We start from the raw sequence: 1,153,433 nt of genomic DNA, 5'->3' as shown, positions 1-1,153,433 counted from the left end.
TAATATGGATAAATGCAGGCCTCTGCTGAGAAACTATAGGCATCTTTACAACATTGGGATTGTCAACTTGGTTGTCAGTTAGGGATTTATAGATCCAGAGAGAACTGGCGTGGGTGGTGGTGAAAAAAGAGTGATCGCTAACAAATAATGCATGCAAAAGTCTGTATCAACTGCAGGCAAAATCAAACAGGTTAGGTTTGTTATACGGACTGAAATTGTAATTGGGGTCTATGGCTTGAATCTTGTAGATTGTCTGGTGATGAATGAACCCTGGTCAATGCTAATTACTGACAACAGGGGGAGGTGATGACTAAGTGGTAGCATCACTGTTGTAGGTCACTTGGTCATATTCCAAGGTCACGGGCTTGAATCACATTGATGCAGTTGGTGGGAATTGAATTCAGATTGAAAAACAAAATTCCAAAATCAAAAGTCTATTGATGACCACAGAGCTGTTATTAGTTGCTGTGAAAGCTCAGCTGGTTCACTAATGCCTGTTAGAGAAGAAAAAGTGCCATTTTTACCTGGCCTGGTCTACACAACTCCCTAACATGGCTGACTCTCAACTGTGTTCTGAATTAGCCTGACAATATATCTGAAGGCAACTAGAGGTGGGCAATGAACACTGACCAGCTAATGGAGCCCAAAATTTGTGAGTGAGATAAAAGTTAAGGCCGACACTTATCCCCTGGTCACTGAACGTTTTCAAGGAGTTAAAGTGCTTACAGCTAAAGACATTAAAGGCTATGGGGAGAAATTGGGAATGGGATTGAATTGGTTAACTATCCCTGACTATACTGAATAGCCAAACATACTGCTAGGGTTAATGGCCTACTCATGTTCCTGGTTTCCTTGCCTATATAGACCTTAATTGACTGAACTCAGTTTTAACAGCATTCCTGAGGTTAATCGAATTTGGGGTGGTATCACAGGAATTGAGGGTCTTTGTTACCAAAATCAGCTAAGTGGCAGTTTCAGGGCATTTCAGAGAATGCTTTGCTCTGTGAAGATTTCTCATGAAGTTCTCCCCTGCTTGCTTCTTTATGTACACACCCCATCTCTGAGGTATTTACTCATATTTCCTCCCACACAGCAATGGAGGAGTACTTACCACTGCCATGATGTCTTGCAAATCTTGATACTAGTGCCATCTTTAATATGCCCTGTACTGCATCACCAAGCCTGGCCAGCTGGCAGTTGGCCTTCACCTTACGCATAGTGGGCTGGGATCCAAAAAGGAACATTTCTGAGGGCACATTGATGGCACAGGCAATACTTCCTTGAAAATACAAACCGTCATTCATAAATGTATTGCTATTTTACAACAGCACCTATCTGACTGTTATTATTACTGGAACTATGAGAGACAGAGCTACACAGGTTGCTCATTCTTAGTGTCCTCCCATCTAAGAGCCTTGTCTGAGGGAGTGCTATTCCATTCCCTTGTCTAAGGGAGTGCTAATCCATTCATAATGCCCAGTATAAGAGAGCATCTTCTCAAGATTCAGTCTAGGAATATCACATGTCGGAAAGTCATCAAATGGATTGAAACATTTAGTTCTATTCAGAAATGGTAGAATAACATATTAAAAAGTCAAATCAAGGGTTTCTCAGCTGGAGAGACACTGCTTTTGTAACAAAATAAAGAAGTTAATTGTACAAATAAAAATAAGTGACTATGACTTGATACCTATTATGGAGATGTGCTTGCAGGATGACCAAGACTGGAAGCTCATTCTTCAAGGACATTTGATGCTCAAGAAGAATAGACAGAAATGAAAAAGAAGTGGGACAAGATGTCACTGGACTTGAAATATTCACTCTGTTTTCCCTCTACCACTGCTGCCAGACCAGCTGCGTTTCTCCAGCAACATCCCCCCCCCCCTAATAGAAGGCATTCATGAGACCATATCTGGAGTACAATGTACAGTTTTGTTCCCCGTACTTGAGGAAAGGTGTCATTGCATTGAAGGCAGTTTAGAAAAGATTCATTAAATTAATCCCAGGAATGAAAGTCTGGACGTATAAAGAGAGATTGAGCAGTTTAGGCCAAAAGACAATAGACAATAGGTGCAGGAGTAGGCCATTCTGCCCTTCGAGCCTGCACCACCATTCATGAGCTCGATTAGATTAGATTAGATTACTACAGTGTGGAAACAGGCCCTTCGGCCCAACAAGTCCACACTGACTCGCCGAAGCGCACCCACCCAGACCCATTCCCCTACATTTACCCCTGCACCTAACACTACGGGCAATTTAGCATGGCCAATTCACCTGACCTGCACATTTTTGTACTGCACCCAGAGGAAACCCACGCAGACACGGGGAGAATGTGCAAACTCCACACAGTCAGTCGCCTGAGGTGGGAATTGAACCCGGGTCTCTGGTGCTGTGAGGCAACAGTGCTAACCACTGTGCCACCGTGCCACCCACAGCAGAATATGATCATGGAATATGATCATGGCTGATCATCCTTAATCAGTATCCTGTACCTGCCTTATCTCCATAACCCTTGATTACACTATCCTTGAGAGCCCTATACAACTCTTTCTTAAATGAATCCAAGAGACTGGGCCTCCATTGCCCTCTGGGGCAGAGTATTCCACACAGCCATCACTCTCTGGGTGAAGAAGTTTTCCTCATCTCTGTCCTAAATGGTCTACCCCGTATTTTTAAGCTGTGTCCTCTGGTTCGGCACTCACCCATCAGCGGAAACATGTTTCCTGCCTCCAGAGTGTCCAATCCTTTAATAATCTTATATGTCTCAATCATATCCCCTCTCAGTCTTCTAAACTCAAAGGTATACAAGCCCAGTCGCCTAGTCTTTCAGTGTAAGGTAATCCCATCATTCCATGATGGGAGTTTAGAAGATTGAGAGATGATCTCATTGAGGTGTATAAGGGCTAAGGGGTATTGACAAAATAACTGTTGAAAGGTTGTTTCTCCTTGTGAGCAGAGTAGAATAAGAGGTCTTCATTTTCGGCTAAGGAGTCTCAGATTGAAAACAGATGGGGAAGATTACTTCTCTTAAAAGGTTCATGAATCTGCAAAGTTCACTGCCACAGAATGAGATAGATGCTGGGACTTTGAATACATTTAAGGAGATGATAGGCAGATTTTTAATTAATAAAGTGTTGGAGGGTTATTGAGAGTGGGCAGGAAGTGGAGTTGAGGCCGAGATGGGATCAGACATGATTATATGGAATGGTGGAACAGGCTCGAGGGGCTGAATGGCCTATTCCTGCTCCTAGTTCTTCTGTTCTGACTTTTAGGTTGAGAATTGTCACCATCTAGTTTCTGTCCCAAGCGTGGGAAAATAGGAAACTACATGTCAATGAGGCGAGGTCAGCCAATATTGACATACAAGTGCAAATTAGCCTCTTGCAGCTCACTGGAAAGTGTGTCCTTTCTGTTCAAAGCTGAAAATGTGTTGCTGGAAAAGCGCAGCAGGTCAGGCAGCATCCAAGGAGCAGGAGAATCGATGTTTCGGGCATGAGCCCTTCTTCGATTTTCCTGCTCCTTGGATGCTGCCTGACCTGCTGTGCTTTTCCAGCAACACATTTTCAGCTCTGATCTCCAGCATCTGCAGTCCTCACTTCCTTTCTGTTCAAAACTTGGTTGCAGTTTTGAACATTTTTCTCTCGATATCGAGAAACTTATTTCCAATGATTTCATCGTGGTTTTTCAGCTCGCTATTTCCCAAACTGTCCAGGGGCTGGGAGGCTTCCATCTGAAGCACCTTTACCAGGTTACCCTGACCACATAGATGGCTTCATCCCTGGGACGTGAGAAGAGACTTCTTTGTTTGTGGCAGACAGAAGTTAACATTTCACACTGTTGTGTCATTAGGGGTGGATCCATTGATATTGCAGCCACCTGGAATATAAGAGAAATCAGTTTATAATGCCATCAATCATTGGTCCAGTGACTTTTTTGATCCCTAACATAGGGCTAGAAATTGATGATCCGGGGAATGTGTGAAGGAGGAAACTTCATATTAAGCTCAATTTCTTATGAATTCAGATCTATTTTCTATCAAGAAATGAAGGCTTGGAGTATGATGTAAGAGCATTCTATAATTATGAATAGATCAAATTCAATGAGGATGGACAGGTTATTTGAGATAGATAATTCAGGATGAGAAGACTTGAATTGGATGCATTTAAATGTGCAGATATAAAATATTGATTACTGTGAAACTTATATTAATTCTGAGGGTAATTATTTCCTGCAATGGGTCAACTGGACATGAGTTTCAAATAGATTTACTACCTAACATTTCCTGAATGGAAAGTCAAGTTTCGGTGAAGTTGGAATGGTTTCCCTATCAGTTGCTATTCCCTAGCCTAAAAAAAATCCAGTGCTCAAGAGGCCAGAATGAGAGTGGACTTTGGACAACTTGTCAAAAATCAATTTTTACTTCTTGACAGTGAGTTGCTAATAGCATCAAGCAGCTGTCATTGTTTTTGGGATCTGTGATCTCTGGAGATTAGCTTCATTGCCATTGAAAGTGAGAGAAAGATTTCCCTGAGTATTTCCTGGATTAATTTTAACTTCCTTTTCCTCTTTTACTTATATTGTCTCTACAGAATAATTTGAAATAATGAATGCAATATTGTTGGGCATGACTGCAGCAGTATGTGACAATGGACTCAGCCTAAGAAACCTAGGGCCTTTGTTCTTAATTGTTCCTTTAATCTTCCACTCTATCTGTAATCCTTGGATTTAGAGAAGTGTGAAACAAGATTGATTTTTGAATGAACTTTCTCCAGTCCTTACCATCTAACTCGATTACCTCAGTGAATTATGTCAATAACTGGTTGGCACTGACTAGTTATTTGCACGCTCAACAATGGGTGAGGTAACTCAATGTTCAGAATTAGCCAGAAGCAATCTTGAACAGTTCCTTTTGCCAACAGCAACAGGGCCAGAAGATAATACTTTTCTTCATCGAATACATTTTAAATAAGCTACATAAAATGGTGATTCTGGAATCCAAAAATATGAGAAATCCTGGCAAACATAAAATTTCACCTCAAGCCATTGCTCTGCAATGTTAATAAGGAGAAGAACAAGCATGCAGCTTGAGAATGGGAACTGTAATTCTGACAGAAAATAAATCATTGGGGACTCCTTTGCTTGCTAAGAACAGACTTAATTATAAAGAAGAAGTAAGCATTTGATAGGTTAATATTCCTGACAAATTTTAATTAAGCTGAAAGTTTATATGTGGCTATTTTGTTAACCATTGCTTTTTGTCGTGTTTGTTGAGAGCAAGCCTGGACTATTCTTTATTGAGAAAACACTAAATGTCTCCAATAAGGCTAAAGCCAAAGGCATAATTATAGAGCAAATAAGCCTCAAGTGATGCATGACTGACAACAATGTTTATTTATTTTCTAATGGTTAAGATGATATCTGCTTGAGCATTTTGAGCAGTAGTTAATGGAAGGAAGTTAGTGAGGAAATAGCAGAGGTACAAATTGTTGCTGTTTCAAAATTCAATAAGGTTGGATTTGTGCCAAATGATTAGAGTGGGGACAAATCTTGCTCAACAGTAGGGAAATACTTACTAACTATTCTTAATGATGAGGAGATCTGGTGTTGGACTGGGGTAGACAAAGTAAAAAATCAACCTTAGCCTTACTTTGATAGTGAGGAATTTACTGGCAATCATAATTATTAGAGATTGTAATTAATGGATATCGCAGGGGCTTCTGAGACAGTTAACCTGGTTATATGTTTAAGGTAGATCATGCGTAATTAATCTACAGAACTGTATGTGTGAATAATGGAGAAGACTGACATGGGAGGAAGACAGAGAAATGTCGGTATTGCAGAAATTGACATAGATATGGGTGGTTGGTGCAGGTCGGTTAGTGGGACCTGGTATTTTCCCTGGAAGTTTTTAATTGAGATAGATGATCCAGAAATTCTTAGCAATGTGTGCTCACACCATTCCTTTGAATGACAGATGATTTGTCTGTCCCTGATCTTACACACTTTGATGGGGGTCCAGCCATGCACATTTCAGCACTTACACTACAACAGTCCCTATCCAAATCCAATGGGTGTTTAACTGTTGTCAATGCTCCTCAAAGCACAAGGCCATGTTGTCCAATTTACACTGAACTCATCAAGAAAGATATCAAAAATTGAAAGATTTTCATTTGAGACATGGACTGTTGACCTCAAGTAATGATCAATGAAAAACCAAAAGTAAAATTCAAGGTGGAAGGGGATAATTCTTTAAATTTCAATTTAAAAATGGTTGAGGTAGAAAGGATTAATCTGAGGAAGAATCAGGAAAATAGAAGCTTCCAACTTTCTCTGTAAGAGAGATTAAATTTACAAAAATTCAAGGAGCTTCCAATGGGTTGCTTTCTGTGCTCAGTTCTGTGGTTTGAAAATTTCTCAGTTTGATTTACATGACTGTTCCATCATTTTAAAAATCTGTCACACTTGTCATGAAGATATATATGTATATTGGATTCCTGTTCTGGTCTATTTGGTTACCCACTGTACAAGTATTGGTTCTAATGTTGTCAAACGTCAAAAGCTTAAAAATGTCTTGCTGGAAAAGCGCAGCAGGTCAGGCAGCATCAAAGGAACAGGAGAATCGACATTTCGGGCATAAGCCCTTCTTCAGGAATGCCCGAAATGTTGATTTTGGGCTTATGCCCAAAATGTTGATTCTCCTGCTCCTTTGATGCTGCCTGACCTGCTGCGCTTTTCCAGCAACACATTTTTAAGCTCTGATCTCTACATTTGCAGTCCTCACTTTCTCCTAAACATCAATAGCTTGCCTCTCAAAGTCTCATCACTGTTTATTTTAGCAATGGAAAGAATTACAATCAATCAAACACCATCTATAGTCTGAAGACTGCATGGCATAATGCCAATGCACAAAAGGTAACAGAGACTGACCATCAAAGCTGTTTGCATGGAGATGTCACAGTCTTTAAACAGCCTTACACTCTGACCCCTATCCTATACAGGAACATGCTAACAGGAGAATTCAATTTTCATTCCTCAGTTTAAATCTGTCCCTTTTCTTTCCTGATCACCCTGAATATCAACTCGATCTTCACTTTAGTTAGATAAAATCCTATAGTCATTACCTGCAAACCTTATCCTTATTCAACATTATAAGAAAACTTAACCTTCCTTACAGGCAGGGAACATGAAGTTCCTCACTTTTTGAAATGAAGCATCTTGTCAGCTGTTACTCAGGTCTTGGAGAAGTGGATGGTGAGTTCAACAATATCCAGAATATGAGACTGAATCTTTGCTCTCCATCCAGAGCTGTGAACTGGGAGCTATGAGTTGAAAATGACCTTTGGACTTTGAGTGACCAAAAAGAACAAGCAAATTGTTATTTGTTTATGAGGCCAAGCCTGGAAGTGGATTGCAGGTTGGCTCTTGATCAAAGTGTTTCATAGATGTTTTAACAGTGGGGAAAAATAGTGTGTTTAACCAGATAGTAGATATTTGAACATTAATGAGGCCAATATCCCTTAACTGTGTTAATTTGTCTATCTGTCTTTTGTGTAAGTGGGGCTGAAAACAAAGGTTATTGGGTTTAAATCATAGACATCAATTAGGTTAGTATGTTGTTAATTCTCTTCTGCTAAAGTTACTGTATTACTCGTAAATAGAAAATCGGTCTAGAATTAATTATTCATAGAATATGGGATTGGTTGTTCAGAAAATATAGTTAGGAACCATTGGAGTCAATTTTGAGGGTCTTTGAAGGCTGTAATTTTTTTGTGCTGCAAAATGGAGGTTGAAATGATTTGACTGTCAGTCTCTGAGTCTTAGCAACCCAAGCATGACCTTGCATCACACCTCAAATATCACATGCAGTTTTAGTCTCCTTATTTAAGGAAGAATTGAACTGTATTGAAGGTGATTGAGAGAACGCTTGCTGGATTGATGCCTGGATTGAGAGAGCTGTCCCATGAGGAAATGTTGGACAGAGCTGGGCTTTTCCCCACTGGAGTTTGGAAGAGTTGAAGGGTGACTTGATTGACGTGTACAAGATCCTGAATATGTTTGGCAAAGTTGAGCATAGATATTTCTTCTTGGAAGTGAGCTCAGAACTAGAAGACAGTCTCTTAGAATTAGGCATTGCTCTTTTAGAACAGAGCTGAGAAAATAAAAGTTCTTTCAGAGGTTTATACAACTTTGGAACTCTCTGCTTCAGAAAGGTGGTGTAGACAGGACACTAAATACTTTTGAGACAGCATAAGATTGATTTTTGAGAGGCAGGAGAATGATGGGTGACCACTGACAGATAGGAATGTAGAATTGAAAACACAAGCAGATGAGTCATGATCTTATTGAATGGCAGAAAACTTGATGGGCTGATAGATAATAGACAATGGACAATACATCTGCTCCTATTTTATGCACTTGTACTCTTCCACCCTCTCACTTTCCAAACACACCCCATGCCCTATCCATACAAAAACATGTCATCACATGCCTCCTCCTAACCTCCATGAGCTCTCAGATCCTTCATACCAGCTTATTCCCATGTATCCAACATGGGCTTTTACTTATACCAACTTTGTGCTAATTTATGTCAACCTATATCTCTAATCCATACTATTTGTCCATCCATCCACTATACAGTGCCAACACAACCAATGTCTACCATGGGCAAATATCAGGACCCAGGCTGAAATGAAATAAAACAAATATTTTAAGTCTCTGTTGAAGGTTTTACTATGTTAAAAAAGAACTTTGTAATGTTAGTGTCGCTTCCTTTTGGACCAGGAATGCTGATTTCAATTCCCAGCTGACCCGGAGGTTTAATCTAACATGTTGAAATTTTAACTTGTCTAAATGGGATTGATTTTTAAAAGATTCTTATTGGTTAACAACCTATTGATTACTTTAAAGCTTCCTTTAATATTTAAGAATCTTTAGAATTCCTAATCTTCCTTTAAAAAGGTTACAACCTCTTGAACTATCAAAGTGTGAACTAACAGACACCCCATTGTGATGATGAAAGGTTGTGAAATTGGTTATGCAGCACTAATCCTGTAATTCTAACACTCAGGTTTGTGTAAACACAGAGTGACAGGGCAAGGACCACTATTTCTTAGCACCAGAGGAAGATGTCTCAAGTGTAAAAAAATTATAGTTTTAAATGCTTTGGCAACTTTATGGGTGGCATGGTGACACAGTGGTTAGCACTGCTGCCTCACAGCGCCAGAGACCCGGGTTCAATTCCTGCCTCAGGCGACTGTCTGCACATTCTCCCCGTGTCTGCGTGGGTTTCCTCTGGGTGCTCCGGTTTCCTCCCACAGTCCAAAAATATGCAGGTTAGGTGAATTGGCCATGCTAAATTGCCTGTAGTGTTAGTAGAAGGGGTAAATGTAGGGGAATGGGTCTAGGTGGGTTGTGGGTCAGTGTGGACTTGTTGGGCTGAAGGGCCTGTTTCCACACTGTAAGTAATCTAATTTACAGCTCTGTTTGATGGCTCCGTTTACAAATCCTTTTCACAATTCTAACTATAGTCCCTTTTGATGGCTACTGACAGCTCTGCTGACAAACCCTTTAGGTAGTTCCAATGCATTTACATACATTTTATGCCCATTAATGTCTAATTTTAACAATTCCGAAAAGTACCTTAACTCCTCCAAGGACAGCTTACATTTCCTAAAGAGGCCTTGACTTCCAAAGGTACCATATTCAAAATGTCCTCTCACTCCCTAAATACCCCTTACAACGTAAGACATCCCTGCTTAAGTTTCAAGTATCTGAGTCATATTTTGGATACACCACTGGTCCATCCTGAAGCATATACCTGAATCACAAAGTGCAATTTTGAACCCTCTCCTATTGCCTTTCCAAACCCACCCTCACCTCTACCATAATTGGGCTGCTAAAGCCATTTTTGTAATGACTGAAAGACTATTAATATTTTTAAAATGTTATGCCACAGTGATCAATTGTTCTGTGATTGATTATGTGATAACTAATTGACACTCACTGTACTTGACTGATTAAACCTGCCTGCTGACTCTGTTATACCTTATTCTAGTACCATTACTGTTTGCTGACCTATAAACTAGCCCCACAGTTGATTTCTTTCCTTTGCTCTTCAATACCACAACCAAGTTAATTCTACTTATTGATCGTTAGAGCAAAGGGTGTACCTCAAGATTGTACTAATGCCGTTCTTTATTAACAGAGCAACCTAGTTCCCTTTCCTGGCCTCCGGTCCTTCTATAATGTCATTGCAAAATGGAATATTCCAGGTACAGCATTGGTCACCTGCCTCTATGGTGACAATCATGTCAAAGACATTATTTCTATTTGAGCTGACAATTCATCCAGTTTGTGATTAATGTTGAACATTTCGACTCAGAGAATGTGTTGCTATATTTTAAATTTTTTTTGCAGTTTCTAACCTTATCTTCTATCACATTCTAAGCTTGTTTTTGCTCTTCTGTTCCTGCCACTTTCTGATTGTCATCAACCTTATAGCCACATTGTTCTTTTGATTTTTCCTCTTCCTTTAATTTACCTAATCTTTGCTCACATGATCTCACACCCTAACATTTAATTTAAAGCTCTTTCTGCTACTGTACTTGTACCACGTGCTAGAACAGTGTTCCCGACATGATTCAGATGAAAACCATCCCAATGGTACAGCTCCTGCTGACCTCAGTGGCCTGTGGACTGAAACACATTTCTCCCATTAAGTCTTTGAGCCACACAGTGGACTCTCTAAACTCAATCAACATGCAACAATATGCTCATGGATCAGGTGTCAGATAATAATCCAGAGTTTATCATCTTTGATGGTCTGCCTTTAAATTTAGTGGAGAAAGTGAAGACTGCAGAAGTTGGAGATCAGATCCCTGATGAAGGGCTTATGCCAGAAACGTCGACTCTCCTGCTCCTCGGATGCTGCCTGACCTGCTGTGCTTTTCCAGCACCACACTGTCCAACTTCAAATTTAGCTCTTGCTATACAGAACTTGGTTCCTAATCATGTCTAAGGCCTTGATCATGTCTATATTGTTGGCACCAATAACATGATAAACATTGAACCCTGCCCCTTCCACTCCAAGTTCCACTCCAGACCTGAGCAAATGTCTGGAGTGGCATTGAGCAAGCAACACAGCTCTGGAGTTTATCATCCTGGCTTTACAGCTCTCCATTAACAGTACATTCCCATCCACTCTACCTCTACTTTCCTGTACCACAGTGTCATGGTCAGTTCATTTACTCCCCCCCCACCCTCACCCCACCTCCACCTCCCCCCACCCCTGCAGACCCCAGCCTTGCCCATGCAAGCTGCAAGGGCTTTGAATATATTGGATGATTGCAAGGTCTGACTCTCCTCTATTTCTACCTGCTGGCTTCACATATCTGTCCAACTGATATTCACATTCTCCTGTCCCTGAACATGGACCAATCAGTTGACCCTATGGTAAGTGGGGTCGCTGCTTTCTGAAATAAACTGTCCCAGTAGTTTTCCCCTCCTTGATATGTCATAGTGTCTGCATCTCAGTCTCCATCTCAATGACTCTGAGCTACAGTCCTCTAAACCGCAAACCCTTACTATAGACATGGTTACCTTGCAGCACTCTGACATGCATGAAAGCACACATAGTCTAGCTACCACACATCACCCTCACTGCCATCTTTATTGAATTTTAATTAACTAATTGTTTGCTTGCTTGGGTTATATTTTTAAACAATGTATTTAGATTTTTTATCCTTAATTTCTTGACATCCCAAAAAATGTTCTATTGCAGTTGGTTGGATTTCACATGTTTAGATGAGATGAATAGGGAGAAAACCTCATCAAACAATCATCTACCTGCTTCCCTATGATTTCACATTTCACATTTCTTCAGGTTATTGTCCCAACCCCAGCACTTTGACCTTTAACCCCGTGACACTTGACCCATTAAACCCATTTCCTGTTGATCCCTTGCCCCACTTCATTTGAACCCTGACCCTGTTTCACCCTGAGCCCTTACCCTGTTTCACTTTGAATCCTAATCTTGTTTAACCCTGAAATTTACTCTCTTTCACTCTGAACCCTAATCCTGTTGAACCCTGAACCCTAACCCTGTTTCATTCTGAATGCTAATCCAGTTTAACCCTGAACCCTAACCCTGTTTAACTCTGAACAGGCCCCACTTCTGGATAATCCTGAACACTATCTTTCTCTGCATCCTAATCCCATTTCACTCTGAATCTTAATTCTGTTTTCTTTCAAAACCCAAACACTTCTTCACTCTGAGTTCAGATAACAGCCTCATCCAACCCGGCTCTAAACACTCCCCAAGCTCGTAGTCCACGGGAAGCAGGAATGGCTCAGGGAGTCACACAATATGAAAGCCTATAATTCTGCTTGCAGTTGCATCTCCAAACTCATCTCCGTGCTTCCAGGAATATTTTGCCCTTCCTAAAGACTTTCATTGCATCTGTGGTGTAAGTAAATTGGCTTCTCACCAGTGAAAGCATTTTGAGACGCTGGGGTAAGGTTTTGGGAAATCCAACAGCAGAACAAACTATTTCCCGCAGTAACATTTGGATTTTCACATTTAATTACACATCTGTTCCTCACCTGATGTTACCGCAGCATTTGTGCATTAATAATCACGAATGCCATTAGCTTCGCTGTTATTTTGACAGGACATTATGGTCCAATATATCATTCTAAGAGATGTATTTTTCACATCGTTTTGTTAAATTTCAAAGGATATAAATGTCAGAGAATATTTTCCCAGTTTTTCTGAGGACATGGAGAAAAAATGGAAAATGATTGATGAAATTCTATACTAAACAGAGTGCATGAGTGAGCAACACATTTTGTTCATCTTAGCAACATAGAATTATAATATTTATTTTAATAAATTCCTAAATATTTCTGGTAAGCTCCAGTAGTTCAATGGAGTAGCCCTTTTTCTAACTTGTGTTGCTGATCGACCTTGTTTTGTAGTCTATATTTTAAACTTTGGCTTGATAGAGTTGATATTCCACCATTTTCTAAAATTTTGATACTCATCAGAGAGCAGCGATTTTCAAAGCAGTGAACTTCTGCTTGTGCCCTCAGTTCATTATAATGCCAAGTTACGCTCTGCTGCATAGTGAACAATTACTTTCCTGTGAGGCTGGTCTTTGGCGAATGCAAGGAAATATCTGAGTTAAAAGATGCACAAACACAGCAGCACTGAAATTATCTTGAAGGCAGCTGCTCTAAAACGTAACACAAGAAAAAAACAGTGAGTGCGGTGCCCAGGAGAGGGCACTAATTGTATAAGCAAGAAAGTGAGAACTGGGCTGGAATATTTCATTCTAATCCCACTTACTGTATGTTTACTGAATTCAGGGATTTGTGAGATGTGTTCGCTTAGAATCCATAGAGTCCCTACAGTGTGGAAGCAGGCCATTCGGCCCATCTAGTCCATATCGATCACCTAAAGAGCAACCCATTCGGACCAATCTCTCTACCATATTCCTATAACCCAGCATTTCCCATGGCTAACCCACAAATCCCTAGATGCTATGGGCAATTGAGTTTGGCGCATCTACCTAACCTGCACATCTTTGAACTGTGGGAGGAAAACGGAGGAAACTTAGTTTAAATAATGCTAACTGTCTTCGATAATATCTTGGTTTGTTCATTCTTTCATTTCTTCTTTGATGTGTTAAATTTATGTTTTCTTGTTAAAGAGAATCTGCAATCTCCTTTGAATCTGTCTCAGTGATTAACAAATGCATTAACTAACCAAGGAAAACAAAGTAGCCTCATGGTTTATCATATCAGTTTTATTCTAGGATTTGACTTATGCAGTAATATCATCAGCTGGATTGTAATAGGGGGAAATGAGTTTAACATGAACTTATCAAATTAAGGCAAAAATTGTATGTAAAAACTTAAAATACTGCAGAAACTCAGCTGGTCTGGCAACATCTACAGAGAGAGAATGAATGCTAACATTTCAAGAACAATTTGACTCTTCTTCAGAACAATCTTCTACTTTGGACAACATTGGGCAAACAGGCAGAAAACTAGCCACCAGGATACATGAACATCAACTAGCCACAAGAAGACATGACCCACTCTCACTTGCATACAGATGAGGGAGGACACCACATCTGGATCAGTGGTGCTGGAGGTAAAAACAATGACTGCAGATGCTGGAAACCAGATTCTGGATCAGTGGTGCTGGAAGAGCACAGCAATTCAGGCAGCATCCGAGGACACCACTTCGACTGGAACAACACATCCATCCTAGGACAAGCCAAGGACACATAAATAGAAAGTGGGCCATACCACCAGTGCTTCGTCCGGAAACTCACTGATGATGTTATGTAGTATGATGACGAAACATTTGAAAATCAACCTTCGAGCTCAATGAGCAGAACCTACAGCAGAACCTCAACCTGAGCAACAAATCTTCTCAAAACTCACTAGAAACTATTCTGTTCAGAGATGGAATTTTTAAAAAATGACTGTAGTTTCTTTGATTAAAGTTTGAATTTTAGCTGCTTTAGCAAAGTTTGCAGAGAATTCTGGCAATATTCTAACTAATTAAAACATAACATTGCGATCTATGCGATCATGGAATTCTTGTTTACTCATGTTAAACTCTTTCAAAGCCATCTAAAGATGCTATATATCAGAAGCAAAACCAAGAATTACTGGAAAAGCTCAGCAGGTCTGCCAACATCTGTGGAGAGAATCCAGACTTAATACTTTGGGCCCAGTGACCCTTCCTCAGAACTGTACTGAGGAACAGCTACCAGACCTGCTGAGCTTTTCCAGCAATTTCTGTTTTTTATTGTTACCATTGAAGATCTTGGTTGCAGTTTTGAAAAGTGAGGCCACCCTTTAGATTAGATTAGATTACTTACAGTGTGGAAACAGGCCCTTCGGCCCAACAAGTCCACACCGACCCGCCAAAGCGCAACCCAACCAGACCCATTCCCCTACATTTACCCCTGCACCTAACACTACGGACAATTTAGCATGGCCAATTCACCTGACCTGCACATCTTTGGACTGTGGGAGGAAACCGGAGGAAACCCACGCAGACACGGGGAGAATGTGCAAACTCCACACAGTCAGTCGCCTGAGGCGGGAATTGAACCCGGGTCTCTGGCGCTGTGAGGCAACAGTGCTAACCACTGTGCCACCGTGCCGCCCACAAACATGTTCCACATGACAGGATAAGATGGGCCAAAAAAGATGAGATTGATACATAAGTGTTACAATAGGCCCACTAGGCACTGAAGGCCAAAGACTTCAACTGAGAAGAGAGGTCAGGTTTGCATAGATAAAAAATAATCATAGAAAGATACAGGCCAGGAAACCATATACAGCATAATCTGGACAATTTTCAGACTTGGGCTCATAGATGTCAAGTTACATTCACAAATTGCCAAGCAGTGACTTGTTCTAAGAAAACAATTGTTGCAAACATTGCCCTTAGTCATTCAGTAGAATCATGCTCACTGAATCCCCCACAGTCAAGATCCTGGGCTATTACCATTAACTGATCTGCATTAGCCATATCAATACAGTGGTTACAAGAACTGGTTATAGGATAGGAATTCTTTGGTAAGTAACTCATCTCTTGTCTCTTCAAAAAATACAAGTCAGGAGTGTGATGGAATACTCCCCACTTGCCTGAATGGGGGCAGCTCCAACAACATTCAAGAAGCTCAACACCATCTCATGCTTAAGCAACCTGCTTGATTGGCATTCCATGCACCACCTTTACCATTCATTCCCTCCACTAATGGCACACAGTATCATCACAGTATCATCAGTGTACACCATTCACAAGATGCACTGTAACAACTTACTGAGGTTTCTTAGGTAACATTTTCCAAACCTGAAAGCACCAAGAAAGTCAAAGACAGAGCAAATGCATGGGATGACCAACTGGGAGTTGACCCACAAGCCTCACACACAAAAATACAATCCTGTCTTGGAACTCTACCGCTATTCTTTCATTGCCACCCGATCATCTCCTGGAACTACCTCCTTAACAGCACTGTGATATCTACCTGCTATGAACTGCAGCAGGTCAAGAAAAAAATAGCTCATACTTCCTTCTCCAGGACACGACATGGAGGTGCCAGTGTTGGACTGTGGTGGACAAAGTTAAATCATACAACCCAGGTTATAGTCCAGCAGATTTATTTGGAAGTGCTAGCTTTCAGAGTGCTGCACCTTCATCAGGTAGCTGTGGAGTAGGATCATAGGACACCATCTACTTCTTATGATCCTGTCCCACTAGCTACCTGATGAAGGAGCAGTGCTCCAAAAGCTAGTGCTTTGAAATAAACCTGTTGGACTATAACCTAGTGTTGTGTGATTTTTAACTTTCTCCAGGACAGTTCAAGAAGGGTCTCACTAGCTCGAAAGTTCCAAACCCAGTTTTGAAGAAGTTATATTGTATTTGAATTATTACTCAGTTTTTCGCTCAAGGGAAACAGTCAGACCTGCTGAGTTTCTCTAATACTTTCTGTATTTAAATGATAGTTGCTCACCACATCACTTCCCAGAATTAAAATGCACGTTGCCTGAGGAAGTGCAGTATGTGCACGGCAACTAGTGGCTCTAACTTAAATGAAGCCTGGATGTTAAAATAATTGTTGCATTTAAAATCCTTTGTGTATTCTTCCATTTTAGAGTTTTGTCAATTATTGTGTCTACAACTATCTGGTCATTTATGGAGATTATGTGTGTTAGATTTTAATGGGAAGTTGTCAGTTAATGTTTACTCTCGCACGTGGTACATAGCAAGGATACAGAATATGTTCTAGCAAAGGAACCAAAGAGGATTAAATTGTAAATAATCTTCATGTCAATTTATTCAGTCTTACATTTCTTTATCTGAGAAATGTTAGGCTGGATGTTCAACTTGTCATAATGTTACTGTTTACAAGGTGAGAACAGCTTCATTCAGCAGTGAAGTAAATGTCAATTGATATTTTGCAAATATACACATTAAAGTAGTTTGGCAGTTAATTTGACAGCTCCTTGACACCTTAATGAAGAGATTTCAAAATATGCATCCATGGAACTTGCCTTCACTAATTATAATGTCAAGAGAATGTAGACTTACACATATTACCATGCACTGTAAAGTTAGCTGTAGTTGATGCAAAACTAGGCAATGGGCAGCAACATAAGAAGAAAAACGATAAATCCAAGAGGAGCAGGAGTTAATTTAGTTCGAACTGAAATATATTGGACAACACATATTTCCTCGTTCCACAGCAACGCTGTCTCTTAATCACAATTTACAATTAGAATAGACTTGCCAGTGACAGCAGCTAACAACTTATACAGCTGTAGCCTCTTTCAGGCTATATCTAGTGATTCCATTGCCATCAATCAGGCCAACATGTGTATGTATTACCAGGTAGCAGATGCACTGATGCAGAGGACACTTATATTGCTCAAGAACTTTGTAAACACAATCATTTTACACCATGTCTGGCCACTCAATAACCCTGGTTGTTATTTACTGTATACATATGAGACGTGCCTTGAATGTAGGTGAAATGACTATGAGGAACAATATTACTTGGAAAACGTGGGGGCAAGTCAAAGATTTTTGACTTCCTTTTGCTTGTCTCATCTTCACAATGTACTTGTGTCTTCTACTTTGGGAGCTAGAGGCTTGAGGCAGTTGGGAAGCTGACAACGCAATGGGTTTGAGGCTCAGCTCCAAATGCTCTCCACCCAGCTAAGGAAAGTACAATGATGTGAAACCTTCTTGAGCAGGTATTTTAACTGAGTTAGCTCTGTCAATGAACTGTTGTAATATATCAATTATTGTAGTGACACATATTCCTGTCTGTACAGCTGTGAAGCATCTGCACTATGCACAGTAACGCAGGGAGGATGATATCATTAAAATCCCAATGGTGGTCTCCTGGAGTGTACAGACATGGACCACTGGAGGTATTTCAGATGTACAGTGGTACTCTATTCTTTCCATCATATTATTATTCAGTCTGACATAACAAGAGCTGTTTCCAGGCAGAGCTTGTGTAACTTCAATGTTCAGATCATTGATATAGGTGGCATGGTGGGTCAGTGCCTCATGACGCCAGGGACCCCGGTTCAATTCTTGTCTTGGGGGACTGTCTGTGTGGAGTTTGTGAATTCTACCCCTGTCCTTGTGGGTTTTCTCCAGGTGTACCAGTTTCCTCCCACAATCCAGTGATGTGCAGGTTAGGTAGGTTAGCCATGGAAAATGCAAGGTTATACGGACAGGGCAAGGTGGTGGGTCTGGGTGGAATGGATCAGTGTGGAATCGATGGGATGAGTGATCTGCTTCTGCACTGTGAAAGCTCTATGATGTATCTTTCACATGCAAATACATATGAAGCTGGCTATGTGTTCCAAACATCATGAACTTATGAAACAAATAGATAACTGAGGTGCACAAAAGGTACAAGTAGAGCCAATGAAGAGAAATGTTTCAGTTTGGAATTGAGCACATGGCTCCCTGGTTACTGGATCCTGTGAATACTCGACCATCCAGCGTGCCAATGGCTTTATAGAGTTGGTAGCATTTCAATTCAATAAATAAATGGGGTGGCACAGTGGCTCAGTGGTTAGCACTGCAGCCTCACAGCACCAGGTCCCAGGTTCAATTCCAGATTTTGGCACCTGTCTGTGTAGAGTTTGCACATTCTCCCCGTGTTTGCGTGGGGTTCGCCAAGGTGCTCCGGTTCCAAAGATGTGCAGGTCAGGTGAATTGGCCATGTTGAATTGTCCATAGTGTTAGGTATATTAGTCAGAGGAAGTGGGTGGGTTACTCTTCGGTGGGTCAGTGTGGACTTGATGGGCCAAAGGGCCTGTTTACAAACTGTAGGGAATCTAATCTGAATCTGGAATTGTAAATTAGTCTCAGTAATGGTGCCATTAAATTCTCATAAAGTGTTGCAAAACCCATCTAATTCACTGGTATCCTTTCGGGAAGGAAATGTGCAGTCCTTACCCAGTCTGGCTTGCAGCCAACCATTACAGCAATAGGCTTGACTCTTAACTAACTTCTGAAATGGTCCAATGAGCCATTCAGTTCAAGGGCAAATAGGTATGGGCAACAAATGCAGTCCTTTCCAACAATGAACCTCCTGTTGCTGCAGTGTTGGAGTCAGACACAGATCAGATCAGTTAAGAATGGCAGATTTCCTTTATCAAATGCAATAGGCTTTTGCAGCAATTTATCAGAACTTCTTGGGAACCATTACTAAGAATAGCTTTCAATTTCGAATTTATCGATTGCCCTCAAATTCCACCAGCTGCCATGAGGGAATTTGAACCCATGCTTCTAGATTTAGAGACTGAGCTGCTGTAAATCTTAAGTTAATTGACATTTCCGTTGCAGCACTGTCATGTTCCCCGAGTTCCATCTTGCCAGAAGGGAGTTCTATCAAAAACATTGTCCCCCATGAGTTTCCATCCAATTGTTAGAATTACTCAACATTAGCAAAGTGTGCTCCTAGCAACAGGATTATTATGTCTATCATTTCTAATGTGACACACACAGCAAGTGAAATTTCCAATTTGCAAAATAATAAAACCGACAGCCTATTTGCAATAAGAGGGGGTTTATAGATTTGTCATCAAATGAACACAAGAGAAATCTCACGCAGCTGTCAATACACGCAGTTGTAGTTTCTACAGATAGCAAGGACACAAATCATGGAAACACAAAAGCAATTGCAATGATTTCAGCTTCAACGATTGTGGGATAAATTTATGGTGAAATTTACTTCCTTCATTCATTTTATCGAAATCACAGGAATATTTTGTTACGGTATTTTTCCTCGGAGCCTCTTCGGCTTCGTAATGTCATTGGGAGGTTGGGCTGAAACCTCACCGACACATGAACTGGAAGTTCCACCACAGGCACTAAGCACCGCTTCAGTCCACCTTATTAATAAGATGGAAATCGTCAGAGACAGAGTGAAAAACAATGCTTAAAAAGGGAAGCTTGAGAAGTGGTTGCTCAGAATTTAACAGGGTCAAAGCTCCTTCTCTTCTCAAGTGTGAAAGCCTGTAAAATGTGAAATCTCCTGAGAGGTTATCTTTGGTCTTTCTGGAGGTCTGGGAAATTAAGAAATTATTTCATTGAGGTCTTTTATTATGATTTAGAAAGCAGTTAATGGGAAGTGTTATGCACAGAACAGAACCCCTCAAAATCTTTTAAGGAGGTAGCTACAATCCTAACTTTTTCTTATTTTAAAGGTAAGGTGTTGTGTTCCAGATATACTTCAACCAGTCAAACTACTTGTATTAGATTAGCTACAGTGTGGAAACAGGCCCTTCGGCCCAACAAGTCCACACCGGACCTCTGAAGAACAACCCACCCAGACCCATTCCCCTACATTTACCCCTGCACCTAACACTACGGGCAATTTAACACGGCCAATTCACCTCACCTGCACATCCTTGGACTGTGGGAGGAAACCGCAGCACCCGGAGGAAACCCACACAAACACGGAGAGAATGTGCAAACTCCACACAGACAGTTGCCCGAGGCGGGAATTGAACGCAGGTTCCTGGCGCTGTGAGGCCACAATGCTAACCACTGAACCAACGTGCCGCCCTTAAGCAAAACATAATTTATTTAAACATTGTAGTTAAAAATACCACAAACGAATGAAGAACTTAGAATATTTTAACTATTGGAAAACTGTATTGAATAACAGAATAACTATTATTAATTAACTGTTCCAATGTAATAACATCCCATAAACATACTCCTTGGCAAAAAGGCAAATTCAGAAATCAGATTTTCTCACATGCAAAGCCCACAGAAGGAAGAGAAATCCCAGCTTCTAGCTCTAACCCGAGAGAGGGGAAAAAATCACTTCTACTTCTTCAAAACTCCAGCAGCTTCTGCCAAATCTTAAAGTCAAAAAATAAACTAGAGATCCTGGTCTGTGAGAGTTGGTCTCACTCAGCCAGGCTGCTTCTATTGTTCCAACATTGAAAAAATTCCCAAGTTGTCGCAAGCTGTTTATGATCCCACAGACTGCTTAATACATCTTTTAAAAGAAACCAGGACAAAATGCTCCTCTTCAAGCCATAGCGTCATCACAGGAAGTTAGAGAGAAACACAGTCCACTCTTGGTAGAATCCCCAATAAAATCAGAGCCATTTCAGAGAGATCAGAATCAGAATCAGAGTAGCCTTTCTTGGGCTGATGTTAAAAACATTTTTTTCACAGAAGAATGTGGAATTGTCTTGCACAAATCGATATGATGTCAGTTAATAACAGAGTCTAGATTAGAGTGGTGCTGGAAAAGCACAGCAGGTCAGGCAGCATCCGAGGAGCAGGAAAATCGACGTTTCAGGCAATAGATCCTCTTTTCCTGATGTAGGATGTTTGCCCGAAACGTCGATTTTCCTGCTCCTCGGATGCTGCCTGACCTGCTGTGCTTTTCCAGCACCACTTTAATCTAGACTCTGGTTTCCAGCATCTGCAGTCCTTGTTTTTACCTTTCAATTAATAACAGTCAGTCTGAGGCGAATGGATTAGCCTGAACCACGGAGTCATAAAGTCACGATAACTGGATGAAATTATAATACAGATAAATGATAACTTTATAAAGAAAGAGGGACAGGATTAAGGGGCTGATTGACCTCCCACAATTTTAATTCCCTCTTCATTGCTCAAAACCTACAAAGAGTTAAATTTTTATTTGTTGTCTATAACAATTGTTATTGCATGTTTCTTGTCTACACTAGCCAAGAAATACTGTTGAAAACTATTATCATGAGGAATAACTTGAACAGACATTCCCTGATTGCACATTCAACAGATTTATTGTAATGAAGGTAAATAGCTCTCAGGAAAATTCTGAGCTTATTCTGATTTTTCTTTCATTGAACCTTATTTAAAAAAAAGGTTGTTTTTGCCCTCTAGATTTTTGTTTTAACTGAGGCTGGATTCATTTGTTATTCACTTTTAGAGACGTGTCTCCCTGACTGACTGATCAGGAGAGCAGTAACTAGTGTCCGGTTGCAGGGAGCTCAATTCTTCTACTTTACGGTTTTCCCTATGGGGGTTTAAGACTGTCAAAGAGTTAGATCTGCCAATAAAGAAGCCAGAAATTAGCAATGGATAGCAATCAGAAGATTGAAGCAGAAAACAATATGATAATTCAATCGCTGTTCATGGAAATCAAACCGACAAAGGGATCTGAATTTATTAATTGGCTCATGTTTCATGTTTTTGGCAACCATTATTTGAACGTTCAGGCATTAAGAAAGGGGGTGTTTATTCACTAGTCTAAACTGTAATGGAGATCATATCAAAGGTTTGAAACAGAAACAGATTTTGGAACAGAAACTTAGTAGCTGTGAAGAAGAGTCATTGAACCTGAAATGTTGAGCCTGTTTTTGTTTCACCACTGATGCTGCCAGACTTGTTGAGTATCTCCAATGCTCTCTATTTCTGTTTCAGATCTCCAACATCTGCAGTTCTTTTGGTTTTCAATATCAAAGATTTGCTCTGGTTTTAAGAGGAAAGGAGTATTTTGTCCATAACACTCCACATTAACTGCTTTCAAAATCCTAATCAAAAACCTCAACAAAATTCCAGTTTAATGAGGGAATCAAACAGGAAGAGAATTAATGGTGAGGGGAAGATTTAACTCTTGCCAGGAAAGGATCCTGCTAAAACTATACAAAACGCTAGTCATATCACAGCTGGAATATTGTGAATATCTTTGGGTCCCTTGTCTAAGGAAACATATTTTGGGAGTGGAGGTAGTCCAGAGAAGGTTCACTAAGTTGATTCCAGGTATGGTAAAAGGCCATTATTATTTTATTGAAGTATACCTGATTCTTAGGAGGCTTGACAGGGCAGATGCAGAGAGGTTGTTACCCTTATGGGTGAGTGTAGCACCAGACAGAATAATTTCAAAATAGTGAGTCATACATTTAAGGCAGAGATAAGGAGAAAATTCTTTTCTTTTTTTGTCACAGAGGGCTGTTGAGGCTGGGACCTTAAGAATACTCAAAGCTGAAATAGACAGATTTTAATCAGTAAGGGAATCAAGGAGAATGGGGGGGGGGAAAGGCAAGAATGTGGAATTGAGGATGATCAGATCAACCATGATCTTATTGAATGGCAGGAGCAGACTCGATGGGCTGAATGATCCACTTATACAATTGTATCTGACGGTCAGTGGATTCCTTACTTGGGCACCATCTGTAGTGACCTATTCTGTTTGAACAGCTGGATCTAACCATCAACATCTCACCAAGCAGCTGTGTAACTGAAGCAGGCACCTAGGAGGGAGCTGGTGAACTTCAGGCTAGTGAGTTTCCAATGATGATACAGGTAAATGGATGGAGAGAATAAGATGGAGGTCCCACAGTGAAAGCAGCAACCTAACCTTTCTGAATAACAGTGCATGCACAAGGATTTCCTGAGCTGGCTGTGAAAACAGTCACGGGAGCTATCTCAGAAATATTGTGTGTATTTATGAGTCAGGTGCCCTCGCAACCTGCCAAGAAATAAAGTAAACTATAAAAAAGGAAGAAGACTGGAACAAAATACTTAATGCACTGAGACTTTTACAGTTTTATGGATTCTTACTTCTCTTCTGCTGATTCTGACTGGGCAGGATAGTTTTCAACATAAACTTCATGATAAATTCAATTTGAGTGTTCTTCTTTCCATTGAAGCGTTTGGGGTAAGTTTCCATTTTTTTAACACAGAAATTAAAATTATTTCTTCAGGAACAGAATAAGAGCAAAGAATTTGTGATTGTTCCTCATCTGCACTGCTGCTATCTGGGAGCAGGACAGAAGAAAAATTCTCCAACGATTTCCTTATCATTTGTGAAGATCAAAGTAGTTGATGCTTTTCAAACTGTCTTCAGACTATAACTCCATCGGCCTTGGCTTAATGAGAACATACTCATCTCTTAGATATGATTTGAAGATGCCGGTGTTGGACTGGCCTGTACAAAGTTAAAAATCACACAACACCAGGTTATAGTCCAACAGGTTTAATTGGAAGCACTAGCTTTCAGAGCGTCGCTCCGAAAGCTAGTGCTTCCAATTAAACCTGTTGGACTATAACCTGGTGTTGTGTGATTTTTAATCTCTTAGATAGTCAGCATCAGTTACAACAATGTGCAGCTCAAAAACAATTTGTTCATGCCCCACATCAACTTTCACTGCTGTGTTTCCTTTTTGGATGATGGGTCAGAAAAAGTCCAATCATTACAGTGCGAGCATGATTGTGAGGTTGACATTTTGATATTCTAAGATCAGGTGAGACTTTAGGAGCTGTCTTCCCTGAATTCAGTCATGTCCTGTTGTGAACTCTCTTTGTCAGATTGTCAAATTACTGTAATGTGTGACCTATTGTGTCAGTACGTAGTTGAATTAGATAACATTGAGTGGAATCTGTGGGCTTGGAGCCAAGCGAATTCATATCTTCTCAGCAGGATATTCAAAATATTTCATTTATTTGCAAAAAGAGCTTACATTTCTGATGGCTTTGCAAATTAAGTTCCTTGCATTATGCTGTCAATATTGATTTCTTGGCATGGTTGGGCAATATGGAAGGTGATATGATCAAGTTCATTTTTGCTTTTATATTAATCACAGGCTTTGACAGTTCATGAATAGAGTCTTTGTGCAAAGAAAGTTAAAAAGAAGATTTCACCTTTCCAAAAGCGGGAAGCTGCGGTATAGCAGAACACACATGGGATCAAAGAATGTCTGTCCTGGAATTTGTTCTTTCAGAAGATAAACCTGATCTTCCGTACCTTTTTACTTTTCAATTACTCATGCGATTTTCTTCAAAATGAAATTAATAAATACGACAAGCTTATCTGAGACACACTTTGCAGTTGGAGATGACATTTTCATTGTATCTTAACAGCTACATCATTGAGAACTGACGTGCAGTGCTTGAACCAGATAGGTTCCAGAAACCTTTGACAGCTCCCCTTTAATGCCCATCAGTTTACATCGATCAGCTTTCAGTCTCTAAGAGATGTTGCAGTAAGCATGGCATTCTGTCCACTGCAAGAGAAAGAATACATTAGAACAAAGGCTTTGTGAATGCTCCATAAAACAGGTGATTTTCTTCATGAATTTCCACCGAGTTTCCAAAATTTCTGCTCCACCTTCCGTTTCACCCAAATGTTCCTTGCTGCAGGAAGTTAGATTTCAGGAAAAAAAAGTAATCGAAACCTTATAAAGTGAATTAAGTAGAAACATGAGGGATGTGCTAACAGCTATGTTAGCCAGCCATAATTCCCGGTGCAGTGTTTCTTGTCCTGGGACAGGGGGCTGTATAATTCCAGCAGACTGGATCCTCTCTCTCTGGTGTCACCTCTGCTGGCACTATTGACCTTGCTCATTCAAAGTGAAACAATCTTTCATGGTCTGTACAGTGCCATTCTGGTGCACAATGCGTCATGTATGTGCTAGGCCAGCCATGGATGAGTTAGTAGCGTTCACATTCCTGAAATGGACAGCTATGGGTTCATGTGCCCCCTCAAGGGATCAAGGACAGACTCTCCAGTGTTGAGGGAGTACCACCTTGCCAGAGAGGCCACCTGTAAAAGCGAAGCACTGTCTGCCCTCTCAGGAAGAGGCAAAAGGTCCATGGCACTGTTTCAAAAGGAAATAGGAATGCCATCCGTGGTGAACTCAGCCCAATGCTTATCCTTTTATCAACATCACAAAAGCACAGGGAGCTTATTGCTGCCAGTTGGCAGCTATGTTCCCCATATCACACAGTAGCTGTGCTTCAAAAGTACATCGTTGCATGTAAAACACAGTGTGATCTCCCACTGTTGTGTAATCAACATATCCCAACATCTGTCACTTCACACACACCCTTATCATTCGCTGTCTTCTGTAGTGAGCCACATTTCTTTTTCCAAAGAATAACATTTATAATATATTTTCATTGCCATGCAATTGCTGATTGATCATTATAAATGAATTTTAAATGGCCTTGAGGATAATTTGATGCCTGACTCTAATGAGGCCTGGACTTGCATCAACCACCTGATGAAGGAGCGACACTCCGAAAGCTAGTGCTTCCAATTAAACCTGTTGGACTATAACCTGGTGTTGTGTGATTTTTAACTCTGTACACCCCAGTCCAACACCGGCATCTCCAAATCGTGATATAATGAGATATATATAAATGATGATGGTTTAACTGATACAAAATTGGCAACAAGCAAGGTGTTTTCCAGAATAATGCCAAGAATAGGTTCTGACAGTTACCCTTTGGTTATCAAGATGATGTAACCAATGATATGACTCTGCAATCTATATGTGACATCAGATAGGAAGAAGCAACTGATTAGAGAGATATTACACATTACACAAGAGAACTGTGCAAAATCACCTCCAACACACTACTCTACGTAAAGGAATATTACAGTGTATCACATATGGAAGAGCCTCATTTAGAGATAAGGAAGTCAAAAGCCAGACGACACCAAGGTCAACGCTCCAATAGCTTGTGATTTCAAATACATCTGTCGGACTATAACCTGTTATCATCTGATTTCTAACTTTGTCCACTCTAATCCAACACTGGCACATGCAACATCACAGAGATAAGGAGGAACCAGACTTAGGGGCAGAGTGCGAAGGCATAACAACAGACAAAAATATATTCAGGCCAGTATCTCAATGTTCAAGTAGCAGTATCGATTTATGCCATAAGAATCATGTGTCCTGTTGGAGTCATAGAGGGGTACAGCACAGAAACAGACTCTTTGGTCTTATTTGTTCATGTTGACCAGAAACTAATCTAGTCCCATTTCCTGCAATTGGCCATTTACCTCTAAATCCTTCCTAATCAAGTACCCATCAGCCCCCTCCACTTCCTCTGGCAGCTCATTCCACACAGACACCACTTTCTGCATAAAGAAGTTGCCTCAGGACCCTTTTAAATCTTTCCCCTGACAACTTAAATCTATGTCCTCTAGTTTTGGACTCCTCTACCCAGGGGAGAATACCTTGTCTGTTCACCCTATCTATGCCCCTCATGATTTTGTGAACCTCTATAAGATCATCCTCAGCCTCCGATGCTCCAGGGAAGACAGCCCCAGCCTGTTCAGTTCCCCCTTACAAGGAGAGGTTGAGTAGGATGGACCCATACACATTAGAATATGGAACAATGAGAGGTGAGCTTATTGAAATATTCATGATTTTTAGAGGATTTGACAGGGTAGATGCAGAGAGGTTGTGTCCACTTGTTGGAAGGTCTACTACCTGATGGCATGATGTCAGAATGAGAGGTCTCACATTTTAGTCAGAGATGAAGAGAAATTTCTGCTCTCAGAGGGCAATGAATGCGTGAAATGCTTTAATGCACATGGGAATTAAGGCTGGGTTTTTCAAAATACCCAAGGCTGAGAAAAATAGATTTTTAATCAGGAAGAGAACCAAGGGCTTCAGGGAAAAGACAAGAGATTGGAGTTGAGGATTATCAGATCAGCTATGATCTCATTGAATGGAGGGATTTACTTGATTAGCCAAATAGCCTATTTCTGTTCCTACGCATGCTGGTCTTATAATTATGTCTGTTTTGAGAAGTATTTAATCCAATTGCCTTGAAAGCGTTTGTTCTGGTTGCACAGAGACTTGACAGAGTAGAAGACTGGAGCTAAGTTTCACATTTTCAAACAAAACATCAGGGGCTTCCTACTTAAAGTCAAGATGCAGAGGAATTCCTTTCTCTCAACAAGTCTTGGGAATTCTCTTCCCCAGAGACCATGCGGATGTCATCTGACTCCTGCCCCTAACCCTGACTCGGTTCTAATATTAGGAAAATGGTTCCAAATGTAACAATTTGAATGGGCAGAAACCCTTAGACCTGATGTGCATTCTACCTGGGAATGCCTAATGGTTTTTGAAGATCAAAGCAAGGTTTTAACTCTCTTCCCTTGTTGCCTTAAACTAATAAAGTTCTTCAGTGACAACATATTTCAAGCTGTGTACACTGAGAATAGCTTGGGTGATCCACATGTACATCACAAAAATTATTGTACAGTTCACAATGCACTGCAGGCCATGGACTCTGAATGCAAAGACTCCCAATTTAACCATTATTACATATCAGTCTCACGCCCTGGAAGGTGGTGGCAATTAGTACAATACTTGATGCTCAGAATATTGGCAAGTCTATAGTATTGCTTTCTGGAGGAGTTTATGAACCATGTCATGATATAATTGTTTGCTGTGTAACTGTAGCATTCCATCAATAGTTGCACACCTGTAGCTGCTGCTATGACAGGCGTTAGCGGTGATGCCAACAAAACTCTATGAAGCCTGGATGTAACAATTGCCGGGTAAAAATGTTTAGCTAATATTTCTGCTATATTCAGCAATTCCAGTATTCTGTCAAAATCACAAATCACTAAAGAAAGACAGGAAGAGAAGAGATAATTCACCCACTCCTCCACATTCAGATTTTCCAAAGCTCCCACAGAAAGGACTGAAGAGATTAAACGTGGTAGATTTCAAGTGAAATATGCACTTGCAAAACAAAAGTCCCGCATTTATTTGGTTCTTTTCAAAGCTACCCAGGTAACTCAAAGCATTTAAATTAATCTCTTTCAAATTATAGTGTCAGCTGTAATGTAGGAAATGCAGCAACCTATTTGAATGCACAAAGCTCCCACAACAGCAATCTGGTCACATGAGGTGGAGGTTACAGTGTTGGACTGGCATGGACAACATTAAAAATCACACAACGCCAGGTTATAGTCCAACAGGTGTATTTGAAAGTATAAGCTTTCAGAGCGCTGCTCCTTCATCAGGTAGCTAGTGGGGCAGGATCATAGGACACAGAATTTATAGTGAATGATCAAAGTGTCATACAACTGATACTGTACTGTATTGAAGAAACCGAGATTGCTGTTAAATCTTTAATCACTCAATGATTGAGAGATAAATAAACAGAGACACATAGGCAGAATGCCTTGGACCTTATGGAGCAGGTGCAGTTAGAGCTGCTGCCTTGGAAATTTCAAGTACACCTCCTTACCATCACCCACGCATTTGTGTGACACCAGTAGAATGACAGGGGCCATTGTAGCAAGAACATTAAAGCCTTCAAAAGCATCACCTTTACAATCCTATCAAGCTGCACATACCACATTCACTGATGGTTGGTTTCAGTTCTGCCAGTGCTATACAACCCCTCATCTCATGACAACGTCACTGCAAAGTGGGCAGAAAGGCTGTCGTCCAGAGGTAATGTGAGAGTGAAGTGAGAGTAATGCGAAAGTGAGGTGAGGTGGGAGTGAGCGTAAGAGTGAGAGTTAGAGTGAGAGTGAGAGTGAGAGGGTGAGAGTTTGAGTTGGAGTGAGAGTGAGAGTGAGAGTGAGAGTTAGAATGAGAGTGTGAGTTTGAGTTGGAGTGAGAGTGAGATGAAAGTGAGAGTGAGAGTGAAGCGAGAGTGGGGTGAGAGTGAGAGTGAGAGTTAGAGTGAGAGTGAGAGTGAGAGTGAGAGTTAGAGTAAAAGTGAGAGTGAAGCGAGAGTGGGGTGAGAGTGAGATGAAAATGAGAACATAGAACACTACAGCGCAGCACTGGCGGCCAATCTGAAGCCCATCTAACCTACACTGTTCCTATTTCATCCATATGTTTATCCAATGATCATTTAGATGCCCTTAAAATTGGCGAATCTACTACTACTGCAGGCATGGCATTCTACGGCCCTACTACTCTCTGAGTAAATAAATTATCTCTGACATCTACCACCCCTCAATTTGAAGCTATGATCCCTCATGCTATCCATCACCATCCAAGGAGAAAGGCTCTCACTGTCCACCCTATCTAACCCTCTGATCATCCTATATGTCTCAATTAGGTCACTCCTCAACTTTATTCTCTCCAACGAACACAGCCTCAAGTTCGTCACCCTTTCCTCATAAGACCTTCCCTCCATACCAGGCAACATCCTAGTAAATCTCCTCTGAACCCTTTCCAAAACTTCCACATCCTTCCTATAATGCGGTGACCAGAAGTGTGGCCACACCAGAGTTTTGTACAGCTGTAACACGACCTTGTGGCTCCAAAACTCAATCCTTCCACCAATAAAAGCTAACACACTGTATGCCTTCTTAAGCCCTATCAACCTGGGTGGCAACTTTCAGGGATGTATGTACATGGACACAGAAATCTCTCTGCTCATCTACACTACCAAGAATCTTACCATGAGCCCAGTACTCTGTATTCCTGTTTCTCCTTCCAAAGTGAATCACCTCACACTTTTCCACATTAAACTCCATTTGCCACCTCTCAACCCAGCTCTGCAGCTTATCTATTTGTGCAACGTCCTTCGTCACTATCCACAACTACACCGACCTTAGTGTCATCCACAAATTTACTAACCCATCCTTCTACACCCTCATCCAGGTCGTTTATAAAAATTACAAACAGCAATGGATTCAAAACAGATCCTTGCGATACACTGCGAGTAACTGAGCTCCCGGATAAACATTTTGCATCAATCACCATCCTCTGTCTTCTTTCATCTGGCTAATTTCTGATCCAAATCGCTAAATCACCCTCAATCCCATGCCTTTGTACTTTATACAATAGCTGAAACTTTATTGCTGGAACAGCACAGCAGGTCAGGCAGCATCTAGGGAACAGAAGATTCGACGTTTCGGGCACATGCCCTTCTTCAGGAAGGGCATGTGCCCGAAACGTCGAATCTTCTGTTCCCTAGATGCTGCCTGACCTGCTGTGCTGTTCCAGCAATAAAGTTTCAGCTTTGATCTCCAGCGTCTGCAGACCTCACTTTCTCCTACTTTATACAATAGCCTACCGTAGGGAATCTTATCAAATGCCTTACTGAAATCCATATACACCACACCAACTGCTTTACCCTTATCCATCTGTTTGGTCACCTTCTCAAAGAACTCAGTAAGGTTTGTGAGGCATGACATACCCTTCATAAAACTGTGTTGACTATCCCTAATCAACTTATTCCTTTCTAGCTGATTATAAATCCTATCTGTGATATCTTTTCCAACATTTTACCCACAACCTAATTAAGGTGCATTGATCTATAATTATTAGGGTTATCTCTCCTCTCCTTCTTGAACAAGGGAACAACATTTGCTATCTTCCAGTGTTCCAGCATTATTCCTGTAGACAATAATGACATAAAATCAAAGCCAAAGGCTCTGCAATCTCATCCCTGGCTTCCTAGAGAATCCTAGGATAATTCCCTTTCAGCCCAGGGAACCTATCTATTTTCACACTTCCCAGAATTGCTAACACCTCCTCCTTCTGAACCTCAATCCCATCTAGTCTAGCAGCCTGTATCTCAGTAGTCTCCTTACCAACATTATCTTTTTCTAGTGTGAATACTGACGAAAAATATTCATTTAGCCCTTCTCCTATCTCCTCAGCCTCCATGCACAACTTCCCACTACTGTCCTTGATTGGACCTAATCTGACTCTTATCATTCTTTTATTCCTGATATGCCTATAGAAAGCTTTGGGGTTTTCCTTGATCCTATCTGCCAATGACTTTTCATGTCCCTTCCTGGCTCTTCTTAGCTCTCTTTTTCGGTCTTTCCTGGCTAGCTTGTAACTCGCAAGTGCCCTAACTGAGCCTTCTCATCTCTTCGGAAATTAAGTTTTTTCTTCTTATTGACAAGAAATTAAACTTCTGCAGTAAACCATGGCTCCCTTGCCCAATCACTCCCTCCCTGCCTGACAGGTATGTACTTATCAAGGACCCGCAGTAGCTGGGTTCTTGAACAAGCTCCACATTTCAATTGTGTCCATCCCCTGCAGTTTCCTTCCCCATCCTATGCATCCTAAATCTTACCTAATCACATCATAATTGCCTTTCCCTCAGCCATAACTCTTGCCCTGCTGTATATACCTATCCCTTTCCATCGCTAAAGTGAACATAATCGAATTGTGGTCACAATCACCAAAGTGCTCACCTACCTCCAAATCTAACACCTGACCAAATTCATTTCACAGTACAAATCCAAGGTGGCCTCACCCCTTGTTGGCCTATCTACATACTGTGTCAGGAAATCCTCCTACATACATTGGACAAAAACTGATCTATCTAATGTACTCGAACTGTAGTATTTCCAGTCAATGTTGGGAAGTTAAAGTCCCTCATAACAATTACCTGACACTCTCGCTCCTATCCAGAATCATCTTTGCTATCCTTTCCTCTATATCTCTGGAACTATTCAGAGATCTCGAGAAAACTCTGAACAGGGTGACCTCTCCTTTCCTGTTTCTAACCTCAGCCCATTCTACCTCAGTAAATGAGTCCTCAAACTTCCTTTCTGCCACCGTAATACTGTCCTCGACTAACAATGCCACACCTCTCCCTCTTTTACCATCTTCTCTGTTCTGACTGAAACATCTAAATCCCGGAACCTGCAACAGCCATTGCTGTCTCTGAAGTGAGAGTGAGTGTGAGGATGAGGTGAGAGCGAGAGTGAAGTGAGAGTGAGAGTGAGATGAAAGTGAGACTGAGGGCGAGGTGAGAGCAAGAGTGAAGTGAGAGTGAGGATGAGAATGAGAGTGAGGTGAGAGTGATTGCCCCTGAAGTTGTGAGCAGCTCCTTTGACAGCACCTTCCAAATTTTACCTGTAAAATCTGCCTCCCAAAATGACTGGGTTGGCAGATACATTGGAACACCACCATCTGCAAATGCCCCTCCAGACCATTGACATAGGAGATGGCACAGGGCAAGGTGAGACGAGGCACACGGACACACAAGATGGCCACTGAGCCATAAGTTGGCCACTTGACAAAACAGATGGCTGCCAGACCACAATATGGAGAGAGACAGCAGAGCAAACACAGATACTGTCTGGGGCCATCTGGATACCAGCACAATGCACTCAAAACCTTGTTGATTAGTTTAAGGTGAGTGGAGCAGAGAATACACAAGAGTAGTGTACAATTCCCACCGAAGTGTCTGGGTCCAGCCAACACCTTTTATAGAAATGCTGACAGTTTGATATAAACTCAATACAAAGTGCAAATAGCCAGGGCTGCAGTAATTGCATTTCTCAGGAAGAGCGATGAGCGCCCATTGCTACAGCAAGGGACATGCGTGCAAATGTTGAAATTAACAAAGGCTGCGCTGGAACTGACAATGATTGCACTGAAACTATCAACAATTCTGCATTGTTTACAATAAACAAACTATGTTACAGAGACACTAACCTCATCACTGACCTATTATATTACAAAATTTATAAAAGTAGCTTGGCATGTGCTCCAGGTTCAGGGAAGGGCTCGCAGCTGCCCTCTGTGCTGTTGGTGTCTCTCTCTCTCCCCAGAGCTCCAGTATTTCCTTGTACAATAAATTCTGTCATTGAACCCTGGCTCTGACTCCAAGGCTAGTGATTTTCCCCACAATGCCATTCACCATCCAGAATAGGAAATATCTCAGCATTTCTCTGGTGTTATTGGGGTGGCATGGTGGCTCAGTGGTTAGCACTGCTGCCTCACAGCACTAGGGACCCATGTTCGATTCCAGCCTTGGGCGACTGTCTGTGTGGAGTTTACACATTCTCCCTGTGTCTGCGTGGGTCTCCTCCGGGTCCTCTGGTTTCCTCCCACAGTCTAAAGATGTGCGGGTCAGGTGAATTGGCCATGCTAAATTGCCTATAGTGTTAGGTGCATTAGGCAGAGGGAAATGGGCCTGGGTGGGGAAGCTAATCAAAAAATCCTGCAACTCCCCTCCAAAGGGCAGTGTAAAGACTGCAGAGGTTCAACAAGGCAGTTCATCATTAGCTGCTCAAGAGTGATCAGGATGAGAAATTAATACTGGCCCTGACAGCTATATCCAAATACTAATAAAGATTTGCAAGATCGATGGCACCGCAGACAGTGCCACACTCCCTCAGTACTGCACTCAATGTCAGCCTTGTTGGCCAGACCTAGAATGAGACAAAAACAAACTGCAGATGCTGGAATCCAAAGTTAACAGGCAGGAGGCTTGAAGAACACGGTAAGTCATGCAGCATCAGGAGGTGGAGAAGTCAATGTTTCAGGTGTAAGCCCCCTCAGTCCTTACAAAGGGTTACACCCAAAACTTTGACTTCTCCAATTCCTGATGTTGCCTGGCTTGCTGTGATCTTCCAGCTTCCTGCCTGTTTACTTTACAGTCCAAGAATGAGGTTTGAACCTAGTATTTTCTGGCCCAGAAAATTGCACTGCTACCTCACAGCACCAGGGACCTAGTTCAATTATAGCCTCAGGCAACTGTCTGATTAGATTAGATTCCCTACAGTGTGGAAACAGGCCCTTCGGCCCAACCAGTCCATACTGACCCTCCGAAGAGTAGCCCACCCAGACCAGTTCCCTCTGACAAATGCACTTAACACGATGGGCAATTTAGCATGGCCAATTCACCTGACTTGCACATCTTTGGACTGTGGGAGGAAACCGGAGCACCCGGAGGAAACCCACGCAGACACGGGGAGAACGTGTAAACTCCACACAGACAGTCACCCAAGGCTGGAATCTTTGGACTGTGGGAGGAAACCCACACAGACATGGGGAGAATGTGCAAGCTCCACACAGAGGGTCGTCTGAGGCTGGAAATAAACCTGGGACCCTAGTGCTGTGAGGCAGCAGTGCTAACCACTGAGCCACCGTGCCACCCCAATAAGTAATGCACGTAACCTACACATTCCTGGACACTATGGGGCAATTTAACATGACCAATTCACCTATCCTGCACATCTTTAGACTGTGGGAGGAAACCCACACAGACATGGGGAAAATGTGCAAACTCCACACAGTCACCCAAGGGTGGAATTGAACCCAGGTCCCTGACACTGTAAGGCAGCAGTGCTAACCACTGAGCCATCAAGCCACCCATGTCTGTGTAGAGTTTGTGCATTCTCCCTATGTCTGTGTGGGTTTTCTCCCAAAGATGTGATTGCCAGTGGGAAATGCAAGGTTAAGGGGATAAGTCTGGGTGGGATGCTCTTTGGAGAGTTTATGTGGACTTGTTGCGCTGAATAGCTTGTTTCTACACTGCAGGGATTCTATGATGAGTGTTTCCAATACTATAGACTATAGCCCTGAACTCGAACATATTAGTTAAAATCCATTCTTATAACATTTTTAATAAGTCTCAAACTGAAGTTCACTGGAGGAGCAATTGCTTTACCTTTAGCAATGGCATAGCATGCAAAATAGCCTGCTCCTAATAAAATACAACAATGCTGTCTCTGAGAGGAATTTGATTAATACTTGATTCACCACAGAGGTGTTCATTTTGAGACAAATAAAATACATGAAGCCAGTCAAGATTATGAAAAAAGACCTGTACTTGAGAGATAAGTTAGTGGCCTTTGTCAGTTCTAATGTTATTATGTATGTGGATCAGATCAGCACAATTGTATGCACATTGAATATATCCATGCCTAGAGCTGCCCTGTCACTGTCTCTCTCTCTCTCACTCTCTCTGTCAAATCCTTCATTGTCAGACTATTTGCCTGCATTGAGTTATAAATTAGCATAAAATTAAATATTGGGGAGACCGAAATCACCACCTTTGGTCTTTGCAATTCACAGTTTGTGAGCCTTCAATTCCAACCTTCCCTCTGCTCCTATTTTATCCTATCTCTCTGTCCTTCAATTTGGAGAGCTGCTTCCACATTTGACCATTGCTGGGTTCGGTTCTACATCAGATGACTTGCCTCTGAAACCATCTTTCATAGTTCTGATTACATAGGGACAGGAGGAGGCCATTTAGCCCCCCGGAGCCTGTTTCCCCATTCATTCCTGTGGAATGTGACAGATGGCAATGTCAGTTGAGTGAAGATCCATAATCCAGATTAATACATCAGGTGCATGTTTTAAATCCCACCCTCAGCAACTGGTGGATTTTAAATTCACTTCATAAGTCCCTAACATCAACTTGTCCCAATGATGGTGGCAAGGTTCAGTTGTCAGTGAAGAAAAACATCTGGCTCACTGATCTTTTTCTGAGAAGGAAACCTGCTGTTCTGGATGCAGGTTTGCTCGCTGAGCTGGGAGGTTCATTTTCAGATGTTTCGTCATCCTACTAGGTAACCTCTTCAGTGGGCCTCAGGTGAAGCAGTGTACACGATTCCTTCTTTCTATTTATATGTTTGGGTTTCTTTGGGTTGGTGATGTTTTTTCCTGAGGCCTGAGGCCCACTGAAGATGTTACCTAGTAGGGTGATGAAACGCCTGGAAATGAACCTCCCAGATCAGCGTGCAAACCTGCATCCAGAACCTCAACCTGACCTACAAATCTTCTCAAAACTCGCTGAAATCTGCTGTCCTTGCCCAGAAAGACCTTTCAGGGAGTCCAAGCAGACAGCAATATACATGATTCTTAAAGGACTTCACAAGCTACTCAGTTCAAGGGCAATTAGAGAGAGGGAAGCAAATGCTAGCGCTACTAGAAATACCACATCCCATGAAATAATTGAAAAATGAACACATTACATATTAGTGACGTAACTCCACATGGAGACCATCATCCCTTGTGGATTCATATTTTCAACAAACACAAATCCAGTGCTATATTCAGGGATGTAGTAGAATAGCACTCCTCTTTGTCCATTCCCCACTTGATCACAGCTTTTTTTCCATATAAACAGGTATGTATCTGTCAATTCAGTGAATACTTAACAGGAAGGAAAAACAGAGGAGAGCAATAATATTTAAGTGGAGAAACATCACATAAAGCTACAGTACAGAAAGATTTGGAGTCCTTAAACATAAATGACAAAAAGCTCACCTATCGGTTCAGCAGGTGACAGGGAAAGTGAATGGAATATTGTACTTTATTCCAAAGGGAATGGAATATTTAAAGAAAGGGAAGTCTTGCTAAAACTATGCAAGGCCGTGGTGAGACTATGGTTTGAATATTGTGAACAATGTTGGTCTCCTTATGTAAGGAAAGATGTATTGGGCTGAGAAGGTACTCGCGATAAAGGTCACTACATTGATACCGTATATGGAGGGACTTTCTGATGAGGAGAGGTTGAGTGGAGTGGGCATGCACTCATTTGCATGTGGAAGAATGAAAAGAGATGTTATTAAAGCATGAAATATTCTTAGGGAACTTGAAAACGTAGGTGCAGATGGATTTATTTTTGACTTGTGGTTGAATGTAGGACCAGGAGGCATAATCTCAGTTTAGTGAAAGAATTATCTTTCTCTCAGAGGGTTATGAACAGTGGAATTCTTTGCTGCAGAGAGCTGTTGAGGCTGGGTTGTTAAGAATATCCAAGGGTGGGATAAATAGATTTTAAAATATTAAGGAAATGAGAGGTTGTAGGTAAAATCTAGGAAAAGGGAGTTGACGATTATCAGGTCAGTTGTGGTCTCAGTGAATGGTGATCTTAACTTGAGGGACTGAGTGACCTAATTCTGCTGTCACGCCTGTGGTCTAGTGGGTAGTTCTTAATAAGTTATTGTACTTGCTTTGCAGTCAGTGGGGAATTCTACAGCATTGCCTCTGTGTTTCAATAAAACCACTGGAAGCATTGCCGTGTTTAACTGCATTTGGTCAAATTCCTGAAGGTGTTGTCAGTTTTACAGGAGTAATGATAGGTAAGTGTTAGTGCTTTCATAATTGCTACCTCAGCAAATCTGAATTAACAGTTCAGATTGAATACTGCACAGCCTGTCATTTATCATACATTGGGAACCACAATGTTTTTCAATACAAATCCCACAGCACATTTCATGTGTTCTGTCAAACTAGAAGACTACTGCTTCTGTTGCTTTTATGAGCAAAATAATTGTGGTTAAAAATAATGATTATTGATCATGCCTTCCTGCATGTGTTTATGTCCCCAGAAATGCAAGGATCGTTCTGATTTATATATTAGATCCCACACTGGAATGAAATATGAATTCTGAAAAGCTGTTAAGTTGCACACGTGGAAATTATATAGGCGCTAGAAATTTCCTTCATATATACGAGGGATCATTGTTGAACTGTCTGATGAAAAATGCTAACATTTTATTTCAAAATAATTATCAAATACAGTAGAGGCCACAGCAAATATTCACATCAGCGTACATCAAGTTGGGTGAGGGGGTGTAAATATTCTCTCTGTGCGGACAATATGTGATCAGACCACACCTCAGCCTACACTACAGACTGTTAAACCGACAGGCACAGATAGCATTGAGATCAATTGCATTCGAAATCAGAACAAACTGGCAATCCATCAATCCAGCCAAGCAAATCTGTATGCACCAGTGATAACAAAGCTCAACTACTTGTTAAGCAGCTAACGAGGCACTTAATGAGCTGAAATCTCCAAAACATCACAAACGTAGCTCTGCAGGTGCTCACATATTTTGTATTAAATATCTTAGTTGAATGAGCAAGAATATGAGTGTACCCCAACGAACACCTCCTGCTTTGTATAAGATTTTCTGAATGCTCTGTGATAATTGTTTGACAAAACCTGTTGCCTCACCACCCCCCCATGATAGACACTCAATCCCCCCACCCCACTTGCAAACCCCCCCACATACACACACCCTCAGAGCTCTGATCACTGTCAGCTGCTAAGAAGAAATTAAGTCAAACGGTGCAGGGTATAATTAAATGGCAGATTTTGTACATGATTTCAGAGAATTGGTGACTCACCTCAAAATGTTACATGTAATGGAGGGAGATGGGTGGTAATAGACCAAGTATAGGGATGGTGGGCCAAATGGCCTTCTTCTGCAGTGCCACAATTCTAACATGGGCCTGAGATTGAGAAGGTAAAAGGTTTAAGGACCTCACCAAGCTAGGCAAAGTATTACTGTATGAATCATACGTGTTATATGAGTACATTATTCTGCAGATGAAGCAACATGCATGGAGAGAGAGGGAGAGAGCAGTTAATGGCCTGGTGCTTGGTTCTTGAGGTGGGTGGTTAGGCTCGGATAATTTCCTGACACTGCCTGTCCACCTCAGAGTCAGGTACTGGAAAGCTGCGACCTTTGTTCCATTATCTGTGGAATTTTCTTCCCAGTGAAGGAGATGACAGTGAATGCTTTTAAAGCTAAGATATATTTTTGTTTGAACAATGAAGGTATTAAGGGTTACAGTGAGAGGGCGGGTAAGTGGAGCTGAGACCATGAAAAGATCAGCCATGATTTTATTGAGTGGTGGAGCTGGCTCGAAGGGCTAGATGGCCTACTCCTGCACCTAGGAGTAAGTGAGGTCTGCAGATGCTGGAGATCAGAGTTGAGAGTGTGTTGCTGGAAAAGCACAGCAGGTCAGGCAGTATCTGAGGGGCAGGAAAATTGACGTTTCTGGTCTGAGCCCTTCATCAGGCTCCTGCTCCTAGTTCTTATCTTCTTATGTTCCCACGGGCTGCTGGAGTTAACATCCTTTGGGCTCAGTAAAGAGTTTGGAGCCAAACACAGGGGCTGCTGCTGACAGAGAGAGCCTGTTTCAAAGTGTCCTGGGACTTTATTCCACTTACAGTGAAATAATTAAAACATAAAGCAGTCCTCTAGCTCTGAGTTCTCAGCCCTGGCACCGCCATTCACCACCCTCTCTGTGTGAATTTCAAAATCTCTCTTCCTCAAGTTCTCTCCAGTCTCCCTGCTTACCATCACACTGCACCCACTCCTTACTGACACCTCTACTAAGGGAGAACATTTCTCCCTGTCTATACCTCTCTCATATTTTTATACACCTCAGCCTTCTCTGTTTTAAATAAATCAACAGCAGCTATCTCATCTCTCTTTGGGAGAGTTCAGGAGGCTTATCCAGTTCCTTTTTAAAAGTCACTATGAATCTGCCTCCACATAAGCTCAGGCATTATGGTTCCTGACCATTTTCTCTTTAAATAGATTTGGCCTCTTGTTGCCTTTAGCTCTTTTCACCACTCACGTGAATCTTTGTCCTTTGATTCTTATCCCCTCTCGCAACAGAGGATAGATTGGAGTGCAGTGTGTATCATACCTTTGAGAACAGGATCTCATGCTCTCAGGACAGTATCTGAATCTATTTGTCTGACATTGTGAGTATGAGTAAATGCCGGATTGGTGATCTGGCCACTCAGGGAACCACAGCTGTGGATCATTAGATTAGATTACTTACAGTGTGGAAAAGGCCCTTCGGCCCAACAAGTCCACACCGACCCGCCGAAGCGCAACCCACCCATACCCCTACATTTACCCCTTTAACCTAACACTACGGGCAATTTAGCATGGCCAATTCACCTGACCCGCACATCTTTGTGACTGTGGGAGGAAACCGGAGCACCCGGAGGAAACCCACGCAGACACAGGGAGAACGTGCAAACTCCACACAGTCAGTCGCCTGAGTCGGGAATTGAACCCGGGTCTCTGGCGCTGTGAGGCAGCAGTGCTAACCACTGTGCCACCTTGCCACCCATGGTGAAGAGTGTGGGATAGGGCCAAGAAGGTTCCCATTCCAGAGATGTAACCAGCAGGCACTGTGAAGGGTGGGAGTCAGGCAGTGTCAGCACAGAAATCTGGCCTCACATGGCAACAAGATCATGGATTGGTTGATTTATTGTCATGTGTACTGGAGTACAGTGAAAAGCTTTGTTTACGAGCAGTACAGGCAGATCATAGTAAGCAAGGACCTACAGATCAGAGGTTGTAAAAAGACTTAGACAGAGGCAGACAGCTTATAGTTTACCAGGCGTGCCACTAGGCAAGATCAACGTTAGTGAGGTCAGCATTATTTGAGGCTAGGGAGTCCATTCAGCAGCCTAACAATAGCCAGGCAGTGTGTTCAAGCTTCTGTATCTTCTGCCTGACAGTAGATGAGATTACTTACAGAGTGGAAACAGGCCCTTCGGCCCAACAAGTCCACACTGACCCTTCAAAAAGCAACCCACTCAGTCCCATTCCCCTACATTTACCCCTCAACCTAACACTACGGGCAATTTAGCATGGCAAATTCACCTAACCTGCACTTTTTTTTTGGACTGTGGGAGGAAACCGGAGCACCCGGAGGAAACCCACGCAGACACGGGGAGAATATGCAAACTTCACGCAGACAGTTGCCTGAGGCAGGAATTGAATCCAGGTCTCTGGCGCTGTGAGGCAGCTGTAAGAGAGCATTGCTGGACTGGGACGGATTTTTGATGGTGTTGGTAGCCTTTCTGCACCAACGAGCCATGTAAATGTAGTCCATGGATGGGAAGTTGGCTTCCGTGATGGTCTGGGCTGTGCACACAGCCTTCTGTGGTTTCTTATGGTCCTGGGTGGAGCAGTTGCCACACTAGGCTGTTATGCACCTGGACAGTAAGCTTTCAATAGTGCATACGTAGACATTGGTGAGGGTCCTTACAGACATGCTGGATTTTCTGAGCTGCCTGAGAAAGAAGAAGCATTTTTGTGCCTTCTTGACTGTCACATCTTCATGGGAAGTCTAGAACAGGTTGTTGGTTATTGTCATTCTGAGGAACTTGATGCTCTCCACCCTCTCAACCTCCTCTCCATTGATGTAGATGCAAGTGTGTTCTCCTCCTTTTCTGGAGTCAATGATCAGGTCTTTAGTTTTGCTGACATTGAGAGAGACGTTGTTCTCATTGCACCATGTCACGAAGCCCTCTATCTCCCTTCTGTATTTTGACTCATCATTGTTAGATATTTCTCCTATTATGGTGGTGTCATCAGCAGGCCTGTAGGTGGTGTTCACTTGGAATTTGGGTTAACAAAGCATGCAGGTACTCAGGGTAAGTGCAGGGTAGAAGCTGAGAAACAGCATTGTTGTCTAATTGTGTACATTTGAGGATTTGTTATAACAGAAAAGAATATTTAGTCATACAATGCAGTTATTGATGATGATAAGGCTGTGTGTATGTGTTAGTGACACCTTCAGTGAGCTGAGGAGAATTTTCCTGGTTCTGTGCAGGAAATGAGGCTTGGCATTGTAGTGATTGTAATGAGGTCAGTGAACTGGACTTCATAAAATATGCATTTCTTGATTGGGGCTGTTAATCTGGTCCAGTCAGGGAGCTCTGGCTGACATAAAAAAGATGAGTGCTGAAAATGTGTTGCTGGAAAAGCGCAGCAGGTCAGGCAGCATCCAGGGAACAGGAGAATCGACGTTTCGGGCATAAGCCCTTCTTGATTCCTGAAGAAGGGCTTATGCCCGAAACGTCGATTCTCCTGTTCCCTGGATGCTGCCTGACCTGCTGCGCTTTTCCAGCAACACATTTTCAGCTCTGATCTCCAGCATCTGCAGCCCTCACTTTCTCCATAAAAAAGATGAGTGTCAGAGATACTGATGCTCTGGTGTCTGACTCTGTATGAGTTAGTGCCATAGTCAAGAACTGTTCACGTGTAAAGAAAGGGACTTGGTGATTGGATACCAGCCTCTGTGAAGTTATTTCAGATACTTCAGAGTTGTGAGGAAAAGTCATACCAGACTTCAAACATCAACTCTGTTTCCCACTCCACTGATGTTGCCAGACCTACTGAGTTTCTCCAATAATTTTTGCTTTTGCTTCCAAAAGACATACTGGCTTAACTCATCTTATAAACTTCAAAATGGAGGTCTGGTCAGACTAGTGCATTTCCTTCCAATTTTTCAGATTTCTTTAATCCTCCTGCATGATACTCCCACTTTTGTATTGCCCATCTCTCAAATCCAACACCTCACCACCTTCTTACCACCTCTCTATCTCACTAGGGTCTTGAATCAGTCCCTATGAAAATCAGTTACACATCTCGACTCCCTCATGTAGTTCCAGTGGCAGACTCTATTGCATCTTCGTACTGCTGGGGCTAAGCAGTGGTTGAGCAATCAAATTGGCCAGCAGCTTTTGAGGGTGGAAATTCCTTTCAAGGTAGTGGGTGGGGTCTGGAAAAGGAGAGGCAGATTTTCCACCCCTGCATTGTTAAGTACCAGCTCCCCCAGCCCCACTCTCGGGACATTATTGATTCGGAATAAGCCTCTTGAATGTTACCAAACTGCAGACCAACTTTTGCTCTGTGTGGGGGGAGCAAGCAGTCTGCAAGAGAATTCACCCTTCAGCATTTGATGCACACAATTCATGAAATATAACATAAGGGTGGATATTATTCAATGCATAGATGTTGGTACTGCTTCAGAATTCTGTCAGCAATAAGTGCTTAGCTTTGCAAACCCGAATGATAGTTTATCGCATCGGCTGAATGTGTTAAGTTATTGTGCTGCATCCAACTTAAAGAATAAATTTTAACCTAACAATTTTAAATTAATTTGTTATCCAAAGATATTTTTTCTCTCTTCTGTTGACTTTTTTTTTGTGGAAAGTGAAAAGTGTAGCATCATCCACAACTTCAGGTTGTTTGGAAAACCCATAAAGCAAATGCAATACCTTGTGACTCATTGTTGATGTTGCAATGTAAGGAATGTACCAGCTGATGTGCACATAGTAAGACCCCATAAGTATTCATATGATAACAAGCAAATTATCTGTTTTTATGATGTTAGTTGTACAACAAATATTATTCAGGACACGAGAGAAGAATTTGTTTTGTTTTCTTTCCTTAAAAGGCAGATCAGGCCTCAGATTACAATCTGATTTGAAGGGTTGCACCTCCAATAGTACAGTAAAATCATGACCACTTCCATGTGGAAGGACAAGGGCTACAGATACATGGGAGCACCATCCCCTGCAAGTTCCCCTCTAAGCCACTCACCATTCTGTCTTGGAAATATATCTCTGTTCCTTCACTGTCACTGGATCACAATCCTGAAACTCTCTCCATAATGGCATTGTAGGTCTACCTACAGCATGTGGATTGCAGTGGTTCATGAAAGCAGCTCACCACCACCTCCTGAAGGACAACTGGGCATAGGCAATAAATGTTGGCTTAGCCAGCATTTCCCAGGTTCCACAAGAGAATAAACAAAATAGGAATTCAAAAAACCCATACCTAAGATCTTTTAACATCCTTTCGGTTCAATTGCAAAATTCCCCTAGAGACCTATAATCTTAAAATAGATAAATTCCTCAAACAACGAAAGAAAATAAAATGGTGGACAAAATTTCATTTTTCAAGACTCTTACTGCAACAAATAAATCAAAATCAACTTAGTCCAAACACTAACAGGCAAATACAATAATCGTATAAGAAAAATATAAGTTTTGCATCCACTAAATAACAAAGCCGAAATATACTTTACAAAACAATTTTTTAAAAAAGGATTCAAAGAACAATCTCACAAATACTCCCAGACCACCAGCAGAGCTGTAAATCTCCCTGTCACATAGGGTAAAAATCTTAGTATCCTTTACAATTGTTACACTCATCGTAACGTTTATCAGATAAAATTGCCACCACAGAGGCACACATTAACAAGTTTTCATTCTTTAAATCTACAGTTGCAAAAAACTCAAGACATTATTGTTTTATTTAGGAAATACTGAGGTTCACTTTGAGGCAACAAGAACGTCTAGCAATTGTACAGAGCCTTGTTATATTTTCACAGAAAGATCTGAGACAGTGGTCTCTCTCCATGGTGTTTGGCGATAGCTGCTCTGTGCTTTAGTGTGTTCCTCAGCACCTAGCCCTGCACCTTGGAATGTCCCAGTCTGCAAGTCGAGTGAAGGTCAACTCTTTATGCAACCATAGAGAAGTCCCAAGAAACATCAAGATTCTAATGTTGTATTTGTTTTCTTTCTCTCTGCAAAAGCTATACAGATGTGAGTTAGAATCTTTATATTTCCTTATAGATTTTTTTTATATCAGTAAAGTATATTTTTGGAATTAAAAAGGATGACTCTCCATTCCTTAAACCTTCATGAGCTTTTCATTTGAACAGAAATCACGCTCTCTTTGAAAACCTACTTGGTTGTTCACAAAAATTATTTTCCTTTGTTTACACATCTTAAGCAGCAGAACATCCTTCCTCGGTGAGATACTGTGATAAGGTGTTAAAACTGCCACTCCTCTTCAATGGGTTTCAATGGGCATTTCACTGAACTGAGCTGTTTATCCAGAATCCATTGTTTTAATTTGAATTAATGGTACATTTGCAAATGCAATCATCGTGTAAAGTTCGGAATTCATGACCAAATGCCAAATTTCTGCACACAATTATTCACCATGTATTAATGAAATCCCCATTGTTTACCGCAGAAACGATTGTGGTGATGTGATTTTCTGTCTATCTATAATAGCTGCTTTAAAGCAGTAGCCAGGTTTTTTTACAACCATCGTATGTCTCAAATTCTTTTCAGCTCCACTCTGACCTATAACTTCATTTTAAATTGTAATCAGTTTTTAGAACAAACTGTTCGACATCATTAAGAGGGGATTAGATGCACTTAAGTACACAAACATAATTGAATATTAATAAGCTGTTATTTAAATTGGTATTCTTGCATTCAGTTTGATTCAACAAGGTGCAGACTCGTGTGTAAGCACAAATCTCTCTGTTGAAAACAAATGAAGCAATTAAGAAGTTGTAACTAGAAACTTGTAGATTTATTTAAGTGAAAATGGTAAATGGTTAAAGTTTTCTTCTTGACTGCTGTTCATTTTAAGCACAAATATTTTAAGTGGTGGCTGTTATAAATATTGCTTTTCAATTCTACCTCATTGTGTTATGTATGCACCAGTTGTGAAGGCAAGTTAACCTGCTTTCAACCTGTGTCTGCCACTTTCAAGGTCTCCACGACAACAGTGCCCCCAAAATCAGGGTCAGCCTTTTGGTGTGAAGCATGAATTTTCTCTGTGTAAATGGGCCATGTTTTTTGCAAGTGATGTCTCATATGCTGCACTTAGCAAGTGATAATAAATTCTCAATGCCAATCTGCAGTCTTGCTTCTGTCCAAGAAAGCAACTTGAGATGAAGATTCTGATGCTCCCTTAAGGTACTGGCTTGGCATAGTGTCTGTGCTAATGGTCGCAGATTGTTCTAAACTGTGTTGCTCCTTTCGCCAAGTGGAGGACAGTGATGGGGGATCATAGATATGCAGCATATGGTTGGGCTTTGCGAAGGGCTCAAAGACAGATGGCAGGGAAAGTAATGCTTGTCACTCACTGACATTTCCACCTTCTGCTGATTCCAATAGTTCCCTCACTTTGCACAAGGTGTCTCATTACAGAAATAGACAGCATCCAAGAACAATTCATGCATTCAAAGTGTACCAGAAACCCATTCCGGAAGGACGCTATGAAATATTTGCAGCATCTGGGGTGTGGACAAGATCGATTCAAGGACACCAGAATAGAGGAGGACAAGATTATGCTCTTCTTTGATGTGACTGCACTATTTACCTCTATAGATATCTCCTGAGCAAAGGAAACACTAACCTTGCTACTAAACAGACCAGTGATGCAGACACCCTCCAACACTAACACCAGCAACACCATCAACCATCAAGCTACTCTGTCTGTGTCTGATGATTCACTTCATCTTCAATGACCAGGGAGAGAGACAAATCAATGGAACACCCATGGGATCACTGATATCAGGATTAATAGCAGAAGCTGCAATGTGAAGTCTAGAATGGACAGCCCTTCCCACAATCCAGCCTAAACTTTGGATCCACTATGTGGATGACACCTTTGTCATTACCAAACATGCTAAACTGGAAGAAACGGATCACTCATAAACAGCTTCCTTGTTGGCATAAAGTTCGCCAAGGAAGAGGAGAACAACAACTGACTCCCCTTCTTGGACATAATGGTTGAACTCAAGGTGAATGGGAAGCTCCACACCAGCATATACGGGAAGGCCTCCCACACAAACCAAGTACCCAGCTACAACAGCAACCATCCCAACACCCTCGAACAGAGAAACATCAGAATATTGTTCAAGTGAACCGCAACATACTGCAGCATCGCGAGGCTGTGCAAAGCTGACGAACATCTATACGGTGTCCTCAAAAACAATGGGTCCCCAACAAGTGTAGTCTGTCAGTACCTACATGACAGACCACAACAAGAAGACACAATACATCCAGATACACTGGTCACCATGCCATACATCAAGGACATGTTGGAAATTACCACCAGACTACTCTAACCTCGAGCTATCATGATAGCCAAAACATTGACAACTACACTAAGATAACTCCTGACAAGTATAAAGGATCCGATACCCACAACTAACAGAACCAATGGTGTATACAAAATACCATGTAAAGACTGCCACAAACATTACATAGGGCAAACAGAAAGAAAGTATAGGAACAGCAAATAGCCACTAAGAGAGAAGATCAACTATCAGTTGTACCCATACACACAGACAATGGAGAACACCAATTCAACTGGGACAATGTATTCATCTCAGGACAGACCAAACAAACTCATACATGGAAATTCCTGGAAGCCTGGCACTCAAGCTGAAACTCCAGTAACAAACATGGAGACTTAGATCCCGACGCCAGCCACAAAAAAACAAAAATGGAAGTAATACCATCCACTTCAGCAAACAGGGACACCTAAATAACAAGTGGGTCAGACCACCAACGCGTCACCAGTGGCACACTGATGATGGTACCTAGCATGGTGATGAAGTATCCACAAACAAACTTACCCGCTCAGTGAACAAACTGACAACTTAATCCACAACCCAAGCCATAAATCTTCTCAAGAACTTCAATGTTGATATAAGTAATAAACACAAAGTACTATGGATGTTGCAATTTTTGAACAAAAGTGAAAAGGAGAAACTCATTGATAGGGTCAGCGATAGGGCTGGCAGCATCTGTAGAGAGCAAACAGAGTTAACATTTTGTGTCCAATGACTCATCTTAAAGAATGAAAGGCCATTTTGATCTCAAAATGTTAACTCTATTTCTCAACTTCAATGTAAGTAATAGTTGGGAATAAACCTTTTTACATTGTTAATGAAGCAGTGTGCAGGAAAGGTTTTAAGAATGCGTTTTGTTTGCAAAAATCTTGAGAGATGTACACAATATGGCACTTGTATTCTAAAGATGCTAATACTGAAAATTTTGGTGATTCCATTGTTTTTTCTAAAACTTCAATGGGGCAGTGGTTGCAGAGAAAATGGTAAAAATGGTCATTATTAATGGCTTGTGGCATCTCTCTAACCCATTGGAATCAAAGAGCCTTCTCCTGTTCCGATTTCTGATCGTCTTACTTCAACTAAAATTTAATTTATTAGAAAATGGAGGAGATAACTACCAAGGCTGAATTGAGTGAAATGAAAAGTTTATTGTCTGATGAGCTTGAAAAAAATTCAGTAAAATTGTGACATCAAATACATACAAATACAGAAATTACATACACAGAGAATAACAGCAATGTTTAAAAATCCTCACAGTTTTTGAAGTTTTAGACTTTAACAGAAACTGCAGTTGTTAGTGATTGATGAGTATCCTCAGAAGATTGGACAATTATTGAGTCATAGAGTCATACAGCACAGAAACAGACCCTTCGGTCCAAATAGTCCACATTAACCACAATCACAAGCTAAACTAGTCCCTCTTGCCGGCGCTTGGTCCATGTCCCTCCAAACATTTCATAATCATGTGCATATTTCAACATCTTTTAAATGTTGTAACAGTACCCACATCCACCACTACCTCAGGAAGTTCATTCAACACACAAACCACTCTCTGTGTAAAAACGTTGTTGCTTGTTTCTTTAAAAATGTTTCCCATCAACGTAAAAATAGGTCCCCTCGTCTTGAAATCCCCCACCCTGGGGAAAGGCACCTGTTATTCACCCTATCTACAATTGGAACCCCAAAGCCAAATCCCCCTTATTCCTTGTTTAGGTTGCCATATTTCCCATTTGGAAGACCAACCACTTTTTTTGCCCACTGGGGAGGTAGTTGATCGAGTTGATGAAACATGAATTGACAAGCTAAGGTCCTTAGCTGTTGGTCAGTTAAGAAAGTTGCCCGTTGACATTCTGACCCAGTGCATAGCTGCAGAGATGACAAGAAGGGATTCAGGAGTTGCTCCTCAAGGCAAACTTGTCCCATTATTTCCCCTTCTCACCAACTCTGGGGTTGGGGGAGGAAACCATATCTAATATATTTTCAGGAGCAAACATTTTTTAAAAGAATTTACAAAACCTTCAGAACATTCAAAGCAAAAGGCCTTTATACCTGACAGCTTCAATTGAGAACTTTATTTTTTTTTCACAAGGTTACGACATGCTTTGTTTAACAGCCCTCTTAGCTCATAACTACCACTTAAGATCTCCTTGTAAATTTTCCCAAATACTGCCTTTAATCTACACTGATACAATTAGTAAAGTAGAGACCAGCAAATTTATTGTAATGTAATTTACCTTAAAACAAATGCCCTTGAAATGTACTCAAGTGTTTCATTAAATTGTTGACAGACATTTTCCATTGATTTAAATCTTGCTACATTATGTCACCTTCTCACAGTAAGGTCTAACTCTTTAATACTGTAATTGCATAAAGTTCATACTTTAACATGTCTATGTACTCAGCAATAACTTACAGAATTCTACAGCTACGTAACTGTTTCAGGAGACGTCTGTTGTAAAGGCTAGAGGGAGATGTTCTGAAGTTGTCACCTGAAGATTTTCCAATATGAATAAAACTCATTCTGATTGTGCAGAAATGGGTGGCTCTGAGTTCTGCCACCATCCCTGCACCAACCTGAGCATCTTCATAAAATAATTGTGTTGCTTACAGATGGCTTCGATGCTCTGTAGACAATTGTCATGGTGAGTCATAGCTTAGGAGATCATGAGCTGAATGCTCAATGGACAGCACCAAACTCATATGCTGTGTGATCCATTTTCTCCAATCCCTCATTCTCTTTTCCCTTGGGAACCATCCTAAGCCAACAGTGTAACGTGTCAATATGTATTACCCAACGTGAACCAACTTTGGATAAGCTTCTCCATTTAGTCAAAGTCTTCCACATTCAGGCACAAGGTAATACTTTCATTTTCTGAAGGTTGAGACAAAATCCCAGAATTTCTTTCTGAATAGCGTTGTGAAGCTACCTCCACCCAGTGGACTGCAGCAGGCCAAGGAGCTAGCTCTCCACCACCTTCTCAAGGATATCTAGTGACAGACACTGTCAATGATGCCCACAATTCATAACAAATAAAATAAGTCCTACAATCTGAGGTGTGTAAAACAGCGAGCATTGGTTAGCTTTGGGCACCACAACAACTGTGGCTGATTGTGTGAAGGTAAAACATACAGAAATGAAATGATGAGGATTTTCTTTTCATACAATGAGTTGTTGTGATCTAGAATATGCTGAATGAAAGGGCGGGGGAGAAAAATCATTGATTACTTTCAAAAGGAAATTGAAAATATACATAGAAATGATAAAATTCAGTGCCATAGGAAAGGAGCAGCAGCTGTGATAGCAAGTGGTGACTCCTTCACAGAATCAGCAGAGAAACAATGGTCAAATAGTCTTCCTCCATGTTGTCTCAGTCCCTGGCTTCCTTCAATCTGCTCACGCATTTGGCAGTGGCACTGCAGGGTGTTTCGGAGCTTCCAATCACCTTCCTGCCGCATCAGCTCTACATTGTATTCACCGTGTTTCTTTTTAACCTTGAATGCTCTTCCATCCTGTTCTCTGTTCCCAATTTTAATTTGAATCATATTCTTGTCACTCACTGAAGTGTTTCATATTCTCCTCTTCCAGGTTTCTTTTTAATTCAGATATCAAAACATATGTGCATTGGGACTGTCATGAGAGGGACAGCAGCACTTATGATGATGGAACTATTATAACCACTGTCTGAAAAAAACAATTTGTTCTCTTCTGTACCTTCTCCATGAACTCGACAGCCAAGATGAAGTCAATGCCCAATGGGAGGCAGTATTCAAAGAGCAGCTTCTCCAATATTCAGTTCCTCTTTCCTTCAAAATTTCTTTCCCCCTTGCTCATAATTCTTTAGAAACTTGAAATAAAATTCCATTTGGCAACAAGTCCTCCCACTGCAAAAAAAGATGTGCTCTGCAACCCCTCTGTATCTCTGCTCTTAGAGTTGGCATTTGGTAAGCGGTTTGTCACCTAACCCTCTTTGTAAAATGCACCACCTCCCATTTATGTGCATGTTTTTTTGGCACCGTATCTGTGCCATCAATGCTTGGCATCACTTATAATTTTCATAGTTTAAAACACTGCCAAAAAACAATCCTCAGATAATTCAAATACTGAGGGGAGTAATGGATCTAATGTTGATCCTTGGGGACTGTTTAGTCCAAAACGCATCCATTAACCAACGTATCTTATTTTCTGTCCTTATCCAAGCTGGCACATTTCTGTTAGCACAATGCTGCTCCACTTTATCTACAGGCTCCCTATGCAGTGCCCTATCGAACATTCTTTGAAAACCCATCTACACATTTACTGCATTTCCTTTATCAAAAAACTCCATTATTTTCTCAAAGAACTCGATTAAATTTGTTAGACTTGACTTGCCTTTTACAATTCATGCAGGCTGCTCTTAATTAATCCTATGGCTTTTTAAAGTTAGTGTTAATTATCTCCTCTGCTCTGGCCTTTTGAAGCTTGCTTGTTAATGAAATGGGATAAACCACATAAGGGATGAAATAAAATTGGATAACACTTACATTCTGCATTCATCTGTTTACCCTAGTTTACATTAGAGTTTTCACTTTGGACACAGTCAGCCATTCCGGTGTAAATTGTAGCAAAATCCACACTGTTTTTAAATGTGTTTTTATCCCTGAATTTTGACTCAAGCTTAGTTACATACTGACAGATGCAAAATTTGGCTTTTAGTAGCATAACTACACAATGTTATTGACTGTAAAATTTGCTTTAAAAATGTTTTTGATGTAGTTACATGTGGTATCTTGAAAAAGTTTGATTAATACCGTAAACATGGGTTTGACACATTTCTTTTTTTAAATCACAGTGCCTATCCATGGTTCAAAGTGTTGGGAGTGACTTGTTTAAAACGTGAAACCAAATTGTGCTTAGATTGGGATACAGTATTAGAAATAAATCAAATCAAAAATAAAACTTTTTTAAAAATTCATGAAGCAAACGAAAAACTGAAGCTTAATTGTTGAATATCTTGTGTGCAATTAAAAGGAGCTCCCAGTTGTGATTAACTTACCCTGCTGACTTTGTCAGCTTTGTGACTGGACCTGCCCCCCAGCGCATTGCTTTGAGACACAAGAGATCATGGACATTTGAGTTGTTGTGAATGCAATTTGTGTTTAAGATGTGTGATATGTATCAAAGGATTTGCACTGAAAAACGAACAGAATTGAGCTGAAACTCTTACAGAGTTGGGTTTGCCTAAAGCTGACCTTTGTGCATATGTCTGCAGGTACAGGGTTTGACATTTAACTTAATTAGAAAAAGGTTTCTCGGAGGGCTCAACTTTCTTATTAATTGCTGCAATCTGAAGCCTAGCTCATTTTGCAGACCTACTTTGAATAATTCACTAACAGTAATCCTGGCATTGATCATAGGCAATAGGACTGAAGACTTGTGCTCCAGAACTTGACACACTCATAGCCAAGCTGTTCCAGAACAGCTACACCACTGGTATCTACCCAGCAATGTGAAAACTTGCCCAGGTATATCCTATACAAAAAAGGTAGGACAAATCCACCCCAGTCAATTACCACCCCATCAGGCTACTCTCCATCATCAGTAAAGCCATGGAAGGTGTCATCAACAGTGCTATCAAGCAGCACCTGCTCAACAATAATGTGCTCAGTGAGGATCTCCAGGTATCCAACAACAGTGATGTTAGCAAATAGCCAAATGACTAATCACATTAAAGTATTTCCAGGCAACAAGGAAATCAAAAGCAATGAAAGGACTTTATATTTAATTTAAATTTTCAGAGATTAAATAATTAATCTGAACTTGTATCTTAATCCAAAGATATGTAAGTTGGATTTGTTGTGGAAAAGTTTGATATTTCATGGATACAAAATTAATTTGTCAGGGGTGGTAAAGGTGTCCACTGGTATGTATGAAGCTAGTACACATTGAAAACACAATCACACTTCATTATATAACAAAAATAATGTTTTCAAAGATTTGTAACAGTGAAGTCAACAATGAAAGAGTGAATATTCTCAACAATTCAAAGATTTTTCTTTGATTGTATTCTTATGGGACCTCAACAGTCCAGACTCTGGAGAAGTGTAGCATTACAAACAGCACCTTGGTGAATTCTGCATTATTCTGCATGTGTTCAATCTGGGGAATTACTGTCAATTTCAGTGAAATTGTTGTCATGGATATCATTAAATATCAGTATCAGTACTACTGCAAAGTCTATGGGAAAGGACATAGATTGATGCTGCAGTGTAGAGAGTTGTTAGCAATTCAATCCTAGCTAAATTGACATATCAAAACAATCATCTGGGAGAAAATCATTTAGTGTTATTGATAATATCTTTTCTATTAAAACTTCCATTTTGAAGATCACAATTCTGTAACTCATTAGAGTAAACCCTTTGAACCATTCCTTCCTCCTGCATCAACTCTATGTACGCTTGGCCACAAAGTAGACTACAGTCATGCAATGTGTTTCACTGGGTTATTACTCAGCAAAGACAACGAGATGGAATGCTATATCAGATGTAAGGGAATCTGATGCCACAGTTTGGCTTCTGTTCTGATCTGTCAGAGGCAAAAGCAGAATATTAATTGTTATGTTTGTGTCAATTACATTAGGGCGGCATGGTGACCACTTTGCAGCGCCACGGACCCAGCTTTGATTCAAACCTTGAGTGATTGTCCATGTTGAGTTTGCACATTCTCCTCATGCTGCATTTCCTCCCACAGTTCAAAGATGTGTAAGTTAGATGGATTAGCCATGCTAAGTTGCCCATAATATCCAGGGATGGACAGGCTAGGGGGATTAGCCGTGGGAAATGGAGGAGAACAAGGAGAGGGTAGGAAGGTAGGTTTGGAAGGCATGTCCTTTGGTGGGTCAGTACAGACTAAGGGGCCAAATAGTCTGCCTCTTCACTGTATGAATTCTTTGCAATCAGTATGTAAAAGCCAAGAAACCTTCATCTAAGTGCTGATGCTGCAGATGAAAGCCACCTTCAATGGTCAGTAATGCTTGCCTTCTGTCATTTGTTCCGTAAACATTGACTGAATGCAAGGTGAATTTCTGTAACAATTATGCACCAGCTACAGGTATGCCTCTTCATTCAACTCTTGACTTTGAATTTGAAACTGAACTCCTTTAACATCAAGAGACATGGTTGTATCACTTCTGCTCTTGAGCTTTCCCCACTTATTGCTTACATACTTTTCCTGCAACACATATTCATCCTGTCATTGTCATGTGCAAAGTTAGACCTAATAACCAGGGTTGGAAATTCCTCACCTCCCCATTGCCATGAGTGGGCACAGAGAAATTGATGTGAGACATTGTAACTGTCATGAACCACCAGCAGCTCTGACTATTAGCAGTGATAGATTTTACGCTGCCAGCCTTATTTCTCCAGTCGTAGACTCATACAGCTGTACACAGGGAACAGACCCTTCGGTCCAAGTCATCCATGCCGAACAGATATCCTAACCTAATCTAGCCCCATTTTCCAGCATTTACTCTACGTCGCTCTGAGCCCTTCCTATTCATGTAGCCTTCCAGATGCCTTTTTAAGTTTTGTAATTGTACCAGCCTCCACCATTCCATCTAGCAGCTTATTCCATACATGCACCACCCTCTTCTTTAAAAGTTGCCTCTTACGTCCCTTTTAATTTTTTCCCCTCTCACATTAAACCCATGCCTGCTAGATTGGGACTCTCCTAACGCAGGGATAATACCTTGTCTATTTACTACATCCACACCCCTCATGATTTTATAAACCTCTATAAGATCATTCCTCAGCCTCCGATGCTCCAGGGAAAACAGCCCCAATCTATTCAGCCTCTCCCTATAGCTCAAATCCTCCAACCCTGGCAACAGCCTTGTAAATCTTTTCTGAACCCTCTCAAGTTTCACAACATATTTCCTCCAGCACAGAGACCAGACTTGAATGCAATATTCCAAAAGTGGCTAAGACACTGTCCTGTGCAGATGCAACATGACATCCCAACTCTTAAACTCTGACCAATAAAGACCAAGCATACTAAATACCTTCTTCAATATCCTATCTATGTGTGACTCCACTTTCAAAGAACTATGTACCTGCACTCAAAAGTCTCTTTGTTCAGCAATACTCCCCAGGACCTTTCCATTAAATGTGTAAGTCCTGCTCTGATTTGCTTTGCCAAAATGCAGCATTTCACATTTATCTAAATTAAACTGCATCTGCCACTCCTCGGCTCATCAGCCCATCTGATGACAGTCCTGTTATAGTCTGAGGTAACCTTCTTTGTTGTCCATTATATCTCCAATTTTGGTGTCATTTGCAAACCCACAAACTGTGCATCCATGTGTACATAACAGTTTGCAATGAAAAATTGGACAACATTACATCTCTTTGAAGCCTGATTTCCACCCCTAGGTGACTAGTGCCCTGTCTTGCTATTTCTTGATAGAATCAGTTAGTGAGTTTTGAGAAGATTTGTAGCTCAGGTTGAGGTTCTAGACCATACGGACCAAATATTGAATTACAGAAGCAATCATCCCAACACCCACAAACGAAGCCACATTAGAACATTATTTCAACGAGCCAACGCACACTGCAGCACAGAGAAACTACGCAGAGCAGAGGAAAATCACCTATACTGTGTATTCAAAAAGGATGGGTACCCAATGAACACAGTCCACTAATTTCTCTGCAACAAACCCAAACAAGCAGACAAAACACATCCAGAAACCCTAGCCACTCTTCCCTACATCAAAGACATCTTGAAAATGACTGCCAGACTACTCAGACCCCTTGGCACCATGGTAGCCCACAAACCCACCAAAACACTAAAACAGCAGTTAATGAACTTGAAAGACCCTATACAGACAACAAACAAAACTAAAGTCATTTACAAAGTACCTTGCAAGCACTGTAACAAACACTACATTGGACAAACAGGCAGAAAACTAGCCACCAGGATACATGAACATCAAGTAGCCACAAAACGACATGACCCTCTCTCACTGGTATCCTTACATACAGATAAGGAAGGACACCACTCCGACTGGGACAACATCCCACAACAAGCCAAACAGAGGCATGCATGAGAATTCCTAGAAGATGACAGTCCCAATGGAAATCTATCAACAAACACATTGACTTAGACTCCATTTACCACCCCCGGAGATAAAGAACAGGAAATGACATCGCCATCGGAAATGATGTCACCACAAGAAATGACATCACCAACCCAACAAACCTCAAACATATAACTAAGAAGTGGGCTACACCACCTTCATTTGGAGGCTCGCTGAAGATGTTACCTAGTATGGTGACGAAACATCTGAAAATGAACCTTACAGCTCAGCGAGCAAACCTATATTCAGAGTCAGTTTGTATGTAGCTACTAGCCCATACCTGAATCTTAAGGGGTTTGCAGCAGTGTTGAGTTCAGTGAGACATTGAAACAAAAGGCTATAACATGCCGATGGAGAGATAAGAAAGAACAGTTACATATGTCTTTTTTTTATTCATTCATGGTGTGTTTCTTTCCATTTAATGTCCATATGTAATTGCCCAGAGAGCAGTTAAGAGTAAACCACATTGCTGTGGTTCTGGGGTCACAGGAAGGTTGGCTGATTTCCTTCCCTAAAGGGCATCCAAATGAATTTTTAGACATGCGACAGGGGTTACACTGGTCATTAGTATTCCAGCTTGTTATTAAGTGCAAATCTTCCCCTCTGTCATGATTAAATTTTAACCCATTTTCCTAGAACGGTCACCTGGAGTTTGGGATTAACAATCCAGTGAGTAGTTTGTGGTGCAATACAAAATGAGGATGCATCAGCATGTGTGCCACCTTTGCTAATGCCGAAGAATTTACTAAGTTCAGTTTCTCAACACAATATTCTTGGTGTTATTGTGCTAATCAGTTGATCCACTGTTTTCCCCAACCTTCCTTCTGTCTGCTGAGGAGAGTAATTGCTTTCTTTTTTTAGGAAATGTCAAATTATTAGTTTTGCTGTCTGCTGTCCAGACCTGGGGCTAGTTCCACGGCTGTCGCTCTGCCACAGTTAAATGAGGACATCAGGCCCTTGAAATGTTACAGACAGGGGGGGAGGAAGGGAAGTGTAATGCACTGGGGTTATGATCCACTTTGCAGAACCCTGGTGCTGATCCTGCAGATAAATTTGGAAGAGTCAGGTGAAGGAGCATTTTGAAACAGAGAAAGGTTTATGGCTCCTGACATCTCATTCAATGCTGATGTGTGTGATGTGCCTGCACATGAAGAAATCTCTTCGCAGTAGGAAGTACCCGGTCTGCGATTGAAAGATGAGACTGAGATTGCGGTGCTACTTTCTACTGCTAAAGTCACTCAATGCCTGCAGCATTTTGAATCTGGAGCGAGGATGTGCTGAGCTGTTAATTGACTGTGCAGTTGCTCATCACCTTCTGAATGCCACTTCTTTGTACCTTGTTATCCAGTCATTTTGCAAACCATGTAGGAGAGAACAGTTAATGTACTGATACATTTTGAGGATTAACAAAAGGCTACTGAGGTCGGTGCTCAAAATGTGGTCCAGAAGGATCCTACAGATGCCCTGCTATCCATTGGCGTACAGCCATCATGGCCGAGGCATGTGAGAGGCCAGAGAGAACTGGCATCCTCAGCGTCTAAGTATCATCACCCCACCAGACCAGCTCCCAGGTGTGCCATCCTAGTTGTGTGTACAGGCAACAGGGCTGTCATTTTGCAAGCAAGATTTATGCCATCGTTACAGCAAAAGGTGAAGATGTCAGTCTTTCAGACAATAGGGTTGTTCTGTCATTAGACAGTGATGACTGCTGGTGGCTTCACCTGAGGATCACCATGCTTCAGGTGAGGGGAGAGGTTGAGAAGGTGGGCCCTTCATTGTAACCTCAGCTAGAGTGGAAGGTGAACCATGCTGTCAGCATCATTGTGTATGTCAAGCCAGTCCATCCAACTGAGCTAACCAAGAGAGCAGAGGTTAGGATTTAGCTGCCTGATCGATTTAAATTACCAAAGCAATGGCCAGGCTTCTGTTCTTAATAAGAATTACCCTTTATTCCAAAATAAATTGTAACCACGAGTAAACATTTAAGAACCACCAATGCATGGCTCTAACAGTTAAAACTCTGGACCCTTTTTTGAAATCCTTGCCCACATAGTTTTGTTTAATCAGAAGTGAACAAATATGTAACTGGCTTCATGGATGGAAGGAAGGAATACCTGGGAAACACAGTTCGATGGGATCAATTCACAGGATCCTTTAAGATATTCATTTTACTTTCCAGAATATTTAGTTCTTAGATTTCCTTTCTCCAGGTTTTTTTCAATTCCTAACAGAAAGCATTATTTGACTGGTTACACTAAGAATAAAGTCTCTCAGTTACTGGTTAACTAACTTCCAGATGGAGAAATAATAACTGGCTTTCTCAGGCTTCAGGTATTTTTTACTGCAGAGAGAAAGAGGAAGAGAAAGACACACAAACATAATCTGCCCTTGCGGCAGTCTGAAGGCTGCTCACTATATATATTCACACCCACAAGCTATTCAGTTGCCCTGGAGCCAGTCAGAGAGCTGTTGTCAAACTGATAACCTTTGCATTCCATGACCGGTCACAACCGCACAAACCAATCAGCTGTTCATTGTCAAGTATTAAGTGTCATGTTTTGACAAACAGCTTCCCCTACCACTTGGCCAAAGCAGCAATGTAAGCACAACATGCACTGAATTTCAGCAGTTCCTTCCACGATGTTTGTATTAAAACAGTCTTCTTTTTCTATTTTCTTTCGTATATACAAATTTTAAGATAAAATAACATTGTTCTTATGTTCATTAAAAATAACTCTTGCTTGATCATCTAATACCTTCTCTAAGACTTTGCAAAGCATATATTAGTTAAGCATTCCATGTTCTACATCTGTCCAAATGAGTTGACACTTTTCTAGATACATTGCTGAAGAGATAATTCAGAATTATGAAATTTTATCAATAAAATGTCACGTTCAAAAAAGATTTAATTGGAAGCTAAATCAAAGTCTTGATGTCACAGAATACAATGTGAAAGCTAACCATCTGGCCCATCAATTCCACACCGACCCCCCCCTCCCCGCCATCCCTGTATTTCCCATGACTAACTCATCCAGTTTGCACATCCTTGGAATCAATGGGAAATTTAGAATGGCCATTCCACCTAACCTACACATCATTGGACTGTGGGAGGAAACTGAGGCATACGGAAGAAATCCACTCAGACACAGGGAGAATACACATACTCCACATTGATAATTGCCCAAGGGTGGGATTGAACCTGGGTCCCTGACACTGTGAGGTAGTAGTACTGACCAGTGAGCTACTATGCCACCCTCGCTCATGATATTCCTGACTCCATGAGCATTTCCTCTACATGTCAAAATGGCATCAATCTGGAAATACCCCACAACCCTTTGATTTTGGGACAGTTCATACAGTCTCAAGATGCAATTATCAGAATGACAGATACTAAAATAACATCATAAATTTATGTGCAGCTAGTTCCCAAATTCTTGATGCGCAAATGTGTTGAGTGAGGATAACCCTGGTCATTTGAAAACCTACCCGTCCCTCTATTTTGTCAGCTTGGCTCTATTGGCAGAACTGCAGCTTTGTAATCAGCTCCCACTATGATGGCTCCCTTATCTAGCTGACTATCCATTCTCACAAGTAGAACATTCATTCGTAATGAAAGATATACACTTATTGTTATCTCTGACAGTGAATAGCTCTCACAGTCTTGTTGCAGGTGAGAACTAAAACCAGCATTGATTCAGAGAGGTTTCTGCAAGTCTTATCCTCATGTTCCTCATTTCCTCCATGTTTTAAAATAGTATGAATGGAAGGGGCATTTGACCACCTTATATCTTTTTGATCACTGCGTAAAAATGAGTCCTGCATGTCACACTGCTTGCCAACAAATCTGACTCACTGCCCAACAGGGAAGACCTACTCTCTCAGTTTATAGAGTAGCAACAGCCATCACTCAAATCCAAGCATGCTCCATTTGACACTAATTGGTGAGAGGTGGAAATTAATGCAGCAATAAATTTATCTTTACAGTCAATGTTGACAGCTCCCTTCTTACGTTACATAACTATAGCATGCTCCCACATGAAAAATGGATACGTACTTTGATAAAGTCTTCTTTGTCAAGTGGAAATATTTTCTGCAGAAATTCACCCTCATGAACTGAAATTGAAATATTTGATGCATCATCTAATCAAACAGTGGAGACAAATTGCTCTGATCCCAGTTGATATTATTACTGGATAAGATTGAAATCTGGCTTGATAGATCATATTTTGTGGGGTTCTTTTTGTTATTTAATGAGATGGTACTGACTGAAGTATAAACATTCAATACTGCACATTTCGTCTTAACAATAAAACAGAAGCTTGGTGATTGAAATGAAAGGATAAGAAGATAATTAAATGGAATAAACCAAACAGTTTACATGTCACACAATTTGAAAGATTTTGAAAAATATACAAGCCCTTCTACTTCAGAGTGCATGGAGAATATGAAATGGAGGCAGAGCTGTTAGAAGGATTGGTTTGCGTCTTCATAACTTCAATCTCCCCCGCATACCACACAGTTCACCTCCTTCACAGCACACACATCATGGCTGCCTTCACCATCTCAGATCACATATGCACCCCCTCCTCGATCTCCACACATATCCTTCATGACCTCTCCAGGTTATCCACGCCACTTCACGAATCCTTGTAGCCACACACCATTCCTGACTTGGAAATATATTGCATTTCTTTCATTGTCACTGGGTCAATATCCTAGAATTCCCTTTCTAAGTGTACTATGAGGCAATCTGCAGCACATGGACTGCAATAGTCCAGGAAGACAGCTCACCATCACCATGTGAAGGGCAACTAGACAGAGGGAATAAATGTTGAACCAGCCAGTGACATCCCCATCCATCAAGTGAATAAAAAAAAATTGCATTGTGTAAATGCCTCAGAAATAATACAATCAGAACAGGAATTTTAGAATCATTGGAAAAAAATATTAAATTCAAACTATTCAAGAATGCTCTAATTTGTAAACAAACTATCATGCACAAAAATCTGACATAAAGGCTTGTAATTTTATAAGTGCCCATTAGAATTATTAGCACGTAAGAAGCCACAAGTATGGAAATACTCAATACTTCTGAGACCACATGCTGAGGTGTAGCTTTTTAAACCCCCGTCAGGCATTCATAATGGAGCAACAATAGTAATAAAAACTTGCAGCTTTGATGAATGGATAAAAAATGTAATTTCCATTTCAAACCAGATCAACCAAAAGAGGGGAACAGTTGCCGAACCATTTCCCCGATCCCAATTACAATGCTTTTTCTTTTCTAAACAACCAGAACTTGTAGTCCAAATAACTAAGAATAAAATTATGACAATGCAGGGTATATGTTTTTATATTTCCATTGCTTTATGTTTACATTTTTCTCTCCTGGGAAAAGTACTGCAATGCATGTGGACAATTGCTACTATTCTGGCAATGTAAGAATTAATTTGGAGGACTAATTTCTACGATGAATCACTGCATTAAAAAGGTTTCCATTGCAACACGATGCCTCATCATGATGCTAGTAGAGACAAAAAGCAGTTTACACTGATTTGTCAGAATACCAGAATGTCAGCAGCTTTCTACTTTCTTCAGGAAGTTTCATATTTTAATAGATTTCCAAATCCCCATTCCATCAGGTAGAAATGACATGTGCAGAGGGGAAAAAAGAATCTGATTTTATTTCCTCCATCTAAAGTGGTCAAGCTGGCTTCAGGACAGACTAGACATTCCCAAACCATAAGAATGTCAGAACAGAATAACATGGGCTCAGGAATCAAGAGGAAAAATGCAGTTCCTTAAACAAATCAAGTGTAGCCATTCAAACACTGAAACAAACCTTCACTCCCAAATGAAAACTTGGCACCTCGTAAAGCACCAAAAAAACTGGATGACAAATGGCTCCCGTCTTAAATGGATCAACAGTGTCTGAAATGAATGAATTCCACAACCATTGGGTTCCAGCCTAACAAGTGCATCGAACAAACTACCGCATATTATAAGCTAACCATCCTCCATCCTATACACACCTCTTATTAAGCAGATATGACTAAGACTCAGAAAATTCATGGGGCTTTTGATCAAGTGGATGTAGAGAGGATGTTTCCTCTTGCTGGAGAATTTAAAACGAGGGATGATTGGTTAAAAATAAGGGGCCAGCCATTAAATCAGAGATGAAGAGAATTAATTCACAGAGGCTCGTGAGTTATTGGAATGTTTTCTCAAAAGGACATGGAGATGGAGTAGTAGATGTTAATCAGTGAGAAGGTGAAAGTACATTGGGATTAGCAGGAATGTGGAAAAATCAGATCCGTCAAAACCCTATGGAACAGCAGAGCAGGGGTGAGGGGCCGAGCCTGCTGGTAAGTCTTACGCTCATATGGAAGCTGTTTGATATTCCCTGACTGCAATGAGAAGCATTATGGATCAAGCCAGGAAAATGAAAGTAAAGAAAAGTGACAAGCAGAACAAAGCCACTTTTTGATGTCATTTCTGGCGCACAATTTCCTGAAGCTGATGTTATTTTAATAGTCCATCAAACTACATGAACTTCACTGTAAATTTGTGAGCAGGTTTATTTAAAGTGGTGACAATATTCTTCCTTGGTTGGCATTATACTACGTTACATAGAATTAGCTTGGGAGCTTATCACAATTGACTTCAAAAGAATTCCTGGGGAGATTTCTTGTCAACCTGGAAGCATTTCAGCTGATTTATTTCCTTACCGTGCTGTTTTACAAGGTACAACTCACTCAAGTAGCCTTAATTCCAGCTGACAGATCTCAACAGGAGCTTAACTTGGTGTAAAATCTTATGCACTGGCGGACTCCAAACATCATTTCGCCCACTTTGTTGGGATTATATTCTATTTGTGTTGGGCAAGTTGTTTTCATGTGGGTTCATTTGGTCGGACTTGAAGGTGCTCCTTCAAGCAGTATTTATTAACCATATATACACAGTGCTTTCACAGCAGCTGGGCTGACAAGAGCTGGGCTGCTCAAATTCTAAACTCCTAGCTGAGTCCCTCTCTCAGTGCATTATTGATGCCACAACTGCATCGTGACATGCCTCAGATGCTCATCTGTATGTTCATCAAAACCGGCACCTACACATATTTCATGCTGCATACCAGAAATACAATCAACATGCAAGGTGGTGTCCTTTATGGAACCAGAGGTGGCAGCAGAAGAGAAATATGGATAGAAATCCAAGGTGGGGGGGAGGTGGGGGTGCACAGTCTAAGGATACAGAGTAGGCCATTTAGGATTTAGGATGGAGACGAGGAGAAATGGCTTCACCCAGAGAGTGGGGAGCTGTTAGAATTCTCTGCCACAGAAAGCAGATGAGGCCAAAACATGAGTTTTACAAGAAGGAATTTCTTAGGACTAAAGGGATCAAATAGTATGGGGTGAAAGCCGGAAAAGGGAACTGAATTGCCTGACCAGCCATGATCATATTGAATAGTGGAGCTGGCTGGAAGGACCGAAAGGCCCACCCTTGCTCCTATTTTCTATGTTTCCATGAAATACCACTGCAGCAATGCTGAAACAATATGCGTCACATTAAATCTTTGAGATGCATATGTTGCTCTCCCTCCTCTGTTCAATCACCTAATGATACAACAAAGCCTGAATTTTAAAGTTCTCATCCTTGGGTTCAACTGCCCTTCCCACCGCTATCTACTCTTCCCTCCACATAGGACTTCTGTGTTCTTCCAGTTCAGAGTTCTTGATTTCCTCTATTAGCCTTCAGCAATTTAGGGTGGGAGCTCCATATTTTGTTCCCTAAATGCAGAGAGGATACCTGACAAAGGTCTTTCATGGAATGGACACCTGCAAGCCCTGTCCAAGCCACCCACCAGCCTGACTTCGAAATATCTTGATGTCACTTCACTGTCGCTGGGTCAAAATCCTGGAACACTCTCCTAATAACATTGTGGGTCAACCTGCAGCACAAGGACTGCAGTGGTTCAAGAAGGCAGCTCACCCCCACCTTCTCAAGGGCGACTAGGGACAGGCAATAAATGTTGGCCCAGCCAACGACGCCCATGAATCTCATGAATTATTTATTTCAATATTTCTCACGGTTATGTTAAGATTTATTCATGCAACATCGCGATGTGCAGCAAGAAATTAAAATAAAAAGTAACTCTATGCTCTCAGGATCACACAGATCAAACTAAGCATTAGACAGTGTTCACTTGGTTTGAGTTTGATTTGTAGGGGAAACTTCATCTTGAGCAAAGAATGCAGGAACTAAATTGAAGGAACTTCAATGATACAGTTTTTGAGAGTAGGGTCACCTTAGTTACTGGTGCAGGCTGAGAAAATTAGAAGCTAAGAACTCTAATGACTCAAGAGAGCCTTCAATGACAGTGTGAGTAGTTTATTAGTGGAGGGATATGTGAGAGTTGTGGGTCTAGCAGAATGGCTCAGACATGAAACATGATTTCAAATGTAAACCCATGTGTGAACTCATGTTCCCACACTGGATAGGATTTGCAAAGGAGTCACGGTGAAAGGTGTGAAGGGCTCTTCATAAACTGAAATTCTTCATTTTAAAATAAGAAGTAAATCATCTTTATATAGTGCACCAAGTGAAATTCAAACATTTTATTTCTACTTTTCAGCAAAATAAATCAAGAGGATTCAAGTTCAGTTTTTGCAAAGAGTCAGATTTATGATGATATGAAAGGACAATGTTTAACAGCTAACATAGGTTGTTAGCTATGAGGGTTTAAGCAAGAAACATGCGTTAAGCACCTAATATTGTAATGGGAAATAATGGGATTTGTTCAAAAAGGAGATACAATGAAGATTCTTTAGCAGCTTGATCAATTTTGTAACATAGAGTCATAAAGTCGTACAGCACAGAAACAGACCCTTCAGTGCAACTTTCCATGCCTAATATAATCCCAAACTAAACTAGTTCCATCTGCCTGCTCCTGGCACATATCCCACCAAACCTTTCCTATTCATCTACTTAGCCAAATGACTTTTAAACATTGTAACTGTGCCCTCATCTACCACTTCCTCAGGAGGTTCATTCCACACATGAACCACTTCTTAAATTTCTTGGAATAACACTGCCGAGTTTGACTGATAGAGAAAATGGTTCTCTGATCTGTGCCCAAAGTCAACAAAGCATTTACTGAAATAATTCAAATGGTGGCTCACAAACTGTCCACTGTGGTAGCTACTCTGCTCCTCCAACAACAAAATGAAGAGCATCTGGAGAAGACCAAGTCCTGGTAAACAAAAGGATCATCTCAGAGAATCCTGCGAACAGGACCATTGAACTGCTTAAGATTAGAGTAGTCCTGGAAAAGCACAGCAGGTCAGGCAGCATCCAAGGAGCAGGAAAATCGATGTTTCGGGCAAAAGCCCTTCATCAGGAATGAGGCAGGGAGCCTCCAGGGTGAAAAGATAAATGGGGCGGCGGTGGGGGGGGGGGGATGCTGGGGGGAAGGTAGCTATGAGTACAATAGGTGGATGGAGGTGGGGTTGAAGGTGATAGGTCAGAGAGGAGGGTGGAGCAGATAGGTGGGAAGGAAGATTGGCAGGTAGGACAGGTCATGAGGATGGTGCTGAGCTGGAAGGTTAGAACTGGGGTAAAGTGGAGGCAGGGGAAATGAGGAAACTGGTGAAGTCCACATTGATGCCCTGGGGTTGAAGTGTTCTGAGACAGAAGATGAGGCGTTCTTCCTCCTGGTGTCGGGCGGTGAGTGAGTGGCGGTGGAGGAGACCCAGGACCTGCATGTCCTTGGCAGAGTGGGAGGGGGAGTTGAAATGTTGGGCCACGTGGTGGTGTTGATTGGTGCGGGTGTCCCGGAGATGTTCTCTAAAGAGCACCTTGAGAAAGCGTCCAGACTCTCCAATGTAAAGGAAATCACATCGGGAGCAACGGATACAATAAATGACATGTGTGGAAGTGCAGGTGAAACTTTGGTGGACGTGGAAGGTTCCTTTGAGGCCTCATCTGCCACCTCGGAACTCTTCAACCCCAGGGCATCAATGTGGACTTCACCAGTTTCCTCATTTCCCCTTTCCCCACTTCACCCCAATTCCAAACTTCCAGGTCAGCACTGTCCCCATGACCTGTCCTACCTGCCTATCTTCCTTTACACCTATCCACTCCACCCACCTCTCTGACCTATCATCTTCATCCCCACCCCATTCACTCAATGTACTCTTTGCTACCTTCCCTCACCCTCCTCTCTGACCTATCACCTCCATCCCCACCCCCATTCACCTATTGTACTCTATGCTACTTTCTCTCCACCCCCACCCTCCTCTAATTTATCTCTCCACCCTGCAGGCACTCTGCCTCTATTCCTGATGAAGAGCTTTTGCCTGAAACGTCGATTTTCCTGCTCCTCAGATGCTGCCTGAACTGCTGTGCTTTTCCAGCACCACTCTAATCTAGAATCTGGTTTCCAGCATCTGCAGTCCTTGTTTTTACCTCCTTTGAGGCCTTGGATGGAGGTGAGGTGGGGAGGTGTGGACACAGGTTTTACAATTTAGAGTGTATGTTTGCTCGCTAAGCTGTAGGTTTGATATCCAGACGTTTCAATACCTGGCTAGGTAACATCATCAGTGGCGACCACGAAGTGAAGCGAAGCTGTTGTCTCCTGCTTTCTATTTATATCTTTCTCCTGGATGGGGTTCCTGGGGTTTGTGGTGATGTCATTTCCTGTTCGTTTTCTGAGGGGTTGATAGATGGCATCTAGATCTATGTGTTTGTTTATGGCGTTGTGGTTGGAGTGCCAGGCCTCTAGGAATTCTCTGGCATGTCTTTGCTTAGCCTGTCCCAGGATAGATGTGTTGTCCCAGTCGAAATGGTGGGTTTTTTCTTCCGTGTGTAGGGCTACGAGGGAGAGAGGGTCGTGTCTTTTTGTGGCTAGCTAGTGTTCGTGTATCCTGGTGGCTAACTTTCTTCCTGTTTGTCCTACGTAGTGTTTGTGGCAGTCCTTGCATGGAATTTTGTAGATGCCCTATCAACCATCAAACCAAAAATCTGGGTCCGCTACGTAGATGACACCTTTGTCATCACAAAACGAAACAAGATAGAAGAGACATTTAACATCATCAACAACACCCTGCCTGAAGAAAGTTAGCCACCAGGATACATGAACACGAACATGAACAACGCCATAAACAAACACATAGATCTAGATACCATCTATCAATCCCTCAGAAAATGAACAGGAAATGACATCACCACAAACGCCAGGAACCCCATCCAGGACAAAAATATAAATAGAAAGCAGGAGACAACAGCTTCGCTTCACTTGGAGGTCACCACTGATGATGTTACCTAGCCAGGTAATGAAACGTCTGGATATCAAACCTACAGCTCAGCGAGCAAACCTACACCCTAAACCTTAACCTGAGCTACAAATCTTCACAAACCTTGCACGTTTTACAATTCCTGCAGTTTCAGGAGAAGGTGCCAGGATGGGAGGGTGGGTTGTAGGGGGGCGTGGACCTGACCAGGTAGTCACGAGGGAATGGTCTTTGCGGAAAGTGGATAGGGTAGGGAGGGAAATATATCCCTGATGGTGGGGTCTCCTAGTTTCTCCCTCCACATATAATACTTTCTTTTTTGTCTGTGTGTAAGTGTCTGTCTGTGTGTGCATGTGTTTATGGGGAGTAATTTAAAAGGTTTAGAGTTTTCACTGGTAAAGTTACATGTCGACAGTTTATTGCTTTGTTGCTGTAATCAGACTCTATTTATTTGTGGCAAATAGAATAATACTTGTTAAGTACAGAAACTACCCCATACTTTCTTTTAACCTGATTCTAAAAAAGATGAGGAAACTGGGGAATTTTGTGAACTTTGATAAAATCTTTGAATTTTGTGATGATACGGAGCATACAGGAGCGTTATTTCCAGTGTGCTTCCCGAGTGAGACATGACAACATGTAAAAGAGAAAATGTCAGTGTTTTGGCTTTTGGTTCAGAATTGAAAACCAATAGAGATCTCTTCGAGAGGGCAAAGCAGAGGGCAGCAGAAGGAAGGTTTGACAAAGACTTATTTGGATGATGGCTGTCACACAACATTGACGAAGGGCTTTTGCCCGAAACGTCGATTTTGCCTGTCCTCGGATGCTGCCTGAATTGCTGTGCTCTTCCAGCACCACTAATCCAGAATCTGGTTTCCAGCATCTGCAGTCATTGTTTTTACCTACACAACATTGACAGACAATCTGCAACGATGACTGTGGTTAGTGCAAAGCAGGAGAAAGTGAGGTCTGCAGATGCTGGAGATCAAAGTTGAAACTTTATTGCTGGAACAGCACAGCAGGTCAGGCAGCATCCAGGGAACAGGAGATTCGACGTTTCGGGCACAGGTCTCTACAAAGTTTCAACTTAGTGCAAAGCAAACAGTTATGGTCCACAATCCCCTGGCAGTGTACTCTCAATGCTAACTTAGGAAACCTGGCAGCCAATGTGCAAGCAGCAAGTCCCCTTACCTTGATGCAATAATAACCCAGACAGGTTGTTTTCAGTGATATGTTTTGAGCAATAAATATTAGTCAGGAATCTGCGTCAGACTCACCGGATCATTGCTATACCATTGCTGGATCATGACTGGATCATTGCTGGATCATTACTGGGTCATTGCTGGATCATGATTGGATCATTGCTGGATCATTACTGGATCAGTGTTGGATTATCACAAGGCAGACAAGACTGGATTCAAAATTGAAATGGCATTACAGAGAGAAATGTTTGAGTGGAATGAAATTGTTACAGTAGGACTACATAGTACATTTCAGTTTGCTGCAAACTCATGTCTGGACCTTTACCTAATCTTCCCTGAAGAATCATTCCCCCACAACTCTTATCTAGTTTTCCTCTGATTTCACAAAAGACCCTGATTCCAGAGTCAAACTGCATTTAGCACGGTGATATAAGTTTTCAGAATCCTTACCCATTTTGATGCTTTGTGATTTGCATACACCAACCTTCCTGTGGGAAAGGACCTGGGAAGTCAGTGAGCGTGACAGCAACATCAGAGTGAAGCAAGGCCATCTGCACTGAACCCACGGTGCAATGTGAACACAGCCAGAGTTGTTTCAGAATCACGACAGACATGTTCTGAAAAGCACACACCTGATCCAAATGTCACGTCATATTCCAAGGAAAGCTGTCATTTCTCCCAGAACACACAGTACAAAACTGAAAATCATCCTTTAGGGCCTGTAAATATGCTCCAGCACCTTAAAAGGAAATGTTTGACAGTATCATTTAAAGTCTTAAAGGCAGTAGTGATTACTTTAAATATTGATTTGTTCTGTTACCATGGAGGGATTCACAAGCCGATTGACAGCCACCCATTGCTATTTCTTGAGGTCCTGCTGAATCAATTGATAATCCAGGGACAGCAATGGAGCCTTCCATAGAGTCCAGGACCCCAAAGCTGTAAATCCCACCCTCTGAGAGCCAGACAATAGCACAGTAGCAGCTGATGAAGGGCTTTTGCCCGAAACGTCGATTCTTCTGCTCCTCGGATGCTGCCTGACCGACTGTGCTTTTCCAGCACTACACTAACAACAGTAGCAGCTCTGTTGACTGACAGTCCCAATGAGGAATTGTTGGATGCTGCTGGTACCACACTCAATGTGAGGCTGGGGTTCATGACTGGGTCATTGCTGGAACATCACACGATGATTACTGGGTCATTGCTGGATCATTGCAGGCTCATTACATTTTGTCCTGTGTCTAGGTGACATCTTTAGTGCTTTGGAGCATCCTGTGAGGCACTGCTGTACTGTGTTTTATTTAATTTATTTGGTTCTGTTCCTGCTGCTTCTGGCTCCTGGTTCCAGTAGTTCATTGTTGTGGCTGGTATATTGGGTCTAGATTGACGTGTTTGTTGGTGGATGAGTGTCATTCTTCTCGAAATTCTCTGGCTGTTCTCTGTTTGGCTTGTCCTAATATTGTTGTGTTGTCCCAGTTGAATTTGTAGTCTTTGTCATCAGTGTGTGTGGCTACTAGGGACGGCTGGTCATGGCATTTAGTGGTTAGTTGGTGTTTATGGATGTAGATTGCTATTTGTCTGCTTTTTTGTCCTATATAGTGTTTAATTCAGTCTTCACATGGAATCCTGTAAATTACGTTACTCTAGCACATGATGGGTATTGGATCTTTTGTTCTGGTGAGTTGTTGTCCGAGCATGGCTGTTGGTTTATGGAGAAGGTGAGGACTGCAGATGCTGGAGATCAGAGCTGAAAATGTGTTGCTGGAAAAGTGCAGCAGGTCAGGCAGCATCCAAGGAGCAGGAGAATCGACGTTTCGGGCATGAGCCCTTCTTCAGGAATGTCGGTTTATGGGCTGTCATGAATCTGAGTGGTCGGAAAGTCTGGCTGTTGGTTCTGAAATGTTTTTTATGTAAGGTAGCGTGGCTAGTGAGTTGGGTCATGGCATGTCCTTGTGTTGTTTGTCCATTAGGCATGTGCAGATGATGTTGCGGAGATATCCGTTCTTAGCAAAGACTCTGTAGAGGTGTTCCTCTTCCCTTCATAGGTCGGGAGTGCTACATTTTTTGTAGCCCTTTAGAACAGGGTCCTAATGCAGCTTCTCTTGTACCTGTTCAGGTGGTTGCAGTAGATCCAGACCTGGTTGGTATGTGTGGCTTTCCTGTACACTTTTGTGGTTCATTCACCATTCTGTGTTCTTTCTGCCATTACATCAGGGAATGGGACTTGATTGTTGGTTTCCTCCTCTCTCGTGATCCCTGTGAGCATGGTGTTGATGACCCAGTGTGTGTTCTCGATCGCTGTTCTTTAAGGATAACAAAAGTGGCGTCCATGTATCTGATCCAGAGTTTGGGTTGGATTTGTAGAAAGGCTGTTTGTTCCTATCTTTGCATCACTGCTTCTGCCATGAGCCAGGAGATGGTGGAGCCCATAATGTCCCAAAGATCTGTTCACATATTTTGTTGTTGAATGTGAAGTGTCTAAGCACTGGTCTATTAGTTTGAGTATGCAAACCTTGTTGATAGATTCCCTGTCATGTCATCTGTTCTGTTTCTGCATGAAGCACTATATAGGACAAACAGGCAAACAACTAGCAATCAGCATCCATGAACACCAACTAACCACAAAACGCCATGACCAGCTACCCCTAGTAGCCACACACACACAGATGGCAAGGTCCACAAATTCAACTGGGACAACACATTGATCATAGGACAATGTAAACAGAGGGCAGCCAGAGAATTTCTAGAAGAATGACACTCATCCACAGATTTCATCAACAAATACATACACCTAGACCTGATGTACAACCACTGCAATGAACTACCAGAACCAGCAACTGGAAGCAGCAGGAACGGAACCAAATAAATTCCAGAAGACACAGTACAGCAGAGCTTCACAGGAGGCTCCAAAGCCCTGAAGGTGTCACCTAGACAGGGGATGAAATGTCTGTAAATCAACTTGCCAGCTCGGCAACCATACCCAAAATTACAACAACCAGCACCCAATCTACAACTCTTTCCACAAACCTTGATCATTGTAGAATAACTGGATCATCATAGATTCATGACTGGATCATTGCTGGATCATCACAGAATCATTACTAAATCATCGCATGGTCAATGCTGAATTATTGGATCATCACAGATTACTGGATCATTTTTGGGTCATCATAGGATCTTTACTGGATTATTGTTGAATGATCACTGGATCATTTGCTGGACCATCACAGGATCATTTCTGACTCATTACTAGACTCCAGTGGCAGCAAACAGTTGCAGGTGCCCTTGAGAAGGTGGTGGAGTGCTGCCATTCTGAATCACTGCAATCCATGTGCTGCAGGTAGACCCACAATGCCACTGTGGAAGGAATTCCAGGATTTTGATCCAGCAACACTGAAGGAAGAGTGATATATTTCCAAGCCAGGATAGTGAGTGGCTTGGAGAAGATCTTGCAGGTGTTGGTGTTCCCATGTACCTGCTGCCCTTGGCCTTTTAGATGGAAGTGTTCATGCGTTTGGAAGGTGTTGTCTGGGAATCTTTGGTGAATTTCTGCTGTGCAACTTATAGACAGTGCACACTGTTGCTACTGAGTGGCGGTGATGTAAGGAGTGGATGTTTGTGGATATAGTGCCAATCAAATGGGCTGCTTTGTCTCAGACGGTACCAAGCTTCTTGAGTGTTGTTGGGGCTGCACTCATCCAGGCAAGTGGAGAGTATTCCTTCACACTCATGACTTGTGCCTTGTCAATATGATCGGGTCCTATAATCAGGCACAGACGAGATTCGAATGAGGCAGTCTATCGAAACCTGCAATCAAAAATTATTTCTTAGGACTCCTGCAAAGTTAGCCTCCCATCCATGAGCGGGTGTTCCTTAAGTGGACATTGAGGTCCTCAGTTGGAGGTGTGACCTGGTTTATTATCCATAAGCTTTTCTGCATGGACTTAGTCAGGGCAGTGGTGCAAGGCCAGAACACTCTCACTCAATTAAATAGCCAACCACCATCAAACGTAATTTCTGTCTCTTGGAGTCATGAAAATTGCCTTGGCATATATTCCAACCATTAAAAACACAAAGGAAGTGAGGAAACGTATTAAACACAAATGAAATAGTTAATCTTCCATTTATTATACATTGGACTCGTGCATTATCAATTTATAGTATCTAATTATAGGATTCTTCGAATTCTTGCAGTTAATACTCTAACATTGTGGTCAGAAAACAAAAAGAATATCTGTCAGCAAGCTGGCATAAACGAAAACCTGCTACAGAATCCAAAACTGTGAAGAAAGAGGTATAAAAATATTTATAATACATTTAAGAATCAAAGAGTTGGTAAAGCTCTGGTATCACTGAGAGAATCCATGACTGACAGATAAAAGACCATCACTTCCCTGCTCACAATGGAGGAAGATGTTTGTATGCTGCTGGAGCTCCGGGAGAAAGCACATCAATAGTCTTCAGTGATTAGGTTTGAAAAGAAAAACAAAAATAGCATGACATGAAACTTGTTGTTCCATTAAATGGTGCTGAGTATTTATGGCAAGTAATATTCACGACCAAAGCTTATACTTAAAATTGCATCCCAAATGGTTTTACCAAGTGACAATTTATTCGGTTTTTAATTTAGAATTGTACATGTTTATTACCATGTTTTCATAACTGCAAAACATTTCAACCTAGGTTACTGATTTATCTGGTGAATGTGATTGAAAATAATGAGATCAATTTCTGTAAAGTTTATGTGAAAGTCAACTCCAGCTTTGGTTCAATGATTGCACTGTTGTTCCCAAATCAGAAACCTATGGATTCAAACCCATACCACAGGTTTAACCAGATAATCAAGGCTACATTTTGTTGCATAGCTTCCTTTTCCAAGATGCTGCATTGTGAATATGATATTGAATGAGAGGGAACCCTGATGGTGCAGTGGGTAATGTCACAGTCTCTGAGCCAGTTGGTACAGGATCCTATCTTACTCTGGAACTTGACAGCAGAGGAAGGTGCATTGCTACCATGGTCAAACAAGATAGTTACCAATCAGTAAGTCTTTCAAATACACGGCACGGTGGCACAGTGGTTAGCACTGCTGCCTCACAGCGTCAGAGACCCGGGTTCAATTCCCGCCTCAGGCGACTGACTGTGTGGAGTTTGCACTTTCTCCCCATGTCTGCGTGAGTTTCCTCCGGGTGCTCCAGTTTCCTCCCACAGTCGAAAGATGTGCAGGGTCAGGTGAATTGGCCATGCTAAATTGCCCATAGTGTTAGATAAGGGGTAAATGTAGGGGTATGGGTGGGTTGCGCTTCTGCGGGTTGGTGTGGACTTGTTGGGCCGAAGGGCCTGTTTCCACACTGTAATGTAATCTAATCTAATCTACACGCCAATGCCAGGTAGAAAGCGCAGGAGGAATTCTCTGGAAAGTCATACAATGCAAAATTGTCAGAGCTTCTGCCATCACTATCCATAGCTCCAGTCTACGATGTGAACATAGAAGTGTTTGTTGCCACAGCTAAATATCAGGAAAACACAGCAAGGAAACCAGAGTGGATTCTATTTGCTGCTTGCTCCAAGTGACCTCTCCATTGTCTACAATCAAACTGCAGCCCAGGCCGTGATCCACAGGCAGTAGTCACATGGATTCCTCCTCCATAATTGTTGCCAGACCAATACGACCAATCCTGACACTTTTCCAAGTGGAAACACAAATGTGTATTGCAGGACACACCAACAAAGGCATAGGTAGGCTGCAGCTGGGATACTTGGTGCTCTGCAACATCACCCAACCTGCAGACTGGAGCAGGACCACAGCTCCACGATGCTGGCTTGTTTTTGTAGCTCTTGCTCACTTAATGCCTACCTGCATGACTTAAAAGCTAGGATTTTCAGGGCATCAATGTGTGCCAGCTACCTGAGAGGATGATGTGTAAACAAGACTTGGTGCAAATTTGCATGTGAGCAGCAGAGATTTAGATGAAGGTAGGAGTGTGACTGAAAGAAGATTGGAAAAGTCAAGATTAGAGGCACTACATGGGGTGGAAGCTGTTTTAGGCTTAACTACTGTAAAGGTATCAAATGATTTGTTTTTACTGATGCATGGGATGTGAGCATCACTGGTTAGCCCGTATTTGTTGCCTAATCCTAATTGCCCTTGTCAAATGAAGCTTTGCTAAACTAGACCATAGTAACGTACAATCTGGGAATGATAGAATCATACAATCATAGAAACAGAATCATGCAATCATAGAATCATACAATCATGGAATTATAGAATCATACAATCATACAGTCATAACATCATAGAATCATACAATCATACACCCATTCAGTCATACAATCATACACCCATTCAGTCATACAATCATACAATCATACAGTGCAGATAGAGACCATTCTAACCATCAAGTTTTCAGCTACCTTCTGAAGAGCATCACACACAGATCCACCACACCTAATCCATTCATTTTACACAAGGTCCTGGCAAGTGTTGCTGAACAAAGAGACCTTAGAGTGCAGTTGCACAATTCCTTGAAAGTAGAGTTACAGGTAGACAAGATAGTGAAGAAAGTGTTTGGTATACTTGCCTTTATTGATCAGTGCATTGAGTATAGGTGTTGGGAGGCCACATAGTGGCTGTACATTGGTTAGGCCATTTTCAGAATAACGTGTACAGTTCTGGTCTCCCTCCTATAGGGAGAATGCTGTGAAACTTGAAAAGGTTCAGAAAAGATTTACAATGAAGTTGCTAGGGTTGGAAATTTTGAGCTGTAGGGAGAAGCTAAATAGGCATAGACTGGGTGACCACTTCACTGAAGACTTATGCTCCATCCACAAAAATGACCCTAAGGTTCCAATTGCCTGCCAGTTCAACACATACCAACATGCTAATACAGTTAGTTCCGATATAACACAATAGTTCTGTTCTCATGCGATCTCACGTGATAAGATAATCATGCAATAGCCGCATCATTTAAACTAATGGGACTGAAATCGTGTTATAGCCAATACAGGTAAGGAAAGTTTCTGATCTGCAAATAACGATCTAAATTCCTCATCGTGTTAAAGCCAATTCATGTTGAATAAACATGTGTTATGGCAGAACTAATATATCTCTGTCTCAGGCTTGCTGCAGTGCTCTTATGATTCATTTTCCACTTGGGGACCCTGCAACCTTCTGAACTCAATATTGAGTTCAATAACTTTAGGACTTGAACTGTCTCATGTCCTAACCCTTACACACCAGGCTTTGTGATCACAATCTGCTATTACACACTACCTATTGCTAGCCACCAACAGTCTCCATTAACAGCTATTCATCCACCTAGCCAGATTATTATCCACTCCTTTGTCTGCCCAACTGCTCTTCTCTCTCTTTGGGCTCTATCCCAACCCATCATTTAATCCTTAACCCCTCCCCCACCCAATTTTCTGTTTAATAACCAACATTTTCCTGGCTACCATCAGTTCTGAGGAAGGCTAACAGGACCCGAAAAGCTAACTTTGATTTCTCTCCACAGATACTGCTCGACCTGCCGAGCTTTTCCAGTGATTTCTGTTTTTGTTTCTGAGCAGGCCGGAGTGGTTTTCCCTAGGGCATTGGAGGCTGAGGGGTGACCTTACAGAAGTTTATAAAATCAGGAGGAGGATGAATAGAGTGAATAGTCAAGGTATTTTCCCCAAAGTAGAATTAGAGGGCATTGGTTTAAGGTGAGAGGGGAAAGATATAAAAGGAACCTAAGAGATAACTTTTTCACATAGAGGGTGGTGCATGCATGGAATGAGCTGCCAGAGGGAGTGGTGATGGCTGGCACAATTACAACATTTAAAAGGCATCTGGGTGGGTTTACGAATAGGAAGGGTTGAGATGGCTATGGGTCAAATGCTGATTAATTTAATAAGACTAGATTAATTTAAGATATCTGTTCGGCCATGCTGAGATGAATGAGTTTCTGTGCTGTACAGCTCTATGACTCAATCCCTGGATGCAACAGGGCAATTTCCCACAGCCAATCCACCTAATCTGCACATCTTTGGACTGAGTCTGTGTGGATCTGGAGTCACGTTTACCAGTCCAGAGAGGTCACTGAGGTACCAGGCATAGAGGGACTGTCTTATGAGGGAAGGGTGAGTAGTTTGGGCCTGTACTCATTGGAATGAAAAAGAATGAGGTAACCTTGTTGAAACATACAGGATTCTTCGGAAACTTGGCAGGATAACTGTAGAATGATTGTTACCCCGTGTCAGAAAAGCTAGGACCAGAGGGTACAATGCCAGAGTAAGGGGTTGCACATTTAAGACAGAGACGAGGAGAAATTTCTTCTCTCAGAGGAATGTGAATGTGTGGAATTATTTAACGCAAAGGGTTGTCAAATCTGGGTCATATTCAAAACTGAGAAAGACAAAATTTTAATTAGGAATGGAACCAAGGGTTCTGAGAAAAATGCAGGAAAGTGGAATTGAAGATTATCAGACCAGCCATGGTCTCATTGAACAGTGGAGAAGACTGGATGGGCTGAATAGCCTGACCCTACTCCTCAGCTTTATAGTGAACAGATTTCCAGATGGGGCTTTTGACAGCAATCAATGGTAATTCATTGTCACTGTTACCAATTATTATTTTTCAATTCTGTATTTATTACTTGAATTTTACTAGCAGTTATTGTGGGATTTGACCCGATATTGCCTTTTTCTTTGATATCTGCCTGGACCTCTGGACCAATGTCGTTATCACTGTATCATTGTCTCCCCATACCCTTAAGCAGGAGTAGAGCATTGAATACTGCTCCAACATTCAATAAATCATGGCTGATATGACAGAAATGTTATCTCCACATTCTCACCTCGGCTCAATATCCTTTGTTTGAGAAAGAGTGTTCTTGAGCCTTATAGTGTTCATCAAGACCCGGGGGTTAAAATCAAGTTGTTCGAAGATAAAAAATGTGGACAGCTGCTTTTGAAAACCTCATTGAAGAGACAAGAAGAGTTCATATTTTGCTACAGTTATTGGAGAATGATGGAGAGAAAAGTTACCTTTTAACCTTTAACATATTCAAAGATTCAATCAGGAAAATGGAACACTTCTGATTTAACTGAGTGAATAACAGCACATGATCTTTGTTTCTTTTTTGTAGTTGCCTTTGAGAAATAAAATGTGCAAATTTGGAGGGGATAATTCAGTGATAAATCGGAATATAATTGAACAGCTTCTAATGTACAGCTGCTATATTGACAGCCGGGAGCAAGAAGCTGGGTGGGGTGGGGAGGTGACAGAGTGTGGGAAACTATTTTTGAATCAGTCATAATGCTATTGTAGGTTTACTGTTGAGTGGAAAATAATCACTTTGATCTCAGTGGCAAATTTATGTTATCATCAACTGATTGCATTTCCTAGTAAGCAGTTGATATAAAGGCATTGGCAAAGAAAGCAGAAATACTTATTAAGACAGTAATGAGGGTTTGGATCCCATTAAAATAATAAAATCTTCTGTTTTTTGATTTTCAAAATCAGTTGCTGCATAAACATAAAATTCCAATTTGAAGTGTTTACAAATATCCAGGAAAACATACCGTCATTGTTTTGTTTATATCAAATACCAGTCAAACTTCCCAAAACCACTGCTCACATCTGAGTAACTTAGCTTGTCTCCAGATGGCTCATGGTACATGCCCAGAAACGTATACATTGCACTCACTGAACGAATGTCACCATGCTATCCAGCAATAACGTGGGGAATGTAAAACCGAATAAAGCCCAATAATTGTCATGTGTACAGATCTTTCCACAAGGTTCCTCCACATGGGACTGAGCATGTTCTCAGCAATTGTATTACAACATCAAGGTAACCTGACTGATCCTTGACTGAAATTTCAAAATAAAACCAATTTGTTATTATCTCTGTCCCATCCCCAACCTGCTTATTTTTAATATCTTCATTCTTGTTTCAAATTATTACAGTTTCTTATCTCTTCCTAGCAGAGTAATGGAGGGGTAGAGATTGGGGGTGGGGGGGTCTGTTAGCTTAATTGGCTAACCAGCTTGTTAATAATGTAGAGAGATGCCAACAACACAGGTTCAATCCCTGGACCAGCTGAGGTTAACACCTCAGTCCCACCTCACCAACCTTGCCCCTCATCTGAGGTATAGTGACCCTCAGGTTAAATCACTGGCAGTCATCTCTGTCTCTCTCTCACAAGAGAGCAGGTGCTCTGTGACTATAACTTTTAATATCTCCCATCTTTTCCTTGGAAAGATAAACTACCTTTACCTGTACTCCACAACCTCTTACCTCTTTAACAAAGGTTTGCCTTTTGCCCTAACGCTTCCTAATATGAATCAGTGTTTGATAATGCTGCTGTGAAGCATCTTTTTACATGTTACTCCATTAAGGGGGCTTTATTATTGTTGGGTTGTTCCTCAGTGGCATTTTGTTTTAGATTAGATTCCCTACAGTGTGGAAACAGGCCCTTCAGCCCAACGAGTCCACATCAACCCTCTGAAGAGTAACCCACCCAGACCCATTCCCCTCCAACTAATGCACCTAACACTATGGACAATTTAGCATGGCCAATTCACCTAACCTGCACATCTTTGGAATGTGGGAGGAAACCGGAGCACCCAGAGGAAACCCACGCAGACACGGGGGGAATATGCAAACTCCACACAGAAAATCGCCCAAGGCTGCAATCGAACTTGGGTCCCTGGTGCTGTGAGGCAGCAGTGCTAACCACTGAGTATTCGTTCAGAGGCTGTGTGCATCACTGGTAGGGCCAGAATTTACTGCCCACCCCTAATTGCCCAGAGGATATTTCAGAGTCAGCCACATTGCAGTGGGTCTGGAGTCACATGTAGATCAGATGAGGAAAGGACATCAGACTTCCTTCCCTATGGGGCATTAGTGAACCAGATGGGCTGATATAAGAATTGACGACGGTTACATGGTTGCCAATATGATAGCCGTTGTTTTATTCCAGATTTCTGTTGAATTCAACTTTTTCTACCTCTGTGGTGGTCCCAGTTAAGAGCATCAGGGAACCAGATGGATTTTTCCAACAATCAGTAATGGTTCCATGGTCATCTTAATTCCAGATTTCTTTTTTATTGAACTCAATTTCCACTATCCACCTCGGTGGGATTTGAACCTTGGTCCCCAGAATATTATCTGGGTCTCTGACTTAATAGTCAAAACGTGTGGTGCTGGAAAAGCACAGCCGGCCAGGCAGTATCCGAGGAGCAAGAGAGTCGACATTTGGAGCATAAGCTCTTCATCAGGAATGCACCCGAAACGTCGACTCTCCTGCTCCTCGGATGCTGCCTGACCTGCTGTGTTTTTCCAGCACCACACTTTTCATCTCTGACTCTCCAACATCTGCAATCCTCACTTTCTCCTCCTCTCTGAATTAATAGGTTAGCGATAACACCACTGCTGTTTGATAGGCCATTGCCTCCCTCTCACATATTCCCATAACCCACTTCTTACACTTGGAAACAGCCTTCAATGGCTGATTGTAAATTCCACAAATCCCATACCGGGCAACCAGTCTCAGAAATCACTTCCATCCTCCCTCCCATCTTCTCTGGCCATACCTTCTATTTCACCTTGCTTACATTGACTGGCAGTCTTGCTTACCTTCTTACATTGCCATGCCAAAAGCACAGAACTTCTGATGTAAAATAATCTTCCTGCTCTATGTGTCACATCAATGAGTTTCTTAACTTCGAAAATTCTGAGCCAGAGTGTAAGCAATGTGACAAGAACTGACGTCGGTGAATCTATCCTGCACTGATCAGCACTGCATGTTTAGTAGACCTTACATGACCCTCACTAAAGTTCATGTCTTCTTGTTGCAACTCATGTCTTTGTCATTTTGTCATAATTATGCCTAAAATTGATCAGATTTTATCCTTTACATTTTGCAAAAATAAATACAAGGAGGTTTTAAGTCATGTGCAAATCGCAGCTAGGGTGTTGTGAGAAAAACTTTTTCACTCAGCGATCAATTAGGGTCTGGAATGTGCTATCTGGAAATGTGGTGGAGGCAGGTCCAACTGAGACATTAAGAGGGTATTGGATGGTTATTTTGATAGGAATAATGTGCAAGGATATAACGAAAAGACAGGAGGTTGGCACAAGGCAGTGAAGCTTGGTACCATGGGCCTAATGCCCTCTTTCTGTGCTGTAATAATTCTGAGATTTTGTGTAATTGGCCTTTGACAAAATTGGTGACTGGGAGAAGTGATGATCCAGTGATGTTATCATTGATTATTAATTCAGAGACCCAGAAAATGCTGTGCTCACCTGGATTCAAATCCTGCTACAGCAGATTGTGGAATTTAAATTCAATAAAATAAATCTGAAATTATGCGTCTAGTGATGATCATGGAAATATTGTCAAATGTTGGGGAAAGAAGTACCCTCAGGTTCATTAATGCCCTTTTGGGAAGCAATCAATTGTCCTTCCTTGGTCTGTCCTACATGTGACTCCAGTCCCACAGAAACATGGTTGGCTCTTACCTGCTCCCTGGACAATTTCTCAGCGGTAATAAATACTGGTCTAGTTAATGATGCCCAATCACATTAATTAATAATTTTAAAAACTGAACTGATGCCACCTGAACTGCTGTTGCATGTCAGGAAAAGAAAACACTCATTCTGACTATGATGGTGGGTTCATACCCATGACCCCATACAGTTGGTGTGGGATTCTGGGTTGCCAGTTTAGTGAAATTACCTTGAGGCCACCTTCCTGGGAGCTCTGTAGGTTTTCAACTACTGCAATCTTCTCCAGGGTAATTAGGGAACGGACAGTAAATGCTGGCCCAGCCAGTGGCACCCAGGCCCTACAAATGAATACAAGTAACAACTTTGTCTCAATTTCTTTCTCTCTGTTAATCATAGCCAGGTTTTTTTTTAAATTCAGCACCAGGGTTTAATATATCCCCTTCTACTCATGAAGTCCACTGCTTAATATGGTTAAGTGACATTTAAAAATAATGAGCCCTGGCACTTTTGCTGCTGAAGTTTCAGATTCTCCTCCTGGATTTTAGGCCTGTTGTATTTTTGTTAATTCTTGTCAGATCGCAGCTTCTTACATATTCTTCCATGATGCTGCTGCCTCTTATCAATAGTGCTGGCTTGTGTCTACACATGAAAGGGATGTAAACAAATCACAGATGCATTTCCATGGTGATCTATCCTCGAGAGCAGAACAAAATCTGTTCGATTTGGAATAAATCATGGCCTGACACTACAGCTGTGACGATTGCAACCTGAGGGCACCATCCCACAAAACACAGCTTATATCATGTACCATGTTTGTGGCCTTTGTTGTGAGTAATACAAACAGACTGTTTCAGGATTTCACTCCCTTTCTGCTTCCTTTCCTGATCTGTCTGCCAATTGTAAGTGATATGCAAACAGAATTGAGTACGGGTTATAAATTGTTTCACTCCAGTGCACTTTGCAAGACAAAGGGATATGGGTGGCTTCTCATAAACAATGTTCATAGACTGCTCAGTGGAAACAAAATCAATGATTAAATCAGTTTTCCTCACAGCTAGAATATATTATCCAAAAAAAAATACAGAGATGAATGGTTTCTCTGAGGAAAGCTGACAAATCTTCTCTTTCAGTCTTAAGGCTTTGCTAATTCATTGCTGTTTCACTTGTGAAAACTCAACATTCTTTATTAAAGCAAAATGCATCCAGGAATTCTTCCATCTTTTGACAGGGGTGGGATTTTTTATTTTGTGTTCAATGTCTTTCAACAACTGCATTGAGTAAATTATGACCCTTATGATTTATTCCATCAGGGAACTACGGAATGTGCCAATGGAAAATTGACACTTGGAAACACAACGTCAATGAAAATGGTTAAAAACCCACACAGCACCAGGTTATAGTCCAAGGAAGTGTTTGGAGGGACATGGGCCGGGTGCCACAGGTGGGACTAGATTGGGTTGGGATATCTGGTCGGCATGGACAGGTTGGACTGAAGGGTCTGTTTCCATGCTGTAGATCTCTATGACTCTATAAATGCCACTCTCCCTTCTTGAGCTTGCTTGTCTGCATTCAGTTGTTGAAGGTACTGCCTTTGGATGAGGCATTAAACACTCATGAATGTAAGTGATTCTGCAGCAATAACTAAAAGTGAGCATGAGTCTTATTCCTTGTATCCAGGGCAATATTTGTTCCTCAATTAATTGCATCAAAGTGAAATGATCTGGTCTTTATCCTAATGCTGTTTGTTGGAATTTGCTGTGAGCAATTTGGCTACAGTGTTAGTGCAACAGTGACTGTGTTTGAAAAAGCACGTTGGCTGTAGAGGGCTTTGGAATATCCTGAGGTTGTGGAAGTTCTGATTGAAATACATGAAATTCTTACTTTTTAAAAATCTATCTTTGTGAATATCTTAGCTTCAATGATTCACTTAAGATTAGTTCAATGGCTTACTATGTGATGACAACACAGCTCTAGTTTGGAAAAATAATTGAAACAAAAAAACATAAACAACAGGAGCGGAAGTAGGCCATTCGGCCCTTCGAACCTGCTCCACTATTCAATACGATCATGGCTCCAACTCAGTCCTCTGTTCCCATTTTCTCCCCAAACCCTTTGATTCTTTTCGCCCCGAGATCTATAACTACCTCCTTCTTGAAAACATTCATTGTTTTGGTGTCAACTGTTTTTGTTGGTAGAGAATTCCACAGGCTCCCCACTCTCTGACTGAAGACATTTCTCATCATCTCAGTCCTAAAGGGCTTACCCCATATCCTTAGACTGTGACCCCTGGTCTGGACTCCCCTGCCATTGAGAACACTCTTTCTTCATTTACCCTGTCTAATCTTGTTAAGGGTTTTTTGAGATTTATACGAAGTTCCCTCTAGTACAGAAGATTAATGATTAAGATTAAGATGCCTGTTCTTTAGTGAAGCATCTGCAACTCCTTAAATCTGTTAACAGATGTAAAAGCAAACTTGCTAAGTTTTCTTATGAACTTTTCTGAAGATTTGTTAGACGTGTTGATGAATATGAACGGATTTATTTGAATATGTGTTTTCCACTGGCCACCAAGATTAGAACTGGGGATGGAGGTGAAAGTTGAATGGGGTGGGGAATGTGTGGTAAGTTTGGTGATCGTGGAGGTGTTAGTAATTCAGGAATTCGGGTGGTGGCTGAGGAGAGTAATATTGATGTGCTTAAGAAGGAGGTAGATAAACACATACGTGAGAAATGGATATGGGGGCATGCTGATGGAGATTAGTAAAAAAAGTAGGAGGAAATTCGAGTTAAGTATCAGTCATTGTCATTGGGCAGCTGAATGATCTGACACTGTGCAGTGAACACCTATGCATTTATGCAAAAGGACATTGTGTGATGCTCTGTTAAAAATTAAAGTTATTCAAAAGATGTAAAATTCCATACTTAAAGCCATTTTAACTTTTGAATACTTCTAGCTTACACTAAAGGAAAGTTTCTGAGTCCAGACCCATAAACTAAAGTGATATAAGTAACTAGAATTCTTGTTCCTGGTGTGGACCAAATGCAGAAATTATTCATTAAATGCTCACATTTGCCTTGGAGAAAAATGCCTGTAGTACAATTGATGGAGGAAGAAGACAGATATCTAAACTAAATGCTGATTCAATTAGATGGTAATTATATAGAAATAGATTCCTGGGCTCAGTATATTCATGCTGGAAATAGCATCAAAGAGTCATAGAGCTGTACAACATGAAAACAGACCCCTTGGTCCAACTCATCCATGCCAACCAGACCTCCTAAATTAATCCAGTCTCATTGCCAGTACTTGGCCCATAACCCTCTAAGCCCTTCCTATTCATATACCCCATCCAGATGCCTTTTAAATGTTGCAATTGTACCAGCCTCCACCACTTCCTCTGGCAGCCCATTCCATACACTCACCACCCTCTGTGTGAAAAAGGTATCCGTTAGGTCCCTTTTATATCTTTCCCCTCTCACCCTAAACCTGTGCCATCTAGTTCTGGACACTCCCAATCCAGGAAAAAGACCTAATGCATGTTGAAGTTCATCAGGAATTGCTCAAACTCAATGCAGGATATGACATAAATTCAAATCTTACCCCTTGGTCATTCTAGTAACAGCGTATAAGGGTATGGAGACTGACAACCTAATCAATGAAAGGGACACCTCCAGCAACAGATTCTGAAAGGATAAGGATCATTTTTCTGAATAAACATTAAGTGAAATAATGTCATAAAACTGAGCAGATTTGGGACAAATGTGTACCTGGCATTGTTAAGAAGTGATTTGTCATTGAACTGCAACTGAAGTGTCAATAAACCATATGGTGCTTGACTGAGGCAGAGGGTCACCCATCACAACCAGGTCAGGAAGGGGAATTGCTTTCACTCTTATTAGCAACCCCCCACCCCCACCCCCACCGCCTCCACTGTTTGCAACAAATAATTATATTATTTCTTTAGGGTAAGTAGCTATTACACTTCAGTTAAAATGTAGCTCCCTGGAAAATGACTAAGGTCTTCTTGAGTGGAACAAAGAGGAATTGCATTTTCTGCTAATGCTGAGAAAAATAAAATAACAAAAATGCAACAAGAAGTGCAGGCAATGAATTTAAAACAAAAATGGTACAAATCATGAGAAATAAGGCTTAACGGTTCTTAAATCTTTAAGCTATGAGTACAGTTGGTTAACAGTCAACTGTATCTGCAGCCAAATAGAATACATATATTTCTTTGAGTTCTCAGTGAATGATCATTTTCCAAGTTGTTTTTCCCTCATAGAGAGTCCAAGAAAGAGTTTGAGGGTTTAGTTAGCATTCATTTATTTTTCCTTCTTTTTGCTCTACTGTTCATGAGCTGCTACTAAATCCAGTTCATCATGTTTTCTTAAGCCTAGCTCCAATGTCTTTTTCAAACTGGCTAATTGTAAGGAGAGTAGGAGAAAGTGAGGGCTGCAGATGCTGGAGACCAGAGTTGAAAAGTGTGGTGCTGGAAAAGCATGGCTGACCAGGCAGCATCTGAGGAGCAGGATAATCGACTTATGCCCGAAACGTCGATTTTCCTGCTCCTCGGTTGCTGCCTAGCCTGCTGCACTTTTCCAGCACCACACTAACTATAAAGAGAACCTTTTATCTCCCAACTTAAGGAATTATCAAAGCCTGTGAATTAAGACAAGAAATGCAAACTTCTTGTAATTAGTTCAGTAGCCTCATTTTAATGTATTTTGATAAAATGGTAATTTTAGTGTAGGCAGTTTTGATTATTCTATTTGGATCTCATAAAGTTTGCTCCATTGTCATTAGGTTTGACCCATGTCTTTTTCTTTTCAGTCCTTGAAAGATGTAATGACCAGATTAAAACTCAAGAGTTATCATTTACCATGATTGTATCAGGTCAACTGAGCTGTTCACTGTCCATGCACTTAATTAATTTATCAACCAGCAAAAGGAAGAGCAGTTGCATGTTCCTCTCCAATCCAGACACAATCCTAATTTGCAATTACATCATTGTTCCTTCACTATCTCAGTTTTGCCAATATGATCAGGGCTGATGTTTTACCTTAATCTTCACTTTCTCTGACTCATTATCCTGTGATACTCTTAGTGCCTTCAAACACCTATCAAACTCTTTACTCAATGTCTGAACATCCACAAATTCACAAAATAATGATGCACAACCTACTGAGTAAAGAAGTTTCTCATCTAAGTTGGAAATTGTTCACCCTTTATCCTGAGAGATTGGTCCTGAGTACTAAACCCTCCAACTATCAGAATGAACAGCCTCTCAGCATCTACCTAGTCAACCTCTTGGAACTTTGTTCATTTATTTTGATCATCTATCGTTCTGTAAACTCAACAGTATACAGGCATATCCCTATTCACGACCAAATACCCAAGGGTACTCTAATGAATATTTGTCACATTTTGTCAAAGACAGTTTTAGCTAGTGAATGAGAGTCTTACACAGGCTGAAGACAATGATATTACTACTTGAAATATTTTCTTCAGCCTGTAATAGAGACTGTCAACATCTTTCCCTCCAAGTTACATGTTCCTCTCCAATCGACACAACATCCTGATTTATAACTATACCATCGTTCCTTCACTGTTGCTGGGTCCCCACATTGGAATTCCTTTCCGAACAGCACTGTGGGTGTCCCAACTCCATGAGGGCTTCAGCAGTTCAAGATGGCAGCTCATCACCACCTCCTCTAGCTCAATTACAGATGGGTAATAAATATTAGCCTAGTCAGTGCCCCCACATTCCAGAAATGAATTTTTAAAACATTGTGACAGGTGCCAAGCTGGGCTGCTTGCACTTTATTTTGAATCATCATAGGATCACAGAATTGTTACAGCTCATTGTGCCTATACTGTCTCCTTAAATAAGTGGAATGATCCAGTGGCAATCTCTTGCTTTCTCTCCAAACCCTTTTATATTGTTACTCTCCAAATAATCAACCAATGCGCTCTTTAATGTCTCAACTGAACCTGCCTCCACCACATTTCCAGGCCACATACACCAGATCCTACCTCTGTGTTTTCTCACGTCACCATCGCTACTTTTGTACATCATTTTAAATCTATGCCCTCTTGATCTTTTCCAAGCAGGAACAACATCTTCCCATCTACTCTATCTAGCCTAAGTATGTTTCAAAAACCGTCCTTTAAATTTCCTCTCAGCCATCTTCCCCATGAGCAGGATCAGGAAGGTAGAAGATATGTATGTTGCCAAGGATATTTTTCATGATATAGAGGACAGTGGGCTGAAAGGCCTTTTGCTGTATCATTCTATGGCAAGTGGAAACCATAACACTATCAGATTTGTAAACCAATCCCAAAAGCAAGAGAAAAGGCTTGAAGTTTATCTAAATATTGATCATAGATATTGTAGAGATACACATCACAATGAGAAATTGTGTTATTTTATTTTGGTCATTACTTAGTTTCTGAATGTCAATAAACCTGCTTGTTAGTGCAATTGTCAGTACAATTATTTTCCTGTTGTTTTGAAAGATATTCAAACTGACATTGTATTTTCCTTTTCTCCTGTTTTATTGATTTGCAGAGTCACTCTGGGCAACGTAACTTTAGCAGTTTGGAAGATGTGACAGGCAGCAGATGGTTTATGAGAACTGTATCACCAAGCCAGTTCTTCAGTCCCTGCAAGGTAATGCCTGCAACACCATGAAACCCAAAACTATACCCAGCACGGGATGGAACAGACAGCTCATAGCACCATCTGGTCACCAGGCTCACTTTAAATACTTTCTAATCCACCTGCTCAGAGATGTTATTACACACTTCAGGAGCAGGCAAGATCAGAACTGGGGCCTCCTGAATAAGAGCTATGGAAACTGCCACTGCAGCATAAGAGTCCTCCTAGCCTCACTATATTTTTAATCTGTTACATGAACTCATTTGAGGTCCCATTCATGTGTGGGCCATGAATTGGTGCAACAGTAAATCCATTCACGACAATTGATTTGAATAAGTTACAAAGGACAGGGTCTGCCCAGCTATGAAGCAGCATTGATCCCTGAATCACGTTCTTCAGGAGACTAATGCATGTTTTGGAGGATGGAGATATTTAATTGCTGATTGTCCATTTGGAACCTGAGTCAGTGCTGCATCGAATGACCTTGCAGTTGTGGTTCAATGTAACAGGGCACAGTGTCCAACTGAAAAGATCAGACACCCATTGTCTGGTGGGTGGAGGTTAGATACATTCTGTTGGTGCCTTACCAGACTAAGCTGGAGCAATGTTCTTGGATGAGTTAACCTAAGAAACTTGTGATGTGGAGCAATGGTTTCATTTAACCATTACCTTAGACAAAGTTCACCCCAAGCATTGTTAATGTTATTGTTATGGTCTTTTTCAATGGGGGAAGACTGGTTCAGGTGACTGGGCTTCTAAATTTTCTAGACTCATAGAATCCTTACAGCGTGGAAACAGGCTATTTGGCCCAACAAGTACACACCGACCCTCTGAAGAGTAACCCACCCAGATCCATTGCCTGTCCCAATTACTCTACAGTTACCCCTAACTAATGTGCCTAATCTACATATCCCTGAAAGCTATGGGCAAGTTAACACGGCTAATTCAGCCAACATGCACTTCTCTGGACTGTGGGAAGAAACTGGAACACCCAGAGGAAACCAATACAGACACAGGGAGAATATGCAAACTCCGCACAGACAGTCACCCAAGAGTGGAATTGGACCTGGGTCCCAGGTGCTCTGAGGCAGCAGTGCTAACCGCTGAGCCACCATGCCACCCTTTTATCACAGGCACTGTAGAGGAATAGTGACTGGTCATCAAAGGAATCATTTTATTTCTAGTTCACAAAACTGAAGGCATCACAAGTTTCACTGATTCACTTCCAAGCAGTCAACCACTAGGAGACAAATGGATTTGACAGTGTGATTGAAACTGTTGATCATTTGCCTTAATGTCCATATTCATTCATGTTAAAGTTGTTCTGGTCCAGTCCTATCCTTGTTCCCTGTGATGTAGAGACTCCAGGTCAGATTAATGGATTAGGAAAAAAATCAGAGATTAGCAAAGCAGAAAAGCTGCTTTGATCTCAATGATCAGTATAGATCTGTGGGCCAGGTACCTGCTGAGTCACTCCAATCATTTAAATATTAAACTCCCCATTGATATGGGCAAAAGGATGGGAATTGTGTTTTTAGCTGCAGGCTACTGAGTCATTGTTAATGCTAGCCAGACAGGACCCTAACCCCAGTACTATCAGAATGTTGCATCACATCAACAAGATATGTCTTCAAATAAGGCCTGTCCAGCATCTATAAGGGATAAACTAACAGTCTGATGGAATATTCTGCACTTGCCTGGATGGCGGCAGCTTTCCAGGACAAAGCTTTATGGGACCTGTTCCATCACCTTGAATGTTCACTCCATTCAACAGCAATGCACAGTAGCAGCAGTGTGCACCAGCTACAACCCACCAAGACTCCTCCCGCAGCAACTTCCAAACCAGTGACCATTATCCCGAAAGGACAAGGGCCCCAGAAAAGACATGGGAATACCACCATTTGCAGGTTCTTCTGGAAGCCACTCACCATCCTGACCTGCACAACATCACTGTTCTTTCAGTGTGGCTGCATCAAAATTCTGCAGCAGTTCAAGAAGGTACTCACCACTGCCTTCTCCAGGGCAACTAAGGATAAGCAACAAGTGCTATCTGTCCAAGAATGCCTCCAGCCTGTGAACACATTTTTTAAAAAGGTTTCTTGTGGATAGTTGTAATTGGGTTATGCCATAGCTATAAACAAAATGACACGTTGGTATAGTTTTCCTTCATGACGAACAAAGACTTACAACAAACAAATCATCAACCCATGGCCTTAATCCTGGATTTGGAGTCAATGAGTTCATCCATGGCAGGGCAATGGTTAAACTCAAAAAGTAAGGGAAAATCAAAATGCTCAGGCCAGTTTGTGTTCCAGCAAACTGCTCTTTAATCCACTGCGTCTGCTGCTCATGATCAATCATCCATTACAGCTTTGGATGATTCACAGAGTTATCTCTTGAGAAGCTGACAATAATAACTCAGCAGGTATGTAAGACATAAAAGATGAACTATCTAAGGACTGTACTGAGCTTGCAGACAACATATATCACCCATGTTGTAAGCAAATAGTTTGACCCAAAGCATTATTGGAAAGTAGTATGAATGGAAATGTGACTTTTTCTGAAGCTCTGTTTCCCCCAGACTGTCCTCATGATGCTGTCAATGAATGTTTGAAGATAGCAAACAGCCACAAAAGATTCTAATTAACGCTGTCAATGAAAATTGTAACTCCACTTCGCATTATAAAAGAACAGAAACTGCTTGAGAAAATTTAAAATATTTAAAATAAAAGCGCAAACTGAAAGAGGTGCATAGCAAATTGATTAGAATTTGAAAGAATATATTAACAATGAAAAGAAAGCCATTCTTCTGAATTTCTGTTGTATCTGATGCTCACTTATCTTCCTTTTACAGAGTTAAGATTTCTGTTGTGCATTTCCAGAATTTCACCTCTCATTTCAGAGTTCTGCTTTTATAGATAGAAGTGTCAATGTTTGGAGAACTATCCCTTTGACTTAACAATGTCTCATTATTTTCATACATTCACAAAACCAGCATTATTGTGGACTCCTCATCTTGATTGCTGGTTCCTTTTAACCTCTAGGAATGACCCACTAGAAGTGAAGTGACAAAGGTCAAGGATGTTAATGGCCCTGGGAGATCTCAAAATTGATTCTAGATCCAATTAAATCTCATGGCATCACATGAAACGTAGGCAAAGGTAACCTCCTGTTGATTGCTACCTATCTAGAACTAAGGGCATTGTCTGAGAATTATGGTCAGACCGTTCAGGAGAGATGTTTGGAAGTACTTCTCCACACAAAGGATGGGAGAGGTTTGGAACTCACTTCCACAAATCGCAGTTGGTGCAGGATAAGTTGTTAATTTTAAGTTTGCGTTACATAAATTTCTGTTAAGTCCAGGTATTAAGGGAGATGAACTAAAGACAGGTATACTGAGTCAGACCACAGATCAGCCATGATCTCACTGAATGATAGAACAGCTTGAAGGGCTGAATGGTCTATTCCTGTTCCTATGTTCATATGTTTCTCTGTTCCAATCCATCTGGAACTGGAATGAATTGTGAATCTCAGTGAGGGACTGATTGTAACAATCAACAGTTAATCCAATATTTTTCCAAACTTCCACTCTCACCAATAATGGCTCATGCTTGCAACAGTGTGGATAAAATGAATGCTTTATTTATGATTATTATAGAATTGTTATTGCTGGATTAAGTAATTTATTTGTCTCTTCCTCTTTGAAAAAATAAGTTGTAGCAGCCAGAGACTGAGCGTGGATAAAAATAAGGAGAACAAAGGGAATCTCATATTGAAATCTCCGATTGTAAGACTTCCGTGTTGGCTTTCCTGAGTTGATTAAATCTTATCCTTTTTTACTGAGACATGTATCTGGCAGGAGTTAACAATTGGCCTTCAGTATAAGAGAAGCTGCAGGATGACTGCAAAGATAAGTGATGACAGGGGAGAGATAATATTTTATGTCGCTGTCATTGATCATTGGTAACATGGTTAAAAATCACACAACACCAGGTTATAGCCCAACAGGACTATTTGGAAGCACTAGCATTCAGAACACTGCTCCTTCATCAGGTAACTGTGGAGCAGGATTATAAGATACAGAATTTATAACAAAAGATTAAAGTGTGATGCAACTGAAATGATATATTGACCAATTCTAGATTGCTGTTAAGTCTTTCATTTTTAGAATGGTTTGCAGGTTTCAGTTCATTAATATGTAAATCCCAGAACTTACTTTAAATCACATTCTTGAGATAACTTAAGGTTTTTATAAGAAAAGGTGACATCTCAGCTCCGATCCTGCTCCACAGCAACCTGCTGAAGGAGCGGCACTCCGAAAGCTAGTGCTTCCAAATAGTCCTGTTGGGCTATAACCTGGTGTTGTGTGATTTTTAACCATGTTACCAATGATCAATGACAGCGACATAAAATATTATCTCTCCCCTGTCATCACTTATCTTTGCAGTCATCCTGCAGCTTCTCTTATACTGAAAGCCAATTGTTAACTCCTGCCAGATATACGTCTCAGTAAAAAAGGATAGATTTCATCTACTCATCCCAGTCCAACACCGGTTCCTCCACATCATCGGTAACATGGAATGAACAATTGAGAAGAACAATTAATACTATCTATTTTGCTCATGCATTATATTTAAGCTATAGCTACATATTAAACTATGTTCAAATCACTAATGTTTTGGCAGTGATCTGTAAGTCCTGCACACAAAGCTGTCGGAGCTCATCTACCAGCTGCACTGCATTACCAAGGCTGCTGCGACAGTGACTTCCAAACCCATGGCCTCTACCATCTAGAAGGACAAAAGCAAAAGATGCATGAGGGCACCATCTCCAAACCAGTCACCGTCCTGGCTTGGAAATATATTCCTTTATCGACACAGAGGCAAGGTCTTGGAACACTGCTTTGAAGACAACCTCCGTTCTTCAAGAAGATGGTTGTTGTCAGTTTTTTGTTTCATGAGATGATATTTTACATTACAATGATTGAATCTGTTTCTAAAGTATCACCTAGTGTCACTCAGGAGTCTCAGAGTGACACAACAGTCTCTACCACGTGTGCTACAGAGGAAGACTCTGGCAGAGAATGTGTGGGATTTGCTGGCCTTAGTATTAGATTATTTACATTAGATTAGATTACTTACAGTGTGGAAACAGACCCTTCGGCCCAACAAGTCCACACCGACCCGCCGAAGCGCAACCCACCAGACCCATTCCCCTACACCTTCACCTAACACTATGGGCAATTTAGCATGGCCAATTCACCTAACCTGTACTGTGGGAGGAAACCGGAGCACGTGGAGGAAAGCCACGCAGACAAGGGGAGAATGTGCAAACTGTTCCAAATGTTCTCTGTTCCAATTTGCTGATTTGCTCAATTTGGGCCAAGCTCATGCTCAACTACTAAACTCATCAAACACAGAAACTGGGCACTCCTACAAAAACACCTCAGTGTCTGCTCGAAGGAAGGTTCAGAGTTATAGAAACACAAAAACATTGAAAATAGGAGCAGGAGTAGGCCAGTCAGCCTCTCGAGCCTGTCCTGCCACTCAATAATAATCATGTCTGATCATCCAACTCTGTACATTATCCTCACTTTCTCCCCAAATCCTTTGATCCCTTTAGTGCTAAGATCCAACAATATGGCAATCCAAGATTGTGACCCGGTACAGGAATAAGACAATAATTGCCAAAACATCCTGATGCTGCCCTGGTTAAACTATAGGTCCTGGCTGAACATGTCTGCTCTGATTGTCAGCATGTTTTCATCACTGGAAGGTTCACAATCAACTGAATCTGGTAACTGCGAGAGAAAGACCATGAGTAGAAAAGGCCCATGATGCATTGTCTTCATTGATTTCGCCCAGGCATCTGACCATCTGAGCAGAGGCAGTCTATCTTAGCTGTTGAAGAAAGCAGCTGCCTGCCAGAGCTGTTAATATGATCTCCGCTCTCCATGACAATGTGATGGGTAAGGTCAGCCATCAGAGGGCAACAGCAGAACACTTGGAGATTCAAAGGGAGGTCAAACAGGCCCGTGTTCTGACAGCAACATTCTTTGCAATGACTTTACCTTTGTTCTTGCCACATGACTTCATTTCATCAAGAAAGGGTGTCCCCATGCAAGCCAAGAAGAAAAAGCCAATCATCACATCATTGAGCAGCATTTTTGGAAACAATTTTGTTTTGAAAATGTTGTGTTTCTTACTCCTAATGTACAGCCTTCCTATTCATTTTTTTTAACCTGGTATTGACAGAACCAATCACACAGGACTTAAATAATGACCCTAAGCTTTTCCTCAGTTTATGTTAGGAACCACATTCAGTCATTTGAATTGCTGAATTGAATTTGTCATGGAAAGTACACACAATTTCCACTGTTGGTGACAAGGGCTTTTTTCAGTGGTTGATGAAACAAGAAAACCAATCAATGAAGCAGTTTTAATAACTAGATAATCTTAAATTAGAAAAAAAATCTAATTTGTTAGATTTCATTGTGAATGTACTTATACATTAAATACTGGAAAAGGAAACAGTTAGTGAAGGAGAACAAACTTAAAACTTAGGAGCAGGAGTAGGCCATTCAGCCCCTCTAACCTGCTCTGTCATTTAATACAATCATGGCTGATCTCATCTTGGCCTCAACTCGAATTTACTGCCCCTCTCCATAACCCATCAACCCATTACTCGTTAAAAATCTACCTTCTCTGTAAGTTTACTCACTGTCCCAGAAACCACTGCACTGCAGGGTAGTGAATTCTACAGGTCCATGACCCTTTGAGAGGGTCTCTCTGATTTAAATTTGCTACCCCTTGCCTTGAAACTATGACCTCTGGATATAGGTTGCCCAACAAGGGTCAACATCCTCTCAATGATTATTTTTTAATCCCCTTTTGCATATTATACTCTCTCAATTAGATCTCCTCTCATTCTTCAAAAGTCCAGAGAGTATTGGTCTAAACAGCTCAATCTCTCTTCATAAGACCCTTACCTCTGGAAGCAATCTAGTGAACCTTCTCTGAAATGCCTCCAATGTAATTACATCCTTCCTCAAGTAAAGGGGCCAAACTATACATGATACTCTAAATGCACCGATGCCTTGTACACTTTCCCAATGGTTTATGCTCCATTCATTTAGCAAAAGGCTAGGAAATGGGGATTGAATGTTGAATTGGGAAGGTTGAAGGACCGAGTTGTCACAGTTTGTGCTGTCCGATTCTGGGATAAGAGCTGAAAATGTGTTGCTGGAAAAGCGCAGCAGGTCAGGCAGCATCCAGGGAACAGGAGAATCGACGTTTCGGGCATAAGCCCTTAAGTAAATTGTAAACAGCTGATGGAAACTCCTTAAAAACTCAATTTTGGCAAAGATCAGAACATCCTTTTGAGGTGTAAGTACTTATTACATTACAAACGAAAAGTCCTCACACTGAATAAATTATCATAAACTTTGTGTCTTGCTCCTATGGAAATGACCAACAGTTACCATGAATAGAATGTGGCTATTTTTATTCAGCCTGCAAGTGGAAGGTACTATAGCTCTTGTGATGAAATGAAATTGTCTCTATCTCTGAGTCAGGAGGCATTGGTTCAAGTCCCACCTGCTCGAGAAGTAATTAATGATACCTCTGAACAGATTGGTTTCAAAAAGTGTATAAATGGTGGGAACGATATGGGGAATTCAGTCAGAAGGGTTGGCAAACCCACCAGCAACTAGGAGAAGCTCTAACGTATCTTGCTGAGCTCTGATACAACACAGATAGAGAACATGCAGCCTATCCTGCCTTGTTAACTGACCAAAACAGCCAGACAGTTAGCTCCCATCCCTTACCCTCTCTCCATACCCACCTGCCACTTGTATCTAATGTATGCAGAGCATGGCGATGAAAAGCTGAATAATATGTTTGCTGGAAGTATTTCTAACCAGAAATTATGGTGTCATAGAGTCATAGAGCATTGAAACAGACCCTTCAATCTAGCTCACCCATGCCGACCAGACATTCTAATCTGACCTAGTCCCATTTGCCAGCACTTGGCCCATATCCCTCTACACCCTTCCTATTCATATACCCATCCAGATGCCTTTTAAATGTTGTAGTCGTATCAGCCCCCACCACTTCCTCTGGCAGCTTGTTCCATACATTCACGACCCTCTGCATGAAAAATTAGCCCTCAGGTCCCTTTTAAAATGTTTTCCTCTCACCTAAACGTGTGCCCTCTGGTTTTGGAGTCCCTCACTCTAGAAAAATAACTTGTCTCTTTACATAGCACCATGTTATAGTCCAACAGGTTTATTTGGAAGCCTTAACTTTCGGGGCGCTGCTCCTTCATCAGGTGGTTCTGGAGCTCTCCAAAAGCTGGTGCTTCCAAATAAACCTGTTGGACTATAACCTGGTGTTGTGTGACTTTTAACTTTGTACACCCCAGTCCAACACCGGCATCTCCAAATCTTGTCTATTTACCCTATCCATGCCCCACATGATTTTATAAACCTCAATAAGGTCACCCCTCTGCCTCCAATACTCAGGGAAAAAAAATGCCCGAATCAATTCAGTCTTTCCGTCCAATCCCAGCAACACCCTTGTAAATCTTTTCAGCACCATGTCAAGTTTATCAACATCTTTCCCATAGAAGGGTGACCAAAATTGTACCCAGTCTTCTAAAAGTAGCCTCACCAATGTCCTGTACAGCCGCAACATGACTCCCAACTTCTATGCTCAATATACTGACCAATGAAGGCAAGCATGCCAAATGCCTTGTTCACTTTTCTGTCCACCTGTGACTCCACTTTCAAGGAACTACACACCTGCACCCCTCGGGCTCTTTGTTAGGCAACGCTCCCCAGGACCCTCATGTATACTGTATAACCTGCCCTGGTTTGCTTTAACAAAATGCAACAACTCACATTTATCTAAATAAAAGTCCATCTGCCTCTGATGGGTACTAGCTTTATAGTTTTAGAATCCACAGTCCAAAATTGTGATAAACAATAGGGACTATGTGCACTCAGCATGGAGAATTCAATTCCAGGGGTGCAAATTTGCTCTCTGCTAATGTTGACATCCCCAGGGAGAGCATAAATTGACAAAACCTACCCTATCGGTAGGATGCAAAGATTTGATTTGCTTCAAATCGTACCGCAGAAATCTCATTCTATATCATCTAAAAACAAAGTTTCTGTGTGAAACAGACATTCATAAATAACTGAGCACGCGTGCTGCTAACAGTCAATACATTGTGTTTTTTCAGTGAATAAAATGACTATTTCCCCGTGCTAGTCTACATTGAACTGATATTCATATCCTTTCATTGTCACACCTACATTGTAACCGACTCCCACAAAAATAAAATTGCAAGTAATAAGATGGATTGAAAAGTGGGTCTGTGTTCCAGCTGTTCATTGAAGTCCCAAAGGAAAATCTATGATTGATTCTCCAGAATATTTGCTCAATCTACCATCGCCTTCTCCTGATTGTCAGAAGTAACTTCAGTCAGGTTGATCCTCTCTGTGTATTTTGATGCCTGAGATTGCCAAGTAACAAATGCAACAGATTGCAAGGAAAGGACCTTCATTCTGAACATTTGCTTGACATTTTCTGTTCTCCTGTCAAAAGTGTGGGGTGTGAATGGGGGTTGGAGAAGGGGGAGTGGCAGGTTCGAAGATTGGTCAACCGTAATGTTTCATACATCGCTATTGTGTTGAAAACAAACATCGAATTCCATTTTTCAGAAATTCATTCACATGAGGTGGGTGTCTCTGCCAGCGTTTTATTATCTTGGAGAAGATGATGGTGAACTGTTCTTGAACTGCGGTAGTCTCTCTGCTGTAGGTATACCCATGGTACTATCACAAAGTGAGTCCTGTGGTGTTGACCCAGAAATACTGATATGTTCCAAGTCAGGATGGCATGTGGTAAGTACTGATGTACCTTTGCCTCTGTTTCCCTTGTCCTTTAACAGTTCTTGTAAGGTGCTCTTGCAGGAGTTTGGGTGAGTTACTGCAGTTCATCTTGCAGTAACTCACCCATATGGTACACACAGCAGATCACTGTGTGTGAAGGGAGTTATGGTGAAGTTGATGGGAACAGTCCCAATCAAGCAGGCTGTTCAGTTCTGGATTGTGTCGAGTTTCTTACACACAGATAGAACTGCAAGAAGGTCATGTTACATTGCACTCCTGTGTCTTGTTAATGGTGGATAGACTTTTGGAGTCGGGGTGAAATTTGTATGAGGACAGATAGGATAGTCAGTTAGAATCATAATGACTGAAGTTCAGAAGAATGATGATGGAATCTTATAGGAACCTATAAATTTCTAATAGGATCAGATAGGTTTGATGCAGGAAGGATGTTCCAGATGGTGGGGGAGTCCAGAACCAGGGGGTCATAGCTTAAGATTAAGAGATAAACCTCCTAGGACTGAAATGAGAGAAATTTCTTCACCCAGAGTAGTGAGCCTGTGCAATTCACTGACACAGAAAGTGGTTCAAGTCAAAATATTGTTTCCATATTGTTATGAACCAGAGAAAACCCCTCAAAATATATTGAGAAGACAGCCTGGACCCTAACTTTTTTCTAATTTTAAAAGCAATTGTAAGGCATTACTTTCCAGATGAATTTGATTCGTCAAATTACTGAATGTTAGGCAAAACACACTTGAATTTTATGATACAGTTAAATACAGACAACATTAAGACAACAGCAAAGAACTGGTTTAACTGTAACACAATCAAAATACTTAACAGAATTATTTATACTAGCTACTACTAATTAATTGTTCCAATATAGTAACATCCCTAAACACATCCTTGGCAAAGACAATTTCAGTAAGATTATCTCATAACCCATTCTAACAGCAGGAAGAGAACCCCAGGTTTAGCTGTAACAGGGAGTGGAATAAGAGCTTACACGTCCAGCTTCAAAACCCCAGCAACTGCTAAAGCTAAAACTAAAAATCCTGGAACTGTGGAAGCCTGACCCCCGCCCATTCAGCCTGCTTCTATTGTTCTAACATTTTAAAAAAAGGCCTCACAAGCAGTTTATTGGTTTTGAGCATACTGTCTGGCACCTCTGTCTCAACCTTTCTTCATAAAAGTTCCAAGACAGAATATACCTCTGAAAGTATTCTCACAATATATTATATGTAGATATAGCTCTTGTGGCTAAAGGGGTCAAAGGATATGAGGACACCCCGACCAACCAATCCAACCACCCCGTGGCTCAACACTTCAACTCCCCCTCCCATTCCACCAAGGACATGCAGGTCCTTGGACTTCTCCATCGCCAGACCATAGCAACACGACGGCTGGAGGAAGAGCACCTCATCTTCCGCCTAGGAACCCTCCAACCACAAGGGATGAACTCAGATTTCTCCAGTTTCCTCATTTCCCCTTCCCCCACCTTATCTCAGTCCCAACCCTCGAACTCAGCACCACCTTCCTAACTTGCAATCTTCTTCCTGACCTCTCTGGCCCACCCCCACTCCGGCTTATCACCCTCACCTTAACCTCCTTCCACCTATCGCATTTCCAATGCCCCTCTCCCAAGTCCCTCCTCCCTACCTTTTATCTTAGCCTGCTGGGCACACTCTCCTCATTCCTGAAGAAGGGTTCATGCCCGAAATGTCGATTCTCCTGCTCCTTGGATGCTGTCTCACCTGCTGCACTTTTCCAGCAACACATTTTCAGCTCGGATATGAGGGGAGGGCAGGATGACAGTATTGAGCTCAATGATAAACTGCAATCATATTCAATGATGAATCAAGCTCAAGGAGTCAAATGGCCTGTTACTGTTCCTATCTTCTTTGGCTCTTATATTACTCGCAGCAGGACCTATATCCCCTGACATGCTCTTGAAAATCTGAATGGCTAGTCCTGGTTGGATGATGGTCAATGATAACCTCCCAGTTTGTTGACAGTGGGAGATTCTATGGTAGTAATGTCATTGAGCATTGAGGGAAGAATGTTAGATTCCCTTTTTGGGGGGTAATGTAAATCGCACTCTTACTGTCATTTATCTAGGACTTGATGCACGTCATGGAGTCATAGAGATGCACAGCATGGAAACAGACCCTTCGGTCCAACCCGTCCATACCGAGCCGAAATCCCAACCCAATCTAGTCCCACCTGCCAGCATCCGGCCCATATCCCTCCAAACCCTTCCTAATCATATACCCATCTAAATGCCTCATCAATGTTGCAATTGTACCAGCCGCCACCACTTCCTCTAGCAGTTCATTCCATAACGTACCACCCTCTGTGTGAAAAAGTTGCCCCTTAGGTCTCTTTTATATCTTCTCCCGCCCCCCCGAACTTAAACCTATGCCCTCTAGTTCTGGACTCCCTGACCCCAGGTAAAAGACTTTGCCGATTTACTCTATTCATGCCCCTCATACTTTTGTAAACCTCTATAAGGTCACCCCTCAGCCTCCCACGCTCCAGGGAAAACAGCTCCTGCCTGTCCAGCCTCTCCCTATAGCTCAAATCCTCCAATTCTGGCAACACACTTGTAAATCTTTTCTGAATCCTTTCAAGTTTCACAGCATCTTTCCAATAGGAAGGAGACCAGAATTGCACGCAATATTCCAACAGTGGCCTAACCAATGACCTGTACAGTCGCAACATGACCTCTCAACTCCTGTACTCAATACTCTGACCAATAAAGGAAAGCATACCAAATGCCTTCTTCACTATCCTATCTACCTGCAACTCCACTTTCAAGGAGCTATGAACCTGCACTCCAAGGTCTCTTTGTTCAGCAACACTCCCTAGGACCTTACCATTTGGTATATAAGTCCTGTTAAGATTTGCTTTCCCAAAATGCAGCATCTCGCATTTGTCTAAATTAAACTCCATCTGCCACTTCTCAGCCCATTGGCCCATCTGGTCAAGATCCTGTTGTAATCTGAGGTAACCCTCTTCGCTGTCCACCACACCTTCAATTTTGGTGTCATCTGCAAACTTACTACTGTACCTCTTATGCTCGCATCCAAATAATTTATGTAAATGACAAAAAGTAGAGGACCCAGCACCAATCCTTGTGGCACTCCACTGGTCACAGGCCTCCAGTCTGAAAAACAACCCTCCACCACCACCCTCTGTCTTCTACCTTTGAACCAGTTCTGTATCCAAATGGCTAGTTCTCTCTGTACTCTGAGAGATCTAACCTTGCGAATCAGTCTCCCGGGGAAACCTTTTCAAACGCCTTACTGAAGCCCATATAGATCATATCGAATGCTCTGCCCCTCATTAATCCTCTTTGTTACTTCTTCAAAAAACTCAATCAAGTTTGTGAGACATGATTTCCCACGCACAAAGCTATGTTGACTATCCCTAATCAGTCCTTGCCTTTCCAAATACACATACATCCCATTCCTCAAGATTCCTACAACAACTTGCCCACCACTGACGTCAGGCTCACTGGTCTATAGTTCGCTGGCTTGTCCTTACCACCCTTCTTAAACACAGGCACCACGTTTGTCAACTCCCAGTCTTCCGGCACCTCACCTGTGACTATCGATGATACAAATATATTAGCAAAAGGCCCGGCAATCACTTCTCTAGTTTCCCACAGTGTTCTAGGATATACCTGATCAGGTCCTGGGGATATTTGCACCTATACCTGTTTCAAGACATCCAGTACTTTCTCCTCTGTAATATGGACATTTTGCAAGATGTCACCATCCATTTCCCTACAGTCTATATCTTCCATATCCTTTTTTAACAGTAAATACTGATGCAAAATACTCATTTAGTATCTCTCCCATTTTCTGCGGCTCTACACAAAGGCCGCCTTGCTGATCGTTGAGGGGCCCTATTCTCTCCCGAGTTACCCTTTTGTCCTTAACGTATTTGTAAAACCTCTTTGGATTCTCCTTAATTCTATTTGCCAAAGCTATCTCATGTCCCCGTTTTGCCCTCCTGATTTCCCTCTTAAGTATACTCCTTCTTCCTTTATAATCTTCTAAGGATTAACTTGATCTATCCTGTCTATACCTGACATATGCTTCCTTCTTTTCGTTAAGCAAACCCTCAAATTCTATAGTCATCCAGCATTCCCTATACCTACCAACCTTACAGGAATATATTTTGGCTGGATTCTCGTTATCTCATTTCTGAAGGCTTCCCATTTTCCATCCGTCCCTTTACCTGTGAACATCTGCACCCAATCAGCTTTCGAAAGTTCTTGCCTAATACTGTCAAAATTGGCCTTTCTCCAATTTAGAACTTCAACTTTTAGATCTGGTCTATCCTTTTCCATCATTATTTTAAATCTAATAGAATTATGGTCGCTGGCCTCCAACTGCTCCCCACTGACCCCTCGGTCAACTACCCTGCCTTATTTTCCAAGAGTAGGTCAACTTTTGCACCTTCTCTAGTAGGTGCATTCTCATACTGAATCAGAAAACTTTCTTGTACACACTTAACAATTTCCTCTCCATCTCGACCCTTAACACTATGGCAGTCCCAGTCTATGTTTGGAAAGTTCAAATCCCCTACCATAACTACCCTATTATTCTTACAGATAGCTGAGATCTCCTTACAAGTTTGTTTCTCAATTTCCCTCTGACTATTAGGGGGTATATAGTACAATCCCAATAAGGTGATCATGCCTTTCTTATTTCTCAGTTCCACCCAAATAACTTCCCTCGATGTATTTCCGGGAATATCCTCCCTCAGCACAGCTGTAATGCTATTCCTTATCAAAAATGCCACTCCCCCTCCTCTCTTGCCTCCCTTTCTATCCTTCCTGTAGCATTTGTATCCTGGAACATTAAGTTGCCAGTCCTGCCCATCCCTGAGCCATGTTTCCATAATTGCTATGATATCCCAGTCCCATGTTCCTAACCATGCCCTGAGTTCATCTGCCTTCCCTGTTAGGCCTCTTGCATTGAAATAAATGCAGTTTAATTTATTAGTCCTACCTTGTCACTGTCTGCCCTGACTCTTTGACTCGCTTCTGTTCTCAACTGTACCAGTCTCAGACTGATCTCTTTCCTCACTATCTCACTGGGTCCCACCCCTCCACCTTACTAGTTTAAATCCTCCCAAGCAGCTCTGGCAAATTTCCCTGCCAGTATATTAGTCCCCTTCCAAGTTAGATGCAATCAGTTCTTCTTGTACAGGTCACTTCTACCCTAACAGAGATTCCAATGATCCAAAAATGTGAATCCTTCTCCCATACACCAGCTCCTCAGCCATGCATTCATCTGCTCTATCCTCCTATTCCTGCCCTCACTAGTTTGTAACGCCAGGAGTAATCCAGATATTACCACTCTCGAGGACCTCCTTTTTAAATTTCTGCCTAACTCTCTGTAATCTCCCTTCAGAATCTCAACCTTTTCCCTTCCTATATCGTTGGTTGCAATGTGGACAATGATCTCCTGCTGGCCCTTTTCCCCTGTGAGAACATTCTGCACCCTCTCTGAGACATCCTTGATCCTGGCACCAGGGAAACAACACACCATTCTGCTTTTTCGCTGCTGGCCACTGAAACGTCTGTCTGTACCTCGGACTAGAGAATCCCCTAACACAATTGATCTCTTGGAACCCAACGTACCCCTCATTGCATTAGAGACAGTCTCAATACCAGAAACTTGGCTGTTCGTGCTACGTTTCCCTAAGAATCCAATCCCCCCTACATTTTCCAAAACAACAAACCTGTTTGAAATGGTTATATCCACAAAAGACTCCTGCACTAGCTGCTTACCTCTCTTACTTTTCCTCGAGTTAACCCATCTATGTGACTGTATATGAGACTTTCCCCCCTTCCTATAACTGCCAGCCTAACATACGGTTGCTGGTGCAAATTCCTCATTGCTTCTAACTGTCTCTCCAACCGATCCATTCGATCTGATAAGATTCACAGGGTTAGTATCTGAGGAATTATGAATGGTGCTGAACATTATGCAATCTTCATAATGGAGAGAAGGTCTTTGATGAAGCAGTTGAAAACAGTTGGACCTGAGTTGGTCTCCTGAGGAATCCTGCAGAGATGTCCTGAAGCTGAGATATTTGAAGTCCAACAATTACAACCATCTTCTTTCATAAATATCGAAAGAACTGTGGATGCTGTAAATCAGAAGCATAAACAGAAATTGCTTGAAAAGCTCAGCAGACCTGGCAGCATCTGAGGAGAGAAATCACAGTTAAACTTTCAGGTCGAGTGACCCTCAGTTTTGAGGATGGATCACTTGACCCCGAAACATTAACTATCTTCCTTCATGTTTTGTATAAATCTGACTATCAGAGACTTTGCCCTGATGCCCATTGACCCCAGTTTTATGAATGCCACACTTGATGCCACACTTGGTCAAGTGCTGCCTTGATGTAGCACTCCCTTGATGCTGTTCTGAAACTCGTCATATTGTAATGTTGTTTGATTCACTTTGAAAAAGTCAGGCTTGGGAATGTAATTAGGATGCAAACAAACTCGAATGCAAATTGGACAAATAAGTACTTAAAGACCAAATTTAATCTTGAGCATGTTGTTGAAATCACCAGCTGAGAGCCACTCCTTTCTTCTGTCTGAAGCTGCAGTGTCTGATGGAAACACTTCACTAAATACAGTTCCAATTATGTTATTGGAATCCAACTTTTATTTGACAGGAGATCGCAGCTTGGAAGCTGTAGTCGTTCACTACTATCGCCATCCAGGTAAGCCCAGCACGGATAACAGAGAGAGAGCAAAAAGCCCAAACAGGTAGGTTTTTAACACTCCTATTCAGCTTTCTTTTATGGGAGCAAAGAGAAGGGGGATGGCCCGTCAAGGCCATGTTTATTTTAATTCATTCACAGAGCCTCACTGGCCATGCCAGCATTTATTGCCCATCCCAGGGGCAGATAAGGGTCAGTCATATTGCTGTGGGTTTGGAGTCTCATGTTGGCCAGACCAGATAATCATGTTGGCAGTTTCCTTTCCTAAAGGACATTAATGAACCAGAGGGAAATGGGTCTGGATGAGTTACTCTTTGAAGGGTTGGTGTGGACTGGTTGGGCCAAATGGCTAGTTTCCACACTGTAGGGAATCTAATCTAATATTGATCTCCCTCAGTTCTTGTCTCTCACGAAATCTTGCATTCTCCAACATTTCTGGTATCTGATTTGTGTCCTCTTTTGTGAAGACAGAGCCAAAGTATGTATGTGTTCTTGACAATGGTTTCATGGTCATCATTAGACTCACAACTCCAGATTTTACATTAATTCAAATACCACCACCTGCTGTGACAGGATTCGAACCACAGTCCCCAGAACATTTCCTAGGCTTCTAGATTAACAGTCCAGCAATAATACCACTCAGCCATTTCTTTCCCTGAAGCTTCTCTCCTTCATAGATTTGGGGAGAGTTACTTATAGGTTTGACAGTGGATAGGCAATGGCAAACATTCAAAGAATGCACGGGAAACTTCAACAACTGTTTTTTCCTGACTGGCACAAAAGCAAAATAGGTAAGAGGGCCCATTATTGGAAATTAGAGATTGTATCCAAGCGAAGGAAGAAGCATACAGATTGACCAAGAAAAATAGCAGGTGTGAGGATTGGGAGCATTTTAAAATTCAGAGAAGAAGTACATGGGATTGATTAAAAGTAAGCTTGCAGGGAACATGAAGACTGAAGTGAAGAGTTTCTATAGGTACCTGAAGAGAAAGAGATTAGTGAAGACGAATGTAGGTCCCCTACAGACAGAAATGGAGGAATATATAATACAAGACAAAGAAATGGATGAGCAACTGAATACATACTTTGGCCCTGTCTTCACAAATCAGATACCAAAAATGTTGGAGAATGCAAGATTTAGTGAGAGACAAGAATTGAAGGAGATTAACTTTAGATTAGATTCCTTACAGTGTGGAAACAGGCCATTTAGCCCAACCAGTCCACACCAACCCTACGAAGAGTAACCTACCCAGACCCATTTTCCCTCTGACTAATGCACCTAACACTATGGGCAATTTAGCATGGTCAATTCACCTGACCTGCACATCTTTGTGACTGTGGGAGGAAACCCACACTGACACAGGGAGAATGTGCAAACTTCACGCATTCACCCAAGATGGGAATTGAACTGTGCCCTGGCGCTGTGAGGTAGTACTGCTAATCACTGAGCCACCACACCATCTTAGTAGTAGAATGGTTTTTGGGAAAATGGAGAGGATTGAAGGCAAATAAATCCCCAGACCTGATAATTTACATCCCAGACTACTGAAGGAAGTGGCTCAAGGAATAGTGGATGCATTGATGGTCATCTTCCAAGAATCTATATACTCTGGAATGGCCCCTGTAGATTAGATGGTAGCTAATGTTACTCCAATATTGAAAAGGGAGGTAGAGAGAAACCAGGGAATTATTGACCAGCAAGCTGAACATCAAGAATGGGGAAAATTCTTGAACGCTTTTTCAATGTCTTTACAGGGAGCATTTAAAAAGCAGTGGCAGGATCAGACAGAGTCAGTATGGATTTATGATGGGGAAATCATGCTTGACAAATCTGCTGGAATTCTATGAGGATGTGACTAGTAGGTTGACAAAGTGGAGCCAGTCATTGTGATATATTTGGACTTTCAGAAAATATTTGACAAAGTCCTGCATAAGAGATCATTGTGCAAGATGTAAGTGCATGGGACTGGGTGAACGTGTATTGAGATGTATAGAAAACTGATTGGCAGAGATGAAACAAAAAAGTAGGAATTAATGGTTCATTTTTCAAACTGGTAGGCAGTAACTAGTGGGGTGTCACAGGGATCAGCGCTGGGATCCCCGCTCTTCACAATATATATTAATGATTTGGATGAGGGAACAAAATGTAATATCTAAAAGTTTGCAGATGATACTAAGTTGGGTAGGAGGGTGAACTGTGATGAGGATGCAGAGATCCTTCAGCCTGATTGGGACAGGTTGGGTGAGTGGGCAAATCAATGGCAAATGCAGTTTCATTTGGACAAATGTGAGTTTATTCAGTTTGGAAGCAAAAGCAAGAAGGCAGATTCCTACCTGAATGGCTGTAAATTGGGAGAGGGGAGTGTGTAGTGGGATCTGGGTGTCCTTGTGCACCAGTCGCTGAAGGCAAGCATGCAGGGGCAGCAGGTGGTAAAGAAGGCCAATGGGATGTTGGTCTTCATTGTGAGAGGTTTTGAGTACAGGAGCAGGGATGTGTTGTTACAGTTATACAGGACCTTGATGAGACCACACCTAGAATATTGGGTGCGGTTTGTTCTCATTTTCTGAGGGAAGATGCTCTTGCTCTCGGGAGAGTGCAATGAAGGTTTCCCAGGCTGATTCCAGGGATGGCCAGAGTGACGTATATGGAGAGATTGATGAAGTTATGATTGTTCCTGATGGTGGGTGTGTCCAGAACCAGAGGTCCCAGTCTGAGGATTCAGGGTGAACCATTTAGGATGGAGATGAGGAGACATTTCTTCACCCAAAGAGTGGTGAGCCTGTGGAATTCATTACCACAGGAAGTAGCTGATGTCAAAATATTGAATGTATTCAAGAGACAGCTAGGTACAGCACTTGGGATCAGAGGTTATGGGGAGAAAGCCGGATGAGGCTATTGAATTGCACCATCAGCCATGATCGTGATGAATGGGGGGAGCAGGCTTGAAGGGCCAAATGGCCTCCTCTGTTCTTATAGACCATAGACGTAGAACGTTACAGCACAGTACAGGCCCTTCCGCCCTCAATGTTGCACTGACCTGCGAAATTAATCTGATGCCCATCTAACCTACACCATTCCGTTATTATCTATATGTATGCTCAATGCCCGTTTAAATGGTCTTAATGTCGGCAAGTCTACTACTGTTGCAAACAGGTCGTTCCACACCCTACTTTTCTCTGAACAAAGAAAGTACCCCTAATATCTTTCCTATAACTATCACCCCTCAATTTAAAGCTATGTCCCCTCATGTTAGCCTTCACCATCCGAGGAAAAAGGCTCTCACTGCACACCCTGTCTAACCTTCTGATTATCTTATAAGTTTCAATTAGGTCACCTCTCAACCTTCTTCTCTCTAATGAAAACAGCCTCAGTTCCCTCAACCTTTCCTTGTAAGTCCTTCACTTCATACCGGGCAACATCCCAGCAAATCTCCTCTGAACTTTTCCAAAGCTTCCACATCCTTCCTATAATGCGGTGACCAGAACTGCACACAATATTCCAAGTGTGGTCTTACCAGTATCTTGTACAGCTGAAGTACGACCTCATGGCTCCAGAACTCAATCCCCTTACCAATAAATACCTTCACACCATATGCCTTCTTAACAACCCTGTCAACTTGGCTGGTAGCGTTCAGGAATTGATGCACCCAGATACCGAATTCTCTCTGTTCATCTACTCTGCCAAGAATTTTACCATTAGCCCAGTACTCTGCATTCTTGTTACTTCTTCCTAAGTGACCTACTTCACACTTTTCAGCATTAAACTCCATTTGCCACTTTTCAGCCCAGCTCTGCATCTTATCAGTGTCCCTCTGTAACCCACAACATCCTTAGGCACTATCCACAACTCTGCCTACCTTAGTGTCATCTGCAAATTTACTAACCTATACTTCTATGCCCACCTCCTGATAATTTATAAAAATGACAAACAGCAGTGGCCCCAAAACAGATCCTTGTGGCACACCCTGGTAACTGAGTTCCAGGATGAACGTGCCCCATCAACCATCACCTTCTGTCTTCTTTCAGCTGGCCAATTTCTGATCTGAACCGCTTAACCAACTGAAACTCTGCATGTTGTGCAATAGCTTACCATATGAAACCTTATCAACTGCCTTACTGAAGTCCATATACACATCAACCACTTTACCCTCATCCACCTGTTTCATCACCTTCTCAAAAAACTCAAAAAGGTTTGTGAATCATGACCTACCCTTCACAAAACCATGTTGACTATGCCTAATCAAATTATTCCTTTCCAGATTATTATAAATCCTATGATTTATAACCTTTTCCAACACCTTACCCACAACCGGAGTAAGGCTCACTGGTCGATAATTACCAGGGTTGTCCCGACTCCCCTTCTTAAACAAGGGAACAACATTTAATGTCCTCCTGACTTCTAGCACTACTCTTGTTGACAATGATGATGCAAAGATTGAAACCAAAGGCTCTGCAATCTCCTCCCTGGCTTCTCAGAGAATCTGAGGATAAATCCCATCTGGCCCAGAGGTCTTATCTATTTTACAATCTTCTAAAATTGCTAAAAGCTCCTCTTTGTCAACCTCAATCCCATCTAATCTTGTAATCAGTGTCTACGTATTCTCACTAACATTGCCCTGTGAATTCTGATGAAAAATATTCATTAAGCGCTTCCCCTCTGTCCTCAGATTTCACACACAACTTTCCACTACTACCTTTGATCGGCCTTCCTACTGCCCCCTCGACCATGACCCCACCCCCCATCACCAAACCATCATCTCCCAGACCACACAGAACCTCATCACCTCAGGAGATCTCCCACCCACAGCTTCCAACCTCATAGTCCGGGAACCCCGCACTGCCCGGTTCTACCTCCTTCCCAAGATCCACAAGCCTGACCACCCTGGCCGACCCATTGTCTCAGCATGCTCCTGCCCCACTGAACTCATCTCTACCTACCTCGACATTGTCCTATCTCTCCTAGTCCAGGAACTCCCCACATACGTTCGAGACACCACCCACGCCCTCCACATCCTCCAAGACGTCCGTTTCCCCGGCACCCAACGCCTCATCTTCACCATGGATATCCAATCCCTCTACACCTCCATCCGCCATGACTAGGGCCTCCAAGCCCTCCGTTTTGTCCTCTCCAGACGTCCCCAATAGTACCCTTCCACTGATACTCTCATTCGTTTGGCCAAACTGGTCCTCACCCTTAACAATTTCTCCTTTGAATCCTCCCACTTCCTCCAGACCAAAGGGGTAGCCATGGGCACACGTATGGGCTCCAGCTATGCCTGTCTCTTTGTTGGCTACGTAGAACAGTTGAGCTTCCGTAATTACACCGGCACCACTCCCCACCTCTTCCTCCGCTACATTGATGACTGCATTGGCACCACCTCGTGCTCCCGCGAGGAGGTTGAGCAATTCATCAACTTCACCAACACATTCCACCCTGACCTTAAATTTACCTGGACCATCTCTGACACCTCCCTCCCCTTCCTGGACCTCTCCATCTCCATTAATGACGACTGACTTGACGCTGACATTTTTTACAAACCCACTGACTCCCACAGCTACCTGGATTACACCTCTTCCCACCCTATCTCTTGCAAAAATGCCATCCCGTATTCCCAATTCCTCCGCCTCCACCGTATCTGCTCCCAGGAGGACCAGTTCCACCACAGAACACACCAGATGGCCTCCTTCTTTAGAGACCGCAATTTCCCTTCCCACGTGGTTAAAGATGCCCTCCAACGCATCTCGTCCACATCCCGCACCTCCGCCCTCAGACCCCACCTCTCCAACCGTAACAAGGACAGAACGCCCCTGGTGCTCACCTTCCACCCTACAAACCTCCGCATAAACCAAATCATCCGCCGACATTTCCGCCACCTCCAAAAAGACCCCACCACCAGGGATATATTTCCCTCCCCACCCCTTTCCGCCTTCCGCAAAGACCGTTCCCTCCGTGACTACCTGGTCAGGTTCACGCCCCCCTACGACCCACCCTCCCATCCTGGCACTTTCCCCTGCCACCGCAGGAACTGTAAAACCTGTGCCCACACCTCCTCCCTCACCTCTATCCAAGGCCCTAAAGGAGCCTTCCACATCCATCAAAGTTTTACCTGCACATCCACTAATATCATTTATTGTATCCATTGCTCCCGATGTGGTCTCCTCTACATTGGGGAGACTGGGCGCCTCCTAGCAGAGCGCTTTAGGGAACATCTCCGAGTCACCCGCACCAATCAACTAAACCACCCCGTGGCCCAACATTTCAACTCCCCCTCACTCTGCCGAGGCAATGGAGGTCCTGGGCCTCCTTCACCACTGCTCCCTCACCACCAGACACCTGGAGGAAGAACGCCTCATCTTTCGCCTCGGAACACTTCAACCCCAGGGCAGCAATGTGGACTTCAACAGCTTCCTCATTTCCCCTGCCCCCACCTCATCCTAGTTTCAAACTTCCAGCTCCGCACTGTCCCCTTGACCTGTCTGGGCTTGTCCGACCTGCCTCGCTCCTTTTCCACCTATCCACTCCACCCTCTCCTCCCTGACCTATCACCTTCATCTCCTCCCCCACTTACCTATTGTACTCTATGCTACTTTTTCCCCACTCCCACCCTCCTCTAGCTTATCTCTCCATGCTTCAGGCTTTCTGCCTTTATTCCTGATGAAGGGCTTTTGCCCGAAACGTCGATTTTGCTGCTCGTCGGATGCTGCCTGAATTGCTGTGCTCTTCCAGCACCACTAATCCAGAAACTAATCTTACTGTAGTCATTCTTTTATTCCTGATATACCTATATCAGGCCTTAGAGTTTTCCTTGATCCTATCCACCAACAATGTCTCATGCCCCCCTCCTGGCTCTTCTCAGCCATCTCTTTAGATTATTTCTGGCTAACTTATAACTCTCAAGCCCCCTAACTGAGCCTTCACGCCTCATCCTCACATAAGCCGTGTTCTTCCTCTTGACAAGAGCTTCAACTTCTTTAGTAAAACATGGCTCCCTCTCTCGATAACTACTTCCCTGCCTGATAGATATATACTTATCAAGGACCCGCAATAGCTGTTCCTTGGATAAGTTCCGCATTTCAAGTGTGTCCATCCCTTGCTGTTTCCATCCCCATCCTATGCATCATAAATCTTGCCTAATCGCATCATAATTGCCTTTCCCCCAATTATACCTTTTTCCCTATGGTATATACCTATTCCTGCCCATTGCTATTGTAAACATAACTGAATTATGGTCACTATCGCCAAAGTGCTCACCTACCTCCAAATCTAACACCTAGCCCAGTTCATTCCACAATACCAAATCTAATATGGATTGGCCCTTATTGGCCTGTCTACATACTGTGTCAGAAAACCTTCCTGCGCACATTGAACAAAAACTGAACCATATTATTTAAAGAAAATATCAATTTATTCTTTAACTGTAAACTGAAATTGTAAGTGAGTTAGTAAAGCATTTAGGTGTGTCAGAGAAACTAACAAGTGCAGTAGAGTTAGAAAAACATAAATTACAATTGAGGAAAATGGAGTTATAAGATAAAGAAAGGGAGAGAGAAAGAGAAAGAGAGAGGGAAGAAAGAGAGAGAGAGAGAGGAAAAAGGGAGAAAAGGTTCTCAGCTGAGCAAAGAGAGAGAGAAGAAAAAGAGAGAGCCAGAGAGTGAGATAAGAAAGGGAGAGATTAACTGCCATTCGAGACACTCTCTATTAAAGGTACCTTTCTCATATGAAATATCTTTGCTGCAAAAGACCGACGATGACGCAGTGAAATTTTCAGCCAGAGGAAGACAGACACTGATGACAACAGATCAAGGCCAAAGTCTCTGCCATCTCCTCCATAGCTTCCCAGAGAATCCTCGGATAAATCTCATCCGGCCCAGGAGACTTATCTACTTTCACACCTTCTAGAATTGATAACATCTCCTCCTTACAAACCTCAATCCTTTCTAGTCTGATCGCCCATATCTCAGTCAGTATTCTCCTTTTCCTGAGTGAAAACTGAAGTGAAATATTCATTCAGCACCTCTCTGATCTCCACAAGGTCCACACACAACCTCCCACTTCTGTCTTTGACTGGCCCTATTCCGACCCTAGTCATTCTTTAATTCCTCACATACCTATAGAAAGCTTTAGGGTTCTCCTTTATTTGATCTGCTAAAGACTGCTCATGTCCCCTCCTTGCTCTTCTTAACTCTCTCTTTAAATCCTTCCTAGCTGATCTGTAACTCTCCACCGCCTCATCGGAACAATCTTGTCTCAATGTCACATAAGCCTCCCTCTTCCTCTTAACAAGAGACACAATTTCTTTGGTAAACAACAGTTCCCTTACCTTAACAGGGACATACCTATCAAGGACATGCAATATCTGTTCCTTAAACCAGTTCCACATTTCAATTGTCCTTATACCCTGCATTTTGTTACCCCATTCTATGCCTCCTAACTCTTGCCTAATCGTATTATAATTGCCCTCCCCCGAGACCTGGGAATCACTGGCCTAAGACCATCCAAAGTGGAAGAGGAGCATCTGGGAAGTCATCGAGCGCCTTGAGAATTGCTGTCAGCGAATGGAGTGAGCTGTTACATTGATGCCCTATCCACCCCTTCCCACAATACCTCCTGCCCCCAGTGTAACAGAGCCTGCAGTAGACACATCAATCTGTACAGCCATCAATGTACTCACTCGTAGAGTGGAGGAGTCATTCTCATCTGTGAGGAACTGTCGATGATCATGACAATGAATGGTTTTCCCTGGACTTCAGACCTGGATCCTGACCCTCAAGTAGGGAACTGCTTCATTCAAAGAACTCTGAAATTAATGGATCCCATGTTAGAAAACAGTGAAGGTTACAAGCTCAAAGGAATAAACGTATAAACTGTAGTTATGTTGCAGCTAGCAAGAAGTGATTAATTAACCTGTAACACATTTTTGAAAAAACAAATGCATGTCCATTATTTACAGCACATTAGGAAAAGAGGGGAGAATCACTTCCGGGTGATAAACATACATTTCAAAGTGAATTTACAAATTATACAACCATTTCACATTAATATGCATAGGATGGTAAATTTTATTCATTTATGTGTGCTCCTAACTCATCGACTGAAAATTGCAACAAATACACCAGGGGTTTTGCAGCATACACTATCAAAATGCAAGGACCCTCACTGGGATTATACATCCATAAAACATTTTTTTTTGCTGGAATTTTCATCAAAATTTGAAGAATATATTGGCCTTTATGGTGAAAAGAATGCGCATTTGTATTTCCCCTTTCTAAGTTCTGGATGTCCCAAATTGCTCCCCAACAATGACAACCTTTGCAAACTGTAGTCAGTGTTGCTATGAAGAGAATGTGCAATAAAACTGGAAAAAAAACTCTTTTAATGATATAATTTGATCATAACAAAATAAATGTGTCATCAGTAACATTGTATTATACTTTTTTTCTCTTTAATGTTCTCTTTTTCCTGCATAAACAGAAACTCGTTGTCTATCAGTACAAAACCTTTCAATTATCTACAACAATCTTCCTGCTGTTTCAGAGTCTGCTGTTGTCCAAAGATCAAAGAGCTGGAGCTGAGTGGGATAGAGTGGGATGCATCTGGGAGAAAGATCAGAGAATCTAGGTCTGAGATGAGTTAGAAATCAGAGGCTTTGAGTCAAGATCAGAGAGTTGAGACAGACTGTGAAATGGTAAGTATTGAAGTACAGATCCGCAAGAAATACAACAAGGACTGAGATCAGATGGGCAGGCGAAATGTAAAGAGGAGCTGGGAAAAACAGCAGCATAATTGTGAAGCAGGAAGGTATATCGGAGTTAAGTGAACCATTGACACTCAAGAGAGTAAGATTGAATCAGTGGAAAAGATTTAAATCAGAGCTTGTTCATTCTTTAATTTCTGACTTCAAAAATTTGTGACAGCCTTTTTCATTCTTCCAATCACTTTCTCAGAATTATGTACTTCCTCTAAGTTCTCGAAAAAAAATAAGTTGGCATCTTTCAGAAACCAAAATATTTGATGTAGAAAATTGCTTGTACTCAGCGCAGGAGGCAATATTTGTTTCTCAGGCTGAATGTGAAGGCTTTGATGAGTTTGCAAAATATTTATTTCTGAAACACTTCCCTGCGGTGAAAAAATTCAAAGACTAAAACACTGAAATTTCCAAAGAGAACAGTTGAAAGGCACAGGTTGAGGAAAGCAGTTTGTTCTAAGTTCGCAATCTTTAATCTTCTGTATCATCCCAATGAGATTTTTTTTATTCTTTGTGCTACACCTGCGTATGCTTTCCTTGTACCATTGATTTCGCTGCTCCTTGGATGCTGCCTGAACTGCTGTGCTCTTCCAGCACCACTCTAATCCGGAATCTGGTTTCCAGCATCTGCAGTCATTGTTTTTACCTTCCTTGTACCATTGCCTAGGAAGCAATTTGCGACATCCATAGTTTGAGAAAAGGCTATATAAATGCACATTCTTTTTTCCTTTCCACTATTTTGACCAAAATAAGTTTCAAATCTGGATGAAAATTCCATTGCAACATTGACTGTGAAGTCTAGATAGAAAGAATGCTAAAGCTGTGTTGAGTAACTTAGTCATTAATGGGAGTGGTCTTGCCAAACCCCAGAACTGACCTGGACTGTAAGAATTGAAGGTTAATCTCCTGGAGATTGCTGTGTGCATACCTGTAGAAAAAAAATCACAGGAACATTTAAAAAAAACTTGAATTGCAGGAAAAGCTCAGCAGGTCTGGCAGCATCTGTGGAGAGAAATCACAGTTAACATTTCGGATCGAGTGACCCATCCTCAGAACCTCTGTTTCTGTTTCTGATTTACAGCATCCACAGTTCTTTCGCTTTAAAAAAATTTCTAATTTGTAGTTTTCTGTCAACATTTCTCTTCAGCAGTTACAAAACGTTACTGAAATAGGGGGAAATAAAAGAGTTATATGCTCAACAGTCAACCATCACATGAACAGGTAATGAGTTGTTTTTGAATTATCATAAGAAGCTGGTATATCACAAGGATGGCTATGCTGACCAAGCGATTATGGGGAAAGTTGGCTGATGAAATGTCCAGGAATTGATCTACTCAGAGAGGTGGTAGAATGTCCTGCCTGATGTCTGTGCTGGATACAGACTGTGTACCTAAAGTTATTGACTAATTGCCAGGTCCACAGGCCTTCTGATCCTGCCTAACACAACCCTGATTTGATTTGATTTGATTTATTATGATCACATGCACCTAAATAGAGTGGAAAGTTTTGTTTTGTGAGCAGAACAGGCAGATCATAACATACAAAGACGTACAGATCATAAGGTGATTGAACAGAGTGAGGAATACAATGTTACAGCTGCAGAGAAGGTGTAAAAAGAGAATTGAATTAAATTGAATTGAATTAAATTTATTGTCATGTGTACCAAGGCACAGTGAAAAGTTTTGTCTTGCAAGCAATACAGGCAGATCACAGAGTTAAGTAACATAGATAGGTAAATAACAGGTAAACAGCAGCAAAAACAAAAACACAGGTACAGGCGAATGTTAAGAGTTTGTGAGTCCATTCAGTATTCTAACAACAGTAGGGTAGAAATTGTTACAAAACCGGCTGGTGCGTGTGTTCAGGCTTCTGTACCTTCTCCCTGATGGTAGAGGTTGTAGAAGAACATTGCCGGTGTGGGATGGATCTTTGAGAATGCTGGTAGCCTTTCCTTGACAGTGGGCCTGGTAGATGGATTCTATCGATGGGAGGTTGGCCTTTGTGATTGTCTGGGCCGAGTTCACCACTCTCTGTAACCATTTCCAATCTTGAATGGTACAGTTTCCATACCAGGTAGTGATACATCCAGACAGAATGCTCTCAATAGCGCACCTGTAAAAGTTGGCAAGGGGATTCCCCGTCATGCCAAACTTCCTCAGCTGCCTTTGTAACAAGTGCGTCCACATGAAGAGTCCAAGAAAGCTTGTTGTGCATGACCACTCCCAGGAGCTTGACATTTTCCACTCATTCCACCTCTGTGCTATTAATGTGTTGGGGGGATGGGCATGAGGAACACGCCGCCAAAAGTCAATAATGAGTTCCTTGGTTTTGCTGGCATTGAGAGCTAGGTTGTTCTCAGTGCACCAATTTTCCAGGTCTTCCACCTCCTGTCTGTAGTCTGTTTCATCGCCATCTGAGATTCAACTGACTATGGTGGTGTCTTCAGCGAACTTGTAAATGGCATTAGTCTGGTATTTGACGATGCAGTCTTGGGTATACAATGAGTACAGTAGGGGGCTGAGTACGCACCCCCAGGGGGCTTCAGTGTTGAGTGTTAACGAGGATGAAATATTGTCCCCAATCTTCACTGATTGTGGCCTGTGGGTCAGGGAACTGAGGATCCAGTTGCAGAGAGTGGGGCTTAGTCTGAGATCACTAAGTTTAGCAATCAGTCTCGAGGGGATAATAGTGTTGAAGGCTGAACTGTAGTCAATAAGTCGGATTCTTATTTAGCTGTTCTTGGTTTCTGTTCTAGGGAGGAGTGAAGAGTAAGTGATATGACATCTGACGTGGATCTGTTGGTCCGTTGGGAAATTGGAATGGGTGAAGAGTAGTGGGGAGGCTGGAGTTGATTAATGCCATGACCAGCCTTTCAAAGCTCCTCATGACCACTGAAGTTAGAGCCACTGGGCGGTAGTCATTGAGACATGCTGCATGAGCATTCTTAGGCACAGGGGTGATGTTGGCCCTCTTGAAACAGGCCGGGACAGTGACCTGCTGCAGGGAGAGGTTGAAGATGTCTGCGAAGACCTCTGCCAGTTGATCTGTGCATGCTCTGAGTGCACGGCCTGGTACTCCGTCTGGTCCCATCGCTTTCCTTGGATCAACATTAAATTTAAAATTTGAAAGGTTCTTTCAGAAGTCTAATAACAGCAGGACTATGCTGGTTTTGAACCTGTTGGTACGTGTGTTTAAGCATTTATATTTTCTACCTGATGGAAGAGGATGCAAGAGATGATAACCAGGCTGGTATGGGTCTTCGATGAGGTTGGCTGTCTTCCTGAGGCATCGGGAAGTATAGATAGAGTCAATGGTTGGAAGGTTGGTTTACAGGATGCACTGGGTAGTGTTCACGACTTTCTGTCCTTTCTTAGGGTCTTTAGCAAAGCTGTTGTCATATCAAGCCATGATAGAATGCTTTCTAGGGTGCATCTATAAAAATTGATAAGCATCTTTATGGACATGCTGAATTTCCTCACTCTCCTGAGGAAGTAGAGGCATTGCTGCGCTTTCTTGGCAGTCTCATCAATCTGGGTGGACCAGGAGCATCAGGATTACAAAGCCTTACTGCTTCAGGAGACAGATGAGAAAGTGAGCTGTAGCTGCAAATCTTGTTGCCATCTCCTGGGTCTCTGAGACCACAGAACCTCAGAAGAAATTACACTTGAGGGTCCAGTCAGACAATTTTTATCATACCACACCCAACACAGAAATTGCTGGAGAAACTCAACAAGTCTGGCAGCATTCGTGGAGAGAGAAAAACAGAGTTAATATTTCAAATCTGACATGACTTTTCTTCAGAACAGTTGATCACTCTACGATTGGTGTCCTTTAGTTGTTTGGAGTGCCAAGCTCCAGAACTGATTCCCTAAACCTCTCCCTCTCATTGTGTTCCTTTAAAACACACTTCGACAAATGAGTTGGTCATATATATCTAATATCCCATTACAAGGATTGGCACAAATTTTATTTGATTGCACTCTTATGAAGTTTCATGAATGGTTTTAATAGGTTAAGGGCACTTTACAATTGCAAGTTGCTGCTGCTTGTGATACACTAATAATTCATTTTTATAATTCGTACTTTTAAATTTCTTGCTCACTAAGAGAATGGAGAGACAGATATTTTCCATTTCTAAGCTGTGCAGGTCTCTGACTCCTCTGTCTACAGCAAGTCTACAGCTGAATCAATCTGCGACTGTTGTCAGGCAGATTTTCCTCAACTCATTGATGTCTGGTGCCACTCTGTCTCAAAGTATCATCCCACTGCTTCGAAAGGTAATGTTGTCTGGAAATAGTGAAAAATTTAGAGTGTAGGTTTGCTCGCTGAGCCGTAGGTTTGATATCCAGACGTTTCATTATCTGGCTAGGTAACATCATCAGTGGCGACCTCCAAGTGAAGCGAAGCTGTTGTCTCCTGCTTTCTATTTATATCTTTCTCGTGGATGGGGTTCCTGGGGTTTGCGGTGATGTCATTTCCTGTTCGTTTTCTGAGGGGTTGATAGATGGCATCTCGATCTATGTGTTTGTTGATGGTGTTGTGGTTGGAGTGCTCTGGCATGTCTTTGCTTAGCCTGTCCCAGGATAGATGTGTTGTCCCAGACGAAATGGTGGTTTTATTCATCCCTGTGTAGGGCTATGAGGGAGAGGGGGTCGTGTCTTCAGAGAATTCCTAGAGGCCTGGCACTCCAACCACAACACCATAAACAAGCACATAGATCTAGATGCCATCTATCAACCCCTCAGAAAGTGAACAGGAAATAACATCACCACAAACCCCAGGAACCCCATCCAGGAGAAAGATATAAATAGAAAGCAGGAGACAACAGCTTCGCTTGACTTGGAGGTCGCCACTGATGATGTTACCTCACCAGATAATGAAACGTCTGGATATCAAACCTACAGCTCAGCGAGCAAACCTACACCCTAAACCTCAACCTGAGCTACAAACCTTCACAAACCTTGCGAAAGTGAAAAATGTGCACATTTTGGTTTATATAAGTTGCAGGATTAGAGGGTTTGGACTATAGGGAGAGGCTAAATAGGCGGGGCTATTTTCCGTGGAGTATCGGAAACTGAGGAGTGACCTGAGGGGTGAATGGCCTGGGACAGAGTAAATGTTGGGAAGATGTTTCCATTGGTAGGAGAAATTAAGACTCGAAGGCATAACCTTAAAGAGAAGAATTTTTGAATGGCAATAAAAATAAATCTCTTCAACCAGAGAGTGGTGAATCTATGGAATTCACTGTCACAACAGGCTGTGGAGGGCAGGTCATCGAGTACAGTTAAGAATGAGATTTATAGGTTCTTGAGTACCAAGGGGATCAAAGGGATCAAGGGTTACAGGGAGAAAGGGGAGCATGATGTTGATGAACTTATCAGCCATGATTGAATGGTGGAAAAGACTCGATGGACTGAATGGCTAACTTCTGCTCCTAATGTCCTATGGCTTTATAAAGGTTTATAAAATCATGAGAGTCATGGATAGAGTGAATAACCAAGGTCTTTTTCCCAGAGTAGGGAAGTTCAAAACTATAGGGCAGAGGTTTACAGTGAGAGGGGAAAGATTTAAAAGGGACCTGAAGGACAACTTTTTCACACAGACGGTGGTGCGTGTATGGAATAAACTGGCAGAGGAAGTGGTGGAGGCTGGGACAATTGCAACATTCAAAAGGCATCTGGATGGGTATATGAATAGGAAGGGTTTAGAGGGATATGGGCCAAATGCTGGCAAATGGGACTGGATTAGGTTAGGATATCTGCTCGGCATATACAGGTTGGACCGAATGGTCTGTTTCTGTGCTGTGCATCTCTATGACTCAAAGATCTCTTGACATTTCAGCCAAACAGTAATGTCCAACATCAGACTTTGTCCATGAAGGTGAAATATGTTCCTCACAGAAGTTTATTTTTGGCTGGTGCATGAGATTGTACTGTTAGTCTCCATGGAGAGATGTGTGCAACATGTACTAAAATAATCAATGAACATTGTTATAATTCACACGGTGGATGAAATGTCAGTCCCAAAATCTTCACGGTCACAAAGTACATGTTTGCACAATGAATTGCAACATTTCTTCCACCGATCAGTGCCTCAGTTGTTGCTTTTGCTAAAAGGCTTTATTATGTCAGAAGTCACACAACACTAGATTATAGTCAGCGGTGCTCCGAAAGCTTGTGATTTCAAACAAACCTGCTGGACTATCATCTGGTGTGGTGTCACGTCTGACTTTGCCCACCCCAGTCCAACACCAGCACCTCCATATCATGGCTTTATCAGGTAACTGAACCCTTTTGACAATTCTCCGAATAACATTTCTAAATTCTATGAAGAAGCAATAGAACTCAAAACCAATAAAAAGCCATTTTGGTACTTCATAATTAAGAAATGTTTGAAGCTTTTAGCATTTCTGTAAATTGTTAATTTCTCAGAGTTCATTTACAGAACAGAGAGCCTAACTGAACACATGAGGCAGGCCAGGTACAGGGGATTGACAAAATATAACAAAGAGACATATACCAAAGAATATAAGGCAGGTTTAAAGAATGCAGAAAAGGCAGTACAGTAAACTCTCGACTGCACTGACCAGATATCACTGATGAACTGCAAATGGACTGCAGGCTCAAAACCATTAGCTATCCTTCTTGTTATGATAGATATTATTTTAAAAAGCCTAACCAAATCCATTTTCCCATGTCATAGCACACATTGAGCTATCAACTTTGGGCTTGTCTACCGAAAGTAGCTACTAGAAGATTAATCTCTCGATAGGATTGTGGTGGGATGATGGTAATGTCGGTAATCTAGTACCTCAGGTGGAATTCTGCAAATTAGGGTTCAAATCCTGTCACAGCAAATGCTGGGCTCTATATTCAGAAAAGATAATGCAATTAAACCAGTCTAATGGTGATTAGGCTGTTCATGTAGACATAAGGGTTAGCTCACTGGCTATACAATACCAGGACAGAATCTTAGCCACTGCAGTCATCAAATTAAAACTTGTGTGATCTGAGTGAATGTCTGCTATGAACAGATGATAAGCAAGGTTTTTCAGCATCATCTATTATTCCCTTAGCTTATCAAATCAGCGCAGTAATTCCCTTTCTAAACAATAAACTCTTTTCAGAAGTTTCTTGAGGGAGTGACAGTCATGGTTCTGTTGAGAGAATCTCTTAAAGTGAGGATTATGTGCTGCAACCCCACTCCGGGAATCTCAAGTACAACATTCCTGGTTGACAATCCAAGGTGGTAACATCTTTCAGACAGACCTTAAGCTGAAACCCACTTGCACAATGTGTTGGTTTTTGAATATCCAGTGGCAATATTTTGAAGATCTCTTTGGTGCCCTGGACTATTTTTAATCACATAATTGATGTTACAAATGTAGGCTATCCAGCCACTACCAAATTGTTGTCTGCAGGAACTTAATGTGTACAAATTGGTAAGGACTGTGTGTTTTTAATTTGCTGTATTTTTTATTGTAGTAAGACCATAAGACATAGGAGTGGAAGTAAGGCCATTCGGCCCATCAAGTCCACTCCGCCATTCAATCATGGCTGATGCGCATTTCAGCTCCACTTACCAGCGTTCTCCCCGTAGCCCTTAATTCCTCGAGACAACAAGAATCTATCAATCTCGGCCTTGAAGACATAGTCTGTTAATTGTAAAAGAATAATTTTAAAAACACGGATTGCAGAAGAATTGCTGCAGTTTCTGAAGGCAGGTGACCTGATACTCACTGTCAGTGCTGTTTACGCAGCTCTGGCTCAATAAGTACTAGATGGTTTGCAGATGAGCCATTGCCAAAGGCTGTCTACAAATGGACACTCAGCTAGCCACAAAGAGCTGACTGCTCTGTGGACTAATGACCAATTATCAATGACAACGAGCTGCTTCATTGTTAGGGAGATGAACAGCTTGGGCTGTGACCAAGGGACGTTGAAGCTTTTTCTGTTCTTTGTATTAAAACCCACTTTCATCCTTAAAATAACACAGTTTATTTCTCCTTCAGCAGTTGCTGGAATCCATAACATTTAAGTTATAAGCCTGGGATTTTTTCCAAATGAAACAGTTACCTGTGCCTCCTGAGAATATGTGATAGCAACCAGAGAAGAAAGATTAGGAAGCAGCATGCTGATCATCTCAGGAGGTAGGGTGAGGAGGGACCATGACACTGCTTCTTTGTTGTCCCCTCTGATGTAACACAGATTTTATTTGTGTGTGAAAAGCGATGGGTGGAGGGCTTATGGTTGTGTTAGAGTTTTAATTGACAGTTACATGCTGATGGTTTATAATTGTTTAACTGAAACAGGAACCTCCTTATTTGTCATACATTACTGTTTCAATAAATACAGAAACCAGTCAATGCTTTCTGTCACCATGGTTTTGAAAGACAGCAACATTCTGAAATACTGAACAATTTGGTAAAATTCTTACCACATTTGATAATTCAGAAATGAATGGAGAATGCCTTTCAGCGCACTGTCCCAGTGACATTCAGCATAGCAAGCCAGTGACATTCAGTGCTCTACCTTAATGACATTTAGCGCTCCATCCCAGTGACATTCAATGCTCTATCCCAGTGACATTCAGTGAACTATCCGAGAGCAATTCAGTGTACTATCCTAGTGACATTCAGTGCTCTATCCTAGTCACATTTAGTGTACTATCCCAGTGACTTTCAGTACACTATCCCACTGTCATTCAGTATACTATCCCAGTGACATTCAGTGCTCTACCCAGTGACATTCAGCGTACTATCCTAGTGACATGCAGTGCTCTATCCCAGTGGCATTCAGTGCTCTATCCCATTGACAGTCAGTGCTCTATACCAGTGACATTCAGTGCTCTATCCCAGAGACATATAGTGCTCTATACCAGTGACATTCAATGTATTATACCAGTGACATGCAGTGCTCTAACCCAGTGACATTCAGTGTACTATCCCAGTGATATTCAGGGCTCTATCCCAGAGACATTTAGTGCTCTATACCAGTGACATTCAGTGTATTATACCAATGACATGCAGTGCTCTATCCCAGTGACATTCAGTGTAATATCCCAGTGACATTCAGTGCTCTATCCTAGTCATGTTCAGTGTACTATCCCAGTGACATTCAGTGTACTATCTCTGTGACATGCAGTGCACTATCCCAGTGACATTCATTGTACTATCCCAGTGGAATTCAGTGCACTATCCCAGTGACATGCAGTGTACTATCCCAGTGAGATTCAGTGGACTATCCCAGTGACATTCAGTGTACTATCCCAGTGAGATTCAGTGTACTATCCCAGTGACATTCATTGTACTATCCCAATGACATGCAGTACTCTATCCCAGTGAGATTCAGTGTACTATCCCAGTGCTATTCAGTGTACTATCCCAGTGACATGCAGTCCACTATCCCAGTGACATACAGTGTAGTATCCGAGTGACATGCAATGTACTATCCCAGTGATATTCAGTGCGCTGTTCTTGTGACATGCAGTGTAATATCCTTGTGACATCCAGTGCTCTATCCCAGTGACATGCAGTGCTCTATCCCAGTGACATGCAGTGCTCTATCCCAGTGTCATTCAGTGTAATTTCCGAGTAACATGCAGTGCTCTATCCTAGTGACATTCAAAGCTCGATCCTAGTGACATTCAGTGCTCTATCCTAGTGACATTCAGTGTACTATCCCAGTGACATTCTGTGTACTATCCTAGTGACATTCAGTGCTCTATCCCAGTGACAGTCAGTGCTCTATCCCAGTGACATTCAGTGTAATTTCTGAGTAATATGCAGTGCTCTATCCTAGTGACATTCAAAGCTCGATCCTAGTGACATTCAGTGCTCTATCCTAGTGACATTCAGTGTACTATCCCAGTGACATTCAGTGAACTATCCCAGTGACATTTTGTGTACTATCCTAGTGACATTCAGTGCTCTATCCCAGTGACAGTCAGTGCTCTATCACAGTGACATTCAGTGCTCTATCCCAGAGACATTTAGTGCTCTATACCAGTGACATTCAGTGTATTATCCCAGTGACATGCAGTGCTCTATCCCAGTCACATTCAGTATACTATCCCAGTGACATACAGTGCTCTATCCCAGTGACATTCAGTGTATTATACCAGTGACATGCAGTGCAATAACCCAGTGACATTCAGTGTACTATCCCAGTGACATTCAGTGCTCTATCCCAGTGTCATTCAGTGCTCTATCCTTGTGACATTCAGTGCACTATCCCAGTGACATTCAGTGTAATATCCTTGTGACATCCAGTGCTCTATCCCAGTGACATTCGGTGTACTATCCCAGTGACATTCAGTGCTCTATCCCAGTGACATTCAGTGGTCTATCCCAGTTACATTCAGTGTATTATACCAGTGACATGCAGTGCTCTATCCCAGTGACATTCAGTGTAATATCCCAGTTACATTCAGTGCTCTATCCCAGTGACATTCTGTGTACTATCCTAGTGACATTCAGTGTACTATCCCAGTGACATTCAGTGCTCTATCCCAGTGACATTTAGTGCTCTATACCAGTGACATTCAGTGTATTATACCAGTGACATGCAGTGCTCTCTCCCAGTGACATTCAGTGTAATATCCCAGTGACATTCAGTGCTCTATCCTAGTCGTGTTCAGTGTACTATCCCAGTGACATTCAGTGTAGTATCCTAGTGACATGCAATGTACTATCCCAGTGATATTCAGTCCGCTGTTCTTGTGAAATGCAGTGTAATATCCTTGTGACATCCAGTGCTCTATCCCAGTGACATTCAGTGTAGAATCCCAGTGACATACCATGCTCCATCCAAGTGACGTTCAGTGCTCTATCCCAGTGTTATTCAGTGCTCTATCCTAGTGACATTCAGTGCTCTATCCTTGTGACATTCAGTGTAATATCCCAGTTACATGCAGTGCTCTATCCCAGTGACATTCAAAGCTCGATCCTAGTGACATTCAGTGTACTATCCCAGTGACATTCAGTGCTCTATCCCAGTGACATTCAGTGCTCTATCCCAGTGACATTCAAAGCTCGATCCTAGTGACATTCAGTGTACTATCCCAGTGACATGCAATGCTCCATCCAAGTGTCATTCAGTGCTCTATCCTCTTGACATTCAGTGCTCTATCCTTATGACATTCAGTGTAATTTCCGAGTAATATGCAGTGCTCTATCCTAGTGACATTCAAAGCTCGATCCTAGTGACATTCAGTGCTCTATCCTAGTGACATTCAGTGTACTATCCCAGTGACATTCTGTGTACTATCCTAGTGACATTCAGTGTATTATCCCAGTGACAGTCAGTGCTTTATCCCAGTGACATTCAGTGTAATATCCCAGAGACATTTAGTGGTCTATACCAGTGACATTCAGTGTATTATCCCAGTGACATGCAGTGCTCTATCCCAGTGACATTCAGTGTACTATCCCAGTAACATTCAGTGCTCTATCCCAGTGACATTCAGTGTATTATACCAGTGACATGCAGTGCAATATCACAGTGACATTCAGTGTACTATCCCAGTGACATTCAGTGCTCTATCCCAGTGACTTTCTGTGTATTATACCAGTGACATGCAGTGCTCTATTCGAGTGACATTCAGTGTACTATCCAAGTGACATTCAGTGCTCCATCCCAGTGTCATTCAGTGCTCTATCCTTGTGACATTCAGTGCTCAATCGTTGTGACATTCAGTGCACTATCCCAGTGACATTCAGTGTAATATCCCAGTAACATGCATTACTCTATCCTAGTGACATTCAAAGCTTGATCCTAGTGACATTCAGTGCTCTATCCTAGTGACATTCAGTGTACTATCCCAGTGACATTCAGTGTTCTATCCCAGTGACATTTAGTGCTCTATCCCAGTGACATTCAGTGTACTATCCCAGTGAAATTCAGTGCTCTATCCCAGTGACATTCAGTGTACTATCCCAGTGGCATTCAGTGCTCTATCGCAGTGACATTCAGTGTGCTATCCCAGTGACATTCAGTGTATTATACCAGTGACATGCAGTGCTCTATCCCAGTGACAGTCAGTGTATTTTACCAGTGACATGCAGTGCTCTATCCCAGTGACATTCTGTGTACTATCCTAGTGACATTCAGTGCTCTATTCTAGTGACATTCAGTGTAATATCCCAGTGACATTCAGTGAACTATCCCAGTTACATTCTGTGTACTATCCTAGTGACATTCAGTGCTATATCCCAGTGACAGTCAGTGCTCTATCCCAGAGACATTTAGTGCTCTATCCCAGTGACATTCAGTGTACTATTGTGCAGGATAGGGGACTCTGCGACCCCCCATCAGGCACTCTGCTTCCCTTCCCAAGAACAAAGACACGGAGGAGTTCGTCCAAAACTATTTATTCAATTCTGCAGAACCGGGTGTTACCTCAATGGCTTCCCACGAGGCACACACACAGATTGTAATCCCCGCACGTTATATACATGTAGGAGTGGGCGGGGCCTTCTACTGTCTCAGCCAATGAGTGTTAAAGTTCCCCACTGTCCTCCTGATGGATGAGATTATTTGGTTATTCACCCAGCCAATCAGTGTTCGAGTTCCCCGCTTCTCCCTTATATGGATGATGACGTACAGCCGTGGTTGTGGGCGGTCCCTCAGCCACGAGGAAAGCTGTTTCCATTGTTCCATTCATGAAAATCTGGGGGAGTGTCTGCTCGTGCTTACTACAAGGTAGAGAAGACTAAAATGGTGGCTTTGTACTTACTATGTGCTTACTACAGCAGTTAATGATTTAAAAATTACACCACCCCCTACAAATCCCCCGTGTCTTTTCTTACAGTTTGTAATTTTTAAACTGGGAGTTTCTTCTCCAGGGCGTCCAATAGCTCCCGAGCTTGTTTATCAAGCTGCCCGTCTCTAATGCTACCCCCGCCCAAGAGGGATTCAGACTGTTCTATCCCGAGGTTCATCCTTTCGACCTGCCCATAAGAAACATCCCTCTTCGTAAGGGCGGTTTCGATCAGTCGCTGAGTTAACCCCCTGGCGCAGGGAATGATGCAACACCCGAGGGCAGTTAGTACCCCTGCCACCACTATACAAGAGACGAGAAAGGAAACGACCACCCCCTTCCATTTACCGAACCAAGCTTCCAACCAACCCGTGAGGCCAGAATCGATGCCCGAGTTTTCGGCGAGTTCATCCGCCAATGTGGTGAGCCCATCCAGGGCGCGGGTGATGGACCCATCAGGGGCTGTGTTGTTGGGGATGAAAGTGCAGCACTGAGTGCCTATCATGACACAAACACCCCCCTTCTCTGCTAACATCATGTCCAGGGCCAACCTATTTTCCCACGCCATTCTGCTAGTGGCGTCTATTTGTTCTGCTATTCCCTTCACTGCATCCCGAGTATAATTAATGAACCTCTGCTGATTGTAGTAAATATAATTAATCCAATCCACGTTCTTATTGATGGTAACCCACCAGAACAGTGACGACTCAAAACCCGCCGCTATCTGGTTCCTAGCCTTGTATTCATCAGGAACACCCCTGGGGACCCCAATGACATCTAAATATATGTTATCATTGAAAGAGGTCTCCAAAGCCCTCTTAGTTCTTCTACTGGAACGGGGTTGCTCTTGTTTTTCGAATGCCACGGTGAATGGGATGGCCAATTAAACGATTGCACAAGTGCCCGCCCATTTTTGGGGCAGGGTCGGTCGCAGAATCTTCCCACCACAGTACCACTAGAGGTCTGCCCTAGGCACATGAATGTGGGAGTAATTCCTGCCCCCGGTAGTTTCGTTGACCCGCCGAATTGACCCGCTGCACTTGTCAAATGTCCCCACATCATTGTCCCATTGCGGTCCCGTCCGAGAGACGCAGGCTTGGTGCGTACCCGTTACCCCTGTGAATGACGGAGGGCGGGGCGCCCCTTTAGACCTGACGGGAGGAAACTTCAAACTTAAGGGTCGACAAGTGGGGTCGTTCCAGGCCTCTCGGTCCTGGTACAGCCTTACCATGCAGTCCAAGGCTTGTGGATGTTTCTCCCATCCCAGCGGGAATGGGACCACCTGAGGGTTAGGACGGGCACCTGTGCACGCGTAGCAATCACTCTTTTTCATGCTCCTTACCGTATATTTGACCCATTCCATCCAGGCATTCGCCTCCCCGTATCCCGTTTCTATTTCAAAAGTCCTTTCCAAGTCCATCACCTCAATTATCCTAACCTTTTCCTGCTCATCGGGGGTGGATGAGGCCCCAGACCCAGCTTCAATGACCGTGATGGTTGTGCAGCACAGCTGCAACCCCTTCTGTCCTGCCTGGCCCCCAACCCTAATACCCAGGATCGTTCCATTAAGGCTCGTCCCGTTGTTCCCCAAGGTCTTTATGGTCAGATAGAGTGGATTGCACTGATTCTGCTCACAATTCCGCCCAGGGGTGATGGGATCACGGACAATTGACACCATAGCCTGGACCCCGGGGGCCGGAGGCCTATTGATGCCTTCTTTGCCATGCAACTGTAATACTAACGTCTGACCCTGGAATCCCCTTTCTCTCTCTAGGTTACGCTTAGTCTGATTCAGTTCACTTTTAGTCGCACAGGGCACCAACCCACATAGGTCTAAACTAAGTGTCTGTGTTGGCTTGTTGGCGGGAACGGAGATGGAGAGCCACCGACGGTCCTCTGCCTGTTTTTTCCCAGAGGCCGAATTGGGTAACACGCACACTATGACCCAGCCGAAGGATAATGGCAAAGCAAGTTAACAATACGATTGACTGCATTTTGATGCAACACTCGTGTCCGGCCAAAGGACACAGTCCTTTAAACTCGCCAAAGTCCAATTAGTCTGTTCTCAGGGTCTCTGTTCCTTAGATGCCTCTGTCAGAGAGGTTTGTTCGTCCTCCGTCGGTTGTGGCACCGGTCCCTTGATCCGAGTATAATGTGTCCAGCCGTTTTCGGCCGTGCGGACAGCCGTTTCGGTCGTCAAAAGTACTAGGAAGGGACCGTCCCAAGTTGGTTCGAGGGTGCGTTGCTTCCAGCTTTTAATCAGGACCCACTGACCCGGCTTGATGGTGTGCACCGCAAACTCGAGGGGCGGCGTCTGTGCCAAAAGTCCCTGTTGGCGTAAACGAGATAGAGCAGACCCCAGAGCCACCACATATTTTTGCACAAACATGTCCCGAGACTCGAATAAGGGAGGTTCTCCCTTCGGCCCATGGAACGGGAGGCCAAACAGCATTTCGTAAGGGGAGACGCCCAAATCCCGTCTTGGCTGGGTGCGAATTTGCAACAGGGCGAGGGGTAGGCATTTGGTAACTGTCTTCAGGCCCTGCCTCCCTTCCCAAGAGATGGGGTATTGGCGCACTCTGACGTCGGGGCTCTGGGGCTTTAATTTTACCTCCACAGGTTGAATTGCGAGCCCCCCCCGGTTCCCTTTGGCGACCCAAACCCTAGGGTCTATCTCTGTCAATCGGGACTCACTAAGGTATGACATGGTAATGGCTAATTCTTCCTCTTCTCCCACTTCTATTCGTAGTCCGAAACGGACTATTAAATCCCGTCCCAACAACCCATAGGGAAGATGGGGGAGGTGAAGGAGTTCTACTTGGAGCTCCTCCTCCTCCAGCCGCAAGGGTTGTGGTTCAAATATTCTTGCACTGAAAACCCCACCCTTTACTCCTGAAATGTTTAATGTTTTAGCCTGGAAGCCAACCCCCCCTAGGATGGAGGGGGATTGAGGACCTGCCGGCGCCTGTGTCAACTAAGAAAGTAACATCTTGTCTAAATGGGCCCACCTGTAAATTTACCAGGGGTTCTTGGTAGGCCCGTGTTCCGATCCTCCCCTGACTTCCCTAATCCATTTGTTCGCGCTCCATTTCATACATCCCTTCTCGCTCCCTTTTAAAATCGGGACAATCCCTCTTGAAGTGTCCCAGTTTCCCGCAATGGTAACATCCGGCCGCCTGAGGCCGTTCGATTCCTTAAGATCCTCCTCTCCCACTTCTGCCCCGTCTTGCTCCTCTCCCTCTCCAACTTTCCCTCGACCTTCCTCTTTCCATCCCATAACCTTCTTCCCCCATTCCGGTGGATTTACAAGCTTCCCGTACGGCTGCCACCATCAGTTTTGTCTTCTGTTTCTCCCTTATTACATCCCTCTGAACGTACACCTTCTGTGCTTCCCGTAATAATTCTGCAACATCTTTTTCAGCCCAATCCTCCACTTTCTGTAATTTCTTCTGAATGTCAGGCCATGACTTAGTCACAAAGTGCACCTTAAGCATGCCCTTGCCTATTTCCCCATCGGGGTCTAAACCTGAATACTTTCATATGGACACCCGCAAATGGTCTAAAAACTCACTCGGGGATTCATCCTTTTTCTGTCCAACTTCGAATGCTTTCGCTAAATTCCGCTGTTTAGGCACGCAGGTTTTGATTCCCCTGATTATAAGGTTTCTGAGGTCTGTCATATTAGCCCGTCCCCCCTCGTCATTATGATCCCACCGGGGGGTCCTCTAAGGGGTACTTCTGCTCTCCACGCTGAGGGCCGTCCTGATGCTCCCTATCCCAAATGGCCATTGCACTATTCCGGATCATGACAATTTCATCGTAATTAAATAGTATTCTCATCATGGCCTGCAATTCGGCCCATGTGCATATACTGGGCCCCAGAAATTGATCTAATTGTGTTCCCACACTGACGGGGTCGTCCAGTAGACGGGGTAGTTCATTACGGAGTTGTCGGATATCCCCAGAATTTAAAGGTTGTACTACGAATCCGGTCCGTTCGTTCCCAAACGGCACCTCTCGTAAAGGGTTCATCTGTTCAACATTGTTAACCCTCTCAGCACCCAATCTCTCTTCTTGATCTCTCCGCATCTCAATTCGGGCTGATCTCCTAATGCCTGGGGTGGGCTCTTCTTCCCTTCCTGTGTCCCCCCCAGCAGGCTCTCCCTCACTGAGCATGACCTGCCGGGAACCGGGATTATCCGACGCAGGAGGGAGGTCCGCGCTGGACGCCTGGCCGTGCGCGGGTTGTACATACGGGGGCGGGGCAGAAGGGGGCAAACCGTCGGTGAGGACGTCCCAAGACTTCTGGGGCTTTCTCGGGTCTGTTTGGGGAATCAGAGGATAGAGACTCGTGGGGTCCCCGCAGTCACTCGCCAACCAGGCGGCGGCGTATTTGCTCTCTTCTGGGTCAAACGGTTGTTTTCTGTTAACACATATATGTTTAGGAGTTGACACACCCAGTCTTCATCAGACCCATACTTGGGCCAAACTACCGAGGGGGCACGGATAGGTTCTTTGGTCCATATAAAACAACAATATTTTATCATAGTCTCTTTCTTTAAGTCCTTTGTCCTACTGCTTTCCGTCCATAAACTCAATTTCCGACCTAGTGGACTATCGGGGGGTATTTCTTTTCCATTTACAGTCCTCCCTGACTTGTCCTTAGTGGCCCTAAAAGTCTGATTTCCCATGGTCTATCTTCGGTCCTGGTCTTAAACGCCTAAAGCGTTTTCACAGATGACCGTCAAAACCACAATTTCCCGTGGTCTATCTTCGGTCCTGGTCTTAAACGCCTAAAGCATTTTCACAGATAACCGTCAAAACCACAATTTCCCATGGTCTATCTTCGGTCCTGGTCTTAAACGCCTAAAGCATTTTCACAGATAACCGTCAAAACCACAATTTCCCATGGTCTATCTTCGGTCCTGGTCTTAAACGCTTAAAGCGTTCTCACAGATGACCGTCAAAACCCCGCGGCCAACAAGGAAGAACAAAAGAAACTCTCTTACCTTGATCCGTGCACGGAGTTGTCTGGCCTTTTTAAATGTGTGTACCCCCGCGTATAGTCACTAACCGGTCGTCTCAACACTCGTCCGTGTGTTCCTTTTCTCGGGATCCAAAATTATTTTAATGAGCCGGGTCACTCTCTTGGCCGACGGCTGACGGACCAAGCCGATCCAGTGAGCAGTATAAATATATACCAGACGCGTCTTTTTGTATAAGACTTGATCCACGAGCCGAAGAGAGCCCCGGCAATAATTATTGCATCCCGGAAGAGCCCCCAATTGTGCAGGATAGGGGACTCTGCGACCCCCCATCAGGCACTCTGCTTCCCTTCCCAAGAACAAAGACACGGAGGAGTTCGTCCAAAACTATTTATTCAATTCTGCAGAACCGGGTGTTACCTCAATGACTTCCCACGAGGCACACACACAGATTGTAATCCCCGCACGTTATATACATGTAGGAGTGGGCTGGGCCTTCTACTGTCTCAGCCAATGAGTGTTAAAGTTCCCCACTGTCCTCCTGATGGATGAGATTATTTGGTTATTCACCCAGCCAATCAGTGTTCGAGTTCCCCGCTTCTCCCTTATATGGATGATGACGTACAGCCGTGGTTGTGGGCGGTCCCTCAGCCACGAGGAAAGCTGTTTCCATTGTTCCATTCCTGAAAATCTGGGGGAGTGTCTGCTCGTGCTTACTACAAGGTAGAGAAGACTAAAATGGTGGCTTTGTACTTACTATGTGCTTACTACAACAGTTAATGATTTAAAAATTACACCACCCCCAACACTATCCCAGTGACATTCATTGCTCTATCCTAGCGACATTCAGTGTATTATACCAGTGACATGCAGTGCAATATTCCAGTGACATTCAGTGTACTATCCCAGTGACATTCAGTGCTCTATTCCAGTGACATTCAGTGTATTGTACCAGTGACATGCAGTGCTCTATTCCAGTGACATTCAGTGTACTATCCAAGTGACATTCAGTGCTCTATCCCAGTGTCATTCAGTGCTCTATCCTGGTGACATTCAGTGCTCTATCCTTGTGACATTCAGTGCACTATCCCAGTGACATTCAGTGTACTATCCCAGTGAGATTCAGTGTACTATCGCAGTGACATTCATTGTACTATCCCAGTGACATGCAGTCCACGATCCCAGAGACATTCAGTGTACTATCCCAGTGAGATTCAGTGTACTATCCTTGTGACATTCAGTGTACTATCCCAGTGAGATTCAGTATACTTTCCCAGTGACATTCATTGTACTATCCCAGTGATATGCAGTGCTCTATCCCAGTGACATTCAGTGTACTATCCCAGTGAGATTCAGTGTACTATCCCAGTGACATGCAGTCCACTGTCCCAGTGACATTCAGTATAGTATCCTAGTGACATGCAATGTACTATCCCAGTGATATTCAGTGCGCTGTTCTTGTGACATGCAGTGTAATATCCTTGTGAAATCCAGTGCTCTATCCCAGTGACATGCAGTGCTCTATCCCAGTGACAGTCAGTGCTCTATCCCAGTGACATTCAGTGTAGAATCCCAGTGACATGCAATGCTCCATCCAAGTGACGTTCAGTGCTCTATCCCTGTGTTATTCAGTGCTCTATCCTTGTGACATTCAGTGCTCTATCCTAGTGACATTCAGTGCTCTATCCCAGTGACATTCAGTGCTCTATCCCAGTGACATTCAGTGTAATACCCCAGTTACATGCAGTGCTCTATGCCAGTGACATTCAGTGTAATATCCCAGTAACATGCAGTGCTCTATCCCAGTGACATTCAAAGCTCGATCCTAGTGACATTCAGTGCTCTATCCTAGTGACATTCAGTGTACTATCCTAGTGACATTCAGTGTACTATCCTAGTGACATTCAGTGCTCTATCCCAGTGATATTCATTGCTCTATCCTAGTGACATTCAGTGTACTATCCCAGTGACATTCAGTGAAATATCCCAGTGACATTCTGTGTACTATCCTAGTGACATTCAGTGCTCTATCCCAGTGACATTCAGTGTATCTTACCAGTGACATGCAGTGCTCTATGCCAGTGACATTCAGTGTACTATCCCAGTGACATTCAGTGCTCTATCCCAGTAACATTCAGTGCTCTATCCCAGTGACATTCAGTGTACTATCCCAGTGACATTCAGTGCTCTATCCCAGTGACATTTACTGCTCTATCCCAGTGACATTCAGAGTATTATACCAGTGACATGCAGTGCTCAATCCCAGTGACATTCAGTGTACTATCCCAGTGACATTCAGTGCTCTATCCCAGTGACATTCAGTGTAATATCCCAGTGACATTCTGTGTACTATCCTAGTGACATTCAGTGCTCTATCCCAGTGACAGTCAGTGCTCTATCCCAGTGACATTCAATGCTCTATCCCAGAGACATTTAGTGCTCTATACCAGTGACATTCAGTGTATTATACCAGTGACATGCAGTGCTCTATCCCAGTGTCATTCAGTGCTCTATCCTAGTCATGTTAAGTGTACTATCCCAGTGACATTCAGTGTACTATCCCAGTGATATGCAGTGCACTATCCCAGTGACATTCATTGTACTATCCCAGTGACATTCAGTGTACTATTCCAGTGAGATTCAGTGTTCTATCCCAGTGACATTCAGTGTACTATCCCAGTGACATTCAGTGTATTATACCAGTGACATGCAGTGCAATATCCCAGTGACATTCAGTGTACTATCCCAGTGACATTCAGTGCTCTATCCCAGTGACATTCAGTGTACTATCCCAGTGACATTCAGTGCTCTATCCCAGTGACATTCAGTGTATTATACCAGTTACATGCAGTGCAATATCCCAGTGAAATTCAGTGTACTATCCCAGTGACATTCAGTGCTCTATCCCAGTGACTTTCAGTGTATTATACCAGTGACATGCAGTGCTCTATTCGAGTGACATTCAGTGTACTATCCAAGTGACATTCAGTGCTCCATCCCAGTGTCATTCAGTGCTCTATCCTTGTGACATTCAGTGCTCAATCGTTGTCACATTCAGTGCACTATCCCAGTGACATTCAGTGTAATATCCCAGTAACATGCATTACTCTATCCTAGTGACATTCAAAGCTTGATCCTAGTGACATTCAGTGCTCTATCCTAGTGACATTCAGTGTACTATCCCAGTGACATTCAGTGTTCTATCCCAGTGACATTTAGTGCTCTATCCCAGTGACATTCAATGTACTATCCCAGTGACATTCAGTGCTCTATCCCAGTGACATTCAGTGTACTATCCCAGTAGCATTCAGTGCTCTATCCCAGTGACATTCAGTGTATTATACCAGTGACATGCAGTGCTCTATCCCAGTGACAGTCAGTGTATTATACCAGTGACATGCAGTGTTCTATCACAGTGACATTCTGTGTACTATCCCAGTGACATTCAGTGCTCTATTCTAGTGACATTCAGTGTAATATCCCAGTGACATTCAGTGAACTATCCCAGTTACATTCTGTGTACTATCCTAGTGACATTCAGTACTATATCCCAGTGACAGTCAGTGCTTTATCCAGTGACATTCAGTGCTCTATCCCAGAGACATTTAGTGCTCTATACCAGTGACATTCAGTGTATTATCCCAGTGACATGCAGTGCTCTATCCCAGTGACATTCAGTGTACTATCCCAGTGACATTCATTGCTCTATCCTAGTGACATTCAATGTATTATACCAGTGACATGCAGTGCAATATCCCAGTGACATTCAGTGCACTATCCCAGTGACATTCAGTGCTCTATCCCAGTGACTTTCAGTGTATTGTACCAGTGACATGCAGTGCTCTATTCCAGTGACATTCAGTGTACTATCCAAGTGACATTCAGTGCTCTATCCCAGTGTCATTCAGTGCTCTATCCTGGTGAAATTCAGTGCTCTATCCTTGTGACATTCAGTGCACTATCCCAGTGACATTCAGTGTACTATCCCAGTGAGATTCAGTGTACTATCCCAGTGACATTCATTGTACTATCCCAGTGACATGCAGTCCACTATCCCAGAGACATTCAGTGTACTATCCCATGAGATTCAGTGTACTATCCTTGTGACATTCAGTGTACTATCCCAGTGAGATTCAGTATACTATCCCAGTGACATTCATTGTACTATCCCAGTGATATGCAGTGCTCTATCCCAGTGACATTCAGTGTACTATCACAGTGACATTCAGTGTACTATCCCAGTGACATGCAGTCCACTGTCCCAGTGACATTCAGTGTAGTATCCTAGTGACATGCAATGTACTATCCCAGTGATATTCAGTGCGTAGTTCTTGTGACATGCAGTGTAATATCCTTGTGACATCCAGTGCTCTATCCCAGTGACATGCAGTGCTGTATCCCAGTGACAGTCAGTGCTCTATCCCAGTGACATTCAGTGCTCTATCCCAGTGACATTCGGTGTACTATCCCAGTGACATTCAGTGCTCTATCCCAGTGTTAGTCAGTGCTCTATCCTTGTGACATTCAGTGCTCTATTCTAGTGACATTCATGCTCTATCCCAGTGACATTCAGTGCTCTATCCCAGTGACATTCAGTGTAATACCCCAGTTACATGCAGTGCTCTATGCCAGTGACATTCAGTGTAATATCCCAGTAACATGCAGTGCTCTATCCCAGTGACATTCAGTGCTCTATCCCAGTGATATTCAATGCTCTATCCTAGTGACATTCAGTGTACTATCCCAGTGACATTCAGTGAAATATCCCAGTGACATTCTGTGTACTATCCTAGTGACATTCAGTGCTCTAGCCCAGTGACATTCAGTGTATTTTACCAGTGACATGCAGTGCTCTATGCCAGTGACATTCAGTGTACTATCCCAGTGACATGCAGTACTCTATTGCAGTGAGATTCAGTGTACTATCACAGTGACATTCAGTGTACTATCCCAGTGACATGCAGTCCACTGTCCCATCGACATTCAGTGAAGTAGCCTAGTGACATGCAATGTACTATCCCAGTGATATTCAGTGCGCTGTTCTTGTGACATGCAGTGTAATTTCCTTGTGACATCCAGTGCTCTATCCCAGTGACATGCAGTGCTCTATCCCAGTGACAGTCAGTGCTCTATCCCAGTGACATTCAGTGTAGAATCCCAGTGACATGCCATGCTCCATCCTAGTGACGTTCAGTGCTCTATCCCAGTGTTATTCAGTGCTCTATCCTTGTGACATTCAGTGCTCTATCCTAGTGACATTCAGTGCTCTATCCCAGTGACATTCAGTGCTCTATCCCAGTGACATTCAGTGTAATATCCCAGTAACATGCAGTGCTCCATCCCAGTGACATTCAAAGCTCGATCCTAGTGACATTCAGTGCTCTATCCAAGTGACATTCAGTGTAGAATCCCAGTGACATTCAGTGTAGAATCCCAGTGACATGCAATGCTCTATTCAAGTGACATTCAGTGCTCTACCCCACTGTCATTCAGTCCTCTATCCTTGTGACATTCAGTGCTCTATCCTTGTGACATTCAGTGCTCAATCCCAGTGACATTCAGTGTAATATCCCAGTAACATGCAGTGCTCTATCCCAGTGACATTCAAAGCTGGATTCTAGTGACATTCAGTGCTCTATCCCAGTGATATTCATTGCTCTATCCTAGTGACATTCAGTGTACTATCCCAGTGACATTCAGTGTAATATCCCAGTGACATTCTGTGTACTATCCTAGTGACATTCAGTGCTCTATCCCAGTGATAGTCAGTGCTCTATCCCAGTGACATTCAGTGTATTATACCAGTGACATGCAGTGCTCTATCCCAGTGACATTCAGTGTACTACCCCAGTGATATTTAGTGCTCTATCCCAGTGACATTCAGTGTATTATACCAGTGATATGCAGTGCTCTATCCCAGTGACATTCAGTGTAATATCCCAGTGACATTCAGTGCTCTATCCTAATCATGTTCAGTGTACTATCCTAGTGACATTCAGTGTACTATCCCAGTGAGATTCAGTGTACTATCCCAGTGACATTCATTGTACTATCTCAGTGACATGCAGTCCACTATCCCAGTGACATTCAGTGTACTATCCCAGTGAGATTCAGTGTACTATCCTTGTGACATTCAGTGCACTATCCCAGTGAGATTCAGTATACTATCCCAGTGACATTCATTGTACTATCCCAGTGACATGCAGTACTCTATCGCAGTGAGATTCAGTGTACTATCACAGTGACATTCAGTGTACTATCCCAGTGACATGCAGTCTACTGTCCCAGCGACATTCAGTGAAGTATCCTGGTGACATGCAATGTACTATCCCAGTGATATTCAGTGCGCTGTTCTTGTGACATGCAGTGTAATATCCTTGTGACATCCAGTGCTCTATCCCAGTGACATGCAGTGCTCTATCCCAGTGACAGTCAGTGCTCTATCCCTGTGACATTCAGTGTAGAATCCCAGTGACATGCCATGCTCCCTCCAAGTGACGTTCAGTGCTCTATCCCAGTGTTATTCAGTGCTCTATCCTTGTGACATTCAGTGCTCTATCCTAGTGACATTCAGTGCTCTATCCCAGTGACATTCAGTGTAATATCCCAGTTACATGCAGTGCTCTATGCCAGTGACATTCAGTGTACTATCCCAGTGACATTCAAAGCTGGATCCTAGTGACATTCAGTGCTCTATCCCAGTGATATTCATTGCTCTATCCTAGTGACATTCAGTGTACTATCCCAGTGACATTCAGTGTAATATCCCAGTGACATTCTGTGTACTATCCTAGTGACATTCAGTGCTCTATCCCAGTGATAGTCAGTGCTCTATCCCAGTGACATTCAGTGTATTATATCAGTGGCATGCAGTGCTCTATCCCAGTGACATTCAGTGTACTATCCCAGTGACATTCAGTGCTCTATCCCCTTGACATTCAGTGTAATATCCCAGTGACATTCTGTGTACTATCCCAATGACAGTCAGTGCTCTATCCCAGTGACATTCAATGCTCTATCCCAGAGACATTTGGTGCTCTATACCAGTGACATTCAGTGAATTATACCAGTGACATGCAGTGCTCTATCCCAGTGACATTCAGTGTAATATCCCAGTGTCATTCAGTGCTCTATCCTAGTCATGTTAAGTGTACTATCCCAGTGACATTCAGTGCACAATCCCAGTGACATTCATTGTACTATCCCAGTGACATTCAGTGCACTATCCCAGTGACATTCAGTGTACTATCCCAGTGAGATTCAGTGTACTATCCCAGTGACATTCAGTGTACTATCCCACTGACAGTCAGTGCTCTATCCCAGTGACATTCAGAGTAGAATCCCAGTGACATGCAATGCTCCATCCAAGTGAGGTTCAGTGCTCTATCCCAGTGTCATTCAGTGCTCTATCCTTGTGACATTCAGTGCTCTATCCTTGTGACATTCAGTGCTCTATGCCAGTGACATTCAGTGTAATATCCCAGTAACATGCAGTGCTCTATCCCAGTGACATTCAAAGCTCGATCCTAGTGACATTCAGTGCTCTATCCTAGTGACATTCAGTGTACTATCCCAGTGACATTCAGTGCTCTATCCCAGTGACATTCAGTGTAGAATCCCAGTGACATGCAATGCTCTATCCTTGTGAAATTCAGTGCTCTATCCCAGTGTCATTCAGTGCTCTATCCTTGTGACATTCAGTGCTCTATCCCAGTGTCATTCAGTGCTCTATCCTTGTGACATTCAGTGCTCTATCCCAGTGACATTCAGTGTAATATCCCAGTAACATGCAGTGCTCTATCCTAATGACATTCAAAGCTCGATCCTAGTGACATTCCGTGCTCTATCCTAGTGACATTCAGTGTACTATCCCAGTGACATTCAGTGTATTCTACAAGTGACATGCAGTGCTCTATGCCAGTGACATTCAGTGTACTATCCCAGTGACATTCAGTGCTCTATCCCAGTAACATTCAGTGCTCTATCCCAGTGACATTCAGTGTACTATCCCAGTGACATTCAGTGCTCTATCCCAGTGACATTTAGTGCTCTATACCAGTGACATTCAGTGTATTATACCAGTGACATGCAGTGCTCAATCCCAGTGACATTCAGTGTACTATCCTAGTGAAATTCAGTGCTCTATCCCAGTGACATTCAGTGTACTACCCCAGTGACATTTAGTGCTCTATCCCAGTGACATTCAGTGTAATATCCCAGTGACATTCTGTGTACTATCCTAGTGACATTCAGTGCTCTATCCCAGTGACAGTCAGTGCTCTATCCCAGTGACATTCAGTGTATTATACCAGTGACATGCAGTGCTCTATCCCAGTGACATTCAGTGTAATATCCCAGAGTCATTCAGTTCTCTATCCTAGTCATGTTCAGTGTACTATGCCAGTGACATTCAGTGTACTATGCCAGTGACATTCAGTGTACTATCCCAGTGAGATTCAGTGTACTATCCCAATGACATTCATTGTACTATCCCTGTGAGATTCAGTGTACTATCCCAGTGAGATTCAGTGTACTATCACAGTGACATTCAGTGTACTATCCCAGTGACCTGCAGTCCACTATCCCAGTGACATTCAGTTTAGTATCCTAGTGAAATTCTGTGTACTATCCTAGTGAGATTCAGTGCTCTATCCCAGTGACAGTCAGTGCTCTATCCCATTGACATTCAGTGTACTATCCCAGTGACATTCAGTGCTCTATCCCAGTGACATTTAGTGCTCTATCCCAGTGACATGCAGTGCACTATCCCAGTGACATTCATTGTACTATCCCAGTGACATTCAGTGCACTATCCCAGTGACATTCAGTGTACTATCCCAGTAACATTCAGTGTACTATCCCAGTGAGATTCAGTGTACTACCCCAATGACATTCATGGTACTATCCCAGTGAGATTCAGTGTACTATCCCAGTGACATTCAGTGTACTATCCCAGTGAGATTCAGTGTACTATCACAGTGACATTCAGTGTATTCTACCAGTGACATGCAGTGCTCTATGCCAGTGACATTCAGTGTACTATCCCAGTGACATTCAGTGCTCTATCCCAGTGACATTCTGTGCTCTATCCCAGTGACATTCAGTGTACTATCCCTGTGACATGCAGTGCACTATCCCAGTGACATTCATTGTACTATCCCAGTGACATTCAGTGCACTATCCCAGTGACATTCAGTGTACTATCCCAGTGAGATTCAGTGTACTATCCCAGTAACATTCAGTGTACTATCCCAGTGAGATTCAGTGTACTATCCCAATGACATTCATAGTACTATCCCAGTGAGATTCAGTGTACTATCCCAGTGACATGCAGTGCTCTATCCCAGTGACATTCAGTGTACTATCCCAGTGATATTCTGTGCACTATCCTAGTGAGATTCAGTGCTCTATCCCAGTGACAGTCAGTGCTCTATCCCAGTGACATTTAATGCTCTATCCCAGAGACATTTAGTGCTCTATACCACTGACATTCAGTGTATTATACCAGTGACATTCTGTGTAATATCCCAGTGTCATTCAGTTCTCTATCCTAGTCATGTTCAGTGTACTATCCCAGTGACATTCAGTGTACTATGCCAGTGACATTCGGTGTACTATCCCAGTGAGATTCAGTGTACTATCCCAATACATTCATTGTACTATCCCTGTGAGATTCAGTGTACTATCCCAGTGACATTCAGTGTACTATCCCAGTGAGATTCAGTGTACTATCACAGTGACATTCAGTGTACTATCCCAGTGACCTGCAGTCCACTATCCCAGTGACATTCAGTTTAGTATCCTAGTGACATTCTGTGTACTATCCTAGTGAGATTCAGTGCTCTATCCCAGTGACAGTCAGTGCTCTATCCCAGTGACATTCAGTGTACTATCCCAGTGACAATCAGTGCTCTATCCCAGTGACATTCAGTGTACTATCCCAGTGACATGCAGTGCACTATCCCAGTGACATTCATTGTACTATCCCAGTGACATTCAGTGCACTATCCCAGTGACATTCAGTGTACTATCCCTGTGAGATTCAGTGTACTATCCCAGTGACATTCAGTGCTCTATCCCAGTGACATTCAGTGCTCTATCCCACTGAGATTCAGTGTACTATCCCAGTGACATTCAGTGTACTATCCCAGTGAGATTCAGTGTACTATCCCAGTGACCTGCAGTCCACTATCCCAGTGACATTCAGTTTAGTATCCTAGTGACATGCAATGTACTATCCCAGTGATATTCAGTATGCTGTTCTTGTGACATGCAGTGTAATATCCTTGTGACATCCAGTGCTCTATCCCAGTGACATGCAGTGCTCTATCCCAGTGACAGTCAGTGCTCTATCCCAGTGACATTCAGTGTAGAATCCCAGTGACATGCAATGCTCCATCCAAGTGACGTTCAGTGCTCTATCCCAGTGTTATTCAGTGCTCTATCCTTGTGACATTCAGTGCTCTATCCTTGTGACATTCAGTGCTCTATCCTAGTGACATTCAGTGTACTATCCCAGTGACATTCAGTGTTCTATCCCAGTGACATTTAGTGCTCTATCCCAGTGACATTCAGTGTACTATCCCAGTGACATTCAGTGCTCTATCCCAGTGACATTCAGTGTGCTATCCCAGTGACATTCAGTGTATTATACCAGTGACATGCAGTGCTCTATCCCAGTGACATTCTGTGTACTATCCTAGTGACATTCAGTGCTCTACCTAGTGACATTCAGCGTACTATCCCAGTGACATTCAGTGAACTATCCCAGTGACATTCTGTGTACTATCCTAGTGACATTCAGTGCTCTATCCCAGAGACATTTAGTGCTCTATACCAGTGACATTCAGTGTATTATCCCAGTGACATGCAGTGCTCTATCCCAGTGACATTCAGTGTACTATCCCAGTGACATTCAATGCTCTATCCTAGTGACATTCAGTGTATTATACCAGTGACATGCAGTGCAATATCCCAGTGACATTCAGTGTACTATCCCAGTGACATTCACTGCTCTATCCCAGTGACTTTCAGTATATTGTACCAGTGACATGCAGTGCTCTATTCCAGTGACATTCAGTGTACTATCCAAGTGACATTCAGTGCTCTATCCCAGTGTCATTCAGTGCTCTATCCTTGTGAGATTCAGTGCTTTATCTTTGTGACATTCAGTGCACTATCCCAGTGACATTCAGTGTAATATCCCAGTAACGTGCAGTGCTCTATCCTCGTGACATTCAAAGCTCGATCCTAGTGACATTCAGTGCTCTATCCTAGTGACATTCAGTGTACTATCCCAGTGACATTCAGTGTTCTATCCCAGTGACCTGCAGTCCACTATCCCAGTGACATTCAGTTTAATATCCTAGTGACATTCTGTGTACTATCCTAGTGAGATTCGGTGCTCTATCCCAGTGACAGTCAGTGCTCTGTCCCAGTGACATTCAGTGTACTATCCCAGTGACATTCAGTGCTCTATCCCAGTGACATTCAGTGTACTATCCCAGTGACATGCAGTGCACTATCCCAGTGACATTCATTGTACTATCCCAGTGACATGCAGTGCACTATCCCAGTGACATTCATTGTACTATCCCAGTGACATTCAGTGTACTATCCCTGTGAGATTCAGTGTACTATCCCAGTGACATTCAGTGCTCTATCCCAGTGACATTCAGTGCTCTATCCCACTGAGATTCAGTGTACTATCCCAGTGACATTCAGTGTACTATCCCAGTGAGATTCAGTGTACTATCCCAGTGACCTGCAGTCCACTATCCCAGTGACATTCAGTTTAGTATCCTAGTGACATGCAATGTACTATCCCAGTGATATTCAGTATGCTGTTCTTGTGACATGCAGTGTAATATCCTTGTGACATCCAGTGCTCTATCCCAGTGACATGCAGTGCTCTATCCCAGTGACAGTCAGTGCTCTATCCCAGTGACATTCAGTGTAGAATCCCAGTGACATGCAATGCTCCATCCAAGTGACGTTCAGTGCTCTATCCCAGTGTTATTCAGTGCTCTATCCTTGTGACATTCAGTGCTCTATCCTTGTGACATTCAGTGCTCTATCCTAGTGACATTCAGTGTACTATCCCAGTGACATTCAGTGTTCTATCCCAGTGACATTTAGTGCTCTATCCCAGTGACATTCAGTGTACTATCCCAGTGACATTCAGTGCTCTATCCCAGTGACATTCAGTGTACTATCCCAATGGCATTCAGTGCTCTATCCCAGTGACATTCAGTGTGCTATCCCAGTGACATTCAGTGTATTATACCAGTGACATGCAGTGCTCTATCCCAGTGACAGTCAGTGTATTATACCAGTGACATGCAGTGCTCTATCCCAATGACATTCTGTGTACTATCCTAGTGACATTCAGTGCTCTACCTAGTGACATTCAGCGTACTATCCCAGTGACATTCAGTGAACTATCCCAGTGACATTCTGTGTACTATCCTAGTGACATTCAGTGCTCTATCCCAGAGACATTTAGTGCTCTATACCAGTGACATTCAGTGTATTATCCCAGTGACATGCAGTGCTCTATCCCAGTGACATTCAGTGTACTATCCCAGTGACATTCAATGCTCTATCCAAGTGACATTCAGTATATTATACCAGTGACATGCAGTGCAATATCCCAGTGACATTCAGTGTACTATCCCAGTGACATTCACTGCTCTATCCCAGTGACTTTCAGTATATTGTACCAGTGACATGCAGTGCTCTATTCCAGTGACATTCAGTGTACTATCCAAGTGACATTCAGTGCTCTATCCCAGTGTCATTCAGTGCTCTATCCTTGTGAGATTCAGTGCTTTATCTTTGTGACATTCAGTGCACTATCCCAGTGACATTCAGTGTAATATCCCAGTAACGTGCAGTGCTCTATCCTCGTGACATTCAAAGCTCGATCCTAGTGACATTCAGTGCTCTATCCTAGTGACATTCAGTGTACTATCCCAGTGACATTCAGTGTTCTATCCCAGTGACATTTAGTGCTCTATCCCAGTGACATTCAGTATACTATCCCAGTGACATTCAGTGCTCTATCCCAGTGACACTCAGTGTACTATCCCAGTGGCATTCAGTGCTCTATCCCAATGACATTCAGTGTGCTATCCCAGTGACATTCAGTGTATTATACCAGTGACATGCAGTGCTCTATCCCAGTGACAGTCTGTATTATACCTGTGACATGCAGTGCTCTATCCCAGTGACATTCAGTGTGCTATCCCAGTGACATTCAGTGCTCTATCCAAGTGACATCTAGTGCTCTATCCCAGTGACATTCAGTGCATTATACCAGTGACATGCAGTGCTCTATCCCAATGACATTCAGTGTATTATCCCAGTGACATTCAGTGCTCTATCCCAGTGATATTCAGTGCTCTATCCCAGTGATATTCAGTGCACTATCCCAGTGGCATTCTGTGTACTATCATAGTGACATTCAGTGCTCTATCCCAGTGATAGTCAGTGCTCTATCCCAGTGACATTCAGTGGTCTATCCCAGAGACATTTAGTGCTCTATACCAGTGACATTCAGTGTATTATACCAGTGACATGCAGTGCAATATCCCAGTGACATTCAGTGTAATATCGCAGTGACATTCAGTGCTCTATCCTAGTCATGTTCAGTGTACTATCCCAGTGACATTCAGTGTACTATCCCAGTGAGATTCAGTGTACTATCCCAGTGACATTCATTGTACTATCCCAGTGACATGCAGTCCACTATCCCAGTGACATTCAGTGTACTATCCCAGTGAGATTCAATGTGCTATCCTTTTGACATTCAGTGTACTATCCCAGTGAGATTCAGTATACTATCCCAGTGACATTCATTGTACTATCCCAGTGACATGCAGTGCTCTATCCCAGTGACATTCAGTGTACTATCACAGTGACATTCAGTGTACTATCCCAGTGACATGTAGTCCACTGTCCCAGCGACATTCAGTGTAGTATCCTAGTGACATGCAATGTACTATCCCAGTGATATTTAGTGCGCTGTTCTTGTGACATGCAGTGTAATATCCTTGTGACATCCAGTGCTCTATCCCAGTGACATGCAGTGCTCTATCCTTGTGACATTCAGTGCTCTATCCCTGTGACATTCAGTGTAATATCCCAGTTACATGCAGTGCTCTATGCCAGTGACATTCAGTGTAATATCCCAGTAACATGCAGTGCTCTATCCCAGTGACATTCAAAGCTCGATCCTAGTGACATTCAGTGCTCTATCCTAGTGACATTCAGTGTACTATCGCAGTGACATGCAGTGCTCTATCCCAGTGACAGTCTGTATTATACCTGTGACATGCAGTGCTCTATCCCAGTGACATTTAGTGCTCTATCCCAGTGACATTCAGTGCATTATACCAGTGACACGCAGTGCTCTATCCCAGTGACATTCAGTGTACTATCCCAGTGACATTCAGTGCTCTATCCCAGTGATATTCAGTGCACTATCCCAGTGGCATTCTGTGTACTATCATAGTGACATTCAGTGCTCTATCCCAGTGATAGTCAGTGCTCTATCCCAGTGACATTCAGTGGTCTATCCCAGAGACATGCAGTCCACTATCCCAGTGACATTCAGTACGCTGTTCTTGTGACATGCAGTGTAATATCCTTGTGACATCCAGTGCTCTATCCCAGTGACATGCAGTGCTCTATCCCAGTGACAGTCAGTGCTCTATCCCAGTGACATTCAGTGTTGAATCCCAGTGACATGCAATGCTCCATCCCAGTGACATTCACTGCTCTATCCCAGTGACTTTCAGTATATTGTACCAGTGACATGCAGTGCTCTATTCCAGTGACATTCAGTGTACTATCCAAGTGACATTCAGTGCTCTATCCCAGTGTCATTCAGTGCTCTATCCTTGTGAGATTCAGTGCTTTATCCTTGTGACATTCAGTGCACTATCCCAGTGACATTCAGTGTAATATCCCAGTAACGTGCAGTGCTCTATCCTCGTGACATTCAAAGCTCGATCCTAGTGACATTCAGTGCTCTATCCTAGTGACATTCAGTGTACTATCCCAGTGACATTCAGTGTTCTATCCCAGTGACATTTAGTGCTCTATCCCAGTGACATTCAGTATACTATCCCAGTGACATTCAGTGCTCTATCCCAGTGACACTCAGTGTACTATCCCAGTGGCATTCAGTGCTCTATCCCAATGACATTCAGTGTGCTATCCCAGTGACATTCAGTGTATTATACCAGTGACATGCAGTGCTCTATCCCAGTGACAGTCTGTATTATACCTGTGACATGCAGTGCTCTATCCCAGTGACATTCAGTGTGCTATCCCAGTGACATTCAGTGCTCTATCCAAGTGACATTTAGTGCTCTATCCCAGTGACATTCAGTGCATTATACCAGTGACATGCAGTGCTCTATCCCAATGACATTCAGTGTATTATCCCAGTGACATTCACTGTGCTATCCCAGTGACATTGTGTGTACTATCCTAGTGACATTCAGTTCTCTATCCCAGTGACATTCAGTGCTCTATCCCAGAGACATTTAGTCCTCTATCCCAGTGACATTCAGTGTATTATACCAGTGACACGCAGTGCTCTATCCCAGTGACATTCAGTGTATTATCCCAGTGACATTCATTGCTCTATCCTAGTGACATTCAGTGTACTATCCCAGTGACATTCAGTGTACTCTCCCAGTGACATTCAGTGCTCTATCCCAGTGACATTCAGTGTACTATCCCAGTGACATTCAGTGCTCTATCCTAGTCTTGTTCAGTGTACTATCCCAGTGAGATTCAGTGTACTATCCCAGTGAGATTTAGTGTACTATCCCAGTGACATGCAGTCCACTATCCCAGTGACATTCAGTGAAGAATCCTAGTGACATGCAATGTACTATCCCAGTGATATTCAGTGTGCTGTTCTTGTGACATTCAGTGTAATATCCTTGTGACATCCAGTGCTCTATCCCAGTGACATGCAGTGCTCTATCCCAGTGACATTCAGTGCTCTATCCCAGTGACATTTAGTGTAGAATCCCAGTGACATGCAATGCTCCATCCAAGTGATGTTCAGTGCTCTATCCTAGTGTCATTCAGTGCTCTATCCTTGTGACATTCAGTGCTCTATCGCAGTGACATTCAGTGTAATATCCCAGTTACATGCAGTGCTCTATGCCAGTGACATTCAGTGTAATATCCCAGTAACATGCAGTGCTCTATCCCAGTGACATTCAAAGCTCAATCCTAGTGACATTCAGTGCTCTATCCTAGTGACATTCAGTGTACTATCCCAGTGACATTCAGTGCTCTATCCCAGTGACATTCAAAGCTCAATCCTAGTGACATTCAGTGCTCTATCCTAGTGACATTCAGTGTACTATCCCAGTGACATTCAGTGTAGAATCCCAGTGACATGCAATGCTCTATCCTCGTCATGTTCAGTGTACTATCCCAGTGACATTCAGTGCTCTATCCTAGTCATGTTCAGTGTACTATCCCAGTGACATTCAGTGCTCTATCCTCGTCATGTTCAGTGTACTTTCCCAGTGACATGCAGTGCACTATCCCAGTGACGTGCAGTGTACTATCCCAGTGAGATTCAGTGTACTATCCCAGTGACATTCAGTGCTCTATCCCAGTGACATTCAAAGCTCAATCCTAGTGACATTCATTGCTCTATCCCAGTGACATTCTGTGTACTATCTTAGTGACATCCTGTGCTCTATCCCAGTGACAGTCAGTGCTCGATCCCAGTGACATTCTGTACTCTATCCCAGAGACATTTAGTGCTCTATACCAGTGACATTCAGTGTATTATACCAGTGCACGCAGTGCTCTATCCCAGTGACATTCAGTGTACTATCCCAGTGACATTCAGTGCTCTATCCCAGTGACATTCAGTGTACTACCCCAGTGACATTCAGTGCTCCATCCTAGTGACTTTCAGTGTACTATCAGAGTGACATGCAGTGCTCTAACCCAGTGACATTCAGTGTAATATCCCAGTGACATTCAGTGCTCTATCCTAGTCATGTTCAGTGTACTATCCCAGTGACATTCAGTGCTCTATCCTCGTCATGTTCAGTGTACTTTCCCAGTGACATGCAGTGCACTATCCCAGTGACGTGCAGTGTACTATCCCAGTGAGATTCAGTGTACTATCCCAGTGAGATTCAGTGTACTATCCCAGTGACATGCAGTCCACTATCCCAGTGACATTCAGTTTAGTATCCTAGTGACATGCAATGAACTATCCCAGTGATATTCAGTGGGCTGTTCTTGTGACATGCAGTGTAATATCCTTGTGACATCCAGTGCTCTATCCCAGCGACATGCAGTGCTCTATCCCAGTGCCATTCATTGCTCTATCACAGTGACATTCAGTGCTCTATCCTTGTGACATTCAGTGCTCTATGCCAGTGACTTTCAGTGTAATATCCCAGTAACATGCAGTGCTCTATCCCAGTGACATGCAATGCTCCATCCAAGTGATGTTCAGTGCTCTATCCTAGTGTCATTCAGTGCTCTATCCTTGTGACATTCAGTGTACTATCCCAGTGAAATTCAGTGCTCTATCCCAGTGACATTCAGTGTACTATCCCAGTGACATTCAGTGCTCTATCCTAGTCTTGTTCAGTGTACTATCCCAGTGACATGCAGTGCACTATCCCAGTGACATGCAGTGTACTATCCTAGTGACATTCAGTGTACTATCCCAGTGAGATTCAGTGTACTATCCCAGTGACATGCAGTCCACTATCCCAGTGACATTCATTAAAGTATCCTAGTGACATGCAATGTACTATCCCAGTGATATTAAGTGTGCTATTCTTGTGACATGCAGTGTAATATCCTTGTGACATCCAGTGCTCTATCCCAGTGACATGCAGTGCTCTATCCCAGTGACATTCAGTGCTCTATCCCAGTGACATTCAGTGTAGAATCCCAGTGACATGCAATGCTCCATCCAAGTGAAATTCAGTGCTCTATCCTAGTGTCATTCAGTGCTCTATCCTTGTGACATTCAGTGCTCTATCCCAGTGACATTCAGTGCTCTATCCCAGTGACATTCAGTGTAATATCCCAGTTACATGCAGTGCTCTATGCCAGTGACATTCAGTGTAATATCCCAGTAACGTGCAGTGCTCTATGCTAGTGACATTCAAAGCTCGATCCTAGTGACATTCAGTGCTCTATCCTAGTGACATTCAGTGCAATATCCCAGTTACATTTAGTGCTCTATCCCAGTGACATTCACTGTACTATCCCAGTGACATTCATTGCTCTATCCTTGTGACATTCAGTGTACTATCCCAGTGACATTCATTGTACTATCCCAGTGACATTCAGTGCTCTATCCCAGTGACATTCAGTGTACTATCCCAGTGACATTCAGTGTACTATCCCAGTGACATTCATTGCTCTATCCTAGTGACATTCAGTGTACTATCCCAGTGACATTCAGTGCTCTATCCTAGTCTTGTTCAGTGTACTATCCCAGTGACATGCAGTGCACTATCCCAGTGACATGCAGTGTACTATCCCAGTGACATTCAGTGTACTATCCCAGTGAGATTCAGTGTACTATCCCAGTGACATGCAGTCCACTATCCCAGTGACATTCATTGAAGTATCCTAGTGACATGCAATGTACTATCCCAGTGATATTCAGTGTGCTGTTCTTGTGACATGCAGTGTAATATCCTTGTGACATCCAGTGCTCTATCCCAGTGACATGCAGTGCTCTATCCCAGTGACATTCAGTGCTCTATCCCAGTGACATTCAGTGCTCTATCCCAGTGACATTCAGTGTAGAATCCCAGTGACATGCAATGCTCTATCCAAGTGAAATTCAGTGCTCTATCCTAGTGTCATTCAGTGCTCTATCCTTGTGACATTCAGTACTCTATCCCAGTGACATTCAGTGTAATATCCCAGTAACATGCAGTGCTCTATCCCAGTGACATTCTAAGCTTGATCCTGGTGACATTCAGTGCTCTATCCTTGTGACATTCAGTGTACTATCCCAGTGACATTCAGTGCTCTATCCAAGTGACATTCAGTGCTCTATCCCAGTGTCATTCAGTGTTCTATCCTTGTGACATTCAGTGCTCTATCCCAGTGACATTCAGTGTACTATCCCAGTGACATTCAGTGCTCTATCCTAGTCTTGTTCAGTGTACTATCCCAGTGAGATTCAGTGTACTATCCCAGTGAGATTCAGTGTACTATCCCAGTGACATTCAGTGTACTATCCCAGTGACATTCATTGCTCTATCCTAGTGACATTCAGTGTACTATCCCAGTGACATTCAGTGCTCTATCCTAGTCTTGTTCAGTGTACTATCCCAGTGACATGCAGTGCACTATCCCAGTGACATGCAGTGTACTATCCCAGTGACATTCAGTGTACTATCCCAGTGAGATTCAGTGTACTATCCCAGTGACATGCAGTCCACTATCCCAGTGACATTCATTGAAGTATCCTAGTGACATGCAATGTACTATCCCAGTGATATTCAGTGTGCTGTTCTTGTGACATGCAGTGTAATATCCTTGTGACATCCAGTGCTCTATCCCAGTGACATGCAGTGCTCTATCCCAGTGACATTCAGTGCTCTATCCCAGTGACATTCAGTGCTCTATCCCAGTGACATTCAGTGTAGAATCCCAGTGACATGCAATGCTCTATCCAAGTGAAATTCAGTGCTCTATCCTAGTGTCATTCAGTGCTCTATCCTTGTGACATTCAGTACTCTATCCCAGTGACATTCAGTGTAATATCCCAGTAACATGCAGTGCTCTATCCCAGTGACATTCTAAGCTCGATCCTAGTGACATTCAGTGCTCTATCCTTGTGACATTCAGTGTACTATCCCAGTGACATTCAGTGCTCTATCCAAGTGACATTCAGTGCTCTATCCCAGTGTCATTCAGTGCTCTATCCTTGTGACATTCAGTGCTCTATCCTTGTGACATTCAGTGCTCTATCGCAGTGACATTCAGTGTAATATCCCAGTAACATTCAGTGCTCTATCCAAGTGCATTCATTGCTCTATCCCAGTGACTTTCTGTGTACTATCCTAGTGACATTCTGTGCTCTATGCCAGTGACAGTCAGTGCTCGATCCCAGTGACATTAAGTACTCTATCCCAGAGACATCTAGTGCTCTATACCAGTGACATTCAGTGTATTATACCAGTGACACGCAGTGCTCTATCCCAGTGACATTCAGTGTACTATCCCAGTGACATTCATTGCTCTATCCTAGTGACATTCAGTGTACTATCCCAGTGACATTCAGTGCTCTATCCCAGTGACATTCAGTGTACTATCCCAGTGACATTCAGTGCTCTATCCTAGTCTTGTTCAGTGTACTATCCCAGTGACATGCAGTGCACTATCCCAGTGACATGCAGTGTACTATCCCAGTGACATTCAGTGTACTATCCCAGTGACATTCAGTGTACTATCCCAGTGACATGCAGTCCACTATCCCAGTGACATTCAGTGTAATATCCCAGTAACATGCAGTGCTCTATCCTAGTGACATTCAAAGCTCGATCCTAGTGACATTCATTGCTCTATCCTAGTGACTTTCAGTGTACTATCCCAGTGACATTCAGTGCTCTATCCCAGTGTCATTTAGTGCTCTATCCCAGTGACATTCAGTGCTCTATCCCAGTGACATTCAGTGTACTATCCTAGTGACATTCAGTGCTCTATTCCTGTGACATTCAGTGTACTATCCCAGTGACATTCAGTGCTCTATCCCAGTGACATTCTGTGTACTATCCTAGTGACATTCAGTGCTCTATTCTTGTGACATTCAGTGTACTATCCCAGTGACATTCAGTGCTCTATCCCAGTGACATTTAGTGCTCTATACCAGTGACATTCAGTGTATTATACCATTGGCATTCAGTGCTCTATCCCATTGACAGTCAGTGCTCTATACCAGTGACATTCAGTGCTCTATCCCAGAGACATTTAGTGCTCTGTACCAGTGACATTCAGTGTATTATACCAGTGACATTCAGTGCTTTATCCCAGTGACATTCAGTGCTCTATCCCAGTGACATTCACTGTGCTATCCCAGTGACATTGTGTGTACTATCCTAGTGACATTCAGTTCTCTATCCCAGTGACATTCAGTGCTCTATCCCAGAGACATTTAGTCCTCTATCCCAGTGACATTCAGTGTATTATACCAGTGACACGCAGTGCTCTATCCCAGTGACATTCAGTGTACTATCCCAGTGACATTCATTGCTCTATCCTAGTGACATTCAGTGTACTATCCCAGTGACATTCAGTGTACTATCCCAGTGACATTCAGTGCTCTATCCCAGTGACATTCAGTGTACTATCCCAGTGACATTCAGTGCTCTATCCTAGTCTTGTTCAGTGTACTATCCCAGTGAGATTCAGTGTACTATCCCAGTGAGATTCAGTGTACTATCCAAGTGACATGCAGTCCACTATCCCAGTGACATTCAGTGAAGAATCCTAGTGACATGCAATGTACTATCCCAGTGATATTCAGTGCGCTGTTCTTGTGACATTCAGTGTAATATCCTTGTGACATCCAGTGCTCTATCCCAGTGACATGCAGTGCTCTATCCCAGTGACATTCAGTGCTCTATCCCAGTGACATTCAGTGTAGAATCCCAGTGACATGCAATGCTCCATCCAAGTGATGTTCAGTGCTCTATCTTAGTGTCATTCAGTGCTCTATCCTTGTGACATTCAGTGATCTATCGCAGTGACATTCAGTGTAATATCCCAGTTACATGCAGTGCTCTATGCCAGTGACATTCAGTGTAATATCCCAGTAACATGCAGTGCTCTATCCCAGTGACATTCAAAGCTCAATCCTAGTGACATTCAGTGCTCTATCCTAGTGACATTCAGTGTACTATCCCAGTGACATTCAGTGCTCTATCCCAGTGACATTCAAAGCTCAATCCTAGTGACATTCAGTGCTCTATCCTAGTGACATTCAGTGTACTATCCCAGTGACATTCAGTGTAGAATCCAAGTGACATGCAATGCTCTATCCTCGTCATGTTCAGTGTACTATCCCAGTGACATTCAGTGCACTATCCTAGTCATGTTCAGTGTACTATCCCAGTGACATTCAGTGCTCTATCCTCGTCATGTTCAGTGTACTTTCCCAGTGACATGCAGTGCACTATCCCAGTGACGTGCAGTGTACTATCCCAGTGAGATTCAGTGTACTATCCCAGTGACATTCAGTGCTCTATCCCAGTGACATTCAAAGCTCAATCCTAGTGACATTCATTGCTCTATCCCAGTGACATTCTGTGTACTATCTTAGTGACATCCTGTGCTCTATCCCAGTGACAGTCAGTGCTCGATCCCAGTGACATTCTGTACTCTATCCCAGAGACATTTAGTGCTCTATACCAGTGACATTCAGTGTATTATACCAGTGACATGCAGTGCTCAATCCCAGTGACATTCAGTGTACTATCCCAGTGACATTCAGTGCTCTATCCCAGTGACATTCAGTGTACTATCCCAGTGACATTCAGTGCTCCATCCTAGTGACTTTCAGTGTACTATCAGAGTGACATGCAGTGCTCTAACCCAGTGACATTCAGTGTAATATCCCAGTGACATTCAGTGCTCTATCCTAGTCATGTTCAGTGTACTATCCCAGTGACATTCAGTGCTCTATCCTCGTCATGTTCAGTGTACTTTCCCAGTGACATGCAGTGCACTATCCCAGTGACGTGCAGTGTACTATCCCAGTGAGATTCAGTGTACTATCCCAGTGAGATTCAGTGTACTATCCCAGTGACATGCAGTCCACTATCCCAGTGACATTCAGTTTAGTATCCTAGTGACATGCAATGTACTATCCCAGTGATATTCAGTGTGCTGTTCTTGTGACATGCAGTGTAATATCCTTGTGACATCCTGTGCTCTATCCCAGCGACATGCAGTGCTCTATCCCAGTGCCATTCATTGCTCTATCACAGTGACATTCAGTGCTCTATCCTTGTGACATTCAGTGCTCTATGCCAGTGACTTTCAGTGTAATATCCCAGTAACATGCAGTGCTCTATCCCAGTGACATTCAAAGCTCGATCCTAGTGACATTCAGTGCTCCATCCTAGTGACATTCAGTGTACTATCCCAGTGACATTCAGTGCTCGATCCCAGTGTCATTCAGTGCTCTGTCCTTGTGACATTCAGTGCTCTATCCTTGTGACATTCAGTGCTCTATCCCAGTGACATTCAGTGTAATATCCCAGTAACATGCAGTGCTCTAGCCTAGTGACATTCAAAGCTCGATCCTAGTGACATTCAGTGCTCTATCCTCGTGACATTCATTGCTCTATCCCAGTGATATCCATTGCTCTATCCTAGTGACATTCAGTGTACTATCCCAGTGACATTCTGTGTACTATCCTAGTGACATTCAGTGCTCTTTCCGAGTAACAGTCTGTGCTCTATCCCAGTGACATTCAGTGCTCTATCCTTGTGACATTCAGTGCTCTATCCCAGTGACATTCAGTGTAATATCCCAGTAAAATGCAGTGCTCTATCCTGGTGAAATTCAAAGCTCGATCCTAGTGACATTCAGTGCTCTATCCTAAAACATTCAGTGCTCTATCCCAGTGACATTCATTGCTCTATCCGAGTGACATTGAGTGTACTATCCCAGTGACATTCAGTGTATTATCCCAGACACATGCAGTGCTCTATCCTAGTGACATTCAGTGCTCTATCCTAGTGACATTCTGTGCTCTATCACAGTGACATTCATTGCTCTATCCTAGTGACATTGAGTGTACTATCCCAGTGACATTCAGTGTACTATCCCAGAGACATGCAGTGCTCTATCCTAGTGACATTCAGTGCTCTACCCTAGTGACATTCAGTGCTCTATCCAAGTGACATTCAGTGCTCTATCCCAGTGTCATTCAGTGCTCTATCCTTGTGACATTCAGTGCTCTATCCTTGTGACATTCAGTGCTCTATCTCAGTGACATTCAGTGTAATATCCCAGTAACATGCAGTGCTCTATCCCAGTGACATTCATTGCTCTATCCCAGTGACATTCTGTGTACTATCCTAGTGACATTCAGTGCTCTATCCCAGTGACAGTCAGTGCTAGATCCCAGTGACATTCAGTACACTATCCCAGAGACACTTAGTGCTCTATACCAGTAACATTCAGTGTATGAAACCAGTGACACACAGTGCTCTATCCCAGTGACATTCAGTGTACTATCCCAGTGACATTCAGTGCTCTATCCCAGTGAGATTCAGTGTACTATCCCAGTGACATTCAGTGTACTATCCCAGTGACATGCAGTGCACTATCCCAGTGATATTCAGTGTACTATCCCAGTGACATTCAGTGTACTATCCCAGTGACATTCAGTGTACTATCCCAGTGACATGCAGTGCTCTATCCCAGTGACATGCAATGCTCCATCCAAGTGATGTTCAGTGCTCTATCCTAGTGTCATTCAGTGCTCTATCCTTGTGACATTCAGTGTACTATCCCAGTGACATTCAGTGCTCTATCCCAGTGACATTCAGTGCTCTATCCAAGTGACATTCAGTGCTCTATCCCAGTGTCATTCAGTGCTCTATCCTTGTGACATTCAGTGCTCTATCCTTGTGACATTCAGTGCTCTATCTCAGTGACATTCAGTGTAATATCCCAGTAACATGCAGTGCTCTATCCCAGTGACATTCATTGCTCTATCGCAGTGACATTCTGTGTACTATCCTAGTGACATTCAGTGCTCTATCCCAGTGACAGTCAGTGCTAGATCCCAGTGACATTCAGTACACTATCCCAGAGACACTTAGTGCTCTATACCAGTAACATTCAGTGTATGAAACCAGTGACACACAGTGCTCTATCCCAGTGACATTCAGTGTACTATCCCAGTGACATTCAGTGCTCTATCCCAGTGAGATTCAGTGTACTATCCCAGTAACATTCAGTGTACTATCCCAGTGAAATGCAGTGCACTATCCCAGTGATATTCAGTGTACTATCCCAGTGACATTCAGTGTACTATCCCAGTGACATTCAGTGTACTATCCCAGTGACATGCAGTGCTCTATCCCAGTGACATGCAATGCTCCATCCAAGTGATGTTCAGTGCTCTATCCTAGTGTCATTCAGTGCTCTATCCTTGTGACATTCAGTGTACTATCCCAGTGACATTCAGTGCTCTATCCCAGTGACATTCAGTGTACTATCCCAGTGACATTCAGTGCTCTATCCTAGTCTTGTTCAGTGTACTATCCCAGTGACACGCAGTGCACTATCCCAGTGACATGCAGTGTACTATCCCAGTGACATTCAGTGTACTATCCCATTGAGATTCAGTGTACTATCCCAGTGACATGCAGTCCACTATCCCAGTGACATTCATTGAAGTATCCTAGTGACATGCAATGTACTATCCCAGTGATATTAAGTGTGCTATTCTTGTGACATGCAGTGTAATATCCTTGTGACATCCAGTGCTCTATCCCAGTGACATGCAGTGCTCTATCCCAGTGACATTCAGTGCTCTATCCCAGTGACATTCAGTGTAGAATCCCAGTGACATGCAATGCTCCATCCAAGTGAAATTCAGTGCTCTATCCTAGTGTCATTCAGTGTTCTATCCTTGTGACATTCAGTGCTCTATCCCAGTGACATTCAGTGCTCTATCCCAGTGACATTCAGTGTAATATCCCAGTTACATGCAGTGCTCTATGCCAGTGACATTCAGTGTAATATCCCAGTAACGTGCAGTGCTCTATGCTAGTGACATTCAAAGCTCGATCCTAGTGACATTCAGTGCTCTATCCTAGTGACATTCAGTGCAATATCCCAGTTACATTTAGTGCTCTATCCCAGTGACATTCACTGTACTATCCCAGTGACATTCATTGCTCTATCCTTGTGACATTCAGTGTACTATCCCAGTGACATTCATTGTACTATCCCAGTGACATTCAGTGCTCTATCCCAGTGACATTCAGTGTACTATCCCAGTGACATTCAGTGTACTATCCCAGTGACATTCATTGCTCTATCCTAGTGACATTCAGTGTACTATCCCAGTGACATTCAGTGCTCTATCCTAGTCTTGTTCAGTGTACTATCCCAGTGACATGCAGTGCACTATCCCAGTGACATGCAGTGTACTATCCCAGTGACATTCAGTGTACTATCCCAGTGAGATTCAGTGTACTATCCCAGTGACATGCAGTCCACTATCCCAGTGACATTCATTGAAGTATCCTAGTGACATGCAATGTACTATCCCAGTGATATTAAGTGTGCTATTCTTGTGACATGCAGTGTAATATCCTTGTGACATCCAGTGCTCTATCCCAGTGACATGCAGTGCTCTATCCCAGTGACATTCAGTGCTCTATCCCAGTGACATTCAGTGTAGAATCCCAGTGACATGCAATGCTCCATCCAAGTGAAATTCAGTGCTCTATCCTAGTGTCATTCAGTGCTCTATCCTTGTGACATTCAGTGCTCTATCCCAGTGACATTCAGTGCTCTATCCCAGTGACATTCAGTGTAATATCCCAGTTACATGCAGTGCTCTATGCCAGTGACATTCAGTGTAATATCCCAGTAACGTGCAGTGCTCTATGCTAGTGACATTCAAAGCTCGATCCTAGTGACATTCAGTGCTCTATCCTAGTGACATTCAGTGCAATATCCCAGTTACATTTAGTGCTCTATCCCAGTGACATTCACTGTACTATCCCAGTGACATTCATTGCTCTATCCTTGTGACATTCAGTGTACTATCCCAGTGACATTCATTGTACTATCCCAGTGACATTCAGTGCTCTATCCCAGTGACATTCAGTGTACTATCCCAGTGACATTCAGTGTACTATCCCAGTGACATTCATTGCTCTATCCTAGTGACATTCAGTGTACTATCCCAGTGACATTCAGTGCTCTATCCTAGTCTTGTTCAGTGTACTATCCCAGTGACATGCAGTGCACTATCCCAGTGACATGCAGTGTACTATCCCAGTGACATTCAGTGTACTATCCCAGTGAGATTCAGTGTACTATCCCAGTGACATGCAGTCCACTATCCCAGTGACATTCATTGAAGTATCCTAGTGACATGCAATGTACTATCCCAGTGATATTCAGTGTGCTGTTCTTGTGACATTCAGTGTAATATCCTTGTGACATCCAGTGCTCTATCCCAGTGACATGCAGTGCTCTATCCCAGTGACATTCAGTGCTCTATCCCAGTGACATTTAGTGTAGAATCCCAGTGACATGCAATGCTCCATCCAAGTGATGTTCAGTGCTCTATCCTAGTGTCATTCAGTGCTCTATCCTTGTGACATTCAGTGCTCTATCGCAGTGACTTTCAGTGTAATATCCCTGTTACATGCAGTGCTCTATGCCAGTGACATTCAAAGCTCAATCCTAGTGACATTCAGTGCTCTATCCTAGTGACATTCAGTGTACTATCCCAGTGACATTCAGTGCTCTATCCCAGTGACATTCAAAGCTCAATCCTAGTGACATTCAGTGCTCTATCCTAGTGACATTCAGTGTACTATCCCAGTGACATTCAGTGTAGAATCCCAGTGACATGCAATGCTCTATCCTCGTCATGTTCAGTGTACTATCCCAGTGACATTCAGTGCTCTATCCTAGTCATGTTCAGTGTACTATCCTAGTGACATTCAGTGCTCTATCCCAGTGTCATTCAGTGCTCTATCCTTGTGACATTCAGTGCTCTATCTCAGTGACATTCAGTGTAATATCCCAGTAACATGCAGTGCTCTATCCCAGTGACATTCATTGCTCTATCGCAGTGACATTCTGTGTACTATCCTAGTGACATTCAGTGCTCTATCCCAGTGACAGTCAGTGCTAGATCCCAGTGACATTCAGTACACTATCCCAGAGACACTTAGTGCTCTATACCAGTAACATTCAGTGTATGAAACCAGTGACACACAGTGCTCTATCCCAGTGACATTCAGTGTACTATCCCAGTGACATTCAGTGCTCTATCCCAGTGAGATTCAGTGTACTATCCCAGTAACATTCAGTGTACTATCCCAGTGACATGCAGTGCACTATCCCAGTGATATTCAGTGTACTATCCCAGTGACATTCAGTGTACTATCCCAGTGACATTCAGTGTACTATCCCAGTGACATGCAGTGCTCTATCCCAGTGACATGCAATGCTCCATCCAAGTGATGTTCAGTGCTCTATCCTAGTGTCATTCAGTGCTCTATCCTTGTGACATTCAGTGTACTATCCCAGTGACATTCAGTGCTCTATCCCAGTGACATTCAGTGTACTATCCCAGTGACATTCAGTGCTCTATCCTAGTCTTGTTCAGTGTACTATCCCAGTGACACGCAGTGCACTATCCCAGTGACATGCAGTGTACTATCCCAGTGACATTCAGTGTACTATCCCATTGAGATTCAGTGTACTATCCCAGTGACATGCAGTCCACTATCCCAGTGACATTCATTGAAGTATCCTAGTGACATGCAATGTACTATCCCAGTGATATTAAGTGTGCTATTCTTGTGACATGCAGTGTAATATCCTTGTGACATCCAGTGCTCTATCCCAGTGACATGCAGTGCTCTATCCCAGTGACATTCAGTGCTCTATCCCAGTGACATTCAGTGTAGAATCCCAGTGACATGCAATGCTCCATCCAAGTGAAATTCAGTGCTCTATCCTAGTGTCATTCAGTGCTCTATCCTTGTGACATTCAGTGCTCTATCCCAGTGACATTCAGTGCTCTATGCCAGTGACATTCAGTGTAATATCCCAGTTACATGCAGTGCTCTATGCCAGTGACATTCAGTGTAATATCCCAGTAACGTGCAGTGCTCTATGCTAGTGACATTCAAAGCTCGATCCTAGTGACATTCAGTGCTCTATCCTAGTGACATTCAGTGCAATATCCCAGTTACATTTAGTGCTCTATCCCAGTGACATTCACTGTACTATCCCAGTGACATTCATTGCTCTATCCTTGTGACATTCAGTGTACTATCCCAGTGACATTCATTGTACTATCCCAGTGACATTCAGTGCTCTATCCCAGTGACATTCAGTGTACTATCCCAGTGACATTCAGTGTACTATCCCAGTGACATTCATTGCTCTATCCTAGTGACATTCAGTGTACTATCCCAGTGACATTCAGTGCTCTATCCTAGTCTTGTTCAGTGTACTATCCCAGTGACATGCAGTGCACTATCCCAGTGACATGCAGTGTACTATCCCAGTGACATTCAGTGTACTATCCCAGTGAGATTCAGTGTACTATCCCAGTGACATGCAGTCCACTATCACAGTGACATTCATTGAAGTATCCTAGTGACATGCAATGTACTATCCCAGTGATATTAAGTGTGCTATTCTTGTGACATGCAGTGTAATATCCTTGTGACATCCAGTGCTCTATCCCAGTGACATGCAGTGCTCTATCCCAGTGACATTCAGTGCTCTATCCCAGTGACATTCAGTGTAGAATCCCAGTGACATGCAATGCTCCATCCAAGTGAAATTCAGTGCTCTATCCTAGTGTCATTCAGTGCTCTATCCTTGTGACATTCAGTGCTCTATCCCAGTGACATTCAGTGCTCTATCCCAGTGACATTCAGTGTAATATCCCAGTTACATGCAGTGCTCTATGCCAGTGACATTCAGTGTAATATCCCAGTAACGTGCAGTGCTCTATGCTAGTGACATTCAAAGCTCGATCCTAGTGACATTCAGTGCTCTATCCTAGTGACATTCAGTGCAATATCCCAGTTACATTTAGTGCTCTATCCCAGTGACATTCACTGTACTATCCCAGTGACATTCATTGCTCTATCCTTGTGACATTCAGTGTACTATCCCAGTGACATTCATTGTACTATCCCAGTGACATTCAGTGCTCTATCCCAGTGACATTCAGTGTACTATCCCAGTGACATTCAGTGTACTATCCCAGTGACATTCATTGCTCTATCCTAGTGACATTCAGTGTACTATCCCAGTGACATTCAGTGCTCTATCCTAGTCTTGTTCAGTGTACTATCCCAGTGACATGCAGTGCACTATCCCAGTGACATGCAGTGTACTATCCCAGTGACATTCAGTGTACTATCCCAGTGAGATTCAGTGTACTATCCCAGTGACATGCAGTCCACTATCCCAGTGACATTCATTGAAGTATCCTAGTGACATGCAATGTACTATCCCAGTGATATTCAGTGTGCTGTTCTTGTGACATTCAGTGTAATATCCTTGTGACATCCAGTGCTCTATCCCAGTGACATGCAGTGCTCTATCCCAGTGACATTCAGTGCTCTATCCCAGTGACATTTAGTGTAGAATCCCAGTGACATGCAATGCTCCATCCAAGTGATGTTCAGTGCTCTATCCTAGTGTCATTCAGTGCTCTATCCTTGTGACATTCAGTGCTCTATCGCAGTGACATTCAGTGTAATATCCCTGTTACATGCAGTGCTCTATGCCAGTGACATTCAAAGCTCAATCCTAGTGACATTCAGTGCTCTATCCTAGTGACATTCAGTGTACTATCCCAGTGACATTCAGTGCTCTATCCCAGTGACATTCAAAGCTCAATCCTAGTGACATTCAGTGCTCTATCCTAGTGACATTCAGTGTACTATCCCAGTGACATTCAGTGTAGAATCCCAGTGACATGCAATGCTCTATCCTCGTCATGTTCAGTGTACTATCCCAGTGACATTCAGTGCTCTATCCTAGTCATGTTCAGTGTACTATCCTAGTGACATTCAGTGCTCTTTCCGAGTAACAGTCTGTGCTCTATCCCAGTGACATTCAGTGCTCTATCCTTGTGACATTCAGTGCTCTATCCCAGTGACATTCAGTGTAATATCCCAGTAAAATGCAGTGCTCTATCCTGGTGAAATTCAAAGCTCGATCCTAGTGACATTCAGTGCTCTATCCTAAAGCATTCAGTGCTCTATCCCAGTGACATTCATTGCTCTATCCGAGTGACATTGAGTGTACTATCCCAGTGACATTCAGTGTACTATCCCAGAGACATGCAGTGCTCTATCCTAGTGACATTCAGTGCTCTACCCTAGTGACATTCAGTGCTCTATCCAAGTGACATTCAGTGCTCTATCCCAGTGTCATTCAGTGCTCTATCCTTGTGACATTCAGTGCTCTATCCTTGTGACATTCAGTGCTCTATCTCAGTGACATTCAGTGTAATATCCCAGTAACATGCAGTGCTCTATCCCAGTGACATTCATTGCTCTATCCCAGTGACATTCTGTGTACTATCCTAGTGACATTCAGTGCTCTATCCCAGTGACAGTCAGTGCTAGATCCCAGTGACATTCAGTACACTATCCCAGAGACACTTAGTGCTCTATACCAGTAACATTCAGTGTATGAAACCAGTGACACACAGTGCTCTATCCCAGTGACATTCAGTGTACTATCCCAGTGACATTCAGTGCTCTATCCCAGTGAGATTCAGTGTACTATCCCAGTGACATTCAGTGTACTATCCCAGTGACATGCAGTGCACTATCCCAGTGATATTCAGTGTACTATCCCAGTGACATTCAGTGTACTATCCCAGTGACATTCAGTGTACTATCCCAGTGACATGCAGTGCTCTATCCCAGTGACATGCAATGCTCCATCCAAGTGATGTTCAGTGCTCTATCCTAGTGTCATTCAGTGCTCTATCCTTGTGACATTCAGTGTACTATCCCAGTGACATTCAGTGCTCTATCCCAGTGACATTCAGTGTACTATCCCAGTGACATTCAGTGCTCTATCCTAGTCTTGTTCAGTGTACTATCCCAGTGACACGCAGTGCACTATCCCAGTGACATGCAGTGTACTATCCCAGTGACATTCAGTGTACTATCCCAGTGAGATTCAGTGTACTATCCCAGTGACATGCAGTCCACTATCCCAGTGACATTCATTGAAGTATCCTAGTGACATGCAATGTACTATCCCAGTGATATTAAGTGTGCTATTCTTGTGACATGCAGTGTAATATCCTTGTGACATCCAGTGCTCTATCCCAGTGACATGCAGTGCTCTATCCCAGTGACATTCAGTGCTCTATCCCAGTGACATTCAGTGTAGAATCCCAGTGACATGCAATGCTCCATCCAAGTGAAATTCAGTGCTCTATCCTAGTGTCATTCAGTGCTCTATCCTTGTGACATTCAGTGCTCTATCCCAGTGACATTCAGTGCTCTATCCCAGTGACATTCAGTGTAATATCCCAGTTACATGCAGTGCTCTATGCCAGTGACATTCAGTGTAATATCCCAGTAACGTGCAGTGCTCTATGCTAGTGACATTCAAAGCTCGATCCTAGTGACATTCAGTGCTCTATCCTAGTGACATTCAGTGCAATATCCCAGTTACATTTAGTGCTCTATCCCAGTGACATTCACTGTACTATCCCAGTGACATTCATTGCTCTATCCTTGTGACATTCAGTGTACTATCCCAGTGACATTCATTGTACTATCCCAGTGACATTCAGTGCTCTATCCCAGTGACATTCAGTGTACTATCCCAGTGACATTCAGTGTACTATCCCAGTGACATTCATTGCTCTATCCTAGTGACATTCAGTGTACTATCCCAGTGACATTCAGTGCTCTATCCTAGTCTTGTTCAGTGTACTATCCCAGTGACATGCAGTGCACTATCCCAGTGACATGCAGTGTACTATCCCAGTGACATTCAGTGTACTATCCCAGTGAGATTCAGTGTACTATCCCAGTGACATGCAGTCCACTATCCCAGTGACATTCATTGAAGTATCCTAGTGACATGCAATGTACTATCCCAGTGATATTAAGTGTGCTATTCTTGTGACATGCAGTGTAATATCCTTGTGACATCCAGTGCTCTATCCCAGTGACATGCAGTGCTCTATCCCAGTGACATTCAGTGCTCTATCCCAGTGACATTCAGTGTAGAATCCCAGTGACATGCAATGCTCCATCCAAGTGAAATTCAGTGCTCTATCCTAGTGTCATTCAGTGCTCTATCCTTGTGACATTCAGTGCTCTATCCCAGTGACATTCAGTGCTCTATCCCAGTGACATTCAGTGTAATATCCCAGTTACATGCAGTGCTCTATGCCAGTGACATTCAGTGTAATATCCCAGTAACGTGCAGTGCTCTATGCTAGTGACATTCAAAGCTCGATCCTAGTGACATTCAGTGCTCTATCCTAGTGACATTCAGTGCAATATCCCAGTTACATTTAGTGCTCTATCCCAGTGACATTCACTGTACTATCCCAGTGACATTCATTGCTCTATCCTTGTGACATTCAGTGTACTATCCCAGTGACATTCATTGTACTATCCCAGTGACATTCAGTGCTCTATCCCAGTGACATTCAGTGTACTATCCCAGTGACATTCAGTGTACTATCCCAGTGACATTCATTGCTCTATCCTAGTGACATTCAGTGTACTATCCCAGTGACATTCAGTGCTCTATCCTAGTCTTGTTCAGTGTACTATCCCAGTGACATGCAGTGCACTATCCCAGTGACATGCAGTGTACTATCCCAGTGACATTCAGTGTACTATCCCAGTGAGATTCAGTGTACTATCCCAGTGACATGCAGTCCACTATCCCAGTGACATTCATTGAAGTATCCTAGTGACATGCAATGTACTATCCCAGTGATATTCAGTGTGCTGTTCTTGTGACATGCAGTGTAATATCCTTGTGACAACCAGTGCTCTATCCCAGTGACATGCAGTGCTCTATCCCAGTGACATTCAGTGCTCTATCCCAGTGACATTCAGTGCTCTATCCCAGTGACATTCAGTGTAGAATCCCAGTGACATGCAATGCTCTATCCAAGTGAAATTCAGTGCTCTATCCTAGTGTCATTCAGTGCTCTATCCTTGTGACATTCAGTACTCTATCCCAGTGACATTCAGTGTAATATCCCAGTAACATGCAGTGCTCTATCCCAGTGACATTCTAAGCTCGATCCTAGTGACATTCAGTGCTCTATCCTTGTGACATTCAGTGTACTATCCCAGTGACATTCAGTGCTCTATCCAAGTGACATTCAGTGCTCTATCCCAGTGTCATTCAGTGCTCTATCCTTGTGACATTCAGTGCTCTATCCTTGTGACATTCAGTGCTCTATCGCAGTGACATTCAGTGTAATATCCCAGTAACATTCAGTGCTCTATCCAAGTGCATTCATTGCTCTATCCCAGTGACTTTCTGTGTACTATCCTAGTGACATTCTGTGCTCTATGCCAGTGACAGTCAGTGCTCGATCCCAGTGACATTCAGTACTCTATCCCAGAGACATCTAGTGCTCTATACCAGTGACATTCAGTGTATTATACCAGTGACACGCAGTGCTCTATCCCAGTGACATTCAGTGTACTATCCCAGTGACATTCATTGCTCTATCCTAGTGACATTCAGTGTACTATCCCAGTGACATTCAGTGTACTATCCCAGTGACATTCAGTGCTCTATCCCAGTGACATTCAGTGTACTATCCCAGTGACGTTCAGTGTTTTATCCCAGTTACATTCATTGCTCTATCCTAGTGACATTCAGTGTACTATCCCAGTGACATTCAGTGCTCTATCCTAGTCTTGTTCAGTGTACTATCCCAGTGACATGCAGTGCACTATCCCAGTGACATGCAGTGTACTATCCCAGTGACATTCAGTGTACTATCCCAGTGAGATTCAGTGTACTATCCCAGTGACATGCAGTCCACTATCCCAGTGACATTCAGTGTAATATCCCAGTAACATGCAGTGCTCTATCCTAGTGACATTCAAAGCTCGATCCTCGTGACATTCATTGCTCTATCCTAGTGACTTTCAGTGTACTATCCCAGTGACATTCAGTGCTCTATCCCAGTGTCATGTAGTGCTCTATCCCCGTGACATTCAGTGCTCTATCCCAGTGACATTCAGTGTACTATCCTAGTGACATTCAGTGCTCTATTCTTGTGACATTCAGTGTACTATCCCAGTGACATTCAGTGCTCTATCCCAGTGACATTCTGTGTACTATCCTAGTGACATTCAGTGCTCTATTCTTGTGACATTCAGTGTACTATCCCAGTGACATTCAGTGCTCTATCCCAGTGACATTTAGTGCTCTATACCAGTGACATTCAGTGTATTATACCATTGGCATTCAGTGCTCTATCCCATTGACAGTCAGTGCTCTATACCAGTGACATTCAGTGCTCTATCCCAGAGACATTTAGTGCTCTATACCAGTGACATTCAGTGTATTATACCAGTGACATGCAGTGCTCTATCCCAGTGACATTCAGTGCTTTATCCCAGTGACATTCAGTGCTCTATCCCAGTGACATTCACTGTGCTATCCCAGTGACATTGTGTGTACTATCCTAGTGACATTCAGTTCTCTATCCCAGTGACATTCAGTGCTCTATCCCAGAGACATTTAGTGCTCTATACCAGTGACATTCAGTGTATTATACCATTGGCATTCAGTGCTCTATCCCATTGACAGTCAGTGCTCTATACCAGTGACATTCAGTGTATTATACCAGTGACATGCAGTGCTCTATCCCAGTGACATTCAGTGCTTTATCCCAGTGACATTCAGTGCTCTATCCCAGTGACATTCACTGTGCTATCCCAGTGACATTGTGTGTACTATCCTAGTGACATTCAGTTCTCTATCCCAGTGACATTCAGTGCTCTATCCCAGAGACATTTAGTCCTCTATCCCAGTGACATTCAGTGTATTATACCAGTGACACGCAGTGCTCTATCCCAGTGACATTCAGTGTACTATCCCAGTGACATTCATTGCTCTATCCTAGTGACATTCAGTGTACTATCCCAGTGACATTCAGTGCTCTATCCCAGTGACATTCAGTGTACTATCCCAGTGACATTCAGTGCTCTATCCTAGTCTTGTTCAGTGTACTATCCCAGTGAGATTCAGTGTACTATCCCAGTGACATGCAGTCCACTATCCCAGTGACATTCAGTGAAGAATCCTAGTGACATGCAATGTACTATCCCAGTGATATTCAGTGTGCTGTTCTTGTGACATTCAGTGTAATATCCTTGTGACATCCAGTGCTCTATCCCAGTGACATGCAGTGCTCTATCCCAGTGACATTTAGTGCTCTATCCCAGTGACATTCAGTGTAGAATCCCAGTGACATGCAATGCTCCATCCAAGTGATGTTCAGTGCTCTATCTTAGTGTCATTCAGTGCTCTATCCTTGTGACATTCAGTGCTCTATCGCAGTGACATTCAGTGTAATATCCCAGTTACATGCAGTGCTCTATGCCAGTGACATTCAGTGTAATATCCCAGTAACATGCAGTGCTCTATCCCAGTGACATTCAAAGCTCAATCCTAGTGACATTCAGTGCTCTATCCTAGTGACATTCAGTGTACTATCCCAGTGACATTCAGTGCTCTATCCCAGTGACATTCAAAGCTCAATCCTAGTGACATTCAGTGCTCTATCCTAGTGACATTCAGTGTACTATCCCAGTGACATTCAGTGTAGAATCCCAGTGACATGCAATGCTCTATCCTCGTCATGTTCAGTGTACTATCCCAGTGACATTCAGTGCTCTATCCTAGTCATGTTCAGTGTACTATCCCAGTGACATTCAGTGCTCTATCCTCGTCATGTTCAGTGTACTTTCCCAGTGACATGCAGTGCACTATCCCAGTGACGTGCAGTGTACTATCCCAGTGAGATTCAGTGTACTATCCCAGTGACATTCAGTGCTCTATCCCAGTGACATTCAAAGCTCAATCCTAGTGACATTCATTGCTCTATCCCAGTGACATTCTGTGTACTATCTTAGTGACATCCTGTGCTCTATCCCAGTGACAGTCAGTGCTCGATCCCAGTGACATTCTGTACTCTATCCCAGAGACATTTAGTGCTCTATACCAGTGACATTCAGTGTATTATACCAGTGACACGCAGTGCTCTATCCCAGTGACATTCAGTGTACTATCCCAGTGACATTCAGTGCTCTATCCCAGTGACATTCAGTGTACTATCCCAGTGACATTCAGTGCTCCATCCTAGTGACTTTCAGTGTACTATCAGAGTGACATGCAGTGCTCTAACCCAGTGACATTCAGTGTAATATCCCAGTGACATTCAGTGCTCTATCCTAGTCATGTTCAGTGTACTATCCCAGTGACATTCAGTGCTCTATCCTCGTCATGTTCAGTGTACTTTCCCAGTGACATACAGTGCACTATCCCAGTGACGTGCAGTGTACTATCCCAGTGAGATTCAGTGTACTATCCCAGTGAGATTCAGTATACTATCCCAGTGACATGCAGTCCACTATCCCAGTGACATTCAGTTTAGTATCCTAGTGACATGCAATGTACTATCCCAGTGATATTCAGTGTGCTGTTCTTGTGACATGCAGTGTAATATCCTTGTGACATCCTGTGCTCTATCCCAGCGACATGCAGTGCTCTATCCCAGTGCCATTCATTGCTCTATCACAGTGACATTCAGTGCTCTATCCTTGTGACATTCAGTGCTCTATGCCAGTGACTTTCAGTGTAATATCCCAGTAACATGCAGTGCTCTATCCCAGTGACATTCAAAGCTCGATCCTAGTGACATTCAGTGCTCCATCCTAGTGACATTCAGTGTACTATCCCAGTGACATTCAGTGCTCGATCCCAGTGTCATTCAGTGCTCTGTCCTTGTGACATTCAGTGCTCTATCCTTGTGACATTCAGTGCTCTATCCCAGTGACATTCAGTGTAATATCCCAGTAACATGCAGTGCTCTAGCCTAGTGACATTCAAAGCTCGATCCTAGTGACATTCAGTGCTCTATCCTCGTGACATTCATTGCTCTATCCCAGTGATATCCATTGCTCGATCCTAGTGACATTCAGTGTACTATCCCAGTGACATTCTGTGTACTATCCTAGTGACATTCAGTGCTCTTTCCGAGTAACAGTCTGTGCTCTATCCCAGTGACATTCAGTGCTCTATCCTTGTGACATTCAGTGCTCTATCCCAGTGACATTCAGTGTAATATCCCAGTAAAATGCAGTGCTCTATCCTGGTGAAATTCAAAGCTCGATCCTAGTGACATTCAGTGCTCTATCCTAAAACATTCAGTGCTCTATCCCAGTGACATTCATTGCTCTATCCGAGTGACATTGAGTGTACTATCCCAGTGACATTCAGTGTATTATCCCAGACACATGCAGTGCTCTATCCTAGTGACATTCAGTGCTCTATCCTAGTGACATTCTGTGCTCTATCCCAGTGACATTCATTGCTCTAATCTAGTGACATTGAGTGTACTATCCCAGTGACATTCAGTGTACTATCCCAGAGACATGCAGTGCTCTATCCTAGTGACATTCAGTGCTCTACCCTAGTGACATTCAGTGCTCTATCCAAGTGACATTCAGTGCTCTATCCCAGTGTCATTCAGTGCTCTATCCTTGTGACATTCAGTGCTCTATCCTTGTGACATTCAGTGCTCTATCGCAGTGACATTCAGTGTAATATCCCAGTAACATGCAGTGCTCTATCCCAGTGACATTCATTGCTCTATCCCAGTGACATTCTGTGTACTATCCTAGTGACATTCAGTGCTCTATCCCAGTGACAGTCAGTGCTAGATCCCAGTGACATTCAGTACACTATCCCAGAGACACTTAGTGCTCTATACCAGTGACATTCAGTGTACTATCCCAGTGACATTCAGTGCTCTATCCCAGTGACATTCAGTGTACTATCCCAGTGACATTCATTGCTCGATCCCAGAGACATTCATTGCTCTATCCTAGTGACATTCAGTGTACTATCCCAGTGACATTCAGTGTACTATCCCAGTGACATTCAGTGTACTATCCCAGTGACATGCAGTCCTCTATCCCAGTGACATTCAGTGTAGAATCCCAGTGACATGCAATGTACTATCCCAGTGATATTCAGTGCGCTGTTCTTGTGACATGCAGTGTAATATCCTTGTGACATTCAGTGCTCTATCCCAGTGACATGCAGTGCTCTATCCCAGTGACATTCAGTGCTCTTCCCAGTGACATTCAGTGTAGAATCCCAGTGACATGCAATGCTCTATCCAAGTGACATTCAGTGCTCCATCCTAGTGAGATTCAGTGTACTATCAGAGTGACATGCAGTGCTCTAACCCAGTGACATTCAGTGTAATATCCCAGTGACATTCAGTGCTCTATCCTAGTCACGTTCAATGTACTATCCCGGTGACATTCAGTGCTCTATCCTAGTCTTGTTCAGTGTACTATCCCAGTGACATGCAGTGCACTATCCCAGTGACATGCAGTGTACTATCCCAGTGACATTCAGTGTACTATCCCAGTGAGATGCAGTGTACTATCCCAGTGACATTCAGTGTACTATCCCAGTGAGATTCAGTGTACTATCCCAGTGACATGCAGTGCTCTATCCCAGTGACATTCAGTGTACTATCCCAGTGACATTCATTGTACTATCCCAGTGACATGCAGTGCTCTATCCCAGTGACATTCAGTGTACTATCCCAGTGACATTCATTGTACTATCCCAGTGACATGCAGTGCTCTATCCCAGTGACATTCAGTGTACTATCCCAGTGACATTCAGTGTACTATCCCAGTGACATGCAGTCCTCTATCCCAGTGACATTCAGTGTAGAATCCCAGTGACATGCAATGTACTATCCCAGTGATATTCAGTCCGCGATTCTTGTGACATGCAGTGTAATAGCCTTGTGACATTCAGTGCTCTATCCCAGTGTCATTCAGTGCTCTATCCTTGTGACATTCAGTGCTCTATCCTTGTGACATTCAGTGCTCTATCCCAGTGACATTCAGTTGAATATCCCAGTTACATTCAGTGCTCTATCCCAGTGACATTCAGTGTAATATCCCAGTAACATGCCGTGCTCTATCCCAGTGACATTCAAAGCTCGTTCCAGTGACATTCAGTGCTCTATCCTAGTGACATTCAGTGTACTATCCCAGTGACATTCAGTGCTGTATCCCAGTGACATTCAGTGTAGAATCCCAGTGACGTGCAATGCTCTATCCAAGTGACATTCAGTGCTCTATCCCAGTGACATTCATTGCTCTATCCCAGTGACATTCAGTGTACTATACCAGTGACATTCAGTGCTCTATCCCAGTGACATTCAGTGCTCTATTCTTGTGACATTCATTGCTCTATCCCAGTGACATTCAGTGTACTATCCCAGTGACATTCAGTGCTCTAATCCAGTGACATTCAGTGCTCTATCCTTGTGACATTCATTGCTCTATCCCAGTGACAGTCAGTGTACTATCCCAGTGACATTCCGTGCTCTATTCCCAGTGACATTCATTGCTCTATCCCAGTGATATTCAGTGTTCTATCCCAGTGACATTCAGTGCTGTACCCCAGTGACATTCAGAGTACTGTCCCAGTGACATTCAGTGCTCTATCCCAGTGACATTCAGTGCTCTATCCTTGGGACATTCATTGCTCTATCCCAGTGACATTCAGTGTACTATCCCAGTGACATTCATTGTACTATCCCAGTGACATGCAGTGCTCTATCCCAGTGACATTCAGTGTACTATCCCAGTGACATTCATTGTACTATCCCAGTGACATTCAGTGCACTATCCCAGTGACATTCAGTGCTTTCCCAGTTGCATGCACTGCTCTATCCCAGTGATATTCACTGTTCTATCCCAGTGACATGCAGTGCTCTATCCCAGTGACATTCAGTGCTCCATCCTAGTGACATTCAGTGTACTATCCCAGTGTCATTCAGTGTACTATCCCAGTGACATTCAGTGCTCCATCCTAGTGACATTCAGTGTACTATCCCAGTGTCATTCAGTGTACTATCCCAGTGACATTCAGTGCTCTATCCCAGTGACATTCAGTTCTCCATCCTCGTGACTTTCAGAGTTCTATCAGAGTGACATGCAGTGCTCTATCCCAGTGACATTCAGTGCTCTATCCCAACGACATTCAGTGCTCTATCCCAGCGACATTCAGTGCTCTATCCCAGTGACATGCAGTGCTCTATCCCAGTGACATACAGTGTACTATCCCAGTGACAATCAGTGCTCTATCACAGTGCATTCAGTGCTCCACCCCAGTGACATTCAGTGCTCTATCCTTGTGACATTCAGTGCTCTATCACAGTGACATTCAGGGTAATATCCCAGTGACATTCATTGTACTATCCCAGTGACATTTAGTGCTCTATCCCAGTGACATTTAGATTAGATTAGATTACATTAGATTAATTTACTTACGGTGTGGAAACTGGCCCTTCAGCCCAACAAGTCCACACCGACCCGCCGAAGCGTAACCCATCCATACCCCTACATTTACCCCTTTACCTAACACTACGGGCAATTTAGCATGGCCAATTCACCTGACTTGCACATCTTTGGAGTGTGGGAGGAAACCGGAGCACCCGGAGGAAACCCACGCAGACACGGGGAGAATGTGCAAACTCCACACAGTCAGTCGCCTGAGGCGGGAATTGAACCCGGGTCTCTGGCGCTGCGAGGCAGCAGTGCTAACCACTGTGCCACCGTGCCGCCCAAAGTAGTGCTCTATCCCAGTGATATTCAGTGCTCCATCCTAGTGACATTCAGTACACTATCCCAGTGACATTCAGTGTAATATCCCAGAAACATGCAGTGCTCTATCCTAGTGATATTCAAAGCTCGGTCCTAGTGACATGCAGTGCTCTATCCTAGTGACATTCAGTGTACTATCCCAGTGACAATCAGTGCTCTATCCTAGTGACATTCAGTGATCTATCCTTTTGACATTCATTGCTCTATCCTTAGTAACATTCAGTGTACTATCCCAGTGACATTCAGTGCTCTATCCCAGTGACATTCAGTGCTCTATCCTAGTGACATTCAGTGTACTATCCCAGTGACATTCAGTGCTTTATCCCAGTGACATTCATTGCTCGATCGTAGTGACATTCAGTGTTCCATCCCAGTGACATTCAGTGCTCTACCCCAGTGATATTCAATGTAGTATCCTAGTGACACTCTGTTTACTATCCCAGTGACATTCAGTGTACTATCCCAGTTATATGCAGTGTACGATCCCAGTGACATTCACTGTAATATCAAACTGAAAGTCAGTGCACTATCCCAGTGACATTCAGTGTACTATCCAAGTGAATTTCAGTGTCTTATCCCAGTGACATGCAGTGTACTATACTAGTGACATTCAGTATACTATCCCAGTGACATTCATTGCTCTATCCTAGTGACATTCAGTGTACTATCCCAGTGACATTCAGTGTACTATCCCAGTGACATTCAGAGCTCTATCCCAGTGACATTCAGTGTACTATCCCAGTGACATTCAGTGCTTTATCCCAGTGACATTCAGTGCTCTATCCCAGTGACATTCAGTGTACTATCCCAGTGACATTCAGTGTATCATACCAGTGACATGCAGTGCTCTATCCCAGTGACATTCTGTGTATTATCCTAGTGACATTCAGTGCTCTATCCTTGTGACATTCAGTGTACTATCCCAGTGACATTCAGTGCTCTATCCCAGTTACATTTAGTGCTCTATACCAGTGACATTCAGTGTACTATCCCAGTGACATTCAGTGCTTTATCCCAGTGACATTCATTGCTCTATCCTAGTGACATGCAGTGCACTATCCCAATGACATGCAGCGTACTATCCCAGTGACATTCATTGTACTATCCCAGTGAGATTCAGTGTACTATCCCAGTGAGATTCAGTGTACTATCCCAGTGAAATGCAGTGACATTCAGTGAAGTATCCCAGTGACATGCAATGTACTATCCCAGTGATATTCAGTGTGCTGTTCTTGTGACATGCAGTGTAATATCCTTGTGACATCCAGTGCTCTATCCCAGTGACATGCAGTGCTCTATCCCAGTGACATTCAGTGTACTATCCCAGTGACATTCATTGTACTATCCCAGTGACATGCAGTGCTCTATCCCAGTGACATTCAGTGTACTATCCCAGTGACATTCAGTGTACTATCCCAGTGACATGCAGTCCTCTATCCCAGTGACATTCAGTGTCGTATCCTAGTGACATGCAATGTACTATCCCAGTGATATTCAGTCCGCGGTTCTTGTGACATGCAGTGTAATAGCCTTGTGACATTCAGTGCTCTATCCCAGTGTCATTCAGTGTACTATCCCAGTGTCATTCAGTGTACTATCCCAGTGTCATTCAGTGCTCTATCCTTGTGACATTCAGTGCTCTATCCTTGTGACATTCAGTGCTCTATCCCAGTGACATTCAGTTGAATATCCCAGTTACATTCAGTGCTCTATCCCAGTGACATTCAGTGTAATATCCCAGTAACATGCAGTGCTCTATCCCAGTGACATTCAAAGCTCGATCCTAGTGACATTCAGTGCTCTATCCTAGTGACATTCAGTGTCCTATCCCAGTGACATTCAGTGCTCTATCCCAGTGACATTCAGTGTAGAATCCCAGTGACGTGCAATGCTCTATCCAAGTGACATACAGTGCTCTATCCCACTGTCATTCAGTGTAATATCCCAGAAACATGCAGTGCTCTATCCTAGTGACATTCAGTGTACTATCCCAGTGACATTCGGTGCTCTATGCTAGTGACATTCTGTGCTCTATCCCAGTGACATTCATTGCTCTATCCTAGTGACATTCAGTGTACTATCCCAGTGACATTCACTGCTCTATCCCAGTGACATTCATTGCCCTATTCTAGTGACAGTCAGTGTACTATCCCAGTGACATTCAGTGCTCTATTCCCAGTGACATTCATTGCTCTATCCGAGTGACATTCAGTGCTGTACCCCAGTGACATTCAGTGCTCTATCCTTGAGACATTCATTGCTCTATCCCAGTGACATTCAGTGTACTATCCCAGTGACATTCAGTGCTCTATCCCAGTGACATTCAATGAAATATCCCAGTGACATTCCGAGTACTATCCCAGTGATATTCAGTGCACTATCCCAGTGACATTCAGTGCTATCCCAGTTGCATGCACTGCTCTGTCCCAGTGATATTCAGTGTACTATCCCAGTACCATTCACTGTTCTATCCCAGTGACATGCAGTGCTCTATCCCAGTGACATTCAGTGCTCCATCCTAGTGACATTCAGTGTACTATCCCAGTGACATGCAGTGCCCTATCCCAGTGACATTCAGTGCTCCATCCTCGTGACTTTCAGTGTACTATCAGAGTGACATGCAGTGCTCTATCCCAGTGACATACAGTGCTCTATCCCAGCGACATTCAGTGCTCTATCCCAGCGACATTCAGTGCTCTATCCCAGTGACATGCAGTGCTCTATCCCAGTGACATACAGTGTACTATCCCAGTGACAATCAATGCTCTATCACAGTGCATTCAGTGCTCCACCCCAGTGACATTCAGTGCTCTATCCTTGTGACATTCAGTGCTCTATCACAGTGACATTCAGTGTACTATCCTAATGACATTCAGTGTAGTATCCTAATGACAATCTGTTTACTATCCCAGTGAAATTCAGTGTACAATCCCAGTGATATTCAGTGCACTATCGCAGCGACAGTCAGTGCTCTATCCCAGTGACATTCAGTGCTCTACCCCAGTGATATTCAATGTATTATCCTAGTGACACTCTGTTTACTATCCCAGTGACATTCAGTGTACTATCCCAGTTATATGTAGTGTACGATCCCAGTGACGTTCACTGTAATATCCCAGTGAAAGTCAGTGCACTATCCCAGTGACATTCAGTGTACTATCCAAGTGAAAGTCAGTGCACTATCCCAGTGACTATCAGTGTACTATCCAAGTGAATTTCAGTGTATTATACCAGTGACACACAGTGCTCTATCCCAGTGACATTCAGTGTACTATCCCAGTGACATTCATTGCTCTATCCTAGTGACATTCAGTGTACTATCCCAGTGACATTCAGTGTACTATACCAGTGACATTCAGAGCTCTATCCCAGTGACATTCAGTGTACTATCCCAGTGACATTCCGTGTACTATCCCAGTGACATGCAATGTACTATCCCAGCGACATTCAGTGCGCTAATCTAGTGACATGCAGTGTAATATCCCAGTGACATTCAGTGTTCTATCGTAGTGACATGCAGTGTTCTATCCCAGGGACTTTCAGTGCTCTCTCCCAGTGACATTCAGTGCACTATCGCAGTGACATTCAGTGCTCTACCCCAGTGACATTCAATGTAGTATCCTAGTGACACTCTGTTTACTATCCCAGTGACATTCAGTGTACTATCCCAGTTATATGCAGTGTACGATCCCAGTGACGTTCACTGTAATATCCCAGTGAAAGTCAGTGCTCCATCCCAGCGACATTCAGTGCTCTATCCCAGCGACATTCAGTGCTCTATCCCAATGACATGCAGTGCTCTATCCCAGTGACATACAGTGTCCTATCCCAGTGACAATCAGTGCTCTATCCCAGAGAGATTTAGTGCTCTATAACAGTGACATTCAGTGTATAATACCAGTGACATGCAGTGCTCTATCCCAGTGACATTCAGTGTACAATCCCAGTGACATTCAGTGCTCTATCCCAGTGACATTCAGTGCTCTATCCCAGTGACATTCAGTGTACTATCCTAGTGACATTCTGTGTACTATCCCAGTGACTTTCAGTGCTCTATCCCAGTGACAGTCAGTGCTCTATCCTTCTGATATTCAGTGCTCTATCCTTGTGGCATTCAGTGCTCTATCACAATGACATTCAGTGTAATATCCCAGTGACATTTAGTGTACTATCCCAGTGACATTTAGTGCTCTATCCCAGTGGCATTCAGTGCTCTATCCCATTGACAGTCAGTGCTCTATACCAGAGACATTTAGTGCTCTATCCCAGAGACATTTAGTGCTCTATCCCAGTGACATTCAGTGTAGAATCCCAGTGTTATTCTGTGCATTATCCCAGTGACATTCAGAGCTATCCCAGTTGCATGCACTGCTCTATCCCAGTGAAAGTCAGTGCACTATCCCAGTGACATTCAGTATACTATCCAAGTGAATTTCAGTGTCTTATCCCAGTGACATGGAGTGTACTATACCAGTGACATTCAGTGCTCTATCCCAGTGACATTCTGTGTACTATCCCAGTGATATTCAGTGCACAATCCCAGTGACATTCAGTGTACTATCCCAGTGTCATTCAGTGTAATATCCCAGTGACATTCAGTGTACTATCCCAGTGTCATTCAGTGTACTATCCCAGTGACATGCAGTGCTCTATCCCAGTGACATTCAGTGCTCCATCCTAGTGACATTCAGTGTACTAGCCCAGTGACTATCAGTGTACTATCAGAGTGACATGCAGACCTCTATCCCAGTGACATTCAGTGCTCCATCCCAGATACATTCAGTGCTCTATACCAATGACATGCAGTGCTCTATCCCAGTGACATACAGTGTCCTATCCCAGTGACATTCAGTGTAATATCCCAGTGACATTTAGTGCTCTATCCTTGTGACATTCAGTGCTCTATCACAGTGACATTCAGTGTAATATCCCAGTGACATTCATTGTACTATCCCAAGGACAGGCAGTGTACTATCCCAGTGACATTTAGTGCTCTATCCCAGTGATATTCAGTGCTCTATCCCAGCGACATTCATTGCTCTATCCTAGTGACATTCAGTGCTCTATCCTTGTGGCATTCAGTGCTCTATCCCAGTGACATTCAGTGTTCTATCCCAGTGACATTCAGTGCTGTAACCCAGTGACAATCAAAGTACTATCCCAGTGACATTCAGTGCTCTATCCCAGTAATATTCAGTGCTCTATCCCAGTAACATTCAGTGCTCTATCCCAGTGATATTCAGTGTACTATCCCAGCGACATGCAATGTACTATCCCAGCGACATTCAGTGTTCTATCCCAGTGACATGCAGTGTTCTATCCCAGGGACTTTCAGTGTTCTATTCCAGTGACATTCAGTGTACAATCCCAGTGATATTCAGTGCACTATCGCAGTGACAGTCAGTGCTCTATCCCAGTGACATTCAGTGCTCTACCCCAGTGACATTCAATGTAGTATCCTAGTGACACTCTGTTTACTATCCCAGTGACATTCAGTGTACCATCCCAGTTATATGCAGTGTACGATCCCAGTGACGTTCACTGTAATAACCCAGTGAAAGTCAGTGCACTATCCCAGTGACATTCAGTGCTCTATCCCAGTAACATTCAGTGCTCTATCCCAGTAACATTCAGTGCTCTATCCCAGTGATATTCAGTGTACTATCCCAGCGACATGCAATGTACTATCCCAGCGACATTCAGTGTCTTATCCCAGTGACATGCAGTGTACTATACCAGTGACATTCAGTGGTCTATCCCAGTGACATTCAGTGCTCTATCCCAGTGACATTCATTGCTCAATCCTAGTGACATTCAGTGCTCTATCCTAGTGACATTCAGTGTACTATCCCAGTGATAATCAGTGCTCTATCCCAGTGACATTCATTGCTCTATTCCAGTGACATTCAGTGTACAATCCCAGTGATATTCAGTGCACTATCGCAGTGACAGTCAGTGCTCTATCCCAGTGACATTCAATGTAGTATCCTAGTGCCACTCTGTTTACTATCCCAGTGACATTCAGTGTACTATCCCAGTTATATGCAGTGTACGATCCCAGTGACGTTCACTGTAATGTCTCAGTGAAAGTTAGTGCACTATCCCAGTGACATTCAGTTGTACTATCCCAGTGAATTTCAGTGTCTTATCCCAGTGACATGCAGTGTACTATACCAGTGACATTTAGTGCTCTATCCCAGTGACATTCCGTGTACTATCCCAGTGACATTCAGTGTACTATCCCAGTGACATTCAGTGTACTATCCCAGTGACATGCAGTCCTCTATCCCAGTGACATTCAGTGTAGTATCCTAGTGACATGCAATGTACTACCCCAGTGATATTCAGTCCGCGGTTCTTGTGACATGCAGTGTAATAGCCTTGTGACATTCAGTGCTCTATCCCAGTGTCATTCAGTGCTCTATCCTTGTGACATTCAGTGCTCTATCCTTGTGACATTCAGTGCTCTATCCCAGTGACATTCAGTTGAATATCACAGTTACATGCAGTGCTCTATGCCAGTGACATTCAGTGTAATATCCCAGTAACATGCAGTGCTCTATCCCAGTGACATTCAAAGCTCGATCCTAGTGACATTCAGTGCTCTATCCTAGTGACATTCAGTGTACTATCCCAGTGACATTCAGTGCTCTATCCCAGTGACATTCAGTGTAGAATCCCAGTGACGTGCAATGCTCTATCCAAGTGACATTCAGTGCTCTATCCCAGTGTCATTCATTGTACTATCCCAGTGACATTCAGTGCTCTATCCTTGTGACATTCAGTGCTCTATCCCAGTGACATTCAGTGTAATATCCCAGAAACATGCAGTGCTCTATCCTAGTGACATTCAGTGTACTATCCCAGTGACATTCGGTACTCTATCCTAGTGACATTCTGTGCTCTATCCCAGTGACATTCATTGCTCTATCCTAGTGACATTCAGTGTACTATCCCAGTGACATTCACTGCTCTATCCCAGTGACATTCATTGCCCTATTCTAGTGACAGTCAGTGTACTATCCCAGTGACATTCAGTGCTCTATTCCCAGTGACATTCATTGCTCTATCCCAGTGACATTCAGTGCTGTATCCCATTGACATTCAGAGTACTGTCCCAGTGACATTCAGTGCTCTATCCCAGTGACATTCAGTGCTCTATCCTTGAGACATTCATTGCTCTATCCCAGTGACATTCAGTGTACTATCCCAGTGACATTCAGTGCTCTATCCCAGTGACATTCAATGAAATATCCCAGTGACATTCCGAGTACTATCCCAGTGATATTCAGTGCACTATCCCAGTGACATTCAGTGCTCTGCCAGTTGCTTGCACTGCTCTATCCCAGTGATATTCAGTGTACTATCCCAGTACCATTCACTGTTCTATCCCAGTGACATGCAGTGCTCTATCCCAGTGACATTCAGTGCTCCATCCTAGTGACATTCAGTGTACTATCCCAGTGACATGCAGTGCTCTATCCCAGTGACATTCAGTGCTCCATCCTAGTGACATTCAGTGCTCTATCCCAGTGTCATTCAGTGCTCTATTCTTGTGACATTCAGTGCTCTATCCCAGTGACATTCAGTGTAATATCCCAGAAACATGCAGTGCTCTATCCTAGTGACATTCAGTGTACTATCCCAGTGACATTCGGTACTCTATCCTAGTGACATTCTGTGCTCTATCCCAGTGACATTCATTGCTCTATCCTAGTGACATTCAGTGTACTATCCCAGTGACATTCACTGCTCTATCCCAGTGACATTCATTGCCCTATTCTAGTGACAGTCAGTGTACTATCCCAGTGACATTCAGTGCTCTATTCCCAGTGACATTCATTGCTCTATCCCAGTGACATTCAGTGCTGTATCCCAGTGACATTCAGAGTACTGTCCCAGTGACATTCAGTGCTCTATCCCAGTGACATTCAGTGCTCTATCCTTGAGACATTCATTGCTCTATCCCAGTGACATTCAGTGTACTATCCCAGTGACATTCAGTGCTCTATCCCAGTGACATTCAATGAAATATCCCAGTGACATTCCGAGTACTATCCCAGTGATATTCAGTGCACTATCCCAGTGACATTCAGTGCTCTGCCAGTTGCTTGCACTGCTCTATCCCAGTGATATTCAGTGTACTATCCCAGTACCATTCACTGTTCTATCCCAGTGACATGCAGTGCTCTATCCCAGTGACATTCAGTGCTCCATCCTAGTGACATTCAGTGTACTATCCCAGTGACATGCAGTGCTCTATCCCAGTGACATTCAGTGCTCCATCCTAGTGACATTCAGTGCTCTATCCCAGTGTCATTCAGTGCTCTATTCTTGTGACATTCAGTGCTCTATCCTTGAGACATTCATTGCTCTATCCCAGTGACATTCAGTGCTCTATCCCAGCGACATTCAGTGCTCTATCCCAGCGACATTCAGCGCTCTATCCCAGTGACATGCAGTGCTCTATCCCAGTGACATACAGTGTACTATCCCAGTGACAATCAGTGCTCTATCACAGTGCATTCAGTGCTCCACCCCAGTGACATTCAGTGCTCTATCCTTGTGACATTCAGTGCTCTATCACAGTGACATTCAGTGTAATATCCCAGTGACATTCATTGTACTATCCCAAGGACAGGCAGTGTACTAACCCAGTGACATTTAGTGCTCTGTCCCAGTGATATTCAGTGCTCTATCCCAGCGACATTCATTGCTCTATCCTAGTGACATTCAGTGCTCTATCCTTGTGGCATTCAGTGCTCTATCCCAGTGACATTCAGTGTTCTATCCCAGTGACATTCAGTGCTGTAACCCAGTGACAATCAGAGTACTATCCCAGTGACATTCAGTGCTCTATCCCAGTAACATTCAGTGCTCTATCCCAGTAACATTCAGTGCTCTATCCCAGTGATATTCAGTGTACTATCCCAGTGACATGCAATGTACTATCCCAGCGACATTCAGTGTTCTATCCCAGTGACATGCAGTGTTCTATCCCAGCGACATTCAGTGTTCTATTCCAGTGACATTCAGTGTACAATCCCAGTGATATTCAGTGCACTATCGCAGTGACAGTCAGTGCTCTATCCCAGTGACATTCAGTGCTCTACCCCAGTGACATTCAATGTAGTATCCTAGTGACACTCTGTTTACTATCCCAGTGACATTCAGTGTACCATCCCAGTTATATGCAGTGCACTATCCCAGTGACATTCACTGTACTATCCAAGTGAATTTCAGTGTAATATCCCAGTAACATGCAGTGTACTATACCAGTGACATTCAGTGCTCTATCCCAGTGACATTCAGTGCTCTATCGCAATGACATTCATTGCTCTATTCCAGTGACATTCAGTGTACAATCCCAGTGATATTCAGTGCACTATCGCAGTGACAGTCAGTGCTCTATCCCAGTGACATTCAATGTAGTATCCTAGTGACACTCTGTTTACTATCCCAGTGACATTCAGTTTACTATCTCAGTTATATGCAGTGTACGATCCCAGTGACGTTCACTGTAATATCTCAGTGAAAGTTAGTGCACTATCCCAGTGACATTCAGTTGTACTATTCCAGTGAATTTCAGTGTCTTATCCCAGTGACATTTAGTGCTCTATCCCAGTGACATTCAGTGTACTATCCCAGTGACATTCCGTGTACTATCCCATTGATATTCAGTGTAATATCCCAGTGACATTCAGTGTTCTATCGTAGTGACATGCAGTGTTCTATCCCAGGGATTTTCAGTGCTCTATCCCAGTGACATTCAGTGTACAATCCCAGTGATATTCAGTGCACTATTGCAGTGATATTCAGTGCACAATCCCAGTGACATTCAGAGCTATCCTAGTTGCATGCACTGCTCTATCCCAGTGACATTCAGTGCTCTATCCCAGTGACATTCAGTGTACTATCCCAGTGACATTCAGTGTACTATCCCAGTTATATGCAGTGTACGATCCCAGTGATGTTCACTGTAATATCCCAGTGAATGTCAGTGCACTATCCCAGTGACATTCAGTGTACTATCCCAGTGACATTCCGTGTACTATCCCAGTGACATTCAGTGCACTATCCCAGTGTCATTCAGTGCACTATCCCAGTGACATTCAGTGTACTATCCCAGTGTCATTCAGTGTACTAACCCAGTGACATGCAGTGCTCTATCCCAGAGACATTTAGTGCTCCATCCTAGTGGCATTCAGTGTACTATCCCAGTGACTATCAGTGTACTATCAGAGTGACATGCAGTGCTCTATCCCAGTGACATTCAGTGCTCCATCCCAGCGACATTCAGTGCTCTATCCCAGCGACATTCAGTGCTCAATCCCAATGACATGCAGTGCTCTATCCCAGTGACATACAGTGTCCTATGCCAGTGACAATCAGTGCTCTATCCCAGAGACATTCAGTGCTCTATCCCAGAGACATTTAGTGCTCTATTTCAGTGACATTCAGTGTATTATACCAGTGACATGCAGTGCTCTATCCCAGTGACATTCAGTGTACAATCCCAGTGATATTCAGTGCACTATCGCAGTGACAGTCAGTGCTATATCCCAGTGACATTCAGTGCTCTACTCCAGTGACATTCAATGTAGTATCCTAGTGACACTCTGTTTACTATCCCAGTGACATTCAGTGTACTATCCCAGTTATATGCAGTGTACGATCCCAGTGACGTTCACTGTAATATCCCAGTGAAAGTCAGTGCACTATCCCAGTGACATTCAGTGTACTATCCAAGTGAATTTCAGGGTCTTATCCCAGTGACATGCAGTGTACTATACCAGTGACATTCAGTGCTCTATCCCAGTGACATTCAGTGTACTATCCCAGTGACATTCCGTGTACTATCCCAGTGACATTCAGTGCACTATCCCAGTGACATTCAGAGCTATCCCAGTTGCATGCACTGCTCTATCCAAGTGACATTCATTGCTCTATCCCAGTGACATTCAGTGCTCTATCCTAGTGACATTCAGTGCTCTATCCCAGTGTCATTCAGTGTACTATCCCAGTGACATGCAATGTACTATCCCAGCGACATTCAGTGCTCTAATCTAGTGACATGCAGTGTAATATCCCAGTGACATTCAGTGTACAATCCCAGTGATATTCAGTGCTCTATCGCAGTGACATTCAGTGCTCTACTCCAGTGACATTCAATGTAGTATCCTAGTGATACTCTGTTTACTATCCCAGTGACATTCAGTGTACTATCCCAGTTATATGCAGTGTACGATCCCAGTGACGTTCACTGTAATATCCCAGTGAATGTCAGTTCACTATCCCAGTGACATTCAGTGTACTATCCAAGTGAATTTCAGTGTCTTATCCCAGTGACATGCAGTGTACTATACCAGTGACATTCAGTGCTCTATCCTAGTGACATTCAGTGTACTATCCCAGTGACATTCCGTGTACTATCCCAGTGATATTCAGTGCACTATCCCAGTGACATTCAGAGCTATCCCAGTTGCATGCACTGCTCTCTCCCAGTGACATTCAGTGTACTATCCCAGTGTCATTCAGTGTACTATCCCAGTGTCATTCAGTGCTCTATCCCAGTGACATTCAGTGTACTATCCCAGTGTCATTCAGTGCTCTATCCCAGTGACATTCAGTGTACTATCCCAGCGACATTCAGTGTACTATCCCAGTGTCATTCAGTGCTCTATTCCAGTGACATTCAGTGTACTATCCCAGTGTCATTCAGTGCTCTATCCCAGTGACATTCAGTGTACTATCCCAGTGTCATTCAGTGTACTATCCCAGTGACATGCAGTGCTCTATCCCAGTGACATTCAGTGCTCCATCCTAGTGACATTCAGTGTACTATCCCAGTGACTATCAGTGTACTATCAGAGTTACTTGCAGTGCTCTATCCCAGTGACATTCAGTGCTCGATCCCAGCGAAATTCAGTGCTCTATCCCAATGACATGCAGTGCTCTATCCCAGTGACATACAGTGTCCTATCCCAGTGACAATCAGTGCTCTATCACAGTGCATTCAGTGCTCCATCCCGGTGACATTTAGTGCTCTATCCTTGTGACATTCAGTGCTCTCTCACAGTGACATTCAGTGTAATATCCCAGTGACATTCATTGTACTATCCCAAGGACAGGCAGTGTACTATCCCAGTGACATTTAGTGCTCTATCCCAGTGACATTCAGCGTACTATCCCAGTGACATGCAGTCCTCTATCCCAGTGGTATTCACTGCTCTATCCCATTGACAGTCAGTGCTCTATCCCAGAGACATTTAGTGCTCTATATCAGTGACATTCAGTGTATTATACCAGTGACATTCAGTGCTCTATCCCAGTGACATTCAGTGCTCTATCCCAGTGGCATTCAGTGCTCTATCCCAGTGACATTCAGTGCTCTATCCCAAAGACATTTAGTATTCTATCCCAGGGACTTTCAGTGCTCTATCCCAGTGACATTCAGTGTACAATCCCAGTGATATTCAGTGCACTATCGCAGTGACATTCAGTGCTCTACCCCAGTGACATTCAATGTAGTATCCTAGTGACACTCTGTTTACTATCCCAGTGACATTCAGTGTACTATCCCAGTTATTTGCAGTGTACGATCCCAGTGATGTTCACTGTTATATCCCAGTGACATTCAGTTCACTATCCCAGTGACATTCAGTGTACTATCCAAGTGACATTCAGTGTACTATCCCAGTGAGATTCAGTGTACTATCCCAGTGACATTCATCGTACTATCCCAGTGACATACAGTGCTCTTTCCTAGTGACATTCAGTGTACTATCCCAGTGACATTCAGTTACTATCCCAGTGACATGCAGTCCTCTATCCCAGTGACATTCAGTGCATTATCCTAGTGACATGCAATGTACTATCCCAGTGATATTTAGTGCGCTGTTCTTGGGACATGCAGTGTATTATCCTTGTGACATTCAGTGCTCTATCCCATTGACAGTCAGTGTTCTCTCCCAGAGACATTTAGTGCTCTATCCCAGAGACATTTAGTGCTCTACACCAGTGACATTCAGTGTATTATACCAGTGACATGCAGTGCTCTATCCCAGTGACATTCAGTGTAGAATCCCAGTGATATTCAGTGCATTATCCCAGTGACATTCAGTGCACTATCCCAGTGACATTCAGTGTACTATCCCAGTGACATTCCGTGTACTATCCCAGTGATATTCAGTGCACTATCCCAGTGACATTCAGAGCTATCCCAGTTGCATGCACTGCTCTATAGCAGTGACATTCATGGTACTATACCAGTGTCATTCAGTGTACTATCCCAGTGACATTCAGTGGATTATACCAGTGACATGCAGTGCTCTATCCCAGTGACATTCAGTGTACTATCCCAGTGACATTCAGTGCTCTATCGCAGAGACATTTAGTGCTCTATCCCAGTGACATTCAGTGTATTATACCAGTGACATGCAGTGCTCTATCCCAGTGACATTCAGTGTACTATCCCAGTGACATTCAGTGCTCTATCCCATTGACATTCAGTGTACTATCCCAGTGACATTCTGTGTACTATCCTAGTGACATTCAGTGCTCTATCCCAGTGACAGTCAGTGCTCTATCCCAATGACATGCAGTGCTCTATCCCAGTGACATTCAGTGTACTATCGCAGTGACAAGCAGTGCTCTATCCGAGTGACATTCAGTGCTCTATCCCAGTGACATTCAGTCTACTATCCCAATGACATTCATTGTACTATCGCAGTGATATCCAGTGCGCTATCCTAGTGACATTCTGTGTACTTTCCCAGTGACATTCAGTGCGCTATCCTAGTGACATTCAGTGCTCTATCCCAGTGATATTCAGTGTATTATCCCAGTGACATTCAGTGCTCTATCCTAGTGACATTCTTTGTACCATCCCAGTGACATTCAGTGCTCTATCCCAGTGACATTCAGTGCGCTATCCTAGTGACATTCAGTGTGCTATCCCAGTGACATTCAGTCTACTATCCCAGTGACATTCAGTGTACTATCCCAGTGACATTCATTGCTCGATCCCAGTGACATTCAGTGTATTATCCCAGTGTCATTCAGTGCGCTATCCTAGTGACATTCAGTGTACTATCTCAGTGATATTCAGTGTACTATCCCAGTGACATTTATTGTACTATCCCAGTGACATTCAGTGCTCTATCCCAGTGACATTCAGTGCTCTATCCCAGTGACATTCAGTGTACTATCCCAGTGACATTTATTGTACTATCCCACTGACAATCATTGCTCGATCCCAGTGACATTCAGTTTATTATCCCAGTGACATTCAGAGTACTATCCCAGTGACATTCATTGCTCGATCCCAGTGACATTCTTTGTACTATCCCAGTGACATTCAGTGCTCTATCCCAGTGACATTCAATGTATTATCCCAGTGACATTCAGTGCTCAATCCCAGTGACATTCAGTGTGCTATCCCAGTGACATTAAGTCTACTATCCCAGTGACATTCAGTGTGCTATCCCAGTGACATTCAGTCTACTATCCCAGTGACATTCAGTGTACTATCCCAGTGACATTCATTGCTCGATCCCAGTGACATTCAGTGTATTATCCCAGTGTCATTCAGTGCGCTATCCTAGTGACATTCAGTGTACTATCTCAGTGATATTCAGTGTACTATCCCAGTGACATTTATTGTACTATCCCAGTGACATTCAGTGCTCTATCCCAGTGACATTCAGTGCTCTATCCCAGTGACATTCAGTGTACTATCCCAGTGACATTCATTGTACTATCCCACTGACAATCATTGCTCGATCCCAGTGACATTCAGTTTATTATCCCAGTGACATTCAGAGTACTATCCCAGTTACATTCAGTGCACTATCCCAATGACATTCAGTGATCTATCCCAGTGACATTTAGTGTTCTATCCCAGTGACATTCAGTGTATTATCCCAGTGACATTCATTGCTCGATCCCAGTGACATTCAGTGCACTGTCCCAGTGACATTCAGTGATCTATCCCAGTGACATTTAGTGCTCTATCCCAGTGACATTCAGTGTACAATCCCAGTGACATTTAGTGCTCTTTCCCAGTGATATTCAGTGTCCTGTCCAAATGAGACATTAAGTTGACCAGTAGCTTTTTTCTACAGATGCTCTTCATTGCTGTGTTTGTAAAATTTTTCCACGATGCAATGACTTCTCTCCTTCTTTTTGTTTTTCTTTTATGTCGATTGTCCTAATTTGCATCTGATTCACTAATGTCCCTAAAGGAATGAAATCTACCATCCTTACCTGATCTCGTCTAAATGTGACTCCAGACTCACAGCGATATGGGAAACTCGACTGGATTCTGAAATGGCCAAACTGGTGGGTCAGTCTCAGTGGCAGTTAGGGGCAGAATAACAAATACTCACCTTGCCAGTGAGGTCCATACTCCCTCCAGGAATGAAAGGCAAATAAATTCTCTGTAACCTTGCCCAGTTCTGGAACCATCAAACTTTAAATCCTTTGGCACTGGTCTTTTATGTATCCTTCATCCCGTTATGTCCAGAGTTGGCACCAGAGTTCAACTCTCAATGGTGGAAGCAATTAAGTTCCTTTTTCACCTCTCTAACCTTTATAAGACTTTCTTAATGCCATGTTTTTGAGCAACACAGTAATTCCTCCTTCTAATAACTTCACCTTTGTCTCTGTGTCAATATCTGTCTGACGACAATAAAACAATTGGTGATATTTCCCTGCATAACTGACATCCTTTCAGTTTGTTCATGCTGTTGTATCACATTTTCTATATCTTCGAAAGATGGTGACACTTTGCTCATTCCACTGAAAATTGGAATACCCAGTCAATATCATTTGTAGCACTGATCAAGCAATATCTCAGTGATTGATAGCTATAAAACTTTATAGTCTTTAACTGAGAAAACCCTCCCCCACAACAGGCACAAGAATTTGGCACAAAACATTACCTCATTAAAATTCGGGAAAATCCATTAAGCTTGCAGTGTCAGCAGGGTACTATGTTCAAAGGCAGCATGTGAAATAGAATTATCATCATAGCGTTCCTATCCTCTGATCTCTGCTTTCTCTGATGTAGAGCTCTGCAGAGGATGGTCACATCATTATACAACAGTTTTAACTCTTTGGCTCAGAGTAAAGTTGACAGATCACCAGGTCATGAGAAAAGGTTTCACCTGTAAGAGCATACTCACACTCAACAGCAACAAGCACACAAATCTGCAATTAGATAGCACTTTAAATATAGTAAAATGCACGAAGGTGTTTTTGCCTGATGACATTAACTGATGGGATGCAACCTTTACTCAATGGCCTGGCATGTGCTGTCCATTGCTATTTGCCCTGAAGAAGGTGGGGAGCTGCCTTCTTGAATTGCTGCAGGCTTTGGAGCTTAGGTACACCCAGAGTGCTGTAGGTTAACATTCATAGCACAAGTGCCAGACCATAAATATCTCAACAACAGAGAGTCTAACTGTCATGTTATGTTCCACAGCCAGTTTGGGTTCTTCCAGGACCTTTGTCAAGCAACTGCAAAGAAACAGTGGCTTAGTTCCAAGTCAGGATGATGCATGACTTGGAGGGAACATTACAAGTGATGGGATTCTTCTACAATAATTCTCCCCCCTTGCCCGGTACCCCCGGGGGATACGTTCCAAGATTTCCCGCAGAAGCCTGAAACCACAGGTAGGAGTGAACCCATTCATTTCAATGGGAATTTACCTTCCTGCCAGCCCCCGGGTCCTGTTCCTAGAAGGTTCCCTTTAATATGTTTGGGCCATGGTAAACTGCAGGTAACTGAGTGGAAAATGATTCAGTGGATACGGGGTCGCCTGTATATCTACTGCCCTTGTTCTTCTCGTTGGTTGATATTAGATTTTGAAAGGTGATGTTGAAAGAGCCTTGCTGAGTTACTGCAGTGCGTTTTGTAGCTGGTACACACTGCTGCTACTGAGTGTCATTGGTGAAGGCACTGAATGTTGAAAGTGGTGTTGAAGTGTCTCAATTGAGAGCTTTGTCCTGGATAATGTTGAGCATGTTGAGTATTGTGGGATATGCCCTCTTCCAGATAAGTGGTGAGTTATCCATTACACTAATGTCTTGTGCCTTGGAAATGATGGACAGGCATTGGGGAGTCAGAACGTGACTGACTGGTCACAGAATTCTCAACCTCTGACCTGCTTTTGTAACCACAGTATTTATACAGCTTATCCAGTTCCATTTCTTGTCAATGATAATCCTCAGGATATTGACAGTGGAGAATTCAGTGATAATGATGACATTGAATGTTAAATGAGATGGTTAGTGACATGGTATCTTGGAATTATTTCTTTATTAACTGCCACCGCTGTTTTTCTAGATCCATTTGCTCCCCAATTTCCCCTATATACACTGGTGGATATTTGACCTCCAGCATGGTAATTGTGCCATAACATGAAAACGAGACCTGGGTAATGTAGTACTGAAGGATTCAATCAATTTTCATTACATCTCCTTGTATCTATACATATATTGCACTGACAACGTTGGTCCGGGCTCAAACCGAACGCATTGGATATAACTCACAGCACATTTCCCTCAGTGTGTCATGCTGCAAGAGGATTCAGCAAGATGAGAAATTTAGCCCATCAGTGTCAATGTGCCATTGTACAGTGGTGACATTATGAATATCTCCATTAGAGGTATATTGCGAACTGACTGTGGGACATAACACAACAGTTAGACTCTGTTGTTGAGATAAGTATTGTCTCTATTGTTGTTGAGAATGTTAAAGGCCACTTATCAGCTCAAACCAGAATATTATCCAAATCTTAGATTAGATTAGATTTACATTACAGTGTGGAAACAGGCCCTTCGGCCCAACAAGTCCACACCGCCCCGCCGAAGCGCAACCCACCCATACTCCTACATTTACCCCTTACCTAACACTACGGGCAATTTAGCATCGCCAATTCACCTGACCTGCACATCTTTGGACTGTGGGAGGAAACCGGAGCACCCGGAGGAAACCCACGCAGACACGGGGAGAACGTGCAAACTCCACACAGTCAGTCGCCTGAGGCGGGAATTGAACACAGGTCTCTGACGCTGTGAGGCAGCAGTGCTAACCACTGTGCCACCGTGCCGCCCACCGTGCGCCACCGTGCTGCATTTGAACCCGGACTGCTTCAATGTGGGCGGCACGGTGGCACAGTGGTTAGCACTGTTGCCTCACAGCGCCAGGCAACTGACTGTGTGGAGTTTGCACGTTCTCCCCGTGTCTGCGTGGGTTTCCTCCGGGTGCTCCGGTTTCCTCCCACAGTCCAAAGATGTGCAGGTCAGGTGAATTGGCCATGCTAAATTGCCCGTAGTGTTAGGTATAGGGGTATGGGTGGGTTGCGCTTTGGCGGGTCGGTGTGGACTTGTTGGGCCAAAGGGCCTGTTTCCATACTGTAATGTAATCTAATCTAATCTAATGTCAGAGTGTGACCAGTGGGCAATAGCCTAAGAGGTTAGGCCCAGCAGAAAATTGGTGAAACAGTTTCTACATGCAAGGCCTGATGAAATTCACAGAGGAGAAAGTGAGGTATGCAGATGCTGGAGATCAAAGTTGAAACTTTATTGCTGGAACAGCACAGCAGGTCAGGCAGCATCCAGGGAACAGGAGATTCGATGTTTCGGGCACAGGCCCTTCTTCAGGAATGAGCAGAGAGTGTTCAGCAGGAGAAGATAAAAGGTAGGGAGGAGGGACTTGGAGGAGGGGCGTTGGAAATGTGATAGGTGGAAAGAGGTCAAGGTGAGGGTGATAGGTCGGAGTAGGATGGAGGCGGAGAGGTCAAGAAGAAGACTGCAGGTCAGGAAGGCGGTGCCGGGCTGGAGGGATTCGGCTGAGACAAGGTGGGGGGAGGGGGGATGAAGAAACTGGTGAAGTCCAAGTTTGAGGCAAAGGTTACAACAGGTCAAAAGCCAACAAAAACCAGACCGGATCTGTTGTGCATTCTGAACAGATGTGCTCAACCTCAACAGTGAGAATCCTTTTACGACCTGAGACTCATTAAGAGGTTCTCAGCCAGAACAGCAGGGAGAGACTTCCTGTTTTTGTATTCCTCAGTTTTGGCCAAAGTCTTTAAAGAAGCACCACAGAGTATTCATACCATGGAAACAGGCCTAACCTCTGTGACACCCTGCCCTTGACTCCATTGGCTGAAGGAAGAGACCATTCCAGAAGGGCTCAGCAAGGGGTAGGGATGGGAAGGGACACTCGGTGGCCATTCGGTCAGCTAAAACTCAGCTGGTTGATGATTCTGTGCAAGACCCACCTTCGTAGTGTAAGACTCTGAGTGTCCCGTCGATGGGGAATGGTGATTTAGATCCAGCAGCCCAATCAGGTACACCAGAGTGTGTGGTATCTGTGTTTTTAAATGGTCTGCCTCATTTGGGAAAAGTTAATTTAATTTGTGTAAGAGTTGTGTATTTTTAACTTGCAAGGGTTTTAATAAAACCAAGTTTAAAACTCTGTCCATTGTTTGTCTCTACAGTAAGGGCACCTGGGTAAATGCTCCTTGTGAGTAATAAACTGCTTGAAGTGTCTGTATAGAAGATTTCACAGGCAACAAGAGGAATCACGAATGGTGCTGAACATGGTGTGATCATCGGCGAACATCTCCACTTCTGCTGTAGCGATTGAGGGAAGGTCATTGAAGCAGCTTAACATGGTTGGGCCTAGGGACTACCCTGAGGAACTCCTGCAGTGATGTCCAGGAGCTGAGATGACTGATCTCTAACAATCACAACCATCTTCGCATATGCCAGGTCTGACTCCAACCAGCTTCTTCCCTGGAGAGGTTTAACTTCCCCCCACCCCCCACCCACTCACCCCCCCCGAGTCTCATTGAGTCAGTCAGATGCAGACTCAAGGTCAAAGGCAGCTAATCCACTCAACCTGTGGGACCTACACCTTTCCCAGAGCATTAACAACAGAATTCGACATCAAACTACAGGAGTGTATGAAGGGACAGGCAACCAAAGGTAGCCAGAAGGGTTAGCTGTAAAAAGCATCTGCAAAGATGAGAGCGATATCAGAGTGGGGGCAAGAGAGGGTGGTGGTGGGGGTTGGGGGGTAGGGCAGAGGAGGATTAAAGCAGAGAATTCTAGAGTTTAGTCTGTCAGCAAATGATGGCAGTGTCAGTACCTGATGGAGTGATTTAAATCATTGATGGGTCATCATGTCAAATGGTGTTTAATAATTGTGAAGAACCTCGAGATGTTTTACTTTGTACATTAACAGTGCTATATAAATGCAAGTTGTGCATATTTCCATTAAATATCTTGCAACTGATTGAAACAGCAGAGCAGCATAGAGGAGGCAAGTGACAGGGAAGAATATTCGCTGCTGTTAATTCTTAGCATACAAATGTTGTGCATATGGGTATGAGGGTTAGTTAGCTGGTAAACAGAACAGAGAAGAACTCACCCAGTGCAACTATCTACCAAGACATTGTAATTGAGCTGAGGTGAGTGTCTATTGTGAAAAAGCAATAAGTGGTGTTATCCGCTGCCAACTATTATTGCCCTGGGCCAGACATATCATATTGATTTAGTGCAAAAAATATCCCATTTTACAGGTTTATTGATGAAGTAATCAGTCATGGTTCAGTTGATACAATCTCTCAAACAGATGCCCAATTCCAGACCCTTGACTCAAATTCCAAGGTTGATTATCCAAGTTGGTGTCACCTTTCTGACAGACACTAAATTGTAACCCATTTTACCCACTTGTTTTGTTTTTATCCCACGGTAATACGTTGAAGATTTCCCTGGCATCCAGACATTACATATTCTTTGATCAATATCACAGAAATAGATTATAATTTAAAAGGTTGATTATCTGGTTATTTTCATTTTGCTGTCTGGGAACTGATGTTTCCAAATTAGCTGCCAGCAGGTTCTTTCTTATTATTGGGCAGCACGATGGCTCATTGGTTAGCACCGCTGCCAGGGGTCCAGGTTTAATCTCAGCCTCAGGAGAGAGTGTGGAGTTTACACGTTCTCCCCGTGTCTGCATGGGTTTCCTCTGGGTATTCCAATTTCCAACCACAGTCCAAAGATATGCAGGTTAGGTGGATTGACTATGAGAAATACACGTTTCCAGGGATAGGGTAGGGGATGGGTGTGGGTGGGATGCTCTTCAAACTGTATGGACTCAATGGGCTGATTGGCCTGCTTCCACACTGAAGGGATCGATGTAACTTGTTAACACCAAGTGCATTGTTTTAGCGTAGAAGTTTGAAAGGAGTAGGTACTTAGCAAATTTGCAGAAGAAAATATTGAAATTAGTTCAAAGTATCAGACGACAAGATCATAGAACCAAGAACAGGAGAAGGCCATTCAGCCCCACGACTCGGCTTCACCATTCAGTAGGATCATACCCGATCCAACATTCCTTATATTCACTTTCCCATGATTTCCCATAAGTCTTGATTTTGTTACTGATCAAGAATCTATCTATCTTGGCTTTAGTTTCCAGCACCACATTTTTCAACTTTAGTATACAAGACCATGATAAAGAAAGTGAGGTGTTATATCCCTATATTGAACCACATAATCATTCAAAGCCCCATTTGTCTGTTCCATTAGATATCAGGGTTTCCGTGTCAGTGCTTAGAGATGAACAAAGGGGTTCGTCCAATTCTCTGGCCAGTAGGTGCTCTCCTACCAAAGAGTTAATCTGGCCATTCAATCACTTACAGTTTGTTAGCCTTGTATGCAGTTTGACTTTTGAAATTGGTCACATAATGACAGTGGCTGAATTTCAGAAGCAAAGTATCGCTTGTAACCTGTTTTGGGAACGTGCTGAGGATGTCAAAGAGACCATATATGAATACAAGCTCTTTCTTCTGAATTTAGGACACAGCAGGGAAGCTGCAGCAAGAGTAATTTAACAACAGGATGAAACAGGTCCCTCTGAATGAATGAATTTGGATGAGATAAATAGCCTTTTTGATATATATCTGATGTGATCGTACAACTCCAGAGAGTTGTAACGTTAGAAAAGGCAATATTTACGCTTGATAAACAATGCAGATGTACGCTTTAAGCATTCTCCTGCAAGAATAATCAATGATTGACTAAAATGATTCCTTCATTGTTCGAACAAGCTTTTACCCCTATAGCTGTGTTATAATGAGTTTATTTGAATATTGTCTCAACAAATCTATTCAGGCAGTGAGGTTGGATTGGTCTATTTAATTGATAGAATTTCACTGTAATCTGCTAAAAGTGATCTTCTTATAAAACTGTCTATAGAGTCACGGAGGAGGTGTCATCATCTCCTACTCACATCAGTGCTTTTCCCAAATATCTCTCATAGAATGGGTTTCCTTTATCGTAAATGACTTTTTTTTAGTAAATCCCAGCCTAATCCTGATCATTTTTGAGAGTCATAGAGGTCTAAAGCACAGTGAAAGGCCCTTGAGCCCATCAAGTCTGCTCCAGTTAAAAACAATGACCTAACTATTCTAATCCCATTTTCCAGCACTTCCAACCCTGTCGCCTATGCCTTGGAATCGCAAATGCACATCTAAATACTTCTTTAATGTTAGTCAGTTTCTGCATTGAGTATCTACAAATCACATCAGGGAAGCCCTGTGGTACCGCATAGTGGCTCTATTGGTAGCACTGCTACTTTATAGCACTGGGGACCTGGGTTCAATTTCACCCCAGAGTGACTGTCTTTGTGCTGCTTGCACATTCTCCCTGTGTCTGCATGGGTTTGCTCCCACAATCCAAAGAGGTGTAGGTTAGATGGATTGGCCATGTTAAATTGTCCACAGTGTGCAGGCTAAATGGATTAGTAATGGGAAATGCAGGGATAGACTGGGGAATGACCTAGGTGGGGCACCCATTGGTGGGTCAAATGGCCTGCTCCATACTGTTGGGATTCTATGATAATACCGGTCTCACAATTAATGTGAATAATCAATATCTCTTGTTAGGTTTTCATGGGATGTGCACATCATTGACAAGATCAGAATTTGTTGCCCATCGCTAAGAGATGTAGGTGTAAGTGATGGAGGTAGACAGCAATATAGAGTAAACTGATTTTGTTGATTAGTGGAACAGACTTGAGGGGCACTGTTTGTGTTTTGTTTCAGATTTCACAAGTGTTTGCCTTTATTCAAGAACAATGTTAGTACAGACAGAATGAAGGGGGTTGCTCGATAGGCTTCAGGACCTTGATTTAAGGTGATGGTACTCAAGGTCCAATGCTGCTACAGACAACTGTTCCACTATAAGAAAGATGATAACTTTGGCTGCCCACTGATTCTATGTTTAAACAGTGCTCATGAAGTGCTTAACGTTTTCTATTTCAATGTATGACATGGCCAGCAGTCCCCTGAGAGGGAAGCACAGGCTGCTTTCATTCCAATCTCGCTCACTGAATGCTGTTTAAGCAAACACTTTCATAATACAGCTGCACTTCACAAAGAATTGATTTTTATCGGGTTGTGGAAAAAAACACTGTATTGTATGTACAGAAGATCAATCATCTGATCATTCATGTCAAAATTGGATTGGTTCCCAAACATGGCAATTGTCACATGATTCATTCCATATGTTATGCTTATCTGACGATAAAAGGCAGCAACACTTCAGCCCAAGCAGATAGTAACATGTGGCATCGTTTAATCATTGACTGTAGACAAATACGTTCTTCAGATTTGCTTCGAATTATAACAGAAAGCTCGCTGTTTCATGTTGTGAATCAGAATGGTATCAGCCATAGTGGCAAAACTCTGGACAGAGTCCCCTCCATTGAGTTTGCCTATCATTTCTCCTTTGCTTTCTGATACCAAGGTGTGCCACTCCCTCTGTTCATTATTCCCCTCTCTCCAAATTTGGCCTTTGAAGCTCAAGGATCCATTCTCCATCAAATTGGTCCAGGCTCTCTGAACTGAGGCATGTATAACTCTGTGACAGAGTAAGTATGCTTGCCATGGCAGGCCAGATGTAACAGTCACAAGATTCAATTGAAATGACAATCAATGTTAAAAATACTTGGTTAAAATCTGAATCTGGGGCACGTGCCAGTGGTCAAGAAAACTGGAGATTACTGAATCGACAACTGGCCTGAGATGTTCCAAACTCCATTTGAGACCCATTGGAAGATACTCAATTTCCAGACCTCTGCCATTCCTGTGATGTCACAGAGGTTGCTCCTTTCATGGACATGTCAACAAAATGATGGCAAAATAACCACCACAGGAGCAGATCAGAGTGTCTTTAAGACAGGGATAGGTAGGTTCTTGATGGGTAAGGGAATCAAGGGTTACCAGGTGGAAAGCATGAGAATGAGGTTGAGAAATACATCAGCCATTTTTGAATAACAGAGCAGATGCAATGGGCAAAATGCCCTATTTCTGCTCCTTATTCTTTTAGTGTTTTGTTTAACCTCTCAGGCCTGATACTGTGTTCTGGTAAAACCTTGACACAGCTGTCATGAGGGGAGATCTGTTGCTCCCATGGACCATTCCAAGTGCTGGTCAGTTTTCTAGGTTTGGCTGTTTTGCAGATTTCAGTCCCATTGTCTGACCTCCACTAAGGGAGTCTCCTGACAACTGTTGAAATGGTCTTGAAATGATGTTCCAGCATTTTCCTTTGAAATGATACTGGGAGTCTGGCCCAGCTACAGCGAAGCTCATGATCCTGTTCCCAACAACGAGACCATCCATATAGAGGAGCAGCAAATGTGCACCAATTAAACAGGTTTCATCTTTGACCTTTATGTTACAACATCACACAGGGAAGGAAATCATTTGACCCCCAGCTTCTGCTTTGCCTTTCAAGAAGATTATCAAAGCTTTTCTGTACTTAAACAAATGTTCTTTTAATATTCACTCATGGGACGTGGGTATCACTGACTGGGCCAGAAATGATTGTCCATTCCTAGCTGTCCTTGGGAGCAATGTGGTGAGCTCCCTTCTTGAACTTGTCACAAAGCTGGTCCTTTTTCTAAAAGCTATCCCTTTTCTAAAGGATACTGTGTCCTTGATCTTTTTCAGAGGGGTCATGAACAGTCCGGGCTCCGAAACAGCTGGGCTTGGTACAGCAATAAAAGGGTATGTGAGGCCTTTTTGTACATAAACAGATGAGACTTTAGGCCAAAGCTTTTATGTTTTTAGAAGTAACCGCTAGCTGAGCAGTTCAGTCCAAGAAACTGAAGTTAAGAATTCAGTGGAGCTGTGTGGAAACAAGCTGCCAGACTGTCTCGCCTTCTGCCTTTCTAACTTCGACCTGTAAGCCTCTGTTTCAGTTTTACTCTGGGTTTAAGGGGTTTGTTTATTGGGACAGTTAGGTATTTTCAGAAAAGCATAATTAAGTCTAGTTTGGATAGACTGAGTTCTGTAGATATTGTTTATTCTGTTCTTTGTGTTTCATTCTGTAGTTTTGTGAATAAATTTTTGTTTGTTTTAAAACCTGGTAGTCAACCTAGCTAACTTCCTCCAGGTAATTTTCACTGTATATTTACCAAAACAAATAGCAAAGTTATGGTCTGGGCCGCCTGCTTAAGAATGTTTTCAGTGGTCTGGCTTAGTTCATTACAAATCAGTTTCCTTGTTGTAGTTACACCCACTATACCATTCAGAAGTGTGTTACAGGATTTTGATCCAGTGACACTGAAGAAACGGTGATATATTTCCAAGTCAGGGTAGTGAGTGGTTTGGAGGGGAACTTGCAGGGGGTGGTGTTCCCATGTGTCTGCTGGCCTTGTCCTTCTAGATGGAAGTGACCATGAGTTTGCAAGGTGCTGTAGGTGGAGGCTTGATGAAATTTGCAGTGCATCTTGTTGATAGTACGTACTTCTGCTACTGAGCGTCAATGATAGATGGACTGAATGAGAATTTGGTACCAGTCAATTGAAATACTTTGCTCTGCATGGTGTTAAGCTTCTTGAATGTTATAAAAATTATGCTCATCCAGGCAAGTGGGCAGTGTCAATCATCACATGAAAAGAGTAATTGTGTCGACAGATCTCACTAAGCTCGAGTTGACCAGTGAGCTACTTCCAAGAAAACCATGAATCAAACAAAATTTAAAATAAGGGTCAAGCACCACTTAGTTCCTGCTTCTTCTGACATAAGGACTCTTGGTGTTTCTGTCAGCAACATTGCTTTTCTCACATCAGACCAGCAATGGTGGTATGTAATTACATGTAGCACTGATAACTAAGGCATGAGATCATGGTCAATAAAATAACATTGATCAGTTCTGCTAATTTGGGATTGAATTTTGCCCATTGATTCCTTTATAATCCAGTGACTAATTTAATATTGTATCCATGTCAATTTGCCATCAGACATCTGATCAAAACAAGCATAATACCTAATGCAGTTAATGTCAGTACCCATATTAGCTGTAAGAACTACCGCTGGAGCTTGTTTCAGTGTAAGACCTGATTTTCAGAATTAATTATATCCAACAGTTAAGCATATCTCAGAGCTCTTTGTATTAAACAGGCTTTATGGATGACCCGGACACATCCGTCCAATAATTCTCTCAACAGTGTCTATTGATGGGCATTTTGAATTGTGTAGAGCATCTCTGAAATAATATTGATTGTAGAGGTAGGAAAACAACAGTTAGCACCTGAACATAAATTAATATGGCCCTGAAGGTATTTTGTTAAAGCTTGTATAAGTGTTTTCTAATTCAGAGATTAATATGATCATCAAAGTCAACACATTTAGTGATAGTCTCTGAACTGAGTTTAAAATCTGTGAGTGCATTAGGATTTAAAAAAAGAATCAGCTTTAAAGGATTCAAATGTAAATGCACATTAAATAGCACTAAGCCAAAAAAAGAACATTTTCCAAATATGGAGCCATCCCTGTTTAGTCTTATTGAGGCTGAAATCATCCAGGACTTGAATTTTTAGTAGAAGCTTCTGGAAAAAAAAATCTCAAAATCTCAAGTAATTTAATTGTTGTACAAGTGTTGAGTAAATTGTAGATGGACCTTTCTTTTGCAATTTATTCAGTAGAAAACTGATTTGAGTATGTTGAAAACAGGATTTCTTCATATCAATTTTATTTGAAGGAGTATTGCTGATACATTAATAATTGTAGCTACGCAGTCAGAACTGTCACATACAGACTGAAATGTTCAAGTCACAATGGGTTCTGTGTTGTGTTATCTGACCTTACTCAATCTGGCATGGATTTTATCACAATTAGATGCAGCATTTACTGAAAAAGTTGATTTTTATCCATTGAAACCACATTGGATTCATTTGGGGATGATTAGTGAGGCTGGATTGATCTTGACAGACACATTGTCTGCATTCAACACTGCTTTGTCAACACTCACTGTCAACACGTCTTCAGTGAAATTTAGTCACAGGAGGAGGATCAGGAAACAAGAAATAGTTTCTAGTAAGTGTTGACATCTTCTGGGAAAGAAGAGGTGGAAGCTGGCATCAGAATATTGTGAAAGGGCCTGAAATTCCAAGGCCACAAATATTTGGAACAAAATTTAGAGAGTGCCCATATCAGATGCTCTAGGTTCCATTCCAATACCAACAACTGGGGCCAGTCCGGGAAGGTCACTATTATCTACAAGGCAACTTTAGTGATGTGAACCAAACCCAACAATATGGTCAAAGAGGCATCATTATCTTTCGATGGCACAGAAAGGACAATAGCAACACTGCAACTCAACCACACAGCTGGGAAAGGAGTTGTTCCCATCCTTAGAAAATAAACTGACCCCAACTGGGATTGATATGTCCTCTTTCCTGAACCTGGAAATTTTATTAGATCCATTGATAGGGCTGACACCTGCTCTCAGAGAGACAGATTGGGTTGAATGTTATTTCGAAATCAGAGAAGGTTCACAGTCCATGACCTAGACATTGGGAGATATGAAAAGAGGAATCCCAATGCAACTGACCCCAACCCATTACCCTGCTCCACCAAGCAAAATGTTGGCATAATGCATACTGAGCTGGAAATGTGTTGCTGGAAAAGCGCAGCAGCTCAGGCAGCATCCAGGGAACAGGAGAACCGACGTTTCGGGCATAAGCCCTTCCTCAGGCTTATGCCCGAAACGTCGGTTCTCCTGTTCCCTGGATGCTGCCTGACCTGCTGCGCTTTTCCAGCAACACATTTCCAGCTCTGATCTCCAGCATCTGCAGACCTCACTTTCTCCTCCATAATGCATACTGAGGCTACTCTAAATTGCTAACAGTTAACAATTTGGGCTCCTACATTTCAATGCTGCTTGACTGAGCTGAGCTACTGCTGAAGAGACCTCTCCACTGGGACTGTAAGGCTGGTGCTTTCAGTTGATTGACAATAGGTCAGTGTGCTTTGCTACATTGCCGTAGAGTCTGTTGTGGAAATGATGCCGTACCCGTCAGTGCTTACTATCACGACTGTGCTGAAGGTGACAGCAGCTTCAGGGGCACTGTACATACGCAGAATAATGCAGGAAGCCAGACGCTGTCACCAGTAATTCTGTGCTTCACAAAAGCATGCTCTGTTGAGCAATGATTTGGAGATGAAGGAGCGACGCTCCGAAAGCTAGTGTGCTTCCAATTAAACCTGTTGGACTATAACCTGGTGTTGTGTGATTTTTAACTGTTGAGCAATGGCAGACTGCAATTAATGGAGCTGAAAGCACCTTCCACTCTTAAATTGTGAGCCTTACTTTCAAAGCCCTTGAGAGAGTTAAAAGCTTTTGATTAAGGCAATACTGGGTTTTAACAGGATGCTACTTCCATAATTCTTGATAAACACCCTCACCAGCCATTTAATTTGTATTCATAGGCTGCTGAATTTCTCTCTGATAATACAAAATTCACGCATACTGAAAAATATAAAATTTTAAATTTTACTTTATCTTCTATCTTAATACAATCACAATTACTTGTTAGCTGTCAAATAAAAGTCAAAGGGAATGATAAAGTACCACAGAGTCACAGATGGTACGGTGCAGAAGGAGGCCATTTGGCCCATCGCACCTGCACTGGATCTTCAAATAAGCAACATTACCCAGTGCCAATCTCTTGCTTTTTCACCAGACCCTTGAACACCATTTCTACCAAATTAACCATCCAATGCTATCTCACACGTCTCAGCTGGACCTGTTTCCACGACTTTCCAGGTAGTGTATTTCCAGAACCTATCTACTCACTGCATGGAAATATTTTTCTCACTTCCTGTTTTCCTCTTTTATACCTCACTTCAAATCTACGCCCCATCATCCTTGTTCCTTTTTTGATCAGCAACAGCTTCTTCTAGTCTAATTCATCTAATCCACTCATGATTTTGAAAACCTTGAACAAATCTCCTCCCAGTTCTTCTTTCGAAGGAGGATAGCCCCATCCTCTTCAATATCTCCTCTATGAAATGTGATGTCAGGATTGCTGCCTATGTGAATACTTCAGTATGATTGGCTGATTAGGCTTATGCCCGATTAGGCTGAAGAAGGGCTTATGCCCGAAACGTCGATTCTCCTGTTCCCTGGATGCTGTCTGACCTGCTGCGCTTTTCCAGCAACACATTTCCAGCGCTGATTAGTTTGTTTGCTAACATCACTGCTACTGGATGTCTGCAGATCCCTTTCAATTGGAAACAGATTAAAACGGCCATCAGGAAAGGGAAAAAAAACATACTACAGAGATCACTAGCTCTTTATGGGTAACTTCTTCTAAGGTCAGCAGTGAGGGTTGTTGGCAAAAGCCAAAATCATGCCAATATTTTGAAATGATGTAAATATATATTTCAATCATCAGAGTCCATTCCAAACTCCCAGCAAGAAATGCTATTCATATTATTGTCCTTGGTACCATTCCTATTGCAATCCTGAAGACTTGCCCTCCAGAAATGTGTGTGTGTCTGGTTAAGCAATTCCGTTGTCATTTCAACAATCACCTACAAATGCCCAACTATGTGGAAAATCATAAGCTCCTTTCCAGTGCACACGTCACCCTGACTTGGAATTATATTGTCATTCCTTCAGTGCTGCAGGTTCACAATCCTGGAACTCCATTGGTGAAGGTTAAATGGAACACAAAGGAGAGTGCCTATGGGTTTGATGGTCAATCATCTCTGACCCAGGAGACCACTGCTAGAGTTCCTCAGGGTAGCTGTTTGTGAATCAACCTGTTCAGAAGATGTTATTACCTCTTGGAATGTGTGGGATGTGAGGTAAGAATATTGAGACTACATTACAAGAACTTTCTTTGTAAAGTGGTAACATTTTTAACCAACCTGTTTAGATATATTATGAACTTGAGCCTGCTGGCTCAGAGGAAAGGACACCACCACAGTGCCACAGAGCCCTCATGGAATTCTTTAGGGTAATGCCTAGTCTCAACCATTTTCAGCTGTGTCATTAAGCTTTACTATAAAGTCAGAAGTAGGAACACAGTGTTCAGTATCATTTGTGACTTCTCAGATAGTGAAACAGATTGTGTGTGTGTGTGTGTGTGTGTGTGCAGCAGGAACAGAATAATATTTTGGATTGATTGGGGAAGTGACAAGTAACATTTGTGCCGCACAAGTGAGAATTTAAACATTCAATTTTAGCATTCAATGAAATTAACATTGCTCAATAGCCCCTACCAACATCCTCCAAGAAACCTTTGATCAGAACCTGAACTGGGCCTGCCATATACTATGGCTAAAAGAGAAAATCAAAGTCTAGATATTCCACCATGAGTAGGGTCACCTCCTGATTTGCCAAAGCCTGTCTACCATTCACAAGGCACAGGTAAGGAGTGGGATGGAATAGTTGCCTGGACGGATACAGTTCCAGCATCCATTCAAAAACCTCAACACCATCCAGGTCAAAGCAACCCCATACCTTCAAACACCATCCAGGTCAAAGCAACCCCATACCTTCAAAATCCATCCAGGTCAAAGCAACCCCGCACCTTCAAAATCCATCCAGGTCAAAGCAACCCCGCACCTTCAAACACCATCCAGGTCAAAGCAACCCCATACCTTCAAAATCCATCCAGGTCAAAGCAACCCCGCACCTTCAAACACCATCCAGGTCAAAGCAACCCCATACCTTCAAAATCCATCCAGGTCAAAGCAACCCCGCACCTTCAAACACCATCCAGGTCAAAGCAACCCCATACCTTCAAAATCCATCCAGGTCAAAGCAACACCGCACCTTCAAAATTCACACCCTTCACCACTAACATGGAGTGTCAGCATAGGTCCCATTTAGGATGCACAGCAGCAACTGACTGACGTTCTCAGACAGAATCCATCAAACCCATGATCACTGCCATCCAGAAGGACAAGAGCAGCAGACACATGGGAACACCACCCCCTGCAAGTTGCCCTCCGAGCCACTCACCATCCTGACTTGGAAATATATCACTGCTCCTTCATTGTCACTGGGTCAACATCCTGTCACTCATTTCCTAACAACATGGTGGATGTCGCTGTCGTTCAAGAAGGCTGCCGTTCACCATCCTAAAGGGCAATTAACGATGAGCAATAAACGCTTGTCCACCCAGCAGCATCCAAATCCCATGAAACAAATGAACATGTTTTATTGCAACTTACTGTGAAACTCTGGTGAAAGTATGAGGCAGTTAATGTGGACTTCAGTCTTAAAATGATGAAAAAAGTAAATGAGCTGTTTGGATATGCAGAGGAACACCAAAGATAAATTTGCAAGTTAATGCAAGACAAGAAACTGCTCGAAGAGTGTTAGTTTGTCAGGCGGAAAGCTTTGTCCTTCAATCCAGTGTTCCTAAATGATTAAGGGCCATTAAGATTAGATTAGATTACTTACAGTGTAGAAACAGGCCCTTCGGCCCAACAAGTCCACACCACCCCGCCGAAGCGCAACCCACCTACATTTACCCCTTTTTCAACCTAACACTACGGGCAATTTAGCATGGCCAATTCACCTGACCCGCACATCTTTTTTGACTGTGGGAGGAAACCGGAGCACCCGGAGGAAACCCACGCAGACACGGGGAGAATGTGCAAACTCCACACAGTCAGTCGCCTGAGTCGGGAATTGAACCCGGGTCTCTGGCGCTGTGAGGCAGCAGTGCTAACCACTGTGCCACCGTGCCGCCCATTAAGGATGGGCATAAATTCTGGTCTTGCCAACAGTGCCATGCTCCATGAATAAAGGAACAAAACAAAGTGATAACAGCCACTGGAGCGGGAGAAGCTGTCTAGGGATTTTTTTTGTTGTTCAGCTGTTTCATCAAGATCTACCTGTTGTAGCCAATTATTATGTCAAAACTGAAAAATAACACAAATGGAATGGAGAACATTTCTGATCCATAATGCATGGAATTGAAAGATATAAAATTGTTCCTTCTTATTTTAACGATACTTTTTTTTGATGACGTATAATTTTAAACATGTTATACACAATTGTGAAGGTAACGTGGAGCTGAAAAAATGGCACAGGCCTGTTGAGCTGATCGTTTCTGTGCTGTTGGCTTGTATTTCCAGCTCATTCACTGTTTGATGGTGAGAGGAAAAATCATTTGAAGAATATAAATCAATACAGTTTTTCTTATAAACACTCCTTATGTACAAGGAAATTTGAAGATATTCTGGAAAGAAGAGAGATCTAGTTGTTGAAGATCTTGCATTGCCCTCCTATGTTTTTACACTTGCTCAAAGTGACATGCAAACAATTACAGGGACCCACTCACTGCAAACCGAAGGAATATCCAGGAGACCTAATTGCAATATCCAGGATGTGGAGGTGCCGGTGTTGGACTGGGGTAGAAAACATCAGAAGTCGCACAACACCAACAGGTTTATTTAAAATCACAAACTTTCATAGCGCTGCCCCTTCGTCAGGTAGAGTCTGGCTTCATTTGACAAATGGGCAGTACTCCAAAAACTTGTTATTTGAAATAAATCTGTTAAACTACAACCTGGTATCATGTGCCTTTTGACTTTGAAATATCCAGTGTATAGTTCCTCATTTCTTTCTCCATTGCATGCCTCCGCCAATCAAAGTCATCTCGCTAACCAGTACTCCCTTCCCCTGTAGTTAAGTTATGCTGACTGTTTAAAATTTGGTATTTTGGGTTTGTCCTGAAAAATACAAGAGGGAAAAACTCAACATGTTCTTCTTTTCAGCAATTTTCAAATGTTGACATTCACACCACATACCTCCTGACTGATATTTATAATGAGAACTATAAGCTGCAGAACTAAATGATTGATGGAATCAATTTACATCTTCCTTCTTTACTCACTATCGCTGAAACATTTTACTGATAGAAAGATGTGCAAGGGCTTACCATTCCAGAATGTATGTCATTGGAAGATCGAGACAGGGGTAAAGAAACATAAATAATAATGGGGAGAAGTGATTATTTTAATTACCTGGACTGGGAATCGATAAGCATCAATAGAAAAGGACTAGCGGTAACTTTGTTTAAACCAAAAGGAATGGGTTAATTTGGTTCTTGGAAATCTCATTTACTATACTCAGACATGTGGTTTACCTATCTACTTTAATTATTGTCTCCATAGCTTCAAAACGGATTTATTTTTCATTCAGTGCACCACTTTGTTGCTTGCAGGAAACTATAATGTAAGCAATGGTGGAGGAGACTAGAGGGGATGAATGGTTGACTCGTAATTCCTAATTTCTTCTGTGAGGGCTGAACTTTTCCAGGGGTTTCAGGGCCGTATGTAGATCACAAATATATAGATGGCTAGAATAGCCTAACAGAACAACTCTTTTAGAAGAGGTTTCCATATTGTCTGTCTCTACATATTCCATCCAGTGAAGGATATTGGGTGGAACCCCCACACAAAAGCCCAATGAGAGGCTATGTATAATAGTAACACTATTGGAAGGTGTTGGCACTGCTCAGGAAGGTAGAGGAGACTGGAGATGTTTTGGATATCTGCTGGACATAGTTAACCAAGCAAGATGCAGAGTTGTCAAGGCTATCTGGTTGGAGGGGAGGCCATGGCCACAGAAATGGATGTGGTTGCAGTTGTTTCTGCCTTGTGTACCAGCACGAGGGGGCTGAGAGCAGCTCTGATAGAATTTGGAGCTGCTACTGCTGCCCCATGCAGTAATATGGACTCCAGACTCCAGGCTCCCACTCCCGGCTCCACGCTCCCAACTCCAGACTCCAGACTCCCGACTCCCGATTCCAGACTCCCGACTCCAGACTCCCAACTCCCGACTCCAGACTCCAGACTCCCAACTCCCGACTCCCGGCTCCAGGCTCCCGACTCCCGGCTCCAGGCTCCCGACTCCAGGCTCCCGACTCCTGACTCAAGACTCCAGAATCCAGACTCCAGGCTCGAGGCTCCAAACTCCATTCTGCAGACTCCAGATTCAGCAGGAAACTCAGATCAGGAAAGTGGTCATTTTTACAGGGAATTGGTCTCCGATTGAAGCATTGCTTGCAGAAACCTGCAGTACATTGTCAATTCCCATTGCAGCATCCCATGAGAAAATCACTCAGAGTTATGACATCATACCAACGAGGATTTCTATTCCATTCCTGCATCTTCAACCAATATCTCCAAACCAGGTACCATGTGACAGGAAAGATTAGCCTTTTGATATTCTTCAACCAACAAAAATCCATGATCCGAATCCTAACCCGAACTTTGAAAAATAGGGGCTATATTTTAAAAATAAGGGGTCACCCATTTTAAACAGGGATAAGGAAACTTTTTTTTCCTCTGGGAGAATTTTGAGTCTTTGAAATTTCTTTTCTAAAAAGGCAGTGGATGTAGACGCTTTCAATATTTTTAACGTAGAGGTAGAGAGATTCTTGATGACCAAGGAGTTAAAGGATTATTGAGGAGGTGCAGGGATGTAGGATTGAGGTTAAAATCAGATCAGCCATAATCTTATTGAATGGTGAATGAGGGTGAAAGGACCAAGTGGCCAACTGCTGTTCCTCGATCGTGTGTTCTAACCCGAATCCTATATCAAATCTGTTCCTCTGTTGTACTCAGTTTTGTTCCTCTCTTCTCTTGAAGCTTTGAATAGAAATTGTTTTGGATAGTCTGCTTGTAGCTCTCAGCTCATTTCATCAGACATGTCAGAGCGTGACTGAAGTGTCTAGCCATCATAGCCTATTCGCCATATTCTGTGAGAATGGTGACAAAACGGTGAGGCAGGTAGGATGACAAGGTGCACTGTAAGTGAAGAAGTGATACTGGTTGAATGATTACATTCACTCCATAGTTAAACTGGAGAAAGAGGTTCTCTTACAGCAATCTCTCACCTTGTTATAGGGCAAAGTGCTGAACCTTTAAAAGGAAGTGGTCACCCCCAGCTCCATTGTCCTGTAACAAGAGCCTGGATTTTTCTAGCTCTCTTTTCTCCACTGGGTGTCCTCTTGGTGTGGTGGGGGCAGATAAAATATATTATGTGACCAGTCTCCTGCCTCCTCACGGCCCCTTCACCCCTATTTCCAACCCACTGCAATAACATGGAGCCTCTTTGGCCTGCTGAGGGTCTTAACTAAGAGGTAATGAAGAGCCTCAGTCTCCCTCTGCTGCCAAAAGGCTTTTGGCAAAGACAGTGAGTTAGAGACCAAAGGCCATTTTTAAAATTTCTGATCAAAAAAGGGACAAAGGAAGGTGTGAGCCTACCCGGTCATCTGGGAGGATGGGAGACTTTACAAAGAACAAAGAACAATACAGCACAGAAACAGGCCCTTCAGCCCTCCAAGCCTCTGCTGACACAGTTTGCCCTTCCATACTAAAACTGTCTTCACTTACAGGATCCATATCCCTCAGTTCCCTTTCCAGTTGTGTATTCATTCAGGTGTTTCTTGAATACTGCTATTGTGGCTGCTTCCACCACCTCCTCTAGCAATGTGTTCCAGGTGCTTACTACTCTTTGTGTAAACATTAGCACACTGGGTCACCCCCACTGACCACTTCATTCTCCTCCCTGCTCCCCCCCCCATTACTCCCGACACTCCAACAATTGAGCACCAGAAGCTTGTCATGACAATTACGTCTGGCAGTTTCTAGGCATTAAGATCTGAAAAGGTGACAAAAGTGTGTCAGACTTGAAAAGTCTTTTTCCTGACAGTCCTTCACCAATCTGTTTGAGTTCAGAGCTGAAGTGAACAAACAAAATTAAAAGTGAAATGAAGCAAACTTATTGTCAGCATTTAAATTTTACAGACCTTAAGATTAGATTAGATTAGATTACTTTACAGTGTGGAAACAGGCCCTTCGGCCCAACAAGTCCACACCGACCCGCCGAAGCGTAACCCACCCATACCCCTACATTTACCCCTTACCTAACACTACGGGCAATTTAGCATAGCCAATTCACCTGATGTGCACATCTTTGGACTGTGGGAGGAAACCGGAGCACCCGGAGGAAACCCACGCAGACAGGGGGAGAATGTGCAAACTCCACACAGTCAGTCGCCTGAGTCGGGAATTGAACCCGGGTCTCTGGTGCTGTGAGGCAGCAGTGCTAACCACTGTGCCACCGTGCCGCCCACAAACTTTGCTGATGATCACTCTTCTCCTTCTCCTTCTCTCCGATTACCTTGGCTCGCAATGTTTCCTTTCGCCAGTAAATTATCATTTAAATTTCTCTCTGTCAATTTTTATGTGGCAGACGCTGTTGCAGAATTTTCAAAAAAAGCTTTTCTTATTTCCAGGGTCCATCTCTACTGATGATAGTCAATTCTGCCATTTTCCCTCGAACACAATCCCCACAAAAACGCAAATAATAGCACATGTCATCACCGATGCTCTGCACAAGCTCTAACCTGCTGTTTTATAAGACCAGCAATGGGGTAAGTAAAAGGACTGAGAAGCAAAATCAATAAAGAAAGAAACACTGCATTATATTCTGCTTTTAGGTAACAAAATCAAATACGTGAATAGAGAACTGGAAGGCAAGCATTTAACTGTGGTTTGGCATGCCCTTAGCATTCTGTCAGAAATTAAGTTGTGAAAGCAAGTGTAGTGATGAGAACAAGGTCAGCCAGGTGGATCTCGGAGAATATGAGTTCTCTGATTGGGGCTGTTATTCTGGTCCAATTCGGGAGCCCTGTCTGGCAGATACAAACAGGAATGCCAGAGGTTCTGTTCACTCTGAGAGCTGGTTCTGGGGGAGCGGGATCAGTGTCAAGGACTCTCCGTGTGTAAAAAAAAGGAGACTTGGTGACAGGCCTCTGGGGAGTTATTGCAGCAAGAATCAATCTTAATTTAATGGATCAGCAAATAACAAAAAATGATGGGGAGACAAATCTCCTTCTTGTTTTGTTTACTGAACAGTGCAGAACTGGTTTGAGTTCTGAGGAAAGGTCATTTTGCTCGAAATGTTAACTCAAATTTGTCTGCCAGACCTGCTGAGCTTTTCTAGCAATTTCTGATTTAGTTCAGAACTGGTCACTGCCTCTCTGGCCTCCAAATCTTTCCAAAAGACATTTCTTGACAAATATACCATTGATACACAGCTACATGGAGGACACAAGTTCAAAGATTTTGTAGCAGGCCAGCAGCTTGAGAAAATGTTTGCCCTGGACCATGCTTCCATGTGAAATGATCCATGTCTATCCACAATGACAGACAGCATGCTGCAGAATGAATTGTGATACTGCATAAAGACTGTATCTGGTCATATTGTCTATTCACCAAAGTGTTATCAGTGTGTTTAAAGACAATGTATCTCCTTACATTCTTTTGAATGTTAATATGAAAAGGGTTCCCCTTGGTTAAAGGGAGGATGTTATATTCTGTGGAGGTGTCATAGTAGACAAGTCTGTGCACTAAATACAGTTGCATGACACTAGAGTATGTGACGTTCTGGTACAATATACCCATTTTACTTATAGTCACTCTCTCCAGGTAATGGAGTCAGTCAGATATATGTGTGCAATGTATGGTAACATCAGTGTATAACACACCAGACTATGTATAACTATATGTAGCTTTACAAACAGTTAGTGTTGTAAATAAACTTTAAAATATCTGATTCAACAGATTTGTGGTGTGTTTTATGTATGCTAAGATATTATAAAGCACAAATGGGATCAGTTTCTGCTGCACAGACACAAATTCAGCTGTGTGAGAAAAAGTTGTCTAATGTGCTGTCTCTCTAAATACTTGAAAACTATATGGCATTGACCAAACACTGGAAGGACATATACCTCCAGTAATTGGGCTAAATAATTAAAGACGTTCTTGATGTGACACAGAAGGCTTCGAGTTTTTAATAATATGTAATAAACAGATGGAAAATGACACTTAACTGAAACATAGATGACCTTAGTCTGGGAAATGTTGCTACAGTAATTGCTTTAACCTTAAGAATTACTATGTTAATTTCATTAGCATCTGGAAACCAACCAACCCTTAATGCCACATTGCCCTTTTTGCTTTAATTATTTCGCTCCTGTTGTTTTCCATTGTGATCTAATGACACTAACAGCCTGGGCCGATTGGTTGTTGCTTTTAATGCTTGTCTCCTCTCAATCCCTTGCGCTTGCTGCACAATCTTGAAGTGTTTCTCTTTATTCCTGTTTGTTCATCAGTGCTCAGTAATTAGTGCATTTCTATTGACATTCTGCAATTCCACATTTCAAAGTGCACAGTGCTGGATGCTGCAAAACAAAACAATGTCAAGGAACATGAGAGATTACAACAGCAGGGACAACCTTTAAGGAGCATACGTCCAGATATGTTGGAGTTCAAATGTAATCTGATTGCTGCCAGAACATGAGTTTGAATTGGACATAATAATATCCATTAGGCTGCTATCTGTTCACAATCTGCAAGAGTTTTACAGCAGTTAAAAACTCCTGTTAAATTGATGAAACTTTCAGGTTAGTTTATTTATATCACAGAATAAGGACATTCAGCACTTGAGTCTCTGATAGCCCTCTATAAAGTGATCCAGTGAGTTGCTCTCTGCTGCTCAATGCCCATATCAATATAAGTTTCTTCCCTTCAAACTCCTCCCTCATGTTCATGTGAAAACTATTCATTGTCTGTGCTTCCATCACATTCATGGGAAGTGTGTTAAAGGTCAGTACCACTTGTTGCATATATTTCTTTCTTCATCACATACACTCTGCTACACTTTTTACAGTAAAAACCTTAAAACTCTGTTCTCAGTCATTGCACCATTAGCAAAAGGAAATAGTTTTTATCTAGCTTGGTGTCACTGTATTAGACTTGATATTGAAAAGAGTCATTTGTCCTCATTTCAAAGTCAATCACTAGACTAGACTAGATTGTCCGCATTCAGATTCGCAGCACTATCTCAGCACTGACTCTGACAATGCAGCACTCCCTCAATACTGACCCTCCGACAATGCAGCACTCCCTCAGTGCTGATCCTCCGATAGCGCAGCACTCCCTCAATACTGACCCTTCATCAGTGCAGCACTCCCTCAATACTGACCCTATGACAGTGCAGCACTCCCTCAGTGCTGACCCTCCAACAATGTGGCATTCTCTCAGCACTTACCCTCCAACAGAGTACACTCCCTCAGTACTGACCCTCTGACAGTGCAGCACTCCTTCAGCACTAGCCCTCCGACAGTGTAGTACTCCCTCAACACTGACCCTCCAACAGTGTAGTACTCCCTCAACACTGACCCTCCAACAGTGCATCACTCCTTCAGTACTGACCCTCCAACCGTGCAGCACTCCCTCAGCACTGACTCTCTGACAGTGCTGCATTTCCTCCGTACTGACCCTGTGATAGTGCAGCACTCCATCAGTACTGACCCTGTGATAGTGCAGCACTCCATCAGTACTGACCCTGTGATAGTGCAGCACTCCATCAGTACTGACCCTGTGATAGTGCAGCACTCCATCAGTACTGATCCTGTGATAGTGCAGCACTCCATCAGTACTGACCCTGTGATAGTGCAGCACTCCATCAGTACTGATCCTCCGACAATGCAGCACCCCCTCGGCACTGACCCTCTGACAGTGTGATACTCCCTCAGTACTGACCCTCTGACAGTGCAGCATTCCCTCAGTACTGACCCTCCGACAGTGCAGCACTCCCTCAGTACTGACCCTCCGACAGTGCAGCACTCCCTCAGTACTGACCCTCCGACAGTGCAGCACTCCATCAGTACTGATCCTCCGACAATGCAGCACCCCCTCGGCACTCACCCTCTGACAGTGTGGCACTCCCTCAGTACTGACCCTCCGACAGTGCAGCACTCCCTCAGCACTGACCCTCCGACAGTGATGGACTCCCTCAGTGCTGACCCTCCGACAATGCAGCACTCCCTCAGCACTGACCCACCAACAGTGCGGCACTCCCTCAGTATTGTCCCTCTGACAGTGTGGCACTCCGTCAGCACTGATCCTCTGACAGTGCAGCACTCCCTCAGAACTGACCCTCTGACAATGCAACATTTCCAAAGTACTGACCCTCCAACAGTGCAGCACTCCCTAAGTACTGACCCAATGACAGTGCAGTAATCCCTCAGTACTGACCGTCTGAGAGTGCAGCTCCCTCATTTTGTCCCATTGTCCCATTTTCCTGCCCTATAAACATCGAAGATTGGTGCAGGGGTAGGCCTTTCAGCCTCTGAAACCTGCTAAACCTTTGAACATGATCATGGCTGAGCATCAAGCTCAATACCACAATGCTCCCATCCCCCCGAATATCCCTCAATCATTTTAGCCACAAGAGTATACAGTTCATTCATCAAACATGGGGCGGACAATAGAAAAACGGTGTTCCCCATTTACAACACACAGACTCCAGGATGTGTTGGTCACAGATAACGTCCATTGTTTACCAGCAGGAAGTTTGAGTATTTCTTCAAGTTGAATGGTATTCATCATGTAAGGACTGTGCCAAACCATCCATCATCCAATGGTCTGGCAGAAAGAGCATTTCAAACTTTGAAGGCAGAATTGAAAAAAAAAGCTCACAGCTTCATTAAATACCAAACAGTCCTGGTTCCTATTCGAGTGTAGGACGCAACTCCAGGGGTAGCTCTGACAGACATGCTAATGAGGAGAAGACTCTGTTCCAGCTTAAATCTGATCTCCCTAGACCTGGGGCGGTGGGGGTTGGTGGGGAGGGATTTGCGGTTTGGGGGAAGCAGGATGGTGAAACAACATCAGGAACACCAATGCCAGACACAAGACTCCATTAAGTGAGAGAGACAGTTCACTTCAGGTGATGAAATTTGGTGCCAGAATGGCCCTGCATGGCGAAGAGGCAAGGTCAATGCGAGGTCAGGTTCAGTGATGTATGAAGTTTGGGTCGGTGTGATGGCGCTGAATAAGCACCAAGGACCACGTGAAAGCTGCAGACTCATAAATGGTGCAGGAGAAAAACATGGAGAATGTGAGGACTGCAGATGCTGGAGACCAGTGTTGAAAAATGTGGTGCTGGAAAAACACAGCAGGCCAGGCAACATCCGAGGAGCAGGAGAATTGACATTTCGGGCATAAGTCCTTCTTTAGAAATGAATTCCTGAAGAAGGGCTTATGCCCGAAACGTCGATTCTCCTGCTCCTCGGATGCTGCCTGGCCTCCAGGAGAAAAACATGCCCAGCTCCTCCACAACCTTTCCAAATGTTCCTGAACCAGTGGGCTCTCCCTCTCCAGAAAGCATTGAAGATACCTCGGAATCTGAGATGGACATGATGGATGCCTCAATGCCTTTGCCGTCTAAAGAGGTGAGTGAATTTCTTCTGAGAAGCAAGAGGCACAAGAGTTGAGCTACTGTGTGTTACACACCACCCATATCAGAAACAGTGTTAGAGGAACCTGACCCGATGCTAAACCACCACAGGAGCAGCTACAGAAAAAAGAACCAGCCTCTGTCCTCGGACTCAGAGGGGAGGGATGGAGTGATTGTAACAAGATCAGCCAGCTGGATCTCATAGAATATGAGTTCCCTGATTGAGCTGGTCCAATCAGGGAACCCTGGCTGACAGATATAAACAGGAGTGTCAGAGATTCTGTTCATTCTGAGACCTGACTCTGAGGGAGCTGGAGCAGTGTCAAGGATTCTCCACGTGTAAATAAAGGGGAACTTGGTGACAGGATACTGACCTCGTGCAGTTGTTTCAATAGGTGACAAATTAAAGCAGGTGAAACAAAATGACAGTCAAGACTAAGGCAATGCATGTTGTATGCCTTTCATATCAACTATCACATTTTATTTCAAAAGCAATATTAAAAATGGGACCTCCTGGGTTATTCCCTGCAGGAAAGGGATTTACCAAGCTCATCAAAAATTGAAGTCAGTCTAACATTATTTCACGGTAGAGAATTGAATTAAAATTCTTTTTTCTCACTCTGCAAGTGACCTTTAATATTACGTACTTCATTAGTTCTGAAACTAAAGCTGAAATTAAGACATAATTGCTGGCATTGGACGTTAATTCAAGACAACAATAACACATTCACTTACCATCGCCCTGTGCACTGGTAATCGATGTAAATGTTGAGGCAGGGAGCTCATGCATCTTGCTGCAATATCAGGTAATGAACGCAAACCTGAACAGATCACTTTAGACCATTTCTACTCTTCAAAGACTATCCTCAATGGATTCTGAAAAGCTTACAGTTTGCAAGCCTGCTGTCAATTCCTTAACTTAGATGCTGAAAAGTAAACGTGGACCAATTAAGCAGCCCATTTGTGATAACCTTTCCCCCTCTGTTATCTGGAGAACCTTCAGTACTGTAGTCACTGCCTTTAAGGCTTCCCTAATTATTTTCAGCCATTTTCTGAGAAGCATCCCCGGCAACAAGACCTTAGGAGAGCCTGAGACAAGATCTAGCAGCTCCTGTAAAATGACAAGAAGCAGTGAAATATTTGGTAGAAATCTTTCGCTTAGTTTTAACCTTCAAGTCGAAGCGTGACCTGAGGTCTGACATGTGGAACGATGTGTTCAAATTGTTTTCTTTCACAGTGTCACTTCATGTGTCACGTTATAACTGGAGGCCGAAATAATAAAGGGAACTTTTACCCAGGTTAAATCATTACTGAAGTTTCCTGAAATTAAAGGGGAATGGGGCCTGAATATTTTGTTCAGTGAAATTGCATTAGTGGTGAAGAAAATGCTTTATGCATTTGTGATGGCAGATATATTAGATCTAGGGGGTATGCGTGTTATATTAGTTGTCCTCATCCATTCAGAATATGCCATGCAATCAGTCAATATTTGAAATATGTATACAGCAATGCTAGACTGATGAAATTATACTTCTATTCAATTTTTTACGGACTGCAGGCAGAGTGGGGGGATTCAAAGAAAATTTTCATCATCCTTTATCATCTTCCACTTGTGAGTTTTGTTTTTGCCTTAGGAATTAAATAAATCAGCAGCAGCAACAAATGCATTTATGAAAAGTCATTAACACAGCAAAACATCCAGAGACACTCAACAGGAGCAATCACAGACAGAATTTGATACTAAGCTACGTAAGACAATCTTCAGAATGGTCATCAAGGTTTTAACTTAGAATCTCTACAGTGCAGAAACAGGCCTTTCAGCCCATTGAGAATGCACCAACCCTCCAAAGAGCATCCCATTCAGACTTACATCACTCCCCCACACCCCCCACTTCTCACAGTTAACCTGCACATCCCTGTGCAATCGGCCTGCTCATCTATAGGGGGCATGTGTAAACTCCATACCTGAGGCTGGAATTAAACCCAGACCCCTGGTGCTGTGAGGCAGCAGTGCTAACCACTGACCAATGTGCTACCTTTTGGTCACAATGATAGGTTTTAAAGAATGTGTGAAAAAAAAGAGAAAAGAGGATTTGGGCAGAAAGGTTTAGAAAGAATCAAAATCTTTTGCAGAGACCAATAAGGTTTGAAACAAATTTAAGACTTTGTGTTAATAAATGAAGAATGACACATCATGATTTCGCATTTTAAAATATTTCCAGTAACAAAAGACCAAAGACATAATTGACTAAATACACTTTTCTTGTGGAAGCTACATTTTGAAGTGCAGAAATACATTCCCTTTTCATACTATCACATATTACACTCTTCACACAACTGCAGACCTTGGAGTAAATGCTCCATAATTACTTCAAGCTTACAAAGGGTTTCACCACCCCTACCTCATAACTATGTATTGACACCACATGACTATCTCAAAGGAATTTTCTCAATTTTCAAGGTATCTTAGAACCACCAGCAGCAAAGCTTCTTCTAATTCTGCTCCCTTGGACATGCCAGACTTGGTCAACATGACTCCATGGAAGTTTGCATGGTGCACCTCTTTAACTAAAGACTGTCACTCTCTCCTGCATCTGGCCAGTAGTTCAAAACTTATGTAAGCTTTTCACTCAGCTGACGACACAGAACATTTCATTTCTGGAACTCTAGCGAATATAGGCCCAGTTTGCCTGATCTCTCCTCATAGGACAATCCTACCATATTGGCAGCATCCTTATTCTATTTCCTTTATGGCAATAATATCTCTCTTGAGATAAGGAGACCAAAACATCACAGCACCACAGTTGTAGTCTAACCAACTCCTGTACAATTGGAGCAACACTTTGCCACCTTACTCAAATAATTTTGCAATAAAGTCTAACATTCCATTAGCCTTCCAAATAGTTTGCAGCAACAAAATAATAGCTTTCAGTTAAGGACACCTGTGTCCCTTTGAATACCTCCATTTTCCAATCTCTTATTTATTAAGGAATAGTCTGCACATCCATTCCAACTACCAAACAAGATAATCTCACATTGTTTCACATTATTTTCCATTTGCTATGCTTTTGCACATTCATTTATCTTGTATAAATGTTTACAAAGCCACTTTTACTTCTATCTCACAACACACTTATTTTTGCACCAACTGTAAATATTGCATTTAGTCCCCCTCTGAAAACATTAACATATCTTGTGAATAGCTAAGGTTCCAAGTACAGATCCTTGAGGTACTCCACAAGTCACATTCGCGAACACAAGAATGACCCATTTATTCCTACTCTGTCTTTGACGTCTATTAGATAATCTGCTCCAACACATTAATTCCTTTTCCATGTGCTTCAATTTATCTTACTTGCCTTCCGTGGTGGACATTATCAAAAGACTTCTTAAAATCTATATTATATACATATTGGGCAGCCCAGTGCCATAGTGGTTTGCACTGCTGCCTCACAACAACAGGGTCCCAGTTCAATTCCAGCCTCGGGCAACTGCCTGTGTGGAGCTTGCACACCCTCCCCGTATCTGCGTGGGTTTCCTCTGGGTGCTCCAGTTTTCTCCCACAGTCCAAAGATGTGCAGGTCAGGTGAATTGGCCATGCTAAATTGCCCGTAGTGTTAGGTGCATTAGTCAGAGGGAAATGGGTCTGGGTGGGTTACTCTTCGGAGGGTCGGTGTGGACTTGTTGGGCCGAAGGGCCTGTTTCCACACTGTAGGTAATCTAATCTATATCTTCTGCTCCCCTTTACCAATTTTGTTAGTATATTAGTGACAACAGAGAGATTAACAGATATTGTGCAAAACTTCAGGTAGCTAGAGATCAGAAAAAAAATACATAAAAAGCTGGAGAAACTCAGCAGGTCTGGCAGCATTGGTGGAGAGAGAAACAGGATTAATATTTCGAGTCTAATATGACTCATCTTTGAAAATCTTAGATTAGGTGAATGAGGATGGAAATATACCAGAGCTGGTTTGATGATTTAGAAATATTATAGGATAAAAACCCGGCTACAAACCCAGAAATAGTGATGGCTAGAAAGCTGCTCTGATTTACAGAACACATTAAAATGAATGAGACAGGAAATAAGGCAGTTGTGCAAGGGGGTTTTGTGAAAAATTTGGATCAGCCGAACAATTTCGAAAAGATCTGGAGGGTGAGTATTAAATGAAAGTTTATAATGGCAACAAGCATTGCTGCACCTTGTGGTGTTTTAGTGAGGAGGGATTGTGCGGTGTGGAAACTGATTGGTTAATAATTGAAACTGATTATGAATAAAGATAGTGTCTGAATTGTCTGGCAGAGAGTTTCACTCAGAGTCAGAATCAATTGTTCTTTGGCAGAAGAGCTTTTGTGTTATAGGTGAATCACCAGCAGTGTAGAAGTAAATTAAGCATTTGAATGAAAATAAACAAAAAGTAACCTTTCTGTGAATGTGTTTGAAATATTGAATACACCATTTGATGCATTTAAAGTTATCACACATAAACACTTTTTTTAGCCATCAGCTCTGATTGTTGTCAGAATGAAAATCATTCAATGTTGATGTACATTTCATTCATTATTACTTAGTGTTTATCAATATTTTCTCAGTTTAAATGAAAGAATATCTTTCTATACGTGTTTTCTTCTGAAAATTGCAGACATTAAGTTTGCGAAAATTGACCAGATATTTCGATATACTCAAAAAATTCACTGATCTTCTTGGCATTGAGCCATGTTGTTCTTTTACAAAAAGCAAATTCATCTGAATATTAAATTCTAGTATTGAGCTGGTTAGTTTAAGTCAATGAAAAATTGGAATAAAATTAGTTCTATCTGGGATATTGTTACTCAACAAATGTTTTGGTGGTTTATGGTATTACATGCTTAATTATTTGATGCAACGGCAGTGGAAAATTTGGTTTCAAACACAATCAGTCCACACTGTTGAGTCTTTGACAAATTGTTTGATGTCTGCATTATTTTGTTTAAAGATGGCTGACACCGAAAGGTGTTAATAAAATATCAGTCATCAAGAATTGATATTAACTTAAGAGACTTCATCAGATGCCAGCTGTGTCACAATAGGTAGCACTTTCACTTCTTAAATCAGAAAATTGTAGGTTCATGTCCCAACCCGAGATTAAAGCATCACATCTCAGTTGATGGTGCCCACGCTGTATCAGAGGTAGAATCTTTTTGATGAACATTCAGGTGGACATATGTGTAAACAGGAAAAACCTATTCCTCTTGGTGGAGGGCTCAATGATCAGGGATCTTAGATTTAAGATAAGAGGCAGGAGGCTTCAAGGAGAAGTGAGGGAACATTCATTTTTCACCCAAGGGCAGTGGGAATCTGACACTCACTGTCTGTAAAGGTAGTAGAGGCAATAACCCTCATAACGTTCAAGAAATATTTAGACATGTCAATGCCAAAATATACAAGGCTATGGGTCAATTGCTCGAAAATAGGATGAGAGCAGTTAGCTGGCTGCTTTTGACCAGCACAGACTTGATGTGCCAAAGTGTCTTTTCCTCTGCTGTGGACCACAATGACTCAATGCTATCCCATCAGTGCATTGCTGGAAAAAAGATGAGTGACCTCACATGAGCAGTCTAGGTCAGTGAATATATATTTAAACGGTATCTCCCAACGACATACACAGCTCAAAGCACCATATTTCCAAAGTCACCCATTGACAAACAAGAATCATTGACAAGCAAGAATCATGAGGAGAAAGTGAGGTCTGCAGATGCTGGAGATCAAAGCTGAAAATGTGTTGCTGGAAAAGCGCAGCAGGTCAGGCAACATCCAGGGAACAGGAGAATCGACGTTTCAGCCATAAGCCCTTCTTCAGGAATGAGGAAAGTTTGTCCAGCAGGCTAAGATAAAAGGTAGGGAGGAGGGACTTGGGGGAGGGGCGTCGGAAATGTGATAGGTGGAAAGAGGTCAAGGTGAGGGTGATAGGTCAGACTGGGGTGGGGGCGGAGAGGTCGGGAAGAAGATTGCAGGTTAGGAAGGCGGTGCTGAATTCGATGGATTAGACTGAGACAAGGTGGGGGGAGGGGAAATGAGGAAACTGGTGAAATCCGAGTTCATCCCTTGTGGTTGGAGGGTTCCTAGGCAGAAGATGAGGCGCTCTTCCTCCAACCATCATTTTGTTGTGGTCTGGCAATGGAGGAGTCCAAAGACCTGCATATCCTTGGTGGAGTGGGAGGGGGAATTGAAATGTTGAGCCACAGGGTGGTTGGGTTGGTTGGTCCGGGTGTCCCAGAGGTGTTCTCTGAAATGCTCCGCAAGTAGCCGGCCTGTCTCCCCAATATAGAGGAGGCCACATCGGGTGCAGAGGATGCAATAGATGATGTGTGAGGAGGTGCAGGTGAATCTGTGGCGGATATGGAAGTTTCCTTTGGGGCCTTGGAGGGAGGTGAGGGGGGAGGTGTGGGCGCAAATCTTGCACCTCCTGCGGTTGCAGGGGAAGGTGCCGGGAGTGGAGGTTGGGTTGGTGGGGGGTGTGGACCTGACGAGGGAGTCACGGAGGGAGTGGTCTTTACGGAATGCTGATAGGGGAGGGGAGGGAAATATATCCTTGGTGGTGGGGTCCGTTTGGAGGTGGCGGAAATGACGGCGGATGATGCGCTGAACATGGAGATTGGTGGGGTGGTAGGTGAGGACCAGTGGGGTTCTGTCCTGGTGGCGGTTGGAGGGGCGGGGCTCAAGGGCGGAGGAGCGAGAAGTGGAAGAGATGCGGTGGAGGGCATCGTCGACCACGTTGGGGCGGGAATTGCGGTCCTTGAAGAAGGAGGCCATCTGGGCTGTGCGTTTTTGGAACTGGTCCTCCTGGGAGCAGATGCGGCAGAGTCGAAGGAATTGGGAGAATGGGATGGCGTTTTTACAGGGGGCAGGATGGGAGGAGGTGTAGTCCAGGTAGCTGTGGGAGTCGGTCGGTTTGTAGTAAATGTCCGTGTTGATTCGGTCGCCTGAGATAGAAATAGAAAGGTCGAGGAAGGGGAGGGAGGAATCTGAGACTGTCCAGGTGAATTTGAGGTCGGGGTGGAAGGTGTTGGTGAAGTGGATGAACTGTTCAACCTCCTCGTGGGAGCACGAGGCGGCGCCGATACAGTCATCGATGTAGCGGAGGAAAAGGTGGGGGTGGGGCCAGTGTAGTTGCGGAAGATGGATTGTTCCACATATCCTACGAAGAGGCAGGCATAGCTGGGGCCCATGCGGGTGCCCATGGCTACTCCTTTCGTTTGGAGGAAGTGGGAGGATTGGAAAGAGAAGTTGTTCAGGGTGAGGACCAGTTCAGTCAGTCGAAGGAGGGTGTCAGTGGAAGGGTACTGGTCGGTACGGCAGGAAAGAAAGAAGCGGAGGGCTTTGAGTCCTTCGTGATGGGGGATGGAGGTGTACAGGGACTGGATGTCCATGGTGAAAATAAGGCGTTGGGGACCGGGGAAGCGAAAATCATGGAGCAGGTGGAGGGCATGGGTGGTGTCCCGAACGTAGGTGGGGAGTTCTTGGACTAAGGGGGACAGGACGGTGTCAAGGTACGCAGAGATGAGTTCGGTGGGGCAGGAGCAGGCGGAAACAATGGGTCGGCCGGGGCAGTCAGGTTTGTGGATTTTGGGCAGGAGGTAGAAGCGGGAGGTGCGGGGTTGTGGGACTATGAGGTTGGAGGCGGTGGATGGGAGGTCCCCTGAGGTGATGAGGTTATGGACGGTCTGGGAGATGATAGTTTGGTGGTGGGGGGTGGGGTCATGGTCAAGGGGGCAGTAGGAGGAGGTATCTGTGAGCTGGCGTTTGGCCTCAGCGATGTAGAGGTCGGTGCGCCAAACTACTACTGTGCCTCCCTTGTCTGCTGGTTTGATAGTGAGGTTGGGGTTGGAACGGAGGGATTGGAGGGCTGCACGTTCCGAGGGTGAGAGGTTGGAGTGGGTGAGAGGGGTGGGGGAGTTCAGGTGGCGGTTAATATCGCGGCGGCAGTTGGCTATGAAGAGGTCGAGGGCAGGTAGGAGGCCAGCACGGGGTGTCCAGGTGGATGGGGTGTGTTGGAGGCGTGAGAAGGGGTCGTCAGAGGGTGGGCGAGAGTCTTGGTTAAAGAAGTAGGCGCGGAGGCGAAGGCGGCGGAAGAATTGTTCGATGTCTCGCCGCGTGTTGAATTCATCAATCCGGGAGCGTAGGGGAATGAAGGTGAGGCCTCTGCCGAGGACTGATCTTTCATCCTCAGAGAGGGGTAGGTCTGGAGGGATAGTGAAAACACGGCAGGGCTGGGAACTAGAACCTGGCGTGGGGCTGGAGCTGAGTGTGGGGGCGGGGTTAGGTCTGGGGGCGGGGATGGGGATCGGCGTGGGGGCGGGATTGGGCGTGGTGATGGCGATAGGCGAAGGGGCGGGATTAGACGTGGTGACGGAAATAGGCGTGGGGGCGGGGCTAGGTATGCAGTCGGAGATCGGTGAAGGGGCGGGGTTAGGCGTGGTGACGGAACTTGCCGGGGGGGGGGGGGGTTAGGCGTGGAGATCGGCGTGTGGGCGGAGACACATGCGGCGTTGTGGGCGTGTAGGTTAGTGACGTCACTGGGGGCGGAAGCGGCTGCGGCAACCGCAGAGACAGAGGTATTCCCCATAGCCGCGGAGGTCGCGAATCTGTCGGCGATTGTCTTCATGGCGATCGCAGAGGCGGTTGTTTGGGCGGCGATCGCGGAGGTTGTGAGGTCGGTGGGGGCAGAAATGACGTCATCGTCATCATCGGCGGCAGCTATTGCCGCGGGCGATGTAGCGGTCACGTGTGTAATGGCGCCAGACTGATTTCGGAGGCCCATAGCCGCGGAGGTCGCGAATCTGTCGGCGATTGTCTTCATGGCGATCAAGCAAGAATCATGTCAAACATACAGAAGCTCCAGCTCATTTGTGCACACTCACATATCTCAAGATCTCTTGCTGAATAATCTGGCACATAGCAGAAGACAGCAGCACAGTAATGAATGGAGAACCACACTTATATGACAGATGATAGGTAACAGTTTCTGACATAATTGACCTGGACATCAGTTGCCCATTACGATTGCTGTGACAGAAGTCACCCAGGGTTATGGCAGGTTCCTGCCTCATGTCCCTTCTCAAATTCAAATTCACCTTCGTCCAGCTGTCTGGAATTTAAGCTGCTGTACAGCATGGATCATTCAAACTGCTCATTGTTGAATCGACTCCCTGGAGTGTAGAAGAATGAGAGGTGGTCTCATTGAACATATCGGATTCTTGAGGAGCTTGACAGGGTCAATGCTGAGAGGATGCTTCCCCTCAGAGGAAAGTCTAGGACCAGAGGGCACAGTCTCAGAATCAAAGGGAGCCAGGTTAAGACTGAGATGAGGAAGAGTTTATTCTCTCAGAGAATTGTGAGTCTTTGGAACTCCTTGCCACTGAGAGCTGAGGAGGGTAGACTCTTTGTGTATTTAAAGCTGAGATAGACAGATTCTTGATCAGTCTGGGAATCAAAGGTTACAGGGAAAGGGCAGGAAAGTGGATATGAAGAACGTTGCAACAGCCAAGATCCTTTTGAATGGTGGAGCTGACTTGAGGGGTCGAATGGTCTACTGCTACTTGTATTTCTTATGGTTTGACTGTCATATGAAATCATGGATCGCCTGTATTCAATTTCTCCTTCCTTACCCTAATCCTATCCTTGTGTATTTATGCTTTCAGAGGCCCAGCACCTACTGCCTTGGGGGATCAGTTAGCTCAGTTGGCTGGATGGTTGGTATATGATGTAGAGTGATGCCAACAGTGTAGGTTCAATTCCCACAGCAGCTGAGGTTATCATGAAGGACTTTCCTTCTCAACCTCTCCCCTTTGCATGATGTATGATGACAGTCAAACTGAATAGCTAACAGTCTCTCTCTAGTGAGAGAACAGCCTTATGGTTCGGTAGGACTGTGGTGACATAATGCTGCTTGGCTAACCAATGGTAACCATTAATGAAGATCCACTACCAGCCACCGACTCACATCTCTTCCAACATCGTACTTCCACTAACTCAGCAGCAGGAAAAGGAAATTGGTCACCTCCCCCCCTTGAAACGAGAACAGTGCTGCTTTTACATTACACATGTATTGATGCATGTTTCAAAATTGCAAGACCCATTGAGTGTGAGATGCTGGCTGACATTAGTGCAATTGGCTTGTTTTGTGTGGACATAAGAAGCTTATGTTTATGCTCATATGGTCACAGGCACTGCCAGGAATCCTCAGGATCAAATTCCACCCTTCCCCCATTTCCTCATTACTTACATCTTGGGGCTCCTATAGCTTGGAACCTGCAGTTCATAGAATCGAATTTCATGTGTTATTGTAATAATGAAGCTGAATTTCTTCCTTCAAAGGGCTGTTAATTGGGGAAATTCTTTACTGTAGTGCACTGTTGAGGATGGATCAGGAAGCATTTTCAAGGCTGAGGCAGGCAAATATTAATCAGTGTGGGAATCAAGAGTTTCTGTCCATAGATGCTGCCAGACCTGATGAGTTATCCCAGCAGTTTCTGTTTTTGTTTCTGATTTCCAGCATCTGGAGTCCTTTTAGTTTTGTGGTCGGAGATCAAGGGTTATGGGGAAAAGGCAAGTAAGTGGAGCTGAGTTTTATCAGAACAGTCGTGATTTCATTGAATGGTGAGCAGATTCGATGGGCTGAATGGTCTACTTCAGCTCCTACATCTTATGACCTTGTCTTATTACTGTTGTGGCCCCAATCTGGTCATTGCTTTCTGGGATCTTCAGTGTAGAAATTGGTGACTATGGGGCCTATGCAAAAACAATGACTATACTTCCATTACCTTTCAAAAACTGTAAAATGTTTTGGGTCACTCTGAATCCTGAAAAGTACGATGCAAATATTTTCTTTAATATCGTCTATTTATGTTCTGCGATTATTTTAAAATGTTAATATATATTTTACATTATAGTCTATAAAGTGCATATAAGGAAATTTAATTAAATTCATTAGAAGCATATTTCATTAACCTGAAATGCTTCCGAATCTACAATGTGTTGATTAATCATTATCTCCTCCTCATGTGCCCAACATATAATTCAAGACTGTTGACTGATAATGTCATTGGCATGCACTGTTTAAGCCAAAGTATTAAAAAAATAAATCAAAAGAAAAGCAGAAACAAGTTAAAGAATGTTAAACCTAATGCATTTTGTTAGTCATTGATTTTTAATATAAGATGGCAGTCAATGGTTAAGGTAATTGATGTAGCACTCTAAGAGTTTCAAGTGATATCACCTGCACAGATAATAAGAAGATAGCCTGCATTGACTGAGCTGTTCATTGGCAATGGCTCAAAGAATCTACAAAGTACAGTAATTAACTACATTTCGCTGGACTGCAGTGGTGTCATTTTAATATTGCATTGTTTTATTTTATATTCAACCATGAAATGTGACCATTGCTGGCTGGGCCAGAATTTATTATCCATTCCCAAATGCTCAGAGTCAATTCCATCGCTGTGGGTCTGGAGTCACAAGCACACCAGTCCCGGTAAGGACGAGTGACTTCTGTCTCGAAAGGACATCAGTAAATTAGTTATGTTTTTGTGATAATCAACACAGCTGCCATTAGGCTAGGTTTTTATTCAAGATTTTGTTTTCAAATTGAAATTTTTTTTTTAGATTATTTACAGTGTGGAAACAGGCCCTTCAGCCCAACAAGTCCTCACCGACCCGCCACCCACCCAGACCCATTCCCTATATTTACCCCTGCCCCTAACACTGCGGGCAATTTAGCATGGCCAATTCACCTACCCTGTATATTTTTGGACTGTGGGAGGAAACCCACACAGAAACGGGGAGAATGTGCAAACTCCGCACAGTCAATCAACTGAGGCGGGAATTGAACCTGGGTCTCTGGCGCTGTGAGGCAGCAGTGCTAACCACTGTGCCACCGTGCCACCCTAATTGATCATAAGAAATAGGGTCAGGAGTACGTTATTCAGTCCCTCAAGCCTTCTCCATCCAATTCAGCAGAATCACGGCTGATCTAACATTCCTCACGTCCACTTTCCTGCCCACTCCCTGTAGCTCTCAATTCCATGACTGATCAAGAATCTCTCGATCTCAGCCTTAAATAGACACAAGGACTCTGCCCTCACAGCTCTCTGTGGGATCGGGTTCCAAAGACTCACAACCCTCTGAGAGAAGAAATTCATTTAAAACTTTCACAAGAATATTATGTAGTAAATGCTGAGTGTATCTCAGGAACAGAGTTAGCTCAGGGACAGGGTATACCTCAGGAACAGAGTATACTTCAGGGAAAGGCTGTACCTCAGGGACAGGGTATATGTCAGGGACAGGGTATACCTCAGAGACAGAGTATATGTCAGGAACAGGATGTGCCTCAGGGACAGGGTATACCTCAGGAACAGGGTAAGCTCAGGGACAGAATACACCTCAGGAACAGGGATATGTCAGGGACACGGTATACCTCAGGGACAGGGTATACCTCAGGGAAAGGGTATACCTCAGGGACAGGATATACTTCAGGAACAGGAGATGCCTCAGGGAAAGGGTGTACCTCAGGAACAGGGTATACCTCAGGGAAAGGGTGTACCTCAGTGTCATGGTGTACATTGGGGACAGGGTATGCCACAGGATCAGGGTTTACCTTAGGAACAGGATATATCTCAGGAACCAGGTAACCTCAGGGACAGGGTATACCTCAGTGTCATGGTGTACATCGGGGACTGTGTATACCTCAGGGACAGGGTATACCTCAGGGTCATGGTGTACATCGGGGACAGTGTATACCTCAGGGACAGGGCGTACCTCAGGGACAGGGTGTATCTCAGGGACAGGGTGTACCTCAGGGATAGGGTATACATCAGGAACAGGGTGTACCTCAGGAACGGGGTGTATCTCAGAGACAGGGTATACCTCAGGATCAGGGTTTACCTTAGGAACAGGATATATCTCAGGAACCAGGTATACCTCAGGGTTATGGTGTACATCGGGGACTGTGTATACCTCAGGGACAGGGTGTACCTCAGGGTCATGGTGTACATCGGGGACAGTGTATACTTCAGGGACAGGGTGTACCTCAGGGACAGGGCGTACCTCAGGGACAGGGTGTATCTCAGGGACAGGGTGTACCTCAGGGATAGGGTATACATCAGGAACAGGGTGTACCTCAGGAACAGGGTATACATCAGGTACAGGGTGTATGTCAGGCATCGGGTGTACTTCGAGGACAGGGTATGCCTCAGGAATAGGGTATACCTCAGGGACAGGGTATACCTCATAAACAGGGTATACCTCATGAACAGGGTGAATCTCAGGAACCGGGTAACCTCAAGGACAGGGTGTACCTCAGGGGCAGGGTATACTTCAGGAACAGGGTTTACCTCAGGAACAGGGTGTATGTCACGAACAGGGTGAATCTCAGGAACTGGGTAATCTCGGGGATAGGGTGCACCTCAGGACCAGGGTGTATCTCAGGAACAGGGTATACCTCAGGAACCAGGTAACCTCAGGGACAGGGTGTACCTCAGGAACAGGGTATACATTAGGGTCAGGGTATACCTCAGGAACAGGGTGTACCTCAGGAACAGGCTAGATTTCAGGGACAGGGTATACCTCAGGGACAAGGTGTACCTTAGAGACAGGGTATACCTCAGGAACAGGGTGTACCTCAGGGGCAGGGTGTACCTCAGGAACAGTGTGTACCTCAGAGATAGGGTATACTTCAGAGACAGGGTATACCTCAGGGACAAGGTGTATCTCAGAGACAGGGCATACCTCAGGAACAGGGTATACCTCGGGGACAGGGTGTACCTCAGGGACAGGGTGTTCCTCAGGGACAGGTTATACCTCAGGGGCAGGGTGTACCTGAGGGACAGGGTATACCTCAAGAGCAGGCTATATCTCAGGCCCAGGATGTACCTCACGAACAGGGTATACTTCAGGAAGAGGGTGTACTTCTGATACAGGGTATACTTCAGGTACAGGGTATACCTCAGGGACTGGGTATACCTCAGGGACAGGGTGTATCTCCGGAATAGGATGTATCTCAGTGTTTGGTTCCTTAGCTCTCACTCAGTCTGAACTAACAGGGATGTTCACAACCTCTCTGCCTTGCCTTTTATGCATTTCTACATTCAGAACATACAGACTCACAATCGTCCTGTCTTGCCTTCCCTTTTAGCACAGACAGAAAGTCAGGCATGTTGTCATGTTTGTCAGCAGTGATCTGTCAAGTGAATGAACATGGTGCTGCACAGCATAGTGCTACATCACAGTCACATCTGAACATGTGCCAACAGTTCACACAACAGAAACTCTGTTCTTCAACCACATGACCCTCTCTTACAGTCTGAGAGGAAGAATTCTTTATTCAGTCAACAGAGAGCTAAGGTCAGTCAGGGTGTACCACCACAATCAGTCAAGAATATCATCCAATCTCTGTCCGGGGGTTGCTCAAGGTCAAGGTCAGTTGGTGCTTGTTGTGATCAGAGTTCACGGGTCAAAATCCTCACAGTTCATTGATTGGGTCACGGTCAATGTCAACGGTTAAACACAATTGGTCCAGGGAGCTGCGCAAAGTTCAGTCAGGGCTCTCAGCCATCATCAGTTGGTGCTGTCTTTCTAATCCAGCCCAGGGGGAGAGTGGGGATCACAATCAGACCTGGGGGTTTGAGCTCTAAATTTTGAGGTAGGATTGGGGATTGCAGGGAGAACAGTTATCAGGGTTAGTGCTGGTGAAGTTGGGAAAATCAACGATGGAAAAGTATGGTGTCAATCTGCCTTTCACAGACATTGCAAAGTTAGCGACATCCTATGAAGGGCAGCATTTGAATTGCTATGCAGCTGGGGTTTAAAAATGGTGACAGGATTCCGTGAACATTATTAATGAGGTGAGCCTCGTGTGGGAACTATGTGAAAAAAGTCTTGAAATTGACTCATCCCAAATATGGGAAAATTCAGCCAGCCTGTAACTGACTTGTCTTGGTCACTGCACTGGCAGGAAAAAGACTTTTCTCTAACTACTTGTCCTCTTCCTTTCAAAAGCCAAATGATACCAAGTAAATTGCTCCTCGTCTCCGACATTCCAGGGAATACATGCCTCATTTTTATTCATAGTTTGCCAGAAGACAGACACTTGCTCTGTGTTTGCTCCAACAGGTGCTGTCTGGAATTGAAAGTAGGTTTCTATTTCCCTTTTTGTTTTGCTGATTATCTGTTTTGTGAAGTTTCTGAATCAAACAAACACATGCCACTTTTTTCTGAAGCTGACCTCTTCCACCCAGTGGATTGTTTTATTTGCACGTGCTTCTGACTAAATCCTGTTTACTCCCATGCAATATTCTAATCCTTCAGATTTATGCATTAAAAATCAAAGAATTAAGGGCAATTAGTCTCAATTAGGGCATTTTTTTTTCTGTCTATACTAATGTTGTGCAAAACAAAAAAGAACTCATCATGTTTGGGCTTCCTGAAAATTTGCAGCAACCTTTTGAATAATTTCTGTTGTTATTTCAACAAGCCAAAAACATTAGTTGGGTAAAGTATTATAAGCTACCAGTCCAGCTTTCTGTCAAATGCTGAAGTAATACTGCACAAAGCTTTGCAATAATCTCCCCCTCAGCTGTAGATGCACCAGATGGCATTGTGCTATCTTCTGCAAAATAATTATGTGGAAAAAAATATGAAATACCATATTGTATTGCCCTCTAGGGAAACGAAAGAAAGATGTATAAACTTTCCAAGTTTGAAATGCCACTTTTGTTATTTTAGTTGCAATATAAAATTAAAGTTAGTGATAAATGGGTGTGTGTGACTTGTGTAGCTTGTTTGTTAGTTTGGATACAGAGTACACCAACAACATGAGTTCAATTTCCTCACTGGCTGATGTAATCATGAAGGATTCTCTTCTTTGCCTGGTTAATGTCTACCCTCAGGTTAGAAGCATCACCAGTTCTCTCTTTTGAATGACAAATCAGCTCCATAGTCCAGTAGGACCATGGCGACATTACATTTACACCGCCAGGAGTCTACAATAAGCAGGACACTACAACAATTAAAAGTTAATGTTTAAACAATCACAGGATTTGTTTGGATGCTACAGTGTGGTAGATCCTTGGACTTTGAATAAAGGAAGTGGTACAGTTATGCATGAGTGATCAAATACCGACAAGTAAAATAATAATGATGATTTCAGCACATTCAACTGTCCACATTTAAAATTTATGTGAAGCCTAATCTTACATCTTGAATAGTAATGCATTGCAGTAAAAGCAAATTCACTCAGGAGAGTAATTACAAATTATCCTCTGCTTATACCCTTAGGGAAAATTAAAATAAATTGTGCAGCATTATAAGTGATAAATTATTTCAAAATGCCTGGGGTTCTGCAAACATATGTTTGAGGTTTAATTTATTTGTTAGTTTCATATTAGCATGCACAATACAGAAACTAAGAATGTGGCATTTTTACAATTAAGCAACACAGAAATAGTTCTTTTCTAAATTTCATAAAAACTGTAGAGAATATACAACACATTATTTTTGAAATAAATCACTGATGATACTTAGCTGTTATTCAGGACTGAAGACATTTGATAGTTATGTATAAATGCCACTACACAAAGACAGACTATAAAACCCAACCAGCCTGTGTCAATGCTTACCCTTCACATGAGTAAATAGTTAAAACCACATTTACCTTTCATTTCCATAATGTTTACAAATAAACAAACTTCTCACAGTTTGGATCTGAAATTTAAACCACATTAAATTTGGCCTCTAATATATTTTTAACACACCAAATATATTTTAAGATCTTTACCAGAAAACCAAATCATTACTGATGTTTTTTTCTCAATCTATTCATTGGATATAGGTGTTCCTCAGAAGAGCAGCATTCATTGTCCAATATTAATCACCCTCTCAGAGGTGGGCAGTAATCATTGTGTTGTCAGGACACCACCAGGGCTATTAGAGCGGGAGTTGCAGGATATTGACCCAGCGACCATGAAGGAACGATAATATATTTCCAAGGCAGTATGAAACAGAGCTTAGGGAGGAACTTGCAAGTGGTGATGGTGTTCATAGTCATCTGTGTTCTTCTCAGTAACTGAGGGTGTGGATTTGAAAGGTACCATCAATGGCGACTTGGTGAGTTTCTACCGGGCATCTTATAGATTTTACACATAACAATCATGGAGCAGTCAACGTTTACGTTTCTGGATGTGCCAAACTAGTGGGCAGCTTTGTCTTGGATCATGTTCTGTTTCTTGAGTGCTATAAGAACTGCATTTTGAGAGGAAGCTGGAGAGCATTCTATCACATCCCTTACTGTGCCTTGTACAGAGTGGACAGCTTTTACATAATTGTATTGAAAGCAGTTCAGAGAAGGTTCACTAGGCTAACTCCAGAGTTGAAAGGCTTGTCTTATGAAGAGAAATGGAGCAGTTTAGGCCTATATGTCCCGAGAGGTTAGAAGAATGAGAGGAAATCTAATTGAGGTATATAGGATGCTAAAAGGGATTGACAAAGTAGACATAGAAAGAATGTTTCCTCATGTGCGGCAATCTCGAATGAGAGGTCATAGCTTTAGGATAAGGGGCAGCAGACTTAAAATGGAAATGAGGAGAAATTACTTCTGTCAAAAGGTTGTGAACCTGTGGAATTTATTACTTGTAGAGTGTGGTGGATGTTGGGACATTGAGTCAATTGAAGGAGGAGACAGACAGTAATGGGTTGAAGGGCTATGTGGAACAGACAGGAAAGTGGAGTCGAGTCTGAGATGAGATGTACAGACCTTCCAGCAGTGGCCAGGACCAGGGCACAAGATGTATCAGGAAATAGGTAGGCATGTCAGAAAGGCAAGGTCACAGTGATCATGGGGGACTTCAATATGGAAATGGACTGGGTGAATAATGTTGCAGGTGGATCCAAAGAAAGGGAATTCATGGAATGCTTACAGGATGGCTTTTTGGAACAGCTTGTGATGAAGCCCACAAGGGAGCAGGCTATTCTGGACTTAGTGCTATGAAATGAATCAGACTTTATAAAAGATCTTAAAGTAAGGGAACACTTAGGAGGCAGCGATCATGACATGGTTGAGTTCAGTCTGCAGTTTGAAAGAGAGAAGGCAAAATTGGATGCAATGGTGTTACAGTTAAATAAAGATAATTCCAGGGGCATGAGAGAGGAACTGACGAAAATCGACTGGAAGCAGAGCCTAATGGGGAAGACAGTAGAGCAACAACTGCAGGAGTTTCTGGAAATAATTGAGGCCACAGTACAGAGGTTTATCCCAAAGAAAAGAAAGATTATCCGGGGAGGGGAGTTGGGGGGTGGGATTACAAAGCCGTGGCTGACAAAGGAAGTCAGGAAATATATCATAGAAAAAGAGACAGCCTGTAAAGTGGCCAAGAGCACTGGGAAATCAGAAAATTGGGAAGACTACAAAAACAAACAGAGGATAACAAAGAAAGAAATAAGGAAGGAGAGGATCAAAATGAAGGGAAGCTAGCCAGTAATATTAGAAATGATTGTAAAATTTTCTTTCAATACATAAGAAACAAACGAGAGGGAAAAGTAAAAATTGGGCTGCTCCAAATTGATGCAGGAAGGCTAGTGCTGGGAGATAAGGAAATAGCTGAAGAATTTAATAAATACTTTGTGTCAGTCTTCACAGTGGAAGACATGAGTAATATCCCAACAATTAAGGAGAGTGAGGGGTCAGAGTTGAGAATGGTAGCCATTACAAAAGACTCAGTACTCAAAAAGCTAAAAGGTCTAAAAATTGATAAATCTCCTGGCCCCAATGAGCTACATCCAAGAGTTCTGAGGCAGGTGGCTGAGGAAATAATGGAGACTCTGACTGTGATCTTTCAAAAATCACTGGAGCCAGGGAAATTCCCAGATGATTGGAAAATCGCTGTTCAAGAAAGGATCAAAACAAATAATGGAAAGCTATATGCCAATTAGCCTAACCTCAGCTGTAGATAAAATTCTAGAATGCATCATCAAGGATGAGATTTCTGAATTCTTGGAAGTACAGGGTCGGATTAGAACAAGTCAGCATGGATTTAGTAAGAGGAGGCCGTATCTGATAAACCTGTCAGATTTCTTTGAAGAGGTAACAAGTAGGTTAGTGCAGGGAAACCCAGTGGATCTTATTTTATCTAGACTTCCAAAAGGCCTTTGATAAGGTGTCTCATGTGAGGCTGCTGAGTAAGGTGAGGGCCCGTAGTGTTCGAGGTGAGCTACTGACATGGATTGAGGATTGGCTGTCTGACAGAAGGCAGAGAGTTGGGAGAAAAGGTACTTTTTTGGAATGGCAGTTGGTGACAAGTGATGGATTCTGGGTAATCCAAGATGGAGGATGGGAAACATTTCTGCTGTAACAGCTGCTCCTTTATTGAGGTATTTTAGGTGCTGGAGGTGATTTCCTCGAATTCCTGTTTTACATGCTGTTGCATTGTTTTGGAACTTTGGAAAAAAAAGTCAAAACAACAACAGTTTTAAAAGGGAGAAAAACAAACAAAGGAAGCACATGGTGAGGTCAGGGCAGGAGAGAGAGAGAAATAAACTGACACAGCAGTGAACCTGCACAGTTACTGCCTTTGCTGTTTGAATTCATGTATCGCTGGATACATGAATTCATGTATCAGAGTGCATTGGGGAAAATTAGCAAACAGTGAAATTCACATTTGATCTTGAGGGAACTGTTTGGGTGAAGTTCACAGCACCGAAGCAAATAAGTGTATTGTTTTTAAGTGTGACCTACAGAAAGTCTGCAGTAGTGAGTAGAGTGGGTTCTTTCTTGATTATATGTTTTTTGAGATACGTCTCTTGATTAAACTAAAAATATAAGCCATAACTATTAATTTAACCTGGGGCAGTGTTTTGTAGAGGAATAAGACATTGTTATTTTCTAGGTCTGTAGATTATGAAGGAGCAAGAATGGCCTTTAGTAGAATGATATGCACTTCTTGTCAGATGTGGGAGTTTAAAGAAAGTTTAAGGGTTACTGTGGATTATATCTGCAATCAAATCCTGTTGGTTGCGAATCTTATCAAATCGAATGGATCAGTTGGAGACACAGTTAGAAACAATGCGAAATTTGCAACAGCAACAGTATGTGATGGATGGCAGTTATAGGAAGAGGGGAAAGTCTTAAATACAGTCACATAGATGGGTTAACTCCAGGAAAGTTAAGAGAGGTAGGCAGCTAGTGCAGGAGCCATCTGTGGCTATACCCATTTCAAACAATTATGCTGTTTTGAAAAATGTAGGGGGTGATGGATTCTCAAGGGAAAGTAGCACGAACAGCCAAGCTTCTGGTATTGAGACTGGCTCTAATGCAACAAGGGGTACATCGGCTTCCAAGAGATCAATTGTGCCAGGGGATTCTGTAGTCCGAGGTACAGACAGATGTTTCTGTGGCCAGCAGCAAAAAATCAGAATGGTGTGTTGCTTTACTGGTGCCAGAATCAAGGATGACTCAGAGAGGGTGCAGGATGTTCTCAAGGGGGTGTCAGGCCAGCTAGAGGTCATTGTCCACATTGGAACCAATGACATAGGAAGGGAAAAGGTTGAGATTCTGAAGGGAGATAATAGACAGTTAGGCAGGAATTTAAAAAGGAGATCCTCGAGAGTAGTAATATCTGGATTACTCTCGGTGCTACGAGCTAGTGAGGGCAGGAATAGGAGGATAGAGCAGATGAATGCATGGCTGAGGAGCTGGTATATGGGAGAAGGATTCACATTTTTGGATCATTGGAATCAGTTTTGGGGTAGAAGTGACCTGTACAAGTAGGAAAGTTTGCACATAAATTGGAAGGGGACTAATATACAAGCAGGGAGATTTGTTCAAACTGCTCGGGAGTATTTAAATTGGTAAGTTTGGGGGGGCGGTGGGACCCAGGGAGATAGTGAGGAAAGAGATCAATCTGAGACAGGTACAGTTGAGATCAGAAGCGAGTCAAACAGTCAGGGCAGGCAGGGACAAGGTAAGACTAATAAATAAAACTGCATTTATTTCAATGCAAGGGGCTAAAGGGAAGGCAGATTAACTCAGGGCATGTTTAGGAACATGGGACTGGAATATCATAGCAGTTACAGAAACATGGCTCAGGGATGGGCAGGACTTGCAGCTTAATGTTCTAGGATACAAATGCTACAGTAAAGATAGAAAGGGAGACAAGAGAGGAGGGGGAGTGACGTTTTTGATAAGGGATAGCATTACAGCTGTGCTGAGGGAGGATATTCCCGGAAATACACCCAGGGAAGTTATTTGGGTGGAATTGAGAAATAATAAAGGGATGATCATCTTATTGGGATTGTATTTTAGACTCCCTAATAGTCAGAGGGAAACTGAGAAGCAAACTTGTAAGGAGATCTCAGTTATCTGTAAGAATAATAGGGTAGTTATAGTAGGGGATTTTAACTTTCCAAACATAGACTGGGACTGCCATAGTGTTTAGATGAAGAGGAATTTGTAAAGTGCGTACAAGACAATTTTCTGATTCAGTTTGTGGATGTACCTACTAGAGAAGGTGCAAAACTTGGGAAATAAGGCAGAGCAGGTGACTGAGGTGTCAGTGGGGGAGCACTTTAGGGCCAGCGACCATAATTCTATTAGATTTAAAATAATGATGGAAAAGGATAGACCAGATCTAAAAGTTGAAGTTCTAAATTGGAGTAAGGCCAATTTTGATGGTATTAGGCAAGAACTTTCAAAAGCTGATTGGGGGCAGATGTTCACAGGTAAAGAGACAGCTGGAAAATGGGAAGCCTTCAGAAATGAGATAACGAGAATCCAGAGAAAGTATATTCCTGTCAGGGTGCAAGGAAAGGCTGGTAGGTATAGGGAATGCTGGATGACTATAGAAATTGAGGGTTTGGTTGAGAAAAAGAAGGAAGCATATGTCAGATATAGACAGGATAGATCGAGTGAATCCTTAGAAGAGTATAAAGAAAGTAGGAGTATACTTAAGAGGGAAATCAGGAGGGCAAAACGGGGACATGAGATAGCTTTGGCAAATAGAATTAAGGAGAATTCAAAGGGTTTTTACAAATACATTAAGGACAAAAGGGCAACTAGGGAGAGAACAGGGCCCCTCAAAGATCAGCAAGGTGACCTTTGTGTGGAGCCACAGAAAATGGGGGAGATACTAAACAAGTATTTTGAATCAGTATTTACTGTGGAAAAGGATATGGAAGATATAGACTGTAGGGAAATAGATGGTGACACCTTGCTAAATATCCATATTACAGAGGAGGAAGTGCTGGATGTCTTGAAATGCATAAAAGCGGATAAATCCCCAGGACCCCATCAGGTGTATCCCAGAACTCTGTGGGAAGCTGGGAAAGCGATTACTGGGCCTCTTGCTGAGATATTTGTATCATTGATAGTCACAGGTGAGGTGCCAGAAGACTGGAGGTTGGCTAAAGTGGTGGCGCTCTTTAAGAAGGGTGGTAAGGACAAGCCAGGGAACTATAGACCAGTGAGCCTGACGTCGGTGGTGGGCAATTTGTTGGAGGGAATCCTGAGGGACAGGATGTACATGTATTTGGAAAGGCAAGGACGTGTTAGGGATAGTCAACATAGCTTTGTGCGTGGGAAATCATGTCTCACAAACTTGATTGAGTTCTTTGAAGAAGTAACAAAGAAGATTGATGAGGGCAGAGCAGTAGATGTGATCTATATGGACTTCAGTAAGGCGTTCAACAAGGTTCCCCATGGGAGATTGGTAGGCAAGGTTAGATCTCACAGAATAAAGGAAGAACTCACCATTTGGATACAGAACTGGCTCAAAGATAGAGGACAGAGGGTGGTGGTGGAGGGTTGTTTTTCAGACTGGATGCCTGTGACCAGTGGAGTGCCACTAGGATCGGTGCTGGGCCCTCTACTTTTTGTCATTTACATAAATGCTTTGGATGCGAGCATACGAGATATAGTTGGTAAGTTTGCAGATGACACCAAAATTGGAGGTGTAGTGGACAGTGAAGAGGGTTACCTCAGATTACAACAGGATCTTGATCAGATGGGCCAATGGGCCGAGAAGTGGCAGATGGAGTTTAATTCAGATAAATGCGAGATGCTGCATTTTGGGAAAGCAAATCTGAGTAGGACTTGTACACTTAATGGTAAGGTCGTAGAGAGTGTTGTTGAACAAAGAGACCTTGGAGTGCAGGTTCATAGCTCCTTGAAAGTGGAGTCGCAGGTAGATAGGATAGTGAAGAAGGCATTTGGTATGCTTTCTTTTATTCGTCAAAGTATTGAGTACAGGAGTTGGGACGCCATGTTGCGGCTATATAGGATATTGATTAGGCCACTGTTGGAATATTACATACAATTCTATAAGACCATAAGACATAGGAGCGGAAGTAAGGCCATTCGGCCCATCGAGTCCACTCCGCCATTCAATCATGGCTGATGGGCATTTCAACTCCACTTATCTGCATTCTCCCCGTAGCCCTTAATTCCTTGTGGTCTCCTTCCTATCGGAAAGATTTTGTGAAACTTGAAAGTGTTCAGAAAAGATTTACAAGGATGTTGCCAGGGTTGGAGGATTTGTGGTATGGGAAAAGGCTGAACAAGCTGGGGCTGTTTTCCCTGGAACATCGGAGGCTGAGGGGTGACCTTATAGAGGTTTACAAAATCATGAGGGGCATGGATCGGATAAATAGATGAAGTCTTTTCCCTGAGGTCGGGGAGGGCAGAACAAGATTAGATTAGATTCGATTCGATTACTTACAATGTGCAAACAGGCCCTTTGGCCCAACAAGTCCACGCCTCTGAAGAGCAACCCACCCAGACCCATTCCCCTACATTTACCCCTTCACCTAACACTACGCCAATTTAGCACGGCCAATTCACCTAATCTGCACATTTTTGGACTGTGGGAGGAAATCGGAGCACGTGGAGGAAACCCACGCAGACACGGGGAGAATGTGCAAACTCCACATAGATAGTTGCCTGAGGTGGGAATCGAACCCGGGTCTCTGGCGCTGTGAGGCAGCAATGCTACTAGAGGGCATATGTTTAGGGTGAGAGGGGAAAGATATAAAAGATCCATAAGGGGCAACCTTTTCAGGCAGAGTGTGGTTTGTGTATGGAATGAGCTGCCAGAGGAAGTGATGGAGGCTAGTACAATTGCAACATTTAAAAGGCATTGGATGAGTATATGAATAGGAAGAGTTTGGAGGGATATAGGCCGGGTGCTGGCGGGTGGGACTAGATATCTGGTCAGCATGAACAGGTCGGACTGAAGAGTCTGTTTCCATGCTGTACATCTCTATGACTCTATGACTCCATGTCCTGCAGGGTTCAGTTTCTGGGTTACAGCTGTTAACTTTATATATTAATGATCTGGATGAAGGGACTGGGGGCATTCAGGTGAAGTTCACTGATGATACAAAGTTTGGCAGACAGGCAGGTAGTACTGAGTACGTGGGGAGGCTACAGAAAGATTTAGACAGTTTAGGAGAGTGGTCGAGGAAATGGCTGATGAAATTCAACGTGAGCAAATGCGAGGTCTTTCACTTTGGAAAAAAGAATATAGACATGGACTATTTTCTAAACAGTGAGAAAATTCATAAAGCCCAAGTACAAAAGAATCTGGGAGTGCTAGTCCAGGATTCTCTTAAGGTTGACTTGCAGGTTGAGTCCATAGGTAAGAAAGCGAATGTAATGTTGTCATTTATCTCCAGAGGGTTGGAACATAAAAGCAGCGATCTGCTTCTGAGAGTTTATAAAGCTCTAGTTAGGCTTCATTTAGAATACTGTGTCCAATTTTGGGCCTCACACCTCAGGAAGAATATATTGACACAGGAGCGTGTCCAGCGGAGATTCACACATACGATCCCTGGAATGATAGGCCTAATATATGATGAATGGCTGAGGACCCTGGGATTGTATTCATTCGAGTTTAGAATATTGAGGGCAGATCTAATAGAAAATTGGCATAGAAAGGGTGGACGCTGGGAATTTTTTTCCAAATGGCGGGGAGATGAGGACTTGTGGGTACTGCCTTAGAATTAGAGGGCGTCAATTTAGAACAGAAATGAGGAGACATTTCTTCAGCCAGAGAGTGGTGGGCCTGTAGAACTCATTGCTATGGAGCACAGTGGAGGCCGAGACATTATATGTCTTCAAGGCAGAGATTGATAAATTCTTAACCTCACAAGGAATTAAGGGATACAGGGAGAATGCGATTAAGTGGTGTTGAAACACCCATCAGACATGATAAAATGACGGAGTGGACTTGCTGGGCTGAATGGCCTTACTTCCACTCCTATGTCTTATGGTCTCATAGTCTTATGGAGATTAGTCATGATCCTATTGAATGGCTCAAGGGGTTGAATGGCCTACTCTTGCTCCTAGTTCTTATATTCTTATATGTTCAGCAAGTGAGTTACTCACCATGGAATTCACCACAGTATTTATGTTTCTCGTCCAGTACAGTTTCTAGTGAATGATAGCCCCCAAGACTTTGATGTTGGCAGAGTCAGTGATGTTCATGTTGTTGATTGTTTAGATTTTCCCTTCTTAAAGGTGGAATGATCTTCCTGAGGAAGTGTTGCAAGTACAATTGCAGTATTTAAAAGACATTTGAATGAGTACATGAATAGAAAGGATTTGGAGGGATTTAGACTAGCAGCACAGGTGGGCACTATGTTTGGGGTTATGTTTGGCATGGACTGTCTGGTCCAAAGGGTCTGTTTCTGTGCTGTATGCCTATGCCTGTAATGCCATTGTTTGACAGCTGTATGGCCCAAATGGTACTGCAATTTTCAATGATGGTGTTCCTTCTGCATTCCCAACCCTGGGCTAGCTAGCCCTGCAAACTGGTTAGCTCAGTCTACAGCTAGTTTACAATGTAAAGTAGCACCAAACATGTGGGTTCAATTCCTGCATGAGTTGAGGACTCTCCTTGTCAATCTCTCCCTCTTGCCTGAGGTGTGATGAACCTCAGATTAAACCACCATCAGCTGTTTCTTTCTAATGACAATCCACCCCTATGGTGACTTTACAGACAATCCATGATTTATGTTCATTTTTAATCAAGGAAACAAGCAAACACTCTTTCAAATTTTATTTTAGCTTCAAATGCTTTTTAATTTGAGAGTCTGTTCCTTGAAGACATGTTTGTCATTTCTGATGCAAATAAGTTTGCACCAACTGCTTCAATGTTCCACCTGATGATCATGGAACATCAGAATGTCCAAAGGTGATGGATGGTGGGACTGCAGTGAGAACATGAATTTTTTTTGATGCTCATGCCTTTCCTTAGGAAGTCTTTTTGAAATAACCCTTGTTAGCTATTGCACTGTGGAGTGTGCAATATAGATGGCCATATGGTGGTGGACGGAGTAAAGTTGAAATGTGGAACATCGAAACTGGAATCAGGAGTAGGCCATTCGGTCCTCTGAGCCTCCTCCATCATTAAATACGATCATGACTGATCATTTAACTCATTGCCATCTTGTCACGTTCTCTTCATAACCCTTAATGTCTTTAATATCTAAAAATGTATCTATCACTTCCATGAAGACTGCACAGCCTTTGGAGACTACACGAGCTATGTGTTTGCCCAAATACTGTTGTGATCATGACTGCAGCCACATTAATTCGAGTGATTAGTGCTCTATCTCTTCCAGTCTTGACTTGAGCCTTGCAAATGGTGAAGAGGCTTTGAGTGGATCAGGTAATGAACCACTCTTTGTGAAGTACTTAGTCTCTGTTTGTTCTTGTAGCGACAGAGAAGCTTCATCCAAACTCGAATCAAAGCCCATGATATTGATGGTGGGAGGCTCATTGATGGTAGTATCATTGACAGTCAAGTGAGATAATTGAATTATCTTTCGTTTGAAGTTTTAGCTGAAGACAGGAAACAAGTCAAGAATATTCCCTCGGCAAATTTTCTAATATTGCCTGCATAAAATGGACAAATTATACCTGATGAATTTAGATAGGGAAATATTACAAATATATGCTTTGAAATTTTGTGAATTTATGAAAAACATTAATTTGAATTTATATTGTAGCTTAATTAAATTAAACATATTGTTCTCATGCACAACCAGAGAAGCAGAAGTTTCTGGAATTAAAGATTGGGAAATATAGAACATAGAACAATACATCACAGAACAGGCTCTTCGGCCCTCAATGTTGCACCAAACTGTGAATTAATCTAAGCTCTCCCCCAACACTATTCCATCATCATCCATGTGCTTATCCAAGGATTGTTTAAATCTCCCTAATGTGGCTGAGTTAACTACATTGGCATGCAGGGCATTCGACACCCTTAAACAGAATTTGCTTTCAGCCTTGTTCTGAATTGTCTTCCCTGGCATCTATCCAAGAGTAAACCAGACAGCTTTTCAAACTGAGGGAAGCCTCCAATCACAAATTTGCATCAACACTCAGGTGGACTATCTCAGCTGTGTAATGTAGTGTCACAGGGGTCTACAACATAGATAAAGGCCCTTTGGCCCATCGTGTCTGTGCAGGTCAAAGACAAGCCTAGGGTGATACTGTGGCTCAGTCGTTAGCACAGCTGTCTCACAGTGCCAGGGACCCGGGTTCGCTTCCAGCCTTGGGCGACTGTCTGTGTGGAGTTTGCACATTCTCCTCGTGTCTATGTGGGATTCCTGAGTGCTCTGGTTTCCTTTCACAAACCAAAGATGCGCAGGTTAAATGAATTGGCCATGCTAAATCATCCATAGTGTTCAAAGATGTGTAGGTTAGGTGCATTAGTCAGGGGTAAATATAGGGTTGGAGAACGGGTCTGATTGGGTTACCCTTCGGCGGGCAAGTGTGGACTTGTTGGGTCAAATAGTCTGCTTCCACACTGTAGGGATTCTATTCTAAGCCCTGAACTATTCTCATCCTATTTTCCAGCAACTGACCCAACACCAACAGATGCTGCCAGACCTGCTGAGTTTCTCTAGCACTTTCTATTTTTATTAACTCCACTGCTTGGGCTCAAGCTACTAAAGGCATGACTGCTACTAGCATGGGTTAATTAAAACCAGGAATGTTAAAGACCAGAAATAGATAATCTTGGAGGGCTGTAAGATTAAAGTGAGTTACAGAGAGGGATGGGAAAGATTATAGAAGGATTAGAAGACATGGGTGAGATTCAAAATCAATAGTTTCTTGATCCAGTTATAACTTGGTGTAGGATAGTGAGCAAAGGGGAGGTTGCTGAATGAAGCCTGGTACTAAAGTGGGATTAAATGAATAGTTGAGGCACATATAAATCAAGGATGTCAAGTTCAATCCCTGCTCTATGCTGTGGTACTAATAGCAGCATTACTGGATTGGGAATTAATAGCAAATAACAAAAGTATCTTTTCCCTGACCACAAAATAGTGACCTCTGCCAGAATTAGAAACTGACACAGGACAGAACTATATTTGGTGATGAGTTCCAATTATCCCAGCTCCGTTTCAGATTCTTTTATGATTAACAAGGTGGTTTATGGAACAATAACAAAAATGGAAGAAAAATAATGAAGCTATTGAGGAAAAAAAAATGAATAAAGAAGGAAAAATTATGCTGGAGGAAATCAAATATCAATAATTGCAGAACAAAAACATAATTAGATCTACTAACCAATGTTGTTTTAAATATTCATGCAGTGTGAGTCTCTGGTCAATGAGAATTAATTGAATCAACAAATCTAACAGTAGGTAATAATTCAGGATATACCAACTATTTATTGATATCTAACTCATCGTTGAGATCATACTGAGAAGTTTGTATCTAGTCAAGACAAGTTAACCTTTGGAGGTAAATCATTGGGCAGAAGTTAATAAAGATCTAACAGCATTCACTCAGCTCCATGACTCAAGGATTGTTTATGTATGTAAAGGAAAAGAACATTTAAACATACAGCAAGAGCAAAAAGAGTAGCCCTTCCTGCGAGAAAATGAGTTACTATTGTTGAGCAACCAATCAGAGATAAGAAAAAAACAGATTGATTCGAAAGAAGAGACTAACCTTTTCCTGGTGTGAAGGATGAACTTGTCTTCAAATTCTTCAATCCATCCCAGTTGGGCAATTTATTGGACAAATCTAACTGATAATCCGCGTTCCTCACAGACCAATAATATAGTTAATATGCCTTTGTGTTTAGCAGTTAGCTCCCAAAACAATTTGTCTCATTAACCTTTATGGTGCCTTCAAAAATCAGTTGTACCCAATTTAATTGATGGAGTCATCCATAACATTCTTCCTATTCATTGTCAATCTTTTCACCTTTATGAATTATTCGGAAACTGTTTTACATGAGGACTTCATATTCATACAAAATGGTGGAGTAGTGAGTGTTTTATTATCACCATAGAATCCCGACAGTGTGGAAGAAGGCCATTCAACCCATTGAGTCTACACCGACCCTGTAAAGGATATCCTACCCAGATCCATTCCCTTACCCAATCGCTGTCACCCGGCTTTTCCCTAGGTAACCCACCAGCCTACACATCCCTGGCGCTGTGAGGCAGCAATGCTAACCACTGAGCCACTGTGTCGCCCACACAGACCTGTACCTTGAAGGAGTTATATCAGTGACAACATGATATGTGACATTCCTGTATAAAGTTATCCACCTCACCTTCACCTACTGTCTCAGTAATTTACAATTACACCAGTAAGCACAAAACCTAGACTATGCAGCTGTGATATTGTGGCCTTGCTAATAGTTAGTATTGTAAATAAATTTGAAGATCTTTGACTCAACAGAACCTGACTACCTGTGATATATGTTATGTGAATTAACATATAGAAAACTACAAACAGCACAATGGTGAAAGAAAATAGCACTAAAAGCGAAATGTGACAATAGGTAGATGCTAATGGATGGAAAAGTAGTAGACTGATGGATGACTGCTTGGAAAAAGATGTTTCACAGCATCCATACTGTTACATCTTCATCCTTTAGCAACCACTTATGAGCTGTCAGGACTAGATTTTAATCCCTATTTTCTTTCACCGCGATGCTGTTTGTGGTTTTTATATGTTAACCTGCATGACTTCATCCGCTGCAAGAGCTTAATCTCAATTTCTCAGATACCAGCTATTTTTCTAAGCTCAATGCGAGGAGTGTATATTTATCCATACATCTTTCTCCAAAGCTACAGGAACTGACAACTTTTAGAATGTCAATCCCATTTGCATCATCCATTAGCTGAGGTATATTTTAACAGCCAGGGGATTGTATGACCAAGGGTCTAATAGATTGTCTCTGGTTGGCTGATGATATCACAGTTGTCAGAATAACTAAACATGACCACAATGCAAACTTACATCTGTTCACAACGCCAACAAGGAAATATTGTCTTATTTTTAACAGCATCTAATATCAAATCAATATGAGGCAATTAACCTCTTCAGTCAATTTAGTTTTGCCTGCACTATTAAGCCTGATCCTTCCAAAATAGAAAAAGTACAGAAGATGCTAACATTGCAATACAAAAGTGATTTACAAAGATGTTTTGCTTTCTATATTTTCTATTTATTCCCGTACATTCCAAACTTTGCAATCTCCTCTTTGAATGCTTCTTCAGGATACAGTATTAGGATATCAATTCCAGACTAAACAGGTCTTTCAAATAAAGATGGACATTGTTGGAGAAACTCAGCAGGTCTGACAGTATCTGTGGAGAGAGAAACAGAGTTAATTTTTGAGTCCAATCACTCTTCCTCCGTACTGTTTCACTCTATTAGTCACCCAACAGTGTTGGCACGGAAGTGTTTGGGAATGATCAGGGAGAAGGCTATTATGACATGGAAGGGAGGCTCTTGAAGAGGAAAATTGAAACTGCGTTGGAAGGTTTGTTTATTCTGCTTTATATCATAATCTACAGCATTATATAGCATATAGATTTCAGTCTCCAATCATCATTCAAGTTCTATAGGTGAGTTTCTAGATACATTCAGAAACTAGTTTTTGTTTTTCTTGAGTCTTATTAAGAAAGTTATGGACAAATAACAAGGACTGTGTGGCTGGAAGTCTTTCAAAGTGTGTGTGTGTCAGAGTCTATCTGTCTCAGTGTTGGGACTTGGGGATGGGAGACTCTCTGGGGTCTGTCTGCAACCTGTTGTACACATTGGTGGGAGAGGAGACGGTGCAGTGAGGATATGAACTGAAAGCTGGGCTTTCCACCGGAAAAGCTGAATGCTGCCGGTATCTCTACTATTGTCTGGCACTGATGTTTTACTCCGTGAGGGTTTATTAAGTTTGTGACTAATCCTTCCTCTGTTGCATCCACACAGCAAGTTTAACACAGTGTCTGAGCAGCTAGGGGCTAAATGGAGAGGAGGTAGTAAAAAAGCTGAGGAAGATGAATATCTGAACAGTGCAGGATCTAAATATGAAGGCACACAGCTCAGGCACTTAAAAGTGTATTATTACTTTATCTGTACTTTGACTTACTGAACATTTGCTTTAGATTTTTGTTTCTCTTACATTGGTTGTTTCTTCAAGATTAAATAACCTTTGTATTTTCAAACAAATCACTTGTTTCAATTTGTTTTGTTTTTTTTCTGGAATTTCTACAACATAGAATTATTTGTTTTAATAAGATTTAAGTTCAATTTTTTTTGTCCTGTTTTGAAATGTTCTCATATTTTTGGATGTCTTGAGATTTAAATGATTTTTGTTTAATGAACGTTTATTTGTTTTTCTTAATTTTGTGTTTGTTAATAAAAGTTAAAATTGAGCGACATGAATAGCCCCTTTGCTTTGCTTCAGTTAATGCTCACATCCTAGATCCTTCTTCATTAAGCTTATTTCCCCAATAAGATTCAAAATCCACATCAACATCCTAAAGGCACATAAAGCTGAAAATCATGTGGAGGAAACAATTAAATTTCGATCATAAAGGTGCATGGTGCTACCTTCAGAGCAGAAACCTGCAGTCGAGCTAACCACTTCAGTTCAGAACACAAGTCTACTGGATGCTATTAGTTTCTGCTAGATCTGTGCTACTTTTTAAAACTGCTAAGTAATGAACAGTATATAAAATTCAAGGTATCTGACTCTACGACTTGATTATCTCTGGTATATGTTAAATGGGATAATATGTGATGCTTGATTCCCTTCCTGATTAAACATCTATCTCAGCTTTGAATATATTTAATGACGCAGCCGCGACAGCCCTCTATAGTAAATAACTCCCCAGGTTCACTAAACTCTGAGAGAAGAAATTCCTCCTTATCTTTGTATTAAATGTGTGACCCCTTTTTCTGAGATTATGCTCTCTGGTCTAAGACTCTCACATAAGGAGAAACAACTTTTTAAAATCTACCATAAGAATTTTATATGTTTGAATAAGGCTTCCTTTCATTCTTCTAAACTCCACTGAGGACAAACCCAATCTACTCATACTCTCCTTGAGCAATAGTCATTTCCTCCCAGGATCAGTTTAGTGAACTTTCTCTGCACAGTCTTCTTCTTTAAATACTTTGAGTGATCTAACCTGTGGAGAAAGATCTGCTACCCTGCTCACCCACAGCATGACTGCATAAAAAACACAGAAGCAGGCCTGTGAAACACAGTGACCAAGCCTGCCAACACACACACACAGAACACATCCACAGTGCCCCTGTCTTGTCCAAACAAGCTAACATAGAAACCAGACATTGTCAAGCTACTCCCAGGCCAGAGAACACACTTCCCAAACAGCCTTCACAGTTAGCTCCCAGCCCCGAGTAGCATTGAAATCCCAATACCCTAAGGGCAGGCTCATTTCCCATTGAAACCGATAGCTCATAAACAAAGAGGCAGACTGAGAGGCCCCGGAAGACTTCGCTTGTAGAAGGAACACAATGGGACAGACCTGGATGCCAGGAGAAGGGACATTTGCACAAATTCGCACGGCTGGGAAATACAATGAAGAATCCTGTAGAAGACATTCTCACCTACTCACAGAGATGGCTGGAATCTCCTGTGTCAATTACAAATGAATTGCTATCACCAGACACTTGATTAATTTCCATTCAGTTCATGCTTGTTTTAATTGCTTTACAATTTTCCCCATTGTAATGTACCTGCTTTACAATACACCCCAGTCCAACACCGGCATCTCCAAATCATGCTTTACAATGCTCACCTTTGGGTTGTACCACTGCCTGCCTGCACCTTCTGTTTGGGGAAGCGCATTCTGGCCATCTGTGCTGATGAAGGGCTTTTGCCCGAAACGTCGATTTCGCTGCTCCTTGGATGCTGCCTGAACTGCTGTGCTCTTCCAGCACCACTAATCCAGAATCTGGTTTCCAGCATCTGCAGTCATTGTTTTTACCTCGTGCAGAGAATCAGTTCTGTCTCAGCCTGGTCAATTTCTCTTCAGCCATACTGCTTTGTTTAATAAGCCACTTGTCAATTTCATCGTGATCCTCGTTTGTGGTCTCTGATTTATTGGGCTGAATTTCTCCGACATAACCCCACAACTGTCTGGGTTGGAGAATTACAGAGGTTTGCTCAGAAAGAAAATAATTCCTTTGCATCTCAGTATTAAGTAAAAGTCCCCTTATTCAATATTCCTCCACAAATGGAAACCTTTTGTCAATGTTGATCTTTCAAACACCCTCAGACTCTTGTATGTTTCAATAAAGATCACCCCTCATTCTTGTAACTTCTGTTTAGCTATTCCCATAAAGTCAACTTTTTTACCATAGAGTGAATCCCTTTTGAACAGCTTCCAATACCAGAACATAATTTCCATAAACTGTACACCTTATTCCAGATATGGCCTAACAATTATCATGTGAACTTGCGTCAAGACTTCCTTTTTGATAAACTCCAAATTTCTGCAATAAACGCCAAAATTCCATTTGACTTTCCAATTACTTGCTGCACCTACATGTTAATGTTTGGGGGGGGCAAATCCCTAAAAGGTGCTGTACTATTTATGAGTCCCTCTCTATGTAAATTATGACTTTTCCCTCATTAAACTCCATCCACAAAGTTTTGCACACTTACTAACCTATCTATAGTCCCTTGTATTCTTCTTATGTCCTCCCATCTATTTTGCTATTGCTAGAAAACTCTGTCTCCTCCTCCATGATTTGGACAGTAAGTAATTGCGGGCTGAGTATTAATCCCTGTGGCGATCCACTTTACAGTTTTATGATCTGAAAACAACCCATTAATCCTGAAACTCTGTCTCTTCATGTGTTAACCAATCTTCAATCCATGCTAATTTATTGTTCCATTACAGTGAGTTCCTATGTTGTGTAATATCTTTTCATATGGCACCTAGCAATGCCTTCTGCAAATCCAAAGGCACTATGTCCATTAGAACATAGAACATAGAAGAATACAGCGCAGTACAGGCCCTTCGGCCCTCGATGTTGCGCCGACCCAAGCCCACCTAACCTACACTAGCCCACTATCCTCCATATGCCATCCAATGCCCGCTTAAATGCCCATAATGAGGGAGAGTCCACCACTGCTACTGGCAGGGCATTCCATGAACTCACGACTCGCTGAGTAAAGAAACTACCCCTAACATCTGTCCTATACCTACCCCCCCTTAATTTAAAGCTATGCCCCCTTGTAATAGCTGACTCCATACGTGGAAAAAGATTCTCACTGTCGACCCTATCTAAACCCCTAATCATCTTATACACCTCTATCAAGTCACCCCGAAACCTTCTTTTCTCCAATGAAAACAACCCCAAGTGTCTCAGTCTTTCCTCATACGATCTTCCTACCATACCAGGCAACATCCTGGTAAACCTCCTCTGCACCCGTTCCAGTGCCTCCACATCCTTCCTACAGTATGGCGACCAAAACTGCACACAATACTCCAGATGCGGCCGCACCAGAGTCTTATACAACTGCAACATGTCCTCAGTACTCCGGAACTCAATTCCTCTACCAATAAAAGCCAGTACGCCATATGCCTTCTTCACCGCACTATTTACCTGGGTGGTAACTTTCAAAGATTTGTGTACATGGACACCAAGATCCCTCTGCTCATCCACACTACCAAGTATCTGACCGTTAGTCCAGTACCCCATCTTTTTATTACTCTTACCAAAGTGAATCACCTCACACTTAGCTACATTGAACTCCATTTGCCACCTTTCTGCCCAGTTCTGCAGCTTATCTATATCCCGCTGTAACCTGCCATATCCTTCCTCACTGTCTACAACTCCTCCGAGTTCACAAAGGTGAACTTGGTTCACCTTTATCAAATCTTCAAAGAATTGTATAAAATTTGTCAAATATAATATTCCTTTCACATAACTATATTGACTCAGATTGATTGCATTAAGTTTATTTCCTAATTGTCCTGCTATTTCTTCCTTAATGATAAACTCCAGCTTTTTTGCGATGACAGATGTTGAGGCTAACTCAGTTTCATGTTTCCGGCTTTCTGTCTCCCTCCCTTCTTGAGCAGTTTTACAATTGGCAGGAAACCTTTGGAATCCACTGAGTTCTGGAATATTGTGACAAAGGTCTCCACTATTGCTGCAGTCAGGTGACATGTCTGCCTTTTGCCCCATTAATTTGTAAGATATTTTGTCCCTCATGGTGCAAGATCTTTCCTCCTGCTGGTGCCTTGCTTATTTGTACTCATTAGGATGCTTACCATGAAGACTAATGCAAACAACTAGTTGAAGTGATCTGCCAGTTTGCTGCTCCACATTAATTCCCCACTTGTACTTTCCATGCTGTCGCATTTTGTTCTAATGTTTTAAACTTCCTTTCAATTCAGAAACGTCTGACTGCTTTGTTGCAGAAGGATCAGGGTATCCTTGTGCATGAATTGCAGAAAACTCCTATGCAGGTTCAGCAGATAATAATGGAAGTAAATGGAATTTTGTAATTTATTGTTAAGGGAATACAATTCATAAGTAACTATTTCTACAAGGCATTAGTGAGACCACACCTGGTGTATTGCACACAATTTTGGTCTCCTTACTTGAGGAGGGATGTTGTTGTATTGGAGGTAGTTTAATTCCAGAGATGAGGGATTTGTTTTCTGGAGGAAGACTGAAGATTTTAACCATATAGTCTCTGGAGTTCAGAAGAATGAGAGGAGATCTAACTGAAGTACATAAAATAATAAAAGGGATTGACAAAGCAGGCATAAAGAAGATGTTTCCTCATGTCGGGCAATCTAAAATGAGAGATCATAATTTTTGGATGGAGGGAGGTAACAGATTCAAAACGGAGATGAAGAGAAATGACTCCTTCCAAAGTGTTGTGAATCTGTGGAATTCACTGCCCCAGAATATGGTGGCCACCAGACCATTGAGTACATTTAAGGAGGAGATAGGCAGATTTTGTGAGCAATGGGTTGACGAGTTATAAGGAAAGCGAAGAGTTGAAGCTGAGATGAAATCAGCCACCATCATATTAAATGGCACATTGGCTCAAGAAGCTGAATTGCTTATTCTTACTTAAAGCCGTTCAAGTGCAGTCTATTTCAATGGAACAGCTCTATCTTTCCTGATACTGGTGTCAGTTCCCCATGAATTGGAACTCATTTCTCTCACACCAATCTTTCAGCACACATTTGCCTTGTTGAACTAATTTATGCCAATATACACATGACTCAGGCTGTAACCTAGAGATTATTACAATTGTGCCTCAGATCTTTGAACGTAGTCCTGAGCTGCTGTCAATCTCTCAGCAAAACCGCTTTCCTAATCTTACCTACGACTTTAGTAGCTTCATGGACCATGACAACTGAATCCTTCCCCTCCCCCGCCAAGATTTTCTCAAGCCCAGAAGCACCATCCTGACCCTTGGTACCAAGTAGGTAACACAGATTCCAGAACATTCAACACTTTGTTCAGTGTTATTTCCCTAACTATACTCCCTTGTTATTGATACATTTCTCTTTCCTACTCTTACTGAAATGGTGCACTGTATCATGACGCCGTGGTCAGTTCACTTATCCTCTCTGCATTCAGTGACCTTGTCCACTGGGAGCAAGAACCTCCTACCTGTGGATTAGGGCACTTGCTGAGGCTCTTCCAAACCTAGATTTTGTACCCCATTTGTGTCTCATTCATAGTCACCTCCTCCTGTCAATGAATCTGAGTCAGGTTTAATGAAATTAATCTAAAGGATGTAACTGATGTGTTGGAGTGTACACTACCCAGAATCCAGCTCATCAACTCTGAGCTGAAGATCCTCAAACAGCTAAACATTGGTGCACAACTGGTCATTGTGGATCATACAGTAATCTACTAGCTCCCACATTCTACATCTGCATCACATCACCTACACAGCCATCTCTACCTACTTAATCTATTAATTTAAATGTGACTCTGGGTAATCCAAGATGGAAGATGGGAAACATTTCTGTCTGAAACAGCTGCTCCTTTTTTGAGGTATTTTAGGTGCTGGAGGTGATTTCCTCGAATTCCAGGAGCAGCAATTCCTGTTTTCTATGCTGTTGCATTGTTTTGGAACTTTGGGAAAAAAAGTCAAAACAACAGCAGTTTTAAAAGGGAGAAGAACAGACAAAGGAAGCACATGGTGAGGTCAGTGCAGGAGAGAGAGAGAGAGAAATAAACTGACACTGCCTTTGCTGTTTGAATTACATGTATGGAATGAGCTGCCAGAGGATGTGGTGGAGGCTGGTACAATTGCAACATTTAAGAGGCATTTGGATGGGTATATGTATAGGTTTGGAGGGATAGGGGCCGGGTGCTGGCAGGTAGAACTAGATTGGGTTGGGATATCTGGTCGGCATGGACGGGTTGGACTGAAGGGTCTGTTTCCATTCTGTACATCTCTACGACTCTATGACTCTATTAAAGTGAATTCATTAACTGCATTCTTCAGCTGTAATACCATCACCTGATTTAAGCCACTTCACTAATCAAAAGGGACATGGAACATAAACCCAGCCATTACCAACCTGCTTTCCTTTGATGTTACCTTTTGGCTCTGACAGTAGAAACAGGCTGAAGGGAGGCTCTGTTATTGATTTTTATCTCCCACTGTTACAACCGTTCTCACACAGGCAGGCTTTTCTCTTTACGATGTTGCTGACCCGAAATCTCATGTTGTTGGAGAAGCTGCTGATCCAGATCTATAACTCACTCCTTATGAAGTTACTGTCTCCCCTCCCTCTTATATTGCTTTAACAAAGAACAAAGAAAATTTACAGTCCAGGAACAAGCCCTTCGGCCCTCCAAGCCTGAGCTGATCCAAATTCACTGTCTAACCTTTCGACCAGTTCCTAAGTATCTGTATCCCTCTGCTCCCCACCTACTCATGCATCTGTCCAGACTCACCTTAAAAGAATCTTCTGTGCCTCCCTCTACTACCTCTGCTGGCAATGCGTTCCAGGCACCTACCACCTTTTGTTTAAAGTTTAAAAGCACAGAGTCCTCCTCCTTCTGTCTCTCTCTTGTTGTTTTGGGATGTAAAGATGTTTCATGGAGATTTGGACAAGTTAAGTAAATGGGTGGGGACCATGGAAGGTGAAATATAATGTACATTGGAGGGAAGTCACTCACTTTTAGTGTGAAGTTACTAATGTCTTTTCGGGAAGGAAAATGCCATCCTTACCTGGCCTGACATACAGAAAACCCCAGTCCCATAGCAATGTGATTGACTCTCAAATACCCTCTGGGCAATTAGGGATCTACTAGGGATGGGTAATAAATACTGAGCAGTGATGCCCTCACCCCGTAAATGAATTTTAAAAAACTTTTGATAGCAAATAGAAAGAAGGGAAGAGAATGGTGAGAGGTTCAGAAATGCTGGTGTCCATGGAGACCTAGGTGTGAATGAATGATTGAATGATTTGGGCATGTATATTTTATAGTGAGTCAATCAATAAAATACAGTGAAAGGCTTTTTTCACTGTCACCAGGATGAATAGAATATAGAATATCCGTTATTGTCACATGAACTCAAGTACAGGAGTACAGTGAAAAGTTTTCCAATGTTGCCTCTTATAGTATCATCTGAGGTACAAAGCACCTCGGTATAATCTTAGATACAAAACAGGGATAAATCAGAAAAGTAGATTCATAGGACAAGTCAGTTAAGAGGATAGACATCACAGCAAGATAAACAAATTACAGATAGACATTACATTGTAGTAGCTCAGCGCAGGGGCTTCCACACATGGTCTGACCGCCCATGCCAGGCCCCAGTCCAACAACCGTCCCTGCACTGCTCCGATTCTCCGGTCTGCTCCACACTGGCTCTCAGACACTCTGAGGTAAACTTTCTCAGGGATTTGTTCCCTGTGCTGACCTCCGCTCCGGGATTCACCTCTGGGGCTCTCAGCCTCCTCCATTCCCCTTCAGGCAGGTCCAAGTCATCAGTTGAAAAACAAATGCAGAAAGGAGGGAAAAAAAGAGGAGGAAAAAATGTAAAAGAAAGAAAAAGAATGGGCGGAGCAGATGAGCTGTGGCTGGAACGTTTACTCTGCCACCATCTTGTCAATCTATGTATTGATACAGTGCCATTTTGAATATTATTAATAATAAGTTAAAAAAATAGTAAGATAAAGCTCAAAGAGAGTCCATCAGTCCTGAGCCAACTCATCATCAATGGTGCTTTTGCTGCCATCCTTCCTTCACCACCTCATTGCCATCTATACTGGACCCAACCAATATTGAAGTCGCCATTGTTCAGGTGCCATCTTTTGCCACCAGGCTGATTCTTGCCGCTGGAGCCTCACCACTGCCAGTGCCTGACCCACCCGAAAATCCTTGGACCCGAGTCATGATAAGTTAGTGTGCATTTACAATGAGCATTTTGAAAGGTAGATTGGCATTTATGAGAGAGGGATTTTAATGCAGGAGTAACGGTGTCTTGTTGCAAATAAACAGAGCCTTTGTGAGACCATCCCTGGATTGTGGTGTGTAATTTAGTTTTTTTATATCTAAACACTTCCTATAGAGGGTATACAATGGGGCTTCACGGGATTAATCCCTGGGACAACAGAATTCTTTTATGAAGATGGATTGAGGAAACTGGACCTGTAATCTCCAGACTTTCAAAGAAGGAGAAGCATTCTCACTGAAATTTCCAAAGTTCAAGCTGGGCATGACATAGGAGATGTGATGGAACCTTATCCCTGGTTGGTGAGTCCAGTATCAGTAGACACAGTCTCATGAGAAAGAGACAAACTACTGAAGACTAGCAATGATAGGATTTCTATCACTCAGTGAGGTTTGAAGCTTTGGAATTCTCTATCAGAGAGGGCTATGGAAACTCAGACACAAAATATCTTCAAGACAGAGACTGATAGATTTCTGGAGACTAAGACCACAAGAAGTAGGAACAGCAAAAGGCCCATTTGGCTCCTTGAGCCTGCTCTGCCTTTCAATGGGATCATGGCTGACCAACATTCCTCATGCTCACTTTCCTGCCCTTTCCCCATAACCCCCTGGTTCCCTGACTGATCAAGAATTTATCTATCTATCCCAATCTTAAATATACACAATGACTCTGCCCTGCCAGCTCTCTGTAGCAAGGAGGCCTAAAGACTCACAACCCTTTGAGAGAAGAAATTTGTCCTCATCTCAGTCTTAAATAGATGCCCCATAATTCAGGGACAATTCCCTCTGATCCCATACTCTCCCATGAGGGGAAGCATTCTCTCAGCATTTGCCCTGTCGAGCTCCTTAAGAATCTTATATTTTTCAATGAGTTCACCTCTCATTCTTCTAAACTCCAGAGAGTAGAATCCCAACTTGTTTGGCCTTTCTTCATCGGACAATCCTTCCTTTCCAATAGATCATTTGCATAAACGTGGGTTCGAAGATGGTTTTGAAGAAAGGTGCTGGACCCGAAATGTTAACTCTGCTTTCTCTCCATAGATGTTGCCAGACCTGTTGAGTTTTACCAGCAATTTCTGATTTTGTATCATCCTCGTGAACTGCTTCCAATGAAACAATATCTCTCCTTAACTCAGAAGAGCAAAACTGCTCACTGTATGTGGAAAAAGTGACATTGAGGTAGATCAACATCCATGAATGGCAGCAGACATGATGGGCTGAATGGCCTCCTCCTGCTCTTATTTCTGGGCTTCTTATCTTCCTATCTGCTTGGGTTGGAGGCAATTGGCTTCTTTCCAGTGTGTACAATATCATACCTTAGCCAATTACTTGAAATTGTGTGGAAGGAATGATAACATTCACAATGTAAAGCCATCCTGAACATTGCTTAATTCAACATCTGTCTCAACCTTAGTGCAATTTATTTCAGTTTAATTTTGTTTTCAGACCCATAACCTGGAAACAATCATCCCATTAGACTTACTTACTGTGCTGCAGGGAACCAAGCCCCCTCATACACCACAATCCCAGCAAACTATTAACGCTTTGCATAAGTTAGAGAACACATAAAACCATCATAAAAACCTCATTAATATCTTTGGCATCAATTCTCCAGTACCATTCAAAAAGTTTTTGTGCATCAAACTGATGGTCAACTAATTTAAGAAAATTACTTTCTTGTTATAGATTTCAGCTTTCCTGCTAAAACCAAATAGCTCGCACTTCCCTGCACATTGGTTTGATTTTTCTCATTTGATGTTTTTCGATAGAGTTGACCAAGAAGAGGCAACAGTTTGAGGTGAGGGTCTGACCTTGTTTAAGGGAAATAATAGTTTTATATATCATTCAGACCTTGGCATGTTTTTGCTAGCAGGGAAGGAAATGTGTTGCCCTGCTCTAGGTGGTAATGATTTGCCATCTGTAAAGACATTACGTTTGAGACTGAGAGGTCTAAATCATTGCTTCTGACCTTTGCAAATGGAAGTTCAACTACAGCCCAGAGATAGCTGATAATAGCTAGTTCTCACTAACAAAAAAATTAAACTTGTTTGATCATTTCAATGTATATGAATCCCAGCCAGCAGTGACAGGACAACTTTGGGGATTCCACTGCCTATTTTTTAAAATCACTTCCTTCACATAACAAGATGTGGGGCTACTTGAAGCCTCCTGGCATTTCAAAGCAATAACGGTGCCTGATCTGATCACATCAGAAGCTGTCATAACAAGTGCAGTGCAGTTGTGTGGCCAGTTCTTTTCTACTGATGGGATCCCGGGAAAGCATTATTATGCTATTGCTCTGTCAATTTTGCAATTGCAACAGATATGAGAGAGAGAGAACTATCTATATAATAATGCTGCATTGAGTCTGATCTCTCAACGTATCCTCAATCCTTTCACTACTCAGGAGGACAGAGCAATAGACAATAGACAATAGGTGCAGGAGTAGGCCATTCTGCCCTTCGAGCCTGCACCACCATTCAATATGATCATGGCTGATCATCCTTAATCAGTATCCTGTTCCTGCCTTATCTCCATAACCCTTGATTCCACTATCCTTGAGAGCTCTATCCAACTCTTTCTTAAATGAATCCAGAGACTGGGCCTCCACTGCCTTCTGGGGCAGAGCATTCCACACAGCCACCTCATCTCTGTCCTAAATGGTCTACCCCATAATTTTAAGCTGTGTCCTTTGGTTCGGCACTCACCGATCAGCGGAAACATGTTTCCTGCCTCCAGGGTGTCCAATCCTTTAATAATCTTATATGTCTCAATCAGCTCCACTCTCAGTCTTCTAAACTCAAGGGTATACAAGCCCAGTTGCTCCAGTCTTTCAGCATAAGGTAGTCCTGCCATTCCAGGAATTGACCTTGTGAACCTACGCTGCACTCCCTCAATAGCCAGAATGTCTTTCCTAAAACTTGGAGACCAGAACTGCACACAATACTCCAGGTGCGGTCTCACCAGAGCCCTGTACAGCTGCAGAAGAATCTCTTTGCTTCTATACTCAATCCCTCTTGTTATGAAGGCCAACATGCTATTTGCCTTCTTCACTACCTGCTGTATCTGCATGCTTACCTTCATTGACTGATGTACAAGAACACCCAGATCTCTTTGTACTGCACCTTTACCTAAATTGATTCCATTTAGGTAGTAATCTGCCTTCCTCTTCTTGCCACCAAAGTGGATAACCATACATTTATCCACATTAAACTGCAGCTGCCATGCATCTGACCGCTCACCTAACCTGTTCAAGTCACCCTGTAATCTCCTAACATCCTCCTCACATTGCACTCTGCCACCCAGCTTTGTATCATCAGCAAATTTGCTAATGTTATTACTAATACCTTCTTCTATATCATTAATATATATTGTAAAAGGTTTAAACTGTTCTATAATGAAATACTTTGCTGCTGGTTCAAGTGTTGTGATGCCGAGGGATAATCACCCCGAATAACGTAGGGCAAAGATAATGTTGCACAGAGCAGGGCTAGGCTTTCAGGATCTTCATGCAGCATGCCAGCTGCTTCAATGACTCACGGTGAAGATATATCTGAGCACCTTAAAGAGAACCATAACAGCATGAGATATAGCTGAAGTCTCTCACTGGAACTGCACTAATCAGTATAGATAAGATGTTGAAAAAGACATAAAATAGCCAATAACTAGCTGGAAACCAAGTCAATAGTGAATTTGAGAACTTTCCTTTGGGGAATCCCAGAACAACTTCTTTTTTCTGTGTTCTGTATCACTCAAAACACATTTTCTTCCTGCTTCCAAAGAGCTGAAATTTCCTCTTTTGTGAAGAGTGTTTGGACCCCATTTGACTTGAAATAAAACTGTATCATTGCACCACCAAGTATTCTTTGTTCAAAGCTGGCTACGCCTCGTTTCCATTGTTGTCTACTTTCTTTTCATGTAGAAAGTAATTAAATGGACATTAGTTGTCAGAAACAATAAAACAAATGTACTTAACCTTTCTTTTGGAGCCTTGTATTCACTTAATTTGCATAATTAAATTGTTATGCTTTAAAAAAAGCACCTTTATTGTCACATCTTTATACAAGTGCAGGGCAATTTTATGGAATTACATTTGTGATGACCAAAGCTCCAATTTGAGAAAGCAATTTTATAAAATTGTTCCTTCTGTCTAACTCAGTACATGGATTCTCGTGAAATGTTTGCAATTACTGAGACGGTCAGGTTTAAATATGGGCATACAGATAATGCTACAAGGTTTATATCCCTCACTCCCACCCCCAATTCTGTAACCACATCACAGTCTCAAAGGTTCTGACACTTTTTCCTAGAATTTTTGATGAATTGTTTATTTTCTGAGTGAAGACTTTCTTGCTTGCTGGTTTATATCCAGGTAAGGTTGATCCTATCCATCATCAGTGGACCACATCATGTCGCTTTGAAAACGAGATTTGATACCTGATACATTTCATTGAGAAAACATAGGAACATAGGATACAAAAGCAGGAGAGAGAAATCATAGGTTCCAGTGATTCTAGGCCCCTTATTTCCTCACCTTTACCCTTCAGAGAGTTTGGGTGCTCAGAATTGGTAAACATAGTCAGACTGAGGTTGAATTGTTTTCTGTATGTTCAGCAAAACATCTTAGCTTTTCTAGTCTTTGTTTCTATTTTAAAAATACACAAGAGCTAGGAAGACATTCAGCTCCTCAAGTCTGCTCTGTTATTTAATACAATCATGGCTGATCTCTCTCAGCCTCCACTCCACTTTCCTGCCCTCTCCCCACAACCCATCAACCCCTTGCTAGTTAAAAATCTCTCTGTCTCCTTCTTAAATTTACTCAATGTCCCAGAATCCACCACAATCTGGGGAGTGAATTCCACAGGTTCATGATCCTTTAAGAGAAATGATTTCTCCTCATCTATTTAAACCTACCAACCATGATCTTAAAACTATAACCTCCTGTTTAAGATTGCCACACAAAGGGAAACATTGTTTGTATGTTGACTTTGTCAGTCATTTTAACATCTTATAAATCTCAATTAGATAGAGTCAGAGTCATGGAGATGTACAGCACGGAAACAGACCCTGTGGTCCAACTCGTCCAAGCTGACCAGATATCCTAACCTAATCTAGTCCCATTTGTCAGCACTTGGCCCGTATCCTCTAAATCCTTCCTATACATATACCATCCAGATGCCTTTTCAATGTTGTAATTGCACCAGCCTCCACCACTTCCTCTGGCAGCTCAGTCCATATATGCACTACCTTCTGCATGAAAACGTTGCCCCTTATGTCCCTTTTACATCTTTCTCCTCTCACTCTGAGCCAATGCCCTCTGGTTCTGGACTCCCCTACCCCTGGGAAAAGGCCTTGTCTATTTATCCTATCCGTGCTCCTCATGATTTTATAAACCTCTATAAGGTCGCCTCTAAATCTCCGACATTGCAGAGAAAACTGTTCCAGCCTATTCAGCCTCTCCCTGTAGCTCAAACCCTCCAACCCTGGCAGCAACCTTGTAAAGCTTTTCTGAACCCTTTCGAGCTTCACAATATCCTTCCTACAGGAAGCAGACCAGAACTGCGCACAATATTCCAAAAGTGGCCAAACAAATGTCCTATACAGCCGTAACATGACCTCTCAACTCCTGTACACAATGTTCTGTCCAGTAGAGATCACCTCTCATTCTAAACACCAGATATCATAGGGCTAAACTGCTCAACCTCTCTTCAAAGACAAACTCCTCATCGCTGGAATTAATCTGGTGAATCTGCTCTGAACTGTCTCTAATAAACTACATCTCTGTTTAAGTAAGGGAACCAAAATTACATGCAGTACTCCAGGTGCAGTCTCACTGTTGCCTTGTACAGTTGCAAGAACACTTCCCTAATTTTATACTCTATTCCTTAACAATGAATGCCAAATTCTATTTGCCTTTCTTATTGTCTGCTGTACCTGGCACCTATATTTCTGTGATTCATGCACGAGGACGCCCAGATCCTTCTGCATGAGAAAGGTGCTGACCATTTGGATAATTGATTGTCTTGCTATTCCTCCAATCAAAATGGATCATCTCATACATATAAGTCGAATTGAGCCTTCAGACCTTGCGGCGATACCTTTACGTCGAGCCTCCTCCTAGGTGGTGCGCCCTGGCGACGTATTTTTTCCGCCAGGTGCGTAACCTCAACTACGACACGCAGCTCCTGTTCGTCGACCGTGACGGTTTGGAGGTCGCCCTCAAGACGCTGCCTGTCTTTTACCAGGACCTGATCACTGTCTGGAACATGGTCGAATCGCGTCGCGCCTACCCTCCGGCTGGAGTAGCGGCTGTCGTCAGGGAGCCGTTGCTCAGGAATCCGCACCTCCGTACTCGCGGGTTCGAGTGGCTGTCGGAGGGGAGGGCCGCGGCGGCGAGGGTGACCAGGGTCGGGGACGTGCTGGGTGCCGGGGGCCTGGGCTGGACGCTGCCGCAGGACATAGCAGGCAGGGCAGCGGTAGACGTCCAGTACGTGGCCACCGCCATCAGACGCCTTAAAACGGCGGTGCTCGGACCCGACGTAGTGCACCAGTTGGAGGACGCTCAGGTGTGCGGTGGGATCCCGTCCGCGCTCACCCCAGCCCGGACGGAATTTCACATTGGCCCCAAGGTCCCGTACTTCCCGCGGGAGCCTGTGCCCCACAACCTGAGCCGCCTCCGGAATTTTAATTGTGTTTTGTTTAGGGAGGTGAAAAGGAGAGCCCTGTACCGACTGCTGCTGCACACCATCCACCTCTTCTCCCTCATCCACCGTCCGGACACGCCTTGGCGTGCCCATTTGCCACCGGGCGGTGGGGATCCCCAGTGGAGGGCTCTCTACGCGGGAGTCCTCCCCCTTTCTCTCGGGGATCTGGGGTGGAGGGTGCTGCACGCAGCAGTCCCCTGCAACCGCAGATTGCGGTGGTTCACGGACTCCCAGCCCAACTGCTTGTTCTGTGGCGCTGTGGAGTCCGTGGACCATGTATATATTGGGTGTGGGCGTTTGCACTCCCTTTTTGATTTCCTTAAAAACCTTCTCCTCTGTTTTTGGCTGCACTTCAGTCCCACGCTCCTGATCTTTGGGCACCCGGTACGGAGGAAGGAGGGCAGGTCTGAAGACCTCCTCGTGGGTCTGCTCCTGGGCCTGGCCAAGCTGGCCATCAACAGGTCCAGGCAGCGGGCCGTGGAGGGGGTCGTTAGGGCCGACTGCCTACCCCTCTTCCGCGGTTATGTTAGAGCCCGGGTGTCCTTGGAGAAGGAGCACGCGGTGTCCACCAACACCCTGGAGTTGTTCAGGGAGAGGTGGGCGCCGCAGGGAGTGGAGTGCATCATTTCTCCCTCCAATTCTATTTTGATTTAGTCCCTACCCTCCCCTTCACTGTTTTGATCACACAGCACTGCCCTTTGATGTAAAGGGCAGTGCTTGTCACTGGCCACCCGGGTGTTTTCCTATCTTCCTGGTGGTGGAAATTGAATAAAGATTGGTGCACTTTGTGTCTTTCACTGTGTCTCACACCTGCACACACACACCATGGGTGCTGGGGATAAAATAAGCACTACCGCACTTAGGTGGTAGTGTGGGGGTTAAAAAAAAAATAAAAAAAAAATAATAAAAAAAAAAATAAACTGGAGTATTTCCCTACCCTCCCCTTCACTGTTTTGATCACACAGCACTGTCCCTTGATGTGAAGGGCAGTGCTTGTCACTGGCCACCCGGGTGTTTTCCTATCTTCCTGGTGGTAATTGAATAAAAAGAAAAAAAAAAATAAGTCGAATTGAAGGTGGGTAGGGGTGGGCTGCCTTAGAGTGGTTGGAAGGTGGAAGGTGGAAGGTGGAAGGTGGAAGGTGGAAGGTGGAAGGTGGAAGGTGGAAGGTGGAAGGTGGAAGGTGCGGAAGCTTGCTGGGCTTGTAGGGCTTGTATTGTCTGCACTTTTGTATGTAACGGTATTGTCTAATGTATAAATGTCATTGTCACTGTCTTGTCATATGTGGAACTGGGATTTGAGGTTTGTCCTCCTCTCCCTGTGAAATGGTTGAACAGTAGGGTTCGGGGCCTAGCTTTGCTGCTCCTCTCCCTTGTAAAATTGCTGTCTTTTGTGTACAGCTGTCAATGTTTTTTGTAAACTGGTTTGTAATTTGTTTAATAAAATAATATAAGTCGAATTGAAGGTGGGTAGGGGTGGGCTGCCTTAGAGTGGTTGGAAGGTGGAAGGTGGAAGGTGGAAGGTGGAAGGGATGGGGGCTTGCTGGGTCTGTATTGTCTGCACTTTTGTATGTAACAGTATTGTCTAATGTACAAATGTCATTGTCACTGTCTTGCCATAAGTGGAACTGGGATTTGAGGTTTGTCCTCATCTCCCTGTAAAATGGTTGAATGGAAGGGTTTGGGGCCTAGCTTTGCTGCTCCTCTCCCTTGTAACATTGCTGTCTCTTATGTACAGCTGTAAATGTTTTTTGTAAACTGTTTGTTTGTAATTTGTTTAATAAAATATAAATATACAAGGACACTCAGACCCTTTGTACATCCACGCTAGGTGGGAGGGGCAGGGGCTTGCTGGGTCTGTATTGTCTGCACTTTTGTATGTAACAGTACTGTGTAATGTACAATTGTCATTGCTGTTGTCTCTTTATATCTTTGTGAAACTGGGATTTGAGGTTTGTCCTCATGTCCCTGAAAAATGTATGGTAGGGTTTGGGGCCTGGCTTTGCTGCTCCTCTTCCTTGTAAAATTGCTGTCTCTTGTATGCAGCTGTAAATGTAACTGTTTGTTGTAAACTGTTTTTGTAATTTGTTTAATAAAATAAAATAAGTCTAATTGATCCTGACCGCTGTCACCCCAGGCGGGTACTGGGGCGGGCTGTCCTAGAGGTGGTCGAAAGGTGTGTCAGGGCGGACCGAGAACTGGAAGGGGCATGGGGTGAACCGAGAACCGGAAGGTGGGTAGGGGCGGGCTGCCTTAGAGTGGTCGGAAGGTGGGAGGGATGGGGGCCTGCTGGGTCTGTATTGTCTGCACTTTTGTATGTAACATTACTATCTAATGTACAACTGTCATTGCTGTTGTCTCTTTATGTCTTTGTGAAACTGGGATTTGAGGTTTGTCCTCCTGTCCCTGTAAACTGTTTGTATGGTAGGGTTTGGGGCTTGGCTTTGCTGCTCCTCTCCCTTGTAAAGTTGCTGTCTCTTGTATGCAGCTGTAAATGTAACTGTTTGTTGTAAACTGTTTTTGTAATTTGTTTAATAAAATAATATAAGTCTAATTGAAAAAAAAATAACAGGAGTGAAAAACAAAAATAAGTCTAATTGATACCTACCCTTCACTATGGTACACTTTACAGCCATTGCTTTGTCAGACGATCACACATAAAATGGTTGTTCATGTTTTTCAACCAGGTCTACTTCACTGCAAGCAGCAATTCCACATACAAATGAGAGTCATAAAACATAGAACATTACGGCGCAGAACAGGCCCTTCGGCCCTCGATGTTGCACCAAACTGTGAATTAATCTAAGCCCATCCCCCTACACTATCCCATCATCATCATCCATGTGCTTATTCAAGGATTGTTTAAATCTCCCTAATGTGGCTGAGTTGACTACATTAGCAGGTAGGGCATTCCACGCCCTTACCACTCTCTGAGTAAAGAACCTGCCTCTGACATCTGTCTTAAATGTATCACCCCTCAATTTGTAGCTATGCCCCCCTCGTACAAGCAGACATCATCATCCTAGGCAAAAGACTTTCACTGTGTTACCCCATCTAAACCTCCGCTCGTCTTGTATGTCTCTATCAAATCCCCTCTTAGCCTTCTTCTCTCCAATGAGAACAGACCCAAGTCTCTCAGCCTTTCCTCATGAGACCTTCATTCCAGACCAGGCAACATCCTGGTAAATTTCTTCTCCATCTTTTCCAGTGTATCCACATTCTTCCTGTAATGGGTCAACAGAACTGTACACAATATTCCAAGTGCGGCCACACGAGCATTTTGCATAGCTGCAGCATAACATTACGGCTCCGAAACTCAATCCCTCTACCAATAAGACCTAACACATCATATGCCTTCTTAAAAGCACTATCAACCTGGGTGGCAACTTTCAGGGATCTATGTACATGGACTTCAAGATCCCTCTGCACATCCACACTACCAAGAATTTTTCCATTGACCCAGTGTTCTGCCTTCCTGTTATTCTTCCCAAAGTGAATCACCTCGCATTTATCTGCATTGAACTCCATTTGCCACCTCTCAGCCCAATTCTGCAGTTTATCCAAATCCCTCTGCAACCTGCAACATCCTTCCACACTGTCCATTACTCCATGGAATTTAGTGTCATCTGCAAATTTACTAATCCATCCACTTATGCCTGCGTCTAAGTCATTTATAAAAATGACAAACAGCAGTGGTCCCAAAACAGATCCTTGTGGCAACTGGACTCCAAGCTGAATATTTTCTGTCAACCACTACTCACTGCCTTCTTACAGAAAGCCAGTTTCTAATCCAAACTGCTAAACCACCCTCAATCCCATGCCTCTGCATTTTCTCCAACGGTCTTGTTAACTAACAAGGACATGTTTTACTGTTTCATGACTCCCGCTTTCACTTCCACATTTAAAAATAACAAAAGCTTCCAGTAAATTATTGTGAACAAATCCACCTGCAATAATGTGCTATTATATAGAATCCTACAATGTGGAAGCAGGCCATTCAATTCACACTGACCTCCAAAGAGCTTCCCACTCTGAACCAGCCCCTGAACCAATCCCTGTAACTCTGTATTCTCCATGGCCCGTCCACTTGACCTGCACATCCTTGGACACGATGGACAATTTAGTATGGCCTATCCACCCTGACCTGCACATCTTTGGACTGTGGGAGGAAACCGGAGCACCCGGAGGAAACTCACGCAGACACGGGGAGAATGTGCAAACTCCACACAGACACCAGAGGGTGGAATCGAACCTAGGTCCCTGATGTTGCGTGAACCACTGAGACACCGTGTCACACCACAATTTCTAGCCATACAATTGGACATTAGCATGAAAAATGCTTTTTAATTGAGCAATTAATATTTTCAATTTAAGTATAAACTAACCTACACTGAGAAATGCCCACCTTGGTGAACACGAGAATAAAGTGCTGCAGAAGCTGGAAGTCTGAAACGTAGACAGAAAATTCTGGAAGTACTAACAGGTCAGGCAACATCTGTGGACAGGGTCAACACTTCCAGTCCAGTGTCTGAACTCGTGCTGATGAAGGGTCACAGATGTCTGTTCCCGATGTTGCCGGCTGTACAACGCTTATTGTTTTTCTTGGAGCAAAAATAAACCTGTTTCTACCAGGCCCTCCCACAAGCAATCACATTTCTGATAACCCTTGTATTTTCCTTCAGCAAGGGACAACAGCAGCAACTCTGGCATCACCCTGATTGCCAATATTCACACCTCTTGTCATCTTCTGCCAGTATCTGGTTCACAGCCTATAATGCAGTGTTTGCAGTATACCTTCACCTCGCCCTATCTAATGGTCAAAGCTAAAGGATACTTGATCAGTAAGTCTTCAGAGAAAAGGCACTTGCATACTTAACAAGATGGTTTATTGCATTGTTGCAATTAGTACAAATACATTGACAGTCTTTTTTATTTCAAAAATATACTTTATTCATAAAATAATTTGATGGTCTATACAGTTGGTCATGCCATACACACGTAAACATTTACATACAGAAATCAGAATTTATCATTTTTATATACAGGTCTGTACGTTTATCAATCATATGCCCAGATAATTAGCTGAGGCATCAGCAGAGCCCAAATGACTGCGCGGGCCCCCTGTTCTTCGTTAGGCTGGCAGATGTTACACAGTGGTCTTTCCCCACAGTGCCTCGGCGGCAGCTGCCCCAAGCTTCAGTGTGTCCCTCAACACGTAGTCCTGGACCTTGGAATGTGCCAGTCTGCAACACTCAGTCGGGGTCAACTCCTTCAGCTGGAAGATCAACAGGTTTCGGACCGCCCAGAAAGCGTCCTTCACCGAGTTGATGATCCTCCAAATACCCAGCACCTTTAGGTGGTCGGTCCTGACGGTGAAGGGGATCAAGGATTGGTCGGCCTAGTTCCCAAAGAGCATGGCCTCGCTCTTGCCTTGGTTTACCTTGGCCCCCGAGGCCCGTTCGAACTGGTCACATATGCACATGAGTCTGCGCACGGACAGCGGATCCGAGCAGGAAACAGTGACGTCATCCATGTACAGGGAGGCCTTAACCTGCAGGCCCCCGCTGCCAGGAATAGTCACCCCTCTCAGGCTCGCATCCTTCCGGATGGACTCGGCAAATGGCTCTATGCAGCACACAAACAAGGCAGGAGAGAGAAGGCACCCCTGCCTGACTCCAGATCTGACTGGGAAGCTATCTGATTCCCGATTAGTGGTGCTGGAAGAGCACAGCAGTTCAAGCAGCATCCGACGAGCAGTAAAATTGATGTTTCGGGCAAAAGCCCTTCATCAGGAATAAAGGCAGTGAGCCTGAAGGGTGGAGAGATAAGCTAGAGGAGGGTGGGGGTGGAGAGAAAGTAGCATAGAGTACAATAGATGAGTGGGGGAGGGGATGAAGGTGATAGGTCAGGGAGGAGAGGGTGGAGTGGATAGGTGGAAAAGAAGTTAGGCAGGTAGGACAAGTCATGGGGACAGTGCTGAGCTGAAAGTTTGGAACTAGGCTGAGGTGGGGGAAGGGGAAATGAGGAAACTGTTGAAGTCCACATTGATACCCTGGGGTTGAAGTGTTCCAAGGTGGAAGATGAGGCGTTCTTCCTCCAGGCGTCTGGTGGTGAGGGAGCGGCGGTGAAGAAGGCCCAGGACCTCCATATCCTCAGCAGAGTGGGAGGGGAAGTTGAAATGTTGGGCCACAGGGCGGTCTGGTTTATTGGTGCAGGTGTCCCGGAGATGTTCCCTAAAGCACTCTGCTAGGAGGCGCCCAGTCTCCCCAATGTAGAGGAGACCGCATCGGGAGCAACAGATACAATAAATGATATTGGTGGATGCGGAGGTAAAACTTTGATGGATGTGGAAGGCTCCTTTAGGGCCTTGGATGGATGTGAGGGAGGAGGTGTGGGCACAGGTTTTACAGTTCCTGCGGTGGCAGGGGAAGGTGCCAGAATGGGAGGGTGGGTTGTAGGGGGGCGTGGACCTGACCAGGTAGTCACGGAGGGAACGGTCTTTGCGGAAGGCGGAGAGGGGTGGGGAGGGAAATATATCCCTGGTGGTGGGGTCTGTTTGGAGGTGGCGGAAATGTCGGCGGATGATTTGGTTTATGCGAAGGTTGGTAGGGTGGAAGGTGAGCACCAGGGGCGATCTGTCCTTGTTACGGTTGGAGGGGTGGGGTCTGAGGGCGGAGGTGCGGGATGTGGATGAGATGCTTTGGAGGGCATCTTCAACCATGTGGGAAGGGAAATTGCGGTCTCTAAAGAAGGAGGCCATCTGGTGTGTTCTGTGCTGGAACTGGCCCTCCTGGGAGAAGATACGGTGGAGGCGGAGGAATTGGGAATACGGGATGGCATTTTTGCAAGAGGTAGGGTGGGAAGAGGTGCAGCTCAGGTAGCTGTGGGAGTCAGTGGGTATGTAAAAAATGTCAGTGTCAAGTCGGTCGTCATTAATGGAGATGGAGAGGCCCAGGAAGGGAAGGGAGGTGTCAGAGATGGTCCAGGTAAATTTAAGGTCAGGGTGGAATGTGTTGGTGAAGTTGATGAATTGCTCAACCTCCTCGCGGGAGCCAATGCAGTCATCAATGTAGCGGAGGAAGACGTGTGAAGTGGTGCCGATGTAATTACGGAAGATCGACTGTTCTACGTAGCCAACCCCTTCCCCCACCTCATCCGAGTTCCAAACTTCCAGCTCCGCACTGTCCCCATGACTCGTCCTACCTGCCTATCTTCTTTTCCACTTATCTACTCCACCCTCCTGCCCGACCTATCACCTTCATCCCCTCCCCACTCACCTATTGTACTCTATGCTACTTTCTCCCCACTCCGACCCTCCATTCACTTATCTCTCCACCCTTCAGGCTCTCTGCCTTTATTCCTGATGAAAGGCTTTTTCCTGAAACGTCGGATGCTGCCTGAACTGCTGTGCTCTTCCAGCACCACTAATCCAGAATCTGGTTTCCAGCATCTGCAGTCATTGTTTTTACTGAGCTATCTGATTCCCATCCATTGATTGAGACTGCACTGACAATGTTGGTGTAGAGCAGTCTGATCCAATTGTAGATTCCTTCCCCGAAGCCCATTTTGGAGAGAACATCTCTCATATACCTGTGTAATATCCTGTCGAAGGCTTTCTTCTGGTCCAGGCTGATCAGGCAGGTGGAGAAAGTGAGGTCTGCAGATGCTGGAGATCAGAGATGGAAATGTGTTGCTGGAAAAGCGCAGCAGGTCAGGCAGCATCTAGGGAACAGGAGAATCGACGTTTTGGGCATAAGCCCTTCTTCAGGAATGAGGAAAGTTGGTCCAGCAGGCTAAGATAAAAGATAGGGAGGAGGGACTTGGGGAAGGGGCGTCGGAAATGTGATAGGTGGAAAGAGGTCAAGGTGAAGGTGATAGGTCAGACTGGGGTGGGGGCGGAGAGGTCGGGAAGAAGATTGCAGGTTAGGAAGGCGGGGGGAGGGGAAATGAGGAAACTGGTGAAATCCGAGTTCATCCCTTGTGGTTGGAGGGTTCCTAGCCGGAAGATGAGGCGTTCTTCCTCCAACCGTCGTTTCGCTGTGGTCTGACGATGGAGGAGTCCAAAGATTTGCATATCCTTGGTGGAGTGGGAGGGGGAATTGAAATGTTGAGCTACAGGGTGGTTGGGTTGGTTGGTCCGGGTGTCCCAGAGGTGTTCCCTGAAACGCTCCGCAAGCAGGCGGCCCGTCTCCCCAATATAGAGGAGGCCACATCGGGTGCAAAGGATTGCATAGATGATATGTGTGGAGGTACAGGTGAATCTGTGGCGGATATGGAAGTTTCCTTTGGGGCCTTGGAGGGAGGTGAGGGGGGAGGTGTGGGCGCAAGTCTTGCACCTCCTGCGGTTGCAGGGGAAGGTGCCGGGAGTGGAGGTTGGGTCGGTGGGAGGTGTGGATCTGACGAGGGAGTCACGGAGGGAGTGGTCTTTACGGAATGCTGATAGGGGAGGGGAGGGAAATATATCCTTGGTGGTGGGGTCCGTTTGGAGGTGGCGGAAATGGCGGCGGATGATACGCTGTACATGGAGGTTAGTGGGGTGGTAGGTGAGGACCAGTGGGGTTCTGTCCTGGTGGCGGCTGGAGGGGCGGGGTTCAAGGGCGGAGGATCGGGAAGTGGAAGAGATGCGGTGGAGGGCATCGTCGACCACGTCGGGGGGGAAATTGCGGTCCTTGAAGAAGGAGGCCATCTGGGATGTGTTTTTGGAACTGGTCCTCCTGGGAGCAGATGCGGCGGAATCGAAAGAATTGGGAGAATGGGATGGCGTTTTTACAGGGGGCAGGATGGGAGGTATCGGGAAGTGGAAGAGATGCGGTGGAGGGCATCATCGACCACGTCGGCGATGCCCTCTGTAAAAACGCCATCCCATTCTCCCAATTCCTTCGACTCCGCCGCATCTGCTCCCAGGAGGACCAGTTCCAAAAACGCACATCCCAGATGGCCTCCTTCTTCAACGACCACAATTTCCCCCCCGACGTGGTCGACGATGCCCTCCACCGCATCTCTTCCACTTCCCGATCCTCCGCCCTTGAACCCCGCCCCTCCACCCGCCACCAGGACAGAACCCCACTGGTCCTCACCTACCACCCCACTAACCTCCATGTACAGCGCATCATCCGCCGCCATTTCCGCCACCTCCAAACGGACCCCACCACCAAGGATATATTTCCCTCCCCTCCCCTATCAGCATTCCGTAAAGACCACTCCCTCCGTGACTCCCTCGTCAGATCCACACCCCCCACCAAACCAACCTCCACTCCCGGCACCTTCCCCTGCAACCGCAGGAGGTGCAAGACTTGCGCCCACATCTCCCCCCTCACCTCCCTCCAAGGCCCCAAAGGAAACTTCCATATCCGCCACAGATTCACCTGTACCTCCACACATATCATCTATTGCATCCTTTACACCCGATGTGGCCTCCTCTATATTGGGGAGACGGGCCGCCTGCTTGCGGAGCGTTTCAGGGAACACCTCTGGGACACCCGGACCAACCAACCCAACCACCCTGTAGCTCAACATTTCAATTCCCCCTCCCACTCCACCAAGGATATGCAGGTCTTTGGACTCCTCCATCGTCAGACCACAGCGAAACGACGGTTGGAGGAAGAACGCCTCATCTTCCGGCTAGGAACCCTCCAACCACAAGGGATGAACTCGGATTTCACCAGTTTCCTCATTTCCCCTCCCCCCGCCTTCCTAACCTGCAATCTTCTTCCCGACCTCTCCGCCCCCACCCCAGTCTGACCTATCACCTTCACCTTGGCCTCTTTCCACCTATCACATTTCCGACGCCCCTCCCCCAAGTCCCTCCTCCCTATCTTTTATCTTAGCCTGCTGGACCAACTTTCCTCATTCCTGAAGAAGGGCTAATGCCCGAAACGTCGATTCTCCTGTTCCCTAGATGCTGCCTGACCTGATCAGGCAGGTGTCCAACCTTCAGTCCTGCACATAGGCGATCGTTTCCCTGAGGAGTGCGATACTCTCAGCGATCTTCCTGCCTGGTACAGCACAGGTTTGGTCAGGGTGAATCGCCGACCCCAGAGCAGACCTCACCCAGTTGGTGATTACCTTTGACAGAATTTTGTAATCCACATTCAATAGTGAGATTGGTCTCCAATTTCTGAGTTCCTCCCTCTCCCCCTTCCGCTTGTAGATGAGGGTGATGATGCCTTTCCTCATGGATTCACTCATGGTACCTGCCCGAAGCATACTGATATACACCTCCAGCAGGTCCTGGCCAATCAAGTCCCACAGAGCGGAATAGAGCTCGACTGGTAAGCCGTCGCTTCCGGGAGTTTTATTCTTTTTGAAGTCTCGAGGGCCTTGGTCAGCTCATCCAGAGATAGCAGCTGTTCCAGCCTCTCCCGTGTTCTGTCGTCTAAGACCTCCATGACAGAGGACAGGAACGACTGGGAGGCTGTGCTGTTGGTCGGCTTCGCGTCATACAGACTGGCATAGAAGGATTTGCTGATCTTCATGACGTCAGCCTGAGATGACGTTATCGAGCCATCTTCTTCCTTCAGGCTGCTGAGCACGGAGCTCTCTTTGTGCACCTTCTGGAAGAAGAAACGTGAGCACGTCTCGTCCAGCTCCACCGAGCGGACCCTGGGCCGGAAGATTATCTTGGAGGCCTCCGAGGTGAAGAGCGAGGCTTGCTGGCCCTTCACCTCCTTGAGGTCCTCCGTGACATCGACCCCCATCGTCTGCAGCAGGAGCAGGTTCTGCATACTTTCCTGGAGCTGGGACAGTTTTCCCCGCCTCTCTCCCGCCTCCTGAACACCTTTGAGGATGAAGAACCTCTTGATGTTCCCTTTTACTGTTTCCCACCAGTCCGCTGGGGACTCAAAGAGGGGCTTCACGGTTCTCCAACCTGCGTAATCCCTTTTGAGCTCCTCGATGTTTCCTGGGGTCAACAGCTTTGTGTTCAGCTTCCACGTTCCCTTACCAGCCCGCTGCTCGTCCTGTAGGTGACAGTCGGCCAACAGGAGGCAGTGGTCAGAGAAGAACACCGGCTTGACGTTGGTGGATCTGACCGAGAGCGTTCGGGACACAAACAGGTAATCTATCCTTGAGCGGATAGACCCGTCTGCCCGTGACCAGGTGTATCTACGCTACACTCTGTCTGAAGGGGTGCTGAAGACGTTGTGCAGCTTGGCATCTTTTACCATGTCCATCAGGGCTCTGGACGTGGTGTCCAGTTTACTGCCCCCCTGCCGGATTGTCCTTCTGCATCAATGATACAGTTGAAGTCTCTGGCCAGAATGACCGGCCTGGACGTAGCCAGCAACAGTGGAAGCTGCTGCAGGACGGCCAACCGTTCACTCTTACCCACTGAGGCGTACACATTAATCAGTCTCAGGGGAGCATTCCTGTACATGATGCGGCGACGAGGAGGCACCCGCCCACCACCTCCTTAACCTCGGAGATGGTGAAGTTGCCTCCTCGCAGCAGGATACCCAGGGCGGAGGCGCGGCTATTGTTGCCCCCCGACCAAACTGACGGCCCATGTGCCCACAAGCTCGATCATCTCCTGTAGCTGCTGAGGTGCGGTATCCCACATTCCTGCAGAAACAGGACGTCGGCTTTAACGTTGGCCAGGAAGGCCATCGTAGAAACACATCGCGTCGCCGATTTGATGCTACGCACATTGATGCTGGCAATTTCTAACCCCATTTTAACAGTTTACAAGGTTATCAGTGTCCATTTGCTGCTGGTCTTGCCCCTCTGGGGTAACTGTGTGCATCTCCATGGTGACGGCAAACTGCTGGACCTTCCCAGAGCTGAGGTAGCTGTCCGGCTCCACGCTAGAGCCATTCCCTAATGCTGACATCTTCAGGTCGGGCCCAGAGTCCGCAAAGTCCAGTTCTCCATCTGACGGCTGAGCTGTCACAGGACCGCTGGTCCCAGTTACTTGGAGCTGTGAGCCACTTCAAACCCCACAGCACTCCAGCAAAATCTTCTTCATGAACACCATCTGATCGACCGGTGTGTGCTTCTCCACCTTCTTCACAGTCACCCTGATTGTGTTGTGAATGCCCTGGCCTGGGCTGCGAGTGTTTGCTGAGGCCATGGCTCTGAGGTTGGCTGGTACCTGAATTGGCGTTAGGCCGAAGCCAGCATAAAGATCCACCAAGAGCAGGTCAGCACAACCAAACAATCCTCCAACGTCCAATCACGATCCAGCGATGGTCTCCAGCAGCTCCGACAACTTGCAACACAATCCCCGTGATTTCTCCCCCGCCAGCACACGTCTGCTGCATCGAACCTGCAGCACTCAAGCACAATCTCTTCCTCTGGTCCTCAATCCAAGCCAAAAGGCCGAGAAGCTGCGTCGAACCCGCAGCACTCCAGCAAAATCTTCTCAGGCCAGGAGAAGCAAGTCTTCTCCAGACTAAGTTCACTGAATGTGTGGCCACAGCTTTAATGAGAAAAACAATCAGATACATTCACCAGTTGAATTAACTTTTGACACTCGGAAGAGGAATAAATAAACTCTTATTATTTATAAAGGCAACGAAAAAGGAGGAATATTTCAAACGAGAGGATATTCATAATATGCTAACAAATCACAAATCGGTGCTCATAGTAAAAAATACAATGAACTTAAAAAAAAGCAACCAATGAGATGAGATATAATGAAAATTGCAATTTGTGTAAGTTTTAAATAGAAATGGAAAATACTGTTCATGAGGTAATTATTAACTGCTTTGGAGTAACAAATGGTTCACATCTCTGTTTGTTAGAGCTCTGTACCACTGGAGGTTTTCTCATCTCCTGCCTGTGAGTATTGCAGACTAATTGATAGAGATTGATTACTGTAATTAGTTAAAGTTCCATTACCATTATGATGACCAGGATGGTAAAAGGCGAACAGAATGGACCCTTTTGTCATCAAGTAATTCTTATGGTCCTGTAAATAAGAAGATAAATTACCAGCTTGTGGGCTCACTGAATAGCCCTCTGCTTGCTGTGGGTCCAAACTCAGATTGTTTTCATTGCAAAGACGGAGGCCGATGGGCAACCTGAGAAGATAGGCACAGATAAGGTGGATAGTCAGAGGTTTTTTCTCAAAGTGTAAAGGTCACCTTACAAAAGGGCACAGCTTCAAGCTGAGAGGGGAAAGTTTAGGGGATTAGTGCAGGGAAGATTTTTTACCCCGGGGATGGTGGGTGCAATAAGGCTAGGGTTAAGTTTAGGGTTATTGCTAGGGTTAGGGTTAGGGCTAGTGTTAGGGCTCGGGTAAGGATTAGGGTTACGATTAGGGTTAAGATTAGGGTTATTGCTAGGGTTAGGGTTAGGGCTAGGTTTAGGGTTAGGGTTTGGGTTAGGATTAGGGCTAGGTCTAGGTCTAGTGTTAGGGCTAGTGCTAGGTTTAGGGCCAGGATTAGAGTTAGGGCCAAGGATATTGTTAGGACCAGGATAAGCCTTCAGATTTGGTTTAGGTTCAGGTTTAGGGTTAAGGTTAGGTTAAGGATCAGGCATCGGGTTAGGGTCTTGATGGTGGGTGTCTGGAACACATTGCCATTGGTGGTGGTGGAAGCAGGCACATTTAGCAAAAACACATCTTGATAGACACATGAACGTGAGGCAAATAGAGAGATAGAAACTTGCTATCCATTTTGGGTTAGGGTTAGGGTTCAGGTTATGGTTAGGGTTAGGGCTAGGTTGGTAAGGGTTAAGGATCAGTGGTGCTGGAAGAGCACAGCAATTCAGGCAGCATCCGACGAGCAGCAAAATCGACGTTTCGGGCAAAAGCCCTTCATCAGGAATAAAGGCAGAGAGCCTGAAGCGTGGAGAGATAAGCTAGAGGAGGGTGGGGGTGGGGAGAAAGTAGCATAGAGTACAATAGGTGAGTGGGGGAGGAGAGTAAGGGTTAAGTCTAGGTTTAGGGTTAGGACTAGGCTGAGGGTTAGAGCTAGGGTTAGGTTTAGAGTTATGGTTAAGGTTAGAGTTAGAGCTAGGGTTAGGTTTAAGGTTAGGTTTAGTTTGAGAGCTAGGGCTAGGTTGGTTAGGGTTAGGGTTAGGGTTAGGGTTTGGGTTAAGGCTAGGACTAGGCTGTTGGGTGCATGGAACTCATTGCCATTGGAGGTGGTGTTAGCAGGCACGTTTAGCAAAAACACATCTTGATAGACACATGAATGTGAGGCAAACAGAGATATAGAGACCACGCATGGGCAATAATTAGCGGGTCTAAATCAGGATTAGGAATCAGTGCAGGTTTGGTGGGCCAAAGTTCATATTCTTGTTTTATTTTAGGAAATTGTTTTAGGAAATTGCTCTCTGTCCACAGATCAGATGGCATGCAGCTACAAGACCACAAGAAACGTGTTCTTTTGGTTTGTCCTACCAATGGATGAAGGTCCACATTACAAGTGTGTAAATAGAAGATCGAATTAGAAGTGATCTCTCAGCAGCAGACAGAAGACAATGTGACACATTTCCTGCTTCCATCAAAGCTCAATGCCATGGCAGTTCATTGTGTGGTTAAATAATTATTTTACAGTACACTTCTCACAGTATGAGGGTTTTGTTTGGATATTGTAAAATAAACAGTGAATAATAAAGAACTTGTGTGAAATCTCTGCAGTGGCTCCCACGGAATAACATTGCATTTAGTGGTGTGGAAGGTGTATGGACTGGAGGGTCTTTGAGCTTAAACAGAATAAAGGAAGCAATCAGGTTTGAATGTCCGTATGATTTCTCCAAATCATAAGCAATAAATTCAACCAAAAAAAGAGAGAAAATGGCAGAAACAGGAATTCTGGAGGAAGAGCCTGAAAGTCAAAAGAAAGGGCATAACATTGGCTAAGCAACAGGAACACCAAACAAACTGTCAGAATTCCAGGAGAAACATCAGAAAAGCTGGAGCAGCATGAGAAATTCTGGAAAAGCCAGGAAGGTCAGCAGCAATTCTGGAGGGCTGGAGATGTGATGGAATGCCATTTTGCTGCTGTTTGCCTGGCTATGTGTGCCTCTAACACTCAAGAAACTTAGGCACCATCCAGGAGATAGCCAGGCAGGAGTCTGGAAGAATACAGCAAGCCAGGCAGCATCAGGAGGTGGAGAAGTCAACGTTTTGGGTGTAACCCTTCATCAGGACCACGCCCAGCCTCCAGCCTCCAGCATTCACAGTTTATTTTGTCTGTAACCATCCAGGAGATAGCAGCCTGCCTCATTGACAACACATCCAGAAACATCTACTCTCTCTACCAGCAATGTTCATTTGCAGTTTTATGTACCATCTACAGAGTTAAAAATCACACAACACTAGGTTATAGTCCAACAGGTTTATTTGGAAGCACTAGCTTTCGGAGCGCTGCTCCTTCATCAGGTGGTTGTGGAGCATAAGACCATAAGACACAGAATTTAAAGCAAAAGATTACAGTGCCATGCAACTAAAACAACATTCTTTCCTCTTTTCGATTTGGGTTGCAGGTTTCGGTCCATTAATATGCAAATCTCAGAACTTCTTTTAAGCCACATTCTCAAAATAACAAGGTTTTATAACAAAAGGTGATCTTTCAGCTCAGACAATGCATTAAAGGTTAAGGTTAAAGTCTGTCTTGAGTCAGACTGGTTCTATTTCCAAAGTAGAATTTATAAAATATTACATGGATTGACTGCCTGCAGATTGTCCATTTTTTGAGCAAAATAGAATGTATCTGCAAATATAATTCTGCAAATACAAATTCACCCCATAGACTTATATGTGCGTGTGTTATACTCCATCACACTCACACACACACTCTCTGATGTTCACTCGCACTCACACACACACACTGTCTCTCTCTCTCTTTGTCTCTCTCAGGCATGCACACACACACATATAAGTCAATGGGGTGAATTTGTATTTGCTGAATTATATTTGCAGATACTTCCAAATAAACCTGTTGGACTATAACCTGGTGTTGTGTGATTTTTAACTTTGTCCACCCCAGTCCACTACCGGATTCTCCACATCATGGGTACCATCTGCAGAACTCACTGCAGAAATTCATCAAAGCTCTTGAGACAGTGCCTTACAAACTTGACCACTTTAATTGATGGGAATATGAGTAATGAGGAGGATTCAATGAGGCTGCAAAACCATTTCAACAGGCTTCCAGAGTGGGTAAAAACTTTGCAGATCTAATGTGAATGAATGTGAAGTTATCCACTTTGGTTAGAACACAGAATTGAACAGTTGTTGTTAAATGGGAAGAGGTTTGGATTTGTTGATGTCCAAATGAACCCAAGTGTCCTTTATCATGAGCTGTTTTTAACCCCTGATTGTTTTTACAGGTGCTGTCTGATCTGCTGAGAATTTTTTTAGCATGTTTTGTTCATGCTTCATCCTAACGTTACCACTAGCATCTTGAAGGACAAAAGCAATAAGATCATGGGAACACTACCACCTACTCCTCCAAGCGACACACCAGCCTGACCTGGAAATGTATCACTGCTCCTTCATTGCTACTGAGTCAAAATGTTGGAAATGCCTGCTTAATAATATTGTAGGTCTACCTACAGCACAAGGACTGCAGCGGTTCAAGAAGGCAGCTTACCCCCACCTTCTCAAGGGCAACTAGGGATGGGCAATAAATACTGGTCCAGCCATCTCATGAATGAATAAAAGCAAGATCCATCATCATAACAGCCAAGGGTTGGACAATCAGAAATCTGACTGCATGTAGATCTACATATGAAATAAGTGCCTTGTGGGATACACAATGCATAACTGATGGAACTCTCTCATGATCTTACTCTCACTGATGTCAGAAAATTACAATGTAACCAAGATCTTCTGCTGCTTGCCATTGGCCAGCTTTTATCAACTATACTGTGTTAGTGGTAGTGGTAGAGGGTCAGTGAAGCTGGTTAATGTATTATTTTATACAAAAATAGATGATTGAAAGCAGTCTGCAAGTAGTAAAAGTATAGGCAGTTAGAAGGCATGGTAAATGGATGCAGTTTGATCAAGCAGAATGTCACTGGAAAGGTTTCCTGAATTGCTTTCTGTTTAAAAATAGCAAATGCACACAGTACTGAATACTATCAGCATCATTATGGTGAATGATGGAATTACGCAGTAATAATTAAAGGGAATTTTATCCTTCGTAGTGGGAAGAGAAGCATATGGATTTCTGTAACTCCACCCTCTTGTCCTTGGGACTTCACACACTCAAGACAACTTCATATTTCAATGGGAATATTCCATAATACTCTGGCTGTCAGCCATCCCCAGCAAGTCTGCTGATGTATGACAGATAAAGTGTCTATAAAACCCATCACATTCTCTTCATTACTTAAATCACATATCAAATTATAAAGTATTACTCAGTGCCAACACATTCATTCTGTACTCTTCATCATCATGTTCACTTTCCTTAAGTATTAATTTCTGTGCTAAATGCCATGGAGGCAGCTTTTAAAAATATACTTCTCATTCATATCTGAGTTTAAAGAGCCAAAAACATATCTCAAACAACAATGGAAATTCCAGGTCATGGTAGATCTGTTGAAAGATCAGTGACGTGAATTTGAAGTCTCATTTTCTGCTGTAAGCTATGTGTTTGGAGCACTGTGAAGTAAGGATAAGGTTTCAGATGTGTTTATCTTGGAACAGATCGAATGGTGCTGGCCTTTCTAGTTTTGAGTTGTTTTTATCCACACAACAAATAAATAATCTAGTGTAGCTGGCTAGGATTGAAAAAATACATGAATAAACGCAAGTAAGATGGTTATATTTCCTCTCTCTCAAACAACTAAGACTCTGAACATTACTTGGGTATCAAAGTACTGAAAATGTGTTGCTGGAAAAGCGCAGCAGGTCAGGCAGCATCCAAGGAGCAGGAGAATCAACGTTTCGGGCATGAGCCCTTCTTCAGGAATGAGGAGAGTGTGCCAAGCAGGCTAAGATAAAAAGTAGGGAGGAGGAACTTGGGGGAGGGGCATTGGAAATGGAATAGGTGGAAGGAGGTTAAGGCGAGGGTGATAGACCGGAGTGGGGTGGGGGCAGAGAGGTCAGGAAGAAGATTGCAGGTTAGGAAGGCAGTGCTGAGTTTCGAGGGTTGGGACTGAGACAAGGTGGGGGGAGGGGAAATGAGGAAACTGGAGAAATCTGAGTTCATTCCTGTGGTTGGAGGGTTCCTAGGCGGAAGATGAGGCGCTCTGCCTCCAGCCGTCGTGTTGCTATGGTCTGGCAATGGAGGAGTCCAAGGACCTGCATGTCTTTGGTGGAGTGGGAGGGGGAGTTGAAGTGTTGAGCCACGGGATGGTTGGGTTGGTTGGTCCGGGTGGCCCAGAGGTGTTCTCTGAAACGTTCCGCAAGTAGGCGGCCTGTCTCCCCAATATAGAGGAGGCTACATCGGGTGCAGCGGATGCAGTAAATGATGTGTGTGGAGGTGCAGATGAATTTGTGGCGGTTATGGAACGATCCCTTGGGGGCTTGGAGGGAAGTAAGGAGGGAGGTGTGGGCGCAAGTTTTGCATTTCTTGCGGTTGCAGGGGAAGGTGCCGGGAGTGGAGGTTGGGTTGGTGGGGGGTGTGGACCTGACAAGGGAGTCACAGAGGGAGTCGTCTTTTCGGAATGTTGATAGGGGAGGGGAGGGAAATATATCTCTGGTGGTGGGGTCCGTTTGGAGGTGGCGGATATGACGACAGATGATATGATGTATATGGAGGTTGGTGGGGTGGTAGGTGAGGACCAGTGGGGTTCTGTCCTGGTGGCAGGACAGAACCCCACTGGTCCTCACCTACCACCCCACTGGTCCTCCATATACATCATATCATCTGTCGTCATTTCCGCCACCTCCAAACGGAACCCACCACCAGGGATATATTTCCCTCTCCTCCCCTATCAGCATTCTGAAAAGACGACTCCCTCTGTGACTCCCTTGTCAGGTCCACACCCCCCACCAACCCAACCTCCACTCCCGGCACCTTCCCCTACAACCGCAAGAAATGCAAAACTTGCGCCCACACCTCCCCCTTACTTCCCTTCAAGGCCCCAAGGGATCCTTCCATATCCGCCACAAATTCACCTGCACCTCCACACACATCATTTACTGCATCCGCTGCACCCGATGTGGCCTCCTCTATATTGGGGAGACAGGCCGCCTACTTGCGGAACGTTTCAGAGAACACCTCTGGGCCACCCAGACCAACCAACCCAACCACCCCGTGGCTCAACACTTCAACTCCCCCTCCCACTCCACCAAGGACATGCAGGTCCTTGGACTCCTCCATTGCCAGACCATAGCAACACGACGGCTGGAGGAAGAGCGCCTCATCTTCCGTCTAGGAACCCTCCAACCACAAGGGATGAACTCAGATTTCTCCATTTTCCTCATTTCCCCTCCCCCCAATTTGTCTCAGTCCCAACCCTCGAACTCAGCACCACCTTCCTAACCTGCAATCTTCTTCCTGACCTCTCTGCCCCACCCCCACTCCGGCCTATCACCCTCACCTTAACCTCCTTCCACCTATTGCATTTCCAACACCCCTCCCCCAAGTCCCTCCTCCCTACCTTTTATCTTAGCCTGCTTGGCACACCCTCCTCATTCCTGAAGAAGGGCTCATGCCCGAAACGTCGATTCTCCTGCTCCTTTGATGCTGCCTGACCTGCTGCGCTTTTCCAGCAACACATTTGCAGCTCTGATCTCCAGCATCTGCAGTCCTCACTTTCTCCTATCAAAAGTACTGACACTTACGACATTGTTTGAGTCTCACACTACCCTGGTAAAGGTCCACTCTATGTAGAATAAAGAGAATCGCAAAATGGTGAGAGAACCTGAGACTATTCAGTCGAGATAGAAGTGGGTACTGCAGATGCTGGAGATTAGAGTCAAGATTAGAGTGGTGCTGGAAAAGCACAGCAAGTCAGGCAGCATCCGAGGAGCAGGAAAATCAATGTTTCAGGCAAAAGCCTTTCATCAGGAACTAATCAGTCTGTCAGGCCAGCACCTTCTCTCTAAATGAATGGTTTGCTAAGTCCCATTCCCCCATCTTCTCGTTGAAACTCTACAATTCCTTCCTTTTCACATAACAATCTAGTTCCCTCTTGAAAGCCTTTCAGGCAGCATATTCCATTTTAATTTAGATGTTTTTCTTCAAATCAATTTTGCTCTCTTTGGGTAAATTATCTTAAATTTGTACCCTTTTGAACCTTCCACCAATGAGAGCATGAAGTTGCTTAATGCTCGCTGTTATCATGAATCATTTCTGCACTCTAATGTCTTTTTTCCATTTCTAACTTGCAGCACCTAGAAGCAGGAGATAGTGAGGACTGCAGACGCTGGAGATCCTAGTCGAGAGTGTGGTGTTGGAAAAACACGGTGGGTCAGACATCATCCTGGGAGCAGGAAAATCGACATTTCAGGCATAAGCACTTCCTGATGAAGGACTTGTGCCCGAAACATCGATTCTCCTGATCCTTGGATGCTGCCTGACCCACTATGCTTTTACAGCACCATACTCTCAACACCCAGAAACAGGAAGCAACAATTCAGCTGACGCTGAGCTAGTATCTTTACAAATTTGATATAACCTCTGTCCTCTTGTTCTCCTTGTCAGTATCATACAGCCAAGAATACTGTCTGCTTTATTAACTGTTCTTTCAACCTGTCCTACCACATTCCATGACTTATGCAACACAATATACAACACAATAGAGCACAGAAACAGTCCCTTCAGCCCACTGACCTTGCACTGTGTTTGGGTGGGGCAACCATGCTGAATTGGATGGTGGTGTTGTGGATGTGCACTTTGAGTGGATTAGTCATGATGGGTGCAGGGCTGTAGGGATTGGGTGGGGGCTTGCTTCTCAGTGGATTCTCTTTGGAGGGCTGGTGCAACCTCGATGGGCCGGGTGACCACTTTCTGCACTGTAGGGTATCTATGGTCCCATTCTATGGTATTAGCCTACAGTGCACAAAAAAAAGAAATAAAGAAGATGGGGATTTTACACACTTGCACCCTTAGAAAAAATGAAATGCCATTTCAAAAATACTTTCTATCACATGATGTGTGACACACAGATACCAAGAAATGAGACTTGGTGACATTTTTTATACAAGTCTTACGTAACCTTTTAACATCTCTTAAAACTTTAATGTATTTCATAATTTAACATACAGGTAAAGGCAGCTGCAATAATAGTATCTTTACTAGCAATATGAACAATCTTTACATTGGATGGTTGAGTCAATAGACTTGAGTATCTCCTCTAATACTGGTTTAGAAAATATGGAAAAATAGAAACAGGAGCCTGCTCCACCAGTCAATATGATAATCGCTGATCATCCAACGCAATACTGCTCCTGCTTTTTCTCCCCATATCCTTTGATCCCTTTAGCCTGAAGGGTGACATCTAACTCCTTGAAAACATTCAATATTTTGACGTTAGCTGCTTTCTCTGGCATATAATTCCATCTTGTTGCTCACTGCGTGAAGAAATTTATCTTCATTTCAGTCCAAAATGTTACACCCTTTCAAGTATGACCCCTAGTTCTGGCTTCCCCAGGCATTGGGAACATCCGGTGTTTCCCTGTCCTGTCCTGTGAGAATGTTATTGTTTTCTGTGAAATCCATCCACCACATCCAGCATTTGTCTGAACTCCAGTGGATATAGAACTAACTGATGATTACTTGGGAAAGTATCAATTGGCTTCTGAACTCCTGACTCGTTGTCTTGCAACAAGACTGCACCTAACCCGAAGTCTCTAGAATCAATGGTTATTTTCAAACATTTGGCAATGTCTGGAACGGCCAAACCTGGTTAAGCATTCCCTTCAGCTTTTAAAGGCATTCTGCTGGTCAGACCACTTCTGTCTGTTTCCATAACAACTTCATAAAAGTTACGGCTGAAATTAGGCACAAATTTCTAATCAAACAGACACATCCCTTTGAATCTCATCATATAAGTATTAGGCGTGTGGAATTCTATCTTTGAAATGTAACGGTGACATTTCTAAACCAAACAGCCTGACCCCATCTGTCATAATCCATTTGGTGTGACAAAGGCAAATATCTCCTCAGCCGTTTATGTATTTTCCAGGAGAACCCCCACCCGCCCCCAGCCCCAGCCCCCAACCCCCAGTCCCCAGCCCCAGCTCCCAACCCCCAGGCCCCAACCCCCAGACCCCAGCCCCAACCCCCCAGCTCCCAGACCCCAACCCATATCCCCCACACCCCAACTCCCAACCCCCAGCCCCAGCCCCAGCCCCCAACCTGCAGCCCCAGACCCTAGCCTCCAACCCTCAGACCCCAGCCCCCAGCCCCTAGCCCCCAGCCCCCAACCCCCAGCCCCCAGCCCCCTTCAATTGATCCATTTTAGGAGGAAAGCTCTGTCAACATAATCTTCAAACTGAGGACCGTGGACAGGGATGTGTTTTAGTGTCTGTTCTTACCTTTCAGTAGTCTATGTAAAATCTAGTTATTCTATCCAGCTTAGGAACTCGCAGCACCTCTCAACTCCAACTGCTTTCACAAGCTTCAGTCAAGGGATTGCCCAGTAAGTGTTGAATCTCAGTTTCTACCTGAATTTGTTTGTCTACATCAAGGCTGTGTTTGCATCAAGTGTAGTATTATTGTACATCCATGTTTATCAATGCAGATTTCCTTAGACCTCCTAAGTAACCAGAACAAATCTTCCCATTCCACTAAATATAAAAGTACAGTTTAATTGTTTTAGTGTTCCTATTGAGTAATAAAGTTGCAGCAGGTTCATTTGTGAGCAGCCTATTTTTCTTCTACCTCACTTTTTGTGTCTGTCATCCTGCATTACTCTTACCACTGACATATCCGCTCCCCATATCCTCCTCCCTGCAATGGTATCGCTTCTGAATGTTTATGTGACATAACTGAATCTTCTGCCGATGATCAGGAGTATTTATCAGACAAGCCACTTTACTAACGAACATCCTAACCAATTTGTGTGGACTGCAAATTCTGCTTTTACAGTTTTCTCTTATTATTATTATTATTATTATTATTATACCAGTAATTCATCTCCACCTCAAAATTTTCTAGTCAAATCATGTCTGACCATCCTTTTATTTTTGCACTGCTCTTGTTTTTAATGCTAACTATTGGATTGTAAGATGGTGTGAGAGAGTGGTGACTCTGTACACATTTCCTGTACTCATGTACGTGGGTACACATGACAATAAAATCTAATCAAATCCAGTCTAATCATTTCTGCCTACAGATGCTGCCTGACCTGATGAGTATTTCCAGCATTTTCTGCTTTTATTCTAAAATGATATGGTTGGTTTTCACCATAAGATATAATTCAGCTTGAGTTTGGTTAAAGTTGCCTCAAAACTTCCCTGAGCTGTAAGTGAAAATGACACACAAAGATTTATTTTATTTCCAAAGTGAGAACAGCTGTGAGAAATCTGCCAATTTACTGCTAGTCATGATATCATTGGACAGTCATTTTCTAACTCCAGTTGACATCAGAATGTTTAAAGAGTTATTCGTATCTCCAGGTGGAAATCTAATAAATATCAGAATATCATCACAGGTGTGCTATACGTGGATCAGAGATGTGTCATGAGGGTTCTTCGAGCCTGGCTCTGCCTGACCTGAGCACGGTGACACAACAGACTTACCTACCCATCGAAGATATTTTAGCAGGAAAGTGCCCTCATCTTCAACTTCCTGTCTTCTATACAGCAACCACCTATATCAGCCTTCCTGATGAAGGCCTTTTGCCCAAAATGTCGGTTCTACTGCTCCTCAGATGCTGCCTGACCTGCTGTGCTTTTCCAACACCACACTCTTGACTCTGATCTCCAGCATCTGCAGTCCTCACTTTCACCTAGCAATCACCTATATCACAGGCATTGCTGAGGCTGCTCAGCTCCGAATAGACACCGAGCTATATTCCCAGCCGAGATCCTGGTACTGCTCTTGATCGTGGCCTAGTTCCCATTCTAACACCCAGCCTGATCCCGGCCTAGCTCCCATTCTAGCCCCTGGCCCTGACCCTGGCATAGCTCCCATTCTAACTCCCAGCCCTGATTCAGCCCTAGTTCCCATTCCAACACACGGCCCTAATCTTAGCCTAGCTCCCATTCTAAGTCCCGGCCCTGATCCTGGCCTCACTTGCATTCTAACCCCTGGTCCTGATTCAGGCCTAGCTTCCATTTTAACTCCCAGCCCTGATCCTGGCCTAGCCTCCTGAACGATCTTTCTACCAAATGTCCTCAGGCTGTCTGATCTCAAAAGGATAATTTAAAACCCAAATATGATTGGTTTAATTTCCTTCCAAGTAATTTTTCATTCTTAAACTCCTCACCATCACCCTCTACTCATCAAGCAAATGTCAATTTTCATTAATTAACTGCCAATGCTACCCGCTTATCCCAGAATTCTGCATAGATGCTCTTCCCAAAGGTCATTTAGAAAGTTACCATTGTAGTAATGGTGTCTTTCCCTGCATCCTTCCTCTTGTTAGTGATTACCTTTCATAGCTGAAGGGCTTTTGCCCGAAACTTTGATTTTCCTGCTCCTCGGATGCTGCCTGACCTGCTGTGATTTTCCAGCACCACTTTAATCTAGATACAAACTAGGTCCTGACAGGAGGAGGCCACTCAGCCCTTTGAGACTGCTCTCCCATTCAATAAGATCATGGCTGATCTGATTTTAATCCCAGCTCAAAAACCCTTCTCTTTAGGTTATTGTTGTGTGGACACATTTTAAACTCTCTCCCCAGACAGCTGTGGCATATTCATTTACTAAATACTTTCAAGATTTAACATTGATAGCCTTTTTGGATGTTCTTGGAGAATGAGGAAATACAAGGATTAAACAGGATGGTCAGGTTTAATGTAGAAAATAAGCTGTGAACAGTTGAAGCAAGAATTGAATGGTCAACACTTGTCCCTATTTTGCATATTCTTGTGTGACACATGACATCAATCTGAAATCATTAAAATGTTGCATCACTAAATTACACTCAACAGGTTGATATTTCGGTGACACCAGAAAAATTCCCAGTTCTAGGTAGACACAGGGATCATCTCACTTTTCAATAATTTCAAACTAAAAGCTAGAATAATTCAGGTGGGTAATTATCATTTTAACATCTGCAGTCTTTGAAATAACTGCACAGAGGCTGGTATCTCGTCACCAAGTTACCCTGATGAAGGATCCCAACCCCAACCAATGATTATCCTGTTCCTCCAATGTGAGCTGAGCTGGGCTGGGCTGGGCTGCTGTGCCTTTTATTATATTATCTCCCCTTTCTCTACATAGGCTCTGACTCACCAGCTCAAAGCCAGTGCCTGGAGTGAGGAGAATCCTGTTTATATCTGGGCTCCTTGATTGGCCCAGGTTAACAGCCCCCATCAGGGATCACATAGTCAATGAGATCTACCTAACCCTGGTTCCAGTCACTTCAACCCTTTAACGGCTATTTGAGGTGAGGATAAGCTCAGAGCTCCAATTCACTTCTGCACCATTCTGTTTGCAGCTTCAAGCATAAAATCTGAATGTATAATCAACAATTTTCTGTACATATTATAGTTTAATAAACTTCCCCAAAAGGAGGCAAACAATAGGTTTGGTGCAAAAGCACAATACATCATCTTCAACACATCATCCTTTAAAGTATGAAGGTTCCTCCCTCACCCAGCTCCATGTTGTCTCATCAAAACATTGTACACCACAAGAGAAGTTTGAATCTCACTCTGAATATGACACAAACCCTTCAGTCAGTGGGCTGATCAAAGAATGTAGGCTTGTTGCTGGAAGTAATCCCTCCCTCATTTAAAGCCATTGATCTCTCAAAGAAAGTCATTTCCGATCCTAAAATTCCTCAAGGCTCCTGCTGATCATTGACAGGAGAAAAGTGAAGAGATTGATTTATGTCACATCTGTGTCTTTTCATGAAATGTCTTTGTTTTCCTTGATCTCTTTAAAGTACATGATGGCTCAGTAGCGGAAACAACCTTATCGACAGTTCCCATTTCCAAACCTTTGATGAAGCCTAATTCACGAATAATGAGTGGTGCATCTTATAAGGTGAGGTATACCAACCACTACAAGGATCTATATTGACCATTCAAGTGAGGCCCTCACTCAACAAGTGGCCTTGATGTGAGAAACAGGAGGAGGCCACTCGGCTCTTCGAGCCTGCTCCCCTCTTTAGGAAGATCCTGATCTGACTTTAATCTCAACTCTACACTCCTGTATATCCCCAATAATCTTCCACCCCCTTAGTCAGCAAGAATTTCTTCACCTCTGCTAAAAAAAAATTGAAAAATTCTGTATCCACTGCCTTTTGAGGAAGGGAATTCCAAAGCCCTACAGCCATCTGAGACAAAAATATTTTTCTCTTCTGTTTTAAATGGGTGACCATTATTTTAAAATTATACTCCTGGTTCTAGATTCTCCCACAAGAGGAAATATCTTTTCAACATCCTCCTGGTCAGGTGGCCTCAGCATCTTAGATGTTTCAATTAAGTTACCTCTAATTCTTTTGGACTCCAGAGGACACAGGCCCAACCTGTCTCGTCTTTCCTCATAAGACAATCTGCTCATCCTAGGTATTAGTCTCGTAAACCTTCTCAGAACTGCTTCCAACACATTAACATCCTTCAGTAAATACAGTGACTAGTGCTGTACACTGTGGTCTCAACAATGCCTATATAACTAAAGCATAACCTCCCTACTCTTGCACTCAAATAAATCATAATATTCTGTCAGCTTTCCTGATCACTTGCTGTACCTTCATGTGAACCTTCTATGACTCATGCACTCGGATACTCAGATCTCTCTGTATCTCAGAGCTCTGCAATCTCTCAACATTTCTGCTGAAACAAGCAAGAAAAGAGCTTAAACCATGAGCCAGCTCATGTGTAGAGCTGGGCTTTGGGGTTACCTGCAGAAACCTATACACATCTCTGTGCATCTCTGACTGTGATAGGCTGAGAGCAATGCTTTTCTCACTGAGTATTTCAACTATCTAGCTGAATCTTAGGAATGGGAACACTCCTTAGTATTGATCATAGATTCTATAGGACCAGAGGGAATTTGGAATCTCACCATGCAGAGAATTTGGAGTCTCACCAGGAAACTGCCAGCAACCAGAGTAACTGTATTCTATGTAACTATCATGGTTTTCACTGACCTTAAAACCTAAGAACTTGGCATTACTCCAATGAAGTATCCGAGAACTCTGTGGGAAGCTAGAGAAGTGATTGCTGGGCCTTTTGCTGAGATATTTGTATCATTGATAGTAACAGGTGAGATGCCAGAAGACTGGAGATTGGCAAACGTGGTGCCACTGTTTAAGAAGGGCAGTAAGGACAAACAAGGGAACTATAGACCGGGGAGCCTGACCTCAGTGGTGGGCAAGTTGTTGGAGGGAATCCTGAGGGACAGGATGTACATGTATTTGGAAAAACAAGGACTGATTAGGGATAGTCAACATGGCTTTGTGTGCGGGAAGTCATGTCTCACAAACTTGATTGAGTTTTTTGAAGAAGTAACAAAGAAGATTGATGAGGGCAGAGCAGTAGATGTGATCTTTATGGACTTCAGTAAGGCGTTCAACAAGGTTCCCCATGGGAGACTGATTAGCAAGGTTAGATCTCATGGAATACAGGGAGAACTCACCATTTGGATACAGAACTGGTTCAAAGGTAGAAGACAGAGGGTGGTGGTGGAGGGTTGTTTTTCAGACTGGAGGCCTGTGACCAGTGGAGTGCCACAAGGATTGGTGCTGGGCCCTCTACTTTTTGTCATTTACATAAATGATTTGGATGCGAGCATAAAAGGTGCAGTTAGTAAGTTTGCAGATGACACCAAAATTGGAGGTGTGGTGGACAGCGAAGAGGGTTACCTCAGATTACAACAGGATCTTGACCAGATGGGCCAATGGGCTGAGAAGTGGCAAATGGAGTTTAATTCAGATAAATGCGAGGTGCTGCATTTTGGGAAAGCAAATCTTAGCAGGACGTATACACTTAATGGTAAGGTCCTAAGGAGTGTTGCTGAATAAAGAGACCTTGGAGTGGAGGTTCATAGCTCCTTGAAAGTGGAGTCGCAGGTAGATAGGATAGTGAAGAAGGTGTTTGATATGCTTTCCTCTATTGGTCAGAGTATTGAGTACAGGAGTTGGGAGGTCACGTTGCAGCTGTACAGGACATTGGTTAGGCAACTGTTAGAATATTGCGTGCAATTCTGGTCTCCTTCCTATCGGAACAATGTTGTGAAACTTGAAAGGCTTCAGAAAAGATTTACAAGAATGTTGCCAGGTTTGGAGGATTTGAGCTATAAGGAGAGGCTGAACAGGCTGGAGCTGTTTTCCCTGGAGTGTCGGAGGCTGAGGGGTGACCTTATAGTGGTTTACAAAATTATGACTGGCATGGATAGGATAAATAGACAAAGTCTTTTCCCTGGGATCGGGGAGTCCAGAACTAGAGGGCATAGGTTTAGGGTGAGAGGGGAAAAATATAAAAGAAACCTAAGGGGCAACTTTTTCATGCAGAGGGTGGTACGTGTATGAAATGAGCTGCCAGAGGATGTGGTGAAGGCTGGTACAATTGCAACATTTAAGAGGCATTTGGATGGGTATATGAATCGGAGAGGTTTGGAGGGGTATGGGCTGGGTGCTGGCAGGTGGGACTAGATTGGGTTGGGATATCTGGTCGGCATGGACAGGTTGGACCGAAGGGTCTGTTTCCATGCTGTACATCTCTATGACTCTATGACTTTATCTAGGCCCAATGGACATGGCAGATAGGACCTTGATAATTTGGAAATAATGTTTTAGGTCAGAAGAGAAAGATAGCAATGATGATGATGAATAGGACAATTTTCTACATTAACACTCAGTGTTCCCAGTAACAAATAATTCAGGCCAAGAGCAGCACTGCCTGATGCAGACAAATTCCTGCTTTCCTCTGATTCTTCCTTAGCAATGTGCTAATTTGAGCCAAATTATAGTAAGGTTTATGTTTTGAGCATACACATCTAAGAAACTGTGCTGGAATTTCTCCAAATACTTTTTACTTAAGTCCTTTTCAGGCAAAATGCACAAGGCACTTTACTTCATTAGATAAAGCTTAACTCAGTGTCCCAGAGGCAACAACACAGCATTGTATTCTGAGGACATTCGATTTGTCACGCACTATTTCTCATCATTGCTGATGATGGCTATAAAGCTCACATTTGGCCAACATTCATTTCCATCCCCCAGTTTGCTTTGTATTTCTCTTTCCCAAACTCGGCTGAAATTTCAGAGCCCGTAGAATTTGCAAGCAATGACCTTGCTCGCATATCAGTAAGGAACTGGTGGTCACTGCCCAACACTTTTGTCCAAAGGTAGATGCACCAATGCAGATGGAAGTGCAACAAGTAGATATCCTTTTGCTGATGAAACTGGAGGTTATACCATAGGTGATTTGTCCTGAAAAGGTGTCCTGCATCTGTAGCTGTCAAGTAGTTACTCAACATGATAACTGGAGGAATGGAAAAGGCAAGCGATCATATAGTCGAAGATAAACACCTGAAGACCAATTATAAACTTTCACCGGTATGTCCCTTGTGGGAAAAATACATTAAAAATTAATAAAAGGTCTGTGGCTCTCCCCAGAGCTTTTAACAAGGGTGAAGTTCTGCAGTGCTGTGATGATCACCCATTACGTTGAAGAATTCATACCAGATATGAAACTTTCACCCTGTTTCTCTCTCCACAGATGCTGCCAGACTTGTTGAGTTTCTCCACTATTCCGTTTTTGTTTCAGATTTCCAACATCTGCAGTTTTCTGCTTTTATTACATGGAAGAAAGATCTCAGAACCATCAGTGAATGTTTATTTATTTATGTAGTTATTCCTTTTCTTGAGGATTCATTGAATGATGCATCAAAGTTAGAGAAGATGGTGAAAACATCCAATCTTGGCATTTCAACGACATCATTTGACAATTGGTAGTGAGATCGCTATATGTTTGAGGTTGGGAGAGTTAAAAAACAAGAAATGTAGTAGTGCTTGGTGTACTGTGTCCAATTCTATTCACCACACTTGAGGAAGGAGATGAAATCCACTGAGAGAGTGCAGAGAATATTTAATTCCAGGGCATGAAAATTTTTGCTTTTGTTCATTGAATGGAGAAATTAAAGTTTGTTTTTCATTAGAGAAGAGGAAGTCAAGCTGAGCTTCAATGGGGTATTCAAAATCATAAAGATTCTGTAAAAGTAGAAAATACTTGCTTGGTGAGAGACAGTGTAACAAAAAAAGCTACAAATTTAAACTAACACTCAAAACAATTGGAAGATGTGACTGGGGAATTAATAACAGGGAACAGGGAACAGGGAACAGGGAAATGTCAATTAATTTAAAGCAATAAACAACATCTGTCTTCACAGCGGAGGACATTATAAACATCACACTGACACCAAGTAAGCAAGATGCTAATAGAAAGAAAGATCTTCCAATAATATCTATCAGAAGGGGTGAAGTATTTGAAAAGCTAACAGGACTAAAGGGAGACAAGTCTCCAGACCTAATGGCCTTTACCTCAGAGTTTTAAAGGAAGTGGTTGCAGGAGAAATGGAAAAGCCTTTGGTGGAAATATTCCAGAACTGACTGGATTCCAGGTTTCCAGCAGATTGGAAAACGCTAGCATGATGCCCCTTTTCAAGAAAGTAGAGAGGTAGAAAGGAAACTATAGGCCAATTAGCCTGGTGTCTGTCATTCAGAAAATGCTGGAATCCAATATTCAGAAAGAAATAAAAGAATATTTAGAAAAACTTTAACACAATTTAACAGCATCGACAAGCCTTTATGAAGGGCAAATCATGTTTGCAAAATTTGAAATCTTTGGTGATATAATAAGCTGAGATGATAGAGGAGATGGAGTGCATTTGGATTCCCAGAAGGCATTAAATAAGGTGCCGTATAAAAGGATATTTCACAACATAGGAACTCACGGTCTTGGGGCTTGGTTAATACACGGAAGACAGACAGTTGGGATTAATGTATTTATTTTTCAGTTTGGAAAGATGTAACTTATGGAATGCCACAAGGATCAGTTCTAGGTCCACAATTGCTTATTGTTGAAAATAAGACTTTTAGAAAGAGTAGAGGGTAAAGTATTAAAATTTGCTGATCAGACAACAATAGTTGGGATATTGTACTGTGATGAGGATAGAAGGAATCTACAAGTGGATACAGATAGATTGAGTGAGCAAGGGGCAAAAACTTGGCAGGAGGAGTTTAATTTAAGAACGTTTGAAGTTATATACTTTGGCATAAAGAATCAAAATGCAAACTTTTTAATGGAGAGAGAGACTCCAAATAAAATGCAGAACACAGAGATCTGGATGTTTCCAGGTAGATAAAACATACAAAGTTAATATAAAGTACAGCAAACAATTAGAACGGTAAAATAAAATTTTGTCCTTTGGCAAGGGGTTTGGAGTTTAAAAAAAGGGAAGTTTTGTTAGAAATGTACAGGATATTGGTGCAGCTGCACTTGGAGTGTTGTGTATATTTTTCACCTTAATTAAGAAAGGATAGCAACTGTTAAATAATCTAGAATTTGCTAAGAATTATGCTGACAACCAATTAAAGATTGTCAGTCTGGACCACAGTGAGGTATACATGCACGTACTGGAAGCAACATTTATTAATACACAGGGTCTTGTCTACTTTTATCAAAACATGCGATACTTACAATACAGAAGGGAACAAACTCTACCCCCTCCCATTTATCTCTCAGCCCCCTGAGGTCAGTCTCCCCACCCCACCCCCATTCCTGATGGAGAGTTTATGCCCGAAACATTGACTCTCCTGCTTCGCGGATGCTGCCTGACCGGCTGTGCTTTTTCAGTGCCACACTCTTCGGCTCTGCCTCTCCATAAGGCAATATACATGGTCCCACTCCCTACAAATGCAGAATCTTGTCTAGCACTATTTTGAGCTTTGCATGAATGCGTTGGCTGGGATAGGTGAGTACCTCGCTTGCTGGGATCAAATGGAGCGAGAGGTCGTTTGATATGATTCACCAGTCAGCATACATACCTGCACTGACTTTCAGATACAATGCTGCTTACCTGTATAATAGGCAGAACATAATCTCAGCTTAATGGTACCACCTATTTTTGGCACACATCACTCACATTGCTACTACACAAGTGAGTCATGTGATGAATGAGTTTTCCAAAGACTGACAAATCATGGCAAGCATAATTTCTTTGCCTGCAACTGGCACCCTACTGAGTGTACTCACACAGCCAGTGTTTGCCAGTCAGGGTCACAATGTGTGGTACGTTTGTTTTCTGAAAACTGCATATATTAATACATGGGGTTCTGGTCTCCACAGACTGAAAGAGTGTGGACGGATACTGCCCTGTTTCAACCCAACAACAGACATGACAGCCATTCTCTAGTTCAATCCTTCGGGGAAAGTCTTGGTAAATCTGAGTAAGCCACCTTGTTAACATTTTAACAAAGTCTGACAGTTAACTGTCAGTCATCACCTAACAGGTGCATTTCAATGGTGATGCCACCATCAATCAGAGTTCACCAATCAATCAATCGGTTCGCTCTTTCCATGAGGTATAAAATGTTGCCGCCCCTCCAAATTTTATATTGATATATGTTGTAATGAGTGCAAGCTAAAAAGTTTCAACAAAATCTGTTTTTTGTTTGCAATACACAACATAATCCAAAAATAGTGGGAGGTCATTGAATAAGTTCCACTGAACAATGAGATTGTGGATGATTTGAGTTTAAACTCCACCATTTCACCTTTGCTTCATTTCAGTGGAGACCCCCTACCCAAGGAACATCGATCAGCCTTTGATGTTTTTTTAACTTCATCACCTGCCACCAGAAGAGGTGTTTCCTGACATCACCCTGAATGGACAAGCTCTAGTTCTAAGGTCATTCCATCTTGTTCTACATTTCTTCTCCCAGAAGAAATAGTGTTTTTTCTCTCTCAATTGCCTCATCAACTCCTTCAATTATCTAAAGGGCCTCAGTTAGTTCAATCCTCAATCTTTGAAATGTAAGGGAATATGAGACAGTTTTCTACAACCTTGACTAACACGGGACTTAAAGGCTCTGGAGTACAGGCAAGAAAATGGAGATGAAACCGCATCGGTGATGGGGTAGAATGATAGAGCAGGCTGAATGGCCTACTTCTGCTCCTGTCCTAATAATCAGACACCAGTATCACTCACGTGATCTACACTATGCCCCATTCAAAACCTGTACATCCTTCTCGAGGTTTACTTTTGTTGAAAGTAAAATAAAAATTATCCAATTTATTTGTTTCAGAATTCCTACCGCAGTGGCAGTTCACAAACTGAACTTATGTTATTTCTGATATGCACTTCTCGTTTCTGTTCATTATCCTTCCAAACATCGTTGTGATTGAGCTTTTGATGTTTTGCTTTCTTCTTGGCTTTTTCAAATAAAGAACAGTGGCATCTCTAAATTGCTATCATGAAATGCTCCTTTGAAAATGTTGCTTGGCCATTGTGCTTACTGCATGCAAATATATCTTAGGAAGCTTGCTATCAAGTGACTCCAGATTGGTAGGCATTGATGTATGAAGACTCTGCAAAGCACAATAAATAAGTGCTCAACGTATACCATTTTCATGTAAAATAAAGGCTTTCAGAGGATGAGATGTGCACAGTAATTTCTTGCATTTCTTTATAGATATATATATATATATCAATATGAAAATACAACAATGTCATACCACAGTTAATATAGATGCCAACCTGTAAGTTTAATGCGTTAAGTTTCACTCCAGGGAGTAGATTGCGACTTTGAAGTCAACTTTGAAGTACAAATAGGGAGCGATGTAAAATGGGCTGGTGTCTTGCAATCATTCATTTTAGACTACAACACAAAGCCAAAGGTCTACCCCCCGCAGTTGTAATAACTAATTAAAACTCATGGCTGTGCTTGTTCATCATGTAATTGGCAGCAATTCAAAAGCTTTGCCAACATGTCACTGCTCTCCACGCTTCCACTGCGAATGTATGTGGAGCTTTAGGTTAGAATGAAAATGTAAATGCATCTGAGCACTGAAATTGTAATGTCCAAAATAGATATTTCCTGAGTTTGCTGTCCTTTGTAATTAGGATATGAAGCAGTGCAGAGATTTAGCTGGACCACCTGCTACTGCATTCAGTATCACAAGGCAATCAGGAATCCAGATATTCCAAGTTACTCAACAACAAGGGATTTGAGTCTCCTGGGAGTTTGACAGAATGCAGACATACACTTACCACTTTCTATCCAGACCGTCAGGATCATATGCACTGCTCCTGTATCTTAGGCATAGAGACTTGATACATATCCCTGTTCCTACTTGATTGCTAGATGATGAAAACTCAAAATAATATCAACAAAACAGGTGCATTGTGAACAACTATTGCACATTAAAATACTTCATTGTGATGAAAGGATGAAGGAAACTATTCTACCTTGACAAGCCTTTGAAGAACTCCTTCCAATGCTTTTCCCCCATTTTCCCACTTTAGCTCCTTTAAGTATTTATCCAGTTCTACTTTGTGATTTACTGTTGAATCATTTTCCACTACCCTTTCGGGCAATGAATTTCAGATCACAACATTGTGTAAAATAAATGTTTCTTCCTGTTGATTCGGGTCCTTTTACTAATTGCTGTTGAGTGATTACTGTAGTGATTGGAACAAGGTCGGTCAACTGGACCTCAGAGGAAATGAGTTCCCTGATTGGGGCAGTTAATCTGATCCAATCAGGGACCCTTGGCTGACAGGTGAGAAGAGGAGTGTCAGGCATCCTTAACACTCTGAGAGATGACTGTGAAGAGATTTTACCAGAGTCCTGTAAATGAAGGATGATGTGGTGACGGGATACCTGCTCCTGTGCAGTTTTTTCAATTACTATACACTTTGTCTGCTTATTACCATTTTTCATTAATAATAGTCCATCATCAATAATAGTCGCTGTGATTAGTAGAAAATTGATGACACCAAGAAGATCGATTATGAGGTTAAGAGCTTTCGTGTTAGTGTACAGAACTATTTCTGTGAGTGCACCAAGTAAGATTGAAGGAGAACAGGTCAGTCTGTTTATTTGGCTTTCAACCCAATATGAATAAATTTGAATTTAGATTTTCATGCTTTAAACCTAGTTGTTATAATAGTTGTGACAGTTACTAGCATACAACTTGCAATTTGCAATATACAAAATCATGGAGGTTGAATATGCAAACTTTGTGTCAAAAGAGCTATGCTCTGCTCCAAAACTTGAATGCATTGTTTGAACTGAGATGTCACCTTTTGTTATAAAACCTTACGTTATTCTAAGTATCATTTACAGTGTGATGTAAGGCATTTACAAATGAAAGGCTTAACAGACAATAATTTTTCAATGTATAATTTCAGTTACATCACACTGTAAATATTTGCTATAAATTCTGTGTGTTAGGATTGAGCCCTCCACTATCACCTGATGAAGGAGCGTCACTCCGAAAGCTAGTGTGCTTCCAATTAAACCTGTTGGACTATAACCTGGTGTTGTGTGATTTTTAACTTTGTACACCCCAGTCCAACACCGGCATCTCCAAATCATACTTAGAATAACATAAGGTTTTATAATTAAACCTGTTGGACTATAACCTGGTGTTGTGTGATCTTTAATGTTATTCTAAGTAGGTGACTTTAAAGATGTTCTGGGATTTACGTATTAATGAACCCATTCTAAAAGGTGAAAGATTTAACAATCCAGGTTTATTCAGTATATCATTTCAGTTGCATGACACTGTAATCTTTTGCTATAAATTCTGTGTCTTATGATCTTAAACTTCACAACCACCCAATGAAGGAGCAGTTCTCCAAAGGATAATGTTTGTAAATAAACCTGTTGGACTATAACCTGGTGTTGTGTGATTTTTAACTTGTTCCATAACTATCACCCTGTAAACCTGTAGCCTTTGAGTTGAATGGGACATTTAAAGCCAATAACAGCAGTGTTGGACACAATGTGATGACAGATGGAACAATATTATTTTAAGATTGTCTTGGAAACAGCTCTCAGTCTGATTCCTTGTCCAAAATGTGAAAAAGAGAGGAAATTGTTCCCTGCATGGCTTGTATGCTATTCTCACATATTTTGGTATCTAAGAGAGACACATTTCTCTTATACCCTGTTAGTCTGTAAATCTCAAAATTTTAAGCAATGTGAAAATGATAGTTCTGGCTTGTTTTAGCTCATTGCAAAGAGAAAGTTTGGATTCATTGTATCCAACTGACTTGCAAAATTATAAGATTTTTCATGGTGAGTGAGAGCTCAAGGGTGAAGGAGTTGTAATAAATCTGTTACCTCCCTCAAAAGGAGCAATGGCTGTTACAGGCTGGGAAAAAAGTTTATGATATCTGGTCAGCATGGATAGGTTGGACCAAAGGGTATGTTTCCATGTTGTACATTTCTATGACTCTAAGCACACAAATGAGATTTTCTGGTTCTTTTTGTGACCAGACACCTGCAAAGCTGGGCTCTCCGTACAACCAAACACTCTACTGTATGAGTTTTAACTCACAAGTACATCTGATTTGAAAGCAATAATTCACAGACATTCTGTCTTGTCCGTATTGTCATATTTGTGTTCGCGTAGAGAACATAATTTGAGTGTGTCTAATAAGATCCTTAAGCTCGTTAACATTCAGGACCATATGAAAAACTGAAGGAAAGGTCTGGCCATGTAATTAACCTGACTGTAAGTAATTCAAATGCTTTTTTTTCTGTTTGTTTTATACCGAATCTACAACAAAAAGGAACTAAAAATCTACAGCAAAAAGAAAAGAATTCAGCTCAGCTAGTCCATGTCAATATCTCACCTCCCATCTTTCCTCAACTTACTCTCTCCAATCACTCCCCTGCTCCATTCTCTCTCATTCACTTGTATGGTTGTTGCTTAAGTTCATCGTTGCTGCGCACTTTATACACTGCTTGTGGTGTCAACTTCCATGTTTTAACTAATCTTAAGAGTTGAATTTCTTACAGCATTTATTCATGACCATGAGCCATGTCTCAGTTGGTGGCATTCTCATCTCTGAGGCAGAACATTCCAGTTTCAAATCCCATTCCTGAACTTGAGCACGAATATCAAGACTGCCTCTCCAGTGTGGTAACAATGGGCAGCTGCACTGTCAACAGTGTCATCATTCAGATGAAAGGTTAAACTGAGGTTCCATCTGTCTTCTCAGGTGGACATAATGGATGCCACAAAACTATTCACAAGAAGAGCGGGCCAGTTATTTCTAACTAAAAACCGAAAGAACTGTAAATCAGAAACATAAACAGAAAGTTCTGGAAAAGCTCAGCAGGTCTGGCAGCATCTGTGGAGAGAAATCAGAGTTAACGAGTGACCCTTCCTCAGAACTGAACTAACTCTAACCCTAACCCCAACCCACCAGTTCAGAGGAAGGTCACTGGAACGGCTGCCAGACCTGCTGAGCTTTTCCAGCAGTTTCAGTTTATGTTTCAGTTATTTCTAATGCCTGGACTAACACTAATCTCTCAATCAACATTATTAGGTTACATTATTTGGACATTGCAGTTTGTTGGAGTTTACAGTGTGTGCATAAGCTGTTGCATTTCCTGCCTCACAATTGTGAGGAGACTATAAAGAAACGTCTTACAGTGCTGTGAAACATCTACTGGTGTTGACAAGTGCTAATTGAATGTAAGTCCTTTTTTATTTGAGTTTTTGATTAGCTTACATTTATGATCTTTAGTCAGGGACATCCATGCAATAATAATTTATAGAAAACAGATTGAAAGGTTAAAAGCGAATACCCCAGTGCCATCACCCATTTATTTTTAATACTTGGGTAAATAACTGCACATATGCCCCTACATAACTCTGCCAGAACCAAAATTGAGACAAGAGATACTTAATTCAACAAAGTAATTTTAATATTCCAAAAAAAATGTTTCAGATGGAAGTCTTGTAGTAAAATGTGAGCCAGAGTTTCGAGGTTCCAGAACAATGCCGGGGCGTGTTGGCCACAGAAGGTGTGCGCATATTGTGAGCAGACAGGTTGTTCATCATTCTCAAAGCTCTTTGATTCTGTCTAATGGCGAGTCACAAGAACGGGTGATTTTCTTGGTCAGTTAGACTGCAGAAGACAATGGGAAATGATGACAGAACTCTACCGAAAAAAGTATGGACAGACCTGATTGAAGTCCATGGTTTCTAATATCTTGTTAGAACATGGTACCTCAAGGGAGAGAGGCGCACGTCATATTATTCTTTTGAGTTGTGATACAAATCAATCATTATTACTACAAATCCATTGGTGAATAATGAATATGAAATGTGAATGGATGATTTGTACTTTATTTGGATTGAAGGAGGCATTTCCAGTGTTTCCTTTGAGGTTGCTAAGATAGCATAGATAACTAGTTCCTCATATCCTGGAAGACATATTCAAGCCTAGAATTGATGTGCACTGTGGCAATTCCCCTCAGATGAGGATCTTGAAAATGCTAGACCATGGAGAGGCTGGGTTCTGAGCTTCACCAACACACAGCTCTGTTCCATCCTCCTCCCAAAATGTTACACTATTCATGATTCAGTATATCGGGGACTCTTTTGAATTGTCTCTGAGCCAACATGTCCCATTTTGGAACAGAATCAACTCAGGAGGCAGGTGAGGAGGCCCCAGTATTTCAGCACATTGTCGATGATTATCCAGCCCATAAGATTCATTTATGGGATCTCTCATGCTAGGTTTGACATGAATTTCTGAGGGGGGTAGTGGGCCATTGAATGGATTGAGATGTTGTTGGGAAGGCTATTTAAAGGCAGAGGGAATGGACTTGATCAGCAAATAACCCTGAAAGCAATTGTTTGGAAAGGTAGAGTGGATCCTTGGTGATCCTCCATCATCTGGATTGATTAAGCCCAGCAATACCCTTGACACTATTAGGTACACTCATTGGGAGAGATTCTGAGGCTTCCTGTCTGAGGGAAATGTGGACTCCCCTTTAAAATAAGAGGGAGTCACTTCTTTTTCTGTTCCCACCTATCACCCTGACCACCCTAATCCTCTCCCAGACCGAACAATGACAGCACCCAGCTGGGTGACTGTGGCAAAGAGATCTGCAACCCTGCTCACCCACAGCATGGCCACATAAAAAACACAATAGCTCTTTACACACAGCTCCCAGCCCCGAGTAGCACTGCAGTCCCAAAACCCTAAGGGCAGGCTCATTTCCCATTGAATCCGATACCCCATAAGACTTCGCTCGCAGAGGGAACACAATAGAACAGTCCTGGATGCCAAGAGAAGGGACATTTGCACAAATTCGCATGGATGTGAAATACAATGAAGAATCTTCCAGAAGCCATTCTCACCCACTCACAGATGGCTGGAATCTCCTGTGTCAATTAAAAGTGAATTGCTACTGCTGGACACGTGATTAATTTCCATCCTGTTTATTTTTGTTTTAATCTCTTTACAATTTTCACCATTGTACTGTAACTGCTTTACAATTATCACCTTTATGTTGTATCCCTTTAAAAATATGCCTATACTTCCTGTTCAGAGAACAACATTTGGCCATCTGTGCAGAGAATCAGTTCTGGGTCAGCCTGGTCAATTTCTCTTCCGCGATATCACTTTGTGTAATAAACCGCTTGTCAATTTCACTACGATCCTCGTTTGTGGTCTCTGATCCATTGGGGTCAATTCTCTGACAGTGATCCAACAGGCTCTATAAAAAATGCACTTAGGACCCTCGGAGATACTTATGATGTTCAATGACCTTATTGGGCAGTATCACAGCAGGTTTTCCAGACAAATAGCAGTCCACAAGTTAGTGTTGCTCCACTCTTTGCTAGACCATGAGGGTTGGGTTCTGAGCTTCACCAACTGAGAGCTCTGTTCCATCTTTCTTCCGAAATCACATTCCAAAGACGGAGTTCACAGTGCCACCTGAAATCACAGCAACTCAAAACCTTAATGGACAGCACAGTGGCTCAGTGGTTAGCACTGCTATCTCAAAGCACCAGAGTACTGGGTTTGATTCCCACCTCGGGCAACTGTCTGTGTGGAGTTTGCACATTCGCCCCGTGTCTGCGTGGGTTTCCTCCAGGTGCTCCGGTTTCCTCCCACAGTCCAAAGATGTGCACATCAGGTGAATTGGCCATGCTAAATTGCCCATAGTGTTAGGTGCATTAGTCAGGGGTAAATACATGCTAGGAGTTGGGTCTGGGTGAGTTACACTTCAGAGGGTTGGTGTGGATGTGTTGGGCTGAAGGGGCCTGGTTCTATACTGTAGGGAATCTAATCTTCTGTTCCACCTTCACACCCGATCGACCAGAATAAGTAACGCAGCCAGCGCTGATCAGTCAGCTGCCTTAAAATCCAACTCATCTTTAAATTCATTCGAGTTTTGTTAGAGCACGCACAGAGTGTTTGTTTACAGTAGTACAATACTCATTAATCAAAGGATATAGGAGCAAATTGCCCTTCTTACCACCAGCCAAGCCACGTCTTGGTGCTTGTTGGGAAGTTCTGGCGATGAGGCATTCTGCCAAATGGATTTGACAGTCTGCCCAAGGAACTGCTCAACAGGATCCACCCTCTCCTTTTCCCGAAGGGTGTCAAGGACACTACGTGCTGACCACTTCCTGATGGACTTGTGGTCAAAGATGTTTTTCTTCATAAATTTTTCCATGAAGCACAGGTGATATGGAACGGTCCAACTACTCGGAGCATTCCACAGAGACGAGGTCAGGCCCATCCTTCGCAATGCCGGGGAACGGGTAAAACCTCAGTACGTAGTGACATTTGGTGTTCGCGTACTGGGGATCTATGCACAGCTTGATGCAGCCAAACACAAAGGTGGCCATAAGGGTGAGGGTAGCATTTGATGTGTGTTTTCCCCCGTTGCCCAGATCTCTGTACATTGTGTCCCTTCGGACCAGTCCACCTTTGATCTCGACACGAAGTGGAAGATGGCCCGGGTGACTGCAGTGGCACAGGTTCTGGGAAAAGGCCAGACCTGTGCCACGTATAACAACACTGACAGTACCTCACACCTGATGACCAGGTTTTTACCCGCGATGGAGAGCGACTGCTGCTCCCATCTGCTCAGTTTCTGCTCACTTTACTGATACACTCCTCTCAAGACTTGGTGCACGCCCCAGCCTTTCAGAACCAAATACCCAGCACCTTCAGGTGATCAGTCCTGACAGTGAAGGGGATAGAGGATTGGTTGGCCCAGTTACTGAAGAGCATGGCTCGCTCTTGCCTCGGTTTACCTTGGCTCCCGAGGCCTGTTTGAATTGGTTACAGATGCACAAGTCTGTGCACGGACAGCGGATCCGAGCAGAAAACAACAACGTCATCCATGTACAGGGAGGCCATAACCTGCAGGCCCCCGCTGCCAGAAATAGTCACCCCTCTCAGGCTCGCATCCTTCCTGATGGACTCGGAAATGGCTCTATGCAGCACACAAACGAGGCAGGAGAGAGAGGGGGTAGCCCTGCCTGACTCCAGATCTGATTGGGAAGCTATCTGATTCCCACCCATTGATTGAGACTGCACAGAGGTTACCAACATTTCTTTTTATTTCAAAAATATACTTTATTCATAAAATACTTTGATGATCTGTACAACTGGACATGCCATACATTCCATATGTTTGCATACCGAAAACAGAGTAATCATTCCTATTTACAGGTCGGTACGATTACATTTTTAGCTGAGGCATCAAGCAGAGCCCAAATGACTGCGCGGGCCCCCTGTTCTTCGTTAGGTAGGCAGATGTTATACGGTGGTCTTTCCCCACCGCGCCTTGGCAGCAGCTACCCCAAGCTTCAGCGCGTCCCTCAACACGTCGTCCTGGGCCTTGGAATGTGCCAGTCTGCAACACTCAGTCGGGGTCAACTCCTTCAGCTGGAAGATCAACAGGTTTCGGACCGCCCAGAGAGCGTCCTTCACCGAGTTGATGATCCTCCAGGCACAGTTGATGTTCGTCTCGGTGTGCGTCCCGGGGAACAGGCCGTAGAGCACGGAGTCCTGCGTCACGGCGCTGCTCGGGACGAACCTCGACAAACACCATTGCATTCCTCTCCAGACTTCCTCTGCACAGGCACATTCCAGAAGGAGGTGTGTGACAGTCTCGTCCCCCCCGCAGCCGCTTCGAGGGCAGCATGTGGTGTGGCAGTGATTCCGGGCATGCATAAAGGATCTCACAGGCAGAGCCCTTCTCACCACCAGCCAAGCCATGTCTTGGTGCTTGTTGGAAAGTTCTGGCGATGAGGCATTCTGCCAAATGGCTTTGACAGTCTGCTCAGGATCTGCCCTCTCCTTTTCCCGAAGGGTCTCAAGGACACTACGTGCTGACCACTTCCTGTTGGACTTGTCGTCAAAGGTGTTTTTCTTCATAAATTTCTCCACGAAGGACAGGTGGTACGGAACGGTCCAACTACTCGGAGCGTTCCGCGGCAGCGAGGCCAGGTCCATCCTTCGCAACACCGGGGACAGGTAGAACCTCAGTACGTAGTGACACTTGGTGTTTGCATCCGGGGATCCACACACAGCTTGATGCAGCCACACACAAAGGTGGCCATCAGGGTGAGGGTGGCATTGGGTGTGTTTTTTCCCCCATTGCACCGGTCTTTGTACATTACATCTCTTCGGACCCGGTCCATCTTTGATCTCCACACGAAGTGGAAGATGGTCCGGGTGACTGCGGCGGCACAGGTTCTGGGGATAGGCCAGACCTGTGCCACGTATAACAATACTGAGAGTACCTCACACCTGATGATCAGGTTCTTACCCGCGATGGAGAGCGACCGTTGCTCCCATCTGCCCAGTTTCTGTCTCACCTTCCTGATCCGCTCCTCCCAGGTCTTGGCGCACGCCCCAGCCCCCCCGAACCAAATACCCAGCACCTTCAGGTGGTCGGTCCTGACGGTGAAGGGGATAGAGGATTGGTCGGCCCAGTTCCCGAAGAGCATGGCTTCGCTCTTGCCTCGGTTTACCTTGGCCCCCGAGGCCCGTTCGAACTGGTCACAGATGCACATGAGTCTGTGCACGGACAGCGGATCCGAGCAGAAAACAACAACGTCATCCATGTACAGGGAGGCCTTAACCTGCAGGCCCCCGCTGCCAGGAATAGTCACCCCTCTCAGGCTCACATCCTTCCTGATGGACTTGGAAATGGCTCTATGCAGCACACAAACGAGGCAGGAGAGAGAGGGGGTAGCCCTGCCTGACTCCAGATCTGATTGGGAAGCTATCTGATTCCCACCCATTGATTGAGACTGCACAGAGGTTACCAACATTTTTTTTTATTTCAAAAATATACTTTATTCATAAAATACTTTGATGATCTGTACAACTGGACATGCCATACATTCCATATGTTTGCATACCGAAAACAGAGTAATCATTCCTATTTACAGGTCGGTACGATTACATTTTTAGCTGAGGCATCAAGCAGAGCCCAAATGACTGCGCGGGCCCCCTGTTCTTCTTAGGCAGGCAGATGTTACACGGTGGTCTTTCCCCACCGCGCCTTGGCGGCAGCTGTCCCAAGCTTCAGCGCGTCCCTCAACACGTAGTCCCGGACCTTGGAATGTGCCAGTCTGCAACACTCAGACGGGGTCAACTCCTTCAGCTGGAAGATCAACAGGTTTCGGACCGCCCAGAGAGCGTCCTTCACCGAGTTGATGATCCTCCACGCAGAGTTGATGTTCGTCTCGGTGTGCGTCCCGGTGAACAGGCCGTAGAGCACGGAGTCCCGCGTCACGTCGCTGATCGAGACAGCACAGAGGGTACCAACATTGCCTCAGGTACAGTGCATTCTAACTTACAACACATATGTAAAAAACAGACAAGTTATCTGTCATAGCAGTGAGATAGAGAAACTGTACAGCAGATGTGACTGGACTGTAGCTGCTGGAATCCTCCTCGAGTGTGAAAATGAATGTAGATTTTTCTCTCACCAATAACATTCATTATGATCCAGAATATTAGCTTTCATTCTTCCCCACACTATCATGTTTAAACAGATGGTCAGACTGAGCTGGAATTGAAATATTCTTGCTGAAAGGATCCGATTGGATTTTAGTCATATTTAAATGTCATTCAGAGTTCAGAAAGGACTACTGCAGTGAGCAATGGCTGATGCGTTACTTATCAGCTTGAAAATTGACTGGAAGGATTGAAACGCAGAAGGCTTACTTCATTTAATTTTAAACAGGGATTTTATCGTACCAGTAAAACAACTTTGGAAATAAGGTGATATTTAAATTTAAATATTTTTTCGTGAGGATCCAAATGTTCTGAATCCACTAACTTCTTGTCAAAATGGCAGCGAAAGGATACACAGACACATTTACAAACTCTGAATGTCCATTTGTTCTGTTTCATCATGAAATATCAGTAAGCTCCTCGATTTCTGAACATTACAGCTCTCCTTCTAACCATTGTGAAGCTTGTATCCTGAAGATGTGACAGGCGATTTTGGTTCTTAGAAAATCTTCAGAGGGAGTTTATTTTTGGCATGTTGTAGTTAATATGATTTGACTGGACATTTTTCAAGAACTCTAGTCTTCTCTGTAAAGTCCCCAATCTCAAAGACTTGAGCCCTCCGCCCTATTAAATGCCTTCCAATAAGATATGACACATTGTACACAAAAGAAACACATTTATGCAATTCTGTTTTCCTGACTGGTCAATGAGATGCAGGACAGGAGAAGCAAACTGATAAGTGGATTAACAAAGCTCTTTTCTGGATCATGTGACATTCAAATTGATATCATTAGAGCCTTCAGTGAGATTTCCAATAACAGCCTATTGATTGTTGGAGCTGTAGGAATGCAGAGTTCATGAGTAGCCTTCTCAGACAGACAACATAATGTATTTTTACAACCTGAAGGGGTTTGTAAATGAGGTAATTTTTGAAATGTGATTATGTTTGTAAGTAGGAAACATAACAGCCAATTTACACACAGCATGTTCCCCCAGACAGTAATATTACATGATCAGATAGTGTGATGCCGGTCGAAGGTTAAGTTTTGACAAGCTGAAATTAATACTGAACTAGCACTAAAAACCATTACAGATGTTATATTAAAGTTGTCAGGTTCTGAAAGGGTCAATGTTGAGGAGTGCCTTTAGCATTTCTTGCTGTGTAAAGGTTTGAAGATTCAGAGACAAACTTCTCTGGAAGATCTATAGCAGAGAAACAAAATTAACATTTCGAAGAAGAGATGTATCAAACATGAAAAATTAACTCTGTTTGTCTCACCAGGGATGCTGTCAGACCTGCTGAGCCTTCCCAGTGCTGCACTACTTTTTATTTCACATTTCCAGAATCTTTGGTATTTTATAATGCAGGGGCTAAATTCCCTTTTCTCTGGAGTTTGTTCTCTTTCATGACCAGAAAACAAACTTTACAAGGTGAGTATCCAACCACACCGTCCCCATGACCTGTCCACCGGCCTATCTTCCTTTCCACCTATCCACTCCACCCTCCTCTCTGACCTATTACCTTTTTCCCACCCCCATCCACCCATTGTACTCTTTGCTACCTTCCCCCACCCTCCCCCGACCTATCACCTTCATCCCCTCCCCCACTCACCTATTGTACTCTATGATACTTTCTCCCCACCCCCATCCTCCTCTCATTTATCTCTCCACTCTTCAGGCTCTCTGCCTGTATTCCTGATGAGGGCCTTTTGTCCAAAACGTCATATTTTCCTGCTCCTCGGATGCTGCCTGAACTGCTGTGCTTTTCCAGCACCACTCTGATCCAGAATCTGGTTTCCAGCATCTGCAGTCATTGTTTTTACCTCGTTGATTTTAACCCTACTGCGAATCCTCTTGCAAGGATGCCGGCCTTGAAGAAGTTTTCCTCCTCTCTCTACAAGAATCTCAGGGAGTCCCTCTCTCACTGCAACTTCCAGGTAATTTCCTCAGCCCTGAAGCTCTTCAACCATGTCCTGAAACAGACTCGCTACCACAGCCACATTTGCTTCCTCAGTGCCTGCCTCCATAACCAACTCATCCCACACGGACTCCGGACCACCTTTAAACCAGCAGAGTTCTGATCCGATCAGGACAAACAGTATAGACTACAAATTCAAAATCCTCCGCTCCACGCTTGCAGCAATGCGCCGGCACCTAACCTCTGTACAGTCAGCCCTGCCTCAGCTGAGGGCCACACTCTCTCAGAATTGCAAAGGACCCCTTCTGTACTATATTCTCAGGAGAAGTCATACTCTCAACAAACAGTATTTCAACACCATCTCAAACATCAAAAACTGTAAGTACAACAAACTTTTATCTACCCACCTCCATAACCAGCAATCCTCAAACATTCCAGTCGATTCCTCTGGCCTCTGAACTGCTCTGATGCCATTCGCCGTGCAGCCCCCACCCCCACGCTGATTGATGACGTCACTTCCACCCCTATCATGACCACTTCCACAGCCACTTCCGCCCCTCACAATTCCTCATGCACCACACATGACATCACTTCCGCCCCTCACATCATCACTGCTGTCACACGCTCAGTGACTTCCGCCACCCCTACTGCCTTGTCTGCCACCACTTCCGCCCCCACCAGCGTCACTCACCTGCATTCTGCTGACACGCCCCCCACAGATCCCACTGTCACCATTCCCGGCCCCCAGAAGCCGAGGGGAACACTACCTCTGCTTATGACTCCACTCCCATTCCCCCCACCACCAAACCCACTCCAGTTATTGGCTCCGGCCCCACTCCCAGCTCCACACCCACACCCGGCCCTAGGCCCTAGCCCCCAGCCCTGCCGAGTATTTACCATTCCCCCGACCTCTCCCTCACTGAGGACGAATAATTAGTCCTCAGCAAAGGACTCACCTTCGTCCCCCTCCGTCCACGCATCAATGAATTTAATACACGCCGTGACATCGAACACTCCTTCCACCGCCTCCGCCTCCGAGCTTACTTTCACAATCAGGATTCCCGCCCACCTTCCGAGGACCCCTTCGCCCACCTCCAACACACTGCATCCACCTGGACACCCTGCGCTGGCCTATTACCTGCCCTCAACCTCTTCATTTCCAACTACCGCCGGGACATTAACCGCCTCAACCTGTTTACCCCCCTCCCCCACTCCAACCTCTCACCCTCACAACGTGCATCCCTCCACTCTCTCTTCTCCAATTCCAACCTCACCATCAAACCAGCGGATAAAGGGGGCGCAGTGGTAGTCTGGCGCACTGACCTCTACACCACTGAAGCCAAACACCAACTCGAGGACACCTCCTCCTACCGCCCCCTCGACCATGACCCCACCCCCCATCACCAAACCATCATCTCCCAGACCAACAGAATCTCATCACCTCAGGAGATCTCCCACCCACAGCTTCCAACCTCATAGTCCGGGAACCCCGCACTGCCCGGTTCTACCTCCTTCCCAAGATCCACAAGCCTGGCCACCCTGGCTGACCCATTGTCTCAGCATGCTCCTGCCCCACTGAACTCATCTCTACCTACCTCGACACTGTCCTATCCGCCCAGTCCAGGAACTCCCCACATACTTTCGAGGCACCACCTATGCCCTCCACCTCCTCCAAGACTTCCATTTTCCCGGCCCCCAACGCCTCATCTTCACCATGGATATCCAATCCCTCTGCACCTCCATCCGCCATGACCAAGCCCTCCGTTTCTTCCTCTCCAGACGTCCCTAACAGTACCCCTCCACCGACACTCTCATTCGTTTGGCCGAACTAGTCCTCACCCTTAACAATTTCTCCTTCGAATCCTCCCACTTCCTCCAGACCAAAGGGGTAGCCATGGGCACCCGCATGGGTCCCAGCTATGCCTGTCTCTTTGTCGGCTACGTAGAACAGTCCATCTTCCATAATTACACTGGCACCATTCCCCACCCCTTCCTCCGCTACATTGATGACTGCATTGGCACCACCTTGTGCTCCCACGAGGAGATTGAGCAGTTCATCAACTTCACCGACACATTCCACCCTGACCTTAAATTTACCTGGACCATCTCTGACACCTCCCTCCCCTTCCTGGACCTCTCCATCTCCATTAATGATGATCGACTTGACACTGACATTTTTTACAAACCCACCGACTCCCACAGCTACCTGGATTATACCTCTTCCCACCCTACCTCCTGCAACAATGCCATCCCGTATTCCCAATTCCTCCACCTCCGTCGTATCTGCTCCCAGGAGGACCAGTTGCACCACAGAACACATCAGATGGCCTCCTTCTTTAGAGACCGCAATTTCCCTTCCCACATGGTTAAAGATACCCTCCAACGCATCTCGTCCACATCCCGCACCTCCGCCCTCAGACCGCACCCCTCCAACCGTAACAAGGACAGAACGCCCCTGGTGCTCACCTTCCACCCTACAAACCTCCGCATAATCCAAATCTTCCGCCGACATTTCCGCCACCTCCAAACGGACTCCACCACCAGGGATATATTTCCCTCCCCACCCCTTTCCGCCTTCTGCAAAGACCGTTCCCTCCGTGACTACCTGGTCAGGTCCACGCCCCCCTACAACCCACCTTCCCATCCTGGCACTTTCCCCTGCCACCGCAGGAACTGTAAAACCTGTGCCCACACCTCCTCCCTCACTTCCATCCAAGGCCCTATCGGAGTCTTCCACATCCATCAAAGTTTTACCTGCACATCCACCAATATCATTTATTGTATCCGTTGCTCCCGATGCGGTCTCCTCTACATTGGGGAGACTGGACACCTCCTAACAGAGTGCTTTAGGGAACATCTCTGGGACACCCGCACCAATCAACCACTCCGCCCCGTTGGCCCAACATTTCAACTCCCTCTCCCACTCAGCCGAGGACATGCAGGTCCTGGGCCTTCTTCACCGCTGTTCCCTCACCACCCAAAGCCTGGAGGAAGAACACCTCATCTCCCGCCTCGGAACACTTCAACCCCAGGACATCAATGTGGACTTCACCAGTTTCCTCATTTCCCCTTCCCCCACCTCACCCTAGTTCCAAACTTCCTGCTCAGCACAGTTCCCATGACCTCTCCTACCTGCCTATCTTCTTTTCCACCTATCCACTCCACCCTCCTCTCTGACCTATCAACTTTTTCCCAACCCCCATTCACTCAATGTACTTTTTGCTACCTTCCCCCACCCTCCTCTCTGACCTATCACCTTCATCCCCACCCCCACTCACCTATTGCACTCTATGCTACTTTCTCCACACCCCCACCCTCCCCTCATTTATCTCTCCACCCTACAGGTACTCTGTCTGTATTCCTGATGAAGGGCTTTTGCCCGAAACGTTGGATTTTCCTGCTCCTTGGATGCTGCCTGAACTGCTGTGCTTTTCCAGCACCACTCTACTCCAGAATTCTCTTTCATGTCCCTAGTTACAACTGATTAGCTGCATTCCCTTTCAACTGGGATACTAACTCCCATTTCTAGCTCACAGGCAATTGGACATACCCAATGTTTTTAATTATGGCACATTATCGACATTTTCTTAGGACATTTGCACGTAAGCTATTTTCCCTTACTTTTTTAGGTGCAAGTGATCTCTGCTTTCTCTGCACACAGAGTGTTTTGTTCTCATTCATTTGACATTCGTGTGATCTTTGCAGCAAATGCTGATACTATTTACATAACCAATCTTCTTTTTATTTACAGAATCGTTGATCCAGTAAAACAAATGAATTTCCATTCATGGCACATTTAGAAACAGGAAGGAAAATAAAATGAGCAAGGTACAAATGCAGTGAGCAAATGGAGGCTGATATTAAAAAAGAATGTAATTATGAAAATTCCATTTGCATTAATGATCATTATAGTTGCAACAATTATATAATCAATGCCTAAAATGTGTGTGTCTGTGTCTGTGTGTATGTGAGCATGTTTGCGTGTCTGTGTTTGTATATTCCTGTGTCTGTGTGTATATGTGAGCATGCTTGTGTATGTGTTATGTTTCCGTGAGACTTGTGTGTGTGTCTGTGTGCATGTGATGTAGGGGAGTGTGGGGAAATAATTTATTATGCTCAGTGGAAGGTTTGACTGAATTTACGTACTTGAAAGGCAGGGTAATTGAGGCAGTGAAGTGCAACAAAGGAATTTTATGGAACAGGCTGCAGTGATATGCTTGTACTGAAAGTTAAAATTTGACTCCACTATTGAAGGAATTTAGACATGAAAAGATGAAGAACAGTGTTGCACAACTGAGAAAATCTCAGGAATAATGGGGTGAATTCCAGAGCATTGTTAACCCAAACATCTGATGGATTACCCCAGATAGAAACACGTCTACATTGCGAAGAGATTATTGATTTTTTTGCATTCATAGTGTTGCTGAAATGGATGCAATGCCCACCACAAAATTAACGTTTATACTTTTATGTTTGTCTTCAAAATATAATAACTCAGACTACTCAGTTAACACAAGTGATGTGTTCAATACATTAAAGTTGTAATAAAGCAAACTGATGAAAAATATTCTTCTCTGAAACACAAAATATTATTAAATCAATGTTTAATAAAATGATGATGATAACGGAAATATAATAAATAAAATGCTATTATAGTATATATGGTAAAATTCATGCGTAGCTGGATGTATGAAATAAAGATGAAGATTTTTGTCAATTTTCTCAGCCATCTCAAACTGAGGACAGAAGAAGACCGATTGCAGGATAGATCAATGCAGCACAGTATTCCTGCTTCAGCCATGATGTGGTGTGTATTTATAAAGCAGCAAGGTCTTCAATTGAAACCTGATGGCCCTTGTCCATGGACAATTCACTTCTCAAGACTGGATCTTGGAATTTGTTCAAGGCTGAGTCGGGTGAAGTTTTGATGGTCACAGGAGTGAAGGGCTGTGGAGTACAGACAAGAAATTGGTCCCATATCACAAATGTCCACACCCTCCAACATAAACATACCAATAAGATGGTTTGCAGAAGTTCACCAAGGCTCCTTAGACGACACCTTCCAAACCCACAAATGCTTCTATCTAGAAGGACAAGGGCAGCATACAAGAAATTGGTGCTGGATTGGCATTATATCCACAATCATCCTCTCACACCACCACCAGTGTTGCTCAGTAACAACAGTGTATAGTCTCCACAAGATGCACTGCAGAAATTCACCAAAAATCCTTAGAACCTTTCAAACCCACAACTCCTTCCATTTTGAGGGACAAGGACAGTAGATACTTGGGAACACCACCCACTGCAAGATCCCCTTCAAGCCACTCACCATCTTGACTTGGAAAAACAATCACCAGTGTTGCTAGGTTAAAATCCTGGAATTCCCACCCAAACAGCATTCTGGGTCTACCTACAGCATAGGGACTGAAGCAGTTCAAGAAGGCAGCTCACATCTCCCTTCTCAAGGACAACTAAGGCAATAAAAGATCTCTCTCCACCCCAGAGGCTCCCAGCCTCATTCCTGATGAAGGGCTTTTGCCCGAAACGTTGGTTTTCCTGCTCCTCGGATACTGCCTGACCTGCTGTGCTTTTCCAGCACCAGTCTAATCTTGACTCTGATACTCCAGCATCTGCAGTTCACTTTTGCCCAATAAAAGTTGGCCAAGCCAGCAACACCCATGTCCCAGGAATGAATGAAAAAAAACGTGGAGTTGAGATGACAGTCAGATCATCCACGATCTTACCAAATATTAAAATGGGCTTAAAAAGCCTAATAGCCTGCTCCTGTTCCTATGTGCCTGTGTTTTTAAATATAAAGATCCTCCCACTGAATGCACTGGATTTGTCCATTCTTCACCTGAGAAAAGTGCTCATGAAAATGAAACTCTCCAGAGGGACTTTTTAATGATTTTTGTTTCTTTTTTCAGATAATTTTCATGATGTAGCTGGATGAAGTAAATATTGTAGATAGGAACATATGACACCAGGTAATCACTGAGTTTAATTGGTACCATGAGGGAAGGGTACAGCAATACATTGTCCTGATGCCAACCCAGACAAGTATGTCAAGGATAAGGTATACAGGGCTATGTGCCCAGCGCTGGGACATGTGCTTAGAATAATTAGGTAGTAGTTTTTGACAGACATAGATTAGATGGGCCAAAGGGCCTTTTACAGTTCTGTAGACCTCAATGACTCCATGTCAAGAGAAATCATCACTCATCACAGCATCGCTACTGAAATTGCTACAGCCTGTTTCATCCTGGATTATTTCCAAGCCTTTAGTGGTTGATCCACAATCTTTAATTTCCTCTGGTTTATTGATAGTTGGGTGTTGACTCTCCACAGAATCTGGCTCTGAGTTTTGATGGATAGTCTACAGCGTCATATTCTTGATTCCCAGCCAACAAAGTGACAATGACGATTGGAGCCAGTTTACTATTGAGTGCTGGCCTCATTAATTCTCAGAATGAAATGCTAATGAAGGTTACAGACAATTCCCAACCTTTCCCAGGCAGGTCAATGATCAGCACACACTGCAATTTCAACTTGCTCTTTGAACATTTAATGTTGATGGCGTTTCACTGACAACGGGAACAATGAAAGGAATGACACTCTTTAGAGAATGAAAGAAAAGCCAAAAGTGTTAGAGAAACTCAACAGGTCTGGCAGCATTTGTGGAGAGAGAAGCAAAGTTAATGTTTTGATTAAATTCCCTACAGTGTGGAAACAGGCCCTTCGGCCCAACAAGTCCATACCCACCCTTTGAACAGTAACCCACCCAGACCCATTTTGAGTCTGGTATCACCCCTCTTCAGAACACTGAAGAGAAAAAGAGTTGATGAGTTTTATACTATGTTCCCAGTATCCATAGCTCAACAAAGGTCGGCTTTGGCACAAAACATAGCCACAGGCTCTGGAACAGAAAGAAATATCAAAGTGGAGGAGACAGTTCATGCTCTGCACTTGTTGAACCCAATGTTGAGTCTGGAATGCTGTCAAGTGTTTAAGCGAAAATATGTTTTTTTTTTTTTGCTTGCATTAAACTTTACCAGAACATTGCAGAAGACTCAGGACAGAAATGTCTCAGTGAGGGAAGGAAGGTGCTTAAAATGGCCAACAACTGTGGGGTTTGGGTCCATCTTGCAGACTGAGGTAAGTGAGCTGAGGTATCATGAAGCAAGTGCTCTCCCAGAGTTGAAAAATGTTGTGCTAGAAAAACACAGCAGGCCAGGCAGCATCCAAGGAGCAGGAGAATCAATGTTTCGGGCATAAGCCCTTCTTCAGGAATGAGGCTGGTGTGCCAAGTGGGCTGAGATAAAGGGTAGAGGGGAGGGAATTTGGGGGAGGGGCGTTGGGAATACGATAGGTGGAAGGAGGTGAGGGTGAGGGTGATAGGCTGGAGAGGGGGTGGGGGGGGCGGAGAGGTCGGGAAAAAGATTGCAGGTCAAGAGGGCAGTGCTGAATTTGGGTTTGGGAATGAGATAAAGTGGGGGGAGGGGAAATGAGGAAGCTGGAGAAATCTACATTCATCCCGTGTGGTTGGATGCTCTCCCAGCATTGCAAGTGGATCAGAAACACCAGGAGGTTACCTCCAACAGCAACAGGTTCCCCACTAAATCCTTGTCAAGTCTGTTTAGAACCAGTTTAATTTCCTCCACCATCCCCCCTCCAACAAACCACCTCCCAATACACCCCAACCAACCTCCTCCACCCACCCAATCATTATCACAATCCAACAATGACAGTCTCACCCAGATCACTCTGGGATCCCTGCCTTGTGATACAAATCTCACTCACAATCTCTGATGTGTCTCCAATCCTTAAGGCAGCATTTGTGGTCTTCGCCACAACCACCACCAGGGATGTCCTCAGAATGGTCCATATAACCTCACAGGTAGCCCACACTTAGTTTCCCCTCAGTTTAAACTGGATAAAAGGTTAAATTACTGCACAAATGTTGATACAAATTAATTAAATCCAAAGTGATAAGGATATTGGCTAAACTGAAGATACGAAAGTTTAAAGTTGGTATGGATCGCATTTATATATAAAACTAAAAATGAGATCAATCTCTACTCATGTCGCTGGCACAGAATGCTTGAAAATTCTCTTTCTGAAGTCAGAAAGTTGTAAGCTGATGTCAGGTTCAGCATCTGTGACACCTCCTGCAGTCAAATAGCTGGAGAGTGGTCCCGCTGAGCAGAACAGGTCCCAGAGTGAGTGGAGGCTTCTATGTTTCATTTCTCAGTTAGTACATATCGTGGTTGTTGACAGCTTTGTTCAATACAACCAATACAGACGTGTCCCTTTACTGAGAAGCAGTAACAGAGCCCAAGATCTCTCTGTCATGGCATTCAGACAACTCTCCTGAATCTCTTCAATTTTAAACTTAAAGTTAACTGCTACACTAAATTGTTGAATCATGCTTCTATATTGGATATTGGTAGAGCCCAGGTGTGAAGTTCAGACCCATCCATTCTCCTTCGGTTCAGGTAATTAACTTCTTTTCAACCGTTTCAGCCATTAGCCTGTTAAAAACAGCAAGTGCTGGAGAAACTCAGCAGGTTTGGCAGCATGTACAGAGAGAGAAACTGACTTATGTCTTCAAGTCTGGTAACTGTTCTTCAGAACAGCTGAAGAAATTCTGAAGTAGGGTCACGGGAAAAGTTAACTCTGTTTCTCTCTCCGCAGATGCTGCCAGACGTGTTGAGTTTCTCCAGCACTTTCTGTGGTTTTGTTTCCAATCTTCAGCTTCTGTAGTTCTTTGTTTTATTTAAACTTTGGAAGACTCTCACTCTGTCAGTGTTGGTTTCTTTCTGTAAGATAGAGTAGCTATTCAACGTCCAGAGAAGCCTTTGTCAATGACTTTCTGTCTAGCTTAGAAATTTTAAACCCAATTTCAAAAGTTCGCTTATAGTGTCCCCTTGAGATTCCGACAGCTTGGTGTCAAGAGCAGCTGAATCCGTAAAGCTAGTCATGTCACTTCCAAGAGCCACTTTGTGTGATCGTTTAAAGACAGAGACAATTTCCTTATGAAACGTATCTTGCTGATGTCATTGTGATACCTATGAAACAGGCATTCTGCTTCAGACACCTCCCGTCAATTAGGTAACCTGTGGCTCCTAAACTGTCTTAAACATCTCCTTTTCTGAAATTCAACATGACATTCAGGAAGTTTGATCACGAGCACCCACCCTGTACAAACCTCACCTCCAGGCTGAAATCCAGGTCAGGGATTTGTAACATGCACGGCCTTCAGTTTTTCAGAAACGTTATAAGCCGAATGGGGTAAATAATTGATTCCCTTTACATTCCGGAGGTTGGTTGCAGCAGTTTGAATTTTTAAATGGACAGCCTTTTTCAATTCAGTATGTATTTGACGAAGTGCAAAGTTATATGAAGAAATAATCAAAAATAGATCACCTGAGTTGCCAAAAATAAGCAGTTACTTAAATAAAGTATAATTTTATTTTTAATGGTGTAACCCAAGGCATACATGAGAGCCATGCAGAGTAGAGCAAGTAGGGAATGAAGAGTTAGCTGCAATCTCATCCCCATGAACACTGAATTCTACATTCTAAGATTCTTCTGGTCATCTGGAAGATTCACTAGCGCCTGGGTCAATGATGTCTCAGTGTGGCTGCAGGGCATTCTGAAGGGGGGAAAGGGAACAGTGGGCAGCCACTTATGTCAGTACCAACAACACTCCTTAGAAAATAAAGTTAAAAATTACACAACACCAGGTTACAGTCCAACAGGTTTAATTGGAAGCACTAGCTTTCAGAGCGCCGCTCCTTCATCAGGCATCTCTAAATCATAGAAAATAAATGAAGTCCTACAGCAGATATCCAGAGGGCTACTTTGAAAAGAAAGAATGCCAAGGTTGTAAACTCTGGATTACATCCAGTGCCACAGTGTACTGAAAATAGCAATAGACAGGTCAGATATACACGTGGCCAAAGGGATAGGGTAAGAGAGAGAACTTTGGGTTTTTGGATCATTGGAATGGTTTCTGGGGTGGTGGGATCTGTTCAAGCGAGTCGGACTGCACCTGTATGGGGATGGGTCCAATATTCTTACTGCAAGCTTTCCTCTTACTGGTTGTAAACTGGTTTGGCAGGGAGTCGATGTAAAATCAAGAGCAAGGTCCAATCAGGTCCAAGCAGGACAATCCAATAAGTGGAGATACATGGGCATGATAAGGCACATGGGAGATCCAGAAAATTAACTTGTATTGATTTTAACTCAGGTTGCCTGAATGGTGCAGCAAATGAATTTACAGCAACACGTGGGAATATGATACAGTTACAATGACTGAGACATGACTGAAGGAAGGACAGGACTGCAGCTCCACATTCCAGGCAGTTACAGGACAATAGGTGGGTAATGTGAGAGAGTTGGGACATTGCATTGCGGACAGGATATTACACACGTATATGAGAGATGTTCTCTCCAAAATGGGCTTTGGGGAGGGAATCTGCAATTGGATCAGACTGCTCTACACCAACATTGTCAGTGCAGTCTCAATCAACGGGTGGGAATCAGATAGCTTCGTAGTCAGATCAGGAGTCAGGCAGGGCTGCCCTCTCTCTCCTGCCTTGTTTGTGTGCTGCATAGAGCCATTTGCCGAGTCCATCAGGAAGGATGCGAGCCTGAGAGGGGTGACTATTTCTGGCAGCGGGGGCCTGCAGGTTAAGGCCTCCCTGTACATGGATGACGTCGCCGTTTTCTGCTCGGATCCGCTGTTCGTGCGCAGACTCATGTGCATCTGTGACCAGTTCGAACGGGCCTCGGGGGCCAAGGTAAACCGAGGCAAGAGCGAGGCCATGCTCTTCGGGAACTGGGCCGACCAATCCTCGATCCCCTTCACCGTCAGGACCGACCACCTGAAGGTGCTGGGTATTTGGTTCGGAGGGCCTGGGGCGTGCGCCAAGTCTTGGGAGGAGCGTATCAGCAAAGTGAGGCAGAAACTGGGCAGATGGAAGCTATGGTCGCTCTCCATCGCGGGAAAAAACCTGGTCATCAGGTGTGAGGCACTATCATTGCTGTTATACGTGGCACAGGTCTGGCCTATTCCCAGAACCTGTGCCGCTGCAGTCACCCGGGCCATCTTCCAGTTTATATGGAGGTCAAAGATGGACCGGGTCCGAAGGGACTCACTGTATAAAGATCTGGGCAACATGGGAAAAAATACACCCAATGCCACCCTCACCCTGATGGCCACCTTTGTGTGTGGCTGCATCAAGCTGTACGTGGATCCCCGGATGCAAACACCAAGTGTCACTACGTACTGAGGTTCTACCTGTCCCCGGTGTTGCGAAGGATGGGCCTGGCCTCGCTGCCCCGGAACGCTCCGAGTAGTTGGACCGTTCCGTATCACCTGTCCTTCGTGGAGAAATTTATGAAGAGAAACACCTTTGACCACAAGTCCATTAGGAAGTGGTCAGCACGTAGTGTCCTTGAGACCCTTCAGGAAAAGGAGAGGGTGGATCCTATCGAGCGGTTCCCTGAGCAGACTGTCAAAGCCATTTGGCAGAATGCCTCATCGCCAGAACTTTCCAACAAGCATCAAGACATGGCTTGGCTGGTGGTGAGAAGGGCTCTGCCTGTGAGATCCTTTATGCATGCCCGGAATCTCTGCCACACCGCACGCTGCCCTCGAAGCGGCTGCGGGGGGGACGAGACTGTCACACACCTCCTTCTGGAATGTGCCTATGCAGAGGAAGTCTGGAGAGGAATGCAGTGGTGTTTGTAGAGGTTCGTCCCGAGCAGCGCCGTGACGCGGGACTCCGTGCTCTCCGGCCTGTTCCCCGGGACGCACACCGAGACGAACATCAACTGTGCCTCGAGGATCATCAACTCAGTGAAGGACGCTCTCTGGGCGGTCCGAAACCTGTTGATCTTCCAGCTGAGTGTTGCAGACTGGCACATTCCAAGGTCCGGGACTACGTGTTGAGGGACGCGCTGAAGCTTGGGGCAGCTGCCGCCAAGGCGCGGTGGGGAAAGACCACTGTGTAACATCTGCCTGCCTAAGAAGAACAGGGGGCCCGCGCAGTCATTTGGGCTCTGCTTGATGCCTCAGCTAAAAATGTAATCGCACCAACCTGTAAATAGGAATGATTACTCTGTTTTCGGTATGCAAACAAATGGAATTTGTAGCATGTCCAGTTGTACAGATCATCAAAGTATTTTATGAATAAAGTATATTTTTGAAATAAAGAAAAATGTTGGTACCCTCTGTGCAGTCTCAATCAATGGGTGGGAATCAGATAGCTTCCCAATCAGATCTGGAGTCAGGCAGGGCTACCCTCTCTCTCCTGCCTCGTTTGTGTGCTGCATAGAGCCATTTCCGAGTCCATCAGGAAGGATGTGAGCCTGAGAGGGGTGACTATCCCTGGCAGCGGGGGCCTGCAGGTTAAGGCCTCCCTGTACATGGATGACGTTGTTGTTTTCTGCTCGGATCCGCTGTCCGTGCACAGACTTGTGCATCTGTAACCAATTCCAACAGGCCTCAGGAGCCAAGGTAAACCGAGGCAAGAGCGAGGCCATGCTCTTCAGTAACTGTGCCAACCAATCCTCTATCCCCTTCACTGTCAGGACTGATCACCTGAAGGTGCTAGGTATTTGGTTCTGAAAGGCTGGGGCGTGCACCAAGTTTTGAGAGGAGTGTATCAGTAAAGTGAGGCAGAAACTGAGCAGATGGGAGCAGCAGTCGCTCTCCATCGCGGTTAAAAACCTGGTCATCTGGTGTGAGGTACTGTCAGTGTTGTTATACGTGGCACAGGTCTGGCCTATTCCCAGAACCTGTGCCACTGCAGTCACCCGGGCCATCTTCCACTTCGTGTGGAGATCAAAGGTGGACTGGTCCGAAGGGACACAATGTACAGAGATCTGGGCAACGGGGGAAAACACACACCAAATGCTACCCTCACCCTTATGGCCACCTTTGTGTGTGGCTGCATCAAGCTGTGCATAGATCCCCAGTACGCGAACACCAAATGTCACTATGTACTGAGGTTTTACCCGTTCCCCGGCATTGCGAAGGATGGGCCTGACCTCGTCTCTGTGGAATGCTCCGAGTAGTTGGACCGTTCCATATCACCTGTGCTTCATGGAAAAATTTATGAAGAAAAACATCTTTGACCACAAGTCCATCAGGAAGTGGTCAGCACGTAGTGTCCTTGACACCCTTCGGGAAAAGGAGAGGGTGGATCCTGTTGAGCAGTTCCTTGGGCAGACTGTCAAATCCATTTGGCAGAATGCCTCATCGCCAGAACTTCCCAGCAAGCACCAAGATGTGGCTTGGCTGGTGGTGAGAAGGGCTCTGCCTGTGAGATCCGTTATGCACGCCCGGACTCTCAGCCGCACCGCACGCTGCCCTCGAAGCGGCTGTGGGGGGGACGAGACTGTCACACACCTCCTTCTGGAATGTGCCTACGCAGAGGAAGTCTGGAGAGGAATGCAGTGGTGTTTGTCGAGGTTCGTCCCGAGCAGCGCTGTGATGCGGGACTCCGTGCTCTACGGCCTGTTCCCCGGGACGCACACCGAGACGAACATCAACTGTTCCTGGAGGATCATCAACTCAGTGAAGGTCGCTCTCTGGGTGGTCCGAAACCTGCTGATCTTCCAGCTGAAGGAGTTGACCCCGACTGAGTGTTGCAGACTGGCACATTCCATGGTCCAGGACTACGTGTTGAGGGACGCGCTGAAGCTTGGGGCAGCTGCCGCCAAGGCGCGGTGGGGAAAGACCACTGTGTAACATCTGCCAGCCTAACGAAGAACAGGGGGCCCGCGCAGTCATTTGGGCTCTGCTGATGCCTCAGCTAATTATCTGGGCATATGATTGAAAAATGTACAGACCTGTATAAAAATGATAAATTCTGATCTCTGTATGTACATGTTTACATATGTATGGCATGACCAACTGTACAGACCATCAAATTATTTTATGAATAAAGTATATTTTTGAAATAAAAAAAAATTGCATTGCGGTTCCCTGAGCAGACTGTCAAATCCATTTGGCAGAATGCCTCATCGCCAGAACTTCCCAGCAAGCACCAAGACATGGCTTGGCTGGTGGTGAGAAGGGCTCTGCCTGTGAGATCCTCTATGCACGCCCGGAATCTCTGCCACACCGCATGCTGCCCTCGAAGTGGCTGCGGGGTGGACGAGACTATCACACACCTCCTTCTGGAATGTGCCTATGCAGAAGAAGTCTGGAGAGGAATGCAATGGTGTTAGTCGAGGTTCGTCCCGAGCAGCGCCGTGACGCGGGACTCCATGCTCTCCGGCCTGTTCCCCGGGACGCACACCAAGACGAACATCAACTGTGCCTGGAGGATCATCAACTCGGTGAAGGACGCTCTCTGGTTGGTCCGAAACCTGTTGATCTTCCAGCTGAAGGAGTTGACCCCGACTGAGTGTTGCAGACTGGCACATTCCAAAGTCCAGGACTACGTGTTGAGGGACGCGCTGAAGCTTGGGGCAGCTGCCGCCAAGGCGCGGTGGGGAAAGACCACCGTGTAACATCTGCCTGCCTTAAGAAGAACAGGGGGCCCACGCAGTCATTTGGGCTCTGCTGATGCCTCAGCTGAAAATGTAATCGTACCGACCTGTAAATAGGAATTATTACTCTGTTTTGGTATGCAAACAAACGGAATGTTTAGATTAGATTAGATTAGATTAGATTACTTACAGTGTGGAAACAGGCCCTTCGGCCCAACAAGTCCACACCGACCCGCCGGAGCGCAACCCACCCAGATCTATTCCCCTACATTTACCCCTTCACCTAACACTACGGGCAATTTAGCATGGCCAATTCACCTAACCTGCACATTTTTGGATTGCGGGAGGAAATCGGAGCACCCGGAGGAAACCCACGCAGACACGGGGAGAATGTGGAAATTCCATACAGTCAGTCGCCTGAGGTGGGACTTTAACCCGGGTCTCTGGCGCTGTGAGGCAGCAGTGCTAACGCGGCACGGTTTACATATGTATGGCATGTCCAGTTGTACAGATCATCAAAGTATTTTATGAATAAAGTATATTTTTGAAAAAAAACTTTGCGTTATTGATAAAGGAAACCATTACGGCATTGATGAGGGAGGATATTCCAGAAGGTTCTTTAAATGATGTGGATGTGCTGGTGTTGGACTGGGGTGGACAAGGTCAGAAGTAACACAACACCAGGTTATAGTCTAACAGGTTTATTTGAAATCTCAAGCTTTCAGAGCACTGCTCCTTTGTCAGGCTCACCTCTAATAGGTTGTGATTTCACATAAACCTGTTGGACCACAACCTGGTGTTGTGTGACTTCTGACCTCACTCTTCAAATGAGCCATCTGGGTTGATCTTACAAATCCAAAAGGGATGATTGCTTTGCTAGGATTATACTACAGCCCTCCTGCTAGTCAGAGGGAGATGGAGAAGTAACCATGTAAGCAAATTACAGAGAGGTGTGAGAGGAACAGGGTAATAGTTGTAGTGGACTTCAACTTTCCTAACATTAACTGGGATCGCCTTATGTGATAGGATCAGACAAGGTGGAAATTTTAATGAGAGATTTTTGTGCCAGGACGTAGATAGTCCGACTAGAGATGGGGCAGTACTGAATCTAATCCGAGGGAATGAAGCTGGTCATTCAGTGGTTCAGAAGGCAAGCATTTTGTAAATAGTGACCACAACTCTGTAAGTTTCAAAATAATTATTGAAATGTATAAGGGTAGTACAAACATTAAGTGTCGAAACTGGGTGAAGGATAATTTCAATATCATTAGACAGGATCTGGCAAATATGGAGTGGGAACAGTTACTTGCAGGTAAGTCTACAATATAAAAAGAGAATTCAGGGTGAACGTGTTCCTGTAAGAGTAAAGGGCAAGGGCAGTAAGTCCAGGGAACCCTGAATACCAAGGTATTGAGAGTTTTGTAAACAAAATGAAGGAAATAAATGTCCGGTACAGTATATTAAAAAACAGGAGAGGCCCTTCAAAAGTATAGAGAATGTAGGGAGTTGCTTAAAAAGGGAATTAGCAGGGCAAAGAGGGGCTGTGAAATATCTTTGGCAGACGGGATTGAAAAAAACCCCAAGGCTTTTTATAAGAATATTATGCGTAAGAGGATTATCAGGTAAAGTGTGGGACCTATTAGAGTCTGAAGGAGCAACTCATGGGTGGAGCCAGTGATGTGGGTGAGGTCTTAGAAGGATATTTTTCACCCATATTCATAGTGGAGAAAGACATTGTTGCTGGGATTTCAGTTGGGATGGTGAGGTTCTAGAACACATTAACATTGATAAGGTAAGGTATGAAATGTCTTAATGGCATATAGATGCACAACTCACCACATCCTGATGAGGTGTATCCCAGGATGCTTTGGGAGGCAAGGGAAGAGATTTCTGGGCCCAGGTGAAGGTATTTCATACCTCGCTGGACATAGGTGAAGAGCCAGCTGACTGGAGGATACCTAATGTTGTTCCTTTGTTCAAGAAGGGCAGCACAGATAGGCCAGGTAATTACAGAGCAGTTAGTCTGATGTTAAGGAGGGAAATTATTGGAAAAAGTTCTGAGGGATAGGACTAGGATCAATACTTAGAAAAATGGGGATGAATTTGGGATAGTCATTCCAGATTTGTTGGAGGGAGATCCTGAATGATGAATTTAGTTGAGTTTTTTTTTGAAAAGGTGACCAAATATATTAATACAGTTTTACATGGACTTCAATGTTAGACCTTTGTTGAGGTCTCACAGGGAAGGTAAGAACCCATAGAATCCTAGGCAAATTGTCAAACTAGATCCAAAATGGACTTGCAAATAGGAAGCAGAGAGTGATGGCGGAGGGTTAGTTTTGTAATTGGAAGCCTGTGATCAGTGATGTACCATCGGTCTCAGTGCTAGAACGCTTGTTGTTTGTTATACACATTAATAACTTGAATGTATTTGTTGAATTTAGAATTAGTAAGTTAGAGTAGATCATGAGAATCTCTTCACCATAGCAGACATGACTAAAACCAGGTGACATAAGTTTAGGGTGAGTAGTAAGTGGTTTTGAAGAGATGTGAGTAAAAATGTTTTTCACCCAGAGGATGGTAGAAATATGGAACGTACTGCCTAAGATAGTGATAGAGGTAGTTACATGCACCACATTTAAGAAACATCTGGATGAGTACATAAAATGCCAGGGCAGAGTAGGCTATGGGCCAAGTGCAGGCAAATACGATTACAGTAGTTTGATGTTTGTTGCTTGGCATAGACATGGTGGGCCGAAGGGCCCCTTTCTATGCTGCATGGCTCAAATAAGTTTATTGTAACTGTAAGGTGGTTCTTCTGAAGACAATCTCTTATAAACTATAATCCATCCAATTGCAAAGTTGTCTCAGGCACCAAACTTTCTTCTACTTTAATGCCTCTACCTCTGTGAGGTATTCCAATGTACCTTGAGTCCAAGCTTGACTTAATAACAAAGAACTATTGAGACCGAGCAATTGTTTTTATTCCACATGTCACATCTTCTTGATATTGCTTGCTCTCTGAAAACAGGCAAGTTTATAATCATAGCTTTTCATAACATGGGGTTCTGTTCATGTGATAGCTGGTGATCAGGATACAATAAGGACAAGTATTGGATGTAGGTTTGCTTGCTGAGTTGGAAGGTTCATTTCCAGACGTTTCGTCACCCTACTAGGTAACATCTTCAGTGGGCCTCAGGCAAAGTACAGTGCATGATTCCTGCTTTCTATTTACATGTTTGTGTTTCTTTGGGTTAGTGATGTCAGTTCCTGTGGTGATATCATTTCTGGTGGTGATGTCACTTCTGGTTCTTTTTCTCAGGAGGTGGTAGATGGCGCCTCACTCGACGTGTTTGCTGATAGAGTTCCGGTTGGAATGCCATGCTTCTAGGAATTCTCATGCGTGTCTCTGTTTGGCTTGTCCTAATATCAACTAGCCACAAAACGACATGACTCTCTCTCAGTAGTATCCTTACGTACAGATAAGGAAGGACACCACTTCGACTGAAATAACACATCCATTCTGTGACAAGCCAAACAAAGACATGAACGAGAATTCCCAGAAGCATGGCATTCCAACAGGAACTCTATCAACAAACACATTGAGTTCAACCCCATCTACCACCCCCTGAGAAAAAGAATGGGAAATGATGTCACCACAGGAAATGATGTCACCACAGGAAATGACATCACCAACCCAAAGAAACCCAAACATATAAATAGACAACAGGAATTATCAGCAGTGCCTTGCCTGGAGGCCCACTGAAGATGTTACCTAGTAGGGGTATGAAATGTCTGGAAATGAACCTTCTAACTTAGAGAGTAAACCTACATCTCCACAAGATCAACAGTAGATTTGAAATTTGAAAGGACCGTTCAGAAGTGTAATTATAGCGAGAAAGAAACTGCTCTTCAACCTGTTGCTGCATGCACTTAAGCTTTTGCATCTTTTGCCAGATGGAAGACGTCAGTAGAGATGGTAACCGGGGTGGGAGGGATCTTTGATGTTGGCTGCCTTTCCACAGCATCGCGAGGTGTAAATGCAGTCAATGGATGGAAAGCTGGGTTGCATGATGGTCAGAGCTGCGTTCACAACTCTCTGTAGTTTTTTACAGTGCTGGACAGACCAGTTGTCATACTAAGCTATGATGCATCCAGATAGAATGCTGTCTATGGTACATCTGTAAAAGTTGAAGGTTGTTCTGGACAAACCCTGAGGAAGAAGAGACAGTATTCTTATAAGTCAGTAAACTTGCGCTGCCATTTGAAAATACAGTGACTCCTTTTAAAGCTGTTTTCCTTCAAGTTGAAGTCTCAGCTATTAAATCAAATGATGGAATTAAAGATTAATAGTCCATATATTACAACGTTGTGTCAGTAAATATATTCCATATAACAATACAAATGATTGTTATTTCAGCAAATGCTATAGTATATGACAGCTGCAGAACAATGTCATCTTCATCACTGTTCAATTCAAAGATATCTTTCTTGTAAACAGGAATAATAGAATTATAGGGCTTGTTTGTAAAGCCTTAAAGAGGAGGCTGATGTGTGAGAGATTGTAAGGGAAGTCAATTGCAGGCTTGATGTCTGAGGCATTCTATTTGAGATTGAGAAAATTGCATAAATGATCATGTGATGAACTTAGCCCATAAAGAGAGAGCTGCAGGGTTTCTGAATGTGAAGTTCACTCTTACAGCAAGGGTTCATTATTGAAAAATTGATACTGAAGTGGAAGAAAATTACATGGCTAGGAATGTGAAGGATTGAGGGTGTGTGAGGAAAGAGTTAGTGCAACAAAACAAGTAAATCGGCAATAAAGATTTGTTGGCCTTTTCTGTAAGCTCCCACACTGCAGACCTTGAGACTTTTAGAATATAAGTAGCAGGCAGCAAAAGGAGATTATTCAGCCCCTTTATTCTTCTCTGCTATTCATGGCTGATATTGTATCACAGCTCTACCTTCCTGCATAATCCACATATCAATTAATTCTGTGATGGTTCAAATCTTTTTCCACAAAAATTAATGTTCAAGCAATGGAGTCTTTTTATTTCTGTCGTCTCATGAATGCACACATGAATAAAGTCCAAAATTATAAATCATGAACTGTGATTATTTTTTTAAATATGAAATATGCATCGGTTCATATGTAGAAGAAGGCTGCTCTCTCATTCGATGGAGAGGTGACTGGTAGTGGGTTTAACCTAAGGATCACCACACCTCAGGTGAGGGTTAATGGTTGAGAAGGAGAGTCCTTCATGGTAACCTCATCTGGTGCAGGAATTGAACCCACACTACTTGCATCACTGTGCATCATAGAGTATATCATTGAAATTAATCATGCTAAGTAAAAACAATGCTGTTCTCCTATTCAGATGGAACTATTAAATTATCCTTGGTGACCTGGCCAATATTTATCACGCAACTGACATAAGTAAAAATCAATTATATGCTAATCATTAAATTTCTGTTTGTGGGAGCTTGCTTTGCATAAATTGGAGATCATGTTTTCTACACTACAATGGCCACTATGTGTCAAAAGGACTGCTGTCAACACAAAGTGCTATTCTGTGGACATGTACTGTATTATATAAAATCATGGTATTATTTTCTTTCTCAATGAGTAGAGGCTTATACGCTAGTTTTCTTTTGTCTCTCTGTCCCTGTGTGATAGCTCAAGAGCATCAGACCTGTTTTAAGTACAAGCTGGGCAACATGATACATTAGTCACTGATAAACCCAGTGCTAGCAGGAAAAGAACTGCACAAACAACTACTTTAAGATTGAAGTGTAGATCTTGAAAACGTCGGCAGAAATAGATGCCCCCGAGTAAGTAATGGGTTGTTTATATAAACTGAAAGAAAATGAAGGGGAGAAATTTATATCTCTGTTGAAGGAGTTGAGACTATGTAATAATTTTTAATTACCTTCATTAATCTTCAGGGAAAAGTGACAATACACTATTTAACTCCCAGAGAATGAAATTAACTCCTGAGATATTGAGTGTCTGTCCCTGTTATCAGTGCTGCTAATTTAACAAAAATTACATTCAGCACCTTTTATCGTGCAATTGTTTTTGTGAGGGCCATGTGTAGCTGTGTGTCAGATCTTGTTGCAAAAATAAGTCTGCATTAAATGTGCAAGACAGGAGCCCAGGAAAGGATTTAAATTGAGGCCCAATAACCAGGAGCCAGGACTCGAGAAATCTGATGTGTATGGATCTGGGGTGGAGCAGATGGCTCAAGCAAGGAGCAGCACAAGGTCTCATGATTTCTATCCCTGACTCCTTCATTACCATGACAACAATGCTCCCAGTAGGAGTAGTGTTACAACATGGGGTAAACACTCCTGCTTAATTTAAAACCAGCAACACAGAAAAGATTTATCCTGTGCAGTAATGTGAAAATTCAAGAGGCCAAGAACTATTTAAAATGAAGATTAACAACTTTATTTCTTAAAGTATAACAGAATAATTAACTAATAACTATTTACAACTCCTTCCTCTAACCTATCTTTTTAACTTCCCTTCTATAATACTAATCTGATAAAACCCCTGATTAAGACTTACCAAAAATTCAAGTTTTCAAAACCAGCCAGCTGTTGAATCTTCTATTTGGATATTCCTGTGTCTTATTTTCTTCTTATGGATTATGCTTTCCATTTCATGGATCGATAAAGGTACCTTTAAAAGAGCTACTTTTCGGGCAGTCTCCACATGCTGGTGGCATGGCACTTCTCCTTCAAACTGTTTACTTTCTCTGGTCTTACACCCACAAAACATCGGACTGTGTCAATGGCTTTTAAGATTGGCAATATATTAAATTCAAACTTGATTGGGATTCAGTAGTTTTCTGAATATAATTTAAATGGATTGGCCTAATTCAAATCGGTTTTGTTATTTCCAGGCAACCCAGCTAATCCAGGCTTTTGACCAAATGTTACATTATTACCTTATTCAGAACACTTGGTGCTGTCAGGTAGTTCTGCGAGCTTTTAACTCTTAAAGGTACAGTACACCCACATCTTCATAACAGCAGTTACAAACAGCAGAAATGACACATACCTTTATTCTTGTTCAGATTGACTGTAAATTCAGAAGGGATTAAGGGATGCACTTAGTGTTGCTTTTCACTGAACCTAACTCACTGGGTTAAGAACACATTGGATTGGCCAGTAAGTTTGGTAATTATTGCAATGCAAAAGCCCTCTAACTTAATGGAGATTCATGTGAAAGCACAAATCTATTCCTGCATACCATCGACTGTTGTTGAAGATTTTAAAATACCATTTTGAAATCTTTTGGGGGGGGGGGGGAAGAACTTTTACACCCAAAGAGTTTTGAATCTGTGGAATTCCCTGCCCAGTGAAGCAATTGAGGCTACCTCCTTGAATGTTTTCAAGGAAAAGATAAACAGATTTTTGAACAGAAAACCACTTAAGGATTATGGTGAAAGGGCGAGTAAGTGGAGCTGAGGCCACGAATAGATCAGCTGTAATTTTATTGAGTGACAGAGCAGGGTCAAAGGGTCAGATGGCCTACTCCTGCCCCTAATTCTTATGTTCTTCTGTAAATGTTAATTTACTTTCACTTATTGTCCCTTTTTGCTTCTGTCTCCCTTATTTAATTGTGGATACGTGTGAAGTTATCCACTTTGACAGGAAGAACCAATATGCAGAGTATTTCTTAAATGATGATGGAGATGGGCAAATGTTAATGTTCATAGGGAACTGGGTGTCCTTGTTCATAAGCACTGAAGCCTATCATTCAGTTGCAACAGGCAATTCAAAAGGCAAACAATATGTTAAGCCTTAATCACAAGAGGATCTGAGTACAGGACTAGAGACCTCTTGCTTCAGTTGTACAGAATCTTGATGAGACTACATTTAGAGTATTGTGCAGAGTTACAGGCCTCTGACTTGAAGAAGGATGTAATTGCATCTCTCCCTATATTTCTTGTTGATTCTTTAATGTGTTCTTATTGAAGTCCAGCTCTTGATAAAGGTTTGCGTCAACTTCCCTTGGATCTCTTGATGTGACTTTGTGTGAAATTTCATTTGATAATGATTCCACAACACGTTGTTAAAGCCACAATAATAACAAGGTGTATTTACATTGCTTCAGACATGAGAACCTCATCATAAGGATGAGCTACAGAGTTCTCAGTGGCATAGTATCTCAGTTTGATGCTGATTCACATGGAGTCAACAATGAAACAATGGCTGTCCACGCTACTCCTGCAAAAATACCATTCACCACTGAAAAAATCAATTTGGATCTCAAAAGGATGGAGTCTTTTATTCTGTATATCATTTCAAAGCACCAATTCATAATAGAATTTCTTGTTACAAGAAACAATAAAAAAAATCCATAAAACAAAATTTATTATTGATGACAAAGCTTTTTTTTTTGCATTTCAGGAGTTGCGTGACTCGTGCTAACCCCAGGTAGGTGGACAACAGGAGCAAGGTCAATATTTCATTTATTATCATTTCCCAGGTTATAAATAAGTGCAAGTGCCAAATCAAACAGCAAGTGGAAAATAACAAAGAACTAATCTTCTTCTCTTATAGATTATAGTCTCTCACAGATGAAAAATATTGAAAAAGGAAATTTAGGTCAGAAATTCTGAATTATTTCACTTGAGCTCTGTCAAAAGCAAATGAATAAAAGATACTCGAAATTAAAATTGAAGGAAATTGCCTTGGTTGTAGTGATTATTACATCCATCATTAAAGATATGAAGATTGATATTCCCTTCATCTGTTATTCTGTATATTTTCCCATAAACAATCTATCTCAAAATCTAGCTGACAGGTTTTCATGTAATATGGCCCTCAGCTTCATTATCCTAATGAACCATAGAGCTGCTCTCCCTTTAGACACCTTGGGGTAGCACATGACCTCAGATGAGAAGAGGGGTAGAGTGTCCTTTAGAGTAATCTCAGCCAGTGCAGGAATTGAAATCACACTGTTGGTATCAATGATCACTGTTCAGCCAACTGAGCTAACCATCTCCTTACAAATGCCTTTTCTTCATCAAAGAAAGAGCTGATTGGATTATGGTAAAGATGTGTTCCAGGAACTGAACCTTGGAATTTTTTGACAAATCCACTAATATTGGAAAAAGAGAGTACATTGAATTTTTTTAATGCTGTATAGTTGCAGTCAGAGTCATAAAGTCATACAGCACGGAAACAGATTCGTGGCCCGAACAAGTCCATGCTGACCATGTTCCCAAATTAAACTAGTCCGACACACCTGTGTTTGGCTCTATCCCTCCAAACCTTTCCTATTCATGTACTTAAGTAAGTATCTTTTAAACATTGAACATGGGCACAGTTACATCACTTCCTCTGGTAGTTCGTTCCATATACTATCCATTCTCTGTAAAAAAAAAGTTGTCCCTCATGTCCTTTTTAAACCTTTCTCCTCTTACGGGTAATTTTATTTCAAATTGATTATTACAGAATATTATGGATTGTCTCCATTGTTGGTGTTGAATTTAGCATAGTTGTTGAAATGTGTGCAGAGTTTTCAGAGCAGTGTTTTAAATACGGATTGGCCTGAAACCTCCTCAATGTTGTGAAAATCCTTAAAAGATTATATTTTTCAGCTTCATAATTACAAGACATCAACAAGCAGGAAACAGGAAGGGCAGTGTAATTGAAATAACATTGAGTTAACACAACATGATGGAGCTTGATTGACTGACCTTTGTCACTTCATATCTAACAATACATTACTGCTCTTCTGTTGAAAAGTCACAATTCTTGATTATTTGGAGGAAAAGTCCAATTGCTTAATTTTCACATAAATTGAAACCATCAATTATTTTTCGAAGTGAAAAGTGGGATATCTTTTTTATTTTAAGTCAACTGAGATTTCCAAATGAGATTGCAACAAAACCCCAGAGTACTATTAGAAAACATGAATTAATGTCATAATGCAACTGGATTATCCAATACTATTTCATATAATTTCACTTATCCTTTCGAGTCTTAATTACTTGGCATTAATAATGTAACAAAACAGTGTGATAAACAGCAAGAAAGAGAAGGAACTGCTTTAGGAAATATGTCATTAAACTTGAAAGGGGTGGAAAAGTACTTACAAGGATTTGGCTAAGGTTGGATGGTTTGAGCTATAGGGAGACGCTGAATAGCCTGGGGCTGTGTCAGAGGCTGAGGGGTGACCTTATAGAGGTTTATAAAATCATGAGGGGCATGGATAGGGTTAATAGTCAAGGTCTTTTCCCTGAATAGGGGAGTCGAGAACTAGTGGGCATAGGTTTAAGATGAGAGAAGAAAGATATTAAAGAGACTTAAAGGGCAACCTTTTCACTTTTTGCGTGTATGGAATGAGCTGCCAGAGGAAGTGGTAGGGGCTGGTACAAATACAACATTTAAAAGGCATCTGGATAGGTATAAGAATATGAAGGGTTTAGAAGGGTAGGGGCCAAGTGCTGGCAAATGGGACTAGATTAGGTTAGGATATCTGGTCGGCAAGGATGAGTTAGATCAAAGGGACTGTTTCTGTGCTGTACATCTTTATGACTCTATGAGATAGAGACAGTCACAGACGCTTTTCATAACCCTGACAAGCCATGGACAGGAAGTGTGTCTGGTTTCACATGTTGAAGCGCCAAGTTTTGGAACTCCAGCATCACTGATAATCATTTATTAAACAGAGAACTAGATGAATAAAACATCCAGCGAGATGTACACACTGCAGGTTAGGACCAGGCAAGCCAATAGGGAATAGATGGCCACCAGGAAGTCCAAGAGAAACAGGCAGGTAGTGATTGGATCACCAGACATTCCTCTCGTCAACCAGTTTTCTTTCTGGGTATCAGTGAGGGTGACAAAGGTTCCCGAAGAAGTGCAGAAAGAGACAACTTCATGGTACCACAGATGCCTGGCTGCACAGAGTGAGAGCAAGAAGAATGGAAGGTCAGTGCTGATTGGGGATCAGGCAAGGTTTTGTCTATCCATCAATGGCTCTCTAAGATGGTTTGTTGCCTCCATGATGCTAAGGCCAATGATTTCACAGAACAGCTGTGTTACAGACATCAAGTGAAAAAAAATCTCTGGTAGCTAATTTATGGGGAAATCCTGAAGCCTGATGGAAGCACATCAATAGTAAAAGGGTGGTAAAAGAAGGAGTAGGGCTGATGAGGGACCAAAAAGTAGATGCTTGCAAGAGGCATGACTGAGGCATAAATAAAGAACTTGCATTTGTCTTTCTCAAGGGAGTAGATACTAATCAGGGCATTGCAACAGAGCAAGAAGTTTCCAAATGATACCGTGCAGAAGAACTTTACAGGAATGATTTCAGGATGAGACATGTTAGTTATGAAGAAAGGTTTTACAAGTTGGGACTGTTTCCTTGGAGAGAAGAAGGTTCGGAGGAGATTGATCGAAAATTTTGAAATCATGGGGCATCTGTTCAGGGTAGATAAAGAGAAGCTGTTCCTACCCAAAGAATTTTCATGAACCAGCAAACACAACTTGAAAGTATTTTTCCAAAGAAGCAAATACAAGAAAAACAAATCACCCAACATGTAGTTATGGTCTGGAATATACTGCCTGGAAATAGGTTCAATTGCTATACTCAGGAGGGATTTAAATGGTTATTTGGAAAGAAACAAGGTGCAGATTTATGAGGGAAAGAGTGGAGGTTATGGAAATATGGTGGATCGAATGGACTCCCTCTGCACCGCAGCACCTCAGTAATTCTGGGAAAACATTGAAGATGCTTATTACCTTATTTGTTAGCTACATTAAATGGATTTCTATAATCAGAAAATTGACAAAACAGAGGGAAGGAATCACTATCACACAAAAAAACATCTTGCTATCATGCTGCAGCTACCAGCTGTAAAAGTGAGAGAGTGCATGCCATATTTTCTGCTCATCTTAATCAATAAAAGTCATAGGTGACAGAGGATCAATCAATTCTGCTGTTGTAGGGTTTAAGCTTGTAGTTGATAGCTGACACAGCTGTGCCAATGGCACAAATGTGACACACCAATCCTTTAGATTGGCATCAGTCTGGTTATGGTGTCAAATCCATTACAACCACTTCTGTAACAAATGTATATCATCAATTTTACTATGTCAAAATCCACCAACATAAAATTCACAATAAACAGATTCTATTCTCGGGATCCTGGTATTGACTGTTAGTTTTGTGATGAATTTTATTCTGGTACCTTGGCAAAGAACATCCAAGGAGCAGGAGAATCGACGTTTCAGGCACGAGCCCTTCTTCAGGACCTCGGCTGTTCTTCATCCACAGAAGAATCCATACACTAAACAAACAGTTCTTCCTAGCCATATCAGAAACTGCTGCGCTTTCCCAGTAACACGTTTTCAGCTCTGATCTCCAGCATCTGCAGTCCTCACTTTCTCCTTGGCAAAAAGGCCTCTCTGACGGTCAATATATTTGGCAAATGGGCAATTAGAAGTTCTTTCACTGGTGCAGAACATGGATTTATTTATCAGGGAAAGCTTGCACAGGAAGGGATTATGTTGTTTTGCACCTCTCTACACATTTCATCTCTTCCTAATGCTGTCCATGTTCAGTGCCAACTCTGTCGTTCTCTCTGATATATTGCACTACAAAAAGGGATAGTGCTGGTGTATTCATAGCTATTGGTAAGTGAATTGCACAGAATCCTTGAAATCAGAATAAAGTCCTTTACCACTCTACAGACTTCAGAAACTATGATAGACATTCATAATATATGTAAGTATTATTTGGAAATATGGATTCTAAAGTAGAGGTGAATGGAGTTTTGATTTTGAATTCTGTGAAGGTGATTTGAAGGATATTATTAAACTGGAGAGAGTTCAGAAAAGATTTACCAGATGTTACTGGGAATGGAAGGTTTGAGGTATAAAAATAGATTGAAAAGAGGGATTTTTTTTTCATTGGAGGGTAGGAGGTTGAGGGTGACGTGAACAAGGTTTATAAAATCATGAAGCGCATAGATAAGGTGAAAGACAATGTTCTTTCCTGAGGGTGAGGGAGTTAAAAACTAGATGGCATATTTTTAAGGTGAGAGGAGAAAGATTTAAAAAGGACTTGAGAGCTCTCTTTTTTACGCAGAGAATGGTTCACATGTGGAATAAATTTCCAGAGAAAGTGATGGACTGAAGTACTTCTGTAACAGAAAATACTGTTACAACATTTAAAAGATATTTGAATAAGTTTATGAATAGGGGAGGTTTAGAGGGATATGGACCAAATGCAAGCAGGTGGCAAGAGTTTAGTTTGGGGACAGAGTCGGCACGGACTAATGGACTGAAGGGTCTGTTTCCATGCTGTATGAACCTAACTTCTTTCTCGCAGCAGGTTAAAACAACCTTTTTTTCCCCAAGAAATCATGTGACATAGATAACCAAACAGATCGGAGAGATGCTAAATGAATATTTCTCATCAGTTTTCACTCAGGTAAAGGAGAATATTGTAGAGGAGAAGAATGAGATACAAGATATTAGGCTACAAAGGATCAAGGTTAGTAAGGAAAATTCTAGAAGGAGTGAAAGTGGACAAGTCCCCTGGGCAGGATGAGATTTATCTGAGGATTTTCTGGGAAGCTAGGAAGGAGATGGCAGAGCCTTTGGCTTTGATATTTGAGTCATCATTGTCTACAGGTTTAGTACTAGAGGACTGGAAGATTGCAAATGTTGTGCCCTTGTTCAAGAAGGGAAGTAGAGATGCCCCAGGTAATTATAGACCAGTGAGCAGGTTTTGGAAAGGATGATTAGAGATTGGATTTATAATCATCTAGCAAGCAACAATTTGATTTCAGATAGTCAACATGGTTTCGTCAAGGGAAGGTCATGTCCCACAAACCTCATTGAGTTTTTTGAGAAGGTGACTAAGCATGTGGATGAGAGTAGGGCAGTTGACGAGATATACATGGACTTCAGTAAAGCCTTTGATAAGGTTCCACATGGATAGGCTGTTGGAGAAAATGCAGAGGCATGGGATTGAGGGTGGTTTAGCAGTTTGGATTAAAAATTGGCTTTCTGAAAGAAGGCAGCGAGTGGTGGTTGATGGAAAATATTCAGCCTGGTTACTAATGATGTGCCACAAGGATCTGTTTTGGGACCACTGCTGTTTGTCATTTTTATAAATGACTTGGATGCAGGCATAGGTGGATGGGTTAATAAGTTTGCAGATGGAGTGGTGGACAGTGTGGATGAATGTTGTAGGTTGCAGGGGGACTTGGATAAACTGCAGAATTGGGCTGAGAGGTGGCAAATGGAGTTCAATGCAGATAAATGTGAGGTGTTTCATAGCCTCAGAGTGTCAGAGATGTACAGCATGGAAACAGACGCTTCGGTCCAACTCGTCCATGCCGACCAGATATCCCAACCCAATCTAGTCACATCTGCCAGCACCCGGCCCATATCCCTCCAAACACTTCTTATTCATATATACATTCAGATGCCTTTTAAATGTTGCAATTGTATTAGCCTCCATCACTTCCCCTGGCAGCTTATTCCACCCTCTGTGTGAAAAAGTTGCCTCTTAGGTCTCTTTTATATCTTTGCCCTCTCACCCAAAACCTATGCCCTTTAGTTCTGAACTCCCAGGGAAAATACTTTGTCTATTTATCCTATCCATGCACCTCATGATTTTATAAACCTCTATACGGTCACCCCTCAGCCTCCGACGCTCCAGGGAAAACAGCCCTAGCTTATTCAACCTCTCCTTATAGCTCAAATACTCCAACTCTGGCAACCCTTGTAAATCTTTTCTGAGCTCTTTCAAGTTTCACAACATCTTTCTGATAGGAAAGAGACTAGAATTGTACACAATATTCCAACAGTCCATTAATTCCATTAATCAACGTCCTGTACAGCCACAACATGACTTCACAACTCTTGTACTCAATACTCTGACCAACAAAAGAAAGCATACCTAATGTCTTCTTCACTATCCTATTTACCTGCAGTTCCACTTTCAAGGACCTGCACTCCAAGGCCTCTTTGTTCAGCAGCACTCCCGAGAACCTTACCATTAAGTGTGTAAGTCCTGCTAAGATTTGCTTTCCCAAAATGCAGCACTTCGCATTTATCAGAATTAAACTCCATCTGCCACTTCTCAGCCCATTGGCTTGTCTGATCAAGATCCCATTGTAATCTGAGGTAACCCTCTTCGCTGTCCACTACATCTCCAATTTTGGTTAAAAATCACACAACACCAGGTTATAGTCCAACAGGTTTAATTGAAGGCACTAGCTTTCAGAGCACTGCTCCTTCATCAGGTGGTAGTGGAGAACACAATTGTAAGACACAAAACACAAAATTTATAGCAAAAGTTTACAGTGTGATGTAACTGAAATTATACATTGAAAAATACCTTGATTGTCTGTTGAGTCTCTCATCTGTTCGAATGACCATGACAGTTTCACTTCTTTCATGTGTAAATCACAAAACTTTTTTTTAGAAGTTGCATTCTCAGGTTAACTGTAACAATTGGTGTTAAAGCAAGACATATTGTCTAGCTGACACCAATTGTTACAGTTAACCTGAGAATGCAACTTCTAAAAAAAAGTTTTGTGATTTACACATGAAAGAAGTGAAACTGTCATGGTCATTCGAACAGATGAGAGACTCACCTGATAATCAAGGTATTTTTCAATGTATAATTTCAATTACATCACACTGTAAACTTTTGCTATAAATTCTGTGCCTTACAATTGTGTCTTCCACAACCACCTGATGAAGGAGCGACGCTCCGAAAGCTAGTGCTTCCAATTAAACCTGTTGGACTATAACCTGGTGTTGTGTGATTTTTAACTTTGTACACCCCAGTCCAAATCACGGCATCTCCAAATTATGACTATCAATTCCAATTTTGGTGTCATCTGCAAACTTACTAATTGTACCTCTTATGCTCGCATCCAAATCATTTATGTAAATGACAAAAAGTAGAGGGCCCAGCACCGATCCTTTTGCCACTCCACTGGTCACAGGCCTCCAGTCTGAAAAACAACCCTCCACCACCAGGCTCTGTCTTCTATCTTTGAGCCAATTCTGAATCCAAATGGTAAATTCTCCCTATATTCCATGAGATCTAACTTTGGTCAGCAGTCTCTCATGGGGAACCTTGTCGAATGCCTTAATGAAGTCCACATAAATTACATCTATCACTCTGCCTTGATTCTTGGTAGTGTGGATGTGCAGAGGGATCTTGGAATCCATGTACATAGATCCCTGAAAGTTGCCACCCAGGTTGATACTGCTGTTAAGAAGGCATACGGTGTGTTAGGTTTCATTGGTTGAGGAATTGAAAGTTCCAGATCCGTAATGTCATGTTGCAACTATACAAAACGCTAGTGCGGCCACACTTGGAATATTGTGTACAGTTCTGGTCGCCCCATTACAGAAAGGATGTGGAAGCATTGGAAAAGGTGCAGTGGAGATTTACCAGGATATTTCCTGGTCTGGAGGGAAGGTCTTATGAGGAAAGGCTGAGAGACTTGAGTCTGTTCTCATTGGAAAGAAGAAATTTAAGAAGGGATTTGATAGAGACATACAAGATGATCAGAGGATTAGATAGGGTAGACAGTGAAAGTCTTTTTCCTAGGAAGATGATGTCAGCTTAACTACAAATTGAGGGGTGATAGATTTAAGACAAATGTCAGAGGCAGGTTCTTTACACAGAGTGGTAAGGGCGTGGAATGCCCTGCCTGCTAATGTAGTTAACTCAGACTGATGGGCAGAGGGGGTGGGATTGCCATGTTGGTAAGGGATGATATTCAGTCCCTTGCACGGGCGGACCTAGAATCAGGGGATGTAGAGTCAGTGTGGATAGAGCTGACAAATTCTAAGGGTAAAAAGACCCTCTTGGGAGTTATCTACAGGCCTCCAAACAGTAGTCTGGATGTCGGATGTAAGATGAATCAGGAGCTGAAATTGGCCTGTCTCAAAGATGTTACTATAGTTGTTATGGGGGATTTCAACATGCAGGTAGACTGGGAGAATCAGGATGGTATTGGACCTCAAGAAAGAGACTTTGTGGAGTGCCTCCGAGATGGATTCTTAGAACAGCTGGTGCTGGAGCCTACCAGGGAGAAGGCAATTCTGGATCTGGTATTGCGCAACGAACCAGAATTGATCAGGGACTTTGAAGTGAAGGAGCCATTGGGAAGTAGTGACCATAACGCAATAAGCTTCAATCTGCAATTTGAGAAGGAGAGGGTACAATCGGAAGTGACAATATTTCTGCTGAATAAAGGGAACTAGGGAACTATGGAACTATGAGGGAGGAGCTGGCCAAAGTTCAATGGTGCAATACCTTAGCAGGGATGACAGTGGAGGAACAATGGCGGATATTTTTGTGTAAAATGCAGAAGATGCAGGATCAGTTCATTCCTAAAAGGAAGAAAGATCCTAGGAGGAGGCATGGGTGGCCGTGGCTGACGAGGGAAGTTAAGAAACATATAAAGTTAAAAGAGAAAAAGTATAACATAGCAAAGATAAGTGGGAAAATGGAGGACTGGGAAGCTTTTAAAGAACAACAGAGGATTACTAAGAAGGAAATACGCAGAGAAAAAATGAGGTACGAAGGTAAACTGGCCAAAAATATAAAGGAGGATAGTAAAAGCTTTTTTAGGTATGTGAAAGGCAAAAAAAAGGTTAAGACTAAAATTGGGCCCTTGAAGACAGAAACAGGGGAATATATTACAGGGAACAAAGAAATGGCAGAAGAATTGAATTGGTACTTCAGATCTGTGTTCACTGGGGAAGACACCACAATCTCCCTGAGGTAACAGTGGCTGAAGGACCTGAACTTAAGCGAATTTATTTTTGCCAGGAACTGGTGTTGGAGAGACTGTTAGGTCTGAAGGTTGATAAGTCACCGGGGCCTGATGGTCTACATCCCAGGGTACCGAAGGAGGTGGCTCGAGAAATCGTGGATGCGTTGGTGATTATTTTCCAGAGTTCAATAGATTCGGGATCAGTTCATGCGGATTGGAGGGCGGCTAATGTTGTACCACTTTTTAAGAAAGGTGGGAGAGAGAAAGCAGGAAATTATAGACCAGTTAGTCTGACCTCAGTGGTGGGAAAGATGCTGGAGTCCATTATAAAGGATGAAATTACGACACATCTGGATATTAGTCGCAGGATAGGTCAGAGTCAGCATGGATTTATGAAGGGGAAATCATGCTTGACTAATCTTCTGGAATTTTTTGAGGATGTAACTCTGAAGATGGACGAGGGAGATCCAGTAGATGTAGTGTACCTGGACTTTCAGAAAGCTTTTGATAAAGTCCCACATAGGAGGTTAGTGAGCTAAATTAGGGCGCATGATATTGGGGGCAAAGTACTAACTTGGATTGAAGGTTGGTTGGCTGATAGGAAACAAAGAGTAGTGATAAACGGCTCCATTTCGGAATGGCAGGCAGTGACCAGTGGGGTACCGCAGCTGTGCTGGGACCACAGCTTTTTACAATATATATTAATGATATAGAAGATGGTATTAGTAATAACATTAGCAAATTTGCTGATAATACTAAGCTGGGTGGCAGGGTGAAATGTGAGGAGGATGTTATGAGATTACAGGGTGACCTGGACAGGTTGGGTGAGTGGTCAGATGCATGGCAGATGCAGTTTAATGTGGATAAATGTATGGTTATCCACTTTGGTGGCAAGAACAGGAAGGCAGATTACTACCTAAATGGAATCAATTTAGATAAAGGGGCAGTACAAAGAGATCTGGGTGTTCTTGTACACCAGTCAATGAAGGTAAGTTGCAGGTACAGCAGGTAGTGAAGAAGGCTAATAGCATGCTGGCCTCCATAACAAGAGGGATTGAGTATAGAAGCAAAGAGGTTCTTCTGCAGCTGTACAGGGCCCTGGTGAGACCACACCTGGAGTACTGTGTGCAGTTCTGGTATCCACATTTTAGGAAAGACATTCTGGCTATTGAGGGAGTGCAGCGTAGGTTCACGAGGTCAATTCCTGGAATGGCGGGACTACCTTACGCTGAAAGACTGGAGCGACTGAGCTTGTATACCCTTGAGTTTAGAAGACTGAGAGTGGATCTGATTGAGACATATAAGATTATTAAAGGATTGGACACTCTGGAGGCAGGAAACATGTTTCCGCTGATGGGTGAGTGCCGAACCAGAGGACACAGCTTAAAAATACGGGGTAGACCATTTAGGACAGAGATGAGGAGGAACTTCTTCACCCAGAGAGTGGTGGCTGTGTGGAATGCTCTGCCCCAGAGGACAGTGGAGGCCCAGTCTCTGGATTAATTTAAAAAAAGAGTTGGATAGAGCTCTCAAGGATAGTGGAATCAAGGGTTATGGAGATAAGGCAGGAACAGGATACTAATTAAGGATGATCAGCCATGATCCTTTTGAATGGTGGTGCAGGCTCGAAGGGTGGAATGGCCTACTCCTGCACCTATTGTCTATTAAGGAGATTTAAACACTCCTTGGATAAGCACATGGATGATGAAGGGATAATGTCGGGGCATGAGCTTAGATTAGTTCACATTTCGGTGTAATTTTGAGAGCCGAAGAGCCTGTTCTGCGCTGTATTGTTCTATGTTCTGTGTTCTAGAAGTGAATTGGTGAGACAGCTGTTGATGTGTTGGCTGAGTTGAGCTTTTCTTCACCAGAGAAAGGGAAACCATGGAAATATGGAAACAGGAGTCCATATCAAGATCCCGTTGTAATCTGAGCTAGCCTTCTTCGCTGTCCACTACACCTCCAATTTTGGTGTCATCAGCAAACTTACTAACTATACCTATTCCAGCAAATATAATTAGCGGCCGAGAAGTAGTCACTGTAGCTGGAAAAAAACTGGTATCATTTTCTTAGAGTCGGTGAGAAAAGTCAGTGAGATAGGTACTGCTGTGTGCACGGAGGGAGACTGTTACACAGGGAATCATCTCTGTTGAATGTGAAGAATTTCAACAAAATGAAATTGCTCATGACCTCATCAGTTGAGTAAGAAATTAAATAGTAATGAGATCAATGATTCATCAATGGGGTTGAGTATCACTAAAGGACATTGTTGGGAAACAGAACTGAATCTTTCATTTTGCTATTTATAATAAGATCTTTCCAAATTGTCTTATAAGTTGATTTGTTTATTGATATTTTTCCTTTCTTCATCTATACTAATGTTTGATCTTTTCTTGTTTCAAAAGTTCCATTGGTAGGTTCTTTTGAATATGTTTACTGACTGATCACAATAGTGTAATGAAATGTACCTGATATATAAATATGAAAGGTGGTATTTGAATTCAAAATAGGATAAATAGATTTTGGTTTGTTCTTTGAAGGTAAGTTTTGTGTTGAACTCGTCAGAAAGTTGTTAGCACAATGACCCAAGTTCGTCAGTTCCAAGAAAATGTGCGATTTCAGACTAGTGCCTGGAATAACTCTCTTAGTGCTATTTGATATGTTTATATTGTTCAGTTCATGACTGGAAAAGGAAAACCATTAAGGTCATTATTTTAGTTTTGATTACATTGGAATAGAACTTTTGAAACTTCTGCAAAGAGTGTGGAGTTTACTTCAGAAAGTGGAGCCGCTTCTTCCAGTGGGACAGAAAATAAATGCCAGCAGGCAGTAACACCACATCCCACAATGGAAGAAAACAAAAACAACACCAAGAGTGTATTACTGCTGTTGGTGCCATTTTGGTGACAAAGTGAAGTCTAGGCCACAATCAAGTGAACTGGGATCATATTGAATGGCAGAACAATATTGAGGGCTGAATGGCCTTCTCCTGCTCCTACTTTGTACATTCATACAGTCTTAGGAAGGGTGTGATCACAAATTCTCAATTGTTATTTCAGCACCAGCCATTACACCAACATAACTTTGACCACATCATGAGACTTGGTTATTGAAAATGTTACACTTAATTATGTTTACCTACTTTGATTAAAATAATATCAAGAATAATATTGGCACCATCAGGTATTTTTAGTATTGCCTTACAAACATGGTTAATCATTGCAACAAATCTGACATCTGGTGTTTGTTAATGGCACACAATACAACCTCACAGTGATTCTTAAAAAAAATACATTGCTTGCTCTGATGCTTTGAGTTGAACAGAGGGGACAGGTTTTAGATGGTAGGTTCAAGGGATTTTACAGTAGATGAATTCCCTGTGTAATATTTCACAGTTTAAGTTGTTGATACACTAACAGGAGGAGGTTATGAGGGAAAAGGAAAAGCAAAGTAGTATCTGCACTGTATTAAATTCTCTCCAAATGTTTCAATATCTGACATATAAACTGTAACATCAACATAGACAGCATTCCTTACCTTTAAATTCATATTGAATTGTGGAATTTTACCAGATAGAAGGAGGTCATTTGACCCATCGTGTCTGTATTGCCTCCTGCAAAAGTTGCCCAGCTAGTCCCATTCTCCAGACCTATCTCCATAGCCCTCTAACTCCATCACTTTCAAATCTATATCCAGCTCTCTTTTGAAACCTCCTATGGAATCTATCCTGACCACTCTTCCAGGCAGTGCATTCCAAATCCTAACAACTCGGAATGAAGAAGTTTCTCTTCATCTCACTCCTAGCTCTCTTGCTGACAATTTTGAAATTGTGACCCCTAGTTACTGACATACCGACTGGTAGAAACAAAATATTCTTCTTTACTCTGTCAAAATTGTTCATAATTATGAACACCTCAATAAGGTCACCTCTTAGTCTTCTCTGTTCCAAGGAGAATAAGGCCAATCTTTCTAATCTTTCCTTGTATCTAAAATCCCTCATTCCTGGTAACATTCTGGTGAATTTCCTTTGAATTCTCAGCAGGGCTTTAGCATCCTTCCTTTAATAAGCTGCCCATAACCAAAGACAACATTCAAAGTGTGGTCAGACCAATGATTTGTGGAGATGTAGCAATATTCCTTTGCTTTTATACTCTATGTCTCTAAGTATAGACCCAAGGATCCTGTAAGCCTTTTTAACAACATCTTTAATAAAGACACAGGAAATGGCTGTTTTGGGAAGTACGACTGTACAGTTTGCTGAAATACAATGGGGAGAAAGCGAGGACTGCAGATGCAGGATTTCAGAGTCGTGAGTGTGGTGTGCTGGAAAAGCACAGCTGGTCAGGTGACATCCGAGTAACAGGAGAATTGACGTTTCAGGCATAAGCCCTTCATCCATCCTTCCTGATGAAGGGCTTATGCCCAAAATATCAATTCTCCTGCTCCTTGGATGCTGCCTGACCTGCTGTGCTTTTCCAGCACACCACACTCTCGACTCTGAAATACAGCGAGCTTGTTTCTGAATTCAGTCAGTCAAAGAGGAAACCAAAATTCAATGCAGGAATTATACCTCAAAATAAAGGGTGGGTTTGGGTTGAGTAGGAGGTTAAACTGTCTGTAAATCTGAATCCAAAACGAAGTACAGAGGAATCTCGACTATCCGATGACACAGGCAGGGAGTATTTTGTTTGAATAATCGAATATTTGGATAATCGAATGCTGGATAACATAGTTCAGCCAAGCACTGGGACCTTGTGATCTTGTTTGGCTAATCTGAAATTCAGATAATCGAATGCTGGATAATCGAGGTTCATCTATATACTCTTAACCCTATTATCATCACATATAAACTGAAAGGATGCCTGAATTCTAATGGAATGAGGGATCAGGTTATGGAAATATTAATTAAGAATTAATTAGCTGTAAATTGAATGTATAAATATGAGGAGCTGGTAATCAGTGGTTTATAAGTTTTATGGAGGGTGTTTAACTGAAACAAAACTCTCATGTAGAAGTGTAAATTGAATTCTATTTAATTACAGATATCCTCTCGACTATAACTCAATCCAGCCACTTGTTATTTAAAAAGGGAAGTCAGGAGGTAGTGGGGAGGATTGACCTGATCTAAGGAGATGGCTTGGCATTTTCAATGCTTTAACGAGACTTTGACCCTTGCCATTATTGAACATTTTGGATTTAATTTGTGGGTTATCCTGAATCTTGCACAGAGATAAATAAAAACAGAGAACTTCAAATGCTGCAAATGTGAAACCAAAACAGAAAGTGCGGTGAACACAAACAAAGTGTGAGAGAAGCTCAGCAGGTCTCACATCCTTAGACAGAGAAACAGAATTAATGTTCAGAGTCTCGTTTGACTCTTTCTTAGAATAGACAAAGAGTAACGGGACTTAAAACAATAACTTTGTCTCTCTCTTTCCATAGATGCTGCTGGATTAGCTTAGCTTCTCCAGCACATTTTGTTTTTGTTAAAAACATTTAATACATGGATAATGAAACATAATGGCCTGATTGATTGGTATCTGGCATTCCATTTTGAAGTACACAAGACCAGTCTGTGTGGAGAGACCCAACATAAAGCCACAGGAGAGGGACAGTCCAGGAGGTAATGGCTGCCTGATCATACCACCCAGGACACAGGCTGCTGGCTCACATAGTCATTGCTGGGCTGGGCTGCTTCAGTTGAGAACTGGCCCTAACTCTGGATGGGGCAACTCACCTTATTGGTGAATGCAAAGATGCATCATGCAACACCAAACCCAGCCCAGATCATGCATACATGACTTCTGCTGCTTCCTTATCTATTCAGTTGAAATAAGTCATCTCCGGAAGCATAATCTAGCCCATTCATCAAACTTGTGCTAAATTCCCTTTGTCTGCATTGCTCCAAATAACAAAGCCGTTTATTGAGCGTACCAATACATCCAGATATTTTAAAATATTAAATATATTTTAGCATGCAAAGAAAGAAAAGCTGATATATCAACCTGGGGAAGTTCCTAAAATCAGGATATCCAAAAGTCATCTGCAGCTAATGAAGTCCTTTGAAATGTACTTCAGAGTACAGTAGAGGATTAACTGTTCCTTTATTGTAAGAATAGATACTAAGCATGTGCACAACAGCCACAAAGAGGCAATATGTTAAAGTGAAAGGTTGGAATTTTAGGTGGGACCACCCAGATGGTAGTGAGTGTCTGGGAGGGTAGTTAAGGCAAGAAACCTCACAACCTTTAAAAGGTACTGAGATGAGTACTTGAAATGTCACAACATTGAAGGCTATGGACACAGTGTAGGAAAGTGGGGACTCGTATGCTTGGTGGTACAGACTTAATGGGCTGAAGGATCTCTTCTCTTCTACATGATCCTATGAGTGATGTTATTGTGGTATTAAGTGAATGGAACCGAATACTGAATCTGTTGGGTTCCAGGAAGATACCTTCTCTTCCCAGTCTTTATATAGTTAAATTCGATAAACCCTCTTCATGTCTACTAAGATCTGAGTCAGAAGTCACACAACACCAGGTTAGTATCCAACCGGTTTATTTGAGATCACAAGCTTTTAGAGCGCCGCTCCTTCATCAGGTGAAATGAGAGAAAGGAACACACAGACATAGAATTGGTAGGCAGAGAGATCAAGGAAGGAGCTGTGCTCTGAAAGCTTGTGATTTCAAATAAACCGGTTGGACTATAACCTGGTGTTGTGTGATTTCTGATTTAGTCCACCCCAGTCTAACACTGGCACCTCCACATCATGGCTACCACGAAGATCTGATCTTAGTACGAGGCAGGAAACAACAATAAATAGCAAGCTTCCACAAAGAGCAGTGTGATAATGTCTAAATAACGCAATGTAAATCAGGGTTAATATGAAACGCTGGACTGGCTTATGGCGGTCAGCAAAAAAAAATGTCATTTTATTGTCTCTTTGTCTTCGAAATGACAGGGCTGTGGGCGATGTGATGAGGGGTAATGATGCACAAGAGATCAAAACCTTGCAAGAGAGACTGAATGTAGCAGCAGGCCATTCCCATTCTCATATTTTCATAAGTTTGTAATATTTGGTTCTCACTGGATGTTAGACTGTATATAGATTTGTTCGTCTTGTGAGTTGCTTATCATTCTCTAACATATTGCATGCTTTCTTCTCTTTCTCTTAAATTACAATAGCTCTCAAATCAATCCTTACTATTACATTCCAACTGGGAAAACAATTGATTCTTGTTTCACGGAGAGAAAAAAAACAATTTCAAACACCTTTCCTCAAAAGGCTTTTTTATTGTGTAGGTATTGCCTCAGTCCCAGCTCCCTGTGCTACATTGCAAAGTGAAGTGCAAGTGCTATTTTAAAATGCATTCCACAGTAGATTTGAATGTGCATTTAAAGCTTGTTAATTGGTGGTGGGGATCACAGACCTTAAAATTAATGCTGGCTTCATGACTTGCCGTCACGTCAGAGAGAGCCTTGGGAGCAGCCTGTCTGTGATAGTGTGTGCGAGCTGGAAAAGAGGTAGAAGCTGCAGCCATTAGGAACTGAGGCACTAACAAGAAAGCAGTCACTTTGCCAGCAACTGAATAATTGTGGATGAATATCTGAAGTTTGCTTTTGAAAGCAATTTAAGTGGTCCAAAGTCAAATGCTAATATAAACCTCACATTTTTCTCAATTGGTTCAGCTTGAAGGAGCTGAAATTTTAATCAACCATCTGTAGCGAAAGTCCCCAAACTCATCTCTAATCAGTGATGTACAGACAAGACAGATCCTCACAGCTCTCAGGCATGTATGTAGTATAAATTTTGTAAAGCTCTGAGCTTTGGTTTCTGCTGATGAAAAAATATATAGATTGAGACAAAATTAATCAGACATTTGTTCTGATTGCAAAACAGATTCATAATTAAAGACATGGCTTCTGTTGCATAACCTCTAGCAACTGCAGCTTCCTACGGTATAGAGAAATAGGGAGTGACTTTCTAGGCCCTCTCAGTCATTTTGATTGCAGCCTTCTCTCATGTAAAATATACACAATGATCTGTAAAATCACTTGGGGAGGCAGTGATGTTCATTTTCATTTTACAACACAGATTTGCAAAACTGGTAATTCTACTGAAAACAGAAAAGAAGGCCATTATCAGCTTTATTACCATGTTGCATTTGCCAAATAATTATCTTGCATTTTATAGTACGGTGTACATATAGATTTGAAGGGATATATTCATTTTAACTAAATGTGATAAATTAAAATTCAGGCTCAGCAGCACAAGGGGGAGATAGGGGTAGAGATGTGACTGAATTAGTAATCCAAAGGTTGGAGCTAATGCTCCAGGGGCATGAGTTCTATTCAATTAACAACAAAATCAGAAAGCTATTAAACTATTATTGATTAAATACATAAATTGCTGGAAAAACTCAGCAAGTCTGGCAATATCTGTGGAAACAGAAACTGTGTAAATGTTTCGAGTGTCGTATTTTCTCTTCATCTGAATTGCTTGTCTTCAAAATATTAACTCTATTTCTCTGCCCAGGCTTCTCCAACATTCTCTGTTTGTTTCAAATTCCCGGCTTCATGAATATTTTGTCTTTATTGATTTAAAAAACAAGCATCATCTGGTTCACGACTGCTACTGTCTTTACTAATCTGGGTTACACATGACTCACAGCAATGTGGTTGACTCTGAACTGCCCCCTGAAATAGCCCTAACAAACCTTTCAGTTCAAGGGCAATTACAGACAGGCATCCAAAGCTGAACATATCGATGATATCCACATCCCAGGAGAGAATAAATGTAAATGCACTGTTATCTTATCGAACTAACATTTCTTTCAGAGGAGAATCCAGGCTGAATGGAAGGTCAGTCCCAAACTGAATCCATCCTACTAGGCAGCTGGCCTGAGGCTGTATTTTACTGTTCATAGCCTCATGTCTTCTGAAGCCTACAGCAAGTTTCTGATGAGATTCCTGCCCTAGCACTAAGATTACTATTCCTACCTATAGCTGCACATAAATCCATTGCTGTGGCTAAAACACACCACTCCTTCATCTGTTATGATTAGATTACAGACAGTGTGAAAACAGGCCCTTCAGCCCAACAAATCCACACGGACCCTCCAAAGAGCAACCCTCCCAGACCCATTCCCCAATACTTACCCCTTCACCTAACACTACGGGCAATTTAGCATGGCCAATTCACCTAACCTGCACGTTTTTGGACAGTGAGAGGAATCCAGAGCACCCGGAGGAAACTCACGCAGATACAGGGAGAATGTGCAAACTCCACACAGTCAGTTGCCTGAGGCAGGAATTGAACCCAGGTCTCTGGCGCTGTGAGGCAGCAGTGTGAAGCACTGTGCCACCCCAAATTAATATGCATGAGTTTCCCTGGGGGCTTGAACGACCAACCTTACAGTTAAACCAACCGATTGCACCACAGAGACTCCGACTCCTGAAACCTGATTGTTGTAGTATTTTCCTAGTTGACCTCCCACACTCAACTCCATAAATGTGAGGTTGTCTAAAACTCTGTATTCTGTGTCCTAGCTCTCACCCAAGTCCCTTTTCCCCAATACCTTTGTCTGCACTGATCTACAACAGCTCCTGGCTAAGCAATAATTAAGGTCTTGCCCCCACCACCCCATCTCTGGAATCTCTTCCCTCTCTGAGAGCTCCTGAGATATCCCAGCCCCTATCATCCTGGCCTCTTGAGCATCCCCTTCCACCTTTGACAACGTCAAATTTCAATGACCTAAACACAGGGATCCCCTTCCAAAGTATTACTGTCTCTGTTCATCTCACGTACTTTCACTAAAACTCTCCTTAAATCCTACCTCTTTGATCATTAAGCTTTTTGATTAACAGAGCTTACAACTCTATGCGGGGCTCAGGATACTGTTGATAAACATAGAAACCTAGTAAATAAAAGCAGGAGTAAGCCATTCAGCCCTTCAAGCCTGCCCCATCAGTCAAGATGGTCACAGCTGATCTGTCAGCTCAGTTCCCTTGGTGCTGCTTTCTCCCTTTACTGTCTTTAGTCATAAGGACTATACCTAACTCCTACTGAAATACATTAAATGTTTTGGCCTTGTACTTATTCTGTGCCAGAGAATTTCACTCTCTGGGTGAAGACATTTCTCCTCATCTCAGTCCTAAATGCCCTCCACTATACCCTTAGACTGTGACCCACTGGTTCTGGACTCATTAGAACATCCTTCCTGCTTTTCCCTTGTCCAGTCCTGTTTCAGTTTTACAGGTTTCTATGAGATGCTCCTCATTCTCTGAAACTCTGGAGAAAATAATTCTAACAATCCAATTTCTCTTGTGTCTGTCTTATCCCAGGAATTGACTGAATGATAACCCTCATGAGAAACATTTTGGAGATAGTTCATCTTGTTAAATGTGTTATAGAGAGAACTGTTGTTTATTTTCTGTTGTAGGAGTAGCCTCTTGGTTAACTGCCCTAGTTAAGACAACCTTCAATACCAACGTCAGGAGTTGGTGGTCACCGAAATGGATAACCAGGTAATGCTATACTCCCTGTCAGGATCAGCCTTCATTAGGGTTAATCATTGCAGATTGAGAGTTTGTGATTTTTCATTTGTTAACTCTCAGTGGTGGAGGTTGACACAAAGACTGGGAACTTTTTCAGATTCTTAGCTCTTGGCTCTCGCATGTCTAACTTGTTCCCTCTGAACAGTGTTCTCCACTGACAGAGCACAATTGGACCTTTTACACTAACATTGCTCCATCTGGACAGATGACAAACATCAGCAATGGTTACAAGATGAAAGGAGTCAGAGGTGAAAGAATTATTTGATTTTCTCAGCTTGTGCTGGGCATTTACTCAGAAAGAAAAGAATGATCTGTATTTCAGTAGTGTCCTCAGAGTATCACAACATCTTCTGCAGTCAATGAAGTACTTTGAGGTGGACAAGGTAATTTTGGAGTCAAATGACATATTCATTCACAGATCTTGGGTGGGCTGCTAGTGTTTGAATGGGCCTCCTCCTGTATTATTGGGTAAGCAGAAAGATGGTGAGCTGTCCATCCACATCGAGGGCCGAAGGGCCTGTACTGCGCTGTATTCTTCTATGTATTCTTCTTTATTCACATGAACTCACAGCTGGCAGAGTATGGGTGGTGATGGTGAACAGTCAGAGAGATTACCTTCTGGGGTACACCAACTAAAGTCTACACCTGATATTTATTTCAATGAGAATAAAATTGAGTTAGATATAAAATCAGCATCACATCACATCCAATTTTTTAGCAGACAATGTGGATTGCAGATGCTAGAAGCTTGAATCAATAGATTTGAGGCTGGAAAAGCACAGCAGATCAGACAGCATCCGAGGAGCAGGAAAGGCAATGTTTCCAGCCAAAACCCTTCATCAGAATTGGGGATGGAGAGGGGAGCCCAGAAGGATAAAGAGGGAAGGGGTTGGGGCAGGGGGAAGGGTAGGTGGGATGTGATTGATGGATGCAGGTAGGGGGCTATTGGGATTAGTCAATGGGAAGGGTGGAGTGGATTGTTGATTAGAAAGATGGACAGGTTAGGCCAGGTTAGGGAAATGAGGGGGAGGGGTGGGCTGTACATAGATAATAGACAAAAGAAAATAGACAATAGGTGCAGGATTCGAGCCAGCACCACCATTCATTATGATCATGACTGATCATCCATAACTAGTATCCTGTTCCTGCCTTATCCACATAATCCTTGATTCCACTATCTATATGACCTCTGTCCATCTCTTTCTTAAACGTATCCAGAGACTTGGCCTCTCCTGCCTTCTGGGGCAGAGTATTCCACACACCCACCACTCTCTGGGTGAAGGAAGTTCTCCTCAACTCTGTTCAAAACGGCCTACCCCTTATTTTTAAACCGTGTCCTCTGGTTCGGGACTCACCTATCAGCGGAAACATGCTTCCTGCCTCCAGAGTGTCCAATCCTTTAATAATCTTATGCATCTCAAGCATACCAATCTTAGACCTCTCATCCTTCTAAACTCAAGTGTTTACAAGCTCAGTCGCTCCAACCTTTCAACATATGATAGTCCTGCCATTCCGGGAATTGACTTTGTGAACCTATGCTGCACTCCCTCAGAAAGAATGTCCTTCATCAAATTGAGACCAAAACTGCACAAATTACTCCATATGCAGTCTCACCAGGGCCCTGTACAGCTGCAGAAGGACCTCTTTGCTCCTATACTCAATTCCTCTTGTTATGAAGGCCAGCATGCTATTAGCTTTTTTCTCTGCCCGCTGCTGCACCTGCATTTCTTTGACTGATGTACAAGAACACCTGGATCTCGTTGTACTGCCCCTTTACCCAACTTGACTCCATTTAGGTCGTAATCTGCCTTCCTGTTTTTGCCACCAAAATGGATAACCTCACATTTATCCACATTAAACGGCATCTGCCATACATCCATCCACTCACCTAGCCTGTCCAAGTCTCCCTGTATTCTCATAACATCCTCCTCACATTTTACCCTGCCACATGATTTTGAGTCAACAGCAAATTTACTAATGTTACTTTAATGCCTTCATCTATATCATTAATGCATATTATGAACAGCTGCAGTCCCAGCACCAAACTTTGTGGTACCCCACTGGTCACTGCCTGCCATTCCGAAAGGGACCCATTTATCACTACTCTTTGCTTCCTGTCAGCCAGCCAATTTTCAATCCAAGTCAGTATTTTGCCCACAATACAATGTGCCCTAATTTTGCTCACAAATCTCCTATGTGGGACTTTATCAAAGGCTTTCTGAAAGTCCAGGTACACTACATCCACTGGCTCTCTCTTGTCCATTTTCATAGTTAAATCCTCAAACAATTCCAGAAGATTAGTCAAGCACAATTTCCCCTTCGTAAATTCCTGCTGACTCTGACCTACCCTGTTACTGCTATCCACATGAGTCATAGCTCATTTATATAATTGACTCCAGCATCTTACCCACCACTGATGTCAGGCTAACCAGTCTATAATTCCCTGTTTTATCTCTCTCTCCCTTTTTGAAAAGTGGGACAACATTAGCCATCCTCCAATCCGCAGAAACTGATCCTGAATTGATAGAGCATTGGAAAATGATTACCAATGCATCCACTATTTCTAGAGCCACCTCCTTAAGTACCCTGGGATGCAGTCCATCTGGTCCCGGGCACTTATCAGCCTTCAGACCTAACAGTCTATCCAACAGCACTTCCTGACTAATATAAATTCCCTTCAGTTCATCCATTAACCTAGGTCCTTGCTTGTGTCTTCCTCAGTGAAGACGGATCCAAAGTACCTATTCAACTCTTCTGCCATTTCCTTGATCCCCATAATAAATTCACCCGTTTCTGTCTTCAAGGGCTCAATTTTAGTCTTAACATTTTTTTGTTCTTTTCACATACCTAAAAAAGCTTTTACTATCCTCCTTTATATTTTTGGCCAGTTTGCCTTTGTACTTCATTTTTTCTCTGCATATTGCTTTTTTAGTTATCCTCTGTTGCTCTTTAAAAGTGAGAAAAGGCTGCATTGTCCGTCTCACCTACTGGCTTCACTCTTGCCACTGACCAATCCCAATAACCCCCTACCTGCATCCATTAATCACCGCCCCATCCCCCTCCCTCTATATCCTTTTGGGCTTCCTTCCCACTCCTAGTCCCGATGAAGAGTTTTGGCTGGAAACAATGTCTTTTCTGCACCTCGGATGCGGTCTGACCTGCTGTTTTCCTTTCTGGCCTCACATCTATTGACATCCTATTTGTTCCTTGATTGACAGGCTAATGTAAAACTGCTCTCATATTTAAAGTGAAGGCATTTGGAGGGAAAGTTTATTCACTGTTATTCCATCCTGGGCCACCATGTTAATTGACATCACCTCCATAGTCGACAATGGTACAACCATTTTATATTCTGGTATATTTTTCATCTCAGAGTCATTTATTTGCGAGATAAATATCTCTGTCCTTTCTATTGCCAGCTCCATCTATCAGCCTGTACACAATGCTCACAGCAGTGCACTAAAGTACAGATATGGTCATGTAGCGATTATAACACTGGTCCAGTCAACCAGCCAACCACCTTTAACAGCATAAAGATGCAAACTCAAGTTGTATTTTTTTAAAATCTGGCACAGATTTAAGTTTCACAGGAGTTCCTGTCCCTCTCTGCAAACAACAACATTTGACAGAAAAACTGCCTCTGGATTAGCAAGCTGTCTCACAGCTGGGCTAGGAGGTGGGGTCAATTTGCTGGATCCCACACCATCCCCCACACATCCACCCTGGAGAAAAAAATCCCAACACCAGGAGCTGCTGCCCATTTAAATGGCTGGATGTTTTCTCATTCCAGCTAAAGGCAGTGTCACTTCTGGGGAGGGGATACAATGAGGTTTCTCCTTACTGGAGCATCAGACCTAACCTGCTCTGTCCCACCTCCCACTTGCCATCAACCCACCCCACCATAGTCCTGTCTCAGGCCCAATAATCAATGTTGGGAGAGAGTCCAGTCCCCAGTGAAGGTCATCGTTGGTTAAGATGGAAAGGTAAGTTAGATGGAGGGTGGGTTTTTCCAGGGTCAGTATGGCAGGCATTGGTGAGGGAGTGGGATGAAGGGATATTCCATCAGAGTACACCGGATAAGGGACGGTGAGGGCAAATGTAGGGTTTAAGAAGCAGATTTCAGATGGCAGTTGGGGAGGGGAGAGCTCTCTGGGAAGAGTACATGAGGAAGGAGGGGTTGTTGAACTTGCACAAGACACTTGTTAGACCCCAGTGCAGTATTGTGCACAGTTGTGGGCTCAATATTATCGAAAAGGTGCAAATGTATTGGGGAGAGAGACTGCAGAGTGCTTTATGAGAATAGTTTCAGGAATAAATTCAATTGAATTGAATTCAGTTTTATTGTCAGATGTAATGAAATGAGTATATCATAAGTTTAAACATCACCATCTACAGTGCCATCTTAGGTATAAAGGTATGGAGATACAGCTTCTGCTGTTACAAGATCTTGGAATATAGAGCAATAAAAGTCCAGATTAGTGGTCTTCCAACCCAGATCACACTAGCGTCTGGCCTCTGACCAGGCTGCACCTTAAGGATCATGAGGTGAGGAGATCACTCTAGTATTGCCTCAAAACCGACTGACCATTCTGAGGCCATGCCAGGCTGAGAGACTGCCATGCCAGGAGACCGCTGTGGGGGCCCACCATGCCAGCTATGAGGATAGATTGAAGAAGTTGGGACTGTTCTCATGAGAAAGGAAAAGCTGAAAGGTGATTTGATTAAGGCTTTCAAAATCATGAGTGGGCTGGAGAAAGGAGTTAGGGTGAAGCTATTTCCACTTGTAAAAGAAATAAGACAAAGAAGGCATAGATTTAAAATGATGTGCAAATGAAGCAATGGTGATGTGAGTCAACACTCCTTCCCCCCAGTGAGTGGTTCGAGCCTGGAAAGTGGTGCATAGTAACATGGTGGAAGCAGCCTCAGTTGAGGAATACAAGAGGAACTTTGGACATTGACTCTAGCTAATAGAACTAGTACAGTTCCAATGGGCTGAATGGCTTCTTTCTACACTTGGTAATTCTGGGAAGAAGAACATCCTGTCCTGATCGTAGCCTCAGGAGTGAGAGCTAGAGGATTTCAACCTTTCTCCATCCTTCACTCACCGAGTCAAAAACTGTGAAGGGGTCAGGGCGGATCGGTAGAGGTCACGAAAGGTGTGTATTAACAACCTCCTCATCTCAGTCCCTCATGCACCTTCCAATCTATCTTCAGGGAATATAAACCTTTTGTCCAAGAACCAAAATCTGGGAACCTATGTGATGTTATTTTCTCCAGTGACGTCATTCACGTGTTGGAGCATGGCTTGTGTTGCTACTCATTATATTAAAAGCTGCCCGAGGATATTGTGACAATGAATAAATCCAACAGCAGTATCTTGCAACTATCTGTTACACATAAGCATTCGATTACAATTGAACAGCACGTGATGCTTCATGTGGTCCTTGTTTTGATAAGAGTCTGAGACAAGTCATAGTGTCATAGGGTCATAGAGTCATAGAGATGGAAACAGACCCTTCGGTCCAACTTGTCCACACCGACCATATATCGGAAATAAATACCAATCAAGTCCACCATGCTTTGAATGCCTATTAATGTCATGGCTGTAACAGAACTTTCATAATGCAGAGAGTGATCAATATTGCTTGCAAATACTCTGACCTCAATGGATTTACAATTCCAGTCATAGTCATAGGGTCTTAGAGATGTACAGCATGGAAACAGACCCTTCGGTCCAACTTGTCCACGCCGACCATATATCCCAACCTAATCTAAACCCAACTGCCAGCACCCGGCCCATAACCCTCCAAACTCTTCCTATTCATATACCTATCCAGATTTTTTAAAATGTTACAATTGTACCAGCCTCCACCACTTCCTCTGGCAGCTCATTCCACACTCGTACCACCCTCTGCATGAAAACATTGCCCCTTAGGTCTCTTTTATATCTTTCCCCTCTCAGCCTAAACTTATGTACTCTAGTTCTGGACTCCACAATCCCAGGGAAAATATTTTGTCTATTTATACTATCCATGCCCCTCATGATTTTATAAACCTCTATAAGGTCACCCCTCAGCCTACAACGCTCCAGGGAAAACAGCCCCAGCCTGTTCAGCCTCTCCCTATACTTAAATCCTCCAACCTGGCACCATCCTTGTAAAGCTTTTCTGTACTCTTTCAAGTTTCACAACATCTCATACAACTGTTGGATTATTGTAAAAATGGTTCACAAATGGTCAGAAAATTTGTGTTTCTTACATAGTCTGGGTCAACAAGTCAGTCCAGTCTCATAGAACATAGAAGAATACAGCGCAGTACAGGCCCTTCGGCCCTCGATGTTGCGCCAATCCAAGCCCACCTAACCTACACTAGCCCACTATCCTCCATATGCCTATCCAATGCCCGCTTAAATGCCCATAATGAGGGAGAGTCCACCACTGCTACTGGCAGGGCATTCCATGAACTCACGACTCGCTGAGTAAAGAAACTACCCCTAACATCTGTCCTATACCTACCACCCCTTAATTTAAAGCTATGCCCCCTTGTAATAGATGACTCCATACGTGGAAAAAGATTCTCACTGTCGACCCTATCTAAACCCCTAATCATCTTGTACACCTCTATCAAGTCACCCCTAAACCTTCTTTTCTCCAATGAAAACAACCCCAAGTGCCTCAGCCTTTCCTCATACGATCTTCCTACCATACCAGGCAACATCCTGGTAAACCTCCTCTGCACCCGTTCCAGTGCTTCCACATCCTTCCTATAATATGGCGACCAAAACTGCACACAATACTCCAGATGCGGCCGCATCAGAGTCTTATACAACTGCAACATGACCTCAGTACTCCGGAACTCAATTCCTCTACCAATAAAAGCCAGTACGCCATATGCCTTCTTCATCGCACTATTTACCTGGGTGGCAACTTTCAAAGATCTGTGTACATGGACACCAAGATCCCTCTGCTCATCCACACTACCAAGTATCCGACCATTAGCCCAGTACCCCATCTTTTTATTACTCTTACCAAAGTGAATCACCTCACACTTAGCTACATTGAACTCCATTTGCCACCTTTCTGCCCAGTTCTGCAGCTTATCTATATCTCATATCAGGGTAGCTAACAGTTAACTATCCTCTGAAGCAACCACTCAACGGTTGCAGAAGATGGGTTATTTTCACAACCACTTCACAATGGTAATAAATACCCAAATTCTTAAAATGATAGCAAGGAAATTATTAGAAATGTGGTGCTCCAACATTTTCAAACACTATAAAATGCAAAGGTCTCAATGTCTGCACGACACATTGCTTGGATCTGAAGTTGAACATGTTCCAAGCTTCACTTTGGCCTTTCCAATGTACCTTCAAGTAATAAAAGTACCGTACCTTTCGTGCTGAGTGCTGGTTCAACAAATTGTGAGAGTTCAACTGTGTTTTGGATGTAGATTTTCTCGCTGAGCTGCAAGGTTCATTTCCAGACGTTTTGTTAACTTACTAGGTAACATCTTCAGTGGACCTCGTGCAAAGCAATGCTGAAAATTCCTGCTTTCTATTTATATGTTTGGTGATGTCATTTCCTGTGGTGATGTTATTTCCGGTGGTGAAGTCACTTCCTGTTCCTTTTCTCAGGGGGTGGTAGATGAGGTCTAACTCAATGTGTTTGTTGATAGAGTTCCGGTTGGAATGCCATGCTTCTAGGAATTCTCATGTGTGTCTTTGTTTGGCTTGTCCTAGGATGGATGTATTGTCTCAGTCAAAGTGGTGTCCTTCCTCATCTGTATGTGAGGGTACTCATGAGAGAGGTTCATGTCTTTTTGTGGCTAGTTGGTATTCATGTATCCTGATGGCTAGTTTTCTGCCTGCTTGTCCAATGTAGTAGAACATAGAACATAGAAGAATACAGCGCAGTACAGGCCCTTCGGCCCTCGATGTTGCGCCGATCCAAGCCCACCTAACCTACACTAGCCCATTATCCTCCATATGCCTATCCAATGCCCGCTTAAATGCCCATAATGAGGGAGAGTCCACCACTGCTACTGGCAGGGCATTCCATGAACTCACGACTCGCTGAGTAAAGAACCTACCCCTAACATCTGTCCTATACCTACCCCCCCCTTAATTTAAAGCTATGCCCCCTTGTAATAGCTGACTCCATACGTGGAAAAAGATTCTCACTGTCGACCCTATCTAAACCCCTAATCATCTTGTACACCTCCATCAAGTCACCCCTAAACCTTCTTTTCTCCAATGAAAACAACCCCAAGTGCCTCAGCCTTTCCTCATACGATCTTCCTACCATACCAGGCAACATCCTGGTAAACCTCCTCTGCACCCGTTCCAGTGCCTCCACATCCTTCCTATAGTATGGCGACCAAAACTGCACACAATACTCCAGATGCGGCCGCACCAGAGTCTTATACAACTGCAACATGACCTCAGTACTCCGGAACTCAATTCCTCTACCAATAAAAGCCAGTACGCCATATGCCTTCTTCACTATGCCACTATTTACCTGGGTGGCAACTTTCAAAGATCTGTGTACATGGACACCAAGATCCCTCTGCTCATCCACACTACCAAGTATCCGACCATTAGCCCAGTACCCCATCTTTTTATTACTCTTACCAAAGTGAATCACCTCACACTTACCTACATTGAACTCCATTTGCCACCTTTCTGCCCAGTTCTGCAGCTTATCTATATCCCGCTGTAACCTGCCACATCCTTCCTCACTGTCTACAACTCCTCCGACTTTCGTATCATCCGCAAACTTGCTCACCCAACCTTCTAACCCCTCCTCCAGGTCATTTATAAAAATGACAAACAGCAATGGTCGCAAAACAGATCCTTGCGGAACACCGCTAGTGACGGCACTCCAAGATGAACCTTTGCCATCAACTACTACCCTCTGTCTTCTTCCAGCCAGCCAACTCCTAATCCAAACCTCCAAACCACCCTCAATGCCATACCTCCGTATTTTTTGCAGTAGCCTACCATGGGGAACCTTATCAAACGCCTTACTAAAATCCATATACACCACATCTACCGCTTTCCCCTCGTCCACCTCCTTAGTCACCTTCTCAAAGAATTCAATAAGGTTTGTGAGGCACGACCTGCCCTTCACAAAACCATGCTGACTATCCTTGATCACATTATTCCTATCCAGATGTTCATAAATCCTATCCCTTACAATTCTCTCTAAGATTTTGCCCACAACAGAAGTGAGACTCACCGGCCTATAGTTACTAGGGTTATCCCTACTCCCTTTCTTGAACAAGGGAACCACATTTGCTAGCCTCCAATCTTCTGGCACTACTCCTGTAGACAATGAGGACATAAAAATCAAGGCCAATGGCTCTGCAATCTCCTCCCTTGCTTCCCAGAGAATCCTAGGATAAATGCCATCAGGCCCAGGGGACTTATCTATTTTCACCCTTTCCAGAATTTGCAACACCTCTTCTCTACATACCTCAAAGCCATCCATTCTACTTAATTGTGACTCAGTACTCACATTGACAACAATGTCCTGTTCCTGATTGAATACTGACGAAAAGTATTCATTCAGTGTCTCCCCAATCTCTTCAGCCTCCACACGCAACTTCCCACTACTATCCTTGACTGGACCTATTCCTACCCTAGTCACTCTTTTATTCCTGACATACCTATCGAAAGCCTTAGGGTTTTCCCTAATCCTACCAACTAAGGACCTTTCATGTCCCCTCCTTGCTGCTCTTAGCTCTCTCTTCAGGTCCTTCCTGGCTACCTTATAACTCTCAATCGCCCCAATTGAACCTTCACGCCTCATCTTTACATAGGCCGCCCTCTTCCATTTAACAAGGGATTCCAATTCCTTATTAAACCATGGCTCCCTCACACGACCCTTTCCTCCTTGCCTGACGGGTACATACTTATCAAGGACACTCAATAGTTGCTCCTTGAACAAGCTCCACATATCAATTACGCCCTTGCCTTGAAGCTTACTTTTCCAAGCCACACATCCTAAGTCATGCCTCACCGCATCATAATTTCTCTGCCCCCAGCTATAATTCTTGCCCTGTAGTGCACACTTATCCCTCTCCATCACTAGAGTAAAAGTCACCGAATTGTGGTCACTGTCCCCAAAGTGCTCACCTACCTCTAATTCTAACACCTGGCCTGGTTCATTACCCAGAACCAAATCCAGTATGGCCTCACCTCTTGTTGGCCTATCTACATATTGTGTCAGGAAACCCTCCTGCACACATTGGACAAACACTGACCCATCTAACGAACTTGAGCTATAGCTTTCCCAATCAATATCAGGAAAGTTAAAGTCCCCCATAACAACCACCCTATTACTTTCACTCTTCTCTTGAATCATCCTCGCAATCCTTTCTTCTACGTTTCTAGGACTATTAGGAGGCCTGTAAAAAACTCCTAACAGGGTGAGCTCACCTTTCCTATTCCTAACCTCAGCCCAAACTACCTCAGATGGCGAGTCGTCTTCCATCGTCCTTTCCACAGCTGTAATACTATCTTTGACAAGCAATGCCACACCTCCCCCTCTTTTATCCCCACCTCTGACCCTACTAAAACATTTAAACCCTGGAACCTGCAACAGCCAATCCTATCCCTGTTCTACCCATGTCTCCGTAATAGCCACAACATCGAAGTCCCAGGTACCAACCCACGCTGCAAGTTCACCTACCTTATTTCGTATACTTCTTGCATTGAAGTATACACACTTCAAGCCACTTCCCTGTTTACAGGCACCCTCCTTTGAAATTGATGCCATGTTCCTAACCTCCCTACACTCCAGGTCCTGCACCCTAAAGCTACAGTCTGGGTTCCCATGCCCCTGCAGAGTTAGTTTAAACCCCCCCCAAGAGCACTAGCAAACCTCCCACCAAGGATACTGGTGCCCCTCAGGTTCAGGTGCAGACCATCCTGTTTATAGAGGTCCCACCTTCCCCAGAAAGAACCCCAGTTATCCAAATACCGGAATCCCTCCCTCCTGCACCATCCCTGTAGCCACGCATTTAACTGTTCTCTCTCCCTATTCCTCAACTCTCTATCACGTGGCACGTTAGTGTCTGTTACAGTCCTTGCATGGTATTTTGTAGATGACATTAGTTTTGCTCATTGTCTGTGTAGGGTCTTTCAAGTTCATTAGGTGCTGTTTTAGTGTGTTGGTGGGTTTGTGGGCTATCATGATGGCAAGAGGTCTGGAGTAGTCTGGCAGTCATTTTCGAGATGTCTTTGATGTAGGGGAGCGTGGCTAGGGTTTCTGGCTGTGTTCTGTCTTCTTGTTTGGGTTTGTTGCTGAGAAATCGGCAGACTGTGTTCATTGGGTACCCATGCTTTTTGAATACACGGTATAGGTGATTTTCCTCTGCTCTGTGTCGTTCCTCTGTGCTGCAGTGTGTGTTGGCTCGTTGAAATAATGTTCTGATGCAGCTTCGTTTGTGGGTGTTGGGGTGATTGCTTCTGTAGTTCAATATTTGGTCTGTACGTGTTGTTTTTCTGTCGACACTGGTTTGATGTTCCCCATTGGCTGTTTGCTCTATTGTGTGTCTATTTTGTCAGCATCTGATACAGCTTAGGTGCCAATTGTGCCAAATCTGTCCTGGGCATTTCAAATGGTGCAAGTTACTTTATGAGGAGAAACATTTCCATCAGTCAATTGGGTTCTTAAGAGAATTCATTCCACAGTCAGCAATGTTGCTTATGCGTAGAGATAGAGGAGTGTGTTAGTGCAGTGTCTAAAGCAGAATTATATTTTGCAACTAATCTTCCAGGAAAAACTTCATGTTTGTTAAATACACAAGATAGAATTACATGAATGGCATTAAGATAATTATTGAATGAATCAGAAAAAATTGTTAAGTCAAATTCATTGCTCCCCCATCCTCTCAAAGCTAAATGGTCAGACTCTAAAACCTTGTAGCACTTTTAATTACTGCACCCTGAGAACATGGCTTCCTGGCCTGATTGATGAAATACTCAGAATGTCAAAAAGTAACTCAAGGCTACAGGAAGCAGCTACATGGGTGATATATATATATATATATATATTGCTTATCATTTGAAGGTTTATCATTTAGGTTTTAAATCAGTAAGATCAATAGTACAAAGGTCCAGAGAAGAATGACCTTACAGTAATTGAGTTGAAGGGCAATCTAAGGGTTTAGTTTAAAGGGGTAAGTCATGGAGGGAGAGTTCAGGACTAGGTGTATTCCTCCTAACCCATGCAGGATGGAAGTGAGACCGCATTGCAGTGCCTAGGACCAGAAGGCAGCACGGTGGCACAGTGGTTAGCACTGCTGCCTCACAGCGCCTGAGACCCAAGTTAAATTCCCAACTCAGGCGACTGACTGTGTGGAGTTTGCACGTTCTCCCCGTGTCTGCGTGGGTTTCCTCCGGGTGCTCCGGTTTCCTCCCACAGTCCAAAGATTTGCAGGTCAGGTGAATTGGCCATGCTAAATTGCCCGTAGTGTTAGGTAAGGGGTAAATGTAGGGGTATGGGTGTGTCATGCTTCGACGGGTCGGTGTGGACTTATTGGGCCGAAGGGCCTGTTTCCATACTGTAAGTAATTTTAAGGTAATTGCTTTATGTTGTCAGTCATGTTTCAGATTTCAAACTCAGTTAAAACACAACTCCTGACTCTTCTGCCTCATTTCAGAACACCAGATTTCCTGAAAATAGCCAAAAATATGGCTTACTACTGACTAGAGTAACAGGACAAGCAGTTCCTTCAATGTAGGCCTGTATGTACATACTCTCACACCAGACACTTATGGATAATCACACACACAGACACTCATTCACACTTACACATGCGGAAATGTACACATGCACTTAGATGCACAAGTAAAAATAAACATTTATGCAGATACACACACTTACAGAATGCCCATAAACACACACAAAATTCCACAGATGAACACATCCATCCACACACCTACACTAATACACAAATGCACACACACACAATTAAATACTTGGAATGTGCTAAACTCACTTACACTTACTTGGATATACACAAAAAGATGTACACACTTAGGCACATACATTACACAAATGTGCAGCACAAATGTAAACTCATTGGCCCGCGTTTACGCCAACGTACACACAGGTACTTGCATGTACATTCGCACATCCGAAGCATTCACACAATTATCCAAACACAATCACAGACAGAGTTTCTAATTTCTAATTACCTAGTGCCTTTTTTGAATTCTTATGTTAGATGAAAATAAATCATCATGAACAGTTCCACCTATTAAGGAGACTTCATTATTGTTTTGCAATTTAATTGACTATTACGCATTTAATTCAGAGTTTAATTATATCAATTACTGTGCATAATATGAAAGAAACAGTAAAAAATAACAGCAGTTTGTGCATAGAAAATGTGAAAATATAATGGGCAGGATCTTGCTGAAGTAGGGCTCCTTGCAGTATGGGTAGTAACTGCTTCTCTTGCACTCTCCAATCAATTATTTTTTTACAAATCGCATGCGAGAAGTAAGAGCTGATAATCACTATAAGAGAGCAGTGGAGCACTCAGTGAGAAACAGTGACAACAACCCAACATGGATACTCCATGAGATCTTGAGATTGTCAAACAGAAAGAAATTAAAGGAATCGGAGAGAAGGAGAATTTTTTGTGGTTATTCATGGGATGTAAGCATTGCTGGCAAGATGAGCATTTACAGCCCATCTTGATTTGCCTTTGCAAATGTAATTGTAAATGGTCTTCTTGAACTGTTAAATGCCTTGGAATGTACAGATACCTGAAACGTTATGAAAGAGAGATCCAAGTTTTTGATCCAGTACAGTGAAGGAATGGCAACGCATGTCCAAGTCTGGATAGTCAGTGGTTTGCAGGGGAACTTGCAAGGAGTGGTGTTCCCATGTATCTGCTACCCTTGTCCTTCTAGATGAAAGTGGTTGTGGGTTTGGAAGGTGCTGTCTAAGGAACCTTGTTGGTGAGTTGCTGTTGTGCATCTTTTTGATGGCCCACATATAGCCAATAAAGAAAGGATCTGAAAATTTGGATAAAGACTAATAAAGAAAGCAAAAATAGGATAAATGAAAACATTTACTATTTTTCAAATGACCAACAATTCATTTTGTGCAGAAATTATGTTGAGCAGTGTAAACTGTTCTCTTTCAGAGACAAATTGATTGGCATTATGGATATAAATTTGCTCGCTGAGCTAGAATGTTTGTTTTTGGATGTTTCATCACCATACTAGGTATCATCAGATAATCTCTGGTGAAAGAATTGATGGTATGGCCCACTTCTCATTTATGTGTTTAGGTTTTCTTGGATTGTTGATGTCAGTTCCGGTGGTGATGTCAGTTCCTGTCCTTTTTCTCTGGAGATGGTAAATGGGATCCAGGTCAATGTGTTCGTTGATAGAGTTCTGGTTGGAGTGCCATGCTTCTAGGAATTCCCGTGCATGTCTCTGTTTGGCTTGTCCTAGGATGGGTGTGTTGTCCCAGTTGAAGTGGTGTACTTCTTTATCTGTATGTAAAGGTACTGATGAGAGTGGGTCATGTCTTTTTGTGGTTAGTTGATGTTCATGTATCCTGGTGGCTAGTGTTCTGCCTGTTTGTCCAATGTAGTGTTTGTTACAGTTCTTGCAACATATTTTGTAAATGACATTAGTTTTGTTTGTTGTCTGTATAGGGTCTTTCAAGTTCATTAGCTGCTGTTTTAGTGTGTTGGTGGGTTTGTGGGCTACCATGGTGCCAAGAGATGTGAATAGTCTGGCAGTCATTTCCGAGATGTCTTTGATGTAGGGAAGAGTGGCTAGGGTTTCTGGACATGTTTTGACTGCTTGTTTGGGTTTGTTGCTGAGACATCGGTGGACTGTGTTCATTGGGTAGCTGTTAGTTTTGAATACACTGTATAGGTGATTTTCCACTGCTCTGCATAGTTCGTCTGTGCTGCAGTGAGTGGTGGCTTATTGGAATAATGTTCTGATGTGTCTTCATTTGTGGGTGGTTGGGATGATTGCTTCTGTAGTTCATTAATTGGTCTGTATGTGTTGTTTTCCTGTAGATATTGGTTTGAAGTTTCCCATTGACTGTTTGCTCCACTGTGACATCGAGGAATGGCAGTTTGATGTTGCTTTCCTCCTCTTTAGTGAATTTTATGCCAGTAAGGGTATTATTCAGGGTCTTGAAGGTTGCCTCTAATTTGTTTTGTTTTGTGATGACAAAGATGTCATCCACATACCAGACCCAAAGTTTGGGTTGGATAATTGGAAGATCTGTTTGTTCGAGTCTCTGCATTACTGCCTCTGCTAAGAACCCTGATATTGGAGATCCCATGGGTGTTCCGTTCATTTGTCCGTAGGTCTTGTTGTTGAAGGTGAAGTGGGTGATAAGACATAGATCCACTAACTTGACAATATTGTCCTTTCTGATGAAGTTGGCGGTGTTTGGTGTATGTGCCTTTGGTTCTTCTAATAGCGTAGTCAATGCTTTTTGGCCAGATTGATGTTGATGGATGTGAACAGAGCTGTTACATCAAAGGAGACCATTATTTCATCCTCTTCTATCTTAGTGTCTTTGATGGTCTTCAGGAATTCTTGGGTGGAGTGGTATGAGTCTTCTACAAAGTGTTTCAGTCTTTGGTGTAGCTCCTTGACTAATCTGTAGGTTGGTGTTCCAGGTAGCGAGACTATGGGTCTGAGGGGGGCTCCTGGTTTGTGAATTTTGGGGAACCTGTAGAAGCGTGGTGTATTGGATCCGCCTGGTTTCATTTTTTCGAAGTCGGTCTTATTTATTTCTCAAGATTTCTGAAGTTTCTTTGAGCAGTCACAAACCAGAAGCACTTCTCGCAGAGACACACGTGAGAATTCCTAGAAGCATGACACTGCAACCGGAACTCTATCAACAAATACATCGACTTGGATCTCTTGAGAAAAATAATAGGAAATGACATCACCACAGAAACTGGCATCACCAACCCATGGAAACCTAAACACACAAATAAAAAGCAGGCCATACCACTAGTCCTTCACTGGACTCTCACTGATGACGTTACCGAGTATGGTGATGAAACGTCTGAAAACTAACCTTCCAGCTCAGCGAGCAAACCTACAGCCAGAACCTCAACCTGAGCTACAAATCTTCTCAAAACTCACTGATTGGCATTATATTAACTGCTACAATTTTGCTAAAAACAGCTGACACTTTTCATTTCTAGCCTTTTCATTCTGCAATGAGGTTAATGAATAATTAGTATCTACCTTCAGAAAGCTATTTAAAAGGTGCTAGATGCCATTTGTGTGAACCAAACATTGGATACTGTAAGTCAGCCAGAAATTTATGGAACTCCATTACTTCCGGCATACCCCAATCTTCTGAATTTGCTGATCAATTTCCATATTCATAATTGTGTACATTATTTTTCCAGGAAGATCCAAACCTGATTCACAGAAATTTATAAATAAAACAGAAAGTCACAAAAATATCAAATGTCATTCATTTTTATATTTCTCTGAGATGCAAGGATCTTGAACAATGCCAGTATTTCTTGCCTTTCCTATTTGCCCTTAAGAAGCTGCTTTCTTGTACCACTATGTGGTCCAGGTACACCTTCAGTGTTGATATGAAGATGTTTTCAACGTTTTGACCAGCGATGGTAAAGGACTGGGAACATAGTTCTGAGTCAGGCTAGTGTGTGGCTTGGAAGGGAATGTGCAGTATGCTGTTCCTGTGTGGCTGCTGCCCTTCTCTTTCAGACAGTAGACATAAAGTTGGAAAGTGCAATGAAAGAAGTCAGAGTGAGTTACTGTATTTCAGGCATAGCACTGTCATTGGAGGAAGTGAATGCTTAAGATAGGGCAAGGGGCTGATGTTCAAGCAAGATGATTTGCACTTGCTGGTAGCTGGTAGATTTTGAGCAATTAGGAGGTGAAAAGTTCAGCACAGACTGATTAGTTTCTGACTTGCTCTTGGAAGCACAGAATTAATATGGATGGTCCGGATAAGATTCTGGGCAATATTAACTCCCAGGGTATTATACTCAGTGACTCAACAATGTTAAACCATACAGGGTTAACGGTAGGGTTCTTAGTGAGGTGGAGGAACAGAGGGATCTTGGGGTCTATGTTCATAGGTCTTTGAAAGTTGCCACTCAGGTGGATAGAGCTTGTAAGAAGGCCTATGGTGTATTAGCGTTCATTAGCAGAGGGATTGAATTCAAGAGTCGTGAAGTGATGTTGCAACTGTACAGGACTTTGGTTAGGCCACATTTGGAGTACTGTGTGCAGTTCTGGTCGCCTCACTTTAGGAAAGATGTGGAAGCTTTGGAGAAGGTGCAGAGAAGATTTACCAGGATGTTGCCTGGAATGGAGAATAGGTCGTACGAGGATAGGTTGAGAGTCCTAGGCCTTTTCTCGTTGGAACGGCGAAGGATGAGGGGTGACTTGATAGAGGTTTATAAGATGATCAGAGGAATAGATAGAGTAGACAGTCAGAAACTTTTTCCCCGGGTACAACAGAGTGTTACAAGGGGACATAAATTTAAGGTGAAGGGTGGAAGGTATAGTGGAGATGTCAGGGGTGGGTTCTTTACCCAGAGAGTGGTGGGGCATGGAATGTGCTGCCTGTGGGAGTGGTAGAGTCAGAATCTTTGGTGACCTTTAAGCGGCAATTGGATAGGTACATGGATGGGTGCTTAAGCTAGGACAAATGTTCGGCACAACATCGTGGGCCGAAGGGCCTGTTCTGTGCTGTATTATTCTATGTTCTATGTTCTAAAGGGGAAGCGCTTCCATTGGATCTTCTTGTTAATAGCCTATGCTTGGCATTCCTGTGTCATGACAGTTACTTATGATTTATCAACACAAGCCGAAATGTTATTAAGTTCTAGCTGCATGTGGGCCTGGCCTTCTTCCATATCTAAGTTCTCTGATGTTAGTACATAATAAAACAACAATTGTCTATCTGTTAGGAGAAAGTGAGGACTGCAGATGCTGGAGATCAGAGTTGAAAAATGTGTTGCTGGAAAAGCGCAGCAGGTCAGGCAGCATCCAAGGAGCAGGAGAATTGACGTTTCGGGCATAAGCCTGAAGAAGGACTTATGCCCGAAACGTCGATTCTCCTGCTCCTTGGATGCTGCCTGACCTGCTGCATTTTTCCAGCAACATATTTTTCAGCAATTGTCTATCTGTATCTGTAATTGGACAAGAAAGGGAACATCCTACTTACATCGACGAATTTAATAAAATTTTGTGATGAACAAAAGGGAAGGGTAAAATCGAATTCCTAGTTAAGTAATTAGTATGGCACACAGTGAAAACCTGAAGTGAGTTTCGACAGGCTTCTCTTTGTATTATCTTTCTTAATCCCTTTTCTTGCACATCATTGTTTCTTTTCCTTCTTTTATGTGTTCCTGTTATTGATCTCTGCCATTTCTCAAACCTCATCTTCTCAGCAGTGACCTTGGATTAGTGTGAGATTCACCTGAGAAAAGGAAATCAGTGTTTTGCCATTGGCACACCATTATACTTGGGTGAATGTTGTTTCCAGTTGTTATCCCTGAAGCTTATAAAACAGCTCTGTAATCTGAAGAAAAGGCACTCAGGGTTGAATTGAGTATAGTTTGTTAATTCTGTTGCTTTTCATATGAACCTGGGGTGTAAAAGTGAATGTTTACACTCCTCCTGAAGCTTGCAAGATATCTTCCTTCTCTGTTTGACATCAATAATGATGCACTTCCTTTGCATACTTGCCAGAAGTCAATGGTTCATGCTGACAATCAGTACTTTGTTGGACTGGCCAGCCTATTAAAGGTTAAGGGGCAGAACGCTTGCTCAGTGGTTAACACTGCTGCCTCATGACACCAGGGACCCAGATTTGATTACCCCCTCGGGTGACTATCTGTGTGGAGCTTGCACATTCTCCCTGTGTCAGCATGGGTGTCCTCCGGGTGCTCTGGTTTCATCACATCGTCGAAGGATTTGCAGGTTAGGGTAGATTGGCCATGGGAAATTGCCCCTAGCGCATAACAATGTGCAGGCTAGGTGGGCTATCCATGGGAAATGTCGGGTTATCGGGTGGTATGTTCTTCAGAGAGTTGGTGTGGACTCCCTGAACTGAATGGCCTGCTGTAGCGATTAAATAAGTGGACACACAGTTCCTCATCTTTCATCTTACCTCTTGATGATTCTAAAAGCTGAAAGCCTTCTTTCTCTCTTTGAAAGCTCTCCTAGAATTATTGATAGTGGTCAATGTTTCTGTATACAATGGGACTAACTGTCAAACTGCTTGGTTGGGAGAATTCTTTATCCTAAGATCTCCAATTTTTTGATTCATTCTTCTCTTTCCTCCTGAACAGAAAACCAACACTTATGTGCATCCTGCTTCTCCACTGTGTATTTTCTCCGTTCCTCCACATAACAGAATTATCTTTGTCCCTCTCTTTGTCTCAAGAAACAGTTGTTCCCTTTGTTTGAGTTATTGTGTTGCATTGTCAAAATTGTCAATTGATCTCAGTAAGTTTCTGTCTGAGTTTCTCTTGCATGACAACTAGACCACACGTCCACATCTCCAAGCTGCGGTACTTTCAGAATTCCCAATTTTACCTTAAGTATTGCTAAAACAAGTCACTTCTTAAACTTGAAAGATGTGTCGATGTTCTGTCTGCCTTCAAAGAGCTGTGTCTTGTACATTAACAAATGGAGTTTCCAGGACAGTCAGGTGTACAGCAATGTGAACCTGATTGACATTTCGAAATTGGGCATTAGCATCATTCTTCACACTTTCAAGGAATATTCAGCAAACCATTGACCAATTGCAGCAGGAAAGCAAATGGTGTACACTGCAATGGGAGTTATGGGCTGGCTGGGTAAAGTTAATGCCTCGTGTATTGTGAGGAGGCATGTTGTTTGAGATGATCTGAGAGTCTTTGGGATGTATGGGCTACATATTCGGGCAGCACACTGGCATTGAAATTCATTTGCCTCATTACTCAATGTGATAAATAGTGAATTCTGTCACAAAGCCATCTTCCACCATCATGTTTGCACCTTTTAACAATTAAATATTCCCTTATAGATTTCCATGATTTCCTCCCCAGGGTATGCCTCCAGTAACATTGTTTGTTAAGTTTTCAAAACTCATGAGCTTTTTTACTTGTAGATCTATTTCTTTTTGAAGTGAAATCCAGCACTTTGAGAATTTTTGTGAACAATTTAAAAATTGTTGGTCAGCTTTTTCTGCTTGTCAAAGTCAGTTTTTGTATAATTCAGCTCTGAGTTCACATGACTAAGGAGAATACAGACTGCGATCATATCTCCCAGACACCCCCACTTCACTCACAAAATCACAGTCATATTCCCCCTGCCCCCAGTCATGTTTCTTCTTGTGATTTCATGCAAATGGAAAACATTGAGATATAAAATGTACTGAAACTCACCAGAGAGTCTCTCGCATTCAATATCATTGCAATGGAACTGACATTCAGTTTTTCTATGCTTTTTGTCCTTCCTAATATTAAAGAAAAATTCTCCTGATACTTTATTTATTTATGAAGGCAAGATACTTTTGAGTTTCCATTTCAACAAAATATTTGAAGCAACATCATTTCATCAGGGAGTGTAAGTAAGAGAATTCTGTCTAGGTAGCTGGTCAATTGATCTTTATCAGATTTAGTCCAATACCATACTGTGGCTTTGCTAATCCCTGCCCAAGAGAAAATGCTGCACAGATTTGCCAGCTCAAGTTGAAGAACCACTCCAATTTGCCCTGACAAGTACATCAGCTCAGCACAGAATCCTGTCTCATTGTTGTATTGTCAGTCTGATTCTGAAGAATGGGAATAGGCTTGTGCGTTGTTAGTCATCTCAAGTACTTTGATGTTTTTCAGCTTTACACCAATCCTATATGTCTCATAATGCCTCGGTGTGAAATCAATGGATATTAGGAAGATGAGGGGGGAACCTGATTGAAACTTCCAGAATACTAAGAGGCCTGGATAGAGTGGACATGGAGAAGATGTTTCCACTAGTGGGAAAGACTAGGACCCAAAGACACAAATGCAGAGTGAAGAGATGACCTTTTAGAACTGAGATGAGGAAGAATTTCTTCAGGCAAAGGGTGATGACTGAGTGGGACTCATTGCTGCAAAAGGCTTGATGCCAAAGGATTGAGTCTATTTAAGACCGAGATAGGCAGCACGGTGGCACAGTGGTTAGCACTGCTGCCTCACAGCGCCAGAGACCCGGGTTCAATTCCCGACTCAGGCGACTGACTGTGTGAAGTTTGCACGTTCTCCCCGTGTCTGCGTGGGTTTCCTCCGGGTGCTCCGGTTTCCTCCCACTGTCCAAAGATGTGCAGGTCAGGTGAATTGGCCATGCTAAATTGCCCGTAGTGTTAGATAAGGGGTAAATGTAGGGGTATGGGTGGGTTGCGCTTCGGCGGGCAGTGTGGACTTGTTGGGCCGAAGGGCCTGTTTCCACACTGTAAGAAATCTAATCTAAAAAAATAGATAGGTTCTTGATTAGTAAGGGGATCAAGGACTATGGGGAGAAGGTGGATTGAGAAACATATCAGCCATGATCAAATGGTGGAGCAGATTGAATGGGCTGAATGACCTAATTCTGCTCCTATATCTTGTCGTCTTATGTCTATAATATTTCAGCTTTCTCACATAATGAAAGATTAGCTACCTCAAAAGCAAATGACAAAGTTTTTGTTCATTTGCTACTGGTGGGAACTTGCTTTGAGCAATATGTTGACAGAAGAATGACAATATTGAAATTGTTCAGTTCCACAGCAAGGATTAAAAAAATCAGCACATCCTATAAATGGGGAGAGGTTGTGGAAAGGTCTGGGTGTCCAAGTGCATGAGTCACACAACATTAGTGCAGCAATAACTTCGGAAAACTAATAGAATTATTATTGTTTATCGTTAAAAGAATTGAAGACAAAAGTAGGGAGGCTATGCCTCCATTACACAATGAGTGAGGCGACCTCAGGAGTATTGCTAACAGTATTGTTCACCTGATTTAAGTCAATGAAGTCATTCAACAAAGGCTGATTGGAATGGGAGGATTGTCTTTTGATGAAAGGTTAGTAGGCTAAATGTTTCTAATCAAACTTTTCAGAGCTTGTTGCTTACACACCTGTGCAGCAGGTAGGACTTGAACTCAGACCTCCTGGCCCAGGCAAAAGAAGAGTAGGATAGTACCGGGGACTGAATCATAGAAAACCCTGAAGGGTCTCGACTATATGAGAGAAGTTTGCATAAGCGGAACCCATTTAGAAGGGAACACCCACTAATATAGAGTTACAGAGAAAATGTTTCTTTCAGAAGACAGTGTGTCATTGGAATTCTATTCCTGAAAGACTGTGGAAGTGGGATATCTGGTTATTTTTAAGACAGCGGTAGATTCTTAATCAGGAAGCGGGATTCTCGGGTGTAAATAGGAATGTAGAAGAATCAGATCGACCAAGATCTTGTTAAGTGATGCAGTAGGCTTTGGGGTGAGGGGCTGAGCAGTCCACTCACGTTCTGCATGCTCCTATGTCACATTTCAAAGTGGAACCAGATTTGGTGAAAAATATATTTTGTTAGGAAGCATTGTGGGATCAGGGCAGCATCTCTGCCTCTGAGATAGAAGATCCAGATTTTTGTCCCACTCCGGGACTTGATGGCCACTGAAGCTGTGTTGACAGGTTAACTTTCAAACTCTGTTGTGATGCCTCTGAGTGGGAGACTCTGCTGGTCAGCCATACATGACGTGGAATGAAACCCACCAAGGTAGCAACTTCTTTGGGTAAAAAAGCCATGGAAATGGAAGGATAATGCTCCTCTAGAAAGTAGCAGACAAAATGAAATTATAAAATCGCTTTGTAAGCACATGAAAAGTGAAAATAATGGTTAAAATCCAGGTTGCAATGTCATGGCTTATAAAATTATGGATGAGAAATGTATAACCATCCTGACCTAGAATTATATTGCCTGCGATAGGGTCACTGTGTCAAAGACCTGAAACTCCAATCATAACGACATTGTGGGTTTACCTACAGCACATGGACTGCAGTGTTTGAAGAAGGCAGCTCATCCCCACCTTCTCAAGGGGCAAGACAGGAAAATATAGGGATTGGAAAATAGACTTAATGAAAAGGCAATGAATGATGTATTTGAACAGATATACTTAACGGGTTTAAAATGATAAGTTATGAGCATACAGGTGTTACTAGGTAGATCAATATTATAGAAAAATTGCAAATTTTAGGCACTTAGAATATACAAATGAAAGGACCCTTGTGGTTTAAGCAGTAACGTCTCTAACTCCAAGCTGGGACAATAAATGCTGGCCCAGCCAGTGATACCCGGATCCCATGAATTAAATAAGAGAGAAAGATATCCAATGTATTCTTCCATAAATGATGGGAATGAAAGCATAGAATTGTTGGGGCCCAGATAGACCAATTATTATGAGAATTGTGGGAAGTAGTCTTTTCCATTGGTTAAGCCACCCAGATCTGAATGGCATTTTCCTGAAGTAATTGAGGTCAGTGAGGAGATGTCAAAGACGAGATTTTGCCCATAATATCATAACCCTCAAAAATGCCATCCATGCTGTTGACCTTCACAATAGCTAATGCAGAACCCTTATTCATGAAGGAGGCAAGAATCAATGGGGGAACAGCTGATCAATTTACTAAATATCAATTGTACTTTAACCCCTAAAATACAAGAAAATCATTTTTGTACTGTTAGAAATATATGGATTCATCAAGGACAGCACGCATGGATTTCTTTTAAATACTTGCCATATTTGACAAATCCAATAGAATTTCCTGAAAAAGTGACTGATTGGAGAGAGGAAAGAAAAGCAGTAAATGCTGTTTTTATTGATTTTCAGCAGGAATAATAAGGTATCACATGAGAGACTTGTTATAAAATTTGAACAAAACATGGAGCAAAGGTATAATGTTGGTTGACAGAGAGCAAAAGAAATTGTATTTCAGAATGGGGGGAACTGTAAATGGATGTGTCCCATAATTGCTCAGGGTAACCACATATGATTCAAAAATTAGTAAATGAAACACACTCTCAAAACTTGCTGAGGAAACAATGGTTAGAATTTTCAAACAGTGAGGGAAAACATACAGACCTTCGGAAGGCACGACAAGATTACAGAGTGGCAGGTGTTTGTAGATATAGATTAATGTGAAGAGATGCAAAGTAAGAAATGTTGAGAATGGGAATATGGACTTTAATGGCAATATATCAAAACAGAGAAACTGTAGAGTTTCAAAAAGATAGGTTGTGAAAGTGCAACTGTTATTAGGCATATTAGTATCATAGGAACACAACATTTTGGGCACCTAGAATATAAAAATAAAGGGATGCTTGTGGGACATGGTAGAGTGGTTGCATCCCTAACTTGAACCCAACAGACCCCATGTTCAAGTCTCACCTGTGCTAGAAGTGTATATATAAGTGAAAGTAGTTGTGATAAGTTTATGCTCAGTGTTGGCCAACACAGAATTAGGCACGATATGCAGATTTTGTGTACACCATTTTGGAAAGAACATTGGGATAGATTTGACATTTTAAACCGAGGTGGTAATGTTGACATTGTGACTGGAACAGCTTTTTCTGTTCTCCACTCACATTTTGTTTTCAGTATTGGGAAGTGTTAGGGCAGCGGAGATCAAATTGAAATTAAAGCTGGAAAGATTGGAAAAACTCAACAGGCTGAGCAGCACTGCCAATTCCTAGCCACCCGACACTTGGAGGAAGACATCTCATCTTCTGCCTTGGGACCCTCCAACCCACACGGCATCAACATTGACTTCACCAGTTTCCTCATCTCCCCTCCCCCCCACCTCTTCCCAGATCCAACCCCCAACTAGACACTACCCTCTTGTACTGTCCTACCTGTCCATCTTCCTCCCACCTATTCCACTCCACCCTCCACTCTGAACTATCACCATCATCCCTTACCTACATCTACTTATCGTCTTCTAAACTACCTTCCCTCCAGACACCCCCCCCACCCCATTTATGTCTCAGCCCTCTTCCCCCCCAATATTCCTGATGAAGGACTTATACTGGAAGTGTCGATTCTCCTGCTCCTCAGAAGCTGCGTGACCTGCTGTGCTTTTCCAGCGCCACACTTTTCAACAGCATCTGTGGAGTGGAAACCAAATGCAATGGGCAAAATTTCCAATATCCTGTGGAGGTAGGACTGGAGATAGGGGAATCAAAAAAAATGCAGGAAAATCTCATCAAGTTGGATTAACAACACGCTCTCACCTCAATAGGATTCTGCAAGAGACCCATCAGTGGCAGATTTGTTTATCCATTCATGACTGTAGATAGCTAATGAAGCTCTAGACAGCTACTCAACAGGTCAGGAACCTAATAGTGGTTGCCTCCCAAAGACAAGTCAAGTAGCCATTGGAGCTTGGTACTTCAATCATTGGGAAGGACACCAGACTAATAACTGACTCCAATCTCTATGCTGCACCTAACTCTAGCCTTCTCTTTGCCAATGAGCCTAACCCTTAAATTTCTCTCACCTTGCTTTATTCTTTCATGGGATGTGGGTGTTATTGGCAAGACTCGGATTTATTGCCCATCCCTAATTGCCTTTGTACTGAGGGGCTGGCTGTGCCATTTCAGAGGCCAGTTAAGACTCACCCAACATAGATGTGGGCCTGAAGTCACCTCTAGGCCAGACTAGGTAAAGATAACAGATTCCCTTCTCTAAAAGACATTATTTTTTAACGAACATAGATCATAGTTCTAATGTGATACAAAGCTCAATGGGAATGTGAGGAAGATGTGAAGCACATTCAGGAACATTTGGACATGTTTAGTGAATGGGAAAGAACATGGTAGAAGGAGTATGATGTGGAAAGATGAAATTCGCTATCGCTGAGAGCTATGGTATCTCCCTTTGAGTGTGTTGAAGGTAGAGATTGATAGATTTCTGATTAACAATAGTGTACAGGGCTATGGGGATACATGGGTAAATGGAAATGAAGTGTTTAATTATCCACAATCACATAGAATAGCAGGACAGGCTAGCTGAGCTGAATGGCCTGCTGTTGCTGGAACAATCACTTTCATCAACCTATTCAGAGATGCTATGACACTGTTCTGGAGCAGGCGGGACTTGAATCCAGTTCTCCTGGTTCAGAGATAGGGGCACTACTATCAAACAAAACAGCCTCACACCTGTTCAACTGTTGTTATGGCACCTTACCCATACAGTTAGTTCTTCTATAATGTGATGATTGCACCCATCTACAACTCCGCATTATAGAAATCTCCCGCTTCAGAAACTGTGCTTAAACTGTTGGCAATGTAAGTGCACTACAGTAAACATACGTTTTAAATGTTCGTGCTTTGGAAATAGTTTCCCTGATTCATCAATTGTCTTACAATGAATTTTATATGCGTGTTATAGCAGAACGACCTGTACTAGCTTTCATCTCCAGAATTATTAATTGAACTTAATTCAGATGCTGTAGTGAGATTTATACCCAAATCCATAGACCATTAGCCTGGGTCTCTGAATGGGGAGCCCAGTGACATTGTCACTGCGCCACTGCCTCATGTGAAAACCGAAAGAACTGCAGATGCTGTCAATCAGAAACATAAACAGAAATTGCTGGAAAAGCTCAGCAGGTCTGGCAGCATCTGTGGAAAGAAATCAGACTTCTGAGAAAGGGTCACTCAATCCGAAACAATAACACTATCTCATGACCTGTTTATGAGTGATATTTCTTACATCGCCTCCCAACTCAAAATCCCATCAATGTATGACTCCCATTGTTCTCAGGCAGGGGTGAATACATAAATACTTAGGTAAGAGTTTGGACTCTGGGCCTTGTGGGTTTTTGTGACTTAAGTTGCCCTCAACTCCTCACCCACCCACCTTGACCAACATTCAGCCCCCCTCTGTTCACTCCAGGGATTTTGGTATAAAACAGATTCATCACCCTAAAAATTCCATGACATTGCACCTGAATTGCAGCCATTCAGTGAGTGCCAAAGCACCCAATGTGATGGGATAATGTATCTATTCAGAGCCACCACATTGCTCCAGATGCGAAAAGAGACATTCACAGTGTGCCTGGTACAGGCATGGCCTGCTCTTGGCCTGTTCACCTCCTTGCTGCTGCCTTTTACAAATGTTTCTCCAGTTTGTACAAAGCCCTGAACCCACAGGAATAGAAGATCCATTTGTGGTCCATCCAATTGTAAAAGGGTAACTAGGGAGAGAATAGGGCCCCTCAAAGGTCAGAAAGGCGGCCTTTGTATGGAAAAGGATATGGAAGGTATAGAATGTAATGAAATAAATGATGACATCTTGAAAAATGTCCATATTAAAGAGGAGGAAGTGCTGGATGTCTTGAAATACATAAAAGTGGATAAATCCCCAGGACCTGATCAGGTGTACCATAGAATCCTTTGGGAAGTTGGGGAAGTGATTGCTGGGCCTCTTGTAGAGATATTTGTATCATCAATAGTCACAGGTGAGGTGCCGGAAGGCTGGAGGTTGGCAAACGTGGTGCCACTGTTTATGAAATGTGGTAAGGATTGGCCAGGGAACCATAGACCGACGAGCCTGATATGGGGGAGGGCAAGTTGTTGGAGGGAATCCTGAGAGATAGGATGTACATACATTTGGAAAGGCAAGGACTGATTTGGGATAGTCAACATGGCTTTGTGCATGGGAAATCATGTCTCACAAACTTGATTGAACCTTTTGAAGAAGTAACAAAGATGATTGAAGAGGGTAGAGCAGTAGATGTGATCTATATGGACTTCAGTAAGGCATTTGACAAGATTTCCCATGGGAGACTGGTTAGCAAGGTTAGATCTCATGGAATACAGGGAGAACTCACCATTTGGATACAGAACTGGCTCAAAGGTAGACGACAGAGGGTGGTGGTGGAGGGTTGTTTTTCAGACTGGGGACCTGTACTGGATCCACCAGTTTTCATCATTTATATACATTAGATTAGATTCCCTACAGCGTGGAAACAGGCCCTTCGGCCCAACAAGTCCACACCAACTCTCCAAAGAATAACCCACTCCCCTCTGATTAATGCACCTAACAACTCTGGACAATTTAGCATGGCCAATTCACCTGACCTGTACATCTTTGGACTGTGGGAAGAAACCGGAGCACCCAGAGGAAACCCACGCAGACACAGGGAGAATGTGCAAACTCCACACAGACAGTCGCCCGAGGCTGGAATTGAACCTGGTGATTTGGATGTGAGCATAAGAGGTATAGTTGGTAAGTTTGCAGATGACACCAAAATTGGAGGGTACTTCAAATTACAACGGGCTCTTGATCAGATGGGCCAATGGGCTGAGAAGTGGCAGATGGAATTTAATTTAGATAAATGTCAGTTGCTGCATTTTGGGGAAGCAAATCTTAGCAGGACTTATGCACTTAATGGTAAGGTCCTCAGGAGTGTTGCTGAACAAAGAGACCTTGGAGTTCAGATTCATAGCTCCTTGATAATGGAGTTACAGGTAGATAGAATAGTGATGAAGGCGTTTGGTATGCTTTCCTTTGTTGGTCAGAGTATTGAGTACAGGAGTTGGGAGGTCATGTTGCAGCTGTACAGGACATTGGTTAGGCCACTGTTGGAGTATGGCGTGCAATTCTGGTCTCCTTCCTATCGGAAAGATATTGTGAAACTTGAAAGGGTTCAGAGAAGATTCACAAGCAAGTTGCTAGGGTTGGAGGATCTGAGCTACAGGGAGAGGCTGAACAGGCTGGATCTGTTTTCCCTGGAGCGTCAGAGGCTGAGGGGTGACCTTATGGAGGTTTAAAAAATCTTAAGGGGCATGGATAGGATAAATAGACAAAGTCTTTTCCCTGGGGTGGGGGGAGTCCAGAACTAGAGGCATAGGTTGAGGATGAGAGGGCAAAGTTATAAAAGAGACCTAAGGGGCAATTTTTTCATGAAGACGGTGGTACGTGTATGGAATGAGCTGCCAGAGGAATTGGTGGAGGCTGGTACAATTGCAACATTTAAAAGGCATCTGGATGGGTATATGAATAGGAAGGGTTTGGAGGGATATGGGCCAGGTGCTGGCAGGTGGGACTAGATTGGGTTGGGATATCAGGTCAGCCTGGACAGGTTGGGCCGAAGGGTGTGTTTCCATGCTGTACATCTCTACGATTCTATAAAAGGACACAGCCTGAAGCACATTCTTGAAAGAAAAGCAAAATACAGTAGATGCCATAAATCTGAAGCAAACACAGATAATGCTTGAAATATTCAGCAGGTCTGACAGCATCTGTATAGAGAGAGAGAGAGAGAGAGAGAGAGAAACTGGGTTAACATTTCAAATACAATAGGTTATTTAAATTTACTCGCCTGAATGTAATGTAGTGTTCCATGCGATATCTCGAGAGTAACAGTAAGTGAATCATTGCAAATTTCACTGAAATGTGAAAAAATGCAAAGGCTTAATTGGAATGTTATCAAACACAAGACAACTGTGTCATTAGTCTGATCTTAATAAAATGAGCGGAATGATTAAAATTCTCCTCCGTATCTCCTTTTACAGCAGGTGAGCAGGAATCTTTCTTTGTGTTAATGTTTTTCTTATGAAACTAAACATAGCGACACAGAACTATACATCCTCTGATAAAAGCTTCTCTCAATCTCGAAATGCAGCTGCTGAAAACCCCCTGGGTGTTATTGTCTTTCAATTAATAAGTTAATTCAGCTTTTAATATTGACACAAATGGCTTCGCCTCTATGCACAAGTCTTTCAATCTCCATCTTAGCTTTTTCCAATTTGTTCAGTTAAAAATCTAAGGAAAATCAAATTTTGCAGTTTAAGAGACAGATATTATATTCTGTTTGTCACCTCTGTGTATGTCAATGTTGGAGAGAGATCTTAGGCTGCTTTTCCTTACTAAACTCAATGAAAAGGGAGTAAAGAGAATTCAGAGCTGGGCTGTCCTGTCAGTCCTGTCCTGTCCTGTATTACAGGTAGAGGTCAAGAATTTCTATCTCTCGGTGAGGAAACTGCTGGTATTTGAGGATGAAATCATAAGAAAATGTTTCAAATACTCACCAGCTCAGGCATAATATGTGGAAGGAGAAACAGAATGATTATGCTGAAGTTCCTACTGGGTGTTGGGACCCTGTGTTGGGACTGTATGGGGTATCTGAGCTGACATGTTTTATCCTGGACCCTCCATACAAGCTCCAAAGGAATAGCTTCCTAACCAGCTAACTCCATGTTCACTAAGCTGAGTAGGGTGGTCCATTTCCCAAGGTGGAATGCCCAAGCAGAAGCCCCTGGTAGTGATGGCTGGTCAGTAGCAGTGCACTAGGGTGGGGGATTTGGAAAGGCAGATTCACCTGGACTTGATGGAGGTGTTCTTGCTTTTCTTGGAGGATAAAGAGTCCACAGTTTCTGGGATAAGTATTGGCCAGGAGCTGAATCATTCCTCTCCTCTTCATCTGAAACATGCCATAGGATCTGAGAGGGCAGACTGGGTCTTGTTTAAATGTCATAACTGAGAACCTACATCTCCACAGCGCGCTGTTAATGTCACACTGGACTATCCAATGTGGGCTTTACTTCCAGCAGGGTGCCTCACCCAATGTGGCAATACTTATTTTATCCCTTGAAACATGACACACTAGATATGGATAGTGCAATTATGAACGGTATTAAACAGTCAGCTATTATATACAGTCATTGCATTTGGGATAGGCACCTTAGTGTCTTGGATACATTTAAGCCAAGAGATTACACAGAGCAGCATGCTTTCAATAGCCTGCCATGCTTCAGGTCTTCCCAAGTAAGATGGAGCCTGTGATCTTTATACCAACTCACCAATCTCTAAACTCAGAGATGAGCATTCTCCCTACTGGGAGTGGTCAATTACTACACAAGAGGCACCATTAGATTTGAGCATCCTTCATTGACAACTTGGCCAGGACTATGATATTTAACCAAATGTCCAGCTTACTGGGCTAACCAACCCCCTAAGGGGTCCAGAAGCAGGAGAAGCACGAGTGCCCATAGTTTCTTCCAGCCATGTTGAGTTTAACCAAACCAGCAGCCCACCGAATTAAATCCCTTTCCATCTCCAAGCTTCCCACCAGACCGAAGAAAACAATGCACCTGCAGAATTTCTTTGGGAAAGAGGTGCGGACGATCCAGGAAAACTATCCAGACTCCCAAGAAATAACAGCCAATAACTTTCCTATAATTACATGTGTGGACTCAAAACATACCATGGACCTGACAGGAATGTCTTGACTTTATATTTCATTATTTTTGATTCCTTTGTTGTATGAAACAACAGAAACACTCTCACAGTAACATCAGTGCACTCCGTCAGCATAAGCCACATGATCCAGCTGACAAATTGCCATGTTATTCATTACCCCAAATCAGATAAAACTATTTTGACTTCTCATTACAGGGGCTCTCCCCTCATATAAGATTTTCCTCCTAATTTCTTACTTCTAAGTGATGTTTCCTATGTGACAGATGGATCAGAGGGATTGAGGAAACTGGGATTAATTCCAGGGGAGCCTCTGATGCCTGAGCTGACATTTCTCTCCCTGAAGCTGCTGTCCCTGTAGGACCCAGCCCCCAGCTGCACTTTCTTTACACAGGCAACTATGCCAAGCCCTGGCATGAATCTCCCTTGTGTGCTGGCACCAGATGGGACCAAGAAGAGAAGGTACATCAGTGTGTCATCTTCCTGAAAGAGAGCGGCATTCTGTTACGTTTCCTTGCCGCCCACTGGTACTCAGCATGGTGCCTTTTGAACTGATGATTGGTGAGCAAACAGCTTGAATATTTTCAGTCAGGTTCTAACACCCCAAGTGATGAAACAGTGTCTCATAAACAACCTGTAGAAACAGCCAAAGCTGCCATTTAGTATAATTGCTTTTATTCACTAGTGGAATGTGAGTGTCACCAGCTGGGCCAGGATTTATTGCCCATCCCTAGTTACCCTTGAGAAGATGGTGGTGATTTATCCTCTTGAACCACTGCTGTCTATGTGCTGAAGGTAAATCCACAATGGCTGAAAGGAGGACATTTTAGGATTTTAACCGAGCGACACTGAAGAAACGGGTGATATATTCCCAAGTCAGGATGGTGAGTAGCTTGGTGGGGAACTTGAAGGTGGTTGTGTTCCCATTTATCTGCTGCCCTTGTCCTTCTAGATGGAAATCGTCATGCGTTTGGAAGGTGCTGTCAAATGATCTTTGGTGAATTACTGCAGTGTATCTTGTAGATGATATATACTGCTGCTAGTGAGTATCGATGGTGGAGGGAGGAGATATTTGTGGATGTGGTCCCAATCAAGCAGGCTGCTTTATCCTGAATGGTGTTGAGTTTCTTGAGTATTGTTGGGGCTGCACCCATCCAGACAAGTGGGGAGTATTCCACCACAGTCCTGATTTGTGCTTTGTAGATGGTGGACAGGTTTTGGGGGGGTCAGGGAATAAGTTAGCTGCTGCAGTATTCCTAGCCTCTGGCCTGATCTTGTAGCCACTGTGTTTTTGTGGCAAGTCCGGTTGAGTTTCTAGTTAATGGTAACCCCCAGGATGTCGATAGGTATTCAGTGATGGTAACACCATTGAATGTCAAAGGTGTTGGTTACATTCTCTCTTATTGGTGATGGTCATTGCCTGGCATTTGTGTGTTACTTGCCATTATCTGCATCTGTGAAAGACCTGGGCATTTTTCTTCATTCTGAAGGGATGATATAAAATCCTGTAATTGTTGCTGATCACGTTTTCAAATTTTCTGATCCAACAGCAGTCCAAATTAAACCAGGTTTAAAGTTGAACACTATCAAAGTCTTTTTGAAACTTTCATTCTCCACCATTTTGTTTGAAGATATAATGGATATATTTTTTACTACATCTGTGACGTCAATTATTTGTTGGGTAAATATATTATATCATTGTATTTTCCTAATTAATTCAGAAAGACAGCTTATTTTTCACTTGTTAGTTGTTCATAGTTTGGGAGAAGATTTGTAGCTCGGGTGTCTCGTTGTTGTGGTTCTGTTCGCCGAGCTGGGAATTTGTGTTGCAGACATTTCGTCCCCTGTCTAGGTGACATCCTCAGTGCTTGGGAGCCTCCTGTGAAGCAGTTCTGTGATCTTTCCTCCGGCATTTGTAGTGGTTTGAATCTGCCGCTTCCGGTTGTCAGTTCCAGCTGTCCGTTGCAGTGGGCGGTATATTGGGTCCAGGTCGATGTGCTTATTGATTGAATCTCTGGATGAGTACCATGCCTCTAGGAATTCCCTGGCTGTTCTCTGTTTGGCTTGTCCTATAATAGTAGTGTTGTCCCAGTCGAATTCATGTTGCTTGTCATCTGCGTGTGTGGCTACTAAGGATAGCTGGTCATGTCGTTTCGTGGCTAGTTGGTGTTCATGGATGCGGATCGTTAGCTGTCTTCCTGTTTGTCCTATGTAGTGTTTTGTGCAGTCCTTGCATGGGATTTTGTACACTACATTGGTTTTGCTCATGCTGGGTATCGGGTCCTTCGTCCTGGTGAGTTGTTGTCTGAGAGTGGCTGTTGGTTTGTGTGTTGTTATGAGTCCTAGTGGTCGCAGTAGTCTGGCTGTCAATTCAGAAATGCTCTTGATGTATGGTAATGTGACTAGTCCTTTGGGTTGCGGCATGTCCTCATTCCATTGTCTTTCCCTTAGGCATCTGTTGATGAAATTACGTGGGTATCCGTTTTTGGCGAATATATTGTACAGGTCTTCTTCTTCTTCTTTTTGCAGTTCTGGTGTACTGCAGTGTGTTGTGGCCCTTTTGAATAGTGTCTTGATGCTACTTCTTTTATGTGTGTTGGGGTGGTTGCTTTCGTAGTTCAGGACTTGGTCTGTGTGTGTGGCTTTACTGTATACCTTTGTGGTGAATTCTCCGTTCAGTGTTCTCTGTACCAAAACGTCTAGGAATGGGAGTTGGTTGTCCTTTTCTTCCTCTCTAGTGAATCGGATATCCGCACAATTTCATCAACAGATGCCTAAGGGAAAGACAATGGAATGAGGACATGCTGCAACCCAAAGGACTAGCCACACTACCATACATCAAGAGCATTTCCGAACTGACAGCCAGACTACTGCGACCACTAGGACTCATAACAGCACACAAACCAACAGCCACACTCAGACAGCAACTCACCAGAACGAAGGACCCAATATCCAGCATGAGCAAAACCAATGTAGTGTACAAAACCAATGTAGTGTACATAGGACAGAAGCGCTTCACAGGAGGCTCCCAAGCACTGAGGATGTCACCTAGACAGGGGACAAAATGTCTGCAACACAAATTCCCAGCTCGGCGAACAGAACCACAACTTGGTAATTGTAGCAGTTCAGATATTTTTAGAAGTATTTTATTTTATCACAAAGAAAACTCCACTTTTTCTTTCATCTATAGTTTTGCTGGAGTGTGTAATACAGTCAGTCAGTCAGTCAGGGAGACAGAAAGAAACCCTCCCTCTCGATAGAATGTTCGGTCACCTGTGGGGTGAGGGAGGGGTGCAGGGTGGGCGGTGCAGTTGTGGGGGGCTATAGATTTAAAGTTTGGAGGAGATGTGAGGAAAACCTTTTACCCAGAGGATGGTGGGAATCTGAAACTTACTGCCGAGAAAGGTGATAGAGGCAGAAGCTTCATAATATTGAAGAAGTATCCAGGTGTATAGTTGCAATTCCAAAGCATATAAGGTTATGGACCATGGGATGGACTAGTTAGGTGGCTGTTTTTGATTGGCCATGGATGCGATGGGCCAAAGGGCCTTTCTCTGTGCTGTCTATCTCTATGACTATTTCGTCTCAATCATCAGTTTTCAATTTTAACTCAAAATCTTTCCTCAGTTATATACAAGGTATTGCTCATTTCCATTTAGTAAATTTTTAAGTTGGTAACTATAATTAATTTAATTTGAATATCAATTAATTTCTGAAATATGATGTTGAATTGAGCAGTAACTCAATGCCCAGATAGCATTTAACAATATTTTAGAACTCAGGAAGAATAAACAGACAGGGTAAATGGAGGATGACTGCGGAATTCTGGGGTACAGAAAAATGGTTCATGTTTTGCTGCATAAGTCACAACAAATTCTGCAAGTGCAGCATGTCATTTATTTTCTCGTTCATGGGATGTGAGTGTCAGTGGACTCCCACAGCTACCTGGATTACACCTCTTCCCACCCTACCTCTTGCAAAAATGCCATCCCGTATTCCCAATTCCTCCGCCTCCGCCGGATCTGCTCCCAGGAGGAGCGGTTCCACCATAGAACACACCAGATGGCCTCCTTCTTTAGAGACCGCAATTTCCCTTCCCACGTGGTTAAAGATGCCCTCCAACGCATCTCATCCACATCCCGCACCTCCGCCCTCAGACCCAACCCCTCCAACCGCAACAAGGACAGAACGCCCCTGGTGCTCACCTTCCACCCTACCAACCTTCGCATAAACCAAATCATCCGCCGACATTTCCGCCACCTCCAAACAGACCCCACCACCAGGGATATATTTCCCTCCCCACCCCTCTCCGCCTTCCGCAAAGACCGTTCCCTCCGTGACTACCTGGTCAGGTCCACGCCCCCCTACGACCCACCCTCCCATCCTGGCACTTTCCCCTGCCACCGCAGGAACTGTAAAACCTGCGCCCACACCTCCTCCCTCACCTCCATCCAAGGCCCCAAAGGAGCTTTCCACATCCATCAAAGTTTTACCTGCACATCCACTAATATCATCTATTGTATCCGTTGCTCCCGATGCGGTCTCCTCTACATTGGGGAGACTGGACGCCTCCTAGCAGAGCGCTTTAGGGAACATCTCCGAGACACCCGCACCAATCAACCACATCGCCCAGTGGCTCAACATTTCAACTCCCCCTCCCACTCTGCCGAGGATATGGAGGTGCTGGGCCTCCTCCACCGCCGCTCCCTCACCACCAGACGCCTGGAGGAAGAACGCCTCATCTTCCGCCTCGGAACACTTCAACCCCAGGGCATCAATGTGGATTTTAACAGTTTCCTCATTTCCCCTTCCCCCACCTCATCCTAGCTTCTAACCTCCAGAAACTCGATCCCCTGACCTGTCCGGACTTGTCCGACCTGCCCAGCTCCTTTTCCACCTATCCACTCCACCCTCTCCTCCCTGACCTATCACCTTCATCTCCTTCCCCACTGACCTATTGTACTCTATGCCACTCTCTCCCACCCCCACCCTCCTCTAGCTTATCTCTCCATGCTTCAGGCTCTCTGCCTTTAGTCCTGATGAAGGGCTTTTGCCCGAAACGTCGATTTTGCCTGTCCTCGGATGCTGCCTGAATTGCTGTGCTCTTCCAGCACCACTGATCCAGAATCATTTATTGTCCATCCCTTGAGAAGGTGGTGGTGAGCTGCCTTCTTGAATCACTTTATCTTTCTGCTGTGGGGGTCTATTTGACATAATTGTATCCACAATGCCATTAGGGAAGGAGTTCCAGGATTTTGACCCAGCGACAGTGAAGGAACGGTGATATATTTTCAAGTCAGGATGGTGTGTGGCTTGGATGGGAAGATGTAGGTGGTGATGCTGTCATGTAAGTGCTACCATTATCCTTCTAGATGGAAGTGGTCACAGGTTTAGAAGGTGCTGTCTAAGGAGACTTGGTGAATTTCTGCAGTATAAATATAGAAAGGTTTTGCTGAAACTATACAAGACAACAGCTGGAGTACTGTGAGCAGTGTTTGGTCCCTTAACTGAGCCCAGATATACTGCCATTGGAGACAATTTAGATAAGGTCCAGTAGGCTGGATGCCAGGTCTAGTGGGATTGTTTTATAAGGAGAGGTTGAGTAGGATGAGCCTGTATTCATGTGGAAATACGCAGGAAAGTGGAATCAGAGTTGAGGTTTACCAAATCGACCATGATCTCATTGACGTGTAGAGGAGACGCAAAGGGCTGAATGGCCTACTTCTGTTCCGATGATTATGATCTTAGTTTTGACAGTACTGGTGCTACCAAGCAACTCTTGGTAATGAACATTGATTTCTCATGCTCAATGATTCCTGAAGAAGGGCATGTGCCCGAAACGTCGAATCTTCTGTTCCCTAGATGCTGCCTGACCTGCTGTGCTGTTCCAGCAATAAAGTTTCAGCTTTGATCTCCAGCGTCTGCAGACCTCACTTTCTCCTCAATGTTTCTATAAGCACTGTTCAGATTCACCAATTGTGTGTGTGCGTATGAAAGAGAGAGAGTGAGACTGTGTATGACTGTGTGCATATGGGGTGACTGTGGGCAGTAGTGTGGTGCGTGGTAATCACCAGGAGTCTTTCTTGCCCATGTATAACTGATGTCATGAGACTTCATGGTGTCCAGAGTCAACATTGAGAACTCCCAGTGAACTCCCACCCAACTGTATTCCATAGTGCAACCTCTGCTTGGTCTGTCCTGATGGTGGGACAGGACATATCCAAGGAAGATGATGGTATTATAATAAAACAAAGAACTGTAGATGCTGGAAAACTGATGCAACAACAGAAAATGTTGGAGAAACTCAGCAGGTCTGGCAGCAGCTGTGGAGAGAGAACAGAGACAATATTTCAAGTCCAATGACACCTCACCATCCTTTGCTCACCATGATCTATCTGAAATAACGCCCCAGAGGCTGGTATCCCATCACCAAGTTCCCCTTTATTTACACATGGAGAGTCCTAGACACTGCTCCAGCTCCCTCAGAGTCAGCTCTCAGACTGAACAGAATCTCTGACACTCCTGTATATTTCTGTCAGCCTGGACTCCCTGATTGGATCAGATTTACAGCCCCAATCAGGGAACTCATATTCAATGAGGTCCACCTGGCTGACCTTATTACAATCACTACATTATTCACCTCCAACTTAAAAGTATTCAATGACTCCATCTCCAGTGCATTCTCAAGCAGGGAGTTTCAAAGTCACGCAATCCCCTGTGAGAAAATATTTTTCTTTATCTGCTCTGTCTGTTTTTGTCTGGTATAATCATTGTTAGCAAATGGATTCAAGAGGTTATTAGGTGTAAATGGGAAAGTAGGATTCAAACCACAAACAGATCATCCATTGAATGGTGAAACAGGTTCTTGGGGCCAAATGGCCTACTCCTGCTCCTAATTCACATGCTCATAACTCTGGAAGTAAGATCCAGGAACAATGAGGTCCAGCTCAAACACACACCTACTTTGGAATCAGGTACTTCATTCAGGTGGGTATTATTGATGAAATGAATGTTTGAAGAGTATTATAAACGTAGGAATTAGCATTAGGTATGAAGATGAACAGATGATCTTTCAATAAGTCAAGAATGATAAACTCACGGACAATCTTCTCAACTATGTCTAGCCTTGGATTTGGATCAAGATTACCAACACATGTTCACAACGAACAAGTCTTCCGTTTGAATAGAGATTAGAACTGTTTTTCCCCAGAAGTCTATGGAATAGACTGCCAGCAAAAACAATTAATGCCATATTGATTGTTTCCTTTAAATAGAGCTGGGTCAATATTGAGTTAAGATAGGATTGATGGCTAGAAAGATATGTTGAGACAGCGATGATAAAATATCTTGTGAAACATGATGGCTCTTGTTTTATAGCAACACAGTAATGTCACCCCTGAACTGTGAATTGTCAAAGTTTAATAATGCAAGTTGTAATATCAGATCCTGGAGCTTCTGTCGATGAACTAAAGGGTCGGGGAGTTTTATATTCACTCAGTTGTTAGCTGTTAGTCATTTCCTTTAGCTAAGGAGGTGATGGAAAAGCTAAACTGTAAATGATCTGAGAAATTAATGTGTCTGATGAATGGCCTTTTCTTCTTTTATCCTGTTGTCAATTTAACCCTTTCTTATCCTCTTAACTATTATTCTGACTGTCATTGCAGGGAAACTTCTATCTCTGAGGGTCAGACACATTTGCACAGTTGGAGCTCACAAAATTATGACACCAATTTTCTTTCTATGTATTCACAGGAAATGTAAAGCCATCTTTTATTGCCCATCCTTCAGTACTAACACTAAAATTAGAAAATTATGTTTTCATTTTCAATCAGTTCATAGGATGTAAGTGTCATTGGCTGATCCAGTATTTCTCACATATCCTTACTTACCCAGAGCCAACCACATCACTGTGGGTCTGGAGTTATATGTAGGCCAGATCAGCTGAAGATGGCAATTTCCTTCCCTAACTGACATTTATGAACAAAATACCATTTTTTTCCCCTGACAGTCAATTCATGGTCATTATTAGACGCTTAACTCCAATTATTTTATGTACTGAATGTAAAATCTGCCATGGTGGAATTTGAACCCAGATCCTCAGAACATGACATGGGTCTCTGAATTACCAGCCTACTGATAATACCACGAGGCCATCATTTCAAATGTATTATGTATAATAGTAATTGCTTTTTGCTTTAATATGTAGTTCTATAAAAGCTGATCTCATTCAGATGTGGGTGAAGGTTATGGATGTAAGTCAGTCGATCCTGCATACATTAAGGTGTTGACTATCAACAGGTCTCAACCACTGAACCCAAGCTGTTAGGTGAAATTTACTTTTTAATAACTTGAGAGTGATGAGAAGTTGGAGGCCAGTTGACAGGAGGTTGGAGTCTATGGAGGAAGACATCATGACCCAATGTACCAGCAGCAGATGTAGGAAAGCAGAGTGAGAGAGTGAGAGAGGTAAATGATGGGACACTTTTGAGATTCAGAGTTCGGCTTAAGTTCAAATGAGGTGTGACAAACAGTATGGCTGAGCCTCTCACAGTGGTCTTGGTGGAAATGATAGTGAATGGTGGAATTGTGATGAGGCCCACAAACAGCATCAACATAGTTAATAAGGTGAAGATATGGAAAGTAAAAGTTGGATGTCAGAATACAGCCTGCATAGTAAAGATTTACAATTGTATCATGTCGTTCATGGACTTCAGCATGTTTCAAATGGCTTCACAGCCAGTGATCTATTTGTGGTATCTAGTTGCTCATACAATGTAAGTAATGCAGCAGTCAGTTTGCTCATGGCAAGCTTCCTCAAAGGGAAAGATATTAATGACCAGATACCCTGTGTTAGGGAGGTTAATTTAAATCCTTTTTAACAGCATATTCCAACCCTGTGTTGTTTACCATCTAGAAAGTCAAGCTCAGTAAATAGAAAGTCAAGCTCAGTGGGAACATCCCCACCTGAAAGTTCTCCTCCAACACAGCACCCTGAATTGGAACTGTATCTCTTTTCCTTCATTGTTGGTGAGTGAAAATCCTGGAACTCTGTCTCTTCCAGCTCTGTGGGTCTACCTACACCCCATGAGCTACAGCAGTTCAAGAAGCAACTCATTACCACCTCCACAAAGGCAACTAAGAAATATCATTCAGACATAAATCTAATGTTGCTCTTGCTTTTTGTGCAGTTTTTTTTGTGGCCCTAACTTTGTATTCCTCACTCTGTTTTATCACTCTATGAGGTTTGCATGGTATGATTTGCCTGTACTGCACGCAAAACAAAACTTTTCACTGTACCCAGGTACAATCGACAGCAATAATTCAAATTAAATTACATCAAATAAATCCTTTTATTTAAAAGCCTGAGTTCCAAATTATTGATTGATAACAATGAGGTCCTCCATTCTAATTGACCAAACAAGGTGTGAAAAACCAATATTAATGAGACAAATGGAGTTTATGAAGAATAATTTTATAAATTCTTAATAAATAAGCACCAGAAGTAGCATGATATGTTCTTATTGTTCAGAGCCTAGGATTGATTAACAATATAGGTGATACCTGTTTTTCTTCTGCCTTTCAAATATTGTTACATTGAACTGTGACTCAGAGGAATGACATCACATGGTCACACTGAGCAATAAAAGTTGAGTTTCTGAGGTTCCAAGTCTTATTCTTAATTTGAGAGGTGACTAATTTCATCTTAGAAAAATGGTTTGAATTAACTTTTAAGATTGTCTTAAAGTAAAAGTCATCAGTCAGGTGCCATCTCTGTAACTAGAGTCCTGATGATGATACAAATGCCCATCTTTATTCCTCAATCCTAGGGTTTACCATTTTGTTGTTTGCACATCCTTTTAGATTCTGAGAAGTTAGATAACCAATGTTGCATCCTCTTTTCAATAACGATTTTGATTTTATTGTCACATGGATTTTATAGTAAGAATTCAATAAAATACAGTGACAAGCTTTCATTTGTCACTATGAAATAGCACCATTTTGAATTATTTAAGAATAAGGAAAAAAAAAAGAAAGATATAGGTTGAAGAGAGTCCATAAACTAGTTGATGCCAGCTCATCACCATCAATGATGCCTGAGCTGCCAGCCCTCCACCACCACTTCATCGCTGTCTACACTGGACACAACCAATATTGATGATGCCAATCCTTTAGTGCTGAGTTGATACACCTCTGTCACCACCTTGCTCCACCTCTGCCAAACCAATGAATGTCAGAGTCACCTCTCTTGTCCTGGGGCCACCTCATCGATGTTACTGTGATGCCCTTCTGGGCAACCAGTGCCAACTATTGTAAAACCATTCACTTGATATTCCAAAGATTACCAAACATTTATACTCAATCCAATATCTAGCAAAATATCTGGCTATCCTTTTGGAATTATAAATGTTTCGTTAGTGAGTTTTGAGAAGTTTTGTAGCTCAGGTTGAGCTTCTGGATGTAGATTTGCACATTGAGCGGGGAGGTTCGTTTTCAGACGTTCTGTCACCATTTTAGGTAACATCTTCAATGAGTCTCCAGATGAAGTAAAATGTTTCATCTTACAATATTAGTTGATTGACCAAGTCAGGTAGCAATCTAAAACATTCTTAAAATGCAAGATTCTTGTTTTACAATAAGCATCCCCATATTTAGCACGAGCTGCTAAGTTCAAGTTTTTGTCGTATTTCTTTAAAGCTGATTAGATCCCATTGAATATAATTAAAACAGACATAATTGCATATTCCAACAATGCTACCTCTTTAAATGATTTAAGTCCAGTCATACGCATAGCTACCCAAAGTAATTGTCTCACAGGCAGACATTCACACAAACTGTTTAAAAAGATATCGAAGGGAAAATCAGAATGTTTTACTTCTATCCAGTGTAGTAGTATATTAACAGTGCCATCAAAATCTTGCAAAGTATGGACAATAAGTATTGGCCTAACCAATTGTCCCACATTCTGCGGCAAGATAAGAATTAAACAATGATCAGATTAGCAGGAATCCCATCCTTTTTTGGAGAAATCTTACTTCCACATGAGACAACAGATGAGTCCCTGCTTTATCAACTCAATCAAGGGGACCATGTACCATTTCCTCAGTAATACATCAGCTTAGAGTTTTGTGTGCAACTCTCGAGAATAAAGCATGAATCCACACCCTCTGAATTTGAGGTAGGTGTGCTCTTCGGTGAACCCTGGCTGACAGTACAGAAGCACAGAGGCACTGGAGAGACTGAAAGAGTGAGAGTTGAGTTGCAATATTTAATTAAGGTTTATTATAATGAGGAACAATATACAGAATCAAGGAGAAATTAGCACATTAAAAAGTACATAAAATATTTAAGATAACCTGTTCCAAAACAGTAAATACTTTTTAAAGGCTCTTTTTTAATAAGGTTGAGTCATAAATCATTATGGAAAACAAACACAGGATAATTTAACCTCACGGAGACCCAATTAGCCCACAGTTTGAACAGCTGCCCAGAAAAAAATAAAACAAAAACAGTGATCATTATTAGGCATTATTCCATTTTTTCTTGACATTTGTTCCCAGAATATGGCACAAAGAAATGAATTTAATGATCATTATTCCTAAAACATGTGAAACCTCTTCTTGTTGTGAGGGGAATCAAATTTAAGAGTAGGGAGTTTGTGCATCAGTTATACAGGGCATTGGTGAGACCACATCTGGAGTACTGTGTACAGCGTTGGTCACTGTATTTACAGAAAGATGTTAATGCTTTGGAAGCTATTCAGAGAAGGTTTATTAGACGAATACCTGGAATGATAGGGTTATCTTATGAGAAAGACCAGATCGGCTGGGCTTGTATCCTCTGGAGGTTAGAAGAGTCAGATACGAAGTAGATAAGATCCTGAGGGGACTTGACCAGGTGAATATTGAAAAGGATGTTTCCTCTTGTGGGAGAATCTCGAACAGGGGCCATCGTTTAAAAATTACGGATCACCCACTTAAGACATAAATAAGAAAACTTTTTTTTTCTCTCATGGCATTTTGAATCTTTGGAATTTCTTCCTCAGAAGGCTGTGGATCCAGAATCTTTCAATATTTTAAAAGCGGAGGAAGATAGATTTTTGATGACTGAGAGAATGAAAGATAATTGGGGATATGTAGGAATGTGGGGTTGGAGGTAAAATCATGATCTTAATGAATGGCAGAGGAGGCTCACAAGACTGGTTGGCCTACTCCTGTTTCTTATTCGGTTGTTTAGGAACGTTTCTCCCATATTGAACCTGGAATTAAAATCCCAAGGTTTTGAATGAATTCTGAAGCAAAGAGAGGTTATTCCTTTCCACAGTTAAAACTGGCTGTTTCGGAAATGAATCTGATCATGTCAGAACTGAGACTTGACACTCAGGGGAGGCAATAGTCCAGTTGTGTTATCACTGGACTATTGATGCAGAAGATCACCCAATGTTCTGAGGACTCGGGTTTGAATCCTGCCATGGCAGATGGTGGAAATTGAATTCAATTAAAACACAAAAATAACTGGAATTAAGAGTGTAATGATGACTATGAATTGATTGTTGGGAAAAACCCATCTGGTTCAGTTATGTCCTTTAGGGTAGGAAACTGCCATTCTTACCTGGTCTGGCCTACACATGACTCCAGATCCATAGCAATGTGATTGAATCTTAAATGCCCTCTGGGCAATGAGGGGTGGCCAGTAAATGTTGCTTAGCCAGAGATGCCCTCATCACATGAATGAACAAAGGTCAAGAAAAATATGTCAACAACTTTGATTTCAACAACAAATAAGCCTACTCAGAGCAAAACCTAACTAGATATGGGTTAATCAATTATGTGCTGAAATGAAGTGGCTGTTTAACAATGTTCCCCAGCCAACTCTATATTATGGTCTGCCTGTCAGGCTCCAAGGTAAAGTAAATGGGACAATAATAACGTTGAAACTCTCTATCGGCCAGCTATAAATTTTAAGTAAAACAATGAAAAATAGAACTACTTTTGGATAGATATTAGTTGGGGCTGAAGGTCCATGAACATTCCATTTTCATCTGGGTGCAATATGTAACTTCGAATTTAGTACTGAAACCACAGTTTTGCTGATGGATCAATCCCCATTGAGCCCCACTATCATTCTTTTCATCCCTACAAATGAAGTGTAACAGTGAGACTGGATGTTACCTTTTACTGGTAAAGATTCAGATTGATCTGTAGTTTATTTTCCGTATTTGTACTTTGAACACTCATTTTTTTCACCTCGAGAACAAAGTGAGGAGGCAGAGCCTGTCATGAATGCGGGATGTTGTGACATTGGGATTTGATTGAAGTGTCTTTTTGCATGAGTTGTTTTACATAAAGCATAAGCAGCAATAAATCTGTACCTATGTATGAAAAATATAAATCTTGTCCCATCTTAACTCCATCTTTTCTGATCAAACAATTATCTCACAGGCCAATTGTATCATATTCAGGATTCTTGCAAAACAGTGTTCTCCACTGGGATTAGCTTTTTATAAAACAGGACTCAAGTCAGTCTCATCCTGTTGTAAGATTAATTGAATGAGACTTCCTTCTCTCCTCAGTTTATTCAAAGCTTTTTTTTTCATACCAACCATTTATTTTCTTTGTTATAGTGAAAGGCAAAGTGATGGATAATAATAGTCAAAAAGATGGAAGCACCGAGTGAATGAAAGCAGTACAGCCTGCAGCGTCATCACTCATGCAATACTGAAAAAAATCCTTTATTAAAAATACATTGCCTATGACCTGTGCCAAATTTGATGTACAATTGCTTCAAGCTGCCAAAATGTTATGAACTGGAATCAGAATTCCATTAGTTAGCATTTAAATTCCCTTCTTCAACATCAATAAGAAAAAAGAAACAAAAAACAACCTGTTATTTACTTCCTTTAAAACCCATCATGTTTCCTTACAATTTAATAAACTACTTATCTCTGTCACTAATGATCATTTCTGACACAGTCAGGTGTCTGCAGCAAGACAGATTAGTATTAAAATGAGCTTCAACTATGTTTCCTCAGAATCTTGATCGAGAATTGAGGAGCAATTTACAATGTGGACTCCTGTAGGAGCCGAATGTATAATCAGAGACATCGGTGGTGCTGGTGGAGGGAATTGAGATCTCATGACTAACAGGAATGAGCTATTATTGACCCAGAAGCAGTGGGTAGGGGATAATTTATCATCGATCTTCTCTCTCATTGATGTGAAGCTGAGATATTACCAGCCATACCTGACAAAGGTGATAGAAATTGTTAACATGCAAGTTAGTGACCTCTGCCATACATTGGCATTTTTGAGGTTTGAACTGAGTGGAATGTGAGTTTACTTCATGCATTAACACGTGGAGGTCTCAGTGACACTCATTTGGGGAACTGATAGCAGCAACATCCAATGAGCATTGACCTTTGTGATTTACGGTTTGCTAATGACTACAGTGTCATTGTCCACTCTGCACCAGATTTGAAAGCCACTCTCAATCTCGTCAATTCTTTATACAAAGTGCTTGGCCTGTTCTTGATTCCTGCTGAAACAAAACACATCAATTAACCAGCACCTGATTAACCATTCCACCTCCCGGGTAGGTTGAAGGAGGGATGCTGGAATATGCTGAGCATTTCCCCAACTTGGAAGCCACCCTTCCCAAAATACCACGATTGATGAGGAGATCCAACACTGTTTCAGCTGCTCCAGCTCAGCCTTCTACATGCCATGCCTGTTTGTGTTTGCCAAACTGGAATCTCTGCAATTCAACACAATGTACAAAGTGCAGAAAGCTAGCACACAGCAGGTAGTCAGGACAGCTAAAGGAATGTTGGCCCTTAATTCAAGAGGTTGGAGTATCAGAGTATGGAAGCCTTACTACAAATATACAAGGTGCTAGTGAGACTGCATGTGGAATACCATGAGCAGTTTTGGTCCGATTATTTAAAGAACAATATTATTTCATTGGATAAGCTCAGCTGGTATCTGTGGAGAGAAATCAGCATTAATGCATTGGGTTCTGTTCTGGTAAAGGCTGACCTCTCTGCAGAGGTTGCCAAACCTACTGAGCTTTTCCAGCAATTTCTGTTTTTGTTTCTGATTTCCAGCAGCCACAGTTCTTTCAGTTTTTATCATTTCATTGGAGGCAGTTCAGAGAAGGCTCACTAGGATGACTTCCAGTATGTAAGAATTGTCTTAAAGTGAAGACTGAACTGGTTAGGACTCTACTCACTGGAGTGTAGAAGAATGAGAGGTGATCTCCCTGTTGCACAGAAAGGAAGGAGGGAAAGGGGGAGAGTGTTAGTCATTGGGGACTCGATAGTTAGAGGCTCAGGTTTGTAGGGAACGAACGAGACTCGCGGTTGGTATGTTGCCTCCCAAGTGCCAGGGTCGGTGATGTCTTGGATCATATCTTTAGGGTCCTGAAGGGAGAGGGCGACCAGCCCCAAGTCATGGTCGATGTAGGTACCAACAACATAGGTAGAAAGAGGGATAGGGATGTAAGGCAGGATTTCAGGGAGCTAGGGTGGAAGCTGAGAGCTAGAACAAACAGAGTTGTTATCTCTGGTTTGTTGCCCGTGCCTCGTGATAGCGAGGCAAGGAATAGGGAGAGATATCAGCTGAACACGTGGCTGCAAGGATGGTACAGGAGGGAGGGTATCAGGTACTTGGATAATTGGGGCTCATTCTGGGGAAGGTGGGACCTGTACAAACAGTACGGTCTTCACTTGAACCAGAAGAGTACTAATATTCTGGATGGGAAATTTGCTGGTGCTATTCAGGTGGGTTTAAACTAGCTCAGCAAGGGGATGGGAACCAGAGGTGTAGTTGCAGTGCGCAGGAGGATGAGAGTAGGAAGGACAGGGACAGGATTTCAGGGTCACAGGAATGTGATGGCTGACGGCGAAGTGGTTTGAAGTGTGTCTACTTCAACACCAGAAGTATCCGTAATAAGTTAGGTGAGCTTGCAGCATGGATAGGTACCTGGGACTTCGATGTTGTGGCCATTTCGGAGACATGGATAGAGCAGTGTGAGGAATGGACGTTGCAGGTTCCAGGGTTTAGATCTTTCATTAAGAACAGGCAAGGCAGTAAAAGAAGGGTAGGCATGGTCTTGTTAGTCAAGGATAGTATAACGGTGGCTGAGAGAACTTTTGATGAGGTGTCCTCTACTGAGGTAGTATGGGCTGAGGTTAGAAACAGGAGAGGAGAGGTCACACTGCTTGGACTTTTTTACAGGCCTCCGCAGAGTTCCAGGGAGGTGAAAGAGAGGATTAGCAAAATCATTCTGGGTAGGAGTGAAAGGAACAGGGTGGTCATTATGGGGGACTTTAACTTTCCCATCATTGACTGGAAATGCTATAACTCTAGTACGTCGGATGGATCAGTTTTTGACCAAGGGTTTCCAGGAGGGTTTCCTGACACAGTATGTCGAAGGGCAGACAAGAGGGGAGGCCACACTGGATCTGGTGATTGGTAATGAACCAGGCCAGGTGTTTGATTTAGTTGTAGGTGAGCACTTTGGAGAGAGTGACCATAATTCAGTTATGTTTAGTTTAGCCATGGAAAGGGATAGGTACATGCTATAGGTCAAGAGTTATCGATGGGGCAAGAGCAATTATAATGCGATTAGGCAAGAATTAGGATGCATACAATGGGATAGCAAAATGCAGGGGATGCAGACAATGGAAATGTGGAGCTGGTTTAAGGAACAGATATTGCATGTCCTTGTTATGTATGTCCCTGTCAGGCAGGGAGGAAGTGATAAGGTAAGGGAACCATGGGTTTACAACAGAAATTACATCTCTTGTTAAGAACAAGAAGGAGGCTTATGTGATGATGAGACAAGATGGTTCAGATGAGGCGATGAAGAGTTACAGATCAGCGAGGAAGGATTTAAGGAGAGAGTTAAGAAGAGCAAAGAGAGGACACGAGCAGTCTATAGCAAATAGAATAAAAGAGAACCTTAAAGCTTTCTATAGGTATGTGAGCAATAAAAGGATGATTAGGGTAGGAATAGGGCCAATCAAACACAGAGATGGGAAGTTGAGTGTAGACCCTGTGGAGATTGGAGAGGTGCTAAACAAACATCTCTGTGACTCTATGACTATGACTGGAATTGTAAATCCACTGGGGTCAGAGTGTTTGCAAGCAATATTGGTCAGTCTCTGCATTATGAAAGTTCTGTTACAGCCATGACGTTAATAGGCATCCAAAGCATGGTGGACTTGATTGGTATTTATCTCCAAGATGAACTATACCATCATTTTCAGCTGCTCATCTGTCATTGTTACTGTCATTGACACAGCTTTGTAAGTTCCTCCAACTGGCTCACTTTGAAGGTGAATTGAGAGATCTCAGTACATTATTAAACCCTAATAAGCGATCCTGTATCTTAGATTCCTCTGCTCTCTCCCTTCTTCTGAGGACAGAAAAATTCTGAATCACTGCATTTTGTCGACACAGGAACTTGGATATTTTTCTGGAGGTTGGTTACAGTTGTGATGCCTGAGTAATTAGATTCTAGAATAGTCTGTGACCCAGTTACAAGTTATAGTGAACTACTTCTGGGTGACACAGGGTAGACATACTGCTTGTGCATAATATTTCAAAACAGATAACGATGTATTAAAACACGAGATGATAACATGTATTCAAATTCTTCTTCCAGGTCAGGTTTTCTCCTTTCTAAACTGCACAAACATTGTAAATTATAAATTTACTCAGATTTAGTTCTGAATCAATCAATCTCTCTAATTGACTCCAAGCGAACAGCTTTAACCTGACATCTTGGAAACATAAGAACACAAGGACAAAAAATGATGATGAGCAAGGGTATGATATTCAGGCATTCAAGCCTTTTCCACTATTTGATCTGTTAATGGCTGATCTTTTCTCTCAATCTCACCTACCCATATTATCCCAATAATTACAAAGTCTATTGGCCGCAGACTTAAAGATATCAATCACTGTCTTCTGAACTCTACCATGGAGGGATTTGAACCGACATCCCCAGTATATGGCCTGGAGCGTCTCGAATACGAGTCACATGACTTTACCATTACACTACTAACTTCCTCATTGAATTGTAGTCGTGAAACCAGGTGCAGCAAATGAAAACAGACCATCAGCACAGAAGCAGTCAGTTCCATGTCTCCAGTAATAATTATGTAAAAGTCTGTGTAATTTCTTTCTGTCAGTCTGTTTTACATTTCAGAGATTTTGATGATTTGAGCTCGGGGAATTTTCAGGTAATTTATATTAATGTAAGGTTATTTCAGCCTGCAAGGGGATACATGTTACACTCAATCAGTCGAAGGATTTTGCTGCTTCTCCTGTGTCACATTAGACTGAGAGATTGAGATTCATTAACACGGTCCAGACAAGATCTGTGGTAGGTCATAAGGGATTGCATCCTGTATATGAACTAACTGTGGGGGATGCTCAGAAAAATCTAGGACAGGAAATAGCTTGTTGAGTAGATCAATGAGCCAATCATTATTCACAGAGAGCTGCAAGACAATCAGTCAAATTAATGGTTTCTGAAGTGATCTGGAGCAATCTCTGCCATGGGGACATGGAAGAGAAACCATGTAGAAAGCAGGGACATAACAATCATCATATTTTTACCCAAATTTCCTCCTTTTTCACCAGGATATTTCCAGGGTTGTCAGGACTTTGAAGAAGGCGAATTTTGATCTCCATCTTTGACTTCCAACCTTGATCATTGTTTCCAAGCTCATTCTGCACAATTGCAGCTTCTCCAGCTGTATGCCTCCTTCAGATTATTGCTACTTCCCCACGGCCAGGAAATTCCAGATTAGTAACTGGGTAGAGATGTGCTGGGAAAACCCTAACACATCAGGTTTAAAGGGAGTGTCAAGGAGTGGACAAAACAGCCACTGACAATGACAACGACTTATTTTATTAAGCTTTAATCACAGCCATGACCCACAAACGTGTTTTTTGCTCAGTACCTTTTTTGTTCCATTTATCATATTAATGATACTGGTCTGATAATCAATTGCTCATCAGGGATTATTTACTCTATAGGTTAGTTTATTCAAAACAGTAAAACACTTATTAAGTCACAAAGCACACAATATAGCAAACCAATTAACTTCTGTGCGAACAATAGCATGGCAGACTAATTGGTGGACAAGGGCAGCAGGTGCATGGAACACCATCTACAAATTCTATCCAAGCCACTCACCACCTTGATTTGGAAATTTTTGCTGTTCTTTCAGCATCACTGAGTCAAAAATCTGGAATTTGCTCCCTAACATATTGTGTGTACCGACACCAATACTGGACTGAACTGGACTTTATTGGTTCAAGATAACAGCTTACATTCTCATGGACAATTAGGGCTGGGTAATAATTGATGGCCCAGCCAGTCATGTCCAAGTTCTGTGGATAAATTTTTTAAAAATCCAATTTTCTTTATCAACCTGACACACTCTTTGGTTACAGATCCCTTTATTTAATGACCCCACCTAGAAAATGGACTGAGCTTTATGGAAGAGTTAGAATGGTGCTGAAGCTAATTTCCGGCTGACAATATTCAGTGATAGAAAGATGCAGAGATGCTGAATCCAAGAGAATATCTGGTTTGCATCAAACATTTGTGAGGTCTGATGCTGGTATGGTTGGTTTGTTTGACCCTCAGTCCTCTAGTCTAATGTAGAAACTTTACGTTGCTATAAATATTTCATATAAAATCTACAGCAATCAGTTTTCTTTCCAATCTCCAATTCATTTTCTTACTTATTTGGAAAGAAATTACCAATTCTGTAATTGATCAAAGCTCCATGTCCAGGGTCTTAGTGACATTGTCAGCAAGATAGATTTGCAACTAATGCATTTGCAAGGCACTTCAATGATTGGAAAGTGTAACCTTTGCTTGTTCTTTATTTAATTCCACTTTCTTTTTGTCTGCAATTTCTTGTAATGACATTGACATAATTCACGGCAATTGCAAATTTCATCATAAGTACAGATAGCAACAATGTAAAATAAGTGACACTATTTTTGCTAAATGGTGTTCATTTTATTCAAATACATTTATATTTTGAGCTCAGAAATCCAGCTATTTTCTTACCACTCTTCCTTGTTCTTGCAGGTGATATTTCCTGAAATTGTAAAAGAGGAAAGATCATCTACTCCTTCAGTGGAGGTGATAGCTTAATGGTATTATCACTAGATTATTAATCCAGGTAAAGTTCTGGGGGCTAGGGTTCGAACCCTGGCTTTGCAGATAGAATCTGAATTCAATTTTTAAAAAGTCTGGAGTTAAGAGTCAACTGACGAAAGTTGTTGACGAGAAACAATCCGGCTCCATGTCCTTGCAAGAAGAAAATCAGCCATCCTTATCTGGTCTGGCCTACATGTAACTCAAGGTCTATAGCAATGTGGTTGATCTAAATGATTAAGGATGGGAAATAAATACTGACTGTGCCAGCAAAACCCACATCCCACAAATGAATCAGTTTTTAAAAACTCCTGTCGAAAGTGAAGATCAGTATTATTTGATCCTAACAATCATATAAACTTCCAATCCTTTTGAACACTAATCTGCCATCATGAAGAGTGCTTTACATCAAGTTACATTGAATCTATAGTACAAAAGGACATAATTGGTTCAAGATGATGTTCATTTCACACAAACCTTTCCTGTCCCTCCTGATCTAATCCTGACATTCCGATCAGTGAGATCTTTCTATCTTTTTCTCCCTCAGTCCCCTTAAAGGCATCCATATATATCTGCATCCCAACCATTCCCTAAAGGAGTGTGATCCAGGTTCTAACAACTCTCTGGGTACGGGACTTTCTCCAGAGCTCCCCATTGGATTTATTTGATATGATGCAGTGAAGTTAAGTGATATTATAATTAAGTGATATTCATATTTCTAAACTTTAATTTTTGATGCTGCCAGGATTCCGAACAATTTCTGTAAATAATCCTTTCAAGGGTTCAATGAGTTCAACTCTACAGCCTTTTCCTTTCTAGAGAAAACAGTCCCTGTTCATTCAATCTCTCTCTAATTTTGCATTGGGAGAATGGTGTGTGTATGTTCACCTTTAGCGACCGCCCTCCTTCATATAAAGGAGGTAAGAGAGTTCTGGGATAATCTTGCTTATTTCTCTGACCACAGACAGCTTCATTCAAAACAAAATTGTTGAAGTTATCACCTGGATCAAGCTCTTTGATACGTAATTTAGCCTGAAATAATTGCCTACTTCAGGAAGGGCTCATGCCCGAAACGTCGATTCTCCTGTTCCTTGGATGCTGCCTGACCTGCTGCGCTTTTCCAGCAACACATTTTCAGCTCTGATCTCCAGCATCTGCAGTCCTCACTTTCCCCATCCCTAATTGTCCCAGATGGCTGTTAAGAATCAACCACGTTGCTGTGGGTCCGGAGTCACATGTAAGCCAGACCAGATAAGATTTCACCATGACAGATTTCCTCCCCGAAAGAACATCAATGGATCAGATGGGATTCCACAACAATTGACATTCATGGTTACAATTAGGCCAGATTTTTGTTTTATTGAATTTAGGTATCATCATCTGTTCTGGTAGAGTTTGTCCATGCCCTCCCTTCCCCCCCCCCCCCCCCCCCACCCCCTCCCCAACCCCCGAGCATTGCAGGGAATCCCTGATTTATGATCCAGTGACATTAAGTGGTATTATGATGTGGGCACAGCCAATCTCGTGTCCCTATTATCCAACACTGGGCTGAACAGGTGCAAGAAAATTGAGGCTGTGGTATCTTGAGAATCACAAGATCCCCACTTCTGTTCCAGCACTCAAACAAAATTTCCTTTTCAAAGAGATGGCAAAGAGGTTCCAGGAACAAGAGACTCCCAGGTTGACCATCTTCCATTATGCGCTGAGCTCTGGATCATCAAATGTGTTGAGGCCAATGTTTAAGTTATGGTCAGCAATGGATGTTAATTTGGGGTTAGCACCATTTTACTTTCCCATTTGAGGACATTGTGAACTTTGTGACTGAAAGTTTACTTCATACAATCCTTTAGCCTTACTTATCCCTAATATCCTTTTCCTATGATGGGGGTCATGTTAGAAAGTGTGGCCTATAACTGAAAACAGAATATCATATTCAGTTTGCAGAGGTCATGTCAGGGTGGCTCAGGGTTAACTGTCTACTGCTTACATCAGCACTGTGAAAAAATTGGAGATTTTGCCCTCATTGCACAAAGACATAAGGAATCACCTGATCTGAATGCAAGGTGTGAACTTAGCTGGGGAGAACCCCACATCCTTATGACAATACCCAGCCTTTCTCATTGGACATTGTGCTAGTCTTGTTTACATGGCATGTGAGCCTTTCTCCTTTGTGTTGTATCTTGCTCTTGGTCAGCTCCCAATACTCCAAATGCAACTGAAGGGATATCTGCTCAATTTGGGAATTCACTGGAGAGAAGCCAGAAGGCCTTAATACTGGCTGGCAGTTTAGACTGATTTAAGCTGCTCCATTATGTTTGGCCATTCATCATTCTGCCGAGGACATTTGAAGCTTGGAGTTTACAGCTGCTGACCTCTCCACTATGAATATGGCAAATAATGCAAAAGAGTGAATGAGGAAAATTATTTTGCTGAGACTGAGCACTGAGAGGTTGCACCTGCCAATTCCAAAGAGAATGCTGATGGTTCATGTTGAATTGTTTCAAAGACATAGTTACACTGTCAGTTTAATTGTCTAGTTGGATGGCATTGCAATGTAGAACATTGAGATAAATAATAAATTGGGAAATTGATTTGAAATATCTCACTGAGGAGATCTTTACAAGTACTCATGTTATCTTTATAAACACAGCAATAGAAAGCAGGTTGTTGTGTATAATTGATATCTCAAAAGAGGCTTGAAATTCTTTGCAGAATTGAGAGGCTTTGTCTTTGGTACTGATGATAACATAAGAGTGGGTTCAGTTATCTGTAAACAACATGTACATTGCATTAAATAAAAGAAGCAATGTATGTTTAACATGCACATACTTTATTTAGGTATATCCTTATTTCAAACAAATGGATGGTTGGTGTTCGGAGTGTCAGAGCAAACCTAAATCCCTGTGTGGATACAAGTAGACAGAAGATCAGCAGATTTTTGTATTATGAATGCATATCAAAATAAAAGCCACTCAAGTGGCGAGAAAACACATGCAGTAGTAACAACAACGCCTTGCATTGGTATAACACCTTTCAGCTAGCAAACTTTCACAGGACGATTTGCAGGAGTGTCATCAAACAAAATTTCCAAGACGCTGTGCATTTTTAAAAAATAAAGCTTCAGGGATTATTGTGAACAGTTCATTTGAGGATTAATGATTAGCTCCTTTGAAAAAAAAACACAGGGATCGAGAAACATCAGTGCTAAGACTTCAGCACAAGCATTAGATTGCGTCCATGAATGACCTTTGGTTTAGTTTGAAGAGCATCTTAATCAACCGATGAGAGACCACGTTTAAAGAGTTTGCTCAGCCGCTTCGGTCAGGAGTTCAGATCTCACTATTCCTGTCTACAAAGTCTGTTCAACAACACATTAAGAAATCATTTAAGAGTTGACATAAAGAAACCTGTGCAGCCAGGATAACCCCAAGTTGTGGAGCGATGCATGTCTGTTTAAGTTAGCGGTAGATGATCAGAAAGAGCCCAATGCACAAGACATGCCACTAGATAAAGCTTGATTCTCAGGTACGTCACTCAACAGGATATTGTGAACTTGGGCTTTAATATCCAATAGCCTCTGTTATCCAGAATTACTAAGAAGAAAGAGATAGATCCTGTTGGGCTCTGAGAATCTCAATGTCAAGACTCACCAATCTCAGAATCTTACAGAATGGGTGGGACTCTTCTTGTATGTGAGTCTAAAAGGAGTCCCCTATGTACACTTTCAAAAATTCTGTAAATTTCCCACAAACCAGAATAGGTTATAACTGCACCCACTTTGCAAAACATTTTGTAGAGTTTATATGGAATTGTTATAAGATCATAAGTAAAGGAGTAATAGAAGTAAAACATGCAGTTTTTCACATCTGGTCCATCATTCGATGAGATCATAGCTGACTTTCATCTTCAATACCATTTTCCCACAGCATCCTCATATCCCTTGATGTTTCTTTTAATCTTTAGAAATGCTTCAAGATCAATCTTGAAAGTATCTGAATACTTAGTTTCTACAGCCATCCAGGAAAGGGGATTGACTACCGTCCACAGTGAGAAAATCTTGGATCATTTCATTCCCAAATGGATGACCTCTTACTCTGAGTATGTGTTCCCTGGTTCAAAATGACATTATCTCCTCGCATTTGGGAAAACGTCCTTCCCAAACCCACCTTGTTGTTCCCTGTCAAAATTTTGGATATTCATATGAGATCAACTCTCATTTTTCTGAACCCCAGGGAATATAGGCCCAGTCTAATGAGCCTTACCTCATCAAACAATGATTCTACTCAAATAATTAATTTGGTGAGTCTTCATTGGAATTCTTTAATGACAAGCATGGACTGAATCTTAACTTTATTTCAGCTAAATCTCAGTTACATTGAGATTTTGAAGGTTTTTTTTTGCTGTGGGGCTCTCTCACCATGTCTTACCCAACTCACCTCAGTAATTACCCCCTGCCCTGATGGAGTACCTTTTGTTCTATTTCTGCCCACTCTTCCCAGAACAATTCTCACTACTGAGATATTCCGGAATTCACAAGCATTCCTTGTACCTGCACCATCATTAAAAGTGTATTGTGCCCCTGGAGAGGCTCTATCAGCTGCCCTGCATGGTGAGTGCCACCATCTTCTCTCTGATACCTCCCCCTCCCTCTGTCTCTGATACTGTACCCACTTCCCACCAAGGCTCATGCTCTCCCACTCTCACTGTTACCTACAACATCCTCACCTCCCCCCCACACTCACCATCCCCACAACCCCTGACTCCACAAACCCTGCATGCTCTTGTGCTGTCTACTCACTCACTCAGGACATCTCTCCCTCCCCACCCCCCCAGCACTGACATTAACAGCTGAGCCACCCACTTCCATCTCCAGGAGGGAAACAGCCCCCAGTGGGGAGGAAGAGCCCAGAAGTGTGGTTGCCCCCTGAGTGATGGCTATTCCCCTTAATTTCACTGACAACCACTGACAACAGGACAGGTTTTCTGGCTTTGTGTCTATGCTCACTGGCAAGGCAAGACAGAAGTAATGCAGAAACATAGAAGATAGAAGCAGCAGGAGGCCATTCAGCCATTTGAGCCTGCTCCGCCACTTGTCACTATCATGGCTGATTGTCCAACACAATAGCCTAATCCTGCTTTCTCCCCATAACCTTTGATCCCATTCACCCCATGTGCTATATCTAGCCGCCTCTTGAATACATTCAATCGACTCCTTCTTGTTGTAATGAATTCCACAGGCTCACCACTCTCTGGGTGAAGAAATGTCTCCTCATCTCCTTCCTAAATGGTTCACCCTGAATCCTTCAACTGTGGCCTCTGGTTCTGGATACACCCACCATCAGGAACAACCTCCCTGCATCTGCCCTGTCTAGTCCTGTTAGAATTTTATAAGCCTGTCTAAGATACCTCACTCATTTGTCTGAACTCCAGTGAAAACAATCCTAACCTTATCAATCTCTTCACATACATCAGTCTCACCAGCCCCAGAATCAGCCTGGGAAACCTTCACTGCACTCCCTCGAGAGCAAGAAAATCCTTCTTCAGAAAAGGAGAACAAACTGCACCCAATATTCTAGGTATGGTCTCTCCAAGGCCCTGTATAACTGTAACAACAAATCCCTGCACAATGAAGGCCAACATCCCATTTGCCTTCTTTCCCACCTGCTGCCCCTGCATGCTTACTTTCAGCGAGTGGTGCACAAGGACACCCAGGTTCCACTGCACACTCCCCTCTCCCAATTTACAGCCATTCAGTTAGGAATCTGCCTTCTTGTTTTTGCTTCCAAAGTGAATAACCTCACATTTATTCAAATTATAATGCATCTGCCATTGATTTTCCAATCTATCCAGATCATGCTACTCAATGTTGCCATTCTTTAATAGGGGTCTTCTTGCTACATCCTTGATTGTATCATTTCCTCCAGAGATGATGTTCGGCTCAGAGGTCTGCAGTTCCTCATTTTCTTTCTCTGCTTTCTTACATAGTGATGTGTTCTAATTTGCAAGGACCAATTCAGAGCTCATAGAATTTGAAGAGATGACTTCCAATACATGTATTATCACTGCAGCCACCTCCTTCAGCACTCTGGGATGTTATTGATCTGATCCAGGGGGTTTATCTACTTATATTCCCTTAATTTCTCAAGTACCTACTTCCTGCACAAATATTTATAGCATGCAGTTCCTCCAAGTTTACTCTTATTTTTTGATTGTCATTACTTTCAGGAGGTTTTTACATTGACTTCTATGAAGAGACAAAAAGCATTAGATTTTTATTCCTGCCATTTTTAAATTACTCGTTTTTAAGTTCTCTCTGTTGGTAATGGACCTTAATTTGTCTTTGTGAATATTTCCCCTTTTATGTACCTATGGAAACTTTTACAATCTTTGGAAACTGTTTTAACCCAATTCTAAAAAATAAATGAATCTCCAACCTTTCACTTAATCAAACTGAAATCCAAAAATCCATTTGTCTCTACTTTAGAAGCCAAGTTCCTAAATTACAGTAATCATGCCTTTCAGCCTTTTTCACGGTTTCTTAATCTTTCCTTCAGGCCTCTTTTGCAGAATTGTGAAAGCCTCCTAATTTTCTGACTTACCATTTTTGGGTGGCAGCTTTGTTTACCTTTTCCTCAGACCCAACACATCTGCATATACCAAAATCTTTTTTTCGATGCACGAAGGGAAAGTTTCGATTGTTGGGCACAATAATGTCAGCCAGTGCTGACAACTTCACAGTCCATGAAAATAAATACTCTTTGAGTCTTGCAAATGTTTATTTCCACCGTGAAACTGATCAGAGTCAAAGTAAGATTGATGTGTAAGATGATGAAATGAAAACTGAATTCTGCAATTGAAAAGATATTGCATTGTGAGACTCTCGAGCACAATTTTCCCAATGATTGGAATACTGAGCCAAAAAAATTGAAAAATCTGTTAGCATCTTGATATTTGGTTGGTATTAGATTCAAGATTTGATACTGTTACACCTTTTAAAGGACCTCCATTGTACACCTGTGAGGATTTGTTGTTGAGAAACATAAGGCTTTGAAAATAATCCTTTGGATTCCCTGCAGATAGCTATACAATTTATACATGTGTCTGTTAGAGACAGCAATAAATAATGGCTCCCTATTTCCATGGGGATCTTGTCATGATCTTGCATTGTCCTGTTGACAGGACAGCCAGAGGAACAGCATCACTGGCAGTTCGGCTGATACTCCATCAATATTATTCCAGGAGATCGGTACAGCTCCCGATGGAATCTCAATGCCTTTGAGCAATAGAGAACAACACAGCATTACAACTCAGCAGAAATAACTTGCATTTATATAGTAACAGTAATGTAGTGAAACATCCCAAGGCATTCGGCAGCAGCAATATGAAGCAACATTTGATTCACATGATATAATTGGAATGAGTGAGGACAATCATGTAGGTCTTAACATCAGAGAGGTGAACAGTTGGAGAGATTTAGCAAGGAAATTCCAGAATGTACCTGTGTAAGAGTCCTGAGGTATGTTACAAGAGTGTTATAATTAGAAAGTCCCTCATTGTTGGAGGCACTGTGTGTAGTTGTTTTGCAGCTTTCATAGATAAATGTGAATATGCCTGAGTGGGGAACAAAGTCTGCAGACTGTAATGCTGGCTGTGAAACCAACCCACAGATTCCCAGAAGGATTGTAGTCCAGTCCATTATGGCTGCATTGGATCTTCATTACTCCTGCAGTTTTTTCATTTCCCTTCACACTATTTGTGTCCAAGTAATTACCTAATGCCCATCTTGAATGCTTCAATCAAACTGCCTCCCCTTGCAGGCAGTACATTCTGTGCTGTAACTTTTTGCTGAATGAAAATGCTTTTCCTCATATCAACTTTACGTTGATGCTCTTTTATTCTTGTTACTTTAACAAAGAGGAACAACTTCTCCTTGTCTACTCTATTCAGCACGCTCATTATTTGAACAAATCTCCTCTCAGCCTTCTTCTCTCTAAGTTTGGTCCCACACTCGTGCAGTACCCGTCCCTGTCTGATTCATTAAATAGAAGGTTTTATTAGGAAATCTCAACCAGAGTGGATAGCGGGGAACCAGTAGAAGTGTGATATTTGGACTTCCAAAAGGCATTCAACAAGGTACCTCACATAAGGTTAAGGCATAAGACCTTGCAGTGTTGGACATGGAGGGGGATGTGTCTAGTTGAGTTTGTGGTCAATATTAACCCCAAAAGTTGCTGGTAGTAGGGATTCAGTGATGAATCCACTGATCTCCAACCAGAGAAACATCCATTTATCTCAACTTTCTGCTTTCTATTGGTTAACCAGTCCTCTATTCATGCTAGTACATTCCCTGCAACTCCATGCATTCTCATCTTATGGATGAGTCTTTTATGTGGCATTTTATTGAACACCTTCTGAAATCCAACTATACAATATTCACCTGTTCCGCTCCATCCACCACGCTTATTACATCCTCAAAGAATTCCAGTAAGCTTGTCAAACATGAACTTCCCTTCCAGAATCCATCCTGCGTCTGCCTGATGGAACCCTTTCCTTCCAGATGTCTCACTATTTCTTCTTTAATGGAAGCCTCCAGCATTTTCCTGGCAATAGATGTTAAGCTAACTGGCCTATAGTTACCAGCCTTTTGCCTACACGCTTTTTTAAACAGCAGTGTGACATTTGCTGTCTTCCAGTCCACCAGGACCTGCCTGGTGTCCAGTGAATTTTGGCAAACTACCATTAAGGCATCTACTTTAACTGACGCCATTTCTTTCAGCACCCTGGGATGCATTTCATCAGGACCAGGGGATTTATCTACCTTTAAATCCTCAAGTTTGCTCAACACTAACCCTTTAGTGTTAACAATTGAATTGAGGTCCTCAGTTCCCATCGTATCCTTAACATCATTCTTTGGCATGTTAGACACATCTTCCACTATGAAGATTGACACAAAATTGTTATTCAAGGCCTTGGTTGGTTCAGCATTACCCAATATTAATTCCCCTTTCTCATCCAGCATGGGACCTATGTCCATTTTAGCCATCCTTTTCCATTTTATATATTTATAAAATCTTTTCCTAACTGTTTTTATAATCTGTACTAGTTTGCATTAATAATCTATCTTTCCTTTCTTTATTGCTTGCTTTGTGGTTCTTTGTTGCTTTTAAAAGTTTTCCTAATCTTTCTGTTTCCCACTCCTCTTGGTTACTTTGTAAGACTGACCTTTTAATTGGATGCCTTCCTTTATAGAACATAGAACATAGAACAAAACAGCACAGAACAGGCCCTTCGGCCCACGATGTTGGGCCAAACATTTGTCCTAGCTTAAGCACCTATCCATGTACCTATCCAATTGCCGCTTAAAGGTCACCAATGATTCTGACTCTGCCACTCCCACAGGCAGCGCATTCCATGCCCCCACCACTCTCTGGGTAAAGAACCTACCCCTGACATCCCCCCTATACCTTCCACCCTTCACCTTAAATTTATGTCCCCTTGTAACACTCTGTTGTACCCGGGGAAAAAGTTTCTGACTGTCTACACTATCTATTCCTCTGATCATCTTATAAACCTCTATCAAGTCCTTCGCCGTTCCAATGAGAAAAGGCCTAGCACTCTCAACCTATCCTCGTACGACCTATTCTCCATTCCAGGCAACATCCTGGTAAATCTTCTCTGCACCCTCTCCAAAGCTTCCACATCTTTCCTAAAGTGAGGCGACCAGAACTGCACACAGTTCTCCAAATGTGGCCTAACCAAGGTCCTGTACAGTTGCAACATCACTTCACGACTCTTGAATTCAATCCCTTTGCTAATGAACGCTAATACACCATAGGCCTTCTTACAAGCTCTATCCACCTGAGTGGCAACTTTCAAAGATCTATGAACATAGACCCCAAGATCCCTCTGCTCCTCCACCTTACTAAGAACCCTACCGTTAACCCTGTATTCTGCATTCTTATTTGTCCTTCCAAAATGGACAACCTCACACTTGACAGAGTTGAACTCCATCTGCCACTCCTCAGCCCAGCTCTGCATCATATCTAAGTCCCTTTGCAGCCAACAACAGCCCTCCTCACTATCCACAACTCCACCAATCTTCGTATCATCTGTAAATTTACTGACCCACCCTTCGACTCCCTCTTCCAAGTCATTAATAAAAATTACAAACAGCAGAGAACCCAGAACTGATCCCTGCGGAACTTCACTTGTAACTGGGCTCCAGGCTGAATTATTTTCTTGGTTATCCAAGGCTGGTTGTTCCTGCCCTTGCTATCCTTGTTTTTGACTGGAATATACTTTCCTTGAGCACTGTGAAGAATCTCTTTGAAAGTCCTCCAGTGTTCCTCAACTGTTCCAACATATAACTTGTGTTCCCAGTCCAATGTAGCCAACTCCTTCCTCATCCCATTATAGTCTCTGTTGTTTAAGGATAATACCCTGGTTTTAGATGATGCTATTTCACCCTCCATTTGTATCTGACATCTGATCATACTGTGTTCACCCTTTCCAACAGAATCCTTAACTACATTAATTTTACTGTCTCATTACACGGGACCAGATCTACAATTGCAACATCTTGTCTTCCTCACTGAACCACGGGGTAGCTTTGGGGCTGTATCTGTCAAAAACATCCCTGCCATAATCAGCATAAACCCCAGAACATGCCAGCCCCAGCCAAACTAATGAAAATAAAATGACGGCTGTCCATTAGTCCTGGTGAAGGAAGGGTGTACAGGGAAAGTGCAGGGCAGCTTCAAATTAAAGTGACTCATCATCAAGCCTTGAAGGAGTTAGGTTGCAGCCCAGTGAATGATCACAAGCAGACTAAGGACAATCTTGAGTTGTTTCTTTCTTACAACTCTGCACTTTTGAGGTTGTGAGGAATACAATTCATACGTTCCATCTCTTTTTCCAACCCCGGCCTCTCCCTGTGAAATCCTGCCACAATTTCTGCTATTTGCTTGTTACTGTTTGTGACTCGTTGACTTACACTGCCTCTGCCTAGAATTATAATTCTCATCCTCATTTCTAATTCTGGCTTACCCGCCCCTATATCTGTCATTATCTCTAGTCTATGCTTTTCCAATACTAGCGTTTTGCCTGTTGCATTTGCTGTTGGCGGCCTTGACCACTTAGTTGGTTACGTTTTATGATTTTCCCTCCTTGCAACTCCAAATATTTCCAACCCCTCTTCAAGATGCTTCTTAAAAGATACATTTTTGACCAAACCCTTTAGTCAGATGCTTTTTTGAAAATTCATTGATGAGATGTTGGTGTTATCGCTAAGGCCAACATTCATTGCCCATCCTTAAATTTTTTCTTGAATTGAATAACTTGCGCAGTTGCTTCAGAATTATTCACATTGCTGTGGGTTTGGATTTACATATCAGTTGGGCCAGGTAAAGGTTGTAAATTTTACTTCCTAAAGAACATGAGGGAACCAGATGACCTAATGCAGTCACTATTACTGAGTATCGACTCCAACCACATTCAAAGTTCACCAGCAGCCATGCTGGGATGATCTGCAGCAGTTCAAGAAGGCAGCTCACTGGCCCTTCTCGGGGCCGCGAGGGATGGACAATAAATACTAGCTTAGTCAGTGGTGCTAACATCTCAGAAGTGAATTAAAAAGAACCACATACACCCATCAGAGCATTAACTTGGCCCCTGAATTACTAATTTCAGTAACATTACCACAATACCATCTCCCCATGTGTGGCATAGGGTCAAATATTATCTCAAAATGAATTTGTGAAATGCCTTCAAATGTTTTCATAAAATCCCAGCAGTGTGGAAAGAAGCCATTTGGCCCAATAAGTTCACACCAACCCTCTGAAGAGTAACCCACCCAGACCCATTCCCCTACCCTACCTTGCCCTTAACTAATGCACCTAGCCTACACATCTTTGTGACACTATAGCGCAATTTAGCAGGGCCAATTCACTGAACCTGTTTGGACTTTGGGAGGAAACTAGAGCACCCAGAAGAAGCCCACACAGCCACAGGGAGAATGTACAAACTCCACACAAACGGTCACCCGAAGCTGGAATCAAACCTAGGACCCCGTCTCTGTGAGGCAGCAGTGCTAACTACTGAGCCACCGTGCCATTTTCCTTCAGTATAACTGCCATGAATGTGCTAATCTTGTAAATAGGAGATTTAAAACGAAAAAAAAAACACTTTGCTAATTCACCAATTAATGGGCTATAAATTGCCTTAAAGTCTGCTTTGAAAAAGGAGGTCTGAACTTGATTCGAGCATGTGAAATATTGATAGGACAATATTTCACAACATGATTTCTAACCTGAGTACATTATCTCTAAGTCCCCATTGCAGGAAAGGAAGCTGCCACCTCACAATGACACTGGAAATGTGAAATCAAGCTGTTCGTAATTATTCAACTGAGTAGTCAAGCAATGATGGATTCTGCATCATCAGGAGCACTGCATAGATCCACAAATTACCTTCTGAGACAGAGAAGAACCTGTAATAATTAGGTGACTTGGAGGAGCACAGACCTGATCTCCTGAAAGCTCACATATTAGGAAGAGAAAATAGATGGGGAGAGAATCTAAACTCGGCATCCATATTTTCCTAATAATGATAAGATGTACCAGCTGATTTACATTCAGCCCTTCAAGTCTGCTCTACCATTCAATAAGATGATGGCTGATCTGATAATCCTCAACTCCACTTTCTTGCCATTCCCCGCAATGACCCAGGATTCACTTACTGATTAATAAAACTGGCTGAGCCTTGAATACACTGAATGACTCAACCAATCTCTTCGGTAAGGAATTCTGAACATTCATTACCAACTGGAAGAAGAAATTGCTCCTCATCCCTGTGTTAAATGAGCAATTCCTTATTCCAAGATTATGTCCTTTGGTCCTTGACTCTCCCATGAGGGGAAACACCCTCTGCACAGGTTTGCAATACTGAGTGATAGCAACAGAATGTCATCAATTCCTGTACCAGCTGAGGTCACCATGAAGGAGTCTCCTTCTCAACCTTTCCCCTTCCCCACCTTTCCCCTTCCCCAAGGTGTGGTGACCCTCAGGTTAAACCACCACCAGTCACCTCTCTCTGATGATAGAGCATCCCTATGGTGTAGTTGGGCTGTGGCCATTTTACTTTTCCACCCTGTCAAACATTCTAAGAATGTTATATTTGAAATTTGTATGTGATTAACCAGGCAAAGAAAACTTGGGAAATATTTCCCAGTTTTTCATATTCCATTTTAAGAAATGATATGTATATCCCTCAAAGATCCATTTCTTACCATACTTGCACATGTTATGCATTTTCATGTTGTGGTGTTCTGTATTTGGTAACTCCAAGAATGACACAATGTGATTTGTGTTGGATCATATTAATTCATAAAATCCAAAATTCCAGCAGATGCTGGAAACCAGAAACAAAAACAGAAATTGCTGGAAAAGCTCAGCAGGTCTGGCAACATCTGTGGAGAGAAATCAGAGTTAACGTTTCGAGTCCAATTCTGAGGGAGGGCCAGTGGACCTGAAGCATTAACTTTGACTGAAGAAACCCACTGCCAGAAGACCCGCTCAGCTTTTCCAGCAATTTCTGTTTTAGTTTCACTTTAATTCAGGCCTGGTTCAGTAGGAAATTCCGGTTCAGGTTTGACTCCCCATTGAGGATTCCTCCTGATAATAAGTACGGCTCATTGATTCATCATCTAAGAACGACGTGACCACGCAGTATTCAGCTTTTTGGAATACTAATACACTTTGCTGCAGCAATCACCCTCTAAGCTTATGACTGTATGTTGTAACTTCAATAATGAAACCTGACATTCAGTGAAGATGTGGTTACTGCTATGTATTTTCAAGAGTAACAGGGTATGAACATTCACAAACTATTACAGCCACTGTAATCACAAATGTGTAATTTAGTAAATATGTTTGTCAGCAGTCTAACATTTTATGAACTCTTCATAAATTTCTTTGTTGCATTTTTCCATAATGCAAAGAAAACAGATTCAAATTTGCCTTTATTGCTCTGAAATGTCTATTTTTTTTTCTGAGTTAATCAGAAGTAATTTCAGTGGTTAGCACCCTTAGAGAAGTGAAGACACCATGCTATTTCAATTCGTTAAATATCTTTACACCATTCAAGGTCATTTATCATTTTATGCTTTATAACTTATTGAACAACAAAATGGAATGATGGAAATGCAGAGATGTCTGGGGTATTGATAAGGCTTAAAGCAGTGAAAATTATATTTCCATCATAATGTAAACCTAATTTCCATGGTATCTGAGTAAATGCTAATCTGAAATGATTAAGAAAATATTAAATACAGCAGTTTTAACATTTGATTTATTTCTTACTAATCCACAAAAGCTGACATTGTTTCTCAAGTATCCTGAAAGAGGTTTCAAATGAATTTGAAAACAGGGTATTATTATAAAAAAAAAATGTGGCTTTAGTTCTATAATTCAAATACCTTTTCCAACAGTAACTCTGAGGAGGATTTTATGTTTCATTCAACAGCCAGTTAAAAATAACTGCTTCAGGAGGTGGGAGTGGGAGTGGGGGTGTGGGTGGGAGATGTTGTAGGTAATAGTGAGAGTGGGAGAGCATGAGCCTTGGTGGGAGGTGGGTACAGTGTCAGAGACAGAGGGAGGGGGAGGTATCAGAGAGAAGATGGTGGCACTCACCCTGGGGGAGTGGAGAAGGTCATTGACCTTCAGCTTACAGCGCTGGGCATTCTGCCTGATGTGGAGACTGCTTTAATCTCGGGTGCCGTCCTTATAGCAGACTTGCATGGGACTGATGACATGGAACTGTGGGAAATGGACTTCATTCTCAGAATCACTCCATCTGTCAACATCCCTGACTACAAAAATAGGGGAACAGACTGGAATTGGCACCAGAGCTGCCTGTTAATTCCAGGATATCCTGCTGCTAGAGAATTGCTGTGGCACATAGGAAGATAGAGATGGAACCAGATGAGGCAAGTGCCAGGGTGTCAGTATCCGAACTAGGGGGGAGCACTGAGATGAGGTGCAGGAGGCAGCCTTGCAGTAATGTGCTCCTTCTGAGAGATGTTGGAGGGTCATTCACATGGGGCAATCTGTTTGACCATCAAGACAGTGGACTGTCCAATTATACCTGCAAGGTGCCAAAGAGAAGGTGGTGTTGTAGCCAAGGGTTGTAAGTTGGAAGATACTGACAGTGTGGTTACTGGGAGGGTTCTTGCAGAGTGAAGTCAGGGCCTTACTCTGTTGATGGGACATGGATATGTTAGCATTCTGGCAGGAGTGTTCCAATTCTTCTCCTGCAACGGCCAGGAGTCTGTCTCTATGGAAGCTGAAGAGTTCTACCACTGCCCATACAAGGCTTTTCTACCCTTCTGCGGGCTGTCTTCTCCAGGAAAGAGAGAAAGGAAAGCACTGAGTGAAATGAAAGTAGCTGTTAGTGTTGGTGCGGGTGAGAGAAAGGTATGAGCTGCTCAGAACGAGGTGAGGAAACAACACCGAGGGCATGCAAAGTTAGAAGAAGGGACCGTGAGCAGCAAGTAAGGGAAAGTTTTGCAAGAAGCAGAGAGAGTAAAAGAGCAGTAATGTTGATGGGAGGCATGGAAATCACCAGGACAGATTGAACTAGAGATAGCAGGAGATGGAGGAGTGCAGAAGTCCATTGACCTTCTCATAAATTGATGGACATTCTGCTGGACAGGTGAATTTGAACCTGAGGAAGGGGGCAATCTAGGACCAGACTGGCAGCACCTCGTTCATTTCCGTACTGTCAAAACTCCATAATGCAAGGAAGCTCCTTCAGTGTTGCTGGAGATTGCATGTTCACTACCTGGAAATGTGTTGCATCTTTATTCACTGGCTGTCTGCAGTGTTGTACTTGTTGAATAAATCATTACCCATCACTTATGGGAATTTGCTTGCAAGTATCTTTATTTGAAAGTTTTGAGGAAGGGTGAGGATCACAGATGGTGTGAACATAAGTCAGATTTTATTGAAGGTACTCAACTTAGACTGGTCCTTCTGCTGACACTGATATCTCAAGTCCAAAGAAATCTTTCAATTCATACTCAGATCCCTCGGTGGGCAATTCTATATGCTCCTACTGACAGACAAGGAGTCTACATTTAGCAAAAGAGATAACTCTATTTGTGTTTACTGTTCACTGGGTTCTTTCAGGCATATTTGAACAAAGCAAGGGTTGAATACACTATAATTTAATTTTAAGACTAAAGCAAGCACAACTGATCAATCGTCACCCTAGTCCTGCTTTCCCCTTCCCCTCACTTCACCTTGCCTGTTGGCAACATTTGTGCTAATTCAGGGAAAGTGGCTCAGCCAACATTTCTTGTTCATCCTTAATTGCCCTGAAAAGGGGCCACGAAGCCCATTTTGGATCCAATTTGGCAAATTGTGCTGCATTCCAAGAGATCTTGCATTCTTAATGAGTCTCCCATTTGATACCTTGTCAAACCCTTAAAGTCCATGTAGACTGCATCAGATAGTCATCTGGTCACTTTGAAAACCTCAATCAAACCTGTCAGGCATGATCTCTCTGATAAAGTTACATTGACCATTCTTGATTAATCCTCTCCTCTTCAAGTGATCAATTCTGTCTGTTGTTTTTCTTTCCAACAGTTTCCCAGTTATTGATATTAGACTCAATGGTTTATAGTTCATTGATTTATACCCTTGATTAATGGTACCACGTTGGTTATCCTCCAACTCTCACATCTCTCTTGTGCCCAGTGAGGATTTGAAAATTAATTTCAGAGACCCTGCAAACTCTTTCAGTGGTGGTCACACTAGCCTCGGGTACACTACATCTCAACCTGGAGGTTTATCAGATTTCAGATGATTGCTGTCTTCTCCCTCTCAGTACTAATTTGTTCAAGTATATCAAAATCCCCCTCCGATATTATCTATCTCTGTGGTGAATACAGCTACATATTCATTTAAAATTACACCGATGCCTTCCAGCTCTACACAGATTGTCATTTTGGTCTTTCATATGGACCACCCTGCCCTATTCCTGCTTATTTTCGTGCCCCTAATACACTTTAAAAAAACTTTGAATTTTCCTATGTTTATTTTAGCTGGCAGAGACTGTCACACCCTTTATCCAGCCTTTGTTATCTTAATTTATTTTTTTAAGTGATCCTTTGCACTTTCTATACTCCTCTAGGGCTTCTGCTGCTTAGCCCCTCATACCTACAAACGTGGTCCATTTTTCTTGATTTAATCCTGTAAAATTCTCAATTTCCAGTGTTCTCTATATCTGTTTGCCCACCCTTTCACCCTTAAGGGAACATATTAGCCCTGTACTTGCACTGTTACCCATTGGAATGTCTTTTGCTGCTGTGATGTAGAATTTCCTACAAGTAATGGTTTCGAGTCCACTTTGGCCAGATCCTGTCTTAACATCTTACAGTTGGCCTTCCCAAATTCATGACATTTATTTCCAGTCTATTTTTGACATTTTGCATAACTACCTTAAATGCTACTGAATTATGGTCATTGTCACCACAATGCTCCCCTGTTGATATTAAAATCACTCATCTATTTTTTCATGAGTTTGAGTCAAGTGCCACACCCACTCTTTTGTACAATTTCTATGTACTAGCTTAAAAAGCCTTCCTGAATTCCACCCTCCCTAAATGTTTCACATTTTGTCTGTTCCAGTTAATACTGAGGAAGTTGAAGTCCCCTCCTATTATTACCTCATTATTTTTACACCTGAGATTTGCCCATGTTTTTGCCCTTCCATTGAAGAGATCTATAGTACACTCTCAACAATATGATTGCCCTTTTTGAGTTTAAGTTCTATCCATATGGCCTCAACTGGAGAATCAATTCAGATCTCATCACTCCTTATTATAATAATTGACTCTTTAATCAATATTGTGATTCCACCTTCTCTTTTACATTCCCCTCCATCTCACCTGATGATTCTACATGTTGCTCTGCCAGGCCTATCCCTCCTTCAACCATGTCTTTGTAAAAAATATATTTCATCTTTACGTATGAACCAACACCCTCAAGTCATCTGCCTCACTTACAACACTCTTTGCATTGAAATCAATGTTATCCAGCCCTTGCCATGCTGCCTAGAGTCTCACCTTAACTGTACACATGGTCTACCTAGCAGACTGATGTGGTTTTTATTCTATATTTGCCTGTGCATCACTCTTACTTTGCTCTGCATCTCATTCCCTTGCCAAATTAAGTTGAACCAGCTCCAAAACCACTAGCAGATGCCTCCCATGAGGATGTTGATCCCATTTCAGTTCAGGTGCAACCTTCTGGATTTGTACAGGTCCCACCTTCCTCAGAAGCTGACTGAGTGATCCAGGAATCTGAAGCCCTTCTTCTGCATCAACTCTTCTGCTCTATCAATTGGTCCCTACACTCACCAGCATGTGGCACTGGGAGAAATCCAAGATTGCAGATTTTGCAGTCCTGCTTTTCTGTCATCAACCTCCCTAATTTTTTGTTTCAAGACTTCATCCTTCTTTCTACCAATGATGTTAGTACTAATGTGACCCGTGACCTTAGACTCTTCGCCATTCCAATTGAGCAAGCCCTTAACATTTCCTCTCTATATCTTGAAAGACTGTCTAATTGCCCCAATATCCAGGTAATCTTTCTAAATTGCTATAGTGACCATATTAGCTACCATGCACTTTGAGACATTCCAGGGGAGTAAAAAGCTTAAAGAATTGTCTGTATTTTTCTTTCTTTAAATTTGATAAAACACCTGCAATGATGAATAGAGAACATTAGCTTGAATGAACAGTCCAACTGTTGGTATCTGCTTTGGGTCAGTAATAAACTCTTGGAAGATTTCCAGTGTTGATTCAGTGAAAGTTGAAACTCACGTAGAATTTGATACATATACAAAAATGATCTTAGTCTCTTATAACTTCACAAAATAAAAATAATAACTGTTCATAATCCTTATGTTGAGGAAATGAGAAAGAATGCAGGAGTGTAAGTCAATAAATGAAGATCTATCCCTTCAGTTTCAAAGTAGCATCATTACTTTCTGAAGGACAAACTGATTTAGATTTAGTCAGCTTAATTATATTGCAACAAAATTACAATTTCAATGCTGAGTTGCCCAAGGCAAATATGTCTGTATTCTGAAAACTAAGCTGCAGCCCTATATTAACCCATAGTTCAGTTCTAAGTCACATCTCCAGCATCAACAGGACACAATTCAATGATCCATAGTCAAAGTCAAAATATATTAAGATACAGGAGCATCTGTAGGTCATATAGCCCATTAAGTATGTTCTGTTATTCAATAAAATCACAGCTGATCTGATAAACTTGAACTCCACTTTCCTGCCTTTTCCCTATAAATCTCAATCCCCTTACTGATTAAAAATGTATCTCAACCTTGAATATAATTAACAAACCAGCCACAATAGCCCGATGTGGTCAAGCACTCCAAAGATTCATAACCCTCTGAGGAAGAAATTCCTCTTCACCTCTGTTTTTAATGGGCTAGCCTTTAGGCTGAGATTATCATCATAGAATCCCAAAAGTGTGGAAACAGGCCATTTGGCCCAACATGTCCACACCAAACCTCCGAAGAGTGACCCACGCAGACCCATTTCCCTACCCTATTACTCTACATTTCCCTCTGACTAATGTACCTAATGTACACATCCCTTAACACAATGGGCAAGTTAGCATGGCCAATTCACCTAACCTGGGCATCTTTGATTGTGGGAGGAATTTTGAGCACTCCGAGGAAACCCATGCAGACACGGGGAGAATGTGCAAACTCCACTCAGACAGTTGCCCGAGGCTGGAATCAAACTTGAATCCCTAGTGCTGTGAGGCAGCAGTGCTAACCACTGAGCCACCACGCTGCCCTGTTATGCCCTGTTGTCCTCAACTTTCCCACATGGGAAGATAACCTTTCCACCTCCACTCAGTCAATTGTACTGAGAAACCAGAAACCAAAAGAACTGCGGCTGCTGGAAAACAGAAACAAAAATGGAAATTGCTGGAAAAGCTCATCAGGTCTGGCAGCATCGGTGGAGAGAAATCAGAGTTAATGTTTCAGGTCTAATTCTGAGGAAGGGTCACTGGTCTCAAAGCATTATCCATTTCTCTCCACAGATGTTGCCAGACCTGCTGAGCTTTTCCAGCAATTTCTGTCCCCTGAGAAACATACATTTCAGAAAGGTTTCCTTTCATTCTTCTGAACTCCAATGAGTAATGGTCCAAACTCTCCCAAGAAGACAGTCTCTCCATACTCGGGATCAACCTACTCTGGACTGCCTCCAAGCCAGTCTCTCTCTTCTGAGATAAAGGAATACAAACTGGGGTATTTCAGCTGGGGTCTGAATAGAACCTTGTATAGTTTTACCAATGATTTGGAGGTGCCAGTGTTGGACTGGGGTGGACAAATTTAAAAATCACAATGCCATGTTATAGTCCAACAGGTATATTTGAAAGTACAAGCTTTCAGAGCACTGCTCTTTCATCTAGTGGACTAGCCAGTGGACTAGCTACCTGACAAAGGAGCAGTGAGCCAAAAGCTAGGGCTTCCAAATAAACCTGTTGGACGATAACCTGGTGTTGTGTGATTTTTAACTTATTTTTAGCAAAACTTTCCCAGTTTATGCTCTGTACTGAAAGCCAGAGAAAGAGTACACTTCCCATCAGCTGATTATAAATGAAGATCAGAGCTGGTGCTGATTGTTCTGATGAGTTGGTTTGGGACAAGCCCTCAATGCTGCTGATCTTCCCCGTGCTATTTCTTCTACAGCCTTAGCACTTCCCTGGTGGAAAGTGAAGGAAAATCAATCCATTATTTCTGTGAGGTCTATATCTTTCACTGTCAGTGAGATGTGTAATATTTTTGCCTTGTGTCAGTTTGGAAATATATTGGTCAGTAAATCAGCGATATTCTGCCAATGGGTGAACTACTATTTCAACTATGTTGCGGTAAACATCAAAACTTTACCCTAAGCTGAAGGTTATCAATAAGCGATGTCACTATATATCCACAAATGCTTTTGAAAAATTGCACCAACATGAAGGACAGTTCCATTTGTCTAAGTTACACTTGGATCTCGGTATCTAAACAAGAACCTATTTTTCCTGGAGAGAGTAAAACAAAGTTCAGGGGAGTGGTGACAGGACAGAGGGGTCTGCCATTTCAGTAGAGATTGAGTAGAGTGAGTTTCAATTCTCTGGGATTTGGGAGAATGAGCAATCCTCTAATCATAAAATGTAATATTTGTAAAGGGTTTGACTGGAATCATATTAGCGTGTCTGACAGCTTTCTATTCACAGACTGGCTGCTGCGTTTCCTACATTACTGCAATGATGACACATATTCATTGCCTTTACAGCTTTTGTGATATCCTGAGGTCAGGAAAAGTTGGAAAAGATTTTCTTTCTGAGACTGTTGTGCTGGAACGTTTTCTGTGGGGTCAGGTCTGCTGCTGTTGCTCTCCAATGACACAATAATGCAGCACAGAGGAGGCTGATTGCACTAGAGAGGATACAGCGGGTGTTGCCCAGGATGGAACACCTCAGCGATGAAGAGAGGCTGGATAAACTCCATCTGTTTTCTTTCGAGCAGAGAGGTTTGAGAGGGGACCTGGTAGAGAATTTTAGAATTAGTTTTATTGTCACCTGTACAACATTGCCCCTTATGGTGCAGTCCCAGGTACCAAGTACCCAGGTACAGGCCTTAAATACAAAATAGAGAAATAAAGAAAAAAGTTACATTACCTTATAGTGATTCATAGTATTAGTTAGAAAATAAGAAATAAAGTTAGAAGGATATAAATTACAGTCAGATAAATGATGATGGATTCACATTACATTAGATCACATGTGGCCTGACCAGACTCCCAAGCCCCTGACTGCCCACACCAGACCCCAGTCTAACAACAGTCCCTGTTCCACTCCGGCACTCAGCTCCAGGCCTCCAGCTTACTCCACTCTAGTACAGCTAGTCCTGGGTTTGCAGAGGAGGAAGGATGGATTGGGAGGCTTTATAAACTTTGAGTTTAGAGCCTGAATGTGAAGTTACTTTTCTGACATTCGCTCTGGGCACAGCTGCCTGGCGATTCTTGGTGGTGAGTTCTGGGTCAGTGGGCAGATCATTACAGGAGCACATCAGCAACAGAGCTGACAGAGGGGTGTAAGATCATGAGGAGCATGGACATAGTGAATTGTTGAAAGGGGGCATTATTTTAAAGTGAACAGTAAGAGGTTAAGAGGGGATTTCAGGAAGAAAAATGTTTTCACCCAGAGGGTAGCAGGACTCTGAAATGCATAGTTGAGGCAGGTAACCTGACAGCTTTTAAAAAGTTTTTGATGACTGCTTGAAGTACCATAACAGTCAAGGCTATGAGTCTAGTGGGGGATAGTGGGACACATGTAGATAATGGTATATTTTGTAAGTACAGACTTGATTGGCCAAAGAGTTCCTTCTGCACTGTATGATTCTATTTGCAGTACCTCAAACCTTTACTGTATCATCACTAATGAGCTATGTTCAGTTTTAAACGGCAAGCCTTTGGAATTCCATTCACATTATGCATGTGCATGATCTCCCATCACTGGCAAAATGCTGATCCAGCATTGTTCAGATCCCAATAAGGATTATGGATTTCCTGCCACAAGATGTTTGCTTTAACAGAGGTACTAACCCATTTCATGTAATCGCATTAACCACTCTATTAAAGTCATGGGCTGATTATGTCACATAAACACATTGAGCTCTTCCACGATTACCCTTCATTGAGATCCTCATTCTGTATTGGTTCTGTGATCTTTTCCAAATTAATCTTCCAATAGCAATGGAAGTAAAAATCAGACTAATGGCTGATAAAAACAGCAGGTAAACTGAGGGTGTGCACGAATAGGTACTGGAAGCGAAATTTTCTACGCATTGAATTGACTGCTGAGTATTGGTACTGGCTACATCTCAACCCAGCATGGTGTCAGCATGGACCTCTGGTCTCAAGGTGATTCCTCAAAGTGTGGTCCCACTATGACTGGATGCTTAAGAAAGACTGTGATGTTTGAACCTTCAGCTTTATTTCTTTATTTTCTACTTAAAACTAAGAAGGTCTGCAACGTGTAACTTTAACCTCATTTCGCAAGTTTTATGTTTTAATTTAATCCCTGCAATATTTAACTTTGTTCTTTCTTTCTACCTTGCCTTTAGGATTCTGTACCTAGATATGTGTACCTAAGTTGGTGCCTTGTGTGGCAACATTACACACTTTTCACTGTACTCCTGTACCTGAGTATACATGTCACTAAAATTAAATAAATTGTGGGTGCTGAATACATGTGTGGGCAGTATCAACCATCTCAGCGATTGTGCAGAAAACAAAACTGTTAGTGACTTCTAATATGTAATTGATTGCTATAATTTACCCACAAATTTCCTAATGATCTGAAACACTATTATTTTTGATTTTAAAATCTCAAGTTTGGTGAAGGCACCATGTGTGTCCTTATAAACATCTTATTCATAATTTACATGTTTAAGAATGTTAACTTTAAGAAACGGTGGAAGCTGGTCCAACTACAATATTTAAAAGACATCTTGACAGGTATATGAATAGAAAGGATCTAAAGGGATATGGGATAAATGCTGGCAGACGAGACTAGATTAATTTAGGACATCTGATCAGCATCATTGAGTTGAACTGAAGGGTTTGTTTCTATGCTGTACAGCTCTATGACTCCAAATAACCCTTAGGTTCAGAGTTAGACCTATAGCAATATGGTTGACTCTTAACTGCCCTCTGGGAGATGAGGGTTGGCAATTGTGACAGTGCTGCTCCTTTAACCAGGTTATGTTGTCATTGTTTGTTTTCAAGAGGTTCCGATTTGTCTTTCAAGTTTTCTTTAAAAACACTTGTCTAATTAAATGGAGTGGCCAGTTTTCCCTGTTCAGGGGTTATTTTTATTGCAGGTTTGGTTTGTTGTTTGAGCAAGCAGTCTGTTGGAAGCTGCTGCTCAAAGAAAGCTGGTGGGAGAAAAAGGTTCCCTGATTCAACAAATATTTCTGACTGACTCTCTCTCTCTAACATTGCTCCTGTAAGAACCTGTGTTTGAACTTACATTTTTTGCCAAGGGGTGTGCTTATGGGAATGTTGCAGGAAAGTGGGACAATGCTTTTGTTCAACTGTGGTGATACCATGTCGGTTGGGTTTACAAATAGGTGTTATTCTAAATTCTATTTTCTTTTGCTTGTTTTCATTCATGGTGTGTAAATTAATTCTATTTTATTTGAAGCCAAGTGGTGTGACCAGCTGCATCACTCCTGGAATATCCACCTCGCAACAACCTAATACAAGTAAGAAGGTTCGGGTCGAGGATACCTTCTTGAGGGCGTCTGGCCTAATCCATAACACTATAAATACTGGCCAACCAGTCATTGCCACATCTCTTCAATGAATTTTAAGAAAATGGTTTATTGTTCAGAAATGGGAGTATCTGATGAAGAAACAGACAATAGACCTGAAGTTAATCCAATTCTAATAAAGTTAAAAATCACACAACACCAGGTTATAGTACAACAGGTTTATTTGGAAGCACTAGCTTTCGGAGTGTCGCTCCTTCATCAAGTGGTTGTGTGCTACAACCTGCTGGACTATGACCTGGTGTTGTGTAATTTTTAACTTTGACCACCCCAGTCCAATACCAGCTCCTCCACATTAATGACAGTACGATAAAATTTATTAAACATGAAAGGTTTGTGCAATTTTGAGTTAGAACATAGAACACAGAACAATACAGCGCAGAACAGGCCCTTCAGCCCTCGATGTTGTGCCGACCTGTGAGTTATTCTCAGCTCGTCCCCCTACACTATCCCATCATCATCCATGTGCTTATCCAAGGATTATTTAAATCTCCCTAATGTGACTGAGTTAACTACATTGGCAGTAGGGCATTCCACGCCCTTACCACTCTGTGAGTAAAGAACCTGCCTCTGACATCTGTCTTAAATCGAGCACCCCTCAATTTGTAGTTATGTCCCCTCGTACAAGGTGACGTCATCATCCTCGGGAAAAGACTTTCACTGTCTACCCTACCTGATCCTCTGAGTTAAGGGGTTAAAGTTAACAAAATAAAAGTGGTCATTAAGATTAATTTGTTTAAGGACTGGAGATATGATATGGACAACCAGTTAAATAAAAGGACAACTCATTCCTTAGTTTGCCAAAAGGTTTGCAATTAAAAAGTGGTTAATTCTGATTTCTCTCTCTGAACAGCCATGTGTTTTATAAGGAAACAAGAAATAGGAGCAGGCATAGATCCTTCAAGCTAGCTCCCACATTTAACAAGGTCACAGCTCATCTGCCCAAGGCCACAACTCCTTGTGGGCGTCAGCATCTCACAGCCCTTAATTCTGATATCTATCTTCACCCTGTCAAATACTTTCAATAATCTCACTTTCACAAGCATCTGAGTTAAGAATCCCTAGCTTAACCACGACTGTTTGAGAGAAGAAATGTCTTTGCTTCTCAGTTTTAAATGAGTTCCCTTATCCTCTAAGTGTGAGACTCCCGTATTGATGGGAGCATCTTCTCAACATCCACCATCTCAACTCCCTCAGAATCTTGTCTGTTTCAGTAAAGACCATCCTCAATCTTCTAAACTCTAATAGATGAAGGCCTAACATGTTGAGCTGTTCACAGTGAGTTAATCCTTTCATTCCAAGAACCAATTTGGTGAAAGTATTTTGGCCAGCCTCCAATTCCAGTATATCTTTTCCTTAAACATGAGGACCAAAACTGTACCTAACAGTCCAAATGCAGCCTCACCAACACCAAGTACAGCTGTAACACAATTTCCCTGTTTTTTAAACATAAAGTCCATAGCAATTAAGGCCAAAAATTCAATTTGACTTCATTACTTGCTGCTAACATTTTGTCTTCCTGCACAAGAATACTCAGATCCCTTTGCGCTACACTTTTTATTTTAAGCATCTCTCTATTTAAATAAGACTCTGACATTTGATTCTTCTGACCAAAGTGCATGACTTCACATTTTTTGACATTAAATTCCATCTAACAAGCTTTTGCCCATACACTCAAACTACCTTTATACCATGATATCGTTATACCTTTCTATATCCCTTATGTCCTCATCACAATATGCGTCCGCACTTATTTTTGTATCATTAGCAAATTTGGATACATTAAACACTGTCCTCTTCTCTAATTTATTAACATTGACAGTAAATAATTGAGATCCATGTGGCACTCCTCTAGTTGTACCTTTGCACCCTTAAAAAGAGAATCATTAATATCATTATAAGCATTAATATCATTCTAATATCATTATAAACATGTGTAGAACTGAGGGAGATTCTCTGGTTTCAGTTTACTGGAGTGTTTGCTGATAATTTATTTGCAACTTGGAACTCATGTACAATTTGCAGCTCACTAAGAAAGGTCAGCCAATGTCAGTTTGTTAGGTTTTCATCATAACCAGATTAAAAGTTAAATTAATCATTCACTTCATGATATAAAGATGAGGCTTTGTCTTAGTTTAGATGAACACACAAAACTTGGAAGTCGTGTTCCTGATTAGTTTCTGCAAATTAAAATCTACAGAGGTCCTCACAGAACCTCTGTGGGCGGCACGGTGGCACAGTGGTTAGCACTGCTGCCTCACAGCGCCTGAGACCCGGGTTCACTTCCCGCCTCAGGCGACTGACTGTGTGGAGTTTGCACGTTCTCCCCGTGTCTGCGTGGGTTTCCTCCGGGTGCTCCGGTTTCCTCCCACAGTCACAAAGATGTGCAGGGTCAGGTGAATTGGCCATGCTAAATTGCCCGTAGTGTTAGGTAACGGGTAAATGTAGGGGTATGGGTGGGTTTCGCTTCGGCGGGTCGGTGTGGACTTGTTGGGCCGAAGGGCCTGTTTCCACACTGTAATGTAATCTAATCTAAAGAACCTTGCGGTAAAACAAAGCAACCAACAAATTAGCTTGGACATATTGGGAAAGTTCCAAAGAAAAGAGACTGGGGTACTTTCTATAATGAGATATTAAATGAAAACTTTAAATTTCTTCAATTATTTCATTTGGGACTTTGGCATTCTAATAGATGGTCCACACAAAGTAAGCAGACTGACACCAACGGTGTGAGTTCAATTCCATTACTGGCTGAGCTCATCGTGAAAATTCCACCTTCCCAACTTCACCTATGCAGTGTTTGTACAGGAATAAGACGGTGTTATTTTCTGGATCTGTAGATTGTGAAGGAGCAAAAATGGCCTTTGCAGTGACATGTACTTCTTGTCAGATGTGTTTACGGGTTACTGCGGACTATATCTGCCATAAATGCTGTTGGATGCGAATCTTATCAGATCGAGTGGATCGGTTGGAGAGACAGATAGAAGCGATGAGGAATTTGCAACAGCAACAGTTTGTGATGGATGGCGGTTGTAGGAAGGGGGGAAAAGTCTCAGATACAGTCACCTAGATGGGTTAACTCCAGGAAGGGTGAGAGAGGTCGGCACCTAGGGCAGGAGTCTTTTGTGGATATACCCATTTCAAACAGATATGCTGTTTGGGAAAATGTAGGGGGTGATGGATTCTCAGGGGAACATAGCACGTACAGCCAAGTTTCTGGTATTGAGACTGGCTCTAATGCAACGAGGGGTACGTCGGCTTCCAAGAGATCAATTGTGTTAGGGGATTCTGTAGTCAGAGGTACAGACAGATGTTTCTGTGGCCAGCAGAGAAAAAGCAGAATGATGTGTTTTTTCCCTGGTGCCAGGATCAAGGATGTCTCAGAGACGGTGCAGAATGTTCTCACGGGGGAAGAGGGACCAGCAGGAGGTCATTGTCCACATTGGAACCCATGACATTGGACAGGAAAAGGTTGAGACTCTGAAGGGAGATTACAGAGAGTTAGGCAGAAATTTAAAAAGGAGGTCCTCAAGGATAGTAATATCTGGATTACTCCCAGTGCTACGAGCTAGTGAGGGCAGGAATAGGAGGATAGAGCAGATGAATGCATGGCTGAGGAGCTGGTGTATGGGAGAAGGAATCACATTTTTGGATCATTGGAATCCCTTTTGGGGTAGAAGTGACCTGTACAAGAAGAACGGATTGCACCTAAATTGGAAGGGGACTAATATACTGGCAGGGAAATTTGCTAGAATTGTTTGGGAGGATTTAAACTAGTAAGGTGGGGGAATAGGACACAGGGAGATAGTGAGGAAAGAGGGCAATCTGAGACTGGTACAGTTGAGAACAGAAGCAAGGGGCCTGACTGGGAAGGCAGATGAACTCAGGACATAGTTAGGAACATGGGACTGGGATATAGCAATTACGGAAACATGGCTCAGGGATGGACAGAACTGGCAGCTGAATGTTCCAGGGTACAAATGCTACAGGAAGGATAGAAAGGGAGGCAAGAGAGGAGGGGGAGTGGCGTTTTTGATAAGGGATAGCATTACAGCTGTGCTGAGGGAGGATATTCCCGGAAATACATCCAGGGAAGTTATTTGGGTGGAACTGAGAAATAAGAAAGGGATGATCACCTTATTGGGATTGTATTATACACCCTCTAATAGTCAGAGGGAAATTGAGAAACAAACTTGTAAGGAGATCTCAGCTATCTGTAAGAATAATAGGATGGTTATGGTAGGGGATTTTAACTTTCCAAATATCAAGTGGGACTGCCATAGTATTAAAGGTTTAGATGGAGACAAATTTGTTAAGTGTGTACAAGACAATTTTCTGATTCAGTATGTGGATGTACCTACTAGAGAAGGTGCAAAACTTGACCTACTCTTGGGAAATAAGGCAGGGCAGGTGACTGAGGTGTCAATAAGGCTTTCGACAAGGTTCCCCATGGGAGACTGATTAGCAAGGTTAGATCTCATGGAATACAGGGAGAACGAGCCATATGGATAAAGAACTGGCTCAAAGGTAGAAGACAGAGGGTGGTGATGGAGGATTGTTTTTCAGACTGGAGGCCTGTGACCAGTGGAGTGCCAAAGGATCGGTGCTGGGCCCTCTACTTTTTGTCATTTACATAAATGATTTGGATGCGAGCATAAGAGGTACAGTTAGTAAGTTTGCAGATGACACCAAAATTGGAGGTGTAGTGGATAGCGAAAAGGGTTACCTCAGATTACAACAGGATCTTGACCAGATGGGCCAATGGTCTGAGAAGTGGCAAATGGAGTTTAATTCAGATAAATGTGAGGTGCTGCATTTTGGCAAAGCAAATCTTAGCAGGACTTATACACTTAACGGTAAGGTTCTAAAGAATGTTGCTGAACAAAGAGACCTTGGAGCACTTTGGGGCCAGCAACCATAATTCTATTAGATTTAAAATAGTGATGGAAAAGGATAGACCAGAGCTAAAAGTTGAAGTTCTAAATTGGAGAAAGGCCAATTTTGACGGTATTCGGCAAGAACTTACAAAAGCTGATTGGAGACAGATGTTCGCAGGTAAAGGGACGGCTGGAAAATGGGAAGCCTTCAGAAATGAGATAACAAGGCTCCAGAGAAAGTATATTCTTGTTCGGGTGAAAGGAAAGGCTGGTAGGTATAGGGAATGATGGATGACTAAAGAAATTGAGGGTTTGGTTAAGAAAAAGAAGGAAGCATATGTCAGGTATAGACAGGATAGATCGAGTGAATCCTTAGAAGAGTATAAAGAAAGTAGGTGTATACTTAAGAGGGAAATCAGGAGGGAAAAACGGAGACATGAGATAGCTTTGGCAAATAGAATTAAGTAGAATTCAAAGGGTTTTTACAAATATATTAAGGACAAAAAGGTAACTGGGGAGAGAATAGGGCCCCTCAACGATCAGTAAGGCGGTCTTTGTGTGGAGCCACAGAAAATGGGGAGATACTAAATGAATATTTTGCATCAGTATTTACTCTGGAAAAAGATATGGAAGATATAGACGGTAGGGAAATAGATGGTGACATCTTGCTAAATATCCAGATTACAGAGGAGGAAGTGCTGGATGTCTTGAAATGGTTAAAGGTGGATAAATCCCCAGGACGTAATCAGGTGTACCCGAGATCTCTGTGGGAAGCTAGAGAAGTGATTGCTGGGCCTCTTGCTGAGATATTTGTATCATTGATAGTCACAGGTGAGGTGCTGGAAGACTGGAGGTTGGCAACTGTGGTGCCACTGTTTAAGAAGGGCAGTTGAGACAAGCCAGGGAACTATAGACCAGTGAACCTGACCTTGGTGGTGGGCAATTTGTTGGAGGGAATCCTGAGGGACAGGACATACATGTATTTGGAGAGGCAAGGACTGTTTAGAGATAGTCAACATGGCTTTGTGCGTGGGAAATCATGTCTCACAAATTTGATTGAGTTTTTTGAGGAAGCAACAAAGAGGATTGATGAGGGCAGAGCGGTATATGTGATCTATATGGACTTCAATAAGGCTTTCGACAAGGTTCCCCATGGGAGACTGATTAGCAAGGTTAGATCTCATGGAATACAGGGAGAACGAGCCATATGGATAAAGAACTGGCTCAAAGGTAGAAGACAGAGGGTGGTGATGGAGGATTGTTTTTCAGACTGGAGGCCTGTGACCAGTGGAGTGCCAAAGGATTGGTGCTGGGCCCTCTACTTTTTGTCATTTACATAAATGATTTGGATGCGAGCATAAGAGGTACAGTTAGTAAGTTTGCAGATGACACCAAAATTGGAGGTGTAGTGGATAGCGAAAAGGGTTACCTCAGATTACAACAGGATCTTGACCAGATGGGCCAATGGTCTGAGAAGTGGCAAATGGAGTTTAATTCAGATAAATGTGAGGTGCTGCATTTTGGCAAAGCAAATCTTAGCAGGACTTATACACTTAACGGTAAGGTTCTAAAGAATGTTGCTGAACAAAGAGACCTTGGAGTGCATGTTCATAGCTCCTTAAAAGTGGAGCCGCAGGTAGATAGGATAGTGAAGAAGGCATTTGGTATGCTTTCCTTTATTGGTCAGAGTATTGAGTACAGGAGTTGGGAGGTCATGTTGCGGCTTACAGGACATTGGTTATGCCACTGTTGGAATATTGCCTGCAATTCTGGTCTCCTTCCTATCGGAAAGATGTTGTGAAACTTGAAAGGGTTCAGAAAAGATTTACAAGGATGTTGCCAAGGTTGGAGGATTTGAGCTACAGGGAGAGGCTGAGCAAGCTGGGGCTGTTTTCCCTGGAGCGTCGGAGGCTGACGGGTGACCTTATAGAGGTTTAAAAAATTATGACTGGCATGGATAGGATAAATAAACAAAGTCTTTTCCCTGGGTTTGGGGAGTCCAGAACTGGAGGGTATAGGTTTAGGCTGATAGGGGAAAGATATAAAAGAGACCTAAGGGGCAAGTTTTTCATGCAAAGGTTTGGTATGTCTTTGGAATGAGCTGCCAGGGGATGTGGTGGAGGCTGGTACAATTGCAACATTTAAGAGGCATTTGGATGGGTATATGAATAGGAAGGGTTTGGAGGGATATGGGCCAGATGCTGGCAGGTGGGACTAGATTGGGTTGGGATATCTGGTTGGCATAGACGGGTTGGACTGAAGAGTCTGTTTCCATGCTGTACATCTCTATGACTCTATAACTCTTTGACCTGTGACATGATGACCCTCAGCTTAAACCATCACCATGAGAAATAGTCATATTGTTCGCTAGGACCATTGTAATCTTACCTTACAGGGTAAATAACTTTAAGAAATCTTAACATGAAAGAGAATTCTTGAGGGAAATATAAAGTAAATCTAAATGCTTATATTTTTCGGTACAAAGTACAATTTCAAGTTAATTTTATTTGCTTTCTTTCTTTTATGCCACATATAATACATTTGCATTTTTGTTTAAGAATGCAAACTCTTGCGGCATAGATTTTTGGTTAGATCACTAAGTATTCATATTTTTCTTTCAATGTTAACATTCTCTCACCATATTTTATTCCTCTCAATGGGATGTGGACTTTGCTGGCTGGGTCAGTACTTATTGTCTATCCCTAATGCTGTCTAGAAGATCCTGGTGAGCCTTCTTGAACTCTACAGTTTTTGGAATGTAGCCATTGTGCTGTAACACAAGGAGTTTGAGGATTTCAACTCAGAGACACTGAAGGAATGGTGCTATATTTCCAGGTCAGGATGGTGATTGACTTAGAGGAGAATTTGCCGGGTTTCGTGCCCCCACACATCTGCTATGCTTTCCTTCCAAGTGATAGAAGTTGTGCGTTTGGAAGGTGCTGTTAAAGGATATTCAATGAATTCCTGCAGCTCATGCTGTAGATGGTACACATGCTGCCACTGAGCATTGGTGATGCAAGAGTGAATGTCGAAGGTAGTGGATGGTGTAACCATTAAGCTGCTGATTTGTCATGAATGGTGTCAAGCTTCTTGAGTGTTGTAGAAGCTGCACCCATCCAAGCAAGTGAGGAGTATTCCAACACACTCCTGACATGTGCCTTGTAGATGACAGAATTTAGTGACTCAGGTAGTATGTTACTTGCCTCGGTATCTTCCTTGCTGTTGTAGCTGCGGTACTTATACAACTAGTTCAGTCAAGTTTCTGCTAAAGGTAACCCCTGGGATGTTGATATTTGGGAATTCAGTGATGATAATGCTGTTAAACATCATGGATGATAATTAGATTTTCTCTTATTGGAGATGGTCATTACCTGGTACTGGGAGCTATGCGTGTTCCTTACAACCTATCCGACCAAGTCAGGATGTTGTCTGGTAAAACACAAACTTCTTCAGTAGCTGAGGAGTCGTGAATACTGAAAATTTTGCAATCAGCAAACATCCCCATTTCCGACCTTATGATGGAGGGAAGGTCGTTGATGAAGCAATCAAAAAACTAGTTAGATCTAGGATACTCCCCTGATGAACACCTGCAGTGATATCCTGACTGACCGCCAACCACAACCACCTTCTCCCACTTGCATGGGCTCCCATTGACTTCAGTTTTGCTAGAGCCTTTTGAGGTTCACTTGGAGGTCACCACTGATGATGTTACCTAGCCAGGTAATGAAACGTCTGGATATCAAACCTACAGCTCAGCGAGCAAACCTATACCCTAAACCCTAACCTGAGCTATAAACCTTGCAGAACCTTTTGATGCTATATTCAGTCAAATGCAGCATTGTCATCAAAATCAGTCACATTACTTTCATGACTGTTCTCGTTTTAATTACAATGCAAATTGGATACTGCTCCAAATCTACTTCCTATTTTTTTCTGCTGAATGTTGGCAATTGGACAAGTGTTGCTGCTGTGAAATCCAAATAATGTAATTTAATGTGCTCACAGCTGACATTTTTGAATTCTTGAAGGAAATAGGACAGTCATCACATCAATCAGGAAGATCCCCAATGTAATCCAAATAGAGAAATCAAAAGTTTTCAAGTCTGAACATGTATAACTTATTTATTTCATGTGAAAATGATTTTTGCCGATATTGCCAATGAAAGATGTTTAGAACAGCAACAATGGTGCCTTGTGTCCAGTTATAGTTTTTAGGAATTTGCAAAGTGCCTCTCTATTTCAAAGGCACAATATAAACACAAGCTTTTGTTGTTGATCTGACATAAAACCAACAAGGAAATCTTAATGGTTAATTGATTGATTATTGTGGATTTCTTTAATTATAACCAGATTTGGTGATGAACTATTTACCATGCTTCAAAAAATAGACTCATAAATTGGCACACCAGTTAAATGTTTCAGTACAAACATTATTTAATAGTTTTGATTAGAAAAGCATGCACTAAACAATAACTAACACTTACCCCTGGTTGCTAGTTTTCAGAGGGTAGCAACAGGTAGCAACATCACTAAGCCCTTTTTATTTACACATGGACAGCCCTTGACTTTAGTACTGCCTCGCTCAGAGTCAGCTACCAGCGTCGAAGTATCACTGACGCTCGCCTTTTTATCTGTCAGCCAGGGATCCCAGATTGGAACACATTAACAATCCAATCAGGGAATTCATGTTCTATGAGGTCCAGCTGGCTGACCTCATTACAATCACAAAACAGATCATGGAAAAAGATTGACTCCTACAATTATGAAAGGGGCCACCATCAGGAGGAGATGTTGGCACAGGTGGGGATATAGACTTCAGGCTGAAGAGGCAGTCGGAACAGATTGCTGGACAGTGAAAGCAGACCAAGTCCTTGCAGTGGGGTTGGGCAATCAACAACCACAGCCAATACTACCCTATCCAGTGCAATGCCTTCCCTTCTCAATAGATATTAAACTAGTCTCCCAGTGAGAGCCCGACAAGGGTGAGGATCTTTCAGGAAGAGGTTCAGTCTTATGTAGAATGGTAGAGACCTGCGCTGCAATACTATGGCTTTAAAAGATGCATTTTGTCCTGACACTTTTATGAAGAAAGACTGAGACACAGGAGCCAAGCAGTCTGCTCAAGGCCAATAAAGTAAACAGCTTGTGAGGCCTTGGGTTTCTTTTTGGAAAGTTGGAACAATGGAAGAAGTGTGAGTTCAGGCTCTCATTGTCCAGGTTTTTCATTTCAGTTTTCAGGTATTTGCTAAGGTTTTGAAGCTGGATGTGGAAGCTCTTCTCCTCCCTCTGTTATAGCTAAAAGCTGGGGTTCTCTTTGTGCTGCTAGAATTGTTTATGAGACAATCCATTTTACTGAATTTGCCTTTGCCAAGGGTGGGTTTGGAGGATATTAATATAGTGGAACAATTAATGAGTAGTAATTAATACATATATGCATTTTGATAGTGCTACGGTTATGTTAGTTCTTATCTTTTTTATTTTGTCCGTATTTTAATTGCAATATAAAAATAAATTGTGTTTTACTTAAAGTCAAATACAGAGGAACCTTGATTATCCGAACGAGATGAGCGGGCATTATTTTGTTCAGATAATTGATTATTTGATTAATTGATTCAATGTCTCTCCTCTGGGGCTTGGAGTTCTCTGAAGTTTCCTTTTTCCTCACTCTGCCTGCCTTACTCCCTCTCTCTGTCTCAGGGTTTGTTTCTGAGCAGACACACACTAGTGTGTAAGGGACCTGCAGCATTGCTAAAGCCCCCACCCCACCTCATCAGTTCAATGAGATTGACACAGCGGGCACTTGCTCAGTCCACTCCCTACTCTGGAGATTCAGCAGCAGCACACTGTGCGTGAACCCCCAAGCCACCCCCCATCTGACACCACCCCCAATCCCGCGTCAGTCCAACCCCTCCAACCTCATTCAATGCCAACACCGACCCCCAAACACTGTCTAACCCCACCCCCGTTCAACCCACCAATCCCACCCCCATCTGACCTCCCACCCTGCCCCGTCCGACCCTCCACTCCTGGCCCCATCTGACTCCTCCCAACCCCGCCCCCATTTGAGCCCCTCCAGCACTGTCCAACTCCAGCCCCATCCAATGCCCCAACACTGCCCCCGTCCCAATACCCCCAACCCTGTCCCCCCACCCAATACCTCCAACCCTGCTCCCCTGTCTGATCCCCAACTCTGCCCCCCCATCTGACCCCCCCTTTCTGTAAAGAAAATTAGTTAACCAGATTACTTCCTTTCATGACAATCCAATGTTTTATGGTCACTATTTCTGATCTCAGTTTTTATTGCAAATTTAGTTAATAGAAGTTAAATTCCCTCATTGCTGCGATTGGATTTGAACGGATACCTCTTCATCATTATTTTAGGTCTTAGGATTACTAAATCCAACAGCATAGCAACAGTGCTACCATACTCAGTTGTCTACTTCATTCATCCAACTAACCCCTCAATCTATTGTTCCATGTACCCCTTAGTTCCCAGAAGTAAGAACTAGTAAATCTTTAGAATGGCACATACTGATCCAACTTATGCATTTCAGAATGGGGAACCAACCCAACCAATACCTTCATTTCAAACATTACTGTGTTTTGTTACCAGTTCCTGAAATTAGGTTGTCATTTTTCAGCTGATAATCTCCCTCAAAACTCAAGCAAGTTCAGGCTCAATACTGAAGGGTTAGACATTTGTAGAGGGTAAGTATCGATGGGCATTTCTCAGACTGGAGATGAATTGAAAGTGGTGTTCTCCAGGGATCGGTATTTGGACATTTGCTTTTTCTGATTTATATAAATGATCTGGAGGGAGATGTTGAGGACAAAGTTTCTAAAATTGTAGATGATTCTAAGCAAGGGAGAATAGTGAGTTTTGGGGATGATACTGAGTTACTTCAGAGGGACATTGACAATTTGGCCGAATGGGCAGACACCTGGTGGATGAATTTCAATGCAGAGAAATGTGAGATAATGCATTTTGGTAGAAGAAACATGGAGAGACAATACAGACTCAATGCTCCAACCTTGAGGACAGTACAGGAGCAGACGGACCTCAGGGATGAGGTACATGATTCTGTGAAGGTGGCCAGGCAATTGTTAAGATGCATCCACAAATATTTAGAGCAAGAATCATTATGATTTGTCCTATGTGTGTGATCTTGTATACTCTGTTACCTTGCAACGGTTACAATGAGCTGAAAATAAAAGCCATGGGTGTTCAAGGCTATATCAACTCAAAATGGATAAGGCAATTGTGTGAGGTTGCTTTGTTACTTTCAAACATCTCACGGCAAGCTTTCTAATGTCTGTTGATGACAATATTACAAAAGGTATATTGCTTCAAACTTGCTAACCTTCAAAAATGGACACCAAGCACAGTTTCTGCCTTTTCAGTTCATCTTTTCTCTGTAATTCCTAAACTTTAATATTTCATTGGAGAGATTTTGTTCTTCTGAAGTTAATACAACATTGTCAGGACTATTGTATTGTCTTTTCTATTCACCATGAAAAAATGGCCAAGGATTAAAATCGAATGTTCTGTACTTTAAATAAAATGGTAGTAGCATCATAAAAGCTACTCAGAACACAAATAAAATAATGATGCAACAATATACAAGGACATAAGGTCATGCTTTTCCTCTTCATTAAAGGTTCACAAAATAACTTTGCAAAACTAATTCTCTAAAACATAAAAGAAAACTAAAGGCTTGCATTTCCATAACAATTTTCACTATCCTCAGATATGCCAAAATGTTTTAAACAAATCTTGAAGTTGTTCTGAAAAGTTCAAATTACCAATTTAAGATCAGCAAGGCAGCCTTTGTGTGGAGATGCAGAAAATGGGGAAGATACTAAATGAGTATTTTGCATCAGTATTTACTGTGGAAAAGGATATGGAAGATATAGACTGTAGGGAAACATGGTGACATCTTGCAAAATGTCAGACGATGAAGTGCTGGATGTCTTGAAACGTATAAAATTGGATAAATCCCCAGGACCTGATTAGGTGTACCCTAGTACTCTGTGGGAAGCTAGAGAAGTGATTGCTGGGCCCCTTGCTGAGATATTTGTATCATTGATAGTCACAGGTGAGGTGCCGGAAGACTGGAGGTTGGCAAACGTGGTGCCACTGTTTAAGAAGGGTGGTAAGGACAAGCCAGGGAACTATAGACAAGTGAACCTGACCTTGGTGGTGAGCAAGGTGTTGGAGGGAATCCTGAGGGACAGGACATACGTGTACTTGGAGAGGCAAGGACTGATTAGACATAGTCAACATGGCTTTGTGCATGGGAAATCATGTCTCACAAACTTGATTGAGTTTTTTGAGGAAGCAACAAAGAGGATTGATAATGGCAGAGCACTAGATGTGATCTATTTGGACTTCAATAAGGCATTCGACAAGTTTCCCCATAGGAGACTGATTAGCAAGGTTAGATCTCATGGAATACAGGGAGAACTAGCCATTTGGATACAGAACTGGCTCAAAGGTAGAAGACAGAGGGTGGTGGTGGAGGGTTGTTTTTCAGACTGGAGACCTGTGACCAGTGGAGTGTCACAAGGATCGGTGCTGGGCCCTCTACTTTTTATCATTTACATAAATGATTTGGATACGAGCATAAGAGGTACAGTTAGTAAGTTTGCAGATGACACCAAAATTGGAGATGTAGAGGACAGTGAAGAGGGTTACCTCAGATTACAACAGGATCTTGACCAGATGGGCCAATGGGCTGAGAAGTGGCAAATGGAGTTTAATTCAGATAAATGCGAGGTGCTGCATTTTGGGAAAGCAAATCTTAGCAGGACTTATACACTTAATGGTAAAGTCCTCAGGAGTGTCGCTGAACAAAGAGACCTTGGATTGCAGGTTCATATCTCACTGAAAGTGGAGTCGCACGTAGATAGGATAGTGAAGAAGGCATTTGTATGCTTTCCTTTATTGGTCAGAGTATTGAGTACAGGAGTTGGGAGGTCATGTTGTGGCTGTACAGGACATTGTTTAGGCCACTGTTGGAATATTGCATGTAATTCTGGTCTCCTTCCTATCGGAAAGATGTTGTGAATCTTGAAAGGGTTCAGAAAAGATTTACAAGGATGTTGCCAGGATTGGAGGATCTGAGCTACAAGGAGAGGCTGAACAGGCTGGGGCTGTTTTCCCTGGAGGGTCGGAGGCTGAGGGGGTGACCTTAAAGAGGTTTACAAAATTATGACTGGCATGGATAGGATAAATAGGCAAAGTCTTTTCCCTGGGTTTGGGAAGTCCAGAACTAGAGGGCATAGGTTTAGGCTGAGAGGGGAAAGATATAAAAGAGACCTACGGGGCAACATTTTCACACAGAGAGTGATACGTGTATGCAATGAGCTGCCAGAGGAAGTGGTGGAGGCTGGTACAATTGCAACATTTAAGAGGCATTTGGATGGGTATATGAATAGGAAGAGTTTGGAGGGATATGGGCCGGGTGCTGGCAGGTGGGACTAGATTGAGTTGGGATATCTGGTCAGCATGGATGGGTTGGACCGAAGGGTCTGTTTCCATGCTGTACATCTGTATGGCTCTAACATAGAAAGTATGGCGATCAATTTGTGCGCAGCAAACTTCCCACACAGGAAAGTGTTATTGACAAGATCATCTTTCTAGTGACAGAGAAAACATTTTTATTTCTGATTTTTGATGATCGAAAATCTCACATTCAGACTTTCCAGTGAAGAATTAGATGTGTTAATGTCTGCTATTACTAGTTGTCAGGATCTGACTATTATCACCTCAGGCAAAATTTGGCCTAATACTAAAAATAGCTTTCAATGTGAAGGAATAAACCTCAGAAAGTCAACTGGGATAAACAAATATACCACAATCGAGTAAAATAGTGTATGAATCTTGAGCCATTGTACGTGAGCTAAGAAAGGGCTGAACCAGAATGCAAAAGGAAAGGATATATTTGCTAAGTAGGATGTTGGGAGATATTGGCTCACATATTCTGACCAGAGTCAGAAACCCTAATCTGATCAATGATAATTAACTAATTTTGGCAATAATAACTTCAAAGTCTTTCTAACAAGAAAATAAGAGCGAGGAACAGGAGTAGACCATTTAACTTATTGAGCCTGCGTCAATACTTAAGACCATTATGACTGATTTGGTTGTTATCTCAGCTCTGTGTCCCTGCCTGCAATTGAAAAGAACAACCTTACTCCATTCAAGGGGGATCTCCTATACTTAAACTCTGCCCTCTGGTTTTAATTTCCCCTGAATGAGAAAGCCCCTCTTGTATCCACCCTTAGTTACCTCAGAATATAAAACCATCCATCATTCTTCTATACTCTAATGAATATGTGTTCAGTCTGTCCAAACCTTTCCTTATCTGATAACCCCTTCATCCCAGGAACTTTGGTTGTTTGAGACTAGAGAAACAAAATGTTTTTACACACGTTTGCGAAGTTCCCACTTTATCATTTCAACACCAAAAAGTTAACTCAAAATATCATTTACCATGATCTTAATTTGCTAAGAGCTCTTACGGCTTCAGTGGCAGATACTCCACTCTATCTGATAAATATCCTGCTCCTTTACTATGCTTATTAAAATTAAGAGTGTTACAATAAATAAGGGTTTTTTTTATTGTTATTGAAGGAATTTAGTCTGGTTTGATTTTACACCAGGCAGCAGTCATTAAAAGGCAAATTTGGATTTTTAATTTGTGTATTTTAAATGTTATCCTTACTTATTCGGTGTTGGCTGAGTGGTATATTGGTTGGATGATGATTCCAGAGACCCGAGTATTGTCCTAGGAATGTGGATTTGAATCTCACCATGGCTGCTGCTGCAATTTGAATGCAATAAAAAAACTCCACCTCAGATTCTAATGATGACCATGAATCGATTGTCGATTACCAGAAAAACCCATCTTGGTCTCTAATGTCATTTAGGAAAGGAAATCTGCAGTCCTTACTGGGCAGATTTCTGAAATAGCCACATACACATTTGCATCAACATTTTGGAAGGAAATCAGTAACATAACCATGGGCCAACCCAGAACACATAGACTGCAACAACTCACTACCACCTTCTCAAGGACAGCTAGCAACATGCATTAAATGCTGGTCCAGCCAGTGACAACCATGTATCATGACTGAATAAAAATAAATTCTTTGAGCACACACATACAAACACATAAAGAAATATCATGAGTGGAGTTTAAACATAGACAGGAAAACACAGGTCTGTATTATCAGTCTGTAATCACTGGAGCAAAGTCAGCCAGGTGGGCCTCATAGAACATGAGTTCCCTGATTGGGGCTATTAATTGGATCCAATCCCAGAGCCCTGGCTGATAGATATAAACAGGAGTGTAGGGGGTTCTGCCCACTGGCAGAGCTGGTTCTGTGCTAGCTGGGTCAGTGTCATGTACATGTAAATAAAGGGTGACTTGGTGATAGGATACTAACCTTTGTAGAGTTATTTCAGGGTCCAAATTGTAAAACCAAATGGGTTCAGTTTATTATTGCACAGCACCAGTCTGTCATTTACTGGCTTCTTTGTTGGCTGCGAAGGCTTCCTTATTGTCTTTGGGTTTGAGAATTATTTCTTCTGAAGATTTCAAACGTGGATTTCTTGATGTTTCAGCAGTGAACTGGAAATAGCTGCATGGAGAAAGTGGGGAGATAATAACTGATGCAGCTAGCTTCTGGATGTCTCAGTATTTCTCTCTGTTTCAATCCTCGCACAAAGTCTGTGGTAAACTGTAACTTGACCAGAGGGCTATTGCTATGCAGAGCCTTCCTGAACTCGGAGAAAATGGTGTCAATTTGTCTAGACTCAATGTCTCCAAAAAACTGGCATTGTTTCATTTTCTGAAAATGTGTTGCTGGAAAAGCGCAGCAAGTCAGGCAGCATCCAAGGAACAGGAGAATCGACGTTTCGGGCATAAGCCCGTCTTCAGGCTAATGCCCGAAACGTCGATTCCCCTGCTCCTTGGATGCTGCCTGACCTGCTGCGCTTTTCCAGCAACACATTTTCAGCTCTGATCTCCAGCATCTGCAGCCCTCACTTTCTCCTCGATTGTTTCATTTTCATCAGTTAACATCACTCCAAGCTGCAAAAAACTTGTTGTGCATTCTTCCCTTTTGAAGTAATCTCTTTTATTCAAATTTTCAGATTATAGATCGGAATTCTCAAAGCTCTTGTCTCTTACACCATTTAGAGGCATATACAACATATATACATATGCTATTTATGTCACAAAATATATATGCTATATATATTATACAAATGCAACATTTTTCTTTTACATTCAATAATGAACTTGTAACCAAAGACTTCACCAATGGTTTGGGTGCACATAAATGTTACGAAAGTGGTGAAAGTAAACTTTGAAGACCATTTACAAATAATTATCGAGGTAACTTCTGTCCCTTTCGTTTTGCTAACATATTTGCAAAGAAAGACTTTTATGAAAAAAAATCTCTTCACTGTTATCGAGTCAGAGTCATACAGCATGGAAATAGACCCTTTGGCCCAACCATAATCCCAAATTAAACTAGTCTCACCTGCCTCTTCTTGGCCCATACCCTCCAAACGTTTCCTATTCATGTACTTATCCAAATGTCTTTTAAATGTTTTAATTGTAACTTCCTCAGGAAGTTCATTCCACACGTGAACCACCCTCTGCGTAAAAACATTGTCCCTTGTGCCTTTTTAAAATCACTCTCCTCTCACCTTAAAAATATGACCCCTAGTTTTGAAATCCCAATCCTAGGGAAAAGACAACTCCCATTAACTCTATCTATAGCCCTCATTATTTTATAAACTTCTATCAGGTCACCTCTCAACCTCCTACACTCCAGTGAAAAAATATCCCAGCCTATCCAGCCTTTCTTTATAACTCAATCCTTCCACACCTGGCAATATCCTGGTAAATCTCTTCTGAACCCTCTCTGACTTGATAAAATCCTTCCTATAACTGGCTGACAAGAACTGGTCACAGTATTCCAGAAGAGGCCTCACCAATGTCCTGTACAACCCCAATATGACGTTCCAACTCCTATACTCAAAGGACTGAACAATGAAGGCAAGCGTGCCAAGTGCCTTTTCAACCACCCTGTCTATATGTGATGCAAACTTCAAAGAATTATGTACCTGCACCTCTAGGTCCCTCTATTTTACAACACTGCCCAAGGCCCGACCATTAATTTTGAAAGCTGTACCCTTGTATGTTGTACCAAAATGCAATACCTTGCATTCATCCAGATTTCTCAGCAACATTTTAGTTATTAAGCCCAGCAAGACTGTGAACCACTAATGAGCTGACAAGGGATAAACTTCTAAAAGTACTGGAGGCCATTGATGGGAATTAAAGCAAATAAAATCATCTTGTCATTATCAACGTCAGTTCCCTGCAAAATTACTACTTCATGAAGCTCTAAATGTTTGTCATTCCTCTGTGACTATGGACTGAATAAGAAGCTGTGAAACTGAACAATAACAGCACTGTTAAAGCACCAATTTGCTGTATTTGTAATACACAAATTGCTTCAGTTCAGTGCTATGAGCTGATTTATGATATATGCATCTTACTATAATGATGCCTCATAAATTGTCATTTACCCCTGTTACAGCCTTCTTTGTCATAGCTTCTGTAGTGTTTCAGCATCTGATTTAAAACAACCATTCTGGTCTGGAGGACTTTGCATTTTCTCAGGTGTTACTGATTTTGTGAGGGTCATTGTTAGTCACAACTGAACTTACTACTGATGGTGATCTTATATTAACCACACTGAAGGACAATAAACAATAGAATCAACACAGGTTTCAGATCTTGAGTAATAAGCAAATGTTTAATACATACAGCGAATAATAAAATGTCATGGCCGATGCTGATTGCTCTTATGATTTATTACAAAACTCACCAAACTTACCTAAGGTCTCGTCAAATGATTTGAATCAATTCTCCACGCAGTGTTGGGTTGAGGATTTCTCCAGGATCCAGCTGAAATGTCCCCCTGTCGTGTCTCCTGTGGTCAGTGTCTTCGTAGTCAAACCCATTCCTGGGGGGGATGTGATTCACTTCAGTCCTGGTTGTGGAGAGACAGGGAGAGATTGGGAGCTATTCCAACATCCCCACCTTGTAGCTGTCTGTCTCTGTGTTTCCTCCTTTCTTCCACCATTTGACCCCTTTCTTTTCTGAGTCTGCCAGTTACACTTTGACTGTTCTACTCAGGCTGAGAAGACAAAAAAAAAGCCTCAATTTGTCCTTTGGGCAGAAGGTTTTGTTTGAATGCAAACCGTTTCCCCACCCATCAGCCAACCAGCATTGTGGGACAATGGGAACTCCTGATCTTGAATACTCTCAATGTGTGAACTTCCTTGTGACGGACTCTATTATCGCCTTGATTAGATCACATCATTTTTTTCCATGAGACCGTAAGAAATAGGAACAGGAGTCACCCTGCACTGTCATTCAATAGGATCATGGCTAATCTGACAGTCCTCTCATCCATTTTTCTTTATTTTACTCCTAAATCTTGATTCCTCTACTGAACAAGAATCTATTTATTTCAGTCTTAAATATACACAAGGACTTTGTCCCCACAGCTCTCTGTGACCGGGAGTTCCAAACATTGACAACCTTCTGAGAGAAGAAATTCCTCCTCATCTCCATCTTAAATGGGTGCCCCTTTATTCTGAGACTGTGCTCTCTTGTCCTCGACTCCCCCACGAGGGGTAACATCCTCTCAGCATTTACCCTGGCAAGCCCCTTAAGAATCCAATACATTTTCATGAAATCACCTATCATTGTTCTACACTCCAGTGAGTAGAGTCTCATCCTGTTTAGCCTTTGCTCATAAGACAATCCCTCCATCCCAGGGACATCATGGTAAACCTTCTCTGAACTACCTCCAATGAAATGAGATATTTCCTTAACAAAAAGGGGACCAAAGCTGTTCACAGTACCTCAGAATCCCTAGCCAATTTGGAGAACCGATTATGTGATCAATGTCTCTTATGGGTAGGGTTAGTTTTGGTTTAGTATTTGAAAAGTTTGCTTCTTTCTGATTGACGGACCAAAAGCCTGTCATTTAAATAACATCTCTCTTCCCAAAACTGGGGTATTCCTGAGCGAGAAGCCATGGAGTAAACTGGTAACCCTTCAATATTTTAAACTGATAATCAGATATAAAGTCCAGAAGCTCCTCAATAACAGCATGCTTGTATGCTTCAACACTCTCCTGTGAGGAACATTTTCTTTGATGATGAGTCATGTTTTCATCATCATATGCTTTCATTTTTTGAACCCACTTCATCCATCTACTCCTGGGATTTAGATTCTCATATTTGTAACTTCTATCTGTCACTTTGTGAATCGATAGAGAGATGAAGCATTTTGACAGCAAGAGGTTTGCAAAGGAACTCTCAATAGGAATGAGTTTTACCTGCACAGACCAATTTCCCCCAATCTCACACATGAGATAACAGCTTAAAGGAGAACAGCATAAATTGATAGCCAAGGCAGAGATTCAAATAACTGATATGCAATGATGTTTGAAAATCAATCAGTTACAAATGATACGTGTTGATGTTTATTTCTGTCTAGTTTTAATGTTGTAGCTCACGACCTTAACATAAGATCAAGGAACAGCCTTGAAGGATTTACTGCGATGGTTACTGTAGCTTTAAAATGATGAATATTCTTCTGCTGATTAAATTCTCTAACAATGAACAAGAGGTTTGATCTGTATCTTTTTTTCTCATAATGCCATAGTTTGAATAATAATATTCAAAGGATCAGGTTGTAAGTTTGCTTGCTGAGCTGGGAGATTTGTTCTCAGGCATTTTGTCACCATGCTAGGCTACATCATCAGTGAGCCTCCGATAAAGCGCTGGTGTACTGTCCCGCTTGCTATTTGTGTGTCTTGATCTGTTGTGGTGTGTGATATCACTTACGGTTCTGTTTCTGAGAGGTTGGTAAATGGGGTCCAAATCAATGTGTTTGTTAATGAGGAATTCCTATGTGTGTCTTTGTTTAGCCTGTCCCAGAATGGATGTATTGTCCCACAACTCACAAACACATAGATAACAATACTGGCATAAAGTTCACCAAAGAGGAAGAGAACAACAACAGATTCCCCTTCTGAGACATCACAGTAGAATGAAAAGCCAATGGAAAGCTGCAGACTAGCATTTACAGGAAAAGCCACACATACTGACCACATACTCAGCTACAGGGGCAATCATCCCAAAACACAAATGGAGCTGCATCGGGACATTATTTAAGCAAGCCACAACATAGTGCAGCACCAGGAACTAAGAGAAACCAAGGAAAAACACCTATACAATGTATTCAGGAACAATAGGTACCCGAAAAGCGCAGTCCGCCAATTCCTATGCACCACACCCAGAGACTCTAGCCCCACTACCACACATTAAAGACATCTTAGAGATGACAACCAGACCCCTTGGCATCATGGTAGCCCACAAACCAACCACCGCACTGAAACATCTCCTGATAAGTTTAAAGGACCTCGTACCGACAACCAGCAGAACAAACATCATATACAAAATACCAGGAAGGACTGCAATAACCATTACAGAGTAAATTCCTCACAGTATGGAAACAGGCCCTTTAACCCAACAAGTCCACACCAATCCTCTGAAGAGTTACCCACCCAGACCCTATGTTTACCCCGATTAATGCCCCTAACACTATGGGCAATTTAGCATGGCCAATTCACATGACCTGCACGTCTTTGGACTGTGGAAGGAAACCCGAGCACCCAGAGAAAACCCACGCAGACACGGGGAGAATAGGCAAACTCCACACAGACAGTCACCCGAGGGTGGAATCAAACCCGGGTCCCTGGCACTGTGAGGCAGCTGTGCTAACCACTGAGTCACCGTGCTGCCCAAATTGGACAAACTGGCAGGAAACTAGCTATCAGGATACATGAGCATCAACTAACCACAAAAAGGCATGGCCAACTATCACTAGTATCCATATACACAGACAAAGAAGGACACCAGTCTGACTGGAACAATACATCCATCCCGGGGCAGGCTAAACAAAGACAAGCATGGGAATTCCTAGAGGCCTGACATTCAAACCAGAACTCCATCAACAATCACATTGATATGGATTTCATTTACCAACCTCTCAGAAAAAAGAACATAAATAGCAAACGAGACAGAACACCAGCGCTTCATCGGAAAGCTCACTGATGATGTTACATAGCAAGGTGATGAAACATCTGAGAACAAATCTCCCAGCTCAGTGAGCAAACCTACAAACTGATCCACTACCTGAGCTACAAATCCTCTCCAAAATCACAATATTCAAAGCAAGAATAAAAAAAAGCCAAAATAAAAACAAATTTATAGCATAATAATTTCTTTTTAACTGCTCTGTTATTGGATTGCGTGAATAATGAGTCTCAATGATGAACCGATATGATGCAGTTTACAGGTTAATGCTCATTCGTTTAAAAAGATGAACTCCTTTCAAATTAGAATTGCTTTCATTTATTCAATATAAATGAATAATATTTTCAGTATCCCCATGAGCTCATTACAAAAGAACAAGCACCACGATTGTAGCCCACCTGAGCAAATCCCCAGTAAAGCTGACAAGCTTTTTTCAGTCTTTTACTGGGTAGAAGAAAATCAGTTTTAAAAATATTTGGTGTACTGACAGCAAACTGTGCATTTTACTCTCTTGTTAGCAATTTCTGATTCTCAAATTTCTTCCTTTTGCTACCCTCACTGTATGCCAAGAAATTGAATTGACAATGAGAAAGTAAATTGAAATGGAAATTAAAATGAATTAAAATTAAAGGACAAGCCATGCATACATCACACTTTTTTTTGCTTTAACAATGTTATACGCTCTGATTATGAGTGCTCTGTGGTTAGCAAGTTGAGCGCTATCAGAGATGAAAATTAAATATATTTCTCTCTTGGCCTATTGTTAAACCTAACAACCATAAGAATGTAAGGATTAGAAGTAAGCCATCTATCTCATTGAACTGACTCTGCTATTCAATGAGTTAAGGTGATCTTGTCATGGCTGATCTCCACTTTACTGTCTTTTCCTCACATCCCACCACCACAGCCTCCCACCGCACCCCCATTAATCCTTGACTTACAAAAAGTAATGGCTTCTGAGAGAAGTTTATCTCTATCAGAAATGGCACACCTCTTCTTCTCAAACTGTGCTCCCCAGTTCGAGACTCTTCCATGAAGGGCTTGCCAGCATTAAAGGCTCCATGTCATCATCATAGAATAGAATCTATACAGTGAGGAAGCAGGCCATTCAGCCCATCAAGTCCACACCAAGCCTCTGAAGAGCATCCCACCCAGACCCACTGCTCTATCCTATCTCTGGGACCCTGCATTTCCCATGGTTGTTCCACCTAACCTATACATTCATGGTCACTATGGCCAATCCATCTAGTCTGTGCATCTTTGGACTCTGGGAAGAAACCAGAGCACCCAAAGGAAACCCATGCAGACATGGGGAGAATATGCAAACTCCACATAGACAGTTCCCCGAGGCTGGAATCAAACCTGGGTCCCTGGTACTGTGAGGCAGCAGTGCTAACCATTGAGCCACTGTGCCACCCTAAAAGTCTTAGGTTGGATATGTAGAAGAGTTGCATCATACCAATGGCTCACATAGTAAAGCTTCATTTCTATTGCCAAGAATGTACCAGTTGGAAACTCTGTAGATTTTATCAGTTTCTCTCACATTTCTCATGTTAACTGGTTGATAAAGTGGACCCCAGGAAATCAGTCTGGCCTAGATACCAGCATGTGTTGAAGAAGTGCAAATGCAGTGTTCTCAGGACATGATATATCAACTTTAAGATGAACAAGCACGTGTCACAACAGAATTTATGTGTTCCATTCGTTTTGCCTAGAATCAATATGTTTGCATGTGAGGGGGTGTATTTTCCTACCCTCATTACAACTGTCCTAATTAAGTAATTTCCAGCAGCAAACATTTTGTGAGTTTCAAAATAAAGAAGTTTATTTCTTATCACACACTTACCCCAAATGTTTCAAAGGCAATGTCTTACTCACTCAATTCGTACACAGGATCACACACACAAAGGTTAAATACAGAGGTAGTCCAAATGATATAATTACAATTTAAAAATGTTCCAATCTCTTATGTGGCAGGATTGCATTTTCCTGGAGGAGTTGATACTTTAATTGAAATGGAAGTCTTGAAAAGCAGGGAACTCTCATTGAGCGCCAAGGCTTCTTGCAGTCAAATGTCCAAGAGATATCTTCTCATGTGAAGTTGAAACCTAATGGGAAGAATCCTTAATCCACTTTCGATATCTTTTTATTCCTTACTTTGGCTACTCAGCTGGTTTGATGAAGCCCTGCCTAGAGACCAGCTTCTGTTGTTCTGTAAAAGCAAACAGAATACACGGTTATCTGAACACATGGCCTTTTATAAGCCCCAAGTCTTTTCCCAAATAAGTTGTGTGCAGGTTGTTTCCATTCCTGTGTTGTGTGACTTTGACATTGAGAATTTGACATAAACAAGGAATGTGAATGACACTATAATTAGCAATTTTTGAATTAGTTTCAGGAGGGAGCATTTATTCTATATCAGTCAGAAAGGTTCTTTTTGATCCTTTCAGGGACTATAAAATGGTTTGTATCTGGGGGATAAAAAATCAAGTGATTCTCTATCAAGTCAGGTGCAAATTTATGTTTCTCTGAAGTAAATGGACTAAGTTCTTGAAACTAAACTGAGTAAATGAAGTTCTTTACAGAGATCTCCACCAGACATTTTATGAGACTATGAACTTTCTTTATCTATAAGAGATAATGTGACTATTTTAAAATGAATAATGAAATGCAATAATGAGTACCCACCTTTTCCAGGATGTCAGACTGATGATATACTGATATTTAACAGCTCAGCTTAATCTGAGAATTAGTTTGAAACTGTCCAAGGAATCTGTCCTTTACTTGACCTATGAGCTACTTAATTTTCTTCTTACTGTTCTTCCATGTTTTAAATAGCTTTAAAATCTGCAGAATACCAACCGTTTTAATCAAATTTAATGGTTCACATTCCTCATCCATCGCAATGTCTTGTTGTTGTCCTTCATTTAGTTTGGGAACAGGAGAAGACCAGTTAGCCAGTTTAGCCTGTGCTACTGTTCAATTTGATCAAGGCTGATTTCGAGTGCATCTGAATCCGATCTAACTTCCCTGGTTTCATACTGTTGCCAAACAAAAATGATTTGATCTCAGATTTAAGGTGGCGGACTGTTAATCAGTCAACACTTCCTAGATCTTCAGTTTTGTAAAGATTGGCCTTTTATAAATCTGACAGTAGAATTAAATTAAGGTGCAGCCGTTCAATTGACAAGTTAGGTTAAGCTTAGTGATACTAGGATAAGGCCTGGCCAGATATATCTTCACAAGGAAGCATGTCACAGAGTTATCATCACTGCCAGGAATCCAGATCCAGAACACACTTACCCTGGCTCCCATACCAACATGTTGTGGAAGGGTACAGCTGTTGATGTTGACCCCGATTTTTTTTTACAGGATTCCAACAGAGTGGAAGCAGATTATTCGGCCCATCAAGAATGCACTGCCCCTCCTAAGATCAGCCCACACAGACCCACACCCCCACACCCCCCCGGCTCTATCCCTGTAACCCTGAATATCCCATAGCTACGTTTTGGAAGTTGCGGGCCAATTTAGCATGGCCAATCCGAATGTCTGGATTTTTGGATGGACAGCAAGTCATTGGAGTAGCATTAATCTTGAGTTCCTGCAGAATCCACAATGCAGCTGACTCTGTGGGTTCTGTCCGGGAAATAGAACTTTTAGATGGACAATTCCCTTGCTTCAGGAACCTTTCTAAATATTCAGTTACAGTTGGAACACTTCATAGAATCATAGAATCCCTACAGTGTCGAGAGAGGCCATTCGGCCCATCGGCTCTACACCAACCATCCAAAGAGCATCCCACCCTAACCCCATAACCTTATATTTTACATAATTAACCCACTTAGCCTGCACACTAGAAGGCAATTTAGCACGGCCAATCCATCCAACCCCTTCATCTTTGGACTGTGGGAGAAAACTGGAGCAGCCGGAGGAAACTCATGCAGTCACTGTGAGAATGTGCAAACAGACAGCCATCTGAGGATTCAATTGAACCTGGGTCCCTGGAGCTGTGAGGCAGCAGTGCTAACCACTGAGCCACTGTGCTGCCCAAGTGGTAGGCTCTGACTCATGTAAGCTTTGTGGCTTCCCAGTAAAGGTTAGCAGATTAAATGCATACTGTAACTCTTGGGTAGCTGTTAAACTGACTCCCCAAATAATCACCACTGAACCCCCATTCTAAAGTGTTGCAAAATCTCTGAAATTCCTCCTCCCTATTTGTTGGGCCCAGTACACTTCCCTAACCCAACACACATCCCCATCTGACCGACCCTGGCAGTACCAACACCATCTGTCTGGCCCCTCCAGGTCTGGCCCTATCCAATCCAATACTGCTGCACTCAACTGCTGGGTGGGCAACCCACCTGCCTTGTTCCCCCACCCTGAGGTTGTCAATCCTTGGTCTGACCGGACTCTGCTGGACCCAATGCCCTCCAAAGCTGGTCTCACTCTACAGTCCTCCCAACCTGAACCCCTGACCTACCCAAGTGACTCATCCACTATCCAGTACAGACTCCTGGCACACTATCCCTTTCACCCTTCTGGTACACTACCTATCTAACTCACTGCCACACCACCCATGTTATCCCCCTGATAGCCAAACAACCTTACACACTTGCACACTTACCCTTTCATAATGGCTGGCAGCTCTGTGGATATTTCAATCATAGAATGCAGCAAAAACTGTGAAAGAGAATTGGTTTCTATAGTGGGAATTCCATTTTCTCTACTAGATTTGTGCTTCATGTCAAAAGGCCCCATTCTGGAATCTCAACTGTTCTACATTTCTAAAAACAAGTGGGTATATCTTAATCTTATCGGGATAGGACAGCCGGTTTCTGACATCAACAAGAATATCTGTGTCTGCGCTAGTCTCCCCACTACAGGATCATTCACTCCTTATCTATTCGAGAAGCTGTTACAAATTACCCTTACAGCTTTATCTATTAACTTTCCTTATCTTGGAAATGTATTCCAGTACCATGAATCAAGGCTTGTGGATTGGACTAATTGAAGATTGAGTTACATTTTCACTTAATGTTTTTATATAGTTATGGGGCTCACTCATTTAATTTGTGAATCCTTTATATTCTTGTGCACAGAGGTGCAAATGTGATAATTTAAAGGAAATAACTTTGGTTGAGCCTGTGTGGGGTTATTGAGTTGAATCCCAAACCGTGCAGTTTACAAGGAACTTGGCAACTGATGTGCTCCCTCAGACAGATTATGTTTGGAAAACTATGCGACACATCTGTTCCTTGCATCGATCATTTCTTAAACCATTCTACCATGATATGTGACATTTAGCATCCACTAAAACTTTAAACATTCATCATTTAAATCTAGTCATGACTTGTTGGTATCTTTAATATCAGTTTTGCTAACATTGCAAAAGTTTGGAGTTTCAGCACTTTATTTATGATCTATAAAGTAATTGAAGCTGGGGGGGGGGCAATTCCTTCTCTGTATCTTTCCTTTCACATACTGGGTGCATCAACTAACTCAATAACACTCTTGCTTAGTTCAACAACCCTGGCCCAATCAATTTTAATGGTCCCAAAGACTTCCTCAAGATATGCTGTCAATATCCATACACCCAGATAGTTAAGACAAAAGCCAATCCTCTCAAAAGCTATCGAATAAAGATAAAATACTGTGGAATCTGAAACAAACACAGAGAATGCTGAAGAAACTCCGTTCTGAAGAATTGCAATAGCAGACTCAAAATGTTAACTCTGTTTCTCTCTCCACAGGTGCTGCCAGGCCTGCTGAGTTTCTCCAGCATTCTCTGTGTTTGTTTCGATAATATTTACCTCGTCTTTGAAACGTTCCCTGGTTAATATCAACATAAGTTCCATCTTCTTAATGTCTTCGACATTGGGTTGACTTTGAATGTTCCTTTCTGGAGAATCACTTGGAATTTGAAAGAAGCTGGAGATGACGACCATTTATGTCTTGTCCTTCAGTGCATAAACTAACCTGCTGTAGTCAAACTGCAAGAGGAAGGAGTTCTTTGGAACAAGAGGAGGCCTGTTACAGCACAAGTGAAGAGAGATAGAATATCCCCCCTCTTTTCCCACATTATGTTTGACCACAACAGCACTTTTTTTTACGATTGCATATTTGTCAAATCAGTGAGTGTTTAATGTTTAACTGCTGTGGTTTTAAATGATGTAACACAAACAGGTTTTCTTATAAGTTTTTGAAAGAAAAGAGAATATTATTTCCTGTATGTAATATTGAATCTAAATGGCAATACTAAGAAAACTCTGGCCCTCATATACAGGTGCATACACGAGTTCAGGAATATTAGTAACAGCAAAGTGCGAGAATAGGTTGAGTAGTTTTAAAATCCAATAAAAGTCAATGATGTATGGATCCAGCAGATTGACAACTTGGATGATTTCAGACTAAACTCAATGATCTTTCTAGATTTTGCACTGAGACAATTTAAAAAGGTTCCCATATGATTTACACTTTTGTAAGGGTCCTAGAGCTGCTGGGCTGATTGTTAAAACACTGCCTGAGGTGTGTGACTGGTCAAATAACAGACAGGGCTCAAGTCTGCAAGAATGGATGGAGAGAGAATGAATATTCACTCAGAATCCTATCTGTTTTGCTTTATTCTTCATCTACGGCCTGAAGAATGGTAGTTTCTTAAAATCCGAAAGAAGGTTAATTGAGTTAACACATAGTACCATCTTACCTCCTGACCAGTTACCCAAAGGTGGTCATAGTAGGTGCATCCCAAGTTGATACATGCTGTAAACATGAATAGATTAGGCGAGGGGAGTTACTCTCTCTGCTAGGGTTCAGGTGCCAAAGTAATTATATCTAATGGCTTGTTCCACACCCAGTACACAGGATTTATGGACATTGTGCGAATGATTTGGGAGATTTATGTTCCTCAAAGTTACACGTGTGTGATAGACTCTTATGGAGTCTAATGCTATTGTTACTGGCTTCAGACTGTGTCAAGTATAAATGAACTACAATCTTAAAAGCTGCATTCTCAAATAGTGGTTTCAGCCCAACAAACAAAGATTACACAGTTTTAAAATTTGAAAGAAATCATGTTTTTACTGTGTGATGAATCACTGTCAAGGCTGACATTCAACTTAATGATAATTTGATAACAAGCAGTTACTGATATAATTCCTCACATTCATGCTTGCTACTTGTTTTTCTGCTGCTTTTTGCATTAAAGCAAAACATGCTACACTTTATTATTTAGTAACCACGGGGTTGTAACCACAGGATTAATTATGAGCACAGTTTTAAATCTAACACCAATTATGGATTGTTTCTTACTCACAAAAGATTTAATGGATTTGATTATAATTAGTCAGTGAGCCAACTATTGTGAGTCCATACAGCAGAGAAAGGTCCTTTTTAAATTTAACAGTAATATTTGCAACATTCACTGTATGTGACCTTGTTGAAGCTACAATGATTATTTTAAAGAAATTTCAAATGCCACATTATCATTTATGATGAATGAGACACCTGCCTTCCTTCCATATTTTGAAAATTATTGTTCCTACCTTCCGGTCAATGACGATATGAGCACAATTTCCTGAACAAGACAGAGACCAAGTGATTAATTTTATTGTTGGACAGGGGACCAGAGAATAGGAATTCCTCTGGTGAGCAACTATAGAGACATTTTAATTGCATCCATGAAGACTTCCTCCGGTATTTTAATAAAATCGTAAACACATTCTATACATAGCAATTAATGGAACTTTTACCTTCTCTGGGATATATCAAAGCATTGCAATTAACTCAGAAGCTGCTTATTCTGTTCACGGGGAAAGACCCAAAGGATGTTATCATTTAAAAGGCTGTTTATTTTTCATTTTCAGGGGTGCTACTAGTCTTGCTTTTCTTTTTTTCAATTTATCATCTCTGATGTCCCGATAATTTGGCTGTCGTTCAGGATTTTCCATGCTCACTACCAGAGGGGGTGTTCTCAGGCCATGTCTGAGAAACAGAGCTAAGTTATAAGCAGGGAGGGATACAATTGACTGAAATGTGCTGCAAAATACCCTGAAAGGCCTTTCAGTCTCAAAAGGACTGGCATGTTGTACCAAGAGAAGGTCCCTTCAGCAGTCTGATGGCTAACATCTATTACATGGCTGATAACAAAACCGGATACTTGTTTTACAGATTCTGAAAGGATATTTCTGGAGAACAGTTAAAAGAGAATCATACAATCACTATAATGCAGAGAGAGACCATTCAGCCCATCGAGCCTGCACTGACTCTCCAAAGAGCTTTTATGGCCTCTACGTTATCTTCAAAACCCACATTTCCCATGGCTAACCCATATGGCCTGCATATCCCTGAACACCATGGGCAATTTAGTATGGCCAATCCACCCTAACCTGCACACCTTTGGACTGTGGGAGGAAACTGGAGCACCCTGAGGAGACACACACAGACATGGGGAGAATGTGCAAACTGCATACAGGGAGGCACCCAGTGCTAGAATTGAACCTGGGTCCCTGGTGCTGGGCTACCCAGTATTGTGAAATGGAGTAGTTACATGGACATGTCATGACTGGAAGGATGGAGGCAATGCCTTTGCCCATTCACTGCTGAGTTGTTCTGCTTACTGTGCGGGTTGTGAAAAATACTTAGTATAGAGAAAGGCCTGAAACCAGACATTAGATTAGATTAGATTCTCTACAGTGTGGAGACAGGCCCTTCGGCCCAACAAGTCCACACCGACCCTCCGAAGAGTAACCCGCCCACATCCATTTCCCTCTGATTAGTGCACCTAACAGTATGGGCAATTTAGCGTGGCCAATTCACCTGACCTGCACATCTTTGGATTGTGGGGGGAAATCGGAGCAACCGGAGAAAACCCATGCAGACACGGGGAGAATGTGCAAACTCCACACAGACAGTTGCCCAAGGCTGGAATCGACTCTGGCACTGTGAGGCAACAGTGCTAACCACTGAGCTACTGTGCCGCCATGTTCAGTGGATTAATGCCAAACTAGTAACCAAGCAAATGGGGTCTCTTGAATCGATAGCTCCCACAATACTTACCATTGGGTCAATGTTTGGAATGTTGTAGATGAAGTAATCCAGAACCTGATTCAAGCCGGGTGGGAGCACTTTTCCTTCACTGGCTCACCATGAAAATCTAAAAATCAATCCCCTCTCTGGGAGTATATGATTCACGTTGAATCATATAAGTCAAACACTTAAATAAGTTAAATAATCTGAATTGGATAAACTATAAAAGTCTTGCAAGGACTCAACTCTGGTTTGGTAAACATAGAAACACAGAAGCGAGGAGCAAGAGGAAGCCATTTGGCCCTTTGGGACTGCACTGCGATCTATGTTGATCATTGCTGACCATTTATATCAAAATAATATCAACAATGCTTTCTCTCCATAGCCCTTCAATGCCTGTAGAATCTTAAAAAAAAGTATCAGTTGCTTTCTTGATTATATTCAGTGAGCTGTACACTATAGACCTTCTGTGGTCAAGAATTCCACAAGCTAACCACCCTCTGACTGAAGAAATATTTCCTCATCTCAGTCCTAAAGGGTCTACCCCATATTTTGAGAATCTGGTTCTAGACTCCTTGACAAGAGGAAGAGATCTCCATCCTCCCTACATTTAGTCTGTCCAGCCCTGTTGGAATTTTAATCAGATTTTGCTTTTGCTGGTGCCACGTTAAGTTGGTTTAATTCAAACTGTAGCTTTCTATACACTTGAGAGCCCCTATTCACCTTCACTTACATTTTCTGGTCTTACTTTGAATCTTTTTCTAAGAGGAGAAAATGTATTCTCCACAACAGTAGTTTTATTTGCAACATCTTAAACACGGTGAGGGATTTTTATGTGCAGTAGGTAGAAGTCTAGACAAAAGAATAATTTCCGAATCAGCATGTATTCATACCTGTAGAAATTTTGCTGTGAAGAAGTGATTCATTTTGGCAGAGGGCCCTATGCAATTATATTCAACCAGAATCTTACTTTACATTGTCACCTTCTAATTCTATTCATAGACTCAAAGGAGTGGCCAATCCATGTTGGTTCACTTCCAATCTCTATTGCAATATACCACACTGGCGTCATGGGTACAAAATATGAAGAGTATGAGAAAGGTTATTGTATTCAACTTCTCCAGGGATAAACATTTCACTTGTTGATCTTCACAAGATCGTAAACGTTAGGAGCTAGAGTAGACAATTTGGTTCATTGACCATTCAAACAAGGAACAAGTGTAGGTGACAGGGAGACAGTTCCACCATTCAGTAAGATCCTGATGTGGAGGAGCTGGTGTTGAAGTGGGGTGGACAAAGTTAAAAATCACACAACACCAGGTTATACTTGTTGAAATATATCCTGGTGCTGTGTGATTTTTAACGCAGTAAGATCATGGCTGATTTGACACTGCCTCATCAGTCAACAAGAGAATGACTGAAAGTAACAAATGCTGGAGATCACAGTGGGTCAGGCAGCATCCAGGGAGAGAGAGCAAGCTAACATTTCGAGTCTATATGACTCTTCATCAGAACTCAGCTCTAATGAAGAGGCATCGAGACTTGAAACATTGGCTTGCTCTCTATCCCTGGATGCTGCCTGACCTGCTGTGATCTCCAGCATTTGTTACTTTCAGTTCAGATTCCAGCATCTGCAGGAATTTGCTCTGACAAAGAGCATTGTTGACAGGAATCCTGCCAGATGACTGGAGGATAGTAAATGTTGTTCCCTTGTTCAAGAAGGGCAGTCGAGACGGCCCTGGAAATTATAGACCAGCGAGCCTTACATCAATTGTGTGAAAAGTGTTGGAAAGGGTTATAAGAGATAGGATTTATAATCATCTAGAGAGGAATAAATTGATTAGGGACAGTCAACAAGGTTTTGTGAAGGATAGGTTGTGCCTCATAAACCTTATTGAGTTCTTTGAGAAGTTGACCAAACAGGTGGGTGAGAATGAAGTGGTTGATGTGGTGTATATGGATTTCAGTAAGGCCTTTGATAAGGTTTCCCACTGTAGACTACTACACAAAATACGGAGGCATGGAATTGAAGGTGATTTGACGGTTTGGATCAGAAATTGGCTAGCTGAAAGAAGACAGAGGATGCTGGTTGATGGGAAATGCTCATCCTGGAGTTCAGTTACTAGCGGTTTACCACAAGGATCTGTTTTGGGGTCACTGCTGTTTGTCATTTTTATAAACGACCTGAATGAGGGCGTAGAAGGATGGGTTAGTAAATTTGCGGATGACACTTAGGTCGGTGGAGTTGTGGACAGTGATGAAGGATGCTGTATGTTAGAGAGGGGCATAGATAAGCTGCAGAGCTGGGCTGAGAAGTGGAAAATGGAGTTTAATGTGGGAAAGTGTGATGTGATTCACTTTGGAAGGAGTAACAGAAATGCAGAGTACTGGGCTAATGATAAGATTCTTGGTAGTGTAGATGAGCAGAGAGATCTCGGTGTCCATGTAAATCGATCTCTGAAAGTTGCCACCCAGGTTGATGGAGTTGTTAAGAAGGCATACAGTGTGTTAGCTTTTATTGGTAGAGGGATTGAGTTTTGCAACCACGATGTCATGCTGCAGCTGTACAAAATTCTAGTGTTGCCATACTTGGAGTATTGCATACAGTTCTGGTTACTGCATTATAGGAAAGATGTGAAAGCTTTGGAAAGGATTCAGAGGACATTTACGAGGAGGTTGCCTGGTATGGAGGGAAGGTCTTATGAGGAAAGGCTGAGGGACTGGGGTTTGTTTTCATTAGAGAGAAGAAGGTTGAGAGGTGGCTTAATTGAGACATATAAGATAATCAGAGGGTTAGATAGTTTGGACAATGATGGTGATGGCTAGCATGAGGGGACATTGCTTTAAATTCAGGGGTGATGGATATAGAACTGATGTCAGATGTAGTTTCTTTACTTGGAGAGTAGTGGGGGGGTGGAACACACTGCCTGCAACTGTAGTAGACTCGCCAACTTTAAGGGCATTTAAATGGTCATTGGAGAGGTATATAGACAAGAATGGAATGGTATAGGTTAGATGGGCTTCAGATTGATTTCATATGTCTGCCGATGGACATGTGCTGATTGTAATGTTCTAGGATCTATGTTCTACGTTCTAAAGAGAAATGCTGACCTGACTGTGGCCTTAGGTCCACTTCCCTGTCTGTCCCTCATGACCCTTGACTCTATTAGCCATAGAACCAAAGCCTTTTATAAAGGTGCAGAAGGAGACAATTTGGCCCATTGTGGCTGCACCAGCTTATTAAATGTGTGTCACTATCCAGATTCTGGATGAGTGGTGCTGGAAGAGCACAGCAATTCAGGCAGCATCCGAAAAGCTTCGAAATCGACGTTTCGGGCAAAAGCCCTTCATCAGGAATAAAGGCAGAGAACCTGAAGCGTGGAGAGATAAGCTAGAGGAGGGTGGGGGTGGGGATAGAGTAGCATAGAGTACAATAGGTCAGTGGGGAGGGAGATGAAGGTGATAGGTCAGGGAGGAGAGGGTGGAGTGGATAGGTGGAAAAGGAGCTGGGCAGGTCGGACAAGTCCGGACAAGTCAAGGGGATCGTGTTGCTGGAGGTTAGAAACTAGGATGAGGTGGGGGAAGGGGAAATGAGGAAGCTGTTGAAGTCCACATTGATGCCCTGGGGTTGAAGTGTTCCGAGGCGGAAGATGAGGCATTCTTCTTCCATGCGTCTGGTGGTGAGGGAGCGGCGGTGGAGGAGGCCCAGGATCTCCATATACTCGGCAGAGTGGGAGGGGGAGTTGAAATGTTGAGCCACGGGGCGATTTGGTTGATTGGTGCAGGTGTCTCAGAGATGTTCCTTAAAGCGCTCTGCTAGGAGGCGCCCAGTCTCCCCAATGTAGAGGAGACCATATCGGGAGCAACGGATACAATAAATGATATGAGTGGATGTGCAGGTAAAACTTTGATGGATGTGGAAGGCTCCTTTAGGGCCTTGGATGGAGGTGAGGGAGGAGGGTGGGCACAGGTTTTACAGTTCCTGCGGTGGCAGGGGAAAGTGCCAGGATGGGAGAGTGGGTCGTAGGGGGGCGTGGACCTGACCAGGTAGTCACGGAGGGAACGGTCTTTGCGGAAGGCAGAGAGGGGTGGGGAGGGAAATATATCCCTGGTGGTGGGGTCTGTTTGGAGGTGGCGGAAATGTCATTGGATGATTTGGTTTATGCGAAGGTTTGTAGGGTGGAAGATGAGCACCAGGGGCGTTCTGTCCTTGTTGCGGTTGGAGGGGTTGGGTCTGAGGGCGGAGGTGCGGGATGTGGATGAGATGCGTTGGAGGGCATCTTTAACCACGTGGGAAGGGAAATTGCGGTCTCTAAAGAAGGAGGCCATCTGGTGTGTTCTATGGTGGAACTGCTCCTCCTGGGAGCAGATACGGTGGAGGTGGAGGAATTGGGAATACGGGATGGCATTTTTGCAAGAGGTAGGGTGGGAAGAGGTGTAATCCAGGTAGCTGTGGGAGTCGGTGGGTTTGTAGAAAATGTCAGTGTCAAGTTGGTCGTCATTGATGGAGATGGAGAGGTCCAGGAAGGGGAGGGAGGTGTCAGAGATGGTCCAGGTAAATTTAAGGTCAGGGTGGAATGTGTTGATGAAGTTGATGAATTGCTCAACCTCCTCGCGGGAGCACGAGGTGGCGCCAATGCAGTCATCAATGTAGCGGAGGAAGAGGTGGGGAGTGGTGCCGGTGTAATTATGGAAGATCAACTGCTCTACGTAGCCAACAAAGAGACAGGCATAGCTGGGGCCCATACGTGTGCCCATGGCTACCCCTTTGGTCTGGAGGAAGTGGGAGGATTTAAAGGAGAAATTGTTAAGGGTGAGGACCAGTTCGGCCAAACGAATGAGAGTGTCGGTGGAGGGGTACCATTGGGAACGTCTGGAGAGGAAAAAACAGAGGGCTTGGAGGCCCTGGTCATGGCGGATGGAAGTGTAGAGGGATTGGATATCCATGGTGAAGATGAGGTGTTGGCGGCCGGGGAAACGGAAGTCTTGGAGGAGGTGGAGGGCGTGGGTGGTGTCTCGAATATATGTGGGGAGTTCCTGGACTAGGGGGGATAGCACAGTGTCGAGGTAGGTAGAGATGAGTTCAGTGGGGCAGGAGCATGCTGAGACAATGGGTCGGCCAGGGTGGTCAGGCTTGTGGATCTTGGGAAGGAGGTAGAACCGGGCAGTGCGGGGTTCCCGGACTATGAGGTTGGAAGCTGTGGGTGGGAGATCTCCTGAGGTGATGAGGTTCTGTATGGTCTGGGAGATGATGGTTTGGTGATGGGGGGTGGGGTCATGGTCAAGGGGGCGGTAGGAAGAGGTGTCCTCGAGTTGGCGTTTGTTTCAGCGGTGTAGAGGTCAGTGCGCCAGACTACCACTGCGCCCCCTTTGTCCACTGGCTTGATGGTGAGGTCAGGATTGGAGCAGAGGGATTGGAGGGCTGCGCGTTGTGAGGGTGAGAGGTTGGAGTGGGGGAGGGGGGTCGACAGGTTGAGGCGGTTAATGTCCCGGCGGCAGTTGGAAATGAAGAGGTCGAGGCCAGGTAATAGGCCAGCGCGGGGTGTCCAGGTGGATGCAGTGAGTTGGAGGTGGGCGAAGGGATCCTCGGAAGGTGGGCGGGAATCCTGATTGTGAAAGTAAGCTCGGAGGCGGAGGCGACGGAAGAATTGTTCGATGTCATGGCGTGTATTAATTTCATTGATGCGTGGATAGAGGGGGACAAAGGTGAGTCCTTTGCTGAGGACTGATCGTTCGTCCTCAGTGAGGGGGAGGTCTGGAGGGATGGTGAAAACTCGGCAGGGCTGGGAGCTGGGAGCTGGTGTCACTATCCAGTGTCAACCTCTTGCTTTATACCAATATCCTTGCACATTATTTTTAAACAAATAATCCTTTCTCAAATGCCTCAATTGAACCCTCTTCCTCACAATGCCAGGTAGCACATTCCACACCCGAACTACTCGCTGAGTGGAAAGATTTTTCCGTTCATTACCCTTACTTCTTTTGCAGGTCAATTATGTATCAAAACATTGTCTCAGCTATCCATGGATATATTCAATGGCCTCTAATGTTCTCTGTCAAAAACAATCTCCAAAACCCAACCATTCTCTGCAAGAGGAACTTTCTCTTCACCTCAATTTTTATTTTGCAGATCTTTCATTTTTAAACTGCATCCCCCAACCCCCCAAGCGAATTCCAGTGTCCATCCCCAGGGGAAACGTTCTTTGAACATCTACCCTTCCAAGGCTCCTCAGAATGTCGCAGTGTTTCAATTTAATCATTTCCCATTCTTTTAAACTACATTTAGTTTTGGCCCAAAGTGTTCCAATATTTCTTCATAAGAGGAGTCTATGACTCTGATCCATCATCCCAAGAGCGAGCTAAGTGATCCTTTGCAGAAGTGTTTCCAATACAGGAATGTCCTACCGCATTAAACAGTCCAAAACGGGATATTAGGATCAGGCTTAGATTTTTAGGATTTTCTATTGTCATATGTACTTGATGCCACTATTTAAGAAAAGTGGTGATAACAAGTCATGGGAACCATAGACCGGCGAGCCTGATGTCAGTAGTGGACAAGTTGTTGGATGGAATGCTGAGGAACAGGATTTACACATATTTGGAAAGGCAAGGACTGATTATGGATCGTCAACTTGGCTTTGTGCGTGGGAAATCATGTCTCACTACCTTGATTGAGTTTTTTTGAAGGAGTAACAAGAAAGGGTTGATGAGGGCAGAGCAGTAGACGTGATCTTTATGGACTTCAGGAAGGCATCGACAAGGTTCCCCATGGGACACTGGTTAGCAAGATTTGATCTCATGGAACACCGGGAGAACTAACCATTTAGATACAGAACTGGCTCGAAGGTAGAAGACAGAGGGTGGTGGTGGACGGTTGCTTTTCAGACTGGAGGCCTGTGACCAGTGGAGTGCTGGGTCTACTACTTTTCATCATTTATATAAATGATTTGGATGTGAACATGAGAGGTACAGTTAGTAAGTTTGCAGATTACCGCAAAATTGGTGGCATAGTGGACAGTGATAAAGGTTATCTCAGAGTACAACAGGATCTTGATCAGATGGGTCAATGGGCTGAGAAGTGGCAGATGGAGTCTAATTTAGGTAAATGTGAGGTGCATATCAAAGCAGGAGTTATATACTTAATGGTAAGATCCTGGGGAGTGTTGCTGAACAAAGAGACCTTGCAGTGCAGGTTCATAGCTCCTTGAAAGTAGAGTCACAGGTAGATAAGATAGTGAAGAAGGCATTTGGTATACTTTCCTTTATTGAGTACAGGAGTTGGGAGGTCATGTTGCAGCTATACAGGCCATTGGTTAGGCCACTGTTGGAATATTGCATGCAGTTCTGGTCTCCTTTCTATTAGAAAGATGTTGTGAAACTTGAAAGGGTTCAGAAAAGATTTACAAGGATGTTGCTAGGGTTGGAGGATTTGAGCTATCAAGAGAGGTTGAATAGGCTAGGGCTGTTTTCCCTGGTGTGTTGGAGGCTGAGGGGTGACGTTATAGAGGTTTATAAAATCATGAGAGGTATGGATGGGGTAAATTTACACGTTTTTTTTCTCTGGGGTGGCGGAGTCCATAACTAGAGGACATAGGTTTTTGGTAAGAAGGGAAAGATATAAAAGGGACGTAAGGGGCAACTTTTTCACACAGATGGTGGTACGTGTATGGAATGAGCTGCCAGAGGAAGTGGCAGATGCTGGTACAATTGCAACATTTAAAAGGCACCTGGATAGGTATATGAATAGGAAGGGTTTAGAGGGATATGGACCAAGTGCTGGCAAATGAGGCTAGATTAGGTTGAGATATTTGGTCAACATGGGAGAGTTGGACCAAAGGGTCTGTTTCCATGCTGTACATCCCTATGAATCAATGACTCTACAGAAATACAGGTGTACATTGAAAATTGTACAAAGTTACCACCCTGTGGTGCCATCTTAGTATATCAAAAAACAAGATTGGAAACAGAAGCAGAAATAAAAGATGCAGACAAAAGAAAAAGAAACATGCAGATCACTCTCTGCCTCGGCCATGAGTCATCACCGCCAGGAAAACAAAGCCACAAGGTCTGTTCCACAGTCAGCAAAAGCTCAGGGGCACGGAGTCCTTGCACGGTGCCCCAGTCAGAGACTATGGCCTACACCATCAGGTACCAAGGGCTAGCCACAGCCCCGGGCCATACAGCCACTGGAACCGTATCACTATTGATTGGCATCACCTGACCATCGCTGTGAGTACGGGCTGGGTCAATCTCAGCAATGCAGTCATTGCTGAAACGGTTGCTTCCCAACCTGTGCTCAAACCTGACACTGGGATCACCACTGCTGATACTCTGGGATGGAGATCACTGCCACACTGCAGATACTCTGGGATGGAGATAACTCCCACACTGCAGATACTCTGGGATGGAGATCACTCCCACACTGCAGATACTCTGGGATGGAGATCACCGCCACACTGCAGATACTCTGGGTTGGAGATCACTCCCACACTGCAGATACTCTGGGATGGAGATAACTCCCACACTGCACATACTCTGGGATGGAGATCACTGTCACACTGCAGATACTCTGGGATGGAGATCACTCCCACACTGCAGATACTCTGGGATGGAGATCACTCCCACACTGCCGATACTCTGGGATGGAGATAACTCCCACACTGCAGATACTCTGGGATGGAGATAACTCCCACACTGCAGATACTCTGGGATGGAGATCACCCGCTCACTGCAGATACTCTGGGATGGAGAACACTCCCACACTGCAGATACTCTGGGATGGAGATCACTGCCACACGGCAGATACTCTGGGATGGAGATCACTCCCACACTGCAGATACTCTGGGATGGAGATCACTGCCACACGGCAGATACTCTGGGATGGAGATCACTGTCACACTGCAGATACTCTGGGATGGAGATAACTCCCACACTGCAGATACTCTGGGATGGAGATCACCCGCTCACTGCAGATACTCTGGGATGGAGAACACTCCCACACTGCCGATACTCTGGGATGGAGATCAATGCCACACTGCAGATACTCTGGGATGGAGAACACTCCCACACTGCAGATACTCTGGGATGGAGATAACTCCCACACAGCAGATACTCTGGGATGGAGATAACTCCCACACTGCAGATACTCTGGGATGGAGATAACTCCCACACTGCAGATACTCTGGGATGGAGATAACTCCCACACTGCAGATACTCTGGGATGGAGATAACTCCCACACTGCTGATACTCTGGGATGGAGATCACTGTCACACTGCAGATACTCTGGGATGGAGATCACTGTCACACTGCAGATACTCTGGGATGGAGATAACTCCCACACTGCTGATACTCTGGGATGGAGATAACTCCCACACTGCTGATACTCTGGGATGGAGATAACTCCCACACTGCTGATACTCTGGGATGGAGATCACTGTCACACTGCAGATACTCTGGGATGGAGATCACTGTCACACTGCAGATACTCTGGGATGGAGATAACTCCCACACTGCAGATACTCTGGGATGGAGATAACTCCCACACTGCAGATACTCTGGGATGGAGATCACTCCCACACTGCAGATACTCTGGGATGGAGATAACTCCCACACTGCAGATACTCTGGGATGGAGAACACTCCCACACTGCAGATACTCTGGGATGGAGATAACTCCCACACTGCAGATACTCTGGGATGGAGATCACCCGCTCACTGCAGATACTCTGGGATGGAGAACACTCCCACACTGCAGATACTCTGGGATGGAGATAACTCCCACACTGCAGATACTCTGGGATGGAGAACACTCCCACACTGCAGATACTCTGGGATGGAGATAACTCCCACACTGCAGATACTCTGGGATGGAGATAACTCCCACACTGCCGATACTCTGGGATGGAGATAACTCCCACACTGCAGATACTCTGGGATGGAGAACACTCCCACACCGCCGGTACTCTGGGATGGAGATCACTGTCACACTGCAGATACTCTGGGATGGAGATCACCCGCTCACTGCAGATACTCTGGGATGGAGATAACTCCCACACTGCAGATACTCTGGGATGGAGATCACCCGCTCACTGCAGATACTCTGGGATGGAGATAACTCCCACACTGCAGATAATCTGGGATGGAGATAACTCCCACACTGCAGATACTCTGGGATGGAGATCACTGTCACACTGCAGATACTCTGGGATGGAGATAACTCCCACACTGCAGATACTCTGGGTTGGAGAACACTCCCACACTGCAGATACTCTGGGTTGGAGAACACTCCCACACTGCAGATACTCTGGGATGGAGAACACTCCCACACTGCCGATACTCTGGGGTGGAGATCACTCCCACACTGCAGATACTCTGGGATGGAGATCACTGCCACACTGCAGATACTCTGGGATGGAGATCACTCCCACACTGCAGATACTCTGGGATGGAGATCACTCCCACACTGCAGATACACTGGGATGGAGATCACTCCCACACTGCACATACTCTGGGATGGTGATCACTCCCACACTGCACATACTCTGGGATGGAGATAACTCCCACACTGCTGATACTCTGGGATGGAGATCACTCCCACACTGCAGGTACTGTAGGATGGAGATCACTCCCACACGGCAGATACTCTGGGATGGAGATAACTCCCACACTGCAGATACTCTGGGATGGAGATCACTCCCACACTGCAGATACTGTAGGATGGAGATCACTCCCACACTGCCGATACTCTGGGAAGGATATCACTCCCACACTGCAGATACTCTGGGGTGGATATCACTCCCACACTGCAGATACTCTGGGATGGAGATCACTCCCACACTGCCGATACTCTGGGATGGAGATCACTCCCACACTGCAGGTACTGTAGGATGGAGATCACTCCCACACGGCAGATACTCTGGGATGGAGATAACTCCCACACTGCAGATACTCTGGGATGGAGATCACTCCCACACTGCAGATACTCTGGGATGGAGATCACTCCCACACTGCAGATACTCTGGGATGGAGATCACTCCCACACTGCAGATACTCTGGGATGGAGATCACTACCACATTCTGACACTTACTGATGGCTTTTACAATTATAGCAGAGCCCTTAATATTTTTATAATATATTTCACAATCCAACAATCTTTTCTGTGGCCCTCCTACCTAACCTATCCCAATACTTTATTGTCTCTTTCTAACCTCCTCAGCACCTGTATTCACACTAATACCAAAAAGAGGAAATGCTGGAGAAACTCAGCAGATCTCGCTGCATCTGCAAAAGAAAGCAGAGTTCATGTTTTGAGTGACAGTGACCTGTCTTCAGAACTAGACTTGATACATTAACTCTGCTTTCCCTCCATAGATGCTGCCAGACTCTGCGAGTTTCTCCAAGAATATCTGATTTTGTTTCAGATTTCCAGCAATTGCAGTTCTTTGTTTTATTTTATTTTCCTATCTATTATCCTATTGTCAGCAAATTTAGCTACAATACAGTAATTCCATCATCTGAGTCATTAACATAGACCATAGACAATTGAGCCTCCAGCAATGATCCTTCTTGGACTTTTAGTTCCAGTTTGACAACTTGTAAATAAGCCATTCATTCCCATTCTCTGCTTTCTGTAAGTTGTCCTTTTTTTATCCACACTAATTTATCACCCTCAACAAAATGAATTCTTATTTTACGCAGTAACCTCTTAAGCTGCTTTTTGTTGAATATCTATTTTCAATCCAAAACAATTACATCAACTGGTTCCCCTTTATTTCTCCTGCTTCCTACATTATCAAAGAATTTTAACAAATTTACCAAACATAATTTCCCTTTCACAAATTCATGTTGACTTGACTTGGTAATGTGATGATTTTCTAAAGATGTGAGACGACCTCCTTAATGCCTGAATTTTCCCAATTACAGATTGAGACTAACTTACCTGTAGCTTCTGACTTTCTGTCTCTGTCTTTCTCGAATAGAATCACAGAGGTCTATAGGACAGGAAGAGACCTTTCTGTCCAACCCACCTGCACCTGTCATAGTCATAGAGTCATAGAAATGTACAGCATGGAAACAGACCCTTCGGTCTAACCGGTCCATGCCGACCAGATATCCCAACCCAATCTAGTCCCACCTGCCAGCACCCAGCCCATATCCCACCAAACCCTTCCTATTCATATACCCATTCAAATGCCTCTTAAATGTTGCAATTGTACCAGCCTCCACCACATCCTCTGGCAGCTCATTCCATACACATACCACCCTCTGCGTGAAAATGTTGCCCCTTAGGTCTCTTTTATATCTTTCCCCTCTCACCCTAAACTTATGCCCTCTAGTTCTGGACTCCCCAACCCCAGGGAAAAGACTTTGTCTATTTATCCTATCCATGCCCCTCATAATTTTGTAAACCTCTATAAGGTCACCCATCAGCCTCCGACCCTCCAGGGAAAACAGCCCCAGCCTGTTCGGCCTCTCCCTGTAGCTCAGATCCTCCAACCCTGGCAACATCCTTGTAAATCTTTTCTGAACCCTTTCAAGTTTCACAACATCTTTCCGATAGGAAGGAGACCAGAATTGCACACTATATTCCAACAGTGGCCTAACCAATGTCTTGTATAGCCGCAACATGACCTCCCAACTCCTGTACTCAATACTCTGACCAATACAGGAAAGCATACCAAATGCCTTCTTCACTATCCTACCTACCTGCGACTCCACTTTCAAGGAGCTATGAATCTGCACTCCAAGGTCTCTTTGTTCAGCAACACTCCCTAGGACCTTATCATTAAGTGTATAAGTCCTGCTAAGATTTGCTTTCCCAAAATGCAGCCTCAGCCTGTTCAGCCTCTCCCTGTAGCTCAGATCCTCCAACCCTGGCAACATCCTTGTCTCCTATTATTAATTCTCTGGTCTCAGCCTTTAAGAGAACAATTAATACTCACCTTAGGTATTCATTTCCTTTTTATGCACATGTTGAAGCTTTTAATGCCTTTCCATCTTTCTTGCTAGTTTTATTTAATGCTCTGATTTCTCTCTTTTTTTTGCCATCCTTTGCTAGTATTCCTGTTTTTTTCTCTTGCCTTCCATTAATGTGAGCAGCATTGTGCGTCTTTTTGTTCAAAATGATGTGATCCTTAACTCCTTTAGTTAGCTATGGATAGTTCATTTTTATTGTAGAGTCTTTCTTTCTCCATGGAATATATCTTTATTGAGATTTATGAATCATCTCATTAAATGTCTGCTACTGCCTGGCTCCTGTCTTACCATTTCAACTATTTTCCTAGTTCAGCAAAGGCAACTCTGTCCTCAAACCCTTACAATTGCCCTTATTTTAGTTTAAGACACAAGTTTCCGATTCACATTTCACATCCTTAAGACTGACTTTAAAATTGTTACCTGATACCCAAGGGATTGTTTCTTTTGAGGTCATTTTCATTTCATTTATTCATGAGATGTGGGCATTGCTGGCTGGGCTAGCATTTATCGTCCATCCATAATAACCTTGAGAATGTGACAGTGAGACACCTTCTTGAACTGCTGCATTCCTTAGAGTGTAGGCACACCCACATTGTTGTAAATTAATTCTGTCTCTTGCACTTTGGAGTTACTAAGACTTTACTTATTTAGGATTATCCATGTCCATTGACACATGAGGCAGTCAAAGAATGTGCCTCTATCCATTTCAATAGGTAGTGTTTCCTGGAACATATCTTTAGTCTGTTGCCAGGAGCTTTACTATAAACCTACCAAGAGCAGCTGGCCAGGTGATTGACATGCTCTTACCAGCTGCATTCTGTTGTGATGATCTTATAAGTTAATGGTCAACTTGTTTACTAGATGCTATGAGTGCCAGTGTCAGAGGAAGTGAATATTGGACCTCATTTGCTGATATACTTTTATTTTTGTGAGCTCGGTCCGTTCCTGTCACGTCCTTATAGAGGTCCATGTGGGTAAGTAATAACCTGATTTAAATTACTCAAACTAATCAATAATGTCACCTATCTAATTCTCAGCAAGGTTGAAACTTTATTGCTGGAACAGCACAGCAGGTCAGGCAGCATCCAGGGAACAGGAGATTCGACGTTTCGGGCACAGGCCCTTCTTCAGGAATCCTCAGCAAGACAGGTACACAATCCTTTGTCCAAAGTTCTGAAATTAGAAAAGCTCCAAAATCAAATTTTTTTCGTGGAGTGTGAAGCCGATACTTTGGAGTGCGAACAGGTGACTCACTCGAACCACGTCACTCAGATGTGATGTGGCAGCGTGGCCCAGCACTAACAGGTCTCAACGCCCGTACTATTCACAGGTGCATCTGTTGTAAGGTAATTTTTAAAAAAAAATTCATTATGAAAATGTCATTTATTCCAAAATCTGAAAAGATCAGAATTTCAAAACACAACTGGCCCAAAGGATTTCGGATAAAGGATTGTGTATCTGTACTAATTTAAACCCAATAATGAGATTGGCAACTGAAAAAAAAACACCTTCTACAGGTTGCTCTGCTATAATGAATGCTTCATTGTAATGTGATTGACAAATTGGGGACACTGTTTCTAAAGCACAAACTTTTAAAACGTGTGTTGGCTGTAACACAATTACATCACCAATACTTTAAGTGTCGTTTCTAAAGCGTGATTTTCCTAGAACACAAGAACACAAACATATAAGAACTATCTGTAATTTTAAAGAACGGTCAAGACAAAATATCATTAGAAATTTCATAGGAACATTTATAAAGCAAACTTTGGGGGTGGGGGAAAGTTGATTAGCTCGGTTGGCTGGAGAGATTAGTTTATGATGCACAGCAACTCCAACAGTGTTCGGTTCAATTCCTATACCATCTGAGGTTATCAGGAATGATTATCCTGCTCAACCTCTCCCCTCTCTTGAGGTTTGGTGACTTTCGGGTCAAACCACCACCAGCTATAGGAACAGGAGTAGGCCATTCAGCCCCTTAAGCCTCTTTCATCATTCAATCAAATCATGGCTATTTGTGACCTAACACTATATACCTGCCTTTGACCCATATCCCTTCATAGTATTGTTGCACAAAGCAAAATTTTACATGAGACACATATGGGGATATTAGGGCAGGTGCCAAATGCTGAAGGCTTCAGCCCACAAGGCTAATAAAACCACAGATGCTCAAGAGAACAGAATTAGGTGAACACAGTTATCTCAGAGGATTGTGGGTTTGGAACAAATGAACAAAGATAGCGAGTGGCAAGTTCATGGATGGAACTGTAAAGAAGGATTAGAATACGAAGATTAAGAAGACTATATACATCAGCTAGTCCTGCTGTGATGGACAGGAATCAGAGCTGGAGGTTTTGAGAAGCCAACAAAATATATGGGATTACATTTGGAAGACATTTTAGAGCACTTCATGTGGTATTTACATATTGTATATAGTTTCGGTTGCTACAAGTCAAGTAACCATTTTTATGTACTAGATATCACAGTCCACAGATAGAAGACTGGACATTTATGATTAATTTATTTTTTATTGTTGTGGGTCCACCTTCAAGTTTATTTCCAAGCCACTCATCATCCTGACTTGGAAACATACCACTGTTCCTTCAGTGTTGCTAAGTCAACAGCCTGGAACTCCATCCCTAATGACATTGTGGGCCAACAGCACATGGATTGCAGGTAACTCAAGAAGGCAACTCACCCCATCTTCTTAAGGGGTAACTAGAGATGGGCAGGGGCCAGCAATCAGTGGATTATGACATTCAGGAAATAGTCAATTCCAAAGTGTTTCGAAATTTGATTTATAGATTGTTAACTTCAATTCTGTTTGGTAGTAAGAATGGGGACATTCTAATGTTTTCAGTTGGTCACTCAGAACAGTTTGAGCGGACTGAACAGTCAATTTTAGAAATTGGAGCAAGGCAGTTAGGGGAGAAGATTGCTACCTTTGGGCTGTTAGTCTGTCAGGTATTTAGGAATGGGGAGAAGAAAAGTGAAGCTGCAGCAGACTCCAAGCCATAACACTCTGAAGAAGCCAGAAAACTAGAGGGTGCAGTCCAGTGTACATGGTAAGGGCTAAGAATGTGGCAGTTGATTGGGCTTGGAAAAAGCAATGAGCCATCAATAGTGACATGGAACTGAGACCAAGGGTGAAGGAAGTCCACAAGCATATTTGTTTAGTGCATTGAGCAAGCCTTGTGCTCAGAGAAACAGAGGAGCAGTACCAACTTGATGAAACGAGCTACCTTTGAAAAGCAGAAACTGTATTATGAATAGATACCGGGATATAGTTTCAACATTCCAGGGCAATGTGGACCCAGGAAAGAAGGATGAGAATCAAAATCTGAGCGGTCCGTGAGGTACGCTGTGATGGAGTGGATTTAGAGGAATTTCCAAAGCTAGGTCTTCAAATAGAAGAAGGAAAAATCCCTTGTAAAGTTTAATGAAGTTTTATAGCCTACAACATCACTAACATTTGGGAGTTTGCACAGCAACCTGTGAGATCTGGGTTGGCCACATTTGCTATTTGATGGTTCTTTGGTATTTGACCAATCACCCATATTTACTTCATGTTAATTTTTAAAATTTTTTTTTAGATTTTTTTTAGATTACTTACAATGTGGAAACAGGCCCTTCGGCCCAACAAGTCCACATCGCCCCGCCGAAGCGCAACCCACCCATACCTCTACCTTTACCCCTTACCTAACACTATGGGCAATTTAGCATGGCCAATTCACCTGACCTGCACATCTTTGGACTGTGGGAGGAAACCGGAGCACCCGGAGGAAACCCACGCAGACACGGGGAGAATGTGCAGTCGCCTGAGGCGGGAATTGAACCTGGGTCCCTGGCACTGTGAGGCAGCAGTGTTAACCACTGTGCCACCATGCTGCCCACCGTGCGCCACCGTGCTGCATTTGGGCCAGCTGTGTTTTGAAATTCTTATATTGGTTTTATACATTCCCTTCATAGTCCTCTCTCTATTCACTTCTGCTTTGCCAAGTTGTGTCAGGCTCACAGACTATTCTCTGTATTATCCCCCCTTCAAACCCCTTTATTTTTCCAGTAGGCATAAGCTACATTAGTGGGTGGCACGGTGGCACAGTGGTTAGCACTGCTGCCTCGCAGCGCCAGAGACCCGGGTTCAATTCCCGACTCAGGCGACTGACTGTGTGGAGTTTGCACGTTCTCCCCGTGTCTGCGTGGGTTTCCTCCGGGGGCTCCGGTTTCCTCCCACAGTCCAAAGATGTGCAAGTCAGGTGAATTGGCCATGCTAAATTGCCCGTAGTGTTAGGTAAAGGGGTAAATGTAGGGGTATGGGTGGGTTACGCTTCGGCGGGTCGGTGTGGACTTGTTGGGCCGAAGGGCCTGTTTCCACACTGTAAGTAATCTAATCTAATCTAATCTAATCTAATAAACTCAGTGAAATTCGGTTCAATCCAACTTCTATTTATCACTGCTGTAAATTTGACAAGTTAGCCAGCTCTTCAGGAATGTTTGATATCTGGAAGCTTGTAATCTAGTGGCCTTGTACCTGAAAAATAAGTCTGTACAATTAGATATCCTGGTTCTCTCGTTGTACAGCATGGACACAATACATTTTATGATGCTTTGTGGAGTTTTGATTGTCAGTACGAATCAATATTCTGACCTTGAATAGAGCTGCTTCTGTATTATGGGCCAGAGATCATTTTTCCCTGCTTTATCCATTGCTTTTCTGTTGAATGTACTGATTATTGTGGAGCAAAGTTCAGCTTTCTTGGGTAGCTCTCTGTCTAGATTGATTTCTCATTTATCAATGCAAATCCAGCAAAGTCTTTGTCTATGAAAACACATTGGAAACAAGCTCACTCCCATATGCAATAGACATCCTTAGGCAAATAGGCCTTGATGTTTTGACGGTATTGCTGATCATGGGTCCATGTAAACGTTTTAGGTTACTGTTGTTCTTACAATCGAAGACTCTTTGTGAAACTCTATTGATCCAGGGAGCAATCTCTCATCATGAGTTGTCATCCTACTTGCCAATCACAAAATACTCTTAACATTAGAGTGGAGACAGAAAAACGACAGGCTTGTGAGGGGGCGTCCGGAATAAACAGGTAACGTTGTAAATTTAAAACCCCAGCATTCAGAAGCAAAATCAATAATCACATCTCCACGTAAAGGAGAAAAGAAATTTAGAAAACTGTCTCCCAGAGGTCTATGAATCACTATAGAATTGCAACTTGTAAGACTGAGGTAGAAAGATCACTGTGTTGCTGCAAATGGTATGCAATGTGCATAAGGTGCAGAAGGTCTGTGATCTAATTGAATGATGGAATGGAGTCAGGGATATGAATGGCTTATTCCTATTCCTAATATTCCTGCTAACCTGGCTAACATCATTTTCCTGAACAACTACGACAGAATAACAGAAGATCAAATGTGTTATGACCCAAGATCAGACCACTGCAACCTGGCTTGGTACCTGTCACTTTTTTAAGCGAAATGTGAGATTTCAGGTAATTACAAGAGGAAGAAATCTACAAGATTCTGCTGTTCTGAACAAACAACTACAAAATATTCTCTGGCCAAATGTTAAAAGTTAAAAACAACTCACTGATCTACTTACATTCAGATATCTAGAATAGTCCTGGATACCCAAGTTTAAATCCCACCGCAGCAGATGGTGAAGTTTGGAATTCAATAAAAATCTGGAATTAAGAGTCTAATGATGACCATGAAACCAATATCGATTGTTGGATAAATCCATCTGGTTCATTAATGTCCTTTAGGGAAGGAAACTGCCATCCTTACCTGATCTAGCTACATGTGACCCTAGGCCCCAGGAGGGAGTTCCTGGCCAGCAATGTGGTTGACTCCCAATAGCCCTTTGGGCAATTAGGAACGAGCAATAAATGCTGGGCTGGCCAGCGATAGCCACATCCTGTGAATGAGCCTGACACAACTTGGCAAAGCAGAAGTGAGTAGAGAGAGGACTATGAAGGGAATGTATAAAACCAATATAAGAATGGAATTAAACTGACTAGATTCACAGTTGATAGCCATAAAATCCATCAATTTTTACAACATGTACAATCCCAACTTTGACACCTGGGTTGTAACAAAAACAGAAATTGTTGGTCAAATTCAGCATGTCTGGCACCATGAGTAGAGAGAGAAACAGAGTTAAAGTTTCAGGCCCAGTGACCACAACCTGTTGGTTTTCACTATGATTTCTGTTTTTATCCAACAGGTTTATTTGGAAGTAGAAGCTTTTGGAGTGTTGTTCCTTCGTCAGGTAGACTAGTCAGGAAGCAGCAGCGCTCTGGAAGCTTCTACTTCCAAATAAACCTGTCGGACCATAACTTGGTGTTGTGTGATTTTTAACTTTGTCCACCCCAGTCCAACATTGGCACCATTACACTGTATCTGTTTTAATTCAGATTTCCTGCATCCATAGATCTTTGTTTTATTAACTTGATGAATGGATTGTACCTCTCTTCCAATAACCCAATTTCCAAACAATCAGTTTTATTCTGCCATGTTACTACTGATAATGCCTGTGACTATTCTTGTTGAAGCAATTCAAAACCATCTCAATGCCTGCTCTCTTCTCCGTAATCTTGTCCCAACTTCTGTGCTAAATGTTTGTCATACCTCTGCAATATGCAATGATCTCTCCATCAATGAATCTGAGTGGCAAAACATACTCTGCTTAAAGAGCTTTCTTGCTCACAACTTCATGCCTCACTCTCTAACTAGTAGGTTTTCATTTACTGTATAAAAACATGCAATGGTAAAACTTCATAAAAACACAGTTGTCAAATTCCAAAAACATGAGACCTCATTGTAACCGAGGTGTGGATAAAAGATCCCATCAGGAGTGGGCAAAATGGGGGAGAAGTGAGATGAGAGGTATATGGAGACTTAGGGAGATGTGGTTGGGTTCTCAGCTGGGAAGAAGCTCAGAGCAGAGCTCTGGAAGACAGGGTCAAAGAAGGACCACACAAAAATTACAGGAAAAGCTCAGCAAGTCTGTCAGTATCTCTGGAGAGAAATCAAAGTTAACATTTCAGATTGAATGACCCTTCCTCAAACTTCAGAGAAGAACCTGAGTCCAGGGAGGCCAGGAATGAGGCCAAGGTGGGGATTGGATCAGGTAATAAGGATATTGCTCACTTGGGAGCCATGAGAACCCTGCACTCTAAGTAATGTCACTGCATATTATACCCTGTCCCAATAGATTCAACATTCATATTGACAAACCTCTCCACCTCTGCTCCAATAGAAAACAATCTTTGTGAACCAATGAATGTGTTAAATGTTTTTATATCTTTCATCATCTCATTTTCTCTTTGCCTCATCTAAAATGGAACAGAAAAATGCATTGATAGAGTGAGATGAAGTGGGTGGAAGAATGTGCAAGCACAGATCCGTTGGACTGAACAGCCCTGTTCTGTACTGTTGGCTCGATGGAACTGTATGGAATATTCCAAGTCTAGCCTGGGGCTTGTAATGTTCTGTCCCTGCTAATACCTTATTGAATCCACATCATTAGATTGTTGTGGATTTATTTTTTTCTGCAGAATGGCAGATCCAAAACTGTGCAGAGAACCTAAGATTGCATTTGCCTCTTTGTACTGGGATGGCAGTCTGCCCCGATGATAAACCTGGCTTTTAGTTTCATCTGACAGCTGATGCTGCTACTGGTCCTTCGGGGTGGCACTTTGGTTCAGTGGTTAGCACTGCTGCCTCATAGCACCAGAGACCTGTGTTTGATTCCAGCCTCGGGTGACTGTCTGTGTGGAGTTTGCACATTCTCCCTGTGTCCGTGTGGGTTTTCTCCACGTGATCCAGTTTCCTCCCACAGTCCAAAGATGTGCAGATTAGAGTGGAATGGCCATGCCCATAGGGTCCAGGGATGTGCAGGCTAGGTGGATTACCCATGGCAAATGTGGAGTTATGGGGATGGGTCTAGATGGGATGCTCCTCAGAGGGTCAGTGTGGACTCGATAGGCCGAATGACCTGCCTCTACATTGTAGAGATTCCATGATTCTAGACCTGGCATGTCCATTTACATTCGTCTCGACAAGTGTCCTGTTTCTTTACTTTTCCCATGACCAACCTGTTTCGCCTCCCTTGCTTTAATAACTTTTTTGTCCTTTGATGCCCTCTGTCTTCCATCTTAAGGTTAATGCATTTCAAGCATGTCGTGTGGGTTTGTATAAGCCATAATTTAAACTTCTAAATTTCTTCTAATCTTGTGTACTTGCCTGGCTTAATTGAAAGATTGTTTTTAAAAATCTGCTCACATCTCATCTACTGAATTCTTTTTATATATCTAATTGGCCACCTCTTCAAAAATCTCTGTTAACTTTGTCAAACATGATTAGCTTTGAACAAATCAATGCTGGCTACCCATGATTAACCTATGCATTTCTAAACGCTCGTTAATTTTCCTTGACTTATGGATTCTGAGTATTTGAGTGCAAGTGATGTTTGATTAACTGATTTATTGCACTTTATCCTTTTTTACATTTTTGAATAAAACTGATCCATTGGACATTTTGATTTCTTTAGTCCTCCAGCACTATTTGTATATCTGAGCCAGATTTAAGAGTGTTTGTTACCTTAACTTGTTTTTTTTTGTCAACAGAGCAGATACTGTCAAGATTTAGTCATTAGGTTCAGCTTGAGATCTGTGCTCATATATTTCCAAACATGTTCCTTTTCAATAATTCTCTTTGATGATTCTTCTGCATCTTTTTTCTGGTCTCCCTTCTGCCATTATTAGTAAAACTGATGCAAAATATTTATTTAATATTTTAGCCATTCCTTGTTCCTACCTAATCCCTTTCAACTTTTAGTGATGTTACTCAATTTTAATATTGTTAACGTTTATATGCTCACAAAATTTCTCATTATTTGTCTTTCAAACATCAGCCATCATTTCCCTTTCAGCCTGTTGATGTGATTGCTGCATTGAGGGAAAATGGTTAAAAATAAATTTGAACTTCCAGTTAACAGCTGAAATGACGTGACAAGCTTGCACTTTTAACTGTAACAAAAGCCAAAAACAGTTGCTTGGCAGTGTAGAACCAGATTGCTTTGAAAAGAGAAATGAGTTGCTGAAGCTGTTTGTCTTGCACTCATCAGGACAAATCCAACAACGCCAAATTTTAAACAATTACAACAATGTGTACTACAGGAGAAAAGGAAACTGTTTGTTTGGAAAAAAGTGCATCTACAAGCATCCATTCCCTCCACTACCAAAGCTCAGTAGCAGCAGTGTGTACTATTCAGAAGATGAACAGCAGAAATTCACCAACGATCCTTAGACAGCACCTTCCAAATCCACGACCACGTCCATCTTAAAGGTCAGGGGCAGAAGATACATCATCACCTGCAGATTCCCCTCCAAGCCACTCACATCCTGAGTTGGAAGTACATCGCCGTTCCTTCATTATTGCTGGGTCAAGAAGTTGAAACACCCTCCCTAAGGGCATTGTGAGTCAAGGTGAAGCAGTGGTTCAGGAAGACAGCTCACTACTTCATTTTGAAGGACAACGAGGATGGGCAATAAATGGTCCAACAAGCCAGACCGACAATGCCCATGTCCAGCCAATCAATAAAAAGACAAATTGGCTGAGACAGAGGAACAGCAGTAGGCCATTAAGTCCTTCAAGCCTGATACATCATTTATATAGATCATGATGATCATCTGTATCAGTGCCACTTTCCTACACTGTCTCCATATACCTTGATATCAGCAGTCTCCAGAGGACGGTCAATTCTGTCTTAAACTTGTTCAATGTCTGAGCTCCTGCAGCTCTCAGGGGTTGAGAATTCCAAAGGTCCACCATTCATTGAATGTAGAAATTTCATCTCATTTTAGTGTTACATGGCCTACACCTTGTCATGAGATTTTGTCCTCCAGCTTGTCTTATTATCATATTCATTAATTTTTTTTATTATTGTAGCTATTAGCACAAACTCAGGATTGTTGAGAAAGTGTTGTCCAACTCGAGAATCATATTGAAACTGTTCTGAGTTTTTGCAAGGGCATGTTTACATTCTGTGCTCTACCTATTACAAACAACTGAAGGAGTCTGTTTCCTTTTCTCCACAGATACTGGCAGACCTGCTGAGTTTGGCTGGTGTTTTCTGTATTTGTTTCAGATTTGCAGCATTTTGCCTTTATTGAAGGATTTTATTAGAAAATCAGTGAAATGTAGGTACAGACCAGACATTGCACCAGCACTGAATTTCAAACCTAACTTGTTTGATTTCGTGGTAGGCCAAATGTCTTTTTGAACTGATCGCAGTGACCAGTAGGTAGCCTGGGAAAAAAAGTATCCCAAAAGTCTGAGCATCATGCAAAGATGTCTATTGCACACTGCTCTGATCCCATAACAGTGGAGCAGCATTATCTAACAAGCCAGGTTGATCAGAACAGGCCTGTAGTGTTAATTGCTCTTCTCTCCGCAAATGGTTCTAGACTTGATGAGAATTTCCAGCATCTTCTGTTTGCATTTTTAACTTTATAGGGTTTCCATTGCAACATTGTGTGATAGAATCTGAATGTGACAAATACATTGATAAGCAACAGAGAATGCATTCTTAATGTGGAGATGCAACGATATTTCCATACCTTTTTTAAAGCTGGTTGAACATCAATATAGTCAGCAGGCAAGCAAATCCTTCATGCAGTATAAATTTATTGCTCAGTATATATAGTATATGTCTGTATCATTAAGAAAGAACAGCATTACATCTTGGGTGGAGAGAAAATGCACTTTATAGCGTGTCAACTTTGTACGCATTAACTCAAAATAAAGCAAAGAATAATTTAGTTTAATTTGTTATGCTGTCTCAGGGGAGTTACAGGGAGCAGTAGGTGGATCACATTTCACTGCATCAGTTTTGTCAGCATTCGTGGTGTGAAGCAGCAATGAGTACGTGTGTGTAAAGTAAGCTTCGGTGCTGGGCAAACCACTTTCACAGATTTTATTTCACCAATGTCCCCGGGGAACGCATCTGGGGAATCCTTGACACCAATTGGCTGCTTGAGTAGACTCCATAAGATGTTGTGAAGCAGCTCCCAAAGAGGAGTATTGATCTGAAGGTAATTGTGGGATATTCACAGTAAGGAATGCTATCATTTCTGAGAATAGCTCTTCTCTTGCAGTAAGCCAGTGGTTTGTACCTGTCTGTATCTGATATGTTTCTGTGAATGAAGGGAAATGTTTGCTGCATTGTCCAGAGATTAATAGGGAGGTGTGCTCTAACGTAGCAGGTATGTTTCATTCAGTCAGTGCATGCCTTTGATATAATGGTGTTAATTGTTGTGCTGATCAAGCCAGAGCTTTTAAACTCAAATAGAAAACTGTTCAAGGTTATCCAGCAGCTATTTGTCTGATGTTGATTTTAAATAAGACTTTCACAGTGAATATATGCTCCTCTCATTATACTGACAGTGTAATGTGATTCAGGTTGAGGGCACATTATTTTTTCTGTGTGGCCTCCGATTTTCTGCTGCTCTGTGTACTTGGGGATAGCAAATACTGTACCAGTTCCTTCGCTGCATTACTCCTGTGCTTCTCCGACAGTCACTGGAAGCTTGTCCAATTCACAGACGGGAGCAGCTTGTATAACCTTACATTGAGTGATAGTTTCAGGCTGCAACGCTCTTGAAAAGAATTTAAGATCTGGAGCAATATTTTTGTACCAGTAATGGGAAGCAGGAATAATGTAGCTTTATCCAGATCTCACCATCTGGTTGAGCATTAGAGGTGCATGAAAGAGAAATGTAATTTACCTTTCTGAAGGCATCTTACAGCTTTATGTAAAGACTGCTGAAAAGTCAACACATCTTCATTTGTTCATCACATCTGTCATTCTCATGTTCTTATGTGAAAGCTCCATTATTTTGTTACAAAATTCTGCATGTTGCAGGATCTTAGGAAATAAATCTATTATTGTACAAACAATACTGTATCTTTTTTCATAGAAATATTGGATTATGCCAGGCTCAAATATACAATATGCATCAAGTAATGTGCAGAACTTCCCAGGCAATGAAACAAATGCAGAAAGGAAGTATTGCTGAGTCTTTCCCCTTTGCCAAGATTCATTGCTTTAAAACTTGAATGTGCGGCCAAATCCCTGTGTTTAATATTAGAGCTGCTGGAGGAACAATGTTTTAATGCACAAACTGAGTGCATCTCGAGATGACAAGACAGGTGTCCATTGCTCATACAGTGAGTTTCTGTTTTTACCAAGGTTCAGAGATAATGATCAGAGAGCAGGTCTTTCAAGACTGTTTTACAGGCCTCACAGTGGCTGACATTTGAACTGAATTGTTAAAGTGAGGTCACATCTCAATAATGATTCAGGGCTCACTTTTGCAGGAAGGATGTAGTGTGTCATTGGGAAAAGGACACATTATAAACCGGGGACAAATACAAACAGAGGAATTTCACATGGGTCAATTCAGTTGTTCTGCAGAACATGCTGTATTCATGCTGCTGAAAGAGTTAAACAATCTTTTTCCTTTCTTAAATATTTCCTTGATATTTTGTTAAATTAATTGCTGGAAAACGGTTTTCTTGCGCTAATGAAGAATAGGTCTCTGATTCCTTTACTTCAATTTTAATAAGTTAAATACTGTTGTTAACAAAAGAAAGTGACTTTTGCAGAGGGGAAGTAATAGAAAGTGCAGGAATTATCAGCAAGCATCAGATTAAAGGGTACGTTCTTGAAACAGGCTAAGATCAAATTGCAGACAGATTCAACTGATTCTCCTGCAATACCTGAGAGGGACATTAATGAGCTCTGTCTCACTCAGATCAAGACACAGTGCGAGTGTTTTGCACCATTTGCTCATTTACACTCGTCAAGCCATTGAAACAGAAAGCCCTGATCTGTGACTGGGATATTCAGTGCATTTGCATCCTCGTACCTCATTCAGTCAGGGCATAAATAGGTCATGACCTCTCCCATGGGTTAATGGCCAAAACTCACAGGCCCCAGTCTCCTTTGCTTTTATGAGAATCGACGTGCTCTTGTGCGCAGTAAGTTTATACTGATGAGCTGCAAGATGCTTTATTCCTGGACTATGAGGGTGAAGATCCACTTCTTAGGGAGCAGACAACACAGGCTGTTCGATTATCACCAGCTTCTTGGCAATTTTTGAGATTCCAGGGAAGCAGAACTCCCTGAAAAGTCTGCTCTTTCAAGTGAAGATCCATAGTTGTTTGGCAACGTCTCGTTTTTTAAAACTCAGCCTTGTTTTCATGGACTCTCCCTAAATCTGTTAACTCTTCCAATCCTACAGGGTGCCAAGATTTCCAGGCTTCTCCAATTCTGATCGCTTGTGCATCTCTAATTACAGTCAGTTCTTCTATAACGTGATACTCGTCTTCTTGTGCAACCCTGCATTATAGATAAATTGTGCTGTGGCAACGACGCTTAAAGTATTGGCACTCCAATTGCATTACAGCTAACACATGTTTTAAAAGTTCACGCTGTAGAAACAGTGACCCCAATTCATTAATCATGTTACAGTGAACTCGTGTTGAAGAAACGCGCGTTATGACAGAATGACCTGTATAATGATTCCTGTTTCATTCCTGTCGAAAACTCCTTCACCTTTCCATGTCTCTCTCTCCTCTTTTGGAACTACCAATCTGACAAACGTTTGGTGATGAGTTTTACTATATCATTAAGTAACTTTGTGTCAAAGTTTGCTAGCTGGCCTTCAATTGAAGCACTTGAGATATTTCTCCATTTGAAAGATGCGATATAAAAGCAAGTTATTGTTTTATTAGCTGAGGCTGATGACACCGATATTCCAGATGGCAGGTTCGATCTCTCCCTCTCTGCCATGTGAGATTATTGGATTACAAATGAACTTACCAAATGTTCAAATCCAATTTTGTTTGAAACTAACACTGAACTTTACGAGATCAAAGCAAATAACTGCAGATAAAAACAGAAAACATGAAGAAAAAAATCAACAGGTCTAGCATCTGTGAGAGGGGAGCGGAGTTAATGTTTCAGTTTGATTGTGTCTCTCCTCTGGAACCCTAAAGGTTTATTAGATGCCCTTCTAACAGTCAATGGGGAAACTGAGAAATAGGACAGTGTAGAAAAGATTCCAAGGTTGTGGAAAAATTCTGACAAGTTATAAAAACAATAGCTCATTTACAGAAAAAGGTTGAGACCTTGAGGTTAACAGTGGGAAGTGCATGTGAATCGCAGATTTGTATTGTTTGGGCACCTCCAGGAGATAAGAGCTTGGAGCCTTAAGGTAAAAGATATTTGAACAAAGATTTTTGAGAAGAACATTGTGTAATGCAGTGATGCTCAGATACCAAAGTACCTGATTGAAAAAGGAATGTCTGTGCCAAATTCAGGGCTGAAGTTATCGGGCACGTGGCAAATGTTACAACCAGATGAGACATGGGTAACTTTTTTTCTTCAAAGTTTGTGAAAAGATTTGTAGCTTGGGTGCTCATTGTTGTGGTTCTGTTCGCCGAGCTGGGAATTTGTTTGCAGATGTTTCGTCCCCTGTCTAGGTGACATCCTCAGTGCTTGGGAGCCTCCTGTGAAGCGCTTCTGTGATGTTTCCTCTGGCATTTATAGTGGTTTGAATCTGCCGCTTCCGGTTGTCAGTTCCAGCTGTCTGTTGCAGTGGTTGGTATATTGGGTCCAGGTCGATGTGCTTATTGAGTAAATCTGTGGATGAGTGCCATGCCTCTAGGAATTCCCTGGCTGTTCTCTGTTTGGCTTGTCCTATAATGGTAGTGTTGTCCCAGTCGAATTCATGTTGCTTGTCATCTGCGTGTGTGGCTACTAAGGATAGCTGGTTGTGTCGTTTCGTGGCTAGTTGGTGTTCATGGATGCGGATCGTTAGCTGTCTTCCTGTTTGTCCTATGTAGTGTTTTGTGCAGTCCTTGCATGGGATTTTGTACACTACATTAGTTTTGCTCATGCTGGGTATCGGGTCCTTTGTCCTGGTGAGTTGTTGTCTGAGAGTGGCTGTTGATTTGTGTGCTGTTATGAGTCCTAGTGGTCGCAGTAGTCTGGCTGTCAGTTCGGAAATGCTCTTGATGTATGGTAGTGTGGCTCGTCCTTTGGGTTGTGGCATGTCCTCATTCCGTTGTCTTTCCCTTAGGCATCTGTTGATGAAATTACGGGGGTATCCGTTTTTGGCGAATACATTGTATAGGTGTTCTTCTTCCTCTTTTTGCAGTTCTGATGTACTGCAGTGTGTTGTGGCCCTTTTGAGTAGTATCTTGATGCAACTTCTTTTGTGTGTGTTGGAGTGGTTGCTTTCGTAGTTCAGGTCTGTGTGTGTGGCTTTCCTGTGTACCTTTGTGTTGAATTCTCCATTAGGTGTTCTCTGTACCACCACATCTAGGAATGGGAGTTGGTTGTCCTTTTCTTCCTCTCTAGTGAATCGGATTCCTGCGAGTGTGGTGTTGATGATCCGGTGTGTGTTCTCTATTTCTGTGTTTTTAATGATTACAAAGGTGTCATCCACATATCTGACCCAGAGTTTGGGTTGAATTTGCGCAAATTCTTACCGCAAAGTCAACCCAAACTCTGGGTCAGATATGTGGATGACACCTTTGTAATCATTAAAAACACAGAAATAGAGAACACACACCGGATCATCAATGCCAGACTCACAGGAATCCGATTCACGAGAGAGGAAGAAAAGGACAACCAACTCCCATTCCTAGACGTGATGGTACAGAGAACACCGAACGGAGAATTCACCACAAAGGTACACAGGAAAGCCACACACACAGACCAAGTCCTGAACTACGAAAGCAACCACCCCAACACACATAAAAGAAGTTGCATCAAGACATTATTAAAAAGGGCCACAACACACTGCAGTACATCAGAACTGCAAAAATAGGAAGAAGAACACCTGTACAAGGTATTCGCCAAAAAAGGATACCCGCGCAATTTCATCAACAGATGCCTAAGGGAAAGACAACGGAACGAGGACATGCCGCAACCCAAAGGACTAGCCACACTACCATACATCAAGAGCATTTCCGAACTGACAGCCAGACTACTGCGACCACTAGGGCTCATAACAGCACACAAACCAACAGCCACTCTCAGACAACAATTCACCAGAATGAAGGACCCGATACCCAGCATGAGCAAAACCAATGCAGTGTACAAAATCCCATGCAAGGACTGCACAAAACACTACATAGGACAAACAGGAAGACAGCTAACGATCCGCATTCATGAACACCAACTAGCCACGAAACGACACGACCAGCTATCCTTAGTAGCCACACACGCAGATGACAAGCAACATGAATTCGACTGGGACAACACTACTATTATAGGATAAGCCAAACAGAGAACAGCCAGGGAATTCCTAGAGGCATGGCACTCATCCACTGATTCAATCAATAAGCACATCGACCTGGACCCAATATACCGACCACTGCAACGGACAGCTGGAACTGACAACCGGAAGCGGCAGATTCAAACCACTATAAATGCCAGAGGAAACATCACAGAAGCGCTTCACAGGAGGCTCCCAAGCACTGAGGATGTCACCTAGACCGGGGACGAAACGTCTGCAACACAAATTCCCAGCTCAGCGAACAGAACCACAATAACCTTTTTTCTATATTCCTCCTCCCCATTTGACAACAACAGGTAGTTGAAATAAAAAAAAGGATATTGGATCATCAGCTCAGGAAAGACTTGTCCGTATGCCCTGTAATTAAATAAATTAAACAACCAGGTTTCTTAAGCAGGTAAGAGGCTGGTTTAATTTCTGAAATGCAAATGTTACATATAAATATCTCTTGCTTCCCACTAACATGCTCATGTGATAAACTTTGATAAATCAGTGGTTTGACCTCACTGGAGTATTGTGGGCAATTCTGGGTGTCATGCTATCAGAAGAATGGGAATGTGTTGGAGCGAGAGCAGAAGAGGTTTATGAGGATGGATTTAGAGATGACCACCTTTGGTTGTGAGGATAGATTGGAGAAATTGAGACTGTTTCCTTGGAGACAAGGTGATGAAGGGGTAATTTGATGAAGGTTTTCACAGTCATGAGGGGTCTGAACAGAGTAGAAAGGGAGTAGAAGATTGGCTGACTGGCAGAAAGCAGAGAGTAGAGATTAAGGGGTCTTTTTCAGGATGGCAACCAGTGACTAGTGGAGTTCTGCAGGGTCAGTGTTGGGACCATAACTATTTAGTTTATCCATTAATGATTTAGACAACAAAACTGAGGGCATTGTTGCTAAGTTTTCAGATGACACAAGGATAGGCGAAGGGACAAGAACTATTGAGGTAACATGGAGATGCAGAAGGATTTGGACAGATTAGGGGATTGGGCAAATAAGTGGCAGATGGAATACAATGTGGGAACATTGGTATTTATGCATTTTGTCAGGAAGTGTAGAGGCATAGATTATTTTCTAAACAGGAAAGGTTCAGAAATCCGAAGCACAAAGTTTAGGATTCTCTTAAGCTTAACATGCAGCTTCAGTTGGCAGTTAGGAAGGCAAAGTCATTTCAAGAGGGCGAGAATAGAAGAGCAGAGATGTACTGCTGAGGCTGTGTAAGGCTCTGGTCAGACCACAGCTGGACGATTGTCAGCAGTTTTGGGCCTCATATTTAAGGGAGAATGTGCCAGTGTTGGGGAATAGAGGAGGTTTACAGGAATGATACTGGAGATGAAGGGTTTATTATACATTAGAAGACAACTCTGGAGGTGTAACCTGATGGAGTTTAAAAGGATGAGAGGGGATCTAATTGAAACTTACAGAATACTGAGAGGCCTGGATAGAGAGGAAGTGGAGAAGATGTTTCCACTGGTAGGAGAGACTTGGACCCAGGGGCGCAGCCTCAGAGTGAAGAGATGACTGATTAGATTAGATTAGATTAGATTGGATTCCCTACAGTGTTGAAGTAGGCCCTTCGGTTTAACAAGTCCACACCGACCCTCTGAAGAGTAACCCACCCAGACCCATTTCCCTCTGACTAATGCACCTAACACTATGGGCAATTTAGCATGGCCAATTCACCTGACCCACACATTTTCGAAAAGAACTGAGAAATATCTTCAGCCAGAGGGTGGCGAATCTGTGGAACTTATTGTCACACAAGGCTCTGGAGGTCAAGTCATTGAATGTATTTAAGACAGGGATAGATAGAGAGGTAGATAGATTTTTGATTAGAAGGGGCATCAAGGGTTAGGGGGAGAAGGCAGGAGAATGGGATTAAGAAACATTTTAACTATGATCGACTGAATGACTTAATTCAGCTCCTATATCATATGGTCCAACAGTGTCACCAGTGACACAGCTTTGCAGCATTTTGTGAAGGAAGTAAACGCGAGATGAGAAAAAAGCTTTTTCACTCGGCACGTGGTAAGGGTCTGGAATGGACTCCCAGGGAGGGTGGTGGAGGCAGGGCCACTGAGGCATTTACAAAGGCATTACTTAAATAGAAACAACTTGCAGGGTTCCACAGAGATGGCAGGAGATTGGCACTAAATGGAAATACTCGACGTGCTGGTGCTGACATGATAAACTGAATGCTCTCCTCCTGCATCATAACAATTTTGTGATTCTGAGAGCGATACATCTGTATTCACAAACATGCAGAAAAAGATAGAAATTTACAAAGTATCAGAGACTACTTGGCCAAGTTAAAAATGCAGGTGAAATAAAGGAAAGTCAATTTAAAAACAGACATTAGTTATTTGGATGATTGGTTCCAGGTTGAAGGAGTTGCTTTGTAAAGGTGACTGGTACATCCCCTTCCCCTTCAGTTGCTCTTCTGGACTTGAAATCTTCCTTAAAACGAGCAAGGAAGTTTTTCAATCAGAAACAGGTCTCACAGGTCTTACAAAAAAAACTTAAAACCTGAAGGGATTAATTAATATCATGTGAAAAACTCCTCTCAGGTGAGCCCAATTGGGACATAACGTTAGTGTCCCAACCCATGGTCTGGGAGGCCATGTGTAATAACATCTCTGAACAGGTTGATTAGGAAAAATAGGTTAAATAAAACATAAATAAAGGCCTCACCCATCAGATCTGTTCCTGTGAGGAGCTAACCAGCGTTCTCTGTCTATCTTCTGAATTCTAACTAGAGGGAGTATAGTGCTGCAGTGATTGTTCTTACTATTAACAACATGAAGTTAAAGCAGTATTATATTCCTAATCACAAGTTGAGCTTGGTGTGCCTATCTTTTCATTCAATCATGAGAAATGGGCATCACTGGCTGAGCTGTCATTTATTGCAAGTCCCTGGAGAAGGTGGTGGGACCTGCTTCTCGAAACACAGCAATCCGTCCATGTGCTGAAGGTAGATCCACAATGCCCTTGGGAAGGGAATTCCAGAATTTTGATTCAATGACAGTGAAAGAATGATGATATATTTCCAGGTCAGGACAGAGAGTTACTTGGAGGAAACCTGCAGGTGGTGGTGTTCTATGTATCTTCTGACCTTATCCTCTCAAACGGAGTTGCTGTCTGAGGATCTTTGGTGAATTTCTGATTGATATGACTCAGAAAAATTGGTGACATTGCAAGTATCTAAGGAATTCCAGATGGTTCCAGCAAAAGCCAACATATGCTGACTGCTGGCAGTATTGGTATTCAACATTACAATAATGAAATGGCAGAGTGGACTCGATGGGGCAAATGGCCGAATACTGCTTCTATGTCTTATGGATTTATTACGATGTTTCAGAGAAAGGTCTCACTGTAATCATATGTTCTCCTCTGCTCAAACTGAAATTCCTGCAAAAGGTTGTATCACATGACCTTTTGCTGTTTTGGTCATTCATTCCAAAGAATATAGAGACACTTCCCACGTTCCCTTTCACCATTGCTTCATAGGCCAAGGTGGTTATTTCTAATGCTCTAGCCATTATACCTGAATGATCCATCCTCCATTTCAATGTACTCAGAAGAAGTTATTTACATGCTCAATGTATCATTGTCTCTGCAGGGATCTTTGTAGACATTGAATATGACCTCAGCATGCACAAATGTGCAGTTACTTTCAGGCTGTGTTCTTTGTTTAGCCAAAGCATCTTTTTGAAAAATCCCTAAATATGAACAATTTAATATTCTTTATACTGCATCATCATAACATTAGTTAATTGGATAAAAGCAAGTACAAATGACAGCTTCCCCCTGCCATCCATTTATTGAGGATGTCTGAAATATAGAAACAAATTCCAAGACACAAGACAAGGAGGGAAGGAAGGAGAGAGAGACGGAGAAAGCTTTGAGAATGAAAAGACCAAAGTTGTGAGATAAACCATGTTTGCAGGTAAAGGGACGGCTGGAAAATGGGAAGCCTTCAGAAACGAGAATCAAGAATCCAGAGAAAGTATATTCCTGTTAGGGTGAAAGAGAAGGCTGGTAGATATAGGGAATGCTGGATGACTGAAGAAATTGAGGGTTTGGTTAAGAAAAAGAAGGAAGCATATGTCAGGTATAGACAGGAATCCTTAGTAGAGTATAAAGAAAGTAGGAGTATACTTAAGAGAGAAATCAGGAGGGCAAAACGGGGACATGAGATAGCTTTGGCAAATAGAATTAAGGAGAATCCAAAGGGTTTTTACAAATATATTAAGGACAAAAGGGTAACTAGGGAGAGACTAGGGCCTCTCAAATATCAGCAAGGCGGCCTTTGTGTGGAGCCACAGAAAATGGGGGAGATACTAAATGAATATTTTGCATCAGTATTTACTGTGGAAAAGGATATGGAAGATATAGACTGTAGGGAAATAGATGGTGACATCTTGCAAAATGTCCAGATTACAGAGGAGGAAGTGCTAGATGTCTTGAAACGGTTAAAGGTGGATAAATCCCCAGGACCTGATCAGGTGTTCCCGAGGTTGCTGGGCCTCTTACTGAGATATTTGTATCATCGATAGTCACAGGTGAGGTGCTGGAAGACTGGAGGTTGTCAAACGTGGTGCCACTGTTTAAGAAGGGCGGTAAAGACAAGCCAGGAAACTATAGACCCGTGAGCCTGACCTCAGTGGTGGACAAGTTGTTGGAGAGAATCCTGAGGGTCAGGACGTACATGTATTTGGAAAGGCAAGGACTGATTTGGGATAGTCAACATGGTTTTATGCATGGGAAATCATGTCTCACAAACTTGATTGAGTTTTTTGAAGAAGTAGCAAAGAAGATTGTTGAGGGCGGAGCAGTAGATGTGATCTATATGGACTTCAGTAAGGCATTCAACAAGGTTCCCCATGGGAGACTGATTAGCAAGGTTAGATCTCATGGAATACAGGGAGAACTAGCCATTTGGATACAGAACTGGATCAAAGGTAGAAGACAGAGGGTGGTGGTGAGGGTTGTTTTTCAAACTGGAGGCCTGTGACCAGTGGAGTGCCACAAGGATCAGTGCTGGGCCCTCTACTTTTTATCATTTACATAAATGATTTGGATGCGAGCATAAGAGGTACAGTTAATAAGTTTGCAGATGACACCAAAATTGGAGGTGTAGTGAACAGCGAAGAGGGTTACCTCAGATTACAACAGGATCTTGACCAGATGGGACAATGGGCTGAGAAGTGGCAGATGGAGTTTAATTCAGATAAATGCGAGGTACATGCAAGCATGTGGATGAGGGTTGAGCAGTGGATGTAGTGTACATAGATTTTAGTAAGGCATTTGATAAGGTTTCCCATGGTAGGCTTATGCGGAAAGTCAGGAGGCATGGGATAGTAGGAAATTTGGCCAGTTGGATAGAGAACTGGCTAACCGGTCGAAGTCAGAGAGTGGTGGTAGATGGTAAATATTCAGCCTGGAGCCCAGTTACAAGTGGAGTTCCGCAGGGATCAGTTCTGGGTCTTCTGCTGTTTGTAATTTTTATTAATGACTTGGAAGAGGGAGTTGAAGAGTGGGTCAGTAAATTTGCAGATGATATGAAGATTGGGGGAGTTGTGGATAGTGAGGAGGGCTGTTGTCGGCTGCAAAGAGACTTAGATATTATGCAGAGCTGGGCTGAGGAGTGGCAGATGGAGTTCAACCCTGACAAGTGTGAGGTTGTCCATTTTGGAAAGACAAATAAGAATTCGGAATACAGGGTTAATGGTAGGGTTCTTAGTAAGGTGGAGAAGCAGAGGGATCTTGCGGTCTATGTTCATAGATCTTTGAAAGTTGCCACTCAGGTGGGTAGAGCTTGTAAGAAGGCCTATGGTGTATTAGCGTTCATTAGCAGAGGGATTGAATTCAAGAGTCATGAAGTGATGTTGCAGCTGTACAGGACCTTGGTTAGGCCACATCTGGAGTACTGTGTGCAGTTCTGGTCGCCTCATTTTAGGAAAGATGTGGAAACTTTGGAGAGGGTGCAGAGGAGATTTACCAGGATGTTGCCTGGAATGGAGAATAGGTTGTACGAGGATAGGTTGAGAGTGCTAGGCCTTATCTCATTGGAACGGAGAAGGATGAGGGGTGACTTGATAGTGGTTTATAAGATGATCAGGGAATAGATAGAGTAGACAGTCAGAGACTTTTTCCCCGGGTACAACAGAGTGTTACAAGAGGACATAAATTTAAGGTGAAGGGTGGAAGGTATAGGGGGGATGTTATGGGTAGGTTCTTTACCCAGAGAGTGGTGGGGGCATGGAATGCGCTGCCTGTGGGAGTGGCAGAGTCAGAATCATTGGTGACCTTTAAGCGGCAATTGGATAGGTACATGGATGGGTGCTTAAGCTAGGACAAATGTTCGGCACAACATCGTGGGCTGAAGGGCCTGTTCTGTGCTGTATTGTTCTATGTTCTATGTTCTATGTACCTGCATTTTGGGAAAGCAAATCTTAGCAGGACTTATACACTTAACGGTAAGGTCCTAGGGAGTGTTGCTGAACAAAGAGACCTTGGAGTGCAGATTCATAGCTCCTTGAAAGTGGAGTCGCAGGTAGATAGGATAGTGAAGAAGGCATTTGGTATGCTTTCCTTTATTGGTCAGAGTATTGAGTAGAGGAGTTGGGAGGTCATATTGCGGCTGTACAGGACTTTAGTTAGGCCACTGTTGGAATATTGCGTGCAATTCTGGTCTCCTTCCTATCGGAAAGATGTTGTGAAACTTGAAAGGGTTCAGAAAAGATTTACAAGGATGTTGCCAAGGTTGGAGGATTTGAGCTACAGGAAGAGGCCGAACAGGCTGGGGCTGTTTTCCCTGGAGGGTCGGAGGCTGATAGGTGACCTTATAGAGGTTTTCAAAATTATGAGGGGCATGGATAGGATAAATAGACAAAGTCTTTTCCCTGGGGTCGGAGAGTCCAGAACTAGAGGGGATAGGTTTAAGGTGGGAGGGGAAAGATATAAAAGAGACCTAAGGGGCAACCTTTTCACGCAGAGGATGGTACGTGTATGGAATGAGGTGCCAGAGCATGTGGTGGAGGCTGGTACAATTGCAACATTTAAGAGACATTTGGATGGGTATATAAATAGGAAGGATTTGGAGGGATATGGGCCGGGTGCTGGCAGGTGGGACTAGATTGGGTTGGGATATCTGGTCGGCATGGACGGGTTGGACCGAAGGGTCTGTTTCCATTTTGTACATCTCTATGACTCTATGACTCTATCTGCTCTACTCTCTATTTTTCGGGTAGTATAAACTATGTTAAACTAAAAACCACTGCCTGAACTTATTCTGATAGTTTATCTGAAATAAAATTGGGCTGACTTTGTCTCAATTAAGGTGATTCACAGTGAAACTGCTGCCAATTCTGTTCCTGCTCTAATGACAGAGTAAACCTCCCCTAAATTCTGACACCTGATCACGGAAAAACATAAGAACTAGGAGCAGGAATAGGCCCTATGGCCCTTCGAGCTTGCTGTGGCATTCAATAAGGTCATGGCTGATCTTTTCACGGCCTCAGCTCCACTGACCCGCCCTCTCACTGTAACCCTTAATTCCTTCACATTTCAAAAGATTATCTATCTTAGCTTTAAAAGCATTTACTGGGGAAACCTGAACTACTTCCCTGGGCAGGGAATTCCACAGATTCACAACCCTTGGGGTGAAGAAGTTCCTTCTTAATTCAGCCCTAAATCTGCTCCCCCTAATTTTGAGGCTATGGCCTTTTGTCCTAGTTTCACCTGCCAATGGAAATATACTCACTATTTCTATCTTATCTATTCCTTTCATAATTTTATATGTTGCTATAAGATCCCCTGCTCCATTCTTTTAAATTCCTATGATATAGTCCTAGTCTAAGTCTGAGCATTCATCAGTCAGATATTTGTAAATCAGGGATGTCCTGTATGAGAAATCGAGCTAGAAATTTAGAAACAGACAGAGTAAGTGTTCCTTATAAAATATAAAAAGGAAAAGAGGAAAACATTAACCCTATAGAAAATTAATCTGGGAATTGTCAATGAAAAATACTGAGATGGCACATAATTGAACGAGTCTTTTCTTCATTGGCCCTCACAATTGAGGATATAAGTAGCATTCCAGAAACATTCCCAGAAACCAGGAAACTGAAACTCAGAAAAATTATCATCACTCGGGGAACGGGACTGAACAAGACATTGGACCTGTAGGCTTCATTCTAGTTTTAAAAAGAAGTGGACAGCAAAATATTGATGTGTTGGTTCTAATTCTAAGCTTTGTGCTATAACACATGCACAAGGTGGGTGAGATAGAGTAGGCTTGGGGCGGGGAGTTTGGCAGTTGGTGGTATCATGGCTCAGTGTGATCCAGAGCATGGCAGCAGTTGGGGGGGCCTGGATCAGAACTCTGATGATCAGAGGTTGAACCCAACACAGTGGTGGGAGAGGTCCTTCAGCACCTGAGGTGGCAGCGGGAGCAGCCTGTCTCCTGGAGAGTGGGCCAAAGGGTGGGGGAGGGAAGATCAAAGGGTGGGGGAGGGGAGAGCGTGGCTAAGCTGTTGAAATTTTAACCTTATTTATTTATGTTTCTACTTAATACTAACAAGGACTGTAATGTTTCACTTTTAATTTGTTTCTTTATTTTTCTACTTTGTTCTAAGACTTTGTACCTTGGTACCTGTTGTCCCTCAGATCTTGTACCTTGGTATCTATTGCACCTCAGATGACGCTAGGAATGGTGACATTGTCTGCTTATCACTATTCTACTGTATCCCTGTACCTGACAGTAAAACCTAATTCTAATTCTAATTTTCTAAAATTTCCTAAATTTGGAGAAATTTCTGTCCGATTGAAAGATAGCAATTGTAACTCCTTAATTCAAAGTGGAAGAGAGACAGAAAGCAAGAAACCACAGGTCAGTTAATTAAAGATCTGTCATAGGGAAATGTTGGAAACTACTCTTAAAGATATTTATAGCAGGAAACTTAGAAAAGTTTCAGGGAACCAGACAATCAACTTGGTTTTGTGAAATAAAAATCATATTTAGTCAATTTATTCAAGTTATTTAAGGAAGCAACATGTCCTGTGGATGAAGGCTAACTAGTGTATGTAGGTACTAAGATTTCAGAAGGCATTTGATTAGGTGTCACACTAATGGTTACTGCAGAATATGGTGTAGGAGGTAATATTTTAATGTGGGTAGAAGATTGGCTGGATAACACAAAGCAGAAAGTAGGCAGAAATGAGTCATTTTCCTGGCTGGCAAGATACAACAAGTTGTGTGCCACAGGTATCACGGCTGGCCCTCAACTTTTGACAATTTGTATAAATGACTCAAATGAATGGACTGAATTATGGTTACTGGATTTACAGATGACACAAAGATAAGTGGGAAAGTAAGTTGTAAAGTGGACATATGTCGGCTGCAGAGATACATCTACATGTCATTTAAGTGAGTGGGTAATGATCTGGCAAAAGGAATATTATGTGGGAAAATGTAAAATTAGTCACTTTGGCAGGATGAATAAAAGAGAAGCATATTATCTAAATGATGAGAGATTGCAGAGCTCTGAGAAACAGAGGGACTTGGGTTTGCGAATGCATGAATTGGAAAGTAGGCAGCTACAGCAGCAATTAGGGAAGCTAATGGAATGTTGCTGTTTATTGTGAGATTAATATAACATAGTGAATACAAGTACGAACAGCTTCAAAAACAGCTTCTTCCCCACTGTTATCAGTCATTTGATTTGACCTCTTTAATGTTAATGTTGATCTAATTGAAACTTACAGGATACTGAAAGGCCTGGATAGAATGGACATCGGGAAGATATTTCCATTAGCAGGAGAGACTAAGATCGGAAGGTATAGCCTTAGAGTAAAGGGAAGACCCTTTAGAACTGAAAACCTTCTTCAGCCAGAGTGCGGTGAATCTATGGAATTCATTGCCTCAGAAGGCTGTGGAGGCCAGGTCATTGATTGTATTTAAGACGGAGATTGATAGGTGCTTGATTGTTAAGGGGATCAAAGGTTATGGGGAGAAGGCAGGTAAATGGGGTTGAGAAACTCATCCTCCATGATTGAATGGTAGAGCAGAATCGATGGGCCAAATGACCTAATTTCTGCTCCAATGCCTTATGGTTTTATATGGACTCTCTCTGCACCTTCTCTGTGGCTGTAACATTGTATCCTGTACTCTGTTCTGTTACCCTGATGCACTTGTACAGTACGACTTGCCTGTAAAGCATGTAAGACATCACTTTACACTGTGCCTTGGTACACATGACAGCAATAAAATCAAAGCAAATCAAATCAATTGGATATAAAAGTCAGGAAGTTATTGTTCAATTATAAAGGTCATATTTGAGACCATATCTGGAGTCCTAAGCATGGTACTGTTCCCTTTGTTAAACAAAGGATGTAAAAGCACTAGAAACAATTTAGACATGGTTTACTTGGCACACATCTGGAATGGGCAAGTTATTTTATCAGGAAAGGTTGGTCAATCTCAGCTTTAATACACTGGATTTAAAGAGTAAGAGGTGACTTGATTGAAACATGTAAGATGCTGTGGGCTCTCAACAAGGTGGATGTGAAAAGATTATTTTCTCTTGGGAGAGGAACTAAAACTAAGGATCACTGTTTAAGAATCATGGCTCATTCATTTAAAACAGATGAAGAGAAATCTCTCCAGGAATCTTTTGAATGCTCTTCCTTTAAAGGTGTTGAAAACAGAGACTATGCATGTCATTAAGGCAAAGGTAGTTTTATTCTTGATGGGAGCAGTGAAAAAATTAAGAAGGCAGACTGTAATATGAAATAATTAGACCAGGCTTGGCTTGGAGGATTGGGTTGAAGTTATCTTGGGGGTTGGGTTGGGGATAGGGTTGGAGTAGTGGTTGGGGTTTGGGTTGGAGATGTGATTGAGGGGTTGGGTTGGAGCTGTGATTGGGGGTTGGGTTGGAGGTGTGGTGGAGGGTTGTTTGGTGGTTTGGGTTGGAGTGTTGGGTTGGAGCTTTTGACTGGAGATGTGGCTGGGGATGCTGCTGCCGAAGAAGGGCTTTCAAATGATGAAAGTTTTGTTTGGGTAAGCATAACAAAAACCTTTTTGGTTTAATACTTCTCCATCATGAATCTAAATGCTTTATTGCTGCCATCGACTGAGTCATCTCTCTCCTTCTCACTGGGTATGAGATGTCTACACGTACACTCTCTAAGGCTGTTTCCGCTTCCCCTGCCTCACCCCTTTACCAGGTAACCACTCTCCCTGGTCTCGAACATCCCTGCTTCCTTCTTATTCCACGATAAGACTCCATCACATGACCATATGAACTAGTACAGATACTTCTTCTAGAATGTGATAGTTGCGTTCTTAAATAACCCCGCATTATGGAAAAATCACGCTTTAGAAACAGTGCTTAAAATGTTGCCGATGTAATCACTGTGACCGTCAACACACGTTTTTAAAGTTCGTGCTTTAGAAACATTGTCCCTAGTTCGTCAATCACGTTGCAGCGAATTCACGTTAATGAAACACACGTCTAGCAGAATGACCTGTATGTATAAAATAGTAACAGAAGCAGGCCATTGGCTTCTCAAGCTTGCTTTGGCAGTTAACAAGATTGGGTTTGATCAGCTCTACATTTCTGCCAACCCTCAATAACCTTTCACCTCCTTTATAACTGAGAATGTATCCAACTCAGCCTTAAATATAATCATAAATTTTGCTTTCACCACCTTCTAAGGCAGAGTTGTAAAATCGCATACACTTAGGGAGAAAAAAGGTAATCTCATTATCTCTGTCGTAAATGTGTGATCCTTTAACTCTGAACAGTGAGCCCTGGTTGTAGATTCTCCCCAGGTGGATACATCCTGTCTACATCTATGCTGTCATGACTCCTCAGGATCTGATATCATTCCTTCAGTGCTGTAACACTCTTAACTCTGCTCTCTCCCCACAGAGGTGAAAATGAGGACTGCAGATGCTACAGATTAGAGTCGAGAGTGTGGTGCTGGAAAAGCACAGCAGGTCAGGCAGCATCTGAGGAGCAGGAGAATCGACGTTTCGGGCAAAAGCCCTTCATCAGGAATCATTCTGATGAAGGGAGTTTGCCCTAAACATTGATTCTTCTGCTCCTCCGATGCCCTCTCTCCACAGCTGCTGCCAGACCTGCTGCATTTTTTCGTGCAATTTCTGATTTTGTAATATTCATTGTTTACACTTAAATACTACAGGTAACTGAATATAATATCAAGTCTATCAATGTAAGCCCTGCTTTTTATCTGTTTCTTGGGAGGAAGAATTTTGCACCCAGGATAGGGGACAGGAGGATGCTAGATCAACAGGAAGACAGAACAATACATCAGGACAGAAGCCTGTGAAGAATGATGTCTTCCTGCCACCTTGGAGGTTTCTGATAGGTGACTGAATGTGAAAACCATGCTGCTTGACAACAGCATGGTAACAGAGCCAGTGAAGGAGCAAATCATTGGTTACTTTTACAGAGGCTTTCAGATAGGTCCAGGAGTTGAAACAAGGGAACAGAGATTCCCAGTCATGTTACTGAAAAGGGAACAGGAGCTGAGAAATATTGACGGGAGTTGTCAGCTGCTGTGTACAGCAATGTTGTTGAAGTGGGTGGAGCAGAGAGAGTAAATAAAGTTCAGCAGGAATGAGCTGAACGTTGAACAAACTGGACAGATACCTCAAAGGCATAACAATGAATGGGTTTCTCCAAAGTGTAGTATATGCAGAATACAAGGGATAAGAGGTGTTAAAAATGAGCACTATAAGGTACAAGGGGTCTCCTGCTCGCTAGCAGCTGCCATCGTAGGTCTCTGTTTTACACTGTTTTTTATTTATTCACTTATTGCATGTCCCTGATTATCATGGAGAAAGTGGTGAGGAACTGCCTTCCTGCACTGCTGCAGTTCATGGTGCTGGAGGTCACTAGCCCCCCGATGTTAGTGAGCAGAATTTGTCGAGTCATTAGGGCTGTTTTTGCTGCTGAAGTTTCCAGTGCCTAGGTTGATATCAAATGGTCCGCGCAGGTTCATTTCTTTGTTGAGGCTTCACAGCGATTGATAGAACTGAGTGGCTTGTCAGGCCATTTCTGAGGGCAAGTGAGTGCCAACTATATATTGGTGTAGGTCTGAAGACCCAGATAAGGATGGTAGCTTCCTTCCCTCAGACAGTGTTAGTAAACCAGACAGGATTTTTCAACAATCCACAGTGATGACCATTAGACTCTGAATTCCAGATATTTACAGAATTCAATCTCCTCCAACTGCCATGAAATTGTGCTCCCAAAATCTTACCCAAGTTTCTGGATTAACTGCCTCATGATAATACCGCAGGGTCCTGCCTCTGTTTGAGTAGACCATTACCTCACTTCAAATATCACTCATAACTTTTCCAGTGTCAGATGTGTTCTTTGCCAGTTGTCAGCCCCCATACCATTGGCTGTTATCATCACTCCCTCAGTAAGTCTCCCTTTCATCTTCCTCTGCCGGCCCCCACAATAATATCCCCTGCTTTGCATCTTGATATCATCATTTCCTCTTTGCTGACAATACTTCACCCTTACACCTCAATGTAAAAGTATCTGGTTTATCTGTACTTAGAATAAGAACAATGAATGCTCACCATGATCCTACACCAGGTTGCCTTTTCCTTAAGGAGAAAGTGAGGGCTGCAGATGCTGGAGATCAGAGCTGAAAATGTGTTGCTGGAAAAACGCAGCAGGTCAGGCAGCATCCAAGGAACAGGAGAATCGACGTTTCGGGCATAAGCCTCCTGAAGAAGGGCTTATGCCCGAAACGTCGATTCTCCTGTTCCTTGGATGCTGCCTGACCTGCTGTGCTTTTCCAGCAACAAATTTTCAGCTGCCTTTTCCTTAACCCCTGTTTTTATTAACCATGGTTGTTCACGGCACTTGAAAGCCATTTATTCAAACTGAGGACTTAAAGTAAATCCTGAGATTCAAGAAAAGTGCTGTTGAGTATTGTGCACATCTTTTAGAGTAATTGTCAGGAAGGAACAAGGTGGAGATTGCAGATAAATAGCCTGTCTATTTCAATACAATGTACTTTCCACAGCTATCACATCATGCAATACCTAACTGTGTTCAGTCTACTTACATACACTCTGAAAGGTAATTGAAATAAAGCGTAACACTGCAAAGGTTACCCCAGTATAAATGGTCTGGATCATTTGCAATACAAAGTTAAATTCTACCTGTTTTACTGCAAACTACAACAGAGGAGCAAAATTTCACGTCATAATGTCCTACAATATGAATATATTGAGCTACAATTCTCTCCACTTAAATCTGACTTCAATTCAAAGAGCAGATTAAATTCATTACAAACAAATGAAAAAAAATTACTCTTGAGGTAATTGCTTAGTGGGGGGACAATTGCACAGTTGCTGCAGCAATTCCAGGTTTTTGCTGAGCTCACACACTTCTTTCCCACTGAGAACAGTAGCACGCTCTGGAAATTGTGAGCAGTTCAAGTGACTCCAGTGAAAATAGATAGCTCCTGTTGTGTGCCTGAGTCCCACACACTGCAGGTGAAGAAGGTGCCAAGCTGTCCTGCTGAGCAGCATCTGCCTAGTCCTCCTTCATACCACAGCTTGCTCCTCTATACCTCTGTCCTTTGACTCACCCAAAGTGCTAATTAAATCCGATAGGTGTATAGTTAGTGAGCAGTTGACAGGGGATCACTGGGACATACTATCTACAGAATGCAATGCAGCAATTCACCAAGGCGTTTAATGGGAAAAATTCATGTAGGACAAGGGGCAGTGCGCACTTGAAACAATGTCAGCTATCATCGCCCCTCAAAGCCACACTCACTTTGATTTAGACATATTTCACTGCTTGTTAATTATCACTGGCTTAGACGCTCTCCCTACAGTGCAGTGAGAGAAGTTGCACCACATCGACTACAGTGGTTTAAGAAGGCAGCTCTCCACCACCAACAACTTTTCAAGGACCGATAATGTGAGAACTTTTCCAATGACCTCCATTACCTGAAAAAATGGAAAGAAAATTAGTCAGGTCTACTGCTCATGTGTTGGGGGGAAGGGTAGGTGGGAACTGTGCTAAGAGGGGCTGGGTCAGGCTTTCCTGTTCTTGTCACTGCATCGATTGATTCACTGAGCTACAGTCGATGGAGGGACCATGGTCGTTCGCGATGGAAGTAAAGGGCCCAGCAGTGACTGGTCAATCTAACAAAGGCTCCACAGACCCATTTGAAATGAACCAGAGACGTTGTGGTTCAAGGCAGAGATTGTTTTTCTCAGAGATGGAGAAAACTTTGAAGATTTCTGTTGCAAGGAGACAGCACTATTTTAACCCTATTGCCCCTCTCAGCAACAAAGAAGTGGCCAAATAACATGAGCAAGGTTTGTGCATCTCCTGTTTAGGTAAATAGGGAGCTTGCTCTGTCCTTGAATGATGCACCATTTCAGGAATCTGCTATCAGCCTCCTATTCTCCCAGACTAAGAAGGACTCCTCAATAGGTGACACGTTGGCTGAGTGGTTAGCACTGCTGCCTTACAGCACCAAGGACCTGGGTCCAGTTCCAGCTTCAGGTGATTGTCTGTGTGGAGATTCACATTGTCTCCGTGTCTGTGTGTGTTTCCTCCGGGTGCTCTGGTTTCCTCCCACAATCCAAAGATGTGCAGGTTAGGTGGAGTGCCCATGCTAAATCACCCCAAAATGTTCAGGGATGTGTAGGTTAGGTGCATGAGTCAGGGGTAAATGTAGGGGAATAGGTCTGGGTACTCTTTGGAGGGTCAGTATGGACTTGTTGGGCCCAAGGGCCTGTTTCTACACTATAGGGATTCTGTGAACAGGAATAGCCTCTCTTCTGCTGTAGGAGCTGTTTTGAGACAACTCCAACAACCCCCACCATCCCATTCCTTGAAGGGAGCAGCTGTAGATCTGGTAAGTGAACTCAAATCAAGATTACATTCTGGATTTATATAACTGCATAGTTCTGGCAAGAAAAGATTTTGCTTTTAAGCAAGTTGGATCTTTAGTCTGCATCTTTGGACTGTGACTCCACAATAATGAATAAGCCATTGAAGGAGAGGAGACCCAGAAACCATATGCTCATTCCTGTCAGTTTTACATTTCAATTAAAGTTCAAGATTCACAACAAGATGAATTAGATTAGATTACTTACAGTGTGGAAACAGGCCCTTCGGCCCAACAAGTCCACACCGCCCCGCCGAAGGGCAACCCACCCAGACCCCTACGTTTACCCCTTACCTAACACTACGGGCAATTTAGCATGGCCAATTCACCTAACCTGCACATCTTTGGACTGTGGGAGGAAACCGGAGCACCCGGAGGAAACCCACGCAGACACGGGGAGAACGTGCAAACTCCACACAGTCAGTCGCCTGAGGCGGGAATTGAACCTGGGTCTCTGGCGCTGTGAGGCAGCAGTGCTAACCACCGTGCCACCGTGCCGCCCACTGCATGGTGGCACAGCATCTGCAGCAAGAACAGATAATCATGATTTAACATGGTTCATTCCTTTTTCGCTACCCCCTGCTTTTTTAACCATAGTTGTTAACAGCACTTGAAGGCCATTTATTAAATGCTCAAACAGCTCAACATGGAAATAGTGTGCTGGGGTACTGAACACATATCTAGTACTGACAGTTTGCTAATGTTACATTTGACCATTCCAATCTCTGACATTCCAACAGCTCCTCGTGAGTGTGTGTAACACCCCAGCAGCTCGTTCACTCTGTCTTTCAGCCTGTGAACTTGTGTGTTGGTACATTGATGGGTGTCATCCTATTAAATTTTGTTGGAGGTATTTATCATGAGAAATACTTTAAGAAATCAGTGGAAAAGTATTCTAAGTGTAAAGTTGCAGTTGGTGATTATGCCAAATTAAAACTAAAATGTAAACATCAGCATTCAATAAGAAGCCAGCTGTTGAAAATGCTTTGTGTCGTTGTACAGGGAGGAAGTAATGTCATATTTACTTCAGAGAGTTTGGAGACAAGAGCAGACCCTTCACAACCGTGGAGACGTACCACCAGCTGTGCCTTAGCAAGACACTCCAAATATGGTATTAAGAAACAAAATCAGAAATTGCTGGAACAGCTCAGCAAGTCTGGCAGGATCTGTGGAGAGAAATTAGAGTTAATGTTTCAGGTCGAGTGACCCTTCCTCTGAACTGAGGAAGTTCATATGGGAGTTCTGAGGAAGGGTCACTTGACCTGAAACATTAACTCTGATTTCACTCCACAGATCCTGCCAGACTTGCTGAGCTTTTCAAGCAATTTCTGATTTTGTTTCTGATTTCCAGTGTCTACAGTTCTTTGGTTTTTGTATGGTGTTAAGAAACCTGGTTAAACAGCAACATTGCCTCTCTGGCCAACATGGCCAGTATTGAGATGCTAGTCATTCAAATTAGCTCTGCTAGACAGGACGGGTTGTTTGTGTACGAACAGCAAATTCTCACATTCTTGGCCCACGACCTTGCAGGCTTTGGCAATGTAAATGAGTACCTAAAAACTATTTAAAGATTACTAGATCTACTGAATCAATGCCCTTTCAGGCACTGATTCTATAATCCTGTCACCCATTTGGTGAAAAGATTTCTCCTCAATGCTCCTCTTAGCCTATGACTTCTCACCTTATTGCAATATATCTGGTTATTGAGTCCTTCACTTTTGGAAATAAAGCAGTACCTTCCAGCCTACCATTCATAATCTTGTACATCTCAATCAGGTCTCCTCTTAAACTCTCCAGAGTCTTGTAGGTACAGATTTCTCATGAAATGTAATCTTGAGATGTTCTTTCAAACACATTCAAAAGTACAAATTGGTTTCTCTCTGAACTGATGTAGCGAGTTTTCTTTTCAGAAATGGGAGAGATCAGCTGGGAAGCTTGTGTATGTCTATCTATCTTCCCACTCAACTTGTTCTTAGCAAACTTTCCTCCATCTGAACCAAATCAAACAAGAATCTCTCCAAACCAGTCACCCCCAGTACGATCTACAGCCAAGCAAACAGTCATCAGCAAACAGTTGACTTCTGGGAAGAAATGTTAAAGAAGAACAATGTGCATAGTGAACTTTCAGTGATCTCTTCTAAAGAAATCATCCCAGCTTTGTCCACAAAACTTGAATCAAATTGCTTTCCAAGAATGCACTGGTAAGTTTTCATGTTTTCATCAGTGCATTGAATTTAGGGTTGAGAGGTCATGACATGGTTGTACAGAATATTGGTTAGGCCACTTTTCGAATGCTACATTCAGTTCTGATTTCCCTGTGACAGAAAATATGTTGTTAAACTTAAAAGGGTTCAGAAAAGATTCACAAGGATGTTGCCGGGTTTGGAGGGTTTGAGCTACAGGAAGAGGCTATTTTCCCTGGAGCATCGGAGGTTAAGGGTGATCTTATAGAAGTTTATAAAATCATGAGGGGCATGGATATGGTGAATAATCAAGGTTTTTTATCTAGGGTAGGAGAGTTCCAAACTAGAGGGCATAGGTGTAAGGTGAGAGGGGAAAGATTTAAAATGGAACTTAGTGGCAACTTTTTCATGCAGTGAGTAGTACGTGTATGGAAAGAGCTGCCGGAGAAGGTGGTGGAGGCTGGTACAATTACAACATTTAAAAGATCATCTGGATGGGTACATGAATAGGAAGGGTTTGGAAGGATTTAGGCCAAATACTGGCTAATAGGACTAGATTAATTTAGAATATCTGGTTGACATGGACAAGTTGGACCGAAAGTTTTGTTTCTGTGTTGTACATCTCTATGACTCTATAATCCTTCAAAACATAAGTCCTCCAGGAATATTAAAAACAATGCTTCTTTCTAATAATATCTAGGTAGACCAAGCAGACATCCCTTTACCTTGCTTTTGTTTGCTTTTATTTGAATAAGAATATGCTGTAAGATTCAATCTGCTGCTCTTTGCCCAGTTTACAAACCACAACCTTTTTTTCCAGTGCACTGTTTGCTGATGCTCCACATACAATATCAACACACAGAAAAATGCCTTCCCACCTGAGGATACAAAGCTTAAAAACTGGGGACCATGTGCAGATGTTGTGCAATGCAGGACATGTGTTCTATGCTGATTGGTCAGATTTTATTTTCTTTTTATTTCTGTACTTGTTCCTATAGTGTCTCCTTTGTTCATTACCAATGCAAATTGAAGTATTACATCAAAGCAATCAGATGTATGCTTTGTACTTCCCAATAGATTAGTCTCTGGGTCATACAAGTTTTGAAAGAAGACTGATGAAGGAAAATCTCTTTGATACTGTGCCAACAATAAACATGCCCCTGAAAGATCTTCTGAGCAAATTTGCTGCAGATTTCAGTACACTTAAACAGACTGGCATTAGATCATGTATCCAACTGTTAATGTTTTCTAAGGTAACAGATTAGGGGGGAGGTGATGAGCCAATGGTATAATCTAAAGATCCAGTTAATGCTTTGGGGACTCAGGTTCGAATCCCACCATGACAGATGATGGAATTTGAATTAGTTAATAATCTGGAATTAAGTGTCTAATGATGACCATGAATTCATTGTTGAATGTTGGAAAAACTCAACTGGTTCACTAATGCCCTTTAGGGAAGGAAACTGCCATCCTTACCTGGTCTGGCCTATATGTGACTCCAGACCCACAGCAATGTGGTTGGCTCTTAACTGCCCTCTGGGATGGGCAATATAAACTGGCCCAGTGAGCAATGCCCTCACTCTGTGAATGAATAAAGAAATGGAGCCACATCTGGCACAAAAAAAAGATGGTTGTAGTTGTTGTGTATCAGACATCTCAACTCCAGGTAATTTCCGCAGGAGTTGCTCAGATACATTTTCTAATTTAGAAATGCTATGCCAAACCTTTGTCCTTGGCCCAACCGCTTTCTGCTGCTCCCACCTCTGACCTGAAGTGGGGATGTTCACTGATGATTGCATAGTGTTCAGCACTATTTGCAACTCCTCAGATACTGAAGCAGTCCATGTTCAAATGCAGCAAGACCTTGATAATATGCAGGTTTTGGCTGACAAGTAACATTGAGCCATGCAAGTGCTTGACAATGGCCAAGTGCTTGACAAGAGAGAATTGCCACATTAACATTCTGAAATGTAACTGACCACTACAGAGTACGAGCCTGAAAAAATTAACAGTGGGGCTAATCTCTGTTTGATTTTCCACTCAGTAAATGAGGCAAATTCTAATTTCTCCACTGAGAGACAACATTCGTGCAATGTATCTCCATTTTCACAAAGTCTTCTGGGAAAAAAAAACGTGATAGACTAACAAAGGATTTCAGAAAATACTGATGGGGACAGATTGTATTGTTGGCTGACTCTAATCCAGAAGGCAAAGAGTGCAAGCAAAGAGAATTCTTGCAAGTGTGAGAAGTGGGAAGGATGTTCCACAAGGATCAGTGCTGGGATCATTGCTGTTTACTCTTTACATTAACCTTTTGGTCTTTAAAATAAAAAAAAACACAATGTCTAATTTGATGCATAACTGTAAATTTTGGGATATATTTAAAACTGAAGAGAACTGTAATAAATCACAGAAGGACATTAATAAACATAAGCCAAGATTATTCATTGTGACATTTGCTTGAGACAACAGTCAGGTAATAACAGCCATAGAAAGAAAACTATCTAAACATTCCCCCTTGACAGACAATGGTGTTACCATCACTGAATCCCAGTCATTGGCTACCATTGACCAGAAACTGAACTGGACCAGCCACAAACAAGAAAAGGCCAGTGGCTAGGAATCCTGCAGTGAATATCTCATCCAAGTCCTGTGCACCATCGACAAGGCACGCATCAGGAATATTATCTAATACTTCCCATTTGCCTGGATGGGTGCAGCTTCAACAACATACAAGAAACTTGATCCCTTTCCAGTACAAAGCAGTGCTTGAATGGAACCACATTCACAAACATTCACCTTCCCTACCACTGGTGTTCAGTAGCAGCAGTAAGTACTATCTACAATATGCATTGTAGAAATTCACCAAAGCTCCTTAAACAGCACCTTCCAAACCCACAACCTGTACCACCTCAAGGTACATGGGCAGCAGATGCATGAGAACCCCTCCACCAAGTCACCCACCATCCTGACTTGGAAATATAACACCATCCCTTCAGTGTTACTGGATCATAATCCTGTGACTCACTTGATAACACCATAAGGACTACAGTGGTTCAAGAAGGCAGCTCACCACTACATTCTCCAGGGCAAATAGGGATGAGTAATCCAATGCCCACATTTCTTGAAGAATTAAATAAAAGCTGGTACCTGGCTCAAAGGTAGAAGATAGAGGGTGATGGTGGAGAGTTGTTTTTCAAACTGGAGGCCTGTGACCAGTGGAGTGCCACAAGGATCGGTGCTGGGCCCTCTACTTTTTGTCATTTACATAAATGATTTGGATGGGAGCATAAAAGGTACAGTTAGTAAGTTTGCAGATGATACCAAAATTGGAGGTGTAGTGGACAACGAAGAGGGTTACCTCAGATTACAACAGGAGCTTGACCAGATGGGTCAATGGGCTGAGAAGTGGGAGATGGAGTTTAATTCAGATAAATGTGAGGTCCTGCATTTTGGGAAAGCAAATCTCAGCAGGACTTATACACTTAATGGTAAGGTCCGAGGGAGTGTTGCTGAACTAAGAGACCTTAAAGTGCATGTTCATAGCTCCTTGAAAGTGGAGTCACAGGTAGATAGGATAGTGAGGATGATGTTTGATATGCTTTCCTTTATTGGTCAGAGTATTGAGTACAGGAGTTGGGAGGTCATGTTGTGGCTGTACAGGCCACTGTTCGAATATTGCGTGCAATTCTGGTCTCCTTCCTGTTGAAAAGATGTTGTGAAACTTGAAAGGGTTCAGAAAAGATTTACAAGGATGTTGCCAGGCTTGGAGGATTTGAACTATAGGGAGAGGCTGAACAGGCTGGGGCTGTTTTCCCTGGAGATGTCAGAGGCTGAGGGGTGACCTTACAGAGGTTTACAAAATTATGAGGGGCATGGGTAGGGTAAATAGACAATGCCTTTTCCCTGGGGTGGGGGAGTCCAGAACTAGAGGGGATAGGTTTAGGGTGAGAGGGGAAAGATATAAAAGAAACCTACAGGGCAACCTTTTCACTTAGGGGGTGGTACACGTATGGAATGAGCTGCCAGAAGAAGTGGTGGGGGCTGGTACAATTGCAACATTTAAGAGGCATTTGGATGGGTATATGAATAGGGAGGGTTTGGAGGGATGTTGGGACTAGATTGGGTTGGGATATCAGGTCGGCATGGACGAGTTGGACCGAAGGATCTGTTTCCATGCTTTATATCTCTGTGACTCTATGACTCTATGGTGGAGATTTGATTAGGGTAATGCCCTTGATTTGATATACATGAATTGCAAAAAACATTTAAGAAGCTACCAAGCTACAGACATATGAAAAAAAATCACATGAAATGACACGAACAACAGGAACACAATATAAAATTGGCTGACCAACGGGAACTGATCTCCAGGATTCTCTGCATTTGAGGCTATGTGCGGATGTGGGCCTGTTCAGTGATGACTGACTCATTGTTTATATCATTGAGACATCTCACCAGCTTGGCAGCCAATCAGCTTTGTACGAGATGTCCTATAGTTTCTGAATGATTCTGGGTCTGAAAAACCAATTAAGGCCTCACCTTCAGGCAATCAATGGTGAGGTGATTTTCCCCGGGATTGTGGGAAGGGGCAGGTCTGGTAGGTCAGAGGCAAGGCCAGGGCTTGGCTTTCGGAGGCTACCCTCTTACATCAAATCCATGCCACTGAAAGGATTAAATAGGTTTTCTCCACCAACTCGGTAGACAGTAGCCCTAGTTCTCAGTCTTGTCTGGTTTACTGTGAAAGCAGGTAATGAGGAATGTGGTGAGTTGAGGCCCTTCAGTAGTAATCCTGAGATACATCTCACCTTGTCCTGATAACTTATCAATATTAAGGATGGTGGAGAACTTAAAGCTGACACAGCTATGTTTGCAGCATGGACAGATTGTGTCAAATGAAACTTAATGGAGAGAAATGTGGAGTGATATATTTTGATATGAAGAACATAGGACACATATAAAAGAAAGGGTATTATTCTAAAGGCAATAAGGAGCACAGGGACCTGGCAAAATGAATTCATAATTTATTGAACAGGGAATGCCAAAGACATAGAGATTAGTAACCTTCATATCATCTTGGACTTTATCAATAGGGACATAAAAAGTGGAAAAACAAATGAGTTGTGTTTTTTTTCATCAACCTGTTCAGAGATGTTATGACACATGTCTGGAGGTAGTGGGACTTGAACCTGGGCCTCCTCTCTGAGAGATAGGGATACATCTTACTACATCACAAGAGCCCAAGGAGTCACGTTAAACTTGTACAAAACACTGGTTCATCATAATCTAGAGTATCGTGTCCAGTTCGACTCTCTTGGACAGATGTGAAGGAGTTAGAGAAAGTGTGGGGAAAAATAAATCCTTCCAGGAATGAGGGATGCCAGTAACACAGATAGACTGGGGAAGTTGGGACTACTTTTCCTTGTATGACATAAGGTCCAGAGGAGATTTGATAGAGATGCTCAAAATGACAAGGACACCACGCAGAGGAGATGGGGGAGGTGATTGTTCCTGTGGGTGTAAGGGTCAAGAATCAGGGGCACAGATATACAGCAATTTGATATTTGTAACTCTTTTTTTAAAATATATTTATGAGATATCCCCTGCTCATGCACATGCTTCTCAATGTCAGCAGATGGAACTAAGTAGAACTGTGTGGGTTTATATATCAGAAAAAGATTGACAGGATGGGTCACTCATTCCCAAAATAAAAGGCTGAGGGTGAACCCAACAGAGGTCTTTCAAATGATAAAGTGTTTTAATTTAATGGATACAGGGAGAATATTTTCTGTTGTGGTGAAGGGCAAAACCAGAGGCCATTAGTACAAAATCATGACCCAGAAATCCAATTTGGAATTCAGAAGTAACTGTCTCAGCCAGAGAGTGATGAGAATGTGGAACGTGATACCACAAAGCTGTGGTTCAAGATAATTCAGAGAGGCATTTAAGGGGAAGCTGGATAAACAGAAGAGGGAGAAGGGAATACATCTTGTACTTAACATGGGAGGTTTAAGAAGTAGGAACAGGAATAGGCAATTCAGCCTCTTAAACCTGCTCCATCATTTAATACCATCATGTCTGAGCTTATCTTGGCTTTAACTCCACCTTTCTGCCCATTCCCCTTAAAATTTTCCTAATTAAAGATCCTCCTTAAAATTACAGTTTGGGGCAGTCAATTTGACAGACTGACAGAAGTAATTCCTCCATATTTCTGGCACCAAATCAGACACCATTAGGATTAGATGGAGCAGGTTAGAATGGAGCAGCAGAGAAGAGTTGGCTGAATTGCCTGTTTTTGAACCATGTACCCCATGTATTTTTTGTAAAACATTTTTGTCAGGTCTTGCTTAATTTAGATTGTTGTGATTATGCACACATGCAGAAAGACTCTGAAGTTAAAGTTTCTCTTTGTGCTTTTTTTTAATACTGCTCCATGCTTTACCATCAGAATTCATAGATAGTGATTCTAGCAAAACTATGAAACTGTTGAAAATAACTTGATTGAAACAAATATATTAACATTGCTGGATTGTGGGATTTGCAGCCTATGCCTGTGAATCACTGGCTTCAGGTCTGTGACACAGAAGCAAGGTGTAAGTCATCATTTCTCCATATCCAGTGAACTTCATCTAAAAGATACACTGGCATTGGAGACAGACCAGGGAAGGTTCTCTACACTGATACCAGGTAAAGAGGGATTGTCTGATGAGGAGACGTTGAGTAGATTGCGTCTGCACTCATTGAAGTTTAGAAGAATGAGTGGTGACCTTATTCAATCATGCAAAATTCTTAGGGAACTCGACAGAGTAAATGAGGAGGGTTTACTCCTTATGTGTGTGTGTGTAGGACCAGAGGGAATAATCTCGGAGTAAGAGATTAACAAAAAACAAAGATGAGCAGATTGCTTAAGAGACATCTTGACAGATATATGAATAAACACTGAATAGAGGAATACAGACCATATAAAGGCAACTGATTTTTAGTTTAGAAAGGATTCATGTGTCAGCACAGTCTTGATGGGCTGAAGGGCCTGTTCCTGTGCTGTATTATTCTTTGTTCTTTGGATGCTGGAAATCTAAAATGAGAGCACAAATTATTGGAGAAAGTCAACAGATCTATCAGCATCTGTGGAGAGAACGCAGATGAAAAATTTTGGGTCCACTGATCCTTTTTCAGAAGGGATTGTCCAGTTAGGTCAGAGATAAGTAGGAATTTCTTCTCTCAGATGACAGTGAATCTGTGGAATTCTTTACTGCCTAGTGTTAGAGGCTGGTTTGTTAAGTATATTCAAGGTTGAGATGAACAGATTTTTAATCAGTAAGAGAATCAAGGGTTATGGGGAAAAGACAGGAAAGGGGGTTAAGGATTATCAGATCAGACATGATCTCATTTCATGATGGAGCAACGGATTGATCGGCCAACTTAAGTTTGTACATCTGAATGTCTATCCTGGGCTTCCTGTGAATGCAATTCACCACTCAAACCACAGAATCACCATCTCATATCAACACACCTCCACAGCAAGTTGTAAACTTGTAAGCTCATTTTGAACCATCAGTTGGCCGTTCATTCAAGATTAGGATTCAGACACTTGCAAATGCTTCATGATGAAGCTGGAAGTGAGGGTATCTAAATTAAAAGTGCTGTAGAAATTCAAGTTGGTGTCACTATATGTCCAAGGCAACCCCAACAGAGGGTCAAATTCTGACTTTGGAAATTCTGCTATGATTTGATTTGGTGACTTTGATATGGTTTCCACATTGTCTGAGTCCCGATGAAGGGTATTTGGACTTGAAGTCTTTTTTTTCTCTCTGGATGCTGTCAGTCCTGTAGAGTTTCTCTAGCACTCTAAGCTTTTATTGCTTTGATTGATGTGGCAGTGTTTACGATCGCAAAAGCTAATTTCCACGACTTTCAGATCTCATCCAGTGAGTATCAATCAGGCAGTGTTTCTTTCTCTCATCTTTCCTAAACTCATCAGTCCCTGTTTCAAGTTCATATGGGCATTGTCATACAGATTGTCATTAAGCAGAATAGTTAGATTAACGATTGTGTTTGTATATAATACCCAAAACATTTACATGAATACGGGAGGCAATCTGATAGAAATAGCATATACAAAGTGTTCAAATCCACATCGGTCCTCCATTTGAATCAGCAGTTCCTGAGATAAAAAATAATCAAGATAAAAACAGACACATGCCACATTTCTCCCCATCCCAGCTGCCACTAATACAATGCTGCAAAATCAGAGGGTTCCTTATTCCATACTGGCAGCTATTGATATTAAAATAAATTAAGTTTACAACACAGAAGCCTGCTATTCAGCCGAATTCCACCATAGGTTAAAAATCAGTTCCAAACACATTCAATCACCTAGTTCCCATACCCAGCCCAATTCTCTCACCAATTTATCCAATCTCATATTGAGCCTTGTCAAATATTCCACTTCCTCTCATAGCCTAGATTATAAGGGGTTCCTGTGGCGCAGTGGTGGTGCTGAGAAGGCAAAACCCAAGCTTAGATCCCACCTGCACCAGAGGTATGTCATAACATCGCTGAACAAGTTCAATATGAAATAGTTACAGCTCTGCACAGAAGATGATCTTTCCCCGCATTTCATTTAATCTTGTGATGAGAGTAGATCATTTTTAACCACACAAATTATAACAACCAATCTGCTTCTTATCTACATTCTGTTCATATTATTAACTTTTTTTTTATCATATTGGACCATAATCTAATGAAAAGTGGCATGAATTTCAAGTTTTAATTTGCACATTTATGTTTCCTTTCAGCAGCCAGAATTTGAATCTTTCCAGAGCTTAAATACTTTGCTGAAATGTGGAGCCAAATACAACAGTCTCTAACTAAGGACTTACTAAAGTTATATAAATGCTTGTTTTTACCTCTTGATTTTTACATTCGATATTTCTTGTGATAAATCCTGAAATTCTTTTATATTTATTAAACCTTCTCAACCGTACATGTTGTCTTTCACATTCACAAAATCCAATGCTGATAAATCACTCTCCTTTCCCACAACACTTGGTCCATTCCTGTGTAAGGTATAATTTCAGCCACATCTTTTTGAACAAAATGTATCATCACCTAGTTACTGGCGTTCAATTCCATCTATCTCTTCTTGACATTTTTTTCTCCACCTTTTCATTATTCTTTTGTAGCTTCCTTTGGCTTTCTAAGAAATTGATGGCATTTGTAATTCTTCATTCCTCTCTAGTCCTAACCAAATGATGTTGTATACATAGGCTGGTAACTGATTGAGATAGAACATCCTAACTTAATTCCAGGCAGCCTCTCCATATTCCAACTATCAGCTCAACCTTCTCAGTAATTAGTATTCTGGTTTGCTTTCCTTTCCCCAATGATATTTCTCTTAACCTTTATAACTAACATCCAGTGTGGTACCTGGTTAAAGACTTTTTTCAAAGTACATTGAGTGGAATTTTAAAGGCCCTGAATGATACAGCTATGTCAAGATTTGTGGCAGATATTGGCAGCAACTCTCTGCCTTTATGCATCTGACAAAAAGTAAGATACGTTTCTTACAAGGTAGCAGTAAGTTGCCAGTTCAATGGCATTCTAGCTTGTTGAGCACCTTATGAACACCATAGCTGACCTTATTAATGTTCAGCTTTCAATCTTACCAAAAACATTGAAAAAGCAAGAAGACAAGAATTCTCCAGATGGAATCAGAGTGGGTATGTGGTGGATTCTGTTTGCTGCTTTCACCTACAGACCTCAATATTGGATACTAGACACCAACATCTCAGGGCAGGTTCTATGGGCAAAGGTCACATGTACCCCTTTATCCACAGATATTCGCATCTGACATCTACCAGCCTCTAAGAGCCCTCATATCATATCTCCAATCCACCTACAGGACACTCTGCCCCTCAATGCTGCCCCCGGTAACTCTCACTGTAACGCTGCAGCAAGGACACTGTGTGCTCAGGGACACACACCTGCTCATTCATTCCTGAGTGAGTAAGTGGGCAGCACAGAGAGCATGCAGGGTTAGTGGTGTCGGGTGTTGGGGGAGGGTGAGAGTGAGGGGAGGGGAGGATGTTGTAGATAATAGTGAGAGTGGGAGAGCATGAGCCTTGGTGGGAGGTGGGTACAGTATCAGAGACAGAGGGAGGGGAGGTATCAGAGAGAAGATGGTGGCACTCACCCTGGGGGAGTGGAGAAGGTCATTGACCTTCAGCTTACAGCACTGGGCATTCCCCCAGACGCTGAGACAGCACTGACCCAGGGGAGGGGGTTAACCCCAGAGCAGGTTGGGCAGGGTGTGGTGTCGGGACCCCCGTGCTGGTCCAGGAAGAAGAGGAAGTCCCACTTCAGCACCACCCCAACCAGCAGGAGCTCCAGGTCCTTGACCTCATAGTGGGGACGGTGACTCCCCTCATCTGCAATGTCCATGGGCAAATGTCAGGGACCGTGCAGGGCAGCTCCAGACCCACAACAACCTGTCCGGGGGGTATAACCAGATCCACAACAACCTGTCCGGGGGGGTATAACCAGACTCACACAACCTGTCCCGGGGGGGGGGGAGGGTATAACACACTTTTAAAGATGGTACCAATGCCAGGACTGTCTGTCAGTTCTGAGATATGCCAGGGTAAGTTGTTAATGAGGTGAGGGGTTTGTTAAAAGATGAGAAAATCCACTGTCTCTTGCAGTGAAAAGCCATTTTGACACAGTTATAAAAACATAGGATTCAGCCTGTTATATCACTGCTTTTCACTCACCTGCCTGCAAGTTACCCGCTCAAAGAATTTAATGCGTTTCTTGAAGCACCACTGTTCTTTCTAGACTTCACACTAGCTACTACATATATTTTCTCTTCCCTTCAATGTCCAATAAATTAATCCTTTATTAAACACACTAAAATGTTTCCTAATTCAACAAACTGAACTGTAATTTAAACGGTATTGTTGTGTTGCTGTTGTGTTTAAATGGATTCTTCTCACCAATCCTCTGATTTACATTCAAATTCAAAAGAGCTGTAAGAAAACATAACTGTGACCTTTGCGTAAGGAACAGTTCAATGTGATTCCAATTACTTTGTGTCATTTGCCCATGCCTAATTGTCACCCACTCCCCATTGTCACCAACTTCCTTTATTCAGCTGTTTTGAAACTCAAACCAACATTAACAGTTTTGTAAGAAACTCGATTTCACATTTCTATGACGCTTGGGGGTGGGGGTGAAACGAGACCTTTCTCATCTCAAGTTTTGCTTGAAGCCTATTAACTCAATACTAGTGTCCTCCAATTCTGAGTTCACATTCCAAGTTAAGTGGTCTGTCAGAGCACGGGTATGATTAATAGCTTCCACAGAAAAGAACACAAACTAAATGGCTTTGGCTCCCTCAATGACATAGTTGGCAACTGCACTGTCTGGTATGGAATAAGTTGCACTGACCAACATGAATTCAAATCTGATGTGACTGGTCAATCACACCAGCGATTGTACTTAGGATTCTGAAATTGCCTTCTGTCATTTTCTTTGGGATGTTGACAGTGGCATAAACAAGATGAATCAAATATCCCCAGTGATATCCCAGTGTTTCTTAATTAGGATAATGAGAGTGCTGAAGAAATACAGTGCTGAATATGGCTGTAATGCCCTAACCATCAAACAACCAGCAGTCACAAAAATGCCAACAACTTGTACTGATATGGTGCTAAATTGTCTATTCGTCATGAATGTACAAATCATATAGCAAGAATTGGTGCAGCTATAATGTGGGCTCTTTCTCAGCAGGTACGTACCTACAGTATTAATAGGAAGACTGAAGGGGCTGCTCTTATGTCCCAGGTATAGAATCATGGGACTTCTACATCACATCCTGTCCAAGGCTAAGTAACAATGGTCAGCAGGTTAAAATACTCCTCCTTAAAGGTACATGCACATCTTAACATAGTATTACACTTTTAACATTGTCAGATGTCCCAAAGGCCTTGATGGGACCATTGATGAAGCAAACATTCACCCTGAAGCAGGTGTACGGGTGAGCAAATGTTTGATCTGATCGATAGGTTTTAAGGAGACCCCAGAGAATAGAGAGAGAGAGGGCTGAACAGGTCAAAAATTTAAAGAGGGAATCCCAGAGTTTAGACTGAAAACATGGCCACCAATTGTGGAATGATTAAAACTGGGTGATGTCTGAGAGGCCAGAAATGGGAAGGTGCTGAGATTGCAGAGGATTGGTGGACTGGAGGCATTTGTAGAGATAGAGAATGTCATGAAGTGATTTGAAACAAGGATGAGGCTTTTAAAGTTGAGTTAAATGGAGTCAATGGACCTTATATTGCTCCTGGATGTCCTTGGGCATTGTCTAGACTCTGTATCAGAAGCCTAATCTCCTCATTGTTAATTTCAAATAATGAAAAATCAAACTGATTCATTGCTATAGTGTAATCCTTCCTGCTCAATTACCCTAAATGTACAGTTGTCAATATGCCTGGGATAACAATAGAGAATTGTACTCTGAATGTCCAGGTGGAATGCAAAGACTTAACGAAGCAAAAGCGATCAGAAAATTTAAATCATTAAAAATATTTATTTAGCTGTTGCTTATCCAGCTGGTCTTGCTATAGAAAAGGGCAAAGGAACATGTTCTGTCAGAAGCTTCAAATTTTCGAAAGGGAATCATCTATTTGTGGAAAGAAATATTTAAACTACCTAATTTAAACAGATGTAATTTGTGGTTACACTCATGTATTTACAAGGTAATTGCTAAGAATAATGAAAATTGAATTCCATGTCACAAACCAATCATGCACATGCACGCACAAAGGTGCACAAACTTGGAAACACTTCCAACAACGGAGGTAAAACCCTTCACTTCATGGCTCTACTTTTGATTTACAGCATAATGCTGCAATAACTAAGTTTCTCCTGTGAATCTATACATGCCTCTTGAAATAAAGATACTTTTTTTTCTGAAAATTTGTGTCATGTAAGTTAGATTATATTAAATCAGAAGAGGATGAGGCCATTCGGCCCCTCAAACCTGCTCTGCCATTCAATAGGATCATGGCTGATTCGCCAATCCTCAGGTTCACTTTCCAGCCCTTTCCCCATAACCATTGAATATCCCACTAATCAAAAATTATTTGGAAATTACCTTGGACTGACTTTCGAACACCCTCCATGATTATGAAAAGTTTTTAATTTTCCAGGAATATTGCTGTAATTTTTGAAGGCTTTGTTTTTGCCTTGCTGCATCTGCTTGTTTATAAAGTCCGCACTCTGTATGTCTGCTGGGCTAAATTGCCTGAGTTTCATTCATCTTGATTATATGGGAAGTCAAAGTCCCTAGCTACCTGCGTGGGCAGCTGCAAAATTGTGCAGTGTCAGGAAGGCAACACAGTGTTTTGTTTTATCAATTATTTGTTTATCATTTGTTTCCCCTGGCAGTCAAATGGCTGGTCATTAAATTCACTGGCAGTTTACTGGCTATCTGTCCAGGAGATTATCTAGTCTTCGCCAGTCTAACGGTGAGCTGTTTATTGTGTGAGACTTGCTTTCCATTCAAGAGTGAAGTATTGCAATATTTGTTTTCTGGATGCTGCTTGTCTGCCTGTCCTCATATTGGACAAATCTGCCACTGTATTGGTTAGTTCAGATTTTCCTGGTGATATTATGTTTGACAGTTCAGGATACTTGATTTATTTCTTTTTAGTACAATTGCAACATTTTCAAGCTGTTTTTGATTTTTTTTATGGCAACGCTATCTGTTCTTGACATTTGATTTTCTTGCCAGCTCTGTGACATTCTGACCATGATGATTGATTTCCCTAGCAGCGTAGAAGCTATTCATTCCTGATATTTAAATTTCTTTCTGACACAGTGACTATTTATTCATGGCATCATGTCCCTTTGCGTGTCTTGCTGACGCTGGTCCAGTGAGTGTGCATCAGGCTATTTGACAAGCAAGCTGATGTTACTAGGTGGAAGAAAGTGAGGACTGCAGATGTCGGAGCTCAGAGTTGAGAGTGTGTTGCTGGAAAAGCACAGCCGGTCAGGGAGCAACCGAGGAGCAGGAGAATCGACATTTTGAGCGTAAGCTATTCATCAGAAGCTCTTCGCTAGGTTTACTGGTAGGGAAAAACCCCATGGTTGTGGTATCTCTGGCAATACAATTGGACCTTTGATCAAAATTTATCATTTGCCTATAGATGGTCTGCTTCAGTTTTTGCAACAAAAGGTTACTGTTTTCTACAGTGCTTTCCACCATATGTCAGATGTCTCTAAGCAATTTACAGCTGGTTAAAGACATATGAGTGGAGATGTTCCCACTAGTAGGAGAGACTAGGACCTGAGGGCACAGCCTCAGAATGAAATGACAACCCTTTAGAACTGAGATGTTGAGGAATTTCTTCAGCCAGAGGGTTGTGACTTTGTGAAAGTCATTGCCACAGAAAACTATGGAAACCAAGTCACTGAGTGCACTTAAGACAGAGATAGATAGGTTATTGGGATCAAGGGTTACAGGGTGAAGGCAGGAGAATGGGGTTGAGAAACATATCAGCTGTGATCGAATGATGGAGCAGACTCGATGGACTGAATGGCTTAATCCTGAGCTGGTATCTTGTGGTTATGGCTCATGACATAGGAACAAGACATAAACCATTCAACCCCATGTTTACCATTCAAGAATATCATGGCTGATATATCAAATTCCATATACCCATGTACCCTCAAAATTAGCCTGATTCCCCGTCGAACAAGAGTCTACCTCCACATGAAAAATATCTGATGAATTTGCTTCCTCTGCCTTCTGAGGCTGAGAATTCTAATGTTGTACAACCCATTGACGAAAACAAAAATTCTCCTCACTTCTGTCCTGAAAGGTAATCTATCATTTTCAAATACTGTCTCCTCATTCCAGACTGACTCAGAAGAGGGAACATCCTTCCCACATCCACCTTGTATCAGATCCTGAATAGTCTTGACATGTCAATCAAATCCCCCTTCTCTTTCCTAAACTGCAGTGGAAACAAGCCACGCCTGTCCAAGCTATCCTTTTCAAACAACTCACTATGTGTTGGTAGTAATCCAGTAAACCTCCTCTTGATTGTCTCCAAAGCATTTACATATTTCATTATACAGGGAGACCAAGCTTCATATAGAATTTGAGTTGTGGTCTCACCAATACTCAATACAACTGAGGGATAAATCCCTTACTTTGATGTTCAATTCCTATTATAATGAAGGACAGCATTCCATTAGCCTTCTTGATTACATGCTGAACCTGCAGACAAACTTTTTGTGACTCACATACTACAACAATCAGATCCCTCTACATCTCAGAATTCCACCGTCGTTCTCCATTTTTGTGTTTTCATTCTTCCTGTCAAAGTCAACAACTTCACACTTTCCCACCTCATTCTCTATCTGCAGTCAATTGACCTAGTTATGTCTGTATGCAAGATCCCTATGTCTTCTCCACAACAAATGCTCCTATCTATATGACATCTGCAAATGTAGATACCGTGCCTTTGCTCACTCACTTAAGTCACTGATATAAATCGCAAAAAGCTGACAGCCCAGCACTGACTCCTGTAAGCCTGCAATTGTCACATCCTGTCAATCAGACAAAGATCCATTTATGTATACACACAGTTTCCTACCGGATGGCCATGCTAATGTGTCACCTTGAAACTGTGAGTTCCAATTACTTTTAATGGTTTTTGATTTGGTACCTGATCAAATTCCTTCTGGAAATCCAAGTGCAGTACATCAATTGTTTGGCCTTTATTCCAAGACAATGTGCTCCTTTAAACAACTTCAATAAGAAGAACAAAAGCTAATAAGTTGATTTCCTTTTCACCAAACCATGCTGACCCCGCCTGATTATTTTGGTTTTGTTTTAGTGCTCATTTCTAATCTCATGAATGATGGATTCAAATATCGGCACCAACACAGTGAGTGAACTGACTAACAGCTTCCTATTTTCTGTCTCATTCCCTCTTGAATGATACGATATTTGCTACTTTTCAGACTGATGGAATCTTCCTGAAACTAAAACATTTGGAAAGTTAGTAGCAATGCTCCTATGACTACTTTAACCACCTCTTTTAAGATTCCAGGATGAAGTCTATCTGATCTGGGAGATTTGTCATCCTGCAACTCCATCAGTTTGCTTAATACCACCTCTAGACGTAATGCCACACTTTTGAATTATAAGCCAATTATTGTAATGCAAGAAAAGCTTTAATCAACCTACACAAGGCAATCTTCCCGAACAGCAATGATCTAGTGGTCAGATAATCTCTTTCTCTGAAACTGATAAATAATGACCAGGATAGCAGAACTCTCTCTCCAATGAGATGTTTATTTTTATCAGGCACTAATTGAAGTAATTACAATGTGTTTGTTTTCTAGTATCCATGAAAGTGTGTTTTATTTCAATAGTGACATTGTCAATAAACTGGTATCTTCATTTTCTGTCAGTATGCCTCTTAAGTATACCTTATGGATAGAAGTGAATTGACATGGAGGGTGAAGGACAAAGGATAGTGACTGCAGGGTATCTGCTGTATTGGCATTGGGGTGTTCTAAAGAGTCATGGGGTCATTTGGGTGCATATGTGATAAAAGAAGCCATTGGAGACAGGAGGTTTTGTTTGGGATGTTTTAGTGACTGGAATGGGAATTGGTACAGTGTATGGTGGTGTATGGATTGGCAAAGCACTTTTGAGGGATGACAGTGGTACCTGGGTACAATGACGTGGATTGACACAGTTTGACATGGATGGGGCATGGAGATGAAGGGGCAGTGATGAACTGAGAACAGGAGGTATGCTTTATAGTTTAATACAAAGAGAATTACAGAATAGGAACAGGCCCTCGGCCCTCCAAGCCTGTGCCGATCCAGATTCTCTATCTAAACCTGCTGCCTATTTTCTAAGGGTCTGTATCCCTCTGCTCCCCGCCCATTCTTGTATCTGTCTAGATCCATCTTAGATGACGCTATCATGCCCGCCTCTACCACCTCCATTGACAACATGTTCCAGGTACCCACTACCCTCTGTGTAAAGAACTTTCCACACATATCTTCCTTATACTTTTCCCCTCTCATTTTAAACTCATGACCCCTAGTAACTGAGACCCCACTCTGGGAAAAAGCTTCTTTTTACCTACCCTGTCAATACCTCTCATGATTTTGTAGACCTCAATCAGGTTGCCCTCTACCTCTGAGTTTCTAATGAAAATAATCCTCTCTTCATAGCTAGCACCCTCCATACCAGGCAACATCCTGGTGAACCTCCTCTGCACCCTCTCCAAAGCATCTACATGCTTTTGGTAATGTGACGACCAGAACTGTATGCAGTACTCCAAATGTGTCCGAACCAACATCCTGTACAACTGTAACATGACCTGTCAACTGTTGTACTCAATGCCCTGCTGCCCTGTCCAATGAAGGAAAGCATGCCGTATGCCTTCTTGACCACTCTATCGATCACCTTAAGGGTACAATGGATCTTAACAGCCAGATCTCTCTGTACATCAATTTTCCCATTGGAATTGGATCTTCCAAAATGCATCACCTCAAATTTGCCCGGATTGAACTCATCTGCCATTTCTCCACCCAACTCTCCAATCTATATTCTGCTGCATTCTCTGGCAATTCCCTTCCCTGTCTGCAGTGTGAAAGGAAGCACTTTCACTCAAAGTGTGGTAGATTAGATTTAGATTACATTACAGCGTGGAAACAGGCCCTTCGGCCCAACAAGTCCACACCGACCCGTCGAAGCGCAACCCACCCATGCCCCTACATTTACCCCTTACCTAACACTATGGGCAATTTAGCATGGCCAATTCACCTAACCTGCACATCTTTGGACTGTGGGAGGAAACCGGAGCACCCGGAGAAAACCCACGCAAACACAGGGAGAACGTGCAAACTTCACACAGTCAGTCGCCTGAGGCGGGAATTGAACCCGGGTCTCAGGCGCTGTGAGGCAACAGTGCTAACCACTGTGCCACCGTTCCGCCCACATAGATATTTGGAACTCTCTTCCACAAATGGCGCTGGATGTTGGATCAGTTGTTACTTTTAAACCTAAGGTTTTCTTTGTTGAGCAAAGGTATTCAGAGATCGAGGTCAGAGGCAGGTATACGGAGTTAGGACACAGATCAGCCATGATCTTGTTGAATGGTAGGATAGGCTGGTGGGGCTGAATGGCCTACTCCTGTTCCTGTGTAAAATGTAATAACAGTTTTCATTTACATGTGTGCAATTGTTCAGGAAGCAAAATATATGACCAAAAAAATTGGTTAACTTATTATCATTTCTGTAATTCCATTTAATAGTATCACTTTTTGGAAATTTACAGAAATGTATTTGTGTATCTGTTGTAAATGATTAAATGCTATTAAATTTTAAAATTGCTGATTGTGGAAATGTATCTACTTGATCTACATCTCTTTATAATTCTTTCTGAAACAAATATGGGAAATGCTTGAGACACAGAAATCGCGGAAGTGTTCCATTGTAGGAGGCCATTCAGCTCATTGTATCTGCCCCAGCTCTCCGAGTGAATATCATACCTTGGTTCTGTTCCGCTACCTTTTGGCCAATTCTTGCACATTGTTACTATTTAAACAATCATCCACTGCCCTGTCAAAAACCTCAATTGAACATACCTCAATCATATTTTGACAGTGTGTTTTCAAGATGTGAACCACTCATGTGAAAAAAGTTATATTTCACATCTTATTTGCATCATTTGCAAATCAATTTTTACCAGTGCCTCTCATTCTTGAAAATTTTGTGAGCAGGAACACTTTCTCTCTATCTGCACCAACCAACCAACCCCTCATGATTTTGAAAGCTTCTTTTAGAGAGTTGAAAAATTATCCCAGAAGTGCTGAACATGTAATACTAGTCTCTGAATCTGAAACCTAATGGCCTATATCTCTGATTAGTGATAATCACCCTTGAATTGGTAGTCTATGCTCACCAACCTCCACATTTCTGGCTATGACCTCTGATCCCAGTTGCTTTAAAAATAAGTAACATAGTTAAGTTAAAGCCCTTCCTTGTTGAAGGAAGAAAAGCCATGCTCTTTTTTAGTAGCAGCAGCTGCTAGGTTTTGGTAAGTTTTCATTCACTAATACACTAGAAACCTTGAGTACATTTAAAAGGCGTTTGATTGTGTGTGAGTGTGTGAGGGAATTGTGGAAAGGAGTAGGTAATTGAGGGACGTGCGTGGGGTGGCTCAATGACTCAGACATTTTGGGAGCATTAGTTTGGAAGTTCAAACTTGGCATGCAATGTCAGCAATATCTCTGCTTTTGGACTTCCAAGGTGCTGCAGGAAGTCTGTCCCAGCATCAGCTCTTGTCGTTGAATACAACTCACAAGTGTGCCCCAGTCACACAACTAAGAATTGCTGAAAACCTGCCTTCCTCTGTGACAACATCCCCCAGGCTAATGCAGACCACTGCAGGACTTTGTACCTGAACGCTGTCCCCTTTGACCTTGTTTTCCAGGCAGACCCAGAAAACATCAACCAGATAGAACGTGGGAAATAATTTTACGTTTGCAATCGAGATTGCATTGTTGGTTGTTCCACCGGGATTAGAAGCAACATGTAAGAATAAATAGAAAGTGGTGCGGTATTGAATGCCTAGGTTGGAATGATATTTGGATAAGCCATGTGGAATTGATTGGTGTAGGAAAAGAGTGTGTATTCTGACAGCCTTAGGGAAAATACAAGGGAAATAATTTGTCTTGTGAAAAAATATTAAACTAGAATAAAGTTAATACATTTGATGGGTTGTTCCTATGTGTAGTGAGAATGTGTAATCCTGTGAGATCCACATTGGTATTTCTGCATTTCCATTAATTTCATAGCGAATGAAATATTTGATGAGGCTTACTGTTTCCCTGATGCTGCCCTTTGTTCATGGTAATGGCAATATTACTTTTACACAGTGATGGCTCTTGAAACTGTTGATGGTAATACAGGATTATGCAATAAGCAATATTCAAAGTGATAACTAATCTAGCAGTAGCATTCATGTATTTATGGCTAACTCATTTGGCTGGGTGACTGATTTGTAATACAGGTCTGCGTCAACAGTGAGGGTTCAATATCTACACCAGCTGACATTACCATGAACGACTCTCCCCTTACCTAAAGCATGTTGGCCTTCAGGTTAAAGCATCATTAGTGGTGTCTCTCTAACAAGAGACGTACCTCACCATAAGTTAAATTTGCGACATTGGTGGGAAACTCTGGCACTTTGAATTGTTCCTTTTCCTCAAAATCTTCTGGAAAATGTTTTTAAAATATTTAAAAATCTTGGACTAAAGGACACAGTGGATTTGAGATATATTATTTTAACCTCTCAGACCTGTGCATGCACAGAAAATGAAAGACTCTCTCTCTCTCAATCTCTTTCTCTCTGTGTGTCTCTTTCTCTCTCTTTCTCTCTCTCTCTCTTTCAGCCACAAAGTTCTGACTGAAGCCATTCTGACTCAGTCCCATTGAGCATATCACTAACTTGCTGATTGCTGAACAGTGGTTGTCAATGATTGGACAATTTCTCCTGGAAAAGCCATTAAATAAACACATTTTATTTGAGAATGAGGTAAGTATGTTGAGGCCAATGATCATCACTTAGTATCTGATTCCATAGTTAGATATTGTTATGGATCAGGCCAGACCTCCTCAAAACATTTCAGGAAGCAAGCTCAGCCCCTAACTTTTCTAATTGTTTTCAGCAGATGTATAATGGATATTCTAGGAGTGATGCAGTTAGTCAAAAGCCCTCAGTTTCAAACAAAACAGAATTTATTTACAGAGTACCAAATTATAAACACAAACAAAAAAAACAACAGAATACAGAATAACTTAATTTATTCGAAAACCCACAGACTATCCCAACTAAATGATGCTGTTCCAAATGCCTGCATCAGTCCCCCTAAATATCCACTTGGCAAAAAGGAAAAATCAGACACAGGTTCTTACAGGAGAGAGAGATGGCAGAGAGACTAAGCATGGAATCTCCTTCCACTGTCACTGTTTCTTTGGGTTCCCCAGCAGTCTCTCTGGGTTTCCAGCTAAGACCTGACCAGCATCAGCAGAACAGCCAGACTGCTAAAAACAAAACAAACCAGAGAAAAGCTGAGCTGGGCGAACAGGTCACTCCCCTTTCATTGTATCAGTGATTTTGTTCTTGAACAAAACTTAAAAGCTTCTTCAACTGGATAAACCCAGACATATTGGAACCTCTGCCTTTACAACCCCTCTGAAAAAAAAAACACGAGGACTGTATAACCTTATTAAAGGAGCTTCACTGTGATGATGGATTGATGAAAGTCTCTTTCTCACCTTCTCCTGACATCCTTTATCTTGGTCAGTATAAAAAAAATCAATACACTCCCAAAAACTCAATGAGATTTTTGTAATACAGGTTGTTCTGCTATAATACATGTTGCGTTAATACAAATTCACTGTAGTGCGGTTGACACATTGGGCACTGTTTCTATAGCGCAAACATTTGAAGCCTGTATTGGTTGCAATGTGATTCCAGACCCATTAGTTTAAACAGTGCTGCTATTACACAATTTTCTTTTAACACATGATTGCACAAGAATGGAGCTACTGCATTATAGCAGAACTGACTGCATATATAAACACATATACATTAAAAACTGACTGTATGTATAAATATTCAAATCTCCAGACAGATACTATTCCCAGGGTTGTGTGAAATGGTCAGGTAGCTAGAATTTCAATGTTAAATTATTGGAACATAATTAGTTTGCAATCTGTGTCGTTCACATAATGGTTCAAAGCTGATTGTTCGTCCTGTATAAGGACACATGTGAAAGCAGGCTGAGTGTGGGAACTTACATATGCAACAAGACAAGGCTGAGAGTCCAATAAGTAAAATTGCCATGGTGTTCAGTCTCCTGTGTGGAGTAGGTGATCAATTGTTTTTTTTAAGTTGTCTATGGGGCAGGTGAGAGAGGCTTTAAAAATGACAGCAACCTATTTGTATCTGCAACAGAAATTGGAAGATTGACTTCCACTTGCTCGAAGTTTTCATGAAAGTTTTAATATTCCTTTGTGCTTCTTCTGATCCACATTGTCAGCAAATGATGTAATGTGGGGGAGTGCTATTTGGCTAATTTGTTATCCATCCCATGGATTAATCCAGCTATTTGAAGTTGATTTTTCACAAAAACCAATTTCAAGTTAAGGCACTTGATTAATGTATCAATTTCCCTTGTTTGCCAATAAAACATCGCATCAACGCAGATGCAATAAAGGTCAGAGCTCCCTAATTTCAAACATTGATTAAAGACCTGAAAAATTATGTAACAACAAAGTTATCACTGGCTTAGCTGAGACAGTTTGGTGCCATCAAGTCTTACCCCCTGATTCTCCATTTAATCTTTTATTGAACCTTGCTCCACTACTCCTGTGAAATGCATTTTTTTTGTGATAAAGGAACTCTACAAAGATGGAGCTCGATTATAGAGTTTTTTTTATTGTCTTGTTTTTTGAAGTTCCATTTATCGAGAATAAATGATGTTCAGCATGACTTCAATTTCAAAAATGCCAAAAAGATGATGGGGGCTATTTTCAAATGATTAGATGTGAAGCTGCTTCAGGTAATTTCCCAGTGTTAACCCTGTTTCCGCTCCTGTGAAATACTTGAAAACATTTCCAGCTTTCCTTCAGTTTTTCACATTGCTGATGGGTGATGTTGAGTCCGCCATCATTAGAAACTGTGTATAGTCATGGGGAGGTGCAGTTTAATATTTTAACAAAGATGTAAATAAACTGATGCCCCATGACTACCTGCTGTGTCAGGGCTGGCAGTGATATCCCAGAGCTGAACATCACTGAGTATAGATAACACTGTGGCTGGAGTTAGAACACGCTGGAGAACATGGACATGAGTGCATAAGGAAGAAATTTTCGTCATTAGTAATGTTAACTGTAAGATCAAATACTTAGTTCTAATACTGTATGGTTTATCCATAACTACCTTGTATAGTAGCATCTAAGTTCAATGTGTAATAAACAGTAGGGATGAGAAGTCTAAGTCCGAAGACAATCGTTGACCACACCTTAACTGATCTGTGAAGATCCCAAATTCATAGTGTGAGGCTATCAAACCAGAGAAAAGACTATCCATGTGGAGTTCCTATTTAAATTCTTTCATGCAAGGTCAGAGTTACTAGCAAGGCCAGATGATTGTCTGTTCATAATTTATTTTTATTTACTCATGAAATATGAGTGCCCTGGTTGGGCCCTGCCCTGTCCCTAGTTGCCCCCCCTTGAGAAGGTGGGGGTGAGCTGCCTTCTTGAATCACCACAGTCCATGTGGTGTAGGTAGACCCACAATGCCCTTAGGGAGGGAGTTCCAGGATTTTCACCCAGGGACACTGAAGGAATGGCGATATATTTTCAAGTCAGGATGGTGAGTGGCTTGAAGGGGAATGTGCAAGGGGTGGTGTTCCCATGTATCTGCTGTCCTTGTCCTTGTAGATGGTCCTTGTTATGCCTGTTGAAAGGTGATGGCTGTGAACTCTCTCAAACTGCTGAAGTCCATGTAATGCAAATGTGCCCACTGTGCTATGAAGGATTTTGACCCAGTGGCAATGAAAGAGCAATGATCTATTTCCAACTCAGGATTGTACGTGGCTTGGAGCTGAATTTGGATGTGGTGGTGCCCCCAAGTGGCTGCCACCCTTGTCCTTGTGAATGACCTCATGGGTGCAGAAGGTGCCACAGTGAATCTTGTCGATGGTACTTAGAGTAATCACTGTGTGTTGGAAGTAAGGGTGATCAATACTCACAGTGCTGAAAGTGATGCCAATCCAGCAGGCTGGTTTGTGTTGGCTAGTGTCAAGCTTTTTATGTGTCGTTGGAGCTGAACTCATCCAGACTACTGGAGAGCATTCCACCACACAATTCTGAGGAAAGGTTACCAGACCCAAACGTTAACTCTGATTTCTCTTCACAGATGCTGCCAGACCTACTGAGCTTTTCCAGCCAATTCTGCTTTTGATTCAATCACACTCCTGACTTGTTACTTGGCAGACAGCCTCTGGGAATCAGGAAGTGAACGATTTTCTGAGGAATTCCCAGCCCCTGCCAAGTTTTCTCATCCACTGTATTTTCTTGCTTCACTCAATTTATTTTTTGGTTCATGTTAACTCCCAGAATGTTAATTCTGGGGATTCACTGATGATAATGCTATTAAATGTCAAAGGATAGTGGCTAGATTCTCTCTTTTTCAAGATTCTTATTGCCTGACACTTGCATGTTGTCCAGAATTTGTTGCATTTGGATATGGACTGCTTCAGTTTGTGAGGTGTAATAGAATGGCACTGCACATTCTGCATTGTCTTCTGATCTAATGACAAAGGAAGATCATTGATGAAGCAGCTGAAGATGGTTGCACCTGGGACACCATCTTGCAGAACTTTGCAGAGATGTCCTGGAGCTGAGATCACTGACCTCTAACAATCACAACCATTTTTCTATTTGACAAATATGACCCCAAGTGGAGAAATTTCCCCTGATTCCCATTATCTCTACTTTTGTCCAGCTTTACAAAATGGTGCCCCTGGTTAAATGCAAGGGTTGGCCACATTATGAAAGATGTGAAGCATGGAGTTGGTTTATGCTAGCAGCGTCAGGAACAATGATCACTGTTTTAAAGTTAGAAGTCATCTATTTAGCAGAGAGATGAGAGATTGTTTTTCTCTTAGAGGGTCTTGCGTATTTGGAACTCTCTTCCTCGAAAGCACGTTGCTTGAAAACCTTTGATGTGGAGGTCGATAGATTCTTGATGATCAAAGGGTGAAAGGTTATCAACAGCGGGTGGAGATGTGAAGCAATCAGATCAGTCGTGATCTTATTGAACAGGATGTGGGACAAACATTATTTGCTCACAGTTAGTGAAACTGATAGTAGAGATTGAATAATTTTATGTCCATATTATGTTCAAAACAAATCACACTCCCACAAGTTTTTGCAGGAGTTTGAAAACCATCAAGTTGCAAACCTCAGAAGGTACTGGTCTCGGTATGTTAACTTTGTTTTTCTCTCTCTACAAATGCAGCCAGACCTGCTGAGTTCATCCAGCACTTTATGTTTTTGTTTCAGATCTGCAGTGTCTGGAGTTCTGGTTTTAGTTAAGTTGCAAACTGTCCCTGTTTACAAAACTGGTCAAAGCCACGGGTGAATTCATCACCATGGTGACTGTACCTAGTTATGGCACTGCATGGAGGCTCTGTAAATTAAACTGCATGTTGTTGCTAGGCACCAGAACACGATATGGCACTTTTTAAATGTTCTTGAACACTAAATTCACTAAGAAACTGATGACTGCATCCCAATGTAATTCAGAAATGGTTCAGTGTAGATTCCTTTAAAGTTACTTTCAAGTATTTCGTACTGGATTTCTCATAGCCAGTGATTCGGAAAGACTAACGATAAAATGAAACATTTGGTGAGGAACTATATTCAGCAAAAATTGCAATAAGTTTCGATTTTTAAAATACATCAAGCAACATATAGGTAATGTCAGATTAAAACAACAAGAATTATAATTCCATATTTTTTCCATTACAAGGAGAGACTGAATAGGCTAAGTGCAGCTAAATGGGATTAACATTTGTTGGTCAGCATAGACATGGTGGGCTGACGGACTTGTTTCTGTGCTCTATGACACTAAAACTTTGCCCAGTTATTTGAAATGTAACTTGAGCTGAAATATTAATTTCATGAAACTCACAATTTTGGTCTCAATTTGCACCCAGGTTTCTAAATACACCCCTTGTACTTGATAATTATGGTAATTATAATTATCTTGGGACTAATAACTAGAACTCAAACTAAAAATTCTGAATCTACAATGGAAAGGAACCTGCCATTCTTGCCCGGTCTGGCCTCTGTGTGATTCCAGACCAGAGCAATGTCATTGACTTTAATTGCAATCTGAGCCACTGAGCTCCTGATCTCATGGCAGCATTGGTTCAAAAAGAAGTGTGGTGAGAGTGACAGCCCCTGGCCATGCCATCCAGGCCACATTTGACCAAGTATGGCATCAAGGAGTCTCAGCAAAACTGGAGTCATAGAATCATAGAGATGTACAGCATGGAAACAGACCCTTCGGTCCAACCGCTCCATTCTGACCAGATATCCCAACCCAATCTAGTCCCACCTGCCAGCAACCGGCCCATATCCCTCCAAATCCTTCCTATTCATATACCCTTCCAAATGCCTTTTAAATGTTGCAATTGTACCAGCCTCCACCACATCCTCTGTCAGTTCATTCCATACGTGTACCACCCTCTGCGTGAAAACGTTTCCCCTTAGGTTTCTTTTATATCTTTCCCCTCTCACTCTAAACCTATGCCCTCTAGTTCTGGACTCCCCGACCACAGGGAAAAGACTTTGCCTATTTATCCTATCCATGCCCCTCATAATTTTGTAAACCTCTATAAGGTCACCCCTCAGCCTCCGACACTCCAGGGAAAACAGCCCCGGCCTGTTCAGCCTCTCCCTGTAGCTCAGATCCTCCAACCCTGGCAACATCCTTGTAATTATTTTCTGAAAACTTTCAAGTTTCACAACATCCTGTACAGCCGCAACATGACCTCCTAACTCCTGTACTCAATACTCTGACGAATAAAAGAAAGCATACCAAATGCCCTCTTCACTATCCTATCTATCTGTGATTCCACTTTCAAGGAGCTATGAACCTGCACTCCAAGGTCTCTTTGTTCAGCAACACTCCTTAGGACCTCACCATTAAGTGTATAAGTCCTGCTAAGATTTGCTTTCCCAAAATGCAGCACCTCACATTTATCTGAATTAAACTCCATCTGCCACTTCTCAGCCCATTGGCCCATCTGGTCCAGATCCTGTTGTAATCTGAGGTAACCCTCTTCGCTGTCCACTACACCTCCAATTTTGATGTCATCTGCAAACTTACTAACTGTACCTCTTATGCTCGCATCCAAATCATTTATGTAAATGACAAAAAGTAGAGGACCCAGCACCAATCTTTGTGGCACTCCACTGGTCACAGGCCTCCAGTCTTAAAAACAACTCTCATCACCACCCTCTGTCTTCTATTTATGAGCCAGTTCTGTATCCAAATGGCTAGTTCTCCCTGTATTCCATGAGATCTAACCTTGCTAAATCAGTCTCCCATGGGGAACCTTGTCGAACGCCTTACTGAAGTCCATATAGATCACATCTACTGCTCTGCCCTCATCAATCTTCTTTGTTACTTCTTCAAAAAACTCAATCAAGTTTGTGAGACATGATTTCCCACGCACAACGCCATGTTGATATCCCGAATCAGTCCTTGCCTTTCCAAATACATGTACATCTTGTCCCTCAGAATTCCCTCCAACAACTTGCCCACCACTAAGGTCAGACTCACCGGTCTATAGTTCTCTGGCTTGTCTCAACTGCCTTTCTTAAACAGTGGCACCACGTTTGCCAACCTCCAGTCTTCCTGCACCTCACCTGTGACTATCGATGATACAAATATCTCAGCAAGAGGCCCAGCAATCACTTCTCTAGCTTTCCACAGAGTTCTCGGGTACCCCTGATCAGGTCCTGGGGATTTATCCACCTTTAACCATTTCAAGACATCCATCACTTCCTCCTCTGTAATCTGGACATTTTGCAAGATGTCATCATCTATTTCCCTACCGTCTATATCCTTTTCCACAGTAAATACTGATGCAAAATATTCATTTAGTACCTCCCCCATTTGCTGTGGCTCCAGACAAAGGCCTCCTTGCTGATTTTTGAGGGTTCCTATTCTCTCCCTAGTTACCCTTTTGTCCTTAATATATTTGTAAAAACCCTTTGGATTCTCCTTAATTCTATTTGCCAAAGCTATCTCCTGTCCCCGTTTTGCTCTCCTGATTTTCCTCTTAAGTATACTCCTACTTTTTTTATACTCTTCTAAGGATTCACTCGATCTATCCTGTCTATACCTGACATATGCTTCCTTCTTTTTCTTAACCAAACCCTCAATTTCTTTAGTCATCCAGCATACCCTATTCCTACCAGCCTTCCCTTTCACCCTGACAGGAATCAATGGCATTTTGGGGAAATCTCATCACTCGCTAGAGTCATCAGGGAAATAGGAAGATGGTTGTGGTTGTCGGACATTAATCATCTCAACTCCAGGAGATCACTGAAAGAACGATGATATATTTCCAAGTCAGGACAGTGAGTGGCTTTGAGATAAATGTGTCGACCATGGTGTTCTCATGCATCTGCTGGCTTTCATCACCTTGGTGGTACAGAGTGTGGGATGAGTCTTGACATAGATGGTACACACAGCTGCCCTTGCATAGAACTGGTGGCAGGAGTTCATGTGGCTCAGTGCCCGGGTACAGAACCCTTGGCTCTGACTCCGCCAAGTGTCGGCCTGTCTCCAAGCCCATGGACTGAGGTCCGTCAGTTGCCCCTATCTTATGGATCAGAGCAGGACACATCTCAGGGCGCTTGCTGTGTTCGAGCTCACTCACTTTGCAGTACCTGGATGCTGACTGCAACTCTGCCTTGCCTTGACGTTTTGTGGCTTTCAGCCTCATTCAGAATTTACAGACCCACAGTACTTCTGTGTAGCTTTGCCTTATAGTGCAGACACAAAGGTAGACTGCCTGTCCAGTTTTCCTGCAGTGATCAATGAAGAGGTTAAACATTTGCTGGCTTTGTGCTACATTGATGTAACATATTCAGTATGTGCCAGCTATGTGGCAAATGCACTAAAACTGCTTCAACCAAATGGCCATCTCTCAAAGTCTAATGGGACCATTTCTTCGTCAGGTTAAGGTGGATCGGTGTGGGATCCTAGAATCAAAGAATCCCTACAGTGCAGAAAGAGGTCATTCTGCCCAACACGTCTGCACTGAACCTCCAAAGAGCATCCCACCCAGAACTAGTCCCCTACCCTATCTGTAACCCCACATTCACCAAGGCTAATCCATCTAACCTGCACATTCCTGGGCACCACAGAGGAATTTAGCATGGCCATTCCATCTAACCTGAACATAGAGTCATAGAGTTATACAGAGCACTGAAACAGATTCTTCGGTCCAACTCATCCATGCTGACCAGGTTTCCCAAACTAAGCTACATCTTTGGAGTAGAATCAATGATTCTAAATCCCTTGCACCAGGGCCTGCCACTGTCAGTTAAGGGCATCATCTGATCTCAGTCCATGGGCTTGGAGACAATCAGGCTGACACTTGGGACAGTCAGGGCCAAGGTTCTATACCATTATAGTCCAGTGCCTGGGTCACATGAACTCCTGCCATCAGTGTCACACGGTGGCAGTATCACCTCAAAAGTACAGCATTAAGCAGCAAATTTGTATTCTAAGTGAGTCAAAGATGTGCCATAATGATGTGACGAGGCTGGTGCCCATGAAGCATACCGTGAGATCTGGGTCAAGCAGGAGGCTGGAAGATTAAGCAGTAGGTAGGAGTTTTCAGGGTGCCTGCACTACCATGAATTGTCATAGTTTAGTTTTTCTCTACTGCTTGAGAAAATACCAAACTACACGTAAGTGAGGTGAGATTAGATAATAAGGAATGTTAGTGCATGCAAGTAGGTCATTCGCTGCTCACAAGCAAGATTCTCACCTTGCTGGCAAAATCTTGGGGGCTTGGTCTTTTTCTTCGTAATTTTGAGAATTGGGATCTTCGCTATCAGGATTCATAGCAGAAGCAATAATGCAAAGACTAGAACAAACAACCCTACCAACCATCAAACCAAAAATCTGGGTCCGCTATGTAGGTGACACCTTTGTCATCACAAAACAAAACAAGATAGAAGAGACATGTAACATCATCAACAACACCCTCACAGGCATAAAGTTCACCAAGGAGGAAGAAACCTTCAACAAACTCACATTCCTGGACGTCACAGTCGAAAGAACGGACAACGGAGAACTACAAACCTGCGTATACAGAAAACCAATAAACACTGACCAAATACTTAACTACACCAGCAACCATCCCAACACACACAAACAAAGCTGCATCAGAACACTATTCCAACGAGCCACCTCACACTGCAGCACAGACAAACTTCAGAAAACAGAGGAGAAACACCTATACAACGTATTCAAGAAGAACGGATACTCAAAAAATACAGTGCGCAGATTCCTCAAGAACAAATCCTGACAAACAGGCCTAACACAGCCAGAAACCCTAACCACCTTACCATACATCAAAGAAGTTTCAGAAATGACAGCCAGACTACTAAGACCCCTTGGAATCCTTGTAGCACACAAACTCACCAACACTCTCAAACAAAAACTAACAAATTTAAAAGACCCAGTACAACCCATGGACAAAACCAACGTCGTCTACAAAATTCCATGCAAGGACTGCCACAAACACTACGTAGGACAAACAGGAAGAAGGTTAGCTACCAGGATACACAAACACCAGCTAGCCACAAAAAGACACGACCCTCTCTCCCTCGTAGCCCTACACACGGAAGAAAAAAACCCACCATTTCGACTGGGACAACACATCTATCCTGGGACAGGCTAAGCAAAGACATGCCAGAGAATTCCTAGAGGCCTGGCACTCCAACCACAACGCCATAAACAAACACATAGATCTAGATACCATCTATCAACCCCTCAGAAAATGAACAGGAAATGACATCACCACAAACCCCAGGTACCCCATTCAGGACAAAAATATAAATAGAAAGCAGGAGACAACAGCTTCGCTTCACTTGGAGGTCAACACTGATGATATTACCTAGCCAGGTAATGAAACGTTTGGATACCAAACCTACAGCTCAGTGAGCACCCTAAACTTTGAGAATCTGATTTTCCAATTTTGCCATATTGTCCCAGTAGCCCGTCATGACGTTCAGAGGATGGGAGGGTTTTACCCATTGGATCAAAAGCACAGGAACAGGCCAAACTGGAAATTAAGTTAAACCATTGTTGAGACTTCACACAAGCCATGTCCCACTTCACAAACACCTCCTTCCACTCTGCCCACATGATTCCTCATGCATACAACAGTCTTTACTAAATGCTTCAACACTAACTGCAACAATCACTCCATCAAGCAGGGAATTCCAGATTCTCACTATTCTTTATGTAAAAATATCATTCCTAAATTACTTAGTGGATTTATTCATAACTATCTGCTATTTATAGCTCCTTGTTATTGGGTGTTCACAAGGAAAGCAGTTTCTCCACACTCACTCTTGGCTCCTTCAGCAAAATGCATTTTCTCCTTCTCATCTTGCTGGGATGATGGGATTAAGTGCCTCTTACTCCTTTCATAACTTATCACATTTTCAAATTATGTAGTTTTATTTAGTGAGAGAACAGGAGGGTTGTTACTTTTAAACTGTTCTATTACTTCTCTATTGGACTTCACAAAGAACAGATTGCCTCTTCAAAGGAATTACTTTATTGCAGCATTTTCCAGTGATATCATAGAAATGTTGTGTGAGAAAATGTCTCTTCAGTTCATTTAACTCATGTTTACACCTCCGGTTGGTTAGTTTACTTTTAGAGACTGTTTTAATTGTGACATTTTAAAATTATAGACACCTGCTGATATTATATTTATCTTTAACAACCTTGTAGGTCATTGTACTTTCTACATTGGAAAGTTATCATAGAGGTTGAGACATTGTCATTTGTTTCAAGTCTGATCCCTGGCAACTTCATTCACAGCTCCTTTGTAACTCAGTCCCATTTTGGATTGATTTATGTGCAAAGGTTAAAACAGGTCAGGACCCTACCACGAGAATTCAGGAGAATGAGAGCTGATCTCATTGAAGCATATTGAATTCTTAAGCGGCTTGACAGAATCAATGCTGAGAGGATGTTTCCCCTCACAGGAGAGTCTAGGACCAGAGGGCACAGATACATATTAAAGGCAGTGGGGGTGGGGGCAAGTCTCCAAATTAAGACTGAGATGAGGATGAAATTCTTCTCTTAGGGAGTTGCAAGTCTCTGCAATTCCTTGATACAGAGAGGTGTGGAGCAGGGTCCTTAGTATAGTGAAGCCTGAGATCGATAGGTTCTTGATCTGTCGAGAAATCAAGGGTTATGGGAAAAGGGCAAGGGAATGGGTGTAGGTCTGTCAGATCAGCCATGATCCTTTTGAGTGGCAGAGCTGGTTCAAGGAGCTGAATGGCTCCATCCAGTTCCTATTACATACCGTCTTATGATTCCAGATTCAGTCTGATCAATTTAACTTTCCAAGATTTGATATCCGAAAACTCTTGGGAAAGGCTTTCTCTGTGTTGGTCACTGTTGGCGCCATGCCTTGAATTGACCCTTTACACTAGGAAAACTTCCCAACCTTCCCCGCCATTGTATTCCTGGCATAAGTACCCAATTGATAACCTTGCCTGCATCTTTGTCCCGCCCTACATTTTAAATGTGGCAGACAGCGAGGATTGCTTTTGGAATTATTGTGATTATCTTGTCCTGTTGCACAGCAGTGGCTCATGAGGCATATAATTTTAGATCCATCCTGTGTTTCTTCAGTTGCAGATCACATGATCAAATGCACGATTACAATATTTAACCAAACGTGATCGAGTGACATTTTCGTTGGCTTCATCGTCAATCTAATGTTTTCCCATTAGCTTTGTTACACAGATGGGTTCATGTTCATTTCTGGTTAACTATTCTTCAGGAGATTCAGATGCATGAATTACTTTTTACTTTCACACAAACCATTAGTTCTGGTTATTTTTCTTTAAGATATGTCAGATAGTAAAGATTGTTCTGAGACTCTGTGCTGGTGAATAAACAATCTACAAATGAGAAAAACAATGTTGCTGGCATCTCATGCTGATTAAATCAGAACAATCGATTGGGATATGTGCGTTCCACTTGCTCTGATTAATACCTACTCCTTGTTCCTATCTTGGTCTGCAAATCCTTGGCATTCAGCTAATATAATCTCTCATACGTTAACTAGTTAGAGGCAAGTGATTAACTCTCCCTTATTTCAAAGTTTTGTTTTCCCTTTGTCTTATTCTTTACAGAGAAAAGCTCTGTGATACTCAACTGTGTTTCTGCTATAAATATTTAAACATAAACATCAAGCAGTTGTTGAATGCCAAATAAAATACTGACAACTGGATATTTTAACTGAATTACATCAGGTAACATTATCACTGTAAGATAACATTTGGCAACTTGTGACAGAAGAACTATAGAATCTATTTCTATTTAAAGGCATTTTTAACCTTTCCCACCAGTCAGTTAACTGACAACATTGGAGCCAATGTCAAGTTTACACTCATTTGATTTTCCTTTTTATTAAAGTCAATCAGTAACATTGGCTGGAAGAAAAATCAGCGCTCCAGCCTATCCCATTTGGGTCCCACCTCCAGAGTTAGGAAGGAATTATTCTCAAAATTTCAAGAGTTCACACTGGGTTATACAAATAACCTGATTAAAATGGAATAAAGTTAAATGAGTTAATATGGTAAGAACAGTCACCGGACTCAAGACATTAACTCTCAACAGGAATGGTAGGTAGGAAGTGTTCAGGCACTTTAGTTTGGCTGCTTCTGATCACCAGACCTGCCACACCCTTCCTTTTAAAATTTATTTATATTTAACATCACAATTCATCGTCTATTCTTTTAACATTTCTGGTGGGAGGAAGGATGTTTTTGGAAGCGTGTACAGCGGAGAAGGTGGCTGTGGTCTGTTCCTCGTGATGATTGTGACAATTCCTGGTGGGCCCTGGGAATGGTGGTCTGCTTTGACATATGGGCAGTGTGGTGAGTGCAACTTGGGATTCCAATCGCCCAGAATTCCTTCAGACAGCTTCGGCAGTGTCTTTCGACTCACGATTACAAAGGTCTGGCACCTCAGCAGCTTCGAATCTATCGGTCAGTGTCAGAATGGAGAATCAGATACCTGTCTCTTACACAGCCTTGGGAACCCATGAGCCATGAATTAAACAAAGACAAACTCTGTCTTAATTTCTTTTAATGTATGATTTCTGTTATTAATATAGGCGCCTGAGTATGACGACTTAAACATTTTTCACTGTATTTTCTGTAAAAATACATGTGATAATAAATTACTATTCTATTCTCTTCACAGGTGCTCCAAGACCTGCTGAGTTTCTTCAGTGCGGTCTGTTTTTGGTTTCTTTCAGATCTCTAGCATCTACAGTTTTTTGTTTATATTAACATGGAAAGGATTTGGGGACATAGATGGTGATCTGCAATTATATTTGTGTTCCAGGTCTCTAATTATCTCTGTTCTGTTAACATTTCTAGATTCACTCCTGTGATTTTTGGCTGACTGAGTCTAACATGGATTTCAATCAGTCCTCAGAACTAAATCCACTTGCTTCAATTACCTCAAGTTGTTCAGGAGCTGGTTGGATGCTGAGTAATCAATTGATTTGACAGCGAACTAAGAGTGTAATGTGACACCGTTAGACGGAAAAGAAATCAAAAGTGGACTTGCTAAAGATACAATTGTTGGACAAACTTAGATTGTTTTTTGTTGGAGCATTGGAGGTTCTGGGACAACTTGATAGAAGTTTCTAAAATTCTGAGAGTCATGGATATGGTGGATGATTGGAGTCTTTCTCCCAGGGTAGAAATGCCTAATACTAGGATGCATAAGTTAAGGTGAGAGGGGTTAATGTTTAAAGAAGCTGTGCAAGGAACATGTTTTACAATGTGGTAACTGCCTGGGACATGCTGCCTGCGGAGGTGGTAGAAATGATAACCATGTTTAAGAGGCATTTAACCAGAGACATGAACCGACAGAGAATAGAGGGATGTGGACCATGTGCAGGCTGAGGGGATTAGTTTAGAATGGCATCATGGTCAGTAAAGGCATGGTGGCTGAAAAGCCTTTTCCTGTTCTGTTCTATGTTCTATTTTCTAATGTTTGAAATACAACATATTAAAAAGTGCTTTGCATTTGTGGTGCAGTGGTAATTTCCCTATCTCTGACACAAGAGGCCTGGTTTCAAGTCCTACCTTCTCCAGTGAGGTATCATAAAATCTCTCAATGAGTTAATTGGAAAATAAATATTAAATATTAATATCCTCTGTCAAGCAACAAGGTTGCACGGAAAAAATCAATCGACCTGGTTGAAAATGCTAGATCTTAATGAATAGGCCACACAGGAAATGTTTGATGTTGTGTAAACTGCTGAACTCTGAGGTGTATGCTAATTTTCACTTAAACATTCTGTAAGAACCTTAGCTGATGCTTAGAAATGAATTCTCAGGATGTGGACATCTTGACAAAACTGGCACGTTCTGTCCTTGGAACATTTTAAGTGAGCTTCATATAGGAGAGCAATTTATTGCCACATACATTTCTACAAAACCATGCAGTGAGAAGCCATAAATTAATGACAAAAATCATAAATAATAAGAAGAAAAGGTAAAAGATTATCTCAGTTCAATTATGGGTCCTGGGTTTGGGATACATCCAGCCACACCAAGGTGAGACCTCCACGCCGGCCACTAGAATACCCAGAAGCCATGAAGAAGACCACCAGATTAGGCCAAGAAGTTCTCCTCCTCTCTCCACAAGAATCTCAGTGAGTCTCTCTCTCACTGCAACCCCCAGGTCATCTCCTCTGTCCTGAAGCTCCATTCCTGATGAAGAGCTTTTGCCCGAAACGTCGATTTTCCTGCTCCACGGATGCTGCCTGACCTGCTATGCTTTTCCAGCACCACTCTGATCTAGACTCTGGTTCCCAGCATCTGCAGTCCTCACTTTTGCTGAGACCGCCACTGTTGGACAGAGCCAGCACACTGGTAGACCACCACACTGATAGACTGCCAGACCAGGAGACCGGCGCACAGAGAGACCGGCGCACAGAGAGACCGGCACACAGAGAGACTGGCACAGAGACTGGCGCACAGAGAGACCGGCGCACAGAGAGACTGGCACACAGAGAGACCGGCACACAGAGAGACTGGCAAAGAGAGACTGGCACACAGAGAGTCCGGCACGCAGAGAGACCGGCACACAGAGAGACTGGCACACAGACCGGCACACCGAGAGACTAGCATGCAGAGAGACTGGCACACAGAGAGACCGGCACGCAGAGAGACTGGCACACAGAGAGACTGGCACACAGAGAGACTGGCACACAGAGAGACTGCCGCACAGAGACCGACACACAGAGAGACCGGCACACAGAGAGACCGGCACACAGAGAGACCGGCACACAGAGAGACTGCCGCACAGAGAGACTGGCACACAGAGAGACTGGCACGCAGAGAGACTGGCACAGAGACCGGCACACAGAGAGACTGGCACACAGAGAGACTGGCACACAGAGAGACTGGCACAGAGACCGGCACACAGAGAGACTGGCACACAGAGAGACCGGCACGCAGAGAGACTGGCACAGAGACCGGCACACAGAGAGACTGGCACACAGAGAGACTGGCACACAGAGAGACTGGCACAGAGACCGACACACAGAGAGACCGGCACACAGAGAGACCGGCACACAGAGAGACTGCCGCACAGAGAGACTGGCACACAGAGAGACTGCCGCACAGAGAGACTGGCACACAGAGAGTCCGGCACACAAAGAGACTGCCACACAGAGAGACTGGCACACAGAGAGACTGGCACACAGAGAGTCCGGCACACAAAGAGACTGCCGCACAGAGAGACTGGCACACAGAGAGACTGGCACACAGAGAGACTGGCACACAGAGAGACTGCCGCACAGAGAGACTGGCACACAGAGAGACTGGCACACAGAGAGACTGGCACACTGGGAGACCAGCACACTGAAACACTGACACACCAAGAGACCGATAAACCAAGAGACCAGCACACAGAGAGACCGGCACACGGAGAGACCAGAACACGAGAGACTGGCCCGTCTTGTGCTAGGCACACAGAGAGACTGGCACACAGAGAGACTGGCACAGAGACCAACACACAGAGAGACCGGCACACAGATTTGTCTTCCAAAAAATAACATACTTGCATACAATGACATTAATAACTGATATGCATTAAGTGTAGGTTCCGGAAAGGGAAAAGCTTTCATCAATTTGAATTTTTAAGTCTCATGACAGGATCTGATTTTGATTACTTAACCATAACACCATAAGAAACAGAAGCAGGAGTAAGCCTTTCGGCCCTCGAGCCAGCTCCAATATTTAGTGCGATCATGGCTGATCCACTATTTCTCACACTCTCTTTCCTGTCTTTGTCCCCATAACCCTTGATTCCCCGACTGATCAAGAATCTCTCTATATCAGTCTTAACTATGCACAAGAATTCTGCCCCTACAGCTCTCTGTGACAAAGAGTTCCAAAGACTCACAACCCTCTGAGAAGAAGTTCCTCCTCATCTCTGTCTTAAATTAGCACCCCTTTATTCTGAGACTATACCCTCTGGTTCAAGACTCTCCCATGAGGGGTAACATCCTCTCAACATTTACCCTGTCAAGGCCCCTAAGAATCCAATGCTGGAATCTGATAGATTATATTCTCATGTTCTGTGCCTGAAGATAGCTCCAACCCACAGCATGGCATCTCCAATGCAGGTAGAACAAGGATACAAACCCATAACCATATAAACCAGAATGCACCTCTCCCTCTCTTACTACCTGCCACTAGCAGGTGTTCGAAAGATTTTTGATTGGATACTCAACCTGTTTGACCACGCTAACGAACACATCTTCCTTGGCCAACGAGTCCTGACATGAGATTTGAACCTGAAACTTCTGGCTCAGAAGCAGAGACACTAGTCATTGCGTCATTAGAGCTTCCCATTGATTGATATAACCTTGTTAGTGTTGTATCAAGTGACTGCAACAAGTGCAGTCAAGATGCCAAGAAGACAAAAGACCATGGTCTTTTATTCCCCTCATCTTCCCACGTCTCTCATTGATTTGTGCAATAAATAGTGTTAGCGGCATTGAATGGAGACAATTAAGGTAAGGTACAGAGAGACACTAAAATAGTCTGTAAACATGAATGAGAATTCTGTTATCAACATGCTGCAGCATCGAGAGCCAAGGGACGAAACAAAGACAATATCATTGTGAGACTGAATGTGGGTTCACACCTTCTGGCAGGGAGAAGAACTGTCGCCCATTTATCATTGTTACTCCACCAACTGCTGTCCTGACTTGTCGAGCTCCACATTACAATCGTACGGTGTATTTATCAATTGGATAATAATGTTTCTGCTCTACATCTTCATTGTAGTCTGTCACCCACATCATTCCAATGTTCGAAGTTTTGTTTTTTAGAAAAAAGTTAGCAACTTATAGCATCCTCACAATCAATAAACACTTTCAAGTTATTTATTAGTTTAAAACAGCAACATTACAGGATTTTCTTGTTTCATTTAAAATAGCTGTTTATTCAGAGAAAGGTTTACTTTATAAATGAAACCCTAACCACAGAAACGGAAACTTAATAAACCGTGCCTTTAGAGATGTAAAAATAATTTCAGATAGTAATTTAACAAGATTTAATTCTGCTAGAAGCAAACTAACAATCTGAAATAGTTTTTCTTTGTGCATGAAAAATAAAAGTCGAGTACCTTTGAAACATTTGAAAGGCAGAGACAAGGCTTTCAATCTTAAGAAAGAACTATTACAGATCCTCTTTCCTTATTCAACCCTCACTGTTGTACTCCATCAAAGCTGAAGTGTAATTTTCACTTGCCTCTTGCTCTAATTTAACTGTTTATTGTCAATACCAGCATCCTCAATCAGCAGAGATACCAGCACTGCTCACATCTCAGATACATTGAAAGCGATGGGAGTGATTGTGGCAATATTCTGCTCAGGATATTAAGATACCATCATTCATCACAAAGACAACTATCGGTCTTTTCAAACTGGCTCAACACTGGAAGAATTGGAACGAAAGGTGTGAAGCGCTGAAGGGAAACTTTATAGCCCGATACAGAAAGGAATGTTTAGTATTCCCACAATGTCCTTCATGTCCTCAGGATGTTCCAAAGAATTTTACACCGAATGAATTATCTTTGAGCAACAGTCACTGCGGTGATATGAAAATGCAGCACTCAAATTACACACAGCAAGCTCACACAAAATAACACAGTGATAGCAAGCATTTTCTGTTTACAATTATGTTAATTGAGGAATAAACATTGGCAAGGGCACTCAGGAGAAGTATATGTGTGTGTGTGTGTACGCACTCATAGATAGAATTGTAGAATTTCCACAGTGCAGAAAGAGGCCATTTAACCCATCGAGTAACATTAACATTCCAAAGACCACCCCATCTCAGGCCAGCCCCTCATCTTATCCCCATAATCGTGAATTTACCAAGGCCAATTTACTTAGCCAATACATCCCTGAACACTATGGGCATTTTAGCATGGCCAACCCACATAACTTGCACACCTTTAGACTGTGGGATGAAATCAGAGCACCCCATGTAGATGTGGGGAGAACATGTGATATCCATACAGACAGTCACCCGAGGCTGGAATTGAACCCGGGTCCCTGGTGCTGTGAGATAGCAGTGCTAAAGACTGAACCATCTTGTCGACATTAGCTCTGTCAATTGTCCAAAATTATATTTGTTTATTGGTTTTCAATGAGTCAATTCCAAATTTCTCTTATTAAATACTTAACTAATAGTTCCTGTGTTTCAACTGTATTCTAATTGCCTGTACTGTAATCTCCTTGCAATCAAAGTTTAGTTATAATTCTTTCTCCCTTTCTACAGTTTTTATCCTCTTTTGGGATTTTACTGAGCAGGATTCTCTGCCTATGTACCATACCTAGTCTCGACTTTCAGTCTGAAGATCGGTTTTTACTTACGTGTGTTAGCTATTTTATTATTTCTGCTTTCATGGGATATAGACAAGTGGATTCAGGAAACATTTATGGCTCACCCCAAATGGTCCTTCAACTGAATGGCTGATGAGACATTAACGGGGGCATTTAAGAGGCATTCCCATTGCTGTGGATCTGGAGTCGTTTATCAGGTAGGAATAGCGATTTCCTGAATGAACCAGGTGTTTACAAGTACCAATGGTAGTTTAGTGGTCACCATTAGTCAGTCTGACTTTACAGTTACAGGTTTATGAATTGCATTCAAATTCCACCAGACATCATCTTAGAATGAAGCACCTGTCTCCAGGTCATTCACATGGACCTCTGCATTACTGGGAGAAAGTGAGGATTGCAGATGCTGGAGTAATGCCTCTTCATTACTGGTCAATTGACTTCACATTACATCATCAACTCCTCCAATACTGACACAGTTATATTGAAATATTGAGTTACAGTTCCATATTTATTTGCAGAGACGGTGGGAAGTCATTTAACATCTTGAGTCCTCCAGAATACATTTAAAAATGGGAAAGAAATACCCATATGTAGAATATAACATGATCACAACTTATTTTCCATGACAGTACATTACAGTATCTCCCAATTGTTATGGTCCCAGCTGATGTTATTACTGGACAAGTCAACTCCAGACTGAAATCTGGCTTGATAGATCAAAACATGCTTTTTCTTAAAAAAAAACAAGATGGTCTCTCACTGAAACATAGACACAACACTACAAATCTGTTAAACAATAAAAAAAGAGAAATATTCTATAAAATAAAATACAATAAACCAAGCTATTTGCACATAACACAATTTGACATGTTCTGAAAAATCTCAGTAAATATAAAATATTTCATCTATTCCATCAACATCCCTTTACAGTACTCACACATAAGAAAGAATTCCTTTCTCTGTGATATGTACAGATTTGCTGAACTGTTGCTTTGAATTCCTGGTTTTGAGAATCGAATAACTTCTTCTTTAAATATCTGCACATTGAGTTTAGACTTTTTCAGCTTATGACTTCAAGGTTTTAACCAAACAATGTTAGTCTTGAACTTTCAAACTAAAACATTGAGCTAACCCTATAATAACTTCTCAGAAGTAAGTCTTTATTCCAAGAAAATAGTTTAATACATTTAACCTCCACTAGCACATCTGCAATTTGATATAAAAAAAGCTTTCGGGTTAAAAGTATGTCTTCCAGGCATTAAAATAAATCTTAACCTCTGATCCTTCAAACCAAAAGAATATTTATGCTCTTCAATGTTTAACCTGTCTGTGCCTAAAACTCTGCCACTGCAAACTAATTCCATCAGCATTCGAGGAAACATTTCTGTCATATTGGTTTTAAAGGAAAAGGTACCAAAATATTACCAAATTCATCATTAAACCACCTCAGACACACAGACCAAAACACATATGCCACTAGTTCAAACTTCGAATGCTAAAATAAATAATAGTAAAATATACTTGTATTTATATATTTTAATATTATCACACAATTTTAATGCAAGAATGCAAGCCTAAATTATAAACTCTCCTTTTTTTTTGTCCACAGATATTGGTGGATCTGCTGAGTATTTCTAACTTTTTTACACATGGAACAAAAAAAAACAAAGAACTGAGGACGCTGAAAATTGGAAACAAAATCAGAAATGACTGAAAATACTCAGCAGGTCTGGCAGTAATTGTGGAGAGAAAGCAGAGTTAACATTTTAGGTCCAGTGACCCTTCCTCAGAACTCTGATTTCTCGCCACATTTTCAGACTTTATTGGTTCAAAAATTCTATCATGGTCCTTGTACCCTATTCAAAGAAAAGCTGTGAATGGGCACTGAATACAGGATGCAAAGACAACAAATATTTTTCATTGGGTAATACCTTGTCCCTTCCTATCTTGGTAACCTCCCCTTTCAACCTCCTGAGCTAACAAATAATAAATAGTATAATAAATAATCAAAAAATAAAGGCTGTCCTGTTTGAAGTAGAAGTAAACAGAAATGTTTTCTTTCAGGAAATCCTGATTTGATAGAAATGTCTTCCCCAGAGAATGGTGGAGGCAGGAACATAAGAATATTTTTTAAGTCAGGGATAAATAGCTTCTTGACTAATAATTGATTTGAAGGGTATTGGGGTAGGCAGCAATGTGAGTCTTGTCACTGTCAGATCAGGCATAATAATATTGAATGATGGAACAGCATTGAGTAACCTAGATGTGCTCCTAATATTTCTGATTTTGTTTGGCGGCCATGCCTTCAGTAGTTTAGGCCATAAACTTTATACTCTCTTCTTTGAACCTATCTGTCTCTCTTCCTTTCTCTCTCATCCATTTTAATGTGGAACTTTAATTTATGACCACCCTGATTTGTCCTGATATCTCCTGAGGTGACTTGGTGATGCATTCTGTTTAATTAAATTCTTCTCATATGTCTTGGGAATGTTTTGCTACCTTAGAAGTGGTTGTAAACAGGACATGGTCTTGTTATTCAGGTTAAAGAAAATGTTTTCTTATATAATTTATGTTTTTCCTTCTCATGCTGATTTCTGTCCTAACCCTTCATGCTCGAAAGGAGGTGATTTCTGATTGGACACACACAGCAGGACATTTCCATTCACCTGACCTTTTGGTCACTCTTCAGATTCACCCATTAACAGTCAGTGGGCATGAAATGTTGTCACTGGTCGACTGAGAGTTGGCACATTCACTGTTCAGTTTGATCCCACTTTGGACGTTCCACAAACATTCTACCAACAAGGTCAGCTGGGTAAGGTTCAAATCAGTTAGGAACTTGGCTCAGACAGATGAAAGATGTTGCTGCCATTTTTGATGGATTGTGTTCATTGTGGACAGGACTGCATGGAATAAAGCTCTCCGAATTTTGAAACATTTTTACTGCTCCACTGCAGGGTAATTCCACTGTTTAATCAGTAGTACACCTTCCATTCATTCAACAGATCTGGTTTTTTTTGCTGAAATATTGGAGGTACAGCAGTGATTCTGAAAGATTATTAAAACTGATCATTTCTCCCCAGTGTCATCAGTATTCACATCGAATTCCTTATGACATAAGAGCATAAAAACATAAGAACTAGGAGCAGGAGTAGATCATCTGGCCCTTTGAGCCTGCTCCACCATGCAATAAGATCATGGCTGATATTTTCATGGCCTCAGCTCCACTTACCCACCCTCTCACCACAACCCTTCATGCCTTTACTGTTCAAAACATTATCTATCTTAGCTTTATAAAGTTACTGAATCAGAGTCATAGAGTCTTAGAGATGTACAGCACAGAAACAGACCCTTTGGTCCAACTCGTCCATGCTGGCCTGATATCCTAACCCAATCTAGTTCCATTTGCCAGCACTTGGTTCATATCCCTCTAAACTCTTCCTAGTCATATACTCATCCAGATGCCTTTTTTAAAATGCTGTCATTGTACCAGCCTCCATCACTTCCTCTGACTATTCATTCCATACATGCACCACCATCTGTGTGAAACAGTTGCCCCTTACGTCCCTTTTATATCTTTCCTCTCTCACCTTAAACCAAACCCTCTAGTTCTGGACTCCCCTGTACTGGACTATCCATGCCCCTCAAGATTTTATAAACCTCCATAAGGTCACCCCTCAGCCTCCAATGCTCAGGGGGAAACAGCTGGAGCCTCTTCAGTCTATCCCTATAGCTCAAACGCTCAAAACCTGGCAATGTCCTTGTAAATCTTTTCTGAACCCATTTCAGGTTTCACAAAATCCTTCCTATTGGAAGGACACCAGAATTGCTTGCAATACTCCAAAAGTGGCCTAACCGATGTCCTGTACAGCCACAACATGACTTCCAAACTCCTATATTTGATGCTCTGACCAATAAAGGAAAGCATACCATATTTGTGTTAACTACCTCACTGGGCAGGGGACTCCACAGATTCACAACCCTCTGGGTGAAGAAGGACCTTCTCAATTCAGTCAGAAATCTGCTCTCCCTAACTTTGAAGCCGTGCCATTGTGTCCTAGTTTCACCCACCAGTGGGAAACATCCTCTCTACTCCTATTCTATCGATTTTCTTCATAATTTTAGACGCTTCTCTAAGATCCTCCCCCCACATTCTTCTAAATTTCAATTAATATAAACCCAGTCTACTCAGTTTCTCCTCATAAACCAACCCCCTCAACTCCAGAATCAATCTAGTAAACTTCCTCTATTGCATGACAATGTAATAGAATTGCTTAAGTCTGTAAAATATTAATTTATTGGCTGACCTCAGGTTATGTTTGTTTTGGAAGGTTGCTACTCAATCTGTGTGAGTATGCTTGTTCACAGGTAGTGTACCTGGGGTGAAACTGAGCTTAGTGTTGCCTGGTTATAGAGTTCTAACATTCCTTCACCTTCCAAAAAGTTATCTACACACTCATCTGATAGACAGCACACATGGACCCGAACATCCAGCAGATCCATACAGAGCAGGTATTCATCTGTAGGAAAGACTGATTTTATAACTTTGTTGCCATGTGGATATCCAATCATATCCTTTACTGAAACTCGCATTCTTGAATATACATTGTACACCATGAAAGAGCTTCTGCTATTAAAGTTGATCTGACTCTTCCTGAATCTCTATATGTCACATGCCTATGCTGGTGGGTAAGTTTTGAATCACACCTCTGTTCTGGAATCAGCTAAAAGGAGAAACACATGATGCACTTGTAGTTTTCTTTACCCTAGTCCACATAACAGAGTTAGGTTCCTGTTAAAACAGATACCTTCAAGTTTATTAACAACACTAACTGTTTTGTATTGTATCACCATAGCCTTGTCAGACCATAGGGGCTGCTCTCTCATTAGAGAAAAGCGACTGGTGGTGATTTAACCTGAGGGCTACCAGACCTCAGGCGTAGGAAGAGGTAGAGCATGAGAGTTCTTCAATGGTAATCACAAACCGGTAATGGGAATGTAACCCATGCTGTTGACATCACACAGATCTGTAAACCAACAATCCAGACAACTGAGCCAAATCTTTTGCATTAACCTTTTGCAGTTTAGATCTTCACTTACTGATATTATTGCACAGTCCATCTCTCGAGCTGATTGACTACACGGTGGCACAGTGGTTAGCACTGCTGCTTCACAGCGCTAGAGACTCGGGTTCAATTCCCGCCTCAGGAACTGTCTGTGTGGAGTTTGCACATTCTCCCCGTGTCTGCTTGGGTTTCCTCCAGGTGGTCTGGTTTCCTCCCCCAGTCCAGAAATGTGCAGGTTGGGTGAATTGGCCCAAGTGTTAAGTGAAGGGATAAATGTAGGAGAATAGGTGTGGATGGGTTGCTCTTCGGAGGTCGGTGTGGACTTGTTGGGCCGAAGGGCCTGTTTCCACACTGTAAGTAATCTAAAAAAATCTAATCTACACTGACTCTATGACACAGACGTGACTAAAGGTGAGGTGACTACACTCATATTGGTACATCACAAGTCATAATATCATGTAACTGCCTCAAAGTTATAACATGAGTGGTGTTCAAAACTAATAGAATGCTGCCATCCAGTCAAAAAGATCTTCAGCCTGTCAGTCTAATGAGTATTGTGGGATATGAACTTCACTGTCAGTGTAATGTCAGGTGTGTACATCATATGACCTGATCAGTGAATCATTATCAAACATTGTATCCCTCTGGCTGATCACAAAACGCTAGGCACTGGTGGAACCAAAAAACAAACACTAATAAAAACCTACATCTCATTGTCCAACATTAAAGAAGATACTCAATTGGACAACATTAAATGGAGAATGCTGTGTGTGCAAATAACTTTGTTGACTACTAATTCAGAATTGAAAGTCAGGACCACTCGCACATACATGGGGCCAGTTCTTCATGGACAGAAAATAACGTGTGCATGTGCTGCTCCTGTTTCAACTCAACGTAATAGGGGCTTCATTTTTCAGGGCAATGCCTTAACCAATCAGAGTCAATCTGCCTGATTTAAAATTTAAACAAACCCTGTTTAATGTTCAATCATCATTAATTGGTGCACTCTTCCTGTCAATCAGCCAACCACCTGCCCTCTCTTCTCATGCAGTGTCAATGTTAGCATCTCTTCCTGATGAGTGCAAGACAAAAAACTTCAGCAAGATGTCTTTTTGCAGCAACATTTAAGACTTCTTTCTTTCTCACTGTTGTTTCATTTGCATTTCTTCTTTGTGCTTTAATTCTCCACTCTTCATGTCCCTCATTGTATCTGGCCTCCTTGGCACTTTATTTTTGCTGATCTCAAGCCGAGTGTGCATTTCCTCTCTCTCTTTCACTCTGCAGATCTCAGATTCTGGATTAGTGGCGCTGGAAGAGCACAGCAGTTCAGGCAGCATCCGCGGAGCAGTAAAATCGACGTTTCGGGCAAAAGCCCTTCAAAGATCTCAGATTAATTGAAATTATATAAAAACAAAAGGAACAGGAACAGGAATAGGTCATTTGTCCTGTTAAGCTCGTTTAACCACTTAAAGGACTGATGGTGGAACCTTTTCTTCAACTCCTCTTTCCCACCAAACCCTCATATGCCTCATTTAATTTGTGTCCAAAAATCTAGCAATGTCTTCATTCGAGTCCACATTAACCAAGCATCCACAGTTCTCTGAGGTAGAGAATTCTAAAGGCTTGTATTCCCCTCTTCTTGTCTCAGTCTGAAATTATTGAGCTTTTACCTTGAGTTCTAGATTCTCCACTACCTAGGGAAAACAACATCTTCACTTCTACTATATCAATTTCACCAAGAAGGTGATAGATTTTACCTGGATCACCTCTGATTTATCTAATCCCTAGCGAATGTAGGCCCATTCTACCCAATCTCACCTCCTGGGATAACCTGTTAATTTTAGGAATCAAATCAGTGGAAGTGGTAAGAGTTGGTAGAAGTGTTTTCTCTCAGTATTTTACATTGACCACAAGCTAAATTGTTTATTTTAACTATGCTTGAATACTGCGTTAACTGCCAAAATCAGAGTAAAATTTAATTATGTTCTCCCACACTCAATTTTGCTTCTAGCTAGTTCTTCCCGTAATATGTCATCTGAAACTAATGCAATGATAGTGATTTGTTGACAGTTCAGTAATGAACCCTTTTAGGCCATTGTAACAAAAATAGTATTTCACTCAAATTGTATTGAATGGACCAAGTACAACATAGCTGATATTTCACCTCAACATAATGAATATATGTGGTTACAAATGCCAAGTTTGTACTTGATTCCACTGATAGGTAACACATCAATTAAATTCAAGTGTGAAACAAAAATGAGCGCCCATAGGACACATAATCCAAGTTGTTGCTGACCTCAGGAAATCACCATGTTATAGATGTGAATGGGAAAATTTTCATTTCACCGTAAGCTCTCAAGTGTTGAATTTCCATCATATGTTCACATGGTAAATGGCAGTTCTTATCAAATGTTTAAATTAATGCTGAGCACTTTCTCATTCACAGCATCACTGGCTGGGCCAGCATTTATTGTTCAGCATGGTTTGGCCTCAGAAATGTGGTGCTGAGCTGCCTTACCTGGAGCGTAGTGATTCCTACTGTGTGGTTAGGAAGGCAGTTCAGGATTTTGATCCACCAAAATGGCAATATATATCCATGTCAGGGTGAGTGGTTTGGAGGGAACTTGCAGGTGGTGATGTTCATTGTATCTGCCACCCATTGTCCTTCTAGATGGTAGTGGCCACAAAATCAAAAGGTGCTGTGTAACAATCTTTTGTGAAGTTCTGTTGTACATCTTGTAGATGGCACACCACAGCTGCTGCTGACCATCAATGTAGAAAGAACCTTTTTTGTAAGTCACTAGGGGATGAGGGCATCTCTGGTTAGGCCAGCATTTAGTGCCAATTTCATTTAAATACCAACCACATTGCTGTGGGTCTGGAGTCACATGAAGGCCAGCCCAGGAAATGATGACTGTTTCCTTCCCTCAATAACACAAAAGAACCAGATGGGTTTTTCCACAATGATTCCACAATCGACAATGGTTTCAAGGTCATCATTAGACTCTTAATTCAAGATATTTATTGAATTCAAATTCCACCATCTGCTGTGGCAAGATCCAACCCTAGGTCCCCAGGACATTATCAGGATTTCTGGATTAACAGTCCAGGATAATACCATAAGGCTATCACCTTCCTTCAATGTGAATGTTTGTGGGATGATTTTTCTTGGAAGGTGTTGAGAGTGTGTTGCTGGAAAATCACAGCAGGTCAGGCAGCATCCCAGGAGCAGGAGAATCGACGTTTCGGGCCGAAGCCCTTCATCAGGAATTTGATGATTTTTTTTGGAAGGTGTCAAGTGTATTGAGTATTGTTGAAGCTGCACCCATCCAGGCAAGTGGGAATATTCTGTCACACTCCTGACTTGCGCTTTGTGATTTTTACATAGTGGACAGGCTTTAAGGAATCAGGAAGTGAGGGACACATCATAGAAATCCCAACTTCTGACCTATCCTTGCAGACACAGTATTTATCTGGTTGGCCCAGTTCAATTTCTGTCTCCCTGCAGCGTGTCTTAATCTATTATATTAGTGCTCATTATGAGGCACTTCACATCATGAAAAATTCATAATTAGACAACAGAACTGCAGACAAATAAATCAAGATTAGTCATTGGTGCTACAAACCACACATTTAAAAGTACTTGCCCTCAAGGTGCAGACCATCAAAAAGATTTGAATTGTTTAAGAATTAGCGTAATTTCTTACAAATAAATGGCTATCAACTTAAGTTTCAATTAGACCACTGACTATTCTATTAGAAAGAATATACAGAAAGCAACTCATTTGGACATAGAACCGAACAATTTATTTTATTAGTTTAGGATGATTGTAATTGTTGGCTAGACCAGCATTTATTTCCCATTTCTCATTCCCGTTGAGAAGGTGAGGTGTGTTGCCTTCTGTATTCCTTGGGATGAGGAGCATCCTCAATGCTGTGAGAGAAGGAGTTCCAGGGTTTTGACCCAGTGACTGTGAAAGAACAATGATGTATTTCCAAATCAGGATGGTGTATGGCTTGGAAAGGAAATTGCAATTGATAAGGTTCACATGTATCTGCTGCCCTGGTCCTTCTATTTGGGAGAGTTCACAGATTTGGAAGGTATTGATGAACTACTCTTGACGAGGGACTGCAGTGCTTCTTGTAGGTGGTGCATTCCGCTGCCAATGTGCATCAGTGATGTTGGGAGTGAATGTTGAAGGTGGTGAAGAGTGGATATGTCATAATTGCCCTCAAAATGCTCCCAGTCTCTTTCTAAAGAAGGAGAGAACCAGGAGTTCCAGTGGGCCCATTCCCTTCAGCCATCTTCTCAAAACTCAGGGCCACTGGAAACATTGACAGGAAGTGATCTCAGCTATTCCAAGTGAAGGCACACCTCCTCACTTTCACCCTTTACCTGTGGTGAAATGAATGGCAGGTTAAACTCACCATCTGTTCTCTCTCTGTCTGTCTTTCTTTCTTTCTCTTGCTAATGTAACAGGGCCACCAGCAGAGATCCTCAGTAAGAGTGATGCAGGCCTAATGTGTATACTTAAATGTGTATAAAGTAAGAAAACACTTCCATCAGAGTTCAATAAATAATAAATAAATAGACTATGTATTTTTTGACACTTTAAAGCCTGTGCAGCTAGCCTGCAGTGATTCTAAACTCGGGTTCTTTCATAGTCATGAAGGAATGCTTTCAAATAGTCTTTGCATAAATCTGTTACACTTTTGCTTCAGGCAATTGATTGTAATTTTATCTCATACATCTTTAAAGCCTTGTTGAACATTTAAAGGATGAATTATCTGTAAATTTTGAACTAGAAGAAACAAGAGTATAATGATATGTATTTCACAAGTCATTGTTAGATAACCAACAGGTCTTGAGTGATCCCTTCCTTTCATTATTATTCTATTGCTTCATCCATTTTTCTCTTTAACACCGCAGTACTGTGAATAATTTTTCTTCATTTCTTCCTGGCAGTCATCTTTCCTCTTCCAATCACATTGTGTTTAAGTCTCCCACCAGCTCACCTACCTACCTGGTCTGAGACCTTTCCCTTCTTTTTCTTCTTCTTTGTAGTCTCATCTCAATGAGGTCATCATGCCTCCTCTCTCTCCATGATGGATGACAGGAAGATTTCAATACCTTCTTAGCTGCTTTCTTTGATACCCCCACCATCTTCTTCAATCCTTTAAGATGCCCATTCCCAATTTTGAGGAACCACTTCTGAGGAAGGGTCACTGGACCTGAAACATTAACTCTGAATTCTCCTGATAGATGCTGTCAGACCTGCTGAGCTTTTCCAGTAATTTCAGTCTTTGATCCCAATTTTGTCCTTTCTCATGCTCCACATATCTACTTTCATATTTGCAATTCATTAGTATCCAAGTTTCTGAAAGATATAACCAGACCCACAATTGTTACAGTGGCTCAGTGGTTAGCACTGCTGCCTCACAGCACCTGGGGCTCCAATTCAATTCTGGCCTTTGGGTGAATGTGTGTGTGGAGTTTGTTTATTCTCCCTGTGTCTGTGTCAGTTTTCTCTCACACTCAAAATATGTGCAGGTTAGGTGGTTTGGTCATGCTAAGTTGCCCAGAGTGAGTGGGGATGTGTAAGCTAGGTGAATTAGCCATGGCAAAATGCAGCACGATAGTCTAGGGGGTTGAGTCTGGACGGAATGCTCTTCAGAGAGTCAGTGTGGACTTCTTGGGTTGAATGGCCTGTTTCCACATTGTAGGAATTTTTCATTTTAGTTTTGATGACAGTTTCTGTTACATAATGCTTTATTCCATTTCTTCCAATTGCCCCCATCAGAGCAAATTCATTGCTTAGGTCCCATTTCCATAATTTGACCTTCTATCACATTTGTCCCTATGCACTTACTTCAAGTCTTCACTAATCTTTATACCTTTACTCCAAACCTTTTCCTTAGGCTTAAACTGAACTGTCCGTTCTTTGTGTCTTTGGTCTCCTGATCTTCATTTACCTCACAGTTTTTCTTTTCTCAAAGTCTCCAGGTAGCCAGACATGTGTTCATCATTCCCACCACACAATTCAATGGCATCTGCAAACATCAGTGACTATGGAACCTCTTGTTTCACTTGCTCAATTAGAACATTCAATTCAATCAGGAAGAGGAAGGGACTCAATGTTGATCTTTGGTACAATCCAATAATGAAAGTCTCACTCTCCTCCACGTTGTTCCTTACTCTTGTCTGGTGCTCCTTGTAAATGAGCTGTAATCATTGCATATGTTTCTCTGGGAAGCCACAATCTTTGGCACATCTCCAGGTTTCCTCCCTTGACACCTGGTTAGGGAATTTCTTGAGATCAACTAATGCAATCTTCAAGTGCCTTCCTGACATTTCTCCGTTGCTTGTCTCTAAACAAAAGTAGCATTAGTGATGCTTCTTCCCACAATGAACCTGACCTGACCTTTATGGATTCCACATCCTCTCAATCGCTGTGATATTTGAAACAATATAGTTGGAGTTTAATTTCAGTTCTTGCAATCTTGAATGTCACCATTTCCTTTGAATATTGGCATCAAAATATTTTACCTCCAGCTCCTAGGGAATTTCTCTCTTATAATATATTAAAGCTGCTTGTTTGGGAACTGGAACCCATATTCACCAAAACCGATACACACTTCCACTGGTGTCTTATCCAGTCCCACAATTCTGCTGCTTTCTATACCTTCACAGCTAAAAACCCGGAGGAACAGAAACCTCTCAAACTCGTTCTGCCGATGAGTTCATAGATGGAATTGTATCATAAGAGTAGCATGAAACAGCTTATGCACTAAATTAGATTAGATTACATTACAGTGTGGAAACAGGCCCTTCGGCCCAACAAGTCCATACCCCTTACCTAACACTATGGGCAATTTAGCATGGCCAATTCACCTGACCTGCACATCTTTGGACTGTGGGAGGAAACCGGAGCAAACCCACGCAGACACGGGGAGAACGTGCAAACTCCAAACAGTCAGTCGCCTGAGGTGGGAATTGAACCCGGGTCTCTGGCGCTGTGAGGCAGCAGTGCTAACCACTGTGCCGCCCACCAAGTTCATTGTTCATTGGCGATTAAGTGTTTGAAAAGGCGGAACTGTGAGCGGAGGCAACCTGTCTAAAAGGCCTGCCTCAGTCCTATAGAACCTAGACATAGCTTGGTATGACAGGTCAGTGCAACATCGATGGCCGAAGGGCCTGTACTACGCTGTAATGTTCTATGTACTATAATTAAGTCAGCAAGACTCTCTTGTCAGCTCTCACACCCATTCACCCCGACACACTCCCCGTTTCTTATCCATGTCACCTCCTTCCCCAACATCCTCCAACATGACCTCTCACTCTATGCATGACCCATCATAATATCATAGTCAAAAAGTGTGATGCTGGAAAAGCACAGCAGGTCAGGCAGCATCCGAGGAGCAGGAGAGTCGACATTTCGAGCACAAGCCCTTCATCAGGAATGTTCAGATTAAGGGCTTATGCCCGAAATATCGATTCCCCTGCTCCTCGGATGCTGCCTGACCTGCTGTGCTTTTCCAGCATCACACTTTTTGACTCTGACTATCCAGTATCTGCAGTCCTCACTTTCTCCATCGTAACACCATGCCAACTCATGCCCGAGCACCCACACTCCAGGGGTGCATCAAACTATCCATGCAAATCTATGACCTTCTACCACACATTCATTCAATGTTAAGCTATCTGATTCATTACATACCCCATGGCCTCTCATGAGTGTGTGACGAATGTGTGAACTCTCCATCAAGAATACACTATGAGGCTTGGCTCAGACTTCAGTCTTCCATTAGAGTATTGGAACAGCTGTGTCCCAGGGAGAATGTTGTTGGATTTACAGCTCTGGCTCTCAGATCTCTCCGTCAATTGTACAGTATTCACCTGCACAAGATGAAACGTTTCAAATGCTTGAAATTATTGCTTCTGGTCCTTTAAAGTGTGTGGATGATATAATTTTTCTATAGTAAAAGGATGTACTTTTGAAGAAAATAGGAAATTATAAATAAATGACTTTTTAAAAATAATTTTCTTTCATACATGTTATTGTCACTCAGGTTTCAGTAGTTTTCTGGAGATTGTATCATTGTTGATCTAGCACTGGACTTTACGACAGCTTGCAGGCACAGACAGCAAAAGAGTGATGCTTTGAACTTGTCTTCCAATAGGTTCCCTCATGCCTTTTATTGTTCATAAATCCTCTGACGTTCTGTGAATCATGATTTGTTGAAAAGTTAGCAGCTGGAGCAGTTGGGTCCTGAAACCAGGTCTCTTAGTCTAGGGGTAGGGACATGACCACCGTATTACAAGAGGGTGCTCAATCTTTGCCTTCTTCCATGGTGGGATTTGAACACATGACCTCAAAATATTAGCCTGGGGTGATGAAACAAGTGACTTTTACCATAATGCCACCATCTCCATTTTTTTAACAAGAAAGGATTTTTTAAATCTTCCTTGTTATGTAGTTATCACGTGGTTGAGATTATCATTAGTTTTTAGGGAGTGCAGGTCCCAGACCCAAGCAGATGCCTCCTCATTTGCTGAGTGAAAGGTCATTAGTTTTGCCTGTTAGTCTATAGAGGGGGGACGATTATTGGAAATGTATTGCATTGTTTGTCTCTCTCTGCAGGGGTTTAAAATGAATCCCCAGAAATGGATATTGTACAAGGGCCTTGGTTGGTCCTGAGACTGCTTAGTGAAGACTAATCTCACTATGTTGGTTCAGAGCCTGCAATCTGACAGATCAGATTGTCACAAGGAGTTTATTAATCATCTTGCTTCAAAGATTGTTTTATTGGGAGGTCTTGTTCAGGAAGTTTAATCTATATGGGGCATTGAGATAGCAGGCAAGCAGGACATGAGTGGAACAGCTCATTGTGAAGTGGGTACGTGAGGACTAGCATGGATGGTTCCAGCCCAGCTTGTAATGTTTCATCAGTCTGTGAATGTGGTGTGTGGGGGAGTAATGTTCGCAAGGACAGGAAGCTGGTGTTGAACGGAGAGTTCCTGTTATGATACATATTATCACTTTCAGTTGAGTGATGCAGATCATGGTCAGGCTTGTTTGGGAAGTATTTCATTATTAAAGAGCTCCATGGGTGACCCAGATTCAGAACTAAATAACAGCCAATGGCATGAATTAGAAGATAAGAAGTGACATGTTTGAAATTTTCCAGATATTAAAGGTTGTAAATGGAATGGAGTGAGATAATTGTTTCTAGGATTTGGGGAGTCTAAGAATTGAGGACAGCATCTAAAAATTAGAATCAGAATTTCTGGAGTGAAATTAAGAAAGTTTCTTCATGCAAAGGATAATAGAAATTTGAAGCTCTCTTTGACAAAATGATAACTGATGCTTTAATTGTCAATTTTGAAGCAAAATTGATTATTTTTGCTCAGCAAAGATATTAATGAAGGGTTAGGGAGGTATATGGAGTCAGTAGTGTCATTAAACAGCAGTGGAACTGACCCAAGGGGATAAGTGATTGATTCCTGCTTCCATGTTCATATTTTTGTTTCCAGCCTGTGACAGCAGCTTCAGGTGAGCTGCAGGGAATGATTGAGGATGATGGAATGGATTGAATACAACAATTTCATTTTATACTGAAGTATGTAAGCATGGCCATGGTTCAATCAGACAAACCTTTGCTTCTCAGTCACGAGGATTTGTGATTCAAGTCCAACTCCACAACATGAGCACCAAGTCAAGCTTGGTAATCCAAAGGAGCATTAAGGGAGTGCTGCACTGTCAGAGATATAATCCGTTGGTTGCGATGTTCAACAGAAGCCATTCTGCCCTCTCCTGTGGCCATACTTCAGGACTTCAAAAGAAAAGTAGAGAAGTTCTCAACAGGTGTCTTGATCAATATTTATCTATAAACCAATAACATGAAAATGGCTTACCTGATTATTATCATAATACTGCTCATGGGAGTTTGCTGTGCACAACTGAGCTACCACATTTTGCACATTTCAATATATCAAACATTAAATGCATTGAGATTGCTGCTGGCCAAGAAAAGTGCTGTGCTGTATAAATATCAGTCCTCCTTGCTGTTTTTGATATTTTAGTGTTACCGTGTGGTTATGTCACTGGAATAATAATCCAGATATTGATCCATGAGTAGAAGTTTATATCTCAGCCTGACAGCTGTGGAATTTGAAATCAATTAGATAAATAAATCTGGAGTTAAAACTTTAGTCACCTCAATGGTGACAATGGAGAAAGTGAGGACTGCAGATGCTGGAAATCAGAGTCAAAACGTTAAAAAGCACAGACAGTCAGGCAGCTTCCTGATGAAGAACTCCTGCTCGAAACGTCGATGCTCCTGCTCCTCAGACGCTGCCTGACCAGCTGTGCTTTTCCAGCACCACAGTTTTTGAATCAATGGTGATCATGATAACTAACCTTGGTCAGGAAAACCGTCTGGGATATTGAGGGAAGGAAATCTGCTGTCCTTATCTGGTCTGGCCGACATGTGACATTAAAGCCCACAGCAATGGATTGGATTCTTAGCTGTGCTTTGAAATGTCCCGATAAGACATTTTAAAAGTTGGTTCATCACCAACTCCTCAAGAACAATAGCGATGAACAATAAGTGGTGTCCTTTGTTGTGACATCCACATTTCATGAATGAATACAATAAATGGTTCTAGTGTGTGTTAATTGCTTATAATCAAATTTACACTGTGACAACATTGTTGTTCATTTTCAGTGTTAACAGCAATAATTTCCGTAAATAACAAATGCACTGGGCAGATGTATTAATAAATCACTAGACAGTTTTATGAGCTTCCTGTTGCGCTCTTTAATTATTAGGATGTAATACTCGAGCAAAGAAACAAAGTAAACATCTCTACCAATGTTACCATCATTTAGGAATGGATTAGCACAATGGATTTGATTTTGTACTGAAGTCAACAGACAGGGTCTTAATGTGAAGTAATTTCCGACCGAAGTTGCACTTTGCATCAAAAGTGTGCACTCAGGAATTGTTTTCAGAATTCACTCAATGGAAATGTTCATCGTTGGCTCGGCCAACATTTCTTGGCCATATCCAGTTGCCCCTTGAGAAGGTGGGGATGACCTACAACACCCTTAGGGAGGAAATTCCAGGATTTTGACCCAGTGACACAGAAGGAATGGTGATATATTTCCAGGTCAGGGTGGTGTATGGCTTTGAGGGGAATTTGCAGGTGGTGGTCTTCCCACGATGACTTAGAAGTGATGCACTGGGAGAGATGGCAGTATAGTTGTCATGTCACAGAATAATAATCAGAACTACGAGACCCTTGGGACCTGGGTAAAATCACACCATGACAGCTAGTCAAATTTAAGTTCAATGAATACATCTGGAATTGATAGCTAGAATCAATGATGGAAATAATGAAAAACTATCTGATTCATTAATGACCTTCAGAAAAGGAAATCTGCTAACCTAACCTGGCTTGTTGTGGTTCTGTTCACCGAGCTGGGAATTTGTGTTGCAGACATTTCGTCCCCTGTCTAGGTGACATCCTCAGTGCTTGGGAGCCTCATGTGAAGCGCTTCTGTGATGTTTCCTCTGGCATTTATAGTGGTTTGTATCTGCCGCTTCCGGTTGTCAGTTCCAGTTCAACAGCTGGAACTGACAACTGGAAGCGGCAGAGACAAACCACTATAAATGCCGGAGGAAACATCACAGAAGCGCTTCACAGGAGGCTCCCAAGCACTGAGGATGTCACCTAGACAGGGGACGAAATGTCTGCAACACAAATTCCCATTTCGGCGAACAGAACCACAACAACGAGCACCCAAGCTACAAATCTTCTCACAAACTTTGAATACCTAACCTGGCCTTCATATAAATCCACACCCCATTGTCAGAGGGGCACTTAACTCTGACTGCAGTATATTACAATGCACTAATAAACACATTGAAGTATCTGGTGAAACACAATGTGTACTGGAGATATTTATCATTGAGGAAGCATTTAGACAGGCACTTGTGATGCCAAAGCATGCAAGGCTATGGATCAAGTGCTGGAAAATGGAAACAGAAAAGATAAGTGGTTGCTTTTGACTGACATCAACATGATGGGCTGAAGGATCTTTCTCTATGCTGTCGATATCTATGATTCTATAATGATAACATTCCAATTTTGGAAAAGACACCATTCAGCTCACCTGCCATCACAGCATAGTCATCTCGCATCTGACAGAGGCACAGGTTGACACATAAACATCACGGAGTGAATGTTTGACTCAATGTCAATGTTGGAGTTTACAAAAAAGGCTGAGCAAGAACGTGTGAGGACTGGGACATTCACATCATTGTCACTGCAACCTCGGAACAAGTGTGGAGTTGAAATGAAAGAACAACTATGATGTTAATTTTAAAATAATGGGGTAATTATATTGGTTCCCAAGCCAAGATTTCTCCCAGGGGAAAAAATACAGATTATTTGGCAATTCACCCCATTACTGTATGATAAATAATGCTGGATTCAAAATAATAACCAGGGTCTTATCCAGAGGCAACTGTCACAACATTTGAAAATGAATCATATGTGAATCACCCTCAAACATTAGTGAGTCCTGATGGAGTGATATGTCATTCTAAGCATTTTTTAGTTGAGAAATTAATTGTCACTGCTAGAAGTTAAATTGGCTCTTATTCACGAAGAGGGAAGGCAAATTAGTAATGCAACATGATAATAGTTATTTTCTTCATGAAATATGAACTGATTTTGTCTCCCTTTCCACTCTTCCTCTTCATTGGGCTGGCTGTCCACATCCAGAAACAATATAAACATGGATTTCCTCAACACACTCCTGCTCCCACAGGTGGGCCATTGTCAGATAGAAATGACTTTGCCTCCACCTTAAAGCAAGCAGTCAGGTTGCTCACTGATGTTTACACAATGTTCAGCACCATTCACAATTTCTTGAGTACTGAAGCAGTCTGTGCCTAAATGCAGAAAAGTTGGTATAACACTTAGGCTTGAGCTGATAATTGGTGTAACACAGAGATTATTTAGCAATGCAGGGCAATGACCATCTCCAACAAGAGTCAAAACCAGAGGAAGGCCATTGGTACAACACAAGCAGTAACTTGTGTTGGAATCCTCCCAATCAGTGAACAATATGAACAGTGACACACCTTTTGGGAAAATAGGGAAGGATTGGCAAAAATGATATTTTTGACTTTGTCATTTAAATTGTGTGGTTTATATATTTTGCAATAATTTTCATTGTGAGCTTAGGACATTGGTTTTTCAGTTAGTAATATGTGGTGTTTCCGCGTTTTAAGTTCATTGTTAAGTTTGAATTCTGTAGCCATGGTGATTTCTTCTAAAACAGTTTTTGAGGCTGAGGTTCAGAATTAGTGGGGTATTTTATGCATCACTAATTGATTTTTGATTAGCTTAGATTGTTTTGAAACCAAGCAAGGTAAATTTCAGGCCCTCGCGTCTTGTCGGAGATTGTTCTTTTTTAATCTAACATGTGCCAGAAGAGTACAGGGCAAACACACTGCATGGACTTTAGCCAATTGGCTGTGTTGCGAAGTCTCCAAGGAGGCAGCCCTCAGTCACGGGGGCACCATAATAAATCAACAGCATTATCCAATATCAGTGCAGAGGGTTAGATAGTGTAATTGGCCACTTGAGGGGGTCAGGATGTCCAAGCCTCTGCTGTCTGGGGAGTGTGCCATAGTAGGTACCACAAGCCCAGCACAATCAGACCGGTTAGTTGTGGTATGTTACTTGGAGAGCTGTACAGAAATCAGCCAGTGGGAAGAGTAGACCTCCCTGAGACATGGTCCTAAGATGAATGAATGTTTTTTTTTATTGTTTTGTGCATTTTACAGTGAGGAAAACAGCAAATTACAATGAGAACCTTTTCTACTGTCACCACAATGCGGCACCATTTTGAATAGTTGTAAGCATAAGAAAAAAGGTAGCTCTGTTTAAAGAGAGTCCATCAGTTCTGAGTCAGCTCAGCATCAATGATGCCTTCAGTGCCATTTCTCCTCCACCGCCTCACTGCCATCTACACTGGAACCAACCAACATCGAAGTCACCATTCTTCAGGCGCCATCTTTAGTCGCCAGGCCGATTCTCCCTGTCACCACCTCGCCACCGGAACCACCAACATCAGAGCCACCTCTTTTACCCTGGGCCCACCTCCTCCATGTCACTGTGATGACCCTTCCACCACGCCCTCACCACTGCCAGCATCAGACTGAACCAATGACAAAGTCACCGATCCTTAAACATCAGCTGGGCCCTCTCACTAAAGTTGCCTCCGCTGATGTAGCAGCCACCGGTTCCCATGCCAGGTCCCCTCCCCCACTCCAGAAATGTGAGCAGAGGCTCAATTGCCAAAAGGTCAGTGCTGGGCCCACTCAAATCCGCGCTGGGATTCCGGTCCATTGCGGATACCATCTGAGCTCAGGGCAAGAGACAAGTAAAGGAAAGAAGCAAATGAAAACAAGAAAACAGAAAAAAAGAAAAGAAAAGCAACCTGAGCAGGTGACCCCTGGTTCAGGAGCCCTGCTCTGCCATCATACTGTCACTCTGATGGGATGTCACTAAGAACAGGAGCATGTCGCTTGTTTCTCAAGTAATAATATATCTACAAATGTTCACACACTGATGTCACCCATATACCCTGGAATTCATTTCTTTTTGCTGCCTCTCCCACCATGGCCAAAGTATAGAGCACCCTGTGCTTGGGTGTGTGGGTACAGGGTAAACTTGACTGGGTTTTAAAAAGGCTGCGGGAGCCAGGAATCCTAAGAGCTCCCAGCACTGGGAAACACTTCCTGCTGTGGTGAAACACTGCTGTGGTGAGGCACTGGATACAACAAATAGAGTGTATTACAACTCTGGCTCATAGCTACTGAGGTGAGAACATCATGAAAATCTCATTTGGACTTAAGAGAGAAACTCTGTATGAAACGCACCGAAATTTGCACCGAGCTGATTTCAACTCTCTGTTTTTTCCTTGCTTGGTTGCTGCCTGAGCTGCTCAGTATTTAATATTGATCTGATTCAAAATGACCAGTCCATATGAATCCCTGGTCTAATTCCAATGAATCTGTGCTGCTACAATTCTGCAGGGAGGCTGTGTTAATAGTCAGGAGTAGTGTAAGTAGATGGTCTCTCAAAGGTGGAGAACATGCAAAATAAAAAGGTTATATTTGATTATTTTTGTTATAAACTTATAATCATCCTTGTCAGTAAAACTGAACCACGTAATTAAATGTTCCCTTCATTATTTTGTAATGCAAATTTTGTTGTTAATAGCTTCCTCAATGTTGCCCAGTTGTGTTGCACATTGAAGATTTCATTTGAGGTATGTGACTAAGGATCATGAAAACTGGGAAATCATCATGGAATATAATTGCCCAGATCCCCCCATGATTGGAGACTGGTTGAATGCCTGACTCAATTACCATGTTCGTATCTGCAAAGGAAATGTCACCGAAAGAGATTTGACTATCCAGTGGGCATTTTCCCTGCTCCCTATGACCCATGGAATAGGTAAAGGGTCTTGGAGACTTCAGACGGTTCCCATGTACTTTCTGGAATTATTATTCAGGAAATGTCAGACAGGTTAAAACCTCCTCTAACTCCTGGGTCCAGTGTCACATGAAGGCTAGACAACATAAAGCTATCAGATTTCTTTCCCAACATTAAAGAAGTAGGTTAAGTTTTCACAACAATTAGTAGTGTCTGCCTTTAAAGTTACGTCAGGTTCCAGATTGCCATAAAATTCAAATTTGACCATTTGCTACAGTTGGAATTGAACCCCGACCTCCAGACATTTGTTTGTGAGCCAATGACACCATGACCATCTGATTTAAAGGAAAGCAGATATCTAAGGCAAATGATAATCCACCTGAATGTCCAGTGACTGTGGAGGTAAGATGTGGACATGGAGCATGGACCAATTGGCAATAATTTCAGCTTGAGATTTCACCACCAAAGGAGGCTGAAAGTATTGTGGAATGAATCAAATGATTTAGCTACATGCAATGTTTGTGTTCTTTGAGAAATTCAAGATCCGTTTTCAAAAGAGTCAAAAGAAGTCAGTTTTGTAGTTAAAGGCTGTAGAATCTTATAAAGGGCTGTGTGAGCATTCAGAGTGAGGTTGCTGTGGTAGAGCAGTGAGACAGAAAAATGGTGTGTTTGCCTTAGACAAATTGTCCTTGTATTCCCTTTGGTTTAGATGGTCAAAGGATGGTCTGATCCAAACACTTCAGGTGAATTGAGAGGATGCGTAGAGAGAAACCATTTCCTCAAGGAGCTGAATGGACTCCTCCATTTCCCACGATCCTCTGTCTGTGTGCAACAATTTTGTTGCAAAATAATTGTCATTGTCACCAGAATTTCATAGAAGTTCCACACAATGTCTATTGCTTGTAGCAGCCTAAATAATTTTCCAGTTCCTTAAAAAGACATTAAAATCCACAATGAGGAACCAACTCACTAAAGGTCCTCATCTCCTACAGGAACAAAGCAGTCTGGCATGGAGTTCCCAGATCGAGCACTTTCAGATATGAAATGCTGGGGAGCAATTTGTTCAATGGCTTTATCCTCCTGCTTATGTTAATCTTTGAAAGTGTCTTTTTTTAGTGGCTGTCGGTGTTATCAGCAACCTGCAGTGTCTTTGTTAACTGCTTAAGCATGATATCTTACCACAGATAACGATTTTTTACAACATAAAAAGGAGATATAAGGAGTTAAGATGAATTACGATTGATTTCAGCAATGTGTCTCGTTGTGGATTGCTAACAAGACAGTATGTTGGACTTTATGAAAAATACGATGGATCAATAATGGTGGAGATATTGATTTGGATTTCCCATAGAGTGGCGATTACTGTTAGATTGCAATTTCCCTTGTGTTTTTCTTTCCCTGCACGTTGCTCCTTTCCCCCCACCCCCCATTTCCTGCTGGCTTTTAAAGTCTGACTTCTCCAGAAATGCAGAGCCTCCACCCACAGACTACACAGCGTGGTGCCATAGCAGGTGAGTCAGGTACTGATATGTCATGTGGCATGCTTGTAAACTAGCAGGTGAGGAGTGTGGGTGAGGTGGTACCTGAGCAGATTGACAGGTGGTTAGGGTGGCAGGTGGACGAGTGAGAGATCAGGTCAAGGCGGGTCGTCTGGTAAAACCCAGGACTAGTCTGATTCATCTGGCATATTGGTCAGGAGGGTACTTGACTGGTTACTGTTTATCATGAGGTGGAAATGATTCCGGTTTGAGGATGGCTGGGTATATGAGGGAGTATTTGTGCCATGTCGTGGTACACTCAGCGATTCAGGGTGGGAATCAGGGAGTTGGTGGGGAGAGTGTGAGTCAGCATAATAATTGGGGGCCAGTTGTGTAGTTACTTGACAGTTAGACTAAGTTTCTAATGTGTCTAATGATTCTTGGGTAACTACCTCAATTAAGCACATCAGAACTGTCTGAAGTCCCCACCTCAGACCTAACTCTGATCAGAGCTTGGGAATTACTCCTGGAAAGTTCAAGCCTTCCAGGAAATTCCTGCAGAGATCCAAACACATATCATGAGTCATCCTTCCAGTCTCTGGTGATGGGAATACAGGGTTATCTGGGCAAGCACACAGAGGTAGCAGCTAATCAGGAAGGCTAATGGAGTTTTGGCCCTTATTTCAAGGGGGTTAGACTCAAAAGTCTTACTGCAACTGTACAAGGTTCTGGGGAGACCACAGTTGGAGTACTGTGAGCAGGTATGTTTCCCTTATTTCAGGAAAGATATCATTTCATTGGAGGCAGTTCAGAGAAGATTCACCAGGATGATCTCTGATATAGAGGGCTGTCCTATGAGCAAAGGCTAAACAGGTTTGGATTATATTCACTGGAGTTTAGAAGAATGAGAGGTGACCTCAGTGAAACCTATAGGATTCTTAAGGGGCTTGACAGGGTAAATGCTGAGAGAATGTTTCCTCTCATGGGAGAGTCTAGGACCAGGAAGAATAGTCTCAGAATAAAGGGGCACCAATTTACAGGATGAGCATGAATTTCTTCTCTGAGAGTCTTTCAAACTCCTTGCCACAGAGAGCACTGGGACCGAGGCCCTTTGAATATTTAAGGCTGAGATAGATTATTTCTTGATCAGTCAGGGAATCAAAGGTTACGGGCAAAAGACAGGAAAGTGGACGTGAGGAATGTCGAATCAGCCGTGATCCTATTGAATGGTGTAGCAGACTCGTGGGGCTGAATCCCTGTTCCTATTTCTTCTGGTCTAAACAGTTATTGTACTTTACTTTGAGTCTCAGTTACCACAAACCTCATTCACATAAAAAACACAACTACACACAGGCATGTACCAACCCAACTGGGCACAATTTAGCGCAATCATTGTGAAAAGAATTTTGTGTTCAAAAATTGTTCCTTAGAATATTTAATCCCTGGTTACTTGGTGCGGTGTTATTAATAAACTTGAAAATGAGTAAGGAAGCTTTTACCTGCGAGTTTCATCTGAGAGTTGTTCATCTCCTAGTGAAATGAAAAATAACTTTCAAAATATACTTATTACTGCCCTTGGACTGAAAACAAAAGATTAATTCTCTTGGAAGATCAACACGAGGGCAATTAGCCAAAACTTGTTGTTATGATTAATTCATCCTGCATGCATGCAATATTTCTAAACCAGTATGAAAGTTTGTAGAACATAAGGTTGCATTGAATATAATCTGCTTGTGAAATTTGTTAAATATTTACGCTGGTTTTCTTGATTTTGCAAGAAATACTCTAAAGAGAAACAATTCATTATTTTCATGCTGATCATCCTTCTCACACTCAATTATTTTAGAAAAACACAAATGTATGTTTGTTCCTCCCACCATTTGAATAAAAGAGCGTGGAAAAGAAATCAGAATCAACTGGAGAGTAGAATGTTCTGCCTACTATTTCTCTCATTGCTTTTTCACTCTTCTGTTTTTGTTCACTGCTCCTTGATCAGCTGGTTGCCTTTCCATTACTCCTCCTTCCTTCCTTCATTCATTCAGGTACATTACTTTGGAAGATATTCAGAGCACCACCAAAGATCATTGCGTATGAGATTCACTAAGAATCCTAGCCAGATTACATCAATGACCCAGAGGGAAAAATGACCAAGTGCATAATAATTGAGCCACAGTGTAGGAAATAAAATGACAAAGATATGAAAGGCAAGAGTGACAAGTGTGAAAGAGCGTTAGAAACGAAAGTCAACAAAAACGAGAATGGTCTAACCCTGACACCTGAAAAGCGACAATGAGAATGGTAGCTTTGGTCTGACAAATAATTGAATTATACAAATAAAACTGATTGAGTTAACAACAATTTATTCAATGCCGTACTCCCATGAGTGGCAGTGCTCAGTAATGTATCAATGAAAGATTCTCTGTCAATTAGGCTCAAGTTATATCAGATAAAAAAAGTTCTTTATTCAGCACCAAATCACTCTCAATTTGGTGCCACTCATTTAATGGTCCCAAAGCACATTATTAATTAGATGTTAATTAATTAAAGATTCAATTCTCTGCACAGTATACATTAATGGAACTGAAAGCCAGTTGGAGAAACAAAAGCCTTTCTTTTTTAAAAGTATTCCAGTGGAAATTGTTTCAACAAGTTAAAGGACTTGCATAATGATTAATCTCATTCGCTGGGTGTTTGGTCATCATTCTGTGTAATAAATATTGATTTTAGAATCATGTTGATGTAAATTGTCTATAAATATGACATGGGAGCTTTTGCACTTTCAAATCCGATGATTCTGTTGCTGTATTCAATTTATTCAAATATTATGGCCCTTATTTTCTTTCCTGGATCAGATAAGTCGAGGTGGGAGAAATCCCAGCTCCATGAATCCTGACTTGTGGAGAGAGCAACCCTCCCCCACCCCATCCCCATCCCCCTCCCAGATTCCCCGTTTTTCACTCTGGGAGACTCTGGATTGGGATTTAGGCTGGACAGTGCTGGCATAGTAAAGGATGCTGCCAATTGCGAAGGGAGGTCCTTGCGGGTGGGAGAGCTGTCTCGGAACTCCTGCACTGTAGCCGAAAATCAAAACAACAAAATAAAACAAGAAACACTTCACTGGTCTTTATCTGTTTCACCACTACACCTTCCCCATGCTCCATTCATGTCACCCAATCCAGGACAAAGCAGCCCCACTTCACTTGTATCACATGCACAAGCATCCACTCCCCCCACCACCAAAACTCAATAGCAGCAGCATGTGCTATCTACAAGATGCGCTGCAGCAATTCACCAAAGATTCTCTTCCAAACCCATGGTCATTTCCATGTAGAAGGACAAGGGCAACAGATACCTGGTCACACCACCACCTGCAAGTTCTCCTCCAAACCACTCACCATCCTGGCTTTGAAATATATCACCGTTCCTTCACTGCCGCTGGATCAATATCCTGGAATTCCCTCCCTAATGGTGTTGTGGGTGCACCTATAGCACGTGGACTGCAGTGGTTTAAGAAGGCAGCTCATTCCCACCTTCTCAAGGGGCATGAAGAAGGGCCTGTGCCCGAAACGTCGAATCTCCTGTTCCCTGGATGCTGCCTGACCTGCTGTGCTGTTCCAGCAATAAAGTTTCAACTTTGATCTCCAGCATCTGCAGACCTCACTTTCTCCGCAACTAGGGATGGGCAATAAATGCTGACCCTGGCAGTGACGCCCATATTCCACAACGGAAAAAAAGGTCTCTCTCTACCCATCCTCCAAACTGCTTGATTGATACGAGATACAGTGGACCTGACTCTGAAAGGTCAGCCTGGCTACCTTGCACTTTTCAAGTGAACGAGACCCCCAAAGGAAATTGAGGATTCTGTCCCTTCCCCTCCCTGCTCTCCAGATTAAAATAAAATGCAAGCAGCTCAACAAGGAAGCTTGAAATACACTAAATTACTGTCAACATTAAGATGGGAGCATCCCATATTTTCTGTAGTGAAATCACACAAAGCACAGTTACTCTGTGTAACAGTTCCTTACACAGCATTTTCTCTTCACCTCCTTACAACAGCTTCTGCTAGCTTTGCTTCTGCAGGTGGAGCAGAGATGGTGGGGGAAGAGGATAGTGCGAGGGTTGAGGGGTCGGGGGAGTTGACCATAATGCAAAGTGCAATTTCTATATATTTAGTACCAGCAGCAGCTGCCATTTCATTTGACATGAGACAAGCCTGAGCTGTGAGTTGACACCGCCCTTTCGTATGTTCACAAGCACGGTTTCATATCACTCTTCCCCCTCCCCCCACCAACCCCAGTTCTGTTTGTTAACAGTCTAATGCTCACGACCTTTCCAGAATGCAAAGCATGGATAATTGGCAAAGTCCTCAGCCAGGTCCCTGTAGATCAATTAACTGATGGGAATCACACAGAGCCATGCAGTTTTGCTTCAATTAAATGTCAGTGCCAGGTGGGACCACTTTGAGACACAATATTTATGTGCCTTTTATTTAACAGCTACAGCTGAGACCTAAAAGGCTAAGTAGAAATAAGATGGCCAATGCTGTAGCAGATGGACATGGAAACTTCTTCTCATCCAAATTAATAACTGTTATTTGCAATAGATGTTTGGCATTGATTCTGCATCTCACTGAGGTATATAAGATGATAAAGGGATTGACTAAGTAAATGTAGAAAGGATGTTTCCTCTTGTGGAGTAATCTCAAATGAGAAGTCATAGTTTTACGTTAAGGATTTAAAACAGAGATGAAGAGAAATTGTTTCTCTCAAAGGGTCGTGAATCTGTGGAATTCACTCCCCCAGAGCACACAAAGCTAAAAATGACACAACATCAAGTTATAGTCCAAGCTCGGGCTTTCAAATAAGCCTGTTGGACCATAACCAGATGTTGTGTGCTTTTTAAACTTTGTCCATCCCAGTCTTACACCGGCACTCTACATCATGGCTATCCCAGAGCGAAGTGGATGCTGGGACACAGTATGTTTAAGGAGGGGATAGACAGATTTTTAATGAGTAACAGGTTGAAGGGGTATGGGGGATGTGCAGGAAAGTCGAGTTCAGGTCGAGATGAGTTCAACCATGATCATAATGAATGACGAAGCAGGCTGCAGGGGCTGAATGGCATCTTTTGGCTCCTTTTCTTATGGTTTCATGTTCTAGCTGGAGGCTGGCAGCATATCACTTACCATGAAGGTTCAGTGAGAACACAACAATTTAAATTTCCAAATAATTGTTTGTTCCGCCTTGGGAATACAAGTCACATTGCACAGGACGTAAACTTGCGAGCCCTGAAAATGAATATCCTGGTCATGGGGAAGCTTCACTTTGAGGTGCACAGACGAGTCAGACCAGTAACTGTCATTCAGAAGAAGCACCATTGGAAGTGTCACCCCACTCTCCTGGAATATGTGAGGTGGCTCAGAAACAGAAGGATCTGAAAGCCTGCATTCTTAGAAGGGCCCTTTTCAGCACAACCCTGTAGAGTGTTCCTTCACAAAACTAATACATCAGACCTGGAGAAGCGATGTTGATCAGGATCATGAATCTTACAGCACAGAAGGAGATCGTTTGGCTCATCATGTTGGCATGAGACTTTGACAAAACTATCCAATAATTCACACCCACCCACCCATCTTCACTCTGCTGTTTCCTTTTCACCTCGTATGTCTCTCGCGTTTCCAAACAATTGTTCATTTCCTTTGAATAACTACATATCGAAGAGTTTCCACCAAATCATCAGGAAGTGTATATCAAGAGGAAGGGGACTGAGTGACATCACTACCTGAGCAATCAACAACCCAGGCTAAAGGGGATTTGTGTTCAAATTCCAATTCACTTCAACTAACAACATCTGGATTTGCATGTTACTCTCAATGATAATCACCATGAAACAGTCAGACAATGCAATCAAAGACCCAACCTAGTCATTGGAAATGAAATCTATCATCCTTACTTGCTCTTTATAGAATAAAGTATGATACTAAAACAGATAAGCTATTAGAATAGATGTCCATAGACAAAGAGATAGATACTGTTTAAAACCTTAAAGGGTGAAACAAGGTGGAGAGTTAGAGTGGTTAAGGGCGGTGCTTAGAGCAAATGCAACAAAATGCCTGGTCACCGATGGCAAAGCAGTTAGAATTGGGGATGCACAAGGGTAAAAGTAAATGCTTTTCAAATGACAAAGTCTGAAATAGCTCCACAGTGACTGGTATCCGTGACCAACTCACCCTTTATTAACACATAAACAGTCCTTGACTTTAGTATACTCTCATTCAGACTCAGCCAGCAGAATGTCAGTAACTCTGACCGTCACCCTTTTTTATCTGTCAGCCAGGGCTCCTTGATCGGACCAGGTTAACAGCCCCAGTCAGGGAACTCATATTCTATTATGTTCAGCTGGCTGACCTTGTTACAATTACTACAAAATCAGATTTTATAATATAGCTCATAAGCACCAATTGTAATTTTGTCAAAAGAAGAGTTTTCTTTCTAATGAAGGAAGGTGCTCTGAGGAAGGGTCACTGGACTTGAAACATTGACTGATTTCTCTGTACAGGTGCTGCCAGACCTGCTGAGCCTTTCCAGCAATTTCTGTATTTTTTTTCTGAAAGGCTCTTGAAACCCAATTTGACTCCTCTCTCCAGATAAAAATGATTTTGTACAGACGTTAACAGAAATCTTTAATTATTTCTCTATCCCAATGATGCCCCATCTTTGTTGGGGAGGAGTTGGATGTCCATCTTTCTGCATTTGGCATTTCATGCAGGATCATCTGCAGTTCTAGATTAGAGTTGGTAGACATAAACATTTTTTTGTATACCCATGAGCCTCTGATCAAGTAAGGTCATACCCACGAGTCTCTGGTCAAGTGAGGTCATCTTTCTGCAACATAACAAGGTTGCTTCTTCTAGCAAAACGCCTCAAAAAGAAAACATTTTATTAATGGCAGATTAAGGCAAATTGATTATCGATCTTTTCCCACTTTAGTCATTTACCAGTCAGAAACAGTAGGGTCATGCATACTGCATCTAATGCTGTAATGGAGAAAACAGACATAAAAACATCCAGTTTTCCCTTCCACCTGCCTCGAATGCACATTTTAATGTAGCATACAATGTAAAAACTTAACTCAGTAGATAGTTTCAGTGCAGCCAACTGGATGAGTAATCCTAGAGCATTTTTGAAGCAATGTTACTCCAATTCTCAAGATTTCACTTTTTAATTTCCCAGGTGACAGACAGACTTGAAGGACGTTACTTTTGGGGCTTGAATATTTGCACTAAGTTCTGTGAGATAATGGGTTAGCTCACTGACCAATTTTCCACCTTTATTTTTCTCGGAATCTCATCTCCATGTCATGCATTGTCGAGAAATTACCAAGGTTAGTGTTTGTAAGATGAATAATCTTTGGGACAGTATGTATAACGCAACCATTCCTGATGTATCTCTCCCACTTTTTGTTTCTATTATTGTGAGTCAACAAGTGGCTGGATCTGCCTGACTGTTCTACATGATCAAAGCCATTGGCAAAATTACCTTCCATCTCAGTGGGAGAATCATGAGCCAAATTCAACTCATTCTCCTTTTTTACATTCAAAAGACTGGGCTTTTAAAGGAGAAAATGAGGGCTGCAGATGCTGGAGATCAGAGTTGAAGAGTGTGGTGCTGGGAAAAGCACAGCATGCCAGGCAGCATCCGAGGAGCAGGAAAATCGACATTTTGAGCATAACCCCTTCGTCAGCCTTTCCTGATGAAGGGCTTATGCTCGAAACATCGATTCTACTGCTCCTTGGATGCTGCCCAACAGGCTGTGCTTTTCCAGTACCACACTCTTCTATTTTTAATTAGTATGAGGGACAAAGGTTACAGGGAGAAGGCAGGACAGTTTGGAAACATATCAGCCATGATCAAATGGTGGAGCAGACTCAATGGGCTGAATGGCCTACTTCTGCTTATTCATCATATGGCCTTATGGGCTTCATTGGCAGTACCATCATTTATTGCCAAGCTCCAGTTGCCCCTTGAGAAGGTAGAAGTGAGCTGCCTTCTTGAACTACTGCAGTCCATGTGCAGTAGGTTGACTCACAATGCAATTAGGGAGGGAATTCCAGGATCTTAACCCAGTGACACTGAAAGAACGATGACATATTTCAAAGTCAAAATGGTGAGTGCAAGTCACTGCACAACACGCTGAAGACCACTTTATGTTGCTATAAATAACAGATGACTGGGGCAGTGATTTGTCCTTCACTCTTCAAAAATATTGCTGATTACCTGTTCATCAATCACATATAATGGATTTGTCTTTCAGACATAATTAGAAGGTGATCAAACATTGTTCAGCTGGAACACAGGAAGCTATGAAAAGTGTCTGTGTTTCTACATGTTTGGACTCATTTTGAATGTCTGTTCAGACCATGGTGATTCTGCTGGACGATGGAATGAATATGTTACACGTACAAGGTTCTGAGCGAGGAACTGTGAGATGATAAATCCTCTGAGAACAAACCAACAATGATTGTAGCGACAATAGGGAATTTCTGAAATGTTCTCACAATGGAACACTAATTAACTTAGACTGTAAAGGTTTATTAAATAATGGGAATGGTGCTTCTTCTGTATTCCAGCTGATGCTTTATGGACTGTGTAATGTGCTGTTTCCTCTATTAAATTAAACACAAATACCTAACAGCAAAGCTGAGCCTGCCTTGGTCAGTAAATGCTGAGTGCTGTGATTGATGAGTTTTGGCCAGGCATCAGTGGTCACTGATTTCCTGGAATGGAGCCAACTCCATTTACGATGGTACCTGACAATGAATACTTCTATTAACAGACGAGAAAGGTGAACGGTAGACAACAGACTCCTTGCCAGTCTCTGGGCACAGACAGGACTTTATTTTTGGTTGAGGTATGAGCTTGGAGTATCGACCTAAACATAAGAAAATTGCACAGTAAAATTCTATAAAAATGTATAATTTCCAGTCAAGGCTGAAAGAACACAGTAAGTTGTGAGACGGAGACAGACTGGTCAAACACATCGTGCCTACTTCAAAAAAGGGCTCCAGTACGATGTCATTTTCAAATGTGACTTTTCTTTTTTCCACTGGACATTAATCTAAAATTTAAAAGAAGGCAAACGATATGAAGAAAGAAGCTGTCTAGTTACAGAAAGTTTCTAATGGACAAATTGCTTTTTATGTGCTGCATTACTGCCAGTTAATGCAGTATCCCAAAGCAGTGTTTCGAAAGTGATAGGTTGGTCTGATTTTCGTGATGTTTGATCAGTCACACTCAAGCTTAACTCAATCTTGTCAAGTACTTGCAGGTTGTTCATATGAAGAAACAGTAGAATCAGAGAATCAGAGGAAAACATTCAGCCCATCAAGTGTGTAAACAGTATTACCTACACTGGTCGCACTATTCTGCACTCAGCCCATAGCCTTGAACATGATGATGTTTCAAGTCATCCAAGTATTTTTAAAGGTTGTGAGGGTTGCTGCCTCGATGACCCTCAGTGCATTCCATACTCCCATCACATTTTGGATGAAAAGGATTTCCTGAAATACCCTTCAAACCGTCTGAATTTCACTTTTAAAACTCTCCCCCCTAGACTTTTATTTTTAATATTCATTTAAAGAATGTGGGTATCTAGGCCAGCATTTATTGTCTATCCCTAATTGTCTAGTTGGCAGATGAGTCATCCATGTTGCCGTGGGTCTGGAGTCACTTGTAAGCCAGACCATGTTAGGAAATTAGTAAATCAGGGTTTACCTCTGACATTCAGCATTGGTATCGTGGTCTTCATTAAACTTTTAATTCCACGGGTTTATTGATTCATATTTCACTATCTGCTATGGCACAATTCAAACCTGGCTCTCAGGACATCATCTGGTTTGATAGTGTAGCAATGATCCCATTAGGCCATCAACTCCCTGGTTTTCAATGGTTTTTGTTGCACATGACAACTTTATCAGGTTGTTGTGATGGGAACCAGGTTACATCGTTGACTATGAGGTCATTGATTGGGGTTGTTAACCTGGGCTAATCGCAGGGGTGGGGGGCAGTGGCTGAGCAAAATAACCAAGAGAATACAATCCCTCCCAAAAATGTAACGAGGAGATAAGCGTTGCTCGCTGGGGGATTTGTTTGTCACTGGTTCGTTGGCTGCATGGGTATTTTTCCTGTTGGTGGAATGTTAGTAAAGTTATTTTCACTTGGTGCTTTCACTGTACCTTGCACTTATGCACACACTACATGAGTGCTGTGGAATACAAACTCTATTGCGGTCTAAAAAAGAAAAAAAGTATATAACCAGAAAATAAGAATCTCCTTTGAGTCAGTCACCTGATCTGAGGAGATTCTAATGTCCTGGTTTTATATATGTATACTATTTTATTAAACAGTACAAATTACAAACAAACAGTTAACATTAATAGCCACATACAAGAAATGACAATTTACAGGGGAAAGAGTCAGCAAAGCCAGACCCCAAACCCTACTATCCAACCAATTCCCAGGGAAACAAGCTAACCTTGAATCCCACTTTGCATCATCAAGGTGGCAACAGTGAACATAATTACATCTCGACAGTTTGTTAAACTGAACAATAAAACAGCGCAAATAACAGATACCCCAGACAATCTCCTGGTTATTTTTTTGTGGAGGGGAGGGTAGGGATTAAATCAAAATAGAGTTAGAGGGGGAAATAAAGCACTTCACTCCGTGTTTTAGATTAGATTACTTTAGATTAGATTACTTACAGTGTGGAAACAGGCCCTTCGGCCCAACAAGTCCACACCGACCCGCCGAAGCGTAACCCACCCATACCCCTACATTTACCCCTTTACCTAACACTATGGGCAATTTAGCATGGCCAATTCACCGGACTTGCACATCTTTGGAATGTGGGAGGAAACCGGAGCACCCGGAGGAAACCCACGCAGACACGGGGAGAATGTGCAAACTCCACACAGTCAGTCGCCTGAGGCGGGAATTGAACCCGGGTCTCTGGCGCTGCGAGGCAGCAGTGCTAACCACTGTGCCACCGTGCCGCCCACCTCTCCCTGAAGAGCCAGAGGGAGTTGGTAGATACCATGTGCTCCTTCTCCAGGGAACACCCAGGCACGGATGTTCCTCCTGGTTATATATTTTTTTTTTAAAAAGTGACGAGTCCTTCATACGCCAATCCAGCTTCCTGAGCCAGCTCTCAGAGTGACAGGAGCTATGACAGTCTGGTTTACTTTTGTTGCTTTTTCCTTTCTTTTTCTCTTGCCCCCCACATTACTGCCTGACAGCAGCTGTGCTTATTTTCCCCCAGCACCCATGTCGTGTGTGTGCAGGTGTCAGACACAGTGGGGAAAAACAACGAGTGCGTAAATTTTTATTTATATTCCACCACCAGGAAGAAAGGAAACACCCGACAAGCAGAGTCCTTCTCAGAGGGCAATGCTATGTGATCAAACAGTGAGGGGGAATTAAATCAAAATAGAGTTGGAGGGGGAAATAATACACTCCACTCCCTGCGGCACCCACTTCTCCTTGAACAACTCCAGGGTGTTGTTGGAGACCACATACTACTCCAGGGCACAACCTCTCCTGGTTATATTTTAAACAAATTACAAAACAGTTTACAGAAAAACAAGTAACATTTGTAGCTGTAAACAGCAATTTTACAAGGGAGAGGAGCAGCAAAGCCAGGCCCCAAACCCTACTGTTCAACCAGTTTACAGGAAGAGGAGGACAAATCCCAGATCCACCTAAAAGACAGTGACAATGACATTTGCACATTAATGGACAATCTAGTTACATAAAAGTGCATACAATACAGACCCAGCAAGCCCCCATCCCTCCCACCTTCCAGCCATTAAGACAGCCTGCCCCACACACCTGGCTCAGTCCACCCCATGCCCCTTCCAGTTCAGTCTGTCCTAACACCTTTCGACACCTCTAGGACAGCCTGCCCACCTAGTACCTGCTCAGGGTGATAGTACTGAGGACAGCTACCCACCTTCTGGCTCTCAGTCTGCCCCTGCATACCATTGGGCTCACTCACCCTGATGTGCTGTCTGGCTAGTGGGCTCTTCCAGCCACTTCTAGGACAGCCTGTCCCCTTCCCTGGGATGGCAGCATGCAAGGTAGCCCACAAGCCTTCTGAATCTCAGCCTGCTCCTACATGCCTTCAGGAAGGGCTCATGCCCAAATAGTCGATTCTCCTGCAACTTGGAAGCTGCCTGACCTGCTGTGCTTTTCCAGCAACACATTTTCAGCTCTTCAAAATAGAGTCCATTCCCAGGAATGGAGTCCACTCCAGTTTAAGGTGCATTGTCCAAAATGGAGTCCATACCAAACTGCAGAGTCCACTCCTGAAGGCAGCAAATGCACACCCCACAGCACAGGTGTTCAGTCTCCATGAGTCCTGGCCCAGCCTTGGAAAACCAGGCACACTCACAGGAACAGTACATTGTACAGGTGCAGTTAACTCAGGGGTTTGGTCCACTCCTAAAAGAAAGGTCTTCATCCAAACTCTTGGATACAGCAAGTGCTCACCTCCCAGCCCACACAGGTGTTCAATCTTCAGAGACCCAGGGCTAGGCCTCCCCACAGGAACAGCTCCTCTGGTAAAATGTCTGTCTTCCACAAGGGCTCAGTCCAAACACCAAAAACAGTGAAGGCACATACACAAAAAAGGAAACTAGAATCCAAGGGCAAAGTCCTACCACAAAATTAACATTTTGTTTGAAATAAGGACAGAGTAACACAGGCTGTAACCAGCCAGTGAAACAACAACCCCCTAACGAGAACTGAGTTACACCTGAAACACATTGTTAAACTCCTGATGCACACAATCAGTCCTCATTAAAAGGAATACCAGTTAACAAACTGGCTAAATAATTCAGGAACCAGGTTTATACCCCAGGAAAAAAGAGCAGACACTAACCAGCACAGAGTCAGTCTCCTAAACTGAGGAGGCTCTGAATCTCCTGGTTATATCTGTCAGCTAGGGCTTTCCTGATTGTCCCAGGTTAAAAACCCCAACCAATGACCTCGTAGTCAATGAGGCCCACCTGGTTCCAATCACTACACATGTGCAGCAGTGAAATGTTCCCTACAGAAACATTTGTACATAGCTTAGTTCCAAGCTGTAACATTTACAACAGCAAACATCTGAAACAAGCAATAACAACAGGGAATGTTTTTATCTCTGGCCTTCACAGGTCTGGGTTCAAGTTGCACCTACCCTGGAGATGTGTCATGACATGTCTGAACATGTTTAAAATAAATAATTATGAAAGCAAACACATGGCTAACCAATCAGCCTTCACTGGTGTGAAATTTGGAATTGACATACTCTAAGACCACAGCTGTCATTTCTTCATTCTTATCAAAGGTGGAGATATTTTGAATGAACCTGTAATGAGATGTTCTAACAGACCTCAGGAGCAGATGGGATTTGAGCCCAGCTTTCCTAGCCCAGGGGAAAGACGCAACTACTGCACCACAGAAGCTGTGTGCACTTTGGTGGAAACTGAAATGTTTCTACTGGAATTTTACTGTCTCATTTCTCAGCTTTGGTTCACTCCTACGAGTGCATACCTAAATAAAGCCACAAGAGCTCTATTCTTCTTAAAAGACTGATCCAATTTTTAAAAAAAGCTGCTGCTGTGGTTTGAGGGGATTGGAGGTGTTGTTTGAACACAATGTTAAGCTCCTTCTCTCCATTGGATCACTTTCCAACTGCTCACAAGAGAAGCAGCTACCATTTAAGGGAAGAGGATGCGGAGATTTAGTTTGCACCTCTCTAGTAACAAGTTGGACATGTCGCACCAGGTCTAAACACTGACTCATTGTCATGTCATGTATTGATATGTTTAGTTTTTAGATCTTTTCTGTAATTTCTATTTACTTTTCCTTTACGTGCAACATTGGTGTCAGTAAATCACCACTTTCCTGATTTATCTTATGTTTGATTTTGTTGATGAAATCACACACTGTGGACCTCTGTGCCACTTATCCAAGGTTCTGAACAATTGCTAAAATCAGTGACAGCCCACACTGTGCATATGGCACATCCCTGGCAGTTTAAAGTAATTATGGAGAGAATACATTTACGTTTTAGGAATTCTACCTTTATAATTAAGAAATGAAGAAAAAAATATCTTGCACCTATTTCATGCCTCTCATGACCTCATCTTGTCTCAAAGCAAATTAAGTATTTTTGAAATACATTGTTAGACTGCAGCAAGCTGTAAAAGTAATCATTGGGAAGAATCTGGTTATCCTTTTTGAGTTCTTGATATCTTAATACAGACTTGATAACTTAATTGCAATGGAGTGCATTTGTACTTCAAGTGAAATCCAAATTGTTTGTATCCCCAGATTATCTACAATCATTGCAAACACCTCATCCTCTCAACAGGAGGTCTGGGTGTAATATTACAGCCGGAACAGTGAAGATGCATGTTGTAAATTGAATGAAGCAGAATGGATGCATATCTGTGCTGAATGCTGGTCTGTGTAGATAATTATTGTACAAAACTGAAGGTCAAATACTTCAGTCTTCCAGCCTGTGCTGAATTTAAAAGTTCATGGTCAGCTCCTAGCATTTGATCACATCTTGAAGATTTTGTTTTTCTGTATTTCATGCTGGAGAGCTATTTACAGAAAAACCTGGTATTTGTACAACCCGTTACCATAATTATCTCCGAATGCCTCAAACATAATCTGATCATGAAGGTGTGGTTCAAGTGAGCAGACCATACTGTGCCAATATTTGATGAGGAGATCGCAAGTAACATCTTTAATGCTGTATAATTGCCGACTAGACAGTCATTTTGAGCTGGATATTAAATGAGATGTATAAAACCAGGAAGGTGAAACATAGTACAGTGTCAGTAAGCTCACACAAAATAAGAAAGACATTCAGAACTGCAACCAATATGATATAGTCTGAGCTCCATCCTAATGTATCATATGTAACAAAAATAGTTTTTTTTATCTCATTGGAACAAATATCTTGAAGTTTATTAATAACATTATTTACATTGTTATAATATCACAGTTTGGTATGCAGGTTTGGATATTGCTTCACCTTACGTACCTGTAACTGACTGATTAAACAGACTAGGCAAAAGTGAGGACTGCAGATGCTGGAAATCAAAGTCTAGATTACAGTGGTGTTGGAAAAGCGCAGCAGGTCAGGCAGCATCCGAGGAGCAGGAAAATTGAAGTTTCGGGTAAAAGCCCTTCATCATTCCTGATTAAGCAGACTAGCTGACTCACTCAGAGACACTGACTAACGGTGAGACAGACACCTTTATACAGGATTGCCATGTGTCATTATGTCATGTGACTGTCTTAAAGGTACCCTGTCCATCTGGTCTACACCAGAATATAACACTATCTGCTATTAGGCTCCTTGCATCACTGAGACTGAACATAAACAGCCTGCATGGGATGGTTCACCCCAGAAATGAAGATTTCCACGTTTGTGCATTCTGGATTCTCAGTTCTATTTGGGGATACTCATTCAGGGACATTTATTCCAAGAAAATACAGTTGTCATCAGCACTCATTCCAGACAAGAAGAAAATATCCTGGTACTATAGAAAGACAAATGTCAAATGAATTGAGAATATGTTGCCGAATCTAAGAGACAACAATGTTCCCACAAAGCAATGACACACATCAGGAGTGAACTGGTTTGTTTTAGAGTATCAAAGTGTGAAGGCCTGAGCACTCCATGTGATTGTTCCTTAGTACAAAACTATAAGCATAATCTGGGAAAATGTGAAGTTGTTCATTTTTGGAAGGGAGAATAAAAGGACGTAATAGTATTTAAATTTGATTTGATTTGATTTATTATTGCCATATGTACCTAAGTATAGTGAAAAGTTTTGTTTTACAAACAATACAGGCAGATCATAACATATAAAACATACAAATCATAGGGTACTTAGATAAAGTGAGGCATACAAGCTTACAGCTTCACAACAGCAGGATCAACATTTGATTTGAAGTCAGAGTGATCAATTCAGCCGTCTAATAACAATTCAGCCGTCTAATAACAATGGTGAAGAAGCTGTTCTTGAAGCTGTCGGTGCTTGTGTTCAAGCTTCTGTATCTTATGACTGACAGGAGAGGTTGTAGGAGAGCATTACCGGGGTGGGAGGGGTCTTTGATGATGTTGTCTGCCTTTCTATGGCAACAAGAAGTGTAAACAGAATCCATTGATGGGAGGTAGGCTTCCATGGTGGTCTGGGCTGTGTGCACAACCTTATGCAGAGAAAAAAACTACAGATAGGTGCAAGACAAAGGGAATTAGGGATACTTTTGTATAAAACACAGGAAATTAGCACACAGGTGCAGCAGGTAATCAAGAAGACTAATGGATTGTTGACTCTTAATTGAAGAAGGTTGGAGTATAAGAGTACGGATACGTTAGGGCCCGGGTGTCCTTGGAGAAGGAGCACGCGGTGTCGACCAACACCCTGGAGTTGTTCAGGGAGAGGTGGGCGCCGCAGGGAGTGGAGTGCATCATTTCTCCCTCCAACTCTATTTTGATTTAGTCCCTACCCTCCCCTTCACTGTTTGATCACACAGCACTGTCCTTTGATGTGAAGGGCAGCGCTTGTCACTGGCCACCCGGGTGTTTTCCTATCTTCCTGGTGGTGGAAATTGAATAAAGATTGGTGCACTTTGTGTCTTTCACTGTGTCTCACACCTGCACACACACACCATGGGTGCTGGGGATAAAATAAGCACTACCGCACTTAGGTGGTAGTGTGGGGAAGAAAAAAAGAAAAAAAAAAAAAAAAAGAAGTAAAGTGTTTTGTGAGCCCGGGTGTCCTTGGAGAAGGAGCACGCGGTGTCCACCAACACCCTGGAAAAAAAAAAAAAAAAAAAATATAAGAGTACGGATACGTTAGGGCCCGGGTGTCCTTGGAGAAGGAGCACGCGGTGTCGACCAACACCCTGGAGTTGTTCAGGGAGAGGTGGGCGCCGCAGGGAGTGGAGTGCATCATTTCTCCCTCCAACTCTATTTTGATTTAGTCCCTACCCTCCCCTTCACTGTTTTGATCACACAGCACTGTCCCTTGATGTGAAGGGCAGTGTTTGTCACTGGCCACCCGGGTGTTTTCCTATCTTCCTGGTGGTGGAAATTGAATAAAGATTGGTGCACTTTGTGCTTTCACTGTGTCTCACACCTGCACACACACACCATGGGTGCTGGGGATAAAATAAGCACTACCGCACTTAGGTGGTAGTGTGGGGGTTAAAGGAAAAGACCAAGGAAATAGAGAAGAAAAAAAAAGAGAAAGAAAAAAAAAATAAGAGTACGGAAGTCTTCCTGCAACTATACCAGTGAGACCACATCTGGAGTATTGTGGACAGTTTTGATCTCCTTATTTCAGGAAAGATGTTGTTTCATTGAAGAAAGTTTGGAGAAGCTTCATTAGGATGATGCCTGACATGGAGGGATTTTTTTATGAGCAAAGAATAAACAGGTTGGGACACTACTCACTGGGGTTTGGAAGAATGAGAGATGATCTCATTTAAACATATAGGGTCCTTCAGGGTAAATACTGAGAGAATGCTTCCCCTCATGGAAGAGTCTAGAACCAGAGGGTATCATCTCAGATTAAAGGGGCAACAATTTCAGACTGAGATGAGAAGGAATTTCTTCTCTCAGAGGGTTGTGAGGCTTTGGAACTCCTTGTCACAGAGAGTTGTGGGGATACACTCCATGTATATATTGAAGGCAGAGATAGCTGCTTGATCAGTTGGGGATGCAGAAATTAGGGTCATGCAGAAATGAAGGAAAATGGATGTCAGGAATGTTGATCAGTCATCATCATCCTATTGAATGGCAGGACCAGATAGCCTACTCCTGTTGAGTCATTACTCCTGATGAAGGGCTTTTGCCCAAAACATCAATTTTCCTGCTCCTCGGATGCTGCCTGACCTGCTGTACGTTTCCAGCACCACTCTAATCTTGACTCTGATCTCTAGCATCTGCGGTCCTCACTTTCACCTAGCCTACTCCTGTTGAGTCATTATTCCTGATGAAGTGCTTTTGCCCAAAATGTCAATTTTCCTGCTCCTCGGATGCTGCCTGACCTGCTCTGCTTTTCCAGCACCACTCTGATCTTGTCTCTGATCTCTAGCATCTGCTGTTCTTACTTACACCTAGTCTACTCCTGTTGCTAGGTCTCATGTTCCTATGTTCTTAAAACTGAGGAATTGTTGAAAAAAGACATTTTGCTGGAGCTTTTCAAGTTGCTGTCTGCAGGATAATTCTCAAGATTACCAATGAGAAGAGAAAAGAACATTTTTACAGTATAAGTGGAGAGCAAAGCATGGCTGACAAATGAACTGAATGGCACATAGAATGCCAATGACAATGCACCAGTTAATGAGGGCTGACAGTTAACTGTCAAGTCTTGTTGAAATTTTAATCACCATAGCTAGATTGTGATTGGTCAAGGCATTGTTACGCAAGATGAAATGGAGAATAGCTTTCACCTGTTTTATTCAGATTAAACAGGCGCAGTGATTGTATGTGTGTTTTGTTAGTCATCATTCATAGGGTGCATTCTCCATGGCAACACCTCAACCAATCATACAGCCATAGAGAAGTATCGCACGGAAAGAGACCCTTTCAGTCCAAATCATCCATGCCGACCAGATATCCTAAACTGATCTTGTCCCATTTGCTAGCACCTTGCCCATTTCCATGTAAACCTTTCCTATTCATGTCCCCATCCAGACATCTTTTAAATGTGGTAATTGTAATAGCCTCCACCACTCCCTCTGACAGCTTTTTCCATGTAAGCACTACCCTCTGTGTGGAAATGTTGCCCTTTAGGTCCCTTTTAATTCTTTCCCCTCTCACCCTAAACCTATGCCCTCTAGTTTTGGACACTCCTACCCTCGGGTAAAACCTTGGCGATTCATCCTATCCACGCCCCTGATGATTTTATAAACTTCTGTAAGGTCTCCCTTTAGAGCCTCAGAGGCTGAAGGGTGACCTTATATAAATTTATGAAATCACACAGTTCACTTGACAACCAATGAGCACTCTCCAATTATGCAGCCTTAAAAATTTATCTTTTATCTTTTGTTTTAGCAAACTGCCCTGATGAGTATAAGACAAAATGTTTTGACAAAATGTATCATTTTTCAGAAAAAAAACACTCTTATTTCATATAACTATCTCTCAAGTATGAATCCAAGTAAAGAAATGATCTCAATTCAATTCAAGCAGTTCAAAAGAAGCAAATCCTGCTTTGACATTTCAAAGCTGGATATGAAAAAAGTAAAGTTCCCAGTGCAAAGGGTAAATACTCTCAACTGTCTAGTGGATTTTTTTTATCTGCAGCTCTGGTGGAATTTTGATTTATATGAATAGTTCAAGATATTAACTGGAAAAGCAAATGAACAGAAAAAAAAGATGAACTATTTCCACTGATTGGGAATTTTTCTTTTGTTTATTCACAAGATGAGGCTATTGCTGGCTGGGCCGGCATTTATTGTCCATCCCTAATTGCCCAGAAGGCAGTTAAGAGTCAGCCACATTGCTGTGGGTCTGGAGTCACATGTAGGCCAGACCAAGTGAAGACAGCAGTTTCCTCCCTAAAGGTATTAGTAAAATTGTTAGTTTTACCTAAACAATCAGCAGTGGATTCATCATTTCTAGCTGTAATTAGATTCTTAATTCTAAAATTAAACTCAAGTTGCACCACCTGCTATAACAGGAATTGAACCTGGATCACCCAGAACATTACATGTAGCTACTTAAGTAATAGGCAAGTGATAAAACCACTATGCCATCACCTCTTGCTGTACTATAATGCTGTAACAAGGGAATATAGTCTGAGAATTTGGGCCAGACCATTTCTGGAGAAATATTAAGAAGCACTTCTACACAAAACGGTTGGTAGATGTTTGGAACTCTCTTCCAGACATGGCAGCAGATGCTGGATTAGTTGCTAACTTTAATTCAGAGATAGATACATTTTTGTTAAGCAAAGCTATTAAGGGATATCAGCTAAAGGCAGGTATGGAATTAGGTCACAGATCAGCCATAATCTCATTGAATGTAAGGACAGTCTTGAGGGGCCAATGTAAACAGTCGATTGTTTTGTTTTTAGGCACCATTTGCACCTGTTTATTTCAAAGGATGAAAACTGTGCTTTCAGTCCAATTAAGATGTGTCCATTTTCCAGTAACCAACCCATTTGCTGTGCACACTACTCTAGACAGATCCCTGTGGAAACAGGAAAGTGTGGCCCTACATGTTTCAGTTAGACAATCAGTGATGCAGGCCACAATTGTGCATCTGTACCAAGGCAGAAACATAATATTTGATGATCATTATTCGTGATTGTTGGCATGTCTCCCACTCATGAAAATTTAATGTAGCTGGAATTTAAAATTTCACACACACATTACAAGCCTGTCCAATTCTTTTTAATAAAAAAGTAAGATGAAAAAATATTAATTTCACAGAAGTAAGAGGAAATGTCACTGGATTTAGTAATCAAGGGGACAGGGGTTCATACCTCATTCCACCAGCCAGTGAAATTTAAATTCAGTAGCTAAATCCCGGAATTGAAAACTAATCTCAGTAATGATGATTATGAAACTATCATAGATTGCTGTTAAATCCCATCTAGTTCATTAATGTTCTTTAAAAGAAGGAAGCCTGAGGCATTGTGAGTCCAGACCTACAGCAATGTGGTTGCATTTAAAACTGCCTTTGAAATGGCCTCGCAAATTATTCAGTTCAAGGACAATTGAAGATGAACAACAAAGGCTGGACTTGACTGCTGCATCCACATATTTACAGTTATTGAGTCAGACAGCACGGAAACAGACACTTCAGTCCAATCAGTCCATAAACCCAAACTCAAACTAGTCCCGCTTGCCAGCTCCTGGCCCATATCCCTCCAAACCTTTCCCATTCATGCACTTATGCAAATATTGCAACTGTGCCCACATCCATCACTTCCTCAGGAAGTTCATTCCAAACACAAACCACCTTCTGTGTAAAAAAAAGTCTCTCATGTCTTTTTTAAATCTCTTTCCTCTCACCTTAAAATTGTGCCCCCTAGTGTTGAAATCCCCCAACAACTTTGGGGAAAAGACAACTCCTATTAACTTTAGCCATACCTCTCATTATTTTATATACGTCTACCTGGTTGTCTCTCAACCCCCTGTGCTCCAGTGAAAAAAGTCCAAGCCTATCCAGCCTTTCTTTGTAACTCAAACCTTCCATACCAGGCAACATCATGGTCAATCTCTTCTGAACCTTTTCCAGCTTAATAAGTTCTTCCTATAACTGGGCAACCAGAACTGGATACAATATTCCAGCAAAGGTCTCACCAATGTCCTATACAACCTCAACATGATTTCCCAACTCCTATACTCAAACAACTGTGCAATGAAGGCAAGTATGCTAAATTCTTGAAAGAAACGAGTCTAAAATAAGTGAAATTTCAATGGTCTTTTGCTGAATTTGGTACTGAAGTTTTCCCACTTGATGTTTTTTGCAAATTGTAAACTGTTCGAATACCAAATTTAACTCTTTAAAGTATTCATCTGTGTAAGCAATGGACCAGTAAATTTTAGTATTAATTACATGCTTCCCCTGAACAATCTAAAGGCTAGGTCAATCACACAACACTCACTTAGGGAGGATATAATGAAAGTATAGGCAGAACTTCACACTATCAAACTGACAAAATAGTTAAGTCTTCACATTTCTTTCACTCTATTGGTCATTATGGTCAAACAGAGATGAACTTGGTATATGATGATGAGTCATTTTTTGAAGACAAGCCAATGCTAAAAAGCCGAGTTATTACCAATACTATCACCCCAGGTTATCAACCATGTTGCAGCAGCGATACATGTGTTTGGAGTGTACAGCATGTCCAGTTTGTGAATCTGTGCATGGACCAGGGATATTCAATGACCTGTGAATGCATATGAGGGATGCTAACTGTATCAACCTCAGCACAGAGGGAGCCTGTACATTCTTATGATGCTCCAACCACTCCTTAAGTGAAGGTGACAAAGTGAGCTTGTGACATAAGAACGAGATGAAGGGAACATGGTATTGAAGAGTCCAACTGAAAACTGATTACAGCTCATTGATATAGTCAAACATGACATTCACAGTCACATAACTGCCTGGATTGCTTTAAGCTATTTGGTTACAAACAGCAGTATGCTTTCATCAGCATCTCATAGTTTAACTGGTCCCAGTGAGGATGGACTCTGAGATATTTGTGCTCTGTGGTCACATTCTAGGATACACTACTGACATTGTAAGCATATCTGTTAAAGATACATTCACCATCATATCATAGAGCTATTCTCTCATTGGAGAGAGACAATGGTGATGGTTTAATCTGAGGGTCACTATGCCTCAGGTGAGTGGAGAGGTGGGGCCTTTGCAGCAATCTCCACAAATATAAGAGATAAACCCACGCTATTGGTATCACTTTAAATTGTAAACTAGCTGTCCAGCCAACTGAGCTAACCGTCCCCTACCTTAACTGTATCCTGATATACTGATTGTGAGGTATAACACCAGGAGGACAGTCTTGCTCATTTAGTTCCAGTCAAACATTTCAATAAAAGTGCTTGTGTGTTTTGAAGTTGTAAAGATCACTCGATGGTTTTGATACTCACCTTGATAGTTAGTCAGTGTCTGTTTTAAAAAGGACATGCTTTAAAATGTGTATCATCTTGCCTGTACAAGCAAAATGAGGTGATTTGGAGAAGATTCATGAAACTGACACCTAACTATGAGTAAAGGTTAGATAAACTGCACCTCTGTAGAGCCAGGGGATTACCAGGAAGATAGACGGAGGTTTGAACATTCATTAATCACATCGAAAATAATTACACAAAGATTATTGATTCAGCCATGACATCGGCTCAGGCTGACTAGATCGAAATGTTGGAAATGTATCAGGAAAAGGTATGGGCTTCTTGATAAATGTGTGGAAGCACCATTTCCAGGAATGGTTCAAGGTATTGCTTAATGTTGTGCTTGAGAAAGCCAGGATATGTTCTCAGTGGAAAGGTTACAAGAAGTCAGATTGATCTTCTCATTTGGAAAAGAAGGAAGGAAGGTAGAAATGCATTTCTACAGCACCTGGCCACATACTCTCAGCCTCTCGCGGCATTGGACAGACAATGAAGGACTTTACAAAGTTTATCATTGTTTGAATAAATGAATAAGCCCCTAATCATCCCCACTGATGGTGATTGAGGATTAAATATTAGCTACAACACAAAGCTTTGCAATAGTGCCACAAGATCATCTTATTTTGTCCAGAGGGGCAGGTTGTGGATTGATTTACCATTTCATCCAAAACAAATTACCTCTAACAGGACTATTAGCCTCATTCTTTAGTGCTTCAGTCTCTAAGGTGAGATTATACACATTGGATCTCCTGCTTTTGAGGTGAAAATGTTACCCATTGGATATACAACAGTCATACCTCAGGGTTTTGGATGTTAATTGAATTGTGAAGATTCCCTTATGCAATCTGATGATTGCAGGGTTTTCCATGTTGCTACATAGTTAGTGTAAATGGTGTGTAAAATACGATCCATTACATAACTACAGTAAACATTAATATCTTTGGAACTTTGCTGAAAATGACACTGAGAATTGATTTAAAACCAATTGGACCAATTAATCAACATAACCAATTTAGGTGTGATGTGTGTGCATGTGCTATAGCCTACACAAGGAATCCTATTTTGTGTAGGCAAAGGAATATGTGCACTTTTTTTTAATCATTGTTATCATTAAAAAGAAAAATATGGTCATGAAGACTGCCAACCTACATTTCCAAGGCAATACCCCTGAGAAGTCAAAGTTCAGCTGCCTGCTCTGAGAATGAAGATTGACAGTTAACTATTCCTGTGGTGGGGTGAGGTGGGGTAGGGTGGGGTGGTGGGGTGGGGTGGAGTGGGGTGGGGTGAGGTGGGGTGGGGTGGGATGGGGTGGGGTGGAGTGGGGTGGGGTGGGGTGGGGTGGGGTGGAGTGGGGTGGGGTGAGGTGGGGTGGGGTGGGATGGGGTGGGGTGGAGTGGGGTGGGGTGGGGTGGAGTGGGGTGGGGTGAGGTGGGGTGGGGGGGTGGGGCTTCCGGTCAAAATGTTATCACAGTATTAAACTTTACCTTCATGACATGGCACTGAGGGGAAAAAAAAGACTAATTTCATTAAGGTCATGAGAGAACATTAGAGAGAGAGAAAGAGAGACAAAGAGCGATCTTATCTGTTATGGCGAGATGTCAATTTTATAAACTTTGCAAACCACATCAATTCAAGCATGTATCCTTTTGAGGTATCACATATAAAGCTATTTACACCAAAAAATATTCAGAAAAATGCTAAATGTGACACTGTTTATGAAGAAAGGTGTTTCCTTCCTAATATGAGCAAACTGTGTAGAATATATATTAACTGCTTACATTATTTGAATTGTGAAGACAGATTACAGTTGGATTAAGCTTTAACTCCAGGCTAAATCAGCAGAACTGAATAATTGAATGCTATGGGAATCAAGCAACATATGTTGTTTGGAATTTAGGCCTTACACATGTAAATTAAAAACAATAGCACATATATTCTAATAAATAAATATACCTGAATTAATACAGAACTTGGTCTGTAAGCAAGCCCTCAAAACTCAAATATAACAAATCATTTTATTCCTGTTTTTTGGAATGATTGTTGCAACATTGTATGAGACAAGACAGTTCCAATTCAATTACATTTTTCATACCATGATAAATTATTAATGTTGCAAATACCAGATTCTGGCTGAGAAATCAAACATTCCCCTAAGTACGGGCATAGGGATCAAGGCTTAAATGTGAATGAGATGAACATCATTGTTATGTGAACGAGTAATGAGCTACAGGCTGACATTAAGAAAAAAACTGTCAGATCTTGTTGCTAATGCCTTGTGGGGCCCATCAAGTTACTGTTGTGCTTATCAGAAGTTCACCTTATTGAGGTCTGAGACCTTGTGCAACTTGGTTTCTAGTTGAAACCAAAGAAAAGCTTTACAGTTAAATAGAAGAGGATTAGTGATAATAAATAGCTGTAACAGGATTTAACTGTGTGATACTGCATAATATACTTACCATAAATCTTGTGGCTCAATCCGAGAGAAAGTTTAAATCATATTAACACACATCTCAAAGCTTTACCCACTTATCCTTCTCAATTCATACTCTTTCACTTGGCAGCCGGTGTCATAATCATTTATTCTTTGGTAATTAGGTGGTATGTGAAGTCCATTGGGAAGTTTATTGCTCCTTCAGAAGTTGGTGGTGAGCTGCTATCCGGTGAACCAGTGAGAGAGTTTCAGGATTTTGACCCAGCGACAGTGAAGGAGCAATGATTTTAAAGTCAGGATGGTATTGGGTTGAAGGGTTACAGGGAGCAGACAGGAAAGTAGAAAGAGGCAAGATAAGATCAGCCATGATCGTATTAAAAGGCGGATCAAATTATTGCAGATGTGGGAGTCTGTACTGAAAGCAAAGAAAATGTGCTTAGAATCACAGTGGATTGAGACTCAAAATGTAAGCAGACTCTGTCTCCATGGACACTGCGTGATCCACTGTGATTGCCAGCATTCTTTTTTGTTTTCAATATTAAATGACGTAGCACGGTCAAGGATTGAATGGCCTACTCCTATTATAAGTTGTCATCTTCTATGACGTTGAGTTGAACTTGTTGGAAGTTGTAATTCCCATGCAGCTGTGTGTCAACAAAGGTCACAGGCTTCGGAGATGATGTTGAAGGAATGATTGTGGTTGGGACAAACTGCAATCATAGAAGGAGTGAATGTTTGTGCTGATGAGGAGGGTACTAATCAACACATTGCCCGAGATGGTGTCGATCTTTTTGATTGTTGTTAGATCACTTTCTGCCAGACAAGTGGACAAAAGTCAAACATGCTCCTGGATCAGACTGCCAAATTTATCTTACAATCTGTTGAGAGATCAGCAAATTCTATTTTTTTAAAGTTGACAAAGTTTGAATTCTCAGGAACTAATGTAAATAAAATCACAAGATTCCACGGTTTGGACAAACGAAAGAAACTTTAACAAAAATAGAAATTGCTGGAAAAGCTCAGCTGGTCAGGCAGCATCTGTGGAGAGAACTCAGAGTTAGCATTTTGGTTCGAGTAACCCTTCCTCAGAATTGAACAAAATAAACTTTAATATTGTTGGAAAAAATACTACATTTTGTCAAAACCTTGGGCTTGCTCTTGATTGGACAGTTCACAAGATTACCGATCCAAGGTGAAAGTCAACATGTATACTGTGTGTGTGGATAGTTCTGATTGGGTGTCAAGTAGGCTCTGATTGGCAGAGGTGTTGCCAGGACAAATGTAACAGTCAATTGATGATTGATGGTTAACTGCCATAAATTTTTAAAACGTAAACATTTGATTCTGATTGGTCAATGCATTGCCCAGAGAAGCAGACCAGACAATGGCTGCAAAACTATTCTGTTGAGTTCAAACTGATGCATTGTGTGCACATGTTATTTTTCTTGTAAAGATTATATATTTTTATTGTACTTTGTTTGTGATTGTGGGCTTAAATGGGAGAAAGCTTATGTTATGGACTAGGCCAGACCACTCAAAACATTCTTAAGCAGGCAGCCCCAGACCACAACTTTGCTATTTGTTTTTAGTAAGCATACAGTGAAAGTTACCCAGAATAAGTTAGCTAACTACCAGGTTTTAAAATGGACAAAAATATATTCACAAAATTATGGAATGAAACACAACGAACAGAATATAGAATACCCACAGAATTCAGTCTATCCAAACTAGACTTAATTATGTTGTTCCAAAAAATACATGCAACAGTCCCAATAAACAAACCCCTTAAACAGAGCAAAAATGAAACAAAGGCTTACAGGTCGAAAGGAAGAGAAAATCTAGCAGCCTGTTTCCACACAGCCCACTGCTGAACTGAACTGACTAACTATAAGAATTCAGCTTCCAGGACTGACCACTCCCCTTTCATTATACAGGTCATGTCTAAAACATGAAAGCTGTGGCCTAACGTCTCATCTGTTTTACATATAAACAAAAAGGCCTCTCAATAAACCCTTTCACCTCTGTATGAACCCAGCCAATTCAGAGCCTGAACTGTTTACAACCCATCTGAAAAAAAAAATCAAGGACACATTATCCTTGAGAAAAGAAACAGCTTTTAGAAAAAGGACCAGCCTTGCGACAATTACTATAAAACCAACGACTTGCTGTGCTTTTCTTCAGAAAGCAAGTTGCTGGGACATGTTGTGGATTACGTTTATACAGAACTGTCTCAAAGGTAGAAGACAGAGGGTGGTGGTGGAGGGTTGTTTTTCAGAGTGGAGGCCTGTGACCAGTGATCGGTGCTGGGTCCACTACCTTTCGTCATTTATATAAATGATTTGGATGTGAGCATAACAGGTATAGCTGGTAGGTTTGCAGATGACATCAAAATTGGAGGTGTAGTGGAAAGCGAAGAAGGTTACATCAGATTACAACAGGATCTTGATCCAATTGGCCAATGAGCTGAGAAGTGGCAGATGGAGTTTAAATCAGATAAATGCGAGGTGCTGCATTTTGAGAAAGCAATTCTTAGCTGGACTTATACACTTAATGGTAAGGTCCGAGGGAGTGTTGCTGAACAAAGAGACCTTGGAGTGCAGGTTCATAGCTCCTTGAAAGTGGAGTCACAGGTAGATAGGATAGTGTAGAAGGCCTTCAGTTTGCTTTCCTTTATTGGTCAGAGTATTGAGTACAGTAGGTGGGAGGTCATGTTACAGCTAAACAGGACATTGGTTAGACCACTATTGGGATATTGCATGCAATTCTGGTCTCCTTCCTATCGGAAAGATGTTGTGAAACTTGAAAGGGTTCAGAAATGATTTACTAGGATGTTGCCAGGGTTGGAGGATTTGAGCTATAGGGAGAGGCTGAACAGGCTGGGGCTGTTTTCCCTGGAGCATTGGAGGCTGAGGGATGACCTTATAGTGGTTTATAAGATCATGAGGGACATGAATAGGATAAATAGACAAATCTTTTCCCTGGGGTGGGGGAGTCCAGAACTAGAGGGCATAGGTTTAAGGTGAGACGGGAAAGATATAAAAGAGACCTAAGGAGCAACGTTTTCACGCAGAGGGTGGTATTTGTATGGAATGAGCTGCTAGAGGAAGTGGTGGAGGCTGGTACAATTGCAACATTTACAAGGCATTTGGATGGGCATATGAATAGGAAGGGTTTGGAGGGATATGGGCCAGGTGCTGGCAGGTGGGCCTAGATTAGGTTGGGTTATCTGGTCGACATGGACGGGTTGGACCGAAGGGTCTGTTTCCATGCTGTACATCTCTATGACTCTCTGATTCTCTATGACTCTGACTCTATGACTCTCTATGACTCTCTATGACTCTCTATGACTCTCTATGACTCTCTATGACTCTCTTTGACTCCATGCTACTTTGCCAACCATGGGGAAGGAGAGACAGAACAATATGGCATCAGGCTGTGTGTATGAAGTAAGATTCAACTAATACATGATTAGTGTAGTTGTGAATGCCAAAGATTGTCAGCTTGGTAACAACCCTTTGACTGACTGCCTCCTGGCAGCTGGTGTGGATGACAGAGACTGAGGCAATGGTCTCGAGAGTGAAAGAAGCTGGCTGTGTTTTCATTCTGCTGCAGTAAAAATAATCATGCCCTGAAGACATCTATTCCTTCCCACCATTTCCTGAAATTCATTGACTTTTACCAGAAACTCAAATACTTTACAATTATTATACTAATCATTCTGTGTTTCCTGTGACAAGCTGGAAGAGCATAAGAAGGAGATCAGAGAAAAAGAAGGTTTTGGAAACAGAAGGAACATCTCACTCAAACCTGTGGACTTGAGTTCTTGAAATGTGATTCCCTCATATTTTTTTCTCCATCTATACTTTTTTTGGTAAGTGTGTGCAGAGGTTTTTTAAAGAGTTTCAAGTTGACCAGGTTACAGGTTGATAGTTTATGTTCACCAGTGGCCAGGGCACACAAACAATAATTCTTGTTAAGTATAGGAATTTGGTAGCATTCTCTCCAAGCCTGATTCCATTAGATGGGAAATGGGGTGGGAGGGGGCTTTGCATGCCTTGATTAAATCATTCATTTTTGTGGTTATCCTGGGAGTCATGAGGCTCAAGAATCAGCACTTTTTCCACAAGTTGGTTGTAACATTACTTTCCCAACTAATAATCTAAAATTAGTTTCAGTGCAATTGTTCACATAAGATTAAAAATTACACAACACCCGGTTGTAGTCATCACATAAGATTAGCTCAGTTAAATTGCAGGTCAAGGGTAATTGTCCCAGATTGTGGAAGTTGGGGGTTTCAGTGATGCTAATTCCATTGACTGTCGGGGGGATATGGGGATATTAGATTCTCTTTGTTGGGAATCACCATTGCCTGGCACTTTCCTGATATGAATGTTACTTACTAGTTATCAGTCCAGTTCTATTTCTCCATGGTGTCATTAAATCATGGTTGTTGGCAAACACATAAGAACTAAAGTGGTTTGATTATAGGTATATGAAAATGACTATTTTGACATTTGTAGGGGAAATATATTTCTGTACAGTATAATCTGTAGAGTTTTTTTTCTAAATGTACAAGTAGCAAGGTACAGCATAAAATATTGTGGAAAATTATGCACATTCTAGAAAGTACTATCTTCATCAGAATTGGCCTCCCTTTCACATGGTTTGTACCAGAAGATTAATGAAAGTAGGATCCAAATACCATAAGTATTTGTGCATGACTGGGATTTTCCACATAATGGATTTGTTTTGTTTGTCAGGAAAGTAATCAATAAGACATACAGAACACAGTAAATTTGTAAAATCCAAAGTGAAATATCTCAGATTGTTGACAGTTTGACATGTAATTGGGAAACCCAAGGCAGTTGAGTTGCTGTTATTGTAGACATTGGTTTCTTTTCTTCTTATTAAGTTATTCCAGAGCTTTCTGCTGTTGTGTGTGACCATGGATCATTAATGGGTGATAAATGGGAAAAGCTCCAAGGCAAAGTTGTACAAGATCATCATAGATCATTCAGATAAGTTTGAGCTGAGGAAATTGTTTATGAGTCTACAATTTCCACTGGAGAAATCTAGTGAGGGAAATGAATGGTAAAAAAAAACATTGAGTACGTCGTTTATTATAACTTGTAATTGAACTGAAAAAGAAAGTGATACAAATATATTGAGTTTATTGATGACAAACATCAGATTTATTATATCAATATTATGAATAACACTTCAAGATAATTAACATAAAAATGAAAAAGAATAATGTATGCTGTTGCTTTTGATGTTTATTTAGCATTTTAATTGGTATCAGAATTTTATTGATCGTCCAGTTTTTCTGGATCAAAGGAACGAATGCGGTTTAGTCATGGAGTCATACAGTATGGAAACAGACCCTTCAGCCCAGCCAGTCCATGCTGAACATAATCCCAAACTAAACCAGTCCCACCTGCCTACTCCTGGCCCATATCCCTCCAAACCTTTCCTATCCATGTATCTCTCCAAATCTCTTTTAAGTGATTTTTAAATTTCTCTTTGGCACATTTTTCAAATATATATTAATATATAAAGAAATATTGTGGATGCTGAGTATCTGAAATAAAAGCAGAAAGTGCTGGAGATACACAACAGGTCAAGCTGCAATAAGAAAAAGAGTTAACTTTTCAGGTTAGTAACCTTTCATTGCGGCAATAGTAAATCTAGAAATTGAATTGAAAACAATCATTCACACACTGCGTTGTTACTTAGTGCCTAAGTGCATTAGGAAAGCAATGTGGTTTCTAGATGTGTAGTTCATGATGAATTATGAATTTGAGTGTTACGAACTAGTTTCCTCATGACCACAAAGGATCTGTTCATTAAAGTTCACTATAACCTTCATTTTTACTTTATGTATGTACTCTATTCAAGTAAATATTGAACCAAAGGTGAGTTTCTGAATGGATCTCAGATTGTAGGCAGGTCTCTATTACCAATAAACTTTGCTTTCTTCTCACAGAGGCTGCCAGACCTGCTGGGTTTCATCAACGTTTTCTGTTTTAGTCTCAGATCTCTAATTCTATTGTTTTGTACATATACCAAAATCTTGGTGTCTTGAAGACGATAAGAGTCAATGGCATATTGAAGAGTTTGAATCATGGTATGTGTTTGTTAGGATAACTTCCCTGAAGGATGTATGGGAACAAGTGGCACAATGGTTTAGTAGTTAGCACAGCAGTTCAGTGGTTAGCACAGCTGCCTTACAGCACCAGGGGCCTGGATTGGATTCCATCCTTGGGCAACTCTCTATGTGGACTTTGCACATTCTTCCTGTGACTGTATGGGTTTCCTTTAGATGCTCCAGTTTCCTCCCCATAGTCCTAAGATGTGCGGTTTAGGTGGATTGGCCATGGGAAATACAGGGTTACAAGGACAGGGTGGGATGCTCTTCAGAGGTCAGTGTAGACTCAATGGGCTGAATAGCCTGCTTCCACCACTGTATAGATTCTATAATTCAAAGTTTGCTATAACAAGGTAACAACATTCATAGTAGAAAGCCGGTGCTAGCCTCAGAATTGTCCAACAAACCTTTTACAATTAATATATTAGAAGATAATCATTATCTCAAAGAAGAACTTTCTTTTGGTGGGAGATTCCTCTCAAAGACATTGATTTAAACTTGTATCAAATTCTGTTTCAGCCTCAGCTGGACTGTGATACCTTGTGCCGTGCACTTCACTTTGGGAAGAATGTGAAGATATTAGAGAAGGTGAATAAAAAAAATTACAAGAAAGATTCTAGTGATGAGGAACTTCAGATATTTAGGGACGTTGAAGATGCTGGGTCTCCTCTGCTTGGAGAAAAGAGTGGATACGGTTCCATTGGTGGAATGTTCAAGAACCAAAGAGAACAGATTTAAAGTGATTGGAAAATTGAAGCAATGAAAACAGATTGAGACACCTTTTTTCTGTGCAGTGAACATGAGAGTCGAGAACACACTGTTTGAAAATTTAATGGAGACAGATTCCATTGAGTTATTCAAAAGGACATTGGATTATTATGTTTTTTTTTACAAAAAAAATGAGCTGTAGGGAAAGTGAGATTAGGTGAAATGCTCTTTTCAGAGAACTAGTATAGACATGATAGGCCAAATGGCCACTTTTCATACTCTTAATAATTTTACGATTCTATAGTAAGGATGCTGACACCTCTTTAAGATGCCTTACGAATGACAGACAAATTGATTGGAAGTTGATCTCATCTGTTTTTAGAAAGTTTCAGGAACATACAGAGGGCATACAGAAGATTCTGAGGTTAGCACCAGAGTGTTTGTTTCAACTCAGAGAGGACTGTAGAGAAACTGAAGCTTTTTTGCACCAGATCATTAGATCACAGAAGGGCATTGGGAGGTGTTCAGAAAAATGAAATGTTTTTCCAAAGTAAATTAGAAAACTATTTCCAATATTCAGCAATTCAGTAATTAAATAATAAATGATCACCAGATACAGAGAGATAATTTCAGAGGAGATAATTGCATTTCCCAGAAGTTTGTTAGGATATGGAATGCCTTAAAAGGAAGAAGCAACAATCATTTGAGGTTTTAAAAGAGAAATGTCTCACTGTTTGTCCTTGTTGGCAATCTAAACCTCATCTTCACAATGGCCCTCCTCGATAAATGACCTTAATCTTTATTATTAAAATGTGGTATCTTCCACAATTCTCCATTCTCATTAAACTCGATGACTGATATTGGAACCCCCACAACCTGCTGCAATGTATCTTGTAGTAAGCGATAAAGAGAGTGAATGTTTATTGTGGTGAGTGGGATTCCAATCAAATGGTTGCATTGTACTAAGGAAAATCCATTTCAGTCAATTCACATCCATCTATCTGCTCTCAATCATCTGCTATGGACTAAGTCATCAGCAGTGCTCTCGAGTGCACCCATTCACAAATAACCCACTCCTGACACCACAGGCAAGTGTCTGAAGCCAAATTAACTTCAGCTGTTCCATCAAATAGATTTTCTCTATTCTAACAGCAGAGGTGAAAGCAAACATAATAGGGCACTGGGCACAGTGGCCCAGTGGTTAGCACTGCTGCCTCACAGCGCCAGAGACCCGTGTTCAATTCCCGCCTCAGGCGACTGACTGTGTGGAGTTTGCACGTTCTCCCCGTGTCTGCGTGGGTTTCCTCCGGGTGCTCCGGTTTCCTCCCACAGTCCAAAGACGTGCAGGTCAGGTGAACTGGCCATACTAAATTGCCAGTAGTGTTAGGTAAGGGGTAAATGTAGGGGTATGGGTGGGTTGCGCTTCGGTGGGTCGGTGTGGACTTGTTGGGCCGAAGGGCCTGTTTCCACACTGTAATGTAATCTAAAAAAAAAAAGAATGGAGGAAAATATAGGTCCAGCATTTCCTCAGAGCCAGTCTGACCACACTGATCTAACCTCGAGTGAGTCATCTTCAGCTTCTTCATCAATGTACTTTACCACTTCATAAGAACAGAAGTGGGACTATTTGATGATCGTACAGAATTCTATTCCATTCACAAAACCTCTGATAACAGACAAAACACTGGATGGCATCCAAACTTATACTGATAACTTTAAGTAAGATTGTGGCTCACAAGTCCCAGGCAGTCATCTCTTTCAGTAGCAGAGAGTGAAACCCTCTCCTAGTGCCTTTAACAGCATTGCCATCATTCAATATCCACCATCATTGAGATGGCTTTCTTCTGTATATACCAATCCAGAAAAATGCTGTGACCATTAGAACAGGTTGTACATTCTGTGGTAAGTAGCACACCTCCAGAATCCCCAAAACCAGTTCATCATCTACAAGGCACAAGTCAGCAATGTGATGGAATACTCTCCACTTAACTGGATGTGTGCAGTTTCATCTTTACAGCTTGACATCACTCAGAACTGTGCAACCATTCAACTGGAATTCAACTCACCACAACAAACACTTACTCCCTTTATCATTGACTATAAGATACATTGAGGCAAGATGAGGGGGTTCCTTTGACAACACCTTCCAAACTCAAGCTCTCTATCAACTTGAAGGACATGCATAGCAGATACATAGGACAATACCACAACCTATAAAGGACCCTACAAACCACCCACTCTTCTTGGCATTGTATCCTTATTAGGAGAAAGTGAGGACTGCAGATGCTGGAGATCAGAGTTGAAAGTGTGGCGCTGAAAAAGCACAGCAGATCAGGCAGCATCCGAGGAGCAGGAGAATTGCCATTTCAGGCAAAAGCCATTCACTGTGTCCTTATTCCTTCAGGATCAAAATCCTGCCCCTTCCCTCAACTAGCACTATTTGAGCATCCTCATCAAATGACTTGCAATACTTTTATTCATTCACAGGATAAGAGCATTGCTGGCGAGGCCAGTATTCATTGCCTGTCCCTGATTGAGAATCGACCCAATTGCTGTGGGTCTGGAGTCTCATGTAGGCCCGACCAGATAAGGACATTCATGAGCCAGGTGAGTATTTCCAACAATGAACAATGAACATAGTTATCACTGGATACTTAATTCCAGATTTTTATTGAATTCAAACTCCACATGAAGCCATGGTGGGATTCATGACATGACCTGGATCTCTGGATTAATACTCCAGTGATAATATCATGAGGCCATCACCTCCCAACCACAGATAGTCAATAAATCCTGTTTCTTCTATTAAAGATTTCACATGGGTGGTGGGTTTCACTGGTAAGATGAGTAGTTGCGACCCTTCCCAAGTTGTTCTTGGACTGATTGACACTCTAGACCATTTTAGAGGCAGATAAGAGTCAAGCAGGTTGCTGTAGACTTGGAGTCACACATGGGTCAGCTGATGCTGGCAGATTTCCTTCTCTCATGGAAGTGAGACATGCAGAGCAGCACAGTACAGGAACAGGTCCTTCAGCCCACCGTGTCTGTGCTGACCATGATGCCATTTTAAACTAACTCCATCTGCCTGCACATGCTCTGTATCCCTCTATTCCCTGCCCATTCCTGTCTCTATCTTTGTCTAAGTGCCTCCTAAATGTTGTTAATATATCTGCTTCTACCACCTCCCCATGACAGCATGTTTCAGGCACAATATACCTTGTGTCAAAAAATATTTTGCACATCTCCTTTAAAGTTTTCCCCTCTCACTTAAAACCTATTACCCCTCCAGTATTTTAACATTTCCATCCTGGGAAACAGATTCTGATTATCTACTTTATCCATACCTTTCATAATTTTATATACGCTCGGCCGTCCCTCAGCCTCTGATGCTTCAGCAAAAATAATCCAAGTTTGTCCAACCTCTCCATGTAACTAATACACTCCAATCCAGGCACTGTCCTCTTTTGTGCCCTCTGTAAAGCCTCCACATCCCTCCTATAGTGTTTCAACCAGATCAAGACACAATACTTCAACTATGTCTTACTAAGTTTTATAGCATATGATTACATTTTTAAGATAATGTTTACATGCTCAACATTACATTAGTTTTGTTTTGTTGAAATGACAGATCTGTTTTTAAAATTCAAATTACACCATTTGTCATTTGGGATTTGAATCTATGTGTCCAGAACATTAACCAGCTTGCCTGGATTACCAGGCTTGTGACATTACCATATAGGAGGAGAAAGTGAGGACTGCAGATGCTGGAGATCAGAGCTGAAAATGTGTTGCTGGAACAGCGCAGCAGGTCAGGCAGCATCCAGGGAACAGGAGAATCGACGTTTCGGGCATAAGCCCTTCTTCAGGAATCAAGAAGGGCTTATGCCCGAAACGTCGATTCTCCTGTTCCCTGGATGCTGCCTGACCTGCTGCGCTGTTCCAGCAACACATTTTCAGCACATTACCATATAGCATTGCTTCCATTCATGCGATCATCTGGAACTTTATTTTTTAATCAAAATCAACAACTTCAAAGGAGCTTGGAGAAAGGGTAGATAAAACAAAAAGTGGCAAACTCTTCCAAAGTGCTGGTGTGGTTGTGATGGACTGATTAATTGTTTTCATTTCACTGAAATGTCGTAGTTCAATTGTTCTGACCCTGCAAATAGATTACTGTCATTACATTTCATGTCTGATTTGCACCACTTAGTTTTCCCTGATTCAAGAAATGAACTACTATTCAACAATTAGCCATTTTTTTCTGAAACGCTGGAGAGCAGAACTGAGGGACACTGAGTTCTTTTTGGAGTATTCAGATTTCCCATGTGGAGCTTTGAATTGTTTTCATTGTAAACCTGAACAGCTGGGACATTAGCCTATAATTTCCAGCAACAAATTCCTGAGTGAGTCCAAGGGATTCATCTCAGATTGAGAAGCAGTTGCTTTCCTTGAATCATTAAAACATGAAGTCTCACATGGAACATCCATCACCATGACTGGAGTCAGTCTGAACCACTCTGCCTGACCGTCAGGCCAACCAAGCTGTTGTTAGATAATATCATTCTCATCAAACCACTAAGCATGACCTCAGTGACCTCAGTCACATAACCAAGATATTCCACCTGGAACCCCAAGAGAAAGCAGCATCACCAAATTTCATCAACCTTGACCTGGTAGATTTCTGAAACCTAATTCTATCTTCCATTATTGTCTCGGGAGCCTGCACTGGGATTCTGGTTGTGTGATAGGAAAGCAATGCAGCATACCAATCACCTTGACTCATGCTACTCAGCTGCCATTTGGCAAGAGGTATGGATTCGTGAAATCTCTGGTGACTCCTTCCTTCTGTTGATTGGCACGCTGCCCCTGCTTGATACAATACCTTTCAGATCTGGCTTGTGATCAGCAGTTGTTGAGCAGCAGGAGGTTAAGTGGTGACCCTGATGGCAATCTGCACCTAAAACTGGGACTGACACCCTGCCTCATGGTCCCAACCTGCCATACACAGTGTGTCATCATTATTTCCATAAAAATCAATTGTACTCACCACAATAGAACTGTTCTTAAAACAAGTGCAATTGACTTATTGATCGTTTTAAAGTGATAGTTTACTGAATTGAATTTAGAGTTATGATGTTCACATTACGCTCTGACAATTATGAATTTTGCAATTTTGGAAGCAAAGCAAACACTGTATTCATTAAAATCAAGTACAACAGCTTCCATTTCCCTTTTCCAGTCTGATATTGGTATTCAGGGGCTATTGAAGGACATTACGTTTATAGGAAAGTAAATGCTAATAAATACTTTAGATTATGTATTTTGTTTTCCAAAGGTGGTGATTGAACTACAAACAGCTTTTTAATGCTTCATAAGTTTCACTGTGAGGTGATAAAATGAGAAACTCTTTTGTCAAATCACTCAAGGGTGCTTTAATCGCCAATAAATGTTATCATCAGAAAGTTTTTATGGTGAATCTGACAGATTGAATCAAACAAGAACTAATATTTCACTGACTCTCAAAAGAAGCAAGCATCACGATATCAAAGTAATCAGCAAAATATTCACTTGATTCCAACCACACTGCAACTGAGATGTAATTCTTGTAAATTCTGTAAATCCCACTTTAGAAACAGAATCAGTCTGACCGAACACTGGGACCCAGACAGACTTTAACTTCACACCTTCAATGCATTATCTGAGCTGAGATGGCACCTATTGTTCAAAGCTATTTTGAAAATGTAACTTTAAGAAAGTTCTGGGATTTACATAGAGTCATAGAGATGTACAGCACGGAAACAGACCCTTCAGTTCAACCTGTCCATGCTGACCAGATATCCCAACCCAATCTAGTCCCACCTGCCAGCACCCGGTCCATATCCTTCCAAACTCTTCCTATTCATATACCCATCCAAATGCCTTTTAAATGTTGCAATTGTACTAGCCTGAACCATTTCCTCTGGCAGTTTATTTCATACTCGTACCACCCTCTGTGTGAAACAATTGCCCCTTAGGTCTCTTTTATATCTTTCCCCTCTCACCTTAAACCTATGCCCTCTAGTTCTGGAATCCCACAACCCAGATAAAAGACTTTGTCTATTTATCCTATCCATGCCCCTCATGATTTTGTAAACCTCTATAAGGTCACCCCTCAGCCTCCTACGCTCCAGGGAAAACAGCCCCAGCCTGTTCAGCCTCTCCCTGTAGCTCAGCCCCTCCAAACCTGGCAACATCCTTGTAAATCTTTTCTGAACCATTTCAAGTTTCGCAACATCTTTCCGATAGGAAGAGACCAGAATTGTACGCAATATTCCAACAGTGGCCTAACTAATGTCCTGTACAGCCTCAACATGACCTCCCAACTCCTGTACTCAATACTCTGACCAATAAAGGAAAGCATACCAAACGCCTTCTTCACTATCCTACCTACCTGCGACTCTGCTTTCAAGGCGCATGAACCTGCACTCCAAGATCTCTTTGTTCAGCAACACTCCCTAGGACCTTACTATTAAGTGTATAAATCAGGCTAAGGTTTACTTTCCCAAAATGCAGCATCTCACATTCATCTGAATTAAACTCCATCTGCCACTTCTCAGCCCATTGGTCCATCTGGTCCAGATCCTGTTGTAATCTGAGGTAACCATCTTTGCTGTCCGCTGCACTTCCAATTTTGGTGTCATCTGCAAACTTACTAACTATATCGCTTCTGTTGACATCCAAATCATTTATGAAAATGGCAAAACGTAGTGGACCCAGCACCGATCCTTGTGGCATTCCACTGGTCACAGGCTTCAGTCTGAAAAACAATACCCCACCACCACCCTCTGTCTTTTACCTTTGAGCCAGTTCTGTATCCAAATGGCTAGTTCTCCCTGTATTCCATGAGATCTAACCTTGCTAACCAGTCTCCCATGGGGAACCTTGTCAAATGTCTTACTGAAGTCCATATAGATCACATCTACTGCTCTGTCCTCATCAATCTTCTTTGTTACTTCAATCAAGTTTGTGACACATGATTTCCCAAAGCCATGTTGACTATCCCTAATCAGTCCTTGCCTTTCCAAATACATGTAAACCTGTCCCTCAGGATTCCCTCCAACAACTTGCCCACCACTGACCTCAGGCTCACTGGTCTATTGTTCCCTGGCTTGTCCTTACCCCCTTTCTTAAACAATGGCACTATATTGGCCATCCTCCAATCTTCCAGCACCTCACCTATCAATGATACAAATATTTCAGTCACATATGAAGGAACCAAAACAAACATGATCATTCTAAAAGATGACAGACTCAAGATAAATTTATTTAATATTACATTCCATGACACTGCAATGCTGTTGCTATAAAGTCTGTGTTGTATGATTTTGTTCCACAACCACCTGATGAAGGCGTAGCGCCCTTAAAGCTCATGCCTTCAAATAAGCCTGTTGGACTATAACCTGGTGTTGTGCGCTTTTTAACTTTCTGACTTTAGGATGGTGATAGATCATGGCATGATATAAGATTGCTCTTCCATCTCCCACATTGTTGAGCATCTGACTTCAACTGGGAGGACAGGAAATCTATTTTGGAAAATAGGTGTGTATTTTGAAGTGCTATTAGTAGATGACCGTATTTGACCGTATTCAGTCAATTACTCTTTAAAGTAATATGCAATGTGCCTTGAGGGGTGTCGAGGGGTTTGATTTAGGTGTGTAGCCATGGTGTGTTGACCGTGGGAAACAGGTGTGTTTGAGGGAAGATGTGGAGTGTGAATGTTGAGCGCTAGAGGACTTTTCGTTTTATTTTTAATGGCTTTTTGTTTTTGTGAGAAGCAAAAGTAAATTACAGAGATGGGCCTTTCCCAGTGCCTGCCCCCATACTCACTAGCTTCTGAGGATGCTTTCAAACTCTTCTACAATTGCCTGTCTGCTCACCCGTCCCACAGCAAGAACAAAACTCTCTGACTGTCCAGCATAGTTTTCAAGGAGCTGGGAACTTTCCAGACTGTGTCCCTGTCTCAGGAACAAATCCTCATGCCATAGTTTACACAGCAGAGATTTAACAGAGGGAGGCTGAAACACTGCAGATGCCCTGTCTGTATACTTCCGATATTCTCTCAACACTGGAGCCATTGTGTTGGTCACACCATTATTGCCAAAGGCAAATGTAGATCATTGCATTGCAACTGAAATGTTGAAATTTTAATCTCGAGGACTAGAATTCAAGAGGGTTCAATGCACACTTGTGTAAAAGCTCCAATTAGGATCCATCCTAGAGAGAATATATTGATCTTGCAGCAAGTGCAATGTAGACCTACTGGAATGATTCCTGGATAAATTACATGGAAAGATTACACAAACTAATTTTGCAAACTCTAGATTTCAGAGTGATTTGATTAAAGTTTTGAAGATGTTGAGGGGACCTTACTGGATAGATGGAGATAAACTAGTTCTGCTAACTGGTAAGTCTAGAGCCATGTGATGTCACCACAAATCATTGAGGATTGAAATTAGAGAAGCATTAGACAAATACTGAATGAGAGAACTTCCACACTTGCTTCTGCAAATAACAATTGCTGGTTCGTCAATTGTTAATTTTAAATCTGCGTTGTTGTTATCCACCCCTATTTAGGGATATGGGCTAAAGGTTATTATCTAGAATGCAGTCACAGATCAACAATGATCTTACGGAATGGTGGACCATGCTTGATGGGCTGAATGGCCTACTCCTAATACTATTTTCCTATTAATATTTTTGGGGTTCTTTTTCTTCTGGAGTGTAGATCTGTTCATTAGATATAAGCAATTGTTTTGAACGCACTCACCACCTTCTTCACACAGAGAACTTGATCTGTACCCAATGGTACAGAACAGATTACAGCAGGAATAACCATTCACTCTTCAATTACACTCACTTATCTCACTCATGACTTTAATGGGGGCACTTCTGCTGGGCTGCTCTCACTCTTAGCTGCGGATTCCCTTGTTCTATACTTGAGTGTTCATTCTAAATGAATTTTCCTTGCTTTAATTTTTGTTTGTGTTTTTTTAATTGGATTTATGAGTCTGCTTGCTCCTGCATTTGAAGAAAATGCCATTAGCTTCAGTGCTTATATCATCTTGGCACTTAAAGGAAATCCAATGTTTTTGCCAGCCATGTGTAGGCAAGTAGCTTTTTTGAAATATCTCACTCACCAACTCCTTCACTGTCCTCTCAGTGAGTGGATTAAACATTGTCAAGTTCTTTGTTAAACTCAGCGGTTTGAGAGAGTTTTAAGCAATGATAGCTGTGAAATACTGGTTGATACTTGGGTCTAGTCTTTCATGCTTGTGTTTGTGTGTACTCATTAAGATAATCCAGCAAATTATTCCATTACACGGGTAGATTTGGGAGTGAGTTTGGTCTGGACTTGCAGTGATGTTCCCAATACTTTTATACTCCACGTCGATGAAAGTTTGGCCCTGATTCTGTATGCTTTGCTGATTTAGTAGTTTGAGAATTAGACTTGTTCAGAAATCCTTCACAGGTGTTTTATTTGTTTTACTGGTTTACATTGATCATATGGAGTGTAGGTGCAGAGGAAGAATATTTGGCCCATTACGTTTCACTCTCTTGATCTTCTCCAATTCCATGTCCCTGCTCTATTTGCTGATTATTCAATTTTTTTCTTGGGCTTTAATCAGAAATTTGCATCTAATGCTCATGGTTTATTGAAGTTGGAGCTACCTGCCATCACAGATTCTCTGTAGAAGTATTCTCAATCACTGTGGTGATGAGGCACTGCTGGAATCCTGTGGGCCTGATAGGGAGGGTCTCTGTGATCGGCTATAAATCAGTGAGACCCCAAAGCCACCACTCTTCGGGAAGACCCACCGCATCGTGTGACACTCACATTGAAAAGGCCAGTGTCAGGGTTCACGTATCCCAGTGAGGGTGAAGCCCTGGCTAATGAGGACTGCCAATCTGTCAAGAGCAGAGCTGTGTCAAGGACAGGAGATGCCTTCTGCTGGATCAACACCCACAAGGTACCCACCCAGGCACAGATGATCAATGGCTGGGGATCATAGGGGAGGGGAGGGAGGTAGGAGGGTGGTTTGAGGAGTGGTCAGCAGTAAGGAAAGGATGGAGACTTTTATTGGCTCCTGGAAGTCCTCAGACAAAAGTGCCAGGGTTTGCTTGTCATGCAGGGTTAATCCCAGTGGTGTTTTTCACTGGGCATTAGTTGTCCATTTAAGGGACTCAGCGGGTAGTGGCACAGGAAGGTTGCCTTCTATCATCTGGGAAACATCAGAGAAAATGTTGAGGTTACCACTTGCCTCCCTCCTACCTGATGAAATGCATCCAACTGCCACTGAACTTGTCATAGAGGACCTCCAATTCTGTCTGCATTACACAGAATTCTCTAATTGTGTGTGGAGGCTGGTTGTTCACTATAGACTCATTCTTCTTCCTCCTCTCCTCTTCTACTTTCCTTCCTTCCTGTCCCAAAAACAGTGATTGATGACCAGACACTGACACAGTTTGACATCAGCTTAATGCTCAATCAGTCTGTAACCTTACCTCAGGAAAATCTAAAAGAACTGCAGATGCTGTAAATCAGAAACAAAAACAGAAATTGCTGGAAAAGCTCAGCAGGTTTGGCAGCATCTGCGGAGAGACAGCAGAGCTACCATTTCGGGTCCAGTGACCGTTCCTCAGAATTGTTCTGAACAAGTTGCTGGCAGACCGGCTGAGCTTTTCCAGCATTTTCTGTTTTTGTTTCTGTAAACTTTCCTGAACCTGTACTTCAGGCTGGCTGGTGCAAAGGTGAAAAGGGAAGATCAGAATTTCCTCAACGGACCTCACCCAGTACAGCCAACAGAATCATCTGTGCTAGTCAGTGTTATTCCCCATCTTCTCGTCACCTGGAATCTCTGGAGCACTAACTGAAGGGTCAGCTGCCAAGAGTTGGACTGTCCATCAATTTCCTTCATCCTGTTCAGCCATGACTCAGTTGTTAATGCTCTGGCTTGTGGGTCCAAAGGTGAATATGGTGGCTCAGTGGTTGGCACTGCTGTCTCACAAAGCAAGGGACACAGGTTTGATTCCACCCTCGGTCAGCCATTTATGTGAAGTTTGGACGTTCTCCCTGTGTCTATATAGATTTCCTCCAGGTGCTCTGATTCCCTCCCACAATCCAAACATGTGCAGGTTTGGTGGATTAGCCATGGGAAATGGACGGTTTCAGGGATGGGAGGGGGATGGGACTGTGTCGGATGTTATTTGGAGGGTCAGTGTCGATTTGATGGGCCACACTGAAGGGATTCTATGATTATGTTGATGCTATATCATGGACTTGAAGATAAAATTCTTGGCTGACATTGTAGTGAGGAAGTCAGATGAGGAACAGTGTGGTCATGAGCGAATGCGGGAGTAAGAGAGGGACTGAGATCTCAGATGGCTGTAAGGAGCAAATGTACTATTTTGGAGAAGAGCAATGGATTTGACCCCATGTGTCCTTGGGGATAATTATCCCTCAATTAACATCAGCTTTTTTGTGGAAAACTTATGATTTAGTCAGAATTTCATTGTTTGTGGGAGCTTACTGTGCATAAATCAGCTTCCAGCATTTCCTAACTTGAAACAGTTTTGCAATCCAAACGAACTGAACCTGTAACAAAAAAATAGCATATGTCAGAGATGGGAAATAAAAACTGCAGGAACTCAGCAGGTCTGTCAACATCTGTGAAGAGAGAAACAGTTAGCATTCAGAGTCCCATGTGGCTCCTCTTTAAAATCTGGTTCGTTGATTGTAAATTCCTTTGGAACATTCTGAAATAGGAAAGATGATGGATGTTTGCCAGTCTCTTACTGTTATAATTTTTGAGTTCCCTGCAGTTATTATAACATCCCCATTTCCCATCACTGTGAGGTCAGATAACAGTATCCCGACCAGTGGTAGTGCCAGGATCTGTGTAGTTCTTTACCACAACAGATACATGCTGACTCACTGAGCTGTTTCGGGGGTCTTGTGTCCCTTTTTCCAAGTGTAAAGGTTAAATATCAGAATGTTCAGTTGGAGTGATAGTGGATTGGTACAGGTCTTTAACAGGCGTGTTTATGGACTGTTATAAATCTAAACAGATTTACGTATCAACTGCATTTTGAAGCTGTGTCAAGTGCAACACTGATAATGTTTATAGTTCAGGACCTTGATGGCAGCAATCCAAATATAGACAAATGCTAATCCTTGGCATTTCTAAAGAATGTCAAGATGTATTGAATTAGACATTTCACTTATAATTATTAATATATATCTGTAGAAATGTTTGCATTTTCACTTTTTTGTTTGTTGTGAGATACAATGATAATAATGAATAATATCCATCTGGTGCTTAAACCAAAATTACTTGTTTGTGGTTTGAATAGGAGAAATATAATTAATACAAAATACATGAATACTTTTTAACCTTTTCTTTAATTTCTGCAGACTGCAAAAACAGTTTTAATTTTGCCTTTCATTATCAGTGACAGGCTCACATTGCACATCTGCACATCCACACAGTCTGTCTGGCCTGCAGCTCTTTCCTCTTTAATAGCACTCCTTCAACCATTTGAAGAGTTCTATGCAAATTAGATTTCAAATTAAGAGAACCACTACACAGTAATTCATTCACAACTGGATAACAATTTGTAATAATTCCTTCATTGAGTTATGGAAAGAGACAACACAGAAAGAGGTCATTTGGCAAACTGTGATTGTATCACCACACTGAAAAGGCTTCCAGTTAGCCCCAGTCTCACTTTCTCTCCCAAAGCCCTGTAACTGTATTTCCTTTTGAAAAGGAGCCCATCCTACTTCTGGCTTAACCTTAGATCACCTCTGGTGAAATGTGTCGGTGTGGCAAAAACGTATGAGAGCCAGTGTGATTTTCTGGGCTATTTATGATCACCTCTGTGGTTGGAGGTGAATTTTTTAACTTTACCCCCAAACTAACCTGGGTTCTTTCCTGTTCTATACTTTTCTCAGGGAGTCACACAGTTAAGTGTGAGGTGAGGAACATTATATCTGATATTGCACAATGTATGAAAGTGCAGATGGAGCTATCATTGTCCATGTGCTTGCAGTTTACATCATTGCTGTGTAGAAACACTTTCTCATTTAACACAGACTATTGATTATATTTTGGTCAAATTGTTTTATTTTGTCCTCAAGATTCGAACTTGAATTTTTACAGGATACTACTGGTGGGAATAAGTTATCTTGCAGTTGCTTCACAATTCAGGCACACATAGTTGAGGTTTTAATACATTTTGCAAAACTCAGAAAGTGTAATATTGAATTTCAAATTGAATCTGGTCACTAAGATCGGGAAACAAAATAGCAGGGCTCTTGAAAAAGACAGTAAGGAGAGTAGATGTTCTGAAAGACTCAAGGATGAAGACAGGAAACTAAATGAAGACGATAGGGAGCAAAAAGAAATCTAACTTGTGGAAAACAAAGATGAAAGAGTTGCTCACAAAATCAAATAGAGGTCAGAGATTTTGATGATTTCTGCTCTCTCATCATGCCCTCAATGGAAATGGTACAACTGATTTGTAATTCCTGTTTGCAGATAAACAACACACAACACACAATTCCTTACAGCCTCTAGATTAACTGTTCAAAACTTAAACAAACCTGCGTCAAATTTCAAGCAACTGAATCCATTTATCTTTGCACAATGGAATATCTATGGTTAGTATCGTAATTATTTTCATAGGCAGGCTGTCTTTGTTTTATGCTTTTCAATAACTTCAATGAATAAAGGAAAGTTAATGTTATGACTGAGACAGCACCACCTCTCTCTAGTCCCATTGCTCTAGAGGTCACAGCATAAATCTGATTGTTTTATTAGGTTCCTGATAAGGTCAATTGTCTGTCTCTCCTGTATTAAACTTAAAATGGTCCATCAACCAGGTTTCTTTAATAAAGGAGGAGAAAGTGAGGTCTGCAGATGCTGGAGATCAAAGTTGAAACTTTATTGCTGGAACAGCACAGCAGGTCAGGCAGCATCCAGGGAACAGGAGATTCGATGTTTCGGGCACAGGCCCTTCTTCTTTAATAAAGGAGAAAGTGAGGACTGCAGATGCTGGAGATCAGAGCTGAAAATGTGTTGCTGGAAAAGCGCAGCAGGTCAGGCAGCATCCAAGGAGCAGGAGAATCGACGTTTCGGGCATAGCCCTTCTTCATCAGCCCTTCTTAATAAATGTTTTATTATAAATCAAAACCAGGCCCATGAAGATGTAAAACTGGTTAAAATAATATAAATATTTTAAAAGTAAAATAATAAAATAGTAAATGTTTATTCCTCTTGATATTATAACATTTTCACACACACATCAAAAATTCTCCTTGCAGAGATTCATGCTAAAGAAAATAACTTTTGACCAAAATCTCATAGTTTTGAAGGGAGAAATGCTAAGTCTTAAAATATTTGGATAGCTATCAGTCTGACATTCTGGTGCACAAAAATGAAGACTGAAGGTCTGATGCGATCGTCGTAGGGTATCTAAGCAGTTATAGTTATTCATTAAGTATCACCAAACTTTTTCTGAGGTTTCTCATGCTAAAGCAGTTACAACATGTCTGCAGATATCTCACTGGATAGGTTCGTCACCAGATATTAGAATATTTTTCAATCAATTTTACAAGTAAATAATTCATATTTATCTTCATGTTACAGGTGCAGAAAGCCAGGAAAAAAATTTGAAACAAAATCATAAACAATTGGAAAAGCTGAGCAGGTCTGGCAGTTTCAACCCAAAATGTTAACTTTGACTTCTTTCCAATAGATGCGGCCAGACCTGCTGAGCTTTTCCAGCAATTTCTGTTTTATTGTTTCTGATTTACATCATCTGCAGCTCTTTCAGGTTTTAGGAGGTTTGAGTTTGTTTATACTTCACACATTCCATTAGTTATTGACATTGTTGGGTGGTAACATCTTAAAACCATTTTGATGAATTGTAACTGTCGTAGTATCATAACCAAAGAATGGGAAAGAGGGTCATAAATAACTTACTAGAATTCAGGAACTTCATAAAATAACAACTGTGTGATTTGTGAAATAAATCTAAATGCTGTTAGATCATTTTTCCGCAGTGGTAGATTTATATTTGCATAATATATCAAAAGCTCATTGTATTAGCAATAAGAACAGTAACAGTAAAATATTGTTGATGTGAAAACGTGCTGACAACTTCTGTTATTTTTTATGACTGAACACATCAAAGATTACCATTTTTGTGTTTTAAAGATTGTTATAGTGATCCCTATTTCTCTACCAAGATCTGGTTGCAAGAACAGTGAGAGTTCTGGTTGTTCCCCCGTAATGGGGAGGGTACTATTAAACTGGAGAGGGTTCAGAAAAGAGTTCCCAGGCTGATGCTGGGATTGGAAGGTTTGAGATATAAAAAAATAGACTGGAAAGACCGGGGCTTTTCTCACTGGAGTGTGGAGGTGGAGGTTTACACAAATCATGAGGGGCATAGAGAAGGTGAAGAACAAGAGTCTTTTCCTTAGCATAGGTAAGTCCAAACTCGAGGGCATATTTTTAAGGTGAGAGGAAAAAGATTTTAAAGGACATGAGGGGCAACTTTTTAATACAGAGTGTGGTTCATCTGTGGAATAAGCTGCCCAAGAGTATGTGGTGGATGCAGGTACAGTTACAACATTTAAAAAAGAATTGGTTAAGTTCATAAGGTTTGGAGGGATATGGGCCAAGTGCAAGCAGGTGGGACTAGGTTACATTGGTCTGCGTGGACTGTTGGATCAAAGGGCTAGTGTCCATGCTGTATCAGTATGACTCCATGACTCGAGATAATTGAATTGGGAAGCTGCTTTCTCTGAGAAAGATTCTCCTTAACTACATCAAACAATATCCAATATGTGGAACCTGATTGTCATAAAGCCAGGTAGTTGACGTCCAGAAAATAAATAGTTATTGCAAGAAATATGACGACTTAGAAATATCTTGTTTAAAAATAACACTGTCCTTTCATTGAACGCCTTAAACAAAAGATGCCCAGGTATCTCCATAACTCTTCAAACGCACAATTAAAACAAAGAACTGCAGGTTCTGGAGATCGAAACAAAAAAAACAGAAATTGCTGGTGAAACTCTGCAGGTCTGTCACCATCTGTGAGGAGTCCAGTGACTCTTCTTCAGAATTGAAAATAGCTCGGGAAAGGTGATACTTATGCTGAAAATGAGGTTGGTGGTGGAGGGAAGTGGTGAATGGGTGAGTGAAGACAGCCCAGAGATACAAAGATATGAAAGGGGTCAGAAGACAATGGGATTATTGATAATAGGCCAGGACAGGAGAGAAACTGAATCAGTGATAATGAGAGCTGAGAGTGCGAGAGAATAGGCAGGCTATGCTGCAGTGCTGTCATGACAGATTGCTTTCAGCTTTAACTCAGAGAGCCATCGAGTCTTACAGCACAGGCACAACCCTTTCGTCCAACCAGCCCATGCTAAACAATCTCAAACTGAGCTAGTGCTACCTGCCTGCTCCTGGCCCATATCCCTCCACACCTTTCCTCTTCATGTATCTATCTAAATGTCTTTTAAATATTGTAATTGTACCCACATCCACCCTTCCATATCTCTCCCGCTCTGGGCTCTGTCTCTATCTATCTTTTCACCTCTCTTTTCCCCCATCTCCCAAACCCTGCCTTCAGCATTAATAGCACCTGTGCCCAGCTATAATCAACTTTGGTGACGAGTCACTTGACTCCAAATGTTGACACTGCTTTCTCTCCATAGATGCTACCAGACCAGCTGAGTTTCCCAGCAATTTCTGTTTTTGTTTTCATACAAACTCAAGTTAAATGACACCTTCATAGCACTTAGCAATACCAAATATTAACAAACATAATTGTTTATCTTTTTATTTGCTTACATTATTTTGCCACAAGCTCTGTTTTATAGAAGGCACATTCAGCAGGCTAAGCAGTAGATGGAGGAAAGCAGGGTTAATGTTTCAGATAAATGATATTTTGGTTTAATCTGTCTTGACCTGAAATGTCAGATTATTGTGTCGACATGTTAACCTTACCATTCTCTCTACAAAGATGCTTTCTTACCTCTTGAGTGCCTGAAGGAATTTTTGAGTTAATTTCAGATCTCAAGCATAAGTGGCTTCTTTTCCATTTTGCTTTATAATCATGTCAAACCTGGTGCCCTGACGAAACTCACTATTAGCTGTGGGAACTGTGTGGTTTATTGCAAACAACTAGTGAGGCAATCATTTCTGAGGGGCTTAATTTCCTTATGATAGTACACACAAAATCCATTATCTGTTTTGATATATTTATTAAACTAATCATTTTGCAGAAATTACATGGGAATGTGTTAAGTGGCATCCTGGCAATTGAATGAAATACAGTCAAGTTCTGTAATGAGTGGCATTAATTATATATTTGAATGGAAGATAAACTTCACTCTCTCTGAAATTTGAAAAGCTTTTTTTCATATTTTCCACATCAACTCTTCCATTGAACCCTGAGATCCATCTTAGGAATATCCTTTACCAAGTCAGTGCTCAGACCATCAATCTGAGAGTCCAGAATATCCTGCTGCCTGTTTCTAAGGAGCCTGGAATGGTGAAAGCAGAAATTCCCAGGCTTAGAGTGATAGAATCTTCCAATAACAAGAAGGCTTTTCACTTCTTCATGTCTAAGACATTCTTTGAAAGCCTGGCCCAAATTAATGCCACAACTCAGTGTTATCCACAAAGCAATGTTTGACAAAGTTTCCATTGCAATTTTCTGTGAAATTTGATTTCACCACCCTCTCAGGGTATGCCATCTAGATTTTAACAATCCTTTCTGCAAAGGGACAAAAATACTCTCCACCTTTCCCCTGTAGTTCCTTTTGCCAATCATTTACAGCTGCGATTCCTGGACCTGAGTGTCCACAATGATTGAGAGCTCTCTATCATTTGAGAAAATGGCTCTGGATGCCTGAACCCAGAAGTTCTACCTCTCATTGGAATGTTGTAGAATGAGGCATAGCCATGTTTCACGGAGCCAGATGTCCCTATAAAACAGCAGCCATTCCCATCTGGTTTTCAATAGGTAGGAGTGGGAACCACAGCATGTGCAGATAAGACCTGGGAGGTAAAGGCACCATTGTTCTACTGGATCAGAGGGCTGCTCTCTCATGAGAGAGAGAGAGACCACTAATGGTGTTTGAACCTGAGGATCACCTCCGGTGAGGGGAAAGGCGGAGAAGGAGATTCCTTCACGGTAACATCAGCCAGTGGGAGTATGTCTAAACTTTGTGGAGTTGCATGGATAGGTAAGACATGCTTTAAAGAGACAATGGACCCTTTTAATATTATCTTGAGACCAATTTTTCCAAAGGTTAGGTGCCCTTTTAAGAAGTTAACCACATTTTGAGGAAGGTAGGTGTCCTTTGGCATTGTTAAAAGTAGAATAAATGAGTGTAAAATTGCATAAACTCTTCAATTGTCAAGCTCATTGGAAATGTGAAAATAACTATCAAACACATTGAATATAGATCTATACTTTTGACAGTTGCAGCTACTAAAGTAACTGTCAAAGTGGCTGCTAAGCTGTTGACACTCAAATGTCTGCCATGTAAATATTCAAAAAACGTTTCAAGTTTAAAAAATGCTTGTTACTTTAGTCTGCCTGTTGACATAAGCCTGAGGGCTTTTCCTACTGAATTAGTGCCACATGACTGATTTAACAAACTTAATTAAAAAAGTGGAGTCCTGTTATTTCACAGACAATTGACAGCTCTAAGCAATTGCCAACCTCTTGACACGAGGCTATAAATTTAAATACATATTTTTTAATCAGGAGTGAAAGGTACTTAAAGATGGTGAATCAGTTTTTCCATCAATGAGAGTGTATCTTTATCAAAATAGTCAAATCTTTGACAAACATTTTAAAAAATTATTTTATCAAATCTTAGATGGATGACAAGGTGTGAACATTCTGGATACTGAGTGATAATATGATAATTATAAAGCTAAAGTGTGGATGGGGACAGATTTGGATGGGAGTGAATGGGTATAGGCGCAATAAGGGTGCATGGGGTTGGTGAACGGGGAAAATGTTGGCAATGGTAGAACTTAAGAGTTTGTGCAGGGCTAAGAGAGGGCAAGAGTTGAGTTCTGGAAAGAACTTCATGTTTAATTATTCCCATTAAAATTTTCAACACAATGCTGGAATGCTGATGCAGGTTTTCCAACCAGTCTGACACCAGCAGCAGTTCCATCCTTTCTGGGATCATCAGTGCTGACTTCCAGAACACTCCCTCTCACACTCTCTACCCCTGAATAAAAACTAAATTTCAAAGATAATTTCTGCTGGGTTTGAATTATTCTGACCCTTTTTTCTACGGCCCAGAGGAAAGTTGAGGTCATGCTTGCTGACCCACTTGGTATTGCCTTCCTGCTTCTTCTGTCAAAAAACACCTTCTGCAAAAACGAAAGTTTGCAAACAGCATTGAGATGCAGCCTGGTCCAATCCATTAACTGGTGCTAGCTCCTGGTGGCAGCCTCTCAATAACATTTACTGGGTGTGCTCTGTAATGCAAGTCTATACTTCTTAAGCATTTAGAATACAGTTAGCAGTTTTGTATCCTGTATCCAAGGAAGGATGTACTGACCTTGGAAGGGGTCCAGCAGAGGTTCACAAGAATGATTCTGGGGATGAAGGTCTTGTCAAATAAGGAGCAGTTGGAGACTCTGGGTCTGTATTCGATGGAGTTCAGAAGGATGAGGGGGATCTCATTGAAACTTACGGATTACTGAGAGGCCTGGGTAGAGTGGAAGCTGAGAAGATATCTCCAAAATAGCAGAGGCTAGGACTGAAAGGCACTGCTGGTGAGAGTGAGGATTGTAGATGCTGGAGATTAGAGTCAAGATTAGAGTGGTGGTGGAAAAGCACAGCGGGTCAGGCAGCATCCGAGGAGCCGGAAAATCAACATTTCGGGCAGAAGCCCTAATCAGAAATTCCTCTAATCTAGACTCTGATTTCCAGCATCTGCAGTCTTCACTTTTGCCTATCCTATAATATTAGTCTGGCAAAACTCCCAATTAAGCTTTACTAAACAACACTTCTTACCTCAAAGCCAGGCAGCTTTTGTGCTTCTATTTGGCTCTTCTTGTGTCTTCTTTTCTTCTTCTTCGGAATTTCTGCAGCACAGGTTACTAATCAAAAAGGTACTTTTAGAGAGCTATTTTCAGGCAGTGTGTTTACACACTGGGTTTGTCAGTTCTCCTCTTAACTGTTCAATTTTCCCCGGTCTTATACTCTCAAAATATCAAATTGTGTCATTGGCAAATAAGATTGTCAATATACTCAATTCAAACTGGATCGGAGTTTGATATTTTTCAGGATATAACTTAAATTGATTGGCCAAATTCAAATTTGTTTTTTGTCTCCAGACAATGAGCTAATCAAGTTGTTTGACCAAGTGTTACATCGTTACCTTATTGAGAACACTTGGTGCTGTAGTTCCAGTGGTTCTGCTGCTTTTAACTCTCTTAAAGGACACCCACTCCTTCATAACACCTCCCCCTTAAGAAAAAATGAACCATCATAATGAAAAGGAGGCTTCATTTTTTCTCTCTGCTTTTTGAACACATTACTCTAACATACAGATAACGTTAATATACGTTCACCTTAACTTCTTCCCACATACCTGTATATTCATATAACATTAAATAAAGACAAATCTCATCTCAACTCTATCAGTTAAATCCGCGATAGCGCATCTGCAATTACGTTCTTCCAAACTGCAACATATATGATTCTTAAATTAAAAGTCCTTAAATAAGACTCTAACAAAATAGTCTCATATGATTATATTTAAAATGTTCTAAGAATGTAAGAGAATTGTGATCCGTGTACACAACCGTCTCTGACACATTGTTCTGACAAACATATTAAAATGGTGTAAGGCCAGTACCAAACTCAATAATTCTTCTTCAATCATGGAGTATTTCCTTTTTGTGGATGTTGATCTTCTTCGAAAAGCAATGAGCTGGCAGTTCAATCCCATCTTCATCTTACTGTGGGAGTACAGCTTCAACTCCAGTGTCAGTAGCATTGATGGTGACTTTAAAAGGTTTTGAAAAGTTTGGTGTAGATAAAACTGGTGCGGTGGTTAATATCACTTTCAAATGGTCAAATGCCTCCTGGGATGATTCTGTCACTGAAACTTTGTGTTGTTCTTCAGCAAATTGGTTAATGGTTAATGGTACCACTACACTGCTGATGTTTGGAACAAACTTCTGATAGAATCTACTGAGTCCAAAGAATCAAAGCAACTCATTCTTTGAGCTTGGTTGTAGCCTTCATCTTTGCATTCCATGGGGTCTACTTTCCATGACTGATGTTATGACCCAAGAACACCACCTTTACTTTCGCGAATTCTGTTTTATTTAAGTTTATCACCAGTTTTGCTTCTCGTAGTCATTCAAAGAGCTCTGCCAACTTTACCGTGTGATCTTTCTAGGACTTACTAAAGATCACCACATTGTCCAAATAGACTGAACAGTTTGTTAATCCAGCCACAACTCTGTTCATGAGCCTTTGAAATGTGGCGGGTGCGTTCTTCATTCCAAACGGCATCACTTTAAACTGATATAGCCCATTTGGGGTGACAAACACAGAAATTTCTTTTGCCGTCTCTGATAAAGGTACACATCAGTAACCGCACATTAAGTCCAATTTGGTGATGTAACTGGCTTGTCTGATTTTCTTGATAAAGTCCTCCAATGTAGAAATCCGATTTTGTAATGGCATTGACCTTCATAATCCACGAAGAATCGTTGAGTCCCGTCCAGTTTGGGAACTAACACCATTAGCGAACTCTACTTGCTCTGGCCTGGTTCGATGATGCCTTAATTGAGCATGGCCTCCACCTCCATATGGACCTGTCTGGCTTTGAAAGGATTAAGCCGATAGGGGTGTTGTTTTATCGGAGCAGTATTCCCTACGTCTACTTCATGTATAATAGCTTTAGTCCTCCCCATTTGATTCTTACATATGTCCTTGTGCAGTAGTAACAAATCTTTCAACTCTGTTCTATGCTTCTGAGACAGATAGCTTATTAATTTATCTCACTCCCCAAGGACTTCTTCATTTTTTAAACTATTTTGAGGCACTTCAAAATCCATATCATCTGGATTTGATTCCTTAATCCGCGGGACAGTAACTAACACCTGTTTCTCCAGTTCTTTCTCTCCAGTGTAATACGGTTTCAACATGTTTCATGACAGACCCGATACCTCTTTTTTTCTATCTGGCATTTTTACTAAATAGTTCACCTGACTAAACATTTTCTCAATTTGATAGTGACTACTAAACCTGGCTTTGAAGGGATCTCCTATCATTTGTGACAGCACTAGCACATTATCCCCTCTGGAAAATGTCCGAGTCTCAGAGCTTTTACCCGCCACCTGCTTCATTCTACACTGTGCCTTCTTTAGGTGCTGTTTAGCTAAATCACTGACTCTATTTACTCTCTCCCTTACCTCCGACACTTAGTCTAAGTGTGAGATCTCCAACTTTAGTCCTGTCAATTTTTCTTTAATTAATTTCAAAGGGCCTCTCACATCATGACAGAATATTAATTTGAAGGGAGTGAACTGAGTAGATTTACTTGGGGCATCTCTAATGGCAAACAATACAAATGGGATACCTTTATCCCAATCATTCAGGTAATCCTGACAGTACACTCTCAACATGGTCTTCAAGGTCTGAGGCCACTATTGTAAAGCTCCCTGGGATTCAGGATGATACACACTGAATTTAAAATGTTTTATACCTAAGGTATCCATAGCCTCCTTAAACAGCCGAGCAGTAAAGTTTTACCCTTGGTCCAACTGAATTTCTCTGGGTAGCCCATACCATGTGAAGAAAACTACTAACTCCTCTACTACTTTTTTTGCCTGGATATTCCGTAATGGAATTGAATCCGGAAATCTGGTGGACACCTCCATTATGGTTAACAAGTATTGGTTCCCACTTTTAGTTCTCGGGAGGGGACCTACACAATCAATTATAACCCACATGAAAGGTTCTTCAAACGCGGGAATTGTTAGCAAAGGGGCTAGTTTTATTAACGCCTGTGGCTTACCCACCATTTGGCTTGTATGACACGTACAGCAAAAGTTAACCACATCCTTGTGCATTCCAGGACAATAAAATTGTTTTTGTACCTTAGCCTGAGTCTTTCATACCCCTAGGTGATCTCCAATAGGTAGTTCATGTGCTCCCCGTAACACTTCCTGTCTGTATGCTACCGGCAACACAATCTGGTACACTTCGGCCCATTTCTCCTCTGCACTAACCTGCCATGGTCTCCATTTCTGCCTTAGGATTCTATCTTTTAGGTAATAACCCTCTGGAATATTCTATGCCTCCTTCTCAGAGTACATGTCTGCATGTCTCTTCCTGAAGAAGGGCTTATGCCCGAAACGTCGATTCTCCTATTCCCTGGATGCTGCCTGACCTGCTGCGCTTTTCCAGCAACACATTTCCAGCTGCATGTCTCTTTTGTTGTCTTGTCTTGCAGTTACAAGTCCCTGAGCCTTTCAGGAGTAAACACTTCTGTCTGACCCTCTGCCTGTTCAGGTTTTTCCTGCACCATTACATCAAACAGGGTATCCACGAACTGAACTTCAACTCTAGCATCTTTTTCTTTACTTTTCACTTTGTGCTGTGACTTATGATAGTGGGGTCTGGTTACCACACAGTCTGGGAAAATACCAGGATATTTCTGTTTTAACTCCTCAGTTTCTTGGTCTTCCTTGGGCTTCTCCACAACAAGGGGTATCATTCCCTGCAAATCATTCCCAAGAACAAGCTGGATTCCTGGAACTGACACTCCCACTGTAACTTCCCCAGTCTTGAGTTGGCACTCCAACCTGATCTTACATAGGGGAATCTTACATTTCTGTCTATTTATCCCACAAATTACCACACTCGCGGGTAACAGATCAGAAAGAGTGCATATTCGCTCATCCCTTACTATCAGTGGCTGGTTAGATCCTGTATATCTCAAAATTATAATTTCTTGTCCTTCTCCCCCTGTTCTTTCTGAGTAAACGTTACCCATTGAGGTGAATACTTTATAGGGATAAAGTACTAACTCCATACCAAGCCCCTGCCGAGGCTGTGCACACCCTTCTCCCAATTTCTAACCCTCACGGGACAAAGTTCTCACCGGAAGCTTGTCTAATGCACCAACATGTACTCATCTGCTAATTTTGCTGCCCTTCTCTCTTCTTGAACCTTCTGTTCCTCCATGTGAATTCTTACCATCTCTGGAAGTGAGTTTTTTAAACTCCTCCAGCAGAATAATCTCTCTTAGAGCCTCAAATGTTCTATCTATTTTCAAAGTACACATCCATTGATCAAAGTGACGATGTTTAATTCTTTCAAACTCAACATAAGTCTGACCTGGTTCCTTCTTTGTGTGTCAGAATCGCTATCTATATGCTTCTGGTACTAATTCATAAGCACTTAAAATAGCCTCTTCATAATCACTTGACTCCTCATCTGACAATGTGGCAAATACCTCACTAGCTCTGCCTACCAGTTTAGTCTGAGCAAACATAACCCATAAATCCTCGAAACACTCCTTCTGCCAAGACAATTTTTTGAATGAAATAAAGAAGGCCATTTCCCATTAAATGTGGCAGACTTATGACATATTTGCATATATATCACTACCTTCTCTTTTAATCTCCAACCTGTTAACTTGACTTTGCTGACTAAGTCGCAACTTCTGAAGTTCAAATTTTCTCTCTCTTCTCTCTCTTTCTCTCTCCCTTTGTTTATCTTCTAACTCCATTTTCCTAAATTGTAATTTAAGTTTTTATTTTCCCTCTACTGCACTTGTCTGCTTCTCTAACACACCTAAGTGTTTGAGTAACCCCTTTACAATTTCAGCTTTACTTTTTGTCCATGGTTAAACCCAAATCTAACTTATTTGCTAATTCTAAAAGTATAACCTTTTTCTTTCCTTCTAAGCTTTCTTTGCAAATTTGAGATTCATCTTCAATTCCCAGAACCTCTTTTGCAATTTTAAGAGCCATTCCTCTCACTTTTAATTTAATCAACACAAGTCACCGAAATTGTCTCACCTGCATTTTATTTAAAGATCTCGAACACTAACCTGCAAGTGTTTAAATCTGCTGGGGTTCTTCATACCCCAAATCTATTCAAATCTGTCTAAACCAGTTCAAATCATGGACCTGAGCCCCCAAACTGGGTAAACCCTTCTGCTTAATTTAAAACCAGCAACACAGAAAAGACTTATCCTATGCAGTAATCTGTAAAAGGTCCGAGTGGCCAAGAACTATTTAAAGTAAAAATTAACAACTTTACTTCTTAAATTATAATAGAGAATAATTAACTCACCACTATTTACAATTTCTTCCTCTAACCTATCTCTTACCTTCCATTCTAGAATACTAGTTCGATAAAACTACCAATTAAAATTTACAAAGCAAGACTTCTTATCTCAAAACCAGGCAGCCTTTGTGCTTCTATTCGGATCTTCCTGGGTCTTCTTTACTTCTTCCTAGGAATTTCTTCGGCACAGGTTACTGAGCAGAAAGGTACTTTTAAGAGAGATATATTTTGGCAGTCTGTTTTCATGCTGAGCTTGTCAGTTCTCCTCTCAACTATTCAATTTTCCCTGGTCTTATACACACAAAGTGTCAGATTGTGTAATTGGCTTTTAAGATTGTCAATATACTCAATTCAAACTTCTTTGGAATTTGATATTTTTTGGGGTATAATTTAAACTGATTGGCCGAATTTGAATCTGTTTTTGTCTCCAGGCAACTAGCTAATCGAGTTGTTCGACTGAGTGCTACATTATTGCCTTATTGAGAAAACTTGGTGCTGTGTCCGGTAGGTCTGCTGCTTTTAACTCTCTTAAAGTATACCCACACCTTTGTAACAATAGGGCTTGGGCCTGGATTAGTAAGGGGATCAAGGGTTATGGAGAGAAGGCAGAAGAATGGGGTTGAGAAACATATCAGCCATGATTGAATGGTGAAGCAGTATAGATGGGCTGAATGGTCTAGATCTGCTTCTATGTCTTATGGTCATCCTGCAAGTGGATTTGAGGAGTGTCACCAAAATTATGAGGGATTGGCCAGTATCAGATGCTAATGTGTGTGGATGAGGGTTGAGTACAGTTGGTACCTGTGGACCATGCCCTGAGATTATGTAATGCGGTGATCAACATAGAGACTTTGGGCAGCCAGCAGAGAGCTGAAGTTGCTCAGTCCCCACTCTGATTTCTGATTTCAAGAATTCTGCTCATGGCAATGTTAGGTTAGGAAGCTGCGCAGAAATGAGGGAATATCTGCAGTTAATAAGGTCATTGACAGACAAGAATCCCCATTAATAAACACCTCAGTGCTTCCTAGTGAGAATCTTGCATGGACAGTCAGATCCTTCAAAGGGGATGCAATGAGTTGTTTCTGAATTAGAGGTAAACCTTCGTGGAATTCTCACATGATTCTGCCACATATTGTGCTCATCATTCAGACCTCTGTAAGATTTTACCTTTTGTATCTCTCCATCGACAATGTGTAGCCAGTGATGGGTAAAGACAGAAAGCTGCTGTCTCCTTAATTCTGTAGAAATTAATGGGAAGTGGCAGTAATCAGGATTGCTACTTAGTTTCATGTTAAAATTAAATTATAAATAAAGTTACTGATGAACATTTGGTGTTTGCATGATAAACCAATAGTTTTGTCATCAGTAGTGTTCTTCATTTAAAACCACAAAACCCTTTCACTGAAATATAATGCAAGAAGCTATATCCAACAGTATTCACAGGTGAAAGTTTAGTATCTTTATGTAATGTTCTTTCGTATATTATTTCAGCTGAGGCATTAATTGAAAACTCACGCATTTGAATCAATATGCTTGGCAGAGGAAGGCTGTGCAAATGTTGTTAAGAGTTCATCTGGAAACATTGGGAACTGTAATTTCCAGGTTACTATTTTCTGAAGTGCTCCAAAGTGAATTATTTATATCGACAGTAATGCATTTGGGACTAACCCTTCTATTACATTAGACTGCAAGCAAATGCAACTGGATTGGTTTCATGCTGCTAACTATAGCTAAAGGAGAAAAGAAATGGTGAACAGTTTAACATTGACACAGGCATGGCACGATAAATGGCTTCCTTCTGCACTGCAGCATCAGTGAGAGAGCTATCTTTGCAATCAGTGTGAAAAATGATTGTAATGGCTGTTGCCGCTTTATGTGTGATGGCTTTGTGTAGGTGTGAACCATGGCTCACTTGATAGCTCTTGCCTCTGAGTCAGAAGTGTGTAGGTTCAGATCTCCTTCCAGAACCTGAGCATTAGTATCTGGACAAACGCTCCTGTGTTGGAAGTGCTGCCAACTGAATGACATGTTAAACTGAGCCTGCTCTTTCAAGTGGACACAAAAAGGTCCCCCGACATTATTCTGAAGAAAAGGCCAATTATCTTAATTGTTCTGGTCAATATTTTTCCCTCAATCAACATCATGAGAAACAGACGATCTGTTCATTATCACATCGCTGACTCATTGCTGTGCATAATTAGCTGCCACTTTTCCTATCTTACAACAGACAACATGTTCAACAATGCTGTGCAATGTTTTGCTGTGTGCACACGGACTGAATAGAAATGGAAACCTTACAATCAAACAAAGGACTACGGATAAAAACCCAAAGAATTGCGGATGCTGTAAATCAGAAACAAAAACAGAAATTGCTGGAAAAGCTCAGCAGGTCTGGCAGTATCTGTGGAGAGAAACCAAAGTTAACATTTCATGTTTGGTGACCCTTCCTCAGAATTGTGGATGTTGGAGATCTGAAAACAAGAAAGACTGAGAATACTCGAGAAACTCATCAATTCTGGCAGCATCTTGGAGAGGAAAAAACAGTGCTAACATTTCGAATCTCAAGTCCCTTCTTCATACTTCAAATTGTAAACCTTATGTTTTAAATCACGGCCATTTATTTATTAATAATTGTTTCAGTTGTTACCTGGATCTGTAAAACAACCTTTGGTTGGAGTAGTAAATAGTAATGACTGTAAAAAGATATATTTCATTCCTGTCCGCCACAAACCTTAGCTGATATGAACTGAACTGAGGGCAGCACATGAATTCAGAAGTTCAAGTTCCGCCTGTTCCAGAGAAGTGTGTACCAAAACCCCTGAACAAGTAGGCTAGAAAACATCTACAACTGGAGATTTGCCACCCAGGTAAATAGTGCGGTGAGGAAGGCATATGGCGTACTGGCTTTTATTGGTAGAGGAATTGAGTTCCAGAGTCCTGAGGTCATGATGCAGTTGTATAAGACTCTGGTGCGGCCGCATCTGGAATATTGTGTGCAGTTTTGGTCGCCATACTATAGGAAGGATGTGGAGGCACTGGAACGGGTGCAGAGGAGGTTTACCAGGATGTTGCCTGGTATGGAAGGAAGATCGTATGAGGAAAGACTGAGACACTTAGGGCTGTTTTCATTAGAGAAAAGAAGGTTTAGGGGTGACTTGATTGAGGTGTACAAGATGATTAGGGGGTTAGATAGGGTTGACAGTGTGAACCTTTTCCCGCATATGGAGTCGGGTATTACAAGGGGGCATAGCTTTAAATTAAGGGGGGGTAGATATAGGACTGAAGTTAGGGGTAGGTTCTTCACTCAGCAAGTTGTAAGTTCATGGAATGCCCTGCCAGTAGCAGTGGTGGACTCTCCCTCTTTATGGGCATTTAAGTGGGCATTGGATAGGTATATGGAGGATAGTGGGTTAGTATAGGTTAGGTGGGCTCGGATCGGCGCAACATCGAGGGCCAAAGGGCCTGTACTGCGCTGTATTGTTCTATGTTCTATGTTCTATGTTCTAATACTCTGTGCCAGGATTGTCCCTAGAGTTACAAATTGATATGATCTACTGGTCATTATACAGCCACTGTATGCAGGGTCCATTCAGAATGAGGAGGGAAGATGTTGGATTTGTTGGAACCAGCAAGGACTGGAAAGGTGTCATGGAATTTAACAGGATCTGAAATTTTAATTTCCCTACAGCAGATTGGAATGTAATGACCAGTCAGTGATGTATCAGCAGAGTCTTTGAGATCGAGCTGTACTCTGCTGCGTTCATACTTCATTTGCAAGCTATGAATATGCATTGGCATGAAACTGTTTTTTAAATATATGGTCTCACTTTCAAGATGAAGTCAGCAGTAGGTGATAATCTCAGTGTACACTGGTCTGGTGATTTAAAGATCGCATTAACAATCTGTAGAAGGAGGCCCACCTGAGCTTGGACATTCAGCCATGCCCCACAGACACTGAGTATAACACTGGGCAGTGATGCAAACATTCCATCAAAGATGGACAATGAAACCCAACATTATTCCTTCTGCAAAGAAGATGTCCTGAAGGTCCCCCATAATTCCATCCCCAATGAAACTTGCAAATATATTTCTCTCTCATCTCAATAAATAGCAATGATGCACAGATGATTAGTGTCATGACAATGAAACTTGAACAATTTGTAAGTATATTATAGACCAGACCAAACTCCCTCAAGCTATTCAAAAAATAGTTTAGACCCCAGCTTTTTTTTATTGTAATGTTTAGGTAAATGTAGACTTTGCATTCCAGATAGAATTCGATTGGTTAAACTACCAGATTTAAAGCAAAACACACTTTATTCAATCACTATAGTTAAAATACAGCAAAAGAAAGAAGGAATTGGAATAACTTAATTATATTGGGAAATTTAACAGGACAATAGATACAGTAACTATTACTAATTAACAGTTCCAATATAATAACATCTCATAAACACACCCTGGACAAAAAGCAAATTCAGAAAATAGATTGTCTTACATACAATTCCAGCAGACCAGGAGGAACAACATCCAGAGAAAACTCAGGCAGAGAGAGAGTGTAGCAGCTGGTAGAGATTTACTGCCTTCCAACCTGCTGAGCCCCATCAACAACTGTTGAAAGCCAACTAAAAATCCTTGATCTGCAAGAGTTTGATCCCACCCATTCAAGCTGCTTCTATTGTTTCAACTTTTTTTAAAAAAGAAGCCTCACAAGCTGTTTTCTTTAGTGGCTTACCAACTAAACAGCTTCTCACCTCAGTCTTAAAATCTTTCTTTAAAACAAGGACAAAATAACCTTAAAGCCAAATCAAATGTGAAATTTAAATTTGATTTTAAAAAAGACCACCTTTCTGATCCCTAATGTTTATGGCAAGGACATTGAGACAGAAAGATTGTGGTTATACCCCTGTTTGACCTGGATCCTCATTCCCAATCACCCAAAGCTACCTGATGGAGGTTCCACCAAGAAAAACCCTCCCCCCACTCAATCAGTATTTTCCTTGTAATCACATGAGAAATGGGGAGAAAGCGGAGAGAGTGGGAGTGATGCACATTTGTGTTTCCCTCATTGGGAGTAGTGTTCCACTGACCAAATTCCATCACATTGCATACTGCAAACCGACTGAACCTGAGGAAGCAAAAGTAGGAGAAGGAATGATGACATCAACTAGAAGAGTTCTGGTAGACATGAAGCCTAAGAGTACATACAGTATTTTCTTTTTCATTATTGTTTATCCCTGCAGCAAAAATGGCTAAGGAATTGACAGTCAATTGAACCTCTTCAGTATTTCTGTCTCTCTCTGATTCATGATGAAGGGCTAAACATTTCCAGTTGCATGCATCTGGCTATAATCACATGTCAGAGATTTTCACACAGCCACTGAGAGAACATCCTGTCGGACGTACTGATTTCTTCACACACATTCCCCATGTGAACATCCAGTGCAGAAATCTCTATGAGTGGACTGAAAATCCTATTCTACTCTCATCTTGCATTGGTTTGTCAATGTTCTTCATCTTCAGAGTTATCTTAAATATGAAGAAGAACAGGCTGTGAATTATTGACCTGATTTCCTGCCTCCTCCTTCAATGCATTTTATGCCAGTTATGAAACCAATGAGAAGTGATACAATTGAACTTCTAAAACACAAAGAGGGAGACATTCCTGCATTTTTGAAAAGCCAAGCAGCTTAGAACACACTGGAAAAGGAATCTGGGAGAAAGTGAGGGCAGTAAATGCTGGAGATCAGAGTCAAAACATGTGGCACTGGAAATGCACAGCAGGTCAGGCAGCATCCGAAGAGCAGGAGAGTCAACAGTTCAAGCATAAGCCCTTCCTGATGCTGCCTGACCTGCTGTGCTTTTCCAGTGCCACACTTTTCAACACTGGAAAAGGAATCCGTCTAACTTTCCTCCATTTCTATCAGTACAGAAAGTTGTTGAGTTATAATCACCCAGTAGATATTACAATGTGTTCAGAAATAAAGCGATCAATTGGTCATGTTGGAAAGATGGCAAAAATTGGATGTTTCTCACTTTGCTGTAGATTAGATTCCCTACAGAATGGAAACAGGCTCTTCGGCCCAACAAATCCACACCGACCATCTGAAGAGTAACCCACCCAGACTCATTCCCCTACCCCCTATATTTACCCGTGACTAATGTACCTATCACTACAGGCAATTCAGCATGGCCAATTCACCTAACCTACACATGGTGGGAGGAAACCCACGCTGTAATGGAATACTTGGAGAGTATTCCAATTATGAGATGACATTTTTCAACTTGGAATGTTGTTGTTTCATTTCAATGGAAATTATAAACAGATATCATCTTTTTATGGTGTCCATGCTGCAGCAATTACTTTATACAGTCAACAGGATCTACATAATCTCATTGGACAGGAGATGGTGGTTCAGTGGTGTTGTAACTGGAGAAATGGTTCAGGTCAATCTGTGGGATTGAGTTCAAATTCCAGCATTGTAGCTGGTGGCAGTGTCATCAAGATGATACAAATCTGCCATGCAATCCTAGTTTCAGTCACCTCAACCATTACCATTAGAACATAGAACATTACAGCACATTACAGACCCTTCAGCCCTCGATATTGAGCCGACCTGTGAAACCAAACTGAAGCCCATCTATCCTACACCCTTCCATTTTTATTGATATGTTTATCCAATGACCGTTTAAATGCCCTTAAAGTTGGCGAGTCTACTACTGTTGCAGGCAGTGCGATCCATGCCCCCACTAATCTCTGAGTAAAGAACCTCCGACATCTGTCCTATATCTATCACCCCTCAATTTAAAACTATGTCCCCTCATGCTAGCCATCACCATTCGAGGAAAAAGGCTCTCACTGTCCATGCTGTCTAATCCTCTGATTATCTTGCATGTCTCAATTAAGTCACCTCTCAACTTTTTTCTCCCCAATGAAAACAGCCTGAAGACCCTCAGCCATTCTTCATGAGACTTTTCCTCCATACCAGGAAACATCCCAGTAACTCTCCTCTGAACCATCTCCAAAGCTTCCATATCCTTCCTATATTGCGGTGGCCAGAACTGTTTGCAATACTCAAAGTGCAGCCTCACCAGAGTTTTGTATAGCTGCAGCATGACCTCATGGCTCCGAAACTCAATCCCTCTACCAATAAAAGCTAACATGCCGTATGCCTTCTCTCCAGTCCAATTAACTTGGGTGGCAACTTTTAGGAAGAGTGTGATAAATACAGACCTGGTTCACCAATGTTTTTTCGAAGAAATACCTCTGCCATCTTTACCTGTGTCTTACCAAGATCCAACTCCAGTCCTACATTGACTCTTACCTAGACTCTAAAGTGTCTACAAGTCACATTGTTTTATCTAATTGTCTTTAAACTAAGAATTGAAGATCTGAAACAGAAACAGAAATTGTTGGAGGAACAGCAGACCTGCTAAGGTTTTACCAGCAATTTCTATTTTTGTTTCTAGGTTAATTAGGTCTGGGCAGCAATCACATGAAAAATTACCCAAGTATTGTGACCAATCTGTGATAAAGGTGCTACTTCTAGCCCATAAACAGATCATTTTGCCCATGTTTCTGCTCTGCAAGGATGTAATCTCATCTTAATCTGTTCCTTTCCCTTGTACATATTTATTTTAGAAATACATCTAAGTTATGTATCCTTAACTAATTCAAACCACTTTCTGTCTGAGTGAAGATGTTTATTCTAATTTCCCCATTGTGAGCATCTTGTATTTATTTCCCCGAGTACTGAACTCACACTCAAGTGGAAACATCTTCACTGTATCTATCCCATTAAATCTCTTTCATGACATTTAAATCTCTAATAGAATACCATGTAGCCTTCTCTTTTTTAAAAAGGGTCAGCTTGTCAAATCACTCCTGATACTTTCATCCAAAAATTTCTGATCAAATTTTGCAATTCACACCTGCAGGCTGGACAGCAGATCTCTGCATAGAGTGTTGCTGACTACTGTGATGTTACAGCTTTCTGTGTTCAACAGAACCTGTTGATAAGCTGATCTAACTCGAATAACATTCATGATCCATTTAATCCTAGCATGCCTGCTTTGTTTGCAGCAAATATGTTCCCTCACAGTCAGATATGATCAAGGTTTCTAGATTGTTCTACAGCCCCTGCAGGTGGTGCTTAAGAACCAGAACTATCTGCATTTTTCATTAAATGATTGAACTGAAATGCTTTCTTCAGTTCATTTTCTGATTGGGAATTGGGATTTTAGATGCTGTTGCAAGACATAATTCATCCAAGTGCAATTTCAATGCAAACTATTTAGACATACCAAGACTGGATACACATTGAATGCTCATCATGAATGCTTCACACTATTTGACTGGTTTCACCCCTAAACTCAGTACTCAAGACTCCTGAGCTGTTTGTGAGCTTGAGGTACGTCAATCTCCTTTCCTGCGTCATTTTTCCAATTTCTTCATTGGTATAGTCTTATTAGTTATGGCAATAGTTTGTTGCAGTGGAGAAGCAAGTTTACTGAGCTGATCTATACGCATGGCTTTGAACGACACAATCTCATTAAAACCAGATTCATTTTAATGCTCCTTGTGTATCCAGAATCAATCAACTTTTCCATTTATTTCTTCATTAAATGCAAAGTCACCTTTCCACTTTCCTTGTTTAACAATTACCTCTTCACTTCCGAACTTATTTGGTTTTGATACTTTTATGGTTTGATGGATTCGCTTCTTCATGGTTTCATTTCAATTCTTTTGCTAAAATAAAGATGCGCATTGTCAAAGTTTTCCCTTTTGCATTTATCAGGACAACTTTCAAAAATAACAATTTAAGGAGAAAAGCAACATTGGTATCTCATGACAGAGGAGTGCTGATTAACAGTTGGACATTGGTGGAGGCGTTAGAGAATGCACTTGTTAATATTGATTGATAGTTAACTGCCAGACACTAAATAAAATTTAAAATAGCCAGGTTAACTTGGATTGATCGAACCATTATCCTGAGAAATTAACCACAAATGGCTGTCATGTTTTTGTTTTGGCTGAGCTATTCTTTTAGAAAACAATATTGCTGCCCTCTTTATTATTGCAAATTTACCTTCTTTCACTATAGTAATCATCTTTTCATTGACACCTTAAAAGTGCCTTGCACTAGTGTTTAAGTATCAAGCTGATGTATTTAAAATGGCATCCCTAGTGAGTAAGGAACCACCAGCAAACTGTAATTAGGAATAATGGACTGATGGACATTCTACAATGTCCACTGAATGATTGAGCTTGATTAAGGAATATGGATAAGATTGCAATTATTTTATAGGGCACCTTGCCAGTTTTAAAAGAAGCTTGGAGAGTGAATGGTGCAGGCCTCAACCCCAAGCCTTAAGCCTTTTACGTCATGAAATATTCCAAGATGATACATAAATGCAAGATGTTGTCCACTCAAATGGACCTGTATTAAGGATGTTCTCAAAAGAAAGAAGAGTAGTAAAGTGGAGGAGAGGTTAAAGGAGGGAATTCTAGAGCTTGGGACCTATGTTGTACATTACCATCAAGGAAAAAGCTATTAAAATTGAAGGTGTATAAGAGACCAGAATTTGAGGTGGGGTTGTGGGCTGATGGTGATACTTTCTAGGCGCTATATTAATACAAGTTGGAGTTCTTGTTGCAGTGTCAAGCATACCCAATGGTACTCCACTTGCTTGTTTGTATGAGGATTCCACATTCCAGCCTAAAGGCCAACTTCAATGTCATTGTATCTGTTTCCAAGTATCAAATACACTCAATAAAAGGAAAAAGGTACAGATGCTGGAGATCTGAAACAATCAATAAAGAAATCTCTGGAGAAACTCAACAGGTCCAGCAGCATCCATGGAGAAAGAAACAGAGTTAACTATGTATCTTTTTCCAAATGGTTTTGTATGGGGGAAATCATATCTCATAAATTTGATTGAGTGTTTTAAGGGAATAACCAAAAAGATTATTGATGACAGACCTTGCCTGGTAACCTTACAGAGGTTCATAAAATCATGAGGGGCAAGGATAAAGTGAATAGCCAACATCTTTTCCCCGGGTGGGGGAGTTCAAAACCAGGGGGCATATTTTTTTAAGTGGGACCAGCAAGATTTAAAAAGGACTTGAGGGGCAACCTTTTTACAGAGTGATATATTTGTGTGTGGAATGAATTGCCAGAGGAATTGATGGATGCAGGTACAGCTACAACATTTAAAATACATTTGGATAAGTACATGAATATGAATGGTTTGGAGGGATACTTGGCAGGCAAGTTGGACTAGTTTAATGTGGGACCATGGTCAGCACAGAGTAGTTTCCATGCTCTAAGTCTGTATGAATCTAAAACGGTAAGGATTTGGTAAATTGAGATTTTTTTTAGGGCTGTGGACAAAAGGAAGAGTGACAAGCAAATAGAATAGTGCATCAAAATCTTTGTGAACTCCCTCCTGGTCAGTCATTGATAACCTGATGTTAACTGGCTCAGTGTATAGTCCTATTTCTCCCCTGAGAAAGGAGACAATGGTTTGAATTCCACTCTGCAGACTTGAGAATCAAATCAGGCCAATATTCCGATTAGAAAGATCTTCGAGGAAAACTTTCATAGTTTAAACAATCGCAAAGACTTTTCACCAAGATTTGAAAGCCATGAAACATTCCCAAGGCTCTTCACAGGAATGTTACTGAAAAAAATGTGACCCCAAGCCACATAAAGGAGCTGTCATGACAAGTGACCAAAGAAGAATCACTTAAAGAAAAACAGAGGCTTTGGTGAGGGAGTGTCGCCGATGGGAAAAGCATTAATAAATTGTGTATATGATAAAGGACAGAATTGGAGGAGCTCAGAATTCTCACAGGATCGTAGGAGTGGAGGAGGTTGTAGTGACTGGCAGTGATGAGGGATTTGAAAACAAACATGAGGGCCTTAAAATGGATGTGTTGTTTGATTGGTAGCCCCTGGAGATCAGAGAGCACTGTGGGAATGGGACTTTACATAACTCAAGAGACAGGCTAGAATTGGCTCAAGATTATGGAGAGGGAAGATTGCAGATCACTGGGACAAATCGTGGATAGAAGTTCCAGTAGCAGATAGGCAGACACACATGCATATTAAAGTGATGCCAAAAAAGTGGAATTAAATGGTCTTGATGATTGATTAAATATGTTAGATACTGCACAGAAACACAGACAGTCACATATAATAAACTGTGTGAAACAGAGAATACCTCAGACTCATTCAGTGCTCTGAGACTTAGTGTCTCAAGGAAATATAAATTTAATACACAACAACAGATATGGCACTGCTTATTCTGTTTCATTTTATTATCATTCCAACTGGCAGAGTTGGACACAAGTACATACTGGTAGCTGTTTATGTTAAGACTCAGAACTGATGTTCTTTGTAGACAAGAAGAACACTTACACAAAGGCGATAGACATTCTCTGATTCTTTCCTCACGGCAATGTCTTGATTAATCAGAGTCATAGTGTCTGGTACAAGTTGAAACAAACATTGTCAGTCAGCATTCAGTCATCTCACTCGTGCATTTCGTGGTGTAGCCATGAAACGACATGACCAGCTATCCTTAGTAGCCACACACGCAGATGACAAGCAACATGAAATCGACTGGGACAACACTACTATTATAGGACAAGCCAAACAGAGAACAGCCAGGGAATTCCTAGAGGCATGGCACTCATCCACAGATTCAATCAATAAGCACATCGACCTGGATCCAATATACCGACCACTGTAACGGACAGCTGAAACTGACAACCGGAAGCGGCAGATTCAAACCATTACAAATGCCGGAGGAAAGATCACAGAAACGCTTCACAGGAGACTCCCAAGCACTGAGGATGTCACCTAGACAGGGGACGAAACGTCTGCAACACAAATTCCTAGCTCGGCGAACAGTCCTCTCCCTTTACTTTGATATTCTTGCAAATTGTCCTGATGAGGTCAAGCTGAACAGCTTTAACAAGTTTTGTCTATTTTCCAGCAATAGTAAATAGTTCGGATTTACTAAACTTGAATAAATCAGAGCACTTAACAGTTTTCTTAATTGTTCTGTTAATTTAATGGCTTTACGATGTATTAAATAAGTTGCAGTCTGTTTCCTTTGAAATTGTTTCCTGTTTCTGTAAGGTATTTTCACAAACAGAGATTTCAAATTGACAGGTTAATATATTTCAGTGAAGATAACCATCAAGCCTGGCAGCCTTGCTTTGACCTTTCAGTTTCTTCAGAAGAATACTATACAATAATTATCAGAGGCAATCTATAAATATCTATTCATCCCGCAGGTAGGTGGTCAGTCGTTCATCTTGCTAACCTGAGGCCGCATATGCCCTCTTAGATGAATTAAAATGAAATCCCATTATTTTGCTTTAAAGAAGGGATGGAGTGTCCTGGCCAAAACATATCCCTTAGCCAGTACAAGAAATTAGATTTTCACATTGGTCATTATCTCCATGCACTTTATGAGAGTTTGCTGTGTATCAATTGGCTACTTGTTTTTTAACACTACCCTGGGGGCTTTAACTGTATTGATGACCACGTTTTCAACTCTACAACAGTGGCTTCACTTGAAAAGTATTTCAGAAGGTCAGGAGTGTTTTGAGGCGTTTTGAGGTCCTGAGAGACATTGGAAATCAAACTTATACATGTTCTAATTCAATCTAAGGCATGCCTTACTACAACACTGAAAGGCTGTCTTTCTTTGGTATAAAAACAGAAGTCGCTGGAAAATCTCAGCAGGTTTGGCAGCACCACAGAAGAGAAATCAAAGTTAATGTTTCGGTTCCGATGATCCTTCAAGGGGCTAACTCTGATTTCTCTCCATAGATGTTACCAGACCTGCTGAGTTTTTTCAGCAATCACTGTTTTTGTTTCTGATTTATAGCATCTGCAGTTCTTTTGGTTTTTTGTCTTTCTTTGATGCTGCTTTAATGTGAATAGACCATATGGGCAAAAAGAAACTGTGCCTGTGGTGTAGACTGGATGTTATTTTATGTTTATTTTCATGGAGGTTCTGTAATCTTAAAGCAAATCATTGCTCCTACTTTCTTTAATAGTCTTATGAAGTGACATGTAACAATGAAATGCTAAAATATGTATCAAATGCAGGCCAAAGAGATATTTCCAAGGTTCTATTGATTTAGGGATCATATTTATTCAACCCTTTTCTCTCAAGTAGATTTTTCTTTTCCTCATCAGCTGTAGTAGCCTTGATGATTGTTTGTTACTGAGGTTGGAAGTGTGGAAATCCCATCTGAATGAATCCAAGGCGATGTGATACTGGGCTCAGTGAAATCATTTCTTCGACAAATTCAGTGTTGTCTCCATTTTTCTTCAGTAGCCATGTTATTGCTTGTTCAACCAAGCCCGGAGTTCCATGAGGTTGGTCTCATTCTCTTGAATGCATGCAATCTTACAGTTGACACACTTCCGTTTCCTGTACTCTGCTCAGTGGGAAAAGGGTCAGAGACATGCCTAAAACTGCACTGACCCAAACACCCGCAACTTCTGTCTTTCAGATGAGATGTTAAACTGTGATACCTTTCGAACAATTCAAATGGTTGCTTTCTTGACTGGCGCAGATTCGATGGGCAGAAGGATCTTTCCCTTTGCTGTAGACTCTATGATTTTGTGATGCTCTCAGGTAGAAGCTAAATAATCCATGACCCTATTTCTAAGAAAAGGAGGGAGTTAATCTGATGTCCAGGCAAATATTTATCCTTCAATCACACAAGACAGTGGATAGTCTGGTCATTATTGCACGACTGTTTGTGAGATCCTGCTGTTCAAATGTTGGCTGGCATGTTTCCCATATTAACACAATGACCATGCTTCCACAAAGCCTTTGCTCCTCTGATGTGCCTTTGGACTATCCTGAGGTGGCGAAAGGTGCTATATAAATGTATATTCATTCTTTTTTGTTCTGCTATCCCTTCTTGCCACTTTTATAGGGACCTTCATTCAGACCATCCTCAGATTGGTTGCACTGAGCAGCCTGAAAGGATCCACAATGTAAACCCCAATTAGTTCTCTGGCATTTGTAAGTAGTGGATTTTGAAATCAGTCATTGAATTCCTGCAATGTGGAAGTGGTCAGTCAGCCCATCGAGTCAACACCAACCCTCCAAAGAAAATCCCACCTTAACCTACACAACCACCCTCACCCTGTATCCATACATTTCTCATGGGTAACCCACCTAACCTGCACATTACTGAACACTATAGGCAATTTAACATAACCAATCCACCCAACCTGCACGTCATTGGAGGAAACCAGAGCACCTGGAGAAAATCCGCACAGACTTGTGCAAACTCCACATGAGTAGTCACCCGCGGGTGGGATTGAACCCAGATCCCTAGCGCTGTGAGGCAGCAGTGCTAAACTACTGAGCCACAGTGCCGCCTATTGGATAGGTTAGGATTAGGCCCCTTAGTTGTTACCAGATAATCAGGTCAGCTGCAGGCTGAACGCAATCATGCATCTAATTAATAGCAAAAAGCAATGCTGCACAGGAGTTAGGCAACAACCCAAGAGTTTACAGTAACCAATGTGGATGGACTGAAAATGTGTTGCTGGAAAAGCGCAGCAGGTCAGGCAGCATCCAAGGAGAAGGAGAATCGACGTTTCGGGTATGAGCCCTTCTTCAGGAAATTCTTCCTCTCTCCAATGTAGATGGACTGCCTGCATTACACCCTCCTGCCTTGGGACTTTACCGGCTGTGCTGAGCTGAGATGCTTTGCCACATTTGTTCATTGATTTTTGTTTTGAGAGCAAGAATGCCATTCGCCTTAGCAGAACATTTGTTCATTTATTTTAAGCATTTGCTGAATAAATACTGTTTCCCATTTGTCACACTTTGGTAATCTTTGAAACATGTTGGTGGCACAATAAACACTGCAACCTGCTTGTGTCCCTCATTAACACCAAAGGCTGCAGCAAATAAAATTACGTATTTTTATACACGGAAATATCCTTTGAGGATACCTTGAAGTTGTAGCCTACAACTACTTCAGTCTGTCGGCATGTTATGACACTAATGTTTCAAATTAGTCTGTTTTAACAATAATTCTACTAATTCAAAGGATATGAGTATTGCTGATTCAGTGTTTATTGCCCACCTTTAATTTTCCTATGGAATAAAGTATGGACCAACCTTCTGTATGTCTGGTGTAGGTAGATCTACAATGATGGTGTAGGTAGATCTACAATGATGATGTAGGTAGATCTACAATGATGTCAGGATTTTGACCTAACAACACTGATAGAAAAGTGATATATTTCCCACTCAGGATTGTGAGTAGCTTGGGGAGAAACTTGGTGGTATTCTCATATATTTGCTGCCCTTGTTCTTCTAAATGGAAGTGGTCTTGAATTTGGAAGGTGCTGTCAAAGAAACAGTGGGAAGTTGCTGGAGCATGACTTTGTGTATGGCAAACACCACTGCACTATTGATTAGATTAGATTCCCGACAGTTTAGAAACAGGTCCTTTGACCCAACAAGTCCACACCGACCCTCCGAAGAGTAACCCACCCAGACCCATTTCCCTCTGACTAATGCACCTAGCACTATGCGCAATTTAGCAAGGCCAATTCACCTGACCTGCATATCTTTGGACTGTGGGAGGAAACCAGAGCACCCAGAGGAAACCCACGCAGACTCAGGGAAAATGTGCAAACTCCACACAGACAGTTGCCAAGGCTGGAATTGAACCTGGGACCCTGGGCTGAGACAGTAGTGCTTACCACTGAGCCACCATGCCGCCCCATTGGTTGGGGAGTAAGTTGTTAATTTGGATGGATTGGCAATTCTGCAGGCTGCTTTGTCCTAGATGGTGTCAAATTCTTGAATATTGCTGGACCCATCCTTGCATCTGGGGAGTTTTCCATCATACTTCTAGTCTGCGCCATGCAGATAGTGGACACTCTTTGGGGAGTCAAGATGTAAATTATTTGCTGCACAATTCTCTTTCTCTGACCCAGTCTTGCAGTTACATTATGTATATGGTTAGGCAATTGCACCTTCTGGTTAATGATAATCCCTAGGATGTTAATAGGGTTCGGTGGAATTCAGTGTTGGTAATGCCATTGAAACCAGGGGACAAATGGTGAAACTCTCCCTGATTGATAATGCTTTTTGCCTGGCACTCGAATAGCATGAATGTTACCTGTCACCTCTTAACCTGACTCTGAATTTGCCTTGATTTGTTGTTTGCACGCACAACTGCATGAAAATTTGCAAAGCGACTGAACATAGTCCACATTACTGTCCAAGTACAGACCATCGATTTTGGAAATATGTCCTTTATTGCCACTGGGTCAAAGTTCTGGAAATCCCAATTAACAGTGGGAAGGAAAAACCAATGTAAAACTTGCAAATAACACTTGACTGTATATGTGTATACAGTCTGACTTGTATACTTCAGAACAGAGCTCTACCTTGTACTGTATTTGCTCTCTGGGAGAGGCAGCTGAAGAAAGCAACTCCTCATGACCTCAGAATTAAACATACTTCCACTCTGGGAATAATCGTTTTTGTTTAACTTTTACTAAAACACCTCACCTCACATTTTCTCATCTCGAATTTCACGAGTTATCATTCTACAGAAGGATATCCAATCCCTCTGCACCTCCATCCGCCATGACCAGGGCCTCCAAGCCCTCCGTTTTTTCCTCTCCCGACGTCCCCGACAGTTCCCTTCCACCGACACTCTCATTCGTTTGGCTGGACTGGTCCTCACTCTTAACAATTTCTCCTTCGAATCCTCCCACTTCCTCCAGACCAAAGGGGTAGCCATGGGCACCCGTATGGGCCCCAGCTGTGCCTGTCTCTTTGTCGGCTATGTAGAACAGTCCATCTTCCGTAGTTACACCGGCACCACTTTCCTCCTCTTCCTCTGCTAAATTGATGACTGCATTAGCGCCACCTCGTGCTCCCGCGAGGAGGTTGAGCAATTCATCAATTTCACCAACACACTCCAACCTGACACCGACATTTTTTTATAAACCCACCGACTCCCACAGCTACCTGGATTACACCTCTTCCCATCCTACCTCCTGCAAAAATGCCATCCCGTATTCCCAATTCCTCCGCCTCTGCCGTATCTGCTCCCAGGAGGACCAGTTCCACCACAGAACACACCAGATGGCCTCCTTCTTTAGAGACCGTAATTTCCCTTCCCATGTGGTTAAAGATGCCCTCCAACGCATCTCGTCCACATCCTACACCTCTGCCCTCAGACCCCACGCCTCCAACCAAAACAAGGACAGAACGCCCCTGGTGCTCACCTTCCACCCTACCAACCTTCGCATAAACCAAATCATCCACCGATATTTCCGCCACCTCCAAACAGACCCCACCACCAGGGATATATTTCCCTCCCCACCCCTCTCTGCCTTCCGCAAAGACCGTTCCCTCCGTGACTACCTGGTCAGGTCCACGCCCCCCTACAACCCACCCTCCCATCCTGGCACCTTCCCCTGCCACCGCAGGAATTGCAAACCCTGCGCCCACACCTCCTACCTTATCTCCATCCAAGGCCCCAAAGGAGCCTTCCACATCCATCAAAGTTTAACCTACACATCCACCAATATCATTTATTGTATCCGTTGCTCCCGATGCGGTCTCCTCTACATTGGGGAGACTGGATGCCTCCTAGCAGAGCGCTTTAGGGAACATCTCTGGGACACCCGCACCAAACAACCACACCGCCCTGTGGCCCAACATTTTAACTCCGCCTCCCACTCAGCCGAGGACATGGAGGTCTTGGGCCTCCTTCACCACCGCTCCCTCACCACCCGACACCTGGAGAAAGAACGCCTCATTTTCCACCTCAGAACACTTCAACCCCAGGGCATCAATGTGGATTTCACCAGTTTCCTCATTTCCCCTCCCCCCACCTCACCCCAGTTCCAAACTTCCAGCTCAGCACCGTCCCCATGACCTGTCCTACCTGCCTATCTTCCTTTCCACCTATCCACTCCACCCTCCTCTCTGATCTATCACCTTCATCCCCTCCCCTATTGTACTCTATGCTACTTTCTCCCCACCCCCACCCTCCTCTAGCTTATCTCTCCACCCTTCAGGCTCTCTGCCTGTATTCCTGATGAAGGGCTTTTGCCCGAAACGTCGATTTTGCTGCTCCTTAGATGCTGCCTGAACTACTGTGCTTTTCCAGCACCACTTTAATCCAGAATCTGGTTTCAGCATCTGCAGTCATTGTTTTTACCTAGAAGCCCTGAATAGATTGGGCAGACATAAGAGGGAAAACAATCTCTTACTGCCAATCTAAGACTTAGCAAGTAGGAAAACAGAAAAATAAACCTGGATTAAAAGAAGCTCATCACAATAATGGTAACAATGTAACAACTAGATTCTTTACAAACAAACTTGTTCACCCATGTCCTTTATGGAAGGAAATCTATGTCCTTGTGTGGTCTGCCCTCCGTGTCACTCCAGATCCAACAACAACATGATTAGTCTTAACTGCCCTCTGTAATGGGTCAGTACCTTCACCAGGGAGATAAGGAATGCACAGTGACCATTTGCTTTACTAGGGATGCTTGTGTCTGTTGGGAATACTCAGCAAGTGAGCCATCATCTGTGGATAGAGAATCAGCTCCCTCCAGGACGATGACCTGTCAACAGAAGCGTTGATTAAACGGAATGAACTAACCTGTTCCTATTTTCAGATGCTACTTGACTTGTTAAGTATTTCTAGGAAATACCATTTTCCTTTCCACTTTGGCATTTGTTGCGTTTATAGCCATCTTTTATTAATAAAATCCTGAATATCCTCTTGCACATATTCAGCTAAAAGCCAGGAATTAAGTCTTCTAGTTGGAGAAATCCAATCTTTGAATGGAACTTGTAAAAGATAAATTATTGATACCATTTGATTAATAAACCCAAATGCATTTGATAATCCCATAGTCAATTCCAAACTTTTTAAGATTCCATGCACTGTTAGAAACACATGTAACAAAACATGTAATGAGTTACCAAAGGAGATGATTAGTTTCACAGGGGCGAAGGCGTTAAATGAGTGAATAATGTAGAGAATCTGTTTGCATCTGGCTAATTGCCTTCAGTACATTCCCCCTTTCTGGTGGTTCCTAATGACCAGAGTTAATTCTTCCCGTAGGCCCAGAACTGAGTCTTTGGATGAAACAACTTTTCTGAAATACAATAAACCAATAATTCACAAGAAAGGATTGTACCTGGGGGGCAGTTATGGAACGGTGAAGATGGAGGCAACCTGATCTCTATAATTTCAATAAAGAGAGTATGTTATGCAAATATTTCATGAATAATTAAAGGATAATAACTTGTTACAGTGATATTCTTGAACTCAGCAAGTGGGCATTTGTTTCTAGTAAAATTAACAGTTTAATCTAAATGTGATACCTCTCATTTCTGTAACATTACTAGTGCTGTATAAAACTCAATCTCCTGCACTATTTTTGCATTTTGTTTCTCGGTGATCCTTGGTCAAACTGGACTGGACAAGAACATTATACGACAGTGTGTATTATACAACAGGGCTTGTGTAAGACACTGTCTGCTGTGTTGCCAATTTGTTGCTATGTAGAAACATTAAGTGTTTCATTTTGCACCCATCAGGATTAAAACTCGCGAAAAGTAATTTCATACGGGGGTTACAATTGATGCAGCATGAGAAAAAGATGCTTTGTTGGCTGGACTATGATTAGCATACAGACGCAGCAGGAACTTTAAACTATCTTAGTTAATTGGTTTACACTTTTAATTTAAGAGATTCTCCTAGAGTACCCAGGTGATGGCCTAGTGATATTACCACGAGCCTATTAATCGAGCGGTAATGTTCTGGGTAATTCGGGTTTGCAGGATACACTTTTTTTAATTCATTCGTGGGAATGACAGCATCACTGGCCAAGTCAACATTTGTTGCCCAACAGGCAATTAAGAGTGAACTACATTGCTATGGGTCTGGAGTCACATGTACACCAGACCAGGTAAGGCCAGCAGTTTTTTTTCTCATAAGAATATTAGTGAACCAGGTGGGTTTTTCCCTGATAATGGATACATGACTATCATTAGGTTCTTAATTCCAGATTTTTGAAATTGGATTCAAATTCAACCACGGGATTTGAACCCAGGTCTCCAGAACATTACCTGGGTTGCTGGATTAATAGTCCAGCAACAATGTCCCCAGGCCACCACCTCCCCTAATTAACTATGAGCTAAATGGTGACCATGTAATTATTGCTAATTATCAGAAAATACACTCTGGTTCATTAATGCCCTTTGGGGAAGGAAACTGCCATCTTTACCTCGGCTGGCCTAAATGTGACCCCAGACCCGTAGCAACATGTTTGACTCTTAACTACCCTCTGGGCAATTAGGAATGGTCAATAAATGATGGCCCAGCTAGCAGAGCCTGCATCCTGTGAATTAATTTTAAAAATGTACAAGTAAAACTAGTTGCCTCACATTATAAACATATGAGAGGTATTGACAGGATGCTGCTGTCAAGCTAAAATGATGTTCTGTCTGTCACAGAATTCAGCCATGTGATATATGAATTTCACTGCCAGTGTGATGCCAGGTATACAGGCTATCAGATCAACGATTGGTGGACCTCATCATGCAATACCTCCCTTTAACTGTCCTTGGTGAGCAAACTGCCCATCATGCCCATTTTTTTGTAATACTGAGGACATACTGATTAACCCTGAGTGTATTAAGAATTAGACTGAAAATCAATACATTATCAATTGAAATGTAATTCAATTGCCTGTGCCCGAAATTGCATTAATTCACACAAAGGGCCTGGTAGGTACTTTGTAGGCAATAGGAATATATCTACACATTGTAGTTTCTCACTGAGGGCTATGGAGACAGTCAATTTCAGATATATTATCATGGCATCACATTTACCCATCAGCATCAACGTGGCTGGTTTGAATGTAAGTAATGAAGTAAGACAGCTCAATGGTGTCTCAGTGCCAGCCATAGTCCAAACAATCTTCTCCTTTTCACCTGCTGTATAAATTGTTGTTCCCCTTCCAAAGTTTTTCTTTCTTCCATTTCAGTACTAATGTGCATATAGTTTAAGACTTTGACTTCATGTCTCTTTTAACAAAGTTTCAGTTCTGCTGTGCCAAGCAGCTATTAATTTTCCCTTACATCCTTTGATGTGTTACTATATTGGTCTTTGAACATATGATATTAGTTTGTATGTCAGACATCTGGATTCACATGCCATGTTAATTTGTGTTATTGGAAACATTTTGTCTCTGAAGCCCATCATCTGATGTTAAAGTTTGAGGATGGTGGAGGGAATACAGATAGGAATTTAGACACAAGAGTCTGTATGTCAGAATCATGGTGCTTGTGAAACACTATCAATTATTGTTAACTACTGACAAATCATCAGATTCATAAATTACTCTGACTGACCTCCCAGCCCCTTGGCAAGTGAACAAAGTTCTTTCTGAAGAAATAATTTTTCATGTCACTTGTATCAGGAGGAACCTTTCAATTGAAGATTAACAAGTGTCTATGCAGAGATTATTCTGTATTTGGCAGAGAGTAGGTTTCTTTTTGATCTTGGTTCACAGTTTTCAACAGCCACATCACGCCTTTTCTTGGAATCAGATTATGTGAATCAGAAAGTTCATAAATACACAACACTGCAGACCTAACCTTACTCGTACCAACAGATGGATTTGCTTTGCATCAGTGCACAGCGAGTGTTTGGTCATGTGACACTAGGTTGTGTCACTTGCGTTCGCAATTCTAGTTAGCTCAGGAAGGGAAGGAGATGGATAACCAATTCAACCCATCTCTACATGTATTGTGTTGGACTCCTGCTAGTTTCTAAGATGTTGATTACATTAGAATAACAGAATTGTACAACACAGTTATTCATTCCATACAGTTACACTCACTGTCTGAAATAGCTGTTATTGATTTTGTTTCCATCACGGTTACTGGTTGAACATTCCAGATACTCAAAGCTGTCTGCATAACAATGTTTCTCCTGACTTTTCCCCTCTGCTCCCCTGGTGCTGATTTTCAATTTAAAGATTGAATGTTCTGTAGCACTTTATTTTATCACAGGCCGGTTACAGTACAAGAAGGAGGCCACTCTTTTTATCATGTCAGCACTCTGTCATGGGACAAAAAAAAACTGCAGATGCTGGAATCCAAAATAGACAAGCAGGAGGCTGGAAGGACACAGCAAGGCAGACAGCATCAGAAGGTGGAGAAGTCCACGTTTTAGGTATACTGATTCATTCCTCCTATTGACCAACCAGGTTGTACCCTCTACCTCTCTTCACCTATCTACTATCTCCCCGTCATCCCCTTTATCTGCAGCTCCCCCCCACACCCACCCCCAGTTCTGAAGAAGGGTTACACCCGAAATGTCGATCTCCCCACCTCCTGATGCTGCCTGGCTTGCTATACTGTTCCAGCCTCCTGCCTGCCTACTTTGCACTCTGTCAGGGAGCAATTTACTCCCGAGTGCCACTCACCCACCTCCTCCCTGTAACCCAGAATGTTCTTCCTTTCTCCAAATAACAATCCAATTTCTCATTGAAAGCTTTGTGTTGAAACTGTCCCCGTACACACCACACCCTGGGGCAGCGCATTCAAGATTCTAACCATGTGGAATAAAGGGTTAACTCTGCTTTTTGCCCAAATAATAGGTATTAAGCATGTGTATTAAATGCTGCATCATACTGACATCAGATCACATGGAACTGGAGCCTGTGCCTGTAGGATTTCTGACGATGTCATTTCTTACTATCCCTTGTATATCAATCTGTTTTGAAAGGCAGTTCCTGTCCACTCACCAGAATGGAGACCTGACTTTAACACAAGTGATTCACTGTTGGACTGGACTTTCCTCACGTCACTGTTCTTTTGTGAATCCCCTGAAATCTGGGCCATTTACTTTTCAATCCTTCCACCAATGGGAACAGTTTAGTTTTCTCTATATCTTTCTCGATAGATTTTTCTAGGAGAAGGTAATGGTTTTGTGGCATTATTTCTGGACGGTTAATTCAGAGACCTAAGTAATAAGACCATATAAAACCATAAGACATAGGAGCAGAAATTAGGTCCATTGAGTCTGCTCCACCACCCAATCATGGCTGAATCAATCCCATTCTCCCGCTTTCTACTTGTAACCCTTGATCCCCTTGATTCTCAAGAACTTATCTATCTCATTTATAAATATACTCAATGACCTGACATCCACAGCCTTCTGTGGCAGTGAATTCCATACTTCACCACTCACTGGCTGAAGAAATTTCTCCTTATCTCCATTCTAAAAGGTCTTCCCTTTACTCTAAGGCTATACTCTCAGGTGCCTGTCTTTCCTATCAATGGAAACATTTTCCCAACATCTACTCTATCCAGGCCATTCAGTATTCTATATGTTTCTATTAGATCAGCCCTCATCCTTCTAAACTCTATCAAGTATAAACCCAGGGTCCTCAAACATTCCTCATATGTTAAGCTTTTCATTCCTGGGTCCATTCTTGTGAATCTCCTCTGAACATGCTCCAGGGCCTGTACATCCTTCCTGAGATATGGGGCCTAAAACTGTGCACAATACGCCAAATGTGGTCTGACCAGAGCCTTATAGAGCCTCAGAATTACATCCGTTTTTGTCTGCGTTGGTTTCCTCCGGGTGCTCCGGTTTCCTCCCACAGTCCAAAAATGTGCAGGTTAGGTGAATTGGCCATTACTAAATTGCCCGTAGTGTTAGATGTAGGGGAATGGGTCTGGATGGGTTGCTCTTCGGAGGGTCGGTGTGGACTTGTTGGGTCGAACGGCCTGTTTCCACGCTGTAAGTAATCTAATCTAATCTAATCTAAATGCCATCATTGCCTTTCCCTTCCTAGCTACTAACTCAACCTGCAAATTTACTTAGAGAGAACCCTGGACTAGAACTCCCAAGTCTCTTTGAACTTCAGACTTCTGAATTTTCTCCGCATTCAGAAAATAATCCATGCCTCTATTCTTCCTACCAAAGTGCATGACCTTACACTTTCCCATGTTGTACTCCATCTGCCAGTTCTTTGTCCACCCTCCTAACCTGTCCAAATCCTTCTGCAGCCTCCCTGCCTCCTCATTACTACCTGTCCCTCTATCTATCTTTGTATCATTTGCAAACTTAGTCAGAGTGCCCTCAGTTCCTTTGTCTAGATCATTAATGTAAAAAGTGAAAGGTTGTGGTCCCAACACTGAGCCTTGCGGATCACCACTTGTCACCGGCTGCCATCCTGAGGAGAACCCTTTTATCCCCACTTGCTGCTTTCTGCCAGACAGCCAAGCTTCTATCCATGCTAGCACCTTGCCTCTAACACCATGGACCCTTATCTTACTCATCTGTGTGGCACCTTGTCAAAGGCCTTCTTGAAGTCCAGGCAGATAACCTTTGGTTCTCCTTGGTCTATCCTGTTCATTACTTGCTCAAAGGATTCAAGCAGATTTGTCAGGAATGACCTCCCCTTGATGAAACAATGTTGTCTTTGCCCTAGATTACTGTACACTTCCACTTCCTCTGTGACCCTCCCTAATTCTAGCAATTCCTGAAAGATCACCACTAACATCTCCACTATCTCTTCAGCTATCTCCCTTAGACTCTGGGGTGTGATCCATTTGGTCCAGATGATTTATCCATCTTCAAGCTATTCAGTTTTCTAGCACCTTCTTCATGGTGATGGCCACCATATTCAGCTCTGTCCCCTCACCTTCTTGAATTTTTGGGATATTACTTGTGTCTACCACCATGAAGATTGACACAAAGTAATTATTTAGTTGCTCAGCCATTTCCTTGTTCCCCACTACTATCAATTCTGTGCCTTTTACCAGTGGTCCAATGTCCATTTTTGCCTCTCTTTTGCCCTTTATATATCTAAAGAAACTCTTACAGTCTTCCTTTATATTACTGGCTAGCTTACCCTCATATTTAATTTTCTCCCTCCTTATTTTTTTTTTTGTTGCCCTCTGTTGGTCTTGGAGAAAGTGAGGACTGCAGATGCTGGAGATCCAAATCACAAAGTGTGTTGCTGGAAAAGCACTGCCGGTCAGGCAGCATCTGAGGAGCAGGAGAATTGATGTTTTGAGCATAAGCTTTTCAGGAGTTTGTGGATGACACAAAAATTGTCAATATAGTGGACAGTGAAGAAGATTATCTAAGTTTACAAAGAGATCTTAACTAATTGGCATAATGAGCTGAGGACTAACAAATGGATGTAGGTTTGCTTGCTGAGCTGGAAGGTTTGGGTTCAGACATTACTTCACCATGCTCGGTAACATCATCAGTGAGACTCCGGATGAAGCACTGGTGGTATGACCCACTTTTTATTTATGTGCTTAGGTTTCCTTGGGTTTGTGACATCATTTCCTGTGGTGATGGCATTTCCTTTTTTTTTCAGGGGGTGGTAAATCAGATCCAAGTCAATGTGTTTGTTGATACACTTCCAGTTGGAAGGCCATGCTTCTAGGAATTCTCGTGCGTGTCTCTGTTTGGCTTGTCCTAGGACATCACTACAGGAAATGATGTCACCAACCCAAAGAAACCTAAATACATAAATAAAAAGTGGGCCATATCACCAGTGCTTCATCCGGAGGCTCACTGATGATGTTATCTCGTATGGTGATGAAACGTCTAAAAACGAACCTTCCAGCTCAGTGAGCAAACCTATATCCAGAACCTCAACCTGAGCTACAAATCTTCTCAAAAGTCATTAGTAACAGATTAAGTTTAATTTGGATAAATGTGAGGTAATGTATTTTGGTAAAACTAACAATGGCAGGACTTGTACAGGAAATGGTAGGACCACGGGTAGTGTTAAAAAGTGTGGTGCTGGAAAAGCACAGCAGGTCAGGCAGCATCCGAGGAGCAGCAGAGTTGATGATTTGGGCAACAGAATGAAGTGCTTATGCCTGCAATGTCGACTCTCCTGCTCCTTCGACACCGCCTGACCTACTGTGCTTTTCTAGCGCCACACTTTTTGACTTTGTTGGTCTTTGTTCGCTTGCCAATCGCCTGGTTTCCCACAGCTCTTTGCCACATAAGATGCTTTATCTTTTGCTTTTCTGCTATCCCTGACTTCCCTGGTCAGCCACGGTCGCCTCATCCTCCCTGTACCATGCTTCTTTTTCCTCAGGATGGCTCTCTGCTGTGTCTCCTGACTCACTCCCAGAAACTCCTTCCATTGCTGTTCCAATGTCTCTCCTGTTAGGCGTCTTTCCCAATCAATTCTACCCAGCTTCTCTCTCATGCCTCTATAGTTGCCTTTATTCAGTGCTAATACAAGATTTTATCTTGTCCCGTTGAAAATGCAGAGTAAATTCAATCATATTATGACCACTGCCTCTGAAAGGTTCCTTCACGTTAAGCTCCCTTATCAAGTCTACCTCAGTTCACAACATGAAATCCAGTATTGCCTGTTCCCTCGTGGGCACTGCCACTAACTGCTCCAAAAAGTCATCTCATACATATTCCACAAATTATTTTTTCTTGCAATACACTACCAACCTGATTTTCCCAGCCCATCTGCGTATTGAAATACCTCATGATCATGTAACTTTGCCTTTCCTACACATCTTTTCTATCTCCTGGAGTATCTTGTATCTTGGGGTCCAGGTTCAAATTCTGCCACGGTGGATAGTGGAATTTGAATTTAATAGAAAATAATCTGGAATTAAGAGTCTAATGATTCTGGGTAATCCAAGATGGAGGACAGGAAAAGTTGTGGCTGTAAGAGCTGCTCCTTTTTTGTGACATTTTTGGTGTTGGAGCTGATTTCCTCGAATTTCAGGAACTGAAATTACTGTTTTATATGCTGTTATGTTGGTTTGGAACGATGGGGGAAAGAAATCATAACAATGGCACTTTGAAAAGGAGGAAGATAGACAAAAGGCAGTGACCACATGGTTAGTGAGGGAGAGAGAGAAAGAATCCTGCACTGCTAACTGACACAGCAGTGAATCTGCACAGTTATTGCATTTGCTGTTTGAGTTCGTGAATCTCTGGACATCGGAGTGCGTCTAGGAAAAAATGAACAAACAGGGAAATTCACAGCTAATCATGAAGGAACATGTGTGAGAGAGCTCATAGCACAGGAACAGATAAGTGTATAGTTTTTAACGTGTAAACTTGCTGTAAGTCGAAAGCAGTGAGTAGCGTGAGTTCTTTCTTGATTATACGTTTTATTGAGATCTGTCTCTTGATTAAATTTTAAAAATATAAAACATAAGTTTGAAGTTAGCCTGGAGCATTGTTTTTTAGAGCAAAAAGACGGTGCTATTTTCTGTGTCTGTTGATTGTGAAGGAGCAAAGATGGCCTTTAGTAGAGTGGTGTGCTCTTCCTGTCGGATGTGGGAGTTTAGGAAGAGTTTCCACGTTACTGAGGATTGTGTCTGCAGGAAGGGACTTGGTTGCGAATCCTATCAGATTGCATGGATTGTTTGGAGCGGCAGTTAGAGACAATGTGGAATTTACATAAAGTAGGGGTGTGATGGATGGCAGTTACAGGAAGAGAGAAAAGCCGCAGATGCAGTCAGGTAGATGGGTTACCTCCAGGAAAGGTAGGAGAGGGAGGCAGGTAGTGCAGGAGTCTTATTTGGCTATCCCCATCTCAAACTAGTATGTTGTTTTGGAAAACGTAGAGCATGATGGACTCTCAGGTGAATGTAGCAAGAACAGCCAAGTTTCTGGTATCCAGACAGGCTTGAATGCAATGAGGGGTACGTTGGGGTCCAAGTGATCGGTTGTAATAGGGGACACTCTCGTCTAGAGGCATAGACAGATGTTTCTGTGGCCAGCAGCAAAAAATTGCAATGGTCTGTTGCTTCCCTGGTGCCAGGGTCCAGCATATCTCAGAGAGGGTGCAGAAAGTTCTCAAACGGAAGGGGGACCAGCAGCACGTCATTGTACACATTGGAGCCACTGACACAGGAAGGGAGAAGGATGTGATTCTGAAGGGAGAATATCGAAAGCTAGGCAGGAATTTAAAAAGGAGGTCCTCGAGGGTAATAATATCTGGAATACTCCTGGTGTTACAAGATAGTAAGGGTAGGAATAGGAGTACAGAGCAGATGAATGTGTGGCTGAGGAGCTGGTGTATGGGAGAAGGGATCACATTTTGGATCATTGGAAACTCTTCTGGGGTAGAAGTGACCTGTATAAGAAGGACGGATTGCACCTGAATTGGAAGGGGACTAAAATATTAGCAGGGAGATTTGCGATAGCTGCTCAGGAGGATTTAAACTAGTAAGGCAGGAAGAGATAGAGGCAAGGGATCAATCTGAGACTGGCACAGTTGGGAAAAGGAGCGGGTCAAACAGTCAGGGCAGGCTGGGACAAAGCAAAGAACAAAGTAGGACTGATAAATTAAACTGCATTTATTTCAATGCAAGAGGCCTAACAGAGAAGGCAGATGAACTCAGGGCATGGTTAGGAACATGGGACTGGGATATCATAGCAATTACAGAGACATGGCTCAGGGATGGATAGGACTGGCAGCTTAATGTTCCAGGATACAAATGCTACAGGAAAGATAGAAAGGGAGACAAGAGAGGAGGGGGAGTGGCGTTTTTGATAAGGAATAGCATTACAGCTGTGTTGAGGGAAGATATTCCGGAAATATGTCCAGGGAAGTTATTTGGGTGGAACTGAGAAGTAAGAAAGGCATGATCACCTTATTGGGATTGTATTATAGATCCTCCAAATAGTCAGAGGGAAATTGAAAAACAAACTTGTAAAGAGATCTCAACTATCTGTAAGAATAATAGAGTAGTCATGGTAGGGGATTTTAACTTTCCAAACATCGACAGGACTGCCATAGTGTTAAAGGTGTAGATGTAGAGGAATTTCTTAAGTGTGTACAAGACAATTTTCTGATTCAGTATGTGGATGTATCTACTAGAGAAGGTGCAAAACTTGACCTACTCTTGGGAAATAAAGCAGGGCAGGTGACTGAGGTTTCAGTGAGGGAGCACTTTGGGGCCAGCAACCAAAATTCTATTTGTTTTAAAATAGTGATGGAAAAGGATAGACCAGATCTAAAAGTTGAAATTCTAAATTGGAGAAAGCCCAATTTTGATGGTATTAGGCAAGAATTTTCAAAAGTTGATTGGGGGCAGATGTTCACAGGTAAAGGGACGGCTGGAAAATGGGAAGCCTTCAGAAATGAGATAACGAGACTCCAGAGAAAGTATATTCCTGTTAGGGTGAAAGGAAAGGCTGGTAGGTATAGGGAATGTTGGATGACTAGAGAACTTGAGGTTTTGGTTACGAAAAAGAAGGAAGCATTTATCGGGTATATGGCGATATCGAGTGAATCCTTAGAGTATAAAAGCAGTAGAAGTATACTTAAGAGGGAAATCAGGAGGGCAAAAATAGTTCATGAGATAACTTTGGTAAGTTGGGTTAAGGAGAATCCAAAAGGTTTTTACAAATATGTTAAGGACTAAAGGGTAACTAAGGAAAGAATAGGGCCTCTCAAAGATCTGCAAGGCAGCCTTTGTGTGGAACCACAAGAGATGGGACAGATACTAAATGAGTATTTTGCATCAGTATTTACTGCGGAAATGGATATGGAAGATATAGACTGTAGGGAAATAGATAGTGACATCTTGAAAAATGCCCATATTACAGAGGAGGAAGTGCTGGATATTTTGAAACACATAAAAGTAGATAAATTCCCTGGACCTGATGAGGTGCACCCTTGAACTCTGTGGGAAACTAGGGAAGTGATTGCTGGGCCCCTTCCTGAGATATTTGTATCATAGGTAGTCACAGGTGAGGTACCAGAAAACTGGAGGTCGGCTAACGTGGTGCCACTGTTTAAGAAGAGTGGTAAGGACAAGCCAGAGAACTATAGACTAGTGAGCCTAACATCGATGGTGGGCAAGTTATTGGAGGGAATCCTGAGGGACAGGGTGTACATGTATTTGGAAAGGCAAGGACTGATTCAGGATTGTCAGAATGACTTTGTGCGTAGGAAATCATGTCTCACTAACTTCATTGAGCTTTTTGAAGAAGTAACAAAGAGGATTGATAAGGGCAGAGCAATAGATGTGATTTATATGGACTTCAGTAAAGTGTTCAGGTGTTCCTCACAGGAGAATGGTTAGCAAGAGTAGCTCACATGGAATACAGGGAGAACTAGCTATTTGGATACAGAACTGGCTTGAAGGTAGAAGACAGAGGATAGTGGTGGAAGGCTGCTTTTCAGACCAGAGGCCTGTGATCAGTGGTGTGCCACAAGGATCGGTGCTGGGTCCACTGTGTTTCATCATTTATATAAGTGATTTGGATGTGAACATTGGAGGTATAGTTAGTATGTTTGCAGATGACACCAAAATTGGAGGTGTAATGGACAGCGAAGAAGGTTTCCTCAGAGTACAACGGGATTTTGATCAGATGGACCAATGGGCTGTGGAGTGGCAGATGGAGTTTAATTTTGATAAATGTGAAGTGCTGGATTTTGGAAAAGGAGATCAGAGCAGAATATATACACTTAATGGTAAGGTCCTGAGGAGTGTTGCTGAACAAAGAGACCTTGGGGTGCAGGTTCATAGCTCTTTGAAAGTGGAGTTGTAGATAGATATGATAGTGAATAGTGTGTTTGATGTGCTGTTCTTTATTGGTGACAGCACGGAGTACAGCAGTTGGGAGGTGATGTTGCAGTTGTACAGGACATTGGATAGACCATGTTTAGGATATTGTATGCAATTCTGGTCTCCTTCCTGTTGGAAGGGTTTTGTGAAACTTTAAAGGGTTCAGAAAAGATTTGCAAGGATGTTGCCAGGGTTAGAGGATTTGAGCTATAGGGAGAGGCTGGAGAGGCTGGGGCTGTTTTTTCCTGGAGCGTCGGAGGCTGAGGGTTGACCTTATAGAGGTTTATAAAATCATGAGGGGCATGGATAGGATACATGATTTGGAGATGCCGGTGTTGGACTGGGGTGTACAAAGTTAAAAATCACACAACACCAGGTTATAGTCCAACAGGTTTAATTAGAAGCACACTAGCTTTCGGAGCAACACTCAATTACCTGATGATTATAACCTGGTGTTGTGTGATTTTTAACTGGATAGGATAAATAGACAAGGTATTTTCCCTGGGGTGGGGGAGTCCAGAACTAGAAGCCATAGGTTTAGGGTGATGGAGAAAGATATAAAAGGGATGCAAGGGACAATGGTGGTGCGTGTATGGAATGAGCTGCCAGAGGAAGTGGTGGAGGCTGATACAATTACAGCATTTAAAAGACATCTGAATCGGTATATGAATAGGAAGGGTTTAGAGGTATATGGGCCAAGTGCTGGCAAATGAGACTAGATTAGGTTTGAATATCTGGTCAGCGTGGATGAATGGACCAAAGGGTCTGTTTCTGTGCTGTACATCTCTATGAATCGATCGTTGGGAAAAACCCATCTGGTTCACTCATGTCTTTCAGGGAAGGAAACTGCCATCCTTACCTGATCTTGCTTACATGTCACTCCAGATCCACAACAAGGTAGTTGACTCTTAACTGCTGCATGGCCTATCCAGTGACACTCAGATGCCATGAATGAATTTTTTTTTAAAATCTGCATATCTCCCTTATGCTTCATGAACTTGAATATCCCTCTCCAATCTTCTCACACTCTTCCCTCTTCAAGGAAACCAGTGCAAGTGTTTCCAATCTCCAATTCCCTCAATATTACCCCAAGCATTCCACATCCAATAAAACAACTACTGTTGTATTTTATATTCTCCACTTACTAACTCCCTACTCAACAAACAAGATTCCTCTTAATCTGGAACACCTCCATCCCATTTGGTGTCTCTGACCGAGTGTAAATCTACTTCCACTTCTCCTCTGAGCAACTAGCCATGACTTTAACTGAATGGGAATGGAAGGTGTGGCTGGAGATTCATCCCCAGTGACAGCAGGTTTTAATTCCAATCAGCACAGTACAAAAATAACTTCCATTTGTACATTTTCAGAATGTCAGCACAGCTACTGGCAGGGCAGTGGGGGTGGGGAGTGGCAGAGGCATAACAAGATTTGCCGAGGCAACCTATGCCTATCCAGGAAAACCATTTCAGCAAAGTTCACAATATCCCGCAATGTGGAAAAAGGACATTTGGCCCATCAAGTTTTCATTGATCCTTCAAAGAGGATTCCACCCAGACACTCACTGTATTCCCATAACCCTGCATTTACCATAAACAATCCACCTAACCCACACATCTCTGATGGCATGGCAAAATAACACTGCCAAACCACCCAACCTGCACAATTTTGGATTGTGGGAGGAAATGCACACAGACACATGGGGAGAATACGTAACTCCACACAGACAGTGAGCTGAAGGTGGAATTGATCCCAAGTCCTTGGCGCTGTAAGGCAGCAGTACTAACCACTGAACACCATGCTCATTGAAGAATGGAGGAGTGAGCATAAATGTTCCAGGTTCCAGGTTCAGGCTATTAAAGGAGAGATTGTGTTTCTCACACCTGACCTGGGCTTCCATTGGGTCTTCAGGAAAATGACGTTTTATCAACTTGCCCCTCAAGCTTCAAACATTTGAAGTATTCATGAAATGAGGAGAGTGTTTTTGTGCTTTCATCACTTTTTTTTATTTTGGTTAAAAGTGTGATTTATCTACATTTTAATTCCATTTAGTTTAGAGTTTAAATTTGAAGTGGTATTATGTGGGTTTTAATCTGCTTGTCTGAAAAGTTTATGTATCACTTTTCTGTATTTCTAGCGCCTTGGTAATTTCCCTTTAAGCTCAGACTGGGTTAAATAGTTCTTGGAGGCAAATAGGAACTTATTACATTGGGAGAGTTTTTGAAACTTGAGTGGATAGGCCATTCTGAGATTTGTGTGCTCCCTGTCCTTGCTTCCCCTGTGTCTCTGAATCCTTCTGGGGACATCCCTTATGAGCTTGTTTCTGCAGTTCCCAAATGAACCTCTTCCACTCTTGAGGAGGCTTTGAGGACAACCCCAAAATGTTTCCACTCTCCTCCTTGGGTTGCCCTATCATGACCAACTTCTTCGGATCATTGCTTTGGGAGTCTAATGTCAGGAAGATGACAATCCGATTCTACCCTGTCTTTGAGTGATTGGCTCCTCAATGCTGGGAAAGTTGGCATAGGAGAACACTTGTCTCATCGCCTGCTTTTTGGCCACTGAAGTTGGAGGATCTTTCAAAGGTGCCACTTGCAGGTTATTCTCCAACACTTTGAGGATCTTGCTATAGGCTGTCCAGGTTTCAGGGGCATAAATGAGTATCTATGTGAAATATTTAGAATCAGATTGTTGTTTAGCCTTGTTTCCTGACCCCAAATAGGTGAAGATGTAACAAAGACTGGAACTTTGTTAACAATTTTTTTCCCCTTATCTAAGGAGATATCATGGCATTGGAGTCCAAAGAAGGTTCACTTGGTTGATCCTGGGCTAGTAAGGCTCTTCATGTCAGGAAAGGTTGAGTAGATTGGGTTTATATTCATTGGCGTATAAGAATGAGAGGTAACCTTACTGAAACATACAGAAAAGATGTACTGGCCCTGGAGCAGGGTCCCAGGAGGAGCACCTTAACATACGAGAAGCATTTGAGGACTCTGGATCTATACTCGATGGAGTTTAGAAGGATGAGGAAGGATCTAATTGAAACTTACAGAATACTTACAGAATACTCTGGACAGAGTAGATGTTGGGGAGATGTTTCCATTGATAGGAGAGACTAGGACCCAAGGGCACAGAGTAAAGACATTTTAGAACAGAGATAAGGAGAAACGTTTTCAGCCAGAGAGTGGGGAATCTATGGAACTGACTGCCACTGAAGGCTGTGGAGGCCAAGTCATTGAGGGTATTTAAGCCAGAGATAGATAAGTTCTTGATTGTCAAGGGGGATGAAGGGTTATGGACAGAAATCAGGAGATCGGGGTTGAGAAACTCATCAGACCTGATTCAATGGCGTAGCAGGCTCGATGGGCTGAATTGCCTAATTTCTGCTCCAATGTCTTAAGGTCATATGATTCTTTAAGGGTTTGATGGTAGATGTAGAGAGATTGTTTCTCTCTGTGGCACAGTTTAGGATCAGAAGGCATAATTTGACAGTAAGGAGTCACCCATCCAAGACAGAGATGAGGACAAATTTATTTTCTCAAGGAGTAGTGAATCTATAGAATTTTTACCCAAGATTGGATAGGGATTGGTTAGGGTTGGATCATTGTGTAGATTGAATGCTGAGACAGATTTTAATCAGTAAAGAAATCAAAAGTTATGGGCAAAAGGCAGGGAATTCGAATTGAAGATTATCAGATCAGCCATTATCTCACTGAATGGTGGAACAAACTAAGTGGGCTGAATGGCCTGATCTGATTTTTTTTTGGTTTTACGATGTTCAGGGTTGCAAAACATTGACTCACAGGATAATCGTACTGACTTGTAGGCATAGGTCACATTTCCATGGGCACATCACCTGAGCAAAGAAATAAATTGTCTCTGGGAGGCAGATTCTTTCTCCTTCTCCTCTTGGCTTCTCATGAATTATACCAAACAGATGACAGAGTTAGCTTAGTTTTGGAAGCTGGTTTCTCACTGGGCTGCTTCCAGATATTGTAACTCCCTGCAGAGATGACCCAAAGTCTGTGTTCATTCAGGGGGTCCCAGTCTCTCTGAAGGTGATTCAGAAACTAGGAGCCCTCCTCCCCAGCACCTGCCTGGAGGTGTCTCATGCTCACTTTATGCAGCTGGTCTAGAAATCTGAAAAAGGTCAGGGTCTGATGTCTGTTATTGGGGTCTTGGATGTTGATCCTTATTTTGGAACCTATAACATCCAACCAAGAAATGCTGCATCGCCCAGTTTCTATCCTGTGTTAGTCATAGTTGGTGATGGGCTTTCTGCCTTTCAGCCTGCCCGGAGCATTGAATAAAATTTAAGGCTTGTTCCTATTAGTGGGAAACTATCCATCGGGCTGTGAGTGATGGATTGACCTTTGAACCCTGTGACTTGTTAAGAATGAATAATGCCTTTTCTCTGTGAACTACAAGGCACAGCTCATCATTTTCCTTGCCTTAATTTTCTCTCCCTGTCAGTACAATGGACACAATTATTAATTATGAATACAATTATTTTTAGACTGACGAAGGCAATTTTAACCCCAGTTCAGCACAGTAGAAACTTGGCAGGGGGTGTTTCAAATTGGTGAGAAGTTTCACACACTTTTACACCACTGCCTTCATCAGAGTCTGGGTTTAACTTTCCTGTCACTGTAACTACCCCAAAATACCTCCATCTAGTCCCCTCATGCATGCCTCCTGATAGCGAGGTTCGCAATCTAATCAAACACTGGGCAAAGGTGCTGAACTCACTGTTGGATTTATTAGTCAATGTCTTATATTTGAGTTCCTTAGTTCTGGTCTCAATCTCCAATAAAATGGAGCTAACGTGGGCCAATGACATGTTGCTACTAGGAGCTGCAGTTTATGACAGAGTTTTGGAGGTTAGGGAGAGGATGTTCAGTGGTGGGCAGTTGTCCTATTAGAAAGAAATCAATGGTGATGAATTGGTCCTAAGAAGTTTTGAAACTAAACAACATGAATCACCCATCTGTCGAAAACCTTGGGATCTTGAAAAATGACGAAATGAAGAAAACAGGAGACATTGGTCCTCGTGAATCAGTTTTAATTGTCCCAACATTGGTACCTCTAAATACTAGAGAATAGACACGCTATAAGAGAGGACAGATATATTTTAATTGTGGAGGAAGGCAGATCTCTTGTGGAATTGTGTAGAGGGCATTGCAATGGGCAAAGTTTCCAGCATTTCAATGTCGAGTTTTGTTTAAAAAAAATACACATGGAATAAGTTTAGTTTAACTTACAATGGAAAACAACAAGATTGGAAACTGGAAATCAAATCAAGAGACATATTAAAAGTAGGTTGTCTGTTAAATCCAAGTAAAAGGGCTCAGACAGGTGCAAGTCTCCAAAGATTTGTCCTAGATTTTGGATAAATATAGATTAGAGCCATATTTAGCAAACTCTAGTGATTTTCCTGTCGTGTTCTTCACTTTGATCCAAAGGATATACAGAGAATATCCAGCCTTATCATGATAGGAGCTTTATTCTCTCTGACTACAAAACACACAAGGTAAACCTTACAAGTCAGGGGTGCATCTTCCAGCATTCTGACTTTTCAAGGATTCACAAATTCTTCAGTTAGAAACAGACCGTTTTTCTCAGAGCTGGGAATTCAAGTCAATGTTGGTTAGTTAGAATCCAGCTGATGAAAGGCTATTGATCGGAGGTGTCAGGCAGGCTCTCCTGTGCTGAGTCTGATGGTGGGGGAGGACAGTTAAATTGGGCAACATGGTGTCAGAAGGGAAGTTGACACTTCAGTCCAATTAAGTCCAGTGCAGAAAAGTTCCAGGAGGACTTTCCCGTGTCCCTGTCAGTTAAGGGTCTTAACTGGACATTTAACGATCATGAAGATCCTCATCACACTGCCTCTAGAATTAACCCAAAGGCGGAAAGTGGGCTTGCTATGCAGAGGGCACGTTGCACACAAAGTGTATAGTGGTGTGTATGCTCCAAACTGGGGAGTCCATTGTTCAAACATAGCCGGTGCCTGTTGGAGGGACACAGCATGATGAAGGGGACCTGCTATGACCCAGCCTCTTCCCAACTCTTCCACACACCCCCACACCAAACCACACCGGTGCCCCCCCCCCCTCCCCAACTGTCATAATTCACCTGTGGCCTGTGATCCTGCGTGAACATACATATTGGGAGACATTCATACCAGCAGAAGCCATCACTTTCCATAAGACTGTAGGATGTAAGAGCAGGATTATGTCATTGGGGCCATTGAGTCTGTTCCATTATCTGACCATGGCTGATATGTTTCTCAATCCCTTTCTACTGCTTTCTCCCAATAACCCTTGATCCCCTTACCATTTAAAAACCTATCTGTCTCTGTCTAAAACACACTTAATGACTTGGCCGCTACAGCTTCTGTGGCAATGCCTTTCACAGATTAAGCACCTTTTGACTGAAGAAAATCCTGCTCATCCCAGTTCTAAAGGGTTGTCCCTTTACCCTGAGGCTGGGGCTCAGGTTTATTGTGCTAGCAGAAACATCTTCTCCACGTGCACTCTGCCCAGGCCTCTCTGTATTCTGTCAGTTTCAGTTCAGCTGCAGAATTCTGATAGCTGAATTGAAAGCTATTGGCTGACAAGACTTCCACCCACTCCCCCACCATCCCATGATTCTGGCCAGGGCCCATCGCTGTCTGGGTAAGTCTCTGAATGGCACTGCTTTTGGTGTGCCTTCTCAAAGAGAAGTGACAGATGGCTCTCAACTGATGGTCCAACCATATGAGACCGATTCCTGCCTTCTCCATTCAATTCCACGCATTAACAATGTCATCTCATCCACCAGCCCTTCCAGCACTTTCTATTCTTATTACAGATTGTCTGCAGTATTTTGTCTTTGCATCACATTTCACGCACAGTCACATCAGGACCTTGTATGGAATTTCTATGACTTTTAAGGAATTCTACGCTTCTTCCTTTTCATACATTCAGATTCATCTTTCCTTCATCTTTCCCCTCCTTATGTCTAATTATTTTGCTCCAGCTCAACTTTTCATTGTATGGTTCCCTTCCTCAGTTTCAATTATTTTCTATTCTTTTAGGGTGTCCTTTACCTCTCTGCTTTATTCTATCTTTAATTCCCTCTGTGTGATTACGCATACATTTTTACAGAGTTAGCTGATAAAATGTAATGGGTTGAGTGGAGAGGTTATGTTTATCTTTAAGCTGTTGAGAGAGACAAAGGCAATTTAAAAAAAATGCTATTTTCTAATCAGCCTGTTCAAAGCTGTTATTACACAGCTCAGGAATAGGTTTCTAATCAAACTGATCAAAGATACCTCTGGAACAGGTTAAAATTAAACTTGGGCTGTTCCCATCTCCCACCACCGCTCCCCTCCCCAACTCTTCCCACCTTGCCTCCTTCAATTCAAATGTGGACAATCCAAGACCATGTTATTTGAGCCTCATCATGTTTCAGTCTCATACAGCAGTACATTCCTGCAATTGTTTAATTCTACATGTGCAATGTCACCTGACTTCTTCCCTTACCATGTATACATTTATTAAATTGAGACTCAAGGATGTTTCGGAGGGTAAACTTCCTTCATGTAGAGAACCATTTGAGGTTTGAATCAAAATATTGCTCCTCCTTTTAGCTCTGATTCACCAGGTTCTTTGCCTGTCCTCGGATGCTGCCTGAACTGCTGTGCTCTTCCAGCACCACTGATCCAGAATCTACAGTCACAGAGGTCTACTCTGGACAGTGCCCAAGGCGATGGTGTGGGACAGGAGATGATCTGAGGTTATGGTTACAGCCTGCTCTGAAAGTACGAGATGCTGCCTGACCTGTTTCTGAAGCTGCTTTAGATTGATGCCCTGCCCACTATGATTTGTGACCATACATTTGGCCAAAGTTTTCCGCTCTGCTGCCAAGAATATCTGAAAGTGAGTTGTCAGCCAAACCTCTGGAAAAGTTGTAAGCTCAGAACAGGAGCTGCTCCATGGAAACTACAGACCATTACCAACAGGCATCTCAATGATAATCAATAATCATTGTAGATTTTTAATGATCTTCTTTACAATGTTGAGAGTCAGATATAGATTGCCCTCAATGGATTTGATTGTAAAAGGCATCTATTTACTGGCAGTGTCTCAGAATTTACAGCAACCATTCGACTGTTATGTACTTTAAAACTAACTATGGTCCTAACAAGAATGATTCACTCTGTGCCTCAGCTTTTGATTACACCATGTTCACGTTAGGGCTGTTCCTGCTGTCTTTGGTTCTCCTCACTGTGTCAAGATATCAAAGGGAGATTTTCCTGGGTCAGTGCTCAGGTCCACAGGATTGCACGACAACATGAAGTATCAAAGTACTCAGCAGGCTGGAGCTCAGCAAGGAAAACAATCTGATTTTCCTTCTTTTGCAGGCTTTAACTGAACTAATAACTTCAGCTTGGATTATGATCAGTCTGCCGAGATGCAGATGCAGGAAGTTCTTCCTAAGATGTGTATTTAGAATTTATCTCTTGTGAATTTATTTCCAGTCACCATTCTGTAGTTAACAGCAGTTGTTTTGTTGAAATTGAATTTATATTTTAAGATTTTGGAAAACATGCATGTCTTAGTTTATTGAAACAATCCAATGTTAAGTGTGTTTTGTTTGGTGCCATGGATTTGTTTTGTAATTTTTTTTTAACAATTGAGTAAATTGATGACCAGACTTGAGATAACAAGAATCCAGAGAAAGTATATTCCAGTCAGGGTGAAAGGGAAGGCTGGTAGGTATAGGGAATGCTGGATGACTAAAGAAATTGAGGGTTTGGTTAAGAAAAAGAAGGAAGCATATGTCAGGTATAGACAGGATAGATCGAGTGAATCCTTAGAAGAGTATAAAGAAATTAGGAGTATACTTAAGAGGGAAATCAGGAGGGCAAAACAGGGGCATGAGATAGCTTTGGCAAATAGAATTAAGGAGAATCCAAAGGGTTTTTACAAATATATTAGGGACAAAAGGGTAACTAGGGAGAGAACAGGGCCCCTCAAAGATCAGCAAGGTGGCCTTTGTGGGGAGCCGCAGAAAATGGGGGAGATACTAAATGAATATTTTGCATCAGTATTTACTGTGGAAAAGGATATAGACTGTAGGAAAATAGATGATGACATCTTGCAAAATGTCCAGATTACAGAGGAGGAAGTGCTGGATGCCTTGAAATGATTAAAGGTGGATAAATCCCCAGGACCTGATCAGGTGTACCCGAGAACTCTGTGGGAAGCTAGAGAAGTGATTGCTGGGCCTCTTGCTGAGATATTTGTAGCATCCATAGTCACAGGTGAGGTGCCGGAAGACTGGAGGTTGGCAAATGTGGTGCCACTGTTTAAGAAGGGTGGTAAGTACAAGCCAGGGAACTATAGATCGGTGAGCCTGACCTCGATGGTGGGCAAGTTGTTGGAGGGAATCCTGAGGGACAGGATGTACATGTATTTGGAAAGGCAAGGACTGATTCGGGTTAGTCAACATGGCTTTGTGCATGGGAAATCATGTCTCACAAACTTGATTGAGTTTTTTGAAGAAGTAACAAAGAAGATTGATGATGGCAGAGTAGTAGATGTGATCTATATGGACTTCAGTAAGGCGTTCGACAAGGTTCCCCATGGGAGACTGATTAGCAAGGTTAGATCTCATGGAATACAGGGAGAACTAACCACATGGATACAGAACTGGCTCAAAGGTAGAAGACAGAGAGTGGTGATGGAGGGTTGTTTTTCAGACTGGAGGCCTGTGACCAGTGGAGTGCCACAAGGATCGGTGCTGGGCCCTCTACGTTTTGTCATTTACATAAACGATTTGGATCCTAGCATAAGAGGTACAGTTAGTAAGTTTGCAGATGACACCAAAATTGGAGGTGTAGTGGACAGCGAAGAGGGTTACCTCAGATTACAACAGGATCTGGACCAGATAGGCCAATGGGCTGAGATGTGGCAGATGGAGTTTAATTCAGATAAATGCGAGGTGCTGCATTTTGGGAAAGCAAATCTGAGCAGGACTTATACACTTAATGGTAAGGTCCTAGGGAGTGTTGCTGAACAAAGAGATCTTGGAGTGCTCCTTGAAAGTGAAGTCGTAGTTAGATAGGATAGTGAAGAAGGCGTCTGGTATGCTTTCCTTTATTGGTCAGAGTATTGAGTACAGGAGTTGGGAGGTCATGTTGCGGCTGTACAGGACATTGGTTAGGCCACTGTTGGAATATTGCGTGCAATTCTGGTCTCCATCCTATCAGAAAGATGTTGTGAAACTTGAAAAGGTTCAGAAAAGATTTACAAGGATGTTGCCAGGGTTGGAGGATCTGAGCTACAGGGAGAGGCTGAACAGGCTCGGGCTGTTTTCCCTGGAGTGTTGGAGGCTGAGGGGTGACCTTATTGAGGTTTACAAAATTATGAGGGGCATAGATAGGATAAATAGACAAAGTCTTTTCCCTGGGGTTGGGGAGTCCAGAACCAGAGGGGATAGGTTTAGGGTGAGAGGGGAAAGATATAAAAGAGACCTAAGGAGCAACATTTTCATGCAGAGGGTGGTACGTGTATGGAATGAGCTGCCAGAGGATGTGGTGGAGGCTGGTACAATTGCAACATTTAAGAGGCATTTGGATATATGTATATGTATAGGAATATGTATAGGAAGGGTTTGGAGGGATATGGGCCGGGTGCTGGCAGGTGGGACTAGATTGGGTTGGGATATCTGGTTGGCATGGACAGGTTGGACCGAAGGGTCTGTTTCCGTGCTGTACATCTCTATGACTCTATGACTGGCAGATGATACCTCATTAAATTATTTTAGATCAAAATTCAACATTTTTTGTATCATTCCAAAGCAACAAAATACTCTCTTTCAAAATCTATGTGATTTCTGCTAATTCATGATTTTAGATTTTCATCCCAAATTTATTTTAGCATTAAAAGCCTTCAGTCACCCCCAGTTAATCTGAATTTATGATGCATAAATCTAAATGTCTTTACATCTGGGTCTGAGCTGAAACTGCCCACTCATTAAGGCCTGATGATTTATTAGCTTGTCATTATCCTGGACAACTGATTTAATCCTTCAAACCCCGTGTAATTGCTTCCCACCTTTTCATTTTAATTCCTTTGATTTGTTGCTGACGGGACAATTGTCTTTTCCTTCTTTTGTTTTAAAATTGATTCGTTCCGTACTCTTTTAATGTCCTTCCTATTTCTCCTGGCACACGGGACGTGCGAAATGACTGAATCCACTTCAATATCTTGCCCTTTAGTTCTCTTTGCTCACACAGTGCAAGTGAAATTAGCATGCAGACCACTCTTGACAGTTTCCACCCTTGGACAGAGAGAGGACTGATATTTCATCAGCCCCATCCCTGCTGGAATCTCCTTGCAAATGATATAGAAATGTCCGATCAAATCTTCCTCCTTCAAAGCAAGCAGAGCAAAAGATTTGGGCAAGAAAAAGCAGATTGCCCATAGAATTTAAAGGGATAAGAAGTGATCTTATTGAAAGAGGTATAATTCTTGAAAGGCTTGACAAGGTAGAGCTGAGAGGATACTTTGCCTGGTTGGGGAGACATTTTTTTTTAATTCATTCATGACACATGCACGTTGCTGGCTAGATCAGTGTTTCATAGGTCATAGAAGGTCACAGAAGATCATAGAAACCCTACAGCATGTAAGCAGGCTATTTGGTCTATGGAGTCCACACTAACGCTCTGAAGAGCATCCCACCAGACTCACCCCCTTACCCCTATTCCTGTAACTCTGCGTTTCCCATGGCTAACCCACCTGACCTGTACATCTTTAGATTGTGGGAGGAAACCACAGCATTTGGAGGAAACCCACACAGACACAGGTGCGCCATGAGTAGTCAAGAGCCAAACACATTGCTATGGGTCTAGGGGGCACATGTAGGCCAGACCAGATAAAAGTAGCAAATTTTCTCCCTGGAAGAACATTAAGAAACCTGATGGGTTTTTATGACAAGTAACAATGATCACATGATCACCATTCGACTAGTTTTTTTTAAATTGCACCTTGTAATTGAACTCCAGTTTTACCACCTGCCATGGTGAAATTCGAACCCAAGTCTCCAAAGCATCTATCTGGGATTCTAGACTGGCTTTAAAACAGAGGTAGATGGGTTCTAGATTAGTAAGGGGTCAAGGGTTATGGGGAGAAAGCAGGAGAATGGGCTGAGAAACATATCAGTCACGATGAAACTCAATGGGCCAAACAACCTAATTCTGCTCCTATAACGAATGGTCTTATGGATTGCTACTCTAGTTCCATTAACATTACGCCAGAGACCCGGGTTCAATTCCCGCCTCAGGCGACTGTCTGTGTAGAGTTTGCACATTCTCCCCGTGTCTGCGTGGGTTTCCTCCAGGTGCTCCAGTTTCCTCCCACAGTCCAAAGATGTGCAGGTCAGGTGAATTGGCCATGCTAAATTGCCCGTAGTGTTAGGTAAGGGGTAAATGTAGGGGTATGGGTGGGTTGCGCTTCAGCGGGGCGGTGTGGACTTGTTGGGCTGAAGGGCCTGTTTCCACACTGTATGTAATCTAATCTAATCTAAACCACTCATTCTCAATGTTGCAGTGGTGCCAAAGCAATTTCTAAACTCACAAAATAAAGAGAGAACCTGCTGGAGAAACTCATCAACTCACACAGCCTCTGGAGAGACAGACAGACAGACAGAGTACAGTGCAACTGCTTCTGAAGTATTTTGATTTTATTTGTTCATCTCATCTCATATGTTTGTTTTCAGGAATGAAAGTGCCAACATTGCCCGTTGGAATATTGCAACTAGTGTTCAACATTAGGAATTAAGGATTTGTTTTTGACTATTCATCAGCTGTATTGAGCCATCTTCTTAAAGCCATTCATATAATCAGATAAGAACCTTTTGAAATCTTTTGACAATTGGATCATTTGATGGATTATCTTCCCTCGGAAGAAGTGGCCTTCCCTCACTCCAGGCACTACACTGATCCATTCCTATTCTCGAAATCCTTCTACACTGACATATTGCCCAAATAGGTTTCCAATCGATCAAGTGGACTATTGTTAAAAATAAACAGATTGCACTTGAAAGAATGGTCACATTTTTACATCCACACCACACAGTTTTCATTTGTCCCTGCATTTGAGACAAAGAATTAATGAGGAATTATTACATTAGGTTAAGGAAGATAAATTAGATACAATCTGTACATTTTTAAGATTCTGCTCTATAACTCTACATTGAATGATGTCACAATGTCCCAATGGACCAAATCCATTTCAAATCAATTATATTGGAGTGTCTGTGGTAGGACACTGATAGTACAAATAGAGTCACAGAATTATACAGTACGAAAGCAGATCCTTCGGTCCAACTGATCCATGCTGACCAGATGTCCCAATCTGACCTAGTCCCATTTGTCAACAGTTGGCCCATATCCCTCTAAACCCTTCCTATTCATATTCGAAAAGTATGACGCAGGGAAAGCACAGCAGGTCAGGCAACATCCGAGGAGCAGGAGAGTCAATGTTTTGACCCATCCAGGTGCCTTTTCAATGTTGCAATTGTACCAGTTTCCACAATTCCCTCTACCAACTCAATCTATACATGCACCACCTTCTGCGTGAAAAAGTAACCCTTAAGGTCCTTTCTAAACCTTTCTATTCTCACCTTAAACCTATGCCCTCTAGTTTTGGGCTCCCCACCCTAAACATGCCCCTCATGGTTTTCTATACCTCAAGAAGGTCACCCCTCAGACTCCAACGTTCCAGGAAAAAAAAGCCCCAGCCTATTCAGCCTCTCCCTATAGCTCAAACACTCCAAAACCTGCAACATCCTTACAAATCTTTTCTGTACCCTCTCAGGTTCAATAGCCTGATTCCTTTTGAAGAGTTACCAAAATTCAATGCAGTATTCAAAAACTGGTCCCACCAATGTCCTGTACAGCTGCAACATGACATCCCAACTTCGATACTCAATATTCAAACCAATGAAGGCAAGTGTGCCAAATGCCTTCATCACCACCCTGTCCACCTGTGATTCCACTTTCAAGGAACTATGCTGTGTGGGTATCGCCTGTTGGGCTGGCATTTATTGCCCGTCCCTAGTTGCCCCTCGTAAAGATGTTAGTGAGCTGCCTTCTTGAACTGCTGCGGCCATATGCTGTGGGCTGACTCACAATTCTATTAGGGAGGGAATTCCAGGATTTTGAATCAGTGACAGTGAAAGAACGGCAATATATTTCCAAGTCAGGATTGTGAGTGGCTTGGAGGAGAACTTGAAGGTGGTGGTGTTCCCATGTATCTGCTGCCCTTGCCCTTCTCAATGGAAGTGGTCATGGTTTGGAAGGTGCTGTCTGAGGATCTTGAGTCAGTTTCTGCAGCACAGCTTATGGATGGTACACAGTGCGGCTACTGAGGGTGGGTGGTGGAGGGAATGGATGCTTGTGGATGTGGTGTCAATCAAGCAGATTGATTACTCCAGGATGATGCCATTTTTGAATGTTGTTGGAACTCCACACATCCAGGAAAGTGGGGAATATTCTATCACACTCCTGACTTATGCCTGATAGATGGTGGACATGTTTTGGGGAGTCATGAGGTGAGTTACTCACGACAGGATTCCTAGCTTCTGACCTGCTCCTGTAGCCACTGTGTTTTTTTTGTGGTGAGTCCAGTTGAGTTTTTGGTTAATGGTAACTCCCAGAATGTTGATAGTGGAGGATTCCATGATCGAAACACCATTGAATGTCAAGGGGTGGTGGTTAGATTGTCTCTCATTGGTGACGGTCATAATCTGGCATTTGTATGGTGCGAATGATACTTGTCACTTGTCAACCCAAGCCTGGATGTTGCCCAAATCTTATTGCATTTGGATATGGACTGCTCAGTATCTGAGGAGTCACGAATTATGCTGCACATTGTGTAATCACCTCTGATTGTATTGATGAAGCAGCTGAAGATGGTTGGGCCTAGGATACTACCCTGAGAAACTCCTGCAGAGATGTCCTGGAGCTGAGGTGACTAACCTTCACTAGCCACAATCACCTATCCGTGCGTCAGGCATGACTCCAACCACCTGAGAGTTTGCCCCCTGATACCCATTAATTCCGGTTTTGCTATGGGCACCTTGATGCCACTCTCGGTCGAATGCAGCCTTGATGATAAAGGCTATCACTCTCACCTCACATTTGGAATTCAGCTCTTCTGTCCATATTTAAAACAAGGCTGTAATGAGGTCAGGAGCTGAGTGATCCACTGGTGGAACCCAAACTTGGCGTCACTGAGCAGGTTATTACAGAGCAGGTGCTGCTTGATGGCACTGCTGATGAAACCTTCCATCACTTTACTGATGATCGAGAGTAGACTGATGGGGCAGTAATTGGCTGGGTTGGATTTGTCCTGATTTTTATGTACAGGACACAAAGGAGCAATTTTCCACATTGTTGGGTACATGCTGTGCTGTAACTGTACTGGAACAGCTTGGCGAGGGGAGCGGCAGTTCTGGACCACAAGTCTTCAGCACTATTGCTAGAAATTTGTCAGGGCCCATCGCCTTTGCAATATCCCGTGTCTCCAATATTTTCTTGATATCACAAAGAGCGAATTGGATTGGCTGGAGAATGGTATCTCTAATGCTAGGGACCACTGGAGGTGACTGAGATGGATCATCCACTCGGCACTTCTGGCTGAAGATTGTTGTGAGTGCTTCAGTCTATCTTTTACACTGATGTGCTCCATCATTGAGGATGAGGATATTGGTGGACCTTCCTCTTCCAGTGAGCTATTTAATTGTCCACTACCATTCACAACTGGAGGACTGCAGAGCTTGGATTTGATCAATTGGTTGTGGGATCGCTTAGCTCTGTCTATCACTTGCTGTTTATGCTGTTCGGCAAGTAGTCCTGTTTGGTGGCTTCACCACATTAACACCTCATCTTCCAGTATGCCTGGTGCTGCTCCTGGCATGACCTCCTGTACTCTCCATTGAACCAGGGTTGATCCCCTGGCTTGACGGGAATGGTTAAGTGGGGTATATGCAAGGCCATGAGGTTACAGATTGTGCTGGAGTATAGTTCTGCTGCTGTTGATGGTCCACAGTGCCTCATGGATGCCCCGTCCTGAGCTGTGAGATCTGTTCAAAGTCTGTCCCATTTAGCACGGTGATAGTGCTACACAACATGATGAAGGGTAGTCTCAGTGTGAAGGCAGGACTTTGTCTCTACAAGGACTGTGCAGTAGTTTCTCTTACAATAATCTCATGAACAGAGGCATCTGCAGCTAGCAGATTGGTAAGGATGAAGTCAAGTATGTTCCTCCCACTTGTTGGTTCCCTCACCACCTGCCACACACCCAGTCGAGCAGCTATATCCTTTAGAACCCAACTAGCTCCATCAGTAGTATTGCTGCCGGGCCACCTTTGGTGGTTGGACATTGAAATCCCCCACCCAGAGTACATTTTGGGCATGAGAAGCAAGTCTGACACTCCAGAGACTGGCAATCGGGACAGGGGAGCATGCAGTGTTGGGACGGGGCATGATCGCTTCGTGGTATTTTCACTGGACAAGTAATCCAGAAATCCAGGTAATGTTCTGGGCACTTAGCAATGTGGTTAACTTTCAACTAGCAAGCCACTCAGTTGTATCCAGCACCAAAATATTTCAAAAAAAGAGAAACTGGATGTACCGTTTGCCATTAACTTAGGCAATAGATATAAATATATCCCATCATCAGGAATACAGGCAGAGAGCCTGAAGGGTGGAGAGATAAGTGCTTATCTCACTTATCTCTCCACCCTTCAGGCTCTCTGCCTGTATTCCTGATGAAGGGCTTTTGCCCGAAATGTCGATTTTACTGCTCCTCAGATGCTGCCTGAATTGCTGTGCTCTTCCAGCACCACTAATCCAGAATCTGGTTTCCATCATTTGCAGTCATTGTTTTTACAAATATAGCCCAGTCCACCCTGCACATTCCTCCTTCCTGCACGTCGGATTTTGATCTAAAACTGGAATAGACTGGTTAAGCAACACTCTGAAATGGTCATATTCCACACAATATTCCAGGCACCACCATCCCCATCCCTGGGTCGGTCTGATCCCACTGATAGGAGAGAACCAGCAGAGGTGGAGCACAGTGGTATAAGGTCAGAAGGGTTTGATCTTGAGAGTCCTCAACACTGACTTTGGATTCCAAGAAGTCTCATGGCATCAGGTCAAACATGGGCAGAGGTGGCAGGGGCACCTGTGTGGGTGGCTTCAATGTCCATGACCAAGAGTGGTTCAACAGTAGCACGACTGATAGAGCTGATAAGGTCCGAAAGGGCAGGGCTGCCAGGTTGTGCCTACCTTATCCAGATGGTGCAGGAATTCATCATAAAGGAAAAATGTATTTGACCTCATCCTCATCAAACGACCTACCACAGAAACATCTGTCCATGACAGAATCGGTGAGAATGACCGCCACACAGGCCTGGAGAAGAAATCCTGTTTCCACATTAAGGATGCTCCATTGTGTGTGTGACTCTACTACTGTGTTAAAAAGGATAGACCTCAAATAGGGCAACTCAAAACTAGCCTCTGGTTTCTTGTGTTCTGCCCTATTCCTTGTTGAATGACAGAGTTATATTCACTATTTTCTCATGAGTGCAATCTTCTCCAAAACAAGGGAGTTGGGGAAATTAAAACCAATTAAAATCACTTCCTTCACCACTTCTTTAATGATCCTTGAATAAAATTATACAAGACCCAGCACTTGGCAGTCCCTTAATTCAAGGTACTGCTTCACTGGTGATTGCGATTTCCCGAATTCCTTCTTCCCTTCCATTTCCTTGTATCGTCTTTATTGAAGACTGAGACAAAATACCTGTTCAATTTACTTCCGTTTCCTTACTTTCCGTTTTTATTTTGTAGTTCAGTGCTTTAAAAAAATTCCAACAGCCAAATATCATTACAACAAGCAGGCATGACCAGCAACTTTCCTTTAGGAAAAATGGACCAAAATAAATATTCTGGAGTGTTGTCACCCTTTAAACACAGAACAGGTCAAATGTGATGTACATGTAGCCTTCCTGAAAGAACCAAAGTGAAGGCGAAATGCTAAAGAAGTGTTAGTAACAATGATGAGAATGTGAAGTCCCAGAATGAGTCACAAACTTCAATTATTCCATTAAATATTTAAGGCACTCTCTGTAATAAAACACAAATAAGCAGAATTTTATTTGCTCTGTCTGACATTTTCTGTTATTATCATTCAGCTTCAACTTACTCAGGTGATGGGCCATGTCTGCCTTTCTCAGGAATAAACTTGCGATTGGGAAGGTCCACTGGGAATTCTTTGTCACTGTGTAAACTCAGCTAAAAGCATTTTTACTCAAAACAATCTGAGGAGCATGGACGGTTTTATATCACGCATATCAGAATAGTAGAAGTGCTGCCATGATAAATGTAACATTTCAGCCCCACCAGCTCAGGAAAGATGTTGCCTACGTAAGTACATCAATAATCATTATGTGTTTTTACTGTTCAATGCAAGGGAAAAAAGTGAGGAAAAATGACCAGTCATACAGTATCAGGGGAAGGCAATGGCCGAGTGACATTATTGCTAGATTGTTAATCTCGAGACACAGGTAATGTTCTGGGGACCTGGGTTCGAATCCAGTCATGGCAAATTGTGGAATTTAAGTTCAACAAAAAAAAATCTAAAGTTAAGGGACTGATGATGACCATGAAATCACTGTTGGGAAAAATTCTGCTTCACTGATGTCCTTTAGGGAAGAAATCTGCTACCTTCCCTGCCTTGGCCTATGTGTGACTCCAGACCCAATGTATGGAAATTAGATTAGATTAGATTACTTACAGTGTGGAAACAGGCCCTTCAGCCCAAAAAGTCCACACCGACCCGCAACCCACCCATACCCCTTACCAAACACTACGGGCAATTTAGCATGGCCAATTCACCTGACCTGCACATCTTTGGACTGTGGGAGGAAACCGGAGCACCCGGAGCAAACCCACGCAGACACGGGGAGAACGTGCAAACTCCACACAGTCAGTCACCTGAGGCGGGAATTGAACCCGCTGTGAGGCAGCAGTGCTAACCACTGTGCCACCGTGCCGCCCACAATGTGGTTGATTCTTAACTGTTCTCCAGGGATGGATAATAAATACTGCCCCAGCCAATGACTCCCACATCATGTGAGTGATTTTTTTAAAAAAAGTGCAGCACACAGGTGCCTGGGCTCTCAATGTGGGAAATGCCATCGGTGATCCCCATTTTGGACAGTCCGAGAATTGGAAAGGTTCCTGCTTGACAAAGAGGCTGTGAAAGGTCGCTTTTTGGAAGCAGCTCCACACAGTGTCAGTGCACCTGCAAATCTTTGTTTGAGGTGCCTGGTGGGAGGGGGCAGGAGCAAACAAAGAAAATGGCCATGATTCAGGAATGGACCCCTCATATCGGCCCAATCTCTGCTAGATCGTTATCTGGACATATTGGTGGCCATGTTACTGCAAAGTCAATACCAAGCAAATGTCAGAATGGAGTATCTCTGGCTCTTGACCACAGCTCTCTGACCTGATCTGATGGCTTTCTTGTCAACAGCACTGCACAGCAATGACCTGCTCACTGATGGTGTGTTTGGGTTCTTCCACCTTATTGTAGCTTACGTCTAAACATGAAACAAAGACCAGAGCATGAGAATGGAGAAGGGAATGACTGCCATCCACATCAAGGTTGCATTGGGTCAAATGTCACTTCAAGGAGCTCCAGCAACATAGAAGTTAATGCGAATCACGGGGAATCTTTCTCTGCTGGTTGAGGTCAGACTTAACATAAGAAAAGTTGGTTCTGATTGTTGAAAGCCAAACATCACAGGACCAAGGCACCTCTGCAGGAGTTCTTTAGAGTCATCTCCGAAGCCCAACTATGTTCAGCTGTTTCATCATATCGACAGAAGTGTAGATGTTCACTAATGATTGTGCAATATCACCTCAGATAACAAGCCAGTCCATGCGTGTATGCAACGGGAGAACTGGTGAACATTCAGGGTTAGCAATAAGCAACAAGCATCATTTGTGCTACAAAAGTGCTAGGCAAGGACCATCTCCAACAACAGATTATCTGCCTCCCCTTGACATTCAGTAGTTCTGCCAACACTGAATTGCTCTCTATCAGGGGTTACAATTGACCAGATACTGAACTGGGCTAGTATATAAATACAAGAGCAGGTCAGAGGCTGGGAATTCTGCGGTGAGTAACACATCTCTTGACCCTCCGAAGCCTGTCCACTATCTATAAGACACATATCAAGAGGGTGATGGAATACTCCCCTATTGCCTGGACGGATGCAGCTCCAATAACACTCAAGAAACTTAATACCATCCAGGACAAAGCAGCCCACTTGATCAGTGCCATGAAAATGAATCATCACTTCAAATTACTTGAATGGTGAACGTTTTAAGTACATCATGTGCTCACGAACATAAAAGACCATAAGGCAGGAGCAGAAATTAGGCCATTCAACCCATTGAATGGCAGAGCAGACTCAATCATGCCTGATATGTTTTTCAACCCCATTTTCCCACTTTCTCCCATCACCCATGATCCCCTTGATACTCAAGAACCTATCTCATTCATAAATATACTCAATGACCTGACCTCCACAGTCTTCGTGGCAATGAATTCCACAGATTCACCACTCTCTGGCTGAACAAATTTCTCCTTATCTCTATTCTAAAAAGATCTTCTTTTTACTCTAAGGCAGTGGCCTCTGGTCTTAGTCTCTCCCAACATCCACTCTGTCTCACCCATTCAGTATTTCGTAAGTTTCAATTAGATCACCCCATATCCTTCTAAACTCTATCGAGTATAAACCCAGAGTCCTCAACCATTCCTCATATGTTAAGCTTTTCATTCCTGGGACCATTCTTGTGAACCTCCTCTGAACACTGTCCAGGGCCAGTACATCCTTCCTGAGATATGGGGCCCAGACCTGCACACAATACTCCACTGTGGTCTGACCAGAGCCTTATAGAGCCTCATAAGTACATCCTTGCTTTTATATTTTAGTCCTCCCAAAATAAATGCCATCATTGCATTTCCCTTCCTAACTACTGACTCAACCTACAAGTTTACCTTGAGAGAATTCTGGACTAGCACTCCAAGTCTCTTTGCACTTCAGACTTCTGAATCTTCTCCCATTTAGAAAATAGCCCATGCCTTTATTCTTCCTCCCAAAGTGCATGACCTCACACTTTCCCACGTTGTACTCCATCTGCCACTTCCTTGCCCATTCTCCTAACCTGTCCAACTCCTTGGGCAGCCTCCCCGCCTCCTCAATTTTACCTGTCCCTCTATCTATCTTTGTATCATCTGCAAACTTAGCCAAAATTTTGTGAGAAGAAAGACATACATGCCAAAAGTTGGCTGAGGATGTAAATTCAACAGCTGTCTCAAATTCCTATGTAGAACACATTGAGTTCCCTGAGTCATTGAATGTCACCAGCAAACTGTCAAAAGACTTCAGGTAGATACATTCCAAGATTGAAAAAGGCAGATCATCACCACCTTCTCAAAGTTAAAAATCACACAACATCAGGTTATAGTCCAGCAGATTTATTTGGAAGCACTAGCTCTCGGAGCACTGCTCCTTTGTCTGGTGGTTGTGGAGTATAACTTTGTAAGGCACAGAGTTTATAGCAACCTGCTAGTGTGATGCAACTGAAATTATATATTGAAAATGACCTGGAAATTTTAAGTTATTCTCAAAGTCAGTTCATGATGCACAACACATATCCTACAAAATTATGTGAAACAATAATTGAGGAGTATTCTCAGTTATTACGTTGCACAAACTAACAATGAAGGTCTGCCTTTTGGCAATTTTGTCAACATGGTGTTGCACTTCTACCCAACTTACAAATAAGTGTGCCACAAGTTTGACAAGGCCCTTATACTTGACACCAGATTTATGTGAAGCCTCAATCCAAATATAACATGGGACAGTTAAGAATCTTTCTCACTTCGTCTTTCCATGGATTACACGTAGATGATAGTACAAACCGGAATGACCTGTTTATTGACAAACCTCTCAAGAGAAATTGATCTGAAAAAAAGTGGAATTAATATTGCTCACTAAGTGCAACTCAGCTGCAAATTAAAATATATTGTGTTCATTCAGGCATGTTTACATGCAAAATGTAATCATAATTCGAAAACTGTGGAATGTGAGGGCATTTATTGTAGAGTTAAGTCCGAGAATCATAAATTATATAACAGAGCTCCATATGATCTTCTGCACTATTTCAGAGCAGACATTAACCAGAGCATTAAGTATGCTGAAAAATTCAATGTGATGTTAGATTATATTATGGTTTTCTGCAGGAATGTGACATTTTCCAGACAGTGATACAGTCATTGAGTCCCTTGGGTCCAACCAGTCCGTGCCAAACATAATCCCAAACTAAACTAGTCCCACCTACCTGCTCCTGGCCCATATATCCTCCAAATCTTTTTTATTCATGTACTTATCCAAATGTCTTTTAAACGGTGTAATTGCACCCATGACCACTACTTCCTCAGGAAGTTCATTCCACATATGAACCATCCCCTGTGTAAAAAAATTTAAATCTCTCTCCTCTCATCTTAAAAATGTGCCCCCAAGTCTTGAAATGTCCCATCTGAAGGAAAAGAAATCACTATTAACTCTATCTATACCCATCATCATTTTATGAACTTCTGATCAGTGATATTTTCACCTCTTTGTTCATAGTGAGAGATGAATAAAAGTAATGCAGAACTATCCAATCATTCTCGTATAGCTGTTTACTGTAGCTTGCTTGGTGGAATTTGCTTGGCATATATCCCACTACTGACCAGTGACTATAAATCGTGAGATTGTTTCACATGAGAAGAGGCAATTCTGGGGCATCCTGAGGATGAGAAAAATAATAAAAGTGCAAGATTCCCTTTTCTCATTTTGTAATCTTGATCTTGGCTTCAGCATTGAGATTTTATTTGAGATTTCCAAACAATCTTACATGAGAATTTTCAAAGCTATTTCTGTTTTTTGTAGATACTTTTCCGTGAAGCTGAGAAGCTTATTTTGCATGGACAGTATGTCCTCACTTGCCTGGTGTGTACTGCAAGGTTCCAGACATCAATGAGACCTTGTAAAATTAGCTACTAAAATGGTGGTGATAGAAGTTTGCGAGTTCATCAGTAAAATATTCTGTGGCTCTCAGACATCTTAGTGCCGACAATGATAAAATTTGATCTTACTTTGTTTCCTTTAATTATCTGCACGTCAAAATTATTTAGCATAAACAGTCATCTTAGGCAGAACACTGACATGGAGCCAATTCAGGGACAAAGGAAAAAATGACAATTATATAGATGATATTAATCCAAGTGACATTGGACAGTGCCCTCAATAACTTTGCCATAACGTTAGATGATTTGATTTTACAATGTTACCAATGTATCCCAGGATTTGATTTTGTTTTTATTAGATTCACCAGTCCTTATTGTGGTGAGTCTATTATAACAACCCAATCCCAGTCAGATTTAATCTGTGCTAATTGTGTTCAATTCATCTTGTACTTTCAGAGGAGATGTTGAATCATGTTTAATAGTACTTCCAGAAAATTTAGCATGTAGTTGCAGCAACTGATTTGGAAGACAAATAGACTGTTGGTGTTTATTGCAAGGAAACTGAAGTTTACAGTTGGGATGTTTTACTGCAACTCTCTAGTGAAGACACACCTCAAGTAATGTGTTTTATTTGAAATGGATATAATTGCATGCCAAGGAGCTCAGAGAACTTTGACTTGAATCATTTCTGTGATGAAGGAGTTGTAATGTAAGAAAATGTTCAGTAAGTTGTGCCTACGCTCGTTGGAGTTTAGAAGAATGAGAGATGATTTTATTGAAACATATAAAATCTTGACAGAGCATTATTGGGCGTGTCCCATGAAAGTACAAGATAAGAAGTAGGATCTTAAGTGTGCCAAATGGCCTGTTGAGCTTACTCCACCATTCATCATGATCATGGCTGATGTTTAGCTTGAACGCCAATCTCCAGCCTTTTCCACACACCCTTGATTCCCCGCAGTACATCATACAAGGCCTTAATGATATACAATCTTGGTACAGTCAGGACCCTCATGTAGAGAATTCCAATTGTTCTCCCAAACCTCCTAAATAAAGGAATTTCTCATCAATTCCATCCCAGGTGATCAGCCTCTTCATCCTATACCTGTGCCCCCCACCCCATGCTTTAAATTTTCTGACCAGTATTTACTCTGTCAAGCCCATCAGAATATTAAATGCTTGAATGTGGTCACCTCTCATTCTTCCAAACTTCAGACCATACAAACCCAATTTAGACAGTCTCTCATCAACGGACAATCCTTCATCCCAACAACTAATTTTGGGAATCTGCAATGCAATTATATCCTCCCTTAAATACAGCAAACAAGATTTCACTCGGTACTCCCCGGGCAATCCCTGTGCAATTTCAGCAAAATTTCTTCACTCCTGCATTTGTAATAAAGGCCAAAATGTTAATGGCAGGGGAGGTGCTGGCATCATGGCAGCATCAATAGTGGGGTTATCTAGACCTGAAAATGTGTTGCTGAAAAAGTGCAGCAGGTCAGCCAGCATCCAAGGAGCAGGAGAATCGACGTTTCGGGCATGAGCCCTTCTTCAGGAATGGCTTATCTAGATCGCTAGGCTAATGATCTGGGACATGGGTTCAAATTCTGCTATGGCTGATAGTTAAAATTTGAATAAAACAAGAGCATTCTGGAATTAAAAGCTGAGGAACAGTGACTGTGTAACTATTATTGTTTGTTGTAAAAACATAACTGGTTCTTGAACGTCTTTCGGGGAAGGAAATCTACCATCCTTACCTGGTCTGGCCATCATGTGAACTCCAGACCCACAACAATGTGGGTGACTCTCAGTTACCTTCTGTAAAGCGACAACAAGAGATGAGCAACAAACACTGAGTTTACCACTATGACCCACCTCCCAGAATAATGAACAAAAATTATTGCTGCACCAATATACTGGCATTCTGCATTCCAGCAGGGTGACTCAGTGGTTAGCATCTGTTGTCTCATAGCACCAGGGACCTCTGATCGATTCCATCCTCTGATGACTGTCTGTGTGGAGTTTGCACAATCGCCCCATGTATGGGGGTTTCCTCTGAATGCCCTACTTTCCTCCCATAATCCAAAGATGTGCAGGTTAGGGTGGATTGGCCATGCTAAATTGCCCATAGGGTCCAGAGATGTGTAGGCAAGGCGGGTTAGCCATGGGAAAAGCAGAGTAGGTCTGGGTAGGATGCTTTTTGGAGGAGTGTCAATGTGGGCTGAATGGCCTGCTGCTGCCATTCAATAGACAATAGACAATAGGCGCAGGAGTAGGCCATTCTGCCCTTCGAGCCTGCACCACCATTCAATATGATCATGGCTGATCATCCTGAATCAGTATCCTGTTCCTGCCTTATCTCCATAACCCTTGATTCCACGATCCTTGAGAGCTCTATCCAACTCTTTCTTAAATGAATCCAGAGACTGGGCCTCCACTGCATTCCGGGGCAGAGCATTTCACACAGCCACCTCATCTCTGTCCTAAATGGTCTATCCTGTATTTTTAAGCTGTGTCCTCTGGTTCGGCACTCACCCATCAACGGAAAAGTGTAGGGATTTCTATGATTGTGCCAAAGTAGATTTGTTCTTTGTGGGATATTGCTGTGTGCAATTTGGTTGTTACTTTTGACCCTAAGTGTTGTAAAGCATTTCGAGGATGTGAAAGATCCTGCAGGAAAATAAGTTCCTCCTTCCCTTTCCTGATTCACGAAGTAGCTATTGGGATTTGAAAGTTTCAAACGTTATCGCTCACCTTTCTGGAATTTTCCTCAGTAAAGCAAAGGACTGCACATGCTGGAAACCTTAAACAAAAACAAAAATTGATGGAAAAACTCAACAGGTCTGTCAGCATTTGTGGAAAGAAAGCAAAGGTAATGTTTCAAGGCTAGTCCTGAAGAAGTCAGCTTTAAAAACTAACTCTGTTTTCTCTCTGTCAGACGTACTGAGTTTCTCCAGCACTTTCTGTTCTTTTTTTCGTGGATTCTAAAATTTTTTTTTAAACCCTCTGCATTAAAATAAAATACTGCAGCTATAGGGAATCTGACATCAGAACAAAAATGTTTGGATTTCTTAATGGGTCAGATAGCAACCGTGGAGAGAGAAAACCAGTTTATTGATTATATTTCTGAGTGGGTGCAAGTTTCTAACACTGGGATGATATCCATGTTCCAAATGTATAAGAGTCCACGTGCTGCCTGTATGGTTCCCCAGAGGCAGCTTGTTAACAGGCTACCTTCGTGCAGTTGGGCTGACGGGTGACGGGTGTGTTGTGTAAGCTTGGCACACCAATTGGAGCAACCGAGGCAGTAGGAGGCTAACAAAGGGACAGAATGCTTGTAGTCTTTTGTGTGAGTTTACCTTCAACAAGCTATTTTACCTGATATGATAGTGTTTATATTACCTTCTGCACCTCCTAGTGTGAGCAGCTTTGGGTTCCATATCCAAAGAAGGATGTGCTGGCATTGGAGGGTGTCCTGGGAAGGTTTACAAAAATGATCCCAGGGATGAAGGATCATTTGTGGAGCAGTAAGGAGTTTGGGTCTGTAGTTGATGGAGTTTAGAACGATGAAGGGAGACCTTATAGAATACTGAGAGGCCTGGATACGGTGGAAGTGGAGAAGGAGTTTGCTGTGGTAGGAAAGATTAAGACATCAGGCCACAGCTTCGGAGTGAAAGGGTGACCCTTTAGAACTGAGATGAGGAGGAATTTCTTCAGCAAGAAGATGGGGAATCTGTGGGACTCACTGCCACAAAAGGCTTTGAATGACAAGTCATTGTGTATTTAAGACAGAGACAGATAGGTCTTTTATTAGTAAGGAGATCAAAGCTTGTTGGGAGAAGACAGGAGAGTGGAGTTGAGAATCCTATCAGCCATGATCAAATGCAGGGGCAGATCTGATGTGCCAAATGGCCTAATTCATCTCCTATATCTTACGGTCTTATGGTGATGTAATAAACTGGGTGTGGACATCACAATATTGAAAAAATTAACAAAGATTTATTGCAATCAACTATTATTTATAACCATTACACTCCTTGGGCACATTCGTGCCTGGGCTGATATTAAGGTATTGTGTTACAACAGAGAAGCATTCTCCCAGTAGCATGTCACACTTCTAGTGCTCTGAAGTAAGATGGAATCTGAGATCTTTATCTCCTCTGTTAATTTACTCTGATGTGGTTATGATGCCGTGAGCAAGTTACTTGAAGGTACAGTAATGTGTGACAATACAGAACAGACTTCATCCACGATGTGGCGGTGCGGTGTTGGACTGGGATGGACAAAGTTAAAAATCACACAACACCAGATTATAGTCCAATTGGTTTATTTGGAAGCACTAGCTTTCAGAGCACTACTCCTTCATTAGGTAGCAGAACTTATAGCAAAAGATCACAGTGTAATCCAACTGAAACAATATATTATTGTATGATTTTTATCTTCATCCATGATGCAGAGTCACTCCAACAGCAAAACGATCTCATTTACATTAAAAAATAATTGGGCTCTGGTTACCTGCCTGTTTCATTGGAAAGGATTGTCAACACTTTATTGCACCCAGTTTCAGGAGGTTTATCAGGAGACAGATGGGAGTGTACCACCACCACCCTCAATCCCACACCCCTCTGCACTTATGCCCTACACTCTGGTCCCCAGCTGCTTCCAATCTGACCTCCACAGGAACCATAATGATTCTTTACTTCCTCAAACTGTTGTCTGACCTTGTCTATATTTCCAGCCTTCTCTGCTTTCATGTTAATCCACACTGTGGCATTAGTGGCATTTTGAGCTATTTTTTGCTCTTTCTAATATACTATCATCTGTTTGGTAGTGTCTCCCTTTGTTTCTGAAGTCAAACTATTGAGTGAAATGTAAAAGAACAATGCTACAGTACCAATCCTCTCACTAAACCTAGTAAGAAATCAATCTACAGGACTCTCAGTTCCTATTCTTTAAATAACTTTGCATCTAGTCACATACTCTACTCGGGAGTCTCTAAGCCTCACAGCTTAATTACAAGTCTTGTGTGTTGATCCTTATCAAAATTCTTCTGATAGCATGAGTAAGCTATATTACATGGAACTCCACAGAACACTATTCTGTAGTATAGTTAAAGAGATCAAAGGCACTTGTCAGATGTGATCTTCCCATCTAAGCCATGCTGTCTATTACTGAGAAGTTCATTCCTGGACAGACGCAAATTCAGTCAAATGTTCAGTACGGTTTCTGTGATTTACCTGACAACCGAAAGTTGATGGCTAAACCTATAGCTGCAAGAGGCATGATTTTTCAGCCTAGATAAATACATTAAAAACTCACCAGCAGCAAGAACATATTCATTATGATAAATTCTTGCCACGAAAACCTTTGCTGGTTTCCCTCAATGAGTACAGTATATGCCGTCTGACTGAGTGTTTCTTGTGCATTTGAACCACTGTAACACATCCAGAATCCCAGTCCTCAAATCCCCATGTGATGTTTCAGGTGTAGTTACAATCAAACATTCCTATAACTTCCTCGACAAACACTTACAGAAATGAGGAGTCTGATATTTCCATTGTTTTTTCCTTCTTCATCAGCCTCATCACTTACATTCCTTAAAATTTACTACAGAGGAGGCTCCAACTTTCTGAGAGGATTGATATTTGTGTTTATAGTTGGTGCATTAATTGAAATGGATGGAAGATCAAAGGCCCAAACTCCATGATTTCCAATTACTATAAGACCATAAGAAATTGCAACAGGAGTAGGCCATTCAGCCCCTCAAGCCTGCTCCACCATCAATAAAATCATGGCTGAGCCAAGATTTCTCATGTTTATTTTCCTACCTTTTCCAAATAATCCTTGATTCCCTACTCATCAATAATCTACCTATTTTGGCTCTAAATACACACAAGGACTCTGCCCCCATAGCTCTCTGTGAATAAGTTCCAAAGACTCCAAACCCTCTGACGGAAGAAATTCTTCCTCATCTCAGTCATAAATTGGTGCCCCTTTATTCTGAGACTGTGCCCTCTGATTCAAGACTCCCCCACGAGGGGAAACATCCTCCCAGCATTGACCCTATCTAGCCCCTTAAGAATCCAGTATTTTTCAATCAGATTGTCAGTGAGTAAATCATGTGGGTGCTGCTTTTCACTGAAGGGCTTGTCAGAAAATTGGCCTGAAAGTAGGCTCCTGGCTGTCAAAGCACAGTGTATCGCTGGCCAATTTACAATACTATTACAATTTAAATTCCTCTATAACCAATGTTTGGCTGTGCTAATGTTGGACCTCAGTGAAGCAACGCCTTAATTTTAAAATCCACATCCTTGCTTTCAAATCTCAATGACCGCTTTTCTCTCCATCTCCAATCTCCAGTATCTATAAATCTCTCCATCCTCACTGTGTTCCTTTAATTTTGGCCTCTTGCTTCTCTGTTTTTAATTGCTGTGTAATTGATGACCATGCTTTCCCTGGGCTTTAATCTTTGGAATTTCCTCCCTAAACATCACCCCTTTGTAGAGTGTTTCATTTCTCTTTTAAAAATCTCTGTAGCACTCTCTTCTTTGATTCTAATCTCCAAGTTTATCATGGGTTTAAATTTTGCTCGAAACTGATTTTGTTCAATCTCTCTTCATTGGACAGTCCCACCATCAAAGAGCATAGAACCGTACAGTTCAGGAACGGGCCCTTCAACCCACAACATTGTGTTGAACATGACATTGAATTAAACTATTCCCTTCTGTTTACCCTTGGTCCATATCCTTACATGCCTTGCATATTCATGTGCTTATCTAAAAATCCCCTAAATGCCCCTATCATATCACCACCACCCCTGCCAGCACATTCCAGACTCCTACCACTCTCTGTGTAAACAAAATTGCCTCTCAAATCTCCTTTGAACTTTCCCCCTCTCACCTTAAATATTTGCCCCTAACACCAGACATTTCAACACTGAGAAAAAGATTCTGATCCTGGAAACACGTCTGGTTAATCTTTGCTGTGTGCTCTCTATAGCAGTTATATCTTTCCTGAGATAAGGAGACCAAAACTGCACCCAATCTTTCAGCTGTGGTCTAATCAAGTTCCTATATAATTGAAACGACACTTCACTAACCCAAACGCAAATCCTTTTATTTGGTAGATGTGGAAACGCTTTGAATTATCCCGTAGAAGTGAAAATATAAATGCTATATAAACTGTTCCTTAAAAGTGGAATCCCAGGTAGATAGGATAGTGAAGAAGGTGTTGGTATGCTTTCCTTTTTTGATCAGAGCACTGAGTGTAGGAGTTGCAGGTGATACTGCAACAGTACAGGACATTGGTTAGATCACTTTTGGAACATTGTGTTCAGTTCTGGTCAATCGACAAAGAAGCCATGACTTGGAGCCTCAGCTGGAACCTTGGGTTCATGTCAACACACACACACACACACACAAACACACACACACACACTCTCATAGACACATACCCCATCACACTCACACACACACACTTAATCAAGCTTACATACACTATCACATGCACACACTCACATACACACTCACTCTGTCACTCCTGCACACATACGTTTATAGGGTGAGTTTGGTTTTGCAGAATTACATTGTATTTTGCTCAAAAACCGCATGAATCAATGTAAAACTCTGTAAAACTATGTAGAGGGCTTGTCAGTCGGACTCACCATTGGGATACAGACAGACTTCACACCTATTGTTAGAAAATCTGAGCTATCTTGAGAATGTTAAAAAGCACAATACCAAGTTAGAGTCCAACAAGTTTAATTGGAAGCACTATCTTTTGGAGCGGCGTAATTTTTAACTTTGTCCACCCCGGTCCAACACCGACATCTCCAAGTCATATCTTGAGAATGTAATTTAAAAGACGTTCTGGGATTTACATAGCAAAGAACAGAAACCAACATATCCCATTCTAAAAGATGAAATCTTTGATCTAAAATGGTTTAATGTGTTACATCTCCATGACACTAGACTCCTTTGGCTATAAATACTGTGATCATGATCTTATACTCCACAACCAACTGATGAAGGAGCAGCGCTCCGAAAGCTAGTGCTTCCAAATAAACCTGTTGGACTATAACCTAGTCTTGTTTGATTTTTTGTTAACTTTGATGTAGGAAGGATGTTGTGAAAGGGTTCAGAAAAGATTTACAAGGATGTTGCCAGGGTTGAAGGGTTTGAGCTTTTGGGAGAGGCTGAATAGGCAGGGGCAGTTTTCCCTGGAGCGTCGGAGGCTGAGGGGTGACCTTATCGAGGTTTATAAAATCACAAGGGGCATGGATAGGGTGAATAGCCAAGGTCCTTTCCCTGGGGTGGAGGAGTCAAAACCTAGCGGGCACAGGTTTAAGGTGAGAGGGAAAGATTTAAAAGGGAGTTAAGAGACAATTTTTTTTCACTCAGGGGGTGGTGCGTTTTGGAATGAGCTGCCAGATGAGGTGGTGGAGGCTGGTACAATTACATTTAAAATACATCTACATGATTTGGAACGGTTTTGAGGGATATGGGCTAAATGCTTGCAAATAGGAATGGATTAATTTAGGATATATTGTCAGCATGAACGAGTTGGATCATAGGGTCTGTTTCTGTCCTGCATAGCTCTATGACTCTATGATTGTATAACAGTGCTGGAGTATTAGCCTTGAATGCTGTGGTTAAATACTGAGAAGTTAATGAAGGGTGATTTGGTAACTGATTGATTTTGATTCTCCATTCCACTTTGAATTTTTAAAAAATTCATTCATAGGAAGTGGGCAAAGCTGGCTGGGTCAGCACATTGCCCAGAGGGCAGTTAAGGGTCAATCACATCACTATGGATCTGGTGTCACATGTAGGCCAGACCAGGTAAGGGTGGCAGTTTCCTTCATGAGAGGACATTAGTGAACCAGACTTACTTACAGTTGATTGAAGCCATCCATTGTCAAAACATTATTGCTACAGTCTAATCTTCTCATTTTCTCTCAAACTTATTGTCATCTTTATCTTGCAACAAATCCCAATTGCTATATTTATTAAAGATATGGTTGTGAATCCATGTCAGATAGTTTTATTGCATATTCCTGCTGAAACATCAATATAGCGTCCTTCACCTCTTAACCATTCTTAGACACCTCTTCAATTCCTTGTCATTCATTTTTACACATCATAGCACTGATTTACTGTCTCCTGACATTTCACTGCATTAAAGGCTCTTCTCTTATATCTTTGGATTTCTGTTACGCCTGTTTCAATACAAACATTGAACAAAGAACAATGCAGCATAAGAACAGGCCCTTCGGCCCACCAAGCCTGCACAGATTCCTAATCCTTATTTACACCCGCTATGCATTGCCCATGTACAGTTTATATCCCTCTGTTTGCCTTCCGTTCATTTATCTATCAAGATACAATCTCCACTGGCAGTGTGTGTATTCCAGATACTCACTACCCCACACTTCTCCTCGAAACTTTCCCCCTCTTACCTTGAAACTGTGCCCTTCCTGTAGCTGACCTTCCCACCCTGGGAAAAAACCTCTGATTACCCACCCTATCGATGCCTTTCATAGTTTTGTAGACCTCTATCAAGTCACCCTCCACCCCGTCCTCTGTCTTTCCAGTGAAAACAATCTAGGTTTATCCAACCTCTCCTCAAAACAAAAACTCTCCAAAACAGGCAACATTCTGGTAAACCTTTTCTGCATACTCTCCAAACGATTGATGTCCTCCTGGTAGTGTGGTGATCAGAACTGCACGCAAAACTGTCAGATGGATCAGTTTTGTCCAATGTGTGCAGGTAGTTTTCTGACACAGTATGTCGAAGGGTCGACAAGAGGGGAGGCCACACTGGATCTGGTGCTTGGTAATTAATGCTCAACTTCTGTCTTTCCAGTTAAAACAATCTAAGTTTATCCAACCCGAGGATAACTGGAGGATTGCAAATGTTGTGCCCTTGTTCAAGAAGGGCAGTAGAGATGACCCAGGCAATTATACACCAGTGAGCTTTAGGTCTGTTGTAGGAAAAGTTTTGGGAAGTATTATAAGAGATAGGATTTATAACCATCAAACAAACAACAATTTGATTTCAGATAGTCAACATGGTTTCATCAAGGCAGGTCATGTCACACAAATTGAGTTTTTTGAGAAGGTGACCAAGCATGTGAATGAGGGTAGGGCAGTTGACGTGGTATACATGGACTTCAGTAAGGCCTTTGATAAGGTTCCACATGGTAGGATGTTGGAGAAAATGAAGAAGCATGGGATTGAGGGTGATTCATCAGTTTGGATTAGAAACTGGCTCTCTGAAAGAGTGCAGCGAGTGGCGATTGATGGAAAATATTCAGCCTGGAGTCTGGTTACTAGTGGATCTGTTTTGGGACCACTGCTGCTTGTCATTTTTATAAATGGCTTAGACGCAGTCATAGGTGGATGGACTAGTAAATTTACAGACGACACTAATGTCGGTGGAGTAGTGGACAGTTTGGAAGAATGTTGCAGGTTACAGGGGGACTTGGATAAACTGCAGAATTGGGCTGAGAGGTGGCAAATAGAGTTCAATGCATCTAAATGTGAGGTGATTCACTTTGGGAAGAATAACAGGAAGGCAGAGTACTAGGTCAATGGAAAGATTCATGGTAATGTGGATGTGCAGAGAGATCTTGATGTCCACGTACATAAATCCCTGAAAGTTTCCACCCAGATTGATAGTGCTGTTAAGAAGGCTTATGGTGTGTTAGATTTTATTAGGAGAGGGGTTGAGTTCCAAGGCCATGATGTCATGCTGCAACTATACAAAACGCTAGTACAGCCTCTCTTGGAATATTATGTGCAGTTCTGCTCGGCCCATTACAGGAAGGATGTGGAAGCACTGGAAAAGGTGCAGAGGAGATTTACCAGGATGTTGCCTGGTATGGAGGGAAGGTCTTATGAGGAAAGGCTGAGAGACTTGGCTCTGTTCTGTCTGGAAGCAGTTTCACCTTATAGTATTCATTGGACCTTCATGATTTTGAGCACCTCAATTCCTTCATCTCTTAACCTATTGTAGTCTAAATACAACAGACCCAATCTTATCACATAACATAAGTCTCTGGTCCCTGATAACATTCCAACCTGTGAGCTCATCTAAGCTTATCCCCCTACACTATCCCATCATCATCATCCATGTGCTTATCCAAGGATTGTTTAAATCTCCCTATAATGTGGCTGAGTTAACTACATTGACAGACAGGGCATTCCATGCCCTTACCACTCTCTGCATAAAGAACCTGCCTCTGACATATGTCTTAAATCTATCACCCCTCAACTTGTAGCTATGCCCCCTCTGACAACCTGATGTCATCATCCTAGGAAAAGGGCTTTCACTGTCTATCCTATCTAATCCTCTGATCATCTTGTATGTCTCTATCAAATCCCCTCTTAGCCTTCTTCTTTCCAGTAAGGACAGACCCAAGTCTCTCAGCCTTGCCTCATAAGACCTTCCCTCCAGACCAGGCAACATCCTGGTAAATCTCCTCTGCACCTTTTCCAATGCACGTAGTGCAGCACAACGTCTTAGTACTGAGATGAGGAGCAATTCCCTCAGACAGAGGGGGCGGATCTATGGAACTGATTATTGCAGAAAACTGTGGAGGCCAAGTCATTGACTGACTTCAAGACAGAGATAAATGGGTTCTTAATTAGTAAGGAGATTAAAGGTTACAGGGAGGAGGAAGCAGATTGGGATTGAAAAACAAATCAGCCATGATCAAATGGAGGAGAATATCCAATGGGCTGCATGGCCTAATTCTGTTCCTGAAGCTTATGATCAATTCTGGGCACCACACTTTAAAAAGGATGTATTGGCATCAGGGAAGGTGCAGAACAGACTTACAAAAATAATTCCAAGTATGAGAAATTTCACTTAAAATGATAGATTGGAGCAGTGAGCCAGTTCCATTGAAAAAAGGAAGGTTAAGAGGCAGTTTAGTGAAGACATTCAATATCATGAAGGGTTTGAATGGGGAAGATAGGAAGAAATGGTTCCAATTGGAGACAGAGTTGAGAACCAGAAGACAGAGGCAATTGTTTCTGGAATCACCTTCCTCCATGAGCGAAGCTGATGCTCCTGAAGTTCTTACTGCCTCTTCTGTCTTCTTTTCTTGGAATCTACAACAGATGGGAAATCCATTCCATTCGGTCATCATCCAACCAGACAAATTGAGAGAAATGCAAGAATATTTCACATCCATGTTTCCACATCCCTCAACCATTCCCTCTGCCACTGGCCTTAACATGACCCTTCCTGGAAGAACATTCTTCATGGAAGAGTTTTTATGGTGTGCACCAGAGACTGTTGCATCAGAAAAGGAGGCCTTTCTGACCATGTCTCTGTGCTAGATCTTTACAAAATCCATTTGTGGCCTCATGGTATGATTGCACCACAAAACAAGGCCATTTTCAGCTGTGCTGGCTCTCTGCAAAGAGCAGCTCAGCTCGTCTCACTCCCCTGCCTCTCCCCATAGCCCAGCTCCTCAGATAATTATCCAACTCTTTTTGGGAGTGGGTGATTGCAAAAGACTCTGTTGGATTCTGACACAGTGCACTTCAGACCCTTACCATTCACTGTGGGAAAAGTTATGAATCTTGTTTTTATTTCTTCTATCATGAACTTGTCCCTTAAAAGGATATTGCATACTCACTGTGAACCAAAGTACCACAAGACCGACCTCCCGAATTCTCTCATGTGTTATCACACTCTCTTGCACACACTTACATTCTCTCTCTCTCTCTCTCATGCAAGCACACACACATACAAGTCAACACGGTGAATTTGTATTTGTATTTGCAGTATTATATTGGCGAATACATTCTATTTTGCTCAAAAAATGCACAATCTGCAGACAGTCGATGCAGGCAGTCAATACACAGAACATTTTGTAAATTCAATTTTGGAAATAGAACCAGTCTGACTCACGACCGGGATACAGACAGACTCTGACCTCACACCTTTAATACATTGCCTGAGCTAAGATGTCATCTTTTGTTATAAAACTTTAAGTTATTTCAAGAACATGTCTTAAACAAAGTTCTGGGATTTATATATTAATGAACCCATTCTAAAAGATGAAAGAGTTAACAATTCAGGTTTGTTCAATGTATCATTTCAGTTCCATAAATTTGCAATTTTTTGCTATAAATCTGTGTTTTATAATCTATTTCTCCACAACAACCTGATGAAGGAGCAACGCTCCAAAAGCTTGTGCTTCCAAATAAATCTGTTGGACTATAAACTGATGTTGTGTGATTTTTAACTCTATCCACCCCAGTCCAAAACTGGCTCCTCCTAATCATCCTTAATTATTTGCATCATGGAGTAACTAACAGTGACAATCTAACCTGCACAAATTGCATTCTCACAAAATATAATGCTTTATTTTATTATCTCACTCTAAACAATTTCAGAACAAATAAATGGTATCTAAGGAAATTAGAACAATCATTGCTCTTTTGTTAAAGATTAAACACGTGCTGAATGGTCAATTGTAATTGGCAGATCTGATATTGCAAGCTGTCAGAACTCTGCTCCTTCCTCAGGCACGGTGCGATAGGGAGGTAATGAGACACAGTATTTATAAGCAAAAAGTTAACAACTTTAAGCAGCCCTAGTTGAATCCTTTAATCAGGTAGGAGGTAGACTGCTGATTAAAATGCAAAATCCAGATTCCTTTCAAGTCTTTATCCCTAGATAATTAAAGGCTTTATCAATGTACAAGTGGTGAAATCTCAGGTTAGAAAATGCACTGTAGGTGTAAGATCCCATTTAGAATCTGTTTACGTTTTAAGCTGAGGTCAGGTTTCATTTTTTAAATTCACAGAAAAAGAATCTTGAATGAAATAAATTGTGTGTGTGTGAGGTAATTTTTGACCTTGTCCATCCCTGTCCAACTCCAGCATCCCCACATTGTAATTAGCAGAGGCTGATAGTGCAGTGAAAACAGTGTGAGTTCCTTAATGTCCCATGTACACCGTGTGCATGGTATTTACTCTGAACATTGCTCCTGGGAAGCCAAGTGCCCTTCAACCACTCTACTCTCTGCAAATTGGGATCTCAAAGCATATGAATGACTATGCTCCAAAATGGGGTGAGGTGGGGGGGGGGGCGGGGTGGTTAACAATATCTGGGCATCAACACTCACTTGGAGAAGCCCTGGAATGTTACATGAAAAGTTACATTTTTAGGGTTAAGGGAAGAAGGGGCCAGTAAGAATAAAGGAGGACTTCTGCTTACAGATTATGTTTCATGCCATTAGGATTTGCCAAACACTGCATGTTATTGCAGGGCAAGATGGAAACCAATTGCTGCACAGGAAGCTCCAAACAACAGCAATGTAATGATAACTAGAAAATCCGGTTGGTTTAGTGTTGTTGGTGGAAATTGAATAATTGGATGGGTTATCCAAAGAGCTGTGCAATGGGCAATAGCCCCACTTTATGCTGCACCATGCACTGTTTCCATGACAATCCAAACCCCACCAGAGGTTTAATACCACATTCACCTGCTGTAATGAGATATCCCCCCTCCCCAGTCTCTCAGCAGCCAGCACAGTCTCCCAGCACTGCTTTCGAGTCATCCCACTCACCTTCAGCAAGCTAAGGGGCTGTAGCAATTTTCTGATGGCAGATTGCCTGTAGGATAAACCAACCCCTGTAGTTCTTGTCTTTATGGCTCATTGTTGATGTCAAACAGTAACAATGCATTGCCTTTATTTTTTCTGTATTTAATTTGCAAATCTTCTTTTCTTCCAATTTGTACATTTCAAAGGAATATGCTGCAAAGGTCCTCAGGGCAATGTATGTGATTGTGTAACTGAATGTGGTCACCTGATAAAGTTGAATTAACAACAGTTGAGAAACTGTTTCACCCACAGCACTGTTGTAATCTAATGCTTTACATCTTGTATATGTGTTCAACCAAAGTGGGCTGTGAGCCTTAGTAATTCCACCCGGTCACTGTGTGACTTATTACTTTAACAAGTTACCCTCATATATTTGATCACCATTAAACAAAATGAAAGAAAACAATCTTGCTGCTTCATGTTGGAATTCAAAGTCCATGGCAGTGTTAATATATTCAATTGGCTGCAGTTATAATATTGTTTAATATAACTTTGCATTGTAACACAAGATACAATCACAAATAATGAACACTGGCTGGATGGAATTGTTGTGATTGAACAGAACTATAGTTCATCCAATTATTTTAGACCATTTGTTTGTTGAAAATTAAATACCAGCTCGTATATATCCCTTGTGGCATCATTCCAAGTCATCAGGGACATGGGGAATGAAAGTGTCTCTATATTGAGCAGATGTCACTGCTCTGCATCTCATTGAAGTCTCTCAGCGCTGTCTCTGTTTATTCATTTGAGATGGGCTGAAGCCTGTGAACTCTGAAAGGTTGATTTTCAGCTCAATGAGACTGAGGTTAGATTGCATTCACTGCTGATGTTTTGTGGAATGCATTTATCTTTCTAGAGTTGAACAGAGCAGGAGCAAAGTCCCTAAGGCTTTTCTGTTCATCTTAAGGAGCTTGTATGTAGAGATTCTGGGCTCCTGAAAGAGCTGCTTTAAGGTTTTCGTTATCTCTGTGTTACGTGTCCTATTCATTCTATATCTTAATTGTCTCTCTTCTATGTGTCATTTCACTTCTGTCTGGAGCAGTACTTGTCCTGATGAGTATATATATCAGGACTTCAGACACAGAGTACAAAATGTGATCTTCAATGACAATTTTAATATTATAATACAATCAATCATTCAGCTCTGGCCTCTTGTGCATTTCCAGTTTTAGACATTGCCAGTCAGAGTTATCGATTTATTTGCCAAAGCTCTGGACTTCCTCCTTGAACCTGGTGACTCTCCATCTCTCTCTCCTCTTTCAAGATGCTTCTCAAAATCTACTTCATTAATCAAGCATTGGGTTATTTTCCCCACTCTCTCCTCATCATGCTTAATGTCAAACTTGTTTTATAACATGGCTAATTTAGGAGCGCCATATAAATGCAAGATGTTGCTGTTATTCTGTATGGAACATACTGCAAGTTCTGAACAATGTTGTTCATCTCCTGAAGTGGAATTTTGTCAAACTGTACAAATTTGCAAAGTCTACTCAAATATAACTCGATTGGTGTATCTTTCTTTCACAATTTTTATTTTCAAGAGTCAATGCTGATCATCAAGAGTACAGCAAGTTGAGGGAGAGTTACAGTTACCAGGATGAAGTTTTCAAAATTCATGCACAGACCACTTTGTCGGTTTTATTCGAACATTTGCTTCATATGCAACTTTATCCAAACTTTATGAGAGTTATGCCTGTGGCCATTGTAGGGAGCTGGATATTTCTGAGAGTCTCTGTAGGTGATCCATAGTGATCAGTAAATAACATAATGCAGGGATTGCGCTGGGATGTCTCCACTTGCCTGGATGTGTTCAGCATCACCACTCAAGAAACTTGTCAAACTTGGGACTAAGAAGTCCGCTTGATTGTCACTGCAACTACGGACTTTAACATTCATCTTCTCACTACTGATAGACAGTGACAACAGAATGTGTGATCTACAAGAGGCAATGTAGCAGCCCACCAAAGTAGCTTTTAAACCTGTGACCTCTACCATGTAGTAGAAAAAGGGCAGTAAATGTATGGGAACATCTTCCCTTCAATGCTAATTTAGAATTATATCAGCGGTCCTTCACTGTCACTGGGTGAAAATTCTGGATCTAAGTCTCTGGCGCTATTGTCGGTGTTCCTACACCCCAAAGACTGCACCAATTTAAGAAAGCAGCTCACTACCAGGGCAATTAGGGATGGCAACAAATGCTGGCCTGACCAAAGATACCCAAATCCTATGAACAGATTAAAAAGAATTCCCAATACATCATAAATTTCCAAAATCCTTCATACAAATTTCAAACAACCAAAAATTGACACTGAGCCAAAAATAGAGACTTTAGGATCAGTGGCCAATTGGTAGGTTTCAGATGGCAAGGGAAGGTACAAGAGAGAGAGGATAGAAGATGGATGATTGATGACACTTACTTCCTGTGAGTGACAGAAGTGAGGTTGCAATAGAGGACAAAACTGGAGGATCTGAAATAACTCAGAGAATTGTATCATGATGTGCAATGGAGGGATTTGTATAAAAGGATGAAGATTTTAACAACAAATTATTGTTGAATCAAGAACCAGTTCCACTTCAAGAAACAGGAAGGGGATGGTGATTAGGACTTTGTAAGAGCAGAGGTTGGAGTGAGTTCATGTCTAAGGCTGGCACAAGTTTAAGAGGATGGGAAGGGGCATGAGGAAACACTTTTCCAGCCAGAGACTGGGGGGTGTCTGGGGTTTGCTGCTCAGTATGATGGTTGAACTTTAAATTTATGCTAAAAATTTATGCCCTGGTCAGCATGTGAAGTCCAAGAACCTGCAAGGCTAGGGGCTAGGTTCTGGATTAGAATGGGTGGATAGCCTACTCAAGCAGCAGAGGCACATTGAGCTGAACGCGCTCTCCCTGTGTTGTAATCTATGGTACAGTGATGCTGTGTGAGGCACCTGATATGGAATAAGTGAGGCTGAATGTAGCTAAAGTGTAAAAAAAAAGTAATGTAAATGAGGGTGGTACATTTGTACAATATTCCTGACATTTGTACCTTAGCAACCAAGGCATCCAGTGTTGTTGATGGCTCAGTAGTGGCAGGAATTTTGATTTAAAAGGCCAATTTCTCCACGCTAATCAATCTGTTCAGAAACTGGCCTTTGTAACAAGTATTAATTTTAAATTCATCAGGTCGAATGCAGCAGGTCACTTACACTGTGGTAGAACACAACAGGGATTTTCCACAACACCAATTGATACTGACACCTCTCAGCTGTCTGAAATGCAAATCCATCTGAACCCAAAACATGTGTCAGTATCGGGGTGTGAGCAACAAACCACACATCTTCTGCTTCAGCCCATGTAGACTGAAAGGAACACATGCCCTTTTTTTTGCCTACGGCATTATTCACAGCAGCCATTAAACCAGTCATGTCAATATGCATATATATGTGCTCTGAATTAGAATTAGAATTAGCTTCATTGTCACCACTTACAGCACCATCTTAAGTGCAAAGGTATCGAGGTACAGATTCTTAAGTGAAAAAAATTTGAAAAACAAGGCAATAAAAAGAAACAAAAAAGAAATCCAAGTCCTTTATTTGAAAGCTTCTTCAATTAGAATAAGTATTTGACTTTCAGATCCACATACATTTATTTATATTGTCCCATTCAAATTAACAATTCAAATATCTCAAACTTTTTCTGTTTAATTGGGTAGCTCATTTGAAAGGCAGGTGACGTAGATCAGGCAGACTCTGTGGAAAGCCAACAGTGAGGCACTAGCTGATATTAATATTCAAGGTTCCTATCTCAGGGACCGTTGGTTCAGCAGACACAATGGTATTTTATTTGCAAACTGACATGCAGTGATTGTTAAATCTGTAACTATTGTAAATCTATAGCGCATCCTTGTCATTGTTGCCTCTTCTAATTTACTATTTTGTAATTTTGGCAGTTTACAACCTAAGTTGCCTATTAATAAAATGCTCGTCCTATTTCCTTCCAAAGATGAGGAAGATCACATAAAATCACATTCTGGTTCATGGGAGAAAGCGATGAGTTAAAGGGTCAACCCAGAAAATATATGAAGTGGAACTCCACAAGTTTATTGGTGGAAGGTAAGAGGATCAGAAGATAAGTCAGCTGTGCTAGTGAATTGCTTGTTCATCGATAAGGCCATGTTTACAGACCAGTAGGTCAGGGAGCTCTTGTGGTGCAGTGTTAATGTCCAAACCTCTGACTGAGAATACCCAAGTTCAAGTACCACCCATTCCAGAGCTATGAAATAATATCTCTGAACAGGTTGATAAGAAAATATCGAGCGCAGTAAATTAGAATGGAGTTTATATGAAGACATTAACCTGTACCTGAGGTTAACATAAGTGATGTAGTGACAGGAAGAGAACAATTGAAACCACAGAATTTTGTGATTTTCTTATGCCATTGAATATTTTCTGTGGTAAATATCTGTCAAAGTTTAATTTTAGAACCATGCATATAAAAATTTCCCTTTCAAACTGCATTTTAGGTGTCTGTTGGGGAAGGATGTCAAGGAGGAGCCTTGAGCTCCATGTTTAGCAGCACAATTGATCTTTACCCAGAGATCTTTCACCATGCACCATGGGAGAGGCTCCTGGAACAGTGTCCACCAAACACTCTGCCCCTCCCAGTCAAGTACGTTATTTTTATACATTTTGCGTTATGATAATCACAAGTAACATTGGTGTCATTGTCCTCCCAATCTATACATCCAATCCTGCAAATATAGTCAATGATGGACATCTTCAAGGACAGCCCTATGTTCCCCATAATCTTGTGATGTCACTAGACACCTTTATCACTCATTCTTGGGATCTTACAATGCTTCTCATTAATTTACTTTCCAATTCTGGCAGTTATACAGTTTCTCAGACATTTATCAGCTGCATCCTATTAATTACTAATAAATTAGATACTGTCTTATCTCTAAGGACACTTCAAATTCTGTTATTGATTGTATTCCCAACTACCCTAATTACAGGGGATACAGAAGATGCTAATTTCTACTAACTGCTTTAAAATTCATAACATCAGTTCTAATAGTAAATTTAACTATATCTGATATTATATGGTTACTCCTAATGTTAGAATTCTTTTGTGTTGTGAACAGCTTCTGTCTCACTTGACACTGGAAGGTCAGACAAACACTGCCCCTTTACCTTGCAGCTGCAAGCGTGACTCCTTCTGTTCACATGCCATCTGTAAATGTGTTTTAAACAGGACATTGCGTCTGAGATGAAATTTACTGTCACTACTCTGAATATTTCTACACTAACTTTTTACTTGATAAGACAACATCCATTCAAATTCCATTAATATAACTGAAACTCAAACAATTTCACAGCTCAATAAGTTTGTTTGAACTCTTTAGATTTTATAAAATACATTCTCATTCCCCTTTAACATTACCATTTGTCTGGATCCTTCCTCCCTTGATTCTTGAATGAACGAATTCAATCGAGTGGTCTCCATCATTATCTACGTTCGCTTATTTTGGTTGCGAAGCTGCCTTTGTATATTTTCTTGAAGTCAAGCTAGTGCTCTTCCGAAGGTATCTGGTTTCCCCATTTATCGTTAAGTCCCCCTCGCTGATAGGATGGTGTCTCCCCTCTGCTGTCTATATTCCTTCGTTTAAAGGAATTCAGCCAAATTTCTTAACATTAGGTGTAGATTGCATTTCTTAATTTCCCAATACACTGTAGTCCGTTACCGAAACAGTCTTTATTATTGTGCAATCATATTTTGATTTTAATTCTTGCCAAACTACAAATTTCGGACTGTTCCCAGCCATGTTCTTATCAGATTGTCTGGTATGAACATCTGAAACTGTGCATTTCTACAAAACTCCTTGTATTTCAATTTGAAAGATTTGTTACTCCACCTAGACCTTGTTACCTTGGATTTATCTTATTCTCAAAGTTGCCACTGTCCTAACTTATGATCTCGCTTTAATACTGAACTAAACAAGCTATTTCTATCTCTATCACTAAAAGTCTTCTCTGCCATTTCCATGCCAACTCTATGGGCAGCCATTTTGTGCTGCCTCTGGCCTGGCCTGCCCCAACAGTGTCCCCAACACCTCATGGACTGCTCACCTTCTTATCAACTTCTCCAGGGCAATTAGGGATGGGCAACAAATACTGCCCCAGTGGGCAACCACTCACATCCCAAAACAATTTTTTTAAAAATAAAATTTTCAAGGAAATGGAATTGTATTAACATCATGTTTTAATAACTCTGCTTGGTCTGTGATGTTGTAGGCTAAAGTTTGATTCTGCAGAAAGTTTCAGTGAATGCATGAGATTATTCATCCTTTTCAGTACAGAATGTGGTATATCACAGAAGAATTACAGAATTGTTAAAGGTGCAGAATGTGGCCATTCAGTCCTTTGTACCTGCACTAGCTCATCAAATAAACATAATCATCGGGTGCCCATCTGTGGCATGCCCCTCATATCTTTGCCCATATTTTATTTTTATTCAAATTACTATCCAATGACCCCTTAAATGCCTCAATTGAACCTACCTCCACCACTTCTCAAGACACTGTTTCCTCGACCCTAAAAACTCGCTAAGTGAAAAAGAATTTTCTCACTACATCTTTGTTTCTTTTGTAGATCACTTTACATCTATGCCCTCTCATTCTTGTTCCTTTTATGAGTGGGGGCAGTTTCTCTCTATCTACTCTGTCCAGCCCACTCATAGTTTTGAAGACCTCTTTCAAATCTCCCCTCCTCCTTCTTCTCTTCAAGGAGAATGGTTTCAATTTAGAATCATAGAATCCCTCCTGTGTGGAAACAGGCCATTTGGCCCACAAGTCCACATTGACCCTCTGAAGAATTTCCTAACCAGACCCATTCCCCTACCCTATTACTCTACATATATCCCTGAATAATGCACCTAACCTACACATCCTTAGGCACTATGGGCAAATTAGCTTGACAAATTCATGTAACCTACACATCTTTGGATTGTGCGAGGAAACCAGAGCACCTGGAGGAAACCTACGCAGACACAGGGAGAATATGCGAACTCCACACAGACAGTCACCTGAGGCTGGAATTGAAGCCAGGGCCCTGGTGCTGTGTATCAATGTGCTGTCAATTTCTTCAATCTATTCCCATAATTGAAGTTTCTCATTTCTGGAGCCATTCCTATGAACCACATTTACATCTCACCTATGATGTGGTACCCAGTATTGTACACATTACTCTAGTCAAGGCCAAGGGTCTTCTACAATTCAAAACCACCTCCTTGCTTTTGATTGCATTGTTAATAAAGCCAGAAGTACTGAATGATATATTAACTGCTCTCTCCAGTTGCTCTGCCACCTTTAATGATTCGTGCACATATATATATCCAAATCCCCCTGCTCCTGCTCCCTCTTTAGAATTGTAAGCTCAAGATTGTCTTTCAACATTCTTCCTACCAAAGTGCATCACCTCACATTTCTCAGCATTGAAACTCATCTGCCACCGACCTGCCCATTCCACCAACTGTGTTTGTCCTTTAGGAGCTTCACATCATCCTCCTCACAGTTCGCAATTCTTCCAAGCTTTGTGGCATCTACAAACTTTGAAACGCCCCTTGCACATCAAGATCCAGATCATTAATATGTATCAGCTGAAATATTAGTATATTTCATTTTATGATAAGGATCAGTGAGGATCATATCAGCACAAACAATCTGCTGCAGTGTTGAAATCATTAAATAGTCAGTGGAAGAGACTTTCAACTCTTCAAATCTTGACATGTATATATGAAGATAATAGAATCTCACTTTTATTTGGTGTTCAGTTCAGGTTGATCAGAAGATCTGCCTGCTGAGCATGCTGTGTTCCGTCAGTATTGCACTGTTTTCAAACAATCTCGTTTTCCGGAAATTAACTAATGACGGAAATCATTTAATTGACAAGAGAACCAGCGTTTCATCTGGAAAATTAAAATAATTGACATGATCACCTGAAAGTACATGTTGGAACATGAAAACTCACCTTACTTAACTGAAATCTCTCCCTCTCTTGCTCTCTCTCTCTGCTACATTAGCAGATGTTTTAACTCAGAGTTACCTTCTCCATCATGAGATCAGACAAACCTGTGCATTCTACACGTGATGCTGCCCTATAATGTCATCCTGGGCTGCAGAATTCTTAGCATCATTGTTCTGGATAAAAACTGAGATCAACTAAGGAGAATCCTCTAATCTTTTAATGAATATCTTAGAATGATTGCAAATGTGCAAACATGTGAAAAATAATGCATAAGTGAAGAATGGTTGCTGTGTCCACTTTGTCTTGCACAGATTTGTTACCTTACATATCACAATACATCGCAATCCATAGCCAGCTGGAAATGTACAGTCCTCAAGGACAGGTGATTAATAGACCAATCTTACAATCTGCTTCATTCATTAAAGTGAAGCATTTTTATTGGTAGCTGCAACAGGAATGGAGGAATTTCCAGAGAATAGGGAATTATCCATTGGGCTGAAGGCAATTACTTGGCGTTAACAGAACAAAAACAGAAGCTACATGCTGAAGTTTCAATATGTACCTATCAGTCTGAAACACAACCTTTTGATTTCCTGTACCTGTCAAAGCTCAGGCTTAGGCTTCCATTTTGTGGCAAAAATGGCAGAAGTAGCTGAACGTAGCGGAAACCCCAACATGTCAGTGATGGTTTATGCAGAGAGAGGGAATGAGGCAGCTTGCATTTTGTGGAGGCAGCTGACCTAGAAATTAACAGGTGCCTCCGCTCCTGTACAACTTTGGTAACTGGGAGTCTGAAACACATTGGGTGCAAATTAGGCCTGTTTAAATAGTTCTAAACTTTGAGGATTTATTTAGATAACTAGAGTACCTTTTCAGAAATATAAAGTACCCCTTTGGGTATGGTCTCATGAAACCTTAGGATGCAATTAGGTTGCACATTGTGGTAGTAAGGTGATGTTTGTGATTGATAAATGTAGATATTCACGTGCATTAAAAATACATAAATTTGTGGCTGTGGAGCTTATATTTGAATTGTACAAGTACATGTCAAACAGATAGGTTAAACTGTAAAGGTAGTTAAAAGTCCTGCCCTTTAAATCCCTTCAGAACAAAGAAATATCTCGACTATTTAAAAACAAAATCATTGTTTGTTATTTAATATTGTTGACTTAAGCCTAAGAGTCTCTATTAGTGGATCTCATTTGTTTTCACTCAAGAAAAGGAGAATATTGTAGAGGAGAAGACTGAGATATGGATTATTAGACTAGAAAGGATTGAGGTTAATAAAGAGGCGTTGTTATCAATCCTGGAAGGTGTGAAAGTAGATAGGTCCCCTGGGCTGGATGGGATTTATCCGAGGATTCTCTGGGAAGTTAGGGAGGAGATGGCGGAGCCTTTGGCCTTGATCTTTGAGTCGTCACTGTCTACAGGTTTAGTACCAGAGGACTGGAGGATTGCAAATATTGTGCCCTTGTTCAAGAAGGGCAGTAGAGATGATCCAGGTAATTACAGACCAGTGAGCCTAATATCTGTTGTAGGAAAAGTTTTGGAAGAGTATAAAAGATAGGAGTTATAATCAACTAGGAAGCAACAATTTGATTAGAGATAGTCAACATGATTTCATCAAGGGCATGTCGTGTCTCACAAACCTCACTAAGTTTTTTGAGAAGGTGACCAAGCATGTGGATGAGGATAGGGCATTTGACGTGGTGTTCATAGACTTCAGTAAAGCCTTTGATAAGGTTCCACACGGTAGACTTTTGGAAGACATGTGGAGGCATGGGATTGAAGGTGATTTAGCAGTTTAGATTAGAAACTGGCTTTCTGAAAGAAGGCAGCGAGTGGTGGTTGATGGAAAATATTCAGCCTGGAGTCCAGTTACTAATGGTGTGTCACAAGGATTTGGGACCATTATGAATGACTTAGATGCAGGCATAGGTGGATGGGTTAGTAAGTTTGCAGATGACACTAAAGTCAGTGAAGTAATGAACAGTTTGGAAGAATTTTGTAGTCTGCAGGGGGACTTGAATAAACTGCAGAATTGGGCTGAGAGGTGGCAAATGGAGTTCAATGCAGCTAAATGTGAGGCGATTCACTTTGGGAAGAATAACAGGAAGGCAAAATACGGGGTCAATGGAAAGATTCATGGGAATGTGGGTGTGCAGAGGGATCTTGATGTCCATGTACATAGATCCCTGAAAGTTTCCACACAGATTGATAGTGCTGTTAAGGCGGCATATGGTGTGTTAGATTTTATTGGTAGAGGGATTGAGTTCCAAGGCCATGATGTCATGCTGCAACTATTCAAAATACTGGTGTGGCCTCACTTGGTATATTGTGTACAGTTCTGGTCGCCCATTGAACAGGAAGGATGTGGAAGCATTGGAAAAGGTGCAGAGGAGATTTACCAGGATGTTGCCTGGTCTGGAGTGAAGATCTTAAGAGGAAAGGCTGAGGGACTTGGGTCTATCCTCTTTGGAGAGAAGAAGGCTAAGTGACGATCTAATAGAGACATACAAGATGGTCAGAGGATTAGATAGAGTGGACAGTGAGAGTCTTTTTCCTAGGATGATGACGTCAGTTCGTACGAGGGGCATAGTAGCAAATTGTAGGGTGATAGATTTAAGAGAGATGTCAAAGGCAGGTTCTTTACTCTGAGCGTGGTAAAGGTGTGGGATTGCCCTACCTGCCAATGTAGTTAACTCAGCCACATTAGGGACACTTGAACAATCCTTGGATAAGCATATGGGTGATGATGGGATAATGTAGGGAGATGTCTTAGATTAGTCCACAGGTCGGCACAACATTGAGGGCGTTGTATTGTTCTATGTACTATGGATGGCTGCTGGATGACTGTTTCATGGCCCTCCATTTTCACAGCCAGGTGCTTGCCATTTCAATTTGTTTGGGGCATCTAGTCTACTTGAAGTGGGACTTTGAATTCCAATGCTTCCAATAATGTAAGGAATTGTACACTTGAATAAAACGTTTGTTGTTTTAAGGTTTTATTTTATTTTGTTTATATTTTCCATGGGATATGAGTGTTAATGATGAAGTTATAGCTGATTGTCCTTTTGAGGCAGTTAAAGCAACATAATTTCGGAGGGAAGTTAAGAATCAACTATATTACATTGAGTTTGGAGTCACATTGAGGCCTTTCTAGATAAGGGCAGTGGGTTTCCTTCATTGAAGGATATCGGTGAACCAGGTGCGTGTTTTCTTTTACAAGAATCAAAAGCACTAATCTGGGGTATCTATCACTGAGTTATGTTTTAAGTTTCTGATTTTAATGAAGTGACTTTAAGTTCTATCCCCAGAACATTCTCCTGGCCTCTTAATAATAGAATCCCTACAGTGTGGGAACAAGCCATTTGGCCCAACAAGTCCATACTGGCCCTCTGAAGAGTAATCCACCTAGACCCATTCCCTTACATTTACCCCTGACTACTGGACCTAACCCATACATCCCTAGCATGGCCAATTCACCCTGACCTGCACATCTTTGGATTGTGGAAGGAAAACAGAGCACCCAGAAGAAACTCACACAGACATGGGGAGAATGTGCAAACTCCACACAGACAGTCATCCAAGGCTGGAATCAAACCCAGATCCATGGTGCTGTGAGGCAGCAGTGTTAACCACTGAGCCGCCATGCCTGCCCACTAACATTACAATTTTATGAAAGGACAAGCTAATCTACTGGAGCTTTGCGAGGGTATAATTCATGAATAGATAAGGCAAAACTAGTGGATGTGGTGCATTTGGATTTTCAGAAAGCTTTCAATAAGGTCCCTCAGAAGAAGGCAAAATTAAAACTCACTAGATAGAAAGTAATATATAAACACATATCGAGAATTGATTGACAGACAAGAAGTAATTGTGAGAATAAATGAGCCAGTGACTAGTGGGGTACCATGAGAATCAGTGCTTGGGTCCTTGCCAATCACCGCATATATCAATGATCTGGATGTAGGAACCAAATGCAACATTTTTAAGACTGAACAGGATTGTGAGTTGTGAGAAGGATGCAAAGATGCTTCAAGATGATTTAGACCAGTTGAGTGAGTGAACAAACACATACCAGATACAGTACATCATGGATAAAAGTAAAGCAGTAAACAGAAAGACAGTATTATTTAAATGGTCGAAGTGTGGATGTACAAAGAAATGAACAGGCAGCTACAGCAAGCAATTAGGAATGCAAATGGATGATACATTGCAAGAAGACATGAATTCAGGAGTAAAGATGTCTTCCTGCATTTTTATGGGGCCTTACTGAGACCACAGTTTTTTTTCATTAGATTCCCTATCGTGTGGAAACAAACCCTTCAGCCCAACAAGTTCACACCGACCCTCCAAAGAGTAACCCACTCAGACCCATTTCCCTCTGACTAATGCACCCAACACTATGGGCAATTTAGCATGGCCAATTCACCTGACCTGCACATCTTTGGACTGGAGTAGTGTGTGCAGTTTTGGTTTCTCCACCTAACAAAGGATATCCTTGCTATAAAGGGAGTGCAGTGGAGGTTCACTAGGATGTTACTGAGGATGGAAGGACTGTCATGTGAGGAGAGTTGGGTTTGATTGGGCCTGTAGTTACTAAAGTTTAGGAGGATGATTGAAAATTCTGACAATTGTGGACAGAGGAGATGCAGGGAGGATGTTTCCCTTAACTGGGCAGGTTAGAGGCAGGAGACATAGTCTCAAAGTACTGGGTGGAGAACTTAGGACTGAGATAGGGAAACATTTCTTCGTTCAGAGGGGAGTGAACCTGTGGAATTCTCTCCCAGAGACTGCTGTGGAGTCCAAGTCATTGAATATACTCAAGAAAGACAGAGATGCTTTTTTAGATATTAAAGGCATCATGAGGGATGATGAGAAAGTGGAAATATGGCTTTGAGATAGAGGATCATATTGAAAGATATAGCAGGTTCAAAAGGCCAAATGACCTAATCCCACATCTAGTTTTGCTGTTTCTATGTTTACACCACCATCCTCCATTGTGCTATGTAAATACAGACAATGAATTTTTATGAATAAGAATTTTTATTCCCCCTGAATATAGCAAGGTCTACAATAGACACTTAAAACTTCATCTTACTGAATCTCTCCCTGACTCTTTAGGTCTGCCCATAGTGGATATTGGATGAGTTGGAATTCTAAGTGTAAATGCAAAGGTTGTTGGTTAGGTGGGGCATGGGTTGGCATGAATTGCAATCAAGCATGAAGGGTTGGGAGCTAGGGCAGAGAGATAGACATGAGTATGAAGAGTACAAGAATACATTACGCAAGGGGTGAGATGGATTGGGTACAAGGATTGAGTGGGGAGAAATGAGGGGGCGTGACTGTTAGAAGGATGTTTTGCTTGTTTTCTTTTTCAAAACCTCAACACGGAGTTCGTTCCTCAAAGAGAAGCCTTTTGCTCAGTTTGTCTCTCATCATTCTAGGGTCTCCCATCCTCAATTCCAATGAAACTGTCCACCCACATTGAAGGTTCTGAATTCTGAGCGATCGTTTACAAGGTCGGGATTACAGAGCTAGGAAATGTTCTGAAACTGATGTTCCAGCCCTGGAACACAAACCCAGGCCTGTCTTTCTTCATTCCAAGCTCATTACACGTTTCACAACTTTAGAAGCATTGCTCAAGCCACTAGGTCATAGAATCCTGGAATGTTATGACATGGTGCCTCTGTGGTTAGCACTGCGGCCTCACAGCGCCGGGGTCTGGGTTTGATTCTAGTCTTGCGGGACTGTCTGTGTGCAGTTTGTACATTCTCCCAATGTCCACATCAGTTTCCTTTGGGTGCTCCAGTTTCCTCCCAAAATCCAAGGGTATGCAGGTTAGGTAAATTGGCCATGCTAAATTGCCCATAGTGTTCAGGGAGGTGTAGGTTAGGGGCATTAGTCAGTGGTAAATCTAGACCAGGAGAGGAAAGGGTCTGGGTGGGTTACTCTTTGGAGGGTCAGTGTGAACTTGTTGAGCTGAATAGCCTGTTTCCACACTGTAGGGATTCTGTGACATAGGAGACCCTTTGGCCCATCTTGACCTTACTGCCTCTTTGATCAAGCTAAAATTTCAGAAAAGGAAGTGCGGATACTGGAAATCTGAAACAAAAGCAGACATTTCTGAAAAAACCCAGCAGGTCTGACAGCATCTGTGGAGAGGGAAAGCCAAGTTAACATTTCAAGTCCAGTGACTCTTCTGCAGAACTGTTCTGGAGAAATGTTAAGTCTGTTTCTCTCAACAGATGCTGCCAGACCTGCTGAGTTTCTCTAGTTATATCTACTTTTGTATTTCACAGATTTATTGTGCTGTGTCCTATGCATCCTTTACTTTTAACCTGTAACCCTAACTTTTAAAGTTTTTTCAAGGAATTAGTTTCTATCATGTTTTCGAGTAGAGTTTCATATTTCCAAATTCGGACGGTCGGCTAGGTATGAGGAATGCCTGTGTTCCTGGTGAGATCTTGAAAACCAAGGGGCAGCAGGTATTCCCCGCAGTTTTTCTGTGACATGTCTAATTGTTTCAATCGTGTGGTTTGCAATGGTATTGGTCTGGAGCTTGCATCACGTGCATGCTGACGTGGCAAGTGGCTATTGGTGGAGCTGGGCTGGCTTTGTTTGCTTTCCTGTGACCTCTTCACTGAAATTCTGGGTTAGAGTTATAGAGTCTTACAATAATACAGCATGGAAACAGGCCATTCGGCCCAAACTGGTCCATGCTGACCATGGTACCCTGCAGCTAGTTCCAATTTCCTGAATTTGGTCCATATCCCTCCAAATCCTTCCTATCATGCACCTATCCAAATGTTTTTTTTTAAATGTTCCCATTGTACCTGCTTCAATCATTTTCTCTGGCAACCCATTCCATAAACACACCACTCTCTGCATGAAGAAATTGCACCTCAGGTCCTTCTTAAATCTTTCCCATCTCACCTTAAACCTATAACTTCACGTTTTCAATTCCCTATACCTGGGAAAAGGACTATATGCATTCATCTTATCTATGTTCCTCATGATTTTATACACCTCAATAAGGTCACCCCACATTCTCCTACATTCTAGAGAATAAAGTCCTATTCTGACCAACCTTTCCCTATGACTCAGGCCTAGTGGTCCTGGCAGCATCCTTGTAAATCTTCTTTGCACTCTTTCCAGTTTGACTATGCCTTTCCTATAACAAGGTGACCAAAACTATACACAATACTCCAAGTATGTTCTCACCAACGACTCATACAACTGTTACATAACATCCAAACTCCTGTAATCAATGCCTCGACCGATGAAGGCCAACATTGGATTAGATTCCCTACAGTGTGGAAACAGGCCCTTCGGTCCGACAAGTCCACACCGACCTTCCGAAGAGTAACCCACCCAGACCCATTTCCCTCTGACTCATGCACCTAAACTATGGACAATTTAGCATGGTCAATTCACCTCACCTACACACCTTTGGATTGTGGGGGGAAACCAGAGGAAACTGGCAGAGACATGGGGCCGATGTACAAACTCCACACAGACATCGCCCAAGGCTGGAATCAAATCTGGGTCCCTGGTGCTAAGGCAGCAGTGCCAACCACTGAGCCACTGTGCCACCCCAGCTATTGTGCCACCCCTAAGGCATGCTGAATGCCTTGTTCACCACCCTGTCTACCTGTGCTGCTGCTTTCAAAGAACTAAGTATTTGTACTTCTCGGTCCCTGTGTCCCACAACACTCTTCAGGACCTTACCATTTACTATATAGTCCTACCTTGGTTTGACTTTTCAAAGTGCAACATCTCACACTTATCTGTATTGAATTGCAATTGCTCACTTCCCCATCTGATCAAGATCAGATTGTTTAATTTAGTCAGGGATTGTTTAATCAGGCTGTCTCCAGGGATGGACAATCAGGATATTTTTTTTTTTAAAGTAAGAGAGTGAGGAAACCATAAGAGATAGAAGGGAGAATCCAATACTGTATCCTCAACTCAAGCTCCCATTGCAAAGTATGAGCAGTAGTATCTGTAGTTCTCAAGGTCACCACCATCCTTATACAACAGGCATCTGAGCACAATGGAACCAGAATATGCGCAGAGGAGAATGTATCAATGTCCAGACAGTGATACAGGAACTCAACCCAATGCTGGCCTTGCTCTGACCCCAACCTTTCTGACAGTGAGTGCCTTTGGACACTAAGTACACAACGACAAGTGCCATGATATACAGTGATTCCATCCCTTTCTGATAGTTTTAAGGTCAGCTTTGACCACATTGCCATGAAGTATGCTGTTCAGTTTGAGCATATTATATCAAGATCATTCCTTGCAAGTCAAACAGGCAGTGACATTCTCAAAACCTCACATGGTGTTCAACTCTCCTGGAAACTTGCTGGAGCAGACTGACAAAGTCATAGAGTCACAGAGTCATAGAGATGAACAGCACGGAAACAGACCTTTCGGTCCAACTCATCCATGCTGACAAGATATCCTAAATCAATCTAGTCCCATTTGCCATAACTTGGCCCATATCCCTCTAAACCCTTCCTATTCATATACCCATGCAGATGCCTTTTAAATGCTGTAACTGTACCAACCTCCACCACTTCCTCTGGCAGCTCATTCTATACACACACCACACTCTGTGTGATAAAGTTGTCCCTTAGGTCCCTGTTAAGTCTTTCCCTCTCACCTGAAACCTAAACCCTCTAGGTCTGGACTATCCCACCCCAGGGATAGGACCTTGTGGTCTACCCAATCCATGCCCCTCATGATTTTACAAACCTCTATAAGGTCACCCCTCAGCTTCTGACACTCCAGGGGGAACAGCCCCAGCCTATTCAGCCTCTCTACATCTGGTCACTCATGGTCAGAACTTCCCAACAAGCCACAATCCATAGTGTAGCTGGTATTTGGAGGGATCCTTCCTATCAATCTTGTGTATGTGCCTGGAGTCTCATCACTGTGGCCAAAGTTGCTACAGTAGCAACAAATCCACATGAATATAATAAAACAAAGCAATGTGGATGTTGAAGATCTGAAACAAAAACAGAAATTGCTGAAGAATCTCAGCAGAACCTGGCAGCATGTGGAGAGAAAGCCAAGTAAATGTTTTGAGTCCAGTGACCATTCTTTAGAATGGCCAAATGTATTTCTCATTCTGGAATGTCTATTTGAAGGTCTGAGAATGGTGATGTACTGGGCGCAGGAGGGTGGTTCAGTGGCATTGGGTTCACAGTTCATCCTCAGCAGTTCCATGATGCAAGACCTTTCTGGTCTTTGCACTTTATGGTACACCATGCGAACAAGAAGTGGTGTCAGTGATGGTCACTCTCTGGCTTGCTTGATATCTACTTCTCTTTTAGTGGACAGGCCATTCTGAGGACAAAGACCTCACACTCAGTGATGGACAGGCAGAAAACTTGTTTGATCTATTGTTGAGATTCAATTAAGAGCAGCCATCCTTCAAAGTCTTCCCCTATTCACGCTGAAGAAACAGAATCAATTTTTTTTTAATATTCCCTCACGGGTCTTGCATATCACCAGCTACACCAACATTTATTGCCTGTCCCTATCTGTCCTTGAAAAACTGAGCTGCCTTCTTGAATCACTGAAGTCCATGTGCTGTAGGTACACCCACGATGTCAGGAGGAAGGCAATTCCAGGATTTAGTTTCCTCTCGGGCTGAATATTTTCAAACAGCTAAATGCACAGAATAGAAAAACAACACCTGACCAAATATTTGCCTCAACAATATTCCTTGTTGAAATCAGATGAAATACGTTGAGTAAAAATGCAACGTATCAGTCTCAGATATAGGGAACATCTTGTGATTGAATCTGTTGATGGCGTAACGATTTAGTTTAGATCCAGATCTGGACACCACTTAGGATCATTACCACAGGGAACTCTAAACTGCCGGTTGACTGCATAGAATATCTGATCCTTTCAGCTGTAGTTGTAGTTTTTCCATCATTAATGAGCAAAAAGTATATCTTTTTGAATATAATTCTTAAAATGTATCATGTGGTTTGAGTTTATTTTTGGTGCGAATTTTATGTTATGCAGCCAGATTTCAAACCCAAATTCGAAAATTGAAGAAGGATTGGGAGATAAAAGGCTGTCTGCACAGTGATAACTGTTGGAATTTTCACAAGCAATATGGAAATCACAGGGTAGATCAAAACCAGCAGTACAATGGATACTGACAGGGATCCAGTGTCCTACCAAATATTTATAGCCGGATGTTTTTTTAAGATCATTGACTTCCTACATTAAACAATGGCTACACTTCAAATATATTTAGTTGACTGAAAGTGTTTTGGGACATCTTGGAGTTGTGAAAGACATCAGTGCAATGGCAAATTCTTTCTTCTTTGCATGAGTTTGAACAGTTCCCAGAAATTACATATGGAACATAATTTTGCAAAGTTTTGCTTGAATTTGAATTGGAAGCAATAAGCAAAATCTTGCCAAAAAAAAGTCCAGTGATTCTGAGAGGACCCTTAAAGGGGGGAGGAAAAGGTGAAATTGTTCACTTTGACAGAAGAATGAAAAATAAGCATATTATTTTAATGAAGAGAGACTGCAGAACGCTGAGATGCAGAGGATCTGAGAGTCCTAGTGCATGAATTATTGAAGATTAGTATGCAGTGACAACATTTAATGAGGAAATCTAATAGAATGTTATCATTTACTGTGGAGGGGGGGATCGAGTACAAAAGTAGGGAGGTAATGCTTCAATTATACAGAGCATTGGTGAGACCACATCTGGAGTACTGCACATACTATTGGTCACACTATTTAAGGAGGGATGCAAACACTTTTGAAGCATTTGAAAGAAGGTTAACAAGACTAATAGCCGGAATGGACTGGTTCTCTGGTGAGGAATGATTGGTCTGACTAGGCTTCTATCTGCTGAAGGAAGAGTAAGAGATGAGTTGATTAAAATAGATATGATTCTGAGAGGACTTGACAGGGTAGATGTGAAGAAATTGTTTCCTGTTATAGAAAAATCTAGAACTGTTCAAAAACAAGGAGTTACACATCCTTAATGGCCCACAGGGCAGTTAAGAGTGAACAGCATTGATGTGGGTCTGGAGTCATCAGTAGGGCCAGACCAGGTAAGGTCAGCGCTTTCCTTCCCTAAAGGATATTAGTGAACCAGATGGGTTTTTCCAACAATGGATTCATGGTCATCATTAGATTCTTAATTCCAGATACTTATTGAATTCAAATTTCCCCCTCTGCCATGGTGGGATTTGAACCTGGGTCCTCAGAACTTTACCTGGATCTCTGGATTAACAATCCAGCGAGAACACCACTTGGCCATCACCTCCCGATCTTAGTACAATTTAATGTGTTTGTTGTAGGACACTTATCAATAGATATTACAGAAAGAGAGAAACAGAGGCCTGTAAAATTATGAAATGTATTAGGAAAGTAAACATAGAATGTTCCCACTGGGGGTAGAACATGCGGTAGGCCAAGAGCAGAGACCTTGCAGAATTTGTTGATCCCAGCTGATGAAGATAAAGTCTATTTAAGTACTTTTTATTCTTTTTGTACCTCAAAATGATGCTGGATTGTGGTGACAGAATGCTTTTCACTGATATTTGAGACAATAAATCATTCATTCATTCATGCCCAGAGGTTATCAACGTAAAAGAGGTATTAAGATACATCTAGCAGAGAATTCAGAAAAACTGTCTGAACACAGAATAGTGTAAATGTGGCATCCACTCAAAGATCGAGAGCTGAAATGAATGCTAAATGCCAACAAGTAATTAGGAAATCTAATAGAATGTTATCACTTATTGTTGGGGAGAGGGGGAGTTAATCGAATAGAAAAGTAAGGAGGTACTGCTTCAATTATACACAGCTCTGGCGAGACCACATCTGGAGTACTGCACATAATATTGGTCACACTATTTAAAGAAGGATGCAACTACATTTGAAGCATTTGGAAGAAGGTTAACAAGTTGGCTTGCCAGCAGATTGTGATGCAGAGTGATACCAAGTGCCTGGCTGAGGTTATCATGAAGGACCTTTCTCCTCACCTAATTCATGGTAACTCTCAGCTTAAACCATCACCACTCATTTCCCTCTCTAACGAGACATCAGCTCTTTGGTCTGGTTGGATTATTTAACCTTTACCGTTGATCGGAAGCTCCACAAATATACGAGTAGGAAGAGAATAGATTGGAGGAAGGTCAAGGAGAGCACAAACATTGTGGTGGAGCCAAGGGGCCTACCTAAGAGCGGTATTGCCTCTAGAATCCTGTATAGAACATTTATACTCTTGATAAAATGTGCACTCCATTAGTGTATAGTCTTGAGATGTAGTAACTGTTGTTAGGCATATATAGTGTAGTTGCAATTTGAGGTAAAATCTTATGATTTGGAGCTATGATCTGTGTGAATATTAATAAACCTTTGCTTTACATGAAACCCCAATTAAAGATTCTGTTCAAAACATTCCAAACAGTCTTTATAGTGATGCAATCATGATTTGATGCAAATTTATATTAAAAATCATTGTAATCATTGCAGAAATTATAACTAAGTGTCATGATAATAAACTTATCATTCAATGTAAAATGAAAAAACCCAGATTATAACATACTGTTGTATTTTCAGTTTTAATATTAGGAATATTATAGAGACCAATATGCCCTTTTGAGGTTTTTTTCTAATATCAAATACAGGTCATTCTTGATGGTTAGGAGAAAGTGAGGACTGCAGATGCTGGAAATCAGAGTTGAGAGTGCGGTGCTGGAAAAGCACAGCAGGTCAGGCAGAATCCTAATTCACCTGCTCCTCAGATGCTCCCTGACCTGCTGTGCTTTTCCAGCATCACACTCTCGAGTTCTTGATGGTTGTGTTCTTGTGCAACCCCTCATTATAGAAAAACTGCACTTTAGAAACAGCACTTAAGGCCCTGGTGATGTAATTGCATTACCACCAACACACATTTTAAAAGTTTGTGCTTTAGAAACAGTGTCCTTAATTTGTCAATCGTGTGACAGTGAACTCGTGTTAACGAAATGCATATTATAACAGAACAACCTGTACTTTATTCCATTTGTGCCCAATCTCAGTCAATGATTCCCAAGGAGATCACAACAATAATAATCTCAGGGAAAGCTCTGACGTGAGAATGGAACTGTCTAAATTGGACAATTGAGAGGATGATTTGAGTTTCATTTTCTTTATGGGGACCTCCGGGTTTCACATGATGACAGAGCTTATTAAGTTACTGCTTTGTGTTGCACCAGTGAACACACACGTTATCTGGCAAACAGAATTCATAACCGCAAAGAGATTGCTTTGGAACAGCCAATGGTATCTATTACATTATGAGGAAAGTAATTACTCTGATCTAAATAATTTGATCTGTATATAGGTCAGACTTGGAACTGTCAGGACGTTAATCACCGATGCACAGCTTATGCAAGTATAATACTCCCTGAGGAGCTGCTTCTATTGTTACTGAAACCTGACATCTAACAGTGGAAAGGTTAAACTGGTGTAAACTAAACGTCAAGGTGCTTGTGCCTGAGTACTGACACAACTTCTACATTTTCAGCTGTGGATCAGAGAAACATCCAGAAGCAGTCTTTAACATTTATGGACTTGACCTTGACACGTGGATACAAACCTTTAACTTATGCAGGGAGGTAATCACACAAATGTGATTGCCAACCAGTCATAAAATCTGATGAATATTTAATCAGTTGTCTTCAAAGTAAAGGTGAAAATTCCTCCCCTTGAAAAATCAAACAACAGCTGGATTCCACTGGGAGCAGTTATATCAGATAATGCCTATATATATCCTTACTGTCCCCAACAGGAAACACTAGGACCATTATGGCACTTTCCACAGAAGTTTTAGACTTCCCATTGGTGTGATGGTGATGTAATGGTTCTTTCACTGGCCTATTAATGTAAAGGATCTGACTTCAAATCCCTGTTTGGCAGCTGATGGAATTTATATTCAACCAATTCAAATATAATGTGGAATGAAAAATTAATCTCAGTAATAATGCCTATTAAACTGCTATACATCAGGTTCACTAATGCTCTTTAAGGAAGGGAATGTGCTGTCATTACCTGATCTGGCCTGTGTGTGACTCTAGATCCACAATAAAGTAGTAGATTCAAACTACTCTCTGAAATAGCCTCACAAGTTAATTAGTTTAAAGATCAATTTGAGACTGGCAAAAAATTGTTGCCCACATCTCATCAATCTTGTTTAGAAAGAAGATGGAAGTGGAATTTGTTATGGCTTTTAAAAGCAAAGATGGGAAAACAAAGCATGGAAATCCAGATAAGTCAGAGGTATATAGACAATAGGGCAATGCCATGAAACATAAACAATTCTCAGGACAGGGCTTGCTGGTATTATGGACCAGGCCAGACCTCCTGAAACCATTAAGGAAATAGCTCAGACCCTAACTTTGCTGGCTGTTTTGAGCAGGTGGAAAGTGGATATTCCAGGAGTGATGCAGCTAACTTAACCTACCTGAAAACCCAACAGATTATCTCAATTTAATGATGCTGTTCCAAATTCCTGCAACAATCCTCATAAGCACCCCCTTGGCAAACAAGGCAAAATCAAACATTGGGTCTTACAGGAGAGAGAGATCTGGCAGAGGGATTCAGCATGGAACACCTTCTTCCATGGAGCTGTTTCGTGGATCAGCAGCCTCAAACTGACTGACTACTTTCAGTGAACAGCCAGACCGCTAAAAAAAGACAACCCAGAGAAAAAGCTGAGCTGGAGAACTGGCTACACTCCTTTCATTGGACAAATGCTTCTTTTAAACTTGAAGGCCTTTTGTCTGTGGCAGTATCTGTTAACTATAATCAAATTGGCCCTAAAACCCTTCAAACCTAGACCTTTCCAAATTGTGGTTTTTATGACCTTGCTAAAAAAAAGCCAAAGACAGCATAACCTTGTTAAAGAAGCAGCATAATCACACTGGGGGAGATGCAGAAAGGTAGTATTCCTATGTGGGACAGTCAGGAACCAGGTATATAATTAATCTCAGAATAAGGAATCGTATCAGTTAAAGCAGAGATGATGAGGATTTTTTTTCTCTCTCTCAGATAGTAGTGAATCTGTGGAATTCTTTACCACAGAGATTATTGAGTTTGGGGTGTTAAGTATATTCAAAGTTAAAAATCACACAACACCAGGTTATTGTCCAACAGGTTTAATTGGAAGCACACTAGCTTTCGGAGTGACGCTCCTTCATCGTTGCTCCGAAAGCTAGTGTGCTTCTAATTAAACCTGTTGGACTATAACCTGGTGTTGTGTGATTTTTAACTTTGTACACCCCAGTCCAACACTGGCATCTCCAAATCAAGTATATTCAAGGCTGAGATAGACAGATGCTTAACCAGTCAGCACATCAATGATGCTGAGGAAAAGGCCAGAAAGAGGAGTTGAGGATACTCAGATCAGCCCTGATCTCATTGAATGATTGAGTGGACTTCATGGGCTGAATGGCTTACAACTGCTTCTCTGTCTTATGATCTAATGACAATGGGGTTAGACAGATCACTGGTATAAACATCAAAAAATCAAGTGTTTTCATTTAACATTATGACTCGAGGTTAAGTATATTAAAGTTCCTCTCAGACAAAAGCATGAATGTCAGTATTCTTAAATAAAAAAAGGAAAGATTCAGCAGAGCTTGCAGTCAATGTAGAGAGAGAGAGAGAGAAAGAGAGAGAAGAAGAAGAGTTAATGCCTTGGTTCTTGCTTGGAATATCATAGTGTTGGGAAATTCCACTAATGTTCTGCATTTTTACCCGATTACTGAAACTGGTGATCTCAGAAGAGCAGAGGACAGTGTGCTAACTCTGAAGTTCAACCAGCCATCTCTCTCAAAGCTCTCTAAATCTTTCTACATATCTGACACTCGTCTAATGTGCCTTGCTGGGGAAGTAGGAAGTATGTGAATTGTCTAGTTCCTGCTGAGTTTACTCAGGGTGACTTGGACTCCAGAAAAACTGAAAGAACTGCAGATGCTGTAAATCAGAGATACAAACAAAAATTATTGGAAAAGCTCAGCAGGTCTGGCAAAACTCATGTTCTGAGGAAGGGTCACTTGACCTGAAATGTGAAATCCGATTTCTCTCCACAGATGCTGCATAAGCTTTTCCAGCAATTTCTGTTCTTGTGACTTGGACTCAGAGTGTATTTGGAATAGCCTGCATCATTGATACAAACTTATGTAGAAATATTTCCTTTTGGTCACTCATTAATAACATTGGGATGCTTTTGAAAGTTGACATAAAGGAGAATTTTCACTTTTCCTGAGTAGCATTTCTGGAAATCAGGGAGTGAAATAGAATATCAGGCATCTTCATGTGTGTAACACTTCACCTGAAAAAATGATAGAACATTCTGAAAAATGTGTCTGATGTAGTAATGGTGCCCTACGACTCAGGCTGAAAATTCCTCCACATCAGAGGCCAGTTTAAAAAGTTGATAATTTACTCATTAATCATCTAAACTGTTGTAACTATCGACTGTTAAATCAGTGAAATAGGTTGGCTTACTGCAACACGCTAACTGCACATTCCTCAGAATGCTGGTGGGCAGACATCAACTACATAATTAGTAGTTGCCTTCCAAGCAATTAAAATAACTAATTGGCCATTAACTGTACATGCAGCATCCTGCAACACAATTTACATCTCCAATGGATTAATTAAGGTGGTGGGGTTGGGGGTGGCGGAGGAAGAGGGTTAGTGTAATGAGTACAGTTAAAGTTTTATTCAATGCTGTGGATTACCTGACATCAGTGAGATTATAAATTTAGCATTACCTATGGCACAATAATCTATGATTCATGTCATTCTTTATTCTATTAGTTACGCTCTGACTGCCCTTCACAGTTTGCCCTAATATTTGATTACCTGCAAAGCCAGAGAACATCTTTAATGTTCATAATTAATAAATGTTGGGGTCATGTGAGAGGAGTAGAATGCTTTGTTGTGCGTAAATTTAAATTCTCACTCAAGATTCTTCCTTCTGTTTTAATTACTCATCTTGTTCAGAGATGTTAGTAGAGCAATTGGGATTTGGACTCAGACATCCCAGCCCAGAGTAAGGGACACTACTAGAGTGTCATAAGAGCCAACCCTGCCTTTGCATGAGTCTTCTTTACTTAAAGAAAGGATAGCTTCATAAAGTCTCACACCATGTGAAGATTCCGCAACCAACATATTTTATGTCGCTTTAATGTGCATCCTGTGTATCTCAAACCACGGCCAACAACTGCACATTCCTTGTCGCCAGTTGGAGGCAGATGGCCATTCAGCCCATCATATCTGTAACAGCTCTCGGAAAGAGCAAGTCTCTTAATCCCATACCCCATATTCTCTCTAGCACCCTGCACATTTTTCCTTTTCGGATGGCGCTGATGAGATGAGAAGTATTGATTCTACACATGTTCCATTGACTTGGGTACTAATTCAAACTAAAATGAATTGCAGAAGATCAGAACACAGGTACCACAGGTAATAAAGAAAGCAGATTTAATTTAGTCATTTGTTGCTAAAATAATAGATTATAAAAGTATGGAGGTGTTGCTGTAACTACACAAGGCATTAGTGAGACTGCACCTGGAGTATTGTGCACAATTATTCTCCCCCCTGTGTGAGGACAGATTTGTTGTTTTGTAGGCAGTTCAGCAGAGAGACACTAGATTGATTTCAGGGATAAGGGGTTTGTGTTCTGAAGAGAGTTGACCAGTTTAGGCCTATACTCTCTGAATTTTAGAAGAATGAAAGGAGATCAAATTGAGGTATATTAAATGCTAAATGAATTGACAAAGTAGACATAGAAAAGATGTTTCACGTTGTGGGGCAATCTGGGATGAGATGTAATAGTTTTAGGATAAGAGGAGGCAGATTTAAAACAGAGATGAGGAGGAATTACTTCTCTCAAAGAGTCGTGAATCTGTGAAATTGTGTGGTAGATGTTGGGACATTAAGTATATTGAAGGAGGAGAGAGACAGATTTTTAAATCAGCAATGTGTTAAAGGGTTGTGGAGAGCAGGTAGGAAAGTGGAGTTGAGGCTGAGATGAGATCAGCCATGATCCTATTAAATGGTGGAGCAATCTTAAAAGGGCCAAATGGCCTATTCCTGCTCTTAGTTCTTAAGAATGATCCAAAAAGTTGCAGCTTCCTGAATCCCATGTGTATTTTTACTGCAGACATTTACTCTACTAAACAAAGAAAAGGTTGGAGGAAATCAGAAGCTTGGAGAGAAAACAGAGTTAATGTTTTGTATTCACAATGATATGTTATTGTCCAGTCATATTGCCAACTGAGCTATCTGTCCCCCATGAGGCTAATAGATTTCCCTTTCAGAGATTACTTTTCTCTACATACAAGTATTGATCCACATCTGAAGAAGAGTCATATGAGACTTAGAACATTAACTCTGCTCCTCTCCACAGATGCTGGGGATTCTCCAACATTTTCTGTAACAAACACAGAAATTGTTGGAGAAATTCAGCAGATCCAGCAGTATCCATGGAGAGAGATATAGAGTTAATGTCTTGAGTCCAATGAACCTTCTTCAGAACTAAATTGCTGGGGAATGGTAGTACTTATGTTGATGACAGGGTGGGGGGCTGGTGGCATAGTGAATAGCGTATGTAGAGACAGGGTAAGAGAGAGAAAGGGATAGGCAAACATAGAGATTATTGTTGATTATCTGAGAGAGAGTTGAAAGTTAGATACAGTGCTAATGAGAAGTCTAAATGGTTGAAATTAAGTTACAAAAACAGAAATTGCTGGTGAAATGCAGCAGCTCTGGTAACATCTGCAGAAAGAAAGCAACATTAAAATTTTAGGTTCATGAACATTCTTCAGAACAAAAAGGGGTTGGCTATACTGGGAACAACCCACATAATACAATATCCAGTGTGCAGATACAGAGGAGAGAATTTGTGTTCTGAACTTGCTGAATTCCATGTTAAGTCCTGCAGGTTGTTCGATATCCAGGCAGAAGATGAGATTTGTTTCTCTGGTGTCAAGCCTCCCTGGAGCACAGCATCTTGCCTGTTTCAGCTTTTCAAGTGAGCATCATTACCCAGTTTCAAGCTCTGGCCAGTTCCCCATCTTCCTGGACAATATTTCCATCCAAAAACCCATCCAATGCCCTCTTGGATGCCTCAGTTGAATGTCCCTTCACTGCATATCCACACAATGCATTCCATAATTCATCTTCTTGCTAAGTGAAAATATTTTTGCACATTACTTTTAATCCCTCTTCTCATTCTTTTTAGAAGTGGGAACAGCTCCTCTCTATCTATTTTGTCAAGTTCGCACATGAAGTTAAAATTATTCAATTTCCTCTCAGCCTTCTTCTTTCTGATTTGAGCGGTCCCAACTCCTTCAACATGTTCTATTCTCATTCCTGAAACAATTTGTGTGAAGCATGTCTGCAGTTTCTCTAATGCATTCACATCTTGCCTATGTGGTGTTTACAACTGCACAAAATACTAAACGTAAAAACTGCCATAGTCTCAGAGGAGTGTTTGCTGATTAAAAGGAAGTGACTGCTTTAATCTGAGAGTCACTATGCCTGAGGTTAGGGGCAAAGTTGAAAAGGTGACAACCTCAGCTAGTGTAGGAGTTGAAGCTGCGGTGTTGGTAACACTCAACTGAGTTAACTTATGGTCATCTGGGTCTGTCTACTAAAGAACAAAGAAAATTTACAGCATAATAACAGGCCCTTTGGCCCTCCAAGCCTGAGACGATCCAAATCTACTGTCGCCCAATTCCTAAGCATCTGTATCCCTCTGCTCCCCACCTACTCATTCATCTGTCCAAACGCATCTTAAATGAATCTACCGTGCCTACCTCTACTACCTCTGCTGGCAAAGCATTCCAGAAACCCACCACCCTCATGGCGCTGATGAGATGAGAAGTATTGATTCTACACATGTTCCATTGACTTGGGTACTAATTCAAACTAAAATGAATTGCAGAAGATCAGAACACAGGTACCACAGGTAATAAAGAAAGCAGATTTAATTTAGTCATTTGTTGCTAAAATAATAGATTATAAAAGTATGGAGGTGTTGCTGTAACTACACAAGGCATTAGTGAGACTGCACCTGGAGTATTGTGCACAATTATTCTCCCCCCTGTGTGAGGACAGATTTGTTGTTTTGTAGGCAGTTCAGCAGAGAGACACTAGATTGATTTCAGGGATAAGGGGTTTGTGTTCTGAAGAGAGTTGACCAGTTTAGGCCTATACTCTCTGAATTTTAGAAGAATGAAAGGAGATCAAATTGAGGTATATTAAATGCTAAATGAATTGACAAAGTAGACATAGAAAAGATGTTTCACGTTGTGGGGCAATCTGGAATGAGATGTAATAGTTTTAGGATAAGAGGAGGCAGATTTAAAACAGAGATGAGGAGGAATTACTTCTCTCAAAGAGTCGTGAATCTGTGAAATTGTGTGGTAGATGTTGGGACATTAAGTATATTGAAGGAGGAGAGAGACAGATTTTTAAATCAGCAATGTGTTAAAGGGTTGTGGAGAGCAGGTAGGAAAGTGGAGTTGAGGCTGAGATGAGATCAGCCATGATCCTATTAAATGGTGGAGCAATCTTAAAAGGGCCAAATGGCCTATTCCTGCTCTTAGTTCTTAAGAATGATCCAAAAAGTTGCAGCTTCCTGAATCCCATGTGTATTTTTACTGCAGACATTTACTCTACTAAACAAAGAAAAGGTTGGAGGAAATCAGAAGCTTGGAGAGAAAACAGAGTTAATGTTTTGTATTCACAATGATATGTTATTGTCCAGTCATATTGCCAACTGAGCTATCTGTCCCCCATGAGGCTAATAGATTTCCCTTTCAGAGATTACTTTTCTCTACATACAAGTATTGATCCACATCTGAAGAAGAGTCATATGAGACTTAGAACATTAACTCTGCTCCTCTCCACAGATGCTGGGGATTCTCCAACATTTTCTGTAACAAACACAGAAATTGTTGGAGAAATTCAGCAGATCCAGCAGTATCCATGGAGAGAGATATAGAGTTAATGTCTTGAGTCCAATGAACCTTCTTCAGAACTAAATTGCTGGGGAATGGTAGTACTTATGTTGATGACAGGGTGGGGGGCTGGTGGCATAGTGAATAGCGTATGTAGAGACAGGGTAAGAGAGAGAAAGGGATAGGCAAACATAGAGATTATTGTTGATTATCTGAGAGAGAGTTGAAAGTTAGATACAGTGCTAATGAGAAGTCTAAATGGTTGAAATTAAGTTACAAAAACAGAAATTGCTGGTGAAATGCAGCAGCTCTGGTAACATCTGCAGAAAGAAAGCAACATTAAAATTTTAGGTTCATGAACATTCTTCAGAACAAAAAGGGGTTGGCTATACTGGGAACAACCCACATAATACAATATCCAGTGTGCAGATACAGAGGAGAGAATTTGTGTTCTGAACTTGCTGAATTCCATGTTAAGTCCTGCAGGTTGTTCGATATCCAGGCAGAAGATGAGATTTGTTTCTCTGGTGTCAAGCCTCCCTGGAGCACAGCATCTTGCCTGTTTCAGCTTTTCAAGTGAGCATCATTACCCAGTTTCAAGCTCTGGCCAGTTCCCCATCTTCCTGGACAATATTTCCATCCAAAAACCCATCCAATGCCCTCTTGGATGCCTCAGTTGAATGTCCCTTCACTGCATATCCACACAATGCATTCCATAATTCATCTTCTTGCTAAGTGAAAATATTTTTGCACATTACTTTTAATCCCTCTTCTCATTCTTTTTAGAAGTGGGAACAGCTCCTCTCTATCTATTTTGTCAAGTTCGCACATGAAGTTAAAATTATTCAATTTCCTCTCAGCCTTCTTCTTTCTGATTTGAGCGGTCCCAACTCCTTCAACATGTTCTATTCTCATTCCTGAAACAATTTGTGTGAAGCATGTCTGCAGTTTCTCTAATGCATTCACATCTTGCCTATGTGGTGTTTACAACTGCACAAAATACTAAACGTAAAAACTGCCATAGTCTCAGAGGAGTGTTTGCTGATTAAAAGGAAGTGACTGCTTTAATCTGAGAGTCACTATGCCTGAGGTTAGGGGCAAAGTTGAAAAGGTGACAACCTCAGCTAGTGTAGGAGTTGAAGCTGCGGTGTTGGTAACACTCAACTGAGTTAACTTATGGTCATCTGGGTCTGTCTACTAAAGAACAAAGAAAATTTACAGCATAATAACAGGCCCTTTGGCCCTCCAAGCCTGAGACGATCCAAATCTACTGTCGCCCAATTCCTAAGCATCTGTATCCCTCTGCTCCCCACCTACTCATTCATCTGTCCAAACGCATCTTAAATGAATCTACCGTGCCTACCTCTACTACCTCTGCTGGCAAAGCATTCCAGAAACCCACCACCCTCTGTGTAAAATACTTGCACCGTGTATCCCTCTTAAACTTTTCACCTCTCACCTTGAAAGCGTGACCTCTCACTATTGAATCCTTCACCCTGGGAAAAAGCTTATCTCTATCTACCATGTCTATATCCTTTAGGATTTTGTAGACCTCAATCAGATCCCCCCTCAATCTCCTTTTTCCTAATGAAAACAAACCTAACCTACTCAACCTTTCTTCATAGCTAGCACCTTCCATACCGGGCAACATCCTCGTAAACCTTCTCTGCACCCTCTCCAAAGCTTCCACATCCTTTTGGTAATGTGGCGACCAGAATTGTACACAGTATTCTAAATGCGGCCTAACCAATGTCTTGTACAATTTTAACATGACTTGCTAGGTCTTATACTCAATACCCGTCCGATGAAGGCAAGCATACCCTATGCCTTCTTGACCACTCTGTCCACCTGTGTAGCAACCTTCAGGGTACAATGTACCTGAACTCCCAGATCTCTCTACTCATCAACTTTTCACAAGGCTCTTCCATTTACTGTATAATTTGCTCTCGAATTAGACTTGCCAAAATGCATCACCTCACATTTGCCTGGATTGAACTCCATCTGCCACTTCTCGGCCCAACTCTCCAGTCGATCTGTAGACTCCTGTATTCTTTGACAGTCCCTTATGCTTTCTGCTACTCCACCAATCTTTGTGTCATCTGCAAACTTGCTGATCAGACTAACAGTGCCCTCTTGGTATGATCAACAAGTTTGCAGATGACATGAAGATTGGTGGAGTAGCAGAAAGCAAAGGGGACTCTTGTAAACCCATACAAGGGAAGGGCAAGGTGAAGAGCTAGGGACCTCGTGGACTATCACAGGCAGTATGGGGATTGAAACCTTGCTGTTGGCTTTATTCCTCACAACACTCCAGCCATTTAGCTAACAAAGCTAACCAACCTGAATGTGGCTGATAGCTTTCCCTTTGAAGTAAACAGAAAGTGCCAAAAAATTCAGCATATCAGTCACATCATTTTCATTCATTCTCTCATGGGATATGGATGTCACTGGCTGGGCCAGCATTTATTGCCTGTCACTAGTTGCCCTTGAGAAGGTGGCGGTGAGCTGCCTTTTTGAACCGCTGCAGTTCATGTGCTTAGGTTGACCCACAATGCCATTAGGGAGGGAATTCCAGGAGTTTAACCCACTGACACTGAAGGAACTGTAATATATTTCCAAGACTGGATGGTGGGTGGCTTGGAGGGGAACTTGCAAGCAGTGGTGTTCCCATGTATCTGCTGCCATTATTCTTCTGGATGGAAGCAGTGTTGGGTTTGGAAGTTGCAGTATAAGGATCTTTGGTGAATTTCTGCAGTGCGTCTTTTAGATTGTACACACTGCTACTGCTGAGGGGGGATGGTGGGAAGAGTGGATATTTGTGGAGGTGGTGCTAATCAAACAGGTTGCTTTGTCTTGGATAGTGCCAACTTCTTGAGCGGATAGAAACAGAGTTAATGTTTTGAGTCCAGTATGATTCTTCCTCAGAACTCGAATGTATTGTATGCTGTCTTTACAGCAATTAGGAGAAAGTGAGGACTGCAGATGCTGGAGATCAGAGTCACAAAGTGTGGCACTAGAAAAGCAAAGCAGGTCAGGCTGCATCCAAGAAGCAAGAGGATCAACGTTTCAGGCATAAGCCCTGTATCAGGAATGTCCTTACAGTGAGATTGAGAGAGTATGGCTCTGTTTCTGTCTTCTGACAGAGAATAGTGAATATCTGGAAATCTGTACTGAGAGAGTTGTGGCAGCTCAAGCACTAAAAGTATTTAAAGAAAAGACAAGTCGATTTTTGATCTGAGCTTTTTAAATTCAGATAATTATTAAATCTAGAACTTCAAGATACTATCAACTTTAGGGACCATGAACATTCTGCATTCCCAACAACAGCTCACCTGGCTTGTTAATATCCTTTAGGGAATGATATCTGCCATCCTTATCTGCTTTAGCCTACATGTGACTCCAAACCCAGTGTGGTGTTGCTCACTCTTCACTGCTCTCTCAAATGGCTTGGAGGGACAATCAGTTGTTAAGAGATCTGCTGTCAACCATTTTTTTCAAGAATAGTTAGGAATGACCAATAAATGCTTCTCTTTTCAACAATATCCATGTCCAATGAATGAATAATAAATGAGAGATATCTAATGCATGGTTTGTTTGGAATGGATCTTGGGATTGGTTCTTGAGTCTTGTAAAGTTATCTCAATATGTACCCTTACTTTTGCAAACATTAAATACTGACTTATTTCAAATATATATCAGATACAATTCCAGTTACACTTTTGTTAATGTGATTTTTTTATTTAAACAGTAAGTGCCAATGGTCCTATTGCTGACAAGCAGGAGTTACTGAGTGTGACAGTGAGAAGAGATTTAAGAGATAATAGATTTTTTTAGTCATTAATCTGTAAAGCTAAATTATTACCATCTACGATAAGGTCATTAACAGAAGGTGCCTCAGTTAGTGTGTCATCTCAGCTGCGCTAACTAATTTATTTCTCTCACAGCATCAGTGACTCCTCAAAACCAATTCCACCAGGATTTCATCACCATTCACAATTTGAAAATAAAGTATTCAAACTTTTTTTACAAATAACCAGAAAGGAAAACAAAACAGGATGTTATTGTTAATCAAAAGTCTCAAAAGTTGTATCATCGAAGGAGTTTGATAGCGAAATTCCCTTAAGATCCGCAATGTGCATTTTGAATCAGAAATTAAAGGCTTGCACTAGATTGTTTTTTTTTGTATGTGCATAATTTTGTATGAACTGATATTGATTATAATTCAAAGAATAGAGTACCAAACCCAAGCAAACTGTTCTGGGGCTCTGTAAAATAATGATTGCAGCAAAAGAAGTCAAGATAATCACAAAGGAGCATATCTGAACATTTGGTCAAAAAGGCAGATTGTAAGGATGTGGAGTTGAAGGTGGAGCATCAGGGCAGGTTTGGTAATGGAATTCCTGTGATTGGAATCTGCATGGCTGAAAGCAAGACCACCAAATGTGTAGCTTGGGGAGCAAAGGATGAACAGGAGGCTTTTCTTGTAGGCAATACATTGTCTCAGGGTTTAAAGCTGTCAATAGCTTTATTGTTAGAATGTTAAGATAGACAGGTGAGGGTCATTGTTTAATCAAGCACTTAGAGCATTTAGAAAGAGAGACTGCTAGGACATTGGGTTCACAGGTAGATATGTATATTCACTTGTGCAAACCAACTACTGGGAAAAAAAACAAAACAGAACTGCTGAAAAAGCTCAGTGGGTCTGGCAGCATCTGTGAAGCGAAATCAGAGTTAATGTTTTAAGTCTGTTGACCCATCCTCAGAGGGTCCTCTGAGGAAGGGTCACCAGACCTGAAACACTAACTCTGATTTCTCTTCACAGATGCTGCCAGACTCACTGAGCTTTTTAAGCATTTTAGATTAGATTACCTATAATGTGGAAACAGGCCCTTCGGCCCAACAAGTCCACATCTACGCTCCGAAGAGCAACCCACCCATTCCCCTACATTTACCCCTGACTAATACACTGAACACTATGGGCAATTTAGCATGGCCAATTCACCTGACCTGCACATCTTTGGACTGTGGGAGGAAACCGGAACACCGGTTTTTGTTTCTGATTTACAGCATCTGCAGTTCTTTTGGTTTTTACAAGAAAAGGATTTGCATCAACTTTCATACTTCGTAGTTCTGTTGAGATCTATTTGTCAGGAGAGTTATAGAAATGTTGGAAAGGCAAAACCATAGAATTCTTTTAAGATGGTCTACAGATTGATGTTGATCAGTAGTTAAGATGCCTACATCCCACAAGTGAATTTAAAAAAATAATAATTTTCCCATGGGATGTGCACATTGCTGGCTGGCCCAACATTTATTGCCCGTCCCTTGAGAAGGTGGGGGTGGGCCTACCTTCTTGAACGCTGCAGTCCATGCGCTGTGGGTTTACCCACAATGCTATTATGGAGAAAATTCCAGGATTTTAACCCAGTGACAGTGAAGGAACAGTGATATATTTCCAAGTCAGGATGATGAATGGCTTGGAGGGGAACTTGCAGGGGTTGGTGTTTCCATGTATCTGCTGCACTGGTCTGTCTAGATGGTAGGGACAGTTGGTTTGGAAGGTGCTGTCGAAGGATCTTTGTTAGATTTCGAAAGTGTATCTTGTAGATCATACACACTGCTGCTACTGAGCTTCAGTGGTGAAGGGAGTGAATGTAGTAGATGTGGTGCCAATCAAGTGGGCTGCTTTGTTCTGAAGAAGGGTCACTGGTCCCAAAACATTAATTCTGCTTTCTCTTCACATTTTCTGCCAGACTTACTGAGCTTTTCCAGCAACATCACAAAATGGTGTCCAACTATTTGAAAGCTTTTGGTGTGGAAGTCACCCAACAGGAGTGGACCATTCCATCACATTCCTAATTCCTGCCGTGTAGATGGTGAACAGGCTCTGGGGAGTCAGGATGTGAATGACTAGTTGCCAGATTCCTAGTCTCTGACCTGCACAGTATGTTTGGCGAATCCAGTTCAGTTTCTGATCAAGGTAACCCTGGGTGCTGATAGTTGGGGAGTCAGTGATGGCAATACCAATGAATGTCAGAGGCAGAGGTTACATTGTCATTTTTCAGAGATAGTTATTATTACTTGTTTGTGTGCTGCAAATGCAACTAGCCACTTTTTTATCCTAAGCCTGGATATTGCATTCGAGTGTAGACGGTTTCAGTATCTGAGGAGCTGTGAATGCTACAGTCATTGGCAAACATCCCCTCCTCTGGCCATATGATATTATAAATTTGTGCTTGTGGCTGACAGAATGCCAGGATTTGAGCATAAATTCATTAAAAATGTATCTCAAAGCATAGTTTTGCATTTACTTAAATTTCTGGATCCCATTGCAGAAGTAAACTTCATCTTCATTTATATACATACCCTATTTACTTGACATAAATGTTTCTCCCCCTTCATAAACTAAATGAGTACTAATGCAGGCTGATTAAAAATTCAATTTAGCTATTAAAGATATAATTATGGATGGATTGTGCTGGAAAATTTGATTTATTCCCACCTATTGCTCAAACGTGGCATCTGATTAATGATCTCTTCGTCCTTGCCCAATGCAGCCCTCATTGGGATGCAAACCTTTCATTATTTAAGAGGTTTTTTTCTTCAGATGGAGCCTCAAAGTATTGCACCGAGAATTCATTGATCCACTTAAAAATTTGATCAAACTCCCCTTGACTTTGTTTCATCTTACTGTGCTACTGAACATTATAACGAAATATTGAAACTATGTTGCCAAGGGTTGAACAGAGAAATTAAGGTGGCATAAATTCAAGAGCCATGTCATTGCATTTCTTATTCAATAAAGGAATAAGAAATAAGGAAGGAAGTGAATATTTGTCAGTTTCTGATTTAGTGGTATTTTGTTTTATATTTAGGGAATGCGGATGCAGTCAGAACTTGTAAAATATCAGGCTGCAATTCAGAGTTTGTTCATATCCTTCATTTGAGATTATTAAATATTTTATAACTAACAAAAGCAGATGTTAAAAATTGCTACAGTATTTTCATCCTAGCTTTGACAAATGGTCTGAATATTGGGATAACGGGTTTAATGGTTATAAATTCAGATCAGTAAAAGAAGCGAAATAAAACAAAATTGTAAAAGGACTGAAGAGTAGTGGCTGAAAATAAATTATTTAACGTGGAGAAATAGCTCAGGGTAAAGTTGAAAAATACCTCGGGGTGTTATTAGATTTGCACTTATGTGTCCAATCAGTATAGAACAATAACAAAGAAAATAGAATGCTGAATTATATAAATCATTCAACCAAGTATAAATCAAATTGTGTAGAGCTCCATTTAGACCATAACCTGAGTGCTCTGATGAGTATTGGCCACTGAACCACAAGGGAAATTGCAGAGAAGAATCATAAAGAAAGAAGACCTTGTATTTATATTGTAACTTTCATAGATTCATTGCATCTCAAGGCACTCCACAGCCAATAAAGTACTTCCTGAAGTGTAGTCACTGTAGTAATAGGAAAAAAAATGCATCAGACAATTTGATCACAAGAGATTTCTACTAAATAACAATGAATAGTCATTTAAAGTCACAGATTCATACAACACAGACACAGGCCCTTTGGTCTAACTCACCCATGCCGACCAAATTTCCCAAACTAAATTAGTCCCACATAGAGTCATAGAGATGTACAGCACGGAAATAAACCCTTCAGTCCAACTCATCCATGCCAACCAGATAGCCTACATTAATCTAGATACATTTGCCAGCATTTGGCCTATTCGTGATGAAGGGCTTATACCTGAAATGTTGACTCTCCTGCTCCTCAGATGCTGCCTGAACTGCTGTGCTTTTCCAGTGCCACCCTTTTCGACTCTGACTCTCCAGCATCTGCAGTCCTCACTTTCTCCATATCCCTTTAAACCGTTCCTATTCATATACTCATCCAGATGCCTTTTAAATGTTGTAATTGTACCAGCCTCCACCACTTCCTCCACACACTGAAAAAATTACTCCTCAGGTGCCTTTTAAATCTTTCTCCTCTTACCTTAAAAATATGCCCCCTAGTTTAGAACTCACCCACCCTGAATAAAAGACCCTTGCTATTCGCCTATCTATGCTCTTCATGATTTTATGAACCTCTATTAAGGTTAGCCATCCATTTCCTATGCTCCGGTGAAAAAAGTCCCAGCCTATCCTTATAACTCAAACTTTCTATTTCCAGCAACATTCATTTTCTGAACCCTCTCTAATTCAATAATATTCTTCCTATAGCAGAGCAACAAGAACTGTACACGGTACTCTAAAAGTGCTCTCATTATTATTCTACAATCTCAACATGAAGTTCCAATTTGTTTATTCAACAATCTGATCAATGAAAGCAAGTGTTTCCTTAAAAATCCTGTAACCTGTGATGCAAATTTCAGATGCCTGAACCCCTAGGTCTCCTTGTCCAACAACACTACCCATGGTCCTACCATTAACTACACAAGTCCTGCCATTGCTAGTTTTACCAAAATACATTACCTCACATTTACCCAAATTAAACTGCATCTGTTACTCCTCAGCTCATTAAGCTAATTAATCAAACTCTGTTTGTAATCTTAGATAACCTTTTTCACTGTCGACGATACCACCAATTTTGGTGTCATCCAAAAACTTACTAACCATGTCCCCTAAAATCTCAGGCAAATCATTTATATAAATGTCAAATACAGGTAGAACCAGCTGAACATCACTCATCTCGGGCCTCAAGTACAAAAAAAAACAACATTCCACCACCACCCTGTCTCCTACCATCATGCTAAATTTCCATCCAATTGGCAAGCTCTCCCTGAATCCCATGTGATCTAACTTTATTAATTAGTCTCCCACACAGAACCTTATCAAAAACCTTAATAAAGTCCACGTAGACAACATCTACTACTTGCCTTCATCAATCTTTTCGGTTACATCCTTGAAAAACCGAATCAAGTTTGTGAGACACAATTTCCCTCACACAAATCCATACTGACTACTGTTAATCACTCCTTGCCTGTCCAAATGCATGTAAATCTTATCCCTCAGAATCCCCTCCAACAAATTACCCACCGCTGGTAGGTAAACTCACAGGTCTATAGTTCCCAGGCTTCTCCTTACGATCTTCCTTAAATAAAGGCACATTAACCATCTTCCAGTCCTCCAGCACCTCATCTATTGTTGTGGATGATTAAAATATCTCTGCTAGGAGCCCCACAGTTTCTTCATTAACTTCCCATAATGTCATGGGATACATTTGATCAAGTCCTGGGGATTTATCCACCTTTGTTTTGTAGGACCTCCAGCACTTTTTCTTTGTAATGTGGGCTGTTTTCAAAACATCAATATTTATTTCCCCAAGTTCCTATGCCTCCATTTCTTTCTCCACGGTAAACAATTTGGTATCACAAGACCTGAATATTGTTAAAAAGAGACACATTTTGTCAAGGTTTTGGTCTTGTACTGATAGGACAATCCACAAGAATACCAATTTTAACTGTATCCTTGCAAATTGCCACAATGAGAGCAAAATGAAAAGTTACAACAAAATGTGTCTTTTTTCACAATCACTCAAAATAGCAAAGAGATAATACATTGTTCATTGTTGATTTTAGGGACATTAGTCAAATCATAAATGCTACCCAGAATACTGGAGAGAACCCCCTTGCTGTTCTTCAGTCAGTTTTCTTTCATTTGTGCATGGCACAATATTCATTGCCCATTCTTAATTTCACAGAATTGAATAGCTTGCTAGGCTACTTCAGAGGGCAGTTAAAAGTTACCACATTGCTGTGATTTGGAGTGACATGTAAGCCAGACCAGGTAAAAAAAAAAGCAGATTTCCTTCCCTAAAAGACATTAGTGAACCAGGATCAATTTTGTAATAATCAACACTGGTTAACATGTTCACTATTAGATTAGATTATTTTTATGATGTTCATATTTCACCTTTTGCCATGGCAGGATTCAAACCCAGGTCCCTGGAACATTAGCCTAGGGTTCTGAATTAATAATCCAGTGACATTGCACTCCCTACCCACTTCTTTTGCAACCGTCCTGAAGAGAAAGGATGCTCTGGTTTAACATCTCAGCTGAATGACAGCAATCCTCATTCAGGAAGTGTCAGCTTGGATTTTATGTTTAAATTTCAGGATTCAACTTTTAAACTTAGAGTTGGATGAGAGAGAGCTATCCACTGAGTAAGCACTGGCACATTGATGTTTTGTGACTAATGCGCAGTGTCAGTGAATTAAATTGGGTTGAAGGATCAGAGAAAACTATGATTCTTCAGCTTCAACCTTTATCGATGTATTAAATGGTTCAATAAAATCAGTCCAGTGTACAACCTTAGTTAGGACAATAAGACAAGGGAATAAAGAACTGAACAGAAGCAGTGATGTGGAGGTGTTGGTTTTGGACTGGGGTGGACAAAGTCAAAAAACACAGGACACCAGGTTATAGTCCAACAGGTTTATTTGAAATCACAAGCAGGTGCAGAGAGAGAGGGCACACCAACACAGAGTTTATAGGCAGAGAGATCAAAGAATCATACAGTTGGTGTAAGTGGAGTGAACAAACTTAAAATGGCTGATGGAAAACTCTGAAGGAGAAAGTGAGGATTGCAGATGCTGGAGATCAGCGTCAAAGAGTGTGGCACTGGAAAAGCACAGCAGGTCAGGCAGCGTCCCAGGAGCAGGAGAATCGACGTTTCAGGCATAAGCCCTTCATCAAGTTTATGCCTGAAACATCAATTCTCCTGCTCCTTGGATGCTGCCTGACCTGCCGTGCTTTTCCAGCACCACAATCTTCGACTCTGATGGAAAACTCTGTTAGAACGGAGATGCAAATTTCCATTGATTAAGATTACAAATTCAGAATCTGTTTCAAGTCGCTGCCCCAAGATAATAAAAGACTTTATCACTGTCTGCCTAACTTTCCAAGGTTAAAAATCACACAACACCAGGTGATAGTCCAACAGGTTTATGTGGAGGCACTAGCTTTCTGAGCGCTGCTCCTTTACTCTGAAAGCTAGTGCTTCCAATTAAACCTGTTGGACTATAACCTGGTGTTGTGTGATTTTTAACTTTGTCCACCCCAGTCCAACACCAGCATCTCCACATCATAACTTTCTAAGCTTTAATCAGGCAGAGATACAAAAGATGACATCTCAGGTAGAAGGCACATCAGAGGAATTTCTTCCTTGTGTAAAGTACCATTTATATTTGGAATGAATTACAAGATAGACAAATGGAGATAACATCTTCCATTTACTTAAGAGAGAAATAGTCCTGTGAGAGGGTAGCTGTATCATAGCCTTGGGATGGAGGATAGAGAACTTCTGAATTTATCTTGTGGGGAAGACATAGTCATTGCAACAGTTCAGACTTTTCCTGGATATTATCCTGGTAAACAGAGATGGCAGTACTGAGCTTTCTCTTCATATACATCTAATATGGATCAACATGTTCAGTTTCAACTCCAACACTTTAACCATGAGCTAAGACTTATTTGAGAATATAAGGGGTCCCCATCACTTTCTTCTGTTTATTTTGTTTATTCATGAAACGTGAGTGGTGTAGTAAGGCCAGAATTTACTGTCCATCCTTCCTTGTGTAAAGTACCATTTATATTTGGTTATGGTCAACCATTCTCTTGAATCACTTTAATCCAAATGGTTCATATGAAGAGGTATAATACAGGCATGATGGGCCAAAAGGCTTGTATCAACTCCGTGATTCTGTGGATCATCATCTGGGAGTTTTGATATGACTCCATGGCTTGTGGGTACGTATTGTATACGTAAAGTCATCATCGTCTTACCTGACCGGGGTGGCTGTTCTCTCATTAGAGAGAGTAATGGCTGGTGATGGTTTAATCTGAAGATCACTACACTTCAGGCAAGGGGAAAGACTGAGAAGAATAATCTTTCATGATAACCTCAGTGGGCTATTGAACCCACACTGTCGGTATCCCTCTCCATTGCAAATCAGCTTCCAACTAACGGAGCTAAACCAGCCTCCCATAGTAGTTTCTTCAAGTTAGCACTTCATATTTGAGTATCCCTGGTCTGGTTTCCTACACTAATTGTTTCACTGTTATTAGACTTTGGAATGGATCTCTTAAATTTCAAATCTGATGTTGATCTTGTTTTTTGTACACCTTCTATGCATCCATTACATTGTATTCCTTGCTCTGCTCAATCAGCCTATGATCTTTTTTATGTTATGACCTGCCTGTACTGCACGCAAAACAAAACTTTGCCCTGTACTTAGATATGTGTAATAATTATAAATCAAATCAAATCAAATTAAGGTTGATCCCTGGGCAATAAGATTTACGATTGCAACTGAATGCAATTCCAGTGCTGTTGATGGCTCACACATCTCTGGAATTCAGAAGGATGAGAGGTGTTATCATTAAGAGATCTAGATTCTGAAGAGGTTTGACAGCGTAGATGCTGAGGGATTGTTACTGTGCATCAGGGAACCTAAAACACAGGGGTACAGTCTCAGAATAAAAGGCTGATCATTTATGAAGAAGAGGAATTTCTTCACTCAAAGTTGGTTGTATGGAACTTCTCTTACCTCAGAGTGTTGTGGAGCCTCTGGCATTGAATATATTTGAGGCTGGAATAGAAAGATAGAACATAGAACATAGAACAGTACAGCACAGGACCAGGACCTTCAGCCCACCATGTCTGTGCCGAACATGATGTCATTCTAAACTAATCCCATTTACCTGCACATGGTCCACATTCCTCTATTTCCAGCCTGTTCATGTGTGAGTCTACATGCCTCTTAGACTTTGCTAAGTTGTCTGCTTCTATCACCTCCCTGGGCAAAACATTCCAGGCACCCACTACCCTCTGTGTTAAAAAAAATTCCCCAACCATCTCCCTTAAACTTTTGCCTCTCACCTTAAACCTATGCCCCCTAATGGTTGACCTGGGAAAAAGACTCCAGCTATCCATCTCATCCATGCCTCTCATAATTTTATATCCTTCTATCAGATCACCCCTAAGCCTTCAATGTTCCAGCAAAAACAATCCAAGTATGTCTAACCTCTCCTTTGGTCTTTTAAGGAACCAAAGGATATGAAGGGTGGACTGGGCAAGTGAAGTTGAAGCCTGAATTCATGCGTGATCATATTGAATGATGGCGCAGATGCAATGGGAAGAATAGTCCACTCATCCTGTTTATTATGTCCTACTTGAGCAGATTAACAAACAACTGGATCAGAAGTGGGAAGAGTAAACTCTTGGATTCCTAGATTCATAAGAAATTAAAGATTCAAAATTAGGACACTGTTACAAACAGGAAATTAAAACACAACTGACTTTAATTAAAAAAAAAACAAGTTTGACACATGAGTGATATTAATGTTGGAGTTCAGAAAGAAAGTTTGGGTTGACCGACTGTCAAGAGCCATCCGACCAGGCAATGAAGACTCTATTTTTCTTTATGATTCATCATGTTGTTATGATCTGAGCAGATCTTATTACTGGACAAGTCAGATCCCAAACTGAAAGTTGACTCAATAGATCATATTTGGTATTTTTATTTGGTATTACTGAGATGGTGTTTACTAAAACACAAATACACAATGGTGCAAATTTGGCTTTAAAAATAAAGTAGAAGTTTCTTTATCAAAGGAAAGAAAAGGGGGCGGCATGGTGGCTCAGTGGTTAGCACTGCTGCCTCACAACACCAGGGTCCCAGGTTCAATTCCAGCCTTGGGTGACTGTCTGTGTGGAGTTTGCACATTCTCCCGGTTTCTCCAGGTGCTCCAGTTTCCTCCCACTGTCCAAAGATGCTAAATTACCCATAGTGTTAGGTGCATTAGTCAGAGGGAAATCGGTCTGGGTAGGTTACTCTTCGGAGGGTCAGTATGGACTGGTTGGGCCTAAGGGCCTGTTTCCACACTGTGGGGAATCTAATCTAGAAAGAATATGCCAAACTATTTATACATGACATGAGCTTAAAGATTTCAAAATGATAAAATACAATTCCATTATTTCTAACAACACACATCAGATAGAATTCCCTGTTCTATCACATATCTTACATAATTTAACTGTGGCTTCAATTCCCAGTCTCAAGAATCTGAAAGTTTCTTTTTGGAGCATTCATGCAACTGAGCTAAGACTTTCTTAGTGTCAAATAACTTCTTCAGGGTACTAACCAAACATTTTGGGTCTGGATTTTTAAAATTAAACTCCATATGCTGGCGTAACCTCTTTATTGAAAGTGCTAAACCATTTTCCTTCTTTATCAATGCCTGTTTTGCACTCCAGCTTCAGCAAAGAGTTTGGAAAACTGCAAAATTTAAAAATAAATGTTTTTTTCAAGCTTTGGATATTTCCCTTAGTCCAAAAAAAAAACAATTCTAACCTTCTATAATGAAAGCCCAAAGCAACTGTTTAATTTTCTCACTCATAACAACTTGTTCAATGTAAACAACTTCCCACTGCACTCAAGAACTCTCTCTCTCTCAGACTATGTTTTAAATGAAATCACCATAGCTACATTTCCAGCCAAAGTTGGCAACAATAAATGGGAGAGGAAATCATTCTTAGAAACCTGCAGCTGGAGAAAACATCTTTGTTGTGAAAGTCTGTGGGTGTTACTCAAAGAGAAACACAAGCAGGAAAACAGACCTGGAAGGAACTGATACCTGTACCTGTGCAGTCCTCTGGTCACAAAGGTATAGAGACTACTTTTTTTAAGGTCGATTCTTTCAGACGCCACTTTGAAAAAGATGTTGTGGGAGCAGGAAGAGAAAGTGTGCATGTAACTGGAGGGTGAGGGATGGTGGTTGCTGGTTGCTGGACCTCTTAAATAGTCTGAAAATGTGTTGCTGGAAAAGCGCAGCAGGTCAGGCAGCGTCCAAGGAGCGGGAGAATCGATGTTTCGGGCATAAGCCCTTCCTCATTCCTGAAGAAGGGCTCATGCCCGAAACGTCGATTCTCCTGCTCCTTGGACGCTGCCTGACCTGCTGCACTTTTCCAGCAACACATTTTCAGCTCTGATCTCCAGCATCTGCAGTCCTCACTTTCTCCTCTTAAATAGTCTCTCTAATTAGTGTATACCTTAGTCTTGGTCACACTGCCAGGACACAATCCAATCTGAGGCAATACTGTTCTAAAATATTAGAGCAGGAAACTGTTCAGAGAAAATATAGGCTGGATAGGCTGGGACCTTTCCCCATGGAGCATAAGAGGTTGAGGGCTGACCTTATAGAAATTTATAAAATCATGAAGTGCAGAGATAAAGTGAACAACAACTTTTTTCCCCCTTCGGGTGGGGGAGTCCAAATTAGAAAACCTATTTTTTAAGGTAAGAGGAGAAAGATTCAAAAAGGACATGAGGTGCAACCTTTTTATACAACAAGTGATTTGTGTGTATAACAAGCTGCCAGAGGAAGTGGTGGATGCAGGTACAGTTACAACGTTTAAAAGACATTTGGACAGGTACATGAATAGGAAAGATTTAGAGGAATATGGGCAATTAGGCACGTGAGACTAGTTTGGTTTTGAAACACAGTCGGTCTGAATTAGTTGAACCATAGGGTCTGATTCCATGCTGTATAGTTCTATGACTCGAAAACTGGCTCCATTGCTTAAGTAAAATGATGGTTTAATAGATGTTTCCAAATTCTTGTCTTGATCATTAACTGTGCAGAATCAACAAATTAGATTGTCTGAAAGAATGCTTTTGGATTACAAATTGCAATCAGAGTTGGACATCTGTACTTGAAGACCCCCGTCCCTGCAGTGTGACTGAGAATGACTTTACCTTACACAATGCTGTCACGTTCCTCTACAAAGCATTCGTATTAACCCATACTTGTAGCAAAAGTTCAGGCTTTGTATTGCCTGTGCATGAGATGTCTATGCCTAATCTCTCTCTCTCTCTCTCTCTCTCTCTAACCACGTGACTTACAGAATCCCATTCATTTTGTATAAAATTCAAAATTTTTGCCCCACTTGGGAAAGCATTTGACCAAGCAATTGAAACCGTAATTGGACATATATTGTAAGCCTTTCAAGTAGATGGATGTTTTGTAGAAGTTGTCATAGTTGTGGGTACGTTTGGCGAGCTGGGAAGTTGATTTGCAGATGTTTTGTCCCCTGTATAGTTGACATCTTCAATGCTTTAAAGCCTCCTGTGAAGTGCTTTTGTGATGTGTTTTCTGGAATTTATTTCGTTGCGTTCCTGCTGTTTCTAGTTGCCAGTTCCGTTGTATGGATGGTATACTGGGTCTAGGTCTGTGCTTGTTGATGGACTCGGTGGATGAGTGTCATGCTTCTAGAAATTCTCTGGCTATCCTCTATTTGGCTTGTCCAATGATCATTGTAGGGTCCTAGCGGAATTTGTGGTCCATGTCATCTGTGCTTATGACTACTGGTCGTGGCATTTAGTGACTGGTTGATACTTGTGGATGCGGATTGCTAGTTGTCTGCCAATTGGTCCTATCTTAACAAACAGGGGATGAAACATCTGCAAATCAACTTCCCAGCTCAATGAACATACCCAGAACTACAACAACTGGCACCCAAGCTACAAATATTTACACAAACTGTGTAGAAGTTGGCTGCATGAGATAAAAGTGGTAATTGTACTGAAACGTCCTCCCTCGATGCCTTCTCTCAAGCTGAGGACATGAGCTCCCCATGCTTTCCACTCATTAAAGAGCTGGAAAATGACATGTTGTGTGCGCCCAGGTTTTCTTTGTGTGAGACAGCGTGGTGCACAATTTCAGATAATAACCCTTACCTAACCTGAGTTTGGGAGATTCTAATTGATCTGTGGAATGAGGAGGATCATTGGCTTGAATGAAGCTCTCCTGATTCCATGCTGTTTTTAATTTTCCAGCATAATAATCTGAAGGTTGATTTCAAATGTAATGTGTTCCTGATGAGCAGAGATCACTGTCTGCTGTACGCATTCATAAAATTGAAATTCTCAGCTAGAAAGAAGATTACACTAAAAACTTGTTTGCACCTTCTGAACACTAGACCTTTGATAACTAGAAGGACAAGGGCACCAGATAAATGGGAGCGCCACCACCTACACTCTCTCTTCCAACCACACGTAAAATATATCATTGTTCCTTCCTTCAAAGTCCAAGCCATCTCTTCCTAACAGCACTGTAGGTGTACCTACACCCACAAGTACTTCACAGATTCAGGAAGGAAGCTCACCACCATGTTCTCCAGGGCAATTAGGGATGGGAAGAAATGCTGGTCCAGCTAATGATGCCCACACCCAATGAAAAAATAAAAGGAAAAGGAACAGCAGAGTCAACTATGAACAATCTGTTGTTTAGCAAAATATTCAGAGAAAATGTCTTTTTTTGCAATGTCCATTGAAGGTGCCAGAAACTCCCACATTGTTACAGAGTGAGATTTCTGCCAAATGTACAGTGGGCAAACTGGAAATTGCCACGGACTGTTCACACTCACTTGGACGGCACGAAATTGATGTTGGAAGAAATCTATTGCGAATATAATTGTTCTCAGCTGTGACGATTAGAGATGAGAGGATACTTTATTTTATATCCTGTACCATCATCCATAGCCACATTAAATAGCCTTAGAATATGTTGCTCAATGAAGGTGCCAAAGAGATGATGGGTGATATTAGCTCTATGACATAGATTGTATTCCAAATGAGCCATCTGCAAATCTATCTGGTAGTTGTTCTTAATATTATGTGTCTGCTTTCCTTTATTACATTATGACATGAGTAAGTGCCACAAGATTCAATGTTAGAAAACTATCACTTTAGGAAGAGAACATTCAATGAATGCTGAGCTGTTCCTTTGAAGTAATTTGGAGTGGTCTTTCAACTATTTGCTAAATACTGTACCAAGGTCTCAGCTCTGTCTGTCTGTAGCCATTTGAAACACGTGCTTTATGGCTCTATTAACATTACCTTAACCTTTTTATGGCAATCGAAGTAACAAAAACCTGTCGTGGACAAAATATCAACAATACAGTTTTGTTGCTAATTGAATGTCGGAATTTAATCTGCATGCTTCGTGAAATAATTCTTAGCTCTGAGTTCTCCTACTCAAATTAGGCCTAGTGGGAGTGTTTTGCTTTCTCAAGTCCGCATACTGGCAGCAACTACAGTGGCTTGCTAGCCCGGATCCTAAAGAAACTTTTACTGTTTGGCTGAGACTTGGCTTTGTTTTGAAGTGTTTGTGTGGGCTGATCTAGAGTCCCTCTGTTCAGGATATGTGAGGCTGTGCAATTGTCTTCAATCAAGTGGTGTTCCCCAAGCTCAGTTGGACTGGCGAGGGGTCCACTTCCTTCAGAACACCATGCAACTCACATGTTGCACTTGCTGCATTTTCCAGTGATAAAGCCAGTTGTACTGCTTGTTAAAGTCCAGTTAGGCTTCAGCTAAAAAGCACTTTTGCATGGTTAAGTCATTAATCCCACATACCAAACAAACAAACAAACAGTCTCTCAGCATTTAATTAAGGTTTAAACCAGAGTCACATGCCTCTGACAGTTGTCTTAACCTAGTCAAAATCTGAATAGGATTCCCCGGTTTTCAAATCGCTGTGTAAAGCCGATAGCACCTCAGAACTAAAGGGGGCTTGGAGTCATAATATTCCTTAAGTAAATCCATCAACTCTTAAAAAGATTTTCATATCCGGTGCCTCAGTGAAAGTTAGACTCCCAATGACTGAAAAGGTGGGTCCAAAATTTGTCAGGAGAATTACTCATCACTTTTTATCTACCCCAATGCTATTTGACCAGGGAAAATATCACATTCTTTCCACAAAGTGGGCTCAGTCTTCAATGGCAGGATCAAACGAGTCAAGCTTCCCAAATAGTGGCATGATGTCAGAAATGCTTACCCCAACTCGAAGACAACTATTGCAATCAAATTTCTTCAATAGTGTGCTTTTTTTTCCCACCATCAACACTGAATTAACTCGACAGAGGCCAGTACCCCATCACCAAGTCGTCCTTTATTTACATGTGGAGAGTTCTTGACACTGATCATTCTCCCTCAGAGCCAGCTCTCAGGGTGAACAGAACCTCTGACATTATTGTTTATACCTGTCAGCTCAGGCTCCCCGATTGGGCGAAATTAGCAGCCCCAATCAGAGAACGTTTATCCTATGAGGCCCACCTGGCTGACCTTGCTACAATCATGACACTTAGACTTCTCAATAGCTTTTCTCATAAAAGATGCACCTAACCTGCAAGGAAAATAATGCCAGTGTTTTCCCCAGTTTATGCTAAGAGATTTTCAAAATGATGTTAAAAGTTCTATTTTAATAAGAATTTCATGTTAGGGAACTCTGTCCACTGTTTTCCTGTTCCAGCTAGAATTAAATGACTCAGATTTTCAAAATGATGTTAAAAATTCGATTTTAATAAGAATTTCATGTTAGGGACTTCTGTCCACTGCTTTCCTGTTCCAGCTAGAATTAAATGACTCAAATTCAGGTGGTTCCAGTGTTAAATTACCAAGTGACTGTGAAACCATAAGGTTTGGGGGCAGAATGAGGCCATTCAGCCCATCCGATCTGCTCTGCCATTTGATCATGGCTGATAAGTTTCTCAAGCCCTTTCTCCTGCTTTCTCCCTGTAACGGTTGATCCCCTGACTGTCTGTCTGTCTGAAATACATTCAGTGACTTGGCCTTCATAGCTCTCTACGGCAATGAGTTCGACAGACTCACCACCCTCTGGCTGAAGAAATTTCTTGGCATATCGTTTTTAAATGGTTCTCCCTTCTTTCTGAGGTTCTGTCCCCATATCCTAGTCTCTCCTACTGACAGGAACATCTCTCCACGCCCACTCAATCTGGAGTGTCCTATGATAGTCCGCTATTCTGGGATTATCATATATTGAAAGATTGGAGTGACTGGGCTTGTATACACTTGAGTTTAGAAGGATGAAAGGCGATCTGATTGAGAAATATAAGATTATTAAAGGATTGGACACTCTGGAGGCAGGAAGCATGTTTCTACTGATAGGTGAACCAGAGGACACAGTTTAAAAAATAAGGGGTAGGCCGTTTAGAACAGAGTTGAGGAGAGACTTCTTCACCCAGAGAGTGGTGAGTGTATGGAATGCTGTGCCCCAGAGGGCTGTGGAGGCCAAGTCTCTGATACTTTCAAGAAAGAGATGAGTAGAGCTCTTAAAGATAGTGGAATCAAGGGTTATGGGGATAAGGCAGGAACAGGTTACTGATTGAGGATGATCAGCCATGATCATAATGAATGCTGGTGCTGGCTCAAAGGGCTGAATGGCCTACTCCTGTGCCTATTATCTATTGTCCATTGTCTATTGTCAATCCAGGCCTCTCAGTATTCCAAAAGTTTCAATCAGATTCCCCCCTCACTCTTTTAAAGTAAGGGTCAGACTCAGAGACCTCAACCACTCCTCATATGGCAAGCTCTTCACCTCCAAGATCATTTTTGTAGATCTTCTCTGTAACCCCTCCAATGCCAGCACATCCTTCGTTAGATACAGAGCTGAAAACTGCTTGTGATATTCCTAATGTGGTCTGACTAGAGCCTCATACAGCCTCAGCAGTACATTTCTGCTCTTGTATTCTTGCCCTCTTGAAGTGAATGCTAACATTGTATTTGACTTCCTAACCGCCAGCTATACTGGCATGGTAATCTTGAAATAGGTTTAAACGAGCACTCCCAAGTCACTTTGTTCTTCACATTTCTGAAGCCTTTCCCCATTTAGAAATAGTCCACATCTCTATTCTTCCTACTAAAGTACATACCTTTACGCTTTTCCACAATGATTCCATCTGTCACTTCTTTGCCCACTCTCCCAGCCTGTCCAAGTCCCTTTGCAGCCTCCATGGTTCTGAAACTCTACTTGTCCCTCCACCTATCTTTTTGTCATCTGCAAACTTTAAAACAATGCAGTCAGTTCCTTCTTTCAGATCATGAATGTATGACATGAATAGTTGTGGTACCAATATTGACTCCTATGGCAATGGGTTCTACAGACTCGTCACCCTCTGGCTGAAGAAATCTCTTGGCATATCATTTTTAAAGGGTTGTTCTTTCATTCTGAGGTTCTAGTCTCTCCTATTGTTAAGAACATCTCTTCATGCCCACTAGCTCTCATCCTGAAAAAGACCCCTTTATACTTAATCTTTGCTTTTTGCCAGTCATCCAATCCTCTATCCATACCAAGGCTCTTGCCTTGTTTTGTGTTTTATCTGTTCATACTGAAAGACGAAAGTTTTCAGATTATGTGATAAATTGATGTTGCGTTAAAAAAAATTCAGCCATTCACTTAAATCCTAAGTGAGGCACTTCAAGTTCAAAGTCATCTCCTGTGCACATTATTTCATTTCTGTATTAAGTGCCCATTCATTTCTTGAAATTCAGAGCATGTAAAAGTTCAGCATAAGTTCAGCAACATTACCTTGGAGTGAGGTGCAAGTCAATTTTCTGCATTGCATGGGGTCTGTAATTGGTCATACAAATCTTAGTGATTCCCCTTTCAAAGCCTGATCAAATATAGAGCCAAAAGCAACATTTGGAGTTTTATCTTCAGCATCTGTGGTGGGGGGTCTTTTATTGTGTGTCATTCCTAATTAAGTGGTGTTTATTTTAGGCAGGTTGAAGTTTCATCTGTTAAATTTTAAAGTGTAGTAAAAATTAACTATACAGCAGAGACATCAGGCAAGGCTTGTGGAAAGGCAACATCAAAGGTTTATTTAAGCGTATGCAATTCTGAAGCACTGAATTCCAAGATATAAAGTGAAACTCTGTCGATGCCAGGTATTAAAATATTAGTTGAACTTGTGTTTTCCGTTTCTTATCATTTAATTATCCAACACAATTCATCTCTGAATACTGTGTCCTTGACCTCCTCTACATTATTGTAATTAATAATAAGGAACAATACCTCATCTTATTTATTAGGTCTTTTCTGGTTTCAAAATTGAGTTGGGCAATTTCAGTTTGGAGTTGAAACTTTATTGCTGGAACAGCACAGCAGGTCAGGCAGCATCCAGGGAACAGGAGATTCGACGTTTCAGGCACAGGCCCTTCTTCAGGAATGATTCCTGAAGAAGGGCCTGTGCCCGAAACGTCGAATCTCCTGTTCCCTGGATGCTGCCTGACCTGCTGTGCTGTTCCAGCAATAAAGTTTCAACTTTGATCTCCAGCATCTGCAGACCTCACTTTCTCCTCGAAAATTTCAGTTTGGAGTCATTTAAACTCAAACATCAGGTTCTGCTGATGATTCTTCACTTCATTTAATTTCTCCTGCCTTCAGTGCTGTCACAGACTTCTCCTTTCCTTACTTCAGCACATCTCTGCAGGAATTCCTCAGGGTAGTGTCCTCAGCCCAAACATCTTCAGCTGCTTCACCTATGGCACTCCCTCCATCATAAGGTCAGAAGTGGGGATATTCGCCAATGATTAGATAATGTTCAACATCATTCTCAGCTCTTCAGACACTGAAGCAGTCCATGTCCAAATACAACAAGATCTGGACAATATCCCGGCTTGGGCTGACAAGTGCCTAGTAGCATTCATGCCATACAATTGCCAGGCTATGTCCATCTCTATAAGAGAAAATCTAATCATTATCATTTGACATTTAATGATGTTACCATCACTGAATCTTCCACTATTAACCTTCTGGGTATTACCATTGATTAGAAGCTCATCACATAAGCACAGTGGCTACAATAGCAGGTTAGAGATTAGGAATACTGCAGTGAGTAACTCACCTCCTGACTCCCCAAAGTCTGTCCACCATCTACAAGGCACAAGTCAGGAATGTGTTGGAATACTCCCCACTTGTGTGATTATTGCAGAAACAACAACATTCAAGAAGCTTGACATCATCCAGGCCAAAGCATCATCCAAGAGAAAGTGAGGACTGCAGATGCTGGAAATCAGAGCTGAAAATGTGTTGCTGGAAAAGCGCAGCAGGTCAGGCAGCATCCAAAGAGCAGGAGAATCATCCAGCATCATCTAGTACAAAGCATCATCCAGTCCACTTGACTGGCACTGCATCTACAGGCATCTATACCAACGCTCAGTAACTGCAGCGTGTACTATCTACAAAGTGTCCCAAAGAAATTCACTAAAGATCCTCAGACAGCACCCTTCAAACATTGACCACTTCCATCTAGATGGACAAGGGCAACAGACAGATGAGAATGTCATTACCTAAAAGTTTCCCTCCAAGCCACTCACTATCAGTTACTACTCAGCAATTCTATGTTGTTGTGTATCTTGAAGGCTGCCTTGGAGAACACAGAAACTGATCACCAAGTTCTGTACCCATGAAGATAACCTCAACCATGATCTTGGGTTTATGTCATGCTACATGTGAGCCTACCACACTGTTCTGTATCTGTAAAATCACCCTTACTGTCCTGTTTTGACACCATCACCTTGATAACTTGTTATAATCTCTCTGCCTTAATTAGTTTGTACAGTTTTCGATTACTTATTACTTTGGTTAAGCCATTGGCATATGACTTGTATACCTATCATGTTATTCCAGCCATTTGTTTTGTCTCCAGCATCACCTTATTTTTAATTTCTTGTAATTATTTCTCTGCTTCAACTAATCAGATTACAAGTCATTCCTTGGCTTGTTATTCAGCTGTTGACGCAATACTCACACCATCTGACATATTTGATCACCTGCAGAGAATCATTATTGAGTCGCTAGCTGGCTTTTAGGATTGAAGAAGATAGTCCTTTTACCTGCAATGGAAGAGGGGTTTCCTGGGTGTTTCTTTGACTGTGACCTTTACCGTACACAAGTTCTCGAATCCAAACCCATGCAAACACCTACCTCAAACTTGGCACAGATAATACCTTCTCTCACTTACATATTCTTTTCCATTGATGCACACAGACCTGGTATAAACTAAAATTATCTTCTGTTCTTGAGTATTTTCTTAAGGGGAGCACAGAAAGTATTTCTCTCACCCAAATTGAAGTATTTTCTCCCATGGGTTTACAGTCTGAGATACCTTCAGGAAATCACAGCTCAATTTGTAATGTATTTTTCTCTACTTAAGTTCACTAGTTTGAAGTTTTCATGACACTTTTCAGGTATGATGTTCCAGGGGCTCTCTCTCTCTCTCTCTCTCTCTCTCTGAATTTACATCTGCATTCTCCTATTGGTTGTATGCTCTTTAAAAATAAAAATTTTAATTCAAAGTTCACTAAACCTTTAAATGTCACAGGGCTATGATCCATTGACATGATGCTGGCAGATTTGCTGAGATTTCCCAACATTTTCTGTTGATGCATCAAGGATTTGAGATGCTGCATTAGTTGACTTCACTCTAACAATGGTATGATGCTACCACAGCAGCCAAGACTTGAATGGAAAAGCTTAGACACTGTCTTTCTATGAATGACTCTTGTCCAGTAGCCAAAACTGAATATGTCCGTGGTGCGAATATTGAGGGGGAAACAACAAACCTCATGACTCAACCTATAGATGAATTCTGATTAATCCAATGCCGTAATTGATTTCTGCAACAGGTGAAACCGATTTCCAACTTCAGCTCACCCTTTCAGGAGGAAATGACTAGATTTTGTTTGAAGGGGTTCAATTGAATGAAAGATATTTCAATTCTGAGCATAATCACTCACTAATCTCTTAAAGCTTTCACTTCTGGATTAGGTCTAATTTTACATTAATTAAGAACAGTTTCATCTAAGATCAAGAGTCATTGACATATATTTAACTCGTGAGGCAAGTAAGTAACTTTATCCTAGTTTCCAATGTGAAGCAACATGAATCAGAGGTTGAAACTGTGTTTCTGACATTCTTTGATGAAAAATTCTTTTGATCTTCTACCTTGAAAGGACTGAATAATGTGTGGCTCTGGAGACCAGGACAAAATATTGCGAAATTATCTAGCAAAATATCTATTCACTAGGTATTCCTGTGGAGAGAAACATGAAGCAGCTCGAGCTGTACCCACCAACCCCAGTTTTCAGGTACATTACTGGATCATACATTTTTTAAATGGTGGGTTTGAAACACTTTCTCGTATTGACAGTTCTTCAGGAAACTAGCATTACAATCAGTCCAGCAAGAAACATCTTGGGGTAAAACTTCTCCCCAGCCTCTCTCAGTGAAAGTCCAGTAATCTAATCTAAGATACACAGAAAATAATCACTTACAAAGTCTGTCAGAATGTTGTGAGTTTTCTGTTGTGATCACAGCACGAATTTTGGAGAAACTCTGGCAGACACCAACTGTTTCCAAGAGTAGAAAAGAAATTAAAACTATTTCAACCAGTGATATGTCTAATGTAAGCTCCATGATTTGCATTGTGATGCAAGAGATGTTAACTTGTGTGTAGTTATTGAATCCACATTATACAGGGGAATGTGATTGCACTGGGGAGGGTGCAAAGGAGATTTACCAGGATGTGGTCAGGACTGAAGAATTTCAATTATGAACAGAGATTGGACAATCTGGTGTCATTTTGCTTAGAGCAGAGAGAAGTGAGTGGGGACATGATTGAGATGTATAAAATTGAGGGACATAGATAGAGGAGACAGGAAGAAACCTTTCCCCTTGATGAACGATCAATGTCTAGGAGGTACATATTTAAAGTAAAAAGTAAAAGGTTTAGTGGAGATGTGGAGAAAAGCTGTTTCATCAAGAGGGTAGTGGGAATCTGGAACTCACTGTGTAGAGGCAAAAACCCACAGAATATTGAATAAATACATTTATGTGCACTTATGATCCCAAGGCATACAATGCAACAAGCCAAGTGCTGGGAAATGGGCTGAGAATAATTAGGTAGTTGTTTTTGATCAGTGTGGACACAATGGGGCAAAGGGCCTTTTCCTGTGCTGTAGTTCTCTATGATTCCAACCTTAGTCAATGAGAATTGAGAAGGTCTTACAGTTGGCAGATAGTCTGGGACTGAAGTGGAAAAATGATCAGATAGTCAGATGGGAGTCACAAACACTCTGCTCCTTCAAAAGAATGTTCATATCCTCTGAAAACGTGAGCATTTCTATTTATTGTTAACCACCCATTCCCTTCAGCAGTTGTGTAGCTCAGTGTTAATATGTCCAACACTAGAAAAAAACCCCACAAATTTGCTGAAGATCGCCAAAAGCACTTCAGTAACCAATGATAATGGAAGGCTAGGTTCTTTAAAGAGATCCTTTCATTTCCATAGTGCCTTATGATGACTGTGGGACATGAAAAAGCCCTTTGTGACCCAATGAAGGGTATTTTTAATTGTTATCACTGTTGTCATACAGATGAAATAGAAGCTAATTTGTACTCAGCGGGCTACACTAGCATGAATAGTGAGGTGAGGGAGATGGTGGCTCACTGTAGCACTGTACCCTGTTGCTTTTCAAAATGTGCCCAGCTGAGAACAGATGGGATTTCTGACAGTGCAGTTCTCCATCAGTTTGAACTGCAGTGTCAACTGAGATGGTCTGTTCAGATTTCTGGAGGAGAAGTTGAATCTACAACCTTCAATCTTAAATTGCGAATGGTAGCATTGCTGATTGTTATTTGTGATTCTGTATAGTAATCCAATCAAAATTTTGATAATTATTTCTGCAATGGACACCCTTAAGTGGAAATCACTCTCAATATGATGCTCATTTTGAGAATCCTACATCCTCAAGTTTCTGCTCAACTCCTTTCACCTCTTGTTCTATCTGAGTGAAAATATTTTTGATCTTTTATAATGTAATTTAAAATAATTGTTTTGCTTTAAAACTATTCCTGAGGGTATTGAAGAATGACAATGCTTTATTAACTCTACAAAAAACAAATCTTTAAAAAAATAAACATTTAAAACCGGAGTATTTGGTTCACCCCCAAGAGTCATTGAAATTAAATGTCAGAAAATTACATCAAGAAATTACGCAGAGTTGTTTATGAGTTACATCACTATATCATCGTGAGTCTTAGTAAATTAAAAAATAATGAGAGCTTTTATTCAGTACTTTTTTAGCTAAAATATCTTAATTTTTTGTAGTCTCTTTGAAAGTCTGCAAATGTGCAAAGTTAGCTGATCTTTACTGTGATGCTTTTTGTTTGATCAGGAGCATGTCAATTTTCATAATACAGGTCTGCAGCCCAGAATAAGGCCCTTTGGCCCATTTGGTTTGCACCAGTCAAAATCAATCATCTAATTATTCACACCTCATGGTACAGTTCTTGGTCGGTAACCTTGTGTATGTTTGTGTTGGTGAGGCATTAGCCAGTGTATTTTAATCTTGTGCTAAGGATTGTGGAAAGTGTTCTTCCTGAAAGTAATCTGCATTTAAAATTCCTCAGTTCTGGGAAAAGCTGTGTTGGATTTTGAGCAATTTGTGCTGGAAAGAGCGATGAAACTGAGCAGAACGCTCATTCCACATGTTACTATCCAGCATTGTTGACACTTTATACCCTCTCCCTTTGATTCTGTAGCATCATCTGTCACCCACCTCCAATACTCTCCCCCTTCCTGGACCCCTCCCTCCGACCTTTTACTGGCACTCGACCTGTTCATCAAGAACTGGCGATGTGATTTTGGTGGAATTAATTTCTCTGTCCCTCTGTTAGCCATTCCAATCAATCTCCCTCTGAAGTGACTGCACTCCACACTCTCAGATCCTACCCTGAGTTTGTTGTTCAGCCTGCTGACAAGGCTGGTGTTGTTGTCTGGTGGACCGACCTCTGCATTACAAAAGGTCAGCATCAGCTTTCAGATACCACCTCCTAGCTCCCCCAGACAATGACCCTGACCGTGACCTGGGGAACCCTGGCATTGGAGATCCCGCGGAGGTGGAGATCCCAGGGCGGTGGGGATCCCTCGGCAGTGGGGATCCCTCGCAGTTGGGGAATCGTGGACATTTTGAAGACCCCATTGTTGAAGGTGGTATCAGCAGAATGGATGTGATGGAATCATCACCCATATCTACAGGAATATCAGCTGCCATTTTTGCTACCACCAGACACATATTCCCCTCCCTTCCCTTGTCAGCCTTCGACAGGGACCATTTTCTCTAGGTCACCCCTCCACCCCAAGAGTCCTAATACAAAATCTAATGAGCACCTGCTAGCAATCAACTCTGAGGTTGTTCTGGTTTATGGCCAAGTAATAGACAAAGGAAAAATGTCAGAGTGATTTGGTGATGAGAAAAAAAATGGCATTCTGCTTCATGGAGACAGAGATTTTGTGATGCAGCGGTAGTGTCCTTACCTCTGGGCCAGAAGATCTGGGTTTACTCCCATCTGCTCTCAATGTGTCACAGTGTGTCTGAACGGTTTGTTTAAAAATATCACAAAAGAAGCTTGGTTCTTGGAGGTGCGAACCAAAGGTACTGACGGGTATTATCTCCCTCAGTGACACCATTCTGATTTAGTTGTGCCAGTGGTTTGAGGTTGGCATTTGTCACTGTGCTCCTGTTTATAGCTTATTTTACTGGTTGTTTTGTCTAATTGGTGGACAGCTACTAAACAAACCGTTGGGTTCTTTCCCAGCTGTTTCTCTCATTTGTTCCTTTTTGGTGAACATTACTGTGCATCAGTGGATGGTTTGTGTGTCTGGGAAGATTGGGTGTATTTAATAAAAAGAAAACAAATTTCTTCCCTTGCTGTGGGGGTGGGGCGCGGTGGGAAGCTGCTGATTTTGGACAAGGCAAGGATTCCGAAGGGAAAGCTGGAGAGTGACATTTGTGCTGAACAATGGCTTTACAAAGCAATTCCGGTGACCCTCTGAAAGTGTTCCGCTGCCTCATTCACCACATGGAGATTGGTCTATGAAATACCATCTGGGCCTTCCTGAAACCAATGCTCTTTGCTTGGGACTTAACAGACATTTCTTCATGCATTTCTGACCCAGGCACTTCATATATCAACCTTGTATGGAGGAAATGATAATGCCCCAAAAGCTAAACGTTGATTCACTAGGAAGGGCAAAGCTGTTAATTAAATTATTTATAACGTAAATTATTCACCAGATATGAGAAAGTCTGACACTGCAGCTAAAAGCATAAGAACATCAAATAGAGATTCTTATCGAATTACATTCTATCATGAACAGAAGGTTGCCATCTGCTGTGTATCACACCAGACCGTTCGGTCTTTGAACAGACTGGGATTTTTTTTCCATATGAACTAATTGCAAATGTCCATGTTTTAAGCATCTTTATCTGTTTCCCAGCTACTTATTGGTAAATTGCTTTTGGGACTCTATCATTAAAAATATCAGAAGTAGATGAACAATGATATTTGCAGTGGAGCTCCGGTCTGTGAGCAGGCGTAGTGAAATGCGCAGCCTCTATCCTGCAAGGAGCTAATTGAAGGCAAGAGCTAATAAATCCTGCAAGGTCGAGAAAGGAAGACACTGACTTGCATGCAGAAAGGAAGGAAGTGCAAAAATCAATTTATCCCTCCAGCTGTTGAATGCTGCAGACGCTTTAGTTAAAATAATTTGCTGGAAGTCAGTCTAAAGTTTCTCTTGAAACCATACCATCTGTCCAGATTTGGATGACAACATGTGATATCTGGACCCCATAAGCGGAGTTGAAGCAATACTGGGAGATTGTTGATAAGTTACTGATTGAATTTGATGGGCCTGCGCTGGACCTCTCTTCAATAATACCAGAAATGAACAACACCCACAAGACCCACCCCCTCCTCTTCCTCCCCCCCCACCCAACCCACAATGAGACCATAAATGCTGCCCTCTCCACACTTCACTTCAGCTCTGACAAAGAGTCATCTAGACTTGAAACGCTAGATTGTTCTGTCTGCCTGGATGCTGCCAGACCCGCTGTGATCTCCAGCATTTGTTTTTTTAAGTGCAGATCCCAGCACCTGCAGTAACCTAGTTCTGCATTAGCATAGTACCTTGAACGTGCTTCATGGGAGCAATTACACCATAAAGACCACGGTGGCACAGTGGTTAGCACTGCTGCCTCATAGCACCAGAGACCCGGGTTCAATTCCCGCCTCGGGCGACTGACTGTGTGGAGTTTGCACATTCTCCCCGTGTCTGGGTGGGTTTCCTCCGGGTGCTCCGGTTTCCTCCCACTGTCTAAAGATGTGCAGCTCAGGTGAATTGGCCATGGTGTTAGGTAAGGGGTAAATGTGGGGGTGTGGGTGGGTTGCGCTTTGGCGGGTTGGTGTGGACTTGTTGGGCCGAAGGGCCTGTTTCCAAACTGTAATGTAATCTAATAAGAGATAGAAGCAGAAGTATGCCTTTTGGCCCATCAAATCTGCTCTACCATTCAAAGAGATCATGGCTGATCTGATAATCCTGAACCCCACTTGCCTGCCTTTTCACCACAAGACTTAATTGGCTTAATGATTCAAAATTTGTGAACCTCAACCTGGGCTATGCTTCCTGACCCAGCCTTAATAGCCCTCTATGTAAAGAATTCCAAGTTCTTCTCTGAGAGAAGAACTTCCTCCTCTGCTCTGTTCTAAATATGCGACCCTTTATTATGAAATGATGCCCTCTGGTTCTAGATTCTTCCAAGAGGAAACAACCTTTTAGATTAGGGACACCATTGTATATGAATGGATAAGTGAGTGACAAAAAAAAAGTAACCATTGAGAAGCTTAGTCAAGTTGAGGTAGGCTTGGAGGTGTGTTTTGAGGGAAAGAGAGAAGCAGAGCAGTGCTGGTCTAAGGAGCGATTTCCACAATTTAAGATCCAGGGAGTTGACAGCATGACCACCAAAAGTGGATGACCTAAAATTGGAGATGCACAAAAGCCCAGGACTGGAAGGATGCAGAGGCTGTGGTTGGCTGCAGAACTAAGATAGAAGAGGAGGGGAAGGCCGAGACAATAGAGATTCTTTTTTGTTTTAAAACTGAAGTTTTAAAATTAAGGTATTGTCAGATGACCAGCCACTGCCCGTCAGTGAGACTAGAGGTCATGGACAGTTAGAATTTGGTGTGTGTTACTATATGAATTAGTAAGTTCTGGTTGCTGGTCAAATTTATGGAGTTGAAGTGAATATGGAGATCCATTTGCATTGATGGGGTTAACACAAGAGCTCCATCAAATAATTGCCTGGGTTCTTCCTATCAATGCCAGTTGTTATGAAGATAGTTCTAGTACTGGTAATTGTTGGGGACCCATGTCAAAATGATAATGAAGATTGGTTCATTTGGAATACGTGGAGAAAGCTGGAACTTTTTTTCTCATAAGGTTACTGAAAGGATACCATGGGGCACTTTCTTTTAGAAAAGACACAATGGAAATCACATAACATGAGCTAACAGCTTGAATGTGTTTATTAGAAGTCTCATGTCTTTGAGTAACTGCTTAGACTTACTGGAAGTCACATGTCTGAGTGTATGGCTGTGAGTGTTCAGACTGTTTAGTGTTCAGTCAGGGAGTAGCCTATGAAGAGATAAGAGGCCAACTCAGTATTTGACACCTTTCTGAGAAACTCTCTTCAGGCAGTTTTGATTATGGAACTATCAGCAAGATGTGATTACACTGGAGGGGGTGCAGAGGAGATTGACTAGGATGTTGCTTGGGATGGAGTATTTCAGTGATGAAGAGAGTCTGGATAGGCTTGTGCGGTTTTCCTTTGAGCAAAAAAGGCTATGAGGGGATCTAATTGAGATGAAAAAGATTATGAGAGGAATATTCAGGCTAGATAGAAAGCAGCTATTCCCCTCAGTTAAATGGTTGACAAGGGGGCATAATATTGAGGCAAATGGCAGAAGGGGCTAAGCAGGGGTTTGAGGATAGAAATTACACCCAGAAAGTGGTGGGTGTATATGAGTTTTTCAGGTTAGTGTCATAGGCCTAACCATCTTCAATTGCTTCATCATTGACCTGCTCTTCATCATACAATCAGATGTGGGGATTTCTCTAATGATTTGTGACTCCTCAGATACAGAAACAATCCATAACCAAACCTGATTTAAGCTGACAAGAGATCCATGATATTCATGTCACAGAAGTGTCAGGAAATGGCCATGTCCAGTAAGAGACAACGTAACCATCGCCCCTTGATATTCAAAGGAAGCAACATAACTGAACCCTTCACCATTAACATTCTGGGGCTTACGTTTGACCACAGACTGAACTGGCCTAGCCAAATAAATACTGTGGCTCCAGGAGTAGTTTGGAGATTATAAGACCATAAGACCATAAGACATAGGAGCGGAAGTAAGGCCATTCGGCCCATCGAGTCCACTCCGCCATTCAATCATGGCTGATGGGCATTTCAACTCCACTTACCCGCATTCTCCCCGTAGCCCCTAATTCCCTGTGACATCAAGAATTTATCAATTTCTGCCTTGAAGACATTTAGCGTCCCAGCCTCCACTGCACTCTGTGGCAATGAATTCCACAGGCCCAGCACTCTCTGGCTGAAGAAATGTCTCCGCATTTCTGTTCTGAATTTACCCCCTCTAATTCTAAGGCTGTGTCCACGGGTCCTAGTCTCCTCACCTAACAGAAACAATTTCCTAGCGTCCACCCTCTCCAAGCCATGTATTATGTTGTAAGTTTCTATTAGATCTCCCCTTAATCTTCTAAACTCCAATGAATACAATCCCAGGATCCTCAGCCGTTCCTCATATGTTAGACCTACCATTCCAGGGATCATCCGTGTGAATCTCCGCTGGACACGCTCCAGTGCCAATATGTCCTTCCTGAGGTGTGGGGACCAAAACTGGACACAGTACTCCAAATGGGGCCTAACCAGAGCTTTATAAAGTCTCAGTAGCACGGCAGTGCTTTTATATTCCAACCCTCTTGAGATAATTGACAACATTGCATTCGCTTTCTTAATCACGGACTCAACCTGCATGTTTACCTTTAGAGAATCCTCGACTAGCACTCCCAGATCCCTCTGTACTTTGGCTTTACGAATTTTCTCACTGTTTAGAAAGTAGTGCATGCTTGTATTCTTTTTTCCACAGTGCAAGACCTCGCATTTGCTCACATTGAATTCCATCAGCCATTTTCTGGACCACTCTTCCAAACTGTCTAGATCCTTCTGCAGCCCCCCCACTTCCTCAGTACTACCTGCCTGTCCACCTAACTTTGTATCATCGGCAAACTTCACTAGAATGCCCCCAGTCCCTTCATCCAGATCATTAATATATAATGTGAACAGCTGCGGCCCCAACACTGAACCCTGCGGGACACCGCTTGTCACCGGCTGCCATTCCGAAAAAGAACCTTTTATCCTAACTCTCTGCCTTCTGTCAGACAGCCAATCCTCAATCCATACCAGTAGGTCACCTCGAACACCATGGGCCCTCACCTTGCTCAGCAGCCTCCTGTGTGGCACCTTATCAAAGGTCTTTTGGAAGTCTAGGTCGACCACATCCACTGGGTTTCCCCGGTCTAATCTACTTGTCACCTCTTCAAAGAACTCCAACAGGTTTGTCAGGCACGACCTCCCCTTACTAAATCCATGTTGACTTGTTCTAATCTGACCCTGCTCTTCCAAGAATTTAGAAATCTCATCCTTAATGATGGATTCTAGAATTTTACCAACAACCGAGGTTAGGCTAATTGGCCTATAATTTTCCACCTTTTGCCTTGATCCTTTCTTGAACAAGGGGGTTACAACAGTGATCTTCCAATCATCCGGGACTGTCCCTGACTCCAGTGACTTTTGAAACCAACGCCTCCACTATTTCCTCAGCCACCTCCCTCAGAACTCTAGGATGTACCCCATCGGGGCCAGGAGATTTATCAATTTTAAAACCTTTTAGCTTTTCTAGCACTTTCTCTTTTGCAATGGCAACCATTCTCAACTCAGCCCCCTGACTCCCTTTAATTGTTGGGATATTACTCATGTCTTCCACTGTGGAGACTGACGCAAAGTACTTGTTAAGTTCTCTAGCTATTTCCTTATCTCCCATCACTCGGCTTCCAGCATTAGTTTGAAGTGGCCCAATGTCTACTCTTGCCTGTCATTTGTTTCTTATGTATTGAAAGAAACTTTTACTATCATTTCTAATATTACTGGCTAGCCTACCTTCATATTTGATCCTCTCCTTCCTGATTTCTCTCTTTGTTATCCTCTGTTTGTTTTTGTAGCCTTCCCAATCTTCTGATTTCCCAGTGCTCTTGGCCACTTTATAGGATCTCTCTTTATCTTTGATACAATTCCTGACTTCCTTTGTCAGCCATGGCTGTCTAATCCCTCCCCGGATAATCTTTCTCCTCTTGGGGATGAACCTCTGTATAGTGTCCTCAATTTTACCCACAAACTCCTGCCATTTTTGCTCTACTGTCTTCCCCGCTAGGCTCTGCTTCCAGTCTATTTTCATCAGTTCCTCTCTCATGCCCTCATACTTACCTTTATTTAACTGTAACACCAATACATCCGATTTTGCCTTCTCTCCTTCAAACTGCAGACTGAACTCTACTATATTATGATCGCTGCTTCCTAAGTGTTCCCTTACTTTAAGATTTTTTTATAAAGTCTGGTTCATTACATAGCACTAGGTTCAGAATAGCCTGCTCCCTTGTGGGCTCCATGACAAGCTGTTCCAAAAAGCCATCCTGTAAGCATTCCATGAATTCCATTTCTTTGGATCCACTGGCAACATTATTTACCCAGTCCACCTGCATATTGAAGTCTCCCATGATCACCGTGACCTTGCCTTTCTGACATGCCTTCTCTATTTCCCGATACATGTTGCGCCCCTGGTCCTGACCACTGTTAGGAGGTCTGTACACAACTCCCACTATGGTTTTTTTGCCTTTGTGGTTCCTCAATTCCACCCACACAGAATACTACAGCCTCACATTCTGTCTCTTCAAAACCTGCCAATCCCCCATCTACAAGGCATAAGGCAGAAGTGTGATGGAATACTCCCCACTTGTCTGGATGGGTGCAGCTCCAACAACACTCAAGAAGCTCACTATCTTCTAGGATGAAGCAACCCATTTTAATGGCACCCCATTCAAAACCATCCACTCACTCCACCACCAAGCCTCAGTTGCAGCAATGTGTACCATCTGCAGATACTCACAAAGGTTCTTTAGTCAGCACCTTCCAAATCCCCCATTACTTACCTCCATATAGAAGGACTGGGGCAGCATTGTGCCCCATTACTTCCAATCACTCATCATCCTGATTTGGAAATATATTCACTGGGATCAAATTCCTGGAACTCCTTCTCTATCAGTATCATGGGGCTACTTACACCAAATGGACTGCAGAAATCAAGGAAAGCAGCACATTCGTAAGGGCAACTAACAATAGGGAATTAATGTTGGCCCAGCCAGCAATAAATGAAGAGAGAAACCTGCCTCCATTGTATTTTAAATCTTTCCTTAAATTAGGAATCCAAACCTATGGACACTATTAAAGATTCATATTTCAAACTGTGAGGTTTATCTTGGTGAAATAATTCTTGGTATAATGGAGCAATAATGATGAATCCTTGTTGATGGATCCTTTCATTCTGAATCTAATGAAAATAGACAGGCAGGTGCAGCAAGCAATTAGGAAAGCAAATGATATATTCACCCTCATAGCAAGAGGAATTTCGTTCAAAAGCTGGTTGTTTTACTGTTGTTTTATAGAGCCTTGATGAGACCAAACATGCCCTTTTGTTCTCGCTAACTTGCCATAGAGGGTGTACAGCAGCAGCTTATTGGGTCGTTACTGGGAATGACAGGACTTCTCTATCAGAGAGGTTGGTTTGACTGGATTTTTATTCACTAAAGTTTAGAAGAATGAAAGAGGATCCAATTGAATTGGATAAAATTCTAGCAGGGCTGGACAGACTTGATACAGGGAGGATGTCTTTCCTGATTGTGGAGTCTAGAATCAAGGGTCACAGACTCAGGATATGGGATAGATTATTTAGGACTGAGATGAGGGAATATTTCTTCACTCAGAACATGGTAAGCCTGCGGAAATCTGTGTCGCAAAAGGCTATGGATCACTGAATAGTCATAGAAATATATAGCCTGGACACAAACCCTTCGGTCCAACTCAAGAAAGAAATATATTCAAGAAAGAGACAGATACATTTCTAGATCTCAAAGGTATCAAGTGATATGGGAAGAAAGCATGAACAGGGCATTGAGATAAAGGATCAGCTATGATCATATTGAATGGTGGAGCAGTCTTGAGCAGATGAATGGCTGACTTTTACTCCTAGTTTCTCTGTTTCTAATAGAGATAAAGTGTACTGTGTGCCACACTGGTAACTGGGTGAGTCTTATGCTGCAATTATTAAAATAACAGGACTAGAAAAAGACAGGGCACTGCTCCAAGTAGCATCACTACACAGTAATGGCAATCATTGTGAATTCTACCTACATGATGTGGTGGTCTTTGATAGGAGTTTGTTCTCTGTATCTTGTGCTGTAATGCTCTCCCATAAACAGTTTGCTTATTTTAACTCATTGGTTCAGAAACATGATAAGTATTTGTGTTTACAATGACATATACTCAGCTGTTGAACCTGTAGTCAGGTGATTAACATCTCATGCACTTACATGTTAATACTGAACTGGGACAAGCTGGAAAACTGGGCCTGAATGTAGGGACAGATTCCTGTGCTTGCAATTCCTTCTGAAAAATGCTGATCAAATGAAAGCTATCCAGCTGTTTTAATAGCCTTTCTTAGGGGGGGACCATTGCTGAATAGAGGCAGGGATACCACCCACTGCACCACCTGACCTCCCCAGACAACCGTTTATCCAAATGTAATGTTAGAGGGAACATTGGCAGTGAAACAGCTGAAGATTGGCTGAGGATGTCCTACCATGATGATCTGGGCTAGATTCTAGCAACAGTTGAATTCTTCCTTAACGTCAGGTACAGGTCCACTTTGCCATGCTCCCAGAGCTCTTACTGATAGGAAGGGAAGACGGGAGTATGAGGATTAGACAAGGAAGTGAAGTTCAGATCAAAAATCAGTTACGATCCGATTGAGTGATGGAGCAGGCTGGAGAGGCCATGTGGCATAACCTTGTTTGTTTATATTGCTCTGATGTTAAGTTTATGCATTGTGACCAGTAGGAGTAGCATGGGTGACATTCCATGCATATTCATTGGCTTGTAACGCAAAGGCTGAATGCCCAGAGAACAGACCGACACTCAATCATTCCTTGTATCTTCTTGGCCACAGCCTTGTTCATTGTCTTCAGTCCTCACACTGCTCCCCACTACCCTGCAGACCACCCCCCCCCCCCCCCCCGCCCAACGCCCCACAGAATGTTGAAACTCAGAGATTCCTGACATCCACTATCCTCAGAGCAGCTGTGTGTGCAGATGCTTTGTGAGCAAAAGCTGCAACTGGAGATTTGGAATGAAATCTACACTCTGCCACTATGGATCTCAGAGAAGCCCCGAACTTATGACCGTGGTCAGTAAACAATTACCATTGAAAAAAAAAAATGAACAGGCAATTAAATTATTGTTCAACAGTATTCTCTGCACACTAGTAGCAACTGAGTGGTAGGTTACAGTGCCCTGTGTGCATCTATTCTTCCGAGTCCAATTTATTTGTTAAGATTATGAGAAAAACCAGACACTTGCAGAGCAAGCCGGGACTTGTTTGTGTGTCCCATGCCTCCAGTGCCTGAAAAATGGCTGGAACGAGAATGACTGAAGCAATCATCTCTCTGAATAGTGAAAAATAAGAGGGATGTACTCATTTATTTTCATTCTTGTAAAGAAGAGTCAAACATTAGGCAAAGAAGGATCTCCAGGTAAATTTGAAACAGAAAGCTATTCATATTACAGATGAGCTGATTTTATACAGCTATGGAGAGAACGAAAGACAAGTACAACAGAATACTGACAAGTGGGAAATGATGTGGAACAAGACTTGACTCTGTAATGTATTTCAAGTACTTACATCAGGTGCGTTCATTTTCTGTTCATCTCAGAATTTAAAATCTAGCAGAAAAGTGAAATGATAAGTGATGGCTCCTTCCGGGAAGATTCTCAGATTATTCATTTTTATAGCAAGGTTCTGAATACAATTAAACCGGTTCAAACAAAAGCATTTTGCCAATGTTCCGAGCTGTTGCAGAGATGTTTGGCAATGAATGATAGCTGCAAATTAGTGTTATATTTCTTCACATCCATTTAATAACTTATAGCTAAACAATAGGACAATAAAATGCTGTTCTCATTATTGCATTGAGAGATCTGTTTATTTGAGCATGTCTGAAACACATTTTCAGCATTCCATTATTGGGTTTGGCATGAAAAATCTGCCCATGGAAATTTCACAGCACAGGTCAAAAGAACAAAAGAAATGGGAGCAGGAGTAGACCATTCAGTCCCTCAAATCTGTTCCTTCAGTCAATGAGATCAAGGCTAATCTGCTGTTTTAATTCTACCTTCCTCTGTCTAATTCCCATCACTTGAGTGTTGTTGAAAAAAAATGGTAATACCCCCACCAAGCAGAGTCCACTTCCCAACTAATTCACACTGTGCTCTCACAAAACATTAAATGTTGGCTTCTGCCTTAAACTGGCATTTTCGCAAATTGTCATGACAAGTGCAAAATGAAAACTTTCAACAAAATGTATTTACTTTTCAGCAATACTCGTTCAGTCCGATGAAGTGACTATTTGCACCCCATTAACCCTCAATTCCCAGTGTCCAAAAATCTGTCAATCTCAAGTTTTCAATATTTCCAAAAACTGAGAAACCACAGTTCTGTGGAGTTGGAGAATTCCAACAGCTCTACAATCTCCATTTGATTCACAGCCCTCTGAGTCAGTAAATGTCCAGCTTCTCAAACCCTAATTACTATCCCTTTATCCTGAAACTATGATGCCTAATTTCTACACTCCTCAGTAAGGGGAATCTATATCATTTTAGCAGCTCTGTCAAACCTGCTGAGAATGTTACATGCTTCAGTAATATCACAACTCGTTCTTCTCAATTCCAGGAAATGTAGCCCCAATCTACACTATATCCTTTCATTTCAGGAGCCAGTCTAGTAAAGTTTTCAAAATTAATGTGTGTTTTAATTATGATTTAGTTTACAGTCACTGTTTTAAGTTTCGTGCCTCCACACTAATTTATCATATGTAAACAAACATTAGTTCAAAACTGTTTGGCATATCCATGTAAATGAATTTATCATAATTATTTAAATTATATTTATGTTGCTAAAATAAAATAAAAATGTTTCTTGATTAATTTGTTTTTTTTGTTTCTTCATTCATGGGTCACGGTTTTCCCCAAAAAGGTCAGGCATTATTGACCATCTCCATTTGCTCTTGAAATAACGGGCTGGGCACTTCAGTTGGCATTTATGAACCAACCACATTGTTGTGCGTCAGGAGTCACATGTAGTCCAGACCACAGAAGGATGGCAGATGACCTTCCCTGAAAGGAATTAGTCAAACAGATATACTTTTACAACAATCAATGGCCATTATCAGTCTGTGTAACATAAACATTCACTCTAAAGGTTAACTTTATATTTATGATTGCATTAACGAATTTAATATCCACAAGCTGTTTTGGTGGTCATTGAACCCATGTCCCCCAGATCATGAGACTGAGTGTCCGGATAACAAGTTCAGTCATATTGCATTGATACCATCATCTCCTCAAATATAAACATTCACCTAAAAGGTTGTTTGCCCTGTGGGTGGTTACAAACGAGAAGTGTTTATCCCAGCTCCACAACACTCCTGCAGTTGCAATCCCACATGTTCACCTCATCTCTCCAGAGCCTTACCTGATGTTCCTCTGTTGGGAAAGGCACTCAGCCAAATCTTCAGCACAGCCAGCAAGAGGGTGCACTCTGAAGACATGACAGGAGTCTGGCCCTTAAAGGCTCATGTTCAGATATAAACATGGAAGGCGCTGCCTAGAAATATGGTGTAAGCATGTTCCATTAAGGCATTGAAGGAAAATTTGGATAGCAAGGACATGGGGAGGAGGAAGGAAATTGGCATGGGGTAATAGAACCAGACTAAACAATAGAGCTGGTACAAGCAAGATGGGTCGAATGGCCTCCTTCTGCACTTTAATAATTCTGTGATTCTGTGACAATTAAAACCTGGTGGAGAGTGTCTTCGGTTTCTGTCTGATAGTTTTTGGCATGAAATGAACCATGTGAGATTTTCATGGCCTAAAGGAGTTTGTAGGAATGACTAATTAATTCACAATTTAAAAACCCATCTATTTATATTTGCACCTTTGAACGAATTACATCACCTTCCGTATTTGCATTAAAAAATGGATATTCCGTTAGCTAAGTACGCTGAGTGCACATTTATTCATTGACCACTCTGAGTTTATTTGTCTTCCCACATTTCATTTTGTTTTTTATGTGAAGAAACAGCAGGCCCTTGGCCCCATGCCATAACATCCCATTAGAGTACTAATCCCAGTCAATGCTCTTCCTCCAATCACTTCCTTTCCTTCCTGTTTGAGACAGAATCATCAGGACCATGGTGCCAATGGTATCCTGTTGATATTTGGCAATCCTGAAATAACTGGGAGGTGTGGAGGAAGTGAGGGATTTCTTTCTAGGGGTCTGGGGAGGTGCAGCAGTTTATGGGATAGTGCCGTTCAGTGGTCTACAACTGTACCCTGATGTTCTGTCTCTCTGAATTGGTCCATTTTCACTATAAATCTGCCACTTTGCGCAGTTCCATTATTGAACACAACTACTTTTATTTCAAGGGTGTGAGATCTCTGAAGTGGATGTCAAACAACCTGCCATGCTTTCAGTCAACGTTTGTCTTCCACAGAAAGTTGCACAGAATTCTGCTTTTGCAGCCAGTTAGAAGTCTGATCCACAGCAGGATAGTGCCAGGAGCATAGTATTTATATCATAAAAATAGCACAGAGTGTCACAGAGTTTCAAAGTGGAGAACCTAGCCCCTGGGGTCAAAGTCTTTAATGAAATCTCACTGTTCTCCTCCACATTGGATTCTGCTCCACGGTGAAAACCCACTGAAGGTTAAATATCTCAGGACAGAAATAAAAATATTTCTATCACAACCTCAGGATGTCCCAATACACCCCACCTACAATCAATGTTCTCTCAATTATAATGCAGGAAACTATCTGGTAGAGAGCCAGTTCCCCATAACAGTCACCTGATGTGGCCAGATACCGTCTTCTCCGAGATGTTGGTTAAATGATATATTTTAATCATTATGAAGTGTTGAGCCCCTCTGATCTTCTTTGAAATAGTTTCTGGATCTTTTACATCACTTGAGAGGGTAGATGGAGCATCAGATTGGTGCGTTAGTAAAAGCATAACATCTCTGACTGTGCAGATCTCCATCAATACTGATCTTCTGATTGTGTAGTATTCCCTCAGCACTGATCCTCTGATAGTGTAGCCCTCCCTCAGTACTGACCCAATGACTGTGCAGCACTCCCTTTATACTGACTCTCCAACAAGGCAGAACTCCCTCAGTACTGACTGTCTGACAGTACAACACTCCCTCAGTATTCTCTCTCCAACAGTGCAGTATTCCCTTAGTACTGACCCTCCAACAATTCAGTACTCCTTTGGTCCTGCACCGGACTGCCTACTTAGATTCCTTTGCATAAGTATCCAATTTTGAACACAAAGCTATTACCTCTGATTAAAGAGATGTGAATAAAACCCTCTGAGCTCTGGACAGAAGGTAAAGCATTGTAATAGAAGAAATCCTGAACTGCCCAGTGATTGAGTTGTTACCATTTAGCAAATATGTGCAAATGCTTACTTACAGATTCAACAATGCACAGAGCAAAGTATCAGGAATGACATGTTAGATTTTACCCAAATATCAGGTGATGTTTGGATAATAAAACTGATCAACCTGGGTCATTTCTTCCTGTTGTATCCAAGAGTCAGTCTCTGGCCAAAAGCAGTTCCTTTGCACTTATTTGTTGGCTTGACCTGAGCCTAGGCAGGGATCGAACCTTGTACTGTTGGCATTATTCTGATCCACACACTGATATCAGACTAACTTAGTTGGACAATAATCCCTCTTCATTCGTCAGTACAACATGCTCATAACATTGGATAATGTATTTGAACTAGTGTTAATTTACATATTGGCATTTGCAAATAGTAACATAGGGCACACCGCATATGCCTCATATCAAATGATGGGGAGATGGGTGGACCAGTAGAATGCCTGGAAGCAACACTGGGTCACCTCCTTAATGCAAACACTGAGCTGGTAATATTTCCCAGTGGGGGCTCTGTGTAGGAATTGCTTATCAGACAAACTTTGAGAGAAAATTTGAATAATTGATGGTCCAATTAAGGGCTATTATTTTTTATTCATTCATAGAATGTGGGCTTCATTGGCTATGCCAACATTTATTATCCAGAAAGTAGATCAGAGCCAATGACTCTGCTGTGGGTGGGAGTCACATCTCAGCTAGACTGGATAAAAATGGCAGATACCCTTCCCTAAAGGGTATGACTGATGCATCTGACTGAGTATGGCATCAAGGAGGCCCTGTAAAACTGAAATTAATGGCTATCATGGGGCAAACTCTCCAGTGATTAGAGTCAATCCCAGCACAGAGGAAGATGGTTGTGGTTGTTGGAGGTCAGTTATCTCAGCTCCAGGACACCTCTGCAGGAATTCCTTAGGATAGTATTCTAGGACCAACCATCTTCAGCTGCTTCATCAATTATCTTCCCATTATCATAAGGTCAGTATTGGGAATGTTCACCAATGATGGCACAATGTTCAGCACCATTTGCGGCTTCTCAGATGCTGATGCAGTCCATGTTCAAATGAAACAAGATCTAGGCAATATCCAGGCTTGGCTGACATGTTACAAGTAACATTCATACATCACAAATGCCAGGCAATGCTCATCTCTATAAGACACATTCGACCCACCACCTCTTAACATTCAATGGTGTTACTATCAACATCTTTGGATTTATCATCGACCAGATACTCAGCTGGACTCACCATATAAGCACAGTGGCTACAAGAGCAAATCAGAGGCTAGGAATCCTCAAGGAACTCAACTCCTGACTCTCCAAAGTCTGTACATCATCCACAAGGCACAAGTCAGGAGTGTGATGTAATACTCCCCACTTGCCCTGGATGGGTGTAGCTCTAACACGACTCGAGAAGCTAGATACCTTCCAGGACCAAGCAGCCTGTTTGGACTGGAGGGTGGCTAAGGTTGTGTCTTTACTTAAGAAAGGCTGTAAGGAGAAGCCGGAGAATTATAGACCTGTGAGTCTGACATCAGTGGTGGGTGAGGCATTGGAGTTGATTCTGAAAGATGAGATTTACATGCATTCGAAGAGGCAAGGTCTGATTTGGGATAGTTAGTATGGCTTTGTGCAAGGGGAATCATGTCCCAGAAACTTGATTGAGTTTTTTGAGAAGTGATCAAAAGGTTTGATGAGGCAGAGCGGTAGATGTTGTTTACATAGACTACAGTGAAGCCTTTAGTAAAGTTCCACATGATAGACTAATTGGTAAAAATGTGAGTTGATAATGTGTGGAGCTGGAAAAAGCACAGCAGGTCAAACTGCATCAGAGCAGCAGGGGGATTGATGTTTCAGGTCGGAACCTTTCATCAGGATTTGGGGGGGAAGGAGTGAAGGGGGCTGTGAAATAAACAGGGGGAGGTAGATGGGGTTAGGGGAAAGGTAGGTGTTGGATAGATGGAGGTTGGAGGTGATTGTGATTGATTAGTGGGAAGGGTGGAGCGGTTGATGGGAAAGATGAAAGACAGTAGGGTCAGGTCAAGGGAGAAGGATGGTGAGGGAGGACTGGACCTGGGATGAGATAGGAGGGTTGAGGAGATTTGGAAACTGGTGAATTCTATTTTAACACCCGTTGCCCACCTAATTAAAAAAGATACATCACATGGGATTCAGGGAGAGCTTACCAATTGGATAAAAAATTGGCTTACCAGTAGGAGGCAGACTGTGATGGTGGAGTATGGTTTATCAGACTGGAGACTATAAACAGCAGTGTTCCATAGGGATCAGTACTGGGTCCACTTTTGTTTGTCATTTTTATAAATGAATTGGATGAGAATTTTGAAAATATGGTTAGTAAGTTTGTGGATGACACCAAACTTGGTGGTATAGTGAACAATGAAGATTATCTAAGAGTACAAAGAGATCTTAATCAATTGGACCAAGGTGCTGAGGAGTGGCAGATAGAATTTAATTAAAATAAATGTGAAGTATTGCATTTTACTAATACAAACAAGGACAGGATTTATATAATTAATGCTAGCGCCCTAGGTAGTGTTGTAGAACAGAGATCTAGGGGTTCAGTTACATAATTCTTTGAATTTTGTGTTACAAGGAGACAGGGTGGTTATAAAGGCATTTAACCAACTTGTCTTCATAGCTCAGGTTTCTGAGTATAGGAGTTTGGACGTCATGTTGTAGTTGTACAAGACATTGGTGAGGCCTGGTGAGTTCCATGTACAGCTTTGGTCACCCTGTTATGGGAAGGATATTATTAAATTGGAGAGGACTTAGAAATGATTTACCAGGATTTTGCCAGGAAAGGAACGTTTGAGTTATAAACCTAGGCTGGATAGGCCGGGTCTTTTTGTACTGGAGTGTATGAGGTCGAGGGGTGACCTTAAAGACGTTTATAAAACAATGAGGGACATAGATAAGGTGAACAGCAAAGTTTCTTTTCCCTAGGGTGGCGGAGTTCAAAGTAAAGGGCATATTTTTAAAAGTGAGAGGATAAATATTTAAAAAGGAAATGAGGGACAACTTTTTCCAGAGGTATGTGGACAGAACTGCAAGAGGAAATGGTGGATGTGTTAACAGTTACAACATTTAAAAGACATTTAGATAAGTACATGAACAGGAAAGATTTGGAGGGAAATGGATCAAATGCAAGCAGGTGGGACAGGTTTGGTTTAGGCACATGGTCAGCATAGACTATTTGGACCAAAATATCTATTACTAGGTTGAATGACTCTCTAAGTAAGCATCTTCCAAACCAATGTCCATTTCCATCTAAGACGACAGCAGATACATGGGAGCACCACCCCCTGCAAGTTCTCCTCCAAGCCACTCCCCATCCTGACTTGGAAATATATTGCCATTCCTTCAGTATCACTGCATCAAAATCCAGGAATTATGTCCTGAATGGCATTGTGGGTCAACCTACAGCACACAGACTGCAGTGATTCAAGAAGGCAGCTCAGTGGGGGGTGGGGGGGTGTGTGTGCTGGGGAGAATGTATCAAAGAGTACAATAGGTGAATGGGGTGGGGATGGAGCTGATCGGTCAGGGGGAGGGTGGGGGAAGGTAGCAAAGAGTATTCTTGTGGAGAGAGGAGGAGAACTTCTTCAAGTAGGCTTCCTGCTCCTCAGATGCTGCCTGAACTGCTGTACTTTTCCAGCACCACTCTAATCTAAACTCTGGTTTCCAGCATCTGTAGTCCTCACATTTGCCTAGTTGATTTTAACCTTACTGCAAGTCCTCTTGCAAGGATGCCTACCTTGAAGACGTTCTCCTCCTCTCTCTACAAGAATACTCTTTGTTATCTTCCCCTACCCTCCTCTCTGACCTATCACCTCCATCCCCACCCCCATTCACCTATTGTACTCTTTGCTACCTCCTCCCCAGCCCCACCCCCCCTCCCATTTATCTCTCCACCCTGGAGTCTCCCTGTCTCCATTCCTTATGAAGGGCTTTTGCCTGAAATGTCAATTTTCCTGCTCCACAGATGCTGCCTGACCTGCTGTGCTTTTCCAGCACCACTCTGATCTAGACTCTGGTTTCCAGCATCTGCAGTCCTCACGTTTGCCTACTCATAATTGATTGTTAAACACCTTGGTTTTTATTCCCTTGCAGGATGTGGGCATTGCTGGTTGGGCCAGCATTTATTGCCCATCCTTAGTTGTCTTTGAGAAGGTGACAGTGAGGTGTCTTTTTGAACCACTGTGAAGGCTTTCATTGTTCTGTTGAGACGTTGTAGAAATTGATACAACTCAGTCTGAGTCATTTCAGAGTGCAGTTCAGAGTCACATTTGGCCAGACCAGGTAGGGAGTGCAGATTTCCTTCTCTGGAGGACACTAATGAGCCAGATAGACTTATCCCCCATCAACCACACCGCCCTGTGGCCCAACATTTCAACTTGCCTTCCCACTCTGCCGAGGACATGGAGGTCTGGGCCTCCTTCACCGCCGCACCCTCATCACCCGACACCTGGAGGAAGAACGCCTCATCTTCCGCCTCGGAACACTTCAACCCCAGGGCATCAATGTGGACTTCAACAGCTTCCTCATTTCCCCTTCCCCCACCTCACCCTAGTTCCAAACTTCCAGCTCAGCACTGTCCCCATGACTTGTTCTACCTGCCTATCTTCTTTTCCACTTATCCACTCCACCCTCCCCCTGACCTATCACCTCCATCCCCTTCCCCACTCACCTATTGTACTCTATGCTACTTTCTCCCCACCCCCACCCTCCTCTCATTTATCTCTCCACCCTTCAGGCTCTCTGCCTGTATTCCTGATGAAGGGCTTTTGCCCGAAACATCGATTTTACTACTCCTCAGATGCTGCCTGAACAGCTGTGCTCTTCCAGCACCACTAATCCAGACTTATCCCCCAATCAATCAAAAAAAATGTTATCGTCATCAGGTTCTTAATGCTTTTATTGAATTCAAATTCCATCATGTGCTACATTGGGACCCAGATCCCCTGGGTCATTAGCTGAGTTTCTAGGATGGATAGATAAGGAAAACCCCCATTAGACCATGGCTTCCTAGGCTGGAAGCTTTTCCTTATCCCAGTCTTGTTAACATCTTGTAAGGAGGATAAGCTGGCACTCAAGATTGAAGAAGTTTATGTATTTTAATGGGATCATGTCTTGTCCACAGTAAAGGCATCTGGATGGATATATGAATAGGGAGGGTTTAGAGAGATAAGAACCAAATGCTGGCAAATGGGACTAGATTAATTTAGGATCTCTGGTCAGCATGGATGATGGGTCCGTTTCTGTACATCTCTATGACTCTACCAATCTGTGTTCATTCTTTGCAATTCTTACAGTAATACTTGTTAATGTTTTTTTCACGTGGAATCCACAGTGAGAAACAGAGTGGATTTTCAGCAGCTGTAGAATTGTACCACAGAAAAAACCTACCAAGAGATAGGGAGATATGCAGGGAAATAATAATGGAAAATTACTCATTGGAGAGAGTTCACTTGCAAGTGGATATAAAATTCATATATATTTCTCAAAAAGGAATTAAAACATGGCAAACAATCAGGATGGTGTCACAGTGGCAAAGCTATTAATTCTGTTGACAGCAGTGGTTGGATGTAAGTGCCAATCATGGATTGTATTTGCCATTGAATTAAATGAACCGCCCCAGGCTGGAGAGCAATTAAGATTGTATGTTTTTTTCTCCTTTGCCGCTGTGCCTTTGGAACCTGTGTGGTTCTGAGCCTGATTCCCGAGAACCAGTACAATGCCTCTTCCAAGACTATGTTCAGATTGGACTGTAAAACTCCAGAGAAAAGCTGCAATGTTCTTGTGCAAAAATTCATAGCCATGGTGAGAACTTAGTGCAGTCGATTGTTTGAGCAAGTGTCAGCTCATTCTTAGATTGTTACTTAGATTTTGATCTGCAGTTGCAGTACAGATTATTTTATGTGGCAATTTGCTCCTGTGTTACTTAACATTCTCTGAGTATGCACGTCTCAAAACTTGAGAACCATTACAGAAGTTTTGTATCATTCCCGGCGCTGGTCACAAAAGTCACCATCAATTGATTCAAGATTATATTCTGTGAGAGACCATGTACTTCAAGGCAGATACTGAGATGAATACATTCCAGGTTTCATAGAATCCAAGATGCAGGGAACAGGAATTCAAACAAAAACACATATTTGTGATCAACCTTTTGAGATGCATTATGATATATTTTATAATGCTGTCACTTTAACGGGCTATTTTGTCCTTTTTTTAGAAAAGAGGCTGTATGGCAGAGGTACTGGGCTGTCTCTAAGAAAGTAAAGAATTTATGAGGTGTTGGGTTTCTTTAAGTTGGAACAAACTGAAGCAGCCTGGGTGTGGCCTGCTTTCATAAACCAGGCATTTCTGTTTTTATTTTCAGTTTTCAGATTTAGTTTAAGCAGAAATCTTTGAGGTCTCAAAAAAGTTGGAAGCTTTAGTGAATACCTCCTGGTTGCTACCCTCTCCAAATTTTCTCTTGATGTTTTTTCCTCCTTGGATTGGAGAACTGCATGTGAGAATGTGTGTCGAAATTAAGTTTTTTGCCAATGGGTGTGTTTATGGGATGTTACAATGTTGAAACAGTTAATTAGTAATAGTTACTGTATTGATTAAGGTTTCCAACAGTTAGGTTATTCTAAATTTCTCTTGTATTTTAACTATGCTGTTTAAATAAATTGTGTTTTGCTTAATGTCAAGTAGTTTGACCAGTTGCGTTGCATCTGAAACACAGCACTGCACATCCAACTTTAAAATAAGAAAAGGTAAGGGTTGACGCTATCTTCTTAAAATACTTTGAGGGGGATTGATCTGGTTGATAACACGTATCACTGGGTAAGGTCTGACCTAGAGGTAGGGAATGCTATGACAGCACAAGATGCTTCATTGTGTATTATGTCTTTTCATAAGACTGACAATTGAATTGAGCAATTTATAATTATTAGAAGTCATAAGTGCATAGTGCATGGGTTTAAAGAGAAATCAAAGAATAAGGCTGCATATTATCTCATTGTATTAAATTTAAGTGTTGTAAATACTATTAGACTCTCAAAACAAAGTGCATTCATTTTAATAAAACTAACTGAAGCAGGAATCCAATAGAGAAGACAAACTTGTGAGAAATGAGAAACTGATCCATCATGCAGGAGATGTGAATCAGTCCTTTCCAATGATTTAACTTGGCTTTTGAATATGAGTGATATTTGCTGTAATGACCCTCAGTGAGGAATAAGGGTCCATGAGAGTGTTCTTCTGCAGGGCTTCCACAAAGCGATTGGAGGCTGGGAGATGAAAATGAATTGGATGATCTTATTTGGAAGGAATAGGTCCACATGAACTCCTGTGCCTGTGGGTACCAGGTTTTGGTTTGTATGAGGGTGGGAGTGAACTAAGTTAAAATTAAAAGCAGCTGGCTCAACAGGTGACCAGCAGGTCACAATGTTCATCTAAGTGGTCTGGTATAACCCGAGGGACCTGGTGTGGCCCCAGTATGGGGTCCTGCGTGGACAGGGACAGTATTGCCTTGCTTCAGTTTAGAGTACATGAGTGGTGAAGTTTTAGCTCACTTGTATAAGAGCTTGTACCTGGACTACTGTGTGCAGTTGTGGTCTCCTTATGTTGAGAAAGATATTATTGTCTACAGGGACAGCAACAAAGCTTCACCAGATTTCTGGAATGGTGGGGCTTTCCTATGAAGAGAGATTGGCCTATATTCTCCAGTTTTTAAAACATACAAAATGCTTCAAGGGATCATAGAGTCCGTACAGGCCATTCGGTCCGTTGAGTGCACACTGACCTTCCAAACAGCATTCCACCTAGTCCCACCTCCCTATCCTATCCTTGCATTTTCATTGGCTAACCTACCTATTCTGCACATCTTTGGACCTTGGGAGGAAACCAGATCACCCAGAGGAAATTCCACACAGACATGGGGAGAATGGGCAAACTCCACACAGACATGGGGAGAATGGGCAAACTCACACAGACATGGGGAGAATGGGCAAACTCACACAGACATGGGGAGAATGGGCAAACTCCACACAGACATGGGGAGAATGGGCAAACTCCACACAGACATGGGGAGAATGGGCAAACTCCACACAGACATGGGGAGAATGGGCAAACTCCACACAGACATGGGGAGAATGGGCAAACTCCACACAGACATGGGGAGAATGGGCAAACTCACCACAGACATGGGGAGAATGGGCAAACTCCACACAGACATGGGGAGAATGGGCAAACTCCACACAGACATGGGGAGAATGGGCAAACTCCACACAGACATGGGGAGAATGGGCAAACTCCACACAGACATGGGGAGAATGGGCAAACTCACATAGACAGCCATCTGATGTGGAACTTAAACTCGGGTGCTTGGCTCCGTGAGGTAGCAGTCCTGATCGCTGAGCTACTGTACCAGATACACATAGTAGATGCAGGTATAGTGTTTTCCCCAGTTGGGGAGTCTAAAATCAGGGGGATAAAGTAAAAATAATGGGCATGCTACTTAGGGCTGACATGAGGAGAATTTTTTTAACTCAGAGGGTGGTGACGTGGGTTTCTCTACTAGGCTGTGGAACTCAGATTTTGAATATGTTTTAAATAGAGACTAATAGAATTTTGGTTGCCAGTGGAGTATAGGGTTATGGGGATGGGGTGAGTAAAATATAGTGAAGTGTTCAGTTAGCCATGACTCCTCTATATAGTGGGGCAGGTTCAATAAACTGAATGGCCTCCTGCTGTTCTGATGTTTTTCGTTCCACTGCTTGACACTATGGAATGGTCATGTTAATCAATTTTGCATTTAAATGAGTAATTTATTGTTGTGGATATGTTTTGTCCCCGAAATATAAGTTTGTCATTGTGGCAAAACCAATCTTTCTGAATGCTGCTCATTGTCCATTAGTGACAGTAGATTCGAGAGTGGAGTGCTGAAAAAGCACAGCAGGTAAGGCAGCGTCCAAGGAGCAGGAGCAGGACAGTCGACACTTCAGGCAAAAGCAGTTTATCAGAAATGCCCGAAACATCGACTCTCCTGCTTCTCGCATGCTGCCTGACCTGCTGTACTTTTCTAGCACCACACTCTTGGTTCTGATCTCCAGCATCTGCAATCCTCACTTTCTCTTCAGTAAGAGTACACTAGGCATGGAATAAATTAGGTCTTGTCCCACATTTCCTCAAAATCGCCTGCCCCTTACCTTAAATCTATGCCCCCTTTGTCATTGATTCCTCCATCCAGGGGAAAGGTTTCTTGCTGTCTACCCTATCTATGCCCCTCATTATTGTATACACCTCAATCATGTCACTTCCCAATCTCCACTGAACTGAGGAAATCAACATCAGTTTGTTCAAGCTCTCCTCGTAAGTAAACTCTCCAGTCCAGGCAACATCCTGGTATATCTTTTCCACAGCGTCTCCAACACAGTCACATCCCTCTTGTAATTTGGATTCCAGAACTGCACACAATATTCTTGTTGTGGGCTAAATAACATTTTAAACAGTTCCAGCATAACCTACCTCCTCTTAACCTCAGTGCCTTAGCTAATAAAGGCAAGTATCCCAAATACCTTTTTAACTACATTTTCCACCTCCCTGACAAAGAGACCAATGGACATGCACACCAACATCCCTCTGAACCTCAGTGCTTCCCAAGGTCTCTACATTCATCATGTATTCCCTCACCTTGTTTGTCCTGCCTGAGTGCATTACCTCACATTTATCTGATTGAATTGGTCGCTGATCAACCCATTTATATCTGCTTGTAGTTTAAGGCTATTCTCCTCACTATTTACCAACCCACTATTTCTTATCTTATCCATGAACTTATTGATACACCCTTGTACATTCAAGTCTAAATCATTTACATAAACCAAAAACAGCAAGGGCTCTATCATCGACCCTGCGGAATTGCATTGGGCACAGACTTTCCTTTATTTTACCTGCTATTGATCTCTCATGCTCCCTTTTTGCTCTCCAAATTTCCTGCTTTCTTGTTCCACAATTTTCTTTGTTGGAAGATGCTGGCTCTGTCCTTTCTCTATTTCCTTCTTGAACTCATCCCCTATCCTGAGACAGACTCGCAAATCTTTTAGGGTGGTTCGCATGTGGAATGAACTTCCTGAGAAAATGGTGGATATGGATACAATTACAATGTTTGAAAAACATTTGGATGGATACACGAATGGGAAAGGTTTGGAGGGTTATGAGTCAGGAGCAGGCAGGTGGGACTGGTTTAATTTGGAATTATGTTCGACATCACTGGTTGGATCGAATGGTCTGTTTCCGTGCCGTATGACTCTTTGACTCTAACGTATCTGATCCCAGTTAACTCGAGATAAATCATATCTGATCTTTTAAAATCAGCCTCCCCTGACTTTAGAATGGTCAAGCCCATCTTTGTCCTTTGCTATAACCATCTTGAATCTGATGGCGTTCTGAGCGCAAGGTGTCACATTATGATTCCAAGCTATATTCCATTCTGCTTGACAGTTACAGAAAGCAATGGATACATGTACATTGTGGGCAAAACAAAAATCCAAAAGGCAGCTCTTGCAACAATGGAGTACTAAAGGTTGAGCCCAGACTTTTGGGTTTTAGCCTTGGACTGGGATTTGAGTCCTCAAACGTTTGCTTCAGAGATGGTCACAGTTGACATTGGTAACAGTTCCTACACATTGTCCTTCATTAGATGGGCAACTTGTACAATTGCATCTGGATATCAGGAGCCAATGTTGAAATGACCATTTAAATTGTGACAGCTCTATATTAGACATTTGACTCCCAGGTCTAATTTTCCAAACCACTTACCTCATCTCTAAGCTTTGCATATTAATCAGTAAAAATTGTTCCACGTGCCCTGAACATGCCAAGGTACTGTGTTATTTCTTGCAAAGAACTTCTTTCAGACTTAGTTCTGTGCAAAGTTTGAAGCAGTTGCACAAGTTGGTAAAGTTCAGGTCTAAAACCAATGTTTTCCCAATCATTGAGAAATGGGTAAAGCATAAGCCTTACGAATTGGGTGCGAGTTTGTCCTTTACTCTGACTGTCAACTGGGGACATATATTCAAAGTTTAACATTGATTGCTATCTTCATTATTTCATACAGTAGTGGGCACCGGGTACATTTACTGTTTCCTCAGATTATTACTTTGATTGCTGTGCGTCTTTCCAAACAGACTGCACTCCCCATTCAGTGGAAGAACCATTGAACTGAGCAATTGGATCAATGGATCAGTTACGTGATGCATACTCCTGTTTTTCAGTTTTAGTCTTTTGTTTTGGTGAGTATCACAATTGATTTGTTTTTGACTGGTACAATGGAACTGAGAGAAATGTATTTTTAACACTTCACTGCCTGTAAGCGCACATTCAAGAAGTCCAAGGTTATTGCAAGTGGAAGCCATTCCCTGGTGAATTAAAGTCTCTTGTCATCATATTATACATAGTGTTGAAGATGTTTGGGTTTTTTGTTCCTATTGGCTGCAGAAAAGCTTTGAATGGTCATACTAATAGCACCCCACTACAACAACAACAAAAACTTGCATTTGTATAATGCCTTTAACACAGTAAAGGTGGAAAAGTAGAAAAAGAGCAAGAATAGGCCATTCAGTCCTTTCAGCCTGCTGCACCATCCATGGCTGATCACCCACTTCAGCTCCCTCTTCCTGCCTTCTTCACATACCCTTTCATCTTTTTAGCCTTAAACTTCTTTTTGAAAACATTCAATGTTTCAGTTTCATTCATAACATCCAAAGCATCTACAGGGGAAAAATTATCAAACCTGATTAAAGACATTCTAACTTTGAGTCAAGGATGATGTGAGAACAAATCTATTCACACAAGTCGTTAGGGCATGGAATTCTCTGCCTGGAAATGTGTAGTGGCAGCTTCAATTGAGGCATTAGATGGTAAGTTGGCTAGTAATGGTGTGCAGGGCTGGGGGGATATGACAGGAGATTGGCATCAGATAACCGAGCTGGTGCAGACACAATGACCTAAGTGTCCTCCTCTATACCATAACAATTCAGTGATTCTCAGAGGGAGAGAGGAACAGGATGGCAAAGATTTAATGAATCAACACCATGTCTGATAAATTTAAACTTGAACAATATTCCATCTCTACTGAAGACACAGACAACCTGTCAGATTCCCTTATTCTCTGCCTTTGCCTCCAACCACACATCAGCAGTGAAGGAGTGATGAGCTTCCTCTCTACCCCATTCCCATTATGCCCTGCTCACACCTCAATATGCATTAAACATCTTGACCTCACTTCTCTCATAACAATCACACCTTGAGCAAAGGTCATATTAGGAGAAAGTGAGGACTGCAGATGTAGGAGATCAGAGTCGAGTGTGAAATGCTAGAAACGCACTGCAGGTCAGACAGCATCTGAGGAGCAAGAAAGGAAAGATCATATTAGTCCTCCCAGTCTCTATTTGCAAAACATTACATCCAATTCCAGCCTGGTAAATTTTGCCACCGGTCCTTTATAACAATTTGTCCTGTCCAGGCACACGGAGACCACATTGACAAAGGAAAGTAATAAGCCATTCAGCTCCTCAATCTGGCTCTGCCATTCATGGGAACGTCATGGCTGACCTGATTTCTAGTCCCAACTCCATTTCTCAGTCTGATGTGCATAACTCTAAAATCTCTTGATCAAAAATCAATATCACAAAAATCAGTTGGTTTCAGAGGTAACTCAATCAATATCACTCAGAATGAGGTTAAAAAGCATTCTGGTCTCCACCAATAAGAAACCATTCCCTCTATTTCCCAGAGATGTTCTTTGTCAATTCAACACTGAGTAGAAACTTAGCTCTGGTCTAGTGTTACACAAATCTCTCTATTGTCCCACAATTCTGAGACTTATTTTCCTGTTCCTCTCCTTCTCTCAAAATCACAGAATTGGTACATGATTACAACTCCTTTTTTCAAATATTGCACATTAATTGAAGAAATAACTTCCATCCATTAATAAAGGACAGCGTATTCGATAATTGCCAAGACTGTGGACTAAAGAGTTTAATCAGAGCAAGGCAGCAATTTATTGTCATAGATGAATCAAATGTAGTATTACAGATAGCATTTTACTTAAGTAGATATTTGCAACAATAATGAATCAGCATTGTCATGCCGTGTGTGTTATCTTTTATCATTGAATATCCCCTCAGGAAGCTTTGTGTCAATTTCAAGCCAATTAAAAATATGGAAATAGTTTTAGACTTAACCCCTTTCTCTTAGATCTTTTGCAAATATGAAATGAGAGTTTGTTATGGATTATTCCAGAAAGTATCTCTGCTTGGTATGCCTCAGAACCAGACTGAGAGAAAAGGTTTTGAGTTTGATCCTGTCTCAGCTGCTACAGACTGAATAAATCAAAGTATCGTGTGGTAAAGATCAGAAAATCAGCAGTCAGCGTTATCCAGCAACTCCTAATCACACATGAAAAGGGAAGAAGAAAGACCAGTTTTTATAGAGCAGCATTTATGACTTCAGGGCAGCCCACAGCATTTTACAACCAATTTTGCACACAGTAAGCTCCCACAAAGATGTGCTAGTGATTAGACCATTGTTTCTTCTATAAAGTGATATTGTTTGAGTGGTAAATGTTGGTCTGGACACTGGGGAAGACTACTCTGTTGTTCATTCAGATGGGGCCATGAGACCTTGTACATCCACATGATAGGCTCGATAGGACCATGCTTAATGTTATTCCAACCGAGACGGGAGGAGTACATGGTCTTCCTCTCACTCTATCAACTCTCAATACTCCATTGGTCAACACATGAATGGAATTGTTTTTCCCAGTTCCTAATATATCCAAGTATTCATTTTATTCTGCATTGAACTTAAAAAAAAATCAGTCAATCAGATTTTTTAATGAACAAAAAAATTAACATAAAAGAGGCTAATAAGTAGGACAAATGGATTTTTGACATGTATTGCTAAAGTAATGGAATATTAAATTAGGTATGTGTTGCTGCAAATGTACAAACCATGAGTGAGATCACATCTGGAGTACTGAAGACTTGGTCCTCTCACTTAGAGTCACAGAGATGTACAGCACAGAAACAGACCCTTCAGTCCAACTCGTCCAGACTGACCAGATATTCCAATTCAATCTAGTCTCACCTGCCAGCACCCAATCCATATCCCTCCAAACCATTTCTATTCATTTACCCATCCAGATGCCTTTTAAATGTTGCAATTGTGCCAGCCTCCACCACATCCTCTGGCAGCTCATTCCATACATGTACCGCCCTCTGAGTGAAAAGGTTGCCCCTTAGGTCTCTTTTATATCTTTCCCCTCTCACCCTAAACCTATCCCCTCTAGTTCTGGAATCCCCAACCTCAGAGAAAAGACTTTGCCTATTTACCCTATTCATGCCCCTCATTATTTTGTAAACCTCTTTAAGGTCACCCCCTCAGCCTCCGAAACTCCAGGGAAAACAGCCCCAGCCCATTCAGCCTCTCCCTATAGCTCAAATCCTCCAACTCTGGCAACATCCTTTTAAATGTTTTCTGGACCCTTTCGAGTTTCACAACATCTTTCCGATAGGAAGGAGACCAAAATTGCATGCAATATTCCAACAGCAGTCTAACCAATGTCCTGTATAGCTGCAACATGACCTCCCATGCCTGTACTCAATACGCTGTTCAATAAACGAAAGCATACTAAACACCATCTTCACTATCCTATCTACCTGCGACTCCACTTTCAAGGAGCTATGAACCTGCACTCCAAGGTCTCTTTGTTCAGCAACACTCCCTGGGACCTTACCATTAAGTGTATAAGTCCTGCTAAGATTTGCTTTCCCAAAATGCCGCACCTCCCATTTATCTAAATTAAACTCCACCTGCCACTTCTCAGCCCATTAGCCCATCTGGTCAAGATCCTGTTGTATTCTGAGGTAACCTTCTTCACTGTCCACTACACCTCCAATTTTGGTGTCATCTGCAAACTTACTAAGTATACCTCTTATGTTCACATCAAAATCATTTACATAAACGATAAAAAGTAGTGGAGCCAGCACTGGTCTATAGTCCCCTGACTTGTCCTTACCACCTTTCTTAAACAGGGGCACCACGTTAACCAACCTCCAGTCTTCTGGCACCTCACCTGTGACTATCAATGATACAAATATCTCAGTAAGAGGCCCAGCAATCATTTCCCTAGCATCCCACAGAGTTCTAAGTACACCTGATCAGGTCTTTGGGATTTATCCACTTTTATGTGTTTCAAGACATCCAGCACTTCCTCCTTGGTAATATGGACACTTATCAAGATGTCACCATCTTTTTCCCTACATTCTATATCTTCCATGTCCTATTCCATAGTAAGTACTGATGCAAAATACTCATTTAGTTTCTGCCCTATCTCCTACGATTCCACACAAAGTCCACCTTGCTGCTCTTTGAGGGGCCCTATTCTCTCCCTGGTTACCTTTTTGTCCTTAATGTATTTGTAAAAACCATTTGGATTGTTCTTAACTCTATTTGCCAAAGCTATCTCATGTCCCCTTTTTGCCCTCCTGATTTCCCTCTTAAGTATACTCCTACTACCTTTATACTTGTCTAGGCATTCACTCGATCTATCCTGTCTATACCCGACATATGCTTCCTTCTTTTTCTTAACCAAACCCTCAACTTTTTTCCCTGTACGTACCAGCCTTTCCTTTTACCCTGACAGGAATATACTTTCCTCTGGACTCTTGTTATCTCATTTCTGAAGGCTTCAATTTTCTAGCCATCCCTTTACTTGCAAATAACTGCGCCCAATCAGCTTTTGAAAGTTCTTGCCTAATACCGTCAAAATTGGTCTTCCTCCAGTTTAGAACTTCAACTTTTAGATCTGGTCTATCCTTTTCTAGCACTATTTTAAAACTAATAGAATTATAGTCGCTGGCCCCAAAGTGCTCCCCCACTGACACTTCAGTCACCTGCCCTGCCTTATTTCCCAAGAGTAGGTCAAGTTTTGCACCTTCTCTCACTTGAGTAAGGATTGAATTGAAGGCAGTTCAGAGAGGGTTCACAAGATTGACTCCAAAGATGAAAGGCTTATCCTATAGGAGAGGTTGAGCAGTTTAAGTCAGTACTTGCTAGAATTCAGAAGAATGTGAGGAAGTTTGATTAAGAAAGATAAGGTGATAAAGGAAAGTAACAAAGAAAATGCTGAGAGGATGTTTCCCCTTGTGGGGCAATCTGGAATGAGAGGTCACAGGTTTAGCAGAAAGGGTGGCAGATTTAAAACAGAGATGTGGAACTGTTACTTCCCTTCAAAGATCATGAATTTGTGGAATTCACTATGGCAGAGTGCAGTGGATGCTGGGACAGTTTGGAGAGTTAGCGGGAATGGGCAGGAAAGTGGAGTGGAGCCCGAGAGGAGCTCAGCCAAGGTTGTATCAAATTGTGGAGCAGGCTTGAGGGGTTGAATCGCCTCCACCTGCTACTCGTTCTCATGTTCTCATTCCATGGATATGAGAGACAGGTTAATGCACATAGTTGGTAATGTGAAACTATAAATGTTTGTCTCTCTAAATAGTACAAAGGAATCCCGGCAAAGGAAAAGAGGAAAAACAGATTCCTCTGCACAATTTCTCTTTGTGAAAAGCCACTAATAGTTCGTTCTTGAAGGCGAAAAGCATTAATTCTGTGATAGTCGGCTTTCTTTCAACATCCTGGTGAATGAATTTGGAGCTCAGTGATCACAGGCAGATGTCTCTGTTTTGCAAATCTGGAAAACTCCCTCAGAAGGTCTTCTTAATAGCAGCTGAGATAGTGCTCCGCACCAAGATGATCAAGAATGCAACACTGCCCAAACAGATCAGTCATAAAGCGCAGGAAGATTGTGTGAAGTCAGGTTATTTCCCAGAAGAGCCTTTCTTTCAAAAAACGCTGCAAAGGCCTCTTGCTGTCCCTTTCTTAAAGAAAAGCAATCCAGGTGTCTCCACAGAACTTAGTTCAAGTTTTCCTAAATCTTTCACAACTTAAATCTTCAAACAGTAAAAAAAAAAGAAACCAAAAGATAGTAAATCTTTAACATTGAACTGGAGCTGTCAGACTGGATGTTACGCTTTAGTCACTGGATTGGGATGTAAATTCACAACCTGCTGTCTCACACAATCAAAGTGGCTGGAATAAAATATGTTAGATATGGCTACCCACTGATCCCATTACCCAACTGGAGAACTGTGTGAGAGAAAGCAGAGCAGGTCAGAAAACCGTGAAGTGGCTGTACTTCTGGACCATTATTCAAACCCTCAGTCATTAGGATAAATGGATTAACTTTTCAGAATCCTACTGTTCAGCTTCCAAGATTCTGCTCTCTATAGACTTGAGGTCATCCAAAAGCCTACTGACTCCACCCTTGCCCATGTCAAGTTCTATTCAGCCATCATTCTAGTCCAGGGCTCCTGTGGTTCAGTGGTAATGTGCCTACTTCTGAACAAGGTATGCCTCAGTTCAAGACCCATTTTCTCCAGAGGTCAGTCACTATATCGAGGGACAGATTGCTTTTTCGGCTTGGTTGGCTCATTTGACTGGATGGTTGATTAGTGATGCCGATCAGCATATGTTCAATTCCCACATCAAATGAGGGTACCAGGAAAGACTATCCTTCTCAACCTCTCTCTTTTGGCTGAGGCATGGTGACCATCAGATTAACCTCCTACCCATTGGCTCTCTCTCTCTCGCTAATAAGAGAGCAGCCCTATGATCCTCTGGGACGATGACGACTTAACATCACTTTTAGCGAGTTTTGAGAAGATTTGTAGCTCAGGTTGAGGTTTTGGATGTAGGTTTGTTCGCTGAGCTGGAAGGTTAATTTCCAGATGTTTTGACACCCTACTAGGTAACATCTTCAGTGGATCTCAAACGAAGCAATGCTGAAAAGTTTCAGCATTGCTTCGCCTGAGGCCCACTGAAGATGTTACCTAGTAGGGTAACGAAACGTCTAGAAATGAACCTTTCAACTCAACAAGCAAACCTACATCCATAACATCACTTTTCTTTGTTTGCTGACTTTAACAATTTCATTCTTCTTTCCAAATCCCTCCAGGATCCCTCCTTATTTATGTAATCTCTTCCTGACCCTTTGAAATATCTGTTTTATTCTAGAGATTGCAAATTGAAATTGGTGTCTGTACCTTCTGCTGTCCAGGTCTGATGTTCAGAATTCTCAAGTTAAATCTTACTGCCTCTTTTCCCTACTTTAAGCTATCCTTGAAAACCTACCCTTTTTCTAACCAGGTTCTTGGTTATCTGTCCTGATAACCACATATGAAGGCTGTACATAAATATAGATTGTGGCATTGTTTTAAACCTCAACTCTGATTCAGACTCACTCAGTAGAAGCATGGTACTGGGGTGCTTATCCTGTAATAAAAATAATGCCATTAGTTGTGATGGAAATATGCTTCAGAATGAACCAATGTCTCAATACACCTAACCTACACATCCCTGGACACTACAGGCAACTTTAACAGGGCCAATTCTCCAAACCTGCACCTCTTTAGTTTGCAGGAGGAAACCCGTGCAGACACAACGAGAATGTGTCTCCACACAGACAGTTACCCAAGGCTGGAATTGAACCCGCGTCCCTGGCATTGTGAGGCAACAGTGCTAACCACTCTGCTGCCCCTTTCCAAGGGGGAAGGCAAATTTCTTGATGAACAAAGGAATATTTTGACACTCTTTCTGTATCTGGGTAAATCGATTCACCTTGTAGTCTGTGATTTTTAAAGATACACCTAGATAGCTTATAATTATTACATTTAGTAATTAATAATCAAGTATGACATGTTTGCTGACATGTCAAAGAATAATCAGTATTTGCATCCAGCAGTTGCATCAATGCATTATAATTTTATTCAAAATTTTCATGCAGAACCTAAAACTGTCATATATATTAAAGTTGATGACATGGTGGAAAGAAAAAATGAACAGAAAGTTTAATCGTTGTGGTGAATAGGATTCTCCTGAATGTCTACCGGCTATTAATAAAAAATACAGCACTGTCACGTCAATCGATAACAAGCAGAAGAAATGTTAAACAATATTAGTTGAAATCACGGTTAAGGAGATTGCTATTTACTTAAGCAAGACTACAAAGGCCTTGCATAATCTGTGTTGATTTAATGTGTTGGGGGATCAATATTACCTTTCCTAAATTGTTTGGGTTAATAGGAGTAGGTTAAATAGAACTAGACACCAATGGGGATCTGAAATGTCTTGCAAACAAATTAGCCCAAAATGCAAATAAGTACTTCAGGAAGACTTCCCTTACCTTAATAAATTCAATTAAATTCCTTAAAAAGCCAATTGCAATCTACCAGCGGAGTGATTCATTTTCTTCCCACAGGTTTGGACTTAAATTTGCATTTTGGACCTGCAGGTGAAAGTTCTTATATGGCTCACCAGTAAGCTTTCAGGTTTAACACTCATGCTTTTGTACTCTGAATCCAAACCCAACTCGCTGCTGATCTCCTCCCTTCCCCTCCCCTCCACTGTTTGGTTAGGTGCCAAGAGCCATTCCTTGTTGGGTTCCAAATGAAAACCTCAACCTGGTTTCCCATCCTGCCCATCATCCAGTCGGAAGCTCCTGTTGAATTTGACCAGGAGAAGCGGGTAAAAACTTCCAGTCTTCGTGCTGATAAATGCCAGAGAGTTCTTCTCCACCTTGGTCTTTCCATTTGCATAACTTCCAAATGGAATTAAATCCAGCTATGACTGTAATATTTAACACCTCGGGGCATTTTTACAAATTTGGTCTACAGCAAGATATTCTGAAATCTCAGTTGACCAAGGACAGCAGGTTCCTCTGTTCCTCTAGCAATGCTCTTCCTATCCTTTCTGCCAAAATACATCACCTCACACTGTTCTGTATTAAATCCCATCCGTCATTTCTCTGCCCATACTGCTAATTGATCAATCTTTTGGTGCAGGCTGATCATATTTTTTTCACTTCTTAGCACATTTCCAAACTTATCATCTGCAAAATTTGAAATTTTATTCTGTATCCAAAAGTGACTGAAAAGGTAGTGGCTTTTGCACTGACCCCTGGGAAATATCTGAGAAACAACCAACTACACAACTCATGGCTTCCATCTTCTTTTTATCCATTTGGACATGGTTTCTATTTCATAAGAATTCATTTAACTAACAATATCATCATATGATACTCAATTGCTTCCTTTAGAATCTACATCCACTGCACTCCCTTTAACATCCATCTCTGTTATTTCCTCAAAAAATTCAATTCAATTAGCAATCTACCTTTTGAAAATTTGATGGAACTTCCTAATTAAGTCAAACAATCCAAGTGATTTGTGATTTTTATTTTCTCCCTGGTGAAGGTTTCTAAAACCACTGATGTTAAACCAAGGTTTCCATGTTACCCTTACAGCTGTTCTTGAATAAGGGTATCCTGTATATCACTTAATTTCTTGGGATCTCTGGTTTAAATAGAGGAGATTGAAAGATTTAGACAACCCAATCCATTATCTCCATCCCTAATTCCCTCAGTAATTTTGGATGCAAGCTGACCAGACCTGGGACTTATCTAACTCAGCATTAGCCTTCCTTGTATTTCTTTCCTTTCAATATTCTCTCTATCCTTTGCCTCCACAGTCTCCTAGAAACATTGGAACCGGAGTAGGCCATTCAGCCCCTCAAATTTGTTACATCACTCGATGAGGTCATAACTGATCTGTGGCCTAACTCCATATACCTTCCATTGGCTCAGATCCCTTAATACCTTTGCTTAACAAAGATTTATCTGTCTCAGACTTAAGATTAACAACTGATCCAGGACCCACTGCTATTTGTGGAAAAGAGTTCTCAACCTGTCCTACCCTTTGTGAGTGGAAGTGCTTCCTAAGGTCTGGCCCTAGTTCTTTGGTTCCACTGATGTTCACCAGGTTCTCTCCCTTCACACACAGCAATGCAAGTAACTCATTATGTACTCTAGCCCTGGTCTGTGTCTCAAAGCATGTATTACCATTTTTCACCCTAATATGACCCATTCTAACTCTTATGTAGGATTTACATGCCAGTAGAGAATTTTTCCTTTCCTTCTTATATTGATTGTGATTCAATTCTCATACTCCCTCTTTGCCATTCTTATTTTCCTCTTCATTCCTTCTCTTGACCTAATCTATCTGACCTGGTTCTCGCTTTATAAAGAATTCACCTGAAATGCATCATGCATCCTGATAGCTTTATAGAAATGCAGAAAGCAGGAAGTGAGCATTAGGAGCAGGAAGGAGTTGACCAATCTGTCCTTTGAACTTACTCCACTATTCAATATAATCATACTTGGTCTGCCTCCTATTGGTGGCTAGGGAATGTGTGAAAATTTTATCCAGTATAGGATTGCTTTCATACAGCCATGTTTCCTCCCATTGTTTACACAGTGCTAAATCTGCTGTCCTTCAGGGACACCCAATGACCCACAATTCAGCAATGACACTGACTAAAGGTTGTGTGTTTAAGTCATGTGACTCCACTTCCTGATTTTCAGCACTTGGGACTTTGGAGACATGGGCAGTGTACATTGAGGTATAGGATCCGGAGTGCAGGGTACGGGATCCGGAGTGTAGGGTTTGGGAGCTGAAGTGTAGGGTTTGGGATCCAGAGTTTGTGACCAAACTGCAGAGTTTTGTATCTTTTCACTCTTTCTCGGCTTTTACTCAACCTCAATGTTAGTGCATTGGAAATGAGAGAATGAAGCAGCTTGATGAATGAGCTGTGGACCTGCTGGGTGATTGGTGGCCAGTCCTGGTCAGTCATTAAAAACTCTTAGTCTTCAAAGAGATCTTCAGAGAGACTTTGAAATGGACTCAGTTAAAACTCTGATACCATTAACTCCCAAATTAGTTTAATCTTTACCCATAACACTGCAAACTTACTTTGAGCTCACTACAGTGTCTAGTTTTCCAATGTCCTCTCTTTTAAAGTTTTGATTATCCAAATAAGCTCAGCACCCTTCGCTAAAGCAAGTAGCACAGGTCTATTTCACTGGGACTCAATCAACGCACAAGGGTGGAATGGGGTGGTTACTGCTGGGGTTAGATGACGAGGGCTGGGAGGTCAGTTATACAGATCATACAGACCTTCACGATGGCAATAGCATCAATACATTTAAGGGAAACCTCTATCAGTAAATGGGATGAAAGCAGCAGAAGGATATGTTTCTTTGCAGCATCAGCACTGGCTCAGACATTACAGACAAAATGGTCTGTTTCTCAGCAGTAAAATTGTATGTAATTTTATTCTAAGTGAGGATACTACTTTATACAGTGGTGAAGAACCATTAACTAGCATTTCTTTCAGTAACAGGCATTCGGAAGTATACTTTAACATAAAGAGGCCAATCTATCCCTCCGATAATTTCTGAGCTCCCACTGTCCCAATTTCACTAATTTAAGGGTCTTGCTAGAGCTCCAGAAAATGTGTTCCTTCTTCCTTTGGCAGCTGCATGTAAAACAGCAGTTTCATGATGTACAAGGAAAATGCTCAGAGCTCAAGGGAGTTCACTTGAGTGCTGCTCAACATCAGCAGTAACAGAGCCGATTAAAAACAAGTAGTGAAGTCGTAGACTCTTTATACTCAGTTGATAGCAGTATCAGCACGTACACTTCATCCTGCCAGTGATGGATTTCCAAAGAGTAGGCCTGAGCCAAGGCTTGGCACAGACATCCTCTGGAAAACTCTCAATTCACTGAGAACCAGGATGGGACAGCTAACAGGATAGTGACTCAGGGCAGGTCAGGACCAATCAGGAAGCTTCAGCTTTGGATGAAAAGAGAACATGCCAGTTGCCTGCTTTTGAAAGACCAAAAAACATAGGAGCAGTCGCAGGCTATTCAGCCCATCGAGTCTGCTCTCCTATTCAATGGGATCATGGCTTTTACGATTAACCTCAATTCCACTTTCTTACCTTTTCCCTATAATCTCTGATTCCCTCATTGATTAAAAATCTGTCTCAAAAGGCAATGACTCACTCCCAGGAAAGGACATTGGAACATCAGAAATTGGAATATGTCACTTTGAACATTCATGTAGGACATGGCTATTCTCCCAAACCAGGCACCACACCTTTTTGTTTCCTTCCTGTCCAGTAATCTCTTGCCCTTTGATTTGAATACACACATTGACTGATCCTTTCTATTCTCTTCAGAATGGAGAAATGCCATAGATACACAATTGTCAGAGTGAGGAAACCTCTCCACCCAGGATGATAGAATCCCTACAGTGCAGGATTATGGTGGGTAGATGTCCATCAAGTTTGCACTGACCCTCCAAAGAGCATCCCATCCAGACACTCCACCTGCACTCCAAGGTCTCTGTTCAGCAACACTCCCTAAGACCTTACCATTAAGTGTATAAGTCCTGCTAAGATTTGCTTTCCCAAAATGCAGCACCTCGCATTTATCTGAATTAAACTCCACCTGCCACATCTCAGCCCATTGGCCCATCTAGTCCAGACCCTGTTTTAATCTGAGGTAACCCTCTTCACTGGTCACTACATCTCCAATTTTGGTGTCATCTGCGAACTTACTAACAGTACCTCTTATGCTCGCATCCAAATCATTTATGTAAATGACAAAACGTAGAGGACCCAGCACCGATCCTTGTGGCACTCCACTGGTCACAGGCCTCCAGTCTGAAAAACAACCCTCCACCACCACCATCCTCTGTCTTCTACCTTTGAGCCAATTCTGTATCCAAGTGGCTAGTTCTCCCTGTATTCCATGAGATCTAACCTTGCTAATCAGTCTCCCACGGGGAACCTTGTCGAACGCCTTACTGAAGTCCATATACTGCTCTGCCCTCATCAATTATCTTTGTTACTTCTCCAAAAAACTCAATCAAGTTTGTGAGACATGATTTCCCACACATAAAGCCATGTTGACTATCCCGAATCAGTCCTTGCCTTTCCAAATACATGTACATCCTGTCCCTCAGGATTCCCTCCAACAACTTGCACACCACCGAGGTCAGGCTCACCGATCTATAGTTCCCTGGCTTGTCTTTACCGCCCTTCTTAAACAGTGGCACCACGTTTGCCTACCTCCAGTCTTCCTGCACCTCACCCGTGACTATTGATGATACAAATATCTCAGCAAGAGGGCCAGCAATCACTTCTCTGTGGAGAAAGAAAACAGAGTTAATGTTTTGAGGTTGTATGAATTTTCTTCACAACAGCCCCTCTGCCAAACTTCACGAGGATTTTATTTCAGTGCGAGAGTTTGCAAAGTTGTTCTTTATTCCATGTTCACAATTTTTCGTAGAAATTTTAATATAATGTGAAAAGTTACTTGTGAAAGATACATGGGAACTAAAGCTTACTCATTTTTGTATTGGCGGTAGCTTGGTGAATGTTACTCTCCCCACAGATTCCAGAACACGACGGCTTGAATCTGAATCCAGACGCTCAAAGGATCAAAATTTCACCATGGAGTCAGAAAGCTCGAGTCCAAATCTTTCCTGAGTCAAATTTGACTGACTCCTCCCCTTTAGAAGAGCTTCCATCCACCATAATTTTGTTCTGGAGATGCAGGGGTGTGATGGACTCATGCTTCTTGTCTTTGGAGGCTGTTATGGTGTATCCATGGAGCTGGGCAAGTGAGCTGGTTAAATGGCTATCCCAACTGGATTAACATCTGCTAGGGCCTCTTGTACTCACACTTTGCACCATTACCTACCAATTCCCATGCCCCATCATACTCCTATTGCACTTCCATAGCTCCACAAGATATCCAATCTCCATCATCTCCTCATTTCAGTTCCATGTGCCCTCCATCGCCATCACACAGTATCCATTATAGGGCAGACCTTAGAAGCTATTTGGCTATTAATTTAGTTTACAGCACTCTAAGAAACTTCTCAGTCAGATACAGCTGGCACCAAAATAAAAACAGAAATTGCTGGAAAAAGCTCAGCAAGTCTGGCAGCATCTATGGAGAGAAATCAGAGTTAATGTTTTGGGTCCGGTGAGGAAGGGTCGCGTTAACTCTGATTTATCTTCACAGATGCTGCCAGATTTGCTGAGCTTTTCCAGCAACTTTTGTTTTTGTTTCTGATTGACAGCATCTACTGTACAGAAATCAATCACTCATTCACACAAAAAAAATTCTGAAAAACTTAAATCCCCAGCTGTGGTCAATCTGTTGTAAAACAGATACACCTTTATTCACTAACCACTTCAAAGCCAGCTAATCTGTTTAATAACCTTTCTAAACTGTTAATTGACTTATGAACACAACCTCCTGGGTGAGATTAGTAGCTTTGGAGCTTTTGCAATCAATGGAACATTGACAATGGGCTTATGTGTGACTGGTGCCTATGTCCACAGGGTGTCTATGGAACCTTGATGAGCAGATGATTAATATTTCCTCCCTAAACTACACCAGGTGGTCTGTCAAACTAACAGCCAGTGTTGTTTTTATTTTTCTTTAGCTAAAAGACATTGTGCTATTTTCATTTCTAAAATTCTGGGGATTCAGGTCATTTGTAATCATGGCATTGAACAGACATTATCAAACATTCATGATCATTTGGACAAAGAAACCTCAGAAATTGCTTGAAAAGTACAGCAGGCTTCCTCCATCAGTGGAGAAAAATCTGTACTGTCTCCACATAGCTGCTGCCAGACCTGCTGTGTTTTTGCAGCAATTTTGGTTCCTGTTTCTGATTTCCAGCATCTGCAGTTCTTTAACATTTTTTTTTGTTTCAGGATTATTTTGTGCCTCCTTCACAGAGTAGTCATTTTAATCTGTAAGTTATCATTCTTGGAACAGGAAAATAGGTTCTGCTTGAATTTTGTGATCATCTGAAATGACTTTATTGAAAATGGATTTCCCAGTTGTGCTGTTCATCACAAAAGGTACCCTCCTATCAGCAAAAGTAGGACCCACCAGTGACAGGACTTGAATACCCGAGTCTTGTCTGTATTTTTTCAAGGGCTCTGGAGTCAGCAGAACTCTGCATATGGTACGCTTATTATCATTACTGTTTCCGAGAACGCTTAAGCTGATAGTTATGGTACAATGTGGTATGGTGTCTCAGTGGTTAGCACAGCTGCCTCATTGTGCCAGGGACCTGGGTTCAATTCCACCCTCGGGTGACTGTCTGTGTGGAGTTTGCATGTTCTCCCTGTGTCTGTGAGAGTTTCCTCCGGGTGCTCCAGTTTCCTCCCACAGTCCAAAGATGTGCAGTTTAGGTGAATTGGCCATGCTAAATTGCCCATAGTATTCAGAGATGTGTAGGTTAGGTGCATTAGTCAGAGAAAAAGTAGAGTAATAGGGTATGGCAATGGGTCTGGGTGGGATACTTTTTGGAGGGTTGGTGTGAACTTGTTGGCCTGTTTCCACACCGTAGGGTTTCTATTCTATTCTAATACTGCAGTGACACAGAAGCCACACTGTGATTCTGACTAGTGTCTCAGATAGCTGTCAAAGATCTCATGAATAATCTTGACAGAAGAATAGAAGAGTCATGATGCATAACCTGACCAATATTTGTCCTTTAAGCAGTATCACAAAAACAGATTATCTCCCCATTATCAGTTTGCTACTTGTGAGAGTTTGCTGTCTGTGAAATGGTTGCTGTGTTTCCAAATGACAACAGTGACTATACTTCATAGACATTTCATTGGCTGTAACGTGCTTTGAGACTTGAAAATGCTTTGTAATTGGGAATCGTTCTCTCATCTTTACGTGTTTTGCATTTTGATTGTTCAAGTATGGAATTTGAACACATTTCTTCAAATTTTACAGACTTTGTGTTTGTGTGTAATTGAATTTCATTTTTTTAAGAAAGTCATTAAACCTGCAAGATATGTTTATAAAAATTGTAAAATCTCATTGAATTTCCACATGATCACAGATTAGTGCAAGCAAATTTTATCCCATAAAAATCTACATTATTTAACTCCACAGCACCTTCAGAGACAGAGTATATTAGCAAAGTTATTTTTTCATGAATGTAGAATATTCACAGGAGCAATTAACATATCCCCATCGCAATCATGAAGGATTGAATATTGCGTTGGCTAAGATTGTAATTAGTGGAATAGCTGCTCCTCAGCAGTTGCCAGGGCTGAATTGTCTGTCTGGTGATTTAAATTTTTGGCTCTAGCTGCCAAGATTGGAGTGAATGAGATGGATGTGGATGGTTGGTTATGGGTAAGTTTGGATTGGTAAGGTTTTTTGTAAAAAGTATGAACATCAGAAGAGCTTTTCATTGTTACTTTGAAAGATGACACATGAATTCATCAATAAAATATGGGCTGTTTAGCTTCACAGTTCTGGCTCTTATTCTGTCTGTTTGACTTTACAACAGTAACTACACCAACAATGTAATCAAACAGTGCTGGGAAACTCAGCAGGTCTGGCTGCATCTGTGGAGAGAAAGCACGTTTCAGGTCCAGTGACCTTTCTTCAGAACATTTCAAAAAGTACTTCTGAAATAACTCCACATAGATTGGTATCCGGTGACCAAACCACCCTTTATTTACATCAGCAGAGGACATGGACTTTGCCCCAGCCAGCTCAGAGCCAATCCCAAGAGTGAGGAGACTCTCTGATATTCCAGTTTATATCTATCTGTCAGGCAGAATTCCCTAATTGGCCCAGGTTAACAACCCTTATCAGGGATCTCACACTCAATAAGATTCACTTGGCTTTTGTTTCAATCACTACATTTGCTGTAAATTATTTGCAACACCCAGTGGTTGTGAAAACTGTTTTACAATCATCACTACTCTTTCTTTCTGTCTGTTTCACCAACATTCCTGAGATGGAGGGAGCCTCGAGGATAGATTTTTTCCAATCTTTGCCCCTACCTCTGAATCCAGGGGGCAAGCTTAGCAGTACAATGCTTAATCTCCATTTGGGAGAAACAGATCATATATCTCTAACATAATTAGAGGCAACAGATGAATCTTCAATAAGTTGCTGCATAAACACACAATAATATGGTACTAAAAATAAAGCTTAACGCTCTCACATAATTGATTTGTTTCACAAAATCACTCTTTCCCAAATGAAGTGAGTTCTCCTTCTTTAAAATTTAGTGTCTGAAGTTATTTTGGGCAGTGGTTTAACCGTGCTATTCGACGTGTTGGTCAATTCCTCACATAAATATAGATAAGCAGCAACAGCAGCAGAAATGATGCTAAAGAGGATTGTAATTCTGAATATGATTCATCGCTTAGTGCCTGTAGAAGGTTTACTTGTTTTGTGGTTCAATTTAAGTGAGCTGACTGGAATGTTAAACTGCACTAAAGATACACAGAGAGTGCAAGATTACAACTGTGTGTTACAGTCAAGAGGGAGAGGTGAACTGAATTATTTTCATGCTCCTCCTTTCCTGTTTTCTAACAGGGTTGGGTTTTACATTTTTAAAGTTTTCTTTTGTTCCTTTTCCCTTTCAAAAAATAAGTGAAGGTGCATTCCCTTCTTTGTGAAGCCCAGTTAGAAATGACCCACAACAATTTTTTTTATTTTAACCTTAAAGTAAGGTTTATTACTACATTCAAAACCCGACTTAATGGCACATCCCAGAAAGAGGAAAATGCAAAACGGAAGGAGACAATTACAAACAGCAAAATACTTGAAATGAAAGTTATCAGAATTAGTCCATGTGAAGACTGGGTGCTGTGAATGAATGTTCAGTGAGGTTCTTTCAGTTGACTGTGTACAGATATCCCTTTTGCAGGAATTCAGATATAGTTGAATTGCTGGTGAAGATGTAGTAGTGGTAAATGTGGAATAGATTCATCTTGGATAAAAGACAAGTATACATCTAGAAATCAGAATTTTGAGAGATATTAAGATGAGAGGTAGGCATTACCTACACCTGGAGCTATGTAATGTCAGGTTTCACAAGCAGACTGATAAGGTATCAAAATCTTATCGTTGAAGATGATTCAAAAAAACCCATGGAGGAAGTGATGGCCTAATGATTTTATCATTAGACTATTAGTCCCGAAGCTCTGCTAATGTTCTGGTTACCTAGGTTCAAATCCCATCATGGCAGACAGTGGAATTTGAATTCAATTTTTAAAAATATGGAATTAAGAATCTACCGATTGAATCTATTCTCAATTATCAGAAAGAAGCCCATCTAGCTCTCTTTTGTCATTTAGGGAAGGAAATCTGCTGTCCTCACCTGGTCTGGCCTAGATGTGACTCCAGACCAACAGCAATGTGTGTTCTCTCAAATGCCTTCTGTCCAATTAGGAATGTGTAATAAATGCTGGCCCTCATCCTAGGTATGAATAAAAAAATCATCAGTGAGGTGATTGGAGGTGAACATTCAATTTAACAAGGTGGGTTTAATTTTCCCTTATCAGAAATGATTATATTTTCTATTGGATAATGGTGGAGTCAGTAACACAAAGTTTCAATTACCTCCTTTGTGCAGAACTGGCTGAGGTAGACATCTCCACTGACACACTCATTCGTTTGGCTGCACTGGTCCTCACCTTCAACAATTTCTCCTTCGAATCCTCCCACCTCCTCCATATGAAAGGGGTAGCCATCGGCATGTGCATGGGCCCCAGCTATGCCTGGCTCTTTGTTGGCTACGCAGAACAGTCTATCCTCCGGAGTTACACTGGCACCACTCCCCACCTCTTCCTCCGCTACATTGATGACTGCATTGGTGTCACCTCGTGCTTCCGCGAGGAGGTCGAACAGTTCATTAACTTCACAACACATTCCACCCCGACCATAAATTCACTTGGACCATGTCTGACACCCCCTCCCCTTCCTGGATCTCTCCATCTCAATCAACGGTGACCGACACAACACTGACATTTTTTACAAACCCATCGACTCACTCAGCTACCTGGATTACACCTCCTCCCACCTTGCCTCCTGAAAAAATGTTATCCCATATTCCAAATTCCTCCTCCTCCATTGTATCTACTCCCAGGAGGACCAGTTCCACCACAGAACACACCAAATGGCCTCCTTCTTTAAAGGAGGCAATTTCCCCACCCACATGGTTGATGATGCCCTCCAGTGCATTTCATCCACATCCCACACCTTGAACCCACCCCTTCAACTGCAACAACAGAACCCCCCGGTCCTCACCTTTCACCCCACCAACCACCGCATACATCACATCATCTGCCACCATTTCCGCCACCTCCAAACGGACCTCACCACCAGGGATATGTTTCCCTCCACACCCCTATCCACTTTCCGTAAAGAGCATTCCCTCCATGACTACCTAGTCAGGTCCGTGCCCACCAACAACCCACCCTCCCCTCCCAGCACCTTCCCTTGCCACTGCAGGAATTGCAAAACCTGCGCCCACACCACCCCACTCACCTCCGTCCAAGGCCCCAAAGGAGCCTTCCACATCCATCAAGGTTTCACCTACACCTCCATACATCATTTACTGTATCTGTTGCTCCCAATGCGGTCTCCTCTACGCTGGGAAGACAGGACGCCTACTCGCAGAGCTCTTCAGAGAATATCTCCGGACACCTGCACCAACCAACTCCACTGTCCCGTGGCCGAACATTTCCACTCCCTCTCCCACTCTGCCAAGGGCATGCAGGTCCTGGGCCTCCTCCATCACCACTCCCATTACCACCCAATGCCTGGAGGAAGAATGCCTCATCTTCGCCTCGGACCCTCCAACCCCATGGCATCAATATAGACTTCACCAGTTTCCTCATTTCTTCTCCCCCCACCTTACCCCAGTTCCAACCTTCCAGCTCAGCACCACCCTCACGACCTGTCCCATCTGTCAATCTTCCTCTCTGACCTATCACCTTTACCCCCACCTCCATCCATCTATTGCACTGTCAGCTAACTCCCCCCCTAGCCCCCACCCACTCCCCGATGCTCCCAGCCTCATTCCTGATGAAGGGCTTTTGCCCAAGACGTCAATTTTCCTGCTCCTTGGATGGTGCCTGACCTGCTGTGCTTTTCCAACAGCACTCTAATATTGGGGTAGACATCTTGTCTGCTCGTCCTTTTTGGTTGGTTTGGCTGCAGTTTTGTACAATGCAAGGAACATTACACTCTGGGAGGTGATGATTATTATTGCTGAAAATGTCTGGAGGCAGTCAACTTTCTCATTCTGTGTTCAATAGCAACCTATTTGAATATTTGGCAAGAGTCCATTAAAAAAATCTAAACAAAATAATACTGCTTTCCAAACACAAAACAGTATTTATCTCTTTCTGCCTTCATTATATTACACAAAATGAATGCATTGAGTGAGTTAAAAGCCAACTCAAATATTTCCCTTATTTTCACTTTTGTGAAGCAAAATGCATATTCATGACACACATTCCAATATTTATTCCAGAGTTTAACAATCATTAGTTATTAACATTATTGTAAAATTCAGTAGTCAAATAACTACAACCATTTCAGGATCATACTGCAGCTATAATCAAGAAATGACCAGTGCCTTCAGTTTCCCTGGTTTTCTTCTGCTGTGTATGCTTTCACCTTCCCTTCCTGACGCTGCCACTGGGGAGTAACAAAGATTTCTTATGATCCCAGGTGACGGTAACACTGGAAAAGTCAGATCCCAGAATGAGACTTGATTTGATAGCGCATATGTTCATTTCTTTTCAGTGATTTAACTGGTGAATAGTCATTAAAATATGTTCACATGAGGCTGCAGATGTCCTTTAACAATGGAACATAAGATTATTGCATCAGAATAAATCAAAATAAATGAAGCTACCTTTCGTACAAATACATGACAGAAATCTCTCCGTATAAATAATAACACACAGGTTCAACCTGCTTCCCTTGTGAATTTAACTCATGTTTTCTTTTACACTGAAATTGGAACAAAACCAACAGCTTTATTCTGTTCACTCAAACTTGAAGCACTTTATTCATTTAACAGAAGTTTTTCAGGTGCTTGATTACAGTTGTAAGTATTCTTGGAACTGAGATACTCAGGGTAGCTTTCCAGAATGATTTTCTGATCTTTAACTGTATTCACAACACAAAGCCACAGCCACTTGCCTTTCTTCTTAAAAGAATCCACATTCCAAAAATGATAATCAAAGAAAGCAGCTGACACTGGTATTTCTGTAAATAGGTTAGCCAGCTATTTTTTTTCCTGAAGAAGTGTACAAAGTCAGGCATCTCAATGCAACAAAGTACAGAAGGTGCCTTTAAACAGAGTGCTGTGAATTGGTGATGAGGGGAGTTAGGTTTGGAGGAGGAGGTGCTTATTTGCTTCTCTTGTTTTGAACTTTTTCACATTCTGGAAATTGGTTCTTCCTCCATCACACAGAGATTTTCAATGTTTGATAAGTGCCTGGTAAGAGGTTAAGGTCTGTTGTATTACTAGGTTTGAAATTCATATGGGTTCCAGTGGTAAGGTTAATAAATTATGTCAAAATGAAAAATAAATTATTGCATGGAGTGTTACGTTTTTAATTAAAATAGATCAAGTATGGCAGGACAAGGGATGTGTTGGAGCAATGTGGGAACTCCTTGATGCAAGTATGATCCAGGCAAAAATGTCTGCAATAAACGTTTGCAGTTTGACGAATTTGGGTTAATTGGACAAATGAAAACATAGAAAGTAGGAGTAGGCCATTCTGCCTTTAGGCCTGCTCCATCATTCATTATGATCATGGTTGATCATCCAACTCAGTTCCTACTTTCTCCCTTTACCCTTTAGCAATAAGAATGCACTCCTTGAATGCACAGAATGTTTTGGCCTGTACTGCTTTGTATGACAGAGAATTCCACAGGCTCACCATTCTCTGGTTGAAGAAATTTCTCCTAAATGGCCAGCCTCTTATTCTTAGCTTGTAACCTCCTGCTTTTGGACTCCCTGCTCATCAGGATCATACTTTGTTTACTTTGTGTTTACTTTGTCTAATCCATTAGAGTTTTATAGGTTTCCATGAGATCACCACTCCCCCACCCCCCAACCCGTACTCTTTGAACGCCAGTGAATATAGTTTTAACTAACCCAGATTCCCTTCATGAATCAATCCCACCATCCAGCCATCACTCTGGTAAAGCTTGCTTCACTCCTTCCACAGCCAGAACATTCTTCCTTAGATAAGGAGTCCAAAACTACACATGATATTCCAGTTGGGGTCTCACCACAGCCCTATATAATTGCAGCAAGACATCTCTACTCCTATATTTGAGTCCTCTCATTATGAAGACCAACATACCATTTTACCATCTTCACTGCCTGCTGCACCTGCATATTTACCTTCAGCGACTTCAAGACACCTAGGTCTTGTTGCACCTCTCTCTTTCCTAATCTATCAACATGTAGATCATAACCTTCCTTCCTGTTTTTTCTCCAAAGTGAAGAACCTCCCATTTATCAACAGTACACTGGATCTGCCATGTATCTGCCCATTCACTTAGCCTGTCCAAATCACACTGAGGTATTTCTGCATCGTCCTCATAGCTCACTTTCCCACCCAGCTTTATGTCACCGGCAAACCTGGAGATATTTTACATATTGGTCCCTTATCTATATCATTATTACATGCTTTGAATAGCTGGGGTCCAAACACTGATCCATCTGTCACTCCATTAGTTACTGTCTGCCAGTCAAATGTTTGTTTTTAGGGGAGCATCAAGGCAAACCATATTTCAGGATTGCTTTCAGTGTTTGTTCCAGTTGCGAATATAGGGATCTTGCCCATGGTCCAGATCAGATTAAGGTGGGTGGACTCAGGAAAGAAGTATGAATTGAAATTTTAAAAATAAATGAAGCTTTCAATTTGACCATAGCATGTTTAAAATTTTAATAAGACCCACTTTGATGTAGGATTTACCATTTTAAACTGACAATACAATAAACGTACTAATGGTGGCAGAATGTACAATACTGTTGCCATCAACAAATTTTTTGTACAAAGGGTTTGAGAAACCCATAACCAATTGAAACAAGAGCATTTTTGGTCGAATAAATTAAACAAGTTAAGCTTCATTTTCTTATGTAAATTAACATCAATTGAAATAGTACGTTCCTTCACTGATTGGTTATGATATTGTTAGCAACATATGATGTAATTTTGTATGGGAATAAAAGCATCCACAGCTGAGTAGACCCCTGAGACGATTGAAACGTGAACTTCACATTCATCCAGAGCACCAGATAACTGTTCCGAATATTAGTTAATTACCAGGTGGCACATTGAAACATTCATTTAGTATCAGAGGTTCTGTTCACTCTGCAAAAAAAAAAAATTAAACATTCATTTGGAAAGAATTACATGTTCAGCTCATCAAATAATTGTGCTCAGAATTTTACACTTCGACATAATTGACATTGAATGCTAAACAATGCCCTTCCTGAGTGAGTGCAGTCCTCTCACATCACTCAATACAATGCAAGATCAGCATTTTGGCTCCATGCTACATTGTACCGCACTGAATCACTACCGACAGTGACTGTTATCCCACAGTGAGGCACACACTTCATTGACTTACATAGAATCTATAGCACAGAAAAAAAGTCATTCAACTGAGAATTCCAAGTGTTGTTCTCCTTCTATCCCTCTTCATTGAATTTATCAGTACAATCATCTCTTCCTTTATTCCTCATGTCCAGAGTAACATCACCTTGAATGTATCCAATGAATGCATCTCATTGTAAGTCCTATATCTATGTCAAGATGAATGTGGAGTGACAGTGCAGTATGCAGGCTCCTGCCCAGAGCTCATTTACTCCATCTGCTTGGACATATTTCCTTCTTTCAATGCTCTTCTTTCTTACTTTAATCTGTTTACCTTTTGTAGAGAGTGGGTTTGTGTAGCGTGGGGGTGATTGAGCCGACAGGCAGCCCAGGGGGATTAGAGAGTGAACAGGCAGCCCAGAGAGTTAGAGAAAGAACAGGCAGCCTGGGGGTGGTTAGAGAGTGAACAGGCAACCTTGGGCAGTGGGTAGAACAGGCAGTGCAGGGATGTAGAGAAAACAGGCAGCCCAGGGTTGGGGATGTGTTGGGGGGGCTGCAGTTAGAGAGAACAAGTAGCCCAGGCAGCCTGTTCACTCTCTAACCACCCCCCTCCCCAGGCAGCCTGTTCACTCTCTAACCACCCCCTCCCCAGGCTGCCTGTTCACTCTCTAACCACCCCCCTCCCCCGAGCTGCCTGTTCACTCTCTAACCACCCCCCTCCCCGGGCTGCCTGTTCACTCTCTAACCACCCCCCTCCCCAGGCTGCCTGTTCACTCTCTAACCACCCCCCTCCCCAGGCTGCCTGTTCACTCTCTAACCACCCCCCTCCCTGGGCTGCCTGTTCACTGTCTAACCACCCCCCTCCCCAGGCTGCCTGTTCACTGTCTAACCACCCCCCTCCCCAGGCTGCCTGTTCACTCTCTAACCACCCCCCTCCCCCGGGCTGCCTGTTCACTGTCTAACCACCCCCCTCCCCAGGCTGCCTGTTCACTCTCTAACCACCCCCCTCCCCGGGCTGCCTGTTCACTCTCTAACCACCCCCCTCCCCGGGCTGCCTGTTCACTCTCTAACCACCCCCCTCCCCGGGCTGCCCGTTCACTCTCTAACCACCCCCCTCCCCGGGCTGCCTGTTCACTCTCTAACCACCCCCCTCCCCGGGCTACCTGTTCACTGTCTAAACAACCCCCTCCCCGGGCTGCCTGTTCACTCTCTAACCACCCCCCTCCCCGGGCTGCCTGTTCTCTCTCTAACCACCCCCTCCCTGGGCTGCCTGTTCTCTCTCTAACCACCCCCCTCCCCGGGCTGCCTGTTCTCTCTCTAACCACCCCCCTCCCTGGGCTGCCTGTTCTCTCTCTAACCACCCCCCTCCCTGGGCTGCCTGTTCTCTCTCTAACCACCCCCCTCCCCGGGCTGCCTGTTCACTCTCTAACCACCCCCCTCCCTGGGCTGCCTGTTCACTCTCTAACATGCCCACGAGAGGAGATTGAGTCAACACGGGGAGAGGGATTCGATTGTGGTTGGGAAGCCCAGCACAGAGGAGCTCGAGCCTTTGTGAAGATTGTGAAGGCAGGATGGCTAAGCACTTAAGAAGGAACAGAGTGTTGAACTTTTAATGTTATTTCTTTTTTTTCCTCTAATTTGTTGCTAAGATTTTGTGCCTAGGTACCTTTGTATCCAAGATGGTGCCAGGGTTGGTGACTATACGCACTGAACTGGAGTACATGTGACAATTAAACCTAATGTTTAATGTTCCTTATAATCACCACCTTTGGGTAAGGAGTGTCTTCTGAATTCCTATTTGATTTCTTTTTTTCATTGTCAGTCTCTGGTTTTGCTCTTCTCCGTTCTGTATCCACTCTGTCAAAGGCTTTCATCATTTTAAAGACCTCCAGTATGTCAGTCCTCAGCCTTTGTTTACTTTTGAGAGAAAAGAGCACCCAGCCTATTAATCCTTTCCTGGTAAGTATTATTTCGCAGCTCTGCTAGCATGCTAGTATGAGAGAGATTTCACTCTCCCATACCTTTACATCATTGTTATCACCTGGTGACCACAACTGCAGAGTTAAGGGCAGAGACTCGCTCTATCTACCTTACTTAACTGGAGAAGCCTAGTCCTGTCAACTCATCTACAAATTACTAGTGAAGCTTAGCTGCAAGCAGCATGATCTCCTAATGAGAGATGAAAGATTTAATGTGGAGCTACTGCAATATGTGGAATTGAAACAAAAACGAGAAATTAAGGAGGACAATGCTTCATTTGATTTCGTAAATATATTTCCCAGAGCTGTATGTACTGAGAGGGCTCCTTAGTTTTAGATTCAGGAACAGAATCATAGAGTCATATATAGCATTGAAATAGACCCTTCACTCCAACTAGTCCACATCGACCATGTTCCCAAACTAAACTAGTCCCACGTACATGCTCCTGGCCCATATCCCTCTAAACCTTCCACACTCATGTACTTTTCCAAATGTCTTTTGTGTGTTGTAACTGTTCCCACATCTGCCAATTCTTCTGGCAGCTCATTCCACACACAAACTACTCTCTGTGTAAAAAACATGCATCATTGTGTCACAATGGCCCATTTCTATCATTCACTTTGCCCAGGGAAGCTGAGTTATTTCTTCTTCATTATTGCAACATTTTCTCCATGCTTAGCCATGGTAGAAGTAAAGTGCAATGCTTATTAACACAAGTGTTTTGATCAGTTATAACAAGTTAATGATGGAGTGGTGGTGTCATAAAAAACATAATTAGGGAGTGTTGCATATCAGGTGATCCATTTAGCATCTCTGTTGATTATTTAGTGGGATTTTGTACTTAACTAGCATCACCACAAGTTTCCTTTTAATTCTAGACCCCAACCATATCATTTACACCCTCAGTGTACCTACTTGTTGAAATAAATTGGGTTACAGTATTACCCTTTTTTAGAATTAAGAATTGAAAAACAATTAAGAATGGACAGCAAATACTGACTGAGCCAGAAAGTCCTGCAGCCTGTGAAAGAAAAATGTACAATGGAATGGTTTTAAGGAACTCTACAGTAAGATTTGCAAGATTATTTTAAAATAAAGGGGATTTGCTGTTTTGACTCCTTGATATATATCATAATTTTCTCCATTTTCTTTCTCTAATCCTGTACATTCCTTGATTTCCAGATTTTTCTGGACATGTTGGTCCCATCCTTCACCTTTGAGAATATATTGACCTTCCACTCACATGTTACTCTTTTGAACCATTCTCAATGCTCTGATATAGATTTTTCCGCAACGAGACTTTCCCAGTCACTTCGGCCCAATCCTGTCCTAGAGTATTAAAGTGGGCCTACTGTCCCTGCGAAATCTTTACTTCTGATCAGTCTTTATCCTTTTTCACACTACCTAAAATCTAACTGAGTTATGGTTAATGTCACTGAAAAGTTCACTTACTGACACCTACCTCAGCTTGCTTCCCTAAAGTTAAGCCCAGCAATCGTGCTCTCTCTCTCGAAGGATTTCCTACACATTGTCCTAAACGTTTTCCTGAATTCCACCCAGTCTAAATGTTCTACATTTTGTGTATCTCAGTTAATATTGAGGAAGTTGCAGTCCCCTACAATAATAACATGATCATATTTACACTTCTCTGCTATTTGCCTATTTCTCTGTTCTGCTGCCCCTCCTTGACTGTTTGGGGGTCTAAGGGACAGCCAGCAAACTGATTGCACCTTTTTGTTTTTAAGTTCTCCCCTTATGGCTTCAGTTGAGGAATTTTCTAAAATATCATATCTCCTAATATAGAATTGACTCCTTGATCAGTATTGCAACAGCACCTCCTCTCCTAAACATTCCCAAATTGCCTGATGGTTGTATATTGACTCTTCTGCTCCTCAGATGCTGCCTGACCTGCTGTGCTTTTCCAGCATCTGCAGTCCTCACTCTGATCTCCAGCATCTGTAGTCCTCACTTTTTCCTGATGATTGTTTGTATTGAGCTACCAATTCTGTCCCTCCCTCCCTCAACCATGTTTTGTGATAGTAATGAGGTGTAATGAACATACTCATCAGCAAGACTCTTTCCATTCAAATCAGTGCCATTGAGCCTCTAGGTATTACCTTCTGCCTTAACTTGAATATTTATGCTCAGCCCACTGGACTGACTTGATTTTTCCTCCATACTCATCTGTGCATCACACCTACTGTATCTTTAGTCTGTATCCCATCTTTCTGCCAAATTAGATTATGTTGGTCCCATGACATAGCAATGGCACAAAACCTCCTTGCAGAGGTTCCAATATCCTCAGAAACAAACCCAGTGATCTAAGAATCCAACGTGCTCCCTCCAAAACCAATTCTTCAGCCACACATTCGTCTGCTGTATCTTCCTTTCTCTCTACACTCTGTGTCAAGGCACCAGTACTAATCTAGAAGTTACTGAGGTTTTGCTTTTCAATCTGCTCCCCAGATTCTTGCTGCAGGACCTCATTCCTCGTTTTACCTTTGTCATTGTTACTGATATAAACCACAACCTCTGACTGCTCACCCTCCACATCAGAATGCTTTGTAGCTATCAATAATATCCTTCTCTTCCTCAAACAAATCAGTCCTGACTTTATTCAATCTGTCTTCATAACTGCACTTCCTCATCCCTGAAGTAAAGCTCATGAATCTTTTCTCCGCTCATAATACCGCCACATCCTTCCTAACTTCTGGTACTCCAGTGGAGGTCAGCATAGTGTCTTACATAAGTTTAGCATAACCTCCTTACTCTTCTAAACTGTGCTCCTCTGAATAAAGTAAAGATTACCATATGTTTTATGAATCGCTTCCTGAACCTGTCATGCACACAGGCAAGCAACTCTCACACTCATTTTAGAATTGTACCCTTTATTTTGTATATCCTGTTCAATTTCTTCCTCTCAAATTGAAATAGTTTCACTTTCTCCACATTGACCTTCATCTACCACCTGTCCAGCCATCCCACCAGATTGTCTCTGTCCTTTGGAAGTTTTCTTTGAAGTTTACCTCCTTACAGTTTACATAGCTCCACACTTTTTGTATCATACACCAAATCTGAAACTGTTTCCTTTGCATCAAGTTGCAGATAATTAGTGTGTGTGTGTGTGTGTGGTGAGTGCAGAGTGTCTTAAATCTGTGAGGGGGTGCATGTGTGGGAGTCTGTGTGTCTATAAGGGTGTGTGTGGGTGTCTGTGTGCGAGTCTGTGTGTATCTGTGTCCGTGTGTATGTGAGAGTGTGTGTGTGTAGGAATATCTGTGTGTGTAATGCAATGGTGATCATCTGTAATGTGACATGAACCCAAGGTCCCGGTTGAGGCCCTCCCTATGGGTACCGAACTTAGCTATCAGCCTCTGCTCAGCCACTTTCCTCTGCTGCCTGTCCCGAAGTCCACCTTGGAGGATGGTCACCCGAAAGTCCGAGGCTGAATGTCCTGGACCACTGAAGTGTTTCCCAACTGGGAGGGAACCCTCCTGTCTGTTGATTATTGTGCGGTGCCCATTCATCCATTGTCGTAGCCTTTGCTCGGTTTCCCCAATGTACCATGTCTCCGGGCATCCTTGCCTGCAACGTATAAGATAATGTTGGCTGAGTCACATGAGTACCTGCCATGTATACGGTGGGAGGTGTTCCCACGCATAATAGTGGTATCTATGTCCACAATCTGACACGTTTTGCGGCGTCCACTGTGACAGGGTTGTATGGAGTTGTCCTGAGAGCCGGGCAGTTTGCTACGAACAATGATCTGTTTGAGGTTTGGCGATTGTTTAAAGGCAAGTAGTGGAGGTGTGGGGAAGGTCTTGGTGAGGTGCTCATCCTCATTGATAATGTGTTGCAGGTCACGAAGAACATGGCGTAATTTTTCAGCCCCTGTGAAGTACTGCACAACGAAGGGTACCCTGTCAGTTGCAGCACGTGTCTGTCTCCTGAGGAGGTCTTTACGGTTCCTTGCTGTGGCACGTTGGAACTGGCGGTCGATGAGTTGAACATCGTATCCCGTTCTTGTGAGGGCATCCTTGAGTACTTCCAGCTGTCCGTCACGTTCTTCCTCATCTGAGCAGATCTGGTGTATGCATAGGGCTTGTCCATAGGGAATGGCTGTTTTAATATGTTTTGGGTGGAAGCTGGAGAAGTGTAGCATTGTGAGGTTGTCTGTGGGTTTGCGGTAGAGTGTGGTGCTGAGGTGTCTGTCCTTGATGGAGATGCATGTGTCCAAGAATGAGACAGATAGTCGAGAGTAGTCCATGGTGAGTTTGATGGTGGGATGAAACTTGTTGATGTCACTTGTTGATGAAACTTGTTGATCACCAAGTTTCATCCCACCATCAAACTCACCATGGACTACTTTCGACTGTCTGTCTCATTCTTGGACACATGCGTCTCCATCAGTGACGGACACCTCAGCACTACACTCTACCGCAAACCCACAGAAAACCTCACAATGCTAGACTTCTCCAGCTTCCACCCAAAACATATTAAAACAGCCATTCCCTATGGACAAGCCCTAGGCATACACCGGATCTGCTCAGATGAGGAGGAACGTGACGGTCAGCTGGAAGTACTCAAGGATGCCCTCACAAGAATGAGGTACGATGTTCAACTCATCGACCGCCAGTTCCAATGTACCACAGCAAGGAACTGTAATGACATCCTCAGGAGACAGACACGTGCTGCAACTGACAGGGTACCCTTCGCTGTGCAGTACTTCACAGGGGCTGAAAAATTACGCCATGTTCTTTGTGACCTGCAACACATTATCAATGAGGATGAGAACCTCACCAAGACCTTCCCCACACCTCCACTACTTGCCTTTAAACAACAGCCAAACCTCAAACAGATCATTGTTCGTAGCAAACTTCCCGGCTCTCAGGACAACTCCATACAACCCTGTCACGGTGGATGCCGCAAAACGTGTCAGATTGTGGACATAGATACCACTATTACGCGTGGGAACACCTCCCACCGTGTACATGGCAGGTACTCATGTGACTCAGCCAACATTGTCTATCTTATACGTTGCAGGCAAGGATGCCCGGAGGCATGGTACATTGGGGAAACCGAGCAAAGGCTACGACAACGGATGAATGGGCACCGCACAACAATCGACAGACAGGAGGGTTCCTTCCCAGTTGGGGAACACTTCAGTGGTTCAGGACATTCAGCCTCGGACCTTCGGGTGACCATCCTCCAAGGTGCACTTCGGGACAGGCAGCAGAGGAAAGTGGCCGAGCAGAGGCTGCTAGCTAAGTTCGGTACCCATAGGGAGGGCCTCAACCGGGACCTTGGGTTCATGTCACATTACAGGTGATCACCATTGCACTACACACACACACACACACAGATATTCCTATACACACACACTCTCACATACACACGGACACAGGTACACACAGACGCGCACACAGACACCCACACACACCCTTATAGACACACAGACTCCCACACATGCACCCCCTTACAGACTTATGACACTCTGAACTCACTACACACACACACACACATTCTCACACTCAACCCCACCCCAGACAGACACACACACACAGACAGACAAAGACCCACATGCACACATATATTTTGTGTCGTGAATTTTTTTGGTACTTTCAGAGTTACATTGCACTTTGCTCAAAAACCACATACATTCATGTAGAACTCTGAGCTCAAAAACTGCATGAATTTATGTAAAACTCTGTTATCTCACTTTTTAGATTGGAATCAATCTAAACATCAGGTCATAGACAGAGAACACAGGGGGCTAACACCTTCAACATATTGCCTAGCTATCACCATTGTTAACAGCTAACCTGAGAATGCAACTTTAAAAAAAAGTTAAAAATCACACAACACCAGGTTATAGTCCAACAGGGTTAATTGGAAGCACACTAGCTTTCGGAGCGACGCTCCTTCATCAGGTGATTGTGGAGGGCTCGATCGTAACACATAATTTATAGCAAAAATTTGCAGTGTGATGTAACTGAAACTTAAAAAAAAGGGTTTTGTGATTTACACATGAAAGAAGTGAAACTGTCACTGTATTCTAACAGATGAAAGGCTTAACAGACAATCAATTCTTCAATGTATAATTTCAGTTACATCACACTGCAAATTTTTGCTATAAATTCTGTGTTACAATCGAGCCCTCCACAATCACCTGATGAAGGAGCGTCGCTCTGAAAGCTAGTGTGCTTCCAACTAAACCTGTTGGACTATAACCTGGTGTTGTGTGATTTTTAACTTTGTACACCCCAGTCCAACACCGGCATCTCTGAATCATATTTAAATGATGGAAGACTCTGAGATTCCTTTCTATGCTAACTGCCAGTCTCTTTCCGTAATCCATCTTTGTTTCTGTTATTTGTTTTTTCACATCCCTTCTGAATCTTTTCTATTCAAGTTGGTTGTGAAAGGCTTACGCACGAAATGCCAATTCTTCTGCTCCTCGGATACTGCCTGAAACATTGTGCTTTTCGTGCACCACGTTCTCAACTGATCTCCAGCGTCTGCAATCCTCACTTTCTCCCTGCATTTGTTACCTGTTGGTTATCATATGTACATTCTATGATTCTATGATAATTTCTTCTTCATCTTTATACCTGGCTCCTTTGCCATCCATAGAAGAATTTGTTTGCCCTATCTTTCTTTTTTTCAGTGGATATACCCTGAATATTCCTGAACTGTCTCTACTTTGAAGTTAGCCCACTACTCAGCTGTTTGTCTCTATTTACAACCCGTGACTGTAACTTATTTCTTCCCATTCCATTCTTTCCCCTTTGAACTGTTTTTCTTCCAGTTAATTATTCTCAATCTAAATTATTCCTTCTCAATTTCCATAGTCATCCTAAATCACACTGACATTAATAAATTGTATTAAATGGCAGAGCAGGCTCAAGGGGATGAATTGCTTATTCTTGGTCCTAGTTGTTCAGTTCATGATCCACTCAGCATGAACCATAAGACCCTAAGATCATAAGGTATAGGAACAGAATTAAGTCATTTGGCCAATCAAAGTAGGGACCGTTCAGGAATAGTCAAGATATGTGACCTGAAAAATAAAGGTAGAGCAAACAAATTGCACATCAGGTGTCAAAGGAGATAAAGGTGAAGAAGAAACTACATTATTTACATTGAATATGCATTTCTTTGTCATTCAGCGTTTTTTTAAAAAAGTCACAGATTAACAATTAGCATTAAATCCCTTAAAAAGAAAGATAGAGCAAACAAGTTCCTCTATGGGTGGCAAAGGAGATAGAGCTGAAGATGAAGAAGAAATTATCATAGAATCATAGAATGTACTTATGATAACCAACAGGTAACAAATACAGGGAGAAAGTGAGGACTGCAGATGCTGGAGATCAGTCGAGAATGCGGTACTGGAATTGTTTTACAGAAGCAATAACTATTTATTTCTAGAACCCTGCACTGAACTTTATCCCCACCACTTGCCACAAAGGACCTAGTTATGCCACACAATGTCCCGGGAGTTTGAAACAATAGTAGTTGGATCTTTAGGGCACAACACTTGCTAAAACTATTTTTGTGGCAAAATCAAGTTGAATGTTATTTTTTAGGCTGTATTTTATTTCCACTGGATTTTGAATTCCTTTTTAGAAAAAAATAAGATTGGGAATTGTCTGGTGAGTCTTTAAATATGGTTAAATGCAGTAACTGAGTCACATGTTTGTCTTGGCTTCTCCAGGTTCCTCATTAGATGTTAGTTGTTAAAATTATGTTATTATTTGCAAATGAAATAACTCTTTTTTGTTACAAAATTGCTTGAAGTCTTGGTTAACGGTATAAAACTATGATTGCTATTAACAAGGCATTCTCAACTGGTTGAGTGCAAAATAACTTTAAATCAACTGTACAATTTCAATCTGCAGGTAGAATCTGTTCCTCTACTTGTATCGACCCAACCTCATGGCTTGTTTGTAAATGCTCAAATGGTTCAAGCCAAAGAGTACCTTTGAAATAAGGTACCTACAGGCACAAATACATACAACTATAATATTTTGATAGTTGTTTACATTTTCACTTATATTTGAGTAATTATGTGGTGTAGTGACAGCATTTAGTATTTTACGTACATTATTTTAAATCAGTGCATCCCAATTAACAGCACTTTCTGAAAAATTTTCCTGCATCTCCCCTTGCAACATTTTATTTCATTCTACAGTAGACCATATTGAGGAAGTTGGTGAAATATTTTGATTTTTTTGTGCAATGGACTCCAAACGGAAACCTATTCTTGTCTATTTCTCTTTTCATGTCATTGAGTTTATCTGGAATGTGAGTGGGAAGTACAAGCAGTACAACAAAATCAGGGAATAAAAATTGTTAACTTTCATTCACTTCAATGCCACAATGCATACTTTCAAAAATTACAGTAATGCCATTTGCTATTGCATAAGGTTATAGTAAAATGCAGTTACCAACACTGCAATTACTTAAAACTGATTTTAACTCATGCAGGATAATTTCACAATGATTAAATTTGCACCACTAAACCATCCAAATTGATTTCTTATTGATGATTAAAAAAATAAATATTAAAAAGTTACAGGTATTTGGTTTGCTTTTAGTTAACATATGAAACCATTTGGAACATTCTGTCATTGAGGGAAGTGCATAGTGGAACGACTTATAAAACTTTTCACTGTATTTTTCATGGAAAAGCACACATGACATTAAATTTTTATTCTATTCTATGCACTTATGATAATTATTAGTAGGAAATACAGTTGAGAACTTCTGGATCACCTCCAATGCCAGCACATCTTTCATCATTTATGGGCCCAAAACTGTTCGCAATCTTCCAAATTCACTCTGACTAGGTCTGACAGAGCTACCTTTCTCCTCATTGAGGTATAACTTGTCTCTGATGTGAAGTCATTTATGAAAGACCAGAATAGAAATTTTGAAGAGATTATAAATCTTTCTCAATGTTTGAAGTCTGTTCAAATCTGTCAAGGTTGGGCTAATTGTTTGCATATCACCATTTACTCTGCTATCTACCATAATTAGGTTTCCTTGCCAAATTTGAATTTCATTCCTATAGCATTAATGTGAAGCACGCTTGTAAGTGAAAAAGGTAGCAAATATATTATATGCCTTTTCTCTAATATTTTAATCTAGTAACATATACTATTATTAAATTCACAAACAATGCTTCCTATGATTATGCATTCAACTGACAATATGTTCGTAAGCTATGCTCAGCATAGCTTATCTGGTCAAATAGTTGTGATTCTGTTAATAGTGAAATTTCACTAGAGGGAAACTAGAAATGTTACCGATAGATTAGCTTCTTGGTCAAGTAGCTGGTATTTTTTAAAATAGTTCAAAAACACGGGGCAATCTAACCATTCATTTTCAGGTAAACGTCATGCACTGCCCTAAGGGACAATATTCACTCTTAACATTCGCAGTTTTAGATACTGCCTTAAATCAACCATTAGGATCAGTGAATATTGCATCAACTTGATTTATCCAGCTGACTTTATTGTGAGAGAGCAGCTTCACCAAGCGAACAAGAAGCTAGCTAAAGTGCAAGTTTAAATAAGCCAATGCCGATTTGGATGAAAGTGAAAGGGGTATGAGATCAAATAATATTTTATGCCATCTGAGAACAGTTCAATAAAATAGTGGTGTCTTATTGCCACATGAGCTGATGTGAAGTCAAACAATCAGAGGCACAGTTGTTTGGAAGGGAGCTTGTTAGTACTTGCCTTTCCGCAGTACACCCTCTGAAAGAGCCCAGCTGTAAATATAATATTGAAAGGGTGCCTATGTTATAGCTGGATTATCAGAGAGTACAGTTAATTAATACAAGTCAGTAGTTGCACCTTTGGGCAACCTTTTAAAGAGTACAATGGACAGAACTCTTTCCAACTGTTCTGTACAACTCTAATGAACTGAATTGAATGAATAGAAATCCAACAGTGAGTAACACTCCATCAGTGCTTTTCATTTCTACTGTCTGTTGAATCAGTGAATTGGCAAAATTGGCAGAAAAGCTGAGAGAAGCCGAACACACTACATCTCCTCAAGGGCTTGGTGGCAATTTGTATGAAATCAGTTATCTTTTTTCCCTTCTGTGATATTTACAATGCGGATGATTTTTAAGCCCCAAAGAGCTTCTCAGCAGCTAGCTGCCTGTTACATTAGAGGTCCTATAGGTACAGCATTTCAAAACAAGAGTTCAAAAATAGCACCATTTCTTGTAGCAGGGTCAATTATGCATTGTCTGCTCAGGATTAATGCAAAAGCAATGTTCAAATAATAACAAGCACTTTAGAAACAGAACAAGCTAGGAAGTGCATAATAGTAAACCGATGAATGGAGACTTCTTTTTGATACTTCAAAATTAAACTCTGAAATGGAACAGATAACTGCATTGATAAATTACATTATAAGTGACTAACTTATTTTGGTTCATGCTAATTAATTCTGGTATTAAGATGTTCAAAGATTGATTTCTACTCATTTATCTATTCCCCAAATTTCAGGCATTGTGTGAAGTGTTATGTCTTAACATTCACAATTGCAGTTCAGACTGACAAGAAAATTATTGTAGTCAGTCTATTCAAACATCACTAAAACTAATATTAAATCATTCTCAATAATGTAGAATTATTCTGTTGGTTAAACATAGTTGAACAGAAAGACAATTAATAGGAACTGTGATCTTTTTACCAATGTGTGCTGTAAATCAGATACATGAAGGCACAAAATAAATATGGAATAAGAAAAGACCTTTAATGTCCAATCAACCCAGTAACAACATACTGTCAATCTTTTGAGTTTAAGCTCTAGTTGCAAGGGTGGAGTATGTAATCTTGGTTTGACATGCCAGTCCAGTACTGAAAAAGTGCTGCATTTCTGGGGAAACCTTCTTTCATTAATTCAAAACTAAGGTTGCATCTAGCTTGTGATTTAGAGGATGTGAAAGAGTAAAGCTGAAGAAGCTATTTATGTTCCAAATGTGGACCGTTGACTTGAAGGAATGAAGGTGGGAACTTTTATTGGAAGAACAACCAGCATGGAACAGAACAAAAGTTCTGCCAGCGACAAAGATGTCAGAAGTGAAGGTGGAGCAGAGAGTTGAGAAATTAATAGTTGAAGAAATATTGTGGTGAATGAAAGGCTAAAGTCTAATTTATTGGGAGTTTGAATGGTCCTTTGTTACTAACTGAATACTTGACAAGGATTGAAGCAGTAGCATAGGAGGTTGGAAAGGGGCAATGTGAATTCGATGGAGAGGGATACAAGGAAATAGTTGAAGAATCGCTTTACAGAAGAACACAGGAAGTGGAAGCAGGAATAAACCATGTGACCACTTGAACCTGCTGCATCATTGAAGAAATTATGGCTGATCTAGCTGTTGTCTCACATTCAATTTCCTGTTTGCACCTGATATTCCTTGACTTCCTTGTCGATCAGAAATCAAACATAGCCTTGAATAAATTTAAAGGCTAAACCCCTCCATTAATTTCCATGAATTCCACACTTTGACAGCAAATAAAATCTTCTCATCACTTTCTAAAAAGGGACACCACTTGTTTATAAATTATGTCCCTAGTTCAAGCTTCCTGTGAAAGAAAACACAAACACCGTACAAACAGCCCTGAATATCTACCTTGTCAATATATATTGATGAAATTGGATTTAGTTTTATTTACTCAATCATCTCTCTTGGAACCATATTTGTATTCTAACCTTCATGAAACTCACTCTAAGGCAAGTCTATAATATTTTGATATGGAGACAGAAATTGTACACAATACTCCAAATGTCACCAGAATCCCATATAATGACAGCCAGATTTATTATTGCTATACCCATCCCCTTTGGATTGAAGATGAACTATATAAAGATTGGATGAGCATTGAGGCTGGGAAGATGGCAAGGTTGGATCATCAATGTGGGTGGCCAAATTTATACAATGAAGAGGAAGGCAACGGGTTTTCTAGGGAAGAGATGGACAATGGAGCTGAGATGGAGTTTGAAATCACTGAGAATGAGTGAGGAAGAAAGGTTGGAGTGAAAGGGATTACCTTATGGGACAGTGCAAAGTTATGAATGAATGAACGAATGAGTATTTTTCTAAAGATTTTTAAAAACCCTTACCAGGAATAAATGGCTAATTTTTAAGTTGACAGGTTATGATCAGTGGGGAAGGCAAGGATCAATGCTTTGGCCCCAACAGATTACAATCTAGATTAGTGATTCAGTCAATGAAACCAATTAGGTTATTTACAATTTTGAGGATGACACAAAACTAGATGGAAATAATCCTTGCTGTGAGGATGATGCGAAAATGCTTCAAGGCAATTGGGACAGGCTGAATAGGCAAGATCATGGAATATGATGGGATATAATGTGGATAAGTGTGAATGATGCATTTTGCTTGGAGAAACAATGATGTAGAGCATTTCTTAAATAGTGAGGGGCTGGGATGTGTTGACCTCCAAGAGGACTTCAATCACTAAAAGCTAACATTCACCTGCAGCAACCAATCAGGAAGGCAGATTGTCAGAAGTTACATGACACCAGGTTATAGCTCAAGAGGTTTATTTAGAATCACAAACTTTTAGAGTGATGGTTCTTCATCACCTGATGAAGGAACAGCACTCGGAAAGCCTGTGATTTTAAAGAAACCTTTTGGACTATAACCTGGTGTCATGTGACTTCTAACTTTGCCCAGCCCAGTCCAACACCTGCACCTTCACATGAAGGCAAATAATATGCTGGCCTTAACATAAGAGGAGTTTTGTATCTGAATAAAGATGTTTTGCTTTAGTTGAATAATGTTGAAACTTTATTGCTGGAACAGCACAGCAGGTCAGGCAGCATCCAGGGAACAGGAGATTCGACGTTTCGGGCACAGGCCCTTCTTCAGGAATCTCCTGTTCCCTGGATGCTGCCTGACCTGCTGTGCTGTTCCAGCAATAAAGTTTCAACTTTGATCTCCAGCATCTGCAGACCTCACTTTCTCCTCCTTAGTTGAATAATGTTGAACTTCACCTGAACTATTAGAATAGAATAGAATAGCAACTTATTGAGACAGTTCTTGACCCCTTACAGAGAGGAAGGAGATACTTGCTTTAACAGCAAAAACAGAAATTGCTGGAAACGCTGTACAGGTCTATCAGCATCGATGGAGAGAAATCAGAGTTAATGTTTCACGTCCAGTATGCCCTTCTTTTTTTGCTAATGAGGCAGTGCAGTGGAGGGTCGCCAGATTCCTTGGATGGTGAGACTGTGGACGAGATTGAAAAGACTAAACATATGTGGTCCAGAGTTTAGGAGAGAGAGAGAGATCAATTGATGAAAACTTTTCAAATTCCTAATATGGAAGGCAGGAGAGAAGCACAGAGGATGTTTCTGGAGACTGTGGGGTCTAAAACTGGGGACACAGTGTCCAAGTAAGAGACAGGTCCATGAAGATTGAAATGAGGAGCAACAATTTCTCTCAGAGAATGGTGGGAGAAATCTTTGTTATTTCTTACCCCCAGAGGGTCTGGGAACTTAATATTTGAGTATGTTAAAGACAAGAAACAATAGATTCCTACTTACTGATCACATTGAGCGATATGGGGATTGTATAGAAAAAGGGTTTTGATTTGAAAATCTAGAATAGTGGAATAGACGTGAGGGGCTGAATAGCTATTTATGTCCAAATGAGGAAACGCAGGTGGGCAGGATGCATATGTGGCATGGGAACAGAGTCATGAATGGACATGGAACAGGTGGAAGGATGCATTTTGATAAGCGGGCATGATTAGCCATGAAGTGGGTGAGTGCCAGGTTATAGACAGGGCATAATACATGTGTTGGGTTGATGGCTACAGGGCTTTACTGTTTTTTATAGCTGGGATGGAGCAGTCCCAGCAAATCATTTAAGAGTACATAAATCAGAAAATGCTGAGAAAATCAGCAGATTAGATTCCCTGCAGTATGGAAACAGGCCCTTTGGCCCAACAAGGTCACACCGACCCTCCGAAGAGTCATCCACCCAGATCCATTCACCTACATTTACTCCTGCCTAATACACCTAAAACTATGGGCAATTTAGCATGGCCAATTCACCTGACGTACACATCTCTGGACTGTGAGAGGAAACTGGAGCACCCAGAGGAAACCCACACAAACACAGGGAGAATATGCAAACTCCACACAGACAGTCGCCTGAGGTTAGAATTGAACCCAGGTCCCTGGTACTGTGGGGAAGCAGTGCTCACCACTGAAGTCACCAAGCCACCCAGATCTGGCAATATCTGAAGATCTCCTGGTTAGAAATATAAGATCTTGTTTATTGCTCTATATGCCATTTCCCAGGCAATTCAAAACTCAGACATAATTTTTCAGGAACAATATGCAGGCACTGATTTGTCAGGGCCCACCTGGCTCCAGCCAGCACTGAAGGTGTGCGAGGGGGAGGGGAGAGGGTAAGTGTACACTATCAACACCCCTCAGGTGAGATTCTCCTGTGTTTCTCAACTCCACATACAAAAAAAATCTTCAATTTCTGAAACATTTTGGGGCTTTAGTCAGTTAAAAGGTTTATGGACAGAAAGAACAATTAATTAGCCAGCTCCAACCCTGCAAATGATGACCATTCCTCATCCTTTGTGCTATTTGATGCCTCTATCAGGATGCAATATTGGGTAAGATGTGTTTGAGATAGGAGGAATGAGGACAGGAAACTTTGTATTTGCATTATCTTGGGCCTATCTAGTGATTACTGATTAAGTATATATCACCATGGAATATCTGCAGAGGAGTCACTGTTATTAGATAACAAGAGAGTTTATTACATGGTAGCAATAGGAACAACTACGGCTGGTCAGGCTGAATGATTAAGACCTTATGTAGCTGGTACAGATACACTCGTTCCTCTGAAAGTTAAAGTACAATTCTTATCCTCTCCCTGTAAACTGTGTAAAATGGCTGGAACCAACTGAACCATAGAACAACAGAATACTTACAGCTAGAATGTGGCCACTCAGCCCATCATGTCTGCATTGGATTCAAAAAACCCTGGCCTAAATGCACAGATCTTTGACTTGTTACATTCGTTATGGTGTCATTTGTCTTACATATATAAGATAAGAGGAAAAAAAAGAGTTTGATTTAGCCACTTAGTACCTTTAATGTAACAAGATAAACAATAGCACCAAGGGCACGTGATTCATCCCTCATGCCTGCTTTACTAGTTAATAAGATTGTGGGTAGTTTTCCACCTTAACATCACTTGCCCCACTCTCCCCATGTTCCTTGGCTCCCCGATATTAATTTACAGGAAAATATTACCATAATGTAAACATTCAATGCTTAAAATTAAAACCTGGGCAAACAGAAAAAAATAAATTCTACAGTTGAACTGTGGGATTCAAGGTGGCATTAGACAATTAGTTAAATAGACAAGATGTCCGAGGGTCATGGGGAAAAAGGCAGAAGAATGGCACTAAATTATGATGCTCTGTCGAAGAGCCATTGCCAATACAATGGCCCTGAATGGCCGAGTTGTGAACTATAACAATTCTGTGATACATAAACCTTGACGGTCTGATTAGCCTGAATATCAAGCTCAGGATGGTTGTGTTTCCCAACATTAAAAACTGATTTTTAAGTAACATATTTGAAGTGTCCAACCACTATGTTCATTAAATTAGTGAGCATGTCTTTTAAGATTAGATTCCCTACAGTATGGAAACAGGCCCTTCAGTCCAACAAGTCCACACTGACCCTTCAAAGAGTAACCCACTCCCCTACCCTATATTTAACCCTGACTAACAGTGTGGGCAATTTAGCATGGCCAATTCACCTGACCTGCACATCTTTGGATTGTGAGAGGAAACCCACACAGACCCGGGGAGAATGTACCAACTCCACACAGACAGTCATCCATGGTGGGACTTGAACCCAGGCCCTGGCACTGTGAGGCAGCAGCGTTAACCACCGAGCCACCATGACTTGACAGTTTCAAAAGCATTCTTCATTTTGAGCAAAAGGTTGTTATACTCTCTAATAATCAGATTGTCTAATTATTGGCGCAGGAGTGCAAAATGCCAATAGCTCAGCAACCTCAGGCAAAGCAAGAAAACACATCATTCACACTTAGCAAATTCACCACAGATTCACAAATTGAGCAAGTCTCCCCCTTGAGGTTTTATCCATAGTTGCAGTAATCCTGGTCCATATTGACTCCTCTGGTTGTTGACTGCTGAAAGGCAATGATTCCTGCTCTGTGCTGTCTACAAAGGTTTAATGAGAAAAGGGACAAATCTATGAAATATGTTGAGCCTCACTCAAGAGCATTGACAAATGTTCTCACAATGCTTTTCATCTTGAAATCTCTCTCAGGCAGTGTTGTTTTAAGGAACTCAATCCTTCTTTCTGTAGCATGTTGACTGTCACTTTGGAACAGAGTTAAAAATCACAACACCAGGTTATAGTCCAACAGGTTTAATTGGAAGCACTAGCTTTCGGAGCGTCGCTCCTTCATCAGGTGGTTGTGGAGTACACAATTGTAAGGCACAGAATTTATCGCAAAAGTTTACAGTGTGATGTAACTGAAATTATATATTGAAAAATACCTTGATTATTTGTTGAGTCTTTCATCTGTTCGAATACCATGATAGTTTCACTTCTATCATGTGTAAATCACAAAACTTTTTTTAAAAACTTTTTTTGTAACTTTTAAAAAAATCATTTTGTGATTTACACATGAAAGAAGTGAAACTATCACTGTATTCTAACAGATGAAAGGCTTAACAGACAATCAATTTTTCAATGTATAATTTCAGTTACATCACACTGTAAATTTTTGCTATAAATTCTGTGTGTTAGGATTGAGCCCTCCACAACCACCTGATGAAGGAGCGACGCTCCGAAAGCTAGTGTGCTTCCAATTAAACCTGTTGGACAATAACCTGGTGTTGTGTGATTTTTAACTTTGTACACCCCAGTCCAACACTGGCATCTCCAAATCATGACTCTGGAACAGTGTTAATTGTCAATACCAAACCAAAGTTAAGTTCATCAGTAGCTGATCTCAAAGTAGCTGTCCCCGACTAATATATTGTTAAGTCAATTCTCAGCCTCCAAGATTGCCTGGCACCGTTGTGCTGGTTGCATGTTGTGTGTACATACTCAGGATGCAGCCACATCCTGACTTTTGAAAGGTCACTCCACAATCTGTGGGCTTCATTCACTTGAGTCATGAATGTGCGTGGGAGTGAGGATGCTAAAGAATCTCCTTGTGAGTGGCACTAGTCTCTGAACAGGGAAACATTAAGCGGTCCAGGTGGAGACAGAATGCTGGTCACCTGCTTCTCTTCTGCGTCTGTGTGTGCAGCCAGGAGTTCCTGAAGAGGAAACATAGAGTGTTCACCCATGCATTTGAAAGTTTCTACAGCTTCTATAGCACATAGTGAGTTTGGGTTTGGGACAAACAGGTGGAGGAGAAAGCAAAGTCAAGAATGGTCTTCAGGCTTAAAATTTAAAGTAACACTATTTATGAAACATTAACACTAAATATTGTTATACGTAATAGTCAGATGTATCAGGGTCTGATTTACTGCTATAGTGGTTAAGGGCTAATCTACCTTCTTTCCTGTTCACACGTTCAGTCTTCCAGAATGTTAAAAATCACAACTCCAGGTTATAGTCCAACAGGTTTATTTGGAAGCACTAGCTTTCAGAGGGCTGCTCCTTCATCAGGATCATAAGACACAGAAGTTATAGTAAAAGATCATAATGTCATACAACTGAAACAATATACCATTTTAGTTGCATGACACTAATTTGTTGCTTTAAATTCTGTATCTTATGATCCTGCTCCACAGCTACCTAATGAAGGAGTCGCACTCTGAAAGCTAGTGCTTCCAAATAAACTTGTTGGACAATAATCTGGAGTTGTGTGATTTTTAAACATTGTCCACCCCAGTTCAACACCGGCTCGTCCACATCATGACTTCCAGAATGAGTGTTCTACCTCAGCCCTTATGATGCTGCAGGTGAGGAATCTGCAGGGTTTTTTGTTTAAGATTGAGTCACTCAGATTTGTGAAAAGTTCATGTTGATAGATTTGGAAAAAACTTTATGAATTGGCTTTAGAGTCCACAACAAATAAACTGTCAGGAGTTTAAGTTGAATTTAAGTCGAAAAGTAGATCATTGCAATGAGACAGGGGTAATTTCTCTGGAGGTAAAAACAATGACTGCAGATGCTGGAAACCAGATTCTGGATCAGTGGTGCTGGAAGAGCACAGCAATTCAGGCAGCATCCGAGGACAGGCAAAATCGACGTTTCGGGCAATTTCTCTGGACTTGAGTCTCTGAAACAGATAGTGTCGTGAAACAGGTTGAACATCAGTTTTCCATGTGTTTTGCACCTTGCTAATCATCTTCTATATTTAGATAGCTTGATTTGATTACTCCTTCCTTTCTTTTGTTGTGCAATAATCTTCTATTCTGTTGTCAAAGAAAATCTAAAGATCGGTGTGAACATATCTCAGTGATTAACCACCATGTTAATTAACTCACTGAAAAATTGGGGTCTATCAAGCTCGTTTCAATCTGGGATCTGACTTATCCAGTAGGTCCATTCTCCATTTCTTTCCTTTCCTCTGACAGTGTTTTTAAGAACTGCTTGCAACTATCAAATGTCTCCTGACATCATTGCATGATTTATTTTCTTTGGTCATCTTTCTTTATTCATGGTACTGTCTTAATACAATTTGAAGACCTGTCAGTAAAAGAATTTCGGTGATGCCTTATCACACCTTCAATCAGTGGGACTGTGTAGGTTCAGGAAGACAACTCACCTTCTCAAGGACAATTAGGGATGGGAAATAAATATTGCTCTTGCCAGCGATGTTGGCACCTTTTCAATGACTGAAAACACACTTGCACCCAATGAATTGCTTTTGAAATAGAGTTGTTGTTGACACATTTGTAAATGAGCCAGTGAATTTGCAACTTTGCAGATTTTTTTTCCCCTATTGCATTTGCCACTGTAATCTGTTCCAGTTGTTGAGTTTGACAACTTAAATTAAATCTTCGAAGAATAACACTGAGGAGAAAAGAAAATAACTAAGGTCAGGTTGTCAGGTAGTGACTGCAGCAACCTATTTGTGCTGACAGTGGTTACTTCTATTTCGGAGTCTGATGTTTGAAAATAAGATAAAACAAATGCCATAATTACAAATAGGAACATTGACTACTTGAAATGTTCAGCAGGTCAGGCAGCATCTGTAGGGAGGAAAAGAGAGTTAACATGTCAGATCAATTACTTTTCAGCAGAATATTTCTGATTCAAAGGTTTATTTTTCCCATTGGCCTTTCGTTCTCTCCAAGCTGATCATGAATTCAGCCATCCATTATGAGTACATGAAAACATTTAACATTACCAATTAGAAGTTCTCTTTCACGGTAGAATCACTGCTCTCTCATTTTACAACTGCTTCTAGAGCTTCCACGATCTTAATGAAATGAGAAATGACTGCTGTGAGATGTAATAATTACTGCGTTAACAGCTTATCTCTTCAGGAGCCTTCATTCACCTCCTCATCTCTTTGTTCACCAACTCAGTGACAGGGAATTCAGATGTTAATTAAACCTTACAGTGGTTGCTGCTGTAACTTGGTGAGGATCATTTGAAACCTCTACTCCATTCATTCTTAAGAGCTCCCTCATTAACCACGCTGTGGACCTGTAGATCAGCTTGAGATTTAAATGAAGGGAATGAATTTAAAAGGATTGTTAACTGCATGTTTCCTAAGCATTTTTTTTCCATAAGGTCAATTTTTAAGTGTGTTAACATTCCAGTTTTCAACCTTATAGTTTTTTTTTAATATCAAGTGATGCATTCCTGGAGTAAGGTTCTCCTGGGATCTGACTTGGGCCTTTTCCTCTGTGGGCTATATTTCAGAGAATTCAATTACTTATGCAGGCTTTGTAATTACTGCTATAATTCATGGAAATCCTGAGTGCAGCTTCTGTCACTTGTATCCATGGTTAAAAAGTAACAAATATTGATCTCTTACAAAACAGAAAACCAATGATCTTAATGTGTACAGTTTATTTTATTTCAGTCAAATATATCAATGGATCTATTAAAATTCTCTGAATAATTTTAGCAGAAGACATATTCAGCATTGTATGCATTTGCTGTATTGGATGGGATTGTATTGAGGTTATTGATTATGCTGCTGTAATTTTGGATGTCCCCAAGACTTGAACACTGCTGTCCAGTGCAGTACCGCAGGAGTGCTGCACTGTTGAAGGTGGTACCTTTTAGATTACACTTTAAACAGAAGCCCCATTTGCTCAGGTAAATTTAAAAGATCACATGAACTTGAAAGAAACAGTGAGATCAAAATGTGCAGATTTGGTCTGTGATATCAGCTAGCAACACATGTATCTGTTCATGAAGAAATAGCCTTTTACTTTGAGGAACAGCGGAGACATTTTCCTGATTTCCTGGAAAATATTTATCCCTCAATCAGCATCAGAAGAAAAAAAACAAAACAAGTTCTCAATTCCAAATTAAAAGGAAAGATAGATTTCTTGTGACTAAAATCATCAAAGGATACGATGAGAGAGCACCGAGTATGGTTATTAGGTAAAGGTCGGGCATGAACAACAAGGCAAACCTATTAACCACCTCACTGATAAGAGTGGCAGAGTAGGGTCGATGGGCTGAAAGGCCTACCCCGATCTTATTTTCAAGATTTCTATCATTACATGGCTGATTGTGGATGCGTGCTATGTACAAATAGCAGCCAGGTTCCCTACACCGTAACAATGAATACATTTCAATGAGAATTTATCTGACGCTAGAAGTTTTGGTATACCTAGGTGTCATGAAAATATTATACAAATGCAAGGCGTTCTTTCCTCGTCTCCCATCTCTCTCTCTGTTACTCCTTCTTTCCCTCCTTACAAATGGCTTCCTTCCCTTTATTATTTGCTGCAGAAGGATTTCGAGAGTAACAAAACTGAAATTGCTAGAAAAACTCAGCAGGTCTGGCAGTATCTGTGGAGAGAAACCAGAGTTAATGTTTTGGGCTCCAGTGACCCTTCCTCAGAACTGATGGTAGCTAAGATAAGTTTGGTTTAGATGCAGAAGATAGGACATCAAACATTGTCAGCCATTAGAAGTCTAATGTCAGTTAGATGCTTTTAATAAATTGCTGCCAATTTGCTGACTGGTAATGGGGCAAGGAGAATTGGATAACACAAGATTGTAAACATGTTTTTTTCTCTTAAAGCTCTCAGATTGAGAATTTGTTAAACTAGCAGCATTAAGGGATTTGGAACCCAGATGAAAAGATCAACGTTTGTGTACAGATTAGCTACTACCATTACTGAGTTACATTACCATTGAAAAGGAAACTTAGCTGACAAATGGGTTTGGGTCTAGTTGTCAACCCTTAGGATGTGAGCGGATTAGTTTTGGTAAAGTCCTTGTCACAAGAAAGTGAAAGAAAGTTTGAATTATAATTGAAAGAGAATAACACTAGTAAAGTAAAAGTTTGCAATATTTGAATTTTCAACATCAGTGCCAGAGAGGGTGACTGTAATTAATTAACAATTTTCACATCATTTGAAGGGTACTTAGATTGAAATAGTCAAATCTAAATTTCCATGGTGAAATTCATTTTTTATTTACTGTGGGAATACAATCATTTCACATTCGATGCACTTCAGTGCTGAGCACGGCACTAGGATGTTGTTCTTGTAAAATTAATGGTGGAGTATATTGCAAATCTGACAGCAACTTTGAGATTTCCAAGTTAAATAAAATATCTGTTCCACACACAAGGTTACCGTAGCATTTATGTATAAATAATGTTAAGTTCTCTTAACATCTTCATTAGTTTAACAACAAATTATGGGCCAGTGAGATTATGTAGCTGCAATTCAGTTCATTGTAAAATTGAGACAAATTAAATTTGGTTATTTTTAACAAGTTGATTAGTTGTATTACTGATTGAACATTTGCAATAAATGTGTACCTTTGTTAATTCAAAATTACATTATTGTACCCTTCTACATTTATTTCTTTGTTGTATAAGGCCAAAAGCAAAACATTTTATAAAGATAAAAAAAATTTACTACCTTTCATAAACTCAACACTAATCAATGCTATTCTTTTTACATCAACTGAATTCCAAGCAGGTCTTTTTTTTTGGCAAATGCAATTAATTGTCAGAAGTTTTCACAATTGTCTGACATTCTAACTGGTGAGAAATTGTTTAAAGATTATCTCTTTACCAGTGCAAGTAGATTTGAGATAAGTTAAAATGGAAGATGTAAGGATAAAGGTTGGCAGGTGGGAGGAGTCATGTGTTTGTATGAGTTGGTAATAAGTTGACACGGGATGGTGTGGAAGAGTAGGGGAATATGTTTGTATGGAGGATATCAAAGGCTATGGGGAGCTGGTTGGATGTCTGGGTGGACGTGGATGGAGCATGGTGAGTGGACAGTGAGATAAAAGAGTGTGAGAGATGAGGGCTAGAAGGCCTGATATTAAACACAACCACAAGGAAGATGTTCTAGAACACCAGGGCAAAGCTATTAACCACCTCACTGAGACATGCAGCAACCCGCTGGCAGCTTGTTATGGATGGATGGACAATAAACCAATAGACCAGTTCCTGTTAGTATGTGCTCCCCAGCCCAAACAAAAATCTTGTTACTCCTTCAAGTGGGAGAGTTTCAGTGACTTGGGACATTTTTCAACTTTGCACACATACTTCAGGACTGAAAATCCATACCTGTGAATCTCCAAACTCCCAGAAAAATATGGAGATTGTTGGGTTGTACAGTGATGTGCCATAAAATGTCTATTGACCTCTAAGATGAAAGAGTTGGGATCCAGACAGCTAAAGCGTATTTCTAGATGACTGCAAAGAGAATGTGCTTCTTGGTGCTTAAGGAAAAGTGCAAAGGAAGCTATTTTTGTGATCAGGTTACAAGCTTCCATACAAATAAAAGAGAGGGATTTTTCACATGTCAAAATGACATGCAATGTTGCTTTTGACTTCAATAAGAGCCGTGTTGGTATTATATCAGAAGCGGAAACTAAATCGGAGAATAGTCATCAGTACATGTCGGAACACGGGAATAAATATAAATCAATCATCCTCTCCTACTTGTTACCAATCAATTAAATCATAGCTAATGCGTACCTTAATATTTATCTTTTCATCTGGGTTCCAAACCCCTTCATACTCTTTGCTGAACAGTGTCAAAAATGTCAGGGCTGAAATAAATAAATCCTTAAGTATGTGGGGAATCTGGGATTACAGGGAAAATACAGGAAAGTGGATATGAGGACCATCAGTCAACCATTACCTTATTTCATGGCCTACTCCTTTTCATATTTTTAAATGGTCTAAAAATAGTTACAACTAGTTTACAATTAAAACATAAGCATACTATAGAGCGAAAACTAGAGTTAACATTTAAGGTATGTTTTCTCTCTTGGCAGCTGATGCCTAATATATTGAGTGTTTCTAGTTTTTTCTTTGCTTTTATTTCAGTATTCCAGCATCTGCAGTATTTAAATTTCACTTGACCATAAGATATAATTTTAATTCACAGGATTAGTGCTGAATGACAACACATACTGGTATCACTTTTCCCAGTGACTGTATCAATCGTATTTTCATGTCTAGTTGGCAATTCTGGTGGTATTGTGGAAATATCAAAAATTCATTCATTTTTATTGAAACAAGTAACCGCTAAATATTTTTTTAAAAACACCTTCAGTTGGAAATGTAATATATGAACATACACTTCTTAAATTCTGGGTGGTTTTTAAGTTCAATATTTGTTCAATGATTCCTGAAGTAACTACACATCACAGTGTTACAAACCATTATTTGTTAACTAACCCTTTCTGAAAATAATAGTAGATTTCATCAAATTCACTGAGATTTCCGGAGGGTGCCCTTATATTTAGTAATTAAAATGAAGCAAGATTGCCACTGAACACCTTTTGAATTCATCAGTTAAACCGATGTTTCAGGAAAGTGATATTTAATCAAATAATATCCCACTAAACATTCAAAGCCCAATCTTATCAAAGAGCTACGAGTCTTTTGTACATTGGAGAAATACAAATTGATGGATTGCAAGCTGGAACAGATGAAAAAATTGAAAGGTTCAATAAACCACTTAAGCATTAGCCATGGCAGTGTCATTCAGGGGGAAGGGGAATGAACACTAACTTAAATTTGGTATCACTGCTTTATTTAGCAAGTGCCCACTGTCAAATGTGTAACATTACTCTCTAACAACGAACTTGCTTTCCATTTGGGAGAAAATATCTGTTGCATTATCAAATGGATGTAGCTAGTACTATTGGTAATTCAGCAGGATATACTTAGACACTGATAAAGGTTTGAGGTCTAGCCTCAACAGTGCATTGGAGTATAGTAATAAACCACAATTAAAGAAGAAAATGTATTCTGATATAAAATGTGCTTTCAGATATATAAAGTTGACTCTCTATTGATGGGGCATGAAATCAATATAATGTATGCTTGCTCATTCACTCATAGGTTGCTTCGAGCTGAACATGATTATACCCATTTATGAATCACATACGCACATAACTTCACAGCTAAAATATTACCAAAGGTAATTAGACCATTTTAATGATATCTATTGGCATTACTTTTATCTATAATGATGTCAGTCAATGAGTTGATACGGACATAAAATCCACAGCTGTCGACAATAAAGTAAGTCAATATTGTACGGAGTCGATGGTAAATCTTACTTCAGTGTCTATTGTCAAGACAACATAGCACAGAAGGGCTGTTGTAATCGAGTCGTGATTCTGCTGATATTGCTCATGATTTGCCAGGAGGACACTTGGAATGAATTTCAAACTATTCCATGTGAAAGATTTTGCCAGTGTGTCTTGAAAGTAGAGGTCAGTCAAGTATAACATACTTTGCAATGGATCCAACTCACCTCTTAGCTCATACAAATGTCATCCACTACTCGGGGAATGACATATTATTAAAGATTATTAATTTCAGTTTCTAAAGAAAAGCAGAAAAAATGCAGTGTTTAATGCAGTAAAACACAATTAATTTGATTATTTGTTGTTTATGAAGTACTGCATTCTACATTCTGATATGTCAACTAAATGCATCACTTCTGACTAAACCCCGAATCATTAACTCTGATTTATTTCCACAGATGATGCCAGACCTGCTGAGCTTTTCCAGAAATTCCTGTTTTGGTTTGTGATTTCCAGCATCTTCAGTTATTCCAGTTTTATTTCGCATCATATTAATGTTTTTCTTAAATATTCTGATCTCTCAGGTACATTTACAAAACCAGCTGAAATAGGTTCACATGATTCCTGAGGAAGGGCTCATGCCCGAAACGTCGATTCTCCGGCTCCTTGGATGCTGCCTGACCTGCTGCGCTTTTCCAGCAACACATTTTCAGCTCTGATCTCCAGCATCTGCAGTCCTCACTTTCTCCTCACATGAGCCCTATATCCTGAAATTAATGTTAGTTGTGTAATGCATAGGAATCTGAAGGTTTTGAGCCTAATATCTAGCCTGTTGCACCAACAAGATACTCATTTAAGATATGGCGTAGCATGAATGTATGATTAACTAATGAGTCAGAGGCCAAATAATATCCCTCTCTTTAAGATGTTCTCTTCTGGTTTCAGTTATAACTTAAAGACGCAATAATGCAACCATATCATGGTGATTTAAAATAACTGATATTGAATTTTAACTGTGAGAAATTCAAATTAGTTCACATTTGCTATTGGAAAGAAAATTGTCTTGAAGATGAGTCAGTACTGTACCAATATGTGGCAACCAGATAAACAAGAAGTTCAGAGATTCAAGTGACTGAGAAAGTTCAGAATTTAAATAGGTCAGGAATACACAGAAAAACCATCAATGAAATTAATAAAATTATTGGACTTTTATATATTCTTACAACTCCTGATAACTTATGCAAGTAAAGCACTTTCTTTTTTTGATTTGTAGTTTTGAAGTCAAAATAGTGCAGCCTCTACACAATCCTCCACAATATAGTGGAAACCATCATCGGCTTAGAAACTTGAAAATTACTGCACATCACCTCAGCTGAAAAATACTTAATGCTTTTCCCTACTATTCTTCTGCCTGTTATTTCAGCAAGGGCAGTCACAATTCTAAAACAATGATTGTACAGATCAATACAGTGAGGACACTTCTGTTGTACATCAGAGTTCTGAAGAAGGGTCACTGGACCTGAAAGATTAACTCTGATTTCTCTCCTTCTGGATTAGTGGTGCTGGAAGAGCACAGCAGTTCAGGCAGCATCCAAGGAGCAGTGAAATCGACATTTCGGGCAAAAGCCCTTCATCAGGAATAAAAAGCTGATGAAGGGCTTTTGCCTGAAACGTCGATTTCGCTACTCCTCGGATGCTGCCTGAACTGCTGTGCTCTTCCAGCACCACTAATCCAGAATCTGGTTTCCAGCATCTGCAGTCATTGTTTTTACCCCTCTGATGTCTCTCCACAGATGCTGTCCAACCTGCTGAGCTTTTCCAGCGATTTCTGTTTTTGTTTTTGATTTCTAGCATCCACAGTTATTTTGGTTTTTATTCAGATATGCACCTCCTGGATTTCCACTTTATAGATTAGTGTCAGTGATATTAAGTAAATGGGCAACAACAAACATTGTTATTAGTGCCCGAAGTTAAAGAATACACATTTTGCTTCTCCGAATCGGAAAGCTCAGGTCTCATTTCTCTAGTCATCCACTGCCAGCAGTAATTGCAGCTGCTGATAAAACATCATCAATTGTATCTTAAGAGTGATAAAACACTATTAATTCATCTGTATTCCCCTTAACAACAGTCTCCCTGAACTGAAGGTGATATTTTTATGACATTTTCCTATGTGCCCTGCTATAATAATCTAAAAGGATCAGAAACAGTCTTTTGAAAGCTGTTTTGGATGGCTCTGTTTTTCAATCTGCTCATCCACTTTGCCATGTCCTCATGGAGAGGATCAATGATTAATCCTAATGATGGCTACCTGCTAGGATTCAGGTTCAGTCCATTAATGTATTATTAAGAAAGGGATGAGGATTAGTCAAGAATAAACAACCCACTGATGTCAGAACATAAGATGTCCGTGTGTTTAAAGAACAGTGAATTATTTCCATTCCATTTAGCTCATTTTCAGTGCCCACAGCTAATTATTATTCTGATCTATGGATATAACCCCTCAGTGGAAATTCAATTTTACGACGAGGCAGCAATCTGTTGCTTCAATGCCTCTGTCACTGAATGGCCCATATTGTTTGATGCTGAATTGCTGACCTGAAGTAGCCATTGGTTTAACTTCTGGTCTGCACCAAGTTGGCTACAATACTGCTGCCATGAAACCCCTCAAGTTCGGGTGAGAATAACCTGGTGGCTAGTATCCCTGTCCCTGTTTGTTTGTAGAACTCTTTCCTCCAACCACACATTGCCTGAGACATCAGTAAAATGTATGCAGCCAAAATAAGCTGAATGCTAACCCCTTCAGAACCATTACATTTTACTGATTACTATTCAATGACTCAATATGGAAAGTTACCACCTAGAAATGAGAGCTGACCATTGCATTTGACTCGATTGCATTGGAATCCACGTTCAATGATTGGTTCAACCACATATAAAAATCGCACACAGAATGATCTATTTGTAAGTAACAGTAACAAAGGTCCCCAAAGTTTCTCTAGAATTGTTAGTGCCCATGAAACAGTTGGTGAATATAGAACTGTGGGTGCCTCGAAAGCTGGCTGTGAATCTGTTGGTACTTAGAAAATGATGGGCACGCATGGACCTGTTGGTGTCTATAGACTGTGGAAGCCAAAAATATGGTGGGTGCCTCTCTAACTGTTGGTGCCTCTCGAAATATTGCGACATATAAATCAGTTGGTACAAAGAGAGCAGTGAGTGCTTATAAATCTATGGTGCCTGGAGAACTGTTGGTATCTACTAAGTTGTGGGAACCTCTGGAAAGTTTAATGCTTGGAGGTTTGTTTGGTGCCTCTAGAAATGTCAATGCCTCTAAAAATGTGTTAGCTATAGATTTGTTGGTGCACCATAAAACTGTTGGTGTATATAGAACTGATACTGCACTGAGAAATGTTGCTGCTTATGGATGGATTGGTGACTAAAAAAAACTGTATGTTTGTAATAAACTCTGATCCCAGTAAACCCAAAACTCTTGATGCTGGATCATTTCTTGAAACCCTGATCTTCAAAAAAAAGGGAGACCGATGCTTCTGAACCCAAGTACTGTGTAATCACAGAACAAAATAAAAATCAGCAGGAAATGGGCATTAGTACAGAATACGTTAATTAGTCCTCATGGTAAAACAGCATTTTAATGATTTTGTTGTGCGGACAGTGAGTTTTGATTTTTGCACTGATGCTCAAAATCACTTCATGATTGATTGGGCCATTCTGTTAATAAAGGTCCTTCATGTCACTGGTTCAGAGCCAGAAAGCAGCTGCCACAGTTTTGAGGGGATGTCAGTGGACTCACATTATCAGTCTCTGACTGTAACTGAAGAACTAGAAATGCCACATTGACAAGCAAGATCTTTCCATTATCCATTGTTCCCATGGAGAATAGCTTTCAAACAAATATTTGGACATATTGACAGTCATATTGAGGAGCACAGCTGTGCTATTAGTAATGTAGACATATAGAATAACCACCAGAGATTGGTGGGAGACAGGAAGGTGGTCCACAGAGTGATCTCAACAAAACACAACCTGCTTGGCTTGTTGTCTGTTTCTCAGCATTACAAGTTGGAGTATGCTCCTGTATTCCCCTCTTCTCGAGTTATTCCACTAGTTTATTTATGGTACAGATTTGTATGGCTCGTTTACAGCAAAAATAATTATTTTGGTCAGAGATAGATGTTTTGTGTCCACATGTTTAGAAGTAAACACTTAAAATAAAACTGACATTGCCAACTACATCTGGTACCTGCAGCTTGTGTGTCATTATCAGTGATAGTCTGAAGTGTTGAAATAAGCATTACAATGAGCCTTGGCAGAGAATGCTGCCAGGAATGATTTAAGACCCTCAGACAGGGGCACTAATATTGTAATAATAAATTGACGGAGCATAATGGTGGTTGGCTTTGCCTCTATCAATAAATATAGCTTACGTTTAGTCATCGTCAGCCACAGCTGTTTAATAAACCCCAATACTGTGGTTACAATTCTGCTGATAGCCTCTCATATCCCAGGACCTGAAGTGAGATTGTGAAATTTTACAGCTTAGATTAATTTGACTTTAACTACAAACACTGATACAAAAGTCAGAACCAGAAAAAATATAAGTTGTATCTGATTAATATTGCAATAAGAACCCCGATTTCATCTGAGCTGCATTTCCAGTGATATTATGGCAGTTGAGTGAGTGAGCGAGCTCTGGGAATTTTCTGGGTCCTGAACACTTTCTTGGGGGGTTGGAATTCACCATGTTATTTTCCAGCTGCATTAGCTAGTTTGAGATTCTGGTCTGTAACCCATTACTGGGAGTATTTTTGAGAATTGGTCCATTGTTTGAATTGATCATTCAACCAGTAAAGCGAGTTGGCCATAGTCACCAGTGACAGTATGTGTGTTTTCTACACAGTACGTTACCTCTGCTCATCCACCTTAGCCGATTTGTGTCCATTAACAATTTATTTTCCTCCATTGTCTCTGCTCAGTGGTCTGTCTCCATGGTAATGCCCTTTCAGAGTTCCGTTCCTGTCTGCAGAAACCAGCAGATCCCTGGCAATGGCCTTATTTTCAAATGGTGACCCTTGGTTCATCTTAAAACATTGACATTCTTTCTGCTTCTGGCATCAAGCAAATGAGTCAGATTCTTCCATCTGTCCTCTGCGTTACCAGAACTCTCCTGATAAGTTCCTGGAAAAAGAATGTGCACCTTCATCATTGTTCTATCTCCATCCTCAGAGGAAGACTGAACTGAGCACAGTCTTTATGCTCCATGTAGCTATGAGATCAACTCATTTGCAAGTCTCACGTCCAGCCCATTGTTCTGAATTCTGACATGCCTGAGACACAGCTTACTTCTGTCAACTGTCTCAGTACTATCATTGCCCAAACCCAGAGTTTGTATCTTTACATCACCTTCCCAACTTCCTTTCCCCTGGACCCACCCCCTCCCCCATTTATTTCACAGCCTTCTTCCCACTTCCCAGTCCAAAACACCAATTCTTCTGCTCCTTGAATGCTGCTTGACTTGCTGTGCCTCTCCAGTATCTACAGTCCTCAGTATCTCCTATTGCTTTTCATCAATCACATTATTTCTGTGATTAATACAAACATAGATCATATGACATTCCCACAGAATTACAGAATTGTGATGGTGCTGTTGGAGGCCATTCAGCCCATCATGTTTGCACCAGCTCTCCAAAAGAGGATCATGCCTTAGTGTCATCTTCCAACCTTTTCTGCATACCTTTGCACATTAACAAAATAATCAGATAATGCCTTCTTGAATGTCTCAGCTGGATCTGATATTATCACAGATCTTAACCTTCTTTTTCCATAGTCTCCCCATTTTGAGGCTTGGAAATTGTTGCAATCTCTGAGTGGGAACCGAGGTTGGGTATGAGTTAGTGAAGTTTTGAGACAATTTGTAGCTCAGATTGAGATTCTGGATATAGGTTTGCTCACTGAGCTGCAAGGTTCATTTCCAGACATTTTGTCACCTTACTAGGTAACATCTTGAGACCTGAGACCTGAGACCCGGGTTCAATTCCCGTCTCAGGCGACTGTGTGGAGTTCTCCCCGTGTCTGCGTGGGTTTCCTCCGGGTGCTCCGGTTTCCTCCCACAGTCCAAAGATGTGCAAGTCAGGTGAATTGGCCATGCTAAATTGCCCATAGTGTTAGGTAAGGAGTAAATGTAGGGGTATGGGTGGGTTGCGCTTCGGCGGGTCGGTGTGGACTTTTTGGGCCAAAGGGCCTGTTTCCTCACTGTAATGTAATGTAATCTAATCTAATCTAATCTTCAGTGGGCCTCAGGTGAAGCACTGCTGATAATTCCTGCTTTCTATTTATAGGTTTGGGTTTGTTTGATGTCATTTCCTGTTCTTTTTCTCAGGGTGTGGTAGATGGGGTCTAACTGGATGTGTTTGTTGATAGAGTTCTGGTTAGAATGCCATGCTTCTAGGATATCTCATGCGTGTCTCTGTTTGACTTGTCCTAGGATGGATATGTTGTCTTAGTCGAAATGGTGTCCTTCCTCATCCGTATGTAAGGATACTAGTGAGAGGGGGTCATGTCATTTTGTGGCAAGTTGGTGTTCATGTATCCTGGTGACTAGTTTTCTGCCTGTTTGTCCAATGTAGTGTTTGTTACAGTTCTTGCACGGTATTTTGTAAATGACATTAGTTTTGCTTGTTGTCTGTATAGGGTCTCAGCAAGCAAACCTACATCCAGTGGAGTATGAATACAGATGCAGGCTTACCAGTGGGAGGGATGTCCTGTATTAGTCCACATTTTATAACTCAGTCAGAGCTCCATGACCACCCTTGCTGCCCTGAGGTTTGTAAACCTACAGTTTCAGCTGACATCCCCACTCGTGGTCTTGAACTTACTTTGGGATGTGCTGTCCTGACCATACATTTCGTTATGTTCAGCCTCACCCTACTCGTTTATTCTGTCAGTTTTCTGCAATCTACACTGAACCCAAAGACCATATCAATATTTAACTTCATTGGAAAGACAGTTCCTGAACAGGACCTGAACAAAGATGTTGTTATGACCAACCAAAACTGATCACTTTGATTTCAATTTTCTATAACTTTTCTGACTCACTGGTATAGATTTTAACTCTATCTTCCCACAGTCAGTGGATGATATAAGGGATGGGGGAAGGATCTAGTATCAGCTGTCACTTAATCCCTTGATTCCAGGTGATTTATTGTCCAAATGATAACTCATCTCCTAAACAGGTAACTCACTGAGACACAATATTTTTAAAAATTTGCTCATGGGGTGTAGACATCTCTGGGTAGGTTCACAATTATTGCCTTTCTCTAATTGCACAGAGGGCAATTCAGAGTCACATGTGGACCACACCAGATAAAGACAACACATTTCCTTCCATGAAGGACATTTGTGAATCAGATGTTATTTTTTATAACAATCAGTATGAGTTAACATTAGGATAACATTTCATTCCAAATTTTTATTGAATTAAAAATTGCTTTATTTGCCATGGTAGGTTTTCAAATCATGTCCCACAATATTAGCTACAGGTTCACAATGACAAGTCTGGTGACATTACCACTGTGCCAGTCCTACTATTACCAGTATCACTCTGAAGTGTGAATGCGGTGGTGGGGGGGCGCAAATAGGAAGCCAGGCCAGCTGTTAATCCAAATCTGTCTGGAGCTGCACGATGAGAGAGTGGAGACCCAGTAGGTAAATTATGAAAAGTGTAAAATGTCTTCCATGGGTGCATCCATTCATTCAGTGGCTTCCTTCACCCTGGGTTGCCTCTCCCTCATAGTAAACAGAGGGTCATTGATCATTTTCACACCTAACAGCCTCTCTCAATGAACAACCCTAGTTGATACCCATGAGAATATCCACTGGGAATCACCACTGATGAACACAAGTTTTCCCTCCCACATCTCCATCCTCTGAACTGAAACCCTCCTGTTCAGATTAGCAGAGGCCGGAAAGCATGGATTCCTCACTATCTGTTATTGGAATCACCCATCCGCTTTCTGTTCTCAAATGGACATCGGGGCTAAGTTCTGGTCCAACATTGTTTGAGGCCCTCTCAATCATTGATGCATTAAAATTGTTGTGTAAATTTAATGTTAAAAATACAATAGAAACAATTACTAGATTCTATCACCATGTCAAATCACATAATTCAGATTCTGTTATGCCATTAACCGTGTGGAGTTTGCACATTCTCTCCATATCTGCCTGGATTTCCTCTGGGTACTCCGGTTTCTTCCCACTGACCAGAGATGTGTATGTCAGGTGGATTGGCTGTGCTAAAACTCCCTGCAGTGTGCAGTGGGCATAAGGTGGTGGGGTGGATTTGGGTGGGATGTTCTTCAGAGGGTCGGTGAAAACTCAATGGGCTGAATGGCCTGTATTTGCACTGTAGAGAATCTATGATTCTAAATCTATCTCAACATTGAGGATGAGGTTATTGGCTTGGGAAATGAAAGTGAAACAATTGAAGGAATATAGGATCAGAGGATGGGCAAAACTGATTGGAAATAATTATTCGCTTAGCTGGTGAATAGTGATAGACAGATTTGACAACACACAAGTGTAAGCCGTTTTATAACTTTGACATATATCTATAATCCAATCAAAAGTAAATGTTACCTTTCACCATATGTTAATTAAATTAAATCTGCACTTGGGCATTGGGAACTAAAAGATGCAACTTCTTTTACAGAAACTGTGTCACCTTAAAACTTAGGTCCAGGAAAATAATTAGATATTAGCTGGGTTGTGACTGAATCCTTTAGCCTGACATCATTTTCCTGGAAAGCAGTGCGATTGATATAAGCAGCTGCATGTCCAATGGCTTGATGTAATATTCCTCTCTCCACTGTTTTAGTGGAGATCATAAACTTTACAAAATAATAAACAGGAAACATACCTGTGGACTAAAAGAGTGTCATTCAAATGTGAAGTAACCTCTCCATGGTTAATATTACCAACAGTTCACTCTTTCCCTTGTGAAAATCATGGTTTCATATGATACAAACAGCTATCTTTCATTGCCAAATCACCCGGTGTAATGATTTGGTCTTCCCATACACTCTTATTTCACTATCATCTATTCCCAATATAAATTGTAAAACAATCTTAAAAATTCTAAGAGCATAAATACAATTCAATATGTTATATAAATGCAGAAGGCAATCTGTGGCAAACCAGACTGTAGGAAATTTAAACATTTGCAAGGTACATTAATTCACAGATTGCTTTTTCAAAGAAGCCAACAGTGTTGTGATGGACCAAATGGCCTCCTTCTGCGTGGGAAGATGTAATGATCCATCACAGTTAAATCATGGACTATGGGGAGTAATTCTGGGTTTGTAATCTAATGGAAAGGGGCTCCAATAATATAGCTCCCAGGCTGAACTCAAAAAATTAAACCCATCATGTAAAACCAAGATTAGATTAGAGTTTTGGAGCACTCCCTGCTAGCCAATAATAATTTTAATGATTTACAGAATGGTTTACTGTGCCTGAAAGCTGTCGACATGTCTCCTAGTGTCAGCTGCTTCTCTGCAGCACGTTAATAGCTGAAGTAACTTTCTCTTCATTGAACTACTGCTGATAAAAGGAAGATTGACAGAAGCAAAAGTATATTCTCGTATAGATTGAGCTGCTGTGGTCCTTGATAAACTGGCAGCTGGTGGTACTGAAGTGTGATGTTCACAGGAGGGTGCGAAAGTTGTCTGTGATGTCATTCCAGCACGTTATCTAAATTGACTCCTGGAAAACTGTGTGTCCAGAATGTGTTAAAGCAAAATAAGAAAATGCTGCTAAACTCTCTTAAATGGCAGTTGTGAAGCCAGCGGCCGATGGTGCTGAGTATATTCAGCTTGACTTATCTTTGAAATTATCTCTGTTGAAGAACAGTGTGTGTAGCATAACACCACTGGTTCAGAAGAATGGATTCTCTGGGCTTTTCCAGTCTGTAAGTATATGTGCTTGAATATTTATCTACTTAGTTATTATGACAACAGGAAGGCAGGTATATTTTGTTAATTCTCTTTGGCTATATGTCTATTTTCAATCCTTTCGTTTCAATTTTGTTTTAAGAACTCGAATTGTATTCTAAGTCCGTTTGCAGCTGCACTGAAGGTTTTATTAATACATGAATTGTTCAGTGTGTCTTTGGACCAGAGCGATGCGGGCTATTATCGAACACAGTCATAATCACAGCTAGTGGTTCCAAATAATCTTTCTGGTTATATCACAGTATATCAGGAGCGTCCAATGCATGAGGACAAATTCTTCATGATTAGTGCTCACTTTAACTAACCATCTCCTCTGCACACCCGCTGCAAAGCCAGCAGTGTGAGACAGACAGACAGAATTCCCAAATGAACCAGCCTTCCCACAGAAATATCTACAGTGACCAAGAAACTCTGCTTCAGAGATGTTATGTTTTAAAATGCATTAATCAGGTCAATGAGCATCCCACCACCCCCCTCCCCCATGCTTAGGAGAACAGGCAGCTCCGAGTCGGAGCAGGCTGGCTGTCTTCCTTCATGTACAAACATCTAAATGAAACATGGTGCGTTCAATCGGCCCTGGGTTCTCAAAGGAATTTGGTTCCGTCTTTCTACTTTAAACACAGTGAAGTTCATGTGAAGACTAGCCTCGATATTGAGGGACTCGACCCAAAATAAACACTGGTGATTGTATTCGAATACACAGCTCCATCAACAGAGGGCTTCAATTAAGGTAAGTGCCTCTCATCTGGATGCCTGCATTTCAGAGGTTTAGTGCAGAAGTACTGTTAGACTAGAAGGCTGGAGTTGACGTTTTGCTTTGTTGTATTGCATCGTGGTGTTTTGCGTTTGTTCTGCAATGTCCAACAGCATTTTGTCCTTGCAGTTCAGACTCTATAGATAGATGAACATGCTCTACCTTCACAAACAGGCTATTGTTTGATATTCTGTTGAAAACAGAATATTTTCTTTCTGTTGACTAATCAAGCAATTTATTCTCTTCTGTACAGCTGCTGTTTTTTTGGATGTTCTTTGAATGCATTAAGCCATTGTTTCTTGTAGAATTAGGGTTAGCACTTTGGAAAATGCTACTGAAATATTTTGACACAGTCCTAGGTGTGGCTATCTGCCTAGTTAGGACTGAACTGCAAAGACTGTGCACTCACTCCATAACAGATAGAACTCTCTGCCAACCGGCGTGAGAAGAAGATGGCACATGCCGATGATATGGATGGTTCACAACTTATTGATAAACTCCCCTTTTTTTAAACATGACATTTTGAAACCAAAGCTCTTGAAAAATTTCCCAGAAAAAGAACCTATAAAACTTGTGAATGACACATCCTGGTTCGACATGTCTTGGAGATGTCGACATGTTCTATGTTCTATGTTCTATGTATACTTCAAAATGGAGGTCCAACACAACCAGCAATTGTACTTCCAAGTCTTTTTTTGTTGGGTTTTAGTTCATCTCTATTATTAATCTTTACAGAATCTTAGTCTTAAACAGGAGATAGCACCTTAGTGATGGTCAGTTCAACCTATCTCAGGTTAGGTGCGTGATTACTCAGATATCTCTCTCTGGTGAATCCTTTTGCCTATTTCTCAGCTTTCTTATATATACTGAGAAAATAATCTTAAGATGTAACTTAGGAGGCAGTTACAAATCTGTTCATCATTTGAGGAGTTTAGAAGACTGCTTATAAAAGCTTCTCAACAGGCATGACTTGGAGATTCTGGTGTTGGACAGGGGTGTACAAAGTTAAAAATCACACAGCACCAAGTTATAGTCCAACAGGTTTATTTGGAAGCACTAGCTTTCAGAGAGCTGTTCTTCCATTAGTTGGAAGCACCTGATGGAGAAGCGGTGCTCTGAAAGTGCTTCCAAATTAACCTGTTGGACTATAACCTGGTGTTGTGTGATTTTTAACTCTCAATAGGCAGATTGGGTTATACCGTTTAGTAAACGTACTCAATTTTGTTTCAGCTTTCCAACTTGCCTGATGTTGTTTTATCTGATGCAACATTGATCATCTCCCATAATTTTTATTGATGTTAATCAAGGCAGAATGGGAAAAATTCAACAAGCCTAAGGAATAATCTTAAAATAAAGCTGTTTTTCTTTGATATATTAAGTACAGTAAATGTCTAATAAAGAGTTGGAAAACATGAATTTGATCCACAAAGGGTTAAATGACATGCCCAATCAAAAGACCTTTCATTGCTAAAGAGCAGAATTTGATCCTTACCTGCAGCCCTTCCATTTGCCGGTCTTGGAGCTGACAGAAAGAATTATTATAACGTGGACCTACCGTTGAAATAAACTATTGCCACGAGCCTGTTTGGTCACCCGGATGCAATGTTGTAAGTGCCAGTGAATCTACTGAATGCATCCATTTATGGCACGTTGCCAGTTGAGTAGGATAATGTTGTGTCGGAAGATAATAAAGCCAGTTTACTTTGGAGATGATGCACTGGTTTGCAGTTGGTAGCATTTCACTGCTTTTTGAGATTTGCCCTCTCAAGCTAAACTTACGTTGTATAAAAAAAGATGTAGAAGTCATTACTGACAGATGAATTGCTAATATAGAAATTCAATTGGTAACAACTCAATCTTGACAGGACAGTTCCTTTGACTCTCTCACAAGTACCTTTTATTATTTATAATAGAGTAAACTCTCACTTTAACAATGCCTGGGAAAGGGCCAAGTACTGCATTATGACGAAGGAACCATTGTAAGTGATTTATCATTAAATTTCTTCCCTTTACAATACAAATCACTATTCCCACTTAGTCAAAAGACAAAGTTTATCTTGTATGATCTGATAAATTTTCTCCTATCAAAGTAATGAACTTGTCAACAAAACAGACGTCTCTTTTCCACAATGAAGACTTGGTTTTCATTTTTTTAAAATGAAGCCTTTGGTCAGATCTGAGACATAAAGAGACAGAACAGTGCATGTTTTGCTGTAATTTAACCTTTACTGCCCTGCATCTCTCGCTGCTTAACAAAACAATAAAAGATTAAAAGAAAAAATCACTGCCCGAATCTTGAATTTATTTTGTGGTTAGTCTTCCCTCAGGACAGTATCCCACAAGCAATACAAAGTGAAATATTAAAACAGGCCCACCTGCCATTTTGCCAGCCAAACATCAGCCAATGAAGATGGATACAATCTACAAAGCAAGACTCTTAAACTCAGTATTCCATAAGATAGTAACATGAAAATGATACACCAGTCAGTCACGAGCTGAAAATGTATTGCCAGTCAGTCAATCTATCTATAGAAGAAAATAGTTGGAGAAATTTATATGGCTCTGGTAATGTAGTAAATGGTTGGTAATGCAAAAACGGGGACAAATGCTCTGGGGACATGGGTTCAAATCTCACCACACAGGAAGATGGAATTTAAATTCAATCAATAAATCTAGAATTGAAAGCAAGCTTCAGTAATAATGACTATGAAAGCCAGCAACTGTTGTTAAAACCCATCTGATTCACAAAGGAATTTGCCATCCTTACCTGGTCAGTGGGCTTTGAGGGCTAAAGACAATCAATGCATGTACAAGTCAAGAGTGTGATGGAATATTCTCCTCCTGCCTGGATGGTGCAGTTCCAAAAATGCTCATGAAACTTGACACCATCCAAGACTTTTGATTTGATTTATTGTTGTCACATGTACCTGAAAAGTTTTGTTTTGTGAGCAGTACTGGCAGATCATAACATATAAAACATATACATCATAGGGTGCTTAGCCAGAGCAAGGCATACAAGGTTATGGCTGCAAAGGAGCTGCACAAAACAAGGTCAACATTATTTGAAATTAGAGAGGTCCATTCAACAGTCTAATAATAGCAAGGAAGAAGCAGTTCCTGAACCTGCTCCTGAACCTGCTGGTGCAGGTGTTCAAGCCTGTGTATTTTCTGCCTGACAGAAGAGGTTGGAAGAGAGTATTATCAGGATGAGAGGGGTCTTTGATGATGTTGACACCATTACCATGGCAACAAGAAGTGTAAATGGAGTCCATGGAGGAGGGGTTGGCTTCTGTGATGGTCTGGGCTGTGCACATAACCTTCTGTAGTTTCTTAAAATCCTGGGCAGATCAGTTGCCATGCCAGGCCGTTATGCACCCTTTTAGAAGGCTTTTAATGGTGCATCTGTAAAAGTTGGTGAGGGTCCTTATAGGCATGCTGAATTTCCTAAGTCGCCTGAAGAAGAGATATTGTCGTGCCTGCTTGACCATTGTGTCGACGTGGGAAGTCCAAGACAAAACAGTCCACTTGAATGGCCACAACCACTCACTCCACCAATGAAACAAGTGACAGCTGATAGACTGAATGACTGGTTTGATATAAAGTAAGAGGCAAGTCTATTAAAAGTTAGTTTAAATGTCTGTAATAAAACAAGGAACAGAAATCAAACATTTATTGAGAGAAACGAGACTTAGAGAGGATTATTGAGATATTTCTACAGAAAAAAAGACAGGATTGCATATTATATATTACAGACTACAATATACTTAGAACAGATAAAGAGCAAAATGGGGATCAAGTGACTTTACTTACTCTAGATAACATAATGTCAGTAGAGGAAAAAGCAACACAGCTGTCAACAAACCAAAATAGAATCCATTTGGAGACATGTGAAACATAACAAAGGATCCATCACACTAATAGGTTCAGGCTATGCATAACCTAATAGTGGAAGTGGAAACCTGTAGTGATTAGACACTGGGGCAAGAAGCTAATACTCTGAGGAGGGAGGCAAAACAGATAAAGGAATGCAGCCCCAATAATTTGTATGGATTTCTTTCTAACCCAATGTGAAAGAAATTATAAAAATAATATCTGTTGTAGGAATGACTAATGGAGAATATAGCAAAGTAAAAATGATGTAAAGGCATTGGAACATGAAGGAAGAATGATCACAATACAATATACTCACATTAGACAAGGACATGCCTATGACAGAACCTTAGTGGATTGGAGAGAAGCTGATTTTGAGGGGAGGAGAATAATACCTGGGGACAAAAGAAAATAGTGACAATACTAGAAAACCGAGGGTGGAATTTTATAGTGATCTGACCAATTGGGTTACATCAGACATTGTGACTAAATCAGTGAAAAACTTGATGAGGCTTTTCTCAATATCAGGAACATCATGCTTCATCATTTATGGTTTTCACAAGCGGCACTGTAAGTCTCTCAGTAGGAATGGTGATTGTGAATTAAAGAGGATTACTGCTTCTTAAATGCCTTCGTTATGGTCTAGCTTGTCTCATTAATATTCAGCTTTCTGTTTCATTTGGTAAGTTTGGTAAAACATCAAGATAATTTGATGTGGAAACTGGAGGGGTATTTAGTAAACTCAAGCTCGCCAGTTGCACCAAGAAACCTTTATGTTGGATACTTGGTGTCAAGATCCCAGGACTCACTCCATGGGCACTGGTCACATGCATCCCTATATCCTCAGACATTGGCATCCAACACATGCCCAACCTCAAAGATCCCTCCAATCCACTCATCAGACACTTCTGCCCCTCAATGCTGCTCCTCAGGTTACCCTGGTAACTCTGCATCAAGGACATTGAGTGCTCAGGGACACCCCCTCACCTGGGTCAGGGAGTGCCCCAGGCTGTATCTCTGGGATCTCCCCTCACTGTCAGAGCGCTCCCTCACTCTGAGCTGACCCCGATGCTCACAGTATCCCTGCCTGGCCTTGCCTTTTTGTGCTTTTGCTCCTCAGCCAGAGATACCAGGCCCACAGTGCTGCTGCCTTGCCCTGCCCTTTAGCACAAACACAAAGCCAGGAAGCCTGTCCTGGCTGTCAGCTGGTCCCAGCCAAGTCAACAGGAATAGCCATCGCTCAGGGAGTCCCTGCACTGTAAGGCAGGGGCATCCTCTGATCCCCGTCCAGGGGCTTGGACCCGGTCAGCCAGCTGCTTAGGGCGGTCAGAGTCAGGATGCTCTCCTCGTAAGGAGTGAGGAGCTCAATGTCAGGCAGCTCCCCCCCACTACCCCTGTCTGGGCTCTTCCTGCCCCATTGGGGCAGTTTCTCTCCCGGAATGAGAGAGAGGCGGGTATGAATGAAGATGAAAGTGGGGGGGGGGGGGGGGGGGGCACAGCTGTTACTGTCAGTGCAGAGTGGGGGTGGGGGGGTGAGGGAGTGTTCTGAGTGAGTGAGAGGGTAGCACAGAGGGCATGCAGGGTTAGTGGTGTCAGCTGTTGGGGGAGGGTGAGAGTGATGGGAGGGGAGGATGTTGTAGGTAATAGTGAGAGTGGGAGAGCATGAGCCTTGGTGGGAAGTGGGTACAGTATCAGAGACAGAGGGAGGGGAAGGCAGAGAGAAGATGGTGGCACTCACCCTGGGTGAGTGGAGAAGGTCATTGACCTTCAGCTTACAGCGCTGGGCTTTCCCCCAGACGCTGAGACAGCACTGACCTGGGGGAGGGGGGGTAACCTCAAAGCAGGCTGGGCAGGGGCTGGTGTCAGGGCGCCCCCTCCTGGACAGGGTCTGGTGTCGGGGAGCCCCCTCCTGGGCAGGGTCTGTTGTCGGGGTGCCCCCTGTCGGGCAGGGTCTGGTATCAGGGTTCCCCCCTGCTGGGCAGGGTCTGGTGCCACGGTGCCCCCTCCTGGGATGGATCTGGTGTCGGGGTGACCCCTGCTGGGCAGAGTCTGCTTTCAGTGTTCTTTCTGTTGGGCAGAGTCTGGTATCAGGGTCCCCCCTGCTGGGCAGGGTCTGGTGTCGGGGAGCCCTATCCTGGGCAGGGTCTGGTATCGGGGTCCCCCCTCCTGGGCAGGGTCTGGTATCGGGGTCTCCCCCCTCCTGGGCAGGGTCTGGTATCGGGGTCTCCCCCCTCCTGGACAGGGTCTGGTATCGGGGTCTCCCCCCTCCTGGGCAGGGTCTGGTATCGGGGTCTCCCCCCTCCTGGGCAGGGTCTGGTATCGGGGTGCCCCCTGCTGGGCAGGGTCTATGTCAGGGCGGTGATGATTAGCCACTGGCGGTTCTCCACCAGCCTTTCTCCACTGGGGTCGTTTGACCTCTGGAGATTATTCACCGATTGTTTTCCCTCCCACCTGTTCTTTCATACTTCTCAGTCCCCTTTATTTATACAACTACATACTACATATTGATAAGAAAAAAAAAGAGATAAAATAAATATCGTTTTATTGGTTTATATATAAAAATGAGTTACAAACTTTAACCAGAGAAAGGAAATAGATTTTTAAAATCTTTATTAACGTGAAATTTCACTGCCATTATATTAAACAATGAAATTTTTTAGTTCATTTGATAGTTATGTGCTATTCCTTTAAGATATTCCAAACAATCTCTTTCACCGTATTCAAGAACAATTTTTTTTTATTCTATCGTCTGTGTCTCGATTTTTTTTAGCTTTATTTGTGGTGGGTAACCCGCTTATCAGCTATTCCATATATAAATCTCGCCCCTTTTGCACTTTCATTTACATTCCAATAAATTTCCATATGGTTGGGTGGTGAGCTCAGAGTTCAAAAGCAATTCTCCGGTGAGCGGCTTCAGCGTGATTATTTGTGTGATCTTCATCGTTTATTGTTGTCTCATAGACCAACCACATATCATGGGGAAACAAAGGTTTAGATATGCTCGGTAGTCAAAGGGTTAAAGGCTAATCGGCGGTTATGAGAGAGGAAGTTCAGAAATTTAAAATCATTATGTCAGTATTTACCAAGGAGCTAGAACAAGGAGACATGATTGAATGATGGGATGAACAATGTAATCAGTTTATTTAAAATGATAGAAATGAGATATGTTGAATAAACTTAAAGTCATAGACTTGTGGATGTCTACAGTGTAGAACAAGGGTCTTCAGCTCTTGAGTTCCCTGTTCTCATCCCATTTTCCAACAACAAACTTAAACAGGATAAAGCTCCTGATCCTGATGGATTGCTTCTGTGTATAAGTGTCCCAGGATTAGTTGGCAGAAGCATTATGGCATATTTTTAAAAATTCATTGGAAAAAATATTTTTCCAGAAGATTGGCAGACAATTCATGTAATCCTTAATTTAATAAACAGTGTACAACATGACAGAAAGTTAGTGGGATGAACAATAAAATAGACAACAGATAGAGAATAGATATCTTACATGAGAAATATGAAAGTAAGTAGTCAGCCTGGATTTTAAAAAGAAAAACTTTGCTTCAGTAACCTTCATGAAATTTTTGAAGAGGTAACCAAGCGAGACCAGATATTGGTAACGCAGTCATTTATCTACATTCTCTCAAGGCCTCTGAGAAAGTGCACCAGAGACCAATGAATAAGGTCAGAGACTGTGGAATTAGTGGCAGAATGGATTGTGAACTGCTTCAAGACAGTATTCAGAGAATGGGAAGGAAGAGTAGTTATTAAGAGTGACATGAAGGATCAGTGCTGGGGTCAGTGCTATTCACCATTTTACATTAAATATTTTGACTTCAGAATCAAACCACAAGTTCTAAATTGGTGGATGACACTAAATTGAGGAGATAGTCAATACTGAGGAGGCGGCAAAAAAAATTGCACAAGCACATTAATTAAGTGTCGAAATTACCGAATACAAGGAAATCATGCCCAGGAGAATTGCTGGGAGCTTGCCCACAAATTCATATTAAGCAGAGTTTTGAAATTGCTGAAGAAATCCCAATGTGACTTAAATTGCCTACAAACACACACTGTCAAATAAAAACTGAAGGAACTGAGGATGCTGTAAATCAGAAAAAACAAACAAATTGCTGGAAAGATCACTTGACCAGAGTTAGTGATTTCTTTCCACAGATGCTGCCAGACCGATTGAGCTTTTCCAGTGACTTTTGTTTTTATTGCACACTATCTCAAAGCAAGTCCAAACAAAAACAGTAACACAGGAAAGATGTGAAAAAAATGTTGTGCAGTGAAGGTATTGATAAGGGTTGCAAGTTCACTTCAAAAATGTTTAGTAACTTTATTTTTCTGCTGAGCGTGTTGTCTTCACATAGATTAATCAGGTAGTCAACGTCGTCAAACATCTTGGCTTGTTGTAACTTGCTTCAAGGCCCACCATTACACATTTCATCTTCAAACATTAAAGAGTGCCCTGATAATAAGATAACAAAGCTAGTCCGTTTAATCTGTACCAGAAATATCATTTCATGCACACTCATCCAGGAAATGGATGAAACTATTTTGCAGCTTTCATGTTGCCTCATCCAACATTTTGCGATTCTACATGCCCTAACTTCACTCCAGTTAGTTAAAGTGGTCACATGATAAGCATTCTTGCATTATGCTAACCAGGAGCTCACAGCCAGGAACATTAGCTATCACGGCCATCCTACTGTTGGACTTCCCATCCTGTGGGCAGGAATGACTGACAACTTCACCACATCTGAAGTTATCCAATTCATCTGACTCATTGCAATTTCACTGCAAATGGCAAATAAAGTTCAACACAGACAAATGTGAGGTTCTGCACTTTGACAGGAAGACTGGGTAAGTAATTTGTTACTGGGAGTGTGCAAGACTAGGTAAGAAGAAGTACAAAGGGAACGTTGAGTGCAAATGCATTAATCACTCAAAGTTGGACCACATTTCATCAAGGCAGTAAAGTAATTGCTTCATGTTGGTAATTTTAGAAGGATAGAATTGAAGTGTGGGGAAATTATACTGCAGCTTCATCAAACCTTAGCTGGATCATTTTTAGGAACTCTGTGCAGTTCTGGTCACCATGCTATCAACAGGAATGTATCAATTTAGCGGAATATTCAGCAAAACCTGGCTGTCCTTGTGCACTAATTACTGAAATGGAGACAGACAGGTACAGCAGGCAGAAAAGAAGGCAAACCACATGTTGGCCTTCATAGTGAGAAACTCAACTACAGGAACAAAGGTGTCTTTTTTTAAGTTAGATTCCCTACAGTGTAGAAACAGGCCCTTTGGCCCAACCTGTCCACACCGACCCTCTGAAGAGTAACCCACCCAGACCCAATTCCCTCTGATTAATGCACTTAGCACTACAGGCAATGTAGCATGGCCAATTCACCCTGACCTGCACATCATTGGACTATGAGAGGAAACCCACGCAGACACAGGGAGAATGTACAAACTCCACACAAACAGTTGCCCAAGGCTGGAATCGAACCTAGGACCCTGGTGCTGTGAGGTAACAGTGCTAACCACCGAGCCACTGTGCCACCCCAATGCTGTCTTGCAGCATTGATGAGGCCACACCTGGAGTAATGTGTGCAGTTTTGATCTTCATATCGGAGGAAGGATGCTGTTGCTACAGAAGGAATGCAGGGAAGATTTTCCAAGTTAGTTCCTGAGATGGCAGGATTTGTGCATGAAAAGAGATTGAGTCGCTTACGATTGTATTCCCTGGAGTTTAGAAGAATGGGGGGGGGGGGGGGGGGGGGGAGGGGGTGGGGGGGGGGGTGGCAGGCGGGAATCCCATGGAAATCTTTAAAATTCTAACAGGACGAGACAGGTTAGGTACAGGAATGATGTATCCGATGGTGGGGGAGTCGAGAACGAAGATCATGGATTAAAGATGATGGGTAAAGCTTTTCAGACTGAGATGAGGAGAAATGTCTTCAACCAAAGAGTGGTGAGCCTGTTGAATTCACTGTCACAGAAAATGGTTGAGTCCAAACATTGAGTATTTTAAAGAAGGAGGTAGATATCACTCTTGTGGCTAAAGAGATCAAGGGAGGGTGGGATGAGAGCATTGAGCTCAATGATCAGCTGTGATCATATTGAATGGCAGAGCAGACTTGAGGGGCCGAATGGCCTACTCCTGCTCTTTTCTTCTATGGGAATGTATGATGGTAGAGGGGTATTGCCTCAGCACTAGAAATCCTGAAATGCTCAGGGGACACAGGGATGGTTCAAATCTCACCAATAGCAACTGTGGACATTTTATTTGATTGAATGGTGAAGCAGGCTAAAGGCTGAATGGCCTACTGTTGCTCCTACTTTATAGCTTATCATGATGACAGCAGAAAAGTGTTGATGTCGGGAAAGGAGCATCAAGGCTGAATCTCTTGTTGAAAAAGAAAGTAGCTCAGAGGTAATCTAGTGGTGGCCTTTCAATTTATGAATGGCCTTGGTGGAGTATAAGAATATTTTCTTTTCTTGGGGAAAGCATAACTGGAGACCATGAAAGATAGTCACCAAGAAATCAAATAGGGAATTCAGGAGAAACAAACGTGGAACTTGCAATCACAGGGAGATCTCAAAGCGGATAGTGCGCTACTTTGGAAATATGAGAGAGAAAGCAATAACTGTTATAATGGTACATTAAGATAAGGGAAAATGGGACAGAGTTCAAGTGGAGAATCAACAGCAGCATGGACTGTTTAGGCAGAATGACCTGTCTCTGTGGTGTATATCTTGTGTAATTCTATGAGGTCTGTCTTGGAACATTGCTTTTCACTTTATTTGGGAGTAGCTCAGTGACAAGTGTTTTAAATTATTGATAGCACAGAGTTGTACAGCCAGGTGTTGTCTATAAAGGAGATTGTTAGAATTTTACAGGGTTCTGAACTAATTAAGTGTGTAGGTTGAGGAATAACAGGTGGATTTGAATATTGATAGTGTACGATAATGCGGGACGGAAGAGCAGACATCAACGTTCAGTTCTTGCCAAGAGCATCTCCATTAGTAATGGCAGAAAATGAAAGGAATTGAGTGTGATTATTGATCAATCACAGGATGTTTTTGTGGGTTACTAAGAAAGCTAATCAAGCTTGAGGATGGCGCCCTTAAGATTTGATTGCAAATCAAAACACGTTATTTTAACCTCCAACAGATGTTTGTGCAGGTTTCATATGAAATAAGTTGGGTTGCTTTCAGTACCTTATGAACTAGAAGAAGGTTGGTGTGTTGGAAGGAAGGAGTTGACAGCAAAATGAACAGAGAAAGTTAAGTGTTTTGTGGTCCACGTTATGAGGACAAACTTACAGAACTAAATCTGATTGATCAGAGAGCAATGATTCAGAATTCAGATCCTTAAAGGGGCGAGAGCTACAGACAGTGCTGATGTTATCACTTAACCCTTTCAGTAGAAAATGCTATTCAATTCATAACATGCCAAACTTCTTCGAGGATAGGGGAGAAAGAGCATGTAGAGGAGCAGAGTAAATGGGACAATGGGGTTAATTGGGAGTGCAGAGAGAAGGAAGGGACACAAGACAGGAGATGTGGGGAGAGAGGAAGGGGAGGAACACAGGCAAGAACTGTTTTCTGGGGAACAGGTTGGGTTAGTAGTGGTAGCAGATGAGAACAGGTGCAGGGTGAAGGAGTGGCAAGCTGAGGAAGAGGCAAGAGGGAGAATGGAGGAGTGAGTTGTGGGGGGGAAAGGGAGAAGAAACATTGGTGAGAAAGAGGAAATAGAAGTTTTTGTTAATCAGCTACTGGAGGATGACTGGGGGCAAGGTTCGACTAACCAATGTCTGTGTTAATAGTTTATGTAGTTGTGTAGTAAACTGGAATGTAATGCACAGGACTTTCCCAGGTTGTTACCCTTAAGGCATCAAAAGTTCAGGGCAATAAGAAAGGATTTTAAGGCATTGTGCATTCAAATTAACAGGTCTTATGGTTAATAGGCTAAAAATACATCGTCAATTCGATAATCTTGACCAGACCTCAAACTTACTTATTTCTTGCCGTGGATTATTTTTGCAACTCCGAAACTTTTCTACCATGTTGACATTGAACCTATTACACAGCTCCATTAAAACATTCACTGGTAGATTATCGTCTCAATACACCTGTAAAAATGATCAAAGGCTAAGAAAATTAGGGGATAAATAAATCTCACCAATCATGCTTGTGGACAAAAAGAAGCTATATTTAATTCAACCACAAAAAAAAATCTGCTACATTTAAATGTAATTACAGCCATGCAACAGCCATATCTACAGGCCTTCAGCTTGTGAACACTGCAGCAAGCACCATGTACTGCAGTGTGCTTTCAGCTTGAATATTACAGTCAACTTTATTACATGATCATCTGTGTTGAACCATCTCCACCTTCAAGAACCAGGCTCGCTGCAGTATAATAAAGAGATGATAAAATTCAGTCTACTTCCAGAAAAAGTAAATTATCACTGACAAATTCTCTAACTCAGAATTAGATCTTCTGATGTTTAAAAATAATTTCATCTTCATGTTTCCTATGTCACAATGTAATCATAATTCTCTAATTGAACTGATGATTTATTTCTTACAGCTCCATACAGTATGATTTCTTGTATGGGTGAGAGTTGAAACCAGAGTTTCACGTGTGTTGGCTTTCCTTCTTCTAACTGCATCAACGTTGCCTTGACATTTCCAACAAAAATCAAAAGAACTGTTGATGCTGTAAATCAGAAACGAAGACAAAAATTGCTAGAAAATCTCAGCAGGTCCGGCAGCATCTGTGGAGAGAAATCAGAGTTAACTTTTCAGGTCCCGTGACCCTTCCTCAGAATGTAGCCATTTTCAACTTGATTTCAAATTTTCTCTCTTTTGGACCCACAATCTTCCAGGATTTCTACCATCCTCCAGTTCTGGCCTCTCTCTGATTTTATTTGCTTCACCATCGGTAGCCATTTGTTTCGCTGCCAGGGCCCTCAGCTCCACAATTTCCTTCATATCGCTCTGACATTTTCTCCTCATAACTATTACGGTAAATGGAAACCATCAATATTCAACTTCCATCATCCAGTTTTTAAATCTGTATCATTCATGGATTAAAATGATCTTTAAAGAAGACAAGTATGAATGGAAAATGAATGCAATAATTACCCAACCATAGATGGATGCAATTCCAGGGAACCTAAACAAAGTACACTGAACCAGCTCCACGAGAATTATTATTTCATCCAAATACAGTGAAACCAAATAAACATGTCAGTGCTATGAAATTTACATCCTGTTTGTTTAAAACTTGCATGATAATTTTGCCTATTGAGATGTGAAATGTTACCTGTGAACTCTTCATTTTGCGAAGACAATGGATCTTGATCCAGCAATGCACCCCTGAACCATATTTCAGTAGCTTTCTTGGCAGAGCAGAGATAGAGGAAAGTGGGTTGCTATCAGCAGAACCTGGAAGACTTACATTCTTTTTCCACATTTTTATTTTCCATTGCTTTGCCATCTCTTGGAAGTAATATGTGGTTAAGCAACAACTTGGGAAAATAACCATCCATTGAGAATTTCAGGATGCTTTAAATTTCATGGCTGCCAAGGAAAAAGCAGGCAAAATCTAAACAATCAAAATGTCAGTTTTTACACTCAACTCCAAGAGCCCGAGAGACTCAAATTGCATTTGCTTTTATCTATTCATAATTATCAGATACACGGTTTTATTTTTACACTTATCACCTGTATTTGTGTAGGTATTTGATGTTACAGTTTAATTGGTTTTGTTTGAGTAGCAGCTGACTAAGTTCTTCTTCCTTTCATAAAGGATAGGTTTAGATTTGCCCCCGCTTAGTCCGATCCAGTCAATGAAGTTGCAACTAGTGTGATAGCTGCATGCAAAAAAAATTGCAACTAACCTGATAGATAAAAGAGGGGAATTAAATCATTTCCCCCTGGCCATAACATCCTTCAACATGGTCAAAGGTAAGCTTGTTAAAAAAAACATTGGTCATTTGCCCCGTTAACACCTAACATGGCTTGGAAACTTCGAGACTAATATAAGTTCAACGTAATTAGGCAGAGTTAACATGGTTTAATGAAAGGGGAAGCATGTTTAGCTAATTAATTGAAGGCATTTGAGGAAGTAACATAGGCATGAATGAATTAATGAATGAATGAATGAATGAATGAATGGTTTTTTATTGTCACGTTTATGTTAGTGAGAAAAATCAGTTAAAAAAAAGTGAAAAGCTTTTCCACTGTCACCACAATGCAGTGTCATTTTGAATAGTTTCAAAAATAATAAAAAAGGTAGAAAGACATAGCTTAAAGAGAGTCCATCAGTCCTGAGCTGTCTCATCATCAATGAACACCTTCAGTAGCATTTCTCCTCCACCGCCTCAGGCCATCTACACTGGAAACAACCAACATTGAAGTCATCATTCTTCAGGCACCATCTTTTACCGCCAGGCTGATTCTCCCTGCCACCACCTCACCACCGGAACCACCAACATCAGAGTCATGTCTCTCACCCTGGGCCCACCTCCTCTATATCACTGTGATGGCCCTTCCACCACACCCTCATCACCACCACCACCACCAGATCTAACCAAAGACAAAGTCATTGATCCTCAGGCACCATCTTTCACCGCTAGCCCCTCTCACTAAAGTCACTTCCGCTGATGTAGCAGCCGCCAGTTCCCATGCCAGGTCTTCTGCCCATTCCAGAAACGTGAGCAGGGGCTCGCTCATCAAGAAATCAGTGCTGGGCCCACTTGAATCCACGCTGAGATTCCTGACTCTGCAGATACTAATTGAGCTCAGGGCAAGAGGCAAGTAAAGGAGAGAAGGAAAGGAAAACAGGAAAAAGAGAAAAAGAAAGAAAAGAAAAGCAACCTGAGCAGGTGAACCTGTGGATAAAGGGGTACCAGTGAAGGTACAAGTCTTTGATTTCTAGAACATACTTGATAAGGAATTGCATCAAACAATACAGAAAAAAAATCTATTAGCATGAAGAGAAGACTAGCTAACGAGAAAAGGAAAGACTTAAATTAGTTTTCTTCATTGCATCTTATCACTGTGTCATGTGACACAGGTTCAACATTTACATGAAGAACTGAAAGTACTATTACTTAATTTATTGACAACACAAAGATATGTCCAAAAATAACTTGGAGGAGGACATAAGGGAGAGAGATACACAAGTTAAATGCATGGCCAAAGATTTGGCAAATGTACTGAAATGTGGAAGAAAGTGTGAAATTGTCTAGTTTCACAAGAAGAATATAAAGGAATCAGAATGTCTTGATGCTGAGAACTACAGTGCTCTGAGACATGAGGGAGGAGCTGGTCAGGGGTGATTGGAAGGGAAGAGTCAAAAAGTGTGGCACTGGGAAAGCACAGCAGGTCAGGCAGCATCTGAGGAGCAGGAGAGTCAATGTTTTGGGCATAAGCCCTTCATCTAGTGATTGGAAGGGGAGCCTAGCAGGGAAAGCAATGGAGCAGCAATGGCAGGAATTTCTGAGGATAATTTGGAAGGCACAGAAATTCATCCCAAGGATGAAGAATACACCAAGGGGAGGATATGGTAACCATGGCTGAAGTCAAGGGCAGCATGAAAGCAAAACTAGAATCAGAATGTGATGAAGATAAATGGGAAGCCAAAGGATTGGGAAGCCTTTAAAAACCAGCAGAGGATAACTAAACAATCAGTAGAAAGGGGGGAGAGAATGAAATATTAGGATAAGGTAGCTAGTAATCTTGAAGAAGGCTGCAAGAATATTTTTTAGATATCACACACACACACACACACACACACACACACACACACAACACACACACACATACAGACAGACACCTGCACACAATGAGACATGCACGCACAGAAACACACACGCGCACATGTACATAGCGAAGGAAGTAATAGAATACCTGGGGAAAAATAAACATTATTCATGGATATTCTTGAAGCCTGTAGAATAAAGTATAAAATGGTACAAAGTCCCAATGCTGTGATGTTTTGGAATGTGTGGTCAAGTCACTAATTACATTTGCTTATCTTTGGAGTCACAGCTTACATTGGAAATATTGTGTTGGGTCATCCATTTAAGATCTCAAAGAAAAACAAAAAAGGTGGTGAGCCTTTGGATCTCTGTGCAGAGAAGTGGTGGAAACAGAATCTTTACATGATTTTAAGACAGAGGTAGATAGTTCCTGAGAAGCAGGAGGTGATTGATGATTGGGGATAGGCAGAACGTAGTTCTGTCAGTGATAGAACTGTGGAATCACTGAGTTGGTATGGTGCAGATTGAGCCCATTCAGCCAATCCTGCCTTCACTAGTTCTTTAACCAAGCATCACTACCTAGTCCATACTTTATTCCTCAAATAATTGCACACTATTTCTATCCAAATAACTATCCAATGTGGCATGGTGGCTCAGTGGTTAGCACTGCTACCTCACAGCATCAGGGTCCCAGGTTCAATTCCAGCCTAGGGCGACTGTCTGTATGGTGTTTGTACATACTCCCAGTGTCTGTGTGGGTTTCCTCCCACAGTCCAAAGATGTGCAGGTCAGGTGAATTGGCCATGCTAAATTACCCATAGGTTAGGTGCATTAGTCAGAGGGAAGTGGGTCTGGGTGGGTTACTCTTTGGAGGGTCAGTGTGGACTTGTTGGGCCAAAGGGCCTGTTTCCACGCTGTAAGTAATTTAATCTAAAAACTATCCAACATCCTGTTTGAATGCCTAAATTGAACTGCTTCCATTGTATTCCAGACCCTAACTACTTACGCTATGAAAAGCTTTTTCTTGCTTCATTTTTTCTTCTTATTGAATGACCGAGCTGATACAAGGGATTCAGCTACCTATGCCTGCTAGTTAATTTCTTTGTTTGAGTTGTTGTCGTTAGACAATGGGATGCTGCCTTTGTAACCCACCTTTCATAGAGCTGTCAGCTCAGTCCAATTTTAATTTGCTTATGTCTCAAACTCTTGCAGTTCAGTCACAGTCCAAGTAATCTTTACTTCAGACCTAGATATGCCTCAGGGTGAGGTGAATATAGGCTGAATTGAGGTTTGAATGGCTGTTACTTGAAGAGGAACAATGTGCTTGGTTGCATGGAAAAAGCAATGACAGTGAGTGAGGTGGTCATTTGGAAAGCCCATGTGAACACAATGAGCCAAATCACTTCTTCATTACAACAATTCTAGGGCTTGGAGAGAAATACCAACCTCCTTTTAGAAGCAGTTGAACAATGCAATGCAAGAAAAAAGATCATTACATTGTTTTCATACAAACAATATTCTCCTGTGTTGTCGTCACTGCTATCTGAACATGCTAGTGATTAATAGCTCTGGCTGAAATCATTGTACTGAAGATAAATGTATCTTGATTTCACTCTGAAAAGTAACTGAGCAGGCCTGCATGGCTGCTGGTGCTGGAGTTAGTTAAATCCTGGCCATCGTTTTGAGTTGCAGTATTCACCAACTCTGGGGACCTGTGATGTTGCGAGCCAACAGACAGAATTAGATGAGTGAGCAGGTGCATGTCTGTTTGCCAAGGGTACAATGAGACACACAAACAGGAGCTCAACATGCCACAAACCAGTCAATCATCAGTGTATGGAGGTTTCTGATTTCTGACATCTACGCAAAATGTCAGCCAGGAGTTGCAATTCTTTGGGGAGTGCAGCAATCAAGGCTATTAAGTGGCGAATGGCTCTGATTAAATTCAGCGAGCTAGATTTTCCTTTGTTTTTTTTGTTCTCCCAGGTTGCTCTCTTTCTCTGGCACTCAGTCTTCCATGTGGAATGTGACATTATCTGAAGTCAGAGCAATGCCAGTGTCTAGTTATTGCATTGAGGTGGAAGCGGATAGCAGGACACAAACGGTAGCGTTATAAGTTTGTTGGCTGAATTTCTCTAGCAATGGTCATTGAACAACCAAGTATAGAATTTCCTATACGCTGCAGCTGTTATTGTTTCATGACTCTGAATCCCACTGGCTTTTATTGATCATCCACTCATTGTTTGTGGGTATCTCTGGCCAGGCCAGTTCTCTGGGAACTAAATTACCTTCTTGACTATTTCAAAAGGCTTTGGGCCTGGGCTTGTGGATTCTAACAAGACTGAGATTTGATTTTGTTGAAACATAAGATTCTTAGGTGGCTTGACAGGGTAGATGTGGAGAGATTGTTTCCCTTTCTGAGAAAGTCTTGGACCAGAGGGCATTATCTCAGAATAAAGGGTCACACATTTCGGACAGAGAAGAGGAGGAATTTCTTCTCTCTGAGGATAATGAATCTGTGGCATTCTTTGCTGCAGAGAGCTATCAAGGCTGGGTCATTGAATATATTCCTGGCTGAGACAGATTTTTAATCAGTAAGGAAATGGAGGGTTATGGGGATAAGACAGGAAAGTGGAGTTGAGGATTATCAGATCAGCCACAATCTCATTAAATGGCACAGCAGACTTGATAGGGTGGATGCTGTACTTCTATGCCTTATGGTCTTTTGGGCATTGTTGTGGGTCGAGAGTGACATGTATGCCAGGCTGGGTAAAAGCAGCAGATTTCCTTCCCTGCAGGACATTAGTGAACCACTTGGGTTTTACAAAAATCAAGAATGGTTACACATCACTAATAGACAAGTTTATTTTGCTTCCAAGTTTTTGCTCAATTCAGATTTTATTACCCACCAGGCAAGGGGAGAGGTTGAAAAGGACCATCCTTCATGGTAACCTCAGCTAGTGCAGAAATCAAACCCACACTTGTTGGCATCACTCTATATCATAAACAAGTCATCCAGCCAACTGAGCTAACCATTATGTGTGCTTTGTACAATTGCTCCCATGGAATTTTTACAACACAGTGGGGTGTCAGGCAGGAAAATATCTGCAGCCTATCTGACTGTATAGACTGACTCTGTGTGGCTGTTGCTGAAGTGTTTGCTTGTTGCGTCAGAAGGACTGGGGAAGGGAGGGATTGCTTGTAACTTCTGTTTCCTAGCAGTCCAAATTCCTGCAGCTAACTTTCTTCAAGCCTGCTGTGAGACCAAAGACACAAACTGTTGCCATTTTAATGATGATAACAAAGCTGCCTTGATAATAGGATCAAAAAGCCAAGGGGCTACGGTGGAATGCCATCAAGCAAGAATCATTATTGGGCTGGGAGAGGTTGTCGACAGGGTAACAATAATGCAAGGTCAAAGGGATGGATTATATGATGACTTAAAGAAGATGAGGAAGTAAAGAGACAAACTGAAAGATATGCTGATGCTGTAAATCAGAAACAAAACAGAAACTGTTGGAAGAGCTCAGCAGGTCTGGCAGCATCTGTGGAGAGAAATCAGAGTTAACGTTTCAGGTTCAGTGACCCTTCCTCAGAGGAAGTAAAGTGGTTTGGAGAAGTAGCCCCATCAAAGTTTTAAGCCTGTTAGTGATTGGGTGGAGTGGTAGGTGTAGGAGAGATGAATATTTGATGGAGACGATGTTTTGAGAAATTTGTGAAGATGAAGAAGTTACAGAAACAGAGGGGAGTGACACTGTAGAGAGATTACAACAGGAGGATGAGCATTTGAAGTTTGAAAGGTTGAGGGACAGAAACCAGGAAGTCAGGACAGGCGTGAAAGTGAGAATGAATTGTTATAGGGCAGGAAATTGCCAGCAGACTGCAGAATAAACTGAACAACATGGAAACTGCTGGATGGGATTTCAATCAGAAAATATTTGTAATAATATGGAAGTATAAAATGGGCAAATGTTTGAACAGCAAACGATCACAGGTAGGCAAAGTTATGTGGGTGCACAATAAGCAGTGATGGAGATAGAATGAAATCACTTCCACAGCTGATTACCTTCAGTCATGCTGCTAGTTGTTACTAATGGGCCAATTCCTACAGCATACTCAGCAGAAAAGAATTTCTTTGGCAATTATTCCGACATAACTTCAATCATCCTTAGCACAGAGGGAAAGAAAAAGGCACACAACTAATGATGGAAGACTCACAGGTTAAATGTTCCTTTCTGTAAATGTAAACAGAATGAGACCAAGGCCTTGGACATTTCAGTCTTCCTCATTCTGGACCCTCCATTGTTATTTGGCATGTACAGGTTGCTGCTACATACAACGTCCTCCAGCACATTCCAGGCACTCCATCTCCTAAACATAGAAACATAAAAAATATAGAAGCAGGAGTAGGCCACTCAGCCCTTCAACTTGATAAAGTCTGATCATCCAACTTAGTTCATTATTCCTGCTTTCTCCACATATTCTTTGATCCCTTTAGCCCTAAGAACGATACCTAACTCTTTCTTGAAAGCAGTCAATGTTTCTGCCTTGACTACTTTCTGTGGCAGATTGTTAAATGCTCATCACTCTCTGGCTAAAGAGATTTCTCCTCATCTTGTTCCTACCCTGAATCGTTACACAGCGACCCCCTAGTTCTAGACTCCCCTCTCATTGTGAACGTCCTCCCTGCATTCATCTGGTCTAGTCCGATTTGAATGTTACAGGTTTCTATGAGAGTCATAACTCATTATTCTAAACTTCAGAGAATATGCTCCTAATGATCCAGATGGACCACTCAAAATAATGAACTTAACTTGGAGTTACAAAAGATGGAGGAGAATGATTAAAGCATGCTGGGAAATGGGAACTGGTCTTGACTAAAGTGATTGCGCTAATCAAGATGCTGCAGAATCCAGACAGGTTACAGTTACCAACAGACAGTTTACAAAAGCCCAAAGGGCTTTTGCCCAAAACGTCAATTTTCCTGCTCCTCGGATGCTGCCTGACCTGCTGTGCTTTTCCAGCACCACACTCTTGAATCTAATCTCCAGCATCTGCAGTCCTCACTTTCATCTGCAAACAAACCTGGTAACTGCAAACCCTACAATACTCGACTGAATCTGGGTTTGAATGGAGTCAACGGAATGTCAGCCCCTGGATGATCAGAAATATCAAGGTGTGCATCAGATAGGGAGGTGCCTTGCACTCTTATTTGGAGGAGGCTACGTGCACCCAGCACCTCCACTAATGGACACTTAAGGACCACCTTGCCATCATCATACCAACACCTGGTTGGATCCGATCAGTCAGGGTGATTGAACCTGATCGATCCATTGGAAGTCACTCCAGACCCTCCCAAAAAGACGCAAAGACTTGAGTATAAGAATCCCTGCAACACCACCCGTAGGAACGGTAACTCAAGAGCGGTCACTCGAGAATAACCACTGAAAGAGAAGACACCTCTGAAACCATCAGAAGACCAGACAACCCTGTGGAGCCTGGCCAAGTTCTAGTGTGTGGAAATATGATCAAAGTTAAGTTAATACGCAAGCTAGATTTGTAGTGTTTATCATTAGTTCATAGTGTATTTGTTATTTTAATATTAATGATGTCAAATAATTGAGTATTACCGTTTTCCTATTATGAAGAGTAGATTCACAGTTCTTCTGCTGGATATAAGAGATCAAACACACTGTGTGGCAGGCACAAGTCTCTCTTCGTATATCAGTCTTGCCTGTTTGGGTGGGAGTGAGTCAGTTGTCATGGATTGATGGACAATTGCTACTTTCCTAAGTTTGATTTAATGCATTACTTGTCTATAAATTATTGTCATATAGATACATATATCAGAGAGACAATGTTTATACTTTTGGGCTTTGCACCTGAAACAAAGATGTTGCTGTCACTCTCCAGGGAAACTATTATTGAAATATTTCAAATAGCTACAAATGCCTTGAAAATGTCTTTTCTGACTCGAGCTTTGTTTTTCCTTGAAGGTCACTGGAACCTTGGCATTTTTTTTAAAATTAATAGAGCATACCAGTCTTAAGGGATGGGGAATTTCTTGGTCATCAAGATAACTCCATCTATCTACAGTTGAGATATGTTCACTATAGTGTGCCAGAATCATTTCAGGCTCATTTTTGCACTCCTGTAGATCACAAATGAAGACATTGGTGATAACCTCAAGGATCTGGGTATGATTGACTACATTCAGAGTGCAGTGATGGTCACTAACTGTTGGTTTATGCCAGATACAAGATTTCTATTCAAATATTGTTCCCCAGTATCTGTGGAACTCAATTAAACATTGTGCCTGTGAATATATAACAACTAGGGTGGGTAGACATGTATAGCCTTCAGCTTCAGTGAGTCATTATTGACAGCGGTTGTCAAATGTACTGATGAAATACAATGTTTTTTTATCAAAGATTAAAAATGTGACTCATAATCCATCACGTAAACCCAGATGTCAACAGGATGTGGAAACATTGAGCTATACAGAACAATATTGCTTTTACAGGAAATATTCAATTCCTTCAAACAGAAGCGGTGGGGATTTAATTTCTTGAGGTCCTTCGTCCTGTAGTGTACAAATAGGGTCCAGAGACAACTCCATTTCATTCATAACAAGTGCTCCCAGTCATCCATCTAAAAGAGGTGACAAGATATTAGCTTTCTAATGGAAGGTACTGAAATAGTGGCACAGAAGATTGGCAGTTTGGCTAATGAGTGGAAACCTGAACATCGAGGGAAGAAACTTAATATCCTGATCCCAAATAACTTGTTCATTCCGACAGAGTGCAACACCCTTTATAGAACTTAAATGGTCTGCGATTGACCTTTTCCATGTTGTACAAACATTCAGCCGAACAGATATTTATGCTGCACCCAAGCTTTCCTACTCTCCCTCATCTCAACCTATCAGCATGTCCTTCCACTCCTTTCTCTCTCACCTTTATTGGTCATTAATTTGGTAATTTTAGACATCAGTCTCTCAATGATATCTTTGTACTCCCATTTCTTTTTCTATGTTCGTACTGCATGTTGTTTTGTACACCAATTGAATATTAAGTCTCTATACTGAGGTATATTTTCCTCTCTTGCCATTTTGCATTGATTATTTCCTACATAATATGTAGAGGCAAGAAAACATCCAACTGGCTTATGTCACAGAGACCACCCAGATTTCTATTGTTTTATTCAATCAGATAGAATAGATTCAGTTCAGTTTTGCAAATCCAAAACTCTGCCTCTTTTAAAAACAAAATCTTGTAAATGCTAGAAATCTGAAACAAGTGTTGGGAATGCCGGAGAAACTCAACAGGTCCGGCAGCATCTGTGGAGAGAGAAGAACAAAGTAAACATTTTGAATCTGGTATGACTATACTTAAAAATGATTCAGAACGGTTCTCAGGAAGATTCATATAACATTAACTTGCCCCTTTTTGCTCTTATTTTGAAAGATGTGCTTTTGTCAGTCTTTTGCCAGCCTGCCATTTTCATACAGCAACGTGATTAATTCTATTAGTGATCTTGATGCTATATCTACATCTGGGCTTGAAGTTCTAATCAGAACATTGAAAATAACAGATGGTTTATTTCCTGCAGGGTTCATGAGGTTGATGGGCTGTTTAGTAAGATGCTGAAATATGATTATTACAGCTGAGTTGCGGATGAACAGTTTAGGTTGCTTAATGCTTGGTATCACAGCATTTCCAAGACAGAACGACTGTGTTCTTATATGTCTGTAAATCAGGCAGTTTACACAAACAGTTCATCTGTTAAAAGACCTAATGGATGACACCTGAGAACCTGCTCCTGTGGAGAACAGAATCGACTTAAGTGCTTAGACATTATTAGGGTATGGCTTTATCTGATTTCTATCAACCTGATAGTGAATGTATTTCAGATCTACAATGATTGAAGTAATTCTAATTAGTTTGTTGAATAATGCACACTTCTTCAAATATGTTCAAAGACCAATAACTGGAGCTGAAGTATGAAATAAGAACAGAAAATGCTGGAAATAATCAATGGATCAGCCAGATCTGTGGAGCAAGAAAAAGAGTTACTGTCTCTGATCAATAACCTTCACAACTGGATATCATTGACTGAGCTGAACAAGCCATAACAATACAGTGGCTACAAACAGCACTCACTCTCACTTTCCTTCCAGCTGCAGGGGTCTCTGGAGGTCTGTGTATGACAGTGACTTCCTGAACTGGGCGTCAGTGCCACAATCAATGTTAGCAGAACATTGAAGCGCTACATGTCTGCTGCTTTGAGGGAACGCTAGTAACAAGAGTAGGTTAGAGGCTGGGAATACTGCACTGAGTAACTCACTTCTTGTCTCCGCAAACACTCCTTCAGCTGCAAGGCACAAGTCTAGAGTGTGATGGAATACTGCCCATTTCTCCTGGATGGGTGCAGCCTCAACAAGACTCTAGAATCTTGACACCATCCAGGACAAAGCCGTGCACTTAATTGGCACCACATCCATAAGCGTGACCCTCCACTACCGACACACAGTAGCAGCAGTGTGTACAAAGTGCATTGCAGAAATTCACCAAAGATTCTCAGACAGCACCTTCCAAACCCATGCCCACTTCCATCCAGAAGGACAAGGGCAGCAGATACACAGAAACACAGCCCACTTGCACATTCTCCTCCAAGCCACTCCCCATCTTGACTTGGAAATACATCAGGGAGGAGAAGGTGAGGACTGCTGGAGATGCTGGAGATCAGATCTGAAAAATGTGTTGCTGGAAAAGCGCAGCAGGTCAGGCAGCATCCAAGGAGCAGGAGAACTGATGTTTCGGACATAAGCCCTTCTTCAGGCTTATGCCCAAAACGTTGATTCTCCTGCTCCTTGGATGCTGCCTGACCTGCTGCGCTTTTCCAGCAACACATTTTTCAGCTTGGAAATACATCACCATTCCTTTACTGCTACTGAGTCAAAATCCTGGAATTCCCTCGTTACCAGCATCGTGGGTCTACCTGCAACGGTTCAAGAAGGCAGCTCACCTCCACCTTCTCAAGGTCAACTAGGGATGAGCAATAAATGCTGGCCCAGCCAGCACTGCCCACATGCTGTGAATAAATAAAAACTCTTAACAGGCTGTAATCAAAAGCATTGATAGAGAGAGTGTGGTGTGGAGGAAATGAAAGCAGAAGACAGAGACGGTGGGAGACAATCAAGATTAAATGACAAAGGGGTGATGCTGTAAGATAAAAGGCCTTGGCAATCAGTCAATTAAATAAACTACAGATGGTTCTGTGGAATCATCATTACAATCTGTCATCTGAAAAGCAGGAAAGCGTATCTGCAGAAGATAACTTCAGAATTTGAGGAGTATGAAGTCCCTCAAGTATCTAATGGAAAGATGGGATGCTCTTCCTCGAACTCCTGCTGTTCTCCATTGGAACCGTGTGGGAGGCTGTGAGCAGAAAGGTCAGAGTGCACGGGGGTAAAGGATTACAAAGGAGCTGAACAGATACTTGGGGCAACGCTCATAGGCTGAATGGCGAGATTCTGCGAAGTGATAAATGAATCCAAGTTTGGTTTTCCCAACATAAACGAGAGCAAGTTGCAAGTAGTGAGTACAGCAGATTTTAAATTGAACCAAGCTCACGTAAAACGCTGTGTCAGCTGGAAGGAGACGTCACCAGCGGATAAGGAAAAGAGGACAGCATTTGCACTTGCATGGGAAGGTATCACAGCAAAAAGCAGGAGGAACCGCAGGAAGGGTATCTTCTGAAATGCTGACCATGGAGGGCAGGAGTGGATCTGTTTGGCTATGGCCTCATGTTGGAGGTGAAACAGATGGTAGATAATGATCAATTGAATATGGAGCCTACTGGATGGAAAGTGTGGAACAGGCAAAGCCTGTTTTGGTTCCGGGAGGGTCAGGAAAGGGATGAGAGCAAAAATGTGGAAATTGGGAAAGCTATGTCTTCTTATTCCAAGAGTTTTAAAATAATCAGCCAGAGCTTCATTGATTGTGGATGTTCCAGCTCTCCACACGGTTACTGTACTGAGACACCTGACTGTAAGGCAGCAATAAACGTGACTGTCCGTGTACACATTCATACACAGACCCTCTTCCTTTACAAACAACATAACCAGATAGGGTTCTCAACAGAGTCTGTCAGTCATGACTAGGGTTGGGGAAGCAGCCTCAGTTGGCAGGAAAGCACATTGAAAATATAAGTAAATATTTTGTCTTCTGATTGGAGTGATGGGTCCTGATTACCTTTTATCTGACTCTACTACAGTCTGTATTCATTGTAACACGAACCTTTTTATTTCCAAACATTGTCTCTTTTATTGGATTGATCCCCTTACTATGACCGTGTTCCCTCAGACTCACATTGTTAACTATAGATTAGGAAGCCTTACATTGGAAATTCTGAGGGTCAGGATTTACATGCACAAAGGCAGGACTGAATTGGGATAGTCAACATGGCTTTGTCTGTTGGAAATTGTGTCTCCCTAACTTGATTGAGTTATTTAAAGCAGTGACAAAGAAAATTGATGAAGGCAGAGCGAAAGACATTGCCCACATAACCTTCAGCAAGATGTTCAACAAGGTTCCGCATGGTAGACTGGTTAGCAAGGTTAGGTTATATGGAATTCAGGGGCAGCTAGCCAACTATATGAAAATTTGGCTTAGAGGTAGGAAACAGAGGGTGATGATAAGAGGGTTGCTTTTCAGACTTGGAGGCCTGTAACCAACAGTGTGCCACAAGGATTGGCACTGAAACAACTGCTTTTTGTCATTTATACAAGTGATTTGATTGTGAATGTAGGAGGCATCATTAGTAAGTTTATAGATGACACCAAAATAGGAGATGCAATGGACAGTCAAGAAAATTATCTGAGGGTACAATGCGACCTTGATCAGATGGGCCGATGGGCCAATGGACTGAGGAGTGGCAGTAAAAGGTGTCATATGAGGTGTTGCATTTCAGTAAGACAAACAAGGGCAGGACTTGTACAGTTAATGGTAGGGCTCTGGGGAGGTTGATTAGAGTGGTGCTGGAAAAGCACAGCAGGTAGGCAGCATCTGAGGAACAGGAAAATCAATGTTTCAGGCAGGAACCCTTCATCGGCAATGTTGCCAAACAAAGAGACCAAGGAATGTAGATGCATAGTTCCTTGAAAGTGGAGTAACAGATAGACAGTTTGGTGAAGAAAGCACTTGGCATGCTTGCCTTCATTGGTCAGAACATTGAGTATAGGAGTTGTGATGTTGTGTTGCAGCTGTACAGGACATTGGTGAGCCGCCACTTTTAGAATACTGTGTACAAACCTTGTCATCCTTCTCTGGGAAGGATGTTGTTAAACGTGAGGGTGCAGAAAAGTTTTACAAGGATATTGCCAAGATTGGAGGGTTTGAATTTTAGGAAGTGGCTGAATAAGCTGAAGCTTTTTTTCCCTAAAACAGTGGAGACTGAGGGGGGAAATTATAGAGGTTACTAAAACCATGAGGGGCATATATAGAGTGAATAGTCAAGACCTTTATCCTCAGGTAGGGAGGTCCAAAATTCGAGGGCATAGTTTTGACATAAGAGGGGAAAGATTTAAACAGGACCCGAGGAATAACTTTTTCACACAGTGTGTGTGTGCATGGAATGAGCTGCCAGAGGAAGTAGAGGAGGTGGGTATACTTGCAAAATTTAACAAAAAAAAAAGAGATCTTGATGAGTGTATGAATAGAAAGGGCGTAGAATGATATGGACCAAATGCTGACAAATGGGACTAGGTTCGATTGGGATGTCTAGTTGGTGCAGATAAGTTGGATTGAAGGGTCTGTTTCTGTGCTATATAACTCTAATACTCTATTACTACTCATCTTTGTATAACCTTTGTCCCATAACTGACCCATTTATTCTCTTAACAATTTTCCCCCATCACCCTTGAAAATGTCAAACATTACAGGGCTAGTTTATGAAGCAATTTCGTGACTCTCCTGCTCTCATTACCATTTGTCTCCGAGGTCGATGGTCTGTTATTCTCTGCCAGCTTGGGTGAATATCTCCTGTGCGTCCATGAAGCTATTGGTGTCTTCTTCTTTCCCCACGGGGTCAGTACATTATTACCATGTTTATATTTGTTTTATTTTCAAGGATACTAAGATTCTTCTTTTTCTTTTTAATATCCTGTGGCACTTCTACCAAATGTGTCTTTGGCTGTAATTTTCTTCTCAACAGCAGTTCCTTCCTTTTGTCAATCTTACATCTCTACTCTTTGTCTGGCTGAGGAATTGACAAATCTTTTGTTTAACATTCTTAATTTGGTTTTTCTCTTTGGACCTCCTCACCCTGTCAGGGTTGTCCTTTGTAAGTCAAGGTGGTAATTTTACAGACCACAATAGAAGCTGGATTCACAATCTTCTCAACAACTCTTTTGGGAACTAACGAATTTGCAATGGTGATGACCTATAACTCAATTGAGTTAAATTAGTCTCTCTACTTTTCTTCAGATGTTTTATTCTAGTTCTGACTCATTTGATTCATCCTTTGCTTGCAGTGATGGTGTGAACTTATTGTATGAATGAACCCAAATGCTTTGGATAATTCTGTAAATTACTCATTTGCAAATTACGTTCCATGATGACATACAACAATGTCACAAATATTGTCAGTTGTACAGATTAATTTTCATGACTTTACCACCATATCTATCATAATGTTGCACATTGAAACCAATCCACCTTCAGTGGTACTAAAACAATTTTTGACATTTAATCTCACACAATCATTTTGAAACTTTTCCAGGGTTTTAAATGAAAGAATGATGGTGGTGGTAAAAGTTCTTTCGGTTCCTGATTGTTGATAGCACAACTTTAATAGTCAACTATCATTTCCTTAGTTAACTGAGTGACCTCTCACCACCAAACTGACTGACTGATACGTGGTTGATATTTTCATATCCTGGGATGATCCAGATGGAGTTTTCAGTACATATCATCTGAGAGTTATAGATATTATCACACTAACAAATCATTGATAATTGTCAGAGGTTTCTATTGCTCAGTGTATGTATTAAGATGGAATTGTTGTGGATGTTTGGTGGCTATCAATTCTGGCAATAAACAGCAAACATGAAGTCTTTTTGTCATAGCTGCTTTGAGCTTCTTTAATGTTTTGCAATTTTACCTCTGATGCTGTTTAGGGTTTTGTTACCAATAATATATTTGCTTCCATTTCTGATGTAACCTCCAGAACTTTTCATTTAGCCTCTTTAGCTGGTATTCTTGATAACGTATTTGCTGTTTTTTGACACATGCCTGTACATATTCCACGATTTAGTCATCTCCCATCAAACACAGTCTGAAATGCTGAATGAGCAGTGGCATGTTCACAATTCTGTTTGTATTCAGAAGAGAAACCAGTGACTTGTGATCTGTTCTAATCTTAAACTGTATCCCTAGAACAGTCAGAGATGTCATATTGATGCCAAAGCTATTTTATAATTGTGGAACACCTTGCCAGTGTCTCTGTTAGAGTACATGAAGCATAATTTATCATTCCATCTTCTGGTCCTGCAGCAATATTGCACCTATCGATGACACTTTTGCCAGATTAACGTTGTGAACTGTGGGTCTTCAACTCATGCTTTGGAAAAGATTCATAATTTCTTTATCCTTATAAAATTGATCAAAATTCCAGCACCAATATTGACCTTGTCTCAATGTCTCTCTCTCTCTCAATGGTTTGTTAGTGGCAGATAGATGACATGTGATTTTCCCCACTTGGTTAACCATCTTCAGGAGTCTTTGTAGCTTGATGTTCCTTCGTTGTGAATTTTTTTCTGATCAGATTTGTTTTCTAATTATTGTTGAGTTCTGTGATCTAAGAATTTGATTTCAGGGTTTGCAATTCAGACTTATTTTTGTACTTAAAAATGTGTTGCTGGAAAAGCGCAGCAGGTCAGGCAGCATCAAAGGAGAAGGAGAATCGACGTTTCGGGCATAAGCCCTTCGTCAGGAATGAGGAGGGTGTGCCAAGCAGGCTAAGATAAAAGGTAGGGAAGAGGGACTTGGGGGAGGGACGTTGGAAATGCGATAGGTGGAAGGAGGTTAAGGTGAGGGTGATAGGCCAGAGAGGGGGTGGGGGCGGAGAGGTCGGGAAGAAGATTGCAGGTCAAGAAGGCAGTGCTGAGTCCGAGGGTTGGGAATGAGAAAAGGTGGGGGGAGGGGAAATGAGGAAGCTGGAGAAATCTGCATTCATCCCTTGTGGTTGGAGGGTTCCTCGGCGGAAGATGAGTAGCTCTTCCTCCAGGCGTCGTGTTGCCATGGTCTGGCAATGGAGGAGGCCAAGGACCTGCATGTCCCTGGCGGAGTGGGAGGGGGAGTTAAAGTGTTCAGCCACGGGGTGGTTGGGTTGGTTGGTGCGGGTGTCCCAGAGGTGTTCTCTGAAACGTTCCACAAGTAGGCAGCCTGTCTCCCCAATGTATAGGAGGCCACATCGGGTGCAGCGGATGCAGTAAATGATGTGTGTGGAGGTGCAGGTGAATTTGTGATGGATATTGAAGGATCCCTTGGGGCCTGGGAGGGAAGTGAGGGGGGAGGTGTGGGCGCAAGTTTTGCATTTTTTGCCGTTGCAGGGGAAGGTGCCGGGAGTGGAGGTTGGGTTGGTGGTGGGTGTGGGTCTGACAAGGGAGTCGTGGAGGGAGTGGTCTTTCAGGAATGCTGATAGGGATGGGGAGGGAAGTATATTCCTGGTGGTTGGGTCTGTTTGGAGGTGGTGGAAATGACGAAGGATGATCCGATGTATCTGGAGGCTGCTGGGGTGGTAGGTGAGGCCAGCTGACATCCTGCATTGTTTTCACAACCTCCTTAACTCAATGATCATATCCTCTCCTTTCTTGAATCATGTATTCTAATATCATTCGTTTGGCATACCTTATCCTACTTCTCCTGGAGTGTGTTCGTCATTGTCCTTTGGAAAATTTTATGCACAGATACTATCCCAGAGGGTGCAATGTTGAAGTAAAAATGGCCAAAAGCAAAATCCATTGTTTGCATCTAATTTTAGAAAGGGCGTAGACTTCACCAATATATCATCAACTATCAGCTATTCATTTTTTAACAGCTCATCCTGTGAATAATTTCATAGAACATAGAACAGTACAGTACACAATGTAATGCTGAACATGACGCCAAAAACTAACACCTTTGGGGTGGCATAGTGGCTCTGTGGTTAGCACTGCTGCCTCACAGCACTAGGGATATGTGTTCGATCCCAGCCTCAGGCGACTGGCTGTGTGGTTTTCCTCCCACAGTCCAAAGATGTGCAGGCTCGGTGAAGTGGCCATGCTAAATTGCCCATAGTGTTCAGGGATTTGTAGACTAGGTGCATTGGTCAGGGGTAAAATGTAGAGTGATAGGTAGGGAATGGGTCTGGGTGGGTTACTGCTCAGAGAGATCTTGTGGACTTGTTGGCCAATGACCTGTTTCCGCACTATAGGGATTCTGAGTATTCTTGTTCCATATCCCTTCATACCTTGCAATTCCATGTGCTTATCTAAAAGTCCTTTAAATGCCCTCTATTGTAGTTGCCTCCATCACCACCCTTGGCAGTGCGATCCAGACTCCTACCACTCTGTATAAAAAAGCTTTCCCCCTCTCACCTTAAATACTTGGTCCTCTTGTATGAGACATTTCAACTCTCGGGAAAAGATTCTGACCATCAACCCTATCTATGCATCTCATTATTTTATAGATTTCTATCAAGTCTCCCCTCAGCCTCTGCTGCTCAAGAGAAAACAGAGTTTTTCTTGCATCTCCTTGTGGTTCATACCCTCTAATTTACGCAGGATCCTGGTAAACCCCTTCTGTACCCTCTCCAAAACTTCCACATCCTTCCTGTAACGTGATGACCAGAACTTAATGCAATACTCTAAGTGTGGCCTAACCAAAGTCATATAATGCTGCAACATGACATCCTAACTCTTGCACTCCATTCCCCTACCAATAAAGACAAGCATGCATTAGCCCTTCTTTACTACCCTATCTCCTTGCATGGCCACTTTCAGGGAGCTATGGACTTGAACCCCAGGATCCCTCTGTACATCAGTGTTGTTCAAGCTCCCGTCATTCACTGTATACTTTTTCTTAATATTTGATTTCCCAAAATGCATCATACTTATCCGGATTAAACTCCATCTGCCATTTCTCCGCCCAAATTTGCAACTGATCTGTATCCTGCAGTATCCTTTAACAACCTTCTCCACTATACACAACTCTACCAGTCTTAGTATCATCTACAACCTTACTAACCAAACTATCTACACTTTCATCGAAGTCATTTATATCACAAACAGCAGAGGCCCCAATACAGATCTTTGTGGAACACCATTCGTCAAAGACCCCCTTTCAGATAAATAATCCCCTGCCATTACTCTCAGCCTTCTATGGATAAGCCAATTCTGAGCCCACGTGGTCAAGTCACTATGGATCACGTGCATCTTAACCTTTTGGATGAAACTACCATAAGGAACCTTTTGGAAATTCTTCTCTAGATTCTGTACTTTATTTTCCTCAGCAACTTCATTCACTGTGTACACCAATGTCAATCTTGAATATACTTTCCTGCTGAAACTCATCAATTTCTGAAATGATCAAGTTGTTCACTTATTTCTCGATCTTTATATTTTAGTCTCACTGCTCTTCCAAATTTAATCCTCTTGGACCATCCAATTACATTGAAGAAAGTCTTAATTTGTTAACTTGTCAGGACATATACCAACCATAGCTCTGCTGTCTAGTATAAACCCAGCAGAATGTCACTCTACATTGAGATTAACCAATCTAGTATTTACAGTGTGTGTCATTGAATACTCAGGAGGATGGCTATGGCTGTGATTCATGATTGTGTTAAAGCAGTATTGCCTTTCACTTGCACTGATTGCAGTTTTGGAACAAGAACATTTTTAAAAATGTGCCATTCAACTCCAACGTCTGGGCATTCTTCATTGTTATATGATATGTTCCACCACATTTGAAATAATCAGAAATGGAAAATGGCACACCTGACTATTTTTTGCAGTTTTTTTGCTTTGGTGCACTCTCTGTTTTAGGAATACAAATTGCACAAGTTCATTTTGTTTCTTCCACAGGATGATTGGACTCAAAATAAAAATCACCCAATTTTACTTCTGGGTGTCTCTGCCTATCTTTCAGGTCTGTCAAACCCTCCTGTGATTGCAATAGGTGTCTGAAGTTGCCTTATCTATCATTCAGAGGACTATTTGGTCTCATATTAGTTCATGCTTTAGAGTGCCTTTTCCATGTTAGCCTGATGACCTCGAAAGGTCATTGAGCAAAGAATCAATGGACTTGGCTTCCATTTCCTGTATTTAGTCCAAAGATTAGTTTCTTATGGATACAAACATATGCTTCCAAGAAGTTGGCTGGATGGCTGGTTTGTGATGCATAATCACATCAACAAAATCTCAGCCACTTCTTACCTGATAGGCATATTGTCCTCGATAGTTTGATTGCACAGAATGGGATACAGACCTGACCTCACTGGTTAAAAAAAAGTCTGAGTCTGTTTGATATTCGGCAAAAACATTTTCACATTCACCTCACATGTGGCCCTTCTCCGTTCTGTTTCAGGTTTCTGTTTCAGGTTTCTGACTCCAATCCACTGGCTGCTCCCTGGTGAGATTTCTTCCACTTTCTTCGTGAGTTGCTACCTCTGCTGCCTTCCTTAGTGGCTAGCCACTGAGTCTTTCTTTGTTGCTTTCGGCTTGCTGCTCCAAGTTTCACCTTCATGTTGAAATGATTGCCTTTTAAAAGATTCTGTGCAGTCTGTAACTGTGTTGCTGTTTCTTCACTGTCACTGAGTCAAAATCCTGCAACTATCCCCCACAACAGCATTACTGATGTTGGTTTGCACACTTGGCTGGATTGTGGTGCAAAATGACATCAACAGCGTGTTTCAATTCCCACATCGGCAATGGTTTCATGAAAAATTCTCTTTCTCAATCTCTCCCCTTTATCTGAGGCATTGCAATCCTTAGTTTAAAGCACCATTAGTTGTCTCTCTCAAATGAGAGAGCAGTCCTATAGTCTTCTGGGTCTATAGAGACTTTAGCTTTCCACCACTTGGACTGCAGCAGTTCAGGAAGGCAGCTCACCATGATTTTCTCCAATGGACAGGCAATAAATGCTGGCCCAGCCAGTGATGCCTACGTCCTGTGATCAAAGAAATTATGCAAGATGGCATTGCTGTTCTGCTGGTGTTTTCCGTTTCAGGATTCTAACTCCACCCCTCAGGTCTCACTGGTTGCTCTCGAGTAAAATTGATTTTTTTTTCTCTCTTTCACACTCTTCTGTGAATTGCCGTCTTTGTCACTTTGTGAGGACAGATGCAGGAATGACAAAAGAGCTCAGAGAATAGAATTGCGTACTGACAGAAAACAAAGTGGGCAAAACTGTAATCAAGATAGACGTGGGAGTCTCTGCACTCATAGTGAAAGTAAAATCTACGTAATGCCAGAGTAATTGTTAAGTCAGGCTTGAATGAAACAAAAATGATCAGTGTGCAACATGAAGAACTCTCCCATGTTTCAGAAATAAAATCTGTATGTAGTTGTTTTCTGTCAATAATCCTGTATTGAGAAAAAAAATGTTTTGTGGAAAAGGACCCAACTAGTATGCACTTCTGCAGTCATCCACTGTAGCATCATACTTGTGGTGCAATTTGTTGTGAAATCGATTTTTTCGTTCAGAAGGCAGAATCGAGTGGAGAATGGAAGGTTTTCCTTTTCATCTGTTAATGGCAGCAAGCAGCTGAAATTCAGACCCAAATGCAAACGAAATGAGTGTGATTGATTCCATATACCCCCAGTGGAGACAGACCAATTTGAGTTGTATTAGGGGTAGGGAGTTGTGCTAACTTGGGCATGGATGCTAAATATGTTTAATATAACATTGATATGACAGAACTAACTATGGCCTGATAAAATGACAGCTGGAACATATCTACGGATTGAGCAGGATCATTCTACAGTCAATCTCAAATGGAGCACAGTGCTCACCAGGAACAAGCATGGACTCTCTTTTTGTTCATTCATGGGATGTCGACGTTGCTTGTTGGATCAGCATTTATTACCCATCCCTAATCACCCAAGAGAGCTGTTAAGAGTCAATCACATTGCTGTGGGTCTGAAGCCACATGTAGGCCAGACCAGAAAAGGATGACCATTTCCTTCCCTACAGGACATTAGTGAACCAGATGGGTTTTGCTGACAAATGACAATGGTTTCATGGTCATCATTAGACTCCAGATTTTGATTGAATTCAAATTCCACCATCTGCCATGGTAGCATTGAACCTGAGCTCCCAGGATATTATCTGGGTGTCTAGATTAACAGTCCAGTAATAATACCACTAAGCCATCACCTCCCCTCTAATCAACCAGTTCAGAGATGTTATTACATATGTCTGGAGCAGGCTGGGTTTGAACCTAGGCCAGAGGTAGCACTGGTAACATTACCACTGCACCATAAGAGCCTAACCCAATATTTATTGATGCACTCCAGTACATACAAACATACGCAAGTCCTCACTTAATACTTGCATAGCCCAAATACAGTGCACACAATTAATACAGGATTAATGTAAACAATGACTGATTGAACATCCTGGATTCGAAAATCTTTCCATCCATGAAGAAAAAGCTGGGGTTCTCTTCTGGTTTCATTTATCAAGTAGGAAAGTAACAGAGTTGTTTACTGAGGTAACCGAAGCATCAGTTTAGTCGCATTCCAACTGCCTGAACTGCAGATTGGCTGTTGTTATTAATGTCCTTTCTGACAGTCAGGAAGGAGCCCCCAAGGCAAAAGTATTTAGAACTGCAGTGACCTTTACATCACCAGGCACTGCTAGACTTGCCTTGGAGTCTGGCTGAAGTTTGTCTTGCAGCATCTGACACAATACTGCCACTTTCAGTGGAACAAAGTGTAGCTCCCTTACACACTATTATTCTGACAAGATGTAAAATGTGTGCATTTAATTATCGACTGAATTGAAGAGGACACTTGCACAGCCAGAGAATCTTGTACATGATTTTCCTTCTTACCAGCTATCTAATGTACGTTCTCTTCGAAATGAAGAGAAATTGAGAAATTCCTGGAGACACAAAAATATTCCATAGAGGCAACCTATTGAACCAAAAAAACCCCTTCAGACTTCAGACACAGAATATAGTAAAAAGTAATATTTATTTAGAGCAAAACAGTAAATTCAGATACTTAATATATTTTAAATGCTTGAAAGTTTACACACTTAAATGTTTGCAGTGTATTATTGGTTATCTTTTCTTTCATGGGACAAGAGTGTCACTGGCTGAGCCAACCTTTAGAGTCAGAGTCAGAGTCAAAGAGATATTCAACACAGAAACAGATCCTTCAGTCCAACTTCTCCATGCCGACCAGATATCCTAACCTAATATTGTCACATTTGCCAGCACTTGGTCCATATCCCTCTAAACACTTCCTACTCATATACCCATCCAGATGCCTACTCATATACCCATCCAGATGCCATTTCAATGTTGCAAATGTACCAACCTCCACCACTTCTTATGGCAGCTCATTCCACTCACTCACCATCTTCTGCATGAAAAAGTTGCCCCTTAGGTCCCTCTTAAGTTTATCCCCTCTCACCCTAAACTTATGCCCTCTAGACTCCCCCACCCCAGGGAAAAGACCTTGTCTATTTATCCTATCCATGCCCCTCATGATTTTGTAAACCTCTAAGGTCACCCCTCAGCCTCCGACTCTCCAGGGAAAATCATCCCAGCCAATTCAGCCTCTCCCTATAGTTCAAACTCTCCAACCCTGGCAACATCCTCGTAAATCTTTTCTGAACCCTTTCAAGTTTCACAACATCCTTCTTATACCAGGGAGACCAGAGCTGCACACAATATTCAAAATGTGGCCTAATCAATATCTTGTACAGCCACAACATGGCCCCCAACTCCTATACTCAATGCTCTGACAAATAAAGGAAGCATACCAAACACCTGAGTACCTGTGACTCCACTTTCAGGGAACTGTGAACCTACACTCCAAGTTCTCTTTGTTCAGCCACACTCCCCAGGACCTTACCAATAAATGACATAAGTCCTGCTCTGAATTGCCTTTCCAAAATGCAGCACCTCACATTTATCTAAATTAAACTCCATCTGTCACTCCTCAGCCCATTGGCCCATCTGCACAAGATTCTGTTGTAATCTGATGTAACCTTCTTCACCATTCACTACATCCAATTTTGGAGTCATCTGCAAACTTACTAACAATACCTCCTATGTTCACATCCAAATCATTTATATAAATGATGCTCCAAATGGCCTGGAGAAGGATTGGTGAGTTGTCGTCTGGATTGTCTATCTTTTAACTTCATTTCTTTATATTCCTAATTTATACTATGAAGAACTGTAGAACTTCTAGCTTTTTTCATTATGTCTCTATTTTTGTACCTAAGATTTGTAGGTAGCCATGTTGCGCCCAAGTGGTGCCATTGCACATTTGCACTGTACCCCTGTACTTTTGTACTTGAGCAGACGCAACAATAAAACTTAATTCTAGCTCTTATTCTCCATGAACTGCTTCAGGCCAAGTTGTATAGGGAGAGCCAAAGTGCTGTTAAGAATAGAGTTCATGACGTTGACACTGGAACAGTAAAGAAACAGTATATAACTCCAGTTTTGATGGAGACTCATACCAGACTTGAAACTTTATCTCTATTCTTTTCATCATAGAAGCGATAGCCTAGTGGTATTATCACTAGAATATTAATCCAAGTGACCCAGGTACTGTTTTGGGGATCCAGGTTTGAATCTTGCCATGGTAGATAATGGAATTTGTATTCAATAAAAGGCTGGAATCAAGAGTTGAATAATAACCATGAAACCATTGTCAATTATTGGGAAAAACCCATCTGGTCCTTTAAGGAAGAAAAATGTCTGGCTTATGTGTGACTCCAGACCCACAGCAATGTGGTTTACATTTAACTGCCCTCTGGGCAATCAGGGATGGGCAATAAATCCTGGCCTAGCCAGCAATTCCCATGTCCCGTGGTTTTAAAAAAAAGGAGACACAGCTGGATCTGCTGAGTTTCTCCAGCACCTATCAGAAGCAGCTACTGGAAATGTTAGTGCTGGTGGCTGCCTGACCCACACTGTAGGGATTCTATGAATGGTGATCATTAGAACACAATTTCTTACTTACTATCAAATTTAATTTTGTTTGATGTTCCTGGTTTAAGTGGGCTGTTAATCCAGAAGCCCAGGTATTATTCTGGGGACATGGATTCATATCCGGCTATAACAGATGGTGGAATTTTAATTCAATAAAAACATGTGGAATTAAGAGTCTGCTGAGGACAATGGATCTGGTGATGTCATCATCCATAAATGATCAAAATAAAATTGAGATTGTACATTGCATGGCTTTCAGACAAATGCCCTGGATCTGGATCTACACTCCTGATAGACAAGCCTGTACCTGAATAGTATGGTACAGTGATTAGCACTATTGCCTCACAGCGCCAGGGACCTGGATTCAATCCCAGGCTTGGGCAACTGTCTGTGTAGAGTTTGCATATTCTCCCTGTGTCTGCGTGGGTTTTCCCCAAGTGTTCCGGTTTCCTCCCACAATCCAAAAATGTGCAGGTTAGGTGAATTGGCCATGCTAAATTACCCATAGTGCTAGGTGCATTAGTCAGGGGTAAATGTAGAGGAACAGGTCTGGGTGGGTTATTCTTCAGAGGGTCGGGGTGTGGACTTGTTGGGCCAAAGAGCCTGTTTCCACACTGTAGGGATTCTATGAATGGTGAAACTTAAAACACAATTTCTTACTTACAGTTGAATTTAATTTTGTTTGATGTTCCTGGTTCAAAATTTTACACAAATATCCATCAGGTAGATGACAGGGAGAAGGTCAAGGGGAGAAGTGGGGAAGTGATAGCGTAATAACAGATTATTCTTCCAGGGATGCAGACGGGGGTGATTGCTTCAAATAACAGTATAAGTCAAGTTTCTGAAATGGTGACCATGATAACCAACACTAATCACTAACACAAATTATCTTTAGGGAAGTAAATTTGCCAATCTGATCCAGTCTGGTCTATATGTGACTCCAGACTCACAGCAAACAGCTAATTCACAACTGCTCTCTGAATTAGTCTAGCAAGATATTGAGTTCAGGAATAATTAGGGATGGGCAATAAATACTGACTCACATCCTATGAACAAAAAGAGAAAATAATTTCTCGTCAACAAGGTTAGATTAAAAACTGTACAATTTGAGACCAAAAAGGCTTTTTAAATAAAGCATACAGAATTAAAGACATTCAATTTTACTTGAAAAACAATTGGAAATCCAATTGTTAAGTGTTGGTGATGGAAAAATTAATTTTGTCTTTCTTTTGAGAATAATGAATACAAGAAAAAGTAGGGAGTTGAGTCCCATTCAGTAAATTAAAGCTCCTTCCTTGGAGAAGCTCCATTATATTTCAAATAAAATTGGGAGCACAGGTGTACATCTGGGTTGGGTGGGGATATTGGGGAATTCTGCTCTGGGAAGAATAGTGTCCAAGCTGTACTGGAGTTTGTTTCAATCACAATTTCATTGCCAACTAACATTTCATAATCACAAATGGAGAGCCTTCCATGAGCCAATGCAATTGGACAGTAGGCTAGAATGGAATTGTTTTCTTTATCCATTAAAAAAAATATTCCTTACTGTATTTAAGTGCGCTAACCTGATGTCATTTTATTGATACAACTGAAAAATGGGGTTATCTGCAAATGGAGCATTTTTAATACTAGTGTCCAAGCTACCAGCTGTGAGAGACCAGAGAAAAAATCATTAGAAATATATTTCTAAAGATCTATGCTGAATCATTTATAACTTTTATTGGTGTCGACTAGTCAGTTCCTAAGTAAATTACATCATTGCTGAAATGAATAACCTTAAAAACATGCTGACTAGTGGCTAAACTCCAAGAGAACAAACGTAATTTGAAATGCTTTCCTGAACCAAAGTAATCATTCTCATCTCCCGATTTTCACCTGGGAGAAAAGCCAATTTAACAGGCAAAGCTTGATCTTAGACCAGCACAAAAGTTTAGAACAAAGTACTAGGAGAAGGGGGAGGCAATACCACCCCTCAAACCTGCTCCATCATTTAATACAACTCGCCGTGATTGTATTGCAGCCTCAACTCCACTTTCCTGCCCACTCTTCTGAAATATTTGACCCAGTGAAGGAAATCTGCCTACATTCTTAAGTTTATTCTTACCCTGTCACACATCACACACAGATTTCCAAATTCACAATCTTTTGAGGGAAGTAATTTGCACATTCTCCCCGTGTCTGCGTGGGTTTTCTCCGGGTGCTCCGGTTTCCTCCCACAGTCCAAAAATGTGCGGGTCAGGTGAATTGGCCATGCTAAATTGCCCGTAGTGTTAGGTGCAGGGGTAAATGTAGGGGTAAATGTAGGGGAATGGGTCTGGGTGAGTTACTCTTCAGCAGGTCGGTGTGGACTTGTTGGGCCGAAGGGCCTGTTCCACACTGTAAAGTAATCTAATCTAATCTACTCAGCTCCACTTTAAATCTGCTACCTTTTATCCCAAAATTATGACCTCTCATTCTAGATTATCCCTATCCTCTCTGTATCCATTTTGTCAATCCCTAAGCATCTTAAATACCTCAATTAGCTCGCTTCACATTCTTCTATGTTTCAGAGCATATAGACAGAAACTGCTCAGTCTCTCTTCAGAAGATAAATCCCTCATCTCTGGAATCAATCTAGTGAACCTTCCCTGAACTATAAAAGTAGGTAAGACATTACCCTGACAAATAAATCAGCAAATGGCTGCCACCCATTCTATTGGTTTGAAACAGGTACAAAACATGTACAAATTATTTCTGTCTGCTGAAATAACTAGAGGCTGTAATCACATCACTGTTTATTTACTTGCACACAACACACTGGCTATGACCAACCAGCTCAGAGTCAGTCTCTTTTAAGTCCCCTATTAATATTGGTCAGCCAGGACTTTCCTGATTGGCCCACATTAACAACTTCAATCAAGGATCTTGTCATCAACAACACCCACCTGGTTCCAATCACTATACTGCAAAGAGCTGATGATGTTTGGAGGAAACAAACAAAAATGATTTCAAGTATTTAACTTCCTTGCATTTACCATTTCCTGATCTGGTTCTGTGAATCCCACTGTAACAGGTTGATATTGTGGCAGTGTATGAATATTGCTGAAAAAAAGTCAAATCTTGTCAGACAGCAGAATGTACAGCACAGAAACAGACCATTCGCTCTAACTTGTTCACACCAACCTAGTCCTATTTGCCACATTTTAGGCCATATTATACTTGAACCTTCCTATTCATATCCCCATCCAGATACTTTTTAAATGTTGGAATTGTACCTGCCCCCACTACTTCCCCTGGCAGCTCATTCCACACACTCACCATACTCTGCGTGAAAAGGTTGCCCCTTAGGTCCCTTTTAAATCTTTTTCCTTTCACCTTCAGCCTATGCTCTCTAGTTTTGGACTCTCCTGCCCTGGGAAAAATGAACTCGGCTGTTTACCCTATCCATGCCCCTCACAATTTTGTAAAACTCTGTGAGGTCACCCCTCAGCCTCTGACACACATTGGCAAATAGCCCCAACCTATTCAGCCTCTCACTACAACTTAAACTATCTCATCCCAGCAACATCCTTGTAAATAATTTCTGAATCCTTCCTATGCACAAAGCCATGTTGACTATCTAGGTAAAAACAATGACTGCAGATGCTGGAAACCAGATTCTGGATTAATGGTGCTGGAAGAGCACAGCAGTGACTATCCTTAATCTGTCCTTGTCTTTTGAAATACATGTAAATCCTGTCCTCTAACAACTTACCCACCACTGACTTTGGGCTCACTGGTCTATAGTCCCCAACTTTTCCTTACCAGCTTTCTTAAATAGTGGCATCACGTTAGCCAACCTCCAGCCTTCTAATATCTCATCCATGGCTAATGATGATACAAATATCTCAGCAAAGGGCCCAGCAATCACTTCCCTAGCTTCCCACAGAGCTCTAGGATACACTTGATCAGGTCCCAGGGATTTATCCAACTTTGTCCATTTTAAGGTATCCAGCACCTCCTTTTCTCTAATATGGACACTTTTCTAGATATCACTTTTTATTTGCCCAAGTTCTCTATCTTCCATATCCTTCTCCACAGTAAACACTGACACAAAATCCTCCTCTTGGTCTGCTAAAAGTCAGTGTTGTTGACTACAACCCAATCAACTCCACTTATTCCAGAGACTCATGTTCATGCTGATTTAAGCTGGCACTTCTGCCACATCATGACTCAATTTTATGAGCCCACAGTATTGCCCTGGTTGGTCCTTGTAAGATCCCTGCATTCTCTCTCTCTGTCACACACACACACACATTCCGTTATGAAGAAAGCTGGACGGCACGGTGGCACAGTGGTTAGCACTGCTGCCTCACAGCGCCGGAGACCCCTGGGTTCAATTCCCGCCTCAGGCGACTGACTGTGTGGAGTTTGCACATTCTCCCTGTGTCTGCGTGGATTTCCTCCGGGTGCTCCGGTTTCCTCCCACAGTCCAAAGATGTGCAGGTTAGGTGAATTGGCCATGCTAAATTGCCCGTAGTGTTAGGTAAGGGGTTGTGGGTCGGTGTGGACTTGCTGTGCCGAAGGGCCTGTTTCCACATTGTAATGTAATCTAATCTAAAAAAAAAGTCAGGATCATTTTCCTTGGGGAGGAGTAGGCTCAAAGGAGATTTTATGGAAGTTTCCAAAATCACTGAAGGGTCTGGACAGAGTGGATAAGGAGAACTGTTCTTGTTTGTTAAGCTCCAGAGGGCACAGTTTTAAAGTAATTTTCAGGACAAGTGATTGCAAGGTGATGGAAAACTTTTTCATTCAGCTTGTAGTTAGGGTCTGGAATGTATTGGTTGGAAATGTGAGAAGATAGGTTCAACTGAGGCATTCAAGAGGATATTGGATGATTATTTGATGAGAAAAGCTGTACATAATTATGGAGAAAAAGAAGGAGAATGACATTGAGTTATAATACACAACGAATTGGCAGCGAGATAATGGACTGAACAATCTCCTTCTGTATTGTAGCTATCCTGTGACTCTGTGAACACATTGCAGTTTGGAAAAGGGGAAAGTAGAAACCCTGGGCTTTCACAAGCTCACAATAGACCAAAGCAATGAGCATTCACCGTTTTAACATACACGTTCGAAATCTCACGAACGTCAACACAAGAATTTTGAATCTTTGACGTTCTCTGCCTGGGAAGGTTGTCCACGCTCCATCATTGATCAAAGTGATACAGACATATTAGGAGCTGGGATACACCATTCATCCCCTGCAGGCTGCTTCACCATTCAATATGGTCAAGACTATTCTGATAGTAACCCCAGCTCCACATTCCAGCCTAACCCCTGATGACATTTCACCTCCTTCTGTCCTGAGGATCTCTCCACATCTGCTTTCAAAATACTCAAAGACTCTGCATTTTCAGGGAGAGAGTCCCAAAGATGCTTGACCCACTGGGAGAAAATAATTCCCCTTTAAATGAGGTCAGTTAGCTCAGTTGGCTAGAAAGTTAGTTTGTGATGCAGAGTAATGCCCATAAAATAGGTTCAACTGCTGAAGTTACCATCAAGGTCCGGCCTTCTCAATGTTGCCCCTCACCTGAGCCATGGCAACCATCTTTTCCACAAGTAGCCGTAGATGCTGGATCATTGTCAGTTTTAAATCTGAGATAGTTGTTTTTTTTATTAAGTGGAGGTATTAAAGGATATGGGCCAAAGGTGGGTCTAAGGATCCAGTTCTGAGCATCTAGTTAATTGGTAGAACAGGCTCAAGAGGCTGAATGGTCTATTCCTGTTCCTATGACTCTGTGATTAAAGTCATCACCAGCCATCTCTCTTTGTCTAATGAGAGAGCAGCCCTTAGGATCTTTGGTGACTCTACTTTAGTCTGACTAGCCTTTCCTAATCAACCAACCCATTCATTCCAGGTATTCCTACTGGTATGGTCTACCTGGCCCTTATTTGTTTATGCTCTTGTAATGAGATTAATAGTGTTAGAGTCGAGATTAGAGTGGTGCTGGAAAAGCACAGCAGGTCAGGCAGCATCCGAGGAGCAGGAAAATCGACATTTCGGGCAATAGCCCTTCATCATCTATTCCTGATGAATGGCTTTTGCCCGAAACATCGATTTTCCTGTTCCTCGGATGCTGCCTGACCTGCTGTGCTTTTCCAGCATCAGTCTAATCTCGACTCTGGTTTCCAGCATCTGCAGTCCTTGTTTTTACCTATTAACAGTGTTACTTAAAGGATAAATGGTGGTTCTAGGAGAACTCCTAATTTTTTCAGTATCATGTCATGGGATCTCTAATGTCATCTGAAAATGCCCTCAGTTTAACTCCCATGCAAATTAGAGTTTCTGACAGTGCCCAGGCTCTTCAATGCTCAGGAATGCCAGCCAACATTCCCCTCTTGTACATTTTTACATGTCTACACAAAGTTAGAAACCATTTGGTCTCTTTGCGACATTTCGAAAACTAGATCAGGGCTGACAGATACTTCTTTTCTATTGTTAGACCAGTTAGAGTCGGATGCACAAGCTGTCTTAAGTCCTTTTTGAACATTGTGCTCTTTTGTATTGAATAAAGCAGTGCTGCAGTTGCAGCAGATGTATTACAGCTCAAATGCAAATCTCCTGCACATCCATCACTCACAATTCCCAAACAAATTGTATGATTTGCAAAGATTTTTTATTGCCTGTGGTTCTCATAGGAAAGATAAAATGAAGCTCCCACATATTAAAATTGCCCACATGAATTGAAAATATTAAAAATCTTCTGAAAATTCTGGAGATTCTTGTTGGCAGTCTCAAATTAGCTTTGCCCATCGCATTAGTCAATCCCAATGTGCCAGACTTTGAGGCACTGCACATAATTCGATTCCTCAACATCTCCCAGAGTTTATTGAGCTAAATAGCTGGACCCAGCAGATATGGGGAGCTTCAGGTTTGACTTTGTTTTCAGACGAGCTTTTGGAAAGGCAATAAGTTTGCAGTAATCCACTGGACCAATAACCCAGAACCCTGGACTAATGGCAGATGGTGCAATATGAGTTCATTGAAAATCTGAAACTAAAACTTCTCTGACTGGTGATCATGTAACCATTGCTGACTGTCGTAAGAACCCAACTGGTGCACTAATGTCCGTTAGGAAAGGAAATCTGCTGTCCTGACCTGGTCTGACCTACATATGACTCCAGATCCACAGTAATGTGGTTCACACTTAATTGCCCTCTGAAATGGGCCAGGAGGCCACTCCGTTGTACAGCAATCAGGAATGGGCAAAAAATGCTGGTCTTGAGGGTGAGTTCTTTACCACAGTAAACTCTGGGTCAAGGTTGAGATATACAGATTTTTAACCAGTATGGGAAACTAGGTTTATGCAGAAAAGACAGGAAAGTGGAGTTAAGGATGATCAGATCAGCCACGATCTCATTGAATGGCAGAGCAAACTCAATGCTGACGTTCTACTTCTAGTCTGACATCTTTTGGTTTTATGGGTTTTCGGAATTTCATAGAATATAACAACATAAGAAAAAGGAGCAGGAGTCAACCATCTGGCCCATCGAGCATGCTCCGCCATTCAATAAGATTGTGATTGACCTTTTGGTGGACTCAATTCCACTTATCTCCTGCTCACCATAACCCTTAATTCCTTTAATATTCAAAAATCTTATCTATCTTTGCCTTAAAAACATTCAGCAGTTTCACTGGGTGTGGAATTCCACAGATTCACAACCCCTTGGGTGAAGAAGTTCCTCCTCAACTCAGTCCTAAATCTGCTTCCCCTTATTTTTCAGCTATGTCCCAAAGCATTGACTCACAGGTAGAAAGATGGATAATCGTACTAACTTTTGGACAAAGGTCACACTTCTACAAATGGATGAGCCAAGCAAAATGAATTGTGAGCATCTGGCTTCGAACCAGTGACCCTCTGAAAGATAGTGAAGGGGTGATGGGAAGAGGGAGAGGGGTAAATGACAGCTGGGAGGAGCCCCATTCACAAACAGCAGCAACAAAAAAACTGTGTGTATTCAAAGCTGAGGCAGGCAGATTTTAAATCAAGAAGGGAATTAAGGGTTATAGGGTAAAGGCAGGAAAGTGGCGTTGAGGATTATCAGACCAGCCATGATTCAATTGAAGTCAAGATTAGAGTGGTGCTGGAAATGCACAGCAGGTCAGGCAGCATCCGAGGAGCAGGTAAATTACTGTTTCGGGCAGGAGCCCTTCAGCAGAAAGCCCTTAATCACATCACATTGAATGTTGGCACAGACTCGATGGGCTGAATGGCCTATCACTGTTCCTACACCTGATAGTTTTATGGATGTCTGCATTCTGTGAGCGAAATAATTTTTACAAAATTCATCTGCTGTTTGGAAAAGTTGTAGTTTGTTTCGATAAAGCTGGTGACAGGGTGGAGCAAATGAAATTCTCCATCCTTTTCAACAGCCTCTCTTTCCAGTTCCATTGATGAGTTACTAATGCAAAAATGGTGTGAGAGAAGAGGAGGATCTTTCTTCCCATTTGAAAAATGAGGTGGGCTTTTAAAGTTCATCAGCTATCGTTGATGAACTGTTCCCCTGATACTGCCGAGGGTTGACTGATGGGGAAAGGTGAAAAATACTGTAAGGTTTGCAATGCTGATGCTGACCAGTACACTGTGAGGGTTTTAGCAGCAAGGGAGAAAATAATAGGCGATAGAAGCAAAGAAATAACTGGATTTCCAATTGAGATTGCTGATTGCAGGAAAATTAAGTTGGACTCAAAAGCATCAGAATTAGCTTTTGACAAAGCATCAATTGAAATCAAAAGCTACAAGAATTTTAATAATCGATTTTGTTAATACTTTAGTGAAAATCTAGCACTAATATCTATTCACATAACTCCTATCACTGAATAAAACTCCCCTTGGCACTTCCAAGAAAAATACAACTTTGAACCACATCAGGAAATATTACTGTAAACCCCTAAATATTGGGCACAGAGGCAGGTTATAGTAAGTGTCTTCAAAGATTTTAACATCTTACTTCCAGTCACTACGAGTGGAAACAGTCTGATCCTATTCACTCTGCGAAAACATTTCATCATTTTGAAACTACTCAAATAAATTTCTTCAGTTTCCAATTCTTCAGCAGAAACAGTTTCAGTGAGGTTGGAGGGCGATGGGAGTGGATGAAATTCAACTTTGCAACCGGCACTTGTTTTGCAGTCTGGTTCATTTTGCATTTAATATGAAGTACTCTTCAGTGAATGGCTGAGCATGTTTGGGTGTGATGGTGTGGGAGGGTGTGGGTGAGATTTCCAGTAGTGAGGTCCTATATCCTTAGCAAGGTCCAACACTGGCCCCTTCAGGCTTTTAATTCAGTTCACCCTCCCTCATGAAGAATCCTTCTATCATTCAGAGCTCACTTGCCAACCTATCTGCATGCTATGCTTATACAGTAGAAAAATACTGTCCACTTTGGTATTATTGCCAATTGTCCTTCTGAGGTCAAGATGAAAAGCTTGGACAAAATGTATCTTTTTACAAAGTTAAAAATCACACAACACCAGGTTATAGTCCAACAGGTTTAATTGGAAGCACACTAGCTTTCGGAGCGACGCTCCTTCATCAGTGATTGTGGAGGGCTCGATCGTAACACAGAATTTATAGCAAAAATTTGCAGTGTGATGTAACTGAAATTATACATTGAAAAATTGATTGTCTGTTAAGCCTTTCATCTGTTAGAATACAGTGATAGTTTCACTTCTTTCATGTGTACAATACAGGCAGATCACAGAGTTCAGTAGCATAGATAAGTAAATAATAGGTAAATAGCAGCAAAAACAAAAACACAGATACAGGCGAATGTTAAGAGTTTGTGAGTCCATTCAGTATTCTAACAGAAGGGTAGAAATTGTTTTGAAACCGGCTGGTGAATGTGTTCAGGCTTCTGTACTTTCTCCCCGATGGTAGAGGTTGTAGGAAAACATTGCCAGGGTGGGATGGATCTTTGAGAATGCTGGCGGCCTTTCCTTGACAGTGGGCCTGGTAGATGAATTCTATAGATGGGAGGTTGGCCTTTGTGATTCTCCGGGCTGAAATGCATTTGGTTTGTTTGGATAGAGTCAAACTTCAATGTTTGTTTGTTTCCTTGATATGCTACTGTATAGAACCAAACTGTGTTTGTGACTATGTGTACACATAAACATTTTTTTATGAGTAAAGCATATTTTGGAAATGAAAAATATATAATAGCAGGATGACTCGGAATCAAGTAGCACTGACTGCTAAATATATGGCTGGAGATACAAATGATAAACTATCTTGTAGTCTTAGTGAAATAGGACAAGAAATCATTCTGACAGAGTCTCGGACTTGGTTTGGTGACTGAGTAGCTGTTCTCAAGGTTATTGAACCTGGAAGATGTGTGTTCTTTATATGAGTGTTGTAAAGCAGAGTCTGGACTGGGTTAATGAATTCCACTCTGTGGTCTGATATAAAGATTAACGCAAAATGTCTGTATTCTCCTCGGTGAATTAAACATCCAATTGTGTCAGCTTCCGTCAGCTCAGCATGACACATCAAGGCAGTTCTTTTCTCTGAGGGAATGCTTAATGAATTGGCGATTTTGACTCATGTGGGAAATTTCCACTCAGATGAGTTAATTCCATTATCCCTTAGTCTCATTTAAAGACAAGTGATGGATAATAACTCATCGGTTACTCTTCACCAATTTGCCAGCCCACTCCTCCCTCAGTAAGGAGTTACATATAATGTTATTTGAACTGATGATCTGCAGATATCCATCAGTGAAGGAGACCCTGTGTTAGTGGAACAGTTGCTGTGTTCAGGGTTTGTCAAGTGGCTGCTTGCTTATCCGTGAGCTAGAAACATATATATTAAAGCTGATTTCTTAATACTAAACACTGCTGATGGAGCAGAGGTAAGATATTAGTATCTGAGATTCAAATCTCATTCATTTTTAAAATAAATGTTTGTGTCTATTGCATCTAAGTATTTGTTAATGTGTCTGATGATCCCATTCATGTCTAATACTATCTGCATTGTTTGTATCACATTGCACTATCACCGTGATCCATACTTTGATCTTCTTGTAGGCCTGCAATCCATCTCTTATTAATGGTGTTTCTCTTAAGAACTAAATTACTATTCATTTTTGGAATGCAGAAATTGTTTTGCAAAAGTGATTGAAAGTGCTGCTGCATGATTCTCTTCAGATCACACTTTAATTTGTGTTAGCGCCTACACAATCAAAGCATGCAAGTTAAGTTATATAACTTTGACAATGGGCGTGGGGATGGGATAGGCAATTAATTAATCTGCTTAATGTGCGTTGACAGTAATGTGGACAGCACACTGACTTTGTAGCGTCTGCTGATTTTGAAATGATTTCACCTTTTGATCAGCACTGACTGTGATTTTGATTGGTTGCAAATCCAAATAGGTTGTCAATATCACAAGTGGCCAGCATCAGTGAATGCAAGTCAGTAAGCCCTTCACAGGAACCTGAGCCCATTGTACATTGTTGAGAACGTGGTGCTGGAAAAGCATAGCAGGTCAGGCAGCATCCAAGGAGCAGAAGAATTGGACATAAGCCCTTCATCAGGAACGATGTACATTGTGGCTGGATGTGACTTGTTGTATGGGAAGTCAGGCTAACGTATGGAAGAAAGAAAACAACTGCAGACACAGGAGATGTGAAACAAAACCAGAAATTGCTGGAGAAACTCAGCAGGTCTGGCAGTATCTTGGGAAGAAAGCAGAGTTAATGTTTTGCATCCAATGACTCTTTATTAGAACCTGTGGAACATGGATACTGACACAATATAGGAGAGGGAGCACCCTTTGAAGCTTTCAGATGCTCCACTGGGGGCATCTGTTATGCACGCTGACCATCATGACTTCTGCACGTATTTTTACAGGCCTCCTGGCATAGTACGGATAACAGATGTCTGACATATGTCACTGAGGTAGAGAATTAGTCATGATCATCTTAGTAGAGGGCTTTCAATGGATCAAATAGGCTACTTCTGCTCCTAAATTTCCATGTTGTTCTAGTTCACCTTGTGTATTTTTGAACCAATGCCTAGTGCTTTCCATATGATATCATTCTATAATGTCATGATTTGGAGATGCCGGTGTTGGACTGGGGTGTACAAAGTTAAAAATCACACAACACCAGGTTATAGTCCAACAGGTTTATTTGGAAGCACTAGCTTTCAGAGAAGCACAACCACCTGATGAAGGAGCGTTGCTCCGAAAGCTAGTGCTTCCAATTAAACCCGTTGGGCCATAACCTAGTGTTGTGTGATTTTTTAACATTCTATAATGTAGTAGGGACAGAACAATGAGAAAATGTCCTGAGTAAGTCTGTGAGAATGCACTGAGTGCACCGTGTTACAATCTAATAGCACATTTCAAACAAATGCTGGTATTTTCTGATGGTATGTCAATTTCATTTACATAATAAAGTCAGCAAGCTTCTGGTCTAAACTGGCACTGCAATTGCAGATATTTCAGAATGGGTCAGAAAACCACACTTGAGCTGAAAGGTCTTGCTTAATAAGAAAAGTATGCTAAGGCCATATTTGGAATACTCCCTGCAGTCCTGGTCACCCTGCTAGAAAAAAGATATTATTAAACTAGAAAGAGTGCAGAAAGGATTTACTAGGGTGTGACTTGGACTGGAAGGTTTGAGTTATAAGGAGAGGTTGGATAGGCTGGGGCTGTCTTCCCTGAAGTGAAGAAGACTGAGGGATGACCTTACAGAGGGCTCAAACATCATGAGAGGCATAGATCAGATAGATAGCCAACTGGTTTTCCCCATAGTAGGGGAGTCTAAAACTATATGGCATTAGTTTAAGGTGAAGGGGAGAGATACGAAAGGGTCCAAAGGAGCTATTTTCTTCACACAGAGTTTGATACGTGTTTGGAACGGGCTGCCAAAAGTAGTGGTGGAAACAAGTACGATTTTGTCATTTGAAAAACATTTGGATAAGTACATGGATGGAATAGGTATGGAGGGATATGCAGGCAAATGGGACTAGATTAATTGTGAAAACTGGATGGCATAGATAAGTTGGGGTGAAAGTCCTGCTTCCATGCTGTAGAGCTGTATGACTCTCGATAAGGGAACATAGAGGTATAGCCACATAATCATTAATGGCTGTGCATAAACACAAAAATCTGGTGAACAGCTACAATAGCTCAAGATATATGATTGTTGGCAACACTGAGATCGCTGTGTTAATTGGTCGTGGTCTTAGATTGCATGCTCTTCTTAAGAGAGCACTTCAAGCTGTTTGAAAGGAAATGGAATAATGACTGCCTGAGTACACAGCAGGTCATTATAGTCACTCAGATTGTGCTACCCATTTGGAAAATGACAGCTGTGGGTCACTTGCCCTATATAACAGATCATTCACAGCTGGCTATTTTTCTTGGCTGTGTAGTGTGATATGGCATTGTCAGGAGTAATGGGTGAGTTGTTAATGAACATTGGGCAGAGCTGTCCTTCCAATTGTGCATCCCAGTTTGTCCATCCAGAACAGGCATATAGCAATAAGGAGTCTCCCTGGGAAAACTCCCTTCCTTATTCTTAAAAAAACCCTGCATTTATTTAACACTTTCTAAAACCTTTGGTTGTCTCAAAGTGTTTTGCAGGCAACAAAGTGTAGTCACAGTTGTAACGTTAGAAATGCAGCAGAAATTTTGGGTATAAGCAGCAATGTGATGATGAGCAGGTAATTTCACAGAATCACAGAATTGGTACAGTTCAGAAGCAGCCCATTCAGCCCATCATGCCTGTACTGGTTCTGTTCTATAGTGCCAATCTCCTGCCTCTTCTCATACTCCTGCACATCATTTCTATCCAAACAATCATCTAATCCCCTCTTGAATGACTCAATTGAGCCTATCCCTACCACATTTCCAGGCAGTACATTCCAAACCATATTCCACACCAGTTCCTTTTCTGACATTGATATAGGGGTAAATAGTGTGGGCAGAAAAATTGTTCAGTGCCAGGACATTTAGTACAGAAATCTCTGGCAAATAAAGTAGATGCAAGAATGAAATGGGCAATTAAACAAAAAAGGAAAAGCAGCTCACCTGTGTTAAAATTCCTCTGTGCAAGCTCTGTAATAACCCCAAAGTGCCACTGTGAATATTGGACTTTTTTAAACAGGTATTTACTGCAGTCAATTATGCATGCAGAGGAAGTGGATTTTTGACAGGAAACATGGAAGTCTGTGTTTTCCCACAAGCTGAGAATTTTGAATTCTACAGTGTGTTATATTGGCTCTGAGATATTCCTGTCACAACCTCCACCTGATTGACAAGCTTAGTTTCTAGACATGAGAGGGCAGTTGAGGAACACAGGTCAGTTCCTGACCCCAGTGGGTCATGCAATCTAAGACCACGTCCAATTAACACAGCGATCTCAGTGTTGCCAACAATCATACATCTCGAGCTATTGTAGCTGTTCACCAGATTTTTGTGTTTATGCACATCCATTAATGATCATATGACTATACCTCTATGTTCCCTATCAAGTGTCAGTGGGGATAAGGAGGGCCAGTAGACGTCACATCTGTTTCTCTTAACCCACCAGCTGTGCTGTGAGTAGACTTAACTTTGGCTCTAAGCTGGCTTCGACACAATTCAGCTGCTGAGCTTCTTGAAACTTGGGAAATTAGATCGATGTTTTCTTATTCCTTTCATGGGATTTGTGCTTGGCTAGCTAGGGCAGCCCCTAATTGTCCTTGAGAAGGTGGTAGTGAGCTGCCTTCTTGAACTACTGCAGACCCACAACGACCTTAGGGAAAGAATTCCAGGATTTTGACACAATGGGAGGCAATGGTCTAGAGGTATTATCACTAGCCTATAAATCCATAAACTCAGCCAATGTTCTGGGGACAAAGGTTTGAATCCTGCCACAGCAGATGGTGAAATTTGAATGCAATTTTAAAAATCTGGAAATAAGAGTCTACAGATGACAATTGTTGATTATTGGGGAAAAACCCACCTGCTTTACTAATTTCTGGCCATCCTCACCTGGTCTGGCTTACCTGTGACTCCAGACCCACAGCAATGTGGTTGACTCTCAATTGCCCTCTGAAGTGGCCTAGCAAGCTACTCTGTTGTGTCAATTGCCATGACTACTGATGTAGCAGCAGACACAATCAGCACCCACTCCTGGTGGTAGCGTGTGGGGAAGCAGCCCTGGAGCATCACACAGGCAGCAAGTTCTGGGTGGAAACTGGCATGGGGAGGCAGTCCTGGCACTTACCTTGGAGCAACTGAGTGCCAGTACAGAACAGTAGGGGGCAGTCTGGGACTTGGAGCGGAGCGGGAACAGCTATTGGACTGGGGTCTGGCACAGGCAGTCAGACCACGTGCGGAGGTCTTGCACTGAGCTGCAAAACTGTAATATCTATTTGAAATTTTCTACCTTACTGTAATATCCACCCTTTAATGATGTCCTATTTTGAACTTATTTTTCAACTCTGGAAAGTAATGCAACTACTTCTATTCCTCTGCTATATCCATGAATTGTAGCTAGTTGCTTAGTCCCTAAGGTTAGAAGGCAGATATTATAAAACCTTTCTCTGTATTCCTACAATGAAGTACACATGACAATAAAAAGAAATTGTATTGTCTCAACTACAATTAACAAACCTGATTTAAAATAGATGTAGAAAACCTCACTAATGTCCTTAAAATGTGAACCAGTGCCCTGCGACTGGATTGATTTACTGCATCTTACCTTGCCTTCAATAAACTCCGAAGTTGGCAGTTTGGAGAAAGTTTCCCGATATGCTAGGAATGTTTCCAACATAATCCTTTACCAGAATCCAGCTGCACCTGGTCACTCGTTTAAAATTCTGCAATGGCATAGTGACTCAGTGGTTAGCACTGTTGCCTCACAGTGCCAGGGACCTGGGTTCGATTCCACCCTCGGGTATGTGTCTGTGTAGAGTTTGCATATTCTCCCTCTGTCCATGTGGGTTTCCTCCTACAATCCAACGATGTGCAGGTTAGGTGGATTGGCAATGTTGAATTGTCCAAGGATGTGCAGATTAAATGGATTAGCCATGGGAAATGTAGGATTACAGGGATTGGAAGAGCAGACCAGGGTCTGGGTGGAATGTTCTTTGGAAGTTTGGTGCAGACTTGATGGGCCGAAAGGCCTCCTTCTGCTCTTGTGAGGATTCCGTGATTCATGAAACAATCCCAAAATACCATTGTGAATATTGGCCTTTTTAAACATATTTCCAAACAAAACACAGGACACCATTGTATCTGAATGGGTAAGTGAGTGACAAAAAAACCAAATGTAACCATTGAGAAGCTTTGTGACCATGGGACTAAGGTTAGTTTCCCGAATTGTAAAAGTGGGTTTGATGCCAATTTGTCGATTTTTTTAATTCTCTCTCAAAGATTCAGAGTATTTACTTTACAGGAAGGATGGTTGTTTGGAATAGACTATCAAGGGAGCAATTAAAGTTAAATATGTCAGAGTTAGCTGACTGTCTACCTGACCAAAAGGTAAAAGGGTTTGACAGGAATTGCAGGCTTCTATATTTCCTCAACAGTTTAAACAGCTGACTAGTTATCCTCCTGCATTCTAATGACCATTTCTGAGCCAATGCCGAACCTGCCTGAAAAGAAAATAAGTGGAAATCTGATTTCCAACCAATTTTTCTGACTGATTACACTGGCTTTATCCATTACCAGGTACAATCTATTGCAAAATAATGTAGCCACAGTAATTATCACTCACTTTGGAAGCAATTTAACATTGGGGTGTGAGGAGAACTGGAATTCAGGTTTTCTTGGTTTACTTTCATAAACTTGGAGCTCTCAAAAAACAGCAGACCATTTCACTGCAATTGATGTAAACAAATTTAGCTTGAAGCAATTTTACTCCCCAGATGGAATCTTTCCTATCTGAGTAAACTATTTCTTTTATAAGGCAGTTGTCAAGTCTTTGGGCACAGTGTGTCAATGCATTAATGTGTTCCTGCATTTTTAATGTCCTCAGTGTCAAGGCAATATCGTCTAATGAAGTTTGGTTTCTGTTTAACTATGGCTTACACTGAATGTAAATGACTAAAGAGAGTGGATTTTTCTTTTGGCTCTCACTATGCTTTGGATCACAGTTAATGGGAATGACTATTAAGAAAAAGAGTTTTGTTGTAATATATGAATTGCTCTCCAGACCAGTCAGCTGCTATGACAGTAATATATACTTATAATCCACACAAGGGTGCAGACGAACTGCAGCGCTGACTCCCTTTTAGTGTTGGAATCATGACCAAACTAATCAATTTGATTTTGAGGCATTCAGCCGTGGCATGACTGTTGAATGGCCTATCCAATTTTGAGCTGTTTTCTACTGTAGACTGGGAGCTGTACTGAAACTGACAGAAGAGCGAGACAGACTAACAGACAGACTAATTACGTATCTTTCTAGGACTGCACACCTGAAGAGGTAGCAACACACACTGCTGAATGTTTTCTTTTGTATATTTTACCACACACTCCTCGGGGCAATAATGATTAATTCTTGATCTTAAAATACTGCAATCTACGAATTCAGTTCTTATCATTTAGTTTAAAGCAGTATCCTTTGTCAATATGTAACTGTAATTTTTTTCTTAACAGGACCAGAAGTGGAATTTAATGTATTCACATCAGCATATTGATAAAACACAGAGGATCATTTGAGGTGTAAAGACAGCAGCCTTGCAGAGATCCTGTTGTCTCCATGCATCCAGGAACATCCATCTAAACTGGAGTTCTGTTTTCTTGTATATTCTGAGCTATATTCTGCTGGACACAAATGCTGACTGTGAACTGTTTGTCGCTGTTTCTTTGGATTCTGTTAGATGAGGGTCTTTTAACACCTCTTGAATCACTGTCACCAAGGAGTTCAGCACACACAGGCAGTGACAACATAATTGAGCTGTCTGGAGATGGAATTCCTAAACTCCAACGTGTTAGACGGGGCTGGATCTGGAACCAGTTCTTTGTACTGGAAGAATACATGGGGTCAGAACCTCAGTATGTGGGAAAGGTAAAATATTTTCCTGCTGTTAAACATACTTTGTAACTCTATAAACTCCTGATATTTTCCTTATTAGACAGAATAATGCTTGTGACAAATAGCTTTTAAGTTCTTACTTAAATAATATTTGATATATTTCTCCATATTTGTTAAAGATGAGTTTCAGTTTAAATGTTTAATTGATAGCTATTGCACACAAGCTTATTTGCATTAAATGATAGATATATGTTATGTGAGAAAGTGATTTTCAGACTTACTTCATGTGTTAATTGTTTTATTTAGATATTAATTTGTATTTGATGTTTTAATATTTCTTGGCCATCTGTTACTTCAGAATTTTAAACACAGATATTTGATGTTTAAACCAAGTCTTTGTTGCACATATCCCCACCGTCAGCAAATGTCACAATACATTAACATCGAGAGCAAATCTGAGAAAGTCAATCTTAAATGCCACATTTTGCTTTCATTTATTTACTTTCATTTCTGGTGCTTAATCGACAGCACAAAATAAGAAACTTGACTTTGAAGAAAACATTTATTCAGAATCAGAGTCATAATGTGACCCCAAAGCAGAAATGTGTAAATTCCACAGTGCTGTCACATATAATCGTGAGCTGAGCAATGTCCTGCTTGTTATTATAACATTACATCTGGCTGATTTCCTTCAACTTATCTTTTTATCCAGTTGGACTGGTGCTCTGACATAAGGGCAGAAACTGCTGCTTCTGCAGAGCAGCACAGTCAGTGTCTGAGAGAGAATGAAAGGTATAACTAATGGTCCCTCCCATCACATTAACCTGCCTTCCTCTCTTGAGATATGGGATTGCAGGGCTAGATTTTTCTTTTCTTGCCAGATTTCCAGCCAGCTGTGAAACATTGGCAGACTCTTGGTAAAACATATATACCGGATGTTTACGTTTTGGAGGCAGGTAGGTGCTGACAGAATAGTTACAGCTGAGAAGGGGGCCATTTCGTCCATGTTCTGCTTTCCCAAATGAACAATTCAGTAGTTTCCACCAGCCTTCCTTTTCTCTGTAGCCAGACACATCCTTCTTTATCATATAATAATTGAATTTTCTCTTGAAAGCCCTGGTTGACCCTACCTTTACCGCACTGTCAGATTCTAACCAGCAGAGGAGTAGAAATAGCTTTTGCTCATATCTGCATTGTTTCTTTTGCCAATTACATTGAATCTGTGCCCTCTCATTCTTGATCCATCCGCCAACAGGAACAGTTTCTCCCTGTCTATCCTGTCCAAACTCCTTATAATATTAAATACCTCAATCAAATCTCTTGTTAACTTTCTCATCTCGAAAAATCATCTCAACTTCTTTGATCTGTCCACTTAATGCAAGTTCCTCATTGCTGGAAAAATTTCTGTGCAGCTTTGTTGTACCATGTCTAATGTATTCACATTTTCCCAAAGAGTAGTGTCCAGAATTGGACATTAGCTTCCAGCAGCTGTAAAATGCAGCAGGAGACAATGGTTTTGTGGTCATGATACCAGATGACTGGACTAATGCTCTGCCCCCATTATCAGTTTCACTAGTTCCTGTTGAGAAAGGAAACCTGCCAACCTTACTGGTCTGGCCTACATGTATATCCAAACTGACTGTAACGTGGTTGGCTCTTAAATGGTCAAGCAAGCCACTTAGTCCAAGGGCAATGAGGGATAGACAACTAATACCTGCCTTGCCAGTGATGCTCATGTCCCATGTAAGAATAAAAATCATACAGGGTCAGGCCACGCCAGCGCCTTGTACAAGCTCTCCATAACTTCCTTGCTCTTGTACTCAATGCCCCTATTTATAAAGCCTAGGATCTAGTATGATTTATCTCTCGACCTGTGCTGCCACCTTCATAACGTATCACATATACACGCAGGTCCCTGTGCTCCCACACCCTCATTAAAGCTGTTCAGTTTAATTATATAATGTCTCCTTATGTTCTTCTGAACAAAATGAATTCCTGGGCACTGCCACGGTGGGATTCAAACCCAGGTCCCCAGAACATTGCCTGCATAATGCCACTAAGCCATTGACTCCCCAAGCTTTGAACAATCTAAGAAGTCAAGACAGGGGTAAATACAGGGAGTATCATCTTGATGACCAGAGAGTCCAGAACAGGTAGGCACAGTCTAAGGATAGAGGGTAAACCATTTAAAGCTAAGATGAGGAGAAATTTCTTCACCCAAAGAGTGGTGAGCCTGTTGAATTCTCTGTCAATGAAAGTGGTTGGGGTGAAATGCTTTCAAGGGGTTAGATATACCTCTTAGGGGTAAATGGATGGTAAATGGAAGGTATGGGGTGAAAGTGGGCTTAGGATACTGAGCTGGATGATCAGCACAGTGGCTCAGTGGTTAGCACTGTTACCTCACAGCACCAGGGACCAGGTCCCATTCTACCCTGTGAGGAGTTTGCACATTCTCTCTGTGTCTGTGTCTGTGTGGGTTCCTCTGGGTGTTCTGGTTTCCCTCCACATTTCAAAGATGTGTAGATTAGGATGGATTGGCCATGCTAAATTGTCCATAGTATCCAGGGACGTGCAGGCTAGTTGGACTAGCCATGGGAAATGTAAAGTTACAGGAATAGGGTGGGTCTGGGTGGGATGCTCTTCGGAGATCAGTGTGGACTCGATGGGCCAAATGGCCTGCTTCCATACTGTAGGGATTCTATTCGATATAAGGTGGCAGAGTAGGCTCGAAGCGCCGAATGGCCTGCCCTGCTCCTATTTTCTAGTTTTCTATGTTAATATGTTTACCCTTCCTTTTACCAAATTTATACTGTTCAGATGTTGAGAGATGACACTGGGATTCCCTTTTCTGTTTGCTGACAGTTTATTCTCATACATTTTCTTTATTTCTCTTAGTTGTTTTTTCACTCACCTTCTTGAACCCTCTATGTTCAGCTGGGGACCTGATTGTATTATAGACTTAACATCTGGCTTAAGGTTATATTTCCTTTATTTTTTTTATTTGAATCCCTGCCTCTTTCATTTGGATTTGCTTTTCTTCCCTTTGCCCTTTGAGGGAATGTAGCTTGATTCTCCCTGACCTTTCACGTTGTTAAAGGTAGTCCATTGTTCACTTTTGGCAGTAGATCATGGGGATTATGCTGAGGTATAATAGAGCCTGCTCACCTTTCATTCAGAGGTGAGTCGTTCTTAGGAAAGGAAGATGATTATATAGCCCTTATCAACATTGCTTCCACATACTTATTCAAACAGGAGGTAATTTTTTTTTGAGTATATATTACCAGCAGAGAAACCTTGACCATGATCAGTGTATGACTTGGGAAAATTATTCCCTCTCTGTTTAATCCATCTTTTAAAGAGTTATCGAAAAAAGAAAGCCTCAAGTAATGACACAGTGAAGAAAAGTATTAACGACAAAACCATGCTGCTGAAGGGCTCATTTTATTCTTCAAAACTTAATTTCCATGGAAATAGAACTGGAATGGTTTCTCTGACAGGCACGATTACCACCCAGGTTCAGCTGATCCTGGCACAAGAAATACAAGGTGGCACCCGGTCAAGTGTATTCTGATGAAAATTGGCATGTTATCCGGCAGTTGTTAATGAGAAGCCTTTCCCTTCTTGTGCTTGGCAAGTAGGTTAACACAGCCATGAAAGGCAGGGAAGGAACTCACCAGCACTCAGATGTTCACAGCTTGTCCATTAACTCCAGGGGCTTGACCTTCCTCTGTTATCATTGGTCAATATCAGGACTCATCCTTATAATTTTCATTGTATTGTCTCACCACAAGGAAAAGAAACTGTGTGGGAGTTCTTCCCCTCACAAGTGACAAGAAAGGTGGAGATAACACAAAAAAACATTGGCATCAAGAAAGCAATGGGTGATTTTCCATTCAAGCCTTAAATATTGATTTCAGAATCTAACCAATGAGTGGTGACTGCCTTTTTTACATGCATTTGTTTCTCATTAAAGCCCCAACTTAGATTATTTCTACACCCCTTCCAAATCCCCTCTCCTCACCAAGAAACTAGACAGTGTCAGTTCCCAGCAGGTCAATTGGACAAGGTTCCTATTTGCTGCAGATCAATGATCGCATGTCTTGGCAACATCCAGTTGCTTAGAATAGAATCCCTACAGTGCGGAAACAGGCTCTTTGGCCCAACAAGTCTATACCAACCCTCTGAAGAGCATCCCATCTAAACCCCACTTCCTACTGTGCATTACCCATGGCTAATGCACCTAACCTACACATCCCTGGACATTATGGGTAACTTAGCATGGCCAATCCACCTCGGCTGCATGTCCTTGGACTGCAGGAGAAAACCGGAGACCAATGTAATGTACAAAATCCCATGCAAGGACTGCACAAAATACTACATAGGACAAACAGGAAGACAGCTAACGATCCGCATCCATGAACACCAACTAACCACGAAACAACATGACCAGCTATCCTTAGTAGCCACACACTCGGATGACAAGCAACATGAGTTTGACTGGGACAACACTACTATTATAGGACAAGCCAAACAGAGAACAGTCAGGGAATTCCTCGAGGCATGACACTCATCCACGGATTCAATCAACAAGCACATTGATCTGGACCCAATATACCGGCCACTGGAGCGGACAGCTGGAACTGACAACTGGAAGCGGCAGATACAATCACTATAAAGGCCGGAGGAAAGATCACAGAAGCGCTTCACAGGAGGCTCCCAAGCACTGAGGATGCACCTAGACAGGGGACGAAATGTCTGCAACACAAATTTCCAGTTCGGCGAACAGAACCACGTAGAATAAGTTAAATTGGCAGTGTGAGTTAAGTTGGTGGAGTTAGAGTGAGTGGTGGCTCTGTGAGTGTGAGATAGCACAGAGAACATGATGACATGTACGCCTGTGGATATAGAAGACCATTCTTGCACCACTGGACATCCTCCTTCAGCAGCAACTCAGCACTGACCCAGGGGACTGTAATCAGATCCAGACTGGGTGGTCTGGAGGCATGGCCCCCCCGGTGGTGGTCAACTGGTGAACAGAATTCCCTCCTTTCCACTGTCCCATCCTCCTGGTCCCTGTCCATGAAGCAGGGAGTGGGCTTCCCCTTCCTCTGGGCCAAAGCTTGTGTGAGAGGCTGGCTCATAATTCCCAGTGTCAGAGGAGCTGTGCTGCTGGATTATACACATGGCATCAGCACAGTGAGAACACAGAATGGTCCCTACAATAGTGAAGTCTTCACCTGTCTGCTGTCCCATTCCCTGAGCAACATGCCCAATAACCAAGGTAAAGAATGGGAGACTGAAAAAACTTACTCAGAGCCATGATCGACCAAGCACCAGAAATCTCACTCGACAAATTCCTTGGACTGAATCTGGGCAAATTCCTACTTACCTCTTGTTGTTTTATAGTTAAAGTACCAATGATGTTAATGTAGGAGAGTAAAACACCTGGCCACAATTTTTCGATCCATCTTCTGACCCTTGCAACCTGTGGATGTGATTTTCATCATCGCTTTACCATGGGTTTGAGGCATCAGTCAGAAATCCGGCTGTGTCAGCTGATCTCGGTGCCTGAATTTCTGGGAGGTGCAACTGAGCTATGGGAGCACAGGGCCACTGAATTCCTTCCTGGATGTCTTCTTACATACAACAACAAATTGTATTTCCATAGCATTTTTAACATAATAAAACATCCCAAGATACTTCTAAGGAGAGCGGCAGGAAATATGAAGGTAAGATGCTAAAAGCTGGATTGGAGAAGTGGATTTAATGAGCACCATGAAGGGGAGGAATGGGGCAGAGAATGTTAGAGAGGGAATCCTAGAGGCTGGAGGCACTGGCTCCAGTTAAAACTAGGTTGACACGGGAAACTGAATAAGGTCAGCCCACAATACATGGTTAGGCCTTTGACCACACCCAGCCAAAACCCGATTTCACCATCCAATGTGCTGTGTTTAGAACAATAATGACTTACATTTATCCAGCCCATTTAACAAAATAAAATAGAACAAATTTTACGGATATTATACATCGAAACATTGAACAGATGGCCAATAGCACAGTCAAAGAGGTAGGTTTTAATCAGAAACAAAAACAGAAATTGCTGGAAAAGTTCAGCAGGTCTGGCAACATCTGTGGAGAGAAATCAGAATTAATGTTTCAGGTCAAGTGAGCCTTCCTTTTTTTTAAATGAGAGACTTATCAAATCAATTCCAAACTTTAGGGTCCAGGCAGCAGAAAGCACAGCCACAAGTGACAATTAACTTCAGAGATCCAGACTCTGAGATCAGAGAGTGGCAGGACAGGTGGAGATTGCAAATTTAAAGTGGGAGCAAGCTGAACAAAAGGAGTTGATGAGAATTTTAGAATCAAATTATTTACTTCGCTGCTTTATCGTTCAGACAGCACAGAGTATTCAGTCTGCTGTTGTGTCTATTCCATTCTGCACAGTGCCAGCATTAAACTTGCTTTACTGCCAAGACTTTTTTTTTACTTTCAACTCATTAGTGAAGAAAATTCTTTAATATTCACTGGGGGGTAATTTCCATATGAACAGTATTGATCAGCCATCCATTGTAAACATCGTCCAAGTTTATTTTCCATTAACAACAATTGATTGAAAATTGTAGACAGTTCTTAGAATGGGTTGTTAATTTAGCATTGACTGCATTACGCTACCACTGAAAGTTAACATTGTCCCCAGTGAGAGGACCCTCCATACTTCGATGATCTTCCAATACCAACATTTAAAACGGGTTACCTGAGGCAGAGTGCACAATTCATTGTGTTGCAAAATTGTTTATGATGAAGATTCATGCTATTTACAAGTGAATATTAAAGATTGTGATTTCAAAGTTTTTGATTCAGGAAGTGAAGATTCTTGTTTTTTTAAAAAAAGTGGAAGAGATTGTGTAATCTTTCTGTTGACAGATGACTCTAGTTGTTCAGAAATTGGAAACCTTGGCAAATGTGATCCATCAAACCTCACTGTCATAGGGAGGGGCTGAATAGGCTGGGCCGTTTTCCCTGGAGCATCAGCGACTGAGGGGTGACCTTATAGAAGTTTGTAAAATCATGAGGGGCATGGATAGGATAAATAGCCAAGGTCTTTTCCCTTGGGTGGGGGAGTCCAGAACTAGAGGACACAGGTTTATGGTGAGAGGGGGGATTATTTAAAAGAGAGCTAAGGAGCAACTTTTTCATGCAGAGGGTGGTGCATGTATGGAATGAGCTGCCAGAGGAAGTGGTGGAGGCTGGTACAATTACATCATTTAAAAGATATTGATGGGTATATGAATAGGAAGAGTTTAGAGAGATATTGGCCAAATGCTGGCAAATGGGATGAGATTTATCTAGGATATTTGGCAGACATTGACAAATTTGACCGAAGGGTCTGTTTTCATGCTGAACATCTCTCTGACTGTATGACTCTATGACTATGTATCAGATAATAATTTGGTCAGATAATTGGTGCCTGGAACGAGCTCTTGTTAAATGTAAGACATCTTTCTCTGATTAAACCACTAGTGGGATCTGAAGTTTATTCAGAATAAAAGCTGTTTATGAATTTATTAGAAACAACTGAAGACAGAAGGAAATTTGCCCATATATGACCATGCATGCCAACAAGAGAAAACCACACAGTTAGAGCATTGGAGGTGTCAAACATTTATCACTGTCTGCTTTGGGAAAGTTAGGCACAGGTAATTCCTCCAAATTTGCCACCATGCCCAGAGATTTGAGGAGATCAAGCAATGGATCCCTGATCTTCTGAGCAGTATTGCTGTAAGTTTGAGTTCCCTGCAGCCTGTTATTTATCAAGTCATAGAGTCATACAGCAATGAAACAGACTCTTTGGTCCAACCAGTCCATGCTGACCATAATCCCAAACTAAACTAGTCCTACTTGCCTGTACCTTGGCCCATATTCCTCTAAACATTTCTTATTCATTTAAGTATCTAAATGTATTTTAAACATTGTAGTTGTAGCTGCATCCACCACTTCCTCTGGAAATTCATTCCACATATGAACCACACTCTGTGTAAAAAAATTGCCCCCGTGACTCTTTAAAATCTTTCTCCTCTCTCCTTAAAAATATGCTCCCTAGGCTTGAAATCCATCTGGTTATTTAACTGCTTAAATTCAACTTAATGGATGAATAAAGGACTGTTGCTTGAGCAGTCACTCTGTAGACTATTAGAGACAGAAAGGGAGGAATTGGTTTTCATCTGCGAACTTGGGCATTAGAAGAGTAACCCACCCAGACCCATTTCCCTTTGATTAATGCACCTAACACTGTGGGCAATTTAGCATGACCAATTCACCTAACCTGCACATCTTTGGACTGTGGGAGGAAACCGGAGGAAACCGTTCTGGTAGTACCTTGATAACAAAATGCTCATCTTTTGATTTCATCAGTAGCCTTACTCTCTCTACCTCTGAACCTTTATCCAGACCATTGCACCTCAAGGTCCTTTTCCAAATTTCAGTTGTTCCTCCTGCCATGATATGATATCCCCAGTGGATCAGCTGGATCTCTGGATTACTGAACCACTGAGTGTATCAGCTTATGGCACCAGGTAGAGGCTGAAAGTGGAAAGGACCTTGTGGTACAGTGGTGGTGTCCCTCCCTTTAGGGCAGAAGGTTTGATTTCAGTTCCCACTGGAGGATGTGATGGCAATAGAGCTATGTCCGAACATATCCAAACAGGTTGAGTGTTCTTTTCTCACCGACCCCAAGACTTGCATCTCCTAATCCTCCCATGAGGCTCCTGCCAGCTGCAAAACCAGACAGCATTCCTGAGGCCCTGAAATGATGAGTTGCCTTTGGGAATACTGTCACATTGGCCTCTTTAGAGCTGAATAGCCTGTGAGCACTCACTGAAAACAAGCCAAACTTTGCAATAGCAATAATTTGAGAAAATCCTCACTGTGATTCCAAATCAAGGGGTTGTCTTGTTGCTTTCTCTTTCCCTCACTAATATTCACTGTTAATATACAATACCAACGGTGCAAACTTCAAACCCCGCTAAAATATTAAAAATGCAACGTATTATTCATATAATATAAAACTCGCAAAAAATATGTTTTCAGCTTTCTTGGATTTTACATCTGCTTTCTGGTAGTACAATCCTCTAAATATGCAATCAATTTTAGAGACTGCAGTTTTAGCAATATAATAATGTGCACCTATTCAAAAGCAATTACTCCAGCAGCCAATGTGACATCAACTGTTCTCAGCCCTCACCCTAAAGTCTTGCTAAATAATTCAAAGCTCATGGTACGTGTGGTGGATATATATCTTGAGTACTATATTCTAGAAAAGCATTAATGTGCACATTAAAGATAAGAGCAAAATTTATCAAATGCAGTGCCAAGATCAAACGGTACATCAACGACAGAATGCATTTCCACAAAGTTAATGTTCCCAGTCCCGTTGTATTGTTGCTTTTTAGGATGTTGGTATTTGAATTCATTTCATATTCTGCTAATATAAGATTACAATTAATTATATATTAATGAAATATAATTCAACAGAACCTTTGGTTATAATCTCATCACAATAATCAGAAGAAATTAACATCTCCGCCCCTTCAGAAAAACAAAACAGAATAGAGCAAATCCAAAACACAAATGTGAAAATGCATCATCCACTTTCTGCTGTAAAGCAAGATGCTTTCCTTCATAGCAGCATTATACATTAAGTGACTGCCAGAGTTATCTGGTCAGATTTTGGCAACAAGGTTTGGAAGTGTGTTGGACAGGAATTAGTGAATATTCCTCTAAGGCAGACTTTGAGGACCATCTCCTTCCATTTTTCAGATATCTCTTTTAAGCTTCAACAGAGCGGTTATGACAAATCATTTATCTCAGGTCTTGAGACTATTTCTTTTTCCTTAATGTTGCAGTCCCCTGCAGAAATCTTTCAGGGTGTGTGATATAATAAGTTTGAGGCAGTATGGCTTCGTAAGGCAAAAATGAGAGGACGCATACTTCTTGGGAAATAACTGGTGAAATGAGGAGGGGTAACGGAGGGACTTGGTGGACAAATCCCTTTTTGCAGTTGTCAATAGGCTACAATAAAGCAAAGAGAACACAGGGCTTCATTTCAAAATGATTGGGTTTGAAATTCGAGAAGCTATGTTAAACTTATACAAAATCCTGCTGAGACAGCACTTGGAGGCTTGTGTGCAGTTTTGATTTCCATTTTATAACAGAGACAGCAAGGAAGGCAAGAAAAGGAATTAATGGAATGATACCAGATCTGAGAATTTATCTTTTTCAGGAGAGATTGAAAAGCTCCCCCAAGCTCCCTGAACACTGAACTGTTGGTTGTGTTCAGGATTGTGAACGGGGTTAGGATGAAACAATGAATGGAATCTTATGAGTGACACTTGATGAGAAATGAGGCAGAATAAGTATAAGAAGTCCAGTGAGGTCTATCTCAACATTGGCAACAGTACATCTTTGGGCATTGGCATATAGGTGCTAAGCTGTAGTTAGTTGTGATTAAGTGGAATTGTTGCTGGTTAATGGCCTTATTAACCGCATAACTTGCCTCATTAATATACAGCTTTCAATCCTATCACTTACACCATGGGAAAACCAGATGTTTGATGTGGAAGTCAGAAGGTGCCTGGTGACATCAGCTTGCTGCTTGCTCCAAATAATCTTGTATGTTGGGCACCAATATCTTAGGTCACACTCCATGGGCATCAACCACGCATCTCACATCCACAGACATTGGCATCTAACAATGCCAGCCCCTAAGAACCCTGATGGTACACTAAACTGGAAGAGTGCAGAAGAAATTGACAAAGATGTTGCCAGGACTCTTGAGACTGAGTTATAAGGAGAGGCTAGACAAGCTAGGATTTTATTCTTTAGCATGTACGAGGCTGGGGGAGAGGGGATCTTATAGAAATTTATAAGATCTTGCGAGGCCTTGAGAGGGTGAATGTACTCAGTTTTTTTCCCAGTGTAGGGGAATTGAGAATGAGAAGACATCAGGTTAAGGTTAGCGGGCAAAGAATAAAAGGGAACCTGAGGGACAACCTTTTTATACTGAGGGTGGTATGTATACGGAATGAGCTGCCAGCAGAAGTGGTTGAGGTGGGTACATTAACAACATTTAAAAGACATTTGGACAAATACATGGATAGGTTTAGAAGGATATGGACCAAGTGCAGGGAAATGGGGTTAGCGTGGATGGACATTTTAGTCAGCATGGACCAGTTTGGGCTACAGAGCTTGTTTCTATGCTGTAGGACTCTATAACTCTGTGATTCTATCTCCAAACCACTAAGAGGACACTCTGCCCTTCAGTGCTGCCCCTCAGGTTTCCCCGGTAACTCTCATTGTACCACTACAGGCTGGGCAGGGTCTGGTGTTGGGGTTCCCCTGCTGGCCAGGGTCTGGTGTTGGGATCCCCCCTGCTGGGCAGGGTCTGGTGTTGGTCCCCCTGCTGGGCAGGGTCTGGTGTTGGGGTCCCCCCTGCTGGGCAGGGTCTGGTGTCAGGGTCCCTCCCAGCTGGGCAGGGTCTGTGTCGGGGCCCCCTCTGCTGGGCAGGATCTGGTGTCGGGGCTCCCTCCATGCTGTGCAGGGTCTAGTGTCGGGGCTCCCCCCGTGCTGGGCAGGGTCTGGTGTCAGGGCACCCTCTGCTGGGCAGGGTCTGGTGTCAGGGCACCCTCTGCTGGGCAGGGTCTCGTGTCGGGGCTCCCCCCGTGCTGGGCAGGGTCTGGTGTCGGGGCCCCTCCCTGCTGGGCAGGGTCTGGTGTCAGGGCACCCTCTGCTGGGCAGGGTCTGGTGTCAGGGCACCCTCTGCTGGGCAGGGTCTGGTGTCGGGGACCCTCCCTGCTGGGCAGGGTCTGTGTCGGGGCACCCTCTGCTGGGCAGGGTCTGGTGTCGGGGCCCCTCCCTGCTGGGCAGGGTCTGGTGTCAGGGCACCCTCTGCTGGGCAGGGTCTGGTGTCGGGGCTCCCCCCGTGCTGGACAGGGTCTGGTGTCGGGGCCCCTCCCTGCTGGGCAGGGTCTGGTGTCAGGGCACCCTCTGCTGGGCAGGGTCTGGTGTCAGGGCACCCTCTGCTGGGCAGGGTCTGGTGTCAGGGCACCCTCTGCTGGGCAGGGTCTGGTGTCGGGGCTCCCCCTGTGCTGGGCAGGGTCTGGTGTCGTGGCCCCTCCCTGCTGGGCAGGGTCTGGTGTTGGGGTCCCCCCTGCTGGTCCAGGGTCTGGTGTCAGGGACCCCCCCAGCTGGTCCAGGGGGAAAAGAAAGTCCCACCTCAGAACCAATCCGTCCAGCAGGAGCTCCAGGTTCCTCCCCTCACAATGGGACGGTGACTCCCCCCCCCATCTGCAATGTCCAGGGGCAAAGGTTAAGGACTATGCAGGGCAGCTCCAGACCCACACAACCTGTCCCGGGGGGGGTTAACCAGACCCACACAACCTGTCCCCGGGGGGTGGGGGGGGGTATTATAACCAGACCCACACAACCTTTCCAGTGCGAGTATAACCAGACCCACACAATCTGTCCCAGTGACGGTATAACCAGACTGACACAACCTGTCCGGGGGTATGCCACACTTTTAACAATGGTACTGGCAGGAGGGATAATGGGCATTCTGGGGTATCCTGGGACTAGCAAGTTGTCTCCGGGTTGGTGAAGATTAGGATTGGGATAGAATTGGATGAAAGCTGTGCCATAGGATGGTGGTGGGGCATTAATGAGGTAGTTGTGGTAAGCTATAACAAGAAAACTCACTAGACTGCCCAGAGAGAAATCTCCATGAAACTCAACCAAGGTGACACAGCCAAACAAACAAGGTAAGATTCAGGCCGATATCTCCACTGTATCTGAGACTGGAATCAAGGGCCATAAATATGGAATCATCACTCACGTTAAACTACAGTTTGGAGTAAGACACACATCAAGGAAAGAGGAGTGGAAGGAGATATTATTGATGTGAGATAAAGAAAGATGATGCTAATACCAGCAGAGACATTTTGGTTTGAGTGTATGGGCTGTAAATACTTTGAAGTCCAAAAAGAAAATCAAATAAACGATGAAAGTATTCTCGTCAAAGACACTGCTGAAAGCATTACAAATATATTAATTATCTATGCTACAGATGAACAATTTAGCTGTTTGCTTCAGTGTTGAAGCTCATTATGCCTCCGATTATTCTGCTGAGTTTCAGTGTAAAATTGGTATGAGGTTGAATTGGTGCCTTTCCTTTTGAATGAATCTCCAGGTAGCTGATTGATGCGAGGTTGAAACTAAAACATTGCTCTGTGTAATTTTCCTGAACTGCTTGCATGGCTTCTCACGCAACCGCTAAATTCTTCAGCTGCTCACTCAGGTCAGTCAAAGCCACATGCATGAATTCCTGGATGGTTCGCAAATTTACAAACAATGGGCAAAAATCCTCTGATACAGAATAGTGATCTCTGGCACTTGATTGTTGCTTTCTTGATGAATTTTAAAAAAATCTCACTGCTGAAACAGTTAGGAAATGCTTACATTAAAAAAATACAAATACAACTATGTTACAAGATTTTGTGTTTTTTCTTAAAAAACTAAAATACTAATTGAAAAAAAACATTCAAAGCTAACAGTGTTCCAAACCTTATAATTTATTAATCGGAATGTTGTGTGCTCAGGTTTATTTCTTACGTTTTCACAGAATTCTCTTCTGTGACATGTTAATTGCCAAGATATTTATTTCTGTAGGGATCATGTCTAAATATGCCACAAATCTTAAGGGAATTTTCTTCAGCTCTGTTTATTCTCAAGGTGAAACTTTTATTTTCCTTCTCTTGACCGTGGACGCCCCAATATCTTGTTGAAACTTCCAATATAATTTGCTGATGATTTCCTTTTGCAATAAGACTCTCTGAAGCCCGTTGTAGATTCTCCCACTGGCTATGAACAGTCAATCTTTCAGTTTCTGTCCCTTACAAGATTTGTACTGAGATTTTGCCTCATCTGACTTCCATGCAATAATGATGAAGGCAGGGTTTTATGCCTCTCAAACAGTTCTGTTTGTCATTTATCTGAATTAATTTCTCTCAATGAGCACTAAACCACATGGGGTTGAAACTAAAACTAACTTTCTCAGCAAACTTTTGGGTAAACTGAAATTAGAAAACTTCCCTAAGCTCTATCATTCATTCACGGGATGTGAGCATCTCTGGCTAGACCAGCAATTATTATATATCCCTAACTGTCCGGACAATTAAGTATCAACCACACTAAGTGGGTCTGCAGTCACATGTAGGCCAGATCAGGTACGGATGACAGTTTCCTTCCACATTAGTGAACCAATTGGGTTTTTCCTGACAATCAACTGATTCATTGTCATCATTAGTCACTTAATGCCAGATATGCATTGAATTCAAATTCTACCATTTGCCATGGCAGAGTTTGAGCCCAAGTCCCCAAAACATTACCAGAATCTCTAGATTAATAGGAGAAAGTGAGGACTGCAGTTGATGGAGATCAGAGTCGGAACGTGTGGTAGTGAAAAAGCACAGCAGGTCAGGCAGCATCTAAGGAACAGGAGAGTCAATGTTTCGGGCATAAGCCCTCCATCAGGACTGTAGTCCTCTCTGGATTAATTGTCTATCAGTAAAACCACTCGGCCATCACCATCTATCTCCATCACAATATAGGCTGCTCTAAAATTGATCTTGAGAATAATTAATCCTTGAACTGATGTAATAAATGAGTAAATGAGCTTTTCAAAAATCACTGGATGCTTCTTGATTAATTTCATTCAAACTACCAAAATGAAAACAACTCTCTCTCTCGACTGCAGTTTCTACAAGAATTGTGGGGATCATATCTCTAGTTCTTCAGCTCAGTAGGTCCAGCTGACATTTTATAATCTTGCCTTTCAAGCAGTTCACATTTTCTGTCAACATGGCCACAATCCTTTGAGTGTAATAAACATCACATGATGTGATAATATTTTTCGCATCGATTTTTACAGTCCACTGTAAATGCATCACTGCTCAGGAATTGTTGTTCATTCATGGGATCTGGTTATTGCTGGCTGGGCCAATGTTTATTATCAATCCCTAATTGCCCAAGGGGCAATTAAAGAGTCAACCACATTGCTGTGAGTCTGGAGTCACATATAGGCCAGACCAAGTAAGGACGGCAGTTTCCTTCCCTAAAGGACATTAGTGAATCACATGGGATTTTATGACAATTTACTGTCATCATACAATCATCACTAGGCCAGAGTTTTAACTCCAGATTGTTCTTAGTCTATTGATGCAGAAAGCAGCTAAGATGGGATATTTATTTGCATTGATGCAATCCATGCAATTTGGGGTTTTTCTCAAAGTCTAGATGTGGAGAGGAACAATGTAAGCATCTCAACACCAGTCATTCTGAAGGTCTGATGACAACTTTTGAATCTTGTTCATAATATACTCAATCATAATGTTAGGGGACTTCTAATCAAAAATCCATGTAGAACATGGAGATCTGCTTTATTAACTGACTGTGCTAATCTTCATACATGAATATCTGTTACTGTTATTTGCAGAGCTGACAAGATCACAATCTGGTTAATGTTATTGGAATCCCAGAATTAATTTCTTGCATTATTTTCTTTTGACCAGGATCTCATTAATAATCTTAACTGCACATTTTGTTTATCAAATATCCTGAGCATTGTGCATTCAATTAGAATTTAGTTGCACAGACCTTCTTGTTGTTGTGATATATGAAGTCAGCTTCATGGTGTTTCAAGGTTTGATTTAAAGTAATTACCAAACTGAATTTTTAACCTTCACAAAATAAATGTTCCTGCTCCAAGTTGAGAATAAATGGAAAATAATTTGAGGATATTGTTATCCTTGCTAAAACAAGAAACAAATAATTTATCATAAGACCATAAGAAATTAGAACAGGAGCAGGCTGTTTGGCCCTTCGAGTCTGGTCTGCCATTCGAAAGGATTGGGACTGACCAGACATGCCTCATGTCCATGTTCCTGCCCTTTCCCCATAACACTTGCTTTCCTGACTGATCAAGATTCTATTTAGCTCAGCCTTAAATATACACAAGGTCACTGTCCCTCAGCTCTCTCAGACAACAAGTTCCCCTCACCTCAGTTCTAAATTGACACCCCTTTATGCTGAGATGACGCCCTCTGGTCCTAGACTCATCTCATAGAGTCATACAGTCATAGAGATGTACAGCACGGAAACAGACCCTTCTGTCCAACCTGCCCGTGCAGACCAGATATTCGAACCCAATCTAGTCCCACCTGCCAGCACCTGGCCCATATCCCTCCAAACCCTTCCTATTCATATACCCATCCAAATGCCTCTTAAATGTTGCAATTGTACCAGTCTCCACCACTTCCTCTGGCTCATTCCATACACGTACCACCCTCTGCATGAAAAAGTTGCTCCTTAGCTCTCTTTTATATCTTTCCCCTCTCACCCTAAACCCTCTAGTTCTGGACTCCCCCACCCCAGGGAAAAGACTTTGTCTATTTATCCTATCCATGCCCCTCATGATTTTGTAAACCTCTATAAGGTCACTCCTCAATCTCCAAGGCTCTAGGGAAAACAGCCCCAGCCTGTTCAGCCTCTCCCTATAGCTCAAATTCTCCAACCCTGGCAACATCCTTGTAAATCTTTTCTGAACCCTTTCAAGTTTCACAGCATCTTTCTGATAGGAAGGAGACCAGAATTGCACACAATATTCCAACAGTGGTCCAATCAATGTCGTGTACAGCCACATGAGGGGAAGCATCCTCTCAGCATTTACTCTGTCAGGCCCCTTAAGAATCTGAAGTGTTCAATGAGATCACCTCCCATTCTTCTAAACCCTACTGAGTAGGGTTCCAACCTTTGCTCATAAGACAATTGCTCCATCCTGGGGATCACCTCAGTGGTAGAATGTTGCAGGAGGTTGGAGCATTTTGCTTTTGTCCTTGGGACAGGTGTTTATGTCACTTTAAAGTGATATCATAGAACTTCCTCATGTCTGATGTTCAGGCAGATTTGAGATTCATAAATATGGATAGTATTGATCAAACTTCTGGTACAATCTCCAATACACGCCACACCCCAATACAAAGATTATATATGAAAGCTTTGCAATTTTAAGAGTGAGTTTCAGGCTGCGGCGGACTCTGTAATAAAAACAAATTGGAAAACTGAGCTTTGGCCGCGTTGACGTTTGTGTAAAGTCAACCATGGAAGCATTGATGCTCACCTGAGTTTGAAAGAGAAGCTTTCTCGATTTCATGAATTCTACCGAGTGTGATAGCAGCGGGGGGAGGTGGGGGGGAGCGGGTGGGGAATGAGAATCTGACTTTAATTAGCATGCATAGCTCGAGCTATTTGTTATTTTTTTATGTCCATTTTGCCAAGGCTGCTCTTAGAAGCCTGGAGTGATTGGGCACTGTATGATGTGGAAATTTCTGAGAGCTATCAATGTCTCCAGTTAAATCGACTTGAGCGCGAAGACCCTGAGCTTAGGAAACGCTTGGCAATAATCTGGTCTGCATGGAGGGTGGGGGGGGTTGGGGGGGGGGGGGGGGGGTGGTGGCAGGGATTTGCAGGTTGCACTGAGAAGAGGTGAACCTATAATTGAAGAGAAATGGATCCAATTCTTCATGGGGCTAAAGGACTCTGGATTTGGACAGAGCAAGACAGTCAGCATTAAGTTCTAAGGTTTGGACTTCCTGTCCGCTTACCATGAAGCCAGAGGCTTGATCAAGGTATAGATGTTCTGGGCAGATTGGGATTCCTATTTTGGCTGCCAATAGAATAACTCGCTTCCAAAGGGAAGTAGGGAGGGTGGAGAATGAGAGCATCAATCCCTTGCCTATCCTGAGAAAAATCTCATGGGCATCTCCTTTGCATGAAACACGGAGATGCAGGAAGTCACTGAGAATTTCCTTGTGACAAATCCCAGCTGTAGAGTAAGAGACTTTGAATTCTGTCTGTGTAGGTGGGTCTCACTAAACAACTTGAGGACAAACCAAGGCTCCTATGCAGCAATCTGCACCATTGGGAATGCATTACAAACCCCGTGTGCACTTGTGGAGGGACACAGACATTAATGCATTTTACCAAGGAATGCCTCCTCTACCAATCAGATCAATCATCTTTAACTTATCATTTGGACCTCGGGATTTGCTTTAACTGAATAAAATAATGAAAGATACCCTTGGACATCTGAAATTGTCAAATACAAAAACAATGAAAAATAAATGTAATGCTTTCCCTTGTGGCATGTTTGGTAGTCGGGGCACTTGTCCAAACAGAAAAGCAGTAATTTGATAGCCTACAATTGCCCTAAGTTCAAAACATTCAGGCTGGGAATATTCATGGACAACTCTCTTATCCATCTGCCAACCGAGACCCTAAAATGGACAATTAATGAGCAAATTTAGGAGGCAGTGATAATGTTGCTGGACTGTTCAACTAAAGACCTGCACTGATGTTCTGGATGTTGGCTCAGGTCCCACTATGGTGAAATATAATCCAACAACCTTTAGAGTTAAATGCTAGCCTAAAGATACTGTGTAACCATTGTTGTAAGAATTTCTCTGGTGCATTAGTACCTTTTAATCAAATAAATATACTGTCCATTACTTGTCTGGCCTATTTGTGACTACACCCCCAGAGCAATTTGGTTGACTTTTCATTTCCCTCTGAACTGGCTGACAAAGTTGCTAAGTTTCAATTCGGGATGGCCAACAAACACTGGCATTGCCAAACACTCTATTGTCCTATGTACAAACAAAGGGCGGTGGGAATGCAGATGTGCTCTTGTGCTGCAATGACAACATCCATTACTCTGAGCCAGGAGAACCGGGTTCAAAGACCACCTGCTTGAGAGGTGTGTAATAACATCATTGAACTGATTCATTGAAGGATTAAAAGAAAATGCAAGAACAAAAAAAGAGGAAGGACCATATCCAAACCACAGTGGTAATAACTCAATGAACTTAATGGAGTTCAGAGGATGAGAGGGGATCTGACTGAAATTTACCAGGTGCTGAGAGGTCCGGATAGAGTGGATGTAGAGAAAATGTTTCCAGTAGTAGGAGAGACTAGGATCCAAAGGCACAGCTTCAGAATGAAGGGATGACCCTCGAGAACTGAGTTGAAGAGGCATTTCTTCATCCAAAGGTTAGTGTGGAACTCATTGCCATAGAAGTCCATGGAAGCCAAATCGCTGAGTGTATTTAAGACAGAGATAAATAGGTTTTTGCTTAGTAAGAAGATTTAGGGTTATTGGGAGAAAGCAGGAGAATGGGTTTGAGAGACATATCAGCCATGATTAAATAACGGAGCAGACAGAATGGTTGTACAGGACATTAGTGAGGCTTCTTCTGCAGTGCTTTGTCCAGTTCAGATCACCCTTTATAGGAAAGATATTGTTCAACGAGAGAACATTCAGAAGAGATTTACCAGAATGCTGCCAGGTATGGAAGCTTTGAGGTGTGAAGAAAGACTGGCTCAACTTGGGACATTTTTTCACTGGAGCGGAGGAGGGGAAACATGGAGATGTTTGCATGAACTTTTTGTTGAAGTGGTGGATGTGGGCACAGTTACAAAGTTTCAAACACACTTAGATAAGTACATGAATAGGAAAAGTTTGAAGGGAGATGGGCCAGGAGCAGGCAGGTGGGATTAGTTGACTTTGGGATTATCTTTGGCATGGAGTAGTTTGACTGAAGGGTCTATTTCCATGCTGCGCGACTATGACTCTATGAATGGCCTACTTCTGTTCCTACATCTTATAGGCTAATGATCTTGTCCAGCAATTAAGAGAGGATTCACCATGCAGAAGCACAAATAATAAACTCTGTTGGGGATGGTTTGTGGTCTCCAGAGACTAAAGTGGATTTTCCTCATTCTAAAGTAATCAGTGCCTGATGGATGGACCGACATTAGGACCAACATGTGCAGGGGAGGGAGTGAAGAAGGAGAGGAACAATGGTTGACATTGATTGTGACTTATATAATTTTTACAATATGACAATTACACACCACAAGAACCAATCATCTTAAAATATAAAGAATTGTGCTGGCACATTAAATTGTTCATTAATATATTGTTCCAATAGAACATGAAGAATGGAAAATGCATCTGTTATCTCATATTGATGGTCTAATTCTGTGAATCTCTTTGCTTCAGGAATACTGGAGCTAATTATATATCTTAATCACTCTTCCAGATTGTGAGAGTTGGTCAATCGTACAAATTTGCTTTAGAACCTGTTAATCTCAGATAGAACAAGCAGAGATACCTGTCAGTTTCCACAAATTTATAGCCTTCAGGCATAAAATCTAACACACGTCTGAATTTAAGAAAGTTTAAACTTTTCTTTTAAACAATTCCATTTCTTAGAAGGTTTTAACCAGTTCTCTTTGGTAATCTGTGATTTCTATATATTGCTCTAGCTACATTCAGACTTGGACAACGGTGATGGTTCTGTGACCTATACTCTGTTAGGTCAAGGAGCTGGCTCAATCTTCACCATCGATGAGATTACAGGAGATATTCATGCAATAAAGAGCCTGGATCGTGAAGAAAAGTCTTATTACGTTCTGCGTGCACAGGCTGTAGATACAGAAACCGGAAGACCTGTGGAACCTGAATCGGAATTTATCATTAAGGTTCAGGATATCAATGACAATGAGCCAAAGTTTCCGGATGGACCTTACGTTGCTGATGTCCCAGAAATGTCTCCTGCTGGTAAGTGAAATGTGATTTTGGGTGTGGGGTTTTGCTACTGTCTCAACTTAATGTTGCTTTCTGTCTCCACTTTCATGTCATTGCCTTCAATTATCCATCACTTAGCTTCAAGGAAAATTGAAAAAGTCAGAATGAATATTTTTGTGGCTTAACAACAGTACCAGACTTTCAAAAAAAGCTAATATAATCCAGCCATTCACCTGCTGAGTTGATTTTCTGGTCAAGATGTCCAGAGCATGGGAGGGGCTCAAAATTATGAGAGCAACAAGTATTATTCCATGATGGACGGTCATACTGAGAGTGACTGCAGCCGTAGAGGCAATTGTAACACAGATTGTTCCATGTTCTATATCAAGGAGTTCAAAGAATGGTGCAGATTCAGCAAGTAAACACAGGACATAAATACAGAACACACCTTTGTTGTTTTCCTGAGTTACTTGCCTCTTCAAGTGATGAACTGTGTTGGGTTGACTGACCAAGTTGGGAAGTCACCCCATCGTATAATCTTTTCAAATTTCTCACTTTAGTAACAAGATCATAAATCAGCCAGAGATCCTCAGAATGACTCCTTGATTGTTCTAATTTTAATTTTTGATTGTACTCTGAATGGGAAAGGTTAGTAAAAGTACAATAGTGGGATGAGGTGGGGTGTGTGGGATCAGATTTTGCCTTTGTACTGCACATGGAGAACAAGCAACATCTTCTAAACTATGTTCCATTTCTTTTCCTACCAACTGTGTCAAGCACATGTTGTGTATTATTGGCAAAGTTCAATTTCACCTTCAATCATTTTAGCCAAGCTTTTTCTTACATTGAGGTGAAAGGTGAAATAATTTGTCGAAGCTGGATGTTCTTCTGCAGTCAGGGAGAGGATCGGTTTGCACTTTTTCAATCATCGTCCCTGTTTTATTGCTTGTGGATTATTTTCTACCAATGACAGTGCTTTGACAGCTCGTGATTTTCCAGGAAAGCCAACTGCTGACACCTAGACTGAGCAACAGTTCATCAGATATCTTGTGACTATTATCTGATAACAGCATTATTAATACTTAATGAAGTACAATATTATACAGTGAATGGACTTCAGAGCAATTGAGAGACACCAGAATGTTGAGTGGTCTCAAGCATTGATAATATCTTTGACCTCTGATACCCAGGTTGAAATTTATTCCGTATTGATAAAGATCTCCTTTTTTTCTGCTGGCTCGAATTGGCCTCAGCAAGATTGGATTTTGGCAATCTCAATCCAATTCTAGTTATTGTAAACACAGAGCATAAAAACTATTTCAGCTGTAAACTGGAGCCAAAGAACAGGATGTGCTTTTCTGTTACCCAGTAAATATTGCACAGCAGGAGAGCAGCCCTTGTGATAAAATTAAAGCATATTCCTCAACAAGTGGTAGTTTCTCTTTCGATCTAATTTATGTCAAAGCTCACCTGGGCCTGAAAAGCAAAAACATTCTTTATTTCCGAATTCAGCGACCCATAAATTCTAAGTTACAACAGTCAAGCTAAAAAACTAACCTAAACATCTTGTGCAGAGATTAATCTCCTGTATTCTGAGACTATCTAATTTTCTAAGTGTTTTTTTTCTGTAAATTATTGTACATATTTTGGCTTCTCCATTCCAAGAGTCTTAAGGGTCAAGTTATTACTGAGGCACATCCATTGCACACTCAGTGGGATTCATCACCATGCCTTGCAAAGGCTGATACTGCATAATATTATGCTCCATCAGGTAAAGCATTCTGGTCTTCAGCAAGATAAAGGTAGGCCAGATTGAAAGAGGACAGATGGGTCAAGAGGAGGTACATCCATTGATATGCCAAACCTCCACCCCAACTCATCGCCCCGTCCCCCCAACCTGAACAGGTTGATTACAAATATCTTAAACATCTCTCATGGTGTAGTGGAAGTGCCCCTAACTTTGAGCCTGGAGGCCTGGGTTCAAATCTCTCTCACCCTCCCTGTCTCTTTCCCTCTCTCCAGAAATATCTCATAGTATTTTTGACAGGCTGATGAGAAATTATCGACGCATTACTGAACATTCACAAGTCTAAATGACTGAAGCATATTCCAATGATTCATTTGCTGTAGATCACAGCCTATGAGTGAACCTAATGTTGAAGTCAACCCCAGTATTCTGTTTTTGAAAGTCATACTTTTGCATATATTTGATGTTAAAGTAAATGAAAACTTCTTGAATTTGCAACAAAACCATGAAGTTGAAATGTTCAAGAATAGTTCCAGTGAAAACCACAAAACCTGAGACAACAATGTTCATAGTGGCACTGGATGCCAAGGCCAATGGAAATTACACACAAACATACACACACACTCAAACATGCACGCGCACGCGCACACACACGCCATTATCAAAGTGACGCAATTTATTTAGTGAATTCATTGAATTGGATAGATACTTTTTTTATTATTAACTGTGATTGCGCATAACGATATCTTTATTACAATTACTTTATTCGATGATATAAGCCTTATTAATTTAATACGAACTACGAGTGATATGCTTTTTTTTTCTACCTTTACACTGGCAATCCATATATTACACATGGTGTATAAGTTGATCACTGCATTTTGGAATAACTTCTGGAGGCTTCTAGGGCAGACTTTTATATCAACGATCATTAAGAATTATTAACTAACAGCCACACAATGGAGTTGCTGAGGTTGCTGCAGGTAGAGAGTTCACAAAAAATGCTGAATCATTATGTACAAGACCAATATACTGTCATACACCTCCAATGCTGCAGCATTAATTGTCTCTCAATACTATGTCAGCTTTCATTTTCAAGTCTAGGAAAGGAATTTAAATTCACAATCCTCCACTACACAGGCAAAAGTGCTGTCAATGTGCAACAGCTGATATCCTACCTGGGAATGGTGTCAACTGAGTTCCAATCAGGCAAGTCTAAATTGTGATTTACATTGAACATCATCAAATTACAAATTTAATGAAGGTTTGATAATTATGGATTTTAAATAGCTAAGTTCCAGTGAAAGTATATCAATAACACCAAAAGATATGGAAGCACAATTAGGCCATTCAGCCCATCAGGTGTGCTCCATCATTTTGTCATGGCTGATATATTTCTCAACATGGATATCCAATCCCTCTACACCTCCATCCGCCATGACCAGGGCCTCCAAGCCCTGCATTTTTTCCGCTCCAGACGTCCCCAACAGTACCCTTCCACCGACACTCTCATTCGTTTGGCCGAACTGGTCCTTACCCTTAACAATTTCTCCTTTGAATTCTCCCACTTCCTCCAGACCAAAGGGGTAGCCATGGGCACACGTATGGGCCCCAGTTATGCCTGTCTCTTTGTTGGCTACGTAGAACAGTTGATCTTCCATAATTACTCCGGCACCACTCCCCACGTCTTCCTCCGCTACATTGATGACTGCATTGGCGCCACCTCATGCTCCCGCGAGGAGGTTGAGCAATTCATCAACTTCACCAACACATTCCACCCTGACCTTAAATTTACCTGGACCATCTCTGACACCTCCCTCCCCTTCCTGGACCTCTCCATCTCCATTAGTGACGACCGACTTGACACTGACATGTTTTACAAACCCACCGACTCCCACAGCTACCTGGATTACACCTCTTCCCACCCTATCTCTTGCAAAAATGCCATCCTGTATTCCCAATTCCTCCGCCTCTGCCGTATCTGCTCCCAGGAGGACTAGTTCCACCACAGAACACACCAGGTGGCCTCCTTCTTTAGAGACCGCAATTTCCCTTCCCACGTGGTTGAAGATGCTCTCCAACGCATCTCGTCCACATCCCGCACCTCCGCCCTCAGACCCCACCCCTCCAACCGTAACAAGGACAGAACGCCCCTGGTGCTTACCTTCCACCCTACAAACCTCCGCATAAACCAAATCATCCGCCGACATTTCCGCCACCTCCAAAAAGACCCCACCACCAGGGATATATTTCCCTCCCCACCCCTTTCCGCCTTCCGCAAAGACCGTTCCCTCTGTGACTACCTGGTCAGGTCCACGCCCCCCTACGACTCACCCTCACATCCTGGCACTTTCCCCTGCCACTGCAGGAACTGTAAAACCTGTGCCCACACCTCCTCCCTCACCTCCATCTAAGGCCCTAAAGGAGCCTTCCATATCCATCAAAATTTTACCTGCACATCCACTAATATCATTTATTGTATCCGTTGCTCCCGATGCGGTCTCCTCTACACTGGGGAGACTGGGCGCCTCCTAGCAGAGCGCTTTAGGGAACATCTCCGAGACACCCGCACCAATCAACCAAACCGCCCCGTGGCCCAACATTTCAACTCCCCCTCCCACTCTGCCGAGGACATGGAGGTCCTGGGCCTCCTTCACCGCCGCTCCCTCACCACCAGATGCCTGGAGGAAGAACGCCTCATCTTCCGCCTCGGAACACTTCAACCCCAGGGCATCAATGTGGACTTCAACAGCTTCCTCATTTCCCCTTCCCCCACCTCATCTTAGTTTCAAACTTCCAGTCTGCTTGACTTGTCCGGACTTGTCCGACCTGCCTAGCTCCTTTTCCACCTATCCACTCCACCCTCTCCTCCCTGACCTATCACCTTCATCTCCTCCCCCACTCACCCATTGTATTCTATGCTACTTTCTCCCCACCCCCACCCTCCTCTAGCTTATCTCTCCATGCTTCAGGCTCTCTGCCTTTATTCCTGATGAAGGGTTTTTGCCCGAAACGTCGATTTTGCTGAAGCTCCTCGATGCTGCCTGAACTGCTGTGCTCTTCCAGCACCATTGATCCAGAATCTGATTTTCAGCATCTGCAGTCATTGTTTTTACCCTGATATATTTCTCAACCCCATTCTCCTGCCTTCTCCCTGTAACCTTTGATCACCTCACTACTTCAGAGCCTAATGATCTCTGCCATGATAGTCCTGGATAATCCAATATTTGTTTAATTCCAATCAGAGCAATTGTAATATTTTGATTTTGTCAATAGTAAAGGAACAAGGAATAACATTTTTCAAAAATTACTGCAGTTTACGGAGATTAGCTCTTTATATAACCTGATGATGTTTGAAACAGCTGTTTATCAACACCATAGAACACTGATCTGCTTAGTAAATATTAGCAGAGTTGTCACCACAGTTTTATATAATTGATATTTATTCTGCATTTTAGGGAGTCCCTTGGCTTCATTAAAGCCAAGTTTCTGTCAAAAATTATATCTGGTGATATATATTCGAAGGGGTAATGGGTTGAAAAATATTACTGCAATTAGATATTTCAAGTCATACGTTCCATCTGCTCCTGTTTTTATTACAAACCCAGTCAGGCTGAAAGGAAGAGGAATCACGCAAAGTCAAACATCACTTTTCATATACACCATTATCATTTTGTGCAATCTCATCCCCCCTGCACTTGGTGAAACTGGATAGAGGTTGAATGTTCTAACTGGTGGATGGTAAATTATATTTCAAATCACTTGGTTTTAATTTCCACAATAAACTGTGCTTCCAGTTCATTCCTGTCCAAAGAGTAAAGCTGAACGTTCTCCCTCTTATGTCTAGAAGATTTACAATTTTATAACACATTCCAAAGTGCTTTGCAGTCACGGGAATATTTCTCATGTCGTTTTGTAATTTTGGCAAATAACCTATGCACAGCAAGCTCTTACAAACAGTGATTTCATTGGATAATTCCATCAAGATTAATCAAAATGGACCAGGTAAAATGACCACATGAGGGATCTTCTTGATGACTGGAGACTCCAGAAGGAGGGGTCCCATTCTAAGAGTAAAGGATAAACCATTTCGGACTGAGATGAGAAGAAATGTCTTCACCCAGAGAGTGATGAGCCTGTGGAATTCTCTGTTACAGAAAGTGGTTGAGACCAAAACATTAAATGTTTTAAAAGAGGTAGATATAGTTTTAGAGTCATAGAGTCATGCAATATGGAAACAGAACACTAAAGGGATCAAAGTGGATGGGGAGAAACCAGGAACAGGGGAGGGACTTAGATGATCAGCCACAAATGTTGAAAAGTCTCAAAGACCTGAACAGTCTATTCTGGTCATTTTTTATTCTGTGTTCCGGTGTTAGTGACGTTTAGTGATCTTAAAGGGTAAGTGTTGACCCTGACCTCAGTGGTAACTGTCCCGCCCTTTGTTAGAAACAGTGTTGTGGAATGTTCAATGTCCATCTGAGGGAGCAGCATGAGCTTCATATAGTGTCTCAGCTCCAACCTTGCAGCACTCTCTTAGTACTCCACTGGAGTGTCAGCCAAGGTTTCTGTTTTCAGTCAGGGCATGGGGGTGAGAATGAAGCTAAGCCAGTAAGCGGTGTCCAAGCATGGGTCCCACAGCAGGCAGTTTGTTAAAGTGATTGAAAGGCCAATGGAGGTCATTGATCAGAGGTTGCCTGGAATGTTCTGATTGATCTGTAGGCCCAAGGTAAGCCTGGATCCCAGCAATATTCTGAGGCAGCCATCAGGTGGGGGCATGGAGAGTCCCCCGCCCCATCTGCTACAAATTCACAACATCACCTACAAACTGCTTCGACGTCTGATTGATCACTTTCCATCTCAAATGGCTTAAAAGTACTGAGTGGACAACTGAAGAAAGATACACCCTCTCTGTCTATGTCTGTCTCTGTCTCCCTTTCTCTGTCTCTTTCTTTTTATCTGGCTATCTGTCTGTCCATCTGTCTGCTTGTTGCTCCATCATTCTAAGGCTGTGTATATCTGTCGGTCTGTCTTTGCTTTCTCTTTCCGTCTGTCTCTCTCTTTCTGTCTGTCTCTCTTTTCTCTCACTTTGTTGCTGCTTACTGTCTCTGTCTCTGTCTGTCACCATCTCCTCTCTCTATTGTTGCTTCATTGCCTCTCTTTATCTTGATGCATGTTTCACTCTGTCTCTTACTGTCTCAATGTTTCTCTCTCTCTCTGTCTCTCTCTCTCTCTCTCTTCAAAGTTTAGGAGAAGATTTGTAGCTCAGGTGCTCGTTGTAGTGGTTCTGTTCGCCGAGCTGGGAATTTGTGTTGCAGACGTTTCGTCCCCTGTCTAGGTGACATCCTCAGTGCTTGGGAGCCTCCTGTGAAGCGCTTCTGTGATCTTTCCTCCGGCATTTATAGTGGTTTGTATCTGCCACTTCCGGTTGTCAGTTCCAGCTGTCCGCTGCAGTGGCCAGTATATTGGGTCCAGGTCGATGTGCTTATTGATTGAATCTGTGGATGAGTGCCATGCCTGTAGGAATTCCCTAGCTACTTGTTTGGCTTGTCCTATAATAGTAGTGTTGTCCCAGTCGAATTCATGTTGCTTGTCATCTGCGTGTGTGGCTACTAAGGATCCATGAACACCAACTAGCCACGAAACGACACGACCAGCTATCCTTAATACCCCTTGGCACAGAAGGTGAAATCAAACACAGGGTCTTTCAGGAGAGAGAGAGAGAGAGAAAGATGTCAGAATGAAACACCCTCTTCCATGTTGCTGTTTCTTGCACCAGGAGCCTCAAAATTCCTGGCAATCAGTGAATGTCCAGACTGCCAAAACTAAATCAAACCAGAGAAAAGCTGAGCTGAGAGATTTGGCCACTCCCCTTTCATTGTGCATTTTTTTTAGAAACTTCAGAGCCTTTTTACTGAAGCAGTATCTGTTAACTATAATCAAATCGGACCTAACACCCTTCAAGCCCCAGACCTTTAAGAACCTGTGTTTTATGATCTCCTGAGAAAAAGACTAAGGACAACATAACTTTGTTAAAGAAGCAGCATTATCGCACATGACCAGGTTATAGTCTGACAGGTTTATTTGAAATTGTAAGCTTTCGGAATGCTGCTCCTTCACCTAACAAAAGAGCAGTGCTTTGAAAGGCTGTGATTTCAAATGAACCTGTTGGACTATGACCTGATGTTGTGTGACTTCTGTCTGAATTCTATATGTGTACAGATTCCAACTGTGCACACTCCACCTCACTTCACCTCACCATTGTCGAAGTATTATCAAGACAAGTGCAAATGATCATCTCCAATCATGACTTGCTGATGCTCAACAGGTTTGAGATACACGGCTTACAAAAACAAGAAAATATAAAAGATGACCACAACTAGTATTTGACGGGTGAACCACCCAATCCAAATGTCAGATGAAAGGTGTGAGTCCAATACCCAATAAATGTCACCTGGAATCCAGCAGAAATTGTCAGCATTTGCTCAGAACCAAAAGTATATCAAGTACAAACAGCAAATGACAAGAGTGTGCTGAGTCAGGTGCCAAATAAGGAGAAGCACTGAATGATGTCTAATCACATAATGACTAGAATGATGTCTAAGACACAACATAAAGACAAGTCCCTGAACAGCATTCTGGAATCATAAAGCTGCCTCCAGCAAAGATTACCATAACTAAACCTGAATAGATAAGTAAACCACAGATATATTTCAAAGGCTTGTAATTTTATTGCACTCTGCTAAATTACCTGCAGACATAATGTTATTTTATTCAGTCTTCATGCCAATAATCTGTAGCAGTCGTGGTAGAAGTCTGATGTATTTTACATTGGTGCCAGTGAACTTTGTCTGTGTATCATCGTATCTGCAAATAAAGGAACCGTATTGCTGTTTCACTAATCCTGGTGTGTGATAGTATGTCTGTGTCTAAGAGGAGAATGCAACAAAGGGATAGGGTGCAAGAACTAGTACATAGATCAGCAATGATCTCATTAAGTGGAAAAATAGCCTCAAGGGGCTTTTCCCTTTGTTCCTATCGGCTCCTGTTCCTCCTTCGTTCACTTCAATGCCTTCCCCAGTTTGTCACAGCTTAGGTGTTTTACTTTCTCTGTCATCTCTTCCATCTTCTGCAATTGTGCTTCACAGATCTGTGAGCATCCCATTCTGCTTGAATGGATGAACAATCTTCAAGCATTGCTCACATTTTTCATTTACCCAAACCATATCTCATTATCTCAATTTTATTCTCATTTAACTTCAGTCCAATAATCCTGCCAGTTAAATTATAGATATTAGTAGTTTAGAGATAAATCTGATTATAAACGATACTACATCATACTTTGCATGATCTGTTCCACTGTGTTTGTTAAAGCTAAATGCTCAAAAGCAAATTGTAGCAATGTAGCATTGATTAGAATGGCATTCTTTCCATTATGTTAAATTAATAGAGGTGGGTGAATTCTATTATAACATTGGAATCCATTTTTTATTTATTATCCATGTTTACAGCCATTTCTTTTTTCAGTTGCACCTAATCAGGATTTCATTGCTAACTTCATTGCTAATTTCCTTTTCTTCATTCATACAGATTGGGAATCAATTCATGAACACCATTATCAGATCCGTGACTAGAAATCTTTTTCTTTCAAAATTAGAATTTTGAAAGTGCAGCTCTTTTTAGCTCAGGTCATAATACGTCCCGAAACACAAGATGCACTGCTGTAATTTGCCAATTTTCCTGAGACAGCCCCTTCTAAATTCACAACCACTTCCAACTAGAAGAACAAGAGCAGCAGATACATGAGAATACCATCACCTGCCAGTTTCCCTCCTGACTTGTGAAATAAAACACCATTCCTTCAGTATTGCTGGATTAAAATTCTGGAATTCCCTCCCTCGCAACATTGTGGGTCAAACTATAACATGTGGATTGCAGTGGTTCAAGAAGACAGCTCACCGTCACCTTCTCAAGGGCAACTAAGATTGGGCAATAAATGTTGGGCCAGCCAGCGATGCCCAAATCCCCTGAATGAATAACAAAAAAAATTCTAACTTGACGCCTGAGAGAAAATCTAGGGACATTTCCTGGACCACACTATTTCCCATCACATGGATTTAGCATGGAATGGTATTCAATTGAGATATAAAATAAAGAGTTATGTTCACCTTCACCTCAGAAGTATTATTGCAGCTGTGTAGAGTAATATTAGCTGGACCTAATACTGCATCATGAAAAAACTGTAAGCAAGTCTTTGCCTCATGTTATAAATGGAGTCTAACCAAGTTTCTAACTCAATTTCTTTGTCATTATGAATTGATAGGATGTGGGTATGGTTGACTAGGTCAGCATTTGTCATCCATCCTGAATTTTCTTCATTTGTGAACTACTTTCATGAACTACAGTGATTGAAGAGGCAGCTCCCCACTACCCATTCATAGGCAATCAGGGATGGGCATTGAATACTGAGTTAATCAACATCATTGGCATCCCATGAATGAATGTACAGAAACTTGGCTAGGAATGAATGGGAACAGAAAAAAAACTAAAATGTTTTCTTACTACAAACAAACTATTTGATTTGAGAAACAAAACTCACATATTAATAAATTTCAGTTCGAGTCAAATTCTGAAGTAGCAAGTTTTATTGATACATACTTGCAAGAATGGGTGCCTAACAGGTAAGCACCCCGATCTGAGGGTTACATTCTGATTTATGCTGCTCAGCTGCGTCTCTCGGTCCTGCCCTTTCACCCCATTGGTTACTTTTGCTGTAGCGTGTAGCCTATGACATGCTCTAGCTTCACTCCACCTTTGTCTAGCTTTTCTCCGCCCCTGTTTACTTCTCCCATTACTCTAAGCCTGTTGCCCCTTACTCTTATTTATCTCATTCCTTATATGTGACTATTCTGGCATAGTTTGCTGTCTTCGAGCGATCATCCTGCCAAACTAATTTCCATCCATTGGCCACATCCCTCCTGAGACTGGCACACTATTCTCCTGTTACTGGTACATCCCGCTACACGGTCACTCTGCCCTATTAGTCAGAGATAATTCTACCTGTTTTCGCTTCTCACTTAGTATTTGCATGCGCAGCCTAATTTTATAATGTAAGCTTTTTAAGAAGCAACACCTATTCCCTTATTCTGCACAATTTTAACCCTATACCTTACATGATCAATTAGTACTTTGATATGTTTGGCTGTGTTCTTTTACAAACATATTAAAAATACCCAGCTGATAAATGACCATCTGTTTTTTTAATAGGTTGTAGGTGTTGCTGGATGGCCAGCAATCATTCTGTCTCCCTATTTCGTGTCAGGCTTCATCTCCATCCATTTTGTTTTCATTTTACCTGTATCAAATATAGCCTTACTCATAGTGATTGAAATTGTTTCAATGTTATGCGAAGAGAGGTTTAATTCTTCCACTGAATACTACCACAGACATACAAAGCCCTGATTAAATCCCATCTGTGTTGCCCTTGGCACAATACCTCAGATCGGATATTTTGGCTGTGGAAGGAGAGTGGCAAAGATTTCATCAGAATATTACCAGATTTTCACTGGTTGGATTACAACAAGGAATTACCTGTCTATAGCCCCTAGGAGATGAAAGATGCAGCTGTTATTTGCTGGAAGTTTTAATGATTTTGAAAGGAACTGATTGGGTAGAGAGAAACTTGTCAATGCTGAAACAAGTGTCTAAATCAAGGTGATTTGATTTGATTTCATTTATTGTAGAGAAAGTGAAGACTGCAGATACCGGAGATCAGAGTCGAGAGAGTGGTGTGCTGGAAAAGCACAGAAGGTCAGGCAGCATCTGAGGAGCAGGAGAATTGATGTTTTGGGCCCTTCATCAGGAAATGTCATGATTCCTGATGAAGGACTTATGCCCAAAATGTCAATTCTCCTGTTCCTCGGATGCTGCCCAACCTGCTGTACTTTTGCAGCACCACACTCTCGACTTTGATTTATTGTAGTCTTGTGTACCTAAATACAGTGAAAAGTCTTGTTTGTGAGTAGTACAAGCAGATCATAGTAAGCAATGACATACAGGTCATAGGGTGCTTAGACAGAGTCGGGCATACAGGTTACACTGCACCAGAGATGTTCAAAGTAAGATCAACATTTACAAGATCAACATTATTTGAAGTTAGAGAGCCCATTCATCAGTCATAACAAAGGGGAGGAAGATTTTCTTGAACCTGTTTGTACATGTGTATCTTCTGCCTGACAAGAAATGGTTGCAGGAGAGCATTACCGGAGTGGGAGGGGTATTTGATGATGATGGCAGCCTTTCTGTGGCAATGAGTCATATAACTGGAGTCCATGGATGGGAGGTTGGGGTCTGTGATGGTCTGAGCTGTGTACACAACTTTCTGTAGTTTCTTAGAGTCTTGGGCAGAGCAGTTGCCGTACCAGGTCTTTATGTGTCTGGATACTATGCCCGGATAAAACCAAAGCAAGCTTGATTGACTTTTTATAAAAAATAAAATACTGCTAAATAAAATATTCCTTATCCTTGCACACTACTGAAATAACCATTCAATGCCTTCTTCACTACCTCAATTGGACCTTCCTCTCCCACACTTCCAGGCCGTATAATCAAGCTCTAAATACTCACTGAGTAAAAAAGTGTTTCCTCACATCACTCTATCTTCGTTTGCACATCGCTTTAAGTCTGTGCCTTCTTGTTATTGCTCCTTTAATGAGCTGATACAGCTTCTCCCTAACTACACTATCCAGGAAGATAGGGGGTATCAGCTCATATTCTCTGTGTAGGTTGTCAATAATCCACTAACAAGACCTGAGCTTCTACTGCAGAGAATACCTTCTCACAGTCCTTCCCATTCCTTATGAGGGTGTCTGATTTCTGCATTGTTGAATCAAACTTGCTGTATAACCAATTCGTGAAATGGTGCTTCAGTGAACAACAGTTACTTCAAGAGGTTTCAGAGCTTGTGAGTTGTATTCACCGGTCTCTGAATTGTGCTTCATGCTTTACCAGGAACAGCTACATCCTTGTCATATTCTTCATGAAAAAGAACCATTAAGCTTAAATTGAGAATTTGTGTCAAACTGTTCCTATTGCTTTTATATTTATTCTGTTTACAAGTAATGAAGGATTGTTTTGCATTCTCCTAATATTGTAAAATGGTTGCAAGAATGTCAGTGATTAAAATGTTGAAATATTTATTGTTTTCTTAGGTTCCTTTGTTGTTCAAATAACAGCGACAGATGCTGATGATCCAACATATGGAAACAGTGCCAGGGTGGTGTACAGTATCCTGCAGGGACAGCCATACTTCTCTGTGGATCCCAAAACAGGTAACTACTTCTATTTAAACTACACTACTTAGTTTTAATAATCAAACAGTGATCTGAAAGAACTGTGGCTCATTGGGTAAGACTCCCTTGCCTCTGAGTCCGAAGCTTGTGAGTTCAACTCTCTTCCAGAGACCTTTAAGCACAAAATCTATTTGAAGCTCCAGTGAGGGATGGTCTGAAGTGCCTGTTTTAGGAAGCATTGCTAAACCAAGGCACCTCCTCCCCACTTGGGTGAAGAATAGTGGTGGAAATGTGTTGCTGGAAAAGCGCAGCAGGTCAGGCAGCATCCAGGGAACAGGAGAATCGACGTTTCGGGCATAAGCCCTTCTTCAGGAAGAATAGTGGCACTATTTTGAAAATGAGCAGGTGAGGTATCCTGGCTAATACTTATACCTTGATCATTGCCATGAAAACAGATGATCTGATTGTCATCCAATTACTTATTCATGGAAGTTTCCTGTGTGCAACTGATGCTGCTTTTCTTACATTTATGTAATAAGTTATCAAAGCACAGTCCAAACTGTGTGTAGAGGTTGAACAGAAAAATATTAAAGTATTGCAAATGTAAATGAGTAGGCTGTGTGGTACAACAGCAAAAATGAAATGGGCACATCAGTGACTGTACTTTACAAAGTACTTCAGAGCAACATAGGAACAGGAGTAGGCCATTCAAACTCTTGAGCTGTTCCACCATTCAGTCAGATCCTGGCAGGTCTGTTGCCTAACTCCACAGAGCTGCCTGTGACCCATATCTCTTTATATCTTCACTTAACACAAAAAATCTATCTCATTTAAAAATAACGCTGAGCCAGCACCCACTGCTCTCTGTGGAACAGAGTTCCAAATCTCTATTATCCTTTGTGTGTAGAAATGCTTCCTAATTCAGTGTCAGTAAAGAATTTTGGAATACCTAAGGTCATGAAGAAATGTCAGCTGTTTTATTCTTTTACATTTGTAAGGCATTTTGCTGATGGATATGTTAAAGCAGTAAATGTGCAGCATAAGGGGGAGGCAATAGACATGGATGATATGCATTAGAGTTGAAAAGTGTGACGCTGGAAAAGCACAGCTGGTCAGACAACATCCGAGGAGCAGGTACGAGCTCATTCCTGATGAAAAGCTTATGCTCGAAACGTCGACTCTTCTGCCTGACAGTGAGCTGTGGGGTGGGGTCAAACTCCCTCTTTTGGTAGGTGTTGGTATCTGCAAGTAGTTGTTGTGCTTTTTGAATGTAGTCTGCTTTGTCCAGGATGACCATCATTCTGCCTTTGTCTGCTGGTAGTATGATTATGTTCTTATCGTTTCTTAGTGCATTTAGTGCTTCTCTCTCCTTGGTGTTGAGGTTATGTGTTTGTCTTTTCCTTGTTATCAGGGGTACGATACTTTGTCTCACTGTTTGTTGTGTCTCTTCCGTCAGTCCATTGTTTCTGAGTGTGCATTCTAGTGCTGCTAGGAAGTCTGCTGTCTTGGCGTCCCTGTGGTTGTAGTTGAGTCCCTTGGCCAGTATTGTTCCTTCCGTGTCTGTGAGCTGTCTGTGGGAGAGATTTCTAACCCAGGAGTGCGTTGTGGTGTCCTCTCTGTTGTGTGTTAGTTTGGCCATTTTTCCTTTTAGTGCCGTTTTTTTGCGGTGCGTGGTCCTGTTCTGTCTTATGGTGACGGCCTGTTCTATGGTCCGGGTCCATTCCTGATTGGTGGTTTTTGAAATTAACGATTTTTGGCACGTAATTTCTTGTCTGTATTTGTGAAGTCGGTTGTGAGCGTCTCATTCGATGTAACAGCACTGTTCACCTCTATCGACAAAACCCTAGCCAGAGAAACAATAGCCAACCTGCTGGACATACAGAACAGACAACAGGACGTTGAACCTATCAACAAAGACGGCATACTCAAACTACTGGATCTGTGCCTCACAACACAATTCACATTCAACAACCAAATATATGAACAAATCAACGGCACACCCATGGGCTCACCCATCTCTGGACTCATAGTGGAAGCTGTAATACAAAGATTAGAACAAACAGTCTTGCCGCAAATTCAACCCAAACTCTGGGTCAGATATGTGGATGACACCTTTGTAATCATTAAAAACACAGAAATAGAGAACACACACCGGATCATCAACGCCACACTCACAGGAATCCGATTCACGAGAGAGGAAGAAAAGGCCAACCAACTCCCATTCCTAGACGTGACGGTACAGAGAACACCGAACGGAGAATTCACCACAAAGGTATACAGGAAAGCCACACACACAGACCGAGTCCTGAACTACAAAAGCAACCACCCCAACACACACAAAAGAAGTTGCATCAAGACACTATTCAAAAGGGCCACAACACACTGCAGTACACCAGAACTGCAAAAAGAGGAAGAAGAACACCTATACAATGTATTCGCCAAAAACGGATACCCGCGCAATTTCATCAACAGGTGCCTAAGGGAAAGACAATGGAACGAGGACATGCCACAACCCAAAGGACTAGCCACATTACCATATATCAAGAGCATTTCTGAACTGACAGCCAGACTACTGTGACCACTAGGACTCATAACAACACAAAAACCAACAGCCACTCTCAGACAACAACTCACCAGAACGAAGGACTCGATACCCAGCATGAGCAAAACTAATGTAGTGTACAAAATCCCATGCAAGGACTGCACAAAACACTATATAAGACAAACAGGAAGGCAGCTAACGATCTGCATCCATGAACACCAACTAGCCATGAAACGACACGACCAGCTATCCTTAGTAGCCACACATGTAGATGACAAGCAACATGAATTCGACTGGGACAACACTACTATTATAGGACAAGCCAAACAGAGAACAGCCAGGGAATTCCTAGAGGCATGGCACTTATCCACAGATTCAATCAATAAGTACATCGACCTGGACCCAATATACTGGCCACTGCAGCGGACAGCTGGAACTGACAACCGGAAGCGGCAGATTCAAACCACTATAAATGCCGGAGGAAAGATCACAGAAGCGCTTCACAGGAGGCTCCCAAGCACTGAGGATGTCACCTAGACAGGGAACGAAACGTCTGCAACACAAATTCCCAGCTCAGCGAACAGAACCACAACAACGAGCACCCGAGCTACAAATCTTCTCCCAAACTTTGAAGTGATATACATGCTCCAAATGTGTTAACATCAGATCACAACACAAACCAAAATTTATCCAAAACATCCCGAGCATAGAGCATATAAAATTCACAAAAATAAAAGCTCTTTAGTACATTCTGATCAATATAATAGAAAAACCCATTTCTAAATAGTAAAAAAAAGTATAAAACGTATTTAAATGGAGATCTTCCCCCTTATTCCCAGGGGGCATCACTTCCTTTCCAAAAAGCCCATCATAACCTCTCCCAACCAGTGCCCCACCCTTGACCTAGGCACCGCACGATAGGATGAAGAAAATTCAAGTATACTACTGAACCAGAACTAACAGTGAGTACCCTATCCCCCAGCCACACCAACACCTGGATATATTTGGTAATGTTAATACCATATATGAACATATATGACTATAAAATTACAGTCTCAGCAAATAATAATTAAATATATTAATACAAAATAACAGGGGAAAACAACCCTGCTCCCAAGGACAAAGATAAAATAAGATAAGGTAGCCACCTTCCCCCCATCTACATTAACTAGACTCCCTGGCCTATATATATATAAAAAAAGGGGAAAGGAAATTGCTAAGTAAAGGATGAATAAATAAGTCCTTCTTCCCACCCCCTAGAGATAATATTAAACAGTAAGATAATGAAAGGCAAAAAAAGGGGGGGGGGGGGGGGGTAGACAGAGGTGGGGGTAGGGCAAAGCAACATCAATTAACTTTTATAATTTGTCTAAGAGAGTCCAAAAGTTCCTTGGTCTTCTCCGGTGATCCGAAGTTAAACACGGACCCTTCATGGCTAAAGCGTAATATAGCTGGGTAGCGCAAGGAATATTGAATGTTTAAATCCCTTAAACACTTCTTTGCATCATCAAACGCCTTCCTCTTTTGAACCAAAGCTGGGGAAAAGTCCTGAAATAACCTAATCTTGGATCCCTTATGAGTCATGGCTTGTGGATCTTTCCCAAGATTTTTGGAGGCTTCCAAAAGCATCTGCCTCATCTTATAGCTCTGCAGCCGGAACAGGACCGGACGGGGGAGCTGGTTCGTGCCGGGCCCGCGTATTGCGACCCGGTAGACCCATTCTACCCTTACCTGGCCTGATCCAGCCTCCAGATTCAATAACTGTGGAAGCCACTGTTCAAGGAACCTTGTAAGCTGGCCGCCTTCTTCCCGTTCGGGATGGCCCAGCAAACGAATATTGTTTCGACGACCACGATTCTCGAGGTCGTCAATGTGGTTCTCTAAGGTCCGGACTTGCTGCTCAAGAGTCCGGACCCGATCCACGGCTGATTCTGCAATGGCCTCGGAGGTGGCAGCCTTTAGCTCCGCCCCTCCAACTCGGCATTCAATTTCTTCGATGTCTCGGCCGTGCTTTTGTAGCGCGGCCGAGAATGAATTCCACCGACTTCGGGACTCTTCGGTGAAGGCGTCGATCTTAGCATTGAGTTTGGAGATTATTTCCGCGAGGCTCACCACCATAGGTAAGTCCCCGGGGCGGCTGCAGACCCCTCTGCTGCAGCTGGGGAGGGTGGGGGAGGGGCTCCTGCCTGCTGAGAACTGCAGGCTCCTTTCCACCTAGTCATTTTTACAGGAGACTGAACTTAGTACTAAACCACTAATTACATTAAATAAAAACTATTTTTAGTTGATTTGGTGAGTGTGGTGGGGGAGGGTGGCCCACTTTGCCTCGGTCTTAGGAGGAGCAGTATACACTCAGACTTGCTGAGTCGCCGCCATCTTGGATCTCCCCCTTCATGTTTATAAGTAGATTACTGAGCTGAGGTTCAGCAGTCGTTTATTGGTAATAAATGGTAATTTGGAAGCAAACAAAGTTCACAAAATAAATAAATGAACCAGGTGACTTAGCGGACAGCATTTTACAGACTTTTTTAAAAAACTCTTTAACAATCTGAACAGGAAGTCATTAAAATAATTTCCTCTTTTGTGGTCATCATAGAAAGAGCATCAATACCTCTTCACTTAAACAAAGAACTGTGGATGCTGGGAATGTGAAACAAAAACAGAAATTACTGGAGAAATTCAGCAGGTCTGGCAGTATCTGTGGAGAGAGAAACAGAGTTACTGTTTTGAGTCAAATGACTCTTTATCAGAAGTGAACTCGAAATGTGAACTCTGTTTCTCTCGCCACAGATGCTCCCAGACCTGTTTAGTTTCTCCAGTAATTTCTGTTTTTGTTTAATAACTCTTTACTATTGCCTCAGCATCCTTATCACTTGCACTTAAACAAGAACTTGGGATATTACAGGGTGACTCAGTGGCTGCTCTTTCTTGAATTAAAAAGGTTGTGGATTCCGGTTCATGCCCTTTTTTTACAGACTTGTTTACTCATTGCTATTTTCACCTGTTTTATCTTTAAAAATCTCAGAACACATCCCAAAGCAGACCTGCAGAACTCCAGAGCAAATGCTGGAAAGCAGGATTAGGGCAGGATGACTCATCATTCAGCCAAGACAAATACAGTGAGCTAAGTGGCCTCTCTGTGTGCTGTAAACTTCCCATGGTTTCCAAGATAATAAGAAAATATCAGTGTACAGAGTAAACAGACAATTCACAACAAGCCAGGTTCACACTGGTCTAGACTACTTTCATAGAAACATAGAAAATTGGAAGAGAAGTAGGCCATTCGGCCCTTCAAGCCTGCTCTGCCATTGTATATGATCATGGCAGATCACCCAAACCAGGCCCCTGTTCCCACTTTCTCCCCCATACTGTTTGATTCATTTATACCTAAAGATTATGACTAACTCCTACTTGAAGACATTCAATGTTTTGGCCTCAAACAGTTTCTGTAGCAGAGAATCCCACAGGCTCCCCCCTGATTGGGTGAAGACTTTTGCCATTTCAGTTGGAAATGGTTTACCCGTATCCTTGGGCTGTGACCCCCGGTTCTGGACTCCCTGGTCATTAGGAACATCCTTCCTGCATTTAACCTGTCCTGTCCTGTTATGACTTTATAGGCTTCTATGAGATTCCCCATCCCTCATTCTCCTGAACTCCAGTGAATATAGTCCTGTGTAGGAGCAAGCTACTGCAGATGCTGGAATCCGTACTGAAAACAAATGCTGGAGATTACAGGTGGGTCAGGCAGAGAGAGCAAGCGAAGAGTCATCGAGATTCGAAACGTTTGCTTGCTCTCTCTCCATGGACGCTGCCTGACCCGCCTGTGATCTCCAGCATTCGTTGTTTTCAGTGTAGTCCTAACAGATCCAATCGCTCTTGATATGTTTGTCCTGTCATCCCATTTTGCCATTAGGAATCAGTAAATGGAGTCAAGAAAATACTTCTCACATTCCAGCCTTCTCGTCTTTCCCTTCTCGTGATAAATCATAGACCCCCTCTGGCCAATCAGCTCATGATTTGGTCAGGTGGGGAAACCGAGCAATCTAAATGTAGTGATTCGTTCCTTTTAAAAATGTTTAAAAATAAGTAAATATTGTATTTGCAATAATTACATTGCCAATGAGTCATTGATCAAGAAATTTAACTGGGCTTGCAGCTTATTGATATAATTATATGCTTTTAGATTTATGCTTGAGGAATTTATTGGAAAGAATTAATAATTAGTAAGCTTGCAGCAAAATACATTATGCAAAAACAGGAATCTCAACTCAGGAGAGATGCTTTTATTACATTCTTTTCAATCACATGCGGTCTATTCTGTATTTCGCAGCTGTGTTTGAGAAGTCTTTACTTCAGACTGGGAATTACATTAAAGTTTCTGGCAGGTATCTCTCATTCTTTGAGGTTTGATTCTAATGCCAGTGAACAATTCTGTGGGACTGGGTTGAATCATTGTGGCACAGGACCTTTGGTATGTGTCATCATGAAATATGATCCATCTATACTGGACCATTTACTAATGAGCTGAAAAATGTGTTGCTGGAAAAGTGCAGCAGGTCAGGCAGCATCAAAGGAGCAGGAGAATCGACGTTTCGAGCACAGGCCCTTCTCCAGGTATGAGGAAGGTGAGCCAAGCAGGCTAAGATAAAAGGTAAGGAGGAGGGACTTGGGGGAGGGGCGTTGGGAATGCGATAGGTGGAAGGAGGTTAAGGTGAGGGTGATAGGCCAGAGAGAGGGTGGGGGCAGAGAGGTCGGGAAGAAGATTGTAGGTCAAGAGGGCAGTGCTGAGTCCGAGGGTTGGGACTGAGATAAGGTGGGGGAAGGGGAAATGAGGAAGCTGGAGAAATCTGCATTTATCCCTTGTGGTTGGAGGGTTCCGAGGCAGACATTGAGTCACTCTTCCTCCAGGCATTGTGTTGCCATGGTCTGGCGATGGAGGAGGCCAAGAACCTGCATGTCCCTGGCGGAGTGGGAGGGGGAGTTAAAGTGTTCAGCCACGGGGCGGTTGGCTTGGTTGGTGCAGGTGTCCCAGAGGTGTTCTCTGAAACATTCCGCAAGTAGGCGGCTTGTCTCTCCAATGTAGAGGAGGCCACATCGGGTGCAGCGGATGCAGTAAATGATGTGTGTGGAGGTGCAGGTAAATTTGTGACGGATATGGAAGATCTCTTGGAGCCTTGGAGGGAAGTGAGGGGGGAGGTGTGGGTGCAAGTTTTGCATTTCTTGTGGTTGCAGGGGAAGATGCTGGGAGTGGAGGTTGGGTTGGTGGGGGGTGTGGACCTGACGAGGGAGTTGCGGAGAGAGTGGTCTTTCCGGAATGCTGATAGGGGAGGGGAGGGAAATATATCCTTGGTGGTGGGGTCTGTTTGGAGGTGGCGAAAATGACGAAGGATGATACAATGTATCTGGAGGTTGGTGGGGTGATAGGTGAGGACCAGTGGGGTTCTGTCCTGGTGGCGATTGGAGGGGCGGGGTTCAAGGGCGGAGGAGCGGGAAGTGGAGGAGATGTGGTGGAGAGCATCGTCAACCACATCTAAGGGGAAATTGCAGTCTTTGAAGAAGGAGGCCATCTGTGTTGTGCAGTCTTGGAACTGGTCCTTCTGGGAGCAGATGCGGCGGAGGCAAAGGAATTGGGAATATGGGATGGCATTTTTACAGGGGGCAGGGTGGGAGGAGGTGTAATCTAGGTAGCAGTGGGAGTCGGTCGGTTTATAGTAAATGTCCGTGTTGATTTGGTTGCCCGAGATAGAAATGGAGAGGTCTAAGAAGGGGAGGGAGGAGTCTGAGATGGTCCAGGTAAATTTGAAGTCGGGGTAGAAGGTGTTAGTAAAGTGGATGAACTGTTCAACCTCCTCGTGGGAGCACGAGGCAGCGCCGAAACAGTCATCGACACAGCGGAGGAAAAGGTGGGAGGTGGTGCCAGTGTAGTTGCGGAAGATGGACTGTTCCACATTTCCGACGAAGAGGCAGGCATAGCTGAGACCTGTGCAGGTGCCCATGGCTACTCCTTTGGTTTGGAGGAAGTGGGAGGATTGGAAAGTGAAGTTGTTCAGAGTGAGGACAAGTTCAGTCAGTCGAAGGAGGGTGTCAGTGGAAGGGTACTGGTTGGGTCGGCAGGAAAGGAAGAAGCGGAGGGCTTGGAGGCCTTCGTGTTGGGGATGAAGGTGTACAGGTACTTGATGTCCATGATGAAGATAAGGCGTTGGGAGCAGGGGAAGCGAAAATCATGGAGGGCGTGGGTGGTGTCCCGAACGTAGGTGGGGGGTTCTTGGACTAAGGGGGACAGGACCGTGTCGAGGTATGCAGAGATGAGTTCGGTGGGGCAGGAGCAGGCTGAGACAATGGGTTGGCTGGGGCAGTCAGGTTTGTGGATTTTGGGCAGGAGGTAGAAACGGGCAGTATGGGGTTGTGGGACTATGAGGTTGGAGGCGGTGGATGGGAGATCCCCTGAGGTGATGAGGTTTTGGATGGTCTGGGAGATGATGGTTTGGTGGTGGGAGGTGGGGTCATGGTCAAGGGTGCAGTAGGAGGAGGTGTCCACAAGCTGGCATTTAGCCTCTGCAATATAAAAATTGGTGCGCCAAACTACTACCGCGCCTCCCTTGTCTGCCGGTTTGATAGTGAGGTTGAGGTTGGAGCTGAGGGAGTGGAGGGTGAGGGTGAGAGGTTGGAGTGGGTGAGAGGGGTGGACAGATTGAGGCGGTTAATGTTGCGGTGGCAGTTGGCTATGAAGAGATCGAGGGCGGGTAAGAGGCCAGCACGGGGTGTCCAAGTGGATGGGGTGTGTTGGAGGCAGGAGAAGGGGTCATCAGAGGGTGGGTGAGAGTCCTGGCTGAAGAAGTAAGCGCGGAGGTGAAGGCGGCGGAAGAACTGTTCAATGTCTCGCCGCGTGTTGAACTCGTTAACCCGGGAGCGTAGGGGAATGAAGGTGAGGCCTCTGCTGAGGACTGATCTTTCATCCTCAGAGAGGGGGAGGGATGGTGAAAACACAGCAGGGCTGGGAGCTAGGACCTGGTGTGGGGCTGGAGCTGGGGTTGGGGGTCGAGGTTAGGCGTGGGGGTAGAGTTAGGCGTGGGGGTAGAGTTAGGCTTGGGGGTGGAGTTTGGCATGGGTGCGGGGTTGGGTGGGGGGGCGGAGATCAGCGTGGGGACGGAGGTTGGCGTGGGGACAGGATTAGGTGTGGGGGCAGAGATCGGCGTGGAGGCAGAGATCGGCGTGGAGGCAGAGACGCATGCGGCGTGGTCATTGTGCAGGTGAGTGACGTCACTCGGGGCAGAAGTAGATGCAGCAACGGCAGAAACGGTGTTGTTCCCGATGGTTGTGGACCCCGCAGAGGCCGCGAATCTGTCGCCGATGGTCTTCCTGGCGATCGTGGAGGCGGTTGTCTGGGCGGCGATCGCGGAGGCTGCATGGTCGGTGGGGGCGGAAGTGACGTCATGGTTCGCGGTGGCAGTTGCTGCAGCAGCCGCGTGGTTAATGGTGGCCGAGCGGTTCCGGAGACTGATGGAAGATACTGGAACGGTTGAGGAATCCGGAGTGTGAGGGTAAGTACATGAAAGTTTTTGGTACTTACTGTCTTTAATTTCCGATATGGCTAGGAAGGACTGTTTGTTTAGTGTATGGATTCTTCTGAGGATGAAGAACAGTCGAGGTCCTTTACAAGACTGTGAGAGTGTTGACCGACTCAACACGGACATTTACTATAAACTGACCGACTCCCACAGCTACCTAGATTACACCTCCTCCCACCCTGCCCCCTGTAAAAACGCCATCCCATATTCCCAATTCCTTCACCTTCGCCGCATCTGCTCCCAGGAGGACCAATTCCAATACCGAACAACCCAGATGGCCTCCTTCTTCTAAGACCGCAATTTCTCCTCAGACGTGGTTGACGATGCTCTCCACTGCACCTCCTCTACTTCCCACACCTCCACCCTTGAACCCCGCTCCTCCAATCGCCACCAGGACAGAACCCCACTGGTCCTCACCTACCACCCCACCATCCTCCAGATGCATCGCATCATCCTTCGTCATTCCCGCCACCTCCAAACAGACCCCACCACCAAGGATATATTTCCCTCCCACCCCTATCAGGTTTCCGGAAAGACCACTCCCTCCGCGACTCTCTTTTCAGGTCCACACCTCCCACCAACCCAACCTCTACTCCCGGCACCTTCCCCTGCAACCACAAGAAATGCAAAACTTGCGCCCACACCTCCCCCCTTACTTCTCTCCAAGGCCCCAATGGATCCTTCCATATCCGCCACAAATTCACCTGCACCTCCACACACATCATTTACTGCATCCGCTGCACTCGATGTGGCCTCCTCTACATTGGGGAGAAAGGCCGCCTACTTGCGGAACGTTTCAGAGAACACCTCTGGGACACCTGCACCAACCAACCCAACCGCCCCATGGCTGAACACTTTAACTCCCCCTTCCACTCCGCCAGGGACATGCAGTTCTTGGCCTCCTCCATCGCCAGACCATGGCAACATGACGCCTAGAGGAAGAGCGCCTCATCTTCCACCTAGGAATCCTTCAACCACAAGGGATGAATGCAGATTTCTCCAGCTTTCTCATTTCCCCTCTCCCAACTTTATCTCAGTCCCAATCCTCGGACTCAGCACCGCCCTCTTGACCTGCAATCTTCTTCCCGACCTCTCCGCCCCCACCCCCTCTCCGGTCTATCACCCTCACCTTAACCTCCTTCCACTTATTGCATTCCCAACGCCCCTCCCCCAAGTCCCTCCTCCCTACCTTTTATCTTAGCCTGCTTGGCACACCTTCCTCATTCCTGAAGAAGGGCTTATGCCCGAAACATCGATTCTCCTGCTCCTTTGATGCTGCCTGACCTGCTGCGCTTTTCCAGCAACACATTTTTCAGCTCTGATCTCCAGCATCTGCAGTCCTCACTTCCTCCATTTACTAATGAGCAAATGTGACTAACTAGTGATGGTCAGACTTAGGTAAAGCATAAATATAAGTTTTTACAGTGAGTCGGTTTATATTGCATCACACATATCATTTTAAAATTCTCATACTTACTCAAATACCTCAAGAACTTTAAGTCTCTCCCTATCCCTACAACTTCCTCCAGCCTCAGAGATCTCAGTGTACCTCTAATTCTGCCTCTTGCAAATACCCCATGCCTCAGTGGACTGAGTCATTGGGGGAATCTTCTGCCCCCAGTGAGGATTGTGAATGTGGATGTGGGAACAGCATTTAATTAAGGAAGAGTGGTGCCATTTCCAAGGCTTCTTGTTCCCACTGGAATTAGTTTCCTGGTGGAAAGGTTCATGGTCAAACTTCCCACGTAGCCATCAACTGGGGTCCTTAAGTCACCAATCATGGAGCACTGAAGGGAGCTCACCCAGCATCACAGCAGACGGACTGGTTGTGAAGTGAGATGCCCTGACTGTTCATCCTCCATGGCCAGCTCCTCACCTCAGGGTAGGTTTTAAGGTAATTAAGGACAATCAGTTCCAGGTGGACATATTGAGATAGGTCAAGTGATGCCAGTGAGAGTCTAGATTAGAGTGGTGCTGGAAAAGCACAGCAGGTCAGGCAGCATCCGAGAAGCAGAAAAATCGACGTTTCAGGCAAAAGCCCTTCATCAGGAATAGAGGCAGGTACCTGCAGAGTGGAAAGATATCTCTCTGCTCTGCAGGCACCCTGCCTCTATTCCTGATGAAGGGCTTTTGCCCAAAACATCGATTTTCCTGCTTCTCAGATGCTGCCTGACCTGCTGTGCTTTTCCAGCACCACTCTAATCTAGACTCTGGTTTCCAGCATCTGCAGTCCTTGTTTTTACCTTGATACCAGTGAGAGCCAATCCTGCCTTTGCACCCAACATCTCTACCTGCTCTTTCCACATGATCCCCAAACCCAAGAGAGCCACACCCCTCCACCTCTTGGGAATGTCCTCTGCAATCCTGGGACACCAGGGGCTGCTCTTCCACCACCAGGCCCAAGGCCTACTTCCTGGTACTACAGAGTGAGGTACTCTCATTTGCCAATACTCTAAGTGGGTGGGATCTCCACCTGCTGGGGACTTCAATCAAACAAAGGCCTGTACTGCCTGATTGGCATATGCTTTGGTGGAGCTTCCCAGAGGAGGCAGGGTCAGAATCTACCTAGCTCTGTTGGCAAGACCCCCAACAGCTCAGCATGATTCTGCTCTGAGACTCTGGAATTCTCTCCCTAATCCTTTACATCCATCCACCTCTTTATCCTTCTTCAAGAGACTCCTTAAAACTGAGCTCTTTGACTGACCTTTTGATTCTTATATGATGTGATCATAGAAGATGCTCTTTGGCCCATCATGTCGGTACTACCAAAAATACACTCCTGCCTACGCTTGTCCAACTTGCATACATTAGGCTCATTGCCTTGAATGTTAAGATATTTCAAGTCATTATCCAAGTATTTTTTCAAGGTTGTGAGGTTTCCCGCCTCAACTACCCTCCCAGGAAATGCATTTCAGACCCTCACTACCTTTTAGGTGAAACAAAATTACCTCAAATCCCCTCTAAACCTCCAGCCTTTCACTTTAAAAGTGTGCCCCCTTGATCTTGACCCTTTGACCAAGTGAAACAGCTGCTTCCTATCCACACTGTCCATGCCCCTCACGATCTTATCCACCTCCAACAGGTCCTCACTCAACTTTCTCTACTCCAAAGAAAACAACCTGAGCTTATCCAGGCTCTCTTCATCACTAAAGTGCCCCATCCCAGACAATGACAAATTCTGTTTGATAACTTTATTTATGAAGTGCTGTGGGGCTTGTTATGCTGTTAAAGGTGCTGCATGAATGCAGATGTTGGTGCTTTAAAGGCAGTCAAACAAAACAAAGTTGAACGACAAAAGCAGCATTGAAATCACAACCTCTTCCAAATTTCAGAATGATGACCAATTGGTCCATCCCATCACTCACCTGAACATCAATGTGGAGGTGCCAGTTTTGGACGGGGGTGGACAAAGTCAGAAGTCACAAGCCACCAGGTTATAGTCCAACAGGTTTATTTGAAATCACAAGCTTTCTGAGTGCTGCTCCTTCGTCAGGTGCACAGAAAAAAGGCACACTGACACAGAGTTTATAGGCAGAGAGATCAAAGGATCATACAGTTAGTGTAAGTGGAGTGAACAAACCTAAGATAACTGATAGAGAACTTTGTTAGAAAGGAGATGCAAGTTTCAATTGATTAATATACAAATTCAGAATCTGTTTCAAGTCACTGTCCCAAGATAATTAAAGGTTTTATCATTGTCTGCCTAACTTTCCAAAATCAATCAGGAAGAGATACAAAAGGTGACATCTCAGGTCAGACACTGAATTGTAGGCGTGAGGCCTCATTCAGAATCTGTCTCTGAGTTTGATGTCAGGCTGGTCTTGTTCCAAAAGCAGGAATTTAAAAAATGCCACACTGACTGTGACGATAAATTGTGTAACAAAATAAAATGTATCTGCAAATAAGCAAACATCTTGGATGAAATTATTCATCCTAGTGTGTGTGCGTGATGCGTGTGTCCTTGAGAGAGCGTGTATGAGTGTGAGAGAGTATATGCATTGGAATTGCTTCCAACTGAATATCTATAAAGTGGGGTAAGTGCCAACTTGCAATGAAAGGCAAATGTGAGAGTCTGCCACATGTGCGTATTAATTGTAGTATTAATTACATAAGCAAATTCATGATAAATATTTGATTTTGTCTCTGCATTCCATGTTTAGGTGTCATAAGAACCGCTTTATCAAACATGGACCGAGAAGTGAAAGAAGAATACCAAGTTATCATTCAGGCCAAAGACATGGGTGGTCAAATGGGAGGCTTAGCAGGGACAACAATGGTCAATATCACTCTCACTGATGTTAATGACAATCCACCAAGGTTCGCCAAAAGTAAGTATTCCTTCTGATTTCTTCCATCACTTCACAAAGCACACAAAACCCTTTGACCCGTAATCTACACTTCAGTGATGTAGAAAATTGAATGAAATAATCAAACCTTTGGCTGCGGTGAATCTTTTCCAAGTCTGTGTTAGTCTTGGGTTAATGTGTGAGCAGCTTGTTCACCCATAAAGCTGGTTATCAGGTTTTGCTTTCTGTGCCGTTGTCTGTTCATTTCTGACGAATCCCCCCACTGACGAACTGCTCCCCCAGCTGAAGATAAATGGGTTGGAAACGTGTTCCGGGAGTTCACACTGCAGCAGGAAAACTGAGAGAAGATGCTTAGTGCAATGACAATGTGATGGATCCATGTGAAGACAACACATTTAGTCATGAAGAGTTACTCAGCTAACTCCCAGCAATTTGCATTGCCTTTTACTGCACAGATTCAGGCATTTGTAAAATGCAAACAAATAGAAAAATTGACATTTCTTACACACTTATTGCATCACTGTATTTTTTTGACATACAGTGTGTTTGTAGGAAAATTGGGTTAGCTAAGGGCCTCCTAAGGCACCTCACATCTCTGTTTACATACATTTGTGGATGAGACCCTATAGTATGAATTATTGTGGTTCAACGGCATTGATCAAACACTGATTTAAAGTGTGGTATTGCAATTTTGAGGCTCCATGTTCCAGCAATTATTGTCTAAATCTTTCACAGCTTCACACTTGGTTAATGCCATTTGAAAGGATCATCACATACTGGGTGAATCTCTCTGATGGCTGTTCCTAACATCAGTCATGCTTTGGAAATTTACCCTCATACCTTTTGGAAGTTTCAAGATGTACAGCGAGTGATCTGTCCAGTGTCGAAATACTGTTTTGATTGCTTCAAGTTTTCTGCCCTAGTTATGTCCAGGGACAGGGAAGGATATGGAACATATATCCTGTAGTGGAATTTAAATGCAATTAATAAACTCAGAATTAGCATCTAGTCTCATTGATGGTGACTGTGAAAGCAATTGATTGTTCTGAAAGAACCCATCAGGTTCAGTAAACCTTTAAGGAAGGAAATCAGCCATCCTTACCTTGTCTGGCCGATTCATAACTGTACACCCACAGAAATGTGATTAACTCTCAACAGCTCAGTGAAATGGCCAAGAGAGGCAATTAATTCAAGAAAAATAGCAATAGTGCATATGATGAAAGGTGTGTATTTATAATGTATATGCATTTATATATTTTTTAGTTTTATATTTTAAACCACTGGCATATGGGGTTGGAAATGGGTGAAGGGATTTAATAATTAACTAGGTCAGCTTTTTGGAACCTTTATTTTAAGTCAGCTTGTGTCAAAGAGAAAACTGTTTATATTGTGGAGTTTTATGACAGGGAGAGTGGACATTAAAATGTATTAGCTTGCTTTAATGTTCAGAATAATCAATGATGGATTTTTGGTTTAAAAAATCAGAGATGGAAAGCCTTTTGAGTTCAGTTGACTGAGCTCAAACATAGTTTCTCCCAGAAAAAGGAGATGGTTCTCAGTGTAGTTAAGTTTTGAGTTATCTCAGCCTAAGGGTTATGGTTTGTAAAAAACCGTTAGGCCAAGAGCGTTTGGCCAGAACTCTGCAGATTATTAAAGGACTGAAGAATTCTAAGCTTTCAGATGTGTGAGTGTTCAAGAAGAAAAAATCACATCTCCCAGGAACAGAACTAAGAAGAAACAGTTCAGTCAATCTACAACAACCAGCACAGAGAATGCTGGAGAAACTCAGCAGGCCTGACAGCATCTGTGGAGAGAGAAACAGAGTTAACAATTCCAGTCCTGTTCTTCAGAAGAGTCAGCATTTATAGACTCTCTCTAGTTGCCCTTGAGAAAGTGATGGTGAACTGCCTTCTTGAACTGCTGTAGGTAGACTCATGATGCCAATAGTGAGGGAGTTCTATTTGATAGTTTAGAATGTACGGAGATATCTTGGTTTCTTTATCCTTTTTTAGAGTGATAAATTTCTTTTGTTTTATTTGCAACACCAAATCTATAGTCTGACATGCTTATGTTTCAGTGAAAGGTCACTGCACTAAATGAAAAATAAAACCGAATGTAGATATCATTGTGGTATTTGATGTATCCAGCAGTAACATCAAGTGGAATTATACCAGGCAACAACTACTGGTCTTAGCAGTGATATTCACACTCCACTGAAGAATAAAAAATAAAGTGATTGTAAGAATGCTGCATTACCCTACAATCCCCTTTGGAACTGGTCTCCCTGAGCATCATTGTGCTGAGGTTGCATAACAGAGTTAGTGCTTCTGCTGTTGGACTCAGATGTCAGCTGTTAGTGCACTCACTAACCTTAATCACTCACTTCAATCCCATGAATGTCTTCCAGCACTGGGCATTGGTCAGTTAGTTGCACTCTTGACAGTTATCCCCACATTATTTATTTTACTGCCAACTCAATGTGTATTTGGATAACCTCCTGCTCAACTAACGATACTCCATGAAGAGTCATAGAGATCTACAACGTAGACAAAGGCCCTTTTGCCCATCATATCTATGCTGGTTAGAAATATCTATCTCTGTTCATTTCCATCATCTCCTTCAGCAAGACCTATAATACATATCTAAAAATTCAGGAAGTCTTCCCTTTCCCTTAATGGGTGACTGACCTTTCCTTCCCAGATCAGATTCTGTTCCACAGTACTCTCATCACCTGCCACAGTCTTTAAGAGATGGACACCAGCTTCACAAAGAATGAGTTACCGACAACACTCCCCCGTTCCCTTACCAATGTGCGTCGCCAATGAAGACTGCAGGGAAGCCTGGCAGAAAAGACAGAGCAATATAATTTGCAAACAGGAAGTTGGCATGCAGCCTGGTTACCACTCAATAGGAACTGAGTAATTGTACATCACAAACTCTGTGCCCATTTCAGAGATGAACCAACATAAGCTTTGTGGAGATTTTGGCTTTGTCCGTGCTCCATCAATAGGAAGCTGCTAGTAAGTTGGAAAAAATGGCTGCAAATATTTGTGGATTCATGCTTTCCCTAATGTCCTAAGTTAAATTGGGATAAATCCTAAACCCCAGTTGCAATCTTCCTGATCCCTAAAGATCAATGATACACTCAAAAAAGCTATATGTGTAGACTCTGATAATAGCTAGTGTCTAAATTCTCCATTCTTTGTAGACATAAAGACTCCTCGGGTGATAATTTTGTCTGCATTATTTATTCTAATAACTTACCTTGAATCTTCGAAAGGTTTTGTTGTTTAATGCTCTTCACATCTACAATAAGAAACTGGACTTTGATAAATGTGGAATCAGAGGCGGATTACCTACCACGCACTTTGAGCAACCTTTTAGGGCTGGTAGTGAGGTAGTGCCCTTGGATCGATGTGTCACTTCTCACCTCTGAGTGCCTGGGGCCATTACCCAAGTCTCAACTCTCATTTCCACGCAACTAAGGCGCTCCATGATTAATAAAAATCCTTTTAAGCAATCAAGAGTGAATCATTAGAATAAATAATGCAAAATTGTCTTTCAAGGAACCTTTGCATTACCAGATGATAGCAAATTTGCGCACTGGTTATAAACAGCTTTTGCTCATGGCTTATCTGTCATTTACACTGATATTTACAGATCAAGATTTTTCCAAGTGTGGTCTATTATTTAAGTTGGTGTAACTGAGGAAATCAGGGAGAGCAGTGGATACGCTACACTTACAAGGTAGTGAAGGCAATAAGTATCAACAAAGGTACTAGTTCCCAATCTGCACTTTGCATTTGTGCGTCTATTACGTTATTCACGTACTTATTGTTGACATCACTGGCAAGCCTGACATTTGTTGCCTTTGGTTGTAATTTTTTGAGATCACTTTGCAGGGCAGTTGGGAGTCAGCCATTACTCCGGGCCCAGAGAACATAAGTGAAATGAATACTGGGTCAAGATGGCAGATTCCTAAATGAGGACAATGAATGGAATGAGTTTTTAATGACAATCCAATAGTATTGATGGTCACCATGACTGATACTCACATTTTACTGCAATTTTATTAAATTGCAGTCTTGCTATGATGGTATCTGAATGTATGTCTGCTGATCATGAGTGAGGTCTCCATGTTCCTTGTCCTGCAACAGACTCAGGGAATGGGGATTTCAGGGCAAGGCAAGATATAATTAGGACAGTGGGGTCAAAAACTTAACCCTGGTGAAAGTAAGATGTTGAAGTTGTAATTGTTCCGTTTTGTTTGTTCGAGTGGGTGGATTGGATGTCGGTGGTGAGTGTAAATTGTGGTGGGCAAATTTGAAAGCTATACCAATCAAGCGTGGGCCGTGACCCAGAGAACATCACATCAGACAGGGGCAGAAGCTCGTTTGAACTCATAAGGTGCAATGATACAGATAAAGGGCAAGGGAGTCATGGGTAGTAGTCATGTCACTGGACTGGTAATCCAGAAGCAAAGACCAATGTTCACAGGACATAGGTGCAAATCTCATTGCACTGTTGAAATTTGAAATGGATAGAAGAGAAATCTGAAGTTAAAATAGCTGGCCTGGTGGCAGTTTATGCAGTCATGAAAACCCATCTGAACTCTTCTTCTGGTGCAGTGGCAGTGTCCCTATATCTGGGCCAGGAGACCTGGATTCAAATCCCACCTGCTCCTGGTGTGTATCTCTGAACAGATTGATTCAGAAAAGCTAAAAAATAATCTGTTCACTGAAGTTCTCTCAGGAAGGAAACTTTCTATCCTTACCTGATCTGGCACACAGCTAACTCCAGATCTACAGCAATATCATTTGCTTTGTTTTATTCATGCACAGGATCTGGGCATCACTAACTAGGTCAGCATTTTTTGCACATTCCTTATTGCTCAAACAGCAGTTAAGCGTCAACCCCAATGTTGTGGGTCTAGGGTCACATGTATGCCAGATCAAGTAAGATGACAGTTTTCTTCTTGCCCAAAGGGCATCGATGACCAGATGGGTTTTTCCTCAAATAATGGACAACAATTTCATGGTCATCATTAAACTCTTAATTCCCGATACTTTTTATTGATTTGAAATTCCACCACCTGCTTTGGTGTGATTTGAACCCAGGTCCCCAGGTAATAACTGAGGTCTCTGGATTAATAGTCTGATATTAAATCACTAATACCCTATCACTTCCCCCGTGATCACTCTTAACTGCCTTCTGAAATGGCCTTAGAAAACCACTCTGTTCAAGGCAAAAATGATGGGCCACAGATGTTGGGCACAGCAAAGATGCTGACATCCCACTAGTGAAGCAAAGAAAACACATTTCTACATCGAAGCACAAAGAGATATGGTTGTATAGCCAATCCTGGTTGCATAGCCAATGGTTGTATAGGATAGCTATCATACCTGAGTAATTACATGAATGGATGCTTTAAGGAAAGGGACAAGTGAAAATAAAGAAAACTAGGGGAGAAATATGAGAAAGAATTTACTCCCAGTGAGCTCACCAATAAACATGGGAATTGACCAGGCTCAGAAACTGGCACTGAAATGTTTAAAAATTGAGCAAATAACTACAAATGAAAAGTTAATAATGGCAATGAATTTGAGAAAATCTCCTGTTCCATTTAAGTGAACATGAAAAATTACATTGGAGAATATTCTCCATAATATTTCAAGATGGGATTCCTCATTTGTAATTTATACACCAGCTATGTAAATAGCCCATGAAGAGAGGAAGTGTTTTAACTAACTGGAGAGAACATTATACAGAAGTTATAGTTAATGTGGAAACTTTCATCTACCTATTGTTTGGATGATTGATTTATTTTCCGTAATTGGACTGGATTGTAATTACCTTTAGCCTCTGGTGAACAGAGCAAGATTTTTTAAAAGTCTTGATTTTTACTCAAGAATTACAAAAAAAAAATGCAATAGTGATTTCCCATGTGGACTGAGTTAGAATAATGTTAAGCTTGAACTATTTTATCCTTATCATAAATATATTTCACTTCAAGGGAAAAGTACGAGAGCAAGTGAATAAGTTCAATAAGAGATAAGACATTATAGAGTCATAGAGTCATAGAGTCATACACTATTGAAACAGACTCTTCAGTCCAATCAGTCCATGCCAACCATAACCATTGATTATTTGAGGAATTATAGATCAAAAATGTGCTGCCAATTACTGATAATGACAATAGCATTTATTATTTAAGCATGAATGGTACAGCAACTATTGACCTACCTGTGGACCCATGACATTAACATAGTTGTCACAGTTCCATTTTCTGTCAGTGATGATCTCCAAGATATTGAAAATGGCTGGACTCAGAATTTATCTTGAGAAATTCTTGCGGTGAGATAAGGAGATGAATGGCTTTCCTTGTGCTAGCTTTAGCTCGAATCAGTGAGGAACGTTCCTCTATCCTTCATCATTATCATGTTGTTGGGACCACTTTGTGCCAAACTTGGCCACATGCTGATGTGAGGTCAATGTCAATTGCTCACCTGGAAGCCATTGCTTGTTCTCATGCTTTGACCAAGGTGAAAATGTGGTCAGGAGTTGGATAAAACCCAACTGAGCATCAGGAAGTTATGAGGGAACAAGTGAAATTTGATAGCATCTTTGATGACATCATCTATCACTTTCTTATATTTGGGAGTAGGAGGATTGATCCACAATTAGCTGGAGTGAATTTGTGCTGCTTGGTGTAGGCAGTTGCAAAAATGTTATATTAAAAAGAGGAGACCTTATTTAATAACGCATAATTCATATTTTATTATTGGCATGAAAACCAAGTTCAGTTTCAATTATAGTATAAATAATGAATGTAGCAGCAGAGGAAATCCAGTATTTGCTTCCCCAAAACGTCTTGGTTTAATTCAGGCCTACATTTTTAAACTTTATTTAGTACATATCCTACTACTACATATTAGGGGTGGCACAGTAGCTACTTCACAGTGCTAGGGAGCTGGGTTCAATTCCCCATTGGGTGACTGTCTGTGTGGAATTTGCATGTTGTCTGCATGGGTTTCCTCCCATAATCCAAAGATGTGTAGGTTAGGTGAATTGGCTATGCTAAATAGTGTTAGGTGCATTAATTAGGGGGAATGGGTCTGCATAGGTTACTCTTCAGAGGGTTGGCGTGGACTTGTTGGGCCAAAGAGCCTGTTTCCATAATGTAGGTAATCTAATCTAATATTCTATCTCCCCTAACAAAACCAATCACTAAAATTACTTTGAATATTGAACCTTTTAAATGTTATGTTGATTAATTCATGGCAGTGCTCCTCTTCACATGCAGTTTGATTGTGATGATTGCAGTTTGATACAGAACAGCAGGTTTGTTAGAAATCTCCTGCTGCGTAATATATACTTTATCTTGCTGCTGTACCTGTTACAATACAGCTCTTAGGCTAATACCAGTCAACTGATTTCCAAAGAAAAAATACAGTTCTTTTGTAACTACCTGTAATGGGTCACTTCATTAACAGATGTATTGTTGGATAGAATGGAAGATTTGCCGAATAGTTAGTGCTTGACACAGGCAAAATGCATTTAACTCAATTTGATGTTTGAAACTTCAAGCTTATATCAATTCTAAATTAAACAATTGATATTTAACTAATTTGGGTACAGATGACTGATTAGATGGATTTATTTTGATCACCTGATCATGATATTGCCATTAATGATCTGTGCATTAGAGGTAGGGGTCATGCAGGGCAGTAGTACTGTCCCTACTTCTGAACTACGAGGCCTGCGTTCAAATCCCAATGGGTATTAATGTCTCGGAACAGTTTGATTAGAAAATATCAGTGGACAGGCTGACCAATTGATGGATCATTTATATCTTACACAGAGCATTTGGATTTAATGCATTTTCCTCCATAATGATTATTCAGTCCATTTGACATTTGTGATTTGTAATACTGTACATTCTTTCACTGCATGAATAATGCTCTGGTATTTTATACCTATACATCCTTTTTAATGTCTCTAACTTGACTTGTAATAATTACTTGAGGAGACAAATTTTGAACATTTTCAATGGGTTTCTGACTTTTAAAGATATCTGTCAAAGTAACTTTGGACTTCTGGTTTGGGATTTCACTGCGGCTAATTCATAATATGATGGTACAAATTCAGATCAGAAGTATAGAAGGTACAGTCAGTTCTGATATAATGCAATAATTCTGTTCAAGTCCAATCTTGTATTATAAGAAAATGGTGTAATAACTGCACTATTTAAACCAATGGGGTCAGGATCATGTTAAAGTCAATTCAGGGAAGGAAAGTTCACGTTCTACAAATAACGGTCAAAATTCTTCAATCACATTAAAGAGAAGTTGCATTGAAGAAACACGCGTTATCGCAGAACCGATTATGTTTACTGGTTGTGGTGAAATTTAGTTCGTAATGTTTTGGTAAATCTATCCTGAGTGAAGTAAGTTCTCCCCCTTCCATTTCTCTGGACATGACTCATTTAACTACTTAATCATAACTCCCTGTACAATTTAATTCAATATTGCAGAGAGGAAATAAAGAATATTTTACTTGAGGTGAAATTTGAAGGGAGACAGACACTTAATGGTAAGTAGAAGGTAAAAACCTTCAGAGTCATATTGGCAAGTCTTATTGAGACTAACAGGGCAAAGAGGGAAAAGACATGACAGGGAAGCCCATTAGATTAGATTAGATTACTTACAGTGTGGAAACAGGCCCTTCGGCCCAACAAGTCCACACCGACCCGCCGAAGCGCAACCCACCCATTTACCCCTTTACCTAACACTACGGGCAATTTAGCATGGCCAATTTATGGAACCATGGATGGAATCTGTCAGTAGATAATGGATAGGATGTGGGCCTAATGTTGCTCAGTTTGAAGGAATGCTTGGGTAGTCGATGGAGATAATGGTAGGAAGATAAGTTAGTGGCTGGCAATTAAAGACATTGATTTCAACCTTCACTGCATTGGCATAAACTCGATTTGGAGATGCCGGTGTTGGACTGGGGTGTAAAAAGTTAAAAGTCACACAACACCAGGTTATAGTCCAACAGGTTTAATTGGAAGCACTAGCTTTCAGAGCGCCGCTCCTTTGTCAGGTAGTTGTGACAACCACCTGATGAAGAAGCGTCGCTCCGAAAGCTAGTGCTTCCAATTAAACCTGTTGGACTATAACCTGGTGTTGTGTAATTTTTAACTTGGCATAAACTGTGGCTCTTATGCTGTCTGTCCCAATTGAGTACAGTAACTGCAGAGAAAAATACGGGCAAATTCTGAACACAACTAATAATAGTGTCACTGGAAATAAAAGTGGAATACTGCAGTTGCTGAAAATCTGAAACAAAACAAAACAGCAGATCTGGCAACGTCTGTGGCGAAAGAAACAGAGTTAACACTTAGAATCTGAAATGGAAATAGTCATACTGAACTTGAAACGTTAACACTGTTTCTTTCTTTAACGATGCTGCCAGACCTGCTGAGTTTCTCCAGCATTCTCTGCTTTCATTTCCTTGAAAGTTACAATGAGGGATTGGGAAAAATCAAAGGAAATCTTACACCATTGTTCCAAAAGATTAGAGTTAACTAGAATTGCACAAAATATCCCCTTTACAAAGGTATGTGGACGGGCCCTGAATAATCCACATATCTCAGTGTATGTTCACTAATATTTAATCATTAATAAAATTTATTTAATTTATTTAAACCTTAAGCAATTTTCCCGCTGGTTTATGATTACTTGGATTGCTGTTTTCTTATTTTTGAGATATAATATTTTCCACCCATCAATCTCTTTGTTCATTCTTTTTTTATAAACCAGCTTCTTAGTTTTGAACCAAAATTTCTATTCTTGAAATAATTGCTCACTTTTTGTGACTGAGTGCTCTTATTATCCTTTTGAAATTTGCTGATGCTGGAATTGTACTGATTAGTAAAGAGAAAATAGCTGAGGTAACACAGAAGTTTTAAAACCCATTCCATATTCCTCAACATCTCTGTCATTAATTAACAATCTTTAGGACAGTATGGGGACCTCACTGACTTTTGGCTTTGCCATTTCAATCCTGTCATTAATTCTAACCTGGACTCTCATGTCCCTGACAATACAAGGTGATAGAGCTGAGTCAGGGAGCTCGGGATGCTTCATGTACTTTCTGACGTTATCTTTGGGATGATGTTATGAATAGCTGCTCATGCTGTGTTTTTCTCTCCCAGATCATCTGACAAAAACTCACTCCTAAATCCCATTCCAACAGTCAGGGAGAAGGAACTCAATGTGTTGCTTCATTTATTTATTTATCTTTGTTTGTTCATCTAATATGGGCACGGCTGGCTGAGCTAGTGTTTATTGTCCATTCTCTGGAGAAGGTGATGATGAGTTGCCGTCCTCGAGTCATAGAGATCTGTACCACAGTAAAAAGGCCCTTTGGTCCATTACATCTGCACGGATCAGAATCAAAATCTTCTAATCCCATATTTCCTGGTCTTGGCCCATATCTCTGTATGCCTTTGGAATTCAAATGCACATCTAAATATTGTAATACTTAGTGTGATGAGGGCTTCTGCCTCGACCACCCATATTCCCACCATCTTCTGAGTGAAAAGGTTTTTCCTCACATTCTCTTGAAACCATACCTTCAATCTATACACTTGGTCATTGATACCTCCATCTTCCTACTTCCCTATGCATGCCCCTCATCATTCTATACATCTCAGTGATGTCTCCTCTCAATCTCCTCTGCTCGAAAGGTCCTCTTGAACAGCTGCAATCACAGAATCATATACCGCAGAAACAGGCCATTTGGTCCAACCAGTCTGTGCTGAACATAATCCCAAACAAGTCCCACCTGCCTGCTCCTGGCCCATATCCCTCCAGGGAACCCTTGTGATAGTATTTGCATAATACTACATTGCAATGGAATTACAGATTGCTGTGTTTATGTGTAATGATAGTGTAAAGATGAAATTAAATCTACTTTGATTAATTTAAGGTTATCTATACTTTTTCTTCTTGTGAGGTCACTATGAAAATTTCATTGAGCCCATTCTGAGGCTTTGGATGAAGAGTTCTTGTTGATGTGTGGGCAGCACATTTTTGGTCTCAGATGTTACAAATTCTTCTCAGGAACAAAATCTGTATTTCAAAACTTATCTTTTTGGAAATAGAATTTATTAACATCTACATATCAAATGTTACAGATATGCATCACCACTAAATTAGTCCATATGCTTTTTGGAGGCATGGTGGCACAGTGGTTAGCACTGCTGCCTTACAGCGCCAGAGACCTGGGTTCAATTCCCACCTCAGGCAATCGTCTGTGTGGAGTTTGCACATTCTCCCTGTGTCTGTGTGGGTTTCCTCCGGGTGCTTTGGTTTACTCCCACAGTCCAAAGGTATGCAGGTTAGGTGAATTGGTGATGCTAAATTGCCCGTAGTGTTAGGGGTAGGGGAATGGGTCTGGGTGGGTTGGTGTGGACTTGTTGGGCTAAAGGGCCTGTTTCCACACTGTAAGTAATCTAATCATAACTATGATGTTTCTAAAGAATGTTTTATTCAGTCTGTGAGAATTCTAGCCTAGTATCAATAACTTGATATGACAGTAAATTGAGATTACTCCTACAATTATAGATTCATAGAGTCATAGAGATCTACAACATGGAAACAGACCCTTCAGTCCAACTCGTCAATGCCGACCAGATATCCTAATCGAATCTAATCCCATTTGCCAGTACTTGGTCCCAAATCCCTCTAAACCCTTCATATTCATTACCCATCCAGATGCTTTTTAGATGTTGTAATTGTACCAGCCTCCACTACTTCCTCTGGCAGCCCATTCCACACACACACCACCCTCTGCATGAAAAGGTTGCCCCTGAGGTCCTTTTATATTTTTCCCCTCTCACCCTAAATCTATGACCAATAGTTCTGATTTCCCCCACCACAGGGAAAAGACCTTGCCTATTTATCCTATCCGTGCCCTTCATGAAATTTGTAAACCTCTATAAGGTCACCCTTCAGCCTCTGACACACCAGGGAAAACAGCCCCAGCCAGTTTAGCCTTTCCGTCTTGCTCAAATCCTCCAACCCTGATGACATTCTTGTAAATTTTTTCTGAACTCTTTCAAGTTTCACAACATCCTCCCAACTCCTGTACTCAATACTCTGACCAATAAAGGAAAGCATACCAAATGCCTTCTTCACTATCCTATCTACTTGTGACTCTACTTTCAAGGAACAATGAACCCGCACTCCAAGGTCTCTTTGTTCAGCCATACTCCCTAGGACCTTACCATTAAGTGTATAAGTCCTGATCTGATTTGCTTTCCCAAATGAAGCACCTCACATTTATCGAAAGTAAACTCCATTTGCCACTTCACAGCCCATTGGTCCATCTGATCAAGATCCCATTGCAATCTGTGGTAACCTTCTTCGCTGTCCGTTACATCTCCAATTTTGGTGTCATCTGCAAACTTACGAATTATACCTCCAATGTTCACTTCCAAATCATTTACATAAATGACAAAAAGTAGAGGACCCAGCACCGATCCTTGTGGCACTCCACTGGTCACAGGCCTCCAGTTTGAAAAACAACCCTCCACCACCACCCTCTGTCTTCTACCTTTGAGCCAGTTCTCTATCCAAATGGCTAGTTCTCCCTGTATTCCATCAGATCTAACCTTGCTAACCAGTCTCCCATGGGGAACCTTGTTGATGCCTTACTGAAGTCCATATAGATCACATCTACCGCTCTGCCCTCATCAATCCACTTTGTTATTTCTTCAAAAAACTCAATCAAGTTCATGAGACATGATTTCCCACCCAAAAAGCCATGTCCCTAATCAGTCCTTGCCTTTCCAAGTCCTGTCCCTCAGGATTCCCTGCAACAACGTGCCCACCACTGATGTCAGGTTCACCAGTCTATAGTTCCCTGCTCCTCGGATGCTGCCTGAACTGCTGTGCTTTTCCAGCACCACTAATCCAGAATATAATTCCCTGGCTTTTCCTTACCACCTTTCTTAAACAGTGACACCATATTAGCCAACCTCCAGTCTTCTGGTACCTCACCTGTGACTATCGATGATCAAATACAGAGGAATCTCGATTATCCGGCATTTGGTTATCCTACTATCGGATGATAGAACATAGAACATAGAAAAATACAGCACAGAATAGACCCTTTGGCCCTCGATGTTGCACTGACCTGTGAACTATTCTCAGCTCGCCTCCCCCTACACTATCCCAAAATCATCCATGTGCTTATCTAAGACAAGATCGCAAGGTCCCAATGCTTGGCTAAACTATGTTGTGAGTGTGTCTATTGTTCCAAACTTCCCCTGTTCAAGGCATGAATAAACTATATTTCTGTTTTATCCCCAATGGGATTGTTGAGGGTCACTTCCAAAATGGTCTTCACAACAGAGAGGGGAAAAAATGCCACAAATTGCTTTAACAGGAACAGAAAGAAGATGATAGAAAACAAAAAAACATACAAAATAAATACAGAAAAGAAGTCAAAAGTCAAAATGCCTCTGTTCATAACAAAAGTTTTTTTGAGGTGATTTACCCACATATTGCCAGCAATGAGGAATGACAGTTTGAGGAGAGGTTGGAAATTGCCAGACAATTCATATTGGGACAGAGAGATTCAAGAGGAGGTCCAATCAATGTTTTCAGAACAATAAGAGGTTTTAATAGAACAGTTTGAAATAAACTGTCCCATCATTCACCAGGATGTTGCCAGCAATGAAGGGTTTGAGTTGTCGGGAGACAATTTTTATTGGAGCGTCAGAGGTTCAGATGTGACATTGTAGAGGTTTATATTTTTTATTTTCATTCAGAGAGAAATTAATATTTAGAACATGAACAAAAAATTATGGGATCTGATTCCGTCAATAATTCTGAAAGGAGATTGGAAAGATAGTTGAGGGTGAGCAAATTGGAGACAAAATTTGGGGTGCAGGATTAAACAGTACTGAACTTCCAAAGGGCTAGCACTTGCATGATGGACTAAATGATCTCCCTCTGTGTTCCAAGTTTCAAGACTGATACTGTTGGCATTAGCTCCAGACAGATACATAGAAAATCAATCTGGCTGTCTTTGCTCTGTGGAGAATTATTTGACCTTATATTGTCCTTTGAATCTTTCTGTGAAACTGTGGTCACGTTTGCTCAGAAATGAGGAATCACAGCTGCCAATGTGCTGTCAATGGTACGTTTGATAACAAAGAAAATCAGGCATCTAATATTTCCTGTGGAATTTATTATTGTTGTATACATTTGTGTAAAACTACATTTTAGACTAAATAAAATAAATTATAATGAGAAAAATATTTTACATTATTAGGTGTTCAAAATTCTGGGGATTTTGGAGTTAAAAAAAGCAATATTCATTTAAATTTCAAATCTGGAGCTTTTTTGATATGAAGGACATGGAAGATATAGAAAATGAGGAAGTAGTTGGTGACATCTTGAAAAATGTCCATATTACAGAGGAGGAAATGCTGGATGTCTTGAAATGCGTAGAAGTGGATAAATCCCCAGGACCTGATCAGGTGTACCCGAGAACTCTGTGGGAAATATTGCTGGGCCCCTTGCTGAGATACAGAGGAACCTTGATATTCTGAAGGACATGGTGGGGAGTATTTCATTTGGTTAATTGAATTCCAGATAATCGAACGCGAGATAACATAGTTTAGCCAAGCATTGGGACCTTGCGATCTTGTCTTAGATAAGGATGAACGAGAAAAAAAAGGAAAAGAAAGCAGCTATAATTAAGGTAAAGATATGAACATTAATTCCAGTAATTTTTATCTGACTTCAGAAAGTTGGTCTCCAGTGGAGGTTCTTGCCTGTAGGAATATAAATGCAGGCAGGTGCTGTTTATTGATGGCAGAAAAAATGCTCAGTAGAACCAGGGATCAGATTCTGGCAACAATGTGGATCGATAATCACGTCGAACAGACTGGGGTGTCTGGAGGAGCTGCCTGTGTTCCCCAAGAGAAGCAGGAGATTTATGAAGGAAAGAAGATAGAGGAGGTGGCACTCAAGAAAAGAATTTAAATTAAAACTCTGTTTTGGCTCTAGGAGCAGGGAGAGAACAAAGAACAGGAATTCTTTGTGTTGAAGGCAATCTGAAGAAAACCAGTAAGTCAGAAATAAGTACCTTTGGGTTGAGATGTTAAACGGAGGAGGGTCTGCACACTCTCTCAGGTTGATGTAGAAATTGCCAAGTTATTATTTTGAATATGGAATGGAATCTGTCTCTACCACAAGCACAATAACCATGCACTCAGTTGGAACCCTTGCTGAGCTTTCAGCTGGTTAGCAGGACTTCCAGAGCTGGGCTGCACATTGACATCATTTTGTTAAGAAGGTATCATAAGGTTTACCTGTAGATCTGCAGGAGCAGAACTGAGATTAAGATAATTACTCAGTGTTATCCCTGGCCAAGGACCTTAATTCATCATATCCCCTTCAAGTAGTAATAATAGAGACCAGGGATTAGGCTTCAAACACTTTGTTAAGTGGTTTTAGATTCATCGCTACACTCTGGTATATTGATTCATTACATTCTTGAAGAGATTCAATCAACTGAGACATTTTCATAAGAAATTGAGTTCAAGAGGCTTGTTAATGTTCTCTGTGATGTTGTGTTTCTGTGGAGGGAGTTTCCAGGTGAGTGATTGTGGAGTTGGGAGTTTGGGACCAGCCTGAAAAATGTAGAGTGTCTTCAAAATACCTTGTCCTTCAGAGAGCGTATTTTGTGCCATTATAGCTTATTGTAGGAGCTTTGATGAATCATCTATCGTCAAACCATTCCCGTGAATTTTCATCACAAATTAACGAATGTTGACTGACTGATATCAGCCATCGGTGCAGATCCATTTGTCTCCATTTGAACCTGAGAAATGTCAGGGTTCTAAAAATCAGATTTTGCCAATTATTATATCTCTGTTTTGCTGAACAGCAGCAATGATGTACTAGCATCCTGATTCTCTCTGTCATTTGGATCATCTGACAGGCTTTAATGTTTACATTTTCATTCTAGGAAAATAAAGCATTGATTGTAGCAGCAGTGTTTGGTCGAAATGTGATATTTTTGTTGTTTATGAGCACACAGGCAGATCATCTGATGTCTCACTGGGACTTTACATGCAATGTCATAAACTTTTCAGCTGCTGCTAAGTTCATAGAAATGTAGAACAAAGAAAATGAGAGCAGGAGTAGGCCATTCAACTCTTTGCGCCTTTTCTGCCATTCAATATGATCATGGCTGATCATCCAACTCAGTCACTTTCTCCCCATACACTTTGATCCCTTTATGTCTAAGAACTATAATTATCTTCATCTTGAAAATAATGTTTTGGCATCAACAGCTTTCTGTAGTAGAGAATTCCACAGGCTCATCACTCTCTGGTTGAACAGATTTCTCCTCATTTCAGTTCTAAGTGGTTTATTCTGTATCCTTAGAAGTGGATCCTTGTTTCTGTGTTCCCAATCACCAGGAACATCCTTCTTATTTTTATCCCATCTAATTTTGCTGGTTTCTATGAGATTCCCTATCAATAATCTAAACTCCAGTGAATATAGAACTATCTAATCCAGTCTGTCTTCATAGTCAGTCCTGCCATCCCAAGAATCAATCTGGTAAACCATCACTGCACTCCCTCCACATTATATTGCAACTGCCATGCAACTCACTCACTTGTAATTTATAGTTTACAAATTTACTGAAGTTGCTGAAAGTTGAATATTTCTCTTAGAAAATGTTCTTTTCTCTACATTTATTACGCTTCTATTTTGAGAAAAACAACTCACGTTCTTTCTGCCATGATGTTTCAACTGCTTAAATTCTATTTCAGCGTCTTCTAATCTCGGGGAAATTTTACTGAGAGTCATGTGTGTTCGAAGTATGTAATCTGTGAGGCTTCTATCAACATATTCTCTATTAATGGGTTTTACAAGAGCCTTGGGAAAAGTTGATGAAAAGAGAGATCTGGGAGTTCAGGTCCATTGTACACTGAAGGTTGCAGCACAGGTGGATAGAGTGGTCAAGAAGGCAGATGATATGCTTCCTTTCATCGGACGGGGTATTGAGTATAAGAGCTGGTAGTCATGTTAAAATTGTACAAGACATTGGTTTGGCCGCATTTAGAATATTGTGTACAGTTCTGGTTGCCACATTACCAAAAGGATGTGGACGCTTTGGAGAGGGTGCAGAGAAGGTTTACGAGGATGTTGCCTGGTATGGAAGGTGCTGGCTATGAAGAGAGGTTGAGTAGGTTAGGATTGTTTCATAAGAAAAAAGGAGATTGAGGGGGGATCTGATTGAGGTCTACAAAATCATGAAGTGTATAGACAGGGTAGACAGAGATAAGTTTTTTCCCAGGGTGAAGGATTCAGTAGTGAGAGGTCACGCTTTCAAAGTGAGGGGTGAAAATTTTAAAGGGGACACACATTGCAAATACTTTATACAGAGGGTGGTAGGTGCCTGGAACACGTTGCCAGCAGAGGTAGTAGAGACAGGCACAGTAGATTCATTAAAGATGCATCTGGACAGATGCATGAGTAGGTGGGGAGCAGAGGGATACAGATGCTTAGGAATTGGGCAACAAGTTTTGACCATAGATTTGGATCGGCTCAGGCTTGGAGGGCTGAAGGGCCTATAGCTGGGCTGTAAATTTTCTTTGTTCTTTGTTCTTCATCAACTGACACGAAGGATTTGGTGAGGGTGTCAAAGTGGAGGACAGGTATAAACTTTCTGACAGTTATTAACAAATCCCCTCATCCAACTTTGCAAATGTTCTGAATTTGTGTTAATTCTGAATGGGCTGCAAATATACCCCTAAAACCTTGAACGCAACAGAACCCAAAGCCAGAAAAGGTATTTTAGATAGGGAATGCGGGAAATTTTCCAGGATTGTTCTGGGATAAAGGATCTCAGTTACAAGGAGAAGGCAGAAACTTTTGGATTGTTCTCCTTAACAGGGAGGTTAATTGGTGATTCCATGAAGACTTTTGAAATGGTAGGACACTTCAGCAGGATAGAGAGAAAAGAATCTCTCTCATGGACAATAAATATGGGTGATAGATTCAAACGATTTTCACTCAGGAAATTGCAGGATATGAAACACTCTCCATCAAACATGACAGAAGCTGATATGAAAATTACAGCTGCTTGGGAATATGGAATTAACAGGGTTCAAGTCAAAATATGGTGGATTGGAACTCAACAGGACTATTCTTTCAAAGATGTGGCCTCCTCTATGTTGGGGAGACAGGCCGCCTACTTGTGGAACATTTCAGAGAACACCTCTGGGACACCCGCACCAACCAACCCAACCACCTCGTGGCTCAACACTTCAACTCCCCCTCCCACTTCACCAAGGACATGCAGGTCCTTGGACTCCTCCATCGCCAGACCATAGCAACATGACGGCTGGAGGAAGAGCGCCTCATCTTCTGCCTAGGAACCCTCCAACCACAAGGGATGAACTCAGAATTCTCCAGTTTCCTCATTTCCCTTCCCCCCACCTTGTCTCAGTCCCAACCCTCGAAACTCAGCACCGCCTTCCTAACCTGCAATCTTCTTCCTGACCTCTCCGCCCCCACCCCCACTCCGGCCTATCACCCTCACCTTAACCTCCTTCCACCTATCGCATTTCCAACGCCCCTCCCCCAAGTCCCTCCTCCCTACCTTTTATCTTACCCTGCTTGGCACACTTTCCTCATTCCTGAAGAAGGGCTCATGCCCAAAACGTCGATTCTCCTGTTCCTTGGATGCTGCCTGACCTGCTGCGCTTTTCCAGCAACACATTCTCAGCTCTGATCTCCAGCATCTGCAGTCCTCACTTTCTCCTATTCTTTCAAAGGACCAACGCAGGTCTGATCAGCTCATTAGCCTTTGTGATGTAGGTTTCAATGATTTTATGTGGCAATTGCGAGAAGTGATTTGAGAGACGTATCATCGCAATGTATTTCTTACCGCAGTTACTAACAGACAGTGCTAATCTCATCCTAGTCCTCATACAGCTCCTGCAGGATAGGTCAATGCCTCCTCATTGGAGGCACAGACACCGTCTCTTGATTGCGGACAGCTATGAGCCTGTTATCCTTCTTCAGCTCCTTGGGGAAATGTTACAAGATGCCCTCTCGAGGGGCATTCAGTATCTTGCTAGAACCATTAGATCACTGCCATTCCCAATCATTGATCACTGGATTCTGGCTCTTGTGGAAGGAAGATATCATGGATATGAGACTTTTCACTTTCAGGTAGGTGTTTGACTGCTGCCTGGAGGAGTTAGAAAAAACATGCCCAGACAGACGTACTTCACAATATCAACAACATTTGCATTTATTTATCTTTGTTAAAATATCTCAAGCCCTTTCACTAAAGCGTTATGGGACAGAATCTACCACTGAGCCACACAAAGTGCTCTTAGCCAGAGTGACCAATATCTGACCAAAATCTAAAAGGGTGAGAGAGAGTTTGAGCTGTAGACTGTTCAAGCAGGACCTGCCAACATGAAACAAAGCCACCAATCCCATGAAGCTCATGGTCTAACTGAGATACCCATCAGAGAGAACAGAGAGGACATCAGTTCATTCAAATCGAGACCACTGCTTCAACGCAGCACTCTCTCTCTGTATTTCACTGAGGTGTTAAATTTAGTGTTCAATTGTCTGGTGTGGGAATCAAAGTCAATTTTGTCAATTTATTCACAGGATATAAATATAGCTGTCTAGACTAGAATTTAATGCTCATCCCACCCCTGACAACAGACAGACTAGAGTCTAAACTAATGTTCAGTGTTTTATCATTCAGATTATCAATGTACCTTTAAGAGACTGCTTGTGATATCATCATTGCAATGTAGCATCTGACCTGAGGATACAAAGATCTCATACTCCATCTTCTTTGGGATTGCTTCAAGCATGACATGCCAACGTTTACGCACTCCTCTTTATAACCGACGTAGCTTAATGTCAACCCAGACACCGATGTATCTGTGGTTGAAATATATGTCTACAGTAGTGAGCTGCAATAAATATCTGTTGGATTTTTCAGCATAATGCCAACCACATTTTGTTCCTATGTTACAGTCTAACATCATCACTGCATCAGGTATAAATACCCTCCTGGAAGTAAAACACATGACACAATGAGCCTCCAAAATGCATATTTGCCTCATCTCAATATGATGTGAAGGTGCTGGTATTGGATTGGGGTGGACAAAGTCAGAAGTCACCTTACACCAGGTTATAGTCCAACAGGTTTATTTGAAATCACCAGCTTTTGGAGTACTGCTCCTTTGTCATCTGACATCCTAACCTCATTTCATTATGATAGAGTGATCTACTCCAACATTATGTTAGATATCAACAATCACAGAGCAAAAATAAACAGGGCTATTCAGTCATAATAGTTTCATATGTTGACATCAAACACACTCTAGGTCAAAGGAAATTTCATGCTGGTATAAAATGACAATTAATATCAACACAATCTCTCACAGTATCTTTAGTTGTTCCTTGTGGAGTGTTTCTCTGATCTGAAATCCACAGGGATCCATAGTGATACAATAAACACATCTCCAAAGGGCCTGGACACAGTCATGATTTGCTGCTCATTAAAGTTAATGGGTGAAAAATGACAGACTGTGTTTTGTGATCACCTGCAGTTCGCTCCTAGAGATACAAGGCCCTGCTGGTAATATCTTATACCCATTTGCTCACCTCTATGCACTGCTAAATGCAAACTTCAATTTTCTTACTTTTCTTTTTCACAGACTTTGGTTTCTCTCGGTTATATCTTATTCCACCTGCTCTTGATTTCTTCTCTGTCTTTCCTCTTAGCGCACATTCTCACCTCTGTCTGATACTTTATGTTCAGAATTGCTTTCTTTCTTTTTAAAAAAGAATGACTTCCATGACCTCACAATGTGTTGTAGTGCTTTACAGTTACTTTTAAAATGCACTCTCTTTTGTAAAGCAGGAAACATGGCAATCAATTTGCACGTAGCAAGTTCCTGCACACTGTACTGTGATATAATCAGATAGTTTGATTTTGGAATTGTGATTAAGGAATAAATAAGGAACCAAAAAGAAATTCCAAATAAAAAGCACAATCTGCAGATGCTGAGAATCTGAACCAAACACAGAGAATGCCGGAGAAACTCAGCAGGTCTGGCAGCATCTGTGAAGAGTCAAACAGAGTTGACATTTCAAGTCTTTTCAGAACAGAGAAATAGCAATACCAGACTTGAAATAGTTTGCATGGAAGCATTGCAGTCAGGCTGCCCCTCTTATAAGTGGGCTGCACCTATGGTACAGAGGTTGCCTGGGCTAACGTTAAGCTATTCAGATACTTACAGTCCATCAGCATGCCATGCTCCAAGTAACCCTCGTAAGATGGAGTGTGGGACTTTTGTACCCTCTGGTTATAAGATTGCTACAGTGGTGAGATCATTAGCAAGTCTCTTAATGTTGTAAAGAGGTGAGGTGGGTATGGCTGTCTTTGATATCAAGGCTACATTTCACCAATTGTGGCATCAAGGAACTTTAGCAAAACTAAAGTGAATGGGACTCATGGGAAACTCCCGGACTGGAGTCAGATCTAGCACAAGAATGTAATGGTTGCTTGAGTTCAATCATCTCAGTACCAATAGCACCATAGGATAAAGCAGCCTACTTGACACAATATCCACAAACAACCACTCCCTCCACCATCAATGTTCAGTAGCAGCAGTGTGCAGTATCTACAAGATGCATTGTAGAAATTCACCAAGGCTCCTTAGACAGCAACTTCTAACCCCATAGTCACTGCCATTTTAAAGGACAAGGACAATAGATACATGGGCACACCACCCCCTGCAAGTTCCCCTCCAAGCCACTCACCATCCTGACTTGAAAATATTGTTGCTGGGCCAGAATCCTGGAACTCCCTCCCAAAGGCATTGTGGATCTACCTTCTTCTATCATGTTGTTTGATGGGTTTGATGCCATACTATGAGTTTGGATTCAAGACAACCTGGTCAAGAAGGCAAAAATCAAGAAGTGGCCTCAGACTTAAACTACTGGCTAACAACTTATTCTAAGTTAAAAATAAATGCTGCTACATAGCTAGTCGTCGATATCTCAGACTTTTACTTATAGTTTAATTACAGAAAGGACAAAACTATTTTCTTTGCATGTCAGCAACCATGTTGCCAAGCTGCTAAAGTATGTCAAATGTTTCAATTGAATAACCTCTAATTCTCAAAACTTGAGAAAACAAATTCTAGACTACTTAACCTCACTTCACAGGACAATTCCCTCATCCCAGGAACCAGTCCAGTGAGTCTGTCATTACACTCTCAGTCGGGTAGCTTTATTCACCCCAAAAATAAAGCGAATAAACTGTACACAATATTTCAGGTGCAGCCTCTCTCATGCAGTGTAAGATTCACAAAAATGGTCTGACCTTCATTCTTTCGAATGTTATCATACAAAGACTTTAATGTCATTTTTGCAATTACAACTAAGTCTCAACTCCTTCACTGTATCTTGAATTAAATAGGATTAGGTGTATTCTGATGGTGTAATGTCATTTTAAACTGAACCCTCGAAAATTATGTTGACCACTTTGCCTGTAAAACAAATCAAGGGGAAATTAATTCCTATTTCTTCTTTCTAATAACGTGTGCTATAAAAAGAAATTCTTTCATGCTTCCGCACTTACCTATCTCAAAGGCTTTCAGTGGCACTCTATAAAAATTTACAGGACTTAAAATGATTGCAGCTCTGTACCAATTAATGAATTATACTTGGATTATGTAGCTGCCAGTGACTAGAATGAACTACACTATTGGAACATGATGAAATTGGTTTGGCATTCAATCTTGCAACCCAGATAAATGAACTGTTCAGCTCGCAACAAAATAGAAACTTTAATTCCAAGGATGATGCCAGGCATGAGAAATTACTGTTTTCAGAAGGATGAGATGCTGGAATTATTTCTCCTGGGACAGAGAAGACTGCCTCATTTAACTTTGTCAGATGACGATGTGAAAGCAGAAAACTGTTTTCTCTGGTTGGGATATTCTTGAGGACCCTGAGAATGATGACTTAAAGAAGGAGGAAATTGGTCAAGATAATAAAGACAAAATATTTTGATGCTGGAAATCTGAAACAAACACAGAGAATGCTGGTGAAACTCAGCAGCTCTGGCAATATCTAAGGAGGAGAAACAGAGTTAATGTTTCAAGTCTAGTATGGCTTCTTCAGAACTGTTGGTCAGGAGGGTTTTTTTGAAGTTGTTTGAGGATTACAACATCTTGCTAAAGTGAATTGTAGTGGTTTACTCTGTTTTGAAACAAAAAGGTAGAAATCTATTTTGAATAGAGAACAAATCAAGGCCAAATATTTAACAGGTATAAAGGGTGGCTGGTGGGATTGCTTCAACATTGATCACTCAAATTGCAGACTTAAATTCAAGAGGATAAATTGACTCACCCCATGCTGTGACTGTCCACAGTCCTATGTTAATTGAATTTTTAATAGGCTCACACAAAAGAATAAAAATTTTGAGAAATAAGAACGTTAATCTCTCCTTTCTTTTTAAATTATGTGGAGGTGCCCGTGTTGGACTGGGGTAGACAAAGTGAGAAGTCACACGACATCCGGTTATAGTCTGACAGGTTTGTTTGAAATCACAAGCTTTCAGAGTGCTGTCCCTTCATCAGATGAAATCTTTACCTGATGGACTATAACCTGGTGTTGTGTGACTTCTGACTTCTTTTTAAAAGACAACAAATCAGAATGTTATTTTCCTCCATTTCTGTTGCACAACTTTATTTAATAATATGTTGACAATGAGTTATTTAATCAGGGCATTGAAAAAAGTTTAACTGAAATAAAACTTTTAAAAAGCTTGTTTTCATCGCCAGTGATGACACAGGTACCTCAATAGTCAAAGAATAGTAAAAAAAAATTGACAGTAAGATCTTAACCTAAGAGCATAGCGAGTTTTGAGAAGATTTGTAGCTCAGGTTGAGGTTCTGGATGTAGGTTTGCTCGCTATGAAACTTCCATCTTAGCAAGGAAACCTACATCCAAAACTAAGAGTAAGAATAGGCCATTCAGCCCTTCAAGCCTGCTCCACCATTCAATGTGATCATGGGTGATCAAACTCAACTGTCTGAAAATCTACTGTCAGTATAAGAGATTGGGAAGTGAAGCAGTTGAGTATAGCCATCAGCCTCTGAAGATTATTTTCCACACAGGGTGACAGATATTCCTGTTTGTTTTGCCTTTACATAAAAGAGAAGTGCATGAATCACGCTTGGTGTCATTTAGAATACTGTCTACTCTTGGCGAGAGCCCATGACTTTGCTTCTGTGGTTTACCGAGGAAAAAGAATAAAAGGAATCGTGCAGTAACGTTTGTCCATTTTAAAGAGTTTATTACAGAACATATATCATCCAAGATAATTCAATTGTTAAACAAACCATGGCATAAGTTTCCAACCAGAGAAACCATCTTGATCATGATTGAAACAGTCCAACATGCATATAAGTCTGTGTGGAATGTTTATTTTTGAGGAGTTGGTCATGTGAGACAAAATAGCTGAATTGGCTTAGAAAGAGGTAGCCAATTAATTCTCACTGCCTGTGGTTCTTAACAAAAAGAAACATACACAACACAGAGGTACTGCCTATTAAAAAACAGAAGCTTGCATTATAGAGCTCTGCCAATATGTCAAATGCATTTCATTAAAGTGGAGCAGGAAACACCAAGAATAAGTGGGAAACAAAATCAACAAGTGTTAACTGAAGACAGACTTTAACAATCAAATTTTTTGCTATTCACTCACAGGACATGGATGCTGCTGGCTGGACCAGCATTTATTGCCTAGTTAACATTTGGCAATGTTATTGCCAAAATAACATTCTGATTTATTGCCTAGTTACCCTTGAGAAGGTGGTGGTGAGCTGCCTTCTTGAAGCACTGAGGTCCATGTGCTGTTGGTAGGCCCACAAAACATTATGAAGGGAGTTCCAGGATTTTTACCCAGTGACACTGAAGGAACAGTGATATATTCCCTAGTCAGGATGAATTAACAATAAATTTGATTAAACAATAAACAAATTTAATTAGGGAGTACCAGAATGCAGACACTTCTCAGTATTTTATCAAACATGTTGGTGAAAGGATAGGCACTTGCTGTTTTTCTATTTGAATGATGCCCTCCTCTTATTTATTCCAGTTGCTTTTCAAATTTATGACTTATTTTTCATTAGGCCTGCAGGAGATGTGGGAGCCAACATTTGTTACTCTTTCCTGATTGACCTAGAACTGAGGTCAGTCAAAAGACAGTTGCATTGCTTGGGGTCAATGCAAGAAAGGGCCAGACCAGGTGGTGTTTACATAAAGATAACATATGGCCATCATTGCTGAGATCAGTTTTCAATTTCAGAGATGTTAGTGACTTGTATTCAAGTACGACATTTAGCTTTGATAGGTTTTCAGCCCATGTCCTACGAACACAATGGATTATTAACTTGAGTGGCATTATCATTACACCATCATTTGTCTCAAAAAGACATCAGAGATAAGAACAGGAAGAGATCATTCAAGTCTATGAACCTGCTCCATCATTCAAAATGAGCAAGGTTAATCTTCCTATGACCTTTCCTCCCAATTCCCCTATCCCTTGAATTCCCCAGCAACATTTTGATATCAACCTTGAACATTCTCAATGACTCAACATATGCAGCCCTATGAGTTAGCGAACCCTGATACCACACTCTGGAGGGCTAGACAGTTTCCATAGTTTGATGGGTAATCTTTGACATTGATCCCACTGGAAGCAGGCATTCCAAAGTGGACCGCAGTTGTGATGGTGAGTTATTGTTTGAATCTTTCCATCATTTGACCTGTGAAACATTGAAACAGGTAATTGGCCCAGACATATAAATCGCACCCCAGCTCGCCAAACTGAAAACCTTCCTCACTATCCGATAAAGCATCTACTCCATCACTGTCCCTGAGCTTAATCAATCATTAAAGATGTGATAGATAAATTAATGAACTTATAAATATTCCAACCTTGAGGAAATTAAGCCTGCAATAGGCAGCAGATCCCTTCCACCTGGGGTCCAGACTCCACGAGGGGCATTTAGCTGCTGCCCTTCCTCCACCTCCAGACCCAAAGCCACAACCCAGGCCAGGATCCATCTCTGGTAGTGCCACTGGAAAAAGTGACTACAGTCAGTAATTCATTTGAGCCTTTGGCCTGGATCCCTGCAGAAAAGTGAGTGATAGTGAGTGAGATCATGAGGTATGAGATGTGCGGGCAGGTGCGGCATTGTACAGCGTCATAGAAAAGGGCAGGGATTGACTCTTGGAGTGAACCCCAATCTGGGGACTCACAAACAAAGATTGGGTGCCTTTGAATTGAGTCCTCACCCAACCCAGGATGTCACAAATAACCTGACAGATTTGGATATGTGGTCTCCCTTCATAGAGACATAGATTCATAGAGATGTACAGCATGGAAACAAATCCTTCAGTCCAACTCGTCCATGCCGACCAGATATCCCAAACAAATCTAGTCCCACCTGCCAGCACCCGGCCCATATCCCTCCAAAGTTTTCCTATTCATATACTCATCCAGATGCCTTTTAAATGTTGCAATTGTACTAGCCTCCACCACTTCCTCTGGCAGCTCATTTCAGACACGTACCACCCTCTGCAAGAAAATGTTGCCCCTTAGGTCCCTTTTAAATCTTTCCCCACTTATCCTAAACCCATGCCCTCTAGTTCTGGACTCCCTCACCCCAGGGAAGAGACTTTGTCTATTTATCCTATCCTCATAATGTTATAAATCTCTACAAAGTCACCCCTCAGCTTCTGATGCCCCAGGAAAAACAGCCCCAGCCTATTTAACCTCTCCCAATAGCTCAAATCTTCCAATCCTGGCAACATCCTTGTAGATCTTTTCTGAACCATTTCAAGTTTCACAACATCCTTCCAATAAATAATAGCATACCAAATACCTTCGCTATCCTATCAACCTGTGACTCTACCTTCAAGGAACTATGAACCTGCACTCCAAGGTCTCTTTGTTCAGCAACACTCTCCAGGATCTTACCATTAAGTATATACGTCCTGGTAAGGTTTGCTTTCCCAAAATGCAGCGCCTCGCATTTATCTGAATTAAACTCCATCTGCCACTTCTCAGCCCATTGGCCCATCTGGTCTAAATCCCGTTGTAATCTGAGGTAACCTTCTTCACTATCCATTACACCTCCAATTTTGTTGTCATCTGAAAACTTACTTACTATACCTCACATCTAAATCCTTTGTATAAATAACGAAAAGAAGTGGAGCCAGCACCGATCCTTGTGGCACTCCACTGGTCACAGGCCTCCAGTCTGAAAAACAACCCCCCACCACCACCCTCTGCCTTCTACCTTCGAGCCAGTTCTGTATCCAAATGGCTAGTTCTCCCTGTATTCCATGAGATCTAACCTTGCTAATCAGTCTCCCATGGGGAACCTTGTCGAAAGCCTTATTGAAGTCCATATGATGAGCTCCTGACCTTCTGCTGGCTAATGTCAGTCAAAAAGGGAAGTCGCGGAAGTGTGCATGAATTGCTCACTTAAGGGCCTCCATTGACCTCTGGCTGAACAAGTAACTAGACATTTTACTGTGTTGGATTTAGAGGAAGATGGTTGTTATTGTGTTTGGGCTGGTACTTTAGAAGGTAATGCTTTGGGAAATGGGTTAATTTCTTACCATGACTGCTGGAGGAAAATTTAAATTCAATGACCAAACTCTGTAAGTGAGTGTAAGTGGTATCATGTTCCACTGTAATCTCATGATGAGCAGCATACCTCAACATAAATGAAGACTTAAATAATTGAACCTTTTGTTTTTGAATGAAAGTGAACTATTTCTGACCTACCCACCAAGGATAAAGGTCTGGCCTTTAACAATTCATGCTCTCCCTGCCCCCCTCCTCCGCCATGTCAATCTTGTAGTTTTTGTAACATAGGTCCATATCTGTGAGTAATTTGTTAAATGGCAGTGACAATGGCAGGTAGGATAACTGACCCCATCTACTCCCATTCACTAGGCCGGCTGCATCTTCCTTTCTTTTCTTTTTATTTCTCCATTTATCTTTCATGTCAAACTTCTTCTTTTCTTCCTTTGGTGGCTATGGTGGATGAAGACTGTTGCGAGGGGCTCTCGCAATGGTGATGGATTGGCGTGTCGGAACTGTTGCTTATGGCCATGGTGGCAATATGATGGCTAGAGCAGAGGCTACAGGTGCTGGGTCCGGTCTGTTCCTTCTGGTTATGGTGATGATGTAGCAGTATTATAGTGGGTCTGGCACGGAAATCCTTGTGACAGTGACGAGGGGGCTGCGGCACTGGCAGAGGTGTTGTGGGTCTGGTCTGTTCTGCCTTGCTATGGCAACCTCAGCAGTGGCTGCGGGGACGTATTCTGGAGCCCCTTCAGAAACCTAGGCAAGGAAAGGTGAACTTGGTCTTGATTATTGCTTCTTTGTATCTTCTGTAATTAAAATGGCTGGAGTATGGCGACTTAAATACTTTTCACTGTATATTTCTGAATACAAGTGACAATAAATTACAATACTATTCTATAAATGCTGTTTAGAGTTTGTTTGTGATTTAAAATGGAAGCAGATGGTGATAGGCGCTGACTCATCTCTGATTTACATAGAATATGCAGAAGAACATTAAACCCTCTGGGTACATTGAGAGAATTGGCACACTTCTGGCAGTTAGTTACTGATTGCTTCTGATTAAAGTTGTAAACCTACTGTTCTCGTAAAAGAATAGCTCCCTAAAATTGAATTGATAATTATGAAGAGATTTTAATATTATGTCTCCAACATAAAATATTTTTGTCAACATTGCATAATCGTCAATCTTCATTGTTTCACTTCACCTTCTCTGAACATTGATTCTATTCCATTAACTCCATTAAGTGAGGGGGTTTGCATCTCACTTTTAATAGCTCTCACAAACCTCTTTCTTTCCCTATTCACTGACTAACAAATAGTGACACAGCCTCTTGTTTTAGACATTATTAATTAACCTGTTCAAAGATGTTATGATACACACCTGGAGCAGGTGGGATTTGAATCTGGGCTTTCTGACTCAGAAGTAGGAACACCACCAGAACAGCCCTCATCTTGTTTTCTATCTCCTGCTGTACATTGCATTGAGCGTTGATTAGTTCATCTGGCTGGTTTGTGGTGCAGACTGATGCCAACAGAATGAGGTCCATTCTCACACTGGCTGAGGTTACTATGAAGAACTCTCCTTCTCAACTTCTCCCCTCACTGAGAAATGGTGACCCTCAGGTTAAGCTCACTCCAGTCATATCTCTCTAATGAGAGAGCAGCTCCAAGGTGCAGTCAGACAGTGATGATTTGTCCATTACATTGTGCTACAGGAGTGATTTTTCTTTGCCGGCTAGTACTTCCTGGTCTTTCCATTTTCATCCCCCCTCCATCCCATCCTCTTCATTGTTACACCTTGTGACCTAACCATCAGCAGAATTAATGGAAGCTTGATAGAATCTGCTCAACTTTGCTCCATATCTTCCTTCCATCAAGATAGATCGTTGATGCTGAGATAAGGATGCATATTTTGGGACTGATACCCTCTATCCCATATATGATGTACAAATGCTGGTGTTGGACTGGGGTGGACAAAGTCAGCGGTCACACCACGCCAGCTTATACTTTAACAGGTTTATTTGAAATCTCAAGCTTTCAGCGCACTACTCCTTTGTCAAATCCTGCAAATACTTGTTCTAGTGTAGTAATTCTTGCATAGAAATTCAAATACCCTGCACATCTTTGGACTGCGGGAGGAAACCAAAGCACAGCTTGAAGAAATTGTGGAGCTTAATAGTCTTTAACTATGAACAACTGTCAGCTGCAAGATAAAGGCAGAGGGTTGTGGCAGTGACTGAGCTAAAAACAAGTCTTGTTCCTTACTACAAGAACAGACACACCAAGTCCAAATAAGGCTCAATTGTTTAAAAATCTGATGTGTCTTCCTGAGTTATTATTCTAAGCTCGGGTAAGCTATGAACGCTCAGACTGGGTTCTCACTGAAAACAAATAACAGAAGATTTATTCACAGAGCAACTAAATACATGACAAATAAATACAAAATAAATTGCAACACTATCACAGACAATGGGCTCAAGCAGCTTGACGAATTGACTTTCCTGATGGATTGCAAAATACAACAGCAGCTATTCAAGATGGATCTGATACCTTTACACAGGAATATCATGTGCAATAATGTCACACTGATGTTATGAATCAACTCTCTCAAAGATACATGTTTGCCTGATCAGCTATGTACACAATATCAATACACGATGTGGTACCTATCAACTTCTTACACTATTTTCTTCAAGCGGCCTCCCTACCTCTTAGATTCCCTACCGTAAAGAAACAGGCCATTTGGCCCAACAAGTTCACACCAACCGTCCAAACAGTATCCCACCCAGATCCATTCCCCTGCATTTCCCCTAATTAATACATCTAACCTACATATGCCTGGACTCTATGGGCAATTTAGTACGGCCAATTCACCCATCCTGCACATCTTTGGACTGTGGAAGGAAACCAGAGCACCCGGAGGAAGTGCAGACAAGGGGAAAATGTACAAACTCCACACAGACAGTAGCCCAAGACTGGGATCGAACGCGGGTCGCTGGCGCTGTGAGGCAGGAATACTAACCACAGAGTCACATTTTTATGTTGGTAAAATTATTTGTTTTGCTTTTCAAGTTATATTTAGCTGTGTATTTGAATTTCTATGCAAGAATTATTACACTAGAATAAGTATTTGCGGGATTTGACAAAGGAGTAGTGCGCTGAAAGCTTGAGATTTCAAATAAACCTGTTAAGAGTATAAGCTGGCGTGGTGTGACTGCTGACTTTGTCCACCCCAGTCCAACACCAGCATTTGCACATCATATACAGGATAGAGGGTGGTTTCCACCACTATTTTCCTCACTGCCTCTGTAATGCCTAGAACGTGCCTGCCTTGCCAAGATATTTGGTTTTGGAAAATTTACCCAGAATGAATGGTTGTTTGTTTCTTCGTAACCTGTTCCATATTTCTTGCTAAGCATTTTGATTTGAGGTGATATTGAATAGTTTTAACATTATACTTTTGTAGCCACTATGTGCACTTGGGCAACTTCAAATGTAATTAAGATCCCAAGTCGCAACACAGAAACATTAACAATCTGTACAAGATCATGGGATTTGTGAAAGAGATTATCCTTAGGCCAGTGATCTGAAAATGTTTGCTTACACACATGGGTTATCAGTTGATCTTGATATTCAGTGCTTTTCTTTGATTATAAATGTTTTCTAAAAACAAAAGTGTTTGGGAGAGTCCATTTCCAGTGTCAGATCAGTGACAGGAAGTCCATTTTGTCACATAGCATAGCGTCGCCCCATGTACAGCAACTCGTACTGATGATTACAAGACAAGTGGAAAGCTGCTGTTAATGTGGAACTATAAAACCACTTGGTGAGCAATTGCAGTTGAGAAAATTGACTGCATGAGTTTGAGGACTTTGAGGAAGAAGTAAGGAGATGTTTTACTTCTCTACCACTCTCCCCGTAAGAACTGGTTATGGTCTTTCTTGTTTTAAATCTTATTTAATTTGGAAAGGTGAACTTACCCACAATGTGAAATGAGGGTCAGAGAATGACAAGAGATGGTGGAAACAGGAGCTCTGAATATTTAGGAGTATATTGCATTCAGCGACAGTAGGAATGTAAGAAGGTTGAGAGTTAATGACAAGTCTTCAATGTCGTCTCATTTCAGTGGAATCAGGATGTGAAGTTGCTCGTGGTAATTGTCCCCCTATCAGTAACATCTAATAGTGCTTTGTGTTTTAACTACTTGGACATTAAAGCTGGGCATTGCAGTGGCAGGATAAATATATTTCTCTTGTGATAATGTCTAAAAAAACTAACCCATGGGTAATTAAGTGGGCAAAGCATTAAATTTGTGAAAAGCACGAGGCTGTGGTAACATATAGCAGTGTAGCTTATTGTGCTGTGCTGTTCTCTTGAATTTTTCAATTAACTATTGAGGAACCTTGTGGAGAAGGGTCTTCGTTATTAGTGTGAATTAAATTGAATTAGCCTTTATTGCTACATACATTCTGAGTATAGTGAAAAACTTATACATCGCCACAAGTGTGGCTGGCTGTGCATAACTTTTAATATCGCACAGTGTGCAGAATGTCAAGGAATTGCAGATGTCTTGTAGCTCTCTTTCTCTATCACAGGTCAAGACTTACATCTGTTTAATGAAGAGCTTTAGTTAAACGCACTAACTTACAATTGCAAGTTGTTGTCCATTTCCCTTAAATGCTCTATTCATAATCATAACCCTTTCACAGACAAGGCCAAAATCTGACATTTATTATTCCTTAATTGGTTGATTCATGATGGCATCAAAAGTGAATTTAACTCCTCTGTAACTCCATGATTGGCTATATTATTTATTCCAAGTTCAAAATAAAGTTGTCAGTAGTTAATCCAGTTGTGTGAAGGTTATATGTGATTGGTGACCATGCAAAGTCCTGAAGTAGTAAAAGGCTCCACTCATCCTGGTTCATACTTCTGTCATTTGTGGGCTATAAAGATTATTCAGGCAGCTGGAGTTGAGATAGGTCTGTGTCATTTCCTGCCGTAGTGATCTTTATCATGCAGTTTGATAACACTGAACCTGATGCTCTTCGGTTCCTTCATGCTGTCACGTGTTATATTCAGGGGCTTTCCTGTAAAAGAGTTCTGTGCAGTTTATGGCATAAGATTGAAGAAACAAGACCTAAACTTCCCCTCAGACAGCAGCTCCTACACGGTTAAGAGGAAATGGTGGATGTGGGTACAAACAATGTTTAAAAGACATTTGGATAAGTATATGAATAGGAAAGGTTTGGAGGGATATGGGCCAGGAGCAGGCAGGTTGGACTGGTTAGTTTGTGAAGATTTTCAGTATGGACTGGTTGGAGCGAAGGGTCTGTTTCTGTGATGTATGATTCTATGACACAATGGTATAAATTATGGGGAAAAAAGCAGTTGTGTTTTTATAGCACCTTTCATGATTTCAGACCATCCCAAAGCACATAGAACATAGAACAGGACCTTCGGCCCACCATGTTGTGCCAAACATGACATTAAATTAAACTAATCTCTTCAGCCTGCCTTCCTTGCATATTCATGTGCTTATCTAAAAGTCGCTTAAATGCCCCCATTGTATAATTTGCATCCAATGACCAGCTACTTTCTCTTTTAAAGCTCAGGCATTAGTTTAATGTAGAAGGCATGGAAGCCAATGTGCACATAATGTTGTGTGTGTGTGTGTGTGTGATCTTGATTGAGCAATATACACTTGGCACTGGGGATGACTGGAGAATCTAATGTTACTGTGATAGACGGGGACGTGGAATTCGGAAAGTGCACAGATCAACCTGGATCTTGTTGAATGGCAGAGCAGACTTGAAGGGCTGAATGGCCTATTCCCAATTCATACATCTTCTGCTGATCTTCAAGGATTGTATCAGGAGCAGCCATGATTTTATTTAATGCTCAGTTCATGGAGTGAAACTTGCAACGTTGCAGCAAGCATGCTACCAACTGAGCTGCAGCAGCAGCACGTTACTACTCTTGATTCATGGTTCATGCCATGAAGTAGTGTCTGAACTGATACCCATAGTTAGTTTTATGTTAATGCTACATTATAACAGCAAATTGACAATAAAACAAATGATGTGTGTGACTCCAACTGCACCTCAGCTGATTTCCCTCCTGGCAGCTGCTGTAAAAAGATGCTTCTTGGTATCTTATGGACCAGACACTTCTCTGCCAGATCACTGTCTGTACAATGTCTAATGGATTATGATATCAGGTCCTGTGTATCTGATGTAGAGCAGCAATGGAAGGCGGGTAGAAAACCATTCTCCTCAAACCCAGATTTGCAATCGTCTGCAATTGGAAAATCATCTTCACACTTCCATTCTGCCTCAAGGATTCTGAAGATAAAACTGATATCGTTTTGAAAATTCCCCAAGTAGTTTATCTCATTTTACAGTGTGCATTGAGAATGGCAAAAATTAACTGCAGGTTTGAATGCCTCTTTGGCACAGCAGAAGTTTTCGGCTTTTCTCAGTGTGAATTGGAGTGTTTGAAAAAGAAATTGTGCTGTGTAAGGTCACAGAGCCTTTTTGATTATGCAAAAAAGGATACATGGTAAGAACTTTGCAATTGTAGTTTTGGTGCTCTGCAAATTTCCCAACTACACTGTGGAAATTGAATTAGCATTGGTTATGTATATCCTCAATATTGCATATGTCCTCTAAAAGCACTCAGAGTGAAAGTGACAAGTTGGGATCTTTCTTGTCAAAGGGTTCCACAACCATCTTATCTCGACAGCAATGACATGTATTTATGAAGTGCCTTTAAACTGTAAAATATCTCCAGGAACTTTCTGGACAGGAGCATTAACAACTAAGAATGTACAAAAGGAGGTACTGAGGTAAGTGACACAAAGCCTGATCAGAGAGATTGGTGTTAAAGTATGTCTTAAAGGAGGAGAGAGGTGGAGAGGTTGAGGGAAGAGCTTTGTCTACAGTTAGTTGAGTGCCCAACTGATCAAGTAATCTTATTATAATCAGAGATGCGTAAGAAACCAGAGTTGGAGCAGAGGAATTTCTGACGACTGTAATTCTGGCAAATGTTGGTTTACATTGGAATGGCCAAGACCTTGGAGGGAAATTTCAAAAAAAGGAAGAGAGTTATAAAATTGAGGCACTTCTGGATTGAAGAGAATGTATGTGAGCAAATTCTGACAGAAGTGGCGTATGGGCGAGACCTGATACTATCATAAATTGGACTTGTGTTTCAATAGAAGTTGGTCTCCATTGCTTTTTCTCTATTCTGCTAAGGTGCTTTAAGAATTTATTCTTTTCTCTTTTTGTGATGATCATTATCAAAACATAACTTTTTATTTTCATGTTGTTATGGAAATAGACTTGCTAAATCCTTCACTGAAATTCCAAATCATTCAAACTGAAAACATTGAACCAAACAGAAAATGTGAAAAGAAGATTTGGTTAGTGCAGAAAGATAGAATAATGAAGAAATGGTGTGTACGTCTTAATTCATTGTTGAAGAGAAAAGCTCATAACTTACCCTTGGTGAACTCAGTCTTCTCCTTAATGCATTCTGCTTCCACAATTAGAATCAAGATGTTTTTGTTCAGAACTACATTATTCCAATAATTTGTTACGTGGAATGAATAAGGATTATTACACATGTTGACAGATTATTGAAATTATTTTATGAAATATTAATTGTTTGCTGTAGTCAATTCAAATAAATTAATGATCTCCTTGTGAAGCTATATGCCTTCTGGATAATAAGGTGAAAAGTGGCTTGACTCCAAGTTGCTTAGCTCAGAAGATGAAAATATGATTGAAAAAAGCCTGATTTTCTTTTCAAATCTCTTTACTGGAGAGTAGTCAGAAGAGGCACATCTTTGGTTTAATGGGTGATAAAAGTTTTAGCTACTAAATTTCACAACAGATGATCAAAAGCTTCATTTGTTTCAGGCTTTAAGAATAGAAGATAACTTATTTACAAAGCAGCCATGACTTACTCAGTTGGTCAAGCTTTATGCAGCATCTCGATTGCCATTGTACTTGCATTCTGCAGCCTTTGGCATTCCAGCATTTTGCAAGGAAGAAACCACACTTTTGCCTTGAATGTTGCTGAAAAAAGACAGTGTGTCCCAATTTTTTTGTTATGTATTCATCAGGCCAATTTACAAGAACTACCAAACTAAAGTGAAAACAACATTTATACTGTTTGGGAGGAGCGTGAACATAGAACATGGAACATAGAACATTACAGCACAGTACAGGCCCTTCGGTCCTCGATGTTACACTGACCTGTGAAACCAATCTGAAGCCCATCTAACCTACACAATTCCATTGTCGTCCATACACCAATCCAATGGCCATTTAAATGCCCTTAAAGTTGGCGAGGCTACTACTGTTGCATTCCACGCCCCTACTACTCGCTGAGTGAAGAAACTACCTCTGACATCGGTCCTATATCTATCACCCCTCAATTTAAAGCTATGTTCCCCTCGTGCTAGCCATCGCCATCTGAGGAAAAAGACTCTCACTGTCCAACCTATCTAACGCTCTGATTATCTTATATATCTGAATTAAGTCACCTCTCAAATTTCTTAGAACATAGAACATTACAGCGCAGCACAGGCCCTTCAGCCCTCGATGTTGCGCCGACCTGTGAAACCAATCGAAAGTCCATCTAACTGACACTATTCCATTATCATCCATATGTCTATCCAATGACCATTTATATGCCCTTAATGTTGGCGAGTCTACTACTATTGCAGGTAGTGAATTCCATGCCCCTACTACTTTCAGTAAAGAAACCACCTCTGACATCTGTCCTATATCTAACACCTCTCAAATTAAAGCTATGTCCCCTCATGGTAACTATCACAATCCGAGGATAAAGGCTCTCACTGTCTACCCAAAATAACTCTCTGATCATCTAATGTCTCAATTAAGTCACCTCTCAACCTTCTTCTCAAAAACAGCCTCACGTCCTTCAGCCTTTCCTTATAAGACCTTGCCTCCATACCAGGCAATATCCTAGTAAATCTCCTCTGTACCCTTTCCAAATCTTCCACATCTGTCTGAAAATGCGGCGACCAGAACTGTATGCAATACTCCAAGTGTGGCCATTTCAGAGTTTTTTACAACTGCAGTGTGACCTCATGGCTCCAAAACTCAATCCCTCTACCAATAAATGCTAACACACCGTATGCCTTCTTAACAAACCGATCAACCTGAGTGGCAACTTTCAAGGACTTATGCACCTGGACACAGATCTCTCTGCTCACCTAAGCTACCAAGAATCTTACCATTAGCCCAGTACTCTGCATTCCTGTTACTCCTTCCAAAGTGAATCATCTCACACTTTTCCACATTAAACTCCATTTGCCACCTCTCAGCCCAGTTCTGCAGCTTATCTCTGTCCCTCTGTAACTGAACTCCAGGATAAATATTTCCCATCAACCAACACACTCTGTCTTCTTACAGCTAGCCAGTTTATGATCCAAACCGCTAAATCACACTTAATCCCATGCCTCTGTATTTTGTGCAACAGCCTACAATAGGGAACCTTATCAAATGCCTTACTGAAATCCATATACATCACATCAACAACTTTATCCTCATCCACATGTTTGGTGAACTTCTCAAAGAACACAAAAAGGTTTGTGAGGCATGATCGACACTTCACAAAACTGTGTTGACTATCCCTAATCAACTTATTCCTTTCTAAATGATTATATATCCTATGTCTTATAATCTTTTCTAACATGTTGCCCATATCCGAAGTAAGGCTCACGGGTCTACAGTTTCCAGGGTTGTCTCTACTCCCCTTCTTGAACAAGGGAAAACATTTGCTATCCTCCAGTCTTCTAGTACTATTCCTGTAGACAATGACAACATAAAGATCAAAACAAAGGCTCTGCAGTCTCTTCCTTGGCTTCCCAGAGAATCCTAGGAGAAATCCAGTCCGGCCCAGGGGACTTAACTATTTCCACAATTTCCAGAATTGCTGACACCTCCTCCTCATGCACTTCAATTCCATCTAGACTAGTAGCCTGTATCTCAGTATTCTCCTTGACAACATTGTCTTTTTCAAGTGTGAATCCTGACTAAAAGTATTCATTTACCGCTTCCCCTGTCTCCTCAGACCCCACGCACACATTCCCACTACTATCCTTGATTGGCCCTAAACTTAAACTAGTCATTCTTTTGTTCCTGATATACCTATAGAAAGCTTTAGGGTTTGTCTTTATCCTATCTGCCAATGACTTCTCGTGTCCCCTCCTGGCTTTTCTTAGCTCTCTCTTTCAGTCTTTCCTAGCTGATGTGTAACTCTCAAGCACCCTAACTGAGCCTTCACGTCTCATCCTCTTGACAAGAGATTCAACTTCCTTAGTAAATCAAGGCTTCTGTGCTTGACAACTTCCTCCCTGCCTGACAGGTACATACTTATCAAGGACACACAGTAGCTGTTCCTTGAATAAGCTCCACATTTCAATTGTGCCCATCCCCTCCAGTTTCATTCCCCATCCTATGCATCCTAAATCTTGCCTAATCACACTGTAATTGCCTTTCCCCAGCCATAACTCTTGCCCTGCAGTATATACCTATTCCTTTCCATCACAAAAGTAAACATAACCCAATTGTGGTCACTATCACCAAAGTGCTCACCTACCTCCAAATCTAACACCTGGTCGGATTCATTAACCAGTACCAAATCTAATGTGGCCTCACCCTTGTTGGCCTGTCTACGTACTGTGTCAGAAAACTCTCCTGCACACATTGGACAAAAATGAACCCATCTAATATACTTAAACTAACGTATTCCCAGTTAATATTTGGAAAGGCAAAGCCCCCCATAAAAATTACCCTGTCACTGTCGCTTCTATTGAGGATCATCTTTGCTATTCTATCCTCTACATCTCTGGAACTATTTGGATGCCTGTAGAAAACTCCCAGCAGAGTAACCTCCCCTTTCATGTTTCTAATCTCAGACCATTCTACCTCAGTAGATGAGTCCTCAGTTGTCCTTTCTGCAACTGTAATACTGTCCTTGACTAACAGTGCCACACCACTCCTTCTTTTACCATTATCTCTGTTCTTACCACAACATTTAAATCCCGGAACCTGCAACAACCATTCCTGTCCCTGTTCTACTCATGTCTCTGAAATGACCACATTAGTGCTGATTAGTTGGCAAATGCATTCTGATGGAATTGGACTAAGCATGCTGTATATGCCAAGGATATAAAGAGCTACACTGACAATCAAATTAGTATCATCTTTTAAGCTTTTGATGTGGTGCACTTCCTTGTGCAGAAACTGCATGTATTTGCAGACAGAATGAACAGATGGACACATTGAACCTGTTTCAACTCCACAAGATTCTGTAGTACAGAACCATTCTGTAGTTCATTTCTCATCTCTTGTCTAATCAGAGCCAATTGGCTTATTTAAAATTTAAATGAGGCATTGCAGTTAACTATCAATCATCATTAACTAGGTTACACGACACCAGGTTATAGTCCAACAGGTTTATTTAGAAGTACTAACATGCGGAGTGCTGCTCCTTCATCAGGACCTGAAAGCTAGAGCTTCCAAATAAACCTGTTGGACTATAACCTGGAGTTGTGTGATTTTTAATTTTGCCCACCCAACCTCAGCACCTCCACATCATCACTAAGTAGCGCAGTCTCCATGAAAATGTTTCTACCAATCTGTTTGCACTTGCCAATTAATCAGCGTTCATCTATCATATGGGGTAAGTGTTGTTTTCCCTTTTCTTTGGAAGTTCTTGTGAACGGTCTCGGTCAATGCAAGCTGAAAATCTTTGACAAAATGTATAACTTTTCATCGCAACTCAAATTCAGTGCTGCCAAATGATAAAGTGCACTCCTTATTTTTTGAACGGATGTTGATTAAATTTTATGTGGGTTTAAATCCTTTTTTCAGACGTCTTTCATCTGAAAGTTCCTGAGTCAACCACAGTTACTTCTGAAATTGGTAGAATAAAGGCCAATGATGCTGATATTGGGAAGAATGCAGACATCGACTACAGCATCGTGCCTGGAGATGGACTAAATGTGTTTGGGATTATCTCTAACAAGACCACACAAGAAGGAATTATAAGTCTGAAAAAGGTCAGGATTGTAATTCTGTTTGACACATTGTTAAGCAATGATGAAGCAAATTGGCAACACTCATGTTGCCTGAGTTATACTGTATACCACAATAATGGTTCCTTTTTTGATGAAAATTCCTTTCAGAAATGGTGAAAAATTATGGTTAACATACTCTATGGTTTATTATCTGTATCTCCCATGAAGCAAATCAGGATTTTACATGGATTTAAAGTTGAAAGAAGAGACTTATCAAGGGAAGGATGAGATGAGGAGGAATTTCTTCAGCCAGAGGGTGGTGAGTCTGTGGAACTCATTGCTGCAGACGGCTGTGGCGAGGCATTCAGTATATTTAAGCAGAGATAGTTCAATTTTTGATAAATAAAAATATCAAGGGTTATGGGGAAAAGGCAAGACAATGAGGTTGAGAAACATATCAGCCTTGATTTTATGGTGGAGCAGACTCGATGGGTCGAATAATCTAATTCTGCTCCTATATCTTATGGTTTTATGGATTCGCAACCTTACAGGCAGCACTGTGCTAAGTGGTTAGCTATCTCACAGTGCTAAGGACCTGGGTTCAGTTCCAGCCTGGGGTGACTGTCTGTGTAGAGTTTGCACATTCTCTTGTGCCTGTGTGGGTTTTCTCCCACATTACAGGTCAGGTGAACTGGCCATGCTAAATTGTCCATAATGTTCAGAGATGTGTACATTAGGTGCATTAGTCAGGGGTAAATTCAGAGTAATAGGCTAGGAGAATGGGTCTGGATTGAGTTCTCTTTGGAGGGTCAGTGTGGACTTGTTGGTCCTAATGGCCTGTTTCCACACTATAGGGATTTGATGATTCAAACTATGGGATTCTTGATTGTTAAAGTTCTCAGAGGTTGGTCCTTGTCTTTGTCAAAGTCTCCAAGGTATTGCTGTTAATTATCTTGGTTATGTGTCTTGCGATTAGGTCAGAGGCTGTCTGGTGGAATTTTGCCTCCAAGTAGCTTCCAGCTGATTTTAAAAACAGACAGAGAAATGGTAATCTCATCTTGTGTCTTCTACAAGTTGAGAGTCATTTCCTAAATAACTGGTGGTTATGTTGATTACACATATTGTGCTGTTGTTGTTTAACACCTCAAGAGTTTCACATAGTCATTTAATTGTGTTTGATGCCCACAATCCTGGTTTCCAGAAATGGCTTTGATTCACATCAATCCGGAATTTTCCTTTTATTCCATTTTAAGACTGGGAATGGTTTCAATCACCAAAATAAGTTGGTGACTCTTTCATCACCATGTCTTTTAGACTTTTGTCTCCAGTTTTAAGACATAAACCTTGACTGAAAGTTTATAATACAATATTGATAATTCAAGTGGTTTGAGGAGCTTTTTTTTCCCATTCCTATTTCTTATAATATAGTTTAATTCAGTATTTTATAGAAGTTAGAAAAATAAAACTTTAAATGGCCTTTAAATTACTCTAGAATATTCAAAAACATTGCAATGTCTTTTCCTTTGATCTGACTGTCATTATTGATTGCCTCTCTAAGACAGTTTTAGTTCTGGAACATTTAATACCTGTTCTCTGGTTAAAATGACTTTGTCTCTTTTTTTCCAAAGCCATTGGATTACGAAAATAAAAAATCCTACGTCTTCAAAGTAGATGCAGTAGACCCCCATCCAGATGAACATTTCCAATCAATGGGCCCTTTCAAAGACACAGCGACAGTGAAGATTACAGTCTTGGATGTAGATGAGCCTCCCATCTTCAGTAGACCCTTTTACATAATGGATGTTTATGAAGATACCAATGTGGGCAGTATCATCGGTGCAGTGACAGCACAGGATTCTGATGTTAGCAACAGTCCTGTCAGGTACGCCAAAAACATTCCAACAAATTGTGAAAGATTTGCCATTAAATATGTTTGAAGTATAGTTACTGCAGTAGTGTCGGAAAATGTCAGGGAAGAGAAAACAACGTGTTTCTCATTTCTACAGTACACAGATTGAGAAATCGGCAGACATGTTGAACTACCATCTGAGTCATGAATGATATTTTGGAGTGACAGAGTAAATTATTATTAATTGTCTGTCGTGAGATGGTTTCAGGGCTCTATCTATTTTCTAAATGTTGAACTTGTGACCATGGTGAGCTAGGTGTTTAAACAACTTTGTAAGCAGCTCTGTGAGAACTTTACTGAATTTAAAAAAAGATCTGAGTTTTGCCTTTGGGATCAGCTGTGGTTTCAGTAGTGTAGTCACAGAATGCCCTCAACAGTCTTAATCTCAAAGTGCTAAGCCTCTGTCTTACTGAAAGAATGTGATCTACTTCAACTGAAGAGGATGGCTCTAAACTGCAAGGAGTTCCAATTTAAGTAGAAGTCATTCCCTTCAATTTCAGCAAAATGTAAAGACAGGTTAGGACATATTTGAGCAAATCTTGTGGGAGAATCGAACTACGTAAGAATTGGTTGTGAACATGACTTCAGTTGTGCAAGTGCATGTTTTTGTTTGTCATTGCCCTCAAAGGGAAACTGGAAAAGTGAACAATTAACAAATTCCAAAAACAAAATACTGCAGATGCTGGAAGTCTTAAAAAGAAGCAAAACATTCTGCATATATTCTGCAGATCAGGCAGCACGTACAGAGTGAGGTTAGAGTTAATGTTGAATACATTGATCTTTCACCGGAATGTGAGTGAACTAATTTATTGGAATTGACACAAGTTTAGAAAATGTTCAATTCTGCATTCTATTTTTTCTTTAAAACAAATCTCTCATGTACTCAAATACTGGCACATGTTGTGGCTCATAAAGAAGTGAAGTATTACACTAAGAATGGACAGAAGTGACATTATCTATTATATGCAATATTCAAAAAATCATGCTTATCATTATATACAGATTACATATGAATGCATAAATTAGGAACAGCAGTAGGCCATTCAGCCCTTTAAATCTACTCTAGTATTCAATGAGTTCACGACTGATCTATTTACGTTCCAAATTCAACATTAAAAGCCTTAATTCCCTTTTCCAATGTGAATCTATATCTCTGTTTTAAAATTACTAGATAACCCAACCTCCATTGTTTTCTGATGCAGGCAGTTCCAAAGGTACATAGTCATCATTTCCCCCGCCCCCCCACACCCCCAAGACAAAAAGGAACCCTCATTTCTGTCCCGAAAGGAAGACCATTAATTTTAAGACAGTGCCACTTAGCTCCAGACTCAACCACAACAGCAATTGTCCTTTCCACTTCCACCTTGTCAAGACCATTGAAGATTTTATAACCTTTAAGTAAATCACCTCTCACTCTTCTGGACTGCAATAAAAACAAGCCCAGCCGTGAAATTCTTTCTCCTCTAGCACTTTGCTTATTCCAGATATCAATGTGGTTCACTTCATAGAATCATAGAATCCCTACACTGTGGAAGCAGGCCATTCAACTCATTGAGCCTACACTGACCCTCTGAAGAGCATCCCACCCACACACCCTCCTCACCCTATCCCCGTAAGCCTGCAATTCCCATGATGAATGGACCAAGCCTGCACATCCCTGAACACTATAGGAAATTTAACATGGCCAATCCACCCTAAAGTGTACATCTTCCTCTGCATCCTCTCTGGTGCATTTATATTCTTCCTTAAATAAGGAGACAACACTTGCCCACACTATTTGAAATGTGTGGTGCCAATGTCCATGAGGTGGATTCATTTAGAAATACCAGACTTTCAGGAATATGATAAACCAAGGTCCAATCAACTTTTGTGAGGCATAAATAATCTCATGGTAACGTTGGGAGTGAGGATTTCTCATGCAATCATGGTCAATCTTGCTCCCAAATCACCATTAATAATTATGGAATTAGTTAGTTATTTGATTTGCAGTTTTTTGGACATTGATGAAGATATTCTTTAGGTGGATTGGCCATCCTCAATTGCCCCGTACTGTAAGTTAGGTGGATATTTGCTGTGGCTTTTATTAGCCTAGTAATAGTGACCACACTTCAGAAGTTGTCCATTCAGTCTTAATTACTTTGGAGTATTAAAGGTTCCAAGATGTTTTTAATACAATCAGCACACAGAAGTAATCTTCAGGAAGAGTACTAAACTGGGGGAAGGCCAAATACAGCAAAATTCGACAGGAGCTGTGGAATGTGGATTGGGAACAGCTCTTTCAAGGTAAATCCTTCCTGTGGGAGGCTTTTAAAGAGAGGTTGATTAGAGTGCATGACAGATATGTCCCTGTGAAAATGAGGGATAGAAATGGCAAGACTAGGGAACTGTGGATGACAGGTGTTATTGTGAGACTGGCTAAGAGGAAAAAGGAAGCATATGTAAAGTCTTGGCAACTGAAGACAGATGAAGCTTTGGAAGAATATTGGGAAAGTAGGACCAATCTGAAACAAGGAATTAAGAGGCTAAAAGAGGTCATGATATATCTTTAGCGAGCAGGGTTAAGGAAATCCCCTAAGCTTTTTATTTGTATATAAGGAGCAAGAGAGCAACTAGAAAAAGGGTTGGCCCACTCAAGGACAAAGGAAGAAAGTTATGCGTGGAGTCAGAGAAAATAGGTGAGATTCTTCATGAGTACTTTGCGTCGGTATTGACCGAGGAAAGGGACATGGCGGATGTTGAGATAGGGATAGAGGTTTGATTAATCTAGGTCAAGTCAGCATAAAGAAGGAGGACGTGTTGGGTATTCTAACAGGCATTAAGGTGTCCGGATGGGATCTATCCCAGACTGCGGAGAGACGTGAGAGTGGAAATAACAGGGGCCTTAACAGGTATCTTTGCAGCATCCTTGAATATGGGCAAGGTCCTGGAGTACTGGAGAATTGCTAATGTTGTTGGCTTGTTTAAGAAGGGTAGCAAGGATAATCCAGGTAATTATATACCAGTGAGCCTGATATCAGTGATAGGGAAGCTGCTGGAGAAGATACTGAGGGAGAGGATCTATTACCATTTGGAAGAAAATGGGCTTATCAGTGATAGGCAGCATGGTTTTGTGCAGGGAAGGTTATGTCTTACCAACATAATAAAATTCTTTGAGGAAGTGACAAAGTTGATTGATGAGAGAAGGGCTGTAGATGTCATATACATGGACTTCGGTAAGGTGTTTGAAAAGGTTCCCCATGGTAGGCCGATGGAGAAAGTGAAGTCGGGTGGGGTCCAGGGTGTACTAGCTAGATGGATAGAGAACTGGCTGGGCAGCAGGAGACAGAGAGTAGTAGTGGAAGGGAGTTTCTCAAAATGGAGAACTGTGACCAGTGATGTTCCCCAGGGATCCGTGGTGGGACCACTGTTGTTTGTGATATACATAAATGATTTGGAGGAAGGTGTAGGTTCCCTCTTTAGCAAGTTTGCAGATGATACTAAGATTAGAGGAGTAGCAGATAGTGAAGGGGACTGTCAGAGAATGCAGCAGAATATAATTAGATTTGAGAGTTAGGCAGAGAAATGGCAGTTGGAGTTCAATCCGGGCAAATGCAAGGTGATGTATTTTGGAAGATCCAGTTCAAGACTGAATTATACAGTAAGTGGAAAAGCCCTGGGGAAGATTGATGCACACAGAGATCTGGATGCTCAGGTCCATTGTACCCTGAAGGTGGCAATGCAGGTCAATAGAATGGTGAAGAAGGCAAATAGCATGCTTTCCTTCATCGGACAGGGTATTAATTACAAGAGTTGGCAACATCAGATACCATATCACTAGCCCTTCACTCCTCCCTAGAACATCTTGACACCAAAGCCAGCTACATAAGAATCCTACTGATTGACTACAGTTCATCCTTTAACATTATTATCCCCTCGAGACTGTTTACTAAACTTAGTGATCTCGGACTAAGCCCCACTCTCTGCAACTGGATCCTCAGCTTCCTGACCCACAGGCCACAATCAGTGAAGATCGGGGACAATATTTCATCCTCACTAACACTCAACACTGGAGACCCCAGGGGTGCATACTCAGCCCCCTACTGTATTCACTGTATACCCATGACTTTGTCACCAAACACCAGACTAATGCCATTTACAAGTTCACCACCATAGTCAGTCGAATCTTAGATGGCGATGAAACAGACTACAGACGGGATGTGGAAGACCTGGAAAAATGGTTCACTAAGAACAACCTAGCTCTTAGTGCCAGCAAAACCAAGCAACTCACTATTGACTTTTGGCAGGATGTTCCTATGCCCCCCCCTCTACACATTAACAGCACAGGTGTGCAATGAGTCGAGAGTGTCAAACTCCTGGGAATGGTCATCTACAACAAGCTTTCTTGAATTTTTCATGTGGATGCACTGGTTACAAAAGCCCGACAACGTCTTTTCTTCCTCAGGTAGCTGAGGATATTTAGCATGATGGCAAATACCCTTGCCAACTTTTATAGGTGCACCATTGAGAGCATTCTGTCTGGATGTGTCACTACCTGGTATGGCAACTGTACCATTCAAGATCGGACATGGCTACAGAGAGTGGTGAACTCGGCCCGGACAATCACAAAGGCCAACCTCCCATCTATAGAATCCATCTACCAGGCCCACTGTCAAGGAAAGGCTGCCAGAATTCTCAAAGATCCATCCCACCCTGGCAATGTTTTTCTACAACCTCTACCATCGGGGGGCAGGTACAGAAGCCTGAACACATGCACCAGCTGGTTTCGTAACAATTTCTACCCTACTGTTGTTAGAATACTGAATGGACTCACAAACTCTTAACATTCGCCTGTACCTGTGTTTTTGTTTTTGCCGCTGCTTACCTATTATTTACTATCTATGTTACTTAACTCTGTGATCTGCCTGTATTACTCGCAAGGCAAAGCTTTTCACTGTGCCTCAGTACACGTGACAATAAATTTAATTCAATTCAGTTCAATTCAATTGTACAGGACTTTGGTTCAGCCACATTTGGAATACTATGTACAGTTCTAGTCACCACATTACCAAAAGGATGTGGATGCTTTGGAGAAGTTGGGGAGGAGGTTCACCAGGATGTTGCCTGGTATGGAGGGTGCTAGCTATGAAGACAGGTTGTGTAGATTAGGATTATTTTCATTAGAAAGATGAAGGTTGAGGGGGAATCTGATTGAGGTTGACAAAATCATAAGAGATATAGACAGAGTGGATAACAAGAAGCGTTTTCCCAGAGTGGGGTCTCAATTACTAGGGGTCATGAGGTCAAAGTGAGAGGGAAAAGGTTTGAGGGAGATATGTATGGAAAGTTCTTCACGCAGAGGGTGGTGAGTGCCTGGAATGCAGAGGTGGTAAAGGCAGGCAGCGTCATTTAAGATGTACCTGGACAGATTAATGATTGGGCAGAGACCAGAGGTATACAGGTCCTTGGGAAATAGGCAACGGGTTTAAATAGGCGATCTGGATTGGCACAGGCTTGGAGGGCTGAAAGGCCTGTTCCTGTGCTGGAATTTTCTTGGTTCTTTGTTCAACCATATTAGGTGCAATACAAAATACTGGGCAAAGTTTTATTTTAAGAATTCCAAACCATCTCAGGCTATTTGACTGGATATTTCTTTAGCAATCATACAATGTATTTCCTTGCTCAAACATGCATGGTGACCATTTGAGTGAGATGGCAAAAGCTCTTGGTGTTGATGGAACTATACCCCAGCAATAAACTACTGCCTTCAGAGGTGAAACAGGAAAATAAGAAATGGAAAATATTTGAGAAAACATTTTGCCTCCACAAAAAAACTTGAGGTGAAATGTAGCTGTTCTTCTGAAATACTTTGAATGTCTGATCTGGCAGTAATGAGCTGCTGATCATCACTGGATGAAGATGCACTGATTGTGTTTTGATTGTTAATTCTTTGACAGTGGCGAATATTTTTGTGAGTTTGCAGTGCCGGTGGGGAGCCTTGTGGATAATACAGACAGACAATATTGCTCCTTAGTGGTCAATTTCTTCCAGTTATATTTCCTGGTTAAAGGTGTCCATCACCCCGACATCTTCTGAAAGGAACTAATTTAAATTTATCTATTACATTAGCAAGTTTTCACAACATCCTGGAGTGCTTCACATGGAAGAAATTATTTTTAAAAGTTTGGTCATGATTGTTATGTAGTGGTGGTGTGCTGCAGGGATTCTGTTGCTATGGTAACTCGTGTTCTACATTCTTATTGTTGACTAGAGCAATGGACAGGGATGGTAGAGGCACCGATGTTTCTTTGCAGTATGTAGCAGACTAGCGTTATCCACTAGCCTTTGCAGACAGCACATGAGTAAAGGCACAGGTAGGCCATTCAGCCCATCAGGTCAGCCTGTTCCACCATTCATTGTGATCATGGCTGACCTGATTGTGGCCTTAATTCCACTTTCTCACCTACTCCCTGATAACAAATGACCCTCACATTAGTAAAACATCCACCTCAGCTTTAAAAATACTCAATGAATCCCAACCTTACTGCTCTCCAGGGAAGTGAGTTCCAAAGATTTATGACCCCCCAAGAGAAAAAAAAAGCATCCTTATCTACATCTTAAATGGGAGATGTGTTATTTATAAATTGTGTCCCCTTGTTCTAATCTCTCCCTCAATTGGAAATGTCCTTTCATTGTGCATCCTGTATGGTCTTCTCAGGATATGGTAAGTTGCAATGAAATCAGCTCTCATCTTGTAATCTCGAAAGGAGACAGGTCCAGCTTATCACAAGGTAACCAACCCCCGAATTTGTCAAGTGAGCGTACTCTGAACTGCACATACATTCTTTGTTAATTAAGGAAATCAAACCAGAGGTCTGTTCCACTGTAGCTATACATGTTGACTTTGATGTTTCATTCTCCTAACAATAAACAACAATAGTTTGTTAGAGAAGTTTGCAGGCTGATTTCAGTATATTATAAATGTACATTCCTTGGCTTTCCGTCTTGCAGTGGCATTGAAACCCAAACATTTTGACTCAGAGGGAGAGACATTAATCATTGTACCACAGGACCACTGTTGGATAAATTCGAATCTGGATATCAAATTATGCAGAGCCATTGCCCCTAAATGTGAATTTAATTCAAACTGCCAAGTTTTGATTCAAAATAGAATAAACCTCAGCAAATGTGTACCTATGACTAAAGTAGTAACTTTTGAGGAGTCACAGCATTTATTAAAACCAATAATGTATATATTTGATATTTCAAAGCCTGTTCTTATTTTGGAATTAGACCAAGGCTGTAATCCAAGATGAAATTAATCAAACTGAAATTTTGGAATAAGAGCATCATAAAGGATCAAGTGGATTCATTATTTAACCATCTCTTCTGCTCCTTCAGTAGATCACAGACAATCTCCTCTACCGTACCAATTGAATCCCCCGAAGGACATTTTTTTGCATAAATTGCTACTGATTCCCAAGGATAGTGAAACAGAATTCTGGAATGTTTATGTAAACATCTGTAACACCACTGTTTGTCTCTGTTCTCATACTCTCCATTATTAACGATCTCTTTCTCTGTGGCGCATTCCAAACTGTTTAGATGTTGCTGAATTAATGTATTATGATCATTTTGGGATTATAGCAATAGACTAATCACAGTGATCTAGTATTTTGTGTTACATTTTAATGGGACCCTGATCATAGTTTAATATGTGAAATGTTCCCTACTGATTTTGAATCTCTTAAGGGAAAAACATATTTCACACAGCTCTCATATTCTACTCCACATTTCCAAAAGGGGTGTGTGTGTGTGTGTGTGTGTGTGTGGGGGGGGGTGGGCCTAGTTGCAGTTAGACCCAACATGGACATCGCTATTGGTTGCTACAGCAATCAAACTGAATAGTCAACCCGATCTATTAAATGTACATTATGAAATAATCTTCAAAAACCACAATCATTTGGAAACAAGTTGGGAGGTCTCATTTTCAGCATAACCAACAAGAAGCTGAGAGGAATTTTGGAGTACTTATCCACACATCCCCGAAGGTGGCAGGTTAATAGGGTAGTTAAGAAGACATTTGGGATGCTTACCAGTATCAGTAGTGGCATAAATTATAGGACCAGGGAGGTTGTGTTGGAGTTCGACAGAACTTTGATGAACCACAGCTGGAGTACTGTGTGCAGTTCTGGTCACACACTATAGGAAGGATGTGAAAGCAGTGGAGGGAGTTCAGAGGAGATTCCGCACGCTGTCACTTGGGATGGAGCATCTCAACAATGAAGAGAGGCTGGATGAGCTTGGGTTGTTTTCTTTGGAGCAGGGAAGGTTGAGGGGGCACAAGATTATAATGGATGTGGTGGATAGAAAGCAACTATTCTGCTTGGTTGAAGGGTCAATACTAAGGTGAGGCATAACTTTAAATGTGAAAGGTATGGAGCTTTGGAAGGGAGTTCAGAAACCTTTTTTCACTCAGAGGGTGATGGGAATCTGGAATGTGCTGTCTAGAAGGAGTGTTGAGGTGAGAAACAACTTTTAACATGTTCGTGGATGTGCACTTGAAATAACATTGAAGAATTATGGACCGAGTGCAGGAAAGTAGGACTACTGCAGCTTTACCATAGTTTTGACAGTACAGACTCAATGGGCCAAAAGGTCTCTTCTGTACTGTATGAATCAATGATCCTATCAATGGCTCTAGCAGGGGATTGGTGACATGTATGAGCAGGGAAAGTAAAAGCGTTGCTATTGTTGCACTGAGGAACCATAATTGAGGAGCAATTTTAACTTTCCTCACCAGGAACTCACTTTATCTTGTTAATTTTAATCCACTTAGGTTGGCATAATGTTGAAATGAATGAGTGACACTCGAAGGTGTGTAAAATTGATTTTTTTTTACACACCAAGTGTTTCCTGGCCAAAGCATTAGGGCAAAATTACCTCAAATATCTAAACAAAGGAGTATGATCGATGAATTTTAAATTAGATTAGTAAGTGAAACAAAGTACAGTAGGAGAAATAAAAATTGGAAAAAAAAGAGAAATCTCCAAAAGTAATGTAGTTCTGAAAAGTGTTAAATTATTATATTTTAGGGACACAGAGTTTGTTTCACTATAATTATAACTAATTTCACTGTTAAATGTTCAGTTTCAATCGAATGCACTGAATTATGTTTCTCTGTCATATTCAGTTCATGTTGTGGAGCTGCCAGTGTTGAACTGGAGTGGACAAAGTCAGAAGTCACAGGACACCAGGTTACAGTCCTAAAGGTTTACTTAGAATCACAAGCTTTTGAGCGCTGTCCCTTCATCAGGTGAAGTGACTTCAGGTGAATGGGCAGCACTGTGTTGTGTGACTTCTGACTGTGTTCAGTTGGTGAGTAAGGAGTGCACACTTTCACATGGCTTCAGTTGACCAGTGGAGTGCTGCTGGAAAGCAGTTGATGTTAAAGGAGGAACTGGAACCACACAATCCAAACTTCTGAATTTAAATTGTGGGTAACTTCTTGTAGGTACTGTTGATTTATTTCATAATACTGCCATTTGCTGATAATCTTACTGTAAACTCAATTCAGCTTTGAAATGATTTATAACTTGCATTGTGAAAAGACAGACTTGAAGGCAGTATCACCTCCTATGAATGAATTATAAATCATCAATGTCCACTGTTCACCAAAGTGTTGCAATATTTCAACTACATCAATAACTTATATAATACACAGTATTTATGATTATATATAAAGTTAGTGTTTTTAAAAATATTTTCATTATTGAATGTGGACAAGCCTAGCACTCATTGCCTATCTTTAACGAGCATTGTGAACTCACAGTAAGCTGCCTTCTTGAACTGGCACACTCCATCCTGTGTAAATGCAGCCCAGAGAAGCTAGGGCAGGAATTCCAGGAACATGATCCAGTGATGATGAACGAATAGTCAACATACTTCCAGTTTCTCCAGAACTTGCTGTTTTAATTTCAGATCTCAAACACCGACAGTATTTTACTTTTATTTTTGTGTTTAATTCATTGCTTAATTCCCATACCAGCTGAGGTTACTACAAAGATCCTGTCTTTCCAACCTCTCCCCTCACCTGAGGCATGGTGACCCTCAGATTAAACTACCAACAATTGTCTCTCTCCAAAGAGAGAGCAGCCCTAGGAGACTTCAAAACCTTTTTTTAAAATTAATTCCAGGTGTGCCCACCTTCAGAAGTGCTGCTTTTCTCTCCAATGAGATTTCTACTTGAATCTTGCTCATGTTTATTGCTCTCTAATTCCCTCCTAATGTTTTTATCCACATCTCTTCCATACTATTAGAGCTCCATAAGCCCAAAAGACACAAGTGCTGAAATTAGGCCATTCAGTCATGCCTGATAAGTATTTCAACTCCATTTTCCTGCCTTCTCACCATTACCTTTGATCCTCAAGGCAACCAAGAACCTATCTATCCTGTTTTTAATATAGTCAATGACCTGGCCTCCACAGCCTTCTGTGGCAATGAATTCCACAGATTCACCACCCTCTGGCTAAAAAGGTTCTCTTTATCTCCGTTCTAAAGGCTCTTCCCTTTACTCTGAGGCTGTGCCCTTGGGTCCTCATCTCTCCTGCTAATGGAAACATCTTCCCAATGTCTACTCTGTCCAGGCTATTCAGCATTCTATAAGTTTCAATTAGATTTCCCCTCATCCCTCTAAACTCCATCGATGATAGACTGAGAGTCCACAAACTTTCCTCATATTTTAAGCCTTCCTTTCCTGGAATCATTCTCTTGAAACTCCTCTGGACCCGCTCCAGGGCCAGTACATCCTTCCTGAGGTATGAGGCCCAAAATTGCTCATAATACTCTCAATATGATCCATCCAGACCTTTATAAAGCCTCAGAAGTTCATCCCTGCTTTTATATTCAAGTCCCCTTGAAAGAAATACCAACATTGTATTTGCCTTCCCAACTACAAACTCAACCTGCAAGTTTACCTTAAGAGAATCCTAGACTAGAAGTCCCAAGTCCCTTTGCACTTCAGATTTTTGAATTTTCTCCCCATTTAGAAAATATTCCATGCCTTTATTCTTCCTACCAAAGTGCATGACCTCACAATTTCTCACGTTGTATTTCATCTGCCACTTATTTGCCCACTTTCCTAACCTCTCTAAATTTTTCTGCAGCCACCTTTTGCAACTCCTTTTGCCTCTGGATATCTTCACCATCGGTTCCACTTATTCCTCTTTGCCCTTTATCAACAGCATAAAAAAACCCAAATTTTTTCCAGTTTCCTTCAGTTCTGAGGAAGAGTTGTATTGACCTCACAGTGCTAACATTGTTCCCCTTGCACAAATCTTGGAAGACTTTCTGTGTTTTTCCAGCACTTGCTGTTATTTTTTAAGATCTCCAGCATCCACAGTAGTTTGATTTTATTTCAATCTATGCCCAAGTTTTTTTAGTGTGTGACTTGGAGCTGAATTTCAATGTCATATTGTTCAAATGTGTTCACTGTCCTTGTTCTTAAAGCTGATGGAGTATAATGGCTTGAATGTTGCCATGCATCTTGTTGATGGCACGCACTGCTAACACTGGTCACTAGAACTAGGGGGCGTGAAGCTTTAAAGTCTGCTTATGAAAAAAATGACAAGCAGTTGGAAAATAATTTATTAAGTCCCCTGTGTCACCATGAAACTTTAAAATGCCTGAAAGTTTGTTCAGCGACATGGTGTGTTGAATTGTTTGTGAATTTGCTTAATCATTCCATCAAATCACTGCTTAAATGATGTTAACTAATTCTTATGTTGTGTTCATTGCACTCAAGGAGGGAATTAGCAACTCTCTTTTGAATCCTGCCAATCAAAGCTGATACATTTAGTAATGATTCTACAATGATCTATCACATCTCCAATGCCTAAAGCTCCTTCATTACCATTGACTCCCATCCCCATCTTGGTCTTAAGGGAATGACAATCAGTCATTCTATACACTTTGAACAGGAGAATATAGCTCCATACTCCCTTACTTTGTGGTTCAGGGACCTGGATTCAAATCCACCCTTGGGTGGAGTTTGCACACTCTCCCAGTGCCTTCATGGGTTTCTTCCCATAATCCAAAGATGTGCAGGCTAAGTGGATTGGCTATGCTATATTGTCCATGGTTATGCAGACTACATGGGTTAGCCATGGGAAAGTAAGGGTGACAGAGATGGGGTGGATCTATGTGGGATGCTCTTCAGAGGGTTGTGTGGACTTGATGGGCTGAATGATCTGCTTCCACACTGTAGGGATTCTGTAGGAAGTCAGTCGCCTTCTTGTATTACAAATCAGAAATTCAAACTTTTCACAATTTCCTGGTAAATCATGTTAATGTTTGGAAAACCATAGGCGCTTTAGATCTGAATTTACCACTCACACTATTGTTGACCAGGATCACTAACAGTCCAATTTCTACAGTAATCCCATAAACTGATTGCCAGTGTTCTTGTGGTACAGTGAGAGAGGTCTGAGTTTAAGTCAGACCTGTGTATTAACATCTCTGAACAGATTGATTAGAAAATAATTTTTTAAAAAAACCTGATTGTCATTCCCTTAAGACCAAGATGGGGATGGGAGTCAATGGTAATGAAAGAGCTTTAGGCATTGGAGATGTGATAGATCATTACAGAATCATCACTAAATTTATCAACTTTGATTGGCAGGATTCAAAAGAGAGTTGCTAATTCCCTCCTTGAGTGCAATGAACACAACATAAGAATTAGTTAACATCATTTAAGCAGTGATTTGATGGAATGATTAAGCAAATCATTTAATTAGATGGCCAAAGCTAATCTAGTCAACAGCTTTGCCAATTAGCACTTATTTGTGTCGACTGAGTGAATGTGCATTGTTTCCTGACTCACTTATTGATGGCTTTGAATTTACTGTGGAAATATTTTAGATTAGATTACATTACTTTTTAGATTAGATTACATTACAGTGTGGAAACAGGCCCTTCGGCCCAACAAGTCCACACCGACCCGCCGAAGCACAACCCACCCATACCTCTACATTTACCCCTTACCTAACACTACAGGCAATTTAGCATGGCCAATTCACCTGACCTGCACATCTTTGGACTGTGGGAGGAAACCGGAGCACCCGGAGGAAACCCACGCAGACACGGGGAGAACGTGCAAACTCCACACAGTCAGTCGCCTGAGGCGGGAATTGAACCCGGGTCTCTGGCGCTGTGAGGCAGTAGTGCTAACCATTGTGCCACTGTGCTGCCCATCTTTATTTGGATGTCTGTGGTATTTTTGTAAATTGGATACTGAACTCCTCCTGGTTTTGGATTGGGGTAGCCAGATGCTTCATTCGAGATCTGTCCCAGGGTCTAGCAGAATTCCAGGTGAGCAGACATCCCTGCGAAGGTTAACCTTCCAGTGGAAACTTCTCCTGCTCCTCCAGTCTGTGGATGCCTCATAGTCTGGGAGAGAACTGGAGACTGTGAGCAGTTCCGGAACAGTAACCCAGCAAAAGTAAGACAGAGAAAATAGAGTCATAGAGTCTTGGAGATGTATAGCATGGAAACAGATGCTTCGGTCCAACCCGTCCATGCCGACCAGATATCCCAACCCAATCTAGTCCCACATGCCAGCACCCAGCCCATATCCCTCCAAATCCTTCCTATTCATATACCCATCCAAATGCCACTTAAATGTTGCAATTGTACCAGCCTCCACCACATCCTCTGGCAGCTCATTCCATACACGTACCACCCTCTGCATGAAAAAGTTGCCGCTTAGGTCTCTTTTATATCTTTCCTCTCTCACCCTAAACCTGTGCCCTCTAGTTCTGGACTCCCCAACCCCAGGGAAAAGACTTTGCCTATTTATCCTATCCATGCCCCTCATAATTTTGTAAACCTCTATAAGGTCACCCCTCAGCCTCCGACGCTCCAGGGAAAATAGCCCCAGCCTGTTCAGCCTCTCCTTGTAGCTCAGATCCTCCAACCCTGGCAACATCCTTGTAAATCTTTTCTGAACCCTTTCAAGTTTCACAACATATATTGCATGCAATATTCCAACAGTGGCCTAACTAATGTCCTGTACAGCTGCAACATGACCTCCCGACTCCTGTACTCAATACTCTGACCAATAAAGGAAAGCATACCAAATGCCTTCTTCACTATCCTATCTACCTGCGACTCCACTTTCAAGGAGATATGAACGTGCACTCCAAGGTCTCTTGTTCAGCAACACTCCCTAGGACCTTACCATTAAGTGTATAAGTCCTGCTAAGATTTGCTTTCCCAAAATGCAGCACCTCGCATTTATCTGAATTAAACTCCATCTGCCATTTCTCAGCCCATTGACCCATCTGGTCCAGATCCTGTTGTAATCTGAGGTAACCCTCTTCGCTGTTCACTACACCTCCAATTTTGGTGATGTCTGCAAATTTACTAACTACATCTCTTCTGCTCACATCCAAATCATTTATATAAATGATGAAAAGTAGAGGACCCAGCACGGATCCATGTGGCACTCCACTGGTCGCAGGCCTCCAGTCTGAAAAACAACCCTCCACCACCACCCTCTGTCTTCTACCTTTGAGCCAGTTCTGTATCCAAATGGCTAGTTCTCCCTGTATTCCATGAGATCCAACGCTACTAATCAGTCCCCCTTGGGGAACCTTGTCGAACGCCTTACTGAAGTCCATATAGATCATATCTACTGCTCTGCCCTCATCAATCTTCTTTGTTACTTATTCAAAAAACTCAATCAAGTTTGTGAGACATGATTTCCCACGCACAAAGCCATGTTGACTATCCTGAATCAGTCCTTGCCTTTCCAAATACATGTACATCCTGTCCCTCAGGATTCCCTCCAACAAATTGCTCACCACCGAGGTCAGGCTCACCTGTAGTTCCCTGGCTTGTCTTTACCGCCCTTCTTAAACAGTGGCACTATGTTTGCCAACCTCCAGTCTTTTCCAATTCTTGGGTAACTACACACCTGACCTTCCAGTCAATTTCCCTGAAGCCCCAACTCACTACCTGACCCTCCTTGCCTCAACTACATCTCCCTGACTACCTCATCTGATGGGGTTGGTAGCAATATTCCCCCGATCCTCTTGACTAGTTGCTGATCTGATCTGACCACCTATCTATGTTTTTAAACCACCACTTAACACCCAAAGAGCCAATAAATTCCAACTTGTGCCCCCCAAAACTATTTGCCTCCTCACCTGAATCTTGACTTGCCCCCAGGACCACGACTGCCTGATCACTCAATGACCCCCCGATCTTATCCTCCCTCTGACTGCATCATCCATCTCAACCAACAACACCCCAATTGACCACTGCTCTGAACTGACCTACCTATCCTCTAACATTGTCACCTACCTACCCATCCTCTAAACCTACAAGCCCATCCATCTCAGCTCCTGCCACTCTATGTATCTGCCTCCCTTCCAATTACTAACTCACCCAGAATACCCATGTCCCCACTTGCATCATGCATCCTAAGCACTTACCCACTTATTCATGAACATAACCAACCAACCATTCTAACTGTTCATTCTGTCATCCATTTAATAACATTCATAGAGGCCCATTACAATTATTCCACAGAGACTAGTACTAGAAAGCATAGTGTGTTTTATCTTCTCCCAGTGCTGCAGTGCTATGACAGAATGTCCCAAGGGATTGTGTTCTTCAACTTTCTTGACAAGCTGATTCGAGAACCCAGTGAGAAATGCAAAACAGGTTGGAGGTAGAGAAAGGTTCTAATGGAGTAGCAATCTAACATCAAGTACTGCTTCAGAGAAGGTCCAGTCCATTAACATCAAGCTTTCATAGAATCACAGAAACCTAGAGGTCTATGGCGGAGAAGATCTACTTCAGCCCATCGTATCTGCACTGGTCAAAAACAGTCACCCAAATAAACTATTGTATTCCCATTTCCAGCACTGGGCATTGTATGATCTGGCATTGTAAGTGCATCTCTAAATCCTTTTTCAATGTGATGAGGGTTTTTGTGTCTACCACCCTGACAGGCAATGATTTCCAGATTCTCACCGGCCTCTGGGTGAATGAAGTTTTCCTCACATCCCTCTAAACCTTCTGGCCCTTACTTTCGAAAGGGAAATGTTTCTTCCTGTCTACTCTTTATCTGTGGCTGTCAATTTTAGATGTTTCAATCCTGTTCCTTCTCAAACTTCTCTGCTCCAAGGAAATCAACCCCAACCTGCACAATCTCTCTTCACTACTGAAACTCTCCAGCCCAGAAATAACCTGCTAAATCCTCTGCATCCTCTCCAGTGTTGTTACCTCCCTCCTATGATGTGGATTCCAGAACTGCACACTGGTACTTTGGCTGAGCATGACATCCCTGATTTTAAACTCTTTGCCTTGTCTAAGAAAGGCAAGAATACCATAAAGTTTCTCAAACACTTTATCCACTTGATACCTGAGGAGACCAGTGTATGTGCAGCCAAATTCCCTGTGATTCTCAGTACTTCCCATGGTCCTACCAACCATCATGTATTACCCTGTCTTGTTAATTTTTCTTATTTTAGTTTCTTTTAATCCACTGGATCTTTCTTGAAATTACTTCCTTCAATAATCTCTGAATACCTGCTTCAAATCTTTTATAAAATTCACCGATGTTCTTTTCTCATCTGTCACTTTTCCTGTTTCCAATCTAATTGCCATACTCTTACTAATAATTGTCACCTTTTGACTTGATTGTTCTGTTGGTCTTTTGATCCGTGCTGCATCTAGAAGTGAATAATTCGGGGCTAGATGCTCAGAAAGCCCCTGGATTTTTGAAGATCTTCAGCATTGTCCTTTTCTTCAGGGAAATAAAGAGCCAGCAGAATTATCTATCTCTTCATTCCTAATTAACACAACCATAGGGAACAGTCATGAGCATTTGCGGGATGCTGGTAAGTCTGAAGAATCAATATTAATCCCAGGATCCTGACCACTTTATTTAATAAAATCAGAATCACCACAACTCATGAATTATCTTCATTCCCTCTGCATTACACATTCAATAATCTGTTGAAACCCAATGTTTGCTGTTGGCTTGAAAGTAAACAGCTTAAACTCCAGCATTCACAGTCAGACACAGGGCTTATATGACAGTATCAAATAGGACTGCCTGAGTATCGGTTAATCATTTCTGTAAGTTCCACTTTGAAAAGAAATAAGCTGAGGCTAAATAAGTGATGACAGCTTATCAAAGTCAGCATCAGTGTCAGACAAAGAGATCATCATCCTTTAAAGGAAGGAATCCTCTAACGGTCAACACAGATAAAAGTAAATTGAAAAAATGAAACAAAAGATCCATGCATATCTTGTAACACAGCAGCCAAAGGGAGCAATTAACCCAGCAATGCCAAAACAATGATATCACAATAGCTCAGTGATTGGCACTGCTGCCTCACAGTTGCAGGTACCCAGGTTCAATTCCCACCTTCGGTGACTGTGTGGAGTATGCACATTCTCCCCGTGTCTGTGTGGGTTTCCTCTGGGTGCTCTGGTTTCCTCCCATGGTCCAAAGATGTTTAGGTGGGTTGACTCATTCCAACTTGTGCAGGTTAGGTGGATTAACCATAGGAAATGCAGAGTCACACCATTAGGGAGAGGGGGATGGGTCTCGGTGGGATGGTATTCAGAGGGCTGGTGTAGACTTGATGGGCTGAATGGCTTGTTTAAGCACTGTACAGATTCTATATATGCTTGTGAATGTTTGGCATTATAAAGTCAATCGCATATAGAAAGATGTGAACACATTCATCTTCTGGAATGGCTTGTCTTCACTCTCCTGCACTGCTACTTCAATTGCGCAAAAGAATCAGAGGTTCTCAGGTTTGATGGGAGTATGGAATTTGCAACATAAACAGAGCAGCCATGATCATGTTGATTGACAAACCAAACTTGAACAGCCAAATGGACTACTAAATTACAGGACTGTTTATCTGACTGTTTATCTGTATCAGCAGAAATTTCCACCAATTAAGTGTTGTGGAGAGTTAGTCCGTTGTCTTCAGTGCCCACCATATACTCTGTTCCTGAGCCACTAACTTTATCCCTCTTCCTAACAACTCTCTAAGACTAGACAGACTGCAAGATGCCTTACTTAACTCCAAGATAAGCTTCCAACTATCTATCACTAACATCAGTAATATTCAACACCGTAACAGTGCTTGATACTGCTTCTTCCTGAGCTGAAACCCTCATTTGTTGTACTTCTAGGCTTCTAAATGCTAAATTGGTGCTTGGTTAGCTCAGTTGGCTGGATGGCTGGTGAGTGTTGCCAATAATGTGGTTTAATTCTCGCAGCGGCTGAGGTTCCCATGAAAGACTCTCCTTCTCACACTTTACGTTTGCCTGAGATGTGGTGACCTTCTCATGAGAGAGTTGCATTTTGGTTTGGTAAGACTATGGTGACTTGACCTTTTATTCCTTAGTCACTGAAGGAGGAAAGGCAAGTACAATAAGCAGTTAATAAAACAAAAAAAGCACCCTATATGTTATTAATAGTGGCAGAGGTTAAAAGAGCAGGGAGGTTTTGCTGAACCTGTTTGAGAAACTATTTAGACCCTAGCTGGAGAATTGTGTATAGTTCTGGGCCTTACCCTTTAGGGAGAGTCTCAATGTATTAGAAAGAATGCAGAAGACATTAATGAGAGTGGTTTCAGGAAGTTGAAAAGTTAGATTGTGTTTCTTGGAAGGCGGGGAAGAGATTTGATTGAAGTTTTCAAAATGTTGAGAGATCTAGACAGAGGAGACAGGGAGAAACTGTTCTTGCCCATAAGCAGATCAAAAATAGGATGCTGAAAATGTGTTGCTGGAAAAGCGCAGCAGGTCAGGCAGCATCCAAGGAACAGGAGAATCGACGTTTCGGGCATGAACCCTTCTTCAGAAAGGGCTCATGCCCGAAATGTCGATTCTCCTGTTCCTTGGATGCTGCCTGACCTGCTGCGCTTTTCCAGCAACACATTTTCAGCTCTGATCTCCAGATCTGCAGTCCTCACTTTCTCCTAAAAAATAGGAAGGCCCAGTGATTTGCAAAAGAAGCAAATGAGATGTGAATAGACTGGTTTGGAATGCAGTGCCTAGAGGTGTGTTGAAAAATGAGTCAATTGAGGCATGAGGTTGTCATTTAAGTAGAAATAAAACAAGGAAAAGGCAGGAGATACAAAAACATGACACTCATTTGCAGACTTGTGACAGACATGATAGGCTGAATGGCCTCGTTCACTGTAACTATTCCCTGATTCTATGATTGCAACAACACTCCTGACTGGCCTCACAAATTGTATATTTTAGTAAGCGAGACATCAATAAAACCTTTGCTGTGTATGTCCTTATTCATAGTGAGTTCCAATCTCATTTTCATTCATCTGCATTAAACAACATCTCAATTTTAAAATTTCCATTGCTGTCTTTCAATTTGTGCACAGCCTCTGCCCTTCCTATTTTTGTAATCTCTCCAATCTTATAATCTCATATATACTCCTCAAATTCTAGTCTCTTAAACACCCTTGATTTTAATGGCTTCACCATGGAGTCTGTACCTTCAGCTGCTCATCAGTACTAACCTCTGAACCCTCGTCCCGAACTTTTAGCTCATTTTCTTCCTTTCAGTCAACCACTTTGGTCAAGTTTTATGACCATCTTCCCAAAAATCTCTTTATAATGACAAGGTGTCACATTTTGTTTTATAATCTCTTGAGAAACGGCCTATGACATTTTAATATGTTAAGGACACTATGTAAGTATAAATTATTGTTGCTGTAACTGCAGTCTTCTGCAGATCATCTCATCATCCCAACTTGTCCAATGAAAGCCATCTTTAAGATGAGATAAGGATATTAGTTAGAATTCTGTCCAAGATGACTTCTATTGTACAGGTCATTTGTCAATCGAGTAAGGATTTCACTTGACCACATGATAAGTTTGAAAGGCGACAACAATTCAGTCTCCTCCTGTTGTTCATGTATTAGGTATTTTGGTCACATACAAGGCATCACATTATCCTGTCCTTTTTGGAAGATGGACTGCACACCATTTCACTTAGAGAAGATGGAATTGTAAAGCAGCTGCTCAGCTTCACACAGACTTACACGAATAAATGCAATGCAGGCATCCAGTCAGATATATCTATCTTTTATCATTCATGTTAATATAAGTGCAGGGTGTTTTCCATATGATAAGTAAAATGCACTATTTAGCTGTCCGTAAGCTAATTGGCCACATGTATCTCTTGTTTGTTTTTAATTCTTTAACAAGATGTTGGCATTGTTGGTTGGTTCAGCATTTTATTGCCCTGTCCCCAATTGCCCCCAAGAATCATAGAATCCCTACAGTGTGGAAACAGGCCATTCAGCCTATTGAATCCACACTGACTCTCCAAAGAGCATCGCATCCAGACCCTAACCCTGCATTTCCCATGGCTAACCCACTTAGCCTGCACATCCCTGGACACTATGGACAATTTAGCATGACCAATCCACTCGAACCTGCACATCTTTAGACAGTGGGAAAAAACTGGAGCACCTGGAGGAAACCCACACAGACACTGGGAGAAGGTACAAACTCCACAGAGAGAGTCACCTGGTCCCTGGCTCTGTGAGGCAGCAGTGCTAACCACTGAGCCAGAATGCCACCCTAAAAGTAGTGGTGAGCTGCCTTCTTGAGCCAATTCAGTCCACATACTGTATGATAGACCCTTAATGCTATGAGGGAGGGAATTCCAGGAACTTTGACCCAGTGACACTGAAGGAACAGTGATATCTTTCCAAGTCAGGGTGGTGAGTAGCTTAGAGGGGAACTTGAAGGTGTTGGTGTTCCCATATGTCAGCTGTTCTTGTCCTTCTAGATGAAAGTGACAGTGGATTTGGGAGAATTATTTGCTAGACTCTACAGCAACATACCTGGGTTTAGCAGATAGGACAACAATTAAAAGGAACCATGAGATATCATGTTGTTGCCATGTTGATCTAATGACATACAAAATAGGGAATTGTAAACTAAACTGCCAGCCTATCTTAAAGATATTGGGAATCGATACACATTATATATTATACATTAAATGTTTTTGCACATCAGCTTTCTTAATGTGTGCAATATATATTGGTGAGTGTTACATTCACAGAAATAGGTTCTTCAGCTGAATCAGTCCATGTTAGAAAATGTTCTTCACCCCAGCACCATCCTCCTCCCATTATATACCTTTCATCCTGATTACCCTTCAGTCTCTGACCTTAAATCAGTATGTCACTCCACCTTCATTTCAATCATTAATTCCAATAATGCATTCCAAAAGTTTCACAATCCATCTGGGTAAACTAAAGGTCTGCTATCTGTCCGAAATCTCTCCATTTGGTTTTTTGTGTGTGATCTTGAGCTCACTGTTCCCGAATCACTAAAAATATTCTGTTTCCAGTTAATCAATCAATTAATCACTTTAACACATCTCCATCCTGTTTTTATTCAATAAAACCTTCCCCAATTATTCAAGTCTTTCTTGATAACTTTTTTTTACATGCCAGGCAATACGTTACGGAATCTAACTGTACATTTACAGTTGTCATCCATCATTCCATCATTGTTTTACATTCTTATAGTCTTAAAAAAAAATTGGGTATTCCATTTGTTTTCTTTTGGCGCATTTCAATTGATTTAGTCTATTCTGACTCTTTTCTGAAGCTGAACTCTAGTCCCTTGCTTTTTCCACATCACCCAGCCTTCCTCCATTCCAAGAATAATTATTACTTTCGTTAACAAAAAACGTATTAGCCATTCCACCTTCTTATCAAGAGACTTCGTTGCATCCTTTAGTCCTCAGCACTATTTTGGAATGATGTACATATTTACACATCATTTCTTCTTGCATTATATTAAAATTCTTGATTTGTGTGAGTGAAACAGAAGGAATATTCGATCAAACTATCCATTTTAGCTAACTTGAGAAGTTATCCTTGACTCATATGTCTCATTCCACCAAACCAATTTTGCATCTAGTGTTTAATATTGCTCAATCCCTTATTCAATATTTCTTATAATCTTCCCTGATAGTCACCAATGTGGTATTAGTCAAAGATTTTCTAAAAGTCCATGTACACAATATCCACTGCATATCATCCAAACACCCATCTGTCACCTCCTCAAAAATTACCTTTTCAGGAAGGTTCTTGCTTTCTGAGATCCATAAAGGTCATCTCTAAATATTTTTCCAGGTCCAATTATTTAGCAATTTCATGTTTTCTTTGAAAGATTCGAATATTTCTCTGACCTAGCCATTAAACAAACCATTTTGTATTTGCCTTGGTTAGCACTGTTACTTCTTGTTAATGGATGACGTCAGATGTTAGCTCAACACGTTGGCAGTTATGCCCACTACTAGAATGCAACACTGTCCAGGTAAGGGCTTGTGGAATTAGTTTGTTCAGCAAGTTCTCTAAGCTTGTTCAGCTAAGCAATTGTACTATCATGGCAAATAATACACTGGGACATTCAGCAAACACCTGCTGGCTGTACTATCAGGTATTCTACCCAAAGAAGTTGTTTTTTGTACTTTACTTTCCAATAAATCTTTCCACACTATAACTTGGTGTTGTGAGATTTTTAACTTTGTTATCAAGAGGAATTTCACAGAGTAATTCCTCATTGTTTCTGAACCAGTGTCCAATGTAGTTCCAAATGTTAGGAAAAAGATTGTACCTTTGATAGTTAATCCTTTTTAACTGGAATCTAATTTCTGTCATCATATAAGAATTTAATGAGAACAAATCTTTTCCAAGCCAAATCAGTTAAAAAAAAACAAAATGTTTCAGCTACTGTGTGCACTTTTCAATTTCTTTCTCGAAGTTTTATGGAAAAATGCATTATTATTGCAATCTGATATCCCATCTGTTTCCTTCAAGTTAGTTATGTACAAATCCTTCTTTTCAACTTTGTCATTTCTGTGATATTGATGAAGGATTTGTGTTTTAGTCAGAAATTCACTGCATTCAAGTTTCTGGTTAATATTTCATAGAATCCCTACAGTGTTGGAGCATGCCATTCAGCACCTCAAACTCCAGATTAACCCTCTGAAGAACATCCCACCCAGATGCACTGTGTCCCTGCATTTCCCATCGCCAATCCAACTAACTTACTCATCATCAGACTGTGGGCAGAAACTGGAGTACTTTGAGGAAACTCACACAGACACAGGGAAAATGTACAAATGCCACACAGACAGTCACCCACAGGTGGAATCAAACCCAGGTGCCTGGTGCTGTGAGGGAGTAGTGTTAACCACTGAGCCACCATGCCATCTCAAGTTAATAGCTGCCCTGAATGACAACAGAAAAAGGCAACAATGGATCATTGGTCTGTCCTTTTATACTACCAGTTAACTTTCCTCCTTCAGAGAATCTCACCCCAGCTCCTGAAGAATCCGTTCTTCCTTTGGCTTTACTCGGTCATGTCATCACCCCCGCTGCCTTTAAAGAAATTAAAGCTTACACGCCCAGGAAATGAACTTTTCCAAGCATTAAATACTTTATGAAACTGGCATGTTTGTCACTGATTTTATTAACTCTGTTTCACTGTCACACTTTATTTCAGAACTCATTCAGTTTTGAAATTGCTTAAAAATCATTACAACTAATCAATTTAATGTTTGAATATTAAATTGTTTTGGAAGCAAAGCCCAGTCTCTTCATACAGGAGCTGTCAGTTATCCCTCTCAAGATTTCACTTTCCTCCTTCAGGGGTTTGTTGCCAGTATTTTTGTGTTTTAGTTCATTTTAAAGAATCGTAGGTTTATAATAAGTAATTGTCAGGAGTTTTCTTTAAAGTTGTTACTCATTTGTTGCTAGTTTTCTGGTTTGGAGCTGATGTAAATGGCAATGTATTTGCACTTGACAAACTAGTACAGCAGGCATTTCTACTGCTGTCATTCAATGCATCAAATTAAAAGCTGTTCACTTTGGAATGATAATTTTCTGACAAGTGTTGAAGCTATTAGGTTGATGAATGTTGTTGAGTTCTTTTTTTCATCTTTAGTTTTGCTAGTAGTACACAGGTGTTTGAGTACAGATCTCAAATGACAGCAAAACATTCTGTGATTTAAAAAAAATCGGTGGCTCAGTGATTGGCATTGCTGCCTCACAGTACCAGGGACCCAGGTTGAATCCCCCCCTTGGGTGACTGTCTGCGTGGAGTTTGCACATTCTCCCCGTGTCTGCGTGGGTTTCTTCCAGGTACTCTGATTTCCTCCCACAGTCCAAAAATGTGCAGGTCAGGTGAATTGACCATGTTAAATTGCCCATGGTATTAGGTGGTAAAAACAATGACTGCAGATGCTGGAAACCAGATTCTGGATCAGTGGTGCTGGAAGAGCACAGCAATTCAGGCAGCATTCGACGAGCAGCAAAATCGACGTTTCGGGCAAAAGCCCTTCATCAGGAATAAAGGCAGAGAGGGTGTATTAGGTGTATTTGTCAGGGGTAAATAGAGGATAGGAGATTACGTCTGGGGGATTAACTCGAAGGAGGATCGGTGTGAGGAAGAAGGGCCTGTTTCCATACTGCAGGGAATCTAATCTAACAGATAAGAAGGATATATGAGAAACACAGACAGGAGTAAAGTGGAAGTTATGTGACACCAGGTTATAGTCCAACAAATTTATTTAAAATCACAAGCTTTCAGTACACTGCTTCTTTGATATGAAGACACTGTATGTGGTACGTACTGACTTTCCTGGTTTGTGACTTCACCTGTCGAAGGAGCAAAGCTCTGAAAGCTTGTGATTTCAGATAAATCTGCTAGACTGTAACTTGGTGTGATGTGACTTCTGAGTTTGTCCACCACAGCCCAACACTAGGCTATTGGGCCCATCAAATGTGCTCTGCTATTCCAGAAGATCATGGCTAATCTTCTTTTTCATCTCGACCTTCTTGTACCATCCCCAAATCCCCGTGGTTTCTTTGTGGTCCAAAAGTCTATCCAGCACAGTCTTGAAATTACTCACCCAGAGTAGTTTGGTTAGCTCACTTGGTTGGATGGCTGGTTTACCATACAAAGTTAATACCAACAGCATGGGTTCAATTATTGCATTGGCTGAGGTGAACATAAAGGTATGTGCTTCTCTCCCTGATCTGAGACATGGTGACACTCAGGTTGAACCACCTTCAGTCATTTCTTGCTAATGAGAGAGCAGCTATATAGCTGGTAGAACAATGGTAACTTTATCTCTACAGCCAAGTTGAAATATTTTCTCTTGTCCATTCATTTGAATAAAATAATTTGGCACAAGATCATAAACAAATATGTTACCTAAATTATATTTAATGTCACAGTATATGGAAAATGATTATGCAATTACTCTTATATTTTTGGCAATTCAGGTACTCAATTGATGAGAATACTGACCAGGAGAGATATTTCACGATTGATGAGATTGATGGAACAATTGCGACCAATGATGTCCTGGACAGAGAAGATATTTCTCAGTACAACATCTCTGTTGTAGCCAGAAAAGTCAGTAAGTACCACATACAGTCAGACACGAGTGAGTAAACAACATAAAAACACATTGCATGGAAAATGTGGACAATACAGCATGGTCTGGATATGCTGGTGTTGGACTGGGGTGGATAAGGTCAGAGTGACACAAAACCAGGTTATAGTCCAACAGAGTTATTTTGTAACTGCACATCATACTGTGTGGATCCACCCTTCAAATAAAGCAATTTTCTTTTACAATGACTACTTGTTTTATATTAATGTTGGATAAGAAAACATTAGCTAATTTTTCCACATGGGCAATGGGACACAAATTACACTAAAAATCGTGTCAGTTTTTTGTTAGGGAATTTTTTGCTCATGATATTCCTCAAACTTATATGCATATTAGCAAACATAAAATGTTTCTTGAACTCTTGCAATCAGGATTTTGTTTTAAAAAAATGCGGTTAACTTTTCTTATGGTAAGAACATATTGACTACTGGGAGTTTGAATCATGTACAAAGTGATGAACAGTGATGTCAGGGACAGGTAAGAGTATTACCAGTTGCTGATTGATGCTTTTGTCTGTATGTTTATAAATAAATTGAGCTAGGTCTTTAATTGTAACATTATTTTAAATGACATTCACAACAAATAGGTTGATCACATCTCCAGCATCTATGTCTTGTGTAGATTATGATTAACATTGTCAGAAAGCAGCAGCTGTATCTTTTGATATTTCCAAGAAAAGCCATGATGTGGAGGTGCGGATGTGCACTGGAGAACGACAAAGTCAGAAGTCACATGATACCAGATTATAGTCCAACAGGTATATTTGAAATCACAAGCTTTCGAAGCACTGGTCCTTCATTAGGAGAACCTGACAAAGGAGCAGTGCTCTGAAAGCTTGTGATTTCAAATAGACCTGGTGGACCATAACCTAGTGTCATGTGACTTCTGACTTTTTTCAATAAAGAACATTGCAGAATCTACTTTGAAGGGATGAGGTGGACATGGAATATAAAGAGCTACGGAAGTAACTGGCACAGAGAGTATTTTGGAAGCTTTGGTCTCCTTATTTAAGGAAGGACTATGTGCGTTGGAGATAGTTCAGAATATGTTTACTAACTTGATACTTGGAATGAGTGGGTTGTCTTATGAAGAAAGGTGGGACACACTAGGCTTGTTTCCATGGAGATAGATGATCAAGGCATAATTTGATTGGAGTACATAAGATCCTGATTGGTCTTGCCAATGTGGATATGGAAATAATATGAACAGAGGAGCTGAATCTTTCCAGAATTAGGAGAAAAGGTTTAAAAGTTAGAGATCACCATCTCAGGGCAGTAATCATCCAGTGCAGCCAAATTTCACAGCACTGTCATCTAAGAGATTATTGGTTCCTCATTAATATGAGCTGTCCCCAAGTTACAAATGCATTCCATTCTTGAGTACGTTTGTAAGTCAATTTGAACACAGATCAGAAATCAATACTTAGAACTAAGTTTATTGTCGCACGTACTCAAGTAAAAGTACATGGCGCCATCTTAGGTACAAGTACCTAAGTACAAATCTTAGATACTAAAATAGCATTGATACAAATCGAGAAATAAAGAGAAAAGCTAAAAGTTCTACCTGACAGTTCTTCATCGTACAAATTAGGAAAATAAAGAAATAGGGTGAAAAGATAAATAATACAGTAAATATAAGATAGCTATTCATAAGTGCGAGCAAACATTTACATGTCAGATCTTTAAATAAATATTTATACACCCGCCTCATGGATTGCAATGGTGTTCATAAGTCAGGTGTTAGCAAGGGGCAAAAGCTTGTTTGTGGTAAGTACTTCCCCAACGTGGCACTGGTGTCAGGCTTCAACTTGTGAAGTTGGTGCTTTTCTGATACTTGTTTGCCTACAAAAAAGACACAATGGGATTGAATCTCATCACACCCATCCACCGCCCCCCCACCCATCCTGATTTATATCTTTACAAATTGGATAACACGGGCTGCTCAATAGTATCTGTTAATGCTATTTAATTAGCTTGGATTTGAGTCTTGCACATATCCTCTATGTTCCACTTGTAAATAGATTTAAAGAAGGTTGCTTTAAGAATTGATATATTACTGCTTTAATATTTAAATGAGGATCTTGGAATATGAGACTCCGCCAGACATTTGGGTCACTTAATTTTGATTAATTATATCCTTGAAGCATTAGTCACAGCATTTGTTGTGCTAACTGAATAGCATTCTCATTTAATTAGAGCACCAGGCAATAAAAGGAATCATATAACTCAGCTAAATTAAATAAAATTGCTAATTCCATCAAAAGAAAATAATTTATGCAAATTGTGCTGAAAGTATATATATTTTTAACTAACCACTTATGAGAAATTGTGAGAAGTATACCATGTGTGTTTCCTGGGGGGTGGGGAAGGGAATGAATGACAAAAGAACAAGCTGATCCAAGGAAATCATCTCTGACTTCCTTTCATGTTCATAATTAGTCAAAGCGGCTCCTGTTGAGGTATCCAAAATCACTTCACAAAGTGTGTGTGTGTGTGTGTGGGGGGGGGGGGGGGGAAGCAGGGGGTGGAGGTGGAGGTGGAGGGAGGGGGGGTGGCTGTGCGAGTATGTGTTTTTAAGGAAAAATATACCCAGCTATATCTCCTCAGCCCCCTGTGTTTCTTCAATGGCTACTCAAAAGGCTTGTGTTGTCTGAGCACAGTGACTCAGTCCCATTACTTTGAACAGTTTAAAGTGCCCTTTTATACCTCCTTTCCTAAAAGCTTTCAATATTTTTCTTACGGCAGATGTTATGCGAACTGATGTATAGTTTACAGCTTTTGGTCTCCTTTCATTGTTGAATACAGGAATTACATTTGTTATTTTCCAAAATAAGAACGCTGTCGAGTAACACAGCAGCTAGGTGCTTAGCACCATTGCCTCACCGCGCCAGGGATCAGGTTCAATTCCACCTTCAAGAGACTGTCTGAGTTTGCACGTTTTCCCTGTGTCTGCATAGGTTTCCTCCCACAGTCCAAAGATGAGCAGGTTAGGTGGATTTGCCATGGGAAATGCAGGATTATAGGGATAGGGTGGAGGCTGGGTGGAATGTTCTTCTGATGGACTGAATGGCCTCTTTCCATGGTGCAGTGGTTCTATGATTCCCCGAATCATGGGAACTTTAGGAAATTAAAATCAACTACTTCACCAGCCATTTCTTTTACTGTACTGGGATAAAGTCCATCAAGGCCTAAGAACTTGTCAGCCAAAGTTCCAACATCATGCTTCTCTGGTGATTGTAATTTTCTCGGCATCTTCCTTCCCTTCCATTTCTGATTTTGGAGCTACTTTTGGGATATGATCTTTAATGAAGATACATGCATTTTGCATGTTCGATTCATCTATTATCTCAGATTCACTTTACATGGGATCAACACTCACCTCTTTTAACTTTTATTTTTAAAACATACACGTAGAAAATCTTGCCGTCTGTTTTTATACTTTTAAATAGCTTTCTAATTTTTCTCTCATTATCAATATTTTTATTTATTTTAAATGAATGCTTAGGCGGTGATGCCCGCTTCAAATTTCACATTAAATATAGAGTCATAGAGGTACACAGTATAGAAAAAGGCCTTTCGGCCCACCATGCCCATGCCAGCCAATAAACAGCAACTACTGTAATCTCGCTTACTTGTACTTGGTTCATAGCCTACTCAGCCTTGGCATTGTAAGTGCTCATGATAGTAAATGTACAAAAAGTCCAGTCACAACTCGGAGACCTGTCAAGGGGTGATAGGAGAAAGTGAGGACTGCAGATGGTGGAGAGTCAGAGTCAAAAAATGTGGCGCTGGAAAAGCACAGCAGGTCAGGCAATGTCAGAGGAGCAGGATAGTCAATGTTTTAGGCATAACCCCTTCATCAGGAATGGAGGAAAGGGAAGGGAGCTAAGAGATAACTTAAAAAGTGAGTGATAGGCGTCAATATCCAGGGAATGTGGTTTTCCTTGGGACCAAAGCTAATGCCTTTGATCTTTCTAATGTTCAATTGGAATTCCAATATTTCATTGTAGTTAGTAAAAGAAGTGGCTAGTGAAGTAGTTGATAAGTTGGTTTAAATTGTGTAAAGTTCCCTCAATTCGGGGAAGGTTCTGTTATGTTAGAAAATCACAAATGTAATTTCTGTGTTCCAAAAATGAAAAAAGACAGCGAGCTGGAAACTATATGTCAGTTCCCAATCTGTCTGTAAGTCATAATGAAAGGAGGTATAATAAGACATTTAAAAATGTTCAAGGTAATGCGACAGAGTTACCATATCACAAAACATTTCAAGGTTTTGCAAAAGAGAAATCATGTTCTCCAATGATTGAGTTATTTGAGGAGCCTGGATGTTGTCCAGGTCTTGCTACACATGTGCATGGACTACTTCAATATCTGAGGATCAGCAAGTCTCACCGTTTATGATCGAGGGAAGATCATTGATGGAGCAGCTGAAGATGATGAGTTCTAGACACTAAACTGAGGAACTTCTGCAATGCTCTCTGGGGACTGAGATAAAGAACAAAGAAAATTTACAGCACAGGAACAGGCCCTTCTGCCCATCAAGCCTGAGCCGATCCAAATCTACGGTCTAAACCTGCCAACCAATTCCGAAACATCTGTATCCCTCTGCTCCCCACCTACTCATGCATCTGTCCAGATGTATCTTAAGTGAATCTACCGTGCCTGTCTCTACCAACTCTGCTGGCAACACATTCCAGGCACCCACTACTCTCTTTGTAAAGTACTTGCCACGTGTATTCCCCTTAAACTTTTCACCTCTCACCTTGAAAGCGTGACCTCTCACTATTGAATCCTTCACCCTGGGAAAAAGCTTTATCTCTATCTACCATGTCCAAACCCTTTATGATTTTGTAGACCTCAATCAGCTCCCCCATCAATCTCCTTTTTCAGAATGAAAACAATCCTAACCTACTCAACCTCTCTTCATAGCTAGCACCTTCCATACCAGGCAACATCCTTGTAAACATTCTCTGCACCCCATCAAAAGCGTCCACATCCTTTTGGTAATGTGGCAACCAGAACTGTACACAGTATTCTAAATGTGGCCGAACCAATGTCTTATACAATTTTAACATGACTTGCCAGCTCTTATACTCAATACCCCGTCCGATGAAGGCAAGCAGACTAATATGCCTTCTTGACCACTCTATCCACCTGTGCAGCAACCTTCAGGGTACAACGGACCTGCACTCCCAGATCTCTCTGCCCATCAACTTTTCCCAAGGCTCTTCCATTCATTGTATAATTCGCTCTAGAATTAGACTTTCCTAAATGCATCACCTCATATTTGTCTGAATTGAACTCCACCTGTTACCTATCTGCCCAACTCTCCAGTCTATCTATATCCTCCTGTATTCTTTGACAGTCCCTTATGCTTTCTGCTACTCCACCAATCTTTGTGTCATCTGCAAACTTGCTGATCATACCAACAGTGCCATCTTCCAGATCATTTATATATTTCACAAACAACAGTAGCCCCAGCACTGACCCCTGTGGAACACCACTGGTCACCTTTCTCCATTTCAAGAAATTCCCTTCAACTACTACCCTCTGTGTCCTGTTGCTCAACCAGTTCTTTATCCACCTAGCTAGAACACCCTGTACACCATGTGACTTCACTTTTTCTATTTAGTTTACCATGGGGAATCTTACCAAACACCTTACTAAAGTCCATGTATATGACATCAACAGTCCTTTCTTCATCTATCAACTTTGTCACTTCCTTGAAGCCGGTGTTATTTTCTGTGTCTGTATATTGTGAAGGAGCAAAAATGGCTTTTATTAGAGTGATATGTACCTCTTGTCAGATGTGGGAGTTTAAAGAGGGTTTAAGGGTTACTGTGGATGTGATGGATGGCAGTCATAGGAAGGGGGTAAAGTCTCAGATACAGTCGCAGAGATGTGTTAACTCCAGGAAGGGTAAGAGAGGTAAGCACTTAGGGCAGGAGTCTTTTGTGGAAATACCCATTTCAAACAGGTATGCTGTTTTGAAAAATGTAGGGGGTGATGGATACTCAAGGGAACGTAGCACGAACAGCCAACTTTCTGGTATTGAGACTGGCTCTAATGCAACAAGGGGTACATCGGGTTCCAAGAGATCAATTGTGTTACGGGATTCTGTAGTCCGAGGTACAGACAGACATTTCTGTGGCCAGTGGCGAAAAATCAGAATGGTGTGTTGCTGCCCTGGTACCAGGACTAAGGATGTCTCAGAAAGGGTGCAGAATGTTCTCACGGGAGAGAAGGACCAGCAAGAGGTCATTGTCCACATTGGAACCAATGACGTAGGAAAGGAAAAGGTTGAGATTCTGAAGGGAGATTACAGAGTTAGGCAGGAATTTAAAAAGGAAGTCCTCAAGAGTAATAATATCTGGATTACTCCTGGTGCTACAAGCTAATGAGGGCTGGAATAGGAGGATAGAGCAGATGAATGCATGGCTGAGGAGCTGGTGTATGGGAGAAGGATTCACATTTTTGGATCAATGGAATCAGTTTTGGGGTAGAAGTGACCTGTACAAGAAGGATGGATTGCACCTAAAGTGGACCTAATACACAGGTAGAGCTGCTCGGGAGGATTTAAACTAGTAAAGTAGGGGGGAGGGCGCGGGAAATAGTGAGGAAAAAGGTCAATCTGAGACTGGTACAGTTGAGAACAGAAGCAAGTCAAACAGTCAGGGCAGGCAGGGACAAAGTAGGACTAATAAATCAAACTGCATTTATTTCAATGCAAGGGGCCTAACAGGAAAGGCAGATGAACTCAGGGCATGGTTAGGAACATGGGACTGGGCTTTCATAGCAATCACAGAGACATGGCTCAGGGATGGGCAGGACTGGCTGCTTAATGTTCCAGGATATAAATGCTACAGGAAGGATAGATAGGGAGGCAAGAGAGGAGGGAAATGGCATTTTTGATAAGGAATAGCATTACAGCTGTGCTGAGGGAGGATATTCCTGGAAATACACCCAGGGAAGATATTTGGGTGAAACTGAGAAATAAGAAAGGGCTGATCACCTTATTGGGATTGTATTATAGACCTCCAAATAGTCAGATGGAAATTGAGAAACTAACTTGTAAGTCTCAGCTATCTGTAAGAATAATAGGGTAGTTATGGTAGGGGATTTTGACTTTCCCAACATAGACTGGGACTGCCAGTCTAGACTGGGTCTAGATGGAGAGGAATTTGTTAATTGTGCACAAGAAAACTTTCTGATTCAGTATGAGGATGTATGTAATAGAGAAAGTACAAAATTTGACCTACTCTTGGGAAATAAGACAGGGCAGGTGACTGAGGTGTCAGTGGAGGAGCACTTTGGGACCAGCGACCACAGTTCTATTAGATTTAAAATATTGATGGAAAAGGATAGACCAGATCTAAAAGTTGAAGTTCTAAATTGGAGCAAGGCCAATTATGATGGTATAGGCAAGAACTTTCAAAAGCTGATTGGGGGCAAATGTTCCCAGATAAAGGGACGGCTGGAAAATGGGAAGCCTTCAGAAATGAGATAACAAAAATCCAGAGAAAGTATATTCCTGTTAGGGTGAAAGGAAAGGCTGGTAGGTATAGGGAATACTGGATGACTAAAGAAACTGAGGGTTTGGTTAAGAAAAGGAAGGAAGCATATGTAAGGTATCAACAGGATAGATCGAGTGAATCCTTAGAAGAGTATAAAGGCAGTAGGGGTATACTTAAGAGGAAAATCAGGAGGGCAAAAAGGGGACATGAGATAGCTTTGGCAAATAGAATTAAGGGGAATCCAAAGGCTTTTTACAAATACATTAAGGACAAAAGGGTAACTAGGGAAAGAATAGGGCCCCTCAAAGATCAGCAAGGCTACCTTTGTGTGGAGCTGCAGAAAATGGGGGAGATACTAAATGAATGTTTTGCACCAGTATTTACTGTGGAAAAGGATATAGAAGATATAGAAGGGAAATAGATGGTGACACTTTGCAAAATTTCCATTTTACAGAAGAGCAAGTGCTGGATGTCTTGAAATACAAAACGGTGGATAAATCCCCAGGATCTGATCAGGTGTACTCTAGAACTCTGTGGGAAACTAGGGAAGTGATTGCTGGGCCTCTTGTTGAGATACTTGTATCATCAATAGTCACAGGTGAGGTGCCAGAACACTGGGGGTTGACTAACGTGTTTAAGAAGAGTGGTAAGGACAAGCAAGGGCACTATAGACCAGTGAGCCTGACATCGGTGACGGGCAAGTTGTTGGAAGGAATGCTGAGGGACAGGATATACATGTATTTGAAAAGGCAAAGATTGATTCGGGGTAGTCAACATGGCTTTGTGCGTGGGAAATCATGTCTCACAAACTTGATTGAGTTTTTTGAAGAAGTAATAAAGAGGATTGATGAGAGCAGAGAGGTAGATGTGACCTATATGGACTTCAGTAAGATGTTCGACAAGGTTCCCCATGGGAGACTGATTAGCAAGGTTAGATCTCACGGAATGTAGGGAGAACTAGACATTTTACAGAACTGGCTCAAATGTAGAAGATACAAGGTGATGATGGAGGGTTGTTTTTCAGACTGGAGGCCTGCGACCAGTGGAGTGCCACAAGGATCGGTGCTGGGCCCTCTACTTTTTGTCATTTATATAAATGATTTGGATGTGAGCATTAGAGGTACAGTTAGTAAGTTTGCAGATGACACCAAAATTGGAGGTGAAGTGGACAGCAAAGAGGGTTACCTCAGATTACAACAGGATCTTGACCAGATGGGTCAATGGGCTGAGAAGTGGCTGATGGAGTTTAATTCAGATAAATGCGAGGTGCTGCATTTTGGGAAAGCAAATCTGAGCAGGACGTATACACTTAATGGTAAGGTCCTGAGGAGTGTTTCTGAACAAAGAGACCTTGGAGTGCAGGTTCATAGCTCCTTGAAAGTGAAGTCACAGGTAGATAGGATAGTGAAGAAGGCGTTTGGTATGCTTTCCTTTATTGGTCAGAATATTGAGTACAGGAGTTGGGAGGTCATGTTGCAGCTGTACAGGACATTGGCTAGGCCACTGTTGGAATATTGTGTGCAATTCTGGTCTCCTTCCTATCAGAAAGATGTTGTGAATCTTGAAAAGGTTCAGAAAAGATTTACAAGGATGTTTCCAGGGTTGGAGGATTTGAGCGATAGGGAGAGGCTGAACAGGCTGGGGCTATTTTCCCTGGAGCGTCGGAGGCTGAGGGGTGACCTTATAGAGGTTTACAAAATTGAGGGGCATGGATAAGATAAATAGACAAAGTCTTTTCCCTGGTCGGGGAATCCAGAACTAGAGGGCATAGGTGTATGGTGAGAGGTGAAAGATATAAAAGAGACCTAAGGGGCAACTTTTTCACACAACGTTTTCACACAGAAGGTGGTATGTGTTTGGAATGAGCTGCCAGAGGAAGTGGTGGAGGCTGGTACAATTGCAACATTTAACAGGCATTTGGATGGATATATGAATAGGAAGGGTTTGGAAGGATATGGGCCGGCTGCTGGCAGGTGGGACTAGATTGGGTTGGGATATCTGGTCAGCATGGATGGGTTGGACCGAAGGGTCTGTTTGCATGCTGTACATCTCTATGATTCTGTGACTCTTCAATACCCGTCAGGGCCCCAGCTATTTCCTCTCTAGTGCCCCTTAGCAACCTGGGATAGATCCCATCCAGTCCTGTGGATTTGTCCACCTTAATAACCTCTAGCCTTCCCAACACATCTTCCATACTTATGTCAACGTGATCCAGACTAACCAAACTTCTATCTCTAATCTCAAGATTCATCATGTTCCTCTCCTCAGTGAACACTGATGCAAAGTAATCATTCAGAATCTCACCCATTCTCTCAGGTTCGGCACACAGCCTTCCTTCATTATCCTTTAGTGGACCAATCCTTTCTCTAGTTACCCGCTTGCTTCTTACATAAAAATAAAATGCTTTGGGATTCTCCTTAATTCTAATCGCTCAAGCTGTTTCATGACCCCTTTTAGCCCGCTTGATTCCTCATTTAAGGGTGGTCCTACTCTTCTGAAATTCCTCCAGTGCCCATTCTGTTCTTAGTTGCCTGAACGTTATGTATGGTTCCCTTTTCCTCTTGGCTTATCGTATGATTTCTCCTGTCATCCATGGTTCATGAATCTTGCCTTTCCTATCCTTTGCCTTCACCGGGACATGCCTATCCTGCACAATCTTTAACCTCCCACATTGAAAGCCTCCCACATATCAAATGTAGACTTCCTTCAAATAACTGTGACCAATCCACATTTCCCAGCTCCTGCCTAATTTTGATAAAATTGGCCTTGGCCCAGTTTAGTACTCTTCCCTTAGGACCACTCTCATCTTTGTCTATGTGTATTCTAAAACTTACAGAATTGTGGTCACTGTTCCCAAAGAAATCCCCCACCGCAACTTCTACCACCTGTCCTGGCTCATTCCCCAATACCAGGTCCAATATGGCTCCTTCCCTCGTCCGACTATTGACAAACAGATGATTGACGTCCAGCAGCCTGGACCATCTTCTTTTGTACCAGGTATAGTTTCAATCAATGGAGAGTTCTCCCCTGATTTCCATTTACCAAAACTCTATGGTAATACATTTGGTCAGTGTCTCCTTGATATCATGGCAATTTACTCTCACTTCATAACTGGAATACAGCTCTTTTTGTCCATGTTTTGACCAAAACTTTAATAAAGCCAAGAGTTGAAAGGCTCTGGCAGAAACCAAACTGCGAATCAGTGAGTGGGTTATGGCTGAGCAGGTGTTGTTGATTGTGCTGTTGATGACACCCTCCATCACATTGCTGATGTCCGAGAGTGAAGCCACTAACTAGCTGGGTTGGATTTGTTCTGTGATTTGTGAACAGGACACCCCTTGGCAACCTTTGACATTGTCAGGTAGATGCTAGTACAGATGCTGCACTGACCTCTCACTCACTGACCCTCACTCTCAGACCGTTTCACTCAATTACCCTCACTCAATATCCCTCTCACTCACTGACCCTATCACACAGTGACCCTCACTCACTGACCCACTCACTCACTGACTGTCTCACTCAGTAACCCTCACTCACTGACCCTCACACTCATCTTCTCACAGATCCTCTCACTCTTGGACCCTCTCACTCAATGTGACACTCATTCACTGATTCTCTCACTCACTGACCATCTCATTCAGTGACCCCCCACACAGACCCTCTCACTCACTGACCCTCTCATTGACTGACCCTCACACTCACCTTCTCACAGATCCTCTCACTCACTGACCCTCACTTAGTGACCCTCACCCAGTGACCCTCATTCACTGACTTTCACACTGACCCTCACCAGTGACCCTAACACTAAAGAAGGTATAAGAAAAAAACCCTTCCTGAAGAAGCGCTTATGCCGAAAACATCGATTCTCCTGTTCCTTTGATGCTGCCTGACCTGCTGTGCTTTTCCAGCAACACATTTTTAAGCACTAAAGCAGGTATGTCATTGTTTATTCATGGCTTTTGATTTCGAATACTAATTTTTAGGATACATTTGGGTGAAGGCTAAAAGAGGGTAGCTGTAAAGGCCTTTTTATTTGACTCCATCCTGAAGAGTACATGGCTGATGCTGAGAAGATGGGAGAATAGGTCAATTTTTTAAACAGTCATTGTCTAGAAGTTGGATGTAGGTGACACTGGCTGGGCAGTATTTATTGGCCATCCCTAATTTCCCAGGAGGCAGTAAGAGTTAAGCACATGGCTGAGGGTCTGGAGTCACACATTGGTGAGGTAAAGATAGCAGATTTCCTTCCTGAAAGGACATTCTTGAACCGGATGGATTTTTATGGCAATTGATAATGCTTACATGATCACCATTAGGCTAGCTTTTTATTAGGAGTATAATTTCACTATGGGTTCAAATCTGACCATCGAATAACCACAGAAGAGTTTCCTTGCATTTTCCACATGATTTTTAACCTCTGCCTTGGTTACAGTGAGATGTACAATAGGAGTATTGCCTCAAAGTTTCACCTGGACATCAGTGCCATCAACAATCCAGCTAGCCCTCCAAACTGCATTGGAGAGTCCGTCTGGTTAATGGATATAAATGACTGGAGTAGGTAGACACTTTGAACTTTCTGATTCATGAGCTAAGAATTTGCAGTTTGGGCCGATGCAGCAGCACATTTGTGAACTTGCTCCAGGGCAGGAGAGAGCGGATGGTCATGAATCAACAGCCAATTTCAAGGCCAGTTTTGATCCTGTTCCCAAGACAGGAATTGGAGAGCCCAAGGGTCACCCAATCCTGCCTCATTTGTTCCCAGTTGGCAAAGCTGAGCCATAATTTATTGGACAGCCTTTATAGTTGGTCAATGTTTTTAACAAGAAGCAATCGTTTGAACCTGATGGAAATTGGAAACCAAAAGGGACGTGCTTTATCGCTGCTGTCAGAGAAATTGATGAGGAAATCGTTGATGTTGCTGTGGAGCTGGTCATGTTGAAGTCTCCCTCCGAACATTCATCTAGTTAATGTGCTTCCCACCATAATCCACACATTAGCAGCTTCAATCCTGTATTAAAGGAATTCACCATTCACCTCTTCCTTTAGCAACTTGTTGGTTTTCGAGCATTCTGAACAGACATAATGTAGTTCATTTAACACGGTTTTAATTTAATAACTTGGTTAGACATAAGCACATAAGGAAGAAAGCAGGGGAGAGTAATTCTGGTTCTGTGAGTTGACAAAGGGTAGAAGGAGGTTCCCATTAAGCTGACATATCAGACAAGTTCACTGGAGCTGAATAGTGTAGCCTCTGTACTGTAAGCACAAAGATGATAACTGTCTCATGGTACAGGGTATTGTGGATTACAATGAAGCAACACTTCCTCATTATGGTGTGGGACCATTTCTTACTCCCAACCATGGAGGGGGAATCATTTGAAAACACAAGTGGGTGGAAAATGTCACTGTGGTTCCAATGTGGGTCCCATAAAACACAGATCTGCAGCACCAGCAGCAGCACAATGCATGTCTGATGTGGCGATAATGAAGAAGAGCTCCCAGAAATGATTAATCACTCAAATGAAAGTTAATTTGTAGCTCCTTTTAAAATGCGACAAAATTAAATCACAATATCATTAAATCCTTGACTTGCCAGGACTTCAAAAGGTCCCTGATTAACAGATGACAGCCATGTAACAGTCATCTGCATATCTGCCACTATCACTGTCAAACCATTCAATAAGTCAAGGTTATTTCAGCAGCATTTCCTGGCTATTCCAGCTCTGTTAAAAGAAGGCGAAAAGCTGAAATTGTAAATGTGCTGTACCATCTAAGAAGTTGAGTTCCTATTCCTTCCAAGTTACGTCCCATCAATGTTTGAGCTGTAATCGTAATTTCTTCATGATCACAGGATCAAAACCCAGAAATTCCTCACTCCACACCATTCTGAGATCACCCGCATTGTATTTAAAGGAATAAGTCTCTTGACGTCATTTCATAAAAGTTAGGGACAGACTATAAATGCAGCATCACCTGCATCCTGGGATAAATTACAAGTGGCAATAATGATCCATGGTTTTCTTTCAGTAGCACGACTGAGAGCAATCAAACAAAATTCCAGAATAATAATTGAGACCTACTCACAAATAATCAAACTACTCCAACTTCCAGTCAGGTGATCAGGAGGGACTCTGTAAATACTTTCACAAATTATTATTCATTCAAGGGATGTGGGTGTCCCTGGGTAGGCCAGAATTTGTTGCCCAGAGGATAATTATCAGTCGACCACATTGCCGAAAGACACACTGAACTTGATGGATTTTTATTACGAGGATTCCATCAATACTATCAAATTTAATTCCAGATATTTCCTGAATTTCAGTTTTGCGATTCTGCCATGATAGAATTCGAACCCCTGCCCTCACAGCTTTGACAAAGGGTCAGTTAGACTCGAAATGTCAGCTCTTTTCTCTCCTTACAGATGCTGCCAGACAGACCTGCTGAGATTTTCCAGCATTTTCTCTTTTGGTTTCAGATTCCAGCATCCGCAGTAATCTGCTTTTATCCCTCAAAGAATTAACCTGGGGTGTTGGACTATTGCCCAAGACCATCAGCACTGTATCACTGTACGCCCCAGAAAGAATGCTTGTTTATCCAATGCTTTTGCACACCTGCTTGACACCTGAGCACCTTGCAGAGCTGGTTTTGGATACTCCAATGTAGCACTGGTGGAGTTTTACATTGGCAGAGATCCACCTTTAGGATGGTAAATTAATGGTTCATTCATTTTGAAGGGGCACAAAGTTGAAGCTTTTCATCCTGCACTCATCAGAATTCAGACGCAGGAAAGCTAACTTTGAAAGGGGACACTAATTTCCCGAACTGGATAATTTGGTGTTCCCTTTCTTCGATGCATATGCTTTCACTTTTCTTCAGGTCTCCAATCCACCACGAAGGATTTTGCACGGACATAGGTAGCATTGACTCATGACCCACCTCTCCTTTATGTCCTCGGTTGAATGCGATGATTGACTGCAAGATGGCTATTGAAGAATTGGACCTAATTATTTGACTCATAGAAACTCATAGGAACAGGAGGAGGCCCTTCAAGCCTGCTCTGATGTTCGGTATGAGCATGGCTTATTGTCCAACTCAGTACTCTGTTCTGACTTTCTCCCCATTCTATAGAATCCTGACAATGTGGTAAGAGGCCATTTGGCCATCAAATCTGCACCAACTCTCTGAAGAGCATCCCACGCTATCCTTGTATGTACCATATAGAAGACAATTTCCCATGGCCAATCCACCTATGCTGGACTGCAGGAGGAAACGAGAGCACCCGACGGAAACCCACACAGACACGGGGGAATGTGCAAACTCCGCCTGAGGGTGGAATCGAGCCTGAATCCCTCTGAGGGAGAGTGCTAACCACTGAGCTACTATGCCACACTATGTTTCCTTTAACACTAAGAACTATATCTAACTCCTTTTTGAAAACATTCAATGCTTTGGTCTCAACCACTTTCTGTGACAGGGAATTCCACAGGCTCACCACTCTCTGAAAGGGCTTTTGCCTGAAACGTCGATTTTCCTGCTCCTCGGATGCTGCCTGAACTGCTGTGCTTTTCCAGCACCACTCTAATCCACTCTCTGGGTGAAGACATTTCTCTACATCTCAGTCCTAAATGGCCCACACCATAACCATAGACTATGACCCCTGGTTCTGGACTCCTTGAACATCAGGAACATCCTTCCCGCTTTTACCCTGTCTAGTTCTGTTAGAATTGGAGAGGTTTTGATGAGATCCTCCCTCATCCTTCTAAATTCCAGTGAATATAATAATCCTAATCAATCCAGTCCCTCTTCATATGTCAGTACTGCCATCAGGTTGGTAAACCTCATGCCCTAATAGTCAATCCACAAATCTCAGCATGGGCACAATTAAACTCAGCAATTATATAACTTGTTCATGTATGGACTTCAGTAAGGCGTTCGACAAAATTCCCCATGGGAAACTGGTTAGCAAGGTTAGATCTCAATGAATACAGGGAGAACTAGCCATTTGGATACAGAACTGGCTCAAAAGTAGAAGACAGGGTGGTGGTGGAGGGTTGTTTTTCAAACTGGAGGCCTGTGACCAGTGGAGTGCCACAAGGATCGGTGCTGGGTCCTCTACTTTTTGTCATTTACATAAATTATTTGGATGTGAACATGAGAGGTACAGTTAGTAAGTTTACAGTGGAGAGTGAAGAGGGTTACTTCCGATTACAACAGGATCTTGACCAGATGGGCCAATGGGCTGCGAAGTGGCAGATGGAGTTTAATTCAGATAAATGAGGGGCTGCATTATTGGAAAGCAAATCTTAGCAGGACTTATACATTTAAAGGTAAAGTCCGAGGGAGTGCTGCTGAACAAAGAGAACTTGGAGACTCCTTGAAAGTGGAGTTGAAGTTAGATACGATAGTGAAGAAGGCGTATGGTATGCTTTCCTTTATTGGTCAGAGTGTCGAGTACAGGAGTTGGGAGGCCATGTTGCGGCTGTACAGGACATTGGTTAGGCCACTGTTGGAATATTGCATGCAATTCTGGTCTCCTTCCTATTGGAAAGATGTTGTGAAACTTGAAAGGGTTCAGAAAAGATTTACAAGGATGTTGCCAGGGTTGGAAAATTTGAGTTATAGGGAGAGGCTGAACAGGCTGGGGTTATTTTCTCTGGAGCATCGGAAGTTGAGGGGTGACCTTATAGAGGTTTACAAAATCATGAGGGGTATGCCTAGGGTAAATAGACAAAGTCTTTTTCCTGGGATCAGGGAGTCCAGAACTAGAGGGCATAGGTTAAGGGTGAGAGGGGAAAGATATAAAAGAGACCTAAGGGGCAACTTTTTCACGAAGAGGATGGTACGTGTATGGAATGAGCTGCTAGAGGAAGTGGTGGAGGCTGGTACAATTGCAACATTTAAAAGGCATTTGGTGTATGAATAGGAAGGTTTTGGAGGGATATGGGGTGGGTGCTGGCAGATGGGACTAGATTGAGTTGTGATATCTGGTCGGCATGGACGGGTTGGACTGAAGGGTCTGTTTCCGTGCTGTACATCTCTATGACTCTATGATGCTATGACTCATAATTCCAGAGATTCTGGTCCTCAGTAATTTTGCTGCCTTGAGTATTTATTGGTTTGGAATCACATCTGCATGCAATGTCGTACATACCTTTATGTAGTTATTTAAGGTTAATAAATCAGATATAACAAGACAGGTTGCTTTGCAATTACTATAGAATTAAACCAGAATTACACCAGTAATTAGAATCATAGAGATGTACAGCACGGAAACAGACCCTTCGGTCCAACCTGTCCATGCTGACCAGATATCTCAACCCAATCTAGGCCCACCTGCCAGTACCCGGCCCATATTCCTCCAAACCCTTCCTATTCATATACCCATCCAGGTACCTTTTAAAATGTTGCAATTGTACCAGTCTCCACCACATCCTCTGGCAGCTCATTTCATACACGTACCACCCTCTGCATGAAAAGATTGCCCCTTAGGTCTCTTTTATATCTTTCCCCTCTCACCCTAAACCTATCCCCTCTGGTTCTGGACTCCCTGACCCCAAGGAAAAGACTTTGTCTGTTTATCCTATCCATGTCCCTCAAAATTTTGTAAACCTCTATAAGGTCACCCCTCAGCCTCCGACGCTCCAGGGAAAACAGCCCCAGTCTGTTCAGCCTCTCCTTGTAGCTCAGATCCTCCAACCCTGGCAACATCCTAGTAAATCTTTTCTGAACCCTTTCATGTTTCACAACATCTTCCCGATAGGAAGGAGACCAGAATTGCACACAATATTCCAACAGTGGCCTAACCAATGTCCTGTACAGCCGCAACATGACCTCCCAACTCCTGTACTCAATACTCTGACCAATAAAGGAAAGCATACCAAACACCTCCTTCACTATCGTATCTACCTGCAACTCCACTTTCAAGGAGCTATGAACCTGCACTCCAAGGTCTCTTTGTTCAGCAACACTCCCTAGCACCTTACCATTAAGTGTATAAGTCCTGCTAAGATTTGCTTTCCCAAAATGCAGCATTTATCTGAATTAAACTCCATCTGCCACTTCTCAGCCCATTGGCCCATCTGGTCCAGATCCTGTTGTAATCTGAGGTAAACCTCTTCGCTGTCTACTACACCTCCAATTTTGGTGTTATCTGTGAACTTGCTAACTGTACCTCTTATGCTCGTATCCAAATCATTTATGTAAATGACAAAAAGTAGAGGACCCAGCACCGATCCTTGTGGCACTCCACTAGTCACAGGCCTCCAGTCTGAAAAACAACCCTCCACCACCACCCTCTTTCTTCTACCATTGAGCCAGTTCTGTATCCAAATGGCTAGTTCTCCCTGTATTCCATGAGATCTAACCTTGCTAATCAGTTTCCCATGGGAAACCTTGTCGAACGCCTCACTGAAGTCCATATAGATCACATCTACTGCTCTGCCATCATCAATTTTCTTTGTTCCTTCTTCTAAAAACTCAAACAAGTTTGTGAGACATGATTTCCCATGCACAAAGCCATGTTGACTATCCCGAATCAGTCCTTGCCTTTCCAAATACATGAGGAGAAAGTGAGGTCTGCAGATGCTGAAGATCAGAGCTGAAAGTGTTGCTGGAAAAGCGCAGCAGGTCAGGCAGCATCCAGGGAACAGGAGAATCGACGTTTCGGGCATACGCCCTTCTTCAGGAATCTTTCCAAATACATGTACATCCTGTCCCTCAGGATTCCCTCCAACAACTTGCCCACCACCGAGGTCAGGCTCACCGGTCTATGGTTCCCTGGCTTGTCTTTACCGCGCTTCTTAAACAGTGGCACTATGTTTGCCAACCTCCAGTCTTCCGGCACCTCATCTGTGACTATCGATAATACAAATATCTCAGCAAGAGGCCCAGCAATCACTTCTCTAGCTTCCCACAGAGTTCTCGGGTACACCTGAAAGTTAAAAGTGGATAAATCCCCAGGACCTGTTTCAAGACATCCAGCACTTCCTCCTCTGTAATCTGGACATTTTGCACCATCTATTTCCCTACAGTCTATATCTTCCATATCCTTTTTCCACAGTAATTACTGATACAAAATATTCATTTAGTATCTCCCCCATTTTCTGTGTCTCCACACAAAGGCTGCCTTGCTGATCTTTGAGGGGCCCTATTCTCTCCCTAGTTACCCTTTTGTCCTTAATATATTTGTTAAAACCCTTTGGATTCTCCTTAATTCTATTTGCCAAAGCTATCTCATGTCCCCATTTTGCCCTCCTGATTTCCCTCTGAAGTATACTCCTACTTTCTTTATACTCTACTAAGGATTCACTCGATCTATCCTGTCTATACCTGACATATGCTTCCTTCATTTTCTTAACCAAACCCTCAATTTCTTTAGTCATCTAGCATTCCCCATACCTACCAGCCTTCCCTTTCACCCTGACAGGAATATACTTTCTCTGGATTCTCATTATCTCATTTCTGAAGGCTTCCCATTTTCCAGCTGTCCCTTTACCTGCGAACATCTGTCTCCAATCAGCTTTCAAAAGTTCTTGCCTAATACTGTCAAAATTGGCCTTTCTCCAATTTAGAACTTCAACTTTTAGATCTGGTCTATCCTTTTCCATCACTATTTTAAAACGAATCGAATTATGGTCGCTGGCCCCAAAGTGCTCCCCCACTGACACCTCAGTCACCTGCCCTGCCTTATTTCCCGAGAGTAGGTCAAGTTTTGCACCTTCTCTAGTAGGTACATCCACAAACTAAATCAGAAAATTGTCTTGTACATACTTAACAAATTCGTCTCCATCTAAACCTTTAACACTATGGCAGTCCCAGTCGATGTTTGGAAAGTTAAAATCCCCTATCATAACTACCCTATTATTCTTACAGATAGCTGAGATCTCCTTACAAGTTTATTTTTCAATTTCCATCTGACTATTGGAGGGTCTATAATACAATCCCAATAAGGCGATCATCCCTTTCTTATTTCTCAGTTCCATCCAAATAACTTCCCTCGATGTATTTCCAGGAATATCTTCCCTCAGCACAGCTATAATGCTATCCCTTATCAAAAATACCACTCCCCCTCATCTTTTGCCCCCTTCCTGTAGCATTTGTATCCTGGAACATTAAGCTGCCAGTCCTGCCCATCCCTGAGCCATGTTTCTGTAATTGGTATGATATCCCAGTCCCATGTTCCTAACCATGCCCTGAGTTCATCTGCCTTCTCTGTTAGGCCCCTTGCATTGAAATAAATGCAGTTCCTACCTTGTCCCTGCCTGCCCTGACTGTTTGACTCACTTCTGTTCTCAGCTGTACCCATCTCAGATCAGTCTCTTTCCTCACTATCTCCTTGGGTCCCAACCCGCCCCCCCCCCCCCCCCACCCCACCCACCATAACTAGTTTAAATCCTCCCAAGCAGTTCTAGCAAATTTCCCTGCCAGTATATTAGTTCCCTTCCAATTTAGGTGCAATTGTCCTTCTTGTACAGGTCACTTCTACCCCAAAAGGGATTCCAATGATCCAAAAATGTGAATCCTTCTCCCATACACCAGCTCCTCAGCCATGCATTCATCTGCTCTTTCCTCCTATTCCTGCCCTCACTAGCTTGTAGCACTGGGAGTAATCCAGATATTAGTACCCTTGAGGACCTCCTTTTTAAATTTCTGCCTAACTCTCATCCTTCAGTGTCTCACCCTTTTCCCTTCCTATATCATTGGTTCCAATGCGGACAATGACCTCCTGCTGGCCACTCTCCCCCGTGAGAACATTCTGCACCCTCTCTGAGACATCCTTGATCCTGGCACCAGGGAAACAACACACCATTCTGCTTTTTCGCTGCTGGCCTCAAAAACGTCTGTCTGTACCTCTGACTACAGAATCCCCTAACACAATTGATCTCTTGGAAGCCAATGTGCCCCTCATTGCATTAGAGCCAGTCTCAATACCAGAAAGTTGGCCGTTCGTGCTACGTTTCCCTGAGAATCCATCACCCCCTACATTTTCCAAAACAGCATACCTGATTGAAATGGATATATCCACAAAAGATTCCTGCCCTAGGAGCTGACCTCTCTCACCCTTCCTGGAGTTAACCCATCTGTGTGACTGTATCTGAGACTTTCCCCCCTTCCTATAACTGCCATCCATCACATACTGTTGCTGTTGCAAATTCCTCATTGCTTCTATCGGTCTCTCCAACCGATCCACTCGATCTGATATGATTCGCATCCAACAGCATTTATGGCAGATATAATCCGCAGTAACCCTTAAACTCTCTTTAATCTCCCACATCTGACAAGAAGTACATATCACTGCAAAGGCCCTTTTTGCTCCTTCACAATCTACACACCCAGAAAATAGCATCGCCTTATTCCTCTACAAACACTACCCCAGGTTAAATTAATAGCTATGGCTTATATTTTAAGTTTAATCAAGAGACTTAGCTCCAAAATCATATCATCAAGAAAGAATCCACTGTACTCACTACTGCAGCCTTTCTCTTGGACAGACATAAAACAACAATTAACTTATCTGATTCTGTGCTGTGAACTTCGCCCAACATTTCCTCCAAGATTAGTTGTGAATTTCACTGTTTGTTAATTTTCCCAGACGCACTCCGATGTCCAGCGATACATGAATTCAAACAGCAAAGGCAGTAACTGTGCAGGTTCTCTCTCTCTCTCTCTTTCTCTCTCTCTCTCTCTCTCTCTCTCTCCTGCACTGTCCTCACCATGTGCTTCTTTTGTCTGCACTTCTCCCTTTTTAAACTTGTGCCAGAAAAATATAAAAAACACTGCCATTGTCTGTTCGCTGTTGTTTCAGTATCTGCTCAGAAGTGTTTGTGACAGAGCAAACTGGGACTATAATGATCTATTGCTACCTTTCCACGTCCTGTATAAACATGTGCTTTTTACTATCCAACCTTAAATTCTGGAAGTTCTTTCTTTAAATGCTGTCTCTCTGTCTCTCTCTCTCTCTCACTCTTTCATGGAGGTGTTCATTAAAAACTATCTATTTGGTCAAGCTTTTAAGATCAAATGAATAAGGTGCTGCAATAGGTCATTTGATCCTGCTCCAGTGTGTGATAAAATCTGATTGTGGCCTCAACTTACCTTCCTTTCCATCTGAATATCCTTTGTATCCCTCTCAATCAAGAATCTATTGATTTGGCTAAAATAAAATTCAATGACTCAAATCCAGCACTGTCCAGGAAAAGAATTCATTAAACTAATAAGAGTGCAGGAGAAAATCATTTTCTTCACCTCTTTTAAATGGGAGATCCCTGATTTTCAAATTCTGCCCTCAAATTCGAATCCATTTCAGAATGTAAAGCTTCCTTCCTGTAACTATGCTGTCAAACCACCACAGAGTCTCAAAAGTTTCAATAATATATCACTTCTCATTCTTCCCAAGCAATACAGGTCCAAACGATCCAATTTTTCTATCCAGTCTGGAGAGCTTCAGTCATGAAGAGAGATTGGACAGTCTGAGGTTGTTTTCCGTAGAGCAGAGGAGAGTAAGGGGGAGAATGATTGAGATGTCCAGATTTATGAAGGGCATAGATAGGGTAAACAGGAAGAAATATTTTTACTTCATGGAGGTGTCAGTGACCAGGGGCTTTGGAATAAAGGAGGTTTAGAGCGACATGTGGCTCAGTGGTCAGCACTACTACCTCACAGCACCAAGGACTTGGGTTCGGTTCCACCCTCAGGCAACAGTCTTTGTGGAGTTTGCACATTCTCCTGTGTCTGCGTGGGTTTCTGCTGGTGCTTTGGTTTCCTCCCGTAGTCCAAAGATGTGCAGGTTCGTTGGATCAGCCATGCTAAATTGCCCAGGGATGTGTAAGTTAGATGTGTTAGCCATAGGAATTATAGGGTTTGGGTGGGATGCTCGTTGGAGGGTTGGCGTAGACTTGTTGGGCCAGAATGGCCTGTTTCCATGTTATATGGATTCTATGTTTTGAGGGAAAGTGTTTTCAACCAAAGTGTGATGGAAATCTGGAACCGGAAATTTATTTGCCTTAAAGTGGAGGGTTTGAATTATAAGGAGAGGCTAAATAGGCTGGGATGTTTTTTTCCCTGGAGCGTAAGAGGTTGAGAGGTGATCCAAATAAATTTATAAAATCACAAGGATCATAGATAAGGCGAATAGCAAAAGATTTTCCTGAGGGTCTGGGAGTTCAAACCAGGGGGCATATCTTTAAAGTGAGAGGGGAAATATTTAAAAAGGAGACAAGGGGCAACTTTTTTTTACACAGAAGATGGTTCATTTGTGGAATGAAATGCCAAAGAAAGTGGCAGTTTCAGGTACAGTTACAACATTTAAAATTCATTTAGCCAAGTACGTGAACAGGAAACGTTTGGAAGCAAGTGAGTAAATGTCGGCAAGGGGGACTAGTTTAGTTTGGGGAAATTTGGACAAATTTCACAGAAGGTTCTATTTCCATGACTCTAAGTATTTAGAGGTGCATTTGGGATGCCAAGGTATACAAGGTTATGGGCCAAGTGCTGGTAACTGGGATTACAAGAGGTCAGTATTGTTTTTGGCTGGCACAGATGTAATGGGCAGAAGGGCCTTTTTCTATGCTGTGTGCCTCTATGACTCCATGACTCTACCAAAGTAGACACATTCATCTTTGTCTACATGATAATCCATTTACAAGTTTCTGCCCACTACTATTTTAACCATTTGCCTTTGTAAACTCCATCTCCTCTTGCCAACTTGCTTTCTCCTCTAACTCACCATGTATGACATCACAGCACATCAGTTGGTGGTTAATTACCTAGGAAGAATATTATGCTGCTGAAAGTGATGCCAGAGGCACACAATTTATTGTGTTTTGTTGGGAATGTAAGTTTTTCAGGTTAAATTGTTAACTGCCCTCAATCCTTGGCACAAAAGCCATATTGACTCTCATATGATTCACAAATAAAGCTGCCAGAAATCAGCTTGTATTCAGAGAGGAATATTTAGCATCCACTTTGTTCCCAGATGTGCTGTGCGCCATTATTGGATGTAATTAGGAGCAACTGGAAGAGGCCACTTAAGACACACCGCAGAACGTTGCAATCCCTAAAGCGCCATCCCAATATTATGATTGTGTGTCTAGAAGCTTCCTTTATTATGGGATTTCTTGACAGACATTCTATTTCCAATCCTGGTGGCTGTACACAGCCATCAAATTGGTCCCTCTCTACCCTAGCCTGGTTTCTGTGATTGAGTCTAATTTTACAACTGGGAACATTTGCAATTATTGTTGGACGATTCACTCTCCCTGTGCTCAGTTTGTGTTTGCTCGATAGCCATGGTTTACAATGTCACTTACTCCTCAGTTATGCAGCAGATGGTGAGACACTACACTTGTTTTCCTAAATTCAAAACATTTTATCTATGTATTCTGTCAATCAAAGAACCATGCACTGTCGAAGAGAGCAGATGGCATATTAATCAACCTTTCTTCTAACCAGTTAATCATGTGGCATTTTGTGTGGTTAATCAATTCACAATGTGCCTGGAGACATTTCTTAATAAGGTGGTCAATGTAATAACTCTGTGATAAACCTACCTCAAAATACTTCATTGAAGATGACATCTACAACAAGGTCAAGTTGTTTAGGGTGCGTGTTTGAAAAGACAGCTTCAAGACAATATGAGTCACAATTTTACTGAGTAATAAGTTTCAAATAATTACTGTTGCTTTGAGTGCTTATCTTATTTTTACGAGAGAGTGCTTCTTTCCAATAATTCTTGTCCATATGAAACCAATTTCCTTTCTCATGCTTGTTGAGTTTAGTTTTGCAATCAGGTATGAAGTAATGATACTTGCTGCTGGCCATAAGGAAAGCTGCTCACAACAATCCAGGAATCACTGCAGAGTGGAATTCCACTTTTGTATTGGAATTTGAATTCAACACCAAACCAATCGGATCCCCAGACAGCCATTAGTAGTGGCCATTTGCAGTGTTCTGCCATGTGTCTTAAGTGGCCTCTTCCAGTTGCTCGTAAACCCAGCAGCAGTGATGTGATGCGGCAGGGTAAACGGTCACATTGATGTTTATATCCAAGTTGTACAAAAAGTTACAAACACTGAATCTGTTTTAGCTTTAATTTAAAATTGTCAGATCGTAAAATAAGTGCATATGATTGAATTAAGTCCAAATTAAAATATTATAAATAATCCCCATTTTTAATATATGGAGGAACTTTTATATTCCATACTATAAAATTCTGCTTCAGTGCCAGTAAGGATTCTTGATAGCAATTCTGTACTTAATATGCTTTTAAAAGCCCAGTTAGAGCTCAAGGGCTATCACAATGAGATGGTGGTGGTGTATTTTAAGCCAATATTCAACACTGGATCTTTCATTCAAATGTCAAACAGTTTGTCCAACAGACCAGTTTTGGGCAGTTTATATGCTACTCTATAATCACAGTACCACCTACAATATGAACTGGAACAAAAACAGAAATTGCTGGAAAAGCTCAGCAGGTCTGGCAGCATCTGTGGAGAGAAATCAAAGTTACCGTTACAGGTTCTGGGACCCTTCTTCAGAACTATGAACTGATAGGATTACGAAAGTCTGGAATTTAGACCATCACAACAATGATACAGGATAATCACCATCCTGTAATCCAATTTAAAGATGAAGGAAGTGATTATTTAAACTAAATCACCTTGATACTATCCATTCACTCCTGTCACATGAGAGCTAAAATATTTTACATAAAGATCAGGGTGGGAGGCAGGGATACCTCAATGGAATGCCTTATTTTCTGTTGGAGTAATAGCATCAGCCCTGATTGGCTCAGCAGAACAAACTGACAGGATCACAGTGGGTGCTGATCATTAACCACTAATCATTCAGTAGGATGCCCTCAGGAGATGTGTTTGTAGTATTTACTGGAACAAACCATGTGACTCACAAATCATCAATAAAGTTGGTTTTACAATTTGTGAACTTATCAACTGAGAATCATTTTAATCCCATAATTGCTGTCCAGCTCATTTCAGGATGAATAGAACTAAATTGGAGGTTCTTGTCAATCCTAAAATATTCAATTCTGGAGGATGACTCAATGGCACACCGATTAGAGACATGTAGAATCACTGACAGCAGCATCTGGGTTTCCATGTTATTCTGCACACACTTACACCCCAGAACGTGCTGCCAGTTTCTGTGGAGCGACGACTGTGCACAATGTCAGTTTCATAACCATTACTGTCAGAAAGCTCAGGCCAACTATTTTCAAAATCTTTTGATAATGTGCAATCATTTACTTCAGTGTAGAAAGAGGCTATTCAGCCCATCAAGTCAACACTGACCCTCTGAACAGTTTCCCACCCAGAGCCCCACCCCATCCCTGTAACCCTGCATTCCCCATGACTAATCCACTTAGCCTGCACATTATGGGCTATTTAGCATGGCTACTGCACCTAATCAGCACATCTTTGAACTGTGGGAGAAACTGGTGCACCTGGAGGAGACCAGCAAAACACAGGAAGAATGTGCCTACACCACGCAGATGGTCATGCAAGGTTGGAATTGAGCCTGGGTCCCTGAGGTAGCAGTGATAGCCATTGAGTCACTGTAACACCTTCAATCTTCAGTCAGGTGCATCAGTGCAGATTCTGCAGTGAAGTCAAGAAACAGAATAAGTAAAGAGAAAAAAGAACTGTAGAGGAAAGAACCAGCAGCATATTGATCCAGGAAACTATTTTCATTTTAAATATGATTATTTGCAGTTATTTCTTGCAGCTATGTAGAGTTTTAGTCAAATATTTATTTTATAAACAGAACAGATTCCTCTGTGGGATATATTTTCCTGATTGCCAGGGGTAGAAGCCTAACCAAAGAATCCAGAAATGCATGCACAAGTTATAAGGGTTTTTTTTTATAACAGCCTAACCTGTGTTCCAATCAGTAGTTACAGCATTATTTTATCTGCTGATAGGGGATTGTGTCTGTGTGGTCTATTTTGGGGATTATGCAAAGGCTACAGGAATGTGTTTTGTTGTCATGCAGTCTGTTTACAATCGCAGACATTCAATTGAATGTTTGGCAGTAGTTAACAGGTAAGGGAGTTTTGATCATAGGTTATATGAAAGGTGATTGAGTCTGGACCACTGAATGATGTTTTATGTTGAAGTTCTGAAATCCTATGTAATAAAAACAGAATTTCACACATTCAATCACCATGAATCAACAGACCCTGATTGTGGCCCTTTCAGTAATGTGTGATTACTGCCATTGATCTTTTCACTAGAGCATGACATAACTCAGTGCTGAAATGTACATACGTGGAAGATCTGATTTGTAATTTTTTTTATTGTGTGGAATCTCAGCGAGAGTTTGAAACTTCTGTTCATTGTGCAAGCCTTACTATAATCTAAGTTTACAGAGAACTTCAGGAAGGCAGAAAATATGAGGACTGTCTGGAAGATGGAACAGTAGGGCCCTCTGCTGTTAGCTCAGCAGCTCTGCAGCCAACTTCAGTTCAGAAACGCCAAAAACATTCAATAACAACATCATTAACATTTTTTATAGAATCACATTTATAGCTTGGATAGATTCATATTTTGAATTTGACTGCAGTGTGTTGGGTGAGTTTTATTTTAATGCTAACATTGAGGTTTTGATTGAGCTTTTTTAGTTCTGTTAAATGTCTGTTTGTGAGTCTCTATGACTATATAGAATAGAGCAAATGAACAGATCATTCAGCCCATCTTCCTGCCTTACTCAAAGGGATTTCAGTCACTCTGCCTCCCCACTCCCTCTCTTTCCTCAGAGGCCTGCAAGTACTTACCATTCAAGTGTTCCATCAATCCCCTCTTTGGACTTATCTTTGAATATCCTTGGAGTGCTTTCCTGAAACACTGATTCATGATTATCCCAGATAATTAGCGTGAATGGCACAGTGGCTCAGTGGTTAGCATTGCTGCCTCACAGCATCATGGATTCATGTTCAGTTCTACCCTTGGGTGACTGTCTGTGTGGAGTTTAAATGTTCTCCCTGTGTGTGTGCACTGGTTTCCTCCCACTGTCCAAACCTGTACAGGTTAGGTGGATTAGCCAGGGAAATACAGAGATGGTCTGGGTGAGATGCTTTATTGAGGGTTTGTGTAGCCTGTTTTCACACTGTAGGGATTGCGTGAACTTGTGTCGACTGCTGGCTGGGATCCCTGTAGCTCCTGAAGCATAGATTACACAAATGTTGGGATAATTCAAACAGAAGATGTATCTCTTCCAGAGTAAAAGGAAATGAACCCTGTTAAATAGTGATCAAACATGCTACCTGTGCGAAGAGTGAGTGAAAAAGATGGCAGATGTCATTAATCCAGCTTTTTAAACTCCTGGAGTTGGTAATTTATTTTATAAAAATAAATTACCAAATTGTGGGCGGCACGGTGGCACAGTGGTTAGCACTGCTGCCTCGCAGCGCCAGAGACCCGGGTTCAATTCCCGACTCAGGCGACTGACTGTGTGGAGTTTGCACGTTCTCCCCGTGTCTGCGTGGGTTTCCTTCGGGGGCTCCGGTTTCCTCCCACAGTCCAAAGATTTGCAAGTCAGGTGAATTGGCCATGCTAAATTGCCCGTAGTGTTAGGTAAAGGGGTAAATGTAGGGGTATGGGTGGGTCACGCTTCAGCGGGTCGGTGTGGACTTGTTGGGCCGAAGGGCCTGTTTCCACACTGTAAGTAATCTAATCTAATCTAATCAAATGCTGTTAATGCAAATGTTTATAATCCTGATTTTGTTAATCCAAGTATGTATAATCTAGGAGTTGTTAATCCAAATGTGGTCTAGAAGGTATTTATAATCCAGATGTTGTCTATGTTTTAAACATGAACATTTAGTATGCAGATTCCATTTATCCAGTTACTGTTCACGAACTGTTTATAATCCAGTTGTTGTTAGTCTAGGTTCTATTGATCTGGAAATTTGTAATTAGAGTCATAGAGTAATAGAGATGCACAGCATGGAAACAGACCCTTCAGTCCAACCCATCCATGCCAATCAGATATCCCAAACCAATCTAGTCCCACCTGCCAGCACCCAGCCCATATCCCTCCAAATTATTCCATTCATATATCCATCCAAACAACTCTTAAATGTTGCAATTGTACCAGCCTCCACCACTTCCTCTGGCAGCTCATTCCATACACGTACCACCCTCTGTGTGAAAAAGTTTCTCCGTAGATCTCTTTTATATCTTTCCCCTCTCACCTTAAACCTATGACCTCTAGTTCTGGACTCCCCCACTCCAGGGAAAAGACTTTGCGTATTTACCTTATCCATGCCCCTCATTATTTTATAAACCTCTATAAGGTCATCCCTCAGCCTCCAACGCTCCAGGGAAAATAGCTCCAGCCTGTTTAGCCTCTCCTGCTAGCTCAAATCCTCCAACCCTGGCAACATCCTTGTGAATCTTTTCTGAACCCATTCACGTTTCACAACATCTTTCTGACAGGAAGGAGATCAAAATTGCACACAATATTCCAACAGTGGCCTAACCAATGTCCTGTACAGCTGCAACATGACCTCCCAACTCCTGTACTCAATATTCTGACCAATAAAGGAAAGCATACCAGACGCCTTCTTCATTATCCTATCTACCACTTTCAAGGAGCTATGAACCTGCAATCCAAGGTCTCTTTGTTCAGCAACACACCCTCGGACCTTACCATTAAGTGTATAAGTCCTGCTAAGATTTGCATTTCCAAAATGCAGCACCTCGCATTTATCTGAATTAAACTCCATATGCCACTTCTCAGCCCAGTGGCCCATCTGGTCAAGATCCTGTTGTAACCTGAGGTATTGTAAAGCAATTGTTGGATTTCAAGCACTAAATCTAATTAGATTAAGAATTTGAAAATACAGTGTCCAGTAAGGAAGGTGGAGATGTGGACATTCCCAAATTCAGCAAAATCTACAAATACCTTTTGCACAAGTGACAATTCACAGATTTGCTTATATTACTTCTCTTCAACTGGAGAAACAGTCTTGGGATGCTTAATGAATATTGTACAAATGTAAGCTCATGTTATTATGGAACCATAAACAAAAGTGGAAAGCCTTCAAACAAGCTGCATAGGCAGCTGGGATCGAGTGATTCCTTAGAAGAGTATAAAGGCAGTAGGAATATAATTAAGAGGGAAATCAGGAGGGCAAAAAGGGACATGAGATAGCTTTGGCAAAGGGGGTTCAGAATAATCAAAAGGGGATTTATAAATACATTAAGGACAAAAGAGTAACTAGGGAGAGAATAGGACCTCTTAAAGATCAGGCTGCCTATATGCGTAACTGCAGGAGATGGGTGAGTTACTAGACAAGTATTTTGCATCAGTGTTAACATTGGAGAAGGATATGGAAGCTAGAGAACATGGGGAAATAAATAGCAATACATTGAAAAGTGCCCATATTACAAGAGGAGTGGGTGCTGAACATTTCAAACGCACAAAAGTGGATAAATCCACATGATCTGCTCAAGTGTACGCTAAAGCTCTGTGGGGAGCCAGGGAATTGATAAAAATATCTTAGCATTGATAGTCACAGGTGAGGTGCCAGAAGACTAAAGGTTGGCTATCATGGTGCAGGTATTTAAGAAAGATGGTAAGGTAAAGCCAGGGAACTATAGACTGGTGAGCCTAACATAGGGTATCGAAAACAACAAATGCTGGAGATCAAAGTGGGTCAGACAGCATCTATGGAGAGACAGAGAGTGCAAGCTAACATTTCAAGTTGAGATGACTCTTTATCAGAGCTGAAGTGAAGTCTAGAAGGGACAGCACTTATGCGAAAGTCGGGGGTGGGGGGGGGGGGGAGGGTGGAGTGTTGGGGAAGAAAAGGCATTGACAGTTTAGATTAATTGATCAGAATGTGAGAATGGCAGAAGAATGCCAGACTGGAAAGGATAGGCAGTCCCACTGTGCTGGGGGGAGGGGAGTGAGGACATAGTGACAGAGAATGTTACAAGTAAAGCAAAAAGAAAGGGAAGAAATGGGAGTGGGCTCACAATTTTCTTAAGTCCAGAAGGTTGTAAAGTGCCTAGTCTGAAGACAAGATGGTATTCCTCCAGTTTGTGCTGTGATTCACTGGAACACTGCAGCATGCCGAGGACAGACATGTGGGACATGTGAACAGGACACTGTGTCAAAGTGACCAGCTACAGGAAGGTTGGGTTATGCTTGCGTACAGACTGGAAGAGTTGCACAAAGAGGTCACTCAGCCTGTGTTTGGTTTCCCCAATGTAGAATAGGGGTGTAGTGAATACAATGCACAAGATTGGAGGAGGTGCAGGTGAAATGCTGCTTCACCTGGAAAGACCGTTTAGGCTCTTGGATGGGGAGCAGGGAGGAGGGGAAGGGGCAGGTGTTGCACCCTCTGCGGTTACATGGCAAGGTGTCATGGGAAGGGGGCTGTTGGAAGGCGGCTGTGGTGTTAGTGGTTGATGAATGGACTGAGGTGTCCTAGAGGGACAGATCCCTGTGAAATGCAGACAGGGGAGTGAGGGGAAGATGTGTTTGGTGATAGCATTCTGCTGGAGTTGTCTGGCATATAAAAAGATTATGGGATAATTGCCTTTATTAGCTGAGTTAAAAATCACACAACACCAGGTTATAGTCCAACAGGTTTATTTGGAACACTAGCTTTTGCTATAAGATTTTGCTAAAATATTTTGCTATAAATTCTGTGCCTTATGATCCTGCTCCACAGCTACCTAATGAAGGAGCAGTGCTCTGAAAGCTAGTGCTTCCAAATAAACCTGTTGGACTCTAACCTGGTGTTGTGTGATTTTTAACTTTGTCCCCCTCTGTCCAACACTGGCACCTCCACTTCATTTATTAGCTGAGGTTTAGAATAGAAGAGTGAGGAGCTTATGTTGGAACTGTATAAAACATTATTTTTTATTCACTTGTGGGACACCAGTGTCACTGGCTGGGTCAGCTTTTATTGCTCATCCTTAGTTGCCCCTTGAGAAGGCAGTCATGAGCTGCCACCTTAAACCACTGCAGTCTATGTGTTGTAGGTAGACTCACAATGCCCTTAGGGAGGGAATTCCAGGATTTTTGACCCAGTGACAGTGAAGGGATGGTGATATATTTCCAAGTCAGGATGGTGAGTGGTTTGAAGGAGAGCTTGCAGAGGGTGGTGTTCCCATTTATCTGCTGCCCTTATCCTTCCAGATGGGAGTGGTTATGGGTTTGCAAAGTGCTGTCTGAGGATCTATGGTGAATTTCTGCAGTGCATCTTGTAGATGGTACATGCTGCTGCTACTGAGTGTCGGTAGTGGAGGGAGTGAATGCTCGTGGATGAGATGCAAATCAAGTGGGCTACTTTATCCTGGATAGAATAGAGCTTCTTGAGTGTTGTTGGAGCTGCATCCATCCAGATAAGCAGGGAGTCTTCCATCACACTCCTGATTTATGCCTTTAGATGGTGGACAGGCATTGGTGAGTCAAGAAGCGAGTAACCTCTGACCTTTTCTTATAGCCGCTGTATTTATGTGAGGAGTCCAGTTGAATTTCTAGTCAATGGTAACCCATTGTTGATAGTAGGGGATTCAGTGATGCTAATGCCATTGAATGTCTAGGGGCAGTGATTAAATTGCCTCTTACTGGTGATGGTCATAGCCTGGCATCTATGTGGTGCAAATGTTATTTTCTATTCATCAGCCCAGATGTTGTCCAGATTTTGATGTATTTAATATAGACTGCTTCAGTATCTGAGGAGTCGTGAATGGTGCTGAACATTGTGCAGTCATTGGCCACAGAATTGAATGTAAGCTTGGTCACATTCCATGGCGACCAACATGCACGAATGAACGACGTGCTTCTGCAAGAACAAAGAAACAATTTCTTTAGCCAGAGGGTGGTGACCCTGTGGAACTCATTACCACAGAGGGCTGTAGATGTTAAGTCAGTGAGTGTTTTTAAAGCAGAAACAGAGATTCTTGATTGGGAAGGGGATCAAAGGTTACAAAGAGAAGGCAGTAGAATGGTGTTGAGAAATGTATCCACCATGATTGAATGGCAGAGCAGTCTCGATAGGCTGAATGGCTAGTTCTGCTGCTATATCTTATGGTCTTACAACTGGAGTCCTGTCTGCATTTCTGGTCACCACATTATAGGAAGGATGTGATTGCACAAGACAGGGTGCAGAGGAGATTTATCAGGATGCTGCCTGGGCTAATGGATTTGAGCCATCAGGAAAGATTAGATGGACTGGGATTATTTTCCTTGGAGAAGCAAAGGTTTGAGATGAGACCTGATAGAGGTGTGTCAGAACAGGAGGGACGTGATTCTGAAGGCATTTTTTCTAATAGTCAAGATGTCAATAACCAGGGGACATAGTTTTAAGGTAAGAGGAAGGAAGCTAAGAAGTAAGTTGAGAATTCTTCTGATTCAGAAGGTAGTGGGAGTTTGAAACTCTTGCCTGGGAGGGTGATTGAGGCAAGAAACCTTTAAAAAAAGTATTTGGATGAGCCACTTGACATGTCACAGCATTCAAGGTTCTAGGCCAATTGCAGGAAGTGTGTCCAGTGAAGATTTCGAATAGTTGTGTCGGTGCAGACTTGATGGGCCGATGGATGTCCTTGGCACTATATGGTTCTGTAATTCTCTGAGGACTTTATGTCATATCCATTTTTCAGATGAGACATTAAATTAACACCCCCGTCTGCCTTTGTGGTGCATGTGAACAATCCTCTGACATTATTCAGGAAAAGTCTCGGTTTATACTTATCACTAAATCCACATCACTGTAACTTTTAATCTAGTTCTGTATCATTCTGCTGTGTATGGGAGCTTCCTGTGCACAGAGTGGTTGCTGTGTTACAGTGCTTAAATGTTCATAATTGCTTCATTTCAAAAATACTGCACTGGCTGTAAGTACATTGTTACATCCTGACTGAACTCATGACTGGTGCTATAGAATTGAAAGTCATACTTTTTCCTTTCTGTTTATGTGTAAGGCAATTTAAATAAGAAGAGATTGCATGAATTGATCAATAGAGGATGATTTTTAAAGAATGCAAAATTATTCTTTCCAGCATGATATACTTTGAGGATAACATTTTCTCAAACTTATTATGTTCAGACCCTTAGCATAATGATGACTATGAAATGTGATACAAATGTTGGCTGTCGAATTTATTTTATCTAGGCAGCCACATTTCTCCTTGAGCATGAGGAGGAGTGGATGAACAAGACTGTTTATCAATTCCTCGAGAGTTTAAAGCCTGTTGGTTTATCCTTCTGTTGCTTATAACAATATCGAATATTCTCAATTCATCAGCTAGGGGTAATGTTCTGGGAATCATAAAGCTTCTAATTTCACCAGAGATAATCTGCTCATATAAACTTTATTGTCCCTGAGCTGTTGTGCTGCTGCCAGTGTGGAGCTGAATTTACTATTATGGATCAGGCCGGTGAGAAGCAGTGAGACAGAAGTGTCTTGTGCAGTTGTTTAGCCACAGAAATATGAAGTTAATAAGCAGTTGTGCAGAACCATCGCAGTGTGATGTACGTCACTTGCAATGCCTCCAAGCTCCAACCTCAAACTTCCCAATAGGAAACAACAGTCCATCAATTTTCTTAAATAACTCAAAGTTAGCTCCTGTACTGGCCTCTCTGTGGGGATTTAAATCATTGGAAGGATGTCCCAACGGTGAGTGAAGGTGTTCTCTCCTACCCAAGATGGAGAGCACATTTAACTTGAGGGGTTAGTGAATTTAGGCCAGTGGTTAGCACTTCTGCCTCATAGTCCCAGGTTCGATTCTTCCCTTGGGCGATTGTCTGTGTAGAGTTTGCACATTCTCCCTGTGTCTGCAAGGGTTTCCTACTGGTGCTTTGGTTTCTTCCTACAGTCCAAGATGTGCAGTTAGATGGATTGGCCATGGGAAATTGCCCAGAGTTCCAAGTTAGCCATGGGAAATACAGGATTATGTGGATAAGGTGGGTTTGGGTGGGAAGCTCTTTGGACGGTTGATATAGACTTGATGGGCTGAATGGTCTGCTTCCATAATGTAGGGATTCTATGATTTCCCAATGGAAAGCAACAGAAAATCAAGGGGAAGGGCTATCTCAGAGAAAATTTCTATTCTCAGCTGGAGTATTAGAGTACAGCAGGAGGTGTCTCATTTTAAGAAGGATATGAAAAAATCCAACAAGAACGTGGAGGAGTACATTAAAATGGTTTCAGGGATGAGATACCTCAGTTATAAAATTTCGGCTATCTCAGTTATGAGGAAAAATTGGAGAGTTTGGGACTGTTCACGTGGGAGGGAAGGAGGCTAAGAGGAGATCGAATAGAGGTTTTCAAAATCATAAAAGGACTTCATAAAGTGGCTAGGGAGAAACTGTCCTGGCTCAAAACAGGATCAAAAAGCAGAGGGCACGGGTTTAAAGTGAGCTGCAAAAGAAGCAAAAGCAAGGTGAGAAAAAGAAGGACTTCCTCACACAGCAAGTAGTTGGGGTCTGGAATGCACTGCCTGGAAATGTGCTGGAGGCAAGATCAATTGAGGCATTCAGGAGGGTATTGGATGGTTAGTTAAATGGAAACAATGTGCAAGGTGTGGAGAAGTGATAGGGAATTGGTTGTAGATAATGATGCTCATTTGAAGAGCCGGTGCAGACACAATGGGCTGAATGGCTTCCTACTGCACTGTAACAATCCTGTGATTCCCTGTCCTTTTTTTATTCACTCACAGTAAGTGGGGGTCACTCATTTATTGCCCATCTCTAATTGCCCCTAAAGGGGTGGTGGTGTGCTTCCTTCTTGAACTGCTGCAGTCCATCTGCTCTGGGTAGACTCACAATGTTCTTTAAAGAGGAATTCCAGAATTTTGACCCAATAACAGTGAATTAATGGTGATATATTTCCAAGTCGTGGTGGTGAGTGTATTGGAGTGGTGTTCACATGTATCTGCTGTCTCTGTCCTCCTGTGATTTGGGAGAATTATTGATATTTCATGCAGGAGTTGCCAGAATCTATTTACCTGGGTTTAGCAGGTAGGAAGAGTATTGCATGAAATCACATGGGGAAATATTGCCCCTTTCCCTCAAGTCTCCATGAGCAGATAAAGATCCAAAGGTTTTAGTGGTCATTCTTTCAAACTTGAGATCAAAGGTCAAAGACTTAATGTCAGAGGTTTTGACAAAGTGTAGATGGTCATTCACAAAATACAGGTATCATTGACTGAGTGCGAGGAGGATCAATGACAAAATGGAGAGGAGCATGAATGAATGAAGAGGGCCATTGATATAATGCAAAGAACCTCATTGTGAAGATCAGTGCAAAGAGCATGTGCACATTAACATGTGACAGTCCAACATTCACAAATACCTGTCTCAAAAGCACAGAAACCGGCTCTTCAGCCAACCAAGTTTCCGAAACTGAGCTGGTCCTATTTGCCTCCATTTGGCTATATCCCTCTAAACATTTCTTATCCATTTATCTATGGAGAGTCTTTTTAGATTTTGTAATTATACCCACCTCTAACACATCCTCTGGCAGCTCATTCCATTATGCACTACCCTCTGTATGAAAAAGTTACCCCTCAGGTCTCTTTAAATCTTTCCCCTCTCACCTTTAAATCTATACCCTCTAGTTTTGGTCTCCCCCACCAGGGAAAACATCTTGGCTATTCACCTTCTCTACATCCCTCAGGATGTTACAAACCTCTATAAGCTCACCCCTCAGCCTCCTACACTTCAGGAAAAGTGTCCCAACCTATCCAGTCTCTTTTTATGAATTGAATTTTCCAGTCACAGTAACACAATTTTCTATGATACACTTCATCAGGTCCTGGGGATGTAACTACCTTTATGCGTTTTAAGACCTCCAGAACTCCTCCTCTGTAATGTGGACTGTTTTGAAGACATCGCTATTCATTTCCCCGAGTTAAATTGCATGTCTTTCTTCACAGTAAATACTGACATAAAATATTTGTTTAGTATCTCACCCATCTCCTGTGATTTTACACAGAGACAGACACGTAGATCTTTAAGGGACCTTATTCTCTCCCTCATTACTCTTTTGACCTTAATGTATTTGTAGAATCTCTTTGGATTGTCCTTTACTCTATCTGCCAAAGCTACCTCAAGTCCCCTTTTCCCTGATTTCCCTATTAAGTTCCAATAATCCTCAAAGGATTAATTTGTTCCCAGCTGTCTCTACTTGACATAGTCCTCTTTCTTTTTGTCCAGAGCCTCAATGTCTCTAGTCATCCAGTGTTCCTTATTCCTGCCAGCCTTGTCCCTCACACTAACAGTATCATATGAGGTGGCACAATGGTTAGCACTGCTGCCTCACAGCACCAGGGTCCCAGGTTCAGTTCCAGCCTTGGGTGACTGTGTGTGGAGTTTGTACATCTTCCCCATGTCTGCGTGGGTTTCCTGCAGGTGCTCGGGTTTCCTCCCATAGTCCAAAGATGTGCAGGTCAGGTGAATTGGCCATGCTAAATTGCCCATAGTGTTAGGTGCGTTAATCAGAGGGAAATGGGTCTGGGTGGGTTACTCTTCAAAGGGTCGGTGTGGACTATTTGGGCCAAAGAGTCTGTTTCCACACTGTAGGGAATCTAATCTAATGCTGGCCCTGAACTCTCATTATCTCACTTTTGAAAGCTTCCCACTTGCCAGATATTCCTTAACCTGTGAACAGCCTCCCCCCATCAACTTCTGAAAGTCACTGTTTAATGCCATCAAAATTGACCAGTTTAGAACTTTAACTTGTGGACCAAGCTTATCTTTTTCCATAACTATTTTTAAACTAGTAGAATTATGGCTCAAAGTGCTCATCCAACTTGCTCTGCCTTACTTTCCAAGGGGAGGTCAAGTTAAGTTTTGCAGTTCATGCTGGATTAGTTGGTAACTTTAATTCTGAGATAGATGATTTTTTTGTTAAGCAAAGATCTCTAAAGGATATGGGCCAAAGGTAGGTATGTGGAATTAGGCCACAGATAAGCCATGGCCTCATGGGGCTGAATGGCCTCTGTCTGTTCCTATTCCACCAGAACAGTGCAAGTTGGAACAAAGTGAAGGCTCCACCAGGATTACAGAACACAGCACCTTGTTGCTCAAACTGAGTTTAGGTACTTCCCACACTACACCCATCAGGAAATCTGCTGCTGTCTGGTACAATACTGCAGTGTGATACATACTGTGAGAGTTGCAGTTGGAACAAACATTCAGAAACATTGCTGTCCGTATCAGAAAGTGGTAAAGGGGAGAAGCTTCAGGAGGAAGATCTAATCAGCAAGGCGGGGTGGAGGGGATCCAATTGCTCATTGGTTCTGCTAAGCTGCTCATATGCCTGTACTGAGAACTCTGCTTAGCAGCCCTTAACACAGCCTTTCCCACCCCCTCCATACTGCATTGAAGAACACTGACAACATTCAGCTGACTTCAATGTCAATGAGTCAGAAGCTATTATAAAAACACCCTAGTCACCAAAGTGACAAATGCCTCATGGAAAGATGCTGTTCCATTAATTTCTCACCCAAGTAATCAGCTTAAGTGCTTTTTTGAAAACTTGTTTCCCATCCCCACAATTCTGACAAGGTATGTCTCTCATAGTCATGGCTGGGCACCTGAAAGAGGCCAGACAAGGTGGGGAACTGTATTTATACTACTGTCTGGCTGCAAGGTCTAGAACACTGGGTATAGTCTCAGGATAAAGTACCAATCATTTAGGATTGAGACAATGAATCAATCAAAGGGTTGAGAATCTGTGGAATCTTTTACCCACTGGGCTGCGGATGGTCGGTTTCTGAGTTTTTGCAGGACAAGGTTTAATCGATATTTAGGACACTGAAAGCCAACAATTTCTCTGGGATTTAAGCAGAAAGATTGATTTGCCATGATTTTATGAAATGGCAGTAGAATGTTGAGGTTCCAAATGGATTCCTTGAGCTTCCATTTCTTGTGTCTTTTGTGTTTGAGTCTGGATCAAGGATGGCAATTGGGTGGGTTTCTGGGAATCCACTCATCTGTGGGTGAGCAAGCTTGAGATGATGGCCACCCTGTTCCATGTCCCACCCTCCGTGTGATCCAGCCATCTCTTGCATTGAGTCTTTGGGATCTACCAAGGAGGCATTCAGATCCACCCAAGTTGCAAAACATGGATGAGGGCTTGGCTGAGTATCTGTGGAGGTGACTGCACTCTCTGTGATGGATGGAGCTGTGCTCATGACACATGAGAAAACACACAGGCCAAAAGGGTATCCTTTCATATTTTCAGCCAAAGAGCTGATGCTCCGTGGAATACCCTTCAATGTCTTGGAAAACTGTGTGACTGTAAGTTGCCCTTCATGGCTTGGCTTCCTCTACTCCATTGCTCAACAGAGCTGGCTGCGGGATCTTGCTCTGCAGTGAGGTCATTCATGGCCTATCCAAGCCAGCTGAACATGCTGTTTCTCACTGACATTGGACATGGTCAAACACCTTTCTCACATGACACGAACCGGTGCCAAATTGGGGTGGAGTGATGAGTGGAGGAAGTTAGCAGGGAGAGTTAGTGAGTATGACCTGATAGCGTTAGTGAGTATGACCTGATATGCATGCTCAAGAAAATTACTTTCCTCCAAGGCCTCTACCTGTGCACGAAATTAGCGAAGGCAAATGGAGGGTTGGCCTTGAATTGAGTGTAAAATTCCATTGATTTTGGAACAACTATAGAAGGCTGTACTCAGTCCACAGTTTGACACCGTGAACAGAGTTGGAACATTTTAATGCCTCAAAACATTATTATCAATGCAGCACATGAACATTTAGTCTGTTTAAAACTGTTCTATATCCAGTTTTGGACATTATCAAAATAAAGATATACTGATGTTGGATGCAGACCGGAAAAGGTTCAATATGCTGATACCAGGTATAAAAGGACTGATTTAAGAGGAGAGATTGAAAAAGTTTGGCCTGGACTCATTGGAATTTAGAAGAACGAGCCGTGACCTTATTTAAGTATAAAAACTTATTAGGGGACTTCTTCAGGGCAGATGCAGAAGGTTGCTTCCCCTTGCTGGTGAGTCTAGGACCAGGGGGCATCATCTCAGAGTAAGGGGGGCACACATTTAAGACAGAAATGAGATAGAATTTCTTCATTCAGATGATAGTGAATCTGTGGAATTCTTTACCACAGAGACTGTTGAGGCTGGGTCATTGAGTAAATTGAAAGTTGAGACGGACAGATTTTTAATCCGTGGATTATCAGGAAAAGGCAGGAAAGTAGAATTAAAGGTTATCAGATTAGCCACAATCTCATTGAATGGTGGAGCAGCCTGGATAGGCCAAATGGCCGATTTTTTTTTTGATTCCTTACAGTGTGGAAACAGGCCCTTCGGCCCAACAAGTCCACACCAACCCTCCGAAGAGTAACCCATTTCCCTCTGACTAATGCACCGAACACTACGGGCAATTTAGGATGGCCAATCACCTGACCTGCACATCTTTGGATTATGGGAGGAAACTGGAGCACCCGGATGAAACCCACGCAGACATGGGGAGAACGTGCAAACTCCACACAGACAGTCACCCAAGGCAGCAATTGAACCCAGGTCCCTGACACTCTGAGGCTGCTGTGACCGTGCTGCCCATAGATTTCTGCTCCTACAAATTGTGGCAAACTTGTGGCAAGTTTTCTTGCCAAGAAGGGTCTAGAAAAAAAGAAAAAGATGAAAAATGAGGGTCAGAAATTAACATTTTAATAAATCAGCTTCAGGTTTGTAAGGTTGCTGTTGTCCTTCTTTGAAGCAGGCCTGTATAATCGAGCTGAACATTTTGGGTGAGTTATGAATGGATTATGCACTCATCAGCTGTTCTGTAGTTCTGCATTTGGTTAGGTGAGGCTGGTAAGTGCTCTCTGTGTACTGTGCTTGTTTGGTTAGGCCTGGATGTGAACTCAGAGATAAAATAAACAAACTCCACAGAGGCAGCTAAATGCTGAGTTGGTACATATATTTAATTATTTCAGAGATATTGTAAAGCTCCTATAAAGAAACCTGTTGCACATTTAGAAAATAGAAACTGAAAGAACAATGGATGTTGTAAATCAGAAGTGTCACTGGACCCGAAATGTTACCTTTGATTTCTTTCCACAAATACTGCCAGACTTGCTGTGTTTTTCCAGCAATTTCTATTTTTGGTACATATTTAGAAAGTTGTGTCATCTCTCCATTGCTTTGAGGCAGATTAAAATGCAACATGTTGCTTGATTTGTGATGTGATCAGGATAGCAGCTCATCAATCAGGTTAAAATGACACCCAGGAATTAGACCTTATCACAAAGACATCATGTGTTGCTCATCACATCAGTCCCATTCTCCACCATCTCGTCTACATTTCAGTTTAAATCAATACTGCAGACAACATGCATGCTTTAGAGTGGATTTTTGTCTTGACAAGAGCTGAGCTTTGCAGCTTTTTCCTGTGTTTCTCTGCTGTTATCACAGTTGGGGACACGAGCTTTCCACAGACACAAGAGACCATCTGAGATGATGATAAGTGTTGACTCGGCACACATTTGGAACAGAGATGAAGCTATGATATTCATATTCTGGCTGCATTTAATGAGTTGACAAGTTACATGTGCGATCTAGGGATTAGGATTAGAAACGAATTGAATATAATTAGCCTTGGCAGGTTATTGGGTATTTGTGGGAAAAAAAGCAAAAATAAGAAATATTTTCCATTGTTTAAAATCTGAACGATAAAGCACAAAGTTGTAAGATCTGTTTATTCTACTCCAGCAACATTCTGATAATTGCAGCACAACAAAATTGATATTTGAATGTGTTCATTTATTCAGCGTGCAAATTTTATGATGAATGGGTGAATGTTTTATTGAGAATAATGCATTTTCTAACCTGTATCAGTTGTGCTGTTTTATTTTAAAATTGATATGTTACAAGCTGTTATAATTCCTGATGTGATTATCTCTGGAATGAAAGGTATTTTAAAATTGGCAACATCTGCTTAACGACCTTTCAGTGCATATTATAAAAGTGGGAAAACAATATGCAAAGTTGAGATGAATTATGTTTGAAGAAGTTAATATTTCCAATTCTCATTGGTAGCTCAATCCACAAAGATAATGATGAATTATTTCTTTTTCATGCATGGGGAGGCAATGCCTCGTGATATTTTTGTGAGACTATTAATCCAGAGACCTGGGCAATATTCTGGGTTCCTGGGCTCGAACCCTGCCATGGCAGATAATGGAATTTAAATCCAATAGAAACCTGGAATTAAATGTCTAATGTGACCATGAGATCATTGTCAATTGTCAGGAAAAAAAACATCCAATTTACTAATGTCCTTTGTCAAAAGAAACTACTATCCTGAGCTGGTCTGGCCCATATGTGACTCCAGACCCAATGACAGTACATTTTGGCCTAGCCCTAATCCCTGCGAATGACTGAAAAACAGAACATAACTACTCTGGGCCTGGCTAAAAACAATTTGAGCACTGTATTCCTTTCAAAACTTTAAACCGGACCGTGTTACAGAATGTCGAGAGACATCAGATAATGGGTTCAGGAATGAGAGAAATCGCACAATTCAGAGAACTGGAAACGGTCTAGTGTAACATCCTATTCAAGAAGGGATGGAGGCAGAAGACAGGAAATCATAGCAGGACCAGGGCTGAGCCAGGACAACTTCACCAAGGGGTGGTTGTGTCTGACAAGTCTGTTATAATTCTTTGAGGAGGTAAGGAGCACATTAGACTAAAGAGAGAAAGTGGATATGATCTATTTAGATTTTCAGAAGGCCTTTGACAAGATAAGATAAGATAAATTAGATACAATCCTCTGTTAGGGGCAGGGTACTGGCTTGGATGGAGATTGGCTGACTGGCGGCAGGCAGAGATTAGGGATAAAGGGGTTTTTTTCAAGATGGCAGCCGGTAACTATTTCGAGACAGTACATTCCAGATTGAGTGAAAAAGTTTTTTTCTCACATCACCTTCACTTTGTTTACATATCTGTTTAAATCTAGGCCCTCGCATTCTTGTTCCTTTTATGAGTGAGAACAATGTCCTCCCAGTCTACTCCGCCCAATTCGTTCATGATTTTGAAAACCGCAAAATCTTTTCTCGAAGGGGAACCGTCCTAAGTTCTTCACTCTATTCGTGTAGCTGAACCTATCAAACTGAATACCCAAGAATATAACGTGAACTGAAGCAAAGGAGGAAGTGTGGAGAGAGACAGCCAATGGGTGTGCCTTGCACGAGCCTCTGAAGCAAAGAAAAATGGCAAAAACAAACTTATTCAGAATTTGACAAATGTTCTTAAACTTGAAGTGTCAAGGCAAAAAGACAGTGATTATGAAGTGGAGAAACATCAAATTGTTTCCAAAGGACATTATTGAGATTCCCCATAAAAGCAGAAACTGCTTGAGAAACCCAACAGGTCTCGCACTATCTGTGGAGAGAGAACACAGACAACGTTTTGAGTCCTGTCTAATTCTACTTCAGAACTCTCATAGTTTTGAAGACAAGTCAGGACCAGACTTGAAACGGTAACTCTGCTTCTCTCTGATCAGGAAGAAAGGAGGATAACACACCCCTATCTCCATCAACGGAGCGGAAGTGGAGAGGGTCAAAAGCGTCAAGTTCCTAAGAATGATAATAACAACACTGTGTCCTGGACCTCCCACGTAGATGTGACAGTCAAGAAGGCATAACGCTTCTTCTTCCTCAGGCAGCTTTGGAAATTCAGCATGTCCACAAGGACCCTCAATAACATTCACAGATGCACCATAGAAAGCATTCTATCTAGGTGTAACAGCCTGGAATGGCAACTGCTCAGCCCAGGACTGTAAGAAACTACAGAAAGTTGTGTGCACAACCCAGACGATCATGGAAGCCTATCTCCCATCTATGAACTCCATTTATACTCCTCGTTGCCATGGAAATGGTGCCAACATCATCAAAGACCCCTCCCAGCTTGGTAATACTCTCTTCCAACATCTTCCATCAGGCAGAAGATCTAGAAGCTTGAACATATGCACCAGCAGGTTCAAGAACAGTTTCTTCCCTGCTGCTATTAGACTGCTGAATAGATCTCTATAACTTCAAATAATGTTGACCTTACTAATCTTGACCTTACTAATGCTTTGTGCACCTCCTGTGCAGCCATACCCATGTATACCTTGTGTTGTCTGAGCACCCTATGATCTGTATCTCCTTGTTTGCTGTGATCTGTGTGTTACTCCCAAAACAAAACTAAATCAAATCAAATCAAAATTAAACCCGTTGAGTTTCTCCAGAATATCCTGCTTTTATTTCAAATGGCTAGCATTTGTAAAATTTTGTTCTTAATTTGTCTTCTCAATTTTTCCACTGACATAATGAAGGTGAAGTTGGTGGCAGTTCAGAGTTCTCAAAGCCATGTTATGCTCATGGAATTTGCATCTTGTAGGCATTTTCATGGATACTGTCAGATCCTGCATGAGTAGAAGATCCTCTTCCTAAACCTATATACCTTGGGTCACGTCTATATTTGTAAGACATTGTTGGACATATTGCCAAGGCCACATTTTACAGAGTTTATCCTGCTCAGAATCTTTTGGATCTTTGCCTCAATACCATAAGCCCTGGTTTAGATGCAGTGGGCCCTTAGACCATTCTTTTTCTTTCACTGCAGCGTGTGATGTGTTTGGAAACTTGTCTCTTATTCTACGCTGATTCTTTTCCTAATGTGGGTGGTTATTATTCTCTCCTCCTAACTGAACCAAGCTGCCTGTTATCCGTACATTAGAAAATATGTACATGAAGATTTCCCTTCCTTTACCACCCTCTACTACGTTCTGGACATTAAAATTGTGAGGAAAGAGGATGCTGAGTTGCTTGACAATTTAAGACATCTTAAAATATTCTATCACCATTATATAACTGCATATATAATTATAATTATATGATTCCTCAGCAGGAAGTTATGAGTTAACATTTCTGTCTTGGGTTTATGGTTGGAAGAGTTACATGTGCATGAAACATTCCAAAGGGTTTAATTGCTCTGAAGTATCATTTCTGAAGTTGGAATCAAGAACAATGGCACATGGAAATATGAAATCCAAACGTCAAATATTGACTGAGATCTTGCAATTGGTTAATTGATATAGTCTAATAAGTTAGGAAAAAGTGAGGACTGCAGATGCTGGAGATCAGAGCTGAAAATGTGTTGCTGGAAAAGTGCAGCAGGTCAGGCAGCATCCAAGAAGCAGGAGAATCGACGTTTCAGGCTTATGCCTTTATAGTCTAATAAGTCCCCAGTAAGTTTAATCAAGCGATGGGTTCACTGTCATCACTTAGTTTGCATCTGAGATGATGTTCACCCCAGGGATATGCTGTCTGCACAGTCAAGAAATGTGTGCTACAAAAAAAATAATTAAAATGGACTGATTTTTTTTTATTGGAGTATTTAATCAGCACTGGAGGTGGAGGAGAAATTTTGATATGGTTGAAAATGTGGAAATTTGTTTGGGAAGAAAGTTATTCAATGGATGAATAGATGCAGATAAGATGTTGAATCCTAATGATGCGACATTGATGTCATGCCTGTCAATGTATATTTTGGAGGGTGGTCCAAGCAAAGAAATATAGTTGAGAAGTGTGCCTTACTTTTCAGGGGGAGGTGCAGTGTGTATACAATGTTGTGACTCTGCCTACAATTAATCTGGGAAGGGCTGCAGGCTGCACACACAGGAATCAGTTACTTTGCTCTCATTGGTTTAACTGTTTTAAATAAATTAACTGACAGAGTTTGTCAAATCCTGGAGAGTGATTGATTATTAGACTATGATCACTAATATGTCAATAAGATGCATGGGCACAAATGTGGGGGATGTGACTGGAGATATATACAGTCCCAGGACTAGCCACAGATTAGGCACAATGTTAGTGAATGAGGCCCAACATGCTCCACGTCTTAGAAAATAAGTCGCTTGTGCAATTTGTGAAATACAATGGTGAGCAATGTCTCTCTGTGACAGTGAGTATTGGGAATGTATCCATGCCTGCTCTTAGCTCCTTCATATGGCAAAAACTGGTCTCAAGTTCGAGTCAAGTACATGTGCAGAACATCAAGGCAGACTCTCCAATACAGTAATGTGAGAATGCTGAACTTTCGGGGCTGCCAGCTTTAGGAACAGGCGTTAAGCTAAGACCTTTAGTTTTGCCATTGCAGGTGACTACCAAACCCCCCCCCACCCCCCCGGTTTTATTTTGAAGGGATTTTGGGGTTCTGCCTACTGCCCTGGCCAATATTTATCCTTCAGTGAATATCACTGAAAAAATAGATAATATGGCCTCAGATGATGGAGGGATGGGGTGTAGGGTTGGAGGGGGTTGCAGTGCTGTGGGTAAGCATGAGGATCCCATGTAAATTGCTTATTTCTCAAAGTTAAACTTTTAATATTTGTAGAAGATTTGATATCAGTGAACAAAGAAACCCTTGTTGTAAGCTTTGTAAAGTCTGTCTGCTTAAATCTCACTGTGTATAGAGTTGACACTCCATCGCAGTTTCTTAGAGTTTGCTGTGTGCAGATTAGCTGCACCACTTCCTATATTGTGATAATGATTAAACTTCAAAAAATACTTCACTAGCTACAAAACACGTTGGGACATTGGGTGGTTTGTGCTGTGCAAGTTTTTCTTTTACTTTTACAAACTATGAGTAATGTGCCAGACTTTTCAAATCACACCCTTTTGTTTTTAATCTACATCCAGTGGATGTGTTTATCAAAGCCTCCCATTTTGCAAGAAACACCAAAGTAGAGGGAAAACTGATACTGCCTAAGAAGAGAGGCTGATTGGCTGGAAAATGGACTGTAATTAATTGATGCATTGCCATGAAGAAATTGCCAGTTAATGATGATTGACAGTTAACTGTCATGTTTTGTTTCAATTTTAAACTAGGCACGTTGACTATTACTATTTGACTATTTCACAAGGAGCCAAAGATGAACTAGAGAATGTCTGGTACCTGTTTTGTGGAATCAAAACAGTTTCTTTAATTACAAAAATATACTTTTTTCATAAAGCTATTATATAGTCACAAAAGCAGCTCAGATCTGTACAATAGCATATGAAAAAATAAACAAACACTGGAGTTTGACTCTGTCCAGTACACAAACCAAAGGCATTTCCTATCTGTACAAGGTTATATTTACATGTATGTAAAGCATTGGGAGGGTCCAACACTGAAAAGACCCTTATTTAAGATCAGCAGAAAGACCTTAGATAATGGTCTTTCCCCACTGCACTTTGGTGGGCAGCTATCCCAAGCTTTAGTCCCTCCCTCAGCACATAGTCCGGGATCTTGGAATGAATTAAACAGGTACAATGCATACACATGTCTATCTGTCTACAAAGCACAGCACCTTGTGCATTATAATTGTAGATTCCAGTACACACAAGTGCACCATACTGTGTGCTCAACTGACAATTCTAAATTGGTTGCCAGCATTGATCTATTTTTCTTTCTGCATGATAGTGAAGCTGATGCATGTTGTGAATATTTTTATGCTGTTTCTTGGGAGACAACTTTAGTTGCTCAATAAACATACCTTCATAACGAATTCAGAAGTAATTTAAACATTGAAACCAAAGAAGGTAATGTTCTTGCTAATGATTTTAGTTTGACTCCAATCAAGTGCAGGCACACTCTGCCAGAAAGGAGAATTGTAGTTCTTGGGTTATCTCCAGTACGTTAATGTTGTTGTTTGAAAAGTAAGCTGATGATCCTGTTGTTTAATGGTACAATGTGCCAATGTTACACTTTCTTAGTAAACTGGCATTTTTTATGTTGCAGTCATTAATCTCCAAGTCTGAATTCATGGGTAAATGCTGCACAATGCGCTGACAGTCAGTGCACAATGCTTCTTCCGAATAATAAAACCGATTGCAGAAAGTGAGAGGGAGATGGTGATCACGTGACAATGTCACTGGATTGGTAATTCAAAGGGCAAGGCTATTGTTCCGGGGCAGGGGTGCAAATCCCATCATGTCAGCTGAAGGAGTTTAAATTCAATTAATTAACTTTAGAATCAAAACAAATGTCAGCATCAGTGACTAATGCATGCAACATCAAGTGTTGTAAAAATCCATCTCATTCCCCAATGTCATGGTGAAGTATATCCTCCATGTGACCTACATATGACTCCTGTCTCACATCAATATGGTTGCCTCCTAATTGCTCCTTTGAAGTGAACTTGCGAGCCACTCAGTTTGGGAATAGAAAGGGATTGGTGACAAATACTGGCCTTGCCAGAAATACCCAGATACCGTCAAAGGATACAATAATGGGTACTATGTGCTCCTGAAGAGTTGGAACTTTGCTGATGTGGGAATTGAACACCAAGTAAAGGTGGATGCGGAGTGTACCAATGGAAATTGAAATGCCAGGTTGGGGATTCACCAGTCAGCATCGACAGGAACCATCCTCCAAGTATTGAAAGTCAAACAGTACTCATTAATGCTGCCAGCTTCAGCCTTTCCACTCCCAAGGTGCCATCACAAACCTTTATCCGAAACAGTCTTCATTTAGCATTTCATTAAAATCAGTCAGCACGATTATTAAGAGTGAAATTAAGTGAGTATAAAACCAACAAAGTCTTCAACTCTGAAGAAGAATCACTGCCCCAAAATATTAACTCTGCTTTCTCTCTCTATGGATGCTGCCAGACCTGCTGAGTTTCTCCAGCAATTTCTGCTTTTGTTTCAGATTTCTAGCATCTGCACTTACTAGTTTTACTATATTCTTGCAGTACCTAATTCTGTTAGCTTTCTAATTGTTGGTAAGGTTTGAAAATGCCCTGATTGAATCTAGTGTAAAATCAGTGTTCCACCTGATCCCAGGTGTTTTCTACTTGCTTTATTTGGTTAAAATTGCTCCCAGTATGTCACCTCCAGATAAAGTCAGGTTGGAATTTTGCTTAAAGTTTGCAGCTTGTTCCCTTGCATTGAAAGTCAAATCATTAAATGATGTTTAATAATTCAAAAAGAAAGTCATGCCTATAATCCCAGTATTCTGGCTTATTTAGATTCCCTGTTACACCTTCTGGGATAATATTGAACAGAGCAATTTGTCAGTAGTTTCTGTCAACATATATCCCATTAACATAGAATATTATATTGCATATCTGCTGCTTGTTATGTCAGTCAGGAATTCATCACACACAGTGTCAAAGTGATACTTTATGTGGACACTTATTTATTCTAGTTTTTCAAGTGTAATCATAGAATACCAGAATGCAGCTCATGTAATGTAGTGATTGTAATGACATCAGCCAAGTGGATTGCATAGAATATGAGTTCCCTGATTGAGGCTGTTAATCTGGCCCAATCGGGGAGCCCTGGCTGACAGATATAAACAGGAGGGTCAGAGGTTCTCTTCACTCTGGGAGTTAGCTCTGAGGACCAGTGTCAAGTACTGCCCATGTGTAAATAAATGGTGACTTTGACGGGATACCAGCCTTTGTGGAATTACTTCATAAATAAGAATAAATTCTTTCTTTCAACGTTCTCCCTTCATCTGTAATTTGTGGAGACATGATCTCAGTTAAGTGACATTAATGATATTTAAAATTGTACTGAAATTACATAAAATGAAGATTGAAAGGTTGTTACAGAGCCAAAACTGCAGAATATTAGAACATAATAATAATTAAATGATGGGGGAGTTTATTAAAGCTTTGACTCTATTTCCAAAAAGGAATTACAAAAGGTTAAAAGAGTGAAATGTGTTATGGGGGAGAAATTATGAGAGAGTGATTGTCAATGTTCCTAATTTGGAACACATTTAAATGGGTTTACTGAATTTCCAAGTCAGATGAAATGTGAAATGGTGATAAATTTGTGTAACACTAGCCTCAAAGTCTGTTGACAGAATCAGTACAGCACAAAAGGAGGCCACTCATGACTTCATTTCCTAACTGCCCCTTGAACCAGCATTATGACTTTAAATAGCAGCACAAAAATCCCTGGGAGGGCATTAGACCAGGATTGTTCCCTCTCGTGACCTTTATGATGGATCATACAGTCATCAATCAAGTATGCATAATAAAAAACACTTTTCTCAAGACAATTACAGCATTGTACTCCCATCTCAGTCAAAGACAAAGCCCTGAGTGAACTCCTTCCACATTTAACAAGAAAATAATTAATCAGTCAGGAACATAAGGGTCAACGTCAGAATTTCTGTCACCTGCCCAGCACTGTGCCACACAAAAGGATAATACTCGAAGTAAGAACACACTGGGTTAAGGGTAATATATTAACGTGGATGGAGGATTGGCTAACCAACAGAAAGCAGAGAGTTGGATAAATTGGTATTTTTCTGTTTGACAGGCTGTAACCATTAGTGCTCAAGGGTTCAGACTTTCCGCCCAACTATTTACGATCTATATTAATGATCTAGATGCAGGGATAGATGTACTATAGCCTAATTTGTAGATGACAATAAAGTAGATGGAAAAGTAAGTTGCAATAAAGAAATAAGAAATTTAGAGATTTAACTTGATATGTTAGGTGATTGGGCCAAAGTTTGGCACATGGAGTTTAACGTGGAAATGTGTGAGGAGAATAGAAAGGCAATGTACTATTTAAATAGTGAAAAAACTTAAAAAATGTTTTAGTGCAGAGAGGTCTGTTTTCCAGCATGAATTGCAAAAAGCTAGTACACAGGTACAGGAGAATGGAATAGAATAAGGTTTATTCTCATGGGTACTCGGTTACGAAAGGGTCATCTGTGCAGTGTCACAATGTCACTGACACACGGCTCTATCTAAGGTACAAAGTACCCAATAGGTAAAAAGGAGGGCAACTAGAATTTTGGCATTTATTACTAAAGGAATAGAGTAGGAAAGTAGAGATGTCTTGTTGCAATTGAACATGGCATTAATCAGATCGCATTTGGAATATTGTATAATTTTGGTCCCCTTACTTGAGAAAAGATTTAATTACATCAGAGGAAGTTCTGAGGAGTTCACTGGATTAATTCCAGAGATGAAAGATTTGTATTATTAAGAGAGTGATTGAGCAGTTTAGGCCTATATACCTGCAAGAGTTTAGAAGGAATTGACAATGTTGACATAGAGAGAATGTGAGAAGACCCTTGTGGGTCAAACTAGAATGAGAGATCATAGCTTTGGGATAAGGTGTGGCAGAATTAAAACAGAGATGAGTCAAAAATACTTCTCTCAAAGGGTCGTAAATCTGTAGAATTCACTACCCAAGAATGCAGTGGATGCTGAGACACTGAATGCATTGAAGAAAGAGATAAACAGGTTATTAATGAGGGAATAGGTTGAAGGGTTATGGGGAGTGGGCAGGACAATGGAGTTGAGGCCCAGATGAGATCAGCCAGGGTTGTATTAAATGACAGAGCAGGCTCAAGGGGCTGAACTGCCTCCTCCTGCTCCTAGTTGTTAAGTTTTTAGGTGGGCTTTAAACGAACCTTTGGAAAGTAAGGGTTTTATCTTTTTTCTTGGTTTACAAATTCAGGGAACCCATCTGTTCTGAACAAATCCAATTTGGAGGAATTCCAGCCCTTACCCTATATTTTTTCCATGTAACACCATACAAGGGACAATAACATATTGCTGATTGTGTTGGACTAATAATTTATGGGCCAAATGTATTCAAATCCTGACTAGAAGCTAGGAAAGTCATAATTCAATTCATTAAGTTAGCCTGCAAATAAAACATGTGTATCAATAAATAGTGACAATGAAACCAATGGACTCATACATAAAAAATGCAGCTTGTTCACTAATGCTCTTTGTGGAAGTGAATTAGCCATCTTTAGCTAGTCTGGCTACATGTGACTCCAAACCCACATGTGTATGACTGAAATGGGTTAGCAAACTGCTCAATTGGATTCAAGAGAGCAACTCACCACATATCCTCTCGAAATTAGTCATTTGGTAATGAACATTGTCCTTGCCAGTGACACCCACAATCTGTGAATCAATTTTAATCAAGGCAGAGCAGCAGGTTCCAGCCCAGGCTGACGATTGATGTGTTTCTAACTAATTTGCGAACTTTCAATTGGTCTCTTGGTGAAGGTAGGCTGGGGATTTTCATTTCTGACTTTGTGTTGTCTGATTTCAGTGTAAGAGCATAAAGCCATCAGCTGGTATGCTCGAATGTCATGTCTCACATTATGGTGTTCTATGGGAGTGACACAGTGACATTTTCATGAGTGCTTTTAGCTCTTGATTTGCTATCAAACTGACCGTGAGATGAACAATGTTCTGTGCTACTTGAATGCAAACAGTAGAGCGATTTCAGTAAGGGACAGGTGTGGGAAACATGCAGAAATCCAGACATTTCCCTCTGAGTGAGAATAATGCACTATTATCATCACAAAAAAAGAGTAGCCTCATCATCAAAAGATATGCAGATGCTCAACTCACACTATTGATGTGACTGACATCCACCTTTCAAATTAAGCCTTGTCCTTTTCAATCTAAATACCTTCTCCATAATAGTTATCACTACAGTTATTCCATCCCTCTGTCATTGAAAATTATGTATTATAATTGTGGAGTTCCATTCCATCAAGACCTAATCTCTTTATTAATCCAATGAAACAATACTAAAATTATTTCTGTAGCTGATTTGATGTTGAATTCTTTCACTTGTCTCCACAATCCCATCTCAAAGCTGGCACTGTGCATTTACCAATCCTTCAATCTAATGAGGTAAGTGATATCCCATCACTTGAATAGTTTAATCAGTTCCCAAAAGCTGTGTAGCGACCTCGTCTGTTACCCATAATCTCCACTGGACAAAGGATAAGTCTCACTTACAACAGGGGCTGTTTGTTCATTGGTTCCAATAAATTCTTGAGCGCATGCAGCATTGCCCTCTGAGATGGACACTGCTTGTCACTGGCCAATTGGGTGCTTCCTTTCTTCCTGATGGTGGAAGTTAAATAAAAATTGACACACCTGTGCAAAAGAAAAAAAAACGAAACAACAAAAAAAATTCTTGAGGGTACCATGAAGGAGCGTCCTTCTCAACCTCTTGTCCCGCACCTCACCTGAGGCAGAGTGAACCTTAGGTTAAACCACGACCAGCATCTATCTATCTATCACCTCACCTGAGGCAGAGTGACCCTTAGGTTAAACCACGACCAGCATCTATCTATCTTGGGCTCCGCTGGCGCCTCAGCTCAATGTAATCGCACTAACCTGTGAATAGGAATGATTACCCTGTTTTGATATGCAAAGAAATGGAATGTTTACAGAATGATGACATGTCCAATTGTATAGATTAAATATATATGAATAAAGTATATTTTTGAAATTAAAAAAAAAATCTCTCTCTCTCTCCCATGAAAGAGCAGCCCCTTGGTCCTTTGGAACTATGGCAACTTCTTTTGCATTTTATTTGCTGGTCTCCTCCCTACTCTCCCTTCTGTCCCTTCTCTCAGCCTCAGACAGCCTTGCCACAGACTCTGAAGCAGGGAGATTGGTGACCAGTGGCCCAGAGTAGAGTGTGGCAGTAACGCCCCAGTGCGAGGTGTGGCAGTAAGGTCCCAGTCCGGAGCGTTGCCGCAGCCAGTGGTCAGACCATGGGGGTGGCCCCCTGTGCTGGTCTGCTGTGGAGAGCCTTTGTAGAGAGACTGTGATGTTTGCTTTATTAAGTTAGCTCTTTGTTTTTTTCTGCCCTATGGTCATACTGCGTGTAGCTGGAATGTAACTTTTTATTCCTCTTTTCTCTTTTCCGTAACTAAGGATTGTACCTAGGTTCTCTGTATCTGGGATGGAGCTGTACATGGTGACATAAACGTTTTGCTGTCCTCTTTGTGTACATGTGACCACTAAGCTATTGAATTCAATTCAATTCAAACTCTACCTACAATTGCAGTAAATTCTAGGCCATGGCATTTTGACACGGAGAGCTTCATTGAGTACATGCATAACAGATTGATCAAGTATTTTCCAACAAAACTAGTGCCTCTAACGCCAATCCTCTGTGATTCCTGGCCATCACGTGGACAGGATATGAAGGAATTGGCAATCAAACCTGACATCAGCAAAATTAGCCCAGCTTTTAAGGTGCACATTGACTATTACCGGGGAGGAAGCCTTTGCAAGATCATAAGGAAAGCAAAATTAATGATATTATTGTTTTTGTGTTAAGTGATTGTTCAGTAAGTTAGAGCATTGTTCATTTACCCAGAAAATGTGTGTGTTGTTCCCTCTATAAAGGGCATTTGACTCTGCAGACTGCTGCATTTTCTGGTTGAGTTTTATGAACATCTTTTCACACCAATATATACATTGTCTTCCATCTAGTGGTAGTTGATTGAACTTAAATCTAATATTAGCAGTATGTCTGAATACATGTGAGACAGAGTTACAATCTGCTCTTTTTCCATCTGTGGAATAATGTGTGATACTGACATTTTCAAAATATACCATGTGTTTATATTGTTTTATTTTTGTCGGGTATCTTTAAAATAGCACAAACTTGCTGAGCGTCATTTGAAGTGTTCTTTTTGTCCATAAAGCTGAATCTTGCTCCATGTTGTTTCTCCTTTCCCCACAATGGAAATACAATGCAACTGCCCACACACCCATTAAGGCAACCTCATTATCAGGGTCCGAACATGGTTTGGTGAATGAAGTTGATTTCCCTCATTTTAGACAACAGACAAAACAAGTACATTTTGTCCCACAGGGAATGCATGTGAAGATTTGCAGTGTTTCTGATTATATAACTGGCCATTGTAGTTCTCTGGCCTTCTCAATTAATCAGCTTTCTTTTTAAAAAAAACTCATAAATTTTGCTGCAATTTCACACAACTGTGAGCCTGAATGGAGAGCATGGTCCTCTCTCGCTCAATTTACAACAACCTTCTGTCTTTTTTTTTGTTGTAGCTCCCTCTCTTGTTGGTCTCACATTGCATGCTGCTGCATGTATTGGAAGTCTTTGAGTTGAGCGTGAAAGTTTGTTCATCACTGAGGGGGTGGGGGGGTGGGGGGGTTGTTTCTGAGGGTGGTAAAGCAAACAAAAGCAAGAGCGAAAGAAGCCATGTAGATCATCGGGGCATAATCATTAACAACTATGAATCCTCATCTCAATGCTGTTCCGTTGTGTCTGTGATAGTTTCTGCAAGGTTGCTGCTGCTGTTTAGACTTTTAAAAATAAATTTCATAAGCTCGATGCTGGTACACATCTGCACAGAGAAAGTCATAGAAAACTGTCGATAATTAGAGAAAAGCTCTGTGTTTCTTTTTAAATAGTTAAAAATCATACAACACCAGGTTATAGTCCAACAGGTTTATTTGGAAGCACTAGCTTTCGGAGCATCGCTCCTTCATCAGATGGTTGTTCTGAGGCAGCACATCGAAAGCTAGTGCTTCCAAATAAACCTATTGGACTATAAACTGGTGTTGTGTGATTTTCAACTTTGTCCACCCCAATCCAACACCGGCCCCTCCAAATCTTTTTAATTAATAACTGATAGACAAATAATGCTCAGTATTGCCTCTGCGTTTCCATGCAGCAACAATATGGAGTGGCATTGACTTAATGGTACAGTAATCCAGAACTCACGCAAATATTCTCAGCACATGGGTCTAAACCTCACTGTGGTGGATGATGAAATTTGACTTTAATAAAACTCTGGAATCAAAAGCTCGTCCCATAGTGATCATTTACAGGCTGTTGATTATTGCCAAAACTCACCTATAGGAAGGATGTTGTGAAAGGGTTCAGAAAAGATTTACAAGCATGTTGCCATGGTTAAAAGGTTTGAGCTATATGGAGAAGCTGAATAGGCTGGTGCTGTTTTCCCTGGGGTGTCGGAAGCTGAGGGTGACCTTAGAGAGGTTTATAAAATCATGAGGGACAAGGATAGGATAAATAGACAAGGTATTTTTCCCTGGGGTTGGAGGAGTCCATAACTAGAGGGCACAGGTTTAATGTGAGAGGAGAAAGATTTAAAATGGATCTGAGGGACAACATTTTCACACAGAGAGTGGTGTGAACTGCCAGAGGAAGTGATGGAGGCTGGTATAATTAAAGCATTTAAAAGACGTCTGGATGGGTATACAAATAGGAAGGGTTTAGAGGTATATAGGCCAAAATTTGGCAAATGGAATAAGATTTTTTTCGGATATCTGCTCAGCATGGATGAGTTGGACTGATGTAAATCTCTATGCTGCTATGACTCTATCTGCTTCACTAATCACGTTTAGGGAATTTGCCACTTTTACCCAGTCTGGCTGACATGTGACTTTAGACCCAGAGCACTGTGGTTGACTCTTAAACTGCCCTCTGGACAATTAGGGATGGACGATGAATGCTGGCTCAGCCAGTGACACCCACATCTCATGTGTGGGCAAAACAAAAACTTATTCAGCAACGCTTTTATTGGAAAGAAATAATTCAATTAGAAGGTATACTGGTGGAATAAAATGTATCCTATTCACATCATGAGACACCTGTGACAAAGGTCCAACAATTTTCTTTGCCTGGCTGTTGAGAAATTATGAATTATATGGGCTTATTAGAAACTTTGCTCAATACCACAGTGAAACATGCGTGAGACCACATTCTTTCAGGAATAAACACCCACGAGCTACAGATGAAAAGAGACAATTAAAATTTAAGTAAATTAGGTAATATTTATTTGGACAGATGAATGTTGTTATGGAAACCTTGAAATTTCCACAAGCAAAGTTGAGGAAGGTAAGGTGCTTTCTGCTTTTATAAAGGAATAGGACAGTAAGACGGACTGAGTTTAATTTAGAAAAAATACAAGGTGCTGCATTTTGGGAAAGCAAATCTTAGCAGGACTTATACACTTAAAGGTAAGATCCTAGAGAGTGTTACTGAACAAAGAGACTTTGGAGTGCAGGTCCATAGCTCCTTGAAAGTGGAGTCGCAGGTAGATAGGATAGTGAAGAAGGTGTTTGGTATGCTTTCCTTTATTGGTCAGAGTATTGAGTACAGGAGTTGTGGCTGTGGCTGTACAGGGCATTGGTTAGGCCATTGTTGGAATATTGTGTGCATTTCTGGTCTCCTTCCTATCGGAAAGATGTTGTGAAACGTGAAAGGGTTCAGAAAAGGTTTACAAGGATGTTGCCAGGGTTGGAGGATTTGAGCTACAGGGAGAGGCTGAACAGGCTGGGGCTGTTTTCCCTGGAGCATCGGATGCTGAGGGGTGACCTTATAGAGGTTTACAAAATTATGAGGGGCATAGATAGGATAAATAGACAAAATCTTTTCCCTGGGGTGGGGGAGTCCAGAACTAGAGGGGATAGGTTTAGAGTGAGAGGGGAAAGATATAAAAGAGACCTAAGGGGCAACCTTTTCACACAGAGGGTAGTACATGTAGGAATGAGCTGCCAGAGGAAGTGGTGGTGGCTAGTACAATTGCAACATTTAAAAGGCATTTGGATGGGTATATGAATAGAAAGGGTTTGGAAGGAGATGGGCAGAGTGCTGGCAGGTGGGACTAGATTTGGGTTGTGATATCTGGTCAGCATGGATGGGTTGGACCGAAGGGTCTGTTTCCGTGCTGTACATCTCTATGACTCCATGACTCTATGGCACTATTTGGCTAAGAGTGAAAATGCATAATTCAATGTAGGATTCAAAAATTCAAAGAACAAGAGAAACCATTTCACAGGTGGATTCATCTTAGTAGATTATCAATAAATTAGAAACAATACAGTGAACAGCTATGACAAAGGAGGTGGAGGCCAGTGGTGTCTATCAGGTAGTTGCATTATTTTCAGAAACCTGAGAGCATTCCCAGAAATAGAAATAGTTCTAGTCTTGTTTAATGCGTCTATTAAAGTGTTAAGAGTTAATAATAGAACATTACAGAAATAGAGGAAGCTCAAATTCTCAAAGACAGCTTCAGTAATGTAGATTTGGGAATTCCAATTGAGGTCAAAGCAGATGGTGAGCTTCAACATGTGACTGTGTGAAACTCAGTTGAACACATCTGAAGCCACATTGATTCAAACTCATTTATCATCTCTCCACTTATTGACCTACTTGGGCATCCCATGATGCAATGCTACAAAATTTTGGTGCTTGTATCAAAATGCTTTCCTATCTCCAAGACTTCCTGCAGCTCAACGACATACAGGACTTCCAACTCTAAAGTGGAGTTGTGGCTTAATAAATCAGCCATGATTTCATTGAATGATGGAGCAGATTCAATGGGCAGAATGGCCAAATGTTATGGTCTTCATTGTAACATACACCTCATACCTCTCTACTGATCTACTTTTCTCCAGAGTTGTGGAGGGCTGTAATTTCAGGGATCTACGATCCAAATTCTGACATTTCTTCCTGAAACTTTTGTGTCCCTCCATTTCTCTCTTCCTCTTTTCAGACTCTTTCAAAAATATAACTTGGAGCAAGCTTATAGTCACCCTTTTTATATAATGTTCTTTGGCTTGGTTTTCATTTTGACCACATTTTCACCTAACAGTGCCTTGCTGATGCAGTTGAATAAACCATCATTCTTACTTTTGGGGTGGCACGGTGGCTCAGTTATTAGCACTGCTGCCTCACAGCCCCAGGAATCCAGGTTTGATTCCAAGGTCTGTGTGGAGTTTGCTTATTCTCCCTGTGTCTGTGTGGGTTTCCTTTGGGTGCTCCGGTTCCCTCCTACAGTCCAAAGATGTGCAGGTTAGGTGAATTGGCCATGTTAAATTGCCCATAGTGTTCAGGGGTGTGTCGGTTAGGTGCATTAGTCAGAGATCAATTTACAGCAGGGGAATGGGTCTGGGTGGGTTGCTCTTCGGAGGGTCAGTGTGGACTTGTTGAACCGAAAGGCCTGTTTCCACACTGTAAAGATTCTTATCAATCTTATCATAGCCAGATAATTACCTGCAATGACTTCTTGTCCTGTTCCTGAACCATCTGGTGTCCTCCAAAGATTTATTATTGGTCCTTTCCCATTTCTCATCTACACACTGTCTCCTGGTAACATCATCTGGGTGAACAATGCCAAATTTCCAATGTATACTGACGATGTCTGGCTCTACCTCACCATCACTTCCCTCACTACCCTCACTGTCTCTACATTGTCACTTTGCTTATCTGACATCCCCGTCCAGGATGGCTGAGCATTTCCTCCAGCAGGTAGGCTGAAGTGATTGTCTTCAGTTGCTACCACCAGTCCCCCTTCCCCACCCCACTCTTCATCCACCAGCTCCTTCTGTCCTGCTGGCAATTGCCTTAGCCTGAATCAGGCTGTGTGTAACGTTAGTGTCATAATTGATTCCACACTGGCCGTTTGAGCACATCTTAGTGCTATCCCCAAGACTGTGTACGTCCAACTCCCTAACACCTCCCTGTTCATTTGCAGTTAACCTTTCAGTCTCCATATTTATTGTCCATAAACTCGGATATTCCCATCCTCTTGTGGCAGGATTCACATGTCCCAACATCTGAAAAAGAGCACATCAGAAACTCTGCTTCTCTCTGCACAGGTCCCATCCGGGCCTGCTGAGCTTCTCTGACATTTTGTTTTTCTACAGTTGGTTCCGCTATAACACGTATTTCTTCAACACAAATTGGCTTTAACAAGACTGAAAAATTTAGACCATTATTTGTAGAACATAAACTTTCTTTACCTGTGTTGGCTATAATGCATTAGTTTAAATGGTGCAGCTATTGCGTAATTTTCTTATAACGCAAGGTTGTACAAGAATGGGACTATTGCATTATATCAGAACTGGCTATATTTCTAAAACTCTGCTGCCCACATCCTAACTGGCACTAAGTTCCATCTAACTATCAACCGGTACTCATTCACCAATGTTTGTTCTTGGTTTGGTGAAAATTGAAGGTTCATATCCTCACTTGAAATGTCTCCATGGCCGTGCTTCTCTGTATTTCTGTAATTTGCTGCAAATCCTACAGTCCTCCAAGGTCCTGGCTCACTTCCTATTCTGGGCTCTCAACCATCATTCATTTTAATTGTTGCACAATACTTTTTTTTCAAAAGTAAACTTCATTCTTAAACCTTATATATGTTCATTGCATGACAAGTCAAATTTGACCAGACACAAACATAAAGCAGATGGGTTGTCACTTCACTGACACATGTATGTTTACAATATTTATTTTATGATTAATGTACAGACAAGAGGTTTTTGATTGCTGTTCTGAGGAAGGGTCACTCAACCTGAAGTATTAATTCTGATTTCTCTCCATACATGCTGCCAGACCTGCTGAGCTTTTCCAGTAATTTCTGTTTTTGTTTATAATTGATCAGCAGTTTTTGAATCTGCTTGCTTGTACCTGGACCCTAAGTTCTGGGATTCCTTCCTTAAGTTTGTCAACTTCTCCTCTTCTCTCCTCATTCCCTCTTTTAAACCTGTCCTTAAAATTTCCCTGTTTGGCCCAGTTTTTGATCAGCTACTTTTATATCCCTTCATGTGGTGCTGTGTCTTATTTGACAGTTCAATTTGTTTTGATAGATTATTTGATAGATTACTACATTAAAGGCAGAATAGAACTGCAAGTTGTTGTGACATTTTTCAACATTATGGGTAGTATATAAATGCAAATTTGTGATATTGTTGTCGAACTATCAATACCAGGTGGCAGGTGTTGCTTGTGCTTTTGACAACATGAATAAATTATGTAGTTCAAGATATCAGTGAAACTAAGAAGATGGTCAGTGAAATTGCAAAATATGAGGTGTGAAAGTTGGGTAATGCCAAGTGTGAAGTCTGAGGAAGTTCCTGAATACTGATTCTGCTCCTGGACAAGCAGAAAAGTAGTATTTCTGTTCTTTAGAGGAATTGGCTCAGCAGAACATTCATAACTCATGTGGGAACTGAAGTCCTTTAACATATGTTCAGTTACAATGGGAATTTCCTGACAGTGCCATGGTCAAACGCCATCTGGTGTGATTGCACTTAGTATTGGAACTTGTATTTTAAGACAAAAAGTATCGGCCTCAGAGCATTGTGCAATGCAGATTCAACAGAATTCTGCCGGGCTGCAATGTTCATATTATAAATTGTGGTTAGTAGTCATTATAGTGTTCCGGTAATCCAAACCCCTGGGCTAAACTTCTGGGGCACGGGTGCCAATCTCACCAGGGAGGACAGTGAAATTTGAATTCAATAAAAATCTGTAATTAACAACTACTTTAAGGGCAATGATGTAACCATTGCCTATTGTTGTAAAAATTGACCTATTCTTTAGGGAAGGAAAGGTACTGTTCTTACCAGGTCCAGTCCGAATGTAACTCCAGACTCCCAGCGATGGGACTCACTCTTATTTGTCCGTGGGTAACAAATATAGGCCCGTGAATCAATAAAATATTAGACTGTGTTCTCTTCAGTGTAGAATGTTGAAGTGCAGTTTGAGGTGTGCTGAAAGTTTATGGCCATCCAGTGAAACTGCAACATAGTGAAAAGTGAGAACCTTAAACAAAGGAAGGAATGGGAGAAAATTAATGCAACAGGTAACCTTTGGGATATGCAGAATATTTATTATAAAATGCCCAGCTGTACACAATGTATCCTTTTTATCTTGTCATCTTATGAGTTAGCCTAGACAGGGTAAATACAGTAAAGATTTTCCTGATAACCAGGGTGTCCAGAACCAGTTGTTACAATTAGGGATAAGTAAGGATACAGGGTAGGCCATTTTGGACTGAGACAAAGAGAAAGTCTTCACGCAGACATTGGGGAGTCTGTGGCGTTCACTACCACAGAACGTGGCTAAGGCCAAAACATTCGATGTTTGCAAGAAGGAGTTAGATATTGTTCTTAGGGCTAAGGGTATGAGGAGAAAGCAGGAACAGGGAACTGAGCTGGATGATCAGCCATGATTATATTGAATGAGGATAAGTCTCAAAGCAATGAATGGCCTATTCCTCCTCCTATTTTCTATGTTTCTATGTTTTGTTGAAAAGGTTTGATATTGATCTAAACAAACCTCTTCCTCATCCTGTCAATATTGGGCACTGTTTGAAATTATTTGTTTCAGATCAGTCTTACTCTTCAATAGGGTTGTGCTCTTAGAGTTGTGGTCAGATTGTAAAGATGGGTTAATGCATTGAGTAGGATTCTTTAATCTACATCTTTATCACTTGAAGGCCAATGTTCCCAATATTTGTGGATGAGTCCCAAATGTAGAAAGGGGCTTGAATTTCTAGTGTGCAACCTAACTCAACACAAGAAATTAACCATTAATCTAAGTTAGAGAATAGAAATGAATAAAGTTACCTGTGATTATCCACAAATACAATTCTTATGCAGCAAACTTTAGCCTTAGCATCGAAGCACTTTAGTCAGGAACTTGCTTAAGTTCAAGAAATTTGTCATCTCATGTTCTAGTTTTCGTAGATAACTTCTGCAGATATGTGAAGGTAAATTACCCAAAGCACTGTGATACAAGAACAGGAAAATATATCTTTTGTGCAACAGCTGGTTGTGAAGCCAAATAGCATTTGGAATTAGAAATTCTAGTCCAGAATCCTGACTGACAACTAATTAGTGGATTCAGTAATCTCAGAATTTTCTCTACCTCTCGTTATAAATCTGCATTCATTTGTTGTCACTGATGTCACTATCTTTCTAAGAAAATATATTTCCTTGTTTTCTTTTCTTACAGGCAACCCTGATCTGGTTAGCAAAGTCCCTGTGACCATTCAAGTTTTAGATGTTAATGAATATGCACCAGAATTCTCAGTGCCTTACGAGACCATGATGTGTGAAAATACAAAGACTGGTCAGGTATAGTATTGAATGAATTTAAAAACAAAATGTAAAAAGAGACAATGGGCACTGTTTTATTATTTTGCTTTGTCATATTAATTGTAAGTAAGGCAAGGCTAGGAATTTCCTGCAAGTTGATGTCACTCAATCACTGTAACTTCACCACACTTTTAGTGGTAACCCTGTGTATTTGTGTAAACGTGATTTCAATCTCATTGACGTTGATATTTCAATAGCTGATTATTTAACTGCTCTAAGGAAATACCTACAGGTAATATTAACAGAAAACTGAATCGGTTCTGACTAGTTCTGTTGCTGTTTCTTTAATAAGGACAAGGGTCTAACGTATCATGTCAGTCTGCTATGTGCAGTGACATAGTGAGAGTGCAGGGGGCTTGGAGAAAAAGGTGAATAATTAACAACAGGAAGGGAATTTAGGACTTATTAATGGTCACATTTTATGGCAATTCTTGCCTCTTTTTATTTGCGGCTCTCAGCTGCTTGTACCTACTCTTGCCCTGACAACCAACTACAGCTTTCAACCAAATGGAAAGAATAAGTAGGAGTGGAAAAGAGAGGAGTTAATATATTAGACAGTCAAAACGTCATAGAGTTGTGCAGTGTGGAAACAGAGCCTTCGGTCCAACTCGTTCATGCTGAGCAGATATCCTAAATTAATCTAACACTATTTGCCAGAGTTTGGCCCATATCCCTCTAAACCCTTCCTATTCATATACACATCCAGATGGTTTCTAAATGTTGTAATTGTACCAGTTTCCACCATTTCCTCTGGCAGCTCGTTCCATACATACAGCACAGAAATAGATCCTTCGGTGCAACCAGTCCATGCCAAACTAATCCCAAACTAATCCCTCCTCAGATCTCTGATTAACCATATGGATAAACAATTGAAATTGGCTACTTAGAATATTTATCGATAGAGCAAATCTGGGGCCTTTTCTTCAATATGCCAGAGTATTTTAAGAGGTTTTCACCTTTCTGTGACTTTTCTACCACCTCTGTGAATGTGGACAGAATTGCAATTTCCCAAAATAATCAATCAATTGAAGTTCTGATGTGTTGCATGAAAATACCAGGTAAATGACATTCTGAGTAGATGTGAAATTCCTTGACCTTGTATTTGAAAAATAAGTCATTCTATTTAAAAATCGGTGAACATCTTTACTAAAACATGATATTTCATAGAATTGTGATGTTGCATTTGTCTTCAATAATATATTATAATAATTGTACATAATCTGCAATGTCTTACAGCTCAATTTCACTTCATAATTCTTCAATGTAATCTTCAAATATTTAACATTAACACGTGGTAACATATATGATATATATGTCCTGATACTGGTTGCAACATGACTAGATCACATTAGATTCCACCTCCAATACTTGCATTCCTTCAATTAATACAGGCACCTGCTGTAATTATTTTGTGTTTTGACTACTTGATTTAAATCTCTGATAGTATTGGATATTGTGAGGTGCATTGCACAATGAATGAAAAAAGTGGATAAATTCCAGGTATCACTGACAATAAACATAGAATATATGCTACAGGGGTAATTTCATTCATCCCCGAGTGGAAAAAATCTACTAGATCAAATTAATCTTGATTTTATGCTCCATCTTTTTCATCACCTGAAAAGCAAGGTCCAATTTGCTCTCTGTATCTAATGTTCAATATCCTAATTGCCTTTTCTGACTTGCGGACCAATTAATAAAGATATAATTTGAAATAATAAATACATTTTTGGAAAAACTGACAGTCCAAAGCTGTATAACATGTGAAACCCAAACAAAGGATTTATAAACAGATTGTAAACCCTGACACTAGATGGTGCTCCAGGTTGTTAAAATTTTGTTTTTGAGGGGATTACAGTTCGGCCTTGCACAAGAATATTGTTCTCTTAAGGTGAGAAACAATGCAGCAACTGTAATGTCTGAGGCTGGAGATAATCAGTCATCGCCTGAATGTAAGTCCGGTATCTGGTGAAACTCTAATCGATTGGACAGTCATTCCAAATTGCAATTTTTATTATGCAATCTACTCCTAGCTAGGTTTGCAGATGGTTTCAAAGTAAACACTTTATCTATACATCAGTGTACTATATGGTAACTATAGTTCATTTCATTTTTTATCATCTTCACTACTTAGCCATCATATTTCCTTGAAATCGGAAAGTTTCACCTTACCAGTGGTGAAACTTTCCCCAATACTCATTAAAGGCCTTATTCACAGAATCCCTGCAAGTGTAGAAAGATGCCAGTCAGCCCATCAAGTCTGTGCTGACCCTCTGAAGAACATCCCACCCAGACCCAGACCCCCATTCTGTCCCTTGGATGCTGCATTTCCTGTAGCTAATCCACCAGCCTGCATTTCCCTGCATTCTACAGGCAACTTTGCATGGCCAAATCACCAACCTGCACATCCCTGCATTCTACAGACAACTTTGCATGGCCAAACTACCTAACATGCACATCTTTGGACTGTGGGATGAAACTGGAGCAGCTGATGGAAACTCATTTGGGGAGAATATTCAAACACCAGCCAGCCAGTCACCTGAGGCTGTTATTGAATCTGGGTCCCTGGCACTATGAGGCATCAGTGCTAACCACTGAGCCACACTTTTACCCACAGTTGGTGGAGATTAATATTTAAACTCTGCTTTAGTTTGCAGACAGCGGATAAAATTAGGGATATCAAAACATCCATGATAAAGAGTAGGCATGCTTGAACATTTAGAGCATGCCCTGGTCACCGGTCACTTTAATCATTAATAAGTCACACTGTCCCATTCAGAGTTAAAGATCTCCACAGAAACAAATGATTACATTGAGTGTCTGCCCAGTGTCAACAGTGAATTTTCTCTTGCCTGTAATTCTCCAGAGAAAGTTGCTATGGATATAATGCATGCATTGCAATTATCAACTCAGCTCATCTTTTCAGTAAAGATCTCCACAAGAGGAATTTCACCTACAAAGCTTCTCAGTGTACATTTTGTAAGTCAACTTCAAATGATAAACAATGGCTAGTTTTGAAGAGGTTCATCATCTACTCATTTGCAATACTTCAGTACTACTTACTTTTGCAAAATCTTTGTTTCAGGATAAGCTTTTGAATTACAGATACATACATTTGACATTCTATTTGGGAAAGGCAGGTTGACCTGTGAAGATGCAAAACAAATTGTGATAATAAAAGTACTTCGGCATTTATACTGAAGTCAACGTGAAGAACTGTGTTCAATGTTTTTTTAAGCTTGAGTGCTCTGTAAGAGGTATTAATATTGAATGATGGACGTCTGAAAAAAAGGTTGAAAACTGTGGTACAGGTCCAGATTAAGTTTATTAAGGTTCAGAATATTTCCTAATAATTACAATAGACAGAATTTGTCACTACAAGAAATTCTATCAGGTTGAGGTTTTATCAAAAGTTTGGGCCTTTCCTGATCCTGAACTGCAACCACAATAGTAGATAAGCAGCAGCCCTGGAGAGAGTGATATTTATGCTACAGGAGAAGCCAGCAGGAGAATAGGTAATTAATTGTATTCAGGTACCTGACATATGGAGAGTAAGCTTGGACTACCTGCACAGCGAATAACCAAGGGTTCCTCAAAAACGCCATGCTGAGCAACACAGCCAGGGCGAGGTGTACCCGTAATTTTCTACTTCATTATTTTATTGATGCACACCATACCACTTTGAGCACTTGGAAGTGAAGTGCATCACAAACAGTTGTTTATTCCTATAACTTATTGAACTAGGACTGATGCTCATGTATCTGGCATCCAGGGACTGCCAGAGACCAGTGGGTAACACTGTTTCATTGACGTTTGCTTCCGTCATTATGAATAGGGCTACATTTAGTGTTGCCAGTGCCCAAGGTCAGTGCTACATGCCAACCTTGCTCTTCCATTTAGTAAGATGTTTGATGTTTTACCTCCAGCCCACTTTCCTGTTCTATTCCGATATTCTTCATAATATTAACGCCCAAAAATCTCGTGATCTCAGTCCTGATGCGCATTGATTGAACATCCACAATGCTCCCGGTTAGAGATTTCCAAAGTTACATACTGCACCGTTAGGAAATGTTTTTCTCAGCTCATTTCACAATATCTGACCTACTTAACCTAAGTCTCCAAGTTCTGTGCTCTCCAGTCATTGGGCACCATCTCTCACCATCTACCCTGCCAAAGATTTCTAAGTCTGTTACCTATTTCAATAAAACCACCATTCACTCTCTAATTGAGTTGATGAGGGGGTGTCTGCCATGAAGCTGATTAACCAGTGCTCCAGGGCACTCTGTGACTGATCATGGTAGACCCTTTGTCTTACATATCTTAAAGATATCCATTTTTCTTGGACCTGACCGATGACAGGATCCTGAACCTGTCTGTGAGAGAGAAACAGCCCTTCTGTTAATTGTCTAAGAATTCAAAGCCATGAGGAGGAATTGTTTAACAAGCTCCAAGTTTAATGCATTTTGTGATACAAACAGAGAAACTGCTGGAGAAACCGTCCAGGTCTAGAAGCATCTGTAAACTGAAGAAAAGTCACTTGACTTGAAATGTTAACACTGTTTGTCTCTCCACAGATGCTGCCAGACCTGCTGAGTTTGTCCAAACAAAGCTAAAGTTTTTGGACAAGAAAGTTAAGAAAAAAATGAAGAAAGATTTAAGTACTTCCCCAATCTTAGAAGAAATTGCAGAATATTTAGTTTGTGTTTGTTACTTGCTGGAAAAACACTCATGAGACAGGAGTCAGTCAACAGCACATTGAAAAAGAAAATACGAGCAGGAGTAGGCCATTCAGCCCTTCAAGCCTGCTGTGCCTTTCAATGTGATGATGGTAAACAAGCAGGAAGCTGGAAGAACACAGCAAACCAGACAGCATCAGGAGGTGGAGAAGTCAACGTTTCAGGTGTAACCCTTCTTCAGGACTGAGGGTGTAAGGGGAGTTGCAGGTGTGGGGGGACAGGGTGGTGAAGTGGGGATGAATGAATGTTGTACCCTCTAACTGTCTTCACTTACACCTTCAGTCCTGAAGAAGGGTTATACCCGAAATGTTGACTTCCCCACCCCCTGATGATGCCTGGTTTGCTGAGCTCTTCCAGCCTCCTGCTTGTCTGTCTTGAATTTTCTTGTGTCTCTATTCAATATGATCAAGGCTGATCATCCAATGCAATCCCCTATTCCTGCTTTCTATGCACCCTTTGATCCCTGTAGCCCTAAGAACTGTATCTAACTCTTCTAATAACATTGAGGTAAACGCAGTCCGAAATCTTTCTCATGCTGCAATGCAACAGCCAAGTAGCTCAGGGTGCACATATATCTGATTGCATTTATATCTTGATATGTTTCTGGATGTTTATACACAGGCTGGCTTTTAAATCATCAGTGTGAATTTTTTTCTGTTTCAAGTTCCCCCAGGCACATGACCCTCCTAAACATTGACAATGTTCCTAGGCATTATGACCCACCTGCTTTTGTCTGCATGGAAACAGGAGGGGATACAGTTTCTGTTTTATTGTGTGGGATTGAAAGACATTTAATTTTTCTGTTACACATGGATTCAGGATCAGCATAACGCGTGATTAGTTATTTCCCTCTGCTGTGGTCTTTTCAGATCATTATGACGATCAGCGCAGAGGATAAAGATATGCCACCTACTACACCACAATTTCATTTCAGATTGTCACCTGAGGCTGCTACCAATCCTAACTTCACAATCCACGACAACGGAAGTAAGAACTGTTGCTTTTTAAAAAAATTTCTCTATTCTAAAATGACAGGCTATTTCCTACAGATTTCTTCAAACTAATTATCTTATTTTAATACATGCCCTGTCTTTGTTGCAATTTTTTTAAGCCATTGTGTGTCATTCGGCTGACTGCTGGAAGCTACACAAATAACTATGCTTTCAAAATGATGACAATCTTTATCTGAGTAATCAGCAAAACATCCACTTGGTTCCTTGTATTCTTTTGTAATTTCAGATCCTTGCAAAGATTTTCAGTTTATCAGTTTACTTCTTTATTTTTGGCTGACATTTCCATTGAAATTATTGTTTTCCTGTCATTTTTGTATCACTCACAGCATTATTTTGACATTTATGAAGCAATTTGGGTCTCTTTCTCCCCGTAATTGTGTCATACACATTTCGCAATTTGTTTATTATCCTGAAATACAGATAATTGAGAGTTGTATTTTGAAACCGGAGATTAGTTTTCTGTTGCAGGGCGGAGATGAATAGATCCTTGGTTAGGTAGATGGGAATGCAGTCTTGAAGTTACAATCAGATCAGCTGTGATCTTTATTGAATTACAGTACAGGCTGGAGGGGATGAATGGCCTCCTCCTGTTCCTTGTTTGTATGGGCGAGGGTAGCATCTTTAAAAAGGTGTATTGTGGGTGGTCAAACACATCATGGTGTGAAGCAGAGGCCATTGTTTAAAAAGCTTGTTTCACTACAGCTCTCCTGGTGCAGTTATAAGTATCAGACCGGCAATGGTAGGCAGGGCAAGAATAGCCTCACCACAGCTAAAACAACAAATTCTTCAGCCAGATCCCACTCCAGTCAGAGTTTTGTAATATTGCCGACTGTACCCGCCTCATGATGAAAGTACAGCTACCTCCTGTGACTGTAGTCTTTAGGGCTATGGGGATATGGGGGAAACAGCTGGTGCAGGTGGAAGAGCGCTTGAGGACAGTTTTGAGATGGTGTTGGCACAGGGAAATTGAAAACTTTATTGTAAATTAAAGAACTTTACAAAGCAACTAATGTGCTAAGTTGTTTGAAGATTTGTGAGATAGAAAGGGAGCCCTGTTGGTGATTGGGTTGATTGAAGTTTTCAGATTATTGGTAGCGTTGGAAATGTTTTTTCTATTCATTGGTGGGATGAGGGCATTACTGGCTAGGCCAGCATTTATTGCCCATTTCCAATTGCTCAGTTAGCTGTTGAGAGTTAACCACATTGCTGTAGGTCTGGAGTCACATGTAGGCCAGACCAGGTAAGGATGGGAGTTTCCTTCCCTGAAGCACATTAGTGAACCAGATGGATTTTTCCAACAATTGATGGTGAACTCATGGTCATCATTTTGACTCTTAGTTCCAGATTTTCTTCGGAATCAATGGTGAATAAAGGGTGGTGGTTCAAAAAGAATAGGTTATCACAGCCTGGATAACTAAGATTGATCAAATTCTCACATGTAAAGCTTTGAGAAATTCAAAACTAAGGCAAGTTGATTTGAAATAAAAACATTTCCTATTCGAAGAACATGGGAACAGAACCAGATCCCCTTGATATTATTTCAGGTTTGAATTTTTTCATAGTGGTTTGCCGATACCCTGTCAGAAGTCCCCTGTAGGTTTAGCCACAATTTTCTTTTTAAATTTGTGCGAAGATTTGTAGTTCGGGTGCTCGTTGTTGTGATTCTGTTCGCCAAGCTGGGAATTTGTGTTGCAGACGTTTCGTCCCCTATCTAGGTGACATCCTCAGTGCTTGGGAGCTTCCTGTGAAGCGCTTCTGTGATCTTTCCTCCGGCATTTATAGTGGTTTGAATCTGCCGCTTCCGGTTGTCAGTTCCAGCTGTCCGCTGCAGTGGCTGGTATATTGGGTCCAGGTCGATGTGCTTATTGATTGAATCTGCGGATGAGTGCCATACCTGTAGGAATGTCCTGGCTATTCTCTGTGTGGCTTGTCCTATAATGGTAGTGTTGTCCCAGTCGAACTCATGTTGCTTGTCATCTGCGTGTGTGGCTACTAAGGATAGCTGGTCGTGTCGTTTCGTGGCTAGTTGGTGTTCATGGATGCGGATCGTTAGCTGTCTTCCTGTTTGTCCTACACTACATAGGACAAACAGGAAGACAGCTAACGATCCACATCTATGAACACCAACTAGCCACGAAACGACACGACCAGCTATCCTTAGTAGCCACACACGCAGATGACAAGCAACATGAGTTCAACTGGGACAACACTACTATTATAGGACAAGCCACACAGAGAACAGCCAGGAAATTCCTAGAGGTATGGCACTCATCCACAGATTCAATCAATAAGCACATCGACCTGGACCCAATATACCAGCCACTGCAGCGGACAGCTGGAACTGACAACCGGAAGCGACAGATACAAATCACTATAAATGCTGGAGGAAACATCACAGAAGCGCTTCACAGGAGGCTTCCAAACACTAAGTATGTCACCTAGACAGGGGATGAAACATCTGCAACACAAATTCCCAGCTCGGTGAACAGAACCACAACATTTCTTTTTAAATAGTTAAAGTGAGTTCTGACACTGAGAGTCTCCACAAACTGAAACAAACATACAACAGCTGAAATAAATTAGCCTGCAATTTACCTGAAAACATCTGGTGATTTCTTTAAATATCACAAAGTAATGTCATCCTCACACCCCCCCAGGCTGCTTCACTCCTGACATTTGTGAGATTCACAAATAGAGAAAATACAGTTAATTATATTCTTTCACGATGCTAGCTGATGGTAGTCTTGGCTGAACCACATCCCAGAGTGAAACCAGCCTTAATAAGTCATGTGTTTAGATTTTAGGTTTAGTTAGTTAGCGTAGTGGTTATCCACTGAGGCATATTCACATGACGTAACAGATATTATTTAAGAACAGATCAGATGTTATTCCACAGAACAGCCAATTCAAGAGCAAACAATAGCTATATAAATACAAAACTCAGTTGGCAAAATCTGAAACACACAGCAAAACAATGCTCAATCATTTGTTTTCCAGCAAGATTCCTTTAGAGACTCAAGTCCAGAGAAATCACACCCTAAGCTCACTGAACATACTGTTTCTTCTTAATGTACTGTGGAGACAGTTTAGTTTGTTATTTCCAGATCTACTGACATAAATTTCCCACAAACGTGATAGCCTAAACTTTCTCAGTTCTGATAAGCTGCAGATTTCTAACCAAATTCTCAAGATTTGAAAGTTCTACCAACTAAACCCTTCTACTAAGGTAAATTGTTCCCTGAAATACCCTGACATTCTTTTAGAAGGGTAGCTAACTTTGCTTTTCTACTCAACTCTGATGCTTTTTGAACCGAATGAATAAAACTTGTGCACCCTATTTTCTTCTCAACTGAAAACCAAACAAATGGCCTTCTATATTGACCTTACCTTGTATATTTACCTTACCTGTTACAGATTTAATGATATAAATATCTTTCTATTCACATCACAGGTGTCCACAGTCAACTGCTTTCTGACAAAATGCTGGAGATCATCCCCATTCCAGAAGGAATATCTGACCTTGTCTTTTTTTAAAGGAAAACCCCTCATGGAAATAACCATCACCTGTCACTATTCAAAAGTTCCGATTCCAAAAATAATATATTTATGTATCACAATTTTCATCATGATGCAAGCATAAGAATTGTATTGAGCCCTTTGAGCCCTTCTCTGCTATAAAGGGGACTATTCTTTTCAAATTCATCTTGTGAAGTCCTCTTAGAATCATGTATGTTTCAACAATATCATCTCTTATTCTTCAAATCTCCAATGGTATAGGCCCAATCTTTCCTGGTCAGGGAACATCCTCATCCAAAGAATGAAGTCAACCTTCTCTGAACTGCTTCTTATATCCCTTAGGTACGGGGACCAAAACTGGATTTGGACTCCAGATATGATCTTATGATTGCCTTGTACAAGTGTAGCTAGATGCCCTACTTTTATGTTCCACTTTCCTTGCAAAACAAAAACTATAATGTTCTGTTGCCCTCCTAATTACTTCCTGTACCTGTGCACTAAATCTTGTGATAGCAGAAAACCAGGCCCCCTAAACCTCTACAACCTTTTGCCAAACACTCTACATTTAAAAAATGGTCTACTTCTCTATTCTTCTGACCAAAGATAATAATTATACTCTAGTTTCACATTTTTGCCTATGTTTTAAACTGCCTATATTCTCTTGCAGTCTCTTTATATCTTCTTCACAACTTGCTTTCCTACCTATCATTATGCCTTCAGCTAATTTAGCAATCATACATTGCAATCATCTATTCATCTAAGTCATTGATGTAGATTGTAAATAGTTGAGATCCCAAGACTAAACTTACACTCCATTAGTTACAGCTTTCTCATCTGAAAGTAATTCATTTATACTTATTGTTGCTTTCTCGTTAAACAAACCAATCCTACCCCAATCTAATATGTGGCCACTGCACCATAACTTCAAAGTTTTTGCAGTAACATTTGATTTGTACGTTTTGTAAATCTAACTACAATGTATCTACATGTTTCTCTTTGCCTACTTTGCTGGCTATTTTCTCAAGAAGTATTTTTACTATAACATTGGTTCTCTTTCACGAAATCAAATTGCTTCTTCAGGATTGTGCTCAGGCTTTTCAAGTACTGACATACAATCTCTTTAGTAATAGATTCAAACATTTTCTCAATGATAGATGTTAGGATAATCAGCCGACAGTTCCCTCCTTTTTTTTGTACTCGTCCTCTCTTGAATATGAGAGATGCATTTGCTGTTTCCCAATCTGATAGAACATTTCCAGATCCACAATTGAGGAAGTTTTGAAAATTGTGTCTTTGAATATTGTAAAACCAGAAGTCAATAGATTCTTGTTAAGCAAGTAGTAAAGGCTATTGGGAGTAAGAATGTTGAGTTGATACTGCAATCGGATCATCTACTCTTTAAAATATCTTTATGGAATATTGCTGTTGAAGGCTGGGCCAGTTTTTATCTCCCATCCTGAATTACTCTGGAGAAGGTAGTAGTGAGCTGCATTCTTGAACTCCTGCAAGCTATGATACATAACAGTGTTGTTATAGTCATAGTCATACAGGTACACAGCACAGAAACAAGCTTTTCAGCCCACCTTGGCCCGTATCCCTATAGACCTTTCCTATTCTTGTTGCTGTCCAAATGTCTGTTAAATGTAGTAATTGTATCCACCACTACCACAGCCTCCATAAACACACCACCCTCTGTGTGAAAAGGTTGCCCCTCGGGTCGCTTTTAAATCTTTCTGCTGTCACCTTAAACCTATGAGAAGGAGTTTGAGGATTTCACCACAACCACTCAAAATGAACATTGGTAAGTTAACTTGGGGTGTAAGGATATCCACAGTGGTGTTCATAGAGTAGGCTCATGGAGCTAAGAGACTTACTCATGCTGTTCGCTCATTTATTTACTTGTAACTAACACATGATTGAGTCGCGAAATATAAGCATGTGAAATTGCATGGAAACCTAAGGGAAATAAATTTGTAGGAGCTACAGCAATCAAGCCAGTGAATGGGACAGACTGAATTGCCTTAGGGTGATGGAAATGTAGCCATGGATCTCTTGCTGAAAGAGGTGCCTGCTGATCCTCTAGGAACCTAACAATTACATTTTTCAAAATGAAATGTTGGCCAGCTGGTGAGTCACAACACACTTTTCAGTTCCACTATGCTTCACCTTTTGGGCTAATTACATATTCCTGTCTCTATTCTGTCAATGATAAAAGCCAACGATCATTGTGCCATAATCCTCTTCCTGCTCATTTTGTAAAACGGAAACTTTATGGTAAAGATTCAGGTTCTCATACTGTGCTTGTTATAAAGTTCTTTTCATACATTTCAAGGAATTAAGTTGCTAATTTATTTGATAAATTGATGACAATTTTGATAATCCAAATGTAATGTGTAAGGAAATTGCAAGTGATGCCTTCACAAATATTCTTTCCTGGAAACAAAGTCCAATTTCTAAAATCGGATTATGGTATTCCATTTTGAAGAGTGTTGCTCCACACGTCAAGAGGTGCTTACTTGCCAAATACAGAAAGCTCAGGAGAATTGAGAATGAAACTGGCTTGATTGTTTAATGATTTCAAATCAACAGCATTTTTCAAATGTTGTTTAACAGTGGTTAGACCTGACTCAGTGGACAGCATCTTGCCACATGAGTCTGAAGGTTGGGGGATCAAGACCACATTTGAGCCCATAGTCTTTGTGTCTCACTGTAAGGCAGAACTGAGGTTATGCTGCACTGTTGATAATGCCATTTTTTGGATGAGAAGTTAAACTGATGCCCCATCCAACTCCACAACTGACTTGCAGAAACTAGCACGGCACTTTGTGAAAGAGGAAGGTATTTGGGCCAACAAGTATCCTTCAGTAATCATGAATAAAACAACTTAGTTACTTTTTTTTTCCTCTCATTACCATTTGTTAATCTAACATTGGTAAATTGGTTATCCTGTTGTCTGGTCTTGACATTGACAGCATTGAGTAACATTACTTCCTTGGTTGTGAAACAGGGAGAGTCTAGTAAAGCCATTGTATTAAAATAACCCACAGCTTTTTTTTAGATTAGATTACAGTGTGGAAATAGGCCCTTCGGCCCAACAAGTCCACATCGACCCGCCGAAGCGCAACCCACCCAGACCCATTCCCCTACATTAGCCCTTCACCTAACACTAGGGGCAATTTAGCATGGCTAATTCACCTAACCTGCACATTTTTGGATTGTGGGAGGAAACCGGAGCACCCGGAGGAAACCCACGCAGACACGGGGAGAATGTGCAAACTCCACACGGAGACTCACCTGAGGCAGGAATTGAACCTGGGTCTCTGGCGCTGTGAGGCACCGTGCCACCCATTTTTTTTTCCATATTCCAAATACTTTCCAACTCACCTTCTCATTCCAGCCAGAGTTCAAATCAGAGCCAACATCACTCTGGAGTGGAAAGTGAACAAAAATAATTCACAAAAAATTGACCTTCTTTCATTGGAATTAACAACTTAACAATGAGCAGTCACTTTGGATGGTGATGGGAAACCTTTCTTGTATGGTACTCACTCAACAACAGAATCTTGTATTCATATAGCAGGTTTAAAATATCCCAAGATCATTTACAGGAATAATTATCCAGAAACATTTGACACCAGGCCACTTAATGAGATAGGGAGAAGTGACCAGAAGCTCGGCGGAGGCAAAGGAGATTTGAAATCATAATGTAAAGAAGAGGCGAGGGATGCAGACATTTCGGGAGGGCAATCAGGTGTCCAGCAGTTGAAGAGGCAGGTACCATTGGGAGGCCATAACTCAAAGAACACAGAGCTCTCAGAGCATTGTGGTGATGGAGAAGATTACAGAACTAGGGAGTTGCAAAGCCATAAAGGGATTTGAAAACCAGGGTGGTACCTTTGATAGAAGCCAGAAGAGATCCCATGAAGCCCAATGAGCACAATTGGTGATGAGTGAATGGAACTTGATATGAGTTACAATAATTTTTGGATGAGCGCAAATTTATGAAATGTAGAAGATAGGATATTTGGAACTGGAACACTTTTTTAATACACACATGTTGTTAGCTGGATAAGCATTTATTGTTTGTTCCTAATTGCCCTTGAGAAGGTGGTGGTGAGCTGCCTTCTTGAACCACTGCAGTTTATGTGCTGTGGGTTGACTCACAATGCCCTTACGGAGGGTATTCTGGGATTTTGACCCTGCGACCCTGAAGGAACAGTGATGTATTTCCAAGTCAGAATCGTGTGTGGCTTGGAGGGAAACTTGCTGGTGGTGGTGTTTCCATGTATTTGCTGCCTTTATCCTTCTAGAGCCACAGAGTCATAGGGTCTTACAGCACGGAAACAGACTCTTTGGTCCAATTCATCAATGCCGACCAAGTTTCTCAAACTGAACTAGTTTCACTTGCCTGCTTTTGGTCCATATCCTTCTAAACCTTTTCCTATTCATGTCCCATTCCAAATGTCTTTTAAATGTTGTAATAGTATCAGCCCCCACCCTTCCACATACAAATCACACTCTCTGTGAAAATGTTGCCTCTCAGGTCCTTTTAAATCTTTTTCCTCTGACCTAGTTTTTAACTTACTCACCCTAGGGAAAAGACCTTTGCTTTTCACCCTATCTATGCCCCTCATGATTTTATAAACCTCTATAATGTTACCCCTCAATCTCCTATACTTCAGTGAAAATAGTCCCAGACTATCCAGCTTCTTCTATAACTCAAACCTTCCAGTCTCAGCATCATCCTGGTAAATCTTTTCTGAATCCTCTCCAATTTAATATCCTCATTCCTATAGTAAGATGACCAGAACTGTACGCAGTAGTCCAAATGTGGCCTCACCAATGTCTTTTGCAATCTCCACATGACGTGCTAACTCCTATATTCAATGGTCTGAACAATAAAGGCAGGTGTGCTAAGTGCCTTCTTAACCATCCTGTCTATCTGTGATGCAACTTTTAAAGAACTATGTATCTGAACTCCTAGATCTCTCTGTTTGACAACACTGCCCTGGACCCTATCATTAACCATAGAAGTCCCGTCCTTCTTCGTTTTCCTAAAATACAATATCTCACATTCACCTAAATTTATCCTCAGCTGATTGGTCCAATTGATCAAAATCCCTTTGTAATCTTAGATGACCATCTTCACTGTTGACTCTACTACCAATTTCAGCATCATCTGTAAACATCTTAATAATGTTTCCTAAATTCTCATCCAAATTGTTTATATAAATGACAAGCAAAAGTGGATCCAGCCACCAAATCCTGCTGAATACCATTGGATACAAGGCCCAGCCTGAAAAACAGCCCTCTACCACCACCCTCTATCTCCTACTGTGAAGCCATTTCTGTATCCCATTAGCAAGCTCATGGGTATGAATGGTGCTGCAGTAAGAGCCTTGGTGAATTTCTGTAGTGCATCTTGTAGCTGGTACACACTACTGCTACTGAGAATCAATGGTCAAGGTAATGAATATCTGTAGATGTGGTGCCAATCAAGCAGGCTGTTTTGTCCTGGATAGTGTCAGGCTTCTTGAGTGTCGTTGGAGCTGCACCCATCCAGGCAAGTGGGGAGTATACCATTACACTCTTGACTTGTGCCTTGTAGATGGTGGACAGGCTTCGGGAGTCAGGAGGTGAATTACTGACCACAGGATTCTTAGCATCTGACCTGCTCTTGAAACTACAGTATTTATACGGCAAGTCCAGTTAGTTTCTATCCAATGGTAACCCTGAGCTGTGATGGAATAGTCCCAAATAGACAAGACTCACGGTAACAAACCTTGTGACTCGAGATTCCTCAGCTTCTTTGAAGGGACAGTGATGATCCAAAATGATCAATTATTTATGAGGAGCCTGTAAGTTCCTCCAAAAAAAATCTAACAACACTTAGCTCCTGAATGGGAGTCTCAGGTTGTGGAATAGATCTTACATTCATTATCTTTACTGTTTCGGAAATCATTGCCTGAATGGCACAGCTCATGGACTATGAGCTGCTAAATATTTGCTCTATTACTTGTTGCTTGTATGGGCCACATGTTGAAAGATATTGTTCCATTCAGTCAATTTCAGATGATATTTATTGATCATTCCTCTTTCATTGTTAGCTAAGTGTTCCAGTTAGCAATTGTCTGATAAAATGCTTGTACTTTGAAACTGTTTTTGCAACATTAATGATTTCAGAAGGGCCATTAACCTCATAAAATAACTGAGAGTAGATTTTTGCAATTGTATCAGAACTAATTACATGAATTACATCAAAGAGTATGATAAGAACATTTACATTGAGGGGTGGATTGCAGTTCTGCATGAGTTCTGAAGGAGCCTTTCATGACCTCATACAGTACAGTAGACGAAGCATGAGCCAAATTATGCACAGCAAGATCCAACAGACAGCAGCATCTGATAATGGCTGAGAAATCAGAATGGCAGATGATGCAGGTACAAAAGGCGTGTCCTGTCACAAGACATTAACCCAGGCCTTGCAGCTCTGACGTTAAACTAATGCCTAGTCTGCCAGCTTTAAGCATTGGCCTTGTTTGCTGAAACTATTAAATTTCAGATATGAAACAGTCACCCAAGCTGATTACCTTATAGGATCTGAGGTAGAGAACACCTGCAGGATAGATTGGGAGATAATAGAGAATCCCTATAGTGTGGAAACAGGTCCTTCGGCTCAACAAGTCTACACCGACCCTCCGAAGAGTAACCCATCCAGTTCCGTTCCCTTACCTTATTACTCTACATTTACCCCTGACTAATGCATCTATCCTACACATCCCTGAACACTATGGGTAACTTAGCATGGCCAATCCACCTAACCTGCACATCTTTGGACTGTGGGAGGAAATCAGAGCAGCCGGAGCAAACCCATGCAGACATGGGGAGAGTGTGCAAACTCCACACAGACAGTCGCCCAAGGTTGGAATCGAACCTAGGTCCCTGGTATTGTGAGGTAGCAGTACTAACCACTGAGCCACCGTGTCTAGTGATTGTAACGTGGTCAATCAGGTGGGCTATTAATCTGGTCCAATCAGGGAGCCCTGGCTGATAGATAAGAACAGGAGAGTTTGCCACCTGGCGGTGGAGATCCCCAGTGGAGGGCTCTCTACGCGGGAGTCCTCCCCCTTTCTCTCGGGGATCTGGGGTGGAGGGTGCTGCACGCAGCGGTCCCCTGCAATTGCAGATTGCGGTGGTTCACGGACTCCCAGCCCCACTGCTTGTTCTGTGGCGCTGGGGAGTCCGTGGACCACGTGTATATTGGGTGTGGGCATTTGCACTCCCTTTTTGATTTTCTCAAAAACCTTCTCCTCTGCTTTTGGCTGCACTTCAGTCCCATGCTCCTGATCTTTGGGCACCCAGTATGGAGGAGGGAGGGCAGGTCTGAAGACCTCCTCGTGGGTCTGTTCCTGGGCCTGGCCAAACTGGCCATCAACAGGTCGAGGTAGCGGGCTGTGGAAGATGTCGTTAGGGCCGACTACCTGCCCCTCTTCCGCAGTTACGTTAGAGCCCGGGTGTCCTTGGAGAAGGAGCATGCGGTCTCCACCAACACCCTGGAGTTGTTCAGGGAGAGGTGGGCGCCGCAGGAAGTGGAGTGCATTATTTCACCCTCCAACTCTATTTTGATATAACCCCTGCCCTCTCCTTCACTGTTTGATCATGTAGCATTGCCCTTTGATGTGAAGGGCACTGCTTATCACTGGCCACTTGGGTGTTTCTTTTTTTTTACCCTGACATCCTGTTCACTCGGAGAGCTGGCTCTGAGTTAGCAAGATCAGTGTCAAAGATACTCCATATGTAAATGAAGGGGGACTTGGTGACAGGATACTGACCCTTGTGGAGTTATTTCAGAGTGGATGGGGAGAGGTGAACTGGATGGGTGGGCGACGCTATGCAAATTGTAGATGCAGAGCTGGGTGAAGGAGAGGACTTCTGGACTGGTAACAGCTGCCACAGGGCTGTTGTGGTTCTAGGATGACCATACCTACTTTTGGTAACTTCATCGTTATGGAGAAGAACCGGAAAAACTGTGGATGCTGGAAAACCACAACATCAAAGGACAACAGAATCAGAAATTGCTGGAAAATCTCAACAGATATGGCAGCATCGTTGGAGAGAAATCAGGATGTTGTTGGAAATGGAGGCGGGTGAAACTAGTTTGGGAACAGGGTCAGCATGGACTAGTTGGACTGAATGATCTGTTTCTGTGCTGAAAGGCTTTCTATGACTCTCTGCTGCCAGATGGAATGAAAATGAATAGTTGGTTTCATTTTCAGTCTATGACTGTCCCTTTAAATATTGCTGATGTGTCTGTCACATTTGGTGAGAGGATCAAAAACAGCCCTCAGTTCACCAATTAACATGTTCAGAAGGGACTCAGGCTCATTTAAAGCAGTTGTCATTCTGGGGCAGATGGAGCTGGAGAGATAGTACTCTGAAGTTGGCTGCTCAGATCCAATTAATTTTTATTCCCAACACTGTAATGACGGTGATCATTATATCTCTGAATATAATCCCAGTGATGTTGATTAAGAATACGTGATGATACCATATGTGGAGTACTGTGCACAGTGTTAGTCTCATTATTTAATAAAGAATGCAAATATATTGGAATCAGTTCAAGGAAAGCTTACTAAACTAAAATTGGAATGGGTGGGTTTTGTGCTGAGGAAAGGCTAGCCCAGCTCAACTTGTATCTTCCACAGTTTAGATTAGGTGACAGGATTGAAACATAAGATCCTGAAGAGACAAAAGCAAAAGTTGCTGGAAAAAGCTTAGCAGGTCTGGCAACATCCATGGAGAGAAATCAGAGTTAATGTTTCAGGTCCGGTGACCCTTCATCAGAACTGATCCAATTGAGTCTTGACAGAGTGGAGATGGAAAGCTTGGTTCATTTTATGTGATATTCTAGAAGTAGGGGTAGAGAAACAGAAATTGCTGGAAAAACTCAGCAGGAACCGCAGCAGCTGCAGAGAGAAAGCAGAGTGAATGTTTTGGGTCTTTTTCTGAAGAAAGGTCTCTGGATCCTCCTGAGGTTTTCCAGCAATTTCTGCTTGTGTTTCCAATTCCCAGCATCTGCAGTTCTTTGTTTTTCTCTGTTTAGTCTCGAACTGGGTAGGGGTGGAGGTCACTGTTTAAAAAGGGTCTCGCCATTGGCGACAGTATTATTGACCAGACCAGACACCCCCTCCAATTATTGTAAGAACCATTTTCAACCCTAACTTTTTCTTATTTTAAAGGCAGATGTGAAGTGTGTATTCCAGATGTGATGTAGTTGGTCAAACTACTCAATGTTAAGCAAAACACAATTTATTTAAACCGCATAGTTAAAATACAAACAAAAGAAAAAGGAATTAGGATATCTTTGTTGGAAAACTTATCCAAATAATAGATAAAGTATCAATTATTCCAGTATAATAACATCCCATAAACACACTCCTTGGCAAAAAGGCAATTTCGGACACAGATTCTCACATGCAGTTCTCCAGTCCAGGAGGAAGAAACATCCAGAGAAGATTTGGTGACTGTAGCAACCAAGAGACATTCACTGAAGCTGAAAACTCTTTTGTGATCCCAAACAGCTTCCGATGTTACTGTCAAAAAAGCCAAACCCAGAAACTGGATCAGTGAGAGCGGGACACACCCATTCAGGCTGCTTCCATTGTTCTAACTTTAAAAAAAAAACTCAAGGCGTTACTTTGAAGCTGGCTTCAAAGCTGGCTTCAAAGTAGCCAGTTCGGCACCTCTGCCTTTACAACCTCTCTTCAAAACAAAAAGATCAAAATAACCTTTTAAAGTCATAACTCTGTCACAACAGAGAAGAAGAGAACTTTTTCTCCCTGAGAGGGTTAGGTCATTAGACTTCTCTTCCTCTCAAAAGGCTGTGGAAACATGATCTTTGAGTAGTTTCTTTTAATAGCAGAGACAGTCTGATAAGCAAAGGGATGAAAGGTTATCAGAGCTAAACAGGAGTGTGGATTAATCAGATTAGCTGTGACCTTCTCAAACAGCAGAACAGGCTTAAAGACCACTCTTAGTCTGAATTCATGTGTCCGTATGTGGACTTCATTACTGGACATCACTATTCTCCTAAAAATGATTCACAGGTATTATAGAGTCATAGAGATGTACAGCACAGTTTTTGGTTCAAATTGTCTATGTCAAACAGATATCCTAATGTAATCGAGCCCTATTTGCGAACATTTGGCCCATATCCATCTGAACCCTTCCTGTTTACATACCCATCCAGATGCCTTTTAAATGTTGTAATTGTACTAGCCTCCACCACTTCCTCTGGGAGCTCATTCCATACAGGCATTACCCTCTGCATGAAGAGGTTGCCCCTTAGGTCTCTTTTTTGCATCTTTCCCCTCTCACCCTAAACCTATGCCTTCTAGTTCTTGACTCTGCTAGCCTGGGAAAAGACCTTCTGGATCAGTGGTGCTGGAAGAGCACAGCAATTCAGGCAGCATCCGAGGACAGGCAAAATCGACGTTTCGGGCAAAAGCCCTTCATCAGGAATAAAGCTATTTACCCTACCCATGCCCCTCACGTTCACTGGAAAGAGTAGAAAAGTCCTTGGGTTAACTTATCACATGAAAGTTGGCTGTACAGCCAAAGCTCAGTAGTGCACTTAACAGTCAACTTGTATTCAGTGTTGGCAAATTCTTTTGTCTGAAGAGCCTTATTAAATAAAATTGCCTTAAAATTATTTAAACACTATTGGGACTCAAAAGGTTAAAAACAATCAGCGGTACTAAACCAAAACTTAACTATTGCCAAGTCACAGGTAGAATGCTTAACATGCACATGTAATTTTCTTACACTTACAACATAAATCGAATTACATTTATGTTATAAAAAAAATCAAAGTTTTCATAGATCTAACTGAATTATCACATACTTTAAAAAAACCTATAATTTTACCACCTTTAAAACAAACCTTAATTTATGAGGCATAGATATAAACATTTTATTTCACAATTCACTGTTACTATTAAAATAGCTTTAATAGTTGCTTTCAGAGTAATTTTCATCTCAGATATATCAGAAATATTAATGATTGCAAATATGAGATTTATTTCTCAGACCAATGGCATTATCTATGACCACAGTATGTCTATGCAATTCAAGCAGGTTTTTCTGCAGATTTGATGTTTTTCATTATTTACTCATGGGACATGGGCATCACTAACTGGGCCAGCAGTTAATTGACCATTCCGAGTTACCCTTGAGAAGTGGTGGTGAGCTGCCCATTTGAACTGGTGTTGTCCATCTGCCATAGGGTCTATTCCTGATGAAGGGGTTTTGCCCAAAACGTCGATTTTCCTGCTCCTCGAATGCTGCCTGAACTGCTGTGCCTTTCCAGCACCACTCTAATCTAGACTTATGCCGTAGGTTGACCTGTAATGCCATTAGGGAGGGAGTTCCAGGATTTTGACCCAGCAATAGTGAAGGAATGGCGATATATTTCCAGATCAGAATGGCGATCGGCTTAGAGAGGAACTTGAAAGTGGGGGTGTTCCAATTTTTTGCTGCCCTTGTTCTTCGAGATGGAGATGGTCATGTGTTTGGAAAGTGCTGTCAAAAGGAGCCTTGGTGAACTTCTGCAGTGCATTTTGTAGATAGTACAGCTGCTGCTACTGAGAGTCGGTGGTGGAGGGATTGCATGATTGTGGATAGGATGCAAATCCAGTGGGCTGCTTTATCCTGGATGGTGTCAAATTTTTGAGTGTTGTTGGAACCACCCCATCCAGGCAAGTGGGGAGTATTCCATCACATCCTAACTTGTGCTTTGTAGATGGTTTAGGGATTTTATTTTGTAATTAAAGCAACTATTTGAGGTGTAACATAATGATATTTTTTACTTTCCTTGAATTTATTTTAAAAGCCTTTTTCATGTTGAGGGGATCCAATTGGAAAGGTTGGGAGCTATACATGTGATGTTAAAGAACTCCCACGTGGTTCAGGAACCTAAGCCATCACCTTTTGCTGGCTGCAAAATAGTCTTAATACACAAGACCTCCTGAGTCAGAGGTGAGAATACTACCACTAAATCACGTTGCACATTGATAAACACAGTGAAAAAATATTTAGTTAGACAATTATTTAGTTAAGTTGATCTTTGGGTGATTTTTTTTATTGTCATTTAACCATTTCATTTCCAATTAGTATCATTTCTCATTTGAATCTTTAAGCTCCCTCTCCCCAGGCAATTCTGTAGCCCAGGGTAATGAATCTTGATCAGATATTAACAAAGTCTGATAGTCTTCAAAAGACAAAATGATGCACCTTTATTAAATCATGTCTTTAAGAACTGTTCAAAACAGACCATAATTTGTGCTTTGTAGATGGTTTAGGGATTTTATTTTGTAATTAAAGCAACTATTTGAGGTGTAACATAATGATATTTTTTACTTTCCTTGAATTTATTTTGACTGACTTTCAACCACTCCTTTACCTTCTCACATTTACTTTATTGAATTCACAGCAAAGGTGAAACCTTTCCCATTAATGACTTCCAGCTTATAAATCAACAACAGCAAATATTTATTATTCACATTATTATTCTTGAGAGGAACTGAGATAAGTTCCCTGTGCCAGATGGGATTTGTCCTCGGATTCTCTAGGAAACCAGGGAGGAGATTGCCGAGTCTTTGCATTTGATCTTTACGTCATCATTGTCTACAGGAATAGTCCCAGAAGACTGAATGATAGCAAATATTGTCCCTTTGTTCAAGAAAGGGAGTAAAGACACCCTGATAATTGTAGGCCTGTGAGCCTTACTTTGGGTTGTGGATAAAGTGTTGGAAAAGGTTATAAGAGATAGGATTTATAAACATCTAGAAAGGAATAAGTTGATTAGTGACAGTCTACACAGTTTTGTGAAGGGTAGGTCATGTCTCACAAACCTTACTGAGTTTTTGAGAAGGTGACCAAGCAGGTAGATGAGGTTAAAGCAGTTGATGTGGTGTATATGGATTTAAGTAAGGCATTTGATAAGGTTCCCCATGGTAAGCTATTTCACAAAATGTGGAGGCATAGGACTGAGAATGATTTAGCGGTTTGGATCAGAAATTGGCTAGCTGAAAGAAGTCAGAGGGTGGTGATTGATGAGAAATGGTCATCCTCGAGTTTAGTTACTAGTGGTATACTGCAAGGATCTGTTTGGGGCCACTGCTGTTTGTCATTTTTATAAGTGACCTGGATGAGAACATAGAATGATGGGTTAATAAATTTGTGGATAATACTAAGGTTGGTAGAAGGATAACCTTGTAGGTTACAGAGGGATATCAATAAGCTGCAGAGCTGGGCTGAGAGGTGGCAAATGCAGTTTAATGCAGAAACGTGTGAGGTGATTCTCTTTGAAAGGAGTAACATGAATGCAGAGTACTGGGCTAATGGTAAGATTCTTGGTAGTATAGGTGAACAAAGAGATCTCGGTGTCCATGTAGATCCTTGACAGTTGCCACCCAGGTTGATAGGGTTGTTAAGAAAGCAAACGGTTGGTTAGCTTTTATTGGTAGAGGGATTGAGGTCATGTTTCAGCTGTACAAAACTCTGCTGCAGCCACACTTAGAGTATTGCATGCAGTTCTGGTCACCGTATTACTGGAATGTGGTAGAAGCTTTGGAAAGGTTTCAGTGGAGATTTACTAGGATGTTGCATTGTTTGGTGGGAAGGTCTTACAAGGAAAGGTTGAGAGACTTGATGCTGTTTTTGTTAGAGAGAAGAAGGTTGAGAGGTGACTTAATTGAGACATGTAAGATAATCATCGGGATAGAAAGGAGTGAGAGCCTTTTTTATCAAATGGTGATGGCTAGCATGAGGGGCATAGCTTTAAATTGAGGGGTGATAGATATAGGACATGTCAGAGGTAGTTTCTTTACTCAGAGTAGTAGGGGCATGGAATGCACTGACTTCAACAGTAGTAGAAGCGCCAACTTTAAGGCATTTAAATGGTCATTGGATAGTCATATGGACGAAAATGGAATAGCGTAGGTTAGATGGGCTTCAGATTGGTTTCACAGGTCAGTGTAACATCAAGGGCTGAAGGACCTGTACTGCGCTGTAATGTTCTTTCTTCTTGGAGCAAGATAAGAAGTATGAAGGGATACATAATATGTATAATGTAGCTGCAAATCAGGCGAATTTCTCACCAAAAACTAATCAAGGTGGAATAAGTAATTACTTCTATGTTGCCTGATGTTTTCACTGCAGAATCTCATCACTCAAATAAACTTATGAAAGAAATGTGTAACAGTAAATGTATTCAAAGTAAAAATCACATCAGAAAATATATTCAGCACTGCAAAAGTATCTCTTTTACAATTGTTATGCAAATACACATATCTACAATTGAAATAATATTGTATTCTGGATCAATTTGTTCTGGCAGTTTTCTCTTTTCTCTTGCAATGTATTCTCAAGGGGGAAAGGGCAAATGTTGCCTGTGCAGTGCCTGCATATGAGCCATGACCAATAATTTTATGATACACCTTTTTAACTTTTACAGCTCCTCGAGTCGCCATGTTACTCATTACTTATTTGCCACACAGATAAGATTAAAACATTTATTTTAACCTGGAAAGAAATGGTTTCCTTTTATGGCATACTTTATAAGATTTTTCTCAACCCTTCCTGTAAAATTTGGAAATCAAACTAAGCATTAAAATTTATTGAACAATGCGAATTAATACTTTTTTTCTCATGAAAATAAATGACATAAGTTGTTGCAGGCAAAAACTTCACTGGAGTAAAAATGTACTGTGATAAATGTAAATGCTACCCTGCTTCTCCCAGAACTGGTTTGCACTCATGAAAGGATTAATGTATTAAAAGAATCCTTTACTATCGTTGTCTTACAGTAATCATCAGAAATACGCAGTCACATTTAACTGCATTCAGGCTTTGCTAATCTTTTGCTGCTTTATGAATGAATGTTTGAAACCATTACTTTTAAAGCACTGAGTGATAGATAATAAAAGAAGATTCCTTGTGAAGGACTGGAATGTAATAGTGGACTTAAAAACCTTGTAATGCCTTATCTGTGTCTTCACACCATTTGTCATTTCACTGCTCAGCAGTTATCTTGAGCTTGTATAAAAATACCTTGCTCAGACTTATTGCAGACTCCTAATACTCAGCGATTACTAGAAGTACACAATAGTACAATAGACCTGCCTTCCATCATCTGAGGAAGCATAAAAACGTTGCATTATTGTGGTAACTTAAATGGTTCAGGGGAGCATCTCACCACCATGTGCTCAGGAACAACAAAGAGCAAGCATTAAATGTTGGCTTTGTCATTGACGCCAATGTTCCGTGATTGACTCTTGAAAGAAAAACCATGTTACAAAGCAGTAAGGGTCTTGTCATAACATTTCAATATGTACACTTTATTTTTCATTTGTTTCCTGTTTGTAACATTACAGACAACACAGCTGGAATCTTACCCAAGAGAAATGGTTACAGTCGCAGGCAGCTAGAGCTCTATTTCCTTCCAGTGGTGGTCTCAGACAGTGGTTACCCTGTACAAAGCAGCACAAACACACTGACTATTCGAGTCTGCGGATGTGATGTGGATGGTACTATCTTATCCTGCAATGTAGAAGCTATCTTCCTCCCAGTGGGCTTGAGCACAGAAGCACTGATAGCAATCTTGCTCTGCATCATTATACTCCTTGGTGAGTCAACCTCTGTATCATGCTATTATATTGAACGCTTAATTTTTTATTATGTGGATGTGCCGATGTTGGACTGGCGTGGACAAAGTTAAAAATCACACAGCACCAGATTATAGTCCAACACATTTATTTGGAAGCACTAGCTTTCAGACCACTGCTCCTTCATCAGGTAGCTCTGGAACAGGATCATAAAACTCAGAATTTATAGCAAAACATGACAGTGCCATGCAACTAAAACAATGTATTTAACAAACTTAGATTGTTGTTAAGTCTTTCATCTTTTCAAATGGGTTGCAGGCTTCAGTTCATTAATGTGTAACTCCCAGAACTTCTCTTAAGTCATATTCTCAAGATAACTTACAGTTTTATGAAAAAAGGTGGCATCTCAGTTCAGACAATGCATTAAACATCTGAGGTGAGAGTTTGTCTGCGTTGTTGCATAGCTCCCTTCATGAGTTCTGAACTTGGCTATTTCACAGTCAGGAGCTTTCAGCCTCAGATCTTTGGGTGACCATCCTCCAAGGCGGACTTTGGGAGACACAACAACATAGAGTGGCCAAGCAGAGGCTGATAGCCAAGTTTGGAACCCATGAGGATGGCCTCAACCGGGACCTTGGGTTCATGTCACACTACAGGTGACCCCACTGCACAATACACTTTCCCACACACACACTCTTACATACACACACACTCATGCAGACCCTCCCTAATACACATGCTCTCTTTCATACACACACATACACTCCCCACACTCTCACGTACACACACACCTTCTCACACACACACACTTTACCAAGCATGCACACACTCAAACACACACTCTCTCACGCAAACTCACACTTGCACAGACATACTCACATGCTCACACTCATTCTCTCTCATTCTCTCATGTGCGCACACACACATAGAAGTCTAAGGTGAATTTGCATTTGCAGAATTAAAACTTGCAGATACATTCTATTTTACTCAAAAAGCGCCCAATCTGCAGGTAGTCTTTCCATGTAATATTTTAAAAATAGAACCAGTCTGACTCAAGATTGGGATACAGACAGACTCAATCCTCATACCTTAAATGAATTGTCTGAGCTGTGATGTCACCTTTTGTTATAAAACATTAAGTTATCTCGAGAAGGTGACTTAAAAGAAGTTCTGGGATTTTCATATTAATGAACCAAAACCTGTAACCCATTCTCAAAGATGAAAGACTTAGCAGCAATCTAGATTTGCTGACGATATCATTTCAGTTGCATGATACTATAATCTTTTCCTACAAATTCTGTGTCTTATGATCCTGCTCCACAGCTACCTGATGAAGAAGCAGTGCTCGGAAGCTAGTGCTTCCAAATAAACCTATAAACCTATAACTTGGTGTTAATTGATAATTATTTACTATTATATTTTGTCAAAATTTGAAAGGGATTCTCCATTACCTGTAACATTCAGTAAGTTACAATTAAAATACCATTGGACATTAGGATTCTTAGGTTAGTCAATTGTATTTTGATACGGATCCTATCTAAAGTTCAGAGTTGCCATGGAAACTAAAGGTGGAATGAGGAATTGTCTGCCAAAACAGGCCAAAACATTATGTGTTTCCAAGATGGAATTAAATATAGTTTTTAGGGCTAAAGGGATCAAAAGTCTGGGTAGAAAATGAGAACAGGGAACTGAGTTGAGTGATCATCCATGATCATATTGAATGGTGCAGCAGGCTTAAAGGGCCAAATGGCCGAGTCACATTTCTATTTTCAATGTTTCTATGAATGGGAACAAATTGTACAGTTGACAGAGATACATAATAACTCAAGATAGGGCCTCAACAATCTGAGATCTTAATATCTGCCTTCTGGGAAATTAGAAATGGGCAATAAATGTGAGCTTAGTCAGTGACACCCTCATCCCGTTAAAGAATGTTAAAAAAGCCTTGCCATCTGAAACTTAAGGTGAGCCCATTTACACCATAACAATCCTCTCAGTCTCTGCAATTTCCTCAAGTCTCTAATCTTCCAAGATTTTTGCATTCTTCTTCTCAGTTTAGCATCTTCAGCATCCTCGATTTTAATCACTGCACTAATATCGTACATTTAGTTGCCTTGAATTCCCTCCCTTTACCTCCCTTAATCCTTTTTCCCCATTTCAGGCACTTCTTAAAATGTATCTCTTTGATCAGATTTTTCTGTGCTTGTATCAGTTGTTTCCTGTCGGATTTTATTTTCTAACCCTTCATCGAAGCATCTTGGAATGTTTCTCTTTATTCACTCATGGGGCATGGATATCATTAGCTGGCCAGCATCTTTTTTAAGTGCCTATTGCTAGTTGGCCCTTAAGAAAGGGTGGTAAGCTTCTTCTTGAACCACTGCAGTCCACACTCTTTAGATAGACTCACAATGTCCTTAGGGAGGGAATTCTAGGACTTTAAACCAGCTACAGTGAAGGCATAGTAGTATATTTCCAAGTCAGGATGATGAATGGTTTGGAGGTTAACTTGCAGGTGGTGGTTTTCCCATGTATGTGCTGCCTTTGGCCTTCTCGATGGAAGTGGTTGTGGTTTGGAACTTGCTGCCTAAGGATTGCTGGTGAATTCTGCAGTGCATCTTGTAGATAGTACACACTGCTGCTACTGAGCATCGGTGGTGAAGGGAGTGGATGCCTGTGGATGCAGTGTCTGTCAAGCAGGCTGCTTTGTCCTGGGTGGTGTCAAGCTAGAGTGTTGTTGGAGCTGCACTCATCCAGGCAAGTGGGGAATACTCAATCACACTCTATCCTCATGCCCTGTATATGTAAGACTGGCTTTGGGGATTCAGGATATGATTTACTCACCGCAGTGTTCCTGGCCTCTAACCTATTCTTGCAATCAATGTGTTTATGTGGTGAGTACATTTGAGTTTATGGACAATGGACATCCTGAGGATGTTGATTGTTGGGGTTTCAGCAATGGTAGCACCATTTGATACCAAGGGGTGGTGATTAGACTGTTTCTTATCAGAGCTGATCGGAGCTTGGCATTTATGTGGTGTGAATGTTATTCACTGATTCTCAGCCCAAGCCTGGATATTGTCCAGATCTTGTTGCATTTGAACATTGACTGTATCAGTGTCTGAGGAGTTGCAAGTGGTGCTGAACATTGTGTAATCATCGCTGAACATCCCCACTTCTGACCTTAATGAAGTAGCTGAAGATGATTGGGCCTAGGACATGACCCTGAGGAACTCTTGTAGAGATATCCTGGAGTTGAGCTGACCAACCTCCAAAAAATCACAACCACCTCCTAAAATACCAGTTATAACTCCTGGAGTGTTACGTTAATGGAGTCGTATAAACAGAAGTTATTGCTGCTGTCTCATTAATATGATATGAGTATCAGGAAACAGATCATGATTTTAATTCCATTTAAACACCCAGTGAAAGCTTTTTGGGTAGAATGCCAGTTAAAGTACTAGAAAAATGGAAAGATATCAGCTAGAAATTGATGGCTGTTATAGGGTGACGCAGCATAGAAACAGACCCTTCGGTCCAACTTCTCCCTGCCAACCAGGTTTCCCAAATGAAGCTAATCTTATTTGCCTGAGTTTGGCCTATATCCCTCTAAACCTTTCTTATATATGTACCTGTCCAAATATCTTTTAAACGTTGTAACTGTACCTCCCTCTACCACTTCTTCTAGCAATTCATTCCACATATGAAAAAGTTGCCAGTCAGGCCCTTAAACCCTCTAGTTTTGAAATCCCATACCCCGAAGAAGAAGACCTTTGTTGTTCACCCTAACTATGTTCCTCATGATTTTATAAACCTCTATAAGGTCACCCCTCAGCTTCCTATGCTCCAGGGAAAAAATGTCCTAACCTATCCAGCCTCTCCTTATAACTCAAACTCTCTTGTCCCAGTAACAGCCTTATAAATCTTTTCTGCACCAACTTAATATCATCCTAACGAATTTTGAGAAGATTTGTAGCTCAGGTTGAGGTTCTGTATGTAGGTTCACTCCCTGAGCTGGAAGGTTCATTTTCAGATGTTTCGTCACCACGCTAGGTAACATCATCAGTGAGCCTCCGGATGAAGCACTGGCAGCATGGCCCACTTTCTACTTATATTTTTAGATTTCCTTGGGTTGGTGATGTCATTTCCTGTTATTTTTCTTGGGGATGGTAAATGAGATCCAAGTCAATGTATTTGTTGATAGAGTTTTGGTTGGAATGCCATGCTTCTAGCAACTCTCGTGCATGTCTCTGTTTGGCTTATCCTAGGATGGATGTGCTGTCCCAGTTGAAGTGGTGTCCTTCCTCATCTGTATGTTACATATGTATGCCACCAGTGCCTCATCTGGAGTCTCATTGATGATGTTACCTAGTATGGTGATGAAACATCTGAAAACAAACCTTCCAGCTCAGTGAGCAAACCTACATCCCTAATAATATCCTTCTTATAGAAAAGCAACCAGAACTGTATTCACTACTCCAAAAGTACCCCATCAGTGTCCTGTACAGCCACAAGATGACATCCCAACTCCAGTACTCAATGTTCTGAAGGCAAGTATGCCTAATGCTTTCTTCATTGCCCTGTCTACCTGTGATGCCACTTTTAAGGAACTATGTATGAACCCCAAGGTCTCTCTGTTTCACAACACTCTCAAGGGTCTACCATTAACTGTGCAAGTCCTGCTCGGATTTGTTTTATCAAAATGCAAAACCTCTTGTTTATCTAAATTAAACTCCACCTGCCACTCTTCAGTCCGCTGGCCCAACCGATCAAGATCCCATTGTACTCCAGGATTACCTTCTTCATTGTCCACTATGCCCCCAATTTTGGTGTCATCTACTATTTTATGAGCCATGCTTGTTTATTCTCATCCAAATCATTTGTATAAATGACAAGCAACAGTTGACCCAGCACTGATCCCAATGGAACACCATTGGTCACAAGCCCCCAATTCAAACAAGCAATACTGTACCACCACCCGCTGTCTCCTATATCAAACCAATTTTGTATCCAGTTGACTGGGTCTCCCTTGATCCAATGTGATCTAACTTTACTAATTAGGAGACAGTGATGTCTACAGATGCTGGAGATCAGAATTGAGAGTGTATTGCTGGAAAAGGGTGTTCCTGAAGGTCTCTGGCCCAAAACGTCGATTTTCCTACTCATTGGATGCTGCCTGACCTGCTGTGCTTTTCGAGCGACACACTCTTAATTTTACTAATTAGTCTACCATGCAGAATCTTGTGAAAGACCTTGCTAAAGTCCATGTATTAAGTTCAGCAGTTGTGTCCCAAGCAAAAGGCTGAAAGATTCTTTAAGTGTCTGATTGGCAGCCATCTAAATCAACTCTTAGACAGTTTCTGGACATCTCCACTGCCTGTTTTATGCCGTCTCTGTTTACTTCAATTCTACACCTTCTCAGCTCAATAACTTTCAGCAGTCTCCCAGAACAGCATCAAAACACTTGCAGTTTTTTTTTTAATTTTTTTTGAAAAAGTCTTGATTAGCCAGCTTTAGGGAATTTCTTTAAGTCCATGATCATATCTACCACTTACCCCACCAAAGCCCCAACCTCAATATCAATTCCAACCCATCAGTGAAAATTCTTTTTTTCTAATTCATTCAAGGGATGAGGGCATTAATGGCCAGGCCAGCAGTTATTACCCATCGCTAATTGGCCAGAGGGTAGTTAAGTTTCAACCACATTGCTGTGGATCTGCAGTCACACGTAGGTCAGACCAAGTGAGGATGGCATTTCCTTCCCTAAAGGATATGAGTGAACCAGATGGGTGAAAGATAGTAAAACTCTCAAAACCTGTTTTTTACTCATTGCACTGCTGTGAGTGTATATTCACTAAGTGACTTGAGGCTATGCGGCATTCACAGTTTTTATTTAGTGAATAATTTGTTCTGAAATAAAAGTAAAATTTGTTTTATTTCAACAAGCACGTCTTATAATTTAGAATTACAACAGATACAAGCTCTGGCATCAATGTGTTATCTTTATAAGTGGAGTTGCAGGGTAGTGAAGAAGGTATTTGGTATGCTTACCTTTATTGTTTAGTGGATTGAGTATAGGAGTTCGGAAGTCATGTTGTAGGTGTACAGGACATTGGTTCAGCTATTTTTAGAATATTGCATTCCATTCTGCTCTCTCTGCTTTAGGAAAGATTAGATTAGATTCCCTACAGTGTGGAAACAGGCCCTTCAGCCCAACCAGTCCACACCGACCCTCTGAAGAGTAATCCTCCCAGACCCATTTCCCTCTGACTAATGCACCTAACACGATGGGCAATTTAGCATGGCCAATTCACCTGACCTGCACATCTTTGCGACTATGGGAGGAAACCGGAGCACCCGGAGGAAACCACGCAGACACAGGGAGAATGTGCAAACTCCACACAGACAGTCAGCCGAGGCTGGAATCGAACCTGGGACCCTACTGCTGTGAGACAGCAGTGCTAACCACTGACTACCATGCTGCCCTATGTTGTGAAAATTGAAAGGGTTCAGAAAAGATTTACAAGGATGTTGCCAGGGTTGGAGGATTTGAGCTACAGGGAGAAGCTGAATAAGCTAGGGCTATTTTCCCTGAAGCGCTGGAGACTGAGAAATGACTTTATAGAGGTTTATGAAATCATGAGGGGCATGGATAGGATAAACAGACAAAGTCTATTCCCAGGGTATGGAGTCCAAAACTAGAGGTCATGAGTTTAAGGTGAGGGGGGGGGAAAGACTTAAAAGGGACCAAAGGGGCAATTGTTTCACACAGAGGGTGGTGGGTGTATGGAATAAGCCACCAGAGGAATTGGTGGAGGCTGGTACAATTACAACATTTGAAAGGCATCTGGTACATGAATAGGAAGGGATTAAAGGGATATGGGCCAAGTGCTGGCAAATGGGACGAGATCAGTTTGAGGCATCTGGTCGGCATGGACGAGTTGGACTGAAGGGTCTGTTTTTGTACTGTACATCTCTATGACTCTATGTATCCTAACTAAGATAAGAAATCGGAATGCCAACACATTCTCTTACAGGAACCTTCTGAACTTTGCTGAGGAACAGCATGAGTGCTCACCATGGAGACCTTTACAACCTTTGTTTCCTCACTGTTACTCCTGAAAAGTGGTTCCTTAGAAATAAATACTCAAACACTTATGCTAAAATATTGACCATTTCAGGGAATTTACCAATAGAACATTGCTCCAACTTTTATCATACAAACCTTTCAGATTGATGCAAAGCTGTCAATTTTTAGTAATGACTTTTGTGGAAATTCAAATTAACAATTAATATTTCTATTATTAAAACAACAACAGGGAAATTTGCCACATCTTTTGATACTCTGAAATGAATTTATATTTAATATATTTATATATATAATATATTATTACATATAAAAATATATGTTTGTATTCAGTAAACTGCTTTTTAAGAGAGATGATTGTCATGAGAATTTAAAACTTCTGCCACTCTGTCTCCACAAGTTCAGTGGGCGGAAGAAACAGAATACAGAAATGACTGATGTCTTACCATCTGTTCTCTGTTCCTGGCAAATTTCAGTTATGCCCAGGTCTTCTGATGAACATGTGGTGTCGGAATGGGACATGCTTTGAAGTTACACTCAAATGTTATTAAGAACATAAACTGTAGCTAAAGGTCTCAGAGCATCAACTTGTCGAGTAAACTTGCACTGTATTGAAATGTTCTTTACTCAGCCACAATGGGAATATCAGACATTGGTGATAAGCAATGAGAAAAATGAGAACAATAGTGTGATTCAACCAGAGAGATCATCACAAGCAAATGGCCAAGGTTAATTGATGAATTATGAGGGCTGACATTTCTGACAAAGAAAACAGAAATCCCCTCTGCAGCAGGTCAGCTGAGACTTACATGGAAAATATTCCTAGGAGTGTAGTCAGAAATATTGGGTTAACTTGGGACAGCACAGAGCATTGGTTCAGAATGATTAGAGAGTGACCAATTTTCTGTCCAATTCAATGAAGGACAGGAGGTTGTTCAATCTCAGTGATGGTTCTACATTCGCACACAGAATCTCCGTGTGTACTGGTGATAGTTGAAAAGGGTGGCGATGGAAAAGCACAGCAGGTTAAGCAGCATCCAAGGTGCAGGAGCGTCGACATTTCGGGCATAAGCTCTTTGTCAGGAATTATTCCCGATGAAGGGTTTATGCCTGAAATGTCGGCTCTCCTGTTCCTCAAATGCTGCCTGACCTACTGTGCTTTTCCAGCACCACCCTTTTTGAATCTGATCTCCTGCATCTTTAGCCCTCACTTTCTCCCTGGACTGGTGATATAATATGACTAATGAATGTCTGCCAAGTACTTAAGCATTCAGACACAATTTAATCACTTCAATGTTTCTATGTGTTTCAATCCTGATGAAATCCCATTTAATTTTAACCCCAGCTCTTACATTTGAAAACCACATGAAGCAATTGAAATTGTATCCTATAAAATGCTAACAACTTCTGGATTGTATTTGCATCCAGTTGATGGGAACTTGGAAGCAAGAGTAGGCTATTCAGCACCTCAAACCTGTTCTGCCATTCAATGACATCATGGGTGATCTGTGGCCTAACACCAAAAACCTAGTTAGAGACAAACAAAATGGCAGAATGCTGGAATCCAAAGTAGACAAGCAGGACGCTGGAAGAACGCAGCAAGCCAGGCAGCATCAGGAGGTAGAGAAGTCAACATTTTGGGTATAATCCTTCTTCAACACTGGTCTTATACCCAAAATGTTGACTTCTCCACATTCTGATGCTGCCTGGCTTATTGTGTTCTTCCAGCCTCCTGTTTGTCTAACTCCATATATCTGTTTTTGGCCCATATCCCTTAATACCTTTGCTTAACAAGAAATTTATTGATCTCAGATTTAAAATTTAAAATCAGTAACAAAATTTAGCTTTTCTGATTAGAATATTTGATGTTTAAAACAAAGCTAAAATGAATTTTTAAATTTGCTCCAATTTTCACAGTGATTGTGGTGCTGTTTGTGGCATTGAGAAGGCAAAGGAAAAAGGAGATCTGTATGACATCGAAAGAAGATATCAGAGACAATGTAATCAGTTATGATGATGAAGGAGGTGGTGAGGAGGACACCCAGGCTTTTGACATCAGCACCCTGAGGAAACCTGACTTGATAGAGGATGTGCAGTTGCGCAGAGACGTCAAGCCAGAAAGCCACCATCCGCAGCGGCAGACCATCATAATACAAAACCACACGGACATTAGAGACTTCATCGATCAGAGAGTGCAGGAGAATGATGCAGATCCCAGTGCACCTCCTTATGATTCCCTGGTGACATACGCTTATGAAGGAAACTGCTCGATAGCTGAATCACTCAGCTCCTTGGATTCAGTTCCCACAGACACAGATCAGGATTACGATTACCTCACTAACTGGGGGCCTCGCTTTAAAAAACTTGCAGATCTTTATTCTCCAGAGAAAACTAACAGCCAACAAAGTAATACCGAACGACAGTAAATTTGAAGTTTGGCAAATTTAAGGACAAGTTGACTTTTGTCTTTTTTTTAAAAGAAAGAATGGCTGCCATTGTTACCCGCTCTGTCAACTTATTGTTTTACTGTGAGATAGTTTTATTAGGTACCACAAAGATTGGATCATTGTGAAATTGGAGAGAGGCTGGCTGGTGCAGTGTCTTTGAAATGTTTTGGCCATGCAATTGTAAGTGAAAAGGAAAACAAAAAAGCTGCAGGTTTTTCTGTAACCTTAACTGAAGTGCCTCAAAGAACTCTAAACACTGCAGATGTTTATGCTCTCCAGTAAGAGTGTCAGTTTTTATTATACAACTAAAAGGTGTTCTTAACTTGAATTAAATCACATTTACTTCAATAAAAGAAGCAATGGAGTAGATTTAGGTGTTTGTGTTAATAATATTGATTTTTGTTTTGGACATGACCTCTACAACTAAGAAAAACATTGATGCCTAATGAGCACATGTTATCCTCCTCAACATTTTCCTCTCTGGGGCCTCTGTGTATCTCTTCCTGTCAAACACATTCATGCTGTTGGAAATCCATGACAGGTACCATAACGGATTTCACCATGAGTCCTGTCAATCTGCTATGTGATGAACTGACAAGAAATTTATTATAAAGGAATGGAATTGGATCTGACAGTTTTTTCCCCTGTCAAGTTTTATATCTGAGAGTGAACTAACGTTACAATTGAAAGTAATGTCAGTCACAACATTATGAAAGATCTCAAAACCCTTTGATGTATAGCCCAAAATGCTATTGCTAAAATTACTTTGCAGCCAGTAAAAAATTAAAGCATTGTGTATTAATCCTGAATTATTTTGTATCTTTGTAAAAGACTTTTTTTTACCTCCTGCAGAGATACAGATGGAAGTAATGCCAGGGGCTCAGAGCTCAGAGCATGGAGCTCATTCCTGCAGCCAGATTCTCTGAACTGTGAGAAAACAAAAAAGAATTTACACATTTACACTTGGGGTCTTGGAGCCAATCCTCGGGCTGTCCCACTGAAGTCTCCAAACAACACAACTGCCTCGAAGGATGAGGAATTCAATTCCCAACTACTTGTCATGTCATGATCCATAATTTGAACTTCTGACCTAGAGGGTCAGTTCATTACACTAAAGTATAAAATACAGGACAGGATACTGATAGATGGGGCCCCTGAAAGACAAATGTAAGCTGTATGTAGCCTGTAGCCAGGGAGAATAATAGTTTCATAGAATTTATGAAAGAGGCCCTCCAGCATTCAATTTTGCACTGACAAAATAACTAATCCAGATTTACACTAGACTCACTTTCCAGCACTTGGTACACAGCATTGAATATTGTGATATTGCAAATGCTTATCCAAGTTCTGTGATGAACAATACAGATAAAGAATATCAATGATGTAGTCAGTCAGGTCCTGACAGGTGTCTGTGAACTTAACCCACAACTGAGCAATGAAACCGTTTGAAGATAATCTGATATAATGATGTTCATGATGAATATTGACCACAGACCACAATGTAGGGAACTCTCCTGCTTTTCCTCTGACAGTACAGTTGGACCCAAAAGTATTGGTATAACCTTGGTTTAACATCTCATTCAGATATCAGCACCTTGGACAGCGGAGTGTTCCCACTGCCATCTGACTGGAGATGAGTGAGAACGCTCTGAATTCATGAGATTCACATGAAGGTCATGGCCAACAGGTTACCAGATCGGAACTTGCTGTGAATATAATACCTCAGGTGCTTGCTGCAAATTTCAAAAAGGAAGAATCAACCACAGAATCACACAATTGTTTAAGTGCCGAAGAAGGCCAGTCAACCTATTGTCTCTGTATGTCTCTTTGTATGAGCATCTTCACTGAGTGCCATCCTCTTGTAACCCTGCACATTGTTTCTCAATAAACATTCAGCTAATGCTTGGAAGGATTTTTTTAGATTAGATTACATTACAGTGTGGAAACAAGCCCTTCAGCCCAACAAATCCACACCGACCCGCCGAAGCGCAACCCACCCATGCCCCTACATTTACCCCTTACCTAATACTACAGGCAATTTAGCATAGCCAATTCACCTGACCTGCACATCTTTGGACTGTGGGAGGAAACCGGAGCACCCGGAGGAAACCCACGCAGACACGGGGAGAACGTGCAAACTCCACACAGTCAGTCGCCTGAGGTGGGAATTGAACCCGGGTCTCAGGCGCTGTGAGGCAGCAGTGCTAACCACTGTGCCAACGTGCCGCCCACCGTGCCGCTGTTGAGAATATTTTAATTTAACCTGCCTCCATCACACTTATAGGCAGTGCACTCCAGATCCTAACTACGCACTAGCTTAGAAATATTTTTTCTTGGTTTTTGAATTTGGTCCTTTGCAGAGCACTTTAAACATGTGCCCTACTGTTCCTGAAGCTTTATAAGTGGAAAGTTTCTCCCTATTTACTCTATCCAGCACCTTATGATTATGAATGCTTCTATCTCATTCCCTCTTTGCCTTCTGTTTTCCAAGAATAGATGCACCCTCTCCAAATAACCCTCCAAATGAATTGCTTCATCATTGGAAACATTTTAACAAATCTGTTCTGTGCTATCTCTTTCTTCTTATTCTTCGTAAAGTGTGGTGCCATGAACTACACACACTACTGCAGCTGAGGTCTAACACCTGCCTTATACAGGTTCACCATTATCTCCCTGCTCTTGTACTCTATGTCCCTATTACTAAAGCTTATGGTGCTGAAGGTTTTAATAATTGCTTTCTCAATCTGTCCTGCTACCTTCAATATTATATATGTATAAACCCCGGTCCCCCTGTCCCTGCATCACTTTTAGAATGTTACCTTTTGATTTAGGTTGTCCCTTCATGTTCCTTCCATCAAAATGTAATACTTCTTTGCGTGAACTCTGTCTGTCACCTGCCTGCCCTCTCCAGCAACTTGTCTGTGTATCTTTGGATTTCTACAATGTCCTCTGCACAGTTGACAGGACCTCCCAAGGTTTGTATTATCTACAAAGTTTGAAATTGTTCCCTGCGTACGTTGATCTAGATTATTAATGTAAATCAGGAAAAGCACGAATCCCAGTACTAACCTCTGGGAACTTCGCTCCAAACCTGCTGCCAGCCCGAAAAGTATTCATCAGCAATTTACACTCTGTTCATGGATTTTTTAATGCAGGAGGAAGACTGTGAAACACCTGGAATGGAGCCACAGAGAATCCTGCTCCATTGAATGCCTAGGATATTGGTGCAGTAGCTGGAGTGTTCAACCGGGGAGGGGGCGATAATTCAAACAGTGGGTGGTGGTTCACAGTGCACTATATTAGATGAACACTGATCACCAACCCCCACCTTCCTCTCCATTAAACGACTCTTCCACAAGTCTCCCATTGGAACTGGGAATTGGGTTGGGGGGAAGGTGGAGTTTAACTGGTGGTTGTACCGATAAGGGAATATCTTACTCAGCTATGTTAATAATGCCTTCTTTGCTGCTCCTTTTGATATAGATTCCCTACAGTATTGAAACAGGCCCTTCTGCCCAACAAGTCCACACCGACCCTCCAAAGAGTAAACCACCCAGACCCACTCCCCTGCCCTATATTTACTAATTGACTAATGCACCTGACACTATGGGCAATTTGCATGGCCAATTCACTTAACCTGCACATCTTTGGATTGTGGGAGGAAACCAGAGCAAACCCATGCAGACACGGGGAGAATGTTCAAACTCCACACAGACAGTCACCCGATGTGGGATTTGAACCCAGGCACCTGGTGCAGTGAGGCAGCAGTGCTAACCACTGAGCCACCGTGCCACCCCACATTTGCTATTGTGATGTGTGAATGATTGTGTACATTTGGATCAACAACCTGGTCCTGATGCGAAACTAACTGAGGTAGGGATAACATGTTTCCCTCAAATAGACCTCTCCCCTGGCTATGCCATTCACCTCTATCCTCACACCCAGAATCTTATTACCAAATCTTATCTTGGTCTGTCTGTCACAACCCTCATTTACCCTCATTTCTCCCACTGCCAAGCTATGTACTGTGCCAACGTTCATACTGTGATAATTACTTTGCTCTCAGCCTATTGTTGACTGACTTCTCATCCTTTGATAATTTCAAACGCCAACTCAATTTATTATATTCATTCCTCTGAGTTCACCATCTCCCAATCCGCATTCTTTTCCTGCATGTAAACTGATCCATCTTTATGCATGACCATCCTATAGGCCTTGCCATCTGAATTGGCCTTGTAACTCTCATCATGATGAGGAAGGTAAACGGAACTCTCTCGGATCATTCTCTATCCATGACCATCTCCTCACCAACCTGACTCCTTTAGTGTCTGCCCCAGAAAAATCTCTCTCCCAAATCACTTACAACTACATGTTCATAATCCCATCTAGCTGCTAACTCCATTCACCACATGTTTCTCCAGCTAATGATCTGTTCCACTACACTCTGCATTCACATCAATCTTTGCACTAGTCCACATTTAAACCACCCTGACCATTCCCCATGATATGCCCTCATCTCCACTCCTTTATGTTTCATGGATGCAAAATTAAACCCAACTAATTGAATCATTCACTGTCAGATCTGGCTCTTGCTCTCAACTGCAGAATTCCTCACTATTTTCAGGATCCTCTGGAATGCAAAGATAATTCCTTGTTTCTTGTTTTTACTGCACAAGGTCATCTTAAACTGATCTCCTCATCCTTCTCATTCTCATCTCTGACACATTAAAATATCTATTCATCTGCTCCTGCCAATTCCATCCCTTTCCTTGACCCACTGACAAAACCCTCCTTTAATGCTTCTCCTGAGCTCATATCTTTCTCTAGTTTTGTTCCAGTTTTATCCAAACTCATCTTCTGAACACAGTTCACATCTGTTGTCTTAACACATCCTACTGAGCTGCTCATCACTCAACAGTCAATCCTGGATTCCATGCTAGCTTCCCTATTAAATCTGGTGTGTATTCAACATCCTGCTCTCCCACATGCCCCACTGAAATAAATCTGCAACCCTTTGGTCATTACAATCTTCCACTCCACCTCCAAACTCGCTAAGCTCTGTAAAATACCTAAACGTGTTGCCATCTCCTGAATTGAAACTCCACATTTGAATTTCTCCTTTCATAGAACCAACATGGTTCTGATCAATGTCACAAATCACTCAATGATTATGATAAATTCTCTATGTTCATCTTCCTTGGTCTCTTACCAATCTTTCCAATGGTTTACATCACCTCATCCATCTCCAGCACCTACCCTCTATTTTACTGTGGCTTAATCTGCTCTCACCTGGCTGCATTTTTATCTATTCCAGCAGAACCAGAGATTCTCCCATTCCCACACCATTTCTTCTGGTTTTTCTAAGGATCTAATCTTGGGTCCCTATTTTACAATTATGTGTTACCTCATAACAACCTCATCTAAATGCACCTACACTGTCCCACTCTTGAGGGAAGAAAAACCTACTTACATGCTATGGCCTCATTATGATTTCATAAGACATAGGAGCTAAAATTAGGCCATTCAGCCCATTGAGTCTGCTCCGCCATTCAATCATGGCTGATAAGTTTCTGAACCAAATTCTCCCGCTTTCTCCCCATAAACTTTGATCCCCTTGACAATCAAGAACCTATCTATCTCCAGCCCATGACCAATGTCATTGACTCTGAACTATCCTTTGACATTATTTGAAAATCCAGCCAGTTGTACAGAGCAACCAGTGTACATCATATGCATGCTGGTGTTCGCCAAGAGTGCCTCACCACTAACTCTCTCACCCCCTTCAATGATGCTCCATGGTCAGACAGTTTACCTGAGTTCCAGGATGATTATAGCTGCTATTGTCTTTAAATGCTGCAATTGACTTCATTTATCTGCCACCATCTCTATCCCCCTCAATGGCAATTGTTCTGAGGCTGACACAGACCTTTGTATTTCTTCAGCACTGAGATGAGCTTCCAACTTCATTTCCATGTCATCAGTAAGAATGGACATTTCCATCTCCATAACATCACATGACTGCATCTATCGCCAACAAGACTGGCAATGATTGGCTAACACTAGTGAATCCACTAAACCACTTAGTCTTCACCTTAAATATAAGGTGTTCTCTGAAGGGAAGGTGCTGCTGTTGAACTGGGTTGATATCAATGTTGAAATTGATCTTCTCCCAATTTGAACAGTTACTAGCTGCAAAATCCTTATCATATTCCATCATGAATTCGAACCTCATTGAATCATAGGCACTATTGCCAAACTGCTCGTCCACTGAAACTTCAATCACTTGATCAGTTTCATTTCACAAGATCAGGTCTAGCACTGCCCCATCCCTAGTAGGACTATCTATGTACTGACACAAAAGGCTGTCCTGGATAAGGCGCTGATCAGAACCCTGTTTGGAATATTGTGAGCAGTTTTGGGCTCCATATCTGAGGAAGGCTGTGCTAGCCTTGGAGGGGGTCCTGAGGAGGATCTCAAGAACGATCTCAGGGATCAGCGTCTTTTCGTACGATGTGTGGTTGAGGACTCTAAATCTGCACTCTCTGGAGTTTGGAAGGATGAGGAGGAATCTCATTGAAAATTACAAAACACTGAGAGGTCTGGATAGAATAGAGAAGATGTTTCCACTAGTAAGAGAGACTAGTACCCAAGGGCACAGCATCAGAGTAAAGAGAAGACCCTTTCAAAGTAAGATCAGGAGGAATTTCTTCCGCTGGAGTGTGGAAATCTATGGAACTCATTGCCGCAGAAGCCTGTGGAAACCAGGTCATTGAGTGTATTTAAGACTGAGATAGATAGTTCATGTTTGGTCAAAGCAGCAAGGGTTACAAGGAAAAGGTAGGTGCATGTGGTTGAGAAAGATGATCAAATAATGGAACACTCAATGAGCCGAACTCTGCTCCTGTACCTTATGTCTTACGGTCATTTGTCATTTATCATATGCATGAGGTGGTTAAATCACTTGTAAAATGACAGTCATTAAGTTTCAAAATAGCTTTATGATGATAGGCACTTGGGGGCACCCTGAACATGTGACAGGGCTTATACAAACACAGTTGTTTTTTTGCTTTCGTCTTTCAGCATTTAATAGCTTCATTTACGATGTCGTTGTCATTTTGTGCACATATCAGTGTTTCTTTTTGGATGCCACTCCTGTTTTTACCAGACTGGCTTTCTCCTGCTTATCCCATTGCCTCTTTCCCAGTTCTCTGAAGGTTTTGCCTTAGTGCTGGGATTAGCTTTGTGACTGTCAGTTGTTTTCCACAGTACCTCATTTTCAGTAACCCTTGAATGTGAGAGGCAGTGGGCTGACAGTCTTGGCATTCACAGCCTGTCCGCTCCACAGACTGCATGTACACTTGCAGCATCAGAATGAGGACTTTGCTTGTTTTGCCCCCCTGGGGGAATACTGTTGCACAGATAAATGTGGTTAGTTCAGGGAGGCTTCAATTTAAACCTGTGCAGCATCTGTTTGTACCAACTTAAACAGTGGGCAATCTATACAACACGGTTATCATCACAATTAATTGTTTACTTTGAAGAAAACTGCACATTTTGAGAAGTAATTGTTCCATTTTTTCAATTTATGGCTGTTGAACTGCATTGCTGTATTACTATTGAGCTCCATATTACTTACTAAAGCAAACAATGATAATTGTAGGAAAAGGAAAGATACCAAAATAAAACAAAAAACTGCAGATGCTGGAAATCAGAAATTAAAACAGAAATTTCTGCAGAACGTCTGGAAGCATCTGTGGAGTGGAAGCAGAGTTCATGCTTTAAGTCTAATAACCCTACTTCAGAACTGAACCCATGAAGATGGATCACTGGACTTGAATCATTAATTCCACTTTCTCACCGCAGATGATGCCAGGCCTGCTGAGTTTCCAGAAGTTTCTATTTCACCACTGAGATTCCAGTTAGTTTTGGGCTGTTTGACATTCTCTCCAGCTGGACCTGCAAATATTCTCAACTTGAGAAGACCAAACCTAAGAGGTTCAACGTGGAAGTTCAAGTTTATATGCAAGCTGTACTTTTCTATTTTCTTCGATGGATGCTTTACTTTTAATAGAATAGATGCTGATTATTTATGAGAAAATTAGCATTGGAGAAGAGCATGTTTTGAAAGCAGAGGACCAGCCAAACTGGAAACTGAATTGGTTCCAAGTATTTTTCATGCTGTACTTCTTTCCAAACAAGAGAGTGGACATTTTTTTTAAATAATGGATGTTGAGATGATTGCACCATCAAATTCCATCTGCAAAACACTGAATTTCCAGTGTGTGGCATTGTAGCCTAGTCATACTGCAACAGAAATATTCCACCCAATTATGCAAAAGTAAACCCTGCTGTGAGTATATTGTAAAGTATCTTCATAGTCAATATTTTTAACATGACTGGGCACTGCAGAATTTTCCATTGATTGAATTCCGCACCTGAGGAATTCTTTTCCAGCAGTAAATTTATGATTTCAGCATGTGCCATTAATGACAAACCAATGTACAACATGATTCCTTATAAGGCAGGAGGTAAATAAATAATCAGTGAGCACACCACCAGGGTAGGTGAGGGAGTAGGTGCTATTTATATAGAAGGATGTAGAAAACAAATGAATGGGTGTACTGGAGCATTGCTCTTGTACGAAATGGAGCAAATGAATCAAGATTGACATACAGACGGGAGCAGAATACTTTTCGTTCTGTCACCAGGAAAGCCTATATTTTGTGGCATTAAAATTTAAAAATGTACAATAGCAGCCCGGAGTTGGCTGATGAATTACAGCCAGAAATAGAGGGGATAAAACAGCTCAAAGGCACAATTGTTTATGCAAGTTAATTCCCCGCAGTCATGGAGGCACTGAATACCAATCCCTCCATTTCACAAATGAAGATAAAACTTCCTCTGCACAAGATCAAATCCAGTAAGTAACTCTATTCTTCTTCCTTCTTCCTTCTTCACATTTATTAAAGGGATTTCTCTGGTTCTTAATTGATCAAAAACTGCAACAAATCTTTCTTTCCATTCATAGTTAAGATCTTGATATAAACAGCAAAGACTGGAAATATTTGCCCAATGAAATTATCTCCCTTGGAAGTTATCTACTTTTCCATAACAATTAGAGGAATGTTCTCTGTACCTTTTGCTAATGCCACAAAATCATGGCAGCTCAAGGGGTGAGGGGGTGGAGGGGGACAGATCTATAATCTGGGGAAACACAAGTGTCCAACTGCAGCTGGGATTGGGTCTCGAAATTTGTTAGAACTGGTTCCAAATCTTTAACAATGAGTGCATGATGCTGCATGTGAGTAAACCCCTCATTAGAAGTGCATTTGCAATTCCAGTAAGTTATTCACTGAATTACCGTGGTACGAACATAGCCTTTGCAATTTAATACTGAGTGTGGTTCTCCCAGACTGCTGAGACCTTGCCAATGAAAGCAAAGGGAGAATACAGCAGCAATTGATGGTGCTTAAGAAATAGGCCAGTCTGTTCTGAAATCCTGCCTTTAGCTTTCATGTCTGATTGTTTGAAAAGCTTAGTTAACAGAGCTTGTACTGACAGGTTAGTTTTCAACAGTAGATCACCTATATTTGGGGTTGTGCACATCCCACATGCACTTTGGCTCAGCGTGGGGACCACTCATGGCTGCGATATTTCGGCCCTCAGACAAGGATAAGGAAGATTATTATCAGCAATGGCATCAGGGAGAGGCAATAGCCAGCTGCACATACACCTCCGTCTCCACCAGAGAGAGGCCCAGCAGGATTACACAGCTCAGAGGAGGCTATCCACTGAACACTGGGAGCACAAGCAGAGGTAAGAGCATGTCAGAACACTCATGCCTCACGATGTGGCAGATGTGGGGACAGCTGGAACACAACCTGGGCCATGAGCAGCAGCATGCAAAGACACTGTCATCTTTAACTTTGTCGCCTTTGGATCCTCTCAGGGCTCTGCTGGAGATATTTGCAGGATTTGGCTGGCTCACAAAAACGTAAGATGGATGACTGATGGCATGCACGCCAGGGATGCCAAAGATGTCAATCTTCACTGTGAAGATGCCAGGCTGAATGAACAGGTGTTCAGATCCATGGCTGTTGCTGTCTGTGGCAAATTTCAGGATGTTAGTGACTTTTGTGCTTTACACTTAAAGTATCGGGGGAGGTTAGCTTGGTTGGCTGGATAGCTGGTTTGTGATGCACAGTCACACCATTAGCATAGGTTTGAATACCACATCAGCTCAAGTTACAAGGGAGACACACCCACCTCAACATCATCCTTCTGCTGAGTCATGGTATCCCTCAGGTTAAACCCACTACCAGTCATTTCTTTCTAACGACAGTGTAGCTTTATACTCCTCTCAGATAATGCTGACCTTACCTTGCTTTATTTAAAGTATTGTCAGATCATGGAGGATTTCATGCACAGTGATAATGCAACGACTGAAAATTTTTGAATTTTAGCGAATTTTAGCAAGATTTCTAGCGAGTTGACACAATCAGAGCTTTGATATCCATCCAGCTTCACTCATCACTTTGTACCTCCCAGCAGCGAGCTTTGGACATATCGGAGGGAGAAGGTGCACCTAAAACAGAGAGACTACAGATAGTTCCGAAGAGGAGAAGGAATTCAACCAGATCACCTTCAATGAATCATGTCAATGCATCAGGAGGTGTCATTACTGAGAGATTCACTGAGCCCCCACTCATTTAGCTAATTAACGATTACATGCAAACATCACTCCAACTCCCTCCTGCCTTAGAGCCACCAATAAAGTCAACCAGAGGCAGACATATAAAAGAACAAGGCTCTCCCCCAGGTATTGGCTGTTCTGAGTTAATTCCAACCCTGCCATTCAGCACAATGGAAAAGGTCACTTGCTGAGCAGAAGTCAAAAAATCAGCAGAAATCAAAAGTGGTGGAAATACATAATATTTAGTACTCCAAAAAAAAACAGGGACTTAAAATTTAACACACTTTCCTGTGCCACAAATCTTTCCCCTTCATTAAAGTGGAGCAGACTGCCCAGTCCCTGAGCACGGATAGTGTCTGGAGTAAAAGCAAAATCCTGCAGATGGTGGAAACCTGAAAGGAACATAGAGGATACTGGAGAAACTCAGCAGCTCTGGCTGCATCTGTGGAGAGAGGAACAGAGTTAATGTTTTGAGTCTCGTATGGCTCTTCTTTACAACTCTGTGGTTTGAAATGGGTCAACCCAATGTCTCCCCCACCTTCACCTGTACAGGGGCAAAGACAGCTTTAAGGACACTGAGCAGCAATGGTGGGGGTAGCAGGTGGGTTCTGTGACAGGCTGTGAAAAGGGATGTGGGGGGGGATGCAAGGGTTTGACATGGAAACAATTGTGCAATTCCATATCCCAATTCATCACCACGCTTTCATGAGTTACTTCCACTTCCCAACCAGTAATGACTCAGAGAGTGTCAAGATGACAGTATCATGAATCCTATTTAAGTTGGAATGCAGACTATACAAGCCTCTTCTCAAGGTCACAGTGCACATGTTCTTATGTTTGATCCACTTTATTCATCGATAAAGATATTGTGCCACTTATCCCAGAAACAACTCTCTCTGATATCCCAGCAAATGTCCCAGTTTTGCTGGAACACTGGCATTCTTTAGAAGTGCTTCAAAAGAATCCTGTTTATCAATGGTCCCTGATGTTCAGCATCCATGCCCAAGTAAGATGAACTTGGAGTGTACTCGACAGTCTAGGACAGGGATGTTCTCGAGCTGCTATCTTTGCCCACACCACCCACTCTTACACACGTGTGACGTGGAGGCACAGTGTGAAGGTTAATGGCTCTACTATATTTACATTCTTACCCTGCCACCTCCCAACAAGGTAAACCTGACCAATCAGAGAAATTGCAGAACATTAAAGGAACTTTGTCAGGTTTACCACATATCTTCTGGATCCTGCTATAAAATGCCCTTTCCTACAGGATTACTCAAATCAGCTAAACTATCTCCTGGTAAAATATATTAACAGGTATATCAGAGCAGAAACAACCGTTTTTTAAGAAAAGTTGCCATCATCATTTAGAATCCCAATGTAAGAATTCTATGATATTGGTATCGAGATGTGGGTTTGTGAGGTTATAAGCAAAGGACTACAACTTGTTATACTTGCTGTTGAATATTTATTGTAAGAATCATTCCTAAGTTGCTCTATAATAATTATTACTGTATCAGAGAATATCAAACATAATAATAGTGTGACTGTTCTCCCTTAAATGTATACACGTTGTTTACTTTAAAAAATAGGAAATTAGTCAAATAGGTTTAAAGAAATCTATGCATGCAAGACAGCATGGTATCCTTACATTGTCTTGTCTCAACATTGAAGAGGCATTTCAGTGGTTAAACTAGACCTTGTACTAAAATGGCTGAGTCTTGCAAATGTTCTTTTTTAATATATCTGCAATACTTATCATTTGTTTCTGTGGCAGACTGTCTCTGTTCATTGTACATCCAAAAAAAAGTATTATCATTTTTGCCTATTCTGTTTTCTTACATGAATTACTTTCGTTAAAAATAGTTCTCTCGTCTTGTTTATGTCATAGAAGTTTGGCAACTCTCCATGGTCCTACAAAGTTCCGTGTTTTGTCTGTATATTGGTTTATGGCACCTATTCAATGCTGGGAACAGTACATTTTATTTAAAGTTATCACTATTAACTTAATTAGCTTAGAGTCAAAAAGAGCTATAGTGTTGTATAGCATGGAAACAGACCTTTGTTCCAACTCGTCCATGCCAACCAGATATCCCAATCTAATCTAGCCCCATTTGCCTGCATTTTGCCCATATCCCTCTAAACCCTTCCTATTCTTATACCCATCCAGATGCCTTTTAAATGTTGTAATTGTATTGGCCTCCATCACTTCTTCTGGCAGCTCATTCATGTTAACGGTTGCATTAATTTGGGCAATCCCTTGATGCGAAAACACAGTTATTTTCCCTGCTGGTCTTACCAAGGTATTTAGAAATATTCTCGTTCTGAAATGATGCAAGATCTGTGCAAATTCTACAATGGTGCATTGCAGGTTGAATTGAGATGGTGATGGTGGTGAGGTGGTCTTTTTGAGGTAATCTTTTGTTCAGGATCTAGTGGAGTCACCTTTGTTGTCCTGAGTTGATCATGGAAATACTTTTGGTACTGAATCCATGGGAATAATACTTTCACATTGCTAGTCTCACATTGGTCTACAGTTAGAGCAGCTTGTTCTAACCTGAACCCATCTTCCTCCCATCAACAGGGACATTTATCCATGTGGGGACCCTTACAGTCCCCAACATCACATCTAAAATCTGGAGTATTGTATGCAGTTTGGTCTCCTTCTCTGAAGAAGGATGTTCTGGCAATGGAGGGAATGCTATGAACATTTACCAGACTGATTTCTGGCATAGCAGGACTGATGTGTGAACATAGACTGGATCAATTAGGAGTATATTTACTGGGTTTTAGTAGAATGAAAGGGATTTCATAGAAACCTGGGACAAGACAGAGTAAACACGAGAAGAATGTTCCTGATGATGAGGGAGTCCAGAACCAAAAGGTCAGAAGTTAAGAATACAAGGTAGGCATTTGGGACTGAGATGAGGAAAAACCTTTTCTTACTCACAGAGTGGGGAACCTGTGGAATTCTTCACCACAGGAAGTGGTTGATTCCAAAACAGCTAGGTACAGTTTCTGTGGCTAAAGGGATCAAAGGATATGGGAGAAAGCAGGAACAGGGCACTGAACTCAATGATTAGCCATGATCATATTGATTGGTGAAGCAAGCTCAAAGGGTTGGGTGGCCTACTTCCTTTTTCTACGTTTCAAACAGAAATCGCTAAAACCAGAAATAAAATTTAATGGTTTTGTCTGTCAATTCCATTTATCTCACTTCCAATGTCAAAGCCATCAAATTATTTTTGGGGGGCATCCCTTTCAATCCTGCAGCTCATTTTGCCTCGTGGGTCATCATCGCACCCTGTTCACATTGGTGAGTGGGGAAGCTCAGACTGAGATGGACACAGAGTGCCTAGGTTAAACAGGCATGGGTAGGTTCACAGTACCTACTCCAGAGATTCCCATGTGCCAGTGAATGTCCTTCACCCCACCTGATAAAACCAGCACAACGCAAACCTCAAATTGAGACAACTTGCCTCAATGCATTGAATCCAAAACTGGAATGTAATGGTAGGAAGTTAATTCCGAACGTAAGCAAGTTTTTGTTTGTAGTAAATTGAACTTGTCACTTTAATAACTAGGGAGTGGGACTGTTTGGAAACAGATTACTTCAATATTGACAAACAGCATCTAAAAGTGTTTTGTGGAAATAATTTAAAATGTTTCTTGCACTTTTCTCATCAGTTTTAACTTAAGCCTGTTAAAGACCTACAAATGGAGACCAATATTGCACTTTTAAGGGCAATTACTTTAGCTACAATTGTTATATGAGAAACAAAATAAGTTCCTGTCAATCATGATAAATTGAATTGGTGCCGAGTATAAATTACAACAAGTAACTCAGAACAGTATTAAATCCTGTGGAGTTCATACAGAAATTGGTTGTTCAATTCAAATGTAGCCCACCAGCAAGTCACAAGCAAGGTCCTCCAGGCACAAGTGAAACATTATTCTTTCTCCTATCTCAATGGTACCTTTGCAATGGAAGGAAAGTAATCTCCGTGCCACTATTACAACTGGTATTAAAAGAAAGTTAAGACAGAGTTTTCTGCCACATAAAGTGACATTTGTATTGCTTCACAGTTAACCTTGTGTAAATACAAATATACAAACAAGGAACAGGATTAGGCCATTCAACCCTTCGAGTCTGCTCTGCCATTCAACAAGATCATGACTGGTCAGATTTTAACCTCACTTCTACCTTCCTGCATTTCCCTAGTAACCTTCCATCTTCTTGGCCAGTAAAAATCTACCTACTTCTGCCATAAAATTATTGAAAGATTCTGCATCCACTGCCTTTTGAGGAAGGGAATTCCAAAGACTCACTCTGAGAGAAAAAGATGCTTCATCATCTCTGTTTTAAATGGGCGTCCCCTTATTTTCCAAAAGCAACCTCTGTTCTAGATTCTTGCACAAAAAGAAACATCCTCTCCACACCCACCCAGTCAAGTCCCTGCAGGGTCTGATATATTTCAACTCAGTCACCTCTCCTTTTCTACACTCCAGAGGATACAGGCCCAGCCTGTCTGGCCTTTCCTCATAAGACAATCTGCTCATTCCAGATATAATATCAGAAAACTTTATCTGAATAGAGTCCAATGATTAACTTCCAGTACTGTGCACCAGTACTCCAGGTGCAGTCACACAAATGTCCTGTATAAGTGAAGCATAACCTCACACCTCTCACATTCTCCCTTGAAATAGACCAAGACATTTTATTAGTTTTCCTGATTACTTGCTGTACCTACATATGAATGTCCTGTAACTCGTGCATTGGAGCACCCAGATCTCTCTGCACCTTAGAGCTCATATCATTTCATTATCATGCTTTTTTTTATAATGCTTAACCACTTTGGTATAGATTTCACAATTTCCTAAATTATACTCCATTTGCCAGATCTTCCGCCAGTCACTAAAACTATCTACGTCCCTTTGTAGGCTCCTTATGTCCTCGTCACAACTCACTTTCCTACTAACATTGTGTCATCAGCAAATTTACCTTTCATATCTTTTGTCTGTTCATTCAAGACATTTATAGAATGTGCACTGACCATGTGCTACGCCAATCATGGCATCCTGAGTAAGATTAGTTTATTCAAACCCTCTGCTTTCTGTTAGCAAACCAATGTTCTATTTCTGACAATATGTTGCCCTATATCATGAGCTTTTATTTCCTGCAATAACATTTGATGTGGCAACTTATCAAATGCTTTCTGGAAATCAAAATGTAATATATCCACTGGTCCCCCTTTATCAACAGCTCAAGATACTTCTTCTAACATCTTCAAAACATTAATCGGAAATGACTTTCCTTTGACAAAACTATCCTGGCTGTTCCTTATTACCTTGAGTTTATTCAAATGCCCTTTTATAATGTCTATAATAATAGCTTCTAACACTTCCCTATGATAGATGTTAAGTTACAATTTGCCATCACAACCTCCAGTGAGATTCCTGAAATTGTTTCATTTCTGCATCAATTACCCATTAGTTCTACAACAGAAAACTGTGTTTGGTATTTAACAGCATGAGGACACTTTTCATGACCTGGTTTGTGTTTCAGAAAAGCTGTTTGCTTAAGGGGCTTGAGAGGGTAAATACCGAGAGGATGTTGGAAGAGCCCCCATATTGGAAGACTCTGAATCAGACAGCAAAGTCTCAGAATAAAGAGGCACTGATTTAAGACTGAGATGAGGATGAATTACTCCTCCTTGAGGATTGAGAGTCTTTGGAACTCCTTACAGCAAAGAGCTGTCGGGGAAAATGCCTTGTGTCTTTCTAAAAGGTGTGGCGCTAGAAAAGCACAGCTGGTCAGGCAGCATCCGAGGAGCAGGAAATTCGATGTTTCAAACATGAGCTCTTCATCAGGAAAGGGGGAAAGAGTGCCAAGGGGGCACAGAAATAAATGGGGTGGAGGTTTGGAGTTCAGGGGAAGGCAGTTGGGAATGCAATAGGTAGATGCTGGTGGGGGGTGATGGTGATAGGTCAGAGAGAAGGGTGGAGCGGAGAGGTGGGAATGGAGATGGACAGGTGGGACAGTTTAAGAGGGTAGTTGGAGGGTTGGATCTGGGATAAGGTGGGGTAGGGGAGACGAGGAAACCAGTGAAATTGACATTGATTTTGTGTGGTTGGAGGGTCCCAAGGCAGATGATGAGGTGTTCTTCCTCCACGCATCAGGTGGCTAGGATTTAGGGTGTAGGTTTGCTCGCTGAGCTGTAGGTTTGATATCCAGACGTTTCATTCCCTGGCGAGGTAACATCATCAGTGGTGACCTCCAAGTGAAGCGAAGCTGTTGTCTCCTGCTTTCTATTTATATCTTTCTCCTGGATGGGGTTCCTGGGGTTTGTGGTGATGTCATTTCCTGTTCATTTTCTGAGGGGTTGATAGATGGTATCTAGATCTATGTGTTTGTTTATGGCATTGTGGTTGGAGTGCCAGGCTTCTAGGACTTCTCTGGCATGTCTTTGCTTAGCCTGTTCCAGGATAGATGTGTTGTCCCAGTCGAAATGGTGTTTATTTCATCCGTGTGTAGGGCTACGAGGGATAGAGGGTCGTGTCTTTTTGTGGCTAGCTGGTGTTTGTGTATCCTGGTGGCTAACTTTCTTCCTGTTTGTCCTACGTAGTGTTTGTGGCAGTCCTTGCATGGAATTTTGTAGATGACGTTGGTTTTGTCCATGGGTTGTACTGGGTCTTCTAAGTTTGTCAGTTTTTGTTTGAGAGTGTTGTTGGGTTTGTGTGCTAATAGGATTCCGAGGGGTCTTAGTAGTCTGGCTGTCATTTCTGAAACTTCTTTGATGTATGGTAAGGTGGTTAGGGTTTCTGGCTGCGTTTGGTCTGCTTGTCGTGGTTTGTTCTTGAGGAATCTGCGCACTGTATTATTTGAGTATCCGTTCTTCTTGAATACGTTGAATAAGCCTTCTTCAGGCTTATGCTCAAAACGTCGATTCTCCTGCTCCTTTGATGCTGCCTGACCTGCTGCGCTTTTCCAGCAACACATTTTTCAGCTCTGATCTCCAGCATCTGCAGTCCTCACTTTCTCCCTGCCCTCTTAAACTGTCCTACCTGTCCATCTTTCTTTCCACCTATCCACTCTACCCTCCCCTCTGACCTATCACTATCACCCCCCACCTTCATCTACCTTTCACATTCCGAGCTACCTTCCCCCCAGCCCCAACACCCATTTATCTCTCAGCCCCCTTGGGTCCCCCCCACCACCCCACCCCCCACCTCCTTCAACATTGTTGATGATGGGCTTATGCTTGTAACGTCTCTTCTCCTGCTCCTCGGATTCCTGCTGTCTGACCTGCTGTGCTTTTCCAGCGTCACACTTCTTGACGGTGACTCTCCACCTTTCTCCTTGTGTCTTTTTAAGGCTGTGATAGACAGATTCTTGAACATTAGGGGACTCGGGGGATCCAGGAATAGGGCAGGTAAGTGTCAGGTCACCCATAATCCCATTGAATGGTAGAACAGACTTGAGAGGCCAAATGGCTGAGGAGAAAGTGAGGAAAGTGAGGACTGCAGATGCTGGAGTACCAGAGTTGAAAAATGTGGTGCTGGAAAAACACAGCAGACCAGGCAGCATCCGAGGAGCAGGAGAATCGATGTTTCGGGCATAAGCCCTTCTTCAGTAAACAGCCAAATGGCTGACCCCTGTTTCTATTTTGTATGATCTTTATGATCTTAAGGCAGTTCAGCAGCACCTCCTCAAGGGCAACTGGGAATGGGTAATAACAGCTGGCCTGGCCAGTGACACCCACATCCCGTGAGTTAATGCAAAAGATGTGAAGACCCGACTGGAATATATAAGCATGCTCCAAGGCAGTCCATTCAGCACTTTGAATCGATTTTGCCAAAAAATAAGATCATGGGTAACTTAGTTACCTTAACTCCATCCTTCCAACTTGGTTACATTTTGTTCTATCTATTGCTCGTAAAAATATCTTCTAATCTTAGGTTTAAAATGATCTTTTACTTTCTTGTGGGCCAGTGATCCAGATTCCTTCCACTCTTCGTGTGAAGACGTGCTCCTTCACTACTTTCCTGAATAATCCAGCTCTGATTTCAAGGGTTTATCCCAACACTGGAACACTATTATTGTTGAAGTTATTGAAGTAATTTAAATCATCAAAAATTCTGTAATTACATGAATAAAATCAGAAACATAAGAATAATACAATGAAGAAGTACATGATAGTCTTATAGCTAGAGTGTAAAACTTGTATTACATAATGTATGAAAGAATAATGGTACAGCACACCAAGATTTAATAAATTTAACATAATGTTGATTAGTTCCAGGGAAAACAAATGACCAGAAACATGTCCATCTTCTTGTAATGACCCACTTGTACATGAATATCCTTTGGAGAATTGAAGCTTGTAATACACAGCTAAAACTACATGTGACTCTTATCCCCGCACTATGTGGTTAACTCCTGTTTTTGTCAAAGCAACTCAGAATGGTGAATTAATGCTGCCTTACTTGTGCAGCCTGCATTGCCAGCATTAAAAATAGATAGAGTCTTGAATATTTTATGCCGACACTCAAAATACAATAATCGATTTGTTCAAGTCACACTAAATTTTGATTAGATTTCTGATAGTAAACTGAAATTTACATGCAAGCAATATTTAATGAGACTCTATTTACTATACATGTTATCAGTATTGTGTGTACTGGCTGAATAAAGAGCTCCTTTCGGGTTCTGTTTAGATTCTGCTGCAACTTGCAACTGACCTTACGAAGGCTTATCAAGCAGCATCAGGCTTCAGAGAGACATTACTAGCAAGCTTCAGCAAATTTAACACTGGGAGTTTATTTCCTTTGTGTTTTCAGATGCTATTGCAAACCACTATTAAATTTATGTAAGGACATTAATTTTATCTGCTTTCCTCCAATACAGCACATAAAGCAGCTCAAATACAAGGAATTATAGGTAGGCAATAGGATTAACTGAGTAAAGTAGTTGCTAAGGAGAAGATGAATGCATATGAAGCACTTGGAATAGCAAAACAGAACAGGCAGCAGAATATTGTTTTATCATGATTTATCCAATCAAGATGTTGTTTCTTAACATACCTTAACAGATAGATCACAGGACTGGTTGGGTGGGGGGCTGACAGCATGCAGTAAGACCATATGCTAGTTCTCCAAGTCTGCTTTTTCCAATTTACCTGTTATGATATGGTGAAAAGACTGCAGAAAATAGGGTTGTGGAAAGAACCATGATTACCAACTTCTGCACAACTCTAGATGCTTCAAGACAAGACAGATTAGATACATCATTATTGTTTTCATGAAACCATAACATGTTTTTGCAGTCAATAGCCCTCACCTCTCTATAATTCTGAATCTTGCAAGAACACATGAAAGAAGAATTGACCTTTTAGGAAAGGCCTGGCTTATTAAGGTTCTGCAGAGTAATAAGCGAGGGTTAATCACTGCACCAATTCTCAAATCAGTTAAGTTACCTCCTGTAATCTGCTTCAGTTTTAGTTGGCAGCTATTCAGTTTAAATGATAACAGTCAGAGATGAAGAGTAATGTATTGACACCCAGTTTCTTTGAAAGGTCTGGAGACACATGATGTTGATTTTTTCTGTTCTTGATGGAAATCTATTTCATAAAACCTTTCTCCTTGAGAAACAAGAAGGAATGGGTAGGTGGTTTAAATTGGCATTATATCAGAGGTAATCTTATGAGATAGACCTAGGTCCAGCTGAATTCTCACCTATTGAGTGTGGGGAAAGTAAGATCACATATTCTAGAAGAAGTTGTGATTGGCTCCATGTTACTACCGATATAATGGACAAAATCTATTCCAAGAAGTTTACAATACTTGGTTTTAACTTATGCCTGTCAATTTTCTCATTTTAGATCTTGTATATTGCTGAAAAAAAGATATAAGTTCACCAAAGTGAAGGGAAAAGAAATTTATACTGTATGAGAAGACAGTGCTGATTAGTTGCCTGGTGGTATAGGCATTGTCATGGGGAATGCACCAGTTAGATAAAGATTGACAATTAAGTTTAAATTGTCAACCATGCAGGTTAACTCTGCTTGGCAAGGTGCTGACTTGAGAAATGAACTAAAGAATGGCTGTCACCTATTTTGTTGAGTTGGAATAAGAACAGCGCATATACGTGTTCTTACCGTCCAAAAAGAACACTGTCCTGTTATTAATATATGTAACATCATCACCATCTGTCAGTCATCACCTAACTACTGCTTTCTCCACAGCAATGCCTCCACAGGTCTGAGGGCTCTCGCCAGCTAGTCGCTTCAGAACAGCTATGAAAAGGTTTACAAAATTACAAGGGGTAGAGATATTGTCAATAGGATTAACTTTCCCCCCCAGCAGAGGGCTTCAATAACCTGGAGGTGTAAATTAAAAGTAAAAGGCAGAATTTTTTGCGGGGACTTGAGAAATTCATTCACCACAAGGGTGGTGGGTATCTGGGACTCGCTGTCTGAAAGGTTGGTGGAGATGGGAACTATTACAACATTTAAGAAGTATTTGAATGGACCTTTGAAACACCATAGCATGCACAGTTACGGTGCAAACGCTGGGAAATGGATGAGACTGGATATGTGTTTGATGACCGTTGTGGACATGATGGGCGTTTGTCCATGTTTTAATTCTTTGTGATTCTGAGTCTATCTGAGTATGACTTTCAAGTTGGACTTGAAATGTTAACTTTGCTTCTCTGTCCACTAGGGCTGCCAGACCTGGTGAGTTTCTCTGGCATTCTCTGTATTTGTTTAATATTTCTAGTATCTGCAATATTTTGCTTTTATTTACATTCAGAAGGATAGGGGGCCATCCCATCCCCTGGCAGTCAGAGTTATTGCTGCTGTATTTTTGTACACCATTAGCTTGTTTCAAAAAACAACTGAGGACCTTCATGATATCTCCTAATCTTCAAGACACAAATGCAGCCAGGGTGCAGCTGATGGCATTTTCTCTAGATCAGAGCTGTTCATATCGTAAGACCATAAGACCATAAGACATAGGAGCAGAAGTAAGGCCATTCGGCCCATCGAGTCCACTCCGCCATTCAATCATGGCTGATGGGCATTTCAACTCCACTTACCCACATTCTCCCCGTAGCCCTTAATTCCTTGTGACATCAAGAATTTATCAATCTCTGCCTTGAAGACTTTTAGCGTCCCAGCCTCCACTGCACTCCGCGGCAATGAATTCCACAGGCCCACCACTCTCTGGCTGAAGAAATGTCTCCCCATTTCTGTTCTGAATTTACCCCCTCTAATTCTAAGGCTGTGTCCATGGGTCCTAGTCTCCTCGCTAACGGAAACAATTTCCTAGCGTCCACCCTCTCCAAGCCATGTATTATCTTGTAATACATTCTCGCATTCTTTACAATCACAAAAAAACACAATCAGAACATACTTTTTTAACTGACTTGATGAGTCGAATGGCCTAATTTTGTGGCTATCTCTTATGATCTTTGCAAAGAACAGAAACTTTCCCACAGTCAATTGTAGTTATTAAGTTCTGAAAACTGAACCTGAAACTGAGCTCGGAACAAGATTACTGAGGGACTAGATTGCTCATCACGGTGCCTTGATATTTAAATAGCCTCCGAATGCCTCATTGAGCTTAGGAATATATAAGCCACGACAATCAAAGTTTGAGAAGCAATTAAGCAAAAAGGAAATAGTTGGGGAAATTGAGCACAAAGAATCATTTCCAAGTGTGTTGCCAAACAAGATAAATTGACCTGGTGTTTATTTATTTGCAGTCATATTTCACAAATAGTTTGGGATGAATCTTCACAGATTTCAAGAATGTTTGTCAAGTAATTGTAGCTGACCTTTCCCACAAAAGAGAACACTGAAAGACCTTTAACAAATTTAGTTCTGACGCCAGTGCTCTAATGAATTTGTCTAAGGAAGGCACCAAAATCTTCAGTGGAACCTCAATTAAGTAGCAAAATGGAAAGCACTTAACTGCCTTAGTCTTATCCAAAGGCTGCATGATATTTTAAAATGGCAAGCAATTCAAGTTTCACTATAAGTTTTACAAGTGGCACACTGGCTCAGTGGTTAATATTATTGCCTCACAGTATTAGGGACTCGAGTTTGATACCTGCCTCAGGTGACTGTCTGTATGGAGTTTGCACATTTTCCTCGTGTCTGCGTGGCTTTGCTCTGGTTTCCTCCCACAGTGCAAAGATGTGCAGGTTAGGTGAATTGGCCATGCTAAATTGCCCATTGTGTTGGGTGCATTAGTCAGGGGTAAATATAGGGTAGGGGAATGGGTCTGGGTGGGTTACTCTTTGGAGAGTCAGTGTGGATTTGTTGGGCCAAATGGCCTGTTTCCATACTTTAGGTAATCTAATGATAATGAAGAACTTGTAATATGTCTTGTTCTGGGGAATTTGAGAAGCCTCTTATAGGCCAACTGGGTCTCCAAGGATACATTCAGCAGTTGGGTGGAGTGGAGGAGAAAGATGGAGAGTAGGGATTGGAATTAATCTCTTGTAACATAGTAAACTGTCTGGTTGTCAATGAGCTGCTGATGTCTCACCCTGTAGGATCGTCTTTCAAAAGGAGCATTTTATATTGTTGCGGCTATGTCCACGAGAACCATCTGAGATCTCTTGGGGACATTTATTGCCACAATCATTCTTCTTGACATAACATACTGGGGGAGGAGACTTACTCTAACCCTTTCGCAAAGGAAAGATTCAATCCTGATCAGGAATAAATTTTACTTAAGTTGTCCTTAATAACGTCTTATATCCTGTCTGAGCTACATGATCATTGCTTCTGAGATTTGAGGCTTGACTTCAAAGGCTGTTCTTGTCATCAACACAGAACATAGCACTGGAACAACAAATGGTAACAGAGCCCAGTTAGCTTCTCCCAGGAACAATTCTTTGTATTCTGATGGGCATAGTTTATCTTTTAATGTCAGCTAATCCTTTCAGGTACCAAATGCCTTATGCAACACAGCACACAAATCAATTGTTGCAGACTCGTTTCCTGGGATCACTCTTCCTTTCAATTGGTTTGAGATTGAAACAAAAAGCTTTGAGAATAAAGCCAGTGCAATGTATTACAAACCATCAATTCATTACAAGCCCATTTTGTACTACTGACAAAAACCATTGTGTCAGCGTATGTCGCAATCAATGAGGGGAGGCAATGGCTTGGTGGTATTATCACTGAACTGTTCATCCAAAGACTCGGGTAATGTTCTGGGGACCTGGGTTTGAACCCTGTCACAGCAGGTGGTGGAATTTGAATTCAATTTTATTTAACAATCTGGAATTAAGAGTCTAATGAATTGATTGTCAGAGCAAAAAACATCCAGTTCCCTAATCTCCTTTAGGGAAGCGTATTGTTGTCATTACTTGGTCTGACCTACATGTGACTCTCGACTCAGTGCAACGTGGTTGAATCTTAACTGCCTTCTGGGCGATTACAGATGAGTGATAAGTACTGGCCTAGCCTGCATCACCCTCTTCAAGTGAAAGACTTTTTTAAAAAAAGTTAACAAATTAAAGTTCGATCAGTCTCTAGTCCGTTTCACTTAGAGTCATACAGATGTACAGCATGGAAACAGACCCTTCAGTCCAACCCATTCATGCCGACCATTTATCCCAACCCAATCTAGTCCCACCTGCAAGCACCTGGCCCATATCCCTCCAAACCCTTCCTATTCATATAACCATCCAAATGCCTTTAAATTGTTGCAATTGTACCAGCCTCCACCACTTCCTCCGGCAGCTCATTCCATACATGCACTACCCTCTGTGTGAAAAGGTTGCCCCTTAGGTCTCTTTTATATCTTTCCCCTCTCCCCCTAAACCTATCCCCTCTAGTTCTGGATTCCCCCACCCCAGGGAAAAGACTTTGTCTATTTATCCTATCCACGCCCCTCATAATTTTGTAAACCTCTATAAGGTCACCCCTCAGCCTCTGAAACTCCAAGGAAAACAGCCCCAGCCTGTTCAGCCTCTCCCTATAGCTCAAATCCTCCAACTCTGGCAACATCCTTGTAAATCTTTTCTGAACCCTTTCAAGTTTCACAACATCTTTCCAATAGGATGGAGACCAGAACTGCAAGCAATATTCCAACAGTGGCCTAACCAATGTCCTGTACAGCTGCAACATGACCTCCCAACTCCTGTACTCAATATTCTGACCAAAAAAGGAAAGCATACCAAATGTCTTCTTCACTATCCTATCTACCTACGACTCCACTTTCAAGGAGTTATGAACCTCCACTCCAAGGTCACCATTAAGAGTGTAAGTCCTGCTAAGATTTGCTTTCCCAAAATGCTGCACCTCACATTTATCTACATTAAACTCCATCTGCCACTCCTCAGCCCATTGGCCCATCTGATCAAGATCCTGTTGTAATCTGAGGTAACCTTCTTCGCTGTCCACTATACCTTCAATTTTGGTGTCATCTGCAAACTTACTAGCTATACCTCTTATGCTCACATCCAAATCATTTATATAAATGATGAAATGTAGTGGACCCAGCACCGATCCTTGTGTCACTCCACTGGTTACAGGCCTCCAGTTTGAAAAGCAACCCTCCACCACCACCCTCTACCTTTGAGCCATTCCACAACATTCCAAGATGCTGTTGGAAGTGTTACCGAACAGGATGGTGTCTTGATATATGCTATGTTGGGAATCCCTACAACACTTCTACAAGCTCAGGACTTGCATTGGCTGCATGGCAACAAGCCATTGCCCTTCTCTCAGCAGCTGGTTGGACAGATGAGGGCTATAATGGGCGAATAGAGGAAGATACCACCTCTGCCTCTGCTGTATCTGCTCCCAGGAGGAGTAATTCTACCCAGAACATCCCAGATGGCCTCCTATTTCAAGGAGCACAATATCCCCTCTCATATGATCAACGATGCCCTCCAGCACATCTCCTCCACTTTCCCTACCTCTGCCGTTGAACACCCACCCCTCCAACTGCAACAAGGATCGAACTCCCCTGGTCGTCACATTCCAACCCATTAGCTTCCGGATACAGCGCATTATCCTCCACCATTTGCGCTACCAACAATCAGACTGCACCACCAGAGATATATTTCCCTCCTCAAGCATACCTGCATTCTGCAGAGACCATTCCCTCTGTGGCTCCCTCATTTGGTCCACGGCCCCCACCAACCCACCCTCCACTCCTGACATCTTCTCTTGCCATCACAAGAGATGTAAAATCTGTGCCCACGCCTCCCACCTCACCTCCATCCAAGACCCCAAGTGATCCTTCCACATCCGGCAGAGATATTCCTGTACATCCAGACACCTCATCTACTGTGTCTGTTGCTCACGATGTGGTCTCTTTTATATTTGGGAAACAGGTTGCCAACTCATGGAACATCTCTGAGACACATGCACCAAACAACCCCATGCCTTTTGGCTGAACACTTTAACTCCCCCTCCCACTCCGCCAAGAACATGTAAGTCCTGGGCTTCCTCCACCAGTAAATCCAAACCACCCGATGCCTGGAGAAAGAATACTTCATCTTCTGCCTTGGAACCCTCCAACCACACAGAATCAATGTCAATTTCACCAGTTTCCTCATCTCCCCTCCCTATAACTCATCCCAGATCCAACCCTCCAGCTCAGCATCACCCTCTTGAACTGTCCTACCTATCCATCTTCCTTCCCACCTATCTGCTCCACCTTCCTCTTTTTCCTATCGCTATCAACTCTCACCTCCATCTACCCACCGCCTTCCCAGCTACCTCACCTCCAGCCCCGCCCCTACCCTCCTATTTATATCTCAGCCCCCTTCCCCCACCCCACATTCCTGATGAAAGGCTTATGCCCGAAATGTTAATTCTCCCATTCCTCGGATGCTGCCTGACTTGCTGTGCTTTTCCAGCGCCATACTTTTTGACTGTGACCCTCCAGTATTTGCAGTCTTCACTTTCTCTGAGTAGAGGAAGATTGCTGTGTGAATTCAATAAGGAGTGAAAAAGAGAGTCAGAATCCAGCAAGAGACTGGGCTGGAGGGAGAGTGAAAAGTATTGTAATGACCCGAGGATAGAAGAGTGACAGAGTGAATTGAAGAGAGAAAAAAAACATGATAATGTGAGCTCGGGGCAATTGGAAATGAAAACCAATATGAACTGAAGGAAGATGAGGGTTTCCTATCCATAATTTTGTGATTATACAATTGAACAGACCAGTGTTGCAAAGACCAAAATCAAACACCAAAATTCAAATCCCACTGTGGAGGTGGCGAATTAATTTTCAACCTGGAATAAAAACTTAATCTTAAGAAATGGCAAACATGAAATGACACAGATGGTCTAGATACCCAGTTCTGAGGAAAGGTCACTCAACCCGAAACGTTAACTCTGATTTCTTTTCAGAGATGCTGCCAGACCTGTTGAACTTTTCCAGCAACTTTTGTTTTTGTTTCTGACTTTAAGGATCTGCAGTTCTTTCTGTTTTTATTAATAATTTAACACCTTGGTGCACACAGGCCAAAACCCATATTCCACTATTTCAAAATGCAAAGTCTGAAACAAATTATAAACATACACCTTACATCACAGATGAATTTGAGGTCTTCACAAGTGAGAAGGATCTTTATATTTTAGTCATAATGATGAATAATTGTCATTTTAGTTTAACTGAGAAAACTGGTTTGATTCCACTAATTCCCCTAGAGAGTTTTGTCTATCCCTCCACAGCTCTTTATGCCACCTCAGGAAGGAGTGTATCACATACAATAAACTTCAGAAATGAAATAGTTAACTTTTGAGCGGAATAAATATGAACAAAGTGGAGAGTGACTGAACAATGCCATTTTCAAAACTGTTTTATTCACAGCGCACAATGTTTATTTATCTGATAGAATGTCTATCAATGTTGTAATATTATCTGAGAGCATATGAATTGTTTGATACAGGTAAATATTGTGAAACTAAAATCAGCTATTCTCAGGGTTTTTGAGGGGGTTAATTATCTGTTTGGTTCCAGTTTTCTAATCCTTGATTATTGATCATCTCTGAATGTGGTTGATTGAATTTCTGAAACATGAAACTTTCCCTCTTATTGAATTAGTAATGCCCATGTGAAGGTCAGCTCGGTAATGGGATCAAGGCTAAGGACTAATACTTATGACCTTTAAGTATGAAGATTTGATGAGTCTCATTTGTTCTATACAATTCTTAACATTCCTATTATTTGTTTTCTTAAGTTCATTTACTGTCAGTGATAATTGGAATCTATATTCATTTCCCCATAACAGAAATAGTTAAGTCATTTAACACACAAAGAGCAAATCATCATCTTTAAGAAACGTAGATATAGAACTGTTGGATGGAAGATGAATAATGACTTTCTATAATTCAAAACTAGCTGGCAATATGATCCAAGGTGGGTTTTCCACTGTGTGTGGTTATGAAGTACCACAGAAACTATTCTTTGTTACTATGTGCTCAAATGGCTCAACAACTTATGTAGGCTAATTTGGTATTCTTTAAAATAATGAAAACAACAGAGCTCAAGTTCTGCAGTGATGACTAACTCAGTGAGCATCTAACTGTCATGAGGAAACCCATCTATGGAATGGAAAGATTCTTGTACTGACCATAATGTTACAATGTGACAGCATATTGCAGCAGCTTGTGTTTGTACAATCTGCAAATAATTCGGAAGGAAGTCTGAGGCCCCAAGACAAAAGGTAGAATTTGCTGCAGCTATTGAAATGAAACTAATCAGATCAATTTATAAATAAATGAGAGAGAGAGAGAGAGAGGGGGAAAGAGAGATGAGGGTCCCTGAATGAAGCAAACTGTCATATTGTCTCATTACCAAACACCTGGTGACCTATGTTTAGGAAGATTGCTGTCGCCAATGATCCTTTTGCTGGATTGACTGTGAAACAAACCTGATTCAAAACACTATTACATACCCCTGGAGGAGGTTGCACTTGAACCTGAGCCTCCTGGCTCAGAGCTAGGGTCACTTTGGCTGCAGCACACCTTCTCACAATCTATATCTTTATTCACCTTGTTCAAGGATGTTATTGTACACCACTGGCACAGGTGTAATTTGAATACAAGCTCCTGCTGAGAAATAGGGACACTACCACTACACCAGAAGACCCTTATCAAGCATTACAAGGTATTGTTTATTGCATATTAGCAATAGATACACTTAATATTAACACTTCAGTTTAATTAGAACTGCCAAGAGTCAAGTCTGCCACATTTGTCTCCATTAGGGCCTCATGCAAAACCAACTACCTCTCTACTTAAAGACATCAGCAGATTAAATGGAGCTCAATATAGTTCAACATTAACTCTTTCAGAATGATTACCTTACACAGCACGTGCTACAGTATTAGAATCTTGCCAGTACCATTCATTCCAGTTATACACTATGAATAATAATGTTGCTGAACTTGTATGCATTGATATGGTTCCACAGCCTTCATGATTTCCAAGGAACTGTTTACTGGTATACTTTGCTACTGTGGTAATTTATAAAATTTGATTAGTCAGGATTGATAATTGTAAGTGCTGTAAAATTTGGAAGAAGGATTGGGAGTGAGTCAGGTTATAAACTATTAAGTTATACAAACAAGACAGCTTCAGGTAATCGCTTCAGTAATGGCTTAAAATGACTAAAATAGAATATGTCACTATGTAAAATATGCAGGAAAATTTATGGAAAATTCCCTGGGATTTACTTCACTTTGTCATGAATAATTGTCTTATGCATTACAATAGGGCAAAATAGTCTGGGGATATATGTGAGAATATAGGGCTAACTGTAGAGCTAAGTTACCATATCCTGAATAATATATGTTTGTTAAGTGGCTCTTGTGGTCTAATTCTTTTTAGCAATTCTTCAAAATAATTGAGTAGCAAAATAAATAACTTATTGAACACATCATAATTATTCATGTACAGCAAATGAGAATGACAAATTTTACTGCTGAGTGATGCTAAATACTGATAAGATCAAAGTGTAGTTTGTAATATACAGTAGCTCAGCTTATTGCATTATGCTCTGGGGCAGAACCACATTAATGTGATCTGCCTCCAATCTGGATGAAGACCGATATTGCTTCTGTATTGATTAGACAGCTCGAATTTAATTTGCCTTTCCAATGAACTGAAATGAAGTGGGGCATCAAAAGCTGATCTATTAATGTTTTGATCTGTCCAGATGAAATTGAAATAAAAAATCCCACACAAAATTTGAGTGGTGTTTGACTGTCTATTAATGTGGATACACGAGTAAATCATAGTTGTTAACATGGCAGAGCTAGTTACCACACACAATCTACCTTCAGAGTGAATTTTCATGGGGGACCTTTACATTAAGAGCATTCTATGAAGCTAAAGGCCAAATTTTTCGGGAGTGATGATGACCACACTGTCAGTACACATTGTCAACTCTCCCCTGAAACTGACTGTCATTTCTGAAATTGACACGTGTACAGTTAAATATGAAGATCTAGAATTTGCTCTCAGTGACTTTCCACTGGCTTGGGGAGTACGCTGTTGATTTCCTCAGTATTTAATCAAGTAAGAATCATTCAATCAAGGAGAATTTTCACTCTTAAGCTGTTGGTGTTGCTTTAAATAACTTATAAAATGTTACATCTTTAGGACTGAGGTCCCCGCTTTTTAAAAAAATTATGATTACTGCTAAACGTCACTGTGGTTCAAAGTAATAATTCCTTACAGTTTCGTTAATAATCTTTTTCTTTTATTTAGTTCTCAATCACGAACTTCACTATCTGCAAAATATTTTAAAAATTAAGCGAATTAATTCACTGGGTTTCTACATCCTGATTTGCTGTCTGTGAGAATACTGCAGTCTGAACTATTCTGGATAATGTCACAGTTACTCGGCAACTTGGAAACAGATTCAAACTGACATCACAAAAAGGGAAATTTCTGTCATTGAGATCACTAAATATCAGTGGGGAGCGGGTTTTGAGAAGATTTGTAGCTCAGGTTGAGGTCTGGAGCTGGAAGGTTTGTTTTCAGTGAGCAAACTTACATCCAGATCAATGGGTAGCTCTCTTCAAGGTCTAGCTAACAGCAAAATGTCATTTCCATTTTATTGTCCCATGTACTCATGTACTCATGTCCCATGTACTCATGTCCCATGTACTCATGTCCCATGTACTCATTTTATTGTCCCATGTACTCATGTCCCATGTACTCATGTCCCATGTACTCATTTTATTGTCCCATGTACTCATGTCCCATGTACTCATGTCCCATGTACTCATGTCCCATGTACTCATGCACAAAATGGCAGGAGTACAGTGAAAAGTCCCACATAGCTCTTTTCTCAAAACATTAAGCCACATTATGAATGACTCAGGATTGTTTTGTATGCACGATAATAGTTTAGGGCAACCCTCCAGGAATTTTTATCATACCCAGAAACTAGGAGCAGTAATAGGCTATTCAGCCCTTCCAGCCTGCTCTGCTATTCAATATGATCATCCTGATTCTCTATCTCAGCACCATATTCTCCCTTTCTGTCCATACTATTTGATGTCTTTAATATCGAATTCTTAATGTGAAGAAATGCTTTGAAATGGGACATTTCCCAATTTATAGCTATTTTTCCTTGTAAAAAGATTAATTTCTCTTCTCTAAGCATGTATCTTATAGACATCCATAATATTCTCTATGAGTTTCTTCAGTCAAAGTCCCAATTTCTGAAACTTTCATTACAAGGCTATCTTCTTATACTAGCCCTGTTTTCCATCTAAAGCTTGCATGATCATCTTGTCCCTTAGAAACTTGAACCAAATTTAATCAAGTCAGAAATACACCAAAGCATTGCACAGTTTAACACTACAACCTTTTTCCCTTTGTTCACAGAGTGAGACAGTAAAGAGTATTTGGGCGAAATGGCCTTTTTCTAACTGTATATTTCACCTAATTCAATGTAATTTTTTTTCCCATCAAGGCACAATCATAAAGGTAGCAGCAGCTTCACTGAGCAATTTTTACATTAGTCAAGCCAGTCACTCACTGCTGGATGTCAATTCAATCACCAAGAGTATCACAGTGACTTGAAGATTCCCAAATATGTGGATAATGGTGGGATCTTTAGGTAGATTTGGTAAGAATAAAAAAAGGGGTCTTGAGGTTGACTAAAAAATGGTATGTTTTCTACTCAAGGTTTAAACAGCTAAACAAGTCTCACTAGTTAGCTGCAAGAAGCTTATTCACATTCATTAACATCTCATTATTACCCAGTCTCACCTCATCAATATGCAGCTTGCTATTTTGCCTGGCAATGAAGAGAGGCTAGGCATCACAAATGCCCGACAGAAAATTCTGGGAGGGGAGCCGAAGGTTGTACATTGCTTCTTCAGGCTGTCATCCTGTCCAGCATTCCCCAACATCCAGGGCGTGCTCCAAAGATGGCAATATCCTGCACCCTTCAACCATGACAGTTGGCATCACTGATACACCAACCTGACCATGTCATTAGAGCACATCTCAGATTGGCTTACAGCACAACTCAGCATTTCAATGAAAGCTTGCATTTCCAAATAAACCTGTAGGACTATAACCTGGTATTGTGTGATTTTTAACTCACTCTGTGAAGCGCTATGTTGTCTTTTGCACTTATCCAAATCACAAGAGTGCATTGGAAATGATAAAATGGCTGACAAAAAGGTGCAGTTAGATTTTTTTTTCTGTCTGAGGAAGTGGGTGCAGTCACAGTCATGAGGTCAGCCAGGTGGACCTCATAGAATATGAGTTCCCAGTTGAGGCTGTTAATCTGGTCTAATCAGGGAGCCCAGGCAATCAGACGTAAACAGGAGTGTCAGAGTTTCTGTCCACTCTGAGGAAGCTGGATCAGTGTCAAGGACTCTGCATAAGTAAATAAAGGGGGACTTGCTGACAGGATACCGACCCCCCGTGGTGTTATTTCAGGGGGCTCTGCTTGCGACTGAGATGAGGCCCTTCCAGGGGCAATTGAATTAATCAAGCACTTATACAGTAGAGATTAAACACACCTGCAAGTACAGAATTCTGCACGTGAAATGTATTCAGTGATCAACCATATCAATTGACCATCAGCAAATTTGATCATGTGGTTGGTCATTGCAGACTGATGAGCAGTACGAGTAGTTTTGGGCCTCGAATCTAAGGAAGGATGTGCTGGCAGGGGGTCCACACAATGATTTCAGGGATGAAAGGCCTGACATATATGAGAAATGCTTGAGGACTCCGGGTCTAATGGAGTTTAGAAGAATGAAGGGGGATCTGATTGAAACTTACAGAATACTGAGATGCCTGGATAACAGATACTTCCACGGGTAGTGGAGATGAGGGTCTGGAGGCACAGCCTCAGAGTGAAAAGATAACCTTTTGGAACTGAGATCAGGAGGGATTACTTCAGCCAGAGAGTGGTGAATCTGTAAAATTCATTGCAACAGAAGGTTGTGGAGGCTAATGACTCTGAGTGTATTTAACACAGAAATAAATAGGTTTTTAATTAGTAAGAGGTACAAGGATTATGAGGAGAAAGCAGAGGAATGGTTTTGAGAAACACATCAGTCATGACTGAATGGCAGAACAGACTCAATCGGTTGAATGATCTTTTTTTCTGCTCCTATATCTTATGGTCTTATTTCAATCATCTCTGTGAAACAGATGTAGAATCTCTACAGTGTGGAAACAGGCCATTCAGCCCATTGTATTCACACTGACCCTCCACAGAGCATCCCGCCCAGACCTACCCCTTCCTCTTTCCTTTCATTTCCTGTGGTTAATCTACCTCGCCTGCAGGTCTTTGGACTGTGGAAGGAAACTGGAGCACCTGGAGAAAACCCATGCAGTCACAGGGAGAATGCGAAAAACTCCACACAGACAATTGCCTGAGGCTGGAATAGAACCCGGATCCCTGGTGCTGTGAGGCAGCGGTGCTAACCACTGCACTGTAACCACAGACAACCTTAAAGGGTCTCATGCAGATCAGAATTCACAAAAAACATTTAAGATCTCATATGCTACATGGAGCTCCTTTCCTCTCATCCTGAGCTGTAACTATTTGCCAAGAAGCTAATTATAGCTCTCTTGCCTACTTTTCATGCTGAGAAAAGTTAACATAGCAGAGCCTTGCACCCTTGTCCCTCTGAATCTGACCAGGCATCTCTCACTCATTAAGGTGATGGTCCCGAAGCCCCATGTACCTCTTCCGTGGTGTATCTTCCTTAAGAGAACGTGAAAGTTTAACTTACACTTATTAAACTCTTCCAAACCCACAAACACAAGCACTGGGAAGATCAAAATCTGCAGGCACTAATATTTCGCAACTCCTTTGCTATCACTGGCATTCACTCTCGAACAGCACAATGATGTATAAACATTGTGCAGTTCCAGTGAAACAGCAGGAGAAACCCTGAGCAAATCCAGCTCCAATATTTGGTCATAATGAGCTTAGGGAAAAAGGTCTATGGATCTGAAGTTTTACTGTGTGTAGCTGTGAAGGAGTTGTGTGGAAATTAAAATTTCACCCTCACATTGTATTGATTCCAGCTCATGTGTGTGGTAATTGTAGAAGCAGCTTGTGGGAACGTGCTCTGAAACACTGCTGAGTGTAACACATCAATCTGGAGAGCCAGGAATTAGACATCTTGGGTGAAAAATCAGTATTGACACAGGTTTTGCAGGAGAGATTGAGCTCAGTATGGGACTGTGATGGGGAAAGCATTGATGTTTGAAGGATGCAGTAGTCAGGACATTGCAGTCAGATGGAAAAGTGCTGGGAACCAGAAAAAGAGAAAACATCTCTTCGGAAGGTCAGCAATGGGTTGATTGTTTAGTCTACTCATTATTGTACACAAAATAATAACATTTGTCATCAGTTCAGAAAATGGACAATCGTCAGTATCATTGGTAGCTGTGGCCCCTCACCCTGTGAGAGATGAAAATTAAAGCAACATTTCAGATTTGGCACATTAAATTGAAAACAGAAAGTTCAGTCAGTGATAGATCTTTCAGTCGGCATTTTCCATTTCATTGTGTGGCTCCTTGTATTGAAGGGTCAGTGAGCTGGTGTTTTGATCAAAATCATTTGTTATCGAGGTTCACTTTCAATGGTTTAAAACCTATTGTTCAGCAGCTGTATGTTCCTGAGGAGGAACTCAGAGTACCTGAGATCGAATCAGTCTGAATGGATTGCTGATAAAACCCACAATGGAGCGATCAACCTAATAACACAATAACCTTCACTACTTGCCTGCCATTATTTTGAAAGTGGCCCAAAATGGGACAAATGCTTAATATTCTCCTGAGGAAGGATATTATTAAGTTGGAGAGGGTTCAGAAGAGATTTACCAGAATGTTGCTGGGTTTTCACTTGAGCATAGAAGGTTGAGAGGAGATCAGATGGAAGTTCAGAAAATAATGAAGGGTATAGGTAGAGTTAATAGTTGTTGTCTTTTCCCTAGGATGGGAGTTTCATGACTGGGGGCACATTTTTAAGGTGAGAGGAGATAGATTTAAAAAGGACACAAGTGTGCGATGAACTTCCTGAGGAAGTAGTGGATGTAGACCATTACAACGTTTAAATGACATTTGGATAAGTACATGAATAGGAAAGGTTTAGAGGGATAGAGCCAGGAGTAGGCAGGTGGGACTAGTTTAGTTTAGGATTATATTCGGCATGGACTGGTTGGACCAAAGATCTGTTTCTGTGCTGTATTCAGTGGTTTATCCATGTATTGAGACACTGGCCTCTATTCCCAGCCTCTTCCTGTCTCTCTTACTGTCTCCCCAAAACCTAGCCACCATCTACAATGTACAAGTCAGGGAGTGTGATGGAATACTCCCCACTTGCCTGGATGGGTGCAGCTCCAACAACTCTCAAGAAGTTCGACACCTCACAGGACAAAGCAACCTACTTGTTTGGTACCACGTTCACCACCTTCAACATTCACTCCCATCATGACCTATGTCCATCAACAAACACATAGACCTGGACCCAATATACCGGCCACTACAGCGGACAGCTGAAACTGACAACCGGAAGCGGCAGGGACAGACCACTATAAATGCCGGAGGAAACACCACAGAAGCGCTTCACAGGAGGCTCCCAAGCACTGAGGATGTCACCTAGACAGGGGACGAAACATTTGCAACGAAAACTTCCAGCTCGGCGAACAGAACCACAGCAACATGATGGACAGTCTGAAATTGTGCAAAAGTGCATAGGACAATGTTCAATATCTTTGTTCATTACAATATTGGAGTATTTATATACCATAGTTTAGTAGTGATCAAACAAATTCCTATTGAGGGGCTGGTATCACTTATTGAGAAAGGCAAGTTATCAAGATGCATGGCAGATTGATAGCAAGCAAAGGAGGGTCAAAGACATGTTGTCAAAATGTTGACAAAATTCACTAGGTTAAGTTGGAACACAACAGAACACAAAATTTTAACAGAACTCAGAGCTATGGTTTCTGGATTTAGGTTTGTGCACAGAGAAAAGCCGGATATTAAAATATGCTTAACAGTTGGAAGCAAAGGCCTACACAAAGTCTACACAAAGTCAACATTACAGAAATAAAGGCCAAGAAGCTAAATAATTCCCAAAATATATGGATAAAATTTGAAGACCAATTCAGTGCCTGATTAAACTTCTATATTCATTGACAACAGTTCATATAATTTAGACAGAAGCCCATGGCTTCCATATGACACTTCATGAGCAAATATGATGAAAGGTCTAATTATGTAATTTGTCAGATTGTGAGTGAGCAATCAGAACTCTTGAGTTGATGATCCCATCCACTCCTATGGAAGACTTGCCAGACAAGCCAAAGACATGTTGTGTCAAAGAAAAAGGACTGAGGAACAGACGTAGTACAAAACAATTCTAATAAGTCAATGAAACCCACAGTACAACTCTAAGATGACACAATAATTAAAGCATCTATACAGAGCAAGACAGGAGATAGGTATGGCACCAAGAAAATCCTCAGTTTTCAATTAATTTTGCACGATAGAAAAGGCCATTGATAAAAACAATACATTGAAAGAAAGGCTGATGCAGTTACAGAGAGTCATGTATTAACCATGCACCAGGATGACTTCAAACTACAATAAATACAGCTTAGTTAAACAGGAGATTCAGAACCTTCTCAGTTCAGGGACTGACTTTGATCTGGCTGACCACAGCCAGTGTACTGTGCAAATGTAAATAAAGGGTGAATTGGTGACAGGATAGCAGCCTTTGTCCAGTTATTTCAGAAGGCAAACATGACCAACGCCTTTCTAGCCACCCTGTTTATATGTGATACAAACGTCAAATAAATAAATAGATAGATAGAAAAATTAATAGATTAAAAGAAAACAATTTGATATCCCACTAGAGGCATTTACATGAAGTGACAGATCAGAATCTGCAATTGTACATAACAACACAGAGCATAAGTAAAGTCATAGAGTTATATAGTCATGCAGCACAGAAACAGACTCTTCAGTTATATATGGTTATCTGTTATGCATACAGTTGTCCATACAGTTTAACAACTTCAAATTTTCTGTCCTCAGAAAACTGTTCATGATTTGTTATTGGCTAAGATAACACAGGGCCAATCGTCAACATACCACCCTTTGAAATATTAAAGCATATATGTTTTCGGTTATGACTCACTTGGGGAAAGTATGCTGATTCTCACAAGCCCCATTATTTCCTGGGTAGCCAGAAAACTTAATGCTATATTCAAACTACTCAAACTTCCTAATGTGTAGTCTGATGGAATCAAGTTAACAAAGCACAGACCAGGCTCTTGTACTTAACAAAAATCGCTGTTTATTACAATTAAGCAAATTCTAATCACAGGTAAACAACTATGAACTATCAATGTATGGCTGTACTATAGTCCCACTTTTCAACCCTCACGTACATTCTGACAAGAATAAAAAAAATTGGTTTTATCAATGCAGCGATAAAAGTACACGGAAACACAGTTCCAATAGCACAGTCCACAAGGTTCACGGAAATTATGCTTCCGGCTTGCCAAGACTTTTTTTTCTTCAATTCCATTCTCCAGGTTATTTTACTTTTTTGGAGGAGCCACAGTGTAATTGGTACTCTAACTGCAAAGTCTTTTGGTTATTGGTTGCAGCAACTGGTAAGGGGGAGAATAAGTGGCTTTCTTCAGACGTCTGACATTTTTATTACAGAGAGCGACAGACTGAATTAAATTCAATTAGCTTTATTGTCACATATGCTCAAATGTGTACAGTGAAAAGTTTACAGTCACCACACTACAGCACCATCTTACATATAAAGGTACCTAGGTACAGATACTTCAGATTAAATTCTTAGGAAATAAAAAACAATTAAAAAGTAAAGAAATAAATAGCCCAGCATTATAGGTCATAGGAATAAATTTGAAAAATAAAGAAAAGTTCAGAATATCAGTCTTTCCAAACCAATCCATGCCAGGACCTAGCCTCAAGGGAGACCTTGCTGCCTGTGCCAGACCCACCGACATAGGAGTCACCCCATGTTAGGTGCCATCTTTTCACCACTGGGCCCAATTCTCTGTTACTGCTGATCCCACAACGAGGAATCGTGTCCTCCAATTTCACATAACCTCCCGCCCCATCTCCCGATTCCCTTCCCAGCTCCTCGCCCTCTCTTCACTGCTCCCTGCCACCAACCAGATTTGTTCCTCCCATTGACCAACCAGGTTGTACCCTCTACTGTCTTCACCAATTCCCACTTTACCACCCTCCCTCCGTCACCCCCTTTATCTTCAGCTCCCCCTACACCTACCCCTAGTCCTGAAGAAGGGATACACTCGAAACATCAACTTCTCCACCTCCTGATGCTGCCTGACTTGCTGTGTTCTTCCAGCCTCCTGCCTGTCTACTTTGGATTCCAGTGGCTGCAGTTTTTTTTGCCTCTTCCCCAAAACTTAAACAAAGCAGCAGTGTAAACACCACAAACAATTAGTTTCAGTGACTTGTTTTTAAGTGCAGCAATTCCTTCCAGAATCCTTGCTTTGAAAACAAAAATCTTTTTCCCATTTCTGTCCACAAAAAAAATTGACAGTAGTTAAAAGAGTATCATCTTTCGACTTCAGACATTGGAATCTAAGATGAATCCTATAAACATAAAGCGTGCAGCCTACAGCACTTCAACAATTCCATGTGCAAGATGAATTGTGGTGGGCTGCAAATGCAATCAATCAGCCAGGATGGTGAAGATGTTCTACAGCATGGACACTGCTGAACCTGCAGCCATAGACATTCTTTTTTCCGGGATGGGGGATATCAGAACTAGAGGGCATAGGTTAAGGGTGAGAGGGGTATGATATGAAAGGGACCTAAGGGGCAATGTTTTCGCACAGAGCGTGGTGCGTATATGGAATGAGCTGCCAGAGGAAGTGGTGGAGGCTGGTACAATTGCAACATTTAAAAAGCATCTGGATGTGTATATGAATAGGAAGGTTTTAGAGGGATATGGGCCAAGTGCTGGCAAATGGGAGTAGATTATGTTGGGATATCTGGTCGGCATGAATGAATTGGACCAAAGGGTCTGTTTCCGTGCTGTACATCTGTATGACTCCATATGAGCATGCCATGACATCACACTGGTCAGAATTCATTGAAATAGACATCATGGATACATCTGAAACTGCTCCATACTATTCAAGGAACACTTGCAGAACTGGATATGAAAAAGGAACAAAATATTTCCGTTTCTGCTAACTTAGTAGAGTTAACTGAAATTTCAAGAGAAAAAGCTTTAAGCGAGTAGCTTGAAATAAATCAAGATTTGAGAATATCATGTGTAGGACGATAACATCTTTACAGGGTACCTCTGCTCAGTGCACAAAGATGAATTAAGAGCTGGAAGAGAAAGGAAACAAGCTGAACCACAACTCAGCATCAATCCAATGTAAAAGATTGCTGGTTTATAGAAAGATCTGGAGAAACATACACATCACAGATCAGGTTCAGCAAGAGCAGCTACAGAATCATTGATGTGAGCTCACAGCAATATTGGAGGAAAGGACAGACCTACAGAAACAGCTAGAGATAGACACTGCACATAACAACGAACTACGAACCACTCATAAGATAGTCCTTTCTGAAACTAATGCCTGCAATGGTGTTCCAGTCAAAGAACTTAAGCAGGGCATACAGAAGGTTAAATAATTACTGTAGCAGTAATTAGAGGAAGTCCAGGCTTCAAAGAAGACAAAAGCCAAGTTTGAAGAGGCTCCACAGTTATTACAGCAGGTTATGAAGGAGATATTATACTGAACCAACAGAAGATTAAACCTTTAATGGAATTAATGAATATAGAATATGCAATTAGAAGCTTCAAAGAGAGGTTGTAAGTTTGCTCGCTGAGCTAGTAGGTTTGTTTTCAGACAATTCATCACCATGTTAGATAACATCATCAGTGAGCCTCCGGTGAACACTGGTGTTCTGTCCCACTTTCTATTTAAGTGTCTTGGTCTGTTAAGGCGGGTGATATTTTTTCCAGTTCTTTTTCTCAGAGGTTGGTAAATGGAGTCCAAATCAATGTGTTTTTTGCTGGAATTTTGGTTTGAATACCAGGCCTTGAGGAATTCTCATGCATGCCTCTGTTCAGCCTGTCCCAGGACAGATGTGTTGTCCCAGTTGAAGTGGTGTCCTCCTTCATTTGTATGCAAGGATACTAGTGATAGTGATTTCTTTTGGTGGCTATTTGGTGCTCATGTATCCTGGTGGCTAGTTTCCTGCCCATCTGTCCGATGTAATGTTCATTTCAGTCCTTGCAGGGTATTTTGTAAATGGCATCTGTTTCGCCTGTTGTTGGTACAGATCCCTTTAGGTTCATCAGTAGCTGTTTCAGTGTGGTGGTAGGTCTGTGGGCTACCATGATGCCAAAGGTTCAGAATAGTCCATCTCCAAGATGTCTTTAATGTGTGGTAACGTGGCTAGAGTCTCTAGGTGTGTTGTGTCTTCCTGTTTGGCATTGTTGTTTAAGAATCGGCAGACTGTGTTTATCGAGTACCCATTGTTCTTGCATATGCAGTATAGGTATTCTTCTTCTGCTGCTGGTAGTTCCTGGGTGCTGCAGTGTGTTGTGGCCTATGTAAGTAAAGTACTGATGCAGCTCCATTTGTAAGTATTGGGATGATTGCTCCTGTAGTTGAGTATCTGGCCAGTGTTTGCTGCTTTCCTGTGTCTAAGAAGGGGAGTCTGTTGTTGTTCTCTTCCTCTTTGGTGAACTTTATACAGTTGGATGTTAATAATGATATTGTAGCTTTCTTCTAATTTGTACCACTTTGTGATGACAAAGGTGTAATTCTCATAGTGGACCCAAAGCTTGGGCTGAATTGTGGGGAGTGCTGTTCATTCTAGTCTCTGCATTACTGCTTATGCTAAGAATCTTGATATTGATGATCCATGGGTGTCCCATCTATTTGTTTGTAGGTCTTGTCGTTGAAGGTGAACTGAATAGTGAGGCACAGGTCTACTAGCTTCAGATGCTGTCCTTGTGATGGTATTGGTACTGTCTGGTGTTTGTATCCTTGGGTCATCTACTGGTGAGGTCAATGTTTCTTTGGCCAGGCTGATGTCAATTGATGTGAATAGGGATGTTACGTTGAAGGAGACCATGACTTCATCCTCTTCTATCTTGGTCTTTGATGCTGTTCAGGAATTCTTGGGTGGAATGGATGGAGTGGCATGAGTCTTCTGCTAGTTATTTCAGTTTACGGTGAAGTCCCTTGGCTAGTCTGTATGTTGGTGTGGAGAAAGTGAGGACTGCAGATGCTGGAGACGAGAGTTGAAAAATGTGGTGCTGGAAAAACACAGCAGGCCAGACAGCATCCGAGGAGCAGGAAAATCGACCTTTTGGGCATAAGCCCTTCTTCAGGAATGAGGCTGGTGTGTCAGCCTCATTCCTGAAGAAGGGCTTTTGCCTGAAACGTCAATTCTCCTGCTCCTCGGATGCTGTCTAGCCTGCTGTGTTTTTCCAGCACCACTTTTTCAACTCTGTATGTTGGTGTGACTGGAAATGAGATGATGGGTCTGAGGGGGTCTCCTGGTTTGTGTACCTTAGGTAATCCATAGAAATGAAGTGTGTTGGATCCATCAGGTTTCATTCTTTGGAGACCTGTCTTGTAAATTTCACCTGATTTTTGGAGTTTCTTCAATGATACTGTGATTTGGTTTTCTAGCAGTGGAATCAGATCCATCGCTACCTGTTGGTTGGTGTCGGTATCTGTGAGTAGTGAGTTCACCTCTTCAATTTACAGTGTTCTATTTAGGATGATGGTCATGCACCCTTTGTCTGCTGGTAAGATTCCAATGTTTCTGCCTTTTCTGAGTCCGTCCAGGGCTTTTGTTTCCTGTGTTGAAGGTGTTCCCTTCTTTCTTCCTGCTTAGTGTTGGTGCAACTGTCTGTCTGATGGCCTGCTGGATTTCTTCCATAAGTCTGTTGTTATTCAGGGTTGATTCCAGTGCTGCTAGGAAGACCTTTTTGTTTGCGTCTCTGTGGCTGCAGTTCATCCCTCTTACTAAGACGGCTTTTTCTGTGTCTGTCATTAGTCGGTCTAACAGGTTCTTTATCCAACTTTGTGAATTGTCTGTGTTGTTCTTTTGTGCGAGCTTGTCCAGTTTTTCTTGTAGGTAGTGTTTTCTTTGTCTTGGATTGCTGTTGTTTGATGCTGATGGTTCATTCTAATGTAGTTGTCTATACCTGGTCAGTCACGTAGCTGTACAAAATGTTTTGGCATAAAATTTCCCATTTGTAAATATAGAGTCAGTTGTGGACAACATTAATCATTTCTTGCAACATCCTGTGGCTGTTCTACTCTGCTGTTCTTCTGGCTTGTGGGGTGTTGAGAGGTGGTTTGTACTTGAGACATCTTGGTAATACCTGTTTCTTGAGGCATTCATGGAGGAAATACAGTTATTCGCAGGTGGCGCTCACTCGGATGGCGTTGGTTTCCCATCTTTGGGCTAGTTTGAGCTTATTGCACCAATAGATGTTTGCAATTTTTGAGAAGATTTGTAGTTCAGGTTGAGGCTCAGGTTGTAAGTTTGCTCGCTGAGCTGACAGGTGTGTTCTCAGATGTTACGTCACCATGCTCGGTAACATCATCAGTGAGCCTCCGTTGAAGCGCTGGTGTTCTGTCCAGCAAACACCAGTATTTCCTACATGGAATATACTGCCATACATCAAAGGCATCTCAGAGATGACAGCCAGACTACTCTGAACCCTTGGCATCATGGAAGCCCACAACCCAACTACCACACAAACAGCTACTGATAAACCTAAAGGAGCCTGTACCAACAACCAGCAAAACAAATGTCATATACGAATGTTATTATAAATGACCTGCATGAAGATGTAGACGGATGGGTTAGTACATTTGTAGATGACACTAAGATCAGTGGAGTTGTGGGCAGTGTGGAAGGATGTTGCAGGTTACAGACAGACATAGATAAGCTGCAGAGCTGGGCTGAGAGGTGGCAAATGGAAATTAATCAGAAACTTGTGAAGTGATTCAATTTGGAAGGAGTAACAGGAATACAGAGTACTGGGCTAAAGGTAAGATTCTTGGTAGCATGAATGAGCAGAGAGATCTCAGTGTCCATGGGCATAGATCCCTGAAAGTTTCAATCCAGGTTGTTAGCTTTGTAAGAAGATTTACATTGTGTTAAGTTTTATTAGTGGAGGGATTGAGTTTTGGAGCCATGAGGTCATGCTGCAGCTGTACAAAACTTTGGTGTGGCCGCACTTGGAGAATTGCGGACAGTTCTGGTCACTGCATCATAGGAAGGATGTGGATGCTTTTGAAAGGGGTCAGAGGAGATTTACCAGGATGTTGCCTGGTATGAAGGGAAGGTCGTATGAGGAAAGGCTGAGGGATTTGAGGCTGTTTTTGTTAGGGAGAAGACGATTGAGAGGTACTTTAATCGAGACATTGAAGATGACCAGAGGGTTAAATTGGGTGGACAGTGAAAGCCTTTTTCCTCGGATGGTGAAGGCTAGCATGATGGGACATGGCTTTAAATTGACGGGTGATAGATATAGATGTCATAGGTAGGTTCTTTACTCAGGGAGTGGTAAGGGCGTGGAACGCACTGCCTGCAACAGTAGTAGACTCGCCAACTTTAAGGGCATTTAAATGGTCATTGGATAAACATATGGACAAGAAAGAAATAGTGTCGGATAAATAAGCTTCAGTTTGGTTTCACAGGTCGGTGCAACATCGAAAGCTGAAGGGCCTGTACTGTGCTGTAATGTTAGACCATAAGACATAGGAATGGAAGTAAGGCCATTCGGCTCACCGACTCCACTCCACCATTTAATCATGGCTGATGGGCATTTCAACTCCACTTACCCATACTTTCCTCTTAGCCCTTAATTCCTTGCAAGATCAAAAACTTATCAATCTCTGCTTTGAAGACAATTAACGTCCCAGCCTCCACTGCGCTCCGTGGCAATGTATTCCACAGGCCAACCACTCTCTGGCTGAAGAAATGCCTCCCCATTTCCATTCTAAATTGACCCCCTCTAATTCTAAGGCTGTGCCCACAGGTCCAGAATTTTAATGCAATGACATTGAAGGAGTGGCAATGCACAGTTAGTGTGTGATCATTTCCCATGAATCCACCAAGGGTGCGGGTTGTCTCATTGCCAAATGATTGCTTCTCCAAGTCACATTTTTGGATTTTCCTTTCACAAAGAAAAGTTCTCATGTATTAAGAAAAAAGCCTCAAACAGTCTTCATCTGTAAAGTTTCACTCTCAGTGCATGCCTTGGTATTTTTAAGGTGATGGATCTGCAACACAATGAACAAAATTGATGGACCTCAACCTTGACACCTCAGGCACAACACCATTCACCCCCACCTACATCACTCAGTCCAGAATTCCCCCTCAGACCATTTGTGTTAGTGTTTTTTTGCTCCAGTGACAATACTTTACCGTGCTTCTGTTATAATGCAGTCATAGAGTCATAGAGATGTACAGCATGGAAACAGACCCTTCGGTCCAAACCGTCCATGCCAACCAGATATCCCAATCCAATCTAGTCCCACCTGCCAACACCCGGCCCATATCCCTCTAAACCCATCCAAATGCCTTTTAAAAGTTGCAATTGTACCAGCCTCCACCACATCCTCTGGCAGCTCATTCCATACATGTACCATTCTCTATGTGAAGAAGTTGCCCCTTAGGTCTCTTTTATATCTTTCTCCTCTCACCCTAAACCTATGCCCTTAGTTCTGGACTCCCCGACCCCAGGGAAAAGACTTTGTCTATTTATCTTATCCATGCCCCTCATGATTTTGTAAATCTCTATAAGGTCACCCCTCAGCCTCCGAAGCTCCAGGGAAAACAGCCCCAGCTTGTTCAGCCTCTCCCTGTAGCTCAAATCCTCCCACCTTGACAACACTCTTGTAAATCTTTTCTGAATACTTTCAAGTTTCACAACTTCTTTTCGATAGGAAGGAGATCAGAATTGCACGCAATATTCCAACAGTGGCCGAACCAATGTCCTGTACAGCCGCAACGTGACCTCCCGATTCCTGTACTCAATACTCTGACCAATAAAGGAAAGCATACCAAACACCTTCTTCACTATCCTATCTACCTGCGACTTCACTTTCAAGGAGCTGTGAATCTGCACTCCAAGGTCTCTTTGTTCAGCAAGACTCTCTAGGGTATTACCATTAAGTGTGTAAGTCCTGCTCAGATTTGCTTACCCAAAATGCAGCACCTCACATTTATCTGAATTAAACTCCATCTGCCACTTCTCAGCCCATTGGTCCATCTGGCCCCGAGGTAGGGGCAATGTCAAAAACAACAGCTAAGAGATCATGTGAACATCCAGCTGAGATGAAAACCACTATCTCCTCTTATTTAGGAGCCAAGGGAAAGGTGTCAGATTAGATTCCCCACAGTATGGAAACAGGCCCTTCGGTCCAACCAGTCCATACCGACCCTCCGAAGAGTTACCCATCCAGACCCATTCCCCATATTCACCCCTGACTAATGGCAATTTAGCATGACCAATTCACCTAACCTGAACATCTTTGTGGGAGGAAACTAGTGCATCCAGAGAAAACCCATACAGACACGGGGAGAATGTGCAAACTCCACACAATCAATCAGTCACCCAAAGCAGGAATCAAACCTATGTCCCTGGTGCTGTGAGGCAGCAGTGCTAGCCACTGTGCCACCGTGTCATTATCCAAGGAACCACACTGAGAATATGTTTTAGAATTTTCTCACATGTTCTCCTTAATTTTAATTTACAGGCAATTGCTTTAAACATGCTCTTGCTATAACTGAATAATATTGTTCTTTGTTGAAAACAACAACACTGCGGGTCAGGCAGCATCCATGGAGAGAGAGAGCAAGCTAACTTTTCGAGATTAGCTGACTCTTCATCAGAACTGAAGTGCAGTGTTGAGGGGGCAACATTTATGCAGGGGTGCTGGGGGACAAAGGATGTTGGTAATTCAGATTAAGTGATCCAACTCCTCCACTGCCATTATTACCTCCAACCCACCATTTCCCCCTCCAAACTATTGTATAAATGCTGCCCCCTCCACTTCAGCTCTGATGAAAAGTCAGCTAGTCTCAAAATGTTACCTTGCTCTCTCTCTCTCTCTCTCTCTCTCTCCATGGATGCTGCCTGACCCCCTGCGATCTCTAGCATTTTTTGTTTTCAGTACAGATTCCAGCGTCTGCAGGAATTTGCTCCCATAATGTTGGTCTTTGCTCCTGTGTAATCCATCTGATTTGACTCACATCAAACTCAAGCTACAATTTCCCACAAAGTAGAAAAATAATTCTTTTCCTTCTGAAGTGAGGAGCTCATGGGCAATGACATTGCCCCTACCTCGGGGCCAGAAGGTTTGCTTTTAAGCCCCACCTACCCTGGAATTATAACACATCAAAGCGTGTTGATTAAAAATGATTACTCTCAATTGTAAATTGTGACTTGACATTAAAGCCACCTGAATGTCAAGCCTGCATCTTTTTCACATTACATCTAATCAGAGCTAACATTAGCAATGTTAAGAAAGGAGAATCCTTGATATGCAATCACTGATAACTTACTTAGACAGTGATTTGATTAACAAGCTATTGAGCTATCGGGAGAAGGTCAGTCCATTTCTTCTCTGAAATGACACTGGAATAAATTGACTGTTTAATCTAAATTCTTAACCTTGTTAGAACTTTATATTTTGAACTACAATAAATGGAAATTACAGCCTTTGACCTTAATCTGGATTAGATATTATCAGTGTTGATTTTTCAGAACGATCTACAGTTGTGATGAAGGGTCTTAGGGAAATCAAGCTTTAATTTAATGGTTGCATGTGTCTGTATTGATCAAGAATGGAGCAGGACAAAAGGGAATACCAGTGGGCCTTGTATGACATTCAGAGCCAGGGCTCTCTACTCTTTGGAATTGTGTTTGATTACAATTAAAAAGAACAATCACAGAGATAGTGAGAACTGCAGATGCTGGAAAGTCAGAACGGATAAAGCGTGGAGTTGGAAAAAGCACAACATGTTAACAGCGTCAGAGGAGAAGGGGAGTTGATGTTTCAGATCGATGAATGGTTCCAACCTGAAACAACAACTCCCCTGTTCCTCTGACGTTGCTTGACCTGCTGTGCTTTTTCAAGCTCCACTCTTTATCCACCAAGACAGCAAATATACTAAGGCCACCAAGTCTTCTCATACAACAGCAACAATGACAACAGCAACTTGAATTTATCTAGAACCTTTTAAAGTAATGGGCAAGATTCAATACTGAGAACGTGTAACACAAAACTTGGTTTGATAGTAAAATTTAAAAGAGCTTCCTACAAAGGGGGAGGGTGGGGGGGAGATTTGAACAAGGAATTCCAGAGTTTTGGGCATTTGCAAACAGGCATGATCTTTGACAGTGGAGCTTTGAAAAGTGGAAATGTGACAAACAGCAGTGTTTGGCGGAACACAGTGAACTTCTTGGAATGGAGAAAGCTACAAGGATTACAACAGAGGAGACAAAATTCCTCTCCGTGTTTGCACCTGAAATCAGGAAGGATTGGTGCAAGAATGATGGAAAATGCAGTCATCTCAGGGTATCAACAGATAGTTCTCCCTCCACCTCTCTTGGGGTCAGCAATTGTCACTTGAGTATTGTACACGGTCTGATCCCCGTGCCTGAAGAGGGGTGTATGTGCCATAGACAGAATTTAGTGGAGTTACCAGACTGTCCATCAGAAAGGATACCATCGACAGAAAACATGACACGAGGATTTCGATGAACTTTAAAATCAAGATTCAGAAAACTAATTGTTTCACTATCAATGTTCCATTATTGAACAACCCAGAGACACAAACCATATATCTGTTGTGATTCTGTTCGCTGAGCTGGAAATTTTTGTTGCAAACGTTTCGTCCCCTGTCTAGGTGACATCCTCAGTGCTTGGGAGCCTCCTGTGAAGTGCTTCTGTGGTGTTTCCTCCGGCATTTATAGTGGCCTGTCCATACTACCATACATAGTGGCCTAGCCACAGTACCATACATCAGGAGCATTTCAGAACTGACAGCCAGACTACTGCGACCACTAGGACTTATAACAACACACAAACCAACAGCCACCCTCAGACAACAACTCACCAGAACGAAGGACCCGATACCCAGCATGAGCAAAACTAATGTAATGTACAAAATCCCATGCAAGGACTGCACAAAACACTACATAGGACAAACAGGAAGACAGCTAACGATCCGCATCCATGAACATCAACTAGCCACGAAACGCCACGACCAGCTATCCTTAGTAGCCACACACGCAGACAACAAGCAACATGAATTCGACTGGGACAACACTACTATCATAGGGCAATCCAGACAGAGAACAGCCAGGGAATTCCTAGAAGCATGGCAATCATCCACAAACTCCATCAACAAACACATCGATCTGGACCCAATATACCGGCCACTACAGCGGACAGCTGAAACTGTCAACCGGAAGCGGCAGGGACAGGCCAGTATAAATGCCGGAGGAAACACCACAGAAGCACTTCACAGGAGGCTCCCAAGCACTGAGGATGTCACCTAGACAGGGGACAAAACGTTTGCAACAAAAATTTCCAGCTCAGCGAACAGAACCACAACAACCAGCACCTGAGCTACAAGAGCACCCAAACTTTGAAAACCATATATCTTTTCATTTTTACATTTTTAAGAAAACATTTCTTATTGTTTGTCTGTGTGCATGTGTACATTTTATTATTTCCTTTCATGTTAAGCAACTAATAAACTAAGTCTTTTGTTAATTCAAGAAAGTCTAGTTAAATTATCACCTTATAAACTAAAAGATTAGATTAGATTCCCCACAGTGTGGAAACAGGCCCTTTGGCCCAACAAGTCCACACCGACCCTCCGATGAGTTACCCACCCAGTCCCATTCCCCTCCGACTAATGCACTTAACACTACGGGCAATTTAACACGGCCAATTCACCTAACTTGCACATCTTTGGACTGTGGGAGGAAACCGGAGCACCGGGAGGAAACCCATACAGACACAGGGAGAATGTGCAAACTCCACACAGACAGTAGCCCGAGACTGGAACCAAACCTGGGACCCTGGCGCTATGAGGCAGCAGTGCTAACCATTGAGCCACCATGGAAGAAAGCTGTCAGAGGGATTGTTTCACTATCAATGTTCGATTATTGAATAACCCAAGAGACACAAACCATATATCTTTTCATTTTTACATTTTTTAAGAAAACATTTCTTATTGTCTCTGTGCATGTGTACATTTTCTTATTTCCTTTCATGTTTAACAACTAATAAACTAAGTCTTTTGTTAATTCAAGAAAGTCTAATTAAATTATCACCTTATAAACTAAATGATCTGGAAGAAAGCTGTCAGAAGGGATGGATCCTCGTTAACTGAAGCTGCTGTGACAGAAACAAGGGGGCAAGTTAATAAATAAAGGGGCCAGTTCTCCTGCCTCACCAGTGAGTTTAACAATTTAGGGTATTCATCTAAAACTGTAGCACGGAGAGGCTTATCCATGATCTGATACAAAACACAGGCTAAATTCAAAAAGGACGTTTCCCTGCCTGTGGGGTCGAGAACCAGGTACACAGTCTCAGGATAAGAGGATGGTCCTTTTGGTCTGAGATGAGGAGGAATTTCTTCACTGAAGGTGCTGAATCTTTGGAATTCTCTACCTCAGAGGGTTGTGGAAACTCAATCATTGCGTAAATTGGAGATGAAGATTGACAAAGTGCTAGTTACATTCAGGGATATGGGGAGAGATATGGGGATAGTATAGGACTATAGACTTGAGGTGGATAACCAGGTATGACCTAG

General features: G+C 41.9%; 1 protein-coding gene and 1 long non-coding RNA gene across 6 annotated transcripts; one reads left to right on the top strand and one right to left on the bottom strand.

The window, feature by feature from the left end:
* Nucleotides 1-481,432: 481,432 nt before the first annotated feature.
* Nucleotides 481,433-1,105,200, top strand: LOC122564562 (cadherin-12-like). Of its 5 annotated transcripts, none has more exons than XM_043719639.2 (12): nucleotides 481,433-481,567; nucleotides 890,873-891,284; nucleotides 911,688-911,982; nucleotides 924,907-925,026; nucleotides 939,258-939,425; nucleotides 979,076-979,263; nucleotides 980,850-981,103; nucleotides 1,006,477-1,006,613; nucleotides 1,068,757-1,068,878; nucleotides 1,074,505-1,074,622; nucleotides 1,093,599-1,093,850; nucleotides 1,102,831-1,105,200. In XM_043719639.2, exons 2-12 carry the CDS (start codon nucleotides 891,051-891,053, stop codon nucleotides 1,103,337-1,103,339), a joined length of 2,397 nt encoding a protein of 798 aa, XP_043575574.2. In that variant the 5' UTR covers nucleotides 481,433-481,567; nucleotides 890,873-891,050; the 3' UTR covers nucleotides 1,103,340-1,105,200. The 5 variants fall into 5 exon arrangements, with proteins under 5 accessions (XP_043575574.2, XP_043575573.2, XP_087834601.1 ...); XM_043719638.2 differs by lacking the exon at nucleotides 481,433-481,567 and adding an exon at nucleotides 696,736-696,827; XM_087978475.1 differs by lacking the exon at nucleotides 481,433-481,567 and adding an exon at nucleotides 759,483-759,574.
* Nucleotides 994,460-1,044,374, bottom strand: LOC148141112 (uncharacterized). Its single transcript, XR_015752803.1, has 3 exons — nucleotides 1,044,303-1,044,374; nucleotides 997,802-997,964; nucleotides 994,460-994,552 (listed from the first exon to the last, which is right to left on the bottom strand). It is a non-coding gene; the product is annotated as an uncharacterized LOC148141112 (long non-coding RNA).
* Nucleotides 1,105,201-1,153,433: the final 48,233 nt, after the last annotated feature.

This window comes from Chiloscyllium plagiosum, unplaced genomic scaffold, assembly GCF_037043375.1.
Source record: "Chiloscyllium plagiosum isolate Xiang-an unplaced genomic scaffold, Cpla_swu_hap1 HiC_scaffold_34, whole genome shotgun sequence".
NCBI classification, from domain to species: domain Eukaryota; kingdom Metazoa; phylum Chordata; class Chondrichthyes; order Orectolobiformes; family Hemiscylliidae; genus Chiloscyllium; species Chiloscyllium plagiosum.
The sequence above is the reverse complement of the archived record's forward strand: the minus strand, read 5'-3'. Positions and strand labels throughout refer to the sequence as shown.

Coding starts and splice junctions, on each gene's coding strand:
- LOC122564562 (XM_043719639.2), top strand. CDS start 891,051: ATGCTGACTGTGAACTGTTTGTCGCTGTTTCTTTGGATTCTGTTAGAT. Junction 979,264..980,849: donor GAATTATAAGTCTGAAAAAG/GTCAGGATTGTA, acceptor TTTTTTCCAAAG/CCATTGGATTACGAAAATAA. Junction 1,093,851..1,102,830: donor CTGCATCATTATACTCCTTG/GTGAGTCAACCT, acceptor CAATTTTCACAG/TGATTGTGGTGCTGTTTGTG.